Source organism: Balearica regulorum, chromosome 2, assembly GCF_011004875.1.
Source record: "Balearica regulorum gibbericeps isolate bBalReg1 chromosome 2, bBalReg1.pri, whole genome shotgun sequence".
NCBI lineage: Eukaryota > Metazoa > Chordata > Aves > Gruiformes > Gruidae > Balearica > Balearica regulorum.
The window spans coordinates 4,163,231-5,316,663 of record NC_046185.1 but is presented as its reverse complement, the minus strand read 5'-3'; the positions used below and the strand labels follow the sequence as shown (position 1 = coordinate 5,316,663).

The 1,153,433-nt window shown below is 40.9% G+C and overlaps 8 protein-coding genes and 3 long non-coding RNA genes across 51 annotated transcripts in view; 6 read left to right on the top strand and 5 right to left on the bottom strand.

The window, feature by feature from the left end:
• The window catches only part of TRAPPC9 (trafficking protein particle complex subunit 9), a 530,046-nt gene extending 63,613 nt beyond the window's left edge, over positions 1-466,433 (bottom strand). For 2 of the 5 annotated variants that reach the window (XM_075743254.1, XM_075743257.1), the window contains exons 1-21: positions 466,367-466,433; positions 464,233-464,833; positions 452,873-453,018; positions 450,560-450,688; positions 445,397-445,423; positions 443,863-443,984; positions 440,606-440,731; positions 433,646-433,862; positions 430,381-430,524; positions 415,664-415,790; positions 407,590-407,735; positions 399,662-399,747; positions 389,221-389,347; positions 387,452-387,584; positions 380,929-381,092; positions 371,699-371,851; positions 357,065-357,189; positions 287,741-287,883; positions 274,593-274,703; positions 216,790-216,943; positions 206,476-206,566 (exon numbers count right to left, since the gene is read on the bottom strand). In XM_075743254.1, coding sequence (XP_075599369.1) covers positions 206,476-206,566; positions 216,790-216,943; positions 274,593-274,703; positions 287,741-287,883; positions 357,065-357,189; positions 371,699-371,851; positions 380,929-381,092; positions 387,452-387,584; positions 389,221-389,347; positions 399,662-399,747; positions 407,590-407,735; positions 415,664-415,790; positions 430,381-430,524; positions 433,646-433,862; positions 440,606-440,731; positions 443,863-443,984; positions 445,397-445,423; positions 450,560-450,688; positions 452,873-453,018; positions 464,233-464,816 — 3,055 coding nt within the window. In that variant the 5' untranslated portion in view covers positions 464,817-464,833; positions 466,367-466,433. Of the gene's footprint in view, positions 1-179,377; positions 179,446-206,475; positions 206,567-216,789; positions 216,944-274,592; positions 274,704-287,740; positions 287,884-357,064; positions 357,190-371,698; positions 371,852-380,928; positions 381,093-387,451; positions 387,585-389,220; positions 389,348-399,661; positions 399,748-407,589; positions 407,736-415,663; positions 415,791-430,380; positions 430,525-433,645; positions 433,863-440,605; positions 440,732-443,862; positions 443,985-445,396; positions 445,424-450,559; positions 450,689-452,872; positions 453,019-464,232; positions 464,834-465,702; positions 466,269-466,366 lie in introns of those variants that run through there. The other 3 variants (XM_075743258.1, XM_075743255.1, XM_075743256.1) reach the window with 3 other exon arrangements.
• On the top strand, positions 466,205-467,203 carry LOC142600293 (uncharacterized). Its single transcript, XR_012833681.1, has 3 exons — positions 466,205-466,258; positions 466,565-466,641; positions 466,774-467,203. It is a non-coding gene; the product is annotated as an uncharacterized LOC142600293 (long non-coding RNA).
• A 6,863-nt stretch (positions 467,204-474,066) lies between these two features.
• CHRAC1 (chromatin accessibility complex subunit 1) lies at positions 474,067-477,054 on the top strand. The gene is made up of 3 exons (XM_075743252.1): positions 474,067-474,225; positions 474,892-475,018; positions 475,997-477,054. The coding sequence occupies exons 1-3, from the start codon at positions 474,091-474,093 to the stop codon at positions 476,155-476,157; spliced, it is 423 nt and encodes a 140-aa protein (XP_075599367.1). The 5' UTR covers positions 474,067-474,090; the 3' UTR covers positions 476,158-477,054.
• Positions 477,055-485,968: 8,914 nt separating this feature from the next.
• On the bottom strand, positions 485,969-556,574 carry AGO2 (argonaute RISC catalytic component 2). Of its 3 annotated transcripts, none has more exons than XM_075743239.1 (19): positions 556,292-556,574; positions 532,051-532,246; positions 527,469-527,589; positions 519,793-519,974; positions 518,320-518,456; positions 518,049-518,183; positions 515,326-515,413; positions 514,115-514,262; positions 513,792-513,911; positions 513,319-513,441; positions 511,406-511,539; positions 508,712-508,896; positions 506,623-506,782; positions 504,195-504,285; positions 502,853-503,047; positions 501,551-501,685; positions 500,059-500,160; positions 498,432-498,631; positions 485,969-498,069 (listed from the first exon to the last, which is right to left on the bottom strand). In XM_075743239.1, the coding sequence occupies exons 1-19, from the start codon at positions 556,320-556,322 to the stop codon at positions 497,961-497,963; spliced, it is 2,592 nt and encodes an 863-aa protein (XP_075599354.1). In that variant the 5' UTR covers positions 556,323-556,574; the 3' UTR covers positions 485,969-497,960. The 3 variants fall into 3 exon arrangements, with proteins under 3 accessions (XP_075599354.1, XP_075599353.1, XP_075599355.1); XM_075743238.1 differs by having other exon boundaries at positions 519,793-519,977; positions 556,292-556,562; XM_075743240.1 differs by lacking the exon at positions 556,292-556,574 and adding an exon at positions 555,878-555,894 and having other exon boundaries at positions 519,793-519,977.
• A 15,388-nt stretch (positions 556,575-571,962) lies between these two features.
• Positions 571,963-573,464, top strand: RPLP1 (ribosomal protein lateral stalk subunit P1). The gene is made up of 4 exons (XM_075743251.1): positions 571,963-572,133; positions 572,254-572,328; positions 572,778-572,898; positions 573,344-573,464. The coding sequence occupies exons 1-4, from the start codon at positions 572,062-572,064 to the stop codon at positions 573,421-573,423; spliced, it is 348 nt and encodes a 115-aa protein (XP_075599366.1). The 5' UTR covers positions 571,963-572,061; the 3' UTR covers positions 573,424-573,464.
• A 1,279-nt stretch (positions 573,465-574,743) lies between these two features.
• Positions 574,744-798,872, bottom strand: PTK2 (protein tyrosine kinase 2). 25 transcript variants are annotated; one of them, XM_075743221.1, is made up of 36 exons: positions 798,586-798,803; positions 781,443-781,501; positions 754,268-754,294; positions 716,011-716,137; positions 708,368-708,594; positions 694,061-694,227; positions 685,490-685,577; positions 668,276-668,355; positions 666,668-666,730; positions 662,127-662,181; positions 657,982-658,122; positions 657,173-657,250; positions 656,052-656,159; positions 654,658-654,775; positions 646,950-646,980; positions 644,439-644,491; positions 634,178-634,195; positions 630,140-630,196; positions 628,703-628,723; positions 627,548-627,645; positions 623,454-623,538; positions 618,438-618,538; positions 617,024-617,139; positions 615,381-615,481; positions 614,048-614,137; positions 612,501-612,705; positions 605,734-605,845; positions 602,766-602,852; positions 601,693-601,830; positions 600,015-600,146; positions 590,980-591,042; positions 583,319-583,358; positions 582,469-582,575; positions 577,533-577,688; positions 576,986-577,066; positions 574,744-576,009 (listed from the first exon to the last, which is right to left on the bottom strand). In XM_075743221.1, exons 5-36 carry the CDS (start codon positions 708,560-708,562, stop codon positions 575,797-575,799), a joined length of 3,198 nt encoding a protein of 1,065 aa, XP_075599336.1. In that variant the 5' UTR covers positions 708,563-708,594; positions 716,011-716,137; positions 754,268-754,294; positions 781,443-781,501; positions 798,586-798,803; the 3' UTR covers positions 574,744-575,796. The 25 variants fall into 25 exon arrangements, 24 of the variants coding, with proteins under 24 accessions (XP_075599336.1, XP_075599334.1, XP_075599339.1 ...); XM_075743219.1 differs by lacking the exon at positions 716,011-716,137 and having other exon boundaries at positions 798,586-798,872; XM_075743224.1 differs by lacking the exon at positions 781,443-781,501 and having other exon boundaries at positions 798,586-798,870.
• LOC142600292 (uncharacterized) lies at positions 672,226-1,101,496 on the top strand. The gene is made up of 3 exons (XR_012833680.1): positions 672,226-672,317; positions 941,878-943,587; positions 1,101,471-1,101,496. It is a non-coding gene; the product is annotated as an uncharacterized LOC142600292 (long non-coding RNA).
• Positions 808,885-824,344, top strand: LOC142600702 (uncharacterized). Its single transcript, XR_012834262.1, has 4 exons — positions 808,885-809,069; positions 812,057-812,145; positions 819,155-819,250; positions 824,033-824,344. It is a non-coding gene; the product is annotated as an uncharacterized LOC142600702 (long non-coding RNA).
• Positions 898,299-942,202, top strand: DENND3 (DENN domain containing 3). 3 transcript variants are annotated; one of them, XM_010312796.2, is made up of 23 exons: positions 898,300-898,470; positions 903,677-903,950; positions 904,711-904,826; positions 905,328-905,467; positions 911,053-911,164; positions 912,336-912,455; positions 913,927-914,145; positions 915,581-915,702; positions 916,176-916,331; positions 918,968-919,064; positions 922,940-923,043; positions 923,352-923,533; positions 924,173-924,694; positions 925,975-926,237; positions 926,836-927,006; positions 927,917-928,046; positions 928,510-928,617; positions 929,816-929,955; positions 931,198-931,358; positions 936,277-936,410; positions 937,356-937,471; positions 937,601-937,738; positions 940,524-942,202. In XM_010312796.2, exons 1-23 carry the CDS (start codon positions 898,387-898,389, stop codon positions 940,722-940,724), a joined length of 3,810 nt encoding a protein of 1,269 aa, XP_010311098.2. In that variant the 5' UTR covers positions 898,300-898,386; the 3' UTR covers positions 940,725-942,202. The 3 variants fall into 3 exon arrangements, with proteins under 3 accessions (XP_075599325.1, XP_010311098.2, XP_075599326.1); XM_075743211.1 differs by lacking the exons at positions 898,300-898,470; positions 903,677-903,950 and having other exon boundaries at positions 904,716-904,826; positions 905,317-905,467; XM_075743210.1 differs by lacking the exons at positions 936,277-936,410; positions 937,356-937,471; positions 937,601-937,738; positions 940,524-942,202 and adding an exon at positions 932,019-933,197 and having other exon boundaries at positions 898,299-898,470.
• Positions 950,306-1,038,065, bottom strand: SLC45A4 (solute carrier family 45 member 4). Of its 8 annotated transcripts, XM_075743248.1 has the most exons (9): positions 1,014,333-1,014,548; positions 989,064-989,396; positions 988,776-988,995; positions 963,513-963,701; positions 960,310-960,489; positions 959,129-960,204; positions 958,931-959,030; positions 957,771-957,982; positions 950,306-956,920 (listed from the first exon to the last, which is right to left on the bottom strand). In XM_075743248.1, exons 2-9 carry the CDS (start codon positions 989,064-989,066, stop codon positions 956,558-956,560), a joined length of 2,343 nt encoding a protein of 780 aa, XP_075599363.1. In that variant the 5' UTR covers positions 989,067-989,396; positions 1,014,333-1,014,548; the 3' UTR covers positions 950,306-956,557. The 8 variants fall into 8 exon arrangements, with proteins under 8 accessions (XP_075599363.1, XP_075599362.1, XP_075599358.1 ...); XM_075743247.1 differs by lacking the exon at positions 1,014,333-1,014,548 and adding an exon at positions 1,038,044-1,038,065 and having other exon boundaries at positions 988,776-989,396; XM_075743243.1 differs by lacking the exon at positions 1,014,333-1,014,548 and adding an exon at positions 1,037,415-1,037,629 and having other exon boundaries at positions 988,776-989,396.
• GPR20 (G protein-coupled receptor 20) lies at positions 1,092,895-1,117,962 on the bottom strand. Of its 2 annotated transcripts, XM_010303228.2 has the most exons (3): positions 1,117,869-1,117,962; positions 1,104,497-1,104,593; positions 1,092,895-1,094,256 (listed from the first exon to the last, which is right to left on the bottom strand). In XM_010303228.2, the coding sequence occupies exon 3, from the start codon at positions 1,094,233-1,094,235 to the stop codon at positions 1,093,174-1,093,176; it is 1,062 nt and encodes a 353-aa protein (XP_010301530.2). In that variant the 5' UTR covers positions 1,094,236-1,094,256; positions 1,104,497-1,104,593; positions 1,117,869-1,117,962; the 3' UTR covers positions 1,092,895-1,093,173. The 2 variants fall into 2 exon arrangements, with proteins under 2 accessions (XP_010301530.2, XP_075599365.1); XM_075743250.1 differs by lacking the exon at positions 1,104,497-1,104,593 and having other exon boundaries at positions 1,117,869-1,117,958.
• Between the last annotated feature and the right edge of the window lie 35,471 nt (positions 1,117,963-1,153,433).

Here is a 1,153,433-nt window from a genome sequence, read left to right as displayed (position 1 = left end):
TGTTCAAGGCCAGGTTGGATGGGGCTTTGGGCAACGTGGTCTAGTGGAGGGTGTCCCTGCCCATGGCAGGGGGCTGGAACTAGATGATCTTTGAGGTCCTTTCCAACCCAAACCATTCTATGATTCTATGAGTCTATGAAATAGAGAAACAAAACTTGCAGTAAATTGTGTCCCATTGCCACATTGGCTGAAGGGCCTAAATCTGCCCCCCCCAGCCAACAGGTTGGCCACTACATCTTCAAAAGCACAGCACATGATCCGGAAATTCATCCTTCTCTCTCCCTGCAAAGCGTCCCCGATGTGATGCACAGCAGCAGCCATTCCCTTGCACAATGCCCTCCCATGTGTACACCAAGAGTAGGTTTTCCTGTAAGCAGGAGAAGAAAAAGCGCCCATTTTCCTGCAAAGGCTGTGCTCACCGTCCCATGTCCTGCACCATCACTCCCGCAATCACCCCAGCTCCCATCCAGTCTCTGTGACCCCCTCAAGGGTACAAGAAACCATCTCTGGCCCATTGAGATCTTCACCTGTGTAGACTTGTAGGAACATAATTATTTTTTGAGATTTCTGTCCTATTTCAAATACTGTTGAAATCAACCACTGGGAACAGGCATATGGACAGAGAGCACTGCAGACACTAATTTTCTTCCTTAGGAAATAAAGCTAAAAGCCAGCTTCCTGCCTATATTGCCAGACAGAAGTCCCCTTTCCTTAACCCCCATGCACCTCTAGCTCAATCTACAGCAATCCTAACTTATACCCCTGCTAAAGAAACAAGCCATATCCTTAGTTACATCAATCATTAACATAACAGCGGCTGATAACGTAAGTGCACAACGTACATGTATCTGTTTGTCATTAGGACTGCAAATATCCTTTGGCCTTTTTTTAAATTCTCCATCAGCAGAGAAACAAGGCACAGTTTTGAGGAAAAAATTCACTACATTGGGAACTTTCTCAGAGCCTTTTACCAGTGAGTACAGAAAAGGTTTGTGTCCCTTTCTTAACTAGCCTCGGCTCTGTTGGGTATAAACTGAAAGGCAGAATGGAAAAAAAAAACCCACCACCTGGGTCACCGTTATCTGCTCAGGGAATTTATATTAGAGGCTACTTTCATTTATTTGATGTTGGAAAGGTGCTCCACTCCAGCAAAGGCAGAATGACATCCAATGGCAAAGGTTAAACCTACAGAAATTAGAATGGGAAGTAAAAGATGAATCATAGAAGTGGTTGATTTTTAAAGGATATGGAAAATTCAGAGCAAAATCTGGTATCCTTCTGAAAATCCTGCAGTCCATCAACCAGAATCTATTGGGTGCTGTGCAGAAATTAATAAGTGAAGTAGTAGTACCTGTGATATTTAGGGACAGGATGACCACAACAATTCTTGTTCAGAACTTTTAATCATCAGATCTGTGAAAAGAAGGGAGTGAAGAGAAGCAGGATGCCTTAAAGAAGAAAACTGTTCTTGTGAAAGACTCTGGCACCAGGTTCTGCAAAGAGATTCCAGTATTGCCTTGATGTTTCTTGAAAATACGAGCTGACCAGTTGCAATGCCAGCGATACTGTTGAGCACACAGTGCCAGAGTAGAACTCCAAAAACCTGCATTTGGTTTAGAGCCATGCCACTGGTATGCTGGGCAAATTGGTGGCTCAGTCTGTGCTTTGGTTTTCCCACCTGTCAAGTGCAAAGGATGACCCTGATGTCTTCTGTTTAGTGCTTCAAGATCTATTGCTGAAAAATATTCTGCTAAAGTGATGCTACTGTTAACCCAGGAAACTTTTTCATTGGTTAATTGTAGGTCTTCAATACAAAAGATAACACTGTCATTTTTCTAAAATAATAGGCTTACACTATAACAGGTATCTGCTTTAGAAATGAAATACTTACTCAAGTGAAGGCAAACCCCTTTGAAACGAGAACAAAAAGCTCACTTTTTTTTGACTGCCAAATTATTTCAACGCTTTTCTTTTACTCCTCTGCTGAAATCCAGAATTCAAAAAAATTCTAAATTATGCAACTCCAGTTTTATCAATGGGCACTTTGGATTTTTGTTTGAAAGGTTGCTTACTTGCCACCTTCTGCTCCAAAGTGAATATAAGACTTCTGCTGCATTGATAACCTACATGTCAATAGTTAGGAATACATTTCAGGGAAGGTTGGATGGCACATAACTTACTGGGAACCACTCTGCAGGATTGCAGGGAAGGTTACAGTAATGTCCTTTCAAGAGGACAAATAACATATCCATTCACTATGAGCCATTCCTGTCATGTTACCTCATTGTAATCAGCCCTTTTATGATATAATATTCATGTGGAAATTGGGCTAAAAATACCCTCTGCCAAGGTGACTGAAGACATAAAATTGAAAACTTTATTTTGCATATTTTAAGATCAGGTTTTGTCCCGAAATAATGTAGCATATTAATTGAGTTTCATACGGGGAAGAGACAGAATGAAAGCAAGGGGAGGGAAGGAGGACACAGGCCAGGAGCTATCGCATCTCCGTCAATGATTAACCAGCCCAGGCTAAAGCTAACATGATCTTCCCGCACTCCCCGGAAGCAGAGCACTGTTATTGAGCACCTTCGATTGCATTAAAACGATACAAATTAAAAAGCCAAATGTTGGGCTTGGATGCTGAAGCACAACTGCTCAGCAGCATCCACAAAAATACAGGCGGCCAAGTCAGTCCTTGAACTGTGTCCCAGGTGGGGAGGTGGACAGACATCGCACACATATGCTCTCCCAGGAGGGGACAATACTGCTTGTGGGGATGGGCAAGGGGAGAAGGATTTTCTCCAGCTGTAATCCTCACCACACAGCAAAAGTCAGCTGTTTAGGGAGGTGTTAAGAAGAAAAAGACATTTTCGTCTATTTAAAAAATAGATTTATAAAGGAGAAGGAGAAGCATTGACTTTGTTTATCGAAGCCACACGCAGCCATGGCGTGACGTGGTCTCAGAGCTATTACCCCAGTGGGTCTCATTCTCTGCTTGCTCAGTTTACAAATCAAAACAAGATATTTCATGTTGTTCAGCCTGCAATCTCAGCCTGGTGCACTGAAAGATCAGCTGGTGACCCTTCCCCACCAGCCGTCCATCCTCATACCCGCACCGAGGAGCCCAGAGACACAACCGAGCTGGCAACCGTGCTTGCTGATAGGGGAAGTGGAGCAGGCACACAACTTGATCTTTCGCTCTCATATTGGCTGTGCCATGCTGACAGTAATGTAAATTTGTATCTGTCAGTTTATTAAATCGATCTAAGTGAGAAGAATCACGGGGGACAGAGGCCGTGATAAGGAGAGGGCAGTTCTCCAGACCGCAACTGCATGCTGAAGATGTCCCCCTTCTTTTTTCCCAAATCCTTCAACTGAGCACACATAACCTTTTGGCACTCAAACTCATCCGGGGCTCAGCGCGCTCATCTTCCACAGGCATACGGATACATCAATATTATGCAGACCGGGACCAGTACTGGCAGTTCCATACCAGTGGTTATGTGAAGTTTTAAGCTGGTTTTCGAAAGGGCATTTTGTCTAAAATAACTGCAGCAGTATTTTTGACTTTTTGCAGCTGAAATGAAATAAATGAGGGGCAATAGTAAGCCTATTAGAACAAAATTGAATATCACATTGCATACAAAAAATTACAAGGATGATCTTTTTCTGCTTTTTTATGTAATAATTCTAGTCTACTGTGTTGCCACAAAAACCAGCAAAGAACATTCTTATTCAAAAAAAATCCCTGACATTAAGAACTGAACTTTCTCATTTCGAGGGAAAAAGAGCCCCTGCTTGCTATAGCGATTTTCCTTTTCTGTGGGTATAAAGAAACAATCTGGCCATAGCCAAAGAGTACCGCAACTGAGCTTGAACTTTTCAGAAGTGGTCAGAAGAGATGTTTCGCAGGGCTCAATACTGGAGCTGATACCGTTTCCCATCTTCACCTGGCTGATCAGATGCAATGTGCGCTCAGCAAATTTGCAGATGACCGCAAATTGGGGAAGGAGAGCTGTCAAGACGCTGGAGGGTTTTGCAATTCAGAGGGACATCCAGAAGCAGGAAGAATGAGCTGCCAGAAAATGCACAAGCAAAGTCCTGCGTTTGGGAAGTAACAACCTCAGTAGAGGTGCCCAGGTAGCAATGGCAGCTAAACACACACTGGATTGGTTTCCTGAGAGCCCAGTCCACAAGTCAATTGGAAGTGATTATTCCCCTCTACTCACCTGCCTCAATTGAGATCCCATGTCCACTTTTGGGACTCCCCCAGTACAAGACAGATGTTGACAAACTGGAATGAATTCACATGGCTGGGGGCTGGAGCACACAATGTATGTGGAAAGACTAAACAAACTGGGAGAGGAGGCTCAGGGGACTTCTCACCATCAATATCCCTATGTAAAGGGAGCTTACGGAGAAGACAGGGCCAGATTTTCTCAGAGGTGCACAGCAGAAGCACAAGAGGCAATGGTTACAATTTGGAGTGAAGGAAATCTTGAGTAGAGACAAGGAAAAAAAAAATCCACACTAGGAGAAAGTGTGGACTCTCCATCCTTGGAGATTTGCAAACCTTGATGGAGACAGCTCTGAGCAATCTGACCTAACTTTGAGGTTAGGCTTCCTTTGAGCAGGGGGTGGGACTACATGGCTTCCAGAAGTCCTTTCCAACCAAAAATTTTGTATGATGCTCAATATCTAGGTCTGTACTCATGCACTTTTTTTTTTTTTTTTTTTTTTTTTTTTTTTATGGCTGTTACAGGAAAATACAGGCAAAGGAGTCAGGTTTCCATCATTGCTTTTTAAGGAGAGTGAGAGAGAGGGGTACAACTCATACTTGACACTACTTATGCACATCTCTAAGCACTCCAGAAATGGAGGGATGGGAGGAAACCCAAAACCTACTGCTCGTTAGAGAAGAGATGAGGTAGCCTCCCTGTTTCTTCTGGTTTTAAAAGAGTTTTCAGCTTCCATGCAGCCAGGGGACCTCAGTGTGACCAAAAGCAGTTGATTTGTTGTGACTCTGTTCCCAGTTTTCCCTCTGGGGAAACTGAGAAATAAAATACAGAGGGCAATAGCAAGCACATAGAGAATTATAGACCTACTGTTCTTCATAACAGCCACTGTGCCTCTATTTCACTGTGTCATGCTTAGATCATTTTGAAAACTAGCACCCCTGCTATGCATCCCGCTGCACAGTGTAAGCTCATCGTGCAGCGATATCGCTTTAGTAGCCAAACGATTTTAGAAAATCACTCCTACTTTTCAAGTTGAAAAACCAGAGATCGAAGAACAGGGTGTTTTCTAGGTAATGGTGAAAGATTCCAGAACTCGCGGTTAGCGACAGAAGGCTTTTTGAAGAACAGCACATAGACACAAACCTGATGACAAATACAGAGCAGTATGGTAGGTTTATTTAGTCCAGATAATAATTTCACTACAGGCAAGGCTGGGGAGCAATCGCTCTAACTGTGCTACAGGTGAGACTTCCTGTATTGTACTTTTAAATCTAAGTAATTAAACATCTGCACGCTTTGCTAAGTCAACAACCTTTTGACAAAGAGAAAGATTTACTCTAAGAGCAATAGAGCATGAAAAGGAAAAAGGTTTCTGTTACAATATTTTCAGTGTTTCGCCTCAATAATACTCATGTCTTAATAACCTCAACAAAGGTTTAACAGAGAATTTACACATAGCAAAACTATAAAGTTTTCCTGAATTTAGATTATCTGGGGTTTGATTAATTCCTTTAAAATACTCAAGAGGAAAGCAAAACCATTGTGGAAATAGTCACTGATAAAGTATGGGGAAGGACTGCGCTCTGGCAATCAGGAAAGTAGAGGAACAAATGAAATGGTATTTGTGCCCCTTTTCCTAAGACTACTAATTGAGACAGTATTGAGACAGGTGGCAAAAGTAAAATTACTTTTCCTTCTTTTCCATCATACAGTCACTCACATACCAGAAGAACAGCACTTATATTACTTTGCGCTTTTAAGAATTTACTGAGCAATTAAGGTTATCTATGAAATACAAATTCAGAAAGGGAAATTAAAACAAAAACCAAACCAAACCAAAAAAAAAACCTCAACAGTTTTAGTACCTTGCAGCATTCACCCTCAAAACTTGAAATGCAGTAAGAAGCAGCTGAATTAAGAGTTGGCCATTTCTTTGCAGTAGTTTTCATACTGCGATCATGGAACAGGTTTCATTTTTATGAAAGATACGTCCTTAGCAAAGAGGCAGACCTAAATCGTCTTCATTTTTTGATCCAAATTTAGCAACTGGAATTTTTTACAAAATATATGATACTATACAGGTCTTCCACACAGGGATCTCTAGTAAAAAGCTCCTAAAGAGGCAGCCTGAAAACAGTAGTAAGGAAACAAACACAATTTCTTCATAATAACAGAGCACCTGAATGGCACCCCAAGGAAGGCCATTTCTGTATAGGTAGCAGAAAATGGAAAGAAAAATCAAAGTATAAAAATTAAATGAAAAGTTTCTGGGTTTTTTATTGCATACACGCAATCTATCATAACTCCTTTACTAATTTTAACTGGTGAGTCAGAGAAGTGTCATTGTTCTATTGACTAATCTGCTTGGACCATCAAAACAGCTTTAGTTCTGTTATTCACTTATTTTGTTAAGTGATGAATTGGTTGGGGTATTGCATTCTTCTCCCCCTCCTTACCTTTTTTTTTTTTTAATTATTATCATTATTATTATTAAGGTGTCCAGGGATGCAAAGCTTTCATTCAAACCAGGGAAATTCTTTGGTTTTTCATCTTTAAATGACATTTCTGATAACTCATCTCCCTAATGGTAATATCAAAGTGAGCTGGAAATTTAGGAAGAAAGATAAAATGAATATTTTCAATGACCTCCTCTAAAACTTTGAGACTAAAATTAGACACGCAGTTCTCAACAACTGGTGCTGTAATACCAATAATGTCTTTAAATTCCTTGGGTGAACTGAAGCAATTAAAAAAGGACAAAAGCATGGATGCAATTCCTTCTCCTGTGCACTGTTTTCTTTCCTGTACTCATACACAAAGAAGTGTGACAACTTCCATTTAAATTGAAGGATTAACGACACCATGGAACAAGTATTTGTTACTAAGGAGAAAGGATTTGTGAGGGCAAACCAGCCGCCATCAATCTTAGAACTCCAGCCAACCCCAGTTACACACGCAGTCCTTGTTGACACTCCTTTATTTCAGAGTTAGAAGGACTCATCCTCTTGCTAAGATGATCAGGCAGGAAAGTTTATATCAAAGCTATAAAAAGTAATGACATTTAAAAAAAAAACAGAGGCCTATTAATTTTTCCACAAGCTAAAATAGGCCTTTGAAGCACAACCCAAAATTAGACGCAGTAGGCACAACTTTAATCCATAGCATTCTGGGCCCCTACAACATACCCAGAATATTATGAAAAGTATCCTAAAATCTTAAAGACAGAGTGGTTGCTAGCCATGCAGGGCAATTCTAGGTTTAAAAAAAAAAAGGGGGAGGGAGAAGAAAACCTCTTATTCCTGAAACAAAATTTTAGAAAGCAAATTCTTCTCTTCTATATTTCCTGAGAATTAGCTCTTCAAAGGCCATCTTCTTGCTCTTTGGGTGACCTTTCCGCTGTTACATTTCACTGCCTGCCCTGAAGGATATCTTTTTAATATCTTGTTAAACGGGAAGGAAAACGTGCAACGAACAAAACACTCCAAAATGGAGGCACTTCTGCTTCAGTAAATACTTTGAGGATATATAAACTGCAAAAAAGGGTCTCTTATTTCCAAAGGCCAAAGATATTTATAGAGTGCTTTCTATCAGTGTGTCGGGAAACTGGTTCCTATACAGTAAAAGCAAACTAAACAGTGAGGGTTTCATTGGCTGCTGCAAATATTGTCAAAGAGAATATCATTATTAATACAATTAATACCACTATTTAAAAATAAACCAATAGTGGCCAATCCCTTAAAGCCTTTGAACACAGCCTGACATTTAATTAGGGATTCCAGAATGCAGTAGGAGAGGCTCCCCAATCAAGCACTAAATTAGATGATCAGTTGGGAACATCTTTTAGTATCACCATGAAATAATATGCTGATCTCATCCACCTATAATGAACAGAAAACCAACTTTTTCAAAAACATAGAGAAAAGATTCTCTTTCTTATCCCATTTTTCCTGCCATGAGAATTTGGGTATGTTTTTTTCTCATCAAACAATGTTTCCCTCAGTTCCTCCCCTTCTGTAGGACACAGCAGACTTGAAAGTCTCTTTGGTCTGAAAAGTTTGTGCTGCATTTGCTGCAAAAGACACCAAATTAGCTGTATTCAGTTAGACTGCATTTCTCATGTATCTTTTCTTTTGAAGAAGAGCTTGGCTAAGATTAACAGGCAAGCAGAACACTGCTCACTATTTTAAAGGCATTTTAAGGGGAAAAAAAAATACCAGGTTTTGACATTAGAACACTGCTCTAGTCAGAAAGCTTATTTAAAAAATAAATAATTGGAAAAAACAAGAATGGAAAACCCCAAGGTCTTTAACACACAAGATTTCTCACTCCCCACTTTCATCTTTTCTGATCTGTTCAGTAGCAGCAAGTGCCGTGTGTGGTCCCTTCTGCTCAAGTGTGCTTGACAGGAAGACTGTCATGTTAAAAATGACTTTTTTTAAAAAAAAGATAACTTAAAAAATAATTAACTGCTGCAAATCACTGGTACAGCAAGGGAAGAGAAGTAGAAAAGGAAAGGGGGAGAATTTACCACCCTGCGTGCTCATAAAATGGATACTTAGGAACAGCAGGACAGTAAATTTCTCCAAACCCGTGTTGCTCTGTAGCGTGGGAGCACCAGGCTCATGAAGCAAATCAGAGTTATGAACCCCGAGACCTCTGCAGTTCCCTCCCAGCACAGTTCATCTGGCAATGTGGCTCCTCTAATCCAAGACACATGTCAGCCTAAAAGCAACATGGTGCGCCAGGCAATTCCCAGTCTTTATGCTCATAGTCTCTAAAAACCATAGTTCTAAAATTCCTTTTGAAATTGCCAAAGAGATGGCTGTGGTGAGGCAATACTGATAGTAAAAGCTCATCTTCCTCTTCCTCATGCTCCTGCACACTTGGTGAACACTCAGTGAAAAGCCTTGACACACTAGAAATTTTACTGGCAAGCTTTTGGGCTTCAAAATCCATTTTTTCCCCCTTTTTTAGATATGTCTATCAAGTAAAACTTTATATTCCACCTCATGCCTTCGTTCACTTGGACATTATCAATTTAAGCTTTAGCTCTCAACCTTTTGACCAGACTGTAAAATAAACTTGTAAAAGATTATTTCAGTCTCCTCTAAATCAGCGCTGGAATAAGAGCTAGGTGAATGTGGCTTCCAACAGGAACTGCCCATGACAGCTCGTCAAATAATTGAGCATAGATGTAGTGGCAATCACTGAAAAAGTCACTTACTAATTTATTCAATTAATATTTTATTTATTAGTTACTGCTCAAGTATTTGTGAATGTAGCTGAGAATAGTTTATTGAAAGACATTAAAATCCAGGAGATAAGTTATTCCCTTGAGCAATATGGGAATATATTCTATATATTTTAACATCTTTATGTTAATGTTGCTACTGAACCTGTATATCATTTTGAAAATAAAACCATCTTCAGCTTTTAAGTTATAGCTCTCTCCACCTATGTGATTTTATACACAACGTTCAATAGTTTGAACTTAGGCTACAAATTTTAAGGTTTTCAATGTATGACCTGACATGCAATTAATAAAATCTACATTTTTTGCTATTATCCTGGTTTCAAACATACTGTACTTAAACCATAGAGGCACTGCCAAGCAAAAGCAAGATTTTTAGCACTTATGAGAATATACTACTCGTACAAAGAGACATTTGCTTATATTAAGAAATGATCTAATGTAAATTAATCAGCTCTTTGAAGAGCTACACAGTTTAGGTTTCTAGCAAAACATAAGGCTCAGGTTCGCTCTCTGTGACAGAAGCGCTGTTCTGCTCGATTTTGCTGCTGTATTATATTTTGACGGGAATGTCACCCTGCATGCACAATGTGAATTATATGACCTACAGGCCATATCATTTTGGATGGGCATCTTGATTATGTCCTGGCTGATGGACACATGTGCTCTGCTGCAGAGTCCTGGCCCCCCAACACCTAAACCTGGTCCTGTTGGGGTGCACCATGGCTCCCCTCCTTCTTGCAAACTAACTGACTACTGAGAAACTTAGAATAAACTTTATGAAAATCATTAGATTTTAAATTTTTGTTAGTCAGGAAGCATTTTAAAAGGTGACATTTTAAGCCTCCATTTAAAGCTTAAATGTACAGAGATTGCTAGAGCAGCATCAGGCATTTGGAGGCTTAGAAGTGACAATATGCAGACTTCCATCTTTAAATGATCAACTTAAAATCACTATCAAACAACTCTAGGACCCAGTAGGAAAATGCTGAGACGTTTCCATGCAGTTCTGTGTGAACCATCATAGAAACTATCTGCACATAGACCCCTTTAGTATCACCTCAGCAGATATGAAGATGAAACAACCCAAGACAGGGATCACAGCGGTTTCGTGGTTGTCTGGATTGGCGGTCCTATCTACGGCCTAAAGCTCTGCTGTTAGGCTTCCTTTCCCCGAATGCTTCTCATGGTCCTGGATTTGTTTAAAATTAAAGTAACAAAGATGATGGTAAAAAATAGTTTTCTGTCGTACTTGGCTTTCAAGGTAGAAAAGAAGCACAAAGAAACTGCACTTATAACACTGTGGGACTATCAGAAACCATTCACAGCATGTGTAGGTTGTACATCTCCACAGTCCATATCTTTAAAGCCCTGTCTGGACAGTTTATTTTATCTTCATTTTTAGTGTAGTATAAAACCCTGTAAAAAGCAATTCTCAGAATGGGGACCCCAAGGAAGCAACACAAACAAGACTTATTGTTTAGACTACAGAGAGAAGACAGAAATGGAAAACCATAAAAGTGATCCATGAGATTAAGTCTCTAAAAAAACAATGCATTCCTACAGGAAATCAGACTTTCTTAACATACAATGTGTTTCAATATGTGCAATACCATTCTGAAAAAAAAATAAAAAAAAAATTGGCTATGCTATTAGTCAACCTCAAGTGATTTTTTTGGGTCCAGTTGCACAGCATTTCTGTTCATCATACAGATGTTGGAAACACAAGCAAAGCCTACACAATTTTTCAAAGTGTCATTTTTACTCTGGCAATCCTCCTCATCAAACATACATGACTGCCACACAAATATACATCACCAGGTCATGAGGCCTGAAAAGTGAAACCAGAGTTTTTAAAAAGCTCTCATCAACACATTAATGACTTCTCCTCTCCCCAAAGAACTAATCTTCTATCACAAATAGGAGACCTGGCAATCAGAGCATAACTGAAGAAAGGAAAATTCGTATTTGTTTTTATTATTTGTGACCTCCATCTTAAGTTTTAGTGTATTAAGGGAAATGCCACACACCAGAGGAACTAACTGAACAGGCAAAATAAGCCCCCATGATTTTCTGCACAAATTTTTCCTTACTTACCCCAAAATGGTACCCACTGTTAAAAAAATAATGATAATTTTATGAAGAAAAAGAATATATCATTCTTTCTACCTGGAGATATCCTAAAAGTCAATTAAATTAATGGAGTTATGTGCACAAGGCGAGAATGCACAGGATTTCACAGATATCAGTTCAGAGATGAATGAGGAAGATTGCTTCAGTCCTCATTCAGATGCTGCATTTTAGTTTGTGTCTTTCTCTTTGGATAGTCACAGGCACGGCATTTTCTTTCTTCGTGATTTTATTAAATTTTGCTGCTATCCATTTTCCATTACTTTCCTCTCGGACATGCTCTTAAAGCCAACCAATACAGTCACAATCTGGCAAAACCAGACCAACATCAAAGCAGCCCACATTTATGCCATATAGCCCATATGATTCAAACTTATCCTCCCAGTGACAGTATCAAACCATCACACAGGGAGACAGGAGTTTGTTGAGAGAACGGGATGTCACAGGAGGATTTTAATTAGCCCACTGGGAAATCCATTCTCAAATGGTTACAGAAAAGTGGAAAGATAATAGATATGAGACACTGGAGACAGATTATATCAGCTTTTAATGAAATTCATTCATTTTTCAATTCCTCCTTGCATTAAAACTAAACAGTCTTACAAACCTTTACTGTGACAGCTGTCCCCGTTCACAGCAGTAGTCTCAGAGATTTCTCACCCAAATGCCTGTGCCAGGCCACAGGCACCCAGCAGTAAGTGCAGATTATGCCCATCTTTGTCATCTTCCCTCTTCTCTTCATTGCCAACAACTGCAGTCTATTTTTTGGTGTTTAGATGATCGGTTCACTACATCTTCTCTGTTAACACACCCATGCTGTGTCTACTGCAATAAGGCGGGGAGCTCAACAATAATAGTAACACCAGAAAAAGCACGTTCAAATAGGGCATCTCAATTAAGACCTAGACTAAGCATTGCACTACAGTCCACAATGACTTCTAGCATAGGACTTTTGAGTATACAAAGCCAACTTTATGCAGTGAGGCACTAGGTTACCAAAGTCATCTATAAGTGGTAGATGTCTGTTAGGTAGGTAGTCTTCCACTATGTATTTTAAGAATGTTAGGATAGAGATTGGAGAGTATTTAAAGGCAGAAATGAGTATTTACATAACTGATTCCATTTAGGAAGGAAACATATTCCCAGAGCACTGGGTAGAAGTTAGTTCATCCCCTGGCTGAATGGATAGATGACTTCAGTTTCCTGACCTGTGTATATAATTGCTTTTATTTGCTACCATAAAAGTTTTATTAAGATTCAATTCAAATTTCTATTAAAATTCAACCAATCATGACATCAAACACCACTGTCTGAATTTATACAGATGCCTAAAGGAAGAGATAAAGGCTAAAACCGCTTATCTCCTCCAGTATTAGACAACAACAGTCTGTCAGAGTCAGTTGACAAGCTTATCTCATAAAAAGTTCATCTCCTTGAAAAGGCCAGTTTAGTATGCGAAGGGAGCAGACGAAGAGAAACAACTCAATGTAAGAGGCCACAATAATTGACTGGGAACTTCTAAAGAGGAAAGAAAGCAGGATTCTTCTTGTTCCCTCCACTGACTAAGAAATGGCTTACAGAAATGATGTCACAAATCATTGGTGCAACAGGGATTTACAAGAAGAGGAATCCTTCCAGTTCAGACATTATCCCTGCAGAAGTGCAGAATAAGCAGCAAAGTCTATCACCGTTCCCCACATCACACATGTTACTGTATCTCCTCCTTCAAAACTTCTTACCTCTTACAGGACAATGAAAAAAGAAAACTGTAGGTTTTCTGGAAAGCCAAGAAGTTAATTTCTCCTCCAATGAGAATTTATATAGTTTCTCTATTATATATTATATTAGATACTCTATTATACAGTTACCACCACCACCACCATCCACACATCACCACTCCAAAATGCGGTTGCTTTTTATAAGATATGCTTGTGGCTACCATTTCCTGAAGAAGGGCCTGATGAAGACAGAAGTTAACACAAGGCATTGCAGATGAAATATAGTGACATGAGGGAAAAACGTCTGTATCTTTTCTTAGCCTCTCAGAATATTGTTATACTAGATTTAAAGACAGCAAGGTCAATGGCTTTAGCTGTACAGAGAAATTACTACATATTTGCAAAAGGAAACAGAATTCTGATTAGTAAGGAAAGGAAGACAGGGCTAAAAATGCTTCCCGAATGCCAACTGCTGAGGGATGGTACTGAAGAACTGGCCTCTGAGCATGCCGAGACGCAGATGACTTACACAAAGTCCATCATTTGGAAATGTGCACCCATCAAACTTCCAGCACTGCAGAGCAGAATGTACCATTTCCCTCAAAGCTGCCTTTGAAATGCAGCAGAAATATCATCAACTCTCTATGACTTACAGACTTTCAGTATAAAAATGATTGTTCTGGGACTTTTAAGTATGCTTTCAGCATTTTTCATTGTAGAAGCTTGCGAATTGCTCAAGTAATGTCCACAGAGAACAAGCAGTAGCCTGCTGGAGATGGAGAGGTTGGAGAACTTCAGAAGACAAAACTGCTCTTCAAACTGGTGACTAAGAAGGAGCTTATGTCTGAAACTTGGACCCAAACATGGAATGAAAGGACTAGGAGGAACCTGCTACTGAAAGGGCCCACCACAACGGACAACTATGATATTATGAACTTAGGCCTAAACTGAAAGGAAGGAGTCTCTGAAGTTGATGTAACCCAAGGAAAATGAGAAGAACCAGAGGGCTGAAGCTCCCTGAGAGCATGTCAACTAAGATATATTCATAACATCTTACCCTGCTGGAAGTATGGAAGCCTGAGATACATTAAAGCTCCCAAAGTGCTCTCTTTTATCATCCTTGTGTGCCTTTCAAGGTACAAACTACCTGGATGGTATTCGAAGCAGAGAGGCAGCATAAATAATGCCAAATGAGCTCCTGACTTGCTATTCAAACCCAAATCCTGCTGCTCCCTTGTTGCGTCAGGAGGCCCAGAGGAGGAGAAGGAGTCCTCTAGCTTGAACATCTTCCAGTCAGCCAGAAGATATTATAGAGCCAGATCTATATACCTGGACAGCCCAATTAATTCCCCATGCAGTCAGATATAGGGCTTTTTCTCCATCTGGTTGACCGTGATGTGAGAAGCCCAAGTTGCCCGCCTAGAGCTGAAAGCAAACAACAGACTGGAGAAAACGCAGAGGCCAGCTTGCCCGTGGACAGCGTGCAGCCTGGCAGAAAGAAAACCTAGCAAATCAATGACCTGCCCTGCTGCCTTGGAAGCAACAGCACAGGAAAGCCCTTTGGCTGAGACCATAAAAGTAAATAAGAACTGAAAGGTCATCACCTACCTCTTGTTTCCTCAGCTGGACACCTTTCCACCACAGGCACCGAGTATCTGAAGATTATTTTGTCTTACTACTGAAAGCTTCTACCTCTTCGACAGCCTGTATGCAAACTGGCAAGCAGACCACGACCGAGCTGCAGGTGCAGACTCCTGACGTTACGGATTATTAGGTTTCCTCCTGTTTGTTTTCCATCTCAGCACTTTGTAATGCTACCAATTAAGGGCTAAATTTATAACGGGTGCATTTTTGTAAAAGAAATTTACTCAACACTTCTCACTTGTAATATGATTATTTTTTCTTACAGTGACCTAAAGTGTTTTACAAAATTAAAAATTATGGCTAGCTCCAAGACAGGAACGAAATATTGAAACCTATTCTAAGCAGCACGACATCAACCACCAATTGCTGTAAAAACCTATTTATTTAATATGTCAAGGATAATTGTGGTAGCCCACCCAAGACTTCCAAATAAATAATTAACAGCTGAATTTAGGAGCATGAGGTAATCAAATTCTCTGCTGCTTATGAAATGTTTAAAAAATATATTGGTTTTATGTCAAAAGAAGGGAGCATTTGCATAAAGGGTATGCGCTTTCTGAGAGTGTGAATGCATATGTATGGGACAGGAGTGAGGAAAGTTGGAGAAAGAATAATTCATTATTTACTTATAGCCCTCATTTATATAAATTTAGAGAGCTTATATAAAAAGCATTCTATTTTCCCCCTTCCCCAGAAAACCAGAAGTTAGGGACCTAAGAGAAAAGTAGGAGACCAAGTATGAGTCTCTGTTACTACACTGATATGCATTTATTTGCATGAAGGAAGATTTAAAACAGTCCCTCTGTGGTCCTATATAGGAAACAATATTTTATATTGTAAATAGTTAACTAACACATAAGTCTATTCTCACTCTCAAACTGGCTTATGAATTTGGATCAACAGGCCAATCGGGTTTTCCAACAATTCAAATTATTTTACAAAGGTAAGTGCAATTTTCTTGTGCAAGAAAGGGAATTCGCCTTCTCAAAATCATAACGAAAATCACTACTTTGGATAGCAATGGTATCGAGTCCCATCACCCAGCTTCCTCAGAAGAAGTCACATATGTTTAAGAAATCTGACCAATGGCAGGGCAGATTCATAACATAATGCTGATTGTAGCTCATGGTTAAATGATGTTTTATTAACTACACAAAATCTTTAGATACAAAGCTCTGCAAATCCTGTGAGGTCTGTAAGTAATGACAGATCTGAGTGACTGCTGAAATACAAAACTTTGCAGGTTTACTCACAACAGCTCTACAAGTCAAGCTTACGTTTTACCATCCTTGCGAGTACTGGCAGACCTTTGTGTCCCCCAAACACCATCTACAAACTTCAGAAAGATTCATCTTCTCTCTTCTCTCTGGCAGTGAGCTATGGTCAGGCTCTAGACATGCTTTTCAGCATATTGCAGGGAATGTTCCAAGTTTCTACATATGTTTCTTCCAGGTTTTGTACAGGTTCTCATTAAAGGCATCTAGTCCTATTGGTATCAGGATCATAACAAGATGCAAACACAGCACAGAACCTGCATTATTCTTTGGTAACATGCTCATTTTCCTACTCACATGTATTGAAGTCAAAAGTCTGTTTAAGAGCATCTGCAGTGCTTCTGGATAATGCAAATCCTGAAGCTTTCTCAGGCAGTACTGAGTTAACCAGTTGCCTTCCAAATGAGCTATCTGACTGAGAAGAGATATAGTTCCTACATGGTTCCTAACAGCACTATTTTAAATTTCAAAATCCTCAGAAATATAAATAACATCCTAATTTGAAGAATAAATTCCATTAGAAGCAGCTGGGGACAGAAGCCAGTTCTGACTAACTTTTATGAGTAACTGAAAAGATACCTGAACTGGTTTTAGCATTCTTTTATTTTTCTCCCCTGCAATCCCCTCTGAAATTTTTGTCATTACCAGGGTAGGATGTTGCCTCTTCAAGACTGAAAAAAACCTGCTCCTCTCCAAATCTTGTCTCTAATTTCCTTATGTAATTTCTTGGGAAGGTGCATTCAGCATTACATTCTGAACACAGACCAGTGCCAAGCAATTACCCATTATTTCCTAATGTTCCCAGTTTAATCAAATTTTTTTGTTGTAGTAGAATACAGAACTGAAATAACCTGATTTTCACTGTAAGACTCTTTTTAGGGCTATGAAATACTTTGCAGGTTGGTTTCTTTCAAATTATCACCAGCATCATGTTAAAAAACCCACCACCACCCAAACCCTTTTATGCAATTCTGTTGGCTTAGAAGACCAAGCATATGGAACAGGCTACTCGTTCGGGAGGTTGTCTTTGTGCCAGTGTATGATGCAGGCAAGAACAGACAAGATTTGCTTTTCATTTTTTCCAACAAGAAGTTCATAACTGATCCTCACCACGCAAATCGGGATTTGCAGAGCTGCTCTTACCATGTAAAAGTGAACCCTTGATTTTTCATACCGTTAAGAATGTGTTGCAAAATAAAAAATGTGCAGCTACAGCATATCAGTGGGTTAAGTTCACCTGAAGCTCTGGAGTTACATTAAAGACCTCCCTAAAAAGAGAAGAATTATTAGGTATAGCAACCCTTTACATTATAAGATCTGTAAGAAAGCTCATCGCAAAAGATCATAAATAGATTGATGTTATTTGGCTAATCCTGTTTAAGTACCTAAGACTGCAAGCTGGAATTAATTAGGTGACATTACTGTTACTGAGCTGTGGTTACTGTCAACCTGTCTGGGAGAAAAAGTAAAAAAAAAAAGACCAAATGTCAGAGTTTTAAAAAGAGGCTTATGAAGAAACTATTGCACAGAAATAATATTACACCCCTTTTATTTCTTAGCAAGCACAGACAAAATAATAGATAATAAGGATAGGAGAACTGTTAAGGACAATGCAGACCACTCAAAGAGATGGGTTCATTCAAAAAAGCATTTATTGTGCTACAAACACATATAAATGAATACCTCTGTATTTCTTCAAGTAACAAAGGTTATTCTTAGAGAGTGGAAGACCTGCCATGAAAATCAGTAGTTTTGAAACTGATGTAGGAGGGTTATGATACAGATCCATAAAATCATGAGTGACATGGAGTAGGTGAGCAGGGAATGACTGTTCACAGTCTTTTCTATCAGAAGCAGCAGAGGAAGTCAAACAAAAGTAGCAGATGGCACATTGGAAACAAAGAAAGGATATGCCTCGCCACACAATCCACAGTTAAGCTTTACAGGCTCTTGCAAAGATAAGTTATCGATGTAAAAGGTTTCCGTGGGTTTAAAAAAGAGTGAGTGGACAAAAGGATCAGAAGAGAAAGTCATCGAGATCTATTACATACAGCACCGCTACTTCTTGGGTGAGCCATAAATGGCGATGGCAATTGCTATGAATTGCTGTGCTCACTTTGTTCTTATGCCATTCTCCAGGATCTACCAGTGTGGGTGCTGTCAGAGACAAGATCCTGGAACAGATGACTCTAGTCTAACACTGCAAGGACATGTCTATGTTCCTGCATCTGAAGAGTAACTTTTACTTCTAATGCCACGTTGCATTAAAAAAATTGTGAAATGCATAAACAAGCAACAAGCAGAAAGAAATAATTTACTTTTATATTTGCCATTGCTAAGATTAACCCTATAACCAGAATGTAGTTCTGGTGTCTCTTTTTTACAGTGAATGCAGAACAACAGGGAGGCAGAAAATTAAAAAAAATAAAATAACTGAATGCTGGAGGAAATATTTTTCAGTGACAGATTTTAAAAAGCCTAATTTGTTTAGCTTATCAAAAAGATTGAAAAAATTACTACGTTAGTGTGTAAGTATCTCTGTGGACAGAAAATGAAGAGCAATAAAGGACTCTTTAATTTAGTGGAGAAATCTGATAATAAAAGTAACGGCTGGAAGCTGGAGCAGGAGAAGTTTTAACTAGGCAGGGAAGAGGAGGATTACTCCTATCCTGACCTCTTCATACAGTGACCGGTGCCTTTCTGCAATCAAACTCTAGTCGCTGAGCACAACGTATTAGCAAGGAGTGACAGATAAGCTCCCAGAGCACTGGAGAGATGAGATTCAATGGTATCTTTTCATCGAAGATGTTTATAAATCCCATGGACTCAAGGATATCCACTTGCTGTGGTTGGTGGGAGAGAAGGAAAAGACAGCAGTGAGCTGAGGCTTACCATGGGGTGAAAGAGACAAAGCCTGTCGTCAAAACTGGTGAAAGAGTCTGACAAAAAGAGGCACCCAGCAGATGTGAAGGGTGAAGCTGGAAAGCCTGGGTGGGAGGATGAGGAGCGAAGGGTGCAAAGGCTGGATGTAAATAACTCAAGCTAAAGCGCTCACTGAAAGGACCCAAGCATTGAACAACAAGAGTGGCTTTGGCTGGGGTGGCTTTGGTAAGTCAGGGAATATGGGCAACTAGCCCCTCGCCTGAGATGGAGATTCAATCCCTCATGGTTTTCAGTACGTTCCTACTCCTCAGTCACCTCCTGAGGATAAAATGAGGGAGGGTAGGAGTCTGGAGTAACACATACTCATGAAGATGTCCATGGAAGACAGAGAAGACAAAGATAAAGCATTAGCCCTATAACAAGAGCAGAAATTATAGCTTTTCTAGATATCATAGATATAAACCAGATGACAACTGAGTAGTTTTAGAAAAGCAGGAAGTCTCTGGCAGGGATCTAGTTTTATTGGGTCAAAATAGCCATTAACAAAGAGTTGTCTACAGAAAAGAAGATCATTTCCCAAAGATTTTCCTTAAATATAACACTTTATAAAGAGACATCAAATATATATTAGCTTGTATTGAATGTAAAAGGGAGGAGAGGTCCAATCAGAGGTCTGCAAGACCTAGTTTTTCCATCAGATTCAGAGCTTTCCATAAAACTGATTCATTGCTGATTCTCTCACATATTTACTCATTTGGCAGACTAGTTTCCCCAGAAGGCTATTTCAATTCAACAATGCCTGCACAGCAGAGACAAAAGCTGGTAAACAGGGAACGATGGATGTTCACTGATATAAGACAGCATGAGAATGGGATGGCAAACACCTCATCTAGAATTCTTCAAAACAAATAGAAGAATGTAAAAATATTCATTATCAACTAAGAAAGAAAGCAGCGTCAAAATCCAAATGGGAGTTAAAGAAAGCCAGGGGAAGCAGTCTGAAGACAGAGGTGATGTGGAAGCAGGGATGGGTATGTCTGAACTTGTGCTACCACACAGAGATGCCACCTCTCAGAAGGGAAAGGCAGTACATTAATCTCTGCATCACATCGGAGGCACAAGTCGAAAACAGTTTCTGACTCTTGTGAGTAGAACGTGGGCCTGAAGGCATTGCCACTGCCCCTGCTAAGTGAAACTCAAATTACATCCTCTTATTCCATTACTGTGTTGTGTTTCCTACACTGTTTTATGTCATTTTAAATAACTACACCCAGTGGGTGTCTGAGTAGGCTGGTCTGTGGACCAAGAAATTTCACTTACAGCATGAGTGTAACATTTCCTTCGTTTTCCTTTACCAAGTATAATCATATTGCATGAAGTTATAGTTCTCCGCGCAACTTTGAAGAATTTCTCTGAGCAGCTCAGCAGTGGGTAGGGGTGAACTGGATAATATACAAGTCCCTTTCCATATTTATTCCTTGACAGTGATCGGTACCCAAGAACAGAGGCAGGGAAAGAGAGGACCATCAGGCTTTCTGAAGCTTTGTTGTGTGAACTGGAGATTGTCAGATCCTAGATCCCATTCCACCTCACCCTCCAGTTCTTCAGTCCACACTTCATCTGTGAGAATGTTACGGGAAGCGGTATTAAAAACTTTTCTCCTGAAATTCAGAGTTGTGAACCTACTATTATTGCCATCTCCTCAGGATCCTGAAATCCACCACTCCATGGTTACTGCAGCCAGGTCACTTCCCCCCGCCAGCTCCTCAGTCATCTGTGTCTGGAAGCTGTCACCAATGTACTGCAGAAATCTCTTGAACAGCTTGTCCCCTCTCTGCTGTCCCTCCAGCACTTTTTTGGGGTGATTAAAGTCCCCCATGAGGACAATGCCTGTCCATGTGAGGCTTCTTCCAGCCATCTGAAGAAGGTCTCACCTACTTCTCCCTGACCAGGCAGTCTGTAGGGGGACACGCAGCACAGCATTGCCTGGGTTGGTCTGCCCTCTGAATCTGACCCATTAGCTCCCAGCTGGCGCACCATCAGTTTACATTTACGTCCTTCTGTCTAAACATTTTGCACAGTTTTGGGTTTGTTTTATATTGGTTGGTACTAAAACAAGAGTGACAAAGTGCTCTGGTTTATCTTCTCTACTTAGCTACACTCTGCTGCTCCCTAACTGCACTTGCAGGGACCACACTTAACCTTCGTCAGCTTCAAATGGAAAATAAACATAGAAATAGAAAAGGCTGCATTAAAAAATATTAAGAAAATCCTTAGTTAGGAGTCACAGCTGGAAATGCTTGTCAACCATTGATATTTTGGAGTTTCCCTGATTCTACTACAGTTCCTTCCTTTCTCCCAGGGCCATTCACTGTGAAATCAGCACATTTCAGATTTGCATTTCTGTAGCCAAAAGCACGCTCATGAACTTCTTTATTTTCTGTTGCTTTGGGAAATTCTGCAAATAAAGTGTTGTTTTAACAGTTTGGATGAAAACATAGCAGTGACTAAGATCCATTACACTCCATTTCAAGCCCAGACACCTAGAGAATTAGCTAAATGTGCACAATTTACCTCCTACGTAAATGAAGATTATGGTTAACTCTGTTGAAGTCAATGCAGTTAAGTCAGTGTAAGGTAAGATAAACTGGAGTAAGGTCTAAAGCATTCATTTTAAAAAGGAGGAAATACATAAAATAGAAGTAAAGAGACCATAGGCTTTCTGCTGGAGATCACTCTAACAACCACCTACATGAAGAAAAGCGGAGTAGGTGTGTGTTGGTTATTATTCATATAATTAGGATGTGGTCTAAAAAAATACATTTTTATATATGAAAAAATAGATAGTAAAAATACATATTAGCAAGTTATGTAATTTTAATTGCATAATTGAAAATTAAGGTTACATACCTGCTACGTTTCCTGTAGATAACTATCACAGGACACAGAAGCTGAATATTACAGTATTCAATGTTGCCGTTAAGGCTATAACTTCAATATTTGGTATACTAAAAGTCGCAAAAAATATCAGAGGTTCATCTGAAACAAGAGACTGCTGGACCTTGCTTACCTTTTCTAAGGTGTTTGCACCTAAACAAGGTAAAATGAACAAACCAGGCCATTTCTTTATCAGATATCTCAAAGGCTAGGATGAGCGCTGAAAGTCAACAAAGAGCAAAACTGGTAGGATGTAATGGAAAGGGCTGAAGGAGAGAAAGGTGGGAATAAACGGAGGTTAATGCACAAGCCGAGAGAGCAGCGGCCAGCCGGCACTGAAGTGGAGCTGTTAAAATGTGATGAGAGTGGCCTGCAACTGGTCCCAATTAAAAGAGATGAAAAACTGCTGGAAAAAGAATCAGGCGTTAATTTAGGAAGACTGAGTGTGAAGTGAGCACACTCCAAGCTAGGAATGAAACTATGTCTGTGGTTAATCGAAAACACTGTAAATCTTATTAAGCAGGAAGTCTAAAGAGGCTTTTCTCTCGTTTTGCACCTAAGAGTCTGAAAATCATTGCGTTATTAGATTAGCTTACAGAAAGGTAGTCATTCAATATCCCAATCATATCCATGGGGGAAAAAAATGTTGGAAAAGATGATTTATAAAAACCACTGATGCCAAGGCCTATAATTGGAGAAAAAGGATGGTTCAGCCCAGAGTAGGGCTAACAAATGCTAGCCCAGGGAACTCAGATGTTGAAGTCAATGGGGATTATAAAGCTTAAGAAAAAGCACTACTAGTCAGCTACAGCTCAGGTTTTCTCCAGCACTGAGACAAGAAGTAGTTGCAAGTGCTGGCTGCAATTGTTCATACTCACCGTACACTTTCTGTCTGCCCTTAATCAGAGTAGAGGAGTAAATGTTCATACCCAAAATCAGTTGTCCCTTCTTGGTCTAAGTGGGACTGAGAAGCTGCATGAAAAGAAATGAATCGAAAAGGCAGTTTACAGCTTCAAGATTTAGTGACGGTGCTGTAGGTAAGGAGTTGGAAGACCCAGGCTTCGCTCCCTGCTCTGCCACAGCACTCTCGTACACCTTGCGGCACGCCACGAATTCTCTCCCCCTGCTTCTCAGCTGCACAGCAGAGATAAAAGTTCCTCCCCAATTTAGGAGAGCCGCTGTCAGCCAAAAATTTGGACGTGCTCAGACATAACCACATTCTAAAAGAGTCAAATCTTAAAATTAAAAATTCAGGAAAGGACTTGCAGTCAAAACAATGCTTAAGCACAAGCTAAACTTACAGGTTTATTTAAACCACTATGGAATAATAAAAATTTCAGGGCACTTTAATTTCAGCACATTCTCATGCACTGTCCTAAACACAGATAAACTTCTTGACTACAGCCAAAGCATGTTCATTAATTTGTGATGATAAAGAGTTGTCAAAAGAAAAATTAACTGAAAAGAGTCCAGGAACTGAATTTCCAAACTAGTCTGATTTAGTTAGCACAGCAGAAATAGGAACCTACCAGAAGGTAAAAATAACTTTGACGATTTCATACAATTTTGTAACCAAAATTCACATTGTTCTCTAAAGTATAAATCAATTTACCAACTTAGTGTAATGCAAGCTATCTAAGTATTTCATACTTCAAGCAAACCAAGTATAGTCTCAACGACTGTGACTCACTCAGATGAAACAGAAAAAAAGATCACACATTAGATTAAGTTTTATAAACCATCAATATATCATAACCAATCTGCTTTTTCTCAGTTGTTGAAGGATAGCCTCAGCAACCAGGTATCAAAATGCAAGGACAGTTAGATATTTTTCTATCTGCTCTTTGCTGCTGAAATTTAATCTCATATGCTACATACCAGCCATGAAGGTATTAGAGAGCTTCATGTCCATCACTTTTTAATCACATGCCTGTTGGACTTTTAACCTCTAGTAGTAAAAAAAAAAAAAAAAAACCCAAACCAAACCCATTGAATTTATCTGTCGCAGTTTAACCTGGCAGCAGCTAAAACAACCACACAGCCATTCGCTCACTTTCCCCCTCCCAGTGGGATAGGGAAAAGAATGGAAAAGGAAAAAAAGACTAAAACTTGTGGGTTGAGATAAAGACAGGTTGATAGGACAGAAAAAAGACAGTAACAACAATAATAATAAATAATATACAAAACAAGTGACGCACAGCACAATTGCTCACCAACCAAAGCCAATACTCAGCTAGTTCTTGAGCTGAACTGCCTCCTGGCCCACCCCCCTGTTATATACGGAGCATGATGTCATATAGTGTGGAATATCCCTTTGGCCACTTTGGGTCAGCTGTCCTGGCTGTGTCCCCTCCCAGCTTCCTGGGTGCCCCCCCATCTTCTCTTTGGCAGGGCAGTGTGAGAAGCTGAAAAGTCCTTGACTGCTTGGCAACAACTAAAAATATCAGTGTGTGATCAACATTATTCTCATCCTAAATCCAAACCACAGCACTACACCAGCTACTAGAAAGAAAATTAACTCTGCCTATCTCAACCGAAACCAGGACATTATCTTAGCAGTATTTTGGAGGTCTTTTTAGCTATTTCCCATATATCTGCAAACATTCACTGCCACGTTGTTTGTCTGATAACCTCGATATCTTAACAGTTGGTTTATTCTTTCCAATGTTAGGCTTTGCTTTTGGTTAGCAGTGATGTTTTCTAAAGCTCTCTATAGCATTGCACATGAACAAAACGGGGGAAAGCACATGGACTTTCAACGATAAACTAGCAAAGAAACCTTAACCAAATTGTTAGGCTGCTTGAATTGGAAGGGTTCACAGATTTTTTTTAACTGAGTATCACAGCATAAGCTCTGCCCAATATCCTACACGTAGGTAGTACCTACTAGCAGAGACATATAACATTTTGCACTGCATTTACAGTACAGTATTTTTAATTGACTGCAAAAATGCCAGTTCAAATGCAGGATGTCTGCACCAGTGTCAGTGGGGTTTTCTCTTAAGACATCCGTACAAGCCACTGATAAAGTCAGAGGGCACCTCTGTAACCCCATTTATGTTGCTACATCATTGGCATTTGCTAAACAAGCTCCTGTAGTATCACAATATGGAACAATGCTGTATTTCTACTATTTAAATATAAATATCCTTTTTAGCTACATACAAAGTAGGAAAACAAAAAGGCCAATATGTACTTTCCTTCTGGTAATACCACCCTTTTAAAGCAAAAATAACATATTCTTAGTTGAGAAATACTAACAAGTTTTTGTTGTCTCCCATTTTTCAAGTTCCTCTTATTTCTCTTTACCCACTTATTGTGAATTTCTGACATGCATGAAAAATTTCTCTATACCATTAATGTCACAGACACTTGATTAGAATTATTATTATATTTTAAAGGAGGCACGATAAGCTGTTGGACAACGAATCCATACAATGCATAACTTCATGTTGTAGAAAACATTGAGGGGGGTTTTTTGATGGCTTTCTCTATGCTGTAAGAGGCTGATTTTCCTCTGCTGTGTCATTCTTGTTGTTTAAGGCAACAGGATCTTCCATTATTAACAAAAGATCTGAATCACCTGAATAGTCTTGAATAGTCAGCATCCCCACAAAGAAGGTTTTGTGGAGATGCCTCCAGTTTCTATTCCTAAACCACAGGATTTCTAAGAATTTTTTCCAGAGATAATAATGACAGTTATGAAATCAGTTTTAATGTACTGTCTTGGGGTAAGTGGGAAACCTTCTGGTACACCCTAAAAAAATATCTTTGAGTCAAGAATGGCAATGTCCTAGTAATGGCAGCTTAAGAACATTTTACCACATGAATCTCCGAAATTACTTGTCTTTCTTCAGCTTTTGTTTATGTCTTTGTGGTGCCTATGTTGCATTCTTTATTAGTTTATCTTCCTTTAGACATAGATGGAGACCATCACTATTTAAGGTAGAAAGTGAGGAGTTATTTTCTTCTAAGATCAATCACAAAGTAGAGGAAAACTTGGGGCAGGGCAGGGAGTGCCATGTTTGTAGATGCACTGAGCAAAACCAAAATAAAACAACAATAAAATGCCATGACTTGTTTATTCATAATATGCGTGGGGGGTTTTTCCTAAATCACTGCTAAGGCACCTCTCACCATGGTAGCTATGTGCCAAGAGAAACATCACCAAAGCATGTTGTCTGCGTAAGACCAGATGCGACCCCTGAACAGCAAGAAATGGTTTTAGATCCAGTGACTAATTCTGCCCATTTGCCTAATCTCTCTGAACTCCAGATTTCCTTATAAGCCTTTGCAACTTGAAAAGGTCATAGAGAAAAACGGTGCCTTGTACAGATGCGATGGTTGTCAACAACCTTGGATCCTTTTTTGGCCCCAGTGGGTCTTAGTTTTGTGCTTTTTGCTTCAAATGCGTAGCCTGACATCTAACCCTAAACTGATGAGGGTGTAAATCAATTCTCCTGAAATTCCCTTAAAGCCATAAAATTCTTCATTCAAAGTTGGAGAAAAACATCCTGGCACTGATTGCAGGTAACTCCAGAGTGTGGTCAATTGACCCATTAGTGCATCCCATGGCAGAACTGAGTCATATCAAGAAGCCATTTCTTCCACAATTTTATTTCTACGACTACCAAGCCTGCAGTTAACCCTTTCAGTCATTTGCTCCAAGCGATTATCTAGCACTCATTTTCACTTTTTTAATAAGTTGACAGCATGCTGCAGCCAAATTGATTCACACAGCTACACAATTGATTAATTCCAACCGGAAGGTGAACACTGCTGCCATGCAAGTTAGCAGGAATCTTGATTTTGCTTGCTTTCCTCCTCCTATCTTTGTCACAAGCTCAGGCAGAAGAGAAGTACGCTGGTTTTGTCAAGATATCTTTGGGAGGGATAAAAACAATTAGCAGAGGTACAAAGTGCTTTCACAGCACAAATAAATGGAACAATCTTGCATGTACACACAGGGAAGTAGAAAGATTTAACGTCTAAGCCTCTCTTAAGGACTGTACCTGTAGCGTGTCCATTCCAGAAGGGAAAAGGACACTTGTAGGCAAGGTCTTAGCAACGTCAGAGGAGCGGAAAGCAAGCAGGATGACTGTAAGGCATTTCCAGTCCTCCCTCACGTGCTTCCCCATACATACACACGCACAATTAGTCTCAGGTAAGGAAGCCCGGGAGCCCTTGTCAGCTTCACAGCAATGGGGTTTTCAACATAAATTCTACATCTGAGAAAGGAAAGAAAAGTAAGGAAACCTCAAACAAAATGTCATGATGCATAAAGCCTGATAGGGAGTTGGGAAAAATTGCAGCACGGAAAGCAATGGTTTTGCTGAGCTCTCTTATAGACGGCCTCCATACATCCTGCTTGGAGTTTGAACATGGAAAATAACAGGAATTAACATGAAGCCATGGCAGGTCCCACACCTGTATTTTGAGTCAGATCATTGAATAATTGGGGCCTGCAAAAAGCTTGAATATCTATCAAGATTCAAAGTTATAGAACAAGCCTTAACTTTTACATTTCCCGACTCCTTGAAGATTCGACTTTGCAATTCAGTCTTAACTTTCCTCACTTACCGTTCTTTCAGTGTCATTCTCAGAAATGATAGAGCGACACGTTGACTCCAGCAGCAAACTGGCTTTTGGGTGTCTCATCACCAACACGTTTTAACAATGCATCAAAGAAAAGTTGACCAAGAACCTCATTGCTGAGATTTATAGCTACGCAAATCATGGCCTCACCTTGGAAGTGTCTCGAATACAAGAAACTGAAATTGTCCATCCATCTGTGGAAACTGATGTGGTCACATTATAGCTGAGGATCCTGTGCCCCACTTCAGAGAATAAAAGCTTCTTAGCTGCGCTTAAATAAAATGCAGCATTAGACTGCTGTGGTATATTTAATGACTAAGACAAACTACCAAGGGGAGTTCCCAAGTAGTAATGCAATTTAGTAGACTATATTCACTCGTAGTTTGAAAGAAAGTAATTGAATTAGGTCAGAATAAAATACGCTGAAGAAATAGTTATAATGGATGTACACAAACAATTGACACAAACACATTTAAGCAAGACTGCCACCGGAGGAGATAGGGGTTGGGTTTCATTTCAAACAAAATCTATTGTAGGTGCTGGATGTGTCCATAAAAAGCCAGAGGCTTTTGGTGGTGGGGACAGAAGGCAAAGATGTTTATTGGCCACAGGGGCAAAACAGTCATCGGTATTTTGTGACAGCCACTCTCAAAGCTCTGATGTTTCTAAGACAGGAGTCTATACTTTCTAATACTTTATTCAGACCTCAGATTTGCAGTGATTTAAATATTTCTTAACTGCTTTCTAATTAAATCAGGATGTTATTTTTCCTACATTTGCTCTGATTTAAATATTTGGTTAAATACTTTTTAATTAAGCCAGGATATTATTCATAGGAGAAGTCTGATACTTCATTAATGATGCAGAGCAGAGCTGCTTTTCTTTCCTAAGAAACAGTCTCAAATCAGAAGATTTTCAAAATTATAACCTAAAATCTGAAAGTCTGAGATTTATTCCCTCCCTGTTGACCTTAATGAATAAAACCTAAGAATTAATTTTAAAATTTGGTGTCTGGGGCAAAGAAGCCTTCCTTCTTCAGAATACTGTCTCTAAAGATTACTTTTTCATGGAAAAGCTGTAAGAATTTCTGAAACTGTGATGTATTAATTTTCCAGCAATCAAGCTGCACTGAAAATAGCAATCAAAATTGACATTTGACAACAGTATCAACATTACATTATTTAGTGCTGACATTAAACAAGTAATATCTTTTGCTGCCACTGCAAAGCCTTATATTGCATCTATCAAGTACTTTTCAGGTTCCCTACACAGTCAAAATGCTAATCAAGTTAAATAGTTACTGGGCACATCCTGATTTCCTGTTTGCTTTGATTTCAGTGCCTGCAAACTCCACATTCGGTTATTAGAACTGAAGTTCAAAGTACGACGTGGTGTCAAAGTTGAGGAGGACAGAGGCCACGAGAACCCCATTATCACAAAAATGATCAGCTACCAAGGGTCTAGAAATCAGCTCATTTGGACCCAAGTTAAATAAAAAAAAAACAGAGGCAGGGAGATGAAAGGCCACACAGACTTCCCATCTGCAAGATTAAATAAAGGTAATGAAATAACTTTTTTTTTTTTTCCCTTCTGCCCAAACTAAGTCAGCCTCTACTCTTCAAATACTACTATTATTATGCTACATTAATATGCCATACAATACTTTCTCACTGTTTTGAAGAGTCTGCAGGAATCTGGTGGTAAACATTTCATTTTACAGAAGGCAACACTGAGAAAGGGATGGCAAGTAATGTGCTCTAGACCACACAAGACAGAAGCATCTATTAAGGTAATTGCTTCATCCTCAGGATATTACAGTATGTTAATGTTTCCAAATGAAAATTCAAAGTCTCAGCCCAAACGCAGCATGAAAACACAGCGTACAGCTCTAGCTCCTGGACAAACATCACAAATAGTATTCTGCTTAGATACCGGCAGAAACCGCAGAAAATCCAGAGTGGCCAGCGATGTCTTTCCAGCTGAACCATCACATTTCTGCAGGCTCTCCAGATACAACAGCAAGAATCTGCACCACCTGTTTGCAGTATAATGAGCTATTAGCGCCTTCGCTATTGGAATTCACTGCGAAAACGTGGCACGGCACCGCACGGCTCTTCAGGGCTGTAAATGAAATTCCTGCAGTTGGCAGATGCTACCATGACAAGGCTGTCTGCTCCCGCAGGCAAATATTTTGTTACTCTGATAGTTAAACTCTATACACCCCGCTGGGGAAAGTCACGGCCATCTAAGCAACTCCTATAAGGATCTCCATCTATTTTAAAACTAATTTGTGTGTTCCCCATTGAGAAGTAACACCATGCTTTTTACTGCAACTGGTTGCTTGTTGATCTCAGAACACTCTCAAAGGGTGGGTCTAAGAGGAATCCTGCTAAGAGCCAGAGCAAAACTCATCCTGGAGCAGAGGGCTTGTTGGGGAGGATGATATCGCACTTGATCTAGGCATCCTTTTTTTTCTTTAATCAATGTTCACATAAAGAAAATAGTCAAACATTGAAGACAAGTGTGTCTAAATATTTGAGATAATCTGACATATAAAGTATTACCAGTGTTTCTTCAGTAGGCTTCAAATACAAAAAAAAGCAGTCTGAAGCCAGAGACATGCTAATTAATGTATTTAATGAAGACTGAAGAAGGGAAAAGGCTACTACGAAGTGCCTCTCATTGCCACATAGTAATTCACTGTCCAGCCACAAGAAAGAAAGAAAGAAAATCTCAGTATTGCCCAGAGGATGAAGCTAAGGCTGTGGTTGAGGGTGGGATAAAGGACAAGCCGTATTTTGAGGAAAGGTGGAGAAGGCAACAAAATCCATCCTGAACCAGGCAAAGAAGATATCACCTTAAAACCTAAGAGAAACAGGGAAAATCACTGTGACTTAGAAAATTTCTCTGACGTTTGGCAGGGAAGAAGAGGTCCCTGGGACATCTTATAACAGTGGGTAAACACAAATATGCCTACACTTGTGAAGATAAGAAATTCAAGTGCAACTGATTAAACTGATTTGCCTCAGGCCATTCAAAAGCTTCTCAACACCTGGATGTCCATTGAGACACCTCCACCGAAAGCCAGCCTCTGCATGGGAGGCTTCTTCTTTGGCTGTCGGATTCGGTCTGGAAGAGCAACATAGCAACAAAAAGTTTTTCTGATCTTCATCCAGATCATCACACACCCAACAGGACAACTGTCCCTGTGAAAGGACTGATGTCCTGATTTGTATTTCTTACAGCTTATCTGCACTCCACTGATCATCTTACTTTCTCTTCACTAGAGAAGCAATGAAAGGACAACGCAAAGAATTGCATTGTTTGATGTCAAAATTTTGATGCCATCAATTTTTGTATTCCTACCACTTAGATTAAGACTTTATCCAGAACCCAATTCCTAACTGTTATAGTTTAAATAACCTTGAAATTTTGACTGGAATATGCGAAGTCATACTGTCTTCTTAATAACTGTGGAATAAAACACATCAAATACAAGACCAAATACTGAAAAAACCTCTCTTTTTACCAGATTCACTCTCATCTTTCACAGATATAAATAAGGGAGAGATGGGCATTTTCTCCAAAAGAAGCAAAGAATAAAGGATCTATATTTTTTTATTTTGGAAAGAACTCAAAATGACAAATCAGTGGCTCATTTTTTAACTGTACATTCATGACAGCCTTTCTTTTCCTGATATTTTCAGAATACATTAGCTCAGCAGTATCTGTAGTTTACAGTAGCAATTAGCATCCAGGGGAGTCAGCCGCAAATAACAAATTCATAAACAAAGTAGAATTAATCAAGTGTAAAATTAAAAATAAGGAGGAGCTTGCATAATCTTAGAATGACAGAACAGCTAACAGAAGCCCTTGCTCCAGGCAAGGATTAATCTGTCAAAATTATGGTCAAATATTTAACCATGCTTCTCTTTCCTTAATGGTTTATGAAATTAATGGAAGTTAATTATATAATTAAATAACTATATTATGGCCTGTCTAACAATTAAATTGGAACCATAATCACCTCACTAAACTTCAAGATGTCCTTGCAAGTTTTTCATTTCAGTAAAAGAAGGTACAGGGGAGACGCTCTTAACCATAAACGCATAGGCAGACAAAACATTGGACAACTGTGTCCGGTTTTTGGGAATGAAATCCCAAAGCACAACTGTTCCTAAATGTAAAGATATGGCTGGGAGGTCTTCTGCCATTACACTATTAGATTATTAAATCAACAGCAAGTGAAAATCAGCCCATCTATTATTTTATACACACAAGATGGAAAGGGGCGATGCGTGAGAACACAGCACAGAGCTGCAATCTTACCCTCTGCTTACTGAAACCTGCACTTTTAGTTAAATTAAACACCAGGATAACTTGAGTTTAACCAGGCTTTTCTCAGATAGTACCCCAATGGCAAACCTCATTATCACATGCTGGATATCAGGCTACAGCAATTGAACCAAGTCCTACATGGATTTTTTTCAAACTTCAGTGGGGGAAGAGGATGGACAGAGTGGACAAGGCAAGGAGGTCGCTTGTCTCATTTACTTTTTCTTACAGTTAACAGCTCACAGCAGAAACCAGAACAATATTTCTGAAATCCCGGTCATGCTGGTGTGTTAAGTGACAACACACTTCACAGCCTGCTATGACGACATGGTAAACTGGGCCAAAAACATTGGCTATCCCTCTACATGGCTCCATACCGCAAGCTCAGACTTGAAGGCAATTACAACACATTTCCACTGATTCTTCTATTCCAACTATTCATATTATCAGGGTTATAATTTCATTGGCTATAATTTTATTTATTGTTCCCAGTCTATGACAATCAGGAAAGAGTTCTTCTTAGGGAGGATGTTTTTAACAGAGCTCAGTATGAAATAGCAGAGCTGGGGCAATAGCACTTCTGACCGGCAGATGGGCTTCTCCAAGAACACTAAGCTTTGAGATGTTTTATTATTGGGAGGAAAACTTGTAAGATTTGGGGTTGAGGTTTTTTTTTGGTGAAGCTTACCCATACTTTATGTAACTAATTACTTTAATGAGCATATTTATCAGGAGAAAGCCACTTGGAAGGTGAAGTCTACTGGGAGGCTTGCTGTGGTAAGTCTAATTTACCTAGGAAGTGCTGAAATACTGACAAAGAGAGAAACTTTAAAAAATAAAAAATAAATTAAAAAAAAAGACCAAAAAGAAGAAAGACAGATCAGAGACAGAATCATCTAAGCTTGTCAGAAAGGCAGGTAACATTGTCTGTCTTGGAAACACTTCTACTCTAATAGACCTTGCAAACTTACAGAAAAACTCACAAGTGCAAAGTTACTTACCTCCTTAAACATTGGCAAGATGAGCCTGTTATTGAAGTGCTGCAATTTGCTTTGCATTCCTATTTAAAATAGTTTCCCTTTAGAACATCCTATTCAAAGGAAGTGAAGGGCTCTGAAGCATTATTTTCCTTACATTTGTGAGAAAAAGCTTTTGTACCTAAGGCTGGTCAAGACCCACAGCATTTCAGGATGGCAAAGCCCTCTTAGATTACTGATCTGATACCTGAAAGCACCGAGAACAATTCCACAATAGCAGATTTAATAGATACAGTCTTAAAAGAAAAAAAATCAAAGAAGCATTTGCACATCATACTTTTTCCCAATGAACACTAAAACATTCACTAATTAGACTTCATCACCCTCCTCCTGGCTAGGTAACAATTATCACCACCATTTTACAGGTTGCTAACCAGGGAGATTCACTCACTTACTAGAAGTGAAAGGATCTGTATCAGGCCACACCACAACTCAAAAGGACAGACGCCACTGCAACCTGAAGTGCCTCAATCCACTGGGTGGCAAGACAAGGTGCAATTAGTTATGCTTTTACTCTGATCAAAGAGAGAACTTTCTAATGGATTGCCCTGCCACGGCTCAACATGCCATTATCTTTCCTCTTTGTAACCACAAAATTGCAGTGAAAAGAAACAATTTTCTACAAAGCAAGTCCTAAACACAATAGTGCAGAAGATATTTTTACAGCTAATGCTCAATGTTTCATGCTGCCTCTTTATTCTTAAGGCAAAGGGTACATACTTCATCAACCGCAAGCTGAGAAGTGGATCTGTGTATAAAATGAAGAGATCTCATGCCTTAACATACAGGAAAGAAGATGAGTCGCTTTAAATTATAATCAATGATAACAATAATCCTACAGCTAAGGCTTGAAAACTGAAGAAGTATTTCCAAAGTACTTTCATGAATTTTCATAAGGGCCATTTCTACCACTTAAACTAATACAAAGCAAGGGATCAATATTACAAGAGTTTCTGTATTTGACAAGGGAGATTTGAAAACTTTCCACTTGCTTCTGCATTTCAGTTCAACCTATTTAAATTCTCTCTATTCCCACTGTCCTTTAGCTACATACAGTAATTAAATGAAGAAGCTCTGATTTATCTAAATATTTGCAATATTTTGTTATTTGCACAATTCTATGCAAGGTATGTACCTTAATATGGGTATTTAAAAGATATTTATGAGCTAAAACAGAACTGATGGAGAACTATAAATCCATGTCAGTCATGAAGATGTATTTTAATTTCCCAGAGCTTCGGACTGTCCAGGCCTGGCTTGCCAGGAAAACTCAGCACTGGGCAGGTGCTTCAGTTCTTGGCTATAAAAATGCTTCATCTTCTTTCTCCTCACATTTCCTTCAGCCTCTAGCCTTCATTTTAAATCTCTGCAAAGTCTTCAAAAAAGCAAAGTGAGGCTGACGGTCAAATCGAAAGCCTCAAAGACTCCGGAATATCCCGTCACTGGAAACAGCGTAAAACCTCCCGTATATTGTTAAAACAAGGACCTTTCACCACAGCCTGCTCCACTCAGTATGGGTTTTGCACGCCATTCTGGATGTGACCCAAAAAGCCAGCTGGATCATCTCGGCTGCAGCAGGGAGCTCGCCAGCGCGAGGCACGGGTTCGCACTTTCCGTTCAAGCGTCCCTGCTTCAGTCCGTCATCTTCTGGCCAAGACTGTGATACTCTTATAAACAAGAAGACAGATTAGAAGCTAACTTGATATATTGTAGTGATGGAAATGACATACGTGGAAACACTTTTTTTTTCTCTTTTGGCCACATCTCCTAATTTCTCTGCCTACCCCCTATCATCTGGGTTTTTTTCTATTTATTCTATTCCATATGTTTCTATATAATAGAGAAAGCACAAATAAACTAAAAAGTACAAAAAAGAAAAGAGACATCTCTCTATAATTAAAAATTTTGTTGCGTGATGCTTTCTATCTGGTAAGCATTTGGGGAAACAGATTTTATGAACAGGTTCCATTAACAATAATGGGACAAGTTTCAAAAGTAATACAAGCTGGTGTACTTCAGAAGTGCAAAGGCTTCAATTACAGGCTTCAGGCATTTTTTATTTTTTTTTCTTTGCTTTGGAATAACTAAACCCACTAAACTAAACAGTAAAATCTGCAGCCTTCCAGGCTGCTTCGTAACGTAATACAGTGACCTTTGCCTACTTTCATAGAGACAAGTGCCTACACTGTAAATCTCTGCTCAGGCATACCAATGACATAGCGTTGTGGGGCAAAAATATACTGTACCACTTCCCCAAACAGTGTCAAATTTTTTGGTCTCTAACACCGCTGGTTCATTACCTCTGCATGGTGTTGACTGAAGTGCTCAGAGTAGACAAAACTACTTGGGAATTTAACCAATCTCAAAAAGCACATTTCATTTGGTATAAGAAGCAGAAAAGTGGAGCATGCCAACTATCAGCACACCCCAGCTTAGTCATTTCCACGGTATGAAACAACAGATTGCCAGTAGTAGGTTTTAGCTTGCTTCTCATTCTGGAATTATTTTGGGCCCCGTGAAGGAGTAGGTAGGCACCTGTGTGCATGGAATTTCCTCAAATCAATGGAATCCCAAATTATCATGCCACAGGCTTTATTGAAGATCTTTATTGAAAGGTCTGTAGAAGTTCTCTCCAATACACCATTCAAGAGGAGAAAGGAATTAATAGATTTAGCTAATAGGATTAAAAGGAAACCATTCTAATCCCTATTTATAGTACAGGGGGATTAACATGATGGTTTTTGATCCGAGACCAAGCATCTGATTTCCACTGGACTTGCCCCATTAGAGAGCTTAGCAAGAGGAGCTCAAGGCTGCACCCAGACCACTGCCTGATGAACCATCCCTGGGGCTTGGAAACAGCCCTACTTATGAACTTCTCATCCAACTGCCATCATCGATACTGTAAATTTTCCCAGAATTTTGAGAGGGAGACAAAGTTCTTGTAGTTTAACACTTATTCACATGAAGGAACTGGAGAGAGAACTAATATCCAGTTTCTGTTGGGTAAAAACAAGCCAACCTATTGCAAATGAAGCACATACATACTTCAAAGCCTTCTCTGTGTCACAGTCATGCCAACTACAGCACGTTACTTTTACCTTAGACTGACTCAGAATCTGAGGTTGGATTTATCTTTCCATGCCTGCTATAGACTTGACAGTACAGAAAAGCAAGCACTGATTAAAGGCATCTTTATTCCACTCAGCCGTGCACTTTACAGGCTCCCTCTGTGACTGGTTTGCTCTTCTCAAGAGTTACTGATGGACTTCGAAGAAAACTCCCCATTTTCTGGGTGCACCAAAGCGCAGAGGTATGGAAGCATGAAGGAACTCCTTCCCCACTTCTGCAGGGTGTCAACATTTGTTGTCTGTGATCTCCTCAATGTCATAACCACTACCCAACCCTGCCCTCAAAACTCATTGTGCCCAGCTCCCTTCTCCCGTCCAAGGTGTCCAAAATGGGAACTGTGTTCTTTGGCCTAAGCCCCTTTATCCCACATTGTCCCACCTCTTTACACAGAGTGCAGTGATTTTGTGCAAAACATTCATCTACCTACATTTTGACTCACCTTGTCCAGGTGAGTCACCTTGTCCAGGTGTCCCTCTATCCAATTAGTTTGATGATCATTTTCATGTAAGAATGTGCAATCAGGCTCAACTTTAAACATGCAGAGTGCTGGAAAACACTTCCTTGTGATAACTTGGTTGGATTTATTTCTAGCTACGCATGCGCGTTCCCCAGGGCTCAGTCTTGAGGCTGGTCTTGTTTAATATCTTTATTAATGATCTGGATGAGGGGATCGAGTGCACCCTCAGTAAGTTTGTGGATGACACTAAAGTGGAAGGGAGTGTTGATCTGCTTGAGGGTAGGAAGGCTCTACAGAGGGTTGGATCGATGGGCTGAGGCCAACCGTATGAAGTTCAACAGGGCTCAGTGCCGGGTCCTGCACTTGGGTCACAACAACCCCAGGCAATGCTACAGGCTTGGGGCAGAGTGACTGGAAAGCTGCCTGGAGGAAAAGGACCTGGGGGTGCTGGTTGACAGGTGCTATACCATGCCTCTGCTTTACCAACATAGATCTCCAATGCTCTTTTTTTTCCCCCTAGTTCTTTAAATAATTTAACATATGAAATTGGAAGGTGCTGATTTGCTTTTATTGTTAGAATCTTTTCAAGAACCTCAAACATGCTCTGATGCTATTGAATGAGACAGGTAGAAGCATGCCAGCAACAAGCATCACTGTAGCTCTCAGTAAGCACAGAGAAGTTTTCAACTATGTACTGAGAATGAAGTAGACCCTGCTTTTGAAAAGCAAAGGCTTTGCTTAAGTCCGCTCAGTAAACTTCAGAAACATTATCATTAAAAATTAAAATGAAACTTTTAAAGCTTGGGCTCTATGCTCTGTTTCAAGTGTTTTAAAATGCAGTGGTCTGATTTACAGAAAAAAAATATAAATTTTTGCTTAAGCATATTTCTTTATGATTGCCAAGTCTTCCTTCAAACTAATCTCTCCTCCTTTCCCTTCCACTGTTGTATTTATCATTACTGCACTTATTAATTTTTAAAGGTGGCCCTTCTTCACAAGAGCTAAATAGGAAAAAAACGAAAGGATGAACCATGGCAGATAATAAAAATTTGGCAAACAATTTCCTTCTCCATCCATCTCTGCCAAAACTCAAAATACATCCCCTCTTTATGACTTCATGTGCTGCTGGTGATTTAGAAGTGAAGTAATAAATTGTTCACTTGCATTTTAACAAACACGAGGAATAGCACATTGGTGTGGATGATTTTTTTAGTAGCTAGTCATCTCAGCTGCCCAAATGCGCTTTTTCCTCCTTCTGTGGAGACAGAGAAGTCTCCTTGCTGGCCTCTTTTCTACAGAGTGAAGCAATACAAATTGAGTCTCGACAGAAATAACAGGTTGGGTTTCTTTCTACAAGCTACTGTCTTTTGGATCATGTCATGGGCTGCAGGATTCGCAGTGCTGATGTTTTATACAAAGCAGTCACTAAACTGCTGGAAGTTCTACCCCAAAGCCTTGTTCTTTCCATCACAGTTGCATTTTAAATAATATACAGTTAAAAAACCTGTATTTTTTCTTTTTTTGCCAAGTAAACTTTGTTTAGGGGAATTGCAAAAGTTAAACACGAAGAAACTATCGTAATACCACCAAAAAAAATCTGCTTAACCCTTTAAAAGTTGAATTATCCATTAAGGGCTCTAAAGATATTCAAGCTGTGGGTGATGGTGCACCATATAACCAAGGATATAACCTGAGCTGCAAAATCTATTTGCTTGTGTTTATTTAATAATAAGAAAAATAATATTTCTGTCTACCATTCTGTTCAAAAGCAGATGAACAACTTTCACTCAAAGTTGACAAACCATGAGTTAGTCTTCAGGCAGAAATCAGGATGGGAAAAAATTCTCCTCAGAAGGAAAATTCAGAAAGGTTTAATGCTGCAGTCAAGGAATTAGAAACATCCATGCAACCCTAAATGTGAAGATTTTTGCAGTGCTTTTTGTAATCAGTGTGGATGTATTTAGGTAAAATCTAATTTTCCAGGGAAATCATAAATGCCTCATTTTCATGAGAAGCCTGAGGGAGACTATATGTACCGGAGATAACACAGATTATATCAAGCATAGAAGGCAATATCTTTGGATATAAATAACATGAGGAAGTACAGATGCAATTTCATCAAATATCACCTCCCTAGACTACAGACAAGACTACCTCTCCTTTTTAAGATATGTTGATACATCTTTTTGGTACATTTAGAGGGCTTTCATTATAGCAGGATTCAAAATGGTCCTGAGTGCCATGGTTTAAAACATGCTTCTCACCTGCAAGGTGGTAATGGCCTTTCTCTGGCCGGGCTTGAATAGTGCTATAAATCGCTTTGCAAAATAGTACATTGTGCTGGTAAGTTATAAAGTGCTTTACAGCACAGCTTTGTATCCACAGTTTATAGCTCGGTTCATCTCCGTAGCTATGAGGCTGAATGCTTTCGCACTTGGCTAGGAAGAACCATGAGTACCTGCAGCTTTTCCTAATGTGGTTTTATTCCTCTCAAGAGAGGACCAAAAGAAACCTTCACAGTAACTGAAGGGCCATTGGCAAATGCTGTTTGGCCTAAAGTTTACACAAATTACAAGAGAAACCTAAATATTTCCATGTTTTACAAATACTAAAATGAACAGTCATTAACTGAGTGCAAATATGGATATTTTATCCATCATTAACAGGGACGCTCTCCTTTATTTCAAATAAAATATTGATGTTTCCTCACTCCCCCCTTTCAGAGAAAGGTTGCAGCCCAGTTGCTTTAAAAATACTTTTTTTTTCTTTTTCAGAATCTCAATGATTACCTTTAAAATTTGTAGCTATAACTTGAATTAAGAACATGGAAGAACAGGAAAGTTCTGAGTACGTTTTCAGATCCTGCCACACATATCTTGGAAATAATAGATCAGCCTCCAAACCACCAGCTGAGGAAGTAGTAGAAATCCCATTGCTAGATCTCAAGAGTACATTAAAAATAAACCCTAAGAAAGAAGTCAGCTTTCCATGGAGGGGCTGGAATAGGCCAAGTTTTGTTTCAGAGTTTCAGAAGTTCGGTTCTCAAAAATTGACAGAACTCCAAATTTACTTACTTACTTACATTAATATCCACTCTCTAGCCACACAAAGCTGGGATTTCCATTAGTTTCCCACTTCTTCTGAGACTGTCAACCACTTGGCCTGAAATATACCTCTGCCAGGTCTCCTTACAGTAGCACATTATACAGAGCACTTTGTATATGCAGGTATACGACCAGCAGAAGGGCTAGGGCACTCATCCAGGAAAGGAAATCCATATTTCATCCCATGTGCCACTGAGTATTTCTTTAACACAGGCAAGTCTTGCTTTCACCTCCCTAACATTTTAGAGGCCAAACTTTCATCATTCTTTTGAAGAACATGCAAATCAGATCAACAACTTCTGTCTTTTTTTCCTGCTTCCCTCTATACAAGAATTTTTACAAAAATCATCTTTAGTTAGATTCAAATAGAATTTTTCTTCTTGAAAAATCAGTTTTTTCACATGAAACCACCCCAACGTTAGTGTTTGGAACCAACAGAGGTTCAACAGACTTGGGCAAGCACAGTCATATGTCAAAACACAAATGGAATAATGTCCTTTTCTGGCCTCGTGAGAGCATTTTTGTTGGGATGATCTAGTCTGACTCACACATAAGGCACCTCCCCAAAGAGCTTGAGACAAATTTAGAGGGGTCTGTGCAGACAACATCTCCCGTCCCCAGTCTTCTCAGGAGACCTACGGAGAAGCCCATCCTCCGATGCTGACGACACAATGCTTTGATCATTCCCAGGTTTAATGACTGAAACATCAACCCACCAACTGGCAATACATCACAGTATTCCTCCAGTGCATTTAGAAAGGAAGATGAGATAGAAGACCAGGACCAATGTTGAGGAGAGACCAATTTTGCCACCACAGAGTGATCAGCCAACACAGCATTCAGAATGTATAAAGCTGTTTGTTAGAAGAACTGGTTTATCTTTTAATTTTGGCCCTTGCGAGTATCTAACAGGAGACAAAGATGCATAGTCATGACAGTTTGTAGCAGTGGTTCTAAAACATTTCCAACCACAAATTCACTTCTTTGTGTAATAAACCCACTTTCTTTTGCACTGCCAGTCTCCTTCCTCAATTCTGAGAAAAACTGGTCTGGAAAGGATGCCACAGCACAAACCCATCACACTCACACTCATCTCTATGATGCCGTGCTACCTACAGGTTCCCACCAGGCATAGGATGATTCCGGTAGGTTTGACCTCATCTCTTCTCCAGCGGTTAAAGAGCAGAACCATAACTTAAATCAAATTCCATAAACTGATGGAAGGGTCCTGACTCAAGGCAGAAAGCATGTGCGTGTGTGGGAGGGCAGCGCAAATAGCCATTGGTACCTGGTTTCTCTTTTATTATTTTACAGTTTTTTTAATGGAATTTTCCTTCCTTTCAACCTTTCACTTGCCATTGAAGATACTCTGGTATTAGGACTGTATCCCCCACCTAAAAATTAAGACCTGAATTGTTTGCTGGGCAATGTGAGAGTAATTAAAAAAAGTCCAAGCAAAGAGAGCAGCATACTGTGGCCTCTGCCTTTTCTGCAACCATTTGATAACTGTGTCTGACTTCAAAAGATTCCAAATGCAACTTTTACACACATGAAAACACCCCCTGTTTATACCAATTAGGTGTCTAGTATTTTAGATGCGGTAAAATCAAAAGATAACTTTATATAAATATTTTAACTCATTTCTCCAAGGTATGAGTAAAGCAAATGGCTCAGTAAGACTTTATAAACATTGCCCTCTCCACCAAAGGAATAGACTTTTATTGCAATTGATAAAGAAGACATGGCAGAGATGTACATTTTCATCTTCAGGGGAACAGGTGAGACTGCGGGAGGGTTACGAAGCCAGTTTGTCTCTTGGCAAGTATTTCCAGCAATGCCTGTTCTCAGGTATGTTCATCTTAGCTCAAAAGACCTAGGAGACCCTGGTCCTGGAGAAGGATGAGTGGGTGGCAAGGACCACCTGAGCTGGTAAAACACATTTTATGTTCCTATTTTATTCGCTATCTACTGTCAAGCAGTTCTGCTAATGAGAATGAGAAGACAGAACAAACTAGAGGAGACAACAACCAAATTTTATGCAAGTTTATTGCCCAAATATTACTTTTGAGTTTTGTAGTTACAGACAATACAATAATGGGGTGTGTTTATTTATGGAGGGGAGACTGCGCTCAGTTCAGCACTACAATAAACTGAGAGACATTGAAGTGATAAATCAGGAAGGCTTGGTAGAAACTAAAATTAAAAGTAAGCCTCACTAAATCTTAAAAATGGGATGGTTACTTGATGTATAGTTTCTATTGTTGTTTACAGATAATAGAGTTATCTATTTTCTCTAGCTACGAAGTGCTTTCTGTATTAAAGTACTACTGCCATCATAAAACACTTGTGAAAATTAACAGTCAACTTCTGCACCGAATATTAATTTCTAAATGAACTTTTCTTGCCACACAGCTTTCAAAACATCCTCTCTCTTTTCATGCAGAAAGCAATTTTTGATCAACCTACACAAATTAGTGAATGAAGAGGACATGGTGCATTGAACTGGCTATCTGTACTCCGGGAAAGCACTCCCCACTGTGAGTTACTAGACCTGAAACGAAAAATTAATTCCGTCTTTTATTGGTCAAAGGACAGATAAGAAGTGGTAATGGTAGATGGCAGTGGGTTGTTTAACAAAAGCTAGAGCTGTGAGGCAAATGCTGGACCTGTATTTAGTTAAATTGAAATGGTTTCGTATAAGTCATCAGAGTATGTATTGCCAATACTGTCAAGATGGAAAAGGGTAAACTACAGGTATGAATATAGAGTGATCAGAACTAGAGTTACAGCAAGTATTACATGTGAAGGGGGATAATATCAAAAAGATATTCGAGAGGAGAGAAAAGCCTTGAAAGCACCAACGCCAGAGCCCCGCAGAGAAACCACAGACAGTAACTCAGACGCAGCCTTACAACTGGCCAAGACAGCAAGGTCATCAGGTTGCTCACAGAACACATATATTAGCCCAGTCCAGACACACGTTAGGTATTCCTTTTCAGCACAGTGGACTTCACATCAAAATCAGTTCATGCGCTTCAACACATTTCAGGGCTGGAAAAGTTGAACAAGATTTCTGAGCACAGTCAACATTAATCATTCAAAAGCTGGAGTGCTTAAATTAGTGTGAAAGATACTGCAGTAAGCACAGCTTGGCCAAATAATAACTAAATGACTACTGGAGAAAAAAAAAAAAAAAAGACAAAAAGACGAAAAACTCCACTGAACAACCGCTTCGTTTGGGGAGGGCAGGAACCAGCAGAAGTGCCTCTAGCTACTGGATCTTCTGCTGAACATTTCTATATTGGTAAGAGGGTGAACTAAAAACTCTACTAGTTCGTTTCTCTTTTTAGGCCTTAGCCCTGGGAACATTTATAAACAGCGCTAACTCTCCGCTTCTACACATCCAAGTTAAGGTTTCTCCATAAATGCTTCCAGGATCCTAACTCTGATTTCTCCATTTCTGATGAAATTATACAAGGGTTTTATAAAGCTGCTCATAAAACACAACCTGAAAGCACATACCTTATTTCCCTAGCAAAAGCAACTGAAATGATGCTTCGTGCTTTAAATTAATTTAGTTGTTGGTTCCTTTCACTTGAGTCAGATACTCAAACCTCTGTTGCATTATTCTAATTTCCTTCAGGCTTTGAACTGACATCAGATAGTCCACATAAAACATTTTGCACAAAATTATAATGGTCAAAACTTTTCAGAAAGAAAAAGAAAAAAGATACCAGCTTTCTAATGTTTTTATCTGTAAAGCCCCTGTCTTGTTCTTGATAGTACGCTTATAAATAATTAAAATATATGGACAGCAATAATAGCAAAATACTTTCCTTATTAGGCTTGAACGCAACTTTCTAAGTACATTATCACCGTGATAAGCCTCTATTTATCTTGCCTGTGGTAGTACTTTATAATGATTACATAAAGAGGTCTATTTTAGGAAGGTTATATCTTTGATCTCTTTTTATATACATAGAAATCATTTGCAACTGACAGACCCATTACACTTGCACATATTCTTCATCTGCAAATAAAATACTCTATATAAACAACTTAAAGAATCGTTTTCTTTCCTTAGAAAAGTGCATTCCTGCTTCTCTCAGCACATATAAATTGAATCCATACTGTGCAAATCAAAGAGAGTATTGATTCCTTAGACAAGCATGTAGAATTCATCAGACAGGAAGTTTCTTATTTGGATTTTATTTTTTTTTTTTTTTAATCAACTGCCACATAAACACATCTATTTATAAATCCTGCCTGCAAACAACGAGGCATTTCTAAGGCAGGTAGTTTGTGTGAATTTTTCAGAAAGCAGAAAAAGTGAAAAAGATGAAGGAGGCTTTTTGAGCTGGCCTTACAGGGTGAGCACACGGCCAAGCCCTTTGAAGCACAGGACCTAGTTCACAGCACCGCTGAACCCACCTTGCCTCCAACGCCACCTTTCCCACCGTGCTCTCCATCCTCTCTGTCTGCAAACCTTGTCTTGCACACACTCACTTTATTTTCCATGTATTGTCAGTCCTGAAAAAGTTTGGGCAATTATTGACAGAATAAATTTCCACGTGCCCTTTCCTTAATGTCTTCAGTAAATGCCTTAAATAGCCTGTGTTCCACCCACTTAGTTATATGCTTCACCTGACCATAGTTACAATGATAGTTACTGGACCATAGGGAAGATCTATGGGGACTAACCTAAGACAGTGTCTTCCATCAGAATTAATCAGTATACCTCCAAAGGAAGAAAGAAAACAAGACCACTGGGGAAAGAAATGTTTCACAGGGCTAATAGGACCAATGTACCAAAGAAGCAATATCATCTCAGTGTCTAATCAACAAACTTTGGTCAGTCTCTATGTGCCAAATAGGAAAAATAAGGTGAGGAAAAATGAGAAGGGAGAGGAAAAGGTATTTCAAAGTGAGAAAAAGAAATACATTTCTGACAGGGAACTACCCACAGCATCAGCCAGCTAACATTAGTTGAGGATACTAATTTCTATTTCATGATTAACAAAGACAAACCCATACTGTGGCTTTTAAAACTTCGTAACAAAGCCTGTGTATTCCTTTTGTAAACGGATTGCCACAAGACAATTCTTACCGGTTTCTCAGAGTTTCAAAGGGAAGCCTTGGAAGTGCTATGGTGTTCTATGTTTATTCATACCGTATGAAAGATATCCTCTGATTTAAGTCAGATTTCATCGCTGCATAAAACATGGAGAATTGCTGTGATAGGATGGCAAAGGGTCATGTACACTAGTCCCAGTTTGATCCTGATGATCTGCAAGCAGTTTGCTCTGATTTGATGGGCCATATTGATGAGACATAACGAATGCTGGAAAGGACTTATCTATCTACAAATAAATATGTATCTGCCACCAAGAGCACGTGGCTTGGTCCAATATAAGCTCTAAACTCAAGAGATGGGGAAAATATGGTTCTGCGCCCCACTGGGGTATGCTTTCTCTGCTGGAGTGTGAGTAAATCTACTCTACTGGCAGACTAGATTTAATAATGTTCTTCTCTTTCCCAAGAATGTTATAAAGCTGCATTAACATCCTCAGGCAAAAGTCTCCACACAAATGAAAAGGGATATTGTTTCTATTTTAGAGATGCGATAAAACCCCATAGCCAACCACCTACATAATAAGTATTTCCATTCACCCTGGTTGCTGAAAAAACAGCATTCGCATCACCTCTAAGTTTAGAATAAAGTAGTATGAGATGTTAAACACTCAAGGAAATTCAGGATTGCAATCACCTTAGTTAAAGTACAATCCTGATTTATCATCCAATTCTTACTAGAAATCTTTCTGTCATCTTTCCGGAACGAATACACATGACCACACAGAAGGTTCAAGGTGTAGAGCAAATAACATGGATTATACGAATTTTGGAGAAGAGATCCTTTCATATATCAAACCCTCAACACCTCATTGGGAGAAAATCCATAACCAGAAGCACGGAAAAAACCCACAGGAAAAAAGAAATGTAAAAAATCACTTCAGCACTCATGATGCAAGCAGAAGGAGTCAAATGAGCAGACCCAAACTGCACTCCCCAACATCCTTCACATTCATCTTCCTGGTTTGGATCTCTTTGCTCAACTACCAGAAAAACAGACCCCTAAGCTCGTTCACAGAAACCTTAGACAAAGCTCCGGTTTCATTGTTAACGTGGAGCATGAAACGCCAAATCATTGCTGACGTCTAAATACTACGAACGTGAGCAAATTTAAAATAGGCTAAGCACTGGTGTCTACAACAGCAATAGTCGGGCACGTTACCAGCACTTGCTACACAAGTTTCTGACTCACGGTTTTACTAATAGGCTTAAGTCCTTACCTATTTCACTTCTCTTTTTCAAAACATAAGTGTAAAACAGTATCAAACGTAGTGTAAAAACACAGTAATGCCCAGTTACCTTATTAAGACATTGGCAGAGTTGCAGTAAAATTTACTGGAGAGGCAGCTCTGCAATGTTATATATTACCATGTGATGGAAGGCGACCTGGTCTAGAAAGTGAAAGTTCACTAATTTTATATCTTCATACCTTTTCTGATTGATTACCTGCCCAATAAATAAATATATTCATATTTTAAATAAATATGGAAATTGTAGATTCCCTTCATTATTTCTTCATCTTCACCAAGAAAAGCTTTTCTGTAAAAGAACGACATAGTACTGGGCAGAGATTCACCAAAATCTTTCCAAACGCTTTAATGTCATAGTGGCAGCACAAACTAGCCATAAAACCACTTAAGCTGCCAGTACACAAAACAGCACATAAAATCCAGGAAACTTATAGGAATTACACCGGTACTTATATAAAAGTTTAGTACATATTCAGATTGCCAACAACATTAGAAAGCTTCGTTACTCTCATGAAGTAGGAAACATTATATGCAGGGCCCGTGCTTAGGTGACACTTCACAGGCAAGAATAATCCACTTGAGTGACACCTTAATAAATGAGTCTTAAATTGCTGGGGAATAGATGCATTTCTAAGATTCTTCATAATGCCTAAATAATGCAGCAAATTCATAAAAATGACCTGTCTGAAGTTCTTCTAAGTCTGCCTTTGAACAGTTCCTGTAAGTCTTCTACTGCTATGATCTTTGATGCTCCACTGTACACTACGTGCTTGGCAAACACAGGAGCGTAGACAGGGGCATGGCACGGCGGGTATGCTGTCAGATGCTGTTCTTTGCAGAAAAGGAAGGTGGTGAAAGTGGTGAAATCAATAAAAATATTGGAGCTGATTTTAAGCTACGTCTGCATCTGGTCTCCTGCCTCCCCCATCCAGACCTGATGCCTGGGCTTCCTGGCTTGACCCTGGAGCTGTCTCATGGCTGTGCATTCACTGGGCTGTGTGTGACACTGAGCAGCATCACTGGACCCAATCCTGACTTGCTGCCCCACATCCTGGCCCAGCACTCCTGCGTGCCTCGCCGTCACCCTGGCTCCCCGTCCATGGTGGAGCCACCGGCCATTGCTGCACCCTTTGGCGTTTGGAACGTATCTGCTCTTGCTCCTCGTCAAGAGGCACCTGAAATTGTCACACATCTTCCTGAGCTATTGCTGCTGAAAACAAAGCAAAGCCGGGGAAGCCACATCAGGATCATGATGTGCCACAGCAGTTAGTGCCTTGTTACATGACTCAGGGCTGACAGATGTAGTCTGCTCCTTCAAAGTGATCTCATCGGAGTGAGACTACAAACCTCAGGAGGTAACATTAAACACTACCTGTCCCTGTTCTTGGAACAAAACAGTTATTAACATGAATTTTTATTCTTATTAAGAGCAGCATGATTAGTAATACGAGAATGAAAAGGTATGCATTCCTGGTGATCCTCTGATTTGTGCAAGAAGTAAATAACATCATTTCCCACCACAGAGACATTTACAGTGACAGAACTCTGAGATCGTACAAATTCAAAAGGCTTTTATCACAACAGACTAACATTTTGTTGTTTTAATTCTTCAGACAAATTTAGAAGTCAATTAAGTTCTGTTCTGTCAAGACTTGTATAATTTTTTTTTTTTTGCTGCTGGCATTGTTATCTGTCCTGGCCCAACCAGCTTTCCAGGAAAGAAAGCAATGTAGAATGGGGACATCTTTCCCATAAGAACCGAATGAGTAGAAACATTAAACCTTGAAGCTTCTTGAGAAGGAGCACCAACACAGGCACATATTATCGACCTATCAGTGTATCAATAACAAGATTAATCCACAGAGCACAAGACCTTTTTATTGTACATGCAGTACCCGGAGACAAAGATGTAGATCCCACTGTAAACTTAAATTCCAAAATGGATTTTGAGTTGCAAAGCGCATCTGGACAGTGGTGACAACTGTGATTCCAGATCCTCCAGTCTATTTTTGTCTCTAGCGCAAATGTTTAACCTTTTCCTGTGACCCCAAATTACAGCAGATAGCCCTTGTCGAGACAAACATCAGTCCAGATACAGAACATGGAAAATCCAGACACATCTCTGAGATGAAATAACATTAAATCCATAAATTTCTTTGAAAACTAAATTCCCTATTCAAAGGATAATTCATAAATGCCTTAAAGAATAATGATTCAGTCCTACACATATGGAATTAACAGCACAACTCCATTTGTGGCAATTTCATGGTGAACAGAGATGAAACGTCTTCCTAAACTAAAGAGAGGATTTTTCCAAGATTAGAAGTAATATGTAGCTTTAAGTAGGTTAAAATTTATGTTAGACCAATGTAGCAACTCTACACAGAGAAATGTAACTCAAGCTTTGGAGAAAACTGTGATTAAAAAAAGAATTAAAATCAAATTAATCTTTGCCCTGTCCCAGTGTAACACTTAAACTGCAATTATGAAATCTGTAACAGAAAAAAAAATTAAATAGAGAATAAATTATACATTTAGCTGAACAAAGGCAGTGAAAGGTAAAGGAGAAATGCAGCAACTCAACAATAAGAATGCTTTGCTTGAGGTCAAAGCTTATTATTTGCACTAGAGTTATTTGCACTCATCTGCATAGTTGAAGATGACAATTTTACAGCAAACTTGTGAAGTTTTGAATGAAGTAGACTGACATTTGGGAAAGGCTATTTCCATAAACAAATGTTGACATGTGACAGATGGATACAAGGGCTATTTGAGGACTACTGTATGTATTCATGTTATTCATACCACATATTTCTTTAGAGGCTTCCTAGCAACAGAATTTCTAACTAAATCCATAAGATTTAGAGCCACATGCTTACTGAGGAACTCACTGCCCCCGCCCCCCTCCCGCAAAAAGCATCTGGGGTGGGGGGGAATGCAAGGAAATCATTCAAGAAAAGTATTAAACAAATGGTCCTCTTGACTAACAGAAGAAGTACATGAGTGATCTGAACTGCTTCAGTTGAAAATTTTTTAATATATTTTCCAGACAGGATCTGTTCCAATTGTGTAGCAGTTTGTTTTATTAAAGCTGAGCCCTGAAAACATTGTCATTACCGGTGAGAGGACAAAACCACACATGCCAAAGGTATGGTTCCTCAAAGGTGGTACAGGGAAAATTCAGGATCTTCGGGCATGAGCCAGGTAACCAACCTTCACTGGCTGCAGGTAGTAACATTGAAAGCTGTGAGAAACACTAGGTGTAATACTCCTTGCTGGGCTCTCTTTCAGCTTTTTTAATTTCCTGTGTCTGTTGGATATGTTGCTATGTTCTGCTACAATCTGGTATTTCTGGGATTTTTTTCTAGATTTCAGAATGAAAGACATTAGAATTGCACTGGAGATGGTCCTAATAAGCTTTCACCCTGATTCCTCCTCACATCTTTAACACACTGCAGCAGACACACTGCTTGAAGCCATGAATTCAACACAGAAAGAAGATCTGCGGATATCCAGGACAATGAAAACAAGATAGGAAAAAAGACAGGATTATTACTAAGTACATTTTTATTTGTAGCAATGAACATACTGGGTTGTTGCCTTGGGGTTTATTTATTAATTTATTTATATTGTTTTCTTTTTTTTCCTTGAAGCCAACTAGGTTTTTATGGCTCCTCAACATACACAGCTCAAATAAGTAGATTCTGGGTATGAAACACACCTAAGTTAAAACCGTGATCTGTCATTGAATCGCTGACACAGACACAGGCAATTTCCCAAAGATGAAAGCATGCATTTTTAAAACATAGAGTGTGAATTTATCAGCAATTATTCTTCATTCACAGACATTTCATGAGCATCGCTTAATGGCTTAATGGCTTAACCATGCATCAGACATATAAAACTCCATGAGTACCAAATATTACTATTACTATTACCACAGTGTATACTTCCTTCAAAATCTTGAAGATACAAAGATGTTCCTCATAATCTCCCCACACGTGTTTCAGTCACCAGACCCTGTAAGACACGTACGTGCACAGTCCTCTAGCAGCACTGCACAAACACTGTGCAGTTCCTAACTGACATCTCTTGACCTTCAGTTTTAACAAAGATATTATTTTATAAGGCTCAAATGCCTTAATTTTGATCGTCAAGTCTGCATCGAAAATTTGCTATTTGCTAAACAGCAATTTGCCTGGAGACCAAAACCTTTAAATAGCTAATTCATGCTGTACTTGTTCTTATTTCCACCCTGTACATCCCTTCTACAGAGTTGGGACAATGCTTCATCCCAGTCCCAGTTCTAAAGGCCTCTCCACGTTCCTGTTACGTTAATACATATAGTAGGAATCCACAGGCTGTTAGTTTATCTCAAAATATACAGGGATCAGAAAGCCTTTTTTGTTCCCCCTTCTAATCAAAACTAATGCACAGGAAATATTATGTTAAAATCTATATTACACTCATGCAATCCAGAAAAACCAGATTTCTGCTGGGTAGACTGTAGTCTTTTCAAGTGTCATCGGCAAAAAAGTCGAAACGCACATCACTGGAAGCATTCATTTACCTAAGTTCTTGCTATGACTTCAAACACTCAATTTACTTAGATCAGAGCCAGCTCAGTTTTTATGCTCTAGTTTTGATAATTCACATACTGGTTTGGATATATTATTGGGCATGTTTTCAGGGGGTTTTTTTCCATGGATTGGCTGTCTTCCTTTATTGCTGTGGGGGCTTTTGCCATATATTCATTATGACATGGATCAAAATTTTTAAGTGGAGAATCTATTACTCTGTAGTTCGCAGAGATATTTCTTAACCCCGTCACAAGGAAACCGTAAGTTTTCATATTTAAAAGATGCAAAAATCTTCGTAAAAGTCTGGAATAATTTATTGGATTTATGCCACTTTATGCTTTTTAATCACAAGGCAAATGATGGCTGCATTCATCTCCTGAATGCTGACTGAGGTCATGACACAGCGGTATTTCATCTTAGACTTCTAACATCATAACCTTTACAAAGTTAAAGACATCTATCCATCTGTGGTCACTCACCTAGTAGACACCCCTAGCTACGTCAAGTCTCTCTGCAATAATGTTTAACTTTTCCTTGCTTCTTGTTGTATAAAAACACCTTTTAGTGAAGATGTATTTGGCTACTTTACCACTGGGAAAGGAAAGCAATAAGGAATGGTGCATCCGTGACTGCTGCATACCTTCAGGGATCAGGTTAATAAGAACAACGAATTAAATGGTACAAAGAAATGAAAATCTATCTGCTGTTGGGAAAACCAAGCCTCATAGCCCTGAATCCCCCAAAAGAAACTGTACAAATTTATTTTCAGAATTAAAATCAAAGGTTGTGGGGAAAAGACACATATGAAATCAAACTATGTATGTATCACTGACTCTACCATGGTGTTTACCTTGTAAACTTTCTGGGGAAAAGAGCTGTGATTTCTTTTGCAGAATAGTAGGGCCTATTGTAGGTTCAAAACCCCAGTATGTCCTCAAGGAGAACTTCAAAGACATTAAATCAAATTGTACATTGTTTTAGTTTGGATTGCTTAAAGGAAAACGTGAAATAAAATTAATTTAATATACTACTACTATCAGCTGCAATTATCTGGATGGTTAAATTCAGCTTACTGGCAAAGATGTTTGAAAACCTATTCAAATTTACTCACCTATGTTCATCACAATATTCTGAACCAAAATGTCAATCCCTAATTTAATGCTGCTGATGAAGAAATCAAGGCACAGTTCAATGGCTTGTTTAAGGCCAGAAAAGACATCACTGACAAGCTCCTATTTACATCTCCTACCACTGTTTAACTCATCTCCATAGTACAGAGCTCAGTGAACTGCTTCCATCCCAGATTTTCTTTTTATCTTTCTCATTTGAAATATCAGAAATGGATTTTTTTTTTTTTTTGGTGCTCCAGACCAGGACTTTTATTTTTCCTCCCTCTAAGAGAAAAATCCTAATTATACTGTATTTCCTGACATCACACATAAAACCAGATCTTCTTACTGCATGCCTTTATTAGCTTCCCTTAAGCTGAACTTACAGTTTACAGCTTGGCTGTGAAAAATGTAACTGGAATAATTTCTTCCTAAGGTGACAATTAGAAAAGAAAAAAAAATTACAGAAGAACCACATGGACTTGTAATTGACTATCATGACAATTATATTAACCCAGGGAATATTCACTTGAAGAAAGGGTCCTTGCAATGAGACATTAAAACAAGTATACTTTCTATGTTTTGGATATCTTTTATCAGAGGTTTCCAGTGCATCTATAGTCATTAATTAAATTGTAGAAACCTCCAGTGTCATCAAGCAATTACTGCTTATCTCCCCTTAGTAAATCCCAAACCAGGGACAGGGACAGATAATTTTTAGGAACTCTCTTTCCCAACTGATTACTTTTATAAACAAATTAGGTTTCCTAGATGTGTATTGGAGTTATACGTGAAGCAGACGGAGATGAGAAGCACGAGCTAGTGTACACAAACGATGTGAACAGACGAGGCGACTCAGGGACAAAGGTGCTGTGGAAAAGTGAACTAAAGGAGTCCTGAGAAAAATTCTAATCTGCCTCACCTCATAAAATGCACAACAACCCCCTGTTCTAGATTTCCTTTACAAGGAAATTTGCAATAATGGATGAAACTTGAAATTTCAACCATTTATCCAACAGGTTACATTTTTTTATGTGCCTTCTTTGGCTAGCAAGAATAATGCTTTCTTAAGCAGTCCTTCAAGATTATTATCCTTTTCGGCCTTCGATGCAAACTTGTCATAATATCTTCTAGTAGATTTAATGTCATATCTATCTCTCTGGCAGGATCAGAATGGACTTCTGACACCAATGATACAAAGTCTTGCCTCCTTCAAACAAACCAAGGATGTGAATTCTCCTCCCATCTGTTACTATTCAACTTAGCAAAGCATTTTAGATGCAGTTTGTATGCTGGACTTTACATAAAATAAGCACTGTTATTAGAACTAAAGACGTAGAATTTCTTATTAATTTTATTTTAAATGCCCAGGAATTCTGAAGCCCCCATAAAAGTCATATGGTTTAAATAAGAACATATTTATTACTTCAGTTTAACTTCAGTTAGACCTTTGCCACAAATCAGAAGTAAAAAGAGACAGAGGAGACTGCCGCCTTCTGCAAAGTAGATGTTTAAAACTTATCCTGAATGAGCAGAAATGTTTCTTTGGGGCAGATTAGTACTATAAATGCATTATAGAGAAGTTCCAGGACACAATGGTTTGTGTATAATGTAATAGTCTTTTCAATTCAGGAAGTTGAGATTCATATCTACATAGGACAGACGCAAAATTAATTTGATGGTCTCGGCATAGACCTAATGGACCTAATTAAAATTCCAAGCCTCTTTTAGAACCAGTACTTGAGTAATTTCTTAAATGAGAACCAAAACAAAATAACATTGTAAAGCCTGAGGTGACAAAGCTCAAAGGGAACAGTCATTTCAGTGCATGATTATGTTTTCTATAGTAGAAAGAGCAGGAATGCATATTAATGAGAATGAAGGGTTTGTAAAGAGAATAGAAGAGATGACCTCTTCTTACAAACTTTACCTCATTTATATCCTTAGATTACCAGACTATCATGGCTACAACAAGGTTACTATGAACAGTTCTTTTTCATCTGAGTAAAGGCAGTCAAATAAAGGAGATTTTTTTGATCAAACCTGGCTATGGAATTTAGGAGTCAACAACTTATCATAATTGTTGCCTTTGAAAACTTGTAAAATGTTACTGAACTCCTCTTTTGCAAATAATCTTGTATGGATTGCAGTTCTTCATGCAGCTGTGTACAAACAGAAATTTATCAAAAGTTGAAGAGTCAGGCCACCCATTATGTACTGTTGTTGTTCTGTTTGCTCCAATTTTTCACCTCCTACTTCCAGAAAATAACGAAGCTAGAGAACTTCAAGTTTTGTTTCATCTTACTGGTTTGAAAGACCATTTCTACAGAAATGTTTTACCAATGTTAAATACTGCATGACGGGAAATCAAGTACCCTAAGTATCATCCAACAGCAAGCTCCAGACCAGACCTAAATCTATTGGTACAACTATGATATCTCGGCCTCCATTGCTATGAGGTAATCAGTAGTACGGTGGCTAATGAAACCCCCAGTGCTGCCAGGGGTACTGCTGGACATCCATGTTCCACTGGTGTCACTTTTTTGGCTGCTTCTCAGAATGACAGCTTTTCCTCTCAAGATTTGGTTGCCTTATGGCTTCATCTTCAATGCATGGGCACGGGCAACTTCAGGATATTTTAGCAGTTCATCTCTCCTGTCTGCTACAGTTCACTGTGATTTTTCTAGAAAGATGTGGTTTTCTGTTACAACCGTGGGTGAAAAAAAAGAGCTCAAAATTAAGTACCTATGTTTCCCTTTTACTAGCATTAGGTGCATTTGCATGTCACAGCCCACACTGTCTGCAAAGCAAGACAAAGTTAGCATACAGCTAAATCACCAAAGACAGAGTTGAAGCACAAAATAATCTGATTCGCCAGCATTCAGTTGAGTTATTTACAGATAAACAGCATTACATTGTCACAGAGGACACCAGATTGGTCAACTGAGGGAAATCTTAGGAAAGGCATTTCCTTCTCTCTGTTTCAATTTCTGATCTACAAAATGGTATTAATGCCACCTGCCTCTTTATGGAGCCCTTTGAGTGGTACAGATAAATAACCTGTAAAACATGTTACTACTCTCAGCATGAGTTACACAATTTTAATCAAAGGAAAATATTAAATTGGGGAGATCATTTCCCTTGTTTTAGGCTAAGGGAAATCATGGTCAGAGTATAAGTGAGACAGATTTAATGAAAACGAAGTTTCTAAGGAAAAACCAAATCTAAACAAATTCTATGTTAATTATAATTGTCCTCATATAGTTTTAAAAAAGGACATCTGAGAAATTTCACTTGTGTAACTTTGATGCCAAGCAATCAGCTATGCAATAAACAGATCAAAAGTGGTAACTTAGGAGAGCCGAGTGAATCAGTGAAGTGATCTCGTCTTACGCTTAAGCCTTAAGTAGCCACTTGGGTCATGCATAGCACAAGGCCTCTCTTCCCTCTTTTCACACAGAATAGAATTGCCTCCTATCAGCAGAAATGGAGATTTCTCCATCCTTTAAAACCACTTCATTGCATGCCTCTCTGTTCTGTAGAAGGATACTACAAACTCCAACAGAAAGACAACAACAATCTTTGTTGTTCCAACACAAACAGCAGGGAGCTTCCTAGTTTTTCACATTCAACAGCAACAAATTTATTTTAGTCCAGCAGACCAAAGACACACTCCTGCTAAAGTGACACTCACTCAGTGAAACACCAAAACCATTTTAACACTGTTGACTCCTATTTTAAGTTCCATTCCATTGAACTGCGTTATTTGGGGAAACAGTCTACAAAAAACCATGATAACAAGCTAGTCTCTAGGGCATCACCAAGTGCCTTTTCATGGACCTCTCAACTGAATAGTGTGGGAACACATGTGAAGGCAGCATGAGAATTCATCGTGTTACAGAGGCTTGCTGTGATACAGATATCCAAGCTACTTGAAAGTCCCAGCAAGTCTTTGTCTGAGAAAACAAGTAAATAGCTCTTTTTATTTGGCCTTTATTGGAATAACTGATGTTGCTATAGAGAACACAGTCATAAATTCAATCATCATTCTCTCAAAAAACCCAAAATAATCTCTCTAAAGAACATTCTGAAAGCAAGTACAATAATTTAGCAGATAGATTTAAAGCAATCATAACTGCAGAGTGAATTTACCTTGTAAATTAAGAACCTACATATCTAAATCCATACATTTAAATGAGAACACAATGTTGCCTTTGCTCAAAGGCAGTTCAAATATCAAGTGAAAGCAGAGTTTTCAGATGTTAAACACTTCAAACACTGACTTTTGACAGTTTGTACTTACATAGGGGAAAACCATCCCAAAGAACTGAGGTTCCAGTTAGACCTCAAACTTCTTTATCCGAGAATTTGGTGGCTAAAAAACTCTTTCAACTATGGGCACAGTAACAGAAGGGTTTCGGGGTAGATTTTTTTCTACCCAAAATAACTTTCAGCAGATTTTCACAAAACTGTCTTGTTATCCATCCTTTTGAGCACATATGCTAGCGACTCCATGGAGAAGAGTTTGCTAAGCACCCTGATATACACTTCTTGCCCTTGTCTGCTTGAGTTCTGTCTTGGGAACTGCTTGCTGCTCTCTCAGAGATGGACTAAGTTCACAACTTAGATGAAGGCAGGTTGATGATGGCCAAGATGAGCAGCTCTGGTGCCGGCACAACCCACAGCAGAGTGCTCTAGCATGGTGCACAGGGGGTTTACTGAACCTGGGGAACCTCAGGGGGAGCAGAGAGAGCTGCCTGGAGCCTGCAGCTCATGTGACAGTGGCTGACAAGACCTGGGCAGGGCCAGGAGCAACGTCGGCCAAGACTCCATCCCCATATATAAAAAAAAAAGTCTTTAGGGAGTGCTGGCAACCAGGGCGTGGCACAGCATTTTGCATGGCAGTTTGTGTGGTAGTTTGCACAGAAGGGCACTGAAGCTCTGCCAGCTCGACCTGGGCGCAATGGTATCCACCCGGCAGAAGGCCATGGCCTCTCTAAGCTCTGCACCCACCACAACTGACAGAGCTGCGGTGGGGACACGCTGCCACCCAGGTGTCAGGCTGCAGGCTGTGCCCTGCTCTTACACCAGTACAGGACAGCAGCAGTGAGCACACCTGTGGGAGGTGCAACCAGGTGGAGGAACTCCTCTGCTCAGTGACAGAGCTCTGGGAGTAGGTGAGCAGGTTGAGGAGTATCAGGGAGAGCGAGAGAGAGATAGACTACTGGAACCGCACCCTACCTTCCCTGGGACAGGCCCAGCAGGCAGGCAGGACACATGATATGGAGGATTCCCTGTCCTCTCTCTGCCTGGTAGAACATGGTGATTTCAGGGACAGGGGGCAATGGCGACAAGTTCCTGGCTGGTGTAGCAGATGCATCTGCCCTGTGACAACCCCAGCTTCCCACATGCCCTTGCATAACAGGTACAAGGCTCTGCAAGTGGAACCGAACAATGATGAGGACAATGCATCATCTAGGTTGGGGGTGTCGCCAAAGTCAAGTTGGCCTACACTCTGCATCAAAACTGCTTCCATAAAGAAAAATAGGTGTGTCATTGTCATAGGAGACTGACTCCCTTCTGAAGGGAACAGAAGGCCCAATATGCCGACCGGACCCACTTCTCAGGGAAGTCTGCTGCTTCCCTGGGGCTCGAGTTAAAGACATGAAGAGAAAGCTTCCTACCCTGGTACAGCCCTCAGATTATTATCCATTGTTGATTTTTCAGGTAGGCAGTGATGAAGTTGCAACAAAAAGTCCGAGGGCAATCAAGAAAGACTTTAGAGACTTGGGACAACTGGTTAATGGATCAGGAGCACAAGTAATGCTCTCCTCTATCGCTCCAGTTGTAGGGAATGCTGAGGGAAGAAATAGGAAGAGCCAAGCTCCAAGCCTGGTGTCAGCAGCAGGATTTGGGGTTTTTTGATCATGGGTCTGTGTACATGACACCAGGCCTGCTGGTGACAGATGGGGTAAATCTGTCTCAAAGTGGGAAAAGGATCTTTATGCAGGAGTTTGCAGGGCTCATTCAATGAGCTTTAAACTAGAGTTGAAGGGCAATGGGGATAAATCCAGGCTCACTAAAGATAAATCAAGGTTCGCTAGAGATAAATCAAGGTTCGCTAGAGATAAGCCTGGGGGCAGCACGCCACTGTTTGTGGGACGGTATGCTAATGAGGTCCTTCAGTCTGCCATCTCAGTGCAGGTAGGAGGTGGAGAGCCATGCAACAGCAAAGACACAAGGGTTATTGATGGGTTAGAAACCATGGAAGTGCCTGAGAAAGGTTAGGTAGGACTTAGGGCTTCTTCCCTCAAAAAGGTGGCTGGATCAGTAGCCCAACTAAGTCCATCTACACCAATGCATGCAGCATGGGTAACAGACAGGAGGAAGCCACTGTGCAGCAAGAAAACTGTGATATAGTTGTCATCACAGAAACATGGTGGGATGACTCACACAACTGGAGTGCTGCAATGGATGGCTACAAACTCTTCAGAGGAGATAAGCAAAGAAGGAGAGGTGGTGGGGTGACCCTGTGTGTTAAGGAATGTTTTGATTGTTTAGAGCTTAATGATGGTGACAATAGGGTTGAGTGTTTATGGGTAAGAATCAGGGGAAGGCCAACAAGGCAGATATCATGGTGGGAGTCTGTTATAGACCACTCAACCAGGATGAAGAGGCAGACGAAACATTCTATAAGCAGCTGGGAGAACTCTCACAATCACTAGCCCTTGTTCTCATGGGGGACTTCAACTTACCAGATGTCTGCTGGAAACAAAACACAGCAGTGAAGAAACAATCTAGGAGGTTTATCAGCAGTCCTGGCTAACCGGGAAGGCCCCATTGACTGGAGGTTAGCCAATGTGACACCCATCCACAAGAAGGGCCGGAAGGAGGATCCGAGGAACTACAGGCCTGTCAGTCCGACCTCGGTGTCTGGGAAGGTTATGGAGTGGATCCTCTTGAGTGCCATCATGTGGCATGTATAGGACAACCAGGTGACCAGGCCCAGTCAGCCTCAGTTCATGAAAGGCAGGTCCTGCTTGACTAACCTCTTTCTATGACAAGATCACTCGCTCAGTGGATGAGGGAGAGGCTATGGATGTTGTCTACCTAGACTTTAGTAAAGTCTTTGACACTGTTTCCCACAGCATTCTCCTGGAGAAACTGGCTGCTCAGGGCTTGGACAGGTGTACGCTTCACTGGGTAAAAGACTGGCTGGATGGCTGGGCCCAAAGAGTTGTGGTGAATGGAGTTAAATCCAGCTGGCAGTCGGTCACAAGTGGTGTTCCCCAGGGCTCAGTACTGGGGCCAGTTCTCTTTAATACCTTTATCAGTGATATGGACAAGGGGATTGAGTGCACCCTCAGTAAATTTGCAGATGACATCAAGTTGGGCAGAAGTGTTGATCTGCTTGAGGGTAGGAAGGCTCTACAGAGGGATCTGGACAGGCTGGGTTGATGGGTCTTAGAGTAGAAGGAATTCTGCTTACTTCCTCCTACCTGCTGTAAGAGGAGTAGCCAATAGCCATAAGTTTAAACCACACATGTTAAGGGCTTTGTGCTTTTTAAAAGGATCATAAGGATAGGATGCTTTGGCAGAAGCTATTCGTATAGATCAGTAATGTAATTTCATGGTAGTTTATGTTTGTGAAAATCACTATGCTGAATTGCACCCAAGACTCATCTACTCCAACACTACCTCTGCACCAGATAGTTCAGAAGGAAGGCAAAGAGGTTCATCTTCTGGTACTGTGGAAGGGGAAGGGAACATAAACTGAGCAACACACCCTTTTAATTCTTCTGCCTTGGTCCCAAGAAACCTGGCGTTTAACAGAACTTGAATTTTGGTACTAAGTATAAATAGTACTAAGCCTTTTGAAATCTTCTTCACAAAACATCTATGAAACATAGGCCAATAGCAATTTTCCATCTTTACCTGTTTTCCAAAAGTTCACATCAAGTGTTTTAATGAATGTTTCTCTACACTAAACCATTCCTTCCCAACCAGCACAAAGAAGCTGGCAATCACTCCCTCAGCTTGCCAGTGGCACAAAGCAAGATTTTTAAGGGTCTGCAGACATTATTTTTACAAGATCAGACAAGAAGGAATAACTTCTCCCTGGATGAGCCAAAGGGAATTGCGCATCAGCACTTTATGAGGAATCAAATTCCCATCGTTTACTACAAATCACTTTATATCCTAAAGATTCCTATATGAAATAGTCATTCCTCAGGCAAGATCTCCATTTACTCTTGCCTGAGGTAGACTCTGAGTCAGATCTTCAGAGCTGGGGTCCTGGGTGCTTAGTGAAACACAAGCTTCTCCGAACTCCAATGTTACATGCTGATGAAGAGCAGATCATCTTAACTTCACCAGGAAAATTACTTGGGTCTATGACTTCTGCCCTGTAGAACCAAAATACATAAATAATATCGGAGGGAGTTTTTTAATTGGCAGCATTCTCTGAAGTGAAGCGCAATCTGTTAGTAAAGTATTCTTGGTAAAAACTCTCCAATCTCTTTACCCTTATAGGGTATAAAATCAAGTTTGTAGCTCTAGTCTGGCCTGCTTCCAAAACTGGAACATCTGCAAACTTTAAATCCCTTTTACTATAAACTCAGAACAGGCTTTCCCAGGAAAGAGTTTGCACTTATTCTGGAAGCCATACAGTTCTAAAAAATTAAAAACCTAAAGTATTAATAATACCATTCCCTAAGACTAGAGTGCTCTGTAAAAATGTGAACAAAACCAAGAGTAATATCAAAGAAATTACAATTCTCCTTTACATATGGGATCTTGATTTGTAAACAAGGACTTGTGACTTTAACAGATGATTCAAAATCCAGGAAAAACAAAACAATAACTATTTCCTGAGGAACCTCCCCAAAGCTAAGACACTTATAACTTCTGCACACTAATGAAACAAACAACACAGATCTCATCTGATTTTCAAGATGTTAGAAAGGAAACAAACAAACAAACAAAAAATCTGAACTGCATTTAGCTTTCTCTATTCTATCCAACGACCATGTTGTATACCTTCTCACTTCCCGGTTAACCCTTGAAAGGGAACACTATGCATATTCATGGGTCTCAAAGAGTCTTGAAACAGGATAATCTGGTTACCTTACCACCTCAATTGCTAGTTCATTTCTGGGCCCCTGCTGCAGAACTTCAACAGCCAGGCAGCCCATAATACCAGAAACAGCCTCTTTTCCCTTCTTTCTACCACTGTACTTGATGATGAAATAGACATTTTGCCCCAAACCAGGAAGAGTTATTCTACTAGGAGCAACACTGCCCTCAATTTTAATCACTTGATGTGCACCTTGACATTATGTTGAAGGTCATTTACCATGCACTAATTATGACCATCCCTACTGAAAATCCGTTGGTAATTTAAGTCATTAAAATACATGTGAAGCACAGCAGTGCAGGATCACCTCTCCTGGTCTAGAGACTAAACCAAGGTACCTACCATTAAATGACTGTTCCAACTCAAAATAAATAAATGGCAGAGATGAAAATCAACCTAAAAGTATATTTAAAATAATATGCTAGGTGCATTGCTTCCCAGTAAAGTCCAAAGTAAAATAATAACAAAAGGGCCTTTTTGAAATTATTTTTCTTTTTTTTTTTTCATTGCCAGGCTTAAAGTACCTCAAAGGAGAGTATGTCCCCTTCTTTTACAGTAGGGCAGAGAAGAACTTGGAAAACAAGATCCTCTGAGTCTTAGTCTGGTGCTCTATCCACTGGACTGTCTGAACATCATCTATTAATCTGAATCACTGAAGACTGTTGAATCAATTTCTTTGAGGTAAGGAGCTTTACACCATGGTTTGATATTTATGCCCTTTAAAGGCAAGACTGAAGAGTGAGGGAGGATGAAGGCTCCAGGGAAAAATGGGCATCTACTCTTTTTCACACATCTATTAATGGTCAAATGCTTGGGTCTGTGTGCATGAAGTGTATGTAAAGAATGTCCAAGGACTGAGAGGGTTATCTGGCACAGAAACACACTTCTGATATTAGCCACTGTGAGCTTATTTTAAAATTTTACTAGAAAAAAACCTTAACAGAACCTTAAATATAATGTGGTGGAAGGTATTAATAATTTCCGAGCAATTATTTCCCAATGGCTTCCACCATAGAAAGGAAAGCATGGTAACTGAAAACAAAGCGTGCATATGTAACCTGCCTTTGGTGTAGTCCTGTGGCATAAAGACAGACATTATACTCAAACTCAAATTCCAGTTATTTTCTGTAAGTTATAATTACCCCCAGTGCTTTAATTACTGCATTTTGCAGATGACCCATACAATAGCCATTGAAAAAAAGTCATTAAAGCTAATGAAAAATTCAATTCCAAAGACTTCACTGGGTTGGCTTCTAAATTCAGCTTTTAGAGTCTTGGAACAAAACACTTTGACAGTTTACATCATTAAATAATTGAATGTCATATAAATGTCCTCTTTTAGTCATCATTCATTTAATTATCTGCACTGTTGAAATAATGCAATAAACCCATGCTGATCAGTATGACTTAGCACTTAGAAGTAAAAATCTAAGGCTACAAAAAAAGTTATAGAATTTTTCCTCAAAAAAAAATAATTTGCATCTTCAGTGTATCTTCTAATATACATGATTCTTAGCTCCTACTTTTGGGTTCACCATTCTACCTGGACTATAAGGCAAATATATAAATATTATGTATTAAAAAGAGATTTGCAAGAGGGTAATAACGGCTAAAATTAATTAGGGATTGAAAAAGAGAAGAAGCTGTTAAAAAACCAGATACAATCTTTCTTTCTTTTCTCTGTATCTCTACAAAGAGATTATTTTCTCTTTCCAGTAAGTCTGGAAACCGGTCACCACTTGCCAACCTTTTGTCTCTTGCGTACAGTTGGGATTTCTTGTTTAACACTCCATGGTAGCAAGCTGATCACGCTTAGCCCAGATGTGGGATTTGAAGGTAGAAATACTGCTATAACTTTTTTTTGAAGTGTATGTTTAATAAAAGTCAATATTGGGAGTTTGTAACATAGTGGTATCTGAGATATTCTTAAAATGGACAACACAATGTACAATAAACATTATTTCACATACCACTGATTAGTAAAGATTCATAAATACATATTTTATTATGATTCATTGGTCAGTAATGATTTTCACATTTAATATAATTTTAAATAGCAGTATTAAATCTATATACCAAAACAGTTTAAACTACATTCACAGACACTTGTAAATACGGATATATTTACATGTGTGTGTCACTGCTACAGGTTTCTGTTTGCAAAACAGAGATCCCGTATGTGAAACAGAACTATTGTTTCTCAAGGCCATAAAGTAACTTTTATTCACATTAAAAACTACTATGTACACAGATGTCTACCAAGAAGCATTCTTAAGCTTTTTATATCTAAAAGGGACATTTCGGTTCTAATTGGTTGTCCACTTGTAACAAAAGAAAACCGTGACTTAAATTCCCACTATTTCCTTTTAAATATTTAACATTGCAACTTTCTTCATCCTAATCTCTGGGTTGTTTCCAGTAACTAACACAAATTAAATGCAGAGTAACAACAAAGTTTTAAGGAAAACAGATTCACTGGTAGCATTGAATCGATAACCAACTAAGAGTCTGAATTATTATAATGTTCTTCCAATATTGTACTAACTCCAATGAAGTGTGAATGAAAAATATTAAAGGAATCCTACGTCCTTCTCTTTGATCACTGCAGAGTTGTATAGAAGGAGATCTCAATTCAAGAAGAAAAGAAAATAGAATGAATAAATCAAATCTGTATTTACAAAAGGTCTTGACATATAATAGGCACAATTCTTACCATCAATAAGCATTGACTTTTTTAACCTCTTCTGGAAAACTCAGCCTATGCCATTAAGCTTGTATCGGAAAAAAAATGCAAACTATAGCGTGCTTATTTTCAATCATCTAAGTCATGCGATGGGATGAATCATGTGCCTGAAAGTAGAGCAGAAAAATTTGTCACTTTGAAAAATGATTACCCGTGTGTGTTGGCCACAATCATTTCATACCAAGAATATTACTTAGTAATGAAAAGAATAACAGGAACACATACTTCATCCCTCTAACTGAACTTCATCTTCTTCTCACTGATGTAGGCAGTGACTGTTCCTGTCAGTCTGCCTATCAGGCATAAAGGAATTAGGGCATTAGGAGTATTCACAAAACATTTAAGTTCAGAGAGCAATCACACCCCTGAGGAGACTTGACACTAGATCAACCAAATACTCTCATCCACAGATCACACTGTCACTTCTACAGGTTGCACCATCTCTAACACGTTCACCCACGTTAGCTGTAACTCAGAGAGAAAACAGGTTTTCTCAGAAGTTGCAGTGTGACCTATACAACACATGCCACCAGATTCCTCCAATTTATCTGCGTTCACACGGGAACAACTTACAGAAAACCGTCAGTGCTGAGCGATGGTAAATCCAAGGCCCTTCATGTGAGTGCTCCTGTGATTAGTGAGCTATTCTTCTTGTTCAGAAAAGCTACCCAATTCAAGTCTGAATGTATCTAGCTTCAGTCTCCAGCTGCTAGATCTTTCTTTGCCATCACCAGTTTTTCCTTCCATCACCAGTTTTCTGTTCCTCAAAAAGATATGCATAGATTGTAATCAACATCTCATAACCTTGTCTTCTTAAAACTAAATACACGGAGCTCCCTCCCAATCCTTTTAACAGATTTTTCTAGTCATCTAAGCATTTCTGAATCTCATTCAATTTTTCAAAACTATAGCTATTTTTCTTTTTAAGAACAGGATTGGTACAACCATGATGGTCTATAGATATAAGTACATCAAAGTCTGTCCATATGTTGGGAACCTAAATAGCTTTAACATCACATTTTAAAATCTTTATTATAAAAGTATTACTTTACAAAAAAGGAAACATAAAAATAACTTACAACTGAAAATGTTCAAAGAGTATATATAATATATATATATATTTGGATTACCATATTCAGATTTTATCAAGATTTCCATATTGCTGTTACATAAGATAACTGGAAAATTACTGAATTTAATGCACTGTACATGATGTGTACTGCCTTTGAACAATGAAATTTTGCTGGTTAATGTTTTCCCTAAGGCTTCTTTGTAATGCACATGGCCCAGCTCAGAGAAGAGTTGATATGAAAGACCATGGTAATTTTAGTATTGCTGCCATCTAAACAATTAGAAGAAGTAAAATAAAATTTATCTAATTGTAAAATGTGATTATCTTTGAGAGGAGTAAACCAGCATTAAATCTTCTAAGTGTTCATATAAACATAAAGGGGTTTCTCAGACATTCTCCAAGTAGGCAAGTAAAAGAGAAAACCAGAAAATTAAAATGAAAGAGGAGAGCATCACAAATCAGGCAAACAAAAATATAGAAGTTTCTTCAGGGAAACATTAACAATCTTCAACTCATAAACTGTATTAGTTCTGTTCTTATTTTTGTGATTAACATCACCTTGGATGTTACCAGTGCTCCACTTTGCTTCTACATGAAATATATCATGCTTAATTGATGCATTTTATCTTCTCCGATGTTACTGAAAATGGAGTCAGCAACTTGCTGGTTCAAGAAATATGAACTCTCAGAATTCATACACAGCGCAATGGTGCAAGTAGACATGGAGCATGTCATGAAGGATGGGCATAGACAACCTCAGCCTGGAAAACTGAAAACATGGACAGCAGGCTAAACCTCTAGTCCAAATCAACAAGTCTTCCTCAGCATGCAAACATTTAAGAAAGAAATAAAAATGTCCATGTTCTACCATAACTAATCTATAAATTATTCTTGTATCTGGGCCAGCAAGGGATAGCTGATTAAAAGGTACACATCAAACACATGCAGCTGGCGTATACGTGCCATGTCATTTGGGTGTAGACAGCCTACAAAACCTGCATCTTTCCTTGATGTGAATTTCTTTTAAATCTAAAACACTTCTGACACAAGGTATTTGTCCAGTTTCAAGTGATGAACTTATTTCATGACCTGGCTACAACAGTAGAGTAGGAACCAATTTGAACCTTATAAGTTTACATTTTGTAGGAGTAATGTAAACCAAGTAACTCTAGTTATCAGTGTCATAAGTAGCTCTAAGTTCACTGATACCAGAAAAATGCTTCAGATAATCAACAAGCCAAGTAAAAATATTTCTGTTTTATAGAGTTAGTAATGCAGTTGCTTCCAGATTTGAAAATGAGCATTTGGGTGCAGTGAAATGAAAGAGGCAATTGGAAACCAATTAGCTGAACTGAAAATGGAAATGGTTTCAGCCCCAGATCTGCAATCTGCACCGAGACTTACATCAGCATTCTTATTTTATCTTATGCTTTGAAACGAGCTTTACGTGATGAAGAACTGCAAACACTCCCTGGTTTGATGGAATTTGAATATTTCGATATTTATCAACAATGGCAGCAACAAAACCACCCCTGAAGTTTTGATTTATTTGCGTTCCTAAGTTTACAGATGTTTAGGCAGACGGTTCTTTTGTCTCTTTAGAGATACGAAATTCAGACCAGTTTTAGCCCATGTTTGCTTCTCCATGCTGTTAAGTTCTGTACAAACTGAAGAGGTTAATTCACCAACAGGATCTACCACACCTATCGCAGCCAGTATAATGACACTATGGAAAGTCTTCCCTTCCTTTGCCTCCCTGGAATGGGTATTTGGAAAGGGGATGTTCTGAGATGGGGATTGGGATGGAAGTGGTTGTTTCCCACAGGTTGGGCCTCACACAGTGTGTTAAGGAGCAGCTCATGAACTATATGGTTTCTTGAAGTTGCAGTTGTAATAAGACTGTGGCAATGTGGCCTGCTTGTTCTCCCTCAATAAACAAACCTCACTGAAGGAGCTTGCTATCACATGCCAAAAATAAAGAATACAAACAGAAAGAATACCCAATCTGTAGCTTAACAGGATGCTGTTCAGTAGCGTCTCCTCAAATTAGAGTAATTAGAAGCTCTTGTATTCATCCCTCTATAGATAAAATGCATGTGAGAGGATGCTGACTGTGAAATTTTCCAAGTTCCCACAGGTAAATGTGGAGGTAGAAAATTCTGTACTTTGTGTCATCTTTATTTAGCAACATTTCAGAAATGTCCAATTATGAAATAACATTAAAACTCTGTATTTAATTGGGACCTTTCCATGGCCAGGCATTGGCAGCGGGGGCTGCAGTGCAGCATCTGTGAGGAGAGGCCAGGGCTGCCCCGTGCCACACAAAGCCGGTTCCAGCCGGTCCCAGCGCAGGACACAGCTGAGCCCCTCAGCCAAGCTGGGGGCGCTGGGGGGAAAACAGGTTTCAGCAAGGGACAAAGGCGGCACAGGCAGAGGAGGAGGAAGCCAAGGAGGGAGCAGCAGTAGCAGAGGGATCCTGAGGGCGGAGGAGGAGGAGGAAGAGGAGGGCAGGAGGTGCTGCAGGCCCAGAGCAGGGATCGCCTGCAGCCCTGGAGAGACCCCGCTGGAGCAGAGACCCAGCCTGCAGCCTGGGGAGGGCCCCACGCTGCAGCAGGGGGGTATTTCCTGCAGGAGCTGCGGCCGTGGAGAGCCCAGGCGGGAGCAGGTTGTCCCTGAAGGACTGCAGCCCGGGGAAGGGCCTGCGCTGGAGCAGGGAGACGTGTGAGGAGGGAGGAGCGGCTGAGAGGGGCTGGGATGGACCCACCGCAACCCCCATTCCCACCCCTGTGCCTCTTGTGGGGAGAGGAGTCGGGGGGGTGAGGGGGTGAAGGTGGGACTGGGAAAGGTATGGGGGGAAGGTGTTGTTTTTAACTGCTGCATTTGTTTTTCACTATATGGATCCACTTTAATTGGCAAGAAATTAATTTTCCCCAGTTTGAGTCTCTCATGCCTGTAATCATAACTGGTGAGTGATCTCCCTGTCTTTATTTCGACCTATGAGCCTTATCTCTTATTTTCTCTCCCTCATTCTGTTGAGGTAAGGGAGTAAGAGAGCGGCTGTGGAGGGCATCTGGCAGCTGGCCAAGGTCAACCCACCACAGTCCTCCTCAGGAAATAACTGCTTGTGTACTTCTCTGAGTTGTAAGGAGAAGAGAATTTACTAGATATTGGTTGGGTAATAGGTAAACTCTGTGCATATATCCCTTCCACACACATCTAGAGTTTCATGCAGACTGCATGCACGTGGTATTCTTCAAAGACTATCATGTGGCCATGGCCAGACAGAACTATTCCATATGGTGTTGCTACTGTACCTATAAAAAGGCTTTAATGAATTCTGACTTCATGCCATCACATAAGAAGTATAGAAATGTAATGCCTGCCACATCTTGGTGCTTTCAGCTTTTCCCGCAGTCTGTCCTCCCGTGTCTTTTCCTCTCTTGTTATGCACTGGATGGCAGTGCTCACCTCTAGCAGTCGTGCAAGAACATCTATTGCCCATCTGTTTCATTTTAAATCAAGCTTTTTTTCCAAGCTGTTGCTCATACTGCCCATTGGCTCTTGGAAGAGTTATATTGCTTTACTCCCTCCTTCAAGCATTTCCTTAGTTTGATGCCCACAAAGGTTTCACAAGGGTAATGCTGTTGACATGTTAGAGATCACTGCCTATCGCAGTGAACCACAGCGTCTCCTTGTTTTCTCCAACCCTCCTCAGCTCATTCAGTTATTTTCTTTCATCTTTCACACAGATGGTTATTTCTGGACAGAGTATCCTGTTTTGTCCCATTGCTTGCAATGCATCAGTTAGTCAGCAGGATTAGCAGGATTTATAGGTTCTATTCTAGCAGAAATAATAAATAATAATTAACTTATTAGGAGTTTGGGAAAATAAAAAGTAATTTTGCCATTTTTCATGGATGGTATTTTCTAATTTACTTTCCCACATTAGCACGTATTAACTCTACTCTTTCAAAAATCAGATACTATATTTTAGGTTTCTCCTTATTTTTCTTCTCTCTTTTAAAGTAAAAAAAATATGAATTTTCTAATATTACAACTAAAGCTATTTCTATATATTAGAGATAGACACAAAGAAATACAGTCTAGCTTGAAGATACCAATAGGATTTTCATTGTCAAATAGGAACGATTTATATCTATGCCTAGTGGCTGGCTTTTCAAAATCCTCACCAGGATTCATAGACATGGACAGAAAAAGCAGTGCTATTTTAGGTTGCTGGAAGGAGGCCGTTATTCACAATGAACACTTTACAGTTGGTATACATTGCAGGGGCTGTTGACCAAATGAACCTTTAAAGGAGAGCAATTTTAAGCCCAGTAAAACTCAGACACATGCCAAATCCCGAGGAAAAAAAATATTAGGAATTAAGGAGAAAAATGCTCTATTAAATCACACAGCTCCTCGCTGAACATGTGCAAGAATCCTTCCTACAGCCACAAGAACATGGAAAATCCACAGAAAGGTGACCTGAATATTGCAGTCATGCAGTCCATTTGGAAGCTGCTAATGAACTCACCTCAAATTTCACAAAAGGTGTTCAAAACCAGAAACTACTTTGAAATCCAATTCCTTACCATAGGTATGCTTTCTTTCACATCTTTAATTGTAATACTTCCTTCGGTGGGCATATTCTATTCTCACTTGATCAGTGGTAAATGCATAGCATAGAGGGGTTAGGGTTGTTGTTGATTTTGTCGGTTTTCTCAATAATTTCCTGTTTCATATGCTATTTTACTTGAATTGTCTATTGGCTAAATGTGTCATCTAAGATATTCTAGTGAGAGAGGTGAAAGAACTCCAGGCTGAGCAGTCAGCTGGAAGCAAGAGAGGGAAGTTATGAGGCCAAGACAGTTTTAGCTGAATATTTCATTTTAGGGTAGGAAGTAGGCTGATGAGTTCAAGCCTATGAAACAGAAAAGAGTTGGTCCATATTTTCCTGGCTTTTTACCCTAAATAGCCACAAAGGTCCTGCAAGTGATGGGACAACCACCACCTCTCTTGTGAGAAGACCTACCACACAGCAAGCCTCCACCAAAGAGGCTTCCCAATAGGAAGTATTTTCCTTTGCCTTTTGCTCTTAATTACATTCCTTTGCATCACAAAAAAAAATAAAATCCACACCACACAATGCAGAAAAGCAAAGCTGTAACAATGGGAAGTAGGTATCACAAAGGAATCAAAAGCAAAATTGTTATTTCCTGAATTTATAAAAATTCAATATCATACATTATCATATAATATCATTTGCGATGCTCTAGAGAGAGCCCTACGGAGCTGTCAACAGAGGTTTCAACTCAGGAGACCTCATTTGTTTTGGAAATTATCTCTCTGTCTCTGAGTAACATCTAATTTCTGAGACACAGTTTAAAATAAACTATAACAAAGAAAGTTGCTCAACTTCAAACCTGCAATAAAACAGACACCTCCAAAGATCAAATCTCAAGAGGAAAAAGAAAAGCAAACAAACATCAACAGTTTAGCAGCCAGTTTCATTTACTTCCACATTTTCAGCAAACAAATTAGTGTTTTAATATTCCCTGGGCAAACTACAGTAGTTGTGCTCTCATATTTCAAGACACACTCAAAATCTTTTCCTCCTCTCAATTTTATGTATTAAACAACACATCTGGTTTGGGTCTGATCCAATAAAACTAACCTGCATCCTTCAAATAGCCTTTAAATGCAACATGCTGGAGTTTTAAGATAACTTTATGAAAGCAATGTACATTCTGCTCTTCTTACTCACAAAATTATGAATCAAGGGCTTGTTCACCTGTCAGTGTTTACTATTCTAAATGCGTGTCCTTAAACCCTGCCCTCAGATGCATTGGGGAACCTTACACAGCGTTCCAGGTTTCCTAGAAGCAAATTCCATTGTGAAATTTTATCTGTAACAATAAACATTCCCCAAATTAGTTTAATATACAAAACAACTATTTAAGTAGATTTCTGCAAATGATACTGCCTTTTGGTATTACCAATCTTATCTCATTTGTAGCTTAGATGCACAGTGCTTCTCTATTTCCTTTAACATTTCAATATTTATATACTAGTATTGCTGTGGCATGGCATACATACCAATGACTGTTAGCAGGATAAAAAGCAACATTCAGATTGGTAGTCATCGCAAACCTTGCTAGACTCCTTAATAACTATAAAGATTTTATCATTATGTCATACTAAAGCATGCTGTATGGTTGGAGCTGTTCCAGGGTTCTATTTTATAAGTCAGAGAGCTAGAAAAAAAACTTAGTTCCTTAATACAGGAAATAATTAAGGCAGAATTCAGCTGAGCAAATGTAGCTGGGTTTTACCAGTTTAACATCTCCCTGTGCTCCCTTCAAGGTCAATGGGCAGACACAGGCATTCTTTGGTCCTGACCCAGACAACTATATAGGCCAAGCAACTCAAACCTTGCAAGTGCCTATTACTATCATTTCAGTATAAAGGCAGCCTAATACAACGGGATTAGATACAGACATCTACATCAAGTACCATGAATCGCATCCTTATTGTTTCTGTTTGAATACATCTTCCTTTCACGGAATATTACCTGAGTTAATTATAAAAATATATATCATTTTTCTTGGATGCCTATACAAACAAATGAGAAGTCTCTCAAATGAATGCAAGGCTGTTGGTTACTTTCTTAACTACTCAAATCATACACCCTGTTTTGAACAGAATAAATTTCTTGACTTGTTTATTTCTACAGGTTATAGCAGTGACATGCCTTCCATCCAATAACCCTCCTTTCAGTCTCTTTGATGCCAAATGGTAGATTGGTTTTGAGGGAGGTTTTTTTGTTGTTGTTGGGTAGAAAGGGACAGGGAGATAGTAGCTTGTCATAATGTAGCATCATCAAACAGTACAATGTGATGTTCACCTGCCATGCAAGCTCTAGACAGGTCAGGAAGTAAGAAATTATATACACAGTCCTTCTTCTTTCATGGCTTTTACATAGCCATGCAGATCAGTGGGAAAATATCAGGCAGAAACATATGTAATTTCTGCAAAGATAATCTGAGATTTCAGGTTTCTATATATTAAGTGGAGAGAAGGGACTTTGCTGCTGTTCGTGATGCAAAGAGGCCAACCACCAACCGGTCAGTTTGGCTTAAAATAAATTGAGCAGTGTAACTAGTTCAGATTTATGAATGTTTCCTTTGAGAGTTTCTCCCTGATTCATAGACATTACAATCAACAAGTAACATTGCATCTTCTTCTCTGCCCTCTTGTACTTCACAGGACATACAATTTCATTCATTTCTCCTACTGAAACTCCAGTCATTTGCATTTGGCGATGAACCTCCCCTCCAGGGAGTCCAGAGATTAAGTTTATGGTCTTCCCTTTCCAAGGGAAAGGGGTCATATATGAATCTCTCCTGGAAGATGTTGGAGATTTAACATCTTAAAGGAGCTCTGATGGCCTTAAACACTAAATTTGTATAAACAAAATTGACCAGGCAGGTAAGAGCCATGGCAAGTCTCATGTACACATGGTTAAACTCTTTTCCTCCCCAAAACCGTATAGCCTCATCCACAGTGTCCCTGCAAGCAGTTCTAGTTACTCCACTCTCTAAGACTGTCGGTGTCCATGGTGTGTTACCAACTGCCAGCCATGTGTAGAAGAACTGCTGGTGAAATCTTTGCAGATATAGATACTATCTTTCATATTGTACTTCTCATTTTCTGTTGAAGGAAATGGAAGGGAAGGACGGAAGGAGTGATTCCTCGGTAGGAGCCAGCTACTCTAGTTCTCTTATTTGCCTCTTTCATCAGCCAAAAAGCTAAAATAATCCATTGTAACACAGGGGTAATGGGCTCATAATGGACACAGAGACTGATGCCTTTGATTTTCTGGCCTTCCTTCCTGAAACATCTGCTGGTAAAAACACGCTCCTGAGAGAGCTCAGCAAAAGGACTGTACTTCCCTAAAATAAGTGCAATTGCAGATATAATTCAGAACTGGAAAAACACATTATGCAGCCAAATCGTTATCCAGAAATAATTATTTAGTGGTTTCAAATATAGTTAGGAATTTCCCTCTGAATGAGAATAACTAGCAGCCAGCAGTACTAGGAGAACTAATGGAGGCTCTAACGACCCGAAGTTGTAGAAGCAACATTACTTGCTCCACTGTGGTCCCTAAAAAAGTTGGTTTACCTTTTTAAGGACCTATAGACCTGAGCAAGATGTAAAAGGCTAAGAATAGGGTTATTTGCTGCAGTTAATAGCATTAATAATATATAATACAATAATTAATATAATATAATATAGCACATATCCAAGAGAGTGGGAAACTGTTTGACAAACTGTGTAACATCCCTGTTTGGTTCAGCGCAGTGTTAGGAAGGATTGTACTGTGGTCACTTCCACAGGGAAATCTCTTGCACGGCAAAAAACAAAGCACAGAGTCTGCAATGGGGATGCCTATTTTGGGACCCTGTGGGAGCAGGAGAAGGAGAAGAATTAGAATTTTTACCTCTATATTAATGATTTCTTTTTTTTTTCCTCAGTCCTAATGTTGGTTTTATGCAGCTATTTGCATTTATTAAATTATAATTTGTTTCAGATAACTCGGAAGGAAAATAAACATCTGAACGCCTTGTACTAATGAAAGTGAAAACCAATATGACAACAAAATTGCTAATATGATAAAAAATTTATATTTAACCAAGGCAGAATATCAATCCTGCTGTTTCTGGCTCACTTTCAATCTTAAGAAGAGACAGAATGAAGATTTTAAAAATATATATTCATAAATAACACACTAGCATAGTCCAATTAGAACAAAAGTCCTCTTTCCAGGACCAAAAATATATCACTAGGGACTCACACTAGGAAGAGTCCCAGTGCTCTCAGACATTTTAATCCTTTTGGGAATAAAGTAGAAGATTCTCACCATTGCACAGGGTCTTTTAATGACAGATAAAGCAGTGGGCATGAGCCATGCTGCGAGAGTATTTCTGCCACCGCAAGTGCTGCCCAAGACAGCTCTAGAAACAGCTCTTCCTATGTGCTCCCATTTCCCAGCCCTGTTGAAAGGAGGACACCAGGGCAAACGGAGCCTAACAGAAAATTCACTCTGAAAAATTTGTAGATACAGGAAGGAAAAGTAGAGTAAACATAATTTTTTTTTCCCCCATCTATTTTCACAAAGAAAATTATTCATGAACAAAGAGGAGTCAAAAATAAAAAGTCCTTGGGCATATATTTACTGCATTTGCAGTCAGTGACAATCAGGTGCCTTAACTTGGTCTCATCGTGGCTGGCAAATGGTCACAACCAGTTGACAAGAAAAGGAGAGTGAAAGCCAGGAAAAATCTCTCACCTCCCCAGATATAAGTGGTTCCAGAATCACTTCCACCATTTAACATCACTTATTTGACTTGTTGATGTTCACAGCCATCTACCAGCACAACAGCATGGTTGCAGGCAAGAAATGAGCACTGTTCTTCATTCTCAGGGGCAGCTAAGCAGTATGTACAGTACTTCCAGGGCAATTATGTTACATGATGCTCTAAAATAAATTCAATTATTAAACAACACCATATGTCAGTTCCCTCCAGCTGAAAACACAGCATACGGTTACTTTGTTAAAAAATCAAAACCTGTTGGAGTAAATAGTATTAGATGTCACTAAAAAGCTGCTTTCTTTGCTGCAGTATGGGGTAATAGTGCAATTGTAAAAGTTGTGGTAAACTTTAACCTCCTCTCCAAGCACTTGTTCAACATCTCTCTCATTTCACTCTCCCACCCACAAAATGCCTGCGTGTATAAGTTCTCACCTCCATGTTTCTTCCTTTGCCTACAAGCTCACTCATTCACAAGCTAGCGGCAACTGCTACGCAGCTAAGGTGCAAATGCAACACAAAGCTCACTGCGTGGTGTCCCAGCACAGCCCCCAGACCTCACAGCCAGGAGGGCACATCACACTCTAGCAACGTTTGAATTCTTTTCCCTCCTACATCTCCTCTTTCCACATCTGGGAACACCACTCCCAATCTTGTGCTCAAGCAGCCTTGCAATACCACCATCCACTCTGCTGCTCGCTTTGCCCTGGATACTCAGCAGGTCACATTGCTTGCCAGTCCTGTGATTTACTCAATATCAAATGCTTCTCCTATCAGCCCAGCTAAATCATTCATCCTTGCCCTGATCATCTCCTGCCTCAATTAGTGAGACTCCTTTCTACCTGGGATCCAGTTCCCACATGCTTCCTTCCTTTCCAGCCTGTTCGAATCATAGCAGCTAAAATTATCTTCCTAGTCTGATAGTCTGGAAACTTCCTTCCTTTTCTCCCAAAATACATAAGCTTTTACTATACGGAGTCCTCCCCTCCCACCCATCACATCACTTCTAACAACAGCATGTGCATGTTCTCTGCTCTGCAGTGATTCTTGCCTTATATCTTGGATTTCATTTCTTATTGTGGCCCTTTGCCTCCGTCATTAAACCTCCAAACCCAAAGCCTTTATTTCTCCTCATTTTTGTTCTTATTGCTCCTCTGTTATCCTCTGTCAATCTTCCATGGTTGAAACTGCAGAGTATCCCGTACTCCAATGTTTTCCATTAAAGGACTTTTCATTACAGGAAAAGCTCAAGAATTTCCAGACAAATTGCTTAATATAAAAAAAGTGGAAACACTTTAACATGTTATAATCTTAAAAATAGTGATTTATAACAAGAACAAATTCTTGTTTGTAAAAACTCTTCCTATTTTTCTCCTTTGCAGAAATTATTACCGGGATAACTTTTAATATTTCCTTTGGGCTTTTTCTTTTGGCATTTGGGATTGATATTAAGGAACATGAGCAACATGGCTTGGAAATTTAAAAGCAAGTTCAGGTACTTTAAAATCAGTCAGACACACTCTCTGGTATTCATCTTTTACAACCTTCGTAACAGCACCGTTAGTAGCATCCAAATAGTTTTTTCATTTCTGAATTCACCTTTATGCTAAACTTGCAAAAATTCTATAAAATAAAAGAAACACTAAGAGACCAGGAGCTCACAGTGACACTGCTTGACCCTGGCATTTCAAGGGGGAGATGCCAAAATCTTCCAAAAATACCACTCCCTGTTCCCTGCCTACCTTTACTCCCCTGGTTGTGAATCAGATACTCTATGGAAGGGAGCAATCACAAGTGCTATTTCCCAAAAGAAATTCCCAGGAAGGATCACAGCTCTGGATACCACATGGAATTTGGCAAATAAAATATGGTTGCTCGAGTGGGAAACAGAATATGCAGAATAGAAAAGAAGAGGCATAAATAAACTCTCTGCGAGGAGAGAGTTCCCCGACGAGCCGAGATCAGAAATCGTACCTCCAAAACTGAATCAAGGAGAAAGGAGGAACTGGAAGTACAGTCTCTAAGTTAAATACATTTTAAAAGCTGCAACTAAGACAAGACCAGTAAAATAAAGATCATTATATTAATAAAATAATAATAAAAAAGAGGTGCCATACAGAGAACATGGAGGATAAGAAAAGCATGAAAGAATAACATACAGTTATAAGGCTTCCAGAGGAGACATCCTATTAAATATTAAAGCGAGCCCTTTATTCCCTTCCGGCTGGTAAGAAATACACTGAACACTGTAGATACAAGATTACCCACCAATTTAGGGTAAAGAGGCTGGAAATAAAAAATGAGTAATATCCTTAGAGATTCAGGACACCTTTATTTGGTCTCCCTCAAAAATTCTGAACAGGTTTTCCAGAACTAAAAGAAAAAGATAAAGAAGAAACACATTAAAACCTGCACTGGATACCAGCATGGCTGTGATGAAAAGCACCCTTAATTGATAAACCTTCCAATCTTAAAAACCAAGGGCTGAATGCTATCTGACAAAAATCTCATTAGCCCTGGAATTAAAGCACAAGCAGATCTAAAACTTTTTGAAGAAAATAGAGAAGTGAGAGAGAAACTACATCTCTTTAAAAGCAGAAGGCAATGTAAAGAAAATAATAGGGGGCTAAGCTTAATGAAAAAAGGGATAATGAGAACAGTCAGTTCATTAGGAATAGCAAGAAATATGTGGCAACTAGTTCAGAATAAACAGTGGAAGTTTTTGGACATGTGTTATAAAGGATTATGTGGAACAGATACATCTCCTTCACACAAAAGACAACCAACCATCCTATGGATTGACACCAGCTTCTGTAAGAAAAAGAAGATGAGAAGATGAGGCTGGATAATCCAATTATATATGAGTTCATATTTGAATTTTACATGCTTTAAAAGAGCTTTAAATCTTTATTAATAAATTTCTTTTATAAAATTTGGCAAAGTGAAAATATTTCCTTCTCCCACAACTATGAAAGGACAGTTGTACTTAGAAACTGGAATAATGGCTTGTTATATAAATTTGTTGATAAAAATGTTGATGCAAAGATGTTTACCAAAATGTCAACAGATAGAATAAAAACTATACTAATTGGATTTATGCACTTAGAAAAGGATTTATGGTAGACAAAAAAACCCTGTAGGTAATTGTAGGAGGTCCTTTAAACTGCTATAAAATATGCATAAAAAATTACTAACTGTGATATAGGCACTGAAAAGTACAAGTGGTTTCAAAGACTAATTAGATAAATCCATCAAAGAAAGTTCAACATGACCTAATAAACACAAAGCTGTGGATACAACTCTGGCTCAAAAAGTGCCTAGGATGCGGTTTTCCAAAACTAGAAGGACATAAATTTGGGAAAGTGTTATTTTAGACTTGGCATTTTATTCCCTAAAAAAGACTCATGCTACTGGCCACTGTCAGAAAAAAGATACTGGGTTAGGGTGGGACCTCTGGTCTCACCTAAAACAGATCTTGATATGGTTACTCCTGCTGGACCCCAAAAAGCTGAAGAGAAATATTTAAGTGCTCCATGAGAACACTTCTTTTTCAGTGTAACTTACGGGCACCTATTTCTGGTTTGTATAAAGGCCTTAGACCTGCTGGATGGAAGTACAGGAGGCTAAGGGCAAGACTTTTTGAGATGTGACATCCCACCAGCTCATACACAGAGGAATGTAACTCAGAAGTTCAGCAGGAAAATGTAGAAAATGGCTTGTTATTTATAGGTAGGCACCAGTCAGAGAACAAAAATGGCAGAAGAGCATCTCAGTTCTGAAAAATTCAGATCACTCTGACTAGAAAATAAATTAAAACCCACTTTCTTCTCAACATGCCTTCACATCCCTGCCTAAATATGAGAAGTTGTCATCTTCTCATATCTCCCTACTAACTCACAGTTTTAAGGGAGGTATGATCTGACTCTTTGTGGGCCAGATCTTCCTGGGGAAGCATACGAAGCCTTACTAAGAAAAGACTACCATAATCCAAATTGGTTAAAAACTTTTCTTTTCTAGTGTCTTCCAAGAAAAAATGAAGAATAAATATGGAAGAGGTCTCTATAGACCCCCTTTTGAGGGACTGAAATGCACAGACCAATATTTTTTTTTGTTTGCTGCTAGACTACAAACTTTTCAAACGTAAAAGGGATGAGCTCCTTCTCTCGCTGGAAACTTTCTTTGTGATACGTTCTAAGAAATCCTCAGAGCTAAAAGCATATCTCAAAGCCATCTGTCAGAGTAGCCAACTTTCAGGACTACGTGTTGCAAAGACTGAAATGCAGCCCAGCTCTGTGTTTTAAGGCACTTCGAAAAATCCAAACGTGCTCAGGGTTTAAATGTGTTTGTTACCTAACAAAAAATATTGACAGTAAAACAATGCATAAAAGCTGTCATTTGTTATCCCACAGAAAATTTTGTGACCTTGCAATCTCCCGTATTCAGCCTAGAATTGTCTACAATGGAAAACATTTACTTCTATTTATTTCCTGTTTTCTATTTCTTCCCCAAAATGTAGAAAATTCTATTAAACACATCTGCAGATGAAGAACTCCATATTTTTCATTTTTATTTTTTCTCCCACTGAACTTCCAGCATCGAGTGACAGCTTCCAGCAAAGCTGGGCCCCTATCAACCTTAAGGGTAAATAATTTTTCTGATGTGGGCAAATTTTCTAGAACAGGTCATCACTTTTATTAGACCAACTACTGTAACTAGTTGACACAGACATCTAGAGCTCTTCCTCATATGCTAAAAAGACCCAGAAGAACAGCAATAATGATCCCATGAGCCACAAGATGAGCCTTGTATTGAAAGACACTGAGAAGGCAGCTCCTAATAATGTTTCAGAAAGTGCTGAGTCTTCTATAAGAATGTTTTCACCATCTGGATTGGGAAGGTCTCAATGAAGGTAACGAGGTGATCCTGTATCGGTTGGCAGCTTATATTTTCTTAAACTGGTGTCTTGCCATGATACGAGGCTATCAAGAAAACAACGGAAAGTTTTTTTGGCATAAAAGAGTAGATTCATCAGATTTTCCATTTTGGCTGAAGGATCCCAGTGCAGAGTCACTATCACTGAGCAAATTTCCAAATCATTGCTGGCAAAAACCTGGGAAACTATTTGAAAAGGCATGAGCAGATCCAAGACACCGAGGGACCATTAGCCCCTGACGTAAATGTACATCAGAAAGAAGTGGGGACAATGACACACAAGATATCTAAACAACTCGCAGCACAGCTGTGTCCAACAAAGGGATTTCCATTTTGGTTTTATTTGTGCTGCAGATAATCTCTATTTTATTCAAAACTACCACATACCACCAGGCAATGGCTTACCCAAGAAATATGTTGTAATCACTGCTTAACATTACAGCACATTGTTATGTGAGATGCAAATATATTTGGATGTGTGGGGTGACCGACACACTCCACTCAAAAGATTTTCCTGGGCTCTTCCAATCTGATCTCATGGCCATGTGTTGAAAAACAATCTAAATTCACCCTAGATCGGTACCTCTGCTTTGACAGTCAAGATCTGGAAGTTTATTGCACTGCCTATGGCAAAGCACAGCTCTCTGCTAATGCGCCCAAGTAGTAATGTTGTCCTCATAAAAAAACCCACGTCCCCTTGACAGAAGCATTTTGACAAGCACCATTTGCACAGCACAAATATGTATGATTTTAAGGGTTACCTCTAGGCATTAGATGAGTCAGCTAACAGAGGCTTTTTTTTTTTTTTTTCTGTGGGAACTTAATTAAGTTCTGTGGCCTCTATACCAGATATCACAGCCAGTCTTCATGACCACGCGCTTTAGACTCTGAGTGCTGGTAACCGTGCTGAACGTAGCAAAGACATCCAAATCTACGTATAAAAATTTACCTGCAAAGCTACTGGGGATAAAACCATAAATTCACTGCTAATCAAGACAATGAAAAGCAGAATAATTTTGTATATAAAGTCATTATTGGACAAAGAAGAAGAGGAGTGATTTTCTAAGTTTTCCACTTTTTCTAGTCGTTATTGCGTATTCAGAGTGACACAAAAAGGTTGACTTCTACACCTGGATACTCGTACAGAAATTCAAAGAGTCACCAGCAGGGACAGCCTTCCTAACTGAAATGAGAATTTCTCAACCTGTAGAATAAAAGAGCCCATTGCAGATCTGCACCTTGCCCTCTCCCAGTCTAGTAGCTTCACTAATAATTCCACTTCCAGATATCAACTTTTACTGGTATGGATGAAGCAAGGTCTGAATGATCCCCCTAATCTGAGTTTCCCTAAGAATTCGTGTGCAAACGGGTGGGATACCCAAGTAGGAAAGCTGGGATAAAAAGAATAGAAATGATGAGACTTCATTAAACAAGCTGTGACCTTCAAGGCATGACACTGACACAAATGTCACTCCTAAATATTGAATTCTGTCATTTATAAGCAAAAAATAATACTTCATTTTTTAAAAAGGCACTCAATAGTATTTTACTTTTAAAATAATTTGACTGCAGGACACACTAGAAGACTGGGCATACCAACCACCTAAGATCTCACTGAAGTGAGGTCAGCTTTGGAAAGCTGAACCTGCTGCAAATTTGATAGTAAGGTGTTGAACCTTGGCCAAAACGCACTCTTACCTTGTCAGACGAGTTTCAAGAGTTTCTTTGTATGACAAGTACAGCAATGCGCTATTTTCACATCAAATGCATAAAATAGTATGAGGGTTACAGTGCTTGTAGCTTATTTTGAGCTAATTCAAAGGACCCAACAAAAAAGGCTGCAGAGATAAAGCAACTATACTAGTTGTTTTAAGGCAGTGGTGATATCTGGCAATTGATTAAAAATCTAAGCTAAATACTGATGACTGACAGAAAATATGAGAAGGAGACATGATGCCCCATCCCTGGAAACATTCAAGGTCAGGTTGGACAGGGCTCTGAGTAACCTGATCTAGCTGAAGATGTCCCTGCTCATTGCAGGGGCATTGGACTAGATGACCTTTAAAGATTCCTTCCAACCCAAACTATTCTATGATTCTAGCTTTCAAAAATTGGAATTTCAGAATGTATTAAAAACAAAAACATTTTTTCCTACTTGTAAGTCGAAGACCTGGAGGTGACCCTTCAGAACGACATACTGTACTTACAAAGAAATAATGTTTTGTATTTTTATATGAGGCTAAAGCACATCTAAGTCTACAAAGTTGAAAGGAAACATAAACTGTTATTAGCCTAATTCAACTTTATCATTAGCTTAACTCAGAGGTCAACACATTTCATATTTCAAATTACCAGTCATATCTGCTACAGGCATGCTGAACAAATATCATATAAATCACAGAGCCTGACAAGATTTAATAGAAAAAGCTGCTAAATTGACCTATAAATATAATGTATTACAATGCATCAGCTGGTGTTGCCACTTTCTTGGAAACGGTGGAAGAAATGAGGACAGTTGCCTACCCTCTTTCAAGTTTTTTACATGACCATTGGATGACTTAAACCCAGGGAACCAATCCCACATTCAGTGTTTTAGATCTGAGTTATGCTTCAATAGTGTGTTGAAATTTAGAGCAAGACTCCAACACCTTCCCCTGTTCTAATCATTTCTGATCTGTCTGAAGCAATGGTTCACCTCTTTGACAAGAGCACTTACGGTTCTTTTAAAATAACTTTTTTGAAACCCAGCAGTTCCACAAATCCAATTTGCTTTGAATCTCATTCCCTCTTTGCTGGGGGAGGCAGAATTTAATATTTATGATCTCTGCTCCTGTAAAGGGAGTATTTGCAATTCTTCTGATGCATGTTACTGGGTTAATTATCTTTTCTTTCTCAAAATGTAAGTATCTTTTGTTCCTACAAGGTAACGAAGGAGAGTTACTCATCTTAATAATTAATCTTGAATTTTAATTAAACCTATTAACTGCACATGTCAAATGTTTGTCACTTTCAAAGCAGTATAAAAATTACACTTAATAATAAATGTTACTTATTCACATATTGCCCTGGGTTATATTGCAGCCACAGTATCTATAACAAGATCCCTATGCTATTTTATTCAGTATTAATATGATTTGTTATATTATAACAAATGTATTTTATTCACTCCTCTGTACCACCAGCTGCACAAGGATAAATTTCATTGTGGAACATGCTGGTGTGTTCTGTACAGTACACCATGAAATAAATGAGCTTGCAATGACATAAGCATACTTTCCCTTATCTTCCTTAACTTTGCATAATAAACTCAAATGCACTATTTATGCATCTCTTATTCTGCAACCAGATTAGTCAAATGAACAACTCGCATGAATAAACATAAGGATATAAGAAAGTGTTTGAAAGTTTGGAGACCAAATGAGCAGGGTAGGGATAGCCTTCCCCATGTTATTTGAATATCTAATAAAAGTGCATGATATGAAGGACACTGGAGATGAGAAACTGACCCTGCTCTGAAAAATATTCCTGGAAAAACAGCCTTATGGATTTCCATGCTAAGAATCCATACTGCCGTACTTAATGCATCAGTTCTGCTTTCCCTAAAAGTTAGTGCTTCACGATCAACCTGGGTTCTAAAAGAGATCTAAAAGTCAACCTGCGTTATCTTCTCACATAACATCACCAATAGTAAAAGTCTCACAAACCCAGTTCTACACCAGTTACATCACACAGCCCTACAGTTCTTAATACCTCCAAGTGCTTTGCAGTCAAGACACCCAAGGTATCACCAAATACCACCACTTTGGGGGTAAGAAATCCGTTCCTCAGATACAACAGTGCCAGGAGAAAATTGCCCAAGAGTCAGAGGACCGATCCAAGCCTGAAGGAAATGCTAGATGTCACCAGCTGTGTCCTCACATTCCAAATTTAGGTGAACTTCTACAGCTTTGCCTTTGCTAACAAAAATATATCATGTTAATGAATTATTCACTTAAGTAGTTCCTCTATTCCCACCATTTTTTTCTCAGGAACATAGCAGGGACACCACTAGTGTTTATAACACAAGATGTCATGATGGATGCAATACAGGGAACTTCATTGAAGGGAGCAAAAGAGCAGGTTTTTAATGATCCCAGCGCAGTCCTTTCAGTAAGGTTATAAAAACCTGATGATGGTGACGCACAGGCATTAGCTGGCTGTCTTTGGTGAACTGACTTCCAGGGTCCCGAGTAATAAAAAGCAGAAAAAACACTTTGCCACACAAGTCAGCAGATGTAACTATGAAAAAAGCAGAGCCATGAGCAAGCTTTGAAGAGCGACATAAAATTCCTTTCTAGGTAAGTGAGTGAAATCAGGTATTTGCTTCTTATTACAGCTGATAAGGTAACTCCAGATAACTTAAATAGCAGTCAGCTCTCTCCACACTAGCATGTAAGTGTGCCAATGCCATTTTAGTTTTCATTACGATTAGTCTGTAGGGCAGTAGAACAAAGCACATTGATGTTGTGATATTTGGCTATTAGAAATCAGTGCTTTCACTTGTGTTTTGGTGAGTTATATAGAAATGTAAATACAGAAGCTTTTTAATCAATAGGAGGAAAAATGGAGTATTCTCCCCAGGTCCAAGACAAATAAAAAATAAACTGCTTACATAGTGGGCTTTAGATATGCTCGAATAAAGCACCCTGGTTTACCCTGTTAAAAAGGCACATGAACAGCAAACAGGTCTCTCTAACTGGGAGTCCAGAAAAAGAAAAATTAGATGAACCAGCTCTTTTACATCTTCTATATTTTTGTCAATCAGCATCATCCCAACCTTCTGAAAGGCCAGAGTCCAGAAACACTAAACAACATCAGACACACCACTGTAATTCACAACCTTAATGCATATATTCTTGTTCCATTACACAGATATTGATTTACTCTGTATTATAACAAATATTATGGAAGCTTCTTGACACTGATCAGCTTGCAAGCTGGTAATCAAAGAGAAACAAGTATAACGACCAAATCTATAAAGAAGCACTTTTTACAATTAGATAAGTGCCAGCACAAAGCATGACGATGCCAAAGTCATGGAGATGAGGACAATCATACAACAGATGGATGTTCATATGGAAAAAAAAAAATAAAACCAGCTAGACCCCTTCCTCTACCGATTAACAAAGTGCTAAATCCGAGGTGGCCATATGGAAGCACTTTAATTTGCATGCTTTGGAATTTCAGTGACACACATGATTTGCAGAATTACAATCATATCCATAACTAGTTCTTGGAAAGCCACTGAAATAGTAGAATTTGAAAAAACAATATGGAAGCATTGCCTTATAACTAAATGAGACTGCAATAAACACAAAGAGAACAAAAGGAGTGGTAAGTGTTTAACACTAAAACCAGATGAACATGCCTGTGGATAGAAATAATAAGCTTTGGCCACAGACAGAATTAACCTGAGGCTGGCAAAAATGAGATTTCCTCTGCATTGTCAAATACACTGTGAACTCCCTGATTCAGTCTCCAAGGAGTGGAAATGACAGAGGACACACTTGTGGTAGTTGTGGCAAGACCCAGTGAAGGAACCCCAAGAGGAGACACTACCGGAGACCAAGGGAGGTGGGAGGGAGAGGAGGAAACCAGACATCTTCTGCCAGAAGCTTTGGGTAGACTTTCTTGCTTGCTCCAAGTGATAGTCACACATCCTCAGCTGAGTACAGAGGCACATTACACATCTATTTGCACAGATCTCAAAATGAGCAACTTACATCCTTACATAAATACTTTGCCTCCTTTTTCTCCAACATTTCCAAAACTACCTCTAGGATGTTGTGCAAGCCAGATTTGAGGAGACTCCTCAAATCACTTTTGCTCAGTTATTTAATCCAGCTGACCGCAGTCTTCTGTGACCAGCCCAGCACCTGCATAATTTATTGCTACTGATATACCTTGACTAGATACAAAACATCTCTCCAATAACTTAACAACATACAAAAGACTGTTCTGCATAATACTTTATGTGGGAATTTTTCTATTGACTATTAATAAATCTCTTATGTACAATCTGATCACTTCTACAGCAGGAACAACCCAGGAGAGTCTTTGGGACACTCCATCAAGGCTGGCAGTCAACCCTGTTGGGCATTTAAATTGGACAAGGCACAGCAGGAGCTGCTGGGCAAAGTGCCCCTTTCACAACAGTCGTGCTACAACCTGGCAAAGGAAAACCTCAGAGCACAAATTCATGCAGAACAAAATCAAGCATCCTCAAAAAAGGCTAAAAAAAGGATTACATTTTTTTCTTAAAGCTATCAGACCATCAATATGCCTACATGTGAAGTATTAATTGTTGTAACTTCTTGTAGTTGATAGGTTTAATTCGGCATTTAGTACTACAGAACCAGAACTATTTTAATCATTTGTCTTAATTATTTAAAAAATAAAAAAGAGCACTGACCACAGAAAAAACACAGTACAAGTAACATTTATTCTCAAAGCAACTGCAGAATGACTTTTGTAACCAGAGGACAATAGTATAAACATGTGAATAGTTCAGAGCAACTTCCCAGTACTTGCTCTGTGGATCCAAATATAGACTTACTTGAAATTTGTCATGATGTTTTATAGCGATAGAACTCATTTAGGAAATTCTGACCAATAATACTACATGTTTGGAGAAAAGCAGATAAAAAGATAAAATCTACACATACAGCCAAAAAGGAAAGAGCGATTTGCTCATTGCCATGCACAGAAAGCTAATAATTGAAGTACATGAAATTACATTAAATTCATTCATATTTCAGGGGAAAAAAAGAAAGTATACAAACTAGAAGACTGGATGACTGGAGTCTATCCCTCAAGATACAAATTAGGAGCAGTGTAAAACTTCAAGGGGCAGACGCTTCCCCACATGCCCAGGCAAACCAGTGTGCGGAGAAGTGCATTTGTTTCTTGTGGACTGATAAAAAGAACGTACAGAAAATGTTACAGACCAGCCAGCTTTATAAAAATACATAGCTGTATCACTTCACTTCTTTTTCCCCTCCTCTTAGATATTCATTTAGAATAAGCAAGCAAACCCTTTTTATGCTAAAAGAAGGTTGTTTCGTTTTTCTCCTACAGAAGATAGAGCAAGGATGCTAGAACGATGATTCACTTCAAGAGAAGCAGATGGATGTTTTTGGTCTGATTATCTGATGTTGTACCACATACCAATGCTGATTAACTATTACTGCTTAGCATATGAAAAGACAAAGTCCAGAAACACAGCCCATTCATTACTTTGCTAGTTCACATGTATTTTAAATGAATATTTAAAAAATGCTGCATCCTAGTGGTGATGGGTATGAAAGAGTAATCATCAATTTACAGGCCTAATTATGCTTACTCTTCTGTAAATAAGATGAGGGGTAGAATTAAGGAAACATTTTCCTTTCCTCACAAAACAATGCAGAAGGAACGCAATGCCCAAAGGAAGCTGTGCCTTACTGATCTACCTGGACAAACAACAGATAACATATAAATACATGTATGCACTCATACATACGTACCAAAATTTATCCTAAAACCTTTTTCTCCTCTCCAGTTTCTTTGTCTTCTGCAACGAAACTATCCTGTTCTATAAGAACATCTAACTGGTATGATAAAATGTCCTCAAAAGACACGGAATTGCACATAGGTAGTTTATGTCTCAGATCACGCGGGGTACACACCAAAGATCTGCAAAGACGTGGGGCTGGTTCGCTGGCCATGGCACTCTTAATTTACGCAGTGTGCACACGCGTTACGCTTGGTGATAGGAAACAGTAGAAATATGGTGTGTGTGCCTGTATGCTCATGGGCATCTCCTCCTGGTAATGAAGGGTTAGATGGGAGAGAAGTGTGAATTTAATGTGACCTGATAATAATACAAAAAAAAAAAAGCTTCTAGGTAAGAATATAGTCAGGTGAGCTATATTCCTCCTGAAGGATTAAAATGTCTAACATATAGGCATTTATTTCTTTGGGAGGCAGAAAGGAGAAGAAATGTGGTAGAGTTGGAGGAATCAATACCGGCTCTACAGTAGCTGTAAATTAATTTACTGCTTCACTTTCAATTCAACCCATTCCAACCAGATAAGCCGATGTACATTTTGAGCTTCAGTTGGTACGGGTGACAGAAACAGCCATACAGTATTATCACGATCCTTTAAAGGGGACAAGGGAAAAGCCACATTCAGGAAATGCTCTTTATGTAAACAGTGCACTGCGATTAGGTATCACAGTCTTACCTCCAAAGGTACTTTATTTTGGAGATTTTATGGCATCTGCCTCATTAGCTGGCTACCATTATAAATCTGTGCGTCATGGTTCAGGAGCCTGAAACGACACAGCTTCCACAGACCTCCTTGAAAATATAGGACCAGCCGTGAATGGCCAAGCAATCCCCACTCCTTCTGTGCTCCTTACATCAATGATATTTTGAATTTCTAATTTCTCGTATGCCAAGCTGATGTGGAGAGGACGAGCACCTTCTGAAGATGACTCCGCACCGACTTCCCAGGGAAAGGTGTTCTGATAGTCTAGTGATGACAGGTATATAAAGTGTAGGCACAAAGGTATTCACATCATATATAAGGTAATAAAATGAAGCATCTAGAACAAGCTTAAATGAATAGATTAGACAGACAGCAGAGTCTACTTTTAAAGTTCCATTAATAACAACCTATGAGAAAACAAAATAATAGTGCTTCAGGAGATCAAAACTAACGTCAGCTGTCCGGCGTGCTCCTGAGCTTTAGGGACACCGACTACATGGAACGAGAATTCAAAAAACTTGAAATTGCACATACTTGAATTTTTCCTTTCTTGATACAATATAAACTATCCATTGACAGCATAATTCTGCTGCCAAACTTTCCCTACCAAACATTAGCATTTGCTTTCTATTTTTTAACTGATAATCCTGAGAAAGTTCCAGGACTACATCTGCCTTATTTAGGCCGGGTTTGCAATGCACAGAGATGTAGCAGTTTGATTGTAAGGAGACCATATCAAAATAAGAGATGTAATCACTAAGCACACAGCAGTTACTTCTTCACGTGGAACAGCATTATGGATGTTACCCCATTGCGAGTATGATTTAACACATATATTTTACTATTTGTAGAGCCCGCTGAGTCTAAAGAAGGGGCAAAATGAGGAAAAAAAAACCAAAACCAATCTTTCCATCCTAACTGCCAAATTCTGAACTTCTGTTTCTGTTCCTTGGAGACGAGCAGTAGTATTTCTAGTTTTGCAGAAGCAGCTCAGAAATGTGTGAAATACAAGACGACTGGACAACATCCATGCGGCTCCACGCTGTATTTCAGTTTGCTTCTTTTTCCGTACGGAACAGAAGGGCTTTTGCAGAGCTTAAGGGCAGGTGATCAATGCCAGGTGGAGTACAAACCTCTCCGATCCCGTGACACAAGCTGAACAAATAATTAGCAAAACTGCAGCCCAAGCACTGAGTGACGAGTGCCTCGTGAAGCTTTCTCCTCCTTTTCCAGATGGATTCATTTTTCCAAGATAACTTGCTTTGCTTTTCCAGCAGGGAAAGAGTGGGGACAGACTTCCAAAAATAGGCTAGCCTGTCACAACTGCTAACTGTCACGCGGTGCCGAGATTGGAGCTGATCTCCCGGGGAGGCGGCTAAGAACAGAGGGGACTGAGGAAGTAAAGAGAAAGAGTAATTCCTCTTTCCATAGCCCAGCCAGAAAGAAAATCAATAGGCAACCTGCAGTCAATCACAAATAATACATAAGCCAAAAATCAGTCATTTTGAGTAAAAATACATAAACGTATCAGTTTACCAGCAGTTATTAGCACAAGTGCTATATTCTACAGCATCAAAAATGATGCCCACATGTACTCTCTGTCCAAGGTCTCACCGGGACAAATACAAGATTATTGCCTATTTAAACAAATTGACCCAGCAAATTTAACCAAAATGCTCTCTTTAAATTCAATTTTCAACTGCCGTCCTAAAAAAGGCTCCTGTCCATGTGGCCTCTGCAGTAAATAAACACACTGAAGTCACAAGATGACTAGAAAAAACTATGCTTAGCCTTTTGTGAGATAAGGTACCATTCAGATTACATAAATTGAAAGCTTATTTAGAAAAAAAACCCAAACAAACTCATTTAAATCCAAACAAATTTTGCTCAGCACTAAATATTTAAAGTTACAAGAGAAGGTAGGGAAAAAAACTACAACTGCATCATTATTAAATGGACGAGAGCATAATCTCATTCAACAGTGATCTTAGCTCTGTGCATCTAACGCATTCATTTTATTAAGAGGTCTGAAGCAGAATATTTGAAAACAGAAATCTTATTAAGAAAGTCTTCATCATCGTTGCTGGCGTTTTTCCTTTCCGCTGCATGAAGGAAATGTATTTTGTCTGTATAATCTTTGCCAATAATGGACTAATTTTTTTTCATTGCCTGCCTTAGTCACATGTTGTTGTGGAACATTAAATATTCACTTCGTTAAGCTGCAATACCAGGTCTTTTCTGATGCATCTGTGTAAGATGCTAATAACGCAATCTCAGCATCGGGGGGGAATAAAAAAAAGACAACATAAAATTGGATATCATCACTAATTCATGAATTTAATTTCCCATTTTAGATCTGAAATGCAGCCCACTTGTCCACAGCCAACAATAGGGTTTTGTTGTGTAGAGTCATGAAACATTGATTTAATAAGATGGAGATACTGACCGACAAAGATTATTTAATATTTCTGAACAGTGACCATACCTAGGGGCCCCGCTAAGAATGCAGCCGTCATCTTAGGTGCTGAGTACAAACAGTGCCAGCGTGGCTCTGCCGAACACCTTCCCTTTCTTCAGTGTGCTTACCTCTTTATTTATACTTCTGCACAGCTCTATCATGAAATGTAACAAATGTGGGAGCTAAATTTTATTATCATAATATTTCTTGAAGCCAATATAAAGCATTGCTTTGCTCGAGACCTGAATGTGCAGTACAAACACTCTTTATTATCACTTTCCATGGGTAAATACTCCGGCGCTGCTCCAGCTGTGCACACCAAGAGGAGGCAGCTCCCGCCCAGAGTCCAGGAAGAGCCAAGAGACCAACAGCTTCAATTCCTCCTCCTCAGCAGCTGAGTCAAAGCAAGTTCTTGTATTGAATATCCGTGATAACCCCTTAAAACGAGCCTGATTTTATATGGAACAGGGATGAGTAAGGACTGCGCCAATGGACAACAGTATTATAGTCATCATAGATAACCGGGAGCTCTAACATGGGTCTATCGCAGCTTTTTTCCTCCCCTCCAAACTGAAATGATCAAAATAAATGCCTACTTAAAGAAATAATAACCAGTGACAAAAAGTTTGTTAGTGCCAGATATAAAATAAAATTAATTCCAGTAAACCCACTCCTGTGTGAGAGTCTGAAAACTAGCGCATGAGAAATACAACACCCCTTTTAAACAAGCCCTCGCCTGGAGCCCTTTACTTTCACACGGTAAGTGTTTACGAGGGCTTTTATGAGAGCTTTTGTAGGGCTCAACCATATCATAACAGATACAGAGATTACTGTCGGAGAGACTTCACTAATAATACACATGGCAACTTGCTGTAAGCCAAAAGACCGCAGCGAAAAAAAATCACATGGACCACAAAACTGCCGAGATGATAGGAACAAAATAAAAGTTTCCTCCGGGTATAGCAAAAGAACTTCATCTGAGAAGATGACTGGAGTCCTAAGGCAATTATTTCGTTACCTAAAAATGGCTTTGAAAGTCAGACACTTTGCCTCAAAACCTGAGCAAAGGCAGTGTATAGATGGCCGCGTGTAGGTATGTTGTAACAATTTTTGGACACTAATTCTTTTCTAATACAAGTAGCTTGGGGAGAACCAACACATTTTGTGTATATCACTACCTCTTTGATGGTCTCCTAAGGAAAAATTACACCTAACTTTAACTAATCTTTTTCTACATTAATGATACCCATGAAATATTGGTGGGGTAATAAAAAGAAGGAAAAAAAAAAAAGCCAAATATCTCTAATAGAGAAGTTGTAGAAGACCGTATCTTTAAAGTAACTGATTCTGCACAAAATGGGGAATTTGGAAACAATTACTGCAATTTCTTTGCTGATCTGAATCTACTTGAAGGTACTTCTTTCAGGCAGATGGCAAAGGAAAAATACTGAATGTACAACATGGCCACTTTCTAACTTAGCTCCTGAAACACCGTGACAGCCTCAAAAATTGGCACATCCCGTGACTTCAGCTCAGGGACCGATCCTGACTGAGCATCCCCATCTTACATGGTCATCCTAATGAAAGAGCCAGAGCCAACAAACGAACTTCTTGGGACTGGTGGGAAATAACCTCTTGATGCCACGTTTCTGGGTGGAAGGGCAGGACGGGAAAGATGACTCTGGGATACTGAAGATAGGAATACAGAAAAAAATCCTCTTCTAGTTGTTTTCTCAGGTCAAATATAAAAGGTTGCCAAATTGCTTGGATTCCAACATGCATTTACCGAAGCAAAATACTGATTCATTACCCTCACTGGAACGTACTGCTGGTTAATACTATTTGCCAATTATCTGCTCCCACCTTTCCATTACTGAGATAGCAATGCATGTATCAAAAAGGGTTTTGAGTGTATGACAAAGAGTTTTGGCTACAGAAAAACAGTGCTGCACAATTTACAAAACCAGAAGGTTATTTCAAGACAAAATTGCCACGAAAAACCATAATTTAAATAATGAATGGCTATGCTTGCTTGCTTGATTTCTTTCTCCTAAAATAATTTTTCTTCCTTTCTGTCAGTTGGCAATAAATACATCTTAGCATTTGCATTTCAAGCAAGAAGAGAAATCCAGGCAGTTGCTCCAAAAGGAATGGAAAAATGTACTGTAATCTCTGATACGTACAAACCCAAAGCCATCAAAACTTAGCCAGACAGGGAACGCATTAGCAGTTTGTCAGAAGTTCAGGAGGAACCCCAACTTTGCTTACAGGATTTGGAAATTACTCTTCTCTCCCATTTGAAAAAGCTGTTCAGCCACATCCCAGCCTGCAAGATCCATTCAAACCCTTAGATCAAAATGGAACACGTAGTTCTGCTCGCTCCCCATAATCCACAGCAAGAGACGTGAAACGTACTTTGCATGATTTATGACCAAAATGGCCAAAATAGGGCCTAAGTTTGTTATTGGGTTGGGGTTGTTTTGGGGGGGTGGTATCACCAGCAGTCACTGTAGAAATCATAGGTCAAGTATTCAAGCCAAAAATGCCCATCCAGGCATCATCAAACACGTCCAACTCTCATTATAATTCAGTGTAATTATGAAAACTAAAACCTGCCTCAAATCATAGAATCATAAAATCGTTTCGGACCACAAAGATCATCTAGTTCCAACCCCCCTGCCATGGGCAGGGACACCCTCCACTAGACCACGTTGCCCAAAGCCCCATCCAACCTGGCCTTGAACACTTCCAGGGATGGGGCATCCACAGCTTCTCTGGGCAACCTGTGCCAGTGCCTCACCACCCTCACAGTCAAGAATTTCTTCCTAATATCCAGTCTAAATCGATCCTCCTTCAGCTTAAAACCACTACCCCTTGTCCTGTCACTACACACCCTGATAAACAGTGCCTCTCCAGCTTTCCTGTAGGTCCCTTCAGGTACTGGAAGGCCGCAATTAGATCTCCCCGGAGCCTTCTCTTCTCCAGGCTGAACAACCCCAGCTCTCTCAGCCTGTCCTCACAGGAGAGGTGCTCCAGCCCTCTGAGCATCTTCATGACCCTCTTCTGGAATCACTTCAAAAGCTCCATATCCTTCTTATGTTGGCGACCCCATAGCTGAACACAGTACTCCAGGTAGGGTGTCACAAGAGCAGAGTAGAGGGGCCGATCTCTTCCCTTGCTTCTTTTCATGCAGCCCAGGACACGGTTGGCTTTCGGGGCTGCAAGCGCACACTGCCGGCTCACGTTGAGCTTCTCATCCACCAACACCCCCCAAGTCGTTCTCTTCAGGGCTGCTTTCCATCCATTCCTCGCCCGGCCTATAGTTGTGCTTGGGATTGTGCCGACCCACGTGCAGGACCTTGCACTTGGCCTTGTTGAACTTCACGAGGTTTGCATGGGCCTACCCCTCAGGCCTGTCAAGGTCCCTCTGGATGGCATCCCCTCCCTCTAGCGTGTTGACCATACCACACAGCTTGGTGTCCTTGGCAAACTTGCTGAGGGTGCACTCGATCCCACTGTCCATGTCGCCGACAAAGATGTTAAACAGTGCAGTCTCAATACCAACCCCTGAGGAATGCCACTCCTAAGTGGTGTCCACTTGGACATTGAGCTGTTGATCTCAACTCTTTGAGTGTGACCGTCCAGCTAATTCCTTATCCACTGAGTGGTCCATCCCTCAAATACATGTCTCTCCAATTTAGAAACAAGTATGTTGTGCAGACAGTGTCAAATGCTTTGCACAAGTCCAGGTAGATGACATCAGTTGCTCTTCCCTTACCCACCAATGCTCTAACCACCTCATAGAAGGCCACCAGACTTTTCAGGCCTGATTTGCCCCTAGTGAAGCCATGCTGGCTGTCACCAATCACCTCCTTATTTTCCATGTACCTGAGCACAGTTGCCAGGAGGATCTGCTCCATGATCTTGCCCGGCACAGAGGTGAGACTGACCAGCCTGTAGTTAAATTGCCCCCAGAGTTTCTGTTTGTGAAGACTAATATCTACCTGGTACTTCAGCAAAATGGAAATGTGGTAAGAAACTCTATTTCAATTGCTTATACCATTGTACAGAGTGGATAAATTTTCAGCAACAGATATTAGCCCTGTTAGTAAGAATATAAAACTAGTGCATACGTCCAGGCAGAAGGAAAAAAAAAAATTTAAAAAAACAGGTTTTGTACAAACATTTGGCTATGAGATGCCTATGAAGCCAATTGGTCAAGCACTTTGTCTCATAATTTAACTTGAGTTTGCTGCCTCATGGACTCAAAGCATCTAATTTAGAAACCATCTTACTCGATCTGTTTGCGTACCGTGGGCATTTGTCAGAGAGGCCCCAGGTTGAATGGCCGCAGCTGTGCCATGCTCCGCTTCCTTCCCAAACGGAAAGTACCACAGAGCGACTCTCCCTAATCATAAAATCTACCCCAAAGGGTTCACCAACCCTTTGCTGCAATGCATTACCAAAGTAACAGTAAAAGAAAATATAGTAAACGGACAACGCTGCTCAGGAATACTCGTGGATTTTTGTAATCTAAGGTGATAGATGATATTAAGTGTGGTAGATCCACTGACCTGCTACGACTCCATCAGAGATCACCATATAATCACACCATTATAGTTTACGGTGGCACTTAAATAATGGTATGCGATAAATAATAACTGTAAGGCACAGGAAAAGAAATCAGACTGAGAAAGTGGACAGGTGAATTATACAACTTCAAATCTACACACACATATGTTTATACATGTATATACAGAGAGACAATATAGATCTTCACACACACTTCCACTGTTGACTCTTCAGCTTAGATGCTGCCGTGTTTGGGTGGCATGCATTTAAAAACTGTGTCATTTTATCTCTTTGTCTCTAAGACAGTATCCTTGTGAAAAGACAGAAAATATTCAAAGGATTAATTATTTTTTTCTCTTCTTCTGAGCATTCAGCAATCCCTCAGTGAATTATTTTCACTGCATTCAAAGAGGCAAAATAAATCCACTATGGGCTAACTCCTAAGATCCTCCCATCCACAAATAAATCCCAACTGTTGCCCACTTCCAAGAACAAAAGAATACTAAACAACAAAGCCAGACTTTCAGGTCATGCTGAAATGAACAGAGAAGTAACCTTCAAAACTATTTTAACACAAGGAACATCAGAACCATAGAAGAAAGCCGCAAGATACAGAGACGCCTGCTGAAAAATATTTCATTGCGAAGTTCTACAAAAGATTAGCAAAACCAAAATTGAGCAAATCCAGGTGGCAAGAAAATAGAGATATCTCATCCATATTTTTTTAAACTGGCACAATACTTTTTTATTATTTATGAATGTATATGAAGATCGGTGAACTTGTACAGGCAGAGGGTGGCTGAGATGACCTCCAGAGATCCTCCTCTTTCTAACTGAAATTATTCTATGGAAAGGAAGCAAGCACATTACAGGATGAAGTGAGGGTGGTAAATCCCTGCAGAGAAAACATCTTCCTAGGTACTTGAATAATTTATAGCAGTATGATGCAATGGTCACTCCAGGAAAAATTCTTCCATACTCAAAGATTCTATGAATTCAGAAGTTTTAATAATTTTATATATTAAGCTCATTTTTCTGCATTAAGGCAACCTTTCAGAATTAAAAAAGCTTTCACAGTATCATATCAAATGGAGGATTTTAATGATCTTTCAAACACAGTACCAGGCAAAGACTCAACTTACATAGCTTCGAGGGAAGAAAGTTAATTTAGATGCAGCTATGTATTTCTCCCTTATATTCCACTTTATTCCAGAATATAACACTAATTCTAAGGGATTAGAAATGCAAAAATGTAACAGTAATGCCTATTTTGGGGGTCTCTAATAACAGTGTCAGAAAAAGGTAAAGAAATTAAACCACAAATCTATCTGCAGCATCATACGGTTGCTCATTGCATTTATGTCCCTAAAGATGCACTAATTCAGAATGGTTTTTGGGCACATTTTTTCTCAAAAACTAAAATAAATACCACGACAAGCTGGCAAGATTCAAAACAATCGTCCCTGAGCTGTGCTCCTACATCAAGACACAAAGATAACATCCCCAAACAACAGTTATTAAAGAAAACAAGCAGAAAGCAGTCCTACCATTAAAACTCAGGGGACCAAAGCCATCATCACAGATAACTGCAGTACCCAGGAGATGACAAAGGTGTGTATAAAATCTCACACAACTCTGAATGTACCCAACAGCTCAAACTTCCCCAAACCAAGCAGGACAGAAACGAAACCCAGATAATAAATCCTGCCTTGGGGTACAAAATGTGCTGTATCTTTGTGTATCTTTGTACATGCCATAAATTCTACACACACACACAAAAAAATCCTACCAATTTCTGCAACGTGCTCTGCAATCATCGCTCGCTTTCACAACATCCCTTTCTTCACAACTCGTTGCTTTTTTCTACTCCCATGAAATAAACTCTTGAACGTGACAGTACAGATCATAAACTAGTTTTTATCTGGCTAATGAGAAATACTGGTAGGAGTTCAGCCTGAGACCAAAGTGTCCCTTTTGGAGATGTTCTGCATACAGATGCCATTCAGCTGTTTTCGGCACCTCCTGTATCAGTCTATATCAGGGCCCATTTTACAGCTTACAAAACCAGCTGCAGACTCCAAACCCAACAAGTCCGGAACAGCCTGGCAAACCTGGCAGTGAGAGTTCAGTGATCGCACCCCCATTTGACAATACTATTCTTCACTATGTTTTACTATTTAAGAGCATACTAAGGTTAAGTGCTTGGTAAAGCAAACCTGATACATTTAACCAATCTCAACTAGGAGCTTATAAAGATCTTTAATCAAGTGATGGAAATTATTCCTTGGGTTATTCTTTCGCGTATACTGCATCCCTGACTATACAGATGGCTTCAAATTCAGCAACAGCAAGACTCATCTCTCGTGCGCCACGCTCCTCTAAGAGTCACGTCATCTTTTTTCTTTCAGGTTCATCAAAACTATGGTCCCACTGGCTTCGGAAGGACAACTTACACACAGACATTAAACATCCCCTTCAGTGCCTTGCAAGAATACAGCCAGTGATCAGGATGTTGCAGCACGTTGGCTCTTCCCAAGGCAATATTTTTTTTTCCTATTTTGTTACCTAGAGAGTCAATCAGTGAATGTAGTGATTTTCCTCTAAGGATCTGGACTTATTTTTAAAACATGATTAATGGGACACAACGTAGTACCGGCTCTTACACTTGACAGAAAATAAAAATTCAACCGAACATGCTCTAGTTTAAAAAATGCATAAGGGTAACTAGAGCAAAACCAAAGCAGTTATGTTCTACAATGTCATCTCAGGTCTGCTCCGAGAAAGCGTTAGCAAACTAAGATATATTTAGTAAAAATTAAGGTGGCACTATATGTCTGATTTATTCAAAACCTCATAGGAAAGGAATTAGGAACTGAAAAAGACAGACTTTTACGTTCATCCCTGCTTTTGTGCTTCCTGAAACGTTAGCAACCATGGCTACCAGACGTCAGTAGGCTCTCATTTTCATCACCAAGAAATACCAAAATGTAATATACTCCCATTAAACATCTTAGGTTATTTTTTTCTTGTTTTAGTCTTTTTTTTTTTTTAAATACACATACTTTGGTATCAGCTGTAACAACAGAAAGGCGCTCCCGCACATCCTACCCTCTTTGCCTAACAACTAGTGACATCACCACTTCTTAACCCACAGGTTACATTCAAATTAGGAGTTATGGGGGTAAAAATTGGCCAGCATCAGTCTCAAACAACCTTAAGACACCGGTTTTAAGTACCATCTGGGCCAACACAATCTATGAAAAAAATGATGAAACCCATTTTCCTCAGTGCCCACTTAGTTTGGAGTGAGGAAAATTAATAAACAAGCAAACGTAGCCCCAGTGAGATTTAAACAGTGGTTGTAAATGCCGGGAGGTGAAGTCTGATCATCCTCAAGCACATCCTGTTTCTCTCATTTCAGGCCAGAGCAGTGTTTCGGGATAACAGGCTGCCTGTCTCTTCTCCTCCCTTCTTCCAGAATAAGTGCCTGCGGCAGCTTAATTATCAAGTTACAAATAAACATATTCAGCTTGGTGCATACATTCAATTACAGATAATGAGCTCTAGACAAAAGCTATTGAACTATAACTGATACTCTACGAGCCGGTACACAACAAGAAATGATTAAATGATACGGACTAGGGACAAGAAAAGAAATTTTTATTCTTCCCTTGAAAAGCATGCAAAGCAAAGAGATTTTCTGGGGAAAATCTGACAAAGAGGTAATTGTCAATACCTATTATTTTGTCTAGTCTCATCCATTTTTCATAATATTCCAGTGAAAGTTCAAGTGGTACTCAAATTTTTCACTCTCACTGTTGTTGTTTCAGTGAGATGTTTACCAATAAAAGTTTACAGTGTTTGCTAAAAGTTGAACTTTATAGTACCACAAGGATGCACCGTAATATGCTACACACTTGTAAATAAAAGCTAAGACAAAGTGAAGCCTGAAGGTACATTTTGGTAACTGCAATAATTTTAAAAGTCTGAAGTGATAAACCAAATAAACTCCAAATATTAGAAAGGCAGGAAATTCAGACTTACAGTTTACCTTAAAGGAAATGGAAACATCAAAACTACAGATGGGGAGAAATGAAGTCAGTGGAAAACTCTGACGTCTGTCCAATGTGTCGGGCACGGTCAGGAGCTGCACAGATTAATCTTCTCCAGCTTCAAGACAATTTACAAATAGCACATGTAATGCTTTGAACACACGATGGCTACGAATGGCTATGAAAATGTCTTGTTCTCTAAGGTTTATGGCATAAGGGAGTGTTTTTTACATTACTCTTTTTCCATATAAACTGAGTTTTCATTTCAAATGGTGTAAAGATTCGAGGGTTCCTCATGCAAACCTTATCAGAAATACAGTTTCTTTATCGCTTCAAAAACGACTGTTGCAATGTTCCATCTAAAAGGTTTGCTGTAATCCTTCATCCTGGACTTAGCTTATTCAGATTCTAAATATAAAATAATCTGGAAATGTTAACAATTGCTTCTTTTTGGTATCTGTCCAGTGGTTGCAAGTTCATCATAATTTTTCATTTTGGTCCAGTCAGTTCAGGCTGCACTCTCCCGATAGCACAACATTAAAATCTCAAGTGCTGCCTCCTACTTATGGCGCAGCAAAACTAGGAGCACAGACAAGCAGAATGATTACAGATCACAGAGGGCTTTTGCAAGAGGTATTTCACTTTGTTACCTATTGCTAGAGGAAAATTGATTTCTCTAACCACAATCTGTGGCTAGCTTTCAAAAGCCAGCAGCTGTGACCTACAAGCATCCCAGTCAGCCCCTGGTTAACCGGAGGGGAGCAGGCAGCGTTGAACAGTGGACAGGATTCAGCTTTCAAAGTCTATTTTTTCCAAGTCAACAGGACACTGACAACTTGCTACAGCTAAAAGTGACGAGTTTTCCTCCCTTTCAGGGTAAGTGCAAATAAGTGCAATCCACCGACAGCCAAGGAAAGTTCACCTAATACAAAATAACATTTTCCAGTAATCCTGGAGCATGTCACCCTGACAAAAACCAGCTGCTTTCTCTTAAGTACAATCCAGCTGTCAGTTAGCCATAAAGTCTTTGAAAATACTGCTCCTTGACAATAAGGGCTTCGCTAATCAATCCTCAATACAGTCCATAAGCAACTTTGCTGCACCTCCTCTTGGAGACGTCACACCCTGCTCTCAGGGGGTCAAGGTCAAATTACTTTCTTCCCCATCCTTCTCATTACAGCTGTTGACTCTGGAGTTGGATGTGTATCTATTTAAAACTTCTCATGTTATGGTAGACTCTAAAACTGGAAACAGATTGCCATCATCTACGTTTTATTGTACAGCTGAACAACTTTTTCTTGGAAGATGCAGCCTGGATGGTGACACACAGTGAGAAAAGCTGGGATAGGGAGCAAAATCAATTCAACAGAAAGTACATTTCTGTGTGAAAAGAAAGTTGAATATGCTTCATGGTAACATAGAATCATAGAATTATGATTGGAACGGACCTTAAAGATCACCTAGTCCCAACCTCCCCAACATGGGCGGGGACACCCTCCACTAGACCACGTTGCCCAAAGCCCCATCCAACCTGGCCTTGAACACTTCCAGGGATGGGGCATCCACAGCTTCTCTGGGCAACCTGTTCCAGTCCCTCACCATCCTCACAACGAAGACTTTCTTCCTAATATCCAGTCTAAATCAACCCTCCTTCAGCTTAAAACCATTACCCCTTGTCCTGTGACTACACTCCCTGACAAACAGTGCCTCTCCAGCTTTCCTGTAGGCCCTTCAGGTACTGGAAGGCAGCAATTAGATCTCCCCAGAGCCTTCTCTTCTCCAGGCTGAACACCACCAACTCTCTCAGCCTGTCCTCATAGGAGAGGTGCTCCAGCCCTCTGATCATCTTCGTGGCCCTCCTCTGGACTCACTCCAACAGGTCCATGTCCTTCTTATGAACACAGTACTCCAGGTAGGGTGTCACAAGAGCAGAGTAGAGGGGCAAGATCACCTCCCTCGACCTGCTGGTCACGCTTCTTTTGATGCAGCTCAGGATACAGCTGGCTTTCTCTGCTGCAAGCACAGATTGTCGGCTCATGTTGAGCTTCTCATCAGTCAACACCCCCAAGTCCTTCTCCTCAGGGCTGCTCTGGATGGCATACTTTCCTTCCAGCGTGTCGACTGCACCACACAGCTTGATGTTGTTGGCAAGCTTGCTGAGGCTGCACTCAATCTCACTGTCCACATCGCTGACAAAGATGTTAAACAGTGCCGGTCCCAATACTGACCCCTGAGGAATGCCATTCATCACTGATCTCCACTTGGGCATTGAGCAGTTGACTGCAATGCTTTGAGGCAACCTCAACATCCACAACTCCAGGGGCCCTGATGGGCTGTACCCATGAGTGCTCAGGGAACTGGCAGATGTTATTGCCAGGCTGCTCTCAATCATCTTTGAAAGGTCATGAAGAACAGGACAGGTGCCTGAGGACTGGAAGAAAGCCAATGTCACTCCAGTCTTCAGAAATGCAAGAAGGAGGAACCAGGAAACTACAGGCCAGTCAGCCTCACCACTGTCCCATGGAACAGGTCATTCTGGATGTCATGTCTAAGCATGTGCAGGAAAAGAAGGTTATCAGGAGTTCTGAACATGGATTCACCAAGGGGAAATCATGCCTGACCAATCTGATAGGCTTCTATGATGGCATGACTGGCTGGGTGGATGAGGGGAGAGCAGTGGATATTGTCTACCTTAATTTCAGCAAGGCTTTTGACACTGTCTCTCGTAACATCCTCATAGGCAAGCTTAGGAAGTGTGGGTTAGATGAGTGGACAGCAAGGTGGATTGAGAACTGGCTGAATGGCAGAGCTCAGAGGGTTGAGACAAGCAGCACAGACTCTAGTCAGAGGCCTGCAGCTAGCGGTGTGCCCCAGGGATCAGTACTGGATCTGGTCTTGCTCAACATACTCATCAATGACCCAGATGAGGGGACAGAGAATACCCTCAGTAAGTCTGCTGGTGATACAAAACTGGGCGGAGTGTCTGATACACCAGACGGCTGGGCTGCCATTCAGTGACATCTGGACAGGCTAGAGAGTTGGGTGGAGAGGAACCTAATGAAGTTCAACTAAGGCAAATGTAGGGCCCTCTGCCTAGGAATGAATAACCCCAGGCACCAGTACAGGTTAGGGGCTGACTTGCTGGGAAGCGCCTCTGTGGAGAAGGACCTGGGAGTCCTGGTGGACAACAAGCTCCCCATGAGCCAGCAATGTGCCCTTATGGCCAAGAAGGCCAATGGTATCCTGGGGTGCATTAAGAACAGCGTGGCCAGCAGGTCGAGGGAGGTTGTCCTCTCACTCCACTCTGCCTTGGTGAGGCCACATCTGGAGTACTGTGTCCAGTTCTCAGCTCCCCAGTTCAAGAAAGACAAGGAACTACTGGAGAGAGTCCAGCAGAGGGCTACGAGGATGATGAGGGGACTGGAGCATCTCTTGTATGAGGAAAGGCTGAGAGAGCTGGGTCTGTTTAGCCTGGAGAAAAGAAGACTGAGAGAGGATCTGAAGGCCCTGAAGTCTCTCTTGATCATTCTTGGACTATGCATCATGGCTTCATCGCCACCCACATGGAAAAGCAGTAATGGGTAATAGTTCGAGGGTGGTACCAGGCTAGGAAATTTCCTAGTGTGTCCTTAACACAGGTCCCAGGGAGGCGGCAGACTTCCCTAAGAGGAGGGTTTGTCTGGCATATAAGCCGTTGGTTACTGCGTACAAAACAACCATGACTTTCTAATGAGGCAGGGGCCAAGGAAACTTTTACAAGCAAGACTGTTGGATTTATTTTCTCATTTTTTTGTAGCATAGAGCTTGGCTTGTCCTTTCAAACCTCTGGTTCTTTCTCAGCTGTATCAATTCCTTGCTAATGCTCCAATCTTGGCAACAGAGATATTTGGTGTTCATTACTTTGTGCCCGCTACATACCGTATGGCCTTCCAGGAGCTGAAATGCTGAAATTCATGTGACACAGCTGGCCTCATACAGGCTGCCATTAAACTCAGCAATCAGTGGTTAGCAGTTAGTGAACAGATAATCCAATAAACCTTCAAAAGGATCAGAGGTTGGTATGTGGAAGAATGGAGATCAAAGTAAAGGAATCTCTGAGGAGACCTTTAACACCCTGCTAGACAAGCAACATCTGACCTGATCTACTGTTAGCACAGACCCTCTCTGAATGGGAGAAGGGACTAGATGACAACCATAGGTAAACCAAAATATCTACAACTCTATGGAAACTTAAATTATAATATATGAACATACAAAAATCTTCACAACTATCCAAAACCAATAAAAAAATATCCACAGAAAATACTTCTTCCAGCCATTCACTCAAGGTTGCTCTAAACAGACAAACATGTAATATAGAAGGTCAGGAGGACAATGCAATGGGTAAAACTGCAGAGGACACTGACTGGGCAGGTCTATTGGCTCTATTGTTACTGTTCCCAAAAATACTCTTTATTTCCTACATTCATGCCTAAATCTTATCTGAAGGCTTGATTTAAATTCATTCTTTTGGTCAGCCACATTTAAACCTTTGCTACAGATTGAGCTAACTGTGATGTCTCCATTTGTCTACAGTATATTTCTGAAAATTATTTTGTACTTGTAACCCTCCTGTTAGCATACTCCCAAAATAAAAGGGGAAAAAAACCCCACAAACTTGCTACTCTAATAATGTTCAAGCACACAAACCAAAAATCAATATCTAAACGTGTCATGGTTCCATTATAATTGACATAGTATTTTAAATAAACACTTATTATGACATAATTCTAAGAACATTTGTGCCTTTAACAATCTCTGTTCCCAACAAGGCTGCACAGCTTTTTCCTTCCTCAATTCTTTCATGTAACCTAAACAAGACAGAAAAGCAATATATCTGCTCAATGAAATTACAGGGTGAATTCCATTAATTCCCCCAAAAGCAAGACACAGATGAGCACATGAAAGCTCTGAAGTATTAATGTATTTCCTGGGGCAAGCAGAGATGGGCAGAAATTGCAAAGATGCTTGTTAAAATTATTTCTCTTGACCTAAAATCTAGTAGTCACCGATGAACCAAGTCACAAGAATGTTGAAAACTCTTTCTCTAGTCCCACTAATTATCTCCACTTCATTCTATTTATAAACTGTTTTTATTTGTGCATTGCTGTTGATATATGGAAGAAGAAGTGGAAAATGAAGAAGCCAGAGATGGTAGGAACTATGGAAAACCAAGTTGGCACTTATTCCACTATGAATAATATGTGATGATGAACAGAGACAATGAGCGCTGACATACCATCTCTGTAAAGAACTGTATTTCCAGCTCCTGGTCACTGTCCTATTTTCAGGATGCAATCTTGGAAAGAATTTGGGGTCATTATTGTAAAGAGTGGGACAAAAATCACATGCAGCGTACTTTAGACTTAATTCCTAGCAATAGGATTACCATTTAACTAAAAATAACCTACCAGAGCAAGTCTTCAGCTACTAGAACAAGACAATGTCTGATGCAAACACTCTGAGGATGATGCAAATTTATAAATGAGCTTCAAAAACCTCAGAAGCTCTATGGAACCAAAAGCAAAGCAGAAACACAAAAGCTGAGGGACAAGGCACAGAAACTGAAGTGAGGTGCAAGAAAATAAGGTTTGGCATGGGATTTGCATTTAGTCACAGTCAGTTCCACAGAGGTTTAGGGAAGTGAAAGAACCCTTTAATTGTCAATTTAAGCAATATAGTCCTGATGAGGAACCCACATGAACTTAAATGTAAGCCAAAGAGTGCTATGATATATGTTAGAGCCCACGTAAGAGACAGAAAGGAGGTTATTAGCTGAAAAAATGAGACTGGGGATGACAGCAAAGCAAAAGATGTAAAGCTTGACTTGAGAGATGAGAGCTGCACAAACCTTTGAAAGTGAAGCCAAAGCTCTTGATATCTGATCAGGTGATGAACTAGGATCCATGTGTGAAGTGTTTGATACAGTCAAATAGATGAGGAGGGAAGTTGACTTTAGTGATTTCAGTTCACATGATATTGGAAGGGGACAAAGTGTGTCAATGGGGCCAATAAATAGCATTACGAGCAGCTGAGACCCTACTATGAGTCTCCCCAACAACATGAATTTGCTAACACGTTTGGCATCTTGCGCCCTGTACTGTCCGCAATGCCTGGGCAATACACAATTCAGCTCATTGTACCGAGCCAACACTGAATAAATGTATCGGAGATATATCTGAGATATATTTCTACATATGTGTGTAAACACATCTGAGAATCGTCTAGATCTCTGGTACCTGGTTGTAGTGCAGTCACAGCCCTTAGGAATCAGGATTGAAAGCTCTTTAACAGTCCCTGGGTGAACTAACACTCAATGGTAACTTTGCACAAAAACAAAGGCCAAAACAAAAATGCATGTGTGAAGCAAGCTAACATTACTCTCCTTGAACTGAATTTGGGAGATGCTAGCACTGCTGCGTGGAAGAAGTGTGCCATGTACTGCTCACGCTCACAAAGAGAGGAATTCAGATGGCCCAGTTACTGCATCACAGCTCCTGTCATCAATACACAATGACATCAAATTCTTAAATAAGGAACCTTAAATACATTTTCTGTCTTTTCTGTATGACTTACATGAATCAAAAAGAGATACAGCAAGTAAAATACAATAAAACCATACCCACAGAATATTAAAATAATTGCTTTCAACGGATTATTTATTTTAATAAACATTTAATTTTCAAAGAAGTCTAAATAAATGAAAAAACAAGACACAGGGCAGGCGTCAGTCCTGTTGTCTGATGTAGCACTATAAGGCAACTATGGCTGGATCCACAAAGAGAACTAGCTGTTACAATATTCCCTCTCATCATCTAATCTCAGTCTAGGTGAAGCCACACACCTGCACTGGGAAGTGCAAAGGACACCTGGGCAGATGACTTGCCATCGCATGGACTTCACAGACCCAGGCAAGGTTTGGAGGACATATCAAGCTCACCTGGGGGGAAACATGGAGGTGACAAGTGCATCTTTAAATCTTGCCCTCCACTGAGAGCAAAATCCTTTTAAGCACCAGGGAAGCAGTTTTATTTCCCTGAAAGCAACAATCCTGATTTGTCTCTGAGTGAAATGCAAGTGTCAGCCTTCCTAAAGAAACAGTCACAGCATGAAGAACGGGTTCTACCTCGCTTCATCGAATTGCTTGGATACTCCCAAAATATGGGAGTCTGTCTCTCCCACCATTCCCAGCATGAGAACTCTGTATCAGGAACCCCACGCTTCTCCTGTTGCATCTATTCCATATTTTGGGATTAAAAAAGTATCAATTACTTGAGAGAAAAGAGAAGACAGTGAAAATGGCTGTGATGCACTGTGAGGACACCATGGGGTGAAGAGGACAGAAACACTCAAATTGAAGCCTGTGCTCCAAAGACATTTAAAACTTTTTCCTCCCATGTGAGTTGCCTGGAATTGTATTTCATTGACCCATGACAACTGCTGGATACGGGTTAAAAGGGAACACAGCTATTAACCACATCCCTGGCTGGAAGAACAGTGAAGACCAACAAAGCTGGTGGCGGACATAGAGCACAAGTCTGATGAGGAGTGGCTGAGAGAACTGGGGTTGTTTAGCCTGGAGAAAAGGAGGCTGAGGGGAGACCTGATTGCTCTCTACAACTACCTGAATGGAGGTTATAGCCAGGTGGAGGTTGGCCTCTTCTCCCAAGTAACAAGTGATAGGACAAGAGGAAATGGCCTTAAGTTGTGCCAGGGGAGGTTTACATTGGATATTAGGAAAAAATTCTTCACCAAAAGCGTTCTCAAGCATTGGAACAGGCTGCCCAGGGAAGTGGTTGAGTCACCATCCCTGGAGGTATTTCAATGACATGTATCTGTGGTACTTAGGGACATGGTTTAGTGGTGGACTTGGTAGTGTTAGGTTTAAGTTGGACTTGATGATCTTAAGGGTCTTTTCCAACTAAAATGATTCTCTGATTCTAAGATGAAAATTGGTATTACCTTCCAGATGAGTTCCTCAGAGCCAGGCAGCTTGAAGAATCTCTACGTTGTGGGTCACGATAACAATTTTGCTTGCAAATGCATATGGCCAGTCTTCCAAAAATCATGCAACTAGTGCGGTTAACCACTTCCTATAACAAATCACTCCCCTTCAAATCATTCAACAACTTTCTCCAATCTTCTCTTTATCTCTTCTGCTAATAATAAGAAATTCTCTGCATATTTCACAAGTAGCTCGGCCACAAAAATATCCACTTAAATAATCAGCAGTGAGATCTCTCCGCTGGTACACACGTATTATTCATTACTACGTAATCTCAACAGCTTGCTTAACATGCCAGGGGCTTCTCTAACTTCCCACAAAAAGGCTGACAGAGAACTTTTTTCCCAATTTTAAGCACACACAAATTAAGTTTTGTCCATATGCTAAAGCTTTCCTGCTTCCTCTTCCCCCAGCCCCTAAGCATAGCAAATCACAGGAAAATCCACCAGATAAAAGTTTGACTAAATGATTTCTCAATTCATCCCCAGACCATAGTTTTGATCTGTTGTTAGAAGTGGATAAACCTGACTCTGTGTGCACTCTTCCCCTTCCATGTGAATAAAAGACAAAGTAACTAAAAGAAAATTTTGACCTGTTCTCTGCACAAGAATTAAAAATCTATCATATATGACAGCAAAACCCCTCATTTTGCTTCAAAAGGCTGAAATTTAAAATGGCCAAAATCCTTATACAAGTATTTAGAACATGAGTGCCACGACAGAGGAAGGGGAAGGAGAGCGAAACAGATGAGAAACTTTTATTTGGGGCAATCAGCTGGGCACAGGTGTCTTTTTCAAGGACATATCTTAGGGTGAAAATAAATCAGTATTAGCCACACTCACCTAGTAGTCACCAGATGCCTTTTCTTAGCTGAACCTTGGAGCTCTCAAATGTAGCTTCAATCACAGCGATGACAGCTTCCAACCCCAGAACATTTTATTTCTTCCTTCCCATTCCTGCAATTTTTTCTCCTTAAGGTGAACCCATCGTATCAGTTACACCAAACCAACCAACCAACCAACCAGAATATCTTCCCTGAAGCCCTTTAGTAGCTGATTTCTGTTACTGCAAGTTAAACCAAGTTGGGAAAGCAAGACTCTTTTGAGAATGACAGACAGCCATTTTTTTCTTTCTTTCCTTATTTTCATCATGTCTTTGTCCTCCCCAGCTAGGAGCACGTGAGTGTTTGTCTTCAGCTCAATGCCCTTGCAATTCAAGTATGCCATGTTATTTTCTCAGGGATAATACGCTTTCTCCTTTAGCCACTAACTGATGAAGAATTCTGGGTTGACCAAGAAAAAAATCTTTTCTTTCCTATCCCTTTTCATCACTGTCCAGTAGCTCAAATAAAGGCCAAACCAGTATTTTCAAATAACTTTGCACACGCTGACAATCTGTCATATCCCAGTGTGGTTGAGCTTTACACAAGTGTGCGAGGAATGACCCTGCACCTCCAGAATGCATTTAATGTTCTGCTACACCAGTCAATAAGCAAATCACTCACAATCACATACCAGAATTCTGTCGGAAAAACTCATGAATTTGATTCGACAGCAGTCGAAACACCTGAACAGGGGGCAAGGTACCAGTTGTGTGCAGCCCACGAGAAGCAGCATGAAGCATCTTCTCAAAAGTGTAAGTTTGAATTCTGCAGACAGATGGCTTTATGTTTTGGGGTTTTTTCTTTCCAATTTTTTTTTGTACCAAAAATAGCAATTTGTGATTAGCTGTCAATAATGCAGGATGCTTTTGAACTAAGTTCTTCTTTTCATTCTACTATAAAAAGTGACAAGAACAATTCTTTACATTTTTATGCTAAACTGAGTTATGGAAAAATTCTACTAACCTAAAGCATATTGCACTGTGTCTAACTAAATCACTGATTCCAGCAAAGCAGCCCTTCAATGACAGCTCAAAGTCATACGGCCAATCAGGCAAGAAAAATAAACTATCTCTAAAAATCAGAGCCTGGACTTATGGCTCTTCAATTAACAGCTGACCTAGTTCTTAAACAGGTATTAAGAAAATACTCTGAAATGCTGTTAAAACTAGTTCTAGTTTGTAAAAGATCTCTTGTTGATTATTGTCCTTACAGTATTAGACACATGGGTTGGAACAACTTTTTACCACATATGACAGTGCAGATCAGGCCCCAAAGAAACATGTTGTAAAGATCACATCAGTAGCAAAAATAACCGGGTCTAAAACACACCTTGAGAACTGCCAAAAATGTATGATTTTCATGAAGAAACGCAATCTTTTTAACCATGACTTTTGATGTCGTACAGCACTGCCCCATATGTCCAACCAAATGCCATTTTTAAACCCCGAGGATATATTTAGCTCAACATACATCATCCTACTGTCGTCATTTCATTGAACAAAGCAAAACCCAGGATCATGCTAAATGATGCATCCTCAGCTTATGTCAAGAGCACAGCAGTGAAAGGACTGCAATACCAATGAAGTTTAAAATATAGTCAAATAAACTAAAGAACTAAGCAGAAGATGGCACGATAGATATCAATGGATTTGAATTATGAAGTCAAGAATAAAGGATGGAAACATAAAATATGCTGACATACGAACTATATCTGTTCCTGACTAATCTCTGCTCCCCTGCCATTCACATAAGGCACCATCTGATCTTTCAAGTTGCTGCATGCATGATGAGCTCTTGGCTACAGCCCGGGCTGGTGCAGCCAAATCTTTGCGATTCCACCTGGGCAGGACAGAATGCAAGTTATCACTTCCGACTGGCACAATTTCCTATGCCCAGAGTGACCCTGCATGACAACTATATGCCTCATTACACCAGCCAAGAAATTAATGTACATCCCCAGCCCAGTACAGCTTATTGTCATCTCAGTAGAAGCTTGAATTCAGTTACCGAAATTCAAAACAACCGATAAGGTTTTTTTGGAGTTTGTTGTTTTTAAGGGCAACACTTGGCGAAGAATAAAATTTAACTGCTTTGGGTAACAACTGCAGATACCTTTTGTTATTCTGTACTTCATGTCCATCACAACAAACCATTTGTTCATCTTGCCTTCCTGCTAATAAACTATCTGTCTGATGCTGTGCTCTTTGAAGCATGATCAATCATCCTGTACTGGTTTGTAAAGGATGAAGCCCCTTTTCCCAACAAACTTGAGTGCATCATTCCTTTTTCCTAGCACAAAGGAGCATCAGGAAGCCAACCCAACTAATTGAGCCTGCACTGAAGGATAGCACCAAGTAAGACAGTTCTTGGCACGTACCCACGTATCATTGACTACACTGTTGTGGGGTTTTACCCAATTTTTAAAGTAGGCTGTAAAATATGGGATTTACTCAGTTTTGAAGTAGGGTATGAAAGGTACTTAAAGACACCTTCACCATCTGATACCACTGATCAAACTTAAGGGAATAATTTTATCCAGCACTTATCCACAACAATAACTGGTCTTTATGTAGAAGAACATAAACAAAAATATAATCTAGTAAAACAACAGCATAGAGAACTGTTTTGTAAAATGAGAGTTTGAGCAGAAAGTATAGTGCAGCCACAGGTTTGCTCACTCTGCTTGTGGGCAGGGTCAAATAGTCCTTGACGCACTTCAGGTACCCACATCAGATGGCTGCTATCTCCCACACCAGTTTGTTCAGGGCGTGCATGGAGACGCAAAATAACTTGAAAAAGCAATGTCAAAAAACACCAGAGCAAACAGCAGAACTGCTGAAGCCTGGTTCCCCAGGGACATGTTGTGCTCTGCTTCTGCACTCCTCTCCATCACCAGGTCACCTTCACTAAGCAAAAGCGATTAAGCGCTGGGTTAATTTGGACCTATAAATTAGCTGCTGCCAACCATGACGCAAACCAGGCAAATTCTCCAGCCTCTTCCCAAGTTTGCTAACATTTGGGGTCTCTTTTGTCAGTTTTTTTGTAAAAGTGGTAGATCTTTAAATTCCATTTGAGTACTCCCCCACTCTTAAATTTGGTGTTAGGTTGCCCAATAGATTTAAAAAGGTAGTAGGTAGTGACAGAGATAAGTGCAAGCACCGAAGCCTGAATCCATAGGACGTCAGTCTGAAAATACAAACAAATACAGCAAATAACAACTGCACTCATAGTACAAATGTGCAAAAATTGGATTTTGCTCTCAGCTGAGATAACTGCCTAAAGACTTGACATTAAATTAAATCTCCTCTCTCATAAATCATCTTAGTCAGAAAATACATGTTCCTTTCAAAATATATTTGGGGAGGAAATGGTTAATTTTATTTTATTCCTTGAATGTCACAATTAAGATACTTCTACTAAATAAGCAAGGTATTTTCTGTATTGATTTTAGAGATTATTGTTACCATTAGCTTGATGCACAGATCATCCAGTTCTTCAAATATAACATTATCAAGGTTAGATTTTTAAAAAATCCATACACACACTTTTTTGAATTTTTACTGTATTAACTAAGGGGAAAAGGTTCTCTCATTTCTCTCCATGACAGGCATTTTATTTCCCTTGTGCGTTTTCAGAATACATATGCCGTGGCCTTTGTTTTCTTCTAAAGCTAAATAAAGCTTTAGTTTCATTTACCAAAAAAAAGGGGGAAAAGAAAAAACAAAAAATAAAAAAAAGAGGCTGTTTTCATAGAATTATCTATTTAAAACCTACCACATCCAAATCAAGCATTTTCCAACACAGCAAGGGGCACATTATTCACCCAAGCTCATCTTTGGAGATGATCTCTGCTCAAAGGACAAGCCAGGCCACCCTCCTGCCTCTCTGGGAAAATCTGTTCTCATCACCAAGAAGGTGCTGGCCCATAACAGCTTTTCTAGTATGAATTTACTAACTATTTGTTTTCTTCTCAAAAGCTTTATTTACATTTTTCTATTATTACTAGACCAGGCAGCAAAGGTTACTCTTTATAGATTGTGCTGCGTCAATCTGGGAGATCACTTCAGATTTTAGTTAGGAGGTTTTTAAGCATATCACGGTGCTTCAGATAATTCAAGGAGCTTAGTAATTTCATGGGATGATAACATTTCTCCGGTGAAATATCCTCCTGTTGACTTTCCAAGCTAGTTGTTTTTGTGCATGCTAGGCCTTCATTTGATTTTTATGAAGATTCGGTAATGTGCCCAACTCTTCTAGAGTTTGTTTGAAGTTCAGTATTTTGCAAATTTTTGACACGCATGGGAAATCATCACTAAGGCCCAGGTTACCCACTTCCGTTGCACTGTGCTCCCTGCTGCTGTACTTGAACAAAACCTCAATTTCTTCTTAGCGGCTCTTGTTTTGCCATGTCTGCTGGGCGGTGGTGCTACTGCTGTCTCCAGAGCTCCCATGCCTGCTTATTTTCTACAGAATTGAAACACCACTGATACACCCAAGAGGACTTTGAACTCTGCTCTTCTTGTAAGTGAGAGGAGTAAAACCCAAACTACCAAAACAACTTCAAACAAATACGGAAAAAAGCCAGAGCGTGGAGATAGATACAGTCCAGACTCTCATCCACGGCAGGAGAAGACTGCGCAGTGCTACGAGCGCCCACGTACCAGCACACCTGAGGTTCAGATGAAAGTCTCCCATCTCAATTCACCACCTCTCATCATCTTGGCAATCTTCTCACAACGTACCGAGCGAAGAACAAGAAATAAAGGCTTTGGGGTGAAACATCTGAATTTCAATTGGAAGAAGATCCATAGAGCAGACAGGGGATGGCATCAGGGTGAAGAGCAGAAAAATCTCTACTAGAAGGGAAGTGGGAATGAGAGGGTAGTCTATTTAGAGAGAGGAAATACTCTGTTACTCTGTACCAGCTATACTGCCAGAAAAACAAGCAATGATAGCAGCCCTTGTCAAACATACTAATTACTTCCGCTACCAAACAGCGCAAAACATGTAAGACTGAAAACTAAACTAAACAATCTAGGCACAGGAATCATCTTCTGGTCTTGACTGCCGGTTCCTTCAGACAACAAGGACTCAAAATTTCAGGACATGAAAATAATTTTGGGGGAGTCAGACTGATGCCTGTGGCTTCAGATACGGAATCTATTCATAGCAGGAAGGGTTGAAGGGCAGAGCTTGCTTGACAGCCTAAGGCACACAATTTTTTTCCTGTAGCACAAGTGCTTAGATTTGCTACCCACAAAAACATTTTTTATAAAGTGTGGCTTGACTTACTCTGAATCCAAATATGTTTTCTGTTGTTACACTATAAAACTGAACACTAAGAATACAACATCGCTGCAAGGTTCAAGTACTGAATGTACTATTTACCTTGTGTATATGCATTGTCTATGTGTGTCACATAGCATCAAGATGACATACAGTTTTCCAGCTCATTCTGGGAAGTATTAAATATTTAAAGCATGGTCGACCTTTCTGTCCCAACTACAGCAAAGTGAGATTTCCCATGAGATGGTCTTTCTCCTCCTCTTATCAGTTCTTTAGTAATATCTTCGCTGAAGAAGCCTCCAACTCATTAATGATATCCTTTCTGAAGCACTGACTCCCATTTGGAGAAACACCAGGATGCGTGTGGCATTTTTACAAACAGATGACACTGCTACTTTGAGAGTAATGTGCTGAGATGAAACAGTTCACCTGTGTTTAGACAATAAATACTCCCCTTATCTAATCACGGTAATTCAGAGCTACACATGCCACAGTAGCATGAAACATATCAGACCATTAATCCCTATTTTTAACTATGACAATACATTTAGGGTTTTTGTTTTCTGTATTGCATAACCAACCCTGATTCCATTAAAAGTTATCATAGAGGTAGATTTTTTGAGGTTAGCTTCTCTACAGTGCAAATAAATCACTCAGATGAGCAGCCAGGCTTGGCAAGAATAGAACATTGTACCTACACGTACCATTCTTCTTGCTTCATTCTACATGTATCTATTAATTCTATCTAAAATCAGAATTTGCTGACTTCCAGGTCTTGTTCCATGCCTCTCTTGCAGATCCAAAGAGGCATAACAAGCACTTCAGAAGCACTTTTTTTTTTTTTTTAACTTTCTTGGACTTTTTTAAAATACAAAATATTCAATATGTCTTCTTGGCACCATAGGTGTAAATGCCATCTGATAAGTACTCTTCTTTATCATCTTCTCAGGTTATTGACAAAGCAATTAATGCCAAAATTCTTACATTTTATAAGGACTTTTACTGCAACAGGTTCTGAAGCACTTTAAACACTACAAATTAACTACATAAACTATAAAACAAATTCTGCCTTTCCCTTCATAAGAGCCAGGGCGTAAGCCATGGTGACATGTTGAATTCCAAGGCTTGGATGCAACATGTAGAAGACAGCTAGATGTCTATGCAGAAAAGACACGACCATTTTCTCTTGAGAGTTTCCCTGTGTCCAGAGGGAAGTTAAAGGAAAGCCTGCATTCTTCTTCCAGTCATTGGGATAAAACAGTGATTGTGGAGCAGAGGAAGAGGTTCCTGGATGAATTTTGAAGAGAAAGTCCCAATCCTCCGGACATTTAAGGAGCTTTTAACTGTCTTCTTTTGGGTTCCTGACTCTAATGTGCAAGAAAATCCCAAGTTTTTCAATCAAATTCAAAAGAAAAATAAAAAGGCTCTGGTGTTATGTTTAACCATGCAGATAAATTGCCTGCTATTCTGAAGTTTTGAGCATCCAGCAAGTCCAAAAATATTGTTTGGCACTGTATCAGTCATAATTTCTACATGAATTCAGGAAAAGAACTACATGAGGCTTGCAGCTTTTCTTGAGGTTTGGGGTTTTTTTTAAAATCCTTGGGCAACTTCACCATACAAAATATTTTACTAGCCATACTTCAGCATTGTAATATTGGTAAAACTGACTTACATGAATCTATTAATAAACCTAAAAAACCCAATGCCACCAGTGGAATCCTTGTGATTAACACATTATTGTCATCTGTCTGCAATTTACAGTTGGTTTGGGGGCTCTCCTCCAAACATGAAAATCATTCAGGCAAAAACCAAGTAACACAGTAAGATCAATATTCAAACTTAAAAAAACCCTCAAAAAACGCAAAACAAAAAACCAAAACTACAACCAAAACACTAAACCAACATAATTAAACATACATGATTGTCAAAAAACATTAAACAGTCTGTAGAAATGGAGGCTTCGGGGGATATTGTCATCTTCAAATTGCCTTCTTTACGATAAGGCGATACATAAAAATGATCAAAAACTTGCCTGAAAAAATAATTTTAAATGGATTTAACTCTTCATGTAAACACTGCCTTTTCAAAAACACTGGCTTGTGTAGAAGTATACATGACCAATATGGCATTTTACAGTTGGACTCGATGAGCTTAAAGGTCTTTTCCAACCTAAATGATTCTATGACTCTATGATTGGTACTGTGCATCTATGGTGCTTCTCCTTAGCTGCCAAAGATACAGGACCAGGACAGCCCTCCAGCATCACAGCTTACAGGAATGACACCAAAGCTTAGCAAAGACAGAGATACTTCTCTTACACCAGCTCTATGTTATCTTTCTATTACCAAAGACAATAAACCCAGACAGAGAGTAGAAATAAGCTGTTTCATAAGGGCAGAAGTTCTGCAAGGATACCAAACCTCTTCTGGTCCTTACTTGGCTCCCTGGGTCACTAGGCTGATCCCTCTTACCTTGATTAAGTGGGGGGGGGGGGGGGGAAAGAAAGAACAAAATGCCAAAAAAGTCTTTAAATTTAAAAAGTGGCCCTTCAGTTTATGGTTTCCACAGACTTAAAGAGAAGGTACCTCTGTTCTTTTGACCACCTAGATCAGGTCCATCACATAAAACAAATTACAGCATCACAGTCATATTTCAAGGTTGTTTTAAGTTAAAAGTTAAAACTCTCCCTTTGGAATCAGTAGAGAGTTAGGATATGGTTCTGACTAAACCATATGCTTCAATGACCAGCACCCTCAACCCCAATAAACTGATACCCTGTGACCATCATGAGAGCCCGCACAACCTCAGGTGTAGAAACCTATACTGAATATATCTATAGGTTGGGAAAATTAATTTCCTTGCCGTTTGCTTGCAGACTCAAGTCTTATGTTACTCCCACATAATGAAAACCTCTGATCTCCCTGTCCCACATGCCCTTTTCAACTGCTATCCTTCCCGGTAAGAGTTTCCTTATCTTGAAACCCTGCAGGAGCTCCCTCGGTTCCCTTCCAGCCTCCCTAAGCAGGGGCTGAGGAAGGGGATACAGGCTGAAACTGGTTCTCAGTAACAATCTTCCTGACCAGGCAAGTAAATTCTGGCTAAACAGAACAGATAACATGTTTTCTTTTTTCTTTTCTTTTTTCTTTTTCTTTTTCTTTTCTTTTTTTTCTTTTTTTCTCATGAAAGTGGGCTAGAAACCAACATGACACACCAAAGATCTTTCTCCAAAGTCTACAGCAGTCCTGCATTGGTATTAGTAGTGGAGCTCCACATGTTTAATCTTCCACCAGGTCTGAAACTAGAAAGCAATCTGTAGAGTGACATAATTTTTTTATAAGACCAGATAACATCTTTCTACAACACGAACCTCCTTCCTTCCTTCCTTCCTCCCTTCCTTCCTTCCTTCCTTCCTTCCTTCCTTCCTTCCTTCCTTCCTTCCTTCCTTCCTTCCCTTCCTTCCTTCCTTCCTTCCTTCCTTCCTTCCTTCCTTCCTTCCTTCCTTCCTTCCTTCCTTCCTTCCTTCCTTCCTTCCTTCCTTCCTCTTCTGTCATCCTCACAAAGTAACAGACATCTGAAAGCTGGCCACTCACTAGACACAATTGTCCTTAATGAATCTAAGTATAATATTCAATTAGACTAGCTGAAATAAGAGGATAGCTAGCCCCAGCAAAGCGTAGGGGTGTAGCAACAGGGCTAGTGGTGAGAGGTTAAGTCAACCCCTGGAAAGGAGAGACAGGCAAGTGGATTAGGAAGCTCTCTACAGAAGACTAGAATGGGCGATAAAACCACTATCTCAGAGAAACCTTTATTTCCATCAGCTGCCAGGAATTTTCGCACTCAGGTTCATCTTCTGGAGGTATTTTGTGGAATCCTCGTGGAAATCAGGAGTAAGGAAATGGTTTGTGACAATTATTCTCCCACTAATGAATGAGTGCTCCTGCCTGACCGATGGCTTGTGATGAAGTCCTGCTGTGCGAGTCTCATCTTCCCTCTTCCTGCAACTTCCACAAGGCGTTATGCTGACTGCTAGCAACGCATAGTAGGGGATACACATTTAAAAGGCTCATTTCATGATTCTGCAGATAGCACTGATGATCGTTGTTAAGAAGTATCAGCAAGCTGCATTCTGTTCTTAATTTTTGGCACTGACGTGAAGTTTCCACTTGGTAACGCATCTGCCAGTACCGGGGAGGTGTTGGAAAGGTGGGCGAGAGGGCAGTTTCCCTCTTCCAGCATATGCTGCAATTATTCAGTGATTTCAATGTATATTCCAATGCAGAGCTGTATGTAATCACCAGCTATGGCCAACGGGACCTTCCATTTTGTGGTGTGCCGTATTTCCGTGTGTAGTGCAGAGGCTCATTAAAAATACGGCAGAGTGCCCTGGAGGAACATCCTTGGTAGGTGGAAGTCACGTTGAGGTACGGGGAGTTTTGCAAAGCATGTATTTTATGTCATCCACAGCATCTATGGGACTGTTAGCTGTATAACATACCTATAGACACTTCTTTCTAACATTTAAGTATTCTGTATGATCTTAATAGGCTAACTAGTAGTAAACAGCATAGCAGTTATGCACTAGAAAAAACGAGTTAACCTTAAAAAAAAAAATCTTTAGCCCCCATCTGCTTTAGATGCTCTTGCTTCACTTTGTTTCTAAATGGGCAAAAATAAAATTCTCTTTTTTTCCCTGGAAATACTGGTAAAAACTTTATTCTGTTTCCTTTTGTACTAAATACTGTAGATAAATAGCCTGGGAACAAATAAAAAAAAAAGAAGAAAAGAAAAGAAATAATTCATCCTGTGATCCTGGCTTCTGCTGACACCAAACTTCTAAGAATATGCATTTCCTACTCACGGTTCTGTTAGTTCCTGCAGCACTCTTATGTTATGTTCATTAACTTCCTTTTAACACTGCTGTAGATTATTTCCATGCAGTTGGGAAAAAAAAAAAAAAGGGGGAAAAAAAAAAAAGGTGCAAACGGAGCAGAAACCAGAGCAGGAGCTACAGAAGTTTGTTTAACAATGAAGCTCCAGGAGCAATAACATTTTCAAACAAATGCAACACAAAATCCTCCTACACTGCAGTGTAACAATCAATGTGTTTGCCTAGAGAACTTCTAAAGCTCTTGTGAAGGAAGAAAAAAGTAAGACAGGCAACTCAACAATATTGGGAGATGGAAATTCTTAGCAAAAACTCCCTACAGGAAGTTGCAGGCAAAAAAAAGAAAGCTTCCAATGAAAAGACTGTGTATTCAATTAAAAACAATAATTAGCATTCCCATCCTTACTTCAGCAACATTGAACCCTTTTGCATGAGTTTTCATGCAGGAAATTATCCCAAAAAAGTACCAAAGTTGGACAGTTTTGTAAGAACGGTACTCAAAGAGAAGACTTTCTAATAAAAACTGGAGAGCTGTAAGAACTTGGAATGCTCCAACGGTACCTTCCTTCAGAAGCAATCCACTTAATCTCCTCCCCAATGCATTAACTGCACAGTAAAACTACAAATAAGAAAATGCTTCTTATTATGTGTACCAGTTCAGCCATTTTCACAGCAAGAATAAACGAGAACATATACACCTTGGAGAAAAAGAGGGAGAGAAATGTTTACAGACATACAAAAATATATTATAAATAAAGGCATAAAGAGTGAACACATCACCTCTGATACCAGAACCCATGCCCTTGTTTCCCTAAAATAAGGTGCACTGTAAAGATGTATTTAATTATACATGCCACAAGTTTAACATAAATAGCTTCTTTAGCTTTAGAAATCTTTAATAAAGACAGATGCTCTGCAGATGCATCAGTGCCTGTTCATTTTTCTCCCTTCTAATTAAAAGACCACTCTAACTTCCGGATGAATTTGTTCCCGTCCAGGTGCAGAATATTCCAGAGGGATGGAATGACATGACTTTGCACACGCATCCGCGCACGATATCCCATGCGCGTAACAGTAACTTTGCCGCAGATTCCAATTTACTCTATAATGTATTACACGGCAGAGATTTATTCAGCTGATTTCCATAATGACAACAGTAGCTGAAAAAAAGTACTTGTCTACTAAATTGAAATGTGACATCTATATCAAGGTAAACATCCAAGTCCTCTGAATACTTCATTGGCAGACACACTATTCTAGCTTCAAAATAAATTCTCCCCAATAGCAGCTTTTATTTCATTTCAAATCCATCAGCTCTTCTAGCTTCTAATTCCCAGAGCTGCCCCTTCGAGTTTTTAATCTTATCTTCCTAGTGTGAAAGTGCTGTAGACCAGCACTTTTAAACACAATAATGCAAGTTTTTGAAAGCTATATAAATCGTGTGAAAGACTATCCTATTAATTCCCTTTCTCATTACCAATTTTTCTCTTTTATTTACAGGGCTCAGAGACTTTAAAATTCAGTTACTCCAAGGGAAGGAAGAACTTCAATTTCGCTGGGACCTCCCCTCTGGCTCTTGACATTTTCAGAAACCTGTTGGACACTAACATGCGGGTCAGACCAGACCTGGAAATTATGCTAAGCCTAAACCAGATCAATTCTAGTTTGTAGCTCTCTGATAATGACTTTATGCTCGAGGTGCTTTACAGATACACTAGCAAAAAAAAATAATATATTCTATCTTCAGAGTTATCAGACTGGCGGTACTAAGAAAACCCAGCCTGGGAAACAGGACAGTAAACTGATTCAACAGCACCAGAGGGTAAAGAAGCAACTCCTTGTTTTATTCTACTTATAAAGACCAATATCTTTTTGCCAGGTAGGAAGTAAATTATCCTCTGAGTTGTAAATAAATAATTTTCCTGTTTGAGGAACAAACATATACAAGTAACAGATACAGAGGAACTTAAAGCAAATATTTATTAGAATATTATTGTTGAATTCAGCTAATTAACTGAGTGCAAGCCTAATGTTTTATGGGACTTCTGTTTTTTAAAAATGAAATCTCAGAAGAGGAAAAGGATTAAGAAGATGCCAAGTGCCATTAATGAGCCACAGCTGAAATATTTTATTTGTCTTCTGATCTGAGTTAGGAGGACTTCCCTCAGCTATCTGGAAGTTAGGAATATTAAAAATAAACTAAAAAACTTGTCTCTAAAGGCAGCAAGTTCTTGCTGATATGATAACCTTTTTATGCCACTCTGATTTGGGCCACAAAACTCCTCTAACCATCTGGATAAGGATTTCCCTAGACCAGCCTCCTTTTCCCTCTAGTGGTGCAGTGGCAGCTGGAAACCCTCTAAGAGAAGAGGGTTTGCATCTCTCCAAGCCTCCTTAGAACAGATGTGACACATAAAAACCCTGTGCCTGCCTCCTCAAGACAGAAAATTTGATTTTGCTAGAAAACATGACCTTACGAACATTTGCGAGGGTGGTCATCTTCAACACCAAAACACTTCCACCAGCATGCGGTGTGATGTCAACTCAACCTCTTGGATTCCCATTTGGGGCAGTGTCTCCATGTCATGCGTCTCCCTGATTTCAGACACTGATGACATTCAGTGCCTTTGTGACTAACTAGACTCTTTCCTATTCCACAGGCTCAAAAGTTTCTTGCCTGTGTCCCATCCAAAAATAAACCTTCAAAGATATGAGTACCCTTGGGCTGTGCTCAATTCCTCCTTGTCACACATTCTAGTTTGCTGAGAGAATTAATTGGCTTTGTAGAGCATGAAGAAACAGAAATGGCAATATGTACCTCAATTAGACTCTATTTTTAAAATCATTTTTAAACTTTGTAAATTATGAGACTTTAGGGACTTTAACAAGTTTGCTTGATTCACTTCGATCAAACAAGGTTAGGGACTCATTATATCGTACATGCAGCAGTTTAACAATATTAAAATATCCCATCAAGTCAATCTTTCCATAAGCGACTTGAAGCACACAATAAGCAGATCTAAAAAGTCCTGCAATCTGCAACTGGTAATCATGATTCTGGTAAGACTGGAAGAGGCTTTCTTAATTCCACTGGTGTTTAAATTCATGAGTCAAAACACATGATAATTTGTCTTTTATTGCTGCCGAGAACAACGATATAGACTCTCTTATTTAGCCTTTTGTGACTTATTGGGACCCTCTCAGTGACTGAGAAGAAGTGTTTGCTTCACTGAACAGTAGATTGAGACTCTCCCGCTTTCATGTTAGAAAGACACAGTGCACAAAGTAACAACCTTAAAGCCTGCAGTCAGAACCCACTGGCTCTTTATAACCAAACTTACATCAGGTCTTAATTATTAGACATTTTTAGCATCACAATGATAGAGGGTGAATGCTCCATCTCTGAAAGAAAATGCCACCTTCTGCCAGAAAACTGGAACTGCTTTGCCGTACTCTGCCAGTGCCTAAAGGGAATATAAATTAATTGAGGAGGAAGCACACGATGCGTCACTGGTAAAAACCTGGCATCACAAAAGGACTGGTAGCTACGGCTCCACCAAAAGATCAATAAATGTGCAAATAGCAACCTCTTTAGAAATCATTGCTTTCCCTCCAATACGTGGTGACAAACTCCGTGACAGCATTTACTTCACGCCACCAGCTTCATTAAACAAGTCAGACTATCCTCATCCACCCACAAAGCCAACTCCAGAAGTCTATGGAAAATATTGATTTTTCTTGGCTATGTTCAGGTCAAAGATGCAATGCAATAAAATAGCTTAAGACAACTACTCCATTTCCAGCTTGTAATTAGAGCTTGGAAACCGTGTTTCTAGGTCCTGGTTTGGGATCTGTTGTCAATTCACTTTGACCTTAGGCAAGCAAATTTCAACACTCAGGAACTTGCTTCTTGCTGTAAAATAAGCACAGTTAACTTATCTCAGAAGGCTGGTTGTTTGGCTTTGAGAATTTTTGCTCTTTTAAGTTTTAATGACTGAATAAAATCCATTTCAGTTTGAGTTCATTAGATAAAATGCAAGTAAAATCATTATATGTGAAAGATTATGCATCTGAGGATCCCCGCTTGCAGTTGAGTCTCCCTGTAGGTCAAGGGAGAGGAACAGGCTCTCCGGACCACGATTTGCAGAAACCACCCTGCACCATCAGCGGGAGGAGTTTTTCTTGCGTTGCCTCCCCTGGGAGGACCAAAAATTTTCCTGAAAATGGATAAAGCTTTGAACAGCAAAGAGACATAGTTAAGAAAGTTAAATCAAGAAAACAAGAAACAGTGATTTTTGATTATTAGTTTTAGGTAAGATGCAGAAGTATTTCGCTGCTATCACAAAATCAGCCAGAAAACCTTAGATACGTAAATGGTGGTGAGCTGTGAGCCCGTAACAGGTACTCCTGCTGTCCAAATCAAAAGAACAAGGGTAGGCACTTCATCCCACTGTGATCCACAAAATGTGGTATGGCATAAAGAGATACAACAGATTAGAAATAGATTTTACAATGAAATGTAATACTTTCAGATCTAACATATATTCAATGTTTATTACATAGCAGAGATATCAAAGCTCTTTGTGCCAGACCTTCTGTATAACTTAGAACAGTCTTTATGGAATAGACACAGCACATAATCATTATTTTTTTCCTTATTGGATTATTTGATCCTTCTTTGATTATTTTTTTTATCATTAGCAGTGAGCACAGTACAAACACCACTCTGGTCTTCACTCCAGACTGCAGCTGATAGCTGAGGTAGATGCACCACACAACAGCTACAAGGAGAACCTTTGATTCACACTCTACACACACAAAAAAAATCTTTGGTTTATGACATATATTAACATGAAAATAGTTCACAGTTTTCAGAGCAGAAGAAGAAAAAAATTGCTGGCCTCTTCAACAGAGTCTTATTTGGGTTTTTTAATTACTCTGCAACTTTAGACGGTGACTTACGGGGAATTCCTGTGTGATTCCAAAATTTGGAGGAGGATCTTTTTCATTAAAATCGTGCTCAGACCAGCCTCAACAACAGCGTCAGGTGTTCCTGTATCTCCAGACTGGAAGAAACAGGTCTCTCAAATGTTGTAGTCAGACTTCCAAATTCAAACTGGCAGTCTGCATTAATAAAACAAACATTAGCGATCCACATTATAAATTCAGGCTGTTCCACCCCCTTTCCTCATGTTGTCCACTCTAATTTTTTTGGACAAGAACCTGAGTTTTGTGGCTTTTCTATTATAACTTCTTTCTAGCTTAGGGGCTGAATATTTAAGGCGCAGCAGTGTGCCTTTATGAAGTGTCAAGAATCCTTAACTTCCTTGCACATAAAAGATTTACAAATTCATACGAAGTCCTTGAAACATTTGGAGTTTGAGCCTCAGCTTTGAACCAAGGAGAGCTATCATCTTGTTTCCCATTTCTGTGAGTACAGCCCGTGACGGCAGTGTGCTGACTGTGCTTGCCTAACTCTGTGATTTCAAGGTGATTTACTTTTTTGAGGCACTGTACATCCACCTGCTGAGAGTTAAACAAAACTTCCATCTTTCATTACTGTTCTAGTAATCACATAGCTCTGGAAGGAACCACAGTTCATATGTACCAAAAATATCCAGCCTATTGCATGAAAGTAATTTTTTTTTCCCCCTCTCTTCCTTACGGAGAAAAGAGGACTAAAGGGACGGTTCTTGAATCCTAAAGTTGGTGCCAACTCTCTATATTTTCTTCAGTTTTGGGCTAATATTTTCCCAGTAGTACTTTACAGAGCAGCTGCATCCCAGATATTGTGAGCATCAGCTATGCAGAGTCTCAAGGCTATTTTGAAGCCAGAAAATCTATTCGAGAGTGAAATATCAAAAACACAGGATTTTAAATCTTCAGCTCTCATTTTTGCCAGGTAGGATACAAGATGCACATTCAGGTTGTTAAACTGTCTCTTCAGAATATATTTATAGGAGTTGTACGAGCAAAGAGAGGTCCCGCAGAGGCAAGGAGCTTGACTCCCATGGAAAAACACCTGCCCCTCCAGCCAGCACAGCAAACCACTTGAGCTCTTGTGAAACCACATGGTTAACGCCGGGCTGCAACTGCCTAGTTTCATGCTTAAGGTCAACCCCACCATCCCAGAAGAGACAGCAATGCAATATATAGACGTATATATATAAAAATATATATATATATGTATACACCAGAGCCAGCTTTAATCTTCTTACCAGAGCCGAGGCTGGCCGCAGCTCTGATTGACCTCTGTCTGCCATGGCAGGATCGAAGCATGGCATCAGCAAGAACACACAGACAAGAGCTCCTGTTCTATCTCCAAAGCAAAAGTGCTGTCTGAATATGGCCTTTTGTACCATTAAAAAAGCTCTGAGTGACCAAACAGAGATATTTTTTTTCCCAGCAGTGAGAAGATGCAGTTCAATAACGCAACATTTCATTGTAAACAAAGTGCTTTTTGGCTTTTCACCCAACAGGTACTTCACACCCACATGCTGTGCAAACTCTTTATGTCGTGGTGCAAACAAGAGCATTTCAATTTACAAAGGATGTAAGATTTAAAATCTCGGACTAATGAAATTGTTTTTATTTTTTTTTAACACGGTACACGAGGCAGCTCTCAAAACTGTTCAGAACAGCAAAGAACAAGCAGAGACATATAAAATAATACTAGGTCATCTAATAACAGAGCAGCTCTGAAGTCCATTCTCTTTGGGTTCTTTCACCATAGCTTGTCTTGAGCGCTCTAAGCCCAGCTCAAAGCTCTAAGCCCTTGTTTTCATACCTATCTAGAAAAAACCTGCATAAAGCACTGTTCGTAATGTAACAATAATGTATTCGGCTTATTAAAACTGTTTTTTCATTTAGCTTTATGAAATTGCAGAAAATCAAGAGATGTTAAATACAAACACAGGTTCCAATTTACTCCACTGCGAGTAGGCGAAGTGTAGAAGGAAAAACAAGAACATGCTGAAACCTACATTTTCTTTCAAACCATCAAGATTTGAAACTGGTCGCTTAAAAAAAAAAAAAAAAAAGAAGTAACTATTTGATAAAGTTTGAAATCAACAGTAGAAGCTGCTGTAGAATAGGCTGGTATATGGCATCTTCTCATTATCTGCCTGCACAATGCAGCAGGAATTTGTGAGTGCACCCCGGCACACGATGCCGGAGCAATTTTTTATCACTACCCTTTCCCTTATGGCTTGCTGTGTGTTACCGTTCCTAGTGATAAAGGGATGTCAGAAAGAGATGCTTTCTGGTATATGTGATGCAAAAGCACACGTTAAAAAATGAGGAAAATAAGAATGTGTGCTGGTTGAGGACAGGTTCTTCCTACCAATTCAAAGTATCAGCTAATAATAATAATAGTCTTAATCACAATAGTCATTTTAAAATATTACATAGCTTGACAGAGACAACTAAGGGAGAGTCAGAGGACTCAGCATCACGGCAGGAAGCAATCCTTCTAAGAGGCTGCTGGCCCGGGCTGCCTCGAGCGCTGGACTCGCAGGGGCTGCAGGGAGAGCTCGGGCTCGGGGCTCCCAGGGGAGCTGCCATCGCTCCAGCAATCGCCCCCCAAGAGCTTGTACCTTCTCCGGGTGAGCTAGGCACTCCAGTAACTCCAAATCTGCTGGACTCTCCCTGCTCCACTCCCGGAATAAAAAATAAATTTAAAAAAAAAAAAAAATCCCAACAGCTTTTTCTGCAACCTGAAATCTGGTCCTGGTTGTGCTGAGGGAAATGTGGATAACAACTCTCTGACTTTTAGGAAAATTCAGTTTTGAACTAAGAAACAGATTTTCACAAATGACATAGCTAGAGCTCTTTGTAGGCAGAAGAACTTACAACCTCCTCTTTCTTTTCTCTTTTTTTTTTTTTTAAAGAAATGTGAGATTCTTCTATTTGCTCTCTGCTTTTTGACATAGGAAGGATTGCAAAGCTTCAAATCAACAAGAAAAGAAAGGGAAAGTGATACTGAATGAAGCCACATTTTATTGGATGTATAAATACACACAACCACACACATATATTAACACAGTTTAATAGGTTGATCTCAGTTTAAACTAACCAGCCATTCTTTAACACAGAAGAACCGAACAAATTCAGAATACCTGAAGAACTAGCTTCAAAAGTAACTGAAAAAAAAAAAAAAAAAAAAAAAGAAACCACACTCTATGGTGTGGAAACTAACTATGGAAAACTGACATTTCCATGGGGTCACTAAGCTCTACTCACTGATTCAAAAAGCCATTTTGCTGCTGTATACACACAAGGAATTAAACTGATGTTACTTTTGGAAGATGATCAAATCCAACTAGGAATCCAAGTCAAGACTGTCAGCTTTGCAAAAATACTTATAGGAAAAGAAGAAGAATGTCCATTTTCTGAAAACTAAACCCCAGTTTTTCTGATCCATAGGCAACAAGACTGATGGCGCTCACACGTACAGGCACCAATCCAGAAGACCCTGAGCTCCACAGGGAGTCACAGGTTCCTGTTCATGGCCATACACTTTGGTCCTGGGAGCCCCCTCTCAACCCCTCCCATTCTTTCTGGAATCCCCTCACAACTTTATCTTGGTTTTATAGTTCAGATATCAGTAGTTATCTTACTTTTACTAAAAATATAAACAAGTGTTAATGCATAAACACACCTAAGACCATTAAACGTTTAGCGACCTTCTCTATCATCAGCTGTTACTCAAATGCAAGCTTCCAGAGATGTGGGGGTTTGCTCTCAGCAAGTCTTAAACCATTATTTGAAGGAACTTTTAAAACCCAGAGCCTTTGGAAAATCTCTCAGGTTGATAAATTCCAACACAACCAGGCTTAGAAGTTCTTTGTTTTCCCATTCTCTCATTTATCCTTAGATACTTTCCCGTAACCTCAGTGTGTGGTTTCTAAAGAAAGAGTAAAAATAAAAACTTTCTACTGCTCCTTCTCCAGTCTTCTGCAGAAACTGAAGCGTAACTTTTCACTTTCAAATTAGATGTTAAATCTGTAGTTTACTGCACATCCTGCTACCGCTGTTAATTAACAGCTCAAAATCAAGACATTCATGTTCTGCAACTCTGCTGGAGCACAATTATAAACCACGATGCTGTAGAAAAGCCAAAGGTACTGGCTACGTTGCGCACTGCCAGACTAGGTGTTACTGAACTGCGATACCAAAATAAGCAGGAAAGCAACCAGCAGTTGCTGTTAGTGATGTCAACTTGTCTATGAAGAAAACATCTACTGGGTAACTGAACCTTAGGAGATATTTTGTGGACCAGTGTGAGGACATCTATTGGAAGGAGAGTAAAAAATAATTGGAAATTGCTAGTAAAATGAGTCAAAGCAAAGGAACAGCTTTTAACAGCATTAAACTCTTGTACTTCAGTTTATTCCTATCGTACATAGCAGCTACAAAAGGCAGACTAAATATTTATCAGTGAACTGGAACCGCGGCAGCTTTGCTGTGCCTCTTCGATTTAAAATCATCATAGTTCAAGTGTTGGCTCAAGGATGCAAGAAGTATTATAAGAAGACCTAAAATCTTGGAAAAAAAACAATCAATTTGATCATCCTAATGGACAATGTCAAAATCAACAACTTTCTGGCTGATATTTCTGCCAAATATTATTTATCTGCATAAAAGCCACATCACTTTCTGTATGCAGCAGACATGTTGCTAACATCTGAATATTCTTCAAATTGTTTGAAGTTGAAAAAGCCAGTTATCTCCTAATAAGATGGCATTCTCTCAGGAGAACTATAATGAGAATTTTCATAATCATGTGACAAAAATAAAAAATAATACTTCTTGTTCATTCTATAAAAAGATACCTTGAGCACTCTGATTTGTATCTTCATATTTCACTAATTCAAGCAAATACATGTCTTGATTTTTCTTGAATAAAGAATAAAGGCATGGGAAGTTAAACAAATTCTATTTTGATTTCATCATCATCCAGAAAGTCATTAAATAAATTCATTGCTGCAGACTGTATTTAGCAGTGATTATTTCTAATCCCAAAAGAGCAAGAACTGACATTCAGATCATGAGGGGAATTGAAAGCCAAACAGCAGCTGAATTTTCTTGAGTTGCAGCTCACCAAGATGCAAGCATAAAAATTCATCATGATTTGGTGGCTCCATAATGCACAATATGCCAGTTCAAAGAAAATCCTAAATAAGGTGTCTTTCAGAAAAGATTTTTGTGTTGGAAGTAATGGAAACTACTCGTTCATAATGGTTAGTGTACAAGGAAGGAATCCAAGGGAAGTCCTGTCTGTGGTACTACCAATTTGCTGGTTTTGACTGCATAATTTGCTCAGGAATATGTTCTTCAGCCTCCCTGTATTTTGTGGCTTGAATTTTCATTTTCCTGCTATAGTCAAAGACAGCATTGCCTCATGTGCTGCTTTTAGCTCTTTCTGCATCTTCCCTCTCCAGGTTTTTTTTGAAATAAATCTCTACTTTCTCACTATTACCTACAAAGATGTTGTCCTCCAGACAGAGGCACCGAGCTCACTGGTATTCAGCCTCCCACCAGTTCCTTTCGTCCTCTCCTCCCAGTTGCGTTTTTCTAGCAGAAAGAAATTTGTGGCATGAAACATTTCTCTAAATAAGAACTATTTGGAAAAACTTTCTCTACAGATTCATAGCAGTGCACTGAATTGAACTTAATGCTTTCAGAAAGAGATGTAGAATGGTCTTATTTTATTAGAAGTAAACTTTATAATACCTTATAAGCTGCAATTCAGACTTGCCAATACACTAACCATCACTTCATACATTTTCATTCATAAACTTTACAATATTATCAGAACCTGGATGCTGTTGACATCCAGAAGAGGAATGAAAAGCAAGAAAAAATAAAAAAAAAAAGTCAAGATGTGGCAGTTATATTATGATGTCTTAAATTTTCCATTATTTCTTATGCCCTTTTACAAATCCTTTTGTAGTCATCACATATGTCAAAGAAGAGAGACACATGCTTTCCAGGCCATTTATGACTAGAAAACACTGTCTATTAAATGTTTAAAAGAATTCAGGTTTTCCTCTGTTGAGATTTCCCATCAGGGTACATCTTGATCCTTTGGTGAGCAGAAGCTCAGAGCAGAAATGTCGTCAAGGCTCTGTCTCAATGAGATGGTAGCTCTGATGTGACCCTCTCCAGCCAGCCTGGGACAAGTGCTCCAGAAGAGAAGGCACTCGGGCAAGAAGAAACAGGTTCCTGCACTGGCCTTGGAGGAAAACCAGCTCTGACATTCAGACTTTCTTATTTTCTAGTACCTTTCACAGAGTGCCACAAAGGATTTATGGTCAGGGTTACACTTTACACGAGTTAGGATAGTACTAAATATCTTACTGGTTGGACTATCTGCCACTTGCCTCCTCAAAGTGACTCACAGAACCAATGGAAACTGAGCAAGTTATTTCACCGTCCTATTTCAGCAGACGGTACAGGTACTTAGGAAGACCAAAGAAGATGTGATTGCCTAGATGCTCTCACTCTCTCCCACAGATCCTCCTGCTGTCAAATAGACCTTTCAGGAACCCCACGCTTTCTAAAGTTAAAGACTAAGAGACTGCCCAAGGCAACAGAGCAACAGCTATTGCGTTGGAGGGTGAGGAACAGAATCTAGAACTGGATTTTCCATCATTGCACTGGAGCGTCAGCTCTATATTTAATATCAAACACTTCTCAATCAACGATTCAATAGCCTAAATGCTCTTTTATCCATGTGCTTACCCAGATAACATTGATATCTGTTTGCCACATATAAAGCCAGATTAAAGGTCCACTTTTGGATTAATTCAAGCGAGGTACTCCCAGAATCATACTTTCATCTAAAAGATCAGAATTAATTTGTCCCAATTTTTTTTAATATATGAGGAGGACAAGATTTTATTTCTGATCCTCCCAAATTCCTTTTAGTCACTTAATAAGTGCCTCACAAACGAGCTGGCATTCACTGACTTTAGGACATAGTGTTACTCTCAAGCATTTGTTAAGGACTAAGTCAACGATTCAGATCGAAGACAACATCTGGCAGCCCAGGACTCTGCTGAAGCGAGAAGGCTGCCTCAGACAGGGGAACAAGCTGCTGCTACCAAACCTTAGCTGCATCCATGCGCTCAGGGCTAAAATTCCAGTTTGTCAGTTAATGGGACAATAATCAGAGGGCCAGATGTTACCATCAAGGGGAATTTAGACTAGCAGCATGCTTTGAATGGTAGGACTACTTAAGAAGCAAATCTCTTTCTGAAAGGTAATATATAACACATGGTCAAGTTGTGAAAACAACTCTTAAATCCCCGTGTTGTTCATCTTTCCCAAATGATCTTTTTTCCTTTCCCCGTCAAAAGCATCCTCACTCGGCCCTTCTGCCCTATGTCGTTTCACACACCTTTTCCCTAATTCCTTGACAGGCATGTTTCCTGGAGAAATCTGCTAGGAAAGAGGCAAGAGGACAGAAGGCAAGGATGCATCGATGAGATACAACACGGGGAGAGACAGACCCCGCTCTCTGTAGCTGCGAGCAGAAGGAGCAGAACTCGACTGCTGCTCATCGTAGTGTTAAGTTTTGCCATGGACTTTATTTCGCCTTTTCAAGCAACGCAAGCAAAGTTCTCAGAAACACTACTTAAGTGTAGATGTGGCTACCTAGCATTGCTGCATGTCCTTCTGGAGCCTCTCAGTTCTAAATAAGCCTAGGAAAACCAGGGAGCTCGGAGTTAGGGTTGGTGCTGCCTTAAAGGACTGATTTAATTCCGATTTCTTCAGCTCCCAGTTGACAATGGGAAAGAACAACTAAAGGGAAACGTATTTCTCCGTTTCCTGAAGCTCAAGTCAGGACCCAGTGTAACTCTGGAACCTTTTTAATCAAACACAATATTACATTTCATATAGAAGAGACCTGGAAGAAGTATATTCCGACTTCCCGTAATATATAGATGAGCATGCCATCCTTCCAAGTGCTCAAACCCCAAAACGTTATAACTAAGAGGTAGCTCCGGTATTTTTGTTTTATTCCACAGGTTTGAAACCTCCTCTACCATACTGGGCAACAAACGAATTGTGGCAAGTAGGTAAGCTGTAATGCGATGAAAAGGCAAGAGGTTGTTTTGATAACTGATTCTCCACAAAAGAGCCAGCCAAAAGAAACCCTCTAAGACCAAGCTTAATGTTTCAACACAGACCGTTTGTTAGCTTTACCTGATTTGAACACTCAAGCGCAGCGGGACAAACATGATGCTGTTAGGTTGCCTGTATAGGCAAGTCCCTACTTTTTTTCTGTTATTTTTTCTGAAAGGATTGAGGCCCATACACAAGCATAAAAATATTTTGCCGTTCAGCTTCTTACATAAGTTAAATAATAACAGTTATTTTTTTTTCTAATGTATCCATTGAAATGGTCTATTGTCTTTCAAGGGAGTTTTGTAAAATGACTGAGCATTATTAAATGTCTCAGCACCTGCTTTTTTCCTGTGGATTTTTAGATTTCAAAAGAAAGCTGCTGGTAATGTTTTGTTGATATGTCAAAAGCTTCTGTGTGCTGTTTTATAATTAAGCAAAATTTAATACTGGGTAATTAAAGCATTGGGTTGTTGAACACCAAGCTTCTCTCAAAATCTTATTTTCAAATAAATTGAAATTCTAAGTAAATTCTAAATTGAAGAGAAAGCAGCAAAGGAAGCCAATTTTCCCTATTTAGCACTTACAGTTATTTTTCCAAAGTTTTACTAAAACAATGCCAACCTCATTTTTAGGCTGATATACTTCCAGACGAAGCACTGAATCCTCTCTTACACCTTTCAAATGTTAGCAAGTACATGTAATAATTAAAAAAACAGACTACTGAAGCTGAGATTCAACACAAACCCCTGACAAATCAATGGTTTCTGGTGTTCTGCCTCCAGCCTTTTTCTCAACCGTGAACTACTCAATCACACACAAAGTAATATACCTAATCCTGAAAAAATATCTATCTTTTGCATTTTACCTATTTTCATAACCTTTTGCTTCTAGGAGAGAGATAGAAAGGCAAACACCTGAAAAAAGAGATTATTCAGTATTCAACGTGTTTGTGTACATGTGAGGCCAGTGTTTTAGATTGTTTTATTTGAAATGTTGGCTCCCAACTCTGCTAATGAAACCAATAGCAACATGTCACAACTGTAACAGATTTTTAAACAAGTGGGTAATCACATTTTTGTACATGATTCTTCTATATTTAAGAAAAAAAAACTGAAGAAAAGGAATACTAAAATTCAATTTGAATACAGTATTATGAAAGTTAACTTACATTTGAGAGTGAGCTACCAAACATACAGCAAGCCTGGGAAGAAGTTTGAGTTTTAAAATAATCAAATATTATAAGGAAAAACCATGTTCTTCTCTGCACCACACTGGAATAATGCTCTATCAGCAGTAAATAAAACAGAAATACTGAAACGTACGGGCTTCTGCTTGCACAGCTTCAGTTAGACACAGAAATCAAGGTGTGGGCTGAATTTCACTGAATCAGTGGATTTATGCTGACATAAAAATGCACCGAGACAGAGCTGAATGGGAACTACATTCCTGCAGGCTCAGCTATTTCACCTCCTCTAATAATTCCTACATACCATTGGGTTGTTGACATATATTTTTTTCTCACTATTAAGAAATACTGACAATAAATATAGAGATAATATATATGTATATTTCTTGATGAGAAAAATTTTAGTTTCTCCCACCTATATCACTTCCTTACATATTTCTCCTACATCACATTATGACACATCTCCTGCAATTTTCTGAATTTTTTTTAAAAGCTCATTTTTCATTCAGATTGTACCTCTTTTCAAAATCATTTTTTTTGCAATGGCAAATCTCCAATGTGACTATTATTGGGGTTTGGGTCCACTGAGTTATCTAACTTTAATGCTTAATTTTAATCATATGAATAGTGTCCCTGAAATGTAATACTTATATATGCTTAATGCTGATGATAGTTATTAATAGCTTTTGTATCAGGCTCTGCCTGGAAACATTAACAGCAAAGCTTCATTCTTCAGACATATGTATAGACTAAGAAATGATCCATACTTTGCAGCACACTCACTATATTGCAAACTAATTAAAGTAGCATCAGAGGAATAACAACCACTTCATCTTTTGTTTTCCATTATTATTCACTACAGGTTCAGGGAATGCAATTGTGTCAGATTCTTTATGAATTACACTCAATATATTGTAAACCAGCCCTGAAAAAGCCTCTAGTTACTTTGCCTGAGGTAAACAAAGAAAAGCAAACTAAATTCGTCACCTCTACACTTACTAGTGCGTTACTAGTAGGTTGTGCGTATTGCCTAGCATCTTTTCATGGCGAGTTTTCATGATAATCAGTTTCAAAGAAATTTGAGATAAAAAAGATCAGCAGACTTTTGCATCCGCTTCCTTGGAATATTAACAACTTCTGCATATTTTTTGATGTTTTCCACCAGAAGAGTGAGTCTACATTTGGGCATGGAGACCACTGCTAAAGGTGACTTTTCACGGACACGCTGGTGCCTTCTTACCAAAGTGTTTAATCAAAACCACCTTGGGGTGGGATTCAGCTCGAGATTAAGACATCTAAACTCAGTAATCTGCATGTAGGTATGTCCACGTGCACTCGGTGTTTATGGTCCCACACTAGTGAATGCAGATCGAGCTGCCATAGGTGATGGCACGAAGGAGGAGGAGGAGCTGGGCAGCCAGGGTAGTATCTCTTCTAGGATCCAGGGAATTGCTCTACCAGCTCCAACCTTTTGATATGGTTCAGCTGACATGATCATGCTAAATGGTCCTTTTAAAATATATTATAAAATACATATGTATGCATACTGTGACTTTCTAAATACATACTATAACGGCATGTATTTCAAAATGTTCACTGATTACACAATTTTTATACATTTTCATATGCTCCAAATGTACTATATTTCTGGCAACCACTCTCACTATTAAGTCTGTAGATTGAACATCAGACAATAAATTAGGAAAGCACCCATCAATCATACGAGCAAGTCCCACCAATTTTAATCCTGACCCGGTTGTTCTCTTGCTATTAAATGTAAAACTCAACGTAGGACATTCTTTTAAAGACGTAAGTGTATCCCCCCGTGTTTCACCTTGTATGCCTGATAAAGCCGTTTCACCTCTCAAGCTTCCACTTGTGTAAGAAGCCACAGTTTAATACCTTTGAAGAGCAGCTGACACCTTGTGGAAAACTTTAAAAAAACATTCCATTTTGAAGGAGTTTTCGTAATATCAGGCTTGTTTTCTGTTGGCTTATTTGTGATATATGACACCAAGCTACTTTTTAAGGTAACACCTCTTTCAAAGGCCTTGTCCCCAAAGAGAGCAGCAGTTTCTACAGCAACCAGTTGTGAAATCTTAAGTCCAGGATTAGCACATAAATAAAGCAAAGTGTGAAAAAAAGGTTCTTTTCTGCTAAAATTCTTCCGTAGTGAAGAACCAGAGAAAAATAGCCTCACCAAGAAAGTCTAGTGGAAGAGCTATACATAAAGTTTCAAGAACTTTATCAGCTACATCAATTTACCACAAATGTCTTCAGTAGTTATATTGCATCTGAAACACCCTCACCCTGTGTGCCATTAAAAAGCATAATTCCCCGGCTCTGTTCTTGTATTGCATTTATATATTTTAATATTTTAATGCTTTTCTTCCTGATTCTCCTCTTTTCATTTTAGCGGAACTAAGCAGGGTTGAATCTCTCTTGAGGTTCAAGTGTATAAACAGTGTCACGGGGAAAAAAAACACATTTGGAGGAACATCGGAGAAATAAGGAGCATCGATGGGTTGTAGAGATGCTTTACCGGGGGGATACATAAAAGCCCAAAAGGTCCATGTGTGCCTGGATAGTAAGTTGAGCATCTAGATGCGGATGAGATGATAGCACTGAATGAGAAGAGAACGGGGAAGGGCGCTAGAACATTTGCAAGGCAGTCATGGGGTTATACTTTTAAGCAGAGATTAAGCAGCTAATTAATTGATTAATCAAAACAATTAACTAGATGTCAAATCAGCACAGCAGCAAATTTAAACAGTCAATTAATTCATATATTCAAAAGAACAGTAAATAATTAATAAGGAATTAAAGAGTTTGTTAATTATGTGGCAGTAGATTACTTATGCAGAAAACTAAGTGAGAAGCAATTAATTAATTATGCAGAGAATCAAATGAGCCACAAAATATTTATGCAAAGAATCCATACAAATGGGCAGTTTAAAAGCAGATGGGTGGCAAAAATGCTGAGATACGTTAAAAAAAAAATGTTTAATAAGGATCAATTACTGGCAACTGTAGTTACCTAAGCTATTAAGAAAACCATTTGAATCCAGAATGGAAGTCAGGTCAGAAATCAATTGAGTGAGGAGAATTAGGTTATCAAATAGATTCTAAAATAAAGACTCGTCCAGACATTGGGACTTATTGACAGGTCTGGTTTAGAAAGACAGATCAGTGAAATTGAAACGGAATCAGAAAATACACCTTTGCCACAGTATTTTACTATCATACCCTCACCATCCGCTGTGCCATCTCCCTTTGCTTACTGCCCCAGTGCTGCAGAAGGTAAGTTACACGGATGTGATGCTACAAACTTGTCCAAGTGATGCCTTCGTAGTCAACTGCAGATAACAGCAGGGCTCAATAAGATATCGTACGATAGTGTCTATCCATAGGAGATATTTGATTTGAAATGCCTGTTTTATTACTCAGATGATTGAGATGAATTCGTAACACATCAACTAATGCTAACCTAAGCAAAAAAAACCCCCACAGACTACTTCTGTGTTATGAAGTAATGCAAATTTTAAAAGTCAAACTGGAGAAGATTGTATGCAGTAGGTACAGTTATAAATCAGCTGGAATTTGTCTATGTTTAATGTTCATGGTGCCACTGGCTATCCTAGAAGAGGGAAGCACAAAGGCTTCCTTCATTTTCAAATGCAAAAGGCAGTCTGGAGATCTGAGAGTGTGTCTATGTACAGAAATGCAGAAAAACTGTATGTGCTTCAAAGGAAAAAAACAAATGTCAACCTCAGTAGTTGAAATGGATTAAAGCTGCAAATAGATTCAGGCAGCATTGGTTCAAGGTTTCCCAATAGCATATGCCTCAGATTATGGCCGCTCTAAGGATGACAGGACAAGGTTTATCTGCTTCCAGGACAGAAAAGACAGATGAAGGACTGTGACACAAACTGCTGTTTTTGGAAAGCCCCCCAAGACTCCTTGTTTGCAGTATGGTTGCTGCTCCACATCCCATGGGCTCTCCCTAAGCAACATCAGCTGGGCTGGCAAAGGATGGAGTAGAGTCATTGTAAGGCCCTGAAAACAAGTGAATGTTGCAAACACCCATCTTGACATGAGCAGGGCTGGGCTGATGACGAGGAAGTGTTGACCAAGAACGGAACCTGCGGAGGCAGGATAACGTCTTGTCAGCCCACTCCTCTATTCCTGAAACACGTAAACAATGACCATCTGTGCCCTGTGCGCCATGTGCCTGTGACAGATCACCACTCACTTGGTCAGCCCCGAAGCGGGGGGGACAGTAGAGACCCCCACAACCCACCAACTCATTTCCAGAACATTTCTGAACATTCCTGAGCACATACTGCGCCTGCTCAGTGATGACAGACTCCCGCCTATGGGGCGGGCACATCGGGTTATAAAAAGGGGAAACGTAAGTTTTTAGCGTGTGCCCACCACCTGAAGACTACAACTATGAGCAGAGAACATCGCTGGATCCAAGGGTGGTGATATCTTTCCTCTCTCTCTCTCTGGGTGGTGATATCTTTCTCTCCCTCTCTCTCTCTTTCCTTCTCTCTTTCTTTTCCTCTCTCTCACTCTGTCTCTAACTTCATTTTTGGCACATTAGGGTAATATCATCACACATTTTGCTAAACCCTTACCTTTAGTAGTTCTGCTAATTTTTAAGTATTGTTATGACTTTTGCCAAGCCTCTATCTCTTGTAGTTCCACTGAGTTTTAAGTAAATTTGTGATTTGTTTGACCCTCTAGAGTAATTGTCCTTACTCCTGATTACCGCGCAGATAACTAAAAAGTTAACCTTAACCCACCGAGTGGGACTGGACAGTCATGGTTGGGTTTTTTGGTGCCTTTGGCTTTGCTCCCCTAAGCAACTGACTACTGCCTGCGCCATTCAGATGTGAAATACCATTAATCCTTTCTAGCTTCACTGTTCTACATGGTCTTTATTAAAGAAACAGGATTGGGAAGCAATGAGTACAAACACCCATAGCAATACCTCTCAAAGTGATGTGCACACTGAAAAAAAGGTGAGAAATGCAGCTGCCACGGATGATATCCAAAATCATCAATGTTCATTCCCAGCCAAAATAGCCTGGGAAAACTCTTTTCTAGAGACGGTCCAAATTTCCATAAGCAATACTGTCCTGGTTTCAGCTGAGAGGGTTAATTTTCTTCATAGTAGCTAGTATGGGGATATGTTTTGGATTTCTGCTGGAAACAGGGTTGATAATTTAGAGATGGTTTTGTTCTATGGACCTATTGCTGAGCAGTGCTTACACAGAGCCAAGGCCTTTTCTGGTTCTCGCACTGCCCTGCCAGCGGGATGGCTGGGGGTGCACAGGAAGTTGGGAGGAGACACAGCCAGGACAGGTGACCCCAAGTGACCAAAGGGATATTCCATACCATATGACATCACGCTCAGCTTATAAGGAGCCTGGGGGAAGAGGAAGAGGTGGGTGGTGGCGGCGTTCAGCGTGATGGCGTTTGTCTTCCCACATAACTGTTACTCATGATGGAGCCCTGTTTTCCTGGAGATGGCTGAACACCTGCCTGCCCATGGGAAGTGGGGAATGAATGCCTCGCTTTGCTTTGCTTGTATGCACGGCTTTTGTTTTACCTATTAAACTGTCTTTATCTCAACCCACGAGTTTTCTCACTTTAACTCTTCTGATTCTCCCCATCCCGATGCAGGGGGGAGTGAGCAAGCGGCTGCGTGGTGCTCAGCTGCCAGCTGGGGTAAAACCACGACAAATATAAAGACCTTTCACTCTTCAGGCTCTACCAGGATCATCATAGTGCTGCAGCCCAGGAAAGTCAGTCTCAACTTGTGTTAGGCTCCATGAAGTTTCATTTTAGCTTCTTTAGTTTATCACCAAATTTCCTAATGACCAGGTGGCTAAGCGTAATTTGGGTTACTTATCTTTGTATGTTATAACTGTAATTTGTATAAAATACGACTAACAAGTACTTATTTGTGGTAAAATGAAGTATTTGTGAATATGACTATTTATGTAGTAGTTTTTAGATAGTGACATAGCACAGAAGAATACAAGCCTGGTATGACAGCAGAGGCCTTTGAAAGGTGGGACACAGGATACTGTGTGGAGGACAACAGGCTTGGGAGGAAAGAGGCCACAAGCTGACACTGGAGACCTACGGCCATAAATAACTCATCAATGGTAGGTCAAAGAAATGCAGACCTGGGAGCAGGAAAAGCATTTTTAGGAATAACAAAAAGAGATCAAAAAACATCATGCACTTGCACACCAGTTAAAAAACAGCGAGGAGAAAAAGCATATCAGAAAACATAAAAACAGCCTCAAAGAGGTGTGAAGAACTGGAGGATGCTAATAACTTGCTGCAACCCCTGGCTGCTTCTTCAGGAATATGGGTAACATAAACCTTTGGATACAGAAGGGCAAGAGAAGGATGAGTGTAACAGCAAAGAAAGATTCTATTTACACATATATACAGAATATGTGTATAGCAATTCAAACTATCTTATTATTGAGACTAATATTCTGTACATGAACTGCTAAGATTTCAGTCATACCAGCAATAAATTCTTGACTTCATAAACAAGGGCTGTTTCGGTTTTTCCACAGGGAAGATTCGTATTGTACCATTCCCTTGGAAATTCATGTATTCACCTTACAACTTACTTCTACAACTTACGGAGAACTGAATCCAAGATCAGGTTTCATCAGTCTTCACAGAGGGACAATCAAGTGAAAAATGTGAGTGCTTATGCCACCACAGAGGGGTTTCCAAGCATTCTCCAAACTTTCCCTTCCTATCTCTTCCCACTTTCCTACACAGAAAAGAAATTCATTAGCTGTTGATGAATTGCTCCTTTTTTTGCCCCTTTCCATGCAGCAAGATACAGACTTTTCTAATGGAAAAAAAGAACAGCTAGTATTTTTCCATAATTTTGTAATTTCTCCTGAAAATTTTTGTTCACAATTTTTAAAGAAAGAAGTGTTTTCAGGAAAAACAGTTAACCTCTTCCCCTTGTGCACACACACACAGAGCTTCAGAGATGATGCCAGGACAGCCTGACCTGAGGTCTCAATTTTTCCTCCAAAATGAAATGCTTCAAGAGTTGTGCAAAATTTGAGATGGAAGCCCTATTTATTAAAGAAACATTTCATTGCTGGAAACAACTCAGAGCTTTGTGAATCTGTACAGAGCAAAATAAAAAAAATATAAAATAAACGGTGACAATAAACCACCATATTAACCTCTTCTGATTTAAAAACTAACCTCCCACTATTATTTCAAGAAAAGTCTCAACAGAAACAGACAACGACCAATGCTGAAAAGGCCATTGTGCTCCCTTAATAGCTGCAATGAAACCCACTGCTGGAAACCACAGCTTTATCACCCAGCTGTTTTCTGGACCTTATTCTGCTCGAGGTGGCTTAGTGCTCAGCAGGGGTTTCCCACACAGGATAAAACCACAAGAACATTGTGGAAGGCTCGAAGATGCGGTAACAACTTCTGTAACATTAGGTAGGACCTGCACTTCAAAGAAGATTTTTATTCCCCTCTAGTAAAGGACAGACTTTCTTTCCAAAATCTCCCCAATACCTCCATATGCCAAATAAAGACAAGTCAGAAAAAGTCACTGTTAATAGATGGAACTACATTTTATCGTGAAGTGAAAAACACCTAACTGTGTATTTATTATGAAAGATATCAGAAAAGGACAGGTCTTCTTCTATCATCTTGTTGGCTCTTGGAAGTCCAGGGAGGATGTTTTCTGGAAGTTGATTTGTCCAAAACACCCATTTAGGGTGACTACCTGGTAAGTTATATATACTGCAGTGAAAATCAAAATAATTTTTATTTTTCTAAGACAAATACGCAAACCTACAAAATTATGTCTTAAGAATATAATATGCAAATTCATCTTCGTATTATCTAAAGGCAGTTAGCATCGGAATTGGAAAGTATGTTCTTGTGAGCATCCTCTCTCTCAGGACATGTCTCCAGGATCTGCGATGGCCCCTTGCTGTATGAGATGCCAAGTCATAAATAAGAAAGAAAATAAAACCAGTAAATGATACTTAAAATAGTATTAGAGACAGAGTAAAATAAAATGCTTGCCAAGTGGAGGGGGGGGGGGGGGGGGGGGAATCAATATTATTTAACACGTTTCTAGATTGCCAACCACCACAGCACATAGGAGATTACAACAATAAAAATACAACTTCAATACAGTACCAACAGTGAGCAGCAACAAAATCGATCAGAAGCTAAGTGAAATGCATGAAGCTTTGGGTCTAGTTGAGAAAGCTCTCCTGTCTCTCCTCCCAGAGCAGACCACAAAAAAAAAATGAGAGTGGGCTCTGGCTAGAAGTCTTAATAATTACAGCAAAACTAAGGAAACCAAGGTTACAGCCAAGGTTTTATATCTATTGTTAATATTAAGGAGAAGGGAAAAAAATGTTATTAAGTGGAAGAAAAAATAATTCAATTTACAGTATTCCAAAGTGATTCAAAGATAACAAGAGATGTACTGTATGCAATTACTCCATAGTATTATTTTTCAAAGGCCGGTCTGAATTCATCACAAGACCCCACACTAAGAGCTGGAAATATCTACAAGAGTCAGGGACAGTCATGAAAGATTTTCTTCCAGGAAGGTAAACTTAAAATATACAATGGAAAAGCCTATTGCCATCACAGATCTTACTGTATCACCTCACTCTGCCTAAGGACTTACTTGGAGCACTGAACATTTCCTATATTTACAAGTGAAAGAAGTTAGCTAACTGAATTTTAAGTGAAGAATTATTTTCTTCCAAGTGTTCACTCATTAATAAATAAGGAATAAGAACAAAATCATTGGATATTTTTCTGTACAGTATGCTTTACCTGAATGGGAAATAATTTCTGTTCTCAGAGTAAGCATAGCTTTTTACACATAACACGTAGTATCACTCACATAAAATACACGTCTATATTGGCGTGACTGTGGAGTTTTGAGCGTGTGAGAAAAACAGGGAGGCGATCTTATCCCTCTGATGTCCATAAGGGCTGCCTAGGTTTCCCCAGATACCTCTGTCAGGAAATTCTATAGAGATGAATTCTGAAGACTTCTGATGTTTTTCCAGATTGTTGACAGGCAAGTCTGAGCTACTGGCTCAATTTGGCTGTCCAGAAATTCCATCCACAGTGTGTGTGTGCATCAACTACATGGGCAGCAATTCCAAAACACCCGTCGAGCACACATGAATAACGGCCAAATGTGTGTGTTGGTATTCTGACGCATCCAGAGAGCATGTGTTTCAACAAGCAAATGCTACATAACGTACAACGACGGTTCTATCCAAAAAATGCTGGAGAGGAATATGTAGACATGTGCTATACATCTGACAGATATATTCCAGCTGTTTCCTCTCTTCTACGTTGCCAGAGGCTCTGCTGATCTCCTCTCTCTCTCTGGCAGTTACAGAAGTGAGAGAAAATGCAGGACAAACAGATGAGTGATCTACCAAAGGGCACAGATCCATATGGTACGGAGAAATATGGGAATGCAATGCAGAAGACTGACAGCTCTAGAAAGAGTAAGGAGAGAGGCACGTTGGGAAGGCTCATAGGCAGGGGAATCGGCAAGCGGAGGTTCATAAAACAGAAAACTGAAACCCAGGCAGAAAGGCCCTAATCCCATTTTACCTAGTCACAGCAGTGCTTTAATCAAATTTAAGCTCCTCAGCTCAGTATCTGTTTCACTGGATGAAATGTAATGCCTTCAGCCCTTAAGCTAAATGAATCTGCGCAAATGATGAATTTTCATATTGGGCCTGGCAGTATGACACCAGTCATGGCAGTGTCTTCTTCTCACAATCCAAAACTTGACTTTGTAAGGTAGAGAAGTGTGAGGCTCTGATAACAAGTGAATGTCACAAACACTCATCTTGACATGGACAGGGATGGGCTGATGATGACCAGGGAGTGTTGAACAAAGACGGAGCCTGCGGAGGCAGGATAACGTCTTGTGAGACCACTCCTCTATTCCTAAAACACGTAAACAATGACCATCTGTGCTCTGTGCACCATGTGCCTGTGACAGATCACCACTCACTTGGTCAGCCCTGAAGGGGGGGAGCAGTGAGTCCCCCAGACCCCCACAACCCACTGAATCATTTCTAGAACATTTCTGAACATTCCTGAGCACATACTGCGCCTGCTCAGTGATGACAGACTCCCGCCTATGGGGTGGGCACATCGGGTTATAAAAAGGGGAAACATAAGTTTTTGGCACGCGCCCATCACCTGAAGACTACAACTATGAGCAAAGAACACCGCTGGATCCAAGGGTGGTGATATCTTTCCTCTCTCTCTCTGGGTGGTGATATCTTTCCTCTCTCTCTCGCTCTCTTTTCTTTCTCTCCTTCTTTTCCTCTCTATCACTCTGTCTGTAACCTAATTTTTGGCACATTAGGGTAATATTGTCACACATTTTGCTAAATGCTTACCTTTCATAGTTCTGCTAAATTTTGAGCATTGTTATGACCTTTGCCAAACCTCTACCTTTTGTAGTTCCACTGAATTTTAAGTAAATTTATAGTTGGTTTGAACCTCTGAAGTAATTGTCGTTACTTCTCATTACCGCGCAGAGAATTAAAAAGTTAACCTCACCCTCACCCCCTGAGTGGGACGGGACAAGAAGCAGAACATCTAACTCTCCAGACCTCCACCTGGCCTCAAAACTTTTCCAGTTAGGCAGTCTCTATTAATACGAAGGAACATATCAGCCAAATACTTTTATTGCTTTACTAATCACCTTTATTGATATTTGCGTGAAACCTGACTATTTTCTCAGTCCATCTGTTCCTGCTGCTCATTTATAATGTGAACTCTTAATTCTGCCTTGTTAGAACTGGCTCATATGGAGGTAATTATGTCAGCAAAAACAAAGGATCATGATTTCTGATGGAGGATGGGAAGCAGAAGCTACTAGATTTGCTATTAATATGTCCTTTAATCCTTAAATAGAACTGCTTGTACATACAGACCTTTTCAGGATATATCAACTGCATTAAAAAGTCAAAGAAATGTTAAACTGAAACGCAAATCTTTTAAAGAAAAGAGTATTATTTCTTCTAACCTTTCTTGAATGCAACTCGAGTAATAAGTAATAATTTAAGGTGTTTAGAAGACACCAAGCTAACTTCACTACCTACATATGCACTTTGCAAGAGCCGCAGTGCCATCAGACAACTCCTCATACATGTACTTAAGATATAAATACGCTAAGCAGATATTGTCTCTGCAGATCTACAATAGAGTTCTGCACTGATGTTATTTATAAACTGACTGGCCACAAACAGAAGGTCCCATTTCTTTGGTGGCTGGGTCCCATCTATTTAAACAGTATCAAAATATGTGACCTAAACTATACTGCAAATCGTTTGCCAGCGCATCTTTAAAAAATACCGATTAGTAGCGTGGCTAACCTAGTGTATACTCAACCCTTGGTCTCTACTGGCACAAACACCTTCTTTAGCTGGTGAACTGCTGGTGTTAAGACCACCTCCAGAAAGGCCATTACACAGGGAAGTAGTACAGATGATGGTTTTGTCTGTCTGATTCGGAAACTGGGCATTGTGTAATGACATTTTTTGAGTTGTATTACAGCTTAGGTGTACTCACATATTCCACAAAATTCAAACAGGTACAGTGAGGTCAATGAGGATCAGAGTACACATCCACAAGGTAACATAAAAGAAGCACGACATTTTCCTGAATTGTAATGATGAATGGCACATGGGAAAGGAAACCTGAAAGCCTTGACCACCTAAACCCAGACTATCTCATCTCAAGATGGTCAAAACAGCATTGGCTGGAGAAAAAGGCATATCGGTTGTCCAGGTCTCATGCACTTACATCAAGTTTTTGCCTCAACAGCAAGGCTGGAATTTGCTCTCTCTTGAAGCTGAATGGATCGTATTATAATTTTGACCATAGAGCATAGCAGAAAATCCTTTCCGCTATGTGCAGAACACATTGGTAAGAGGTGCTTTTCTGTATAAGTTTGGTACCTCTTATGGAAATGTTTAATTACTTACACTAGCCAAGAAAGGACAATTTCTGACAGGATAACCTATACGTCCTCTATAGCACCATGGGAGTAGCTATCCTATTAAAATCTTTGCAGTGTAGACTATTGGTAATGTGCCTCATCGTGCTAAGATTCAAGTTTGCTTCACACATCCTGATCAGTATGCCCGATTTTATTTTTTAAATAAAGCAATATATTTGAGAAGGGTCTGAAAATTCCCTGGGCTAACATCAGGCCTATTCAGGAATTTATTAAATAAACTGTAGTTTATTTTTCATTGGGAAAATAAAATTATATGTGGGAGACATTCACTACTTCATTGGTAACTTTGGTATATTTCTAGTGTGAAACTCCTTTCAATTTGCCAAGATAAATGTCCTGATTTTTCCCTTTTGCTTAGTAACAGCATGTAGGGTAATACAAGCTGGGAAAGTCGGCATTTTTCTTTGAGCAAATTCTACTCAGCAGGATCCAAATTCTTAATGGGGAATATCAGCATAATTTCTTGAATATTAGATGTTCAAGAAACACTGAGAGTCCCACCTTCCTGAGAAGTTTCTAAAAATTAGACTTTTTTTTATTATTATGTTAGCCTGAAGAAAGCTAAATTTGATTAGGGTAATCAATATTGCTTGGAAATCGTAATACATAATACCGAAGTGGCGCTTTCCTAGAAAACTGAGAATGGAATGAATGAATGAAGCACATCCGCAATGCAGTGCTTCTTCCAACAGCAAGACCTGCAAACTTCCCCACCAGTTCTCTAAATAGCAGCTGTGATTTCTTTTTCTAATTACAATTCACTCTCCCCTCCTCCAACTCCAAACTAATTTTAACATAGCTTCTTGTTAATTAACTACGTTAATTGGTAATGCTTCTTGGCAAATTTAGCAGGTTTCTGCAAGCACTGGCTCTAATATCTATGTCTAAATGCATATTCATCCTGATAAAATTCATGAAAAATCCCTCCCTCCACTCTTTACAGACTTCTCCTAATTCAAAAATCTATCTTCTTCTCTTACTTAAACTCTGGCTGTGAAGTCCCAGAAAGTTCTGAGAAAACCACTACTGAATATGCTATAAGCCAGAAATTAAATAAGCACATCCCATGCTATAAAGCTCTGTTCCTCAGGATACTTTCTCCCGAGGGTCTTTGGATACATCGTAGTTACTAATTTCTGAATTTATTAGGAAAAAAAAAAACATGCAAGAGCAAACTAATTTCATCCAGCCCTGCAAATACATTATTAAGCACCAAATCTTCTCTGAGGTTTGAAATTTAATTTATTGAAGAGTCCAAGTCACCTGAAATGGCATGGAGCTCTGCTACATGCAGCTGAATTTAGCCACAACCATTATTGAATCAATGGAAGCCACTGGGATTTAGCTTCATTGAAAATTGTTTGTTTATTTGTTTAGTTCCTCAAATATTGGTTTATCCAGGCACTAGGCTAACTATAGATTGCAAAATGCTGGCTTTAATTATTTTAAATTATTTTTTAAGTACTTATCTGTACATTACAACAATGCAACAAAACTATGTCATGGTAGTGATGTTTTTACCAAGATTTCAGAGAAAAGAATCTTGCATCACCTCCCCTTTGAATAGCCGGCATCTCCTATCCCAAGCGCCCAACACCCTGCACTGAGAAAGTGCTCTGGACCTCTTTTGCAAACAAATGCATAGACTGTATTGGAAATACTTGCAGTATGTTACTGCACAACTCAATATTCAGATTTTGTGATTTGTAGGGCTGTAAAGAAACTGCAGTAGCAACCTCTCCACTCTTCTCTTACCCTTCTTCCTCCTCTTTCATGATGCATGCAATGTGGAGCAAGACAAAGGGGTTTGAGGAAGCTATTTTCTAGAAAAATGCATGCTTTCCTGCAATATTGTTCTCTGCAGGAATGATCCCCTCTCTAAGTTCGGTCTGTTTTGCTCGTGATGATAATTAGTGAGTGATCTCTGCCTGTCCTTATCTCGACCCACAAGTGTTTTGTTGTATTTTTTCTCCCCTGTCTAGTGAACGAGGGGAGTGATAGAGCAGCTCTGGTGGGCACCTGGCCCTCAGCCAGGGTCAACTCACCACACCAGTAAAAGCCACTCCCGCTTCCTTCATTGCTGCTGTTCTCCGTAAATGACTACTTCCAGTGTGCATCTGCAATGAGCTTTGTTAACCATAGCTCTGCAACAAGACCAGTGAGAGAAAAAGAGGACTTGAAAGCATTTGAAAGTCATCCTGGAACAAATTGTGCAGCACTGGGTCCTGGGAAACAAGAGCTGCCAACTCAGCTAATGGTAACCGAGTAGAGTGAAACTGTTGGAAAATAACTGCTAATAAGACCGGGAAGAAAAGTGCCAACCGCATATGTAACAGGAATCACATCCACAGCAACACATCTGCCTGACCTGCAGCATAACAAGTAGTTCACAAGTCTTATTCTACAGAGTAATGAATAGCTCTAAAAGCTATAAATCTTTCAATCATTCATTACAAAGTGACCACTGTTACCATGCCAGAAAGGTGTCATCTCTAATTTGTCTCTGCACCTCTCTAATAAGACACTTATGACTTGATTTTAATGTATGTCTAAAAAATATACCATGTTTGCACTCTCTTCCTATTTATTCTTTGAAAGGAATTTTCACGATTTTGTGTACCCATTTAAATTTTTCTTAGCGGAGTTCAGAAGTACTGCTGAAGCTTTTTCCCCCAAAATCTAGCATGGATCCTTCTTTCAAAAACTCTTCAGAGTTGAGAGATCACAGCTTCCAGAGGAGAAGGGACTGAACTAGCATCAATACAAGAGGAAGAAACAACTGGGAAGAAACCCACCCTGATTCAGGACTGTGTTCAGCAAAATATTCTTCGTGGCTCATCAGTCCAAAAACCCTGCCAAGCGTATTCAATCTGTCAATATCCTAACCTACAGGACTGGGAAGAGTAGCCAAATACATTAGCAAACCAAAATTAAGTGTTAGTGAAAATAACGAGTACACAGAAGACGCTAACAGCAACACATCCTCGATGCAAACACAAATAGCAGTTGCGATTTGCCAGAAGTGTCACAACAGCACGTGACTCCTACCAGACTTCCCGAACAATTTCAATGTACAGCCATTAAATATTCCATGCCATTTTATACTACAGCAAAGCTCTGTAGCTTAGGTACGACGTTATATTAACTTTATAAACTTCAAAACATATATTTCCACACTGGAGTTCCTCTGTGCCAAAATTCTAAGAAATGTACCAGTCTTCAAAATTAATGTGGACATTTCTCTAATGAATAGTCATACAAAACAATTTTTTGCATAAACAATATTTCATGCATTCAGATTGTGTTATTTTTGCTTTTAGCTACTTCCAAGCAGACATAAATTCAGCCCCTAACACTAATAAGCAGAGCCTCCAGGGTTCCACTTAAATCTTCCTAGCACAAAAAGTAGACAATGAAAGAAAAGCCAGTGCATACATCTAACCTTCACACATTCAGTGAGATTCCTTGAATTTAACTATACATGATTAAATATCTGCCATATATTATCGTAGCTTAGCTTGCAAAGAACATGCTGAGTAACTGCTACCCTGCATCTGATCTACTTGCAAGAATACCATAACTTGTACTCAATGAATGAGCAGCCCCGAGGAGAAGGACTTGGGGGTGTTGATTGATGAGAAGCTCAACATGAGCCGGCAGTGTGTGCTTGCAGCCCAGAAAGCCAACTGTGTCCTGGGCTGCATCCAAAACACCGTGACCAGCAGGTCAAGGGAGGAGATTCTCTCCCTCTATTCTGCTCTTGTGAGATCCCACCTGGAGTACTGCGTCCAGCTCTGGGGGCTCCAGTACAAGAAAGACATCAAGCTGTTGGAGCGAGTCCAGAAAAGGCCACGAAGATGATCAAAGGGTTTAAGCACCTCTCCTGTGAGGACAGGCTGAGAGAGCCGGGGTTGTTCAGCCTGGAGAAGAGAAGGCTCCAGGGAGATCTTATAGCAGCCTTCCAGTACCTGAAGGGGCCTGCAGGAAAGATGGTGAAGGACTGTTTATCAGGGTGTAGTGACAGGACAAGGGGTAATGGGTTTAAACTGAAAGAGGGTCGATTTAGATTAGATGTTTAGGAAGAAATTCTTGACTTTGAGGGTGGTGAGGCACTGGAACAGGTTGCCCAGAGAAGCTGTGGATGCCCCATCCCTGGAAGTGTTCAAGGCCAGGTTGGATGGGGCTTTGGGCAACATAGTCTAGTGGAGGGTGTCCCTGTCTCATGTTGAGGGGGGTTGGAACTAGATGATCTTTGAGGTCCCTTCCAACCCAAACCATTCTGTGATTCTACGACACGATTCTATGAATTTGTACCGTGGCTAGGAAGGGTAACAGCAGCAGCAAAGGCAGGACCAGCGAAGCCTCTGATTCCAGCTCTGTAGCAAGCCCGAGTGCTAATTCATTGGATAGCCTGTACGGAAACTGGACCTTTGTTCCCTGTCATTGTTACTCATGATAGCTTGATAGAAACAAACATGAATAAACCTACAATACTACAAACACCTCTGGCTCTGAACAGCATGGTCAACTACAGAGTCGTAGTCAGCTCTGCCTGATAACAGAAAAATGTTCTTCACAATTGTTTTCTTTAATTTTAGTAGAAATACTAAGAGGTGTTTACTTTAAAATGCATGTGGGCAGCTTAAGTACTAGAATCACACAGCAGCCACACTTAGAAAGTAGTAGCGTTCTAGAGAGCGCACACTGCCTACCATCGTTTCTGTAAGAACTTTCATCACATTGATAGAATTTGGCTTTCTTTTGGGAAAAAAAAAAATCTGTCTGCAATCTAAATATGTTGATGCATCTGGTAAACAGCTCACACGATGGCCATTAAAATACATTGCTGGAATACTACTAAAAAATATTTCAATATAACCTTTTGATATATTATGTTTTCTTGAGTTTTATTCTGCCACGGCAGCATACACTATCATACTACTTAAGGAAATACAGCAAAGGATATTAAATATAGCAGCATTGATCAGACAAAGTTTTGGCTTTGGAAAAAAAAAGATCATAAAACTGAAATATGTCAACATTAGTTCATTCTGATGGCCAGACTAGGGCCATAGAGCAAACCAACAAAGGGAAATTGCACTTATGTGCATCTAAATATGGGGAATATCAGATGATCAATAGTTATTTGCTTGCTATTTTTCTGTCTAAAGATTCATAACATAGTTATGTCTGCAGCAAAAAAACCATTGCACAGCTTCATAAACTTTCCTAAAAAAAAAAAAGAAAGAAAAAGGCAAAAAGGCATTTTGCATTTATGAGCAATATCTCCAGGCTGATGGTGATTCATCCTTAAATCCCCATTTAATCCACAAAACAAGGTCTGGACAGGCCATGACCATGTGAATCTCTCACAACCTGTGGACACAATGAGCCTCTGTCCTAACCAAGAGAAACCACACAGCAGATGAAGGGAGGCTACTTCAACACCTACTCAAGTCCCTGCTCTTTCTTGGTTGTAACATGATGGTGCTCAGAGCAACGTGCAGACCAAAGAGAAGACCACCATATTCTTTACATACAGATTACTGAAAAGCTTCTAAAAAAGAAAGACTTTTGGATATCATGGGGAAAAATCTCTAAGTTTGCTAAAAATATAGCTCACTTACCAGGTTTCCACAGCAGGGAAACACACAGGGGACCTGTGCAGCTGAAAAGATTAATACATAATCTGGAAAATGATTGACTAGTGTAGGGATGAATTTTGCTGACAACAGAAAATTGTTCAGAATAATCAAAATCAAAAGCTTACTGTGAAAAATTGTGGCGTTGCATAAACCACCTAAGTGATGGGGTGATAAAACGGCAGCTGAAATGCAAAGGAAGGTGGATAGGTCTGAAAGTATAACATAAGCACTGACAGGTTCTCAGTTAGTCATTACCACTCCAGAAAGAGATCTCAGATATGCGGTAGATGATGGTTCTATTTCTATAAGAAATATGAATGTTCAGCAGACAGCACAAAAGAAAACACGTAAGATTAATAAAGTTGGGATTGAAAGTCAGAGAGAAAACACTAGTGTGCTATTGTCCAGAAATGGATGGTGTACCCCTGTCTCAGGCACTGCATGCAAAGCAATGTCAAAGAGAGCAGAAAAGAAAAAAAAAAACAACAGGATGACAAAAAAAAATTAAATATGGCACTTCTAACATGAAGAAAAAAAACCCCATTATTTTGATTCTACATCTGGTAAAATAGGATCCAATACAGATATTTAAAATCACGAATTATAAAATAAAGTTGATGAGGGAGCAATTATTTCACAGTTCTGCATGACACGACCGGGATGCAAATGAAGTTATTAAGTGACGAAGGTAAAGCAAACCCCAGAAAATACATTTCAGCCAGCCCAGCTGAACTGCAGGACTTGCCACCACAGGATGCTACTACAGGGGCTACGAGTACAGAGGCTCAAAAAGAGATTAGGCTAATTTGTGTAGCATAACACCGTTAGCAGCTATTAAGTTCATTGTAGCTGCAGCTGAGAAAGTCCTGAACCTGCTCGTTCCCCGAAGCTGGAAATGTAAATCCTGGACACATACACACGGGAAGGAAAGGATCACCTTGTATTGTCCCTTGTATTGTCCCTTCTCATCCCACCAGCTGGGATCAGAAGACAACGGGGGGCATTAGAAGATCACTCAAGGGGCAGATAAATCTGTGTCCTTCGCCTGCATGGCTGCTCCCATCGGTTACCTGGGCAGGTGAACAAATGGCTGCTGAAGGGTCCAACCACTACCGTGTCCCAAGGGGAACACATTTTAACTGGAAAATTGAAAGGACACATTACACAAACCCCCATCATCCTCCTCACTCCATTTATCTGCAAAGAAGAATCTGACTTTTGATTTACTAAGTAGTTACTGCACCGTTCCTCCTCCTTTAAGTACTCAAGTGCTGTGTGATCCTTTTACTTTCCTATTCAATTTACTGAACTTCAGATATCACAGATATATCTTCTTGCTCCTGGAGAACTTCAGACGGTCGCTTCTTCTTTCCCAATAGAATATTTAAGGGCAGAAATATAGTTTATGATACCAAATTGTCTAATGCTTACAATCTGTTCCTGTGTAAAGGGGATCATTTTTCCATGTAATATTAAAGGAGAAATATAACAAATAGCAAGGGCTGGGCAAATAGTCTCCTCTTCCAATTTAAAATCTACTGCATTTTACACCAAAGTAATTTTAACTGAAAGGAAAATCTAAGTGGTCATTCATCACTAGGAAGAAATGCTGTTATTAGTCTCCAAGTCTAACAGCTGAAGACTGCAAGAGACCATCACTGTTCCCAACAAGTCAAAAATTCTTTTTTTAGGTACTGATATGAAATTCTGGTGCTTTGTATTTCCACTGCGACAACTTCCAAGAAAATTTTAAGCCTGTGATACACATTTAATAACATGGATACCTTACACATCGTTAACTTCTGTTGACACTTTATCTTTTCCCCTCTTTTCCTTTAATAATATTTTAATTACAGAGGCTGATTTTAAAATATTATTTTTCAAATCTTAGAGTACTGCTAATGCCTAATAGTCTGCAAACCCTCTTCCAAAGAAGATTTTGGGTTTGGATTGTTGCAGTTGACCTTAAATGCTTAAACAATTTGTGAGTAATTTGTAGGTAACTACTTCAGAAAGACGACAATTAAAAGACAGTTAACTTGGAGACTGCTCAAATTCCTATTTTTTTCCTTCTTTTTTGTAATCAATGTACGAATTTAGGAACTGAAAACCAGAAGAGAATTAGAGAGAAAGCTACCATGTATAAATAAAACAGGCAGTGTGGTTATGCTCTCCTTTTTAATACATGCCTTTCAAATAAATAAATGCCTTTAAAATGCACCATTATAATTTGTCAACAATTTTGTAGAAATATAATGGAAATATATCTTCCGAGGGGATCTGAATGTCACGAGGAAAGCAGGCATTGGCCTGGCTAGAGGAGAAATGAAGACAAGGGCAGATTGCTAGGCAGGCAAAAAAAGGCAAGAAGCTCGATATAACAAAGGCGATGGACACTTCCTAAAAAGCTAGAAACAAAGGGACTATGAAAAAATCAATGTATATATAGAATAGTCTGTTTCAAACTACAAGAGGAGAAAAAAAAATGTAAAGCAAAGAAAATATAAATTATAAGGCAGTAAAATGAAAAGCAGGAACCTCAGAGCTGATTCAGCTGATTCAAGCTGACATTGTCTTTGACAGTCCAAGTTCACTATGAAAGAATTCCAATAATGGTTTAAAAGAGTGAAATGTGAAATATTTCCATCTAGTGACATAGAAAACTTATTTCTATTCATAAAAATCATGCTAACATTTAACACATCCAGTATCAGTATATTTATACGATAAGAATAAGGTCAACCAACTTAAAATGTGGATAAGGAAAAGACCTTTTTTAAGTCTATGTTATCCATTACTACAACAATTCTGAATGGAGTTTCCAACTTGAACAGCTACTTGGTTCAACACCGTTCATCATAGAATTTAAGAGTTAATTTTATCAGCAGTCTTTAATAAAAGAACATCAATCAAGACGCAAACTTCATTGCAACCACTAATAATTCTGTATTAAAGGACTAGAGGAAGAGGCACTCAGGTATACTGGACAAGAGGAAGGTAATGTCTCTCAGAAGACTTAAAAACCACCTAAAAGTCTACAATCAAACTGATGACTTAAAAAGTTTTTATACTACTAAAAGATTTTAAACCACAACCCTTAAAGTTTTATGGTTAAATGTAGTTGCAAACTCTCCTGGTGTTACACTCTCTCAAATGCAAAACAGCCAGCTATGTCGAGACTGCTCTGAAGGATTACTGCATAACACCTACAGCCTAACGAAAAAGGAGAAGGCCTCTTATATGTGATTATCATAAGTAATGAGCTTAAAAAAAAATAAAAATCAAATAGGCTGTCAGATCACCTCCAGCTGCAGTTTTATCACACCACATGGTCTGGGTTAGCATCAGGACCAAGTCAGTTCTTAGGAGGATGAAGAAACGTCTTGGTGTAGAACAAAATATTGGAATGATTGATTGATTGATTGATTGGAATTTACGCTATTCAAAAAAGGAGTGTTCATCAGTAATGTCCATGCCACTTGGAAATTGTAGAAGTGCAAATTCTCCATTTCAGAATAGCCATAGAGAGGCACATTACAGAAGGCAAATCTTACCTCAAGAGAAACTGTACCCAGGGACATTTTAAACACATAGAGAGCAGAGCTTTCCACAGCAACCAAATTGTGGCTAATAATGAAGAAATCCTCGAAATCCCTAGCAATATTTGAAAAGCACTATAGTTTTCAGAACAATCAAGCTATAGCTTGTAGTCATTTTAGAGGTGATGTTTACATGTCACTTCTGAGTTTCATAAACCACAATTGCAGAGAAAACTGTGGTCTTGTCAGTGTAGACCAGAGCAACTCCAACATTATAAGAATAAGCAAGTTTTCCACGTTTGCTGCATAGTAGTTTTAATCAGTTTAACACTGTAATAATTTTAAATGACAATTAAGAAAAAAAATACTAAAGACATCTGATTCCCTAAATCTAGGAAACATCGTTCACCACATGAGCTGATGGCTAGGCCATCCTAACATGTGACATCGACGGTGAAATTCTTGTTTCTCAACCAAAAATCAAACTCTTACCGACTCTTATCAACCAAATTAAAACCAGGATTTCATCTCTGAGAAGATCAAACTACACCATGGGATGGATGACATGTTCCAGAACATGGAAACATTCAACACTTGAGGAAGCACTTAGAAATACACTGTCCAACATTCAGAAAGAAATTAAAATGGTTTTACAAAAATAATTCCGGGGGTTTTTTATTTATATGAAGGATGGTGGACTGAAAGCTCAGCAGTGTTAGTTGCTGCATTTTTGCAAAGATAATTAAAAAAAAGGAGCAGCAGGGTAAAGTTCCCCTTCACCACAGCTACAGTCAAGTGTCTCCCAGGAGTACAAACATTCAGTAATTAAGAGGGTCTAATCAGCTCCCATGGCCCACCTCACCATTTCATTTTCTTAAGACTGCCAATAAAGATGCCAATTACAGCTAAATATAACAGAACGAGATATGCTCTTGTGAAGTACAAAGAAGGATCACCGTTGATTCCAAGTTGGTCATCAAATAGCTAATAAATTGGAAAGGGCTTTCATCACTTTGATTTTGAATACAAAAGAGTAAACTGCCTACAAAAGCTTTCAGAGCAGTTCTACCACAACTTAGCCAATTCTGCAAAGTTTAGACATGTGATAAGTATAGGATTTGTTCAAAGAAGTTAATAATATTTTAAAAGACACATATGCTAAATATCTTAATTTGCTCCAGAATATCAATAGTGGAATTGCTAACCCATGCCATCCTAAATGAAATTGTAAAAATTGAAACAAGATGATAACCACAGCATTTCACTTTGTCTTCTCCAATCAGCCTGGTCTGTTCTGAAAAATAAAAAATAAAAAATCCCATGTCTTACCTGCTCTACCTATTGCCAAAATGAATCTGTCTTTACACACTGGGCAATTAAATATTGAAAATAAAAGGTACTGACACTATTAGAGCTTCATCCCCCCGGCTAAGTAGCTCTACAAGTTATGTGCAGAGCCTGCAATTTTGCTTTTACAGAAGGAAGTCATATACCCCTTAAGGCTGCCACAGCACAGCTGCTAATTTTGAATACCTCTCTTACAACTGGATCAGTAAACTCCAAGTGGGGATGAATAAATAAGGTAGGTGGTGGATTTTAAAAGGCAAGTGAAACAAAAATAGAAGGATCTTTTTATAGTAAGAAAAGCCTGGAGGAGATCTCACCGCCTCTTTTCCCTGCTGAAAAATGCTATTTGCTTTTTAATTAAAGTTTTTTCAGTTTCTTTTTGCGGCCCAATTTTCTCTGAGCACCAGCATGTCTGTGGAGATGAAAAATGCACAGTGTAATGAATTTTAGATTTGGAAGAATTCAGCTCTAGAAATAAAAAAGGCTTCCACATGTAGCCAAGATTTGAAGGTGAAGTGATTTAATGGCTGACTCGACTCATTATAATTATCATTATTCATGTTGTGGTGCCACCCAGAGGCTCTGTGTTAGGCACCATACTAATAATACACTTTCAACAATAAATCTGTTTGCAAAACTCTGCAAGGCTTTAAGAGACCAGGCAGACTTTAAGCAAGGGGAAGAGAGGATGAATGGCAAGAAGATGGGAACTGAAGCTCCGGTGGACAACTACCAATGCATTAGCCCATATGGCTTTGCTTGTTTAAACAGGAAAGTAAACTCTTCTAGGGAAAATAATCTGGCATAGGTCACTGTTCCATGGAGCAAGGGAGAGAAGGCACCAAGAGGGACACATCCTTCAAATATTGCAGCAAGGCACCCACAATAGTATGGGATGAACCGATCTCTTAGACCTACATTGTGTACCTCAACATTTCAACAGGTATGGCAGAAAAAGTAGAGAAAGAAGGAAATACAGTATATAGCAGCAAGTTGAGGAGAGGTGAGACGTTCAAGGATGAGTACTTAGGAGCAGAAGGCAAAAAAAAAAAACACCACCAAAAAGGGCATGATGAAAGGCACTTGGAGCAAGTGAGGTTGCTGTAGAGCAAATGTGAAAGGCTGATATTAAACTGCCAGTCAGAAACATGGACAGTTTCTAACAAGTCAAAGCGAAAGAAAGCCGTATGATAATGCTGGTGTAATGGAATGGCAAATGGCAATTTGGGAAAAAGGTAATTTTGTGCTTCAAGTCAAAATCTTTAGACTTTTAATTTGGTTTAGACTATTCCTTGCCAAGTGACTATGCTAGGCTTTCTTCATAGCAAATTTAGCAAAGCTCTGCTGACAGCTGCCAATAACCTTTCTTATCCGAGAAAACCCACTCTTTACATAACTCGCTAAATTAATAATTAAAAATAATTACATATGAACTCTGATTAGACATACCCAAACAAGATAGGTGCATCAGAGTAGTAGGATGGGGCATAGCTCAAAAATGTATATAGAGGAGGGGGATGTGTCAAATTATTGTCAGCAAGAAGTGGCTTTTACGATGTCTCAAATTCCCCGGGTCATATCCTTCACTATGTCAATCACAGAGCTCTTGTAATCTTCTCACCACAATTTAGCTGTGATACAACTGACATGCAACTTAATTTTGTTAAATTGACAGAAATCTGACCCTAATTGCAACAAAAAAAAAAGCCAGTATCTTGCTATGACACTGTGGCTATGTCTTTGGGAACTCTGCAAGGCTCACTTATATTTAGTAGTCATCCTTGGACTCTCTTCAAAGGATACTCACATCCATGATGGAAACAACAAGAATTAAGTTGTTTTAACTTTTGTGGTAATCAGATCCAACTGAAGGAAATAATAATTACACTTAAATAATTCTAATTATTAAACCAGAAAGCATGCTATTTCACCAGTACCTCAGGACTCAGTTGTAGGACAGTAAAGCAAAATATTCTAGATTTGCCATGAGAACCTAAACTCATCATTAGTGATATTAATGTATATTTTCATCTTCAATTCCTTTGAATTTATTGCTGCTTATCATTTGCAAGGGTTTTTCAGTCCGCATTTGTGCAATCAGAAGGCTAACAAGTACCAAAAATCTCTAGGAGAACATTTAACCAGACCATCCTCTATGTTTATTAAAAAGACACACGACCATTTATTCTCAATGGCACAGTGCTACCGGTTAAATAAAACGTAACTGCAGTTAGTAATTCCCAGTCAGCCCTGTAAGGATACAAGGTCAATTATTTCATCCTTGTAAATTAAAGGCTGGAAACAGCATACCAAATAACTAAAAGCCTAACAACAGACAGGCTGTTTTCATTACACTTCATATCAATAACAGTTGTCAAAATGAAAAGAACTGAATTCAAGCTTCATTTGCTTCCTACAACCCATTAGTAAATGTGTAAGTTTCTGTTTTGATAGGCGAGGGAAGCCTTTATAGTCTCATAAATGTAAAAATAAAAGATCTAATTTATTCACTCATCAACAATGGAGTATACAGCTTGACAAGTTTATATGCCTGAACACATACCCACCAATTAAAATGGTGAGGATGGATGATCACATAATTTCTGGTGTACCGCGTACGGCAACCTTGCAAGATTGTCACGAAAATTAGAAGATCTTGATCCTGAAGAAGACATCTGCTCCATCTCCTCTGCCCACAAGAGGATCTTGTTACACCTAATCGTTACGAGACATTTCTGTCTAGTCGGGTCTCAGAGGCTTCCATGGTAATGCCATCATGGCCTCCCAAGACAATCTCTTCCATAACTTTGTGATAACTTACTATTTTTTTCAAATATCCCATATAAATCTCTTTTCCCACAACTTTACTTCAACATTTGCTTTAACCAGAAATGCAAATAGCCTGTTATTTTTGTCCTTCTCTTCTTTTTTACAGCAGAGGTTTTGTGGTTTAACCGCAGTAGGCAGCTAAACCCCACACAGCCACTCCCTCACTCCCCTCTGGTGGGATGGGGGAGAGAATCAGAAGAGTAAAAGTGAGAAAACTCGTGGGTTGAGATAAAGACAGTTCAATAGGTAAAGCAAAAGTCGTGCATGCAAGCAAAGCAAAACAATTCCCCACTTCCCATGGGCAGGCAGGTGTTCAGCCATCTCCAGGAAAGCAGGACTCCATCACACGTAACGGTTACTTGGGAAGACAAACGCCATCACTCCAAATGTCCCTCCCTTCTCCTTCTTCCCCCAGATTTATATGCTGAGCACGATGTCACATGGTATGGAATATCCCTTTGGCCAGTTGGGGTCAGCTGTCCCAGCTGTGTCCCCTCCCAACTTCCTGTGCACCCCCAGCCATCCCGCTGGCAGGGCAGTGTGAGAACCAGAAAAGGCCTTGGCTCTGTAGGCAATGCTCAACAATAACTAAAACACTTCTGTGTTATCAACACTGTTTTCAGCCCAAATCCAATGCATACCACCATACAATCTGCTGTGAAGAAAATTAACTTTACCCAACCCAAAATCAGTAAAAGTGGTAACGTATTAGAGGGCTGTTATGTACCTCCTGGTCTTCTGTCAAGTTAAATAATCCCAATTCTCTCATTCTTGCCTCAGGTCATGCTGTGTAGATGTCTAATCGTGACTGTACTCTGAATTGTTTATAATTTGTCTGTACCCTGCTGGAAAGGTACATCGGAGAATTAACAAAGTGCTCCCATCTCAGCTTAGTAGTTTGTCCTTGTTCCCATGGGAATTCTTACATTTTTCAGTCTGGTTCTTCAAGTAATTTGGAAATTTAGTTCTATAGTCTGACACACTTGCAATCTCTCCCGGCTTCCTTGCATCTGCAAATTTAATAAGAATGTTTTCTAGTTCACCACTTGGGTTGGTAATGAAAATACTAATTAGAAACAGTCTTCATTGAGCTCCATTCAACATAGCCTTCCACTGTTTTCTATAGGTGGTTTTTTCGATGAGTTCTGCATTTGCCATACATTAGATTGATCCAAACCATGTTTAATCAGCTTATGGTCATGAGAAGGAATGGCAAAAATCTTACTAAATCACCCCAAACGCATCATCTAGTGATTCTTCTCTTTTCATAAGGCTTGCCACTTCCACCTGAAAAATTAGACATTTCTTTTTGACTACTTCCTGCTCAATGATCTCCATCCCCTTGTTTGAGGGTATTAAAGTCTTTGATTATTTTTGTTAATTCAAAAGGATAACAATGATTTTACTCTCTATAACAGTTCCAAATGATGCAGCGAGTATATCAATATATCAGAACCTGTACTACTGTCAATTTGATGAGCAGCACACCTAAGAAATTCACTAGAAGTCCCAAACAAAAATTCCACTCCGACAATTTAGCTGTTGGAAAGAGCAGACAAATGGCACGCATTCTGTTCTTTACAACCCGATCATGGGAAACAGGTTGTTGACCACTTTAAAGTTGAATGCAGTGCTCATTCTTGGTGAACCTCAGGTTTATGTCTCCTTTTGTGCAGTGCATTATGGCTTTGCCATAGGAGTCTCTTTTATAAAGGCAGTAATAAATGGGTTTGTAGGAACATTGATATTTTTGTGAGTCAATGTTTCTTGTCTGCCAATGACTGTAGATCAAACCTGCTGAGTGTACAATTAGCAACCTACTTTTCCAATTATGTACCCTCACAAAAACTCAAGTTGATATAGCTGTCATAAAGTATGACACCATACCTGAACAAAGTACTATATCTAAAGATACAGATTTATATTTTCTATTAAAAAAATTAGCAAAATACAGCTACCTTATCTGAAAGCAAATACACACCAAGACAGCAGCTAAGTATTCTTGAAATACTATTCCTTTTTAATGCCACATCTTAACCAGATTCTTAGTAAAAAGTACCAAATGTCTTTTAGCTAGTAGGTTTGAAACAGAAAATCAAAGAGAATGAGAAGCAGGAGAAACAAACAGCCATATACTAGTTCAAAAACTGAGATTCCCTAGGCCTCATTATAGGAAAAAATCTGAGTGCAACTCTACATTCACTGGAGAGCAGAATTTGCATGAGAATATTAAGAAGAAATTGGGAATGTTATTGCAGAATTACATGCACACACATCATCTCTGTGAGCAGAGCTTTATGAAAGTACAGGGATTTTAGAAAGTGCAGAGATTTTAGAAACTGCAGACTCCTTCCTGAGACAGAAATTCAGACAAAAATGAGAAGAAAGGAAAACATTTTGTCCTGCTTCTGTAAAATACAATTCACACTTTTAAGAACTGAGTGAACAGGAATTTTTATAGTTTCACATCATAGGCACAGGTGTCCTTTAATACAACTCACTCCGCAGAGCTTGCAAACCCAAAACGAAAGGAAACTTCAGCTTTTTGTTAGTGAATATTGAGCAGCATGCTAAGAAAGTCTGTCTTCAAGGCAAGAGTTTTTGATGGAAGGATGTTCAGCACCACATTTCCCACCGCATGGGCAGGTCAGAGGAAGTCTGTGAAAAGCACTGAGTATCGGTCACAAGTTCATTGTTTTCCATAATTACTCTGGAGTGCTCAAGAGCATAGTAGTCTTCTATAGCATAATCTTCCTAACACCTCCATGCAACAGTAAAAATTTACATCAAATTTGAGTAAAATGCCAGGATGATCAGTACATTTCACTGTAGTCATAACAAAATGCCAAATACATTAACTGGAATCTCAGAGGTTAAAACTTCATCAAGGAAACTTGACACTTTTGATATGAAATTTCAGAGGTCAACCATAATAACCCATCTTGAGACATCTTTCTTTCTGTTCCCAATTCTTTCCCTTACCCAAAGCAAAAATTGCAGCAAAATAGAAGTAATGTTTGTTTAACATACTGCTAGAACATTAAAAAACTCAACAACAATCCTTCCTTGGATTAGCAAGAAATAAAAATAATTTTATCACTTGATACTTGCTTAGGACAACCTGTGATAGTGATCTGATTCTCATACGTGATGGTGATATCTCATCAGGATGGGTGGGAAGAAAAACTTTACTGATAAACAGTCGTATTTTTCATTAAATGTTTTGTGATGAAAGAAAACAGGCCCAAAGAAAATAAATTATATCCCATCTGTTTAAAAGCATATGGTTATTATCCGACTGTAACAAATCTTGTTCAGATCCAAAAAAATTATACACTTTAGTACTTCTCCCTGTGCTATAAAAATTAGTTCCAGGGGAAAAACAACTGACATAAAGTAATTTTATAACAGTGTGACATTTATAAAAAATTAATGTTTCTGCTAATTGATTGGCTGTGGAAAAATATGGAGACAATCCAGCAAAGTTTGAGTTTGATGGCAATGCTTGCAGAGAAAAAAGGCAAAAATCCCTATGTATCTGGCTCAGATTTGCTCATGTGTATCAGGTTTCATAATAAAACAAGGTTTATTCAATCACACAGTCTCCAAATTAATTTGTCCCTTTCTAGTCTCTCTTTTTTTTTAAAATACTTTTTATTATTTCAACCAAAGTTGACAAAATGAGTAGAGGTCTTAAAAGTATAATGTTCTCAATAGCTTCTTGAAAGATGAATGTTAAAGAGCAGTGGAACTCCACCAATTCTTACACTAAGCTTAAGGCAAGAAGAAAGCAGTCATCTTCTAGCTACTAAATCCAACACTTTATGCTCTTAGAAAGAACAAGATTTGCTTTAGTTTTCAAGTACCCCCTCCACCCCTGCCTACCAAGATAAAAAGAAATCAGTCTTTCCGCATCTCCAAAATTTCAGCTCCCATCCTTGGTCAAATCTGGTTGAGATGTTTCCAGAAAAAAGGTAATCATGTTAATATAAAAAGAAAAAAAAAATCTCGCCTCAGCCTTTCATCTTTTTTCTTTCTTCTTCTCTCTTTTAGTTTAAGCTCATCAAACAACAGCAGATGATGTTTCCTTTCTTGTCACGGCTGCGGTGATTGTGAATGAATGACAAAAATGTACATAATGAAAATGTGCGGTTAGTCTACAGAAGACAGGAGAGGGATATCATCCAGGGACAGATATAGCAAAGCTGCAGGAGGCTATAGGCGCAGGAAAATGCATCCCCGTGTCTTTTCTATTCCCCTCCACTTTCCTTCATGCTCGATTAAGGAGAAAAGGTGAAGTATCTCTCAGATCCATACCAGAATAGTCGATCTGGGTGAATAACAGCAAATCATGAACTTGAGAGGAGAAAACTGGCCAAAGTTGGCTTATGGGTGTGTCTACAGAAATTCAATAAAATAGATTGCGTATTTTTGGCATGTTAAGTGGATTTTAATAAAAAATACTTTCAGTTCCATACTTGAAATACAACTTTTAATTTGGCTCACAATAGCTATATCTAACGGTAAAAGAGGTTAGCTCTTCACAGTACCCAAGAGTCCTGGACCTCTCACCGCCCAGATTGGCAGGCTTATTACATCTACGGCTTCACCCCACTACATGTCTGCTTTCTTCCCAAAAACGTGCGCACAATTTTGCTCCCACACGATGTTACAACACGGGCCAGAGGATACATCTCAAGTCACTCCGGCATACTGTAAGATAACGCAAAGATAACATTACATGAATGCAAATAAAAGCTGTTATGGGGTTTTTGTTTTGTTTTCTAACATGTCTGAAACTGCAATGGGAGATACCAGAGTTGGTTCAGATCTGAAACACTGTCTGAAAGCTGAGCTTATAGGCCATAGCAACTTGTGCGTTGGGTTTTATTCTTTCACTCGAGGCTCAAATGAAAAAGAAAAGGAATGTTTTGAAGAAGTAAAAGGAAAAAACATGCTTCCTATGTAATTTTTTTTAAAAAAATCAACATATCAACATAATAAAAAATAATATTCTAAATCTATCTTGAAGGTTCTACTTTAAAACCAACAGAAAAAACTACAGACAAGATGAAACTTTTCCTCTGCTGGCTTTCACCCAGCTGTCTCCTCCTGTGCTGAAATTAGCACTAACTAGATACCTTCTGTTAGTTATCAATGATACATCTTGTATATTCATTTGGGGTTTCTTTTTAAAGTATTTATTATCAATGCATTCTACTGCAATTATCTCTCTCTTATGCTTTAATTTTTTAAAGATCTAATTTGCATTTCATGTGTCCTTTCATCATGACAAAATCCCATTTATTTAGACCCATATTGCTATGAACTATGATAAATAGTTCAAATAAATTCACTTAGCTAAGCTATTTCACTAAATGAATGCAATTTGGACATTTTTTAAAGCAGTCTTAAAGAAAATGCTACAACTGCTCATTACAACGGCAGCCTACAATAAGTAGGTAAATTTTTCTGAAAGCAGAGCTTCAGAGAGAGGTCACGTTTGCCAATATTCTGCCTGAATCTGGGAAAAAAACCTTACAGAACTTTCCATTGATAATTTCCCTTCCACGGTGATTGATGGTGACCTTTCTGCCAATGTATGAGATACCATTTGCAGACCAGAGATTTCTTCCCTCAACATCCCACAGTAGGTTAATAATATTTTCATGTGCACGAAACACAAAGTACCCATCTATAGCATCCAATTATACTTCACATTTCTAGCTCCAAACTGTTTTTCCACCTTATGACATATTCTCAATTCAACGTTTTCTGTTTTCCCATGGTTTTTTTTCCAAGGGGAATTCATGATGCTAATGAACACTTGCAAAATAAAAATCACAGATTAAGTGTTCTCTCATCCTACGAATAAATGACAGCTTCAAGTCACTGGTTCAGCATCCTGCAAATCGCTAAGGGATTATTCCAACTGAGACTACGTGGCTATATTACAAACTATTAGACTTCATACAATACACATAACAGACCATCATATTTCAACATAATAGAACATCATATTTACCCTTTGGTTTGTCTACACAAGCCAGCTGACCCAGGATAACTAATGACTTCCAAACCTGTAGAGCAGACAAGCGTGCTCTTATTTCAAGAGCTGAGATTACTAAATGACCTGAAAAATTTGCAGAACGACGTGTTTTCCCAGAAAAATCGTATCACCAGGGGAAGCATCCACCAGCATTGTTAGACTGTAAAAGACTGTCACTTGAAATTCGTCACAATTAAAAATATTGTTACAAATTCATACTTCAGAAAACAGGTTGAAATTATACTCTCTTCTTCCAAGTCTTATGAAAATTGATTTTTAAATAAGAAAATAAATATTGTTTTCTCTAAGCAATCTCAGCCTTCACACAGATGACATAATTTGCAACAGGTCGGCATGGCTGGAGCACTGTAATGAAACTCCTCTGAGCCTTTATTGGATATTTGGGTTTCATTAGAAGCGTTAAGAACTGGACTGCTTCATAACAAAAATATGATTTCTTTCTCTTGCCCCTTTCTGACAACTTAGGATGCAAAGAAGATACTCTGTTCTGCAATAATCCCTTTTTTCTCTGCTATGCAAACTTGCCAGCGCATATGCAGATTCACTGCTTTCCTTTTGACATCTGATAACTGGATATGATTTATTTTTTTTTCCTGCAATTACTATTTTTACAACTGTGGTTCTATTTGACATTTACTTCAAAGCCAGGGGCACTTACCGCCACCCCCTTCCATCTTATCTAGTCACAAAGCCCTGAACTGAAGGAGTTGACATGTAGCTTAGGAAAGACTGAATTAATGTATACAGGAACCACCTGCTTTGTGTCTCCAGATCTCTCTACTTACATCAGAGCCTCTGGCAACACTGTTCAGCTTCAAAACTATCCATCCACTGGTGGTCTGAAACCAGTGAGTGAAAACTATTTCCATTATTTATGTATAATATCTCATCCGTTTCTATTTGCTATCAACATTTGAATTTTTTTTTTTTCTTCCTTTTTCCCCTTGCAAGAGCATACATTTCCTAGGAGTGCAAGCACTGACAAATTTAAGGTAAAAATAATAAAAAATAGATGAACATGAAATATAATGGAACATTCGCAGGGATGACTACAAAAATATAATTTATTTATATTTTATGAGCAGGAATATTTTTTATTTGCTTTGGGAACCAGGACAAGCACTTTACTTGATGCCTCTTAAAACCAGCAAAGATTAAACAGAAAGAGACTGAACCAGCTCCCGCACTCATACCCCATCCTTTGACGTCGTAAGACCATTGTTTTCCCTTCTACTGACGCTTACTCCAGGCAACATAATTTTAAGTTTCTAAAACCAAATAGGACGCACACATTGTTAACAAATCACACATCTTCAAATCCAACTCTGAAAACTAGAATTACCTTCAATAGTGACGATTTCTTGGAATTCAGATGCGCAGAGGTCTTAGTTTAGGTTTCACGTACAGCAATCCTGCAGGAAAGGCTTGCTCAGGGGTCCCAAACGTTAATGGCAATTTTTGGAATTCCCATTCCGAAGTGAAAAATCACATTACTATGGCTTCACTCCAATAAAATACATGTGACAAAACACAGATACTTTTTTTTTCTTATTCTTTTCTTTTTCTTTTGCTTTCCCTCTTTAATTGCAGTACTGCAGTTGCATGGCTTAGTGTGTTCGGTAAAAAACATCCCGATTCTCTATACACCCCATTTTCAGACGTGAGGCTCATGTAGCAGTGTGGGTAAATCTGTTCTCCCATACCGAAAAAAGTGTTGGGACGTAATTGAAAGCAGAGGACCTGTCACTGATGTCAAAACTCTAGTACATAAATTCAGGAATAGGGAAAGCCAGCCGGTACAGTGCAGTAATCTAAAGCTAAGTTCATCAATATTTGGGAAATTCCTGAATTTAAAAAAAAAAAAAAATCAAACTATTTTTGCAGACATTGCCAAAGAACTTTGTGCACGTGTTGTATTATCATGTCCCTAACTGATTATGATGTTAGAATGAATCTGGAAGGGGTACTGTGTTCTCTGATAGTTGTGCAATTTTAAGCCCAGAAAGGAGAAAAATATTTATTTTTTGATCTCTAAGAAGTCCCCATAATTTTTTACATTGCCTGTCGGAGAAAGGCTAGACTTTGTGCCAAGCTTCCTGAGCAAGGTATACGAGTAAAACGCAGGTGTATACGAATAATCACCACTCAAGAGATCAATCTCACAGCTGAGAAACGCTCTGATGGGAAACAATTGGTGGAATATGAACCCATTAAACACACCATTGGCAAGAGCGAATTTCAATGCACGTATCCACGCCACAGCTGTACACTGGGGCTGTTAACCTTCAATTTTGAAGAAAAACTCTGCCGAGATAACCATCCTATTTGTCCATGCTGTCAAGCAGCCACACAGACTACACATACGCTGTTTAAACTACTGCCAGGTTTATAAAGGTTTCCAGTATTTGAAGAACTTTTTCTGAGGACAGAATCGCTAATAATGAACCAGAATAGGATGGTTACTTGAAACCAAAATAAAATCATCTCTGCGGTCCTTCACATGTTGCACTGAAAATCATCGCAAGCAGCAATACCTAATGACTACCTAAAAAATTCAGCTTTGTGCACCAAACATTTTGACAAAAAAAAACCAAAAAACAAACAAACAAAAAAAAACCCCCAAAACAAAAAAACCAACTTCAGCCACTACCAAAGACATCCTTGAAAGAGTTTTAAGTAACTCAAAACCAATTGATGGATGCTTTTGTAGAAAAATTTACCATGACACTTAAACTAGGATAGATCTCACTTAAATTTTGCTCCAAAGTAAGGGTTGCTTTGTACATGGGAATGGGCTGAACACTGACCCCGAGGGTGTAATAGAAAGAAGAATCTTTTTTCCTTGAAAGCCTCTTCAGTGTCAATTCCTTGTCTCGGACGAAATATTATGATAGTGAATTGTAAACTTGCGAGAAAGCGTAGTAGTAATAAAAGCCCAATTTGCCGTAAGAGCTAGCAGGCAAAGCAAGGACAAATACAATTGCCAATGCAGATGTGAAGCAAGACACAACACAACCCTCAAAATTTCTAGTGGAATTACCACCAATACTACATTTTCCTACAATATGAACTAGAAATTTATTTTCAATTGAGTTTGCTCAGAACAACTAGGTGAGAAAGAATGAACCTAGAGGTTGAAACAAGTCTTGCTGCCTTCTCCAATTGCTCTTCTTTCTGAATTTCTCCCTTCTGAGTGTGAACAGACGTTTCAGCCCATTCCCATCTGAGACACAGGGGCTGGCTGAGCTTCTCCTTCTTTTTGCAGCGGCCTTTGCTTCAGTGAGGTGACCTTCTGCCTGTCCCCCTTTGCAGGAGGGACGTCTCCAAATCACAGAATCATAGAATCACAGAATGGTTTGGGTTGGAAGAGACCTTAAAGATCATCTAGTTCCAACCCCCCTCCCATGGGCAGGGACACCCTCCACTAGACCACGTTGCCCAAAGCCCCATCCAACCTGGTCTTGAACACTTCCAGGGATGGGGCATCCACAGCTTCTCTGGGCAATCTGTTCCACTGCTTCACTGCCCTCACAGTGAAGAATTTCTTCCTAATATCTAAATCGACCCTCCTTCAGCTTAAACCCATTACCCCTTCTCCTGTCACTACACTCCCTGATAAACAGGCCCTCACCATCTTTCCTGTAGGCCCCTTCAGGTACTGGAAGGCCACAATAATTAGATCTCCCTGGAGCCTTCTCTTCTCCAGGCTGAACAATCCCAACTCTCTCAGCCTGTCCTCACAGTAGAGGTGCTCCAGCCCTCTGATCATCTTCATGGTCTCCTCTGGACTCGCTCCAACAGCTTGATGTCTTCCTTGTACTGGGGCCCCCAGAGCTGGACCCCAGGTGGGGTCCCACAAGAGCGGAGTAGAGGGGCAGGATCACCTCCCTCGACCTGCTGGTCACACCTTTTTTGATGCAGCCCAGGACATGGTTGGCTTTCTGGGCTGCAAGCACACACCGCTGGCTCATGTTGAGCTTCTCATCAATCAATACCCCAAGTCCTTCTCCTCAGGGCTGCTTTCAATCCAATCTTTTCTCATTCAGAGAGGAGTAATCTTCCTCTGCCCCTTAAAGGACCCCACATTGCTGCCCAGCCCAATCTCTTTAACCACTAATGAATGAGTAAGTTTATATTAGAGCTGCATAACAGCACTGCATTAGGATCTCCTGAATCTATAATAAACCCAGATATTCTCAACCACCTCTCAAGTACTGGTTAATTCACTGTAGAATCAGCATCTTTGCTAACAGCCCTCCTGTTTTCAAAATTGTAAACTACATTATGAAATCTTAAATTTGGGCAAACCCAGTTTCTGTCTGAGAACTGCACATACAAGTTTGTGATATGAATATAGTCACCAGTTTGTACAAGTTTATTTCATTGCAATACTCATTTTTTCATTTAGAAAGACATTATAAAGACTCTGCAATTTCTTTCTATTTCCTTCATTTATGTGAAAATCTGCAACGATACTCTTATTTTCTCTCTTGCTTCGTTCTCAAGCATCACGAGCACATGGCATGGCAGTGTTTTATGTGACTATCACACTAGTGTCTGAACATCGGACTTGGCCACAGATGTAGGAGACCTAAGGAAGAAGCAGAGGTCACCTGGTCACTCATTAAGTTTCTAAACAAAAATAAGATGTTTCCAAACAATTTTATTTGAAAGCAAGATCTGGTAGGCTGCTTGTTTAACATCAGCATGTTCTGATTGTGAAACAGCTGCTTTTCACTTAACTTAAAAATCGCAGGAAAATATGGAATCTTATACTGAAGAAAAAGTAACCTATTACCAGTGAACAATTTATAATAAATATGAATTTATTGTCTCCAGTTTCCTAAAGTTAGGCGGGTGCCTAGATTTAAGCCCTGATCTAAAACGCTAGATTGGACTTCATTGGATAAACTTATCCAATTTGATAAGTTTGATGGCAAAAGTTAAAGCAGAAAAAATGCCAAAGGAGGCGAGGCAGTGCTAAGAGCTACGGTTCGGACATCGTTACCTACGATGTTTTCCTCCCATGGGCAGCACAGCAGTCCCACTTCAGGCGCTTTTCACCCATATATCCCCTATACTGGAGCAGTCAGCCGTGCGTGGGCTCTAACAGATTTCAGGAAGAACTGATTCTTGATATTATGCATATTCTCACTTTCAAGTTCTGTCAAAGCACTTCCTATGAGAGGAAGAATAGGCAAAAATGTAAACGTAGAAATTATTTTTACTATGGACACAGAAAGCAGTATTGCATAGAAGTTAAGCTCTCCTAGCATGTCATGAACGAATTTGGTCCAGACAGAAACGGTAAAATATCCAGCTTAAAGTACTACCACTTGTGATAGTTTTGCTGCAGAGTTACAGACTGCGCACAACCAGCAAAAAAGCCCAGGACAACGCAATTCCTAGTGCGACTCAGTGTGCACCGGGATGCCTGAATGAGCATCCCTAAGAAAGAAGAATTAGCTCAAGTGTGAGACTGCTTCTGGTTTTAATTCTGATTGTATTACAGGTCTCCTTCAGAATGTGTACAAATCTGTCCCATTCCTATTTACACACAGGCTAGAAAGAAATACACTGTCAAGTAGTGATTTATAAATTGGGGAAGCAGTGGGAAACCGTAAGAAATAGAAGGGCAAAAGCAATTTTTCTAATAAAACGAGAGAAGGACTGGTCTTGCAGCAAAAGACATAGAATGAGGAGCTGGCAGATAAGGAGTTTATTGCTGTGCTCCTGATTTCTTGGAGCAGAATTTGGGAAGTTTTTGATACACAGTGTCAGAATTTTCCCTTTCAAATATTAGCAGAACCCCAAAAGGACTTGAGGTCTGGATACCATTATTTTATTTAGGAGGCCTATTAAGACTCTCTGCAACCCAAAGACTCGCTGACAATACTAGACTGATGCTATACAACTATTAAATCGTTCTTCCATGAAAATTGCTGCATCATTAAGACCCTTCTGTCAAAGAGCATTCACCTTTGCTGAAAAGACCACTGCTTTTCTCCCAGACCAGAGACAAAAGTCACTTCTGTTTCTTAATAGGCAGTCAGAAGTCAAAAGAGTTATGCAAGGTCTCAGGGAAAAAAAACTTGGGAATTTATGGAGGCAGAAACAAAAATACAGAGAATTTGGCAACTTATTTGAAGAAAGGTGGTAGCAGAGCTCACAGAAGTGCTCCAGGCTCCCAAGTCTGTTCACAGTCTAGCAATGCCTCAAACCTGGAAGGTACCCATGGGAATAATGTGAACAACACACAGAGTTCAACATCAATACTTCCAGGTATAAAAATTACTCAATACCCAAATATTTAGAGAATTAAAGCAGAAATTATCAGATAAAACAGTCCATTATGAAGCATTTTGTCATTAAACATATATGTCTTTAATATGCTTTCCATAGTATGACTTACACTGATCTCTAGCATGTATGCTTGACACCCAGAGTGGGTAAACAACTGGAGTCTAGTAAAATACACCTAAATTGAGTCTATCCTGGGGAGTTATTTAGAAAATGGCCTTATTTGGTTTGCTTTCTTAGGTAGGACAGCAGCTACAGAAAGGACAAAATACTTGGACAAGGATGTAACAAACAAAAAAAAAAGAAAAGCCAGGGGAACTTTGACTCTGTGTATGTATCACTTTACATTTTGTTTTTAATAAATGTTAAAAAAATGTTTTGCTTGAGAATTACTTTGCTGAATTTAGTTTTACTTTTCTTACTTTCCTGTACCCACACAATAACTTCAACAAATACCGTTGCCCACTCATTCAGCCAGAATTAGTGGGAAGTTAAACATAAAGTACATAGTGAGCAGGGGAAAATGCAGTTAATCTCCTCTTCTAGAACAAGGCTCAATTATACTAAATTGGAATGTATAACCAAAAGTAGTGAAAAATAAAATTGTTTAGAAAATAATCAAAAAACTAAGTCATAAATATAACTGCAACAAGTCTTCAAAGTACATGCTTAGAGAAACCTTGCTTTAAAAACAACCTGGGGAGAACATATTAAGAAAAGCAAATCTCATTCTTTAAATTATTTTTGGTAACAGATGATGGACTACTGAAAGTCTTTTTCCATTTTCACAGAATCATAGCATAGTTTGGGTTGCAAGGCACTTTAAAGATCATCTAGTTCCAACCCCCCTGCCATGGGCAGGGACACCCTCCACTAGACCACGTTGCCCAAAGCCCCATCCAACCTGGTCTTAAACACTTCCAGGGATGGGGCATCCACAGCTTCTCTGGGAAACCTGTTCCAGTGCCTCACCACCCTCACAGTCAAGAATTTCTTCCTAATATCTGATCTAAATCTACCCTCCTTCAGCTTAAAGCCATTACCCCTTGTCCTATCACTCCATGCCCTTGTAAACAGTCCCTCTCCAGCTTTCCTGTAGGCCCCTTCAGGTACTGGAAGGCTGCTATAAGGTGTCCCCAGAGCCTTCTCTTCTCCAGGCTGAACAACCCCAACTCTCTCAGCCTGTCCTCATAGGAGAGGTGCTCCAGCCCTTTGATCAGCTTCGTGGCCTCCTCTGGACTTGCTCCAACAGCTCAATGACTCTCCTGTACTGGGGCCCCCAGAGCTGGACGTGGTGGAGTCTCACAAGAGGAGAGCATAGAGGGAGAATCCCCTCCCTTGACCTGCTGGCCACACTTCTTCTGATGCAGCCCAGGATACAGTTGGCTTTCTGGGCTGCGAGCACCCAATTCTAAGTCTAATGAATATTTTTATGCTTTATTCTTATGTGCAACACCATGTATTTTGATTTTGTAAAGAAGCATTGTAAAATTATTTTTTTTAATTTCTCTATGAAGAAAAATATGCATAATATTTCATTTAAATAGAACAGTTGTTAAAATACTGATAGCTATTACTACTGGGAATAAAAAAGCCTTCAGAAAAAAAAACCCTCCCTGGGATTAAATGCTTGTTTATCAATTCAATTTGTATTTTCAAAACCACCTGTGCCAGCCATCACATACAGATGCAAATTGGAATAAAAAGTCAGTTAAATTCAAATGGATTTTTGCAATTAACTGTAACAAAAATTAATCATTCCAATACGTAACATCTTCAATACTGTTCCAAAATGTGGACATACTCCTAATAAATTTCCACATTCTTCTCTTACTGTTTTTAAGTCATGAAACTGCAATGCACAACTGAAAGTGGCCCATAAGGGAAAAACTGTCGACACATGAAAAACAAGTTTTCCATAATCTCATCAACAGGCAAATGCCACAGCATTGAAAATTAAGAATACCCTGACATTTCTGAACTAAAATCAGACCAGTGCTTGTTTTCCAGATGATCTGACTTCCCAGACTGCTTTTCTGATCTGCTGTATGCCGATCCCACGTACTGAAGAGCATCACTAAGTCCCTGACACAGAATAAAACTGAAAGTAAAGTTTGTAGCTGAAGCCTCACTCTGAATATCTTAAAATAAAATTTATAATTTGAAACTGGAAATTGTTATTATGGCAGGATTTTATTTAGGTTTATGTGTAGACTTAAAAAACCTCCTTGTAAGCTGCTCCAAGTGCTGCACTGGGCAGTGCACAAGAAGAGCTGTGATTCATTTTGACCAGGGAAAGAAAATAGCCTTTTTTCTTTCTTTCCTTTTTCTGCCACTTTGTAGCAGCTTTCGGGCCACAGCATTTGGAAAACCAAACCTCATTGATGCATTTCCATGACACTTTATTTTATCAAATGTAATGAATTTTATTATAACTAAAGTATAGAATGAAATTGCTAAATGATCAGAATTAACTACAAAGATTTTCAGAAACATGTAGAAGTTTGATTTGTTTCAAGTTCATATCTTCTACTGTTTATCTTTTTAAATTTAATCTGAAATGCAAGCAGACTGATTATTATTTGCCACTTTGTTAAGGATTTTAAACTTAGATAAATTAACCTTCTTTCATCCTACGATTTACATTCTTCTTAAAGCAGAATTACCATTTGTAATTTTCTTCTGCATCATGTCAGATTTCAAATATCAGAATATGTGAAAACATCAACTGGTTTTTCTTTCCCTCCAACTGAAACATTATACATTGATTTTCATGCAACTTTCCTTTTTTTCCGTTCAACATTTCTTCTTGTTCAAGTTTTTGGAACTGAATTTTGAGATTAAAGCTCTAGTAAGACCAGCTGGTGTTTCTAACAGCCTTTGTCACTGAACAGAACGGCAAAAGTTTTCACCTCAGGGTAACCTGGAAAATGAAATTAAAGATCTGCGAAATAATTTTAAGGAACAAAGGTCAGCATTAATGGCAGTATTATGAACGGCCAAGTAAATAGGTTGGGGAGAGGGAGATGAGGAAAGAGTGGTTACTTAATTATGGATTGTAATGAAACATTAAAATTCTTTCTGATGTAAAGACTGATCCTGTTTGTTCGCTGTGGCTGATGAATGCCACCAATTTTGGTTCAGTTTCACTTTGCTCAAGGGCTTTGAGAAAATTTCAGCAACAAAAAAACCACAGCAATAATGTCATTATGGCCCTTTTCTATTTCTGAGTTGGAAAATCACTAGGGTATATAATAAAATTCAGCAAAGAAAGAGGTAAGAAGGGTACTTCAGGTGACCTAGAGACAATCATTGAAGAAGCAGATTATCGAAAAGCATTGTATTAACAGCATTTGCAGCACATGTATTATTTAGATAAACTGACTTTATTTAAGACTTGATTATAACCTCTAATTATTATGCAATTCATGTATTCAGCAGAAGAATTTATAAGCTAATTTTCTGACTTCATTTGTAAGTGTTTGTACTGAGAGTATCACATTAGTTTGTTCACCCACAGATTCACAATTAGGGAAGAAAATCTTTATTTTATGGCGAGCCTATTAAAGGTTTACAAGAAAAGAAAGTAAAATTATCTTAACTATTCTATTTTAAAAATATTAAAATAAATCAAGTGGAAATCCCTTCAACAATCTGTTGCCAGTTTAGAACTCAAGTTCCATATTTCTGCCCTATTTTCCGTGTTGCTTTCCCATCCATCCTTTGTCACATATCTCTAGCATGCTTAAGAATATTTAAGATATCACATATACAAGGCAATTCTAAGGAAAAAGGTCTCAGTAATACCAGGACCTTTTTCTTTCTTTGCAGTATTTCTAACTTTCTATTGAGTTTTGAACATTTTTTTAATTCTCAACAGTGCATATATCGGATTTTGACAGAGACAGTAAATGTACCTTATAGGATTTATGAACTACTCTTTATGAAATGTTTGTAGAATTCTGTGCAAAGCTTAAGTAAGCAATACAGAAGTTTTAATCAAACACATTATGAACTTTATACATTTGCAAAGCAGCTAGTTAGAGCATATTTTCATCCCTTAAGGATTTGTTTATTGCAGAGTAACCAAAATATTCATGATTCTTAATTACTTTCCAAAAAAAAAAAAAAAAAAAAAAGGCCTTTCCTTTGAAATTTTCATTCATTTCAATATTTCTTTAGGGCTTTCTTACATCTTCCTGATGCTCTAGATTGTTCCATTTAGTGAAAAGCCAAAATCTAACACCAACACGCTTTCTTTGCAGTAAGTAAATATGCTATTTTCAGATTTGGAAGGAACAGAAGTGGGAGTCAGGTCGCAGAAATGAGGGAAAACAGTTGTAGGCTATATCTCATTTAAAGCGTTATTAGGCTATACTCTCTATATTCCATCTGTACTCTCACATCTACTTTATGTAGGGGCATTTACACTTAAACACACAAGATCTGAGCTAAAAGAGTTGGTGGCTCCTTAAAGACAACTCAGAATCCTTGGTGTCCACCCAAGCTTCAGAAGGAACTCAAAACCTGAGGTTGTGGGCCCACCAGAGAGCTGGGGGTGCTTCACAAACTCAACACCAGGAAGATAAAACTACAGTGAATCCTTTTTCTTTTTTTTTTTTTAATACATGGCTTTAATATAACTACATTAAAACTTTAGTTTTGTATGCATGGAATGGTAAATAACAATGCACCATAATCAACTGATACTATCAAGAATGAGTTGCCCCTAATCTGTGTAATAAAATCACTCTCTTGCCAATCTGTTAAGCACTTTGACAAGGACACTGCAGGGACAATATAAGGACCAGTTTCACCATAGTAGTATTTCTACCCAGCATTTACGTACTTCTTGGTATAAGGAAAGGGTATCAGTTGTTGTGACTAACAGCTTTCATCTTCAGAAAAAAAGTATCACTACACAATAAAGTTCTTTTCTATTGCTCAATTTTTATACCACCATTAATGCATGAAAGCTCTAGAGTCTGCAGCTGTCCAGAGCTGGGCCCTACCATAAGTTTCTCTCTGAACTTCAGTTCCGGACAGGCAAATCAAGAATGGAGGACTTGATTGCAACGCGACATTGTATATAGGTCAGAGCAGAAGGAACAGAAGTATATGGTCCAATGAAATCACACCTTGCCAACCAGGCTGTCAGATTATTTTGAAAATCGTTTTACTAGCCAGCATCAAATTCTTTCAAAAATTCATTGAGATAACTTTTTTCTCTTTGAACTCTGTAGGAATCATCTTCAAGCAATAAAAACATATCGCCTGCTGGAAAAGAAAAAAAAAATATACTTTTATACTGCTCATAGCTTTGCAACATTTATGAACCAGTGTGCTTCAGTTAAAGCTGCAGCATTCAGCTTTTTCATGAAGCATGATGAGGTTTCCATAAATTGCAGCCACGTCTCTCCTAGAGGGATATGAATAAAGTCTATTTATGGAATATTCAGCAAGTGGATGCAGGGTGAAAATATCACTTGTGTCTTCAAAGACTAAATTAGCAAGTTTCTGTATCCTGGTTTCCATGTTGTCCATAAGCTTTTTTTTCTCCTCCAAATTTTATATTTTTTGCAGAATCACACACTAATCGTGTAAACTCAACTGACCTGCATACAGACTCAGTAAATTTTTTGTACACGTACATAAACACATGTGCGACAGAAACTCTATAAATACACGCACGTAAAACTGTGTCTAGAAATAGGAACAGCAGCAAACATATTTTATAGAAAAATGTGAAAGCTGAGACAAAAAATATGAACTTCCTTGAATGAATACCAAGATGATTTGGGTAAAGAAACAAAGACCACTAAATCTTGCAAATATCCAATTTAATTTTCTTTCCTTTGGTCACTTTGATTTAGCTGGCAGGAAAAGAAATCTGTGCACAATGTGACAACCACAGCTAATACTAATAGCAGTAATAATTGTTCACCCAGAATTCATTACGTGGTAAAATCCTATTTTTCCAAGATTAAATATCCATTAGTCTCATGCTATATTTTTACTTGATGTACACAAAAGAAGTATGCTCCTGGATAAAGTGGGCATAAATAATTCCAAAATTATTTTTGCAGAAAAATATAAAAGAATGTACATACTTGGAAGCCAAAAGCTCTCTTCCTACATCTTCATGCACTTGAGTCTAGCTAACAGCTAAGAGGTTGAGTGACCGTTGGTTCAGAATAATAGTCAGCAGTGTGTTTAAGTCAGTGATCCAAATACTGCTAATGCTGAAGCAAATGAACTACTGTCTTCAACAGAAAATTAAAATTTTAAAAATCGCCTGTTTTGACAAGGCCTGAGGCTGTTAAAATTCCATGTGCCTTTTCTCTCTTGAAACGATATATGAAATCTTCAGCTGATAGGATGTTCTAGCATAGGTTCTATTATTAAGCCATGTGAAGAGGCATTGGTAATTATTACCAAATTTATTTTAGGCAGTACAGAAAAATTGCTGGAAGAAGTTCTTTTCAAGCAGTTGTCTCAGTCTTTCCAGACTGATGTCCTACAGATAAAGTATAACCATCTTCCCAAAGAAAACGTGTGGGTTTTCAATACCACGAAAGGTCAACCACTCTCATAAAATTAAGTTCTTAGAAGTTCTGGTGTTCTTTAGTGGGAAAAAAACCACTAAATAATAATAGCATAATGAAGGTAGCTTGGCAACAAGCTTCCAGAAAAGAACCAACTCTCCAAAGAAAATGTTAGAGAAAAATCATTGAAATCTCCAAGATGGAGATGCTCATAGGAAACATTCTCAGAGTGCCCAGGAAAAATGTGAATTAAAATACATAAAAAGCTATTACATTTTGTCATAGCTCAGACAAAAATTAGGAATCTTAGGAGTAAGTACTGGAAAGCTTGAGCATAAATAATAGCATATAGAACTTCATTTAACAGTAACAAATAATTCTAGATGTTTTAACCCCACAGGATCAGATACTTGGCTGAACAAAAGAACCAAATGGAAAGCAGCTTTCTCGCAACATCTTTCAGGCAAACTATTTTGGTTTTAGCATTTCCACAAGAGAAACAGCTAAAACATTTTGGTCTCTGTGTCCAATAACACCAGACACAAGCTCCACCAAAGAAATATAAACCACTCCAAACCTGGATCTGCAAAGGCCATACATGCACAGCGTCGGAGGCAGGCAAACGGCACCAGTTTTCTGTAGTTGCCTGCACATCCCTACGTGCCCGTTGCAATTCTGTGCACCATCGGTACAAGAAGACGAGAAAAAATTACGATGAGAGAGAGCAGAGCCATTGCTGGCTCCCTTCTGTTGCATTGCATGATTTATTTATATACATTAATAAATTCTATTTGTAATAGTACACATCCCAAAATTCAGGGACAAGAAGAAAAATACAAATATGTAACTGTAAATGCCACAACTTTTCCCAATGTGGTCAAGTAAATCTGGATTATTTTCACATAAATGTGCCGATCAGTAGGATAAGCACTGAACACCGATACGGGCTGCTTTGGACTTGGGTTTAGTTTGGGTTTTTAGAAAGAAAGATCGTGTCACCACATTTCAAACAAAGATGATGCCATACACTTTAACAAGATGAAATGCTGAGAAGCTAAACCACTAGTCAAAATTTTGAATACATATTCTTTTAAAAGAAAAGTTGACATGAGGAGAAGACAGTTATCTACCTACAAGGTTTTCTGCGTTAATCTTGCATCTTGCTGGCATCTTAACTAAGGCAACAGATTCAGGGCTCCCATCTAGTAAAGCTATTTAACTTTCATAACTTGTTTTCCCTTTCCACGTCATAACCCTATGTCCTTCATCTCACCTTAAATTCTAAATATAATTAATGTAATTACTAAAGAAAAATTACAGTGCACATAAGAGGCCTTTGCAGCTATTTATAAGCAAGTTAACCAGAAGACAGAGTTGGGTGGAAACATGCAGTCAAACCTGCCTCTAACTCAAGGGTTGACCTTGGGAAGTTGCAAACCAATGACGATAACAATACCCCTCACACCTGGCCTGAGTTGGCATTTCTTTTTAATATTAAGGTTGGCCCTGCTCTGAGTAGGGTCTGGACCAGATGATGGCACAGGTCCAGTCCAGCCACATTGTAATGATTCCATAATGTAGTGTTCAGCGCTCTTCAACTTCTCGAAAACTCTCATAGCTCACTCACAATACCACTTTCAACAAAACCAAAAGCAACTTATCCAAAATATTCACAATACGTTTACCATAAAAGTGTAATGCAAACCCAGATGTTCTGAGACCTGGAGCTTCAAGCTTTTGTCATAAATTCGTTTCTTCCTTCGCACTCTGCTTTGCTTTAGTGCCTCCACCTTTAATCTAAATTTTGTATTCAGAAACTACAGATTTATGGCATTTAAGTGCAATTGCAAAGCACTTCAAAAGTGAAATGTAACTACTAGAAGTGATTTCAGAATTTTAAAATATATATTAAAATTTTAATACATGGCATTTTTCATTTGTCTTTATTCCTGTAAATATTTGCTCCAAAATATGCAGCGAGTGCTAAATGAAAGATGTTACAGTGCAGAAGAAACTAGAAACAGTACAAATACTGAAAAAAGTGTTTCCATCTGTCATTCAAAACAAACTTCATACACAAATAACAACTATACAGACCTCCACACTCTCCCAGATCATTATGTGGATATCAAATTTGACTCCAATTCTGTATTTCCAGCCCACTGGGACAAAGCAGAAACACCTGCCTTTATTTTAGCTGCCAGTCTCACAGTAAGTTTTAAGATAAATCACCCTCTATGAATAATTAATACCGTTTTCTCAGTTAGATTTGTGATTATTAAGTCATTATTTGTTTATTTTCACTGATGATTACTCTGTTTTCCCTTCTCGAGTTTAGTCATAACACTCTGGAGAAAAATGAAACTTCATCAGATAATGTGCAAATTCTGGTTGGAATAGAGCAGTCAATTCTGAAGAGTTTTGTATTTTAAAATATCTAGCTGAATAGGTATACGGATCAAAGGATATTCTGCAACGGGGTTTCATATACACGGAACCAGCCTCGGATTATAAAGTACTCCAGCAGTGGAAGGTCTTAAGGTTGGTACGCCGAAGCCCAGAGAGAAGGACATGGGTCATAAGACACAATTTTTAATGAGGATCACATAAAGAAAAGTTGGGATAGGGATGAAGGAGATCCCACTTCCTTAGCAAACTCTTTCCTCTCTCTTTTTGGGAACAGTCCCCAGTTCTCAAGGGAATCTTCCCATCAGTCATTCAAATCACTAATGCTACAGACAACTATCTGTGTTTCTCCCTGGGTTTGTCTTCTGTCAGACTGGTGTGTTAAATCAGCTCAGGGAAGTCTGGCGAGAGCCAAAATTGGAACAAATTAGGTAGTAAAAGTGCACAAAGTAATTGAGGAAATAATCTGGAGGAAGACTTGGCAGGGAGGGGAGAAAACTGTTTTCAGAGAGATCAGCTCCTTAATTTGACTTACCTGGCAGCTAGACAAACACTAGTGCCAAAACCCAGGAGTACACGACTGGGAAGAGGGGAATGCACAAATACTCCGTCATGGCAGCCCTCATCTTAGGTCAATTACAAGTCCTCCTCAAACTACACTTGAGGAAGGAGAAGGAAAGCAGTGGGATTAGGAGGACACTAGGAATTTGGCATGCCATCTGAAGTTCCTCTGAGCCTTCATACTGAACTGGACTTAGAATAAGCTGAGAGTAGATTTGTGGATGCTCGACCTGCAACTAGAAATAAAACTTCCTAGAGGTGGCTTCTTGCAATTCCTGGATGAGGAAGGTCTTTGGACAGAAATAGTGCTGTGATGCTGAGGAGGGTCTCAGGTGGAAGTCTGTACATTCAGAAGGACATAAGCCTAATGTCACCTCATTGCCAAGCCAGCGACAGTTAAAGGGACTAACAAAAAAAAAAGATTTGCTGAACAGTCAAATTACAAGTGAAAGGACTACTGTGACACACTGATGTGCAAATAAAGAGACTGGAAGTAATTCAGCATAGAAAAACATTTGCTTTGTTTATTAATCAGGGATATTGCTGGAAGCAAACTATAGTCCCATAGTTTTAGTTTAATTTCAAAACTGGTGTGAAAGTCACACATTATTAAACCCTGAATAGAAGACATTGTTCTGACCAATCATTTTCTAAGCTTTATTCACCATCATTCATTCCTCGTGCATTTTAAGCCAGTATCATAAATGAGTCATTCACTGGTTAAACCGGGAGACTGCGAGACTGAGCTTCCTACTGTATTACTGTCTTATTTTGTAGCCCGAGGCAAAGTAATGATCTTTTCTTAGTCTGTCTATAAGTAATATGCACATTATGCTTCTCGCAGGGATATGATTCGCTCACTGATGATAAGAAACATTTCAGCGTTCTCAGAAAAATAGCATCATAAATTCACAAGAGGTAAGCAACAGAGTGAAAACAACTGTCTTCTCATACCAGTGCAGTTGGACAATTTAAAAGTTACAACAAACTTTTTACCTACAGTTATACCATTCTCCGGTATCAAGCTCTCCAAGGTTTGTGGTGGTTTGGGTTTTTGTTTTCGTTTGGTTTTTTTTTAAAAAGCAGCTTCCTATCAGCTTCCAGCCTTATAAACATAATGTTGGCCAGAAGAGAAAAGTCAGAAGTTCATCCTGCCCTCAGAGAAAGATACCCATTCGATTTTTTCAGGACTTCTAATCTGGAGCCAGAAGGGATGAGATCTTCCACATCACCCCATGAACCCTCAGAGAGAATGGGAACGGCAAGACTGGAGCTCTGTCAGCTCAGGAAGACAACACAAGCCAAGAAAAATTAAGGCGATGTTGGAGAGCATATTAGCACAAGCTGAGTTGGAAGGCTGATGTGAGAGAAGGAATTCAGGGAAGGAACCAGATAAAATGGTGAAGATAGGATTCGTTTCTGCAGTTAAACAGAGTTGCTCATTTATTTGATTAAAATGCCACTGGAGCCTTGGTTGGCGATGCAGTTGCAGAGACTGATAGTGATATGTTTCTTCAGCTATGCAAAGTACAAAAGAGGAGCTCTAGCAGTTCTACAGAAGAATTTTGCAACATTTTCTTCTGGGAACTAGTTAGAAACTAGAGTTATCAAAGAAGCTATCTGCTTATGTAGTCATGTTTCTAGCTCGTATTTCACTTTGTTCTTAGATGCAATGCATGATGTCCAAATTACACCTCTTCGTCAGCTTTGGCTCCCCCATAACATTCTCTTTCCATGTTTTTAAGAGTCATTATTATTCATTGTACAGTTCCTAGACTCAGAGTTATTGGGTAAAAAGGCAAAATTATTCTTTCATCTTCAACTTTTACTCCCTGGTAACAGATTGGTTATTTTAGAAGTTGCATGCACTGGTTGAGGTGTTCCCTTCAGAAGTGTCAACAAATGTTTTGGAAGGAATTTTTTTGGCCTACTGTGATGCAATTTGGCAGAAACATGGTTTTCCCTGATAAAGTCTTGGCTTATTTATCTATGTTTACTTTGAAACATATCACAGAAAAATTCTGTGAATTAACAAAGTAAATATATGCTTCTATGTGGTTACTTAGACCCCTCTATGGAACAAGCCTGTAGGCAAACACATTATATATGTGGGCAGGCAATAATAACAGTAACTTTTATCACATCTTATCTACATTTCCGGCATGTCAACAGCACACAGGTCAGAATCTTGAACAAAGAGGAATATTTTACACTGAGATCTAGTCATTTAACTGTCAGCAAGAACAACAAAGTTCATTGGCAGAAATGTTTTACCCTTAAGTATCCCAATTTAGATTTTTGTTGACATAAATTGCACTGGATCCCAAATGCTGAAATGCTATATAGAAAGAGATGCAGTCAGCCAATGCTACCAATAGCTCTGAATTCCTTACAAATCTTGAATGGTACCCAACCACAAGCAGAAAACTACAGCAAAAATGTGTCTTAAGACTCTTTCAGAGATTCATGAGAGCTTTAAACGGACAATAAAACAAGTCAGTAGGTACACTTACTATCCACTAGCAGCTAGTCACTAGTTACACATAAAATACATCCACTTAACAAATAGGACTGGAATCACAAGTCATCCTAGCTTTGTACTACAGAGACAGCATTAGCATCGACAAGACTCCCGAAATGAGCAGATTTAAAGGACAGGACAATTAAAATGCTAGCCGCCGCCTGAAGCTGTATTTGCAAAAGTGTTCTCAACATTGCCACCATCAAACAACTGCTACTTCAGACAGAGTGAAATGCTAAAACCTAGTGCTTCATTTTAATTTGAACTGGATCTACAGCGTAGGGTCTGTATAATACAATAAACTGAAGTCACGGATTAGCTCAAGTAGATAAACTGAACTCTCCAGATACTGCTCTGTACCAGCCAGAAAAGTGCAGTTGCAATGATGAGATTCTCCGATGTACATACTCTTTCGCACAGGTCTCCACACATCTCTCAAAGCAACTCAATCTTTCTCTAATAACAACCCTTGATATTTCAGTTGTTGCGAGGAGATTTAAACTGAGATTCCTAAACCGAAACTTCAGCTGTGTCAGGAATCGTTAATCCTTTTATATAGTAACCAGGAGCCAAATATATTTTGTGATGATAGAGTGCAAATAAAAGGACTTGCAGGGCCATCAAACATGCTAGGGGCATCGCTATGAAATGCAGCGTAGGTATACGAGGTCAGAACTAGGTCACATTTCCATATTTCAGAAAATTTGCCAAGTTTCAAATTAGAGGGAATCACACAGTAAATCTCAAAACACAAGAGAGTAAGAAGATAAAAATTCCCCTTGGTTAACAAACAAATCAAGAAAAGAATATACAAATCTCAGATACAGCAGAAAGGAGAACAGATAAAACCTCTCTCACAAAGAACATTTTCAGAGAACAGTAATTACAAGCAACTATTTTTGTCTTCACTACAGATACAGGTTTGACATTTCCACTCTCTCACGGAAACTATGTATTTAAAGTGAAAATATGAAACTAGTAAAAGACAACTGTCAATTGCTGCATGTTCATTGAATCTATGTCAATAAAGGCCAGCATGTTTACTTTGCAATTATTTTTAACCTATCTCTGCACACAGAAGAGCTCCAGGGAAGAATTTAATGAAAATAAAGTGGTTTAGTAACTGACTTGCATTGAATTTTACAAATCTACAGCAAAGTTGAATGTCAATAGATACCAAAATTTACCAGTCTTCAACTTCATGCCAATGCATGACAAAGCATAGCTCATTAGACTTCAAAAAAACCCTGCCTTTGCTTTTGCTAACAAAAGCCACTGTTTGTTTCTCCCAAGAACACTTAGCTAATAAAGCAAATTAGTTAGTATGTGAACAGCTAACTGTAAAAAAAAACCAACTACCAAAAAAAAGACGTCATAGTGATTACAAAATTGCAACAAAGACACCACCATTAAAGTAATTAAAGCTGGTCTAAGCCCAAATAAGAATTAAATAGTCTAAGAAAGCAAGAGAGAATGCAGCAGAGACAGCAAACATACATGAGATTTCACAGGACTAGCGAGTATAAAAAGCATCAAGATTACCTAGGGAAGTTGAGGAAAATTAGAGGATTTCTGCGGCACTCTAGTGGCTAGAACAGCAAAATCATATGCGTTTTCACACAAAATATCAACAATCAATTTAAACACTATTTTATCAGTCTGTGACCTAGAATGAACTTCCCCCCCCCCCAACACCATGACTACTTCTACAGGTTACGAAAGCTATAAACAAATAACTTATTAATTTGCAGTTAAGATCATGGATTATGAGCTTACATATTTTTTACATATTCTCTGCTAATTCCTTTTGTAGTCTAGCAGTTGCAGAAAGAAAGAAAAAGCATCCTGAATTCTTTCTTTAGAAAGAAATCTTTGCGCTACCATCAAAATCCCAGGAATTTCCAGTTCTCTCAATATATTAAATCTGATGTTTATAAAGATTCACTTCTCTTAAGAAAGTGTGTACATATACACATCATGAAGTCAAGAACTCACGATAAATTCCTCCATTCCATATACTATGTGCCTATCTCATATATAAGCAACCACCTCCCAGGTCAGCGTTAGGCCCCAGGTAGTGCTCTTCTTTTTCCAAGTCATACATATTCAAAGATAACAAATTAATAAAAAAGAAAAAAATATCTTGGCACCACCTGAAGCTGTGAGAGACAGAAAACAACACAGGTTTAAAGAGCAGCGATGGGCCAAGCTTTTGACAGCTCCTTCTCAGGACGTTCTCTTCCATGTGAAGACTGGCTGGTCAAGCAGGTTTCCTCCTACATAATTGAGCCTCTCTCCACCTATTGTTCCTATTCCTCATGGCCTTCCTCAGACTTGTTGCTGTGTTTCATATAATGGTAAGCTAAATTAAGAGCTGATCACTTCAGCAAGGAGGAGGAGAAGCTGGGCTCCCTCCTGCCCACTCCTGGCTCCTCACCGCATGAGCCAGCTGCTCCTTTGCCCTGACGCTCACCACCCTGCTACAAGGCACACTGATTCAACCTCCTAACCTGGGGGGAAAAAAAAAAATCAAACAAAAACCCCCTGCTTTCCTCCCCCCGCCCCACCCCGGGTTTGTTTTCTGTCATATTAGTGAGTTGAACTGAGTCACTGTGGCATGAGGTGGGTGACAGAGCCAGAAACCCCCGAGTTACTTTCACATAAGAGAGAGATAAGAGATAATGGGACTTAGCAACATCTGTTGGTTTTGATAGCAACAAGCCATCAATGTCTCGTTTTTCCATACCCTTCCCGTCTCTGTCATTCCCTTCAGCCAATGCCCAATTACCTAAATCTCATTCAACTACAATAGAAAATAATTGTAGAATTGAGATCTTTTCAGTTTCTCCAATTCTTTTTGTGTCAATCCTTCAAATTTTGGTATATTTATCTACAGGATCCTGGGGACAGGGGGTGCCTAGTAATGTGTGTTCACTCTGTGCTGCTGCCTGGCACAACTATAACAATCAGAATAACGTAACAGTTATAACCAGGTGGACGAAGTCAAATACTGCCTATAGAGAACGCTTGGAAAAGATGGTGTTAAAAACTGGTTTGGGTGTGCAGAAAGAGTAGAATTAAAATAATTTCCTGATAGGAAGGAACTTGTTTTAAAAGGTACATGATAATGGACTCCATCTGTAAGAAGGTACGAACAACCTCCAGCAGCAAGACGTCAAAGAAATTCTGAGAGCAGAAGTACAACTAATTTCATTATAACCTGAGAAGAAAGTGTACCTATCAGTGTATTATTTTTACTCATACTTTTCTTATGCTACATAATGTTTGGTGAATAAAAAGGGTAACATAGCAGCTTATTATTATTAAAATATGATGACAGTGCCTGTGTCTCCCCAAGCAGCAGAAAACTCCAGACTCATATCCTGTGAAAAATCTTTTCATTTTTATAAGCCATCTGTCAACAGGCCATTTCTTCTAAGCCTTTCCTTTGATCATACAGCTCTAATTTTCTCAATGTGGCAATTAATCGCTTTTCCCCTTGATTTTTATATAAAGATATTAGAAAACCCTCTGAAGCCTCCACATTGTACCCTTAGATAATATATGCAGCCTCGTATTCCTATAATTATCTCTTTTTTCCCCTCCTTTCTCCCTTCTCCCTTTTACATATAATCTATCATATCCTTTTTCAATAGGACCACATGATCTTTTTGTGCTTGCTGAGTACCTATCCAGCGTGCTACGAGCTGTCCTGTAGCAGATATAATCACTGCCACCCACAATTCTGTTCCTCAAGTTACCAACAGAAATCTGCAGGCTCTTTCTGCTTTGGCAAACTACACGTTGATATGATGTCTTCTGCTCATGCAGTACGCCGCTAAGAAAATGAATGGTGTAGATGTCAGGCAGGCTAGTGTGTACTTAAAATTCTTCACTATTTCAGCAGATTGCCTTTTGCTTGCATTAGGTCATACCCGTTTTAAGAAAAACTTTCCTAGAATGAATCTTTTGACGAATAGGTATTGAGATAGTCTTTGGGAAAATAAAATCATTCACTTAAGGAAAAGAAGAACATTTAATGTGATTGGATACATCATCCTTCCCCGAGTATTCATTTCATGCACAAAATCCTTTTGATGCTTTATACCTTTAGTGTCACAATAAAGAAATCTTCTTATTACTGAAGAACGATAAGAGAGTAAACAGCAGCTGTGTGATAGCACTGATGTAGCAGAACATATCCCCGCGAGGATTCTTGACCTTTCAGCCTCGGTTTTCAATGCTGCGGCTAAAAATATCTTTTCTCCACTGACAAACATTACAGCTACATGCTGCAGAATAGCAATGAGGAGCTTTATGCTCTAATGGCTTTACTATAAATAGAATCTCTTCAATGCTAAAAGCTCTTCATTAAAAGGATTAGTGACTACAACACACAACAGGAACAACCGATAACCAAACCTCAGGCTTTGTAACACAAACTGATTTTAAATGTACTAGATTTAAGATTTCCAAAGTAACTGTGTAATTCGGTGAGTAAAGCCGAATGAAATAAAAAACCAAAACCCTCCCTCCTCCCGATGCAACATTTTGGAGAGCTGTCTTTGATATAAAATTAATAGTTTGAGGAATCGGCTTCCCAGTATTCTCATTTTCTCCAGTTCAATGCCAAATTGACTGTATAATGCAATGTCAAAATGAAGTACAAAGTCACAACAAAACTGATGTCAGTACTTGAGCATAATAAATGATCAGTTATCTGCTAGAGCAGAAAAAACTTTCTTCCCTGCTCGGTTTTAGATAGGGACGCAAATTCTCACAAGGCTAGGCTGCGGCTCTGCAGCGCGCAGCTACATTGCGGTAAGAGTCACTCTCGGTGACTGAAGCAGGAGGGTGACAAAGGCAGGGGCGATGAGGAGACAAGCAGAATGGGAATCCTACTTACCATTTCAGGATAAACACTAAATAAAGCCAGCTTTAGGAGGTTACTTTGAGATACGTTGGCAAATATACCATTAGACTCACGTCTCAGAAATACTACGCCATGGGAAAAAGACTGGAGACAAGATGTAAATTAAAGCAGAAATAAGGCACATTTTTTAAGTGATGAGTTATCCTACATAGCAAAACTGAAAGACTGACTGGAAAGTCAGAAACCTTGACAGAGAAGATAAATATTACATGCCAAACATCAGATAAATTGACCACCTACAAATATTGGAAATAACAAGCTTTCAGAGCACCCTGTTAACAAAAACGTGTCTGAAGCATTCAAAGATTTTTAAACCTCACTGATATAAATTGTGGTGCATGTGCAGTCAATGAAATGCAATCCTCTCCAAGACTAATCAGATTTGAAGACACACAGTAACCCTCCACAACCACTGTAAAAGGAAACTATTTCATTCTCAGATGTAGTTTACTTCCCCTCATCGTAGCCTGGACTACCAAGCCATCTTTCAATGACTCATGCCTACAATTAGCAGTGCTTACAATTAGTCTTATAAATGAGCTAGTATGTCTTCTAAGCACTAATCATCCCTGGGCCCATACACGCAAGACTTCAGCCTCTAATAGAAGGGTATTTCTTGCAGCATCATAGTATATATGTGAAAATGTTATCCCAAAATGCCCCAAAATACACTGCCAAAAAAAAAAAAAAAAAAAAAAAAGTGGTCAGAGAATATGTATTGGAAGACTAGAGGGTATATCAAGCCTTCAGACCATTGGAGTTGTTAAAGAAAGGATCATCTGACTATGGATACATTCTATGTTTTTAATTGACAAAACAATGCACCATCTGATTGCCCATCAATGAATTCCATTCATGGACCTTTGACTCTTTTTTTCTGTGGCTCTACAATTACGTTTTTGCTTCAGCATTTTTGACTTGTTTGAATTAAAGCAAATTTGGTAAGGCAATTAATTTTCTTTTAATAAAAAGCATAGTCTTGATTAGTTGGAACTAATGGCACATTTAACTATATTATGGGTTTTCGTCTTTTATGTTTATTTATTATTAGAAAACAGAAATTTTATGAAACATAAACCAAATTTAGATTACCAAAATAACTAAGGATGGCTTTTCCTCCTCTGACATTTAGACAAATAGCAAATTTTGATTCCCTGCAAAAATTGCTAATATGCAGAACTACATACTTTTTTCATTTTAAATTAGAGATTTGCTACTAACATGCCATATGCTGTGTGATATGTTTAACAGAATGTTACACTTCTAATTGCATACCAATCAAGGGCTCATATTTTCCAACAATTAGCAGGGTAAAGTATAAATTTCCTAGTGCTGTTGGTGCTTTCAGGCATCTAACAGAGCCTACAATATTATAATCCACACATCTTCAAAATCAAAAACATGATTTGGCTTCCGTAAGAGCCCTCTACACACGAGACTGAAAAGGAGAGGTGCATTGGGTTTGCGTGGCAAGGTTTTGGTAGCGGGGGAGCTACAGGGGTGGTTTCTGTGAGAAGCTGCTAGAAGCTTCCCCCACGTTTGAGAGAGCCAATGCCAGCCTGCTCCAAGATGGACCCACCATTGGCCAAGGCCAAGCCCATCAGTGGTGGTGGTAAGTGGGATAACATAGTTAAGAAGGGAAAAAAACACCACCAGGAAAAATTGCAGCTGGAAAGGAGGAGTGAGAAGATGTGAGAGGAACAACTCTGCAGACACCAATGTCAGTGAAGAAGGAGGGGGAAGAAATGCTCCAGGTGCCGGAGCAGAGATTCCTCTGCAGCCCGTGGTGAAGACCATGATGAGGCAGGCTGTCCCCATGCAGCCCATGGAGGTCCATGGTGGAGCAGATATCCACCTGCAGCCCATGGAGGACACCACGCTGGAGCAGGTGGAGGCACCTGAAGGAGGCTGTGAACCCTTGGGAAGACGACGCTGGAGCAAGCTCCTGGCAGAACCTGTGGGCCGGTGGAGAGAGGAGCTCACGCCTGAGCAGGTTTGCTGGCAGGACTTGTGACCCCGTGGGGGACCCACGCTGGAGCAGTCTGTTCCTGAAGGACTGCACCCTGTGGAAGGGACCCACGCTGGAGCAGTTCATGAAGAACTGCAGCCCATGGGAAGGACTCACGCTGGAGACAGTGGTGGAGGACTGTCTCCTATGGGAAGGACCCCACACTGGAGCAGGGGCAGAGTGTGAGGAGTCCTCCCCTGAGGAGAAAGGAGCAGCAGAAACAACGTGTGATGAACTGACCACAACCCCCATTCCCTGTCCTCCTGTGCTGCTGCGGGGGGAAGGAGGGAGAGAAATTGGGAGTGAAGTTAAGCCCAGGAAGAAGGGAGGGGTGGGGGAAGGTGGTTTTAAGATTTGGGGTTTTTTCTCATTACTCAACTCTGATTTGATTGCTAATAAATCAATTTCCCTGAGTCGAGTCTGTTTTGCTTGTGACAGTAATTGGTGAGTGATCTCCCTCTGTCCTTATCTTGACCCATGAGCCTTTCATTATATTTTCTCTCCCCTGCCCAGCTGAGGAGGGCAGTGATAAAGTGGCTTTGGGGGGCACCTGGCCTCCAGCCAGGGTCAACCCATCAAAATAGGAAGGGGAGAGAGGAGAATAGAAGATGCATTTCTACTGATAGCACCATCCTTTTAACTTCCCACTATTTCCCATAAAATTATATTCAACCTCAGAAACAGGGTAGAGATCTCAGGTGTTTTATGGGTGGGCTGGGGTTTGGGTTTTTTTGAGGGGGTTGAAATCAATATGTATCTATTTATAGTGCCTTGACCTTCCATAATGAGGTTTCTCTGCTAACAGGTGTTGAAAGGAAGAAATATGCAGCTATTTCTGGCATCTTAAGGATCTTATGGAATGAGTTTATCTGAACATTTGAAAATCACCCAGTTTCATGGGTAAGCCCAAGAAACTAAATATTCTATATTTTTGCCAATTATAGTTAGTTTGAATGGGGTATGGGAATGGAAAAATCGGGAAACATCTCTACAGGTAGATCTTGGTAACTTCTACCTTCTTAGGCAGTAGAAGGTATCCAATCTTGATCTTCAACATCCAGTTTTAGAAAGTTTCAAAGATATTTTATTCTGACATTAACATGCTTTTTATTTGTATCTATTAATTTACTTGCTGATACTCAAATTTCACTAACAAGTGATGAGTCTTCCCATCATATAATTTATTATTTATGATGAAGCAGGAGTGAGCTCCTTAATGAATAGCAAGATGACTCGGATTCATTTTAATCCCTGTTTCAAAATAGAAAGAATCCCAAATGACTTTTCACCTAGACATTATCACATATGAGTAAAATTTTACTGAACAAAATATTTACTTGTGTTTATTTCAGTGTTTGAAAACTTTAATAAATTCACTTTGCCATCAGAATATGAAGTAATGACAATTAAAGACTGTCTAATCACCGCATATAAAGATAGTTTTAATTTGCTATTAATTGCCAGATACCGTGTACTCAGATTTAATTTCTAGTGAAATGCTCAGGGCAATTTTACTTTAGCACTGAAAATATTTGAACCTGCACTTACATCTCCTGTTTCTTCAGTGTTCTCTCAGAGCTCAGAAAAGCCCTTCATATAGCCTCTGCTCTAGATTTTAGCATGTCAGGAAAAGCACAGGAGTCATCACTACAGTATTTCAGTTTAAAGCTTCTTCCCAAAGGTAGTTCAAAGACTTTATTACTGCAAGTTTGGACATAAATAGTACTATCCAACAGTACTACCCAATGGTATCCAAAAGACTGGCATACTGGGAATATGCATGTTAGCGTGAACTATTATGAAAAACAGAAATAACTGAACAATAAGGGTCACATTTGGAATCTGTGCAACTGAGAAACATCCACTATCCCATAGAGAGTACAGTGAGTTTCTAATTAGAAGAGTAAAGTATAATGAGAGATAACTGAAGGCACAGACAACCTGCTTCAAAAATCCAATGGAGCAATGTTTTAAGTCAGTATCTACAGACAAGATCTGAATAAAATGTAGTTCCTGGGCTAAATGAAATCTCTGGTTTGCTGTAAAGCTTTGGTCCCTTTGTCTTTCAATTTAGACATGTAACAATTTTTTGCTGCGTTCATACCATCGAACTATCCAACTTAATTTGAGTAAAGGTTTGCTGATGATTACAGCATGCTGGATGGCAAACAAACAGCTCCACAGACTGAAACTCCAGAAGAAAGATAGAGGCAAATGCCATCTGTGGTATTTTACATAAATTAGGTAGCACTACTGGATTATTACCAAGTTGCCAGTGCCGATGCAATACAAAAGATACTTTAAAAGAGAACAAGAAGGATTAAGAATGATGCTATACAGTATGTCAGAGTTGTTCTTAGTCTCACACAATACATTGCCTAGGAAACAATTTATTACAAGAACAGAAGAAAATCTGTGAAGGTTAGCTCTGCGTGATGATCAAGCAGTCGTATTTTTTCAGTCTCTCAAAATAACAGAAGAATTTCATTGCCTGCCACTGTGCCTTTTGAAGAACAGCTTCCAGATTATCATCGCCAACCTCTATTACAAGCTGCCTCCCCTATCAGGCATGTATCACTACCTGTCACAGTCCTGTTTTGCCTCTGCTCATTTTTACTTGACTGAGTTATGCACAGCTTTCTGAACGGACCTCCTGTACCAAAACTATGTACTGTGACAGCTAGAAAGCCAAAACAATTTCCCACAAGCAAACAATCCTGTATTGTCTCATTTTCATGCCTTGCCTTGTGTCATTCTAGCATATATTTTACTTTTGTGTAGTATCTATTGCTTTTGCAGAGATTTCTGAGTATTACTGGCTCCAAGGAGCTGCATGGACTGCACTACAATCTCCCCGAAAGACAATAATTGAAAGGGAATATCCAGATATTGAAGTAACAGACTGTGGTGGGTTGACTTTGGTCAGCTGCCAGGTGCTCACCCAGCTGCTCTCTCACTTCCCCTCCACAACAGGACGGGGGAATGAAAAAGGATAAAAACGCTCCTGGGTCAAGATAAAGACAAGGAGATTGCTTACCAGTCAGTGTCATGAGCAAAACAGACTCAACTTGAGGAAAATTAAACTTATTGCCAGTTAAAATAGATTTAGATGGTAAGAAACTAGGTCAAAATTTAAAACACCTTCCCACCCCTTTCCCAGTCCCACCTTCACCCCCTCACCCCTGACTCCTCTCCCCACAAGGGGCGCAGCGGTGGGGATGGCGGTTGTGGTGGGTCCATCCCAGCCCCTCTCGGCCGCTCCTCCCTCCTCACACCTCTCCCTGCTCCAGCGCGGGCCCTTCCCCGGGCTGCAGTCCTTCAGGGACAACCTGCTCCCGCCTGGGCTCTCCACGGCCACAGCTCCTGCAGGAAATACCCCCCTGCTGCGGCGTGGGGCCCTCCCCGGGCTGCAGGCTGGGTCTCTGCTCCAGCGGGGTCTCTCCAGGGCTGCAGGGGATCCCTGCTCGGGGCCTGCAGCACCTCCTCCTCCTCCTCCTCCTCCTCCTCGTCCTCCACCTCCGTCCTCCACCTCCTCCCCCTCCTCCTCCTCCTCCTCCTGCTGCCTCGGGGTCCCTCTGCTGCTGCTCCCTCCTTGGCTTCCTCCTCCTCTGCCTGTGCCACCTTTGGCCCTTGCTGAAACCTGTTTTCCCCTCAGCGCCCCCAGCTTGGCTGAGGGGCTCAGCTGTGTCCTGCGCTGGGGCCGTTGGAGCTGGCTGGGACCGGCTGGAACCGGCTGTGTGCGGCACGGGGCAGCCCTGGCCTCTCCCCACAGAGGTGACACCTGGGCATGGACACTCCATACATTTTGATTTCCAAGATTTTGCATGTGGCAAAACCCGCAATTATTGTGTAATGAAAACTAACCTAAATGTGAAAATCATCTGTATATCTGGGTTTCTTAACAATTTGTGAATTTCCAGCTAGCAACACCAACGGATACCACAAGAAACACGTCTTTGATTCTGCATTCATAAGGACAATACAAGTCACCTGGATAGCGAAACGTTGCATTGTCACTCAGAATACAAGCCTAGATAATAGGAAAAAAAGCTGTGATATATCTGACCATTTAGTGATCGAGCTGCAGGCATCAATCCAATTCTTACTAGATAACTACCGAGGTGCAGGGTTCACAGTCACAAATGAATGGTTTTCTCAGCATCAGGGCAAACGACAGCAAGAAGGAGTCTTTTCTTCAGAAAATATCTTCTATAGCAACATCATCAGCACAGCCAGGGGAATGGCATAGACCTGGCGGATACGACATCATTCCTGCTGTTCAGAGAAATGACTCTCAAAGTCATGTGGAACATCTTCTTTTCCATTTGCGCGATTAAGCATTGAAAGCGATCAAAACACCTAATAACGCAGGAATTTCACATCAAGAGAGAAATGGTACTCCATTTGAAATATTACAGATGCTTCCTCACAACCTTACATTAATCTCTGACAGAAATAAGGCCTGATACTGCTTTACTACACTATTGGTCATGGCGTTGAGTAGCTGAAACTTGAAATGTAATCAAAATTAACTTCTGGAAGTTTGGTCGTTTAATTATTTTGTATTTATTGTGATTACATTAGTATCCACCTTAAACATTCAAGATCCTGCTGTGCTGGAGAGACAGCAGCAATTTACTCACTACTGTGTTGTAGCCAGATAACAACAAAATTCACATTGGTCTTAATACATAAACTTTGAAATGAGCCAGCAGGTTTAGTAAGCTGGATTTACTCCATCATTGCCAGTTTCAAACTAACGTTTGTGAGAGAGTCAATGTTCGTTTCAATAGCCTACATCATGTTCTGTGAAATACGAAATATTCACTATAATTTTGGAGATTAATAAAGAACATAGATAGTCTTGAAAAATGAAAGCACAGATTTACTTTATTAAGGTAGAGAACACTAAGGATTCATGTCAGGACTAATGCTACTGAAGATCTAAGCTTGTCGTCCAGATCTAAGAAAAGAAAAAAAACACACTTTACAACAGACATAGACAGAGGCTACTAAGATAATTGTGGGGTGGGCAATAAAAAAACACTTATGCTGTTAAGGAGATGAGGAGAGGTAGTCCTGACTGCTGTCTCAAAAGGCACAAAAGAAAGAGCAAGAGTAAAAAAAGGCAAACATCAGAGACTGAGGAAAGCTATTTAAACTAAAGAACAATATTGACATGAGGAAAAAAGTGCCGGAAATGAGTCACAAATAAATTTAATCTTGAAATTCCTATTCGCAGCAAGGAGCTCAGTAAGTTTACAGAAGGTTCTCCAAACAAAATTATATTGAGACACCTTCTGCAATCTACTTCTGAATTAAATAACATAAAGATGTATATTTCATGTTATGAGATTAATTTAAAACAATATGCAGACAATACAAATCACTATCTATTAAGTACCCATGAACAGAAATAATTTCCTTCAAATACAGCCTAACTGTTTAACAAAAATAGTTCATAAATAGCAAAAAGTGAGCACGTTGCTGATTAATATCTTCATTAGGAACAGATGTTCAGAAACTCACTGGTTGCTCCAGCAAGTTTTAGAAAATTATAACCACTGGGAAACAAGAAGAAGTCATTTTGCTTCTTTAACAGGCAAAGTTCAGGATGTTCACTCCAACTGACAGGTGTTTACTAATCTTAACCTCAAAACTTAGATTACATTTCTCACTCTTTTTTTCATTTTCTTTGTTTCACTACTACTATTTGGCAATTTCATTAGTGAGAGAAACCTGCATGTTTTCTTTCTGGAAGTGAAGTATATGGGAAAAACTGATAGTAAAGCAAGAGGAGATGATGTTATTGGGAGTTAAATGCCCCGCAGGAACCCACTGGAGAGGACACTGTGGACACTTGTCCCCGTGGGGTCAGCTCCCATTTTGGGGGGTTTATACATGGGCCTAAATTTCTGGGTAGAATGAAGGAGCTACAAATGTATCTCATTTCAAACAAGGGCTCTGAATCCATGTGGCCTAATGTATGCAAAGTCATGTTTTACCCAGCGTACCGGTCTGAGCTATGAGTATGGCAAAGCCCAAGCCAAGAAGCCCTGCCAGATCCGAGCTGCTGGTCCCCCCACTCAGCAGTGCTCCAGCAGGAGTCTAGAGCTTGGGTGCAGCATAAAACCAGCTTTGAGCCTTCACGTCCCACTAAAACAAATTTACCAAATGCTCTCACAGCTGGGAGCGCTGTGGGAAGACTTCCAGCCAGAACCATTGAACCATTTGAGGCTCTGCTCTGAAGTTTCTAATTTTGGTCTCCAACACTTCTAATTCCTGGGCTTTTCCTTTAGCTTGAACAATCCAACCCCATCATTCACTCAGATAACTGACAGTTGACTGTTTATCAAAGCACAGAAATGTAATTATCCCTTAACACTTCTTTTAATTATTGAGGATTGCTGCTGCTGCCTTTTTCTTTCCTGAAGTTTTCACATGAGGCAACCAATTATTTCTCTCCGTAATTCCAGACACTGCCAAGACATTTTACCCTTTCTATATACTACTAACATTTTTAATTAAGTTTCTTCCTTATTTCATCTCTTGTGTCTGGCCTATATAAAAGTTCTGTAACAGCTCTGTACAGATCTGATATTATTGAGCCACAACTTTACATGACACTATACAAAATGTAATGAGTAACAGAAAACAATTCGAGTATCTTTTCATGAAGCCCTTTTGTCCAAAGCCATTCTACAGAAAACATTTGCTCAGCTTCTCTTTTATATACTAAGATGAAAAAAAAAAAAAAAAAAAAAAAGCGCCCTTCTCCTTCTGTAATTTTTCCTAATGTATCCATAGGTAATCAGAAAAGTTATTAAACTGAGCCTGAATTTCTGTTTAATAAGGAAACAGATACTAAAATAAAAAGTCTAAGTTCACTACTGAGCAAACAGTATCAATGAGCACACAGAATCACAGCTCAGGAAAGATTTTCTGTTTGACCGGCTTCCTTTGTAAAATCAAATCAATTAATGATTCAAGTCAATCAAATGAAATTAACTTTTTTCCAGCCTAAAACTGTACAACGTTTCTTTTCAAAAAATGTTTTACGATGGCTTAACGCAAAGGTTTGGGATATAAGATAAAAACAAAAGTAAAATCAAGTCAAGTTCTGATGTTGTTTTACCAAAGAGACAATGGGTAGAAGAACAGGCAAAAATCACAAAATGGAGAAAAATACGATGGCAAAAAAAATCTCTCTTACGCTAAAAAAATAGACAATTAGCTGCCAATGTTGAGAAAGAAAGAGACTAAAAAGAAGAAAAGGAGAGAACATGAAAGAGAGAACTTCGGTCAAAGCTTATACTTCCTCAGACAAATCTGTCTGTTCTGGTCTGTGCTCGTACTGTTGAGGTTTTGACAGTTGGAAGCTATTAATTTCAGCATTACAAGGCTTATTGAGATGGATTTATGTTCTTTACAGTCATTAATTCACTTCTGCTTCCTTGATGAAATAAAGGACTACTTCAGAATGAACACTGAAAATTAAACCAACTTCCCTCCTCTCAAAATGTCTGCTTGCCAGAGAAGTTCTACTCCTGATAGGTCACCCTGGCCTTAACCGATGAGTTAACACCTGAGGGCGGGGGAAAACATGTCCAAATACTTGGAAGATTTTGCTTTTAGTAAAATACAAAAATAAAATAAAAACTTTCTATTTAACTTGATTAAGTACAAACTTTAAACTACAACAGAGTACATTTGCACTTCTACCAAGAAGATGTAATAGTCCAGTCAAATGACACACGTTCTTGGCAAAAAAGAGGCTGATCAAAGTACAATGTAGTCAGTGAAAAGACTGCTTTCATTTACACCATTCACGGCATTCAGTTGCAAGCATATACATTATTTTTTCAAGTGAAATAAAACAAAAGCTTAAAAATGTCAGAAGCCAGATAAGGGAAACTCAGCGTATATGTTCTGGAATAAGGCCTCCCATCTTGCTTACTGCCCCAAGCCAATTACATGTTGAACCTGTCCTACATAGGCTATTCAGAATATTCCTCCACTACAATTAGCATATTTTCCATTTCACATTCTCTACACACTTAACTGTACAATTCATTTAATTGCTGGGTAATTAAAATCCTGCCTGATCAAAGCATCTTTCTTGCCTCTCTTGTTAATACATACATCTTCTGATCCTTTTTCCTTTTTTCTTTTTCTAATTGTTCACAAGCTGAATCATATTTTTCTAAATTTTTATTCAAATGGTATTTTCTGTGTCCATCAAAGTAATAGAAATCTATTTCTCTGCAGATTCAGTGATACTTTTCACCAACTTCTTTACAAGACAGCTTTTTTGTCTTTTCAATCTTCTTCCTTACAATTATCTTCACACCTCTTTCTGAAAGTGTAACCCATTTTCATAATTATTTTGATAGCTTTTCATTTTTTAATTTGGATGTTCAATTAATCTATTATTCAATTTACTTCTAACAATACCTAGAAAATTAAGTACCTTACTTAACTGAATAACAATTTATCATCATTATGGTGTTCCTCAATCACCTGTTATTGCTTAACTGAAATGTCATAAGCAATATTCCTATAAAGAAGTAAACTGTGCATAGCTGTGGGGTTTTTTTCTTTAAAAATACAATGGTTTTGTAAATGAAATATTGAAAACAAAGCCACTCACTTACTCAACATAACAAAATGTATTAGGCACATGTGCCTGAATCAAGCTCGAATGAGTTAATTTTCCTGTTACCACAATGTCCTGTTTCTTTTTCTCCTTTTTGTATCCGATTAAACACCATTATTGGGTACTTTCCTCTCCACCAGTACTTCTGCTGTAACATTGTTGAAAACCGTAATGGTCTTTAAAAAATCTAGACTGCATTTATTAACAGATAGTTTCTATTCAGTATGTTCTTATGCCAAAGGTTCCCCTACTTCAGCAATGTTTTTTTCTTCTCCTTGAGGCCTGGTCCTCTGATGGAATCCCAGAGATCAGTCAACTCTTGATTTTGCTAAATTAATGTCTCTCAGAGACACTGCAACTCAAAGCAAGCAAGACTATATTAGATGTCTAAGTAATGAACACAGAAATCACCTGCCAGGTTTACTCAACTTTTGAGAATTGATCTAATTTTACTCAGTGTAGTATCTCCATAGCATAAACCCAACAATAAGTCTTCATTCTTTGATCACCTCCAAAACTTTACTTTCTCCTGTTCTGGTTTGATTTGAGCTCTTCTTACAGAAGCAGCTTCCCACGTGAGGTTTCATTAGAGACTTCTACAAACATCACATACACCTTTCCTCATAGCTGAATTACAGTCGTAGCTCAGAGTAAAACTTAATCAAATTCTTTCCAATCACTTCAGATAGCTGAACTTCTAGCAGATTTCTGTGTTACTAGTCTCAGAACAGATAACCTTATCTTCTGAACATTTCATGCATTTTATTTATGATACTTTGGTATTTGAAATTATCGGAAGATTATAAGACAGAGAGACATTTAGCAATGTAGTGACAGGACAAGGAGCAGTGGTTTTAAACTGAAGTAGGGGAGGTTTAGATTGGACATAAGGAAGAAATTCTTTACAATGAGGGTGGTGAGACAGTGGAACAGGTTGCCCAGAGAAGCTGTGGATGGCCTGTCATTGAAAGTGTTCAAGGTCAGGTTGGATGGGGCTTTGAGCTATCTGATCTAATGTCCTCGATGTCCCTGTGCATGGCAGGGAGATGATCTTTGATGGTCCCTTCCGACCCAAACCATGCAATGATTCTACGATTCTGTTTAGTAGCCTGATCTCTTTTTGGAGAGATGGTGGTGCTTATCTTTGAGCTGTCAGCATATTTCATCAGTTTATTCCCCCTCCTCCTCATATCTGCTTTCCTTCTTTTCTTTTTTTTTTAAGTAAAAATCACTAATGATTCACATCATTGGTGAAATTCGCCCTAGACCAATACTTAAACAACTCCATTAGTATTTATTACTCCATTTTCCTCCCATCTCTTCTCACTGCTTTGTTAGAAATGCTGGACCTGCAGCTTCAGCTTCCAGTTCTGTCAGAAATCTGAGATGAAGTAACCACTGGCACTCCCCCCCAACATGTCTAAAGCTATCTATCTTTACATAAGAGGTTTTCTTAATTTATTTTCATTTTAGGGGGCACTCTTTATTCTTAGCATCTCTTCTTTGAAATCACTACAGGTCCAGTTATGTCTGAAACCCCTTCTCTACAAGTTTTCCTCTCAGTTTAGAGTAACCAAGGCTTCACTAGGAATTAGAAACAACAGCTGATTCAAAACATATCACACAATAGCATGTTTTGACATGTGAGAACATTATTCGTGTGCCAGATGCCCTAGTTTTATCAAGTTGGTCTGTTTTTTCAATGTACTACCCCAGTCCCTTAACACTTCCCAGTAACCAAAGCATGTTGCTTGTTTGACATTGCCAAAATGTCCTCCAAAACAGCCCGCACACAAGCTGTTAAGATATGAAAGTGTTCCCACCTCTCTTGGATCTTAAAAATAAAAATGAAAAACCTGAAGATTTTTCTAAATGGATGAGGAAGGTTGGTTACCTAGTAAAATCCATTTACCACCAGATGGTTTCTAGATTTTGGTCTTCCTATGAATCAGACCTTATAGACAGCTTACTCTTGAGATTTTCTGGCCAACACTCTTGTTTTCATCTTTCTAATGATGATAATAGAGCAGTTACTGTAATTCTAAAATAGAAATCATTAAAGAATATTTTAGTTTGATAAATGAACAGAACAACATTCATAAATTTTTTGAAAGGCAGATCTTCATATACCCTGCGGATCTCTCCTTATTTCCAAGCTTATACCTTATACTGTTGGAAAAGGACCTGGGGCTGCTGGTCGACAGCCAGCTGAATACGAGCAAGCAGTGTGCTCAGGTGGCCAAGGCGGCCAACAGCAGCCCAGCTTCTATCAGAAATAGTGTGGCCAGCAGGACCAGGGCAGTGATCGTCCCCCTGTACTCAGCACTGCTGAGGCTGCACCTCGACTGCTGTGTTCAGTTTTGGGCCCCTCACTACAAGAAGGACATTGAGGTGCTGGAGCGTGTCCAGAGAAGGGCAACAAAGCTGGTGAAGGGTCTAGAGCACAAGTCTGATGAGGAGCAGCTGAGGGAACTGGAGTTGTTTAGCCTGGAGAAAAGGAGACTGAGGGGAGACCTGATTGCTCTCTACAACTACCTGAAAGGAGGTTGTAGCCAGGTGGGGTCTTGATCTCTTCTCCCAAGTAACAAGTGACAGGACAAGAGGAAATGGCCTCAAGTTGCACCAGGGGAAGGTTTGGATTGGATATTAGGAAAAATTTCTTCACCGAAAGGGTTCTCAATCATTGGAACAGGCTGCCCAGGGAAGTGGTTGAGTCACCATCCCTGGAGGTATTTAAAAGACACCTAGATGTGGTGCTTAGGGACATGGTTTAGTGGTGGACTTGGCAGCACTAGGTTAACGGTTGGACTTGATGATCTTAAAGGTTTTTTCCAACCAAAACAATTCTATGATTCTATGATCTACATGCTCCTGTGGAGGGCATATGAGGGGTTTGTTTATTAAAAGAGAAAGTAAAACTACTTTTTTACAGTTCCCCATTAAAACTATTCTTTGAACAAACATCCAAGCCAGTCTTGGAATTTCAAATATGGAGGAAGAGCAATATTGTAGGACTGCCCCTACTAAAGCAAAACTCTTAACAATGATCATGTCTGCAGCGATCTGGCTCTTTTTAACTACGTTCTAGGGGACAACAAGTTGTCAGAGTGTCAAGACAGCATCCAAAACACAGGCTTAGGGATGTATCATTTCCTCATCTACTCACTGACAGATACTTTAAAATATTTTCCTCTATATTCAGGATGTGGTGATTTGACATTGCTGCAATCCCTAACAGTTAATCACATAAATTGTGTAAAGAAAGATTTAATTATGGTCTAAGGTCACACTGTAAAATGCAAAATAAAATGAGTGACTAGTTTCAGTAATTAATTTTAAGATCCATGAAATATATAAGCTGTGAAAATTGATTCTGATTTGGTGCTCGCTAAAACAGACAATAAATTATTAAGACAATTTATTTTAAAAGTAATACTTCCATAAGATGTTTTGTGAAACTTAACCTGACAGAACTTCCAAACAAGCTGTCATGAACTGCATGCTCATAAAACACTTCAAAATACTTTTAAATCTACCTCTCCTACTAATGCCAACTACCTGTGAGGGACAATTTAAAACCACCCTTCATTTTTTAAGTTTTTGAATTTTTTTCTAAGAAGTGCTATATGCCTACATGATGCAAGAAGACATACAGCATATTGTGAATCCATGACAAAATGTGTAGCATTCTCTACCTATAAGTAAAAAATTAAGAGTTTGGTCACTAACCATCACTTTTCTCAATTATGATCTGGAGACCATTCAGCAACACTATTGTTAGTTTTCCTTTCAATGACATACTAGCAAATGAAACATACTGCATTGTAAAAAGGTAACCATGATTAATTTAAGTGTTATAAACTGTCTTGAAATTCATGTTTATTATGAAGGAAAAAGTGAAGAATGAATGAAATGAGTGAATGATTGTATTGGGTTTGCGGGGCAAGGTTTTGGTAGCAGGGGGCTTCAGGGGTGGCTTCTGAGAGAAGGTTCTAGAAGCTTCCCCCATGTCTGATACAGCCAATGCCAGCCGGCTCCAAGATGGACCCACCATTGGCCAAGGCCAAGCCCATCAGTGATGGTCATAGCTGGGATAACATAGTTAAGAAGGGGGGAAAAAAACACCAGGAGCAATTGCAACTGGAAGGGAGGAGTGAGAAGATGTGAGAGGAACAACTCTGCAGACACGAAGGTCAGTGAAGAAGGAGGGGGAGGAGGTGCTCCAGGCACCGGAGCAGAGATCCCCCTGCAGCCCGTAGTGAAGACCATGGTGAAGCAGGCTGTCCCCCTGCAGCCCATGGAGGAAGGATGAGGGGGTGTAGAGATTCCACCTGCAGCCCATGGAGGACACCACGCTGGAGCAGGTGGAAACACCTGAAGGAGGCTGTGAACCCTTGGGAAGACGACGCTGGAGCAGGCTCCTGGCAGGACCTGTGGGCCAGTGGAGAGAGGAGCTCACGCCTGAGCAGGTTTGCTGGCAGGACTTGTGACCCCGTGGGGAACCCACGCTGGAGCAGTCTGTTCCTGAAGAACTGCACTCTGTGGAAGGGACTCACGCTGGAGCAGTTCATGAAGAACTGCAGCCCATGGGAAGGAGTCACATTGGAGAAGTTCATGGAGGACTGTCTCCTATGGGAGGAACCCCACACTGGAGTAGGGGAAGAGTGTGAGAAATCCTCCCCCTGAGGAGGAAGGAGCAGCTTTGGTGGGACCCTGGTGTCCAGCCAGGGTCAACTCACCACAATGAATTAAAAGAGTGAATGAAAACCAAAAGCTATTTCTGGACTTTGCCCATGGTGAAGCTTTACCAATGTATGGTTCTTAGAATATAACTGCAAATACCATCTTTAGAGTTCATGTATAATAATTGGGTTTCAGTTATTCAGTTAGTTTCTACAGAGAAAGAAAAGCTAGGTGTTTGCCCAATATCTTAAAATATTTAGTACATTTAGATTTGTCTACAGTTCTAAATTCTTAAATCAAATTTCTCTAATAAATCTTCAGTCTTACACATACAAGGACCATCAGGAAAAGATGTCTTTATCTTGTTGTTGCAGGCAGTGAAGGAAGTTAAGTTTATTTTGCTTTATGTTGGAGAATTTATATTAAGTTTCTGTTGTGAAATTTGTGTACAGCATGCAAAGTGCCAGGAACCTCTCACTTAAGACGTACTTCTCATTTGAATGTAGGAATATCCTGCGTCCAACCTATTCCAGGTTCAATCAACAGTCTATTTCAAACTCAGTCTATTTCAAGTTCAATAACAACATTTTGTGCATAGCATTTGGACCTATGATAATTTTGCTATGAAATGCAGAAGAGTACCATCAAACCGATAAGTGTTCGGTCTCAGAATTTTGCTTGCTTGCAGAACTTAGCAACATAAATCAAATAAAGACTGAAAAAATATCGCACAGCCAGCAACTAAAAATGCCTCCATTTGATCATTTTCAAATCTAACCACGGAACCTGCACGACATATGCCTTTGAAGAGTCTTGGTTCTCCTCATTAAACTTTGCAGGCTGTTTCCTTGATTTGATGATATTAATATATTCACCTTAAAACCACATCTATTCCTACATTTGGTTTGTTGCCCAGCAGTAAAAAGAAAATATGTCATAAATTTTAGAGAACATTGAACTCAGTGGTGTTGAGCAAGATTATGTTTTTCAATTACATGTGATTTACTAACCTGCCTAATAGACAACTTCATTTTACAGAGATGTTCTAAATCTTAAAATCAATTTTAACAACATATTAAGAACTCTTACTCTAGCCTTTGACATATTTTCTTTTTTATGATTCCTCGTGTTTTAAATACTTTTCCCTTCCTCAGTCATTTAATTATATGAAATCACAACCAACAGTGTTCACTAAGAGCCACTTTTTTCCTCTGACAACCTTCAGAGCTGACTTCCTACCCTCAGACCAAAACTTCAATGCCACAACTTTTAATTCTACTCTTTGCCTTGCATTTAATGAAAAAAGCCATGATGGTCAAATTTACATGAAAAATTATCTCAATATGCTTTTATAATTTTAGAAATGTCATATTAACTGTAATATAAATTAAATATGCCAAATTTAAAAGGAATTTTGAAGTCCAGCTTTTATAAATTTGAACAAGAGCCAGTCATTTTTTTAATCAAAACCATGTTAAATATTCATTCATGTTTCAGTGTGAGCACTTATAATAAAGTAAACCCGTCAATGTAACCATCAATATAGCAAAAGCCTTGAATAATCATAGAATTAATTTTATTGCATAACACTAAGGCAAAATTTTCAGCCAATATATGCGAAGATTATCTGATGGCTAATATTAAAGGGTTCACATTAAACCAAAAGTTATCCTTAACAGAAAAGCAAAACTCAAAGTAAAGTAAGACTGTGATGACGAACAGTGTTAAGAGAAAAAAAAACATCTGACATATGACCATGCTACAGTATTTTTAAAGTAACTTCTTATCAATGACATCAAAATATTGGACGAGGCAGGATGAGAAAAGAAAATCTGTAGACTATTCCCTTATTAATTATATATATTAAGATTATAGTTCTCTTTTAGTAGAAATGTTAATGGTCAAAGATAGCTTGCATAAGTTTATTTTATTATTGGTACTCAGTACAGACCACTACTGCTAAAAGATCTGATTCTTAGGCGATCGTTAAGGTCAGTCACTTCAAAATATCAAGAAACAAAACCACAAGGAAAACAGAACTTGCATTACATCTTAGATGATTTGAAATACATAATACTTTACCATGCCCATAAGTGTTCAATAGGAAATATATTCTGGCACCAAAAGACAATTTAGACTCCAAAAGACAGTATGTCACACTGTCTAAATACGTCTGTGTACACACACGCACTCTTGATTGTCCAGACATTCCAATGACTCTTTATTACTCCCACCTACCAAACTGAAGAATACAATCTTTTAATTCCTCCTCCATCCCACACGTTAATAAAAACAAAAGTAGCCTGTATTGCCACGATAACACTTTCTGGAGGGTCTGCAGTAGCTTTCCTCATGATGACTTCAGGTAGGGCTACCTGGCTACAACATCATGAAACCAACTAGCAAAGATTTAACTGCTGAATGTTGGAAGTTATGGTTAATTTAATGGAACTAAAATTTCTGCATAGATTTTTTTTTTTGCCTTTGTTTTCAAGAAAAATCAGGCATTTAATTAAAATTTCCCTTTCAATAATCTCTACAGAGAGCTACAGCTTCTACATGGACACATTTTTTGTGTACTACAAAATAGATAATATATGCAATAGTAATTTCAGATTGAGAAAATATTAGACATAAAAATAAACTAGACTTCTGCAAAACCACTACTTTCTGCCACCAGAACTTTCCAAAAGGACATATCATATATAAGTTGTGGCAAACCAAGTATCTGATATCCTATAGGATCTCCCTTCCCCTGCTTTATTTAATGCAGAAAAAAATAACATACAGACCATAATCAGCCAAGAGATTGTGCTTCAAAAGATTTTGCCATTATGAGGCAGACACTATCACAGAGTTTTGTCTGGTGTTCATACAGTCTAAAAACTAAAGTAACCAGGATTCTTTAACTGGAGACAGTAACAACCGGAGAAATTACCAACTCCACAGGCGATCAGATTTTACGGTCAATCAGCGCTATGTTCATGTTTTCCAACTAATGCATCGACGTACCTATGAATATCACCATTTAGGCAGGAATACCAGATACAATCCTATGACTCGAAAAGCCTTTTAGTAAGAAAATAGTGGCATTTGGCAGGAAAATAAAATTAAAAGAAGAAACCCAAGAAAATACGAAAAGAAAAAAACCCTATGGTTTTCATCCTTAAGGCAATCTCCTATGCAAAAGTTCCAAGGGAAAATTTCCAAACACAGAGCCCAGGTTACAAACCTGTTGAAGGTCAGTGGCACTCAGCAGAACTAGGACTCTCAAATGACCTGTGTCTGAGCTCACAACACACATCTGACACAAAGCCACTCATTTTACGGCTGAGGAACAGGGCAATCGGAACCAAAGCCAGTTGTACAAGCAAGTGCTAGCAAATCCTTGAATCCTCTGAAGAACAGAGGCCAGATAAGCGTGATTTCAGACAGCTTAATACAGTTACAGTTCGACATGTTTACAAAAAACATCTTTAAACCATTACCAGTTTTAATCTTCTCATCTGTAAACAAAGTGCTTACAAGTTTTAACCTATGAGTTGAGGATAGTCCACATGCTTGGAAAAAACCACAAGCATTTAAAAGTGTACACAAATACTAGAGTTTGGGTCATATTAGTTTTAATAGTTAACACAGACAATAGTGATGGATCATTGTCCTCTCTAGGTCATCCAATTAATTAAAATAAAGAGTATCGAGTTAAATTTGCTTTAATAGCAAAAGCTTTGAAAACAATTTTCTTATTAACTAGGGACATTTTCTGAAACTTGTGACTGACATAGAAGTGTTGGCATAGAACATCTCATGTTCCAAAGTTTCTCCACAAGCCTTGTTAAGAACCTCAGACAGAAGTCACATTATTACAACTCTTCAAAAATAAATTAATTCAATATTTCAATGTTGGAACATCTTTCTAAATGCAAAATTAAGAGAAATTGTTCTTCCTCAATACGTGGAGTAACAACTTTTTCTGTATCAAAAAAGTTAGTAATGCAAATGTCTACATCATGATAATAAATACCACAAAGTACATTACAATCGCATATGAAAATATTTTAGAAAAATTGTACTTTAAAAGCACACATTGTCAGGCAAAGGGAAAATTAAGTTGCAGCCACCTCTCATACAACACAACTAGGATTGCAAATTACAGGAAAAAGTGCATATTCAGGTTTCATATTTAACGGTTGGACTTAATGATCTTAAAGGTCTTTTCCAACCTAAACGATTCTACAATTCCATATTTTCTATCACTGGATAGTGATACCTGAAATAAAATAGATATCCATTTTACATTTATCTTCAGCAAAGTAAAATATCTAAAGGAAAATAAAATTCCTAGCAAATTCTGCCATATCATAGATTATCATGAAAACATTATCATTCTCATGCTGCTAAAAATTACAAGCCAGTACATCCTCTAGAAAGATCATCAATAGATTTTGACATTACTCACCCCACTGGAGAGGAGCCAACTGTAGATGCTCCAGGACCAGTTGATTAAGAACGCCTTCCACACTTGCTTCCCCTTCACGCTTCAAGGAAGGGTAAATTGGAATTAAGGAAAATTTTGTTTCAGAGAGAAAAAGAGCATGTAACATGTACAACTCTTATTATTGCAAATCAAAACTGCAAACTAGAGATTCATTAAAGATTAATGCTACATATTTGGTTTATTAACCCATGAATTGGCTAACAATAATAATCAGAGCAGTTGATATCTTCAGAATATAAAAATGTAATTCCACTAAGGAGTGTTAAGTATGAAGATGCAAAGGTACCTGAACCATAATAACACACAAGGGGGGAAAAGTCTGGAAGCTGTAAAAATGTGGAACCTGTAACTATGCGGTGCAGGATCAGAATTCAAAATGACAAATTAAGAGCAATCTGGGGAAAAAAAAAAGGATAAAATTTAAAAAGGCAATACAGAACAGAACCAATGTGGGCTAGGATAGCTTTGAACACTGTCTTGGTGCCAGTTCTGTAGAGGTACGAGGATGTTAGACAATGCAGTGACAGCATCGTTTATCGAGGGCAAACATCATACAGGCACATAACCTGCAAGCTTCCCTTTCTACTCACTCCTGTATGAGCTCAGTAACAAGCTCAGACTGAAATGAGAAAAAATTAGGAAATTGTTCTTACTCTAAGGACAGTGAAGCACTGAAATAAACTGTTGGGAAAAGCAGAATCTCTATTTTTAAATGGCTTTAAAACAGGTTATGCACGTACTAATGTAAAAGCTTAGGCCATACTCAATGTAACACAAAGATAGCATTTTCCATTCAAACAAATTAATAATAATTTCATGTCTGATGCATCAACCAAGATAATATGTATCTGTAACAGAAGAGCATTGGATTTCTTTTTTCTAGTTCCCTGGCTTCAGAAAGGCACTGAAGGCCGTTAAAGCACGTGAAAACATTGCCATCATCTTGTATTTGGCCAAAGCTGCATTCACTGGCTTTTGGTGCAATTTTGTACCCCAAGCACCTATATCTCAGGTAGGTTGAGAGGAAGAAGTGGAAGAAGTGGAAGTGGAGTAAGCGCGACATACAGCAGATGAGCTTCTGTGTACTTACACTGGAACTCCTCTGGCAAAACTTCTATCGTCCTTACAGCTCAGCTCATGTTTTCCCAGAACAGGAGCATCATGCAGAAACAAAATTCCAGAGAGAGGCAGGATCCTCTCTGAGATTTGAAAAAACTCCTTTGCCAACTTTGTAATCTTCAAATGAAACAGCCATAGGTGAAGTGGTGTCCCACCACAAGGCCCAGGTCCTAGCAAGATTGATCAAGGTTTCAACCAATGACTCCAAAAGTACTGGAACCATCTTCCTCGAAAATAGATTAAAAAACTAGAAGAATAGCTGAGCTTTTATAAACAGCTCCTAAATGTGATCAGTCCTTTTTCTGCAAAACTCTGGAAAGAGACACACACAATCTGACCGATAAAGTATATTCTCATCTGTGTCATTTAAAAGAAAATTAGCAAGTACTACAGATAACTAATTTCTATCACAGAACATAATTTTACAGGCTCTCCAGGAGATTTAAAATAAAAGTCTTAAAACCTCAGATTAAAATGAGCTCAGTCAATTAGTGACTGAGACTCAGGAACTCAAGGAGATGACAGAAGAGGAAAATCAATACATTGTATAGCATTCTTGCAAATTATTATTTTTTTTTAATAATTCTCATTATGCCCTGAAAAATGTCTTAAATAGCTTTTGTTTCCTAAAAGGACTACAAATGAAGAACTCGCAAACCCCCAAGAGTCTGAAAGCCATAAACGCCATTAAAGAAAAGCACCTATTTGGAAAAACGGAGGCAGAATACCACCTTAGAAAAACATTGCTGCTGCAAAATAAGACCCAGGACACGAGCACAACAGAATAATTTCCATAAACCAAACTATAGGATAGAGAATACATAATTTGGATTACTTTATAGATACAGCAGATAAATAATTCTGTTATCACATCTTTAATGTAAGGAACGTGAGAGAAAACACTAATAAAAAGGCAGTATTTAAAAGAAGTTTTAAAACAGAGTGGCTGCCATTAACAGTAACATTAAACTAACTTAACTGTAATTTACTTACAACTGGCTCATAGTGGTGCCTGGAATATTACAAATTTTTACTGCTTACAGCTCCACGGGAAGCTTAATGTCTCAGATACCATTATAAAATGACTATAAAATAGGTGATTCTCCATACTTTATCATGGGTAAATGCTACCAAAGCAGATCCATGTATTCATAAGGAAAACACATTTTGCAATTTCAAATTCAACACAGCTAGAGATTATTTCTGAAGCCAACTGCCTCTCAGATTGGGTGCAAAGAGTATGGCATAGCTATACCTCAACTAATAAAAAAATAACATACCTACACATCTTAAATCCTGTGTCCAGTGTTGGTTACCCAGTTCAAGACACTGAAATACAGGCTAAAGCTCGTTGGAGGGTTACCAAGATGATTAGAGAGCTGGAGCATATAACATATAAAAAGAAGTTGAGAGAACAGGGTTGGTGTGGTCTTGAGAAGAGAAGAAAGCAGCCTAAGGAGACATTTTATTGCTGCCTATTATAGTGGGAGGGTATAGAGAAGTTGGAGCCAGACTCTTCTTGGAGGAACATACACATACCAAGAGGGGCAATGGATACAAGTTGCAGGGCAGAGTGTTACACCGGACCTGAACAGGTTCCTTCCAACCTAAATTATTCTACAATCGGTGTAACCTCGCTGTCTTGAATACTGCACAGGAAGACCTGGCAGTGCCCGCGGCAGGCAGTGCAGTATTCAGGCTGCCCCACAGGTATGGCAAAATAGACTCAAACATAATGTAAACGCCTAAGTTGCACAAACCGATTCAGAAAACATGCTTTCCCTTGCCAGCAAATCCAAAAAGTACTTAGCTTAACTAGGACCTAAAATCTTGCCCTCAGAGTATCTAGTTCAGCTTAAGCTCTGCTGCCAAGCAGACTCAAAGACAAAAATCACTGAAGCTGACAGAGAAGCTGGAGAAGAGAAGGCTCCAGGGAAACATTATAGCAGCCTTTCAGTACCTGAAGGGGCCTACAAGAAGTCTGGAAAGGGACTGTTTATGAGGGCATGGAGTGATAGGACAAGGGGTAAGGCCTTAAAGTGAAGGAAGGGAGATTTAGATTAGATATTAGGAAGAAATTCTTGACTGAGAGGGTGGTGAGGCACTGGAAGAGGTTGCCCAGAAAAGCTGTGGCAGCCCCCTCCCTGGAAGTGTTTAAGACCAGGTTGGATGGGGCTTTGGGCAACGTGGTCTAGTGGAGGGTGTCCCTGCCCATGGCAGGGGGGTTGGAACTAGATGATCTTTAAGGTCCCTTCCAACCCAAACCGTTCTATGATTCTATGCTATGATTCTATAAGCACAGTATAGTTCGTATAGTCTAACCACTCCTAATGGACACAAATAGCATGGAATTTCATATCAATGATCTTTGTCTCCTGACTGTGTATCACGCAATTACATAAAATTGTTCATTATAGTGCAAATACAAACTGAACGTTGTAGCAAACTTATAGCCTTGGACATGAAAAATAACCAAAATAAGCAGTAATAAAATGTCAGAGGAAAAGCTTAACTCAGGAGTTTGGCTATCTTCTAAGATAAGCCTTTAGATGTCAATTAAAGCAAAGCAGTTGGAACAGGGGGTGCCAATATACCCTTTCAGTCTTAGCTCAAAGTGGCACCTCATAAAAGACAAAAATGTAAGATCCAGCATTTAAAACTCATTGAAAAAATTGCACAGATAAACAGAAGTACAGACTGCCAAAGTTAAGTCTGACCTTGTAAAATCTATCTACTTAACCAAACCTCCAAACATTTTGCTGAAATCTCCCTGTGATTACAAACCTGTTATTCCATAGGAGTCAGACTCTTAAACGCTTTTGTTGACTCAGGCCTTACTTTGAACAGTCAAATCTTTGTTATTAACAACACACGCGTCAGCCAGGACTGACACAGTTGACTTCCAGTTTCCAGTACAACTGTTCCCATTTGGCAGTTCAAGACATTTTCATTTGCACAATGAAATGAGTTTCAACAAGGGCCTCAGAGCCAAAGAACACACAACCACCAGATGCTGTTTAAGAAAAATAAAACCCAAAAGCTAATTTTTCACAGTAGACACCTTTATTTCACGTTTCTTTAGCAACAGATTGGATATGATATAAACTGTTTCATACCAAAAACCTGAATGACAGTCAAATGAACTAGTTATTTCCCCAAGGAAAACTTTGGTCTTTTATACTGTCTTGATTGTCTAATGTGTAGCTGGGTACCCACAATTATAACACAGCATGTTACCTAAAATCTACTGCTTAAAAAGACAATAGATTTTAGAAAATGGTTTTTATCTTAAAGTTACTCATGTTTTTTCTCTCTGCAGCATTCCACATCTTGCATCCTTCTAAAAAGATTTATTTTCAATAACATATTTCCCAGTTCCTTTGCAAATAAATACAGGTGGAAGCATGCACGCAATCATAAACAAATTAGCAAATGTTCATAAATAAAAATTATACTAATGAAAAACAAATTTAAATGATTAATGATCACAGTTTTCTTGTAGCAATAGCCTTAGTCATATTTTAAGCTTTCTGCTTGATTATTATTGTGGTACTTTATTATTAAAACTAATTACATGCAGTTATTGAGGTTCTTAAATAATAGTTACTTTCACAAACAATTGTTGATGCTAAGAAGCTGTATGGAAATGTAAAGCTCCATCCAGCTGAGGTATTCTAAGGAAACCTTTACTGATGTACAAAAGTTCCACAACATGCAATATTCTCATAACCAAAGAGTCATAATTATGATCAAGATGAAGTCATCAAAAGCTGAACAGACAAACAGAAAAGTAAATTTCAATAACAGTTATCAATGGTTTGCTGTCAAGACCAGACAGCATATCAAATGAGATGACTCAAGGTTCTGTCCAATACATAATAATTTCAAAATTCTGATTGGCTTAGATGAAATTCAACAAAGAAAAGTTCTAAGTATCATCCTGTAAGTAATCAACAAATCTATAAATGGAAGTTGGGAATAATTATTCAGTCAGTTACGCTGAACCATATGCAAAAAAAAAGTCAAGCAGATATGGGACACTTGCAAAAGAAGTCAAGAATATTTGTCAGAGCAAACATCGTATCTGAAACATGGAAGGTATGGTATAGCTTTTATTCTATGAGAAACCTCACCTGAAGTATTGCTTCCAGCTTTGGATCCCACATATAGAGAAAAATATAGCTATACTGCAGAACATCATCAGCAATATGACTGAAAGAAAATGTGCTTCGAAAAAAAATTGGCAATTAAGTTAAAAAATATGAAAGAAAAAACAGAGGAAGGGACATAGAATACAATTTCAAAAATGTAAGAAAACGTTGCAAATCGGACAGGCTTCATATAAATCACAGAAATTAATGCTGAAGTAAGAAAAAAAGTCTAACTGTTAGAGAAGTTAAAAATGGAACATGATATTTCAGGTAGCACTAGCAGTCTCATTTTTTAAAGGCTGTTAGGAATATTTTCAAGAAAATTACTCCAAAATGTTATAGTCTCATTTCAGTGAAATAGCAATTCTTTCACAGTACATTAGAAAATTTCTCTGGCTGCAATCAAACCTGGGGAGAGCAGGAGACGGGGAGGAAACGGAGTTTAGTTTTCAGCAGCCATCCGCTGACCCAGCCCACCGCGTGGCTGCACAAATCACAGAAAAAATTATATTGAAAGGCAATTCCAGAGCCACTGTCCAACCCTGTGCTCAAAGCATGGAAAATATTGAAATTGCATCAGGTTGTTCAAGGCCTTGTCCAGAATTCTTCAATATCTTTAAAGACACCAATTTTACAGCACTTTTGGACAACCTGTTCCACCATTTGAGCACCCTCCCTGTGAAAAGGATTTTTCCTAGTACCTAACCGGAATTTCCCTGGCTACAACTTGCTACCATCACCTTGTGGTATGCCTTGCTTGAAGAGTAAGATGTACCTTCTTGACTGCTGCAACTCTTGGGCTTTGAGAAGGTTGCTCCTGGAGGTCCATTAGCTCTCCTGGACCTCTCCGCTCTTGAGGGGAGCCTCCTGTGCAATCCTGCCTAACAGTTCCCCAAAGTCTCCTCTCCTAAAGCCCAGAGTCATCCTGCTACTTGCCTTTCCCCACTTGCCGTGGGATATTAAACTCCACTATCTCAGGGTGACTGTAGCCAAGGCTGCCGTCAAATCTCACCCCTCTAAATGGATCTTCAGTATTTTCTAGTAGCAGATCCCACACAGTACATGCCAAATTGAGCCATCCAGCACCTGTACACAAAAAGTGTCCTTAACATACTCCAGAAATTTCCTAATGTGCATTTGGAAGACATCCTTCAGTTGTTAAAGGAAGAGTCCATCCAGCTTAGCCTCTTGATCGAGTGGTCTGTAACGAATGCACACCGCATCACTCTGTTGGACTTCTCTATTCTTGAGCCAAAAGCTTTCAGTTGGTCCATTCCTCATTTCCTAACAATTCCCTTCGCACTACAGCCATCGTTTACACAGAGCACAACAACCCCTATTCATCATCTCTGCCCAACCTTCCTAAATAACCCATACCCCCCCGTCAGTGCACCCTGTTCACACAACCTACCCACTGTCTCTGAAATCCCGATGACACCTGAGCTCTGAAACTGCACGCTGACCTCTAATTCCTCCTCCATATGCTTTTGCAAGTTCAAGTGTAAGCACTGACATGGGCTCTTGATCACACCTCAGGGTAGATGTGGTGATCCTAACCCATCACTTTCTCCTGCCCATGCTTCCCCCTTCTTGCATTACTCTACAGGCTTTGGGGTCTGTCCTGCAAGATACCAAGTTTAAAGTTAGACTCGCTAGACTTGAAAGTCTGCTGGCAAAGATGTTCTTACTTCATCAGGAGGGTGACAAGAGGCAGCCAGAGCTAGAGGATGGGGAAAGACTGTTCATTAAGCAGCAGCAAGAGTTATGTCAAACTAAATTATATATAAAACTGAAGCACAAATAACTTCTGGATGCTACACCCTAGACGAACGTTTCTGTGCTTCCTATGAAAAATCCCTTCTGCGATCTGAACGTTGATAAATCTTTATTTATTCTTCTAAAAATGAGGATCACTTGCATGTGACCACATTATCTGAAATTATTCTAAACATATTTGAATTTCTGAAGTCAAAATGCAGATGGCACAAATCAATAGAATACTCTGAAGAGTCGTAATCTATGGTGGATCTAACACAGTGTGTAAAGACCACAGAGAGAAGTTTAACCTGCCCTTCATCTTCCACATAAGTAACGTGAGTTTCTTAACTCAAGATTTTTAAGAAATCAGGTACAAAGTATCAGTCAAAAGATGAACATCTTAAAGCACTCAGCAACAGACACAGCACTCTAGAAACTTTAAAGGACACTTAGTACAGATGCCTTGATCCGTGAGTCAGAATGCACAGAAGGTCCCTGAAGAAAATATAAATTTTGTTTAAAAATATTTAGAAAATATTTAGAAAATATGAAGAGAAGCGTAATTTGAAAATGTTAGCCACCTTAATACTACACGTGCTCTGTCTGTTCAAATCCTGTGTTAAAACAAACCCCAGTTGTTAAGCTGATACCAGATGCCACCTAACAGATACTAAAAACCAACACAGCATGTTCTTAATTTAAATGATCTCGATACACCTATAATCTCAAAGATATACTAAATTACATTAATCCAGAATTTTCCTTAATTGAGATGGCATGGTAGTAAGCTTCCTTATAAGGTCTATTTTCCTAATAATTTTTATTCTATCAAAAATGTAAAAATTGAATTATATGCTGTGTCTTTACCTCCTGTTGTCAGCCCTCCAAAGTATATGAAAATCAATCAAGTTTTACAATACTTTCACAGATGAAGCACTGAAAATCTCATCACTTGAAACCATGAATATTTCAATGGATAAAGCCATGGAAAATGGACTTCCCATATCAGAAACTACTTCTGGTGCTCCTCAAGACATGCAGATACAACCTGAAATGCTCATCCTTTGTGAACTATTTTTGGCCCTCCCAGGAATTTCATATAACTAACTTTTCACTGCAGTAAATGTAATCCCCACACTTAAAATTTGAAGCCTTTGTTTATGTGATCATTCCATATAGTATCTACTAATACAGTACGAATTTAAGGAACTGCAAGCTCAATAATATAGCCCTTCCTTTGTAAACAACCTAAGAGTACTTGTAACAAAATTGGCTGAACTGTGTTCTCTAACACATACATTCCTCTTCTCATGTATATGCTGAGCAGAGAAAGGTTACCTGGAGAGTTCAAAGTAGTTCCAAGACGGTAGACACCAAAGAGATCACTTGGTCTTACCAGTTAAAAAGACTTTTGCAAAAATGACTTCTCTAGTAAGAAATATAAGCAACTATATCCCTTTGTATTTTTGCAAATACTTTTTATCTCTTGGCTGCACTTAGGCTGGCTTCTGAAGGAAACCAAGGCTTAGGCAGTTAAGCTATCCATCCATTTCTCCACGTGTCTGTCTGTCCATCAGTATGTCAGAACTAAGCTCTGCTGGTCAGTGTCAAATTCCTCTGGCGGGAGGACAGATGTCTCCAAAACAAAGTTTCTCAAACCTAGCAGAAGTGAGGACACATTTGCTTTTTACTGGTTCACATCTAAATGATGCTGTGAGAAATAAAATGATGTGAAAGACTGAGTCTAGTTGGCACATGAAATCGGGGAAACAACGTACATGTTTCTTCAAGAATTTTTAAGGACACGCGCAATTCATTGCCTCTCAGTAGAATAGTTTTAGTTCTAGGAACAGAGAGAACAATCATACCAAATCTTAAAAACACGGTAACTAACGCTTGCACTGAATTTAACGCACAGAATTCATGCATTGCTCTATTGGTTTTCTAAGGTAATGACTTACATGTCAGCTATGAAAGTTTTGGTGTCGGAATTGGGTTTAAATACAGAACACAGAATGCATGTAAACAGCGTTGCTCAGCAACGGAAATGAATGAGGATGTATTTTTACACCCTGACAAAATTATTACAACTATGCATTCAATTCCAGCATAAGAATTCAACTATGCTATCAAAGAGTATTTATATCTCGCCATAACACAGAAATTTTCTAAGTGAGTTCTGGTTAAATATTAACATTTTTGCATAATAGGAACTCTTTCTGAAATGTTGCTTAGGTAGCCTGGACAGAACCAGGCAGAAGGAACCTCATTTATGTCTCAAGTCTTGCCTTTGACTAATCCTGTGCAGCTAAATTCATAATTAGTAATTAAAAATCATTTCAGATCACTAGATAACAGTACAATTAAAAGTACAAAAAGACTTCTCTAAATATAAACCACGATTTGATTGCCACTCTTCTCTCATTTCCTGCCGCCCACTATCACGCGAATTTGAGGATGATCTGAGTGAAAAATATAAATCTCCTGGAAGATGCTGAGTATCAACACATGGCTTGGGGGGGCTGTTGGCTGCACAGAACGTTTCCCTGATGAAAATAATGAAAAAGTGTATTTCTGACAAGCCAAGCACAAGATTTTTTATGGAAATTATGAAATTTACAGCAACACCATTGGTTTAACTCTAAACCGAATGTAATTTCTTATTAATAATCATAAGGCAATATTTTACTGCATTTAGAATGATTATGAGGATTTTATGTTTAGGATGACTAAGTCAGCACGTAAGTCCTTTCTAAGCCTTAAAACGGCTACCCAAGACTAGATATATTACTAAATCTGTAAAGAGGACTTGGAAATAAATTATTCTAATATGCTCTGATTTGCTCAAATTTAATTAAATATATGAAAACTCTCTAAATCCAGCTTCATGTATTTCTCCATGATTCAGTTACTTGGTGTGGGGGAGAATAGAAAAATTTGACCCTATAAAACTACTACTCATCAATCCTAACTGTATTTCCTCAGTTCCCTGAAAGTTGAGAAAAAACACACAGTGTTTGCAGCAGGCTCAATGACTCAGAAAAAGCCATTATAGTAAGACCCTAGCATCGTCTAAATAATATACAGCACAATTAACCTTAAACAGTCTATAATTATGATAAGCTTCATAGTTCTAATTACTTTTCTTTTCAGTAACAGTACTATAAAGTGAGTTGAATTATAAAATAAAATGTGTCATAGGGCATCTATTTATATATTTTTAAAGCAAGTATTTATGAAAGGATATAATTTTCCAGCAAATATCCAGCTTGCTGTTAATCTCCAGACCTTTTGCTTGTTGCCTTTCTTCTTCCAGCTGCTTTGCATTCGCAAACTGTGTGCCATCGGCAGGGGAGTCTGGGAAGCTCTCAAAACTGAACTTGTCAACTTGGATAGCCATACTGGAGCAAAGAAAGAAAAGAAAAGAGAAAAAAAAAAAGGAAAAGAAAAGAAAGAGAAAAAAACAGGACTTTTACAGTAACAATTTTCCAGATATTACTTCCGCGGAAAATGCAGACAACTGGGAAACCAAGCACTGCGAGATTATTATATTTGTCTCAGTGGCATCTAGTCTGTATATTAATGGTATATAAGCCATATGATTTATGCTACTGAAAACAGAAGTCTAAGTCTATTGAAGATGATAAGATTTTTTACAAAACATCAATCAACACCTTAATGCCTGTGTGAGTGGTACACCAGCCATCTGTTTGGCAGTTGCAACCGGTTGACTTTATTGTGGTTCTGCAGAGGTTCATCTGCCTTCGCTTTTTTTATGTAAAAGCTCCTGGTGTGCTTAAGACTTGCTGAAAAAAAAGCAACAAGACTGGGCCAAATGCAGATGAACATACTATTTAAAGCAGTTTATTAAGCCCAACCTCTACACAAGTGAAGCACAACACTATATACCAAAGCGTCTCCTGAAGTGAATGGTAACACACTTAGAAAGCCATGTGCACTTCATTGGTTTTACAAGCCAACCTCCTAAATTTTCCTTTAAAATTTCCCTACAAAACTCAGGAAGGAAGGACCAAATAACCACAGTACTAGGGCCTAAACGTGGCCCTTGTCTTTTTCTTTGAGAAGATACTTGCATCTTGCTTAACGTATCTTCATGAATTACAGGCAATATTAATTTCAGTATCATAGCATAATTCATTGGTAGTAAATGGTTAAATAATTGCTTTATTAAATGTACAGTAAGGCATAAAAGCAAATTAAATTAAATATATTATGCTATAATGCATACTAAATACTTATATGTTAAACTAGAATCACTAATCTAATATAAGAGAGAATTTAGACCAGCTCACATCACATGAAATGTGGTTATAGCAGATCTAATATACTGCGCTGCCAAAACAGCTTTAATTTCCTGAATCGTCTGAAATAGAAAAATAATTAGGGAAGAATTAAAATATATTGCTCTTGAGATGACTTTGCACTTAAGGAAAACAGAAGACCAAGCAACAGCTTTGAAAACAATTCGTGATGAAATACAACTACAATCTAAGAAGGGGTACGGGAAGGGCATTTCACAAAACTACAGGATTACTATTACTCCTTTATCTATTTCTGCACATAAAGAGGGAAACATACTCCATAAATGTTGCCAAAAGGAAAACACTAGTAACAAAAGTCAGCAAGAAAGGGCTTTGAAATCCGCCCCCAGACCAGGAAATATTTTCTATAATTAGCATTAAGAGAATCTTGACCCTAAAAGAAATTGGGAGAAAATACACAGCAATGACAAAAACAAGGAATAATTTGGAGATTAGGAAATTCACTGTGGAAAGATGAATTCAAATGGGCCCATCACGCTTCACCCTGAGCAAAAACTGGTATCTTAGGAGAAGCTGTTAATGTTCCAAAACTACCTTCATCATTAAAAAGTACAAATACAGCACGGAGACAAAGGTGGCACAATTACTGCTTCTATAAGCTGCCTCTTCTGCAGACCACATCTTTGCTGATCTTCACATTTAAAAATCAAAAAAGGCAGAGGAATTAATCTATTCCTCTCTAAGGGAGGCGGTATTTGGGCTATTTTTTCCTACAGCAAGAGATCATTAAGAGTTCTTCATTTGCATGCAAAGACCATCAAGTGCTGGGCATATGAAAAAGCTAAAATGAGCTCCAAAAGTGTATCACAGGAGCTGCTGGAATCGAGCCAGAAATAAAGAATGTAATGAAAAACACCTCGATCCAATCTGTAGAGTGGATTTTTAAAAAGAGTATCAGGCCTGAAACTATGACTAACAACATCAATTCTTACTGGCATTGAAGTATGATTCGATTCTGCAAATGCCAGTTGAGTTGCCTGGATTTGGCACGGGCAACGCGCGTGGAAGACAAGAGACGCAACTGGAACATCACTTTCGCCTTCGTTTCGGAGATTACTTCATCGCTCTGTGGTACACGAGCAGATGTAAACCCAGTACTTGATTTCTATTATATACACAGTACTGCTTAAATTCTCACATAAATACTCATAGTTACCTATAGCTGTATTTCGACAATACATTATCTTAGTTCCGAACAGTCAAACCTATTTAGAATCCATCTCCCAATGGACCTGGAAAACAGCTCTTGTGTATTATGCCACACTTCTCTAAGTGAATGATATATTAGAAAAACATTCCTGCCTAACGATATTTAATATTTAATTGAGGGCATTCAGATTGCATTCTTCTGTTAATGGATCATTACTGGCAATATGGTAATTTTTTTTCTGGAAATTAAACATGCATGTAAGCACTTTTTTTCCCCAACAGCCTACAATAAATCCACATCAGCTTCAGGAATACAGTCTAGATTAGTCTTAACAACAGTTCATTGTACAGCTCTGTTTGAAATAATTTTTATTAAGCTCTAAGGTATGGAACACCTAAGTAAACAGAGCTCCTAGTATTCAGAACTTTTTTACTAATTTTTCAAATTTCTTAACCAGATTTTTATTCATACTGTCTATACTGTATTTAGCAGAGTGACACCTCACATCACATGAGAAGATACAAAACCACCCCCAACAACATACTTGCCAGCTAGAAAGTGAAGAGGTCTGAGTAAAAGAGAACTATGGAGAGAAAAAAATTACACAAAACAATACGAGAAATACAGCTGTAGGCAGAATATATGAAAGCAACAAACAGAGATAAAATACAATTTTTCAAGACTATAGCTACACTCAAAGTAAAGCATGACAAAATTAAATCCTAGCTCTTTTTCTTAAACATATATGCCTTAAATCATCAGTATTCTGCTTCCTCTTATGCTAAAAATATTCATATCAAGTTTTGTCTCTGCATTTTTGATCAGTAATGTTGCTTCAGTATTTATTCCTCAGCCTATGGAATGTGTAGTAAATTGGAAGGGTTTACGCAAAAATCAAAACAAAAGATAAATACTGTAACCTAAATCAGTCACTCATCCTTAAAAATTTACCCCTACACAAACACGGCTTCTTCGCTTTACTTTTAATGCGCTGATTTCTCCCATCTCAAAAGCTGCATTTCACCAGTGAGGTATTAACGAATGGATGAACAATTCCTGAAGCCGGCTGACCGAAGGAGAAAACAGATAAACTTGATATTGGGTTACAGTCACCAACTTAAAAAAAAAAAGGATTTTTCAATTTTTAAGTGATCTGTAGAGATCACATGGGCTTTATCCTAAAAGACGCAGAAGGCAGTGACAGGCAACGTCTTGAAGATCACCCAACTTTGTGACTGTGCTGTGCATCAAAATAATGAAAGTGAAATGTATTTTAGCTGTAAAAGTCTTTTGCCAGTTAAATTATTGTAGTAATCTACAGTTACTTTACAACCTGTGTTTCTTTTCCAGAGTTCTCTGCACCTCTTTCCTCCCCAAATTTGTTCGTTTGTCGTGATATAAAACAATCTATAGGCTCTACGTAGAGAGAAGTGTTAAAAAAAAAAAAAATAAAAGGCAATTCAGATTGAAACAGGCATCCAATTTATTCCAAACGGCTAGGATAATGACGGTTCACGTTGTGGAAGAGTAACTGTATACACAGTACCTTGCCCTTCACAGTAATTACAAATCAGGGAAAACATAGATCTTAAAATGCAGAAGTTTAAACATATACTTGCTTCAGGAAAAGGGACTAGAATTTCATTTTAACCTTCTTTGCCTCATGGGTAGCTATCCAAATTTCCTACAAGGAGAGTTTTCAATAAATCATGAGATATTTGTATAAAACCACTGCATTATGTAAAAATATTTAATAGCTAATCCCGCAAATGCAAAACAGGTTTTGTTTCTCTCTCTGGCTAACCTTGCTTGTGCGGGAGGAGGGAGAAAGTAACAACAGTTTTCATGAATAATGAAACGATCGTGTTTTGAAACTACTGGGTTTTGTCATGAAACGAGCCCAAGCCGTTGTGACAGCTACTCAGACAACCAAGCGTCGTCACGGGGATGCGAATTATTCAAATACAAATTAAGTGAATGAAGAGGAAAAGGTCAGCTCATTGGCAATGCTGATATATGTCTGCACGGTATCATCTCACGTCACCTGTCAGGATGACTTACAGGGGAAAAAAATGACAAACCTTCTGATGGTGCAGCAGACATTTCAATGACAGTTATCTAAAGTCCTATAACAGTAACAGTACAGAATTATTAACGACACCAGACAGATCATTTCACCCCTTTTCCTAAAATGAGTTTCAACTTTACTGGAAATATTACTCTGTCCTGACAACAAAAAGCACACCAGAAAGGACTTTGTATCAAGAAAAAAACCCTTCCTCTAAAATGACATCGTGACTAGTCCTGAGCCAACGCCTTGCACGTCTCTTTTTACTAAAGCAGCGCCGGTTAAAATGAAGCAACACCGACAGTTTCACAGAAATGGCAAGTAGCGGATAAAATTAATAATTGAAAAATTCCGTAAGGGAGTGTTATAGTGCTATAAAGTCCTGCCCTTGATCCTGGCAGGAGAGCGGGCAGGTCCCAGGCATACCCTATCCCCCAGTGACAGGCTCTTTGGATGTCCTCGTCTCTTACAAGAGGATGAATCTATAAAGTGAAATTAAATATGTCACACTCTCCAAATAAAACAGGGTTAAAAGCAGGCATGGTATTAAAAGAAAAGCAGCAATCTAGTTAGCATAACTAGATTTCGTCTTTCATTAAGTAAATAAAATACTGCTGCTTAGGTTGGAAGAATAAAATCTAGAGATAGTCCTTATTCAATTATCTTTAGGAAAAAATGATCTAACAGGAACTCAAAATCTCTTCCTCATGGCTAACTACCTATTTAAATACTATCATCAACACATGAGTTTGCAAGCTGTTTCCATAATGAAGCTGAAAGGAGGCAATTGGAGACTTTATTCAATATTATGCTTCCTGTTCATCCCCCTTTCTTACATAAAGTAGACAGTAGGGACTGTCTGGCTCTACAGAGCCAGACTGTATTACTACTACTTATGCAAAATGCTTACGTATACGCATAGTCCCTGTATAGTCGATGACTTTAAATTTCAGGAAAGGCTAGAAGTGAGGATGACACTCTTGTTCTCGCTTTCACGAGGAAAAAAAAAATGCATAAAGAGAAGCCTACTTTAAAAAAAAAAAAATTCACTTGATTTTTCCATTGTGAAATCTCAGCAATAACATTCCTATAACATCGTGTTTCGAGTACGCGTAATTCTACCCTAAATACAAGTTCTGCAACTGATATAAAAATTGGTAAAGTCATGACACTTAGTGTATAATAGTTTATAGGCAGACAGACCTCAAGAATCAAATCTCTTGACATGAATACACATGGATCACTCAATGAAAATGAGAAAGTAATCCAAACTAACATGTACCTTGTGTTCACTTCTAATTATTTCACTGCTTTAGAAGTGCAATCTATGTTTTACTCACTAGGATAAAAGACAACTGTAAAAATAAGTAGCTCAAGCGACCCATAAGTAATGATGTCTCCTCCTGGCCTCAAATTGACTTCATAAAGGAAAAGGATTGCTTTAATATCTGAACTATGCACAGCAAAAGATAATTTTTTCAATTAATCTCAAAAAAGGTCAATTAAATGAAAAAATTTGCATTTAGAACTTAATAATTTATTTAAAATAATTGAAAAGGAGGTAAAAGTCAAACTAGAGTGTTGAAGTCTGTAAAATTCAAAATCTTATACTTATCTGATCCACAACATTTCAGATGATAAAAAGTTAAATTAGGAAAGAATAGTTCCATTGTATATAATGTAATATTTGAAAACGGAACAATGTTAAGAGATAGTTAGCTACATAAATCTTCTGTCTAAATGAAATTATACTATGCATGCTGAGAATCTCACTCTTTAATTCCTAACTCCAAATTTGAAAACCATACACTGGAAATGAAGAGGCATAACAATTAACTTCAACTTGTAGCTTTTTTCACTGGTCCATTTAAATAATTGGGATTTCTATGGCAATCACTATGCAGCAAAACTGTTAGCTATTTAATGAAATCAGAAATTTAAAATAATAATAATAATAATAATAATAATAATAACAATAATGGTAATAGCCTACTCTGTAAATACACCAACTTCTATGGGGGGCATAAGAGACTAATAATCAATTGTCATTGACTCCATTAGGAAATCTAGAAAAGCGTAAGCATGATAATACCTGACGACTGAGCTGAATATCCTCCATTTATTTATCACAGCTGAACTACAAATGGATTGGCATCCTCTCGTTATCCAAAATACTGCCATACCGTAACTCTTACCTCTCTCTCAGTAGAATATTAATAATCAGAGAAATAAATTTCAAAAGGTATACGTTCATATTCAGTTGATCATTTGTATAATTCCATATTGCCTTTATATGGCAGAAAGTTCAAAAGAAAATATACATGAATTAAAAACATGGAATTTTCTGCCAGATATAACAAACAAGACCAAAAAAACCTCACTCTACACTCCTGCCTAGTTATCATTCCAGCGCTCTCAGTCTTCTCATGAAAGGATTGATAAGTTTGCCCACCCCAAGAAGTAAAGAGAAAAATAAAGTGGAATAAGGCAAGCTTCTCTGTGTTCAGAACATCTCTTCCAGGTAGCCTCAAGTGGAGGAACCAGGTACTCACGCGCTCCAACCCTTATCTTCCTCCTGACTCTGCACACACCTAGCATTAAGGAGCATGGGACAAAAACATCTAGTGCCACTGCTTTTGGAAGACCCCAAAGAAACCAGAAACACCGGTAAGGTGCACCGTGATGAGGAATCACCACCGAATCATTTCGCAGCATGGGGTCTGTCCTGTCCCAATGCTGATGGTTGCTGCTGGTCCCAGGGCACAGCGCTATGGTGCAATGGAGTGGCGCTGGGTCTGTGTAGGACCTGTGTAGGACACCAAGACACTCAGAGGGGTCTCACAGCCTCTTGCACATGATAAACCTGGAGCATCAACTCACTTTCTCTTCAGAAAAAAACCTTAAAAATCCCCAACAAATCATGCAATTGATGGCAATGCTCCTCTTTTAAAGGAATATGGCCATAATATGTTGCATACAACACAAAGGTCATCTTCAAAAATACTGAGATCTTAGTCAAAACCAAACTCAGAGTGCTTGAAACTAAACGGAGTACTCGAAACAACAGAACAGCCTACACAACCGAGAAATCATTCATACACGAAGCAGTCCACCTCAGTGATTGCACAGGAGGAAATTAAATTATACAGGGCTTTACAAAGAAAATGTAAAGGAAGCGAGTCGAACATTTTTGGGTAAAATGAGAGGATGCATGAATGCTCAGTGTACACATTTTGCCATGGACTATCCCTTCAAGATACAACTACATTGTATCAATTACATTGATAGTGAATTATTAATTAAATTACATTGTACTTGCATGTCTCTATATGCAAAGATAATATTTGCCCTTTTTCCCAGAGCACTGCAGTGAAAGTTCACTTTGAGATTTACTGTGATAACCAAATTCTTTTCCAAGTCATTGTTTTCCCAAACAATTTCCCATCCTAGATACGTAATTTGTATAATTCTATCACGTGTGTGACCTTCATATTTTCAGGATTGCTTAAAAAAACAATAGCTGTTAAGAGTGCTCTGTGGTTACTTCCTTGAAGAGTCTTGTATTCAAGTTAGCCCAGTCCATGAACTTTAAAATGTTTATTTTGCCACAGCCTCATTGATTCTTTTGGTATAAAAAGGAGTTATACAGATTTTATTACAGATTCTCAAGTCCCAGGAGCAAGTTTTATGAGTGACTGTATTGGGTTTGCATGGCAAGGGTGGCTTCTGTGAGAAAATTCTAGAAGCTTCCTCCATGTCCGATGGAGCCAATGCCAGCCGGCTCCAAGATGGACCCACCACTGGCCAAGGCCAAGCCCATCAGCAATGGTGGTAGCATCTCTGGGATAACATAGTTAAAGAAGGGGGGAGAAAAAAACTCCACAAACCTAGAGCAATTGTAACCAGAGAGAGGAGTGAGAAGATGTGAGAGGAACAACTCTGCAGACACCAAGGTCAATGCAGAAGGAGGGGGAGGAGGTGCTCCAGGTGCTGGAGCAGAGATTCCTCTGCAGCCTCTGGAGAAGACCATGGTGAGGCAGATGTCCCCCTGTGGCTCATGTAGGTCCATGGTGGAGCAGATATCCACCTGCAGCCCGTGGACAACCCCACAGTGGAGCAGGTGAAGACACTAGAAGGATGCTGTGACCCCTTGGGAAGCCCACGCTGGAGCAGGCTCCTGGCTGAACCTGTGGGCCGGTGGAGAGAGAAGCCCACACTGGAGCAGGTTTGCTGGCAGGACTTGTGACCCCGTGGGGGACCCACACTGGAGTAGTTTGTTCCTGAAGGTCTGCACCCCATGGAAGGGACCCACGCTGGGGCAGTTCATGAAGAACTGCAGCCCATGGGAAGGACTCACATTGGAGAAGTTGGTGGAGGACTGTCTCCCGTGGGAGGGACCCCAGGCTGGAGCAGGGGCAGAGTGTGAGGAGTCCTCCCCCTGAGGAGGAAGGAGCAGCAGAAACAATGTGTGACGAACTGACCACAACCCCCATTTCCCGTCCCCCTGTGCCGCTGGCGGGGAGAAAGGAGGGAAATTGAGAGTGAAGTTGAACCTCAGAAGGAAGGAGTGAGGGGAAGATGTTTTAAGATTTGGTTTTATTCCTCATTATCCTACTCTGATTTTATTGGTAATAAATTAAATTAATTTCCCTGAGTCGAGTCTGTTTTGTCTGTGACGGTAGTTGGGGAATGATCTTTCCCTGCCCTTATCTCGACCCATGAGCATTTTGTTTTATTTTCGCTCCCCTGTCCAGCTGAGGAGGGAGTGATAGAGAGGCTTTGGTGGGCACCTGGCCTCCAGACAGGGCCAACCCACCACAGTGACACCATACTTAAGCTAGCCTGCGAAAGAATAAAGTTGGAAGACAATCAGGACATAATCAGTTTAAGAAATCAAAGCACCAGTACAACATTGAACAACTGCCACTGGAGCAATGTGGTCCATGAGTTCTGACCTCCAGAGCTTATTTTGTAACTACTACCAGGAACGACGTTCACAAACATGAGTAGGGGCACAAGAAGCTTTAATCATGTTCCCTAAATCTAAGCTCCCACTGAGTAAGCTTCACCTGAGGAGGCACACAGGTTCTGTAGCAGTCAACTTCTCAGCATTATTAGTTAAAATTATACTCCTCACACACAAAATTTTCATCTAAACAATATTTTTCTCCAAAACCAGTGTATGCACGAAAAGTTTATTTAATGCTTCCTCCACCAATAACACCTAAACACCTAAATTTCCTGAAGTCAATCCTCAGAAACAAGCTATTCTCAGAAAATAAACTCTCCCACTGAGCAGTGCAGCAGCCTGAAAGACCACACTGGTCTTACCAATTCTCATCAACAGTTATATCCTTAATAAACATTAATGTGATAGCCTCAAAGCACTTCCCCTCTGCCCAGAAAATAATGGTTAACAAACCAAGGCGTTGCTTCTGTTGCTAACTCCACTCAGCCTTTAGCAGCCCTGGATCCAACTTCAGCAATATGCAGAGCTAAGATTGTCTTCACTTGTATCTCATTGTGTTTATATTGATTTACCTTTGCACATTTTGCCCCACATATTGCTGCGTTGCATTAGTTGTTGCCTGATTAGTATATCAGAAGATGAGCACAGTTGTAAAAGACCTTGTTGTTTTAGCCCAAACTCAACTGCTGTAAATTCCCATTTGGAAATTGCCGTATCTTATCAAATAGCTGCCCTTCCAGTTGCCCTCTTCTTCAAGGAGCCGTGAGCCTGAGCTCCCATGGGAAAGGGCAGTGGAGCCAAATGCCCACCAGCCTCAGATCTGAACACTACAGCTAGAAATTCAGTATTTATTTAACTATTAAAATGGGAAAATACTAATTTTGGAGCAATTGCCTGCCATATTAACCAACCTCAGTCAATTGGGGTGGTATAGACCACACGTTATCTACGGACAATCAATTGCACAGCCCTGTTTGCATGCTTGCCTAATGTCCAGCCAGCAACACAACCATCTTCAAAGAACTAAAGCAAAGTAAAAAATCAAACTACATCAAAGGCTTTTTAGAACACAGTAGTTTAAATTTTAGAAAGGAAAATTTCACCTGTGAGCAAAGTCATGCTTGGGAAGCTTTCACAGAATATGCAGCTAGTGTAAAGCAACTGAGAGGATTTTTTTGGTGCCAGTAATAAAACAACATTTCTTATACTTTTCATATACAGAAGTTTCTTATAGGAGAATAAATTTATTCACTACATTTGGAGGAAGTGGTGGGAAGGGGGATTACAAATACTAGAACTTATGAGCAGTCACCTAATAGTGTTTGAGATAAAGACACTTTGGCTTTGATAGACTTCTAGAGCCCCCTTTGTTATCATGGAAACCAAGAAGCCCCCAAGAAGCTGAGGAGCAATTTAAAACAAAACTCCCAACTTATGACCTTTCAATTAGAAGTTCGCACTGAAACTATAATTTTAACTATTGCTACTAAACTTTTTCAAAATTTTCATTATTTTTAAGAGAAAGTATTCCTCTTAAAATGAGGAATATCCCATCAAGATTAAGGAGTTTTATAACTACTTGAAATAATGTTTTATAAATGTCTAGCTTTAAAAATATATAATTTTAGATTAATCTCTTCAGTGCTTCATAAACTGAGAAACAATTATTTCAAGTAAAAATTATCTTGATATTATTTAGAAGCTTTGGTAGGGTGTTAAAATATTTAAAAGTTGAAGGTGTGTGTGTGGGAGCATTTCTTTTTAACCTAGAAATTTACAAAGTCTTTTCATTCATCTAAATCTGAATTTTATGGTCTAAGAAAAAAATTTAACCAAAATTCTGTGAATATGTTTCTTCGTAGTATTCCTTTACAGATAATAAAAGCTCAGAAGATGATGCTAAATTTCTGCATGACAATTTTTCCTTTAAAAAAAATGCAAACTGCAAGGTAAAATTCAAAGGTACAAAAATAGAAAACAATTATTTGAGATGTCTTTTATGAAAATTACATATACTTTCCACTCATTGACTAGATTTTGCTGACTATAATAAAAACATATGTAGACATATCTAGACTTGGACGTCTATTTCAAACTGAATCCCAGTTTAGCAATCAGTCATCTTCTACACCTTGGAGGGGGAATCAATACATTTTCATTTCCAGCTTATGAGAGAGTTGAAATTCACTTGTATATACATGACCAACATTTTTTTTTTTTTTAAACCATCCTGTCCCACCTGGTTCCCAGTTCCTGCAAAGAAGCCAAAACCCCCAAATTAATACCTAACTAATACCTAGAGGGGCACATATACTGAAACACGCATAGAGTGTTAGGCTAGTTTGACAGTTTACCTAAAACAAACAAACAAACAAACAAATTATTTCCCATCTACAAAGAACAATTTAACATAGCCAATCCCAATGCCAGAATATCCCAAAATGATATCCTAGTACTACCACACAAATTGTACCCCAGAATTGTATATCATAGAATCATAGAATGGTTTGGGTTGGAAGGGACCTCAAAGATGATCTAGTTCCAACCCCCCTGCCATGGGCAGGGACACCCTGCACTAGAGCACGTTGCCCAAAGCCCCATCCAACCTGGCCTTGAACACTTCCAGGGATGGGGCATCCACAGCTTCTCTGGGCAACCTGGTCCAGTGCCTCACCACTCTAAGAGTAAAGAATTTCTTTCTAACATCTAATCTAAATCGACCCTCCTTCAGCTTAAACCCATTACCCCTTGTCCTGTCACTACACTCCCTGATAAACAGGCCCTCACCATCTTTCCTGTAGGCCCCTTCAGGTACTGGAAGGCTGCTGTAAGGTCTCCCCGGAGCCTTCTCTTCTCCAGGCTGAACAATCCCAACTCTCTCTGCCTGTCCTCACAGGAGAGGTGCTCCAGCCCTCTGATCAGCTTTGTGGCCCTCCTCTGGACTTGCTCCAACAGCTCCATGTCTTTCTTGTACTGGGGCCCCCAGAGCTGGACGCAGTACTCCAGGTGGGGTCTCACCAGAGCACAGTAGAGAGGCAGGGTCACCTCCCTCGACCTGATGGTCACGCCTCTTTTCATGCAGCCCAGGACACAGTTGGCTTTCTGGGCTGCAAGCGCACACTGCCGGCTCATGTTGAGCTTCTCATCAATCAATACCCCCAAGTCCTTCTCCTCAGGGCTGCTTTCAATCCATTCCTCGCCCAGCCTATAGTCGTGCTTGGGATTGCCGCCGACCCACGTGCAGGACCTTGCACTTGGCCTTTTTGAACTTCATGCGGTTCGCTCCACTTGGATATTGAGCCGTTGACCACAACTCTTTGAGTGCGACCATCCAGCCAATTCCTTATCCACTGAGTGGTCCATCCATCGAATCCATGTCTCTCCAATTTAGAGACAAGGATGTCGTGCGGGACAGTGTCAAATGCCTTGCACAGGTCCAGGTAGATGATGTCAATTGCTCTTCCCTTGTCCACCAATGCTGTCACCTCATCATAGAAGGCTACCAAATTTGTCAGGCATGATTTGCCCTTAGTGAAGCCATGTTGGCTGTCACCAATCACCTCCTTATTTTCCATGTGCCTGAGCACAGTCTCCAGGAGGATCTGCTCCATGATCTTGCCAGGCACGGAGGTGAGACTGACTGGCCTGTAGTTGTTATATAAACCCTCCCATCCACTGAGAAGCCCCCATGCTTCCGATGTGCTAATTTGCTCTGAGTTATTCAATTATACAGATATAAATGGGTTATAGGGTTAATATTAAAACTGGAAGAATGTATTATTAAAATTGGGTTTATATAGCCTATACTAAGCAAATAATACTGTAAATATACTAAGCACAGATTATACAGTCTGCTTTGTTCTGAAACTATGTTTTTATTCAGAAGATTTCCCTTTTTATCGCTTACTATTCTGCATTTCTCTTCTTCCATACAACTAAAAAAGAGGCACCATCAAGCAGTAAATTGAGGAATAAAGCTGCAGAGATCTTTTTACGCCCATTTATTCCCATAGAGCCTCCCTCAGGGGTATACAAATTGGAAATTGTTGAATTATCATCTAATAGGCAGAAACAACGTAGGCGAGACCAATTAAGTAAAGGCAGAAAGTTCTATTACACATGTAATTAAATGAAATTCTTTGACTAGACTACATTAGAATCATTTCCCAAAAAGGACAAAACCTGACTTTAATGAGCACATGGCATATTGTATGACATGTCACTAAAATAGTACATTAAGAGTTTTGATATTACTAAAAAGAGCAGTTGTCTTAATTGTGAATCAAGTTACTTCCAGGTGGTAGGAAATGGGCTAAATAGCAGCATTCCCTCCTAAATATACAAGACTCTAATGATGCATAATTGAGTACAAAGTCATAAAAGAGTAGCTTTCTTTTCTTTCTTTTTTTTAGCTGTAATAACCTTCAAATAGGTATCTACACACATTTTTTCCCGATGGACTGTTCTCTTACAGAAATCCATATGCTATCATAGAACGCAGGAAATCACTAAATCAAATCACCACCTTAATTGAAAACTGTAATGTGAGTGACAATAAGTAGGGATAATTTTGGCTTGTAATCTTGAACATCATCAAAAAGAATAATGCGGGGGGCGGGGGGGAATGCTGTGCAAACAATTCTCATTCACAACCTTTTGGGCTCTTCATCTCTAGCTGTTCTCAGCATCGAGGCAAACTACTGCTCGTTGTAGGCACCAGCTCGGCAGTGCCCGGAGCCCTGTCCTCGTGCCACTGCACCGGCACTTTGGTCCAGCCCTTGGCAGCTACTTCAGGAGCCGGAATGCAGGCTGGGATGAAAATATACTCCAAAAGGCAGATACAAGGGACTCTCGTGGGCTACAGAAGCCAGAGGAGTAGGAGAAACAACACTTACCTCTCCCCATGGTGCTTTTCTACACTTTTCCTTTCTGAAAATTGTCTAATTCAGTCAAAAACTAAGGTATCTTCAAGCTGATAATCAGAATATCAGACATGGATTAACAGCTCTAAGTACAAATTGCATTTTGGAACTAAATTAATTCTGCAATTGTTCTGCAAATGAGGGGGACGAACAGTTTCACAAACCTGGGGCAACTTGTAGTCCCTAAGCCAAATAGATATTCTCCTTCAAGTAATTCCCAATAACTCACTTTCTATCTCTCTCTTTTTATGTTATATTTCTTTAGACAATACCATTTCAATAGCAAATCTGTAACCTTCTGTCTCAAGAAAGTTCCTATCGTATCGGAATACATTTGTCAAGCAAGCTTAGAAACCCTGGTTAAATCATTATCATTATTTCATTATTAGAAATAACAGTTTATTGTTTCGTCCATAAATTTACACAAATTAAAATGGAAGACTTGGGAAGGAAATAAAGTGATTTGCTTTCCCAATTGAAGAGTATGGAAATGCAGAAAATGAAAAAGTCACATGGTTTAAATCGTCTTAGGAAAAAAAATAGCCAGTTTATATCAAAAGAACAAACAGCTTGCTTTCAAAAATGCTACATTTTTAAAAATGTTAATTATTTGTATAAATTAGTTCTTGTGTGCAAGGGATCAAAAATAAGTGAATTTGTGAGGTTGATAGTGGCACTGAGAATAGCAAGAGGCAACATGAAAGACAAAAACCAGGGCTTGTTTTGGTGAGTGTGTTTTCAGGACAAGTAGTACAGACATAACCAACTGTCTAATGTCACTGTGTGCTTGAAAATATCATTGTACAGGAGTCCAGCCTGCAGAGCCTCTCAGATAATGCCAGATAAACCACAAGAAGCTCTCCTTCAAAATTACAGATGGTCTGCTCTTTCCAGAAAAGGAGGCCTAACATCAAAATACAAGAGAATAGAAGAAAGAAGTTGACTTGAACACACATAGAACAGCCTGGGAAGCAAACAATGAGGAGTTACTGACCTACAATATTCCTCATCTAGATTTAAATTCCACGATTAAAGCCTGCATATATGTACTTATTGCCTGTTATCACCATTTTATCAGTGCTCACTAATCACTCCAGAACTTTCATGAAATTCTCTATTTCATATTAAAGAGGTCATGACTCTGAATATTCTTCTGCTCATGAGTAACACAAAACATGTTAATAAGAAGCACTTTAGAGCATTATTTACAGAACACAGCACAGCCCACTACTTAAGCCTATGGATATTTTTAAAAACATCTCAATGACTTAACACAAACTTCACTTTCTAAGTTTACTTTAGCACTTAACAAGTCTAATTTCAAATGAAAAACAGGACCTCAGCTCACAACTTCAAGCATGACGCATACGGTCTCCTATTTTAAATTAACATTTCCGAACTTCTTAACTCTCACCTTTCATTTCATTTTACATACGTACTTTGCTTTTCCCTCCTGTGAATAATGAATAATATACAATATAGAGTGTAATGCCTAGGAATAAATCTAAACTGAATTCAAGGGGAGAAATGCAACTACATTATTACATTCATGTCAGGATCCAAAACAGTAAGATCTGGTCAAGCAGCTAAAAAGACAACACAACAAGAATGGATATCAAAGACATAAGAAAAAAAATTTTTAAAAAAGAAGAAAAAAGAAAAAAAAGATTTGCAAGTGCATGGAATTAATAATGATGAAATATTTACTAAATCTACAGATGTCGCTGCATTCTTTTACTCCCATTTCTTCCAAAGTTCAGTAGATTTAATAATGCAGTTTCTTTTCTAAGGGTGAAAATTTTGATTGTTTCATGATTTTTATTGTCATAAGCCTTTCTAGAAAAATAAATTACTCTTTCTTGTCACAGCTTTAGGAGATATAGGCTTGCTGATCTCAAGGCACAAAAACATTTTGTGTTTTGATGTACCCTGTTTATTTCAGTGAAGAAATAATCTATTCTCTATCTTAGTTCTATTAATAATTTAAATCATTTTTCATAACACAAAAGTTTTCTCAAAAATATAGACAAATCTTTAGACAAAACTTTAGCCCAGCCCATAAATCCTCATCGCTTAAACTAAGTTAATTTGGGGGATAATAATCCTTTGTTTAATGTGCACTTACATTCTAAAAACTATCCTATGGTTTATAGGGTCAGTGACTTCAAATCAAATTTCTTTTGGTTATCATTTAATTCCTCCCTTCCAGTCTTCTAAACCCCACACTCGGATTATTAATGTTTATAATCTTTTTTCCATTCATCACTATCAATAACAAGCTTTCCAAAGTCTTACAACTTCTATGCCCAGAAGAGGAGGAAGTGCAAAGGAAGGTCAGAATTTGGCCAAGTAATTAGAATTCAGTTAACATTTCTGTAGAGAATACATGGCCCAGCCTATAATGAAACCCTTTCTCAAGCTCTTCCACTCCAGTGACTAAACAGTTTTTAATATTTATAAATCTGGAAAAGGAAGTTTGTTCACCAAAAATCTGAAGTTCTTTTAAGATGCCCTGGTCCACTTGAGTGTTTACATATTGGTTACACTCACCTATATGACGTAAGGTACTTTTGTAGCGTTAGTCTTATCACCTCACTTAACGCCTCACTCAAGTCATGACCCATGCACATCCTGCTGGAAAATGACCCAAAAAAAGACAGCGTACTTCCCTCACCCCCTTCAGCTTCTCTCATTGTTCAAACTAAATTAAAAAATTAAAAAAAAAAAAAAAAATCAGACTGATAAAAGGAAAAAGTCAGCTGACATTTTAAACTGCAGGTCTTAAAGAGTTTGCAGTTGATTCTATCAAGCTCTGTGTTAAATTAGTCTCTGGCCCCTGCACCACTGCTGAGAAGAGACAAATTGCATCTTTTCCCGCTGTCAGTGAAAATATGTCTAGCTGATTTGGGGTAAATTCGCTGTAGCTCTGTGAGCCACTCGGTTAAGTGCAGAGATGCTCTCCAGACCATAGACTTTTGATCTGAACTTTGGGACAATTTTGTAACTCAAAAGACCGAGCAACTGTTGGAAACTTACTCATGATAATATAAATATAATTACTGTAGCAGCATCAATGCATTCTTCCCAAGATATTTTCAGTAAGAGCTGGAATTGAGGAAAAGCATCCATGATTAGTTACAACCAGTGAATCAGGAGCACAAATCAGTGAATTAGAAACACATCTGATCCGGGCCAGTACAGCACCCACAGCAGAGTCAAATCTCTTGTTGGCATCCAACACAAATGAAATTCCTGAGGTATTCAGTGCTAAAAATTAAGCAAAGGACATTATCTCGGATGATAGCTCTTTATTCAGAAGCCAGAAATTACTCAGAAAAATCAAAATGCTGAGCGCTTTCTTTCAGTCTCCTGACTACATATCACACAATCCTATTAGTACCCATCAGGACCTGCAACGTGATCACTGCGGATATAACCAGAGCCCAGAGCTCCAATGCACTTACATGCATCAGAGGTTTTGTGTCCTAACCAGGGAAAAACCATACCAGGGCAAGGGCTGAAGATGAAAGGCTTCTCTTTGCAGATGCCGGCCATGTCTCATCATCAAACAAAAAGCACGGCTCAAATTAACTCAAGTGAAACAGCTGCGCAATCATCTCTAGGAACCTTTGTACCTGTTTGAAATAATGATAAAAAATAACTCCACTTAACTTGAAGGGTACATATCTACTGGTGCAGAGACCTCCATGGACAGCCTTAGAGTTACAGAGAATCCAAACTACAAATCCTTGTACCGATAGTGGTCTTGACCTATGAAAAACTGATTGTATTTACACAAGAACATGCAAAATACGAAAAGCATGGCCTCCAGAAAATTTATAGAAACAAACCAGTTTTCCTTATGAAGTGATAGAATATTTCAACTGCAGTTATCATATTAAACTTGAACCACAAAAACTGTTCTCCATTTCTGAAATTCAGAATAAGTCTCCATCCTTTTTTTCCTCTGTTATCAGAAAACAGCTGCTGTAAACCTCCATTCTTCTCAAATGAGAGGAAACCTAGATGGGAAGACATTTAGTAGCGTTTCTAAGCAGACTTCCAGGAGGAATGTTCCTGAAAAGGACTGAGAAAGATGGGTAGGCAAAGTAGTCATTCCTTTTGGCAAGGGATCTAACAGTTGGATTTACTTCACAATAAAGAAACCTGTACTGCTGTCTGCTCAGGTGCTTCAATACCCGTTAAACTCAAGGGAGGCGATAAAGAGGGTGGTCCCTAGCAAAGATCTGGGATGGCCATGAGGATGATGGGTACTGTTGTGTGTCAACAACTGCAGGCAAAGCTGATAAGGGAGATTGATAATCCCCTTGTAAAGATAAAGATCCTTGCTGGAGCCGGATTAAAGGGGCCAGAGAACAAACAACAGCTTTTGTAAAGCTAGTTGAAGCCTCAGAGGCACTCATTAAGTACAAGGAACTGCATCTCCGTGTTCTCCAGCTCTTCCACAATGGGGTTTGTTGTTGGTAGAGTACTTCATCTCTTATGATTCTGAGAAAATAGTATCTAAACTGCAGGACGTGCCCATCGCCTCAACCTGTGACACAGTAATGACACAGGTTTGCCCTCATTCAGTCCCTTGACTGTAATAACAGTTATGTTGTAACTAACATGTTATGGGTGGGAATAATTCCAGGTATCTCAAGGATGCAGACAGATGATCTACTCCTATTAAGGTAATTGCATTACCAAGAAAATGTTTCCAAGATGTTCTTGGGAAGTCCTGGAAGTTTCCAGGGAAAGACTGAGATTTCCCCGGAACTGTGACACGTGGGGCTTACTGAACAACATGGTGACCTGACGGAGGGCTGCAGTAAGGCATCGGCGGCAGAAATGCTCACAGCCATAAGCACTACCAGACCAGATGAAGACTATTTTTTTCCCTTCTGTTGCAGCTGATAAAGGTTGCTTGACTGAGGTCTGCTCCACCCCACACTGTAAATACCTCCAGGGCCATAAGGCAATAGAGAAAGTAATTCTGCTATTCATGACAGTACTAACCAACAACCTTCCTCAAGACTGAGTATTCTGAATTTTTTTATCTTTTACAATTTGAAAAAAAAAAAAAAAAGAAATCAAGAAAATAAAATCTGTGGGCTTTGGGATAAAACATCAAAAATTAAGACTGAGAGGTAGAAACAGATTGAAAAGAGACCCTCAAAGCCCAACAGCTTCAAAGTCGACATCCAAAACTGCAAATCACCTACAAATATTTTTGTTTAAGCACTCAGAACACAAGCAAGGCAAAATTTTCAAAGGGACAGCAAGGAAACTAGAAAAATGCAGCTGCAATGTCATGCTAAGAATGACGCAGGTAGATGAAGTCTCCTTCAAGAGGTACTCACATATTTTAAGGGCATTAGTTCATTCAGTACAGGAGAAGTTAAAGTATTTGGTGGCAGTTGGAAACACACACACATCCGTGTTGTAGAGCAAGCACTCAAAGAAAAAAGAAAAAAAACCCACCAAACCAAACTGTATTTATTTTAACAACAAAAAAAATGCATCAAAAGCAAACTATACAAAGAGAACAGACATAGCTGCTATAAAACATTATTTCCACAGCCAGCTTTCATTAACAGAAAAATACCTGAAGATCCTAGACTTTGATCAAATAATATGTGCAGAAGCAGCAAGTTATTTTATGAGATTCGAAGACAAGCTTCTCTCAATTCCATCAGGGAAAAAAAAATTAGGGAGATAAAATGCAAGTCATTGCATGGTGAAACTGCCTCTGTTCCAGTAACGTACACATCAGTCTTTCTCTGGGCTAAGTTTTAATTGTGAATTTATTGAAAATGTAGTGATTAATGTGGGGATAGTTAGGGTATCTTTTTTTTTTTTTTTTCTTTTCCTGGTTTAAATTGCTGATTGGTACATTCAAACCTTGGGCTATTGTAGGTGTAGTTGGGGTTTTGGTTTTATCCTGAAATCTCTTTGTTTTTCAAAAATATCTACCATGTCAGAAATGAATACCCATTAAAACAGGAAAAGATAGCGTAAAGGTACAGAGTACGCGTACAGAGTACGAACCATACCTGGTCATTTTAAGGGAGAAATCCACACAACCAGAGCAAGGCAGCAAGAAACCACTTCCCAGCAAACATACAGTTGCGTTGAATCATTCAGTCAGCACGGGGCTTAAAAGGATAAATCTCAGCTTTTAAGTGCAAAAGAGAATTCAGTTTTAACTACTGAGCCATGACCACTGCCTCTTTAACAATGTTATAAAAAGCTACTTGGCTTTTCAAATTTTAAAAAGTCAGTGTCACATAAATATGCTAACAAACGGTCTAAAAATAACTTTAAGCTGCCTACCCACAAGGTCAGAAGCAGCAGATGCAAAGAACTGAAGCTCTACAAAGAGCTTCCAGTAAGAAAAATACTATTGGCAAATGTGAAGGTGTTGCCACCGGTTCACAGCTATTTCTATCCATTTTTTCAGTGTCAGCTTACGCTGAGTTACACTCAAGCTAAAATGGCTTGAGATGTAGGAGTAATCTTGAACATGTAGTTCTCATCAGTGAAGCACTTTACTGGTGTTCAGAGCATACTTACTTCGACTTATTAACTGAAATGAAACTTTGGTGCGTGTCCTTTCCTCTTTACTAATGATGTACTAAAGGAGAATAAAGACAGACGTATTTGAAATCCATTAAGGCAGAAACCAGTAATTTTCAACAATCCAGTGTAGTCCAGCGTGCCTCATTACTATGAATGCAAAGAACATGTACAATGGTGAGCACACTACATCAGAAAGCTTGTCCATGTGGATCATCTAATGGATTCTTCTCCAGCTCCCGGTGGAAACTAAATCAGCAGTATCACAGCACAACCGTTACTTTAACATACTTCATGCTTCTCAGAATTGAAAAATTACAGTGGAAACAGTGGTAATGATGGGGGCTCAGACTTCCTTGAGAATTATTTTTTTTTCAGCTGTGACTGGTCTATGCTTGATAGAATATTGTATCACAAGATAGAGAGCTCCTCTTTGTAGACCTTAAAAAAACAATCTAACAAGACCATAGATTCACAGAGCCATAGGATCACAGACTGGTTTGGGTTGGAAAGGACCTCAAAGCCCATGTAGTTCCAACCCCCCTGCCATGGGCAGGGACACCCTCCACTAGACCAGGTTGCCCAAAGCCCCATCCAACCTGGCCTGGAACACTTCCAATGGACAAGGATGTTGTGCAGGATAGTGTCAAATGCTTAGTGACAAATCCAAGTACCATCAATAAATGTGCTCTGAACACCAGTAAAGTGATTCACTGATACAACAATTTAGGGACTTCAGTGATTTTGCATCGGGTTGAGTTTACGCAGCTTACAAAAGATGAAGGATTAATTCAATCCCTTTGGGATTCGAATCTTTGATTTAAGGAGTTTAAATATTTCAAATCTGATGTTTCAAGCACTCTCCCATCCCCTCCAGCTATACTTTTTTCCTTACTATGCTTTTTTTAAACTTTAATGTTTTCCCTAGAAATGGGCACAGAAAGAATTTGATTACCGAAGTAAGAAGTCATGAGCTGAAACAAAACCATAAGAAATACTGCAGCCTGTCAAAGGTGATAAGTGCCTCTGATTATCCTTGACTGCATTCCCTGGGCTCAGCATTTCATTAAATAACAATGCTCTCTTTTAAAAATAGATTTACCACCATCGTGTCCTGAGGTTCTTTCATGTACAGAAATACCACTTTCCTCAGTAATTATATTTGATTTTCAGTTTCAATGTTACTGATAAGATTTTTTAAGTTTGGATAATACAACCTAAAACAAGTCATGAACATTAAACCAGCTTTTTCTCTCTGTTTTAAGAATCTCCTTTCAACTGGATGAATGACTAATTTCCTGGGAGAAATTACAAACTGCCTTTAGAATTATGCATTAAATTAAATGAGGTGAATTTGGCTGTTACATTCTTGACGAAGGACAATACAGTCAAACATCGATGCATGTCAAGATAAATTAGGGTTTTTGCTGTATATTACCAAAATTCCTCTCGCACATCTCAGGATAGTAAGTGTCCTCAGCACCCGCTTAATAATGCGTGATCAAAATCTGTACTTTTTTTTAACGGATTATGATATTGTTTCAAGTGGAAATGACTGACCATGTATTACAAATAAGAAATACCACATATTTATGTGGGTGGAAATGTTAACAAAACATTGAAAACAGCAAATATATTTTCAAATAAATTTTTTTTCTTGATGTAATAGACATAAATGGCTCTGCTCTGCAGAAGACATCTAATTGGGGACAACAACAGGAAAGCTGAATTGATTTACTGTTAACTGAAACTCAGAAAACAACAAGTCCCACACGATGTCAAATTTCCATTTCCTTTCTTCATTGGTAGAAAACTTATCGAGCAGCAGATGAGGTTAATGCAACACTACCAGAAGTCAGGACAGAAAGAAAAATAAAAACACAAGACTGTGTCTGAGAAGAAAATATAAGTTGCAGCATCCCACAGATAGGCTCTAGAATACTACCCAACTACAGATTAAATACTTCTAGGGAAAACACAGTCACAATTATCTAGCGCATCTAGTCACAATTATCTAGCATCTATCAATCAAGATGTTCTTCTAAATTGGAAACTGTAAATCAAATATTGATAACTTTTGAAAAGCGTTTTTAAATGTTCTACCATTACATTTGTGATAAGGAGATACTCAGTCGTATTCTAATGAAAAACTCTTAAAAACACGACACCTGTATCTTGCCCCAGTAGATCAAAATTATAAGGTATATATTGAAGACTAAGGACTACCACTGAAAAAGATGGAGAGGCAAAAAGAAAGGCATGAGCTTTGAGCTGGTATCCCAAATCAACAGTTGATTTTTCATTGAAAATAAAGCTAAGGCAAGAAATAAAAAGAAACTACATGGCAAAAATGTGCAGTGTTTTGTATTCCCTTTTTAAAGTAAATACAGGAGCATTTTTAAATAAAGACCTTTTGCATCACTGTTTCCTAAGATGTAAAAATGCAGGCTTCTGTGGCTCTACTGCAGCCTATGTTAATGGATAAAATACTTAAGCTACAGGTTGAATTTAAACTCTTAGAGAAAAAAATTAATAGAGCAGGTATGATCATTATTCTTCTTTTTAGTCTAATTAAAACCTATAGCTGGAAAGATTCTCCAGGGTCACGGAGTCCAGCTTCCAGCGGCAATAAGCAATATATCACGTCATGCAAAGTCCTGCCCCCAGAGAGGAACAACCCCAGGGACCAGTAGAGGCTGGGGCTGACCGGCTGGAAAGCAGCTTTGCAGAAAAGGCCCTGGAGGTCGTGGTGGACAAGTTGCTCACGTGCCAGCAACCTGTCCTTGTAACGAAGAAGGCCAACAGCACCTTGGGTTGCATTTGGTAGAGCACGGCCAGCAGGTTGAGAGAGGGGATTCTCCTTCCCTGCTCAGCACTGGTGAGACTAATCAGGTGTCCAGTGCTGGGCTCCCCAGTACAAGTGACACAAGGACATATTGGAGCAAGTCCAGCCCAAGGTCATGAAGATGATTAAGGGATGAGAGTATTTGTCATACAAGGAGAGGGTGAGAGAGCTGGGACTGTTCAACCCAGAGAAGAGAAGGCTCTGGGGGATCTTATCCATGTGAATAAATACTTGATGGGGGCAAGGAGTAAAGAAGATGGATCCAGGCTCTTCTCAGTGGTGTCCAGTGACAGGACGAGAGGCAATGGGCACAAATCAAAATACAGGAAACTCCATCTAGACATAGTAGAAACCTTTTTCACTGTGAGGGTGGTCAAACGCTGGAAGAGGTTTCTCAAAGATGTTGTGCAGTCTCCATGCAGTCTGTGACTGTGTATGTGATTCTGTAACCTTACTCATAAAATTAACAATTCTGTCTTCAAACTAGACAGAAGATTGGAAGGGCAAAAAGCCAGTCTGAATGTTATTCTAGAATGCCTATCCTCTAATAGTTCCTGATTACAGGTTATGTTTACTAATAAATAATTAGAAAGCAATGTGGAAAAATCTTCAACTGATAATAAAGAAAATATTCTCAAACATTAAAGGGGCTGAAAAACACAGAACCAAACATTTAGAAGATTGCTCCACAGGAATAAATATTTATGTCATCTGCAAGAGGAGAGCATTTCTATTTATCAGGTGAAGTTATGCAGAGTTGAGTTGGGTTTTTTTCTTACATTCAAGTACTTGAAAGATTGCTTGCATAAGGCATAGTTAGCTCAGAAAACATGTTAACACAGTTGGAAGAGAAATGTACACAAGAACCTGCGGGATCATCTCCTGCTCATTATCTCTGCCCTCAGAAAAACTGAAAGTTTTCTTGTACATTCATTTCATACTGTTGTTTCAATTAATTTCACAAAAGTGTATCCTCTGTAAGGAAATCTCCAACCTTCGGTTAGTCCCACCATCTACACAATATATTACATGAAGGGAAGAACGGGGCGGGGGGGGGGAAGGAAAAACCTTCTTTTACGTCAGAAATCTGTTCATTTGAGGTAGGGAGGGGCTTAAGGGGAAGAGCCAAGAGGAAAACAGAGGTTAAGCTGGGGAATAAGTGAGACAGAGAAGAGGAGCAAGATGAAAAAGGGAACCTCTAAGGAATTTTATAATGCTGATTTTTATACACAGCTATTTAATGCACCCAGAATTGATACAAGGCAGATGTAATACATATTCCAGGTCAACACCTGAGTGCAACCCAGGAGGTACGTCTGACAATCGTAGTCGGCAGAATTTAGGACTTTAGCAGCCAGGGACAAATAAATAGATAACATGAAGAAGACAAGTAAACTCGTACAGGTATCCTGTTCCAAATTGCCAGGCAGCTTTCAAAGTGAGCTCTGAATTTAATGAGAATTTTAACAGTAAAGCCCAACCGTCACAATGATTGTGGAACTGCATTTTACTATGGTTTTTAATTACTACAGTGTTTTAGCTTCCCAATTTACTCAACAACATTCCGTATCAATAAAGCACATTATTTGCGGAGTACTTAATGAATAGGAAACTGGGTTCTAATGGGAATCTCCTGAAGTGCTAAGCTGTATCACGCAAGGAGGAGGCTGCTGGTTCAGAGAGCCGTTAAGTAAAACTAACCGTAATACACCAAGATAGCTCAGATGAAACACACATCATTAAACTTCAGATAGATGAAGAATTTGCTGTAATGGTAAAAGTTCTACTCTCTTTTTATTTGAGAAGGTCATAGGAGTTAGTACATCTAAGCTCGGTATCATTTATCTTCTGGCAGCACCCTGAATCACTAAGACTTGGGATGCAACATAGGCCTTCCTAAATTGGAATTCAGGGATGACTTTCTGCTGGATTCAGACAAAAAAAAAGGAGAAGAAAAAAAAAAAAAGAAAATCCTCTTTGATTATTCTCTAAGATTCCTGATTATAATGCAACAGATCAACAAGCAATGCTTAAAAACCAGTTACATGGACTTGAAATAGTACGTTCATTACGCGGTATCCATTCGCTCCATTTACAGAATTGTGAAGCTTCTTATTCTCACGTTCTGTTTTTGAGACCTAAGCATATATCTGATTCCAGTATCACAAAAACATTGACAACAATCACTTCAGTAACAGAAACTACTAAAAGCTCATCAGATCTGTACTTTCTCCCTACTATGGTTTCATAGAGGATTGTCGAAATTCAAGGTCTCAAGCTTTACTCTTCAAAATGCTCCATATTATAGCAGTAACTACCTGTAATTCTTTCATTATGTAAATGAAGTTAATTTCAGGATGATGTTAAATGGTTGTAAATACTTAAAAAAAAAAAAAAGGCATTTCTTAGTTTTTACACTTGTTTCCATTAAATCCATTTTCTTTCACACAACTCCCCACAACTTGAAATGTTTCAAAGCTTAGTCATAAGAGCAGATTTTTTTCTTTAGCGTCCCCTTCTGTTTATTGCTACTCTCAGCACTTAAACCAGAGCTTGAAAGGTGCATATTAACCAATTCTTCTTGTTCATCTCCTTCTACATCCGAGCATATCAAAGAAACCCTTACTGCTCCTCCAACAGCAGCGGCTCCTGTTGGATTAAGAGACCAAAACCACCGGCTGCCTTCATTAACACTCTCCTGACAAATCAGGAGGATGCTTGAGCCTTCACAACAAGAAACTTGAAAGAGTCTGTATTGGTTTGAAAAGGTTTGAAGAGTATAAATAATGTCATAGTAATTAATTAGTGTCCTGTCTTTACTGTGGCTACCAAGCACTTGACCAGTCTCATTATTACTTTTATCTAGAAGCCACTACATCATGTAATAAGTGTTCTCCAATGTAAAAGGCTAAAATAATAGAAATAAGGAGCAAATTACCAAAACGACTAAAACAATCTTCGCAGGTTATGCCAGTATGTTCAAAGCAAGTTATTTTAAATTAATTACTACTGATGAGTACAAGCAGAAAAGACAGAATTAATGGCAGGCCATGTGCCCCAAACATTAAATCACAGTAATTGAGCTAATTTGACTATTTCTTTTTATTTACTTTCTGTAACTTTTACTTCTAATTCTTGCACTTTCATTTCACTAGCTAGCAAAAAAAGGTTGAAAACTGCAATACAACTCTCCATCATAATCAGGCCTTATCTGACTTATGACTGTTTAATTCCTTATTGATTCTTTCTTTTTTTAATCATACCAAAAATGAAACTGATTCTTTGCCTGCTGAAGACAAAGCTGAAGACAAATTCACAAATTTGCTGAGCAGCATAATAAAGACTATCATGTCTGATAGCCAATACTCTCTGTAGGAGCAAACCTTTCCTTTACCTTGACAGATGCAATTCAAAACGGGGCATGGTGTGAAATCAAAATATTGAAACTGTCAGGTATAATCGCTCTTCTGGCACACCATGCAAAATTGAACCTTTATTTTATAGACAAGAAAGATGTTTTATTGCTTTAGCAGACCAAAGTCTCAAAGATGACTCAGACTTACCCTGAGGAACATCGAGTCTAAGGCGGCGGATAAACACGAAGCACAGAGACAGAGCCCAGCCTTCTAGTGTATGTCAGAAGGGAATATGCAGCTGAGAGAGGAGAATTTTTCTGTTGAGAACTGGAGCGGTTATAAGCATAATTCTCCTCTTGGTTCTCTTCTATACTAATGAGCACTATGAAACAAGGGTGTTACATTTTTAAGCACATTAACCCTTCTTTCACGAACCCTTTGGAGAGATGGGTTTTTTGCTACTTCAGCGACACTAACCTTCCTGTTGCACAGGAACGTAGGTTCCTACATTCTCACTTCTTTCACTCGTTTTTCTTTCTACATTTCCATTTTATTAGATTGTTTCCCTATAATGCAAGTTTCTTTCCAGTCTAAGAAACCCAAGCTCTTTATCTTCTCCATCCCTGAACACAATCTCTATGCCTAAATCTGAAATGACTGAATGTGTTATCCAAACTTATTATTTCAAATTCATTTCCTTAGATCAGTTTTGTATGACCTCCAACCTAATCCCTGCTTCCTCCAGTTCACAGTCTTAACAAGGATTACAAACATCTCATCAGGATTAAATCTGAACGTCTGCATCATTATCGTCTGTGCTGTGTTTGACACAGCTGACCCTTGCTGCTTTTCTTTACATTGCAATCAAGAGAACATCACTTACTTAATTCCTACTAGAAAACGTCTAATTTCTGGCAACTTTGGTTTTTGCCATGCTTTTATGTCTGGCTTGTTTGGCTCCAATTTCAGTTTCGACTTCTGATCTAATCATCCAATCTAGCCAAAGCTCTGCCCTTGCTCTTGTCACACAACTCGTTTTCGGCATGAACCTCCTGGTCTCCTGCCTTCAGCCTCACTTCTCGTCATGGACACACCTTATAAGCTTGTAGGCCATTTAGGTTCTCTGATTTTTCTAAGCTTCAGGCCAGGTCAGTCCTGAACACATTTTTTTCATTGGACACTTGCTTAATTACAACTTTTTTCTGTCTGAAAAATGGGGTTTAATCTAACTTTTATCCATTACCCAGACACAATACCCCAAAGATCATATTATCTACTTGGAATCTCATAAAATAGGACATTATTCACTTGCTGGCAGTTCTGCACCCTCTTTGCTTACCCAGATGGTACAAAAGCAGTTTAACAACTGCAGAGGCTCCAGTATTGCTTGTCAGAGAACTCCAGCTGAGTATATTAATACTTTTTTTTACCTCGTGCACATTGCTACTGTTTTCTAAAACTGTTTCTGAAAAGTGAAGCATTGTTTGTCCTAGGTTATATAATTTATTTATTTATCAACATGTTCTGCACATTATTCAAGACCTTCGATAATAATTAGTTTTGCTTTAAACAATAAGAGAACAAGATTAGGTTTGGAAACTTGTCAGACTTATTTCTGAACTGAAGCAAGGAAAAACATGAAAAAGTGCAATGAAATATGTGTGTAACAGTAAATTACGATATTTTTTTTTTAAATCTCAGACCAGCAACATAATGCTGTCATAATATGTATTATTTACTTTAAATGATTTTAAAACCATGTAGATGATCATTATTTCCATTCAAGATCGTTACTTCTGTGTAAATGTATTAGACACTACACTTAGATGTGAATAAGTTTCATTTGCATGATCTGAATCAGGTTTGAAAAATTATGAATTTCCAAGTGATGAGCTCTCAGCTTGTTTGTTTTTTAGTCTACCCAGAAAATAATCTTCTATTGTTAGTTTTTAATGTAACGTATTTTCAACTACAGAACTGTAACTATGTACTTTTTCACAGCATTAGTATTGTCGATAGTGGATGCAGAGCTAAACTATGACATGCAACACGGCCCACAGGTCATCTGCAAGGCATCGTTGATCACTTGGTAGGCTTGCCAAGTACTGACAGAACTTTTGGGAGCCTAAATCAAAACTAGACATTCATGCTTCAGTCTAACTGTTCAATTAGCCCATCAGACTAAAATTTGTTAATTAAAAGCTACAATTTTTTCGCAGCTTCATTGTATGCACCTTGCGCACCAAATTCTACTCAAATAATTTCCTGCTGGCTTCAGTTACATACAGGATTATGGCTAAATCAGTATTTAACAGGACCTGACACGGTCATTTTTGTGAGACGTGCAGTGGAGGTACAAAGGCTCGATCTTTCACCAAAAGACGGTACGGAGATCAGGACGGCAGAACCTCCTTCTCTTCCGAACACGAACTGAGACCCTAACACACTGAATTGCTAGAGATGCCGAAGCACGCTGGCACTGGGGGATCTTCCACACCTAAGAGATGACAAAAAATTACATTCTATCATCATCTTCTTCAGTTTTGCTTTCATTATATACACAATCATTTTAACTGAAGTACCACAGAGAGTACCCTGTTGGGTTAAATATTCTAAACTGAGGAATAGAATCCCATGTCCCTGGATAATTCCTGCAATTTCTACCTTTTCAGTTTAAACATTTCCACAGTACTCCACATCCAAATAAAGATAAAGTATTAAAAAAAAAAAAAATTCTACTATAATGTCTTATATCTGAAATTCCTTTATGTGATTCCGTATCTGTCATGCAGTTTCTGCTTCTCCATCTGAATGATCTTAAAACAATCACAGAATCACAGATTGGTAGGGGTTGGAAGAGACTCCTGGAGATCATCTAGTCCAACCCCCCTGCTAAAGCAAAAGGTTCTAAATCAAGCAAAGGAAATACTTACTATTTTTTAAACTTTTTTTTTAAAAAATAAAATATTAAAAATCACTTCTTGTTCCTCAAAATCATATATATTATACATATTTAGTATACACAGCATATAACCAGAATCTGTGTTCTGTTGTAGAGCTTGGACAAAGCATCAGGGTCCCACCTCTACAGCTGTAACCTGACACAAATTGAATGAGTTTAAGTAAATTCAATGACTTTAAGTGAGCAGCTTTGATAACACGCTAGTAACATTACTGTAACCACTCAGGTATTAATAACAAACAGTTTCAAAACCATGACATACTCTTTAATGAACTTGTGCTGTAGAGAAGCTTATAGAACTCCTGCTCCGTGAAAATAAATGTGTGACTGATTCTGTGATTCACCTACTCAGAGACCCTCAAACAAGTCCATCTGTCATGCGTGACTGGAATGTGCTGAGGTTATCAAGAAGCCACATCTGGGAAACATTAGTTATTGGGATAGTATATCGTGGCAGATGTCAAAGAAGAGCAGGGATGCCTCCTGTTGGAAAAGCAGCTAACCAACCATTATATATGGATCACATATATTCACTGCGTACAACTGTGAAACTCCCTGCTGCAGTTGCCCATGGCCGAGAACAGAGACGGAGTCATTACGTAGAATTGCAATAAAGCAAATGAGCCACACAGTTGCCTCTGCTTCAGAAATGGCTATGCAGAATTGATCGCTCTGGTACTCTGCAATGCTACACACATATTATCTCACCATCATGAAAGGAAAATATACCTCTAATGCTTGTGCTTCCTCTAGTATCCTGCCTGTAAGGATTAGCTGTAATTTGAATGCAACACATATCTTCTAGTAAAGAAAGTAATTTTTAGAACCTGGTAACTTCTTTTGGATCCATGTATTTTCCTCCTGATGAGCACTAACTCAGTTTTCTTTCACAGATGGACATAAGCTATTTGTAAATTTTCTTCAATAAAACAAAGCAAAAGGCTTTAACTGAGAAGAGGGTACAAAACAATTTAAAACAAAACTGATTTTTTTTTTAACAGTACTGATGCAGCAAAGATATGTCTTAGAATTTAAAAATAGTTAAAACCATAATAAACTTTGGTCTTGGAGATCAGACATCAACTGCAAACACAGTCATCATTTGAAAATTACATATATACTCACACTTATAAATTAACCTTTGAGTTATGAACCCTTAATTAGTTTCTAATTACTATATACCACTAAAAGAAAACTGAACTGAACAAGTAACTTCTGATTTTCCAACATATTTCCAACCCTCCTCAAATGAAGGCTAGGAAAGTTAAGGGATACGCAGCATGAAAAACTTCAAAAGCCTCCAGTGGGAAAAATACAGCTGTGGGGAAAATAAATAAATAAATATATACATATATATATATGTACTTTACAAAAGGGTGAGGCACCAATCTCTGACACAGATCAGACCCGAACAGAATGGATTACAGGGAATTGCAGAAAGCACACCAATAAAAATGGAGATGACAATACACATTTGAGAAGAGCTGATCGTGATGAAAATTTGCCATTAGATACTCAAAACCAGTCAGGTGTCTTTGCTAGTGTAAAGAAAACCCGTGAATGAGATGATAGGGAAAATAACACCATGAAACCAATGGGAAAAAATCTTCTGCTTTTTGGGATCTAGGCAAAAAGACTGGGTAGATTTCATGTCCAGTCAGCAACACCAACAAAGCCGTCTTTAAAAGCGATAAAGAACAGCTCAAAGAAACTTAAGATAATATAGGAACTATTTGTTAACTTTGAAAGGCAAAAAAATCCAAAAAAATCCATCAAACAAAACAAATCCTTTACAAATATTTTTTTAAAACAGACTTGAAAAATAAGGGTCAAAAAGTCATTAGGCTGGACCCCAGAAGGACCATTTTTTCTTGGGCAGCATATATCCTGGATCATTGTCAGTTAAAGGAGGACTTTCAGCATCCTACACAACTCACTCATCAGCTGTTCTGTGGGGAACCTTTTTACTCCTTTCATCATTCAGGATCGAGTCCCATCAGAAGCGGAGATAAATGCTTGGACTTCTAAAACCGCTCTTCAAAGACATGGGAGCAGAAGGCACATAGCTGCTTAAAAGAATCACGTCTTAGAAAACTTGGTCCTTAACAGAAAGAGTACGCTTCATACTAGGATCCTGTTCTTTGTCAAGTTACTATATTCCTTAAAGACAACGTAACAAGTTATCTCAGGTGGAGATAAAAACTCAGAATCTTTTTTTAACAAAAGTAAAACAGAAGCACAGGAAGTATTTCATCAAAATCCTTCCCTCTGAGAAGTTTTAGAGAACACTACTTTTAGTCAAAGAAGTTATTTCCTAAGCAGAAAGAAAAATGAAGTCTGTTTCATAAGGATTTGTGTTCTTTGGCTCTTCTTCTTCCTCTAACCTCAGACTTGATTTCTGCGTGTTTCCTGCCAAACAACCACAAAGGTGTCAAATCAAATATACATTCATTAAATTCTGCCTGTCTTTCTCAGAATAGGGGCAGTGATTTTTCTCTTTCCCCTCTACCCACCAATGATTTTGACAGAACTTTTAGGAATTACGTCTACCTTCGAGACCTCTAGTCTTCCAATTTACTGGGGAATTCAAAACGTAGTAGTGACAGAACAGAAAAAGCAATTCTATCAAACTTGTTTTGTTGGAAAACCAGATTCAAAAAGGGAGCTTGGAAAGGTCAGGCAGAGCACTAATCCTCACCATAACCACTAGATTCCAGGTTCTGATAATGAAAACAAAATCATAGTGTTTAAATCATATGCATGGCTTCACAGCACATGAAGTTAAATATCTTTTGCAAGATTTAAGCCATTTTTTGGTAAAATAATCAGACTTAAGCAGAGCTAAGTCTTGAGTCTCAGCTTCTGTCAGTTGGTAAAATATTTGGGAGATACCCAGAATCATGAATGGTCTTCCCATCACTTTGGTCCTTTGGAGAGGCTGTACTCTACTGTCCATCGAGGGAGCCCACTCTCTCTCTGGTGGCCTGGCACTTTTACCAGGTCTAGCACCCAGCAGTAATAGCCCTCAAAACCAACTCTTGTAGATCAAAGACGCACTTGAGAATCTTGAGATATCTACAGTACATCTCAGTATCCTATAACAATAATGTTTGTACAAAGACAAAAATGCATGAGATGATAGGGTATATTATAAAGACCTTACATTTTTTACTAAAGGCCAGTCAGCCTCACCTCAATCCCTGGGAAGGTGATGGAAAAAGTCCATCAAGAAAACCAATTCCAAACATGAAGGACAAGAAGATGACAGGGAGTAGTTTTCATGGTTTTATGAAGAGGAAACCATGCTTTAACAACCTCATTGCCTTGTACAATGAGGTGACTAGCTTGGTTGATGAGGGGAGAGTAATAATAGTTGTTTCTACCTCAAATTTAGTTAAGCTTTTGACTGTTCCCATAACATCATCACAGACATAGCTGACAAAGCATGGGTTAGATAAGGGAAAAGTGAGGTGGATAAAAACTAGCTGCACAGGGTTGTGATGAGCAGCACAAGGTACATCTGGACATCAATCACTAGCAGTATATCCCAGGGGTCAATACTGAGTCTGATGCTGTTTAATGTCTTCATTAATGACCTGGTTGATGGGGCAGAGTGCATCCTTAGCAAGTTCACAGATAACACAAAACTGGAGGGAGTAACTGGTACACCTGAGAGTCTTGCTGCCATTCAGAGGGACCTTGACAGCCTTGAGAAATGAGCTGAGTGCAATCTCATGAAGTTCAACAAGAAGAAATGCAACGTCCTGCACCTGGGAAGGAATAACCCCAGGCACCAGTATGTAGTGAGGACCAAACAGCTGGAAAGCAAAGGACCTTAGTTTCCTGGCGGGCAACAAGCTGACCACAAGGCAGTAACGTGCCCGTATTGCAAAAAACGCCAACAACATCCTGGACTGAATTAGGTAGAGTGTTGCCTGCAGGTCAAGGGAGGTGATACTTCCCACCTACTCAGAACTGCTGAGACATATCTGGAGTGTCAGGTCCAGTGCTGAGCTACTCAGTACAAGATATGGACTTAGTGGAGTGAGTCCAGCATGGGGCCACTAAGATGATTAAGGGACTGGAGCATCTTTCATATAAGGAAAGGCTGAGAGAGCTGTGACCTGTTCAGCCTGGAGAAAGGAAAGCTCGGGAGAGATCTCATCAATGTGTCTAAATATGTGATACGAAATGAAGACGGGGGAGCCAGACTCTTCTCAGTAGTGCCCAGTGACAGGACAAGAGGCACTGGACACATTAAAACACATGAAATTCAGTCTGACTATGAGAAAACACTTCTCATCCTCTGTGAGGATGGTCAAACACTGGAACAGGTTATCCAGAGAGGTTGTAGAATCTTCATCCGTGGAGACATTCAAAAGCCAACTAGACACGATCCTGAGCACCTGTGCTTTGTGACCCTGCTTGAGTAGGCAGGTTGGACCACTTGACCTCGAGAGGCCTATTTCAACCAAAATGATTCTGTGAAAACATATTTCATTAATATTTTTGATGGAGCCTTCATATCCAAACCAAAATGGTCTTAAATGAATTTCCTGAATATTTAAACCATATCTATTGTCATTAATAATACAAAGAAAAACTCTGAAAGGCTCAAGCTGTCAGGAGCTTGTGATTTATATTTTAATGCATGAAGATAAAATTTAATGTCACTTTAAACAAATTAATTTTTGTTGCAGATTTTATTAGACCATTACCCTCTATGAGCTTTCACAAACCTCTTCTGGTGAGTCATTCATAAATTGGATTCAGATGGCAAGAAGACACAGAAATGTGTTAACTGCATGAGTACTCCTTTCGGTTTCTAAGTCTGCTTAGTTATCTGGAATTATCTAGATCTAGGATTTAATACAGACTGCAAAGCAGATAATGAAAAAATCACACTAAACACTTACTGTACACTAACTGAAATTCTTTTCAAATCGGGTATATGACTAACTTCATTGAAAATCACTGTTACCTTAGACTTTTCTTCAGCACCTTCTGCTTGTCAAAGATTTAATCAGTATTTTAGTAAAAGGTGCTCCTTCCTGCGGTTTCCACTCCGAGCCAACCTTCTGCTGAGTTATGGCGAATAGCTTTATCTAAAAATCTCTCTCCCTGCAGCCAAACTCCAAGACTGTTTTGTTATGTACACTGATCAAGACACTGCAATACTTACTTGGTCAAGAAAAGAGTAGAGTATTTCCAAAACTATGCCACCTGTTTGGAATCAAGTCAGGAATCAATCCTATTACTACAGGAGGTCTTTGTTCCTGCTATTCCCCCCTTTTCTGGGGCACTGCACAAGGCACTGACTATAGTGGTCATAGGATGAAACAGTATTTTATGAACAATAAAACGTGGAGTTCATAATTCAGTAGAATGTATTATATACTATCACATATACCAAAAGTATCAAAAATATCATATATCACAGTATCAAAAAAATTTTTTATAGTTCCCCAACAATAATAGAATTAATACCTATGACATATTAGATACATTCTGTATGCCTAAGTGAAAGAAAGTGAAGGAAGAACAACTACAGGCTGGGCAGAGAATGGATTGAGAGCAGCCCTGAGGAGAAGGACTTGGGGGTGTTGGCTGATGAAAAGCTCAGCGTGAGCCGGCAGTGTGCGCTTACAGCCCAAAAAGCCAACTGTATCCTGGGCTGCATCAAAAGAGGCGTGGCCAGCAGGTCAAGGGAGGTGATCCTGCCCCTCTACTCCGCTCTTGTGAGTGCTGCATCCAGCTCTGGGGTCCTGAACATAAGAAGGACATAGACCTGCTAGAGCAGGTCCATGAGGAGGGCCACAAAGATGATGAGAGGGCTGGGGCACCTCTCCTGTGCAGACAGCCTGAGAGAGTTGGGCTTGTTCAGCCTGGAGAAGAGAAGGATCTGGGGAGACCTTAGAGCAGCCTTCCAGAGGCCTACAGGAAAGCTGGAGAGAGACTGTTTATCAGGGAGTGTAGTGACAGGACAAGGGGTAATGGGTTTAGAGTGAAAGAGGGGAGATTGAGATTAGATCTAAGGAAGAAATTATTGACTGTGAGGGTGGTGAGACACTGGACCAGGTTGCCCAGAGAAGCTGTGGCAGCCACATCCCTGGAAGTGTTCAAGGCCAGGTTGGATGGGGCTTTGGGCTACCTGGTCTAGTGGAGGGTGTCCCTGCCCATGGCAGGGGGCTTGGAACTAGATGATCTTTGAGGTCCCTTCCAGCCCAAACCATTCTATGATTCTATGATTCTACGATCTGAGAACACATTTGCTGCTGCAACTTAGATATTAATATTTTCTTCTTTTTCCATTACTTTGTATAATTCCTTAATCTTTTTTAAATTCCTGCAGCAGCAAGTATAAAACCCAAGTACTGATCAGGATCACTTTGTGTCAGGGAGAACACACACAGAGGAAAAGGCATCCCATTGTCAATGGATTTATAAACAAAATGAAGATCCAAAATTGCTGAGAAGAACAAAAATTATAGTCAATGATCAACAGAATAGAAAAGTCAGTTGGTATTCAGCTAGAAATTCTTTTATGCGGCAAATGAGTATAATTTGCTATATAAAAATTAAGTTTAAATGCCTCAAAAGCTCAAAAATTGTAACAGCACGTGAATGCTGTTTTCTTCAATCCATATTTAATTTTAGATTTCCAATGGGGCTCTGGCATTTCCAGGACTGACCACAGGAAGAAACGATTTGTCTTTACCAATGCTGTAATTTTCTACGTGACCGTAAATTATCATTTACATTTCAGACCACTATGGCTGATGTATTTAAAATAAAAACTTCTGAAAATCTTCAAGCTGCTCTTTACATATCCCAGCTCTTGGTATCACTGCGTGTATATCCATCTTCAGGTACACGGTATATGTTCAGCTGCTGCCAGGGCAGCGAATTCAGCGCTCAGTGGCAAGAGCTACTGCAAACCCAGAAAGGCAGATTGCGTTTCTGCTGTTGGCACATTCCTGCTGAGTGACAGCCAGAAGATCTCCTACCATTTTGTCTCCCAGGTCCCAAATCACAACATACACCTTGTTTATAACGTACTTAAGCATATGGATGAAAAAGCATGCGAGACGGACTTTGTTATTCCAGTTCACTACCTGCTACATGAAATAACTGAGGTTTCCAAAAAATGAGCAAATGCCAGTTCTGAACTCTGGTCCTGTTCAGACATACCAAGTGAAGGATATAGGACAATCTAGAAAGCTCAATAGTGTGATAGGAATTGTAGCATCAAATACATGAGGAAAGAGAATGAGGTTTCTGCAGAAGCACATTGAACTGGCTTCACAGTGACAAAATTCCAGTTTCGTAACCCAAAGTTCTGTTACCTTCATTTTAAATTACATGAAAGGCAGACTTACTGTAAACAGAATATAAATCCTGTCCACCTACTTAGCATAGAGTTGTCCTCCATCTTATCCTTCAGACTGAAGGAGAAGAATTAAAAATGCTGAAAGCCAATGACAACCTTCCAGAGCTTTCAGTTCTTTTTTTATATTGAAAAAGAGGCTTCTGCTCAAAGTTATACACCAGGAAAAAACAAGGCTGAATGAAACAATGAAACATACCCCTGCATAGCCCTTGAGGAGGTATATAATTCCTAAATCTCCTTTTTTTTTTTTTTTGGTCAAATTTCCATAGGGATCTTTCTAGCTTTGTATCAAATTTCCATTCCCAGCCATGAATTTACAGTCCTTGTAAATTCCTTCTGACAAAGCATGGAAAGAAAATTAAATTGTTCTAAGTTCTAGTGGATGTATTCTTGGGCTTCAAAGCAACTGAACGCATCGCCCTTAATGTTTCAGAAGTCAACTGTGAATAAACATTTCTTACATCTTTTAAGTTTGCTGTGCCCTAAACTTAAGTGCTGCTCTACATCAGGACCGAACTGAAAGTTCAATGTTTAAAGGTCATGAAGTTTTAAAAGTTTTTCTTGTATGTCTCGAAAGAAGAATGTCAAATGACTGCTGGCTGCACCTCTGGGTGAACTCTGCCACGCAGAAACGGGCTGAGTGTAAAACAGTGGGTTGAACGTGCATCTGTATCCTTCGCCTCACTAAAAAGTTGCGATTCCTCTGCCCCTTCCCTTCCTCTAATCGCACGGTTTGATTTACTCCTCACATCTTGCTTTCTTTATGGCTACATTTTGTACCTTATCATAGCTGCAATCACATTTCTTGCTGTTCAGCAGAACTGAACTGATTCCTTCCATGCTATCAAAAGTTACAGTGCTTGACAACCCCCCCATTCTACCTGTAACTTTTCTTCTCTGCTGCTCTGTACCCATGAAACGAATACTCTGGGACTGCTCATCAAGTCACTGCTTCTCTGTCTTTGTCCTGAGGCTGAAAAATGTAACTGAAGTCAATCAAGCAATTAAGAGTTCTTAGCCACTGGAAATGTTGTAGCAGCAGTCCTCTAAAACCCTCTAAAACACCTACAGGAAATTAAAAGATGGTATCATCAGCCTATGTATAACTTTTTAATTCAACCTGCTGTACCAGCGTATGCCACGTAACTGCATGTGTATTAATATACCACCTGTCCCAGGTGACAATATAGCACAAGGCTAACTCTCTAATTGCGCAATCTTCTGTTTATTAGAGACTTCCTTCAAATTAGCTTTTCAGGTCTTCAGGATATGGCTTACTTCCTTGTATCTCTGCTGGTAGGAATATCTGGTAATAAACAACATGACTAATATTTGGTAATAAACAATAGTAGCAGCCTGCATGAACCATAAACTGTGTTTCAAGAGCATCTATATTATTTTGTATCAAAACATTTGAAAGACAAAACAGATAACATTTCAGTTACCACTGAAAGTTATGATTTAGATTTTTTCTGACCAGGTACTAAGGAACAAAACATAGTTTAGTCGCCAATTAGTCCTGCCCTGTGAAGCACTTTCTCACCCACAGCCGTTCTGCCAATTCATTCCATTTAGGATCTGTAGCTTAAATAGAGGAGGAGGGCGATAAGTTAAAAATAGCAGCAGCAAAAAAAAAGCCAATTAGTAGGAATTGCCACAATAACCTTTGTCAGGATAAATTTAAGGTATAAGGTTCGGAGATAGTTGCTATGGCAACCACAGGCACTCGCAAGGTACCATTAATGAGAAATGCAGTATCTGTCACACAAGGAAGTGAATGCAGCCACAGCCTGACAGGTTATTTAAAGACACTATTTTCTTCCCTGCCCCCTTTTTTCAAAGAGTAGCAGGAAAGTAAACTGCTACACAAGTAGCTTTAATATGTGTATTTTTCTAATTTTCTATTCTCTTTCCACTTCTTCAGTCACTGAACTCTTAAGACCTCAACGTAAGCTTTATTCATATTCAACGGGTTAGATTTACAGACGTTACCCATGGATTGTCTACTCTTTGCAAAATAAATTTAGCTCGCAACTCATACAAAAACACCAAGTAGCAAAAGGTGAAACTTTACACCTAGGTACCCAAAAAGATATATTCACAGGACTTATGGTAAAATAATACAGTTTTACTGTATTGTGAAACAACATGTTCTGAAACTAAGACAAATATTTCTAAAAAAATCTGTATAAATTCTCTTATTTGCCAATACAATGTGCAGCTGTCATCTTTACAAAATATATTTTACCGCTTGGAAATTATCTCAGATATATATCTCAATTTTTTTCCAAATACACACAAACAAGTATTCAGTGTGAATAGCTTTAACAAATGAGGTTTTTCTCCTTTTTCTGCACAAAGTTCATTTCACTCCCATTTCTAGTGTTTACAAAAAAAAAAAAAAAGCCAATTTCAAACCTCGACTGTCACTGCCACCGCAAGCACCCTTATTAAAGGCAAGCCTATGCCAACTTGTTCCTGTACACACGAAATTACACAGTTCCCATCAGGTCCCTAAATAACGTATTTTTCAGGACTGTGAAAAAATAATAAAACATGCTGCTCCAACCCCTTGGTACTCCACCTGTGTCCAGCTCTGGGGACCCCAGATCAAGAAAGACCCATGGACCTGTTAAAGTCTGGCCAGAGGAGGGCCACAAAAATGCTCAGAAGACTGAAGCACCTCTCCTATGAAGAAAGACTGAGAGAGCTGGGGTTCTTCAGCCTGGAGAAGGCTCTGGGGAGACCTTATTGCAGCCTTTCAATACTTAAAGGGGGCTTACAAAAAAGATAAGAGACTTTTTACTAAGGCCTATAGTGACAGAAGGGGCAATGGTTTTAAACTGAAAGAGAGTAGATTTAGACTGGACATAAGGTAGAACTTTATTACGATAAAGGTGGTGAGACTCTGGAACAGGTTGCAGATGCTCCACCACTGGAAGTGTTCAAGGTCCCGTTGGATGGGGCTTCATGGAATATAGTGGAATATATCCCTGCCCATGACAGTAGGTTTAGACTAGATGACCTTTAAAGGTCCCTTCCAACCCAAATCATTCTATGGTTCTACAATTTCAAACTACACATGTGGAGGGAAAGGTTTGTTCAATACTACCACCATTCTCAAAACCTGGGCCAGCTGAAAGTGGTAATTCAGCTACGCCGGAACCACAGGAATACACCCTGTTTATGTACAGTCTCATTCACTGTTCCTACCCTCGCTGTTAATGCAGATACGGTTCATTAAAACTTTCTTCCATACCATGGGAAGTTTCTTCTTCACTGAGTCTGGTTTTGTTCATACCAAACTGAATCTTCATGTAGAAGAATCCTACTAGAAGGATCTTCTTTACAAGCTCAGAAATTATTATCTATAAATTATTACTAAATTGTTCTTTGTTACCTTTATCCATCCCAAAGAGGTAGCTTGTCTCCTTTTAAACACTGCAAATTAACTACTAAAATTTTCTTTAAATAATACATCTCTTAAAACCAAAATACTCAAGAGAGCACACTGTGAAAACCAGATCAATGGTAGCTTGTTATTTAAATAGGATAAATGTGGTCTCGGCAACTTAGCAGCCAAGCTTTCGCACTGGTATTAGCAGGTGTTAGAGCTCCCTGAAGCTGCGAAAGCTCTGCCAACTCATCAGGAGATGCGTAACTCATTAACACCATTTCGATATAGGAGATAGGGCTGAGAACAAAGATTCCCTGATGAACTAACCCTGGGAGAAAACGTTGGTGATCACTATGTATGATTCACCTGTTAGACCCTCATTTGTCAAAGGGAAAGGTTTTAGCTGGGATACATCCATGGCTGGGATTTTACCACACATGTTTCGCAGCAACTGTTAACAGAATTAATATTCTGCCATGTGTTCTGCGGAGTTGACATATTTCAGTTCAAAGTGAAAAAAAAAAAACAAACCCCAACCAACAAATAAACACTTCAGGAAAAATACAGATGACCTAGTAAACTGTTATAGCAGGAGTAATTTAGAGAGAATGATTTCCTCATGCAAGCAATGACTCAGTAGATTCTTTCCAAAGCAAGATTAGTTTCTGGAGACAAATACAGCAAAGAGGAAAATTTATTTTTATTGTATTAAAGCCATGTAGCCACACAAACCACTCTATTCTGTTATACTGAGTATATATAGTTTCAATACCTGCCTGAATTTATCCAGATTATAGTTTTTAATTTTGTCATGTAATTTATAACACTTTCAGATTATTTTCAAAATATTAAAGCAAAGGTTGCTGTTCCTGCTTCTCCACTGCTTTTCCCTCTTAGTTAAAGGACAGACCTACGACTAGCTAATTGGCATCAGCAGAATCCATGGGAAAGAAGACTCTGAAAGGAAGAAGAGAATGGGGCTGCAACAAAACCAGCATGATTAGCAGGTCAAGGGAGGTGATTCTGCCCCTCTGCTCTCATGAGACCCCCACCTGGAATACTGTGTCCAGCTCTGGGGGCCCCACTACAGGAGAGACATGGAGCTGTTGGATTGAGTCCAGAGGAGGCCACGAAGCTGATCAGAGGGCTGGAGCACCTCTCCTATGAAGACAGGCCGAGAGAGTTGGGGTTGTTCAGCCTGGAGAAGAGAAGGCTCCGGGGAGATCTAATTGCGGCCTTCCAGTACCTGAAGGGGGCTTACAAGAAAGCTGGAGAGGGACTGTTTACAAGGGCATAGAGTGATAGGACAAGGGATAATGGGTTTAAACTGAAGGAGGGTAGATTTAGATTAGATATTAGGAAGAAATTCTTGACTGTGAGGGTGGTGAGGCACTGGAACAGGTTGCCCAGAGACGTTGTGGAGGCCCCATCCCTGGAAGTGTTCAAGGCCAGGTTGGATGGGGCTTTGGGCAACCTGGTCTAGTGGAGGGTGTCCCTGCCCATGGCAGGGGGGTTGGAACTAGATGATCTTTGAGGTCCCTTCCAACCCAAACCAGTCTGTGATTCTATGAATAAGCAACTAGGGAAATGTCTTAGAGTATTTGAAGAATCTGAAAGAGGACCTGTCATCGGTGAGGAAAATCTCTATTCCATCCCCAAGTAACCTAGTATAAACAGGCTCCAAGTCTTTACCAGCTCCTCTCCTTAATGCTGCAGTTCAGCAGTGCAAATCCTGCATCAATTACGTTTGTGGGAATACTCCAGAAATCTTCAGGTCAGAAGTCAGGAAGAGATTTGTGGATAATAGCAAAACCTTCACCAAGAAGTAAATAATTTAGTTTGTGAAGATAAGAATCGATAAACCAGTTTCCATTTAACCACCTTACCAATAGTTATACCAGACAGGAAAACTTTAATCCAATAACTGATAACTGAAAGGGGGAGGGGGAAAAAAAAATACTACAAATCATCTCCAGCCATTCAACTTCCATTAGTTTTGTAATTCATTCTTCCATTTACAATGTGTGCTTGCTTTTATTTTCTTTTTTTTTTTTCCCCCTAGGTGTAACAGCATCTACATTCCTCTGTCACATTGGGTTCCTTTTTGCAGATATTTTCTTCTTAGCACCTCCTTTCAACTTAAATAGTTTTGAAGTCTCGCCTTCTCATTTGGTGAGATTGTACCAAAGAAGTGAAAACATCCTACCCTGCACTGACACAATACATCTCAAAAAGATGGTTCTTTTGTATTCAACTACTATTGACCCCTGGGCAGCATTTTCATAGATGTACGTATTAAAACCTGCATCAAATTCCTAAGAGGTAAAAGACAGCTCATTCACTATTTAAAGTTCAGATTCTTTTTTTCACCCTGTTCATCACTTTGGATTTATTAAGACTGAAGTTCACCTGCCAATTTATCATCTTGACCTTCTGTAACTCCTCGCAGTCAGCTTCCCCCTTTACAGCCCAGAGTTCACTATCAGGGACCTTCCTGCTGCTCACTCCTTTTCCCACGATTTCCAAAGAGTCCGAGCAGCTCAGAGCCCAATCCAGATCCCAGAAGGGCTCCAATGATGACTTGATCTCTACAAATGATTATCAAGCTGCTCTGTCATCTTTCTCTTAACAAATTAATAACTTTCCCTTCTTATCCCACAGGAGCTTGGATTCCCTATAAGCCTTTGGTAGGGAACTTTGCCATATGTCAATAATTATATTACTTAGATTTTCCTTACCCAGAAGCTTGTCAGCTCCTTAACAGAACTTCAATGGGTGTATGAGCTATAACTTCCCTGCATAAAACCGCGTTTACTCTTTCTCAATTCAGCGCACTTATCCGATGCAGATGTACACCAAAAAAAAAAAAATTTGAAAGAAATATGTAATTAACCTTCTTTATTACAAATCACCCTCTTTCCTGAGGGTACTCACTTATAATTCAAGATATTACATCTGGAATGTTTCCATAACGTTGGGATTTTTCATGGCCTGAAAGCACTATCTAAGACAAGGAGTAATTTAAAAAATGTATATATGGAGGCTTTAAACACACCTACCACACTAGATAGATAGAAATAAAAGTACTACAGGATTCAGATTTAGAGTTCCTCTCCCTCAAGTAACAGTCCTTCTGAGGGCCAGAAAATTAAACAACTCCAATGATCTTGTTTGAGAACTGTCTATTATTCTTTAAAAATCCAAAGCGAGAGCAGAATTCCTCATTTTTATTACAGCTGTCAACTGTAAGAAAACAAATTAGAAGCAGTATGTGTTTTCCAAACCCAAGCAAATGTGCTTCAAATGCTGCATTGTGGACTAAGAGCTTAACGTGGGTAAAGCTCTCCCTTGGGAAGATCCAGCCATAGAAAGAGTGGGCTGGAGTGGAGAGACAAAGCGGCCGAAGAGGAAAGATTATGGACTTGGGTCCCAGTACAAGAAAGACATGGAGCTGTTGGAGAGTCCAGAGGAGGGCCATGAAGTTGATCAGAGGGCTGGAGCCCCTCTCCTGTGACGACAGGCTGAGAGAGTTGGGATTGTTCAGCCTGGGGAGACCTAATTGTGGCCTTCCAGTACCTGAAGGGGCCTACAAGAAATCTGGAGAGGGACTGTTTACAAGGGCATGGAGTGATAGGACAAGAGGTAATGGGTTTAAACTGAAGGAGGGTAGATTTAGATTAGATATTAGGAAGAAATTCTTGACTGTGAGGGTGGTGAGGCACTGGAAGAGGTTGCCCAGAGAAGCTGTGGATGCCCCCTCCCTGGAAGTGTTCAAGGACAGGTTGGATGGGGCTTTGGACAACGTGGTCTAGTGGAGGGTGTCCCTGTCCCATGTTCGGGGAGGGATTGGAACTAGATGGTCTTTGAGGTCCCTTCCAACCCAAACCATTCTATGATTCTATGATTCTATTAACATCACCCCATTCCCTGCCAAGATTATACACTTCTATTGGGCAAATCATACATTGCATTCAAATTTATCAGAATATTGCTTAGGTTTGGGGGTTTTGTTTTTGTGGAGGTTGGTTTGTTTGTTTGTTTTATTATAGAACCTATAAATCCTTGCGTTATTCCCAAGAAGGTTTCAGCTTTTTGCCTATGTGCTACTTTTGGCTGGGATTGAGTTATTTTTCTTCATAGTAGCCAGTATGGGGCTATCGTTTGGATTTGTGCTGTGTTGATAATACAGAGATGTTTTTGTCACTGCTGAGCAGCGCTTACACAGAGCCAAGGCCTTTTCTGCTTCTCATCCCACCCCACCAGTGAGTAGGCTGGGGGTGCACAAGGAGTTGGGAGGGGACACAGCTGGGACAGCTGACCCCAAATGACCCAAGGGATATTCCATACCATATGACATCATGCTCAGCATATAAAGCTGAGGGACAAAGAAGGAAGAAGGGGACTTTCAGAGTGATGGTGTTTGTCTTCCCAAGTCACTGTTACGCGTGATGGAGCCCTGCTTTCCTGGGGATGGCTGAACACCTGCCTGCCCACGGGAAATGGTGAATGAATTCCTTGTTTTGCTTTGCTTGTGCACGCGGCTTTTCCCCTACCTATTAAACTGTCTTTATCTCAGCCCACGAGTTTTCTCACCTTTACTCTTCCAATTCTCTCCCCCATGCCACCAGGGAGGAGTGAGTAAGCGGTTGTATGGTGCGTAGCTGCTGGCTGGGGTTAAACCACAGCAGTCCTTTTTGACACCCAGTGCAGGGATCAAAGGGTTAGAGATGACGACGGATTTGATTGGAATGTGCTAGCTTCAATTTATAGCAGTTATTGCTGTTTAGCTATTAATTGGCAGGCTCCTGTGCTTGCCATGGGGCTTGCTTGCCTTACCGCATGTTACAGTCTAGTGCTCGTTAGTCACTGCTTTTGCTTTCGCTGCTCGCTGTAGTGCTACACTGCTTATCATCTTACCCTGCTGTGCCTGGGAACACTTTGATAACAGCAATGGCGATGCGCCTGGGCTAGCAATGGCCAGAGCACCGCTGCTGTTTCTGTGCTGCTGTCCTGGACAGGCTGGGATGCCAGTGTGAACTCAAGTCAAAGGGACTGTGACCTGTGGATGAGTCCACGTGGGAGCAGGACACCTCAAAGTGTCTGTGACCATGAATAAGTCCACACAAAAGCAGGTACCTCTCGAAGTGTGTGCGTCTGTGCTTATGTCTGTGCCACAGCAGATATACCTCTGAAGGGATTGCGGCCCAAGGATAAGTCCATGCTGCAGCAGGTACACCTTGAAGCATCACTGGAGCACCTCAAAACATGTGGCCATGGATGAGCCCACACAGAGCAGCTTTACTTCTGAAGGGACTGTGGCTGTGGGTAAGGCCACGCTGGAGCAGGTATATCTCTGAAGGCATTCTGGCCCACGGAGAAGGCCACGCTGGAATAGGCGCACCTTGAAGTGACTGTGACTACGGGTAAGTCTATGCCGCAGCAGGTATACCCCCGGAGAGACTGCGGCGCATAGATAAGGCTCCACTTGGAGCAGGTACTCCCCTAAGGGACTGCAGTCTGTGGATAAGTCCAAGCCAGAACACGGGCAACAGGAGGAGTTCATTGCAATGTTAAACCTGATGGTCAGGTCCAAAGGGACCAGGGGTGGAGAGAGTAATGGAAATACCTTTAAATTGCTGTAACCCATGGTTTGAGTTGCATCTTATAGGAATTACTGCAGCAGGAACCACCTGAACCAACGGAGGACAAGCCTTACAAGAAGCAGTGCAAGTGCAGCAGTGACCCAACCCAAGCTGGTTTTGGTGCCCAGTAACTCCACGCAACACATCACCTCTCCTGTCCTGAGTGACCATCATAACAGATGGAGCCCAAAGGGCTAAAGGAACTCAGTGGACATTTTAAAGACATTTTACAGGGGTGGTCCACAGACTAAGGGAAGGATATCTGTGTATTATATCAAAGGATGGGAAGGGGGGTGGTGGTTAATCAGGATATTGAGAGTGTGGTACCTGAGCATGATGTAAATGGTATGGAATAAGGTGTAGAGAATGTGCTGCTTTTCACTGGGATAGAGTTATTTTTCTTCATAGTAGCTAGTACGGGGCTATGGTTTGGATTTGTGCTGAAAACGGTGTTGATAATATAGAGATGTTTTTGTTCCTGCTGAGCAGTGCTTACACAGAGCCAAGGCCTTTTCTGCTCCTCACCCCACCCCACCAGCGAATGGGCTGGGGGTGCACAGGAGTTGGGAGGGGACACAGCCAGGACAGCTGACCCCAACTGGCCAAAGGGATATTCCATACCATATGATGTCATGCTCAGCTGGGAGGAGGAGGAGGAAGAGTGTGAAGTTCGGAGTGATGATGTTTGTCTTCCCAAGTCACCGCTACGCGTGATGGAGCCCTGCTTTCCTGGGGATGGCTGAACACCTGCCTGCTGATGGGAAATAGTGAATGAATTCCTTGTTTTGCTTTGCTTGTGCACGTGGCTTTTCCTCTACCTAGTAAACTGTCTTTATCTCAACCCATGAGTTTTCTCACTTTTACTCTTCCCATTCTCTCCTTCATCCTGCTGGGTACGAGTGAGCGAGTGGCTGTGTGGGGCTGAGTTGCCAGCTGGAGTTAAACCACAACAGTCTATGATCCCAGTTAGTATAGCAGCATCAGGAGAAAAAACAGAAAACAAAGATTCCACTTCAAACCAACTTCTGGAGACACCTTTACAACTGCAAAATGAAAATGTCATAAAAGGTGGCTTTATATACTATAGCATTTACGTAATATCTTTCAGTCTTCTCTGATCACTGTTGTTTTAGCTTTTGTTTCCAGTTAATGAAGGAAGAAGTAAATGGATGACAAGACTGAAGAATAAATTCAAGCTGCTGAAGCACTAATTTTAACTGACTGTTCCATTTGAAGGAAAGACTCATAAGACAGCTATTTTAATTATACTTTTGATCATCTAAAATAAATTAATAGGAATTGGGTATTTTCATTTCCAACTTCAGGAAATCTACGTTGTACCATCCTGATCTTTTACAGAACATCAGAGAGCAGGCAGAAAGCCAAATCAGTGCAACATCAGAGTGTAGCTTTAATAAATCCTTTGGCCATTAAAGCAGACACAACTGGCAGCCACTCAAGGCAATCTTCTTTCATCCCATTAATGCAGTCACCATGTCACCACAGCCGCAAAACACAGCAAGTGCTCCTAAATAGAGAGAGTGCTATAGGCTAAATTTATCTATTTATCTACAGATATCGATCAAACCAGGTGTGACCTGCAGCTGTATCTACACTCAAATCCTCACTCTTTTACTGGCAGCATGAACAAAAATGTCCTGAAATATGTTAGGTAGCTTTTTCCCTGAAAAGAAAGATGATGCTTAATTAGGTAATGGAATGAAACTATTCGGTTATCTTCACCATTTGAACCTACAACCTCTAAATTTTCTACACATCCAGATACCCTTCGCTCCCTATTTCCAAGACTGCAAATACCATGTTAGAGCAATTTATCAGGAAAATAAATTCCATGGCAATTTTTCATCTATTAGATGAACAAACAAGGTACCAGGTTTTAGGTTTGAATGAACAGAAAAAGTAATACACCTAATCGGACCTATGAAGGAGGATTCTGCAAATATAAGCTACGCCCAGTAACGTACTACTTAAAGTAATATATGAGTCCGGAGGCCAAGAGCCTTACCATAATCTGGCACTATGCCATCTGCAACAGCAGAAAAATAAAGAAAGAAAAGTTGAGGAAAGGAATTAATCCTCTGGGGGAAAAAATAAAATAAAAATGACAGAATAGGACAAATGTTGGGATGACAGAAAGTCTTAGAGGACAAAAGAAAAGACAGAAGAACCAATTCATATGGACCCGTGCCCATAACACTGTTGGCTTTGGGAAGAACAAGTGAGTTTATCTACGTGTAGGTAGACTTTCAAATCAAAGAATATTGTAGGTTGGAAGAGACCTCTGGAGGTCATCCAGTTCAAATCCCTCACTCAAAGCAGGGCTAACCTGGAAGCTGGCCACAAAGACGCATGTTTGCAGCACAGCAGCATGCAAGCAATAGTTATTTTTCGCAACCCTGCCCCCATCCCAGCACACAGCACAGAACAGCTCAGCTCCCTTTGCCTTTCGTGCCTTAGGCAGTGCCACATTCAACTAGGTAAGAAAGAATTACAAAATAACCTCTGCAATAACGTTTGCAGCCTACCTTGAATTTAGACTGCACAGCAAGTCTTACAGAAATTTGGGCCATGCCAACTGTATCAGTAGAGCTGCGGACATGCACCTCCCTGCTTGTCTGTGCTTATCCGTATGGTGCCTCTTTTTACCTTGTGCTTGTCTATCATCATTTCACTTAGTATTCCTAGCTTTCTAACTTGGGCTTTACTAAAAGAAGCCAGACAGGAACAGCCTATCTTAGGTGTGTTGAACACTGAGTAGGTTTAGGGCAAAACAGAAATTTTGATGAAGTTTCCATTTCACAGAAATACTGACAAACATTGGTAGAAAAAACAGTGCTGATTAATACTACTTACCTTTCTCCTTCAATGTTCAGAAAGTCCACTAGAAAAAGAATAGACAACCCCCAAATTTTCCATGGAATCACTTCTTCCTGTGAATATCGATATTTTTTATTTAATTCTAATGAGGGGACTAATGCCTAGTGAAAGGTTGATATTGCTCACCTTCACTCTCCACTTTTTTCCATCAACCATCAATGTTGAAATATGATTTTTCTAAAACCACAGTACAAATCTATTGGCTTGAATATGTGTGAATTAAGGGCAAATATAAGCCATTTCAACTACGACTTCCTTCAAGAAGCAGTAGTTTCCTGTTTAGCTTGTTGCTCCATTTATGAATTTTCGTACATTACTTTTTCTTCCACATATCTTGCACAAAAATGAAAACCCAATAAAAAGTATTAGCACTTCAGCTAATTTTTTAATAGACCTGCATTTTGTCGAATGCTTCCATAAATGTGCCTAGCACCCAAAAAGTTCAAGAAACAAATAGATTTTCCAAGTATTGAAGAATTGAAGGAAGGAAAAAGTTTGGTTTTTTTCTATAAAAAAAACCCCCACACTCTTTTCTGTTTTTTAATAATTTCTAAATCTGAATCTGAAATTATTATTCTGACATTTTCAAGAGAGAGCTTTTGAACCCTGCACTTCCTACAACCTGTGATCTACTTATGATTTAAGGGCAAAATGAAGAAGACTATTTTGGATTTTGAGTGATTTATAGATCATCTAAAACTAGGATAGCAAATTCATACTACTTCTGTGTGACATTTTGTATAAGGGCCAACCTATCTAGCCATGTTTATGTTGTACCCTATTAAACTTCATAAATCCTATCAGAGACAAACTTGGCCTGCACTCACAAACCTCCTGTTTCCCTAGCTGCAATACTCAAAATATTAGAAAAAGTGCAAACTGGGTCTCCTGAGGTCAAGTCAACGTTCAAAGAGGTCAGAAAAATTGTCATGCAGGCTAGATCCCGTGAGTTAGCCACCCCCACTTTAGAAAAACAGTCAAATTGCTTAGATCTACTTTTGAAGAAGTGGGAAGAAGAGAAAGATCTTCTGAGAAGTCATATAATACCAAACCAGTTGCCTACCCAGTGTGGTATCCTCCAATTCATTTAAGCAATAAATAAGTCTTTCAAATGAAGCTGAGGGAGGGGAGAAATACCTTCCACAGACAAAACTGAGAAAAGGGGAAAGTCTCCATACGAGTGATTAAAGAAAGCAGGTTTATCTGTGTTCCAAATATATGTCTTTCTGACACAAACAGAAATGCTAAATTCAAATGCAAATCATAGGAAGGAGATTCTCTTGCACATTGCCTGTGGAAATAGGCCATAACTATATTTTCAGAACAAAAGAACGATATTGTACTGGGGAAGGAATGGAGGGAGGAACAGGCGTCTATTCACATATTTGTTGCTCTAAAACCTACAAGGGCATTTGTTTTCCCATCATCAATTACAGGGACAGAACACTGGAAAAGGTCGTCTTGTTGGAAAGTACAGCAATTGCAGGCAGGTCTTTAGTAATTCTGCTGAGGACATCTTAGAAGCGGCCAGGTTCTTTGCCTCCACTTCTCTGTGAGGAAGACTGCTGAACAATCTGATGATGTCTGCGGCCTGGAAATCTTCATTTCTAGCCATATTCATAGACAGCTCAAAGCTCAATTTTTCTTGGTGTCCTCACCTCCCTTAACCTTTAAAAGAGCCCTTCCCTGTCCTCGACTTCACAGAATACATTAATAATCCCTTTTAAATTTTACTGTGTTTATCAAACCAAAGTCAACATTTACATTATTTTTCATCAGTTATCTGCATCTTCTACCATTCGATCTCCTCTTTCAATGTGTGACCAGAATTGAATGTCATAATTTTCACTAAACTACTCCCTATTTCTATTTGACTTAAGGGTATCTCAGAAACTTCCAGCTTGCCATGGATTTAACATGAAGACCCAGAAAAATTGCTGTGAATTTTTTTTTCTCTCGATGACAGCATACAAAGCCTTAGTCATAGCAGCTTTGTCTTTAAAACATAAGCAATGTAAGGAAAAATTCATAAATCTTTCATACAGACAACATGCCCTGTCATAAACAAAACCACAAATTAAACACTGACTTGGCAGCTATGAGAATCAACAATCATGATTTACTCACACATGGACAATAAATTTATTAAGGGAACTTATAGTTTAAAAAGAGGAAGAATTTTTAATTCTCAGGCCCTGGAAGAGGACTTATTCCAAAATGTTTTCAATATGTATGTGCATTGTTAACTAATACTGCATAAATTGCAGTACACCACATCACAGACTTCACAGCTCAATTAATCAACACATAAATGAAATAATTAAGCATTAGTTAATGGTCCTCATTAACAGTATGCACACAAAGGACTTTTAAAAAATTCTTTACTTTCCATGGATGAAAGAAACACCATACTATGTGATGAGAGGTACAAAACCGAAAATAATAATGTTTCTTTAATTATTGACTCATTGGAATTTAACAAAAAAAAGTATTTAAAAATAGGTGAAGTCTATGCACACAAAAGTTCACTTCTCAATACTGAGAAAAATAGCTATACTTCTGCTAAGTTTGAAAAAGAAAAAAACAAAAACCAACCAACTTACTATAGTGGATATGTAAAAGTAAACTCACTCATTTAATCCTACAACCCCACTAAAAGGCAGGAACTGCCAATCCAGCAAGAAGCTTGGCGGTTCTTAACTTCTGAGTGTTGACTTTGTTACTGTTGAATTTCTTTAGCCTATTTTTTCTTATGCAACTCCCAATTAAAAAAAAAAAAATCCGTCATGTTATTTCACATCAACATTCACATGGATTACCAGTACTCATCAAAACTTGTGAATTTTGCACAAAAGCCTCTGCCATTCGAATTACCAAATTTCCTCATTTATGATAGCCTGTACCAGAGATAACACCTATTCAGAAGCTTCAGGGCTCCTTACTATTCTCAAGGAGATACAACTCTCATAAATTTTAGATTTCATTCCAGCATCTAGTGGAGAAGATACACTCTCTGTCTGGGAAGATGCCTGAATGATTGGAGATCCTTCACAGCTCCACCATGACTGACACCATTTGACCCTTTTTCATAGAATCATAGAATGGTTTGGGTTGGAAGGGACCTCAGAGATCATCTAGTTCCAATCCCTCCCCGAACATGGGACAGGGACACCCTCCACTAGACCACGTTGCCCAAAGCCCCATCCAACCTGTCCTTGAACACTTCCAGGGATGGGGCCTCCACAACCTCTCTGGGCAACCTGTTCCAGTGCCTCACCACCCTCACAGTCAAGAATTTCTTCCTAACATTTAATCTAAATCTACCCCCTTTTAGCTTAAACCCATTACCCCTTGTCCTATCACTCCATGCCCTTGTAAACAGTCCCTCTCCAGATTTCTTGTAGGCCCCTTCAGGTACTGGAAGGCTGCTATAAGGTCTCCCTGGAGCCTTCTCTTCTCCAGGCTGAACAACCCCAACTCTCTCGGCCTGTCTTCATAGGAGAGGTGCTCCAGCCCTCTGATCAGCTTCGTGGCCTCCTCTGGACTCACTCCAACAGCTCCATGTCCTTCCTATGTTTCTCCAGGTGGTTCTTACCCAGGTCCTGTTTGCTCTTCATTTCTTAACTCCTCAGTCCAGTCCTATTCCTGAGCAAGCTTTAATCCCTACTGTTCTCACACCACGGCCAAAACAGTCTGAAAACTAACATCTAAAAGCATTACATCTACAGCCACCAACTGCAGAACCTCACATACATGGAAGAATGTAACAATTCAGTTGTGTTGCACCACGGGGATAGATGAGAGGATTGATCCACTCAGACCATCACCGTGATAAATCTTCCACCGACGATGATGTTTGCTGCTGCCGCCGAATGCCAGACACACCGTGCACAGAATAGAAATGTAAAGGCAGTGCAGGGTATGTTGTACAAAATGAGATATCCTGGGGCACATAATGAGATAACATCTATTACCATAAATTATGAGGTGATTTACGTATAAATGAGGGTTGTCATGAAATTTAATTTTAATGGTTTGATAATCAAGTAAGAAACACAATAATTACCATACCTAAGTTTTTCAATAAATTAAAATCACTGCTAGTGGCAACGCTTTTTTGTTAACATACATAATACAATTCCCCTCCCAGAGCCGGCTGCTATATTTTTCCATTTCAGAACAACCTGTTGAATGCCACATCACTGTGACAAACAAGCTCAGTTTCACTGCTGATTACATTCCAAACATTTCTACATTCATAGCAAACCCCCTTCAACAGTGTGCAGTTGACTACTTCAAGAAACAGCTTTGCAGACGGGCGGCTCTGCTAGTTGAGCAAACTATCTTGAAGGCTGAACTTTCCAAAAGCATATATCACAGAGCTTGTTTCCCTCATCATCACATGAAGTATATTCAACTGGCTAGATTAACAAAACATGTTGACACCACAGTGTGGTATATCAAACATATTTTTTATTAACTGAAGACGTTGTCAGCTTCTCAGCATCACTCGCTGCAGCCAGAACTTCAGCGGAGTAACTTGTCTGACAACTTTTTGCCAGGAAACCAGTCGTCTAATGTATTTCCCTGTGTATATTAAAGCTTAAAAAACCCCTTACAGATGCAAAGCAGCAAAAAAATATTATTTTTAATCTAGCTTTGTAATGAAACCTAATTATATTTTCAGGATTTCATTGACTCCAAAATTCAACACGCCACCTCACAGGAAAGGGAGGGCAAATTTCCCTTCTTTTCCTTCTCTCCTCCAAATGAGTCTTAGTTCTCTCTCCTCACCACTGCGATCTTCTGAGAACAAAAGGCCTCGAGGTAAAATATATCACTAATTGTCCCAGAATGAGACACAAAAGAACATTTCAAATCATAGGGAAACCAAAACAGGGAGTATGAAGATCACTAAGTAACATCTTGGGTTATAGGAAAAAAATGAAAGGCTGATCTTTTCCATTTGTGTGTCTGCAGAAAATAGTGATAAAAGACAGAAAAATGAGTGAACAAAATAATCAGAGCCCAAATTATCATTTCTTTGTATAAAATGATGGGGAGCAAAGCATGTATTCCTCTGTCCTAAAATAGAGGAAAAGGGTGTCATCTCTCAGAAACACTACTCAAATACGTATATGAGACCAGTTACAATGCGCACATTAAATATTTCCAATCAATGACTTAAAAGTTACAGTAAATTGTAAGCTTAAGGTTTTCTGAAAACTAAAATTATAATCTTTACTAGTCAGCAGAATAATCTCACTGTACCAAAAAGGTATATATTTTCTAGATAGTATTTTAATGGCCTAAAGTATGTCACTTTTCCTTAATAGTATAATAGCATTTTTTCATACTGCATGCAGTGCTATTGTAAGGATTATTATTTCCCTATCTCTGAGTTCATTGAAGCAAACTTCACTTCAGACCTTAAAGTAAAAAGAGTGTGTAGTATTCTACGCATTTGATCCATTTTAAATAAACACAAAGAAGCCGGAGAACAGGAGGGAGCTGGAATGCACAAATAATATGGATACTATAAGATGGATACCAGATACTTCCCTGCATGAACTCTGCAAGATTTGGCAGTGCCAGTACTGATCTAGTGATATTAGACTTTTTTTGGCATTTCTGCTTCCATCTCCTAAACCCTCCTCATTTCCAGCTTCATAGTCAATTGTGGACCTTAGTTATAAATCAAATATTTTATGGAGAGTGCTTTAATAAGTGTAGCATCCAGAGCCTTCCATTGCCATTCTTCATTTTACATAAAAGCAATGGAAGAATCCCCTGCAAATTCCCTCTTACCAGGCACAGAGGACAAAACATATTCTACATCGACAGCTTCGTAATATAGTAAAGAGAAGCAACGCATTGGGGACTTTGAAGTTATTTTACTTTACTTTATTTTACTCGTGGGTGTTGGTCTCTTCTCCCAAGCAACAAGTGATAGGACAAGAGGAAACGGCCTCAAATTACTCCAGGGGAGGTTTAGGTTGGATATTAAGAAAAATTTCTTCACTGAAAGGGTGGTCAGACATTGGAACAGGCTCCCCAGAGAGGTGGTGGAGTCACCATCCCTGGAGGTGTTCAAAAAGCGTGTAGACATGGCTCTTCAGGACATGGTCTAGTAGACACAGTGGTGTTGGGATGACGGTTGGACTTGATGAACCTAGAGGTCTTTTCCAGCCTTAAAGATTCTATGATTCTACTTTCTAAACATACAAAGTGAGAAGCAAAGAGGCAACCAGTAAGCAGGATGCAGCATTATCCTTCTTTGTAGGTCCGTAGGCAGAGAATATGAAAACACTTCGAGTCGCCAGCAATAAGAACAGGAAGGAAGAAAACAATTTCCTGCTATCTACACTTTGTCAGGACAGGAGATTTCAAAATGATGGTGATGAATGGAGGGAGAGTAAATTACAAAAGGAAGAGAGAATGACCAAAGCCAGTGAAAAAGTTGTTTTTAAATTATGAGTGGAATGAGGAACACATTAAAAATGAGGAAGGAAACAAGAAGGTAAAGGGAAGGGGAAAAAAACCCCTGAACTTGACTGAAGAGACTCTCTTCAAATATTAATTAGATATTAACAAAAAATCAATGTCCAAAGGTAAGAAAAAATTATAAAAGGACAATCTAAGAGTAGGCCTTGTTGAAAAGTATTGTATATTTGAACTGAGAACACTTGGTTCAGACATAAACTCCTGAGAATGATTGTCCTACATTAAAAAAGAAAGATCTAGAACCATTACTCAAAAAAAGGGGAAGATTTCTGAGGTTTTTTCTTTTCCTTTTTTTGATTGTAAGATTAACAAAAGCCCTTTGCCAGGAGGAGTAAGCTAATCTTAAAGCCCAGTGTATGTTCCACCTGAGTTTCTATAGCAGATCCATCAGAATAAAAATTTAAACTCTAAGCAACCTGGGAGCTGCATACACATTGTTAAAACTAAAAGCACTTATCATTCAAGAAACAGATAATAAATGAGTTAAAAACTGACAGAAAACTCAGCGCAACTTCTAACCAAGGGTAAAACAATAAAATATCTTGCAATAAGAATAAAAATCACTATCCTTAAGAGGATTTAAATACTTTCAACAAATACACAATCTGCCTTGATAAATGACTGTTTCAAAAGACTTATTGAAAGGGTTTATATCCATCACAATATAACGATTTAAGGATATTTAAACTTGAATTACTAAATCCATAGGAAAATAAAAGTAATTCAATCAAGGACATGCAAAGTAATTTTATAATGTTATTTGTAGGATTATTTCTATTTGTTATACATTGTCCCAAAAATTGGGAGTGAAAAATTTCAAGGAGTTTACCAAGGACAAAAATTATGGGAAATAGCAAAGCAGCATGAAAACAAAATTACAAACCAGCACAGGTAAGAACATGAACATTTTGGTGTTTAGACGGCTTTAAAAAAAAAACCAAACAACAAAATAACCCACTTTTTTTAAAATAAAAGGATCAAGCACTGTATGTTGCTGATTTTTTTGTCCATTCCTTGATAAACTAAAATTGAGAAAATTCAGCCTTGGTTTGAGTCAATGTATTTTCTCACAGTTGTGCTTTCAAAGTCACTAAGGCAAAAAGCATTCCGAATTTACTGCTATTGTTACATATTCTATACTTCTTTTTGACAATTGCATGCCTTGCAATTGATGTGTTTTTACTTTGAACTTAATATTCAGACTGAGATTTCAAGACATTAAAGTAGCTCTCTTTCTTTAAATAAGTTTATCAATTGCATGGTTTAAGACTGCAGCACAACTCTCCCAAAGAGAAGTGTGCAGATAGCCCATGACCAAATGGAAACATTTCATTTTTTCACAGTTTCATCTTTTTAAGATGAAAATGGTGATATCTAGATGTAATGATCATCTGAAGAAGATAAACCAAGCAACCTAGGGTAAAGCCAGCAGTAGGAATCCTAGGCAGATATATTAGAGCAAGTAATGGTTATAGTTTGCTACAGAATGACCTTTACATCGCCATAGTAGGGTTGTAAGAACCAATACACATAACAGCCTACTTAATCGAGAATATTTTTTCCACAGAGATTGTGATTGCTTTTTCTTCAATTTTGTTTTTATTTCCCGCAGTTTTATTTCTATGAAAACGAATGAAATGGCTGGGGAACCACATAAAGAAAAGAATACAGAAAACTGGGAAAGGATGACGAACTAGTGAGATCAAGTTTTAACATCATAACTACATTCAGAGCACATTAAAATTATATTAAAACATTCTATAAAAATTACTTAAATGAACTGTATACCTCAGAACCAACTATTTTGTATTATGTTATTTTCAATACTAGTAGATTCATAGCCAAAATACATTCACTTCAGATATTGCTAGAACTCAGCGACATACCTTAAAGAAAGAAAAACTCTTATATTCTTTGACATGCGTACAATGTTTAAAAAGAAAAATAGGCCCCAAATATCATCAATTGTGTACAAATAAATAATACGGTTAAAATCAAGGACCCTTTAATACTGAAAGTACTTACCGCTGACATTCCCCAGCATGCAGAATTAAATCTTCGTTATTTCTAGCGCTGATGGTCAACTCATGTTCTGTAGAGTTGAAGACATCAAGAAGTAGATGACATTGCCGGGTGCTGTTCAGATGGGGGGGAAGAAGAATAGCACAATTTCAATAACACGCCACAGAATTATTATACATATATCAGACTTAATATTTGTACAGAAATTTAAATATATATGCATAAATATTAATACACATAAATTCACATACATATGTTTTATACTCAGCTCCAATTATAAGAGTATCCTACTCTTTTACTAGAAATAACTTTTCTTTTTTTTAATAACTGGATTTTTTTCTTTTTAACTAAAACTAGACAGAAGAATATATCATAAAAAGGAGTTTCATGACAATTACAACTTGCTCGATATTAAGCATTTGCTCACCTGTATATATTCTCACTCTGCAGCTTTCAGTTTCACTTTTATTGAAAAAGCCACAGATTCTTTTCAGTTCTTTGAGCATTCACATGAAACAGTTTTAATATTTCAAACTACCTTGACGTTATCTCTTTAAGAAATGAATTTACAAGTAAAAATTTCAATCCTTGCCCAGTGTCAGGGACCAATTCCATTTGCTACGGTACGTGGTTTGTCTACAGACCGAAGCAAGCCGGCAACTAGAGTACTTTTCCATTATGCCAACTATTCTGAGAGAGACAACTCTGTCCCTTCTGTAAGAAAGGCAAACATAGAAAGAAAACCTTATCTTTGTCAGCTACTGTCCTTCAAATCCAAATTTCCCTAGAAACATTCAGTATAAATATACCAACTGTATTTCTGGTAACTTTAGGAAATAATACTGGCAAAGCTGCAGAGAAAAAACTTTATTGTAAATTTTTATTCTTATTTATAAACTTTTCTTCCTTGTGAAAATGAGCACAAACAGCAGCATTGAGTGAGTTATAATAGAATACACATGGAAAAATATCAGAACCAGATACTGAAATGCCTAATACAATCATAGAGCTGCAATAATGCTTCATTAGCCTCCTCTGAAATTCAAAACTTCCTAAGAAGCTACTTAACAACAGAGAAATATCCCAGCCTTAAGCATCACTACAATTTAGCTTTAGCTATCAATGACTTTGACGTTTTAATGCATATATAACAAAATTAGGTGACTTGTCATTGTGAATTACAGTATAAAGTAGTATAGCCATTGTACAAAACTTACGGATCATGTCATCCCATATAATTGCTCTCAGAATCAACAAGTAGGAAAAAGTAACTTGTGTTTGGTGTCAGAAGTAGAACCTGCTAGCAGCACTAATTTGAGAGAGTTCACTTGAAATCAGAAGCTCCCCAAAAGGGAAGGAAGAGGAATATGTTGGTAAGGTGAGAGTCCTCAGAGCCATCCTTCGAACAATATGCATATTCAAACTGAGTAAGACACAGTTGTGCGTCTCAGGCAACCAAGTAGATTTATCCTATTGCGTAATAATTAGCAATTAAATTCAAACGCTAGCCATACCAAAGGCAATTAAACAGAAGAGGTGCAAGAGTTTAAGAACTGCTCTCCTACTTTGGAAACACGTTATCTGGTTCATAATATACGTGCCTTCTGAAAATCAAGAGGTATCATGTTCAGAGCATATAGAGGAGGAACTGTGTTGCTACCTCGCAAACCCTTGAAATGGGAACACTCATAGGACAAGCACGGGAGGTTAAGGTCCAAGTCACAAAAGTGATAGCAATGTCACATGCAATCAGGCACTAAATGTCAAGAAAGTATTGCTGGGGCACAGTAGCCTGTCTTTTAGCAAAACTAAAAGCAAAAGTGGTGTTGGAGGCTTTTTAAATATATATATTAAGGGTTTTCATTCTCTTTGGGTAAAACCCCAAAGAATATTGAATATAGAAAAGAATGCATGAAGGTAGCTGAGTGCCTGAAGCAAACATGTCAAAACTCAAGAATTTAGAACAAATCAGGAGTCATAGGTCTTCTCAGAGATTCTCTTCCTCAACAGCTCACAAGAAAGATATGACTAGAGGGGCAGTACTTGAGTTGGTAGCTATCCTGTTACCAGTAAGGAACAAAAAAAAAAAAAGACCAAAAAAAAACCTGGCTTCCATCTCATCATTAAGAGCGTGGGACAAGATTTGTAAAGACACAGCAAACATCTGCTTCTCCAGTAGATATGAAGTTATGATCTACAAGAGAGACTTCTAGTGTAGACTATGTTTACAAAGTTCAACATGGAAGGTATTTTTATTTATCTCATAGCCAAACCAAACGATTGTCTGAAATAACGTTCAAGCCTTGTGCAGTATCTTTTGGCAGCAGAACCAAAAAAAGAACAATTCATGCCATAAAGGACCTATACAAGCAGCATCCCTTCAGTACTAAACACCATCACTAATACTAAAACTTCCCAAATATGAACTTTTGGGCTAGACAGTGAAAATCATTCATCATCATGACATTTATTTCATCCTCTTCAAACACTACACAAAATCGACATGTAGGGGAAATAATTCTTTCCTTTTCAATTTTAAGTTAATTCTCCAGGAAAATCATTAATTAATAAAAATCAAAGTTACAGAATTATTACAGTACTTTGAAAACTAAGAAGAATAAGATACCGGTATAAAACCATTGAAGGTAACATTAAGAGTGCAAAAAAATAGTATTAGATGTTCAGAGTAAATACAGGACAGTATCAAAGAGACTATTAGAGCAATGAAAACCAAACACAATTAAAGGTTACAAAAATACTTTAAATTTTAAAAGTTTGCTTCAAATACTGGAAGCTGTATCCAAGCAAGGAAGCCAAGACAAAGCATAAGCTCTAGAAAATTAGAGGTAACACCATAATAAATTTAAAAAGGAAAAAAGAAACCCTCAAGTTGTTAAAGAGCAACTTGCTAAAGATCTAAAGATCTAAAAGCTAGCATGATTTTTTTATTTACTGCCACAATCAGTAAAACTGTGTAGAACTGATGAAAATTGCCAATGTCATACTGTTTTAAGGATTTTAGGGCAATAGAGTAAATCTTAGACCATTAACTCTGCCCTCCATACTAGGTAAATTAATTATTAAAAAAAAGAAGTATGTAAGCTTTTAAAAACTTAAACCACTCAAAACAATAAATGGATCTAAAGGTGATTAAATTATATACCATAATGACCTACTGAATGTTTTGGCTAGAAAATAACCACCCATAAGCTACTGATTTCTGTTTATCCCACATTTACCCAGTTTCTTCTTACTTTTCCAAACTATCATACAATGAATCATGGAATGGTTTGGGTTGGAAGGGACCTCAAAGCCCATCTAGTTCCAACCCCCCTGCTGCGGGCAGGGACACCCTCCACTAGAGCACGTTGCCCAAAGCCCCATCCAGCCTGGCCTTGAACACTTCCAGGCAGGGGGGCATCTACAACCTCTCTGGGCAACCTGTTCCAGTGCCTCACCACCCTCACAGCCAAGAATTTCTTCCTAATATCTAATTAAAATCTACCCTCCTTCAGCTTAAGGCCACTACCCCTTGACATACATGCCCTTGTAAATAGTCCCTCTCCAGATTTCTTGTAGGCCCCCTTCACATACTGATCTCCCCAGAGCCTTCTCTTCTCCAGGCTGAACAAACCCAACTCTCCTGCCTTCCTGTCTTCACAGGAGAGGTGCTCCAGCCCTCTGACCATCTTCATGGCCTCCTCCAGACTTGCTCCAACAGCTCCATGTCTTTCTTGTACTGAGGACCCCAGAGCTGGACACAGTACTCCAGATGGGGTCTCATGAGAGTGGAGTAGAGGGGGAGAGTCACCGTCCTCGACCTGCTGGTCATGCCTCTCTTGATGCAGCCCAGGATACAGTGGGCTTTCTGGGCTGCGAGTGCACATTGTAAACTCACATCCAACTTTTAATCCACCAACACCTCCAAGCCCATCTCCGCATGGCTGCTCTCAATCCCTTCATCATCCCAGCTGTATTGATACCGGGGGTTGCCCCAACCCACGTGCAGGACCTTGCACTTGGCCTTGTTGAACTTCATGTGGTTCGCATGGGCCCACCTCTCCAGCCTGTCAAGGTCCCTCTGGATGGCATCCCTTGCCTCCAGTGTTTCGACCACACCACACAGCTTGGTGTCATCAGCAAACTTGCTGAGGGTGCACTCAATAATTATCTACCATATAATATTTTACACTAAATGTTTAGTGGATTGGGGAGGAAGGTACAGGGCGAGTTAGTGGGGAAAAAGTCCACAACTTTGTGTCCTCTTATGTTTAGTTAAGTAGATATTAGTTACCATTCATCCCCAGAGAAGGCAGAGAACTCTGTCTTTGCAAGATTTCACACAACTTGCAGGGTCATCAGTGGCTTGCCAGTCTCTATAGAGGGTTTTGCTGTCTCTAGCTCCTTTTTAAATTTTGGATCAAAAATGTCTAAAATAAGTCAGTTTGTGTTTGGATGTTTTGGTTTCGTTTGTTTTTCCCTCCAGAACATCTATTGAGATAGCGTGGTATCATCACACAGTAACACACACAAAATTAAACCATCATCTAGTTTTATTCCATACACTTACGGACTTAGAAGCATTTAGGAGAACAATATGAATTAGTACAGAGTTTCTCATTTCTGCAAAACCCAAATACTTCACTCTTTACGGATTATTCGGGAAGATACAGGACAGAAATACACAATTGCACCACAAAAATCCCAACTCCCATATACCCACATTCCTATCTCATCATACACCACCCCCAACTTTCTCATTGATCCATCAACCACAGTGGGCAGTGCAACGTTTTTGGCTGGCCCTGAGGCTCATCCATGCCAAGTGGCGCAGGGAACAGAGCAGGTAATTGCTGAGCTCGTGCTTCTGCCTTTCCTCACTGGAACATAAATTAGGATATCTCTTCTCTATCCAGGTACCAATCTGCAGGAATATATTTAACTTTTCCCTATATAGCTGGCTGAAATTAGTCAAAATTTACCTAGGGGAGAGAGGGAAACAGTTAAAGTGATCATATAAATTTCATTTCACTAGGAAATAAAATTTTAAATTATCCAGAAGACTACAGCAGCCACCACAAACACAACATCTGTCTTTTCTGAATAGAGTCATACACAACTTATTGCATTATGTTAGAAGTCCAAATTAAATGAAGATGAATTAAAGCTATACTGGACTGTATATAGACGCTAGGATAAAGAAAAAAACATTCTTGAAAGGGTTTTACTCTTGTTTCCATATGTCATTTCGACTGCTAATGGAAAGGAAATAAGCCTGGGTCAAACAAACAGTTTCAGAGCCTAAGTGGAAGAATACTAAAAATTATAACATGCAAACCTTTTCCAGTTCAATGATCTTCCTTATTTGTCGATGATGTTTCCTTTAGCAAAATCTACCATAAATTCCACGTTCAAGATTTTCTTTTACAAGTAACACAAAAGTCTGTACAACAGAAGGTTGTACAGGTGAAAACTAGAATGACAAGGAAACATTTTCAGTTGATTGATTTATAATCTGAAGGTCTCAGAATAACATGCAAATTTAAGTCAATACTCATTTCAAACAATAAAAAATAAAAATTCATAATTTTTAATTGAAAATTGAGTTAATTCAACAGTGTCTTGAAGATGTATTGTATAAATTCATTTCTGTTATCCTCTATTGCAGAATTAGGGTGTAACACAAACAAAAGTTAGCGACATGATGAATCATGCTGTATTTTTAAAATCTTACAATGCCATTTATGATTCCAAAAATAGTCACAAAATTGGGGCCATGGGAACTTAAGGCAGGAGACAATAACACTGTAATCTAGAAATTTCTTTTAGGGGTATTCTGATTACCATTCCAATCCACTCTGAAATGACAGCAGAGAATATTCTTCAGTAACATTTAACACAGTATTAAAAAAAACCAGATGCAGCTGCCATGCTCTAATGACAGCTCATTTCAGTGAATAATCTTATTGCAGTTCTGTTTCTAGCTTAGTTTTAAAGTCAGTTTAAACAAGAAATGCTCAGGGGGGTTTGGCAAGTCATCTACATCCTGACTCAGCTCAGTTTCCCCATCAGCTGAAATCATGGAGTGTTTTCACATCCACGCTTCTGTTTGCTTCTTTTCTGTTTGCTTGAAACAGGCACACACAACATCCCTACTCAAAACGAGACATCAGAAAGTGAAGACGCGAAGATTGGCAATGACGACAGGCAATGGCGTGCCAGATGACAATCCTATTCTCCAAAATCCGCTGACAAACACAAAGAGCAACATAGCAAAACAACAATCTAGACCATATTTATCGGTGCTATTGTGTTTTCAATCGGGTTTTTTAAATGCAATTCGATTTTTATTAACTTCTGTAAAAAGTGAAGCTTTCAAGACTAACTTCAGATGATTAAGTCAGATTCTCCATCTTACTGTTAAAAGGTCTTTTCACATATTCCAAGAACTGTCCTCATCTGACTTCTCCCAGTTGTAAACCTTTTCAATTATGCTAAATATTCCCAGCACATCTATAAATATTTGCAGATTTATGTTCTCACGTCTTCATGTGCCAAATCATACATATTTAACATTTTGATCTCAAAAATCAATTCTCTCAATCTGTAAGCTACTTTTTGCTGCTCTTCCGTGAACCAACTCCGACATTATACCATTAGCAGAGTTTAAGGTTAGCAAGATGATTTAACTATTGGATGTAACCTCCCACGTGTCATGGGTTCCCACTTGGTAGAATCTATATTGAGCTCAGTGGTGTGTGTATAAATAAAGAATATAATCTAGAAAGTCATTCAGACCTGAGAAGATTAAAAATATGGTTATTAAATCCATTGCTTGACAGATTTTTCTAATAGTTAATCAGTATAATTGATCAAAATGAAAGCTTTATTTGTAGCTGAATTTGCCTGGTTTCCATTTTGACTAGCTTTTATTATTACTATTTTTCATTAACAAAGCAGTGAATTTAATACTAATTATTTTCTGCATGTAGAAACATTCATTCATTTTAAACTGTCATATCTTAGCCTCCCTCCAAACTAAACAGATTGTTCTCCAAGCACCCAACCTAAAGAGTTTTTCTCCACCCTTCAAAGCTCTCTCTTTCAGTATTCAAAGTTCTGAAATTCTCTGAGAAAGAGAAGAATAGAACCAGCTGTTTGTCAGTAGGTAGTTGATTCTCATTCTGAATGTAGCAAATGTGAACATTTAATTTAAAAATTCAGCTACATAAACCCAAGAAGTGCTTCAGAAAACGTTACAGAACTTTTTTATTGTGTAACGAAAATGTTTGTTAGAACATGGTCAAGAAAAAATGCTGTTTACTCTTCCCCTTATATGATTTGCAAACAGAGAACGATCAGGATTTCCAACTCGAACCCAACTGCTTGAAGAGGCTGTGTTACAATGTATTGTAGCGAAAATGTGGGCAACTCTGGAAACTGGAATGGAAATTATGAAAATTATCTCCGATTTCATTAAGACCCAAAGTTCTACCCACCAAAGTGAGGATCTCCTGAGAACCCTCAGCATAGTCAAGATTGTTGTTTTTCAGTCTCAAAACTTGGTGAAACCAAGTTGGAAAAACTGGATCCTAATATTAAATACAAAACAAAGACAGGTCTTAGACTAAGGACCACGCTGCAGGTTTTATTATGAACTGATGCCTTCTGTACAAAAATAAAACATTTAATTATATGATATACTTTATTGGTACAAAGGAAAATTAACTTGAACCTACAGTTCGATGAAATGACACTTTGAATCTAACAGTGCCAGACCTGCTGGCAGTTCCTTTTTTTTTTCTGCTCTGACTCAATTACAAGAACAGAGTCAAAGCCTCTGCACTTGCCAAAAGATATCTGCAGCTGAAGTCTCATCAGCTGTACAGTGGTTTTAAGATAGGAAGAAAACTCCGTTGTCTCAAGAAAATTAAAAAAAAAAATTACTTTGTTCATAATCTTGAATTTGTAAAATTTACAGGTAAGAATATTCTTACATAGCTGGCTTCCGAATTTTGCCCAGAAGTGAAGGGCACTGTGGACTGACTTCATCTACAAATTCAGACTGTCTTGCCACCTTTGTAATAAGCAAGACCAAGATTTTCCAACCTTTGCAGATGGCTCTTATTTAAGACACTTTTGTACTGACAGCATAATGGCAAGGGACACAAAGAGACCAACAGGCACCTCACAGCATGCAGAGCACACCTTACTTGACTTCTTACCAAATGTGTGGAGTGAAGCAGTATTTTTTCTGGCATTTTTTCATGCTCTCTGCTCTTTGATAAAGGCAATAAGGAAGGACATTCAGTGCCCGCCCAAATCGGCAGATAATGCCTTTGAAAGAATCAACACGTATAAAGGAGATAGTTCAAGACAATCTAGCTAGCGCAAGCTTCAATGGCAGGCTTTCTTGGAGCTAACAGGATGTCAAAATGAAGAGGTATATCACATGAAACTGTCAACAGAACACTTCCCTTAGACTGAACCATTAGCATCAGATCTCCGCTGGCAGTCTAGGATCAGATCATCAGATCTCTGCGGGCAGTCTAAAATCTGCTGGTAACTGAACTGTTTTGAGGCCTGGAATCACACCAGTAGTTTTGAGGCTAAGACCTAATAAAGAATCAATTAACATGGTATGCCCAGTTACAGAAGACAATGAATACAATTTTACTATATAGATTTATCTGCATTTTGTGGTAAATAAACAGTCAAGCAAGTAGATCCCTGAAGCCCTTTAAGACTTGAGTGATCTGCAGTTCAGTGAACTGTAGGACAGACTGGGAAAACTTTCAACATTAACTCATTAACCACTGGAACAGGTTGCCCAAAGAGGTTGTGCAGGCCCCCACCCTGGAAGTGTTCAAGGCCAGGTTGGATGGGGCTTTGGGCAACCTGGTCTAGTGGAGGGTGTCCCTACTCATGGCAGGGGGGGTTGGAACTAGATGATCTTTAAGGTCCCTTCCAACCCAAACCATTCTATGATTCGTTGATTCATTATCTCTTATATCCTATATCTGGCCTGCTTCAAACACCTACGTTCTTGATTATGCATCAAGGGACAATCATCTCCAGGCAAGCACAAACAAGCAGAATCAAGGATTACAGGTAACATGATCAGAGACAATTTCCCAGCGCAAGGCTGTTCCGCCCGTCTTTTCGGATGCAGGAGTGAGCATAGGTTGATATACCTAGCGAAAAACCTCGGAGCAGATTACAACCATTTACTGACAGAACATCATCTCTCCCAACAAGAGAGCTGATACCTGAATCAGGATTAGACAACAGATTAGGCACTGCAGCATGTTAAGGGCTGCATCAAGCTACCCACAGATGCCTCTACAGACCAGCACAGATAAAGGCTAAAAGGACCTGTTGTCAGGATTAAACGCATCTTAAGATACACTGAAGATGCAGTTCATGAAACTTATCCCTACAAAGCATAAACCTGTGCATGAGTGGAAGACAGAATTTTGGCTAGATATTTAGGGAAACAAAAAACCAACCAAAATCCCCAGCTGTTTCAGTAATATTTCCCATGCATATCTGCTCAAGCAGCTAAATAAAAGAAATACCAATTAAATTTGGAAGACTTTTACAGAAACCATAATCTTTATGTTACAATTGGGGGGGCAGTGATTTCATTAACATCTCTCCTAGCTGTTTTTTTTTCAGTAAAGGCCTAAAGGAAGAATCAATGTTCAAAAGTTTTTATTTCGCTTTGACTTTTTAAGCCCAGCAGCTAGTAAGCTATTGTCTCTTACTTTTGTTGAGGTAAAATGTAAAAGAAAACCAACAAAAACATAAAAGACAGGGAAAAAATTGAATCCAGAAAATGAAAGCAATGATAACTTTCATTCTGAAATGACAGCTGAGAAGGTAAATTATAAAATACAGTTTCTCATAATGACTGAACAAAAATAGCTCAGTGCCTCAGATAGAATTTAAGCAATGAAATCTCAGCTGTAAATCAAAAGGAAATCAGATTCAAGATTTTAACAGGGCAAGTGAAAGTACAAAATTTGACTTACAATTTGCTGTCATTGAGCCTCAGATATTGGCAGAGATGATCAACGGTCAAAAAATAAACTTTGTTTCATGTAATGATAAATATTTATCCTTAGCAGACTGGAAGATGACATATTTCTGCTATTTTTCACTCTAAAACATAATATCGTGTGACACGACTTCTGATGGAGAATCAACACGGGGAAGCACAGGAGTAAAGGAACGCTGTTACTGAGCACTAAAGCTAATAGTACGGAACAAACAGCAAGAGCTAAGAAGCACTTAAAACCAAAATGCTTTCATGACTTAGCAGACAATACATACCAAATATAACAAAAAAAAAGCTTTGAATAGCCTTTTGCCAGGTCTTGCAATAAAATATTTCCAACAGAAATTTAAATATTACAGTATTTTCCCCCTCAGTACAGCTATTTGGCACCACTCACATCTTTAACTACATTTCCAATCAGCATATCACTTAAAGTTTCCACTGATTTCAATGTGATCAGTATGATGAACAGGCAAAGAATGAAGCAAACATATAGAATATGAGCTGAAGCACTTGGCTGAATTGGAGCCTCTATATATAGCACCTGCTGCTAGAAGACTTGTGAAACTGTATACAGCTGAACAACACAGAAACTCTACCTCCAAATTAGCACCTCAACCTATTTTTAAAGATTTCAGGATTAAATACTTTCCTCACGTAGTAAATTCCTGAGAATAGATTGACAAGGCAGGGGTAGGATAACCTTGTCTTATACAAAACACACCTGGGGAAACCTAACAGAAAAAGCCTGCTTACCAACAAAAGAGTTTCAAATAGAAGCATCGTGTCGTATTTGAAGCTTTTATGGAAGATTTGCAGCTTCACGCCCAAGCTGCTCTGTAACTACAGGACAAGGACATTGCAGTGAACCAAAGAGAAGTCATGCTGTCCGTTTAAAAGTATACATAGAGTGCAAAGGACATTTTTGACACTCGATGAAGAGGATTACACATGCGAATAACAAATGCAAAGCGAGTAAACCCCTACAATGAATCTTCTTGAAAACTATTTAAAGTAGATGCTGTGGTACTTCCAGGTTGATAAAGAGAGATCACTTATTAAACCTGGAAAACCTGACAAAGGACTAAGAATGTGCCATTGCAGGGGTGAAACTCTGAACATCATTAATACAGTTTCTGGGATTTTGCAAAATACCGTGTTCTGACTTCACACGTAGTACTAGATTTACTTTACTACAGTTGTTCCTAAAAGAATAAAATGATGCCTATTATGGTACACTTTCAAGCAGCAAAATGCTTGAGAAACCTGCTTACCACTAAAGCCATAGAGTTTTAGGTCTCTCTTGTAAGAGCCGGACACAATCTACTCATTAAAAAACATTCAGTTTGAGACAATCTTGTTTGCCTCATTTTTACACATTTTTTTTACAAGAACTATTTCAGTGTTTTGTTATCTTTGCCTAGCCTAAAATTCCCTTGCTATATGCAAAGGTCATTATTTACTGTATTACGGGCTGTGAAAAAGATACCTATCTTCTTGGCAGTGCCATTTATGTAATTAAAAACTTAAGTCCCCTGTAAGTCTTCTCTTATGCTTTAGCAAGACCAAGAGTTTCTTTAAATGTAAGTCATATTTTATCACTCCTCTTGCTCTAGACTTTCTCTTTTTCACTTTTCTTCATGTTTCTCCAAGTTCAAGCTCCAACCTAGATATGGTAACTTTTCTTGAGGCTTTACTTTTATTCACAGGAGTAAAAGAAACACTTCATGTTTTGCAAGCTATGTTGCTGTCCATCCACCCTTTGACATTTTTGCAATGGTATGATACTGGTGACTCATTTCTTTCCTTTGAAAATGAAATATGCTCCCAATATTTCCTAGACTTATATTCCCTTCTTGTCTATCTTTGGGTTTTATTTCTAAAGTCAGGCATGAAAAAGGTCCTAGGACCAACAGGAATCTCTTGAATCACTTAAGTTCACTCTCAAGTATTGTATATTAGTAGTACTACATAATTGCACTGAAATAATTTCAGAATTTAAACCAAACACTTGCTCCCACTATGCACACTGGCTTATTTTCAATAATCTTGCTACTTGGTAGCTCATTATTACAAGGGGATTTTTACTAAAAGCATAATCCTGTCCAACTTGTAACAAGTTTTTCTTGCACTAACTTCATCCGTCACCTAAAAGAGTATTTCCTCCTCCTTGGTATTTATACCTCAGAAGTACTTACGCACTGAAAAAATGTCCATTCTCAGTCTTCTTTCCTTCCAACAAACCCAAGCTTGTTTATTCATCTTTTGAATGACAGCTATTCTAAAGCCACCTCTGGAACTGCCAGAGTTTAAATACATCCCCAAAATTTAAAGATAGTAGAGTACTTAACTACTAGCATAGGTGAACTTCTATTAACAAAAAATTGTTGATTAAGGATCAGGAAAATCATTAACTTACAGAATTCATTTTTTCAAAAACTGCTTTGCTTAAGCGGTATGTAAAGCAATATGAAATTAATAAAAACAGAATAGAAACTGTGTATTTAGCAGTAAATAAATATAATTTTAGCAAAACAAATAATTATTACAATTGATTGCATTCAGTTGCTGATGAATTTTAGGGAATCAGATTTAGTAATGATGGTTTTTGACCACCATCATGTGTTGCCATGATTTTTAAACTTCACTAGAGAAAGGAAGCATCACAGGAGAGAATTATTAGAATTTATTCCTCAGATCCAAAGAAAATAATTTACATATACATCTTGGGGAAGATTCTGTTAGACAAACACAAAACAATGCAATGCAGAACACACCAGAACAGTGAAGAGATATAGAAAGAAGTCATCAGATTTTACAATAAACAGGAGATATCCTGTCCCTGGTAAAGTAAACCATCATGAAAAAACCTTTGAACCTCAGAAACTGTCCAGTGCACATGGATTGCTTTAATCACAGTCTGCAGCTAAAGGAGACTCAACTCCTAAATGAGGAATTTTGAAAATTGGTTCATACAATTCTTTACCTACGTGTTGCTGCTCATATTGAAAGTTTCCAGCATGGTCTTTAAGTTATAGCAAATATAATGGAGACAATGAGTCAAATATACAAGAGTCAAAAGAAGACTTACCTGGTTGCTGGAAGGGTACTGACACGTGTAAAGAAAACAGATGGCTCTACTTCTACATGAAGGCCTAGTGAAAGGTTCCTGTAATATCCTTCAACATGTCCTGGTCCACCAGAGTACTTAAAATTCAAAATGGCTTCCAACGTCTAGAGAAATAGAAGTAAATTACTCATTCGCTATGTTTCATTACTTTGCATTTCACAAGTTCAATTTAATTAGACCATAGAAGTGATTTACGGACAAAGTTTCTATGGCCTCAAGAATTTGCTTTCCTAACCCATTCATTCTATTATCTCAAGAAAAAGGCAATCTAATAAATAACTGCATCTTAGGTAAAAAGTCGCTTTTTTTTCCTAATCTTTTCAAAAACTAAAGAGTACAGAAGAAAGTTAGCTGGATTTTACATAACTCCTCTTCATACCACATTTAACATAGAAAAAATGAAGAGCTTATTTTTGCTTAGAAGAGTTGAGGGATAATTAAATGATATGCTCTTTCATACTCTTGAAAAATATTCACCACTTCACTACATTCATAATCAAATGGAAAACCTTTAAAGTTTTTGAGTGCGGACAGATAAAGATTACACAAAACTAAAAGCCTCTGGTCTCTCAACAAGTCACTGTAAACATCCGCTCATCTCCATTAACTAACAGATTAAAACAATACAGTTGCCTAGATGTAGCGTATGAGCCATGTCTTTCTTTGATGTTAATTTTATAGAACATGATTGGTTAGCAAATATTAAAAAATGAGGACGATTCTCTACCATTAGTCTGATGAACTCATTACTCTCAGTTGTACTGAGCCTTTACTTCTGTGATGAAATTTTGGACTTTCTGTCTTCTTCCTTACTGAACAGCATGCGGGAAGCTTCCCAGCATACCAGTCCCCGTGTTATCAGTGTTCAAGCTCAGAACAAACCTTCGATTCACACAAAGACACTAAACACCACCTCTTCTTTCATTACATTCCCGAAATACAATTTGCAATACAATTTGTGTCACTGGATTATTTTTTTTTTTCCTCAGCTCCTATTCTGGTCCCCCAGTAGCTGCTATTGCCCCATCTCAGAGCAAGGACAAAAGTAGTGACAGATGTCTGCCCTAACATGGACATTACCATATTATGCTGAAGCCTATGTCTAGAAGGACAGGTGTTTTTTTAAAAAAAAGATTTAGAAACAATGCCTATCTCCTCTTTTATTCACTTTTAGCTCATTCTTTACTAAAAAAAAAAAAAAACCAAAAAAAACAACCCACAAAAAACCAAACAACATTCCAACCTCAAGTCAACAACTTATGCAGGAGACCAATTATATTTATCAGATGTCATCAGTCCTCAGCCAGTTGAAAGTACTCTCCCTTTCACCTCAAGATTTACAAAACAATGTATGAAATCTATTAATTTTTTTACATAAGCTCTGAGGAACAATCTAAGGATTTTCTACCTTACAAAAACATATTCATGTTTCTAAGTCTGGCTGAAGGAAAAGAAACACTGATACACTCAATTTCTTAAAATAACCATAGTCCAGTGATGTAAAGAATATAAAAAATCAAGAGTTTAATGTTTTGCTGCATGCGCACACTTACATGTTTTGCCTATTTCCAGCTTCCTTTTAAGTAAAGTGGGCTAACTCCAATTCTTGATTTAGTTTCATTAAAATTCATGAGAGTCATACAAATAAAAACCTTCACTGGGCACTCTGGACATACCCGTCTACTCTATTTATGTCAATTCCTAATTTGTAATTAATAAACTGAAGTTTATGTTGTGTCAGGAGAGGTAATCAGTATTAAATACAAAAATAAAAAAGCACAAACCCATTTAAAACATACTTTATTTTCATTAACCAGCTGGACCATTTAATAAAAATCAGCGCTAGACCCAACAACTACAGAGATCTGACACTCCTTACATCATAATGTGAGACTGGACTTCAATTTCAGTTAGATGATCCATGAAAACTCTAGCTGTGTATGTTCTGTATTATTGCTCTAACACTCAGTATATGGTAGGGATCCATGGTTCAGTCTACATAGGACGATGGCATAAGGATGCTTTATTAAGCCCAGTCCAGCATAATTACAGGTAAATATGTAATAAAAGTTAGTTCAAAAGGTCACAGAGCACTATCATTCCATTTGCAAACCCCTTCCTACCATCTTAAACCAAAGGAAAAACCTCCAGAAAAAGGCTAAAAAATACAACCACACAGGCGTTGATGACCAAGGGAGTTTAAGGGCATCATCATAATTCGGGTCCCTGTTGTAGTGAAGAATTTGTCGAAGTAAACTTGCTGATGACCCTGCGTATGTCCCACATCCCATGCTAGAGAACAGGGAAAAGAAAACCTAATGGTCTTCTATGCGTCTAGACAACAGGAGGACAACTCTTCTCACCCAAAAATGTAAGTTCTAACTGGGGACATAGTAGATCTATGGGGAACATAATAATAAAATAATAAAAATTAATAAAAACTAATACTGGGAAAATAAGACATTTTTGAATATCTCTGTGAACCACAGAACACTCAAACCCATATTCTTTCTCTGGCTGTGATAATTTGCAGGAACATACACACACACACAGAGATAAAACATCAGGCAGACTTTACATCAGGAGTGTAGATGTATGTGTAGGGGGGGAACATGAAGGAAATATTTTTTTCAGGAGCCTTCAGGTGATCAGAGAAAGTTTTATTGCTTAGGATTCGTATAATATGAACAGGATGTAAAAAACCCCAAATTCGATCTCCTTCAAACCCCTCTACGCACACATACCATGGAAAGGACTCCGCATACAATATGAAAGATTGATTTTCTATCTCTAGGATAGAAAAAAAAAATCCTACACTTTCATAAGTTTACAAAGCTCCAATTTAAAACAATTTACCACTCGCTCCCACAGCATCTGCAGAGAAGAACGGTCCAAATGCCAGAGCCCCTGATTTAAATAATGTTGTATCCTTACTCCAGTGGCCTTGTCAAACCTACCCAAATAACAGTCTGAGCTGCAAATTCTATTCATCTTTACAAAATACCAATAGTATTTATTAGATTTCTCCAAACTGCATTGCTGCAGACCAAAAAGAAACGGCAGGGTGTCACTACAAACATAATTTTGCCTGCAGATGATCCATAAAAAAAAGAAAAGGAAGGAAGGACGGACGGAGTACACGGGTCTCTCAGGGCAGGTAGCCAGGAAAAGAAGCCTACTGTTAACTGAACACATCTGGAATTCAGAATATCTATGGACTAAGGGAGGGATTCTTGTTTTCAAGCAGAGTTGCATTCTGGAAACTCAGTAGTAAAAATATGGATAAATTGTGTAACCTATGTGATGACTTTGGCTTGATAAATTTTTTACTACTTCATTGGTCCTTCCTTCTATTGATGAAGAAAAAGAAACAAAAGTGTTTCTGAGTGTAAGTTCCAGATGACAAGGCTCTTAACCAACGGCACCAGGCATTAATACCACCTACCAATATTGACAAGAAACATTTTACAGATAAACTAAAAAAAAAAAATTAAAAAAAAAATATTTACCATTTTGGTTTCTTTTCCTGCATTTTGTCCCCAAACATATTTTCTGCATAGAGTAGGTACCAATTGTTTTTGAGGGGCTTTTGTTGTGTATGGTTTTTTTAAATCATTCTTTCCAATCTGCTCATGGAAATCCTTCCCATATTCACTTTCATAACAGAATTAAAAGCAACATTAGAAAAAAAAACCCTGCTATTTGAATAACACTATGCCACTAATGAAAAGCAAAACATTTGGCATTAAAGTTTCCTAATTAAATGACAAGTTAGTACTCTTCTGCCAGTCCCTCAATAGTGACTCCGTCTGAACAGTAATACCTTTCCTATACTGATTTTTAATTGCCAATTCAAACAAACAAAATCTACAATTCACAGAATCATAGAATCAGTAAGGCTGCAAAAGACCTCTAAGATCATCAAGTCCAACCATCAACCCAACGCCACCATGTCTAACCCATGTCCCAAAGTGCCACGTCTTAATTCAGATCAATTATTTCTATTGAACTACTACTATAGTACTTCCTACCCAGAAGTAGAGAGTAAAATCTAGAGTATTTCCATATAATGCCATAGAATATTGCTACTTATGCAGAAGCTAGACCATTACCGATTGAGAACAGAACTCTCCAAAACTGCTCATCACACAAGAAACATACAAATGAATGGGGAAAGCGCAGTGACGAAGGGGATTTCTTGGGCTGGGAAGTTAAAGATGGTGCTCGATCCTTTCTGTACGCTTCTGCTCAAGTAAGGGGCTTGAAGTCAAGAAGGTTTACCCCATAAACGTGTTCAAAGTTAAAATAGTATTCTTTGCTACATATAACAATAAATTGGCTTAGACCTAGAGTATGTTAAGGTAACTAACTCAAGGATGTAAGAATCCACCTGCAGAGGTGTAATCATTATATGCTGGATGGAAAGGAAAATAAACACCCCATAAAAGAACACAAAATATTAGCTTAATTTAATATTAGCAACTCTCCTAATTAGACTTTTTTAAGAAAAAAAAAATCCTGCAAGATATGAAAAACATTAAAGGAGCAATTTTCTTTTAAAACCAGGGATAATTACTGAACAGCAACATCAGATGTAATCAACAAAGAACCTACTGACAATGAAAATGATACAGACAGTAGGTGAATTAGTAGTCAGGAAACTCAAATTTATAGTGATAAATTGTTAATGAGTAAACGATCAATGAAATGTTCGCATACTTTCCTCCTCACTGCTGAAAAACACTTTTATGCATCTAAATTTTTGGCTTTGTAAAATTTACAAAGTTGGAGACACTTGGGGTCAGAAGCTTCTGGGTTTAATTCTTACATCATCTACTTTGCTTAGTAGATTTGATTCTTTATTCTTTGTTTCTTTATTCCTAAGCAATTTTACTAGCAATAGCAATAACTCTGATTTTATCCCTGTGTGTATCTTGCTACTGGAAGAACCAGAAGATTCTGGTTTATAATATTTCTTACAGTATTGCATCTCCACACATACGGCATTATAGGTTTCAGATAGCAAAGCAAGATTTTGTCCTCAATTTCTTTCCAAACTGGAACATTATTTTTAAAATATTTATTATCAGTGTTTTCCATAATTAAATTAACAAATCATGCTTTGTAAGAAAGGCTCGCATATGCTGCATTTTCAGGTCTTTTCTAAATTCCCTTAGTATAGCAAAAATGACACTAAGTAGATCTCAACATTTAATACAAGACGAAATGCCAGTACTTAGCTACAGGCAGTTTGCTCCTGAGACTCTGCAGATAGTGACTGCAATAACTGTGAAGAAATACCAGAACTTACCATTGCAGGCTGCCCATTAAGATATAACATTAAATTAAAAAAAAAAAAAAAAAAGAAAAAAGAAAAGATGAAGACCAGACTAAAAATATATACATTCAGACTATAATCTTTCCATTTTAATTTCTGAACTACTTACTTATAGAATGAAATTCTTACCAATGACTATAATTTCTCATGGGATTGGGACTTGAAATTTGAAAAAGAACTTATTCTAGGTGTGTAATCTTCAAATATCCATTGCTTTAAAAAAATTAAAAAAAAAAAAATACTTGCCCAACCGTAAACAGGTTTTCTTTCCAAATCCTATCACGCTCCTGATCTGCTTCTCACCCAAATTAGCATTAGCAGGACATGCTCCATGCACTCACGAGTGTTTAGGCATTCTTGCTGACTTTTTGTCTCTTTTCTCATTGGATGCCTTTTGTTTTCTGGTTTGTTTGGGTGGGTTTTTTTTTTTTCCTTAAACAGACTATAAATCCCAATTTTGTTAAATTCTCTGCCTCCCTCCTTCTTTCCTCTCCTTCTCTGACCATTCCATTCCCATATTCAACTCTGATGGGCAATCAGTGATACTCATCAGTAATAAAGACAAATAAAAATGTACTAGTTCATCAGTTCCATCTCGCAAAAGGCACCAGAGAATCTCTCTTTACAACATTAATATCTCAATTTTTTCTGTTGGGTGCCATGCTTAAATTCTTTTAAGAGCTTTGAGGATTGTGTAAATAAATCAGGGATCGGGAATTTCAGCTGCCTAACTGTAACTAATTAAATTACCTGGCAGTAACAAAAACAAGTTTCTCAAATTCACCACACTTTTTTCAACAGCAGCAGGTAACCCTAGCAATAAATATCCTAGTAACAGCAAAGAGATGGCCAGATGAAAGCATGCTCAGAGTGCCAACGTTGCCGACACAGAAGGCGTTCCACAGCCTTGACCCCATGCCTTGGCTCCGTGGGTGTAGCGACGCAGTGCTGGTGGCATCTCCTGGCCTCTGTCCTTCCACAGCTTCTTCACTGCTTCCAGGCCGCGAGGCTGAGCTCTTCGCAGGGCTGTCTCTCTCACACAGCCCCACAGGGCCTCTGTGATGCTTCAGGCTGCGGACCATGGTTCCAAACGGTGCGTTCAAGCCCTCTTTTGCCCCTTGCTGCCTCAGGCCATTCCTGCTCCCTCACCTTCATTTACGCTGAGGAGCTGCGTGGTTCATCCCTGTCCACACAGCACAGAGTAGAGTAGGGGTTTTTTTGCCCCAGTCAGACTAAATTTTTTATCCTCCTTTCTATATGTAGCTCCATACCTCATTCTCCCAACTTTACTAGCAAAAATACCTGGCCTAAGCATTACTGGACCAAACCCAAAAATGTCTTGGAGACTGCAAGCTTTTGAATCCAAACACGTGAGATATGCTGCTCCAGCAACATGGTTCACACAGAAATGCAGTACATTGAACATAATTGATTCCTTTTTCAGGGAAAGACCAGAACGTGAGCATTGGGAGGAAAACAGAGATGTCTACGTAGCTGAGACCAAGGAAGATGGGACTCAAATACGTCATGCTTTCAGTCCATGGACCGATTCGTGAATGCAAAGACTGTGTCTATGTTTAGAGTTGTTCTCATGAAAAAATTCAGTCCTGGCATTTCGAAATGCACACATCTCTGCCTATGAATTCATTTGGTTACCAAAATTAAATCAGAACTTCCTTGAGTTTTAATTTATAATAGTCTAACAAAAGACAAATACTTGTGATTTTTGCTTCTTTTTCCCATCATTGAGTATACAGTCCATGATTCCACAGGGTAACCTGACAAAGGATAAAGTCTGTATAAAAATCAGACTTAAAGGTTAAAGTCTGTATAAAAAAAAAATTAGGCTTAACAGCAGTGTTGGGAGAAGCAACAGGTGCCCTTATGTACGTAAACTGAATATCCTCCTGCCCACTTCTTCTCAGGAGGATAAAAGAAAAAAACCACAGACGCCTACACCACTAAAGAGGAAAAAGAGAGAAACTGCTGACTAGCGAGAGAGAGTCCATAATTCTCCTTGGGAGGACAAAACTCCGATCTACTAGAAAAATACCTCCAACTAAGTGTCAGTAGCATCGTGTGTCTGTTGCTCCCTGTTGACGAGAGCTAAGCAAAGCACAGCATTACTGAAATCTGAATGCTCTCACGACATACTTTATGGTTTCTGAGCTACACACACTTCTCAGCATTGACTCTTTGGACTGGTCTCTTACTGCAAAACTCAGACAACAGGGACTTGGATGCTGATTTCTTCAAAGCTTCTTCCATGTAGGAATTCACATCATTCCCGCAAACACTTAGAGCTTCCGGTATTGAAAGGACATTTGGGAGAAGTGGAGTACATTATTTGTGATAAGGAGAGCTCCAAGCCTTTACCTCACAAAGTTTACTTCAAGCTGAGTACTATTCCAAAACTGAAAATAAAATTAATTCTCCGCAACGTCTTTAGTATCTGACACAAATCTTAATCTGCCCAAGAAAGGTCCACAATAAGAAAGGAAGATCAGAAGCGGAATACATGAACAACCACATACGAAATTTTTCTACATGGAGAAAACACCATATCGTGGTTCATAAAAAGGAAATTGTATCATAAATTGAATTTTTACATGGAAATAATTGATGGAACAAGTGTGCAGTGACATCACGCAACTTTGCAGAAATATTTATTCATTGCTGTCTCTCTGACTGGAGAATATTAGTCTTTTCACTTATGGCTAACCTGTCTGATTTTCTGATACAAAAAAATATACCTTAGGTTTTCTGTATTTTTATAAATGACACAACTCTCTTTTTTTTCTTTTTTTTTTTTTAAATAAAAAATGAAAAATATATTTTGAGGAGAAATTAAAGAGCCAAGAAAAAAGTACCTATACATTTTTCTGAATACAAATCATGAAGGGAGTCTAAATCTGTTGCAATAATTAATTGATCAAGATAGAATTTCTACTTTTCCCCAAACAGGAAAAGGAGGCTTTCCCAGTAGATATTGTTCCTTAAAGCACCAAATAGTATAGTAATTGATAGCAAGAGCCCTGATACATGCATTATAAAAAGGATATGCATATGTAATCATCTTGTAGTGCATATGTAATCATCCTCTAGGACCGAAGTGCAGCAAGCATTCTCCATACTAATTTTTCTCCTCTGTGTTCCATTAAAAATATACATGGCAACTACAAAAGGCATGAAAAAATTCTTAATAACTGATCAAGCAATGAAATAAATTGCGCCACTGCAGTGTCAGAGCTTTTTATGTACAAATACAACCAAAGCCCAAATTGTTATTCCTCTTAAACTACTTTATCAATCTAAAGCAAAATTAAATCTAATTTTTAGCACATGCATTAATCAGGTGAATTCACACAACCAGACTATTGAACAAGCTGCCTGTTGTGTTCATGATCTAGTGCAGTTTTACTCAAGCACACCTACAGCATACACACTGACTTTCAGTAGCAATTTCTGCAGTACACCAATGTTTATCTAGCTCATCCATCTACATTTATGTCTCGTTAAGCCCTTGAACAATGAAACTGCTGCAGCCCTTTGTAAAAAAAAAGCACAACGGCAATGACAAGTAGCTGAAGCTAAATATAGCTCCTGCAAGCATATGCCGGGAATTAAATAGTACATTTTCCCCCTTCCCAATCCTAAAATCAGTAAGCTTCACCAAGGAATCTCTAGTGAATACACACAGGAGCTCAATAAATCCCCCTTAAGCTTACAAGGCATATTCTGAATCTGTGCTAGCTAAAAATAGCTGTGTTTATAATGAGAATGGAGATGTGAGCAGAATAACATTAAGTCTAAAGGCAGGCATGCTATAGTCATTCTGCATTAACTAATGGGGTGAATCAAAGGTCATTCGAGCAAACAGATACAGAGATTGACAGATAAAATACAATATACAGCAATCTTTTACATTAAGTTCTGCACTTTCTAATTGGCTATTGCAGCCAAACCTTCACAAGTTACTTTATGTGCATTTTTTAGCTAGAACACAAGTTGTTACTTCCAAAAGTTAGGAGTATACAGAATTATTCCTTTGGACAGTATTCCCTACTAGAGTTCAATTCCCCTCTGAAAACATTCAGGAAATATAATACATACTACTTCTTGTAATATTAATCACAGAATTCTGCTTTCTTTAATTAAAGGCAAATTGCATCCAGGCCTCCAGGGCAGTAAGTACTATTGCAGTCGAACGCCGAAGTAGCTGATGCACGTTCTCAACCTCAAAGGTTTTACCTCCATCAACTTAGATACAAGCTGCTATCACAGAATCTCATTCCTGGCTGTGATATAGATGAGAGATTAAAAATAATTTAAATACAAGTAACTTCTATATGGAACATTCCCATTGAGAGTTTTCCGTCTACTGACACTAAACTGCGGAACCTCTTAGAAAAGCACGTGCTAGGAAATTAAGCAGCCCTGCTTTCTGTTCTTAGAGGACTTGAAGGAATGGAGGGGCAAGTCATCACACATTGTTCCTCACTAACTTCTACAATTCTGAAATCCTGCCCTTATTCTGAAGTAGGAAGGTACAAAAAGAGAGTAAATGCAGGGATGGATGTTGGTGAACAAATCACACACCCACACCCCCCCTTCAAAGGTGAAATTTCCCTATGTGGAGACCAACAGCTCAGACAGGTTCTCCCAACAATGGCCATGTAACATGTTGGTTGCTGAAAAGAAACATCACTGAATGTTTCGTTGCTGAAATCAGTTCCTTACACCCTGTGGGTATGGACCCCAAGAGCAAAGGCACGAGATGCTGGCAGATACCTTCTCACGAAAAGAATGCACCTGTGAGAGGTGGATAAAACCAACTCTTGGGCATAACGGTGCAAAGAACATGTCCAGCATAAACACCCCACATGTCATGAAATCATAAATGAAATAACAAGAAAGTATAAAACCAATCACAGACCAACCCCAGAAAGAACATCAGCCTTCTTTTAATTGCTATCCACCACATCTTGCTACTGCAGACTCACCAATCAAGTATTATCTTTCAATATATATTTTGAGTTAAGCAAATGAGAATTTTGGAAAGCTGTATGACATTGTTAAAGTTTGCAAGTGCGAGTGCAAGTTTTCTTCTCCAACTCTCCCACCCAGGAAGGGAATCAAAGCAACAACATCAAACCTGATAAGGTTCATATGCAACAACCTGAAGTTCAACAGTATCTCAACATAAAGTTCCTTATTATTATTAACTCTGCTACTACATTTCTGTTTTTCCTATATTTACCAATAATAAGAGTAAAGTAATCATATAAGTTACTGTGTGTCCCCAATGGCAATATAAAACTTAACTTTTCAAAGTTTACAGACTTTTAAAACACCAGAGAATATGAAGATTATATTCCAGACAAAGAGGAACAGTCACATGCGTTCCCCTACATGTGTATGGTCTGACGTAGGTCCAAGACCATCACCATTGCCCAAGTAAGCCAAATTTAGAGTTTGTATTTTACAACGCACAAATCCACCCCATACAAAGGGCACACAAAAAGTACAAATGGTTTCCTGAAGATCCATTCACTGTTCAAAATGGTCTCCTGCAGAACCCAGCTCCATTCACTCTTTGTAAACTTTTCCTTCATAATATTGCTGTATTGTACTCTAAACAAAAAGGATACTCGCACCCTCAAAAGATAAAACAAATCCACCTCTGCAATAGCTGAAGTGCCTTAAAAAGAAATAATGCATCCAGCAAATAAGAAACAAATCGACTATAATACATAAAAAATCCTTGAAACTGAGTGATCAGATTTTTACATGAAAGCTCTTTGGTATTCTGGTGTTAAACAATCCTCATTTTTTTCAGGAATTCCTGTGATCAGGAGGGATAAGCCCAATTAAGTGATTGTTCAAAAGTAGGAGCAAGTGAAGAAAGAGGTTTTAAAACAGGAATGCTTGAACAACTTAATCAATAGATCTGTTTATTCAGCACAGCCATTAACATATAAATATGGAAGACTGAGTACTTCAGATTTTTCAGCTGCTACTTGGGTTGGAAATAGAGGCTCTAGTAGCACAATCATTTTCAAAATCAGGAAAGTTACTGAGCTAAATTTATCACTGATTTAATGAGTTTTATATGGAATGAATATTGCAAATTCCTGCTCCTTAATTTGATGATAAAAACTAACAGAATAAAAAAAAATAGTGAAATTAGTTTTCAGGGCTTTATGCTTCAGAAATTAAATTTGTCCTACAGTTTTGCTAGAAATCAGGTCCTAGAGTTGCAGAACAGTAACACTTTCCATTCTAATGTATCTTCTTTCTTTTGCTGGGCCTGCTATCCGAAAGCTAATATGCCAAGCAACCAAGCATTCACTCACATTATTAAAACATACAATTCTCTTAATAAACTCAGTGTATGTGATTTCCCCAAATGTTCTTCCTCAATATGGGGAATCTGTAAATCTGTAGCTCTTCAGTAAACACAAGAAAATAATTGCAGATACGAATCAGAAGTAACGACGACACTAAAATTCATTTCCTCTCTCCACTGATCCCATTTTGCCCTAATTCAGCCAGGTAAACATGGCTCGTGCCAACAGGATCCAGCGCCGTTGCCTGTTCCGTGTCCCACCTGCGCTAAAGACTTCCAAAGGCTGAGAATACACTTTGAATTCCGTGATGTTACAATGAAAACAGACAAATTTTACAAAGGCAAAGGTCTTAAAGCAGATGAAAGGCATCACAAAATGTTTTCTCAGAAATATAGATTTATAAAGGGCTAGTCACTGACAATTTGAACAGCATATGTCAGACTAGTCTGCAGTATGCGTTTATTATTGATTTCTGAGCATGATCTCGCAATTCAGACAATACTTGGACCGTCATTGTTTTTGAGGTGCCACTACACATCTGTATTCTTCATGTAGATCAATCTTGCTCTAAAGTAACAGAACATCCTATAAAAATAACATTTTAAATAAGGCTTAATGTATGTTGTTACTTTTGGTTTTTTCCCCCCTCCAACCAAATACATTCTCAAAAATCAAGTGGAGGTTGTTACCATTAGGTCCAGCAACTCACTATTAACAAGAGAATTAACCAGCGGTTTCAGAGATCTTTTCCTGAAGGAAACATGACAAATCTAATTCCAGAATCTAAGCTGTAAAACCTTCTAAAACCACCATATGCTAATAAATCAGGAGAACTCTCTGCTGTCTAACAGAAGGAACAGAAAATCTTTTTGTGTGCATAGGAAATAGTCAGTCTGATTCCTTCCTTTATTCTCTGAGACACTCAAAAACTTTAAACATATTCCTCCATCTTCCAACAACTGCTTACACATAAATAAAATTTCAGCAAAAATTCTCCTTTATGCGACCACTTTACTCTCTAGGGAGCCCCAGTGGTGAACTGACCTAAACAAATCATTAAATTTAAAAGATTTTTGCAATATATGTATATACACATTTCATATACAAGTATATACACATTCAAGGAGTGTCTGGACGATGCTTTCAGTCACATGGTTTAGTTTTAGGTAGTCCTGCGAGGAGCAGGGAGTTGGACTCGATGATCCTTATGGGTCCCTTCACAACTTGAGATCTTCTATGATTCTATGAAATAATATAGCTAGGTAGAGAGATAAAGTACTGGTGCCTGATCTTTAATTCACTATTTTGATTTTATTAGGGATGCTAATGTGATTTCCAATTGAAGTGGTTAGCACACATTTAAAAGGATTACCAATGCTTATTTAAAAAACACATTGAGTCAGCTCACTCAGAGAACTTCATAAATATGGAGCAGGAAACTCCCAAACAGTGACTCATAACTTCAGAGGTTTAAAACAGACAAATAATCATGAATTTCCTAACTGTTACTCATACTCAATTAAATGCTAAGCCAAAACCATCCTGCTTCTGTGAATTTCACTTGACCATCCATTAAGATCTACAGAAATAAGAGCGTTATGGGAAAAAACAGCCAAAATCAGATAACTGGGGCAAGAGTGCTAATTCTTAACAGCTTATGTGGAAAAACTATTTCATATATACATTGAACAATAATTTGTCCCTTACAACCCATGTGTGGGTGGATTTTGTCTTTCGCTTATGTAAAAATGAATGACAGATATATACAAAAAAGACAATACTTCACTTTTTTTTTTCCCCCTAGTGAAAAGAAAAATTAGACGTGATCTGAGAACATGCAACAGTCCTGAAGTTTCTTCTCCATAGAACTCTATTTGTGTATATCGATTGAAAGTCACAACTCAATGATCCTGTAGAGTTTCTAGTTAGAAAGGACATTGACATCCTCTAGCTACCTGCTGTTACAGAATTATGATACTTAGAATAAATGTTTAATGGCTTAATGTTAAATATCATCATAATGCTCCCATTTTGTCTTGAAATGATAACAAGAGTATCTTTTTCAAGTTTAATAGTATTAAAAATATATGTAATTACTGTAAAGGTAGTGAGTTTTGTAAAATGAACAAGAACGCCTTAAAAATTCATTCTTCCAAATCTTAGATTATTTTATGGACACTTCCAGTAATCGTTTCACCAAAAGACAAGCTAATGCATGCACAATGTACAACCATATAAATGCAAATTAATAACATCACATGGTAACAAAAGCCAAAATACCCATCCATCCCATTTGTCACTCGAATGACAAAACTACTACATGCGACACAATGAAATTCCTATGGATTAATTTTTAAACCAAAGGGTGGGACACTATCCTGTACTTCCAAAAATGTATAAAACATACCTGATAGCCTATAATTAATTATTTAGCCTAAAAAAAAAAAAAAGGATATTCTAACTATCCACTAACTAAAGCTTATTTTGAGCAGTCCTGTGAAAGCAAACTAAGTCCACAAGACTCAAGGAGCGTACGATACGTAGAATTGAAAGGAGCCCTGACCTGCCCCAGCCTGCGCTACATCCCCGCTTCCCACAGCGGATGAGGACACTATGCTCGGTGTATTTGCACGCAAACAGGAGGAATACTTCCCAGTTATCGCAGCAACACTGGCTAAAAGTCAGGAATAATTTTTGGTATGTTCCTATTCGATTACACAATAGTCAACAGTCAAAAGAAATCTGATATCCTATTCCTGGAAAATCTGTATGGAAAACAAAGTTTTGAGACAAAAAAAATAATTAAAACAATTATGATGGAATGGTGATTTTATTTTTTTTTATTCAACTTGATTCAACCTGAATGATGGTCCTTTGCTTCATTCAAAACCCAATTAATTTTTTTCTCTTTAGTTTATTGGGAAGTTTCTGGGATTTTATTTTAAAAGACAGATGTAATTACATGAAAATTAGATTTGATTATTTAAAGTATCAAAATACATAATTTCAGCCATTCAGAAGTCCTCCTATGCCCTCTCCCTTTTTTTTTAATGAGAAATGATTAAAATTATGTGATGGTTCAATTTCATATTTGCTAAAATTCACAAACTCATTCCTTTTAGTTGTTTACCGCAAGAAATTACAAATACTGAATCTTACATACTCATCTTCTACTATATAAAGATTTTTACTGAATAGAGTTAGGAACTGTAATATTTAAAAGTCATTAACTGTTTACCAATAAATTTGTATTATATCCTCTCTAATAGAAGGTAAATAGTAGTCAAAACCTGAATTCAAAGTTAAGCAACAATGAAGCATAAAGAGTTGACTACATATTCTTGCATCTAGATGACGTGTCACACCCTGCTTTAAAAAAATAATAAAATTCTAAAGAATCAAGTTCTTCTTGTCCAGCTCTAACATTTTAATTTTATCACACCAAATGGTAAACAATCTGTTTGGCAACTTATGATCTATTTTTACCAGGTAACACGAGGGTAACTTTTTCCTATTGAAATAAAGACACATAAGAAGTTAGTTTAAATATATAAGCTTCTCAGCTTTAATAAAAGAAAAGTGTAAATTACCCCTAAGGACTGTGCTTGAGGGTTGATTTGTACTTGTTTGCCTAAGGCAACCTATCTGCATTCAACTCGTATCAGAGAAAAATGAAGCTATACAGATTTACCAAAGAAAATCAACTTTTCCAAAGCAGATAAGAAATCCAAATGAGTTCTGAAAAATGCAAGTTATTAGTTATATGTAATACTTCAAATATTTGGGACTAAAATTGTGCCAAGGTAACTGCAGTAGGCACAAAATGTTAAAAAGAAAACGTCTAGGTTTAAAATACCACAGGATAAAATTAACCACAAAATTATGATGGGACCTCAAGTCAGCCAAAACTTTGAGATAAATCTATCTACCAGACTTCTCTCTCCTAAAAGCCTCCCTTTCCACCCTTTAGAAGTTATAATTTTCTGAGAACAGGTACCATTAAAAAAAAAAAAAAAAGACAGAACAGAATTTTAAAAGCTTTGTAAATAAGTTCCCCCTGCCTGTTATACTCTTTCACATTTTCCATCAGTCCACTTTGGTGACTTCATGTGAACTCTGCACAAACCATTGCTGGTCTTTATGGGTGCGTTTTCAGGATTTGGTTTGTTTGGATCAGGAAGATCCTTTTGTGGCCAGTCTCCTACTTGTTTTGATTTACTGAGCTTTTCTTCACATTGTGGAGTGATCCTAATGCATTATTTCAGGGTGAATGATGAAGGGCTGCATTAAGAATTATCGCCAGCAGTTCAAGGGAGGTGATCCTTCCTCTCTATTCAGGGAGTCCAATCCAGGGTCGTGAAGATGACTGAGGAATTTGAGCATCTGTCATAGGAGGAGAGGTTGAGAGAGACTGAGTGTTCTTCCTGGAGAAGAGTAGACTCAGGGAGATTTTATCCATGTGTATAAAAACCCAATGGGAGGGAGCAAAGAAGATGGAGCCAGGCTCTTCTCAATGGGTTCCAATGGAAGCATGAGAGGCAATGGGCACAAATGAAATACAGAAAATTCTCTTTAATCATAAGGAAGAGCTTTAATATTTTTAGCATAGTCAAATGCTAGAACAGGTTGCCCAAAGAGCTGGTGAAATGTCCATTATTGGAGATACTCAAAATCTGACTGGACGTGGCCCTGAGTGACCTGCTTTAGGTGGCCATGCTTTGACCAGGTGTGTTGGACTAGACCATCTCCAGAGATCCCTTCCAACAGAAATGATTCTGTGATAGTAAATTGGAAGGTGTACTCCATCCATTACTAGGCATTCGAGTTCATAATACCCGATTAGAGACAGTCTAAAATAAAATCCCCCATCCCTCCTCCAAAGCATTGTTACCACAGACATCCTATCCTTAGCAGCAACTGTTTCACTTGGAAAATCTGCATTTTCGGCCACATGGCTTACGCACGTAGATACAGTTCATTCCATCAAGAGACACCAATCCGATTCTTGCTATTCCCATGAGTCTCCCTGGCTGCTGAGGTCTAGGTTTCCTGACAGCAGAGCTCCCATTCTTTCAGCCATTCTTTTTTCCCCCTTTCTCACCTTCACTTGCAAAACAAAATCTCTCCCTCTCCAGGAGGTCCAGAACAACTCAGCAGCAAGGACACAACAAGCGGGGACCTTCTGGCCTTCTTCTCTGCTACCCAGTCATACCCTTGTAAAGCAACAGCCTACTGCTACTCTTATCTGAATATATTTGCATTGGGTTGTGTAACACAGGTGAATGACTACGCGTTTTTAAGTATTAAAATCATTATGTGCTAACACCTCACTACTTTAAGAAAGTGCTGTGGACAACATTCTAAATATATCTTCAATTAATAAAAATAAATTGTTCATGTCCTCAGGCACTGAAATGTAGCAGTTGTGCTTAATTTATGGACTCCATGTCCCTCACTATGCATTTTGCTTCTCTGCTCTTTTTTACTTGGCTTCATTAGAGCACCTGTTCAAGTAGAAGAACTCAAAAGACTTTGTCAGCATACAGCATTCTGCAGGTCAGGCTTTAGCCATCTGTTTCACTCACCATAAGCCTCTAATATTTTGAGAGAAAAATAGAAGACAAAGATTTATTTAAAGTTTATTTCTTAATTTTGCTCTAATTTAATTCTTTCCAATGAAATGAGATAAAGGAAGAGATCCAAGGATAAGACGAGAAAGTGCTCAAGTAAGATTATATAAAAGTACAGTACCGCTACACAGCATTTTAGTATGTTTCTCATTTTAATATTTCAAATTCTATAGATAGAAAAATGAGAAGGAAAAATGATAAAACGACTCTTAGAAATTTAAATAAAAATGGGGTTGCTTTTGACATATATAAATTCCACCTTTTCCATTTGCAGGATTGCCACTTGTCTTGAATTTTGTCACAGGAAACTCCCAGTTTTGATAGACCTGTCATGTGCCCTGTCAAACAAGCTTGCAAGATATTGTAAAATTTGTAGAGGGAAGTATCTTTCTATTGTGGAGTGGGTATGACAGCTTTATGAATGACGTCAAGGAAAAATGTTGTTCTACAGAGCAAATATATGGCTAGTTATTATACACTACTCACCCTCTGTACGCATTACTCACATTTCAGGCCTTACTCTCCCTTTGTCCTGCTTCAGACAAATTCTTTTACTTTTTCATATAATAGTTAAAAAGATAAAGAAAGGCCAACAATAATTAGAGGGTTTAGCCATTTTCCATATAATGGAGAATATCATACAAATTTAAACAACCAAATGTGCTAGAAGCAGCTGTATGTTTTCACCGATTCTCTCAAAATTGTAATGCCATGTTATATGCACTCTCACATTTTGAAGTGTTTCTTTGAAACATTCGATGCAAGAATCAGTTCATGAACATACAAATATAAACAAAAATAAATCCTGGTTTGCACTAACAGTTCTAATACAAACCGAAATCTTAAAAAGTTAATGATCAGTACAATAATGTAAAAAATAGATGCTTTTTACTTCAGGTCTTTTACGTCAGAAGATCCAGCTCCTGGCCATCTCTCAGTACTTGCTAGGATGCATCTTCTTCAAAAATATTTAAGACAGCATGTATTTAATGTTCATTTACTCTTCTTTCATTCACTTAAACAAGACCATTCTGCAGCATGTCCAATCTTTTCCCTAGGTGGACATCTGCTCACCTAAATGTACTGACATTCACTAATATAATCTAAAAGCAAAGAGTCTTACATCATAACTAAGATAAAATTTAACTGATGGTACAGTCTGCAGAGAAAAGTTATGAGTGTATACTCCTTAAAAGTGGCTACATACAGTAACCAAACAGGATGCCTAGAGAACAGAGCAAGCACACAAAATACTTCCCAACCCACTCTCCCAGTCACAAACAGTATGAGATTCCTTGAAACAAAGGTAAATTCTATGTATTTAGTAACCCTCACTGAACTTGTCTTCTCTGATCCTGCTCAATGTTTCTCTGAATCCAGAAAAACTTTCACCATCTCTCTCCTTCAAGTGTTTCTTCCTATCTTCAAAGAACTCCAGCATGTGGAGCATATGGACTGTGAAGCACTGACTTCAAAAGAAATATAACAAAGCCTTGTCCCCAGTATATCGGACATAGTCATGTGTCCACCAATTCTGTATTACAATTTCTATCAAAGTGTCCAATGCAGACATCAAGCTTAGCAGCACACAGAGTCCCAGATCTGGAATTCTCAGAAAGTGCTGGCATGGTATTTGCCATCTATCAATCAATCCTCAAGCACAAAGATGGTTGAAAGCAGGAGGTGACAAACTACAGTTGACAACCATTACAATGCTTTAGTTCACAGAGTTGCTCTTGTTGACAGTAATATTAGTTTTCTTTATTCATACCACATTATTTTCCAGGCAATTTTGGATCCTAACAAAAATGTTCTCAGGGCACTTTTGAAATATGTCATCTTGCTTTTAATGTGGTCTTTTGCCTTACTCTTTAGACAGGCCAATTTCTTTTCCACTCTTGCCAAGTTGTTCTTGACAGGCAAAAGGCTCTTCCTGTGGAAATATTTTTGTTCTGTACTTCTCATAGGGTGCCCTCAAAAAGTTTCCATGCTACCTACCAAGATTTAACTCTCAGCTGCTCTGTTTCTCCTCTTTTCAATAACTTTTCTCATTTTTATGAATATTTGCTTTAAGTAGCTTAAAGAAGCTGTGCTCTACTTCATTGACTGGTGTTGCTATTACAAGGTGGAACTTCAGCCTCACATGGTGAACCAGATCCTACATGTTCCCCAGGAAAACATCAGAGATTGACTTTCATTGGCTTTCTAATCAACTGCTCCACAAAACAGTCTGCAGATTTAGTCTGTCTCATATCCCAGTGCAGCACCAGACAAATTTACAGGAGAACAGTTGGAGTCATCTCTTACTACTGTATCCAAAATTCACAGCCACTCTAATTTCCCCTGAGTTCCTACAATCAGGATCATCATGCCGACCAGGGCATAGTGTTGATTCACTACCATCTTCTTCCTACTTAGGACTGAAATTTCACACTTGGAATTCTGTGTTATTTCTTGCAGCTATTAATTCAGTGCTACTCAGTGATACGGTTGCTTTATTAATCTGATCTGCTTAAATTTTTCCCTAATTCACAGCACTGTACAACCGTCAAAAAACCTACTCTGCATTCACTGAAATGCCCACCATTGTAATGCAGAGGAAATATTTAGAAACTTTAAATTATGTTGAAAAAATTTGTACAGTGTTGTTCTGCAGTTTATAGTTACGCTAAAGAGAACGGTCTGGTACAGTACAGTACTGGACTTCAGAGCTCAAATATCTGCAGACTTGTCTAAATGACTTTCTTATCCCACAACACAGTGAGTGTTCCTCACTTCTGGAATACCTGCACTCATCGCTAAGCCTGGAACTATGTGTCAGGTAATAAATTCAGGATTAACCTAATATAGTTTAAGTCATTATTAATGGAACCCACTAATCTGCCTGCGCTTTTAAGTGCTATTATATCAGTCAAAACATAAGAGATGTGACAGACAATTCATGCATGCAAAGTTCCAGGTTGCTGATTTATCTATAGATGTGGAATGTTTTCTTCTACTTCAATCAAGCTAAGAAGTTGGTGTCAAATGTTTTAATGTATAGAAAAACTACTCAAAAAAAATCAGCTTTGTACTGCTGTAGATACACAGCACCACACAGAGGAGAGCACAAGAAACAGAAGAAAGGATTGCAGTTTGATTTGCTGTGTGATACTTAAAAATCATATCTTTGAAAGATAAAATCCCTTTCTTATAAAAAGCCCAATATTCAAAATATGACCTGCAAATGTTCTCCCTTGAAATTTTCCAAATATTTTAACAGTAAATTGCTCGTTAAATTCACAGCTACACAAAGTAAAATTTGGTACTGCTATTAAAATAGCAGTTCCTTTGAATGATCATGATGGATGGTGTAATAAGCGTTTTGCATAGCAATATTTTCATGTTTTAATTACGCACATATTCGGTAGACCTCTCAGATGTTTTTCACTGCGTCACCTCACAAAGGACCCAGCTTTTCACCATTACTGTATGTTCAACCTGAGAGTCTAAGGGATTTTATCAGGAAGTTCTGACAAGGAAATAGCCAACAATGGGGGGGCGGGGGGATGATCTAAGTTTGGGGTGGAAGTTATTTCTTGACTGAAGTTTTTTTACGTTATTTTTTATGTTAACTGGATAAATGGGGTGTCCATGCCCAGGCATTGGCAGCGGGGGCTGCAGGGCGGCCTGTGTGGGGAGAGGCCGGGGCTGCCCCGTGCTGCACACAGCCAGTTCCAGCCGGTCCCAGCCAGCTCCAACGGCCCCAGCGCAGGACACAGCTGAGCCCCTCAGCCAAGCTGGGGGCGCTGGGGGGAAAACAGGTTTCAGCAAGGGCCAAAGGCGGCACAGGCAGAGGAGGAGGAAGCCAAGGAGGGAGCAGCAGCAGCAGAGGGACCCCAAGGCCGGAGGAGGAGGAGGAGGAGGAGGGCAGGAGGTGCTGCAGGCCCGGAGCAGGGATCCCCTGCAGCCCTGGAGAGACCCCGCTGGAGCAGAGACCCAGCCTGCAGCCCGGGGAGGGCCCCACACCGCAGCAGGGGGGTATTTCCTGCAGGAGCTGCGGCCGTGGAGAGCCCAGGCGGGAGCAGGTTGTCCCTGAAGGACTGCAGCCCGGGGAAGGGCCTGCGCTGGACCAAAATCAAAGCAACAGCATCACAACATCAACAAAGGTGGACAATTTATACACACAATGAAACATCAACCCTTGTCCCTTCAACGCTTTACAACAAAAAAGTTTCCACACAATTATTCCACTCTCTGGCAATGTCCACCCTGAGTTTTGCCCGTTACCCCCCCAATTACTGTCCTTATCGTCACCCATGAGCTTTTACATCTTATTCTCTCCATATCCTGTTGCAAGGGTAGGAGCAACTGGGGAGGCATCTGGCAGCCAGCTGAGGTCATTCCACCACACTGGAATTGCTTAAAAAACCCTATAATTTAAGTTTTTCTTCTGACTAGATGTCAAACAGATCATTTGCTTTTCTCTTACAACAGTCTTACAAAAAAACCCACATTCAGACAGTCAATAGTGCACTAACATGAACTCCCTTCTCCCCTAATTTGTTCATATTTATGAATTCAATTCATTCCATGTCATAATTTTAAACAATATTCTTTATAGTCTAGTGTACTTGTTAATAATCAAGTGTACACTGGAAATAACCAGAAAAAGAAGCTGATTGAGGATCATAATCAGAACTCAAAAAGGCTAATAAATAAAATACAGCATATAGAATCTTAACTTTTCGTTAAACGAATATATTCCTGTACTTGTAAAGAACTAAATCTTCCTGGGTCTTTGCCACTATTGCTCATTCCAGTCACTATATCTTTGTAACCAAAAAAAGTTAAGCACTCAGCACTTCACAGATGTCAAACTGACAGATTAAAATTAACGAGAATACTGCTTTCAATATTTACTTTACATTGTCTTTCCTCACATCTTGCCATTGAATCCTCTATTTTCTCTCCTTTTCAGATGATTTCTTCTCCTATCCCTGCCCACGTGTCATCATGGAGAACTGCTGACTTGGTCTAAATGCAACCAGCTTGTCAGAAACATCATCAAATCTGAGTTAAATATAGGTGGTGAACCATAATAAATGTGCCACTTACATTGTACTTGCCCTTACCAGTTCCAAAAATTAAAGGAACTAGCCATATTCTTTATTTTTATTAAGAATGGAGGCTTTGCACATTGCAAGTAGAAGTCTGCGGAAAGCAGAAAACAAAATGTAAAGGGGGTCAAGTTACAGAAAGATTTTAGAATCATATTTGAGTTCTGGAAAAAATGAGTATATAGTTTAAAAGTCTATAATACAATCTAAAGAAAGGAAATCCTTCACCTTGCAGAAGGCAGCACTCTTTCTTTAGGACGAGGCACGGACTTTATATTCTTTATTACTATACTTTATATAGTATTTAAATACATTGCTGAAAGCATTATACTTCTGATGAGATGTAAAACTGAAAGTGTGAGCCGCATTCTTAAAACCTGATAGTTTTTGCAAGCAGAGAAGTGTTAAGCTTCATGTTTTGCCCAAATTTCATTTGGATAATTATATTCCAACTAACTACTCAGGTAATTTCAAATGTCTAAGAGTCACCAAAACAAATTACACTACATCTTAGCTCAGAGACCAGAATATAAGGAACTAGAAGGTCACTGAGATAAACAGCAATAGATTGGTAGACAATTCTAAATGTCAGCAAAGCAATTTTGTGTACGATATAAAACGCAATGGAGAGCTAAGGCAAATTTTTTTAAAATTACGCTGAAAAGTATATGAGATCTGTAGTAACAGTCATATGCACAGGTTGTGGACTGCATTCATTAACCCATGAAACCTGAGTTTTAGTTTAGACAGTGGCTCCTTCTACAGCCTTTATTTACTAACAAAAGTTTTCCTCCTGCTAAGTGTAGTTTCTTTCTGCACTTTGGCCAGAAAAAGCCCTGTTATACATACATAATCTCTGTTTTCAGGCACAAGATAGTGGAATAAGGATAACTCTTCCATATTCCTTACAATACAAGGAATTCCACAAGCACAGAAGAAATACTATGCCAGAGGGAAACAAGTAAACGAGAGCAGTAGAACAAGGATGTTTTCATTGTTTAAAAAATGGGGCAAAACTAGGATTTTTTAATAAGGAAAGAAAAGACAAGAACAAAAACAAAATAACAAAATTATCTTTTTGAAATATAACAGGAAAGTTTAGCACTGACGCTACAATTCTTGAGATATCAGGCATTCGATACACCACATCTGAAAAAGAAGTATAGGAACTACACCAGGAAAATAAGAAAATATTTTCTTAGTAAGTTTCTTTACTCAAGACCACTTTCAAGATACATCTTGCATTGCCATTGGTGATATAAAATAGCCGACTAAAATAACCTATCGCCCACCTGAAAAATACAGGTAACCACTAAAACAGCGCTATACTACTTGACATCCAACTACACCCATTATTCAAACTATAATCATTTTACTGAAAAAGCTTCTAAGCCCTCTCTGAGAAGTTTATATACTTATCCCAGAGTATATTTATAGATATGCGATACACTTTGAAATACTATGAGTGCATTGTGTTTCTCTTTTGGAATAAATTAAAACCTAATGTAATAATCCAAAAGGTAGGTTTCCTTTAGTAGGGAGATCATCACTCTGTTTTGTGACTAATATTCTGTTCTTGATGCACCTCAGACTTACACTCCACCACTTCCATTTGATATCACATACGTAAAAGCCATCCTTTAAAGGACTTCACTAAAATTGCTCTACTTTTTAACCTTTGCTGGTAAGCTTGGTCTTCATCAAACATGAGATTTACCTTTTCCCTTAGTCACCCTACCTGTATTTTCTGTAAGTAACACCTCATCCTGTTGAATACTTTAATAATATGTAAATAAATAAACAAACAACACATTTTAATCCTGGCATACAAAACTGACTTGTAAAAGAAGGAGCTAAAGAGAAAGACTATAAACAAATTTTGAATATATTTGTTAGTTCCCTCTTAACACTTCTAACAAATTATATTAAACATTTGCAGCAAGACGGTGAAACTGATTGCTCTGCAATATGATTATCTCCTCATATAAGCATTTTACATTTTTATTACAGCCATTTGAAAAAGGCATGTTAATGCTTTATTCGTTGTGAATGCAATTCATTCATCTGAGACTCATAAAACGCACCTATGCACCACTTAGGAAAGATGAATTTCATAGTACTTTCTGCATGTTCTCAAAGGAGTTCTTCCATTCTGACAGGATATTTAGAAGAAAGCAAAATGATTGTGTTTGAGGTGCTCACCTTGCTACCAAAAGTCCGATTTCAAAATAAGACACTCAGACTCACAGAACTTTGGACTTTGCAAGAGAGAATTGTGGTTGTCAGTGAGCTTAGATAGAGGCACAACAGAATTCAAGAACCTCATTCTCTTCTGCCCATATGCACTTTCCTAAGGTCCTTCTGATTGCTTCCCCTAGTCCCACATGGCTCGGAAATTTAAAATTCAGGCAATGAAAACAATACCTAGAATATTATTAATGTAATTATCAGTTAATAATGGCTAATAACTAAGCAGGCTAATGAAAAAATATCTAATTATATCACTGATCAAATTAATGTTCTCATGCCATCATGCTATTTAAAAAGTACTTGTCTTCAAAGCAACAGTTTGGTTAGCTTTGCCACAGCCAATCCTTTACCTTAGACCTGGTGTTTGCTTGACCTTTCACATCTACAAAAACCTAAAGTCTTGGAGTAAACTGAGTGCCAAACCTATTTACGTTTGTGAAATTGTGACATGGCACATCACACTGCAGAAATCGCAGCCTAAAGCAATACTGTACAGGCCAAAGCCAAGCAGTACCGTGCGATCTTGTACTGGAAGGGGGATGTTAATGTGCAGTCTCAACACACCACAACATCCCAGCAAAAAAGAAAGAAGGCTCAACGAATTGGGCAGAATATTAGTTTTGAAGCATTACACCTGTCTCTCGTTCTCTGGAGAGATATTGTATTATTATGTATGACAAAGTCAATGTGCATCTTAAAAGATTAAGAGACGTAATACAATATTGAGATCTGGAAAGTGGTTTTTTTATGCTTTTGATAAGCAAGCTCATAGCCAATAAGCATTGTTTCCAAAACCTCTAGTGACTGTAATATAATTTAATGTCAGCATAACTTCCAATTAGTACTGTCTCAAAAAACCCACTAACACAAACTGTCAAAGGGACAACAAAATTGAGAGAAAAATAAAGTAAAAGGCCTTAAGAACACCCACAGGAAGGAAGTTTCTTCAAAGTTGTGGCCCAGAGACAACTACCACATTAAAGAAAAGCATAGCAGCGTAAGCCACTGTGCTAAAACAAAAGGAAAAGAAAAATAAATAAATAACTCAAAATTCCCATGAAAAATCATATTCAGATAGCCAAAGCAAACAGACTTTTTACAGAAGATCAACTGAATGTTCCATCCCAAGTCAACGGAATGCAAGAGATACAAAGTCCAAAACAGAAAACCACTCTCACACACATACCACGCATCTAAGCAGAAAGAACGTGGGGTATGTGTCGTCTATATACACTACCTAGCCTAAAAAAAGGCTCCAGTCTTGAGCACTTCATGGTGCACTAAACTTTACTTTATGAATGTGCATTTAGACAATTTTCTACTCAAAGCAAAATTTTAATTTTTCTGTAGAATCTCAAGAGAGCTTCCATTTGTTACATGTGCAAGTAATTTAAACACTTTTTGCTTCTTTATGGTTATAACTATGTACCTGCTTATATCAGCAACCAGGGAAAAAAAAAATAATCTAATCAGTAATGTCAATTGTGAGCACAATATTATAGCTGAGTCCACTAAACCTATACTAAATATCTTCTTAGAAACCAACAAGCTACCACCGTTTTACATCTGAAAATCTAATGAAGGTTACCTTAATGTTACTGTGCATATAATGCAAACAGGTAGCTATACAAGCAAAGGTATCTGTTTTTCTAGGTTATCTTGTGTAATTATGTACAAGAACATCAGGAACTGACAAGCAAATCAGATGACCGCTGAAGTTTGGGACGGTAACTTCAAACAACCCTAAAGATTTTATAGGACACCATGTGCCTTCATATAATCCCACACTAAGGTGAAAATGTTTAACAACATGTAAAAGGATTAACACCTACACTAAAATATACAGCTTAGCCTCAAAACTCTGCAGAAACACTAATCTCATTGGCTACACCTGGAGAAGTTTGACATCACTAAAAGACATATTATATTAAATCTTTCCTTCCTGCAAGAAAACATCGAAATGGCAAAGCCATCACAAGTCAAGACTTTCTTTCGCACATTATCAAACGCATCAAGAGATTTTAAGCTTAAGAATGTTTTATGCGATATTCCATCCTCAAAAATAAATTCCACTGTTGATATAAAAAAATTTGCAACTTGAAAATGACTGACTTACAAATGCTATAGGTTATAATGTCTTCTAAAATATTTATAACTTCAATAGTAATTATGAAAAAAAGTTCTCTTTTGTAGTAAATCATTTAACACATTCTATCCAAGGTGACAGCTTAATAAGATAACTGCTCAGGCAAACTAAATAACCAGCTCCACGTATATCACTGCTACTTCAAATCTAGAAGAATTCAGTCGTCTTTGAATTAAAATGTCTCCATCAATATGCCAATTTTTATGAAAAATAACAGATCTAGTGCTCGTGTGTATTAAATCTTTCACAAGTAGTAAAAATAAATTCCATAAGCATATATACCATGTATAAATTAAATAAACCCTGTATCTTCACACACTTTTAGTAAACACTGCTAACTTGGCCTTGCTTAAAGTGTCCGTAGTTGAAAATATAGGCAACCAATATATTAATGTTAGCAATCTTCATCTCTGTAAGGAATCAGTGTATGTAATAATTTATGCATTCAACATTTCATTTAAACAATATCTAGGATCTTCAGAAAAAAAAAAAAAGGAAGGGAAAAGAAAGAAAGGGAAGGAAAAATGGGAGAAAGTTTTGTCCATTTCATATCCCTGTTTAGTTGTGAAGCTTTGCAAATTGTAATCGATTAACGCAATTGAAACTGATCATGGAAGTTTAAAAAAACAGGGTGACATTTATGACTAATTAATCCATATATTAACGGCTAAACTATTTATTTAAAGGACTCTGTGTTGAATTGAGTTCCCATAATCAATACACAGTTATTGGTCGTCTTAGTTCAACAACACATAGCGCATTTCTTGTCAAGTATCGCGTACATCAGCAGTACTTATTACTCTGCCAAGTAATTAACACAGTCTATCATTTTTTTTGTGGAGAGTATTCCACATGTTTCCTACCTCTTGCAGTTTGGTGAAGCAATTAAAAAAAAAATATAAGTGGAGAAGAAAATTACTTTTTTTTTCTTAAGCTCCAATCAGTATAACATGCATTTATTTTCTCAATTCCTTTATTGATTTGTGACCCTTCTGCCATAAGGTACTTCAGTCTATAAAAGCCTGAAGAAAAAAAAAAACCACAAACATGCCTTTTAGAATAAAGCCTTAAAATAAATTACAACTACATGGCATCCAAGAAAGTAAAGGTGTTCTAAACTCTGTATCACAGATGAACAAAGAGTTTGCCCGTACTTTCTCAAACGGTATGCTAATAGTGCTCATTGACCTTTTTTCTTACTATTTGCCGCATAAAAGTATTTTTAAAAGAAATATCAGAACTGCAAAAATTTTAAGAATTCTACGGTTGCTAAAATCAGTTTGTCGTAGTTTCAAGAACTAGTTCATTACACCTGACAGTTGATGGCAAAAACCCACATAATTATACAATACTATTTGACTTCTATTCAAAGTCATTCTGACATTAAAAACGTTGCCAAATCAACCATACACCTACAGAATGGCAGAAGCTGGTTTAAGGTTTTTTTTAATTCATGGAAGTAATCAGTGTCTGCTTCTTATATGGATCACAGTTTTTAGTTATGGCATCATTTTTTAAAATTCAGTTTTGTCTTCCATCTGAAACAGCTTGGTGACTACAACTGAAACACTCTCCCCTCCAGGAAATTAATCTAGCTATGCTCAACCAGACGTAGCAGAACATTTTCATCTTGAATCGCATTTTCCCTGAAATGACAGCGTTAAATGTCTCTCACAAAGTCAACAAATGAACTTGTGATTCAGTTTTGAATTAAAACTCTAGCTATTTCCTATTTAGAGTCCTTTCTCCTCACCAGTAAGACCCAAAGAGCTCCAACAGAAAAGATCAAACAGCAGTTTTTAAGTAATTCAAAGTCTGATGCACAGGAAAGGGACAGTTTCCACTGGTGAAAGGAAATACAGAAAGAGGGAAAAGTTTTCTATAGCTCTCCACACTAGCAAAGGCTAGAGATGATTAAATACGGATTGTGGCATTTCCATCACCAGATCTTCTTCCAGAATGGCCTAGGCATCACTTCTCTGTAACCTGACCTTTGAGGCAGCAAGACCGAGACTAGATGTTCTCCTAAAGTCCCTCCCAGCTCTACTTTCTGTGATTTGTTTGGCATCTCTTGTACAAACACGGACAGGAAAATTTATGAACTGCAGCTGGAATATTTGTTTAAAAAGTCAGTAATGAAATTGAGTACAAGTTAACTGAAATACTACTTTCGCCTAAAAATCTACTTTCTCTTCAGGCAGAATATGAAGGTTTTTTAAAAGGTTCTGATAAAAAAAACCTTATCATAAAGCAGCATTATTAACTGAAGCTATTTTATTTTAATGGCATACGCATAAAAGAACAGCACATTCACTTTTTTGTTAACCAGGAATTTTAAAATAATTTAGGTTTTACTGACTTTCAGATAGCAGCCACAAAAAGAACATCAATGTGTTCAGCCGCTACAGAACAGATAACCTTGCCTCTTAATGAGAAGAAAGACGACAGTCAGAGTAAAGTATAATGAGAAACATTTTGTAGTAATGCTGTCTCCACATCAGTAATCTACTGTTTGTGAGGAAATCTGCAATTTTTCGAGTTCTAACCTTTGAACATATTACTATGCTGAACGTTCATAAGATCAAGGAAACATCAAGTACCAGGAAGCATCTCATGAATCTAAAATTTAAACAGAAAAATCTAATGTTACTGATAACGTTAACTACCAATTCTACAACTTTCAGTCAGGGAGTGACTAATACAACCACCATAACTACCATGCACATTTTTCTCATCAAATATAAAAAATTAGTATTATTTTAATCTTTAAGGGGTAATGAATTATCCCTCTGAGTCATCTGAAGATATGAATGCTTATCTAGAGCTGGGTTTTCTTACCTATTATTTTATTTTCTTACCAAAAGCTGTACAGTGGAAAAATAATTACAGAATTTTCAAGATGATACAGTCTAATAATGCTGTTAATAAAGATGTAACTGATATTTGTCTAATCGTTCCTACACAAACAGTTCCCAAATATAAGACAAAAGATATTACTCCTTACGCAAAAGATAACAAAGCTTTTCAAATACTGCACATTACCACAGCCCTGTTATCTTCTTCATTCTCAGCCTAGAAAACTGCATTTCCACTGTTTCTTCCAGCATTTAAGGTCAGCTCTGATCCTGCTTTAAAGTTAGTCTCCATGGTGCATTCATCTGTGCTTTCAGCTATTTTGTGAATCACAAAGTAATTAACCTTTATTCAATACGTTTATCATTCACTGACAAGCGCGGCATTTCTCCCTCAAGCCTTTCTCGAAAAAAAAAAAGTGCTACTATTATAGCCGTTACCCAACAATGTATGCAAACAAATACTGTTAAAAGGTAGAGCAATACACACAAATGTAAGAACAGTCAAGCAAAAAGTAATTTTCACTAGCTCCCTGTGATTTTCCCTTATTTGCAATTAGGTCAGAAAATAACCTTTTTTACAGATAATTTTGAGCACGAAAAAATCCGTAGTGTTTTTTTGGTGAGGTTTTTTTTTAGTTTTTTGAGAATATGCTTCTTTTTTACATTTTTCACCACCTAAGCAGAAGACAATAATGTTTCCAATTTTTGAACTCCGTTTTTGAGCAAGTTTCAAATCGAAAAGCTTTTTAGCATTTCCACGGCATACCATTTTAAAAATTATTCAAGAGCATTTTTTTAGTCACTCATATTCCACAGCGACAAACAGGAATAAAGATTGTCGGCATAAATGCATCAAAATCCTCTGGCAAACCTCTCAGTGGCTGACATACAACTCTGGATTTTTTTTCTTTTTATGTGTATTACACTACATATAACTTCCTTTATATAGAATGAGTCTTTAGAATTGCCTTCAAACTGGAAGGCAAGTAAATTTTAGAAGTAACGAGGAAAAGAGCACCAAATGGGGGCCACAAAAATGGTCAGAAGGCTGGAGCACCTCTCCTGTGAGAAAAGCCTGAGAGCTGGGGTTCCTCAGCCTGGAGAAGAGAAGGCTCCAGGGAGACATTATAGCACCTTCCAGTACCTGAAAGGACCTACAGGAAAGGTGGAGAGGGAGTGTTTACAAGGGCATGGAGTGATAGGACAAGGGGGAATGGCTTCAAACTGAAGGAGGGTAGATTTAGATTGGTTATTAGGAAGAAATTATTGACTGTGAGGGTGGTGAGACACTGGAACAGGCTGCCCAGAGACGCTGTGGATGCCCCCTCCCTGGAAGTGTTCCAGGCCAGGTTGGATGGGGCTTTGGGCAACGTGGTCTAGTGGAGGGTGTCCCTGCCCATGGCAGGGGGGTTGGAACTAGATGGTCTTTAAAGGATTGTGGTGGGTTGACCCTGGCTGGAGGCCAGGTGCCCCCCAAAGCCACTCTATCACTGCCCTCCTCAGCTGGGCAGGGGAGAGAAAATATAATGAAAGGCTCCTGGGTCAAGATAAGTACAGGGAGAGATCATGTGCCAATTACCACCATGGCAAAACAGACTCAGCTTGGGGAAAATGGATTTAATTTATTACCAGTGAAGTCAGAGTCCAGTAATGTGAAATAAACCCAAATCTTAAAAGCACCTTCCCCCACCCCTCCCTTCTTCCCAGGCTTAACTTCACTCCCAATTTCTCCACCTCCTCCCTGCCAGCGGCACAGGGGGACGGGGAATGGGGGTTGTGGTCAGTTCATCACATGTTGTCTCTGCTGCTCCTTCCTCCTCAGGGGAGCACTTCTCACACTCTTCTCCTGCTCCAGCGTGGGGTCCCTCTCACGGGAGACAGTCCTCCACAAACTTCTCCAACATGAGTCCTTCCACGGGCTGCAGTTCTTCACAAACTGCTCCAGCGTGGGTCCCTTCCACAGGGTGCAGACCTTCAGGAACAGACTGCTCCAGTGTGGGTCCCCCACGGGGTCACAAGTCCTGCCAGCAAACCTGCTCTGGCGTGGGCTCCTCTCTCCACAGGCTGCAGGGGAATCTCTGCTCTGGTGCCTGGAGCACCTCCTCCCCCTTCTTCTTCACTGACCTTGGTGTCTGCAGAGTTGTTTCTCTCACATCTTCTCATTCCTCTCTCCGGCTACAATTTCTGTTGTGCAGTAACTTTTCCCCCTTCTTAAATACGTTATCCCAGAGGTGCTACCACCGTTGCTCGGCTTTGGTCAGCAGTGGGTCCATCTTGGAGCCGGCTGGCATTGGCTCTATCGGACGTGGGGAAAGCTTCTAGAAGCTTCCCACAGAAGCCAGCCCTGTAGCCCCCCGCTACCAAAACCTTGCAACGCAAACCCAATGCACGATCCCTTCCAATCCAAACCATTCTCTGATCCTCTGATTCTAAATTGCCACAGTGGTATTCACATTAGAGACCTACATGAACTCACATACCAAACTGGTGAACTAACTACTCGTATAAACTATCTGCAGAACACGATATCCAACGTGCCTTTTCTTTCTTATTAAAGGAAGGAGATTCTCAGCAAATGATAAAGGAAATTACAGATCTGTAAATGACTTCTCTACTGGGCAAATGGATCCGTAACAGAAAACAAGATTAGTGGACAAATGGATTGAAGTGATATATCGGAAATGCTCAAATGTTTGTTAAGGTCAGAAAGAATGTCTGCCAAATCTATTCTCCAAGGAAGTCATTGTCAACGTGAATAAGGATGAGTATGTTCAAACTTTCCAAAAGCTTCCTAAAAAGCACTTAAGGAACCAAGGTACACGGGTTAAGAAAAAAGGATTTCCTCACAGAAAACACGTTCAATAGACAGTGAACACTACACAGAGGCACTTTTAGAACCGTGTAGGGAAATACTACCATCAACATGGTCCTGTCTCACCAGATGCTGTGCAATACAGTCACGTGCTCAGAATATGAGGTTGCTGATAAGAGGTAAGTTTTACTAATAATATGTTAATATACTAATTTACCAAGTATTTAAACACAATGACTGGTTATAAATTACTGCGGGTAACTCTCTGAAAATACTTGCTAAGTAGTTAGCAAGTTCCAAAAGGAGAGATTCAATAGACTGAGACTCTTCTGGTAGAGACTACTGCAAGGCAATATGAACACAGGCTATCAAATAATAATCACTGTGCGGAAAATGAATATGGAATGATTACGCTGCCATTGGGGGAGGGGAGGGAGGGTGGACACAGAGAGGCTCATTGATATAATTATTTGGCAGACAACAAATTCTACACACAGAGAAAACCATTTCAGCAAGATAGTTTGGAGGCCGTGAACTCTGAAAGGGTTTTGAAAAATTCCTGCAAAAGATACGTAAGTGGTAGGTTTTAAACAAGATTGATCAGGTACACCCTCTGTTTAATGAGGCCAGCAATGAACTAAATGTTGAAACCTGAAAAAGTGGAGCAAAAACCAATCACTTCTTTTACGCCATCTTTTCATATTATTTCCCTGAATAACTTACATTAATAGTAGCCTGTATTAGGGATGCAATACCAAGCTAGATGGAGTTTCTAAAGTACAGGAGTTCTTACACCATATTCAGAGCCCTACTTTGAGCAACCTTCTTTTAAAGAATGACTGACATAGGAAAGTCAAACCATTAATAAAAAAAGAAGTGTAATAGCCCTAAACAATTTCTTTTTTGTAACCCTGCAACAAGGCAAGAATCACATCACAAAACTAGCAGGTAGCAACCAAAAGGGCTGTTACATAGAATTATAAATAAAAGTAGATGAATCTCCATGCTGAGGCTTGAATGTTTGTTTTTTCGAAAAGCTGATCTTTAGAAATTCAAGGCCACATTTCCCAGGAGAATGCAGTATATGACCTCTCAAAACTATTATCAATTTTAGGTTAACTTTACATATGATTTAAAAATTGAGTAATTTTACTGATCTCCAAAGCTTAGCATGAAAAAAAGAACCCAGGAAAGTATCAGTCTGCAAATAATGTGCAGTACATGCACTTTCTCATGTTTTTTGCTTTTATTAACTAGGAAATGGATTATTACTTTTTTAGTTTACCATTTTCTGGTATAGCAATAGCACATGTAAGTTTTCTTTGAAAAAAATGAACTGTTAAATAGCATTTAAATGGGATTTGCCTAATATTCTTACTGATTACATAAACCAAGTCCCACAAACAAGACTGTTTAAAGTTTGTGTGTATACACATGTGTGTGCATATATACATATGTATATACATTGTTTGTCAATGTAGAAAACCAAGAAGACAAGGCAATTGAAATGAAAATTTATTGCATATCATGCTTGCTCCAAAATATTTTCCACTAACTAGATTATAATCTTTAAACCAGAAATCTTTCTATGTGGAGCCCACACAGCTTCTCCTGTTGTTCCGTATAAACTTATTCTACACTGACTGTTTACACAGCTAGTTGTCTGTTATTGCATCTAATAAATGGACAACTTAAATATGCAGAAATTACTTAACGGCTTGCTTGAAAACTCACAAGATGGTAGGTCCCACATCTCTCTGCAGGACTGCTTTAGATATCCTGGTAAATGTCTGTAACGGAAGAGTTTTATTGAATTTCAATTGTGTATATGGTAGTAAAAGTTTTAGTTGTGAGGGACGGAGACACCCATCTGCCTGGAAACGTACTGTTTGCTGTTCGTTTATGTCCTGAATGGGGATGCCACAAAGATGGCTAAGGCTCACGTAGTGCTAAATCACTGCCTTCAATTTCTCACTCCTGCGGGCACAAATGATGCTACAAAAGGAGACTTAAGAGTTTAGATCAATGGCAACTACAGGACTTCGCTGCCCCTGGATCCTGCCACTGAGGAGGACGGACGCACAGGCAGAAGTGAGTGTATCCAGCAGATCACCACCTGGCAATGCAGCTAGACTTTGGCTTCTATGGCCATAGGACATCTTTGCAGAATGAGAACAACTTCACAGACACGTGATCCATCTGATAAAGCAAGGCAAGCACGTCTTTGCCAACAAACTCTCTACCCTTGCGAGGAATGCTTCTAAGCTAGGTTCATTGCGGGATGGAGACCAAAGCCTGAAGAGAAGTGGATGACTGGAAGGTAGATGGAAAACAAGCATGGAATAGGATATCAAAGGAGGCTTTTGCATTGCCCTTGAGAAAGAAGTGAACCAGAGGCCCATAAAAAGTGCCCATGAACAAATGTATTCATCCTGGGAAACAAGCAGAAGGAATTAGAAGTCTGTGCCTAGCAATAAATAGACCTACAATGTGTTTGGGATTCTAGAGATTTAGTGGGGTAGCTCACACAACCAGAGTGTTTCAATAAATGGATATAGGCATTTTGAGAAAGAAATGCAGAACAGACAAGATGGAGAGAAAAAAACTTGTATACAAAGGCTCAAATACATGGAGCTCTGCTACAGAAAGAATGACCAGCCAAGACCAAAGGGGAGACGAGCAAGAGAATGTAATGGTGGACATTTTAATACAGATTGCCTGACCAAGAAGCCTTATTTAAACAAATTAAAGGCATCTCTCAATTGCAGTCCATCTTCTAAAGGGAGTACAAAAAAAGTTTCAGCATCCACTAGGAAGGTAAACATGGCTCAGTACTGGGGCCAGTTCTCTTTAATATCTTTATCAATGATCTGGATGAGGGGATTGAGTGCACCCTCAGTAAGTTTGTAGACAACACCAAGTTGGGCAGGAGTGTCGATCTGCTTGAGGGTAGGAAGGCTCTACAGAGGGATCTGGACAGGCTGGATTGATGGGCCGAGGCCAGTTTTATGAGGTTTAACAAGGCTCAGTGCCGGGTCCTGCATTGGGTCACAACAACCCCAGGCAACGCTGCTACAGGCTTGGGGAAGAGTGGCTGGAAAGCTGCCTGGAGGAAAAGGACCCAGGGGGTGTTGGTTGACAGCCAGCTGAATGTGAGCCAGCAGAGTGCCCAGGTGGCCAAGAAGGCCAACAGCATCCTGGCTTGTATCACAAATAGTGTGGCCAGCAGGACCAGGGCAGTGATCGTCCCCCTGTACTTGGCACTGGTGAGGCCGCACCTCGAGTGCTGTGTTCAGTTTTGGGCCCCTCACCACAAGAAAGACACTGAGGTTCTGGAGTGTGTCCAAAGGAGAGCAACAAGGGTGGAGAAGGGTCTAGAGCACAAGTCTGATGAGGAGCCATTGAGGGAACTGGGGAACTTGTTTAGCCTGGAGAAAAGGAGGCTGAAGGGGAGACCTGATTGCTCTCTACAACTACCTGAAAGGAGGTTGTAGCCAGGTGGGGGTTGGTCTCTTCTCCCAAGTAACAAGTTATAGGACAAGAGGAAATGGTCTCAGGTTGCACCAGGGGAGGCTGAGATTGGATATTAGGAAAAATTTCTTTACTGAAAGGGTTGTCAAGCATTGGAACAGGCTGCCCAGGGAAGTGGTTGAGTCACCATCTCTGGAAGTAGAATGTGGTGCTTCAGGACATGGTTTAGTAGTGGACTTGGCAGTGCTAGGTTAATGGTTGGACCTGGTGACCTTAAAGGTCTTTTCCAACCAAAACGATTCTATAATTATCTGACAGAAGAAATCCAGGAGATTTCTGAAGTGTGAAAGGGATAATTTTTTCTCATAGATGTTAGACAGGCCTACTTTCTCTACCCTTGTAGAAACTTCTGCCTGCTTAAAAAAGTAATGTTGCTGTATGCCAAATAAATTACTTTTACCTTGGTAAAACAAATATTTTTTTAACTGATCTGCTTACACAGCACTTTTGAATAGCTACGAGTATTCTTGGCTGCTCTTTTATCAAGAAAAAAGATGGATGTCCTTACATTGAGGCTATAAAAATTAGTTCTTTATACTTATGACTCACAGCTTTCTGAAGAAGATTAGTCCTTTTTCTCATAATGGAGCATTCAGCTTTCATCAGTAGCGTTACCACTAATGACCCTAAAACTGACAGTCTAAAAAACATGATGAGTCCTTACAAGGAGTCTAGTAGCAATTATCATCTCTTAAATATCGATACAGCAGATAGATGCTGAGCTGGCCACAAATTTTCAGACGAACCATAACTTGCTAATGATGGATTCTTGAGACAATGAGGAATGGGACAGTGGGATAACCAATCATTTGCAGGATTTCTCTTGCAATGTAACAGTGCCACGTTTTGTTAGAAAAAAATGTAGCATGGAATTCAAGATTTCTGGAAGAGAGGATGTGGATGTCAAAATTTAAATGTCACTATCGGAGGATATACAGACAAAAATTTGAGAAAGCCATTAAGTTAACTGGTGACCTTAAATAAATCTGACCTAATAGTCCATCAATCTGCCTTAGAAGACCAGGATGAAGAGAAAGGCCTTTCTGATATTAGGCAGAACATCCAAGAGCATGGCCCATATCTGCAGGGTGAGAATCATGTTCTTCCTTACTCTTTTCCAAAGACTGAGCATTAGAGGTTTTAGCTTGCTCCATGGGATTCAGGAATTACAGGATTTGATACCTTGGAAGGAGAATTATGGTAAAGATTTAAAGGCAGGACCATGATAAATACAAGTACTAGTCTATAATTCTTCAGGTTATGCAATAATGATAAAAAAATTAAAATTTCTTTAAAGAGACTTTCTGAAAGTGAGACACGAAAAGGATGGTCTTCTCTACCTATTGATACTTTCTTTAAAGGAAAAAAAAAAAAAGGCGGGGGAAAAAAAGCAGCAAATAAGAGTACCACAACTGTATTTTTCACAAAGGGAAGCTTCCCAAATTCATGTATGCTACATATTTGCTACCAGATACTGGCACAAGTCCTAGTTATAATAAAAAAACCCAATACAACGGCTGTTAATCTTCCATAAAAGTACACAATACCACAAGCCGCTGCCACTACAGCCAGAAAGAACAGAGAAAAGAAGTGGAGGCCACTTCACCCCTTCACAGAATCACAGAACAGTAGGGGTTGGAAGGGACCTCTGGAGATCATCTAGTCCAACCCCCCTGCTACAGCAGGATCACCTAAAGCAGGTTGCACAGGATCGCGTCCAGGTGGGTTTTGAATCTCTCCGGAGAAGGAGACTCCACAACGTCGCTGGGCAGCCTGTTCCAGTGCTCGGTCACCTTCACAGTAAAGAAGTTTTTGCTCACATTGAGATGGAACTTCCTGTGTTCCAGTTTGTGCCCATTGCCCCTTGACCTGTCACTGGGCACCACTGAACAGAGTCTGGCCCCATCCTCTTGACACCCACCCTTCAGATATTTGTAAGTGTTGATCAGATCCCCTCTCAGTCTTCTCTTCTCCAGGCTAAACAGACCCAGCTCTTCCTCTTTCCTCATACGAGAGATGCTCCAGTCCCCTCATCCTCATAGCCCTCCGCTGGACTCTCTCCAGTAGTTCCCTGTCTTTCTTGAACTGGGGAGCCCAGAACTGGACACAATATTCCAGATGTGGCCTCACCAGGGCAGAGTAGAGGGCAAGGATAACCTCCCTCGACCCGCTGGCCACGCTTTTCTTAATGCACCCCAGGATACCATTTGGCCTTCTATCGCTCCCTCTCAGTTCCCAATAGCACTCTCCAATCTCCATTCAATGCTCAAATATAGTGGACATTACTAAATGGTGCATTTTTTTGAGGTATGCGACATCTCTCTAAATAAATAAGACCAGAAAACCATCATTTTGAACTAAAAAGACCTTTCTTAAAATTTAGAATTGTCTTCATAATTTTGCATGTTTTAAATCAGTTTTTAAACAGATCGCAAAAAAAATCACCACAGCAACTAGCCAATGCCTGCCAAGGAATATTTTGCAAATCAAATTTCTACTTTGTCTAAGTACATATAAACAAATACAAGTGAGAGTTGCATAAAACGGTATGATTTCCATGCACACATGGGTGGAATTCTTGATGTGCAGCTCCAATAAGTGGAATTGGATACCCCTTTATAGAGTCAGTAAAGTTTTCAAAAAGTGAACAATATTTTAAGCTTACAGAGATTTTTATATAACTTTGTCTCTTTTTAAAATTTTAATTCAAATACAAGAGTTCTCCCAGGTATTTGCTTGAGACTTGTTGGCATTTAATTGTTTAAGTGCTACAAAAAACTATGTCTACCAGAACATCTCAGTACAATGTGGATATGAACACTGTTTTCTGCCACGCACATTTGTTGATAACTGAGCTATGGAAATTATTATTTCTTAAATTGAAAAAACCCCTAATATGCCAAGCGGAAGATTAATGGCAGCAACTCAATCCACAAACCCTATCTTAAGAATTCTATCTGTTCTCAGTTCAGAGAACAGGAAACTGATACGCACAGATGCAAACAAAGTTGGGTGTAGGACTCAAACAGAAATAAAAACCATTCTGAAAGGTAATGCTCTTTCCAAAAGGCTATATATATACTGTGTCCCATGCAGAACACTGAACAGTGGAAGGTACATGTCGTATCACAGATACATTCTTGGTAACTGGAATTCAATACATCTGAAGACAAAGCCACAAAAATGATATTTGACATCATCAGCTAAAGCCAGCATCTTGTCAGTAAAATAAAAGCAGAAAATTGCATTTTAAATGAACATTAGGAACTATGATTGGATGCCTTGTCTTTCTTCATATCCAGAAAGCAAAAGCAACAATCTAAGCCAAGCATCATATGTCTTAACAACTAAATGCAGCTACACCTTCTTGAAGAAGCAAATTCCTACCTTCTTATCTTTTCCCCTTAGTCAACCAGCGTCATCTGCTTCAGTTACGATGAGTTTCAGCCAACAAGCTCTTAGCCAAAACCCAATTTCAGTCACACACTGATCATCTAAAAAACCTTACCATCTGTGTTTCATGAAAGGAGATGTAAAAATGAATATTAGCAGCATATTGATGAAACTGCAAACCAATCTGTCACAACCTCCTTTGCAGTCTCACATAAAAGGCAAGGTTGGCAGGAATCTAAAAAATTCCATGGGAAAACTTCTGGAAGAGAGGAAACAACTGCCTCAAACAACTCAGTTGTCTGGGAGAGGATAAAAAAGGAATAATTAAAGCATGGTTCTGCCAAACACTAAGATAACATGGAGATCTGGCAACCATCTCTTCTGGCCAGTGAAACTCAATAGAGCACTCATGCTTGACATCTTCTGTTATTAATACAGTATTGCTAAACAATAAAACCATTGTGATTTTTGCATGGTAGGAGGAAGTAGATGAAATGTGTTTGAGAACTTAACAATGCTCAAACTTGCTTTACCTCCACAAAGGACTCCGTAATAATCCATAATATACAGAATCAAGAACAGCTGTGCCTTATCCCCAGTGAGGACACACTCTCTTGGCTCCTATTAAACTTGGCATCCACTGTGACTACAAAGATCATTTCATCAGAAGCATTTCTCTTTGCTGAACTGCTGAAATTCCTGTTGGCTCCAATCTGAAGTTTCCCAAGATACTTCTGGACTCAATCTCTACCACTTACAATGTCTAGCCAAGTCAGTATCATCCACAAATTTGCTGGGGACACATTCTGTTTCACCACCTGGATTGTTGATAATGGACAGTATCAGCCTCAGTATCATGAAAGAAAAAGCCATTTCATCCAAAAAGGCAATCAGGTTGGTCAAGTTTGAGCTGAGGTTGTTAAGTCCAGATTGACTGTGTTCAATTACGTTCTTGTCTTTCATGTGATTGGAAAAGGTTCCATCATCGTTTCAGAAATTGAAATGAGGCTGAGCAGCCTATGCAACTCTGAATCCACCTCCTTATCTTTCCTTTAGATGACCACAACATTAACTTTTTTCCAGTCATCACGAACCTTCCTGAGTTGCCAATTTCAAATGTACTTTTGTCCCTTCAAAATGAAAAACACCATATCCTTTATCAGTCTTCAAAAAAGAAGTTGCATCACTTCAAAAATCGCATCTGGATGCCATCTATGGAATGTTACTCAATAATAATGTAATTATTTCCTTCAAAGTTCTCCTCTTTACCAACACATTTTTTCATGCTCTCCAGCATCATCTTTACAAATTTTTGGTTTTTACCATAACTTCACCCTCAGACATTTTTTCTTTCTTTTTCTATATGTGTCCAGGACCAAACATCAAGCTCTCCCACTTGTTTCTAGGTGCATACATATACAAATACATACATGCATGCATACACACACACACGGAGGTGTATAGATATATCTTCAGTAATTTATATAGGCATATATATCTAGAATTTTGGGTACGACAAGCCAGCAACTAATGCAGTGAAGTTCTTCATTGTCCAATAAAGTTTGTTTTGACCACCCTTTCATAGATGTTTTCCTCCTGTCCTATTAAATGAATCTAATATTCCTATCTCATTAAAAAAACACCTCTGTAGTTCAGATATTACAACCCTACAGACCACGCACTTTGCAGTGTCCTCATACTTTTTTTCCAAGCACCTTTGGAACATAGGCAGCTTTAATCACAGTCACCTTCACTGTAATACATAATACAGCTTTGATAGCATTGTACGATTAGGAGTAGTAAATCTCACAGATGCAATATGCTTTAAGGTATACATCATGTAAAAATTCTTCTCCTGCCAATCAATTACTTTTTCTTTTCATAGAAATAGAATCACTATTACTCACTGGCATGACATTTTTCCTGCTCCTTCTTTCTCCATCAGAAGGCAAGTGCAAAACCAGGATTTAATGTTCTTATTTGCTCTCTTGGTTTTTACACAACACCTTACCCAACATCTGAGCCTCTTGTACATGCTAGAAACCACGCACAAATGCTAAGGAGTACATATTCTGAGCATACTAAACCATATTCAGTCCATCTCAAACTGGATTTTAGTCATTCTTTTAATACAATTTTGCCTGAACTATTTCACATTCACAATACAAGCTGGATACCTGCTTCATTTGTAGACACAATCAGGGACATCGCAATTCCAATAATAAACTAGAAAGACAAATTACAGTATGAGTCACATTTCTGGTGTAAAACTTGACCAAACCTATGAAAATAATCTGGATTCATATTAGTTCATTCCTCATCACCTTCACAATTAGAAGACACAGACCATTTGCCTGCACCAATTATGACAAAAGTTACGCTCAAAAACACTAGAAAAACTAGTTATTACTCTATCATCTACATAAAAACATTCACAGTACTTTAACATTTTTTGAAAACTTTACTGAAAATTGTGCAAAAAGTAAAATTAATAAGATTACGGTACATTACTTTTTCTTAAAATTGTTCCACAAATTCATTACATTTGACAAAATCCACTTAATACACCAGTAAAAAAGTATGAAAAACCTTTAAAATAGAAAATTTCCTCTGAGCAGCAGTCAAACAAACTTGGCTTTTGTATTTTAGACACATCAATAAGATGCTTTCTGAGATACTGGATGACTTGTGGACGTTGGTTTGTAACAAAATCCTTCAGCTACATAGAGCCCTGTTGCTCTTTTTCTTAATACAAGGCTTATCTTACTGGAACAAACCAGATGTTTATGTAGCTCTGCATCCTACAAGGGACAGTAATATCTACTTGAGGAGGAATGTGACAAGCAAGGCAACAAAATGATCATCGCTCATTTATTCTCGGTATCCAGCAACAAAAGTTTTTAGCACAGACATTGCATTTGCATCATCCAACAATAGCTACCTACCTATCAAATCCAGTTTTCCATTTCTCTTGTTGCATGTTGAAACTGTCTGTTCTTCTGGCCTTCCTAACATTTAGTAGCAATGAATTCTACAATTTAAATTATGCTCATTAGGAAAACAAAATTCCCTTATTTTAAAACTTCACCTAGTAATTCCCACAGCTAAACAAATCTGTAATACTGATGCTATCTTCTTCAAAATATTAATCTTTCCACAAAGCTTCCTATAAAAACAAAGTTCATTTTATTTTCAATTTTTCAGGCAGGCATGATCTGTAATTCATGCCAACATCTAGCAGAAAACTGATACATTCAATGACAATGAAGATATATTAAAAAAAAATTGATCTTTTTAGGATTACAGTAGTTGTATAAAAGTCAAGATAGTCTTTTTTTTTTTTTTGATCTGTACCTAAAGAATTCAAAGGCAAAGAAAAATTAGTCACTGCTGCCATGATTCACAGAAGCCCTTTCCCCAACTCCATACAAGCAGCAGAGTAAAACTAGACTAGGTCATCTCTTTCCCAGCATCGTGGATGATAGCACATCATCCCAAAACCCGTATTACCAACATTATTCAGCCTCTTACTGCTACGCATGGCCCTACAATCCAATTCCCTGCAAATCTAATAGCAAAACCAAACCAAAATTACAACAAAATACACTCTCTAGTCTCTTTGTCAGGCATGCTGCAGTGCTGCAGGCACATTGCACTGCAGCCACTAGAAACCCACTTTATTCAAATGTGGGACCTAATGTCATCACTCCGGTCACACTTACTTAAAGCCTCCTCAGTCCGTAGAGAAAGTAAATAAAGCAGTTGAGTCCCAGACTCTGCGTTATCACTTAGCAAATATTTACCCAAAAGAGGCAGAGACTAAGCAAGCTACGGGACTTTGGATCACTTGGGTTTTACGCCCAAACGAAGGAGTATCCAGAGGTTCTACGTGATACCCAGCCTCAGAAAAGACCCAGGTGCTTGCCGTGATGCCAGGCAGACATCTAAAGCCACTGCGGGAGGAAAAGAGCATCTCATGAACCCATGCTTGGAGCACAGCCCACAAATGTAAAGCCATGTGAAACTTTTCACATCAAATTTCACCCTTAAGCAGGTTAATCGCTAATTTAGCAAAATTCTGAATTTCTTAGAAGGCATAACACCACCCTCATCAGCATAGTAACTTTTTACAGTATGAAAAGCATGTCTACACACACTCATACTGTCCTTAAGTGTCTACACGTTAGCAATCTGACATAAACCAAACCCCAGTAAAGTCAAACTGCTTACATTAAAAATAAATGCCAGTGAAATGCAGTTAAAAATCCTCACACAGTTTTTCTCACACCCAGACTTCACAATATGTAATATTAAAGAATTTATTGTATTTTCTTAAACAAGTAAACACACTGATTTTAATTTTTTCACGTGCTTTTCTGCATGTATTATTTCATTTAATATCGTGTCTAGCTTTGTTCTTTCTTGCAGTGTAAAAACCCGTTAGGATATTAAAATGTTACTAAGCGTATACAGATGTATAGCTTCTATTTGAGCAGCTAGGGGAATGGTAACCATGGCACTGCTTCCAAGAATAGAATTATCATCTGTAACAGCACTCATGCTGTGGCAGTTGACAGAATGGTTATAAATATATCTATTAGCAGCCTGAGCTGAATCTTTAAACAGCACTATAGGGACAGCAGTTGGCTAAAAATAGCTTGACAATATTGCATTTGAACACTTGTCCTCAAAAACACTTTGTCACATACACATAGCAAATTTCAATTTTTTTCTGCATGAAGCTGAAAATGAACATCTGTGGCACACAGGAGACAGACAGCATGACATTTTTTGACCTCCCTCCTCCTTATAACACTATAAATAAAAGCACAACAGTAAAAATCTTGAAAAGGCTGCTATAAAACATGAAGTAATGCCTAGAATTCAAAGTACATGAAGCAAGAGCAGAATCAAAATACATTTTACAAGGGGAAAAAAAAAAAGAACACATGGCAATCAACAGCGCACAAATCATCTGTCTGAGCTGCTGGAGCTCAGCTTCATTCTAATACACTTTCATATAACTGGAACAAGGAAATGATGGTTACACAGTTGTTACTAACAACTGTATGAGCTGCCATCCAATATGAATAAGGGAAAACTGGAAAACAGATTTCTAAATTCAGTAGTCATGAATTCAGACACACATTCTCAAAAAGAGATATCTTTCGCTTGTTACTTTTAGTATTTTCATCATCTTCAGTCAAAATCTTTGTGATCACAGTTTGTAACAGTGTAGTAATACCATTGTGGCCAGTTAGGTGAGCTGATGAAAAACAAGCAAGCTTCCTTTATTATTCAGGGAAATGTTTACATTTCTTTAAATCATCAAATAAAAATACCCCTAATTGCCCAATAAGCAGCTGTACACTGGAAAATGTGACCATTAAAAAAAAAAAAAAGGTACAAATGATGAAGGTCTTCACAAACATGTGCTTGCAGAGTAAATAATGTCATATACCATAGAATATTTTAGCTAAGAAGGAATTTCTGGAGGTTATCTGGTGCAACCCTCTGCTCCAAGCAGGGCCAAGTTACAGTGGGTTGTTTAGGGGTTCATTGAGTAAAACTCTGAACATATCTCGGAAGATGGAGCTTCTGCAACATCTGAGCAACTATTTTTTGTTTGAGTGCCCTCACTGTGAACAAGAATCTTCCTAATAATTGACCACAATCTGTTATGTTTCAGCTCGTGCAAACTGCTTATTATTTGGGTGGTGCCCAGAGACAGGACTGTGGTAATGGGCACAAACTGAATGGACAGGACCAGAGGGAACGGGCACAAACTGGAACATCAGGAGGTTCCCTCTGAACAGCAAGAAACACTCCTCTACTGTGAGGGTGACTGAGCGCAGGAATAGATTGCCCAGAGAGGTTGTAGAGTCTCCCTCCTCAGAGATATTCAGAAGTAGTCTAGCCACGGTCCTGGGCAATTGACTCTAGGTGGCCCTGCTTGAGTAGGAGGGTTGGACAAAATGATTTCCAGATGTGCCTTCCAAATTCCGCCATTTTGTGATTATTTCTTTCTGTGTACTTCTGAGATGAATCTGGCTTCTTCCTCTCTGCACACTCCCTTAGCCATCTCCTGCAGAAACCAAACTCTCAGCACTCTGCACATAGGTCATGGACTCGAATGCCCACATTGGAGTGGTCCCACATGGTGGTCCTCCACTGGACTCACTCCAGCATGTCCATGTCTCTCTGGTACTGAGGAACCCAGAACTGGGCACAGCACTCTAGACAGAGTCTCAGAAGTGCTGAACAGAGAGGAAGAATTTCTTCCCTCAGCCTGCTGGCTACACTTTTTCTGGTACTTCCCAGTACGGAGTTGGCCATCACTGCAAGGACACACTGCTGACTCCTGTCCACCCTGTCCTTTCCTGCAAAGCTGCTGTCTAGCCAGTCAGCATCCAATCTATTTTGTTGCCTGGAGTAATATGGTGTAAGATAAATATTTAATTTTATTTTAGAAGTGTATATGTGTGTATTAAGTTTCAGTAATAGGCTTTTAACAGGTATTACCTACAGTAAAAATAAGAAATTAAAGTTTAAAATACACTGAATTTATGTTCTTCAGCAGTAAAAGATGACCTTTGATGTGTACTTCCAAATGCAAATGAAAACAAGACACTAGGAAAGAAAAAGCACCTCCCAGTCAAAATGAAAATAAGTTTTAGATCAGGTTTATATTACACTTTCTGTCATTCTTGAATATTATTTAAGGATGAACTACAGTTTAAATAGACCAACTTACATCAGTTGTGTCCCTCTCAAAGCCCTATTTTTGGTAAGAGAATGTAATCTGCCATATAAAACTTAAATGTCAAAAAAGTAAACTATACTATAGTATGAGACTTTAATATTCAGGCAAGGAAATGAAGCTCTTGGGATGATTAGAATGGCTGTTTTCATAAAGCATATGGATCCAACTTGGAACAGGTTGCCCAGAGAAGCTGTGGCAGCCCCCTCCCTGGAAGTGTTCAAGGGCAGGTTGGATGGGGCTTTGGGCAACCTGGTCTAGTGGAGGGTGTCCCTGCCCATGGCAGGGGGATTGGAACTAGATGATCTTTGAGGTCTCTTCCAACTCAAACCATTCAATGATTCCGTGATCATGGCAGTGAACTTTGGCCACAAGGCAAAAAGAATTAACACTTCTACTCAGATTTGTCCACTATGAACTACACAATGGTTCTTTTTTAAAGTTTAAACACTTCCAATATTTTTTCTAGATTTATCACACAGGAATTAGAACATAGAACACACTACAACTGTGAATGTCTGAAAATTTATATAAATACTGACAGTACTACTCCATCTCTCTCTAGAATTTTTGCATATCTGCCAAGTGATGTTACTGCCACTAAGATTTTTACTCAACCAGTCAAAGTGTGATGCTTAGGCCTAAAGGAAAGTGATGTCTGATCTGGTTAAATATTTTTTCAGATAGAAAAACTCATGACAAAATAAGCCATTAGAATGAGCAATAGCTTAACTGGTACCAGTCTTTTCAAACATCGCTTAGGTAACTGATTCGTACAAATAAAACAAAAATTAGATGAAAACTCTGTGCAAAAGAAAGTCATTTTTGTTCCACTTATCTTCAGTGTCTACTACAAAATCACTTTTATTCTAAGGGCAGTAAAGGGTTTGATGTGAGTTCCAGTTAAACTCGTGCCACAAATTTAAAGAGAATACCCTGACTATTACTTTATGACTCTGTTCTGGTATAAATCTTTGGTCAAATAGCATTTGACTCTGATCAGAATGTTTTCCTCAAATAATTTGTTGGTTTTACCTTAGAGGTAAAAACAAAGTATCAAAAGTTATCTGAATTTATTATAATATAATCAGATAGTCTAAAATTAATTGTTAGCAAGTATCACTAGGATGGTTCAATTTATATAACTGGTTTTGCTTGGATAAACCAGCAGTTCCTAAGCAGTAGCTACTGAAGCTAAGAAACGGTACAGTAAAAGTTCAACACAGGGAAAAAAAAAAAAAAAACAAACACCAAAAAACCCACCACCAAAATATAAACCCACTGTTTGATATAACTTCAGAGAAAACTAACATTTATTCCAAGATCTAGCTTACTATATTTATGCTTGCCTTGTTTAAATTTCAGTCACAGTGCCACCTGGTGACTATTTATACTGTTATACATTTTAACTAGATGGTACGGTTTAGGCTCATCCAACCACCTCATGTCATCCATTACCCTACGTTAACCCCCTCCTCTTGTCTTAAGTTTTATCTGAAGGTGAGGACAGAAATGATTCTCTATGAACTGGAATGGTTCAAAATTTCCAATTTGCAGGTTATTCATGCAAACTTAAACGTGCACTAGGAACATAGGAGACTTTAACTACTAAGTCATATGAAAATTGCTATAAAATCATAAAAGTTGCTATTGATGGAAATAAACAGCATGATCTCAAGAATGAGATAAATGGAAGGGCATGCTTTTTGTTTTCTTTTCCCTGGAATTTGGCCTCTAAAAGCCAGCTATGCAAAGACAAACATTGCTGAACTTTGGTTTTCAAGTTCTGTTGCTAAAATTACCATAGCTTTCATTTTTAGAAGTGGTGGCAGATAAATAAACTTAGTGAAGATAAATCGGAATATCAAGTATAAAATTTATTGATCAGCTTACTGTGTTCACATATGAAAAATTCAAATAGACTTCCCAGGCTCATTATATATTTTATCTCTTTTAACAGTTTATAGAAGTGATGAGCCAAGTTCTGACACTGTGATGAAGACAGCAACATGGGAGAAAGATTTTTCATATTAGTGCTGACCTTTATTTTTTGCCCCTTCCCCAAACTCGCAATAAATATTCCCATTATTATTCACCCTTCAGCCATTCCCACAACAAAATAAGTGACAAGACTGTACTATACTGCATATCTATAAAAAAGGACCATCAAGGGAAATACCGTGTTATACTTGGTAAAATTTTTCTTCAATCCAGACAAGCTGGAAGAATAAGACCTGATTGGAAGTTAAGAAATACAAACAATTCACCTAGAAACTGTTACATAAAAAGAGAGAGATACTGAACACAAATTACAAGTAAACTTCTGTCTGTCCTTCCTTCTTGAATAAAAAAAATGCCATACTACATTTCTTTCTATTTTTCAATAGGAGTAATCACATCTCAACTTCATATGAAACAAACTGTGCGCACCTGATGAGTTAGAAAATGAATTTCTATAATTGGCATGTACACTCATTAATACTACCTCAATTTCCAGTCCAATGTATCTTCCATTATTAAATATATCCACGAGGAATCACACGTGTAAAACATTAAACATTACTTCAGATGCTACCATTTTTCTTCAAAGTAGTAACAAAACACCAATCCCATAAGAAAAACAGCTGAGATGCTCAAAGAGAAAAACTATTTCCTATTTTCCTGTGGAAGAGGTTGTTACGTTCCATTTTAGGTAAGAAATTTCAGCAGACATGCTATTCGCTGTACAAAATGGGAAAGGATGTCACCAAAAACCAAACTCCACTGCTTCTGAAAGTTTCACTGCAAGAAAACGCTCTGATTCCGCACCCAGTAAGCAGAATTATTCTGAACATACTATGCAGGTCAATAATTTCTGATGAAGTTTTCTTTCCATAAAGCAAATGATTAATAATTTTGCCATTGTTCACTGTTTTCTAGAAAGCAGTTCAAGCCCAAAGATACCAGTTTTGGTTTTCAAGGGTAATATAATCTATTCCTGCCAACAATGAGCATACACAACTATTTGATAAATTGGAAAGAAATAAAGAAGAACCAATCTTTCTGAAGGAATAGTAATTCAACTCATTCTCTTACATTAATGTTCTAGAGTGCCACAGAATCATTTTCTATTCACTTGAATGAACGCTTACTAGAGAAGTGACCGGAACTCATGTCCATCTCCCTCATGTATGAATAATCTAAACCAAAGTTTGTCTCATCTAAGCCAGGTAGTCCTGTAACATCACATTGTCCTAGCTAGTAACGGGCCAGAAATTGTATTTCTGTTGCATTGTATTGAGCTTGCAAGGCCTCAGGACTGAGGTTCATCCACCTTGCCCTGAACTTTTCTTCACCTGATTGCATCTTTGTTTTATGAGGTTTAGCTGTCACAACAATTTGTCCGATCGATCAGGATACTATGCCTAATTTGGTTTACTTTTGTTGGTACAACCATAGTTTCATACAGACAGTTTTAAGAAGCAATTACTCTATGTAGAGTGTGATATTTATGAATAAGATAATGATGTAGAGTAAGAAAATCCAGCTTTCCATGATGATGGATGCTTTGAGAGGTGGTTGCAGCACAGAGGACATGCACATAGGCATGGCATGGTAAGAGATGGGATATACGCTTGACACCGGAAACCCCAAAGACTGTAAATAACTCACCCACAGTCAGGTAAAGAAATGCAGATACGGAGCTGGAAAAAACACTATTCAGGGGTAACAAAGCAAACAAATAATATCTAACAGATGTAAAAGGCACCATATATAGCGATTTTGGACGTAACATGGAGCTGCAGACCAATGAAGAAAAAGCAAGGTGTTAAAACACATTAGCAAACACATAGAAAAGACCTCAAGTGTATCCTAGAGAAGAAATCATCTGTGTCATATTGCTACCAGTGAAGGACGCCAGTACCTGACAATTCACCAGCACTGGGAAGAGACCAGCCTTACACCCAGAGGAGCAGTGGGAGGGTGAGCATAGTTTCTACCCCTTTTCCTAGTGCTAAGAAGTCAGCGTCTAACAATTCAAACTGTGTTATTATTCTTTCTGTAATGATTCGATCTGGACTAATAATGATTAAAAGGTTAAGATTGCAACTGTACTAATAATAAATTATTGGCTTAGATATGTAAGGTGTACTTTGCCCATAAAACAAGATTTAGACCACAACAAAGGATAGCACCTCCTGACAACTTGACACCTGTGGACTATACCTTTTGTGACTCCGTGTACATATGCAACAAGTTTTTTAACAAACCTGTAGCCACAGATATTAGAGATTTTTATTCTTGTACTTCATCCGCACTTCCCTGTTGCCATACCACTGTTGGTTTTGCCCATAAGTTTTGACATCCTCACAATACACGTGAGGGGATATTATCTATAAATACCCAAAGGGAGAGTGCAAAGAAATGAGCTCTTTCCAGTGGTGTCCAGTGCCAGGACCAGAGGCAACGGACACAAACTGAAACACAGGAGGTTCCATCTGAACATCAGGAAACATTATTTTACCATGAGAGTGACCGAGTACTGGCACAGGTTGCCCAGGGAGGTTGTGGAGTCTCCGTCCTTGGAGATACTCAAAAGCGGTCTGGACACGGTCCTGGGCAACTGGCTCTAGGTAGCCCTGCTTGAGGAAGGAGTTGGACCAGATGACCTCCAGAGGTGCCTTCCAACCTCAACTGTTCTATGAGTCCGATTCTGTGAATGATGCCTTATAAGCAGATAGCTAGATAAATAAATAGATGCCACTGGTTTCCTTGTACTCCGTGAGCTGTCTAGGTGATTCTGCCTTGTCTTAGACCTAGTTGTACTGTATTTTAGGCAGATACCGTTCTCGTTTGTGCTGTGCAGCTCCTAGCAAGTGAATATGACTCAGTAATGCAACTACTGATTTTCCTTAATGAATCAGAACCTGAAATTTCAAATAATTTCATATTTTTTACTTATATTTTCCACTCTGATAGTGAAAAATGTACCGGTGAAAAATGCCACAGGAATGCTGCAGATCACTCAAGTCACTCAACTGTCACATCCCAACTACTACATATCACATAAGCTTTCATCATTAGAACATTCAAAACACAGGGTAAAAATTCAGTTCACAGAACTCTTAAAATGTAAGGATTCACACAGCTTCTCAGAACTTCTCAGTAGAAAGTGAGAAGAATCTTTCTACAACTATACATAACCACACACATATAACTTCATGTAATCTATTACTCGATAGAAACAGACTAGTCCCCAAATTCATATTAAATAATGGTGGTTGGTTTTTTATTCCACCTTCAAGTTCAAACCAGAAAATAGGAACACTGGAAGAGCTAGCTAGGCAGACAACTGAAATAGATTTCTGAAAGTAAACACACTCAAATGCTTGACTTAAGCTTTCACCTAAATAAGCATCTTCAAAAGTAGCACATTTTCAAGCATGTGTTAAACAGAAACAGCAGCAGCCAATTTTCAATTTTAAATGAAAAAAAATTGTAAACTTGTTTAGAAAGAAGTAAATTAAGAACTGACAAAAATGACAGCTGAAAGTAGTAGAACAGTCACAGTATTTTTTTCTAAATATAAATCAAGTAAGACTGAAATATCTTCAGTTTAATTTATAAAAGCAAGTTATATTTCTCTTTTTTTTTTTAACTCTACCTACTTCTATACAATCTTAACTGGCATTAATCAGTTTAAAATTGTTTTTCATAATGCTGAATTAATTAATTTTATCGTGCAATTTCCAAGTTATTTGTAGCTTACGTGGCTCAAAACCTCAGCCATAGATTAGAAAACTAAAATTACTGATACAGATATTTAATTAAAGTAGTACAATTTTCCAGGGAATATACCATATAATTATATGACAAAAAGGAAAGGACACAGCAAGAGAACATGAAGACAACATCAAGCAACAATCTCAGCTTACTAACCAGGTAGCCTTCATTAGTAACCCTTCAGAAATCAGCAGGTCCAAATCTCTCCGCTACACACCTAAGCGTTGTACTCAAATATCCCTACTGTATGCCCATAAAGCTTTGTTTTCTTTGGGCATTTTTCTGCTGTGTTGTTGCATTTTGATATGATCGATCCTACAAACATTTGAATCACTCAGGGAAAGTCTAAGCGTAGAATACATAGGCTTACAGGTGTACCCTGGGTACTAAATAAATTGAGGTATTTCACTTCTGTAATGGAGTCTAAGAAAAAATAATTGTTCTGAACATTTTTCCATATTACATAGTCTGACTATTCCCAAATTGGTTAGGTGTATTATTTTCTTCAGGCTTTTTTGGTATGTGCTACTGAAGTGCTAGGAAATGTAGAAACTTGTAAAAGCCTTAAAAACTGATAATTTCAGTCTTTCCATTGCAATTATTTAACACCGGATAGATCAATTACTTCCACTAGAAGCATAAATGTCTCTGCTAAAGAAGATCTCTCGTCTCTATTATTTCTGGAGTTTTCCCTGCGATTTCATGGTTCAAACCTCCTATACGCATCCATACGCACATGCCATGTATTTCAATTAAGTACCCCCGTCCGTGCTATATGAAAACAACTACTTTCAACAAAATACGAGCAAATCATCCAGATGAAACATTTGCATGTATTTCTGACAGAAGTTTGTCATTCACAATTCAATCCACCTTGTGATATTAAATTAATACTAAGGATTCCTGTTTAGATCGTGTCTAAATTCCTTCCTTGCAATACTAACTTCACATTAGGAATTCCTGCTTAGATTATACATAAATTTCTTAACTTAAATAAGAACATAAGGTGTAACTCCAGGTAGGTAACAAATCTTTTCAATTCCCAGCAGCCATTTTTCGAGAGTCATCTCTCTAACATCTGTCACAATTTGGTGGTAGGACAGGTAACCTGTAGGTTTCAAAGCACAGTGAATTTGGGTATCCTTTAAGGTTTTGGGTTTTTTTAAATACATGAACTCTTAGTACTGGCTACCTTGAAGCCCAACAGATGAGTTAATATATACATGCCTTCTCTAGCTATAATAATTAATTATTTTTGTAACTTGAACTCAGCTTTATCTTTAACCATATATTACTGGAAAATAGAAACCTATTAAAAATTAAACTATTATCTTTATGAGGGAATGTGGGGAAATTTCATTTTGGTGACATATCAAGAGGCTTGAGTTTCACTCAGATTTCTTTTAAAAAGGCTCAGATTCCAGTGGGGAGGAAAAAAAAAAAAATCAACAGAAGTTGCTGGGATGCTGTGATAATTTAAGCTGAATTGTATCCAAATAGCATACAAGTTTTGATAGGACATAAGGATTAACGAATTTAACACTTGCCAAGACTGCCAAGACGACACTGAAATGTCCTCTCGAATTAATTTCAGAACAGGTGCATCACTACATTTTCAAGAATGAGCACCGACATACACATCATTTCTAACAAACAAGATTGCTTTCAAAAGGCCAGTGACATAAATAGACACAGTGATCTATGGACATATCGACACTGTTGACCTTTTTAATGTGACATCGTTATCACAACAGTGATACAGAACTATGTAAGTTTCAGAGCTATAACCTCTTCTTCTAAGTTCCTAAATGAACAAGAAAAATGAAGGCTATCCAGAAGCAAGTAAACAAAATTATGCAATTAGGGGGGAAATGTTAACAGTTCAGTTATGTTTATTTGTAGTTAAATAATTTTGTTTAGATTATAGATAAAAACCTCTAGCTGCAGAAAAAAATCTTAGTTATTTCTATGAGATCATACATTTCTTTTCACTTTGTGCCCTGAATATTTATTAAAGATGCAGGGTAGCAATTTGCCATAGATTATATGATCATAAACTGATAGAAAGACCTAAAGAAGTATTAGTGGCAGGGAATTAGGGGAATTCTTGAAATACAGAGGGGGAAAAAAAATAGTAGCAATCACAGTTATTTTAAAGAACTTGGACATTGTCAAGGTATATAAAGGAAAAGGAAATTAATATTTAAAGGCAAGTAATATTCATATTTCAGGTGTTTTCCTGTTTATTCTCTTTGCAGCCATAGTTATTGACGCTGTAACTGATTGTTACGGAGTTTACCTGGCTAAAGCAAGGAGAAGCACACAGCAAAACAGTACCTGAACTGAATACAATGAGTAGATGAGAAGCATCATCCTAACACTGTTAGTTCAATGAGAAAGGTGCATCCTTGCCTAACCATATATAAAGCCTTACTCAAATTAGGAACCGTGTATACACTGGAGTCAAATATGGGGGAAAACTTAAGCTATAACCCAATTTAGTATGACAATAACCAGAAAACCCTTTCTTATTCTTCCTGTCTTGTCAATTTTGGGCCATTTCTCTTACTGAAAAAAAGTATTATAGAAATATAGAATATATTACAGAACAATAGCACTCCTTAAAAAGTACAGCTATCCCTCATCTCTTCACCTTAAATTCATTTAACAGTAGACTTCACTCAATCCATATTCCTTTCAGTTCAGAATTCCCCAGATACCCTCAGCTCCAGGAACTCCAGTGCTTCTCACGCCCTGCAGTGAAAATCCACATTTGATATTCTCCACAACTCCAGCCAGCCACTCCAGTTCTGAACCTGTTCCCCAAGAATCAACATTGCAGGGAAACCTGCAGAGTAACTCTAAAACTGTAGCGTCTATTTTCCATTTAATTGCTTTCAAATCAAACCGAGCCCAGATCAAAACCCACAGACACAACTGCAAGGAAATGCATTTCCAGTTACACAGAGGATAATGTGGAAATTTCTTTTTAAAATCTGCTACTATTCTACAAGGTTTCCCAATTCATAAACCAGCAGTAAAATATAAACCAGTAAGCTAGACAGAGAAGTATGAAAAAATTCAGTTTATGCTGTATGATGAGCTAAAATTCAAGGCTTAGTTAACAGCCAGAAAAACAAAAGGCCCACCACAATTCCAATTAGCCACACAAAGGTGAAGGAATAAGTTTTTAAAATGCAGGAAGTTAATGATCAAAATAAAATGTACCTTCCTTTAAAGGAGAAATAAAGCAGGGGGAAAAAAAAAGAAAAAAGAAAGTATGTTAGAGAAACTGTGAAATTGTATTGAGACGTAGCACTGCAAGATATTCATGTGCCAATCAGTCACATTTGTTTAGGTTAGTCCAAGGCTAACACTTCAGCATGGCAGACAAAATTTTAATGAAGTGTTTCAATGTAGTGGAGACTTTAACCATTTAAGCACAAAGGGCTAACAGTTCCTCATTTTCCAGCATTCCGAGTTTTTGTTTTCAACTTCTTCAAAAAAGCTTTTCCTGTCTCCAAGAGCAAATTTACAAAGGGCATTGCCTATTGTTCTCCTAATCCTCTGACCTGAAGGTTTTGGTTTCCAAAAGCAAATTCCACTTTTATAAATTTCAGATTGTCTGCAGGGAAAGAATACTGAATAGTAACCAAGCTGTATATCTCCTTTCCTGAGATACACAGAAAGACTTTCTAACTCTTTTGAAGGCAATTAAATATTCATTCACTAAAAAGATTGCAGTAAGTTTTTACTTTTTGTTCCTTTTTTTGCAGGGACATGAGCTTGATCATTACATTCACCAGATCGGATACTTTATACCAGTGTTAAACCAACTTTGGGGGAAAAAAACAAAAAACAAAACCAAAAACTTTCAATAAAGAAAATATTCAGTATTAAAGGCACTATATGTCTGTTTGAAGACTTTAAAGATTTTAATTTATTTTTTTCTTTCTTTTTTTTTTAATAAGGAGGTAAAAAACTTCTAACAGTAAATTTAAGTACACCCACTATTTTGGTGATTCTCAACTAACTCACATATGAGTATATTCAACCCCAACCTGTATGGCCTCATTATGTTGCAGTCTAGAACATACACACCGTATTTTGAAATAGGAAGATTTTGTTGAACTGAGAGAGGAAGGTAAAAAATTAAGATGCAAAATGAAAATGCGCTACAGTCTCAATTATAGATGGACTTCTATTCCCATTTAATGTTCTTCTCCATATCCTTAAAAAGCCTGATGTTTATACAGTTTGACTTTCTGAGTAAGATGGCAAGCTTGTAAGCTGAACAAATGAGGAAAAGAGAACACGAGTCTTACTAACTTTCACACATCAGGCTAGTACAAGGTACTCAACAGATGGCAAGATTCCTGAAAAAACAAGCCAGGGCAAAGTACATGGCAAAGCAGTGAGTAGAAAATACTATGAGAGATGAGAAGAGACAAAAATCCAAAAAGCAGAAAAGCTTCAAACAGCTTATTATAAAAATATCAACCTACCCAGCAAAGAAGGAAAATACTAAGTGAAAAGTTAAGTCTGAAAATTACAAACAGAAACATGTAGATATAGAAGTGGAAGAAGATGCTTCTACATCAATGACATGGCCCTTGCTCTTCCATATGTTCCTTGCGCATGGGAGACACTCTCCAGGTATCAGAGCTGATATGGGCCATTTCTTCTGTCACTGGGCAGTAGCAGTTATGACAGCTCTTCCCTGTTACAAAGGAGAAACAGAGCTATTTTGGGTTACTGTCAAGTTGTCCTTCTGGTATCATTTCCCATACATTCCTCTCTGGAATGAGCTGGATATCACGGTAACAGAGATTAGAGAAGTTTCTGTAAATTCTGTCCAGAATACAGAAGGTGTTTTTCTCACGAAGGAAAATTACAAAGTTGATGTCTGGATTCCTCCTCCCTCTCACTTTCAGCCAATATCCCCTAAAAGTTTGTTCGTGGAATATAAATACCCTATTTTATGCCTTACCGTTCCAGGACGGATTCAATACCCACAACTAGGAGACCCTAGCGTGATGTACGCGCAACCCAACAGGGCCCAGCCTGGCACCGCACGGTGCAGAGAGACGCCATGTTGTGTTTTGCACATAGTTATGTCATCACCTCTGATTTTCAGGGGGAAACAAGGTCCCCTGTATATAGTATATACAGAATGTCCACATACTCCCTGTCACGCTTTTAAATTCAAATGCCAAGTGTCTTGATGAAACGTGCGCTGAAAAAATGCTACTAGGTAATGGTTAGAAATGGTTCCCACTGGTTATACTGCTTCCACTGTTACCTGTGACTTACAGATCCACAGGAGTTACCTTTTACACCAAGGACTTTTCAAAGCAAGTGACTTTCACAGAAGAGGTAAGGTAAGCAGAGCTGCCACTACACTAACATCTGAGTAGTTAGTTTTGGGTTTGTGTGGTTTTGGGTTTTTTCTTTCACAAAAATCATAGTCAAATTTATTGTTCAGTTAAATACAGGGTTATAAGAGCTCAAATTTGGGGAGAGCTTTTTCTTTTCCTCAACTGACTTCTTTTAAGTTGAACAAGAAGCACTCTGAGCAATACTTAATTAAGTGGCATAAAATATGATAATAGCATTTATAAATTTTTCAGTTAAAAATCTAACAATCATCTAACATTTCGATTCCATTCTATCTAGACTGGGAGATCATAACTCACACTTGGATACCAAGTACAAAGAACAGTTACAATTCAATCAAACTATTTTACTCCTTTTGTAGTAGAAAAATTATGAGTGAAGTTATGCATTATAGTTACATGACAGTTACATCACAAAAGAAACCCAAAAGGTTAGTTTCAAAACTGCAACATTAAAAAATGTTCATTAAAACTTGTAAAACTTTAAAACTTTACAGAGATACAGCCCGAACAGCAAAACCAGCACTTTTTGGGAAATCATCACTGAGCTGTATAATAAGTGTTGGGAAGGTAGTGATCTCCCTCCTTCTGAATTTGCTATCTCTGTCATACAGGAAAGTTCAAAATAAAACTCTGAAAATAATTGGTCTCACATGAGCTCCCTTACAATAAGTAGAGAAAAAAATACCTAGGACAGGAGGCCCTTTACTTGCTTCAAAACCCAGCGGTGGAAACTGAACTGGACAAATTAAGGCTAATGGTAAAATGCACTCTTGAATGACATGGGTATGCCACCACTAAAGTAACTGCTATAAAGATGTAGAAAGTTTTCTGCCACTGAAGTGTTTTACTAAAATTGGATGACTTCCAAAAATGTATGTTTCAGCTCAGAATTCTTGTCTCGATGCTGGAACTTCTGAGGTAAATTTATCAGAATCAGATTAGATGGATCATCAGTTAGAAGTTTTCACCACAGCTACAAGAATGGATTTGCAGCATGTGTAACATTCCATCTTTTTGTATTTCAACTCATTTGCTCTCCATTTGTAGCTATTCCTCCCCCCAGTCCCAGACCGGAGCAGGAGCTAACAGTATAGGTGGCTACCAAGCAATCAGATAAACTCAGGGAGAGGTTTGGATTGACCACAGAGCTGCACTGACCAAGCAAGAGGGAGAAAAATATATTAAGGAACAACAGAAATTAACACAGAATAATTAAAACACATGGACATAGATAATGACCCATGGGAAACAAGCATTGGGCAAGGGGTGAAATCTAGAAATGGCTTTTGGAAAAAGTATCAAGATGCTGAGCAGAGAAAACCTGATGTTGAATTTCTCCAGCAGTGAAGACTGTGGGATTTTACACTTTTTTTTTTTTTTTTTTTTGGTTCTTAAGAAACAGGATTGCATCACCTGTTTCTCACCCTAGTTACGGTAAGGAACATTTGGTGGTTATATTGAAAATATTCCTGACTGTACGTCTTCTGCGATCTCGGGCAAGTCATTTACTTGTTGTTCTGGACTGTCAGCCATTATATCAAATGGCAACAATAGTAATAAAATTGTCTATCACCTGCATTTGCATAGTGTCTAACAAAAAATGAGTGGAGTTTTACGGAATGCCTTAATCCTAATAAAGTTACTTGTGGAGTACTTGAAACGTACTGCTCAGTTTGCTCATCATTTTACACAAAGATATAACATAATTGAAAGTAAAGTTAATAAAACTTATATAAACTATCTACTGCCATGAAGTAATCTAGAAGCCTCCTTGCTCCTGAGACGCACTTTATTAAAAAACATGCATTTTAATTGCTTCTTGTCATTTGTCTTTTCCTCTTGCTCAGGCCTATCTCAGCTAAATCAATAATATGTTTTAAGAGTCCCAGGTTTAAAATTAGCTAGTCATTACGAGTCCTCCACTTTTACAAATATAATTGCAGAAAACGATACTTAACTGCTACAGACAGTTGCTGCACATCCAATTCACTTAACAGTAATATTTATACTAATACATCATCAAACTACAGATCTCTAAGTCAAGGGGCATAGAAAATATTCTAGGCACAAACAACGTGTACTAGTGCAAAGAATTAATTTTTCCACATTAATAGTTGTAGCACTTTTCCCTACATCTTCTACCATCAGAGAACAAGATTTTTATTCCATTTAAACACAGTAAAATTAGAAATTAATTTTACTGTAAGTTTACACCTACAGAAAATCATAGAGAAAAATCTAAGAAACTATGCTCCATTTGATCAGCATCCCCAAATTTCCACACTTCCCCTATCCACATAAGATTTGTTTTTTCATCAACTGCTTTTCCTTTCTCACATCATCACTCACTGCAATATACACCAAGAACAGCAGTCTAATGACAATGTAGAAAAACCAGTTTCATAAAATGGTCAACAAAATATGAGGTATAACTTGGATCTATTTCATGTAATACAATATTTAAAACTGCACTTATTGATTATTATTTCATTTCCTGGAAATTTAAGGCATTTAAAGCCAAATTTGTCCTACTCACCCTAAAAAAGAGTCAGCCTTTGACAATGATCAATGACAAAGCTAGTACAGCATTATTCTTAGTACTGTCCTAAGATATAAGCCTGCATTAAAACTTAGGATTTTATGGTTGTTTTCACTGATAGCAGGAGAAAGCTTTAAACAAATAAATAAATAAAATTTGAATTCTCTTAAGCAATCCCTCAATGAGAATATCAGTCCGAACCATCTTACTAAAAAAATTGCAAACAATGATATTTAAAACCTGGTTTACCCCATAAACAGTAAATGTGGTGCTTGCTGTGATGATTATCCAGTCATTTCCCTAGGTGAAAGGAAGTAGATTCTGATGTGCCCTTTCAAAAATCGCTCGGCATCAGTTATAGCTATCACATTGTGCATTTCCAATTTCTTCTGCGGAAAACTAGCACACTTCACCTACTCTTCTGAAGTCCCCACAGTGTGAAATTACTAAACTTCATTCTCTTTCTCATACTCTTGGGTAAGACAGATATTAAGAATGCCACTTCTAGCTAAACACAAGACCTACAGCCTAAAGATTCTTCTTTTTCATTAAGATGCACTTTAACACCTTTGGCCAGTTGCCCAAAAAACAGAACAAACCTCCATGCATAACTACGATCTGTGCCTGTGATGGAGAAATCGAGAATATTTCAAGAACGTTATTTGAAAACTTAAGAAGCTGACCTTGTTTGCAGATTGATTTATTCTCCAATTGAGAGAAAAATAACATCTATATATTTTAAAAAGGATGGAGTAAAACCTGAACAATTTCAAACTAATCAAGGATATGCTGCTTAAGAAAGTCCTGCGTATGGTACATGGCCTTTATTTCAGCCTTCAGAAAAGCTATTCTTCGGTATTTGTCAATGCACTGGGTCCCTGTGGTTAAAAGACCACAGAAAAAAGATTAAATTGATGACATTTATGGAACCTCAAAAAAGTTCCATCAAGCATTTGCCAAGAAGAGATTATTGTATGCAGGATGAGCAATATTTAAGCAAAAACGTAACATAAGGTTGAAACCAACTTCAGCAGTAAATTTCCAGATCGTTAGAGTTTGAACTGGACCATTTCATAACCTAAGAACTAAATTTTATCAGAACAAAATGCTCCAAAGAGAGGAAAAAGAACCTAAATAACCCTTTCTTATCCACGTCTTCTACCATATATTCAAAGAGGCTATTGGAATTTGGCTCTAGCGAGAAGAGTAAATAAAAAGTGCTAACAGCAGCAGCTACAGAAATGAATACAACTAGGATGGAGACATTGTTTGCTATCACTATTAATGAAATGAAAGCCTAAACAGGTGGGTTTGGATGTGAAGATGATCAGGATGCAATTCCTGCACAGCATCAAAAGTGGTATTACATTCATGGAGTAACTGTTCCAGTTACCATAATCTGGAGAGCATGCCTCCTCTCTCACAAACTACTCTTCTGAACACATCATTTTTATCCTAAATGACTGTTTACAAGCTCAGTTGGTTAAGTCTATCGCATCAGAATGACTTCTTGAGGTAGGCCATTTGTTATTGTTTCAGGGGAAGATTTGTAACAGTAATACAACATCATTATTAGGATCTTAGTCATAGGAAATACAATGTATGTCACGATGCTGCATGTAAACTTACATTTCTGACTAAATCACTCGGAAGACAGAAAAATTATTTCCCCCAGGTAGCAGTTTTCCAGAGCTATAACAAAGTAGTCTCCCTTTTTTTCAGGGGCAAAACATGAAGCAAAGATATACAAAAAACTAAACAAGCCAAGAGTAGTATTTATTTGGTATGTGATTTACCTACTGTGTTATCTACTAGGCTCTACAGTTCTAAACTAATAGCTATGAGGATAAGGGTGAAGAGACCTTAATATGGAGTTATAAATTAAAACCTTTAAGATGAAAAGAGAATAAACGGAGGAAGAAAAGGGTGAATTAAGCTGTAGGTGAAAAGCAAGCTGAAGAATTGCAGATCGAATGCCCTTAGTGTTGCTAAGACACCTATGGAACTGCACAAGTTCAATTATGGTAAACCAAAAATTGTTCAAGGAAGTTCTTAGCATATTCATTGTGTCACAACACATTTAAAATTATTAGGATTTTAATATCTAGCTAAAAGTGAAAATGTAGCCATGAATTTTCCCGAACTTACATGGAACAACTCACAAACATAAAGCTACTAAACAGAATGTATAGATACTCAATTCAGGACAATTCTGTGTCATATTAAGTAGCAATAGGATTTTGAAACAGATGAAATAACAGTAGTTATTTACTCTAATTATTTACAGTAGTATTTAGTAGTTATTTACAGTAATTATTACCATGATTCTATCTATATCTTGTATTCGGAATTTCGCTTTACAGAAAAGAATAACCCAAATCCATACTTTTAATACAGGTCAGGTTTTCTCCAACTGTTTGATGCAAGATATAAATTACATTGAAATTCTAATCTCACATTGTGTAACATTTTCTTCTATGCAGAGGTCTAAAGATTTGAATAAAATTTTCTGTGATACTGTTCATTAAATGGCATTACCTTGCAGTAAGTGTCAGCAACAATAACATCCTTAAGGTAGGTTACAGTTAACTGGAGTAAGACAGCACCTGGATGACACTCTCTGCATTTAATTTCACATAGGTTGAAATAAAATCTTGATTATGCTTTCAAAACCACATGAACAACTTCACTGGATCAATTTATGTAGGCACTGGAGAACCTTCCAGCTGATCAGAGCTGCCCTCTCACTTGGTTTCCCCAGTTCTATTTTATGGTGCAATTTCAGCTTTTGCCATCACATTTTCCCACCGGAGCAGCTGCCTTCCTGGCAGCCAATTCCACACTTCTGGTCAAGTTAAAACAATAGAAAATATCACCACAAGTCTAGTAAAAATGAGCACAGCAAAATTCTGTGTTTATAAATACCCATAAATTAAATGGATGAAAATATTGCACAACTCTTTGTAAGGATGAAGTGTGGAAATCGATTTGGCCATAAAGTTAATATTCAGAATTTCTATTATAATTGAAATCTAAATATCAAATGCTTGAAAGAGTCTCTACTTACAGCAGAATGTCAGCCTTTTCCACATTTTCAGGTAAATCATTGGAAGAAATTCTTGTGTTGCAGAGTAAGATTTTCTGCACTTAGGGGTAAAAAAGATCTTTTACATCTTGCCTTCAGCTCACTCTGTCCAGAACCTGATATGACTGAACATGAGTCAGTTAAGAAGCAGAAGATGTAGTCAAAGAAGTATAGCACTATGAATAAAATAAGCACTGTTGAAAGACAGGATTTATTAGCTGAAGCATAGCAAGATACCCAATATGCTACAGGGCTTCTGATTCAGACCTGGACAATACACTCTCACTTTAGGAGCATGTTCAATGAATCAAAATCCACCTGCAGAGGAGATGAAAAAACACTTTAAATTAGACATTCAGACCAAATTCAAAGTGCAAGTAGGGAGGCTGAGTATCGACAAAAGGCAGTTCATAGTTGTGAACTATGTCTAATAAGTAGAGCAAGTCTTCAGAAGGCTGAGCAATTGCATTCTTAACTCAGTGCTGGAACTTTCTCCGTTTGGCAGAAGCAATCATGAGGACTACTGCAGCACGTCTTGATTGTCAGAGGATCAACATCAAGAGTGGTAAAAATGTAGAAAGATTGAGAAACAAATAAATAAGGCACCTGAAATAGTCACCTTTGGTCTAAATCCCATGTGTGATCTACCTCATCTGTTCTTATTAAGAGAGGAAAACTAAACATGCAAGAACTGCAAGAGTAAAATTGAAATATATATATCCAGAGGTATCCTGAATTTGTGGCACTTGACCATGTGGCACATAGCAGTTTACATTCTGAGAGCTCTAGGCTATAGGTGATCTCAGTCCTCTGGAAGAGCTGTTGTGAGGAAATGTATCAACCAATGCAAGCAGAGCACTGAAACAAACATCTCAATTTCTAATTATTCTTAACATTTCTCCCAAATCCAGGTCATAATCAAATTTTGCCAGGCACGTACCAACTACCAAGAATCCAGCTCTCTCTCATTTTTGTAGAACAACTCTACTCAACAACAACAAAGACGATCAGAGGGCTGGAGCACCTCTCCTATGAGGACAGGCTGAGATAGTTGGGATTGTTCAGCCTGGAGAAAAGGCGGCTCCGGGGAGATCTAATTGTGGCCTTCCAATACCGGAAGGGGCCTACAGGAAAGGTGGTGAGGGACTGTTTATCAGGGAGTGTAGTGACAGGACAAGGGGTAATGGGTTTAAGCTGAAGGAGGGTAGATTTAGATTAGATATTAGGAAGAAATTCTTTACTGTGAGGGTGGTGAGGCACTGGAACAGGTTGCTCAGAGAAGCTGTGGCAGCCCCCTCCCTGGAAGTGTTCAAGGCCAGGTTGGATGGGGCTTTGGGCAACCTGGTCTAGTGGAGGGTGTCCCTGCCCATGGCAGGGGGGTTGGAACTAGGTGATCTTTAAGGTCCCTTCCAACCCAAACCAGTCTGTGATTCTATGATTTTATCATCCACTTTATCTCAAGGGAAACTGCAATTCCTGGCCAGGAAGGCAACAAAAAAACCCTTGCTGACCTGGTAAAAGTTGATTTGGCTCATGGCTCCAATCCCAGCAGACTTCAGGCAATGTGATAGGCTTCATGGTACTTATCTCATGAATGTCAACTATATATATATATAAAAATATATATAATTATATATATAATTGTATAGAATTTTGATAAAAATCAGCTTGGGACGTAGAAGACCTTTGTTTGGGATTTTTTTTATCTTCTCTTTTACAGACTAGAAAGTTATTAGGGAAACAGAGAGAGAGAGAGAGACTTCTGTCTTCCTTTTTTTCTTCCTTCATAAGAATTGACATATTTAATACTGAAAGAAAACTCAGGGCCACAGAATTTACAAGCATAGTATTGAATTCCAAAATAGGACAGTGTGGAAGTAGAACATCTAACTTGGTTTATATGTTTGTGCCTAAGATCTCATTCCTAAATTCACATTTAGCCAACCAAAAAGAAGGAAACTAAATTTCAATTGTGCCCCATAGATTCAACATCCCCACTAATGTCAGCAGGAACCAGAATTATTTAAAAGTTTTAAAAAAAAAAAATCCAACTTGTTCTGTTTAATGGCTTAAACTTAGAATAGATTAAAGGCTTACAGGTAAAAGGAGTTTGAGCTTAAAGCATCAACAATATAAAGTTTATCTCCGTTAATAGCATACTTTCATACTAGAAGAGCCGAGCCTGAGAACTGCATGGAAAAAAATCCAATTAAGGCCTGTATCTCATTGTAATACACTGCTGACTAAATCAGAAAAGATACACTAACGGTGGTGTATTAAATTAGATTAGCTCTACATACTGTATTTTAACACTTCCTACCATTTACTGATAATGCAGGAATGGAGTAGTTCCATGACAGAGTAGTTCCTCTGCAGTTTATGCAGTTGAATCTCTAGAATTACAGCTCATGTTCAGAATGCAGAGGCAAATTGTCCTGAACATACAAGTTTCAAAACAAACAAGTCAGCTGAGGTTCTTATAAATTTTAAACCTGCCCTCAGTCTGCCATACAACTGGCCAATAACTAATGTCTATGTTTAACAGCTTAAACCAAGATTATTTAAAAAAAAAAAAAAAAAACAAGCCGCAATATGCTTTTCAAAGTTTTCTTCACCCAACCAAAAGACTTCTCAATTTCAACTCCTGATTTAGTCTTTTGTCCAGTTAGGTTCATGTAACATTTCTTAAACCCAGAAGATTTATTCCAAAGAAACCATGAACATTACGTTGACCCAAGGTATCTTGATGAAGAATACTCCTTTTCACCTTGTGACAAAAAGGAACTAGTCATGAATTACCATTACATGATGGTAATCACTGTGACTTTAAGGATCAAATTTCCACAGATCAGACTGCTCTCTAAGTCTCAAGTCCATAATATGTGGCATGGAGTAAGAGTGTGTTTCTTCCATCACTGAGAAGAACTAGACTAAGCCAAATAATCTCAGCTTCCAAGCATGAAAACCAGTACAGAATTCCCTAGGTTAAAAACACATTATTTGCTGAGAGATTATGATATTTATTTAAATTTCTCTCTGCAGCTTTTGCATTAAGACCTAGAATAGTTGAATATCTGAACACACTGCAGTGTTACTCAAAAAGTACCAGATGATTCAGCCTTAAAACAGGCTATTTCAAGTCTAACCACAGCAATGCAGAGCTAAGCAGGAGCTAATTCTGCCGTACAGATGCACCCTAGAACGACCAAGATTTTAGACAATGCTTACCACAACTACCCAGCAGTGAACAGTAGAACAGAGTACATCTGAACATAATATTACACTGTGATATTCTATTCATCTCGAGGGCATAAGCAAACTTTATGATGAGGTCATAAAGCGATTTTTGTACTGAATTTATGAGATCATTACAACAGTCATTTCCAGAAGCCAGTGACTGGTTTATTAGAAGACAGCCTGTAGCAAAATTGAAAACGTAGATTGCAGAGAAGTTCAACTGCAATACTGGCAATGTCCAAGTCTGAAGCACAAAAATTGGAGGGCAAACAAGTGGGGAGGGAAGGTTTAAACATTAAAACCTACAAATATCCGAACAAGGACATTTCAGAATCAGCAACAAGAAAAACACTGATATACATTAATTTTCATTTGGAAAAATTCACCTTTATTTGAAGACTACCTTATGCATAGCATACAGGATTGAAAATTAACTACTACTCCTGAATATTCATAACACACACCTATTGCTAAATCATGAATAAATGACAGCAGAGCATTTTCAACACCCATACAAACTGATGATTCTAAATGATGATTTTTTTAAATGCTTAATTGACTCAATTATTTACAATAACTGCCTGATATTTTATTTGGAATTTGTCTAGCCTTCACTTTAAGCTACTGGTGGTTCTTACATTTCTTGTAGAGAAGTTGAAAAGAGAAGTCGTAAACAGAAATAAACAGACGGTAATAAACAGAAGTAGTATGCAGCAGGGGAAAAAGCTGGATTTAATTCCTTACCACAGAATGACTAGCACTCAGATGTAATGTCATCGAAATAGACAATGCAATCTTTTCAGTTATGACAGCTCATTTGCCCAGTAACAACTATGTATGCCATATATATAAAGACTTAATTATGTGGGAAGTCTGGCGAATCAAAAAATACTTCCAAGACATTCTAAATAGTTCTGAACTTCAGAAGCATTTTTAATCCAGGTAGATCAAATGATTGATTTATAGTAGTTTAATTGGGACAAACTGGGATAAGATTATTATTTATGAGTATATTAATGTGGTAAATAGAAGTTATAGAAATGGACATTTGTTAAAACGGAGTGAGCCATGACAGTAAATCACCCTGCAGATGGTGATACCTTATTGTGGGTTTCTCTCTCCTCATCTACAATAGACCAATCTTACAAATATCTGGAAAATTTAAGTCATATTTTTCCTATCATGGACGTTGCCTGCAAATACATGATCAGAATGATAATAATTTAAGTAATTAGAAATATAATTTTACAGACTCGCTCCAGAGCTTTATCCTGTCGGCTATTTTAACACCATGGTTTTCATTTTTCCCTCTCTATAAATCACCTTTTCTGAACATTACGAGACGTGCAAGGTTAGTGATTAAGCCTGTTTTAGAACAGATGTTAACGTAATAAATTGTTAATTTTGAGCATGCGATGGGAGCCGTACAGCAGTCATACAAATCAGGCTCAATACACAGATAAATCTTCTGAGCAAGGAACCCTTGATGCTATTGGAATTTGTATTCTCTATTGAACATAGTTTTGATCACCTGCAAGGTCCTTCCATCGCAAAATACCAATTAATTAAATCAAAATTTATTCCATAAACCTAACAACAGAATCAAGCATGTGCATTCCTACCAGACTGTTTCACTATACACTGTTAAAAACCAAATTCTTGCTTTATAGCTCGCCAACATCCTTGTAATACCGTCACGTAAGTCATTGTGAACCTGCAACTTCTTGGTTGCCAGGACTACTGGCTAACAAGCAAAAAGTGCACCAAAAAGTTTTTTCATGTTTTTGGGGCAACGAAATTATGCATTTCTGGATTTTTAGTCCGATTTCGAAGTAACATTCCCCTTGCTTCCACAAGTCAGAAGTGTCTACAGGTCAGACATTCTACACAAAGTTCTAAATGGAAAAATTAATGCTGGACATTTTACCCACTTAAATATCAAATTGTTTCCTCAATCATGATGATTTATATTTGTAAGCAATTGGGAAATACCTTGCTATGTCATAAAATACAAAGAAAAGCTTTACGAATTTTTTATCATCTTTCATATGCTTTCATCATCCTTTTTGTACTGCAGAATCAAAAGATGATGAATTAGCAGTACTAATGGTCCGAAAGAAACATACTTAAAAATTAATAGCTTCACCTGTTTATTGATCAAATGGAATTGTAAATAACCTCACTGGGAAGAAAGCAAATTCACATGCAAAGTAAATTACAGAGAACAGCAAAGCCTATGTTTGCTTCTCAGCCAAAGATAGGCTGAGCCAAATATTGCAGTATACAACACACTCAATCTAAATTCTGACTGAATGATTTAATCCAGAACAAAGATCCATGTAGCAAATGCATAAAATGCTAAAAGTCATGCAAAACATTCACCACAGCTATGGAAGAGAACAATGAAATGCTATAGTACATTCTTTACAGTCTTTGTTATTTTCATCTTACATTATATCTTCTGCATATCTGGCCAGTATAAAGCTGGTTTTATTATACTGCTCAAAATAAGAAGTTTACATCTTCAACAGCTAAGATCTTCAACAGAAAAACAAACAGCAGCTTACTCCAGGGAAGACTCTCAGTAAGTACAGTGCAGCTCCTACCTACACAATTGTTCTTTCATCCTGCTACTTTTATTTACTTTTCTTTTGGCTCTCTTAGCTATTCTGTTTTATTACTTACATGAACACCTCTAAAAGGCTTACTAGTGGAAGCATGAAGATAAGACTTTGATCCCAAAATATTTAGAAGGTAGGAATCTTTCCATACATTTTAATATAAGAAAACCAAGAATTCACACAGAAGCACCTTCCTATATATAGCATAACACCACTACATGAGGTGAAGAACTGACAGTTCCTTGAGTATACCGTTGTGATAACCCACTCTGCATTTTCTACTGTTACGCTGATCTTGTTTCACCTTTTTGTTTGTTTATTCTAATATAACAATCGAAACACAAAACATCAAGCTGTTCTAAAAAAAACCAAAAAGGAAAAATTTATGAGACAAAGAAACCTTTATTTTTTAATCACAGAACAAACCATAACACAGCACAATGAGAACCACATCTTTTACTTATTTTTGTCACTCACCTTCACATGACTGAAGTCACCAACTTTGCTGCTTTCTTGTGGATTGATAGGTTTAGTCTCTACTCTTGGTTTGACAACTTGCCGAAAAGGACTGGAGAGCGGAAGTCCACTAACACTGATTCCATCTAGAAACAGAATAAATGAAATTACTTTTTTTTGTCTAATGTTACGTTTTATTCCTGTATATAATCTGTATTATCAAAGGGAGAGAAAATGCACAAAAAGAAATATTAATGTATTATACAAAAAGGCAAAACAAAAGGTAAAGATTATTTTGCTCTATTTTCCTCTAGAAGCGAAAAACTCCCAAAGAACAAAGATAAAAGTTTGTGCTTTTCCATGATAGTGACCCTATCAACTGCTTAATATTTTTAAACTAACTTCCAATACGAGGCCTGAGGATTCCTTTTTCAAGTATATATTGTAGAAAAGAATTGAAAATAGAGAAGCCATGTTTTGTACCACCTACTAATGTAAAAATGTATAAAATATTTGTCGTGTATAACAAAGAATGGAAACTAAGGTTTAATTGTAACAGTCAACAAAAAGCTTAACAGAAGCGGGTATCCTTAGAGGAATGTCCTCAGTTTGGTATTTACTAGCAGTCTCTGTACTGGCATATAGCATAGCAATAAAAGACAATATGTCAACTTAGTACTATCTTTTATTGCTGACAAGCTTGTGTAACTTGCAAGTAAATAAATACACTGCAGCATATTTGAGTTTCTCAACCTACCAAAGCTACATTCTAAGCATACACCATTAAAATGTGTGAAAATTACTGAATCAAAAGTCAGAGGAATATGAAAATTAAAAAATGTTTTAACATACAATAAAATTAGATTTGCAATTTATTTTTCACAATTTATTATTTATAATTACATCTAAAGTCCAAAAAAAAGAGAATGATTTTGTTCCTTTATGCTGTGCAGAGCAAGTGCAATCCATAAACACCAATTAAATACAAGCAAAAAATACAGCAGACATATCTGCATCGAGGTTGGATGAGGCTTTGGGCAACATGGTCTAGTGGAGAGTGTCCCTGCCCGTAGCAGGGGGGTTGGAACTAGATGATCTTTGAGGTCCCTTCCAACCCAAACCATTCTATGATTCTGTATCTAAAAATACAGGACACACCAAATTATTACACAAAACACAAACATATTTTCTCTTTGGAAATTGCTCCTATCAAATTATATTTGCTGATATCATATTCCAATTCCATGGATGACCTGGAATCTGAACCCGTTGAGGATACTTTCCTCAAAAGAAAAAAAACAGAACAAGATGAAGCATGAAATGGTTTTGCTTGAGTAAAATCCAACCGAGAAAACAAAGGGCATTTCCCATATTCCTTTACTTTCAATTTCCTTCACTATCTAGTTTTAAAATGCGCCTTAGTTCAGCCTTAAAGGTACAACACTATGATAAAATCAGATTTGAAGATTCTGATTGAGAAGGCTTACTAGTCAAAAAAACCCCAAGTTTTTTAATTTACAAGTAACTTACCTCATATGCAAAAAAAAAAAAGAAATAGTTAAGTGGAAAGAAAGATTATTATTTCTCAGGAAATTAATATTTCCATCACTGACCGTCATCAACATCACCTGCTGAATCAAGCCAGAGCATTCAAACCTTCCTAAAAGGTCAATAACCTTTACAGATTATGGCAAAAGATGTATTCGCATACACGGATGCACTTCACGGGGGTAAAGCCTGACATGACGCTGTATATTTGTGCTGCTTTTGGCTAGGACAGAGTTAAATTTCTTGTTATTAGCTAGTAGGGGGCTATGTTTTGGATTTGTGCTGAACTAGTGTTGATAACATGCTCATGTTTTACTTACTGCTGAGCAGTGCATACGCAGAGCCAAGGCCTTTTCTGCTTCTCATCCCACCCACCAGCGAGTAGGCTGAAGGTGCACAAGGAGTTGAGAGGGGACACAGCTGGGACAGCTGACCCCACCTGACCAAAGGGATATTCCATACCATATGATGTCATGCTCAGCAATAAAACCGAGGAGGAGGCTGGCGGGGGGACCACTGTTCAGGGACAGGCTGGACATCAGTCAGTTAGTGGGGAGAAATTGTTTTCCTTTGCATTACCTGTCTGTCTTGGATCTTTGTTATTCCGCCCCTCTTTTCCTTACCTTTTCTCTTTAAATTATTATTATTTCTTTTTTTTATTATTATTATTAAACTCTTTTTTATCTCAATCCACAAGTTTCTTTCTCACTTTTACCCCTCCAATTCTTCCCCCATCCCACTGAGGGAGGGAGGTGAGCGAGCAGCTGTGTGGTGCTTAGTTGCCAGTCGGTGTTAAGCCATGACATTCTCAAGGCTTCCACTGCCTTCTACAGAGGACTACCGAAAGCTCAGTGAAGATGTCCAAAATGCCACTCTTGCAGTTGCCACAGTGTAGTTCTGGCTCCCCAAGGGCCATCTTCTCTTTGGAAGATGGTATGAGATGCTACCACTGAACTAGTGGAAGGAATGAACCAACTCACAGAAACAATTCTCAGTGCTTTAAAGCAAGGGAATTTAAGGAAGAGAAATAACATAAGGGAAGTAAAAGAAGGGGAGTAAAGTAAGAGAAGTGAAGTAAGGGAAAATTACTTGGATGGTTATGGTGACCTTCACACAGAAGCAAAAGAATTAGTAGCTAAATACTAGTTTAGTCGGGCAAAAAAAGGAGGCTGAAGGGAGACCTTACTCTCTACAACTACCTGAAAGGAAGTTGTAGCCAGGTGGGGGTTGGTCTCTTCTCCCAAGTAACAAGTGACAGGACAAGAGGAAATGGCCTCAGGTTGCACCAGAGGAGGTTTAGACTGGATATTAGGAAAAATTTCTTTGCTGAAAGGGTTGTCAATCATTGGAACAGGCTGCCCAGGGAAGTGGTTGAGTCACCATCCCTGAAGGTATTTAAAAGATGCGTAGATGTGGTCCTTCCGGACGTGGTTTAGTGGTGGACTTGGCAGCGTTGGGTTTATGGTTGGATTCAATGATCTTAAGGGTCTTTTCCAAACTAAATGATTCTACAATTCTAAATAAAATAGCAATTTTTGTGTGCAGTGCATGAAAATTACCTTTTTTCCCCTCAACCCACAGCACAAATTGTCACATTTATGATTAATGGTCATTAGATGTAAGTCTTTCTGCAACAGTTAGGGACAGACTTTGCAACACCTCGTGTTTTGGTGCATGGTTTTGAAGCAAATCTCATCATCATCCCCACTTACTTGGGTTTGCTCAGCAATTTCAGTGCATGCAAACTAGATTATTTTTGGAGTAAACAAAACAAAGACTTCAGTTTTTCTTTCTCAAAGCAGGGAAAACTTGTCTCTTACTTCAAACGACATAATGGACATACAACTAATGCCTTTCTGAACTATTCTATCTTTTAAAAAAACATTCTATTTTCATTTTCTTAAGGAGGAAAAAAACCAACAAAGGTTAGTTTAAACCTTTTTTTCTGGGGAAGAGGGAATTTTTTTCATCTCTAAATTGTACCTGCAAAAGGAAGTATGATAGCAAAGGAAACATTGATTCTGCTTTAGGCTAAGAGAAAACTCTAAAGTAACAATTGAGTGGTCAAACTTTCTGTTTCAAGTCTGTGGCACTCAAACATCACATATAACAGAGTCTGGTGCCTGGCAGTGTGGTTTTTATGTATATATATGTAATGGCTCACCCCGTCACAACGTTGACTGTACAAGGGGACTTCTCTGCCAGATGACAAAAAATAAATTAATCTTCTGCTGCTAGCAATTTTTTTTTAAATTATTTAGCTTTTGCTGTTCTTTCTGTTCTTTGACTTTGCTTAGACATTGTCCAGCTCCTCTGCAATACAATCACCACAGAATGGTAAAACACACACTACTGAAAGCCCTGGTAGGTTGCAGAACTCAATCATGGCAGAAGAAAACAGGTAATTGAAAAATTTAGAGAATCAATAAAGTAGGAAATTTTCAATTACTTGATACTTATATTTTTTGAGACTTCACATGCTTTAGTTTCTCTCATGAAGTTTAGAGATTTGAAGATGCTAAATCCTCCAGTTTTCTTTTGTCAGTCCATATGTCAAACAGCTTGAGCAGCCTTTCACTATAAAAAGAACAATTGTCTTTCTACTTTGTCCAGAAATCTTCCTAATTTCTAGAATCCACATTGAATATTTCCATGGTAACCGCGCATGACCAACACTTTATCCATGGTAACCGCAAAAACACAGCTTGCCTTTCCAACATCGCAGTCACTGCTGTCACAACAGAGCAAAATCTCTTACCAGCATTTCCTCTCTCCTCTCAAATGTTAAGTAAATTGTCAATTTAACTTCATTAGCCACTTTCACAGCGCCCTGCACAGAAGAATCCCACACAATTTCGTATTTGAATGAGGGAAAGTTTACTAAGGGAGTTAAACCTGTAGATTTACAACCCAATGACTAAGCACTGAAGAAAGAGCTGGCATGGGACAGCTTCCACCCCGTTCTAATCCACGGCTCCCTTCTAACTCTGTGTTGGACAATGATCACTGGCATGATTCAGGTGACAAAAACATATAAACTTTTCAACAGGTGCATCACAACTACGCTGGTCTCAAACTCTGTGGCAAGAAAACCCTGAAATAACCTTACCACAGTAGCCAGGACACCACGGAAGTCTGTATTCCAAGGCAGTCTACAGGTAACTGGCAATATGTCATCACGTGAGATGCAAAACAGTGTGAGATTTTAAGTTAAACAGCTTCTTCTCTGCAGAAGAAATACTTATAATTAAATAGCAGTACAAACCTGCTTATTCCTGTTTTATAAAGGCACATGAAATGTACTTAATATTATATATGGGGTGTCCGTGTGATACCTGTGAATATTGAAATATTAAGATCAATTCAAGCAATTTGAGCCATTGCTCAATAGATGTAACCAAACAAAAGGGAAACCATTGTAACTTAGAAAATAATTAGTTGTAAGATAAGAAGCTCTGGAACAATCTCATTTTAAACAGCTCGGCCTTGGAAGAACAGATGCACAAAGATAAGAAAGTTACAAGTTGATCACAAAACCAGCCTTGAGGGATAAAGTCTGAAGACCCCCGAGGACAACCAGCCGGAGATGCCAACAAACATGGGCGAAAGACATTAGCATACGCTAACGAGTTCCCAGAAAATCCATGAATGTGATAAGCACTACTCGGAAATATACTGAATATGTATATTAACATAGTATAAATAATTGCTAGTTTTGTCTTTTGGGTGTGCACATTAGGTGGAGTTATCCCCCGTGCACCCAGCGCTGCAATAAAGAATGCCTGCTTTCTAAAACTTAAAAACAAGTCTTAGAGAGTGAATTATTTTGCCATCTTCCAGTAACACGTGCCCAGGCTCTGGCAGCGGGGGCTGCAGGGCGGCCTGTGTGGGGAGAGGCCGGGGCTGCCCCGTGCCGCACACAGCCAGTTCCAGCTGGTCCCAGCCGGCTCCAACGGCCCCAGCGCAGGACACAGCTGAGCCCCTCAGCCAAGCTGGGGGTGCCGGGGGGAAAACAGGTTTCAGCAAGGGCCAAAGGCGGCACAGGCAGAGGAGGAGGAAGCCAAGGAGGGAGCAGCAGCAGAGGGACCCCGAGGCCGGAGGAGGAGGAGGAGGAGGGCAGGAGGTGCTGCAGGCCCGGAGCAGGGATCCCCTGCAGCCCTGGAGAGACCCCGCTGGAGCAGAGACCCAGCCTGCAGCCCGGGGAGGGCCCCACGCCGCAGCAGGGGGGTATTTCCTGCAGGAGCTGTGGCCGTGGAGAGCCCAGGCGGGAGCAGGTTGTCCCTGAAGGACTGCAGCCCGGGGAAGGGCCTGTGCTGGAGCAGGGAGACGTGTGAGGAGGGAGGAGCGGCCGAGAGGGGCTGGGATGGACCCACCGCAACCCCCATCCCCACCCCTGCGCCCCTCGGGGGGGGAGAGGAGTCGGGGGTGAGGGGGTGAAGGTGGGACTGGGAAAGGGGTGGGGGTAAAGTGTTGTCTTAATTTTGTCTTTTTGTTTCTCCCCACACAGCTCTATTTTATCTGGCAGTAAATGATATAATTTTCAACAAGTCAAGTCCATTTTCACCATGACAATGACTGGTAAAAGGTCTCATTGTCTTGGCCCATGCACTTTCTCGTCCTATTTTCTTCCCATGTCCTCTTTAAGATGGGGAGTGAGCAAGCAGATGGGGCGAGGGGAGGGACATTTGGCTCTTAGTCAAGGTTAACCACTACATTAAAAATAGAAAAACACTATAGTAACTTCTTTCTTACATGAGTGTTTTAACACTGTGAAATCATAACCCAAGAGATATGTCAGAGTTTTTGGAAAGTACAGAACTTGCGCATAAAACATGAAAACTAACTGCCCCCTCAACTCATTTGTTTATTTTGTCAACCCATTCCCTGATGGACATTTCAAAACAAAAAGCCTCTTGGTAGGCCACCTCTCCTAAGAATACTCTAACAATTTTAAAGTACTTTCAGCATGCAGGAAAGAGGAAAAGGAAAAAAAAAAAAAAGACGGGGAGAGAGTGTGCTTGGCAAATCAGAATATGCCTTTTTTTTTTTCCTAGAAAAAAGAACGATCTTGTATTCTCCTGAACGTAGGCAGAATTCTAGAAATTCGCTGTCTGCGGCAACAAAGAGGGGAATAACACAAGAGTAGATAGAGCTTCAGGCAATATAATCCACCCTTTACACTACAGGTGGGGATTAAGATGCAGTTCCTTCCCTCTCTCAAACACACGCATGAGCCTATCGCACAGGAGACCACCAGTAGCATTACTCCAGGCAAAGCTACTAGGAATGCATCAACTCTCTGGCTCCCAGGAGCAGAGCAGAAACAACACATAGCAGACTAAGAGCTTCTTTGAAACTCCATTACATTTAAAGAGGATGGTAATAATAATTACCAATAGCAAATGCAGTATCAGTAAGGATTCCTTCCTGAGTTTGGTGAACTAACTGAACTAAAATTGGAAGCTAAATTTAGAATAAGGGTGAATACAATGAAAGGGAGCAAGTGAAGTGTAAAGAAATTCATAATCAAAGACTAGGTATTGTTTATGCACACTACATTAGAGTACTGGGTCCAGACTTATTCAGCATATTCATCAATGACCTGGATGAAGGGACAGAGCGTACCCTCAGTAAGTTTTCTAATGATACAAAACTGGGAGGAGTGTCTGACATACCAGAAGGCTGCGCTGCCATTCAGTGAGATCTGGACAGGCTAGAGAGCTGGGCAGAGAAGAACCTAATGAGGTTCAAAAAAGGCAAGTGTAGGGCCCTCTACCTCGGGAGGATTAACCCCAGGCACCAGTACAGGTTAGGGGTTGACCTGCTGGGAAGCAGCTCTGTGGAGAAGGACCTGGGAGTCCTGGCAGACAACAAGCTCTCCATGAGCCAGCAATGTGCCCTTGTGGCCAAGAAGGCCAATGGTATCCTGGGGTGCATTAAGAAAAGCGTGGCCAGCAGGTCGAGGGAGGTTATCCTTGCCCTCTACTCTGCCCTGGTGAGGCCACATCTGGAATATTGTGTCCAGTTCTGGGCTCCCCAGTTCAAGAAAGACAAGGAACTACTGGAGAGAGTCCAGCGGAGGGCTACGAGGATGATGAGGGGACTGGAGCATCTCTCGTATGAGGAAAGAGGAAGAGCTGGGTCTGTTTAGCCTGGAGAAGAGAAGACTGAGAGGGGATCTGATCAACACTTACAAATATCTGAAGGGTGGGTGTCAAGAGGATGGGGCCAGACTCTGTTCAGTGGTGCCCAGTGACAGGACAAGGGACAATGGGCACAAACTGGAACACAGGAAGTTCCATCTGAACATGAGGAAAAACTTCTTTATTCTGAGGGTGACCAAGCACTGGGACAGGCTGCCCAGAGAGGTTGTGGAGTCTCCTTCTCTGGAGAGATTCAAAACCCTTCTGCTCCAGGTGATCCTGCTTTAGCTGGGGGGTTGGACTAGATGATCTCCAGAGGTCCCTTCCAACCCTTATCATTCTGTGATTCTGTAACTCTGTAAGAAAAGTTATCAAAAATATTTTTAAAGTAACACAGTGATGAATTTATGCAGGACACTGAAGTGTTTGTAGTTTAAAAAAAAAAATCAAAACAAAAAACCCCACTTGTTTACTCACATTAACAGTGCAACCAAAACGAAAACTGACATCTTCAAACTGCAGAGACAAAAAACTTCTTAGAAATGAAGTCACTTTGAAAAACTATTCAGAATGATTCAAAGTAATAAAGGCAACCAAGCATAATAACATGTAGATTATCATACTGAAATATCTCTGAAGACTTCCATCATCATCATCAGTAATACAATTATCCTAATAGAGTCCTCTAGGCTACTTAGTTTTTCAGAAGACCTGTCAAGACTATGTTTAAATTCAAAACCAGGTATCTTTCTAACAAAGAAATATGTTGTCTATATGTTATGTAAGTGTAAGAAAATTTTTAAGTAGATAAAATCTAGCCATTTAAGCCGAAAAGCAACAAAGTGAGTATGAAACATACCACGGTCTCACATACCACCATTAAAAAATATTCAAGATCACTGCTTTTAGAAATATGCTGTTATTTCTCTGCAACCTTTTCTCCCCCAGAGAAGGGAAGGAGAGACTTAAGGCATAGATTTGCTTCTCTTTTAGCATGTAATTAATTAGTTCTTTTGATGAGTTTATGAATTTAAAGATTCTCACACCTGTCTTTAGGTTCCCTATACACAGAATGAATGAACACTCACATTTTACATAATGAAGATTGTAGATTAATTCATTAACTTTGCAAAACATTATCCCCGTGTAACAGAAGCTTTTTTAAAAGACTGCTTCCCATTTATAATTTATAATGCGATTCAGAAAGAGCAGCTATTGTTTTTCCATTTAATGTCAGGGAAATACTGGCATTCAGAAATTAAAGTATGATGACTGGGAAGGAGAATTGATTATGCTTATAATGTGAGCATCCTGTTGACCTCTGATTTACCCCAACAGGATGTGAGCATCCCATTGACCTCTTTGAAGACAGAGACCTTACTGTTTCAGCTTCTTAAGCCTGTACCCAGCAGATTAGAGTGCTTCCTCCTGTCTTACCAAGTGCAACCACCTTATAATCAAATTAAATACACACACTGACTTTCCTGACCAGAGAACCAAGAACATACACAGAAGGAACCCTGAACCACCCAGCTGAGGGACAGGAGATCCAAAACTTCATTCTCACCAAACAGATCTCCTACAGGGAACTCCTAAATCTTGGCTAATTGCCTTCAAGACATAAATTTCTTAATCCTAATGAATGAGGTGTCTATACAACACCTGCCCAGCTGATCAAAACATTTGCAAAGTAATTAATTCCAAAGATAATAAACTAAAGGCAATCCAGATTGTGACAAGAACCCTAAATGACATGCTTTAATAGGATGTGCATTCTTCTGCAACGTTACCTGGCATGTTATTAGGCTGTACTTGCATAAATCTAATTCCCAGCATGGAAGCCTACACAACACAGACAGAATGGCATGATCCTGGCATCACAGCTAGGACCTTACGAAACTTAATGACTGAGCAGTAAAATGTCAAATGAAATTCCATAAAAACAAATGGGGAAAAAACCAACCCTAAACTTATATGTGAAATAAGAGGCTCTCAGCATATCATTACTGTTCAGGAGCAAGATCCTGGAGCTACGGTTCACAGATTCATGAATCTATGAACTCAATGTTCAGCAATAGTCAAAAAAGCAAATGACAAGTTATGCATTATTGTATTATTTGAAGGACAGTAATATAAAACAAAATAAAAAGCATCATTAGGCCCCTACAGAAATACACAGATCACCTTTCAAATAGCGTGTACAGCTTATCTCAAACATACAGATCTGAAAGAGTTCAAAAGGGACAAGGGTGATCAATGCACAGAACTGTTTCCACAACAGGGACAATGAAGCCAGTTCAAAATCTTCAGGCTGTGAAAGGCTGTGAAAGAGACCGCTGTGGCAATAACATGAGAAAATATCTAAAATCATGAGTGTAGGTAAGATTTTTAGATGTACTGTTAGCTGTTTCTTGCGATAGAAGAACTAGATAATATCAGTAGGTGCAAAGCAGCTAAAAGTAATTCAGCTATGATTCTTCTTGCCACAGAATGCTGGACAGTGCTGACGGAGAGAATGAAGAATTTTATGAATGAGAAACCCACTGAGGATGACTAATAATGCCTAAAAACAGAGAAACATATCAGGCTCTCGAAGTTCCTAAGATAACAAGTTGGAGCGCAAAAGCATAAAGTAGCATGTATGTTTATGATTTTCCCTATATTATCCCACAGGCATCTGCTCTTAGCCACTATCACAGACAGGATATTGGACTAGACGGTCATTGATCTGATCCTGTACAGCCACTCATGTGTTTTTGCTTCCTTTAATCTAGAAGAACATCTAACATTTTTCTTAACGAGACAGTATACCATCAACACACAAGAATTAGATCAGCAATTTTGATTGATAACTTAGTTTATTTTCCAATTGGATAAGTGTATCATCAGAAACATCGGTAATTTATCCTTTCTGTACTATGTCCTGATTACAAACAGCGTAAAAGGAAACAATTTCAGCAGCAAATGAAAACAGATCAAAGTAACAGATGCCCTGCTAAGGGCATTACTTTTAAAAGACAAAAGTATTTTGATCATCATTGTAAATCTGGTCTTCAAAAGAAAAAGGTACCATAGCTACCATATGATTAAAAGTCATGTCATAGTCACCATTGATTTTTCTAGCTCTTTACTGTTCTTCACATCAGGGTCTTACCTGCCTCTTTAGAAAGTACAATATTTGTAAAGTTAAAAGCAATATAGAAAACTTAAAGTAGCAAGTAAAAATGTCAATGTACTTAGCATCTCTAGTAGTACTTTCAAAGTACACGCAGTACGTAGCACCCAAAGATACCAAAGTTCTAAAGAAACACTATCAGATTCTACTCCTTTATCATCACTGAATGAGCAAACCTTGAATTGCTTCCAGGTTTCAGTGACACAACCTTTCAAAGCAGCTGTAGGCAGAAATACCAAGGTAAAAATGTTGTTCAAAGATTTAGTTCGTATGTGGTCCCATAAAAGTTAGATACAGGTTAAAAAAAACAGAGACCCAAATCCACTATCCCACAACTGTTCGCTGTCAATACCAAGAAGTATGTTATCTTCTCCTTCTATAGAATATTTTTTTTAATGCTATTTCATCTGAAAAACTCCTGGGCAACTACAGCTTCAGGCTGCCTTTAAAGCTTTTTGGAGACAGGGCAAATTTGGAAGTTACAAAAATGAAATCAACAGAATTGATGCTAAAGATAGTAATGTCTGCTTTTAAAATATTGACTTTCATAATTATTTTTCAAGTTATATTCATTAAATTGATCAGGTTCCTTCTCATTTCCACGCCTCTGATTTCTTCTCTATTAATGTTAACCTGCCAACAAATAAAAGCTAAGTTTCCAAAGCTCAATTTAATTTTTGAATTGACTGGCCTATACCCTTTCCATGTAATGTAATAGATAATAAGTTGAATTATGATCTAAGAAAAGCTCTTATAAAGTAAGCAAGCAATAAGCCATTGAAATTTCCACGGAAAAGAGAAGTCAACTACAGGGAACATGAGGACCAGGAGTTCAGGGATCTGTAAGCAATGCAGAATCATCTGGTCCTGAAACAACAAAATCATCCCACAGTTAGCATTGGATCTGCTCCCTCACCTCCCAGTTCTGTGAATCTGTAGCACAAATTTGTGCTGTACGGAATTGCTTTTCTTGAAGGGGAGGAGGATAATACCAGGCTTGCCTGAGACAAACTGTGGGATGACACGCCAAGGTCAGAGGGACGGGGTGCTAGCAAGGGCCCTCAGCCTGTTGCTCAGAGACATGCTGGATACATGCAGCACGCTTGAAGTCTTACGGAGATGAGCCAGGGGCTCCTGAGGTAATAGGAGCCAACAGGGAAACATCAGTGAAATACCTCAAAGAAATTCCAGCCACTCCGGCCAGTCAGTCAGCTTCATCGGGGGCTCAACTTAAACGCCTCTATGCAAACATATGCAGCATGGGGAATAAAGATGAGGAGTTAGAGATGTGTTCCCGCCTGCAGGACTATGATCTCATCGGCATCACGGAGATGTGGTGGGATGGCTCCTGTGACTGGAGCGTTGGAATGGAAGGATACAGGCTCTTTAGGAAGGACAGGCAGGGGACACAAGGAGGGGGTATCGCCTTCTATATCAATGACCAGCTGGAGTGCATGGAGCTCTGCCTAGAGATAGATGAGGAGCCGACCGAGAGCTTATGGGTCAGGATTAAAGGGAGGGCAGGGACATTGTAGTAGGGTCTGCTACAGGCCACCCCACCAGGGGGATCGAGTGGATGAGGCTCTCTATAGACAGACAGGAGCAGAATCACATTCGGAAACCCTGGTCCTCATGGGGGACTTCAACCACCCTGATACCTGTTACAGGGACAACACAGCAGAGCATAAGCAATCCAGGAGGTTCCTAGAATGCGTTAATGACAACTTCCTTCTCCAAGTGGTAGAAGAGCCAACGAGGAGAGGTGCCATGCTGGACCTTGTTCTCACCAAGAAGGAGGGGCTGGTGGGGAATGTGAAGCTCAAGGGCAGCCTTGGCTGCAGTGACCATGAAACGGTGGAGTTCAAGATCCTTAGGGCAGTGAAGAGGGCGTGCAGCAAGCTCACAACCCTGGACTTCAGGAGAGCAGACTTTGCCCTCTTCAGGAACGTGCTTGGTAGAGTACCATGGGACAAAGCTGACAATGTGCGCTTGAAGCCCAGAAAGTCAACCATATCCTGGGCTGCATCAAAAGAATTGTGACCAGCAGGTTGAGGGAGGGGATTCTGCCCCTCTACTCCACCCCCACCTGGAGTGCTGTGTTCAGCTATGGGGCTGCCAACATAAGGAGGACATGGATCTATTGGAGTCAGTCCAGAGGAGGCCACAAAGACGATCAGAGGACTGCAGCACCTCTCCTATGAAGACAGGCAGAGAGAGTTGGGGTTGTTCAGCCTGGAGAAGAGAAGGCTCTGGGGAGACCTTATAGCAGCCTTCCAGTACCTGAAGGGACCTACAGGAAAGCTGGAGAGGGACTGTTTACAAGGGCATGGGGTGACAAGATGAGGGGGTAATGGCCTTATGCTGAAGAAGAGTAGATTAGATAGATTAGATGTTTTTAGATAGATTTATTAGATAGATTAGATATATTTAGATTAGATACTGGGAAGAAATTCTTTACTCTGAGAGTGGTGAGACACTGGAACAGGTTGCCCAGAGACGTTGTGGATGCCCCATCCCTGGAAGTGTTCAAGGCCAGGTTGGATGGGGCTTTGGGCAACGTGGTCTAGTGGAGGGTGTCCCTGCCCATGGCGGGGGGTTGGAACTAGATGATCTTTAAGGTCCCTTCCAACCCAAACCATTCTGTGATTCCTTATCAAGGGCATTTCTCAAAGCCTCAATTCCTTGGCAGCTATGTTTTCACAATAATATCAGGGTGCAGTCTTTTTCCACTATTGGCTTTTTCAAAACGTTCTAAACTAAACCTTAGTGTAGCAACGCTATGGGTTTTGTGCAGTTAAATCCTAAAATATTTTTATAATTTACGTATTTTACACCAGGGAGGTCTAAAAACCAAAGAAGTCTTTTAATCTTTACCAATAATTAATATAATTTCTGTCTAAATGGATTTGTAAGATAATGCACAAAAATGAGTCATATTCAACTTGAATAAGCTATGCATGTAATTTTGTTGTATTTTTTCTATACTGAAAATTTATTTTTTTTTAAAGATTAAGTGTGCTGATAATATATACCTGCAACTGAATCCTGGGAAACAGTCCAAATAATAATGATACTTTTTCTTTCTTTTTTTTTTTTTTTAATACAGGAATATCTTGTTTTGTCAAGTTAATTCAATCAGTGTAAATATACCAGGCAATTGAAAAAATACAGAGTATAGCAAATACTCCAGTGAGACTCTGTGTTTATTATAAAAAGGAAATCCTTATTACAAGTATCTGGTACTTGTAATTCCAGATAATTCTAATACAAGTAAACATTGTTTTTTGGTTTGGTTCTTTTTATTATTTTTCAAAAGAAACAAAGAGTTTAACCACCCAAAACTTTCTCTATGGTACAAATATTAGGGAGGTTATGCCCTACATTGTGGTATGTCACTTCTTGCAAAACTGCAGTCAGCCACAATTAAGAATTCTACAATCTTGGATAACTAAATGATCAACCTAACATTATTTCTCTTTAAAACCCACTGATGTTTGCAAACTATTTTTTTTTATCTTCATAAGGATACAAAGAGACACATCAAAAACACTCTGTCAAGAAAGACTTAAAAGGCAGTAGGGCAAGGTCTAATGATGGGAAATTTTGGTCAGACTATCATAAAATTCACAAAAAATCAGTCTTCAATGCATACAGCTTACTGTTGTCTTTGCATTACAAGACAAATATGAAAATACACAGCCACATCACACACAAATGGCACAACAATTGGATAAGTGTTTCTCAGAAGTACATACAACCTTCCTAAGCAAGGAGAAATTAAAAACTCACCATCACTGAGATCTTGCAGAAGGTTTTCTTGGCACGAAAAGTCCAGCTTCACTTTAATGTTTACAGTAAATGTTGCAATCTTTCCAGGTTTTAGAGGAAACTGGGAGATGGTATCTTCCAGCTTCCAACTCAAGAAGTCCCCGTACAGCTTCTCTGTATTAAAATAAGGAAAAATTTAATGAGCATAACCCCTGTGTTAAGGAAGTTTAAGTTTGTAACTGTTGCACAGAGCATTAACTGATTTGCCATTTTCTGTTCTGACATATTCATAATTAAGGCATAAAAAATTAATGTAGCACTAGAAAGACATTAGAGAAGTTACTGACATTGACCTGGAAGCATGTAGATCACAAAGTTCCAAATATGAATCTAAGTGAACAACATTACCAGAAGAAAAATATTGTACAATAGGCAGCATTAAATATACACTTTGAATACTTGAGAGCACAGCCTGAAGGAGACCTAAAAGTTCATATAGTTTTGAATCATACAGCCTCCAACTTAGGAAATGGCACATGAATGCAAAAAGAATTTAATCGAAAGATTACACTAAAATAAATGTTATAATTTTGAAACACAATGAAGAAGCCTCGGAAGAGTACTGGCTTTCATTTTTATATAAAATCTTCTCTCAAAACTGAGAACCATAAAGTATGTAAGACCCAAATATTAAGGATGGTGCCAGACAGGATAGTTTGTGTTAAAATATATTTGTTGGGGAAATTATTTATCATTGATCCGCATGAGATACAATATCTGTAATTATTAGCTTCTCTGCCCTAAGCCTAAAGTGCCAGAAGGTAGTATGAGAAAAAAACCAATATTTACTGTTCATCAATACATTGAGATACTTCATCCAATTATTCAGTCTCGTTACTACTACAGTAACAACAAAAGATCCATCTTGAAACAAAGAGGAGGAGAGGGTTAAGTCCACTTCAGGAAGAAGGGTGAGCTAGTTATGTGTTATTTCAAGCTCTGAAGTATGCTAAAATCTAGAGTCACGGACATTTAAGTACCTTCAGCAAAAGCAATCAAAAAAGTGATATTCTAAGAACTTTACGCAAGACAAAATTTTTTTTTTTCAGAATGCAGGAAAGGTTGTTACATACTAGAAAGTTACAATAACACAGTGACTTCTTCCTGAATTAATCTTACTCCAAATAAATAGGCACAAGAAATATCTGCTGATCTCGTATTTATGCACTTCATGAATAATCCAAGGGTGGGGAGGAATCCACTGTACTAGGTGTGGCTGAAATGGAGTTAATTTTCTTCACAGCAGCCCATATGGCGCTGGGTTTTGCATTTATGACTAAAACAGTACTGAGAACACACCAGCATTTTTGGCTATTGCTGCGCAGTACTTGCAGGGCATGAAGGCTTTCTCTTTTCCCACTCTGCTTTGCCAGCGAGAAGGCCAGCGGTGGGCAACAAGCTGGAAGGCAACACAACCAGGACAGCTGAGCCAGACTGACTGAAAGGATATTCCATGCCATAAAATTACATTTTGTTTTTGTTTTTTCTTCCTCTTTCCTTTGTTTATTAACCAATCTTTATCTCTGCCTATGAGTTTTCTCACTTTTGCCCTTCCGATTCTCTTCCCCACCCTGCTGGGGGAAAGGATGGGGAGAGTGAATGAGCAACTGGATAGGGGCTTCAGTTCTGGCTGGGATCAACCCACCACATCCATAAATTCATTAATATTTTCAGGACCATACAATGTTAAACACTGAAGAAAAGTCTATTAATACATAAACCAAACATGAAGGTTTGACTGACAGAATCCTAAAAATATATTTATTAATTTATTGTAGCAATGCATACTATCTCTAAAGTACACTGAAACATTCTTCTAAAGGTTCATCTAAACCCCATTTGAGCACTGGTTTGCATAACATGGGGACCACTGAAAGTCACACGGTTCATCTCTACTTCATACCAGGCTACTGATTTAAGAGCAAGTCAGTGTATTGCCATTTCAGAGCCTTTCCAAAACCATCATCTAAGATCCATGTGTGAGAAAACGGGGTGGGAAGACTGGCCTCAACAACTATAATCTAGAATTAAGCATCTTTAAAAAAAAAAGTAATTAGAATTCCAGTCCAAACTTTGTTGATTTTCACAGAAACAACTGCATCTAGGGAAGGAACAAAAAAAGTTAATATTTTTTTCCATTAACTTCTACCTAAACAATAACTGCGTTGCTTGAGATATATTTTTCTCACGGACCATCAATTGTTGTCTTGTGTCTTTCCACATCAAATCAATATTATAGACTTCTTTATAAGAACAAAGATGAGGTAAAAATAAAAAATCCTCCTAATAATTGTTTCCTTAAAGTCACCTCCACCTCATCTAATGATTTAGCTGTAACCATATCACTGTTCTGTTTTTCTTCTACTTTCAAGAAAAAAAAGTAGCTTAAGTACCTCAATCTCTATATCCTTTTCCCGAGAAGTAAAAACATAATATGCTAAGGAGATGTTTTTCCTCAGTGTAAGCAAAGAAGAATGACATATCCCAAGCACTTGAGTGTAGCTTCAGTTTAATGAAAAAATTGTTTCCAAAACGTATTTTCATTAAGTAGGAGATTTATTTGATGATATTATGAATGAAAAGACTTTCCAAGTGAGAACAGCCCTTGCAGATATTCTCTAATTTAACACCTGTAGTTACAAGACAAGGTCTAAATGCTCAAGCTAAAAGTTAAACTGTAGAGAAAAATCTAGTTCATATTTATTTGACACTGGTTTATAGTTTAATAACGTTTTCTTCACCTTGTTCAGTAATCATTATTACAGTGAATTATACTATGGCATGGGGCTTTGAACCTTTCGGTTCAGTGGGAAAGAGCTTTTTTAGGGGCATGCCTGTATTCAGTTGTTTCTAGAGTCCAAAGTGTTTAGCAAACAACTGAAGTTACAAGCAACTTCCAGTCAAAAGTTTAAATTAGTAACTTGTTTTATCATTTTACTGGATACTAAATCACTAAAATCATAACAAATATCATATAATAGCTTACCCACAATCTAACTTCAGGTTATACTAACCCAATCTAACTTTTCACAGGTTTTAAGGTCTGTCAAATTAAAAAATCCACACTGATATTTTGCATAGAGAAACTCGATAGAAAAGTAAGTCTTTTGAGATCACAATCTCAATTCCTCAATTCATTTCAATGTTAAGTTCCCAGATAAATCTGGCAATTTTGCTATGTTTCTCATTTTCCTAATATAATCTCTTTCAAAAGATGCACAAAAGGTTTATTTTAATGTAAGCACATCTATAAAATTCTTTGCCAAAATAATTTAACTCTTTGGGTATTTAACTTTACATGGCTATTAGAAACATGATGAGAACTTATAATCTATTTTTACCTACGCACCATCGCAAATTCATGCTATTGTATAGAACAACATGTAATAGGACTGCTAACATTTTTCTCAAAATTATTTCCTCTTAAGATAACCAGTCAACAAACAAAATCAGAAAATAATGAATTTAAGAATTACCTAAATAGGAACAAATTCCAGTGAGACTAGCAATGAGTATTTAGTGTATTTGAACATTAATATCTCAATCGCATAGATTGCAAAGGTATAGAATTTATGAGATACCAAGATACTTTTTTTCCTTTTCCTGAAATGTTTTACAGAACAACAGTGTGGACAAAGACATTTCTTTCAATAACAAGGTTTAAGGCTGTCAGCATTAAATTGTTCTGCAAATTACAGTCAGATTCATTTCCAGAGGGTTTATCTTGACTAGATTTATAATCATTTAGGGAAGTGGTAATGTCAAAGGCAGAAATTCAAAAGAACCTCATGAAGTCAAGCGAGTATGCAAAAAGATGGACTTCAACATACATAAAGGTAAAATAAAGCATCTCGGGAGAGAGGGGTGCGATATGAACCATGCCCGGTGTGTTGAACTTGGAAGTGACAGTTACGACTCCAGAAAGAAACTCTAGAGTCACCATTGATGGTCCTCTGGAATCAACAGCTTAGTGAAGACCAACGAGGAGAAGAGGAGAGAAGAAGAAGAAAAAACCCACCACAACAAAATGTAGGTCATCATTAGGAAGGGTACTGAGAGCAAGTCAAAGGGGGCATTTTGCCACTGCTTAAAACCTTGGTGCATCACATCCTAAGTATTGTTTGCCGTTCTGGTCTCTGTACTGCAAGGAGGACACACTAGAGCTAGGGACAGTCCAAAGGAGGTAACTAAAATGATCATGGGAGTGGAGCAGCTGCCACGTGAGCAGAGATTAGAAAATGCGGGGACCCCTCAGTTTGAACAAAAAGCTAAGTAGGGGAAGATAACCTCAGTTTACAAAAATTACAAAGATGGCAGATAAAATGAATGCAGAACTGTTGTTCACTTAATTCCCTGGTGTAAGAACTGGGAGCACTTGATAAAACTAGTAGATCAGATTAAACCAGATACAGCACTTCTCTACCCAGCTGCTAGTGAACTTCTGGAATCTGTTGCTACAGTAGGCTGCAGAGGCAAGCAGTACCAGCAGCTTCAGAATGGGATTAGGCAAATTCATGGGCAAATCCACAAAGGGATACTTAAAAAGGGCTACTTAAAAAGGAGTATATATTGTACAGCAACTACAGATGCTGAGCAAGCACAGCAGAAACGCCACAACAGTGGTGAGACTTGCCTGCTCTCCCTAAGCAGCATCTCCTAATGTCCTGTGACTACTGAGCTAGATGGACCATCAGCCCTAGTAGGACATTTCTTAAATTCTTATGCCTTTGTCTTCCTGTGGGACAATGGGACAGGATGGGACCGAATCGTCTATTAACCACAGCATTATGATCTGCAGATAGCCTCAAAACTGCAACCGAACTTAAAGCATCAGAGGAACTGTATATATGTGGAATACTGCTCTGAGCACAGTTGTAGATTCCTGATGAACAGAGATTTACAAAACCAAAACAAAACCAGGAGGATAAAAAGATGCAGTTCAGCCTGGAGGTCCAGTGAGATGGTAGCAACAGTGCTGCCAATTAAATTAAAAGTCTTGGAATAGTGCGGGAAAGAGTTTAAAAGTAAGGACAAAAGGAAACAAAGTAGAAAGAAAAACGTAATAGAGTACAGCTGAAAGGTGAAGTCTGGACAGAAAAAAAAAAAAAACCAGCTTCTCAAGATGAGCAGTTTAAAGAAAATAAAAATGCAAGAGCAGTTTTCAGCTAGCACAGAAGGATGAGACCAGAGTACTCCACATCTCTGAATTCAACACGCAAAAAACCAGTGAATGCAAGTATGATCAGCTACCTGAAGATAGAAATTTGATGTGCTTCAAGGCAACAAAGCTCTTCAGACTTCTATAGTAATCTGCACATCTGATTCCTGATGCCTCACCAGCCGCAGTATATATTCCAAGCAGTATACACAGGACCTCAAAATAACTATCAGCTCTCAATGCACAGGCATTGGCATTTATACATCTTAACTTCTCCAAGGGCATGAAATCCTAATTAAAATGAAAGTTGTGTATTTAGCACTGCAAAGTATCCACCACCTTTTTTTAAAATGAGGAATTGAGGGGTGTGCACACTAGAATTATGGGGCTAAAAGCACTAATTGTTCATCAGCTCGTAGGCAGTGTACCAATATTATTATTAATTTTCCTTTGAGATCAGGGAAAAACAGTTTTGTTTGGCAAAAATAGTTAAATAAATCTATTCCAGGATATTCACAGTTCTTAAAATGGGTTACCTGGACCTCAGAGTAGATTTTTCATTTGTGGTCTGGCACGGCTAAACAGCTGAGACCACAAGCAGATGTGTTCAAAGACCATGGGAAGAATACACCTAGACAGGTGAATTTATTTCTCAATGTTTAAATTCCAGAGGTCAATCACTTCTAAGAAAGAGCAGTGAGGTTTTGCTTCCTCATCCAGGTTCATTCAGTGTGTACAGCTGGTGCTCACTACTAGAGCCTAATAACCTGTGAGGCTGGTAAGAACGCCTGGCACGCTCTTCTCAACGCTTCGAGTTTGAAAACATCAGTGTCGCATTTGCCCCTGAGTGGATCCAATAGTTGGGTTATCAAAGCTTTTAGAGTGCATCCCCTGAGACATAACAAGCCTCTGACAAGAGCTGTCTGGAGACAAAGGATGGAAAGGCATCTCTCTTTGCACACGTCATCATTCTAAAACAAGTATTAGACCATCTGACCTGGTGAGGGACAATACAAGGTGACACAGAGTTGACCTTGATAGTGTGAAGTCCAACCTACAGATACCATAGCCTGGTAGACAGAGTGGTGCAATGAGACATTAAAAGATATGACAGACGTGTTTATTGTGGCAAGATGACAAGCTCCTTTTGCCGATTTGCCTCAGGATCTGTTCCATAACGCGTGGCTGCTAAAGGACTCGAAAACCCTGTGATGTCATTTACAAACTGCACAGGGTGAGCTGCAATTTCTGCTCATTTATCTGAGGGCCAGAGTGGAAAAGCTAAAGAGCTGCACCTGAAAGAAACAGAATAAAGGAAGTAAGAGGGAAGCTAGTTTGAAAGCCTGATCTTCCAAGGTTCTCATTAATATGACACCATTGAAAACAATGCCAGAGAAGTGGGCTTCATCAAAAAAGAGACTGGCTATAGCTAACTTAACGAAGGAGGGAGGTCGGGTCATTGCACTGCAACAGCTAATCCCATCCAGTAATTAACACCAAAAAATGAGAATGGTTGCCATTTATAGCATCCATCATTGCACTAAAAGTTGTGGCCCCAGAAACAGCAGGTAAGGAAATGGAAGTCAGACAGGCATGCATGCAGCAGCTGCAAAAGAGTTACGACCAACTGCCAAGACTAAAAGAACCAAAGCAAATCAGGTGAAACCAAGGATGATTGAAAGCTCTTTGCATTTGGCTGAAATTGGACAACTACTTCTCACGAGCTCCCAAGTTGACAGGCAAAGCTGTGGTCATGGCAGATGAAGATGCCTAAGAGCTTTCAAGGAGACCTTGAGTAGTTTAAATCACAGCCACATTTCAGCTGAAGAGTAGTAAAGAACATCCAAGAGACTTCTTAATGCACTACAGGTAGTAAGTGTCTGCATATGCTCTCAACTTGATATATAGTATCAAATTAAGAGTTTGTGTTGCTACTAGAGATGGTTTTGTAACCCACCCACATTATTTCCATGCACGTAGTATCACTGACCAAACTGAGCTGCTGACATTACAAATCTTTAGTTCCCTGTTGATCACCAGAATCCCACGTCACATGTCACACTATACCATGAGTCCATCTTTATGCATTTGTATCAATTTACGGTAATGACTAAAATGGAAGAGTCCATTAAAAACGGCAAAGGTCCATCCTTTGCAAGACCTGCATGCAATCATATTTGAAGTAACGTAACTCTTATATGCTTAACGTGGCCCATTAGTTCTTCTGCCACGCGTAGCGCCTTTCAGCGCTTTACATCATACCCACAGCACGGAGTCATGTAAAAAGTCATACTTATTTAAGTATGTATTTTCCTCCAATACAATGGCTCATTTCAAGCGTACAGTTCCAAATAAAGGGGTGAATTTCACTTCTGTGAGACAATGCAAGAAACTGAAGATAAGGCTTGACAGGGCTCTGGATAACCTAACCTAAAGTTTTGCTTTCAAAAGGTTGTTCAAAATTATTTCCAGAGGTCCCTGCCCACATAGACTTCTACGATTCTATGATTCTGATGGCAAGGTTCTCACACTCTCAGAACAAATATCATCTGGTGCCTCTCAAAACTTGCTCCAATTTCTATTTTTCTGAAATGGCTATTTAAAGTGTTGCATTTTTTTGAGCATGCATATTTATAACCTCTCAGAAATTTTCCTTTTTCTGATAAAAACATGCTTAACAACATCTAAGAGACTGTCAAATACACAAAAAGGCTTCATTGTAAACATTTTGTATAGAGAAATAAAACTAAAGATGAAGTAAAATTAGAGTTTTATGGAACTCTTAGCTGAGTGTATCAACTTTTCTCCTTTCCCCCCCACTTTTTAACAAAAGTTGTAACTGAGAGATGACGGTTTTAATGTTCACAAGAGTCTCTTTTGCAAGATTCTGAACCAATTAACTGCATGATGTTACATATTAAGAGCCTGATTAACATCTGATTCAGAGGCCCATATATTCCACCATTTAATACATATCATTACATAAACGTCACTATTTAATATGCGTGCTGTATTTGGTCTTTCTGTTACGTACATACAGCACCTAGCACAGCAGGAGCACGTTGGAATTACTCAAGTAAGAACAGTAAGTCATCGTATGTTTCAGCTTCTAAAATTATTTTTGGTAACAAGTCTCAGACAAAAAAACCTATTCTTAGATGACTGGCAGCTCCTATTCTCTCAGGTTGCAGAGAAGAGGATACTCTGTTGAAAAAAAAAAAAAATCACGAGCTCAAATACTGAAATGAACAAAAATCACCAGGTATCACATTGCATTTTAATATTCTGGCACTGACAGAATAAAACCTGCAATAAAATAAGGTATTTCTATTGTAAGTAAAGATTATCTTGCTTGTCATCTGCAGTTCTTCTGTTAATAGCATTTTCCTAACGATGCCTCAGAGGACAAACCAAACACGATAAAACACATCACAAAACAAAAGCAAGATTCACCTAGCAGACTACTTTTTAATACTGATATGTACAGAGTATTTTAGGAGAAATAAGTGGATTTATTCAATAATTATTCAATTATTCTTTTAACTCACAATAGCTTATTTTATTTATTGCTTTGTTTTTGAAGTCTTTTATCCCTTTTTTTCTTACTGCTCACTGAGTGAGACAGAAGTAGCCTTATTTACTTCTACTCCCTCAAGTAGGACAACATCACTGCTAATGGTAATTTATTTAACTAATCAGTGTATTTAGACATAAGGAGAAAGATTCTTGCTTTTTACTAGTTATTGCCTCAGGATTTTTTTTTCCCAAGTAACATTAAAATGAAATCTAGATTTCTAAAAAGCAGGTGACCCTTTGACACACAGATGGTTCTACAATTTCTTTCATTTTCTTTCTACATTCTCTTTCATTTCTATATTCCTGCAATAAAATCAAACTGAATGATTCCAGTTCCACAACAGGGATTATGATATTTATTCGAAACTGACCTAAAAGAAGTATAACACAACTAGTCCCACTTTTATCAGAGAAAAAGTGATCACTATTATTTCTAAATATAAATCAGCATACACACCCTTAGTGTTGACTGTTTTCGCTGTGACCTCTAGTTTCTCCAGTGGTTCTGTTCCAATATTTTCTAATTTAATGATAAGCTGTTGGGTCTCTCCATTGTAAAGCTGGACAGACACATTGGTGGAGATTTCATCCCCTGAAGAAGGCTGAAGTGTATGAGCAGACCTATAAAAAGTGACACACAGACCAAAAAAAAATTTTACAATAAACATGTTAAAAGCCTGTTTAAGTTTCTATATTCTTTGAAGACTCAGAAGCTAGTGCTCTGCAATCTTGAAGATATTAGATATTATTTTCCATTCTTATTTTAGCCAGAGTCATTTTTAATAACCATTAAGGACAAATGTTAATATTTTATGCATAAGACAAGTCAGATTTCAAACAATATAAAATATATATTGTGAAATTGTGAAAGCTTTTTAAAAATTGCTACGCAAACCATAAGAAAGGGAAAAGGGCAAAAAAGCAAGAGCGGGTCATTAGAATGAGCAAACTTGAAAAAAGTGACATCTGATCTACCAAGTGTTTAATACTAAGGTTGAGTAACAATGAGTATCAAGAGCTGAACGTAAAACAAAAATAATAAAAAAATAGAATTGAGGCGAGTAAGAAGTTGAGCACTACGTAGGAGAAACCATGCTGAGAGTCCTCTGCAAGATCCTGAAGTCCATACTGCTCTCTGATCGGCCCGTAAAAATTGCAAACGTGACAATAAAGTTAACTGGTAGAAGAAACCTCAGAAGAGGTGAAACCTTTGTGCTCACAAGTGAGGATACATTATCTGATATCGTTAGGCCTTCCCAAACTCCACCAACATATGATATATGCAGAATGAAGACAGAAACACCTTTAACAACAGATAAGCAGCACTATTTTACACAGCCATTCACCCAGAAATTGTTTTCTTAAGGGATCATAAACAGTATCTGAAATATGAGGTAAGATATACTTAATAAAGCAATACATTGTAAAAATAACTTAGAGATGAAACAAAAATTATTCTATGAGTTATATATGCTAGAGAAAATGTATGGGTATCTAAAGCTTCAGAAACATGAGAAATTATTTAAATGAGTATCAAGCATTTCATTTTCAAGTAGCAAATATGTCAAACCAGTCAATTATTGAAATAGCAGATATGCACAGTGCTATGACAACACATCATGGATAAAGGAGAATTGAGCGGTAACCCTGGCCTTTGCTAGGAAGAAGTAAAACAGGAGTTGAGAGAATGCAGTTTCAGTGGACAGCACAGGGCATAAACCTCATGGGAGTGGCTCCTGGAAAAATTTCACTGTGTGAAAGGTAAAATAGTGAATATAAACGAACTCTTTAGAACATGAAGGAGGGCAGCAGGATTGCAGAACAAGACAGATGGGCAGAGGTTCAATTTCTGACTGCATTTTTCATGCTAATGCGAACTGGTCATAAGAGATCAAGGATACAAGGGCAAAAGCTACTGAGATTAATGACTGATAAATCTGTTGGTAAACCCAGGTTCAGTAACTTCTTTCGGCAGGTGTTTCTCCTATCCTTCCTATCCTTAGTACAAGATAAAAAGCCTCCATAAAAAAGAGCAGATTTTAGTCTTTCAGAATGCATCTATGACAAGAAGTACTTGAAACACGCATTTTTTGATCATTTAAAATTTGTTGTCATGTATCATTATCATTGCAGCACTCTGAAGTTTGAGCATTTGGAGTTGCAGAAAAGAAGGAATTTCTTTTCTTATATTTAGACAAAAGTATCATGGAATTGCATACTAACAAACCAAACAAATGTTACTTTCAATTACTGTATCAATGTACATCTGAAACCTGAGCCCAAGCTAATTCAGCTTACACATCCTTTTCTGTAATACAGCCTCTTAAATTAAAAACCATCTCAGTTCTTGTTTGAGTACTGTAGAGTCACCAGCTTTGTTCTGAACTTGCAAGACCTCAGGACTGAGGCTTGCCATGGGGATAATGTTAGATGAAAAATGAGATAGGAGCCGACGACGTGCACTTGAAGCCCAGAAAGCCAACCGTATCCTGGGCTGCATCAAAAGAAGCGTGACCAGCAGGTCGAGGGAGGGGATTCTGCCCCCCTAAATCCACTCTTCTGAGACCCCACTCAGAATGCTGTGTCCAGCTGTGGAGTCCCCAGTACAGGAGAGACATGGAGCTGTTGGAGTGAGTCCAGAGGAGGCCATGAAGCTGATCAAAGGCTGGAGCACCTCTCCTACGAAGACAGGCTGAGAGAGTTGGGGTTGTTCAGCCTGGAGAAGAGAAGGCTCCAGGGAGACCTTATAGCAGCCTTCCAGTACCTGAAGGGGCCTAAAGGAAATCTGGAGAGGGACTGTTTACAAGGGCATGGAGTGATAGGATGAGGGGTAATGGTTTTAAGCTGAAGGAGGGTAGATTTAGAGTAGATATTAGGAGGAAATTTTTTGTGATGAGGGTGGTGAGACATTGGAGCAGGTTGCCCAGAGAGGTTGTGGATGCCACCTCCCTGGAAGTGTTCAAGGCCAGGTTGGATGGGGCTTTGGGCAACGTGGTCTAGTGGAGGGTGTCCCTGCCCATGGCAGGGGGGTTGGAACTAGATGATCTTTGAGGTCCCTTCCAACCCAAACCAGTCTATGACTCTGCCTGCTCTGAACCTGTCCTTACCTGCCTGCAGCTTTGGTTTGTAGCAGTGATTTTTGTCCTGATCTGGTGGCTACACCTAATTAGCTTTATTTCTGTGAACTCTGTTCAGCACACCCACGTTTTGATACAGAGAGTAGCAAAAAGCAGTTGTTCTAGGTAGAATGAGATATTTATGACTAACACAGTGACATGGTGTAGAGAAACACAAGTCTGGTATGACTGCAAAGTAGAGACACAGGATGCAGCAAAGAGTAGTACTGGCATGGGATGGCAAGTGTTGGAGCACCAGAGACCCCAGGGCTATAAACAATTCACCAATAGTCAAAGAAATGCAGACATGGAGCTGGGCAAAAAGAGCTTTCAGGGGTAACAAAGAAAACAAGGATCTAATACACAACAAAAGCACCACATCTATTAAATTTGGCTGCAACATGGAGCTTGAGTGAAGAAAGAACACAGCATAAAAATGTGCTAGCAAACAAAAATGTCTTCAAGTGTTTTCTCGAGTGAAAAAAACACCAAACCATCAACATCATATTCCTTTCAGTGAAGGACTCCAGATGCTGACAACTCGCTGTACCAGCAGACTGAAAAGGTCAACCTTATGACCCAAAGGAGTAGTGGGAGGATGAGCATAACACCAGAAAAACAGGTAGAAAATAGGAAGTGTGTGTATAGTAATTTTAAGTATATTATTAATAGTGATTCTTCTTCTCTATAGAGTATTTTTCTCTCTTTTTCTTTCTTCTGTAATAATTGCATCTGGACTAATAACAGTCTAATACAGGTATCACTAAGATACAAACAGTAAATTCTTGGCTTTATACATAAAATGTTTCCTCTTTGCCCGTAAACATGATTTTGAGTATAACAGTATTGCACAATTATTTCAGTACATTAGAAAGTACTCAAGTATATCAAGAAAGCAGCCTCAAGTACTGTGTTCAGTTTTGGGCCCCTCACCACAAGGAAGACATTGAGGTGCTGGAGCGTGTCCAGAGAAGGGCAACGAAGCTGGTGAAGGGTCTAGAGCACAAGTCTGATGAGGAGCAGCTGAGGGAACTGAGGAACTTTTTCAGCCAGGAGAAAAGGAGGCTGAGGGGAGACCTTATCACTCTCTACAGCTACCTGAAAGGAGGTTGTAGCCAGGTGGGTGTTGGTCTTGTTCTCCCAAGTAACAAGCGATAAGACAAGAGGAAATGGCCTTAAGTTGCACCAGGGGAGCTTTAGACTGGATGTTAGGAAAAATTTCTTCACCAAAAGGGTTGTCCAGCACTGGAGCAGGCTGCCCAGGGAAGTGGTTGAGTCACCATCCCCGGAGGTTTTTAAAAGATGTGTGGACATTGGGTTTAGGGACATGGTTTAGTGGTGGACTTGGCAGCGTTAGGTTTACGGTTGGACTCGATGATCTTAAAGGTCTTTTCCAATTTGAATAATTCTATGATTCCATTACAGCTTCTGCTAAATTGAGCTTATTAAATTGACCTTCCATAACACAGATTAATAAAAACATTTTTACAGTTCTAACAAGACATTATGGTATGCCTAGGAAGGCCTGGAATTATTCTTGCCAATACGACTATCATCCCAAAATTACTACTAGATCAATTGACTGTTGCAGAAATTATAAACAGCTATGTATATTCAACCTTTCAAACAAACCTGTTCCTACATACTAGCAGTTTCACCTACAACAAAGCAAGGCAATGAAGCAAGGCAATAATAAATACAGTATGAAGATTCTCTCATATACTTCAAAAATAAATAAATTTGATGAAAAATTAAGAAAAGTCAGATCAGCTCCAGTAGAAAGTTCCAAAGACAATCAGCTGTAAAAACTAATGTGCTCTGTCAGGAAAAGACCCTCTCTCAAGAATAAAGTCCAACATGAAACACTGGTAAGATGGGTGTCAACACAAACGTAAACATAAAGCATATCAGCAAGATGCAAGAATAGAAATCGGATTTTATCTTGCTCTAAGTCAAGAAAGTTCTTTCTTTCATTTCTTCACCCTGTCTTTTAAAAGTACATCATTCTCCAGAGAACGCAAAGGATAAAATGTCGTTGACAGGAGTCGCATGAGTCAATTTGCTAGTATCACACAGGCTGGGAGGAGTAAGTGATGGTAAACAGAGACCTCTGGCATACCGCTAGGTAGCCAGGAGCACGTCTGAATTCCCAGAATGTCACAGGAACTGAGACTGAGTACTGAAACTAAAGCATCTGAAGAAACTAAAAGTAAATTTAACACCAATGAAAAAGTAAATACACAACAATATACACAAAAAATCTTGTTAATGTTCCACATCATCAGCTGAACATGTATCCAAAAAGAGCAGATATTATGCTCATTTAAGAACATTTGCAATTCCCTCTGTATTTTAAACCTATCATGCTCTTTAATATATTCATAACTTTGGCTAGACAATATTGATTTTGATTACAGCTAAACTACACAGACTCCATACTAGCAGAATTTTTATAGGGAATTTACCAACATGTAACTCAATTGCAGCATTTTATTATTTTTCTGTCTTCGTCAGGATATTACTTTTATATCTTTGTAATACAATGCCATGAACACAGCTCATTCTACATTAATAAATTAGAATTCAGTATGGAAAAATCAGAACCAAACTGGTTCCTTTGCTTTACTAAGTAAAACATACTGAAGAACACAACAAACAAAAAAAAATTACATATATATATACACACACATATATGTCTGTGTCATACGAGACTGATGATCAGCTTACTGAGCGTCATCAATGGAGCTGAGATCTTCCAATCAATAGAACAATCCTTGTGGTACTTGAGCTGTCAAGGCAGCAAGTAACAAAAAGCTGTTTCCTGATCCACAGCTAAAAGGAACATTATTTAAAAAAAAAAAAAAAAAAGGAAAACTGAAACTCTGTACTTTTACAACTATTTGCAAAACAGTAGATGGATGGTAAGACTCTGAGATACAGTGATCAACAGGCAGCTTAGTAGATGAATGCTCTTGAATTTTGAAAAGTTACAAAAACTGAATTGAATCTGTCTTACCAGCTCCTTCTAAAATTGTGAAATTAGTCAGCCACATTCTTCATGGAAAACAAAGCTCAAAAAAAAAAAACCCAGAAAAAACCCCCACACTACTATTGTGTCCTTTTTGGTGAGTATATAAGTAAGTTATTTTAGTTGATAGTTCCTGTACCCTTAAACATAGTTTCTGTAGTATGGTATCATGTTTTGGCCCCTCCTGAACAATGGAAATATTGATATATTGGAGCAAGTCCAGACCAGGGTTATCAAAATGATGAGGAGGCTAGAGCACATGACATGAGGACAGGTTCAAAGAGCTGGGTTTGTTCAGTTTGAAACAAAGAGGGGGGGATTTTTACTCTTGTGAGTGTGGTGAGACACTGGAACTGACTTCCCACAGAGGTGATGGAAACACCGTTCATGGAGATAATTAAAACTTAACTAGGTCACGCCCTGGGTAACCTGATCTAACATTTAAGTTAGATCTCTGAGCAAGATCCTGGACCAGATGACCTCCAGAGGCACCTTTTCCAACCTATACTCTTCCATGGATTATCGTTTTACTTCAAGATTTTACGAACATTTAGCCTTTAAAGGATTTAGTCTTTTAAAAGTATGACTTTAATAATGAATGACCATTACACTCCTTCAGTTAATTAAATCTCAAAATATTTTCTATGAAATTCCAAGGTTTCAAGCAGTAAAACAAAAAACTTAGATTTATATTCTAAAGTAAATAGCACAGATATAGTTTATGTCTTGTTTTACTAAAAACCTGATTATTTACTCTGATGAAGGAGTTTTTATTCAGCATGTGACTAACACTTAAATACGACCAAATAAAATCATCATTTAATTCAGTTTCCCACCTTGGAAGAGAGGTACTGATCTGCAGCCTTGGCAAAGCTGGAATAACTTCGACAGTACAGCCATTGGTCTTCACTCCTGGCAGATTGTCCAGAAGGCAATCACTGAAGACTCCAAACACTGAAGTATGGTATCCTGATTTTTAGAAGAAAACACAAGTATGTTGCAAATTTTTCTGCCTTCTGAAAGGTCTAAAAGTGCTAAGCTTACTAGTCAGATCTTGCCAATATTTCTGCTACCCAAACCACCACCTTCTCTACAGTAGAATCTTCTCAGGACACAAAATATGTAAAAGGTTTTCAAATCCGCTAAATAGCAACATTTATAACCACATGACAACAGACAAACAACACACATGTACTTCTTTGTATCTCAGACATGTAAAATAATAAAAAAAAAAATTTAAATAGTCCATGATTTTTACCACGCATTATGGTAAGTTCTGTAGAATTCTTTACAAGATAAACATCACAAGTCTTAGTATAGAGGCCACTATTTTATACATCATCTAATCCACCAGGGCACATAAAACTTGTTACCCTTCAACATATATTAACAGTTCCCTATTTCCTAAAAAAACGGTTATAGGAAAGAGTCTCAACTGTATCCAGAAGCTAAGGAAAAAAGAATCCTAAAGGAAATTAATTAGAAAAAAAAAAGTATTTATACATGCACACACAGACACCTGTCATGAAAGACCATAGCTTATGCTCTAAAAGTTCATTTTAGCAGGAAAGTATCTCCACACCAATTCCACACCAGGCAATACATACAAGCCAGGCAATATATACAAGTTATAGCCGGAGGAAAACTTGATACATTGACACACAAACAGATGCCAAATACAGAAATCAACACCTCTACTTGCAATATATTTTTAGTATGTGAAACTAAAAGCAGACAACTGCAGCACAAATGTTCTGAATGCTTTAATGCTATTCTGTATTTACTGAAATAGTTTCTGAAAAAGGGAAAAAAAAAATCAAACGAGGAATCATGAGCAGAAAGAAAAGCGCTTAAGAATAACTCAGTGAGAACAGAGTTTCTTCAAGTTCAAAGCTTTTCTTCTTTTGGCGTTTAGCTTTATTAAAATGGTTCTTTTCTTGAAACTCTGTGTTCCAGGAACAAGTACCCAAAATTGTGTGTTGGTAAGATGTTTCAGTCCCACTACTTGTTGAATCTGTCTTCTTCACATATATCTCCTTTTCTAGGAGACTGATCTACTCATCTTCTACAAAAGCTCTTTAATTCTCATTACTTACTACAAACACAATTCTATTTAAGCTTATTAATGAAATGATATCTCGACTGCAACAGACCACACATATAGGCTAAACTGTTTCTACACAAGCAATCTGCAAAAATTTCTGTAATCTTACATGAACACGATTAATTAAGAAAAACGAACTGCAAGATTATCTTCTCCATTCCATGAAAAAGTTCAAGTAATCCTCAGCTTTCCAAATGAAAGCGCTAATGAAGGGGAGTTTGAGTTCATTATCCTTTTCCTCTCATATGTGAGATATTGTAAATATGTGTTCATTACTGCTGTTACAACCAAGTGATTTTTCAGGCTATGTTTTTTCTGAAGTCTAGTATAGAAAACAGATTTTTTGTTTTGTTTTTTCTTTTACGTACTGAGGAGAATTCACAGTGGCAAATATAAAAAGGACAGCAATTTAAAATGTGTTGTACAAACTTAGGTAATCCACAAAGATGTAAAACACATGGTGGTTTTGCTAGGAAGAGAATGACTAAAGACATTTCTTACCATTGACAGTGATCTGCCCGGTGGTTTGAGGAACACCAACAAGAGTTACCGGATAGAGACCGGATTCTGCAGGTAGAGAAAGAGCTGCAGGAAGAGATTCGAATTCTACTCCTGTTGTCAAGAGACCCTGAAAAAGTCATATTACATAGATAAATCCATTTATGATATACACTTACATTTTTATGACATACACTTATATTTTAGTCCCTTGCATTACATCACCGAAACTCTTACGATTTATTCCAATTTGCTCATAGTCTTTATTTTGGTTTCAAGTTCCAGTGACTAAAGCATGCATCTAGAATTATGGCGAGGCTTGTATTCAACAGTGAAACGTGTTTCAGGATCTGAGGTGGGAACGATGTATGAAAAACCAATAAAAATTTATACCCAAGCTGAGCAAAAAGAATGAGTGATATAATCTGCATGGTATTGTTTTGTACCTACATTTAATTGTATCTGTGACCTTACTCATATATTTTGCTTGTATTTTGGACAGTAGAAATCAAACATCAATAGCAGCTCTTGCTTAGCTTTAAAGTTCCTAGCCAGAAAATATTTATCTATGGGTAGAAAAAAAATTTAGTATTTACAGATAATAGAACAAGTGTAGCTTTACTATCCAACCTAATCATCTCAATGCATTGGAATAAGGCATTATTCGACTACAGGCTGGGTGAGGAATGGATTGAAAGCAGCCCTGAGGAGAAGGACTTGGGAGTTTTGATTGATGAGAAACTCAACATGAGCCGGCAGTGTGCGCTTGCAGCCCAGAAAGCCAACTGTGTCCTGGGCTGCATCAAAAGAGGTGTGACCAGCAGGTCGAGGGAGGTGATCCTGCCCCTCTACTGTGCTCTGGTGAGACCCCACCTGCAGTACTGCATCGAGCTCTGGGGGCTTCAGTACAAGAAAGACATCAAGCTGTTGGAGCAAGTCCAGAGGAGGCCACGAAGCTGATCAGAGGGCTGGAGCACCTCTGCTATGAGGACAGGCTGAGAGAGTTGGGGTTGTTCAGCCTGGAGAAGAGAAGGTTCTGGGGAGATCTAATTGCAGCTTTCCAGTACCTGAAGGGGCCTACAGGAAAGATGGTGAGGGACTGTTTATCAGGGAGTGTAGTGACAGGACAAGGGGTGCTGGTGTTAAACTGAAGGAGGGTCGATTTAGATTAGATGTTAGAAAGAAATTCTTTCCTGTGAGGGTGGTGAGGCACTGGAACAGGTTGCCCAAAGAGGTTGTGGATGCCCTATCCCTGGAAGTGTTCCAGGCCAGGTTGGATGGGGCTTTGGGCAACGTGGTCTAGTGGAGGGTGTCCGTGCCCGCAGCAGGGGGGTTGGAACTAGATGGTCTTTAAGGTCCCTTCCAACCCAAACCATTCTATGATTCACTTTGCTAAATTGATCCTCTATGAAGCCTAGATGCCTGCAGTTAGACTGTATGATTTACTACTCCCTTAGTGTATGTCAGGGAAATCTCTTAGCATCCTAAACTTAAAACATGGGACATAATAAGAGATCAAGGGGGGAAAAAAAATATTTAACAAACTTTTAAACATAGCATCACTGTCTTTAGTAGACTGGGTGTTTTTTAAAGCTCAGTCAATGAATTTAAGATGCCTGAACACAGAATTTACGAGTAAGAAATACAATGTTGTAAAGCACGTAAGTTACCAGCTGCTTTTCTATACACATAGATTTTTATTTATATTTTTTAATACAGATACCATCCAAATATCTTACACCAATTAATGCAGTAAAACTGGATTAAACCTCAGCTCCATGAGGATGCTTCACAGGAACCCAAAACTCTATGAAAGAGGTAGATACTATTTGTGTAAACACAGATGAAAAAAACTCATGGTTTGAACCACAGAAAACCATAAAGAGACTGAAGATTGAACAAGGAGTTTAAGAAGCACCAATGTTATCCGCACAGTGCCAGAACATCATCATGGTTTTCCTTTGAAAACCTCTATGATTGTCTAGTTTTTAATTCAACTGGGTTTTGAATCATGCACCTCTAATGCTCATGTCAGCTGTAAAAGGCAGACTAGCCCTCTTATGTTTCTAATCCTCGATTAGAAATTCGGAAAATTGATACTTGTATAACAAGTACTTAAAGAAACACAAATGGCAGCATCAGAATTACCCAGCCAACAACTGAAACTTGACCTGTCCTGTACATTAAGCTTTAATGGCCTGATTTGCATTGGGACTAACCACCAGCAAGTCTTCTTCAAGCAATTCCTAGATATTAACCGAAATCAACCCACCAGCAAGCAAAAACTGAACTAAATTAAAAGCCATTATCAGAATTTCTTCCCTCCTCAGAAGGCAGTGTGCCTTCTGGAAAATTAACAAACAACTGTCTTTTACGTACATGCTACATGACCACTAAATAAATGGTTTGCATCTAAGATTTTTAACAACAAAGTCCTAAACACACCAGAAGCTTAAGAAAGCAAACTGAGCAGGTTTGTCAGGTTTCTCTTCTACTGAAGATCTGAAGTCATCAAGATTATAATATACCCAAAAGTTTAAAAAGAAAAACCTTCGTTCTAGCAATTGCTTCTTTGTAGACTTCACACTGTTGAGACAACACCCAATTCAACCAAAGCTATTCTTGCTTTGTGGAAAGGTGCGTTAGAGAACTCTATCTTCTAATATTGCACAAAATTCAAATTTCATCATTGCATTTGAGTTCTAAGAAAATGCTGTGTCAAACCCTCAGTTCTACTGAATTTTAGTTTTCCCCAAGTTTCACATGGAGACTTCAGCTGTCAGAAACAATTCACAAAAAAGTAAGTAAAAACTAATTCTGTCTTCCTATATATTTACCACCCAGTGTATCAGAGCACTGACACTTTCAGATTCCACTGCGTAAACGCGAGCTTGGTCACTACTTTTCAAATGAGTATGTTTGTGTAGCTGGGAGCTTAAACAGGCCTTGTTTGTACTCGGTGAAATATTCCTTGCAGTATTTCAGAATAAGGAGATCAAAATAAGTATTGCAATAACCAGCCAATACAAACTAACTTTACATACCATGCAAAATTATGGTTTGCATGTGACTGAACATGAATCCTTCCCGTGGGATTCACCCCACAGAAATGGAATGAACATTCACGCTTTAATACTGACTTAGCCTCACAGTCCTCACAATAATCATTCTGCTTTTGCTTTGACTTAAGCAAATCTTAGAACTAAAACAAAAGGTAACCCCATACACACTCCAAAACTCACTTTTAAAACAGGTACAGACAGCTTTGTAAGATTATTTCAGCCCTGAAAGCACTGAACTATCATTTGGCCAAATACTGAAATATAATTGAATCATTCAGGAGTCACCTCAACTAAATACTTTCATCCAAGGATTTAAAGTCCTAAAAAAATCAATGACAAAAAAAGACCCATTGATGTCTTGTTTAGTATCAGCTATAGCAAATGTAAGGAAACAGAACTGACAGGGACCCCTAAATATTATCTAACCCATCTCCCTACTCTGAAGCAGAGCCAACTCCACATTAACATGCTGGGAATGGTTAATCTAGGGAGTTTTGGAATTCCCTCAGCGGTAGTCTTTAAGAGAGGATTAGGTAACTTAATGCAGTTGGTTAAACTGGAAAGCCTTTCCAGTATGAACTTTCTCCTAATAAGACACTGAATTTACCTTGTAACAATTAATACACGTCATTATTTTTCCATTCCTAGCTAACTCCCCAAATTAGTCAGAATACCAAATGCCTATAAACATACACAAAACAGTAAGAAATGACACCACCACTGCAAAACCACAGTCAAGTCATTTTTCTGAAATATAGGAAGCCCCTCATCAAGACATGATCCTAATTAGCCCAGTTTTCCTTTGGGCAAGGGGGAGAGGGAAGCAATGAGTAAATACAGCTTTCTAGCATATTCTTACTCCTCTGCTTCACATTTTTAATCAAGCTGGATGTCAGGACATACAATTATACATTCATTTCACTCTGTGCAGTATAACCATGCTGGTGCTTTTACTTAATATGAGTTAGTCCCCCATCCCAGCAGTTAGGCATCCTCCACTCTCAGGCTGGATGGAGGGGGTGCATGGAAAGACATTTCCCCGAAAGCCTTTTAGGTTTCTATAATGAAAAATAACCTCAAAGGGGGGCATAAACCAGCACAGCCCTGAGAAATGCATCTAAAGTAGCACATATACAGGCTGCCATACGACCCCAAAGTTGTCAGTCAAAACCTCACAGCCCAGCGAGAGTTTTGATCTATGACACCAATGAGTTCCTTCATTGCAGGAAAATGAGGTCTGGAATGGACCAGAGCCAAATAACCCTGAAGAAACTAAAGATCACAACTGTGTGGGGAAAAAAATAGGGTAACGAACCGAGAAAAATTAAATAAATCAATGGTAATATTTTTAAAGGCTAATGGTCAAGGTTCAGGAGAAGCAATGATCACAACCCAGCTGTCAGAGATATCTTCCTCGCCAAAGGATTTACACTGAGTATGTTAACAGCAGACAAAATGCAGGCAAAAAAATCAAGTTAAATAGAGATAGCAACAGACAAAAAGGCCTGCAAATGCATCTGGAGTACGATCACCCAAAATATGCAGGTGCTTATGGACAAGAATGAAGAGTTACTAGTAAGAGAAATTGGTAGTATTAAAATTATTTAATAACAGTAGAGAAGAGAAGAAAAAAAAAAGACAATGCTATATCCAGTGTACATTGTTCCCTAGCCCCTGAAATTACATCAAAATGACACCCGTGGATCATGCTGATCACAAACACAGCATGTTGATCACAGATAACTGCTAAAGCAAAATAAGTACTCAGCACACTATTTTTCTTATAATGCATTAAGAATGCATTCTCAGTCTACTCTCTAACAACACAAACCATGAAAACGAAGAGCTTTTCTCGAGAACAAACACAATGGAAATGCCAGAACACCTGCACTAAGCACATATTATGCCTGGACTAGAAATAAAAGAGCCTCAAGTGTATGATCACACGAAGGAGAACACAGCATTCATTTCTCTCATTATGAGAGTTTTACAATTCAGTTCAAACTTCAGGGTTTTAAAAGTAAAGATACTAAGAAAACATAAAAACTCATAGAAATGGAAAAAATCCCAATATAAACCTCAACTAGGCTTCGGCGTTCCAGACATAAACTGAAATCAAGATACTTACCCTTAAAACTTAACCCATACAAATAAGTTTTAAAAGACAATAACATATCTAGAATGCCTGAAAGACATTTTCAATATTGCTATTTGCTGGATACCAGAATTCAGCAATATTTGCCCAACATCGCCCTCTGGTGCCTAAAAAAATTTTAGTTTAACAGTGACAATCAAATCAAGGCTGAAGTACTGTCATATCCTTTACCTAAACATATGAAACAAAACAAACCAAACAAAAAACCCCACAAAAACCACACACACGACAAAAAAAAAAAGAAACTAATAGTTAGATTTCTTTTCCTTTGAGTCTTATACCTTATTTCAAGTAATCCTATTTAGTAATCATTGCTCTTTCTGATCTTATAGGAAAAGTTTACCCACATACAAGGTTTCCTCCAGGGAATATACAAATCACAAACAAAACCCCCACAATTTTACATTTCCTTGTATTCTTATAAAACTATTTAAATTGTCTTAGAGTGAATATATGCATGCTATTATCGGAGCACGTCTTGAAATCACTTCAAACCTCGATTTAGTTTTAGAGAAACAAAACAACTGATAAGTAAATGGTAGCATTTGAGGATGCTGTTAAAAAAACATGAGTATGTAACTGCTTTTTTGTAGCCTTTACTTACAATCCTGAAATGCAATCATTCTTCTTTTTAAAGTAACACTGCCATCAAAGTCAGTTTTCATGCTGAGCATACTTTATACAATGTTGTCAAATACTTTACACAAAACCTGTCAAATATTTATTTAAAAGGACAGTTTCCCTACTATTTCTAATAAGATTTTAAGCAGATCTAGAAAACACCAAATACAACTGTTTTTATCCTCCTTCCCCCTCACCTCTTTTGCGTACATTCTTGCCCTATATAGCTATAATTAAATATAGTGTATCAGTAAGTAAATAATCTCTCAAGACGGCAGAAACAGCACAAAGATGTGAACTCACTAAAGAGCAGTTCACACAAACAATTTAAATGATCATAAGCTAAGTTATGGGACTGATTATACATAAAGATTTATCAAAATTGTAGATGTTATTTTTAAATATCAACATAGAGCTCTTGGATATTAATACAGTTTTGAAGTTCACCAAAGAAAAAGGTGTAACAGCTATTCTTATTCATTCATCAAAATACCACACTTAAATTGTCTTCAAATAAATACAAGCTCCAAACAGAAGGAGAACTATAGAACAAAGACTTTTTTTGAATAATGAGTTTTAAATACCATAAATGACATTACTTCCATGTTTTGCAGTAATATTTCTTAGTTTCTGAATATTGATTTATTAAATGCAGTTTATACTGTTCTGTATATATTGTAGCCTTCTTAGAACCACAATTATATTTTCTACAGTAAGTGCAGAAAAAATGCTTTTACTCAATAAATAACATTGCCTCAAAATTTCCCAGCTTTTTTTTTTTTTTCCCTTTAATATGAACCTTAAGAAACAAAGAGGAAAAATTAGTTAACATCTTCGAGGACTTAACACACTTTGCAGCGCATCTTCATATGCATTTTAATAGTAGATCTCATCAGACTGTACCATGATTTAAACATTTGCCCCAAGATACAAAATAAATCCATCAGAGATTTACCAGAATTTTTTGGATTTTTTTGAAGGCCTGAAACCTGAAGGTCATTTTTTTTCCTGGACAGAAAAAAGGCCTAGTATTAGCAAGAGAGATAGAGTCTATCGTTCACATACCTGAACAAGTCTATACAGAAATCAATATTCCTGGAAAAAAAAAGTGGTATATACACTTATTTACAGCTGAACATCAGACCTCCTGTTAATTTGGACTCCACCACCAGGATAGCAAAAATATTCTGTCTAATCCATTGCAGTCAAAGCTAATTCTAAGTTTTATTAAAGCACCTCCTCTGATCACCCCTATGATCTCTCCTACTTCATCCTATTGACTAAAATACAGTTGTTGGACCTAATCACCTCTGTATTCCATGAATAAACATTTTCGTTTAACGTTTTACAAACACTCTTGCACCTTTGAATGGATTAGCCTTTAAACTATATGGTCAAAACAAAAACATGAAATAGAAAAAGACAGAAAATACAGAAATGGGACACACATGAAGAACAGGGATCTAAATAGAGTTCCAAATCATGAATATGCATGACAGAGAATAAACAGCAAGAACAACAAAGATGGGCAAAGAGCTTTGAGAACAATAAAATAAAACAACAAAAATCAACTTTTCCGACAGTACCGGGCTTATCATCTGAGCAACACTGATCAAAGTCTTGTCTCCACAGTCTCGTGTCAAGTCTAAACGTTCCATTTCTTTTACTTAGGCATACCTCAATTAAACTACATGTAGTCAGCATGAATACTGCAAATAATGAAAAAAGCTGAAGAAGGTTTTCAATGAGGAATCATTCTCCGTAACAACTTGTGCTCAATACTAAATTGTGTACCATCACAGCTTTCAGCCGCAACAAACAGGAAAACACATTAGGAAAAGTACCAGGATAAAAGTATGGATCGATGCTTCCAGGATTCATTTAACATGAAATGAGTAAGCTAAGAGAACAATATATCATAAACTGAAAGACAAGGGAAAGGGAAAATTAGAAAAAAGGAATAAGACTATAGATTTCAGGACAGTTATGTGTTGATGAATGATGAATCACGAAAAGGGTAAAGAAGAAAGAAAATCAAGTAATGGAGAACTCAAAGCACTGCCAGTCATTGGAAACAAGTTTGAACAATTAGTCACACTGAAATGGTAAGGTGCTGAGTCAGACAGAAAGAAAAACGTTGTGGGACAAAGAAGCTGAAACTGCCACTAAATGAGAAAAGGATACTCTTGCTACGAAAATGATTCTACAAGGCTAAATAATATGAAAGAGTGTGATACGAGATGAGAAATCAGACAAGAAGGGGGCATGGGGACTGCAGGCATGAGTACACGTTAATAATAAAACAAAACATTTTAAAATATTAAACACTTTGAATTATTAAAATAAAAACAAAAGAGTTTATTCTTGTGATAAAGGAATAACTATTCCTACATTCTAGAAAGCTCACAGATGAGACTGGAAAATCAGAACAATTTAGGCTGGAAGGAAATGTTAGAGGTCCTCTTACCCAGCCCACTGCTCAAACCAGGGCCACCTCTGATGGCAGTTTAGGTTTTTCACTGTCCTACACACTCAAGTTTTGAAGATTTCCAAAGATGGAGATCCCACGTTCTCTCTGGGAAACCTGTTCCAGTGTGTGATCATCCTCACAATTGGAAAAAGGGAATTTTTTATTAGCAAAGTTTTCCATTGCTGCAACTGACTCTCACCCTTACGCTGGGCACCTCTTGGAAGAGTCTAGCTCCGTTTTCTCTGCACCTTCCCATTTTGGGATCGAGGAAAGCAATAGGAATTACCCCTGTATTCTTCTCTTTTACAAACTGAACAGATGCAGCTCTTTGAACCTGTCCTCATCTGTCATATGCTCCAGCCTGCCAATCATCTCAGAAATACTGCTGGACTGATACTAGTATGACAATATTTCTATTGTACGGGGAGCTCCAAACTGGCCTTGGTTCTAAAGACATTGTCTCTCAAATGCCAAATTGAAGGGAATAATTACTCTCCCCAACCTGTTGGCTACATTCTTGATACCACAGATAAATCAAGGAAAATCAACTAATTTTTACCAATGTGATGACATTAGTGCACAGCAGAATTTCTCAAAGCACTCTATGGACCACTGACTAAAGAATTACATTAATCACTTCAATTATTTGTATCTAGTTTGCATGCCTGCTTCCTCTTATGCTTACCAATGAAACTGAAATTCAGTATCAAATCAAAGATGGAACTTTATCACTCTAAGAGTAAAAAGAAGTATTCAAGCTGCTACAATTAATTTGCTCAGGGAATGGATGGAGTGCATATCTATGCAAATAACTGTATTCTGAGTTCTTAAGTGTATGTAAGCACTCATAAGAAATTTCCTCATTAAGAAATTATCTAAACCCAGTTTTTTAAATATATAATTACATCACTACTTACACAATGCAAAATAGACTATAAATCAAAATGTTCTTAAGTAAATTCCTATAGAGTCCTTTCTCACACACAGCTTTACAATTACTGTTTCTATTTATTCCTAATAATCTGGAATACTTCTGTGAGGGTTAGATAAAATGCCGCTGAAGAAACCAGTGCATTAGCTTCCAGGAATGAATTTTATTATGTTATAAGCACAATCTTTGGGCATGTTCGTTTCCTGTGGAAAAACACTTTATTATATGTAGCATATTACAAGTAATTTAAGTCAAATTGTTTGACTAGCCACTGCAGTAGACCTATCAATAAAAAACAGACAAAAATTCTGAGTAAATAAATATACGCTGATTCACTTAGCCTAACTGAATAATGGGCTCTAAGAGATGGGATTTAGTTATTAAAGCAATATTAAATGTAAAAATATTTAACATAAAGGACAACACTGGATTAGGACTGAGTGGAGATTAAGTTGGTTTGGTAGCTAGAGGACTTTTAACCTTTAAAAGGATAATAATTTTAAAAAAAAATTCAAAACGTTAGTTGGCATAAAGAGGGAAAAAACCTCCAATTTACTTTGCTTCAGGATACACTGCAAGCAGTCAACAAAATTAATATCATACAGTCAACTGAAGTAGTAGACAGTTTGGGCTTGAGCTTTCTAACCTTCCATGCTTCTCTGGTATTTTAGCCCTTTTTTCTCCCTCATTTTAGCTTACAGTGCTTTCCAATAACATATATCCTTGGGAACAGCGGATCCATGAGCTGAAGCTTCTATTAAAAACCAAAGCTTCTCAGAACTAACTATTTCAATTCCTCAGATTTTTAAAAATGTGGTCAAAATGGGAATTTGAAAAGCTAGGATGAATGCAGATTTTTAAATTACAGTAGTAAGTATACACTAATTATTAGGTTTCGGGATATAATTATTACTTGAAAACCAGTATATGTAAATTATGTAGCATGAGTTCTAGTCAATGCAGAAAGGTACAGAGTTGATTTATGGGTCAGTAACAGTAAAGCATTTAAACACTCTGAATGGCAGAGATTTTCATTTCAGTACCTCATTACCAACAAATATGAGAAAATGCACTGTTAAATTGAGGTTATATTGGCTTAAATTATTTTTTTAACTATTTGATTTATAGAAAATCATATTTGAAAGTTCAACTGAGAAGTTTTTCAGAAAAAATAATAACAAGGGGAGATTTAGGAAGATACATACCATGTTTTCTACTCGGAGTTCAAAAGGCATAGGGTTGTACACCATCAACTGAACTTCACATACATCTCCCTGGACCCACTGGAAATCTACATGAAATGATTATAGAATTAATGCAAGAATTACTTAATCACAGTGTTATAAAAAAGTAGCATCAGCTAGCTGTCAGACTGCTATATTATCTTTATTTTCTAAATTAACATCTCAGTGTAATCTTCACAGTCCAAGGCCTATTCAAGCACATGTGGGACACAAGCTGTAAATCCCAGGCAAAGCGATGGGTTAAAGGACTGGAAACATTCATTAATACAGTAATAGCGCTCCAAAAAATGCAGCGTGCTGACATTACATTGGCAAAATTAACTCAGGCATCAATTCAAAACAATACTTAAACACATCCTCGTTGTTAAACACTTAAAGGTTTACATACTTGGAGTTAGGTACAGAGTACACATCGCCTTGGATAATTAAAACTCAGATAAAAACCAATCAGATAAGGAATGAACACAACAGGAAGAAGGCAATTAAAATAATGGAAACAAATCTTCATATAGACACAGCTGATGATACAGAATAAATAAAGATCATTCTTTTAAGAAGGAAACAATGGCTCACCAGCAAGATACCACCTTAGTTTCCTCCCACTAATTTTCTTTGGGAATCAGTAAGTAGTTTGGGAGACGCTGTGAGAGGGGAAGATGACACTAGGATCTACAGGTACTGATTTTTCGGAGGTTCACAAAATGGAGACTTAAGCAATAATGCAAATTATTTAGTAACTTGTGGAAACACTTAGGAAAGACAATGAACAAAACTAGGTCAGGAATAAGATGTACTTTCAGTTTATATATCGCTCTAAGTGACAGAGGTTCAACTTTAAACATCACCCTGCCAACTTCAAAATTTTGTTGTTTTTTTTTTCAATTTAGGAGGAGAGTTGTTTATGGAAGTGAGGTCAGAAGCAGAGACGCAAGTTCTGAGGAACTGTTCAATGCAGAAAGAATATTTTACATCAGCACTTCATAATCTTTTCAGCCCACAAGATCCTGACCAGACTTAAAACTGAATGTGACAAGATTCTCCATACAAGCTGAGGACCTGCAGTCTAAATAAACAAAAGGTGGTTTAACTATATTTATTAAATAAATTACTATAAGCTAATCTATAACATACATGAATTAACTTTTACAAGTTTACTCAATAATTTTTACATATGTTACTAACACTTTTTTACTATGATATTAGAAAGTCTATGGTAAAAAAACCCCAGGATTATTGAGACTGTAATTTACAGTTGAAAACACCAGTACTCTAATTGTACCTTCACAATCATTTACTATCTGATTACATTTTGCAAGCAATATTAAAGAGCTCAAGGGAGATGTACTTGACGCAAATGTTTAACTCCAATTAATGCTAGTGGAAATTAAAAACATACATTCAGAGATATGAACAGGTTATATTACTATGAAACCTGAAAAGTAACACTGTTGATTAAAACAAAACATTCAAAAGCACAATTGTATGAGATGTTCTGTAAATTTCTTTTAATTTAATGGCTTATTAGGTCCACAATGTCTTATGTATTCTGCAGTCCCCAAAAGAATGTTATTCCTCTGAAGAGGCATTGTACAGAGCACTTGTAGTAGCCAAAGCAGGCACTTCAGTCCTTCTAAATTAACTTCCACATTACAAAAACTACCACAAAATTGGAATGCCTTTTCTGAAAATGCTTTCAGTGCAACCACATAAAGTGATTCTTAAAAAGTCAAGGTACCAGAAAAACATGTTGGAAACTCTCGATTTAATCTAAGTATCTCTAAACAAAGGGAAACTCTTAATTTGTCTGATGCTTTAATCTGGCTTTTCTTAAAAAAAAAAAAGCCTACACTGGTACATTTTTACAGATTTGATCCCTTCCTCAGGGTGGAACACTCCCGGAACTGCCTCCTTACAGTAGTGCTGAAGCCGCGGGAAGCCGACGGCGGCAGCACAGGCAGCAACACCCGAGTGCTGAGAGCAATGTGAGGCTTGCGAGGTCCCCGCCGGGTGTCTGAGGGGGTTTCTGGGCCCACCGCACCCTTGGGCTGTGTGTGGAGAGGGACCGGCCCGCAGGGCAGCAGGTCTCACCAGAGGAGAGGGGCGGGAAACGGCGGCTGTCCCCGCGGGCGGCCCGAAGCGCGGGCAGCCGCACGTACCGGCCCTCGGGGAGCGGCAGCCCCCGGGAGCGCCACCAACAGGCAGCGGCGCCTGAGGGAGCGGGCCCAGCCCAGGAAGGGCTGCTGCTGCTTCTTCTGCTTCCTCGCAGGCTCAGGCTGCTGCCCCCACGGTCACCCCAGCTAGCTGGTGCTGTGCAAGCCCTCCCAGCACCTTGAGGTCTCCAGGGGATTCGAAGGGCTGATTAGGCAGTGCTGCGAGGTTGGCAGGAGCATGGTGGTAGAGACCAGGGCTGTGGCTCTGCAGCGGACAGGAATCGGCTACCCTGCCAGGCAGGCTGGGCTGAGTGGAGGCAGCCACCCAGAGCTTGCTGTCCGAGCAGCTGCTGGACAGGCGGAGGGCTGCAAAGACTGTGCCCCTGCCTTCTGGCTGGAGGAGGGGGGGAGCTCCACCTGTGCAAGGTGTGCTCTGGTGGGCTCACTCAGGCAGGGGGTGGAGGAGCTGCAGGAGGAAGGTAGTTAGACAGCTATGCTGTCTCAGGGAGGGTGAACAAGACTTAGCAAGAAGAAGTACTAGGGCCCTGTGGCGCTGACCTCCAAGGGCTGCCGAACAAAGAGCTTCAACAGCGAACTGACAGCACCTTGGAACAGGAAGCGCCATGGCCTCTGGTGACCCACAGGAACAGGGTATCATTGCGGTCCCCTTCCTTTTAGGTACCGACCAGCAACAGATAGGAAACCTTAGCAGCAGACAAAATCCATGAGCAAAATTCACAGGGAGAAGCCGCACCAGCAGCACAGACTAAAAGCTGCAAAAGGGCGCAGCGCGTGCTAGTAATGTGTGACTGTTGAGAGGCACCTATCTGCCCGCCTGGTATACAGTCAAGGGAGGTTTGCTGCTTGCCAGCAGCCAAGATCTGGGATGTCAGAGAGATGACTGCCATAACTAATTAAAAGCACAGACTGCTGTTGCCTACTTCTTTTCCATGTGGGCAGCAATGACACAAGAAAGCAAAACCTGGGCAAGATCAAGCAGGACTTCAGAGTCCTGCGGGAACAAGGGTACAGGTGCCCAAGTGATCTTTGTCTTGCCAGAGATAGGGGTGCAGGCAGAAGATGCATCATGCAGATCACAACCTGGTGGTGTCGCTAGGGCTTAGGTTTCTATGATCATGGGATGGCATTCACAAATACAGCCTATTGGGGAGGTATAGGATCCACCTATCAAGAAGAGACAGATTGGCTAGCAGATTGGCTTAGTGAATTGTGCTTAAACTAACGAACTTGGGGCAGGTAGTCTCCAAAGTTGTGACAAGTGCAACATCCTGCACCTGGGATGACATAACCAAAGAGCCCAGTACAGGCCAGGATCTCTGTATGGCTGGGGAGCAACTTTGCTGAAAGGGACCTGGGGGTCCTGGTGGACAACAAGCTGAACAGGAGTCTGCAGTGCGCTGCTGCAGAAACAAAGGCAAATCGGATCCTGGGCTGCATCCGCAGGGGCATTGCTGGCAGAGACAGAGATGTGATCATCCCGCTCTACTCAGCCCTTGTCAGGCCACACCTGCAGTACTGTGTCCAGTTCTGGTCCCCACAATTCAAGAAAGATGTGGACAGACTGGAGAGGATCCAAAAGAATGCCGTGAAGACGATCAAGGGGCTGGAGAGGCTTTCTCATGAGGAAGAAGTTAGGTCTCTTCTCCAGGGAGAAGAGAAGGCTCAGGGGTGGTCTTATCACAGTATTCCAGTCCTTAAAGGGCAGCTACAAAGAGGAGAGAGCTTCTCTCTTCACAAGGAGCCATCTGGAGAAGGCATGGGGCAATTAGGTACAAGTTGCACCAGGAGAAGTTTCATCACAATATAAGAAAGAAATTTCTTACAGTGAGAACAATCATTCACTGGAACAACCTCCCCAAGGACATGGTGGAGTCCGCATCATTGGAGCTTTTCAAGATGCAATTGGACAGGGTGCTCGATGATCTTATCTAGGCTCTCTTCCCCCTGAAAGGTTGGACCAAATGATCTTTCAAGGTCCCTCCAACCTCGGCCGTTCTATGATTCTACGATTTATTTGCAGAGAGGGAAGAAGGGAGGGGAGGAATATATATATATGTGTGTGTGTGTGTATATATATGTATATCATCTTCTCATTCCCTCAGAAAAACATGACTAGTGCCTACCACCACCAACACACCCACTTCTGGAGATCTCACCAACTGCTTCTGGTTTGCATTTAAGAAGATCTAGCTACCCTGTGTAAAAGACATCAGGGCAATACTACAGAATTGCTTCCTTGGAGGAAAAGTTTTTGACAGGAAAGGTAAAATCAGGTTATATAGTCCTAGGTAAAGAGTTATATTTATATCATCTAACATAAATATGGCATTAGTTGCCAGATTTACTAATGGAACCATTCTTGCTGCTTTGGACTATCAGCACTTTAAAACAAAAAACCCCACCACTTTATGTCAAAAATCAGTAGCATACTTATGACTAGCATGCTATTAAAGCAATTTAACCAGAATATAATTATCCCATTTATTGTTTCCAATCAGAAGATCTTATCAAGCTGAAAGCTGAAAACATTTCCTCAAGACTTTCTAAAGGGTTTTGTTTGCCTTTCGTTTGTCAGTAGTGCTTGATTTCCTTTGCTGTAACAATAATTTAACCAAAATATGGCTTACATATTTCTATGTAAGAAAAACAGAGTTCACTTGTTATTGTCCTTGTTTTTAATTAAATACATGTCATTAAAATATTCCCATTAATTTCAAAGTTTCTTAAATTTCTCAACTTCTTGCAAAGGAATTACATGGGTTTGGTTTGTACCTTCTTTTGTTTGTGAAACTTTGAATGAAACATTAAAGGCTTTTAAAAGTGAATGCACTGTGTATATACTTCAAAAGACAAATGCTTTACAAGATCACAAGCAGTTCAGACATCTCCTTAGGCTAAATAAAAACCTAAAAGGAAAAACTGCCCTGTATAATTTAAAACTCCTATGGTACACACGGCATATAAACAAATCCTAACTTGAACTGTTTGAAAAATGCTGGTTGCTTCTGTATCCATCAAGGAACATGAATACTGCGTAATGCAACTGTTTGACAAGATTACCAATAGGGTTCTATTTAAATGAAAAAAACACGACAAGGTAGTCCTAAGAGATTAAATGTTGAAAATTTAATTGTGAATCAATTTTTAAGCAAATTAAGAGAAATAACATAAGCCATTTTCCAAAGAAATATTTCTTTCATGAGAAAGCACTTATAGATGTTCCCACAGATCTACATTTTTAAAATTTCTTATCTTTTACTTAATTTGTATTTCTTGTCCTTTAATTTCTTATCCTTTTTGTTTTGAAATCAAAGTAGTGCTGCAGCAAAGTAGCACTAAACCATGTCCATCCAAACTGCCAGATAATAATCTGTACCTCTGTGTATTTCCTAATTCCTCCTGTATTTTCAATAAATCATTGACACATATCATCATAAAACAAATTAGAAAATGTGCATGTTCTTCTCAAGGTGAGGGATATCATCTTAATCAGGGGTCCACAGCACAGGCGGCTTAAGCCCAACATCTAACCTAGAAGATTGCGTGGAAAAAGCCTGCAGCCCCACATGTTAGAATGAAGAAACGTTACAGAGAGATTCTCCAAGTACTGGCTCTGCAGGCCAGGCACAATCCAGATGAACAAGCCAAATGGTTTCTACGCTGCTGGAAAAAGTTAATTTTAAAAGTAGATGAAAGAGGACTGTCAGAAAAGAGGAGAGGGACAAGAAAGGAGGGGTCCCAGAGAGCAATGCAATACACTACAACAGAATCACTGAACAGTTTGGGTTGGAAGGAACTTCACAGATCATCTAGTTCCAACCCCCTGCCATGAGCAGAGACACCCTCCACTAGACCATGTTGCCCAAAGCCCCATCCAACCTAGCCTTGAACACTTCCAAGGACGGGGCTGCCACAACCTCTCTGGGCAACCTGTTAAATACAAACACACTACCACTAACAAGAGAATCAGAAATTACAGGAACTGGAAAACATTTCCACAGAGGCACAGATTGGTAAGGGTTGGAAGGGAGCTCTGGAGATCATCTAGTCCAACCCTTCTGCTAGAGCAGGATCACCTAGAGCAGGTTGCACAGGATCGCATCCAGGTGGGTTTTGAATCTCTCCAGAGAAGGAGACTCCACAACCTCACTGGGCAGCCTGTTCCAGTGTTCTGTCACCTTCACAGTAAAGAAGTTTTTCCTTACATTGAGATGGAACTTCCTGTGTTCCAGTTTGTGCCCATTGCCCCTTGTCCTGTCACTGGGCACCACTGAGAAGAGTCTGGCCCCATCCTCTTGACACCCACCCTTTAGATATTTGTTAAGTGTTGATGAGATCCCCTCTCAGTCTTCTCTTCTCCAGGCTAAACAGACTCAGCCTTTCCTCATCAGAGAGATGCTCCAGTCCCTTCATCATCCTCGTAGCCCTCCGCTGGACTCTCTCCAGTAGTTCCCTGTCTTGCTTGAACTGGGGAGCCCAGAAACGGACACAATCTCTCTCATATGCATTCATACTTGAAAGGGGTGGAGAGCAGGGAACAGAAAATGAAGTTCAGGAGGAGCGCATAGGCTTGTCCTACTCAAAAGTTTCTGCCCTAACTCGTTCCTTTGTTATTTGAAGACTTATTTGTAGCTACTTCCTAAATGTGTAGTATTTTACAATGCAAAGCATGATACAGAAAATCTATCAAACCTTGATGACATTTCAAAGTACTGCTTTTCTACTTTTTTTTTGGTGATTTTTTACTAAAAACAGTAACAGAAGGCGCGAAATTAAGATAAACACCATTCTGCAAATTTCTGTATTCAAATTTTTACAATCAGTTCTATTCCATAGTCACACAAGTCCTTTTTGTGCTGACACTAATGCTTATGTTAACAATTATCATGCATATGATATGCACAAAAGCAACAAAAAGGACTACTAATATTTGTAACTTGATCCAGGACTTGAAACAAGCCATGTAATGTTTTCAATGGCACAATTACTACACTGAAGAGCTTTATAATAAATGAAATAATCCTCTAGCAGAAAATGACTGTAGTATTCTAAACACTGTTTATAAGGATTTTCTCATTTTTGCTGAACTGTCTTTACGACTAAGCAGACAGTTAATCATTCTGAGTTTAAGTTAAATCATAATATGATATCAACTTGATGCATTTTTTTTCTCCTGAAAGAGATAAACTGAAAACCAATTTTAAAATCCTAATCGCCTAACATTATTAATCAAAAATAAATTTAAAAAAATTTCCAGGGGTGATGAACTACCACAGTCCAGTTTCCTATGGATTTGCATCTTTTGGCCAAGAACCTGCAGTTCATTCATCTGATTTTTTTCATTTTCGTGATGCTACCCTTTTTAGAAAAGGGAAAGCCCCAACAGTGCATCTAACTCAGGGCACCACACCTGATAACTGGCTAAGCTGGCTGCTGCCGAACAGCATGTGTCAGAACTAAGTCTGATTTCTCTTTTGTTGGAGAAGGAAATAAAACTAGTTTATTTCCTCTGAAAATCAATTTTATCATCTATGAGACTTTATTCCTCTTAAATTTGAAACTGTCCCACAGAGAACAAAGCTTTGCTTCTTCAGAAATTCAGGCTAAAAAGCTGATTATTTCAAATACAAGAAAATAATGTTCAAGTTTCCTTTCCTTGACCAAGAAAGATTTTCTAATTTAACAAAACAACACAAAAATACTGCAAAATATTCTTACCTATTTTCTTATTTCTTTCCTCCCCACGACTGTGCGCAATAATTGGAGAATATATGAAGGGGCTTTTGGTTGCCACATTCTGACCAAGTAGACTTTTCATTTTGTGAGGTCGGAGACTGGTTGGGAGGTTCAAGAGCTTCACAGATCTGTTGAGTAAAGATATTTTTATAGATGTTTCTGTTAAAAATGAACTGATAAGTACTAAATGACACTCTGAGTAGGTACTGTTTAAAACACCTGAAATGGAAAATGCAAAGTAAACACTTACAGTACAAACGACAGTAATACCAACCCAAGGAAACTAAAGGTAGTTTCAGAAAGCTCTCAGAAAACAAATACCAAAGGAAAAACATCTTCTGTAGAAACCAACAAAACCAAAACTACCCAGATCAGTGATTTGAAATCCAGGTATTAATTTCCAAGTTAAGTGCAGACTGAACAACAAATATACCACAAGTCCACTGCAGAAAGCAACCAAATATTTAACCTAAACCCAAACTAGAAGCCAGACAAACATCCATTGGGCTATATACTACAAATAAAGAACTTCTCCAACATGAATAAAACCGATTTTAAAACACTTAAAATGCACAGAGTTGGGGAAGGAAGGGGGGAAGGAAGGGGGGAAGGAAGGGGGGAAGGAAGGGGGGAAGGAAGGGGGGAAGGAAGGGGGGAAGGAAGGGGGGAAGGAAGGGGGGAAGGAAGGGGGGAAGGAAGGGGGGAAGGAAGGGGGGAAGGAAGGGGGGAAGGAAGGAAATGTCCCAGATATTTCAGTGGGTTTGCTGCATGACCAGAAAACAATTAGAAGAAAATGATTTATTTATTAGACTACATCCCTGTTAGACACAAATCCCAACAATATCATGCAGGGAAATCACTGGCCTTCCAATCCTGATGGGAAATTAAAGACTAAACATTGAGAATAAGAATAAGCAACGAATTAGTGGATAGTCAGTAAAAGAAGCAGCATCATAAAAGTCTGTAAAACTCCTAGTTACTTAGAGTCAGGAAGGAGTGAGGAAAGGAAAAACAAAAGGTGAATAAAGGCACCATTCAGTATCATAGCTATTTTGCTACAGTCTATTAAGCTTGAAGTATTTCTGCTTTTAAGAACATCATGAACAGACAAGAATCTCCCCCTTACAATCACTCATGGATTAAATCTCTGACTTTTTTAAAATTCAGTTTTCACGTAAAAAAAAAATCCTATCGAATAAAACTACAATTTTTGCTAATTGCTAGAGGCATCCCACCACACTGACGCAGACAAGAAAGAATGACATAAAATGTTCACAAAACTCTCCAGCAGTAAATTTTTACAAGATACTTAAAGATATAGTAGGCATGTACCAAGACATAAACAACAGAGTCTAGTGAAAACCCTAGGAGACTTCTAAAACCAATTAAGAGGCCGAGTGCAAGAATGCCAGAAAACCCCAACTTGTTCAAAGATTAACTCCCTTCTTCCCCCCATCCACCTCCCACAGCAAAACTTATCTCACTGGAATTCTTTGATAATTCCATAATAAACCAAAGAGGTTATAAATGTTACACTACATGATTAAGTTGTCATGTTTTATGAAGTTCTTAAAATACTACGACAAGAGCACTGGAGCACTAAGAAACAAACCTGCCTTTCTCAGCTGGAAAGGTCATAGAAACAATTTAAAATCAAGTGTCTTCACTTTGAAAAGCAGGTAAGTAATCTTTTACCTGTTAAAATAGTTTTGCATCATTTAAGGGATATAACTGAATTAATTCACTTGCCAAAGTTATAGAATTATACTTAATTTCAAAATAATAAACTATTACTGAGAATGTGAAAATAATGCAAGTCCTCAGCACATTAAAGAACAGTTACATCAATATCCCACTAATAAAGTACAAGCATACAAGAAAATAATTTGTTTTAAAAATTACCTCAATCATTCAAGATAACGTGCTACTGCTGAAAAATAATGAACCTGTAAGAGTAACACTACACAGACATGTTATCTGATACAAAACACCTGATAAGAAGTTACTAGATAACACTAAAAGTATTTTGGAACAAGAAATAAATCACATCCATGTATTGTCTGTTGGTGATACTTAGTGTCAGCATCACGATCAAATGTAAAATAACAGACAGTGAGCCTGAGGAATATAGAGAAACTATGACAGATTCATGAATATTTCATATTTTGAAACCACTTCTGATAGAATTTTGTTACAAATTAGAATGCAACTTAAAGCAAAATACGTGAATGGTACTTATTTGAGGAAACAAACATTAAATTTGATAAAGTGCTAATAAAGAATTTTATTTTATATATAGAAAGAAGTGCTTTGGCTCATTCATCATTATTATATAAATACTGGTGGATAACTTTTTTTATCTTAATGCACGACTGCGGAAGGAATGTTCCTCAACCACAGCTTATACCCTTCACAGGTCATAGAACAGAACATGGCAAATATTTTAATTCCTGAACGTGAAAAGTTTCAGTAACGTACATTTTCTAGCCCCTGACCCAGTCCAAATGAATTCAAATGAGTGACAATTAGGAATTACAAAATAATTTCACTAGCTACCCAGAAGTTCAAAATCTTGTATTTATAAAAAGTTGTGTTAATTAAAGACAACCTTGCTTAGAGGAGAAAGGAAAAAAAAAAAATTTTAAAAACTCACTCTGCTAAGTAAACAGAGGGAAGGAAAACATAGCACCACATAAATTTAAAGTAGTGAGAAGAGTATATAAGGACAACTAAAGACATTAGTGGTGAAAAGGAAGAAAATTCATAGAATCACAGAACGGTTTGGGTTGGAAGGGACGTCAAAGATCATCTAGTTCCAACCCCCCTGCCACGGGCAGGGACACCCTCCACTAGACCACGTTGCCCAAAGCCCCATCCGACCTGGTCTTAAACATTTCCAGGGAGGGGGCATCCACAACCTCTCTGGGCAACCTGTGCCAGTGCCTCACCACCCTCACAGTCAAGAATTTCTTCCTAATATCTAATCTAAATCTACTCTCTTTTAGTTTAAAACCATTAACCCTTGTCCTGTCACTACATCCTGTTCCCTCAGGGCCTGCAAATGCATCTCATCAGGTCCCATGGACTTGTCCACCTTCAGGTTCCATAGATCATCTCGAACCCGATCTTCTCCTACAGTGGGCAGTTCCTCTTTCTCCCAGTCCCTGCCTTTGCCTTCTGAGGCTTGGGCAGTGTGGCTAGAGCCCTTACTGGTGAAGACTGAGGCAAAAAAGTCATTGAGTATCTCAGCCTTCTCCGTATCCCAGGTAACCAGGTCTCCCATGGCATTCCAGAAGAGGCCTTCCTTTTATTGCTGACATACCTATAGAAGCTTTTCTTGTTGCCCTTGATGTTCCTGACCAGATTTAATTCTAGCAGGGCTTTTGCTTTCTTAACCTGATCCCTGGCTGCTTGGACAATTTCTCTGTATTCCTCCCACGCTACCTGCCCTTGCTCCCACCCTCTGTAGGCTTTTTGTCTTTGAGTCTGTGCAGGAGCTCCTTGTCATCCATGCAGGCCTCTTGGTGTTTCTGCCTGACTTCTTCTTGGTTGGGATGCATCGCTCCTGAGCTTGGAGAAGGTGATCCTCGAATCCTAACCAGCTGTCTTGGGCCCCTCTTCCCTGCAGGGCTTTGTCCCATGGTACTCTACCAAGCAGGTCCCTGAAGAGGCCGAAGACTGCTCTCCTGAAGTCCAGGGTCGTAAGCTTGCTGTGCACCCTCCTCACTGCCCTAAGGATCTTGAAAATTCTTTCTTCTGTTAAATATATTAGGAAGAAACTTAGTTTCAACATAAGGAAATTATGAAAATGGAAATAGTGCATCTATTAGAATAGCAAGACAATAAATTCTGGTTGTTTGGGTTTTTTTATTATAGAAAATACTAGATGATGATTTTATAGTCTGCTATAATAGAATACTTTCCAACCCAACATGCTTTTTATTTCTTAAGCTTCATCAAAAGAAATAAAAATTCATCAAGGAGCTTTCTAGATTGCACTACAGCATTTCAAATGTCAAAAAAAACCACCCCAGAATTCCAAAGGCTAAAAGAAAATAGATTAAAATATTATAATATTTAAAGCAGATCAATAATAGATCAAGTATCTAGTTAAAAGACAGGATACACACACAAAAAGAAAGACTATAAAGAATACCATACTTAAATAAAGGACAGCTAGACATTAAATACTATTTAACATGAGTAATGGAAAACAAAAGCTTTTGCCAAGCCAAATCTCTTCTATTGCTTTATAGGTGCGGGGGGAGAAAAAAGTAACAGTGCAACTAAACTCTGATTTCATTGTGGCACTTCAATGTTTGACAGTATTTTGATTAAGAAATCTGCATCTGAAATGAGCACCCCACATTAAATGGATTAAAAACTAGTAGACCATGAAATGTCAACAGTAAATAGAAATCACCATCAGTAAATGTGTTTCTAGAGGGCTCTAACATGGATTGAATCATAAGCTTAGGTTATTCAACATTGATCAAAACCACCTTTCCACACATTTATAGTTCATATCAAAAATTAGCATGATTAGCTCTAAGAGCTCTGCAGTCCTGCAGCATGGCTGTTTTCCAACTAGCTGGACAGCTCTGCAATACACTAAATCTGCTGCGTAGATGTAACTAGAGGCTTTAAATTTAGTTGCAACTAAGATTACGGATTTTTATCACTATGGCTTTTATAGAACTTTCAAAAGACAAGGAGGAGAGAGGAGGAGAGAAGCAGAAAGACCAATTCTTAACTGTTAAATAATATTGATGTTGGGTTCCTCACCCCATAGCAAAACAACAGCAACTATTTTCAACACTCCAAGCGCAGCCAGGTCAGTGCAAACTGATAGTGAAAATGAAGCACCTGGATGGTGAGCAATCTCTTAAAGCTAGCCCTAGGAATAACAAGTAAATATAATGTGCGTGTCCCCTTCTCTCAACATACAAAATATTTTGTAAGTGAGGCAGAGCCTTTCCCGTTGACCTCTTGGTAATCCGTTGCCAAAGTTTTGACTGGCCTCTATTTGCGCGACTCCTATAAAAAAAGGATTCAATTGGCATTTCCCGTATCTTCCAGACTTGAATTTTCTTCAATATTCAGCATGGAGAAGAACAACTACTATGGAATACATCCAGTACAATCCACCTCCTCCATGGTTTCAAAGTTAAGCAAAAAGCAAAAACCTGAGACTAATTCGGGATGTAACACTTCACAGCTAAAGACAATGCTGCTTTTTTAGCCCAAGTTAAGGGTCAGACTCAGAAGAGAACTTTAGCATTGCATTTCTGCAGCTATTTGATAGCCAAGGCAGACAGATACCATACACAGTCAGATTAAGGAAGGTAGTTTTGGTTTTATACTGTGTAATACTAAGATTATTCCTAGAACAGAGATCTGCAAGAGGCACTAAGTAGCTGACAGCACTCTTGCTCTCAAAAGAAATTATTTTGTTTTAAAAACATTTTCATGGAAGCTTTTGCTCTGACTTCTCTCTACAATCACATAACTCAAGTACTAGAAAGGACTACGCAAGTTTGCTTAACTAACTTCCATTTTTTTAATACTATTTAACTTCTCTTGCTAAAAAAAAAGGCTAGGTTAAAATTTGTGCTAAGTTTGTTGTCTAAAAACTTTCAGGAGAAGAAAGAGAGGCCTCCTTCACGCATTTAGCTGGGAACCTGCCTTCAGAATGTACTTACTTACCAGGGAACTCATCTAACACACCGTGGCAGGAGCAGCCCCCCTCCTCCCCACGGGTGGGGGGACGTGGTGGCTAGTTTGGTGGGAAGCAAGTGTGCTGCCAGACATGTACGCAGAGAACCCCCAGCAATGTACCCCAGAGACCACCTCAGTCAATAAGTCCACCTAGGAGATCCCGCCACCAACGGGAGCCATATGTGACCACGACCAAGAGATGACCACAGCTCAGATCCAACCCAGGGTACAAATGTTGCCCCTGCCAGAGACCCCCTTTGAGTGCTTCTCCTCGGAGCAGTGGGTCTGTGACCAGAAGCCCTCCCTCTGGATGTGGATGCCGTCTCAAGTAACTTCCTGGGATTGGGTGTCGTCACCTTACAGGTGAGTGTTACTGTGCGTTTTGTGCCATCATTCTAAGCTCAGATTCAGTCACACACTGTGTGGTATTAGTTCCCAACTGACATTCTGGACCTGTACATAAGTTGTGTCTACTGAAGCATTTGTCATATGAGATCCCTGTTCAGTTTGACCATTCTGCCTTTTTCCTGACCCCATTAAACTCTTGGTTTAGAACATATTTTGTTGGTCTTACGCACAGTTACCTGAACTTATCATTGGACATCTTTAAGGTCAATGGAAAAATCAGTCAATAGAGTCCACATGCTCCAGTAATTCAACTCATCCTAAAGCAGTTCTCTAAATTAGGTTACAAAAACCTGGAAGTAACTACCTATGTGTCTTGACTGCAAATATGATTGAGGATAGTAAAATATGACTGGGTTAGCTCTATACATAGATTTTTTTGTGAAACTAAATCAACTCCAAGGTCAGCTGTCAACTGATCAATTAGTCAACTAACTTTCCCACTGCAATACGTAGCTTTCATAGAATCACAGAATCATTTTGATTGGAAGAGACCTTTCATTCTAGCAGTTAAAGTTTTGGCATCATACATCAACACTGCATGTTTTCCAGCAAATAAGTTGATACCAGCTGCAACTCCAAAGTATGCACTGCGCCACTGAACAGGCAACACAAAGCCGCTATTTGGAAAGTCATCCTAGATAACTTGTCAGCACTAACTGAATCCACTGAGGGGATAGTGCTGGAAGACCTCAGGAGGATGCATTTTTCCCCCATGAGTACACATTAAAAGTGAGGTGACGCAGTTGGCTAGCCAATGCACAGCTTTGTACTTGGTCCAACCAGGAGAAAAAAAAAAAAAAAACAAAACAAAACACTGTTTTCAGAACACCACTGGAAAGATGTGACCGTTCCGATTCCGCATACAATTCCATCTGACCACATACATCCATATGCTCCAAACCTGCACCTTAAGCAAGCATCTCCCACACAACAAATTGTTAGTGTGAACAAACCTATCATGTTAAATGCACTACAAATAGTTAGACAAGGTCTTTCTTCAGTAAATGTGGGGGGGAAAAAAGAAATTAGAACATAGTAAAACTAGTTGTATCATGAAAAATGGTCGCAGACTGTAACATTCATTTTCATTTTAGAGACTAAAAGTAATCTGAAAATAAACATAATTTTCACTCTTTAGTTATACACTTTATTATCTCTTTGTGATACCAGAACTCTTGCTTCATGAAATGGTTGATGACATCCCACTGAGAACTCAAATCTCTATGAGAACTGCTTTCAAGAACTTCTATTTTTTCTGAATAGCAATTACCTTTCCTTCAAAAAGCTACTTCTTGACAAAGATTTTCTTTTAGCCTTTTATAATTGATGTCCAATGGCTGTTTTCTCTCTCTCTCTGACTCTCCCCTAATACTTCATGCTAGGCTTTAATCCAAACAAGGTATTACTCATTGGACTGACTGCATGATGTGCCTTGGCACACAGGCACAAAAAGGAACATAGATTTAGAATAGGCCAGCAAAGATGCCAGCTTGAAAATGCAGCATCTGGAAAGGAATAGTTACAAGAGGCATCAGTTCCAGCTGAGTTCCAAGCTCCACGGATGGAGACAGCATCCATCTTGCGGACCTTCAGTACAATCAGGCATCTAACTTAAATCTCAGCTGCAATTACAAAATACTTTTCTTCGATTGCATCAAAAACTCCTGAATGACAGTTTAAAACAAAAACAAAAAAAAAAAGCCCACCAAATCTAAACCTCTCTCCTGCTGAAACTAAAGGCCACAGAAAGTGTTTTCTGCTGAAAGGCTCTATTTTTGCCTAAGAACTTCTCAAAACAATTTGACATTTTGACATTTTTCCATGTTGTTGTGAACAACTTACGTAAACTGAGAAGACTACCTCCTCCCAGTATCCTTTAAAATTTGACAGGTACTGTGGAAAAGTTGAAGATTGTATTTTGGAGTCTTACCTCACAATAGGCAATTTGGTGAATGGAACAGGAGGTAACTTCAAACCATCTGGAAGAGTGATGAATTCCATTGTACCAGGGCATTTTGCTGTGTAGCTTTCCAAGCTCTGTGTTACATCTTTCTTTTCTAAAAAATAAATTTAAAATAACATTAAAAAATAACTTCAAACTTACATGTAACAAGAGTTTAAGATGAAGTTATAACCCAAAGTTTTACTTGATGGTTGTCTGTTTTTTTTGTAAAATAACTCTAATGGAACGCCAACTAATTTTTGCATACAATGCTCAGAGTTATGCTCCAGAAGCCTTAATGGATGGATCAAATTTAATTAAGTGACTTTAAGCAAGACAGTTTTCTGGACTTTTCAGAAACTTTTCAGTCTATACCTACTTTTTGTTGTTTTTTTCATTGTCAAAATAAAAATTTCTACAATTTATCTAGTAAATCTACATATCCAACACAACTGGCCTCAAGCATGTTAAGGTTATTAATAATAGCATTGTTACATGAACAAGCCCTGTCTGAAACATTAGCTGAAACACTACCAAAGACAAAGAGGAGAAACAAATTACTTTTGATATTACCTTGTGTTAAAAACTACGAATTCTTAAAATAATTGTACTATATTATACTACTAAATCATAACAACCAGTAAGAAAGTTTTTCTTTTGTTTTGCTTAAAAATACAAGAACATTCAAACAAACATAGGTTATATGGGTTACCTTCAATAATGTACAAGAAATGCTTATGAATTTTATCCAACAATTATTTTCAACAATGTATACAATTTTATCTCCAGAAAAAAAAAAATGTCTATTTGGAAATATAGGGCCTGAACAAAAATTAAGTTTCTCTGATGAAATGGGAGTCTGCGAACAGAAATAAATCTGAGAGCGTGTGTTTAGAGGGGAGAATGAAATAGCTGGAAAGTCCTAGACCTATATTACTTTAAAGCAGTGAACATTCCTCCATATATGCGCTACCAATAAAAATAACTATTCAATAACTAAATTGTTCCTAGAAAATACTTCAGAGATCAAAATACTCAATGATAAAACAAAACAGAAAGGGGAAGGGTGATAGCAAATACCACTGTACAAAAAAACCTGCTTAGACAAGTATATTGGGTTTATACGGCAAAGTTTTGGTAGCGAGGGGTGCTGTAGGGGTGGCCTTTGGGAGAGGAGACCAGGAGTAGCTCCATGTTGGAGAGCACCAGTTCCAGCCAACTCCAACATGGACCTGCGCTGGGCTCATCAGCTGGTGGCACCTGTGTGATAATATGTTTAAGAAAGGGTAAAAAATGCTGCGTAGCAACTGTGAGAGGGAAGAGTAAGAAAAGTGTGAGAGAAACATCTCCTGTAAACCACGCCACTGCCTGAAACACCATCTTGGGCCTTGAAAGGCACAAACATCCACTGATCCTTGTGCTGCCCACATCAATCCAGCTTTGTCTGTAAGCTTCTAAGGCCATCAGCACATACTCTTTCAAAGCAAATAAACATTGATTGTAGTTGCCTTTGCTGTGAAATTAATGCCACATGACTGACAAGTTGCCTTGCTTGTGTCTGTGTTTCACTGAACTGTCTCTTGAGCCACTCACCACATTTTAATGGCGCATAGAAGGTGTTCCCACAAATACGTGATTAGACATACACACATGCTCGGATCAGTGTAGAACAGCCAGGAGTTGTAGTGGTTCAAGACTGAGTATTTTCATTAAAATTTCAGGCTACAGCATTCAGGTCGCTATTTGCCACGTTATGTGACCAAGGGTGCATAGTACAAGCAGAATCCACTGAGATGGAGAGCATCACAGCTACCAAAAACGATGAAGACAACTCTACAGTACGCGCTTAATTCTGCTTGAAACCGGAGGTCTGTCATTCTGAAGATTTAGCTTTCATTTCCTAGTGTGAAACATTGTCAATTATTGTATTCAAAGAAAGCATGCTGCCACTTGCAAGAAGAATTTGTTTACAGATTTGAGAGTAGCATTTTTATCTCACAGTAGAAGCTCAGCATGCTTTCCACAAAGACAAGGCTAAAATAAGACATTTTTCTACGTTGATATTTTATGAAATGCAGTTAAAAACATGTTGCTGCCAAGCCAGCAGCTCTATTACTTTTTACTTAGCACTGCATCTCAGCTGAGATGCTAAAGGAATCCACATCAATAAGACCTATCAAGAAGCATTCATGATGCATAAGAGCAAGATCTGCATGATCTTGCCCGAGAGCCACTTCTGAACACAAAAGATGGAGCCTTTCTCCCTTGACCGAGCATCTCTGCTACCTGATCTCTGTGGTAGAAATGAATTTTTTTTTTCCTGTCAAATTTGGAAAGCCTAATAGTTGCCAAAACCCTGCTACAGGCTGCTACTTTCAAACAGCTCTGAATTCTCCTAGCATCTGCCTGGCTGTCATCGTATTTTGACACAACTGAACACTGCACCAACCTCCTGGGAGGATCTATTCAACTGCTAAGTCTCCTGACCCATAGTTTAGAAGACTGACTGTGACCAAAACAGTTATCACTGGTACTAATCTTTCTCTTTGCAAAGAAGAGATAGAAAACAGCTACTCTTGGAGGTCTTTACCCACCTAGTGTCTTCACGCTTGTATACGTCAGCAGGAAAGCAATCACCACTGGATCCTTTGACCTTTGAATTCACCTCAACAGCTTTAAAAGCCTGCACTGCAGCTGGAAACACTGCTGGATACTCTTGCGTAGGTATTACAGACACTCATTTATTGAGGGAGAAATAATGGGTTATTTTCTCATCTGGAATAACTACATTTGTTATTTATTTATTTATTTTTCCCCTTGAATTTCTCTCCAGACTCATTGAAAGATCAGGATCATAGAATGGCTGCAACCAAATAAAGCTGAACAAAGCCAGAGTCAGCATTGCCACTCGAGCACATACTTCTCAGTTTGTTCAGTATAACCTCACAGTACAATTTCCCCTTTTCATACCAAATTGTTTTCATTACCTTTTTTTTTTGGCTGCTTCTGACAACTGAAAATTTTGCAGTTCCACCAATATTCTTGGTAATTTTTTGCTTAACTACTTCATGTCAACACCATGAACATCGGTTTTGTCCCAAAGCTGCTTCAAACCTTCTAATATGAGAACGCAAAAATCTGAAAGCTTCAGTTGCACAGTTAGAAACCATTTGTGACTGAAAGCTACTGAACGTGAAAAAGAAAAGTCTTTCTGCTAGTTTCACAATAACATGAAGAAGTATTTCATAGTAATGGAGCCATCAAAAAATCAGACCAGGACAGGAAAGAAAGTCTGTTATAGACTACTAACATTTTTAAGCACTTCAGTAACTGTGATCGAACTGTATAACAAACAGCATTTCATGCTTTGGCAGGTAACGGAGAAATTTAGAAGAACACAATTGCTATAACTGTATGTTTTAGCTCTTTAATATTTGAAGAAATTTAAATTATCTGTACTCGGTCTCAGTTATTACCCATTAAAAACTAAGTCAAATATTAAAAATATAACCAATTGGTTGATCTTGTTTTGAACGAGTCATTGCAGAACAACCTACAGCAAGGTAGAATGAAGAAAGAGAACATTTTATGTCTGACCTGCCAATTACACTGGAAGACAAACAACTTTGTTTCCTTATGCAACTTGCTAAAATATTGAAAAATGAAGTCGAAAAACAAATAGCTAAAAGCCTTCTGACTTCAATTTCCCCCTGGTGATAAGCCTAGAATCAAAGTTTTAACAAAAAAAATCTAGTACCCAGGGTTCTTTGTGCTGGCTGAGCTTTTCCTCCCCCCTTGAAAACAGCAAATAATGTTCACAAAGGAGAAGTTCGAGGAGACATCCTGCAGCAGTCAGCCCCCGAGAAGTGGCAGCCAGCTGGTCTACCTAACTTTCTCAGGAACTGAGCGCCAAACATCTCCTTAATAAATTACTAGTAACAAGACAGAAAAGTCAACCTGACAGGAGCAAAAGCATGAGTAACGGTAATTTCTGCACCCAGAAACGTAATTATTTCCTTCACACACACACACCCCAAAAAAAAAAAATTGCTTGGTGAGCCCTCTTACAACTAGAGAAGAAAGAAAAAAGTCAGTATCTGCTGCCAGGGAGATCTTCAGCATCACCCTGCCATCAAGACACAGTGCATTCTTTAAACTATAAAAGAATTTCAAAAAGGCTGCAAAATACTTTAAGACCCTCACAAAAGCTGAAGTAGAAATTTATTAATAGACAGTAACCGCTACAAACCTTTTACCTTGAAGTTAATCGCTAGATTATAGCATGTATGCAAAGGTCTTAATGACCTTTCACGTAGTCCCTCAGCTCTAGTTTCAGATAGATGCAGATGGACAGTAAGCGTCCTATTTGTACGCTCAGTACATCACTCTTCACTACTACAACCAAACTAATGTTGTAAGTGAAATGCCTTAACAAGACTTGCATCATCAATCTAGTAATTCGGTATTTCGGTTAATTCAGCAGAACAGAGCAGGTCTCCTCTAATTTGCAGGCAAGCATCGCCTGTTTTTCCATTACATTAAGCCTGATAGGTGTTGGATGACAGCATTTTCTACAGTTTTGGTAAACAAACAGCATCTGTAATATTTTTTCTGAAAAATACATGGAGCAAGTAAACACAACTTCAAACTGTTCAGAGATCAGATACTTGAACAAGTTGCTTTGAAAACAACAAAGGGGATGCTGGGTTTTCGTTCCGATATTCTCTACTGCAAAAAATCTCAGCGCTTGCCTATGGGTTTTTATACTGCCCTGAACAGCTACTTTTCAGATTCCTACCTATACTCATTACGTCATCAGTTAGAGAGGAAGCACATGTAGGCTGACTGGCCAACTGGACGACTAAAAGACCCAAACGAGTGAGAATTAATGGTCTTTTTTCCTTTGCGTCTTCAGGGCACTATTAGCATCTACCTTTTCTATGTATAAACAAGTGTCATGAAACTGGAACAAAATCAACATCTCTGATCTGTTCTCCACACCGCATTCTGTCAATAGATTCAAAAGTTATTCTTATGGGGAAAACCAGAAAGGCACCAGCGCACAACGTATTATATGAGTCCTGTTTCTTTGAGAAATCAGCAAAATAAATCGCTAAATAAATACAGGGGAGACTAAAAGTAATAAAATTCACAGTTTGACAGGGAAAAGAGCAGGAACAACAAAAAAATAATTAATCTATGCTACCCACAGAGCTAAACCCACTTTCATGAACGGATTGTCGTGAAAAATATCAAATAAAGTGTCCCCATCCATACAAAGAAGAGAATAAGAGCAAAAGGATTCAGTTATCTGTTGTGTAACAGCTCATCTTTGAAAAAAGTTATCAGCTTTACTACTAACTTTGCAGGAAGCTGGGGGAAAGAAGATAATATTTTCAATATAGACAAAAAGAAGAGTTTTGTGTATGTCAGAATAATGTTTTCTGCTTTTAAGATGACCACCACAGAGAGAGAATGGGATGAGATTGACTAAACAGACCGCGGTCTTCTATTACAAGATTTTATATAATTAGTAAAAACGTGTACACATTTAGTCACAGTCAGTCTGAAATTCACAGCTAACACAAAAATATTTTTAGATAAAATCTCATGAAAAATTGACATAGCTGAAGTCAGAGTTCAGAAACATGCCATTAAAATTTCAGTATCTAGTTCCCCACCGTATCAGAGAACTTCAGATGTCTGTATACTTTGAACACTACAAAAATACATTTTGTACATACAAAATCAGTATGTAAACCACTGAACAATATTAATGATTTTTTTCATGTTATGAAATACCAGAAGACCTACCTTAACATAAAGTGGGGCAAATTAAGCGTAAATAACTTCCATAACAAAAAAAAAAAAAAAAAAAAAAAAGGTAAGGACTGCCGCAAAGTTGCTTCTGAGCAAAGCAAGCTTTGTAAAAATTTAGATACAATGGTATAACTGTTAAACACATCTGATTTTGTATTTTGGGTGGAAGGAGCACACAGAGACAGAAGATAAAAGAATAACATGCTGATTTCAGTAGGACATTTTTGCCAATATACTATTATGCAAAGTCACTGGAATTTGGCCAGAGAGGATTATTAGGATTCAAAGTTTCAATGCCTCCACTAGTGACACAAAGAAAAAAGACTTGCTTGAGAAAAGGATAGTTTAATTGTTCACAGAACTAGACAACTGTCTGAAAACACAACTAAAACATATCAGCTCTCTCAACTAACACATAATTGAGTTTTCCAATCCTTTAAAAACAAACAAAAAAACCCCCACAAACCCAAAACATTTCTTCATTATCACTCCTAGATAGAATTATAGCGTGGTTTCGGTTGGAAGGAACCTCAAAGATCTTACTTTTCTTTGCTTAGCACATCCAATCATACTCAATGGACATTATATGGGGAGTTCACCAAAGTACATGGACAACCCTCTTTTAAACCTGGATAGGGTTTTTTTGGACTTATAAAGTGCTACTTTCAGTAGCAGCCTTGATTCCAGTGCCTTCATTTGGCTTTAGGCTAAAGACAGCAGTACTGAGTCTGTTAAGTGTCATATAAAATTTATTTGAATTTTAGTAAAATAGTTAATATAGCACCTCCTAAAATGTACTGAAGGAAGCTAAAAACCTTAGCTCTTAAAAATATAGCACAAATTCTGCATGTCTTCATATTGCCCATTAAAGTATGTCTTCCCCTAAGTAATCTTTTCTTCTGGAATGAAATCTTTGCAACTTTTCTTCATTTGAACTCTTTCATCTTTTCCCTCAATTGATCAAATCAGGCTTCTTCAAAAAACAGAGCTAACTACATGAAGATAGGAATTTTCAGTTAAAGCTCAGAAACTTCATTTTGTTCATGAATGACTTTATACAAATTAATAGGAAACTTTTGTCATAAAAAAATGCACCATTTTATTGAAATGATTGATCTTTTATTTTACCTAAGAATTTGGATATGGTGTGGGCTGGAGTTTTTGTCTGTACCTCATCAACATGCAAGTCTAAACAACGGTAAATCATACGTGAGAGACTTCAGAGACTCACAGTATAGTATGGGTTGGAAGAGACCTCTGGAGATCATCTAATCCAACCCTTCTGCTAAAGCAGGATCATCTAGAGCAGGTTGCACAGGATCGCGTCCAGGTGGGTTTTGAATCTCTCCAGAGAAGGAGACTCCACAACCTCGCTGGGCAGCCTGTTCCAGTGCTCGGTCACGCTCAGAGTGAAGAAGTTTTTGCTCACATTGAGATGGAACTTCCTGTGTTCCAGTTTGTGCCCATTGCCCCTTGACCTGTCACTGGGCACCACTGAACAGAGTCTGGCTCCATCCTCTTGACACCCACCCTTCAGATATTTGTAAGCATTTGTAAGATCCCCTCTCAGTCTTCTCTTCTCCAGGCTACACAGACCCAGCTCTCTCAGCCTTTCCTCATACGAGAGATGCTTCAGTCCCAGCATCATCATTCTCGTAGCCCTCCACCGGATTCTCTCCAGTAGTTCCCTGTCTTTCTTGAACTGGGGAGCCCAGAACTGGACACAATATTCCAGATGTGGCCTCACCAGGGCAGAGTAGAGGGGGAAGATAACCTTCCTTGACCTGCTGGCCACGGTCTTCTTAATGCACCCCAGGATACCATTGGCCTTCTTGGCCACAAGGGCACATTGCTGGCTCATGGAGAGCTTGTTGTCTGCCAGGACTCCCAGGTCCTTCTCCACAGAGCTGCTTCCCAGCAGGTCAACCCCTAACCTGTACTGGCGCCTGGGGTTATTCCTCCCGAGGTGCAGGATCCTGCACTTGCCCTTGTTAAGTTTCATATGGTTCCTCTCCGCCCAACTCTCCAGTCTGTCCCGGTCTCGCTGAATGGCAGCGCAGCCTTCTGGTGTGTCGGCCACTCCTCCCAGTTTTGTATCATCAACAAATTTGCAGGTCATTGATGAAGATGTTGAACAAGACTGGACCCTCTACTGACCCCTGGGGAACACCGCATTTAGGTTTGTTTACATTGCTAGACAATTTGGCTCAGTCTTCATTTCCATTACAGTGTTTTTCTTTCATATGACATATGACTCAACTGTTGGTCTTCACATGTTGTGCTATGCAAATGAATTGAAATCTTTTATCACCGTTGCTAGTTTACTCACTCTTATTTATTTATTCCACTGCAAAATTAACACATTCACTGAATTAGGATCTGAACCAGAGTTACTCAAGGAACACAAGGATGAGGAGATCATTATTTGAGACAGATAAATATTGTATAGGCATTGTGATTTTCCTCTAAGTAATCTTTACTTTCTACATAGTCTAAAAGACATGTATTTCAGGAAAATAAATTACACCTTTTTAATAAAGCAGTTGGAGTGAAGTTATTTAATGTCAGCTTTTCTCTAGAAAACACCAGTTCCAGAGAGAGAATTTAAAAGAATAAAACAAGCCCAGGGAGTTTTACCCTGCTGCTACTATTTTGAATTAAAAAAAGAAAAAAAGATTTTTTTAAAAAGCAGGGAAAAATGTTGCAGATAAACAATTCCCAGCAACAGCAGCACGTAACAGTGCTGAATTTTTATAGTACACAACAGAAGAAAACAAAGAACTAGATTAAACGCTGCAAAATTCATGGCACCATGATGAATACGAAGAGTTAAGTAGCTTCTAAGAAGCTTCCTCCTATTTCATGTGCAATCTCAGAAGTCTTTCATCACAGTATGTCAGAAGGCAGTTACATTCAAGCTTTTTTTGCTATATTCATTCTTACACCACTTTGTGCCACTGCTATACATCAAATACAAGAGGTGACAAGTCTGTTCAATTATTTTTTTATATATATACACACATACATATACTTTTTTATATGTATGTACACAGACAAGATATGGCACTATGCTGAAACTGTAAAAAGATTTCAAATTAATGGCTAAGAACCTACCGCACTGCTATAAATATTCCCTCGTAATTACATTGAAGATTTCAGCCTCCATCCTGAAATCAGTTAATTTTAATACTATAAGATCAAACAAAGTATTTCCCTTTTGAAAGATTTATTGGTTAGGCAAAAACAACTTGCAGGCACTTTGTCAACTAAAATACAAGGCAGTGCATTAAAACAAGTTCATTAATGTCAGTTAAGTAAACCTCACGTCAACTCAGAAGTTTACATCAAGTTTTAATTTGCATTATATTCTCTGTTCAGTTGGATTAAAGCTTCATTCTTTTCAGCCCTTCAAATCAATAACTTTTACCTTTCTAAAAATTAATTTACACACTATAGAGGATCCTAGGGAACATGCTGTCCTAATTTCAACACGGTATCCAGGAATAACGTTCCTTATGACTACAAAACATTGCAACGTGCTGACAGGCTAGGTCTATATTAGCAAATATTGCAGCACAAAAGGAGAGAAGCTATAGAGCAAAGCAGTCGTTGCCTACATCACACACATTTCAGGGGATTACTTGCGACAGTTAGGATAAGCAGACCCTCTAAGACAAGGTTTCCAACACAGGATCTCTTATTTTCCACTCTTAAGAAATAATAATCACAATCAAGTCTACTCTAGAAACTCTTCTAAATTACTCTGGCTCAGCAACAAATTGTGATACTATAGTTTTTTCCAGTTTCCTAACCTTACAACTGTTTTGAAAACCAAAAATCTATACCACATGATTAATAATGTCTTTCACCAACACCAGAATTTCATTTACTTATTGTTTCTTTCTAGATCTTCTAATCATTAATCAATGTACCAAAAGGGGCTTTGTACATTGTATTGGGAACACTGGATTAACTAAATCACACTCATTTAAATGCTCCATCATTCCTTGGAAAGAACATCTATAGAAAGATGTCACGCTTCAAATATCTTCTATCTCCTTCCCATTAGATCACAGTTATCCATATGCCTACTATTATTTACTACAGTTTCTTGTAATTTACCCAGTAAAAATATCAAATTTACTGAACTCCAGATGGGTTCAAAGGATGGAATTCTGTTTACCTTGCTTCAAAAGAAGCGTCTATGACTAAGGTCAGGTGCAGACACCTAGTCAGTACTGACGAGACAGCCATATATGTGTAAAGGGAGTGATGAATCTTGTCAAAAGAATCACTGGGATGGTCAGGATCATTAGTATGACTAGGATGGAGACATCTACACTGAAGACACACCCACCTCATTCAGTTAGAAGAACTTCCATCCCTCTCTGAACTCTTAAAAAAATGCAGATACACTTATCATTTGTAATTTCAAAATGAGAAGGAAGACAATTTAAGAAATCCATTAATTGCAAGAGTTAATTGTTTAACTATTTAATTTTTAAATTCTTTTAGCATCTTTGAACCTTACCTAGTGCCTAAATTTTATTACTACTCATTTTACAGTAAGATCACTCCCCACTATAAACCATTTCTGATTACACTTTGAAAGAATTCCACAGATTTATTCTCTGTAGAGGAAGGACCAAACCTCAGAATCTTCCTTCCTAAAAAGAGAACCTTGATCAAAACTTTCTGATACAGCTCAATCTTCCCTGAACATCTCTTTTATACCTCAATTATGTTTCAGTTCTGTCAGGCTTCCTGTTTTTAATGTATTTGTAGAAGTTATTAGCTGTCATCAGTTCAGCAAGTTACTCCTCAAAATCTTTTCTGGGCTTATGTTCCTCCACCTCCTCCCTCCCTGCCCCCATTTAACTTACCAGGGTTGACATTCCCTTCTACTTTCTGTTTGGACATCACATCTACTTTTAGACAGTAAACTTTTTTTTTCCCCTCCCCAAATTACATTTACTTTGCTGTTTAACTACCCTTGCTTTTTTCATTATTTTTTGATTTATTTTAATGGCGAAGGAGAATACATTTACTGAGAATCTACTATGACATCTGTAAGCAGTCTCCATGCTACCAGCAAACATACTACTCCTTTTAATTTCTTCCAGTTAGCTTCTTCACTTTAATGTATCTCCTCCTTTCAACGTTTAATACTACTGTGGTTTGTTCATTTTAAAATAATGCATACATATTTGTTTATCCTACATTTTATTTCTGATACTTATAATCTTGTTTCCTGTGACCTAAATATGAAGAATAGGAGGAAAAAAGAAAAAAAGAGGAGGAGCACTATGGGAATAGGCAGGAGGAACGGCAAACAGAAGGGAGCAATGGCCAGCAACCAACTCAAACTGAAGAAATGAGCTGAAGCTCTCAAGAACTCTTGGTACAGCAGTCTGAACAGGGAAAAAGTGAGAAAGTCATAGCAAGACATACACAAGAGAACAGGATACAGCTAGGTGAACACACAGGAACAAGTTGCTCCAGCAGTCCCTCAAAACAAGAGGTGGTTTGAAATTATTCCATGCTCTGGAGTAGCAGCAGTTATTTATACGTTTGTGGGTTATTTTTATACCTTTTTCCATCCAGTGAAATGCCATTTAGTGAAATCGATGTGGAGAAGTATAACTCATGAAGTGCCCATGCAGCTTGATTTCATTTTCCCAGGTGTTTAGGTGGAAATTCAAAATAATGTTTTAGATAAAAATCCTCAGAAATTGAGCCTGGTCTTTACTGCTGCCAATAGAGGCTTGGTAGAAGGGTTACACTTAAGGGCATTTACACATTCGCTCTTGGTCTAGCTGTCAATTTTTATAAGCCCAGTTTAATATTCTTTTTTATTTCCTATATTTCTATATAGCAATTTGAAATTTAAATATCACCAAGTGAATGCATATGTAATCTATTCCATAAATAAAAATGTCTGTGAAATATGGCATAGGTTCATCTTTCAAGCTGTGAGATAGAAAGGCATATTTTAAGAGCTGTCAGACACCATGTCTGACATGATCAAATTACGATCAGTCCAGGCTTAACCATAATTTCTAAAGATAAACAAAGTTTAGGGATTTTTTTTTTCTTAGTCAAAGCTCATCGCTTCTTTGCGAAAGGCACAGACCTCACCCCAGCAGTTGACGTGTCAGCCATCACCTGAGCACAGCAATCTCAAAAGGAGGATGAAAAGGTTCTGAAAGTGATCTCAGATTATTGTCATGCAGTCCCTGGTCGTCCAACTATCAACAACTCTAAGCTGTCAAGGCATCAAAGTCATCTGCCCAGCCAACACTGACAAGTCCATCACAATCGACGTAGAGGGGAACTGAAATAGCATTCAGCTTAAATTTTGGCAGAAATTCTTCATCACAGAAGACGATCTCAGCACGGGCTGAGAATAAGTATCTTCTGGAAAGTGAGAGATTGTTTTCATGAGAAAACAGCCTGAAGCCAAACTTACAAACCTCTAACATTTGCACAGCATGGATCAACGTGTCACATGATTTTGAAGTACCAAGTAATAGCCACTACTGCAGCAGGGATAGAATCCTGCCGTCATGGAGTTCAGAATCACATGAATGAAATTTATACAATTAGGGATATTTCTGAAAATTTAACTCAGGACCTTTGAAAGGAACAAAATCCTTTTTCTTAGGTAGAGCTATGTTTTTATCATCCCACTGACCAAGTACAGCCATGGCATGCAGTCGCTACCTGAGATAAACCATAAAAAACAACTCCTGACCAAGTAATGACCTCAGCCAATCTGGTAACTTAACTGGTAACTTGGCAACTTTCTATGCAGCACAGAAAAATAATAAAAACTTAGCATTCTTGAACTCCAACGCTACTAAATTACTTCAGTTTCCTAATTAATTCTTTAATTGGTTAAGAAAACCTGGAAGTTTCAGTCATGTGATTATCAGAGACTACTATTAATTACAACACTTTTAAAAAGTTCATAATATAAGGGAAATAGTTCATAAACTTAAAATAGTAAGTAGCATAATCCTATGGATTCAAATCATCTGGCTTTTGTCCTGTACTACAATCTAAGATTTCAGGTGTTTTGTTGGTTTATTTTTTTCCTAACATTTTGACATTTTCAAAACAACTGTAAATTTATAAGTAATTTTCTATGCTAAATAGACCATTGCACAACACTATACGAAATCAATCTCAGAAGAATTAAAAAAAAATTACAAGCCAGAAATACATTTCTGGCACTGTCATCCACAGTCTGGCTAGTTTGGAACACCACTAACCATGTCTGAGCAACATGCTATCAATAAAGGACTTCAAACACAACAGCAAGTTTTATTTTGGATGTCTTCAGGAGAGAAGGAGAAAAAGATTCAGCTACTTTTCAAACAAGTTGGAGAACATTTAGTTTGATTTTTCAGAGACACTAAACATCACAGTTATCATAGGTGTTACGAAACTGGAAGCTTTACTCAGACAAATAACGTTTGAAGACAAGAAACACAAAAGTTGCTTCTCTCAGATTTCAAACCTTTTTAGGATTAGGGATTAGCAATATCATATGTGCACATGCATAGTAGAAGAGCTTAAAGCCTTGTCTTCAGCCAAACTTTCCATACATAAATCAACAAAGTTTCATTAAAGTCCTGGAAAATCCAAGGACCTTTTCACAGCGAATAAGATCTACAGACAGAAAGATAATTTATTCCAGTTTATCAGTTCCTCTCCTTCCTCCACTACTGATTTGAGCCACTAAACAGAGGGAATTCACTGCCAGGCAAAGACCTAAAGCTTGCCAACAGAGTTCTTTGCTGCAGAAGTCACCAAGGAGAGACGTTTGGCCATAACTAAAGGACGTAAGAGGCGGGGGGGAACCACAACAAAAAAACCCATTACACCATTTTACTCCCATCCCCTTTATCATAAACACGAGATTAACTGGGGAAAAAAAATGCACTTTTTACCTAGTTTACTGTGAATCAAAATATTTTTTTAAAAACTTTCATCACTAGTTCATTATCTTGGTGATAAACACATTTAAAATATTTTTTTGTGAGAAACATAATACAAACATAACAGTTGTCACTTTTTGTTTTTCCAGGTAGATTTTAAATGCCGCATGGCTCTCCCCTGCAAAAGGGTCCTCACACACATCATTACCATTTCTGAAAATCATCCACAGATAGATTCATCTACTAACAAATTTAATAAATCCCACTGAAATTTATTGCTGAATTTAAAAAAATGAAAGAAACCAGAGAAACATAAGCCTACTGTCCTATTTAAACACTGTTTAATTCAATTCCACCATGTTCAGCTTCTACAAGTTCATTGTCTCAGAGATGAGGATCATGCCTACTCCCTCAGATGAATTCTGTATCCAGACTAGGAATGTTTCATCAGAAAACATATTTCATCAGAAAAATCATGGTAGATTCAGTCTGAACTACTGTACACTCTTCTGTGTTTACTTTTCAACCTCAGCTCCTCTCAATCTCTTGATTAATAGCACTTATGAAGGCTGCTAGTATTTTCAAATAATATTTTTTTTAATCCACACACAATCCACATTTTTTAAGCCCTCTGATCATATTCTTAATATTCACAGAGGAAGTAGAGCATTAGGCTTGAGGCAGCCAGTCAACAGATGGAAAATAGTAAAAGAAGTTTTATTTTAGATACTACACATCAAGGTCAGAACATTAATATTTAAAACTAATAACACTGTATATGTGATTGATTACTATCAACAAACTACCTCATACAGACACAGAATTCCCTAACTTCTGTGCTCTCCGTTACTTTTCAAATTAAGGACATTTCAAAACAAACTTACATTATTTGACTGTAGGACAGAAGAAAGTGAAAATATTTCTTTCTTTTAAAAATCTTACCTTGATCAGAAAGAAAATCCAGCATGGTCTGGAGAAGGAAAGACAGATGCCTGACACATAGAGCTGGATTGCCCATTCTTCTGGAAGCATATACTAGTTCATGAAGCAAACGCATCTGTACTGCAGCCCATCCTCTATGGGTTCCTATAAAGTAAGTAGTCATTTAATACTTTTTAAAACTAGAAGTCATCACAAACCAATAGGTTTGGGTTTTCTTTATATACTAAGCAGTAATTTAATTGCACTTAGAAAAATCGCCCAACGGAACCAATAATTACAAAATCAAAATCTCAAAACAAAAGAAAAATTAGGATCTTTGAGTTTGCTTGAATATTTAGATGTGAAAGCATTTTTTGTTTTATGAGTGTGTTGTCATGGTTTAACCCGGCAGGCAGCTAAAACAACCACACAGCTGTTCACTCACTCACCCCGCAGTGGGATGGGGAAGAGAATTGAAAAGAAAAAAAAAGGAAAAAGGTAAAACTCTTGGGTTGAGATAAAGACAGTTTAATAGGACCGAAAAGGAAGAGAATAAGAATAATAATGATAAAAGAATACACAAAACAAGTGATGCATAGCACAATTGCTCACCATCTGAAACCAATGCTCAGCTAGTTCTCGAGCTGAACTGCCTCCCTGCTCACCCCCCTGTTATATACAGAGCATGATGTCATATGGTGTGGAATATCCCTTTGGCCACTTTGGGTCAGCTGTCCTGGCTGCGTCCCCTCCCAGCTTCTTGGGTGCCCCCCCCATCTTCTCTTTGGCAGGGCAGTGTGAGAAACTGAAAAGTCCTTGACTGCTTGGCAACAACTAAAAATATCAGTGTGTGATCAACATTATTCTCATCCTAAATCCAAACCACGGCACTACACCAGCTACTAGAAAGAAAATTAACTCTACCTTGGCTAAAACCAGAACACTTGTCTACTGACTAATAAATTTATCATTAGAAATCAGAAAATGAAGTTAACACTTCCCATGAAGTAAAAACCAAACACTACATGAAAACTTTAAAGTTTGCATTTTTAGAAATTATCTGAACAAGAAATTCACAAGAGATTTCATAAAGAAACTTCATTGTTACCCAAATCAAGTATTTCTTAACTCTCTAAAGATCAAGTAAAAGATATTTTCTCTCAATACTTTCCTGGCTGTTAAAAGTCAGTAAAAAGCAATAAAACTAGAGCACATGAAGCACATTTCCTGATTTTCAGGCTTTAAAAACTATGTTTCAGACTATAAATTATTTCATATTTGTAAAGTATCTATGGTAACAATAAATAGATCATCATAATGTAACTTTCTTTTCCAAAAACCTAATACGCAGTACTCTTCATTAAACTTGTTTTAGTAGTAAGCAAGAGGAATAATTTTTAAATAACAGATATTCCAAGATGTGCAATACTTCATAAACTTCTAAACAGCCTTCCTTCTAAAATTACCCTTTAGATTTGGCAAACTTTTTTAGAAATATTTACTGCAACCAAACCTTGAGAGTTTATATTTTGCACACAAGAGTCACGTTACTTTTCATGCATGAAATGTCATTCTTATCAAGTACAGTGATCTTTCCATATGTCTCTGAAAAAGCCATTTTAGGGGTAAAATCTGACAAGTCACTTCAGTCCAACATAAAGGTAAGATAAAAATTAAAAGATAAACACCTCTTCTCCCAATACAGTCCTATCCCAATCTTCTCCTTTTCCATCATAGGCTACAGCATAATTTTTCCAGCTCATTCTCTCTTCTTAGACTCTTTGTATCTTTGTCTAGTTCACATTTTCTGCTTCCTCTCACATATAATTTTTTTCAGAAACTGATAGAATCATAGAATGGTTTGGGTTGGAAGGGACCTCAAAGATCATCTAGTTCCAACCCCCCTGCCATGGGCAGGGACACCCTCCACTAGACCACGTTGCGCAAAGTCCCATCCAACCTGGCCTTGAACACTTCCAGGGAGGGGGCCTCCACAACCTCTCTGGGCAACCTGTTCCAGTACCTCACCACCCTCACAGTCAATAATTTCTTCCTAATATCTAATCGAAATCTACCCTCCTTCCTTTAAAACCATTACCCCTTGTCCTATCACTCCATGCCCTTGTAAACAGCCCCTCTCCAGCTTTCCTGTAGGCCCCTTCAGGTACTGGAAGGCTGCTGTAAGTCTCCCCGGAGCCTTCTCTTCTCCAGGCTGAACAAGCCCAACTCGCTCAGCCTGTCCTCATAGGAGAGGTGCTCCAGCCCTCTGAGCATCTTCATGGCCTCCTCTGGACTCACCTATTGCTTGCTGCTCCTCTCCTAAAGCTAGAACATTTAGTGAATAGTCCCCAAAAATGCTCTTATGCAGAATAATGAAAGTTTTTTGGGCAACATAGAAAGATTTACTCAAAAGGAGTTCCCAAGCAGCATATTAGCTTGCAGCACAGTATATTAAAACCAAGACAGCTTTCAAAATTATTACTTTATATACAGCTTTAGATAACATTGATAAAATTTTTGAAACATAGTTTACCTAAAGAAGGGCAGCAAGCAGCACATAACTTGCAGAAAGTGAACACAGTGTTTAACAGCTACAAGAACTGGTGTGTGTTCTTATGGACTACTTTTCCTTTGGTTTTTAAGATGCCATAAAATAGTAATTCAAATGACATATAACATCTCGAAACTGTTGAAATGTCTTAACCAAATGCTAGTCTTACAGATACCACCACTCTGATCTAATTTGTGGAAAAATGTGACATATTAGATTCTACAGTTATAGATATAATTACGTTATATGTACATATGTATGTGTGTCTATGTAGAAGAATATGTAAAAGAATCTCTCATTCCTTGATTATAAGAACAAATAACAACAAATACCAAAAGAAATACAATTTCTGGTAGACAAATTGAAGGTACTTTAATTAAAAAAGTACTCAAAATAAAATACGATCTTTTTTGTATTGAGAAGAGTATAATGAAAAACAAATACATTTTTGAAACAGAATAGAAGTGAAGCTCTCATAAATAAAGTGTAATTATTTGCTGCAAACAGAGGAATACAGCAACACATTCAGCAGTATCTCACAGAAATTTGAAATTATTGAAAGCGACCCTAAGAAAAAAATGAAGGTACTGTTTTAAAGAACTGCTCTATTTGCCACAATTAGTTTCAGATCGGTAAATCGCTTTGGTTTAATTTGAAATCTCTCAAGGAAATTAGTTATAGAAAGCCAGTTGAGTGACCTATTATGCAAATCCATACTTTCCCAAAGATGCTTACCTTTGCTGAAATCTTTAGGATCCAATGACAAGCTATAGCCAGGGAGAGTTTCCAAAAGCAATTTGTAGCAGGCCCTCCATCCAGGTTCTGGGATGCTGGGTGCAGCGCACTGCATTGCTGCTATACGCTTGAAAAACGCAGACTTTCGATGAAAACCAATACGTTCATACAGCTCAGAAAGAATGCTGTAACGCTGGATTTTTTCTTCTTCTGAAAGCTGAAATTTAAGGGGAAAACAGAAAAGGATTTTTTTAAATCAAAATTCTAAAGCACATATCTGAGTTTAAAAGAAAAAATAACAGAAGGAAAAAAAAAATGTAGTAGACATATCTCCAACACTACAGAAGGCCAGTGAATTTGCATATAGCCACTCATGACAGCTTCTACTGCCAGGAAAACTTAAGCTTGCTTCAAGTTCAACAGCTAACGAAAGCAGCAAAGATAGGGTTCTTCAGCAACTTTGTCAGTAGTACTAACAAGTAAATAGTCAAAACAGCCAATAACAGCTTCAGATTTTATGGAAAATATTTAACGTGATATTCATGTGCCTAAGAAGGCAAAAATATAACACTTCCAAAATCTATTGATTTACCGAGTTAAGCATTTTCATATCTTTAAGATTAAATCTAATTAATAATCTTGAAATCTAAGGCTATGAAAGCAAAGAAACTACTGTCTCAATTTTTACATGTCTTTGATCTTGTAAAACACAAAATTTTTATACCATATTATACATACACAGACTGCCAACTACTGAGGAAGAAATCAACGAAAGGTTAAGCCCCATTAGGCTTAAAGTTGAAACAAACTTGATGAGTAACTACCAACATGTGCTTCTTTAGCTTAACGATATATTGGCACAAGTCCCAAGTACCCATTCTTTCCCCTCTGCTTTGAATGACAATCTTGCTTTAAAATCAGCCAAGAAGAAACTGCCGCAGAAATTCTAGAAGCCACCTACTTCAAGTCTACATCCCAGTAACAAGCAATATTGAGTTCTGAAGGTGGACCAATGCTGACACCTAGTGCACAATATCTGGCATGGACAACCAAAACGAATACAAAACATTTTAAATAACTCTAAAGTTGCTAACACGTTTTGCAAAGGCGTTTAAAATGACAAACTTCATACAAAAATAGCACTAAAGGACAGGAACTCATTCTTCAAAGCTTAAAGTATCAATCACTGGATTCTGTGCATTTAACTTCAGATATTTAAAGCTTTGGAAAGTCAAAAGAAGACGCTAGACACACTGGTTAACTTTTAGGTCTTATAAATGAAGCTTCGAAACATCTTTTAGTCACTTAAACCCTAATATAATTACAAGAAAAATAGCCTGTTTTCAAAAATCACTTCTAATTTTGGACATAGACATGAGAGACCTCAAAGAAGCCTAGAGTTTTCAGAAGGCACCATGACCTTATCTGATAGTTCAAATCTTAGTGCTTCAGGATATGAAGAGACACAGATAGATAGACTAGCAAATAATTTCAGAAAGTTGCAGACGATTTTTGAAGCTGAAGTTGCTATTTCCCTCAGAATTTACAACACAAGATGACGCCCAGCACAAAACTACCACCCATCCATATAAAAGACCAATCCCTGTAACATGAGTTGTAAAAAGGCAATTGCACCAAGCTGAACGCTTTCATGAATCAATGCAGCTGGAAAGAACACAAGGCACAAAAAGAAAATACAGAACAATTTTAAACTAGTTTATCAGAAACCCCAAAAGCTATAATTCAGAAAGAACATGAGGTGCCAGGTTAAGGTTACCTACTCTAGCAGAAAAAAAGTTGCTCCACATTCCCCCCCCTTATTTTTTTCCATTAATGTCATTTTTTAAAAGCACAATAAACAATATGGTAGCAGAGTTGAAAAGGGCATGAGCACATGATCACCTACTAAAGTTAGAAAAGCTTGGGGGAAAAAAAAAAAACTATCAAAAGCTGTTCCTCAAAAACATAATACTGTCAATGTTCACGCACCTATGGAAACTAGATTTTTTAAGATGAGAAAAGACAGGGAAATGCTATTTAGGTAGACATTAGTGATCACTAGTAATTGGAACAACTATCAGAGAGGCAAAAGATTCTCAGAAAGTTTTATTCTTATTGTAACTGAGTAAGTTTTTAATGCTGCTACTTAACTTCTTGCTTAATGATTCTCCACAAAGTTACTCAAATATTTTCTGCAGTTGCAGGAAACTGTTTTTTCATCACCAGAAAGACAGCAAAAATGCGTTTTGCCTCAGCACAAATAGTTACGTGTTACCACCCAGGGATTTAAAAGAAAGAAAGGAAAAAAACCCACCCAAAACCCACACAGATACTCCAAGTGGTTAATTCTGGGAAGACTGCAGCAGGCATTCTGCAAGCCATTAGTACAGCGTTTACAAACATCTTTCCTGACCTTACAAATTTATAAAAGCTTAAAGCCTACGAAGTGTATGGGAAAAAAGAAGATTTTCTTCCTAATATCTAATATAAATCTACCCTCCTTCAGTTTAAAGCCATTACCCCTTGTCCTATCACTCTATGCCCTCATAAACAGCCCCTCTCCAGCTTTCCTGTAGGCCCCTTCAGGTACTGGAAGGCTGCTGTAAGGTCTCCCTGGAGCCTTCTCTTCTCCAGGCTGAACAAGCCCAACTCTCTCAGCCCGTCTTCATAGGAGAGGTGCTCCAGCGCTCTCATCATCTTTGTGGCTCTATCTTCTACGATGTCTCTGGATGGCATCCCTTCCCTCTAGCGTGTTGAGCACACCACACAGCTTGGTGTCGTCAGCAAACCTCCTGAGGGTGCACTTGATCCCACTGTCCATGTCGCTGACAAAGATGTTGAATAGTGCCAGTCCCAATACCAACCCCTGATGAACACCACTTGTCACTGAGCTCCACTTGGACATGGAGCCGTTGACTGCAACTCTTTGAGTGCGACCATCCAGCCAATTACTTATCCACCGAGTGGTCCATCCTTAAAATCCCTGGCTCTCCAATTTAGAGACATGCAGGACAGTGTCAAATGCTTTGCTCAAATCCAGGCAGATGACCTCATTTGCTCTTCCCTTATCCACCAATGCTGTAACCCCGTCATAAAAGGCCACCAAATTTGTCAGGCATGATTTGCCCTTAGTGAAGCCATGTTGGCTGTCACCAATCATGTCCTTATTTTCCAAGTGCCTGAGCAGAGTTCCCAGGAGGATCTGCTCCATGATCTTGCTGAACACAGATCTTGCCAACCTGTGGTTCCCCAGGTCTTCCTTTTTTCCCTTTTTAAAAATTGGGATTATGTTTCCCCTTTTCTCATCAGTGGGAACTTCACCGGACTGACACGACTTCTCAAATGTGATGGAAAGTGGCTGAGAAACTTCATCCACCAGTTCCCTAGGACCCGGGGATGCATCTCATTAGCTCCTATGGACTTGTGCACCTTCAGGTTCCTTAGATGGTCTCGAACCTGATCTCCTCCTACAGTGTGCAGTTCTTCATTCTCCTATTCCCTGCCTCTGCCTTCTGAGGCTTGGGTGGTGTGGCTAGAGCACTTGCCAGTGAAGACTCAGGCAAAAAAGTCATAGAGTACCTCAGCCTTCTCCATATCCCGGGTTATTAGGTCTCGTTTCATTCTGGAGGGGGCCCACATGCTCCCTAGTCTTCCTTTTATCACTGACGTACCTATAGAAGATTTTCTTGTTGCCCCTGATGTCCCCAGATAAATTCAATTCTGTCAGGGCTTTAGCTTTCCTAAGCTGATCTCTGGCTGCTCAGACAGCATCTCTGTATTCCTCCCAGGCTACCTGCCCTTGCTCCCACCCTCTGTAGGCTTCCTTTTGTCTTTGAGTTTGTCCAGGAGCTCCTTATTCATCCATGCAGGCCTCCAACATCTGACGCACAGCATATTTTCCATACGGTTTATTTTCATTTAATAGTTATAACAAACTAAGTTACTAATTGCACCTGTAAAGGCTGTAGTTCACTATCCAAGCAATTGAGCCATTTTTTTCACAGGCTTGTTTTAAGACAAGCTTTCAAGAGGGTAACTTTTTATTTGTTTTTAATTATTCCTCACTATATTAAAATTCTATCATCTCACTGTCTTTGTAATTAGATGTTACAATTTATTCCCCATAACTGGATGCAAAGATAAGTCTTACTACCCTGCAGCTCTCCTATAATCAGAAAACACTAATTACATAATGTTACTAGACTGGGTAGAAGATTGAATATATGGAAAGAAACTAGTTTTCCTGTTTATCAGACACATACACTTTATCCTGGGAGGTGTTTTTCTGTTGCTGAATATTGGTTGTGCTGATGTTCTACCTGCAAAAGAAAAACCACTGTCCTACAGTCTGTATCCTTAACCTATCACAGGATGACTCCTCCTTTGAGTTAGTCCCAAATTATAAATATAACTATTACCTGCTTCCATGCTATTTACAGTAAATCTTGAAGAGCTGTAAATATAATTCCGAGCCATATCCCTCTTTATGGAAAATACATTCCGCAACACTGGAAAGATTCTCTTCCTCATATTTCTCATAATAATGCTTTCTAGAAACACTTCCACCCAATGAAATAAAAAAATAGTAGACATGCAGTTACGAGCTAGATGAATGTCATCCTTGATTGAAATCAATAAAGGTAAAGAATGGTTCACAGCTCAGCAGTGGGCTTCAATACCCAAATAATCAATACTGTCAAGGTGTCGGTTTGTCCTTTTTTTATTTTTTTTTTAAAAGCAACTATTTACTGAACTGCTACAGTGGCATAATGGCAATAGTAGATATAGCTGACATCAGGAAATGAACAACGGATCATTAGGTATACAAGGTACAGCAGAAGATTCAGTGGAAAAGACTCAACCCAAACTATTAATATGATCTTTTAAAAAATTCAAAAAAAAAAAAAAAATCAGTGAATACCAATATCACTTGAGAAGAAAAATGATCATGCTCCTTAGTATCTAATTTAACCTTTTCATTTTTTTTTTCTAGAACACATCTACTGTGTGCCAACATCATGAAGTTTGATCACGCATATTGTACAAGCAATAGTTACGCTCAATGACACAGAATCATCACAGAACTGGCACGGTTGGAAGGGACCTCGAAAGATCCTTTGGTGCAGCCTGGGAAAGGGAGTCTAGAAGAGATCATCTAGCACCCTGTTCTCTTTGTAGCTGCCCTTTAAGGACTGGAATACTGTGATAAGACCACCCCTGAGCCTTCTCTTCTCCCTGGAGAAGAGACCTAACTTCTTCCTCATGAGAAAGCCTCTCCAGCCCCTTGATCATCTTCAGGGCATTCTTTTGGATCCTCTCCAGTCTGTCCACATCTTTCTTGAATTGCGGGGACCAGAACTGGACACAGTACTGCAGGTGTGGCCTGACAAGGGCTGAGTAGAGCGGGATGATCACATCTCTGTCTCTGCCAGCAATGCCCCTGCGGATGCAGCCCAGGATCCGATTTGCCTTTGTTTCTGCAGCAGCGCACTGCAGACTCCTGTTCAGCTTGTTGTCCACCAGGACCCCCAGGTCCCTTTCAGCAAAGTTGCTCCCCAGCCATACAGAGATTCTGGCCTGTACTGGGCTCTCTGGTTATGTTATTGCAGGCGCAACACGTTGCACTCGTCTTTGTTAAACCTCATACAGTTCTTGCCAGCCCACTCTTCCAGCCTGTCTGTAAAATGGCTCTCCCTTTTGATGTGTCCACCTCAGCACCCAGTTCAGTATCATCATCAATCCCATCATCCAGATCATTTTTTAAGATGTTGAACAGCATGTGACCCAGTATCGAACCCTGGGTCACCCCACTTGTGACAGGCTGCCAGCCCAAGTGAAAACCGTTGGTTACCACCCTCAGAGTGGTCTGTTAGCCAATTTCCTACCCAACTTGCAGACCACCCATCCAGTCTGTATCTTGCCAGTTTGCTCAGAAGAAGGTTGTGGGAAACAGTGTCAAACACTTTGCTGGAGGTTGCTAGATGATATCTGCATTAACTCCCTAAATTCTTACTAAGCTACAACAAAAATATGTAATATACCTGATTTTTATTTCAAGGTTTTCCTGCCAGTGGGAGATCTGGCGTTTATAGAATATATTTTATATAACGTGACAATGCACACTGAGGCAGGCTTTACATGCACAAAGATTTATTTGTGGGGTCAACAGCTGATGGCATCCATCAAGTTCAAAGTTCCTTTAGGGGAAAAACAAAACAGAGAGAAAGAGACCAGCCAGCTAGGAAGAAAAGCAGTGGGGCCTCCAGAACACCCTTCTCTGGTTCTCTCCAACACAGCAAGTGACAAAAATGATGATGCCTTCTCACCATGCTTTTTCACTGGATGCATTTCATCAGGAACAACACAAACTCTTAAGTGTTACTATTTGGGGCTATTAGATCTGGCTGGGGCCAGCTTTGATCAGGGTACATATTGCATGCTGACTAGCTGCCAAGCTTTGTGCTTGTGTATTCTCCTCTGAATTCTTTTCTGATTTGGCCTAACCAAGAATTTGCAGTACACAACAAAAATCCAACTGATTACCAACACTAGTCAGATTCTTAAGCTCACTTTGCCATTCCTGATTTGCTCACAGTTTCCTTGAGCAAGATATAATCAAGGGGAGGAAAAAAAAAAGTCCATTGCAGATCTGTCCCAAGCAGCTATTTTTCCCTAGGTACAATGTCATAATAGAACAATAATGGGATTTTTTTTCCTTCACAAGGGAGAATAACCAATAGAGTCTTTAATCTCAAACTAAGTCCTCATGTTTTTAGATGAACTCTGAATACCTTTTAAACCAGACTCACAGATGTGAAAATGCTCAGAAGTCAAGTCCTAGTGAGAAGGAAGGTACCGACACAGAAAATAAACTGGAGTCTGCTGAATCTAAGTAACTTTTATACTTCAGTATAATCTCTCAAACAAAAAGAGAAAAATAACTGGACTTTCCACACTGACCTGACGAAGGTTGATATAAACTGCATTTTGAAGAAACTCAGAGGCTTCCATGCTTCTTTTCTGTATTGCAAGGACTCTCACTGCCTTCACGCAGGCTTCCAGTTCAATCACACCAGCATTCTTGTACTTGAAGAGGGAGAAAATTAAAATAATTTTGAAGTATTGCACCTGGTAGATTTGATAAGTATTTCTGCTCAACACATAAATCAGCTGTCACATCTTCAAAATCCAGCAATTCTTTAATGTTAGTGTCTATATTGTTAAATTATCAACATATGCCCAAGTGAAAATTAAGGTGTCATCTAAAATGTTATTATGCAACAACAGTTTTCAGCCTCTCCACTCACTTATTTTGAGACACAGCGCAGCTTCAGTCTGAGAGTTCAGACAAAGAGAAAACTTGGAAATACTAGTATCATTTTTGGATAACCTCATATGTACGGTGGGTGTGGGTAGTGTGTCTGCAACAAAGAAATAAATTCTACCTTCACAGTGTAATAGGTACGTAAGCAAAAAGGTCAATTTTACAGTAATTCATCACCACCTAATACTGTTCCATCACAATAAAGGAAGAATTAATTCTGCCTTTTCTACTTATTACAAAATACACAATATAGCACAGGAAGCTGTAGCAACAAAACTTTAGTTTTACTGCATCAATTTTCTCTTTAGTTAAAACAGTAACTGATGACAAGTGAATTACAAACCATTCTGAGTTTTCTAGTATCTATTTACAAAACATTTGCTGTAAATGACTGTTTGAGTTATTTAGCTTGCTTAAGAAAGGCAGGACACAGTGTAGGTGTGCTTTGATCTGTTTGAGCTTTGCCCAAGAGGCTCTTTTCTAAACAAACAATCTGATCTAGTTATTTCCTCAAACAATACCGATATTGGATATTTGAGTCAAACTATCTCCTGCCGAAGTTAAACTCTGTTAAGATATTTATCATGTTTGAAATGTAATGGGGGAAATAAAGCTCAGAACAAAATGCAACAGTTACTCGACCAAAGCAGTTATATATTCCTCTCTTGGGCATTTATATCAGTAAAAACAAATCATTGGAGATTTAACCTGTTTTAGAAGATGCTACAAATGTTTCTTAAGCTCAGTGATAACAAAAACTACGTACAAAGAGTTGCTTCCTCAGCATTAGAGCTAGGAGGTACTCTATCTGTAGGTCTTAGACAAAAGCTAACTATGCTTGTCTTCAACAGTTATAGATCAGTCCCACAACAAAGCTCTTCGTTATTTGCAAGCAAAGCTGCAGTGAAGCACAGTTATGACTTGCTGAGAGAATAATGTATATTATTATAATCAAACTATAAATATCCTGCCTTAAGTCCAAAGTCGAATAATTTTACACTTCTAAAGAAATTATACATTTCTAGACAAGCAACTTACCCTTAAGGTAACATAAAAAGCTGAAAGCATAGTTGAAAATTATTGTTATATTGATGGATTCAAATTTATCTGAAACTATCCCCAAAACTATCACCTTTCATTGCTCCTGAACATAAATTAACTAATGCACACAATTTATCTTGTTTCATTTGGAGAGTCTCCCTTCAACACAGACACGGAAATGCCACATCATATTTACATAGCTTAGTCTAAATATACTTTCAAAGATACCTGAAATTAAAAAGTGATTAAAGTATAAATAACTACATTGCAATAGAATTAAACTTAACGTTGATGTGGATACTGAGCCACTATTGTCACAGTACGAAATCTTTCTTTTCCTCTTCATATCATGAAAGCAAACATTAAGCTACCTTACTATCTTACGCTCTGAATATTTGCACAAAAAACTAAAAAAAAAAAAAAACCAAAACAAAACACTCCCATAGAGCTAAAAACTATTTTATTTTTCTAAATCCTCTTTTAACAACGCAAAAATCCTCTTTTAACTTCATTAAGTTCAACAAGGCCAAGTGCAAGGTCCTGCATGTGGGTCAGGGCAATCCCAAGGACAGCTACAAGCTGGGCAGAGAATGGATTGAGAGCAGCCCTGAGGAGAAGGACTTGGGGTGTTGGCTGATGAAAAGCTCAATGTGACCCAGCAATATGCGCTAGTAGCCCAGAAAGCCAACTGTATCCTGGCCTGCGTCAAAAGAAGCATGACCAGGAGGTCAAGGGAGGGGATTCTGCCCCTCTACTCTGCACTTGTGAGACCCCACCTGGAGTGCTGTGTCCAGCTCTGGAGGCCCCAGGACAAGGAGGACATGGAGCTGTTGGAGCGAGTCTAGAGGAGGTCCAGGAAGATGGTCAGAGGGCTGGAGCACCTCTCCTATGAGGACAGGCTGAGAGAGTTAGGATTGTTCAGCCTGGAGAAAAGGCGGCTCTGGGGAGATCTAATTGCAGCCTTCCAGTACCTGAAGGGGCCTACAGGAAAGCTGGAGTGGGACTGTTTATCAGGGAGCGTAGTGACAGGACAAGGGGTAATGACCTTAAACTGAAGGAGGGTAGATTTAGATTAGATATTAGGAAGAAATTCTTTACTGTGAGGGTGGTGAGGCACTGGACCAGGTTGCCCAGAGAAGCTGTGGCAGCCACGTCCCTAAAGGGTTCAAGGCCAGGTTGGATGGGGCTTTGGGCAACGTGGTCTAGTGGAGGGTGTCCCTGCCCATGGCAGGGGAGTGGAACTAGATCTTTGAGGTCCCTTCCAACCCAAACCATTCTATGAGTCTAAGAACGTCCTTCACGTTTCCCCCATAGCCCCCTACCTCTCCGCATGCTCTAAATACTAGCCTCCCTGAACAATCCTGTAAAATCATACCCATCTTCAGCAACCTCTTCATAAACTCCTGAATTCCCCAGAGATCACTCCAGCAGGCACAGTATGTAAGCATTCAACTTACACAATGCATAAAAGCAGCACTGGAGTTGATGTATGTATTAATTACCGTAAACATATGTAATAGTTAACAAACCTTCAAATATCTAACACTTCTGCTGAGAGTGCTTTAAAAATGTAAGGCAATTAATCCAACACCTCCAGGTACTAGCAGGAACAGTAAATAGTTTACTCAGCACATTGCTGTTTTAGGCATTGTCTTTGACCAAAGTTCTGAGATTCCCAGACTCTAAACCAAGCACTTAGGAATAATTTATACTACCGAACTATTTCTCCTATTATCATATGTTTTACAAAATGTATTGCACATGCTTTAGAAGATCCTCTGAAACCAAAACCACAGCAGTTCATTATTCACGAGAATTTCAGAGCACCTGGCTTAAAAATAAGTAGGATTACCTTGCCGTAGTAAGAAATAGCTTCTTTATATTTGTCTATGATGTCTTCAGGACTAAGGCAATTCTTGGCACGTCCTATCTCAGCACTGGTATCTGCATTTATACCATTTGAAGTCAGTGCACCTAGAACAGAACAGGGTATGAAATGAGCAGAAGGACTTTTAGCAAATACTAAATATCTAAGAAGAAAACTAGGATATACTGTAGGTTTGACCAAAACATACACAAAGAATATTTGCCCTACCTAGAAAACACTAGTTCTGTTTTACTATGCTATTTTCAAGCGTGCAAATGAAAAATGGATTTAATCATAAACCAGCAAACATGAAATAATCTTTCACGTAGTAAAAAACAAATATTTTCATAATCTTCTACACTTATCTGAGTATTTAGACTATGAATAAAATATTATACTGCTAAAATTAGATTACAGACATATCTGATTATGCAATTTTAATCTTTGAATTATTGTTGTAATTGTTCTTGTTCTACTTAAAAATTGTATTTATAATGCACACCTAAGGAAAACAAAAGTGCAATTTTTTATAAACTAAATATTAGAACAGTGATCTTTTCCTCCAATCATTTAAAACAAAACCTTCTCTTCCCTATGTCTAATCACAGAAAGCCAGGTGTTACATTATAACAAAGGCCACCAAATCTGAGCCTTCCACATTAAAAAAAAATATACCTGAGGCTCAGACAAAACAATAAGATCTTGCGCTTTTTTTATATAAGGAGGCAGCAAGAGACAGAGTCTTTACATACATAAGAGATAAGAATCTGAAACAGAAGCCAAGGAAATCTCAGGTATTACAAAGAACATGAAAATTTTATTTCTAGAATTTAATTTTATTGCAGAGTTAACATAATAAAATCGAAAACATACATCAAAGGTTTGGCAAGGCTCTATACCTTTTTACATCTTACCTAATCTGTAGGATTATATGGTAATTTATTTCTCCAAGAGGTTTCACTACTAAAACAGCAGAGAAATCTTTGTGTTTCAGAGCTGGACCTAACTCTTAATAGACAGTTAAAAACTACTGTGAAAGACAGTTTCTGCTCCCTCTATATATTTAGAAATATGTTATTTTCCATGCTCAAATGCTAAAGCAACTTTTTTATATGTTTATCAACCTTAAAGAATCATACCAAGCACATCTGTAGATTAACACCTTAGGGTTTTTATGGAAGTTAAATTCAAAATCTCTGTTAGTGATGATTGAAAGAATACCATGACACTACAGGTGACCATTCAGGTTTGTTGGTTAAAAAAAATTTTAAAATTCTCACTACTCATGAGAAGAAACAATCATGATTAGAATTTACAGGTACACAATCACGGAACTACAAAACTTGGTTTGTGCCAGTTACCCTTCAGTCTCTTTGCTTCCTCAAGATTTATAGCCAAAAACTCAGCATCAGGAATCAGTACTAGTTTTGGCAAGTGGCAGTAACTATCTATACAAATGCAAAACAAATGCAAGTAATAAAAAGAAAAGATTTTGGAAACATGCATGAAAATAATGTACCTGGATCAATGAGAACTTCTTGTGCCCCTAAAAGGAGGAACAAAAATGATTTTTTTTTTTTTTTCAGCCAACAAAATAAGCTCTTATAATGTTTTATAACTAACATCAGGCTTGAACAAAATTATAAGATTTATTAGGATTATCACTGATATTTTGAAGGACTACCAATTATAATTCAAGTAGTCACCATAAGTTAAATCTCATTTTGTTAAAAAATAAATGTAAAAATCCCATAAACTTGCAATGAATTCTAAGACACAGCAAGAAGAATGGAAGAATTTCAGTGTATAATTTAAATCCATATCCTTTTTCTCCTTTCTCTTTATTCTTGTTTTAGTTGGCAAGTTTCCATCCCAATGTACTTACTAAATTTTAATATCAGGTCCTGCAATGCTTAAATGTCCTTGTGGGAGCTCATTTAACGTACACAATACTGTAGAATAACATTTTCAAATAATTGTACCCCTTTCAATTGTCATTAATTTCATTCCATCAAATTTTATGAATAATTTAATCATAAACCAGACTATTCACCAATAGTTGCCTAGAGTATTGCAAAGAAGTTGGACTATCAGGTGTATAACACCTCGTTGCTCTAAACTTTGATTAAACATGGCAATAAAACTGTTAAAATCATGAGTTAAGCAGTCCCAACAGTTGTTTTATGAGCAAGGCAGGACCTCCCTTCAAGTTATTTGCTCAGATTCCAGACTAGCGAAGTAGAGATTTAGAGCCAGATCGAAAAGATACTCCAACATTTCACTCAGGTTTCCCAATTCTGCCTGGGGAAAGAGGATGGTCAGGTGACAAAATCAAGAGATTAGCACTTCAAAGAAACAAAACACAATAGAGAAAACCAAAATAGTTAGTAAGCTAAACATGAAGCAATCTAAAGTCAGCGTATTCAACGGACAAATCACGTAGCCAACAGACTATGGCCAGCTTCCCGGCCAGCATAATTAAGCAACTCAAAATCTTTTACACTGAAGGTTGCAGAGAGGAATCCAGCCGTTCAAGGGGACACAGCCTAAAGCTCTCCCCCTACAAACAAAAAGTTTTAGGAACATGAAAAATCACACTTCAAAGTTCCCTTTTCACAATCAGCAAGATACTGCAGTCCAAGGACTCATAGCAATGACCAGGGAAGAACCCTGTCTTTGGTGCAGGCAAGATTCCGTGCCTCCTTCCATCAAGCAAGTACTTTAAACACTGTTATCAACTAATTCTCTTCTGAATGAACTATTCCTATCAAAAGAATTTCAAAAGAAGTTGAAGTATAAAGCACCAAAAAAAAAAAAAAGACAATATTCTGATAGTTACAGATAGAAGAATATATGAAATATATTTCAATTCTACTTAGTAGGGAAAAAACCCCCCTCAGAAAAACCCTTTAACACCACTCTCTTAAGCTTGTGCTCTGTATTATACAAAGAGAGACGACACTAATGCTTCTCCCTCCAGAAATATTTTCAAATAAAGCAGACACCGCATTTTTTGAGCGGCCAGGTCCTGTGCTGTAGCCTAAAAATGCCAAATGGTGGAAGTCCCAGGACATTCAAGAGAAACATGTTACTCTTGAGCAGGTCTTGTCAAGGTTGAAGTACAGGCACAAGAAGAGGTGCCAAATTCCAGGCGCATCAGGAAGCAATAAAGGTAACTCACACATCTATCTGCCTCAAAAGTAAGCACAAATTGAACGTCAGCTCCCAGTATGGCATTTCTTGATTTGTGCAGAATTTGGAAACCCTTTTTGTTTCTGACCTACCCTACAGAAAGATACATTGGAATATTTTCCCCAGAGTAAATATTCTCCTCACAAAATTAATTATAACAGAGTAGATTATAAACAAAGCTGTAGTTTGAACATATTTTAAATGAAAGGCACTACAGAGTCAAAAAAAAAAAAGGTATTGAAATTTTCAGAAAACCTTATAGGAAAAAGACATCACAACAACACCTGTTTGGCTAGACAGAGTTCAGCAGTTCAGATCTCAAAACATTAGGAGATCACAACTAGAGTCAGGTAACAATGTCTAATGGACCACGAAGTAACATTTTCATCTGGAAGGGATGACAAAAAAACCCCCTGTAATCAGTTTTTCTTCACACAAAAGTCCTTTGAAAAATCTTGTCATTTGTCATACAAAATTAAAACATTTTTAAAATACGACCACGCTAACAAGTTTGCAAACAGGACTTTGAATTACAAGACAACTTATATAGAGAAGCAGCAATAATATACCCAAAATGTATTTTATTCCATTATTCTGATAACTGTGACTTATTTGTTACCTTCTTTAATAACAAGGAGCCCATTATAAACAAACAAATTGCAACATCCACTGCTAAATACTCATTGAAAAGTGGATAAAGGTCAATAACTGTGTGACATTATACTATAACAGCCAACATAAAATGCACTCATAGGTCATGGGACCAAATGCACAGATTTTAATGACTAGGTATTAGATGAAAAAAAATCAGTATTCTCTCCTGAAATAAGGTAATCTTACTGTCACAATTATCTGGTGTCAACATACACAGTTTGTAACAAAGATAATACAAAGCAAGTGTTTACTAGATTGTGACTTATAGATGCATAAGGATGGGTGGTTGGCTTTTTTTTTTTGATTAAGGAAATCATTTTGATGACATTGGGCAAGAATACTTATACCAGCACTTAAACCCAGCTTCTGTTTGTTTCAGTACTGAAGAATCTCAGTATATATAAACAGCTGTGCTGGGTTAGACCAAGGGCCCATCTAGCTAATAATAATCAATACATTTTTCTTTCATGACCCTAGCCAGCCTCTCCTGAAAGCCACAGAAACTCTCAGGAGCCTTAACACCACGTGGCAAGTGTTCAATTATGCAATTAAAGGCTCATCTCCAAAACCACTAAGGAGCACAGAGAAACAGTGACAGTCAGCTGAACCCCAATAACCTGATCAAAGCCAACAGAGCTATCCAGGGGTGAAACCCATCGAGATCAGTTAACACGAGCAGCTCTCCGGATCACCTTACAGACAGATTGGGGAGGGTTATTGTCTACAGGGGTATGGAACTCATTATAAGATGCAGGGAAATAACATCTTGGGATTGTACAAGGTTTCTTATTGGATGTGTAGGGGACTGTGCTGGTTTAGGCTGGGATGGAGTTCATTTTCTTCACAGTAGCTAGTATGGGGCTAGGTTTTGGATTTGTGCTGAAAACAGTGTCAGTAATATAGAGATTTTTTCATTATTGCTAAGCAGCGCTCACATAGAGCCAAGGCCTTTTCTGCTCCTCACGCCACCCCACCAGCGAGTAGGCTGGGGGTGTAACAAGAAGTTGGGAGGGGACACAGCCAGAACAGCTGACCCCAACTGACCAAAGGGATATTCCACACCATATGACGTCATGCTCTGTTTGTAAATGGGGATGACAGCAGAGAGGTAGGATCATGGCTCAGGAACTAGCTATGCATCAGTTTCAAGTGGTGAGAAGTTGTGCTGTGCACTACTTGTTTTGTATATTCTACTATCATCATCATCTTCCTTTTCTGTCCTATTAAACTGTATTTGTCTCAACCCATGAGTTTTACTTTTTGGGTGGGTTTTTTTCCCCTTTTTGATTCCCTCCTCCATCCTACCGCAGAGGTTGGAGTGAGCGAACGGCTGTGTGGTTGTTTTAGCTGCCAGCTGGGTTAAACCACAACAGGGACAAAACAAAGACAGGGAAGAGGGTGGATCAAGGCAGTTTAAGGGACAAGCATGGAAAACTATAGGGATAAGGGAAGTGCACGCGCATGTGTGTGTGTAGGTCTAAGTACAAATAACTGGAATGGGGCTCTGGGTCTTCCAGGCTTGTAGGTCCAAGTCCCAGTAACTGGTAAGACCTGGCAATCCAGCAGCCAGCTACTGGGTAGATTGAGTGGCTAAAACCAGCTACTGGATGGATCTGTACTACTAACAGGCTGTCATCCTCATCAGCCAGAGAGGGAGTAGAATCAGGCTGTTAGTGCTGTATGTGTTTGCATGAGTTCTGTGTTTTGGCTGTGTGGCTGTGTCTATGTACATTTTGTGTGTGTGTATGTACGTGCATGTACACCTATTGGGAATGCACGCTCACTCTCACAACTGGCTGGACCCGGAGACATGGAGTTGCGTCAGTCTCACCTCTATCACGCGACCAGATCCAAAAACTCCTACCAAGGAGTTCCACATTATACCTATAAATTGAATAAATAACAAATTCCTTTCATTTGCTTTTCCATCGGCTAGCTGTATTTGATGACCTCCAGATCTTCTATCTGAAGAAGCACTGAACCTCTGATCTCTATCCATCCACAACATTCACCATATTATGGAGCTCTCCTATTTCTCCTCAGCCATCTCTTTTGCAGAACATTAGAGTTCTGGGCTATTCAGTTATTCTTTGTACAGAAATCATACCAAGACCATCTTTTTTGCCCATCTGCACCCTCCTTACAGTGGAAAAATTGGGAGACAGGGAACACGAACACCCTTTTGAGCTGGGAAACCGAAATGGCATTCAATATTCCAGATGCAGGCGAACCGCAGACTTAATGATATTTTCAATTTTTTTTTCTCTCTGTTACTCTCCTAATAATTCCTAAAATAGTTTAAGCAAGCGATTTCCCAAAGAATGTCTATCATACCAATGTTAATACAATATTAGTTATGCAATCTGAGAGTTTAGAAAAAGTATACTAAATCTTAAAAATTATGTTGGTTTATCGGTATTGTTAACTAAATCTATTTATTAAATGTTGAATTTAGAATAGCAAAACACCTCTGAATAAACATACCTAACTTATTCTTCTCAATATGAGCAGCTCTGCCATATCATATGTACTTTATGAGACCTGTCTGCATCTCCTCCAGCAAAATTCAAATTAACACAGACACTATTAACAATCAGATGAAGAGATCAAAAGCTTTGCAGCTCTGTGCAAAGCACACATGTCAACCTTAATACCAAAGCAGTAGAGTTGTCATTCATGTAAAACTATTTTTTTTTTTAAATACAGTTCTCCCCTCCCACCTACCCCCTCCAGTTTATCCTGCTGTTGGTATAATTTTACAGAGTTAGGAAGTAGGGAGGAAATTTTCAGGTGTTCAATGGTGGCAAACAGAGTAAAAACGACCTCACATCCTTACCTGGTCTGTGCCTGTTGCCTGCCTCAGCAGAAAGAGAACCTCCTTGTGCCCTGCGAGATCCAACTTTACCTCCAGTACCACCAGGGTAATGATAGATGACTGATGCTGAGCATAACCCCTCAAGAGCAGCTGTAGAGTAAAGAAAAAAGCCAACAGATAGAGATACTTGCAAGAAATGAAGTATCATGTAGCAAAGTCTATTTACACAAACATAAAGTATGCCTCAAATTGGAGACCTAGTGACAAAGGTCATGGAAAAGCCTGAGATACTTAATGTCTTTTTTATCTCTGTTTTTACTGGTACGGTTTACTCTCAGACCTCCCAAATCGCCAAGACTACTAGCAGAGTCTGTAGGAGTATGCACTACCCAGAGTAGAGGAAGACAGACATACAAAGCATGTAATACAATTGCACACAAGTCCACAAAACCAGCTAAGACACATCCACTGATACCAAGAGAGATGGTCAAGGTGAGGCCACTCTCTTATCACCTCCAACAGGCCATGCCAACTGGGGGAGGTTTCTAACAACTGGACAAAGGAAAACATCACAAGCAGGAAGTACCAGGGGTCTACAGGCAGGTCAACTTCAGCTCCCTGGCAAGGCTATAAAGAAATCCTTCTAGAAGCCATTTCCAAGCACATGAAGAAAAAGAAGGCAACCGAGAATAGCAAACATTGATTTAGCAAGGATAAATCAGTCCTTGGCAACCTCACTGGCTCCTACGATGAGATGATTAGCTCAGCAGACAAAGGAACAGCAGTGGATGTTGTATATTTTGACTTTCACAAGACCTTCGGACATGGTCTCCCAGAGCATGCTTATGGCCACATTGATGAGATAAAATCTGGATAGCTGGCCTATAAAGTAGGTGGAAAATGGGCTGGACAGGCATGCTCAAAGGATTGGGATCAGCAGTACAAAGTCCAAATGGTTGCCAGTTACCAGTGGTGTCCCTCAGGAATGAATACCAGGGACAATACTCTAATGTCCTCATTAACAGCCTGGATGATTGCATAGAGCACTCCCAGAAAATTCCTGGGTGATACCAAATTGGGGGGGGGGAACATTAGTGCAGGTCTTCAGTGCAAAGAGAACTTGACAGGCTGGAGATACAGAATCAGAGAATGGTTTGGATTGGAAGGGACGTCAAAGATCATTTAGTTCCAACCCCCATACCCTAAACACTTCCAGGGAGCAGACATCTACAACCTCTCTGGGCAACCTGTTCCGGTGCCTCACCACCCTCACAGTCAAGAATTTCTTCCTAATGTCTAATCGAAATCTACCCTCCTTCAGCTTAAAGCCATTACCCCTTGTCCTGTCACTACACTCCTTTGTAAACAGTCCCTCTCCAGCTTTCCTGTAGGCCCCTTCAGGTACTGGAAAGCTGCTATAAGGTCTCCCCAGAGCCTTCTCTTCTCCAGGCTGAACAATCCCAACTCCCTCAGTCTGTCTTCATAGGAGAGATGCTCCAGCCCTCTGATCATCTTCGTGGCCTCCTCTGCACTACTAGGTCAACAGGAGCCTCATGCAGTTCAAAGTGCTCAAAGATGACTTGTATATCCAACAAATAGAAAAAAGCAGGAGGGAGAGAGAAAGGGAGAGAGAAAGGGAGAGAGAAAGGGAGAGAGAAAGGGAGAGAGAAAGGGAGAGAGAAAGGGAGAGAGAAAGGGAGAGAGAAAGGGAGAGAGAAAGGGAGAGAGAAAGGGAGAGAGAAAGGGAGAGAGAAAGGGAGAGAGAAAGGGAGAGAGAAAGGGAGAGAGAAAGGGAGAGAGAAAGGGAGAGAGAAAGGGAGAGAGAAAGGGAGAGAGAAAGGGAGAGAGAAAGGGAGAGAGAAAGGGAGAGAGAAAGGGAGAGAGAAAGGGAGAGAGAAAGGGAAGCCTAGGAACTAATGTGAAAGGAAGGAAGTTATGCTCATGGAAGTTAAACACCTGTGGCTTTGGTAGATGTAAAGGCAAAAATCTTTTGCTAACAGTCCACAGTAGATATCTGCAAGAAAGATTATTAAAACATCTATATGCTCCACTGAAAAACAAACCATCTTCCAGGGAAGTATTAAAAAAATCACACACAGTATTTATGTTTTTTAAGTACATGCTTTACTACAATAATACACTTCATGGTGCAGGTTTTCTTAAACACATTTCTTTCTCATGTCTTATTAACTAATTTATATTTTGACTTAATTCTTAGTCACACCTAATACTCAGATTTTGGTCACCAAAATAATTTTCATAATACAGAAGACAGTTTGATTTACTTGTTTTTAGGAACTAATTATCTGATTCACTCTCATCAATTAATCCTACCTCCAAGCCACAGAAAGTCATTCACAGATCGCAGAAGTTCCACTGCCATGTGATAATGCACCAAGGAATCTTGCAGCATTCCAGCTTGTAAACACAGGTCACCAACATGTTTCCGCATCCGGCCTTGACAACGCTTCTTATAGTGTCTGCAAAATAAAAGGTATAATTTACAGTTATTTCCAGGAAACACTTATTTGAGGTAATAAGGACCTGAAGTCAATTTTCTTTCCTTCTTAATAGCAGATCAACATTAATTTACTCTGTTTCTCTGAGCAAACATCCAGTATGAATTCTAACCAGCATAATATGCAAAAGAACCAACATTTTGAGCAGATACTGAAAAAAAATCCCAATGCATCACGCATTTTGGCTACATAGCATTTACACAAGACTCTTGAAGTTAAAAGACTGCACAGCTCCACACATTCAAATTTCTCTTTCATGTGAAGTGCAACTCTATCCCATCTTCTTCCCTCCCTATCTTTCTGAAAGACCTTGTAGCCATCCACTGTTATCTTCCAGTCACATGAGTATTCCCACAATGTTTCTGTGGTTCCTATGACATCATAGCTCTCAGAGTGGGCACGGAGCTCCAGCTTCTCCTTTTTGTTGCCCAGAACTACAAGTTCATTAGTTTAAAGCACAATACATGAAGTCAGCTAATCTGCTAGCAAAGATTCTCCTGCTTCTTCTTGATAGGTGGATCTTGTCTCTCTCTAATAGGCTGTATTCATCGAAAATCTACTTGTGATCACTGAAACCAAACTCTAGTGACAATACCAGTCACTGATCCGCATGATGCATCAATTTCTGACTGACAAGAAAGAGAAGAAAATCACTTGTCCCTTTCACCTGTTCCCCCAGGACTCTGAAGTCCTGCTTGATCTTGCCCAGGTTTTGCTTTCTTGTGTCATTGCTGCCCACATGGAAAAGAAGTAGGCAACAGCAGTCTGTGCTTTTAATTAGTTATGGCAGTCATCTCTCTGACATCCCAGATCTTGGCTGCTGGCAAGCAGCAAACCTCCCTTGACTGTATACCAGGCGGGCAGATAGGTGCCTCTCAACAGTCACACATTACTAGCACGCGCTGCGCCCTTTTGCAGCTTTTAGTCTGTGCTGCTGGTGCGGCTTCTCCCTGTGAATTTTGCTCATGGATTTTGTCTGCTGCTAAGGTTTCCTATCTGTTGCTGGTCGGTACCTAAAAGGAAGGGGACCGCAATGATACCCTGTTCCTGTGGGTCACCAGAGGCCATGGCGCTTCCTGTTCCAAGGTGCTGTCAGTTCGCTGTTGAAGCTCTTTGTTCGGCAGCCCTTGGAGGTCAGCGCCACAGGGCCCTAGTACTTCTTCTTGCTAAGTCTTGTTCACCCTCCCTGAGACAGCATAGCTGTCTAACTACCTTCCTCCTGCAGCTCCTCCACCCCCTGCCTGAGTGAGCCCACCAGAGCACACCTTGCACAGGTGGAGCTCCCCCCCTCCTCCAGCCAGAAGGCAGGGGCACAGTCTTTGCAGCCCTCCGCCTGTCCAGCAGCTGCTCGGACAGCAAGCTCTGGGTGGCTGCCTCCACTCAGCCCAGCCTGCCTGGCAGGGTAGCCGATTCCTGTCCGCTGCAGAGCCACAGCCCTGGTCTCTACCACCATGCTCCTGCCAACCTCGCAGCACTGCCTAATCAGCCCTTCGAATCTCCTGGAGACCTCAAGGTGCTGGGAGGGCTTGCACAGCACCAGCTAGCTGGGGTGACCGTGGGGGCAGCAGCCTGAGCCTGCGAGGAAGCAGAAGCAGCCCTTCCTGGGCTGGGCCCGCTCCCTCAGGCGCCGCTGCCTGTTGGTGGCGCTCCCGGGGGCTGCCGCTCCCCGAGGGCCGGTACGTGCGGCTGCCCGCGCTTCGGGCCGCTCGCGGGGACAGCCGCCATTTCCCGCCCCTCTCCTCTGGTGAGACCTGCTGCCCTGCGGGCCGGTCCCTCTCCACACACAGCCCAAGGGTGCGGTGGGCCCAGAAACCCCCTCAGACACCCGGCGGGGACCTCGCAAGAAACAGTATCTTTTTAGAAACGTCATGGTCCTGAAACAGGTACGTTTTTCTTTTAAAGGGATGATTAGTGAAAGACCACTATCACTTCAGGCAAGAACTGACAGGGTTTCTCTTGCTACTCCTTTTTTATGTATTAAAATAAATGGTGAAGTTCTTTCCCAAAATTAATCGCCAATGACAATGAAGTCCTGCTGAAAATATTAAACAGACACTTTGGTACATCTGAAAAGGCAAGTTGGGCACAAATCCATGAGAGAAAGGCACTAACCTTGCTATTATTTATTTATTAGTAAGTGGCAGCTAAGGAAATGTAACAGATGCAAAGCAAGACATACTAGACTTTCAACGTGCCTCATGATTTAAGTCACAGTTCAGAACAATGCTGCTCTCCTGAGCCCATCAGTAATTCTCCTGTTCTCCCTCCCTAGTATTCCCTAGGGCAACCCTTCTCTCTCTCCCTAGTATTCCCTAGCAAGAATGTCCTTGCTCTACCTTATAAAATTGCTTTCTTAGAGAAAACGTTAAATGTCAACTTAGACATTTTATTCATTTATCTACATTACTCCAATAGTATATCCTTTTTTCTAACAGAGAGGCATACAATTTCATTGTCCAAACTTAACACCAAGGGAAAAAAAAAAATCTTTTTTCCTTGGACGGTTTAAACTAAAACAAAAGTTACCTGAGAACGAAATTTTAATTAAAAGAATTGCTGTAGACATCATTCTTTATACATGAAGTATCTCCAAAGAAGCTGGTTAAAAGAGGTTTCCAAAAATACAAAGAATCATCTCGGATTGACTGTCAGAGTTCTACATTTTTAGCTTTTAGCAGATTTAGTGATACTTTTTTCAGTTAAACTAAGTCCAACAGAATTTCTTTTGAAAAATTACCTAGCATATTTGAATTTAACCACCTTAAAAAGAAAACAAAACCAAACCAGGGTAACATCCATTCTCCAGATGCTGAACTCTTACACCCTAGACCAAGGCTTGAATATAAGAAGAAATGCCACATTTATGGAATGAAATAGCGTTTGGGGTAGTGGGGTTTTTTCCCAGCAAAGACATTCCCAGAGGGCCCCAGACATGAATTAAAATGTGACTGAAATAATCTCTTATAACACATCTGAACAGACTGTCTTCATGAAGTCTGTAAAAAAAAAAAGTACGAGAGGGACAGAACATAAGAAGTGTAAGGGTAGGAATAAGCATATTAATTTATTTCCTTTAGATTTTAAGGCAGAAAGGCTAGGTGAAATGGTAATAATAAAAACAATTACATGTTACTGGTTTGTTTGCTTTTGTAAAAAAGAACCTCAAAGAGAAGCATAAAGTCCAAAATATAACCACTGCATTCAGCCACCAAATAATGTCTTATTCCTTGTTGTTGATTCGAAAGAACAGTTCATCAAGAAGATGAAGAGAAAGTAACTGATTTATATGGATGGAGGACAGAAATTTAAAGAGATAAGATATATGGAAGCACATACAACGTCCTCATAAAAATTAAATAGAAAAGCAGTCAGAACAAGTGTCATTGTTTACAAGAAAACCTGGAAATTATAAAAGGAGACACAAAGCATATCTCCTAGTGCTCCTCTCCATCTAAAAAGTTATTTGTAACTCCTATATAAACGTTCCCACTTTTCTGATCTATCACGTCATATTCGCAATTGATCTGAAGATGATGACATTAAATGAAGCGAAATACAAGACAACTGTTGTTGTTTATCTTTCAGTTATGTCAAGAAACTGTGGTATTTCTCATCTTTTATTTTTCAACAAGCATGTACTTCACAGATCTTTTTAAGGAAAAAATGCAAGAAAATTCAAAGTGAAAAGTAAAGCTGCTCTGCACTAACTGCAGAAGGGCAACAAATCTTAGCAAGATTTCAATCTGTGCTCTGGTGAGTTATAAAGCAACACCACCATCAAAAAGTTACTTTGTAATCTCAAATCACTATTGTATAGGACAATATAAATTGTTTACAAGTCAGGTTTTACTAATCTCTGCATTCCAGAACGAAATTAAGATTGTAAGTGTTATATTGCTTTTAACTTTTTTTACAGAGAATAGTGGAATTGCAGAATCATTGAAAGGAATTATAGCTGTGTAAGGAAACAAAGACACTAACACTTCAAATTTCCTCTCTCTACACTTCCAAGTAATCTCTGTGTTTATGGACAAATTATGTTTCTTATTCTCTCAAAACTGTAGTTTTAAAGTGTTTTTCCAGATTTTCCAGACTGCATATGATTAAGTTCATACATGAGTCATACAGCAAAAGGAAAAGAGATGGCATCAGACTCCTAAATCAGAATCTAATACCGGAATCGTTTCCATCATACTACCTCACCAACAGTTCTTCCTAACCAATACCTAATTTTGCTGCAGATTTATGCATATGTCCATATATGCAAATGCATTTATTCACTTAGACATCAATAAACATCATTCATACAAAACACTTGTCTTTTAGAAACTCTCCTGATTTATAAAAAAAGCAGATCATTTATTCCTGGTGATGAAGAAATTTACTATTATTCAAAGACTGAATTCATTTCACCTACTTTTATGCTCTTAAATGTGGTGCCAAGACAGAATCTCTCCCCTACAGTCCCTGCAAGCCTTCACCATCCTCCTGGAAAACATTTTCCAACTAATTATAGAGTAAGTTTGTACCATACAAACGTATAAACTGTGTCTTAATATAGTGCTCACAATTAAGTACAATGAATTCAGGCTTTTTTCTTCTTCTTTTTTTTCCAATTACTGCAAGTATGTCAAAAAAGACAAAAGGCAAAGATTTCATTGAAACAAAACACTCTCCACAGACAGCAAAACATAATTTACTTTGTATTTGGGAAGCCTGTTTTGAAAAAAAAAAAAAATCTAACATCTACATCAAGTTATTAAAAGCATGTTTAAGTGACTGATGGTTTCTTCAGTGCATGCTGGGGTGCAAATTTAATGGAAAAAATCATACATGCATATATGTATCAGCATAAAATTAAGATTATTCATTTTAATACCTAGCTAGTTTTGCTTCACAGCTCTACCTGAAGAATCTGGCCACAAAGCTGAAAGTGAGAAGCTTATAGATATCTTCTTTCTAATTTGTTTTTAATTAAAACTCTGCTTAATTATTTTGGGTCGCTCCTGCTTAATCCTAATCTATTTGATGACAGGAAGTCCATGTAAATTAACTGCTACTTTTTCTAGGATAAGATAACCTTTTTCTAGATCAGCTCCTTGTAGTACCTTACTGCTAAGAGCTGTTTCTATTTACTTTTCCTCTAGAAGATCATTTAAGACAAAGTTTCAAAGACACACCAAGTCTCACCCAAAGACCCACCACAAACCCCTTGCAGAGTATGACACACTCAGAAATATCCTCAGGGAAGGCAACGCCATGTGACACAGGACCACATGTGGAATACTCCATAGCATCAGTCATCCAAGCTCCTCTCCTCAACCCATGTACACATACAGTCGACTACAAAACTAGTTTGAAATCTTATTCTCTCAAGTTAGTGGTGTTAATTTGGTACCTAACACGCTCTTCATATTCTCTTCAGAATAATAACCACAATCATTACCATCAGTGACCACTACTACTACTACAAACTGGAGGAACAATAAACCTGTTCCAGGAACCAAAAGAGCACTACTCAACCCCATTTCCATTTCTACCTCATTTGCTATACAGGATACATGTTCACCCCCACTTTTCTAGGATCCCAGGATAATTTTATGGAAAATTCAGAGCAACAATTTATATTTCAAGACAGAATTTATTTTCACTGCAAACCACCCAGCAAGAGGTTGGAAGGAATTTCTAGATCCTCAAAATTTCAAAGTGGCTAAATTTAAAAAGAAGAAACATGCAAAATTAATTTGCAAAAGTATTCATGCAAAAAGCTTCAACGAAAATTTCCATCAAATTCTGCTAATTCCAATTAGCATGCAGAACTATTAATATCACCAATCATAACATTATCCAGACTTAAAAGACACAGCTACGGCACTTGATCAACTGCCAGAGCTTTTGAATTTGGAAACCAAACACAGGCAGCAACAGCTTCATGGCTTTGGAGTTCAAAAAATAAAGCAAATTCCAGAGGCCAGCAGCCGCCTAAGCAAATTATGTGTGTCCTACAAAAAAATTCAGCATTGCTACCAAATATAATTGCCAAATGCGCCAAAAGAGGTCAACCACAGTAGTAAGGCTCCAGGCAGCAATTATTTTTGTGTGTACTGAAAAATAAATATAAAAAGCAACACTAAAATATGCAATGAAGGCGGAGTGGAAAGGCAGTACATGGAAGAAAGCTAACTATTTTTAAATATACGCAATCACAGCCTACCTTTTTAGACCCAACAACAAACTCACAGGGCAGTATGAGAGAAGAAAAAAAAAAAAAAGGAACAAAACAAAAATTAGAAAGACAGAGAACAGAAAGAAAATTAACAGCCACATACACATACTGAGATATCATAAACTTTGATAAATCAGTGAACAAATCCCATCTACGATACTGTGTAGAGAAAGAAACATCTATAGAGCCCTGCTTTCTTGTCACTCAATAGTATTAAATGGATGCCTTACCAGTTTTTAAAAAGAAAGAACCTAAGGCATAAAATGATGTAAACAACATTAAAATGAGCTTATCCAGGTAGATTTACAATCATACATGACTATGTTTGTTTGGGGTTTTTTAGGTGAAAACAAATAAAATAGAAAGATTAAACAAATGGGATTTCTGGCGAGTAGGTTTCCTAGTTTCAAGTTAGTAGGACCTTTGGATGATGATGAGAACATGCATTTCCATTCTTTGCAATCAGCTCCTGACCTCTACAAACAACTATCAAGCACAACTGATTTCAGGAACTTTTTTCAATTATCCTCAGCAGCCCTGTGACCACATAAATATTTTACCTAATTTAGAGGTGAAGAAACAGAAAGAGACAAGTCAATAGATTTGCCCAGTTCACCTATTAGCTGTGCTCTCTAGGAATTAAACCAAGGTCAGACTCCCAAGTCCTACAACTTTTAGTGAACGGGACAATCTTTCTTCAAAACTTCTTAGGACTTAATCCCACTATTCTTCATAAAGTTTTCTACCAGCTAAAAAAATTCTTCTACACAAATAATGTCGTGGGTTTGTGTATACTGTCATCTCAGTACAAGTTCTGGGAATGTTGTCACTTCTGCTCATTAGACAAGCAACTTGCAAAAGACAAAGATCAGCTCCACTTTTTCTGAGAATTATCTTATTTGAAATGCATACATGTTCCTAATTTACAAACTCTGCATCTTAAAAAGAAGCTAATAATTGCAATTATTAAGCAACCAAATTAATGAGTCTCACTGAGAGAAAATCAGTTCTATATCTAGTCCTGATCATATTAACCTTAATATTTTATAATAAATTGCTCAGAGAAAAGTCTCTTTTAAAATACAAAAAAAGTTCAGTGGTTTTAATTAGTCTTCAAATCACATGATCATAATTACTATGTCCCATGTAACTTCTTAACATATTTTCACTCAATATATCAACCCAGTTCATTAGCTCAAGGTTACAGCTGCACTCTACATCTAATGAGACCTTTGCTACACACTGTGAAATTTAACTGCAATTTTAGAAGTTACAGGAAAAGATATGCTTATTTAGCCTAAGTATATATTCTCTGTTACAAGCACAGAGTGTGTGCCTTCTCCTCCATCTATTTAATATGGAATATTTGTGCTTTTTAACCAGTTAGTTGCATACTGACTGGGAAGTCAGGATACATTATATACAGAAAATTAAAAAAAAAGAATGGAGGGTATATAAAAAAAGACATTTTTTGCCTTTAACCATTTAGAAATTTTCACCTATTCTAGAAAAAGCTGTTTCACTTGCCTCAATATCTCAATAACAACATCTTTTTTATTTAATTCTTTAAACTTATTATGCTGACAGACTCAAAACCAACAAAGTAGCAAAAGTTACTCTACCAGATGTTCTCATATGCGCTCCGTGCATTCAGACAACTTTTATCCCTCCCTGAACAGAATTACACAACATCACATCTTGCAAAAACAGAAACTGGGCTCCCTTGAAGAAGGCCCTTTCTAGCCCTGTATCTCCCTGTTGTGACTTAATGCAATGCTTTCCCCTTAATTTAGGGGATCTGTCACTGCAAGAGAGAACATGCTAGAATAAAAACCTTTTATCGCAACCCAAGTAATAAAATGCAATATACTACCATGTCACATCTAAAGACTTAGGCTTGAAAGTGTAGGTTAGTTTAATAAGCTGATCTTAGTTCAACCACATTTCATGGTCTTAAATTTCTGTTAAGAACACAGAAGCAGAGATGCATCATGCTACACGAGAGGTGTCTAGAAAGGTCCCTGGGCAGAGAAGCTCAGGTACACTATACGTATGTAGTTCTAACTCAATCAAGCACAACTCCTTTTCTGATGTTTACTTGGGATTACATAAATTTCTCCTTTCTGTTACAGACTCAAAAATATATATTAAAAAAAAAAAAAAGTCCAGGCATTTAGAGTGTTTTCTTACTCATCCACAAAAAAATACTAAACTGAATATAAAGATCTTTTAATTCTGCCTCCTTGTGCTATTCATATACAAATCCTAAGTTTTAAAACAATCTGAAGTACTAACTCCACAGCAAAATAACGCTGAAAAACTTTCTTAGTATTGAACTGAAAGAGAAAGGATTGGAATATTTAACACCTTTTCTTTAAGCAGTTAAGCGCAGCAAACATTTAAAGCATAACCATTGATCTAGACTTACTGAAAAACTATTTGGTATTCAAACCACCCACCATCTGAACTGGTGATTAACTCTGTATAAACGCATTTTGCAAAGAATTAAAGCATCACACTAAATCTGTTTCAACTCTTCAGTGCAACAGCATGAAGTATCTTCTTGGATATGCGTGGAAAAACATACTGCCTGTTACTTGAGCTCCCCATCAGTACAGAACTTCACAAGAAATATTAGCCACTAGCTACAATACAGCCACTGCTCATAAATAATTTCTGTAGGGAAGTGACTTCCAAAGTACATTTTGGAAGCATGCTATTTAGGAAACACAATTGAACAGAACAATTAATTCTGATTTTGAGATTCTTGGCCAAAAGTTGTAGTTTTCTTAGATAACTGGAACAGGAAATCTTGGTGATTACATTCAACTAAAATTCATCCAAACTGAGTAATTAAAGCTGAGATTCTAAAAAAGCTCATCTAGTCTACAAAACTTGAGAGCCCATGCAGAGTACAGAAAACAGTAACATAATAATTTATACCACTAATGAAAGTTGAATAGTGTGGGAATTAACCACAACACTGAAAGAGTGGCTTGAGTAGGGAACAACATTGGATAAGCAGGTTGGAGCAAGTTAAACTTGCTCTGTTCACCAGCAAAGAGGACCGGGAGCACTAGGGAAAGGTACTGTTGGCCAGCCCTTCAAGCAACCAGAGATAATTTAATGGAGGGCTTCAAACTAATTAGAAGCTTAGAATAATTCCTCCTAGTGTATCACATTCTCATATAGAAATTCTAAGGCTAGGACTTAGAAGGTCCTGCACATGGGTTGAGGCATTCCAAAGCACAACTACAGACTGGGCAGAGAACAGATTGAGAGCAGCCCTGAGGAGGAGGACTTGGGGGTGTTGGCTGATGAAAAGCTCAACATGAGCCAGCAATGTGCGCTTGCAGCCCAGAAAGCCAACCGTATCCTGGGCTGCGTCAAAAGAAGCGTGACCAGTAGGTCGAGGGAGGAAATTCTGCCCCTCTACTCCACTCTCATGAGACCCCACCTGGAGTGCTGTGTCCAGCTCTGGGTCCCCCAGTACAAGAAAGACATGGACCTGTTGGAGCACGTCCAGAGGCGCCCATGAAGATGGTCAGAGGGCTGGAGCACCTCTCCTGTGAGGACAGGCTGAGAGAGTTGGGGTTGTTCAGCCTGGAGAAAAGAAGGCTCTGGGGAGATCTAATTGCAGCCTTCCAGTGCCTGAAGGAGCCTACAGGAAAGCTGGAGAGGGGCTGTTTACAAGGGCATAGAGTGATAGGACAAGGGGTAATGGGTTTAAACTGAAAGAAGGTAGATTTAGATTAGCTATTAGGAAGAAATTCTTGACTGTGAGGCTGGTGAGGCACTGGAACAGGTTGCCCAGAGAAGCTGTGGCAGCCACATCCCTGGAAGTGTTCCAGGCCAGGTTGGATGGGGCTTTGGGCAACGTGGTCTAGAGGAGGGTGTCCCTGCCCATGGCAGATGATCTCTGAGGTCCCTTCCAGCCCAAAGCATTCTATGATTCTATGACTAATTGTGCAGGCAGCACCGATTATATGATCAGAAGGCTTCACAAACCTGCCTGGACAGCTCTGGACAACCCAGCCTGGACACCTCAGAGCTTTTACACACAATAACTACTGCTGGCATCCCTAGTAGTACAAGACAAATGTGAAAGATACTATTCCCATGCATACTATATGTTTTGCTAGGGCTTCCACACCTCTATCTGTTCCAAGGCAAAAGGAAGACAGTTGCTTCTGTCCTTTGGATTTGACTGTGAACAGCGGAGTCAAACACATTTTGCATTTGCCTGTAGCGAGGAAGCCAGAATTACTAATCCCTAAATACGAGAACTATGTAAGATTCAAATTTGAAAGCTGAGCATCCAAATGATTAGGAAGGAAAGATGAAGGGGAGGAGGGGGAGGGGGGGAACACGAAGTATAACTTACAGAAAACCAAAAAGAACAGTTGTGAGAAAAATAGTAGCAAAACAAGACGGGTCAAGAGTATCAAATAATTAAATAAAAATGAACAACAGGGAAAGACGCTGAACTTAATCACCCAAATGAATGGCCACTATTTCATAGGATGAAAAAGTAGACAGAGGCTTAGGGAAAAAAAAAACACAGTAAGTAGGATCAGTCAAATATTACTCAACATAAACCAAAATTATTTTTCATTGATGTTAATTGAATTTCTTTATTAGTACTGTATATCTAGAAACAATTTGAAGCTTTCCAGCAAAAAGTCCCTTTATAACAGAATCTGTCAAACCTCTCCTGTCACTTCTTCCCACTATTCGATTAGCCTCATAAATTAAATGTGTATATAAACTCAAAACATCAAATATAGTCAGACTACAAATTAAATTATCTTAAAATACAGCAGACATACACAATAAGACAGGGGCACAACCTTTGTTGTAACAAAGTACCCTTTGTCCTTTCTAATAGGCTTATTCTAAAGGCAAGCAATTGTCACATGTTTTTCAAGCTGACAAAAATAGCTGCTTACCTACTATCGGTGTCCAGACCTACAAAGTCCTTCTTCTCAAAAGGAACACAGAGGAGCGGGATCTTGTCTCCAGACTTATCAGTGGCTCTGTCAAGCCGCTTAGACTCCAACACTATGAAGAGGGATTCGATAAAATCTTCTATTCTCTTCTCCACAGTTTCACATTCATCATAACTGGGATAAAATGCCACATCTGTGCGGGGCTGCTCCGCAATCTCTCCTTGAAGCCCAAAAACAAACAACCGGGAATCATAGAGAGTAGAACCATACATTTCCTTTTGAACATGGAATTTTTCAAAAGTCTGAGGCCAATCCTTTGCAGAAGAACAGTCCGTAATCGTTATCAGCCCCACAACTTTCCGGTGCGTCTGAAAATCCCCCCATTCATTGTTCTCTGGGGGATAATGGTGCCTATAACGGATATACAACACACGCTGGGAGTCGCGCACGTTAACTTGACTCACTGCTGAAATGCGCTTGTAGATCCTAAAAAAGCTCTCTTCGGGTACAATGCCAATCGGCTGAACCACAACCAGGAGAGTCTGATGATCCTCGGCACACTGCATGTAGTCAGGAACACTCATTTTGCATCAACTGCAGGCTAGTAAAAGAAAAACTTATATTATTTTTTTAACATTCAGAAGTATACATGGTTGCTGAATCAAACCAGGGCTTTGATGCTAAACATTTCTGCATCCTGTATATATGTTCTGCAATACTAATACTTTCTTTCATCGTATTACTAAACCTTCAATCCTGCAGCCTACTGACAAAGTTACGCAATGCACAAGGAGTGTTCTTAGTCACTATCTGTATGGCCACAAACAAAAAAACCCTGAAAATTAGCTTTTTTCCAAATGAATCAGTTTCCCATTCATGTGCAGCTGCTACACAAGCCAACCTAACACATGGAGCAGCAGAATGTGTCTCTCTACCACAGCCAGAGTAAATGCTTGCCAAAGCACCACCTCAGAAGAGATGTCCTTTGAGGCTCTCCAGTCTGTCTCCACAATCCGCCTTGGGGAAATACACGAAATTACATGAGGCGGGATGTAAACCCAACACCAAACCAGAATGACCAAACTTCACGCAGCTGTCAGTGCTCACACATGGCCAAACAGAGGAAAATCAAGTCCAAAACACTTATTTTTGAGAAAAAGTGAAGTCATTATTTTCCCAGAACACATGCAGGTTCATCAGAAGAACCAGGCAATGCTTTCTGCTTTTATATTTAAATATTTAGAGTTCCTTCGCCTCTGAGCTATCTAAAATTGATTACTGTACTGCAGCTGTGTCTTAAATGAAGATTTGCATTGCTAAGCTCTCACATGTCTCAGACCTTCCGGACCTCCCATGATGGATTTCAGCTCCAAAGTACCCTCTAAAACGTACATACAACAAAAAACAACCAACCAACCCACCCCAAACCAAACAAAATCCGCAGCTTTAAACTGACACTATTAGTTTTACCAAACAGAACGAAGAAAAAGCTTTGAGCCTAGGAGCACAGGTGGCAGAAAAGCGGCCGTTTGAGGAGGAGAGGCTCCTGCTAACTACTGACAGTGCGAAGACCCGGCACTGTAACTCCCCCGTCCCCCACCCTGCCGCCCAACGCCAGCCAGAGGCGCAGCCCGGCTGTCAGGGCGCAGGCAGCAGAGCAGCGCCCTGCCCGCGCTACCCGTCCCGCCGCTTCCGACTCAGCGGGAGGCCGCGTCCCGCCGCAACGGGCGGGCAGAGAGGGAGGATAGGAGGGCTTCGCTCTGCCGGGACACCGCCGCCCCTGGCGCTCTGCTTCCCCCTCTTCCTTCTCCCCGGGCCGATCCCAACCTTGGGCGCGGCGAAGTTTAGGAGGGGAAAAGAAATAAACGTTAAAACAAGAGACAAGCCCAGAGGAGGCACCGCAGCAGGCTGACACACCCCGCAGCCCCACGCCCTGTAAGGAAGGGGGGCAGAGGGGGCAGCGTGAGGAGAAGGGAAGCCCAGGGGAGCCGCTGTGGGGGCAGCGGGGAGGAGCAGAGTCTCTCGGGTAGCGAGGGGAAAGGAAAAGGAAAAGGGTGAGGGGAGCAGCCGCCGCAGGGATAGCGCGGGCTCTTGGGTGGGTAACGCGGTGAGGGGGATGGGGGGGGGCACTCACAGCCGGGACAGGAACCGGCCCCGCCTCCTCCTGCTGCCGGACGCGCGGGGCGGGCAGGGGCGGGGCGGAACTGACGGCAATGGGCGCCCGCAGCTCCGCCCCACCGGGGGAGGGGGGTGCATGCGCAAAGGAGAAGGGGGGGTGTCGGCGGGCTCTCTGTCAGTGAGTGGTGTGGTGGTTTACCCGGCGTTTCCTCAGGTACTCCGCCTGTGTCTTCAAACACGAGACATTCCTCGAAAAGGAATTCATTAAAAAGAACGAGCGCGAACTGGCAGGTGAATCCCAGCTGCCAATGTTTTTCCCTACTGCATTACTGAAAACCTCAGGGTCTCTAACACTTAGTAGTGGCCAAAAGTGAGCCCTCCTGGCATTTCCAAATCCTGAAATTGGTGTTTGGTGTTTTGTAGATTAAAGGGCAAAAATCCTGAAGACTCTGGGAAGCATGAGTGGAGGATATGAGAACCTCATGAAGTTTTGAGGGCAAGCGCAAGGTCCTGCAGCTGGGTGGGGGCAATCCCCAGTATCAGTACAGGCTGGGGAATTAGTGGATTGAGACCAGCCCTGCCGAAAAGGACTTGAGGATGAAAGATGACGCAAGCCAGCAACGTGCACTTGCAGCCTAGAAAGCCAACTGTATCCTGAGCTGCATGAAAAGAAGCGCGACCAGCAGGTCAAGGGAGAGGATTCTGCCCCTCTGCTCTCATGAGACCCCCCCTGTAGTACTGCATTCAGCTCTGGGGGGCTCAACATAGGAAGGACATGAAGCTGTTGGAGTGAGTCCAGAGGAGGCCGCGAAGATGGTCAGAGGACTGGAGCACCTCTCCTATGAAGACAGGCTGAGAGAGTTGGGGTTGTTCAGCGCAACTGAAGGTCTGGGGGAGACCTTATAGCAGCCTTTCAATATAGAAAGGGAGCTTATAAGAGACTTTTTACCAAGGCCTGTAGTGACAGGACAACAGGCAATGGTTTTAAACTGAAAGAGGGTAGGTTTAGATTGGACATAAGGAAGAAATGAGGGCAGCGAGGCACTGGACCAGGTTGCGCAGAGAAGCTGTGGCAGCCCCCTCCCTGGAAGTGTTCCAGGCCAGGTTGGATGGGGCTTTGGGCAACGTGGTCTAGTGGAGGGTGTCCCTGCCCATGGCAGGGGGAGTTGGAAGTAGATGCTCTTTGAGGTCTCTTCCAACTCAAACCATTCTATGATTCTATGACATCCCAGTTATACAGCAGTTCTCTGTGAGAATGACGTCTCGTATCTCAGTATTTGCCAAATACCTTTGAAATCAGGCAGTATTTAAATGAAGAATAAACAACACTTTATTCCACTAAACTACAAACTTAGGAAACTACTTCTTAGGTTTGGAAGGAAGCAAAGCATTGGCACACCTCATTACAGCAGTTCTCTAAGATTCTCAGAGTATCCTCTGGTTTTCACTCAGGCAGGAGTTGACAGGATGTATCTGCAAATTGTCAGCTCTGGGCACCAAATAACATCCTTCCAGCATTATTTTCCAAACAGCAATCTCTTGAGTGGTGCCAAGCCTCTCCATATTTGCCTCTCTTCCCATTTAAGTTCCCACAACACATGACTGCACCTTTAGGGCTTCTCTGTAATCCAAAATTTTGACCATCAATTGAACTATGATGTTAAATTATGAGACTTCTATTCATGAGATAGTCTGATAAAGCATTTGCTGTTGACAGCGGGAAATTCTTCATCAGGCAGCCCAAAGAATATTGCCAACTCATTTATCAACACACAGCTCATGTAAGTGGTGCGAATTTATTCCTTCTCCCAAAAATAGGGAAAAATGAGTTACATTACCTCTGAGATTGCAATGTGTAAGTCTTTAAATTTTCTAAACTATAAATTTTAGAAGTAGTTATATGAACATTTTTGGGATAATGAAAAACACATTTAATTACCAGCTTTAGATAGAGACTGTCATTTACTTACATTGTTGGCCATGCGGCTCCCTCAAAGGTCATTAGGGAGACTTCGTTACAAGTGTATTGCTGGGGAAAGATTACAGAGCCTGGGAAGGGTCACTCAGGTCACAAGCCTACCTCCAACACACAAATACTAGATGTAAATGTAGGCAAATGAATGGTCTTAACCCATTTTAGGAGAATAATTACTTTAATAACATGGTAAGCACATATTTCTCAACAACAGGTCAGAAATCTCAGTGAAAAAACAGACACCATTTTAAAGAGAGACACCTGGGAGGTAAGAGTCTCTCTTTAAAATGCATTAACGTTTATTAGCTTTACAGATGCATGTGAAAACACAAGAAGCATACTGCAAACTTACTTCTTTGCACATTGCTGATGTGCCAGCTATGGAAATCAACATTCAGCAACCAGACTCTTCTTCTATAATTTTACTTTGTATATATACACACACACACATATGTTTTTATATATATATCCTTGCTTACAAAACATTGGGAATAATCACCTCTGACAACCTTTTCCTCATTCCAGTAGTTTTTTTTATATTCCACAATAATGCAGGAAAGCAGACACATGTTTCTGATTGCCACCAACTCTTCCAACATGCTACTACCTCTCCCCATAGAAGAGATCAACCTGCTACCACCCCATTCCTCATGGAGCTGCTTGGCCCAAGTATTTTATCTATTTATCAAGGCAGATTATCAAGCAAACCATCTTTTTGTTGTCTGAATGTCAAGGGAAAGGAAAGGTCTATGATCTGTTCTCGCAAGCCCTCCTCTGCCACCTTTGCTCTTCAGCCAAAGTAAGAGAAGTGAAAACTGCTGTGAGCCTCAGTTTGCAAATCCTCTGGCATGGGAGCACTCTCTGCCTCTCTGTCTCTATTTTTCCAATGCAAATGCTTGTTGCAGTGGAAAGGGGCTGTGGCAGGAGCACCCCCCCTCCTCCCTGTGGGTCTAAGAGCACAGCACAGGGACGCAGTGGCTAGCTTGGTGGGAAGCAAGTGTGCTGTCAGGCATATATGCAGAGAACCCCCGGCAACGTACCCCAGATCCCTGAGCCCCCCAGAGACCACCTCAGTCGATAAGTCCACCCAGGAGACCCCTCCACCAATAGGAGCCATATGTGACCATGACCAAGAGATGACCACAGGACTCAGATCCAACCCAGGGTATAAACGGGGCCCCCACTAAAGATCCCATTTAAGTGGTTCTCCTTGGAGCAGTGGGTCTGTGACCAGAAGCCCTCCCTTTGGATGAGGATGCCGTCCCAAGTAACTTCCTGGGATTGGGTGTCCTCACCTTATAGGTGAGTATTATGCATGTTTTGTGTCATCATTCTAAGCTCAGATTCAGTCACACACTGTGTGGTATTAATTCCCAACTGACATCCTGGACCTGTAAATAAGTTGTGTCTGCCAAAGCGTTTGTAATACAGTATCCCTGTTCAGTTTAACCATTCTACCTTTTCCTGACCCCATTAAACTCTTGGTTTAGAACATACTTTGTTGGTTTTACACTTCCACGACAAGGGCATGTTATGACTTAAAGGTAGTGACACTCCAACAAGGTGACTTCAGTGGCATTCACAGTTGTTTGAAGATTATGGATGAGCAGTTGCGTTAATAGATGTATTCCACATCTATGTCTACATGTATTCTACACAGAATATCCACCTGCAGCCCATGGAGGACCCCACACTGGAGCAGGTGGAAACACCTGAAGGAGGCTGTGACCCCGTGGGAAGCCCACACTGGAGCAGGCTTCTGGCAGGACCTGTGGCCCCATGGAGAGAGGAGCCCACGCCAGAGCAGGTTTGCTGGCAGGACTTGTGACCCCGTGGGGGACCCACGCTGGAGCAGTCTGGTCCTGAAGGACTGCACCCCATGGAAGGGACCCACGCTGGAGCAGTTTGTGAAGAACTGCAGCCCGTGGGAAGGACTCACATTGGAGAAGTTTGTGGAGGACTGTCTCCCATGGGAGGGACCTCACACTGGAGCAAAACAAGTGATGTACAGCACAATTGCTCCCCGCCTGCAGACCACTGATGCCCAGCTAGTTCCGTAGTTCCCAAGCTGCGGTCCCAGCCCCCAGCCAGCTTCCCCCAGTTATATACCGAGCATGACATCATATGGTATGGAATACCCCTTTGGCCAGTCTGGGTCAGCTGTCCTGGCTGTGTCCCCTCTCAGCTTCTTGTGCACTCCCAGCCTCCTCACAGGTGGGCTGGGGTGAGAAGCTAAAAAGTCCTTGACTTTGTGTAAACATTGATTAGCAACAACCAAAATATCAGTGTTTACCAACATTCTTCTCTTCCTAAATCCAAAACACAGCGCTATACCTGCTTCTAGGAAGAAAATTAACTCTATCCCAGCCAAAACCAGGACACGACTGCAGAGTGAGACTGCAGCTGGGAAAAGGCTTTAACACCATCCTCCTCCTGCTAGAGCTCGCACTGTACCTCTACTGCTAACAGAGTGCCAAAGTTTCTCTCCAATTCCATAAATATGAAACAGAGGTTGAGAAGCTTACAGAAGGCATGGCGCTGCACTGACAGCATTACTCTGCCCTGGTGAGGCCACATCTGGAGTACTGTGCCCAGTTCTGGGCTCCCCAGTTCCAGAAAGACAAAGAACTACTGGAGAGAGTCCAGCGGAGGGCTATGAAGATGATTACGGGACTGGAGCATCTCTCGTATGAGGAAAGGCTGAGTCTGTTTAGCCTGGAGAAGAGAAGACTGAGAGGGGATCTCATCAATGCTTATAAATATCTAAAGGGTGGATGTTTAGGGGATGGGGCCAGACTCTGTTCAGTGGTGCCCAGTGACAGGACAAGGGGCAATGGGCACAAACTGGAACACAGGAAGTTCCATCTCAATATGAGGAAAAACTTCTTCACTCTGAGGGTGACAGAGCACTGGAACAGGCTGCCCAGAGAGGTTGTGGAGTCTCCTTCTCTGGAGATCATCAAAACTCTCCTGGAGGCAATCCTGTGCAACATGCTCTAGGGGATCCTGCTTTAGCAGAAGGCTTGGACTAGATGATCTCCAGAGGCGCCTACCTTTCTGTGATTCTGTGAGAGTACAAGTTGCAGTGGGTGAGAGGCAGAGATCAGGGGAAAGAATCAAATCTTTTTTTTTCCTGGGAAATTTGTGCATGTGCATACACCACCCAGACACACGTACTGACACAATGAAGTAAAGAAATGAGATTGCTATGGGGAAGCTCAAAGGTGTCAGTAACAAGAAACAAATCTTCACTACAGGACAAGAATAGCATCTCTGGTCACTCCTTTATTAGACCTAATTTAGTAAGAGAGCTCAAAAGTACCTGCATTGAGCAGTTTCTTACTCAGGTCTGCAAAGCACAGCAAAAAGGAGGACTCCTGTAGCAGAGTCTGGTGAATCAAGTGAGAGTAGGAAAGGAGAGACTGAGACGTGATGCTGCTCTGCAGTTTGTAATTAATACAAACAGTCCCTATACTGAAGGCATATTAGTTTTTAGGCAAACTGTTGTTTTGAATTTACCAGAGGAGAGATTTGTTTTACCTCTGTTCCCAATCAGGTTTAACAGAGAATTCTTAATACCAATTCAGGTTGATTCTAGAGAAATAATTCTAGTATCAACTGCTCTATGGGTTTGTTTTAATAAGGAACAGGTTTGATTCCACTACTGGTACAACAATAATTTTGCAATTTCAAAATATAGTAAAAAAAGTTAAATTATTAAATGTCAGTAATACTGCAATATCATGCTATTCTCAATGTGTACACACCCACCTTCGGCTATACAGCTACATCGTGATTCTGTCTGCCTCAAACTAAAGCTGTGTTAGCAGCATGGAGAGATGCCTTCGGTTTGCTGTGCTCCTGCTCCATTCTGTATCAAAGCCATCATCTGCCCAGCGTGGTACTGAAGGAACAAGGGTTGTCCCACATCTGGCCTTTCAGGGAGCACTGCATGGGAAAAGAGGAAACATCTGATAACAAGCTAGGACCTAGAGGAGAAGAGAGTGAATCCTGATTTGCCCAGGCTGCCTTAAACTGCATTGTCCACAGCTGAGTAAAATTACTATAGCCAGGTCCCTAGATCCTATGGGATCTATATGGATCCTAAATCCACATCTAAACAGCTCGATACCCTCAGAAATCTTGGTAGTTTGATGGGGGGTTTATATGTATGTTCAAATCATGAAAGACCCCAGTAGTAATAAGAAATTCACTGTCATAGTAATGTCAACTGTTTCCACAAGATGTCACAAGACGATAAGGATCAAGGAAGAAACTGAGCCTGCTAGATATCCATATAGCATCTCAGGACATTATGCTTCGCTTCAGACATAACTTACACAGAATGGCCTCACATGGTTGTAACCTCAAGGGAATTATGCAGTCTAAGAGATGTAGATTATCTGTAATAGCTAACTGTAAAAGATATCTCCAAAAGCAGTTGGAACTGATGCAGATGAATGCATGTACTATTCTTGCACTAAGGTGCTTACAACTGCTTAAGGTGCTATCTTTTATTAATAAATCAGTATCATCTGCAGGAAAGCCTTGCCCTTACATACTGGGCAAATTCTATATAAGCTAGTAATATTCAGTTAAGGAATTCCCTGCATTTTCCATTTAATATCATTCTTTATGGGAACATCCCTTTCTACCCTAAATTCTATGTGAACTATTATTACGTACTACGGAAAAGCTCCCATTCTTCCCTCTCATGCAAAGTAGGGATCAAATTAGTGGCCTTAGCAGACTTCTTACCAATACAAATGATCAGGCGTATTGTTTATAAAGCATATTGGAAACTTTTGATTAAAGCCATTAATGAAATACAAACTACGCATCATCATTTTTGGAAGTACTACTCAGTGGAATACAGTAGTTCTTACTCAAACAAACTTCTGGAGCCAACAGTAGCAACAGCAAAACCCCCATTGCCTTAAGCAGGCCTAGGCCAACACCTGCCACCCATAAACATGAATATTCTGTCAATGAGGAATGTGTTAATAATAAAGACACAGCCCTATAATGACTTAATAATTTACATGTGCCTTCCACGCCTCAACATAACTCTGACAAGCGTCAGGATTACCAGACAGCATTCCCTTTTGCTGTACTACACCAGCAAAAGAGGTATTTAGCAGCCTGTAATTACAGTTTGAGTTAACAATTTTGTAGCCACTGGCCTGTAATTGGAATATATATAGGATGAGCCTATTTGCCGTTAAAAACAAGTTCCCAAAACTCAGGTGCTAGCCTGGGGCTAAGCCCCATGTCGAGGGGCTGAGCAAGGGAAGCCCTGAGGTCCCTCCCGCCTGTGGAAACCCGCTCAGCGCCCTCGCCCGCGGAGCCGGAGCGCACACTCCGCGACCCTGAGCTCCACGCCAGACGCCTCCAGCTCCTTGGTGCGCCCGGGGGCACCCTGGGCCCCGCGGGCTCCCCACCGTGGTGGGGAGGAGGAGGAGGAGGAGGAGGAGGAGGAGGAGGAGGAGGAGGAGGAGGAGGAGGAGGAGGGAGCAGGCGAGGATGAGTGCGAGGTGCACCGTGGGACTTGTGGTCCTGCCGCCGCTCGGCGGACAGGCGGAGAGTGCGCGGCTTGATGGGAGTTGTAGTCCCGCCGTGGCGGACTGCCGGCAGTGCGCGGGGTCGCCATGGCGGCCGAAGACTACAGCTCCCAGTGGGCCGTGCCGCGGCGGCCTCCCATTTCTCACCGGAGTGGGGGGTAGGGGGGGAAGGGATGAAGGGCTGGAACCGGTCGCGGGGGAAAGATGGCGGCGAGGTTGAGCAGCGGCGAGAACCGGCTGGTGTCGCTACCTCTGTCGCGTATCCGCGTGATCATGAAGAGCTCGCCGGAGGTCTCCAGCATCAACCAGGACGCTCTCTTCCTCACCGCCAAAGCCACGGTACCGGCTTCCTCCTCCCTTCCCTCTCGGCCGACCCCGCTCCTTCCGCGCCGTGCTGGGCCTGTGCCTCCCTGAGGTACCGCTGCCTCCGGGCTCGGCTCCCGCGTCGCTCCAGTCCGCGCTGCTGGGGCACCCCGGCCGCAGCCGCGCTGTGTCAGTGCTGACCTCGTCCGCGGCGAGCGGCTCCTACCGCACTTCCCTTCCCCTCCTACCTGTGTCTGTCACTCGGCGGCCATGAAGCACCACGCTTCAGGCCCCCACTATGCAAAAGGGGGTTTGGGGAGTCGTCTCGTCCAGCTGAGCTCGCAGAGTCTGTGAGGAATGCAGGAAGTTCTTATTTTCACCACTGTCAATTTGTATAAATTAGCCCGTGTGGAAATGATCCCCTGCTGCTTTCTGATCCCAAGTGTCATTTACTGGGCTGTGGAAAGTGTTGAAGAGCCACACAAATTAAGTTACGTACCAGAACCCAAACCTGCAGTTGGGGCTCCAAGGAGATGCAACTATATTCTCATCTTAGCTCTTCTGTCATAAGTGGGTCTCTCCATAAAGTGTCCGATATATGTACGCTTAAATATGGCATTTGTGTTTTTAAACAGGGATTAAGGAAAACTGCCAACTATATGTGTGAATTCATAGTTTGACTATTCTCTTTTAATTTTTTAGGAGCTTTTTGTTCAGTATTTGGCGACATACTCCTACAAACACGGCAGAGGCAAGGAGAAGAACGCTCTGACTTACAGTGACCTGTCTCATACTGCAGAAGAGTGTGAGACCTTTCAATTCCTTGCAGGTATCTATAGCATGATGGTAAATCCAGTATATAATTTGCAAAACAAAATCTTGCTCTTATTGATTTGTTTTGTGGGAGCACGATTCTACTGGTCATTAATCTCCTATATAACATTCAACTGGAACTTATAAACTACATCACTGAAAACATTTCTTTGTGAATAGGGATTTTTTTGGTGCTTCAAAATTATAGAAGTCTAATTAGTTCTCAGCATATTGCCTTAAGCATTTCTGAAATTCCAGCAAGTCCACCTGAAAGCTTTCAGCCTATAAAACAAGATCACTACTCATCTTAATGTGAGAAGTTACGTTGCCGCAAAATTACACATTTAAATCTGTAGGGCTTGTTTCTCAAAAAGTGATTCATCATATGGGTTCTCTCTCTCTATATATATATGTACATGTGTGCATGTGCACACACTTTTTACTGATACTTGGATCTTTGTTGTAACACTTAGCTCAGAAAAGGTATTGGCATAGGATATATATTGAGAAGAAGATATTCGTAGCCTAGTGTTTCTCCACGTTCCCTGTGGACATACTTTCAGAGCACGCAGTTCGCTTTGTCTCATTCCGTCATTGTTGCCCTGAACAAGTATCTTACCTTAATGCAGAAAACCTGTTTCTACAGGACATAAATGGGATAGCTGTCCTGTTGAATCTAAGGCAGTTGAGTAATTGAGTGCTGTATTTTATATCCAATAAATAATGTACGTGAGCAGATAGTGAAGACAGTTGCCAATAATCAGTCATAAAATATATTCCTTAGCTTTGGCTACTTTTACCATAAGTGGGTAATTCCCTCTTCTCCTTACAGCTGTACAGGTCAGACTAACTTATTTGGTTATTCACTTAAATAATAATGTTTTTAACAAAGCCTCTTTTCGACTTCATTTCATTGGTGGTACAGATGTAACAGTATTAATGAGGCAATATAAGCGCTCAAACTGACTATAAAAGAAACAACTCTACCTTCCAGATATCTTGCCAAAGAAGATCCTAGCTAGCAAATACCTAAAAATGCTTGAAAAAGAGAAGCGAGATGGAGAAGTGGGAGAAGATGAAGAGGATGAAGAGGATGAAAATGAAACTGTTGATGAAGATGTTGGATCTCAAGACCAACGGAGAATTGCTTCATAGTTGATCCATTTTCTGTTGTATAAAGGATGATATTTTTGTGACTGAGAATCCAGATGCTGGATATATTTATATACTGAGCCATCTGCTTTTGCTTTGTTTAAGAAGTTTAGAAATTGAACTTTATACCTGTTGAAGAATGGAATTCTTCCCTCAGAAACATGGTGGGGTAAGAAGAGCTAATGTAAATCTGACAGCAGAACTTGCTTAGATGATTTTAAATGACTTCTTCAGACAATCACTATCCAAATTTAAAATTTCTTACAGGCAGCTTTCAGTCCAAAAACTCTTTCACCCTCTGACTAGAAGGGAATCCTTCCTCAGTTTGTGTTTCTCCTCAGAGCAGAAGATGAGGTGCGGGGAGGTGTTTTACACAGTGTCTGCTATCCTCAGCCTTGTCCATGGGGAATCAGTAACTGATGAAACCCTCCTGCAGTTTTCTGGGACAGTGCCAGGGCATTAGCAATGGACCAAGCCCATTAAAAAAAGTTTTCTGTAAAACCAGCTGCTTCTGTAATGCAGCCTAAATAGCCATGTCAGCACGGAAATGGTAGAGGATGACATCCATTCCAAGACCTAACGAATTCTGCGGTCATGGTGGTAAAAAGTACATGTGTTAGATAACAATGTAAATATGTACATCTAGAACCTTTTTCTCTAATGAACTCTTCTGCAGTTTGTCCATGGTGTTCTACCAAAATGCACACTGAGGTCTGTTAATTGTGGATTGTTGAGAATGAGCAACCCTTTTACCATTTGAATGACAGAGCTGGATTTTTAATTTGGTTTTGTTTTGAGGGGGTTTTTGGGTTTTTTTTTTTACTGTAGAAATAGTAACTGTCCTGTGTAGGACTTTATATGCAACTTTCTAAAATAAATGTTTTGTATGAAAAGTGACAATTGATGCAGTGACTATATAGGTTTTTCCAGCTTCACTCATGTACAAACCTAGCATACTCACTGCTCTTTCTTTCCAGGATGAAAGGGGACAAAAAGTAAAATGATGCTTTGAGTAGTCTCTGTCAGCAATACTAACTAGATCTAGTCTGCTTTCCGAGTCTTATTTGTGATAGCCAGCAGTCTCTGCTGATATACAACTAATGCTTCCATAGTGTTATGGTCAAAGTGAGAGAGAAGTGATGGAGATCTCTCTCTGGATGTGAAGAATGCCCCAAGTGAGCATGGGAAGATTACTGAGGAACAAAACCTCCCGCTCCAAAAAGCTAGGTGGCAACCTGCCCTAAAACAGTCAGGAAGGGAGAGGTCTCCAGCAACAACCTAATTTGGAGGGCATGGTAAAGAGTTACCAGGAAACACTATCCTCCCTGACAGGGTAATAGACTCATAGACTGGTTTGTGGTGGAAGGGACCTCAAAGCCCATCTAGTTCCAACCCCCCTGCTGTGGGCACGGATACCCTCCATGAGACCAGGTTGCCCAAAGCCCCATCCACCCTGGCCTGGAACACTTCCAAGGAGGGGGCTGCCACAGCCTCTTTGGGCAACCTGTTCCAGTGCCTCACCACCCTCACAGTCAAGAATTTCTTCCTAACATACAATCTAAATTGACCCTCCTTCAGTTTAAAGCCATTCCCCCTTGTCTTGTCACTCTATGTCCTTGTAAACAGTCCCTCTCCACATTTTCTGTAGGCCCCTTCAGGTACTGGAAGGCTGCAATAAGGTCCCCCAGATCCTTCTCTTCTCCAGGCTGAACAAACCCAACTCTCTCAGCCTGTCCTCATAGGAGAGGTGCTCCAGCCCTCTGATCAGCTTCCTGGCCCTCCTCTGGACCCGCTCCAACACCTCCATGTCTGTCTTGTATTGGGGACCCCAGAGCTGGACGCAGTACTCCAGGTGGGGTCTCATGAGAGCAGAGTAGAGGGGCAGGATCACCTCCCTCGACCTGCTGGTCACACCTCTTTTGATGCAGCCCAGGACATGGTTGGCTTTCTGGGCTGCAAGCACACACTGCCAGCTCCTGTGGAGCTTCTCTTCAACCAATACCCCCAAGTCCTTCTCCTCAGGGCTGCTCTCAATCCATTCCCTACCCAGCCTATAGTCGTGCTTGGGATTGCCCCAACCCACGTGCAGGACCTTGCACTTGGCCTTGTTGAACTTCATGCAGTTTGCAAGGGCCCACCTCTCCAGCCTGTCAAGGTCCCTCTGGATGGCATCCCTTCCCTCCAGCGTGTCGACCACACCACACAGCTTGGTGGTGTCAGCAGCCTCGCTGAGGGTGCACTCGATCCCACTGTCCAATACCAACAGCTTCTCTTCGTTTGAAGACGCAGATGTGCTAAACTGCTAGTGAAACACAAGGCATACGCCTCTAGCAACTCCATAACCTGGTGCACTCCACATGTTGTTCGACCAATGTAAAAATTGGGGTTTGGCAGGTAAGATCGGAGACCGGCAGAGGAATAAAGATAGTGAGCCACACAAGAAATGCTCTTCTTATTTTAAAAGATCAAAGTATGTTGCTCTATAAAAATTTCCCAAAGTTACCATAAATCAAAATGATATCAGGAATGCTGCAGTGAGTGCTAGGTGATGCTTTAGCCCTAGAGCAATTCCCAAATGGCTATGCAGAACTATACTATTATTGAAAGGGTTGTTTTGCTTTTTAAAAAAATATTATTATTAAAAGTGCATGGAGATCTGTGGGAAGTGGAGGGCTGAATGCTGTCTGGGTGTGGGGGGGGTGGTGCCTGCAGTAGGATATGGAAATTGTGTGGCATTGCTCAACACTTTGGTGAGGCTAGTACTTGCCAGCTTTTGGCGGGGTGGGTGTGTAAGCTACTTGTACTCTAGCACAAAATTGCACGTTAATTCTGTAGTGTAAACAGGGTGGAGGGCACCAAGATCTATCGCTGGGGGGGGGCCATAAAGCACTGGCCGCCACACCAGTTGTGTTGGAGAGTCACAGAGCTGATCCCCGAGCTGGCATCTCTAGGGTTTAACCCACCGGTACCATGGCTAAGGCCGAACGATACCTGGTCCAGTTACGTTACATAGGTCACAACCCAAAATGCAATGACCTCAGCCAGCCCTGGCAGAGAGGTCTTTATCCCAGACTCATGTATTTCGAGGTAAAAAGACATTAGGGCTGGTATGTTTTAGGGCGCACACGTTTATAGAAATTGCAGTTCTCCTTAGTTTTAGCCCTGGCATTTTGCCCCATCCATTGGGTAGCCAACCCAACTGTCCATTATGCAGAATCCTCTGAAAAGGGTATTTTTTATTTTTTTTTTAAGCCAGTCCTGGAGCCAGGTGTAGATTATGAAGGACAATACTGATGAAAGGTGCCAAAATAACCACCAGCCCCAAGTATCTCCCACCATTCGTAACCCGCAGGGGTGATCATTCCTGGATTTGTGGCACTTTGGTTCAGCTGCCACTCGGCTTGTCAAGGGATCGTTACCACTGACATTTAGTGGGTAACACAGAAATTCTGCTTTTAGACACCCTAAAAAAAAAAAAAAAAAAAGAGGTTAAAAAAATAAATGCCCAACACATTCATCAGTCACTGCACTATGGACTAGTACCTCGCGAGCCTGGGGAGGAGAGTGCCTCAGCGGGATCAGCCCAAGTGTGCAGGACAAAAACTGATGCCATGATCCAGTACGCGTGTGCCTGTGCTGACACAACGGGGAGCACTGGTATTCTGGGACTGAAGACAAAATATTTTTACTGGGATGTGATAGATTGTGTGAGGGTCAACTGAAGGGGGAAATTCCGCTGCTGTGGTAAAAGGCCAATGCAGTGCTTGACCATATTATTCACATACCTGGGCTATGTTCACAATGGCAGAGGTGTCCCCAGTCACGAGTAGCCCACACCAGCAGACTGCCGTGCTTCATCGTCCTGCAACCGGTCGCATAAAAGGTAAAGGCTGATGTGTGGCTGAGGGAGGCCCTCCCGTTGAGTCACGAGGTTCAGAAAGGACCCCCTTGCTTTCTAAACTCCTTCTTAGAGAGGAGCCTAGGTGCGGCTAGGTCCAGTCTTAGTCCCAGACTTGGTCAACGGTTCACGTCTAAAGGATGAGATTCATATATAGCCACATACCAGAGTCAAGGTTTGCCCGCCAGAGCCCCCCAAAGAACTTGCACTGACTCAGTTTCGCAAAGTTGAAACTAATAGAAAGTTGATTGAAGTGACAGACATAAAGAGTTTGGAATTGCCGTTGATAAATGCACTTACTGCAATAGCGCTAATATATGACTATGATTGTAATTATACTACTAGCAAAATACTATTCTGTTATTGTCACCAAAAAGGTGAAAGCGCAATGCTTACCAAGAAGGCATCCCTGTCTTGGGTGGAGGAGAAGGAGCACAGCCCATCAACTGCCTCTTTGGGGTCCGCAGTTTCTTCTCTTTCCCCCCAGGGGGTAACTTCCTCAATGTCCTTTATACCCCAACCTCAGTTGTCCCCTCCCCAGGGTGATGTTTAACATGATTTGGGTGGAGAGTCGAGTACTGTAGTCGTGTATGTTTAGCATGTACTCCTTCCAGCTCATTAGCACGTTTAGGGATGTCAACTTTAATATTCATTTCACAGATAAGGAAGCAAAAGGTCTCACTCCGGGCACCGTGGCCTTCAAAATTCTGTGTAGAAACCATCTATCTGTTTATTCTGCATTCTCCAGCCAAAATAGGGTCACCCTGCTGCCGTAAGACTTGCTCCTTTGGCTGTTTCTCATAACAACCTTGCGGATCTCCATCCACAACATTCGTATAAGAGATAAACGAACGCTGGTGCAATTCCCACACAACCCAGGCTCATTCACGGCAGAGGGGAATTTCTGTCTTGGACCTATAGCCCACGCAGTGGCTACGTAGCCTGAGCTGAACCGGACTGCTTAGGAAGAGACCTGGTACGAACCATGTCCTTGTGTTGGCTGTGGCAGTCGCTTTCTCCCTGTAGCCAGGCTGCAAAATGCTGGGGTGTGCACCTGGGGAGGGGGAGCAAGCACAGACGACGAGTTATGAGGTCCTTGCTCTACATAACTGGTGTCTTTGAATGTCAGACAAAAGACGCAATTAGGAGGGAAAGCACAAGAAAGAAACATCCAGCTGGAGGGTGGAGGAGCCGTGCTCTTTAAGGAAGGACGCCCACAAGGAAAACCAGAAGGATGAATCAATCCTCCAAGTGTTTCTTCCCATTGCACCCTGATTACCCGTTTCTGCAGGGTCTGCCCTGGGCTCCCTCTACACCCCCCGATGGTGCTTGATTTCCTCTCAGCTTTCCCCTCCTGTCACACTTAGAGTCTGTCTACAGCAAAACCGATACAGATACTGAGAGACCAGTGACGGAGGTCTGTGCCCAGGCTCTGGCAGCGGGGGCTGCAGGGCGGCCTGTGTGGGGAGAGGCCGGGGCTGCCCCGTGCCGCACACAGCCGGTTCCAGCCGGTCCCAGCCGGCTCCAACGGCCCCAGCGCAGGACACAGCTGAGCCCCTCAGCCAAGCTGGGGGCGCCGGGGGGGAAAACAGGTTTCAGCAAGTGCCAAAGGCGGCACAGGCAGAGGAGGAGGAAGCCAAGGAGGGAGCAGCAGCAGCAGAGGGACCCCGAGGCCGGAGGAGGAGGAGGGCAGGAGGTGCTGCAGGCCCGGAGCAGGGATCCCCTGCAGCCCTGGAGAGACCCCGCTGGAGCAGAGACCCAGCCTGCAGCCCGGGGAGGGCCCCACGCCGCAGCAGGGGGGTATTTCCTGCAGGAGCTGCGGCCGTGGAGAGCCCAGGCAGGAGCAGGTTGTCCCTGAAGGACTGCAGGCCGGGGAAGGGCCTGCGCTGGAGCAGGGAGAGGTGTGAGGAGGGAGGAGCGGCTGAGAGGGGCTAGGATGGACCCACCGCAACCCCCATCCCCACCCCTGTGCCCCTTGTGGGGAGAGGAGTCAGGGGTGAGGGGGGGGAAGGTGGGACTGGGAAAGGGATGGGGGGAAGGTGGTGTCTTAATTTTGTCTTTTTGTTTCTCCCCATACAGCTCTGTTTTATTTGGCAGTAAATGATATAATTTTCCCCAAGTTGAGTCTGTGACAGTGACTGGTAAGCAATCTCCTTATCTTGACCCATGAGCTTTATCTCTTACTTTCTTTTCCTTGTCCTGCTGAGGTGGGTAAGAGAGCTGGAGGGGGCTGCTAGGCCCCAAGGTCAACCCTCCACAACCAGAAATGCCAAACCAGCACGTTAACAGTGGGTTACACACGGAAGGAAATACATTTCCAGCGAGATCAGATGTGGACATAAACTAACCAGTACCGTGGGACACCCGCATAAGATGTCAAGTGACACATCCCAGTCCCCACGCAGCCCACCTTGAGCCCTTGCAGTAAATCCGAAACCACGCTCACAAGCCAGTACAAAGCTCCAGCTACAAACCGTACCATTTAACGGGCACTTCCTCAGGCTGGTCCAGAAGTGACCAAGGAGCCTTCAAACCAAACGAAGCACACATGCAGACTATGGCTTACTCCAGAATTGGACAGTTTGCATCCACTAAGCTCTACAGCTGAAACAACTGGGAAAGCAAGAAAAAGCAATTATCTCAGACTTGTCCCTTCACAGCTCTGGGTTTTCTTCCCCACCAGCACCCAGCTCTCCACCGCTGATGAAGATCTCAAGCAGCCGATGCACAACTTGGGCCTCTGTGGTCCCTCTGTTTTGCCACAACTGCCCTTACTGACTTTGAAGGACTTTTTTCCCTCCTGCCAGCCATTTAGGTGAAGAGTTTACTGCTCACGGACCATGCATCGAAACTGTGAGCACTTCAACCACCACAGTCTGGGCTGACGCAGCCTCTTCCTACACCCAAAGGAGGAACAGGAAAGTCCATGATGCCAAGGAGAACCTTCCAGTGCCTGAAGGATCAACTCCCTATCTATCCACATTTACTACGGGGAACTTCACTCTAAATGGCTAAATCTTGACAAAATTACAGGCATCCTAAACAGGGGGTTATAGTGGAAAGCTGCTGGTTTTGCTTATGAGACACGTTGATTTTTCTTTTTTTAGTTTTCAAAGTTTGCAGTTGCTGAACATTCATGCGCTGCGGGGAAGGCAGGTGTGAGGCAGGAAGCTGGTGGTACTACTAGGAGTATCTTGGCCCATTTAAGGTGTTCCTGGATTTTAGACAGTGGAACACAGGCCAGGGGACACTTCTCAGGATGATTCTATCATTATATACGTATTTCTATTTCCCCCCCCCGCCCCAATACTAGTTTGTGAGCTCCTTTTCCCCCAGCCAGGGCTGCTCAAAGGAGATGAAGCTTCCTAAGCTTGCAAAAATGACAAAGAACTGTGGTTACTAACTATAAACTACCATATTTCATCCCTCTTAGAAGTTTCCTGGGGGATGAGGAACATGCTCTGTCAGTTAGTGAGGTCACAAGAACTTGAACACCATTCTGGCTTCATTCGGCCAGAATCCTTGATGGGCACTTCAGAGCTGCCAAAATTTCCCACAGCCATCTCCAAGGCCTTGCATCTGCCAAAGCTTGTTGCCATCAAAAATCGGTAAGCAGTATTTGTTTTCCCCCCAAGAGCTTGACGCAGAGCAAACCCACGTCCAATTCGAAGTAATATTTCAAAAAGAAGGGGGAAAAATAAAGCTCTGCCTGAAATGGAAGACACATCTGTGACTTTATTTCATGTTATTGAGTAAAACTAATCTGTGTTTGCAGGTTGGGCTCCCAACCGGAGCTCCTCTGCATACTTGCAGTTCCTTCTGATACCCAATTCACTCTATGCTTTACAATAAAACACCAAGCGCTTACTTCGATTCTATTTAAAAATTGATTGCTGTAGGTATTCAACTCAGAAAACAACAAAAGGATGGCTTTCAGGCAAGTGGTTGCCAAAATGCTGACCTTCCATAAATAATTCTGATTTTTAAGACGCTCAGTTCAGAGCAGCACATACTGCTTCTGGAGATCTGGGCACAGAGCAGGTGTAACGGCAAGGGAGGGTGACGGGACTAGGAGAACTTTTTTGGCTCTCAGGCAACAGAGATGTGATCTCTCATCACAAAAAAACCCAAAACCTTCTCAGACCAGCACATTTAAATTTGGATTACAATCTGTCAGAGCAGAATTCGGTCCAGCATAAGGGTCTCTGCTCCAGGCCAATCTCCAATCTGCCACCGGGACTTTTAACAGCTGTCTCTGAGCTACAGACTCAAGCGATCAAGAATTTTAGATTCAATTCTGATCTCTGGCAGTGAGAAAAACAGCATCACTGCTGCAAAATAATTGCTTTTTGCATAGTAGATAGGGACTTTTTACCTATGTCCTGGGATTTCTCTATTCAGCAGCTCTCCACGTCCTCCCACTGCTCTTCTCTACTTGCTGTGGAAAATTATTTAGGCAACGAATACGTCCCGCTGTATGCTCACAGACAAAGCGGGCTCACAGTTCACAAGTAACTGCAGAAAATGGCTGAATTAAATAAAAAGACATCAAACCAACCTGTAAAGATGAGGAATTTTATTTTATTGACATACTATGAGGCAAAACAAAATTGACACCATACAAAATAACTTTATAAAATATCATTCACATCATTATTTTGTCAGGAATTACAGCATTCTGAGCTTGTTACAAGTCTTACGTTTTGAGGTGAAAAACACTACGCTAAATCTTTAGTATTAGTTGTATATATACAGTAAGAAACCAAAACAGAAACTGTTAGGTTTTTCATGAGTTTATTGCAAAAGTAGTGCAAACTATTTTACCTTGCAAGCTGTAAAACAAACTTGGAAAAGGACCCACCTAAGCTTAAAAACATGACAATAAATGCTCAAATTTCACAGCCTTTGAAGCTTCCTTCAACAGTTCTCAACAAAGAAATTCCCCATCTCTGCACATTTTTAGATCTTTACTGACTCGGAAATGAAGAAGTAGACAACGCACCCACACTAGCAAGCGGCCAGAGCAGGACGGATCCTGCTCCGACACGGGGCGCAACTCTTACCGAAGCCGGCGTTTGGGCAATTCGACGCACAGCGCGGTCGAGCCCGTGTCTCGCCGCTTCTCCATCACCCCCAAAACACTGACCGAGTTTGGTCAGTTCGGTTTTCCTCCGTTAATAAGCTGCCCCTCTCCACACTCGTATTTGAGAAAAGAGTCAAGAAAGCAGTACGAGCAAAGAAAAATTAAAAAAAAAATATCAAGAATTAGGAACATGTATTGTCCGTTTTAGAAATATAGTATCCTTTTCCTGAAGTCTACGTAAAGCGTTATTTCCTCGTGGTCCCCCTCCCCCTCGCGTACACGATGCAGGGCAAATCCCATCCCGAACTACTGCATGAAACCAAGGAAGGATACTACATTCTACGAGATCAACAGAAAACAACAGTCTAAAACGCTAACAGGGTCCCCCAAAGCAAAACAGGTAGCTAGTAATACTACTAAAAAAAAAAAAAAAATAAACAAATGCTACATGAAAAATGTTAAAGGAACAAAATGCAGCATATTCAGGCTCTTTTTTTTTTTTTTTCTTGAGGTACCTATATAAATATTACCTTCTGCCCAAAGTACTATTTGTTTTGTTAAAAAACTAAAGTCCTTACGGTGAGCCAATTGCAGGGCATACATTATTATTGAGAAAGTGCAACCATGCTGATAATTTATATGCAGCATATTAAAGGATGATTAGGCTTTAGAAAATATAGCTTAAGTATAGACCTGATGGAGCAGTTTTATAAAAACATTTAACAGAGGCATTTTCCTTTTGTTTGAGTCTCTCTGCAGCAGAAAGCCTTAGGAAACAGCTTTGAAGTCCTGCCACAACGGAATGTCAGCACTTTTACAATTCCATATATAGATTTGTTTTTTTAATATTTAAACTAAATACAATTTTACAGAAAAGATTCTCCCTCTGTATTAGGTACTGGTAAAAAGTCGATTTTTTTTTTTTTTTAAACTTCAAAAAATGATAGCATATCACAACTTAAATTTTTCCAAAAAGGAATTATTTTTTAAGTAAAAAAGTTCACATAGTAGAAAAACTTACACATAGTTGTAAACTGTTACATACAAAACAGTGGACAAGTCAATGACATTTTATTCCCTTACCCTTACACGTATCGCTTCATTTCATATATATATATACACACACGCGCGCACATACATAAAACTGTGTACTACGTGTGTATGTATAGATGCATATATGATAGATACACACAGAGATGTATATATCTAGGGTTGGGATTATAGATTTCAAAAAAATTCTTTATTGGGTATTTGTCTTTGCCTAGGTCTGCTGTGATACTGTACATTTTATGACTTGATACACTGAAAAATATTTTAAAATTTGCTAAAACTATGTTTTGTGGCTTTTTTTTTTTCCTTTTTTTTTTTTTTTTTACACTCTGGTTAAAATTCATTTGCTGTTTTTAATTAAGAATACGACTTTTGATTGTTACGCACTGGGAAAAAAACACAAAAGGCACAAAGAATAAAACTCAAATACAATATTGTTGTCTCTGAACAATAAACCCAGAGGTTTTGGTTCGCAGAACGCTGCCTCCGAAGAGGTCAGTCATCACACGCAGTTTGGTCGCTTTTGCCAATCTCATCGACAATTTGAGAAAATAGCACCCAACTGTTTAAATGAGGTAGATCCAAATCGGGAAAAAAAAAAAATAAAAAGCAAGCTGGGTCCCCAACATGTTATTTGCCTCTATTTAAAATGTTTTAAGGATTATATGTCAGTCGTAAGAAGTGGAAAACGATGGCACTATCTGAAGCAAGCGCAGAACTCAAGAACAGCTTTTTCCCCCCCCGCCCCGATGTAAATTGAAGTGTGAACTCACGATCCTCCTTCAGGCAGAGATTTCCTAAGCAGGGGGAGGGAGGAGAATACGTTCAACGACAACATAAAAAAAAGCGGAGATTTGAGAAAGCCCGTTTTCGGTAGACTGCCAGAGAAACGTCCGAGAGCCCAGTTTCTGGAGAGCAACAGTGACAGCCAGTGCCTAAAAGGTCAGTCACAGTATTACAGATCTGCAAGTTTCCCTTTAGTTCTCAGGTGAGAAAATTTCTTTTTCTACTAGTTCTGCTTTCTAGGATCATCCTACTCTCATTAAACAGTATTTTTGCATACTCTGAGAAAAATCTGACAAATTTATCGTTTTGTTAAGGCTTAATTTAAAGTGGCATCGCCACACAGCATCGTGCAAATGTTAAACTACGTTAGCAAGATACATACAATGTATTTAACCTACACACACCTACGTGAACCCTCATCCTTGGAGTAACATAAAACGATGCTTACAATCTAGGCGGTAAATTCTATAATGCTGTTGATGCATTGAAAAGTCAATTTGAGGGTATTTCTGTTTGCTTTTTTGTATCACAAGTGCTACTCTTTCCCAAACAGCGCTACATCATTTATATATTGCAAGCACAAGACATTTTAATACCGATGCAACACACGTACAAACTAGTCAACATACATTTAGTACCACTTGAAACGAGGCCCTTAACATCGTTATATATTTTTTTTTTCCTCCTCTCAAAAAATAGCAAACTTTAAATGGTCATAAAAACATTTTGATTGAAGGGAACATTTACAATATGAAATTTCTAAATTGGTTTTTGGTTCTTTTTTCAGTTATTTTATAAAAATAAAAAAAAATCAAAAACTATTAAACAAAAGATTAAAGTCTTAACAGATGTCAGTTAAATCTGCAATGTACCAAAATTCAGGGGAAAAAAAAAAAATTGGATTTAATCAATACATTCTGTTTTCCATCTCACCCTCCCGAGATCAAGTTAACCACTTTGCTGCACAGAAATCTGGGACTGGATCTTTACTTACGAACAGCCCTAAATTTTGAGATTTTTGTGATTGTCCAAACTAATGAAGTACTGCAGAAGCCAGTGAAATTGTGCTTATTATTTCCAGCAAAATACTGCCATTAGATCTTTATTTATAAACAGTCTATAAACAGTCCCGCTTTCCTTTAACGTGTGTGTGTGTGTATACAGATACACACGTACGGATATACACGCCTACATAGGTATCTCAAATCTACTAAGCCGTATCAACAAACTACAGAAAATAAATGGCAACAATCTGCAGGACAGCACGTAACCTTGCCGGCTATACTTCACCATTGCACCTAACTTAAAATTTGATTTTCCAAGACACGTAATTCTGAAGCTTACTTGTTCTATTATTTTTTTCCCCCTCTTTTCTTTCTTTTCTTCCCACCCCTGAACAAATATCTTGCTTTCCCAACCGGTCTACTAGTAATTATTCCTTCAGTAAACTTTCTTAAGGAAAAGTACATAATAGCTAACACTCCCCCCTGCAATGTACTCGAATTATTTACTCAAATTATTTCTACTGCCCAAAACTAGATAATAAAGAATTGGGAAAAAAGCAACAATCTCTTGGTGGGAGACGTTCTGGGGATTCAACGCTGACAGACAACTGAAGATCAGATTCGAGTCGGTCAGGTACTTAGAGACATGTTATTTACTTGAAAATAAAATTGTAAATGAGATGAGCAATTTAAGGGATCAGGCTTGTTAAGTTCATGAGAAAACAGGGTAGATGATAGATCTTATTTTTTATAGCACAGAAACAGTGGGATTGAGCATCTCCCACTTGATGCGGAATTAACTTTGGTGAAATCTAGGAACAAACTTCTTTGTATATTATGTTGATACACGATAGGTTTGATCCTACCCACAGCACACGATCAAGCAGCTGAGATTTTTGGGGCGCCCATAAAGCACAGACAGATCTGCTTTGAGTCAAGTACACGGCAAGCAAAAATGTGCAATTTTACATATACTGGCATGAGTGAAGCTTCCTCTTTTCATGGATTTAAAAAAAACAGGAAAAGCTGAAAAATACAGAATAGAGTCCACATTAAATGCTTTTTTTTTTTTTTTTCTGCCAGGAAATCTAACCTAACAAAGCAAATACAAAGAGCACCAGCCAGGGGATTAGAAACTCCCAAGCTCACTTGCTGACCTTTTCACAATTCATGCTTGCCAAGCACATTCAAAAAAAAAAAACAAAAAACCACCCATAAAGTGGCCAGAAAAGTGTAAATTTCTATTTCAGGGACAATTCCTAAGTTTGCTCCCAGGTTATTCAATATCTGTGATCCCTGCTGACGATCAGATAGTAGTTATTCCAGCAGGTGGTTCAGTTGTACTCAGAGAAGGGAGGGAAAAAAAGAACAAAACTGAAGCAGACCAGTCCAACAGTCCATCCAAAGCGTGCGTGTAGGACAGGAGGAGGGGGAGAAAAATCTGTGTGCTCCGAACAGCCGTCTAAAAATGAGTATGCGCTTTACTACAGATTTATAATGCGAATATTAGGCTCTTCAGAACAACCTAAGTAAGTTAGTTGGTTGAAGAGTAACCACAGGTAGTTCTAAGATGGATCTGTTGAGGCAGTGCATGGACAAATTCAAAGCAATTACTCTTTTGAGGATATTTAGAAGGGAGGGAGTAGCCAGGCTTCCTCTTGTGCCGTGGGTCCACCTCCGCAGCGCTGCCACGTGCAAAACTCCCAAGACTAGCGCTCGCCAACCTCTCACACCTCCGAGTTCAGCGAACGGCCCCCTCCTTGCTCCAACCAAGCCCAAAGCCCTCAGATACAGAGGGCTGAAACCAGAAGTCAACTGGAGGGAACTGCCTACCAGTATGCCCCTTTTTGGGAGGGGGGCGACGGATGTTGTGCGGGGTGGGGGATCCGCGAGGGGCTGTGCCACAGAGCTCTGGCTGCACTCAGGGGCCTCTCACAGGGAAGCCAAAAGGAAACCCAAGAGACTATTATTTAATTGTCACCTTAACAAGTGATTAATTAGCAGTGTTGCAAGAAAATGTTTTCCCTCACCTCCTTATCTCATTTCCACGAGGGATGGGGTAGCTGGCATAATGCAGATGGGGTTTCTCGTCGATGTAGGCATGACAAGCACCTGGCCAAGGACTCTTTCCTCACTTAAAACTTCCCAATGCTCCTTCTAGACCAAGTCTAGAAAACACACAACGTTCTTCTGGTTGCTTTACAAGGACATGCTCACGGAGAAGCGCGTTCAGCATGCCTGCACAGTGAAACCCCTCCCAGGCCACAGCAACGGCAATAGCGTCTATGGAGCCATCACGCAAGATGTAGTGAAATGTTTTATGAAAAGCAGCCATTTAGCCTAGAGCAAAACCCTGCGCTTCATGCTTTTGGGGAGAGCTTTGTTAAATTGTAACTGAGACCTGAACAAAAAATGCGGGGTTCTAACCCGTGCAGTTATTAGCGAGCTTAGTTATTCAGTCACTCTCCATCGCTTGACAAAAATTGGCTTCCAGAAAGTCAGTTCAGCAATCCTCCCTGCCATCAGTAAGCTTCATTAGTGTCTACGCTCAAAGATTACAAGAATGCAACTGCAGGTAGCGTATAACCCCAGGAAATTTGCTTCTGAGATGCCAACATCCGTAGCACAAAGCGCAGTTACTTTCAAATTTAAAAAAAAAAAAAAAATCTATAACACTGCTATGAAACCACACCAGCGCGTTGTGCTTAAACAGGTAGCATTTCTGTCAGCAAAGTGGTTAATTAGAAAATGAGGAAGCTTGTTTGGATTCCTTGTAAACAAAACCTGATGTATTAACACAGTTTTCTACAGTTTCATTTCAGGTCGTTTAAAGCACCTTTAGGCTGCGTGCACTTATTTCAAGGCTGAGTTACGACCAAGGCTTTGCACATAACTGACACTAAATATTCACAATATGAACAAACTCAAGGTTGGGGGTTGTTTTTTGGTGTTTTGTTGGGGTTTCCCTCCATTTTTAAGTTTATTATGATCTGCTCAGGGAATATAGTATTTTTACTGTTACAGTCTTATGTCAACTTATCTAAAAAATATGTTAAAAAAATACTACAATACATAATTTTTGCCTCAGATTCAAAATATATTTCCAGCACCTTCATGTCCTTTTCAGCGAAAGCGTGACAGTTTTCAGCCAATAGCTAAAGTATGAAAACATTTTTCATTGGAAACAACAGTATACAAATTCAGTGAGTGCAGGGACAGGTTATAGAGGGAGTCGCTGCTATCGAGTAATCCTGACCAAAAAGCTAACGTGCCAGATGTGCGATTCGCCTCGCCATTTCTGATACCTTAATACACAACACAAGCCACATCTGTGCCTCAGGAAGATGGAAGGAGCGACGAGCAGCCGTCCAAGATCACAGTATGGCACCGCTAGTTCTCCAGCAAGAAACAAAACCAGTAAAAACACAGTTTGTTTGGGAGCATTTTGGCTTAGTAGTAGGGTCACTTTAAAAATTAACTCATCTGTGGAAAAATACAGGAGGTAGCCTTAAACTGCATCTGCTTGCTAACTGAAGAGCATTACAAAACCACCTTTTGTAGTGATTTGGCCAAGCCATTACATTCATAGTAACACTTCAGGCAAAAAAAACCAACACAGAAAAAGCAACTGAAAGACACTCAATGAGATAAAACGGATTATATGCCACACCAAGCGCACACAAACTGTCCCCCCCATATCCTTCGGATTAAAACCATCTCTGAGGAATGCATCCTTCCAGTCACTAACCCTCACAAACGCTGGACGAGTCTGGGTCTCTCCTGTCCCCAAGGGTTACAGAAGCAAAAGGCAATTACTGATGGGTGGGAGATCGATGGCTTTGTCTTGTGGGCAATCAGGGAGGCAACACTATTTCTTAGTTCAGAGCACTAAAACATGCACCGCACACACCACTCCCACGCCCGTGGAGGGACAGGGAGCAAGACATTGTAACTTGGATCCCAAATCCCTATTATTCAACTAATGCTGCCACACAGACCAGTTCTTCCATCATACAATACAAGAATCAGATGCTGGAAGAAGCAAGGAGAACACGTTAAGAGCTACAGCTGATAGTCCGGATATTACGTTAATGCTATCAGTCATCTAACAGTGATATCAAAGATTGGCATTTGAACGTTGCACAGACAACAAGCACAGGGATAGCTTAAAAACTGTCTTTGTATCTTTATGGTGTGGGAGAAATGTGCATACAGGAAAGAAGGAAGAAATATTTTATAAATTCAGATGAAACCTAAGTATTTCCACTGTAATAAAGCAACTGTGCCCTTGGATTCATACCATAATGCAAACAAAGTATATCAACATTTAAAACCAAAGCTCGTATCTCAATACTGTAAAATATGGCAGTATTTCTAAAAATATAAGAACAAGAAGGAATGGTATCCACAGCCTTTCAGTATTTGCTATACATAGCACTATTTACAGTATTTTCAAACAGCAGATGCAAAAAAGAAGTCTTACAGTAAAAAGGGAGTTCAAAAAAAATCAGTGCAATTACCTTCTACTTGAAGTTGTCTTTAGAAAAGACTGCATGTATGCATCAAGAAGCATGTTACCAAACGTAATATAAAAGTAAAAAAAAAAAAAGGAAAAGAAATTGAGTGTGCCACACTGCCAGGATAAATACACCAAAAGAGATGCTACCGTAGGAGAAAAGTATTAATAGGAAAAAATGTGATTTTTCACATTTTCACTGGTATCGAGTGTGAAAAATACTGAGTGAAAACTTCACATTCCTTTAACATGTAAAGGATCTCTTAAAAAATAAGTCCCTTATGATTATTTATGCCACCAGAGATGCTTACTGGATTACATCAAGAGGCAAGTATGTCCATCTAAATCTCCAAAGCTCCCAGTCCTGCATTTCTAGTCCTTGCAGTTTTGAATAAGCGTGACCTGCAGAACCAACCTGTTTTCACCCCAAAATATCAACGTTCTTCCTCAAGAAGAAACAATCCGCGCGTACACTAAAAAGCCTAGAGCAATCCGCTAAATTTGGCTGGGGGCGTATTAGCGCAGACCTTCCTCCTATTCTTGCTCTCAAGTTAAATTTTAGAGATTGACTGGCATGAGAAAGCCGGGGGTTTCTACAGGCGAGACGCACGTGACCGCCGTATTTTAGGAATCTACCGCCGCAGTAAAGAAAACAGTATTGGCAGCAATGCGCAAAGCCCTCCAGATCACAATCTGCTATTTAATAGAAACCCTTTGCGCACGCACATCTTAAACTTTTATCTAAAGTTTCAGAAGCATCTTCACTCGATTAGAAACTTCAATCTTTTCAGAAAGTAACCTGGGCACACAAAAACCTAAACCTCCACACCTACCCCTCAAAAGTTTAAATTTAAAATCCTTCTGGAAATATTCCTTCTTGTCTTAGTTATAAAAAGTGACATACTATCACCTGAACACAACTTACGTTAAAAATGGACAAAGGCTGCAGGAGTTATTGAGAGTCAGAATTAAAGCTAAACCTTAACAACCTTTTTGCTTTTACTATCGGGGAATGTTGTCTGGAGGCCTGGATGAAGATCAAAATTACTTATTATGGATTTCTTGTTTTAAGAATAAAAGTTGCCTGTAGATTTTCCATGCTGGCTCCAGCAGATTAAGACACACCACCTTTCCCTAACGACTCACCCAAAACCTGACAGATCTAGGAACAAGGAAATGAATATGCCAAAGCTTCTGTAACACGGAAGATCATTGATTGTAATTCAGCAAACCAAATACAGTTGCTGAAATATTCTAACCCAAACCAAGCCAAAATGAGTTCTAATAAAAACAACTGATCTCACTCCATACATCAGTGCATATATACAAACTAAAAGTGTTAAGATTGCATAGGGCTATCTTGAATGCCAAACATATAAGGCAGAGGCAAATCCACCTACTTCCAACATTTCACAACAGGACATCTCCTCCTAAGGATCAGCTCAACTCTGTGTCCTGGGTGCCAGAAGAGGTGGAGTGGACATGTTATAGTATTCAGCCACGGGAGCAGAAATTTCCAAAACCAAGCAAACCTTATTATTGCGTTATATCTCCTACATTAAAACAACCAACCAACCAATCCACAACAAAGAACAAAAGACAACTTGTAAGTATTTCATCTTTGTTGATATTATTTTTCACCTCCCAAAAGGAGCATTTCACGCTCACTGCTGCTGGTTTTGGAGGGTTGCTACAGAACCAGGTGCTTCAAAAAGGCTCCCCGGAGATGTCTGGTCCAGCCCCCTGCCCAAAGCAGGTCCAGCAAGCCGAGACAGCGCGAGGACCTGTCCAGCCAAGTTTGAGCCTCTCTGAAGTCAGAGATTCTACAACCTGTTTCAATCTTTGAATATTTTTATTTCAATAGTGTTATCATTTCATTTAAAAAAAAAAACCTCTCGAGAAAACTAATGCATAGCAGGCAACTCATTAACATCTGTTCATCTCTCAAGCACACGCCTTTAAAACAAAAGAAATACTGCAGTACTGGCAGTGGTCAGTTTGTCCATCGCACCGCTCACGGCTGCAATGGGAGTAAGATATTTTTGTTACCGGCGTGCAATTACTATCGGTTTTCAGACTGCTAAGCACCAGGATCGCCTGCACCGACGACCAAATTCAAGCAAAAGGTCATTACCAGGAACATAACGGAGAGCAAGAGGAACGCAAGGGGTGAGGTCCTGCCCAGCGCTCTTTTTGCAATGAGAGTCGTGCAACTCCTTTGCACGGGCTGAAAAAACCCCAAAAACAACTGCCAGAGGGTAATGCACATTTGGTTATTGCTGACCTGAGCTGCATAGTGACTTAGTGGTTATAATTGTCAACCTCAACTGTGACTTCACCAGCAGAAATGTGTGCGAGAGAGAGACATCTTGAGCTTTGCGTTTACCTGAGATATTGCTGTTCTTACAACACAGATGGGAGGTAAGGCGGGGGGGGGGGGGGGGAAGAGTAGGGTTTTAGGTGTTCATGGTGGGCTTTTTTTTTTTTTGGACAGGGGGCATTTTTAAATACCTAATTTATATTAAAAATCTTTCTGGGAAGATAGCTGCTGGGCTTATAGCACACTGTACTTTTCAAAGTATATACTTACTCAAAAGTTTTTTTAGAAAAATGCTTTAAATTATTCACTAATTCACCACTTGTGGGAGGTGGGAAGGGAAAGGAGGGAGAAATCAAGCCATGAAGAATTAACAGTATTAGAGGCTTAAAAAAGATCTGTAAAAGGTAAAAATGTCCCTAGCCTAAAATGCATATAACCATCCCAAGTTCTTCATACTCAGGGAAGGAAAGCTACACAAAATTTCTGTTCATTCCAAGAGGATACACAGACAACAGCTGCTTTCAGATTAAGGGTCTGCCTAATACTCCTTTACTTCACAAAAAGGAGCTGCAACGACTACTCCAGCCCAAAGAATACATCCCAAATAGGATGCAGTGAAGTCCCACAGTCTACTTCAGAAATAAGATTTGAGGTCAAGACAGATTCTGCCCTCCTCACACCATCTGACCACCTGTATAAAGTCATTTATTCCAGATCTGTGCAGAGAGGAAAGAGGAGAATGAATTTCACATCCAAGAGGTCTCTCTATAACAAAGAACGAATAAACTAAATGGTGTCTTAAAATGGTTGATCTTTTCCCTACTTGTTAAGAACAATTCGTATAAAAAATAATTCTTATATAAAACTCTGCCAAATTAAAATCTTCACTGAAATCTGAAACTTCTCAAGCAAACGCCCAGAGAAGTACAACATACCCACTGTGGAAAAGCTTTTGTGGTTTAGCGGTATTTTAGGGGAGGTTATGTACAACCTGGCTGGAACACAGAAAGATAAGACAAAGCGACCTAGAATTTGCTTTCTGTTATACCAGCATAATTGAAAAGCTGGATTTCCATAACTATGACCAAGAAGAAAATCTGACCCAGCAGCCTAATCACTGAATTAGAGTAATACAAATACAATTAATCTATTAAGAGGTTTTACACTGTTATTTCACCTAAACACCACCAACAACCAACGCACTGCTACAAGGTGAAGAGCTGGAACTTGCACAAAGTTATGTACCTAAAACGCTTTATGCAGCAAAGGTTGGGCATTTTCTAGCTTATTCAACAGCAACCGGTTATAGTCTATCTGCTATATGGCACAGACCTCTGTTTGGTTAAAGCTACTCGCCCATCTCAGTGGCTAGAGGTAAATGTATTCAAAACAGTGACTGAGCATCTGCTAAGAGAAGGGAAAAGATGAAGCAAAATGTATCAGTGGAAAAGAATGAAATTTTAAAAACCTGCCTCTTAGCATGTATTTCAGTTTTCTTATGAAAAATAAACAAAATCAAGTCAGCATGAAAAAGTTTCCTGGGCTTTTTCGATTTCCATCTAAACCTGCTTGTGGCATTGTAATTAGTGCAATGGTTTACATATGAATTATGGTTTTTTTATGAACCCAGTGTGCAAACTAACAGAAGCGTTTGTCTAATAATTATCAGTTTTAATTAATGCTTCTCCTAAGAGAATGGCAAAACTCTCACATTTACTATTGACCTTATGCATAATGAAGAGAGTTTCACCTCCCTTCATAAGTAAACTTCAGTTTCCTAAGATTTATCTTTACTGCATAGATTCTCTGACTTTGTCTAAATTACAAACAGTGAGCCACTCTCCTCTACTAGAGCTCCTGCTTCACCAATATTCAACATATAAATAAAATACAATTGTTTTGTGCTTGAATGAACGTAGAATGTTGGTCTTGTGTGCGTCTCTGAACTGCACAGGTAAAACCTGCTATGTTGTGTGCACGTTTAAAAAGCCTTTCTGCAAATTACAAGCTATACAATATACACTGTATGTATCTCTGAACTCTCACATCAAAGTCAATTGCATATTTTTGCATTTGAATAGTAATGTCCTCACAATAAGGTTTTAATTTCTAAATCCAAAGCATTCTTGATATGTTAACAGAAGTATAATGAGCATTCCTTAGTAAATAAAAATAAATAATAGCATCTAGTCTATCACATTAATACTGTGAAACATATATAAAATTTACATTAACTCAAACAACAGTGAAAAAGGATTGTACTGTATTTATCACCACAGACCCGTATTCTTTAGAGACTTTGGAAAGTAAGTGTCACAGTCCTGTATGACAAATTCTAAAGTTAGCTGTCAGTATGATTTAAAAAAAAAAAATTCTTTACAAATTTTTTTTTTTTTTTAAATGGCACATTTTCTTTTGCCAATCTAACTGGACCTATTAAAAGCTTAGGTACAAGTTCATTCTTTTTTAAAATTCTTCTTTAGTCTATGAAAAACATTTTCAAATGCAGCACAGTAAAAAACATTCAAGAACAAGCTTCAGAAAATACATTTGCCCTTAGACACACAGAGAATAATCTTTATAAGACAGTTGAAAACCAGAATTTTGTCACTCTTTTGAAAATAAAAATTTCGTAAATGCATCTAGAATAGTCAAGGCTTCATAAACAGTCAAAAAATGCTTTGCTTTCCTTTGTATTAAAAGCTAATTCACAGCATTTTAGCCCATCAACTTTAGTATTAATTAGATCTTTCCAAATTACTAAAAGCAATTCAATGAATAGCAAACTGAATGAGGAGTTTTGTGGGTTGGGTTGTTGTTGGTTGTTTTGTTGTTTTTTTTCCCTAAGCCCTGAGATCACAGCTCTTGATTTTATTATAAAATATGGGTCTGTTTTATACCAAGCAGCTTAGAGATTTTTGGCAAACTACATTTCCAACAATAGCAGGGTTTGGTACAAGAATGCAGTTCGTAATCAAGTCTGAAATTCTGGACGGAAGGCTTTCTTGCAAATGGGAAAAAAAAATATATTAAGATGCATCACTCATTGCTGGCTGTCACTGTAGCTTGGGCAACTGTTGGTCTAAGTGCAGCTGGTCTCATGTGAATCCAACTCTGTATTGTACTGCGTCGCTAAACATTAAAACATGTCAAGCAAAGTACATAGTGCGCAACGTGTCCTGATGAACTTGAACTGCTTTAGCAAGTGCTTGATGATCTCTGCCATTACTCTGACCGGAAGTGTGGCTTCCTTCAGCACTGAAAGAGAAAGGAGGTGGGGGGAAAAAGAGAAGGGAAAAAAAAAAAAAAAAAGAGGTTGGGGGGGAAGGCAGCAAATCCCTATTTCATCTGCCTCTCCTTGCATATTATGTTTTCATATTCATTTCTTCTGAACAGAACAGTCAAAAGTTCATTACCCTTAACACACCACTGAAGTTCAGAAACAAAAAGCAGAGAAGCATACAGGAACATCTGCTTTTATTCCACAATATAATTCAGTGGCAAGACCAAATTTACCCTCGGACTGCTAACTGAGGATATCACCGACCCCAGAATTAACAAGCCCATCTCCTTCCTGCTTCCTTGCAAATTCTATAATAATACAAAACTATGCAACTCACCTATCGTGTTCTTTATCCACTAGATGATACCTGGCTCTGAAGGCAACCAGGTGCGCGTAATATGCTGGTGCAGGGATGGAAACAGAACGAGTACAGCGTACGTACGTATGACACAGCTGGTAGGTAAGAATCTGCAGTTCATCTGAAGAGAAACGATTGTCATCCCAAAGGACATGGTAATGAGAAGGTCTGCTTGTTCCCTGAAGGCAGATCACACAGGATGTCAGCATTTCAAAAACAACTCTTTAAAATTCCACCTCTGCAGGTGCACTGCAGTATAACTGGCCGCTTCCTCAAAAATCATGTGAACAATTCTACGTACTTCAGCTAATATTTTCCTGTAAAAGGCAAACAACCTCCCTCCTGGCTCCCCATATAACTAATCCCTTTGCATTTTTGCTTAGGATTGCATTTTCTAGAATTTCATCCCTGGTACTGAAATTAAATGATCTTACAGAAATGCACTTTCATCTTGTGAAACAGATCTGATAAAAAGCCATCATATAAAGTAGCTTTAGGCAAAACATTAATAGCCTACAGCAATCTAACTTGTGCTCCTACTGAATACACTTTTTTAGACAGTATCACACACAGACAGGAGAGAAGCACAATGAACAAATGCACGAGGTGCGCTGCCTATCTGTTTAGTTTCATTATTTTTTTTCAGATTTTAACAATCACAGAAGAGCACCGTGGATGGCACAGATGAAAAGTCAAAATACACAGATGGAAGTTGTACTGTTTGTCTCCTATGTAAAGGACGCAGGAAATACCCAAGAGGCAGTGTCACCTGGGCAATCACCAACCGCGTGAGGTTTAACAAGGGCAAGTGCCGGATTCTGCACCTGGGAAGGGGCAACCCTGGCTTACAAACAGACTGGGTGATGAGACGCTGGACACCAGCCATGCTGAAAGGGACTTGGGGGTCTTGGTCGACAGCAAGTTGAACATGAGTTAACAGTGTGCCCAGGCCGCCAGGAAGGCCAGCCGTATCCCGGGGTGCATCAAGCACGGCATTGCTAGCCGGTCTAGGGGAGTGATTGTCCCACTCTACACTGCGCTGGTGCAGCCTCACCTCGAGTACTGCGTGCAGTTTTGGGTGCCACAGTACAAAAAGGACATAAAATTATTGGAGAGTGTCCAAAGGAGGGCAACAAAGATGGTGAAGGGTCTAGAGGGGAAGACATATGAGGAGAGGCTGAAGTCCCTTGGTTTGTTCAGCTTAGAGAAGAGGAAACTGAGGGGAGACCTCATCGCTGCCTACAGCTTCGTCATGAGGGGGAGCGAAGGGGCAGGCACTGATCTCCTCCCTCTGGTGACCAGTGATAGAACCCAAGGGAGCGGCATGAAGCTGAGACGGGGGAGGTTTAGGTTGGATATCAGGAAAAAGTTCTTCACTGATAGGGTGGTCAGGCACTGGAACGGGCTCCTCAGGGAAGTGGTCACAGCACCAAGCTTGATTGAGTTCAAGAAGCGTCTCGGTTAACGCTCTCAGTCATATGCTCTGATTCGGCTGGTCCTGTGTGGAGCCAGGACTTGGACTCGATGATCCTTACGGGTCCCTTCCAACTCAGGATATTCTATGATTCTATCTTTGAAAGTTACCATCCCACACAAAATGCTGTACCTGAATACCAGCATGACTACACAGGTAAAAGTCAAACTCTGATGGATGGGTGATTTTTGTGTCCACTGTGGTACCAGCTGGAATGTTTCCGCTTTTTCCAACCTGTGTGAACAGAACATGCGAATATAGTAAGGCACACACAAAGTTTTTTCTTTTCAGCTATATAAAAAGGGGAAAGAAAACACCAGAAACCCGTAAGAAAAAAAATCTGTAAAAAGCAAAAAGTCAAGAAGAATGAGAAAAACCAAAATTTTGTTCAAATGAAAATCTGGAGTGCCTCTAGTACAGAGGCAAAAAAAGGAGCTGCAAAATCTTCCTAGAAGTTACCTACAAATATTAGCTTTTATGATTAATGTAAAAAGAGCTTCCTGCAACTGATTTGTCAAATTCTTTTCACCTTCCCATTCCAGGACAGGTTATTCCTCTGTAACTTTTCTTGTTTATACCTGAAAAAGGACAATCCGTAGCTGCAAGACAGGCCTCTTCTTCCCTCAAAAACACTTTACCTCAAAACTGAACTTGAAAACAATTTAACAACTGTAATCATAACATGTTATCAATATAAAAACCACCTTCATGTCAGTATTAAAAGTTATTAATTATTGCCTTGAAGCCTGGTGGGCTTCAAATACTCACACAGAGTAGCCTGACAGAAGGAAAGAGAACATGAAAAACCTGTGAACAGAGGTCTGCCATTAGGAACTCTCAATTTACAGCAATGTCTCCCATTCTAGGCTTGGGAAGTCTCCTCTCCACCCAAAAAGGTGGAATCAAATATTTCTACGTGTACTTCACATAGATACAAAACCAACTATGAAACACTCATAAAATAATTTGAGATGTTCAGTACTACAAATAATGTGTGTGACACTTGATATGCCCAATCCGAACTCCACGAGTCTACGACATTAGACACCTAAAATACCTTAAAGGTACCATTAATGGAAAAGAAAGCATTCTCAAAGCGTAGGGTTCACCTTACCTAATAATTTCAGTGTCTGCATCTCAGCTAGCAACCCAAGAGTCACTCCGTAGTCAACGGCAACCAAACTAGTGAACTCGCTAGCGCTAGAATCAGGTGAAATGTGCCTTAAAGTGTGTTGGGAATACTAAACAGATCTCCATTTACAACAGAGTGCCTGCGATAACTGTTCCAGATGGAGACATCTACGTTATAAACGCTACACTACTCAGATCAATCTCAACCCTTGAGGATCTTGAGACAGTGAAAAAACAGGAAAGTAACCTGAAAATTGTGATGAACTTCTAAAAGGATGGACAGACTTGTCTTGTCCTGCTAACGCTTCATAAAAGCTTCTTGCCAGTGTATTATATACGGGACAGAAAATGAAGGGTTTAGTTTCTAGGCAGAAAGATCTCACCCACTATGTTACGTAGTTCTTCAAAAAAGTCTCTTACTGCTTAAATAAGCATGAAGTAATAGGTAACTTGGCTGCCTGCTAGATACTTGCTGGTCACAATTAGAACATACCCGTTCATTTTTATCTGTACAGAAGAGTCTGGTGTGATGTCTTTTCTGCACAACTATAAATGTAATTCCAGGCTGGTAATCCTTTTCTAATTTAATGCATGCTTCTCTGATAGCCAGCAATTCATGATGGAGAACCTGAATCATAAACATAAAGATGCGTGATAAATATGAAAGACAGCTATCCTTACAGATTACTCTTATTTATCTACAGATTACTCTTATTTATCATGTTCCTTCTTGTATTGTCACTCAGAGTAATGAGATGTCAAAGCATGCAGGATCAACCCGTAATTTCTTCACTTAATGAGAACAAATTAGATCACCAGTTTCCTGAGCCAGGCGAGAGCTGGTTCCATATTTGTTCAGCTTCAAGCATGAGGCTTGGACTAATAAGTCCGTGTCAAAATCTTTTTAACTGCCAAATACAAATGAACATTTAATTAGGCTGTTGAATATACAACAGCTTAATTATTTTTCAGACAAGTACAAGGGATACAATCCAGAATTCCTCAACTGCATGCTCTTTCCCAGCTTTGTGAACTCTCCTGCAGGACTACAGGCATCAATAAAAACAGAGAGGGAAGTGCAATAAAACAAAAAGCAATTATTTGGGATTTGGGTTAATTATAAATTGCTATTTCAGTGAAAAACAGTGATAAATATAGAAAAAAATATCAAAGTTCATCCAAAGATTATTTTATTAATTCAAGTTTACTAAGTGACCTTTACTCCCTTCCCTTTGGACTTTGAGAAGTTGACTATATTCTGTATCTTTTAATTTACATATAAAAATACTGGAAAGGAAAATGTATGTAAATATCTTTAAAATATATAGGAAAATATTTCATAAAATATAGTACTTGTAAGCAAACAAAATAAATACAATAAAGTATTTGCTGAATTGTATCAGGAATGAATGAAAAATGACAATGTGAAAATACAGCATTTATTAATCCTGGTTAAAAAAGCAGGAAAATTAGCTTACACTTAGTTTTTCTTTACTGTCCAAATTCTATGGGTTGCAGTTTGAATAATGCATCTTTAAAAGGTCACAGATTTGAACACAGCTTGAGTGCTAAAACTATACTTTAACATTTATAATTTTGCAAAGGGAAGTATTTTAAAGGGGAAAAGTACTAGAAAAAAGCTCATGAAAAAATATGAAAACACTTTCTCTGCTCTGCTTGTTTAGAAACCAACATATTTATTGAGGATATACTTTTTTTTCATAACTCCAGCTATGTCAAACTACATTACTACCAGAAAACCACGTAACCAAAATCTCAGAAAGAAAAATATAACCTGTTGAAACTGCCCCTCAGAAACGCCATCTCTGTAGAAGATTATACGAGTTGGTTTAAATCTAGTTGATTTGTAGAACTGAATAAGCAACTCCCTGACCATGGCAGCCAAATCTTGGATGATTTCTTGGCGGTGCTGCTGGACCCGAACAGTGGCACAGTATCGATTAGGATGAGCATCCATGCTTCCTACAACCTGTTGAAAAAAATGCTTTGTACCACATCAAACTTAAAATCACTTTATTAAGAGTATTTCATGAAGATAACCTCATCTTTTTAACATTATCCTGTAAACTAAGGGGTTGACCTAGCAAAGATGTAGTCAAAATCATAATGTACTTGGAAAGAGCTTTGAGTTTAGTCTACCGGTGGTAACATACCCTGCTGAAACAGGAACAATTATTTTAAACCTAAAAGAGTCTCATTTCCTATCTCCACCTACATACAGTTAAAAAACAAATACAGCTTGGAACACTGATACTATGAAACCATTGCTTTTGTTAGGACTCCTGCATAGGAATCCGAAGTCCTGAAGACCAAGTGCCTTTGTGGGACACTGTGGAATCCATAAAACTGAATAGTGAGGCACCACAGAAATGTCCACACCGAACAGACCCTGCCCACCAAGGGAAGGGAACTTTCTCTTTATGAAACCTCAAAATTCACACATTTTAAAAATGGCATGGGACTTAAAAACAAACAAGCAAACAAATCCAAATTTCATATGTCAAAAGTCAGAACTAAGCACATCTTCACCTGGCTTTTGCTGAACACATGTGTAACCTTTTAAAAGAAGTATTTATTTAGCACCAGAGCTAACCCTAAGATGAAAATCTCACATACTGACACTATTATATCTTCACTATTACAGAAGCCAGAGCAGCCGTTACAGATGTTTGACATAATGCAAGTCAAAAGCCTTTCTTTCAAGAGATTACTACACAATTTGTGCCATCAAGAAGCTTGAACCCCCCCAAACCCACAACTGAGCCAGCCTAATTCCCTATCAGCAAGGGATAAATTCTTAACATTTTTAACTGCTGAAAAAGCAGATTTAAATACGCACGAGCTTTGTACAGGTTGCTGATAAATATCAGCTAATAGAAAAGCTCCTCTGTGTATTAGCAGCTCAGGCATTTTACAAGCTAATACACACATTTAAGTAATTAGTATCAGAGCAAGCTCTCCAAAGTTTCATTAGATTCCTGCAGAAAAATAATTTATAATACTATAATCAGGCAATCAGAAGAAATGGACCACAAAAGAATTGAAAGCAATAAAATGTATTAGAGCTGAGCAGCAGGAGAGAGCAGAGGTTAAAGATCATTACACAATTTACTCACTGCAGCAATGGAAGGCTTTTTTCCATCTCCAGCTGGCGGATGAGTTACATCTGCACCAAGGAATATGACAGGCTGTTGAAATACCGGCGGTCTGATAAAGAGAAAGCAAATTTGTGAAAGAAGCAAGGCTTACGCTTAATAAAGCAGATTATAACTCAAGTAAATAGCACTCTGTACTCTTGCAGTGAATTAGTCACCAATTTGCACTTGACCAGAGTTGGTCACTTGTACTGTGACTGTAATTAGAAGTCCTGATTAGGGTTCTTATACTAAATATGTAGGCATATTTTTTAAGCATATCTAATTGATAATTTTCATCAAAAAAGAATAATGAAAAAATAAATCCATTTTTTGAACTTGGAAAATTGCAGCCTCTATTAATTAGACCACGGGAAACAATAAAAGTTAATCCCTTAGCATCAAATAGCATCTGAGAAAACTGAAGGACTGTGCACATATACAGACACTATGATTTTGTTTCTGAACAAAAAATAGTGTTGGTAAGGAAGTACAAGAATTGTGGATATAATAGGTATTATTTTAAAACCAGATTTTTTTTTTTTAAACTATGCTTCAAAGTTTAAAAAACCCCAAAACTTTAAGTGAAGATATTAATCCACTGCATCAAAGGTAGAACACCAAAACACTACACTGGAAGTTTTAAGCTTTAACTCCATTCATTAATAAAACAATTTTAAATGGAAATCTTAGACCATCAGAATATTTTCATGTGTATGTAGGTGTGTGTGGGAACAGTTATGTAGATAGATGCATCTGTTTTCAGACCTTCTCTAAAAAGGAATTTCAAGGTAATTATAATTACGTAACTTATAATGCAATTATACAAATAAAAAGCTTTTCTATTGCCTTCAAGCAACAGAAAATAATAGAGAGTTCTGTTTTAAATGCCCAAAATCTTCACTTTTCCCAAATGCCTAGGTGTTGTGTGTAGTTGTGCCATTTTTCCCTCCCTTTACGTAACTCTGTCTTCATGAATGCATAGTTTATTGGTATGAGTAGAATTCAGCTTTCTGGCCACATTATTGTTGTCAACACATGCCACTTAACAGAGACCTTATGTTTATGAATCCAGCATAAAACTACTTATATGGGGCGCGTGTTTCTGTTTTGTTTCTACAGCAGTATCTTTAACTTCTTTTTGAAAAAAAAAAACCCCAAAAAAACCCAAAACCAAAAAAACGCCAAAAAAAACAACCACTGTGCCTTTTTGAAATGCATGGTCTGTAATATGATGATTTTTAGTTGCTTTAGCAGGAGTCTCCAACAAGAACATTGCTCAGGCTGAGTATATTTAGTGCAATAAACAGAATTTAACAAGATACACAAAATATATATACCCCTTCTGATAATGTGTTCTTTTTTTCTCCCTCCCTAAGTACTTGTTGTTGGATTATTTTTCAGCAGCTGCCTTCTGACTAGCCTAAATACGTCAAAGTGAAAATTTGCTTATCTGTGCAAAACAGAATGTTGACTTCTTTGAAATAGGCTCCCAAGAATGATGTAGTGGGTTATTCCCTGAGCTCTCTCTACAGCTTGAGATGCAATGATGCTAAAAATGCCATGTTTTTACTGACATAGAAACCTAGTTGTTCATTTTGATTAAAATAACTTTATATATCTTTACGCCAGCCTTTGCTATCCTGCACAGGTAAGACAAAACAAGCTGTATTTTGTTCATTCTTCCATTAGAATTTCTTGTCACTGATTTTTCAATAAAACTCATGAAGAGTTTCAATTTAAGAACATTTGTATTAAGATGATACACAAACCAAGTACAGTCTTTAACAGCAGAGTCCCTCTTTTTTTTTTTTTTTTTTTTTAAAAACAAGAAGATATTAATTTCACTCCCACTCAACTATATGCAGGACTTCAGTGCCATGTCAGATATGGAATTCAATAGTATCAAAACAACTTCACAGAATATATCACTGTATAATTAAAACTTATCAATGTAATACAGGTAAACTGGACCTAGAAACCAATTAAAAGTTTTCTGCTCCTAGTTTTGTTTTTTTTAAATGTCTATGTACGTTAAGACATACAACAAAATGAAGAATCTTGAAAACAATGAAACTATAAAGGAAAAGGTAGTACTATTCAGGATGTTCTCTGTTTCTGAAAAATCAAGGCAAATAAAATATTACAAATTTTTCAGTCACATGAAAGTTGTATAATTCAATGGTCAGATTGCAGTAACAATATTTTTATTGTAAATTTCAACTGGAGCAAGTATTCCTCTCCAGTCTTTGTAACCTAACTTTTGCAGGACTATTAGAAGACAAAAGACAGTTCAACTGAAGAGGCACTTAAACTACAGTGCTATGACTGCAGATAAAAGCACCCAGTTATCTTAGTGTGACGCATGTTCTCTTTACAATACCCTCTTCTTCTTTGAAAGGTGGCTTACCTTCCCTGTGGCAGTAAAATATTATTTACGCCTCCTAATTTGACATTTATTTTTAAGCAAAGGTTAGACAGAGTTTGCGGTGTTGTTCTTTGCACATTTTTCATCTGAACGCACTGCGTCGCCATTCCCAGCACAGTGTCGCCAACACGCTTCACCTCCGCTGCAAAACAAAGCAAAAGAAAAAAAAAATAAAAATTGCATATCACAAATCAAACAATATAGGAGACATTAATTTAGTTAACTATACCTAGAGTTTTAGCAAAGCGGTTGTTTAAACTTAATGAAACAAGAAGAAACCTAACCCCCCCCAAACTCTACCCTGGCCTCCAATAAACCCCCTCCCAGTTCTGTGCTGCTCTGGCTGCTGACAGCACAGTAACTGAGTCCTAAATATAACTAAAGGCACTGTTGGCTTATTTTAACCTTTTTTTAAAAATTACACTAACTGTAATTTTGGAATTACAGTGTTTTATCATCAGTGTGGAAGAACCTTTGGCTAACGAAGTAGGTAATGTGGATAACATTAGGATGATGAGCACTTGTTTCACTATTAAACACCGGACTAGTAATGCAAACTTAATAGATACGTGCTGAGTAATATTCAGCTAATCGGTTTATCAGTTCATCACTGCAAGTTTATCACTTGCATAAAACATGGCCAGTTTAGCAAAGAATGGCCCATAAAACCTCCAAAAGAAGCTCATTAAGAACTGTACTATTCAAAAGATTAAAACAAAACCTATTGTTAACAACAAAATTGAGACTTAAAGCCTTTAAGAGAGCCATACTCTTACACTCAGGAAAAGAAGAAATTTAGGCTCCAAGACAAGCTCAGAGAAGATACAATCCCCCCTTGGCAACAGGAAAGGGAAACGCTTTTTGAGGAGCAGGGTGAGAGGAGGAGAAAAGACAAGACTGTGGGTATAGGCAGTGCAAGAGAATGGAAGAACGCAGGGAGAAAATAGAGAGAGATGATTAGAGGGAGTAGAAAGAACTATAATTAAAGATAATGACAAGGAAAGCAGATGAGAGTGGTACCACATCCTCTCAGTGGTTAAGTAGAGGAAAGAGTCCCCTTTTAATGCCAAGCAGAACAGTGAAACAAAGATGAGCAACTTCCTTGGCAAGGCTGAATTCAATGGGGCAAAAGATACTATTTTGTAAAAGTTCCTTTTTTAATCTATTTTGTATGAGATAATATTGGGAAAAGAAAGTTAGGCAATTATTTTCTGCTGTATTAAATTAGTGAGGGATCAGATAAAACAAATCTGCAGTTGCTTGGTAGATCTGAGCCATTAGAGAGACAGTCCATGAAGCTGTGGGAGAAAAATAGTGGATGGTGCTGCAATTAGGCAAGGTAAGTGAAAAAAGGAGGAAGGCAGGATAGGAGAATAAGCAGTCTTGCCTATAGGAAGAGCTAGTTAAAAACCAAAATGCGTGGTTTATCTAAAACATATTAAAACCTATGTGTATGTGCTGTGCACTAATGCACTAATTGTCAATCTGTTTCAAAAAAACAGTTTAAGTTACGGAGTTTTCACGTTCCTTGTCTCTGTGTCCTCGCAACCCAGGAGTTAAAAAACTGAAAGAATAGGAAGAAATCGATTGGCAGAAATCTCTTTCACTCAACTTTTTTTGCAAAAGGGTGACGGTGTGAGTAAGCAAAGATGTTCTAAAAGCTACACAGTTCTTGAGTTCATTACTTCTTCAATCACTTGGAATTTTTAGCACACAAATTATATTAAGTATATTGTAATCCAGTGCATATCAATTTCATCCATTTCACAAAAGCCCTGGTTTAGCTTTCTCACTCACAAACTGCATCTCAAATGCAACCAACAGGAAGAATGTGGAAAAGCAAATTAAAAGCATAGATGAAAATAATGAAAAGAATTAAGAACTTCATATAAAACATCAGGCAGCACAAGAATAAAATTAATTTATAGCCCATTCCCTAAATGCAAATTATATAGTTAAACCAGAATTAAACTTCTCTCATTCAGATACTTCACCAAATAAACCCAACAAACAACATTTTAAATTTTTTAATTGCGACTGAAATGCACACTCATGATTTGCACTTACTGACCATAGACTGGTGTTTTTCCAGGCAGAATTACTACAACAAGCTGCAGCCCAGTATAAGTGTTCTTGAGATGTCTGAACATGGGCTCCACACTGTCAGCTCCCTGCGCGTATTTACAGAAGCACGGCTGCCCCTGGATTGGCATTCCTGCATCTCTGGAAATCTTCCTAAGTTGTTCTGTAAAGGACCTAAAGGATGTAAATAAAATACATTAGATTCTCAGGTAGCAAAATCCACTTTGGTTTTTGTTCTTATTTTTAATGGAACAATCCTGTTAAAACTTGCAGAGTTGCACTGTCCAAAAACCTGGGAATTTACACCAAGTGCATCTTTAATTGACTGTGCCTATGTAGTCACCACCAAAGGAAAGAGAGGGGAAGATGAGGAAATACACTGTATAAAAACCACCATTACTAAAAACTTTGGTTCCAAAGCAAATTCCACCTTATTTGATCTTTCTATGGGATACTCAGTATAATAGAATTCAGTATAATACTTTTTGCAAAAACACTGCCATGATGATATTTTGGATAGCCTGCTCTACCATACCACCTTGTATATCACTACAGAAGTGGCTGGAGTTCCTTCTTTTTCTTGGTGAGGAAAAAACCAAACAGAAGTCACCAACAATTGCGTCTCAGCCAATTGATCTAACACCAGTACTAATGCACAAGAAACTGTTGCTAGATAGCAGCAAAAAGGTGTACCCTGGAGGTGAAGACAAACCTGCTCCAAGGACGGTGCAAATATAAGTGACCCTTTGATGGAACTGGTCAGAAACAGACACAACCTAATTTTGTCAGAAGCTTTCATCAGCGAAGACTCCTTCAGCCCCGCTGCTAGCAGGGTCTGCTGTGTTGCAAGCCTGCCTCCTTCTCCCAGCCCCTGTTAACACGGCAGCATTTGGCTATCGTTCCTTTTGAAGGGACACCAAGAAGACACAGTGCCTGTTGTACGCAAGACAATCGAAAGCACTCCTGCCTAGGGTTTTACAGAGTATACCCAGTCTTGAAAACATCTTCAAAGTCATGGCTCCTCCAGCTTGGATTCCTGCATCAATGGTGCACGAGTAGTCCCTAAGTACCATCCCTGTAAATAAAGGCCAGATGAGCAAGTAGGGAGGTGTCACAGCACAGACTGTTACAGGGGACTGGCATCAACACTGACAAAGCCCATTTTATTAGTTCACAGCAGATGTTCCCATAGGTGTCTAAAAAGTTGCTTATCTTCACCAAAGGGTGCCAGATAATAGTCTTACCCGCTGAGAGGGTGTGAAGATTTAGTTTCTTCCAAACCTGTTGTTAACTTTCATGAATCATAACAGCCCGTGAGCTTCAGCCCTGCAGCTTGTGGCTTATTGCAGAAAATCGGCACATTAAGCATTTTCTCTGGCAAAACAGGCACTCACCGCTATAAGCGGGAAGAGTCAGTGGCAGAACATGAAAGTCTAAAATGGTACATGTTTTGAGCCTTTTTAAGTCCATCTGTAAGTATGGTGTCTAAGAGGAAAGGTTCTCTCCCTGTTCCTGACAGGTAAAGCAGGATGATTTTGAAGACTTTTAGGAATTTTAAAGGTGTTTACTCTGATGGATCTACAGCAGCTGAGTTCCAACTTGCTCAACAAGATGCAACGAGGCAACAAGACGCAACTGGATACAGCCATATTCCTAGTATGAAAGAATGTCCTTTCGCAATAAGGACAAACTCCATCTAAGCCATCAAGTACTTTTATTTTGGCTTATTATGTTGAAGACTTCTGCCTCTCTCTCAAAACTAACTTCTCCTATGCAGCACTTCCACTAGAAGCAACAGTGTGGAAGGGAGAATTCTCTGGCAGCTTAGCTCCTGCCATGTACCTGGGGAGAACAAGTCCGTAGCCTTACATAATGGGAAGAAAAGTAAAAACTAAGATTCCCATTGCTTGCTCACCACTTCTTGGGGAAAAATTCCCAAGCTATTTAGCAAACCATCTAAAAGAACACTGCTGTGGCAATACTGGTGTTATGAATAATCACTGTCTTGTATTCACCTCACAAAGAGCAACTGAGTCACCTGTTAGGGCAGCTCTAAGAGCTGCACTTGCCCATGCATGAACAGAAAGCAACTGCCTGCAAAAGGAGGAACTGGACAATCCATTTACACAAGCATGCATGCTTTCCCTGATCTAAGAATGGTAGATGTCACTTTTAACAATAGTCTTTCAAAAATCACGTTCTATCCAAAGATAAGAGAAAACAAAATTGAAAATTTCATTCAAATGCTCAAAACCAACAAAATAACAGCTACTTCTACTCATCTTGCAAATTACGATTACTCTAGAGGGTAGAGAGGTTTAGACAAAAGGTTGGATTGCTTTTTGAAATTTTCCTTTTAAGTTAGCATTTACTCTTGACAAATACTTGGTGATTAACACCCTTCATTTCAGTCATGTTAAATTCTGTCAGAAACCTGTCTCACTGGTCAGAAACCTGCCATACAGTATAAATTGCTTTTGTAAGTGTGATTTGGAGGATTTCATGATGCTAGCATTGAAATCAGGCTGGCGTCATTCAAAACACAGAGACAGAACTTCAAAAGCACTGTTAAAGGTGTATTGCCAACAATTTAACAAAATATATATTCTAAATAAATAAGTGAAATTACGATATTTCCATACATGATAAATAATAAAATCACCATCTTATGAAATACACTTACTTAAGATGAACTTCAGTGCATTGGCGCTGGGGAGCAAAGCACGCAATTGCCCAAACCTTTATTTCAATTCCAGTGTGAAACTGTTTATTCCTCATGTCCCAGACTCCTTGAACTGGTGTAGCAATTGCTTTATTCTGGAAGCGGAAGGAAAAAAACCACACATAAAAATAAAACACTAATGCAAAAATTGATTCATGCTAACAAAAATCCATTATGCTTCTGCTTCCCTCCAACTAGCTATTATATATTTATATTTGCAGATCTTTCTCTCTGCTGTTCTAACATCCACCCTGTCTTACAAAGATCATTCTATCACTGTGGCAAGACAGCTTGCTAGTCTGGTGAAAAATAAAGCTCAAAAAAATAAAGCTCGTATTGTTCATTGTTATTGTTAATGGTTTCCTTTGGTTATATAAGCCAGCAGCAGACAGAAATCACATATAGATAGCAAGTCAGATTCATGCTTGGCATGTAACGTTGACAAGAACGTACATTTCTACAGTGACTTTAAAACTGCTCAGTGAACTTTCCAAGAGCGACTTAAATTAAGTATCATCAATATTTTACTCATCGCTGAGGCAAACAGTGGTTTCATGTCACTCACACAACTCTAGGAAAAATGTGAACCAGCTGACAAAAGATGGTCAGTTATTCAACTCTGACCTGCGCAACACTTTTTTTCTCCCATCAAGCAGACGCCACTGTGATGGATTATCTAGAGGACAAGGTATATAGTAAGATGACTAAAGTAATTCTGGTGATGTTAATTACCTTAATAAGTATTAGAATCCCATAGATGTTTTAGACAAATTACCACAATGTCTGCCTTCTCATTTAGCAGCAACAGCTAAAATTTATGGGAATTTTTCAGGACACACACAAATTTTAGAATTCATTTTGCAAAGAATCATGTCTGCTGAAGGCAGTACCTCCCCCACTCCAACTACTTCATCGTTCATCTGTCACTAAGCTCTTGTTCCCCCTGTTCCCCCAGTGCCAGAATAGTCCACGAGAGCACTCTCCCTAACCAGGATCAGGCAAAGACAGCTGGGTTATCTTAACCTGTCAGTGAAGGAAGGTTTCAGCTAATCTGTCTGATTTTTTTGAAGAGCTGTAGGTAGAAGACACGAGATCCTCTCCTACTGTGGGTTTATGGAGGCGACAGTCTGATTTGTGTGTAGGGACAGAACTATCTTCAGCTGGCAATCCACGATCTAGAAGAGGTTCGTCAGAAGCCTTCACAAACTAAGTTATCCCAGCGATCAAAGCTTTCAACTTGCATAAAACCAAGACATGTTATATAATTGATAGAAAAAGCTGTTTCTCAAGCTGTTTTTGAAAGACACCACAGTAAGAAGATTATGTCAGAAAGGCCATCTGAAAAGCCATTGTAAAGAAAAAAACCTGTGAATAAATACTCCAACAGAAGAAATGGCTCTAGAGAAAAACACACTGATAGAGATAAATCCTTAAGATAGTTGTCCTAAACACAGCTGCTCTACCCAGAACACTCCAAACCAACCAGAAGTTCAGGAAGATTTCAGAGTTAGGGGAGGCAAAAATGAACAGAAATAATTTGTCTCTGTTCTTCTCCATACACACCAATTTGAACCACTATTTGTAGATTTCTTCTTGCAACATGCAATAAAACAGTGTAAGAAAAAAAAAAAGCTTACACACGTTTTCCTCTTAAGTTTATGTAAGTGCATTTTTACTCTACCTTTATTTTCCAAAATGAAGGTGCGATTGAGGGACAGACATCATCACACACAACATGCCTGTTATATTTAAGGACTTTCAAAAATTATATTTAAGTTCTTATGATGATTTCATCCCATTACACCCAGTATCATTCATTAAAACAACCATATTTTAGAAGTTATCACAGATTGTACAGTATCTGTTCTACGTACCCTGCCTCCGTAGAGAATTGAAGGAGGCTGTAGGACTCTACCGGTCACATCTGTCATTTCATCTTTGACCATTATTCCAAATTCACGAACATATGGGTCGGTATTAAAACTCGCACTCCGCATCTGAAATTAAAAGGAATTAGATATTTCTTGCAGAAAAGGAAGTTCCTTTTATGAGATCTAAAACTTTCCGAGGTAACCTGTATATGGGCACATACCCCTTAGGTATGGGTGATGCCAAGCATTCAGAGGCTCTGTTAATTCCACTTAGATACATGGATGCCTCAAAATTTGAAATAAAACACCAAAAGAACACTCAAAAACCTTCTGTGTGAATGTATTTCTCTGTGATGAATGGAGAAAGTCCTATAAAAACCAGTAACCTATGTGCAGTACACAAACTATTTAGTATCTGCTAATAGTAAGAGAAAAGTTAAGTCCATTACTGCACTCAACTTCAACAGAACACTCACCAATTTGCTAATCTCTTCTTGACGGTCAGGTGCTGATCTGGCAGTTGCTCGAATCATAGTGGAAGTTTGATTGTCAGTGAGTTTCTTTATGCATCTTTGTCCTGCCACTATGTTGCACACCTAAAATATCCCCGTACAAAGCAAGTTTAAAAACAGAATACAACTGTTCTGTTTGGGGTTGGGGTTTTTTTTTTCCTTTCATTGCTGTGTTACACAATTTCTAAAGTTGGCTATGCAAAAAACAGTTTGTCAATATTTGAGCCTTTTTTCCCCGACCTCCCTCCCCATTCCCAGAATACAGTATTATCTAAAAGTTTACTTGCCTCAAGAGGAAGGTACGTGTGTTTCTGCTCCTGTCCAACTTGTAAACATGGAAGGTGAGGATAGCGTAAAACTAATTTGTGCCTGTCCTTAAAATACTGAGCTACAGTGCATTCAACAGTTTGTCCATTCTCCTGCTGAAGTGGGAATCTATTGGAAATCAAATATGAAAATAAGCGATTACTTTATGTAGAATACTTTCCCACACTTGCTCAATATATTTCTTGGCACAAGCTAAGCTTACTGAAGATTAAACCTATCTTGCTGAAATCATGCAAGTGTACTTCTATAATTAAGATTCCATCATTGCCACTACCATGTGTCTTCTTATAGTACCACAGAAGGCTATTTCTCTAACATTCTTGAGACCTGAAGCTATAAATTAAGTTTCCTAAGAGCAGGTGCCTTAGCCAGAGACTAATGTTTTCTGCTTATTTGGGATACCAGCAGCACTACATTTTATGATATGCCATGCAGAGAAAATAGCAAGCCTACTACAAGAGTCGCAAAACCAATTATTGCTTCAGAAATGCATTTCTTTCTGTACATTACAAATGTATTTCTGTATATGCACACATGTGTGCATATACTTACATCAAGGTGGCACAATTATTGTCTTTTCATTAATATATCACTGAAAGAGGACAAAACAAAGCCCAAACAATTAAATACCAGATTTAGATACTGATCAGTTATCTTTTTGTAAAAAGCTGTTAGCAGTTTTGTTCCTTACTGTACTTTACTAGAAATGGGAATAAATGCCTCCATATTCAAGTTATCTGCAAATCTCTGGTTAGTGATTAAAAATAAACAGAGGAAAAATAGATTGGTAATAAGCAAGATTAGAAAGCTGATCGCAGTTGGCACTACTTTTCTACTCAACAGTTCAGGGAAACATTAAGCTACTATTTGGGCACCATGTTCTTCCAACGTTGAAGAAATCAAAAAATGAAAAAAACCCCACAAAACAAAAAAAACCCACCACAGATTTAAAACAAAGCAACTGGTGCAAATGCCATGACATTAATTATAGAATAAAAATAGAACAAAAAAGAACAGCAAAATCTGGAAAATACTTTGAGGTGTATTTTAAATATATTGACCAAAGAAAGCATCATTTTTCAAGACAACTTTTCCTATGTCAGTAAGGCAGGCAAGACACTTTACCAGCCTGAGATTAAACATATGCTTAAAAAGAAGCAAAACACTTTACGTTTGGTGACTTGCTGGTCGTCTGGTGACATTGCACACTCTGTACTTTCTTTTCATTTGTCCACAGTGTGTTATCTCCACCTTTAGACCTAAAAATTGGAAAACATGTATCACTGTTTCTTCAAAACCAAGGTGTCAGCCCCTTTAATTACTACACAAAACCGCTTAAACTGTGCAGTAAAGTTATTCACTATTGAGCACGTTCTCTGAGCACTGAGGATATCCCAGAACTCAAAAAACAGAACTCAAAAAAACCAATTTATAATCTTAAAATTCAAACCCCCTGAGCTTCAGCCAAAGTTTGACAAAGAATTTTAGAGACAAGATGAAAGCCCAAAGCCCCAAGAGTTCGCAGACGAAGCTGAACACATTCTGTGAATTCCACTTCTGTACCACTAAGGAAGTCCAGGATGGTGGAAGGACAAAAAGGGCACACAACCTCCTTGAAACGAAAAGCTTGTTTATACTTTATGTCTAAACATACCGTGTCTGTAAGACCTCCAGCTATTGCAACCCACTCAGAACTAATGGATCGGGGCTGGGGGGGGGAACCACTACACAGCCTCTAGGAGCCCATGGAATGAGGCCAAGGGGCTTTATTCTTCATGAAGACAAACATCTGTTGCAACCCTCACTGGCACAAAAGCCAAGCCTACCTGAAAGCCAACAGCTTCTAGGAGAATAAATTATCCACCCCAAACCAGCATGACACAGCTACCCATAAAAAATTGTTTCTAATTCACCACTGCACACAAATATAAGCCCAAATGCAGTGTTTTCATTTATATTACTTTCTTGCTTCGGCAAAAACAGATGTAGGTGGCCTATTAGAGATAGGAAGTTGGATGTGTGGGAATAGGAAAGCGGGGGCTGTAGAGAGGAATTCCTTATATATCTGCACGTGTGTATAAACTCAGGCTGCTGCTGCGTAACTGCGTATTTCCCCTATCTGTCAAAGGCACTAATAACTTGCCAAACATTATATTAATCTTTCCATGTAATTTGTTATGGCTCAAAGTGCTATCTATTATGAAACCTTCAATAAATATCAAGTTTTCATGAATACCTCCGAAATCTGTATCACAGTATTTTCATTAAAAGATAAACTGTTACCTCCTCAATACCTCAATTTACAACTAGCTTTGCTGCAAATTTGAGATGACTTCTTCTCTGCAGAATGAAAATCCTCATGAAAAAAGTTACAATACCAGCCAGTAATTCAGTGCCTGATTATTTTTTCAAAACATTTACAACCAGTACAAACTCGGGATTTATTTATACTTTTCTTGCTAACTTCTTGTTGGGCAAAAATTATTGTGTGGGTATTTTGTGGAAACAAGGAAGCTGCATGATAGATTTATGGAGTTTGTTTTTCTTTTTTGACTTGCTTTCTTTTCATCAAGCTTATTATGAAGGAAGGACCTTGATTTTCCAGAAGAAACCTTCAGTGAACACAAACAGTAAGATTTCTTCCTCTAACTCTTTGATTCAATCACTACATCTCAGAGTAACTGTAATTTCCTTTCAGGAGAGTATATGTATGAAATATACCTAAGTATGCAAAACCACATTACTAAGTTATTAGTAATATCTGGAATATGAAAATCTTGACCTAAGTAACTGGAAAAAATAAAGATCAAGTAATTAAAAAACCCCACTAAATCCTATTGTTTGTAAATATTCTGAAATCATTAGATCAGAAACTGGACTATCTTTGTCATGGAACTAGGAATGGCACTACCAATATGTTTAAAAACTGAAAAATATGAAATTCTTGTATTTCTGTTAACTTGTATTTATTCTAGAGATGGGGGTACTTTAAGAAGAGTAAAGCACTACAATAAATACAACTGTTAAATACAATAAAGCAATATTCCTTTGGGAAGATAAACTGTTTTTAAGGAGATTGGCATAGTAAGAGATGCTGCTCTATATGCTGGAAAGAAAAGATCTCAGTAGTACCTGGGCACCGAGATGCTCTCAGATGCCAACACACACCAGTTAATTTTGACATGCCACTTGATCTGACTGGGTGGTGGTGAGGCAGAAAAAAAAAAGAGAGTATGTCAAGTGAACCTACACTTAAACGAAGAGAAGCTTGCACAAGTCACAAGCCAGTAACTAATCTCACTTCAACGAATTGCTGCCCATCTGCTACAAAGTTTGAGTTCATCCCATCACTTAGAGTGCAACATATAATCATCATGGTTTCACTAAAGCACTTTCATTAAGGGCAAAGCTAATTAAACTACCTTGTATTTGCCACAGGCAAAATGCTCACGCATATATAGTTACCACAGATTCTCAAATATATGATAATTTACTTATGTGCACACCTGAGCTCCAAGTGCGTCTGGTTCAATAAATAAATATGCCAACTTAACTTTTTATACTAGCGATTCATCAAATCTGAAGCCACGTACTTATCTAAACTGACTCAACTTTGCTTATATTCACAAAGTGACTCTGTCAAGCCACAGAGAGTAACCAATGTAGTAAGAAAAAAAGGACAAGTAGACTGAAACATAAAATTGATCAGACTTCTGAAAGTCTTGAAATACATGTAAGTAATAAAAAGTTTCCCGTTTCTTAGTTTTGCTCAAAAAGTGTATGTGCTGTTCGTTGTGATAATCTGTCTCTCAATTGCTATAGAAAATACTTTGAATGTGTATAGCGGTAACATATCAGACAGAATAAAGCAGTTTTATGTAATTTAATCATTACCTTTTATTTCTTTGGTAAACTTTACCCTTTGGGAATCTGTCAGAGGTTTTTGTTGTTCTTCAATACTTTTAAAGTCCAAAACTTCACATACAAACTCGATAACTGGCTGTGCTTTGTAAAATGCGGTTGCAGATACTGTAGACAAAAAATGTTAACGTTTTATTACAACAATACTGAGGAAATTTTTAAGAAATCCAACAAATGGAACTACATTCTTGCCTTTCCACCGAAAGAAAAAGAAGGAACAAGAAAAGATTTTTATAGGACCTACCATCAATATTTAACATCATTTTCCATAATGAAGGTCTGACTGATTGATGGAAGCCAAACCAAACTTCTCTACCACCACCCAATGGATTTGAGCACCCTTCTGATGCTGTAAAAAAAGATCGCCCCACAGGAGTATATCTGCAATAAAGAAAATAAATCCAGATCATAAAATTAAAGCAAAAAAAAAAAAAATGCAATAAAGCCATAACTAATGTAAATGCCTATTCACAAAAGCACAGAAATGTCAGTGTTTCAAATTACCAATAATCTGAGGTTCCTGTCAGGACTCAGGTTACACCTCTCAAAATCCAGCTAGTTACAGTAAGAAACTGGCTACTAACTCATGTTTGTTTAAATTTATTTTCAGAATACTCCTTAATATACCTACTAATTCAAACAAAAAGCTTTACTTTTTTTTGCACTCTATTAAAAATTCAGCCAAGCTTCAGTAAGAAAATAATTCAAGATCTCTGCTATTAAAAAACAACAATGTGATAATGTCTCCCCTTACTTGTGCATAGCTTCCTCTGAAATCCACGAAAACTTTGCGTGGGTGACCAACTGATCTAACAAATATTTTTGATGTATCTCCCATCTCTGTAATTCAGTACTGCACACTTAATATCAAACTAATCAAAACCAGTGCTAATGTTTCTCTGAACAAAGATGTGTGACTAACTACTCTGGGCTTTCTTCTGTGTTGCAAAACCTGACTAAAGTGATTTACTTATTTTAATCCTTATTGTGATGATAAAGTCAATGTAATATAAGGCTATTTAAAGATATTTACATAAATTTAATTCATTTTCCATGTTTAGCCCTTCAAAATGGGAAGTTCAGCCCTTCTAAGCTTTGTTCTGTATTTTCCAATTGAATGTAATTTGAACTGTGGTCTTAAGTGACTTGTTTTATGGCAGCAGAATTAAACCCACTAACTCTTGGGTTTGACTGCAAATGCTGTAGATCCGACTTGCTTGGAAAAAAATAATATAATTTTCAAGATTCTCTTCTCTATAAAACCAGCTATACTGGGTGACAGCCATGTCCACTTCACACAGTCACCTTTATACAAAATTGGGAATAAACATCTGCCCAAGGACACATATGAATAGGGAACAAGTTTTAAAATCACCCTTACATGTCTACCAACCTCTAACTACTTTCCATTCAGGAAGGGCTTCCTTCTCTGAGGCCTACAGAGAAACAGGGTATGAGCGAGATGGCAGGGCACCCCTGATCTGAGAGCACACAAACATGAAGCAAGTCTGAAGATCAGTGGGGAAAGGGACTTGTGTCCAGGCTGGAGGCTACTAATTCCACCTGATGAGCAGAAAAGCACCGTACTGCGTCTTGCCTGAGCATGCCATCTGCTAGCTAGCCGTTATTTTGGTTGAGCTATGAAAGCACATCCTACCCCAAAAGCCACTAAAGCAATTCAAATAACAATACAAACTCCTAAACAACATCCCCTCACCTCATAGAAGGCAAGTGCCTCATCACTACATCCAGTGCCTGGATGGTTTCAAACGGGACACTTGGCAGCCGACCAGAAAGAGCGTCATGTAAAGCCTGCAAACTCACACAGGACATCCACTTTATAGCCACCTTAAATATTCTGTCCTTTCCTTCTCCTGGCAGCGTGACCTCCAGCTCCACCTGCAACAATGCCAAACAACAAACCAAGATGATTCTTTCCATTTAAAGGGGAAAAACGAAGGGGCTTGGAGGGGACGATGGATTCCTCTCAACAGCGCTATAAAGCATGGTAGGAGACAAAAAGCAAAGATGAAAAAAACAACGTACATTAGGTACAGCCTCTTTTTACAGCTAGATCTTTCCAAAGTGTACTTCAGAAAGCTGGCGTGCTTCCCAGCTGGCATCTATCTCCCTCTTTGAGGCAACATTATAATTTGGAAGTGCTTGTGTATCAAGAGGGAGGTCTCCATGAAGATCCGATAACCTGATTTCAGATACCTAACACATACTAATGCACCACTGCTCACATCAACTCCTACATGACTAAAATAAAATATGGTCTGTCACTACCTGCCAAGATTCATTAATTTCAAGTATTTGCTCTCTAGAGTACCGGAGTGCTTTATATATAATTACAGTGGACATAGTTCAAATGAGAAAAAATAAAATCCACAAGAAGCTTTCAAAGGGAACAAACAAACCCCCAAACCCAACTAAACCCCACCTCTCCAACCAAAAAAAAAACAACCCACAAAACCCAAACACAAAACCCATCAACCCAAACCCCTCCTATTTTTAAATGCCAAACAAAGAATAAACGATGACCCCTAAGTACTAGTGATGCTATCAGGCAGGAAACAGGGACACCCTTTTGACATGTTATACCCTACTTTGAATTTTTTTTTTTGTAAAAAACACTGGCAAACTACATTATGGTAAATTACTTTGGCCAATTACGTGTAATTACTTGTAATGCTGATTTCTCCTCTTTATTAAAACAAAGAAATCCTGAGCACAGAAATTTTTAAACTGACTAAAATTAAGGCTTGTCTGAAATGATTAGCAGTTCTGGGAGTGACTACAAGAAATAACAAGATCAGAGTATCCTTTGTGCTGGATATAAACAAAAACATTGCATTTTCCTGTCCTAGGGAGCTTACAATTCAAATATAAAAGACATCCATTTAACAGACAAACTGTAATTAGTAGACTAGCAAAAATAATACGTGGGTAACAGCGAGCTAATATATGCAATCACCTGGTCTTCTGTGACAGTTAGCTTCTTCAATCAGAAAACAGGAAGGAAAGATAAAACATAAATAATAAGGCTCCCTGTATGCCAAAAAACCCCCAAGTTGCCAACTTATAGTAGGCAGTTAATATTGCAGCTGCATCTCTCCTCTAGTACGAACATCATTCACCAGGAGACCTGAGCCGTGAAGGGAGCTGTATGGCCGTGGGAGAGCAACAGGAACTGGAGTCTGTAATTATGGGGTTGCTGGTCTGAATCTGGCCCAGAAGGTTAATTCTGCTGAAAAGCTGTGCAAATAAAAGTACAGGTTTTCAGCTGACACAGGTTGGAAGCTTTCTATGAAGTCTTTTTTTCCCACCATGCCATCAAAAACTCTTCCACTTACATCTCATGTCTGTCGCACCTGAACTGCACTTTCCTTTAAACTTCTCTCCTCCTCCAAATCAAGTTTTATAATTTCTCTTATTCCCAATACTGTTAATACTCAACTCACCTGATTATTAACAACTTTGGTACCCTTCAACTAAGAAAAGATGTCATTTTATTTTTTTCCCCTCCTGGCTTCAACTTAGGAAGCTCCTTCACCACGATGAAATGGAAAAAGCTGAAGAACTGGACTACTTGTCTTGCAGTATTTGTGTCCCCGGTAGAAATAAAAGACCCAGAATTGAAGAATTTCTATTCCAGTTGCTAGGCTGCAAAATACCTATTACGTTTAGCATAGCTATGATGGTGAATTCACACTGCTGAATTCGGCCCAAACAGCTTTTGCTGCTGGGTCTAATCCCACTTCAAAACAGCTGAATTACAGACACTGCTCAAATAAGTAAGGTTTAAATCCAACTTTCCAGGTTTTCTTCCTTTAATATCTCACCTGAATTACATGCTATTAAAGAGTTTTTCTTTTTAAAAAAGGAATCATAACAACACATTAGGACAAAAAAAAAAGTGTCCTTGATCTACCTCCAGAGGATCACATATACTTTTAGGCACTGCAAATCAGAATTTAAGTCTCTCAGTAATATTTTATTTATCCCACTCTCTATTTTTAAGGGCAAATGAACATACTCATGTTTCACAGTGTAAGCAAAATACGAAAAACGTCAAAAGAAAGTGCTTTTAAATGGGAGTTTTACCATGTACTTTACTATCAGGAATAAACTCTAAAGCCAAATTTAATGTTTGGTTTCCTACAGTTTCACCAGGTGTAATCTATCCACAAATTAAAAAAAAAAAATTTACAATCTCAGTCACTAACCTACTACCTGCTAGACCCATTGCTATATTTTAACACAGTTGACATATTTTTGCAGCTAAAGGAACTAAGTGAAAGGGATGTTACTGTAGGGATGTGAAAATCATTAAGCCTGTGGAAAAATTTGAAAGCTGTTCTTAAAAATAATAGGTCTTATAGCTGATGTAGTCTGATTGACTCATACAAATCAGCACATACCGTTTAAAAATAATAAAAATTAAACCTGACCATGTATTTCTGGAGAATTCTTAGTACTCCTTCTTCTCTAAAAAACATATGCATCATTACATGATTATCTTATGTTTTGAGCGTACAATGTACCTTTTCTCTATTAATCTAAGAGCTTTTCCTTCCCAAGGATTCAGAGGAAAACAGATGCACAGTTTCCAATCAAATATTTGGGTGCCTACGTCCCACGGATTGTTTGGAAATGTCAAGCTACGGATGTAAAGAGGTCTGCTTCTGTCATGTAAGGAGTCATTAGCAGTACTTCAAAGTCAAGAGGAGCAAGGTTGTGGCCATAGAGAGGATTAACGCTTTCCCTCTGAGAAAGGGAACAGCAGTAGCATTTCTGTATCAAACGGCAGCTCGGTTCACTTGTAATCATGGTTTTTCTAATTAAAGACTGCTTAAGATATATCAGTTGTTCTTGAATCTTGGTAGGTAAGAAAATTTTCAAGTTCAGTTAAAATTTAATTGTAATTTTAATTGTAGAAAGACAATTTAGGGAAATACACAAGTAACACAGCAGTTGAGTACAAAGCCACAGTTAGAGGTGACCTGGGCTTGCTGCTAGAACCTACAAGGAAAGAGGAGACTATTAATATCTTTATACCTTGACAGTGTCCTATACACTTCTTCTCAACACGTATGAGTAAAAGCTACAAAACCATTGTTAATATTTACATAATCTGTATTTGTTCCAAAAGGTCTAAAGAAATGAAGGAATTAAAAAGTGAAAATAAGGTACGATAAGGAATGAAAATACATATGATAAGCATGAAGGCCAAGCAGAAAAGATTAAGAGTATTTATATAATTAAAAAAAATTGTAAAAGAAGCAAGGTTGTCAACAAGGACAAAAAACCCACAAAAAACCACCCTAGAACAATGACCACCAACAAAAGATGAGGACAGAGTGCATTAAGTTAAAGAGCAACACAGGGGAAAAAGAAAAAAAAATGAAGGCTGATACCAAATTGCCAACTTTTTAGCATCAGTTCTTCTACTTCCAATACACACTGCATGTAAATCAAGGTCTTCTTCCACTTAGATTAATGATCATCTATTAATCATTGTATGCGCTTGAATTTTTTCAATGTGATCCTAAATGTAATCAGATGTGCAGTAAACTCGCTACATTTGTTATGTACAGAACAGCAAAAAAAAAATCCCAAAGAAACCTAATCTAATTATGCTGGAGGAAAGTCCTAATACCTACAAGCTTTATACTGGCTTAAACCATGCTTAAACCAATTTAGCACCATGTAAAAATTTCCCTCATTAAACTAAATTTCCCCATGTCTGATGTGCACCAGCTGAAGATTTATCTCTATTAGCTCTTTCCTCCAGGGTAATAACATTAATATACGTATGGTAGAAAACCCAACAAAGTCCTGTATCCCATGGGAAATAGGGAAAAGATGAGTTTATTAAAAGCGAGCCACAGATGAAACTCTCTGAACCATCTCATGCTAACCTCCGCTATAAAACTGTCCTCAGTGACCGCCTTTTGCAAATTGATCATCACTCTGGCTAGAATTCTGTCCCACCCAAAATGGTTATCAAAATCATTAAAGTCAGTCTTTTCCCAAGTGTAGGTTACAACATTCATTGGGGGCTGGAACTAGATGATCTTTAAGGTCCCTTCCAACCCAAACCATTCTATGACTCTATGATTTGCAAGGACACGAAGGAATCAGGCCGTCAAAAGCTAACACACTGTCACTAGTCTTCATTTTTACCATGTATGATTCAGTGTATGCGGGCTTTAAAATCCAAAGCATCAAGAAATGAATCCTTTTCAGTCAGCAGGCATGCAGACACAGAAGGAACGGGAGGATGAGGTCATCTCATCCAGTTCCCAGAGTAAGGTCAAGTTGCATCTCACAAACTCTCCTTAGATCTGAGGATTAATTTGATCCCAATTTGTTTATCCTCCATAGATATACTATTTTTCATTTACTTAATAAAGGCAGAACTTCATACTTGTCATAAAAGGTATTGTCAGTCATCCACAACTTGGAAAGTTTCGTAGTTATAAGGTAACTGCGTGCATCCAGAGGACTTGTTCAAACCCCTAGGAGACACTCACCAAGTATCATTCCACCTTTACCAAATGCTTTGCAATCTTACATGTCAAATCTGTAGGAACTGGAATACTATGTGTGAAAGTGAAATAAAAAAACCCAAACCCATCTACTACTTTTAAATGATTCCTTTACAGTTTTCCTAAACATTAATTTATCAGTTCAAGAAAAATAATGAAGACTGGAGCAGAGACTGACCTTTACTGCATGACATTCACTTAAACACATTTGAGGGAAATAAAAATTACACATATGAGATTAAGAGCTTGATTCAGGTAGAACTGTTAACTATGTCAAGCACTGCACAGGCATACAATATGAGACAGTAAAGGACAGCGTGAACTATTTTGTAGCACACTGCTACTCAATTTAGGAAGACCTAAGCTGTGTTCCCAGTTCTATCACGTAAGCAAGTTTCCACATTTCTCGTGTTTCCCTTTCCCTTTTACATTTTACTTTTACCTAGTTAGGTTGTAATCAACTTCTATGGGATCGGACAGTCTTCCCCTATAACTGTGCATGCCTCACCTTGCACTCACAGCAGAAGGGGACAATGGCCTCTGGGAACTACCATAGCATGAGTGAGTAATGACTGTATTGTCAAGTGTTCATCATCTAAATTAAAAAGGTCACAGAAAATTCAATCTGATATTAGACCACAGAAGTGTAGGCTAAATTATTTTATAGGGTTTGTGTGTTAGCATGTTCTAACACAATCCCTGCCGCTTCACCAGTCATCAATGGGGACGGATGTGGACACTTCACAGCTACAACCGGAGTGACCAAAGAGGTCACTGCCCCATGTACAGAGCTGGCAAACAGAACATGCAAGTCCTCTTCAACTGCCCCAGAGCTAAGCTAGCAGGTCTTAACCTGTGCTGTTTAACTTGGCTCCTATGTCATAAAGGATTAGGGAAGAGGTTTGTGCTGGTTTTAGCTGGGATAGTTTTCTTCATCATAGCTAGTAGGGGCTATGTTTTGGATTTATGCTGAAAACAGTGTTAATAATATAGACATGTTTTTGTTATTGTTGAGCAGTGCTTACACAGAGTCAAGGCCTTTGCTGCTGCTCAAACTACCCCACCCGTGAGCAGGCTTGAGTCAAAAGGGACTGTTGATGACTATTGCTGGAGCAGGTATATTTCTGAAGGCATTGTGGCCCACGGAGAAGGCCACGCTGGAATAGGCGCACCTTGAAGTGACTGTGACTACGGGTAAGTCTATGCCGCAGCAGGTATACCCCTGGAGAGACTGTGGCGCATAGATAAGGCTCCACTTGGAGCAGGTACTCCCCTAAGGGACTGCAGTCTGTGGATAAGTCCAAACCAGAACATGGGCAACAAGAGGAGTTCATTGCAATGTTAAACCTGATGGTCAGGTCCAAAGGGACCAGGGGTGGAGAGAGTAATGGAAATACCTTTAAATTGCTGTAACCCATGGTTTGAGTTGCATCTTATAGGAATTACTGCAGCAGGAACCACCTGAACCAACGGAGGACAAGCCTTACAAGAAGCAGTGCAAGTGCAGCAGTGACCCGACCCAAGCTGGTTTTGGTGCCCAGTAACTCCACGCAACACATCACCTCTCCTGTCCTGAGTGACCATCATAACAGATGGAGCCCAAAGGGCTAAAGGAACTCAGTGGACATTTTAAAGACATTTTACAGGGGTGGTCCACAGACTAAGGGAAGGATATCTGTGTATTATATCAAAGGATGGGAAGGGGGGTGGTGGTAATGAGGTTGAACTGAATAGTGTGGTACCTGAGCATAATGTAAATGTTATGAAATAAGGGGTGGAGAATGCACTTGTTTTGGCTGGGATAGAGTTAATTTTCATCATAGTAGCTAATATGGGGCTATGGTTTGGATTTGTGCTGTGTTGATAATACAGAGATTTTTTCATTATTGCTGAGCAGTGCTTACACAGAGCCAAGGCCTTTTCTGCTCCTCACCCCACCCCACGAGCGAGTGGGCTGGGGGTGCACAGGAGTTGTGAGGGGACACAGCTGGGACAGCTGACCCCGACTGGCCAAAGGGATATTCCATACCATATGTCATCATGCTCAGCATATAAAGCTGGGGAGAACAAGGAGGAAGAGGGGAATATTCGGAGTGATGGTGTTTGTCTTCCCAAGTCACCGTTATGCATGATGGCACCCTGCTTTCCTGGGGATGGCTGAACACCTGCCTCCCCATGGGAAGTAGTGCATGGATTCCTTGTTTTGCTTTGCTTACATGTGTAACTTTTGCTTTACCTATTGAACTGTCTTTAACTCAACCCACAAATTTTCTCACTTTTACTCTTCTGATCCTCTCCCCCATCCTGCTGAGGGAGTGAGTGAGCAGCTGTGTGAGGCTTAGCTGCCAGCTGAGGTTCAACCACAACAAGGTTCCATACCACCAACGGAAGGATGGAGTTTCTTCCAGCTAGTGCATAGTGAGAACTGGCTTACAGTGGGCTTTGATGACATTAACGAGCTGACACAACAGCTTGCTGCTGCCCAGAGGGGTGCTTCCACTCCCCTCTCCCAAACTCAGCCGCGCTTTCCCTTTCCCCCTAGTGCCAGTAGTATGGAACTTGTCCACTGCCTCGGGCAGTTGATCCAGCTCACCAAACCAGCAGAAACCATGTGAGTGGGGAGAAAAGAGGGAGGAAAGAAAGCATATGGAAAGGGGAGTGACGATTTTGAAGGCAACAAGCTCACATTTCTGTCCTGGCAAACCACACCCTGAGAAAAGTGGCAACAGAAGGGGACTTCTATTCCAGAAATATAAAATCAGTTCCTATCAGTTATTGGAAAGGCTCTGGAAATACTACTTTAAAATCTCCAATTAAAACTTTTCTATTTAAAACTTACTTTATCTCTCCCAATGGGAAGCGGCATAGCTGTATAAAGATTTTTTCTTCCATCAAACACTGGTTTGCGATCCCCAAAAATCTGGGTTTTAAAGTGCTGAACCATATGCTCCACTATTTCTCTGAAAATACAAAAAGATTATATTAATTCAACTTTTAACTTTTGATGTTAAGTAGCAAATGAACAGTAATACTAATATTTACAAATAGAGACATTAGGTAAATGGAAGGGCTGTCCGCTGCTGGGTATTAAAGGCGAGATTTGTTTGACTGATCTGAATTAAAGCAAACTTCACAGACTAAACTGTTTTCTTAAAGCAGCTATTTTTAGCTTTTTCAGATTGAAACTTTCCTTCCTCTTTTCTGTGATCTACTGAAAGTGGTAAAACAAACGCTCATGTCCTCTCAACCTCAAAACAAGAAGAGCTCGGTATTCTCCTGGGACATCTGCTGCCCCGTCCTACAGCCCTTTCTGCAGAGGATCACAGACCACAAGCTCAGCAGCCTAAGAAGCTTTCAAGTCAAGCTTGAGGACGATAGTTCTATGGTGACAGTGATACACAAACTTTTTGCACGGCACTGAGAAAGGTAACTTTTAAATGCAATTTTTTCATGTACACAACAAAATTGGAATGCATCCAACAAAACCGGACATGCGCATTCACTGGGACCCGTGATTATTAAAAATATATATTCATTTAAGCACAGCTGGAATTAGGTTGCACGTTTGTATGAATGAGGTAACCACCCACAAAGTTCTTGTCAAACCACACTGGTCATGCAAAGCAGTTCACCAGCCAACGAGAGGGCTGTTGGAATAATAACGCCCTTTGATGCCAAAGGTCTTTGGTCCAAATGTCCCAAAGAGACATCCTTCAGGCTATCTGTATCACATGGCTGTAAAATCTGAAATCCACCAGCAGTCTGCAATACACTGCCTACAAGATCCTTAACATACAGCTTGGGGCAAAAGGGCATTAAGAAGTTAAACTGACACAGAAAGGAAACCACTGTTTTTTCAGGACTGTTGTCAACTAGCAGATCAGAGACACTGCAGGTGAGTATTTCACACACCTTGTCTTAGAAAGGTAATTAACCCACCATACAGTTAGATATTACGGTAATGCAAAAAACTGAGATGAAACTCTGATTTCGATCAAGAAAAGAATGAAGACTGGTTTAACCGACTATTTCTTTGCTGTGTGCAAAGGCTTTAAGACGTGACCATTGAAAGAAACTTGCCTGACCTAAAAAGTATGAATAAAACTTGACCCAGTAATTTCTGCCTCAGGTCTATAATGTCTGACTGAATAGATAATTTGGAGGGTGGGAGGAAGGAGGTATTTTTCACCCTCAAGTTAAAGATTGAGCAATGGAAAATCCATTCTTTTACTGAGCAAGTTCTCCCAATTGTGAACTACTTGATATAAAAATGAACACTTCCACTTTAATTAAGGTTTTCAAGCTTCAAACCACATTTAGCAATAGTGCTTCTCAGCTGTGGGTGGAGACATCTTAATGAAAAGTAAGTTCTTTTCTCCATGTGAAGTTAAAAGAAGAGTTATTTACCAATTCACTAGCTTCAGCCCTTTGGGACTGCTATTCTACTGAGATCATGCAAGCACACAAAGAACTCGGGGCCAATGACCGCAAGCAGAGTTCATCTTGAACCTCGTACAAGTCCTAACCGTACTCATGAATTAAACCGAGGGCATCCACAGCGTATAACCAAACTCACATTGCCCACTCTCCCTGTATAACTATACAAATAGACCTGGGATTTCTGCAATATGTGAAGAACAGTAGCTGGACCGTATTGATTTGACATGGCAGCGGACTGTGTAAGCTTTAGTGTTCTCCAGTCCTGCTCCAGCTCACGTCTTATCAGCATGGAACTTGCATGGATACCATACACATCCCTGCAGTGGGTCTGCAGGGTCATAGTCCATACCACAGTGTCTTGAGTTTGGCTGAGACAGAGTTAATTTTCTTTCTAGTAGCCAGTATAGTGCTGTGTTTTGGATTTAGTATGAGAATAATGTTGGTAACACACTGATGGTTTTAGTTGTTGCTAGGTAGTTGTTGTGTCTACACTAAGTCAAGGACTTTTCAGCTTCTCGGCCCTGCCAGGCGCACAAGAAGCTGGGAGAGCACAGCCAAGGCCACTGACCCAGACCAGCCAAAGGGATATTCCCTGCTATAGAATGTCATGCTCCATATATAACTGGGGAAGCTAGCCAGGATGCAGATTCACCGCTTGGAAACAGACTGCGCATCAGATTGTCTTATTTTCCTTTTGCATGTGGCAAGCAATTGCATTTGTGCATCACTAGTATTATTGCTATTATTCTTTTCCTTTATTATCCTATTAAATTGGTTTTACCTCAGTCCATGAGGTTTTTTTCCATTCTCCTCCCCATCCCCTTGGGGAGGGAGGGGTGAGCGAGCGGCTGCGTGGTGCTTAGTTACCCACTGGGGTTAAACCATGACACACAGTAAGTCCTAGAATAAAACTGAAGAATGAAGCTGGGATAGATGAGGGAGTAGCATAAATGAAAATAAAATCTCCCTCTATCCTTTCTAGAGGCTACAACATACAACGCAATGATAAAAAACTATTTACTATAAATATATATCTGAATTATATAACCAAAATACTAGAAACATGTAAGCCAGCTGAAAAAACTATCATTTAGAATTGGACTACATGCGCACCCTGCGTAATTCTATATACGTATATACACACCGATATAAGTATATACACAGATACACAAATACAGGTATAGATGTAGGACTAAAAGGTCATGGCTTACAAAAACCCAGGTGCAGGTGAGTGCTTGTAGATCTACAGGGTAACACAAACAGGAATAAGCACTCAAAAGAAATAAAACATACACTTCATGAAGTGAATCTAATTTGTGTTCTTCCCACACTGCACGGAGAACAATGCACTAGTACTGTCAAATGCATTTATGACATTCTTGTTTAGTGCAAAAGGCATTTAATCCATGTAGATTTTTACTTGCTCTTGTTACCACAACAGAGGGAGCGACTAACCTGACAAAGCAGAGCAGGTCAGAGGCTGTCAGTGGAGAATGAATTTACTACTGAATATAATCTGTCTTTTCAGTGAGAAAAATTGCTTTATTATTTAATAATTGTGTCCTCTGCCATTGATGAGCAAGCACCCACATGCTGGACTGTAACAGGGGTGATCACACAGAACTACATCACACAAGAGCTGTGCAGCACTCAGCTCCCAAAGGAGTTCCAGAGGCACGGCAATCTGCATCAGTCAGCAGAGTGCCAGTTGGTGGGCTTGGAGCTGGTGGCAGGGATATCAGTTAATGAAAGCAAAGCTCTCACAGCTCCCACTATGGAAAAAGTGACTGCTGAAATATTTTTTTTTCAGCACTCCGACGCAGTAAGAGTATTCCAGTGAAATCAGCAGGCTTGCCCTTGGACAATAAGAGAGTTCAGCTTAATACACTTACAACGGTGTATGCTTTTAAAATGAAATTCAATTCTCAGCTAGCTTAAAAATTAGATTTATAATAGATCACCACAGGAAAAAAAAAAAAAAAACAAACCAGGACAGCAAAGCATAGTGATGGTGCTTTATGAAAATGCTATCATTACAGACTCTTTAGTATAACAATGTATAATGCACTCTGGTTTATTAATGCACATTAAGAAAACTTTGGCTTTCGGGTGGCTTTTTTGACTCCACATTTTGTTCATGACTGCATATTCCACCCATGTGACCTTTTTTAATAAGGAAAGTTTTTGATCTTGAATATATAAACATGCCATTCCAATCCTCTTCAGTCAAGATGTAGGTAGTTATGAAGATGACACTTGTGGTTTCTAGTTAGTGCCAAGTCTCATGCTCAAGTTTCACTTCTGGCAACACCACTCTTTCAAGTCAATGAGGTTGCCACACTGTGACTAATAGGGCACATATGCAAAATGCAAGACCTAATTGCTTGTTTCCTTGGCCAACTGATCCATGTTTTCACCTTGCTATCCATTTCAGGAGCATATCTTTCCCTTATATAGAATCTACTGATGAAGGATAATTTCTTACCTAATTTAGTCCCTCCACAATCCTCTCACAGCAGCACAAACAAATGGGTTTTGCCTCCCCTTGTCAGTAGGGGAAGGTGGGAAAACAAACTGGTAATGTCAACTCCCTGCTGAAGAACTTGTCAGCCAACTGCACTCCAAAATTTAACCAAGCAATACTAAGAATCCTATCCATCAAGTTGGCTTATACTGACCTAACTCCACTACGGTTAATATAGTTTATCCATCTGTCATCAGTGGCTTTGATCAAGTTCAATCAAAAAAAAAAAAGAAAGAAAGACAGACAATTAGCACCAAAATCTTGGATTAGCACAAAAAGACTTGGAGAAGAAAAAATGCCTGTTGATGGATACGCCAAGTTGGAAGTTATCAGTACAATTAATGACTAAAGACAGACACATCCTCCAAGCCCTCGATGAAGACTGGCACAAACTCCAGCATTTTCAAAGGAAAACAAGGATGTAAATAAACTGAGGAAAACCAAAGCACAGTATTACCTGTTAACTCTTCTAGGACATTTTTCTGGCTTTATATCCAATTCATAATGGTAGATATCTATTTTAGGAATGTCCATTTCAAAGAAGTTGGCCTGCAGTTTGATTGTTCTCCCAGAAGTGCCAAAATCTGGTCGAGGAGGGGGTTTAAAGGCATATCCCTGTACTGGTGGTGGCAGTGGTGGAGGAGGTGCAAGCACTAAAAAAAAAAAAGAGAAAGCACAAATTAGCCATCAGCTATATCAAATAGACAGTTAAACAAATTTACAGGCTATTTGACCAATGAAGCACAGCACACTTAAATTGGTAACTTTTTTAAGCAATCTGAAAAGACTCTCATATCAGGAGTCCACAAATTCTGACTCTCTTCTTCCCGCGCCGGTTCACCATTTGCTGTATTTCCTAGCCCTAATTACTGAACAAATCTTAAAATCAGTTGCATTTTCCTACACTACAAGTCAGCTGGGTGGGAATTTCAGAGGCCAAGTGGGCACTGCTGGGAAAGTGAGAATCAGATCTTCATTGCAGGGAAGAACCTCAGTTTCAAAACAGACACTGAAACGAACCACCTAACCATGTTTATTTGAGCAAACGCTTATAAAATCAAGTTTCTACCACTTAAGCCACCTTTGTGATTATATCTGGATGAGTTGCCTGCATCTAAAGCAAATACAATGCATCCATTTCGGCTGCATACATTTTACTCTAATGAGCACATTGCACAGCCTGCCAAAGAAAGGAATACAGCACAGGAACTGTTCCTACATGTTGCAGCTCTCTGGAAATGCTATGTATTAGAATTAAACTATACCGTTACTGCTTCCTTTAAACAGAAAGCAAACAGAGAAAATTGTCTACTGCTGCTGTAGTGTAATCTTGAGCTCAAATGCCAGCCGTAGATCAGACAACATGAAACAGAAGCGTAACAGCTGCTTGCAGTTGTTTCAATGTGGGAAATTCCATTAAAAAATCCACAGAGAAGTGTGTAAGGTATCAACTTGAGTATTGGTTGCTCAACTCTTGCAGGTTTTCCGTGGTCTAGAGCAATAACTTGCAGCAAAATCTTTACATCTGAAATAACCCAGGAGGCTTCTCATTACTTATGTAAGAATCCAGGTGTGGTTTCCTGGGATTATCAAATTCAGTCCTCTGCTAGCACCAGAAACAACGCACATCCCTTCATTAACAGATCAGTCACCACTTTTCCACCCTCGCTTTCCCTACTGGAAAGCTGTTCCAGAACTGTGATGCTCTAGTGCTAGGAAACGTGTTTACACTTTTATTTATTCATTGTCGGGTTATATTCACTGACCCCCAGATTCAGTACTCCTTATTGTATTTTTAGATTTAAGAATTAAATGTGACTTCAGTTTAATTCTAGGCTATACTACTTCTATTAGTCTCTTCTCATAAACCAGGTTCCATTCTCATCCTTGCAGTCATTTTTTAAGCTAATGCATTTTTAGCTCATCTTTCCTGAACAAGGCCAAGTGTTATTCTACACAAGGTCCCATCAGGGCCCAGCAAATCCACAATGATGCTTTCATCTCTCAATTGGAAATGGTGGGTTAACGAGTCCTAAACTGCATCTGTCTGTTGTACCCCTGCCTTATAATGGCCATCCAGTGACCAGTCAGTCTGTGCATGCCCATCTCAGTTGTTTATGACTGATCATCTCCCAGTTCATTATTAATTCCCAGCAACACGTTTTAATATATATATTTTTTTTCACCAGTATTTATTACCCTACTGCTTTCTGGATGATGTTCCGGTCCTCCTTTTCTGACAATGCCTCCTATGCCCCATGATGAATTTTCATGTACTTATTCCAAACATTTATGCAAAAATTATTAACGAAATAATAAACAAGACCATTGCCAACCTTAGTAGCATCATTTCCCCACTTCACCCTTCAACACTCCCCATGGCCGGTTTCCCACTCATCAGCAACTCCTTAGTTATCTTCTACCATTCTACTAACCTGACTTTCAGCACCAATTCCCCCACATACCAGATATTTAGTTAGAATCCAAATAGTTTGGTTTGACATTGGGAATATGATAGGGGGTTTTGTTAGTTACTTTATTTTTTAAAAATCTTGGGGTTTCTCATCTGTTTTGTATTTGGGAAGGTTGTTTCAGAGCTTGTCTTCCAAATATTTTCTGAGGCATACACCCTTTTGAAGTCACATTACAGAAGTGCAATTTGCTTTTATTCCTCCCTTTCATAAACATTGCCATTAAAGTCTGTGACTCTCCAACACTAACTTGATCAATATCTTAAAGATGCTTGTTGCTAAGGACTTGCATTTCCGTGACTCAAAACTTCAGGATCCTGTGATAAAAGATTATTCCATCTCCCTAATTTAAGTACACCGATTCCATCAGTTTTACTTTCAATGGAAAAACAGCAATCCTCATTTGAACATTATTCTTACTATTTATCCATCTTGCCTTTGCAGTGTCAACACCTGTACTGAGAAATGAAGCAAAGTATCTTATTAGTTTTTACACAATAGCTCTAGACTCTTACCTATAACCCAGTCCTCACCACAAGCAGCCCATCTGCCTCTGCATCTGACCTCTTACTTTACATCCCTGAAGGCAAGCTGAAATACTTAGTTGACTCTAATTCCACTCAACCTTTGGCAATTTTTTTTTTTTTTTAATTCCTGCACATCTTGACTTCTAAGACTTGATTTTGTCATCTTTTCCCAACACTTACAGGCCTTCTGCTTACTTCAAGCATTTTTCTGAAGGTGGCCCCTGCAGCTACCACATCCCCTTGCTTGGTATGATGAACTCACCAAGTTTCTGTATCATTAAGTGGAAAGAACCTCTGCTGTGGATATAACAACTAATGAAGTTATTTATAGCATTATCACTACAGCTGGAAAGTAACATAAAAAAACACTCCCACAAATATTTATACTTGCAATAGGACAAAGGTTTCTGTTATCCATCTCCAAATCAGATCAGGAGGATGTGCACCAAGCACCTACCTCTACTCCATCACAATCTTGTTTACCATCATTTTCCCAAAGAAATCTGGCTCCAACCTATGATTTCAGCCATTCTGTTGCTTAATGCTTTACAGCTTATCACTGCACATATTTTTATTTCCATCTTTCCACAACAGAATGCTCCCATTTGAAAACCCTGTCCTAGTCATTAACCTTATTCTATGATTATTTTTGTGTGTGTGTGTCATTCCATGATCCCTATAGCACCACACATTCAAAGATATTTTAATTTTCTGCCCAAGCTCCTGGCATTTGTATTAAAACACTTCCATGTCTTGTTATCCACACTCCGCATTCTACCTGCATTCTGTATTGCCTTACCACTATTATCTGGTTAACTGCTGTCTCATCAATATTAAGCATTTCCCTCTCTTTGCTGTCTATTTTTATGACTTCTAACATTTCTGTAGCTACTGCTACATCCTAATTCCACTGCCCTTCCTTTTTCTGAGCCAGATTTGGTACATCACAACTAGTTTTCAGAAATAAAAAAAAAAAAGCTTACAAGATTTGGAAGTAAAAAGACTTAATTTATTGAAATGGGATTGTTTACTACTTCTCACAGGAACATAATGAAGCCATATCTATAAGTGTTTAGGGATCAACACAATCACATGTTGCTCAACAACATCATTACATTCCTCCACTGGCATTTTAGTGACAAACAGTAAATAAAAGGAAGGGCATATATTTAGTTTTGAGAATAACATGAAATCCTAAGAGAAGTACAGACTCCTGGGGAAAGATGCAATTCTAGTTTTACAACCTGCACATGTGATGGAGGGGAAAAAAAAAACGCCAAGATATTAAGAAAGCAGGACTACTACCACCCTGTGCTTTCATTTTAAACATTTTTTTCAATGATTTTTTTTTTTTTTTTACGATCCAATTTAAAAAAAACACGCTATTTCTGGCTCAACTCCCTATGCAAACTTATTTAGGGCAGGGTGTTGCTTCAAGGAGATAAGTACTGTTTATTAAACAGCAGTACTGACTCGATAAGCAGTCAACCTATATTTTTGCCGCATAAAACAGATATGTATGTATGCATTAACTATAGAACTAAGGGATATGAACTGAACTTCAAGGGAATAAATTAAGTATTACAACTGTTGATCTGAATTCACTTTTTTGGACTACTGCCTCAAATTAAGAATGCAAAAAATCAAACTATTTTGTGTAAAACATATTACACCAACTGACTATGTAGAGCCACAAAATACTGAATTTGGTGATGACAGGAGAAGATAGAGCCTAATTACTCTTTTCTATCAAAGAAAAAGCTGTGAGCCTCAATCTTAAAACACAAGTCCTATATTCAAAGTGATTCAGCTGCCCCAACTCCTTGGTGAAGCGGTCCTGAATAATTCCCATCACTCGCTCACTTTTAAATGTGACAGAAGCCGTACCAATACGAGAACACTTTTCTTCGCATAAAGGTTCCTGCTGAGGAGGTTTTGCAGCATGATGAGGTGTGTTATAGAGGATACTGCTGGACGCTGGAGGTGACACCCTGCCCAAGGAAACCTGCCAAAATTCATACCCCAATGTGTATTACTCGCTCCATTCCTGTTTTTCGGAGACCGCTTCATGGGTCACACAGATGATACTTTCAGAAAGACAGTATTTCAAAGCTTTGGAAAATCTACATGCATCCCTGGATTTTACTTTTAAAGCACTGTCGAGGGAAGAATGAATTAGAAGAAAGATGAAAGACTAATAAACCGGAGTATCCATGTGATAAGTATCAGAAGCTCCTCACTCATTTGCTAGATGATAATATGAATAATGAGAACGTTTCAGCCTTGATACGATGATTGAGACCATCAAGAGCCCCATTTTAAAGGTGTGAATTAAGGTAAGATGGGTATTGAATAATGAGGTGCCAGTATACTGTCTTTAGGGTTATTTTTATCTGGAAGAAAACAGACTTCCTATTATAATTAGTGCAATTTACATAAACTAAACGTTCACAGTTATCAATCTTAAGAACTGTAATTTCTACCAAAAAAAAGAAATCTGGAAGAAGACAGATATTACAAAAATAACAGTCTCATGGTTTTCTGAAATAAAATTAATAATCATGCAAAATTACTCTGTCAAAAGAGGGTGGCAGGGGAAAGTGGTGGTAGAGGAACTCTGCACAATCCCAGAAACACTGCTTTAGTACAAATACTGAGTTTTGCAAATTGAAAACGATTGCAAACGCAAGGCTGTCTGCGTGCATGCTCCTACTCCAGCACGTTATTATGGATCAAAACTAGAGATACAACAGTGACTCAAGGAGCCAGCTGGCCAAGACGCTCCTAGTATATAAAAGGTGTGAATGAGCCACACTCTTGAATGAGCATGGCTCAGCTCGTCTACTCTGAAATCCACACAATTATGTAATGATGATTTTTTTCAGGACCATTTAATTTATAATTATTTCCCAGACTTACAGTATTCATTTCATCCTTCATTCTTCACCTTTTTTTAAAGCTTAACTGCTGGTCTGCTCAGCACCCTAGAAGCACTGTTAGTCAGCACTAAACTTGCACGTTTAAGTTTTTTTAGCAAAGAATTATGCAGTTTTCATGTGCAGTCAGAAGCCTAATGAGGTACTAAATAACAAGGGGCCAAACTAGTTGCATCTAAGGGCTTGTTGGCACAGGAAATCATCTGAGCATAATTACACTAGTGTAATTATATCACTAAGTTTCCTTGTGTGGCAAGTCCTAACACATATTTAATAATCAGGTGATGTTTTCACAACTCAAAGCATGTTTTAGCATTGGGCTAACGCAACCTACGTTTGTCGATAGGAAGTCTCTCTAAAACCATTTTTCTAAAAACATGGTGTCTAAATGAAACTGTGGTGAAGGAAGGAAGCCTTATTTGGAAGCTTCACTTTCAGTTAAGGTTTCTAGTATCAGACAACAGAGCAGCTCTTCCAGATGATCACTACTGGTGTTTTCAGATATTGCTGCACAATAGAAGATGCACTTTTCAAAGCATTTTTAGATACACTAATTACTTGATACCCAAGCATTTAATAAAAGAAGGTCAAATTTCATGCTAATATACAGAATTTTAATTATCATAGAATGGTTTGAGTTGGAAGGGACCTTAAAGATCATCTAGTTCCAACCCCCCTGCCATGGGCAGGGACACCCTCCACTAGACCACGTTGCCCAAAGCCCCATCCAACCTAGCCTGGAACACTTCCAGGGAGGGGGCTTCTCTGAGTAACCTGTTCCAGTGTTCAACATGTAATTCAATTCTCCTGCCTTGATTTGATCTACCTTGCTTGCCAACCCCAGCCTTACAGACAGCATGGACTGCTACAATCATTCTGCATATTCTTTGCTGCCTCCAGGTCAGTTATTGATTCCATCACACAGACACAGAGAGGAGGCATTGCTCTTTGGAAAAAAAGGGTTTTAATAACTTGTCCTCAAGTAGTGATCAGCTGTTTTGCCTCCAGAACTGCAGGAAACAAAAATATGGCAAATGTGTTCAGCATGGTCAGGTTAAAAAGAATGAAGTCTGGGAAAGGAACAGACATCTGCTTGAAAAGGATGTGCCAAGTATCATTAACATAGAATAATGTAGGCTGGAAGGGACCAGGTTGACTTGTCCAGTCAAGTTTTTAATATCTTAAAGGACAGAGTTTCCACATCTCTTACAATCCGTTCCAGTGTTTGATCACCTTCGTGGTAAAATAAACTTGCCTTACACTCAACTGGAGTTTCCTGTGTTACAGCTTCTGTCCATTGCCTCCTGCCCTGTCCTGGTGCACCTGCCACAAGTCTGGGTCCATCTTTTCCATAGCTTCCCCTTAGGTAGTTGTAGACAGCCAAAAGATCACCCTTTAGCCTTCTCTTCTTAAGAGTAAATAAACCTGAATCTCTCAGCCTCTCCTGGCATGTCATATGTTCCCTCCCCAAGCCACTGGGCTTGCAAATGGGCAATGGCCCCTTTTGGGAGCGCAGTCTGAAGTGGATAATGGGAGACTTGAAAAGGGGGCATCCCATGGTAGGGGAAACAGAATTTCCACAAATAGTTTTTCAAATACCAGTAACAGAAGGAACTCAGAAAGAATGTGGAAAACTTCCAATACAAATCCTTGACAGGATCTGCATAGAGTTTTAGTGTATTTTATTTACATATATATATGGTCAGAGCAAGAAAAGGAATACAGGGAGTTCAGCCTTTTAAGACCCAACTGAACTAAAAAAAAAAACCAAAACAAAACACCCAAACAACTTTGGGCTGTCTTCAAATTTTCTTACAGTCTCGTTTTATATAAGGAAGTTTAACTTTCACACTGGCTTTCTGTTAAGAACGGTTAGAGAAAGATAGGAAAAAGGCTGGCAGTGTTTTCTATGAGATAAGGAAAACTCAAAGCTGCAGCTCACAGTCCCTTGATATTATGGGGGTAGAGGAATCTATATGAACCGCTCCATCTGTTTCTGCTGCTCATTAAGCGCATTTTAGAGTACGGAAACTAAAAGTTCTTCAGTCAAGTTATAGCGTTGTTGGATTAGATGATGCACAACAAATAAAGGCAACGGACTTATCTATTATCCCCAAGAATTCACCAAACCACAAGAAAAGCGGAGGGAAGCAGAAGAAGAGATGATGTAATCAGAACTTCATTTAAAGCTCATATCTGTTACAGCACTATCTTAAATACCAACTATGAAGGTTCTTTACTAAGATGCGATTGCCAGAAGATTTCATGAGGTCTTCTGCTAATAATGCGTCTTCTAGAAAAAGTGCTTTGTAGAGCCCAGCATGGCAAATAACCTGATAAGCATCTAGAAAAATGCAAATAGGTAAAAAGGGAAAAGCTATATTTTATTTGCATAGGAAGGTAAGAAGAATATCTAAGACCACTTAGAACTCCTTTAACCACTTGCTGTCTTAGCTATACCAATTAGAACAACTATACAACTGGGTGGAGGGCTAACAGTACTAAAGGTGTCCTCAGAAAAAAAGAGGGCTGTGGAGGAAGCAAGCCTGTAAACCTTATCTATATCCACTAGAAGGAATCCACAAATTCAGTGTAAATGCCTTACTGCCATAGAAATCAAATAAGATCCAGTAAGCTGTACAGCATGCAAAGTAGTCATTGGACACATGAAATTCAACTTCTGAAGTTGCTTGTCCTTAGTAGCAAAGTAAAGAGGTAGCACTGTTAACAATGCTTTAGAACTCTATTTTTGTCTAAAAACACATTTCTGCTTTGAAACAGGTTGCAACTCTAGCTGTGTACACCTATGCACACTGCAGAACATGGATTTAAGTTGCCACCTGAATCCTCCCTTTGGGATCACCTAATCTGCAGATCTCAATTGCCTTTTCCAACGCTCAAGCTTGCTTACTCCTTGCTTAACTCTCCTGTATCTGAAGGCTGGATTTTTACCATCTTCATGCACCAGAACGTCTGCTCCCTCTCAACATGGTAACATTCGTCCTATATTTGTCATGAGTGTTGTAGCCATGTACAACCTCACAGCTGGTAAAAAATTATTTTCCTGGAACGGCCCCTAAAACACTATCCAGAGTTAGATTGTTCATGGATAGAGTGTCCTCATTCCATTCAGTCTGTTCGTGTACTTCTCTCAGGTACCTGCTCATTCCAGGCCACCACTGCGTCTCCATTTACATGTGGAAGCCAACCGTTAAAGACACTTAGCTCAACTATCTTTGTGCATTCCTCATTTTTTGCTGCATGCGTTACATTTCTGTTGTTTCTTTTCTCACTCTGACCACATATAAACTGTGCTTGGATCCTGTCAAGGGTTCATATATGATGCCTTTCACATCATTTTTCATGGAGCCCCCTCTCTAAAGATTCTTCTGGTCTCTCAGTGAGCAGCTAACACACTTTCTAACCACAGCATGTTGCATATGCCGAGGTGGGCTGTCAGAGCTAGGGCTGCTTCAATACCAATGAGCAAAAATGAAAAAGCTGTCCTCATATTTGGTCACATTTTAAGTCTCACGTATGACTGCTGAGAAGTTTAGGGATCTCATTCTGCCAGATTGCTTCTCATTTCTTACACTGTAGTATGAAATTAAAAACCTTAACAAGGAGTCAAAGTGTCAGATAAACACCATTGCCTTCAAACTTGTAATCTCACTATGTTCAGTAGACCTATCCTAGACATGTTTTTATGGAATAATTGTCACTTACTGCGAAAGAATTCAAGCAACGTTAATTCTCAAGTCAATCCTTTCGTCTAGTGAAAGATGTCCCTGCCTATGGCAAGGGGGTTGGACTAGATGATCTTTAAAGGTCCCTTCCAACCCAAACCATTCTATGATTATTCTGTCTGGAATAAATAACCAGTTACAGATCTATAGCTCCCTTGGTTACCCTGGTTACTTTTTGACCCCTGTAAGATAGCGATATGATCTGTTCATACTGCCAGAAGTGATATGATCCACAGAGACCAGAATCACTCCCAGACATCAATGGTGCGAGTGGGTGTTGCAGGCAGAGATGAAAGGGAGAAACAGGACATCAATCCAGCTTCCTTTGTAAGTTATCACCACATTTCAATTACGAATACGTGAAAGACTACAAGAACAAAATGCCAGAGAACCAAAAGAGGAAGAGCTCAATCCTCCAGCAGAAAGCAGCAGGCAAGAAACAAAGAATGGTTTTTTCTAGCCCACAAGCTTCTTCTAGACAGTATCAACTAGCAAAAGATACCAAATGTTAGTACTTTCTTTCTCCTCCCACATTCTCCTTTCAGCCTGAACCTTCAGAGTTATCCTCCAAATTTTCAAATACCAACAAGCTGGTTCTCACCACTCTGCGGGCCATCTGCAAGCGGGGCGAGAGCAGAAGAGGTCTACCGGAGCACACAAGGAACATACAGAGCATAAAACATCTAGCCTTACTGTTAGTAAGCCAGGTGGCTTAACCGATCCCTCTATGCAAAACTGTACAAAGTATTACTGAAATACTTCTTAAGGGATGCAGAGAAATGTTTTTAATTACAAACTGCAATGTTGAATTAAGTCATCCAAACAGTGAGCTTCAAACAATGGAGGGGATTGCTTATGGCTTACCCACAAGTCAGCAACCCAGTTTAAAGTTAATTGTGAATTCAAACTACAAAATAACTCCATCTTCAGGCAAACCTCTACTCAACGAAGGGTGAAATGGAGAATATTCTTAGTGCTATTTATCACAGTTGACCGTAATCATTCATTCACTTTTCCATACCTTAGAAAATTATGCTGAACTAATTCCAGATGCCTTTTCTAACAATTTAAAATAAAAAATGTAATAGTATTTTCTGCATTTGTAAAGAGCAATGTCTCCGTTCAATACAATCTCTATTCTTTGCCACTCCCAAAGGCCTATGTAGTGAATACACACATCACCTACAAGAGTAACAGAAACACTCACTAGCATCTATTCCTCCCTTCATGCTGCTTCTTTCCTATAGAAGGCAAGACCGGAAAAATCTGTATTCTTCATCCTCTTACCCCCTGTCTGCTGAAATATTGCATTTAGGTTAGGAAAGAAACGTGGCTCCTCCTTCTGTATTAGCTGACTGCATAGGTATGTACGAAACAAACCACCCTCCCCCCCCCCTTTTTTTTTTTTTTTTACAGTCACTAGTAGGCTGGTAAAGTGCAACTTCTTTATCCATCAGTACTGACTCTTCCAATAATATTTACTTCAATGCACAGACTGAAGTCACCAAACTACTTGGTGTGAATAGCAAACAAGCACTTGCATTCAGTCCCGAGAGTGCACCAAGTCATTCCAGCTAGTGTCAGGTGCAGAACTGAGCTCAGCAAAGCGTACTCAGCTCCAAACCCCCTGCATTAAGTACCTCAACACCTTGTGCATACACAAATTGCCATCAAACAGCACCATCAGTACTGTACACCTCACTATGACACTCCATTACCTCTGTAACTCCAGACCTCAGTATGTGATAGATTTTTTCCCTCTTAGAAATACTAAGAACTGGTCTCTGTATTATAGCTCACAAACACACACTGGACAGATTAAATCACCTGAACCAGAGTCACAGTTCTCAGCATAATGGTGCTCCCCCAACCTTTCCACCAACACCTTTCCCTTCCTTCTTGCAGATCCCTTGTCATTACAACCCATACCTTTCTTCCAGCCTTCTATATTATTAGAGACATTAATGCCCACATGCACACAAGCTCCACTAAGCTAAATGAGCTCTAATGGCTTGGCCTTTCCTCTGTTGCTGCTGGCATGTCTTTCTAATGAGCTGTGCCTTACCCGCTGGAAGCCAGTGCCATAGAGGCCCCAAATCCCCTTCCCTCTGGTATTCACATTGTATACAATTTAATGAAACACAGAAATGATTCGTCCTCAGCTTATTAAAGACATAAACTAGGGTGACTGTGTTTTGTGCTGTACCTTTGCAAGCACATTCATACCCCCACAGACTTTGGCTAGCAGTATTTTTGTGTAAAATCTAAAAATAAAAATGTTAAGTTGTCTTCGTGCCTAAAATATTTTTTGATTTACAAAATTCAACTGTTGAGCTATAACTCAGAAGCAGCTGTGCTTTTACTGAAAAAAATCTTTCCCCATACCCACACTGGATTAATCTACAAAAACATGAACACTCTCATGGCTTAGTTTTAAAAATAGAAAATTCACAGTTAAGAGCTGAAGTTATGCTTTATTTTATCATTTTAGATAGCGAAAGCAGCTGTAGGAGCATCTTTAACATGCAAGAGATCCAACAGTATCTAATGCGGTTTCAAGAGATAGGGCTGTGGTTTTCAGCATCGCTAAGAAGGGGTAAAATGCAGGTTCGTAATAATGGAATAACTGAGATATGACGAGAGTGTAGGCTTTCAGCAGAACTCTCCTATTTTTTTTTTTTCCTATTACATCTTGGGTTTTGTTTTCCTCCACCTGCTTTTTGAAAGCAACTTCAGTTCTCGTATTAGTTGATACAAACCAAAACTCAGCTGTGGCACTGTGCTACCCCAGTCATGACAGCAACAACAGGGGAAGAGACTGCAGATAATGGCATCTTAGTATAGGGAGATCCAAATCCCCACAGATTTTTTTCCTCTGGAAATAATTAATTTTCTCTTACAGTGTCATCATCAAAACCTTACTCCATGTGGCACCTAGTCCTGTAAATTTCCATTTTTGGTCTGTATATTATTTTAATGATTCTGTGAATCATTTTAAAAAAAAAACAAAGACACATACAAGTTTCCTACAGAAAGGCTTATACCTCCACTGCAATTTTACAGTAAAAGGGATTTGCAAGTCAGAAACAATTAGAGAAAATACCACTACTGCATTCTAATCACATAACAAGACTGAAACAATAAAGCTTCACTTCCTTGCCCTGGTGGGAAGTTTCCTCCTTCTGAATGAAGCTCTCACTTTTTAAACAACACACCCTTATGCAAATATTCCATATCCATACGAATTATTCCTAAGCATTCCCTCATTAAACACTGAAGCTCTTCCCAAAGAGAAACATACTGGTTCACCACGACATTCATTCTTCTGTATTGTACTTTCTATCTGAACTGGGGTTTCTTCTTTTTGTTTTGTTTGTGGTTTGAAAGGTTGGTGGTTTTTCGGGTTTTCTTTTTAAACCTATGTCTCATTAGCTTTCTAACAGAAATCTTCAAGTCAGAAAAGCTGACGTTGACAAGTACTATTGTTTGAGAAACCTTACATTTCACCAGCTTTCACCCCTGCTCTCTTGAAGTCCTCAGATTTGTCCTCCAACGTGGGAGCAAATCAAGATTTCAGAATCGATGGAGGAGTATGATGGGGCAAAAGAGCATAACCAGAGGGACTGACTAAAAAAACCACCCCCAAAACCCCCCAAAAACCCATTAAACACACAAAACCCCAAAAAACCCACAAAACACAACCCAAAACAGTAGAAAGGGAACATTCACTGCAAACCACAACTTGTATCAAAGGACAATAAACTAGGTTCACATTATTAAAAGCAAAGTCAAGAACACAGCGAGATTTAGATAGGAATTTACCCCGCATATGAATAGACGTCTGTCCTTTAACAGTAAACACTTGCTAAACAAGTTTCAGAAGGTATATAACAAGGCTCCAGTAATAATTATGTTTTAAAGCCTTATGCATCTACATGACAAGTTTAACTTCAAACAACTTTTAGATTGATCTAGCTAAGCCAGTGAAACCTCCCCTCTTGAGAATTCTTCTGAAATTGGCTTATTTAAAATAAATCAAAATTAGCACATCCACACACTTCCTACTACTAAATTAAAATTTAAATTTCGTTATTTTCTCACATTAATAAGCTCTAACATAAATTTCATGACCAAACTAAGAATACAAAAAAAACCCCCACCATTAAGACAAAAAGTTCTAAAGCTCCAATTTGTGACATCAGCAGCTCAAACAGAGCCACCCACAGTATCGAACACTGCCTCTCAAGTCAGCTCCTCCCCCGGCCAGAGAAGAGTTACAATTTTTTTTTTTTTCCTAGACTACATATTAAATCATCAGCTTGACTCCCCATATGCCAGTCTGCACTGTAAAACCAACATAGTTTCAAAAGTGTATTCTCAAGCTCCCCAAGGTGACATGCTGAGATCAGTTTATTCCTCAAAAGACCGAGGACTTAAATTTTTGCTCTGCAGCCCCCTTGAGTCACACCCCAACACAGTTTTCAGGTGACATAACGAGACATACAATTCATACACTGTTTAAACACACAGTCTTCATACTTACACATATTTTATGGAATTATATGTAATGTGATTTAATTCTTCACACGGGTGAAGAGTTCACATTAAGCATATTCTCCATGTTCTGATTATAAAGCAACTTGTACAAGGGAATGCAATCAGGTTGTTGCCAGAAGAGTTGTTAGGAAAGGCGTGTGGAACCCAAAACAGTGCAGCTGTATGTAGTTATTCTGTATCTCTGAAAAGTAAAGTATTCTTCTCAATACACTTCTCAACCATAGACACTTTCACAACTGCAGAGCTATCATGGCATATATTAACGCTGACACCCAGGCCTTAACAACTTCACTTCAGGCCGTAATAATCTCACAACTTAAGCTGGTATAAGACAGAACTAGCACTGAAAGAGAAATCCTGCTTTCACACAGCTGTTCAGCCTGCCCCATGGTCCCAAAACACACGTTATCATGAGTATTCCTGCAGAGAAGCAAACCAGCTAAAACTAACTAGGAGGGGGCATGAAGGCAAGGAATGAAAGGGATTTGTTGGGATCGGTCTGCCCAACAGCGCACAAGGAAACCTCCCACACTAACGCCTGCAGGACCATTTCTTTCTGCAGCAGGGCTAAATTAGGCTAGTTTAAAATGAATGTAAAACTACAGGCTGACACATGGACAGTTTTTAAAACTACTTTTAGCAATCAACAGTTTTATTTTTCAGTTGCCTGTTTAATGAAGATTGAATGGAGACTAAAACCTACAACAAAGACAGAACACAATGAGCAGCACTGGCAAAAAAATAGAAGAGGACAAAAAAATTACAACAGGAGAGAATGAACTACTCTCACCACATCTGTGATTACAAAAATAAATAAATATGTGTTTCACAACCTAAATACAAACAAGATTTGGCAGCACTGTGGACAGCTCAATGAGAACCAAATTCAAAAGACAACACTGATGGCAGGGAGAAAGAAAAAAACATCAAAGCAAGCTTTGGACTAACTCGATTATGTCATTATCAACAGTAGCTTCCTATCTAAATCAGTGGTTTGCTCCTACATTGGATGTGTCCAGTTTTGTGAAGTCACACAGTTTAAAAAAAAAAACAAACCCAAAACTTTTCTTTCTAGAAAGCCTAGTCACCAGGTACCACAGGGCTTCACAGCTGCAGCAAGGCTATAAAGATATTTTAGGAGAAATATTTTTCCTTAATACAAAATGCAAAGAGAGACTACACAACCAGATGAAGTAACACTCATAGAAAAACTTTTTATTTAAAAGCATTAGGATTCCTCTGAAAAGAGAATAGTAAAAGCGAAGCAAATTAAAAAGAATTTAAAATGAATTGCACTAACACATGGTGCTCAGTAAAGACGCTGAAAGACAGCACCTATAAAAAGTCATGAGGATATAAAAATATGGACATCATCTCAGTCTGAGTATTAACAAAAACACTTCCTGGGCAGTATTAAAAAGTCTCTTTGAAGCACTACTTAGAAATGCCTACAAAAGAGAACTGTGTACTAGCAAATTACAACTCTGGTGTAAGACATGAGATACACTACGCAAGTCCAGTCTATCTGGGGATGATGCTGTTCAGGTCTGTCTTTTAATTTTCCAGATTTTGATAGTGTAAAACAGATCATAAAATCATACTATGGTTTGGCTTGGAAGGGACTTCAAAGATCATCTAGTTCCAACCCCCTGCCATGGGCAGGGACACCCTCCACTAGACCACGTTGCCCAAAGCCCCATCCAACCTGGCCTGGAACACTTCGAGGGATGGGGCATCTACAACCTCTCTGGGCAACCTGTTCCAGTGCCTCACCACCCTCACAGTGAGGGATTTTTTTCTTAATATCTAATCGAAATCTACCCTCTTTCAGCTTAAGGCCATTGCCCCTTGTCCTATCACTCCATGCCCTTTTAAACAGTCCCTCTCCAGATTTCTTGTAGGACCCCTTCAGGTACTGAAAGGCTGCTATAAGGTCTCCCCGGAGCCTTCTCTTCTCCAGGCTGAACAAACCCAACTCTCTCAGCCTGTCTGCATACGGGAGATGCTCCAGCCCTCTGATCAGCTTCATGGCCTCCACTGGACTCACTCCAACATCTCCATATCCTTCTTATGTTGGACACCCCAGAACTGGACGCAGTACTGAAGGTAGGGTCTCATGAGAGCGGAGTAGAGGGGCAGGATCACCTCCCTCAACCTGCCGGTCATGCCTCTTTTGATGCGGCCCAGGACACAGTTGGCTTTCTGGGCTGCAAGTGCTCATGTCGAGCTTCTCATCATCCAACACCCCCAAGTCCTTCCCCTCAGGGCTGCTCTCAACCCATTCCCCACCCAACCTGTAGTTGTGCTTGCGACTGCCCGGACTCATGTGCAGGATCTTGCACTTGGCTTTGTTGATCTTCATGCAGTATACACAGGCCCACCTCTCCAGCCTGTCAAGATCCCTCTGGATGGCATCCCTTCCCTCCAGCGTGTCGACCACACCACACAGCTTGGTGTGTCATCAGCAAACTTGCTGAGGATGCACTCGATCCCACTGTCCATGTCGCCGACAAAGATGTTAAACACTGCCGGTCCCAGTACTGACCCCTGATGAACACCACTTGTCAATGAGGTCCACTTGTGGACACTGAGCTGTTGACCACGACTCTTTGAGTGCGACCATTCAGCCAATTCCTCACCCACCAAGTGGTCCATTGTGTTGGGTTTGCGTGGCAAGGTTTTGGTAGCGGGTGGGCGCTATAGGGGTGGCTCCTGTGAGGAGCTTCTAGAAGCTTCCACTGTGTCTGACAGAGCCAATGCCAGCCAGCTCCAAGATGGGCCCGCCGCTGGCCAAGGCCAAGCCAATCAGCGCCTCTGCAATAACATATTTAAGAAGGGGAAAAAAAAACAGTTGGGGGAAGTTTTTGCAGCCGGAGAGAGAAGTGCGAAGATGTAACATCAAGGTCAGTGCAGGAAGAGGGGGGAGGAGGTGCTCCAGGCACCAGAGCAAAGATCTCCCGGCAGCCCGTGGTGAAAACCATGGGGAAGCAGGCTGTTCCCCTGCAGCCCGTGGAGGAAGGATGAGGGGGTGTAGAGATTCCACCTGCAGCCCGTGGAGGACCCCACGCCGGAGCAGGTGGATACACCTGAAGGGGGCTGTGGCCCATGGGAAGCCCAGGCTGAAGCAAGTCCCTGGCCAGACCGGTAGACCCGTGGAGAGGGGAGGCCACGCCAGGGCAGGTTTGCTGGCAGGACTTGTGACCCCGTGGGGGACCCACGCTGGAACAGTTTTTCTTCTCCTGAAGGTCTGCACCCCGTGGGAGAGACCACGCCGAAGCAGTTCGGGAAGGACTGTAGCCTGTGGGAGAGACTCCATGTTGGAGCAGGGGAACGATGAGAGGAGTCCTCCCCCTGAGGACAAAGAAGCGGCAGAAAAAAAGCACGCTGCACTGACCGCAACCCCCACTCCCCGTCCCCCTGTGCCACTGAGGGGGGCGGAGGCTGAAGCCGGGAGTGAAGTTGAGCCCGGGAAGATGGGAGGGGTGGGGGGAGGTCTTTTAAGACTTGATGTTATTTTCTCATTGCTCTATTCTGTTTTGTTTAGTAATAAATTAGATGAATCTCTTTTTCTAAGTTCAGTCTGTTTTGCTCGCGACGATAACTAGTGAGTGATCTCTCCCTGTCCTTATCTCGACCCAAGCCTTTTGTTATACTTCTCCTCCCCATCATGCTGGGGGAGGAGTGAGCGAGCGGCCGCGTGGTACCTTGCTGCTGGCTGGGCCTAAACCAGGACATCCATCCATCGAATCCATGTCTCTCCATTTTAGAGACAAGGATGTCACAGAGGACAGTGTCAAATGCTTTGCTGAAGTCCAGGTAGATGACCTCACTTGCTCTTCCCTTATCCACCAATGCTGTAACCCCATCACAGAAGGCCACCAAAATTGTCAGGCATGGTTTGCCCTTAGTGAAGCCGTGTTGGCTGTCACCAATCACCTCCTTATTTTCCATGTGCCTGAGCACAGTCTCCAGGAGGGTCTGCTCCATCATCTTGCCAGGCACGTAGGTGAGACTGACCGGCCTGTAGTTCCCTGGGTCTTCCTTTTCTCCTTTCTTAAAAATGGGGGTTATGTTTCTCCTTTTCCAGTCGGTGGGAACTTCACCAGTCTGCCACGACTTCTCAAACACGATGGAGAGTGACTTAGCAACTTAATCTGCCAATTCCCTCAGGGCCTGCAAATGCATCTCATCAGGTCCCATGGACTTGTCCACCTTCAGGTTCCATAGATCATCTCGAACCCGATCTTCTCCTACAGTGGGCAGTTCCTCTTTCTCCCAGTCCCTGCCTTTGCCTTCTGAGGCTTGGGCAGTGTGGCTAGAGCCCTTACTGGTGAAGACTGAGGCAAAAAAGTCATTGAGTATCTCAGCCTTCTCCATATCCCAGGTAACCAGGTCTCCCATTTCATTCCAGAAGAGGCCTTCCTTTTATTGCTGACATACCTATAGAAGCTTTTCTTGTTACCCTTGATGTCCCCGGCCACATTTAATTCTAGCAGGGCTTTTGCTTTCTTAACCTGATCCCTGGCTGCTTGGACAATTTCTCTGTATTCCTCCCACGCTACCTGCCCTTGCTCCCACCCTCTGTAGGCTTTTTGTCTTTGAGTTTGTGCAGGAGCTCCTTGTCATCCATGCAGGCCTCTTGGTGTTTCTGCCTGACTACTTCTTGGTTGGGATGCATCGCTCCTGAGCTGGGAGAAGGTGATCCTCGAATCCTAACCAGCTGTCTTGGGCCCCTCTTCCCTGCAGGGCTTTGTCCCATGGTACTCTACCAAGCAGGTATCTGGAGAGGCCAAAGTCTACTCTCCCGAAGTCCAGGGTAGTGAGCTTGCTGTGTGGCCTCCTCACTGCCCTAAGGATGTTGAAATGTTTAAGTTCAACTTTGGGTATTAGATAAACAGGAAAACAAAAATCCCCTTGCACTGAATTGGGAAGTACAGCACTTCTCTAGCATAAGAGATACTTTACATTCTAGTGGGCTACTTTGTGTGTACATCAGAAAGGATGCATGACACTAAAGCAAATTAATTGGACAATGCCTGGAATAGATTCCTATCCACAGCCACTACTGTTAAAACTACGTAATATTTTCCACCAGCTATTTTTTTTCTAGCTCATAACTTAACAAAAATAAAATACACAAGGTTGACTTTTCTTAATTTTCAAATTTAGTAATATTTTCTCATACTCTATTAGAAATTCCATCACCAAAAAATATGATCAAGTATTCCACTAAAACTTGAAACAAGGGAGGCAATACACAACAAAATTTTGACAAATCTTACAAGTTTTGTAAAGCACCTGGTCTAGTGGAAGGTGTCCCTGCCCATGGCAGGGAGGCTGGAACTAGATGATCTTTAAGGTCCCTTCCAATCCAAACCATACTATGATTCTGTTGTTAGCACATGCATAGCTGACACGAACAGGACTTTCATCAGCCATGTAAAGTTCCTAATTACTGAGAACTGCGTACGTTTGCAAAGCTAATTTAGCAGTTAGAAGTTCACTGCATTTATCGACTTGATCCCTGTAATTTCTGGAAGGCCAAAAGTATTTAGAAGGGCTGTTTCCTGAAACGGAAACGTCTTTCCCTCCTATACCGTTCAAAGTGGGTAGAAGAACAGACCATCATATGATAATCTAAGAGATATTTTCTCTTATGGAATTAAAGCATTCAACTCCCTTTCCCACCCTTCTGTGAAACAGAGGAAGACTGGTGGTGACAGCAGTGCAGGACAGGGTATACAAATGGTGAAAGTGGTTCTTTCCTTGAAGTCAGGAAGGTCTGGCTGTTCCCCTGTATTCCTTCTATATACATTACAATATACCACTAAGTATGGATGAGCGCACAACAATTCTGCAAAAGCGAAAAATTTCAAGAGAAAGGAAAAACAAGTGCATAAAATTCCGTGTACCTGTATAGTCAAGTAAGAATATCATTGCTGAAAAAAAAAAAGTTTCACTTTTCATATAGCTAAGAGTATACTTCAGTTCACTAAGGAAAGGAGAAAGTTTGGTTCACACGTATGACAACATCAATTATCTTTTCATCAAATGACTCTCATCTTTAAGCCACCTTAAGACTACGCAGCTAGCCGAAGCAACATAACAATATGCAGTCTTTTTCTTCTTTAGGAAAATATATTGGCCATGACAGCAATACGCTTGAAGAAGTTACGCTGCGTTTTGTAGATTGCAACGTTGTCAAACGCAATTTAAATTTAAGGAAAAATTCTCAGGAAAAAAGGAAGAGAGCTGAAGCTCTACATTAAGTTCTCATTTCCTCTTCTACGTACGACAGCTTACAATGAATTTCAATATAATATGCTCTCTAAAATGTAGCCAAAGAAACTGGGCAACTCTGTGATACCAGCAGAGCTAGCACAGTAAGAGCAGATCCAGATCCATCCCCAAAAGATGACAAAAAGCCTTTCTAAGAAGAGGAGAGCAGACCCTTGACAGGAGGTACACGAGAGTTCCTGCTGCTGCTGGGGTGTGAGCTAAGAGGACGCTGGTGGAGTTAAATTTCATGTGATGCAGATTCTGCCATTTCCACAACCCCAAGTAAGGCATGAGCACATCCTTGCCTGCACCACATTTTAGGACTGAAGAGTCCTAAAGAGCATCAGCATCCAACCATTGCATATATTGAAGAAAATACAAGGTAGTTAAAAGAAGTATACGCACACTGAAAACAGCAAGGAAGACTTTAAAGTTTCAACAGTCTATTAACAATATTAAAGAGGTAACTTACAACTAAACAAGTGAGAAAATAACCTCAGTTTCACTAGTTTGATAGAAGGCTCGAAGTTGTTTCTTGGGCTAGGAAAAAAACCCATTATATTTTACATGCAAAGCCATAGCCCCCTTCACCAAGTCACTCTTTTTCAGACAACTGCTGCTTCAACAATAAATTAAGACCTTGAGTGGCAGGCAAAAATCAAATATCCTTTAAAGACTAAAAAGATAATCTAAAGCTTGTGAATTTAAAATTTATAAATAGATGAATACCAAACAGTATAGGTTACATAAGTTTACTCAAGTTTTAATCAATTCTTTACGCTGAATGACAGTATTATGTCACATTGACATTTTTCTGTCTTTCTAGAAAAAGATATACCAAAATGTAGCAGTATCAAACTTTTTTCTAAAAATAAATAAATAAATAAATATCTCTTGGATTTTTTTACTTTTCATGGTTTCCTGAAGGCCAAAAAAGTGTATTGGCACAGTATTTCAGCAAATTCAACACCAAGTCAAGAACTCAAACAGTATTTGGGAAAAAGGAACAGGGATGATAGATTTCCTAACCACGAAAACAGTGATTTCATGGTATCTCCCTCTTGTATAAAAAAACATCCTGCTCCTGATTTAACAGCATGTTTGAACAAAGTTTCCACATTCAGAAGCAATTTTTTGAAATTAGTCAGATACGGCCTCCTAACTTGCTTTATACTGTTTCCAGAAAAAGAATTAAGATTAAAATAGCAAACCCTGTGGCAAATTGAGCGATTACATTGGCAAGAGGCCAGCACCACAGGCACCCTCAGAAACGGGGTTGGCTGCAGTGCCCAGTTTGGCGACGGGAGCTGGAAGAGCAAAGTAGCTTGTACGCATCAGCAACATTCGGAAAAGCAAACAGCGGCAAGATCTAAGTTACAGGAGATATGAATGGAGCATTTAAGCAGTGTCAAGGATGTGCTGACAGACATGTAGAGGCTGGAGTTCTTGTGCATTCATGGCAGCTGCGGCTCAGTTAATGGTTGTAAACTACATTTCTTGCTCACTCCTCTGAACAGGATTTCAGCATACATTCATTTCATAGGTATCAGATTAACATATGGAAGGGGACTTTCACTGGCAGCTCAAAGGCCACACGTAGCCTTACAAGAGACAACTAAGCATCCTGCTCACAGTTCCCATTTCCAGACTGGTTCACAGTACAGCCGCACTCTCTTAAAAAACTTTAATGCCCTGCCTTATGCTTTGTTGTGGAGCAGGAAGCTGTTTGGACTGCTAGAAGCCACTGTGCTGCTAAGGCTTTCTGTGGATGATTTCACAGGAAGGAAACGGAGAGCCTCATGATGTGGAGAACAACTCACAGCTCATACCCCAGAACAGACATCGTCACTGCCCAGCTCTGTGCAGGCTAAAAGGGCTGAGCCACAGAGATAAACTAGGAAGTAAACAAGACAGAAGATGAGCTTCGCTGGAGGAAGCAGAATAGCAGGAGCCTGAGACACACACCAGTAACGTGTAGTAACCTAGTAAAAATACAGTGTTTGTTCTATCAAGAGCCTGGGATGAAGAGGGGGTTGTTCCAGTAAGGGGAAAATACCCTTAGACACTGAACGTGGTTGCTGAACATCAAGCACCAACGCTGGTGCCATGGAAGTAAGATCATTCCAAGTGAAACGGGGAGCGGCAGGATCAGAGAGAGAGCAAATAAAGGAAGATAAAGACTCCCACATGTAAAACTACTCTCAGCCCATACACTGGCAATATTTTAAAGTATTTAGCTCCTTATGTATAACTTTGTAAGAGATATATCAATTGGAGGTGAACATAAGAGCACAATTTGAGCACCACGAACACCTGTAAACTCAAAGTATACCTGCACCTGAGCAACAGAACCTGACACTACAAGCCATCAAATGATTAAATCAATAGTTATACAGAGTTACTAGTATTGAAATGTGCAAGTGATGTTATACATGAAACCAAAATCTTGAACATCAGTCTGAATACACATAGCTGCAGACACCTGTCTTCCTGGTGTGTCTAGTAAAAGCCTTTGTGCACTGCAGAAAGAAAAGCAAGATGTAAAAACAGAGGGGCTTGTACTTGAAGAGGGAAACAATCACCCAGATTGTCTTTCTTGATTCTTGTCCCTTCAAGAGAATCAAATCAGAGAAGAAAAAAAAAAAGCAGCCAGAACCTAACTGTGGATCCTAAGATATGAATGCTCTACAGTAGAAGCATTCATAAGAGAAGCAGTAAAAGACATCTCAGTTACAGGTCCTATATTTCACTACACTATTCTTTGCTAGATTATCTCTCTTAAGGGAAAATATTTTACGCAAAACTGTTGAGAAGAGTAATATAAAATAAAGTTCCACTTATTATGAAACTTTTCTGTAAGGAAACTAGGTACCCGTCACCCAAATATCATAGTTTCTAGATTAGAAAAGAGTCCTCACCACAGAAACACCCTAACACTAAAAAGAAACAACACTGTCCCATATTAACCGCACAAACTCCCACAGTATTAACCTATCTTTCCCCTAAATAATATTAAACGTCCCTGAGTGAGTCGGTAACATTTCTTCTCTCCACATTCATCTTACCCTTGCTCCCTGATTTCATTACACGTCAGAGCCTGAAGACATCTAACGAATCTGACAACTTTTTCCAGCCCTACCCAACATCTGGATACGGTTTACCTACATCTAAACAACACAAACTAGAGCAGTACAGTCGTTGACAAACACGTTGTTAGCGAAACACGACCACAGAGGCCTGAACTTCTGTGCACGGCGAGACGGGTATCCCAGGCGAGCCCAGGAGCACGCAGCCGCTACGAGGATCTGGGAGGGAGGAAATGGAGACCCCAGTCCATACCGTACTGCCAGCAGGAGGCCGAGTTGGCAGTAACAGCCAAGCGTTGGCCTGGGGAAGGCAGCACGTAGCGCACAGCCGAGGGGACACCCCGGGGACGGAGCTGTAGCGGGCCGGGGAAGGGAACGGGGGGTGCGAAGGGGGATCTCTGCCGTCTCCCACCGCCCCAGCAGCCACCGCAGCGGCTACCAGAGCCCCCCCAGGGGGACCTCTCGCCCGGAGAGGGGAGCAGCTCCCCTCGCCTCGCCCCCCTCCGCCCGCCCCTCCTTCCTCACCGCCTCAGGGCTCACCTTCCCCCCCCCCCCGCCCCGGCTCCCCCTTTTCAGGCCGGGGCCAGGGCCGGCCTCCCGCGGCGGCAGAGGGAGGGGAAAGGAGGGCAGGGGAAGGCGACCCTCCCCTGAAAGGGGCCTCCGGACACGCAGGATCGCTCACCGCCCTCCCCGAGGTGGCGGCAGCGGCCTGACCCCTCCTTCCCCTGCGAGGGCGGCCGGCCGCGGCCTCGGCGGCTCTAGCCAGGCCCGAGAGCGGGGGGGGGGGGGGGGGCTCCCGCAGGGTCCCCCCACACACCCCCTCACAACGCCCCTCCGCCGGCCGTTAGCGCCTCGCGCCCCGCGTCTCGCGGCGCTGGGCGGGGGGGGACAACACACACGACAGAGTTGCCTCAGAGGGGGCTCGCGCCGCCTCCCCCGCTGACAGACCGCCTCGTGCGCCAACGGTCACCCCCCTCACACACACACACACAGAGCGCCGAGCTCAAACCCCGCCGCCCCGAGAGAGAAAGAGAAAGTCGTTCCGGCGGCTCGGGGGAGGCCCGGAGGAGGGAAACAAAACCGGCCGAAGCCTCACCGGGTCCGGCGGAGGTGGCTCCCGGGTACATGTCTCCGTGTGCGGCGGAGGCGGCGCCTCTCTCCAGGTCCCTACCGCGGCAGCAGCTCGAGGGGAGGGAAAGGGGGGAAGAGAGTGAGCCCGAGCCCCGGCTACGCTCTCAGGGGGAGGGGGAGGAGAAGGAGGAAGGGGAGGGGAGGGGGGAGGAAAAGAAAAGGGGAAAGAAAAAAAAAGAAAAGAAAAGAGGGAGGAGGGCCGGGCTGACGCCGGGAAACCAGGTTACTCGGCGGCACTGAGGAGCGGGGAGGTGGGTGGGGACAAGGGAGGAGCCGCGGGGTCACGGGGAAGGAGCGCTCCGCCCCGCTGCCGGCTCCTCCGCCCTCCCGCCCGCGGCCCCCGCGGCGGGCGGGAAGCAGGGCTGCTGGCCCGCCTGAGGGGCCCAGCTCCCCGCAGCCCAGCAGCGCGGTGGGCCCGGGCCGAGCAGCGCGCCCGCCGCCTCCGGTCCGCCAATTGGAGCTGACCACCTTTCCGCCGCCTATTTCTCCTCCCCCGCACGAATTTCATCAGCTGGATCCAAACGGCTCTTCCCCAGCCCTGCCGTCAGTACCCACACACGTTGTGCTTTGCTTGCCTTACAGCCTGCCGATGTGGCTAACCAGACAACCATTTGTAGCAGGAGCCTTTCTAGGCCCTGCAGTCACCCACCAAGATGAACCGTGGTTCGTTTTTACCAAGCCTCTGCCTTAGGCAAGTGCAACATCAACCAAAGTGTATTGTGCAGCCAGGACTGCTAGAGACTTGTTTGGTCCTTCAGTAAGGCCTTGGAAAATACTAAATGTGTCTATAGCTCTCCGCTACGTCTCCTTCAAGGCAGTCTGTCCAGTTATGCATGTTTAAAAGGGATGTTGGAATGACACAAATATTACATGCACTGTTTGATCTTGAATGCCCAGTTTACTTGAAAATTGGATTTGATTGTTTCACTTCTTTTATTCCTCCCCAATGCCCTATGAGACAAAGGCAACGCTGCTGTGAAAACCTCAGATCCGTCACCTCGTGGATCTCACACCTCCATACCACATCCACCTTTTGTTGTACCTACGAAACCCAGCTGTGGTATGGTACCTCAGTGTTTTGTACAAGCAGATAATCTCTGGCTGTACGTATGTAAAGTTTAGTACAGGGGAATACCAACTAGCAATAATGTGAAAGAGGCATAGTATTGGTTAGTGTGATACACTGAGACCTAGCAGATCATAGCAACTATGATCCATGCTTTCATTCAGCTGCTGCATTTTGATGTTGAAGCCTTTAAAAAAAATGCAGTTCTTATCTGCCGCAGATCAAAATGTTTTGACATGGTTATGATTTAGCAGCAATTCAAAATTTATTTATAGTATAAGGTAAATCAAAGCTTGAATTTTAGCAGCACTCAGTGATTGACTAAAGTTTTACAAGTAATTCAGTAAAATATATTATGATCAAAACAGCGACTTAATTACAGATTCAGAGATGACAAGAGGAGGTCAGGAGGTGATTGATTGTCATTAGCATTCCCAAGCATCAGGGGATACAAGAGCCAGGCATGTTAAGGGGGTGCCTCAACGCTCTAGTCTGCTGCCTTTTGCAACCACACCCAACTCATCCTAGGTTGGCATGTGGCCCTGGAAAAGCGGGGCGAAATCACACCAAGTACCAAGCGGCTCAAGGGTGGGGGAGGTTGCACCACCACATCATCCCAGAACAGTCAAGCCCCTTCAAAGTCAACTGAATTCCTTCAGTAAATATTATCTGCCAGAGGACAAGGCAAACATACTGCTTGTATGGTTCATTAAACCAATTAATATTCTCTATCAGTTCGTATTTGAAGTGATATAAAAGCATCTCACTGTTCCAAAGTTACATCAACTATATGTTTATTCTTCCCTTTGGGTCATACTTGTAGATATTCAAGGGTTGCTATTAACAGCTCAGCTTTCATGTCAAGTGTACTGTTCCTGAAACCATTGTCACCACTAGAGTTTCCACTGGAGTGATTTTGGATTTGTCTGCATTCCACGCTCCTCCAGTTGCTGGAAAGTAAAGATTTACCAGTAACTATAAACAAATAAAGGACAAAAACATGGGTCAAATTCTAGAGGAAAGCCAAGTAACTAGCAAAATTGTAAAGATAAACTTCAAAGACAGACTTGCTAGCAAAGCTGGCAAAGGGATTGCTGTTTTCCCCTCTGTGAGGAGTTGGGTAACATTTTTGACCAACCACCAATACTTTCTGGTTTATGCTATATAATCTTACTAGAGGCTGAAAACAGGGGAGGGGGGGATCCCCAAAACTAAGAGTCAGAAGAGAGTTATCTGAGGCAAATTTGGCCTTTCTGCTATATTAGATATCACTAAATGCTGTGGTGACGGGGGAAACCATGCAATCCCTGTATCGACATCTACTTTTTTGGCTACTGTACTTAAATCAATTGTTACAGGAGTAGCTGCTGTCTATGCAATCACACACCATTCATGGTGTCATGCGCACACACACACGCACACTTATTCTTGGGTGTGCTTCCTCCTTCTTCAGGCTTGACCCTAGGTTTCCCGCAGCAGAGTCAGGCATCAAATTTTATAAAATAATTAACTTAATTGAAAGGTGCAGCAGCAGGATCAGCCTGGGCTGGGTGCCTCCAAAGAGGGGGACCCAGAACAAAGAAATCCCAGGGCAATTACACCCTTGGGTACCATACACCCACCTCTCACGCACCCTTCACACACTGCCCACACGTCCTTTAATCCAATGGTGATTTTTTGGTCTAGGGTCTTCTAATATCTAATTGGATTCTTCTTTTGTGTCCAGGCAGGCAGGCTCTTATCTTGTTGACTTGCAGTTTCTGCAGTTTTCCCCGAAGGTTGGAGCCTCCTTATCTTCAGGTTTACACTCCTTGTACACCTGCCCTTGCTGGTGGAACATAGAGAACTGAAGAGTCCCAGACTGGGAAAAACACTACTGAGACATTAGTGTGATATCAAAATACTTTCCCATACTAAAAGACTAAACACAGCACTGTACTAGCTGTTTGGAAAATTACTAGGAAAATTACTGAGAAAAATACCTCTACGCGGCCTAAGGCTTCAGCAAATCTAGCCACTCTTGCTAAGTAAAGCTAAGCAAACAGCACAAATCACACTCTATTATATTCCTAAGTAATTTATTCTAATTAAAACCTACTTATCTACATTAAACAACTAATATCCCTCAGCATCAATCTCCTCAATCTGATTTGGAAGATAACTCCCTCTAATATTACGCATACTACTGTGCCCATTAGACCTTCTGCATTTAAATACAACAGAGCATAAAAATACACTGATATGTTTCTAGAAAAGTCCACTTGACTAATTTGGTCACCCTGACTAGCAGCACTAAAGCTAACATCAATCAGATCATGATCACGGACATGTGGAATGAGCTCAATGCAGACTTCCAGGAAAATGGCCATCTCTGTCCTATAGATAGACAAAATCCAAATTGACTGACTGTTGGACACATAAACACAGATAATTCGCTTTCTACATCATTCTGCTTGTGAAATCCTGACCTGGAAGCAACAGTCAGTGAAGCTTACATGCTGAAGGGCTGTACCCCCATGGAACTTCATCTGATACCTCACACAGTTGCAAAAGAAAAAAAAAAAAGTAGATTATGTTACTCTGCTAGCAATTTGCAAAAACAAGCTAACAAGCAACAAAAGATAGGTGAAATATAAGCTGAGGTTTCATAAAACACTAAATGCATATCCCGTACTTCTCTCAGGTTCCACCAGATACTCTGCAATTTATTTCAGAAATTCCCTGGAAAATAGAGAGCACGAAAGCAGCAATTAATACCTGGAACATCCTAGAGTGCAGTATACTTGTATTGATTTAAAGCTGATTTTTGTGGATTTAGCACTTCATAAGCAAAAGGGCTTATCGCTGTGTATACATGACTGTAGACTTGCACAATCGGTTAAATAATAAATTAGTTAAATAGTTTTATTTAAGCACTGTTTCCTCATGTAAAAGTCCTGTTGTTCCTGCGGGCTGTTTTCATGCTACTGCACATTCCCAGCAGCATTTCTGTGTTACTGAGGAAAGGAGAGTTACAGCTCGCTTCTACCTCTGTTCTTAAAGGAACAGGATGCACATTCATTTTGGGGCATGTCACTTGCTTTATTTCTAATGCTTTCTGTCACTGACAATTCATGTTTTGGAGCACAGTGAAACCTAATTATGTCTTACCAGGCAATCTCACCCAGAAAAGACCTCAGTTTTGGAAAAGCTTTGGTTTGAAAAAGTGGTTTGAAAGCTCTATAAAAGCATTCTCTTATACATGCTCTTTATATTAAAAGTTATACAGTAGTATAATAACAACTGCTTAAACACCTAAAATAAGATTTCATTAAAGAAAAAACCTGAGTGACTGTTGGACACAATACCTATCATAACTGCTGGATTTCAAGCTGAGGTTTCCCAGAACTGATATCTCTGAAAGAACAAATTATTAGTTTGGGAAAACTGAGCATGTTCTCATCATTTTGGAAGCAAAGACGGTATTTAGGAACAGCTTTTAAAAATCATTTATATCAGCAGTGGCAATCAGGGGTAAATATTTTATAAACAAATAGGCTAGTGACAAACAATATGGCTTTTGTTTTGATGAGAAAACATACATTGATCTCACTAGGTAACAACCCTTCCCTTTTTAAACTAAATTAATTAAAAACCCCATAGTTTATAAATGTCTTTTAGTCATTGATAACAATGATACAGCAGCAAAAAATTTTACTCAGAGCAGAAAGATGTAAATTTTATTCTTGACTCTGAGGGGATTTAAGCTTACATTTTCCAGCTCTCAACTGGCCTAACTTTTAAGATGATATCCCAGAGTGTATGCATTAGACTTCTCACATGTTCTGTGTTCTGCTTTGCATAAGACTACAAAATCAGAACAAAAGTGAAGAAGACCATGACTCTGTGATCTAATGTGTTCACATGGTTACAAAGACTTTGAGGGTTCTGGTCCTCTCCTCAGGGACTGTTTATTATTTTACAATTACTGATTTAATCACAATTAATCCATGGTAGAGGGACCAAAACCTGATATTTTTTTGTCTTTCTACAACCAGATGACTGTCCTAATTACTAAGCTACAAAGTCACATTTGATTTTTTTTGCCAAATGAATTGCAATACTTATTTATAAAAAAACCCCATTTTTTTATAATTTATTATTATTAGATTACTAACTTCAGTTCACTCAAGAAAGACAACTTTTCTAGGTGATCAGGGCCAACACCACAACAATTAAACACTATGAAAAAGATGCAGCACCACCTATTGGGGATATGTTAGGTATGCTGATTATTACAGTTTTAAGTAGTTACAGAGTTTTGTTCTTTGTTGTAATAACCTAGTTATAAGGAAACGAAAACAAAAATCCAGCTAGGGAGAAAAGTAGTTTCCAAAAAGAAGATAAGGGAAGCAAATACTGTACCTCAGACTGTTCATGAGCAAAATTGGCGAAAACAACTTAAAGGTCTACAGCTCTTTTGTCAAATTAAAAAAAAAAAAACACCCAACAACAAAACCACCAGATTCAGTATGGCACAGTAGACACAACTGCAAAGAAGAGAGGAAAACAGTTGCAGAAGGGGATGACTGTCTTGCTTAACAGCACGTAAACACTGACTCAAACAAAATCAGGGCAACCTGATTATCTACGAACACCCTCCTTTCCTTGGGAGTCAGAAAGACTTTAACCCATTGCCTTTGGGTGAAGGTGCTGGCATGAATCATAGACTCATTTAGGCTGGAAAAGACCTTTAAGATCATCAAGTCCAACCATTAACCTAGCACTGCCAAGTCCACCGCTAAACCATGTCCCCAAGCACCACATCTCTGTATGTTTTAAATACTTCCAGGGATGGTGACTCAACCATTTCCTTGGGCAGCCTCTTCCAATGTTTAACCACCCTTTCAGTGAAGAAATTTTTCCTAGTAGCCAATCTAAACCTCCCCTGGTGCAACCTGAGGCCACTTCCTCTTGTCCTGTCACTTGTTACTTGGGAGAAGAGACCAACCCCCACCTGGCTACAACCTCCTTTCAGGTAGTTATAGACAGCGATCAGGTCTCCCCTTCAGTCTCCTTTTCTCCAGTTCCCGCAGCTGCTCCTCATCAGACTTGTGCTCCAGATCCTTCACCAGCTTCGTTGCCCTTCTTTGGACACGCTCCAGCACCTCAATGTCTTTCTTGTAGTGAGGGGCCCAGAACTGAACACAGTGCTCGAGGTGCAGCCTCACCAGTGCCAAGTACAGGGGGACGATCACTGCCCTGGTCCTGCTGGCCACACGATTTCTGATACAAGTCAGGATGCTGTTGGCCTTCTTGGCCACCTGGGCACACTGCTGGCTCATATTCAGCTGTCTGCAGACCAACACCCCCAGGTTCTTTTCCACCAGGCAGCTTTCCAGTCACTCCTCCCCAAGCCTGCAGTGTTGCATGGAATTGTTGTGACCCAAATGCAGGACCTGACACTGAGCCTTGTTGAATCTCATACAGTTGGTCTAGGCCCATCGATCCAGCCTGTCCAGATCCCTCTGTAGAGCCTTCCTACCCTGTTGATGATGATCAACAACCTGAAGTTCATTAGTGTGGCTAATTGCTAAAACCAGGAGATAGAGGATTGTATGGCCAAATCAGGATCCTGCCAGGGCCAATGAACAATTCAGACAATTTGGACAGTTTAAACAAGAAAAAAATAATTAAGTAGAGAACGAAATGGATCTGTACAGAGATTAAGGTGGACAGTAGTAAGAAAGAAAACAGTGGCTTATCTACTTTTAATTCCTCTCACTGTCATATAGTAATTGTTTTTAGGGAACTATGGTGTAATTCTGGCCTTTACAAAACTGATTTAAAGGCTAAGGAAATCTTGCACTTTTTTTTTTTCTTTTTTCCATCAAGCAATCATATCTTTTTTTCCTTCTGGGGCGTGCAAATGACTTCCCTACCTGCCGGTCTTATACCTGGCTACATTTTTAACTCGTGTTGTTTCATGTTTTGAAATGTTGTCTTCAAGACTTTGCCATTTCGCCTGCCCTACTTGTTCTTGCTTCCTTAGTGTCGAGTCACAATATGATGCAGTTTTCTAGAACCACAGAACAATCACAATGCAGACTTTAATGTCTAGCCTGTTTTGAACCCAAACATATGCATGCTAATACAGCATAACTATGTAAGAATTCTGTACCCAATGTCTGGTGAAAATACTATTATCCTCCTGAATAAAGTCAAACAAAAAAAGGAAGCCTACAGAGAGTGGAAGCAAGGGCAGGTAGCCTGGGAGAAATACAGAGAAACTGTCCGAGCAGCCAGGGATCAGGTTAGGAAAGCCAAAGGCCTGATAGAAATTAGTCTGGCCAGGGATGTCAAGGACAAGAAAAGCTTGTATGGGTATGTTAGTGAGAAAAGGAGGATGAGGGAAAATGTGGGTCCCCTCCGGAATGAAACGGGTGACCTGGTTACCCAGGATATGAAGGCTGAGCTACTCAATGACTTCTTTGCCTCAGTCTTCACTGGCAAATGCTTGAGCCACACTGCCCAGGTCACAGAAGGCAAAGACTGGGAGAATGCAGAACCGCCCACAGCAGGAGAAGATCAGGTTGGAGAATATCTAAGGAACCTGAAGGTGCACAAGTCCATGGGACCTGATGAGTTGCATCCGCGGGTCGTGAGGGAACTGGTGGATGAAGTGGCCAGGCCACTCGCCATCACATTTGAGAAGTCCTGGCAGTCCGGCGAAGTTCCCACCGACTGGAAAAGGGGAAACATAACCCCCATTTTTAAAAAGGGAAAAAAGGAAGACCCAGGGAACTACAGGCCGGTCAGTCTCATCTCCATGCCCGGCAAGATTATGGAGCAGACCCTCCTGGAGACTAGGCTCAGGCACATGGAAAATAAGGAGGTGATTGGTGACAGCCAACACAGCTTCACTAAGGGCAAATTGTGCCTGACAAATTTGGTGGACTTCTATGATGGGGTGACAGTGTTGGTGGATAAGTGAAGGGCAGCTGACGTCATCTACCTGGAATTGTGCAAGGCATTTGACACTGTCCCGCACGACATCCTTGTCTCTAAATTGGAGAGACATGGATTTGATGGATGGACCACTCGGTAGATAAGGAATTGGCTGGATGGTCGCACTCAAAGAGTTGTGGTCAACGGCTCAATGTCCAAGTGGAGAACGGTGACGAGTGGTGTTCCTCAGGGATCAGCACTGGGACTGGCACTGTTCAACATCTTTGTCAGCGACATGGACAGTGGGATCGAGTGCACCCTCAGCAAGTTTGCTGACGACACCAAGCTGTGTGGTGTGGTCGACACCCTGGAGGGAAGGGATGCCATCCGGAGGGACCTTGACAGGGTGGAGAGGTGGGCCCATGCGAACCACATGAAGTTCAACAAGGCCAAGCGCAAGGTCCTGCATGTGGGTTGGGGCAATCCCAAGCACAACTACAGGCTGGGCAAGGAATGGATTGAAAGCAGCCCTGAGGAGAAGGACTTGGGGGTATTGATTGATGAGAAGCTCCACAGGAGCCGGCAGTGTGCGCTTGCAGCCCAGAAAGCCAACTGTGTCCTGGGCTGCATCAAAAGAGGTGTGACCAGCAGGTCGAGGGAGGTGATCCTGCCCCTCTACTGTGCTCTTGTGAGACCCCACCTGGAGTACTGCGTCCAGCTCTGGGGGCCCCAGTACAGGAGAGACATGGAGCTGTTGGAGCGAGTCCAGAGGAGGCCACGAAGTTGATCGGAGGGCTGGAGCACCTCTGCTATGAGGACAGGCTGAGAGAGTTGGGGTTGTTCAGCCTGGAGAAGAGAAGGCTCCAGGGAGATCTAATTGTGGCTTTCCAGTACCTGAAGGGGCCTACAGGAAAGATGGTGAGGGACTGTTTATCAGGGAGTGTAGTGACAGGACAAAGGATAGTGGGTTTAAGCTGAAGGAGGGTCGATTTAGATTAGATATTAGGAAAAAATTCTTGACTGTGAGGGTGGTGAGGCACTGGACCAGGTTGCCCAGAGAAGCTGTGGATGCCCCCTCCCTGGAAGTGTTCAAGGCCAGGTTGGATGGGGCTTTGGGCAACCTGGTCTAGTGGAGGGTGTCCCTGCCCATGGCAGGGGGTTGGAACTAGATGATCTTTAAGGTCCCTTCCAACCCAAACCATTCTATGATTCGATGATTCTATGATCCTGCTATTAACAGGCCACAGGCCTTATACTAACACCAGAAGGCCCCAGTCCTGGTTTGTCAGACTTGTTACCAGCTTTTGTGAGAACTTACTCCGTGAACTGGAACTTGATACCAGGTGTCTCATGCTGTGATGTTTAAGTGTGGGATAACAGCAAGGGTCCTAAAACTATGAGTGCAGGCAGAAGGCAAAGGCCCCCAAACCATCAGTAACTCACTTATGGTCAGTTAGTGGTCATTGTAAAAGTGCAACCTTGAGAGCTAGGAAAAGGCTGTTTTAAGAAAGGGAGACTTACCTCAGGAAAGTTAAAAAAAACCCCAAAACAAACCAACAAAACATTTAAGCAGGGGCAGGGAAAGAGGAAGAAAATATCAACTACAGGTCTCCTTGGTGAAGAGCTCTTGACTTTGGCCACTTTGTTGACTACCAGTGACCTTAGTCATGTTCTAACAATAAAAGCAGCAGCTCTGTAGTGTTATATGCTCACAGCTAATTTAGGATCAAGAGTTAAGGACTGACTGCTTTGTATATGTAGTGATAACAACTGATATAAGTGTGAGAATGAATATGTAGTGATAACAATTATGATAACTAGTTATTAGCACAGTGTTTTCTTAATGACTATTAATGAATGCTAAAGTTTTGTTTTAAATCTTGAAACTGACATGAGTCATCAGTGTTCTGAGCACTCCTAGCACAACAATCTCTAATTCTTTAACGGGTGCATGTGTGTATAAATACACCCCCCCCCCCCATACATTCCATTGCAACAGTACATTGAAACAAGTTCATCCACACCTTGCTGATATTTTCTTTTCTTGGCTGGTAAGTAACGCGCAAGCATAGCCAGCCAAATCTCTGCCACTGCTCTTTACCATCCTCTAAGTGTAAAATATCCACCTCAGGGCCATTTTGTACCGAGTTACTTGTTTTGTTTACCACAAAGACACTCTATGCTATCCTGTAACAGCTTGCTAGCAACACAGAACATTGGTTTTCTGAGCCAAGTCCCAGTAACTCATCACTCTGGAAGTAACTCACTACCTTGGAATTGTAGAATACACAGAAGCATATACACTTTTTTTTTTTTTTAAGCCCCCATCCATTTGTTAAAGATTAATCAAGAACAGAGACTGTTCTCCAAAAGGATGGTGATGTGTTAAATAGATTGTACAAAGTATAGACAGTTACAGGATCAGAGGTGAAAAACACATACCACTGCAAATTTCTAGACCTTACCCCTTGGTCTGTGTCGGACTTGAGCTTTATTAACCAGCAATCCTGACTGGATAGCTGTGTTTCAAAAAGCTTTGGGAAACAGCAAAACTGAGGGGTTTTTAGCTTTCTTATTGCATGGTGATTTGTTTTCATCATAACTTTATTTTGAGCCCCTACAGAGCAGCCTTATCAGTGTCCATCAATAGATGCAGCAAGACAGCCATGAAGCAAGGATGCAGGCAAATCTCATTTAATTACATCTTTATCAACCAAAGCCTTAAGCTTATGTGAGTGTCACATTTAAATCTTAGGTCTTCGTATTTTATTTTTTAACAGTGCATCAGCATTTTTAATCATTTTTAGGTTAAGGATTGTTATATCACAACAGTTATCAGTGTTCATTCTCCCTCTCTGTTAGGGCCCCCACAAATTTCCATTCCTACCTTTCACCACTAAAACAGAATAGAAAAAGCTGACCTCTATCACTCACCTTTCTTCATATCCACAAGCAATAGGAATCCTTGCGTACTGTCCCCAAATACATTGAGTTTCAGTACTACAGCACTAAACATGCTGATCATTGCAAGAAGAATCCCTGGAATACAGAAAACCTGCAAGTTCAGTGAAGATAGATTTCCTCTGCTGTCTGAAGAGAGCAATGATATATAGCCACTATTTAAATCCTGCAAAATAAGTTACTTTCTGTGTAACACAGGATGTTTTCAGTGGAGCAAATGTTTCAGATGCTGAATCTAACATTGTTGGGTTTCTTAGCTGGCAGTACCTTTAGACATAAAGTAAAACCTACCTGAGCAGCTCCTTACGTGGACTGGTCTAATCTTCAGTTCCTTCCTCACATATATAAATGTCATCTGGTGTGGGATCCACTTAGGAGGGAATCTTTCTTATTTGACTAGCTTGGGTCTCCTGCACTTTTTAGCCTGATGACAAGCTGTACATTTCCAGAGGTGCTGTAGTAGGAGTTACTCTGAGATCCCGATGCCCCTGAAGAAACTCCAGTTTCTGCTTCCTGATATTTGGAATGTAGTTATATACTATATATGACCTTAATTCATAAGCAAATTATGACTTGTCTCTATTAAGCATAATTTTGTTCTTTACACACTTCCATTACTCATCTCTCAGGCCACCTTCACTGGCAAGCTCCTTCGATTGAAAAGGAATCTTTTTCTTTCTGTGTTGCTAGTTTTCAGTCAGATCATCTCATGGACCTCTCAGCACAGGTCTGAGTGCTTTCTCCTGGGAGGCCATGGCAACACTGGAGCGAGGGACAGACAAGGCAGGCTCATGCCAGTCATTTGTGAAATCCCATCCTCAAGCGCCTAGAATGAGAGAGGTTCCAGGATATTACATCCTAATGGGAGGATGCATTTATTTGCTACTTTGAGTTAGGTAAAAACATGTAGACATTTGCTTTGTGCGTTGTATAGGAAGTTTAAGTAAATGCTTAAATTCAGAGCTGGTGACCCCACTAATAGGGTTAAGCACCCACAAGTTAAGCGCTGCAACACTCTGCATTTATCATCTCCACCAGTAAGTAGTGTCAAATCCTCATTTAGTGAAACTGAGTTGTTTCTGATCGTGAGGAAGGGATGGATACAAGAAGTCAAGTCCCTCTTGCCTACCTCAATCTTTACGTGTAATGGTCTAATAAATCCTCACATTTTTATGAAGGAGCATTACAATAATAGGCTGTTGGATACACTTTGCTGGTAATGGAAAATTGTCATATGAGGATTCTTGCAAATCCTTTAATAATTTTGCTCAAGCTGATTTTTGGTAGTTTGACTTATTTATCACAGAATAGTTTCAGTTGGAAAGGACCTTTAAAGCTCATCTTGTCCAACCCCCTGCAATGAGCAGGGACATCTTCAACTAGATCAGTTACTCAAAGCCCCGTCCAACCTGACCTTGAAGGTTTCCAGGGATGGGGCATCTACCACCTCTCTGGGCAACCTGCTCCAGTGTTTCACCACCCTCATCACAAAAGAATTCTTCCTTATATCTAGTCTGAATCTACCCTCTTGTAATTCAAAACCATTACTCCTTGTCCTATCACAACAGGCCCAACTAAAAAGTCTTTCTTATAAGCCCAATGTAAGTATAAGTATTGTAAGTAATTATATATTAATGTAAGTATTATATAATAAGTAATAAGTAATTGTTATATTAATGTAAGTATTATATATTATAAGCCCAGTGTAAGTTCTTGTAAGCCCAATGTAAGTACTGGACGTCTGCTATAAGGTCTCCCCGGAGCCTTCTCTTCTCTGATCATTTTTGTGGCCCTCCTCTGGACCCGCTCCAACAGGTCCATGTCTTTTCTGTACTGAGTACCCCAGAGCTGAAATACTCCAGGTGAGGTCTCACCAGAGTGGAGTAGAAGGGCAGGCTCACCTCCCTCGACCTGCTGGCCGCAGTGCTTTTGATGCAGCCCAGGATACGATTGGCTTTCTGGCCTGTGAGTGTGCATTGCTGGCTCATGTCCAGCTTTTCATCCACCAGTACCTCCGAGTCTTTCTCCGCAGGGCTGCTCTCAATCCCTTCATCCCCAGCCCGTATAGATATTGGGCGGGGATTGCCCTGACCCAGGTGCAGGACCTTGCACTTAGCCTTGTTGAACTTCATGAGATTTACATGGGCCCACTTCTTGAGCTTGTCCAGGTCCGTCTGAATGGCATTCCATCCCTTAGACATTTCAACTGCACCACGCAGCTTGGTGTCCGGCATTTGCAAACCTGCTGAGGGTACACTCAATGCCACTGCCTATGTTAGTAATGAAGATATTAAACAGTACTGATCCCAGTATGGACCCTTGATGGACATGACTTATCACTGATCTCCATCTGGACACAAGCTGTTGACCACTACTCTCTGGATGTGACCATCCAGCCAATTCTTTATCTACTGAATGGTCCATCCAACAAATGCATTTCTCTCCAATTTAGAGAGAAGGATGTTGTGAGGGACTATGTCAAAGGCCTTACAGAAATCCAGATAGATGACATCTGTAGATCTTCCCTTGTCCACTGATGTAGTCACTCCATCATAGGCGGCCATTAGGTTGCTCAGGCAACTTGCCCTTGGTGAAGCCATGCTGGCTGTCTCAAATCACTTCCCTGTCCCACCAAGTTTCAGAAATGGCAACTAGTTCATAGCTTTCTAGCAGCACAATGGCTTCCAACTCCTCCTGTTTGTTGCCCATGCTGTGTGCATTGGTGTAAAGGCACTTCAGCTCAGTCAGCTTATTAGAGGAACACCCCTTAATTCCTTTGAGGTATTTCACTGATGTTTCCCTGTTGGTTCCTATTACCTCAGGACCCCCTGGCTCATCTCCGTAAGACTTCAAGCGTGCTCCAGTGTACCCAGCAAGTCTCAAAGGAACAGGCTGAGGGCCCTCGCTAGCACCCCGTCCCTCTGACCTTCACATGTCATCCCATGGCTTGTCTGTCACGGGAGAGCCTGATATTATCCCCTTTCGCCTTCAAGCCTAATTTAAAGCTCTGTCAATCGATCCTACTGGTTCCTGGCAGGTATCTCTGCTTCCCTGGCCTCTCCCTTCCTCAGGAACCCCCCTGTGTGCCAAGATCTGCCGTTCTGCTGCAGGCCGGGCCAGCTCTGGAGCAGCTCACATCAACAACATTCAGAAAAAAATGCTGTTTAATGTTAAGTAACTGCTCTCTTTTCTGGAAGTTGGTTGATTGCATATAAATAGAAAATAAAGCTCTGATTTGGTGGGGAAGGTATTTTGATTCAGTGACGTACCCACCTCTCTCTCTCAGAATAACTATTTTCTCATGCTCCTTTTTTTGGCAAAACATTTTCAAACCAACCTCCCATCTTTCTGAAGGAATGACAAACATGCCCATCTGGCCAATTCACCATTTAAAATAAAAATACGCAGTCCTGACTGATTCAGCTACAGTTAACTCAGCTGAAACGCCTCTGTTGATGCCGCTGTTACCTGGACCACAGTTTGACGGTGACTTCATTAGCTGAAAGAGCAACAGATAGAGCACAATTGATTCAGCCCTTCCTACAGACACCTTCTCAAAGGTCTAAATCCATCCTGCGTCCCAGGGCTCTGAGCAGGCGCTATGGCTCATAAACTGCACTCTGCATCTTGTCTGATGCGCATCTGTCAAGAACACATAAAAATCAGAGAACATTTACTTTTCATAATCTGATTATTCTTTCAGAGTGAAATGTCAGAATTTGCTAAGGCTCATAAGATTACCAAGTTATATAGAAGTCAAGAAGTGTGAAGTTTTCACAAATGGTTCATTCTGCCCCCTTGTTTTTTTTCCTTTTTTTTTAACATATGCACATTACAGAAAAACGTGCATTTCACAGTGATGACACCCTAAATAACAGCACTGATTAAATCCAGAACACTGTATGTAGTGCCTTTTGGGGGGGAGAACATTAACAAAAATTGGCAGTTCAGTATTCTGAGGTAAATGGTACTAGTTTGTGTCTCTATTGAAAGTGTGGGCCCCATAGAACAAGCAAGTCTCAGCCACCTCATGGTCAATCGTTACGTCAGCAGTGTCGGCTCTGATGAGTATTCCATGTCGGGTTTTTTTTGGGGGGGGTAGTTCACAGTGCATACTCCCTCTGTTGTGTATAATAACGACACATCTTGAGACTACTTTTTTTTTCCTGACAAGAAGGGGGGGAAAAAAGACCTCTACGAGGAGACGTCTTTAACGCGGAAGACGTTGACAGCGCCACCCCGGAGCGCTGAGAGCGCGAAGCCGGCTGGATGCCTGCCCGCCCGGGAAGGGCCCTTCCCACGGGCCGGGCGGGGCCGCTCAGCGCCGGGACACAGGCAGGACCCGGCTCCGCGACCGCGGAGGCCCCAGGGGGCGGGAGGCAGGCAGGCAGGCAGGCAGGCAGGCAGGCAGAGCCTCAGCGCCCCCCGAAGGCCGTACGAGGCTGCCTGGAGCGGGCCGGGCCCGGCTGCGCCATGGCCGCCGTAGCGCCCCTACGTCTCTCCGAGCCGCACCGACGTTCCCGTCATCCGCCACCACGCTGCGATTGGCAGAGCGCTCCCCTGACGGCATTGGTCAAGGCTGCCCTGCCGGTCACGGGTTGGGCAGCGGTGCTGACGACTCTGTTGCGTCTCAGTTCACCGGGCCTGTGATTGGCTCGGGGCGCTATTATAAAGTTCCGCTGTAGGCACGCGTCCCTCTTCCTCCCTGGCGGCCCAAGGTGCTGTGTCCTTCAGCTGAAGCTAAGGCCGTCCACCCCGGCGACTGGCACCGCGCCCCCACCATGGCCTCTGTCTCCGAGCTTGCCTGCATCTACTCAGCCCTCATCCTGCACGACGATGAGGTCACCGTCACGGTGAGTGCGAGCCCCGGTCCCGTCGGCACAAGATGGCGGCGAGCCGCGGCATGGCCGGCGGCGGCGCGGGGCGGGAGGCGGCGGGGCCGGGCTGGCTGCTGAGCGCTGCTGTCGTTGCAGGAGGATAAGATCAACGCGCTCATCAAGGCGGCTGGAGTGAACGTGGAGCCGTTCTGGCCGGGCCTCTTCGCGAAGGTGAGCGAGAGGGAGCGTCGGGCAGGGCCGGGGGGGCCGTGGGCTGGCCGGAGCGGGGGGGGGTGGTGGGATTTGGGCATCTCGGGGGGAGTGAGGGAAGAAGGCAGGGGCGGCGGGAAGCGTGTGGGGATGGCGGACATAGGGACACCGCGCCGCCTCCGTCTCGGTGGGGGGACTTCTGGGGGCAGATCACAACCAAACAGCGGCTCCCCGGTGCTGATGGACCCCTATGCGTTCAGTTTTGAAATGCCACCTTTAACGAATATAAAAAGCAGTGAATTCTGGTGACTCCTCTGGTGGCGCCGAGCTGGTGAAGCAGGCTGCTCGTTTGTCATGCTGCGGCTTCATTGCCACACTCATGGTATGACTTAGTAGGTGCAGAGGACTGAAGCAAAGCCGCCCTACGCACCCTGTGTTAACGAGGCTTTACTGGTGCTTGTTCTCCCTAGGCTCTAGCCAACATCGACATCGGAAGCCTGATCTGTAATGTAGGAGCTGGTGGTGGTGGTGGGGCTCCAGCTGCAGCTGCTCCTGCTGGTGGTGCTGCACCCGCGGGTGGTGCTGCCCCTGGTAAGTGGGCTTCTGGGTCCGATGTAGTGAGCTTCAGCTGGAAGAGATTCTTTGTTAAAATGCTACTTGTTAGTAGCTGGAGAGTCAGCTTGGCTCTTCCGTACGCACATGAGTCTCCTAGAGCAAAACAGACCCTCACCTTTAGAAAGGCTGGAATTGCACTTTGAGTCAGCGTACAGGATTAGTGTTACCTCAGAATTAAAGCTGATATTTCTGTATACCATCAGGATCTCCTCTAAAGTATTTCAGATGTGATAGAAATTAATTTTGAGGGCACAAACCCACTGTCCTAGCAGTGGAAAAACTAGTCACCCTGGGTTGTGAGCTTAGCTTGTTAGGATTGCTCAGATCTTGATGTTGGTCATTGTCTCTGAAGTCTTTAGTGGCATGTGACTTTCATGAGCTTATAAAATGGAAAAATTCTGATTCCTTTCTCCTTTTCTAGCTGAGGAGAAGAAAGAAGAGGAAAAGAAGGAAGAGTCAGAGGAATCTGATGATGACATGGGCTTTGGTCTTTTTGACTAATTAGTTTTGTACCTGCCTGTAATAAAGAACATTTAATTGTATTCTTGTCTCTTACGTGGATGCATGTGAAGGGGAGTGGATGAAGGATGACCAGGTTACTGCTGTCACAGCATGTTAAATGAGAGTTTTGCAACTTTCCATGTTGGTTCTTCGTAGTTAACATAGGCAGAGTTAGAGCTCCTGGTTGCATTCATAGTGCATGGACAAAGGTGGAAACGTTATCACAGCGAGCACGGCATGTGCTAACAGCTCGGCAAGTAGAGGATGTGGTCATGTAAGTAAACGTGCTATGACTTGGTACTGCAGCCTCTTGCCTGCAACATGTCTCGTGAATGCTTTAGCAACAGTGCAGCTTCCAGTACCACGTCATTTAACCTGTTCAGGGGCAGCTGAACCTGTGGCACAGCAGGGATGATCCGCGTTTCACAGCAGAGGACAGTTGTTGAGCTGAAGGGTGGGGAAAAAGGCTGCAATTTTCAGCTGGAGAGGCTGTTGGAGGCTAAAGCTAGTAGTATTTATTCATGAGTAGATACAATTAAACAGCAGATTGAGTTTTGCACCAAGGCTAGGTTTTGTAAGGTGTGTAATTTTTTTGCCTTTCCAGAAAAAAAATTAGAGCATCTCTGCAAACTGCTTTGAAGGATGAGCAGTTAAGAATGTGTAACTTTACATGGGAAAGGAGTAACTTAAGTATGTTACTTCTTCCAGAGCAAATGAAGAAGGTGAGGGCTTTCTCATGTGTATTCTAAAATATTAAAATTACATATTAGCAAAATCTTCCGAGTGTGTAAAGACTCCAAAATTGTGTGGGAGGGTCGTTCCACTTGCAGACCGAAAACTGATGCACTCTGCACTGTCCCATCTTCCCACAAAACTGGAACTCATTTGGTTTTTTTGAAAGATGCAGACACCTGTGGAAGAATTTAGTCCATGCAACCCCCTGCCGCTGCTGAGAACTCTACTGAGTTTCCAAAACCATTCCTGCAAACTGCTCAAGTGCTATATCCCCCCACCCACCCTTAAAAGAAACCTTCCCCTAGGATTTAAAAGTCTAAGGAGTGACACCAAGTAATTTTAGAAGTCACTTAGCTGGATGATAACACTTTGTTCCCTGTGTTCCACAGTTGGAGGGAAAACTGCTTTCTGCATATTACTTAAATCTTGGATTTTCTTCTTGAATGCCTCAAGTCCTGTGGCCTATTATTTTAAGAATAAGTAAATTCTTCAAAGCTTGCAGATTAGGGGGGGGGCAAAGTTCCAAGCAGAGAAAACCCGCAGTAGTTTCTTGTGCAACACACACACAGAATAATATAGGCAAAATTTCACTGGTAACACCTTTTTAATAGGTCAAAGTAACTGTACAGTTCATTATATTCTTCCTGAGAATAATTTATATCCCTCAACAGCAAAAAGGGAGTGTGGTTTTTATTTTAACAGAACAGATGGCATAACTGGAAAACCAAGGAAAATCTAATTACACTGCTCTACTGTAACTCCTCCCAGGCAAGATAGACAAAAGGATGGGTTAGTTAACTACAGCGGGTTTAAAATATTCAACATGGCTTTAATCTGTCTTTATAAATTATATAAAAATGGGGGACATGAATGGTTACAGAACTCCTCTAAATGCAGCTCTGAATTGCTCTGGTACAAAGCAGCATTTTTGCTTCCAAGGAAAACAACATTGCTACAAAAGAACTGGCACGTTATTCTGGTGGAAAAGATGAGTTCTCAGTTGCGTTCTACAGCTAGTTCCAACCAAATGCTTCACACATTCACATAAAAGTAAAAGGCAGGAAGATGAAGAGGGCTTTAGTTTGTCTTGAAATGACTGAAGTCTTGAAAATATAGCTTTTTATTCTTTCTCTGTAAATTGTGATTAGCATATTGCGACGTAAGTGTTCTAATAAAAAAATTCCAGTCTGGATAGTTCATATACTGTGGGCAAGAATTCTCAGCCCTGAGGTTTCCCCGAATTCTTCACTTCACAATATCTTCCTCTGATCTGCTGCTCCAACAGTTTTGGCTCCGAGACCATAACCCTGTGGCAGCTCTAGGCTAAGCGTGTCCCATGTGATGGTATAAAACTGAAGTGTGCTCCATAGCTGTGATTTCCCGAGGACTTCTGTACAAACTTCATCTTGTGATAATGCCACTTTTTGAATCCCAGACCAGCTTGGCTTTACGATAAAAACTTAACTTGGTTAAACGTTTGTAATGAGAGAGAACCAACAGCTGTCAGTCAGGTCTGCTGAAGCAAGAGGCGCTGGAAAGCCAGGACTACACCGGGTTAATCCTCACTGCTGGTGGAAGGTGAAATAACATCCTTTCGCAAGCAGAATTTTTAGACTGATGAAACTCTTCCCTCAGTACTTAGTGCGGTCTGGACTGACTGATCATTTTCAGTCTGGCTTGATCAATAACATCCAGCAAGTTTTTTGCATCCACAGCCAGAGCATGAGCAGCGGTGAGCATTTGCTTTTTGTACTCCTGCTGCAGGCTGGTCATGACGTACTGCTGTGCCAGCTTCATCTTGTTAATGAGCTCGGCCAAGTCTGAGTTCAGCAGCTTCTGTGCCATCTCAATCTGGAACAAGAAGATTCAGTCAACTCCGTAAGTTGTTGGAAGCATTGCACCGGTGACAGCGACGCTACAGAGCAATGGCGCTATCTACCCTCCCTCAACAGCCCCTGCCTGGGATTTCCGGTCGAAGCTGGGGCTGTTTCTGTGGACACCGCGTGGAGCAGATGGAATTTCAGCACCGGCTGCTCTACGCTGTGTGGAGACCAAGAGCAACCTCGTCAGCCGCCGAGTCGCCCGCTGTTAAATGGCACCAAGACCCAAATCGCCAATAGTGGATTTTAACCCATGTCTTAGAGTCAACACCTTGTTAGAGGTTTCTAGGTCATCACTCTTTTTATTACTATTATTAAAGTAGCTCTAAAAAACAGGTCAAGAAGCTGGATACAGGTTCCTTAACCACATAGCTAAGTCAGGATGATTCTCTAAGACAGCACTTAAAGAACCATTCTCTGGCTTTCTCATTGTCACACCCATTCAAGGTTTTGGAGGAAAATGGGTTTACTCCTGACTCGTGAACTTCACGGAAAGATCTCAGTCACTTCTCATCCAGAACTAGGTTATTATGGGATATCTCATCAAAACCTCCCAGCTGCACTGAGCTGTGCTCCTTTACCTGTTTAATGACTTTGCGTGCAAGCTGTAATTTAATGAAAGATTAAACTTGCACTAAGAAGTTCCATGTAAGCACTGCTAACAGTTGTTATGTCAACTTCATTTGTGTGCGTCTCGTATGCTCTTCAATTACATCGAGTTTGAGTGTCTTCACTTAAATCAATACAAGCCTATGTCTGCACAGCAATTGGATTCTAATAAAATTCAGTTCGTGAAGGATTATAACCCGAGAGCTCATACTGCTTAGTGAGCCAAAACACACGCATATGCGAAGAAGAGGGAGCCGAGACGTGTCCAGACAGCTGTCCTGGCTGAGGCTAACTTGAATCGTAATGACTGCGGGTCAGCTGGGGGGACCTCTACGTACCTCTCTGTGGGTGCTTGCAGGAAGCACTGGGAGGGTCTCATCTACTGTTGCCAGTAAGGTTCTTAGTGCCAAACCCACCTCCTAAGTAAAAAAAAAAAATTAAGGAAATAAACTTTAAAAACTTGGAATGAATGGATAAGAGAATTGTAAGAGTGCAGGACACAATAGATACTTAATCCCTCATCTGGATAAGAAGGGAGTTAGAACATGGCTTTAAAATCCCACCTGCAATTCTGTGTTTCACCATGAAAACCAGATGGCAAAGGGTTAATAAAAAGAAAGGTTTTTCTTAAAATAGTGAAAAGTGGAGAAGATAGAGCACAACTGCCTGCCGCTGGATAAGCACAGGCAAACTGGGGAATAAAAGCACCGCTGCCCACAATACTGGTAACAGTATCCAAAGCTCCAGCCCTGTGACCACAAGTTACCCCCCTGCAAACACAAAAAGCTTTTCTGCTTCCAACTTTCCAGAAAGTTTCTCCTACGCCACTTGAAGACCTCATCCAGGAGAGAACCAAAACACTGATTTTAGGAATTGCCTCCATACCTTTACCATGGGTACATACTCCTCTGGCGGAGCCGGCTGTATTTTACTGGACATTTCTATGACCGCTTTCACCAGTCCGGTTACATTCTCGTAGACTTTGTCGTTTGAGCGGTCCAGGTTGGCCGTAGGAGGAGGGCTGATTTCCTGCGGCTGAATCTGGAAGCAGAGAAGGGTTGTTGAGCCTCCTGTCCCCAGCAGATGGGGCTCAGCAACTTCCCAGCCTCTGCAGACAGCCGGGAAGGTCTCATACTCCCAACCGCCTCCCGCCCTGTCCCACTGGGTCCCCTGTCCTGGCTGAGCACGCATGCTCCCAGATCTGAAGGAAATTTCCTTTAGTTCTTCTGACTGAACCTGATCTGTGAAATGACACTGGGGAATTTTTACCAGGATTTCCCTGAAGAGCTTCCAGTATAACTCTCACAACAGAGAAGAAAATAATTTGAGGAACGAGGAGTACAGAGTTCTTGACACATCTAAGTGGTTCACTACTGATGGACAAGTTCCACTGCTACGGCAACAGGTATCAGGTCCCTCGTTCCAGAAAGTTGTTTTGTGCTCCAAAACAATGTCCGAGTACATAGTTAACATACTGACATAGTGAAGAGAGAATATTGCAGTACATATTACTGTTTCATTAGTGAAAATTCACAGCAGATTAAAAAAACTGGTGTCAACCAGTACAGGTGGGAAACACCAAATGTTTTCATACAGTTTGTTTCCAAAAGATCAGAAAAAAAGCCCCCAGTGTTAAAAATCCTGTAGTCTTTACTCAAGCAAAACTTTCATTGAGTCAGATCTGTCTGGAGTTAACTCCATGACAGACTGAAATAATCCTGGGTCAGAAAAGAAACAAAACTTTGAAAACTTCCTCTGTAAGGTCCTCAGTATCTCTGCTCCCAAACTGTAAAACTACAAGCATCCCTGTTCCCTGCAGTTCTTCACTGCTGTGGGATGCCCAAGGAACCACCTAGTGGGAGCAGAACGTTAAAACATTGCTTGTTTCCTACTGGTCACAGCAGCCATCCACCCTGTTGACCTGAGATGGCTTATGGCACTTCAGCCCACCACCACGCTGGGTTACTACTGGTTCTTACAACTGGTCCTAGCTTCAGAGATGTTCCACTGGAAGCACCTGAGATACTACACTGATGAGCGAGTGCAGACCCTCCAACTACCCTGTTGGGAGCAAGTCTAGAGGGCCACAAAGATGGTCAGAGGGCTGGAGCACCTCTCCTACGAAGACAGGCTGAGAGAGTTGGGGTTGTTCAGCCTGGAGAAGAGAAGGCTCTGGGGAGATCTTATTGCAGCCTTCCAGTACCTGAAGGGGCCTACAGGAAAGCTGGAGAGGGGCTGTTTACAAGGGCATGGAGTGATAGGACAAGGGGTAATGGCTTTAATGTGAAGGAGGGTCGATTTAGATTAGATATAAGGAAGAAATTCTTGACTGTGAGGGTGGTGAGGCACTGGACCAGGTTGCCCAGAGAAGCTGTGGATGCCCCCTCCCTGGAAGTGTTCCAGGCCAGGTTGGATGGGGCTTTGGGCAACCTGGTCTAGTGGAGGGTGTCCCTGCCCATGGCAGGGGGGTTGGAACTAGACGATCTTTGAGGTCCCTTCCAACCCAAACCATTCTATGGTTCTATGATGAAATTACAAAATACTTAGATGAAACTTTGTCCGAGGAAGGAGTGCAGGATTTAGTGCACGGTGATTCCATTTTGTTGCATTTCTCTAAGTGGGTACTGACACCTATTACAGAGATTCAATCTAGTGTATCGATCAGAAAATACTTTAGGAAAAAGAACATTTTAATTGCCTCAGTCACCAGTGAAAGGCTGCAATTCTAGTTGGTTTCAGTAATCGAGAAGTTAAACAGTCATCTGGCAAAGTCACATGCAAAGACATTTTGGAATAGGGCACGTACACACGCTCACGCACTGCTTACCCTCCATGGCTATGGTTGAGCAGAATGTGGGGGAAGGTTAAAGAAATTTACCAAAAGAAGGGAAAAAAGAAAAACAATATTAATAAAACTCAGCAGGAAAAAAAAAAAAAAAAACCAAACCAAACCCAAAACATGTGTAGCAATAAGAGACCAGTTAAAAAGCCTGCAACAAAAACGCATCCTCGACAGTACTGGCAGTCATTCGTGTTAGCTCTTGGCCCATTTGTTACGGAAGCACCGTGTGCTGGCAACCTGCTGTGCACCCGCGCAGGAAGTGGAAGTCTCTGCCATGCACCCATGCTTTCTTTTTACTAAACACATGGGGAAGAGATCATGCAAAGCTTGACAGGAGCAAGCCAGTCTGGCGAGCAGCAAAGTGGTGAATGGAGTAGAGGGCCTCTGCAACGGTGGGAAACAACATGTCCTGCGCAACCCTGGGCCCTTTATACAAACAATCCAGCACTCAACAGATTTAAGAAAATGTTGCCTTAATCTTTCTGATTTTTTTTTCTTTAGAAAAGATACAATGTGAAATACACGGTCATCTAACTGTGCAGCTCCTGATCGCGATGATTTATCGCAGTCGTGGCTAAGAGCTACCAAGAACTCATTCTAAACGGATTATACCCAACCCACTTAATTCCTGAGGCCAGGCCCTAACATTTCAGGAGTACGGACATCCGCGTTTCTTAACACTCAATTTTTTTTCCTGTACAGGTACCTAACACAAATTACGTAGGTGCCCTGCGTAATTTTGGTCTGTCAATACTACAAAGGCTACACCTGCTTTACTGTTCTAGCAGAGGAGATGTGTATCTTTATGTGCCTTACAGTAAACATATCGTTTGTAGGAGCTACACTTCAATCTGTATTTCTACTGAAGCAATGCAGATAGAAAAGGTTGTGGAATTATTCAACAGGATTGCTCTGCAGACTATGAAGTCAGAAGTTTCTTTGTGTGGACTGGCTGACTTTGCCTCAGCAAGTAACAGAAACCATGTATTTCCTGGTGCGTGCCCTAAAGGCTCCCGAGGGCAAGCAGTTCAAATTCTCTTAATTTGTATTCTGCAGAAAAAGGAGACTGAAATGGGACTCTCACATGAGTGTACAGAAAAGGGAGTCTGAAATGAACCCCAAAGCATCTTCAGTTTAGGACTGCAGACTTAAAGTAAACTATATGCTATCAAAAAATAATGGGCTGTTTTCTTGAATGGGCATAAAACAATCCAATTTCAAGAAACTCTTGACAGAAAAAACAAAATCAGCCCTTCTTTTCTACTGAAGAAGCCACTTAGTACACAAATCGTGTTCACTTGTTATTTCTGATGACTTTGGCCGCTCAGGTTGGTTTGTTGTCAAAAGGATGTATTTCAGAAAACACTTTTCATGTTCCAGTATCGGCATTTAGAAAGGAAATTTGAGAGAAGCCCAGTTTACACATCTGTTACTTCTTTTTGACATTTTCTGAGGTCTGGCAGCTTCAAAAGCACTGGCATCACTTTATAATAAACGATGCTGCTCAAATTCACCGCTGCTGTCTATTTACGCTGTTTCTTAAATATTCCAATAATCTCCAAACAAGAGAGCAAGAGTGAGACAGGCAGGCAGTGGGCTGAGATCGATTTGTGCTAAACATATTGCTTTGATGGCAAGTTTTGAATTTCACGGTCAGATGAACTGGATTTGTTTCTGTATTTTCTTCAACAACCTAAAATAAATGTCGCTTCTCACAATAGCTGTGTCCACTACGACATGGATTCCCATTCTTTACTACAGGCTCGGCAGGGCTCAGATTAGCAGGAGGTTCTCCTTCTGCGAGGAGCTGTACTATTAGCACTAGGTGCTGTATTACAGTAGGGATTGCTCCGGTGTGTTTGCAGAAGCCTCTGCTCTAACGCCGACCCCGTTGTTCTCCTCTCAGGGAACAGCTGGAGCAGAAACACATCACCTCCCTGGGCGCTACTGACGGCATCAACTGACAGAACAGGAGCAGCAGGAGGAGCGATCCTGCTCTAACGCTCTGGTCCCTAATGCTGTCGTCAGACAGACAACAGTCTTTGTGGAGGGGTATTTGTCCAGCTGCAAAGGTTGTGAAATAATAGAACGGCGATGTGTACAGATCAGCTGCGTTTCTGTGAGAGTATTACTGACAGAGAATTCCCAACCCCTAGTATATGTAGCTGCTGGAAATTGCTAGCATCAGAAACAGCTCCACTGGTTCCCCTCAGGAGGCCCCGAGGTCACTTAGGTTTCTGTTTCCTGAAGATTAGAAAGGTAACAGCGTCCCAAAGGCAGGGAACCACACCTAGAGGCACGATTTTAAAACTGACTGACATACTAAGGAGCAGTTCCGTTGACACCAACTGCAACAGGGGACAGGACGCTGCGTTTCACAGCACCCTGCAGCATCGCTCTGCTACAAAACTGTCAAGTTTCCATTTTGGTTTTATTACCTATTTACTGGAGACGTAACAACACATTCGAAAGTATCTCAATCACAGGTCAGACACAGCCCATTTCCCCTCTTCCCTTGTTTCCCCAGAGCTAGTAGGGTTTGAGGAGCCTTGGTGCTGCAGCAAGAGCTTTTTGGAGCATCACAGTTCAGACATGTCTCACTACTCTGTGACCGATGACGGCAAACTTTGGCAACTGGGAACCCTGAGTGTGCTCTTTTCTGCTTAAAAAAGGTGCTGAACAGGGAGGATGGGTTCATACAGAAGACCTCATATGATCTTCAAACTAGAAATAAACTCGCCTGGTAAAGGTTCTAGGTGAGGAACATGCTGAATCACAGTAATGCAGGATATGAGCCTACCAGTTAACTCCCCACTTCCCTGGAGAGCTGCCAGCGCATGTTTGCCCCATGACAACATTTACTCGGGAAGTTTAGTCACTTTTGCTTTCCGTGGTCCCTACTCCAGGAACAGCAAACTATCTCAGAGTGGTCATGTTTAATTTTCTGAAGCACATTTCATGTGATGCTGAGCAACGTACCTTCACGCCTTCGTTGTAGCTGTCCACAGGGCTGTTCAGGCTTGCAAGGCTGCCCAAGTGGCTGGGGGCTCCAGGGCGGGGAGGTTTCTTTGGTGGAGCTGCGTGATCTGGTTAACAAAACCACGTGCATTTTAGAGGACTAACGTATCAGATGTGCCCTGCGTAATTTTGGTCTGTCAACACTACAAAGGCTACACCTGCTTTACTGTACTAGCAGAGGAGATGTGTATCTTTATGTGTCTTACAGTAAATCCATCATTTGTAGGAGCTACACTTCAATCTGTATTTCTACTTAAGCAATGCAGATAGAAAAGGTTGTGGAATTATTCAAGTTTTTCTGCGACTATGAGAACGTGGCTGTTTTAGTAAGATACTTCAAAAATTCCTTCATGGGGCAACCGCTACTCATAGTATACCTATCCCAAACCTGAGAGGTACTCATCCCTTTGTACCTCAGCTGAGTGCCACACATGCTGTGTATGTCTGGGAAAATCAGACTTCTCCATGGCAAAAATCCTGGGTGTGATTCCCTTTGAGATTGAGAAATCTAAATTTAGGTGTCTACTTTTGTTTTACATGTCCAAACTCCACACACAGTGAAGTCCTACACAGTGACTCAGCTTCCTGCAGACACTTCCCACCTATCGATGAAACACTTTCTTGGCTTTGCTGACTACAGCTCTGGGGACTGCACAGGGAATTGAAACACACAGTGCACCGAAACACCTACGTGTAGTTATCTGGAATCGAATCCACCCCTTGTATGAAAATACCGGCAAAAATCTTTGTTCACTCCTGCTGCTAGAAGAATCAAGGATTCAAGATGACGGTATATGAATTCATTGCTTACCTGGTTTACCCACAGGCTGATATATGTGCTGGTTACCAGCCTAGAAAATAAAATACGCAGACTAGTTATTACAGTGCTCGCAACTTTCATCAGCACAATCTCAAACACTGAGAGTAGCCAGTTCTCAGCACATTTCCCAACAGTTAAAAACACATCCCTGTTCACCATCATTAGCTAAGGTCCTAACTACAGGTGTATTACTTATAGAATAAGAAAAGAATTTTCATTTATTTTGTATCACTCACGCCCTGGCATCTACATTACCATTTCTCCTTCATTATCAATCAAATGTGGTGGTATATTCACAACCATTTTTAGTCTGTATTCAGAGATCAAACTGTAGAAGTCAGGGTGGTGAAGAAGAAATGGCAGTGCGACAATTAGAAGACTAAGGTAGTTCTGCGCTGCTGAATGGTTTCCGTAATGGTAACGGATTTCTAAGCTGGTTTTGTTGCAAAGCTCTTCATCGAGGTCAATTTGCTTATTCATCTGGAAGTATTTAATAATAGATTGAAGTGAATTTCCTTGTAATTATATTTATACAACCTTCATGCCAACCTCAGTCGCCGAGGGGAGCAGCTCTAGTGCCGGCATGATGGGCAGCGGAGAGACCCGCCAAGAGCCCGCAGCTCACGCGACAGCAGCTTACAAGGGCAGGGCCAGGAGCAATGGTGGCCAAGCCTCAACACCTACCACAGAAACCCCTGGGGAGCGCTAGTGACCAGGAGCGCCTCAAACAGGGCGCGGTGTGGCAGCTGTGCGGCAGTTTGAGCTGGAAGGGTGCTGTAACTCTGCCAGCTCGACCTGGGCGCAATGGTATCCACCCGGCAGAAGGCCATGGCCTCTGAGCTCTGTACCCACCACAACTGACAGAGCTGCGGTGGGGACACGCTGCCACCCAGGTGTCAGGCTGCAGGCTGTGCCCTGCTCTTACACCAGTACAGGACAGCAGCAGTGAGCACACCTGTGGGAGGTGCAACCAGGTGGAGGAACTCCTCTGCTCAGTGACAGAGCTCTGGGAGGAGGTGAGCAGGTTGAGGAGTATCAGGGAGAGCGAGAGAGAGATAGACTACTGGAACCGCACCCTACCTTCCCTGGGACAGGCCCAGCAGGCAGGCAGGACACGTGATTTGGGGAAACACCGTAGGATTCCCTGTCCTCTCTCTGCCTGGCAGAACATTGTGACTTAAGGGACAGGGGCCAATGGCGACAAGTTCCTGCCCGGCGCAGCAGGCACATCTCTGACTCCCCCCCCACCTTCCCAGGTGCCCTTGCATAACAGGTACGAGGCTCTGCAAGTGGAACTGAACAATGACAAGGACGATGGTCTATCTAGGTTGGAGGTGTCACCAAGGTTAAGCTGGCCTACACCCTCCATCAAAACAGCTTCCATAACAACAAAAAAAATGGGTCATTGTCATAGGAGACTTTCTTCTCTAGGGAACAGAAAGTCCAGTATGCCGACCAGTCACAATTCTTAGGGAAGTCTGCTGCCTCCCTGGGGCTCGGCTTAAAGATGTGATGAGAAAACTTCCTACCTTAGTAGGGTTCTCGGATTATTATCCATTATTGATTTTTCATGTAGGCAGCGATGAAGTTTTAATAAGAAGGCCAAGGGCGATCAAGAGAGACTACAGGGCCTTGGGATGGCTGGTTAAGGGAGCAGGAGCACAAGTAGTGTTCTTCTGTATCCCTCCAGTTGCAGGGAATGATGAGGGAAGAAACAGGAAGACTCAGCAGATCAGTAACTGGCTCCACAACTGGTGTCACCAACAGAATGTTGGGTTTTTTGATCATGGGTCGGTCTATAAGACACCAGGGCTGCTGGCAGCTGATGGGGTACACCTGTCTCAAAGGGGGAGAAGGATCTTTGTGCAGGAGTTAGCAGGGCTCATTGAAAGAGCTTTAAACTAGATTTGAAGGGGAGAGGGATAAAACCTGGCTTGCTAGGGATAAGCCTGCGGGTGGCCCACTAATGTTTGAGGGACTGCGCACTAGCGAGGTCCTTTGGTCAGCTCCATGATGTGTTGGGTACACCGGAGCACATCTGAAATGTCCCGGTACTAATGTGCATGGCATGAGGAATAAACAAGAGGAGCCAGGAGCTTTGGCCCAGTCCCAGAGCTGTGACATCATGGGCATTAGTGAAACCTGGTGGGATGGGCCCTGTGACTGGTGTGCCGTGCTGGACGGTGACAGGCCCTTCAGCAGGGACAGGCAGGGCAGGCGAGGCCGGGGGTGGTGCTGTATGTAAGGGAGGGGTTGGACTGTACGGTGCTTGCAGTTGGAGACAACACGGTTGAGAGCCTCTGGGTAAGGATGAAGGAAAAGCAAATAAAGCAGATGGTGTTGCGGGAGTCTCCTCAGCCAGGTGTGAGACCTCCCAGCCAGCCAGGACACCACCACCAGTGAACGATTCCACAAGGCATTACGGGATATCTCTAGATCAACTGCCCTTGGCCCTGTGGGTGATTTTAACTTCCCAGACATCAACGGGGAATATCATACAGTGGGCACGAATGGGTCCAGGAAATTTCTGAAGCTCACTGGAGATGATAACTTCTTGGTGCAGGTACTAAGGGAGCTGACTAGGAAAAGTGCCCTCCTAGATTTGTTGTTTGTAAACAGAGAGGGACTCTCGTGGGTGAAGTCTCAGTCACAATGACCACCAAGTAGTGGAGTTTCAAATCGTTGGAGATAGGAGCAAAACTGCCAGCAAAACTTTGACCCTGGATATGGAGAGAGCAGACTTCAGGCTGCTGAAGGAGCTAGTTAGTGAGGTCTCCTGGGAATCTGCTTTTGAAGGTACTGGGGTCCGTGAATGCTGGTGGCTTTTTAAGGGCCGTTTCTCAAGAGCACAGGAGCAAGCAATTCCAAAGTGCTGGAAGTCAAGCAAGCGGGGCACAAGGCTGGCTTGACTAAGCGGGGATCTTCTTCTAGAACTTAGGTGGAAAAGGAAAGTGTACAGACACTGGAAGCAAGGACAGCTGACATGGGAGGACTACAGAGATGCTGTTCGCCACTGTAGGGAGAAAATTAGTGCGGCCAAAACTCGATTACAGTTCAAACTGGCCAACACTCTGAAGGAAAACAGAAAGGGCTTTTTAAAATATGTTAACAGCAAAAGGAGAACTGGAGCAACACCTGTTGCTTAATAAGGTTGGTCACCTCACAAATAGGGACGTAGACAAAGTAGAGACTTTTAATGCCGCCTTTGCCTCTGTCTCCAACACTGATGATGGGCCCTGGGACCCCCGGAGCCCTGTGCTGGAATGACAAACTCCTGGCCAGCTCTGAACTTGTTTGAGACTTGCTGCTCCAGTTGGATGCACATAAGTCTATGGGGCCCAATAAGACTCATCCCAGGGCACTGAAAGAGGTGGCTGATGGTACTGCAGGACCTCTCTCCATGATTTTTCAAGGGACTTGGGAGTCTGGAGAGTTCCCAGTCGATTTGAAGTTGGCAAATATTGTCCCTATTTTCAGGAAGAGTAAGAAGGAAGACCCTGGTAATTACAGGCCTGTCAGTGTCACTGCAGTGCCTGGTAAAATTACGGGAAGGTTATTCTGGGAGTTACTGAAAAACACTTGAGAGGCAACGCAGTCATTGGTCATAGCCAGCACGGGTTTATGAGGGGAAAGTTCTGCTTAACTAACTTAATTTCCTTTTAGGACAAGGTCACCCATCTAGTTGACCAAAGGAAGCCAGGAGATGTGGTGGGTTTGCATTTTAGCAAAGTTTTTGATCTTGTCGCTCACAGTATGCTCCTGGACAAAATGTCCAGCACGCAGCTAGACTAGTCCATGAAACGATGGGTGAGCAATCGGCTGACAGGTCAGGCTCAAAGAGTTTTGGTAAATGGGGTTACATCAGGTTGGTGGCCAGTCACCAGTGGGGTTCCTCAGGGCTCAATTTTAGGGCCAGTGCTCTTTAATGATAATATAAATGATCTGGACACAGGAATCAAATGTACGTTAAGTTAGCTGCTGATACTAACCTAGGAGGAGCCGTGGACTCCATCGAGGGCAGAGAGGCCTTATAGACAGATCTGGATAGCCTAGTGACCTGGGCAATCACCAACCGTATGAAATTTAACAAGAGCAAGTGCCAGATTCTCCATGTGGGATGGGGTAATCCTGGTTATGCGTACAAATTGGGGGACAAGAGACTGGAAAGCAGCCCCATGGAAAGAGATCTGGGGGTGTGGGTCGATGGCAAGTTGAATATGAGTCACTGGAACAGGTTCCCCAGGGCAGTGGTTACGGCACCAAGCCTGTCAGAGTTCAAGGAACATCTGGATGATGCTCTTAGGCATATGTGTTAGTTTTAGGCGGTCCTGCAAGGAGCGGTTAGACTCAACGATCCTTATGGGTCCTTTCCAACTTGAGATATTGTGTGGTTCTATGAACGATGAAAATCTGTTTGGTCTCAACCAAATTAATACTTTGCACAAAACTTGCAGTTGTTGTGTCATAAAAAGCATTACAATCCCAACCGTCACATTTTATGCAAGCGTATCTGTTTAAAGGAGCTTTCATTGCAAAGTAAAACACTGAAGGCAGGCAGAATTTAATAGGTCTAGTACTGAAACTTCTCAACAAGGCATTAATTTATAAAATAAAGACCACTTTCTGCAAAGTCAGAATACTTCTTTGCATCAGACCTAAGGAAGCTGTTTTTTCAACACTTTGAAGATGACATTCAGACTGCTTAGAATTCACTTTTAATGGTACGAAAACACAGTATTTGCTTCAATTCACCGTCAGCTCTGGATAACGCTATCATAAATCACCACCTAAAATGTTAATTCATTAACTTTCTTCTCTGACCTTTTAAACAACTGTTTTTGAACATCTCACATTCTCTATTTTCAGAATCACACCCAGGTAACAGAGACAATAGCAGTATACTTACTATTCCTTAGCTTCTAACTCCACTGCCACCTCATTTCAGTGAGGACACCAAGCAACCTGCCCAACAGCACGCAGAAAGTCTGCAGGACATCCTCCGAACTGAACCAAGAAGCTCATGCCTTGTCAACTCATCTTTCCATTAACAAACTGGAGGGATGCTCATGATTGTAGTTCAACATTTATTCAAAGCTTCAGCCTGGCATTTTTAGCAATTCATGTTACGGTTTTAAAATTACAGGCAGAGCCGACAATGGCTCCTGTGGTTAAGGTTGCCTGGTGCTTCATGAAGCCTGCTTTCAGCTGCTCAAAACTTTGCCAAATTCTAACTGCATGAACTGAAAATTCCCACACTAACGTTGGACTTCAAGCGAACTTCTATCAGTGTACTATGGAAAACTGTGGCAAGAAGCACAACTTTCAGAAAGTAAGGTTGCATAAATGTGTATCGCATAGGGAGAAATCAGAACATCATCTACGAAACTTCTAAGAACTTCAATCAAGTGAATGCTTTAAAGCAGAAACATGATGGCTAGAAATAAAGGAGCATATTCACCCTGCCTACTCCGAGTCTGTAACTACAGACTTGAAAAAATCAAATTTCTCTTTCAGGAACCAGGAGTAGAAATAAAGATCCAAAGTCCTGAAACTCTTGTGCTGTCACCATGAACCTCTCAAACCCACTGGCCGATCATTTCACACACTGTCAAACAGCTGCCCTCTATAGTTAGAAAAAACATCTGCCTTCTGCCAGCATCATCAGTCAAGTCATTAACTTTGATTTGTGTTAACCTAAATATTTCAAATCTGGTAACCCTGGGGGAAAAGAAAAAAAGGGGAGGAAGGAGAATAAAATTCCACTAAAACAATTCTTGCATTTTTACTGCCAGAAAATGGTGTATTAAAAGTATCCGTCCAAAGAACGTGCACAAAGTTATACAGCCGCGTGTTCATCAGTGAGGAACTACTAAAATGTTTGTGATAACTTTTCATTTGCACCTTGAACGGGACTGTGTATTGCTCCTTCTCCCTTCCAGCATCCCTGGGCAGATGCTGCTGTTCCGAGCAGGAATCAGAGCTGCTGTGCTTTCTGCTCCCGTTCCAACTACCACAACAACAACTACTCAAATAAAATGTCACTTTGTGGGGAAGAGGTAAATGACACCTCAGTGAACTGGATTCTGTCCTCACCACTGTCACAGAAATCTCTGTGTTACGCTGGACAATTATTTAATCGTAGTTCTCCTAGAAATGACTACTGCCTATTTCTCATCCTCTCGATGAGAAATTGAGATTGACTCACAGACATTAGACATTTCCCACTGCAAATGAAGTCAGTCAGACTTATGTTCTGAATGTATTAAGAACTATAAAAATCCAAAATCAAATTCTGGAACTGGAAACGTAGTTACCACAAATTAGAGTCTCTTTCAAAACTCACTTTGTCAATGATCACTAAATGTTTTCTTCACGCTCTTTTAAATGGGGTGTGAAATTGTACTACCTCGTCTGGGAAGCCAGGACTTCCCCTACAAGCAGTTTGGGATCTGGGTGTTGTATTTTTTATTCTAACCCCAAGCAGTCATGCTGAAATCAAGCAGAAACCAGCTGGCTGCAAGAAGCTAAACTTGAAACCCACCGCCACTGACAGCCACCTGAATCGAACCTCTGACATGACTTCAAAATCTCCAGGTTATCTCAAAGCATCGTCATGAGCAGCGCAAAATGCAGCGATACTTTACTTGCTCTTATATAAAGATGTAACAATGGCAAAGACATAACAATAACTAAAAGCCTTCTCCAATTTTGTGGAAAAAATCTTAGCAGCTTCCAGGCATGTCTCTAGAGACCGTGCTGCAGTGTGTCATTAATATACTCATTCATGATTGTACTTTGGCTGCAAATGCAGGAAAAGTCCCTAAATTCTTAGGCAGTGAAGAAATACTGAAGCCAAACTAGGAGTTTACAATCGCATCCCAAGTGAAATAGGGAAGTGAATTTAAAATATCAACTATTTTAAAGGTGCTGCCTGGGGACAAACAGTAGATGAAGCATCAGGTTTCTATCATTAACAGTCCCTACCCTAATCCACCGTTTCGGTCAGTGTGATTCACAGATTCCAATGGCAATTAAACAATTGGGAGAGATGGTTTTGGTTAAACAGACAGGAGTTAAGCCAGTTAAGAAAGAATACCACAGCTGCAGCTGTTGTCTGGCAATAAATGAATGGCTATGGGGTTTATTCCATTTGTTTCATAGCGGATCATTTTCCCCAAACAGATTTCTGGGTAATACAATAGTAACATTTACATTCCTTGTGAGAAAACCCTTCAGATATTTAAACAACTGCAGAAGTTATTTTAATCCTGCTTCCTGTTGAAAGAACTTTCAGAAAACTATCCGCATTTTTAAATGAAAGGTCCAATTATACAGCACGCAAACATTAAAAAATTATTGCAAAATATCTGTGGAAACATTTTAGTATTTGTTACAAGAGCAGCTTCAAGAAGGAAAAAAAAAACCCCAACAAAACCAAACCCCAAATCCCCCAAACTGCTGCATGAACAAGTTTGCCACGGCCGCTGTTCCCACAGAAGCTGAGCCTCTTGGAAAGTTGTAGAACCGTGTAATAATAGTGGAAACATTTAGCAAAAACTAAATCATCTCCCATAATCAAGACAGCGTACAACATGTTCTACCAGGAAACCGGAGAAAGAGTTGGGAGATGAAAAGATCCCACACATACTTACTGGGCCCTGGAGACTTCCATCCTCTCGGTCGATGCTGCTTCTGGAGAGCCGCACATCGGGTTTCTGCAAACAAAAATGAAAATTTTCATTCTGTACTCTGCTTACCGATTCGCGCGACCTAGGCTTAAAATCATTATCCAGACAGAAAAATACTGTTGAAAATTTACACTGACAAATACAGATGTCATTTCATTCCAGTCTACACGCCCCCGCCGCGACTACGCGCTTCTGCAACTGCAGCTACTGAAACTCCTGGCAGCCTTCTCGACTGCTTCTTAACCACCCGTTCTCAGCGCATGAGTAAAAATGCTTGTTAGAAATATTGATAGTACCATTTCCCTAACACAACACTGAAAAACCTGCATTTTAATTTTCTCAAAGACGGCAAAAGTTGGGGATTTTTTTTTTTTTTTAAAAAAAGTCGCTTGCTTCCCAGCAGCAAAATTTTGACCACGGGATGAGAAACGCTGCGCATTAATTCCCGCTTCCTGCCTGAGGACGGCTTATATGTACTTGGCTCCCTCTCCAAGCCTGCAAATGGGGCCAATTATTGGAGCTTTTTAAACGCTGCATTTGGATACAGAAAGCTAATAAAGACATCCAGATACACTATTCTCCTGACACAAGCAACAAACGAATTTCCATTTTCTGTATTTTAAGCGAGACAGAGGAACCTGGGACTCGATTGCTTTAAAAAGTAAAAATAAGACCACACCATTTTTTTTCACGCAGAAACCGCTCATTTTTTCTCATCTCCCCAGAAAATCCAGGTATATTTATTTTTCGAGGACAACATTCATTACACGGAAAGACAAAGGAAGAGTGGATGTGAAACAAAGGTTAATGCTGATCTGAAGATACAAGTTCAGCAAAATGAGAGTGCTTTTCTAGCGCGCTAATTCTGGCACGTAAAACCAAAGAGGATTTATCTGACTCTTCAGTCTCCTACGAGACTGGATGAGGAGGTAATGAAAATGGCTAAAAGGCATATCTACATCAGTGTAAATACGGCTTCCATCACACGTCTGTACGCATATATACACCAAATGGGGACACACAGAGCAGGAGAGTGAAAATTTTTTATTCAGCGAAATGTAGGCGTGTGAATAGTGACTGTAACTAAACTGACCCCATGTTCTTTCAGGGTCAGTTTTGGGGGACAAATATATTCATTTCTTGTTTAAAACTACTCCAGATCCCATTCCTTCTTTCTAAAAGCACTGAAGAATAATTCCAACTCGCATATCCTGCTAAGTGACCCTAAAAAGCCAGCAGGGCAGATGGAACTTGCAAAGATACACTAATATTGATCTTTTATCAGGAAAAATACGCCAATTGTGCTGGTAGTCTGTCAGAAGGGCTTATACTTGGGATTTTCATTCAGTCTTTGCAGACTTGAGGCACAGCCAGAGGCACAGCCAGCCAGAGACAGTCGCTGCCTGAAAGAACTTGCAGATTAAAAATAGACAAATCATATTAGACAGGGAAATATTTAACCCCATCTTAAAAGTGAAGAACTGAAGCAGACACAAGCAAGCCATTTCCTAATGTTTCTCCGGGAATTTGTGACAAATTTTAGGATGAAACCTACCACTGATGAATCTCCAGTTTATTTCCTTCATTATGATGAAGGATTTTTTTTCTGATTAAAATCTCATTTGATATGGGTATGTTAGATACTTCATTAGATATCTAAAGCAAGTCATGATTCTCATTTTATTTGTAAGCTCAAGCAAACAGCTATCCTTGTTTATGTAAGCGTAGGACTAACTACATCTCTATTACGCTGACGCTCACAACTTGCCTTCGTTTCATGTTAGTCTACAGCCAGGGAAGGGCCCAACGTCTTTGGAAACAGTCAAAGACTATTTTATCACAGAGGTCTTTAATGCTCTTTGCACTTTTAACAATTTATTACTCTAGAAATGCACCCTAAACCAGACTCCAAAGATAATGAAATATTGAGCATTTTTTAAAAGATTGAGAAGTAAAAAAATAAGCACTAGTCCAAACAACAGACTTTTTCTAGTATTCTAAGAAAAAAGTTAAAGTAACAGATATAATATCCATCTCCTCCCCTCTTTGTCTTACTAACAAGGTCCTCCCCTTTCAGCACCTGAACTCTCTAAATGCCCAATTCCACAACCTCACATCACAGCAACAACTCAATTACTTAAGTCACCACTAGCAGCAAATGTGCAGCAGAGGAGTGGACTTCAGGAGACCACGTATGTAAACAGTATAGAACCACCAAGCTACAGTCTAAGAATCGTTCCACAGAAAGGTTGTAAATACACACAAAATATTACTAAAACAAGCATTATTAACTCGACAAATACTTGTTTCACCCACTGCCAACAAAAATACTGAGTTCTGTTGACTACCCCCGTGCAAGTGAAGCCGTAAGGCAGTGGTGTTGGCCAGGCATCTCCAAGAGCCTGATCTGAAAGCGAAGATACCAAGTGCCAACGGGGAATGGCAAACCCGAGGGTCCACAAGCGGTCTGTACAGCTACACAACCCACCTGCACCTCGGTGATCTGCTTATTTCCATCTTAGAAATAAGGACTGAAAATCTTCGGTGGTACATAAACGCAAGCCCTTTCAACTTCTCCAGTTTCCTCCTTCTGCCTCATCAAAACATGGATGGTTAGGAACACCAGGAACAAGAGAAATACTCAACACAGTTTTGTGCCCAGTGACTAAGAGGCGCAATTCTCGTGACTTGACTGTTTTCTAATGAATTCTAACGGATATCTAATGATATTCTGATTTATTCATTTGTGTAGCTGTGGAAATTTCAAAAGACAAACGATTTTACAGTTCAGGTGCTATCTAAGACCAAACTCCCATCATATTTTTAAATATTATTTAGCAGCAATTCTTATGGTTCCACAGTGGCAAGAGCTTTAATTTTAGTCCCTCACGCTGGCATTACATAGGGATGCATTGCTGAATTTTTAATACTGAGATCCTTCAGATGTGTTTAACGCAACATTCTATGTCAAAAATGAGCCTCACACCAAAATCAACCTGGTCTGTACTTCATACACCATCTTACAGCCCCGAAGCACAGCCTTCTATCTTTCCAGCCCCTGCTATGGCCCTATACCTCCCCGGCAGCCCTCCCAAAAACCACAGACTCCTCCAAATGATTCTGCCACCCCGGTACCGGGCGTACCATTAGATATATGGAGCTTCTTGGTGGGACAGGAAACAATCCGTTCTGAGGGGGAGCCAAAGGGGCTGGAAACTGGGTGGTAGGTGCTGAGGTGCTCAGTGTGCGTGTGTTTCTGGAGAACATTTCCGGCACTTGTTGGAGCACAACTGTATCGAATCAGAGAATGGTTTGGGTTGGAAGGGACCGCAAAGATCATCTGGTTTCAACCCCCCTGCTACGGGCAGGGACACCCTCCACTAGACCCGTGCCGAGGGTGTATATACAACAGGGAGATGAGTTGGAAGGCGACAAAGCCTCAAGCCATCCACTTGGTTGTGAAGCCCCCAAGCTGAATGTACCTAGTAAAGAGTGTGTATCTACAAAGGCCCTGCTTAACACTCTTGTGCAGTTTAAGACTGTTTCAGAAAATGAAGCCTTTGGGAAACTGGAGATTTAGGATTTCAGCTTTACCTGAAAAAGTTGTCACTTGTGTGTGTATTTTTCAAGCCTTGAAGCTAAACAGTGACCGACTATGACGACAAATCATCTTTAAATGTGTTTCATACTCATACTATGGTGGGATTTCTCAAGTGTACAAACCCCAGTGTTCCAATTATTTTTTTGTTTGTGAAAGTGCCAACTGTACTAAACTAAACTGGAAGTTTAAGCAAAGCCTTTTCTGGTTACTATTATATTCATTCCAGATACATATTTAAGGGAGGAACTACATGGTATTAAAGTCTTGCAGAAAATCAAAATCCTTCAAAAGTAAATGGATTTTTTTCCTAATTAAGTAGTCTATTATCTGAAATCTTTAGAAACGTCAAGAGGACTTTTCAGACAGGATGCATATGTTGACAAACTGGAACATAATCTACTTTATTTCCAGTATTTCTGGTTACTCCTAATAAAAGAACATGTAAGTCTTGGAATTCTCAGGACATGCCAAATTGTAATGTCTTGGTGGGATTTTCTCAGGCTAAAAATTAACATCTTATTTTAGCAACAGTTCACATCAATTATATTTGAATTGCAGTTCTCAGTGTCAAAATAGGACAAAACCACAACTATGTGGGAATTTCAGAAAAAAAACAAACCCAAACACGATAAGGAAACTATGCAAGTTATTTCTTCTTAACCTATCACAGGAAAGGACTATACTTTCTTAGCACAACATAGCTCTGTCTGCTGAGGAGTTACTAAAAGGCACGCACATACATATATTTGTTTTATAGGATTAAAAACAATGCCACGTAACATCAATACAGCCACAAAGAAAGGTTTGAACTGGAAACTAAATATAAATGAGGAAGCAGGTAAAGACACCTGAAAGAATAAAAAACATTCAGAGATAGTGACAGTGCCAAAAGTTACAGCATCAAAATCACTAACTTCACTATAATGCTGAACTTAAAAGGTCACTTTGAAGAGACACAGAATGACACACAGGTTTTTCTCCCCACAACTTCTGCGAAGCAAATCAACTAGCTACCAGCTCAGCGGGCTCTCTCACGGCATCACCACCATCACTGGTTTCCTATCTGTGGTTACAGATGATTCTCCTTTTGGGTCAAACTTGGTATTAAAATACAGAAGGTATAATCTCTCCTAGAACCAATTAAAAAAAATTAAACATCAGGATAGTTTTTGGCAGTTCCAACCTTCTGTCAAAACCCACAAATAAAAGCATCTTCAGGGGGCCTTTACAGATGTGTTTAACTCAATGAATTAATTGATTTGCTTTTAAATTAATTCTTCACACAAGGAGTCGGGGCTTGAAGATTAACATACACACCCTGTGGCCCTAATTTGATCCTTTACGGGCTGATTTTCTGTGTGCACAAATACTGTAAAGGAAAGCCAGCACGCTGGATGTAAGTGCAAGCATTGCGGCGCGCGTGCCAGGCTGCAGGGTAACGGGTCAAATCTTTTCCTTACGGATTGCTGCAAGTGGCAGCAGTAGACAGGCCATTCGCGGTTGATGTAACGTGTTTGTACTGCAGCCATCCCACCCCCCCACCTGCATATATCCTGGACAGAGACTGTCTTCTGTAGGTACCTGTATCAAGCTTTAAGGGCAGTAATGCTTCACTTCAGCTTCCTCAAAAATAATTCAGGTATTTCTCTCCTCCTTTCTGGAGATGCTGATGTCCAAAGCACTTTTATCGAGAGAGCGTGAAAGCCCGCAAATTTCATCAGTGGCCATTAAAGCTACCAGACTAGTGTGCACCATCCCCTCTCCCCCTCTCTATCAGTGAGAGGGGAGTGTCAGTGGAGGGAGTGTCAGTCCTGGAAAAAAAGTCCCCCAAAATCAACCCCTCTCCCCAATTCTCTTCTCAACTCCCGATGGTTATATTCAGTACAATTAAAAATCAAACGTTTCTTTACTCTTCAGTTTTTACACAGCAGATTTACTTTCATTCAGGAGCTTCCCATGAAGAGAGATCTGTTTGTTTTCTCTTTTTACAGCAGAATTTCAGAATTCTGGATTCTGTCAAGGCTGCAGCTTGCAAACAAAATTTCTATGTCCTTTCAAGTATTGACTAGTCACATGTTCTCAAAGGACCAGTTTCGGGCAAACTGCTTACACAGATAACAACCTCTCCGAAGACCGGCAAATTTCCATTTCAATGTCACTGCAATTTAATTCTTCATCCGGAGTGTCTCTTCTAGCTAACACAGCATCAGTGCTGTTTATATGTGTACTAACATGCTTTGAGTTGTATTTTTTCCCTGTAGAAGCAGCAATAAACTTCAAGTCATGAGCAAGCTGGCAGTACTCTGGGGAAACAAAACTTGTTCTACCAGACACCCCACTGAGGATTTTTCTCCTTGTTGCAGTGTCTTACATTAAATGATTTGCAGTTGCTCCCCTGTGAATCCAATTCTCAATAGTGTGAGGTATACTGTAGGAGTCCGAAGACTGTGTACATAGAGCAGCTTTTGAAAGCAGCCAGTTTAAACTGAGAGCACTACACCGTATGGTTACATAAGTTAAAAAATAAAATCTAGCTCTACTCTATTGTTCTCCAGGCTCAAAAGGAAAAACCTTTTTCTGAAACCTGCCTATAGCAGGGAAGAGAGTGCCACACTTCGGCAAAACCATTTTATCAAAATCTAAAGGTTAGTGCAGAAAGGTGTCTCAAAGCTAGTGAGACACATGACATCAATTTTGAGAAAGTAAGTTGCTTCTCCTCCTTAAATCACTTGGAGTAAAATTAGGGAAATCCCTTCTCCCAAGAGAAGAAATGTCACTAGTCACTCACTAGAGGACATGGGCCAAGAAGCATGTGCGTGTGATTTATGGATTATTTCTACACTGGACCCGTGTTTGGACTCTCATGTATGAACCGTGGATATCCTTCAGGAGATCTGCAAGGCCACCAAGAGTGACCGCCCACAATGGCTTCTCTACCATCTTGATTTCTTCAAGGCTAAACCTAGAAAACCACATTCCTTTTCCAAGAGACACCCATCTATAAACTGAAGATTCCTCTGCCACACATCCTGCGATGGGTTCAAATATAGCCTGTGGCTATCGTTAGCTTGTTTAGCTTCTGAGACAGTGTATAAATCTGTAACAGGCATTCAAGCAGAAACCCCAAAGTCTGTATAGTCAAAATGTCAGTGTGGAAAGAAAAAGAACTGAGGTCGCTTATGGATTCCAATCTCTCATTTTGGCCATTTAAGTTCATGCTTACTTCCACTTGAACTCTGTGTTTTGCCTTTTTAACCCTCTAAGGGTTTACATCAACCAAATCCAGCTCTGGCAAAGCTGCAGAGCTGCATAGCTGCTCACAAGTTCATCAGTGCTACTTTCTCCTTTGAGTAGGGGGTGGCAGTAGAGATGGTGTCTCCTTGCAATAAAAAGTAATGCATAATGAAAACACAGTAATTCTTTTCCAAACATATGCTAAGACTGTATTACAGATCAAAAGAAAAATTAGCAAGTCCCTCCTCAAGCAACAATTTGGGGAACGGTAAACATCCTAATGGTCCAGAGGCTGACTCAAAACAGAATAACAAACACTACAAATAATTATCATCTATTCCGCAGTAAAAGCCAGAAAGTTCAGAAAGTTTTCTGCAGAAAGCTCCCACACAATCTACCGCCACCTAAAATCACAATGCCTCACTCTCAGTAAAAATATTAATTCCTCAAAAAGTTCTTGACCATCTTGAAAATTTTAACCCACAATGGGATCAATTTGACCTCCTGGGCTTGTGAAAGTCAGAAGCAACTGGTGCCACTCAAGACTGGAAAAGCTAATGCCTAAATTAGGGAAGAAATTTGCCTTTCCCCTCCCTCTCTTCAGCTTGTAATAAATTGGACAAAGCAATCTGGGTGCAGTGGTTTCTTCACGGTCATCCAATGGCAAACTGCAAATTCCCAAGTGCGCTTACAAGGAAACCAGCCAAAAGCAAGCTTCAACATCCTCTAATCAAAAGTAACATCTTAACTCTGGGACAAGCTGGATTTTGGCTAAAACATGTACTGGACATAGGGGCGTACTGGACATGGGGGCACCCATCAGTAGCTCTCAAGAGCCAGTAGAGATTTATTCTACCTTGGTTGTCTTTGCAGCTATCAGGTGTTCTGAATACCATACATAACTAAACTCCTGAAGGACTGAGATAATTCAGTTGGCAAGGGAGAAGGTCTTGTAACATTGTCTACATACAAGATCTGCTCTCCATTCCCGCCCACTGGCTTCCTGTAGAATAAAGCATAAATTCTTATTTTCAAGGACTCAGTATCTTGGCTTCAAGATCCCCAAAAAGACTGTTTCGAGTTCTGTGAGACAATCACAACCAGCAGTTTTGGTGTCTAAAATAAAAGTAATTCATCTGTACAACTAAGATTTTCCTGGAGACCAGCTCTAGACAGTGCAGAGAACTCTTACGGAAACCACAGATCATTATCATCATCTGCTTTAAATAGAGAGCGTATTTATTCACACTTACCTCCTGTAACAAACCTACGGCATCTGCATTTATACAGGCATGTTTTATACATGTACAACATAAAAGGCTTCCAAACGAAAACATGCTGTGAAATACGCTTAAGACCAAACATGCGACTGATGTTTGTCACAACCTATACCACACCACTGTAAATTATCCACCTGTCAAGTGAGGTTCGTGCACTCATACACCCTCCAGCACGAGCCTATACAGAGTAATATGCTACTACCACCTTCTGCCATCAGTCTCGAGTAGAATTGTAACATAGAACTTGAATTTTGACAACCGAGAAGCCAGAGTTGAACTAAACAACATACACGGCACTGACAACAAGAAAACATAGAACTGCAGAGCAGCAACAGAAGATCCATCACCAGAAGATGCATTACCAATGCATCTCTTCTTTCTCCTCCTGGTGATGTTCAGAGCTTTTTTCCCACCTCACAGAGCGCTCTCTTAATTATTTCTTCCCACTAATGTGTCTTATTATTCCTCCAATGCAAGACTGCTTACAACTCTTTACTACGGTCAGGGTTCTTAGATGGCTGATGGGTAATTCTTAGATGGCTTTTTTAGGGGTACACACAAAGTATACGCAAATCTATCTTCTTAAGAACAAACAGGCAATCTCCAGATTGGCACGGAACTGTACCCACAATTAACCACACATAAATACTCAACTGCATAAAGTGAGACTGACTAAAAAAATCCAGCTGTTCGAGGTATTTATAATACAGGACTCACTTACTAGCTGAACACTTAATTTAAAAACTGTTTCCAAACCTACATTTTGGTAGTGACTCCTAGGTTCAGTAAATGTTCTCGTTTCACAGAAGTGATCAGTGTTAGCAAGCTGCAATAAAAAAGAAAAATCAGAATGAATTAAGAAGCACTATGAAACAAACTAGTACCAGGAATCGTTCCTCTTTTTCAAGCCAGCGCTGATCTTCTTCCATCTCTTGTTGTTGTCGTATCAATCTCTCCTCCATAAGATGTGTAGGTAGAACCTGGCCCATTCCTCGTATGTCCAAAGTGCCTGAATCCTACAAACCAGAGGTAGGTTTATTCAGTCGCACTGACTGAGTTCCTTCAACTCCTTATAAACTGAAGCAGACCATCAGAAGAAACTCATTCCGACTACAAATATTTTATCTGCCTTGCTCTTCATCACTGGAACTAAAAAGATTTGAAAAATTCTTTTCTGTTTTTCAGTAATGCTGTCACTTCATATATCACACTTCATTAAAGTCGGACAACGAAACCAGATCTGTCAATTTTGTTTTCTTGGTCTTGAGCAATAATGTAACTATCCAGAGTTGTTAAAAGCTGCAAGATACATTTTTTTACTCCGAACAAATATGTTTTCAGTTTTAGCCAACACTTGCAAAGCATGTCACAAAAGCATTTTAAATGGATTTTTGAACAAGTTTTTATGCATATCTTAAGCTTACAATACTCCATATACCATATCCCAACGCTGTCTGGAAATCATTAGCAAGTAGTGTATAAATTAGTATTTTTAAAAAAGCCAAGGGGAGTTTGGTAACAAACTCCACTGAGATTGTTTTCAGGCAACGAACTTCCCAAGCTTTTGTGAAAACTTTGGCTGTAACTTATTATTACAAACACGTGCGAAGCATTCATATGCTTCCACCAACACTTCATTCAAGCACAACGTAGTTAGACTAAGTTGTTTGTAGAGTCAGTAACCTACAGGGATGGCTGAACTACTTGGAACTACAACCCTCAACTATATACAGTGTGATCAACAACAGCATGGCAGCAATATACGGCCAGATCAACCAAGAGAAAGCAGAGGCAAGTTGAAGACTTGGACACCTATCTGCTCGCCTGTATTTAACGGGTAAGCCTCAGTTCTCACCTAAATGTTTATTAGAGGTACAGGGAATGGAGCATTGGTTAGAGAGGAAACGGATTTAAGACAGAAGCTGCACAAAGTGAATCTTTGTGGGAGGATAAAATGAAATGAAAAAAGTATAAAATACTGGAGGTGAACAGAAAAAAGAAGATGGAAGGTTAAAGGAGGAATTAATTTGATGCTCCTTGCAGCAGCTCTGGGCAATCATGACAGGCTGAAAAGCACCTAACAGGAATACAACTCAAGAACAGATCTGCAGCCCACTTTATTTTCTGTTCTGGATAGGTTATGGAGAAGCCCCAGATACTTCAGCTATGCTGGATATCTCCCACGAGAGGTATTTTTAAACAGTAATGACATTACATATTTTTACATGACTGTTCCCATGTCTATTAACAGCAATAAGTTTCAGTAAAGGCTTCTTTTAACAATGCAAAATATTTGCTGTCACTCACTTAAGATAATAAGTAGTAATAGCTTCATCAAGAATTTGTATAAAGAGTATACTTTATGCCCAACCCCACATAGGAGGATTTGTTTCAGAAAGAACAGAATTCAACGATGACTCCCGTCCCACTGCAGTAAGGCAATTTAAAAAATACCAGAGAAACACTTTATGTTTTCCTACAATAATCTCCAGAGGTACCTACATAATAAAAAAGTGTATTTACTGTACAGAGCGCAACAACAGATGTGTCAGTTCATGATACCTCCATGTTTGGTTGCCACACTGATATTTCCTGAGGCCGATGGTTCCAGGAATCTGCTTGATCCAAGAGAGAAGCCTGCCCAGGATAAATGCTGCCTGCCATGGCTGGTATCCCATGAGAACCAGGGTAGCCAGACACCTTTAGGGTTTAAAGAAAAAAAAAAAAGAAAAAAAAAAAAGAGTTATATTAAGAAAGTATGTTTTAATTTTTGCACTGAAGAAGATCAAAGTCCTCTGATGAACAAAAATAAATCTATTGATTCATTTGCAAAAGCTACACATGCAGAGCTCATACTCACATTAATAGGAGCCTGCACACACCACCCTACAGAGCCATATAAAAATGTACCCCCTAGTGTACGTTACAAGCTTAAGTCTTGAGTGACAGCGTGTAATTAGTGTGCTTAGCTGTGCAGCCCGAGAATGTCTCCACAGGAAAATCAAAGTACTTTTATCGAATCTGAAGTACTCATTAAAACAAAGAAAACCTCCTCCTCTCCACGGAAAAAAAAAATAATCTCGACCGAGAGTGCTGTATATGGCTGTAGCTTTGAACAAACCCAGAATGCTTAAAGTACTTTCACGACAAACTTTTGTTTTAAATATCTTCAGCAGCATTAGGAAAAAAAGCAAAACCTGCAAGCATACAAAGTGGTAGATCTAAAGGCAGCTATCAGCCAACAGTAAAATAAAAATCTTTCAGAGAAGCATCAGGGAGCAGAGTATCAATAAGCCCAAGGAAAGTCCACCAGTTAATCATTTTATATGGCAAGAAATTTCATAGCTTAGCACAAACGTTAACATGAACACCACATTCCTTCAATAAATACAAAAATGTCTGGTGTGTTTCATTGTAGTTTTAGGAATTTGAGCACCGTATCAGATAGGAAAATATTTGCCATCTGGAGTAAACCTACCAACCTCAGTTTGGGGTTTGTTCTGATGTAAAACAAAAACCATTTATCAGAAGTCAATGAAACTAAACCGCGTAAGAAGTGACTCAATCCCAGCAGCTGCAACTGAGTTATAAACCTCACATTTGAAAAAATGAATGCAAAGTGTTAAATGTAATACCTGGTAATGATTTGGCTGTACCATATGCTGTGGACTCGGATAAAATCCTTCACTGGATCTTGGACTGGGGTAACCAGGCCTACTGGGCTGTAAATGTAAAGGGATTTTTAGAGTCTTTAGGAACAAACTTAAACCCAGAAAATTACTCTTCCGTTAGACAAACATTTACAGGTGGTGCATCACAAAAGCAAGCTCAAAAAAACCCCCGAAATAAATATTCTAAAATGACTAACATTTTTTTTAAACAACTAAAATTAAGTTTTCCTCCCTTTTTCCTTGGAAATAGGAGTCAGCTGAATTGTTTGCTAGGTATGTCAATAAATAATGCTTGCTCTGTGAATTCTTTGTGCATATTTAACTGCTTCCACTAAATGACCTGCTCTGTGCTGTTTAACTCTAGAGAGGACATCAGCTAAGAACATAATTCTTTAATAAAGCTTCCAGGTGCAAATATAGCATTGTTTCTAAGTTCACAATCTGCAGTACATACAGTTTCACTACTAATTTGTTGCTTTTGTGACCACTCCCAAAAGTAAATTCTTTTGCTTCAGTCAGAACACAAATCAAACTGGTTTGTTTAGCACGAATATTTCCATGTGTTATTCTGAGGATTAAAGTTAGTTCTGATAATTAACTTCTGCGTAACTAATTGCCTCAACGTGGAAGGTGCTTTTGATCGTATTCTGAACTCCACGGGTCGCTTCATTATCCATGCTTTGTTTTGCAACCCATTCCCAGCCAAGAAAAAACAAGACAGAACCAGCTCCTATTAGAAAGAACAGCTAAAGAACAAAAGCTTTCAAGTCTTTATCTGACTATCTTGCTTTACCCCTTCAGGAGAAGGGCAATACTTTATACATCTTGTTTGTTTGCACGTAATCACAGGAATACATGAGGAAAATCACCAGAAATTCAGACAGCACTATTACAAAAAAATTGCCTGAAAAGGAGCCTGGTTTTCCGCACACATGGAGCAGAACACCCTTTTGCCAGAACAGGTATAGAAATTTCACACTACTGAAAGAACTAGTGTTGGAAAACGTTGCTCAGAACAACATACTTTCATCTTCCAAGCAGAAATGTTCTGTTATTTTGTTTGATATCAACCTCCAAAAGTGTGTGTGTATGTATGGTTTTTTTAAATTAACAAGGAACAGTACTGCTGGGTGTTTCAGGATGAAAAAAATCAACCCAAGAGGGAGAAAACCCCCCAAATTTCATCATCCTGCAAATGGGCTCCTTCAGTCCTTCTGGCAGTTAAAGGAGACCACCACGGTACTTTGAGATTGCAGAATTTTATTATCACTTTATGAAAAATATTGTTTTCATTATGTACTAGGATATTTTCTTTCTTAGGTTTCTAACTGAAATCACTGTGAGATACAAGTAATTTCATAGTACAAATTGTGATATCTGTGAATTATTTGAGAATGTGTAGGAGTTTAAGGCAAAAAATAAAATGGAGTTTAAGACCTATAAAGACATGAAAATTTCATAATGAATTATTGGAAGAAAAAAATGAGTTGTCACCATTAGAAAATTAGATAACAACTTAAGAGATACTTAAAATACATCTACAAAATTCAGCTTGTTCATATGCCATTAGTATGCACATCCATATTTTACACAAAAATGCTGTACAAAAACCTAACCAACAACTGCATCGCATATACACTGAGGACATACTCAAAAAGATATGCCGTGGCAGAATTAATTTCAATCTTAACACGTCTTTTGTCAAGTGTTTCAGTTTATACATCACACCCAAAGCTCTGATGATGATCATTCCTAATACGGTGTAGCTCATATATTATTACACTATTAAAAGGTACTTATTCTATTTGGATTAGCCCCAAAGCTTCAAGACTAAACAAATTCTTCAAACAAGGTTGTAATAATTAAGTAGCATATTGTTCCAATTTATGCAGTTCATCTGCTGCTGTAATTCAGAACATCGTCTGTTTATGTAGACACCAAATCCTGCTAGTTAATCTCAGACGACTAAACAGGCTGATGGATTGTTTGCTGCTTTGAACTCTGAAGTGAAAGCAACAATTCCAGTGCCCATATTTCTTGGTTACTATAAAGCTATCAAAACACAGAACCAAGCTCAGAAATCTATCAGGCAATAACCTGGGTATGGGGAAACAAAAGAAAATAAGAATGAGTTGGCTTCCTGCGGCTGTTGGGGGATGTCTGCAGCAGGAGATGTCACACGAGTACTACTCAAATCGTTATCAGCACTAAAGCTTGAGAGCTACAGGAATCGACCACAAACTGATCAGAACACAGGTAATATTCCACATTACAATGGTAACTACACAAAATGGAATTCTTCAAAATACAGGCTCGATCCTTTAAGGTGCAAAACAACTGATGAGAAGCAGACAAGTTACTTGAGAGAAGAGAGAGCTCAGCAACTGGTGAGGTTAGACTACCACAGCTGCAAAACACATCAGCAACATCCAAACAGGACAGACGTGTAATGAAACAAAATGAAGTGTAAACTAAAACACACAAGGTCCTTGGAAGCAAACCCCTAATTTTCTGTCCAGACTAAGGAAAACGCAATTAGTTGACTTCTATCCTCTCACTGATGTGTTAGAAATAAACTTCACAGTGGTCTGCGAGCTCACTAGCTAATGTCTCATAGGAGTGCTACAAGAAAGGAGAAAAAAAGAAAAGGCCAGGAAACAATTTCATGACAACTATGGTAGTCTTTTACAAGTTAAACAAGAAGAAACAGAAAATTGTTAGTGTGATATTATAGCAGGGATCGGTTATAATAATAGTTCAAGTACAGTCGGGTCATTTCAGGCAACTATTAGCAGATAATGACAAAACTGGCCAGAATGCCGTTGTTTGAATGAACCTGTCAATGGAGGCTTTGAAGAAATAAACGGAATAAAAAAAAAAGGACGGGGGGGCGTTTGGTTTTTAAACACATATAACTTGCAGTCTTAGCTACCTTGGGAGGAGCTTCATCTGATCCTCCTGAGTCCCAGGATACTGTGACTTGTCGCCTGGATTCCATTCTCATTCGTTCTTCTTGCTGCAGCTTCTCTTCCTCCAGTATTGTACTACGAAAAACATACTATATTTAAGTAAAACTCCAGTTCAATGTCTAACAAACCTCTCCCCAGAGCCCCCACATTTTTCAGACTAATGAATACCATTCAACAAAGTGATTGAGAACTGAAACACAAACTTATTTTACTTATATTGGTTAGGTTTCTGAAAACCAGTATCAGGAAGAAATACTTCTGTAGGATTACCAGCGCGCTTTCAGTAACAGAAGCAGCACCAAGTTTTTAGAAAGCTGTGATTGATCTTGCACAAAAATTTTTTTGCATGTTAACAGTTCTTTTGATGTGTAATTACACAGAGAAAACCTCGAAGACAATAAATCGAGCACTTACTTGCATGAAAACTTATTTTTCACAAGAAAATATTCTACTGAACTGCTGCAAAGGTTCCAAACAAACTGAAAATATTCTTTACTGAAACTCAACAGAGTTTCAGATCACTGGGAATTTTTTCTTTTTTAAACAAAGCAGTCAAAAAACATTGTAAATACTATGTCTTCAGCTCTTACATTTTAGCCTAACCAGGAACACATTCAGCAAACTAATTTAGCAAAACAGAAATATCTGACAGTATTCACTCACCTTCTACACATTCAGGTCAAAAGGCTACATTTTCAACAAAGTACAAGACAGTAGTAAAACTAGTTTGCTACTTACCGCTGTTCTGACTATTAAAAAGACTGTTTGAAGTTCAACGTGATACTGCTGCCCCCACAGCAGCCTCCTCCCAGTTCTGCTATGTGGATTATTAATGTTGGATATTTGCCATTTGAAAAATACTCAGAATGAAGCTTTGAAATAGGGAGCTGCAAATTCGCTGGAGCTGCACGCTACACGCATAGTCTGGAGATGTGAGTAGGGCAGATTATTTACAGATCGCTATCCCCAGTGTAAAGATAATCCTGTAAAGGAGCGATTCCAGCTTCTTTATCATTCAAGAGTTTCCAGAAACAAAGCTAGGTTCTGAGTTTATAATCTCCTGTTCAGTCTGCTAAATAACCACACAGAATTACTCATGCAGGGGATGAGATCAACGACAGCAATCTGTTCTAATCTTGGAACTTTACTGCTTATTTCAAGAATAAATTCCTGCTTGGTTGGAGATGAGAACTTTGCTTTTCCTTACTCAGCCAAAAAAAAGCTATGCCACTTCTAAAAAGCAGATAAGTCATCTCGTCTCGCTGCAGCTAAACCAAGTTTATAAGTGTTGCTGCAATTTCAATCCATCATTGCTTGAAGTAACACAAGAATGTGGAACAAAAACAAAATCAGACAAGTTATTTGCAAAAGTCATCCTGGTGTAACTACAACAGAACACAGCTACAGCCCAACAGAGGGAACTAAAAAGAGAAGATCTTTTTATTTCACCTTTCTCTTCCTTTGGAATAAGGGAAATGAAATATTTCCTACTTGAACCCATGAAGAATAGCAAAAAACCCCACTGCTCTAAAGCTAGGTCACACTTCAGATATTTGGCATGCATTTTTACGTAGCACGAGAAATCAGCGAACACACATCCATAGCCATGAACCGAGATTCTGATCTTCCAAGAAATACCTCAAGATTTAAAAAACAAAAAACCACTACACAAAAAAAGCACCCAGACGTTGCATGAATAAAATCTAGATTTTTAACAAAGCTGTTGATAAAGCAGTTTCTCTAATCTGAGCAAAAGAATGGAACAGGAGTCAGCTAAAAGCAGCTGACTAAATTTACAGATGGCTTATTGACAATTTGGGGCCATGGGTATAATCTGGCACAGCACAGCCCTGTTTTTCCATAAAAAGGAACGAAACACCAATACCTATCTGCCTTGCTATCAAAGCCATTTTATCTGTGGCATCCCAGTATTTAATACCATACCATTAACTTAATCATATCACTGGAAATGACAAATTTCTACTAAAATGACTTTTTTTTCCCGTAACAACGGCTCAGCTGTTTGCCTTAAAACTCGAATTCATCCCACCCTGCTATTTCTTCGCCTGTGGCATCAGGAGGTCCTTTCCCCAGCAACCCACTTAGTAGCCTGGTCAAAAGCTGATCGGCTGCAGCAAAATTTGTACTTGGATGCCCTTGAGTACTGCAAACAAGAATATAAAATAGAAATGCCTCAGAGAAGCATTACTCGAAAAAACCACAAAGAATATAAATGACTCACAGAAACATCTTTGTTTTTACAAAGGGAAGACCAATCCACAGACAGAGTAAAAGCGTGCCGAGAGATATTTTTGACCTTTTCTCGGTGCAGCTGCTTAAGCACTCTGAACAGTTTATTAGAATTTGCAGAAGGTCAGGAAAGTCAGATCTAGGCATATTTTCCCAAACTGCACATATTTTTAGCAGCAAAGAGGAGCAAGCAGAGAAGTATTTCTATTCATACGATTTCTCTAGCAGATCTTGAGGCGGTACAGACAAACTTAACTCATCTTCTTGGCTAAGTTAAGTCTGATAAAAAATCTCAACTATTAAATGTTTGCATAATTGATAAACTTATTTCATTTACAAAGAACCTTTTTACTGAAACTGGCCTGTGACATTGAAAAGGAAACATTTACTGGGAGCTTCAGCGCAGGATTATCTGAAATACTAAAATGTATCCTTCTATTTCAAAAGGCAAAGCAGTAAGAGTGTTTGCTGCTATGGTGGTGCGGGAGCCAACAGTAAGCGCTGACGCGGAACAAACAGCTGCTTTTTTTCTCTCTGGGGTCTCCGGCCATCAGAAATACAAAACTGGATGCAGATGAAAGATTTTCCCAAACTGCCCTAATTTAAAAGCACTTTCACAGATTACTCCTAATGGTCACTGCCAAAGAGCAAAAGGCTAACAAAGATTTTTGCAAGCTCAATCAGGTATTTCAGGTACATGCTAAAATATTTTTGGCAGGGTGCCGTGAAAGGAGAGGACTCAAACTACCCTCACTCTTACCAGTTTTCCTTCTTTTATTTACAAGCAGCATCTCAACACCTACATCAAATACAGTCACAAAAAGACTCAAGTCCAGTTCTCATCAGTTAATTATCTTACTGTTGTCACAAACCCAGACTTTAAAAGCATGAATAAGTGGGGTGTTTTTTTTCTTTTTTTACATTCTTTTTAGAGCTGGATTTAATATGTGACCTGCAGCGCTGAGATGCTAGTGGGGTCATCCACTCTGTTAAAACCTGTGCTGCTTCATCAGTGACCAACAGACTCACGCACTCTTACTACAGCAGTGATACAACTGCTCTTTATTTTGCGGGTTTTAGTAGAGACAAAGTGATAGGTACTTTATATAAAGTTCATTCTACGATGCAGTGAAAATGTCAGGCAATTACATTAATTTGAAAGCTCAAAACTAAAATCCAACTTAACCTCCAATGCAAAACTCCTCCGTTTTAATAAAATTACCAAAGGGACACTCAGGGCACCACAAGTCCCAAGTGCAACAAGACTGGGAGCTGACTGGAAGCCTGTGAGTATACTGGTGCTAACTGAGCAATGCGCACCTGCAGGATATTGAACATAGCAAAGTATAAATTAAATTTAATAATATGTACGAGATAGTCAATCGTTACAGTGAGTGTATGAATACAGTACAGTAAGTGTATGGTTCTAGTAAGCGGCCAGGAGTCATTCTGAGGAGAAACGCTGTAAAAGCGGTATTGCATGACTTGGGTACGTTAAAGACTTTGCAAAGGGCCTCATATTGTTTTCTATATAGTGGAAGACTAAAAATCTCTTCTACGCAAAATCAGCAAGGCAACACATGCTCCCTGATTAAAATACCACAGGTTTTAAATCTGGCTCAATAAGTGACAGAATCGCAGGAGCAGCAGGGTAGCACCTCACCTTCCTGACTTAATTCTCACTTTTACCACCCCCCAAAACTGAAAAAAAAGGACCTAGGATGCGAAGAGGAAATTTTACATTTGAAAATTCACAATCCACTCATTTGTTTTTGTGTTTGCTGTGAAGACTAATTCATCCCTATCCACTTTGGACAGATCAAATGCTAGAAAATACCAGGCCTTACTACGACCCTAATAACACTATATGAATTCTACAGAAATCAGCAGCTTCGCATTGCACAAGCAGCTGCACATAAAGTTTGTGCAAAGCAGATGTTACTATGAAATGGGAAAAGCATCAAATAACAAACAGAGAACACATGAAAAGCTTATGCTCCCATCAGTGCTATTTCAGATGCAGAAAAGGAGGGGTTTTTCCCAAAGCCATGGACTACTTCTCATTAAAACGGAGAGGAATGTTGTGGTGCTGTATCGCTGGCTTCAAGCAAACAACCGGTCTGCTCTCAGCTTGAAAAGACTACTCTGGAGAGGATCCAGAACGAGCAGCAGCAACCCCACACAGAAAAGGCCACCAGGGAAATGGCTTGTTTTTGCAAGTTCATGGGAATTTGAGTTTTGAAACACAATCTTTCCTAGCTGCCTGAGATTGCCTTGTCATAAGGGAATTGGCAACCTCTCCAACGAGAGGCTGACTCTGTCTGTGAGCAGCACAAAGAAGCCCTAAGGATGACCGTGCTGCCTAACTTCCAGGAGGTAAAGGTCACCAGTTTGGAATGGCAGAAAACTCTCTGCTTTGGTGAGAAGAAAAGAAAAACTGGATTTTAGGGTTGCTGTGGCCCCAGGAGAGAGCTTGTCCTCTAAAGAATGCTTCAAACCTCCTAGCGTGAGTAGAGGAGCAAAAAATCACCCTCCTAGGTGCATGTTTCATCTAGAACCAGAGAATCATTTAGGTTTGAAGGGAATCCTGGAGGTCTTGAGTCTAATCTCCTGGTAAAGCTGGGCTCCATGCATGGCGAGGTGAGGTTGCTCGGAGTCTTTTCCAGTCAAGGTTTGAAAGTCTCCCAGCATGGAAATTCCAGAGTCCTTCCAGGTGACCTTATCCATGCACACTGGGAAACATTTTCATTTGTAACTAACATGAATTTGCCTTGCTGCATGTCCTCAGTGCTGGTTCTTGCCCTTTGGCTGTGCATTTCTGAGGAGAGCCAGGCTCTTGGGCATCGGTCTATCCTGCTTATCTGGCGATACTGTTCCGTATCTTTCACTTTTTTCCCCCCTCTCCCCCTCCAGATCCATGCTGGTTTAAGTGTCACTGACATCACTCTCTCTCTGAGTACAGCCTACATTTATTTCACCCCCCAATACAAGTACTTTTACTCTGGATTTACTATCTTCTTCCCTTGGTGGTGAGATACTCTCCCTGCCTGGGTTTCACACCACAGCCATCTTCCTAGTCACTTTTTTTTACAGCTTTGTTCTCCTCTGTGCCAGTCAGCTGTAAGTTACCAGCACAATCTGACTACAAATTAAAAAGAATCCTATTCTTCCGGGGGGGGGGGGGGGGGGGGGGGAACCAAACCAAAAAGAAAGTGAATTGCCAATTTCCACCTATTACCCAAATCACACAACCGTGTCATCTCTTTTCCTTGCAATCCCTACCAAGCTTTACCATTCCTTCCTTTGCAGTTAACTCCACACAGTCAACAGCATAAAGTCTTTGTGAGAAGGGCTACGTCTTCCTCTGGCTATGTAAATTATTAGTCTACACAGGAGCTCCCAGAGTAACAGAATCATGACATTTTAAGAAATAGGAAAAAGCTTTAAAGGTAGCCAAGTTATTCATAGAGCAACTCTGAAACAGCATCATAATTATATTAAAATTGTCCCTTTTTTTAACCACCTATGAATTACCTTGCACCATGAACATCCAGTGACAGCACAAAATCATATTGTGAAAATAAAACATGCCACAAAGCACAATTTTGAAACAAGACATAAAACTGAAGGATTTGGCAATGAATTACAACAAATCCAAGAGTGGATTTACAGTGTATAATACCTACACATTGTTTGAAGCTTATATGGACTTAGGCAAAATAGATGAGTACTCATAAAATCCCAGAGGAGGTCACAAATATGAAATTTGTCTACACGATATGTCAGTGATATTTCAAAGTTTAAATATCACTTGCATTTTGTGACTGGTGAAATGGAGATATGGACACTGAAATAAATTATTGCAGAGTAAACCAGGGTGTGAATTTAGACTGGTCTCAAAAGCGTGTGCTCACATTTATTCCAAGATAAACATAAGGCAGTCTATATCCTCGTTTACAAAGGGCAAAGGAATTTCTAGTTAATGACGCTGCATCTATTGCAGGCTCCGCAATTGCGCAGACACAGCCGCCACAGTGTGCTGCATATGTTATGAAAATAAATTTCAACGGCACTCATCTGATGGTTCATTTATTTAAGAAAGTATACATTTCTACCCCAAAACTGTACACCACACGTTTGACTAAGTAATCACTTTAAATTCTTTCTACCCCCTCCTCCCCAAGGATTGTAGCATACATAGCTAAAAATATAAACAAATTGCTAGTAAAAATCTGAAGTTTTTCTTGGGAGAGAAAGGCGATTCATATTTCCAGTTATTTGAATTTACTGCCTAGTCTAATTTTCTCCAAACAGATAAGGTCCAGATTTCCAAAAGCATACCAACAACCTGGCCTTCTGAAGATAAAACTTAATACTCTGTCTCTCTCATTTTCTACGGAAAGAAAATACTGTAACAGAAGATACAGTGAAAATAAATATTTCTGAAGAAGGAAATGACCTTTCAGAAGTATAACCCTACCTGAGTTGTGCTTTAAGTTCAGTAAACCTGGGTCGTCTACTAGGGTCGTATGCCCAGCACTTGGTCATAAGGCTGTAGAGGGTAGGAGGGCAGTTTGGAGGCATTGGGAGCCGCTCACCGTTCTCAATTCGCCCAATCACATCATTGTTCTTCACTCCCTGGAAGGGCTTTACCCCATGCATTAGGATCTCCCACATACACACACCTGAGAAACACACACAAAAAAAATTGTCCCCAGTGTCAGCAAACAACAAAACCTGTTAAAAAAGAAAGCAAGCCCCATTTTGTACAGCCAAACAACGCAACTTCTTCTGAAATGTACAGCTAGGGAATCAGTTTTGACTTACCGGCTGGTAGCAGAGAGGAGTGATGTGCAGTAGTATTACGCACGCAGTATCAACCTGAACTATTTATGAGGAAGCATGACTCACAGCTGGCTCACAGCAGCCTGGCTTCACATTTATCTACCTTTTAGCTATTGTAAATCAGAATGGTTGCTCATATTAAAATCTACTTTTTTTTATAAGGTAGAATGAGCTGTGTTTGCTTTCCCTTTGACTAGTTCCAACTGGCCTGTTTCGACACGTAGAGTGTATTTTCACTTTGAGGGTGTTTTAACACTGGCGTTGATCCAAATTTTTTGTGCTGAAACTATGTAATGAAACAGTTTCTGTTGAAACTATGTTAAAAGCACAAAGGGAAAAATGGTCTGCCGGGTTAGGATTGGCCAGAACAGACTTTATTTTTCTGACTGTACTAGAGCTTTCTTCAAACTATTACAGACCTGCTAAAATTCACATACTCTTCACTTAAAAACATTTAAATTTTATTTTGTAAAGAGGGTGAACCCTTACTTGTCTGTCCTGCTCTTATTTCAAGTCTCATCATCTTTGTTCCTTTACACAGTCTATCTTTGTTCTGGCTGTCCAGATAGGCAGTTTGCACCAGTTTGAGCACAGGTGATCAGATTCATATAAAAACTTGCATATTTAGGAAAAAAAGATCAAGGCTTCGGGATATTCCTATTTACCCTTATTTTTACTCAGCTTTTGGTCATATTTTGTAAGCTAGCAGGAGCTATGAAAGACAAATTAAGTGGGAATTTAGCATTAAAGATCTGGAAACAGGACACCATGTAGGCTGATCTATGCATTAAGCAAGGAAGCAGGCATATCACCACAAAAGAAAAAGTGAAAATATAAAACAGAAACAGCAAAGAACAATGGTATAACAAAAAGAAATCAGAGGGGGAAAAAACAGTAAAAAACCCCATCTCTGTTACAACTATGACCTCATTTCCTTGTACTTTCATTTCTGTCAGCTTCTTACTAGAGGCAAAAAGGCACACGAAACTTTAGGCTTACTGAGGAGAAAAAGGAAAGAAAAATACAGAGATGGAAAATGTGCTGGGAGAAATCGTATTTTCAGAAAGTACAGTAAAAACAGTGCCAAATATCTGGAAATTATTCCTTTACAGTAGCTAAAATGAAACACTGAACTTCTCCAACAGAACGCTTAAAAAACGCCACCATTTGGTATTCACTTACCAAACATCCACACATCGCTAGCTGAGGTAAATCGTCGGAAGTTGATTGACTCTGGAGCCATCCATTTGATAGGTAATTTTCCTTTGGAAGCTACAGGGAAGGCAAGACAAGGCAGGCTTTTATTCCTACTGCTGAGCTCAAACATAGATTTTGTTCTCAGTGAAATAATTCATAGGCAAAACCCATCTCCAGTGAAGAGATGAACCAGCGAAGAGAGAACCTATCTCCTCTATCTACAGAGAAGAGCAGCACTTTGCCTAAATATTCAGACTGATCAAGCTCCTTTATTTTTTAAGTTAATTCGTCCTTCAAGATGCAATTATTGCAGTTAAGGCGGCATTGGCACCAAATTTGAAACGGTCAAAAAATCTCAGCAAAGGAGTAGGTGTTTTTAAATGATTCATAAAAAAAGGGGAGGTTGTTTGGCCTTACATAAACCAGAAGAATCAACCCCCCCCCCCAAATAATCCCCAAACCTCCCAATAAAGCCCCCAACAACAAACCCCAAAAATGCAACAAGAAATGATCATGTCAAAAGTGTTCCTCTTCTCCTCTCAGCAATTAAAACGACGATCTGTAGCTCATAGTGAGACGAGACAAACGAAACGAGGAAACGTAATGGAGTGTAAGGAGACAGATAAAGGATATTTTATAATATATGACCGAAACTAGAAATATAGTGAAGATTAGATTTATGAATACATGGTTTCATAATATACACCTGATTTGAAATGCTACTGTTTGGTACCCTACGTGCAATCTCTATTCTCCTGCTGTATTTCCCATCTATCAGGCACTGCAGGACATCTCATAGCTGCTGGAGCCACTTAAGATCAGTATTCCATCCAAAACGGGGGAAAAAGTAGGCTTCAAAGACTTATTTTGTACTGAATCTCCCTAGTCCAGTGGCATCTGAAGTACGCAGCGTACAATAACAGCACAGACTCAAAATTTACCCGTAGGTAACCTTGACCGCAATGTAGGCTACCTATATTATGCCATGGACATGAATATTATCTCAAACAGGCCTCAAATGTGGATAATCTTCTAGAAATCATGAAGGCAGCACTATAAGGTTGTCCTAAAAAGCGGAATTTTACCTACCCATGAATTTCCTACTTTTTGCAATTTAAATCAGATCTTGTGATTCTTCTTAAGTACACATGTAGGAATTTACTACCAACATTAAACTGTTGAATAGTTTGCCTTTTTATACAAATACAACAGCCAGACCAAGAATATCTGGATAATTCCTTTTGACAACAAACTCAATATTGTAAGAAGCAATTGTGTTCTAACTGGCTTGCAAGAAGGATCCAGAGCGTCAACTTACCTTTGTAGTAGGTACTATCCTCCATGTATCGGGATAAACCAAAGTCACCTAATTTCACGCAGTCCGTGGCCGATACCAGCACATTTCTAGCAGCAATATCCCTGCCAAACCGAGGAGACATTATTTCCAGTCATTTAAAAACTTCAAGTGGTGAAACATCATTTGAAAAAAAATTAGTAAAACCCAGATGTATCAAATGCCTTTCAGAGGACTGAATTATTTTGCTAGTCATGTTTTGGGTCTGCATGTACAGAAAAAGACAACTACGTATTTATCTACTGATTCTGAGAAGCTTGCAGAAATGCTGTGGCATGTTTGATCCTTATGAGTAACAGCTGTTGTCTGAAAGTGTAACCATCCATGCCAACATCAGAGGAAAAAGTTTTATTCTCTATCTATTTAAATATCACAGGCTAACAATTTTTGGCAATTAGAATTGACGGATTGAAGAAAATCTGCCTCCTGACCCTGCAAAGGTAAGGAATTGGTTTAAGATCTCAGTCCTGTAAGAGGCTTCCTAACAAGTAGCTCAGTTTTTAGTGATGCCACAGGTATTTTGAAAAGACTTGGGCATTTTTCTCTTGCAGTGTCTGTTGATTCTGGATTTCAGCAGGCTTGACTAAGTATTGACAGATTTAGTTTTGAGCAGTGAAGTACAGCAAACCAAGCAGTGCTGCTTTCTCCCATTTCAGTACGGTATGAGTAAGTTGGATTTTGAAATTTTATTGCTAGAGTTAAAATAAACAGCTACTTGGCCAAAATTCAAGTATCTGTAAGGGTTTGTTATTTACAATGTATTTATACACATATACACATACATATACACATATGTATATATACATAGCCAATACTTACATATATGTGTTTGTATCTACAATATATACAACACACTGAATTTGAACATAAGTATTTAAACACAAACGCTCAAGTTCAAAATCAAACAGTACATGATAATTGGAGTGCTGTGAACTTTTAATTGCACACGATAAGAGGCGAATGCCGGTCTCTTCTCTCAAGAAAGGTCATGTTCAAATTCAAGGGAATAAAAATCAAAACACACCTAGAAGGAAATTTAGGTTCACTTTCTGGTTAAGTAAGTAAATGTATTTTATAAATATTTTGTTTTCCCAGTTCTTTACTTAAGAAGCTGGGTGCCTCTTGTTTTGCTTTTCTGTATTTGGAAGATTACAAGTGACTTGCAGCTTTAAAAAATATTGTAACCACAAAGCAACAACTTGGCTGAAATCTATAATGATTAAAATCCGGCACCATCTCCGAGTCAATCTAGGAGTGAGCCAGCAGGTGTCACTCTTGAAAAGGGTGTCATTTCGGTGGCAGCATCTGAAAAAAGTGACATACTAATACGAAGACTGACATAAAACAGGTAAGTGGATTTTAGGAGTTTCAAAGTATTGCTGCTTGTCCTGGTTTCAGACATTGCTACATGATCATCCCAAGTCAGGAAAAAGAAACACAAAAAGGAGGCTTCAAAGAATCCAAATACGTGTTGTGTTTTGTCTTCACTTGAGCAAGCGTCAATACTGCCAGTCAAAAATCTAGTAATCGAGGACATCGCGTATTCCCTAAAATTTCAAGTAGTTACATAATAAAATATACACGCACATACATGTATAAAATCTTACCTATGTACAAATCTTTTGCTCTCTAAGTAGGCAAGTGCTGTGCTAAGCTGGTAAGCATAGAGTATCAGAGAGGCCAGATCCAAGCTGTATTTTCTTACTTGCAAAAACGATCTCAACTTTTTGCACAAAGAAGGAAAAAAAGAAAAGAAGTTAGGACAAAAAACCAACAAATTTGAACAAGGCATATCTCAAATTGTAAAGTTTACACAAGTATCAATGGGCATGCCTTCCCTTAAGACTGGATCAGAAAAGAAAATCGCTTGCCATGAAGAAATTTGACTCTTGGTTAAATTCAAGTAGTTTTTTTCTACATGAAAACTGTTAACCAAACAAAAAAAAATAAATTGTGCATTGCTTTCAGGCTCCTTTTGAAGAGCATATGCTGCTGCTGTTTCAGTGTAAAGCACTCCTGGACTTTTTATGCATTCTTCCCTTGACAACCACGCATGTTTTTGGCCTAAATAATTTCAGAACAAAACTGTACGTGGCTAATCCGAACACTGATTAGGTCAGTACTGTTTTGGAAGCATTAATTTTAATCTACATTTGCTAAAATAACTGGATTTAACTCATGGTAGCCAATATAAGTGCAGAATTTTTATAAGCTATATTCCCAGCATAAGGCAGTTAGGACCTAATGGAAGGTGGCACTAGAGCCTCCTTATAAATTAAACCAAAGCTTTGAAAAGTGATTTGGGCACTGGAAAGGAAATCTGTAACTTTTTGACAGAAAATGACTTCTTCGCTACAGGTTTTTCTGCCTTTTTTTTTTTTCTTGGACAATGCATTGCAGTTTGATAATTACAATGACTACCTGACAATGCAGTATGAAATATCACTTCAGCTCACATTTTCTGAAACATGCGGCTCAAAGAAAACAAATCCATTATAAAAACTGAGATCTAGTTTTGTTTAAACCATTCATCCAAAAGACATAATAATGAGGCAAGTCGTCTTATCTAGGGTCTCCGCTGCAGAGATCGTACAGGAAAAAAAACCCACGAGAAATTCAGTGTTCCAAGGGAAAACACAGTATTACTCAGGAAGAATAAAAGATGTACCACATAATTTCACCTCTAGAAGGTACGTTTGCAAATGCTGTTTAAATGATATCGCATTATCATCATTTTGACACAGGTCATGCTCTCACTCTGGAACAGCAATTGAATTCTCTGAAAACTATGACTAAATCACTTTGGTATGAGCTGATGCTGTTCCCTCAGCGGAGCAGTTCTGTCAAATTCTACCACTCCTGTTTCTGAGTCCATAATTCTACAAACAAGTTTGTAGAATTCATACCAAGTCGGAGGAGAGTGCCTTCGCGTTAGTGCGGAGAAGTAATTTTTTTCAGTCTTTTAAAAATGTATCTGAGAGCTCAAGACAGAAGACCACAATTGCATGAAGATTTTCATACCTCTCCAAGCGTACAGAGCTCCATGATTATCCAAACTGGGTTTTCTGTAATAACTCCAATGAGCTTCACAATGTGCGGATGATCAAACTGACGCATTGTTACTACAAGGAAAAGAAAAAAACCCAGGTTGGTGTGTTACATAAAACTTTTTAAAAAAAAAAAAAAAAAAAAATTTCAGTTAAGAAGCACTTAGTGTATGACCAGAAAATACAATGACAGTTCTGCAGGACTTGAAACAACCACTTGCAAGCGATAATGTCTGGTCGTTTAATATTCTGCGGGCAGTATAAAATACTGCTTGCTTTAGTAAACTGCTGTGGAAGGTGAGAGTCAAGTCTGGTTCTTCTGTCCTGGTTGAGCATAACATAAGTTAACATTATGATCTATCAATCCAGTGCATGACCAAGTAACTTGTGCCTTTCTATTGGAAGAGAAAGAAGAAAACAGTATGTATAATTCCATGTCTGGAAAAAAATGCATGTCAGTACGACATAGACAAAAATCTCATTTAATCACATCTCATTTTATTTTCCATAGACTTAATTAACTTTTCAGTCTCAGCAGTGCAGTCACTGTATATTTTATGCAGTAAGACATTCAAACCATAGAATTATAGAATGGTTTGGGTGGGAAGGGACCTCAAAGATCGTCTAGTTCCAACCCCCTGCCATGGGCAGGGACACCCTCCACTAGACCACGTTGTGCAAAGTCCCATCCAACCTGGCCTGGAACACTTCCAGGGATGGGGCTGCCACAACCTCTCTGGGCAACCTCTTCCAGTGCCTCACCACCCTCACAGTCAAGAATTTTTTCCTAATACCTAACCTAAATCTACCCTCCTTCACATTAAACCCATTACCCCTTGTCCTATCACTCCATGCCCTTGTCAACAGTCCCTCTCCAGATTTCCTGTAGGCCCCTTCAGGCACTGGAAAGCTGCTATAAGTTGTCCTGAAGCCTTCTCTTCTCCAGGCTGAACAACCCCAACTCTCTCAGCCTGTCTTCATAGGAGAGGTGCTCAAGCCCTCTGATTATCTTCATGGCCCTTCTCTGGATTTGCTCCAACAGCTCCATGTCCTTCTTGTACTGGGGACTCCAGAGCTGGACACAGTACTCCAGGTGGGGTCTCATGAGAGCAATTAGTCTCCTTTTTCTCAAACCCCCTTCTCTGACTGTGAGGATAGAGAACATCACCTGTGCTCCCGATCCCTTTAACATCATTCCGAAGAACATAAAGTCTCTTCATATTTCTGAGTTGCCTCCTTGCAGCATCATTTGACCCTACTTGGAATAGCAGGAACGGGTGATAGTCCGCAGGCTTTACCAGGCTCAGCAGCCCCTCCGTGCTATCACAGATACAAGCTCCTGCAAGCAGCAAACTTCTCTAGAGATATTCTTTGGGCAACAAATGGTGCCTCTCACCAAGGAGTCTACAATTACTAACACCACCCTCCACAGTCTTCTGGTGGCACTGGTTCTAATGCGGGTGGGTGGCTGGACCAACTTTGCATGGTTGGCCTTTCCTGGGTCTTTCCCGTTAATCGCTCTCTCTTCATTTTTCAGCCCCAGGATATCATACCTGTTACACAGGGGCACTTCAGGGGGAACAGGAAGATTCCTCCTCCTGCCCCAAGCAGAGAGGTGAGTCTAGTCTCCTTTGTCTTGTGAGTTTGTTGAGTCTGTCACCTCAGAGTTGGAGGTAAGCTTACCTTCCCTTTGCAAAGTCTGTCGCTGAGCTTGTGACAGTGCACAATACCATGCATCGCTCTCTCACTCAGATGCCAGGATGCTGTGCTGCCTGTTAATCTCTTGTAACACAGCCACTTGCTTGAAGAGTTCCACCAGCTGGGCAGGCTTGCACCCATGGCATCTACCTCTGGCCTTTGGACGCTACGAGGACTTCCAGGTCCAGGAGTTCCATGCAACTTTGGGTCTGGGCAGCACTTTCAATTCTTGGGTCAGTCTGGGTGTAGGTGTCCACACAGGGAGGTTTTATCACTTCTACCTGAGTTTCAGTCACAGCTTTGCAGTTGCGGTGGGTGGAAACCATTTTGTTTCAACAGGAGGCTGTCTCTGTCTGGCTCCCAGAAGAAAATAGATCATTTTCCAGAGGCTGTCCTCCCTGTGCACCCTTCTATGCAAACTGCCATGCCACGCTTGCCTGCGCTGGTCACTAGCGCTCCCTAAGGGTTGCCTTTTACGAATGTAGGGTTCGGCTGACCAGGTTGGTTGCTCCTGGCCCTACCCAAGCCTTGTCAGCCACTCTCACAACAACTACCAGCTCCTGGTGGCCCTCTCCACAACACTGGTGTTGCTCTGGTTCAGGAAACCCCCATGGACACGTTGCTGGAGCTGCTCACCTTGGCAACTGACTCAATGCTTATTACTGTTTTGGGGAGATGTATTTGGTAGGTGAAGCGAAACATCGGATCTCTGATTAAGTTTTTCTCTCCCAACATACGCAAGACAAACATCCTTAGTTTAATCTTGACAAATATCTTTAATGTAATCTTAAAGTAATATCTCTTGTGCATTTGCAGTTTGTAGTGTCAACAGAAATACGCAGTAATTACCAAACTGGAAAATCTGCTTCAATTTGCCTAGAATTAGGCAAGAATAAAACCCGCTATCTTTTGGCTTTTAACTAATCACAAGCTAAAACCAGCAGCTGTTTTTGGATTCCCATTCTGATGAGTTCTGAATTCTACTTCTGCACACTGGTACACATCAGCCGCATAACCAACACATCTTGCAACACCACAGACCCCAAGAAAAATCTTTGCACAACGCTGTTTATAAGAGCTATTGTTGTAATATTTCACTAACATATCTTCCTGCAAAGAAACTTATATGGGCAAACATAAGATAACATATTCTTTAGACTATTCATGTGTTATGGATACAGAAACATCCCTGTGAATGACATCGCTTCGCACATTAATAAAAAGGAATAAATAATGTGGTGAAATGTCAAATGGGCAGTAACAACCGCTAAAATACTACATAGGATTGAAGCTAGAATCCTAAATCATTCAAGTCCTCCTGTCCTTTTGAAGAAAATGGAATTTCAGAGAGGGAAACTATTTCTGATACCTTGAAAAAGTATGCATTGCTAAACTAGTTTATCTGAACCCATGTTAGTGTTAAAATCTTGCGAAATAAAGCATATAGTCCAAACAAACCCCAATTATTTAGCTTTAGGGTTCTCTCGTGCTAATCTAACTCAACGCAATTTACAATGTTTTAACACGGAAGTGTTGCTTCATTGATGTAAAAATTAAGGAGTACAGTTTTAATTATCAAAGCAATGGAAAAGCAATTAACACAAATAGTTTTATATCATATGGTCTTACCAGTTTTAAACATAAAATACTCCATTGTTGGAAAGTTCTTCCCAGAAATTAATTCAATCAATGTTAGCTGACAAACTCGCAAATTCAGAAAGGTTGTTATATCGTTTTGCCATCCAGCTTCTGGAGGTAAGAGGAATAAACTACTTGCAGAAAGGAGCAATTTACCAAAAAGCCAGTGGAAGATCAATAAAAATCTCCCCAAACCAGATGGTTTGTATTTTAGCATACACAAATGCATTAATAGCAATATATTACTACGCAAAAGCAGACAGGAATGAAGGGACAGGTGCTGCTCGCATCGTTTTCTTTCATCTACCTTTTATACTTAGGTGTTCCTCCTCACAAGAATCAATACTAAATCTTTTCAGCATTGAAAACTCCACCACAAGCAAACAACGAAACCCCAAAAATATTTTACTATTCCTAATATTAAAATAATATATTAGGAAATAAATTTTTAATTCCGTGAAATAACCAACTCTGCCTCTCCAGGGCCTCTTGAAGAGTGCTCTTAAAAACTAGGAGGCAGCATCTTCTGAGAGTTTGCAATCTGAATGCAAACAAGAGAAAGGTAACAGATGGGAATTAGAATAAGAAAAAAGAAAGAAGAAATGGCAAAACTATTAAATCAAAATTGAAAAGCACTATTTATCTGTCTACTACATTAGCATTTCCTAATCTGTCAAGCTCAAAGCATAATAAGGAACGTTCAATGAGCAATTATTTTCTACATTGTTAAGAGACAGCAGTCTACCTTTGACTGGTAAGTTATTACTATAAGCAATGGTATTTACTTTTCCAACAGCTAGAAACGTAATGGAAAAAATTATAGTAATTTAAGAAAAATATGACATCCAAAAATAAGCCATTAGCTATGAACACAGATTTTCTGAACAATTAGGAAAAAAATCCTTGAACAAAGGAATAGTGAATAAAAGTATACTGTAACATCTGACCAAAACCAAATAATTTATTGATATAATACAATACCTTTATGAGATTTATAGATATACAATAGCAGAAGATAACAGGCAAAAATTAAGGCCTAAGTCTCATATCTTAATTTACTCATAAAACCAAACAGTAGAGAAATCAGTAACTACAACATTCTTATAGAAGTTTTCTGTTAGTATTCATCAAAACAAAAAGCCTTCCTCCATGTATGAAACATACATTTGGGGAATGCAATATTAGTGGGCAATTATTTAGGAAATTGGTTTATTCTATCAAAATTTTTAATTTTGAATTTTCAAAGCAGTTCTCTCTCAGACAGAACATTTTTAGCAACTTTGTTAGCAAAGACATCCACCTGACCTTCTAAAGTAATACACTGAAACAAGTGCTATGCTTTTTTTAATTCATTAAGGAGAAAGAAGGAAAGAGGATCAGATCTCAAATATTCCAAAACTGGGTCTGAAGCTTTACAGGAGTCAAGACATCACTGTTCAATTTAGAAAACCAAAGAATTCACATATAATCACACACATGGGCAATGCAAGGACACAAAGCAGTCTTCCTGGCACATATTGCAGGAGAGGAAAAGGTCATGCTATATATTAATAAAAGATTTACATTAGTATCAAAAGTTTCTGGCACAGATGGCTGCAGTCTTTGCAAGAATCAGTCACAGAAGCTACCTCAAAAGAAGTATTTTAATACTCACAGGCTTCTTGTAAGAATTTTTCTCTAACGCTGTCTGAGGTGCAGTTTTTACACGTTTTGATTGCAACGGCCATAGCTGGATTTTCCTGAAAGACATTATTGAGAAATAAGTGAAATATAGCCCACCAAAAGCTAAGTCCTTTAAAATTCTAGCAAAACTGCTTTAGAGAAAATTACTATTAACTGAAGTATCTTTAGTTAAGAAATTACATTTTGAAAGCTTCAATGTTAAAATATTATAATCAAGACATCTAGTGTACAACATTTACATCTAATGCGCCTAGGAAATATTTAATCTGTTTTAAACTATGTTAAATCATACAAAAATTATGACAAAAGAGAGTAAGTTTAACTGAACAGTACTGTAAACTTTTTGTGTTATTGAGGACAGTAAACTCTTGACAATATTTAGCAAAAGCAGAGGAAACAAGTAAAAATATGCCTAGAAAACATACAATTATGTAAGCAAGCAACCTGGAAAGCCAAATAAAGGACTTTTGGTGGCTCTTGCAGAGCCAAGACCAGCTGTAATTTTGAACTGAAACTACAAAGGAAAGTAAACCAAAGATTTTACATATTAGCTTCACAATTAGTTCTATCAAGGGCTGAAAACCAAGTTAAACAGAACACATGTATTCAAAACCAGAAACAGATTTTACCATCTGATTTTATCCTCTGAATACTGGAAAATGAGAAGCACTGAGACAGCCCAAAGGAGGCCGCTTGGTTCAGGAGGCATCTTTCATCTTCTCTTGCTTTGGTGTATTTTACAAATACTCTTTCCATATGGTTACAAACAGCACAGAGAAGCTGCAAGTGTTTTTCTTCTGAAAAGAAGCTTTAGGTGTTCAAGTTTCACTAATATTCATAGAATCACAGACTGGTTTGGGTTGGAAGGGACCTCAAAGATCATCTAGTCCAACCCCCCTGTCATGGGCAGGGACACCCTCCACTAGACCAGGTTGCCCAAAGCCCCATCCAACCTGGCCTGGAACACTTCCAGGGAGGGGGCATCCACAGCTTCTCTGGGCAACCTGTTCCAGGGCCTCACCACCCTCACAGTGAAGAATGTCTTCCTAACATCTAATCTAAATCGACCCTCCTTCAGCTTAAACCCATTATCCCTTGTCTGTCACTACACTCCCTGATAAACAGTCCCTCTCCATCTTTCCTGTAGGCCCCTTCAGGTACTGGAAGGCCGCAATTAGATCTCCCCAGAGCCTTCTCTTCTCCAGGCTGAACAATCCCAACTCACATCTCACTGTACAATTCAAAACACCACGACTTACTTAGAAAATGTTATTTTTACAACATAGTGTATCCCCACAGTAACATGCAGCGCTCAGATGTCATCACTCATACAAGTTCCTAATGGGTTGAAAGCAGCTGAAATGTTTTAAAATTAAGGTTCGACATTAGGTATAGGCCTGCTCAAGCACTAGTATGCCTTCCTTCCAACTGGGAAATCGGGAATTGTGCATTGTTAAATGGGAAGACCGCAAATGAACCCTTCCCCAAAAGGCTACAGGGCTGATGTACGTCCTCACCCAGTTTTTAAGGCCAGTGAGAGCTGAAGATTCAGAGTTATGTTCTATGTCTGCTCATGCTTGCTCTATTTTTAATCTGTTTTTACAGACAAACTATCAGAACGTTTTTCAGGCTTAAATGTCTATTTTCTAAGTTACAACATAGCTCTTCAAGTTGACTCTGCAGGAAAATATTGATTAAAACTTTCTCTCATACACAAACATGCCCATAAACTGACTAAAAAACTGGTGGCAAATTAAGATGATTTTATTCCCTTCTGAAATCAGGAGAAAAAAAATCAACATTGGATGAGACCTCTGGAGGCCGGCCAGACCAACCCCTCTCCTGGTAATGCAGATAAAGTTTCTGAAATATCTCAACCAACATGAGCATCAAAAGGAAAAGTTTCAGTGTCCGCAACCAGCAAAAACTCCAGACATTTTGTACAATGAATATAGGAAAAGGCCTGATATCAGAGTTCTGCTGATCTTTTGCTTTCGGATACAGAGACAAAGCACTCAGGATATATCAGACTGGCAACAGTTTGTTTACTGAGCAGCAAACACCATTTTAAATGACACTTTTGGATTAATCCCACGGTAAATCAATCTTTCTAAAGAAAATCTTATTTGAATTGCTTACATCTGAGCAATACGATTCTGTATGTATACATACATTTTCCATTCAGTATCTTATAAATACCGGCTGGTTGTGATACTTCAGGAACACTTAATAGTAAGCAGCATTTGAGAAGAGGTGGACACTGCGCAGTCACTAGAGTAAGAATTTTACAAGTGCAATGAACAAGGATAAATGAGATTTTTCAGATTCAAATTGGAGCTAGCAGAACTAGAGACTAGATATCTCCCCTACAGTTTTGCATGTGAGCTGAATATATATAAGGATGGAAACGCTATCATGTTATTGTAACTAATCTTTTATCTATTGTAAGATTTCTTCCAAAAGTTTAAGTTATACTCTGTGACTAATACACTAAAATTTAATGATAATACCTTTCTGTTTTCCTTTGACATATTCAAGTGTCTTAAATGTAGTAAAAATTTACTAACCAAAGTCATCAGCAGGTTGCTCTTTAAAAAACTTATAGGAGACACACAATGACTGAATAAAATCTGTTTTCCAATTCAGGAAGAAGAATGGAGAGAGACAGCATTTTCAAAACAACTGTCCCTAAGAAAAGGGGTCTGTAATTGGTCTTACAGAGTGCTAGATTTATCCACTGCCCCTCAAGTTCAGTGCAACATTACTCCGCAAGCACTCCTGTTAACTTGGACAGGATTAAATGAAAAATAAGGATCTCCCTTAATGCAAAATGTATCAGAACTGCTTTTCTAAATGAAGGGATCAGAACAGACTTCAAACCTGTCTGAAATATGTAACATTTATCCTTATTTATTCACTTCAATATTGCAGTAAAGATTTATTAATTTAACCCATCAAACCCAGAACGCTAACGAGCTGTTTCCGGGAAAAACTGGTTCCAAAGTTAGAACTAGACTGTCGTCCTCATGAATTATTACTTCATCTATCGAAAATCCAGACACCTAATTTCTTCAAATGGGAAATAAATCTTAATTTTGCACTTGTACAATTAGTTTCTTATTAGCTTGGAATTGGTTGAAATTAAATAATTTTCCAGCTTTCTCTTGCTTTTTCCACAAACCCAATTTTACATCCATTTAAATTGCAATCTTAATCTTTGTGGCCAAGTCTAGAAAAACACATGAGCACCAGCCTAAATTACCCAAGTCCTGCCAACCTCACTGGTTTCACTGAGGTGACTCTTGTGGAGTCTTGTTTTGCTGGATCAGTGCCCAAGTTTTTTGTATCTTTTCTTTCAGGAAAAAGTAGTAACTTTATTAACATGCAAACTTCTTTGTGAGGGATATAGTGAGATGCTCAGTGGAGAAACAGACAGGTTTGTTTAACATTATTGTCCTTCTGTTGTAGGCTATTGCCCTTCCAACACAACAGACTAAAATTTCTTCTCCATATTTCAACACTGAAGTTAGATTAGCTTATCCTGACACAGTTGGCAGCTTCTGAACTGAAGGCTAAACCTAAACCCAAGTCAGGCCGAACACCCATAAATACTGTTTCAAGCTTTGGAAAAGGTTCTAAAGCACTGAATGCTCAATAGGGGAGTACGGCCAAAGGGACGTGTGCTTACCGTGCTTGGACACACTCAAAATAAAGAAGTGTATGGTTGGGGTTAAAAGCAATCATTTCTAATTCCAGCTCAGCCAGTTGCTTTGGTACGGTCTTGAACAATTTACTTGGCTCTTTTGATTCCTTTCCCTATCTATAAAATATGGGGACACAGGAGCAGAGAAACTACTCGGGAGCTACTTTTCTACTTATCTGAAACATGGGAAATATTCTTTCTCTACATGCTGATTATTCTGAAAAATAAATCACAAAGTCAATTTTTATTTGTTCTGGAAGACTCAGACCAAGGCATCTAAGGAATACATTTATTTCTTATTTTATTTTTTAACTGGAGAGGTTTTATTGTTTGTTTATTTTTCTTTCAGAAGTGAGGCTTACCGGACTCATGTAAACTCCTTGGTGCACATCTCCAAACTGTCCTTCACCAATGCAGCGCCCCAGTTCAATTCTCTCTCTTTGAATTTCATAATCTCTGGCTATAAGAATATAACGCACTTAAAATATCAAATTTCTGACGAAGGGCAAAGAAATAATCCACGAGATACAAAACTCAAAGTAAGTCACTCAAATGTCTCACATATGAATAGCTAAGATTAACATTTGCTGCACACCAACCTATACAAATGCTGTACACACACAGTGGAGACCTCTTAAACAAATGTTTGAATCAAAGCAATGAAAAAGGAATTGTGAAATCTAATTTGCTAAATTAACTACTATGCATTATTTATTTCAATGCAATGGACATAATTGAATCCTTCTTAATTACAGCTAGTAAAAGACAAAGAACACAAATAGCCTAGGGCAATACCAACGATATTAAATACAGCCTTAGCCCACATCCCTTCGGATGTTTAAGAGAACTCCACTACGTGGTGTTTTAGATCTTGGAACCATCAAATGAGCCCAGAGAATTTTTAAAGAGGTAACTGCAAGAAACACAGAAACGAGAGCACGGCAAATAAAGACTAAATGAAAGAACAAAATTTTGAGTGCACTACATCTCTAACAGTGTGTAATTGAAGTAAAATTGGTATGTTTTGTGGACTTATGCAATTTTGTTAACTTTGTGGTTTAATAGACTGAGAATATTACTGATAACAATGGATCAGTACTTCAGCAAAGCACTTAATCAATTGCAATTGAATTACATCATTTGCAATTTAATTTCTAGCAGACATGGAAAAATATTTCAGGAATAGCAGAAAAGCAGATACAGTATATGTTTTCACCTCTACTTCTATGATTCAGGGGAAAAAAAATATAATCAACCAGCATAGGACTTCATGACTGATGATTTTGACTTCATTAACGCTATAGAAATAATGTCACCTAGAGCTGGATTACAAAGTGACAAATGCCTTTTTAATTTCTGTTTTTTAAGTACTGCATTTTCCTCTTTAAAATCCCAAAGGTAACTGGTTTAACTATAAATAAATAATGTTTATTAAATGAAAGTGAATAGTAAACTTAAAAATTCCACATCATTCCAAATTGCAAGCATACAGGGATGGGTAAAGGGTCTCCTGTTACCTTCATCTATTCCATAGCTTTCTGCAGTGCAATTAAGAGAAAAATCAAATGCTTACTTAGATATAGCTTCTTAACATCAAGACAAGGACAAACATTCTTTAACATTTTTTTTTTAAATGAAGAAATATACTGATGCAATTTTAAGTTTACATTAGCAGAAGTCACAGGTCTGTTCTAGTGATCTTTACCGACTCAGTCCTTTGAGAGCTGAACACTTGAGTCCACTTCAATCCAGCAAAGCACTTAATGAATTTCACTTCAACAGCCCATCCCATGGACTTAGAATTGAAGGCATATTTAAGTGTTCAGCATCATCCAAGGCTGGGCCCACAATTAATTACTTTCATGAGAATTTAAATGAAAATATTAGGGAAAAAAAAAAAATCACACAAAGTTAATAGGTTAACAAAAAATAAAGGACGTAATTTGTCACAGTACTTTTTGATCCTGCATTTATTTTAGTAGAATCATGTAGTGACTTACTGCCAGACTTTTACAACGTTGTTTATTTCTGGAAAACATATATTCTTGCTTTTCAAATATTTATGTTCAAATATATATGTTTTTCAAAACATATATTCTTACTTTTGGAGTATTTTCCACAGTAGTGGAAACTATGTTGTAAACACTGAAGTGATCATGAAACATTCCTGCCATGTGGTAAACTCTAGAAATTCTTACATACATTTACGGTTTTTCAGCAGAACAAGGCACCAGGTTACCACCATCCTCCCCTCTTACGCTAACCAAACCCGACGTGTTTGCAGGTCTGCATATCAACTGATTACCTACTAGCGAAATCCTTGGTTGCCAAAATGCAACTGTAATTTTGCGGACACAACTTTTAAAATCAGAATAAATCAGTTAGCCTTGACACTTTAAGATTGTATTATAATTCAAATGTGCCATAAGACAAAATCCTTGTGGTGGGGCTAATGCATCTTTTCTTTCACTTCAAAGATGAAGACTCAGAAGAACTTTGAATTTTTATTTTTGTTTCTGAAGTCTTTCATCTTTAACAAAATTGCATGTGGTACAGATGACTTTCCTCCATTAAGGAATTCGAGAGCAGCAAGTCTATCACAGAGCAAGGGTGAGATACAGTTAGACAGCAATACACAAATTGTTTGCTCTTATCACAGAAATTTTATCCATTCTTTCTTTAAGCATTGTGTTTAGTGTCACAATCAAAAATTCTACATTTTGAGACATAAAAGGAATTTCACTGTGAAGTCACTGATGGCAGCAAAACAGAATTTGATTTTATTTGCTTCGAAACCTGAACTTGAAAAACACTGAATCTATGAGTTTTCAAAACATCATAAAGAGTATTTTCTTTGCACAGATATCACTTGAGGCTGAAATACAAGATTCAGTCCCTGCTAAACCAAAGAAGCTTTTGGATAGAAAAGTTCCCAAGTTAAATACCATACTTACTTGATGGCATTGTATAAGTATCTTCTTCATCTATAATCTCTGCATAGTCATCTGTCTCTGTAACGGGAGGAATTGAATAGTTTCGGGAAAAGCAGATGAAAACAATTCTCCAGAACAATATCTCCAATTTATCAAGGTTGATATGTCATAACCCTCAACTTCAATATTGCTGGGACGCATTCACAATAGCATGAATAAAACTTGCTCATGCATAATTTATGGTATGATAATGACCTCAGTGCCAATTATACTACGTAACATAGATGCATTCAACAAGGGATAAAAGGAAGCTTCATTTGTATTCAAAAAAGTTCAAGTTCTGTAACTGAAACCCATCCAAACTGTTGACTTAAAGAGAAAATCTTTTTAACAGCAAATTCCACTGCAGTAAGGACAAAATATTATTAACAGATTAAATTGCTTTACCTTCAATAAAATGTGAATAATAGTTTGCTAGTTTTTTATGTCAAACAAGTAGAACAGACAGTAAAGATGTTCCAGGGCAGCATCTACCTACTGTCAGTGTGGCAAGGCGAGTTATTCTGGAGCGTCTTCTGGAGCATAAAGATGTTTTAAGTCACACTCTCACCTTGCACCCATTTTTCTTGCATTAGTCTCAATTTTCCTCTCATGGAGAGTGTTCAAAAACAACCAGTTCTCAAAATTTTCTGAAAAAATTATAGTTAATCTCTTCCTCTGTTTAAAGCTTACAACTTTTACATCATCTGTTCTCAAAATGGTTTAAATGGCGTCAAGTCATATCAGAAGTTCCTTCTCTTGCTCTAAAGAACTTCCAGTGTGTGTAGGCCACTTCCTAATGGTCAGATAAATTCCTCCAGGGCTTACAAAACCAGTCCACAGTGAGATTATTTTTCACTGCAAGGCTGTTAAATTCTTCTTGCCAACTTTAAATGTATAGAGAGGTTCTCAAAATTGAATTATTTCAAATCCAGTATGCGGTTTTCATGGTTGGTTTCAGGTGTTAGGCCACCACTGAAAGGCATAATTTACTCCCCCTTCTTCCCCATCTGCCCTGGAGCATGTGTATATCCCTACAACTCCCTGGTATCATTTCTAGAGGTATGGTTTCTGAACGGTGAATGGGACAAAGCCACAGTGAGACTGGAAAGAAGGATGGGATGATCCCTTTTGGCAGCAGCTTGCAGTTCAACCAATATAAGCCAACTCTGAAACCAGAGCAAGGCTCATAAGTATTATACACATACATAAACAAGAGGCTTAATTTTCAGATAAACTGAATATTTAACAATTAGGAAACTACAGGTTGCCTATAACCTTTGAAGTTCAACACACTTCAGTGAGTAAATTCAGTTTTATGATCCTAACTTTCTTCTACTTAAATAAAATTAAAACTATTTTGCTTTTGAATTCCTGTAGGAATATACCGTGTCTTGTAAAAACAGAATCAGGAAATTCTATGCCATTTAAACTTTTGCTAGGCAATTTCTGTTTAGGACACAGCAAAACAGAGTCACCTAACGAAAATTCAATTAATTATAAAGACAGTGCACAATTCTGAACAGGCAGCATACTCCAGAGATGCTACTCTCTTGGTATTTTTTCCTTTTCCTTTTTTCCTCCCCACACTATAAGCTAATGTTTTGTAGAAATTTAGCCCCAGTTTGATCTAAAAAATAAGCATCCGTTTGAAAGAAATCTTCAGTGTGACACCAATGTGATGGGGATAAATCACTCTGCTTCCTTCTAATATTGTGGTAAGATGTTTTTGACTTTTGTTTAGTGTGATATAGATCAACTATTGCTACAAGCTAGTATTTGAGAACACCAGAAAGTTCTTAATCTATATAAAAAAATGGACTGAATGAAAGATATTATAAACATATTTGAGAAGAATTTAAAAAGTTTGGAAACTAGAACTGGTGTCACACTGGTCTTTGAAAAACCAAAACATTTGTCACACTAGATGATGAAACAATGCTTGCAAAATGTGACAAATGGCTTGGCTTGTTCATCTCTCTATTTTAAATTAATGAAGTTAATTCATAACAAAAGCATTATCAGAACACCTCAGAGCACTTTATACGGTTTTGATACATTGCCTAAAACCATCCTGAAACTAGAAGAGTCTTCAGTAGCCAATCCAAATAAATTAAATGTATGCAATTAACTGAACAAGTATTTTGTGTTACACATTTAACACCCTGGAGAGGAATATATAATATGAATTCAGAAAATAATTCCTATACATGTCTGGCATTGTTTCTGGGAATTGGAGGAAAATTCAACCAAGGCATTAACAGTGAGGTGCTCAAAGTGTTCTGCAACAAAGATAACTGATCTCCCTCACATGCAGTCTTTACTCCACAATTAAAGTCATATAGCATGATACAACTACAACTCTGCTAAGACTATGACTACATCTGCTAAGAGATAGTCTAGAACCCACACAGAGTCTAAAGCAAAGCTCAGCTGGGCAAGGCTCTCCAGGCTGCTTTATGAAGAAGGATGTACTACAGCAATCTTGAGAGCTAAACACATCAAAGCAGCAATTCCAGTGGATGTTCTATCTTGAAGGCCCTTGACAAGTCTAGTAAAACTAGTAGTTAAAAATAGGGCTCGTTACTGCTGCTCTCTTGCACATTTTAAAACCAGCACTGAACCTGCTGGCCAATGCTAGATTCTTCTAGATGGGAATACAAATAGGTTACTTTTGGACAAAGATCATAGAATCATAGAATCTTAAGGTTGGAAAAGACCTCTAAGATCATCAAGTCCAACCGTCAACCCAACACCACCATGTCTACTAAGTATACAGTGTTGGTGGTACAGGTAAGTGAGCCAATTTGAGCTTTACTGAATCTGAATGCGTTGATTAAACAGTAGAAAAAAAATCTCAATATATTAAATCCGTAATACCTAATCTACGATTTTAACCACCTCTTTGATATTTCCCTTTCCATTTTTTTTTGCATTTATCAGAGACCATAATTTATAAAAGATGATAAGCACCACTAAAAAGCAATGCAGGGTTAGTATCTGAAATACAATTTCTGAATGTATGACAGAAAAAAATGCCCTTTGAGTTGGTAATGTTTAAGAAAAAAGGAAAATGTAGGTAGAGTTATCTTAACATGATTTATGTCTAAAGGACAGAAAGGAGATAAGAATTTATACACCCCCTTTACATTTTTCTGAGAGGAAGACCACAAGACATTATTTCTTCTTATTGCCTTCCTTTGCATACTGCTTTTTATGCCCTTTTAATACCTCCTACTTCTAAGAATAGAGACACATGCACTACCAGTAGTAGCAGTTTGATTCTTTTCCAACATCAGATGGAATCCTTTAGAAAAACAGCTAAAAATCTCTTTTAAAAAAACAAAACCAAAACCCAACTTGTTTGCAGAGGATAGCAACTCAATATTGTCTAGAAAAAAGACTTTAAAAGTCTGGAAAAGTTAAATATTTTTAAATAAATTTCAAAGTTTTGAAGAAAAACATTAAAATCTGTCTTCAAAATTAGAAGTCTGAATCAGGCTGAAACCTGATTAATATTTCGTGTGTTCGGTCTACACTGATTTATCTTGTACAGCTTCTTTTAATGCAAGGAGCAGCAGTAGACTACAGAGCATTTTGATGTTACCATGCCTTTAAAGCATCACTTAGTAGACTCATTTCTCACTTGTTACATCCAATGATCTCACCCACTGACCACAAAAAACCCTCTGTGATACAACCATTTCAATCAAACTGAACGGATGCTCTTGCAAACCTATAAACTTTCTATGCATTATGCCAGAAGTCTCATGGTAAACGCATGCAATACCACATCCCTGTGTGTTTGAAATAGTTTTTCCTTTTTCAATTCCAGTTTAGCAGTAAGTGTTAGTTGCACGGCCTGTAAAGTACAGTATTTATCAGCTAATGTCCAAAGCAGACTGCTTTTTAATACTAAAATCTGTATCAAATTTATTACTGAAATGTGCATTAAGTGATATATGGATAAAAGAGTTGCATATTGCATGTTAGTAACACACAGACTAGAAAACATATTACCGTCCCCACTAATTTCATCTGCAGATCCAGGTGGCATGCAAGGAGAGAGAAAAACAGAGGGGGAGAGAGAAGGGACAGAGAAGGGGGAGGGGAAAATATACTATTAAATTCATGAGTAATCCAAAAGTATTCAGACTGCAGTTATCTTATATACCTGACTCGAGAGAAACCAGAAAAGTAGTAGAATTTAAGACTTCTCACCTAAAACCCAAGGGACAAATATGTGTTCTAAGAAGCTTGTATGATGAATCTGAGTTAATGACTTTCGAACACAAAATTACACAAATGTTAAATTTGGGAGTGGAACTAGTTATTTTAATGCATTGTTAAGAAATTTCTGGTTTTATCTGATACTTCACTACAAAGTAGATTTACAGCCAGATGAGTCAGTTCAATTTGACTTTGCACATACACTTATGACTTTAGACGGAGTTGGTGTCGACCCTTTCAAAGGAAATGCGCTCCTCTACTATCACTAAGACACGAGTAAGAAAAGGAACCATCTAAGTATTCATTATACAGAGCATATTACAGTTATACAAAGCTGCAATTTAAACAAGTGGCAAACGGAGCAACTCTACTGGGAAGCTGTTCAAACGAGCACCATATTCCGCATGTACTGCAGCGGCCCTACTGCACACCAATACCCACAGCACAAGCTGATGCACTTTAGACGTTATTTATAAATATAAGGAAAATGTGCATTAATGTAAAACTAATGCACCTGTTACTCCAATTCTTCTTACCCCTAAGAAAGCCAAACTGGTCCAGACCAAGCGCTGAACCAGTATGCAGCCAAAAGCATCGCTGTATTCAATATTTAAATCAAAGTGATCTTAGCTGATGCTTATTGTTGCTATTCTATTTCATTCATAAGCATGCTGTATCAGGGGTCCAAGAATGAAGTCAAAATATATTAAAAAAAACCCGCATGGTATACCGGGGCTGCATAGCCATACAAATGAAATTATTAATATGTTTGTCATTGTAGCATACGATGCCTAAAAACAGGTCCCCCATAAAAATGGGAACCAGCAAGTTTGTGGCACTGGATGAAAATCCAATTCAGTAGGAGGGAAGGGGTAGTAGAAATTTAATAAATTATTCTTGGAACTCTGTTTACCTGAGGCTAAAGTAGTAAAAAACCAGTAACTGAGTTAGTATATTCAGCTTTTGGGTTAATAAGGCAGCCTATACAAAGAGCAGTGCAGTACCCTTAGGCGGCGACTCATGGGAACAGAAGACGAAAGGGAGAAAGCGTCTAGCTTTCTTTACTCTATGCTGACAGTGATTGACTCCTTTACAAAGAGGCAAGAAAAGGAAAGAGAAAAACAGAAATAAATTATTTGGAAATAAAAGAAAAAAGAGACTGGAGAGAACATCTACAATGAATGAACATAAAAGTAAAGGTTTACATTACAATTCTGTATATGCAAACGGATATACGAACGTTGTCGAAACTCAAAAGCACATTTGGTATTTCCCTTCCAATTCCTTTCTACAGCAAAGTTATTCTCATTTCAATTTTTAAAAGTGAAACTAGAATCTATTAAAAAGTCAGCTTTTGCCAACTATACACCATCCACTGACAACACAAAGAACATTGTCTATCCCAGAAGCGTAACCCACTTTTGCAAGCTCCCCATCTAAGTTCTACTAGACTGTGCTATAGCTAAATTCCGATTCAAGTGGCAGTCACCAGACTTAAACATGGACGTATTGACTTTCTGGACCCTTAAAAGAACTTAACACGAAACAAGTATAAGAGGGTTACATGGAACAAGGAAAAACACAGTTTCTCTGTTCCACTGAAATACAACACTGACATATTTTATGATCTGAAATCTGCCACTGGAGTTTTATCCCCAGTGCAGACCTGTCTTGCCAATTGATATTTCATCTCTCCAAAGACCTCTGGGCAAATGCCCCAAGGTACTGTCCTCACTGTCCCCTTTCCTAGTCACTGCATCTAATTAGCAAAGTGCTTATCAGGAGGAGAGAGATTTTTGAGTAGGAGAAAATACAAAGAAGCCACAACTGATTTCACAAGGTGAGAAAGAAGGACACAAGACGACACTAAGAACCTGAGGACAGCTGCTCCTTTTACTTCTCTCGTTATCTGTTCGCTCCTCTCTGCTTTCCTCTTTTCCCTCTCTCCTCTATCTCAGGAAATGTGAGAAGTGGTTTAAAAAGCCAATCAACTGAAACCCCCCATCTTGTTGCTGGTAGTCCTTCACAGTCAAATCTCAAGGTCCAGCCACCTTGAGTTATACAGGCTGGAGGTACGCGTGTTACAAGAGAAGCCCAGTACCACGGAAGCAGCAAACTGGCACAGCATACTAGTCAGTGGTGGGAGGAGTGGAGGAAGGGTGGAAGAGGAGAATTAACTTTCAATAAAAATAACTTTTCATAGATTCTGGAAACCTGTGAACCATCAGAGTAGCCATACTTATACAAAAGCACCGTCTTATACACAGCTGGGCAGTTTTTAGCAGCCCAATTTTGAGGGATAGAAGAATTTTTTTAAAGGTGTATTAAGTGTGTTCAATCACTGTCCAATCGGGAAGCTGCACGTTGAATTTCACAGATGCAAATCTAATGGGTAAGGTGCTACTATGTACAGCCCATGCTCTGCTAAGATGGCAATTTTAATTCAAAGTTAAAACAAGTGGGTGAGATTTATCATTGTACCCTAAACTACAAAGTACCATTAGAAAAACTGCTGGGGTGATTAAACAACGAGAAATTATTCATCAGTTGTGAAAATCTACACGTCATTGAAAATGACAGAACATTAATCAGATTCAGTGCTAAAAACTAAAAGAGTTGCAAGGAGAGGGAAAAATTATTGAATATTTAGTGTATCAGTATGTCTGTGTGTACCATGTTACTGCGCTCCCAAGGACTTACCTTCTAACATCACATAGCACAATCTTCAGCACTCTCATTCTAACACAAACCTGAGGTAACATTCTTAAAAAGCTTTAGACATAGTATGAAAGAAAAGAAAAAAATACCAGAGCTATTTTAAGAGACTACTGAAAAGGTATTGAAATGAGAATAAAGGAATCCAATACTCCGTACTGAAACAGAAGAGCAGGTATAGAGTCACTGGAAGCAATGCAAGCTATCTAAAAGGGAGGAGATGTTTCAACTCTTGACCCGTCTGCTCAGGCTACAAAGCTAATTTAAGCTTGAAATACTGTTCACTCTTACATTGATACACGGGTAGCAGGAGCTGACTGAAACCTGACCAACCTTTTTCAGACGAAGGGCACACTGACATGACAAAGGTGGTTTTAATTCATCATGTACACGTCCTGATGCCCTGTGACACTCAGTCCAAGTCTTCTGCATTTCCAACTTTGCCTTTATGATTTACAGTCTGAAGTTTGTTCAATTATTCTGCCAGACTAAATGGAAGACTGCTTTGTCTTAAACTTATGTCACCTTCAGGTCTAGCTAAAAAAGAAAGTTTATTTAGGTAAAGAGTTGATTCTAAGTTTAAAAAAAGATGTTCCAACACTTCTTCAGGAGCTTAGAGTACATGCTTGAAATGAATACTGCTAAGAAGGATTTCCACCATTCCACACCAGCTTCTAGCCAGAATATCACTGGCATCTACTTAAATGCCCATAAAGCTCAGAAATGCTGCTGAACACAGATCTCACTGAACTTCTTTTTCATTTAGTTCCTCTTCCCAATACTAAATAGTGACTAAAATTATTGTGTATGAAAAGAACACATCACTTGCTATGCAAAGGACTATGTTACAAGGGAAGCAACCAGGCTAGAGGGCAGTTACTATTGGAGTTCCTCGTTAGATAAGCAACGCTGGAAGGCTGGAAGTGATAATGTCCCATTCTACTTAAGTCATACATTCCTGAACCAGTTTGAGGAAAAACCCTGAAAAAAAAATCAGTGGAAGGAATACATCTATTTGTTTTCAATCTTTTGAAATAAAATGAGTACTATGCGGTTATCGCATTAAGTATGTTTATACATAAACAACAAAAACCCCAAACCGAATACTGCATGGAACTTCTTTAGTCATACTACAGCGTTATTATCTGCAAAACAAGCGTCTGCTCAAATCAAAGGAATAGATCACAAAGGAGGAGCGTAGGAGGGGAGGAACTCTTTAACCAACACCACAGACTGGTAAAATCAATGCAGTAACTTCCTAGGCACTGATACGGAGGAAATCTCTTTAGACTGTCACCACAGTTCATTCTGGTCTTCTTGTGTACGAAAAGAAGCATTTTAGTCAGTCTAAACCACAAAAAGATAACACACTAGTCTATTCACAGTGATAGGAATCTGAAATATTGTAAGTTATTAGCATTAAGGGTATTTTTAACTGTATTATCTTATTAATCAGCAGAATAGCTGAGTGAGTTAAGAAGCAAGTAACTCCCTTCATGAACTTGGAGACTAATGACTTGCTCAAGGTTTGTAAAATTAATCTGCAGAAAGCCTTAGGCTTGAATGTCTCCCAGGCCTGTAACCCTGTGGCTGAGCTACAGCTCTACAGAGCCTTTATATTCCCTAATTACTTAATAATTTGAATGTATAATGATGTAATTTATGCTAACATTGTTACTCTTTCTTTTCAAACGTGAGCTGCAGAGTACAACATAATTGAGCTAGCAGACACAGTCATAAGCACTCAAGATACAATTTTTCATTTTAAAAATTTACTTACACTTTTCAGCATTACCTTTTCGGAGTGACTTGATAAAATGAGCATGTAAAAAAACCCCAACTTTACAACCTCAGGCAAAGAACACCCTCTCACCCACCAACTAATTCAAATGGAACTAGGAAATACAAGTCCTACACAAGAAACTCTTTCAGAATTGAGCACAGGGCAGACCTTCACTTTGAGCACAGGAATCACGAAACAAGAGTGCGCACTGTGCTTTGAAAGCAGAAGTGATTCAATAAAATCGTTGTCTTTCCATCCTTGCTCACAGCTTTGCTTGTCATTAGCCTGCACCACCCATACATTCAGGTCCTTTCATATGCCAACATCTCCTTCTTTAAGAACATTTTAAATTGTTGTAATACTGAAATCAGGTGAGTATATTTATTATTTTTTTTCTCTCCTCTCCTGTTTGTTGCATTTTGACATTTGGCTTCTGCTACATTTCAGTTTATTCTAGGTCGCCTACTGGAAGTCACTATCACAGATGAACTATACCATGTAATTTTTTTTTTGCATGCTAAAATCTCACTTAAATCATGCTTATCTCCTTCAAAAGAGAACTGTTTTCATTCAAATTGAAATTTCAGCTAAGTGGTATGACTAAATTGGCAACAACTTCAAATTCAGGAACCTTAGAGCAGACTTAGTAGAACCTTAGAGAAGAATTCTCATGTCACTCCACTACCACGATCAGGAGTTATCCACAGCATGTGATTTAAGCGTAATGATATTATACTATATATCTGTGATTCGAAGGCAGAACCTGGAAACTTGCTAAGACCACCCTCTTTTCAGGATGCTAAAATCCTTAAGTTCCTATAAAGAAACTCTCTGACAGAGACCTGATTTCTCCTTTGCAGAGCATGTTACTGGATATATCTGAACCATGGCGTGCAGTTATAAATTCTCACAGAGTCACTGTGAGCAAACGAACTTTTTTCCTCTCCAGAGAGCCAATGGCACATCAGCACTACTAGAAACTTATGCCATCATATTACCATCCACTTAGAGCTACAGCCCTTTTGACTTTAAAATGCTACTTGTGTTAGTAACAACAGCTGCGCCAGCCAGGCAACAAGATGACAACGAAATTTCTCTTTAAGATACCTATCTCCCTATTCAGGGCATGCGTCCTGGGGTCTGTTACTTAGATGGTGGAGCCTGTTAATTAGATGGCTTGAACAGCCTGCCTTAACATCTGAAACAGCGATTGTACTTTTAAACACCTTTCAATTTCCTTCACCAAATAAGCACAGACTGAAGTTACAAAACCAGCACCCGCTTTGAACCAAGAGCAACGCTGTGGCAGAGCCTAAACCACCCCCCTCAGACACGTGCCTTGTGCTGGCTGCTGCGCAACGGCTCATCTTCTTCCTTACCGTCATCTTTCCAGTTACAGCTCCCTCCACACAAACACCTTATTTTATTCACCAGAATATCCAAATGCCAAGAGTGACTGCCTAGAATCATAGAATCATTTAGGTTGGAAAAGATCCTTAAGATCATCGAGTCCAACCGTAACCCTAACACTGCCAAGACTTGTTCAATACTCTGCTTGTTCAATGCGCACTGAAACAAGCAGGCCTGAAATGTCGTATTCTGTAGCATGGCATGTAAAGTAAAGCTTGAGCTACGATTAAAAAAATTTACATCCGCAGAATTCTCTAGTGCACAGGAGGCACAGCGATTAGCCAAGGGAAGCAAAAGTGTATATATTCTTCCTAGTCATATTTATGTAAGTGAGGATGGGGCAAGAGAAACCAAAGAACTCTGTGTCAGAAAGAATTTAGGTAAAAAGGGAGCAAGTAAACTAAGGCTTTATTGATTTCATTTCATGAAGAACTTTTTATAATACATAATTGACTAGGTAAATTATTATTTTTGGACATACATGTATCAGGAAATACGTGCATTGCCTTACTAAGGCTAATGTTTGCTGTATCAAAACAAACTGCTGGCCAAAATAAGTTCCTGTAGGCTAGAGCAGAGCATTTTAATAAGGTGACTACAAGCAAAACAGGAGGAAATCTGGTCAATAAAATCATAGTAAACTGGTATGCTGCTTCTTACAAATTTGACATACTATTTGCACACAGCAAATGGTTAGCCTTACTGTTTCCTGAGTGTACACTCTTGGTTAAGGACAAAGAATTCTTTTTTAATGTAAAGACAGAAATAGAGGCAGAAGGAGATAAAAGTTGGAACTATCTATTAGCTAAAACACTAATTGCTTCTGGTGATTCACAGTAACTTAAACCAAAAGATCAGATGTATACTGAAGAAATCTGAAATTCAACTCATATTTAATTGGGCTTTTTATTTCTATTTATTTATACTCCCCCAAAAGTAGAATTTGAGGGATAAAATTATTACTGTAGTTAAAAAAACCAGGGGAAATCTAGTAGGTATCTTACTCGCACACAGTAAAAAAAAGTGCCCACTGCAAGGAACACATAATTTAAAGAAACAAGACAGACAAATAATACCAGAAAAACAGAAGCAGCAGTAAGAGGTGTGTGGTGAAACCTGGTTCAGTGACACACAGCTGTAAGAGAACATTTCTCGGCTCCCAGATCCAGCAATCTGCTGCTTTGGATTCCTGGAACCAACTTCACCCTTTACTAGTTTGAAAAGGCCTTTATTTAGAGGGAAAAAAAAAAATAATAAAAAGCTTCTATCTTTGTATGCTTTGGAATATTGAAACACTTGTAAAGAACAAGTTTTCATTTCACTAGACCAGAAGTATTTCAAGGTATGTTAATAAATATTTCAAAAAGACAGACAAGGAGTCTTTCATTAACAGGATCATTTTTAAACCTACAAAACTTCTGACATATATCTGAACTTTTAGACCACCAAATCATGTTCCACACTGGTTTTTGGCTATTGCTGGTTTCCCTGAAGTGTGGCAGGGAACTCACTATGAAACCTTCCTTTAGAACTAAGGGTATTAATATTATAAATGTTTGACTGCTTAATTTTCCTGCTGGATATGTGTCTCAGATTTTTGCTATTCAGCCTGAGCATTGGAAGAGGTTTAAACAAAGGGTAGCAATCTCACTGGAAACAAACAGCAGTGTTAATTTATGATTTAAACCATCAAAGGCACAGCTGTACGTTATAAAAGTTCATCTTATTTGAAGCCTTTAGCTCTAAGTCAGTTAAATGTCACCAAAGAAAAGCTCTTATTCTGCAAACCGAGACAGCATCACCCACAGCTGGCTTTGCACTGGATGCTGTCAGCTGTCAGACTCTGCTGACCTGTAACTCTCGGGTTAACTGAACATTACGGACATCTGTTGCCTCCGCTGTTCCATACTGATGGACCAGTTACATGTGACAACAGGAGTGACACTTCTTCATGTCTAGGTGAAGTATGACTTCATTTATAACAAGTTGATTCCTTTGGGGACACAAAGTTTCTGACAGAAAGCACCTCCCGAGGAAAAACCCTTATCACATAACTTCATCTCAACAATCTGTGGTTTAAATTTAATATACTGACATCCATGCCACACTCGATGCATTTCAAGTAATTTTGGGGGAAAACCCCCAAACCAACAACAAAAAAAAGTATGTCAGTGTTCTATCTATCCTTATTAAAAAGAAGAACCCTTGAGAATGAATAATAAATGCAATGGCTTGAATCATTCCAGTATTATGTCAGTGTTTCCAGTGGTTTGTAACATGGTATAAAAAACAAGCATCAAGCACAATGATTTCATTGTGGAAAGATATAAAACCTTACTACAATGCAAGAAAAATACCTAATTGGTTTTGATTTTGGTATTGGAAAGAAAGAGAAGGATATTTTCTGTTTTATTATTTTGCTTATGGCATCAGGAGCCAGCTTTGCACCTTACAGTCTCCTTGACATTCACTTGAACAACCGGCTCATCTCCGGCGCTGCTACTTCTGTTTTTTCTGAGATGCTACAGCAAAACCCTCTCTCATTTGTCCATCATTCACCTTTATGTGATGCCCTAAACACCAGAGTTATGTGGTATTACAACTAACTTCCCTACATTAATATCAAAACAGTACTTCAAAAGACTAAAGAAGCAGCAAGTTTGTGCTGAGACAAGTGTAATTCAGATATACTGCATGGAGCAAAAGATACCTTAATTTGCAAAGTCAAAGTGACAGCAATAAAGGATCATGAAGCAAGCATTTATTACTGCTTTTAATAGTAAAAGTCAGCATTCTCAGGAAAAAAATTGAAAGGGTGAAAATTTGACGTGGCAAGGCAGCATGACTTTTGTCCTGAAGATTAGCTTTTTTTGTATGAGTGATTAAAAAGTGCAGCACTGAGAACTTAGGAAATTTCAACTAACAGCTAAAAGCCACGCAGTTAAGAATCAAGAGAGAATATGCTGACCACGCTTATCTACCGCTTCATGCTTATCCACCTTATCTACCACGCTTGCTTGATAGGTACCGAAGGAAAAAGAGCTGCTATTTGACTCTGAGAGGTAACAGTATCTGATGAAGCTCTATTACACCTCTGCAGCTTGATACATATTTTAATTCCAGATGCCCTCACCTATTTTCTTGCACAAGGTCTGTTTACTTGAGCTTCCTATGCCAAGGAGTGAATCTCAAACATCTTTAAAAAAGGTTGCAGGTGGGGAAAAGAATCTGAAAAGTAGGAAATTAATCAAACATCTACGTATCTGTCCTTCTTGTATGAACTATGTCGCGATTTTGAATGCGTGTCGCTAAGCGCTCACATAAATGTTAAAGTGGGGCTGTAGCCTCCCTATAAGTCAGGGGTGGACACTCCACTGGGTCACAGTTCCTCAAGTTCGTGGCCAAATACTAGAAACCTATAGGAGCATATCATAATATTAATACACTTTTGCATTTAAAATCTCCTGAATAAATATGAGGTATAAGGATTTAGAAATGTATTTCCTATTAAGAAACTGAATCAATCTCTCAAAAGGATTTGGTTTTAGATTCTGTAAAAGAAAAGTGTTCGCTTAAGCATAAAAACTTAAAAAACCCCACAGTAACTAACAGAAATCTTAGAAGCCTATAAGCTATAGAAACATGTATTACCTCACATGCTCATCCTTCAATTAACTTGTGATTTTCAACAGCAAAAATTAAGTGCTTTGATCTAAACAGCAGCTACAAAAAAATAGCTATTAAGTTTCTTCTTTCTGAAAAGTGATGATTAATATTTAATTGCCTGTTTTCACTTTTCAGAGCTGCTCCTTCATAATTAACACATACTCAGGTAATTTAAGTTCTAGCCCACAATATTCTCCTTCACTACAAAGCTAGGTGAAAATACTGACGAGCAGCCTTGCTTTGAAGTATTCTGGTCCTGCGTTACTGCACGGCTACGGCTGTTCTCGCAAGTGACGCTACGTAGGATAGCTGCAAAAAGTTTCACTTTAGAAACTGCGCTACAAAGGCAGCACAGCTACGGTCTTAGGAAAGTCAACAGCCATGTAGCAAGAAGTGAGCTCACTGCAAGTGAAAAATCTGCCTAAACATCTGCGAGTTTTATAAATAAACTTACATTTTTTCTTTAATGAGCCTTACCTGACACAGAGACTGTGTGTGACCTTACTCCTTGCTTCTCATTGTTGGCCAGCCTGTAAAACAGAGGTTGGAATCGCTGAATGCTGTACATTCTTCACGGTCACAGACACTGGGAATTCATCCTAACAGGGCACCTACTGTAATTAGCAGGGCCAATCCATTTCCCACAGTGACAGATTTTGAGGGGGAGAAAAGTCAGAAAGGAATCTACCATTTCAAACCCATCTGGGGGAGGAAGAGTGGAGAGAATGCGTTACCGGTTTAATTAACATATTGAATTGCGAGGACGGAGCAAATTTCCAGGAAAAAACCCAAACAGTTTTACAAAGTTTTAAGATCAAGCCCTGCATGTCTAAACTTTGTCAACGTACGTAATTTGATGGTGCTTCTACTTTCTGTATTATTTACTGGAAATAAAGTATGAATTGAGTTTTGGCTGTAAGATGGCTTACCCTGTACAATTTTAAATTGATTTATGTGTTACATAAATTAAGAAAAACAATTAAATTTAAATCTAGTTAGCTATAAATATTCATTAGTAACAGAAATTCCAATTATTTCTTCTAATTTTTTTTCATATCTATGCGTAAACATAATTTTAGTGGTAAGACAGGAAGAATACTGCACTTCATGCTTTCAGAAATCTGGAATTTTATCTGGCAAAGGCGAATCTTTCCAGATGCAAGATAGTGCTGCCTAGTAGTTTTATGTCTTTGACAAAAGCCCATTCCTCTGCTGCCAGACTAAGAGCATATGTAGTGCCCTTGTTCAAACAGACTCAAGCGTACAAATTCAGTTTTGGAAAACTGTCCAAAAATGGGAAGCTTTTTGTTCAAATCTTATTTTATCCCAGAAATCCCTACAAATAAAAAGAAAAGGATAAAATTTATGTAATTAGAAGGTTATTTTGTGTTTCTCAGTTGTACCTATTTAAGTAAAAACAAATTTTCCTCTTCCATATGAACGCACATTAAGTTTCCCAATTTTACTGCTTCCAGACTTGACTTTCATTTCATTTTCCTCCCTGGATTTTAACTCCTCTCTCTGCACCATCAGAAAACTACCTGGCCACAAGAATTGCAGCAGGACCTGCAAAGGAAGAGCAACCACTAGTATCCAAGTGGCTAGTTTCTTGCAGCTCCAGGAACAAATTGTGTTTCATACTCCACCCAACAGTTAAAAAAGTAATAATAATAATTCTGAACTCCTTCCAGGAATCAAGGAAGAGACAAAATGAGGTGGCTGGGTCAAAGTAGGCACAGTCGCTGTGTCCCAAAGGAAAAAGGAAGAGATAAGACACAATAAACTGCTCAATTTCATTTGGTCTTTCAACAGTTATCTCTTGCTACTGGATACTGGTGATGTTGCCTGATAAGGTTCAAGGAAAACAATCTGATGAGACATGGCTTTAAACTGAGTCCAAATGTGGCTATAGAGAAAGCGGTCAGATTGAAAAGAAGAAAAAAAAAAAAGTGGCTTAGTTAAAGGACTGAAGTTTAGGCGGCCACAATAAGAAACTGCGCATCGAAAGGGGAGACAAGCATCCCAACTTGCCAGATAGGATGCAGATCTAGCCACTGGTGCCAGGAGTGCAGGCAGTCAGCAGGAAGAACTAACGGGCTTGCTACCACTGCGTTGTGGCCTACCAACTCCAACAGCCTAAGAAGTATTCTTAGTTCAAACAGAGATAAATCAGAAATCTTCTCTTATTTACCTTAAAGCTTGGGAAGAAGAAAAATGCGGAGAGGTATCTTAGCATACTTTATGTAAGCATTATTAGATGCAGACAGCATGTCTCAGTGTACCGTGGATACAGTATCACCATCAAACTAGCCAGAGAAAACAATGCAACTCTATTTGCCTGACAGAGATTAGCATTTCCTACAAATCCACAATTACTATTGGAGAAGAATTTTTCTACATTACTAGATTAAAAAAATTGATTTAAAAGCATTTGCTACGTAAATGGTATTCTTTATTGCACTGAACCTAGAGATCCCAACTTAGACTGGCCCCGTTATGGAAATTTTGTTAACAAAAGGTGACATGAAAGATTTATGATAGGAGAAAAAAAATATTTTCTGTATTTAATTTAAGCAGAAAACGGGACAAATAGGAAAACAAGAGCACAGACTGACTCACAGATAAAAAGCACAATTCAAAAACTCTTTAGCATGACTCCTATAATTAAATTTACTCAGGGACTCAAAATAAATAGCCTGAATCCCAGTCAAGTCTTTTCCAAAACATCCTTCTTTTGTTACTGTCAAATACGATCAATGCATTATGCAGTTTTTTCCTCAGATTTTATTTCTGGTATCTTTATATTTTAATACTGCTGTCAGTCATTTATGCCCCGTGGTCCCAAAGGACAGCCTGCTATTTGTCCCAGAATCCAAAAGCAACAATAAAAATTAAGCATGTACACAAAGTCCTAAAGCATCACTTAAACAAAACTATTTTTCAAAACATTGTTTTTAAATATATAAGAAAAGAAAGCATAAAACTTACTTTGGTATTGACGGTAAAGCTCTTTCACCTTCTGTGTAAACAAGAAAAAAAAAGGATTAAAATTTTTTCAAGTTTCCAAATAACCTCTCTCAAAGTGCAATACATACATGGCTGAAACAACAATCATCACAACCTGTCAGGGAAACTTATGTTGATTCAAAAGACTGTTCTATACATACATTAAGACCAGCATATCAACACAAGCCTTTCTACCCAGTGATACAGACCTTTTGGCAAACTCTTATCTGAGAGAACAATGTATACAGAATATAAAAGTTCTTTTTTTATTCTTAATAAATAACTCCAATAAATCACCTGCAGAAGGTATGACAGTATCTCATCTCTCTAATAAGAAATGCTTTTCTTTTATCTCCAAGATGTGCTAAGTGCTAACATATAAATAAACAATTGAAGCCAAATGGACTTCCAAGCAAGACAACTGAAATAAATCATTAAAGCGCGTAACATAACATATATTGATTTCAAATTTGGTTGAGATTATACAATAGCAACGCTTAGTAGCCAGAGATGAAGTTAGCTTTCTGTAAATTATTTTCAAATCCTTGCCAGTCTTTGATAATGTTATTGTGTATAAAAGCTTGGATGTACATAATCAAGTGGGGTTTTTTTTCCTTATTGGATTTGATGAGACACTTGGTATCCCTGTGGGGAAGGATGATGGAGAAGTTACTAATCATTTACTAAACCACCAACGATTGAAGTATGCAGGGAAGGAGAGAAGGCGGGCAATTAGATTGGGTTTCACTCTCTAAATCACTGTAGCACTGATAAAGCAACCTGAGAGAAAATGGAATATCCACACTTTCAGAAAATGGTGATGTGTATTGTTTACAGAAAATCACGTAAATTCTAGTTTGTTTTTACCCTTATAAATTTTCTGAAATTTCCAGACATTGTAAACACAGCCTCGCCTTTGTGTATTATGGGACTGAGTAGAGAAATCCCAATACCCAACTGCCATGCTCAACAAGGCAAACTACAGTATTTTGTACAATTTTTTGCTGTCTAAAGGAAGAACATCACTTGGCTCACCAACCTACGTCTGGTTGTAAGTTTATTTGAAGCAATGTTTAAGTTACAAACGATGCTAACAGCATGGCCTGTTAAGCTCACAGAGATCCACTTTCCATTTCCTACAACTTTCCTACACTCCAGTCTATTGATTCCAAGCTAAATTTCTGCCTCGGGCCGGCTGGCTGGCTTTTAGAAGACAGATCAGACCTTTTCATGTTAAGAAAACCAAAAATCCCACAGTAATTTTCTTTGCAAATTGTCTATACCTCTAAGGTTTCAAGTGGTGATGTACCGTATATTGATACGAGTGTTGTACCGGGATGTTTCCTCTCACCATCTCAGTTAAAGTCTGCCTAATTTTGGACAAGCTATCAGGTATTTTGGGGGGGGAACACCATTGAAATGCAGGCATGCTCAACAGAGGTCTTAGCCTCAAAACTAAATTCCTCCTCACTGAGAAGACTCCAGCATTGGGCTTGGGCTGCACATGCTCCCTCCTTACAAAATAAGGGGCAGATGCTCCAAATCAAGCCCAGGACTACAAAGTCAGATCTTTCCCAGTGGGACTGCACACTGGAATAAAAAGAGACAGGCTTGACTGTACTTGAAAATGCTGAAGAGCAAGCAAGTCCACCTTAAGTGCAGAAAGGGTAAGACAGCTGCACCTCAAGGTCTGATGGAGGGTGTTGAAAAGGAAGACGCAGGAAAGAAGGGAAGCAAGGAGCTGTGATTTGGAAGATGACCTAGAGCAGCTTGGCAAAGTGACTAGAGCAAGCACCTGAAACTGGAGGGTGGAAGAAGGACAGCGAGACTATACCAGAAGCATGAGTTGGGAGATAAAGGTATTGTAAATTGGTTGTGGATTAGGGTAAATGATACCTTCTGGGGAAAGAAACAAAAGGCAAAGATCCCTAGAGGTAGTGTGGATTGATGAGTATGAGATCAAAGGCATGAAGGTGACAGCCTGGCAATAAAAAGACTGGGGGGTAGGTACCCCAAAAAAGAGAGACTGTGATGGGCACTAGAGGATTCGCACTGGATGGAACTGGGCAAAAGACATCAAGCTTGGAGAAACAGGCAGAAGAGTCCTGGCCGCTACTGTGCAGGCCTCCCCAGCATTGTGAAGAACACTCAGAAGAATCTTAAGTTCCACCTGATATCTACATCAGCTGTCAGTCATTAGCTGTGAAAGCATCCTGGGTTCTAGTTTACATCAAGTTACGCTGCTAGTTAGTTATTCCAACACTGCTCCTACATGTTTGGCAACGGATTTAATGGTTTAGATGGTGCTGATGAATCACACGTGTTACTGGTGAAACATACTTGCAGTCTGTTTTTAAAGGTTTACGAAGAGGCTCAAACACACAAACCTCTGTGTTAAAAGAACTTCATTAAATTGCAAACTTAACTTCATTACATATTTTTAAATCAAGATAATGGATACATAATTAATCAGCAGCTATTCAAAATAATTTTCTTTGCTCTTCAATATTTAGCTCCATCACATATTAACTGCACACTATTCAAACTGTATTCTAAAGATGGAATTTTAATTTCCTCTACGGGTTTTTTTTGTGTGTGGAGTACATCAGTATCATACTTGGGGACTTCAGAAACATCAGTGAATGGTTTCAGAACACTTGCAGGGCCACAATGCTTTATATGTTCAAAGTAGTGACCTCAGCTGTAGATCAGATTGATTCTCTCCTGCAAACGTAGACCCCAACCTCTTAAGAAAGTGAGAAATACCATAGGTGACAACTGCCAGTGTATGCTGAAGTCAATTGCTACCTATCAAAAAGCATTTAAGAGAGAGAAAGAGAGGATCTAATTTTCCAGTGCAGTATTAAATTTCATTAACCATGAGATTCCCATTCTGTCAGTCCCTAATCACTTAACAGCTTCCTATTGGTGTGAAATATAAAGCAAGGATCATAATGAAACATCTCTTTCACAACAAAATCCTGATTCCATTTTAATCTCAATCTACACATTTTGTGAGATAAGGAGAAAGTGAATAGGAGTGGTATTATGTAGTTAGTTGAGGGGTAGCAGTATGATATAGTTAATGAGTGTGACAAAGGTGCAAGGAATTCAAGATGGCTGGAAAATGGCGAGAGAAAATGATGGGGACGGACAGAGAAAAGCAAATACTCTGACCCAAGTGAAATGAATGTCTGTTTCCAGATTGGTTGGAAAAACAGACAGAATGCATGGGTTCAACGTAAGTAAATACCCGTTATTTCTGATCATCTTCCTTTTCACTGTCCTTTGCCAAATTCTATGAGGCATGGCTGATTTTGCTCTCATTAGTAGCAGAGCAACAAGCTGTCATGCACTGAACAGAATTGGGCCCTTGTGTTTGGGTTGAGAGCGGTGGGAGAGGCAAACGACGCACGCTCAGCCCTGGGGAGAAGGAAGGAGCACACGGCACCGCTCCTAAGCCGCAATCTGATGTAGGCATTGATCAGCTACACGGACGACATCCCCCTTTTGGCTGCTGGAGAGATGCGTTAAGTGGAGGCCAGATATGGACAGCGGAAACTGGAAAAGTAAGCATATGTGAAAAAAAAAAAGCAAAAACCAGCCAGAAATAAAGCCCTGCTATAAAGTAGTATTAGAGACGCCTCGCCTTTCTCTGGAGAAAATCCATCCGCACGGAACTACTGTTGAAATGGCGTATCAAAGCTGATCTTATGGACGCCTACATGCTCTCTGGATACAAACTGCTCACTTCAGGCAGTGTTTCCCAAATTGGTACTCATTCGTTTACAGCTTATATCCCAAATAAAATACGAAACATTCATTAGACCCTTGTAGGTCTGAAGTCAAAATTCATTACTAACAGCATCACTGTAAAAGCATATGTTGTTTTTCACAAGTTGAAACCCACAACAATTCTGCCCAATTCTATATTCAATTAAAAAAATGGGATATACATGGTTGTATTGGGGTGTTGGTGCCCAGGCTCTGGCAGCAGGGGCTGCAGGGCGGCCTGTGTGGGGAGAGGCCGGGGCTGCCCCGTGCCGCACACAGCCGGTTCCAGCCGGTCCCAGCCGGCTCCAACGGCCCCAGCACAAGACACAGCTGAGCCCCTCAGCCAAGCTGGGGGTGCCGGGGGGAAAACAGGTTTCAGCAAGGGCCAAAGGCGGCACAGGCAGAGGAGGAGGAAGCCAAGGAGGGAGCGGCAGCAGCAGAGGGATCCCGAGGCCGGAGGAGGAGGAGGAGAAGGAGGGCAGGAGGTGCTGCAGGCCCCAAGCAGGGATCCCCTGCAGCCCTGGAGAGACCCCGCTGGAGCAGAGACCCAGCCTGCAGCCCGGGGAGGGCCCCACACCACAGCAGGGGGGTATTTCCTGCAGGAGCTGCGGCCGTGGAGAGCCCAGGCGGGAGCAGGTTGTCCCTGAAGGACTGCAGCCCGGGGAAGGGCCCGCGCTGGAGCAGGGAGACGTGTGAGGAGGGAGGAGCGGCCGAGAGGGGCTGGGATGGACCCACCGATCACGGTGAAAGCAAAATCAGTGAGGGGTCAAATTAGTCAAAGTGATAACAGTATCATAAGAATTACAATACATGTTGCCATTCCATTAAAAGGAAAACAGTGCTCACAGTTAATTTGTGTGAAAGCGGAAAACACTTATTTGGAGAACTTCATGGATTATTTAATTTTGGTATTCTGAAATTCAAAATTCCGAGTTTTCATTTAGCTGTAATCCTTTCAGACTCAAAGGGAATGTATCTTGGTAAAGGTGAGTTCTGGTATAAAGGAATGACAATCAGATAACTATTTGAGTTGCTCAGGTGTTTTTTTTCTCAGTCTTTCTAGCCTTTTATAAGAGTTTTGACAATATTGTACTACCTATAAAGCTTGTTTAAAGTAACTAATAGATACAAATTTCAGCCACTAGACTTAGATCACAGGAAAGCTACTTAGTGCATGGTCTAATCACTACATAGCTACTTAATATCAGTTTAAGTTTTTATCAGTTGGTTCATTTGTGCTCTTTGCCTGTAAGAGTTAAGTGTGACAATGGAAACACAAATACTAAGTTTAAAGTTGCCACATTGGTCTAAAGGGACCTATGTGCCAAAATATTTATGAAAAATAAAACTGAATGGAAATATGCCAAATACTGTCCAGGTCTTAAACATTAGCAAGTGCTCTCACCAAATCAAGAGAAACTGGAATATTAACGGATAGTGAGACAGATAGCATCACAAAATCACAGGTTCTTTTACTAATCAGGAAGGATAATTTATGAGGAGACTTGCAGTAAACATGTACATCTACAACAAAGAGGGGATGGGAAAGCTCAAAGAGGAGAGAAAACACATCTGTTGGATCCAGAGTTGCTACATGATTTGTTTCTCATGTGCCTTGTATAATCAAAGCTCACTGTGGGAGGGATCTGGGAGTGCAGATCATGGTGGGGACAGCTCTCCTATCAAATGTTTAATTAATATGCTGAGTATTGCTATGAACTTCAAAAAAAGAAACCTCAGACAAAAGAACCCCACAATTTATTTTAACTGGGATTCTCTTCATGTTTGCATAAAGAGGAGTGCTCCCAAAGCACTATATAATGTTCCTTTAACTCAATCCTTGCTTGTTTGCTCTATGTTAAAATACAACAGTAAGAATATCACACAAATAAACACACTCCATTAAATGCATTGATTTATTTTGCATTCATGCCTACTGGCAAAGCACAGTGTAAGTCATATTGTGTCTAGTACTGTACATAGAAAAATCAGAGATCTTGCCCTTACCTGACCTTAGTGAGTCTAGAAGACATATAGTTGAATGATAAGCAAGTCAGGTCAGAGGAAGATGAGAATTAGAAAGGAAAAGTGCAAATACAGTGGGTCAATTTTTATTGCTACTTACAGCAGCAGTAAGTCAAGAATCACATGCCCTGCTAATCTCAGATGGCGGTTGCTTCTATGCATCATGGAACAAGGAAGTATTGAAGAGGACATAGTAAATCCTGCAGAGATTTTGACTGGGAGCTGCTCCCTTGCTCGGACAAGAACAACAGAAGTTTTGCTGGGAAATGGAAACACAAATGGCTGGAGCACAATCAATGCCACAATGCAGAGTACTGGACAAACAGAGATAAGACTAGAAGGCTGTGGCTGCCTGCAGTTGCTGTCGTGAATGACAACTGGGAAATCACCAGGCAGTGGTATTTTGTGGAGTTAAGTGCATTTACTTACAGGTAAGAAAAGAAAAGGCATTCTAGTAGCAGAGGAACAAGCCGGTAATAATAGCACTGGCAGTGTAGACTGAACGGAACAAATTTCTGAGATACCACCGGTGCAGAAGTGGCAAGAATTGGACATACTCTACATGTGCGCCTCTGAAGAAAAAGCAGAGTCCTCTATTAACTTGGTATGACTGAGAGGTGGGGAGAGGTAATGTGTTAAGATATGAAAAAGTTTTAAAAGTTCAATTCTGGCTACTACAGATCAAGCTGAAAAACAGCCAAACCACTGGCTATTAGAAGGAAAGCTCTGGGAGTCAAGAATAAGAATTGTAACAAACCCTAAACCACAATTTTTCAGAAGAGAAGAGGCACAAAAGACAATCGCTTACTGTATAGACTAGACTAATGAAATTAAAATCTTGGTTTGTGATGCCTGTTTTATTTCTAGAACAATGAACTAGCATTATCACTGATGCTAGCTTATCCCCTTGGTGTTGAATTGTGGTGCCAACGGTTCCTCATCACTGAGTTGCGCACTGAGCTGGCGAGAAGAGCCGAGTTTGTGTTGAGGGAAGGCTTTCCTTTGTACAGAGATAAGGTTGGATGACTAACCCAAGTTTTGTTCTTTTTTTTTTTGACAACAGAAGGGTACAGGCAGACTTCAGAGCCATGCACAGGCAAGATGCTATATTTGTGAAAGACCCGAACTATACCAACAACATCACCGCTTTTGAACAACTACACCAGGGAAAACCAGTGATGAATTTCCAGAAGTAAAGATTAGTACAGAAGGACAGAAATTTCTATTCTTAAGCAGCTTTGCCTGGATGGTTTTCAACAATTAAAGCTGGCTGAAATTAGAAAAAAAATCTAATGAAATTTAATTAAATTCTCTCTTTAAAGCTAGGTATACCTGCACCCTGGTCTCACTGCTTCCAGCTTGTGGGTTGCTACAAAAACAACTGATCAACACTACAAAATGCATCTCTGCTTTAGTTCTATTTTACGAGAAAAGGTGATGAGACTTCTCTCAAAGTTTTTATTTTTCAAACAGATGTTTTGTGTATCTAGGAGGAAGACAGAAATTTTAACGAAATTATCACTAGTCAGGACCTTATCCAAATGCGTCCTAACCAACCTCTCAGAATTTCCACTTGTATATTAGGGAATCACATTTCAGGATAACACGTTCTTGTTAGTGCCTTTAATTACAATTTAGTTCTGCTAGTTAAGTTTAGAATAGTGTAAAGCAGTGATTACTGAAAACCAGTCTAAATTATCAGCCATTAAGTAATTTTTGATGGAGTGACATTTCCTATCGGTGTGTCTCATAACAAAAATACATCATGGATCCTCCTTCAAAGGCAAGAGCCTCCAAGTGAGGGTTTTGCTGCAACCTTGTATCTTCAAGTGCAAAATAAACTGTCAGTAGATACGAGTATAGCAACTACCGGAATGAAACACCTCCTTACCTTTCTGTGGCCTGATAATAAAAGATTGCGTAGCTCCATTCACCAGCCGGCAATATCCGTCTATCAAGTCAGCCATATTCTCTGCAATGGTTAAGGATGGTGCTGTCACTGTCAGAGGCTAAAGAAGGAAAAAAACAAGGCACCAACAAAGAGGTATTATTGTAGTTGCAAACACTGAGTAGAACAGCTGTGTCATTGCATCAGAACTTTACACACACTTGCAAACAGTAAACAAAAAAATGTGGGTAAGCAAAGAACTATCGCATTCTTGCTGTACCTTTTATGTAGCAAATGTAAAACACAAGGTTCAGAAAGCACAGCTGATAAAACCTTCCACCCAAATGTAACATTAATCCAGGCTTATTAAGTGGCTTCCTACCAAAACTTTCAGTCAACCACTGTTCATTACAACTGCTATGACTTTTCCGGCTATGACAGTTCTGAAGGAGCTACTTATTCCTTAAAACTCTTACAGGTTGTATCTTTTTCCCACTCTTTTGCAGCAATTTATTTGCCCTAAAATGTAACCTTCTCAATTTCAAAAGAGATCAAAAAAGAAAAAGACAAAAGACAGTGGAAAAGGAGATGAGAGACATACACACAAGCTATTAATTTTAATACCATCAACATTCATCATCCCCTGTTGGCACCGAATTGCCAACTTGCCCCCAATCCTTCTCTACCACAGTGACTGTTTTCCAGTGCAAAGGAGGAAGGAAAAGATTTGATTTCACTTCCAGCTTTGTCTCCATGTAATATTCGGGAAGAAATGTTCTCTCCTTCATATTTCCCCTTTTCACAAAAGTGAAATTGCTCCATTTCCTCTTTAGGACGTAGCATCATATACATATGCAGGCTACTGTTAAGCTACACTTAAGGGCTAGAATGTTAAAATTAACTTTTTTTACAAATACTGAAGTATACAAGCACCAGATGCTAAACCTAAAACATGTAACGAGCTCTACATCTGTTTTAAAAGCAAAAATATCTGACTAGCATAATGAGAACTGCTCACACTCAGCCTTCCTTTCCCCTTAAAGAACAGGAAAAATCAAACAACTGCAGAATGCCCAGAATGGAAATGTTAAAATATAATGCCGTGGTTGTAACTACAGGAGAAGCAAGAGAGTTTAACTGTAACTGAAGTCTTTGTATGCATACAGATAGGCACTCCCCAGCTTAAACATGCACGTGCAAAAGTGAAGTATACTTTGAGTACTGAAGTATGCTTTGAGTATATCATAGTTACGCTGACAGCAGAAAAATCCAGAATGAAGTTACAGACCAGAAGAAAAGTACAATATACAGAATATCTTCATTAAGAATATACTTATGTCCACCCCTTCCCAGGAAAACCAAAGCTAGTAAGTTTATTATAACTCATAATATCATACCTCAGGTGCACCTGCTATCTTGAGTTGCAACATCCCTTTTCTGTCCTTGTCTTCACTGTTTGAATACTGAATAGTTTGCACTTGATTAAAGTCTGCTAGATGAGTTGGCTGTGGAAAGGCAATGGAAAAAGTGGGGAAGATTTCAAAATTACAGCAAAATACTTTGCTTTTATTCCTGATGTTGCAAAAGCATGTGTAGTCTTTTATCTCAAAACTACACTTGTAGAAATCTGTTCCTCTGTTTCCTTCTACAGTTTTCTTAGACTTTGCCTAACAACAGATACAACCATCCACAGTTTTTGCAGTATTTGCAAAATGAAACCAAGCACCAAATTTGCCTACAGAGGTCACTGTTGAGTAACTCCAGGCACACACTACAGTACATCGTGGAAACAACCTCTAGGAGGTCAAGACAGAAAACTCAACAGGTTAACCACATGGAACGCGCACTCACAGCATACTTCACATACTTCCAGACTGCTGTGAAAGGTATGTTCTTAGCTGGCTACATATTCCTCGTCTCCAAACCTTTTCACTGCCTTTGAATTCATTTCAATAGAAATTGGACACAGGCTTAACTTAAGGTATGGTCTCAAACATTTTACCAGAAGAACCCGTCCGAGCACAACTCCCTTGCACCATGGAGGTGTACAAGAAATACTGTAACACTGCCAATATCAGGTAATATAAAGGTTATTAAGGGCACGATATAAAGCAAATAAGGCAGCAACTACTGCACAAATGCCGAATACTGATTAAACAAGCTATTCATTTACACATTCTTCCTAAGAGAAGGGAGAATAATTGAGAATAATTTGCATGTTTCACTGTTAAAAAGTCACCACTAATGTTTTGAATTCCATGAGCACTTCACTGAGTACAAAAGCCAACAAGTTCAGAGCTAAGGCTGACCCTGTCTCTCTAGTTAACCCAACTGCATTTTCTCTGATCCCAAATCATGAGTTAGTATCTGAATAACAGCTGTACGGGCTGAATTTCCCAGCCCTTCTGTGTTTAACTCAAAGATTAGACTTACCATTCCCCTTTGTGTGAATTTCAGTTCACAACGGGTCATGGTTGTTAAGACAGTAAGTGAGAAAAGAAAACAGAAGTAGACTTACATTTGCACCCTTGTCTGTAAGGTAACTGATTCCTTCTTCTGGGCCAATTGCCAGTTCCACTGAAATAATCCAGCTTGACTTCAGAATCGAAGGAGAAAGGGGAAAATTTCAGTAGTAAGACAAGACCATGTTATGGAACACTATCCTCCCATATTATAATTACAGTTCTTAGTAACCAACCTCTAGAAGCTTTTAAACTCTTCAACATTTAAAAATATATTAAAATCAAGTAATTCTATAAGTAGCAAAACTCCTCATGACTGGTTTCCTGGGGATCTGTGCTACACAAAATGTGCTTCCATGTGGTCTATCTTAAGTCTACATGGCAACTATGTATTTTCCTATATTTCCTCTTCTCTTCTCATGGACATTGAGGTTCATGTTCTAATTTCTACTTCCGTGTCTATTTTCACAAAGCTTGCAGACTTAAAGCCCTTTCTCAAAATTGGTTTGAAACTGGTAGAGATTAAGAGGCACTACAGGAAAATTTACAAACAGAAGAAGCTGAGAAGTCTCATTTCCTCAGGAAACCACGATAAAAATTGCTTGACTTTCACAAACAAAGCACCAATAAAAATATTTAATAATGTACAATTCTTACCCTAATAATGAATGGTGCTTTTTTAACAGTCAACTGAGAAAGTTCTAAATAAAATTAATAAACATATTTTTGTTGTTAAGGAAATCCAAGGACTCGTCTCTACATCAAAACGGGAACTAAGCACGCAATTAGCTGCGGAACTAAGCAAAAACAATTGGACTCATAACTACAGCATGTATTCTGGTGACTGTTACATTCCTCTACTTACACCGAGAGCACACTTGAAGCATTCCTTGTCAAATCTGTACACGGGAGAGAGGATCTCAAAGAATTTCAAAATACTTTCTTCTCTATTGAGGTTGGCGAACTGTCGAAATGTTTGTTGGATTAATTTTCGTAGTGTTTTGGCCTGGGTATTAAAATGTTTAACAATCAATTATTTTAAATCTCATCAGTGATGGTACATTTTAAGAGTTGCAGTCAATCAGTATAACTAACAGTTTCTTTATCAATGAGATGCAGACATTTCTCAAAAAAGACAAGACACTTCAAAATACAAGTAACAGTTCTGCCTTCTAACTTCTCCTTGGGAACAAAATTATTTTTGCTATACATTACAGAGGGAATATCTAACTCATAATGTTTTGAATAAATTATAATAAAAGACAACGTTAACCTTTGCAGGAACTATTTTTTCTAGTTTCCTCATTTATCCCAACTTCTTAACTGTGTACCAATACCAAAAACACAGCAACCTACACTTTCATACTAGGTTTTAAACTTACATCACCATTCTCTTATCTGGTAATAACAACTATGTCTTAATCTCTGCACAGAGTATCTTAGACTATCCATAATATAGTGGATTCTTGAAGTCTGATAATACACAAAATAACTTCCATATAAAAGGTAAAAAGAAACATCTAAATTAAACTATTTTAAAAATACTGCGTATCATTTTATTAACTCTTTTCAGCGTATAACCACTTAGAGCAGCATAAATCATCCTCCCAGCATCTGGGACAGTGGAACAGAGCAAGACACCTAATTACAAACTGACGGTTGGACTTGATCCTAGAGGTCTTTTCCAACCTTAAGGATTCTATGATTTTATGACATCCTGAAAAAGAAAGCATGTAGCAGATACAAGCAGGCTTTCAAACAACTGAATTTAAAAATAATAGTAATAAAAAAAGGATAACTAAGCTAAGACTTATGAAAAGTGAAGTATCTGTCTGTGTATAGTATATAACCCCTGGGAAGGCTGCCACTCATAATAAAAACAGAATCTAAGAAGCATTCCTTTTAACATGCCCCAAAACTGAACAAGCAATCAAGAATCCTGAATAAAAACATCTGGTTTTAGACACCAGAATTCATCTAGACAAAACTGCAGTACCACCTCCTCATCTGTCCTAATCATAAGAGTAACAGGTATGCTCTGTGAGTACTGTAGAGCCAAGTGACCCACTGTTTTTTCATCATTGCTTACATCACATAGTGCCAAAATGTCAAAACCACAAACACATCTATTCTTTTTCCCTTTGCCAAAGCTCGACCTGTGTCTGAAGTGACTGAATAGAGTTAGAAAAACCTTGTTAATACCCATTTCTAATGTATCTTCCAACTGAAAACAATGATAGAAGGCAAAACCTTTGTTATTTTTGCAGTATGTCAAGGTTAAGATGGGAATTACCATTGTTCCTCTACCAAATGAATGCACTATTGTAACAGCATTAAAATTCTTCCTTCTTTGATGTTGCCTGTAACAGCTCCAGGCACTACACAAATAGAAACTTCCTTTAGCCGTTCGCACTTCCAGTCAGATTAGGCATTCATTTTTAGCAAGCCTTTAAAGAACATTCAGAACTCTAAATAGCCAGAGGTTTTTTTTTTTTTAAAGGAGTGTTCAGAAAAGAGTTACTCTAATAGCAGTGATCCAAGGGTGTTGCATATTCACATACAAAATGATGATCGGTTTTGTAACAACACATATATGGGTTGAAAAAAAAACCCCTCAGCTCAGCACAAAAACTTGGTGTTATAAAGTTAATGAAGAAATCTGCCATTTTGTTGTAATTTCAAATTATCGCATCACCTCAGCAGAACCTTTTACCAGGTCTCAGCTGGATCGTTATAGGCTGCAGGTACTTGGGTAGGATAAAGAACGTACCTGGCAGTCAGGAGACTTCCCTGCTGCACCCAGAGCTGCCTCAGACTTTGTCAGGACTCAGACATACTATACTGGACCCTTCTGTTATCTTGCTTTTTACAGAGAAAACCGACGTTAAGAGAACTGAAGACCTTAGCCTTAACTGAACAGCTGGCAAATACCAGGAGCAAGATACTGTTAAAGGAAAAAAAATCTGCGAGCTCAACTTGTCCCAAGTATTTCAGCCACTCAATTGTTGAAAGATACTTTATTCTGCCCATGGTTTGTTCTCCTGGCCTGTTTCAGCATCATCTTGACTTCCATTAAGTTATTTGGCTCTTTTAAGTCCACAAAGACTTACTGTTCACTTTAACATTGAGATCATTAATAAGGTGTAAACATAGAAAAACACACCTCTTCCATAACAGAAGAGAGCCATGGCTCAGCAGTCACGTCACCTTAGAGGAACCATTTATTAATTTACTAAGCTAAACGCAGGAAGGTGAAGTAATGAAAATGGAAGGTCTGTTGACTCACTAACTTTCCCTCTGTACTTGAATTAGGCTGACTTATTCTTTCTTGAACATGGATAAACAGAACTATTTGCAGCATATACGACATACAGCGCATTGTCCAATGACTTTAATGTTTCCTCCTGGAGAAACCTTCCTAGACACCTCCTGGGACAGCACTTGCTTTCTTTTACAACGTCATGCCTTACAGGCACTCTGTGACCTGCTAATATATAGATGTCTTTAAACTCCAGAGGTTTTTTTATTTATTTAATGAGCTCCCCAAATAAAGCTGAACTTTCTGGGTTTAAACCCCTCTATATCACCTCATTACTTTGCACTGTTGAATATTTTGATTTTCATTTTTCCAGCCTTCTGGTCTTCCTATACGTAGAGTGATATCCTCTGTATAGCTGGCATCTCCTAAACGTGTAACATCAACAAATTCGCTTACCACTGCACTACACTCTAAACTTTACCTCACTAACAGAGATAAATAGTTAATTTTATGTTTCATGGCCATCAGGAGCCCTCCTTTGCCTGCCAGTTCAAAATCATTGGTCTTCACAAAAGTGAGAGAGTCATTTAATCATCTGAATCAATTCTACATTATTTTTAATAGATATTTCATTTTCATTAAAAATCAGACCCGCTTTTCCTTCCCTTGTTTTTCTTCTTCATATGTCCAACATTTTTTTCATGTCTTTGCAAGGGTCTACTCAGCCTCAGCTTCTGGCAATTTTTGCTATTTCTTTTTGCTATCCTCTCCATTTCCTGATTTCTAATGAGCAGTTTTCTTTCTTCGTCCATTTTCTGGCTCCATAACATCATTTTTTGAGATAGTTATTCATTCTTTTACCTCTGGAGCCTTTCACCACAATTTTCCCCTTTAGCAGAGAATACAGTTTCAGATAATTCCTTACATTAAAATGTGGAGGGATTACTTAAATCCATTTGACTTCATTAGCTTCTGATTTTCAAAAGCCTTCTGAAACAAACCCCCTTCATGACTGACCTTTTCTGTTTATCCATTTAAATCACGATTTAGAAACTTTCTAAATCTGAAGTTGAATTCTATTATTTCTATAAAACCATCACTGCTTACCAAAACCAGCTCTAAAATACCAATTTATGATTTATTCTTTCATATATGAATGGTAAGAGATATTTTACCAAGATGTTCATATCAAGATGGCTATAGCTGTAAAAATACTTGATGACCATTCTTAACCTCCCTCTTCAAAACACATCGAGGATTTGCCTTTTTTACTTTGGGAACATACGGACTTCAATGGAAGCGAGATTTGACTAACATTTATAGTCTTAACTAGGATTAACATAAATGGAAATTACTGGAAATCTTCCTTGAATGACTCAGATACAGTCTTGAGCAAGGAAGGCAGAATATGGTTTATCAAGTTGAGTTGCCACTATAAATATGCTGCTTTCTTACATGTCCCCTTCCTTTTTCTCCAGAAGTCTCATTCCTCTTTTAGGGGGGGAGGAAAAAAAAGGTTATTTGATACCAGAGGATCCCAGGACTCGTTTTGAACTTTTTTTCGCAAGGTTTGAAAGGCAGAGATGTACCTCCCTCACAGTAGCTCAGCAAGGCCACGTAAATAAGTACCATCTTAAGTTCACTGCGCAGCAACTGCCTTACGACTGCACAGTGAAAATGATAATGCAATTTTCAGATTTCTGACATTTATTTCTTTTAAGTAGTATACAACTAACTGGAACTATAGTTACCTTCACTGAATCTAGTAAACTCTTCGGAAAAAAACGTCTTAAACCAACATCTTTCCTGAAACAGAAACACACACAGCATTAATATAAAAAAAAAAAGTGTCATATTATATTGCTGTTTTACAGGGTGGTGTTTTGGGTTTGGTTTTGTTTTGCTTAGTTTTTTAACAATGCAATACAGTAAATGATTTTCATAGTAAAGTCCTTGACAATCTCAGAGTAACAAACACAGTACCATTAAAATGCTAACCACAGCTACTCCACAGTAAACTCAGGACAGTAGTATCTTATAGTTTAAACACAAAAGGGTATCACATTTACAACAGGTACCTGGTGTGGAAAGTGTATTATTTGAAATGTTGGCTTGAGCACAGGGAAGTTTTCAGAATAAAAGCTGTTCTTTGTACATGTTTTAATAATTTAAAGAATATTGAAAAAAATATTCTTACAGGACGTAGTCAGGTGAGATGGAAACATGAAAATGGCAAATTCTAATAAACACCTATTAGAATTGAGTAGGAGATAAAACATAAAGGAAAGGACTTTTCATGACATCACCTCAATAGGCATGCTGACTGCCATTCCACTACTGTAGCACTATAATTAAAGGGATTTTTTTAATTTCAATTGTCACATTTTCCTCATATTGAGCATCTAATGTTAAAATTCCCAGCTTTTTACTGCAAGCAATATCACTTTTTGCATCTGTAAATCAGGATCCTAATTCTGTGAGCTCGGATTTTGCAACCTGAATTCCACCAAGCTCGCTTTCACACCCAGAGCCATAAAGATTAAATATTTTTGCAGCTCAGATATGCTGCATCAAGCTTTTGTCTGACGTATCATATCTATCACTACAACTAAACATTAGCTTTAAGAAAGATGCCTGAGAAGTTGCCAGAGATATGTTAGTGCAGAAGGAGATCATTATACAAGCAGGTATAGCAAATGCTGCATGACTGTGAACTAGTTGTACAGTATTAGCAGAAAATTTGCATAAGAAAAAGGAAAAAAAAAATCCCGTAACTAGGAAAAGGACTGATATCCTTGCCTCTCAAAGGTGATACTGTCTTTTTTTCCTTTAAATTTAAGACTTTACAATCTCTTTTCAACAAACACCCTTATCTGCTTCTGAAACAAGTATGAAAGCAAGCTTTCCATGACTGCATGCTTTGAACAAAAACAGAAATACATCTGGAATTCTTACATTTGGCAAAGAAAACAAAAGCTGTTAGCAAGCCTGAGATACACAGTATATATTTACTGCTACCTAATGGTGCAAGAAGCAAGCCAGAATTCAAGTCAATATAAGAATTTACTGAAAATAATAAACCAGGGTATTTTTAAAGCTCTCTCAAGACAAGTAGTATGCAATTTCACAAAACATACTAAAAACATCCTCAACTAAGAGGAGCAGAACGTTCACGCGCAGCAGCGAACACTGGCATCTGTGCAATGACAGTAAGCTGAAAGATTATAAAACTTTCATAAACGTTAATTCCTTTGATGCATTTCTTCTCAAATGCAAATCATATGCGGTTTATCATCCCACACAGTTAAATAAATCTAACACACTATTACCATCTAAATAACATGCAAAGACATTTTGACAAGGAATATATTAGTTTAGCATTAAGCATTTGAGAGGGAAATGGTGTTTTCAAAAATGAAGCACCCCACATCACTCCAGTATTACTCATCTTAAGAGCACTGCAGCACATGGCTGCGACAATCTGATTTGGTTCGTTATTAAAAGGAGTTGTAGAGCCCTTTTGTACAGATACGTGTGCAACAAATTCAGAAGAAATTCTTATGCAGAGTACAACAGAACACCGCTCAATAAAATTTGTTAATGAAGCATATCCTGTGTTTAACTGAGCCAGCAAATTATTTACTGGAGGATAATTTAACATAAGAAGCATACAGATTTAAAGCCATGATCAACAACAAACTATGGGTACTTATAAATAAGAGAATAAGCACTGGAAATTGGAACATACAAACAGTTTGAAACCACAACCCTACAAACTCCTTCCCTTCCCTTCTCAGCTGCATTGCGTGGGGGTACAACGGCCAGCTTGGGATACACACCAACTCGGTCCTCCAGATTAAGAACTCAGACATCTGTTTTCTGATTGCCAGTAAGAGATAATTAGTAGTGAGATCCTGGTTCACACAGTTCTACTACAGCTTTGTATTTAACCTCATCTACTCCACTCTACTTGAGGGTTTAAATATAATTTTTTTTTAAAATATATAAACTTCAATACGATTAATAAAATACCAACTACAGATAGATGATACCGCTTGTCACATAATGATAAGCAGCTTTAGGCAACATATATCTTTATTTCTATTTTTCATCTCAATTGAAGTTACAACAAAAAAGTAATGTTAGATTAACATAATAGACTTTAACATGCTTTTCACAAAATTGTGGCTGCAGCTGTTCCTTCATATAGCTCCCATTTTTGTACTTGTAATTATCCCTGTTCTATGCTAACAGGCTTCACATTTACTATGAAAAAAATTCTTCTTTCATTACATGAAGGCCCAACTATTAAAGGCTACTTAACGGTTTGATTCTATCTACCATTTCCCATCCAGATTTGGTCTTGTCTGAAAATCTGATCAAAGACAAATATACATCAAACAGACATCTGACAAAGACAGGCAAGAAGCAATCACACCAAATGCAAAAAAATGCCACTTAAAAATTGCACTCAGCTGGTTAAGTGCCTCATGATGTACTAAAACTAGGAAAAAAAATCAAAACAAACAAAAAGCCTCACTTGAGAAATAAATATTACTTGTGTAGATAAACCTTTATAGGCTATTAAGGTGGTAAGATCCAATGAGTACATTTTGGCGACCACTGGCACTTTTTGCAGACTCTTACTAGCTTATAATTATCTAGAGCCACTTTAAGGTGCTTTTATCCTTCATCTCTCCCAGCTGAACCCCATACAAAACACATTTCCCTTCTCAAAAAAAAAAAAAAAAAAAAAAATCCTGAAGTGCACAATTCTACATTTCCAATTTGGCATGGCATTAAGCTGTTAGATTTTGCATACCAGGGTTTTGCTTCACTTTGTCTCTCACAGCAGCAATTAAGTTATCTCCTACCAAAACATTTACTGCTTGGTAAACACATCCATGGAAGAAACAAGTCACTGTTAAACTGGAAGCAGCCCCACACCGAGTCCTCCAGGAACTCTTAGCTGTTACAATTATTAATTAATACTTCATGGCATCTGTTATGAGCCTTCTTTCCTCTGTCTCGTTGTTTCCAAAGCTGTTAACCCAATTACTAATGTTTGTAGCTTATAAGTTGCCAAATAACTCAAAAATACCTTTTTCCTGGAATATATGTAAACTGCAACTACTGTAACTCATAAGCTCCTTTTTCACAAAGAGGATGGCACAGAATCAGAATTTCTCCAGGTCACAGTATTTTCTGATTTCTTTTTATATCATCTTCTAGCCTTGTCTGTCCGCTCACCCTGTTGATCTTTATTAGTCCTTTTCCTCAAGCGGGCTACTTCTACTAGTGGCTACTGACCTTCAAATAAACCCTAATTCAAACAAAAAGAATGCTTTAAAAATTCTGCACAGATAGAAAAGCCCTATATAAACAGCAGGCACTATGTAAATAAGCAAGGAATTCTTTAAAGTCATCTTTACCTATTAAAACCATACGGTTTCCTCAAAAATCCTTGTGAACAATCTTATCTTCCACCTCCAAATTCTCTAATTTCACACCTCTAAAAGTTAGCACACATGCTTTATTAAAAAGAAAATAAAAATAGACTTCATTGCCACACCAATCTTTAATCCGAATTTTATGTTAAACTGTACATCATCTTAGTACAAAGATAATTAATAGCGAAGAGCAGATCATTGGTGTATGTACGTATGAAACCTTGTTCCACTAAATTAAGACAAATAAACCCAGTTTTCAATCCCTGAAGGTTCTAAGGGACTTTGGATTGTTTGGACTGAAGCCATCTACTGTACAACACGATTAAGTAACCAAAATACTTTTCAGTATAAGGATGCTTCTTGGTCTTCTTAAAATTTGTGATACATACATAAATAATAAACTTGCTAATCGCAAGGTCACAATTCAGGAAATCCACATACTGATCAAACAGAAGAAAAAACACCACCACAAACATTTTCAAATAACTCAAAGTTTACCACAGATGAGTCACAACTGGAGAACGCAACTAAGCAAAGAAAACCATTTAGAAACAAAATCACCTTAGAACTAGATTTGCTGAACCCATAAACTTCAGCAAAATCGCAAAAAATCCTAAGTTTAAACAACTCCAACCTTGTTTCCCTGGACCGGAGTTAAAGGTGCTCTTCCTACTTCTATACCTTGACAGGTTTCATCATCCTTTTCTTATATTAAAGCACTCAAAGATCTCAATAAACTTCATGGAATAAAGAATTACAACAGAAATGTTCTTTTATTTAACTGAATTTAATGTTCCTGATTAAGAAACAGTTCAAATCTCAAGCTAGAACGCAATACTTACTCTAACACTTCATAGTTGGACTTCTTTTCTAATGCATTGCCTCTCATCTCTGCGTAGGATCTCCTGAAGTCAGGAAAAATGTTTGAAAGTGACAATTATTGGATTATCCAGCCTAAAACTACAACATCAACATAGTCAAACGTTTCAGGGACTTACCATTAGAAAACACTGGCAGAATGAATTAAAACATAAATATTAGTACATTATCTTCCTACCTCAACAGATCTGATATTTATTTTACAAAATAATTTCATGTATGGAACATTACGCAGGACTATAGCAGTACTGCATTTTCAGAGCCACTTTAAACCAGTTAAGCTACACTGGTACCAACAGAAGTGACCTAACCTGCCCTTCAGCAGCTCCTTTTCCGCCTCCGACATTATCTCCCTCCTTTGTAACAGCACTCGTGTCCGCGCACGTAACGGAGAACCAGAGGAAGCAGGGAATGATGAAAACTAAACAGTTTCAATCCAGACACGTTCACATTAAAAAATAAATTAATAAATAAATCAAAAAAGAGCAGCCGTTGTTAGGAGAGGGCTCGGATCATTGTTTTCACCGAGAAAGTGGACCAGTAATGCTTATGGTACGACAGTTTTAGTAGTCATCCACTAGAAATATCTCATGAAAATGCTCTGAAGAGCCACAGCATGAGAACCATGGAAAACAGGACTTGCCTGACAAAACAATCATGGATTATTATACTCATTCCATGTTTTGAAATAAGGCGCCAACAATTTAGTACGTGCGTAAGGAGTCTACAGTTACACAAAGAATTTTTCTTTTCTCTGGGGCTACCAGTACAGCAAAGACATCAGGTTCTCCTACGAGACCTAGGAAATTTCATAAGCCTGAATTTTGTTTTATTTTGGACAGTAAGCTTTTATTCTCTCCTAACAAGTTTACATTTGCCATTAATTTCTTATCAATTTTACTTCTTCCCTAATCTCCCTGTGTGAAACAACAGCGTAACTAAAGCAAATGTTTCAGGCTGGAAATTCCCCATAAATTAGCAAAAACCAAAACATGCCTTTCGAAAGCTGTGCTGGGAACTCTCTCAAGGATCTCTTAATCTGATAAATTTATCTTTATTTTCCAGCTGTCTATACAGTTGACAAGAACACCAAAACCACCCAAAAGAATCCTTAAGATTTAATCATTTGAAAAACGGCACATTAAGAATTGAGTAAATGCAGAGAGGAAAGGTAGCAGCATTTATCTTTAATTACATTCTTTAGCTGTAGGATTTATATATGCACAAGGATGAGACTTCGCTAAATAACACCACAGATGCAATTTTTTAAAAAAGAATACTTCACTGTACTCTACAAGCCTTTGAATTATTCAGATGAAGAATTCACCCAAAAGGCATTATCAAGACGTAATTAATGAAAACTTTAAAATTAATGTTAACTTAAAAATAACTAGAAAATGGTTACAATACAGTCTATTCAGTTTTTCTTCAAACTACTTTGTAGCAAAAAAGTCTTATGATGTTTTATTCAACTCTACTGGTCAGATATCGATGAACTATAAGCAGTTTCAAAATTAATTTATATATTCTGTCAGAAACATGTTGAATAATAAATGAAATTATCAGCTTACCGGATTTCAAGGCAACCTAGTTTCAAAGCAATTTCCTGGTCCACTTGATCTGCTATTTCTAACATATAGTCATTTTTCACCTACAGCAAAAGAAGTAGGTACGCATCACAGAAAGATCAGTTCAGTGTCAATACAGATTAAAATACTGCCCAAACAACTTTAGAATAAATACGTCTTAAGTGTCTTTTTTTTTTTGAATGACTATTTACAGTGCATGAAGAGAAAAAAGAAGTTATGTTCATATTCTCCACAAATGAGCTGCACTTCTCTAAGAAAGCCATTTTGACTGCAATGAACTTGATTAAAAAATCCTTATCTACATCAATATTACCTATGTTTTATTAAATATAATCAAAATCTTCACAGGAGACTGAGCACATGGTTGCACCTGCACTCAAGATACATGAACGTATGCTGTATTCTCGAACCAGCTTGGTCAACAGTTTTTAATTTTGAAGCTAACCACGCATATAAACCAGACAAATGTCCGTGCGTTACTGTGAATATAAAACCAGCAGTAAGTAAAAACAGTAGTATGTGAAAATCATACTACATACTGACGTAAAATAATATTTGAACTAGGAAGAAGAAGAAACAAGAGTGAAACTAGATGGTTACAACCTAGAGTAGGAAATAAAACAGGCCAAGGAGTGTGCTCTGACCCGGAGGAGGCCAAACGCTATGGCCAAATGGTCATCCCTCCTGAAAAGGACAATTGCGTCAAAACAGAATATGTGGGCCACTGCTGGCACACACTGTCCCCAGCTGTGCTTGGGCACAGGCTAGAAGAGTGGTACAGTGGCACGTGCAAAAGCTGTACCACAGAGCACACGAATTATTCAACATGAAGGACTACGGTGGGTCAAAGCTTCATCGCACGTCCTGAACGTGTTTTATTTACTAACTTCGATGGAGGCAGAAAGCCTACTTTTTAGGTAATACTTTCATCACATCAGTGTAAGTAATTTACACAGTTATTATCCAAAAAAAAGACAATACAAGTGAACAGAACTAGTGCCGAAGAACTTAACTCTGCAAATCTTGTCTTCTGTGCAACAGGTGTTTTTTACCAATATCTCTACGGAAGTACAGCTTTTCTTTAACGGCTCACGTTATCCTCTATCTTATGAAATCATAAACTTCCTATTGAGATCCTAAAGCCTAAGATCCTAAAGTTGCAGAAAGTCCTGAAATATCACAAAATTCACATGACTGACTTGCAGAGCAAAGAGGAGATTATATATTATGAAAGAAATACACTTCACAAAATGGTTTTTTTTGAGTGATGACAAGTTGTAAGAAAAACTACTTCAAACTACTACCACTATGAAATTCATAATTTAAAAGATAAGGAAGTACAGCAGCAGATTCAACAGCTGGAGGTCTTCTCCCGTCAGCATCCTCCCAGTAACATATGAGCATGCACCACCGCATTCTCTCACCACCATCCTGACAGCTGGATCCAGCCCTAGACTACAAAGCAACAAATATATAGGACTTTCCTAGTTATGAATTGCATGAAAAATTTGAATTTGTTATAGAGAGATGTGAAAGAAGACGTATGATAAACTGTGCAAGAGTGAGAATATAAATTATTACAATAGCCACAATATCAGGAGAAAGCTTCTTGCATATGAACTCATACAGGTACTCAACAAAACAATAAGCTTTTAACTCTTCTCAATTCAACTCCTACAAATACTAATGAGAGACAAGAGAAGAAATAATTGTCCTTCAGCATCATGCAGTTTGCTATTTGGATATACATATGGAAATAGTAATTCTGTATTCCCATGGTAGTAATACACAAAATATGCAGAATTAATAATTGTCTTTTTCTTCATCATCCTTACAACTAAGAAAATCAAACAACCCAAACATACCATGTGAAACAGCATTCTATTTGAGTTTTTCTGGTAACATTTACAAAGATTTATCTGATAACAGGTTCAAAAAAAAACCCCTCCTGCAAATCACAGGCTATATATCTGGTAATTACAATGGCTGTAAGTGATATAAACTGAAAGACGTGTCTTCCAGGAAGTCAAAATGTTTTGATTCTCTATTTTCATTCAAAACCATGAAGGTCCCTAAATTCAAAAAGGAAACAGTCATTGCTCTAATGGACAAAACACCTTCTAATTTATGAAATCATTTACAACCAACCATGTATAAATTAGAGGAACTGTCAGTTACATGACCACACATATCACGTGTATCTACAGTACATATCATGGATATAGATGGATGGGCCAAGGCCAACTGCATGAGATGCAACAAGGCCAAGTGCTGGGTCCTGCACGTGGATTACAACAGCCCCAGGCAACGCTACAGGCTTGGGGAAGAGTGGCTGGAAAGCTGCCTGGAGAAAAGGACCTGGGAGTGTTGGTCAATAGTCAGCTGAATATGAGCCAGCAGTGTGCCCAGGTGGCCAAGAAGGCCAACAGCATCCTGGCTCGTATCAGAAATAGTGTGGCCAGCAGGACTGGGGAAGCGCTCATTCCCCTGTACTCAGCACTGGTGAGGCCGCACCTCAAATACTGTGTTCAGTTTTGGGCCCCTCACTACAAGAAGGACATTGAGGTGCTGGAGCGTGTCCAAAGAAGGGCAACAAAGCTGGTGAAGGGTCTAGAGAACAAGTCTTAGGAGGAGCAGCTGAGCAAACTGGGAAACTTGTTTAGCCTGGAGGAAAGGAGGCTGAAGGGGAGACCTGATTGCTTTCTACAACTGCCTGAAAGGAGGTTGTAGCCAGGTGGGGGTTGGTCTCTTCTCCCAATTAACAAGTGACAGGACAAGAGGAAATGGCCTCAAGTTGCACCAGAGGAGGTTTAGGTCAGATACTAGGAAAAATTTCTTCACTGAAAGGGTTGTCAAGCACCGGAACAAGCTGCCCAGGGAAGTGGTTGAGTCACCATCCCTGGAGGTATTTAAAAGATGTGTAGCTGTGGCGCTTAGGGACAAGGTTTAGTGGTGGACTTGGCAGTGCTAGGTTAATGGTTGGACTCGAAGATCTTAAAGGTATTTTCCAACTTAAATGAAATGATCATGTTATCTATTTATTTGTAAGACATGGCAGATACGTTCCATTCATCTGAAAGACTTGGCAAAGAAGGCATTGCAGAAATACTTTCTGCAGGTGGAATTTAAGGTCCTATTCTTCAGCATCAGGTATAAAACACTGCGTAATGTTATGAAGTAGCTGAAGAGTTCTCCCATCTGAATCACCCAGAATCATTCTGGGAAGGAACGTCTCGAGGTCATCTGGTCCAACCTCACTGCTCAAACAGGGCCATCTAGAGCCAGCTGCCCAGGACCATGTCCAGATAGCTTTTGAGTATCTCCAAGGATGAAGACTCCACAACCTCCCTGGGCAACCTGTGCCAGTACTGTCACTCTCACAGTTAAAAAAAAAAAAAAAGAGCCAAGCTCCATCCTCTTTGCCCCCTTCCTTCAGATATTTACATACATTGATAAGATCCCCCCTGAGCCTTCTCCAGGCTCAACAGTCCCAGCTCTCTCAGCCTTTCCTTGTAGGAGAAATGCTCCAGGCCTTTCATCATTTTCATCACCCTTCACTGGACTCTGCAGAAGCTTGATCTCTCTTGTACTCAAAATCATTACAATGCCTGGAGGCATTTTCAAGAAATTTGCCAATCCAGAAGTATGGGTATATCTGACCAGCCTGTACTGCTCAGTATCAAGTGCCAAAATAGAAAGAAAGGGTGCTTTTGGAAACAAGACAAAAAATGCAAAGACTTTGAGTAGTATCTTATCTCAACTAGCATCCATTTAAAATTACTCTTCATTCTACTGCAGAACCGCACCTTACAGTAATGGCATAGTATTTCTCTAAGATAAAACCTTCTATAACCAAGGTTTTGTTTAACTTTAAATCAGAACTACCATCCAAATGCCTTCAAAAAATTGCACAATGTAATAACTTAAAGTGTTCAAGGCCAGGTTGGATGAGGCTTTGGGCAACCTGGTCTAGTGGGGGGTGTCCCTGCCCATGGCAGGGGGTTGGAACTAGATGATCTTTGAGGTCCCTTCCAACCCAAACCATTCTATGATTCTATGATTCTAATCAGAAAATTAAATTAGAACGTCTGTTCATCAGTAAGGACACGAAACTGTCCTGCATATGACATGTCCTGCAATAAAACTGTCAGATCCAAGCTCAGAACGTTTAAATCAGGAATATAATTTTACCACCACAAATGACCTCTACAGTGCCCATAGCAGCAAACAACAGAACAGTACTCTTTGTCCCCAAGTCTACATGGAGATATTTGAAAGTAAGAAACAAACTGGAAAAGCAAATTCTATGTGAGTTCAGTTCTTGTCTGGATGCTCATATTCCAGAAATGTATCAAGAAAAAGAAACTATAATCAATTTACTTCTTGTTTATATAATCCATACTTAGGTTTAATGAACTTCAATTGTACTTTAAATATAAGCTTTCATTTCATTCTCCTACCCTTTTTCTGACAATTCACCTTCACGTATAGGTCAAGTTACTTCAGCTAAAAAGCTAACACACCTGTTCACAAAATCCATTAGCTAGCCTACCTTACATCCACCCAAATCAAATACCCATTGGCTCGTTCATTTATATTTAATTAAACTTTTTTTTTTGGAGCTGTAATTCTTTGAACCATTGCAACAATTTTGCATCACCAGGAAATTTCAGAGCTGTTATCCACCTATACCTTGAGGCATTCAGGCACCAAAAAGAATTGACCGTAGCAAAGTGGTTTTTTCAGTCCTGACATATAAAACTTCCCCCCTTGCAGAAACTATGCTAATTTGAGGCTACTAGTATATCAAGCTCAAATTTGTATTCATTTATCTTCACAGTTCATTGCCTTGTAGATCCCAGTACTGAAGTACTTCATTTGTTAAACTAAACAGCTTAAGAACATCCTCAGTTTCATGCAAACATATTTTAAAATGCTGCTAGCCTCAAGTAACTACTATTCCGTAAATAAATAAGCAACATTACCCAAACATTTAAAGTTTGGGGTTTCTTTCCTCTTGCCCTCTGGCTTGCCAGCTTTCATAAATTCCGTTCATGTTTTCCCAGTTTGACTGCAACTACAGGCACCAGAACTTGACTAAGAAAATTTTAAAACCCCTCTCGATCCCAGCAATTTGGAAGAAAAAATAAGTACTGCAAAAATTCTCAGCTTATTTGCAAGACAACAGTGAGGCATTTTCACCATAACGCTACAAGCAGACAGTTGCCTACTTGAGTGCATAATTGTGTTAGCATGACAAGCAGGAAAAAAAAGGAGGTTTTTTTGCATATCCCAGTCCAGAAGAGGTGGACAAACACAGATCTTTAATAAAGGTGGAGTAAATTACATATATTCATTCCACCTCACATTTCAACCAAGAGAGCCTCTCCCCTGCTGATTTACTGCGTGGGTTGGGTGGGTGAGTGGGTGTTTTTTTCTGAAGTTCCTTGGTACAGTAATGTGGAGTTTCAAGTCTTTCAAATTCACTACTTTATTCAACCCAAAGAGTGGGATAAAAATGCCTTCATTCGCCTAAGAAATGAGATGAAAACATGGAAAAAATATCCCCCTCCAGTGTCCACAAGTGACTAATAGCAGTGTTCACAAAATCAGTCATGATGTCGCCTCCTCAAAATTAATAGCTGTACTTGATTATCATAAAGTACCGCATAGACATTATATACACCTATTTATTTTTATGTTTAAACTCTGGAAGGTGTAAAGAGATTTCCAACTTCAGGAAGCCTACGGCCATAATCTGATTAGATTGAGTAGCGTCCTATTATGGATAGCAAAGGTAATAAATTGATAGGAGGAATTAATTTTATCTTGCTTTTTTTAGAAACCTGTCCGCACACATTCTTCTTTAAGTTTCAGTAAGTCTAAAGGAAGGGAAAGAAGACAAAAAAAAAAAGGCAGATCCAATTTCTACTCCGAGAATACTAATGAGAACTTCTCTTATCACCTTTAATTTTTCTTGACTACTCTCTTTGAGATGGCATTAGATCAATGCATGAACCAATGCTTGTGCAAACACTGGATAAGAATTTTGCAAGAGGTTCAGCATGAGCTGCATAACCTCCTGAAGAAAAAGCCTGAACAAATATTAAATGGAAGAGAGGCAAGAGATAATTTAATGGTAATTAAGCGCACTGCCACAAGGCAATTGAATAGTTTTCCTAGAAGTCTTTTGTGTTTGCTCAATCAGTACTTTTATTATTGTTGTTGTTAATATAGTTAAATGAGAGAAATGAGAATATTTTTTTTATCTGTTTAAGAGAAAGAAGGCCCTACCTTTCAGAGCATAAAGCCTATATGCAAAGATACAAAAATGAAACTCTGACAAATCTCATTAATTCTACCAGTTTTTTCTGTTTACTATGAATTCAGAAGAAGTATGTTAAGAAGGAGGATGAATCCTTATCTGTGGGTTTTGAAGATAGTGTTATCTGAGAGCTGGTGTTCAGCTGAAGGACGGCTGAAGAGTATATCATCAAGATATATATATTCTTCAACAGATCAAGTACCACTGCTGTTGTTCTGCTCCCTATTTTAATTGTTCAGAATGTGATCTCTCCAAAGGCTAACCAGAAAAAACTGTAGGATGCTATTTAACACACCTTAATTTTACCTAGTTTGTAAGAGTTCGCTAATTTACAAAAACTTGTCATACAAACCTGGTTTGGAAAAAGCCACCCCCAAAAATACCAACTAGCCAAACAAGAAACAGCAAAGCAGCCACCCTTACCGACTTCCACCAACCCAGCAAAGCCTTTAAAGTACTCCTGCTAAACCTGTGTGGCATTACTGGAGCTACACCACGTACTAGAGACCAGATGCTCTACGTGAAGCCTGCAGTCATCTTAAATGCTTCACGGTCATGATACTGTAGCAATAAAAATGCATAAAGATCAACAAAGCAAACACATTTGCATTAGGACTATAAATTCTAGTGTTACACTGCTAAAAGCCTATATACTTTTTATTTGGTAACAATCAAACGCCCAAAATATTATTATGTCTTAAGTGAATCACTTTGGTTCATGTTGCTTGCAACACACTTGCCCGTTTTGCATTCTGGCAGAATATGCTTATCTGAACTTGCACAGAAAAATATGTTGGAAAACAATACAAAGGAGGATAGAGACAAAAATAATTTCTTGCTGCAAACTGTGGTGCTGATTTCGAGCACCTCTTCCCTCAGATTTTTTTTTTTTTTAATATTCTAACAAGTATAAATCAGATTTACAGTCAAGCAGGTGTATGCTTTGGGGGGGAAAGGATTAGTGTCTTTAAGTTCTATTAAACATGGTATAATGGAAATGTAAACTACTCCAGGCTTCTAGATAAGTACCACTGCAATGTCATGTTAGAAGAAGTAACTCTAGATGCAACTGCTCGTTCACAGGCTGGTGAGTAAGAATTAAAGCTTCACATTTGTAGTTAACTTCTTGGTCACGACAGCTACAAACATTCTGCTAACAAGGAAGGGATGCACTATGTGAAAAACAGGAAGGCCAAGCATAAATGCACCTCTTGGAGGTAGGAAAAAAGAAGTCTTTTACATGTCCTGATAGAAGGGAAAAAAACATGTCACTGCCCCCCCCTCAACATACACTATTTGTGTTCAATGAATACAAGCTTAGAAAGGGTAGTAATATTTAAAGCAAACAAGAATTTAGAAGTCCAACATAATCCTATGTGGTAATTTATTTCCTAACATAGTCATGTCCTGATATCCAGTGAGAATTCACTTTGGTTTTTAACTTTCTATTCTCAACAATATTTTTAAGTATTTTTTTGTCACTATTCTTTTTGGTTAGCCAGAACAAAAATCTCTCTTATGTCTCTAGTCTTTTGAGCATCAGAAGTTCAAATATACTCTTAAATCATAAGAAAGGAGGTGAACACTGAACCATGAGCTAATAAGGTTTTTCCACATGGAAGACAGGCACGTAAACAAAAGCCCAGTTTCATTTCTGATGTCAGACTTTTAAAATGTTTGTTCTTTTACTTGAATGGGCAAATTACTGATGGTGTAACTTCTAACTTCTCAACACTTACTAGGAAATAATGGATACTTTCCTAGCCATATAAATGGCTAGCAAATTCCAGCTGGTATAATTTTAAAAAAAAAATTGGAGACAGAGGAAAGCCCATGTTTGTGAAGATGGAGAAATTAGAGAATAGCCCTACGCTAGCACACATGATTTAAGAAGAAATCTATCACAGGCCTTGTATTTTATATACCAGCTGCTACTTTCAAAAGCCATCTGCTTCATTTTTCTGCACACGATTTTTTTATACAGCTGCAGTATTTCAGAGAAACGTTCACTCAGGCTGACAAGCCATCTTGACAGTGCAGTTCATAAAAACACCACGCTGGATTTAAATTTCTTTATGAAGAACAAGAGGAAAATCATTCTGAACGTAGTACTGAATGCTTTCCAGGAGCTCAGGGATCTTAAAAAAACAACTTGTGTTGTACTATAAAAATACATTTTAGGTTAATATTTGTTTATATCCTTAGAAATTATTAAATAAAATTATCAAACTTTCTATTGAGCTTTCTTTTCAAGTGTAGCTACAGTGGAAATTCTTTAGCAACAGTATTATCAAATGGTGTCTCAAAAAGGGCGAAAACCAGTAATTAGCCACTACGTTGGCTTTCACTGCTCATTTCATGTTACCAAGAAATTTCCCACAGGATAATCTCCAATTTTTCTGGAGGACAGTTTAAAAATAAGCAATCTATTTCTCCTGCTTTACTTTCAATGTCTATGACCTACTTACATAACTTAGGGTTTTTAATTTCTTTTTTTTTTTTTCAAATTGGCATTGCTTTGAAAACTGCATTTAAACAGCACTTCAGTGGTTAAGTACCCCCTAAAGAGTTAAGTGCATAAGAAAAAAAAAAATCACCAAAACATATAACATATTTAGATAAGCAAACAAAGAAACAAAATGTCTTCTGTACTCCATTTAGTAAGTAGCGTAAGAATCATTAATTATAATAGTTTAACGAATCATGGAAAACAAAGACTCACATTACATCATTTTCCCCTTATCCATTTGTTCTATCCAGATATTTTTAGCTGGTGTTTTTCATATTCAGAAATTACGTCCTCATGGGTAGTTGGTGGCATTTTACACTAACACACCGCACTTCTGGTAACATCGGTCCTATGAAAGTCCAGTGACTTTTGCCCTGTAATTTAACAATTCTTAAATTCCAGCTTGTGTTACATGAAAGCTCAGAATACCTCAATATATCCATCAGAAAAGCTGATCTACAGCAACTACTTATGTGACCAAGACAACAACTGAAGCATATACCACATCTGTTTTCCCCTCAATTTTAGATTCCAAATGAACAAAGTTGCTCTGTATTCAGAGCACTCCTGTTCAGGCTGCATTTTGTTCTGCACTTGCGGCGGGTACCACAAGTCCACCACGACACAACTCTTCTGCGGTACCCTAACAGACGTTGTTATCTCAAATACTCTGTGGTTTCCACTGTAATCTTTCTTGTAGCGTTAAATGCGCCACAGAAATGCTGTAGCGTACCCTGGGACAGATACATCATTAGATGAATGTGGAACAATTACCCAATATAATTGCTTATACCTGTAATCACTAAACTGCAAAAGGAGATGGCTCCTCTATCTTTTCACAACAGCAAAATCCTGTAGAACACTGCATTTTCTTTCCTACAGAGTCAGAATAATCAGCTTGAAAGAAAAGGGTCCCGACCCACGTTACTTCAGAAATCTGATGCAAAATTAACCCTCAAAGATTTGTGCCTCATCTGCTCTGAACGAAGTACCATATGCACAAAAGCCCAAAGCATGGTTCTAACGGCATCAGTATTTTTAGGAGCCACCTTAATGATCGTAATGGTAGTTTTAAAAATACACGCAGGAGGGAAACACATATGTGTTTCCACCCCTATTTACCCATCTGATAGTGTTAGACTTATTACAGAAGATAAGTCTACACTAGGGCAAATTAAGGCTCTGGCCTCTTCTACTGGAGTTAAAAGCACCGATTCAGTATCAGGATAACATTCATCTGCCATCTGCCTTCCACTGCTCCTCCTCTTCGTCTTCCAAGGTCACAGTCTCTATATTATCTAGAGGTGATCTTTGACATCTCTAACTAATTTTGGAAGCTCTTCTCTTAATAATAAGGGCATTAGAGATGGGGGGGGGAATCAACTTCTGACGAGGCATTGTTAGGGACAGAATGGCTCAAAACGATGCCTTCTGTCCGAGTGGGCTGATCTCCAGATGTCACTGCAATAGACACTGCTGCCTCTCCGATCTTCGATAAAGTAGGACTATACTCTTGGGACCCATATAGTACTCAACCTACTAAGCATGCCTTGCTAACAGCTAATTTTATACTTCTCTTCTCCAACACAGAATTTTGCCTTTTCAGAACAAATGAGTCCAAGCATAAATGTGATTCATCTTCTTTCTTTTTTTCTCTGATGCATGTTATACACAACCCAACACACTAAACAGAATAACATTTTGTTCGAGATTACTAACAAAAACATATCCATGCCTCAGTACATGGAAACCTGTCCTGAGCAGTTTAAATTTATCATCTTGAATTAAGAGTAATTCACATATGACTGCAAGAAAGCCCACAAGCACTATTTTCACCGCTCTGGTTGACAGGTGGAAATTTTAAATCAAAGCAGCCCTTTTTTCTTTGGACTGAGCCTGGCTGACTATTTAAGAGGTATTGAGGAATACGAGTATGTTTTACATTCCTATCATACAGTGCTACCAACAGAAAGCAGACGTTTGACACAGAACATTTGGAAGATACCAAAGTAGTAACACAACTATACAAACAGCAAGATCTACAACAAGAATGTCAGCAGAGTTTTCAGAGTGTAAATCAACTTTAACAGGTAAAAAAATGAGTACTTTACGAGGAATTGTGAATTTCCGCAGTTTCAAGAAACTGACCCCTGTAAAGGATATCTCATTTATAATGACTTTTACAAGCTGTAATGAGCAGATAGGTGATGTTCAGTTTGATTTATATTTTTATCATTTTTTAATTTTTTTTTAATATCTTTTTAAGCAGCTGCAATTCTGACATTTATTACCACTTCCCTTTAGGGCACAGTTTATGTGTCAGCCATTAACTCTTCCTGAAAGACTTTATTTGTTTTATTATTTGTTTTAAACAGGCTGCCAATATTAGGAACAATGCCAGCTTTTCTCCCTATGTCCTTGATTTTCTTCAAATCTTTTCCTGTCAAAGTCATTTGCTTTAGGTCTCCTATTTTTATTAGGGTATAAGAGATGTTGTTATTTAATTAGGTCAAAGAAGTCTAATTCCCAGCCTGCACGTCAAATTATATCTCATGCACCTAAGCCTTATAAAACTTTAATCATTAAGTTATCACAGTAATTGCCTGGACTTAAAATTTCCTACATGTTGGGGGACAGTGTTATAAAAATAATTTAATTTGCATGATGCATTTATCTGCCACAATATAAAAGTGAATTTTCATTTAAGGAAATACATTTTAAGTGTTAACATTATCTTCACAGACACTACAAAGACAGAGCAAAACAGTGCCATTTGTCCAAAAGAAACTTTGCCTCCTCCTTCTTTAGAGCATTTTCCCTTTTTTTTTTTTTTTAAGAAAACAAGTATCACTTTGTTCTCACTTCTTTTTAAGAACATTTTTCTTATAAAAATGAACGTGCATTGTACTTGTCTGGTAAAGCACAGAATCCTTGCAGCACAGAATTCAGCTCAATTTTTGCAGAACATCATTTACCTGCCATAATTCTGAGATCATCCTCTCTCTGCTTGCAGTTCCTTCTTATGTGCATTACATAAACTTTGCCTCTTTTTAAAAAGCAAAATCAAAACATGTTCTAGTCCTATGATCTCCTTTATTTTTTTTATATATATATATATATATGTATACTCCCAGGGCAGTTCCACGCTGCAGGCTAAACAAGGCAGCATAGAGAAAAATTCTACGCTGATAAAAATGACTTTTTCTTGTTCTTTGGGATCTAAAAAACCCCCAAAAGTTTCTTTAAAAGTCTTCTGTTTGAAACACAAGGACAGCAACAATGGAACAGCTGATGCCCAAGAGCTGCCCCCCCCCCCCCCCAATACAGATGCTTACCCCCTTTTCATCAAGGGATAAACCATCTCCAATTACTGGAGGCTAACATGTTATTCAAGGAGAAATGTGTGCAGGCTCTTGTCCCACAATAAAAGGAAGGCAATTCAAGTAGCTTACGTCTGATTCTCATTATATGAATGTTTTTAAAAGCTGTACTCTATCATGATGTGAGATATGGTTTTCATTCCTTATTCAGCTATTAAGGGAAAAGAGAGAAGCTTGTCTCCCTTATTTCTACCTCCCAACAGCCACGTCACTGAAACAGAGGGAAAGGAAGACACTTAAAATAAATTTTAACCAACACTTATTTAAAGCAACTGGAAATGCTCCCAAAAAGTACGAGAAAAATGTGAAGTCTAATTTTCATAACTCAAAAAACTCCAATGTTTAATTCTCCTTTTGTACCCTTATGCTTGTTTCCTCTGAAGTTTTCTTGAAAAATGGTAAAAATTCATACAGAAGATAGATATCTTTATTCTTTTGAGATTTACAGAACAGTCCACTGAACAAAAAAAACAAGAACAAAAAAAAACAAAAAAAAAAAGAAAAAGTTACTCTGATAAAAATTAACTTCCAGTATTTTTTACTCAGCAATCTTGTGTGCTTCACGTTTAAGGTTTTGGGGCTGGGGTTAGAGTTCACTTTGGTTCAGATGTGGGTACACAATACAACGGGACACAACTGAAGGCTGGCACATAAAACCTATGCAGCAAGCATCTGCCAACTGTGCAGACAACCATAAATCTGGCATTTCCTGATGTTTTTTTAATACTTTAACCCCACAATTCAAAGAGCACTGGGTGGGATCCAATTTGCCTAATTTGGCTGAAATTGTAAGCAGTTGGGCTCAAGGGAATAACGCAGTCAATGCAGTGTCACCACCTAAATGCTCCGCTTAATAAAAAGAAGACAAGACACCTCTGAAGACCTGTCATCCACTGCCTTCGACACTTTGCAGACAGACCACTAAAAAGACACGATTCTAGCACTAGTCTGTTGATCAAAGCTCTCATCATGTAAGATGACATCACACACAACTCCTCCAGTCAAGAGGAACAGCCTGAGGAACAGCCTCTACCCCCATCTCAAGTCTCAAAGCTGAAGCACAACCCAAAACATAGATGCTTTGGATGAACTGCATGGTATCAATATTTGTATGACTCATAGAATCACGGATTGGTTTGGGTTGGAAGGGACCTTAAAGGGCATCTAGTTCCAACCCCCTGCCATGGGCAGGGACACCCTCCACTAGACCAGATTGCCCAAAGCCCCATCCAACCTGGCCTGGAACACTTCGAGGGATGGGGCATCTACAACCTCTCTGGGCAACTTGTTCCAGTGCCTCACCACCCTCACAGTGAAGAATTTCTTTCTAACATCTAATCTAAATCTACGCTGCTTGAGCTTAAAGCCTTAAAGACTAATTCTGATGTTACAAACAAGTTCCACGGTTTCCCCCCTCACACACGCACACTAATTTTAATCCTTTGATGTACAGGTTGCAAAACAGAGGCACTCTTATGAAAAGAGTCGTTAAGTGTCCTGCTTTTATACTTCCAATTAGAACAGCTTACGCCCACTGCAGATGGCAGAACGACCGCCACCACTGATTACAAACGGCTTTACGTCAAGCTACAAATAGTTCTGGTCGGAGGTTCTTGATATGTTCAAGACTCTTGAAAAGAAAGAATATCCAAAATAAAGAAAGGTCACGACATCCTTAAAATAGTCAAAATTCAGGAACAAAAAGAAGAAAAAAAAGGAAAAAATTTCACATATTCAGTCGAAGCTGAGAAGACTTATAGGCTCACACCAATTTATACAGGGCAATGCACTCATTGAAGTGAATGGGAGTAGTCATGCATGTGAAGTTAAAACCTGTGCCAGTTTTCAGTTTAACAGCCTGATAATTGTGGTTTGGGTTAACTGTATGAATAAACTGTGTCTGTTGACAGCAATTAAGGTAACATTCTGTTATCTTTACAAATGTTCCGAGCTTTTCTGGAAGATGAAGAACATTTGAGGAGTCAGTCTCTTACTCAAACATTCAGCTTCAACAATACTGCTGCTCTGCAACTCAAATTCAAGAAAATAATCACATTTTCTAAAATCCATGGACAATTCATGGGTGACAGAGGTCACTGTATTTCTTTTCCTTCTCCATGAAATTTTTAATTTGATGTTGTACATTTTTAATAAAGCAGACAACAGGTGTTTAGATGTTATCAAGTTAGTAATAGTTTCTCAGCCTCATCTTGAAAAGATTTAGTCACGGGCAGCATCTGGTCCTCGAAATCTTTTTTTCTCGTTTATAGCATACGAGACAGCAATATATTTGACTTTTACATCTACAAAAGCCAATTTGACTACAGAAGTGTTATTCTGTTGGATTTTTTAAAATTCTGTAACTGGGTCCTATGTTCATTATCTAACAGTTATATCTGTGCAGAAAACTCAATATATCTATGTACACTTGTATGATTTATCCACGTTTGTTGTTCTTGCTTATGTACAACATGATGTGTCTGATTGTGAAGGGTGAGCTGTGATTGGCAAAAGAGGATGTTAAAATGTTGTGGGAATGACAATGAGAGAGAGGAACAGAATGTGAAAAATCATTTTTCTTTGTTTTTCCACATCCTCCTTTGTTTTAGGTCTGCTTTATGATGCACCATTATTGCTCAAATTCTTTTCCTGCCTTCTTTTCATAAGTCAGTGGGGTTGCCTTAACACTTTACCAGATGAAAGAAATAGTCCTAATTTATTCAAGAGGTCAAGTGAGACTTATGGAGCAAAACAGAATCATGGATAGAGAATGATAGCTCTGAAAAGTTATGCACCTGATTTCCATGACAACGGAGACCCAAATACCTTGCAGCAGCCAAGAACGAAGAATGGTGACTTTTGAAGAACGAGATTTGGATATATCTCATGATAAGGTGGAGAAGAAAGGGGAAGCGGGGAAAAAAAAAGGTATGGTGCTCAGAGCAAGGAGACAAGAACCTCTGATTTTCATTTTATGATAGAACTCGGATTCAGGCATTGTCAGATATATGCAGCTGTCATATTTGCATATCAGTTCCTGCCGACCTTCATAAACCTTCTTGCTTTTCTGAGCCATTTGTATCCATTTCTAATGATTTCCACAAATTCAGTAAAAACGTGTTTCTCAGAAAATGCTAAGAAATATTCCTCTGCCATTTTAAATTCCTCACTTGAAAGAAATAGTTCTCTGAGGCACAAATAAGAGTATGCTGCAGGCTTCCCAGCTCTTGCATAAGTAAATGATGGAGTTCAGGAAATTATTTTGGAGCTCATCACTCGCTTTTGCATCATGGAAAACACCAATCTCCTGTGTTTAAAGTCAGTATGAAGAAAGCGACTTGCTGCTAAAGTAAAAAGGAACGTGATTTTCTGGTTTCTAGAAGAATCCTGGCAGTACTAAAAAGTCACCAAAATCCAGACATTTTTAGGTTGAAACAAGCGTATCACACAGATTTGTTAAACCAGAATGCTAAGTCCAGAGTAGTACTGCACCAGAATTGTCTTCTCAGAGGTCAACTCCATCATATATCAATACAAGAATTTCATCACACATTAAAAAAATTAAAAGGCATTTACCTAAGGCAGGAATGTGTGTGTCTGTGTGTGTACAATAAAGGATAGAAGACATTTAAGAAATGAGTCCGAGCATGTTAATTCTATATTCTACTTTCAGTTGAAGTATTGGACAGAGGGGAGAATTATGTTTTCATCCTTTTAAAAGAAAATTTAATCAGAATCACTGTTTCCTGGTTACTCATCTGCAAATGTGTCTGTTCACAAGGGCAGAAGAGTGCCACACTTTGGACCAGCTCCAATTATACCCTAATTTTAGGAGATGTTGCTCAAGAATTATGGTATGCTCCCCTAAAATCAGGATATTTTTGGATGTAGCAGAGACACAACAAAAACCTGTAGTCCACTGGAATAGTTTTCCTTGGTAGCAGCCTTTGGGGTTTCAGTAACATTATCAGCACTTCATATTGTTGTTCCTTTGACACAACAAAACGCATCAGGAAAAAAAAATATTCCTAATTCAAAACAAAACTCCAGAGCCTTCATAGTCTAGTTCTTGAGCTCTGCCATTTCAGATGACTTCGCAAGCCTTCTCTCCCAATCCCTCATTCCTACCTATTCCATCTCTATCATGACAATAACTCCATAAAATGACTCCTTTAAATAATCTACGTTAAAACTAATCCTCTATATAGTAATATAAAGTATTGCTTAAAACTATGACTTAAAACCGTATCTGGTTCACAAACACGTTACCATTATTAACGCAAACTGTTTGTTAAGCACTAACAACATTTCAGTGGATGAACACAGACATCGTACCATCCAGACACTGGAAGAGACCCACCTAACAAGTAGCCAATAAGTAAATTTAGGTTTGAATTTTCAGAGATGTATGGATTCTTAATTAGGGCATACTGTAACCATTCTAGTCCAAACGCCTCTAAAAGATATCCCCATGAAATTTTACTTTGAGCTCGCCAGTCTAAAAGCAGATTAAAATTATTTAAGTGAACAAAATAAAGATTTAGGTGCTTAATTTATAGAAACTTTTGCTACTATGCAGTTTTACTAACCAATAAGAGATATTCAAATCAAGAAAATAACCTAATCATGAGTGGAAAAAGCATTCCATAGTTGTAGTGAAATTGCCAACTTATTTGCGCTTGCAAAAATAAAGAAATTCAGAAATTTAATAAAGTGTGAAATAACTACAAGAAGCCATCTGAACAACAGTGAATTTTATCTGAGTTGAGAAGACAACTGCAAAATTACCATCTATTTGGAAAATATTCCTCACCATTTCTCCAGGAGAAAGATGCCTTGGGCTTCACGTCCGTTCTGCTTTATATATCCAACCTTAAATTTTACCAATTTCTGTTTCTGCAGTAATATGTTGTTCAAATAAACAAAGCCAGAGTTTACCATATTGATGCCAGCAAAAGAAAAAGTAGTAGAAGTGAACATACCTGCTGATAGAAAAAATTTAGAGTTGGTTTGTCCTCAGTGAACTGGTTTAGAAATCCTTTTGGCAAATATCGAATTCTCAATTCGTATCTGAAAAGCAAGAGAAAGAGTACTGGTGAGAGAAAAATAATAACTGAGACTTCCTCACAAATACAAGACATCTCCAAACATTCTTAAAAATAAGGATACAATTGAAAAAAACTCAGAAAACTAAGGAAAAATTTCCTCTTTTGACTGCTCAGAGAACTAAACTGACATTTCATAAAGAAGTTTACGAAGGACCTTCAGAATAGAAGCAAATATAAAGCTCTGCTGCCTTCTCAAAGCTTCAGTGAGGAGCATCAAGACCTGGAGCAGATAGGCTATCAGGTCCAGATCCATGGGAAGGGAGGCCCCAATTAAGTGACAACAGCAGATGAGCTGTAACACTTGACATGATCCCCTGGCAACCGCTTTTATCTTTGGTTATCACAAGCATGGTACTTAAAACACAGATCTCACTGCTCCAAGTAAGAGTGGCAACCAGTGCTACTCACTAGGCAGCCACATCCTACAGACAAAACAAGGGGTTACTCAAGGAACGTGACTCCGCTCCTTCTCTGATCAAGTGCTGCAATATTCACCTCTGAATTGTTCCAAAGGTTTTAAAGGTATGTCTCGGTAATAAGGTTTCCTACTTCCTTATTTATCATCAAGATGCATGCAAAAGCCAAACGAACCAGTTTTCCACGTGACAGTCTTATTTGTCAAGTTAATAGTACACGGCAGAGGGAGGAAGATTCAGAACTAACCCATACCAAATTTGTATCCCTTCTCAAACCCTTAAGTTCTGCTTCCAAACCCTAAATTTACTATTATTGCTTGTCCTGCGGTAACAGCCCACCACGTCTGACACATTCTGCACGCTTCCTGTTCTAACACATTCCTGCAAGGAAATTCTGATAACAAATGTCCTCATACCTTTGGGTGTGCCAATACAGCATATCTAAAGTATAAAACTCTTTACAGCCCTTCCCCGAAATAAGTATATTTAACAATCTACTCATGATGGCAAGAGCTAATATTACAACATTTCAATCTGTGGGTTGCAGCAGGAAAAGGAACTTTCAGCAAGTGATTTGGCTGTCTGTAATCAAGATTTATAGGGGGATTTGATAAAAAGTTACTAGGAGTTGCTGCTACTTAGGATTCCACTGCAAACAGAAGCTGCAGTATTCTTCTTCGCTTTGAAATCATTGAAAATACATTGTCCCTTTAGAAAACATTAAAATAAGGAAAATATTTAGAAACTGTAAACACATGCGCTCACACACTGTATACAAACCAGGAATATTTGGAAAGCAGTTTTTTCACAGTATGGAAAGTTTATTTCATAAAGGAAAACGCACGCTCAGTCTTCTTGTGCACAGAAAACACGTTCTTAAACTAAAGAGTCTTCAGACTGTAGGATATACAAGGGAGGTGGAGGACACCTGAAACAAGGGTAGATTTAGATTGGACATAAGGAAGAAATTTTTTAAAATGAAGGTGGTGAGGCACTGGAACGGGTTGCCCAGAGAGGTTGTGGCAGCCCCATCCCTGGAAGTGTTCAAGGCCAGGTTGGATGGGGCTTTGGGCAACCTGGTCTAGTGGAGGGTGTCCCTGCCCATGGCAGGGGGGTTGGAACCAGATGATCCTTAAAGGCCCTTTCCAACCCAAACCATTCTCCAATACATTGACACAGACAGGTATAAACAAAAAAAAGTTTCAATGTCACAGCTAAGACAAACTCTCCAAAATTACTCTAATTGAGAAGGTACACAAAATCACCTTCTATTGCTGATCAGTGTTTACATTTCATGATACATAGCAGATATTTATGCACTAAAATTTCAGATATAAGCCAAATTATACCTGCAGGTGTTTAAGGGCAAGGCCAAGAAAGCAGCGTGAGCACACTCTCCAGAAGCAGAAAACAGAGCCTCCCCTATTCGCCTGCCTCTGCCATATCCCCTCAAATCTGCCGCTGAACACCACTGCAGAGACCAATATGGAATAAACCAAATCTGTGTAAATAATTACTTGTTTGCATTTTTTGGGTCTCTCTAATGCAGTGTATTTTTCTCTGAAAACTGTCCCTATCAATTTCTCATCTTTTTGCAGCTGCATTTTCTCCTGCTATTCTCTCCTCATCCTTTATCTGTTTCTATTTTATTTCCTCTCCATGGCAGCATGTAACAGCAAGGAGGAAAAAAAGTATTCAAAAGTGAAGACCCAACCTCTGAGCAAAGAAAAGTTGACTGACTCGGTACTTGAAGGTGACTGGCTAACTGATTATCCACATTGCAGTACCTCCCAGTTAATTAAAACACAGTTCCATCCTTTCCCATTGGAGCTACAGTTTGTCAGATCATTGGATGTTAATAAAAAATCTGGTACCTATTCTATTATTGCTCTGATAAATCTTTGCAAGAACGTAGCAAAGGTTGATGTGCAACTCGAGGGTATTACCATGGCACAAGAGAATTTATAAATCAGTTAGTGAAGTCATCTAAGGACAATTCAGGATCTTGCAAATTAATATTGGCCACTTGGGCACAAAGCTATGGCCTTACCTGAATGGATTTGTACATGCTTGGTTTGTATACAAGATGCAATATCAGCACACAGCGCTTGTTGGGGACAGTTAACGGTCAAGGTATTTTCAATGGTTTCAAAGCAAAGAAGTTAAGTTAATATGTGTACTTGCCCTAAGGAGCTGTATGGGGTGTCAAGTGCTGGCAGCAGGGGCTGCAGGGCGGCCTGTGTGGGGAGAGGCCGGGGCTGCCCCGTGCCGCACACAGCCGGTTCCAGCCGGTCCCAGCCGGCTCCAACGGCCCCAGCACAAGACACAGCTGAGCCCCTCAGCCAAGCTGGGGGTGCCGGGGGGAAAACAGGTTTCAGCAAGGGCCAAAGGCGGCACAGGCAGAGGAGGAGGAAGCCAAGGAGGGAGCAGCAGCAGCAGAGGGACCCCAAGGCCGGAGGAGGAGGAGGAGGAGGAGGAGGGCAGGAGGTGCTGCAGGCCCCAAGCAGGGATCCCCTGCAGCCCTGGAGAGACCCCGCTGGAGCAGAGACCCAGCCTGCAGCCCGGGGAGGGCCCCACGCCGCAGCAGGGGGGTATTTCCTGCAGGAGCTGCGGCCGTGGAGAGCCCAGGCGGGAGCAGGTTGTCCCTGAAGGACTGCAGCCCGGGGAAGGGCCCGCGCTGGAGCAGGGAGACATGTGAGGAGGGAGGAGCGGCCGAGAGGGGCTGGGATGGACCCACCGCAACCCCCATCCCCACCCCTGCGCCCCTCGGGGGAAGGTGTTGTCTTAATGTTTGTCTTTGTTTCCCACTACCTGAATCTATTTTAACTGGCAATAAATTAAATTAGTTTTCCTGAATTTGAGTTTGTTTTGCCTGTGACCATACTTATCCATTACACACCACCCTCTCAGCCTATTTTCTCCCCTTGTCCTGTTGAGGAGAGGGAGTGAGAGGGGTGGGTGGGGGTCTGGCAGCCAGTCAAGGTCAACCCAGCAGAAGGGTATCAAGCACCTGACCAAGGGGACTTTCTAAATCCTGAAAAAGAAGTGTTACAATTCACTGCATGTGTTTCAGACATCTTATTTAGTAACAGATACTGAAGATGGGGTCGAATTTTCAGAGTATACAAGTGAAAAGAATCCTTTATTTGGTCTCCCACTGTACTAAGAACAAATATTCCCTAAATAACTAGTAGTTACTCCACACCACCTCTTTTCCTATTTTTCAGTCATCCTACGAGCCAAAAATTAGAGACCATTCAGGCCTGAAGATTTGCATGTGGAACTGATCTCAGACCTTCAGCAGCATACGTACTATCTGAGTCACCCTGATCTAGACCAGGATGTAGAACATCTTTACTCTCTAGGATAAAAAAATACAGGAAAAGCAGTTTTTCTTCTCTACAGGAACTTGTCTTCTTAACTGAGAAGCCATGAGAAGTACTGCTTTTTTGCAACAGGATCTCATGAGAAAATCAGTTAAGGCAAAACAGCTTGGCTGGGACAATCACTGAGAGTGACCTTCATTACCTATTTATAACTAATCTCTGACTACACCTATGGGAATGAAGAAGCTGACCTCCAAAGGCCAACTCAAGGATTGGCTCGATTTACAATATCCTCTAAATACACTGTCTTTGAAACGTGGCCAACTGATGAGGATGACACGTCCCTTTCTCACAAACCAGGTCTGCTTTTTGAGCAAGTATACCAGCTGATGATCACTTCCCTTATCTTTGATAAAACCAGAAGACTACTATTCTACTTGCTGCTCTGCATCCATACTGCGGTATAGATGCTTCCATGCACACACTGACACACACTATGGGCCTCCACTCAGACCTGCAGAAAGTTGAGCATCAACAGAGTTAAGTTGTACGGTGAAGTGACCTGTCCGCAACATAGCATACACTACTGAGAAGTTCTAGGAGCTTCCCTTTGAGTAACGAGCATCTGGGCAGTTGGTGGAGATAAAAAAGGATGATCCGACTCTTAATATTTTGTGGTACTGAAAGAAATAAATCTCACTAGTCCCAACCACGCAGGTTGCTTCCAGCAGGTTCCGATTCAGTTCACATCAGCAGAAAAGTAACCAGAAAGGAGAAGATGGGAACAAAAAGGGGAAGGAAGGAGAAAATAACCTTGTGTAAGAGTTTAATGAACTGAATCAGCTCACTGAAGGATCAGACAAGCTTTAAGGCTCATAGAAGAAAAGGGAAAGGACTGGATAACTGGAAGCAAAAGAGAGGAGAAGGTGGACTGTGGAGAGGAGAGGTACAGAGCTTTTAGATCAACTTAGTCGACTCATTAAATCATTCTGCAGATGGTCTGGGTGCTTTGTCAGTGCCAAGGCATTTGTATTGCAGCTAAGCATTAGGGCTTCCTTTGGGGCATCTTCTGCCTGTTAGAGCCAAAGCACGAACGTTGCTTGGTTGCAAGCACCTGCTCTACCTACAAACTTTAAGTATAGAACTGGAAGATGTCTACCCTGAGGGGAACAATTTCTTATTCAAACCTCTTGATTCTCCCCTTGTGAAACAAAAAAAACCAGCAAATGGAACAGTGCTTTGGCACATCGTGCTGAGCCTAGTTCACATAGCTCTACAGGGGTAAAGATGAAGGTTAAGAGAGGAAGGCTCTTTCATCTATCACCCTCGTGCCCCTGGAAACATCCAGTCACTAAAATAACACTACTACAAGTGAAGATTAATTTCTTCATTAAAAAGTGAGTTTAACACATGCCCAGGTCTGCCTTGCTAGCAAAAACACTAAAAGGAAACCTGAAACAAACAAATCCACTCCAGTCTCTCTTGCCTTCCCATAAAAAAAGCTTCTGGATTTTGTTTGTTTGTATTTCACTTGTCATCTGGGATCATCTCGCATGCACAGGTATACAGGCCTTCACAGAAGCAAATGAAGAATCAACAATTTATGCTACTGTAAGATCAAGCTAGCAGCAGCAGTGATACTGGAATTCAATAATGAACAAAACCACCTTTCAAGACCGCATTTGGAAGACCACAGTTATTCTAAAGCAACTGCACGGAATTACACTCAAATTATACAATGCTTCTGTAGTGCTAAATCTTGCATATCTCAAAGAAATAAGACAGTATTACCCAACGTGACATAAAACATAGCGAACTCCAGAATACTTATTTCCTGAATAAACTGCTACAAACAAATAAGCGAGCAGTTCCAATAATTACAACTCTGATCATTTTTGGCATTTAGACACATCAGTGCGCTCTGATCATTTAGACGCATTTGGAATTTTCCAGTGCTGGACGGAATTATCTTTGTTGCTAGAGAATAAAATAAAATGGAAAAAGGATATTTTGTTTGATATAGTTAACTAACACGGACATTCCGAAAGTAAACACACATTGAAGATGCAGGCACAGTTAACAGAAGACTTTTACCTAAATTTTAAGGCCAATTTTTCTTCTTTGTAGGAAAAATTGAAGTATTAGGACTTTCTTGATTGTTTATTTTTTAAAAACCTACAGGATAGTTCAAACCTTTCCTATCTCGTGCAAAATCCAAACTTTTTTTTAGCAAGAAGGTGGTCAAAGTAGTATATAAAAGCAAACATGAGGGTGGGAAAAGACGACTTCCAGTAAACAATGATTTCCTGTTCGTCTTTTGCCACGTAATTGAGGTTATCCACTGGCAGTTTGGCAAAGCTAAATTGTGCGTGCTTCTGCAACTGAACTATTTGCCACAGAAAGAGAGAAGAAAATTTGCAGTGATGGAATTTTGGGTGAGTTTGTTGCCCTGAAGTCTACTATTATTTACTCTTCCTAAGCTCTAACTACAGCTTCGCCATCTGAAGCAGACGCATATCCCTTTTTCTCCCCTCCACTAGTCCATCTTCTGCAGAATTATAAATAATACAGCAAAAGCTGTGTATATGGGAGACGGATCTTATTCTGCTAACTTTTGTGTACAACTACTGATGATCAGTGTAACTTCTAGTATTAGTCCAGGTGAATATCTGAGATCTAATTTCTGAAGACTGAATATATGGCCTTTTTAATTTAGATTATTTAAAAAAAAAATAAATCACACGAGAAGCAGTTACTGGTTTATTAACACTATAGGAAGCTTTTAATTTAAGAACTATTCCAAGACTTCACTCCCTTTACTAATCTAAATATTTTTACAAGTACTGTCATATGATCTTAAACACTCTGTGTTACAGTATTACAAATATGACAGCAGCGTTTTGATTATGCACAGCAAATCTCCACGGGTTTAAAAGGTATGTCAGGCTGCATGTATTCGATAAAACGTTAAATGACACTCCGGAAAGGTATTGAATAATTTACATCTTATCATAGCTCTTTCATGAGTGTTCTATACAATTCCTGTCCACAATCTTCAAAACAATCATCTAAAATTTGCCTTAAAACTGATTAACTTTGTTCTGCAATGTGCACAATGCGAGTTGCATCGCTTAAAAAAACTGGAAGTGACATTTGGACACCACGTAACAAATTTCCATAGCATAAATTATTCACATCTTATACGCTGCACTACTGTCACGGAAAGGATTCGGGAATCCCCTAGTTCCTAAGCTGTGACTGCACAGTGCTATAAATGAAAAATTTCTTGTGAGGTACAGAAGTAAAAACGTTGATGCACATCCCAGAAACAATAAAATTTAACATGCACAGAAGAGAACATGCAATATTTCCGAAACCTAAGTTTTAAACATTTCCAATTTGTTGGAATTTGTTGCATTTGTTAAAATCAGGCCCTTAAAAGAAAATTATAAACTGAAAATTGCCAACTGCAACGTCTGCTTGTATGTATCAACTCCATTTGCAAGAAATTAAGTATAGACTACAGTAATTTTGCAGAAGATATCTGTGGCCTTTAACATAACTAGCAACTTCTGCACAAATTGTGGTCATGAACATAAACCGCAGAAAAACATGAACAAAACTCCGGCAATGAACTAGTAACCACAGTAACCTCCTTTTTAGCGTTTGTTCCCCCATGTGTTTAGCACTGTATTTGGTTTAATGGTATTTTAAAACTCTGAGCTCCCCATCTTCTCTAGTAGACTATCGTGTCTTTCTGAAAAGGAATTTTAGATTCCTCTTGTCTTTCTAGCAGGAAAGTGGATAATTCCCTCCTTCCTCTCCAGCCTACATTCTCTCCTGAGCATGCACCATCAATTTGCTCTTTGCCCTTTCAGCTTACTCTGCTAAAAAGCTGAAGAAAACTCAACCTTCAACAGAGCATAAGCCATACCACTTTTTTAAACCAATTAACGAAAATATCTCAGCAAATGTACCTAGGCCTTGAAAAACAAAATTCTGCAGCTACCTTCCTATTGTTCATTGCTCCTGGTATAACTGAAGAAGATCCCAGTTAGAAGGAAGGCAGATGTCACACATCACTCTGGGCCTCAATTCATTACCCAATAAATAATTTTACAAGTGAAAAGTTTTACAACTGAAGAGATAAACTGATCTATTCACTGCATTTCAGTCTTTTCAAATGACATTTCTCCTACTTAGCCTATATCTAAATATATCCAGTACTTAACAATATTTTCTTGTTTTCATTTAAGTAACAAGATTTATCCTTTTAAATTTTCAGAGGTGTGCTAATATCACAAATAGAAATAGGATTCTTATCTTAAAACTTTAAGGATTACAAAACTTGAGATGGGGTTGGTTCACCAGATATATGAGAAGTTTTGCAGACAAATTACTAGGAGATTTCTGCTCCTACTTTATGCAACCTCTAAATACCGGGTTACCCATAGCTGTTCTCAGTTTGCAGGAACCCCCTTACAGCAATAAAAAACCCTTAAAACAAACAAAACACCTCTTCCAGCTCTTTGTGAAAAGTTTTGGATTTTTTTTTTTGTTTTCTCCATACCCCCCCACTGTTCCACTACCTCTATTCCACCACACGAGGATCTTCCTTAATAATGCAAATTAGAAAGTCATTTTTTACGACACATTCAAAAGACTTATATGACTTTGGACACTGAACAGATTTATGCTCTTACTTCCATTCTTCTGGAGGGTGGGCTAGTTCAAATTTCTCTCTCACATTGGACACCCCCATGTCCAGGTGTAGCCAGTGAACCTCCTCAGACTGCAGATGACTGAGTCGTAATCCATAGCAGGCCACATTTTTCACTTTGTGACTGTCCACAATCTTCTGAATTATGCCCTAAAACAGAGAGACATACACTCCTTACAAGTCGTAAAAAGCAACATATATTTTCTAAAAATTCCACGATAAGGCTTTAAAATGTAACAATGTCATACCCTATACAAAATACTAAGTAGGAAAACAGATATGACCTTTATTAAGCATACTAAACATGTTCAACTGTAAGCTGTTTCAGACAAATATTTACAATTTCTGAAGTTTTACCAGCATGGCTTCACAAAACATCAGTAAATACATTTCCATGCATCTTATCAGAATTAAGCCACCATTTCCTCTATGTAAAACAGAATAACATAAAAGCCAAAATATAAAAAGCAGATTTGTGGATGAAAGCAAGATGTGTTTGCTCAAAAACAACCCACCACCAGCCATTAAAAGTCTCTCTCCCGGTACAACTGGAAAATCATCTTAGACTTTCATCCTATTTAGTGTCCCAACAGCCAGGATTTGGTAGGTCACATCACAGCCCCTTGGTTTCCCTCCTCCTCTTCCCCACACTTAATTTTCTCCTGTGATTCAGCACAGATCTCTTATAAAATGAGGCAAGAGACAATTATTTAGGAAGATTCTCAACTAAAAAAAATGTCCTACTTGTTTATCCTGAAGTAAATTTCATAGTTTGAGGATCTTGCACCGGAAAAGGAACCCTTCCGAAAAATCATAACAGATCGCCGTTTCCCTTCCGTGTCAGACCTTTGAAAGGTCTAACACGCAGTAACTAAAAATCAAATGTGTTAGCAAAGCATGGATTAGCAACCTTTGAGGTGCAGCGTGCCAGGCCGTCCTGCTCTTAGCCAGATTAGAAAGTCAGCAGGAGATCAGAATTGCTGCCTCACGACCCGGTAGAAGGTAAGGCTTGTGTCTCTGCAAGGCGGCCGATCCCTGCCAGCACGGAGTTTAGAGCTCAGCAGGAGCACGGGCTATCGCTGCTCCCAGACACATCTTTCAGGAATTCGTAGTCCTTTGCTCCTGAGCTTGTAATGGCTTCAGAATTTCCTACTGAAAATGTTCATGCGTGAGTGTGTATATACACAGATATATACATACATACGCACGTATATACACGCACAAACGTACAAGCTGCTCAGAATTTCAGAAAACACGTAGCCAACAGTAAGTACTACAGGAGCCAGAGGTGAGCTACTTGAGTCAGGCAAAAGGTTTTTTACGGGATGACCTCATGTCCTAAAATTTATTATTGTATATCCCAACTAAATTGTTTAGGACCCTGATTCTGCAAATTCAGCAAGAGGAAAACTAACTGCAAAAAGAGAATTAAGCACTAAATCTGAATAGAGGGGGAAGGTGACACATGTAGGAGTGGAATCATGCTTTTGGTAAGGTGATAGCGAGCTGTTATAACAGCTCATACATCTTATCAAACTGCAACCGTTAAATAATCTTCCAGAAGTGACACAGTGCATAGTGAAATGTAAAAAAAAAAAATCTTTTGAGGCTACAAGAAAGAAACACAAGCCGTGTTAGTAAGTTCATGGAGTCCGAGTCAGAAGAGGTTCCATCAAGTCCAGCACCCTGTCTCCAACAGCAGCGGTATGAGCATCAGAAGCATCATCAGTACCAGCAGTGCCTCCCAACACTCTTGTCTTCTTCCATGTCCAGAAGCTGGCCATCCACTGCTACGTGGATGACAAGCCCCACACTTGAAGAAAGATGGACACAAACAGCAAAGCATGCAAGATGCTTGCGGACAACTGTATCATGTGGGAGGGAGACTTCAAAACACCCTGGCAACCAAAGCTTTCAAGTGGCACTACCAGCTGGCAGCACCGCACAGACTAACCAGCAACAGCTGAGTCCTGGCAGCCAGAAGGTGCCCAAGTTGTTGGGACAAATGTCCGACGCAAACAAAAGTAACCTCCTCGCAGATCGAGTGGTAAAACAACTAAAGGAACAACCGCAGTGGCCACAGAGGGATGCCGGGGGAAGAGGCGACACCAGGTAAGCACATAGGACACTTCCCCTAAGTGCCTTCCCATCCTCTGACTATTTTTCTATTTTTATTCGAGTGGATTTCCTGAGCCAAGCATTCTTTCTGTCATTCAGCAGCCTTCAGTGAAACTCTTCCAGTTACTCATCCTGTCTCCTCTCAAAGCAGTTAACTTTTTGCAACCTTCCCCAGCAAATTCCACAGATCTATTATCGGGGCAGGGAACAGTTTTGAATCTGATTTAAATATACTGACCACAGCTACAAAAATTGGTTAAGTTTGTTTCTTGCCTGTATTTAAGGGTCTCTGTATCAAATACTTCAAAGGACAGCAGGAGAACAGTATCCCAGGAAACACATACCAACCACCAAGTACTCTCAGAAGTGACAAAGACACATTTAACCTCTTCTTCACCCAAAGTACAATCTCTGCTTAGTTAGTAAAGCCTAACGTTTTGGCAGGCGTGCTCTCCTCGAAAGGGAACGCTGCCAGCTTTTCTATATACGTGCAAACAGAAGAGATTCATTCATTTTCATCTCTTTCCGCACCCTGCATAGAGTACATAACAAGCGGCGCTTGTTTTCGGAAATCCACCCCTTCCCTCTTGTCTCTGATGCTGTCACTTGATAATGAAAACGGGGGTACGTGTTCTTAAACGATAGTTATGCCTGCTGTGATATGAAATGGCTTTGGAAAGAAAAAGATTTAAGGCAAAATTATCTATGACCACGAACCACCAAGAATACTGATACATAAGGCTCGGCTGAAACCATTAGTATTTAACTCAGGAAAGAACCAAGCCAGACATCTCGGAACCTCTCTAATTTTTAGGCTGGGATTTCAAAAGGTCTGAAGAAGTCAGATGCCTTAATTCCCACCAAAAGCGAGTGAGATTTTTAAGCCTCTATCCTTTTTATATTATCAGTCAATTCTAAACCTATCCCAGAACCAAAAGTAAATAATAATACAAAAGTAAATGGATTTTCTAAATTACATAAGAAGGGTACCCCATCCCTTCTGGCCAGGTAGTTGGTATTACCCCAAGAAAATAATTCACAACAATTAGTACATACTGCGACTCAAGAAAAAGTCGACTAAACATAACCATTAAGGAGATAGCAGCACTGGTGCAAAGGAGATCAAGTGCAAGTGTTTGAAAATACATTCTAAAAACTTCTGTATGCCCAGAAAGGAAGAAGCGATGCTCTACGTAAAGCAAACGCGTTAAGTGGCTTCTCTTCTCTCTTGTTTAGGAATGCCACAAAGCTCATTCCAGATGCCGACAAACCATAGCCAGAATCAAAAAATGAAGAAATGAGGAAATGCGGTGATTGAGACACTCAAAATGGCTGGTCTACAGGGGAAGCCTCTCAAGTAAAACATCTATTTGCTTATTTATTTTTTTACTAATAAACCAGAGAAGTTGAATTTAAAAATATTTAGAGCCACACCTTCAACCAACATAAACCGGCACCACAACAGCGCGGTTCATTCAGCAACAGGAGCTCGCACCAGGGGAAGCGCAGCATGTAAACACTATAGTAAGTTCCCATGCAGCGGGACAGAGTTTGTTTTATCTGGCTGCTATTTCCAAACAGTACGAGATTAATCTCCAAGACTTGCACTGGCACCGCAGCCATAATCGGGTCAGTGTATTTAACTCTGGGTAGTAAACAACGCGTAGAGTCTCCTCGGGTTCTGGACAGCCTCCACAGACCAAGTGGAGATGCTTGGAGTGTCAAACAAAGCCATCGCCATCACTCCAGGCTGGGTGACAGCTTCTCCGCCTTTCATGGTCGCCACGTGAGGAGCCTTGCCAGAAGCATGCCTGATGTTCTTCCTGGTAGTGATCAGAATGCTTAATCAGAAGTTTCCAGACAAACAATTTAACTGCTTAACCACTGCACAATAGCGACTAAAATCAGCCACTAAGATATGTCAGGACAATATTTTAACTGGAAGCATAGCCAAAGAAATCTGAAATCTCTCCAGACTTGACTACAACCAGCCTTTCACCTCGGGAAGCTCCTCAAATGCATTCATAAGTGGAAAAAAACAGGTAAGGAACACCAAAGTTTCAGTCTGGACTACAAACTTAAAACCTTGAATTAATCACAGCTAGAAATACTTGTAGGAAAGCTTGACTCCAGCAGAAATCTACTCCAAAATGAGATCTCATTTTGGGTGTACACGGGATACCGACATGAATATAAATTTCTATGAGGACTTTTCATGTGTCTGTTGTCATTCTCATAAAACTCTTACCAACTGTAAGGAAGTCACACAACCATATGCCAGTTGAATAATGTTTACTGCAATCACATTTACTTTAATTAAGTTTCCAGAGCTAACATTTATACCCCAAACAGAAAACAGGCTAGTACAGCTGAGCAAAAGAGAACGGGAAGCCCTTAGAGGAATTTCCTATCAATGATAGGGAAGTGATAGGTCACCGTTCCCTTGCTTTAACCCAGAGGGGAGAAAAAGTGGGTTTTTTTCAATAGCTAGAAAACACTCATTTTTACTCATTTGTCTAAAGAACCCACAGATATTCAACACAGCTAATTTGAAAAATAAATTAATATTTGTCCTAAATAAGAGAATGTGTCCAAAAATAGAATTTACAGTACAGTATATTTAGGAGGCTGTTGAAAAATCAAAACAGACCAGAGAAAGGCCAAAAGGCACAGGATGCCCTAGGCTCTCCCATATGTATCAATAATAACTCGTGCTTCTGTAAATGAGTGAAAATGAATTGCTTGCTTGTAAATTAACAACGCTGATGTGTTACTATGAATAAACTGAAGTTGGAATAATATACTCCCAGTGTGACTACAAACCTAATTTCCCTATTTAGTAGGAAGGAGAAAGCGTCTTGCACTAGAGAAAGTCTTTAAGTAGCGCTTCTGACATAGGGACACGGTGTTCATGGTTGTGAAGCACTTTGAAATATGTCAAATGCTATTTATATAAAAAGTATGTTAATTCCTGATGAGAGATTTATATGGGGACCTTAAATGAAGAGATGGACAAAAGCAAACTAGGAACCTCTGATGCAAATTAATTCACAATGTCCATAAAAGAAGATTCCATGTCCCTACAACACCAAAACATGGGTTGTCCTCTGATGACACTATGTCTGACATTCAAAGAGAAAAGCCCACGTCCCTCTTTTTCTCATCATCATGCCACTTTCTCTCTCCTTCACTCATCCAGGAAACACATTTGTACATCACGTGATAAACCAGATTGGGGAACTGGTCCGGTTGAACAAGAACTCTGCCACTGACGCAACAAGTATATATTGCAACTATAGCCTGAAAACACGTTATTCTCACGCCTACGATTTTGTCACCGTGCAAGCCCACAGACACCATCGACTCAAGCAACACATCCATGTGAGTGCTTCAGCATCTTTCACACTTAAGCCATAGACATATCAGTCATCCAAAGTGCCTCCCAACATCCACACGTCATTCCACAGGGAACCTCCGAGCACACACCGACAGCGATGACAAACACAGAGCCGGCACAGCGGTGCTTTCCGGTCTCCTGGAAAGCAGTCTTAATCAGCACTCTTCTGATCCTATTGCACATTGGTATGGCTTCCTAACTAAACATGAAAGTTTTCTAAATGTTGACAGTAAGTTTACTTTTCCAGAAGCTTAACATCTAGATCTCACTATCCCCTATCCTCAGTTGCACTTGCAAAGACTAGGAGCTTCCTTGGATCCAGTCCTGTATCGCGAAACTCTAACGCAGGATGTGCTCTTGACTTGAGGGCGAGGCGCTGATCTCCTCTCTCCGATGACCAGCGATAGGACACGAGGAAATGGAATGAAGCTGCATCAGGGAAGTTCAGACTGAACATGAGGAAAAGGTTCTTCACTGAGAAGGGAACAGGCTCCCCAGGAAAATGGTCAGGACACCAAACCTGTCAGAGTTCAAAGAACGTCTGGACAATGTGCCTAGTCACATGGTTTAGTTTTAGGTAGTCCAGCGAGGAGGAGGGAGTTGGACTTGATGATCCTTATGGGTCCCTTCCAGCTCAAGATATCCTAGGATTCTGTGACTTGAAGCTACCTGCAGATCTAGGTGTTTTCAGAAAAACGTCAAAGGGCTATTTCTATTGTTCTTAAAAAACATTATTTTGCATGTGTGTCTCATCCAAGGCTATTGAGTATTTTGCACAAGTAAAACAGGCATTGTAAAGACCAAGGGCATTTTTGTCTGTTATAATAAGTCTGAGTATCACAGAATCATCTACCGTCTTTTTTATACTGCTTACATTTGCAGGTCTGTAGTTTTGAGCTCTTGGTGTTTTTTTCAAGTTCGCAGAAGGGAGGCACATATAACTAGCAATACAACTATGCCCTGCCATCTGTTGCAATGCATGTAGGCTGGTAGCGGAGAAAAGGAAGGGGGAAAAAAGGTAAAAGGTACCTATTTTCTGTCTCTTTTACCAGATCAGGAATGCCTTTATACATTTCTACACATATCTAATTGATGTTAGAAATCAGTGCACTCCAGCCTGCTTTTATACATCAAAAAGTTCCACTGCCTCAAAGCACATATATTACCGTATACATGTAGAAATCAGATTTGGATACGTAACCATTTCTGTATACAGCAGATTCCTATAACACCAAAAATACTTACCTGGCGTGGTTCTGAGTCCAGCTAGTGTTCATAGGCCCTTCCACCGAATGTGAAAGAACTTTGTCTGACCAACCTGCTACCCCTGTACTATATTATAATAAGAACTATTTGAAAAGAGAAACCAAGCAGATAAAAAAATTTCCTGTATAACACATTTGCATTCTCCTTTACAGATAGCAGTAGATACATTAGAACTGCCCTACCACATACTCAATCCTCTATAACTCTTGGTTTAGGAGGCACAAAGAAGCAATAAAGCACATCTGGCCCATACAGCAGTTGGAAAGCAGCGTGTTTGACTTCTGGCTACCCGGTAGTCAATCAGAATCAGTATTGTGTATACCAGCTCCGCTCTAGACACAGCATCCGCTACCTTTTGTCCAGATATCCGGTCAAAATAGGGCAGGTTTGAAAAGGGGGAAGACTCGGAGGACAGAGATGAAGCTGAATGGGTGGAATTGTGGCTACAAGTTAGTCTCAGTGACTGAGGGTTAGACTGACAAGCCTCTTGCCCTCTTTCAAGATAGGCAATGTCATTGAGAAGTGTTTGGAAACCAGGAATGCTGCAGTGCACGATGAGGGATGCTCATATATAAGGCTTTAATAGCCTATTCCCTGGTGGTGCAGTAACACCGCAGACCTGAGCAGTGCCAGCATAAACAGGCATTTCCTTACCTCTCTAGTTTTCTCAATTGTGTCAGTCTGCAAGAGTGATGCAGCTGACAAGATTGTGGAACTGATCTGGATTTAAAAAAACCCACTAAAACAATCATTCATTTTAACTTGGACTGAGTTTGTGAAGCAAGCACAACTATGCCAGCACAGCTAAGGCGGCAGCATAAGAAAAGCAACAGTGAGAAGGATGCTGGCACTGCTGCCAGATTAAATGCTTGTCTAACTAGGATATCATTTCAGTTGCAGACCTTTGTGCTGGAGCCGCTTTCCATTCCTCTACCACAAACTGGATCTCCAATCAAATACTCAGGTCTCCTGTATTACTGGGTAAAATACTGCAACAAGCCATAGTGCAGAAATAGAACCACAAAAACACGGACTGGTTTGGGTTGGAAGGGACCTTAAAGATCATCTAGTTCCAATCCCCCCACCATGGGGCAGGGACACCCTCCACTAGACCAGGTTGCCCAAAGCCCCATCCAACCTGGCCTTGAACACTTCCAGGGAGGGGGCATCCACAGCTTCTCTGGGCAATGTGTTCCAGTGCCTCACCACTCTCATCACAAATAATTTCTTCCTCAGATGTCATCCCAATCTCCCCTCTTTAACCATTAACCCTCATCCTATCGCTACAGTCCTTGTAAACAGCCCCTCTCCAGCTTTCCTGTAGGCCCCTTCAGGTACTGGAAGGCTGCTATAAGGTCTCCCTGGAACCTTCTCTTCTCCAGGCTGAACAACCCCAACTCTCTCAGCCTGTCTTCATTGCAGAGGTGCTCCAGCCCTCTGATCAGCTTCATGGCCTCCTCTGGACTTGCTCCAACAGCTCCAAGCCTCTCTTGTACTGGGCACCCCAGAACTGAACACAGCACTCCAGGTGGGGTCTCACGAGAGCAGAGTAAAGGGGAAGAATCCCCTCCCTCGACCTGCTGGTCACGCTTCTTTTGATGCAGCCCAGGATACAGTTGGCTTTCCGGGCCCCAAACGTGCATTGCCAGCTCATGTTGAACTTCTCATTAACCAACACCCCCAGGTTCTTCTCCTCAGGGTAAAAGACTCCTCACCCTCTCCTCACCCGCAAAAGACTCAAGAACCTAATACAGACAAACCTGGAAGGAATGAAAATACTTCAAGAACAGCTAGCCAAAACACAATGAAATACAGACATTGTAGGATGGACTAAGACATGCAAATTGCAAATGGTTTGGGAAGATAAAAATTGGACATGGATGGAAGGGGAGAGTCAAAGAGAAAAAAAGCAAGCAACAAATACTAACACAGTAATGCTGTTTTATTAAACTGCTTTAGTGATGTCTTGGCTGAACGTGCTTCAGCCCTTCTCCTTCTAAAAAGCTCAAAAGAGGGAACTGGCTTGAATACACAATCTTCAACCCTGCACCCATGCGTTCTACCTGTGAAAAACAAGATTCTGCAGGTAGGTAGGGAAGCTGACAAATTTCCTCAGGGATGCAGGGGTGTAACACAGCCAAGGCATGCCCCTTGACACCAAACCTCTTTGGGTCCATTAAGTTAGATATATCCTTATTCTTTAGCTAAGGAAATTGTTCTTTTCTATTTAGCTTTTTGAGTTCTTATTCTGCCAACATTAAAGAAGCAGACATTTTGGGTGGTACTGCATAGCAAAGGGAGAAAAAGATATCTGAATGATGAACAGTTTAAGAGAGCCCTGGACACTATATTTGTCAAAGACTTCTAAACCATGCTTCTCTCTAACCCCAGAAATAAGGACAAACTGACAGCTAAAAGTTTTAATGCTATCTCAATCCAGTTCATGTTCTAGTCAGTTAATCTTACAAAATTGGAAGAAAACAAACTTCTGTAAGAATCAAGGTGCAATGCACTTCTGGCAATAACCTGGTTTGAGATTTCTGGTTGTTATTTCCACATAAATAATGCCATCTTTGCTTCCCACAACTATTACTCAAGAATCAAAGATAAGTTTTGAGGACCAGAAGTTTAAAAGGAGGTGTAATGGATGCAACCTGGGCAGACCACAGAGCAGAACTACACTTCACCAGAAGTCATCTATAAGGGCTCACACAAGGTTTCCAAACGTCGGTTTTCTAAAAACCCCAACCCACCAACAGGTGGATGAAGGGAGAGCAGTGGATGTTGTATACCTTGACTTCAGCAAGGCTTTTGATACTGTCTCTCATAAGATCCTCATTATCAAGCTTAGGAAGTGTGGGTTGGATGAGGGGTCAGTGAGGTGGGTAGAGAACTGGCTGAATGGCAGGGCTCAGAGGGTTGTGATAAGCGGCGCAGTCTAGTTGGAAGTTGGTATCTAGTGCTGTGATCCAAGGGTCCGTGCTTGGTCTGGTCCTATTCAACATATTCATCAATGACATGGCTGAGGGGACAGAGTGTATCCTCAAAAAATTCACTGAGGATGCTAAGCTGGGACGAGTGGCCGACACACCAGAAGGCTGCAGGGCCATTCAGTGAGACCTGGACAGACTGGAGAGTTGGGTCAAGAGGAACCATATGAAATTCAACAAGGACAAGTGTAGGGTCCTGCACCTAGGCAAGAACAACCCCCGGCACCAGTACAGGTTAGGGGCTGACCTGCTGGGAAGCAGCTCTGTGGAGAAGGACCTGGGAGTCCTGGTGGACAACAAGCTTTCCATGAGCCAGCAATGTGCCCTTGTGGCCAAGGCCAATGGTATCCTGGGGTGCATTAAGAAGACCATGGCCAGCAGGTCAAGGGAGGTTATCCTCCTCCTCTACTCTGCCCTGGTGAGGCCACATCTGGAAAATTGTGTCCAGTTCTGGGCTCCCCAGTTCAAGAAAGACAAGGAACTACTGGAGAGAGTCCAGCGGAGGGCTACGAAGATGATTAAGGGACTGGAGCATCTCTTGCATGAGGAAAGGCTGAGAGAGCTGGGTCTGTTTAGCCTGGAGAAGAGAAGACTGAGAGGGGATCTTACCAATGCTTACAAATATCTAAAGGGTGGATGTCTAGAGGAAGGGGCCAGACTCTTCTCTATGGTGCCCAGCCCCACAGGACAAGGGGCAATGGGCACAAACTGGAACACAGGAAGTTCCATCTGAACATGAGGAAAAACTTCTTCACTTTGAGGGTGACCGAGCACTGGAACAGGCTGCCCAGCGAGGTTGTGGAGTCTCCTTCTCTGGAGAGATTCAAAACCTGCCTGGACTAGATGATCTCCAGAGGTCCCTTCCAACCCCTACCAATCTGTAAATCTGTGAATCCTTCCCCACCCCCTCAACCTGCTAAATGCAGTGCATTTATTTCACTATCAAATATGGTTGTTACAATTCTGCTTCAACTACATCATCCGAACACAGAAAGGTGATTTACTTGTAACTGCTGATCAAGATGTGGTGGCAGTGTTTACTTTCAGGGTGCACTTGAGACCAAAGAAATTCCATCTCAGCAACACCCACCTACTTGCATGCCACACCTGAGGCTGTGAACAGGGCAGAGCATGCCCTGCATCCTCTCCAACCCCAAAGCCCTGAAAATATGCACGTAGACAACACATCCAAATGAAGACATACCAAGATAAATAGGGAAGATAAACAACCTTTCTTTCTCTGTCAAATGTGTGGTTATACAGGCATTTCGCAGCAGGAGACCACTGTTTGCACATTCATAAAAGCAGCTTTTTTTTTTTTCCCCCTTTTGGAAGTGAAGCATGTCTTCAGTATTACACCAAGGAGAAAAGGGGTAAAGGAGCATGCCAGTTCTTTGAAATCCAAGAACTGAAAAGCTTCCCTTGACTCCTTTGCAGAATACAGACGCATCCCTCAAAGGAAACAGCTGTCTTTGAGGGACTAAATCCATCCAGAAAAAACAGAGGTCCACAGCCAGTTCTTCTCAAAGTAAAGCCTACGTAGAGCCACACTGTTGTCATGGTTAGAGATATTTCAAGTCAAATAGCAAGGAAATTGTAGCTTTAGTCTAGCCTCTTAAAGAGAATCTTACAGAAAGCTAAGTTCTGTTCATCTAAGCTTTACAACATGAGTTTTTTAATGAAAACTCTCCTCATGATCAAGGATGTTGTAATGTATACAGCTAAAGCACTGTTTCCACTCTGCTCTTAGGAAGTCATAAAAGATTTCTTTTCCTTTTTTTTTTAAAGGGAAAAGGGCCTTTCCTCACTTCTTTGACTGTCAAACACATCCTTTCCATTGACAAAGGCGTTTAAACTTGACTTGGTTAGAAACGGAAGATGTTAGAAATCACAAATCAGGAAAGAAAATCCCACCCTTACTTTCCCTTGGCATCAGTACATTCCACAAAGTCCTCCACTTTACCAGCAGAAACACCTTTAATTGGCTCTTCTGGAGGTTTCAGACCAAGTCTGACTTCCTTTGAATACTGGAAAGGCTCCTCGGCTACCATCCCAGAAGCTGTACTAAGCAGGGAGTAGTCTTAAAAAAACCTTTTTTTTTTTTCTCCTTTTCCTTGTAATTGCAGAGCTGTCTCAAAGATATCCACCTCTGAATATTCTTACAAAGCTCCCTGGAAACAAGCCAAACCCAGCACCGGTCTCCTTCTCAGTTTGTAATTCCGAAGAAATGGAAGCTCTATTGCAGACCGTTCTCCTCCACAAAAGGAGGGGGGAGGTAAAACTAAGGCATAAAAACCTTAAGGGCTATTTTAATCTTAAATTATTCAGCTTGGTCGAACAGCAGTCATTCCAATGGAATGTAGGTTTGTACTGCAAAGACAGTTTACTGTTTCTAAAATAAATGTCAGGACATGGTAATACATCAGTGCTAGATCTTTACTACGGAGTACCTGCACATTCAACAATCATTGTCCCAGTTTAACAAAATAAAAAAGAACCACATTTGTTAAAAGAACCAAGTTTAACAGCAATCCATCATGTTCTTCTTTATTAGAAAAGGAGAACAATACCAAAATCCCATTACTTCTAGGAAAAAACATCCAATTAAATGCGCATATAAGAAAACTAAACATTAAAGCAGGCCTCAAGTAACTGCAACTTGCCTGTTATTTTGACCTCATTTCTGTAAAAAATATGACACAGTTTAGCTTAAAACAAGGCTATGTAACTGCAAATTGAACTCAGCACTGGATTTCTTACAGGGAGTGTAAGTTTTGGATCCTTAAAACCCATAACCACAGGTATTTCTGAGCTGGGGAAACCAAAGATGTAATCTCTGCTTTTCTTTTTCAAGTTTCTACATACTTCTTGGAAAAGATAACCTTGATTTCAAGTACCATATAAAGAATCTTAGACATTTGTTCACAATAGAGGCTTGCAAGGTTAAAAACATACTGAGACACAGTTTTCTTCCCTTGTACCAAGTAATACACTTTATGAAGCGAATCAATCACATTAGATGTATCAAATCACTATACTTAAGCCAGGGAGCAAAGATATTTCAAGTGACATCGAAAAAACCCTATTCCAGGTAAAGTAAGTGTATGCTATGAATGATAATAATTCCTGTTGTGGTATCTCTAACTTGTCTGCTCACCAAGTTACCCCTAAACACAGATGTGAGCTTATTAAATTGACAAGAGACAGCTTTCCTGATCAATGAAAATCCTTGAATTTCGCAGGTCTATGATCACAGTCACAAGATCTACTCCACTTTGGAACACTGCTAGGTGTTTTCATACACAGTGATGCTAGAATATAAATAGTAAGAAAGGAAGAGAAAACATTAAAAACTCATCTTTTTTACTTAGTTTCCTCATGTACAAAGTAAACTTAACAGTGGGCAGGAGCAGACAACAGGTCTCCTTAACTCCCTTCAACAGATCATGTCTTCGTAGTGGAATTTCAAGTACTGTGCAAAAAATGTTGGAAGGAATGAGCAGATGGGAACCTGCTTCTACAGTACGAACCTCAGAGAAGAAAAAAACCCTGCATACCACCAACCACCCCACAAGATTCTGCTCTTGGAGGATAATTAAAAAAACAAGCAAACCACAAAGTTTTAAAAGCATTTGACATGCTAAAGTGAGCTTCATTTCAGTTTAAATATTAAAAAGTTGAAAGAATAAGCATAGCAAACAGTAAGTAAATGTCTCAGCGTTAGAGAGAACGTGTGCTTCAGAATAAACACTGTTTTTTCATGCACACATACATTTCCACGTATCTCTAAGATTACAGATATTTAAAGTTATTCTTAAAAAATCCCAACCTTTGGGTTTTTTGCATAACTGAAGGACCACATTGTACAAATAGAAGCAGCAGGTGAGTACGGGGTGGTGGGGGGAACGGACAAAGAGACTTACTGAGGGGAGAAAGGACTCTTCAGCTCAATTTCCCCACATTGTGGGGGAATGAGTTTCCAAACAAGACTTTAAATTAAAAAAAAAAATAATTCATGTACACATGACATTTAAACATATTAAACACGTAAATATGCACATCTTACATTTAAACATGCAAAAATTTATTATTATTTTTTAAAACTTGAAAAGAGACATTTAATGTCACCTTCATCCCAGTTCTCATCCCTGCCAAACTGCGTCACATAGGCTTTTGGGGAGTATAAAGTCATAAAAATCAACTGACACACATCACTAGTGCTATCAAGACTGATAACCACTGTTCTAAATTTCAAGGTTTTGTTCTGCAAAAATGGGAAGAATTCTTATTTCTTTGTGATAATACACAATCATATATCAGGGGTTTTTTTGTTCTCAGTGAAAGTTGGTACCACTTAAAGCTTTTTCTGAAGTTACTCACAATATACAACAAGTGAAGATTCTTTTAAAATAAACCACAAAACTTCTGTGTTTGTTTGCTTCCAGACTTTTACCTCCCATTTTTTGAGCATGAAGTTAACAACCCAAAGATGGCACGAGAATGCTAAAAACAGACTTACTCGGACATCAGTAGCATCTCCATGCCGGATAATGCTGGCCCACATTGTCGGTTCACTGCTACTTTCAAAGTAGTGAAAAACCTTTAAGACTCGTTCCATGGCCCCAGGAGAACGCTCCATCCCAGTACTGAGGTGCGTCTTTGCACTTGAACTTGGTGTATGATTCAAGTTTGGATCAAGGTAAGCTGCTGCCATGGTTTTGCTAGATGCTAGGTATCTGTCATATTCTAGGAAAGGGAAACAAAAAATAAATTAATTTTAGTTATACCCGAATTTTACACTGATTCATACAAATCATTTACTGGAAATCCACAGACACTCCTTTTTAAGGGACATTTGGTTGCCTTTTTTGGAGTCCCCTCCTAAAAAACAGTTATACATGTACAAACATAAAAAACCTATACCGATGACTATCAGAGAAACTGCTAGCCCCTTAGAGCAAGTGATCTGAATTTGAACACCACAATCATTAACAAAAGCAATTTTCTTTGGCAAGTTGTCTTATTTACTTTCTACACGACTTAATACAGGCTCTCCCCGCCCCCCCGCCAAAGCCTTCAAGACTGAATAGCGCCTTCCAGTTTTAACAGGAGTTCCCATCCCTAAAATCTCCCAAGTCTGGTCTTGCAACAAGCCTCTAAAGATCAGCATAGGGAAACCATGACAGCCCAATCACCAAACTGGAGACTCTCCACCGAGAAGCTGCACACCAACACCAGGCTCTCCTCTTTAAGGCTAAGATGTTGTCAGATCACTCGTTTTGTGTCATTTTGGGAACCATTGTGACTCAAAACCATCCAGAGCTAAATTCATTCTTCGCTGAAGAACCATTAAGAACACCACTGTCCCCCCTCTCATCAACTAATAAATAAGAATTTGTAAGAATTTATCATCGACTAGCCTGGTTTCCAAGTGATTTCCAAGTCTGGTGGCAAAAGGTACGGACCATGTTATGAGTCTGCATCAAAAAAGAAAAACAAATTGCCTCTTGGCTACTGCTGCAGATCAGTCAGCCACAAGCAGCTGGTGTCTGAGAAACCAATGCAGTACGAGAGAAAAAGAGCAAACAATACGTCCTCCCTCGCTGACATAGTCTCAAGCATCATTCCAGTCTGCTGGCTGGAAAGAGCAAAGAGCTGCAGGGCTCTGCTCCAGGGCTTGGACAAGTGCACGGAGATTTCTGTACCTCCTCCTCACAGCGAGCAGCCAGTAGGGAGGCAGTTTTGGAAATCTGGAGACGTTAAAAATAAAATAAGCTCGATCTTTTTGTCATAGTACGCTGAACGCCTTTCTGGTAGTAACGCTGGCCTGCGAAAAGGGGCTGGAGGAGAGCGAAACTGCTTTAAGCAGTACTGCTACTGAATGCCTGAGCCTTAGCTTACTTCACTGCGAGGCAGAAGAGACACCCACGCTTCCAGCTGAGCTCCTGTAACGCCTGGCTGCTCCTCAACAGAGTTTCAGCCACCAACCTGCCACCCGCCATGGTGCCCTGCTGACCTCCCTGACAACGGTTCAAGAAACTATCAAGGGGGAGGGGAAAAAAAAAAAAGATGTGACTTGGTTTTTAGGGCTGGCTTAGCTTTATACCACAGCTGCCTGAAGTAGCTCACCATAGGTGTCAGATAAGTGCCGATGAAGAGACGCAGAAGCAGCCGGTGGTCAAGGGGTAGGAGGGGAGAGCGTCTACCCGCCAGCAGCAGCTAGCCATTACACCAGTTCACCAATAATGTCAAACCGCACCGTGAGCTCAGCTAACAGGAATCCAGGCTTGAAATCTTCAGACTGTAGATAAAATCATTTGCTAGAGGCTAACACAGGACTTGAAGTCTAACACAACTATCTTAAGCATCTACCTAATTCAGACTCACGGGATAAAGAGGAAACAATCAGCCCATCTGCACAGTATGCCTTTACCTCTTGAATAAATGGCTGAATTGCATTCATCCAACACAAGTGTAAGAACTTAACGCTGGCAGTAATGGGTCACACAAAAGGCCTCTAATGTCCTGCCCTCAGGGAAAATGGTAAGAGCAAGCCAAGGAGATGTTTTTCCCAAACAATCTCCTAGTGCTTGACCCTTGAGGGACTTCCCCGCCCCACCAAGCAACAGCCCTGTTGCCTCTGTCTGAAAACTCAAGGAACCATTAGAGCTTTTGTACCTGGCTTTATTGTTCTCTCTTCTGGCACTCAATACAAATGTATTAAGCCAGTTATTCCCAAGTTAAAATCTTTTCTCCTATCCACCCTACACCAACAGACACAGATCCAAAAATGCTGGGAACCCATCCGCAATGTTACTCTTGACTTTTCCTCACCAAAGGAGCTTGCGAGCTGTTTTCATATAAACCTTGACTTGAGAGCTAAAGCAGGTATAAAAATCTGCCCTGTGGCAGACTAATACCAAGACAACATGACCGTACGTGCTCCTAACTGCAGGGTTCCTCTCCTGTAAGGTTAAAACAACCATCGTGAAACTCCGAATGTCCGCAGGGTTGGGAGTTTCATCAGGACAGATCTGCGCAGACGAAGCCCTCCAACAGTAGAACTGCCAGGAATGAAATGGCAGCTTTTAGGCACAGGCTTGGGCCACTTTTAGCCCCTCTGGCATTATGTTCTGCCTCCTTCAGAACACCCTACCCTAAAAACGCTAAGCTTTATTTCAAGCTTATCCACACAAACGGCAGGAAAATTTGCTACAAACCAAAGCGAGATGAGTAATATTTTAGTAAAGGAGAACTAAAAGCCTGGTTTAGTATTTGCATAGTTCATCCATTTCACATACACATTCATCCGGTTTTATTTGTCAGGAGAAGAACAAGGAGAAAAGCTACTGGAAAATGTAGAAACAAGCGTTTAGAAGATGTCTGACCATGGACTTAATATGGACAACCTATATCCCTTGGGAGCAGCAAACAGAAAAGCAATGAAAGACATGGGGTTTTACATACAGAAGTGCTCATAGGCAGTATGATTTCAACGGACAGGCAAAAACCATTACAATTTTTTTCATATTCATCACATTGAGGGGAAAATGCGGAATCAAACATCAGACTGACCGTATTGGGTACAGGGTATGGTTTTCACAAGGTTTTACAGGACATAGGTGTTTAAAGGTAAAACAAATTCTTATGTAAAATTAGAAAAGCAGTTTTCCTTCAGAATTTGATCATTTTTCAGTTCTTTACAACTTCTTCAAAAAATCCCAATGCTTACTTTATGAGGTAAAAAAAGAGCAATAACTTTGATAGCTCAAGTTATAGAAACACATGCTGTATCTTTGGTTATGGACCTATTAACATTTCCACTAAAACCAGACCTTGGGTTTGAGTTTATAATGTGACTGTAAAACTCTGCCACAGGACTAAACTTTGTAAAACATGGCTGCTCTTGATCCAAGGGTAGTTAAAATAACTATTTTACAAGATATGCTTGGTTGTTTTAAGATAGAAAGCAAGCCAAGGTTACAAGACTAATATGCTTACTTGGGTGCCTCTAAATTAAAATCAGATTGGTTTGTAATCCTGCCATTACAGATCTCAGTTTAAAAGATCAGCTTTAGTTCTCTTGGTGTTAAACAAACAAGTAGTATGCTATTACGGAGCAGAAACAAGCTACAGTCAACTAAAAGAGGGTAGATTTAGACTAGGTATAAGGAAGAGCTTTTTTACGATGAGGGTGGTAAGACACTAGAACAGGTAGCCCAGAGAAGTTTTTGATGGCCCATCCTCGGAAGCATTCAAGGTCAGGTTGGATGGGGCTTTGAGCAACCTGATCTAGTGGAAGATGTCCCTGAAGACTAATAGTCTAAAATCAAGTCTGCTCAAACTTGTTTGTATATGGAGTTGTGTGCCAGCTGTCCCTTTGAGATGCCAAGAGTAAAGACTATTGTTCTCCAAATGCTCACACTTTACAAAAACCACATTTCTCAGTACTGTAAAGATTTATTCTAAGCTTGGGGAGCTGAGTGGAGTAAACCTGGCCAGTTGATATTTAGCAGCTCTGATAAGATAACACAGTTGTTACCAAAGTACAAAGCACAATGTGTGTTATCATTCAGATAATTTGCTCTACTGCGGTGGAGCACTTGATGTTTAGGAAAGTATAAGGGAGACAGTTAAATGAGATTAGAAGATAAACCTTTCCAAAAAACCAAAACCAACAACACTGCACTTCACAGCTTCTCAAGTGAATGACAAGAAAGGACTGTTGACCTTTTTTGTGCTCCTTTCTGTCTTTATACAATTCAGTTTTGAATATCTGCCATTTTCATTACTTAGGTATCAGTTACATTAGGAAAGTGTAATAAAAGTTGTTTTATTTCTCAAAAAAACCCCCACAAAACGGTGAGATAACTAGTTCTAGAACTCTGTTTGCAAGTCATTTGCTGCTCAATGTGACTCCTGCTGACACATCTTACGAGCACTGCCTATTCCCCATATTTGGCTAACTACATCAGAAACAAAGTCAGTATTATGATTTTCAGTGGCACAATCAAAGTTCAAAGTCACGTTTCACTACTCGCTCTAAGTATTTAGAAATTATATCACTTCCACTAATGAATAAAAAAATCATTAAAAAATTTTAAATCAATTAACTAAAAATTATTAGTAAACTGATAGAAAATTTAAAGTAGTCTCATAAGGGAAATCTTTCCAATGCCAATAATTTCTTCAACATTTGCAGTTTGATTATGTATTAAAAATATTTGAAAAAATAAACAAAGCTGTTCCTTATACTAGCATTGGCAGATGCCTAACACCACAGTGTTAACAAGTCCATGTGACAAGGAATCAAGCTGTAATTATTCACACTGTGACTTCATGTTCTCTTTTGTAGGTACGATGAAGTTTTAAAATGTTGCCCAACCTCCATTTTCTGCTCGCTATCTCAGGATTGAAGGCATCAACATCTACGACATAATGCCCCTTCTAGGTTGCATAACCAGAAAATAACTTGGTCCATCTCAATTCAACCCTATGAAAGTCTATATAAATCTATTAAAAAAATTAAGAATCTATAAAAATACAATAAAAATTCAGAGTTCATTTCCTTCTTTGGTCTTGGTGTAAAAACTCTACAAGACTTAAAATACTTTAAAACAAAGTTATTAAAAGAAATAAAAGCCTGTAGGTTACTTGTATCCTCAGTAAACAATACTGCTTTACCCGACTGACTGGCTGGAAAGCAGCTTTGCAGAGAAGGACCTGGAGGTCTTGGTGGACAACAAGCCAACCATGAGCCAGCAACGTGTCTTTGAGGCAAAGGCGGCCACCAACCTGCAGGACCGTGTTAGGCAGAGCACTGCCAGCAGGTCGAAGGAGGTGATCCTTCCCTTTACTCCACACTGGTGAACGGCGTTGGGAATGCTGGGTCCAGTGCTGGGGTCCCCAGTGTAACAGAGGCATGGACATACTGGAGAGAGCCCAGTGAAGGACCAAAAAGAAAATTCAGGGACTTGAGTATCTGTCACACAAGGAGAAGCTAAGGGAGCTGGGACGGTTTGGCCGGGAGAAGGGAAGGCTCAGGGGAATCCGAGTCTCCTTCTCTGGAGATATTCAAAACCCGCCTGGATGCAATCCTACGCAACCTGCTCTAGGTGTTCCTGCTCTAACAGGGGGGGTCGGACTGGATGATCTCCAGAGGGCCCTTCCAACCCTTACAATTTTGTGATTCTGTGAATCTTACTTATGTGTATAAATATCTGTTGGGGAAGAGTAAAGACAGAACCAGAGTCTTCCTAGTGGTGCCCTGTGAGGACACGAGGCAATGGGCACCAAGCGACAAACAGGAGTTTCCATTTAAATATAAAAGAAAACTTTTGTACTACACGGCTGGGTGAACACTGCAACAGGTTGCCCACAGAGGTTGTGGAGTCTCCATCCATGGAGATATTCAAATCATGACTGGACACAGCCCTGAACAACCTGCTGTAGCTGACTCTGCTCTGAGCAGGAGGGTTGGACCAAACTATCTCCACAGGTCCCTTCCAACCTCAGCAATTTTGTGATTCGGTGATTACAACTAAATTAAGAATTTATTTCATGCTCTAAATTCCTTGGAATCATCCATAATACATCTCACATCAGACAGTAAACATCTCATGAATTTCAAGCTCAATCCATTTTCACAGTTTGTATTAAATTTTACTGTAGCTCACCTTGCAAATATTAACGTGTCTATCTCAATCTCTCAGAAAGTAAGGATGTTAAGTACAATTTTACCTATGTTCTCCTTACAAAGCTTGTCTTTTCAGGAGTCTGTGTTAAGAGTCAGCACATTGCTGACTTTCGGTATGGCATCTCCTGACACATATATATATTAAAAAAAAAAAGTTATCTGGTCCCAATGCTTACATAAAGCGCATGACTCGGTAAAACCCTTCACAGCAGCATTTAAAAGGCATGTTTCTTCTCAGAAAACAGTCACAACATATTGAACTACGTGTTGATGGCCATGTGGCATAGTTGCATGCTTGGAGTGCCTGATTACGGCGACAGTCCCGTTCCCAGAAGACCAGACAGAATGGAACAGCGGAAAAAGCAAAGTGGTCAAAGCAGCACCCCCAGAACACATATGTGTCCCGGGAAAGAAACACGCTACGTGTGCAACAAGGGGGTTTTTGTGTTTACTTGATATTAACATCTTGTTACACATTTAAGGATGCAGATTTAAGGATGATACTTTTAGAAAACCATTAGGTTTGTGATATCAAGTTCGGGACAAACATACAGATGAGAAAGGGTATTTTCTCCTATTATCATCACTTTTGCTCTCAGAAACAGTCGATAATTTCAGCTATTTCTGTAAGCCGCAGTGGTAAGTCCCTGTTTATTTCCTACTGAGTTTATTTTTCTGGTTCTCCTTTTTTCAGCTAATGCTGATGTTCAAAAGCAAAAGAAAAAAGCAGTAAACCTTTGTTCCACCTTAGACATTTTTCAGCTACATTCACTCTTCTTGGCAATATTTGCTATGACTACATCCAAGAACGCATTTACTTCTCTTGCTGCCTCTTCTCAGATCCCCTCCTGGTCGCTGCTCTCTCTCCCCGCTACTCCAGATACATATGTATTTTTAAGTACGTTACTTGTAGTCAAAAGCACTTATCAAAGTCTCCAGGTCAAAGTATAAAGCAGTCTAGCCAGCCACATTAAAACAGTTTTAAAATTCAGTTCTTAGTATCTATTCTAGTCTAAATTGATGCACCGAATATTTCACTGTCTCGATACGTAATGGAAGAATGGCCTGGTACTGGCAATTCCTCCGAACACCTTTTTTTCCCCCAGCGAATGTTGCCTAAACAGTTACTAATTCTATGTCTCAATACAGTTCAAAGCAGAAATGTACAGTTTTTCTTTCTTTGCAGAGTTAAGCAGTTTAGAAATACACTAGAAAATTAACCTGAAAAGATAATGCAGAGCAAAGTCAAAACAAATTTAGTAATGCAAGTTGCCAAGATGGGAAAATTTATTTCAATTATATCAATGTTTTAGGAAATTAAACATTCAGGAGGGCATGAAGGAGGAATTCAGAGAAAGAGTGAACTACAAGACCCATATGAACCAAAGCAGTATAACAACCTCGGGTCTGTTAAACGCAAGGCAAGCATACCTCAGCAAAAATCAATGAAAAAATATATGCATTACCTAAACTAATTGAAACAAGGGCATATTCCACGGACAGCTGCTACTACTGCAGGCTTCTTAAGGACTTGTAAGTGGCTTTAGCTAAGTGCTACAGAAGCAGTAGCTTGTTACTTGGGCAGCGTTGCACCTTGGGATGAAGAAAGAGAAAAAAGTTTCAGGGTACTGACAATCAGCTGAACTATTTGTATTGTCACTTCAAATTCAGCAATTCAAATTTACCAAGATGTCTTGCACTCTGTCCATCCTTCTCACGAAGAATCCCACAGGATTAAGTCCTGACATACCTTAAACGCTCAGTTTAACCCAGTTTTATTGTAGGATTGCATAATCCGCGCTACCAACAATTCCCTTTGGCGTTGGCACCAATTTCTATTTTTAATGTTAAAAAGTTTAATAAGGAGGAAACATCAGCTGTGTTGGGAATACAAAAAAAATCAATGTCTGTATATGCTTTATTTAGAACAAGGTATCCAGCTAGATTCTTCCTTCATTTCTCAATGCCACTCTGAACCTTCACTGTGGTCCCTTGGCACCCCTGAATTCCAAGTAAACACTAATCTCCCTTTACATCTTCTGTTGCTACTCTTCTGAATTTCTCTAGCAAGTTATAGAGAACTATAACGATGTAGTTTTCTTTTAAAAAGCACCACAGAAGTGATCAAGTAAAAATTTACAATTTCTAGAAAAAGGTTAAAACAAAAATCTATTTGGAAGTTGCACTACTGATTGGTATCAGGCCTACCTACAAACATCAAAACAAGTGGGTGAAGCAAGCCTACAACTTCAAGTTATCTTTTTTTAATACAACTTACTGAAATACTGCTCTATGGAAGCCCCACACAGCACGAGGTCTTCTTTTAAGCAGGTTTAGAAGGAAAAAGAAGCAGTAAGTATTTACTGTCTTTCTAGAATACTAAAACCAAAAACTAAATTAGAATTAGTGACAAAGCAAGTATGATTCTCAGGAATTAAAAACTAGAAATGCCTGAACAGTATGGGGAAATAAGGTATCCCAGCTATGCACCATCACAGCTTAACACATTTGGGTTTGGCTACTTGTTTGACTTTAAACCTGCCTTTCCTAGTTTTACGTACTGTGTTCAGCTCTGAGGCCCCCAACATAAAAAGGACATGGAGCTGTTGGAGCGAGTCCAGAGGAGGCCACGAAGATGGTCAGAGGGCTGGAGCACCTCTCCTGAGGACAGGCTGAGACAGTTGGGGTTGTTCAGCCCAACTCAAAACATTTTACGATTGTATCATTCCAGCCCTATATTTCAAAACATTGAACTTTATAGGCTTTTAATTTTTCATCCCATTTAATACAGTTTTGACCCTGTGTTATCCCTGTTTTTCACTAAAACCAGAAGCACATATGAGAGAAAAGGCACTTAAGTGCTCAAGAGAAACAGAGCATGACAACAGTCACATGGCTGTGTTGCATGACAATGGCCTATTACAAAAATCAATGACCTGTAAAAAGTTTTGCTCTGCTGGTTTTGCCTGGGATAGAGTTAATTTTCTTCATAGTAGCTAGCATGGGGCTAGGTTTTGGATTTGTGCTGAAAACAGCGTTGATAATATAGAAATGTTTTCATTATTGCTGAGCAGTGCTTACACAGAGCCAAGGCCTTTTCTGCTCCTCACCCCACCAGCAAGGAAGCTGGGGGTGCACAAGGAGGTGGAAGGTTATACAGCCAAGACAGCTGACCCCAACTGACCAAAGGGATATTCCATACCATATGACATCATGCTCAGCTAATAAAGCTGGAGGAAAGAGAAGGAAAAGGGAGATGTTCAGAGTGATGGCATTTGTCTTCCCAAGTAACCCTTACGTGTGACAGAGCCCTTCTTTCCTGGAGATGGCTGAACACCTGGCTGCGGATGAGAAGTGGTGAATGAATTCCTTATCTTGCTTTGCTTCTGTGTGCAGCTTTTGCTTTACCTATTGAACTGTCTTTATCTCAGCTCACAAGTTTTCTCGCTTTTACTCTTCTGATCCTCTCATCCATCCTGCTGCAGGGTCGGGGGGGTGGAGGAGAGTGAGCGAGCAGCTGTGTGGTGCTTAGCTGCCGGTTGGGGTTAAACCCCGACATTCACTTAAGCCTATTCTGGGTCAAGTGTTTTCCAAAAGCCAGTAATTACAGGCTTTGGTATATAGGTAGAAATGAAGAATAAAGTGATTCTTATTCAAGTGACCGAATAGAAGTTCAATGTAGGTTGACCATAACAATTCTAATTACAAGCTTTCTGAGATGATGCTTCTGTGTATCTCCACACACACACACAAAATAATCAGTGATTTCCACAGTTGCAGTTGTTAGAACTGGGCAGGTACCATGTGTCTCCTTGCATCCTCACATAACATCGTGAAAGAGCAGAGTAAGCTGCACTATTCCCTTGGTTCTCCTTAGGAATCTAAGCTCTTGGCTCATCAAGAGCTCAAGGCTCTACGTTGTGTTTGAGGACCTAAACACCAGCAGCCGCATCATTCCTTAGCTAGGCATTCGTTTCTCTGAAAGTCTCCACCTACTGCACCCAATGACATAAGAATAAGCAGAATTAGCTTAATTAAAGAACAGATACAATGCCTTCTCAGTTTTGACATTTAACAGTCAAGTCAAAGGCATAATACCTGATCAGAAATCAGTTGGTGGCCTCCAAGACTCATGTACTGACACTCACGAAACAGGCACAACTCCAAGCCTCTACTATGATGATTAAGTCTCAAGTGCTCTGGTGAAGTCAAGCTAGGAGCAGATAGATACACACTGTATGGCCCATTTCAAGATTTTTATTATTTAAAAAACCCTAAAACTTGATAAAGCCTTAGAAAGGAATTTACAACACCTAATCCACTCAAAACAGCACATCAGGGCCCCGTCCAGATTGCTGGAATCAATACAGATTCACAGAATGGTAGGGGTTAGAAGGGACCTCTGGAGATCATATAGTCCAACCCCCCTGCTAGAGCAGGATCACCTAGAGCAGGTTGCACAGGATCATGTCCAGGTGGGTTTTGAATCTCTCCAGAGAAGGAGACTCCACAACCTCGCTGGGCAGCCTGTCCCAGTGCTCGGTCACCCTCAGAATAAAGAAGTTTTTCCTCATATTGAGATGGAACTTCCTGTGTTCCAGTTTGTGCCCATTGCCCCTTGTCCTATGGGGCTGGGCACCATAGAGAAGAGTCTGGCCCCATCCTCTTGCCACCCACCCTTTAGACACAACCATTGATGAGATCCCCTCTCAGTCTTCTCCAGGCTAAACAGACCCAGCTCTCTCAACCTTTCCTCATACCAGAGAGGCTCCAGTCCCTTAATCATGATTCCGTATTGCTTTGTGGCAGAATAAGATTTATGGTGCTTTCATCCAAGGTGGATCTTCCTGACACACTGCGTAGGGTTGAATCTAAACCCAGGACCTCTGGTCTTTCACATACTATCTCACTGCAGCTGGAATCCTCCCCTGGACATAGTCCCTGCCCCCACACTCTCCCTGCAAAAGTAGGGACTCCTGTCCTGTGCATTGCACATCTATGGGAAGGGCATTAAAACACCGTTGCACATCAGCTTCAGGAAGCAAAGAGATTTTATATATTTGCACTCTGTGCTCTTAAAATGTTTTAATTTATTTTTAAGTACTTCATAGTAGCTAGAAAGTAGGAAAAAATTTCAACAAGGAGTATGTGCATGCTTTAATATATTTGAAAATACACGCTTTTCTACACAAGACCAGAATATTGTTATGACAATACACCCTCCACAGCACAAAATTATTTTTTTTCCATGTCACATGTATTTCACAGGTCAGAGGGGTTTGAGTGACAGTAGGTACCTATGCAAACTGGTAGAGTAGCTAGCTTTAGGAAAAATGACACAACAGGATAAAATATTAAGTATTCCAACCAAAAGATACAGTATTTACTTACATTATTAATTTTAGCCTAATATTGGGTTTTGGGATCTTTGTAACTTGGAAGAGGTTCTGTCAGTACTTACTAAAGGCCAGGCGTGGGTGCCTGGTATCTTCAGCATCATACAAGCCCTTACTAGCAGAGAACTACGGATTAAGTTCATTCTATTTTAACTCCAAGGTGCAGCAGAGTAGAAAAGTCAATGCAATTTCCACCACATCTTGAGTGTTGTCCAGAAAGTCCAGAGAAGTGCAACTAAAATGGTTAAGGGGCAGAGCAGCAGCCATGTGAGGGGAACCTAAAAAAGCTGAGACTCCAGCAGAGAACTTGATCAATATTTAGAAAGTCCATGATGATGGATAAACAGAACCCTAAACTAATCCCCTACTTAGTTTCAGTCAAAAGATCTTTTCTAAACAGGAGGTAGCAGACAGCAGACTGTGGGGGCAGACGGTAGGAGCAAATTCAACACGGTATGGACAACGGGAGCATGAATGGACATTAAAAGACTCTCTGAAAGTCTCTAATGCAGCGGATGCTGAAGAAACACAAGGAGGATGGACTGCAGACAGCAGCCACGCTCACGTAGTCTCCTGGAAGAGTCATAAACAGGAGATGCTGTCAAAGGGAGCGGAACACTGATGTGATACTTTTTTTTTTTAACATTAAGAACGTCCATAAAAGCTTAACCTTTTGCTTCTGTTGATCCTCATTACTTCCAGAAAGTTCAGATGAAAATACAGATATTCCCACTTTGTGAGCTTTCTCATGCCTTGTGTTTTATAGATTACATTTAGCAAGTCAATAGTTGCCAGTGCAAGATGATGATTTCCAAGCTTGGAAAAGACTGACATCAACTAAAAGACATCAAATAACATTTTGACAATTTTCTTGCATAGAACAAATCAGAAAACTAAACAATTCCAGGAAAAAAGCACATCTGTGAATGCATCAGAAGAGTCTACACTAGTATATTCTGAACCTTATAAAGATTTGTATGTGTAAAAAAAGCCCACCAAAACTAAAGATGGTCCATCACTCTTTCATAAAATTCTTTGAAAATATTGCCTATGTCAAACATTTTCTTGCACACAGTTCAATTTCTCATGCACAGTTTAATGTTCAAATATCATTAAAGGAATTTAAGCCTGGTTTCTCAGATCTGTCTCTAAGACACTACAGACAACAGAATCGATATACAATTATTTCTGAAGAATATATTTTAGAGAGGTTTGAGTTAATCTGTCAAAGGCAAGTAAGTTGTCACCACAGGCTGCTGAACCAACGTAATATAACCAATTTGTCCTTGCTGCTGCCAAAGCTGCAGAGCTTGCTACCCCTTCCTCAAGCGCTTCCTCATCCACTCTTTCTGACCATGCAGCCCATTGCTTCCCTTCTGTGGCCTCCTGCTGCTTCTTAAACAGTTTTAAAGCTGATTTTACTTATTAAGACACAAGAAATCAGTCTAGGCTTCTTTTTTCTGATTTTGGTGCTGCTCTTGGACTACATCTAAGGGGTGGTGGAAAGCAATACGTCAATGGGAGATAGAAACCATCTTCCCCTGCACTCACAAAAGGGTTGGAGAAATGAGTGAGTTTTGTTTTGGTGTATGTTGGTTTTGCGTGGCAAGGTTTTGGTAGCGGGGGGGCTACAGGGGTGGCTTCTGTGAGAAGCTGCTAGAAGCTTCCCCTGTGTCTGATAGAGACAATGCCAGCCGGCTCCAAGACGGACCCGCCGCTGGCCAAGGCCAAGCCAATCAGCGCCTCTGTGATAACATATTTAAGAAAGAGAAAAACAGTTAGAGAGCACTTTTGCAGCCAGAGAGAGGAGTGAGAAGATGTAAGAACATCTGCAGACACCAAGGTCAGTGCAGAAGGAGGGGGAGGAGGTGCTCCAGGCGCCGGAGCAGAGATCCCCCTGCAGCCCGTGGTGAAGACCATGGTGAAGCAGGCTGTCCCCCTGCAGCCCATGGAAGAAGGATGAGGGGGTGTAGCGATTCCACCTGCAGCCCGTGGAGGACCCCACGCCGGAGCAGGTGGAGGCACCTGAAGGAGGCTGTGACCCCGTGGGAAGCCCGCGCTGGAGCAAGCTCCTGGCAGGACCTGTGGATCTGTGGAGAGAGGAGCCCACGCCAGAGCAGGTTTGCTGACAGGACTTGTGACCCCGTGGGGGACCCACGCTGGAGCAGTTTGCTCCTGAAGGTCTGCACCCCGTGGAGGAGACTCACATTGGAGAAGGTCCTGAAGGACTATCTCCCATAAGAGGGACCCCACGCTGGAGCAGGGGAACGATGAGAGGAGTCCTCCCCCTGAGGATGAAGAAGCAGCAGAAACACCGCGTGATGAACTGACCGTAACCCCCACTCCCCGTCCCCCTGTGCCACTGAGGGGGGCGGAGGTTGAAGCCCGGAGTGAAGTTGAGCCCGGGAAGATGGGAGGGGTGGGGGGAGGTGTTTTAAGATTTGGTTTTATTTCTCATTCCTCTACTCTGTTTTGCTTAGTAATAAATAAGATGAATTCCCTCTCTAAGTTCGGTCTGTTTTGCTCGTGATGATAATTAGAGAATGATCTCTCCCTGTCCTTATCTCAGCCCGTAAGTTTGTTGTTTTTTTTTCATTGTACCTTTTCTCCCCTGTCTAGAGAAGGAGGGGAGTGATAGAGTGGCTCAGGTGGGCACCTGGCCCTCAGCCAGGGTCAACCCACCACATGGTGAAACTGCTTTTTTTTCAGTAGAGCTACATGAATCATTTGCAGTCCAAATCTGACAGCTCTGAGCCTCTGATGCTGAACTATTAAATAACATTTACTGATTTTTTCCAGCACCTGGGCAAGGGGGTAGCAGAGGAGAAGGAAGGAGAGCAAAGCACTGGTAGGAGAGGAAGAGGAACTCTTCTATTGTAATGATTAAAGGCAGCAAAAATAATTTGGTTAAAATAATACTTTAAAAAAATGTCATTTTCAACTTCAACCTCATTATTTCCCTCTTCTTTTAAAGCCATTTATTAACTATTAGCTGGTACTCAGATAAATATGACCAACTAAATGGGAAGATTTGAAAAAGAGACCAAGAATATTTAATAGTAACATACTGAAACGGCACAGAGAAATAATCCACAAAGTGTCAGAGTGGACAGAAGAAAGAATAAACATGAAGACAGAATAAGGAGAAGCTGCTGAGAAAAAACAAATAACACCCTCGGGGCAGAATGACTGAACTTTTAGAGCATTCAGCAGCAGGTTCAAAAATGAGAGTCCAGCTTCCCAGCTGAAATAACGTTCACCTTTCCAGAGCCTCACCTACCTCACCATGGAGGGTCTTGCTGATCTACAAAGCTCCTTTGTACGTCTCCTTAATAATAAAGATGAACAGTTCTTTAGGTTACTGGCAGACCTATATAATCCCTGCTCCTTACCCTGCATACTAAATTGAAAAAGAACAGAAACTGCAGAGGACTTATTTGTTGTAACTTAATTATGAAAAATAAAAGTGTTTACAATAATGGCTTTGCTGAACTTAAGAAATTTTGTTTCTATAACAAATGTAAAAAGATTATATATCAACAGACTAAATCTCAGACATACATTAATTGCTTATCATTAATTTAAGATTATTCTTGCATTTCCTGACAGTGGAACAACAGAAGCAATTTATCTTGTAACGATTTCCCAGTTTGAAATGTTTGTAAACTGGACAATTACGGCTGCTATAGCATCCAGTGTTCTTCTGAGATACAACTATCTTTAAAAAAGAAGAATCAATCTGATATTACATTTTACAACATGCAACTTTGACGGTACTACAAGATGTTCTTCTGCAAAGTACAGAAAGTATACTTGTGAAATACCAAACATATTCCCAACAGTCTATGAGAACTTTCTATCTCTAGAAACTTTTACTATTAAAATTATTAAAATTTGAGGCATCTCCTGACTTTGGGTTAAAATTAGTGCATGAGCTGAAAGCCTTGAAGGGACAGTCTGAAAGGAAAATAAGTAAGTCTAATTACTAGTTTACTCAAAACAATTACAATGCCCCTTTTTTTAGGAGCCGAGTGTTTACTAACACATTAGACAGTCCTGGTACTAAAGCAGGTTTTATCATTGATACATTCTTTCCAATGAAATTCTTAATTCCAATAATTTGGACGGGGCAGGAGTTGATGAAATTCCTGGAGAACAGGAAAGACGAGTAAGGCTTGTTGGCTCTGATACAAGGCAGACTGTGATGAGCACCCGTAATTTGCACTAAAATCAACAAAGCATCTGATAGTTCACTATCATGGCACCATCTACAGATCTTCAGCCAGGGATCAGAATTTAAAGAGGTGGTAGAAGCACCACCTTACCTGTTACAAGTAACTTTTTGGCCAGAGACCATTTGAAGACATGACAGAGCAAGAAACCACAATAAAGTGTAAAGGAAAAAGGTTAATTTGAAGTGTGCCTGGCACAGTCAACGGCAGCATAAGGACACTTAATCTCGAATTATTTCCCAATATTTTGTAAATGTCAAAGTGTAATTCAAAGATGCTCAGCATTTGTCTGAAACAGGATTCCTTTACATCCTGATCAGCTGCAGAGTATTCCACTTAGCAAGTGAAGTTTCATAGAGAGCAGGCATTCAGAGAGGAAAAACTCATTTAAAGTGCAGCTATATTCTTCTCTCAAAGAAATGATGGACACTAAAAAGAGGAGATCAGAGAAACAAAGAGGAAAAAGCAGAGCTTGTAGGCTCCAAGAACATTTTTCTTTCACCTGGCCAACAAGGAACTGCCCTTGTGGGACACGGTGTCCATACTGCTCTGCTGCTGGGCTTCAGTAGATGTAGTGCCAACATTTCTTCTACACAATTTGAGATGTTAAGAGTTAATAGTAAGACTTGCTCTGAAGAAATAGGCTGCAGATTATTTTCACACTCCAGAAGGAAACGAGTTTTCCCACTTTAAAGGGTGAATAGAAGACTCTTTCACTAATATAACCATGAGTACAGAGTGGCATAGTTGATGAGACATTGTGGTTTGCCCCTTCGGGTAAAAATAAACCACCCCCCCACCCCCCCAAAAAAACCAACAAAACAAACCACCCCCTAAAACAGCCCCAAGCCATTGTCTAACTTACTGTAAGACTACATATCTAGAAAATTTTAAGAGCAGCAAATCTCATTCATTAACATACAACACTAATTCCTCATTTAAGATGTCAATTAGACCTAAACCGTCCCCGTTTCACTCTTCTTGTGAAAAATACGTTTTTCACAGCAAGAAGTTCAGCTGTACAGACTGTTTCGCTGCTATACGTTGCAGCCAAAGCGAGATACACACAAAAAGGGTGTTGGTGTAAGAAAAAAACCTTTCAGAAGCAGATATTGTTCTGTCTCTTCACTGCAAAAGCAGCAGCACAGTCGTCCCCCATTTACTCACTTAATGATCCCCTACCAAGGTCTTGCCAGAGATGAGAAAACTGCATTTCTTTCAAGATGTCTTCATTGAGATTCTATGGTCAGCTTGAACTGTGGAAGACTTTCCTCACTCCCAACCTGAGACTGGTATTTTTTTTAAACCAGACAACTGAAGATTCTTCATTTTTTTCAATTAAAAGAAACTTGCAGCTCCAACATTTCAGACACAAAGACAACTGATGCCAAAACCACAGAAAAACTTGTTTCAGTTTCTCTTTACTTCACATTTACAATGCATCTGGTTATTTGTTAAGAACGTCACTTATCCATCTCCCCTTGCACATACCAATTTAGTTATTTTAACAGTATTTAAAATGAGGACTTAAGAAAAGTGTCTGCCTTTGACTATTTTCTGTCACCTGCAAAATACTTGATATAAAAAAAAATTGGAAATTAGAGTTGTTGCTTTTATCAACCAGATAAATGTCTGGAAAAAAGATCAAATGCTTTATTCTAGATGTAAAACATACTTTTACAACTGGATTTGTTCTGTTACAAGTTTAATTTTAGAAAGATTATACGTCACTGCACAGCATGTACTCCACTTTAAACTTCCAGATTTACCTTGTTTTATTTTGCTTCATAAGGTATTTAACAAAGGTATATACAAATATAAGGTATTTACAAAGAAATTCTTTTGTAAAGCTTTGTCAATTCTTCCGGGACATCTTGCAGAAGAGGTTTAAATTCCTTGTGAGTTTTAATGCAACAAAATTAAGATTCGAGACAGATGTAACAAATGACTTTAGGAATATTCCTAAGAACATGTTGTTCTGACAGAAAACTATGAACTTATAAATCAAGTTATTATAACATTTATATAATCTACTCTTACATGCTAAACTAAACAGTTCACAGCGATAGAACAAACAGCATCTCTGTGGCCTGAAAGGAGTGAGAAAAGGGAAAGCAAAGTAGTAATAATCAAATCTAGAAATAACAGCCCACCTAAAAATTCAGTGCCAAGTTACACTGTACTCCCAAAGTCAAAGAAAACATATGCCATAATTAACAAATCAACAACCTAAAGTGTTCAGGATCCACCCTTCTTCAGTTTGGCCTTAGGTTTGCACAGCAATGAGCATACCTATGGATTTTCAGAAAAACAGCAGATCTGAATATACAAATATATTTATGTTCAGGCGATAAGCACTGGAATATGTACGTGCACACAGATAAGGAAGGAGGAAGCGTACAAGACCTAAAAAGACCTGGCCCTACAAACCTGTAAAAAAACCTGCACAGTCGGTCACAAAGGACACATTTTATGAGTAATTTTATTGCATTACAGTAGGTTGACTGTTGCAAGAACAGAAGCTTACATCCTATCTACTGCCTGCTCCGGGAAATATTTTTCCCATTGGAGAAAAAGAACAAGAAAGCATTTTTATTTCCATTGCCAACAGAACTAGAGTCATATTAATAATTTGTGTGTAGAGAGGATATAAAGAGCGAGGAAAGTCTAATAAAAAAGGAAAAAAATCCCTTCAAAAATGTTATGGTAATAAGTTACAAGAAGTTATAGACGAACTCCTGCTTCATATGATTATTCCAGGGCTGAAGCATCACATATACCACAAATGGAAACAAAACTAAAATTCATGATAATTGTCACCTCCTTGGTCCAGGTACCATCCAGACTAGCCAAAGGGAATGGTTTATGTTCCTATCATTGAGCAGGAAAATACTGACTGGCATAAAGCATCAGTGACTGATTCTTTAAAAAAAAGGTATTAAAATAAATCATAGCATAACAACAGCTTGTGTAGATCCGCAAACACACACTACAGGCAAGCATGCTTAACAGACAGGTGAAACTATTTTAAACTGAGGTTTGGTTTTCTACCTCTACTCTGCCCTTTTGTTTTTACAACTCCAAATGCAGTGTGTTCATACTAAACTTCTCTGAATCACCTAATACCACGCTGAAGGAAAGACAGAAGAGAGACGTGAGCACAAAGTTTCAAAGCTGGCTTCATTTCTCATCCTCCTAAGATGCACAAGCCATCATGGCTACACAAATGCGTACAGAAACTTGAGATATTGAATGTAAGCATCCTTAAGTTAATATTTTGGGACCCTCTGTATGATAAACATCTTCTGTATTCATAAATACATACCTAAGTATGATCCCATCTTATAAGAAGTTTCAAATACGTAGCTTCCAATATGAGGGGTCTTTTCCCTTTCTGATGATTTTTAATTGTTCCTGAGACTCTTAAGCCCATCTTGGTCTACTTTATTTGGGACCCTGGTCTACTTTATTTTGGCTGAACTGTGATTTTAACATTAAAAAAATCAAACTGGAGATAAAGCTAGATTAAACAGAAATAAGTGTCTGCCATTGCTTTTCCATGCTGGATAAACATTAGTTTAAAAAAGTAAATCACATATTTGAATTACTGCAAACTTTCTGTGCAACAATTCCTCAAATTCATTTCTATCAGCTCAATAAGCAGCCATCAGATTTTAAGAACTTAATGCTGGGCTGGTGACGAACACATACTCAGTTTTGCTTTGTCTTTAATTGCTAAACCATGAAAGTTTCAGAAAAGCAATTCTCTACTTCAATATTTTCTCTAAATAGAAGTGAGCTGGGTATCACACATCAGGTTAAGGGTGATGCATGATTTGATGAGGTACAGGCTGTGATCTTCACTAGCTTATGTCATTCATCATATGACAGATGACATATCACTTAAATGATGCTGGTGACGAGTGACACAGCATTACAGAAGTGTTTAACCATACTTTCTCTCCTCTTTCCTCACTCTTCTATAAGGAACCTGCTATGCTTTTCTTTAAATTGTTGAACTATTGGCCTGCAAGAAATACTGAGCAGAACAGAAATTTAGTTAGATGAAATCTTGGAGTAAAAAAAAAAAATCAGGGACAGTAAAAACAAAAATGCAGTATTAAATTAAAACGTTCTAATTAGCTGCACTGTATGTACAGAAACATTAAAGATACACTACTTGCCCCCTTTCCTCTCTTGTAGAAATAAACTGCTGGCAAGGGCTAGATATAACACTGCTGAGCGGAAGGAACAGCAGCACCACTGATCGATACGCAGTCTGGCCCGTCGCTTCCCACGAGACACAAGGTGCCAATGCAGTTTACTCACACCTCCGGCCAAACCAAGTAACTTGCCTGGCTTTTCCTCCAGCGTGAAAGGGGAATAATGAACATGATCTTTTTGTACATCCAGGTGTATCCAGGGTGTGCTTGCTCCTGATTTCAGATAGTTCTTGTCCCCACTCACACCCCTACCAGTCACTGCTCACTTGCAGAACAGACCGGACACAGAAACAGCGTAACTATTTTCCCTTCGAATTTTAGGAATGAGCAATTTTGGAGCAAAGAGATTCCAGTTTAATTTCCGCAGGAACAGTAAGAACTTTGATAATTCTGAGTTCAGAGAATGACCTGAGGGAGAGTTTATCACAGAAATTATTAGGTAGCCACAGCCATAGCAAGTGCTGCTGCTCCTACTGTTAATTGTTTATCACTGTGGGATAACGTACTTAAACTGAACAAACACATCACATCCAGAGTTCCAAAAAGAAGTGAGATGTCACAGATACGAGCAATATTCCAAATGAATTCTTACTGCACCTCCAGATTCACAAAAGGTAATTTAAATTATGTTTAGATGTGCAAATTTTTGTACTTCAAATGTCAGGTCCAACACTACTGGTCAACGCAGGTCACAGCTTGTTTCAGTAAAATTAGATCAGTGCATCCAAAACCAGCAAGAAGTTTGTTTAATATCAGATCAAAGCAGAACCTATACAACTCCCAAAATGGCTCTGGAAGAAAGACTTAGGGCTACAAAGCTGATTAGAGGACTGGAGCATCTCTCTTATGAGGAAAGGTTGAGAGAGCTGGGTCTGTTTAGCCTGGAGAAGACCGAGAGGGGATCTCATCAATGGTTGTGTCTAAAGGGTGGGTGGCAAGAGGATGGGGCCAGACTCTTCTCTATGGTGCCCAGCACCATAGGACAAGGGGCAAAGGGCACAAACTGGAACACAGGAAGTTCCATCTCAATATGAGGAAAAACTTCTTTATTCTGAGGGTGACCGAGCACTGGAACAGGCTGCCCAGAGAGGTTGTGGAGTCTCCTTCTCTGGAGAGATTCAAAACCCACCTGGATGCAATCCTGTGCAACCTGCTCTAGGTGATCCTGCTCTAGCAGGGGGGTTGGACTAGATGATCTCCAGAGGCCCCTTCCAACCCCTACCAATCTGTGATTCTGTGAACGAGTAATTGACATTTTCCTATCCAAGCACTGATTATGCCTTGTATCAAATTATTCCATTTATATGTATTATAAAATACTACATATTTTTATATATATTACATACTCTATAAAATAGCATAAATATATAAAAAATATAAAAGCAATGTGGTTGAAGGAATTTAGTAGCAAAAGTACGGAGGTACAAATTCCTCGTTTCAAGCGCAGAACAGGAACAGTGCAATGACATTCTCCTACCTCTGTATAAGAAAACCCCAGGCATTAAACCCTCCCATTGTAACTAGAGCAAAACCCCTCAGTATTAGAAAGCAAAAAATTTAGAAACACGTACAGAAAAGCCTACCTTCCGCTAAAACCTCTAGTTAGTTGATAAAACATTAACATATTGAAGTGACAAGCACCACCACTGTCTGCCCATCCCACCTCCATGCCAGAGGACACTGTGTGCTCAGAACAGCTGACCAGGTTCAGGTGCAAATCATCCGTTTCTTTGCTCCTCACACAATAAAAGCTGTGCGCTAATTAGCACTGCATTGCCAACGCCGCTGGGTGAAGCGGAGATACACAACTCCCTGCGGTACCTTCACCCTCTGGTAAAGGGTTGGGATGGATATCTACAGCACACGAACGCTTCCACTTCGACAGGTACAGCTATATTCAACCACAAATCAGAGACCTTTTAAATTCAGCTTTTTAATTCTGCCAGTATGATTTGAGACTGTTGCAATCAAACACCTGAATGGACAAAAAGCTGCTGTTCAGGTCGACTGGCAATGCCAGTCGTTTCATGGGAATCGGCCGTTATGATCAAATTGAAAAGGCTGCTTTACTCTAAAGTATCTTTGTTGCAATTCTTCAGTTTATCTTGACCAACCATCATGTCACAGACTAGACAAAGCCCCCTTTGAGTTGAACACACTAGGATTTCAGGAATACGATTCCTTCTAGTATCTCCCTGTAACAGCAATGGCAACAGATCATTGCTGAGTTGCAAACTAACAGCAGAAAGTCTATGAGAAGAACTTAAATTTCATTGCCCCTCATCTCCAGAAGCCAGTTGAGAAGCTTCAAGAATACATCCAGTTCCTTCCTATCCTCCTCCCTAGAAATAAAGATTTAACAGGACTTCAGATCATTACTCACTTTGCAACTACTTGTGATGAAAAATTTCTTTGCTACAATAACCTTTATGTGCTTGTTAAAGGAGAAAACTCAACCAGTATGGGAATCCACGACCAAATATTGGCAATAAAGTAATTAGTCTAGCTTCATCAAGAAGTAGTACCATTCAAGTGAAGAACACTCTGGTTTTACTGATAATTTTAAGTAGAATTAGCTTTGGCCAAATTCTTATAGGACCTAGAAAGAAAGCATGCAATGTAAGGAAGACACTATCATCATTTAACCATTAGTCAGACAACCCCAGGGTGTCACATACTATAAGGAACATGACAGTGAAGATGATCTGCATCTTCTGCAAGGTTGAGAAGCAAAAGCTTTCCATCACCATTTTGGACGTCCGTAGCTCTTCCAACTCTGAAGGGAAACTGCCACACTGCTGAGGGCCCATTCAGGTAACCATCAAACTCTGGATGTTGATGGTAAGATGAACCATCAAACTCTGGATGCAGAGGAAGAATTAAGACTATTCAATTTCCTCTGACAAAAAGACAGTTTTAGTTCTACACCACATCAAATTGAAGTCAAAGTTTAGCTTTCAAAATGCCACACTTCAGTATTACGCTTTTCATCTGTTGATATAACACCCTCCACAGCTCTTTGCTGAAGTGTTTTCAGTTGCTGTGAGCAGTTGTACCAATTAATGGCACAACCGAAGGTCACACACTGATTTTCTTCCTGTACTTACTCAAGATGAGGAGACTTCGGCCGTGGAAAGAGCTGGTTTTCCTTAGAAATTTCGTCAATAAAGCAAGGGACAATGCTTAATTCACAGATGAGGCCAATTTAAACAATAATAATAGAAAAAGACAAACCAAACTGCTAGCACTTAGTTTTATGGATCTCAAATCATTGGCAGGGGAAACGTTATTTTGGAAAGCAGTGGCGGTGCCTGGGAAAAGTAATAAGCAATCTCTCTTCTGGCAAAGAAACAAACCTTGCTTAACAAATGAAAAAAAAAAAAAGAAAAAGAAAAAAAGGAGTTTGTTTACAGATTATTTTCAATGAAATGACTCAGCAGGATTGAATTCCACCCAGAAATACTTTTCCTAACATCTTTGCTAAGCTACATTCAATATTGGAAGAGGAAAATCCAACCCTCCTCATGTACGGCAGTAAATAAAGCGTCATGTCAAGTGCTGGGCAACTACCAGTTAACTCCATAACCTCAGCAATCCTCATCCTTTACAGCCTGTCAGCAAAAAATTGGCATGGTTAATTCTCAACGTGGATTCAATAGTAGATATTGCAGTGATCTCATTTATTTTGGAATACAATGAACTCTTTATGAATGCCACAATATTTTTTATAACTGCTATAATTAAATACATTTATGATGTGCTGTACTTAGGCTTCTTTTAATAAAACATTTACAAAGACATTTCCTTATGTCTGTCTTGTTTGCTGTGCTAGTTTATAAAACTCAGTAGCTTGTATGGGCTTGCCTACTGTAATGTGATAAAATTAATTTGTCTCCAAGCTTTTAATAGATCACCATGAACAAACCCGTATCGGGTCACAAATTTAAGGATACTAGTGAGGGTTTTTTTAATAATTAATGAAAACTACATACTCTTTGCTGACACACCAAGTGGTTTGGGTTTTGTGGGGTTTTTTGGGGTTTGTTTGGTTTTTGTTGGTGGGGGTTTTTTTGGTTGTTTTTTTTTTTTTTTTTTTTTACACAAAACATGGATTTGCAACTACACCATTTAAGCAGCACTTCAGCACATGGAAGGATTTAGACAAGCTGATGTATTTCTTACAAATGTAAGACCTGTCAGAAAAGCTTATTCCATTGCAGTAGTCCTTCCAATAAAAGCTGGGCATGAAGATCAGTTGCTCAACAAATTGCGTTGGCTAAAGCTGCATAAAAACCAGGTAAGAGATTATCTTCAGTATCTAGGAATGCTAATTTCGAAGTATCACAACTGTTGCCATGCTAACCGGGTAAGGAAAATGGTGCTAAATCTGTGTGTGCGCACATGCATGTGTGTGTATATGTATACGTGCCATAAAGAAAATACACACACTTATGATAAAAAATTCCAAATATACACGGATTAAGAAAGCTACTAAGGCCACAAACTCCTGTTTAACTTTTCAGCAAAAATGCACTGTTTTAATCAATGCACCATTCTCTTCAACGCTGACTTCCACACTTTGCTCTTCAGCCTTTTCCTAATGCATCTTCAAAAAGATATTTAAAACATTTCATTTTCCTTGCGTAAATTTTATTTTTTTCCCAGGCAGCTCAGAATTTAACTCCAAGCTGGTTCACTGCTTCATTAGTAGGTGTTACAGTTGATAAGATCATACATCTGCATTACACAGGGAACACCAAATGCTCCCCCAGGGCTTAAGACAATCACTTTCCTTTTTTTTTTTTTGTAAAAATATCTCAAGCTCCATCTTCTATTCCAGCAGCCTTTGAATAAGAAACAAATCACCCTAATGGAAATGCATCAGTACTCTCATAGCTGCATACTCCCTATACATTTTAAAGAATATCAACGTTACCCGTGCTGTAGTGTTATACTGAAGGGGGGAAAAATCCCCTGCTTTTCCACACTATTTTCCACTTTTAAATATACAGAGGCATTTCAGGAATTGTTTTTAAACTGCCTTTGAAAATTAGCGGTTTGATGAGATTAACGCCATTTTTCTTTTTTCTACAAAGATTTCCAACAAAAAAACAGGCACACATGAACTGAAATAAGTTTGCAAACCTCACAGCTTAAGCAGCCCCTAAATTAATAAAGTTTAACAAAAGTTTAGACAAATTTATGGTTTGCAAGGAAATGGTTGATGTGTCACATCAGCCGATGCAGCCAATGTATGAAGTCAACAACAGACTGTCAAATGACAGACTAGACAATTTTCCCAGTTGTTATGCCCTCAGAAACCAAGGGAAAAACACTTCACAGCATTCCTGAACTACACCTATAGATCTGCAAGAAGTGTAAGAGTGGGTGCTTTCTCCCGGTCACATCAACTGGAACTCACTACGAAGACGCAGCGGAACACTCAGGTTAACAGAAGGGCTTTTTTTTCTTTCTTAATACACAATAGCTATGCTATTTCTATGTTATATATACAGCATCTGTGTCAAGAAAAGTAAGAAATCTTGTTTTAGAGAGTATTTATCTGCCTACCTTTGTGGTATCGGCAACTTTCCTTACTTAGTTTCTACCACTGTGTCCGTAAAAATCTAAGGGTCTGTTAGACTGAAAATTATCATTCACGTATTTTCCATCAGCAAAACAGTAAAGACTTGTGAGAGGGAGATGAAGGAGAAACAGTATTGAACTTTTCTCTTCTGTATATCCAACTATCTTGCTTATACTCGACAGATCACCAGCAGGTCCCATCTGAACACACCTCTGCAAACAGCAGGGTTCATCAGAAGAAAAAAAAACATTTAACTTGGAATTGCTTATTACTTTAAAAAAAGATTGCAACATTAACAGATTGCAATAAATAGGATAAAAATTCCTTCCCAGTTGACTTAATAAATTTCACAACATAGTTGGATTAATTTTATTTTTTTTAAATCAACACAAGGTTTTGGACTGACTTGGGCTTGATTTTCTTAAGACAGTATTGATCTTTTCATGTTAATCTGAACAGTTGAATTAAAGAATTGTGATCACCCTTCACTAACTACTCACATGACATACACTTATCAACATCACATCAATTTATTGTTCATAAATTATTAAACAGAGCTTTCTCAGGGAAGATAATTCAAGAAACTTCCTCTTCCTTGGGGTGGATAATCTACAGGTATACAGCAGTTATCCAGCTCTCCTCAATTGTTACATTTACATTTCTTTCACTGAGTTATTTTGTAAACTTAAAATGGCATGGCATGCCGTGTGAAATTCCGGGAAAAAGGACCCACTAGCAAAAGTATCATCATCGTACATCAGAAAAAAAAATTAAATTTAAGGCAACTAAAGTACTCTCTAGTCTACTGTTACAGTCAGAAAGAAAACATCCCTGTACGATACTGGCACAAATTTTCAGTACTTAGCTGGAAGACAAGCACTGCCTTCTCACTGTCCCCCAAAGTTGTAACCAAGCTTGGAGCTGTTTATTCTGCAAAACCTGAGATTTTAAGTTTCAAACTACTTATGGGCAGGCAGCAGGAAGCAGCCAAAAGTGTCTGTCTTCTACACCAGCAAACAAAATACATGCTTTCACTTTATTTGACAATCAAAATATTCCCAAATCTGGGGTATGCAGATCCAAATTAAATACCTAAGTTCAATAACATTACTTTAGGACTGACTTTAGCATAAAGAGGAGGCAAACCCTGCCTTGTATTGTATACAGATTACATGAATACTTTATAAAGAAAGCAAGTATTATCTTTTTCTTTAATGCAGTCCTATAGACTGAGAGCACACAGAATTGGCTGCAATTAGGTCACACAGCATCACTAAGACGACTGAAGATTTTTGATTTAAGAACACTAAAAAAAAATAGAAGCGCACATTCTGTATGAACACAGACTCACTGAAATATTTCGAAGCATTTTCAAAGAACAAGCGTTTGCTATGAGATCACACGTAACAGACCAAAGCTCAATCTGTCACATTCAAATAGAGAACGAACCATTCAGAGACATTATGGACAATACAACATATTCATCAAGATCAGATTTTAAGACATTATAAAATACTTAAAAGTTTTATCAATTTTTTGCTGCAGGTAACCTGAAGCTTTACTAGAAAAGCCAAAGAGCCAGAATAAAGCTATTGAGACGAAATGTTTCTCTCATTAATATATTACCTTTCTTTGACTGTAGATATCTCACAGCCCTTATCAAAGTAGGCCAGATCCGTTTCATTTCCCTAAGGTTAAGCTGGTGAACAGTACACAGAGTATTCATCAACTAAGGACTGGCCACCATTCAACGACAAATGTAGTACAAGCTATTTCTCAGCTGTCCTATTTTTTGGGGGGGAGGCTGAGATGTAGCTCTCTCTAGAAATTACTACAGTTAGCAGCTGTGAAGATGCTGGTGCCTTTGTCCTCTTATGCAACTCCTGGTGTCCCCCTTCTCCCCCCAACAGGAATAAAAAGAAATTACATAGCTGTTCTCCATTTCGGGACAAAAGAGGCTGGATAAGCAAAGTTCCTCTAAGTTATGTTCTGAGAACACTTCGCAGATGACCAGGGGAAGAGGGAAGGATCAGTTTTCATTCATTTTAATTGCTGGAGTGGGTGGGGGGGAATCGATACCTTTATCATGGCCCAACGCAGCCATCTTCTGCAAGCAGCAGCTAGTCCTGCTGTCGTCATCTTCTGGTGCAGGAAAGAGAAAACTGGTATCTCCAACACTAACCAGCCTTAACAACAGATGGTAACAACTTGCTTTTTCTTTAAAAAATGTTTTTCTTCCCTACTTTTGAAAGTTACTCTCAGGGAAGTACCTTCATTCTGACCGCAGAACAGACCAAGACGAATCCCAATTTCATCTAACACCTTCGTTATCCAATTCATGGCACACACATCAGTAGGCATCTCTATTACCCCTTTGTGGTAAACAAGTTTTACTAAAAGCAAAGCACAGCTTTGTTTCAGCTTTGTTTCCAGCTACTGTTACACAACATCTTATTAACTGTTATTCCCCAGTGAGATTCTGAACTTCACCAGACATTACTGGGACACGTTGTTCAAGTTCTGCAATTCCTTCTTTTTAATTCTACTACATGTGCTACTGTAATATGTCTGTGTGGCAAATGCTACTTTAACCTGAACAGTTCAGCAAGGTAGAGAAAGCATGCAAGACAGTGTTAAAATGCTCCTTCAAATAACGAGACCATAAAAATTCTAAGTAAGTTTTCTGTCAGGTTTTTCAAGACAACTAATCATCAGCTATGTCTACCAACTCCTTATTTCAGATACGTTTCCCCTGCACTTCTGAAGTAACTGCTTCTGTCTGTGATCCAAGATTACGGTGACGCAATACTTCACTGCCAGTTTCTCTTCCAAAAAAGAAAGTACATTGAAATGAAAGTGAACACGAGGAAAGTTATGCTTACAATCAGCAAGACTCAACCTTTTACAGTTGTTTTCCATCTAAGGAAGATTTGATTCTTTGGCTACTAACAGAATTTTGAGCCTGAGCCCTGTACTGTACCTCCATATACACACTCCTGCCCACTAACACCAACTACAAATACCTTCTAGATTATAATCGGGTAAATACCTTTGCGATATTTATAATGTTATAAATGTCCTGGGATGCAAGTTAAGATACCCATACGAATGAGTTTCACATTTCCACCTAATTATTAAGCCCCAATTTCAAGTCAAGCCCTCTCACTATAATAAATGCATGCTTTGTGGCTAGTTATTATCTCTTTTTTTTTTTGGGGGGGGGGGGTGAATAGGGGTGGCAGCTTCTAAAACATCAAGGAGAAAGATGTCAGTCTTCCACTGTAAACGCTACCTACGATCAGCCACTTAAAAACTACTCCTTCCAAAAGGTAAGTGAAAGCAGAATTACACTCCGCAGTGCTTTCAAACATACAAAGATCAAAACCAAAGCCGTCAGATCCTCACATCAGTGGAAGTCAAAACCAAACAGCTCGAGTGCTCTGTCATTTCAAATAATTCTGAAAAGGAAAAAAAACCAAACCAAAACAAACCACAACAAAAAACCCCCCATATTACAGCTGTCAGGTGAAAGAAGACCCTGCAGAGTGCTTCGCATTACAAGCACATGACCAGAATAAAACCACTTTATTTTCTAGCTTTGTTTTTTTTCTTTGCTAGGAAAAAAACCCTATAGACCCACAGGTGGTAAAACATTAAATTAATGGAGGGGAGTATTTAAAAAAAAAAAAAAAGGTATGTGTACCTTTAGCCCAGCATATCGGGAATGGGCTACAGCCGCTTTTCTCCATATAGATAACACCTGCTCGCTTCGGGGCCTGCTGGCCTGCCACTTCCAGCAACCACATACACACGACCGTACAGAGATTCGAGCCAGGCTTCGGCATACAATGTCCCAATTCAGCGCTCCGGCAGTATGCGGTCCTGCGGAGTGGCGGGGCGGGGAGGGGGGGGAAGGAAGGTGGATGAGGAGGGAAGGCTGGGAGCCGCTTGAACGCACGGGGATCCACAAGCGAGGAGGAGAACCGCTAACCTTCCCCGGGGCGGGCTGTGCTGCGCTGTGCTGTGCTGGCTTCACCTGGCGGCGGGAGCGGCGGGAGCGGCGGGAGCGCGGCCCCACAGGGCGCCCGGGGCAGGGCGCTCCGGTAGCGGCGGCGGCGGCGGGGGGAGGCCGCGCCGCTGCTTCATCTTCTCACGTCTCGGCGACTGAAAGGCCGGACCATCCTTTCCCGAGGGTGAGCCGCCGAGGGAGGGCGAAAAGCAGGCAGCGGAGTGAACGTGGGTGCCCGTAGTCCTCCTGCCTTCATTCAGGAGGGAGGGAGGCGGGGAGGAAGGAGGGGAGGCGATTAGCAAGCGCCACATTAATATGCTAATCTCCCCCTTCTGTTCAATTCACCCGGCAGCCTCCTGTTTACCAAACTGACAGCCGCTTCTGAAAGCGACTAAGCTGCAAATCAAGCCTGACCCGGGTCGTGTCTGGAGATGTGCTTCCCCCGACCGGGTTTTTTGTCGCCGTCGTTTCAGACTCTCGCCCTCGGCAGCTCCCCCGGCCCCGGCCGCCCGGCGCCCGCCCCGGCTCGGCACAATGAAACCCCGGCACAATGCCCGGCCGGGGCCGAGCGCCCTCGGCTGCTCCAGCAAATCACCCCTTCCCACCAAACACTCAAATTTGGGCATCGCTTTCCTATATTTTGGATCTATACTTACCTGCGGTTGTACTGGAAAAAAACCTGGCATCCCAAAAGGGCATGAGAACTTCCATAAACTGGAGCCAAATCCCACATCACCACCTGTTTGACTACAGGTGCAAGATTATTGATGAAAAAACACTGGTACTGTTCCTTTGCCTTAAATAAAGAGCAAATATCACAGCCCATGCCACTAATTATTCGGTACCAGGTTTAGCCCTCCTCTAAACCCAGGGCAGCTTTATGTATTTCTAGGCAGAAGGCAAAGGTCACCCCAAACACACACACTGCATGCTGCACAGCATTTGTTTCTTCTTAACTTTACAGCATGTAACATCAAAACTACAACAATTTTTTTCTTTTAAAAATGTGAGTATAAACATTGCAAAAGCATACATTTATAAACGCACATTCAGGCAGCCTATGTATACAGAAATAAAGAAAATACTCATTTTACTCTTAGCAAAAGGTTTCACAAAAATTATAAACAACTGATTCAGCTAAAATAGGTATTAAAAATCAACAGGAACAAAACTCACACCGATCATTAAAACTCCTTATATATTCCATGGTAATCTTTTCTCACTCCCAGCCCTCAGCAGTAAAGCGTAAGGCTTATCCAAGACTATAACCAAAAGGGAATTAATCTAAAGCTAGCAGCCTACAACTTAACCTATCTGCCTGACTGTAGCAGCACGCGCTCATCTACAGCATATGTTTAATTACCATTCTTTACCTATAATACCGCCATCTCCATTTCTCAATACACTGGCTATGAAAAACTACAGTGGTGTATGTCAAAATTCTTGATAAATACAGTTGCTGTTTCATTTAAGTATTGCTTTCTTCTCTATTTAAAGGAAGAAAAAAATATTCACTGGGAAAAAAAAAAAGATTAGGCCACAATCAGGCCCATCAGATGTTCTGCATCACTGCTCAGGCACAAAGCTCTTTCTGGGCCTGAAGAAAGCCAAAGGGAACTGAAGACATGCCTGGATGCCTTCCCCCCTCCCTAAAGTTTTCAAAGCCCCTAAGTGCCACACAGCCAAATAGTTTCAGCAACAAGGTCGATTATATTTACCTTCAATAATAAAGCAAAACATGTTATAGCAATATTTGGAACACAAATTCTTGTCTTTGTGTGTCTACAGAAGATGCACAGACACAGGATAGGCGCCTCGCAGGTTCAAGCTGCAGCTCGCAGCGCAGGAAAGCCGCTTCTGCACATCCAGCTCTGCCACCGGCTTCCTTGATGACCTTCAGCAAGTCAGACTTGTGCCATTACGAAAAGAAAAGCTGCAGATAATACTTTAGTTTTCCCTAAATTAGTTTGGTCTGTGCTTTAGGATGTAAAATATAAAAAGCTTATGTTTCTTCCATGAAGTGTTTTGTAGAAAACTAGCTAAAAATAAAAAAATACAAAGTGTTACAATTGGTAGGGCCTAAATTAAGTTTTATTCATAGTAACAAACCCCTTTAAATATCAACTGTTAAGTGTATTACCAAGGAGAATTTTAATAAACAGAATGTGTGGGCTCACATTTTTCTTTATATTTTTAACAGATGAGACTAATCTAGATTATCAATCCACATGTCAAGAGATACTGTCTGCTCGCTACAGCTATCCTTATTGATGATACGACTATTATAATCATTCTCCTCAAGGCCATGCTTTCTTGTTGCAATATTAGGCTACAAAAGGAAGGTGAAAAAGTACTACATGCATGAGAATTTTTTTTTATTCATTTTTTGAAGTTATCCAGTATTATACACTCTGAGCGTATATTTTTTAATATAAGCCAAGTGCTTCCTTGATGCTAGGATTTTATTTTTTTTTTAAACAAAACCCCCACTTAATTTGTATTTGTTATTGTAAGAAGTAACCAGTTGACATACACTTATTTTCTTCCAAATAACATGATCAGTTTTTCTGCACAAAAGAGGAGCTAAAAGCATAAAATTTGTATTCTGGAGAAAGTGAGAAACCCCAAAATTCCAATTGCAGGGTGCAAAAGGGTCAGGGATAGAGCAGAAGACAAGGCACAAAGTAAAAAAAAAAGCACAAAAAACCCCCCAAAGCCTGGAAAAGTAAAATACATGTCTAATATATTTCATACCAAATATTTGCAACATTTTATATATACTGCTCGTCAAATAGGTATCTGAGTACCATTTATGTAAAATAATCTGGTTTAAGTAGCACCAATCAGATTATAACATTTACTGAGGTAAGGAACATCTGTCAGAAATTAGGACTGTGGAACAGGAACATTTGTTCTTGTTGTGTAAGATGCATATGCTGACACACACTGATAGTATCTGCACAGTAGTCACTATGTAAGCAATGATGCTAACAGCTATCAAAATTCTAAAAAAATATTTATTTTTAAAAAATGAATGTATCAGTTCATAGTAAGAATATGTACAAGCTCTGGCCATTTCCTTAAAATACACATTGTAACCAGAAAAAAACCTCACACTACCCCAGTAATAAAAGACAGGCCAGCATCCTCTGCTAAGAAACAGCAATTTGCCTCCAAGGAAATTCAAGTCAAGACTTTTCTGCTGTGACTATGACTTTGGTTGCTCAGTTTCAGCCCGGTTTTAAAGACTACTGAATATCAGCATCAGCTTTTTGAAAGCAAGGGGAGGACAAAAAGTCAGAAGCTTTTTAATTGTATCAAGGCATTTAGGTTTTGTTTTGATTTTGACTGCAGGGCTGATCCTGTCTCCTAGTGAAGTCGACCGCAAAAATCACAAAGCCTCATGGAATAAAGGGTTAAACAACAGTTTTGTACAACTGGGAGGCACATAAAAGGTTGTATAATTTTTTTTCCACTCAAGCTTATCCAAACAAAAATAAAGATCTAACATGCCTATCAGATGAACTGGCAAAGCTTGGCTTTCTCTAGGGTTACATCTAGAGACTGAGCTCCCGTGGGGTGTCTCGGATATCTGATCAGCAGAGAGTTAACTACAGCTTCTCCCTCAGTGAATGGCATCATTAGGATCTCTCTGCTATTCAACCAATTATTTTCACATCAGTTAATATCTCTATTCATCAAATTTTGATCAAACTGGCTAGCAGTTCAAGCACTGTTGGGAATGGGAACAAGACAGAGCCAAACAGAGAATACTTGCCTGAGTTTCATTGCTCCAAGAAACCAAACTTAACTCAGTATTCAAACTTTGCGAAAAAAGCAGACAGATCTCTATCAACGCAGCATTTGACAGAATAAAGATTTGGTTTTCAGTTCCTCTTCTGCAACATCTTAACTACCAGATGAACATACCAGCAACACAGATCCTCTTCAGAGAGAGGAGAGCAGCCCATTTGTTTGTTAAGACAAAAATAAAGACCTACAGCCTAGAGCATAGCAATCACCTCATCATCATCATTTTGGACATGATCATTCAGTCTTAGCCACTTCATAGGCCACTGTTTATCCCTCTAGAAGCTGAAGAACAAATGCATTTATTTTAAGAAGATCTACATATTGATATGAGAGATGGAGGATGAACATTTCTTCATTGCATTCATTTTGCCAATAAAAAATGGAACACCCAAACCAAGTTCGCCCTCAGGAAAAGGGGAGGATCTCTTTTTGTAAAGCCACAAATGCTTTTTTCTGAGGCAACTGCCGAACAGCTTGTAAAGCTAAGAGTGCCTGACGACTCTTCTAAAAATTAAAACATGTTTATTACTCATGTGACAATCTTTTGCATCCTAATTCATTTGCTTTTCCATGTTTGTATCCAGAATTCTGCAAACATGCTCTCCAAACTTTGAAACTGCACTGTAATCTTCATTAATCTTCATTCTCTCAAGCTTGTTCCTTATGGCTGGGGTTTTTTAATTACTGTAATTATTTCGTGTGCGTGTATGCAATATTTAAGAGTGGAAAAGGTTATCTGCCCTAAGTTTCCCTTTAGTCAGAGTCAAACAAACATCACCTCCTTTGTTCACAGGCACTACTGAAAAACGGTGCGTCACCATTACATCAAATCTGGAATTACAGCTCCTGAAGTCCACCTTACACTACGTTCAAGTTTGCTAAGACTGTCTTGGGAATCCACCTTGGATTATCATCCTTGCCCACTAGCAACCCCTTGCCCCTCCACCCATGTCTTCTCTAGCAGAGAGTCTTCTCCCGAACACCCTTTGCCAAAGGGCACAAAGAACAAGGATCACTGGTTTCATGAACTCCAAGGATTTCTGAAGACTGAGCAGCTCAGTCATCATTATACTGCCACCAGGGATGTTCTCTCCTATTTAACTATGAGCATTCTGACAGATAAAATTGAAAGACAAATGACATTTTGAGTGTCAAAATCCAAGCCCAGTCCTCCGACAGAAATAATTCAGCACAACCAAGAACCAATGTAGTCTCCATGAATTCATTTCTCTCTTTGCAATATGGACAAACTCTAATTCCATGGTCTAGATTAGATTAGGCCATTTTTCTGCTGAAGGAAAAATGGTAGAGAGGACTTAGGAAGGAAATAAACTCAGAGAATCAATAAAATAAAATAAAAACCCACAAAACCAAAGCAAACTATTAGTAATGTCCATTGCCTGTAAAACTAAGTGCTCTTTTGTGAGGTTCCCATTAATCAAATGAAAAATTTGAATTTGTGATTTTAGTCTTTATTTTGACCTTCTGTGGTACCTGCTTTAAGATTTCTTGCTTGAGATTTTGAACAAGCCTAACAGAGCAAAGCTCACATCCTAGTTTTTCAATGTGGGGCAGTTGGTAGCCAGAAAAAGAAGAAAATACGCTGCAAGATTCATACCTCAACGCTTCAACTGACGAGAAGATGCCAATATCCCAACATAAGCTCATTCTAGAATATAACCTGCTTCAGATCTCTGCTTAAAGACATTCTTTGGCATAAATTCAATCCAATACCGAATTTATTGTTGTCTTCCTCCATTTGGTGAGCTGTTAGTAGAATACATGTAGGGTATTCCTGAAAAGTGCAGAGTTTTAAAGCAACACTTTCTCACCTTCTGGACTACGGCCATCTAATTAGTCTTACTATCCTCTGAACTACATTTTACAATAGAAGTTGACAGAATTCATTGCTTTTATTTTCAAATCTCAACTTATTGGTAGTAGTAAGGTGGGGAAGGCAAACAGAGCAGGATGTTGAGAGGGAGCAGGAGGAATGTAGTGTTAATGAAGTTTCCCATGCTTCCCCTTCCCAAAGGATCCTCTGATGTTCAGCAGCAGAGCAGACAGCATGCAGCCTCCTAGCCCATGCTGTTAAGACAACAGATGTTAGAAGGACCACTATGATAACTTTGGTTTTATTATTTCATAAATACAGACTAGCCATTTCTTTAAACCCATATGGGTTGTATTAATTTTCAGGCATGAAAGTTGTAGCAGATTTTCTTGTGGGTGGACTAACCCGGTCATATTCTCCCCCTTCTTCCATTTTATTTTTGAAGGCTTACTGTAGAGAAGTATAAAGTCAGCACCATGAAAGCTGAGAATGGTTGAAAATTACTCCTTCCTTAGGGCACTGATTCCAATCTTCTGCCTCTTCATGTTCTAGGCTATTTAAAAAAAACAAACCACCAAACCAACCACAGAACTGTTGCTATCCTCAAGACATCTTTGAGAAGTTCCTTCATAATTCCAGTGCTTAAAGCAAAAATCTGCTTCACTGAGACTTGGAAAACTAAGAGGAGAACAAGTGAACCCTACACATCCTGCCTCTGGTTTTACGGCAAAATAAAGTCTGATAATTTTGCTTTGTGACAGGCTCACTGTGTTTATCAGTTTGCACTGCTTCTCTTCAGTCTTCTCAGATGGTGAGAAAGAGGAGTGACAGGAAAATCAGTGAGACAAAGCTATCTAGAATGGTCATCAGAACCTTTCTTGACCTTTATTTATGGCAAAAACCTTCTAATTATGAGGTAAACACAGTAGAAGGTATCTGAAGGGGGAGGACCCTACCCCTTTGATGTTGTTGAAAGGAAAGGCATTCTGCAAGGATTACTTTTGTTCTGTGGAAGGGATCCATGAGTGGATCAGTTGACCTTCAGATGCTTCTTAAAATCCCTCTTCATTAATTCAAGGGTAACCTAGAAATAATTAGTCACATCTTCTAAGAGGGATATAGGAAAATGAAATTGCTTATGGGTCAGCAAGTCTCTTCACTGTCTGTTCATATCTAGGCTGCTTTCTCTCTCATCTATCTAATAACCAGTTACACAAAAGAAAGAAAGTTGTGCAGCCACAAAGGTTCCAATTAATTTACCCGAACTGGTGTAGTCTGGACATATGTCCCTTGTCCTGCTTCTCCTCCATATGCTAAACACAAAGTTAGAACCAAAAAACTTTGTGCTAAAAAAGATGTTTACAGCTAAGAGTTGTACCTGATTTATGTATCACTGCATTTAAGAGGAGAGTCTTTAATTTTCAAAGATTCCCGGTGTTACATAAAACAAATATAACATACTAGCAATTCCTCAGACTTTCAAACCATTAAATGCAGTTACAAACAGAATAAAAAATAATCCATAAGCTCATAATAATGAAACATTATTCCATTTGTATTTTAAAAACACACTGGTCAAACAGTCAACATTATATTTCTTAGTGAAGGATGAGCATAGCATAAATCCCCCACATATAAATAAAACACTTATAGGCTAAGACAAATAGCTATCCAAGTTTAAAGTTCCAGTGTTACAGAACAAATCAACAAGCCAGTGTTGAGATCCTTCAAGTCTAAGAAAACAGAAAATTAAAATTAATTTTTACATAGCATCTTTTTAAAATTTTATAATACAAATGCTAAGTCTGCTGTATTAACCAAGCAAATTCTGTGCCTAACCTATCAAGCAAAGACAAGTGTATTTTAAAAAAAACAATAAAATATTGTTAAATAGACACAAATCCCCCTTTCTCTCTCCATTAGCATAATTTGGATTCAGAACTGTTGCATGAGAAATTCCAAAAAAATAGTTTGATGTTTTGTTTAGAGGCTCTACTAGAGGTTCTCCTAAAGAACAGAAAATTCAATTCCTACTCACTTTAGTCAATCCCTCTCCCAATTTTATACCAAGAAGGGATATTCACTTTCCAAGAGCTTTCACCTATATTGCTGCTTCATGAGACCAGCAATAAACTTTCAAAGAGTAATTCCTCAGTCAGTCATTTTATGTTCCATTATGGGGAATCAAAGGTCAACTTCAGGTGACACAAAACCTTTTATTTGATGCAAAATCCACCACCTTAAATAGCCTCATGTTCCTCCAACTACACTGTGCTTGTTGACAGGGCAGGTCTGTTGAACAAGTTATGTTTACCTACGAAAACACCCGCAGAGTGGTATCAAAGTGCTCAGCAAACACAAGCACATGTTGCTTAGTTTTAAAAAGGCTTCCAGGAGCTCACAACCAAATAAAGCTCAAGCTAGTTTACCTAACCAGCTGTGAAACTAGATGAAACTGCACTCAATATCTGAAAGACAGCAAATATCCCCAGTCTGCATCCTTTTATAACACCTAAATTTATGAGCAAATATAATCTCTTTTCTGTAGCTCCAAATTCAACTGAACTTTATGTGTACTAAACTTCATCCATTGACTTGAGGACAACTTAAGGACAAAAGGCAGTGTTCTGATAAAGCTGAAAACACATTCAAGAATGCTGTTACAAAAATTAAACTAGGCAAGACCAAGATCTACAAGACCAAATGATACAGCTGGAAAAGAGCTAACTTTTTGGGCTCAGCCCTTCTTCAGATCTAGGGGAAGGGATATTAAGTATCTTATGTCTTCAAATGGTAGAACATCTAAAAAAAGCCTTTTCTGATGGCAGCCTGAATGACCTATGTTACCAAATGTCACAGGAACGTAACAGCATCTGACACGGCCAAGAGCTCATCTCTTGTGTAGCACTGAGCTGTCGAGCGCCACTTCCAAACAACCCTGTGGTACTGGTCTCCACAATCCCATTTGATGCATTTCAACCAAGACACAGTACTAAAGCTTTTAAGAGAACAAGAGACTGGGAAAAAAAATAAAAATCAGTGAATGCATAACAGAGGAAGACTATAAGCCTTGTCCTGCCACCAAGACATGGAGAAGAAAGTGTAGTAAACTTAACCTGGTAGTAGAGAAGTTCAAGTACCCTGAAATGAAAGCATAGTAAGAATTTTTGAATTGCAGAGGGAGCTGTGAAACTGCCATCTTAATAGCTGAAGTATCTTCAAGGAATGACATAAGTCTAGTCAATTCTGTCTTGGGGCAGAAGGGCAGACTTCCTTTCCCCCCTCAACTTTTAAAGGGCACAGGTCATTAAACAAGGCCTGATCGCTGTCCTTCAAACTTCTACTTAAAATCCTTCTTTAAGAAATTCTATATAAAAATCTCAATAATTCAATTACTGATGTTTCCAGAACCTCAACAATCATGACTAGTTCCAACATCTCACTGTATCATTTGGCTCCCCCACCTTTCCCCATCACAAGACCTCAAGTTTCAATAACACCTTTTACTCCTCCTCTTGGAGGATGCATAGCTGACCAAGCAACAGTCAGCAGCAATTTTAATGCTAACCGATAATGTGTTACCAAGACTAAAAGCCTTCGTTGCATTCCAAGTTTTCATTAGCAGTTCAGCTGCTCTTCAAGTCCATGAAAGTTTGCTCCACTAAGACAAAGAACTATTTTGCTGTAACTTTTTGTTAAGTGTCTGGAGGATAAGCAGAAAACCAGCCACAACCGTGTGTGCTTACACCTTGGCCCAGCCAGTCTTTATAGACTTAATTAAAAAAGTGGGTAAATTTGAATCACAACATAAAGTCCATTAATTCTGGAAATACAGTTCCAATATTTCTCGACATTAAGCCTTTCACAGAAAGAGTTATCACACATTGCTGTGAAATAAAAATAAAACCATGAGAAACTATTCCAGCAAGCAATCTGAATGGAGACTAACTAGAAATTTTAAAGATCTTTTTAAAGGGATAATTAGTGAATAAAGTATAATCTGGAAAACATCTTTGTGCCGGAGTTAAACAATTTCTTGAAAATTTCTTAAGCAGTTTCACATCCATCCCAAGCATAATGTGAGCCCACCAATGGAAGTGCAGGCATTTAACACACCACTTGTGTAATTCTGACCCCTCGTCAGAATAAAGTCCTGAGGAAAAACATGCTTGCTGCAAGAACAGGGTTTTTTTGTTGTTTGACCCTTCCATATGACAACCTGAAGAACATCAGCTTTACACCTGACAAACTAATTTCTGCAGTTTTTCATGTTCAAATTAGTGATCCCCAACTCCCACGCAACAGGGGAAAGGCCTGCAGGAAACATCACAGCTATCATAAGCTGTTCGGGTATTTTCTTAAATATGTTCTTCACCTTCTGAAAATAAAACAAAGTAAGGAAGAAGTCATCAGTACAGTATCTACAATTTTTCTTACCACTTCCTTTTTCCAGTCTTCTGCTGAGCAAAAAAAAAAAAAAATAAAATCTTGCACAAGTAAAAAGTTGTTAACTACACAAGCAGAGCAGTGGAGCCATACATTAAGAGCTGTGAAGGATGTAAAAACAGACTAAAGGAAAGCTCATATAATCTTTTGTTTATGGTCATTTTAGGCGTAACTTATAACAAAGTAGTTGTCAAAAGTTCAGCCATGCAATGTTTTTCCTTTTGGGTCACTGTAGCCCGTGATGTTCTACTTCAAACAAGCTTTGTGTATTTTGGGAGAAGATCTCAAACCACTCCCAAACCAGGTCTCACAGAACAAAAAACACACTCAAACAACTAACATTTTATATAAATCAGCTACACAAGCTCCAACTTGATTTTCGGAATCTTTCAGTAACACTGTCATCCCCACCCTTCCTTTACTTCAGAGTTGCTGCTATGAAAGCCTCAGGTACTAACATACTCAGATACTATAGCAAGCCTCTCCAATGCACTCCTTCAAGAAAACTTCAGGTCTCATCAAAACCTACTGTAGAAATAACAACTTCGTGACAAGATGGAGGGATGGGGAAAACCTTTCTTTCCAATACTTTTGTGTTTTATCAACGAGGAGAAATAAACAAAAATAAAAAAAAAAAGAGGTAACATCTTGAAAAACTTATCAAGGTTCAGTCAGTTATTGTTCGTTTAGGTTGCCTCCATGGTAGGACACTAAAATACGGGATGTGGCTATAACCGGACAGGAGACCAATGTGGTGTGTGGATTTAAACTCGCGCAGAAAGCTGTCACATGTATTATACACCTAAGGTGAAAGAACTGCAATTGAAGGAGTTACAGAAATTCTCAGAAACGGTACTTTCTATGGAGTAGTCCTATAAAAACAGAGTGAATTGTCCTGGCCATAAGCAGGCTATTGCTCAGAGGACAGAGTAGAGAATACATGTTTGTGTACCATAATTATTCATTTCTTCAGTTTTCAAAATTTCATGTTTTCCTTAAGTAATTCTGCACCAGAACAAAGTTTCAGTGACTGCTACTGAAGGTTGTGTGTTGTAAAGAAGCAACAGAATCTCTCATTCATAATATCCTGATGCCCTGATTATACCTCACTGTCCTCTATTTGCGAGGCTGGCTCTGCTCTTGAATTTATTTAATTTTTTTTTAGTCCTGTGAGAGAAGACAGATGAATTCTCCAGTCCTCAGCAGATACCCACCCTCTGCCTTGCCTATCACAAAAAAAAATAATTCATAAACTAAAAAACCCCACCCAAAACAATAACAAAATCCCCTAAGTTCCAAAGCCTTACCAAATACCCTTCACAGATTGATAGGGGTTGGGAGGAACCTCTGGAGATCATCTAGTCCAACCCCCCTGCTAGAGCAGGATCACCTATTAACCTGTGTGGACATTAGCTATAAAACATGGATGGGAGTGCAGGGAAGAGGGCAGTGTCAAAAGCACAGTCAAAATAAGCATAGAAAGTTTCAACTGAAAGGCTTGCAAAGAGATAAACTTCATGTCAAGATTAGCTGTCATCTCCCCACGTCTCCAAAGCGTTCAATGCAAAATAACCAGATACCTAACAGCAATAGCTTACAAAGGATAAATATATTGCTTTTCCAAGTATCAGAGGTATATAACAATGGGAAAATGCATTTTATGAGCTACAGATGATTAGATTATTAAACCTACTCAACAAAAATTTTAAATAGGAAGATTTAACACACAAATAACAAGGGAAACTTCCTCAAAGTGACTTTTGAGTTTTGTCAGCAATAATCTCATCCAGTAATAATAAAGTATTTGGAAGTCTAGAAACATCAAATCCCTCGCCCGTAAAAAGAATTAAAACTATAAGGCATACTTGCATCAAAAGAAAAGTCTTCTCATCTTCTGAACCATGAGGGGCATGCAGACAGCTATTCTAACTTGAGAGCACTAACATTTCATAAATTGAGAAGTTTTCAGTTCCATACTCTTTCATTTGTAAGAGTCCCTCAACTTAAGTGCAATAAAAAAATTACAACGAAATCCATGACAAATATATGAAAATTAAATTTACTGTTGGATAAAATCAGAATTCTTAATAAAATGTGCAAATATTCCTAGAAGAAAAAAATAAATTCTGATTTTCAAAGAGATTACTGAAAATACTACTCTTGGTGAAAAAGACAGTGCAGGTTTCCTTGTGTAATCCCTTAAGCACCATGCCCGGCATTCTGACATGAGAGGAACTGTTTATAGTCTTAGTGCAGCTTGTATTTAGTTCTTATTTAAAACTGAAGTGATAAATCAAAAAGCCACTATTTTGTACTTTTTTTTTTTTTTTACTTTTGACTACACAGCCAGTTATTTCCCCCCCCTTTAAGAAAGGACATTAACAACAGTTCTCTGCTCATGTTAAGTTTGTTCTCAGCTGCATGAATAATTGCTGCATAATTTATTAATCCCTGGAATACAAGTGAACATTTATTTTAAGAATTCTGCATATTCTCAATTCTATTGGTTCTTGCTACTGCAACTTCACCTGGCAATTCCTCAACTGATTTTTAATTTCCCATCTTTTAACATCACAGAAAGTATCCATGCCGTTGGGTTTTTTTCATTCTAGTCTGAAAAGCGATGTTGCATTTCAAGTTGCTATATTTAAGTTCATCACACAGACAGGTGTAGATTTAGGATAAAGATCTAATTACACAGCACAGCATTAAACACCCCACCTCGTATCCGGTGGGTAAGAGAAAAAAGCAGCAGCAGGTTGTTTTTGAGGCAGTGTTCTTCCGTGCAAGGTGCCAGGAGATGAATCTGGTTTAATTAAATGGATCACTAGCAGGCCTTACGTAATAAGCAAATCCATACACACCGACGAAACACTGAATGAGGACATGTTTTTAATTCAGAAAGAACAATTTCTTTGGGCTGAGCTGAAATTGTGTAACAAGGTGGAGGGTTTTTTTGTCCTGTATGAGCACTTGGAACTAAAAATACTTCCAAAACCATTTAATATTTCAAGATAACAATGACTGCGTACGGATGGTGCTTACCTAAATTGTACATCATACATCAAAAAATGCGCACAAAAACATCAGTCATACTTCACATACAGCGTATATCTGGAATTAAGCTACACAAAGGACACTAATTTCCTATTAAATTTTTTGATACCTTATGCTAGGAGACAGCAAGCTTTTACTCAGCTCACCAGATGTTCTCTAAAGGAGAGAGTTATCAGGAACAAACGTCTGTATCTAAGATTCCATTCTGGGAGAATGTTTTGTTCCATTAACTGAAAACCCAGTATATGTTCATTTCTTTTATTTCTCTTATTCTCCTCTTCCTATCTGGTATAGTTCTTCAGTATAGCTTTTTGCTTTCTTACTATTTCTTGATTCTGGTAATAAATACTTATTTGCATTACAGGATCAAGAACGAAGGACCACCAAGTCTAAAGTAAAAAGTCACCTACATCACACAGATGTTATACCTGTTTTAAATTCAGATTGTGACAAAATCCAGGATGGATTGTTTTTAATCCCAACAGTGCCAACAGACAAAAGTTTAACTGTATTTACTAGAGGGAACTAGTCTTTCATTCCTCCCGGCGTACTGTGAACACACTCACGTTCCAAGAGAACTTCACATATAGACAGGAGTACTGTGTTCTCTATCCGGCTTTGAAATTATAATATTTTAGCAATTGCCCTCCAAGCCCCTACTGGCTCGCATTCCAAAACTTTTCTACGCTCATATCCATGGCCTCAATTACAGGGTAGTAAAAAAGCAAGTTACCCATAGACTTCAAAGCAATGATATAGATTAATGTAGGATACCTCTCCTGAGTAATGGTTTAACTAACAACCTAATCAACTAATGCATTCAACAGCTCACAAACAATCCTTCTTTACAAGAAGACTTTGCTATGAAATCAAAGTGAAAAGGCAGTGTTCCGGATGACCTTGGTATACCACCGACTATAACAAATTTACATGTAATATAATCTCAAACAAAATGGTCTTTACTGTAATGTCTTAGTCTCCTCCCTACTGCAAAGTCTTCAAATACTGCAAAACCTCCCATTGTATTATGATGCAAATTTGGAGTATTAAAACCAGGTAGCAAAAGTGAGAGCATTTCTAGTGACATCTATTGTCCACTGCTAAAAGTGGCACCCAGAAAAAAAATATAAAAGTCCCTCAAAGTTTGAAATAAGAAAATACCATTATTTATTTGCAAATATGAGTTCTGATTAAAACTTCCCATCTGAATGTAGAACCTCATCTTTATTCAAATGCATTCTATCTTTTATCCTCACTATTTCTCCCATTTGTCAAATTTCTTTTGAATTTTAATTCAATGTGTTCATAACTTTTTTTTGTATTGCTGTTACTGGTAGATTGAATAGGCACAAAAAGTCCATCATCACAGTCCTTAATGAAAATACTGTAATAGCACAGGACAAATCAAGACCTCTGTGGGACTGCTTGACACACCTTTCTCTTTTGACGGTATTTTAAGCATGTTTTTTAAAACAGGTTTCCTTAGATCCTTTATCAGTGAATACTGTCAAGTCCCTGCTATAGGCAAGCTGTGGTGTATAGCTTTTCTACCCCTTATAAAGACCTCTTGCTTTACCATGGAAAAAGGTTACCATTTCAAAATCCTGGGCAAATTTTTGCCCTCTATCAGTACTCCAATGACATAGCTAAAAAGTACAATTAGGACACCCACACACACACCCCCAAATTGTAAAGAATAATCTCATTGTGCCTCAAATTCACAGTATCAGTCCTAAATGGAAACTCTGAAGAAGGTTCATCATACATCCTTGTTTTAGAAGCTGCAGGAAAAAAAACCACACAACATCCCTTATCTTCCTGTCTGCCTGACTCAAGTCCTGACATTTATTTTTCTAATATTCTCCACAAGTACTTGCCTTCCTGACAACCACTCCCAGCACTCAAAAATCATTTTTAAGATGCCTTCCTTAAAAGGAAAAAAAAAACCAACAACAAAAACCACAAAACAGCTTTTTCCACATTTAACTGTCTCATCATTACTTCAAATAAACAGGATTTTTTTTTTCCCCAGAACAACCACTCTGAAGTTCTTGTGAAAAGACTACATGTCAGCTATCAAGCTTTTCATTGAAATTGCCATTTGATTCAAACAGGAAAGAGCAACTACCTCCAGAACAGATTCCTGAGCAAGTACCATTATACTTTAGATACTCATCTGTAAAAATGTTATTTTGTGGACAGATATGAAGCACATCTCAGTGCGAAGAAATAAAATAATGGATACATAAGTAAAAATCACCAACACAGAGTAAGGACAGAAGGCAGCAAGTCTGATAACATCTAATCCCAAACTTGCTCAACCAGGAGTAAAAGTGTACTACAGTTATGATTCTAGAACTCACAAACAATGAGTAGAGGGACAAAATGCTGGGGAACAGAAGACATCATCATTCCGAGCTCTACAGCACAACTTGAGCCTACAGCACAAGTGAATTTCTAAAGGTTAATACTTGGTTAAAGACCAAGTGTATCAAACAAACAAAAAATGTTTTTAAAGAAATTAAGACTCTCTTTTTGTGGGTTGTTTTTTGTTGCAGTTGTGGTTTTGTTGTTGTTTTGGGGTGGATTTTTTCATTTTTAACCACTGATAGGAGACACAGGGTCCAACAGAGCAGAGGGATATTTCCAGCTCCGGCCCAAGTCACCTGTGATCCCAGGCAAAAGAACAAATATGTCACCTTCTCCACTAGCACTGGGGAGATTCCTTCCACCCATAAACCACCCATCCACACTGCCTTGCACATTGTCCCTCTGATTCACTGCTAAGACTATTTGTGGCTGCTGCTAATCTGTTCTTCTGACAGCTGTATCACACACTGATGAGTCGTTTTAAGCATTAACCATATCACACACGTATTTAACAACTGCATATATTTATATCTCAGTTACCTCCTCCCCTTGTCAAAATATACTATTTAAATGTAAAAAAAAAATCTGTACCTCAAGAGGTTTTGTTTTGAGCTCAGATCTCCATATGACTAAGTACCATGACAGTGCCAAAAAGAACCGATATTCTGTTTATATAAAAGCACAACTATATTGCAAGCAAGCCCTTAGAAGCTGCCTGCTGTCACATCAAGACATAAATGAAAGAAGAGAACTTACCTGCTGGCAAGGAAAGTCTTGAAATATCTGTAACAATAAAGAAATACGTTTAGAAACAGAAGGAAAAATAGCTCTAAAACTGCATTGGCCTAATCATTTTTCTGCAAGGCTGTACTTGTTTAATAAAGCACATTATCTGAAGCAATTTGTTAGCTGCTGGGCATGCCACATGCAAATCAAAAGCATTTTCCTTGTCTCATTCTGTTCATTAACAAGATTATGTTTTGCCCACCTAACTGAAGGACAAAAATTATACTGCTAGGCAATGAGCGTAATTACTACAGCAGAATACAGGTCACTACGCACAAATTAAGTGTTACATACGGATTTCACCATTATCGCCTACATCGTGTCAGAGCGGGAAGTGTCAGGGTTAGTCTTTGCATATGAAGAGGACATTATTGTATGTTTTCTTTATTCTTAAACCTTTAGAGAAAAGGTAGCCAAGCTTACAAATGGATAATTATGGAATGCAAGAAATATTATTAAAAGAAAGATTCTCGTCACTGAAGCACGTGAGACACAGTTGCTGAACATTTTTATAGCAAATGCCAACTCTGTCTTGAGCTGCAATCAACTTTACAAGAACCACTGTCTCAGAGTGTAACTAGATCATACTAAAAATTATACCCTGAAGAAAGATGAGTATAAATGCACACACATTAAATTTTCTTAAAGAGGTAATTATATAAACTATAACTCATTATATTCCTTCTGCCTGCTTTTAATACATCTACTTGCCATCTCAGTACACGTGACCGTAACTGGGACTTGAGGAGCCGATCAGAGGTCAGAATAGAAACTAGAACCCACCAAGAACTAGAAAACAAGAATTACTCAAAGTCTGTAAGGATGAGGAATAGGGATGCAAATCAGGGAGCTAACAAAAGCTGAAATACAAATATAAATATGGGGGAGACAAGAAAGGGGAACTAGTAAAACAAACAAGTAAGAAACTCAACCTAAGAAAAAGGTCTGCACGTTTATTCGGTTAAAAGGAGACAACGTTGAGTAATAAAATTCTCGTATTGGGTACAAAATCCACGTGGAAACTGAACTTTAACCATAGGTGTAGCAACTGGAAGAGATTCAGAGATTATCAGGGCAGAGGGTCACTGCTTTGCTACTTATCAGAAAAAATAACAAGGCTCAATAAATTTATTAGCCCTGCTCTCACCAAATCCTTAACATCACACTTGCTTTCATTTCCAATCCATGTTTGTGGCTGCAAAACATGATAAAACTTGAATACCACAGAGAATTAGACCTGAGATTTAAAGGCAGCCTACTAAAAATTTCAAAACTGAATTGTAGTACTCTGAGGAGACAATGAAATGGCAACACACAAAGCTGAAACATTTAAAACACAAAATGAAAGGAAAAACCTCAAGTCGCCTCCTGCAACAGCTCCTGCTGCACAGAATCCAGATCAGCGCGTATGGAATGGAGCTTTCCTCCAGCAGACAAATATGTTGCAGTGACAATTAATTTGGAAAGTTAAATGAAGAGAAATATTGCAGCTTTTTGTCTTTTTATATATGTTTAATAGTTTCCATGCACTTTTTTTATAAAGTAGCAAAAAAAATTCCTGCTTGTCACTAGAATATACAAACAACTGCAGCCACCTGAGTAAAACTAAAACTGCAGAATAGAAAATACCACATTTGATTTTAATTTTTCTGCAGTGATAGAAGCTAATCTCTAAATTCCACTTGTAATTAAAGAACATTGAAAAATTTAAGCGACTACAACAAATTACAAGCTGTATTGAAATTTTCTTCTAATTCTTGATGTATTGGAAATGTTTTATCACAGCATTTATTACTCTTGAAGCAGACTATTTGGTTAAGTGTGCCTACACAACAGATTTCAAGAAAATAACGGTAAACATAACCACTAGAAAAATACATTATCATGTACGCACAGATAGGCAGAAAACATTAATTTACATTCCAGGAACTTAGCCATGCAATTTCAAACACCTCCAGGGAAAGCTCTGCAGCTAAGATACACACATATTTTTAACTTAAAAACAAACATTAAAATATAATCAACACTTTCTTAACACCTGAGCTGCTGTTTCCACTGCGATCTCTCCCCGCACAGGCAGCGGCATTCACATAGATCCCATTACTGCACTGGGACCTAACCAAACAAGCTACCTACAAGATCAGCACCATTACTATATTGAAGTCAAACGCTGCAATGATTTCTTACTTCCACGTTCCACTGCAAATCGGTTCCATAAGCGCATTAACTGAAGAGACGCTGCACCTCTGGGACAAGTATACTGAACAGCTTCCTGCAAGTACATGGTCTTCTAATAGAATTTAGTGTAAGAGAGACTGTTTTCTGTGATTGACACACACTAGATTTAAAAACAAGTAGGACAAAAGAAATTGAAGCGTGAAGGTCATATCAGTATGCTCAAAATTGCATAAATGCACTTAGCGAGTTATTTGTATCATATTTTTCAAAGATTTCCATTAAGCATTAGGTCCTCTATAGGCTAATGCATCTTAATTCTGGCTAACACCAGCCACTACAGAAATATCAACTCATAATAGCATAAATGAAACAAACGCTGTCACAATTCCAAAGATAAAAGTAACAATTTGACTTTTTTGTGTATCCAGACACCACAACAGTAAGTGAATGTTCATTCCCTTCACGTATTTTTATTAGCCACAGAGTCGCATCAGGAACTTTGATGATATTTCTTACCCTTGGGTTTACCCTGTCTCCCCAGCGCTCTCTAATCTTTTCTGGCTTGAAACTTCTTCGCTTTATTCTCCAAATACGGTTTTCATTTAACATCTAACACTGAAAAAAGATTAGTGGATTCTGGCAACATTTTAAAAACTTCATTCACTGAGAAGTAAACTGAGACTACACATTGAGGTAGCTACTCATTCCAGATCACGTTTACAAACCTGCCGCCTTCGCTGTGCAAAACCTTTCCCTTTCTGAAGCACTATTATAGGATTCAGATCTCTATACAGAAGAAAGTCATTCAATGCTAAGATTTGAAGAGAAAAAAAGAAAAGAAAGGCTCCTAATCTGGTTTGTGACTATAAATAGGGACCTGAGAGCATTCTGGGGAGCTGTCCCATTGGATTCTCTCACGTGATGGAGGTCTGGACTGACTTTTCTCCTAGAACATGTTTCCTAAATGCACGTGAATGCTGTCACACAAACCACATCTATGGCTGTACAACATGAACCAACCTTACGTCTCCTATCTGCTCCAAAGTAGTTCTTCAAAGCAAAATTAAAAATTAATCAGATTTCACACGCTTCTACTCCTACTGACTGATCCATTGAATGTATCATGTTCTGCATTTATATTCTTGCATGTCTTACTGTGCTACTAGGGAGGGAACAAATTGCCAATTTGAATAGGCAGAAAGAAAAATTATTTTTGACTATGCTCTCTACAAATTGTTACATACCTTGTAAAGGTAAACCAGTTCTCAAGGAAAACTGTTTTTATCCCAAGTAGGTATTCAGAGGACAGAGCAGATGGCCTCAAGAGGCCTTTTCCAACCAAGGTTTCTGTAATACCATATGCAGATGACAATAACAGAACAGGAAAGAAGCTGTAACAACATTAGAGGGGCTACAAAATAAGAAAAAAACCTTGCCAAGTAAACCGATTACCTACATGAATTCACTGGAGGATAAAAAGACTATTTTAAAGAAAAAAAATACTACTGTTACTGCTACACCCATTGAGATGGTTTTGGGCAGCATAGTCCTCAAATAGGCTTTGTGGATCCTGTCACAAATATTTTTGTCTATGATTTATGGATGCCTTGAGTACCAGATATCTCTAACACTGTATTTGTTTTTATGAAACTATGCATTTTGCATTGCAGCGTTTCCTCAAATGTTTTCTTGGAAATGGAGCCGCAATTTAATATCTTCTTTCCAAGAGTAACATCTAATCATCGAAAACAGGAATATTTTGTGAGCTTCATGTTCCTACCTCAAGGTAAAATGAGAATATGGCTCCATGGACAACTACAGAGGCTCAGACTCTCACCCCATCTGCAGCACTGATCTCTTTCCAGAGCTGTGGTAAGCGGCAGACCACAAGAAATTTAATCCGTTTCTCCTGTAGCAGGAACTGACTGACTAACCTAACAGTATTCCCTTGAAATGAATTCAGATATTCAGTTCATGAACCGATCTCTCATTCCAGTGAAGAGTAAAGGCTCGCAGCACACGAGGAACCACAGACCACAGTCTCCAGGAAGCCGAGTAACACACATCATTTGACAACAATCCTTCCAACTGAACAAGGAATATCACAGACTCATCGTAAGATGCAATCTACCAGTACCAAAAATCATTCAGCTTTTAGCCTTTGTGTGAGTGATGCTGAAGGATGTTGTCTTAGAGGCTGGATTCCAAAGGATGAAACTCTGCCTTCCTGTTATTCTCTGGCAGGCTAAAAAGAAAGCTAGACATTCCTCTAGTCTTTAATGAAGTTGAGATATCATCTATGTCAAAATATTTTTCTTTTTTGAAAGAGTAAATAATTAAGCAGAAAAAACACAAGTCACCTTTCAAAAAAACCTGCATTGTAAAATTGCGTTTGTTGAGAATCTCAAGGATGTGCGACGATCATCCAACCTATCAAGCAAAGACCTTGGAGATATGATGAATTTATTCTGACAGCACACCTGTAAGGAAAAGCTGTTAAAGAGTTTTATAATATGATTTAAAAAATTACGTAAACCACCAGTTAGACTGTTCCATAGGTGTACATTTTTCCTTCATTGTTAAAGTGCATCCCTTTTTTCTAACCTAAGTCTAACCTACTTCCAATTTAGCAGTCTGTAGAGCTGAATGTTAACAGCCTTTTATTATATCATTTCCCATTAAGGCAATTTTAGGGCAATTTTAAAGAGTAACTCAATCAAATCTTTTCTTATATTAGCTATGTAGAATGAGAGGTAGAACTAGATCACTATAAAGGCCCATTTTTCTAAAGCATCCTTACAAGTCTTTGAATGCCCAAACTATTTTTACTTTTAGTAGCTTCCCCAATTTGCAGACACCAGTACCTGACACAGTATTCAGAAGTCAATCAACAGCAGTAAAAATACCATTTGCTTACTTAGAGGCTTTTTTCCCCTATTGACATATTTATTGCATTTGCCTTCGGCACAGCGGCAGTTGAATATCCACCATTAACTGTACACTTTTATCTGTTACCATGGGGAGAGATGGGGGGACGATTATAGAACAGACACCTCCATCCACAAAACTTGTGAGTGGTTTTTTGTGCTTTGGCCAGATCAGAAGAAATTCAGTGTACAAAACCACATCTTTTGTTTACAACCCTGCTTCATAGGAGATCCACATTGCACTGTAGTCCTTTACTATCTTTGTTTAAATCTTTGCTTCAACTGCAAATATCAGCAGTAATGATTTAATGCTTTCATTTATGCCCGTTGAAAAGGTTAACTAGCAAACAGCCAAGAATGAACCACTATGAGATCTTTCTCGGGAAACATGCAGCTTACGTTACATTTCTGAGAAGTTCTGTTTAATCATTTATTAGTTTTAATGCAAGCTGTTGCCTCTGAAACACAAAAGCAACACAAAACTAAGGCAAGGAAAAATTAGAGGACCGATTGAAGTACTGCACAGAACACTAAGAGGTTTCTTTCGGATTATATGTTTGGTTGACAACATAGGTACCAGGCACATTTACAGTGTGATCACCATCGTATCTGACATACCTCAAAGCTCTAAACACACGTGAGCACGATGTTATTACAGCAGTACAAGCGTCAGTGTCGGCTAACTTGTCCTGTACCCCAGGAACATGTTCAGTTTATATTTGCTTCCATAACTGACAACAAATTGCCAAATCAGGAGCTGATTACCTGCTGCATTTTGCACTGCCCTCAATCTTCTCTTTATACCTGCCTTCTGCTTCCCACCCATTGTCATTTAAAAACAAAAGCTATGTTTAATCTCCTTAGCTTACAGCATCTACAAAAGTCTTTCAACACTTTCCAATCACAATTTCCCCTCTCCCACTGAGAGAAATTCCTCCTAAATCACTTGGCTTATGGTTGTTAAATACTAGCTTATGAGACTGAAAAAACCCCAACTTCTGATTAAGATGCTGAGAGTAATCCACATTCATTTTCCTTCATCTTAGCTCAACTCTGCCCTGAACTAAAAGGGCATGCACCTGGAAACTTTAAATTCATTTACACCACATCATTGAGCACATCCACAAAGTTATCTATCCAGGCATACTGAACAGTAAGATATTAAATTAAATAGTTCTGGTGGAAGCTACATTCAAAGAGGTTAAGAGCAGCAAAAGAAATTACTCAATCATTACGCAGGGCAGGTGGGATCAATCTCATTACACATTGAGTTACAGAACATGCAGTATCTGAGCAACTCAGATAAAGAATTTACTGTCAGTATTGACACAAGTTCTATATAAGCCTTTTGCCTATGGGCAAGAGAGGTATGGATACAGATGAGTCTGGAGTAAGGTCCCCAAGAAGTGATTTTATTCAGCATCACAAAATGGCTAAGTGAAATCTTCAAGTCTGCAGGTGCTATGAAGCTCTTGCGGGCAGACAAAAGCCATGCCAATGGGAAAAATATCCAAAGGATCTGACAAAATGAAGCAAGTTGCTAAAAGACAGCAGATACATTACAACATAGATAGACGTGATGTAATGCATCTAGAGGAAACATATTCTGAGCAATACCTCCTTAAGCACTTAACACTTGCACTTTCTCCAGTTCCAACTGCGGGAGGAAGGCTGAGTCACTGTTTTCTCTGAAATCATCAGCTGCAGTAGCCGACCAAAGAAAAAGGCAATAAAACACTGTGTATCATTAGAAAGGGTTCTGAAAACAAGGTGCTTGAAAATGTTACTGTACAAAACAATAAAGCATCTGCATCTTGTGTTCAGTTCTGGTCTCTGTACCAGAAAGAATGCATAATGGAGTTAGAGAATGTCTATAGTAGGGTAGGTGAAGTGATTGAGGGATGGAGCAGCTGCCATGTGAGGCCAAACTACAAAATCTGGGACCCCTCAGCTGGGAAGATGAGGCTCTCGGTGAATATGACCACAGCTTACAAACGGGAAGGCAGGAAGAAAAGGGAAAAGCAAATCAATGCAGCACCAGTGTTCAAATCCTGCCAGTTTCCTCATTTGAGGAGACTACTGGAGATTAGCTTCAAACCAGTAAGAATGCCTCTCTTCACAGCTGGCAGTGAGCTTCCTGAAGCTCCTGCTAGAGAAAGGTGTGGATGCATGTACCACCAGCAAGTCCAAAGGCAGCTGTCGGATTCACAGTGGGTTGACAAGGACTAGCCAGGGAAATACCGGCTGGCATCCCTGACACAATGGGGATGCTGAGGAAATACGGGGCCAGGCATACAAATTCTACAAAACACCACCTGCTGCTGTCACCACGGCACACTGCTGGGCTGGAGGATCAATGGTCTCATCCAGCAGCATCTCTTCTAACAGAAATAGTGTGGCCATCAGGACCAGGGCAGTGATCGTCCCCCTGTACTCGGCACCCCTGAGGCCACACCTCAAATATTGTGTTCAGTTTTGGGCCCCTCACTACAAGAAGGACATTGAGGTGCTGGAGCGTGTCCAGAGAAGGGCAACGAAGCTGGTGAAGGGTCTAGAGAAGAAGTCTTAGGAGGAGCAGCTGAGGGAACTGGGAAACTTGTTTAGCCTGGAGGAAAGGAGGCTGAAGGGAGACCTTATCACTCTCTACAGCTACCTGAAAGGAGGTTGTAGCCAGGTGGAGGTTGGTCTCTTCTCCCAAGTAACAAGTGATAGGACAAGAGGAAATGGCCTCAGGTTGCACCAGGGGGAGGTTTAGGTCAGATACTAGGAAAAATTTCTTCACCAGAAGAGTTGTCAATCATTGGAACAGGCTGCCCAGGGAAGTGGTTGAGTCACCATCCCTGGAGGTATTTAAAAGATGTGTAGCTGTGGTGCTAAGGGACATGGTTTAGTGGTGGACTTGGCAGTGCTAGGTTAATGGTTGGACTCTGTCTTAAAGGCCTTTTCCAACCTGAATGATTCTATGATTCTTGTGTTCTTAAACTTCCCATCATGGCTCTGCGAAGATGTAGGACAGTCACGAGCTTCAGACATAACCTATAAGAATACCTACTCAATCAGAAGTGCTATTTTAAGAATGTCAGCTACATTATAGGAATGTTCTTATCCTTTAATGGTTTATAGCAAAAGGAGATGTGTGTAATTCTGAACAAGCCCAGGAACTTTAAAACTGCTTAAGATGTTTAAAGAGGGACACCTGTGTGCTGGCAATGGTTCAGATCTATCAGGAATTTCTCCAGCACTACGACCTGTGATCATGTAATCCTGATGAAAATCCTGTGACATTTTATGAACCTACCAATTCAGACCCTCAGGCAAGCTTCGGGAAAGTTGTAGACATACACTCCATATCCTACCCGTTTGCAATACAGAGTGCTTGTTCTTAAAAGTAATAGGTTTAGTGGATTTTTTAAGAAATGTTGCCTGACATTGCTTGCTATTATTGAATTTCCCTTGTCTTCCACGATGGACTCGTGACATGCCATGTGCCACCACAAATCACCCACATTTTCAAAAGGTGGTGGGATTTTATAGTTCCTGTACTCAAATACAAATTAGCGCTACGTGCCAGTAAAGCTGTTTTGCACTCTAGGTATGACAGGAATTCAGCAAGAGCATGTAGATGTTTCAGAACATAAATGTTTTTTCCAGGTACAGAAATGAACACCAAGGACACAACAAAAAAACAGGAGAGAGTTGGAAGAAAGTACTTCAGGCAAAATACAAAAAAACCCCAAACTCAAATGGAGCTACAGATCCCAGAACACAATGCAAGAGAAAACTGCTTTCTTGGGTGGTTTTTTTTGTTTGGGTTTGCTTTTTTTTTTTGTTGGGGGTTTTTGGTTTGGTTTTTTGGTTTGTTTGTTTGGAGTTTTTATAGGGGGGTTGGCATTTTGTTTTGTTCTTAAAAGCATAACTAGAGAGGATTTAAAAAAACATAACTAAAGAGGATTTAAAGTAACAGATTGACAATGTAACAAAAAACCACTCAAAATTTCTTTTTGGAATACTAAAACAGTATTTTGCAAGTTTTTTTGGGTTTTGGGTTTTTTAAAGACAAATTCTTAGAAAGTCAGGAGAGTCATTTCCCTTCATGTTCCACCACTGTAAAATTATGCCGTTTCCATGGTTATGGCCCACACATGGATTCCATTGTTAGAACAGTTTTTCAGAGCTAGAATTAAAGTTTTAAAGTTTTTCACTTGAAGTCACAGAACATTCAAGATGAGTGAAAGAAGGCTGAAGATAATTAATACAACCAGCATGGAAGGAGGGAGGAAAAAAATTAAAGGACAGCTTTCTAATGAAGAATACACACAAAGTTTGTCAAAAGTTTAACAGAAAATTATCATCGTTGCACATACATTGTACTTAATTAAAAAAAGGCCGTTACTAGTTAACACTTGCATGCATGAAAAGATTAACTTAGTGCCTAAAAAAATGTTTTATTGATCTCAATGGGATTACTGCAAGGCATTCAAAGCAAGCTTGACAGCAGCTGCACAAGTTTTGTTCTGTACAGAACATCTGTCCCCATAAACAAGATGAAATCTATTTTTAACAAGAATAGTGGTGTTTTCTTAGTCTAACAGTGATACTCTGAATGGAGAAAAATGTTGCTGCAGCTAGAGCTTGTTCTCAAAGCAAAGCGTAACATCCCTTTACAAGAAAGGGATATTTCCACAAGCATATGGCTTAGGGCATTTGCAGCAAGAGCTATGGAGAGTCTGAAATCAGTTCTCCAGTAAGACATGACAGGTTTGGATCTTAATGTAAGAAATAACGGAACCAAGGACAGCATGCTCAGTGTGCTAGACAAACTTCCAATAACATACCACCAGAGGCACAGGGAAGACTCCTTTAATGTACTCTTGTTTCAGCAAGCCTTACACCTCTTACTAGGGACACAGATTACAGCGCTTCCAACTATTGTACTGTCTGGAGGCACAGCATGCTGCAAAGCGTAATTCTGGTGAGCTGGGTTTTTGGTTTTTTGAAGAAAAAGTCAAAACAGCTTTCTAAAACCTAGATCACAATGGAATGTTGGCTCAAGAACCATCTAGATTGAATAAATTACTTGTGAAATAATAGAGCAGACATAGGGCAATGAGAATTAGCAAGGACATAATAGCAAATATTATTTTTTAATCATTACACAAGCATACATAATTATTTTGAAGCCAAAAAGACACAGAGCCTACCTCAGAGCCTGAAATAGGAATCTAGGGGCACCAGAAATAAAGGCAACAAATCAAGAAAGAGCAAGAGAGTCATTATAGAGCTATATATTCTGCATTAATCTAAAGTGACATAATTAGTTTTTCTTGCTATGTTTCATGATAGTAGTATTTGTGTTAGGTCAGTTCCCTCCTCTCTCCCCCCCCCCACAAGGCAGATGCACCAGCAGAAATAGTGAAAAATCTTTTCCCTAGCTTTTCCTCTGCTTCTGTCCCCTTTTATACAGTTTTCCAGATGGAAAAGAAATGGAGGACGAATTAAGACAGCAAAAAAGATGACAAGTGGTGGGGGGAGGAACCACAGGCAGAAAAAACAGGAAAAGAAAAAACACACACATACATCAGGACAAAAAAAAACCCACAAGAGATGACTGACAAAAAACTAGATTACGAAGGAAAAAAGGGGGTAGTGGGGGAACAAGACTGCAGACAGAACAATTTCAGTACGCAACAAGAGACAGGCTTTCTTCTCCTAATTGGTTCTGTCATGTAGCCGGAGAGAGACTTTCAAAAGACACTGTCGTTCGTGTGAAAGGAAAACCCCCAACACGTCTGTTCTCTGCGAGAACATGATCAAACAAGAGACCCAGTTGGCTTGACAGAACACAACACGCGTGCAACTTCCATATTCTGTTTGCTGCGACTTCCAAACACGGCCATTACTCACATCAGCAAAGTGAGCAAGTCAAATAGTTTGTTTCTAATACAGGAACACACGAAGTCTAGCATATATGATTAATGGATTCTCATATCCACAAACCCACTGAAAAGCTTCAGCTTGGCTTCATTAAGATTCTATCAGTCCTGAATTGCAATTTAAGATAGTATTTTTTGCCTTAATCTGCTGCTCTATTTAATCAATTTAATGCACAGTAAAAACTTAATTTGACAAAATTGAACGCATCATTTCTCTCTGCCTCTGGCATGAAACAGATTAAGACCACCAGAAATACTTGCAGAAAGATTTAAGATTCATTACAACTTAGGTGGCAGATAAACATTAGATATGCTATAAACTCTGTAGTCTGTAGACTCAATACTGTGTCTAAGAGCTGTGGGTTTTTTAGTTAACACTGCAATTACCTCCCCAGCAGCTAACCCAAGTTGCGCCTCCTACACAAGCCACGGCTGCGATTTTTTCAAGTCAAAGCTTATAAAGTATTATTACATACAATACTGTCAAACTCCATAGACACTAGGGAGAAAGAACAAGGATAGCAAAGACAAGTCTCAATTATATACACTTTATATCTCCTGTGTAGGTTCCTGGCCAAAACCAGGTTGGATAAATGCACGTGATAGAACAGAATGAGTTCTAGGTCCAGGTCCCTGCTGTCCCAGATGAGATGACAAGCAGCTTACAACCCCACCCAAAATTTATCACAGTTCAGTTTAAACTGATTAGATTATCCACAGAATTCTCTTACACTATATTAGAAGCTATAAGTTAACACATGTTACAGGAGAGATATCTACCAGTCAGCCCTGCTGCCAGCCCCAGAGCTGGAGGTACCCAAATAATCCCGGGGCGAGACTGGAGCTGGTTCTCCAAGAAACAGCTCCTGTCAGCCCAGTGCCAAGGCTACAGCGTGACAGCGCTATTTGTACGGTGAAGCGAACACTTCTGCCTTCAGGGCTGTCAAACTGATTTTCCTCACAAATAATTAACAGACCAATTTTAAGGGCAGCAGCAGGGAAAGGAATCCTGACAGGAGTGCTGTTCAGAAAACACACTCATTGCTTTCTTAGCTAAAAATCACTAAGTCCCTTAGTAACTCTGACTTACCTTATATTGATAAGTATTTAAGTACTACAGAGTATTAAAATCCATTTAAAATGGATCTGCAAGTCTACCCTAATTTTGTATCTAGACATGACTTCCTAGAAAAAAAAATTCCAATACAAAATGCGTCTACTATTAAAAAAAAATGTCTGAAGTTTACTATCTCTGCTGATGTTAAGCAGCGCTGGTTCGCCTGGAAAGTACATAGTCAAATATTCCAGTAACAGCTTTTTCCGTTTATGCAAAGGGATCATATAGTATATACACTAGCACAATTACATCTTACTTGAACTTGCTTTGTTGATATATAAAATGCAATACTAACGGTGAATACATACACTGTTAATGTATAATGATTCCTTATCAGCAAGTTAGCTGAAACATGCATTGGCAGAAATGAAGAAAATTACAATGTAGTCCTTTAAGATTAAATCAGAAAGGACTGCAAAGATCCCAATTATACAAGTGTATTTGGTATAGCCCTACGTAGGTTGGAATCAGTGAACAAACATTTTCTGCACGAAAATAAGAATTCAAGACCACAAAGAAATGTACAGAGGTAACGTGTGCTTTTGCCTCAGCAATGAGAACTGGAAGGCAGTAAACCATCAATCTTTTGTACCACAGTATAACCTGTAGGAAATTACGGCATCAAGAATAATAAAGCCTAAACCAAGAAAAAACAGTGTTAAATTTTTTAAATTCTTCACTGATTGTAGTTTGTTCATTACCCCACATTCCACGTGCCCGAAAAACCAATGCCAGCTCACCTCTTATTCCAAACAAGGATAAATTATTTGAGGACTATTCTCAAAAAAGCTTTTCCTTTTCTGATCATCCATTGGGCATGGAAGAAGGAAAGACCAGCCAAAAAAAAAAAAAAAATCAAAACTATCCAGCTTTCTCTGCTCCTGATCCAACTTCAACAAAGTCAGATGCCACCGAATCCCACATGAGCAAAAAAAAAAAGAAAGAAACTTGGTCACAATGATTATGAAGAGCAGAACTGACAGTTGTTTCATGCACCTTCAACTTCAGTAAAATTAAGGTGGTGAACATTTTTTTATTACACTATGATCTAGTTTTCAAATTATCATGTACTGAAGTGGCAGGTACCCCAACACATTATGTTGTTTAGAACACGTAACATATCTTCTAGCTCCCATAATGGGCAGAATGCCTATGCAATGCTTATTAAGAAAATAAAATGAATCAAATATTGAAACAACATTGAGTTCATCAACATCTCTTTTCCCCAGTCTTCCCTTTCTGAATTGCTGGTGAAGGCATCTAAAACTTACCCTCAAAAAATCATTCAAGTTCAAGCTTATAAATCAGAAAGAAAATGGCTCAAGGTCCAAATGAAAAACCTTACTCAAATTTCCAATAATTATTACAAAAAGACTCATTTTCAGTGCAAGTTGTTTCAAGATCTAAACAGGTTCAGAGTGGATGTGAACTTACATTTGCTCAAAAACCTTAAAGTAATTCTGGCACAAAATCATCCAGCTACTGCATGAGGATGCCCGTATTTCAGGAATTTCTGAACAAATACATCATCTGCTGATATGCAGAAAAAGATCAAATTAAAGAACAGTAGTGTGTACTTATTCCAGTGTCAGCTCTGGTACAGTTAATATTTATTTTTTCATTCTGCAAATTAAGCATTTGTGACAGTACAAAGGAATTCCAGGCTGCATATGCTAACAACATGTCACAGAAGTGGAGCTGAAATAATTTCTACTTTGTATTTGTCTGCTGCAGCCTCACATAAGAAGAAATGCCAAGTTCTTAGTAACAGGATACTGAAAGCTCAAAGAACGAAAAAATTATTTTCAGCCTAAATGACAGGGATGTTAACCCTGCTGCCACATGAATGCAATTTATGTAAGTCCATTTATCTCCTCTTTCTCCCAATTCCAAAAATCACAGAGCTGTGACAAAAGTCACGAGGCCAGAAGGAAACCTATGGAGTGTCCCTCTATTTCTATATAGAAGAGAAAAACCACAGAAATCCTCTAGAAGAGTTTGGGGTAAACTGGCAACTCTGTTCCTCCTGCTATCCCATTTAATCACATGAATTCCATACCATAATTGGATGGTTTTGTAAGTTTTCAAACTTATTTTTGCCTCCACAGCTGTAAAGATCACTTCGTTTTTACAGTGCAAAGGAAAACTGAAAGCAATGCCAGAAAGTTTCTAAATTTAAAAAGATTAAGATGCAAACGAATGGCACAGCACAACGCTTAAGAGGATATCCAAGATCACAAGACTGCCTTACATACTTCCTACACAATTTTACCTTTTAAAAAAATATTAAAATGCTTAAAAATCTTGTTTTGAAATACCAAATTTAAAAATCAATAAACTTTTCTGATTAATAAAGCATTATTTCCCATACACTCAATGTCATCACTGGGTTCAGAACACCCTTGAGCAAGGAGAAAGCACAACCACCATCAGCACGGCCCCTTCATCCCAATGCACTCGTACACTACCAAAGCTCTCATGAAACTCACCACAGTGCTCTGGGTGGTTTGAAGTTCCAAGCGTACCCGTTTAGGGGACATGACACGTGCACGCCGATGTCAGCGGCCTGAAATCGGCAGCTCTGTTCAGTTGTGTTTTGAAGCTCCTGCCTCTGTGCTGAATTTGGTAAGAACCAGCTTATGGCCAAAAAAATCATGGGGGAGTAGATAAGAGAGGTGGTACACGGCACAAGTCTAATTATTTAGGAAAGCAAGGTAATGACAGATAATACTGTCATTAAGAACGTGACCACAGAGGTAGGAGGAGTATGATGTCAGGGCTGGCAACTTGTAATGGTTTCATCCTGTCCAAGGGAGTTTCTGTGCAGGGAAGAAGGGCATCATCTGGTCCAAACTACCTCTTACAGACAACACACGCAAACAGGCTTATCTCAGTGGTGTATGATTACAATATACTAGCTAAACCTCATTTAAGTCACCTCAGAAAAAGCAATACCAAAAAAAGAAGTATTTTGGATTTTTCCCACATAGACTTTTCTAATGCAGAAATCTTCACATCTGTCGGTAGACATTAAACAATGTCAACATCATTAGCAATTACATACAGCTATAAAAATTAAGAGTCTACAAATTAATTAAACACTGTTCCAGAAATCAGGAAGTGCAGTTTTGAGGCTGGGCAGACAGCAGTGACTTGCCGAGACTCACCCTGAGGCCTCTTTCCAAAGCGTTCACATGAATGCAAGAACACCTAAGTTTTACCTTTCTGACCTGTCCTACATCCAGAACATCTATTTCTGAAAAGTTCGAAGAAAAATACTATCTTGTTTGGCTTTTTAAGAAGTTAACACTAACACAATATAGAGTTCCAACTCCTCCATCTCTTCCCAAAAGTACAAAAATACCAAGCTAGATCGAGAAACTAGGGACTTGATCTCTATTTAGGATTCCAAGATTTAGTCTCCGCAGGACTTGACTTCCCATGGTCTCCTCAGCCTCCATCCCAAATCCTACAACTAAAACCATTTACAATGCAAATGTGTTGCCTTTGCAGTCGGGGTAAGCAAATACAGTGGGTTTGCCACAAAATGGTTTCCATGACTTGCACTCCCTTCCATGCAGATCATTAATGGACACCTTGTCTCCTCATAAACTGGTTGAAGGAGCCAACCTACCACATCTGATGTTCTAAGGCCAACACGGTTCTACCTCCTGACATCAGCTTTTTCAATGGCATCTCAAAAGACAGAACAAACAAGGAACCCCCCACTCTACCTACGGAATAGTTGAGAGACAGTCTGACTGTGTTACAGCAACTTTTACCAGCTCATCATCAGAGACAAGACTTCCAGGTAGTAAGCAGCTCTTCTCAACTGCTGAACTCTACAGCTGCCCCTCTATGAAACAGAGCTCTGGGTGGCCTTTTAAATTTTACATTATGACCAAGACTAGAGACCTGATGGACCTCCACCTCAATACCCTTTAAAAATAGGTACATTATTCAAATGAAAGGTAATCAATTTTAACATTGATTAAGAACCAAACAAACACGCACCCAAATGCTTTTAAGTAGCATAAAATATTAAAAATAACTCATATGGCCTCACACAACAACCACGAAAATTTATTTTGAGAGACAAAATCCTCTCATTCAAGAAAACCATGACAGATGATGAAATTTATTTAACTCACACGTATAAGTTGTGAGAATAAGCTGGCAGAAACCTATGTTGGGAACACTAACGGACTGGATTACAGCCCTGATTACTGGCTAAATACTGATGTGTTTGACTTGAAGCTCCAGAAACTTGAGTCTCACTTTTGCATTTTTTGGAAACTGAATGCCATGAGATGGACAGTGTGAAAGGTAAGAGTGTGGAATTTCCAAGTATTTTACATGCAAATAACGTTACTTTCACATTAGAAAACTTGTTGGCACTAGTTTATTTCCTATTTTGTTCTATCCTTGTTTTCCTTTCATATTTATAAGCATTTCAAAGAGTAACTTGCACAGCAAAACTATCTAGCCTCAAGTTCGTGAAATTGGTTAGATATGTGAACTGCATGTGTAAAACATACAGTAATTAGCAATTCAGATGCCTTGCTTTCAGAACCACTGGGTGTTAAAGTAAGGAGTTAGAGATCAATTAACCACAACTCAGAAGTGCCTTGAAGCTTAAAAACCAGCAATGCACAAATCAATATTTAATTTGCAGTGTAGGAGTTAAAAATGTAACAGAAGTTATAGACAAAGTGTATATATTATAAACCAAAGTGAAATAAATACCAATGTGCACTACCAACGATCTCAGCAATTATACACTATGAATATTTCAATGTAATTTTTTTTTTAGTATCTCCTGCTTTTAACGGATTTGGGAACAATCACCCTATTTAAGCTATAAATAGCACGTACGTGTCATTATTTGCGTAATCCAAAAATCCAAACATGAATTTATTCTGTATATTTCTCTTTCTATCACAGGAAATAAAGTAGGCTTGGAGAGGTTTCCTTATCCTTGGGCTGCTCACATCCCTGACTGCTTCCCTCCTTCAAATTTCTGCATTCTTCAGAAATTTGAGATATGGCAGACAAATGAAGACACATCCTTGCTTCAAAAACACATTTTGGGCAACTTGAATGATACGAGAGAACAGTAAAAATAAGAAAATGCAAAGTTACCAGGATTTCCTGAACAGACTGCATATGACCTCAATTAGTCATCAGACCAGCCATACAGAAAATACGGATGCTGCAGATATGAAAACTAATATTAAACAGAAATGTGTCAATTTGCAGAAATTCTGCACCACTGCTACTTCAGAGGACTGAGAAAAATAATGGTTCACCCATCCCCAAAAGCAAAAAGTCTTTTGTTCAATTTATCTTCTATAATTAACTATAACTTCTACAAGAGCAAAAATTCTAGACCTGAGGCCAAGCTTTGGGCCTTTCCTACAAACTGTTTTTCAAATGTTCACAGGTTCACACTAATTTCTCTTGAAAAATTGTTTTGAAGAAAGGAGGGGAAAAAAAGAAGTTCATGCTAAAATAACAAATTTAAAGTAAACTCCACCCAACTAACATCGAAATTATTTTTTCCTGACAAAAGTATTTTACAGTTCAGAAGCACATTTAGGGATTAAGTATTTTCTTTAAAAATACAAACCAGGTGAGGAACTTGAATGCAGAAGGGATTATGTAGTCTTGTATTTAAAAACAGATGAGCCTTCTGATTGATCGCAACCCTCCCTTCCCCACCTTAGTACTTCCACACTTTGCTCACTAAATTAGGGGATGCACAGCTTGCATTAGAAAAGCACTAGATGCTAAAAGAATCATTAACTCTGCATTTGTGCAGTTCAGCTAATTTTTAAATCTATGATGCTTCCCCGAATATAGCCATCACAAGTTTTCTTTGTATGATACCTTCAAGTGGAAGTTTTAGTCAGAAAACCTAAACCAGCATCTTCTGACCCGTATTTGTTATATTGCTTGTATGTGGTTATTGCAGCAATGACAGCAGCATTCTACGCAGGTTTTTCTGCTGTCATCACTATGGATACAGACACCATCGGTATATTAAGCAATGTAACTTACTGTTTTCCTTATGTCATTCTTTCTCCTTTCCAGGGGGAGAGCTGCATTTATGTCATGTCTCCAAAGCTAAGTGTTTGTTACCAAAAAATTAGTAACAAAAATATTAACTCCTTGAATTAGTATCAGGATTCAGTAATTCTTGTGTCACTGGAATTCTGGGTTTAGTATAGAGCTCTAACTCTTACCCTGTTCCTTCAAGAAGTAGAAGAGTAACTGGTCACAGTCTCACAGCATATACGCATGCTCACACCCCATAGCAAGTCTTCCTTGGCTTCTCTTTGAACCTTACGAACAGGAAATCGCTGAACTAAAACCCAGATTTCACCACCACCACCACACATCCTATTCTTCATTGACTACTTACACCTACACAAGATATCCTGGAGAAAGTGGGCCTCTTTAAATAAATAAATAAATAGAGCCATCCAAAAAAGCCTCCCCCAGAAAAGATGTAGAGGCCATTGTTTAACAACCACCTTCATTTAGGGTCACACCTCTTTAGGATTTAGCATAGAGCTAGAAGCACAAGGCTCAGGTTGGATAAAAAGATTCCTGAGCACAGTATATATTTGTGAGGTATCAAAGAAGGATTAATACATAGCCCCTAACAGCATGCAAAAAAGAGGTGCAAGTTAACATCTCATTTGCTTGTTTTTCAAAACCAAAAAAATTATTATGCAAAGCCTTCTAAGTTAAGTTATCCACCATAATAAGAGTCAAACTCAGATTTATACGTAATTTCTAAGAGTCACCACACATTAAAGGTAGAGGAGTACAACCTGAATTGTTCTGCTTAAATAACTAGGATACAATACGATTCAGGCTCCCAGGAATATTACTACCAGCAAAACAAGATGAAAAGACTTTTGGAAACAGGAGGAAGTTAAAATACATTGAGTATTATGCTATTAGAAAAAGTCTACCATTCCTTTTGGACATTGCTCTTGCAGAGATCATTCAGAATAAAGGAACAGGCTGAAAGGAAGAACTCCATGATTACAGCTGCCCCAATTCCTTTGGACCTTAACACCCACTATGATTCTGCCAAGCTTTCATCGTCCCATCCTGAAACTTAAACTGAGTAGACTGATCCTGAAAGGGGGAAATGACAACACAACCACCTGCTTACAATACATACAAAAATAACCTGGAATGCCAAGCCTGGAGTCCTGCTGACAACCATGACTTTTTAAGTGCCCTTTTCCCTTCCACACTCTAAATACTATTTTGCTAAAATAAGAAAGGACTTTTTTTTTAATGGGAATCTTGGTTAGCAATTTAAAGACTGCACCTTCCACTATACAGCTGGGAGCGGACTGTGTTACAATATACCTTCCACACGTCGTTAAAGGGTAGTTATTTCAGCAGTACCTGGAACAGCTATTAACTTCTGCTAGGCAAGCAAGGTACAGAGCATTATACAGATTCAAAGAATGCTTTGGGTTGGAAGTGACCTTAAAGATCACCCAGTTCCAACCCCCCTGCCATGGGCAGGGACACCCTCCACTAAGCCAGGTTGGTCAAAGCCCCATCCAATTAATGCATTCATTTATGGGTGCAGTTATAGACTCTTATTGCCTTCTCATGTCTTCCTCATCCTCCTTTAATAAGGACACACTGCCCAAGCTGCATTTGTCCAGAATCTTACACAGGGAATTCAAGTTGCCCGTTTTACTTCTTGCCACAGAAAATAAAGTACTGATTCATAGCTACCCGTAAGAAATAAACAGAAGAAATTACATCATTTCTGATAGTCACCTACTCTATACCCAAGATAGCAGTATGTGTGGACAGTACACAATATAATCAAAAATAAACCACTATTTCTGCCAATTCCTGCTACCGTAAATGCATTTAATGAAATTCAAGCACATGAAAACACAGCATTATTTCCAAAGCTTAATAGTTTCAAGAGAAATCGGCATCTAAAGGATTATGATGCATTAGGAAGACTTGTGCAACTCAAGGTCCCACAGAAATAAAACAATAAGCACACCAAATTATCTGTAAGCATCTAGACATAAAAGGGGGTTAGGCCAATTTGAAAGGATTTATACTGGCTGTTCACATGTAACTGGTAACGTGTTTTATAAATACATGAGAAGGAAAGACATCACATCAGAGCCTTCTAATACTGTACCACGTGATTTTCCACCAGCTTTACAACTAAGTAAGAATAACCAACCTTGCACATATAAAATGAAATTACGAGCAAGACAGTAATACCACAGAAAATCTGAAGGTTTTAGTGAATCAAAAGGGAACAAAAACTATTAAGACTACTGAGAGAAGGGGAAAAATAAATAAAAAACTAATATTATATTGGGACTTGTGAACAACGGGTGCCAAACATAAGGGAGACAAGTAATCTTTTCACTTTATACAATGCTGATAAGGGTTAAGCTAGAGTATCAGGTCCTGTTTTGAGCACAGCACAATATTTATCAGGCCTAAATTTCCTGAGTGAAATTCCCAGCATCTCAGGCACTGCTAATTAAAACACATTTCAGGAAGTGCACTCGAGACTGCTTCTCTTCAGAGGAAGTTCTCCGTGAACGTCTGCCAGGAAATAACCCAGAGCTTCCCTTTACTACAACAGACACAAACCAACCTTGGCAACCCCTGGGTTGTCACTTGCTGGTCCTGCTGCCTATCAAGCTGGCCAATACTTTTTCCACAGTATTTTATGACTTGTCAGTACGTTTGTATCCACAAATTTTCCTTTTCTTATACGGACACTCATTACAACCTGGTCTACAGCTATGAATCAAGATGCTACACCAATATCAAACACTATCATAAAGGATAACAGGAAGCTTGGCAAGCCTAAGTCAGTTTACAGGTAAAAATTGAACTTTTCAAGCCTTGAACAGATTATGGTCTGGTTTGAATTCTGGCCTTTTTGATGCTCTCAGAAAATTCTCTTAAATTTTCTTTTTATGAGCAGGAAGGTAATACACTTTTCAAGGTGCAAGGCTGATGTAGAGTTGATCCAGTAAGTGTCTGAAATCTGGACGTACTGAAAGTTAACTCTACCACCTAGCAGTGAGTAACACATTATCATTGATTATTTTGTATAAGAATGGTCTCGGTGAATGATTCAGAATATCCTGCTGCTTTTAGAAACTTTCAAAAGCTGTGTTAAACAGTCTTGTGCGTTTCCTACAGCAAATAACAGGCAGTACAGATCTTCACCCATTAACCAAAATACAGGATCAAAGGACAATTATACACTACCAGTGAGCAAGTGAAGTGTCCTCACAGAAACAGAGCTACAGCAAACGTTACTGCAAATATAGCCCTGCATTCCCAAAAGCTTTAAGTCTATTTTTAGAGAAGTGATAAATACATTGGTGGGATGGAATAGAATAGCCGTAATGAAACACAGTTGTGCTTTTTAGACCAATAAAATGGGTAGCATCCACCTTCATTATGACTATAAAAAAGAGCCTATCACCATAATAGCTAAAACACACATGTATAGGCATGCTTGAGTTCAGGTACAAGAACTACTCTTACTGACTTGAACATGTCAACATGGTTGCACAAATTTGAACAAGTATGTGTTTGCAGGGCTGGGATGAAGAGAAAAAATTAGTTGCCCCAAGACAAGAAGAACGTATTCTGTGAAAAGGTCTCAATGCTTCCACACTGAAAGTACAGGCTAATGCCCTGATGTATGGGGAAAAGCTTCGTGGATATTTAACCAATCATTCAGAAATCTGCAATTTAAACAGTCACAAAGGTAGCAGCAGCAGCACTACACGGCTACTCCTGACATCATCAGAATATACTACTACAGATAGCAGTCGTATTACAAAGGAGTACTATTTACACAGTCAAACTTAATTTTCTGCTTTATGTTTCCCTATTCACATTTACCAGAAGGGCTAGCAACCAACCTGTTGGGTATACAGAAGACCTTTGGCACCTCCAGAGGGAAGACTAACATTCTACCTCAGTAGCATTCTGAAATAATCCACGCAGGCTGAGGTTTTATTAAACTCCACTGAAGGATGAGATAACTAAGGAGAATATTACAAGCACCGAAATTTATTTTCCCCAGCCCACTTAGTTCTAAGTAAAAGACAACAGTTGCTCTGGGGACAGGCTGAGGAACAACAACTACACCGAGCAAAGGCCAGTACAGAGTTCAGGAAGGCATTAAGCATCACATGGCATGGTTTGTGTTTGTTGAATTCAAGTTCATTGCTTTTAAAACTCTGGTGATGTCTGTCAATACAGATAAGAGCACTGAGCCTTTCACAGCAAGAACCCAGCCAGAGAGAAGAGCATGTTCTGTACTGAACTGCTGGTGAACTCACACACACTTGTGAACCCAGCCTGCTTGGAAGAAGTTGAACTTTACCATAACCTTGGTAGAAAAGCAAAATCTTTCTCCAATGCCCCAAAAGTCCAGAATAATAAACCAGATAGCAAGCCCAGCAAAATTCCACTTTCAGAAGCCAGGAGGAGCTGTAAGCACATAGGTGCTATTGGCAAGAGACAATATACATTAATTATCTTGACACTTGATAGCAGAGTGGTTATTCTTTAGAGTTTTAACTGCAAACTGAAATATTTTAGAACAGATTTTATATCAAGGAGGGAAAAGGCCTGAATGTATTAAAACAAGATTACAAGCATAACATCCAAAATAGAAAACATGAATCTTTAAAGATTTAGTTATGGAAGTATTTCTTACTGTAAGAGATTAAAAAGGAAACACTAATTTATTGACCTGCCATATTGTTTTTAAATGAGTGCTATGCTGGATACAAACAAGGTCACTTACCAAATACTAGTTTAATTTCAACTGAAATAAAACCATAAAGTTCAAGAGCATGGGAAGTCACCTGCAGTAGGGATACAGTCAGGGGAACACCTTTTGGAAGCTGCTTGTTAGGTGGAAGAGCTAGCACCACCTACTGTCAGCGGCTGTCTAATATCTCTGAAAACACGCACTAAATACCTGTACTATTACATGTACTTTTTACCTACAGAACCCCTGCACCAATTCAGCACATAAAGATTTGCCAGAGGAATTCTGCCTAAATCAGAATTATAAAGCTAAACAGAATTGTTGCTCATAATCCCTTCCTATTGATACGTGTATTCTGCATTTGCTAATAAATAATCAGAGTAAATAACTAGCATCAGGAAGAAGAGAAAGAATACTTTGAGCTGGAGCAATTAAGTGTCATCTATGCATTCACGGTTGCTGGATGATGTTAGCGGAGTCATTTAGTCAAGTTTTCTGCAATCACCATGCTTTTCTCTTTCATGGACACATGCCTTGATAGCTGGGGGGGTTAATACAGAACTGCCAAGTACTTTCAGGTGCTGTTCAAATCAGTGAGAGATTTGCTTTGAGTGCAAATTTCAAGTGTTACAACAAAAAAATGGCATGTCTCAGCAGGGACCTAAAACTGAAACCTTTGACCCTAAATTCTGTGACTCCATCCAACGCAGATACTAATAATACCATAAAATGAATGGGTAAAGCCACCACTACTATGGCAAACAAAAAAAATCCATCCCATAAGAAAAGGGCTGGAAGAGTGCAGTGAATAGACAAGTATACTTTTGGTACCAAACAAGGTATGTGATCATGTAATTAAGACTATCATGATACACATAAGAGCTTAGATTTTTGCAATATAAATAAGACTTACAGTAACAGTTTATATAGCAGCTGGGTAAACAAGAAATTCAGTACATTTTTGTCATTTCCACAGGAACTGTCATTCCAGTATTTGCATATATAATACCAATTTCAAAGAGTAGCACTAATCTCTTCCTCCTACCAAATCTCCAGCCAGAAAAAATACGCACACTTCTATGTAAACCTGACAAGTCAGAAGTATTTGCAGTTTACATTTAAGATCTTTCTTCTTACTTGCTGTTATATTTCACAACCTTGTTATTCACAAGGTTTTATATAAAGTCTTATCTATAAAGTCTTATCTAGGAAGGTACTGCAAGATATTTACCTAACAAACTAACAAATACTTAGTTGTCATGGTTTTACCAGGATATGACTCACTTCAGCCTTTTACAAACCATGTATTCAAAAGAACAAATGGCTTCAGTTCACAAAACATACAAGTGTGCTTTTTTGCCTGTGACATCATGACAGTCATAGCTGTTCCTTTTAAAAAGTCAAAAAAAAACTAAAGGAAGCATAAAAAACCTGAAATCATAGGTCTGGATTTGCAGGCCTTTATGTATGATAAACTGAAGAGGGGGGCCTGCTTTGCGCCCCCCCTTGTTTTCTGGATTTGTTACACTACTAGTTTGCCATGCTCAAAAAATATTTTTAAAATGTCTGTGTTTCCATCTGAATCATAATTCAGATTTAATATGATACCCAAGGCAACAAATTTTAGTCTGAATTGATAAAAATATCAATACTGGTGCTTTTTGTTTGAACTGAAGTACCTTGGGATTTTTCCAGTTTAAGTGACAAAACTGTGGTTTATTTTTTAAACCACAACTTATTCATTGGAGTAGTGAAAGTAGATGGAATTCCTTGGGAAAAAACCTAATTGCATAATACAAACATCATCCCATATCAGAAAAGGGAAGGGAGAAAATAGAAAGAAGCAATTAGTCACCATAAACTTGAAAACTGAAATTTAAGAAAGCCTGATTTAACATCCAGACCACTCATGAAGTAAGAAGTTAAGCAAAAAAGCTACTGAAGAATAAAGACATCTACCCCAAATTTAGATAGTCAGGAGATGCTAAGTGACCCTCTGCTGTTTCCTGAAGTTGAAAACACAGAGAGATCCTGGAGAGGCAATACCCTGAAGTCGAACTGCAAGAAAACAGTCTGAAATCCCATCAGGGGCCTAGTCCACATGAAATACTAGCAGCCACATCTCCTTTGTTCTCAAGTGCATTGCAGCCCCGGCAAGGAGAACATTAACATAATCTAAAACAGGTGGTAGAGAAGTTTTAAATAAGACTCTCTGCATTAGCAAGTTAGATGCAAAAGTGCTCTTGAAAACTAGCAGGCAATGAATTTTGTTACCTGCCAAAACCTAAAAAAAAACAGAAAAAAAAGTAATAATGGCTCCCAAACCACCAGCCACAGAGAAGGGTGTAGAAAGACAAAAAAGCCAAAACAAACCCCACCAAAACAGGGGGAAAAAAAAAAGAAAAAAAGGGATCCAACAAGTTACTCTAGCCACACTCAACTGTAAAAATATTCCAAACATCCATATATGTCAGCAGCAATAAAAGCAGAAGTCAGAAATACCAAGTATACTGAGGAATAAAACTGAAGTTTGCAAATATAACCATTCATTGCAGGGGGGTCACAAGGAAACAAAAAAAATAAAGGAGACCAGAAAGATTCCTGTAATACAAGGAATACTGTGGTTACACAACTTCTGTACTCCTGCCTAGAGCAAAACTACTTAATATTAGGCCAAGTACCCCTACAGTGAAAATGTTGCTTAAGGCACATTTTTGTGTACTACAGAAAAGTAGAAGGTGAAAATAGATACTCATTAATATTTCCCTCCAAAGCCAGCACATTGGTCTGGTCAGACAATTTCATAGAACGGTTTGGGTCGGAAGAGACCTTAAAGATCACCTAGTTCCAACCCCCCTGCCATGGGCAGGGACACCCTCCACTAGACCAGGTTGCCCAAAGCCCCATCCAACCTGGCCTTGAACACTTCCAGGGAGGGGGCATCCACAGCTTCTCTGGGCAACCTGGTCCAGTGCCTCACTATCATTACAGTCAAGAATTCTTTCCATATATCTAATCTAAATTTACTCTCTTTCAGTTTAAAGCCATTACCCCTTGTCCTATCACTCCATGCCCTTGTAAACAGTCCCTCTCCAGATTTCCTGTAGGCCCCTTCAGGCACTGGAAGGCTGCTCTAACGCCTCCCTGGAGCCTTCTCTTCTCCAGGCTGAACAACCCCAACTCTCTCAGCCTGTCCTCATAGGAGAGGTGCTCCAGCCCTTTGATCAGCTTTGTGGCCTCCTCTGGACTCACTCCAACAGCTCCATGTCCTCCTCATGTTGGGGACCCCAGAGCTGAAGACAGTACTGCAGGGGGGGGTCTCAAGAGCAGAGGGGTAGAATGCTCTCCCTCGACCTGCTGGTCATGCTGGTTTTGTTGTGACCCAGGACATGGTTGGCTGCCTGGGCTGCAAGCACACATTGCTGGGTCACTTTGAGCTTCTCATCAACCAACACCCTCAAGTCCTTCTCCTCAGGGCTGCTCTCAACCCATTCTCCACCCAGCCTGTAGTTGTGCTTGGGATTGCGCCGACCCATGTGCAGGACCTTGCATTTGGCCTTGTTGAACTTCATGCAGTTCACACGGGCCCACCTCTCCAGCCTGTCAAGGTCCCTCTGGATGGCATCCCTTCCCCCCAGTGCATCAACTGCACCTGTGGTGCACTCAATCCCACCATCCTCATCGCTAACAAAGATGTTAAACAGCGCTGATCCCAATACCAGCCCCTGAGGAACACCAATCTTCACTGGTCTCCACTTGGACATCAAGTTGTTGACCACAACGCTTTGAGCATGACCATCCAGCCAATTCCTTATCCACCAAGTGGTCAATCCATCAAATCCATGTCTCTCCAATTTCCGGCTAAGTAGTTTTGGTAGACGAGAAAACACCTTAGAAATTCCTCCCATGCACAATAAATTACTTGCTGCACAGGCCTACACACCTCTGAACCCCTCAGGCTGAGTGGAAGCACCATAAATGAGATGTCAGAGAAAAGCCAATTCTAGGAGTCTCAGGAAAAAAGACAAACCAAGAAATTCTATTATCCACTGTTTAAAAAATTGGATTTTCAACAATAATTACAAGGAAAGAAAAAACCCTCAACTTCAACCATTTTACCCAGAATAAAGCCCTGCACAGGAGTGAAATCGTTAGCTGTTCCACATACCTCAAGTAGATTTTCCAGCTCTCAGCAGCAGGTACTCAATACAGGATGAAACATGAAATCTGAAATAAGCATTTAGAATTGATTAGGATATTTTCTTGACCTAACATCAAAGCAGTCAAATATCTAACAAACCTAAAAGTAACTGATATTATGAAGACAAGATAACCTCCCAAAAGAATGAGCGGCATTACATACCCTACTTTACAAATGCTGATTATTTCGCTGGAGTCCTTAGGGGGGAAAAAAATACCAAAAACCCCAAAACACAAAGGAAGTTTGTAGAAGCCAGGGGCTTACATTTGAACTCAAAATAGATACTTTACAAAGCAAGTTGCCAGAAATCCTGTAGGTCCCATGAAATTAAACTAAAGATTTCACAAGTTGTATAGCTTTGGTATTTTGAATGAAGAGAAAGGTTAAAGGAAGATTCTGAAGTCAATCTTTCATATAGCTAACATACATTTAATGGAAACAACAACTCAGTAATGAAAAGCCTGGTAAGTGATTCAAAACATTAGCAGCATCCAGATCTAGAATTAGAAAGAGTGCTTCCCTGGGGAAGAAGGAAAAAAAAGCATGCTGGAGGAACTAGTGAAAAGCATTTATTTCCTCAGGGTATGTGCATCATAGGACAGCCAAGCCAGTTTTTAGCTGAAGTAACAAATACATACAGATATAGATCAAAGCACACACGTAACACTGTCCAGAAAGAGTTGTGGGTTTTCTCCTTAAAGGAAATGATCGAACTGAAAGAACTCCAGAGTCGATTTTGCTACTGTACCTCTCGAACAAATACATACTATAGGGACAAAGGCAGTAGCAGTAGAAAGCCTAAGCTTACATATCAAGCACTTCGAAATCAATTTTTAAGAACTGTTGCTGAATCTTAGCTACTTAAGCTTTTCCCAAACAAAGGCCACCAAAGGATTTCCACAAGAGAAGAGAATATGAGATAAAGTAACAGAAAAAAGTTAAAAGAAACTGTGCAGAGATTTTTTTTTTTTATTTTAAGTGTTCATCTAAGCTATAATAATGTGAAAAAAGAAAACCAAAATACTTAAATTTATCACAGAATCATTTAGGTTGGAAAAGACCTTTAAGATCATCAAGTGCAACCATTAACCTAGCACTGCCAAGTCCACCACTAAACCATGTCCCTTAGCACCACAGCTACACATCTTTTAAATACCTCCAGGGATGGTGACTCAACCACTTCCCTGGGCAGCCTGTTCCAATGATTGACAACCCTTTTGGTAAAGAAATTTTTCCTAAGGCCATTTCCTCTTGTCCTAACACTTGTTACTTGGGAGAAGAGACCAACCCCCACCTGGCTACAATCTCCTTTCAGGTAGTTGTAGAGAGTGGTAAGGTCTCCTCTCAGCCTCCTTTTCTCCAGGATAAGGAAGTTCCCCAGTTTGCTCAGCTGCTCCTCATCAGACTTGTTCTCTAGACCCTTCACCAGCTTTGTTGCCCTTCTCTGGACATGCTCCAGCACCTCAATGTCCTTCTTGTAGTGAGGGGCCCAAAACTGAACACAGTGCTCGAGGTGCGGCCTCAGCAGTACCGAGTACAGGGGGACGATCACTGCCCTGGTCCTGCTGGCCACACTATTTCTGATACAAGCCAGGATGCTGTTGGCCTTCTTGGCCACCTGGGCACACTGCTGGCTCATATTCAGCAGTCTGTTAACCAACACGCCCAGGTCCTTTTCCACCAGGCAGCTTTCCAGTCACTCTTCCCCAAGCCTGTAGCATTGCCTGGGATTGTTGTGACCCAAGTGCAGGACCCAGCACCGAACCTACTTGAATCTCATACAGTTGGTCTAGGCCCATCGATCCAGCCTGTCCAGATGCCTCTGTAGACCCTTCCTACCCTCAAGCAGATCAACACTCCCACCCAACTTGTGTCACTGGATCCCCTTGTCCAGATCCCAGAATCACCAAACGGTTTGGGTTGGAAGGGACCTCAAAGATCATCTAGTTCCAACCCCCCTGCCATGGGCAGGGACACCCTCCACTAGACCACGTTGCCCAAAGCCCCATCCAACCTGGTCTCGAACACTTCCAGGGAGGGGAAACTGGAAGTGTTCTCTGGACAACCTGTTCCAGTGTCTCACCACCCTCACAGTCAAGAATTTCTTCCTTTTATCTAATCTAAACCTACTCTCAGTTTAAAAACATTACCCCTTGTCCTATCACTACATGCCTTTGTAAACAGTCCCTCTCCAGCTTTCTTGATAAAGATATTAAACAGAATTCAACAGAATTTCTACATGAAAGCCACAGAAATGAGCCACAGACACTCACCTGAAACACATCCATACCATCAGGAAAAATATCACCAAGAACTCTAACTGCTTTGATAGTGGCATGTAAGAGGAATGGCACTGCCTCAAAATATTAATTTTAAGTAAAAGTTATAACTAAGGTAACACAGAATCTGTTAAGTCATCCGGCTGTCCCATTATCTCTACCAGATTGAGTGCAAAACGACAGCTTTCCCCAAAATCATGTCTGCTCTGAATATTTTTAGGGAATTAGTCATGATTTGGGACACTTTGTGAAACACCAGTGATTACACAATGGGAATGACATCATGACAAGTCCTTTACGAAAAGGGAAATTGTTCATGAGACTGTTTCTCACAGAGAAACCTGTGTAGTTATTGATTTAATTAAAGACCTTTTCTGATATGGCAAAAACTATTTTTAACTTCCAAGGCCAACAGTAATGACCTTTCCCCACTCTGGGAAGTTACGTCAACAGCACCCTTAAAGCATTTGTTAAAGTAATTCTGTGTGTAATACCATGGGACTTATTCACATGCAACATCAAAAGTGCACCAAACAGAAATACTAGAAAAATATTTGAATTGCTTAGGCATCAATAATGCAAATAAAGCAAAAACTTACAAGCACGTTAAATTTTCCACACAAGTTATCCCACTGATTTTCAATAGAACTACCCATGTGTGTAAAATTCAGCGTACAAACGCATGCTACTGTGATTTGATGTTGGACTGCAACTCTAAAGCACAAAGGGCCTCTCTTTTGGTCTTTAGCTACTAAAAAGAGTAATGCAGAGACGATCCAAACACAGGATCATTTCATCTCCCTTACCCTGACAGCTGTTTCCAGCCATACCTTCCCAAGACTTGTTTTCACAGGTTACTTACTGCTTTACTTCACTCATCAATTACTTTTGAAGCAAGCGGTGACAAGAACTCTCCTATGCTCAACTCAATTTTGACTAGTTGTAACACTCCTTAAAACATCAATTAGTCTCATTCCAATTGGGATCAATGCCAAAAGGTTCAAAATGGTCAAAAGGAGAATAAACAAAAAGTGGTTTGGGTTAAGCAAAATATTGTGCTTTTATTTCAATTTTTTGTAAAAAAAAAAAATAAATCTTACCCAATGGTTTCTTTGAGGTAAAAAACCCAAATACATCGGGGGCAGGAATTTTTTTCTAGCTTTTGAAATTTCTCTACAAGGGAAAGATTGCCAGTAAACTGACAATATTTAAAATGTTAAGTTTAACACATTTTTTGTAGTGAAAAATTATTCCTTTTTAGACTTTTTCCAACTGGCAGCTCCAAGTCATCCACTTGGTCCAGTTTTATTTATCTTTTTTTACTCAGCTTTATCCATCACTGTTTTAACATTGTTTTCCTCTTAAAAATCACACATAATCTTGTTTTTCAATTAAAAGATACAGCACCTTACTTGTAGATCTAAACCTCCATATACACTGCCTGAAATTTTAACTTTCCTTTTCCAGTATCATTCCATTCCCTCTCCAGTTTGACTTCTTCACCAAGCATACCACTGAAGACATAAGCCAATGACTAGTATCCAAGAATAAAAATCTTAAAATATCTTCCAGGCACGGAGCTCATTCCTCAGCTTCCTTATGTTTTCAGCTACCTTTAAAGCTCTTTGATCATGTTCTTCAAGAAAGTTTGTCCTCTTTGCTCTTTTCTCATCACTCCATTAATTTAGTCTTCACAAATTCCCTTCCTTCTAACCCTCTTCTAGATCCTCCACTCCATTTCAATACAGCAATTCATCACCTCAAGCCTTACAAAGCTAAACATGGACCACCAAAGATCAACATTACTTGTTTTACTTCCCTCTCCTTCTACCTCTGATCTGCAGCAGCAAAGCGAATAAACAGTTTGGTGCGATGCAGTATTTTTATCCTTATAAAGCATTTAACATGATCAGATCTGATCTCGAATGTCCCTTTGACACTACAATAAGTCACAGGAAAACTCCACAAAAAAATCACGGTAGACAGGAAAGACGTCAAGAGCTCTGTCAGTGCAGGATGTCCTGGTTTCTGTTGGGATAGAGTTAATTTTTTTCATAGCAGTTAGTATGGGGCTATGCTTTGGATTTGTGCTGAAGAAAAGTATACATTTGATAATATAGTGATGGTTTTGTTGATGTTAAGCTGCTCACACAGAGTCAAGGCCTTTTCTGCTCCTCACACCACCCCACCAGCAGGGTTGGAGCAGGAGAGCTGAGGGTGCACAGCCGGGACAGCTGACCCCAACTGACCAAAGGGATAGTCCATATCATGTGACATCACGCTCAGCTTATAAGGGGCTTGGGAAAGAGGAAAAACAGGAGGATGGCAGCATTGAGTGATGGCGTTTGTCTTCCCAAGTGACACGGAGCCCTGCCTTCCTGGAGATGGCTGAAGACCCGCCTGCCGATGGGAAGCGGGGAATGAATTCGTTGTCTTGCTTTGCTTGCACGCGTGGCTTTTGCTTTATCTATTGAACTGTCTTTATCTCAACCCACAAGTTTTCTCACTTTCACTCCTCTGACTCTCTCCTCCATCCCACCAGGGGGAATGAGCAAGCAGCTGTGTGGGGCTGAGTTGCCAGCTGGGGCTAAACCACAACACAGGGAAAGAACAGTAATAGCAGTTTCTGGACACAAGTAATATTTTCTTTAGCAGAGAGGAGACATAATTAAACTAAGTTATCTGCAATGTTATTGTTCCTGCTAGTTACACAGTACATCTAGGTTTTTAGATACTCTCCTGTATAAACAACTGTATACACACAGCTCCTCTACACCTTGAGCAGTGAGGGTAACGGACCTGCCTGGAGCACTTTCAGCAGTAACACCAAGAAGAAAGAATAGTACAACACAGCCCTGAGTATGGTCTACTAACAAATGACCTATGTCCTTCAAAAGTCCCACAACAGTCAAGGCAGTTACTGAATTCTAGACCAACTCAAAGGCACTATTTGCACAGACACAATGCTGTGAAGATTTAGTAGTCTTGAAACCCTTAGTGTTTTGGTGTAACTGGTGTAAAAGTACTAACTTGATCTTAACATTATATAGTGACCTGGACACCAGAAGAACATAGTCCATAAAGGAGAATTTGGAACAGGCTCGTTGGACCCAAACATAGATCCTAAGCATGTCACCACAAAACATACCCATATGGCCACTGTCAGCCTCACCACTAGTTGTTGTACAGAAACTTTAAACCAGATTGTTATAACTTAACTGGAGGAAGAAGGGCAAAGTTCAGTAAGATCTTACTTCCGTATCATATTAAAAACATCAAAAAAAGGAGTCCATACTTACTATCACCTCCTATTCATAAGGGCCATCATACAAAGTTAGCTATAAAGACAAACATTTAACAACATCGAACACAAGTTCAACATAACACTTTAAAAGTGCTGTAACTCAGATTCAGTCCAAAAAACTATCATATTTCAAGTGACAGCTGTGCATTAAGTGCTCACTTTATATGCACATTGGCACCACCGTTTCCCCCCCCCCTTTTCATTTTGACTATGCTTCAAATCCTTTGTCAGACTCACTACTTTCATCTCGCCTTTCCAAAACTGATCTTGACTCAGCAACCCACAAGGTCACGCCTTATGTTACCACTTCTACCAACTTCAAAACTATGGTATTAAAGCAAGTGTGCTTTATGTACATTTATTTTCACAACTTGCTGCCGTCCTCACCCTTCCCATACTTCCACTCTATGATCTCTTGCTTGGTATAATATGACCAATGTTCCTACTCCCACTTGAGAATACTGTAGTTGAATATCTATTTCAACAGAAGTAACAACGACTTTTGAAATAAAGAACTTCAATGCAATCCTCATTTATCTCCCAAAAGCCACACAGATAAATACATGACAGAACTCCAAAATTTGTTTCCTAGGAAGGGAAGCTTCTGTGTTCAATACTCTTCTCAGATTATGAAACAGTTTAAAGGTTTTGTTTGCCTTTAAGAGAAGAAAAAGCTGATTCACTTGTAAAATGAAGCCAATGATACACACTCCTGTCTAAGAATTCCCTCTCCTCTTTGATGAAACGAGAGCAAGGCATAAAACTAGCTGTTGAAAGCTCTGAAACAGCACGAGACAAGCAGTACTGCCATCAGACAAAGAAACTCTCCCCCTTTTACTGAGGCTGAATAAGCAGGGGCTTTGTAGCCTATGACACAACTAAACTTTCATTTGATTTAAATCCCTAAGAATTCATCGTCTACACTGCACACCACCTTCTAAAGGTGCCTAATCTCCTAAAGAAATCCACTTGGTGCTTTATTAATTTCACACAGGTAACAAATTTCCAGCAAGAAGGGAATGAAATCCAGAGAATTAAAGCTCAATTTCTTATGAAAATTAAATATTGACACAAACTCTAGGCAGAACATGGCAAAGAAGGGTATTGGTGTTATTATCCTGCTCCTTCTTCTGACTCCATTCCTCAACTAAGTTTTGCAGGGGCTTTATATTATTTTTGTTTCCATCTACAGCCAAACAGAAGTAATAAACTCAATCTAATATTCAAAGTATTCAAGAAGAGACAGAGTCAGAATATTCCTATAAGGGAAGTACATGCCATATACTTTTTTCCCCTATTTCTCTTCCAAATGTCAATTCCGAAACTGTACTATCAAAATGTGTGGGCAAAATGAAAGGAATATTACTCACTTCTGGAAATAGATTTTTTCCTGATAACCATTGATTAATATGTCCAAAACAATTTATGTATATATTCACTAAAGTATAACAACAACAATGCTATCCTCCTCCTTGGAGGAGATCCTCCCCAAAAATCACACAATTTACAAAGGCAATGCTAAACAAGAAATCCACGTAAATCTGAAGTTATTAGATTATCCTGATAATGAAGAGTTAGTATCTAGTCTGACTAGGAGCTTTTATAACTGATTAAATATAATTAATACAAGTGACAAGAGAGAAACTTTCCCTTGCCTTCACACCACACAGGGTTGTTGGGTTTTTTTAAATGACTTTTAGTTCCCCAGACCATAGCAAACCAAAGCTTACAAAATTTATACACATTGCACAAATGTACGCTCTTAGCTTCACCTTTTAGCTTAAAGGCTCCCTGAAAACTCACATGTATCACTAAAGTATTAACTCCAGCAGCTTCTGCCTTTAATTTTAACATAGTGTTTAAAAAGCTGTCAGATCAATGAGTTCATTCTTTGCTTTCATAAGGAACATCTCAAATGCAGGGTGCGTTGTTAATACTAGTTTCCAGTAGAGGCTGTACTGAGTAGACAGCCATGCATACCACATTTTAATTTGCCTCCACGCACATTTTCACTAAAGATTACTTAATTCTGTTTCCCAACCTCAGTAGTGACTTACTCCTTCCATGACAAATTGCCGAGAAACATTTTGACTTGCTTTAAAACAGATTAATTTGAGTTACAATTAAGAGGAAACCTACTGGTGCAAGATCAAAATACAAACTATTACATTAGAAAGTGAAAGGTAGACATAAAAACAAAGTATAGATTTCCCAGAAGTTCCTATTATTCTGAAAGCAAAGCTCAGTTTATTAGTACGTAATAAAACACAGTCGTTTATTAAAGTGCAATACCAGAAGGAATAAGGAAAGTCATAATCTAAGGCCACTTTATTAATTTGCTTGCACAGCTTAGAAGTCTTGCATGTTTTCTTCCATGAAATTTATAAGTGTATGACAAAATGGCAAGTAAGCTAATTGTTTTAGTATCAGTAACCAGTTTATAATTCTGGTTTTGAAGCCATATCTAGGTAACATCAGCATCTATAGAACAGCATGACAGTTTCATTTACGGAAAAGATCTTCTCACTGTGACCTTTACAGTCATAACCAAGAACGGCATTCCACAAAGAAAATACAAGGTACTGTGCCTGCAACAGATTTACATCAAAGCTGGACAGTCTCAGGCAATAGCAAGGTAAGAGAAAAGACTTGCTTACAAGAGCTCAGAGAAAACTATCAGTTCCTGGCATTAATGTCAACTACCTTTTGACTATCGGCATAAACCTGAAAATAACAACTCCACAATCTTTACACGTTAGCGTAACTAAAATCAGTGCTGGTAGGACTCAAGAGGTCAGCTTGTCATTCTGCCACTCCTGAGGTAGGGATAAACAGCATTTTCTTTCTGACAGACGTCTAATTTGTTATCAACAACTGTCAGTGACAAGAGTCCCCTCCCTAATCAATGCCAATGGTTAGCTATTCTTGGCATTAGAAGTCTTCCTCCCCAAATAAGTAACCCAATCCTTCGGTCCTATTAAGTCAACTATTTCTTGGTTTAGACCCCACAAGCCTTTATTTTCTTCACCCTTGTAGTAGCCTAATGCATGTCAGTAAGTCAAGACTACAAGTAGATAAAAAGTTAAGATTAATTTGTTCAATTCTTGTGTGTCATATTCTTCAGTTACCTTCTGCTACCGAAAGCATCCAGAAGAGAGGAAAACCCTTTCTTGATGTACAGTGCCCAAAACTGAACACAGCATTCTAACTAAATCCGACCAGTACTGAATTCAGTAGAACAATTACTCCAAGTATTTAGCCCCTTGCTATACCACAGTAGAGCCTTTCTTCTTCTGCACTAGCAGAAGAAGGTTAATCACAAACTGAGCACCAATCAATCAATAACCTGCACATCCCAGCTTACTCAGCTCTTGTAGAGCTTGAAAAGTGTGTTTTGAGCAGACATTTGAACAACAAAATTCAAAATGCACTAAACTCAGAGTAGGAAGAGAGGCTGTAGAGTTCAGAGGCACCAGAACAAGTACAAAGAACAGCCAGCTTTGATTTATACAATCGAAACTGAAAATGACAAGATAATTAATAAACCAACTGGAATCTAGAAGCCTCTAGGATATAGTGCTTAAGCCTGAAATAGAAAGTGAGAGCTGATAAAAATTCAGAATTACTTCTTTAGCCATTAATTAACAGCATTCCCATAATGGTGCTGTTAACACAATAGTAAGAGCAGAAACTGTAATTTGTAACATTTGCAAAGAGCTTCACTGCAAGCAAGAGACCCTTACATGTCAGCAGTGTGTAAAGGTTTCCTAGGTGAAGGCTGGCAATGGAAAACTAGTTAAAAATGTAGTAAGATTAAACAGTCTTCACTACAATTAAAAATGGAACTTAAGAGATTAAAACCCTCCAACTTGTGGCTCATCACTTGGGATGTGCATTTTTATATACATATTATCATCAATTAGCTTTTTTTCCCCCCCGTTCATAATATAAAAGACACTTTAATTTTATTCAGTAAATGTAGTTCTAAGTCAGGCACCATGAAAGGTTAACAAGTACGCTGACAAACATGAATTAATTGCAATGGCCATGCCAAGGTTCATTGCAAGCAGTAAGGTGGCACTTAAATGAACAACTTCGATCCAACAGCATGGTTTCTACTTTTTGTTGTGAGGGATACTTCAAACCCCTCTACAGAAAGCACTTCAGAATTGCCAGGTGTTCGCATGCCAGTGGACGAAGCCCGAGCAAAGCACTGTCCTTATTTTAAAGTGGAACAAACAACAGCACAGCCGTTAAATTAGTTCAGCCATCAAAAGTAAAAATATAAGCCACTGAAGAGGCAGAAATAAAATTCTTGCCTCTTGACTTCAACACTGTGGTTGTATCAGTGTTTCCTATCTCCTTCCACCACTGGGTAACAAAAACAGCGGTACCAGCACGAGAGGTCCTAGGCACTGGCAAAAATACAAGAATACCTCCATCAAGTTCTGGAACTTGCTGGGGCAAAGGATAAAGAAAGGGAGATAAGAACTAATATGAAATTAAAATATAAAGTTTAAGTCTTTACAAAGAGTGAGTTCAAACAACTGAATTACGAAGGTACCTGTTACATGTGCGTGCTACTGCCTAGACTGTAAAATCAATTATCTCTGCCTTCAAACAGCATGCACTACAGAAGAGCATCAGTAAAGAAGCGAAGGGGATGAAGGAGGAGACTGCTAAAACCTGAGGTATAAGCAGGCATAAAAAACCACAAGAGCACGCAACCACTAGCAAAAGGAATTTCTGCTTAAAGAAAAGTGTATTACAAATAGCAGGGAAAAATAATTGGGAAACAGCTTGGTCAATTAACCAAAAATAAAAAGGAACTGTACTCTTTTAAACACTAACTTTATTTTTCTCCTTTCTATATTAACCTTTACTTGGAAGAGTGGGCAATAAAAATTCCAATATTCTAAACCAGAACATAGGACAATTTTTCCCCTCAAAGGTCAGAAAGGTTACAACTGCCTAGTCCAAAAAAGGAAATCAAGAACAGATACCTATGTAAAAATAAGAAAATGGCAGTATATTTTATGCTTTCACACTATCTTCCATAGAAAAAGAATTTAAAAGATTGCCTAAAATCAGTAAGAGGAAATTCTCTTTTAAAGATCACAGAATTTCTGAATCTCAATGCTACAAATTATTACCGAGGACAAACTTGCCTCAGCATTGACGCGGAACATAAAACCTACAACAGACCGGATGAAGGAAGTATTGACTTACATACATCACCACCACTGAGTATAACTCAGGCAGTGGGATTTGTAAGTCTCTTACTAGTACCTTCAGTAGCAGTAATCTTGAAGACAATGCTAGGAAATTAAGTATCAAATGTTGACGGACCGGAGACCTCACTGCCTATTATACATCCCATGCATTCTATCAGTGAACACTCCTTGCAGCTTTAAGAAAGGCCTGGAAAAAAAAAGCTAGGTACCTGGTTAAAGTGCATTCAGATCTGCAAAATGTTTCATTTAGCTCATTCTGAGCTTCTGCTACATTAGGCTTCTGTTACCCCCTTGCAAGCAAGTTATCTGCTGTCCTAGCAGCAAGAAAACAGGAAAGAGTAGCAGCTCCTCCTTCCCACGTTAATAAAATAAATAACTAAAAATCAGCTGCTGTTAAAAATCCTTCTCAGGAACTTCAATGGGACAAAGAAAAGTTATATCTACTTTCCAAAGCTACTTCATAGCCTCAGATGGTCTTCTCCCTCTCCCCTCCGCCAAAACAAAATAAAACAAAAGCAGGAATTGCACATTTTCATGTGTGGGTAAACAATGAAAACCCCCAAGCATGGCAGCAGGAAGCAGGAGTAGTTAGCAGTCAGTAGAGCCCTCTGACCTCTTTTTCTTACTGTCCAGAACTGTGAGAATAGCTTTGGCTCTATCAATAGAAAGTCTGCAAAGGCAGTAACAGTCCTTGTTTAAGGACTCTGGACATATACACTGTGTAAACACTTCTAAATTTATTGTTCATCAACATACATAGAATGATAGCAGTGGCAAATAACGTGTAATCTCCCATTACTGTCTCCAGGACAACTGATGCACGTGTTTTGCTTACACGCTTTTGGTCAAAAGGAAGGAAATTAGTCCAGGGTCTTAAATGGGTTAAATTACAGTTCCACAGGCTGGGAAAGAGTCAAGATTAATCTTAAGGATTAAGCTCTAAACTGACCTGTGTTACAATACAAAGTTGGAGCCCTGCAGCAAAATGAAACCAAGTTGACTGCTTGTCAGTACCCCTTCCCAGAAAACAAACAAAAAAAAAGACTACTACTTCAATGCAATAAGAAACTAACAAAAACTACTCAAACTTTTTCTGTATGCCCTTTCTGCACTAAACACAATAAAAAAAAAGGCAGAGAACCAATGCAGAGAGTTAGAGGGTGGAAAAAAAAAGTCTTGAAGTCATAGGGGACAAAGGAAATCCAATACAGGAGAGTTTTACCAGTTCAGCCGTGGATTGCTGCAGATCTGAAGAAAATTTAGATGTACCCACAATTAACAGTGCTGCAAGCAAATCATCAGATGTTCTCTAACAAAGCCTGCTGCCTTCAGCCTCTTCCATTCCGGTTTTTACTTGACAAATTGCATTCAAACCCTGTAAACCAGATTTAGAAACTATTCTCCAATTTCTTCTTAATCTCCAGATTTCGAGTATTGTCAGAGCCAGAGAATATTCAGTTTCTGTGGTTCTCCTGCCATCTCTGAAACTATTTCTTCCATATATATCATTTCCTGTGTCAGCTCCCCCCAACAACACATCCCTCTGATGTAACTTTCAAAACACCCCCTTGCAAGTTTTAGTAGTTCGTACACCTTACAGCCCAACGCATCTGGGGAACCACAACTGTCTCTCTGCATCTGCTTTAAACACAAATAGCGAAAATCAAATAAAGCCATCTGAAGGTTGGGGGGTTTTGTGGTTTTGTTTGTTGGGGTTATTTTTTAAATAATTTTCTATTCGTGAGGATCTATCACTCAAAAGTCTTCCCAGTTGCCAAGACTTGCCTCACAGTGTCAGAAACACTAAATGTTGGGCAAGCAAACTCCTACCTTAGGAAGCTTACATGGTAGAAAGAACACAAAGTTTAAAAGGAAAGGGAAAAATAAAACAAACCCTGCAGGCTTTTAAGCCATTCAGTCCCTAAATAGCCACCACCTTCAACAGTTCATCTGATTAGCCATCAACCACTGCCTGAATATGGAGTAGGACATGCAAAAAAACAGTTTTTAGAAAGATCTACTTGATCATCTCCACAAGTTCTTCTACACTAAAAAGACTATATAAACTCAGGTATCTATCTGGGTATCACATTTTCCATTTAATTTCCCATTCTTTCAACTTCATATCTCTCACAGACACAATAAACCACATGCATTGGACAGTGTGGTAGAACATGCTGGACTTCTGAGGTTCTTAGGTGTCAGTCACACACAAACCAAGAGACTCTCTTGCAATTGCTAACAGTCTACAAACTCTGATCTTACAGTGATCTGTATTAAATTCTAGGTTTTTTCCAAACACTTAAAAAAAATAAAAAGACAGCTTTTAGTACAAAATAATTTATCCTGTAGAAGTTACCATTCAGGGACACAAGAATCACTCTAGTTCAGGCATTAAAAAAGTACACTCAAAATCAGAGTTTTAGAGGTTTCCTAAATCATTTCTATCATTCCATAGAAGAGCTCAAAGAGATAGAGTAAGGATTTGTTTGTTGCAATTTTTAAAATCCCGACCTCTAATTAAAACCTTTTCAAGAAATTAAGTCAATATATCCATTTTTTCACGTTACTCAATGGTACTTGAAACTTTAAAATTTCACTAACACAAGATGAGAGGACAACCAGATTTATTCTGAAAACCACATCTAATGGAGCCAAGTATCAGTCACACACTTGAGTTTTCATTGACAGTTGTCTAAAATGAGGGCTCATAAGCTTACTGGTAAAAAGTAAATAAACCCGAAGTTTTCACTGCTAGCATCCCAGAGTACTAATTTTAACACAGAAAAAACACCTGGAGTATGACCTCTAGCATAAGAGTGTCCTTTTTCAATATATTCAATCAATTTATTGATATTTGTCCAGAATGTAAGAATATGGAAGAATCTACATCAAATTTAAAGCTACCAATTTTCAACTTAAGACAAGAAATTACACGAGACTAAAAATATGCAAGATTTGAATATATAGATTTTTACAGCAAAATGACAGCCTACTTACAGTTAACAATATTCAGTAAAACATTACTATTGTTTAAACACCAGTGCAGGTAGCTGTCAAAAGCCTGCAGGTGAGTACATATACACATATTTAAGAACAACCAGCAACACAACATACTTCAAAAACTATCCTTTGAGAACACAGAAAGTTCTCTGTCATAGTGAAAAAGACTTTTCCACAAATCCTAAGAGATATAGAAGGAATGGGAATAGCCTGCACTGTTACTATGAATGTTACATCATATGAAAGACAGGACTGCTACATACAGCAATGACTACCAGAGGAAGAAAAAAAATTATCATTGTTATACAAATAGCAAGAAACAATTTGTTTCCAGAGATGCTCAGTTTCTTGAGTTACCCTCCTACTGAAAAAAACCCACCACATTTATTTATACATTAAAAAAACAGAAGATAATCTAAACCATTAAAGCCACCTGGTTTACCACTTAATCTCCAAAAAGCACTCCTGCTTTTCTCTCCTCCTATCATTCCCCCAAATATCTATTAGCTTGGTGGAATTTACAAAACCAAGATTCCCCCATTCAACTATTAGTCATCATGCACTAAACCATTATATTTTAAAAAGCGCCTTTTCAACATGTAACATACTTTGCTTCAAAGTTGCATCACTAGGTATCTAGAAGTCGAAACAATTTTTAAAGCTATTTCGGCAAATTACACATTCAAGACCAAAGAGTGCTATTCTAAGAATATTAATTTCTGGATTAAGTACTCCAATACACTACTAGTTGATTGCTATGTCAGCCACACATGCTTAGTACTTTTAATAATACCTAAGGCGGAGGCTGAATAAAGCTTAGAGATTTTGACAAGTACGTACTATAACCATCTTCCTTTTATGCATACATTTTAACCTTCCAAAAAAAATAAGGTCAACCAACACAAACATCAGTCCAAGTCATGCTCTATAAAAACTGGATTTAAGACATAATAGCACAAAAGACAAATTAATTTCAGAACTGTTTTTCTCTTGTTGAATAGCCTGTAGAGTTTATAGTCCTGTGAGAAAAATTGCTTCCCAGCAACTAGCGTCTCCTCCCTCTTTTGGGGTTTTGGTTTGTTTGTTTCTTGTTAACAGTACCCCAGATTTTAGATCCATTAAATTTATTGACGGGCTCTGATCTCAACGGTACACACACACATTCTTTACAGAATCTCAGCCATAAACCTTGCTTTAAGGACTTCGAAGGCTGTGGGCCCCCCGTCTGCAAATCACGCCATACGGGCAAAGGTGTTGCAGCCAAGATACAAGGTAAGGATAACAGCCTGATTTCAGAGATCACAAAAAAAGGCGCCGGGTGGAGAAAGGAAGTGGTGGAACAACATCTGTAAGATAACAAGCTGTTCCAAATAACTATGTAACATTTAATATTTTCTGGCCCCAATCCAATTATGCTCTTGACCTTACCCAGGTTTAATAGAATCAGAGATGATAAAGGCAGATTAGCTTTGAGGAATGTATGACTTTTCCAATTAACATGAGTAAAACAAAGATTAAACAACCAAAGGCCAAAGGAGTCTGACATTTTAAGGCACATGGCAATATCACTTCACTTTTAAGCTAACACTTACATTAAATACTTCACTATGAATCCCCAAGTGTTTCTCCTTTCAAGTGAACTTTTTGTTCAACGCATTTACTACAGCACTCCTATTACCCTAGTCAAACTGCCAAAAAGTGAGCTGCAGGGTGACACTGCAAGAGTCCAACATTGGTGCTAGGGCCTAAAGGATACACTCTGCTCCCAGAGCACTTAAATAAGACTGACGGCAAGTCAACCAACACAGAAACAACATAGTGCACACACTTTTTTTTTTGGGGGGGGGAGAAGGGAAATTAAAGATTACCCCTTAATAAAAAAAAGTCATCCAAGTAAAGGAGGTTTGGAAAGAGAATAGATGTGAAAATTGACAATATACAGCATATGCTTCAAAATTAGTCCCAGGGATTTGAGGAGAAAGATACTCTGTTACAGCTGCAGATTTACAATTCTCACTTTACTCCAAAATCGAGTTTACAACCGTAAAAAAGAAATATCAAATTTCTTCAAGAAGTGCAAAGGCTCCTCCATCTAATCCAACTTCTGTGGCACCAGCCGGGTCGATCAAAAGCCACGCTGAGGAACACTTGCTCCCCCTTCCCTGCAACAGCTTTAGGAAGCCATCCCCGGGTTACAACGGGTACGTGACCGAAGAGCTGCTCCTGCTTCTCTTTGGATCAAACAACCCCACTCTCCAGTGAGCGCAGGAACAGAACAAACAAAAACCCAAACCAAACCCCCAAAAACCTCAACACGCACAAAAAGAAGAAACCTCAACCACTTCCCCTACGCTCCCACCCAGGCTCTACGAGGCAACCACAGATTTACCAGCAACGCCTGAAGAGACGCAGGGGAAAGCCAGGCAGCCCGGCTCCAGCAGCGAGGGGACACCTCCTCCTCCTCCCTTTCCTTTCCCTTTGTTTACTTTACGGACCGTCCCGCTCCGCCTCGCCGAGCCGCGGCCCCGCCACCGCCGAGCCGCCAGCACCTCGCCGCCTCCCGCCACATCCGGTGGGACCGGACCGGCGCGGCCGCCCCGACCCCGGGGAGCAGGGAGGGCCGGCCGCGGGCCGAGCCTCTCGGGCGGGCAATGCGGAGGGGGCGGCCGGCTTCGCCCCCGGGAGGGATGGAAGGGGCAGGCGGTGCACCAGATGACCTCTCCCCGCAGCCTCCTCTCCTCCCATTCCCTTCCGATCCTGCCCGTCCCTACAACACCGCCCAACGAAGCTCCCTCGCAGGCACTGCGACGGAGGGAAGCGGCTCTGCCCGGACCCCCACTCCACCACCCCCATACCCGCCTTACCCCTCGGCCGGAGCCCTTCGCTCGCACACCGGCCGCGGGGTGCCCTCAGTCGCGGGACGCTCCCCCGGCCGCGGGCACCCACGGCGTGCGGTTCGTGTGTGCGTGTACGTGTGTGGACAGACGCGTGCCCCGTGGGGAGGGGGTGTCTCCTGTGCCCCCCTCCCCGGTGCCCAAGGCAGCCCCTCCCGAGGGATACAGAAGAAACGGGCGGCTCTTCCCCCGAGGAGACGGGGCCGCCGTCGCACCCCGAACCAAGGGGGGACACGGAAGGAGAAGCTGCTACTGCTCCCCCCCTCTTCCCACCGCCTCCCTCTCCCCCCACCCTGCTGTATAAGTTAAGGCCGTTGGGGCCGCTGCGCTTCACTCCGCCTGTCCCCCTCGCCCCTTCCCTCCCCTCCTCAGGCAGCCCCTGCCGCCAGCACTCACCGCGCTGCGGGCAGCCGCCTCCGGCTGGCCCCCGGCGGACTGAGGGGCCGCGGCGAGCCGAGGCGAGGAGAAAAAAAAGCAGCCGAGATGTCCCGCCAACGCCGGCTGCTGAGGCCGCCCGGCTGCCGCCCGGCTCTAGGTGGGTCTAGCGCGGCGGCGCGGGCAGCTGCCTGCCTGCCTGCCTACCCGCCCCGGCCACTCCAGGCCGCTCCCCCGCCCTCCCGGCGCGCTGCACCATGGGATGCGCGACTGCCCTCTCCCTGCCTGCCTGGTTCGCTCCCCACACTAACATGGCTGCGGGGGATGGAGGAGGGGGGTCAGGCTGCCGCCCCTCAAACCGGGGGGGAGGGGGGAGCCGCCCCGCCCCGCCTGCGCAGGCGCGGCGTGCGGGCCTCAGGTGGCGCGAGTCCGTTAGTCCTTGTCGAATCCTGTCAGGAGCGGCGATGGCGGCGGGGCGCATCCCATTCCCTTTGCCGGCCTCAGGGGTTCTTCCCGCCCTCCTTCCCGGAGGCAACGCAGATCCTGAAGGGCCGGTGGAAAGGAGGGGGTTAGCTCGGGAAGAGGGAAAGTTTAGCCCCTTGTCCTCACTCCGCTTTACAGAAACGGCTCCCCGCACTCAAGCTTGCATCCTCGGTGTCGCTTGTGTCATCTGTGACCCGGTGTCCCAGTTGCTTGGAGGCACGAAAACGCCTCAGACACACTCGCTCTGTGGCCTTTTCTGGGACCTCTGGCCTTGCTTCGTTTCCACGGTGGCACCGGTTGGCACAATTGTTCTCTTGTTTCAAGACTGGGATATTCTCTTTCAAGGAAATACTTGCATATTTACTTATATATGACCACAGTATTTGTGTGCTTGTCAGTCGTTGGGTATATTTAATAATCTAAGTGTAAAATAGTAATTTTAAAAGTCCCTATTAATCCATTGCTTACCTCTGGTGGCCGTTGAACTCAGTTTTTGCTCTTCTGCGTGCCCCAGGCAGCCTGAGCTTGAGCAGATCCCAAACCTCCACCTCTGGAAGCTGCCAGTGTGTCTGAAAATGAGGTGGGCTGTATTTTGCTTTGGTTTAACTGTATCTGCATCTGAGGTAGCTGGCTGGGCTGCCGTTAGAATTGATGGAGAACTAGTCAATGGCATTTGGGATGTAATTCATCTAATCAAACATGGGTAGTTCACTTCAGGGTAAGACAAGTCACACCCTCAAACTTCCCTATGTTTATTAGTTTTCCAGACACGATGAGGAAACTCAAGGGAGACATGCTAAACAAGTAGGCACCTAGATTGTAAATCCAGGTGAACCCCACCTAAAATGTCCCAAGCCCCTACAGGAGCCAATCCATCAGGTAAGCTCTGAACATGACACAAATGCATTGAGCACCATATAAAAATAAGTCCTACCATCTCTCTTTAAAATAGCAGTCTATCTATCTTTTATAGAAATACTTGGCCATTAGAGGAGAGAGTCCTTTAACCAGCAGGCTGTAGGCTAGAGAGGATAGCAAATACACTCTACCCTTTCTACTGAAGCTGGACGACTATGCAGAAATGAAGGAAGGAAGGAAGGAAGAATGATTTAAGTTATTTTATAATTATTGGTCTTGGTATCACTATTGATGCTCTTGCCAGAAAAGGTAGAAATGTGCTAATTAAAATTACCGATGACAGAAAGTTGAGAGACGTCAATAAAGAGGATGTTCACAGGAACACACAGGAAAAATTGAATGCTCTTGGGGACTGGGATAGTAAAAATGGAAGGAAATGCATGAGTAAAACAGGAGTATAATTTCTGATTAATATACAGGGAAGGGGCAGTATAAATACTGGAAAGAGAAAATGAAAGGGAAAATGAAGCTTCAAAATTTTTATGATATGCCTGTTAGCAATAGCATGGAATTGCATTGTGACCCTTCCAAGAATTTGATCCCAATTATTAATAATTTCTCCTTTGTCTCAGTCTTCATCCAAAGATGTCAAAGTGCTCAAGCCTCCAAACAAGCTTGTGAAGAAGATAGTTATCCCCATTGTTTTACACTGGAAAGCTGAGACAGTATGAGTTGCCAAATTCACACATTATTCACTGGATGAATGGGCCTAAAAGGAAATAGCTCCTCTCCAGGGCTATATCCTATGCATAAAAGATAGTAGCAATACCTACTTTCTGCCATGCGTAGTATATCCTATTGATTTTATACACAGGTTTAATAGATGTTCTTCATTTAGGTATCTTTTCAAATGTCCTTGCTTTAATAAATAATTACTATTCCTGTGGTTTTATGACTTTATCCTTTCCAGGTTCTCCGGGCAACATCAGTGTACCAATTCTTTGCATTTTACAGGTAGAAAAAAAATAGAGAGATATGTGCGTGACTTGTAGAGGAGACAGAGTAAAGCCAGGGAAATATTAGAACTGTGAATCTGATTCTTGTATTTCTGCTCAATCTTTTAATAGTTACACTTTTTCACATGGAGAAGAAGTACACCGTCTGAAGTCCTTGGGAGCTTTCCCATTGGTTTTAATGGGATGAAGGCAAGCCCAGAATAGTATATCAAATCAATGATTCGTAGCAGTTCTTGAAAAGTCTCTGTTTCAGGTCCTGGTGAGAATTTTTTTGTTGGTTTCTTGTTGCTTTCTTTCATCAGCAAAATGCTTGTAAAAACAGAAGCCTTCAGCAACATACTGATTTTGATAAAACACTTGCTAGGAAATGTTTCTCACGTTACAGAATGCAATATTTAGTCAAATGTAGAGGAAGTTCCGTAAAAGCTGGCAATTCAAGCTCTCAGCTGGGAGAGGGGAGCTGTGTTGATGTCCAATGAAAAGTTACATGATTATCCAAAACGATAGTTTCAGCAGAAACTCATGAGACACGGTAGGATGATAGCCATGGCTTCTGTATGGATATAAGGCATCCAGATTCAAATCTCTGCTCTGTCTGTAGGTGCTGCTTTTTTTCCCCTCCAACTTCAGGGCCTCATCCAAACTAATTGCCTATGAGAACGGCACTTCCAGAAGCTCATCCATCCCACCTATTGAGAATACAATGAATCACCCTCTCATTACCCCTATTTTTCTCAATTGACTATGGGAGAGCCTAGGTAATTAGCCTAAATCTTTACATAGCTAAACTTTTATAAGTTGTGACTTGCACCTTTGTCTTCTAAGATTCTTGTTTTCTTCGTATTCTTGAGAACTTGTGCAGAAAATTGAAATAATTTTCTTGCCCGCTCTGTCTACCTGTTGTTGCTAGGTAGAAAAAAGACTATGCCCTATAATTTATTATCAAATTATTAACATTGACGTAAGACATTCGGTTTAATACTACTGGTATAATTTGTCCAGTCCATACCATTATCTCATTTAATTTACACCGGTTATTAAACCCGTGCTGCATTGGTATAAACAAAAAGATAGGAAACTTCATTATAGTGTAGCTTGTATTGTCTTTCCTTTTATTAAGTGATGGAGCTGGGCGTAATGGCTCTAAAGTGAACTAGTTCTTTCCGGTGTTTTGGAGCACAGCTGCAGTCAGGCATCTTCAGCTTTTCTGTAGGATGGTAAATATTCATTAAAGCAACCAGAGTGATCAGGCTTATGAGAGACAGGTAGCTCTGAACTGCAGGGCTATTTCAAGCTGTGACAATGATGCAATGCAGCAGGATTTGGAAAAAAAGAGAAAATGGCAAGATGTTAAATATTTCGCGAAATACACAGTAACATTCTTCATTGTAAGAGGAAATTTCTTTTTTTTTTTTTTTTGTTGTTTTAAATCAATCCCAGGTGAAGAAGTCTTCAACTGCATACATGAGGAGTCTACATAGTACTCTGACACTGGTGAAGGAAAAGCATATTGTAAATAACTATTTTAGAAGTAGAAATAAAATGACAATGCCCATCTTATCAGAGTTAACAATCTGCTGCAAATCTGATGCTGCAGGTTTTTCTCATGTGGGAGTTTTCATATTTAATCAGTAGGCTCAGTGGCATGGGTTACCCTGAGGGATCAGGTCCCACATTCAACAGTGAATAATGCCATGTAGATGGAGGGTGAGTGTTACGGCAGTTAGGGGCACAGTGGTATGTGCAGCCTCATGGTTAGAAGATACAGACTTGAACAATTAAAGGCACCAAAATGTTAATAATGTTAATATGCATATCTTTGCTGCTCTCTGGTTTTTAAAAAAAAAAAAAAAGACAAACCATTATACTAGCATTTCTGGGCAGCGTCTAGAGTAGAAGCTGAATGTAAAGTCACCAGTGGACATTTTTTTTTAATTATTAAAAAAACAAAACAACACAACAAACCACAAAGAAATTCTTAAGAAAAGCTCCAAGGGAAATCGGCAAAATTACACAGGATCAGGAAGGAAATTTCAGGTAGAAAGTTTGGTGTGGAAAAAAACTAATTAGCAGCTAGGGGACCCACCTGATGAGTTGCTGTTATTAACTAAAACCTCCAAAGCAAATGTTAATGTGTTAATTAGAAGCAGGGTAATAATCTCCTAGATTTCCCAGTGGGAAACAAAACAAAACAAAACCAAGACATTTTTTCTCTGGATATAACTGGCTAAAACCAAACATGGCAGCAAGGGAACCCTCCCAGTACTGCTGCTTCATTTTCTGGTGTGTGTTTGCAGCATTGCTACCCTGATGGTAACATAGACCGCCTTACCTGGCCTTTCAGCGCGGTGACTAGGTGGAAGTGTGGGATCAAGTAGTTTATTTATCTTTCTAGAAAATCAAAATCTCTGTCCCGACTGGTAGCTTTGATTTCTAGAAGGAAAGGAAAGGTCCCACATTGGCTCAGTTAGACTGGTTCCAAGTAAGAAATGGAAATTGAAAGGAAAGAGGAGAGATTCATTCTCGGTCCTGTCGGTACAAAAGCACAAGAGAGTTGGGAGACTCTCAGATGGCGCACTAGTTTGATGGCATGGAAAGTAAAATTCATGAGCTATCCTAAAGGGCTGTACTTCCCATCAGAGATTGTTTTCTTCTTTTATTTTGGCTTCCATGATAGAAATCAACTTTTTCTTTCCCCTGCCCCCCCCCAAGCAAACCCCAAACTTGTAGCTGAGCCACATCAACCCATGTATTTTAAAACTGCATTCTGTTGAGACCGAGCAGCATAAAGGGATGAAGTTCTTACGGACATTTAGAAATGCTTGAATTCTTTGACTTACCTTCTGCAGTTTTCTACCGGTTTGATGCCTTGAGCTGTGTTGCACGCTTTTCTCAGAAAGGCTCAAGAGAGAAGGAGGGTATTTAGGAGTATGCGCTGTCAGCGGGGCTAGTTGTGAAACAGCCAGGGTTGGAGCCACGGCACTTACATTCCAGGAGTGCGCTTGGTGGTTTTCCCAGTAAAGATACAGACTTTTGTCTCTTCCAGTTGTGAGCCAACCCACAATCCTTATGCTTTCATTTAGTCAAACTGGTATTGAAAAAACTTTTTTTTTTTTTTTTTTATGTTGTCCTTTAGCAGTTCTGGTTCTTTGTCATTAATCAGATCAAGTCAGCTTTTTGCAGGAACAGTGACAGTAGCCTCATCACTCTGTTCTCTGTCAAATCCCTCCCAAAAAATCCCTTCAGCTGCTTTGGTAAGCTTACATTTTTTCTGTAGAGCCCCTTGATGCGTAAAATGTATGTGATGTTTTGATCAAAGGGGTTCTTGTACTTAATGCAAATTTCAACACACTTATAGCAGTCAGATGTGAATGTGTAGATCTAATCCTCCTGATCTCCACTGGGCCCATGGGACATCAGTCCAGCTAGCAAGGAGTGCAGGGATGACTGGTGAGGAATATTTTAACTTTATTTTATTTTAAGACTGTGTTAAGCTTGAGCCATTTATGATAAGATTAACTAATGTTCTGAACACCTATTGTCTAAAAGGTTACAATGACCACATTTGGGAAAACTCATCTTTTTTTTCTTTCCCATTTTTTCAACATCTGAGCAAATAGCAAAAAAAAACCAAAAAACAAAAAAACCCCAAAACCTCCTTTCTGCAACCCTTTTGGTCACTTTAAATGGCATTTTAGATGTCAGAGAACAATTTTCTGTAGATTTCTTTTCAAACAGAGAACCAAATACATTAAGAAGGGAGACTTTTCAGTGGGTATTCACGGTCACTGCTGGCCAGTCTCATATTCAGTGAATGATTTTGAATGTATGTGAATATTGATTCTTCTATTGTTTTCTTTGTTTCCCAGTATCTGTTTATTCAACTGTAATATCTACAAATTTGTTATCAACCTAATATTTAATTCTAGGTGGAAAGAGTTCTGATGAGACAATGTGACCAGTCATCTTGGAATGTGTCCCAGAATCATGAAGACTTTGATGCTACTTTGATTTGGATTTTAGGAGTAGGATACAGGACTGGTACATAGAATTATAGAGTCATAGAATCATTTAGGTTGGAAAAGACCCTTAAGATCATCAAGTCCAACCGTAAACCTGACACTGCCAAGTCCACCACTAAACCATGTCCCTAAGAAACACAGCTACACATCTTTTAAATACCTCCAGGGATGGTGACTCAACCACTTCCCTGGGCAGCCTGTTCCAGTGCTTGACAACTCTTCCGGTGAAGAAATTTTTCCTAATATCCAATCTAAACCTCCCCTGGTGCAACTTGAGGCCATTTCCTCTTGTCCTATCACTTGTTACTTGGGAGAAGAGACCAACCCCCACCTGGCTACAACCTCCTTTCAGGTAGCTGTATAGGAATTAGGGTTTCTCCCCTCAAAAAGGTGGCAGGATCAGTAGCCGAGCTGAAGTGCATCTACACCAATGCACGCAGCATGGGCAACAAACAGGAGGAGCTGGAAGTCATTCTGCAGCCTGAAAACTGTGATATAGTTGCCGTCACAGAAACATGGTGGGATGACTCACACAACTGGAGTGCTGCAGTGGAACTGTACCAGCTCTTCAGAGGAGATAAGCAAGGAAGGAGAGGCGGTGGGGTGACCCTGTATGTTAAGGAGTGTTTTGATTGTTTAGAGCTTGATGAAGGTGACGATAGGGTTGAGTGTTTATGGGTAGGAATCAGGGGGAAGGCCAATAAGGCAGATATCATGGTGGGAGTCTGTTATAGACCACCCAACCAGGATGAAGAGGCAGATGAATTACTCTATAAGCAGCTGGGAGAAGTCTCACGATCACTAGCCCTTGTTCTTGTGGGGGACTTCAACTTACCAGGTGTCTCTTGGAAATGCAATACAGCAGAGAGGAAACAGTCTAGGAGGTTCTTGGCGTGTGTGGAAGAAAACTTCCTGACACAGCTGGTGAGTGTGCCAACCCCCACCTGGCTACAACCTCCTTTCAGGTAGTTGTAGAGAGCGATCAAGTCTCCCCTGAGCCTCCTTTTCTCCAGGCTAAACAACCCCAGTTCCCTCAGCTGCTCCTCATCAGACTTGTGCTCTAGACCCTTCACCAGCTTTGTTGCCCTTCTCTGGACACACTCCAGCACCTCAGTGTCCTTCTTGTAGTGAGGGGTCCAAAACTGAACACAGCACTCGAGGTGCAGCCTCAGCAGTGCCGAGTACAGGGGGACGATCACTGCCCTGGTCCTGCTGGCCACACTATTTGTGATACAAGCCAGGATGCTGTTGGCCTTCTTGGCCACCTGGGCACACTGCTGGCTCATATCCAGCTGGCTGTTTACCAACACCCCCAGTACTTGTTCCACATGCCTTTCCTCTGAGTTATAGGGTTCTTGTCTTCTCTAAAGCTGTGGCCTTGGAAATTTACTTTTTTTCTTTGCTAACAAACGAGTGGGAGATGGGGGCTCTAATTGCTCCATTCAACCAGGTGTCATTGGCTTCGATAGCTGTGTTGCACTGTGGGACGTGGTGAAGAGGACGTGTTCTAGCACTTCGGGAGTGGAGTGAATCTTCCTATCCCGTATCCTGTTTCAGAGGCAATCCCATTGCATTACATTTTCCTCTTGTTAAAAAGAGTCATTTTAAGTTTTAGGCAAGATATTGCTGACCTCTGTGAATTCATTTTACGATGTCTGCATAGAGAGTCCCTGCTGTCTACATGAAGTCATTACTTGGGAACCACTGAATAAGTGACCTCATAAATTTAAGTCAGCCAGGAGGTAGTAATTTGTTCATCCTGTGCTGCTTTGAAAGCTGGAATAAGAATGGAATAAAAGAGGATTGTAATTTTCTTGAGTTCAGGTCCTTGCTCTTCAGTTGCCTAATTAAAAATTGATAATTTATTCTTATTTAGGATTCTGCAGAGAAACGGTACTTCTCTTGCACAAAGTTTTTGAAGACCGCCTCTGCAATGGATAAAATATGGAGCTAATTATGACAGCAGATATGTTTAGAAGACAGTGATGCACTGGAAAATACTTTCTTTGCAGGATTGTCGAACTCGTGGATATCCTCTTTATCCCTTCAGTGCACTGGCTGACATTCATTGGCGTGTATGCATTTACAGTATAGAAAATGAGATTTTGTGTATTGTCTTCTTTTCCATGTTACACACACAGTTCTGCCTACTAGTTTTCTCAGTACAGGCACAACAACTTTGCGTATTTTGGAGGTGTTCTGTGAAGTGCCTTTGTATCCCGTTACCTCAGTGACACACTTGAGTTTATTTAATTTGTAGGAAGAATATTGCACACAAAAAAAGGTAAGAGAGAAAACCTGTGGTTTGACTTAAATCAGTGTGTTTTGCTTTGCAGGACTAAAGAAGTTGATTGCGGCACATGTTGGAGTGAGTTCATACTTTACTATAACCTGTGAAGAACAGACTACATTCCTTAACGATTGTATTCTTATATATCCTCATGTTGTCGGCCATTTCAGTTTGATGTAGCAAGCACTGAAAAATATTTCTCTTGTGTTCCTTTATTCTGCAAACAATTGCTATAACAGAAAGATTGCAGCCAGGTGTGTTTTAGTTTCCACAAAGATTTTTGTTCGTTGTGGCAATCTAATATTCTTGCATCAAAGTCACTATTAGCTATAGAAAAGTGAATTGACAGCAGTGAATCACCTATAACGCGGCTTTTCATCAGAATTTGTTCTTGAAAATGTTACTCTCCTCCCAAAAAGAAAAAACTGTAATAGTTTTAATTTTTATTGAACCAGTTTAAAAAGTATGACTGTTTAGCTTTATGACAGAATTATTGCATTGAATAAAGACTGCTTCAGGAATAGCGAGAGAGGAGTGTACCTAATTATGGATTTGTCTTTTTTAGAAAGAGTCAGACATTTCTTTCTCATGGATGTCTGCCTCTCTAGAAAGTTACCTGGCTGCTTCGGTACGCAGGAAGGGAAAGAGCCTTGTCAATCAGATGTGGATAATTTCTTACTATTTATTTAGAAACATATTTTTTGCACATCATAGTATTAACTTTGTAAGAGTATTACTTACCCACATAATACGTATACAGGATATTTCACTGTCAAAGAGTTTACAACTTAGAAGAAGCAGTGCAGTGTTAGGTCTTTTTTCTGCCATGAACTTCATGTAGGATTTAATGTCATTTAGTGTTTTGATGCTTCCAGTTCTAGTCTGTAAAATAGGCGTAGTAATTTAATAGCTCTGAGAAGATATTGGGAATTACAATTAGGAGAGGTTCAGAAAAGAGCTTGATGCTGCCTGAACATTGAAGACAAATTGCAAAAGCCAGAGTTTTTTCTCTTTCTTCAAACAGTTGTTTTCCCAACCCTCTTACCTGTATCTTAGAAAAAAACTCCTGCAGTTTCAGTGAAAGACTGGAGTTGTGCATATCGGAGAAGCAATGATTTCCTTACTGTTTTGTTTTGATGTTGCTAGATCAGCTCCTGCATTAGACTTTTTTTTTTTTTTTAAATCTGTTTATGTTGAGCTAGTTGCAGTCTGAGCTGCTTTGGTTTTTTCCCAAGCAGGTGCAACAAGTGTAGAGATATTTCAAGTTCCTGATGGTTATCCCAATGTTGTCTTTCACTGTGATTTAAATCAAATTAAATGCAACCAAAATGTAATAACAATAAGTAATAAATATGTAATGAATATGTAATAAAAAGATTAAGACATTTGAGAGATTTCATACTTAAAAAGCAAATTCTTGTCTGTAGAAGTACATATTGGTTCCCTTTGCTGTAATGAGAGGAGCCCCGCAAATTGTCTGAAAACAGAAACTCACAGATGTTGATGTCAAGAATAGAAACAAAGTCCATTGCTTCTAACCAGGTGTCAAGGAAAATCTTAATATCTGCAGAGAATATTGTTTTCCTTAAGTTCACATTGAAATCATATGTAAATATTCTGGGAAACAGGATATTTTGGGAATATTTATATATTTTGTCTTGTTGTGATTTAGTACGGAAAAAAACGCTCCTTGAGCATATCAAGATATTCCGGTGACCAGCTCAGAAACTCAGAAGCAGCTGCAGAGCCACCAGCTGAAGTGCCTGGGAAGGCACAAAGACCCGTATGCCGTTTGCAACACTTCTTCCAGGAATTAGCATCTGGGCTACTCGGCAGGTATACCTCCCCTTCCTATAGCAAGAGACCGCTTGTAGGCTTTAGTTTTATATGGTTATCTCTATACTTTAAAGAGCATCAGTCTCTGTTAATCTTTATAATGTTTCAGAAGTGAGAGTTCAAGAGTTAGAAGCTTTCTAATACATTTAAAAGCAATTGTCTTTGTTAAGGACCAAATTATACCAGCTGTTATAATATAATATGGTTTGTGCATATGTGTAAAATGCACATTGCAATAATGTTCTTATATGCATGTGCACGTGATTACAGTGTGCTAATGGGAAGGGAAAAATGCATATGGTAAATGTAAAGAGTTTATGTAAGTAGTGCAGAAAGTGAAATTTATTAGCACTAAATTAAAACAACAGTACATTTTAGAGAAGTTTTGAATTTAGCATGTTTTAAGTTGGCTAGTTATATACTAAATAGATTTCTAAAGAATTCCAAAATTTTTAGATAGAAAAAAGAACAACTTACTGAAAATCCCTTAGCGTACCCAGCTTCCAGTTCCATTTTCAGTTTGCCAAGCCATGCAGTTTTACTTAGCCATGTTATAAAGCTGAGACCGACCTTACAGATTTTTAAAATTAATTCTGAAGTTTTTGTTTAGTCAACCTCTGCCTTGAGAAGTACTCCGCAGGAAACAAAAATTAAAAATTCACCACATTCAATAGCAAGAGTAGTGTTATTTTTAAGCTATTGTGCTGAACAATGTCCCCTCAGTAAAAATAATACAAATACTAGACTATTGACCACAATAAATGAGGACTGTTTTAGAATCCATTAGGCTTGTGTTGTCTTCCTTACACTGCAGCTGTACTGTCAAGTATTAGAATTACTGAAAAGTCACCTGTGGAATATTTGATGTCCTTAAATACAGGCTTGGTGATGTTTATTTTTAGGTACATAGATCAACAATCCTTCATTATTTTGCCTTTTTGCTCTAAATTAAAGTATTTGTCTTGAATTTCAAGAGACATACTTGATACATTCATTCATGAGCTAAAATAAACTGAAGTGAGCCCACAGAGGAAGAGATTACTATAGGAGAAAGGCTTCTACTACTGTTAAACCAGCCAAATATTTGCAGTTTTGCAATGATTCATCCTTTTTCCTCTCTTGTTCAGCAGTATTTTGGAAGAGCAGACTAAGGAAGGAGCTAATGATACTCCTAGTCCAAGAGAAGATCAAGTCCTTTTTTGGTGATTAATTTTATCTGAACCAAACCCGTCGTTGCCATATTGTGGCCACAGAAGTGAACAGAACTGCCCCTATTCATCCCAAATGAGGAGCAAGCCCTTTCTCTGACATGTTTATTCATATTTTTTATTTATTTTAAAGTAAATTCTACTATTTAACATTCATCATTATTTCTATGAAAGGAAATACTCAAGCCTGGGGACTTATCCTGAGAAAAAGTGTGGCAACACATAGATTCAGACCATCCTGCAAAGAGCGAGGTTGGGACTGAAAGGAAGCTCGTGGTGCCCTGCTATCACCATCCACCTTGTGGCATGAGCCTGATCCTGAATTTGTCAAATTCAACCCCAAAACAGCTAACTTCCCAGTCCTACTCAAGGGTGTGTAGTAAACTAGTCATGAGTGAGAAACTTTCAGTCTCCACTGTACATTTGTCTGTGGTGTTATTTGTGTTTGCCTTTTTCCCCAAGTTGTACATTAGGTTAAACAATTCTTTTCTTTCACTTCCCTTCTTTTCTCATATTCTGTATCCACAGGCAGCAGCCAGTTCCCCTCTCTTGCTTTGAGATGTCTCCACCCTCTTAAATAACTCAGTTCCCCGTTCACTTTTGGATCCTCTCCCTTGAGCATCCACAATGCAAAAACATTAGTTCAGTCCCAGTTGTCTTTGGGACTCACTCAGATACTTCCCTCTGAAATAAAAACTAGATGTAGTGTTTCAGTTTGTTCACTTCAAAGACCACTCCCAGGGGATCGTACAAGGAGTACTATAGGTTTACCTCCCTTTGACCTATACAGTCCTCCAACGCCCTACTAAAAGGCTTTACACTCTCAAAAAAATTCAGTTAGCCCGTATGACAACAGACAAGAGCCCCAAGTAGATGCATCAATCTGCTCTAGAGAGGGTTTAGCTCTGAAAACCATGCACATTATAGAATCATAGAACAATTTGAGTTGGAAGAGGCCTTAAAGACCATCTAGTTCCAACCCCCTGCCATGAGTAGGGACACCCTCCACTAGACCAGGTTGCCCAAAGCCCCATCCAACCTGGCCTTGAACACTTCCAGTGGTGGGGCAAAGCACATCACTGCTTTGCACTTCCTTGTGCAGGGACAGGATCATTCGCTGTGCAGATACAATCCTTAGTATTCTCAGGCTTGCAGTTTTCCTGATGAAAGAGAGTCCCTTGGGCTGGGGTTTTAAGATGCTGGGTCCTCAACAGCAATAGTCAAAGTATTCTCCTTCCTTGCTTTTCACACCAGCCCTGTGCTATTACAACCATATCAGTAAAGTTGCTTGAGGGGGTGAGTTGGGAACTGGGCTGTGGAGCTTGTCTGGCTTAAAAAAACATGTTGGGGTTCTCAATCATTATACAGTTTTCTCAAACATAGTTAAAAGTGGTAAGATAAATGCATGCAAACATGCATATCAGTTGAGGAAGCCAGAAAGGAGGAAAAAAACTTGAAGTTTACTTCCATTTATTTACTTTTCCTGTTACCCAGAGTTAAATAGAAGCACCAGTTTCTAATAAAATAAAGGAATAGTCTCATTGCTGATCCAACTCTTCGTGTCTAAAAGCAAAAACACACTCAGACCTTTGTGTCCAGAATGCACTGAGGACAAATACTGCATACAAGCAATCGAGACCATGAGAGTCATTTCCAGAAAGACTGTTTTATCCACAGCTTCTACCTGTATGTTTCAATAATACCTGCACTTCTGTGATGTTTAAGGTTTAGCTAAATTGATAGTGGTCTCTGAAACTTAAGAAGGATTCCCATCTGCAGGCGCTCCAGGTGGTACCTCAACAGATAAAACATCCTGCTCAAGGTCAGAAAAATGACTTGGCGGCAAAGCTGGAAGAGAACTTTGAGAGGTGAGTTTAATACATACTGATGGCAGCCAGCTGCCTCGCTGCAGCTGTGCTCGGAGAACATTGATCTTATTCTTGTTGATATGAGTGAACTTCTCTAGACAAAGAATTACACATAAAACCAAACCATTTATCAACCGTTAAGAGAAGCGAACTGTAAAATGTGAGGCTGTCACAACTGTAATGCAGGCAGCAATTAGTAAGCACTAACGTGGTGATATTTTTCCTCTCCATCCTTGTTGCATGTTTCCATAAAGCTTTGGTCCTATGTAAAACTATTTGCTAGACTCTTAGCTTGGTAAGTGCATGTTCTGATTGCAGAGTATTTCAGCCTAAAACCCTCCCACCACCCACGCCTTTTTTAAAATTTATAATGCAAAAGTCTTTCCCTTTTGAGGTGCTCAACATGTTTCTGGATGTCCTAGCTTATACCTAAATCCCTAGAGGCCTGAAAAGAGGCATGTATAGCTTCAATACATACAGTGAAACATGAAAACTCTGCCTATAGTTAACTAAAACCAATGAGATATAAAAAACTTTTTTAAAAAGGCAAATCCAAAAGCCCGAGGTGTGAAGAGTAAAGTATAAATCCATACTCTTTTCCACCGTTCACCTATTCCCAACAGTACAGTAACAGTAAAGGGAAAGTAAAACGTTCAGCAAGGTGTCTTAGAGATCTTTGATTCCCCCAGCACTATATTAACTATCTGCTGGTGGCACTCAGAAGAGAATAAAACAAAATCATGTTTTGGCAAGTGCTCTAGCCACACCATCCAAGCCTCAGAAGGCAAAGGCAGGGACTGGGGGAATGAGGAACCGCCCACTGTAGAAGAAGATCAGGTTCAAGACCATCTAAGGAACCTGAAGGTGCACAAGTCCATGGGACCTGTTGAGATGCATCACCAGGTCCTGACGGAACTGGCAGATGAAGTTGCTAAGCCTCTCTCCATCATATTTGAGAAGACATCGCAGTCTGATGAAGTTCCTACTGACTGGAAAAGGTGAAACATAACCCCCATTTTTAAAAAGAGAAAAAAGGAAGACCTGGTGAACTACAGGCCGGTCAGTCTCACCTCCGTGCTTGGCAAGATGATGGAGCAGACCCTCCTGGAGACTATGCTCAGGCACATGGAAAATAAGGAGGTGATTGGTGACAGCCAACACGGCTTCACTACGGGCAAATTGTGCCCGACAAATTTGGCGGCCCTCTGCGATGGGGTCACAGAGGTCTCTAAATTGGAGAGACATGGATTGGATGGATGGACCACTCGGTGGATGAGGAATTGGCTGGATGGTCGCACTCAAAGAGTTGAGATCAATGGCTCAATGTCCAAGTGGAGAACGGTGACGAGTGACGTTCCTCAGAGGTCGGTACTGGGACCGGCACTGTTCAACATCTTTGTTGGCGACATGGACAGTGGGATCGAGTGCACCCTCAGCAAGTTTGCTGACGACACCAAGCTGTGTGGTGTGGTCGACACGCTGGAGGGAAGGGATGCCATCCAGAGGAACCTGGACAGGCTGGAGAGGTGGGCCAGTGCGAACTGCATGAAGTTCAACAAGGCCAAGTGCAAGGTCCTGCACATGGGTCGGCGCAATCCCAAGCACAACTACAGGCTGGGTAGGGAATGGATTGAGAGCAGCCCTGAGGAAAAGAACTTGGGGGTGTTGGCTGATGAGAAGCTCAAAGTGACCCAGCAATGTGTGCTTGCAGCCCAGAAAGCCAACCGTGTCCGAGGCTACATCAAAAGAAACATGGCCAGCAGGTCATGGGAGGTGATCCTGCCCCTCTACTCCACTCTCTTGAGAGCCCACCTGGAGTGCTGTGGTCAGCTCTGGAGGCCCTAGTACAGGAGAGACATGGAGCTGTTGGAGCGAGTCCAGAGGAGGCCAGGAAGCTGATCAAAGGGCTGGAGCACCTCTCCTATGAGGACAGGCTGAGAGAGTTGGGGTTGTTCAGCCTGGAGAAGAGAAGGCTCCAGGGAGATCTTATAGCAGCCTTCCAGTACCTGAAGGGACCTACAGGAAAGCTGGAGAGGGCCTGTTGACAAGGACATGGAGTGATAGCACAAGGGGTAATGGGTTTAAGCTGAAGGAGGGTCGATTTAGGTTAGGTATTAGGAAAAAATTCTTGACTGTGAGGGTGGTGAGGCACTGGAACAGGTTGCCCAGAGAGGTTGTGGCAGCCCCCTCCCTGGAAGTGTTTAAGACCAGGTTGGATGGGGCTTTGGGCAACCTGGTCTAGTGGAGGGTGTCCCTGCCCATGGCAGGGGGGTTGGAACTAGGTGATCTTTAAGGTCCTTTCCAGCCCAAACCAGTCTGTGATTCTATGGTCATAGTTTCCCTCAGATGGGCAAATATAACAATGACTACAGGAATGGGTAAGCAATGTTTCATCTGTCCACTGCCAGCTATAGTAGAGATACCCCATTCTTCTCTAACTATAGGTGACAGATGAGTCTTCTTGGCAGACCCATCAAAACCCATCCCACCTTGAGGTCATACAGGAGAATGTATCAAAATGAATAGATCATGAACTCTGGTGAAATACTTAAAAGGGTGAAAATGTATTTCTCCATGGCTGATCCTTGATTTTAAGTGATCTTGAAGTGCCTTTTTTCTTCATTCTTTCTTACAGAAGACCACAGGTAACTTCATCTCCCCTTCAGGGACCTGAACATATTAAAAGGTCATTGCTAGATGAAAATGAATATGCTTTTTTTAAAAAAAAGTATTTACCTCAGTTCCAAATCATGCCATCTTAAAGCTGTAACAAAAACATGCGCAGTTTACTTGTATGATTTTTGTTTATCATTTATCTTAGCATATTGAAAACCAGTCATTCTTCACCCATATAGTCACTTGTTCTTGCTAGTTTTATACTCATTGAAGCAGTAATAGTGCCAAAGCTTGCAAGGAAATATTTAAACACTAATTAACTTCTTAATTCTGTGTGTGGGCAGGCCCCTTGTTTCCCCTGGAGCACAACTGATTTTCGAGATATTTATTTGGGATTTCAGGGTGTTTGCATATTGTGTATGGCTCCCTGTGCATGTGTTGGTATGTGTGTGGGATGCCTCTGGCTGTATTTGCCTGCAGCTGAGCCTGCACAACATTCCCCCCAGAACAGGCAAGTTCTCCAATATGAAAGTTTAAAAAAAACCCAACCCTCTCTCTTATTTTATTTCTGTCACTAGTTAAAAAAGCAGCAAATTGCACAGCTATTCCATCAAGCCGTGTTACGGTGGCACAATAAATGCGCGTCGCTCCTTCTGCCTGCAGTGTGCTTGGGGAGATCGGTTTTCAGCATCTGTCCAACAGAAGGTCACCCTGGAGCAGTCACCCTCTATGGAGGTTTTCCTTCTCGATTTTTCCAATAAACAGATCTGCACGTGTTACTGCTAATGCTAATCTGATTTTCTCTGGGAGGTGGTTAAGCATGTGGCTAGACTTTGTATTAGCGGTTCCTAAAATTGTTTGTGTTTCCATACTCCCTTCCCATTCAGCTTCCTGTTCACAAGTCACTTCGGCTGTGGCACATAAGAAATGGCTGGAGAATAATATCGAGACTCTGAAACTGTGTGTAAAATTTATCCAGGCTGTGTGTTTCTGCGTGTTGCGTGTGAAGCCTTCAAGAAAGAAGTTCGTAATGTAAAACTCAGCCCTCAAAGCATTAAAAAATACTGGCATTAAGAGGAGCTTTTTAAATGATTTGTTTTGAACAACCACAGAAATGGCTCAGTAATGCAGTTTATAGTGTAGCCCTTTCTACCCTAAAGCTGCCTGGATGGAGCTGGGGTGAGATAAATCTTGTGCACACCTGTTTGTAGCGGCTTCTTCTCATCGTTACAGACCAGGGCACTTCCAGGGGAAGAAATAGGCCCCAGCTTTGTAGCTCGAAATCATGGAGAAGTCAGGGCCGTTCATGCATTGTTCAGGTGGAATTGCTGTCACCTAACTTCAGGTTGTGCTAGTTTTATTCCTTAGTATTTGGGGAAAGACGTAGGCAGTTTAGGGAGAAGGCGGCTAGGGGAGACGCCTACGCTGCAGACAGCTGAAGTTGGGAGAGATGAGTCCCACCTTTTGGGACTAAACCTTGTTTCCAGCCCCCAGGAATGCCAAGGTAACATTGAAGGACTTGTTGTTTCATGCCTGCCCGACGGGAGACTGGAGGCACATAAGAACAGATTAAATCAGCCCGCCTGGTGTTATCTTCTTCATATATTCCCCTCAGAGCAAGAGCAAGGTGCTGCATGGACCTTCACATTCTTCTGCTGCTGCAACCTCCATCACCCAGATGCTTCCAAGAACAGACGTGCCCTTTCGCAGGGGAGAAAAGACCCATCTGTGACTTTTAAATCAGTTTTCCCTTTGATTTGCTTCGGTCTGTATGATCTGTCATAACACTTCAGAAAGAACCGTGTATGTAACAGGTTTCCAACAATGATATGGGTAAAGCTGAGCATTAACCTTCAATGTTTTTTCTCCTCGTTACGTAGCACTTAATAGCGCATAGTTATACTCCCTGTGTGTTGAGAGAGCAGGAAATTACACAGTAAATGTTAGCAGAAGCTGACGTTTAGGGGTTTTTTAATCACTTGATAAACCCATGTAAATCCCATTAACGCTGAGAGGAGTTATATCTGTATACCAGGGGAAAAAAAAAGAGACCATTTGCTCTTGAGTGCATGTTACTAATTAAAAATTTAAGAGCATATAGTACATAATTATACTGGACAGTAGGTTGATACTCCTGAATGAAAAATGCCAGATGAGCTGAAATGCTTATACTGAACAGAGAAACCCTGGCTGCCGCTGTGCAGAGAGCCTGTGTATTTTCCGTGAATAGTCCCAGTATTCCCTGCTCAGGCTTGTTTTACAGTTGGGGGCTGACGGAAATGGGCATATCGCCGTCTGTGACCTTGGCCAGGACCTGCAGGGCAGAAAACAATGCAGGGAAAGACAAGAGGACAAGCCTTGGCACCTACAAGCCGGTTTCACATCCTCTGCTGAACTTATTTCTGGCAGTATTTTACTTGCCAATGCAAGCAGCAGGCAACGTCTTAATCTCCACCTTTCTCACCATACGACAGCCTGTCGCAACCATCAGAAAAGCTCAGGTTTAAGGCGGGTTGCTCTTCTGGGAAGAGCCCAGTGCCAGCGTACTCTAAATGCCCGTTGTTACCCAGCCTCCAGAGCGGTTTCAGAAATATATGACTTGCAGGAAGGGCGTCACCTTCCTATGAGCAAGAAGGCACCAGCCACTGCTATGGTCCAGACAGGATGCTCATGGAGTTCCTAATTTGGGGGAGAAAACACAAATCTATACCTTCTGCTTCCTATGTAATTGCATTTTATTTCACAGGACTGTCTTAGAGATGTGTCGGAGTTAATATAAGTAGCCAGTAACCTTCATTAAAGACACAGATAATTGAAGCAACAGTAGGAACTACACAGAAGAGTTGTCTGTCCCTGCCCAAACACATGTGCAGGACATATGGATGGAGAATGGCTTCCATGCAGCTGAAAAAGAAGCCCCAGCCCCTGGCACAAAGATGATAAGCACAGCCCCGAGGAAAAGGACTGTGAAAGAGATTTTTCATTATTTGATTCTTCTCAAAGTTAAAGAAAACAGACTTCCAAATTCTTTGTAAATAAAGAACATGGGACCAAAGAAGTACCCAGCTCTGCTGCAGGTTGCACATCTACCTAGAAAAAAACTCACAAGGAAATAGAGCTTCATATTTAAGTTAATATGTTCCTGACAACCATTACATTTTATGGCAAGATGAAACTGCTAGAACTAAGCCCATGGGCAGGTGCACAGCCCAACTTTTTAGTGCAACTGTCAGCTTATTCCCATTTCCTTATAATCCTTCTATGGTTTCAGAAAGCCCCAGCAACACACAAAAAAAAATCAACCTTTAAAGTTTCTGTCATGTGATTTACTCATATAGCCACTGCTGTTTTGAATTTCACATCTATTCTTGAAGTGAAAGTTGAGCTGATCTTTTTTTTTTATGATAAAAGAGCAGCCACTGAATTAATAACAGGTCAGTATGACATATATTAGAGCGTGGTTTGGCATTTCTGTTGAGAATCTCCTGTCATCTTCACCACCACCCACAAATGCCATAGCAACCACATTGCAAAGGGGCTAAACTGCATGCACAGTTTAATGTGCCGTTAAATGAATGCACTTCTTGTTTTACTATTGTGATGATGAATTCATTTCAGCTGCAGTCAGTGATTAATAGAAAGCTTAGTTCCCACTGAAGAGAAAATAAATAAACAAACAGCTCAGATTTTGCCTTTTTGGAATTTAGCGGTTATGTAGAATTCAGCTGTGTGGGCAATTAACTAAAAGGACCTCAAATTATATGTTGCACTTACTTACACTTGCACATAAGCTTTTAGAAGTGCCATAAGAAAGTAGTCTTTACGGTGAACACAAGGTTCAACCAGAAGAAGCAACAGTTTGTTGAGACCTTAATACTGAACAATACTTGTTTATTCACCAGTGTTTGAATATTTAAGTAGCTCATGCAATTATTCTTAAGTATAATGGCCTGAGCTTCAGCAATGTTTTGTAAAGCTTGTGCAAGTCAATAATTTGCTGCAATTAAAAATATGCAGCTAGCATTGTGATTGCTTGCAAAATACAGGAGCATTGTTTTTAACACATTCTTTTAAAGTTTGCTAACGCATCCAGCTTGTTCTTCATCATGTACTTTCTTCACAGCTTGTTCCCCCATGAAAAGCTACTTCCAACGGTGTGGGCTTTTCTCAAACACTGCCATGGTCCCACTCTGTTACACCCACTTCCAACTTCCCTGTATCCCGGCGTATCACTTCCAGGCATTAATTATTCCATACTCCTTGTAGGAATCATTAGTCAAATATTTCACTCAAAACACTGGCTTACATATTGACCATAGACAGCTCTAAATCCCAGAACAAATTGTTCCTGTTACATATTCACCAGTTATTTTTCTTGTCTTTGTTCTTCCAGCCATCTCCCAGTAGAGCTGAAGAAGAAAACCCACACACGCAAAGGGAGGGACTACGCTAAAGGCAGTATCTGCAGCCAGATGGAGTCAGTCTGATGGTAACCACCCCTTTCTGACCTTTGTTTAACTGTCACATTTGGCTACTGGCCTTTGAAGTGATGGGATAAGAGGTCTCCAAAAGGGGCAGGTGAGATGATGGAAATAAATGCTGCTGAGGTATCAATCCAGCAGGAGGGTACGGTGAGATATGGATCATAATTTTTTTAATGTCTTTCTTGTGTACAGCATTCCAAAGTGTTGCTGCTCTCCAGCCTTTCCATTCTTCTACTGCTCAAACTGGTCAAGGCATAATCCTTCCTTCATTTTGGGGGAAAAGGCACAGCAGTTTTCTTGACTGAGCCTTCTATCTTTGTCTCTTGTTTTAGCTGCTTCTCTCTTTGGAGATTAGATGAGAGCTTTGAAAGTGCTTGTTCTGAGACAGGCAGTGCCACCAGATTCAAATCTCTCAAACAATGCAACATTTCTTTGGCATTGGGATCAGAACAGAGACAAAAACCACAGAATGAAAACAGAGCTGGAGGATCCCAGACCCAAATTCTTTGGTCACATTCGCATTCAAAAGCCGGTGCGCAACAGGCTCCGAGTCCCCGGCTTGACTAGATGGGAGGACCTGTCAGAGCGTGCCATAGCTCTTGGTTGGACCAGGCACCTGGATTTCTCTTTGAGACAATGGTTGGTGTCTTCCCCTTTATCTTGATGCACAAGGTTTTTTTCCATCTTACTTTCTCCTGCCCAGTCCTGCTGAGGAGGGGAGTGATAGAGCGGCTTGGTGGGCACCTGGTGTCCAGCCAGGGTCAACCCACCACACCCTCCTGTGGTGGCAGGACATGGCCAAGGCATGTACCTGGTATGGAAACTCACACCAAGTCTGGTAGCACAGGACATTTCTGTTTCCTAGACTGAAGACAACTTCTGATATTGGATTTCTCTCTGGAGGCTCTTGGATCAGCATCCAGCCACCCCTGAGCTTTGACTAGCTAAATAGACTAAGCTCCTTAAATGTCTCCCTGCAAGCCATCTTTCTCAGGCTTGTGTACATTCTTGTGTCTCTTGAATTATCTCCAGCTTTTCGACCTCCTGCTTGCTTTGTGGACACAAGAGCACAATGCGCCGGCAGCAGTTTCGGGAGAGGGGGAATACTCAGACAACATAACCTTCCTCTTCTCCCTGGATTTCCTCTGCTTATATATACAGATTGGGTCAGTTCATGGACAACTGATTACTCACTATGACTTGCAACCCTTTTTTGATCATGGCTTTCTAGTGTAGAACTGCTGCAGCCCCCACCAGGAATGTATCTTCTTTCTCCACTCTTGTGACTTAACTTGGTTGTACTTGCTTACCTTCAGAATACCAATCACCCATTTGTATCAGTGACCCGTATTCCTTCTTTTTACCATTTTCCCAGCCTTTTTCATCTGAAAAAATTGTTGATAATGATTTAAAGGGGTTTTTTCCTAAGTTGTTGATAAAATACAATAGCGTAGAGCCAAGAACCAGTCTCCATGGTATGCCTCCAAACACACACCCAAAGACAATTTCTCTGGTTATAATTATATGAGAGCTGAAGTTAGCCAATTCTTAATCCATTTAATGTGTTCTACAGTGGTTTTGTATTGTTTTAGTTACTTCATCAAAATGCTCTACTGTTACAAGGCACATTTCTTACAGAAGCCTAACATCAATTCCCTCATCAGCTGAACTTGTAATCTAATGCATTAAAAATGGTGTAATGGGAGATACCTGCCCCACTACACAACAGCGTAGTGCAGAGAGACCCAAAACAGCGTTAAACTGCCTTGTTTGGGTATCAGTAGCAAGGTGGGTGCACCAGTACGACACTTTATAAATTATCTTTGCCCCCTGCTCTCCCCTGCAGCCTTGCTCTTGGCAAGGTGAAAAGCTGCTGCAGATGGTGCTGGAGTTTCAGGCTCTCTCTTCGGAAGCCGGTTATATGATCCACTAAGCAACATCCTGGAGAAGAGTCTGTTTTCCCAGGACTAATGCCATCCCTTTGTAACCGGAGACTCTCTTGTTTATAATTCCATAAAGGATTTGTAAGTAGAAGGTGTTTAAAAAAATTTCTGGTGTGTTGGAGGTAACCTCAGCCTTCCGTTTGGCTATCAACAAAGTGCGGCACCTCTCTGGTTTCTCGAGCACTTGGATGGCAACACGGGCAGACTGAAAATTTGAGGCAGGATGTTTATTTTCTTCTCCCGGAGTGTTTGGTGTGATTCTTATCAGGGAACGAGGTTGATCAGACTGTCTTTCTTTTTTCCAGCTATAGCAGCATCTAACATGATATGCTCCTAATATATTTGCCCTGCTAGAGATGAACGGAGTAGGGTTTAGGTCACCGTATTTATCTTTCGTTACCTTTATACGGTGTGGTGTATATATATATACTTACTACTACTAAAAGTAGTCATTTTCTTGGATGCAAAGAGGGCAATTCAAAGAGTTGTCCTTTTCAAAGACACCTTTCGAACTCAGAGAAGGGACCTGGGGAATATGCTAGTCAGTTGTGCGAATGGAAATTCAAGCATTTGCAATAGAATCATAGAATCATAGAATGGTTTGGGTTGGAAGGGACCTCAAAGATCATCTAGTTCCAACGCCCCTGCCATGGGCAGGGACACCCTCCACTAGACCAGGTTGCCCAAAGCCCCATCCAACCTGGTCTTAAACACTTCCAGGGAGGGGGCTGCCACAGCTTCTCTGGGCAACCTGGTCCAGTGCCTCACCACTCTAACAGTAAAGAATTTCTTTCTAACATCTAATCTAAATCAACCCTCCTTCAGTTCAAACCCATTACCCCTTGTCCTGTCACTCCATGCCCTTGTAAACAGTCCCTCTCCATCGTTCCTGTAGGCCCCTTCAGGTACTGGTAAGCTGCAATTAGATCTCCCCGGAGCCTTCTCTTCTCCAGGCTGAACAACCCCAACTCTCTCAGCCTGTCCTCATAGCAGAGGTGCTCCAGCCCTCTGATCAGCTTCGTGGCCTCCTCTGGACTCACTCCAACAGCTCCATGTCTCTCCTGTACTGGGGCCCCCAGAGCTGGACGCAGTACTCCAGGTGGGGTCTCACAAGAGTGGAGTAGAGGGGCAGGATCACCTCCCTCGACCTGCTGGTCACACCTCTTTTTGATGCAGCCCAGGACATGGTTGGCTTTCTGGGCTGCAAGCACACACTGCCGGCTCCTGTTGAGCTTCTCATCAATCAATACCCCCAAGTCTTTCTCCTCGGGGCTGCTCTCAATCCATTCCCTACCCAGCCTATAGTCGTGCTTGGGATTGCCCCAACCCACGTGCAGGACCTTGCACTTGGCCTTGTTGAACTTCATGCGGTTCGCACTGGCCCACCTCTCCAGCCTGTCAAGGTCCCTCTGGATGGCATCCCTTCCCTCCAGCGTGTCAACCACACCACACAGCTTGGTGTCGCCAACAAAGATGTTGAACACAGTGTTGTCGCCAACACTGTCCATGTCGCCAACAAAGATGTTGAACAGTGCCGGTCCCAGTACTGACCCCAAGGGACGCCACGCGTCACCGTTCTCCACTTGGGAGCCTCAGATCTCCTAACTTCTCCAAAAGGTAGACAACGCATAAATTATGTATGCACACAAAATTAAACAATTGTAATCTGGATTTAGATTTGGGAATGAACAGGATGTTAATGAGATAATGTCTAGGCATGATACGGTCTCACTTCTTGGCATAAGACTGCATAATAATGTCTTCTACACTGTCTATTTGAAAGGGCGAAATCTAATGATACCTTTTCCCTATTCCATACCTATTTATTTCTATACAATTATCAGGATTAGATTATTTATAATGTCAACATTTCTTGGTGTACATAAATTCCAATTTAATGCTTATAAATAACTTAAATGTAAAGCTTAAAGGACAATGAGAAAACAGGAAACACTGGGGCAGAGGGAGGTTAACTTATCAAGGGCAACGCTGTTGCGCTGGAAACTTTATCTGCTGCCTAAAATGGACTCGTTTGCCGTGAAGTCCAATAACGCTTTCAGGTTCAGTTTGATTGCCAAAGCGGGGATTATTCAGCAGCAACAGCCAGAACAAAAAACATTACAAGAATAAAATAGGAAGGCAAAATCTCTGCAACTGGGCTTTAATTCATGCTAATATGCACGAGAATGCAATTAGGGGAGGCTCTGAATTGCAGGAATGCATGCCCGATGACATGCAAATCTCATTTCAACAGGGGCAGCCACCCGAAGCGAGGTAGTTAATAGATTATCTGAGTTCTTATCATGCAGCAAACTATTTGGGGTGGAGTTCATTAATATAAATAAACGAAAAGGAACATCAGCTCTGAAAGGATGAGTGGGTGAGTCAGTTATGAGACGGAGCAAATCCTCTGCTGCTAATATTCTCACTGCGACCACCTGTAGCTGCCTTTGCTGTTCGGAGAGTTCGGCCCTGCTGAGAGCAGGAAGCGTGAGGCAGAAATTCGGTCTGAGCTGCATTTTTTCCCTCCCTTGATCTGCAGAAGGGATTGAAAAAAATTGTTGCTGCTGCTAATCGTTAATCACTCTGAAAACAAACCTGGCCTTGCAGAACTAACTGTGCAATCAGAGCACTGGGGAAATTAGAGAGGGGAAGAAAGTATTCAGATGGTTTCTAGATGTTCAGATGTCTCTAATTTGGGGTTTCCCATATTTTGCTTGTGTGATTATTTTGTAGTCTCATAAATTACACTGCTAGGAAGCTTTTCTTTTTGCACAATCTGCATTTTCCTTTGGACAATTACATCCAAATGCTTCAATTTATTATTCCTTGCTCACTTCTGAGTGTAATGGTGTCCTTCTAATGTCCTGTCTATCTGCTGATTCCATCTACTCCAGACGAGAATGAATGAACCTCCATTGTGGTACCTCTCACAGGAGAAAAGTCCCGGTCGTAAAGCCTCCACGCTCACCACCAGCACCGAAGCCTCTTGACCTTCACTGGGACAGGCAGGGAGCTCTGTAGAAAGCAGAAGGTCCCAGTATGAACTGATGAATGCGAATTGAAGGATGCCAGTTAGATGTTGAAGTTTCTCTCTGTACCGTTGGCTCTTTGCACGCTTTGTATACTTTGTGTTCTGTGATTCCTCTGTGAAAGTGTCACTTAATTGGAGCATGAGGTTCGATTTGCTGATCCCTATCGAGGCTCCTGAAAATGGATGGAAAAATGCCCCAGTGATGCTGGGAAATGTCCGCGATGCAGTTTGCGTACGGCATGATTCTGTTTCGGTCCCACATTTTCTGTTAGAGGGAAGGTGGCTGGAAGTCCTTCCAGACCCACCTTCAGGACATGCTCCTCGCCTCCACCCTCCGTTTCAGGCTCTTTCACTCTCTGAGATTTTCCAAAGCTGCAAAAGCATATCCTGGCAACTGAATTTTCCTGACACATTCTCAGCTAAAACTCCTGAATCATCTTTTTTAAGGTTTCTTTAGCTGTCATTTTTATACAGACATGCATCTTTTTTAGTTTCTCCTTTGGGTCTTTGCACTGGTGTGGTGTTGCAGGACTGCTGGTTGCAAGGAAGGAGTGGCTGGCGTGAGTGCGCATGAAGGAAACGGAGAGGAACACTGGAGAGGAAATAAAGGTGAACAATCACATGGACCTTGCAAGCATGTTGGAACACAATAAAACATAAGACGGTTTCAGTTTTGGCAGTGAGGGAGTAACGTTGTTTAAACGAGGACACTCAAAGACCATCCAAATAATTTCCAGAGATGAGAAAGATGATCCTATGGTCTGCTTTGCAGATTGGACATGCCTTGTGTCTAGCAGCAAACCCTCCCTTGTGTGTAGTATCTGGCAGGTGAGTTGCTCCCTGCAGTGGGCTGTGTGTGGGATTTTCCCAGCTGAAACTTTGAAGCTGGCTGTTTCGCACGTTCTGCGATGTGGTGATGTATGTTTATAATTTGTGAAGCACCTCGGGGTGAAAGGCCTTCTGTAAATGCTGTTATTCATCAAGAAATAACTGGGCCCGTCCTTTAAATGTTAGCTGGCATCATTCCCAAACCCCACTGCCACATTCAACTGTTTATTATTTTTACTACAGCAGTGCCGAAGGATGAAATGAGAGTGGGGGTCCCTTATGCTAAACGCTATGCGAATATAAATGTCATCTTCTCAATGACAAGAGAGGAAAAGGCTGTGGGAAGGGAAATGTTTTATATGCTGGGCCTGAGATTCTTTCTTTCCCAGCTCAGCAAGGATTGTTGGAGGGCAGAAGGTCTCTACATTTGTCCTCAGACTTAACCTAAAAGTAGGCGCCTACAATGAGAACAGCCCCATCCAAGCATCTGGAGTCCCCTTTTCACTGATGGGGGCAAAGACTCATCCTGGGGGCAGTTCACCCGAGCTGGTTCAGACACCAAACTTAAGATGAGATGAACCTCATCCTTCATGAACCTGCTTCTCTCCACTGATTAAAAGGGCAAATCATAAAGTGTAGACACTTATAGATGAGTTGAACTTGGCCATTGCAGGTTGGGATGACAACCCAGGGGGAGAGACTGGGTGCTACTTGTGGGCAAATCCCACTACAATCATTCTGTAGAAGTGGAAAGGTCACTTGAGATGTGTTGCCTCGACCTCAGGGCTGAGCCACGCATCAATCTCCAAGACCGTTCCTTTTTCCTTTGCTTTACAGGAAATAAAGCAACCAAAGAAGATACGAACCCTCCCAGCTAAAAGTAGTAGTGTAATGGTGGGAATATGTACGTCCAACCAGAGTGGGACAAGTAGAAATACTGTAGTGAATTAGATGTTGTGCATCTGACAAGAGACTAGTCAAAGCTGCAACAAACCTCCTTTTATCCCCACAGGAATGTAGCATGTCTTATAGGATGCCAAGGACAGTATTCATGTTAAAAACAAACAAAAAAGGTCTTCTGTTTGAAATTAATACTGTTAGTGCCTTGCATAGGGATTTGGTCTCTCTTGGGCTTTTGGGCTGCAGCTCTCTCTGCGTTAGTTCCAAGGCAATTAGTATCCTTGGTAGAAGTGCACCTGCTTACAAGCCATGACGGACCATTATGGATTTAATTCAGATGATTAGCTAAAATCCAGCTTCCGGAGCCGGCAGTTTGAGGCTGGAACTTGTGCACGAACAGAAGTGCCTGTGGCTTCCCTGCTTCCTGGCTCCTATTGACTCAGAAAGGCTCCGGCAGAGCCTCTCCTCCTTTTGGCATTTTAACGTCCGATTTTGGCAGGACTCCACCGTATCGGTGGTGTATAAAAATACAGAATAAACCGAACATAACAGAAGGAAATAATTTTGATCAGAACACAAGCCCCTCCCAACGAAACCACTGGGACAGCTTGTTTAAAGATCTCACCTCCAAACCCGTCTCTGCTGCCCATTCCTTTGGGTTTCACGCATGTGCAAATCTTTCGCTGAGACCAGTTTCTTTTGAGCTGAGCCCAAGCTTTTAGCAGCCGGTTGGGGAAAAACAGAGATATTCTTCCTGCTTGCACTGAGGTTTGCTTTGGGGAGTTAGTCAGTAATGATCTCCACAGTCCAAAATATCCTGGAACTGTCTTCTCTAGAATAACACCGCATTGTGATGGTTGGAGAGTGCTCCATGTCCCTGTCAGCGTATGATTGTGCTGAGTTTCACAGCTTGATATGAAAGAATTTATTTTCTTTAGGTCTGGGCTAAATAATTGCAGTGAGATTTTAACTCTTCCTGAGCTGGTTGAGGGTCTCCAATATGTTTTGCTCTGCCAAGGGGGAACCGCTCCCCACCAGGGAGAGGAATCCCAGTACATGGTGCAGTGCTGGTTTGAATTGGTCCCATTTTCTTCTTGCTCTGGGTATGAAGAGTGTTTTTGGAGACTTTGAGGAAGTTTTGATTATTTCAGGAATGGTCGGCTCCTACTCATGGACTAATTACCGCTACACTTCCTCCCTGACCTGGACCAAAAAGCTGCCATGGGTAAGGTGGTGTTTTGTACCACCGTGTATGTCTTTCCATCTCTAAATCCCGTGAACCCGCCAGTGCTCAGCTTTGTGAGCAAATGCCACCGCAGATGCACTGCACAGGGTGGATCGACAGTGACAGACTTGCCCTGCTAGCCGTTAGCTTTCCAGCGCTAAGATTTGTCGCGTCAGTAAAAAGTGACATAACCTTATTTTCCCGTTATAGTCATTTATTCTTTGGACTCTGTGCTGATATTAAAAGCACCCAACAACCAAATGTAAACACACCCTCTGACTCAGTCATGGTGTACTTTAAAAGACACAACCTATAAACATCCTTTCCTGCTTCGGTCCAAACAAAGGCAAAGGGCCTTCCTCCGAGCAGGACGCTGTAAGGTTGACTTTGAACGTCTTCTGCAGATGTTGTAGAGTCTTCTGCAGCTCTCTACCTCTATCCTACTTCTTACACGACTTTTATTTATTATTGCCCAGATGACTGACCGACAGACAATGCTTAGTAGCGTTCCTCCCTCACGCTGCCTGGCGTAGCACGGCAGGGGCAGCTGTTTGCCTAAAATCACCTACCAAAATGGGACCGGCAAATTTGTTTTACCCATGGAGGCAGATCACGTGCCCAAGCAAATTGTCTAATTTCCATTATCAAGGCTTGACATTCAATGGCCATATGAACATTTTTCCTTCATTTTTCACATTTCTGAGGAAAGTGGGCAATGACAGGAATGCTTGTGAATTAAAAGAAGTTTGATATAATTGCCAAAATGGATTGAGAGGAGGCTGACATATGACTGGAGCATTAAAACTGCTGACTACAACCTGTGTATGAACAGTAGTATGTGCCCAAGAGAAAAGGCTGAGTGGGACAGTACGGGAAGGAGACTGTGACTCGTTTAGCTGTTAAATATAGAGATATTAAAGCTCTAACGAACAAAGTTAGGGGATGCAGCGAGGGGTGAGCGTGCGTGTGCCTGTAAAGGGGATTACAGACCACGGGCTCACATTAAGAGATGAGTTGCTCCTGGAGCTTTTATCTGTAATATATGGAAAGAAATACCGGGTAATGGGAGATTTCAATCATAAAGATGTATGCTGGAAGTCTCATATAACCAGAAATAAATCTCTTTGAAGTTTCTCAAATGATGCGTGATCATTTTCTAGCCCAGAAGATATTACACCCAACACGAGATAACAGTATTTCAGTTTTCATTCTGACAGATTGGTCTGTGCGTTGGAAGCTGACGGTATCTTAGGAACATATGGCTGGGACTCCGTTTCAATAGTGGCAGAGGATGGACCGACGCAGTAATGAATATATTGGGTAATTCAGAAGGGATAATTTCCTAGAACTGAAGCAGAATGTGAAAGAGTGAAAGTTGGGCTTTCTATAAGAGGATTTTACCAGCTGACCAACCACCTTGATTTCACAGTGATGCGAGAGGACAATTTTGATTAAAAACCCATCCCTGTAAAAAATACAGAAGCTTAGCTATAAGAAAACTGACATTAACTAGAAAGCTGCTTAAGGCCTAGAACTGTTTTAAAGCCTATAATCGTGGGAAAGGGGTTTCTAATCGAGGTAATAGGTAATGGAGCTAACTGACCATGGCAATGTACAATGCTGCTACGTTCCTTGTACAGTCCCTACCCAACCGGACAATAGGCCCGGGAATATTAATCTTATGAAGTAAGTTGTTATGGACAAGTGTATCCACAGCGAGGATACTGCGCATGCCTGCAAGAAGAGGGTCATCCAGCGAACACGGGTGCGAGACCACTGACGACCACCAGAGACCCCTGAGGACCACCGCCTCAAATCACTGAGCATGCGTGACGGGGAGGAGAATATGGAAATGGATTCCAAGAAATGATTATCGTAGGACTGCCTTTTCTCGGAAAAATAATGAATATGTATATTTTGATTCTATATAACCTGTGTGTTGATAATCACCTGCATGCACGTTTGATGGAGCTGTTTCCCCCGTGCATCCAGCGCTGCAATAAAGCAAACCTAGGGTAACTCACATCTGGTAGATTTTCTTTAACATCCCACTAAAAAGGCAGAATCACACAGTATGAGATTATTGACTTAATAAGCTGATTGGAACAAATAAAATCTACCTTAAAGCAGACAGATGCAAAGTTAGACATGAGAGCAGCCACCCTGCCAGGGCAGGGCAGGACGGAGGGCAGCGCGGGGGTGAGCTTTTGCCTTTGGTGGGTGAAACGCTACATCCAGGTTGTGTGTTCAGATTTAGAAAACGTTGAAGGCTGGGCTGAGCTGGTGTTGGTGGGAGGGAGAAGCTAGAGACAGCCTGTGGCCCACAGCCAGATTTAGGAGCTCCGTCTGCTTAGTTTATCCAAAAGAAGAGCAAGGGATGACTTGGTATTTGTGCTTATGTACTTTGCGGGGGAAGCACCAGGTAACTGGAGGCTCTTTAATCTTGAGCAGAAAGGCATGACAGCAGCCAGTGCTCGGAGGTTAAAGCTGGACAAATTGAAATGAGAAGAGTTTCATGACACATGGGAACATGACAGCTGGCCAGTGATGGACTCTCCATCTTGATAGCTTCGGATTAACATGCAGCACCGTTCTGCACAGTGTGGTGAATTGAAGAGTACATTCCAGGGCTGAAAACAGGGCTAGGGAAGGAGACTGTGCTGTGTGCTCTCGGGAAACGAGCCAGTGGTTGTTCCTGCTTTTAAAAAACCTCTGAATCTGCAACAAGCTGGTAAGCAAACTGGTGATCTTTTATTATACAAAGTCTATTCAATGTCTCATGGAGCTTTCTGGAATGACGCAGCATTGTTTTTCACAGGCAACAGACTTGGTAGGGTGCTGGGAGAGACTGGTTCCAGCAAGATACGCTTGGGGAATGTAATTCAAAGGCTCTCTGCTTTTCTATTGAGCCTCATGATCTATCAAAAGCCCAGGTTGGAGCCAGTAGATGGGAATTTGGGGTCCTGGAGTTCTGTCATGCTACTGGGAAAGAGAAAAGAAGTAATGAGGGTGTTGGGCAGAGAGACTGTTGCTTTGGTTCCTGTTGTTTCTTGGTTGCTGTTTTCTAGACAGATGGGGCCACATGTTGACCGGCCCTGGCATCTGTGTGGTCCTTGCATTCCTGTTCTGCCTGGAGAGCACAGAAGCATCCTGGCAGGAAGTGAAAAAATGGCCAATTCTGCCTAAGTCCCCCAGACACCTGAGGACTGGGTGGAGATGTTTAGATCTACCCCAACATACGACATGCAGCAGAAGTAAATGTCTTGTTCTCCATGGGGACATAAGTTGAGGAAACTACTTGTCGAATGAGTGACAGGGGAGAAAGACAGGAGAAGACGACTAGGAGAGTGGGGAAAAAAATAAGTTCAAAATCAACAATACCGTGAGATGGCAAAATATTGTGGAAAAGGCTGGAGGTGTTATGAGAAGCTGACTTTAGCTATGCCACTACATCCCCCTCAGGGGACCCGCATCCTCATCTCAGCTCTGCTGAATGGCAACAGGCAAGGCACTACCTACCCATGTCTCCATTACCCTGACTGTAAAACAATCTTTCACAGAGCACATTGGCACCTCCTGCGGAGAGCGGCTTTTTAAGTGCTTGCTGTTATGATTATATTATTATTCCAAAGTGGGAGAAAGTTTGCACCAATAATTGAACTTATCCAAGAACGACACATTGATGGGCTCTGGAAAGGGAGCAGGAGTGATGTCTAAACTGGCCTGAAATTCAATCGACAGCTTGTAGCATCTCTGGAAAGCCTTCTGAGTACTTATTATGGTATCTTCTGTCTTCGAAATCTTGAAGGAAATCAAAGAGAGAGATCTGTGAAGTTTTTGCAAGTGGTCAGATGAATTTATTTCTTAGGAGTTCTCAGGTAACCGAAGTTTTCTTATTTTTTTTCCCCCAAATTGCAGCCCTTTCCTTGATCTCACATATAATACTGGATAATCTGTCTCTTATTACAGTGCTTTCCTGGGGAAAGAAGGGATAAAAAGACATTTAGGATCCATCTAGCATTTCAGAAGGACCATTTCCAAGTGAATCGATAGGTCTATTTTAGCAGAAAACTGGAAGAATGAGCCTTGATCTCGCTGAAACTCATCCATCTGCATAGCTCTGTTTCTACAGGTGTAGAAATCAGACCCGCAGTAAGACCTCACGTGCTCACAAATCCCACGTGGTCATCGCGCAGAAAAGCCACTGCGGTAAGGCGTAGTGAAATAATTGTTACAAGCCATTCTGCAGCTGCCCTGGATTTGAGAGAGGGAAGAGCCCCAAAAGATTGAAAACACCACGAAGTGCAACATGGAAATAGCTTTCACAAAAAGCTCGGCGAGCTCATTTGAATGGCCAAACATACGCAAACTCATTTAGTCTGGCCTAACGCTGCTTGTTACATTTCTAACACAGGAAGGGCACGGGTGCTCTTTGTCTGTAGTAAGTATTACAAAACTCGAAAGAAAAGGGGAAAGAAAAAACCCATCAGCTCCCCATAGCTAATCAGGTATTCACCTTGAATGAGTACTAATGAAACCAGCACCGCATCAAAGGGGAAGCTGGCTCCAGCCGAGAAGGTTATTAAAAAATTTAACAGTACCAGACGGCCCCCAACCAGTGTAAGTGACTACATTTTACATTCTGTTTTGTAAAAAGAAATGAAGCCCTGTGCTTGCCTTCTCAGCTGCCACCTGCTTCGGGGCTATCGCAATCAAAAAGAGGCATTGGGGAAGCCATCAATGCAGGCAAGGATGGTTTTTTTTTCTCAGTGACTCAGTATTTCTCTTCCACTCTTCACACAGTCAAGTACCAAGTACGTACTAACACGGGCCAAAATCACCAGGTGCTGACTTGCATTTTGACGTAACGGCAATAGCTTACTCCTTTCTGTCATCAGAGTAAAAAATATGTTAAATATTCTGAATTAGGAAAGAACCAAAACATCCCAGTTGCAAACACAGTGCAAGAAAAATAAACCTGGTGATAGAAATTCACTGGGAATGGGATACGTACAGTTTGGTCTCCAGCTGTATACAAGTGTAAGAGGAGAGGAAGTAGTCCCAAGCTGGGCTGGAGCCAGTTCTGCACTTGTAGGTGGCTTCTGCTGCTACAAAATGGATATTTACATCAAATAGTGCTGCAGGTGAGGAGCCCAACCTACCTCTTTGCCACGGGCAAAAAACATGGGCACGTCCATATCCCTCCCAGCCTGAACTGCAGGATGATGCTCCAGAGATGCTCTTTTTAATGACAAGTGCACTGAGATTTCTTGGTGTACCAGCATGAAGGAGTCTTTGTTACTACTATCACTGGGGGATTTTCCATTAGCCTGCAATAGCATAAAAGCATACCTGCGTGCTTGGACACATGGAGACTGGGGTGAAAATTCTTCTCATATTAAAGTCTTAAAATCCTTAATTTTTCTACCATTTTCTGTTCTCTGGCATGACTCGCTTTGAGTGCAAGCTGAAAGCATCCAGAGTTTTATCCACAAATAGTGGCATAGCCACCCACACCTAAAGTGACGCCTAATGTAGGGCCATTCCTTTAGCCAAATGATCCTCTGCAGGTCATCAACATCCAGATTTCGGAGTAAGCCGATGCCAAAGGAATCCAGGAGAATCTGCCCCAATGCACATCTGAACCACGTGATCTTACAAAACGACAGAATTGAAGTAGCCAAGTATCTCTCAACTCCTAAACAAACCCTCCTACGTTGTTGTTTTAAAGGTGCAAACTGGTTGTAAAAGAATATGCACAGGGAAGTGAAAACACTGTGTCCTTATTCTCAACAAACCCAACAACTCAAAAGCTAAAAGCCAAATTCATTAAATACACTGTCTTTGGGGAAAGATGCTTTTTGCCACTTGAATTCTAAATGACAATTTTACCAATAACAACTCTTAGATCTGGAAATGTGCTTGGGAAACCTTCAAGCAAGGCTGCACCATGGATAGTGTTTGGGCATTGCAGCCAGATGCTGCCTGGTGCGAACGTGAGGGCAGTTTTTCTTGCAAGGGCTGGAGATAAACATCATCCCAACAAAGAGGAAGTCCTTGTTGTTGCATCCCAGCAAAGAGGAAGTCAAGCAAAAACACCAAGAGGCCCCCGTGGATGAACAAGGAGCTCCTGGGCAAAGTCAAACAAAAAAAGGAAGCCTACAGAGAGTGGAAGCAAGGGCAGGTAGCCTGGGAGAAATACAGAGAAACTGTCCGAGCAGCCAGGGATCAGGTTAGGAAGGCCAAAGGCCTGACAGAAATTAATCTGGCCAGGGATGTCAAGGACAACAAGAAAAGCTTGTATGGGTATGTTAGCGATAAACGGAGGACAAGGGAAATGAAACGGGTGACCTGGTTACCCAGGATATGAAGGCTGAGCTACTCAATGACTTCTTTGCCTCAGTCTTCACTGGCAAATGCTTGAGCCGCACTGCCCATGTCACAGAAGGCAAAGACTGGGAGAATGCAGAACCGCCCACGGCAGGAGAAGATCAGGTTCGAGAATATCTAAGGAACCTGAAGGTGCACAAGGCCATGGGACCTGATGAGTTGCATCCGCGGGTCTTGAGGGAACTGGTGGATGAAGTGGCCAGGCCACTCGCCATCACATTTGAGAAGTCCTGGCAGTCTGGCAAAGTTCCCACTGACTGGAAGAGGGGGAACATAACCCCCATTTTTAAAAGGGGTAAAAAGGAAGACCCAGGGAACTACAGGCCGGTCAGTCTCACCTACGTGCCCGGCAAGATTATGGAGCAGACCCTCCTGGAGACTAGGCTCAGGCACATGGAAAATAAGGAGGTGATTGGTGACAGCCAACATGGCTTCACTACGGGCAAATCGTGCCTGACAAATTTGGTGGACTTACTTCTGTGATGCAGTTACAGTGTTGGTGGGTAAGGGAAGGGCAGCTGACGTCATCTACCTGGACTTGTGCAAAGCATTTGACACTGTCCCACATCACATCCTTGTCTCTAAATTGGAGACACATGGATTCGATGGATGGACCACTCGGTGGATAAGGAATTGGCTGGATGGTCGCACTCAAAGAGTTGTGGTCAACGGCTCAATGTCCAAGTGGAGAACAGTCACAAGTGGTGTTCCTCAGGGGTCGGTACTGGGACTGGCACTGTTCAACATCTGTGTCGGCGACATGGACAGTGGGATCGAGTGCACCCTCAGCAAGTTTGCTGACGACACCAAGCTGTGTGGTGTGGTCGACACCCTGGAGGGAAGGGATGCCATCCAGAGGAACCTTGACAGGCTGGAGAGGTGGGCCAGTGCGAACCACATGAAGTTCAACAAGGCCAAGTGCAAGGTCCTGCATGTGGGTTGGGGCAATCCCAAGCACGACTATAGGCTGGGTAGGGAATGGATTGAAAGCAGCCCCGAGGAGAAGGACTTGGGGGTATTGATTGATGAGAAGCTCCACAGGAGCCGGCAGTGTGCACTTGCAGCCCAGAAAGCCAACCGTGTCCTGGGCTGCATCAAAAGAGGCGTGACCAGCAGGTTGCGGGAGGTGATCCTGCCCCTCTACTGTGCTCTTGTGAGACCCCACCTGCAGTACTGCGTCCAGCTCTGGGGGCCCCAGTACAGGAGAGACATGGAGCTGTTGGAGTGAGTCCAGAGGAGGCCAGGAAGCTGACCAGAGGGCCGGAGCACCTCTGCTATGAGGACAGGCTGAGAGAGTTGGGGTTGTTCAGCCTGGAGAAGAGAAGGCTCCGGGGAGATCTAATTGCAGCTTACCAGTACCTGAAGGGGCCTACGGGAAAGATGGTGAGGGACTGTTTATCAGGGAGTGTAGTGACAGGACAAGGGGTAATGGGTTTAAACTGAAGGAGGGTCGATTTAGATTAGATGTTAGAAAGAAATTCTTTACTGTTGGAGTGGTGAGGCACTGGACCAGGTTGCCCAGAGAAGCTGTGGATGCCCCCTCCCTGGAAGTGTTCAAGGCCAGGTTGGATGGGGCTTTGGGCAACGTGGTCTAGTGGAGGGTGTCCCTGCCCATGGCAGGGGGGTTGGAACTAGATGGTCTTTGAGGTCCCTTCCAACCCAAACCATTCTATGATTCTATGACATGCAGAAGAGGGGAACAAAGAACAGGGTAAGAAAAAGAAAGTGAGAGCTCTACTGTAAATGTGAGGGCAAAGAGAAATGCCTTACAATTCTCTTTGCAAAGAAAAATGCCTTTGGTTCTTGCCGAACTCCCACTACGTAAGACTCCAGGGACTGAAATGCTAGTCCTGAAAAGCATAATGTCGTAAATTCACAGCTTTTCTACTCTATCACGTTTCTGCCATTGGTGCCTTAAAGTGGTGGTGTAGACAGAACAGTGGCTACGTAAAAGTGCATCTTCTTGCTAAGTGTGGCTGGTTTTGTGGCAGGTCTGGTGGCTTTACTGAGCAAAAGTGTGTTTCACCCTCAAATATCGCCAGGCTCTCAGCTGCCGGCCAGGCCGCCAGGCTGGCTGTTTGCAGGGTATCGATTTCAGGGGTTTTGCTGCTGGTGGTGAAGTGAGAAGCACAAGGAACAGTTGGATCCCTTAGTTTTCAGGCTGTGTTTACATCTCTCACAGGGAAGAGAAATCTGTTTTGATCTGGAAGTGTTTGAACATTGGATGTGTTCAAGGTCAGGTTGGACAGGGCTTTGGGCTACCTGGTCTAGTGAAAGATGTCCCTGCCCATGGCAGGGGGGGTTGGACTCAGTGATCTTTGAAGGTCCCTTCCAACCCAAACCATTCTATGATTTAATGGTCAGAGCAAATTAGATCTGCAAGTCAGAGATCCACCATGTCAATTGTACAGTAAGGCCTGTGCTGGAATTAAAATAGGAGATCCTCTTTAATTAATTCAAACTTACGTCCAAGGGAAAGCGTCTCTCTTGGCTTTGTGAGTGCACATCACTGCTGAAAGCGTAGGCAAAGCACACGGGATGGGAAGCTGTGGTTAGAGCGAACCAGCCTTGGGTGGCAAGGTTTGCAGAAGGGAAACTTCATGCGTACAAGTTACACGGCAGAGGGGGATGTCTCAGTGGTGGCTGGTTTGAGGGTTTTGCTCGCTACTGTTTTATCAAAATGTCTGCGCCTGTGAAATGGAGGCAGAAAGGCTCCAGGGCAGCTGGAGGAGGCAGCAGGAAAGCACCAAGCACCACCTCTGGGATGGACGAGACAAAATTTCCAACAAAAAAAGGCATTTTGGCACCTAGTGGCAGGGAGAGAATAAAACCAGAGAGAGCAAAGATAGTCCCTGCCATTTGTGTCTTGTCTTGCCAGGGAAAATAGGAGTTTAACTACAGAAATACACTGGATTGTGCCAATTTTACCTGGCTCTGTCATCATTTTCTTCTCCATCCTGAGTTTTGAATAACCACGTGTTTTGTATGGACTGAGCATTATCTCAGTTCAATCTCCCCACGGTGTTGCGGTTTACGTGGTTCACTGGTTTCCATGAGTCTAACTGTGGTGCAGATATGTGGATGCCCCGACTAAGAAAAAAAACAGGCCAACGTGCTTCAAAGTATTTAGTGTATTTACCCATTCAGTTTCCAGCGAGGCAGACAAATGGGTTTTCCGTGTTACAGAGGGGCATGGAGTCCAAAGGGGGGAAAAAAAAAGGTGTTATTAAGTGGTACAGAGCTGCACACAATATATATATTTGTGTATTTCTGTACATGTGTATTTTCCTAAATGGATGGAGCGGGCTTAGAAAATGTTATTAAAAAAACCCACAGCCAGGAAGTCTAAAATTGTGGCTTAAAAATGACTGCAGCTGACAAAATTACCCTTTTAAGTGGAGGAGTTAGATTAGAGCACTGGAGGGAGCCCCTCAGCCCAGGACTGGCATGGACCTTGATGGAGACAGCCTCTCTGCACCACGAGGGGCTGAACCCCAAAGGTCTAAGAGTGCCGTGAACCCCATCTTGCAGGAGACCTTGCATTTCCTTCACCTCCTGGGCTTGGCGAAGCAGCTCCCACAGGCTGTGGTGAGCCTCACCCAGGAAAGCGGGACCGGTACGATTCATCTTACTGACCTTACCGGAGGTTAAGGAAGGAGCCCTGACCTTGAGCATCCTTTCTCCAGCTGTGTGACCCGCCTTTCTTTGAGACCTTTATTGTTCAAGTCCTGGAGAAGAATAGGCTGTCGCCGGGAGCAGATTGCAAAGAGAAAACTGCCACACAGGCGAAAACTGTCCTCATGTCCTGTTTCCAATAGAGCCGCATTTTTATTTTTTTTTTTTGACTGCCTGGTTTCAATAAAAAGTCCAGAAAGAAAGAATTGAAGGGGGCATTGCTTTTCATGGAGCGCCAGCAAACAATTGCAAAAAGTTGCTTTTTTTTAAAGAATTACAGGACTAGGGACAACACAGCACCAATTCCGGACTGAATTCTGCTTTTTACTCTTCTCCTTGAAAATGTCTGTCCTGGGCATTTATCTTCATCTTCTAAAGCTTCTCCTGATGCTGGCTATAGCAAGGACACAGCGAGCGGAAGCATTAGCTGCTGCTCGACAGGAGTATTCAGTCACAACGGTATTTCTTTATGAAGATATCGATCCTGGCACTTGACAGACTGCATGTAGGCGTTTGGGCTGGTGCCGTTTCCCTTTGGCTGCCACAAGGTGACGGCACGGTCGGGGTGGAATTGCACCAGCAACTCTACATCTTCCGCTTCAAATTTCACTGAAGTTGGGCACGTTCTGTTTCTTCTAATAGCCTCAAAATAACCCCGAGACAAAACATTGCCAGAACATTATAGAAAGTCTTGTAGAATTTATGACTGTAAAAACACCAAGCATACAGATCTATGCTATGTATAAATCACATTTGGGTTTTTTTTTTTTCTCCTCATCGTTTACCCTTTTCTCCAGTGAGTGCTGTTTGCTTTGTATTTAACTGCTGTATTTGTGCAAAGTTAAAGCACTTCTGGGTTTTGTACTTGCCGTCACTAAAATAGCGAGTCCCTCAGACATTCCTGCTTTGTACCCCGTGGTAGCTCCTGTCAAACTCCCTTTGCACATCTATTCATGCCACAGAAAGTACCACACCTGGTGGCATCCAGAGCGTGTTTGTCGTGGGGTCAAGGAGCTTAGACTCCACGATGCAGGAGTTTTTTGCATTTCAAATTGCACTCTTGTTTGGAGCTTTTAGCTCAGACTTCACAAGCTATTGACAATGTGCTGACACCAGATGCATTGGTGGGGAGATGTTTTGTCTCCGTTGGGGAGCCAGGAGGCTCTTCTGATAGATGCACGGTCCTTGCTGGCTCCCCTCGAGGCTCAGCAGGTCCCACAGACATAGGCAGTGCTGGGACAAGCTCGGATGCTGTACCCCACATCCCACAGTATGCCCTGCAGGATGCTCTTCCTCCATATAAACATATGGGAAGACTTTTAAGGAAATTTCCATCAAATCTCTGTTTCATCCTAGAGCAGCTCTGTTTTTGTGCTGTTCTGCCAGTTTGTTACAGAGGCATGGATGTGGGGTGACCATCAGAGTGATCTTCTGCATCAAAAGCACAGGACAACACAGTTTGATGTCGGTGGGATCAGTTGGGAGGCTCCTGAGGGCAATGTCAGGAGAGGCTGCAAATACTACAGGCATTTGCCCCAGTTTGGGGCCAGATGGGATTATACAACCCCCACTGTTCCAGTGTGGCTCTCGTCACTCTGAGTTCAAAAAACTCTGCAAAAAGCCCTGGAAAAACTTTGCAGAAGCAGAAGAAGCGACAGCAAGAGGATTGCTGCTGGAGGCCCTACAAAATCGCCGTTCCCACTTGGTGGGTAATTGCAACAAAACATACCAAGAAGTCAGTTATTTTGAGAAATCTATAGCTATAGATGCCGCTCAGTCATTTAACTCCCTTGGCTCATGGTTTCCCACCCTCCACAGCCCACCCTGAACCACTGTATAAAACATCCCCCTTCTTGGGTGTGTTGAACGGCACAGGGGCAGGAGGAAGACTCCTGCTGCGTACCCTGGACCACAGATAACTAGAGATTACAACAATAGTGATAAATAACGATATCACTAGTGATAAATAGCAAAGAAACAAGGCCACGGGTAGATGGTAACAGGCAGCAGAAGATAACTCTGTGCTTGGCCTTTCTCAGTCCAGGATGCAGAGCATCGTGGAGAGCCTCAGAGGCAGCATTGCTTCATATGCCATTAACAACATGCAGCCTTGGGATGTTTTTAACCTCTCTGGTCATGAAGAGGGGGGCAGAGTGTGAGAGCTCAGGCAAAATATTCAGGATGGCAAATTGCTGAATTTCTTAGAGGCAATCGTAAGCCTCAAGGATGGTGAGGCTCTCGGAGGAAGAGCAGAAGAAGATGCATGAGGGAGGTCGTGGTTGGCTGGACCTCATCCTGCTGGGCTCCAAAAAATTCTGACTTTAGGGAATGTTGTGGGAAGGTGTCCTGCCATAATGGGAGAAATAAGACAGCTCTGCCTTGAAATGTCTGGGCAAAGATTAACTGCTACTTGCTGGAAAAAAAAAAAAAAATAATGCTGTGATATTGTGCCAACAGGCCACATAGCTGTTCATGTTAAGATTAATTCTTCTCTCTGTAAGCGGCACGGGGCCCTACGCCTGCCGATTAGCAAGTTTGGGGAATGCATCGTGTGCTGCCTCTCCTCTCCTGCAGCAATGCAGGCACTTGCTGTGCCGCTGCCTCTGCTTGGGCTGGAGCATGTTCTTCTCTTCAAGAGGCTGAGAACTCATCGCTCTAATTTTTTTTTTTTTTTAACATGATTTTATTAGTTCAAAGCAAGCAATGCTTGTTTTAATTAATGAATATGTTTCTCTTTTCTTGCTTCTTGGCTCACTGCCTGGTGCTGCGTTTTCATGCCTCGAGAATAAAATGTTTCATTCAAAACAGAATCCTCTTTGTCCCTGTGTGTGGCCACTGCTTGGAGAGGTGAGAGAGCTGGGGAGGCAGCAGCGGTTTCAGTTTTGGGGGTGGAGGAGGAGCGAGGGAGAAATGGCCAGGACTACGGAAGAACTGCAAAGAAAAAGCAAGTTTTGTAGCACTCGTTGCACTTAACTCTTCCAATTTTCCAAGAGCCATGGTAAATCCTATTTATGCAAATCCTCACCTTAGCAACTTTCAAATATTCTCAGAGCCACTGGTGTGACTAGAAGTGGAAATTGGCAGATATATAATCCTAGCCAAACCCTACGCACCCGCGGAGCTTGCTGCAAAATTTTTGAGTAATGATGTGGCACATTTAACTTGCGTTTGCTGACCACTGCCCCCAGCATCAGCTATTTTTCACAGTTCTGCCTTAGCTTATCAGCCCTCCTCGATATTGGGCTAAATTCCAAATAAAGCAGGGGAATCAGCTGGCAATTCATTTGAGGTGTTACTTTTTTTTTTTTTTTCCTCCACACTTAATTGAGCATTCCACTTCGAATAATCCTCAGCATTAGATTAAATCTCTATTGATCTCATTTTAATGAGCTCACCACTGTGACCAACAACCCTTTCTCCCATAGCAGATGGAGATGTGGCCATCCAAATGTGTGGCAGCAGTACTTTTGTTTCAGAGGACTGACACCTTCTCCTCCACATGACTGTCCTTGGCACCCCGTTACTCCCGACTTTGCGGACCCAAAGCCAGCAGCTATGTCCTGGTCTTTGCACTGTGCCTTTGGGAGATTGCCGTCGCAGTGAATTTCTGTTTAAACTACTGCCAATGAACTTCCTGCTTAGAGATTTCATTTCTGAGCAGGCAATGTCCATGATCTTCAGTATGAAGGCAGGTAGCCGAAGGCTGTATGTGAGCTCTCTCCTGTGCCGGAGGGGGAAGGCCAGGCCTACTGGAGTGCTTGCAGCTCCTGATTGCCTGCTGAAGGAGACATATTACAAATTCAGGTCTGGGGCAAATCAATTTTGAGAGCTACAGAATTTATTCCACTCTTGCAGTTCACCTTCAGACACCTGCATTTAAATTTCCACTTGAGATTAAAATATAAAATGAAGGAAATCTCCCTTTCCTTCCTTATGAGGAAAAACCAAAGTGATTAATGAGGGTTTAAATCCTAATGACAAACAAATACCTAATGACCCAGCATTTCTGATGTCAAATAATTTGCTGCACCTTAGCATTTTGTAGACTTCATGGACCAAAGGATCTTTAGGGTCAGCTAATTGCGTCTTCTATCTAAGAAAGGTCATGGGCATCTTCTCTGTGATTTTTGCATACAGCCTAACTGCTTGTATTTGTACTGAATAGTACAAATTCTTTTTGAAAGACCTTGAGGTAAAGATAGCAGCATGGGGGTGTTCTGGGGGGGGGGGCGGGGGGACCAGTGTAGCGCTATGGAAGAGATAATTAGTTCAACTGAAGTCTCATTCCCACATGGTTAAGAGCTTGTATCATAAAAAGATGAATAATATTTTAAAGCTGTATGTATGGCCAGTTTGGTGGTGTGTGGTTTTGTGACAAGTGGCATTGCTTCCATAGAGTTGAGATGCAGCCACCGAGGCAGGGACGCTGGCTTACTTTTAGCATGAAGTTTGCAATGTGACTTTGCAGATGCTGCCCATCATAATTTTCAAGTTGGGTTATTGCTTGCTTGCTTTTTGCCTCTTTCTTATCTGCGAGAGACAATATGTCTTGCATCAGCAAATTATGATTAATAGTCATGATGTGTAATGACATTAATTAGCAATAGCTATTGCTAATGATTAATAACAGCAGCTAAGTGAAACCTTGGCTGCAATGTTTTATTTCAGTACTTTTATTGAGCTGTGCATCTGGCAATATTGTGATGCTCTTACCTCTTCGGGGAGGAATGTCTATGTGGGGAAGTGAAGAGCTGAGAAACGCTTTGAGTGAAGCAGGTGTGTGGACTTGTCCCTCCTTGTTGCTGCACAAAGTGACACACTGGGAAATTTGGTTGCTTCAGTGGAAGACGGGAGCTCATCATGCAACGTGCCATGTGGCTTCAGCATAGGTCCCCTATGGACCATGAGCTCCAAAAGGGTTTGCGGAGAAGGCTATAATTACTTATGATGGAATGAGATGTGGGATCCTCTGTTGGGAGGTGTCACAGGGTTCGTAACACATAGAAACCCAGTCTGGAGTGTAGGAGCTTTTGTCCTGGTGCTTAATCTCTGTGTGTCCACCTGGAGAGGAATTGGTCTTTCCTTCCACAGGACATTGAGGCCTCACTTTAGAAACGGTGAACCGAAGCTGTATTTAGATTACTAGTGAAGTCCTGCCTTAAAGGCCAAAATGTAAGTTGTGTTGCATAGGTTTTATATAGCTTCTTCACAAGGAAACATTATTTTTATCTGTAACGTGTTTTGACATTGGATGGGAGGCAAGCCAGAAGCTCAAAGCAATAATCTCCAACGTTGCTAGGAAGGACCTGAAACAAGTTCCAGCTCTGAACATCGCTGTACTTCGGTAAAACTCATCTCAAATTGGAAATGAGAATTTGCAATATGGGCACATGATCATTGTTCATTACCCAGCTGAAAGGAACGGAAAGGGCCCCTCTTTAGCGTGACCTTAGTGCCGGTTCCACCTTCTGGGAGAACTGAACTTGCATTTAGATTAAAGTACAATTATTCCTTTTTCCTCCTGCTTCCTATTAATTATATGCAATTTACTCTGAAAAGATCTGTTACTGTGCTAATCTTAGCAATCACCATACTGCAGCAAAAACATTGCACAACACTCTACGCCTGTAAATCCTTCCAGAGATGAAATTTCAAATTAAAAAGCAGCAACAAAAATATCCTGGACTACTTTTACAATTTCCCTCTGTGGAACAAAGGTTTCTAAGAGAAACATTTTCCTTTCCTTATTTATAGTCACTTCTCCTGCCACTGCAGTTGTTCTTGTGGTCTTTTCTTTCTAATTTAAGTTGCAGGCAGCATGAGGCAGTACCCAGTTATTTGATTTGTCTTGAATGAGCCAAGCAGATGAATGATGCAGGCTGTGTAATAATAGTCAACTTGTTCTGGGCTGGGACTTGCAGTCTGGTTTATACAGAAATGTCCAACTAGCTTGAAGGAAGTGTTGGGCAACAGAAAGGTGAGTGGCTGGAAACTTTTCACTTAAGAGCTAGTGGTGGGAGGGCAACTCCAGGTAATTGTGATGGAAAGAGAGATCTTGTAGTGTTTTACATGATACAAATGAGAAAATGAGTGTATAAGGAGATGTGAAAAGGTGAAAACCACAGAGAGCACCACTGCCAGAGTTTGACTGGCATGAGTCAGAAGTAGGTCCTTCACCACAGGCTGTCTTTCTCTGCAGGCTTTGTTGAAGCTCACAGACAAGGTTGTGAGAAGGACCCCTGACCTCCTGTGGTCCACATCATAGGGGTTTTTTGGGAGGATCAGGCTGGCAGCAGTCAGGTTACAGCCACCAACAGTCATAAAGGGCCAAGATGAGCCTCTTCACTGACATCCAAGAAGCAAAGGCCTCAGAGTGTCCTACACTGGGCCCAGTAACTTGCAAACCAGTCCAATCAACTATTTTAGAACAAAACACTGTCTTTCTAGTGACCTTTGTCAAGTGCTTTGAAGACCATTGCAAGAAACATTCATTTTTATTGCCTTCATAGCTGGCGATAGTCTGTGACCTGAAAGGTTCAAAGGATCGAGCCAACAAATTCTTCTTCGTTAAAGAAATTATCCTGGTACAGTTGCAGTCCAGCCAACCCTGCCTAAGCAGCTACCACATCCTGAAGACTCCTGGGCATGGGGTTCATTTGACTATATGTGGATCTACAGTGTGGGTCCTGAGAACTCAGGTCACCTATGTCATCAGTAGGATAAGAGGCACCAGTCAGTTGAACATAGGGTGCAATTAATCTCCTGAAGAAGATACCTGCATTTGTTTGGGTGAATGACATCCTGCACTTAATGCTGATGGTTAGACCTCTTCTAACCATGATGAGTACCCAGACCCATCAGATGCAGACTTCTTGAGTGACATATAGTTGTCTTAACAAAGGTGACAAGAGCAATGCTGGCTGCCATTGCAGAACGTGCATGTCTCCTGTATGTTCAGTGTCACGTCTGCCAGCCCTGTATAGAGGTCTTGGGTGACACAGAATAACCCACATGGCACTAGGTATCTAGTATCAACAGGCAACTGAATCCCAACCCTGCATTTTGTGGACTGCTATAGTGAGACGCGATGAATCATATCCTAAGTGCCATTGGCAGATCTGAAAAGTCTTCTTCAAAATTTCTCTGAATGTTCCTACCGAAGACCAGAGAGGGCACTTAGGGTGACAAACCAGCTAAGGATGGCTTTAGTGAATACCACGCTCCTCCCCACAGTGCTAAGCCACAGAAGGCGACTTTGAAAGCCAGGCTGACAGAAGGGACTCATTTTGCAGCCCATGGGCTGCACAGAGGAGAGACGTTCTGGCGCAGCCATGTGCTTTGTGTTTCCCATTGGTTCGTTCCATCCAACCCCCTGGTCGGTGTTTGTGGTGTCATGTTGTCCGTACAAAATGCTTTGCTCTACCCAGGGACTGCAGAAGGACTTCAGCATCCCTCACTGGTCTTTTGAATCCATGGTGGGACCAATTTTGCTGAAGGTTTTGTGAGTTTTTGATCTGACACGTAAAAATAGGTTGTTTAGTTCCTGGAACATGGCTACAACTACAGAGTGAGTGTTTGTGGGGCTACACATTCTCTGATCTGAGCTTGATGATAAAAGAGTACATTAGACTTTGCACTGAATTTCCATACAACGATGCAGCTGGTTGACTCACAAAAGTAATTTGAAACCAACTTTCAAATTTATTCCCTTTTGCTTTGGTGCAATCTGGTGTACAATTTTTCAGTGGTAGCACTGAGCTAAGTAGATTCAACAAGGGTTAAAAGAGCTTTAAGAAAAAAGGGAGTCATGTTTGGTCAGGTTATTATTATCCCAGATTGATCCCTGCGGGATTTATCGGGCAGCCCATGGAAAATTGTAGCGGCACAACTGAGCAGGCAGCATGAGATGTTGGGATTGCTCAAACTGGCGTAGTAGCTTGAAAAAGTGTTTGCCAGCCTACAGCATAAAGTGAAAGTACTCCTTTAAAGTGAAACCCAGCGGAGTGACTTATCTACTCACTGACTTATCTACTACTGACTTATCCACCCAGTCCACTGTCCTCAGTGCAGTAAAAAAAGACAAAAGCTAGTAGAAGGTCAGGTCTTTTTTAGGTTTTGTTGAAAAGAACTTGATACACAGTGAAGATGTTCATGGAAATGTGTTCAAGACTTTTTGGTAGGTATTATGGCCAACTGTTGGGAAACTCCGCAGCATAATTCATGTGCAGAGAGCCAGAAAATGAAAGCTTGAAATGAAAGTGAGGCAAAGCAAAACAAAACTAAATACCTTAATGACTGGTAAAGCTTCAGTGGCAGAAAGAATATTAAAGCTAGTGACGAATAAAAAAAAAACCCAACCAAACTTAGAGCAAGTGACTAATAAAATAACAATTTTAATGTCCACAAAATGCCTCTAGATTTTGTATGTGTATTTTGTTAGATTCTTATCCCAAGATCACTACATGAACCTGATTTTTAGAGACAGCGTAAGACTTGACTTCTCAGAACTGAGCCTTTTCACACCATCTGAGATAGGTGATTCCCCATAACTGGGGACTTCTGGAAACTTCATGGCCGTGACTCTCAAGGGAACTAAGGTAGCTTGGCATCTCCTTTTCCACTGAGCAAAGTGTTGAGCCCCACTAGCTGCCTCTAAAACCTAGGTCTGTGATTCTTATTACCACTATATACGGAGTCTAGCCCCAGTTTAAGTGTAATACATTGAGCTTATGATCCTCGTTTTCCAGCAGGGCAGAACTGAACACAATTACAAAGCCTCTTAGAGGTGATTTGACTATGCAGACACTCTACAGCCTGCTGATTTTTCAGCCACATTTAGCACCTGTTGAAGAACAGAAATCCTTCTAGGCTGATATTGGAGCCATCTGGTGATGTCTTTTTTCAGTCCAGTAAACACTCCTGGGTTCAGTTTAGAGGATGTCAGTACATAACAGCTTATTTAAGAGCCAAAATGGATGAACATAGACTGGGTGGCTATAAAAAGCACATACACCTTGGGAATGCTCTATGAGTGGAGAGATGCGAGTGTGAAGCAATGATTATTCCTAACACTAATCCCTAACGGTAGACAGGACAAATGTGAACAGTTTCTCTTTTAGCATGGGTTAGGGGTTTAATGGAATTTCAGTGTCATCTCTGGAAATGACAGCAAGTCTCCTGTTTTGTGGGATGACTTGAATGTAAATATGTATCTGCATCGAGTGGTCTCCTGCTGTACCGCTTGGAGCAGAACACCACCATTGATCTGTCAGGCTGCGGAGGGAGACACAGCATTTAAAGGATGCATGATGCCTGTTATATATTTGATTAAGTAGTGTTGCTCCCCCGGAGGTGTTCTTCTTCCCACACACCAGCTCTTCTTCAGACCTTTCCCACCCGGATGGGACCAGCCTAACTCTGCAGGACTGGGAACCTCTCATGAGCTCATATCCATGGCTGGCTTTGCCGTTGGCAGCTCCTGAACTTTCTGTTTCAGGCCAAGCTAATTTATGTGAACAATATGACTCAGTGTGGGCAGCGATTTAGAAGTAACCCTCTTCCGCCAGTGCTTCTAAAGAACAGAAAGGTCTTTTTGTTATTGGTTTTTCTTTTAATTGCAGTGCCTCTCTGTAACTTGTATTGACACCGTGTGTAACGCTGACAGTTATAGGAGCACGGTCACTAATCGATATGATACACGCTCACATATCCAGCTGCTCACATCCCTCCCCGTCCCTCCAGGTCAGTTTTTCAGGCAGCAGATGTGTCCCTGTCACCCCCTACTTCTGCACACTAAGTCGGTACGCTTGCTGTCTGCATCAACGCCTGCAGCAGTCCAAGGCCATGCTGAGAGCGGGGAGAGCGCTGCAACCTCTTTTCCTTCAGATCCATCCCTAGCAAATGCCCTTTCCTCACTCATCTCCATGGGGTGAGTCAACAGGAAAAACTTCCAGAAAACTTTAAAACAGCATTGGCCAGATATTCGCCCGATCCCTTCACTGCCAGACATTGGAGGCTCGCTCTCCTCCCTGTCTAGCAAACCACTTCACTGTGCCTGTGACTAAGCCACATGCTGATACTTGTTGGAATCAGGAGCTTCACTTGGTGCCCTTCCATTTCTCTTCTATCGACGCTAGCCCTTGTGCTGTCTAGCATTAAGTAGATTGCAAGTTCCCCAGGTCTGCAGCCCTGCCTGTCAGGCTGTGCTTGCGAGGCATTTGCGTACTTTCAGGTGATGTTAAGCCATAACTAATACTTTGAAAATTAACTGCTAGAGGACAAGGTTTCAAGATGGTTCTCAGACATTTCATAATGGGAGCCATATTTTATGGCAGAAATTAATTCTCACGGTCATTCATGACTACATGTTTCTTTCCCTTACAGCCCTTTGCTTCTTCCCTGGCATCCGCTGCTGTTCTCTGCATGGCATGGTGGTATGAGGAGGCTGAGAATGAGATTTTTATCATATTTTTGATCCTAATTAATGGATAGCTGTTGTTGGAAAGGACGGTCAGGCTCACCAGGCTGCACATTTCCACTATGTCCTTTGTGCTGATCCTGCTGCATGCTGATGCTAGGAACTACACCAGTAAAAAAAACTTCTGTGGCATAAAAACTGGAGGGCTCTTTGCTGGTTTAGCTCCCCGGACTGGCACAGCGTGGGTCACAGGCACAGTGGTGTGGTGAAATAGAAGCTGCAGGATCAACCCCGAGGTCAGGGGAAGCATCGGGGAGCCAGACATCCTTCTTGGCAGTGGTTAAAGGTAGGTTGGCTCCGCTGTATAATAAAATCACAGTTACTCAGAGCCCTGCGGAGCTGTGTATCCTGTAACGGCTGCTCTTCAGTGCCAGTGTGAGAAGTGATGTATTGAAATTTGTTCAACAAATGCAATCTCTTTTCTTCTTCAGGAGCAACAGAGCAGGTTATTATTTTTATCATGTTTATTATGTATTTCTCACATACTTTTTTTCCAGTAAGTCATGGCTTATCAATTAGCCATTAGCAGCTCATAGCAAATGGGTTAAACTGAACTGTGCTGTCTGGACATAGGAATCGCAAGTCAAGTTTATCTTTCCTGGTTGGAGAAGTTACTCCAGAACTAGCTCTTCTTTGTGGATATTCACAAATGATCTCCATGTGTATTTCCATAGCAGGCAGCTACTCCCTAGGCATTTCCTTCAAATTTGTGTTTATATGAACATTCCTCACTGTGAACCAAGCAAAAGGCAAAAAGTAGCAAACATGAGTTGGAAGCAAATGGAGGGCAAGTGACAGCAGTTCAGGTACTCTCCATCATGTACAATTGTACAAGGTTTGCGAGGAGAGTCAGTGGAGCTCAGTATATTCCAGATTTTCCTACGGCAAACTCTGTGTAACTGAGACGAACCACAACTTGATGATAGAGGCATGTAGGTGGCAGCTACAGGATTTTCCATCCATAACCTGCCATTGCTGCTTGTTTTCATCTCTGCATTGTGCCCATAGATGTGCAACCACCTCTGCAGCTGGATAGAAGATGGGATCTTGAGACAATACTGGGAGTTTTCCATAGGAGAACTTCTTTTGCTGCCTCTGGTTTTCAAGGTAGATTTCCATGCACGCGTACGCAAGGACAGCTCTTTGTGACTTGGCACAGGAGATCATCGTAGCAGCTATATTTCAAATTCTCCTTTTTTCTTTGCTGTCAATCTGCTGGTGACTACATTATATGCTTTGTACAGGTCTAGCATAAACTGAGTAACTGAGTAAAAAAGTCTAAAATTTGAAACCAAATTAATCCAGTATTCTTCTAAGTAGGACAGTCATGATGTACAAGGCAGTTTGTTCATTTATCAAGCTCCTTATCAAAACTGCGTGGGTTTTTAACTAGTGGAATGTTCTAGGACATTTTGGAGGAACTTGTCCTGTATGGGCATCTTCTTCTGGAACAAATGGGCAAGGCACCAATTTCTCTTACGTGTCACTTTATAACTGGTACCTTTATACTAACTTTGGGACGATTGAGAAGAGTGCCTAGAAGAGACTAAAGACTGCATTGCTCCTGTTTCTCTGGAGGTAGAGTACAAATAAATTAGAAAAAGGAGATTTTGTATCATTGTTTTCAATGAAGGTGCAATTTTGCTGACAACTGTAATTTCAGATTCCATGACCATTTATTGTGGCATTTTCACAGCAGCTATCTGTGCCTGTACTGGTATTTTAGGCTGTGGTCCATGCTATTTTAATGGCTTTTCCATTTATTTATTAAAAAAACCCCACATTAAAACTACTTATTTTATTCTCATTATCATTCACCTACAGTCAAAGTCGTAGGTGGATCTTGGTCTTCTGAATTCATAAGGCTTGGAGTTTTCATAGAATCATAGAAGATCCTGAGTTGGAAGGGACCCATAAGCATCATCGAGTCCAACTCCTGGCTCCACACAGGACCAGTCGAATCAGAGCATATGGCTGAGAGCGTTATCCAGACGCTTCCTCAATTCAGTCAAGCTTGGTGCTGTGACCACTTCCCTGAAATGGTTTTGTTGAAGATTTTCCTAAGTCCTTATTTTCCCTTCATGGTCACTTCTTTACCTGATGTATTGGGAAGGGGTTGAATCAGAACAGTTCAAAGCCTTCCTTTCAAAACTTCCTACAGGATATGGATATTCCTAACTGAAATTAATGGGAATGAGGTGTCCCAAGTCCTGGTAAATCAGATGGGATTTGGACTACCTCTGCCTTTCCTAAGGGAAGAGGAGACGCAACAGCATAAAGTGAATCCTGAGGTCTGTCAGCCTACAGATCCCATCTTTCCTCACAGCGCGTGATGTCAGGAACCCTCTGAACAAAACCAGAGGCTTCTTAATTTGGTAATCTGAGAGCATCCCAGGGCTGTGGGGAGAGAGGCAGGAGGCATGGCAAGCAGGCATGACATGCTTCTCTTGGTGCAGTCAAGTGGAAGCTCTTCTCCATGACAGGGGACAGTGTGGTTCACCTTCAAAGCACTAGGAAACCGTAATATAGACCTCTGATGTCATCTGTATAAGGACACACTGGGTTACACAACCCTATGCATCACACCCAGCTTGTACGTGCCCTCAGGTGTCGCGCTTGTGCTCACCTGAATTACTCAGTCTGACGAAGGTTTGCTTCCTGCACATGTGTTCCTGCCAGCAGCACTCTGTAACATGAGTCACTCTGCAGTGTGACAACTGGTTCCTACCGGTGTCTGCTAAAACCTTTACACCTCTTCAAGCTTCCCAGAGAGGTCAGCTTTGTGCTGTGATCCCAGGGCAATATATGGGAATGGGTTTTATGAAAAGAGTCAAAGCAAGACATTCTTTGGGGTAGTTCAGGGCTCCAGAAAGATCACTGCATTCAATGCAAGGCTCAAAGGTGCTGGTGTTTCACTTTGTTCAAAAGTTGTATACTAGAAAGGGATGAAATGTACTCCTCATGAGAGAGAAGCAGGCTTGTTTACCTTTCAGTGGTTTATTTTTGAGGAAATGACCAGAAGGCCCTTCTTGAGCTGTTTTGCAGCTGCTCTTTATCCATCATTTATTTTGCTTTCAATATTTTCCAAAATTTAAAGAAGAAGTCATAACCCCACTGCCCCAAGAAAAAGAGCGGTATGAGACTGGTTAGATGATTTAGCCAGTCCTCTGCTTTCCCAGGCAATCAGTGCAGATAAATTGATGAATCTGCACCCCTAAACCCAAAAATCATCATTGCAATGATCAGGAAACAATTCGCATTGGCTTATTTGATGAAGCCAGGTTGTCACCTCTTAAAGGAGGTTTGGCTGTCTGGGAGCTATAAACGTGTTCCTGATTCACCGCACAGAATCATTTCAGCACACGCTAAATAGCTGCTTTCCCTGGGGGATTGACTGCAACTGGTGGCTGGCAGCAACTACATTGTCTGGTTCTTCCTCCCCTCGTTTGGCAGGACTCCCACCCTCAGGTTTTTAGGGGACATGGTGAGAAAGAGGCATTTCCTGCCCCTTGGAGGTATAACCGAAGGGAGGCGAGTGCTCATCTTGCAGTTCTGACAACGTTGAGAGAATTGACCGTGGTAGGGAATTTTGCTTGTGATGTTTTGGGGTAGGTAGAGGAATCCTGACACGGAGAAATGATGCTGCTCTCTGAGTGTTGTCCACTCCCTTGTATATCTGACTGAAAACAACAGTAAACGCTAAGAGGAAATTCTGGGAAAAGTATCCCAGCTCCTGCTCTTCCGGCACCTGAAAGTTGCAGTCTGGAAAATACAGATCCGTTGGCAGCGTCTTTCAGATTAACGTCAGGTCTCAGCTCTTTTGGCAGCATAAGAAGCTAAGTGCACATTTGTGTTGTACTGCTGCTTTGTAGAAAGTAGTGAAAAAAATTGAATTAGTGGACACATGGGTAAACGTGATGTGCCATGGAAGAGTCAGCATGGCTTTTATAAAGGGAAGTCCTGCCATATGGTCCCAGTGGAGTTCTCTGAAGGTGTCAACAAGGCTTTGGATAAAGGATATCCTGTTGATATAACCAGCTTTTATTTCCTGAGCGCTGCAGACAGCATCTCTCACCAAAAGCTTTTAAGGAAAATCAAGGCTTAAATGGGAAGGTCCCTGGATGAATAAAAAAGGGATTAAACCTTAGGAAAGAGAGTGGGGGCTCATGGTCAGGCTTCATGGTAGAGGGTCATCAGCAATGGTGTCCCCTGGAGATAAGTGCTGTTTGCTCAGCACACTCATACATGAGCTGGAAAGGAGTGAACGGTGAAATGACAAGGTTTAGTCACAGTATAAAACTACTCTGGGTGTTAAAGGTGAGGACAGACTATGAAGAATTGCAGAATCTCAGTGACTGAACAGTGAAATGATGCACAAGTGCAAAAGCAGCCCTCAGCTCACGTATGAAGTGATGATGGCCCTGAGCTGGCCATTACCAGCCAGGAGTGAAAACTTGGGGCTATAATAGATAGTTCCATGAAAACGTCAGCCAAGCATTTCGAAGCAGTCAATAAAGCAAATCAAATGTTAGGAACTGCCAGGAAAGGGACAGAGCAGAAAACAGAGAATGTTGTTATGCAACTGTATACATCTATGGCTCTTTTCTAGTTTGAATTCTGTGCAGCTCTGGTCTCACTTTCTCACTTGGAAAGGAAAAAAAAAAGGTAAGAATGATCACAAAAGACGTGAATTCTTAGTATACTATTATTTTCTCTTTCTCACTTGAAACAACAGAGCTAAAAAGATTCAGATGAGAATAACAAGTATGATAGGAGTATGGAACTGCTCGATATAAGGAAGTACTAAATAGGTTCACCTCTTCAATCTGAGAGATGACCAGGATAAATCTGTAACATCATGAACAACATGGAGAAGGTGAAGAGATTAATTTTTCATTGTGTTTTCCAATAAAAGAATAAGGAAGCAGCAATTTTAAGTAGGAGAGGACAAGCTCAAAGCAAACGGAAGGAAGTGACTCTTCACGCCTGTAGTTAAACTTTGGAACTTCCTGCCACAGTGTGTTGTGGGAACTAAAAACTGATGTGGCTTCAAAAGCATCCTTTCGAGCGGCCTCTTCAAGGAAGAGAGAGAGAGAGAGATTGAGGGTTATTAATATACCAAGCCCACCTCTTCAGGAAGTCTCTGAACTGCAAATGATTGCAAACTGGCAGTCTGCTTTGTCCAATTCATACCCTCTTCCTGAAGCATCTACTTTGGCTGTTGTCAGAGAAAGACTCTTAGAGACGACAGTCCTTGGGCTGCAATACATCAGGGAATAAGCTCATGCACTGATCATCAAAACCTTCACGGTGGTTGGAGCATTGCACATTTTTCTCAGTGTTGCTGTGCATTTAAGACCTCAAGGATCTGGCCTAGGAAGCAGACAAAGCAATGGTCTCAGACATTTGGTTGTTTTTTTTTTCTTTTTATCTTATTTCCTAGAGCCTGTGCTCTCCTCACTGTCCTTCAGTCTGTTATCTCCAAATTTTTGTTTCTTTTCTACAGGAACACCGTTTGCAGTCATTAGCGGTTTGAGGCTTTTGCTACTATCTATTGCATAAAAAAGGTAGAACGATCACAAATGACGTGAATTCTTAGTATATTATTTCAAGTGCTATATTTAACTAAATTACCCCCTCTTTTGGAATTGTTTGTTATTCCTTTGGTGATAGAACAGCATCCTGTTTGCCTGCACACATTGCAGCTGCACAGTTTAGTGAAATCCTCATGGGTTTCTTGAAATAGCTTCATAACTGAAATCTCCCAAACACAGCGCTGTGCTTCGAATTTATTTAACCAGATCCTACTATGAACCAAGACTGTTCCTATCACATTGTTGTTGTTCTTCAGAATGCATGACCGTAATGTTTGTTTAGTGCAAGTGCATAAAAATACCCCTGAATTACGCAACTTTGTCTTTACCAAACTGTGTGACTCAGACTGGGCAAATTCCAGAAGGTGTTTGCTTCCATAACCTTAACTCAATCATGCGGCACATCCTATGTGAATAATCCATTGTCAACCCCAGGAAATGTGGATCTCATTGAACTACTATGACCTGATTACAGACAATGATCCATAAACTGGTAGTTTTGAGAAATATTAATCGCTTTCCCGAACATTTGAATTTAGATATACAGCTAGGTAATTAATTCAGCACTAGTAAATTTGAAGAGTTTGTCAGTGTTAAGCTGTGCTACTGTTATGGCAAACAGCTATGTGCTCTAGTAATATTCCTTGCTTTCTATATTCTACAAGACTTTCTCTACCTCACAGGGAGAGACTGGGAGCTAGGATTGCTTTTTGCTTTTCAAAGAGGTGATCTTCACATGGAGGTTTTATTTTGTAAACACAGAATAGGACTGGGTCCAGCCTAAAGTGGGTTTACGGATTAAGGATTCTGGTGTTAATTACACCTAATAATAATTGGATAGCTTTGGAAAATACTCAGAATCTGAACATCTGCTGCTATATAACAGCAGAAAGCAGAGTTGAAAAACTGGCTGGTAAAAAATCCAGATGAGCTAGCCCCCCGCTAATGCCTTCCTAGGCATCTGTCCACTGTCCTCTCTACCAAAAAAGGTTTCTGTCATCTCTAACTTAACTCTTCTGGTTCAGTTTAAACTCATGACACCTGACTGACCCCCATGGGGTATGGAGAGCAGTTTGCACTCTCCCTTTCCCTCCTTGCCCACTGTCATATAAGACTATCTGAGGAACTCCGGGCATGAGAACCTACCTTCCTCATAAAACAAGAAATGAGGATGAAGATGGTGGCTGCAATGAATGATAGATTGATTGTCCAGCATGTTACATAGATATGCAGAGTGGCAGCTTGTTGCTCTTTGGTTAATGGTCTGAGCCTAAAATTAAAGAGCAGGTGTGGCTTATCTTCAGTCCAGATGACTATCCTCACCGAAGAGGATGTTACTCACAGATTCACAGAATCACAGAATGGTAGGGGTTGGAAAGAACCTCTGGAGATCATCTAGTCCAACCCTCCTGCTAAAGCAGGATCACCTAGAGCAAGTTGCACAACATTGCATCCAGGTTTACCTAGAGTATTTTCAATCCCTGAAAGATTAAGTGGTTGTAGAACCAGAACATGTTCTTTCTCTCCATACCTGGTATGTATGTACTCTGGTGTAACAATGTATCAGCATTCGGTTCCTTTTACTCCATGTGCTTAAGCTGATCCACTTCTATTATTTTTTTGTATAAGCTTCTTTTAAGCATCAATCAGAAAATAGTACCAAGTGTTATTAATCTTGTAACAGTGGCTGGGCAGCTTCAGTATATTGCATTTGCAGGGTATTTGCTTGGTGGAGGATAAAATGCTTAACAAAAGCCGCAATAAAAACCATAACAAGAAAGTCGCTCAGAAAGACTCCTACAATGGTAGCACAGGTGTCTGCTCCGAAGGCTACGGGAACTTCTTCAGCAAGTGTATCTTTCACAGAGTTGAATGAACCATTGTTTGGCAGTGCATTAATACCGAGTAGATGGCACAATAAGGAGTACAGGTCTGTAACATTCAAAGCTATCTGGGCACTGGAATCATCTTCACGCAGAGGCTCAAACCTTTGTCAAGAATAAAATGAATAAAATAGCAATGTTGTCAGCCTGCAGTCCAAAAAAATTATCAGGGCCATTGTACTATTGGAAGTTACCAAAGAAGAGCTCTCTCCATACCGACACTGTCATGGCAAGTCAACGTGCTGGGTTCAGTGACAGTGTATTTCATCTAAGAGAGCAGAAGGACTTCTTAGAAAGTGAGCTAATGACAGTGCCTTCTGCAGGACAGATGATCTCACATATGGAATCCATTTGGCCACAGGCAGAACCACCCATCGAGCTGATTACAACGGTCCTCAGCTCTGCGGCTTTGCGCAACTCCAGCCACTCTGCCAGGACAGACTAGGTGTGCGTTTACACCTAGTACTTAAATCTTTATTACCTCTGTCCAGCAGATTAAAGAAAAAAGAAGAGCACATTGTGGAGATACAAGACTCTAAAGCATGCAACAGCTGACAATATAGGAGATGCTTAGGTTTGTTCGGTACATCTGTTGCATGAATATAATAAGCAGCAGTGGGAGAAGAAGGAGTTGCTTCTCAGATTATTAACTTTATTTCAGACCTTATTGTTTCAATGTACAAAGATGCAGTCCCCAGCACTGATCTATGTATAAGCACAGGAAATTCCTTTGTCAGCATAAAGCTCTGGACCTGCACAAAGATGAACAAGAGCACAAACACTCAGAAAGTGCCATCTTAAGGGACCAATCTTGGACTGTAAAACAGAAATTACATTGTGAAACTTCATCAGAAGAGAACCTGGCCAAGATCTGGGCAAGAACCTTGGAGATCCCTGAAATACTGTAACAGGGGAAGAAGACGCAGGCAAATAAAATGGCCATATGGACTGGGGAGCCAAATTTTTCCTTTGCCAGGTGAGAACAGAGGTTATAGATAAGGAGTTGTACTGCTGAGCCACAGATTTTCTAGAAATTCTGTGTTGGAGGACATTTCCCAGGTGACAGGCTCAAATCCTGCATCTCTTTCAGAGTATGTGGGAGCTGCCCCTGTTCCTTCTGGCACCCTTTGGAGCTTCTTTGCAGTGCTTAAAGGTGCTGCTTAGGGAATAACGGTGGAAACCAGAAAGGCTGAGAAGGGTGTTACGTTTCTGTCTGGAGTTGCACTGGACTGTATATATGATTAGGGCACTGTATATACAATTAGGGCACCGTACCCAGTGAAGCTGGGCTTCCCTGTGTTTTCAAATATAAATCTCTTAACTTTATTGCTCGTCGACCTCCATTTTTCTTTCCCAGCCCAATTGCAGGATTGGGTGTGAGGTCCATGCTCTAGGGGAGAGGGGCACAGTCCTGGTTCTGCAGTTGCCCTGGCATTGAATAGTTTGCAGGTCAGAGAGAAGTGGAGCACCAAAAATCATCACCTTCATTGAGTGGCATTTTGGTGAAGGTGAAACAGGGGAGTTGAGACTCAGTCTGGCAATGTGCAACTCAGTGGCAACTGATGGGTGCAATAAGTACATTCTCAACGCTCACTTGTCTTGTTCCTGCCTCATCTTAACCTGCCCCTTGTTTTTCCCAGTGACCTTGTGTTTAACTTTTTGCTTTTTGTGCAGCTAATATTTTGGGGGTTTCCCCCATTTTGATGGTTATCATCACTGACACCGGAGTTGCTGAGCAAGAAACCCCAGTGAGTGCTGACTGATCAGGAATAGGTGTCACCTATAAGTGGCTGGCAGAGACAAGGCTCAGACCAAACACATCTGCTCAACAATTCGCCCCGCACACAAGTGCTGCCCTTGCCTCTGACTGAACTTCTAATGAACTGCAAATTGCAAACAAGGTTACCAGCAGCTTATCACTTGCTTAAAGTGCTGAGGGTAAAGAAACGTTGGAGGAGTTGCTAAAAAATACAGGAAGAGGCAGGAAAAGTGTTCCATTAAAACAAATTAAGGGCAAGGAGAGACTGGTGGTTTCTAGGGTTATACTAAAGGGCTTTGATGAATGGCAGCTCCCTCAGGGAGGTATCAATTATCTATTTCTAGCCTGGGCAAACGGGTTGCCATGTCAGCATCAATGCACAGATAGTTTTTCTGATGTCATCCTAATTCACATTAGAACGGCCATCTCTTCCTTCTCTCCTTCTCCACCCCATTCCTCCCCTCCTCTCACCACCATAAAGCTTTATTTACACTCTGCTTTTCTTCCTCATCTTTAACATTTCTCTCTTTTCTGACCCTCCCCTCCCACAACCTCTGTGTACTCTCACTCCTTGCAATCATCTTCCACCTGTCCTTCTCTTTTGGTTGTGCTGCCCCTGGAATCCTTCCTCTATCACTGACAAGATCACAGCTATCCAAGATAATTTTCCAACTTTTCGAGTCTTTAAGAATGAATGACTTCAGGGAAATCCACCATTTGTCAAAAAGGGAGAGGGCAGCAGAATGAAATTTCAGGGCTGTGCTATACGTCAAATCCAACACTCACATCTGCCTCTATTTCTGGTATCTTTCTCCCTCCACCTTCTCAGATCTTGTCCTCTGGCAGTGTTTCTCTGACAGGGTACTCCCTGCTGGTACTCCTATCTTGTATCAGAAAGAAAAATGTTGAACTTAATCCTATGCCACTTCCTCTTTCTACTCTTTCCTCTTTTGAACAGTTCCTTCATTTGATACTCTTCTTGCCTCCCCTATCCATGCTACTGCTTATCTGAAACCACCCAGCTTCTCTCCGTCACCCTTCTTCTTTTATTTCAATTTCTTTCCTTCATGTCTTTCTCTACAACCTCCCCACTTAGTTCTCAATGAATTTGGTAATCTAGATGGGATTAGGCACGCAAGTGGCTTTTAGGCCCAGATTTTTCAGGGATACCAAAACCAGGACAGCCACAATCTACTTTTTCTTTTTATGGCTATTTGCAGAATAGACGTTCAGTTCACTACTTCCTTACATTGATTTCTTCAGCAGCTATTCACAGGGTTTACTCTGTGAATTGATTCAACATTAGGGCTGTGTTATTTCCACCTAGTTGGAGAAGTAATGTGATGCTGTTTCCATTCCCTGCATATTCAAGGGCAGGAACTATCAGGCATTAATATTTGTCTGCAAATAAAACTCTTCTTAGCCATTCATTCTGAATGTGAAATGTGCTCCCTATCAATGCCTTTACCTGAAAAGAACGTCATAATTTGCAGAGTTATAAACTTGGACATTAAATATAAACGCTAACTTTTCCACTGTTATATCTAACACTGATTAAAACTGGAAATAAATATTCGGAAGCAGTTATTTTTCGTACTGTTCCCTTAACTGTAATTGCCTCTTTCTCTACCCAGACAATAAATCCACAGCACAGCTGATAGTTTCATGATTTCTAGTCCAGAGACAATTCCTCCCATGTATTTAAAAGAATTAATAGAAATGGAGGAAATTCTGTGACTTTCTTCCCTAAATCAGGTAGATACAGGTCACTGTTTGAACCTGGTTTAATCTTGAGTTATCTCATGTATATTAATCTTAAATATGTTTCTGACATATGGACTGGTTACTAAGGAAACAACTAGGAAGCCCATTTTGGGTTGGATAGCTTGAGAAAACAAAAATCTAAACCAAAGTTTGTGTTTAGTCCTAATGGCTACTTAGCCTGAATGCATTTACCAGAAACATATCTGTGGAAACGAGATACGAGAAAAGATGCAATGAGAAAACTTCCTACCCTGGTACGGCCCTCAGATTATTATCCATTATTGATTTTTCATGTAGGCAGCGATGAAATTTTAATAAGAAGGCCAAGGGCGATCAAGAGTGACTACAGGGCCTTGGGATGGCTGGTTAAGGGAGCAGGAGCACAAGTAGTGTTCTTCTGTATCCCTCCAGTTGCAGGGAATGATGAGGGAAGAAACAGGAAGACCCAGCAGATCAGTAACTGGCTCCACAACTAGTGTCACCAACAGAATGTTGGGTTTTTTGATCATGGGTCAGTCTGTAAGACACCAGGGCTGCTGGCAGCTGATGGGGTACACCTGTCTCAAAGGGGGAGAAGGATCTTTGTGGAGGAGTTAGCAGGGCTCATTGAAAGAGCTTTAAACTAGATTTGAAGGGAAAAGGGATAAAACTACGCTTACTAGCAATAAGCCTGAGGGCAGCATGCCAATGTTTGAGGGACTGTGCACTAGCAAGGTCCTTTGGTCTCCTCCATGATGTGCTGAGTACACTGGAGCACATCTGAAATGTCCCTATACTAATGCACACAGCTCTTTAGCCATCTCAGTGGAGGCAGGGGATGGAAATCCACATGACAGCAAAGACATAAGGGTTGTTGATGTGTTAGAAACCACGGAAACACTTGAGAACAGCCACAAAGGAGTTAGGGCTTCTCCCCCCAAAAAAGGTGGCAGGGTCAATAGCCCAAGTGCCTCTACACCAATGCACACAGCACAGGCAACAAACAGGAGGAGTTGGAAGCCATCGTGCAGGTGGGAAACCATGATATATTTGTAATCACGGAAACATGGTGGGATGACTCACATAACTGGAGTGCTGCAATGGAGGGTTACAAGCCCTTCAGAAGAGATAGACAAGGAAGGAGAGGCGGTGGGGTGACCCTGTATGTTAAGGAGTGTTTTGATTGTTTAGAGCTTGATGAAGGTGACGATAGGGTTGAGTGTTTATGGGTAGGAATCAGGGGGAAGGCCAATAAGGCAGATATCATGGTGGGAGTCTGTTATAGACCACTCAACCAGGATGAAGAGGCAGATGAATTACTCTATAAGCAGCTGGGAGAAGTCTCATGATCGCTAGCCCTTGTTCTCATGGGGGACTTCAATTTACCAGACATCTGCTGGAAATGCAATACAGCAGAGAGGAAACAGTCTAGGAGGTTCCTGGAGCGTGTGGAAGATAACCTCCCAACACAGCTGTTGAGTGAGCCAACTAGGGAAGGCACCCGGCTGGACCTGCTGTTTGCAAACAGAGAAGAATTTGTGGGTGATGTGATGGTCGTAAGCCATCTTGGGCACAGCGATCACAAAATGACAGAGTTTTCGACTCTCAGAGCAGTAAGAAGGGAATTCAGCACAACTGCTACCTTGAACTTCTGGAAGGCAGACTTTGACCTGTTTAGGGGAATGGTTGACAGAGTCCGTTGGGAGGCAGTCTTGAAGGGCAAAGGAGTCCAGGAAGGCTGGACATTCTTCAAGAAGGAAATCTTAAAGGTGCAGGACCAGGCCATCCCTATGTGCTGAAAGATGGGCCAGTGGGGAAGAAGACTGGCCTGGCTGAATGGAAAGCTTTGGCTGGAACTCAGGAAAACAGAGAGTTTATGGGCTTTGGAAGAAGGGGCAGGAAACTCAGGGGGACTACATGGATGTCATTAGGCTATGCAGGGAGAAAATTAGAAGGGCCAAAGCCCAACTGGAACTTAATCTGGCTACTGTTGTAAAAGAAAATAGAAATCTTTCTATAAATATATTAGCAACAAAAGGAGGGCTAAGGAGAATCTCCATCCTTTATTAGATGCAGGGGGAAAGTGACAAAGGATGGAGAAAAGGCTGAGGTACTTAATGACACCTTTGCCTCAGTCTTTAGCAGTAAGACCAGTTATTCTCTGGGTACCCAGACCCCTGGGCTGGAAGGCAGGGATGGGGAGCAGAATGAAGCCCCAATAATCCAAGGGGAAATCGTTAGTGATGTGCTACACCACTTAGACACACACAAGTCTGTGGGGCTGGATGCGATCCACCCAAGGTGGGAGCTGGCGGAAGTGCTCACCCAGCTACTTTACATCATTTATCAACAGTCCTGGCTGACTGCAAAGATCCCAGTCAACTGGAAGTTAGCAAATGTGACATCCATCTACAAGAAGAGCAAGAAGGAGGATGCAGGGAATTACAGGTCTGTCAGCCTGACCTTGGTGCTGGAGAAGGTCATGGAGCTGATCATCTTGAGTGCCATCACACGTCACATACAGGAAAACAAGGCGATCAGAGCCAGTCAGCATGGGTTTATGAAAGACAGATCCTTCTTGACTAACCTGATCTCCTCCTATGACAAGGTGACCTACTTAGTGGATGAGGAAAAGGCTGTGGATGTTGTTTACCTAGCCTTTTGTAAAGCCTTTGACATTGTTTCCTACAGCATTCTCCTGGAGAAACTGGCTGCTCATGGCTTGGATAGTGGTACTCTTGTTGGGTAAAAAACTGGCTGGGTGGCTGGGCCCAAAGGGTTGTGGTGAATGGAGTTACATTCAGTTGATGACCGGTCACAAGTGGTGTTCCCCAGGGCTCTGTTTTGGGGCCAGTTCTCTTTAATATCTTCGTCAATGATCTGGATGAGGGGATCGAGTGCACCCTTAGTAAGTCTGCAGATGACGCCAAGTTGTGCAGGAGCATTGATCTGCTTGAGGGTAGGAAGGCTCTACAGAGGTATCTGGACAGGCTGGATCGATGGGCCGAGGCCAACTGTATGAGGTTTAACAAGGCCAAGTGCTGGGTCCTGCACTTGGGTCACAACAACCCCAGGCAATGCTACAGGCTTGGGGAAGAGTGGCTGGAAAGCTGCCTGGTGGAAAAGGACCTGGGCATGTTGGTCTGCAGCTGGCTGAATGTGAGCCAGCAGTGTGCCCAGGTGGCCAAAAATGGCAATAGCATCCTGGCTTGTATCAGAAATAGTGTGGCCAGCAGGACCAGGGCAGTGATCATCCCCCTGTACTTGGCACTGGTGAGGCCACACCTCGAGTGCTGTGTTCAGTTTTGGGCTCCTCACTACAAGAAAGACATTGAGGTGCTGGAGCGTGTCCAGAGAAGGGCAACTGAGCTGGTGAAGGGTCTAGAGCACAAGTCTGATGAGGAGCCATTGAGGGAACTGGGGAACTTGTTTAGCCTGGAGAAAAGGAGGCTGAGAGGAGACCCGATTGCTCGCTACAACTACCTGAAAGGAGGTTGTAGCCAGGTGGGGGTTGGTCTCTTCTCCCAGGTAACAGCTAATAGGACAAGAGGAAATGGCCTTAAGTTGCACCAGGGGAGGTTTAGATTGGATATTTGGAAAAATTTCTTCACCTAAAGGGTTGTCAAGCACTGGAACAGGCTGCCCGGGAAAGTGGTTGAGTGACCATCCCTGGAGGTATGTAAAACACATGTAGATGTGGCTCTTAGGGACATGGTTTAGTGGTTGGACTTGGCAGTGTTAGGTTTACAGTTGGACTCAATGATCTTGAGGGTCTTTTCCGACCTACATGATTCTATGATTAACTCATAGAATGCCTCATAATCTGGGGATTAGATTCTGCCTGCATAACTTTTTTATAAGAGTTTGTAAAACCTTGGGATTGAGGGAGAAATTTGGCCACAAAATATTATCCTGTAGAGCAGAATAAAATAAGGTCCTGGTTTCTGAGGCACTGAGCACACATAACTCCTACTACAATCTATAAATGCTGCAGTTTCTCAGCTTCACGTAGCAGAGAGGCCAGGCAGCCGAGAAGATCGGTGGAAAACTGGTAACAGAGCTGAGAAGAATAGTTGGTCTGGCTCCATCTATCTCACAATGCAACTGTAGGATAGCTGTGTGTTTGGTGGCAAACTGTGATACACTGGCCAGAAGTCTATTCACTGTTCTCTTTCTTCTAGGATACGTTTGAACTGCCTGAGCTCCCTCTGCTGCTTTGTCAGGGCAAATAAGAGACACAGTGTCTGCACCCACCTGGGGGAAAGAGTAACCCAAAGCCAGAAGCAGGTGCCCTATCACACAGATGTGCATTTGAACTAAGAAAACTCAGATCAAAAGGGCTGGGCTGGATGTGAACCAATATTAATTCCAGGAAGGAGCAATTTGACCCGCCCTACAGTTGCTGAGTGAAATTAATGCTCTCGGCAGCGGCTCGGCAAATGCTGCAGTAGCTGAGGCTCCTGGTGCTGAGCAAACCCCTCAGACAAAGCTGCCCTGAGATGAGGTGTCTTCAGCATCTGTGTTGGTTTTGCATGGCAAGGTTTTGGTAGCGGGGGGGCTACAGGGGTGGCTTCTGTGAGAAGCTGCTAGAAGCTTCCCCTGTGTCTGACAGAGCCAATGCCAGCCGGCTCCAAGACGGACCCGCCGCTGGCCAAGGCCAAGCCAATCAGCGCCTCTGTGATAACATATTTAAGAAAGACAAAAACAGTTAGAGAGCGCTTTTGCAGCCAGAGAGAGGAGTGAGAAGATGTAAGAACATCTGCAGACACCAAGGTCAGTGCAGAAGGAGGGGGAGGAGGTGCTCCATGCGCCGGAGCAAGATTCCCCTGCAGCCCGTGGTGAAGACCATGGTGAAGCAGGCTGTCCCCCTGCAGCCCATGGAGGGAGGATGAGGGGGTGTAGCGATTCCACCTGCAGCCTGTGGAGGACCCCACGCCGGAGCAGGTGGAGACACCTGAAGGAGGCTGTGACCCCGTGGGAAGCCCGCGCTGGAGCAAGCTCCTGGCAGGACCTGTGGATCCGTGGAGAGAGGAGCCCACGCCAGAGCAGGTTTGCTGGCAGGACTTGTGACCCCGTGGGGGACCCCATGCTGGAGCAGTTTGCTCCTGAAGGTCTGCACCCCGTGGAGGAGACTCACGTTGGAGAAGGTCGTGAAGGACTGTCTCCCGTGAGAGGGACCCCACGCTGGAGCAGGGAAACGATGAGAGGAGTCCTCCCCCTGAGGATGAAGAAGCGGCAGAAACAATGTGTGATGAACTGACCGTAACCCCCACTCCCCGTCCCCCTGTGCCACTGAGGGGGCCAAAGGTTGAAGCCGGAGTGAAGTTGAGCCCGGGAAGATGGGAGGGGTGGGGGGAGGTGTTTTAAGATTTGGTTTTATTTCTCATTCCTCTACTCTGTTTTGCTTAGTAATAAATAAGATGAATTCCCTCTCTAAGTTCGGTCTGTTTTGCTCGTGATGATAATTAGAGAATGATCTCTCCCTGTCCTTATCTCGACCTGTAAGTTTTTTTTCATTGTACCTTTTCTCCCCTGTCTAATGAAAGAGGGGAGTGATAGAGCGGCTCTGGTGGGCACCTGGCCCTCAGCCAGGGTCAACCCACCACAGCATCCCTGTGTTTCCAGGGCAACCAGAGCTGGAATTCAGATCTGATGAAAATTCACCAAATCTGAGCTCTTTCAGACATAATATTTTTCACTGGCTGAACTGGCATCTTTGAAAGTTGTTTCTGAACAGTGGCTCTAGTGTGTGCAGCCACGCTAAGTACCAGCAAGGGCACAATAGGCAGACGTTGCCCATTTCTGGAAATAAGGGGCAGCTCCTTTGCCTTCAGTGCTGTTATTGTTCTTGAGGAACACAGACACCAGTGTACTGTTGGATGCATGGCCATTGGGTGGGATGGCTTGTTTCTGAGAGGGTTTAGTAGTGGTGACATCAGTAGAGGGTGGAAACAACCCCTGATATCTCTTTTTACCTGATGGTGTAATATCAGTCCCCTATATATAATAGATACTGAAGCATTTCTCTTTCTTTCTTTCTTTCTTTTTTTTAAGCTTTCAGTGTTACAACTGTATATGTTCCTGTTACCACATCAAGATTTCTCAGGTTTTGGGTTTTAACTAAATTCCAGAGGATTTGTAATTATGTTGAGCAAGTGCTTCTCCTGTAAAATTGTAATTTGCTATTTCTCATCTCTTCAGATGATACTTTGCTCTTTTATTATATGAAAAACAGGCATTCTTAATCCACATGTCCTAGACTGGTCACTATTTGATTTATCACATCTTATCCTTCCCAGATAAATGGCTCCAATCCTTCTTTTAGTCTTTTTGTTCATCGCTGTAAGAACGCTGCTGTCCCTGAACTTCTCAGTCCTGTTATTTATTTTTGAAACAGAGCAGCAAGCACTGAGGACGGTCTTCCAATGACAGCAATCACATACATTGTGTAACTGAATTACGTAACCCTTCCTCCCATCCTTTATATAGCCTCATATATGTTTACTTTTCGGATGCGACCACACAGTGAATGCAGTTCTTAACTGACCTTTCTCCAGTAACAGCCAAGGACTTTTTCTGAGTTAGTGCTTGTACTAATTTATCGTGGCACAAAGGCACAGTGAACTATGACAGCTCAGTGGCATAACTCCCAGCTGTGCACACGTATTCCGCAGCAGGTCTTTCCCCGTAGAGCAGTTATTCCAAATTCTCTGGAAAAGTCTCCCATGTAGATAAGTCCTAATTTAGGGACACATTCCAGTCTCGAGAGTCAGTTTGGGAAGAATCATGGAGATGCATAAAAGGAAAAAAAAAATGTATGAGCCATAAATGTTGCCATGGATAGTGGAACAGGGAGTACACAGGGCTGGTATCACAGCGTAGCTAAATAAAGTGGAAGTGACACAGTCAAAGACCTTGAAACGTACAGCACAAAATAAAACATTTCCCCAAAAGACAGATCACTCAATTAAAAAAGAAAAAGCCCCATTTCTAGGCAGAATGAGCTGTAAATCTCTGTAAGAATAGAGACAGCGACATTCTTCTCAAGTTACAATGAAGGATAATAAATCTGCAGGTAATTCTCAGAGCGACTGTTCAGCACGATGACGGACAAAGGTCTGCAGGGCTCTGCAGCGTGGCTCGTAGCTTCTCCTGCTTGTAGCACGGAGATGTGGCTTGGGGAAGTATACACCAAGTCAGGCTACTGGGATTGCTTTTGGGTGCTGCATGCTAGAGGCTGCTGCCTTGGCCGATGGGACCTACGTACTAAAGACGCAGGTACCCAAATGCCAGCCAGTCCCAACAGACTGCTTATGAAAAAATTTAAGAACTGAAGGTTTCACTGAAGCATCTCTGGTGAAACCCAACTGAGCTTTGAAACGCACTGTAGCCGCTTTCATAGTACGTTTAATTAATCTGATTTCATTTAAATTGCTGGGGAGCTGCAGCTGGAGGGGGAATTGGTGAATCTCAGGCAGACAACACGGGGTGATTTCCTTGGGAGCTGCTAAACATGCCCAGGACTGCTGGAATTTTGTCTGTTACCAAGCTCCTTCATGCCGTCCTCAGACTGACGGCAGGACAACCCTTTCTTTCTGCTGTAATTAGGAGCCCGAGTGGAAATTGTTATTCTTCTAGGAAGGCGCAAATGGCGGGGTTGCTCTCTCACGTTGCTGTAAACCAGTGGTAGTCTCTGTGGTTGGGGAAAGTCCTGCCTACCACTTCCGAGTCCAGAGGCCGTGCCAAAGAGGGAAGAGAGGAACCAATGAGCTGGGAGGGTTTCTTTACGAGATGTCGATCGCCTTGCTTATTGGGAAGCTTTGGATACAACAGCATTTCCTTTAGCAGCTGCAGTAATCCTGTCCCAGCCCGTATCTCCAACACAATCTGGTCCTAAAATAGCCTGTTCCTTTACACAGAAGTAGGAGATCTCATTTTCAAAGCATTTCCTCTGCTGGTAGTCTCCCAGCTTTTACTCATGGTGCTGGTATCCAGTACTGCTGCAGTGAACAGGCAGTGACGCCCATGCAGAGGGACGAAGGGAAGGGACCTGAGGAGAGGAAAAAATTGCTCTCCTCCACAGTGCAGGAAGCGAGGAGACGCCATGTGCCAAAGGGCCACCACACAAAGGGCAACAGCTCCGGTGACGCCTGGAGAAGAACGGAAGCTGGGGGCAGGTAGTCTGGAGGGTAGCTCGGCACAGCCCATACAGGGTGCTTCTCCGTCGTGCGTCAGCTCACAACCAGAAGCATCAAGTGCTGCATCTTCCAGGGCCTGGGCGTAAGCCATGTGAGAGGTCATGCAGGGTGCTGCCGGCCGGGAATTGTTCATGGTGGGTGGAAAGAAACACATTTGCAAAATAGGAATGAGCCACCATGCTTACAGCAACAGCTCAGGTAGGGGACTGCCATCTCAGCTGCAGTGGAAAGGATAGTCATGCTCAGCCGTATCTGGAGGAAGGAAATCTCCCAGACCTTGTCCTGTTCCAGTGTCTTTTCAGGATCTCTTGCTCAAATCCTTACTTTCAGTCATCTTACTCAGACCCTTTGGCCCAGAGTCATTCATCCTTGTCCAGCCCACCTTCCTCATCTGATATCTTCAGTCTACTTCACTATAAACCTATTACAGACATTGCTTGCCACCTCTCCAAAGTGTAAAACTTTATGCATATAGTTGTAGGTTCTCGTATGTATGACCATGGAATTTCTGATTTCAGCCCTGAATTTCAGGAGCAAATTCCCCAGCACTGCACAGGACTCTGGTAGATGCACCCCAAACAGGATTTATCTCAAGCCCCTAAACAGCACACACACAAAAAATTAATATTCATTGCTAAATTAATATTCATGCTTATCCTCTGTGGTGATTTATCTTCATAGAACTGGTTTTGGCACTGTTTCCTTCACTCTTGGATCATAGAATCATAGAATGGTTTGGGTCGGGACCTTAAAGACCATCTAGTTCCAACCCCCCTGCCATGGGCAGGGACACCTTCCACTAGACCAGGTTGCTCAAAGCTTGATCCAAGCAAGGGATCCATCCCTTGGTCTCCTCCAGATTAATGTGTTGGTATGAGGTTTCAGGTAAATGGTCAAACTTTCATTTATCTGTCCTTTAAACTAATTGTTTGTTCATGGCTAGTCAGCTCTGTCTTTATTATGAAAATCTTGTGGTATTTCGTGGTGTTGGGATGTTACTGTAACACCAAAGAACGTGCCATCTTCCTTCCGAGTCTGAAATCCCGTGTCCTGGTCCAGCAGGAGCTCACCTCCTCCTTTCCCATCCACCTGTGCAGCATGTGATAGACAGTAATGGATTATTCTCCATGGGGAAGACAATGTGAAACTTTGAGCTTGCCTTTTATATCGCTTTCTCTGCTAGAATGATAATTTGAAGTATTTTAATAAAAACCACTCTACTTCCCCCCTGGGTTTTTTTTGTAGCAGAAATCACTTTGTAGTAATGCATGTCTTTAAAACTGAGGTAAAGTTTTGCCAGGCTGTTTAAATGCAGTCCAGCTGTCAAAAACCAAACTTCTACCTTTTGTAAAAAAATAAAAAAATTAAAAAAAAAAAATCCACCACCTGCTTTCCTCCTTCAGAGTGCTTCTCTGGGCAACATGTGGGAACAGTCTAATTACTGGTTCTGAACATTACCCGGTAAAATCCTTCCTTGGCAGACCACTAGAGCTGGACCGTACACCAAAGGTCCTACAATGTCCTTATTGTCGCCAGATTCTTGCTTATCCCAGGGATGCCGCGGCCTTTGCTGTGACTGTCTCCCTGTAAAACCTGGGAGAAACCTCAGATGCGAGGTAGCAGCTGCTGATGGTACAGGAGAGGGATGAGGAATTGCTTAGGAAGCAGTGGGACTTTTGCATCACACCAGAACCATCTGCATACTAGGGGAAATCCCACCGGGGGTGAGGAGGTGACTTCCTTCCTGGCGGAATATCCTGCTCCAGCTGCAGCGTGCGGCACGAGCGGCGAAAGGTGGACATGTCTGGCACTGGTGTGCATCCTTTCAGCCTCACCTGCATTTCAGCTTGGCTGTACCTTGGCTGGCCTTCCCACAACCTGCCAAAAGGAACATCTCCCTTCGGGTTTCCTTCTCTATTGTACCTCAGAAGGTAAGAGTTTCATAGCAAGGACTTTCCTGCAGATCCACGCAGCAGGAAAACATTTGTGTTTATACAAAAATAGACTGATATAAAAAGAATATACCTCAGATTTTTGAAGTTTCCCTACATTAGAAGTAGACGGGGGCTTGAATTGAATTTTGAAGAAGAGAAGTGATTAGTGCAGAAATCATGAAAAACAACCAGGGTGTGAAGCACTCAAGAGCTCCTGGTTGAAGGGAATATCCAGCAACTCTGGCTCTCAAAAAGGAAACAGTCACAAAATCTTATCTGTATTTTGCAGCTAATGAAAACACTAGTCTCTCCTGGGAGCCAAGTCTTTGCTCTAATTTTAATGCATTTTCTTAGGTTTTCCTTAGCTGTGACTAATTTGCACTGTCAGATGTGCCTTTTTTGAAGTTAACAAGCATATCCGAAGTGCTACAACCTCTAGCCAGAATATTTAAATTAGTGAGTACCCACTGAAACCACATCTCAAAGCCTCTCAAGTGAGGGGATGGCACTCACATACCCTCCATGCTCTGCTGAGCGATGGGTACAAGCAATCTCTGCTCCCACGGGAGCCTGGAGGCAATTCTTCCCGGGTAAAGTGCTGTTTGCTGGGCTGGCCCCTTGCGCGATTTGGGCTGTGCACAAACAGCACTTGGACTACAAACATGAAAGATTTCAACGCCAGAGCAAGCAGTTTTGTCAGTGGGGCATGCGGTGGCCTTCCCCTCCCTGAACCCCATAGTGCTGGTAATTGTACGTACAGTTTGGAGAACACACTGAATCACACCTATCTTTTTTTTTTTTTTTTTAAGGCTATATCCTAAAACAGGTCTAAATATATAATTTAATTACAATTTTATTATAATATAAAACTTTAAAGACTTCACCCATCTGCTTACTATGGCTGTAGTGACATCATGTAGTAAACCTGGTAAAGCACTGTAAAACCTCTGGCCCCAGGCCACACTGCCCTTTAGCCAAGGGTCAAAGTCTTCAGGAGACGCCACGGTCAGAACTTGGTGGGGTGGGCTGTGATGGCGCTGAGCTGCTCCTAATCACCGTTCGGCTGCTACTTCCTCTGGTTTAGCTGATCCCTGAGCTCAGCTCTGCTCAATGATCCAGGAGACAAGAGAAATGAGAGGACTGGAAAAACTCACAAGCAGACACAGGCTCAGCTGGGCAGCTCACCCTGCATGGCAGGCTTAATATATAGGGTGGACATACCTTATGGTGCTTATGCCAGATGGAATAATGTGGCATAGTGAGAGCAATTCGGGCCACCTGCTACCCAGGACTACTAGGCTATGAGGGCCAGGCTCTGCCAAATCTGAGTAGGAGGTCTCTGAACTGTTGTTAGAAGTTATTTCAGATGATGTAGTTTTGTAGTAAGATGCTTTAGTGTGTTCCCTTCTGCGTGTAATTTGGGACCAAGATGGCTGTTCCTACCTGTGTGCTGGCGAAAATCAAAAGGAGCTGCGCCCTGTAACTTCAATAAAACTAAGGAGAGTTTCGATTTAGGTATTCAGTACCATCTAATGTTGTATGTTTGTATGTGGGAGGGTAAACAGGGATTTGGACAAGGGCCAGAGATGAGTTTGCACATGACTTACACTTAATGTTAGGCATGTGACTTGCTGCCTGCAAGGGGAGGTGTTTGTTTGCACATAACTATGTCTGCATTGTCCATGCAGCTGAGCAGAAACAAATGATTGTGCAGTTGTTTGCAAACATTAACCCTGCAGAGTAGGGAGGCTAGTTCCTAGAGAACTGGATCTGTGGCAGCGACTGTTAACTCCTTGAAAAGCACAGAAAGGTACAAATGCCTGTGAAATAATTAGCATCGTGACAATCAATGTTTTTCTCCTGGGAATGTAGCCAAAGGAGGTTTCTTGCTGTCTCCAGAAAGTTGTCAGCCCTTCTCTCTGTGCCCCCTCAACAGAATTTCTTTTGTCTAAGCAGGGAAATAAAAAGCAGATTTTGCCAATTTACCTACCTATTCTTGCTTTTTGTCATGGAGATCAGATAAAGGCCTAGATGCTTCCCGAGTACAACAACAACAACATATGCCAGCTGAGCAAAAAATCCAGTCAGTGCTGGATTCCAGAGGAAAAGGTTGCATTTGAATGTTCTGTGCTGCCTGGAAAGAGACCTTCACAGAGAGTGAAAGAGTCGTTATTTTTTACTGTCAGAGCATTTGCATTCTGTCTGATGAGAGCTGTGTCTTCCCGTCTTTCTCTGATGCTGGCTGGAGGATAATTGCTTATTTTCTGATTGGTTTCCTATGGAGACTTGCAGAACCATGGCACCTGATGGACTTCCCCTCATCCTTCCTTCTCTTGCTAATAAAGTTTAAATCTGTTTTCAGTCAAATATGACAGAAGGGAAAAAATGTGGAACAGAAGTTCATGCCACCTTTGTGAAAATAGGCAGGTGGGTTGAAAATAAAGCACCTGTAAGGATACTTATCCAAGTAAAGGCTGGAAACTCATACATCATCGGTGGGAGGGACAACTTGTAGGTGCTGCTATTGTGGGAAAGGCTTCACTTGGTGATTTTGCTTCTTTAGATATGGAAGTCAGTCATTCAGGGCACGAGTCTCCAGGAAACCAGGATTCACTAGTGCTGGTGCTCAAAAATTACTTTTGCAAGTTTTGCGCGTCGCTAGAAAGGCTTCTTTGTGTAGCTAGTTTAAAAAAACCTAGCCCCCAGCCATGACACCGCTTCCTTTTAGAAAAGGCTGTTAGCGTGTCAACATCACATGCTACAAATGCAGTCTGATCTTTGAAATAAATCATGTACATTTACTACTTAACAAAACATCCAAATTTACCTCTTTAATCAGACGTTCTCAAAGCACTGTGCATGCGGTAGGAAGTGATCCCCACGGATGAGGGAAGCCTTCTCATTCTTATTTTACAGAGGAGCAATGTGTGGCAGGCAGGTAAAATGGTTTGATCGGGTTTACACGACAGGCTGGGAAAGGGAGCCCAGCCCTGAAGACACATGACAAGCGTGCAGTAGATACAGAGTTATTTGGCTAGCGGGCATCCATCACATTGCTGCCGCACGTCGTGTCCTGGTCCCACCTATTCAGTTCTGGTGGTTTGGTTGCCCAACACAACAGTAGTCTTTGCTCTGTAGTCTTTGCAGATGAAGAGTAGAGAATTGTTAAGTCATGTAGAACCAGCTTGTTTTATGTAGCTGTTACACTTCAGTAAAATACCTGAAGGCTTGTGGCATGCCAAAGGCAGCATGGTCAAGGCATGGCGATTTCAGTAGCCACTAGCATACAAGAGAGAGATGTAGCTAGCTGCATATCCAGCCAACCATGAGTCTTCAGCCTGAATGATCAGGTACAAATGGATACACATGACACCTGAGCCAGCTGACAAGCAAGATTCAAACCTATAGAATCATAGAATGGTTTGGGTTGGAAGGGACCTCAAAGATCATCTAGTTCCAACCCCCCTGCCATGGGCAGGGACACCCTCCACTAGACCAGGTTGCCCAAAGCCCCATCCAACCTGGCCTGGAACACTTCCAGGGAGGGGGCATCCACAACCTCTCTGGGCAACCTGTTCCAGTGCCTCACCACCCTCACAGTCAAGAATTTCTTCTTTATATCTAATCTAAATCGACCCTCCTTCAGCTTAAACCCATTACCCCTTGTCCTGTCACTACACTCCCTGATAAACAGTCCCTCACCATCTTTCCTGTAGGCCCCTTCAGGTACTGGAAAGCCACAATTAGATCTCCCCGGAGCCGCCTTTTCTCCAGGCTGAACAACCCCAACTCTCTCAGCCTGTCCTCATAGCAGAGGTGCTCCATCCCTCTGATCAGCTTCGTGGCCTCCTCTGGACTCACTCCAACAGCTCAATGACTCTCCTGTACTGGGGCCCCCAGAGCTGGACGCAGTACTCCAGGTGGGGTCTCACCAGAGCGGAGTAGAGGGGCAGGATCACAAACTGTATGTCCAAACTGTATCACACGGGTCACTCTGATGCCACACACTTCCTTAAAGATGCTTTTAGTGCTGCTGCTTCTCATTCCTGCAATTGCAGCAAGCGACATTTGGCTTATACCTGTTGAACTGTAGATCTCATGGGACCAAATTTCATTTAGGTGTTTATTAAGTGCTTGTTCTTTATATGAGAACCGCACAGTACTGCAATCCTGTCGCACCACACAGAAGTTAAATACCTCTCAAAGCATCAAATAATAAATCCTCCTCACTCACATCTGTACTAGACAGGGAAATATAGGATGATGTGTTTCAGTTTCCAGGGAGACGGCCAATGTAGTAGGGCTGTGGAAGTTGCTATAATAAATCTTAGCCATAATATCTAAAAAATTGCATACGCATTTTTAAGTGCAGATTTGTTTATGATGTACTTCCTTGGACAATGAAAAAGTGAACAAAAGGTTTGCTTTCTAAATAATTTTCTGAGCTTTTGAATTCTGTACAAGCTTGTGAATTTGTCCTGCAAACTTGTGTGTGTGAACTGGTTAGACTGGACAGAATTTGATTGAAAAAAGTAGCAACGATCTGGATTTTTTGCATTAAGCTCCTCATATTTTGAAGCCTGTTTGGTAAAACAGGCAGTGGATAGAGAGATTCCAGTCTTTCTGCAGCTGACCTAGCATATTTTTCTAAAGAAATTTGTGATATCTGAGTTTTGAAATGGCAAATATCACAGGAGTGCAAAATCCCCCAAAAGAGACATTTCAAGCTTTGCAAGAATGAATATTTAAAACCACCAAACACTCAACATAATCAGATTTTTAGGCAAAGTGAAGGCAAAAAAAGTGTATTAACCCACAACAATTAATAATGCTAGCCGAGCCGTGTTTGCCCCCTTTCCAAGGCCTTTATGGAGTCCAGAGCTTTGTGAAAACGGGATGGGTCATTAATGACAATGGGCCCTTTAGCTGAAGCGACTTCCGGAGAAGAAGGAGTTACAGCTACAAACCCTTCCAGAATCAGAAAAGCCTACGACCCTTTCTTTGCAAATTTTGCCTTACGTTTTTGTGTAAGATTCAGTGGAACAGCTTCCCCTCCCTCCAGCTCTGTTGATACTGGCTGTCTGGGCTGGGTGTGATGGGATTGCACTGGGACAGTGAGGAAATCTAGACTGGAGGTAGGTACCTCTTTATGAGTTGGTGTCATAACGGAGCTTATGTCTCAGCTCAGGCTGGGACATGTTGAGCATTCCCAGGCGTATTGGGAGCTTGGCAATCCCAAACACGAAGATGGATGAGGTGTAGGTGACTGCAGCATCTGGCAGCCCTGGATGACAGAAAATCCTAACTATTCCCTTGACCTAAGTGCTAAAATTTGCCAGGTCCGTTATAGGCGGGAGATGGTCTGAATACGGCTCCTAGTGGTTAAAAGCACCCATGACATGTTTTATATGAGCTTTGCTAGAGTTAGGAAGCTCTTGGAAAATTGAATGAGTAACTCTTCCCTTTCCCTAGAATTACCCATTGTAACCTTCCTTCCTTTTTTAAATTTGATTTTTCATCCTTGCTAGAATGCTTGGACTTCCTATGTAATGAGAAGGATGACGACTGTGAGAAAAAGGATGCACCCACAGAAAGATGGATAGTGCGCTGACTCCTAACCATCAAAGGATATTTTAGGTAAGTAATTTAGCCTTTTTCCTATCCGTCTCTTCATTTGTTCACTACTGTGCATGTTGCATCTTGGAATTTCAGTCACAGAAAGCAATCCCATTGTGACAGAAGCAATAAAAATCTGAAATGAAAAGGTAATCCTGCCCCAAATTGCTTTTGAGGTGTAAGACAAGAAACAACAGATGGATACAGTCACGGAGGGGAATTTAAGGCAACAGTGGAGCAATACTGATCAGTGTGATAGGCAGCCAGCACAGGGTCTAAGCCGTTGCCAAGGCTTCTGTATTGTGACAAAAAAATTTTAATGATGGATTTGAGAAAAGCTAATGAGAGAGCTCTGTAAATATTTCTGTAAGCCCAAAGCGTGAGAGAAAGCATGAAATTGATTGTTTGAACATGAAACAGTAACTAATTTGTGTAGTAAGTATGATACCCATGAATTCATAATGGAGGTTATGAAGGTTAATTCACGAGCATGTCTAAGTGTGTTTAAATACCATTGAAGAGTGGAGCATTGTTAAATTAATCATTCCAGGAAAGTCTTAGAATAATTATAAATAAAGGCAGTATGATTTTAGGCAAGCGATGAGCAAAGAAATTGGAAGCCGCTAGGCCATAACCTTCTGATATGAGCAGAGGAGGTCATTAACATGAAAATTGCTGAAGGGATTTTTTTAGCAATTGTAGACTCTGCCATATCAGATTGGGGTTTATTTTCATTTGCAGTGGCTAAAATACTGGTTGTGGCTGCTCTGACTTTAGTACTAATGTGTGTGTTGATTTCAGGAATTAGAAGACATTTCACTGGGGGTGACAGAGCTACTTACCTGTGTGTTGGCATAAAAGAACTAAAATACATAGCAAGACTTATACATTACCGTCAAAGCAGTTAACCTATCTCTGCACAAATGAGGCAACTATAATGAAGGAAGCATCCTATCTAAACCCAACATTTCTCTTAAGCATGTCTCAGTGCCACATAAAATTTGATTTTGAAACTATTGTTTGGAACAGAAAATAACTTTTAAAGGACTCCAACTTTTAATCTCACAAAGCTCCTTGAAGTAATTTCCTGACACAGCCCCTTGACCCTGAATATTCTTGGTCTGCTGTCTGCAGTGAAGACAACTGGGCAGATCACTGCTGTGAAAAAGACTGTATGAAGTTACAGTTCTTCGTGACAGCAGTTAAAATGTATTTCCTGAAACACAGATCCTCTGGTTTTGTATCCTTTTGAATTACTGGAAAGAGTTTTTTATTATTATTTTTTAAACTTACGAGAATTTCCCTGTCCTAGTTTTAAGAGTTGAATTTGAGGTTGTCAAATCCGATCTTTTTCAAGAAGCCTTTAGAAAGATCTTTCTAGTGTGATTTGTGCAAGATGATTCAGGCCTGAGCAAATGTGACCCCTCTGTGCCCTATTCCTGCCTAGACAAAAGCAGTCGCCTGCAGCTGTGTCCATCTTGCCCTCAAAGGATTTTTAAAATGCCACTTGACATGCTGAATGTATTTGAATGAATATTTTCTGTCATTACCAATGGAAATAACTCCTGCCTTCTTCTCATGACCTTCAGAGCTGGACCCCATAGAAGAATAGCGTTCTTCCTCTTTCAGACAATTATAAGTCTGATCGCCCTGTACTAAAAAGGAAGTGTATGACATGGGAAATATTTCCTTGTTCTTGAAGAGAGGTGGTGGATTAGACGATCTGTGAAGACATCATAGGGAACTAATTTAACAAGTCCTAAGCTCTAGTTTCAGGCTAGCTCAGACATGAGCTCACTCTGTGGCTGTGGACATGTGTTGGGGTCCAAATTTTTTAAGTGTCTGTAAAACCGAAACCAGGATTGTTGAGTCTCAGTGAAAATCAAATAGACAGTTTTTCCAGAGAATCTGGAACTAGGCCTACTAAGAGTTAAGCGGCAGTGGACAAAAGGACCTGGGGTTTTCTCAGCTGGAAGATACTGCACATAAAAAGGAAGATAAAAGGAGTACTTTGCGGTGGGGGAAACCCTGATCTCAGTTGTAGGAAACAGTTCACTCCAAGCATGTCCTTCGGAAAAGACGGTACTTTGATTTCAGTCTGTACACGCGCTGGCAAGGAACGAACAATTATAGCTTTTTCTGCTCTGTTATCAGCAGTACGAGGGAAGGGAAGTCCACAGTTCACCAGTATTTTATCTGACTTCTGTTTCAGTGCAATGGTAAGTAATTTCCCCCCAAGCTTCCTCAGAGATGTCTTTGGCTGCCAAGAAGCCGTGATGGCCATATACCTCCAGTTTATACTGAATACAAACCAGAGTCAGAGAGACAGCATTTCTGAAACCTTCTCTTAAGCTACTTCAAACTCAACATATAAAAACATAATCAAAATCAGTAGCTACTGAAATCCCTTGCCTCCATTTAGGATGTGCTTACATTGCAAAGAAAGGATGAAAGAAGAAAGTACTCTCTTCATTTGTGCTACGATGGCAATAAGTCAGCTGGGGTTTTAATAGAGGATTGGTGTTATCTTCAAGTTTCCCTTTCAAGTACTATTTTACTACTAATTTTATTAATTTAACCCAGGTTAAAAACCTCAGTTGCCATACTCATGGTAGTTCTAGCTCAAATTGTCCAGCTCAAGTTAAGAATACACTTTTTTTCTCCCCAGAACTTGAATTGTATTTTGAATTGTCTTATTGGTGACATGGTTGCTTCTTACCTGTTCCTTCACAGTGATGTTTATGAGTTAATGCTTGCACAGAGCTTGAAAGAAGTCCTTGTTTGTTAAATCCGAAGATCAGGAGTTGAATAAAATAGAAGAGAGGTAACCACCTCCGTACATCTGGCCCAGCCTCTTACCTGTCCTGTTTACAATGTTTGTTTGCTTTGAACAGATGGAGCAAGGTAAATAAGCTGGTTAAAAATAAATCCCGTGGAGATGGAATTTCAGCTTTCTCTGCACAGAAGATGATACAAGCAGACAGCTCAAGTCCTGAATGGCAAGGCACGATGGCAGCCAACACTGTTTGCCTGATAGAGAAGCAAGCAGTGCACTGATTTTTCCTGTGTGACCTTACAGAGGCGTGGCAGAGGTGCATACACAAGTATTTTATAAACTAGAAGAACCAAATAGCAGCGTTACTATGCATCATACGGAAAATGCTGCTGGTGCTATTCGACACGAATGGGCTAGCAGGGAAGGGAAATGCAGCTTGTTATTTTTTTTGTCCATCTGAGCTATAAACTTCGGACTAATCTTTCAGGCAGAGTAATTTGCTAGTCTTAGTAACTTGTTAGCAGTCAAAACCAGGTGAAAACCCCCTACATAATCTAGGATCTTCTGCATCATTCCAATGAGAGTCTAAGCACTGAAGGCACAAATGACATCAAGTGTGGGATTTTTTCCCCCTCTCAGCTGTAACTGGAAAGATGCAGATGCGCAAATGCTTCTTGAGAACTTTGCAACTTCCTATATGTATATGTCTCTGCACTCTTACTAGAACAATTAAGCTGAGGTTTATCACATCGGTCTTTACGTACCAGCTGAAGTACCCAAGCTGAAATCCACTCTAATGTCCTGTTCTCAGTGGTGGTTTCATCCTACCGTCAGTTTGAATCCTAGTATAAGTTGCTCCACAGTTGTTACGAGCAAGAGGTACACTTTCAAAACCGACTGATCATCTTTATATACTGCTGTGTACAGGCAACATCTACAAGCCTGAAGCACGACAGGCTGGAGCGAAAACACTTGCTCTGGTCTGCTACACATAAAATTAGTGGCAATAAAGCTCAGAAATTCAAATGCTCGTGGAACATCCTTAAGTGTCACCAGTTTTTGCAGAGTTGGTTACTTGGGGGTAGTCTTGGGAGACAGAGAACTTCTGGTTACAGAGCTACAATTATTTTCTCATACCACATTTGCCCACACGACTGCTAGTCAAAAGCAGACCTCTCCACCTTTGTTTATGGTTTCATGGCCTGCATCCAGGAAGTTTGCACACACTTACAGATGGGTTCCTTCCAGCAGGACCTTGTATGCCTATGGTGTGTCACAAACAGCTGTCATATTATATATATCAATGATAATATAGCATTTCTCCTCTCTTCCCCAGGAAAAATCATGTTTCCATCCAACTTTTTTTTTTTTACACTCACCTCTTGTTTTTTTTTCTTATTCTTTACGTGCAGCTTGGGCTGGTATATGTTGCAAGCAGGAGTGGCTAGATGTGATGTTGCGAATCTAATGTGACATACTTCATCTGGCATAGCTAATTCCTTAGCTGTCATCTGGGTCCGTAACTCTGTTCTGCAGCTGCTAAGTTTTTGGAGCTTTGCTTTTGTTTGATCTGCAAGTGTCCAGTTTTGAAACATTCGAAGCAAGTTTTATCAACACATGCTGGATAAACCCTTCACAGTACTCACTAGTAAATGTGTGCAGTCTTTTCCCAAGCTTGTATTTTCCTTGTTCTTTCCATCCTTGGCACTACTAGAAGTAATTTTTTTCCTCATTCTGGAAAAAAGTGGACACTAGTGAGAGCAGACGATTAAAACTTAGAAAGAAAATAGCTGCAGTGGAAGAAGGGAGAACAATAACTCCTGCTCACCTTTGTGTCTGAACCCAGTCAGTTCTTCAGTTTGGAGTAAGTAACTCTGGTTTGCCATCATTTAGTATTGCCTTACTACTGGCTTTTCTTGTTTTTCTTAACCCTGTTGAGAAATAGAGTCTGTGTTACATTTATGCATCATGCTTATATTTATTCACCCAAAAGATCAGCAATGAAAGCAAAGAGTTTAAATTGATAATTGAAAGTTTTATTGTTTCCTAATTAAATTAGGAAATGATTAAATGGTTTGAGTGACATTAAATGATTTAAGTAGCCTAAGCGTAAATAGAAAAGCCTTGCTGCAAGATTTTCTTTCACTCACATTTTCCTCAACATTGTATACAAAAAATACCGGCATTGAAATCTGTTAGCATCATTTCAATGGTTTCATAAAGAGTTACAGGGTTACAGTCGTACCACATGAGATACGCGTATTTTTATGTGTTAGTATTTTTTATTGTGAGTGGCAGAGTGCAAGACTTTATGAACTCTGCTGTGCACAGACTCAAGGGATTTGGTAGTGGTGGAGATCCAGTACAATCACTAAAGGACATGTCCTGATGCCTTTATGCACTTGAATAAATCCCACCGTGAATTCTATAGTGTCGTTCACGTGCTTAAAGTGATCAGGACATGGCTGCAATTGCTTGTAAAGTTCCATACCTGCTGTGGTGGGTTTGACCTTGGCTGCTGCCAGAACCCACCCAGTCACTCTCTCATTCCCCCTCCTCAACCACGATGGGGGATGGGGAATGAGATGAAAAAGCTCACAGGTCAAAATAAAGACAGGGAGATCGCTTACAATTACCGTCACAGGCAAAACAGACTCGACTTGGGGAAAACTAATGTAATTTATCGCCAATTAAAAATAGAGCAGGATGGTGAGAAACAAAGATTAAAAACTCCCCATCTTTCCCTCACTTCCCCCTGTTTCCCAGGCTCAACATCACTCCTGCCCTCCCAACTCTTCTACCTCCCCGCTCCCCATTCAGTGCAAGAGGATGGGGGTTGTGATCAGTCCATAGCACTTCATCTCTGCTGCTCCCTTCTCCTCACACTCTTCCCCTGCTCCAGCCTGGGGTCCCTTCCACAGGACACAGTCGTTCACAAACGTCTCCAGCATAGGTTCTTCCCATGGGCTGCAGTTCTTCACAAACTGCTCCAGCGTAGGTCCTTTTCATGGGGTACAGTCCCTCAGGAACAGACTGCTCCAGCGTGGGTCCCCCATGGGCCTCAAATCCTGCCAGAAAACCTGTTCCAGCGTGGGCTCCTCTCCACAGGCCACAGCCCCTGCCAGGAGCCTGCTCTGGCGTGGGCTCTCCATGGGCTGTAGCTTCTTTCAGGGCACATCCACCTGCTCTGGCATGAGGTCCTCCATGGGCTGCAGAGGGACAGCCTGCCTCTCCATGGTCTTCTCCAGGGGCTGCAGAGGAATCTCTGCTCTGGCACCTGGAGCACCTCCTCCCCCTCCTTCTTCACTGACCTTGGTGTCTGCAGAGTTGTTTCTCTTAGATTTTTTTCTCGCTCCTCTCAGCTGCTGCTGTCCTTTCTTAACTATGTTCTCCCAGAGCTGCCACCAGTGTTGCTGATGGGCTCAGCTGTGTCCTGTGGTGGGTCCGTGTCTGTCTGATGCAGGGGCAGTCCTTGGCCTCTTCTCACAGAGATCACCCATGCAGCCCCCCCCCACTGCCAACACCTGGACAAGGACACCCAATACACCAGCTTTTATAAAATGTGGAATCAGATTAGAATTCAAGTTGGACAGGATCTCTCGAAGTCTCTAGCCCAATCCCCTGCTCAAAGCAGGGCTAACATGTAAATTAGATGATGTTGCCCAGGAATTTCACCACCTCTCTTTGTCAATTAAAAGGAAGAAAAGCTGAATGGGTAGATGATTGCAAGAGTGGAGACTAGAGCCTAGTTTGCAATTCAGACTTAGCCATGAGGGCAGCTGAGTGCCATTAGTACTGTGTTTGAAGAGAAATCAGTATTGGCATCCACACAGTTTGCAGTGGAAAGTGTTCACGTAACAGCAGTATTTGTTGCAACTACCATTAACTGCTTCCATTCTGCCTGGGGGCAGAATATGCAATGAGGGTGAGGAAGGATGGAGAGTGAATGTTCCCTAGGGCAAAGACTATGAGTTTATACAGCTAAGCAAAGTTTGGATCCTGATGGCTTTAGGTACCACTGGAGTACAAGTACTAATGACTTCTGCAGGAACCATTGTGAGGTCCATTGCCAAAGTTAAGGGTCATGTAATGTATAGAGAAAACTACACGTAACTGAAAAAACTGGTGACCTCAGCCTCCTTCCTGACACTTTTCTTTCATAGAAACCTCGCGTGCTCCCCTGCTGCAAATCAGAAACTGTCTTGTAACATGAAAAAAGGAAAAAATGATTCATTGGGAATTTCCATGATGCTTTTGAGTGGTGCTATAGCTACAGGGTGAAAGCAACATTAACAAATGTTAAGTACTGAAACCAGAGGGTACCGATAAACCCCTGTTTTTCAGGTACAGATAGTTCAGGGTTACGGTCATTGCAGGCAATCTGAATACTGTCATCCTAAGAAGTGAGGACAGATGCCTGGCTGAGTCTAAGCGCTTCCCGGCATGGGAAACAGGGTGAATAGGTGGAGAAGACCTGGGCTAGAAAACGCATGGGAAACCCATGAAGAATTGGGCTTGCTCTTTCTGCCTTGAACAGAATGGGAAAGTACAAGTCAGTAGCTGCTGCTTATGTGCTGGCAACTTCTGAATCTTCATCTCACACACCTTCTCCCTTTTCCTTGCTGGCAGCTGGAGGGGTAAGCACAGCTTTTCAGAGCTCTGTCATAGACTACAGAGGTAGCCATGGATATTTTGCTATCGTAGAGTTAGCATGTGTCTGGAACTGGCTTTGCTGTCTGAAATGAGACTGGTAGTGAACGATAATAAGGGCAAAACATTGCCCGATGATATGTGAGATGCGGTTAGAACTAATACAAAAGCAAGTCTGCAAATACTGCATATTTATGCAATCACTTGTCTGGAGGATGTAGCTGTTATATTTAAGTTCTGATATTTATTTTAACTTAGCAGAGCTGAACACCATCTGTACTGAGAGAATAAAGACAAAACAATCCCATGTTGCTTGGCTGTTGGTTCTGTAAGCTCTTCGGAGAAAATACTATGCCATAGGTCTGTAGGGCGCCAAGCATCACTGGTGTTTCAAGCCCCCATGGGCTATCTAGGTGTCAGGAAAAATAAATCAGAGTACAAAAATATTGTATGGGGGACTCAATAGCTGTCTCAGTGCTGAATTACAGATTCTGCTTAGTGCCAAAGCTTTTGTGCTGTTTATGTTTAAGGCTTGCTTTTTGGCTGAGCTGAAAAACAGAAGGCTTGGCTGCTGTTATTTCACAAGATTTAGATAGGTCCAGATCACTCGAAACTCAGTTTGAGGGTTGCTTTCTCCCAGACAAAATTTGCTGCTTTTTAAAGATGTAATTTTTAAATAAATGCAGCCTTTATAACATACTGTAAATATATACTGCAGCACAGTGCACTGTAGCACTTTTCTTGGCACTGTTTTGTTAATAGAATCATAGAATGGTTTGGGTTGGAAGGGACCTTAAAGGTCATCTAGTTCCAACCCCCCTGCCATGTGCAGGGACACCCTCCACTAGACCACATTGCCCAAAGCCCCATCCAACCTGGCCTTGAACAAGTCCAGGGAGGGGGCATCCACAACCTCTCTGGGCAACCTGTTCCAGTGCCTCACCACCCTCAGTCAAGGATTTCTTCCTAATACCTAACCTAAATCTACCCTCCTTCACATTAAAGCCATTACCCTTTGTCCTATCACCCCATGCCCTTGTAAACAGTCCCTCTCCAGCTTTCCTATAGGTCCCTTCAGGTACTGGAAGGCTGCTATAAGGTGTCCTGAAGCCTTCTCTTCTCCAGGCTGAACAACCACAACTCTCTCAGCCTGTCCTCATAGGAGAGGTGCTCCAGCCCTCTGATCATCTTCGTGGCCTCCTCTGGACTCCTCTTTGATTCCTTCCTGGTTAATTCAGATTGGTCTTGTTGCAGTAACTCTAAAGACTTTGACTCAGGTTTTGCTCCACATCAAGAGACTGACTGTTTCTGGACAGTACGTAACTAAATTACCTTCTGTGGTGGGTTGACCCTGGCTGGAGGCCAGGTGCCCACCTGAGTCACTCTATCACTCCCCCTCCTTAACTAGACAAGGGAGAAAAAGTATAACGAAAGGCTTGTGGGTCGAGATAAGGACAGGGAGAGAGAGTTCACCAATTACTGTCACAGGCAAAACAGACTAAACTTAGAAAAAAAAAAAATCATCTAATTTATTATCAAGCAAAACAGAGTAGAGCAATGAGAAATAAACCCAAATCTTAAAACACCTTTCCCCCACCCCTCCCTTCTTCTCAGGCTCAACTTGACTCCTGATTTCTACCTACTCCTCTCCCAACGGTACAGGGGGATGGGGAATGGCGGTTGTAGTCAGTTCATCACACGTTGTCTCTGCTGCTCCTTCCTCCTCAGGGGGAGGACTCCTCACACTCTTCCCCTGCTCCAGCCTGGGGTCCCTCCCATGGGAGACAGTTGTCCACAAACTTCTCCAACGTGAGTCCTTCCCACGGGCTGCAGTTCTTCATGAACTGCTCTAACGTGGGTCCCTTCCATGGGATGCAGACCATCAGGAACACACTGCTCCAGCGTGGGTCCCCCACGGGGTCACAGCCTCCTTTGGATGTCTCCACCTGCTCCAGTGCGGGGTCCTCCTTGGGCTGCAGGTGGATATCTGCTCCACCATGGACCTCCATAGACTGCAGGGGGACAGCTTGCCTCACCATGGTCTTCTCCACAGGCTGCAGGGGGATCTCTGCTCTGGTGCCTGGAGCACCTCCTCTCCCTCCTTCTGCACTGACCTTGGTGTCTGCAGCGTTGTTCCTCTCACATCTTCTCACTCCTCTCTGGCTGCAATTGCTCCTGGTGTTTTTTTTCCCCTTCTTAAATACGTTATCCCAGAGATGCTACCACCGTTGCTGATGGGCTCAACCTTGGCCAGAGGCGGGTCCGTCTTGGAGCCGGCTGGTATTGGCTCTGTTGGACCTGGGGGAAGCTTCTACCAACTTCTCACAGAAGCCACCTCTGTAGCCCCCCCACTATGAAAACCTTCCCATGCAAACCCAATACAGCTTCTTTCCTTTGAAACCTTTATTGTAATGACATGATTTGCAGGGGTAATCATGCATGTTATTATGAAGAAGTGATCGTATCTTGTTCAAGTCAGTCAGCTCTCTACTGGTGCTGCAATATATTGGCTGCAAATTGCTGTAAGAAAGCTTTTGTGAAAAATCTTGTTAAATCTGGGAGAAAACGCAGGAAAATATGAATTAAAGAACAGACTTAGTAGGAAAATCTGCTCATAGATTCATTTATGAACTCCACTGATGTGCTTTCTTATTAACACAGTGCTGCTTTCTTATAACTACAGCCAAGGAAATATAGGAAAGACACAACAAATTTTGTTGAAACAACTTCTACTAGAAGCATGTACTCTGGTCATTAGAGACACATGGATTCTATCAGTGTATGATCAACTTTTTGACCTATGAGCAACTTGCACTGCCTGAAGAAAGGCCTGAAAGGGAATGCCTCACATGGTTGTGCCAATCTACACATTCCTAGCATGCTTTAAAAATTACCTCTCTTTTGGTGCAATATGGGCAGTGCAGAACGATATATTTCACAATTTGTATTAATGTAACTTTCAGCTGTGTTTGGTGAAGGGGCCAAAATGCAATCTGCTGAAAGATGTAAACCAGCTTTCTTCTAAAGCAACGGCAGAACTTCAACAAAGAAATACCAGAAAGCAATTAGTTTTTGTTGTCGTGCTGTTATCCGCATGCGTTGGATCAGTGCCCTGCTCTGTGGGATAACTTTACTACACTCAGAGAAATGCCTTCTACCCTGAGGCATTTACAGTCTAAGGTTGCAATGCAATAATGAGTTGTGTGGGCTTGATCCTGAAGAAGAAACTGAGGGCTGAAGGCTTAATTTTAGAAAAGATGCAGCAAGTAAGCTTGCCAATGCATAAAATGTAGATGAGAACAAAACTAATAAGAGAACATAGTTGTTTAAGCCTTTGGTCTGCATAACCTGAGAATTCAAAAGAAGTCTGTCTCTTTTAGCCAGGACTTAAAAACAAATACTGTCCTCTGTAGAAGTACTAATAAATTTGTTTCTAACTCTAGCTTGGGCTATATCTATTTTTAGTTTTTCATACAAATGTACTTAATGCAAGCTCTAAAAATTTTATATATGTTTATATTATATAATTTACCCTCAGTAGGTGAACAATTTTGTTGACAATATTACAGAAGCTATGAGTAGGGTTTTCTGAGTCACTGCTTCTCTTAAGAGGAAGGTTCCCCAAATCACACCACAAACTCCTTTTCTACTCTAGAATTCAATAATTGCCTTTGCATTCACAACTCTTGATAAAATAAAAAGCCTCTCTTTATTGACAGTCACCATGAGCGCTCCTGTAACACATTATAATAGTACTTGGCAGCTGATCAAACTGGGGTCCTGACGTTGTGTGCGCTCTACAAACAGAAAATTAATAACCACCCTTCCGAAGGATCATCTTATGCTAATGGCAGAAGGCCAGAGTCATCATAAATGGTTTGCTCTTTCTGACACTTGTTAATTGGACATAGGTTAAACCTACTTTTATAATTTTCAGTCATTTCCATTTATGTCAGGTTATGTTACTTTACCAAGTTGAAATGTTATATTTTGGTGGTTTTCTCCTATGAGAAGATTTGAAGATTTGAGGTAAATCAACTCTGAAAACATCTCTAAACACCAAAGAAAGATAAATCAAAATGAGGAAAGACAGCGTTAGATTCAGCTGTGCCAGAAGAGAAAGACTGAATTATTTCTTAAAATACCTTTGATGAATAATTCACCTTTGTAGATGAGATATTCTCTCTACTCTTCAACTAACCGGCGACCCCACAGAAAACTGCAATAGCTATTATGGAGGAATAAACAAGAACCATAGAAAACAAGGCAGGGGGGAGACACTGTCAATTAAGTTTCCCAACCCCAAATTTGGCAATTCTTTTCTTTTAGTATTAGGAGAAGTGCAATATGGAAAACAAGCGCAGACTATTGGCTGGTGTTTGTACTACTGCATTTTTTCTTTATATAGTCATCTGTGTAGAATCCTCCTTGGCCTTGTGGCAGCACAGCATGCCTGCTCTCATGGTAGACGTTGCCCCATGATGTCCTCATGCAAATCAAGGATTACGAAGCTGTAAATGGGAGTTAATTATTTACGAGAAGTTACGTTCTGTTGAGTTTCAGTCATACATGATACAGTAATATCTGCCTCATTGCTATATTTGACATGTCAGATAATATTTAAATATCTTCCTTTTATAGTGTAAACAGAACCCAGCAGTCAGGTGCCAAGGAGAGCTGCTCCAGTGCTGGCTCAACCTGACCCACAGCAGAGCGGCGTATCTTGGCACACAGGGGGTTTTCCAGAGGCAGGGAAACGCTGGGGAAGCAGAGATCCGCCAGAAGCCGGCAGCTCTGGTGGGAGGCACTGACCAGGCCTGGGTGTTGCCAGAGCAACTGCGGCCACCCCCATGCCTATAAAAAGTCACCTGGGGGGTGTGAGCGACCAGAGCAGACAAACAGAGTGTGGAGCATCAGCCAGGGCGTGGTGTGGCAGTTTGCACAGGAGGGCGTAGTCACCCAACCAGCTCAAGAGGTGAGTTCCATTGGTGGTCATCACCCTCTCAGAAAGAGCTTAGCTATGGTATCCACCTATGCTTCACTAAGGGCAAATCATGCCTGACAAATTTGGTGGCCCTCTGCGATGGGGTTACAGTATTGGTGGGTAAGGGAAGAGCGACCGATGTCATCTACCTGGACTTGTGCAAAGCATTTGACACTGTCCTGCATCACATCCTTGTCTCTAAATTGAAAAGACATGGATTTGATGGATGGACCACTTGGTGGATAAGGAATTGGCTGGATGCTGACACTCAAAAAGTTGTGGTCGATGGCTCAATGTCCAAGTGGAGATTAGTGACGAGCGGCGTTCCTCAGGGGTCGGTATTGGGACCAGCAGTGTTTAACATCTTTGTCGACGACATGGACAGTGGGATCGAGTGCACCCTCAGCAAGTTTGCTGACGACACCAAGCTGTGTGGTGTGGTCGACACGCTGGAGGGAAGGGATGCCATCCAGAGGAACCTGGACAGGCTGGAGAGGTGGGACCGTGTGAACCGCATGAAGTTCAACAAAGCCAAGTGCAAGGTCCTGCATGTGGGTTGGGGCAATCCCAAGCACGACTATAAGCTGGGAGGAGAATGGATTGATAGTAGCCCTGAGGAGAAGGACTTGGGGGTGTTGGTTGATGAAAAGTTCAACATGAGCCAGCAGTGTGTGCTTGCAGCCAAGAAAGCCAACTGTGTCCTGGGCTGCATCAAAAGAAGCGTGACCGGCAGGTCGAGGGAAATGATTCTCCCCATCTACTCCACTCTCGTCAGACCCCACCTGTAGTACTGTGTCCAGCTATGGGGCCTCCAGCATAAGAAGGACATGGAGGTGTTGGAGCGGGTCCAGAGGAGAGCCATGAAGATGGTCAGAGGGCTGGAGCACCTCTCCTATGAAGACAGGCTGAGAGAGTTGGGGTTGTTCAGCCTGGAGAAGAGAAGGCTCTGGGGAGACGTTATAGCAGCTTTCCAGTACCTGAAGGAGGCCTATAGGAAAGCTGGAGAGGGACTGTTTACATGGGCATGTAGTGATAGGACAAGGGGTAATGGCTTTAATGTGAAGGAGGGTAGATTTAGGTTAGGTATTAGGAAGAAATTCTTGACTGTGAAGGTGGTGAGGCACTGGAAGAGGTTGCCCAGAGAGGTTGTGGCAGCCCCCTCCCTGGAAGTGTTCAAGGCCAGGTTGGATGGGGCTTTGGGCAACGTGGTCTAGTGGAGGGTGTCCCTGCGCATGGCAGGGGGGTTGGAACCAGATGATCTTTAAGGTCCCTTTCAGCCCAAACCATTCTATTATTCTGTAGTTACACAGACGTACAACTAAAATTATACGATATGTTTAGCTATGCAAATGCTTGAACTTTGTTCTCTGTCTGCTGCACTTTTAAATCTCTAAGGACCCTTAGGTGCAAATAAAACAATCTGGCCTTAATTATAGAATCAAAGACAAATGTTGTTTAGAAGGAAGCTTTGGAGGTCTCTCATCCAACTCTTTGCTCAAAGCAGCAGTAACTTCAAAGTTAGATCTAGTTGCCCTGCTCCTCATCCGGCCAAGTTTCAAAAATCTCCAAAGAAGGTGATGACACTGGTCTCTGGGGAACCCGCTCAAGTGCTTAATCACTGTTATGGTGAAAACATTTTTCCTTATATTCAGTCAGAACATCCCTTGCTGCAACTTTCGACTGTTGTCTCTTGTCCTCTCACTGTGCACCTCTGAGAAGAATCTGCATTTCTCTTCTTTATAACCCCTCTTACAGTAGATTGCAATTAGATCTCTCCATAGCCTTCTCTTCTGGCAGCTCTGCCCTTCAGCATACCAACCTCTGCCCCCATAGTGGCATCCACAAGCTAGCTGAGGATGCCTTTCATCCCATGGTCCACATTCATGATGAAGATGCTAAGTATTCTTCGCCCCAGTATCAAACATTTAGGTATGCTACTCATAACCAGCTGTCAGATTTCAAACTGTTCACCACAACCCTTTGAACCTAGTGGTCCAGACGGCTTTCAGCCACCTTGTGGTCTACCTATCTCGTCCATTTCTTCCCAGCTTGGCTACAAGGAAGCTACGGGAGACAATGCCAAAGCCTTGTGAGAAGGTAAATGACACCCATTTCTCCCCTCTCCTCTCCACAGTCAGTCATCAAGGAAAGGTGCACAGGTTGGTAAGGCATGACTGCCCTTGGTAAGCCCACCACTTCTAGGCACCTTCTGTCCCTTCTGTGTTTAGAAATGGCTTTCATGAGGTCTTGCTCTACAATGTTGCACTGCCTGCTCAAGAATGAGGAATATCAGCATGAAATGCTGTCACGTTAGAATAGTCTCATGTTATACATAAGCATGCTGCCCTTGGATTCTCTTCTTTTTTGTGTTTACATTAGACTGCTATACAGAATACCCACTGTATGGTGCCTTATTGCATATCTGGGGATAAAATGAGGTCACCTGGAAGCTAGTTATTTTATATGGAAAATACAACTGTTTGGTGATTGGATCCAAACCTGGACTGATCTTCAACAACCTTGTAATGTGAATATTTAAAAATGAACAACTTTATCATATTTAAATAGTTCCCAAGCTTACAGAAGATTAGTTTTTATATAACAATGTTCATTTTCTGTATATATGCTGTTTTATTCATTAAGAGAGTGATGTAGGGGCAGCTACAAAAAGATCAGGAGGGAAAGCATTTGGCTTTTAATATGTGTTTCACTAAGCTAACATTAATTACCAGTGAAGTTTACTATATTATGCTTTTGTTGAGCTATGAACTGCTGATAGAACTTTTCTGAACACAGTGGAGCATCCCAAGAGATTCTTCAGATTCCAGGGACAAAACCAAATTTACTCTAAAAAAAAAAAAAAAAAAAGCAGTTTATAGTTATGAATTATGATATCTCTGATTATGTATTTTAAGGTTTCTTACATTGACGTATACAAGAAGCTATTACACAAAAGCTGTTCTACGTGAAATTTTATTTTCTGTATCTGACTGTCTACCTTTTTGCACTAATTGACCTCTCCTCTCTCTTGTCCCACCACATCAGTGGTTCTGAATCTGCACTTTTTTACAGCACTGCAGTAAAAGGACAAATGTTATGAAGTCTTAATGGTACTGTAAAAGCAGCTGCAAAACTATCAAAATCTCTTTGGCTGCCTGAGATTGTGCCAGATGGTAAAGAACTGGAAGTATAATAAATGTCATGTTAAGCGAGTCAGATTTGAGGGACATGTTATGCATCCCACATAAATAAAACATTGCTAAAACTGACCCTAGAGTGATTAGATTCAGGAATAAGCTCTTCTGTAGCCTCAGGAATATCTCACAACATCTACAATGCAAAGCGTTTCTAATATTCAGAGCACTCACATTAGTCTGGTTCTTTGCCAAGACCTGACAACTTAGTGTTGCTATGTTCTTCTAGATGCAGGGGCTGTGACAAAGCTCAGCTTTTTTTTTTTTCCCCCTCCCAAGACTTTCAACAGATTTTTTTTTCTCAGAAAAATAAAACTACAGCCAGCCTCCTTATCAGAAATATAGAGATGATGAGGAATAAGTGTTGCATTGACACCCAAAGCTATTTCCTTGGGCCTCAGTTATCCCATCACAAAAAAAAAAAGTGTTAAATTGAAAAGTCATTGACTCTACAACTGGCTGAGGATCTTCCCTACTTGGTTGACAGGAATTCTAACATTTTGTTTCCTTCATATAAAAAATTTAAACCCTCTTGCTGTATTTCTTCACCGAGTCCCTGAGAATGACAGAATCATCCAGGTTGGAAGGGACCTCAGGAGATCTCTAGTCCGACCTCCTGCTCAAAGCAGCGTCAGCTGTCAGGCCAGACCAGTTTGTTCACAGCTTTATTCAGTCTCTCCTTGAAAACCTCTGAAGATGGAGACGGCACATCTCTAGGCCTCTGCTCCAGTGCTCAGCTACTCTCAGAATGAAAACTATTTTCCTTAGATGCAATCAGTACTTCCTCTGTTTCAGTTTATGACTGTTGTTTCTCCACCTCTGGCTGTGTGCCTTGGTAAAGAGCCTGGCTCTGTCTTCTTGATGACCTCCCTGTAGGTGCTGGGGCCACTATTAGTTCCCCTGAAGCCATCTTTTCTCTAGCCCCGTTGCCTCACTCCCCTCATAGGACAAGTGCTTCAGCCCTGACCATCTCGGCACCTCTCCACTGAATTTGTTCCAGTTTATCAAGGTCTTTATCCCAGTCTTGCATGGGGTTATCCTACAGTCCTTTGCAGCAGCTTTTATTAGGTTATGGGATGACAGTGGGGCTAAAGAGACTTTATTCTCCTCATTAGCACTCTCTCCCTCTCTGGTAAGGCACAACATCAGGTCATACAACATAGCTGCACATGTGTGGTTATCGCACCCTGCTCTCCCTCCCATATTCTACCCTCATTCACAGTGTGGCTTGATCTATCTTTATGTTTAAAAGGAGATGGCAGACATTCAGGTAATTAATTACAGATAATATAAATCAAAGAGTATTCTGCATATAGTATATTAAATTAATCTGGTATTTTTGCAGGTTAAAAAGACTGCTATTTACAGTTCTAGGATATTTTTATACTGTACGCTGTAGTGCAGGGTAGAGGCACTAGCTTCAGGTACTTTAAGAGCGTTCCCATGATGAAATGGCAGACTTCACTGCTACCCGGTTTTAGTATTTGCATTACCACATTCAGAGGTGGCGAAGAAACACGACAAAGCCCTTCAGCATATGTGGACAAATCACAAAGATCTGAGCTTTAACGGGTGTGTTTTCCTTCAAGAGCTTGAACTGAGGAAATAGCAGATAGTAACTGACTTCCCCAGTACACGGGCAGGTACAATCCATGGAGAGTACAAATCCCATCTGGTGATACGCTGTAGAAACTGGTCTTGTGCTGGCATTTTTCTGTAACGTCAGTGAAACATAACTATCTGTTATTAAAAAGATAGATGCTAAATGACCGTTAATGTTGCAAAAAAAATGTAATCTGTTATATTGGGGTGGCAGCCCAAATCAGACAAGCCAAGTAAAAAAGAAAGAAGATGCAAATGGAACCTTTAATAGATGCAGAGATCCTTGAACTGTCCTCTTTTGCCTCTGACATTTATGCTGAATCTGGTGACCTTTTACAGAATAATATTGGGGTAAAAGTCATTGCACTTAGTTGGGCAATATCTGGGACAATAAAGAATTCTCATAGTAGGTTTTCGTAGCATTATTAAGAATGGGAATAAATGTCTGAGACATCGAGAGAGGAATTTTAAGACTGTGCAGGGCTCTAGTTTGAAAATAGTGATTCAATTTGCATAGTCTGTTACCAAATGGTTGCTTGGTTGCTAATATCAGTGTAAATTTAGAAAGTGTATTGTCCTGCAATGAAACAAATGTTATATTTGCCAATAAAGATCTTCCTCTGCAGATGCATGGAATTCTCCTGCTTCACTATTCTGGAAGAAGGAATATAAAATGAGAAATGCTGAAGTTGGAGAGAATATGTCAAGCTGACTCCCTGAGTTTTGTTCAAAACAAATCCTTTCCCCTATGAATGATCTTGTTAATAAGAACTGATTTTAGAGACAAAGGGTGTAAAATCCTGAGATGCGGTGTTTTTTCATGGACTTCTGGACTGCAAAGAGTTGTCTGATACATAATCTGTCTGGTAAGAACTGTGTGCTCTAGCAGCATACTTCATGCTGTACTTCCTATCTTCTTTTTGGCTAGAGCACACAGCTTTTACCAGACAGAATAAAAAGACTTACTATCTCTGCAATCTTGCTTAGCATAGACACAAAAATATATATTCCTGTAAGCCAGGTAGTGGAAGGAAGCAGTGGTCTGAGTTTCAGTTCTCACCTAAAGATACTGCTGTGCAACAACCTTAATCATAAGCAAAACAGAGGATATTGAACTGAGCAACATATCAATAAACCTGCAGAATACAAATGATGTCTATATTCAGTTTCAAAAGGAAATTTCTGCAGGCCTTATACACATCATGGTGAAACTGCAAGAGTTCATGTACAAAGTTCTGAGTTAGCCTATGTACAGTTCTCGGCAGTATTTGAAAAGATGCACAAGTATAAATAAAAATCAGCACTAAAAGAACATGCCTGATAATCATAATATTTTGAAACTGCTTAGGTCACTTAGGCACTTTACAGTTTACAGTCCTAGAGCTTCGGGAGGGCAAATTCCTTTCTGAGCTTTACCTCAGAGTGAATGTTATCAGGTGGTTTTATCATATCCATTGGGAGGGAACATGTAAGCGTTGAAGACTCAGTCCTATATTATGGATACCAAAGATAAAAGAAGATATATCTGTGAGGGAAGATGCTGTGGTAAAAATATATTGAATGGCTTTACTATCACATGGGCTAGGATTCATTTGACTAAATGAAATTTGACTAAATAGAACCATAGAACAGTTTGGGTTGGAAGGGACCTTTACAGGTCATCTAGTCCCAAGTCCCTGCCATAGGCAGGGACATCTTTCACCAGATCAGGTTGCTCAAAGCTCTGACCAGCCTGACCTTGAACACTTCTGGGGATGGGGCATCCACAACTTTTCTGGACAACCTGTTCCAGTGTTTCCTCACACTTACTGCAAAAAAATTCTTCCTTATGTCCAAGCTAAACCTACCCTCTTTCAGTTTAAAACCATTGCCTCTTGTCCTATCACTACAGGCCCTAGTAAAAAGTCTCTCTCTGTCTTTCTTATAAGCCCCCCAGAGCTTTCTCTTCTAGAGGATGAACAACCACAGCTTCCTTAGCCTGTCTTCATAGGAAAGGTGTTCCACCCCTCTGACCATTTCTGTGGCCTTCCTCAGGACCAGCTCTAACAGGTTCATGTGTAAGAAGGTGCTGGGATTCCCAGAGCTGGACACAGCACTCCAGGTGGGGTCTCATGAGAGCAGAGAGGGAGAATCCCCTCCCTTGACCTGCTGGCTACGCTGCTTTTGATGCAGCCCAGGATATGGTTGGCTTTCTGGGCTGTGAGCACACATTGCTGGCTCATGTCCAGCTTTTCATCCACCAGTCTTTCTCCACAGGACTGCTCTCAATCCATTCATCACCCAGTCTGTACTGATACTGGGGGATTGCCCTGACTCAGGTGCAGGACCTTGCACTCGGCCTTGCTGAACTTCAGGAGGTTCACATGGGCTCACTCCTCAAGCCTGTCAAGGCCCCTCTGGTTGGCATCACTTCCCTCTAGGGTATCAACTGCACTACTCAGCTTGGTGTCCGTCATTTGCAAACTTGCTGAGGGTGCACTCAATCCCACTATGTTGTTGATGAAGATATTAAATAGTACCGGTCCCAGTATGGACCCCTGAGAGACATCACTTGTTACTGATTTCCATTTGGACATTGAGCTATTGACTGCAACTCTTTGGATGCAACCATCCAACCAATTCTTTATTCACTTAACACCCATCCATCAAACTCAAATCTCTCCAATTTAGAGGCAAGAATGCTATATAGGCCCATATCAAAGACCTTACAGAAGACTAGGTAGATGACATCTGTAGCTCTTACCTTGCTCATTGATGCAGCCACTCCATCCTAGAAAGTCACCAGATTACTTAGGCACAATTTGCCTTTGGTGAAGCCATGGTGGCTGTCTCTAATCGCTTCCCTGTCTTCTATATGTTTCAACATGTTTTCCAGGAAGATCTGCTCCAAGAAATTACTGGGCGTAGAGGTGAGGCTGATTAGTCAATAGTTCCCAGGGTCCTGTTTTTTTTTTTTACCCTTTTTTAAAAATTGGCATGATGTTTCCCTTTTTCCAGTGACTGGGGACTTCACCCAACTGCCATGACTTTTCACATGTGATGGAGAGTGACTTGGCAACTACATCAGCCCATTCCCTCAGGACCCTGGGATGCATCTTGTTGGGTCCCATGGACTTACATATGTTTAGGTTCCTCAGGTGGTCTTGAATATGATTTTCACTTACGATGGGAGGGACTTCATTACCCCAGTCCCTGTCTTGAGGTTCAGAGACTTGAGAAATGTAGGAAGGGAGATTACCATTGAAAACTGAGGTAAAAAAATTGTTGTGTACCTCAGTCTTCTCCATGTTGGTTTTCACCAGTTCTCCTATCTTATTTTTGTGTGTGTGTATACACACATGTACTCTTTCTTTAATCTTCTGTTCTTGGCTAACATACCTGTAGAAGCCCTTATTACTATTCTTCACATCCCTTGACAAATTCAGCTCCAACTGTGCCTTTAAGCCTTCCTGACCCCATCCCTACACATCCGAGCAGTGCCCCTATATTCTTCTCATGATACAGGCCGTTTGTTCCACTACTTGTGCATTTCCTTCTTACACTTTAGTTTGACCAGGAGGTCCTTACTGAGCTATGCTGTTCTCCTACCTTCCTTGCTTCATTTCTTACACATGGGAATTGAGAGCTCTTTGCTCTAAGAATAATGTCCTTAAAGAGCTCCCAGCTCTTTTCAGCTCCTTTGTCCCTGACAGCCGTTCCCCAGGGGATCCCATTCACTAATTCCTGAAACAATGGAAAGTTTGCTCTCCTAAAACTCAGTGTTCTGACCCTACTCTTCACCTGGCCCATATCCTTCAAGACCGAGATGTTCACAGTATAGGCATCAACAACTCAACAAGTCACCCTGAGCTCCCTTCAGGGTTGATGGAGAGCAACTCAACCATTTCCATGCAGTCTATAGCATGATTGCCAGACAAATCCCATTCATAGTTCCTAATTTACAGCAGTAATTTGAAAAAGGTGAGGGCAGAAGTTTGGTGATGATTTTGGAAGGTATTTCAAATGTAAGGCTGAATATGGAAGGCTGTATCATGTCACCTATGAGCATGAAATTTTGAGTGTGGCCTTGTTAAAGCTAGAGCCAGCTCAAGGCTTCTCATCTGATTGGGCAGGTTATATTTTATAAGAAAGATTGCATCAAAGAAACACGACTTGTAAAATTATTTTCTCCTCTTAACAGAGGGAGTCTAGCTAAAACATAAATACTGTATTTGGAAGCTGAATTAGATTTCTATGTCAAGGGAATCTTTAATTATTCAGATATGGCCCTCAGGTCTGATAAAGCCTTACCCATGTTGAGAATATATCAAGATCAGCAGTTTTTTCTGCATATAGTTCTAAGCAGCCAAGTACCACATCAGATAGTTAACAAACAAACAAACATTTATTGTATTTGGGATCTTACAAAAAGAAAACACATAATAAAAGCTGGCATTTCTTCCTCAGCTGACAATTTTTCTTCGGAAAAAACTGATTTAACTACATGAATCTTTTCGTAGCACAGAGGAATTCTCCTCTATGCAAATTATCTTGTCTCCTACCAGTGACCCTGTATGTCAGGTTTCCTACTTCCACAGTTCTTGAGATGTTATCAGATTCACATTAGTACCTTTCATCTTCTACTTCTGTTTTGATAATAACTTCACCGTATCTTTGCTTTGAGGGCTATATTAATTATGAACAAGAATCATCCAGTATTTATCACTGCAGATAGCAGAGAAATCAGAAACTAATCATGATACAGATTAATTAACTACCGGATGACCTGGATTGCTTAATAGCCTTCATTTGTAATTTTCTTTTAATGTAGTCAAATGCTACGTCATAGTCATAGGTCAATGAATGTAAGGTGTAGGACTGTCATGTTGGAAGTAATAACCCTAAGAAAACCATACAGGGTTGCAGTGGATAACCAATTAAACATCACACCCTTTTAAAATGATTCATCTATCAGTCCTTCTCTGTTTTAATCAGGTGGGGATATCAGTTAGAAATAGCAATGTGACTTACCACTGTATATTCAGCAATAGTAAAGCTTTCATAATTCCAAAAGAATATTGGAAAAATTTGGAAATATTGAGAAAAGATGCACACAGGTGATTAGGAAAGAAATTTTAAAAGCATGAGTTGTATAACCTCTTAAAAATAAATTGTAATTAATAATCCTGAACTCTGCAAGGAGAAATCTTGTCGTAGTAAAGAATCTGTTCAAACAGCAGGCAAACCGTAACATGATCCAGTGGCAAAATGCTAAGCTAAACAGTGAAATCAAACATGAGATGCCTATATTTTAACAGCGATTGTTAGTAATCCCTATTGCGGGAACTCATGGCATCAGCCAGAAGTTACAAATTTAATACAGGAATTACTCTGATTCTGTGGCCTGGGCTACACAAGATGATTTTAACAATCCGTTACAACCTTGAAGTTCATGAACATAAATCGCGTAGCCTATGATCTTCTTCTGTCACTTTTAAGAAGCGATCCCTGAACTTCCAGGTTTTCAAGAATAGTTTCCTATATTCCGCATTTGTGACTTCCTCTAAATTTTGAGAACATCAGAGGCCATATAATCCTGAGCTTTAACACCACAAAAATTCAGATAATAAAATCCCCGTGAAGACCACACCTTGTGTTTCTGACGTTCTCTGTACTTTTTGAAGAAGTCTCTTCTGAACCCTGGACTGATAACAAACTCGTGATAGACTGGAGACATTTATATTGGGATTTTTTGCATTTAAAATACGTGAACACTGGTCCACAAAAAAAGTTTGTGGCTGTGATTAAACTACGCCTCGTATCTTCAGTTTCAGAGAAACTGCTCTCTCTAGTTTCGGGTACTTTATCCACCAGTCCCAGAGGAAACACATTTCTCTCAGTTAAGATCTACACAGAGCCAATATATACAGAGTGACTCATTGTCTATTTAGATTAAACAGCTCAAGAAATCCCAGAGTCCCCTAGGTCGTTTCTCTGCTGTGCAGGCAGCTCCACTGAGAACTCTGCTGCTCTGGAGTTGAAAGCACCGGGCAGTCTGCAATCAGCTCTGTGCTTACAGTTCATTGTAACTATGACCCATGATAAATATAAGACTCTTATTTCGTGGCAGTCACATACCCCTACTGAGTCACCTGGAGCAAACAGCAGGGAATGGCACTACTTAGCAAAACACCAGTCCATGACTTCACCAACCTCTCTGAAGCGCCGGCGCGGGCGACGGGCAGCCCTGAGGCACTTCTGCATCTCTGGGCCACCGGGAAATCAGCCCGTGACTGGCCGGGAGAAAACAACGACCTCCCCCTCGGTTCGGGAAGCGTCTTCCCCGGGGGCTCTCCTGGCAAGGCAGGGAGACACGGTGAAGAGAAAAGGACTAACAACAACACACAGCCGCCCTGCAGCGGTCGAGCTGGCAGTACCTCAGCCCTCCGCTCCCCCGCCCCGCCCTCCAACGGGCGGTGAGGGGCGATGCCCCGCCTCCGCCCGGCCCGCGAGGCCGCCGCAGACACATGCTGCCGTTCTGATTTGCCGCAGGTGCTCAGAGCGACGGGAGAGATAGCCAATCAAAGCGTGAGTTACCTTGAGGGGGGGGCTGCCGTGCGCGCGCCCGCCTGTGTGAGAGAGTGGGCGCAGCCCCCCCCTCTCCTAGCCCGGTCCGGCCCGCGGGGAGTGGCCAAGCGGCCTTGAGGGAAGGAGTGGTAGGACTCCGCTGTTCTATCCGCCCCTGTCCCGCTGTGCCATGGAGGACGTGCTGCCCTCGGGCCTGCTGGAGATCTGCCTGCTGGTCGGTGTGCCCTGGGAGCGGGTGAGAGCGCTCCTCCAGGTGAGAGGGGGTTCGGTGTGCTGAGGGAGCGTGGGGCGTGCGGGAGCGGCCGTGGCCGCCGGCCGGGCAGCCTCTGTCAGCGCGGTTCTCTCCTCGGAGTCTCAACCGGGTCAGCTCCTCCCTGGCCGGGTCTCTCTGCCCCGTACAGACTTGAGTACAACTATGGAGTTGCCTTGTTGCTGTTACCATCGGATAGAACAGAAATACTTCAAAGAAAACTTGTTTTGACAGGAGATCATCAACAAAGTAGGGATAATTTGGTAGCAGCGTTAAGTAATTACACTTTTTCAAAGATCTGAGCTTAGATGAACAATGCAGTGTAACTTTATCTAAGCAGGAACAGCAAAGTGCTTGAACAATGCATATCCTTTACTTGGTGATATCCCATTTCCCATCTTCCGTTGGAGATAAAAGCTAAAGATACGAGAGTAAAACTTGGTAATTTGTATCCTTAGGACAACGCCAGGTCTAAATCCCTGTATTGAGATTAAGTTTACTGCTCTGAATTTGGCACAACCTGAGCAATTCAGACATGGCAGAAGTTGATGGATTGGTTTCTGCTTTGAATATGTGGTTTGTAATTTGTTTATCACTATAACCACTTAACATGTGAGTTAACAATTAAAGCCCTCTTCCTGATTTTGCTTTGTTAAAATGCGCTGATTGTTTTGTTAGATACCTATGATCCGCCCAGCTGCGGGATTAGCTGTGGTGCCAGCACGTGCTGAAAATCCAAGCTGCTCCCAGGGATCTCGGTTGTCTTGCTTGAACTTGAATTTGATTGCGCGCTCTAATAGCATTAGATAAAGAAGTCTTTGTCAAACTTGTTGGTGCTCACTCGTTCGGGAGACTGCTTTTGTTGATGTCAGCATCTTAAGTGATATCGGCTAAGCAGAGTTTCAAATTCCAGGATCTCATTCATATATACATTCAAATTGGGGAAGTAGTTGTGCCGTGAATGTCACCACCGGACTTTTGAAATCGATGTGTACGTGTTGTTTTGGCATTTGCGTGAGAAGTAAAGCCAGAAGAAGGGGATTTTCTTTTTCATTCCAGTCTGCTCAGTTTGATTTTATTGCTTCCAAAAAACCTGTAGAACATCAAATAGGAAATTGGCTACGAAAAGTAGAAGCCATTGTGATGTTCTGATCACACTACAGGTTTTGAATTGTTTCTTTGCTCAAGGTATAAAATGGAGTGTCAGAAAGGAAAGTAGTCCCTACACTTGTCGATATTAACTATAGTAACATCCCGTAACATCCCTGCAAGCTGTTACACCGCAGGGATTTAATTCACTCTTAGGGCAAGTTTATAGATTTACTCCACTTCCTTTTCCTTCTGCAGCACTATCTACATAAGGAAATGGTGGAATATGTTTTGTATCTAATTTCAGTAAATACAGAAGCAAGAGACATTATTGACAGAAAATAAGAACATTTCAATGCAAAGTAGTGGACCTCTGATAATATTTACAGATGAAACAGCAGGGTAAAAAATCTTGATAGTGCTTCAAATCTTGATCTTGAAAATGTGTTTGTGCATTCTTAACTTTATTGCAACATGAAGTAATAAAGTAAATGAAGTCAGCAGGAACATGATATAACCCACTCCTAAAGTAAGAACAATCTTATGTGACAAACTTGTTGTCAATGGGGATTCCAGAAAAAAAAATATAGTTTTGCACTGAAGTTCATGAAACTGAAGTTGTTGGGCTGTCATCCATCAGTTGTCCTTATTGCCAAGATAATTTTCACTTTAAGATTTCATTTTGAAGAGATCAAAGGCCATTATTTTCAGCTAGAAATTACTTTTCTTAGTGTTGGAAGTGTGTATTTTGTAAGAATGAGATGTACAGTAGTGAAGATCATACAACCATCTTTGATAAGACTTCTGTCCTCTAAGTTATCTTCAGCTATAAAGCTGGGTTTTGATATGGCAAGTATGATGTGCAAGCTGTTTGCGAGATATCTCAGATCTTCCTATCGGCTCCATCGTTGCGTTCTGTATCTACCTACCATAGTTAGTGGTATAGATCTTGTCTCTTACGGCGTCTGCATCATGCTTTCTGACCCTGCTAATGCAGACATAACCACCAAACCAATTTTTGCCGCCTTCTGTAATGCCCCCCGGGTGTCATGTTGTGCGAAAGAAATGAGGTGTGATCAAATTGAGCATTAGTCAGCAGTGTGTGCTTGTGGCAGTGAAAAGTAACCGTGTAGTGGCCTGCATCATCAGGACCATAGCTCACAGGCAAAGGGAAAGGATTATTGCTATTACTGTTATTACTCAACAACACTTACCAGTGATGGGAAGAGGCGAATGAGATCAAGGAAACATCAAATAGCTGAGATCACACTCTGATCTGTGGTTTCAACACAATACTTGTTGTGTCTAAAATAGTGGGGTCATTGTAAAAAGTCTGTCTCTTATCCGTGTCCTATATGGCACTATGTGTTACAGGAACATAATCAGTAAATGGGGATGAAATAAAATCCCTGACTTCTGGAATCTTGCAGAATTACAGGAAAGAAAAGGCATTAGTGTTTATAAGAAGCTACGTATGATACAAGGGCATTTGATAGTAAAAAGCGACAGAAGAGAAGCATTTCAAAATGAAAAAGTAACGGTAGAAGCAGAGAACATAAAATGATAGTAAAAACAAGTGAATATTGTTCTGTTGCTGCCTATTCACTATCCCTGACCTGAAAGGGTAAGAAAATACGACTTTGGCCATAGACGTTAATATGAGCTGACTTGAATGCTGATGACTGAGTCACTGGGTCAGTGGCAGTGCTGACAGTGCTCTTCTGTGGGGAAAAAAAATGGTGTTTAATGTGTCTGTTGTAGTTCAAGACATCAAGGACCTGCCATTCTAGAAGCTGTTACACTGTGAGGCTATTAAATCACTGTCATCCAGCACTGTGTAGTGCAGAGATGCCTTCAATGTAAGTTAGAGATTGCACTGTCAAAGCAACTTTGTATGAAAACCTCTGCAAGGCAAATCTGCCAAGTTAAGATTGCTACTCTTTGAGTAGGTCTGTGTTTTTCTTGCCTAACAGCCTCAGGGCTGAGCCTTAATACTTAATTTCCTTCTGAAACGTTTGGCTGCATGTTATTTTGAGAGTGTTCATGTTGGATTTATCTGCATTTCCAGTTTCTTCCCTTGAAATGGATGTCAGCCGCCAGCTAAGGAAAACGACACTTGAAGTTTTTAGCATGGCAGGATATGATACTCAGTACCCTAATTTGTAATGTGCTTTTTAAAGTCATTGCTATCTTTTGATTATCCCAGTGGATACTTATCTGAACTTTTATATTTCCCACTCTAATTTCTTTCTAGTTCAGACTCTATGTGTTCATTAAAAGAGTGTTTTTTCACTTCGTATTTTTATTGAAGTACTTTTTTTCAAGTATCCTATTATAGAGTATAGTGGAGCTTAAGATGCAGTAACTAATACATCATGAAGGTAAGCATTCCTTCTTATTTTTCCGATGATGCTCAGATGTGAAGACGACTACTGGTGGACTCATCTTGTAGGACAAATAAGCTGAGACTTTCTGTTCCAAAACTTGGACAGTGGAAGACTGGCTTCAGTGAAGCAATAGAGCTTTGTATGCTGTAGTTATTTTAAAAAGTAGGGAAATTATGAGAGATGCCAGCATTGGTTCTTAAGGAATATCTTAAATACAAGTAATACCAATGCGTCGTGTCTGAAGTTAAAAGCAGCATGTATGCTTCATTTATCTTTGAATCAGTTAACGAAAAGTTGAAAGCGAAACAGCTTTTTAGTCACGGTGAGGTTCGCCTTTCCTGTTTCCAAATATCCGTTGACTAAACAAAACTTTTACTTGCTGTTTTGACCTTGCAGGGAGAATTAAAATTGCAGTGAAGTAATTGAAAATGCAGCTGCTTGTCTCTACTATATGGTCAAGAATATGAAAAGTGCTCCCATGTACAAGGAAAGCTCGTCTTCTGATCACTTCCTCCACAGGTTTTTCATAGCAAGGCAGCAAGGGCTTTCAGTGCGGTACTACTTACAGAGCTGCCTACAAAAAATGTAATTTCGTACATGCTGTTGGGGTGCCTGTTCCACTTAGTCATCAGGATATGGAGAAATTTTCATGGCTTCATGTTGTGCAGTGTCTTAAAACTGTTTTTATTGTAGCAGTGATTGTTGTTTTTAATTGTACTTTCTTAATTACCTTATAAAGTTAAGAGTTGTCTTGTGAAAGCTTGTGTGGTTGTTTTGGGGGTTTTGTTTGTTTTTTTCCCCTGTAGAGCTTATTCTAAGCTAAAATGTAGCTTTTCCTGAAGTTGAACAAAGAACTTATCTAGGGAGTTACTTTGTTTTCATTTATTTGTTGCCTGGTTTCTCTTACTACCAGTGTTTATTTTAAGTTTAGCTTAAGCATATGTAACACTTCAAAGGAGGAAATATGGTATTTGATATTTGTCAGTTTTCTTATGCCAAAGGCATAAGATTGATACCGTGCATTTTGAGTGATGATGAATGATTCTTTGCCACTGAAAATGCCCGGAGTATTCCCCTTGCATTAACATATCATAGAATCATAGAATGGTTTGGGTTGGAAGGGACCTTAAAGGTCATCTAGTTCCAACCCCTGTGCCATTCGCAGGGACACCCTCCACTAGACCACGTTGCCCAAAGCCTCATCCAACCTGGCCTTGAACACTTCCAGGGATGGGGCATCCACAGCTTCTCTGGGCAACCTGTTCCAGTGCCTCACCACTCCAACAGTAAAGAATTTCTTTCTAACATCTAATCTAAATCTACCCTCCTTCACATTAAACCCATTACCCCTTGTCCTATCACTCCATGCCCTTGTAAACAGTCCCTCTCCAGCTTTCCTGTAGGCCCCCTTCAGGTACTGGAAGGCCGCAATTAGATCTCCCCGGAGCCGCCTTTTCTCCAGGCTAAACAATCCCAGCTCTCTCAGCCTGTCCTCATAGGAGAGGTGCTCCAGCCCTCTGATCAACATTGTGGCCCTCCTCTGGACTTGCTCCAACAAATGTAAAGCAAGAAATTAGAAGGAAAAATTAATTATTTAGGAAGAAGAAAAAATAGATTCTAAATGCATAATTTTAGGGGTAGAGAGAAAACAGTGCTAAAAATGGTTTAAAAACCCTATCAGGATGAGTGTCAATGTAATGATTGTATTTTTTGTTTTGTTTTGTTTTTTGTAGGGTACTCAAAGAAAACCCAAAAGTCTTCCTCCCCTTGATCCAGAAGTTCTTTCTGTATTTGTGCCTCCATTTATCAGCAGAGATGATATTCAGGTGATTAATGGTGGTAACAACTTGAATAAAAGTAAACGCCGGTCTTTCCGAAAGAAGAAAGAGAGACCAAAGGTTGAAAATCTCAAGAGTCTCAATGGGGAGCAGAAAGCACCTGACACTGAAGATATTACAGTTCCAAAGGACATTGATCTTATTGGTTTGCCACAGCTATGCTTCCCAGGTACAGTAAGGTTCACACTTCTTGAGAACTGTTTTAATATATATTTGTTGACCCACAGTATAGGCTTTTTTTTTTTTTTTTTTTTTTTTTTAAATTATCATCTTCTCTATCTCTTCTATTTCACAGTATAAAAAATGTGTCTGCTTATGAGCAGGTCAGTGATGAAAGCAGCTTTTACCTGAATGGGGTGCCCTTACTCAGTATGGCTCCGTTCTGTGAAACAGATCTATTAGCAATAGTAGCTGCAACACCTGCAAGAGGGAAACTGAAAGTCACTTTAGCCCTTACTGGCAAATCTTGGTTTGACTGAAGTGCATACACGCAGACACTTTTAAAATTCTCTTTTTCTCCCCCAAATGACTGAGTACTCTTTCACTTTTCATTTGGTATTAAGATATACCTGATGTAGTGACTGTTTTCTCCGAGTTTAACTGAGGAAATTTTAATATGCATGTCACTATTGCAGACCTTATAAATATCTTGAAAGAAAAAAAAAAGTGAACAAAACCTATATCTATTGTATTTTGCCACTTAAAACTAAGAATAATTATATAATATTTTTGCTTCTTCAAAAATGTGCAGCTTACAGCCTTTGTTACAACCCTTAGATCAAATGAATTGTATATGTGCATTTTAATCCCTTATAATGTGACATTTCTCTTCAAATTAAGTGGAAATGTGCAATAATTGTCATAAATTGCTTTTCAAGCAGCTGTAGTTAAATATGTAGTTAAAAAAGGGGTTTCTGCCTTCGTTGCAGGAGGACTTTATATAACTTCTGAATCAAAAGAGGACCACATTCATTTCCTGGTCTTCACAGATGTCTGTGGTAACAGAACGTACGGTGTTGTTGCACAATACTACCAGCCTATGCAAGTATGTTATTTAACTCATGCTTTTATTAAAACATATGAAAAGATACAAAGTAAAACCAAACACTTTGAGAATAATGTCAGGTTTAATTTATGAAAATAGTTAACAGATGTGTTTTTATGTTAGAAGGAATAAAGAACAAATTATACTTTATATTGCCATTGTAAATTGAGTATATTGGAACGTCATTGCATTAGGAAAAACTGTTAAGGATTTCAGTTAGGAGTTTTGAATATTTAGGAGCAGTCTTTGTCCCTTGGACATCTTTTTTGGTGAAGATGTACCCTGTGTTCTTTCTAAATGTCTTTTGTGCTGAAATTCTTTTTAATATGTGTGTCTAAGTCTTATAGGCTGACATTTTTCTGAAGAGCTTAAGGGAGATAGGCATCTAAATCCCCTTGAAATTTAGAGGGAATTGGATATCATATCTCTGTGGTTCTCAAAAAAATATCAGCCATAAATTCATGATTAACATAACCACATTAATCTGTAGTTTTCTTGCAGGATGGCTGTATTTCCTCAGATGGGCGGGCCCATTGGGAATCAGCGCAGACTGGGAAGATGCCTGTCTGTTTTGTACCATTCGCTGTTTGTGTTATATCCAGATATCCATATTTTAATGCCCTAAAGGATTGTCTCTCTTGGTAAGACACTATCCTGTGTGTTTCTCCTGAAAAATAACTGTGCACGTTTTAATACGTGAATTTGCATGATGTGGACAGGATAGCTGTGTAATTCTGAAACTAGCATTAGTTTTAAGCTATGGTAGTGTGAGACGTGTGGGAGAGGAAAAGAAGAAATGTAATGTGAATGTTACCAGACATGTGAATTACTCAGACAATAAGCACAAGTTCTCAATATCAAGGAAATTAATTGTGTTGTTTTCTTTGTTTTCTTTGTTTTTTTGTAAGTCTAGAAAATACTAATTTGCAGGGAACAGATCTGTCAAAGATTTTGGGTTGGTGGGTTTTTCTTTTTTTTTTTTTTGGAAGAGGGTTAACTCTAATTTTGCCACGCTGGTGAAAATCACTTTGAAAGCACAAAAACTTCTTTATAAGGCACCAAATAAATGTCATAAGACCATGAATATATGTAGTAATATATTAGTAAATTTAGTTATTCTTTACCTAAATAATTCAAGTCACTTGAGGGAGTACAATGGTTAACTGGCTGTCATAGAACTATGAGAGAAAAGCTTAGGATACGGAGTACTTCACTGGTTAGGAACAGTCAAATACTCTGCAATGTAGAGGAGTTAAAAGATAAGTGAACATGGGTCTGTCTTTTTATTTAGTAACTTAACTTATTTTGAGGTTGTGTGTTGATTTATTGTTAAACTGTTAAAATCTACGTGCTTCTATTCTGAAGTGAATTAAAACCTCCTTGCACCAGGGAGCCTGTGTGTACATTGGACATTACTAGGTAATCTTCACTTGCAGATCTGTAGTCCAAAGGTAGAAGAAGTTTTTTTTTAATCACTAAATTCCAGTCAAGTTTTCTGGAGTCAAATTTGAAGTCAGGTATTTTCTTTTTGTAGGTATTTGCTGCTTATGCATAAGTTGAAAAATGTTAGGGTTTTAGGTGGGAGCTTGAATGTTTCACTTTGTTCTGCTGGCAATCGATATGCTGGGCAAAGGAGCAACAGTGTTCTTCCTGGATACTAGCTGAGGTGCATCACTAGCCCCTAACTTGACTATACCAGGATGAGACCTGAGCACTCATTTCCCCACCTCATGCAGCTCTTCTTCCCAATGCTGTGGGCTTGGATCTGCTTGGAGCACTGGCTCTTTCCCTGGTTTAGATGAAGAGAGCCCTGGAGGAACAAAGCAGTGCCTTTAGTTCATACGTTGCCTCCAAAAAAAGCTGTGATATCAGAAATGAGTGGCTCTGGCAGCCCTGAAGAATGAGTGAACACACGACCAACACTGTTCATGCTACCTCTGCTCTTTCTTTTTCATTAGTAAAGGGGTTTTATGTGGTCAAGGGACTTCAACATGATGGAAACTAGGTAGTCATAGGTTAGTGCAAAATCGAGATGATCAGTAAAATAAGGAAATGTTTGTTTCCCTTTTTTCTTTCCTGCCCAGATCACTTTTTCCACCCCATATGTTTCAATAATTACATCAGCCGTTGGTATTGCAGGAGCTGATTCATTTGCTGCCTTTTTAGAGTCTTGTCTCAAGTAGATGCTAATTTGCATATGTAACTCTTACAGCTATACACCTAAGCTGTGGTCCTCTGCTGTTTATATCCAGACTTCATGCTTTTATACTGTGAACTCAGCCTGTATGAGGGCTCACGACACACTAGGTTTTCACTGGGTAGGAAATAGCATAGTTTCAGCTTTACAGTTATAATGTTCATCTGTAGTTTATACAGTATATTCATAAATGAGTTATTTCTTTTCTGAAGTGAGAGATATCTGAGCTAGGAGAAGCAGTCAGTTTGCTTATGGATTTTTTTTTTTAAAGAGCCCACTAAGGGAAAGGTGGGAAAAAGTTCAGGAAAAGCATGGAAAATTCCAGAGCTTACAAAAATGTTTCTAGGTCTCATATTTGTTTAGAGCAGACAGGAACCGGGTGGAGTTAACTCTCTAGAGGTGCAAGATTCTGCCTCTGGGTGGATATTTTAAACATTATAATTAAATATCTCTGCCTTGATCAGATACAGGAGAGTTTTGCACCTTTTTAAAGCATTAATGTCCAAGCTAGCTACTATGGATGGCTTTTCCCTTTAAGCTGAGTTTGTGCTGGTTTCTAAGGGGAGTTCAGATTCATCAGTAACTGACCATCTAGGCTTTATGTGATTTGTAAATACGTGAATAATTATAGGGGAGTTCAAGAGGACAATAGTCTTCCATGACAGTACGGGGTGTTGTCCTGGTCATTTAACAGGGGAATTTATTAACAGTTGCACAGCTCTTCTCTCTCCTTTTTTGCTGCTGCATCTGGATGTAAGATGCAAGTGTCTGTAACTGGCAGGAGAGAGGAAATGCAAGGGACAAAGCTGCATTTTGTGCTGTTGTTTCCCACTGTACTGGAAACTCAATTGATTAAGTTTCCATGACATTTTCTTCTGGAATTTTTTGTATTTTTTTTTTTTTTTAATTCTCATGATCACCGCATATTTTCCTTAATAGTATTTGATAGGTAAGTTCAGAAGGTTTGCCCTTCTGTTTCTGGTGTATTTTTGGTGTGGTTTTGGTTTTGTTTTTTTGTAAGAAAAGATATTTCACTGTACCAGAGTATGCTTGAGCAGGAGGAAAGGAAAGGGTGGAGAGATACCATTTTTCTTTGTTTTGGTTGTGTTACTGACATTTTTCATATGGTATGAAACAGCTACTGGGATGTGTGGCTGTTCTGAATGGAATATAAGACCTCAATGATATATTTGAATATAGTGCCCTGTACAGCTGGGGATGTTTCAGCTTTTTGTAACACTGCAAAACATTGATGTTGTTTTCCTGTAAACCAGAAAGGGAATTATTTTCGTTTTGGATGCCTTAGCTGTAATCAGGTGGCCACTGGGTTAAAGATCTAATTAAATGTTTTTGTTGACCGAGTGTACTCAAGTAGTAGTGCCTCCTACACTTAACAAGTAATAACAGTTTCAGGAGTGCACTTGTATCCTTGGTATGTTTCAGTGGTGTTTTGCAGGATTTGAAAATACTTGCTGGTGGACGTGCTGGTGGAAATAGGACCATCTATTTCTAGTGTATAGCCCATTCCTCATGAGAACTAGTGGAAAAACACTATTATTGTTAATGAAGGTGTGATGTTGAAATAGCATCTAAAGAGGTTCTGCTTCCATTCAGGAGCTTTTTGCAACAAAAGATTTCATTTTCCTCTAGAATTCTGCTGTGCATAGCTTATTTTCTCCAGCACCTGCAGTTCACAGGATTGCTTATATGTGGGTGGTACTTGTCATTCAGAAGAGTCCTCAAAGGTATTTTATTGTCATGACAATTCCCAGATAAAACCTGGGTTCCTAAACTTATTCAAATGTTGGAGTATAGTATAAATCAAAACTGAAAACTGAGAGCGAACTGAGACACAAAGGCAATGTCAAATTATAAATCCATGTAGGTGCTTTGAACTACAAGGGGAAGTGGCAAACTTTCACCATAGTAATGAAGGTCTTCATATTCTATGTAATTAATTTTATAACTAATTCACATATTACTAGCATACAGTGCTTCCAATTCAGAACAATTTGAATGGAGTGTGTGTGTCTCTCCAAAGCAGACAGATGTGCATCTAGACTGTTTAACAGCACTGCGGCTGTTGGATTATTCTACGTCATTATTTGAAAAGGTTCAGTTTTAAATTGAGATGTTTTGGCACTTTGCACAGGTAGTTTTACCTCAATCTGTTACACTACATGAAAAGTGAAATATTCCTGGCAGTAATCTCCTTCTGGATGAACTCCCGTCTTGGATGGATGAATAGACTCCATTCAAACAGTAAATCTTTCAACCTGTGTATTAGTCCTTTCAGCTGCCTTGAGAAAAGGTGGAAGTGTGCAAATAGCTCACAGCATTGAGGCAGTACAAAGGACCTATTCTTAGATGTTCTTGCTTTCTGAAACATCTGTCTGTGTACAGTTAATAGAGGTAATGGAAGGTTCATAAACTCCTTAGCTCTCTGCTTTAATGTTTCAAAGATTACTTCATTTATTTTAGCAGACGTTTGCAGTACAGAGCTGTCAGCTGCTATTATGTTGCATTAATGGGCACAGTGTACTGATTAGGGAGCTCTTACCCTCCTTTCTGTACATCTGCCGCTTTTTCAGCGTCAGGGTCGGATTGTTTCTGTTTGTAACATTTACTCATTTACTGGATGTGTTGCTATGTGCTTTTTGTCTCAAAAAAACCCCCAACGCAACAGGTCTACCTATGCCGTTAGGCCACATCAAAGGCATTACTAAGTGTGACAGTGTATTTGTTTAAATTGAGGACTCTACTGTCTGATTTTCTTTGATAATTCTTACATTTCCCTACCCCTGCCTGCTCTGAATAGCTGATGGTCTTTTTGGGGATATGTGTAACAGTCTAGTACTCAGCCCAGGGCAGTTTCCAAATGTGAATTTAGTAAACTTAAATGTCTTGTTAATCCAATTTAAAGCTCAGTAGTATATGACAGACTATTTTAATTCAGGAATCTAAATGCCATACACAAATACTATGTCCTGGATGCTAATGTATCTCTTGACCTATTCAGTTGCTTTCTAGACCACTTTCTTCCTGAGGAGTGAGTATTCTTCGCAGGAAACCAGTGAAACTGCAAACAGAAATAAAACCTGAAGGCGGAATATTACCATATTAAGTTCCTAGTTTCTATATATGTAGGTTTCCAGGCTTAAATTTCTGATTTTGTAAAGGTTTGGGGTTTATTGTTTTTTTTTCTTTCTATAAACACGCACATGAATCTTATCTTGAACAAAATGCCCTTTCTGACTACAGCTATCTAACATCTTAATTGCTGCATTTCAGAAATGCTGTTGGACTTAATGATTTTCAGTCTTAATAGCTCATATGTTTCAATGTTCATGAATTGATCTGATATATAATATAAACCCCATGACTTTTTTGGACTTTGTTGACTTTTTTTGTTGACTTTGTTGACATAGCTAGGGTAACAGTTCTAAAATAGAAACGTTTGATAGGTTTGCACAGCTGTATTTGTTCTTTGTATGGGTAGGGAAAACAGCAAAGAGCAGTGTTCATGGAGGCCTAGGCTTTACGCTAAATATGGCTCTTGCTTCACATTCCTCTGCAGTTAAGCCTATGTCTACAACCTCTCTTTTCCTCTGATGCTGTTTTCCATCCCAGAACTGATGTCTCATGCTTGGGATGGGAGAAGCACCATGGCACTATGTTGCAGCTGTGGGTGTTTTGTTCCTCAAGAATCTCTATAAGGCATTTCCTTCAGCTGTGTCTCACTTCTAGGTTTTCTTTGCCATCATGAGGCTCAGTGTGCCATCTGCATCTTCTGATATATATGATGCAGTAGTATCTTATGCATGGAAGTAAAAAAAACTGCTTCTGACACAGCAGCATCATTAAAATTAAATGGAGCCACTAAAGGATCTAATAAATTAGAAACCAGTTAGCTGGAATAATAGCTTCATTGCTCTTAATATTTTTTTTTCTAGTTTATCAGCAAAAAGGCTTTTTTTTTTCTGTTTGCATGTTACTATTTATAAGTAATTTTCTGTAATTTAATTTCAGCTTACTAGTGCAACTGAGACCTTTCAAGGATTTAGATGTTGAGGAGCACATAAAAGAATTTGCAGCAAAATTATTTTTAATACCCAGCCCACCACCAGGACCACTCCACTTGGTAACTACTGATGCTGAATTTCATAATTACTTTAATGTTATGTGTTATAAAGCACTAAGATGTTGTTTTCTATTAATTAGGGGACATTCTTCACTGTCAGGTCAGAGATTTTACTTGCTGATATAAAACTGGTGTAAATACCTGTGCTTTGAAAATGAGGCTATGCATTATTAGTACATAAAGTAACAGTGTGACCAGGGAGCAGGCTGTTTAATTTTTAATACTCTTCTGGGAAGGATTTGGCTCATGCCAACTAGTTACTGTCTGAAATGATGCTTGGTGAGGTCTGGGGGCAGCATAATCTAGTTTTTGGCTTCTAGGGGGCAGCCCAATAATCTCCGCTACAAGCGGTTGGAAGTTCCAGTCTATAACTTCTCTAATAAGAATCATAGAATCTTTAAGGTTGGAAAAGACCTCTAAGACCATAAGTCCAACCGTCAATGGAAGCTTACCTTTCACCTGGACAGTATGCCATTGCCATCTTATTGAATATACATGTATAAACTCCAGTAAATCAGGTAACTATCGCTTGACCAAAGTGTGGGAGTTCAGCCATGGACTTCTCCTTAGCTGCTTTCCTTGACCCTGGGACGAGGGGTTAGGAGCAGAGGAAAAAATAGCATAGCTGGAAAATTGTCTGAATGATTGGCTAAACCAGCTGCTAAGTGCTGAAGTATGCAGCATGTGCAGGATCTGGCCCCCAGAGGTTTGAGCTGGAATATTTGAAACACTGGAAGAGCTCATTCGTTTTGGCTTGTTCTGTCTTCTTAATGTGAGCACCTATGTTCAGTTCTTTTGTTCATATTTTTTTCTATTTTCTGTACGAATTTTATTAATACTCTTGATGTCTCAGTTGTATCTACAAATATAAATTCCATTATTTTATAATGCTTATAACAAAGCAAGTTTAATTCTCTTAAAAGAATAGATGTATATTTAAAGATTTATTGGCTAAACAACCTATGAGAATGAAAGGAGACAAAGTCCATGTTAATATTTCAAGCTAGTTATTATGTCTTTTAATATTTCCCTCCCTTTCTATTTCAGTTTTCTGCAGTATACAAATATCTGTCTTCTTGCTCTCAATTAATGTTAATATTTTGTAGTTGGAACTAAAATCCTGAATTAAATGTGTTGTAAAGAAGTAAACAGAAAACATCTGTTATTACAGGTATTTAATATGAAACCACTTCAAATAATTATTCCTTCACGAGAGGATCCAGACAGTCCAATTATTGACTTGGATCTTCATCTTCCGTTGCTGTGTTTCAAGCCAGAGCAGGTGCTGCAGGTAAAACTAACTGCTACTTGTAACGTATATTAGAGATTGACAGTACTGGTAATTTGTGGTTTAAAAAAAATCAAGATGTTTAGTTACCCAAAAAACATTATAAACCCAGGAATTCAGAATAGTGTTAGTTCTGCATATTAGAGATATGGCACAATAAAATGTACTTCTTATTAAGATATTTTGTTATTCATACACCAGATTAGATTAAGGTATATTGGATTTCTTTCTCCTGTGGTTTAGTAATAGGTGCTAAATTTCTTAAGCATGTATTTTAAAATATTAATGCCCAAGCTGATTGACAGATTTTATTTTGAATTGTCATAAAATGCATGTTTACATGATTCATAAGAATCCTTTTCATGTGTAAGAGAGGGACTTGTAAGATGGATTGATAACAGTTGGTGTTCTCATATAAATAAAGTGGAAATGGTATAAAAAGACAAGAAAATACCAAAAGCTATTTGCAAAGAATTTTTTCAGTGTTTCATAGAATCGTACAATAATTTTGGTTTGGAGCATCCTTTGTGGTTTCCTGATCCAACTCCCTGCTCAAAGGCCACCTGTGAAGCTAAATTAAGTTGCTCAAGGTCATCACTATTATTGGTGCCGCTTCCTCTAAAACGAACAGGTTGGAGGCCTCTTTCCAGCGATGACTGTAAACCTCACTCCTGACAGTAGGCAGTACTGCCTTGTTTTTTGGATATGACCATTCTTCCACCCACCGTGGGCTTCTGCCCGTGTGTGCATGTTATGAATAAAGCTATCTGAAATCCTAAATGGTCCTCTGCAACTGGTGCATCTCGAGCATGGAGTTTGTGTGTTAGCACCTTTGCAAGATGTCCTGCCTGTGCCGTTAGTCTTCTTGGCTTGGATTCATCCCACCTAACTTGAGGCATTTGAGTTTGGTGCTTAGATGCCATTAGGTCCCTCTCTACCAGTGGAAAAGGGTGGACATCTCCAGATAGCTTCCTGAATTGCTGTCTGAAAGCGCTGCTCTCCAGTGGCACTATAAGGAATGTGACTAGCTAGAGTCTTGAATAGACGTTTGGCTGAGATATCTAAAATCTAGATAGTCTTTGTGTTCATTATCAAAGACAAGTTTGTGTTCATTATCAAAGACAAGTTTGCTTATATTCTTCATCTGGGCACTTTTTACAGGCATTTTACAGTCTAATACTGTGAAAGAAAGGTAACAGATCTCAGTAATTCCAGCTAAATCCTGGCCTTGGTTACATTGGTGGCAAAACTCTCGTTGACTTCCAGTGTCACATTTTCTCTCCTTTTCTGTTTTCCTCTCTTCTTAATTTTGTAAGAATCTTTAAATGGATGTTACTTCAATTTATAAATAGATAAGGTAGCTATTAGAAAACAGAACTTGTGAGACTGAGTTTTGCAAGTAGATGAAATATTTGCATATATCATGTTCTAGATATAACTCTTCATAAACACTTAGCATTTTGGTTTTTTTCAGATTATGACCTGTATTTTGACTGAGCAGAGAATCGTTTTCTTCTCTTCTGATTGGGCTTTGCTGACACTCGTTGCTGAATGCTTTATGTTGTACCTTCATCCTCTTCAGTGGCAACACACTTTTGTGCCTATTCTGTCTCGTCATATGCTGGATTTTGTAATGGCCCCAACATCTTTTCTTATGGGATGTCATATTGATCATTTTGAAGAAGTTAGCACAGTACGTTTTAGACTATTACCACTCGTGCGGTTCGCTTTCGGTGCATTTGGCCCCTTACTTCTTTCAGATGCATCTAGAAACTTGCTTTTGTTACTTAGGTCTGTGAGAAGTGAAGAAATTAAAAGCAATGAAACCATACTGATGTGAGCACTGGCTTATTGCAAAAAGCTTGTTGTGTATCCCTTACCTTTCTTTTCTTTGCAGGACAATATCATGATTTTTGTGAGTTCAAGTTTAATTTGGGGAAAGATTTTACTTCCATGTCTTTGTATAGTATAAATAGTTTAACTTCAGATTGGTGAGGTTATTTTTTGCTCAGAGTTGTGTGGGATGAATTAGGTGCTTTTTCCAGGCATCTGGGTTAAGAATTGAGCACGCACTTGAAAATATTCTCATGATGCTACTGTTCCCCATAGTGGAGTTAAGTATTTAATGAAATAAGAAAGAAAAAGCAATGTAAAGAGTATAATCTCACAATTTTTCTGAGGGATTTTTTGCAGTCTTTTTTTGAATCTTAGTTAAATAAGCCTGTTTCAGTGGGTAACATTAATCTTGGTTACCCAGAAAGATGTAAGAAAAACTCAGCTTCATAGTGGAGGGCTAATATGAATATAGTTTTTTGAGGGTGTCACATAGGGTTTCTGTGGATGTTCAAGATCAAACACAGAAAAAATGTGTAAGTTTGTGTTAGATGAATCCATCTGATTATAAGCCAAAGTGAAACTGGTCAATCTAGGTAAGTCCAAAATCAGCAAAGAATTAAGTTAAAATAAAGCAGAAAAATATTTATTTTAGCTAGTGGTAAGATGATGTCACTATCAGAAATAAGTACAGATTAGAGAACACACTTTTCTTTGATATAATTTGAAAGATTTTATGTTTGCACATATATATACTTTGTTGCAGTCTGATCTTTAAGGTTATTAAAATTGCAAACTGAGAGATCAGCAGGGGCTTTTACATCCATGTGACTTTTTGTGCATTAGCATGTGCTTCTGTGTTTGAGACTAATATATAAACCCTCCCTCTCCCTGTCATCTCACAGGGTAAGTACAGGAGTAAATGCTGAATGGAGAAAGCTTTCCAGGAGCTTCTTTGTGTACATACATGCGGTTTTGTACATATCTTCATAATGTATACCTTTTCAAGCATGGGCTCAGAGATCCAGTATTAATTTAATACTACATAAAATGCATATTAGGTTACCAAATGTTTAGGTACTGCGATTAATATCTATTAATTTAATGACCTTTTTTTTTCTTGAAAATAATTGTTTAGTTATCCATATGATCTTCTGGTTGGGGAAAAAAAGTCAATCCTTTGCTGGTTTACCTTCTTGCTGAAATAATTAATTGTCTGAGGAATACATAAAGGAGAAGTAAATGTTTTTTACAATACAAGTATATACAGTCATTGTATTTTCTTTTGTTAAAAGGAAACTGAAGACTTAATTCTAATTAATATAGATAATGGAAATATTACGCATTCAAAAATGGCTGAAGAGGAACCTGAAATTCCAGATGTTCCATTACAAGCAGCGGAAACTTTCATAAAAAGGTGAAAAGATCTTGAAGCTGTGTTTATCTGAGCGTGTAAATCATACTTGACCCTCTAAGTTTTTTATTTTTTTATTATTAATTATTATATTTTATTGTTTCATTCATATAAAAATGCTGTATTTGATAAGGGCAAATTGAAAATTTCAATTAATTAATAAACAAGTAACTTTAAGCAGTCATTACTATAAGCATATTATTTTGCAGTACTCGAAATGCTTGTTTCTTTTTTAATACTGATACTGATTATTCTCTGAACTTTACTGGTCTTTACACAGAAGACTGGGTGCTCTGTGATTTACACCTACTAATAGGACTTCCAGGAACTCTTGTTAGCTTGTCAACACTTGCAAATCAATCTTGCACTTTCTGTAGCTGAGAGATGTGTGAGGCCTAAATGACTACTTCTTTAAAAGGTATGAAAAAAAGTTATTGGTGTTAGGATGTAGCTTGATAATTGTCTTCTCTGTGTAGAGTGGAGAGTCTTCAGCTGCATTATGATCTAGAGCTCTGCCATCTCCGAGCCAGCACAGATCTTAGTGAACTCCAAATGCGTAGAAGGGCTTGGCAACAGAAACTGAATATGGAAGTTCAGCAGATGACTTTGCAGTTAATTGTTAATATCTTCAGGTGAGTGGATATAGTATTTCTTATTATAAGAGCATATGGTAGTGGTTAAGACACTTCCCCTGTCACTGAAAATATTCTTATTTTGTCTTACTTTATCAATATTTTGTAAATCTTTTAAGTTTTGTGAGGGAATATGTGAGGGAGATTCTACTAGCCTGCTGGAATATCAATAATTAATATATTCAGGTACCTATACATTGCTAGGACATCATAAATAAAACTGTTCTCATTTTGCACTTGTGTGCCTTCTGTGTGAAAATTCCAGGAAGAGAAGTGCAGACCTCATATTTTGTAATTAGGAAAAGCTTAAGGCCCAATAGTGATATCAATTTGTAACTGGATGCAGTCTTGGTCACTGTCGTTAGAGGAAAATGAATTCAAACTGGGACAGGGAAGAAGAGCTGAAAGCAGGATCAGGAGTTCAGAACACCTGGGTGTGTGAACTGAAAAAATGCTGAGAATGGATGAGAGATCTGGAGAGCGTGACCACGTGAGAATGAAGGAGGGAGAGGAGCTGTTTAAGCTCAAGGACACAGTGTTGGCACAAGAAATGCTGGGTATTGGATGTGGTTGCGACTGACATTTTAATAATGAGGTGGAGTAGGTTTTGGGTTTTTCTCTCAAAAAAAAAAAAATCTAATGTGCTGCTACCCCTGGTTTCTTTATCTTATCAGTCTTGGTACTGTTTGTAAATCCTGCTATTATCTGCTTGTGTTTTGGGGAGACAATGGAAGTGTGATAGGCGATTTGTACAAAAAAGTGCAGCAAATAGATGGCTGGTTTGCATATGCTTCATTTCTTTTTACATAGATACTAACATACTCAACCATGAAAATGAAAGTGCCAACCTAGTATTTCTAAAGAATCTGATTATATGGACAGAGGTCTGCAAATAGTTGTGCGGATAACCATGCCCAGCTATTGCTTGCTGGAGATGGTGCTTGCTTTGGATCAGCTACCTGAATGCTCCCTAACAGCTTCAGTCAGAAGGTGCTGGGTTAATTTATATAGTCCAAATACCAGGTCTTTGTTAATCTGCTCACTTTTGTTGGATCAGCTTAGGGATAGGGAATGTTCATACAAGTGGCTGGGCACTCTCGGGGGACAGTGGCTGCTGAGTGTGGAGAATAGAGCAGACTTTACAGCTAGCACAGCTGGATGAGGAAAATGAAATGTCTTTACCACCTGATGTGCTACTGCTGTGGGATTTGGTGGCTTTCAGTGTTTGGCAACAATATGTTCCAGATAAAGTTGAGGAGAAATGCATTTTGCTGCTTACAGCTTGAACTCTTGAGCGCACTAAACATTTGGCTACAAAAAATGAACAGATGTTTTGCTCTCTGAGAGATAATATGTTTTGCAAAGGGGTTGATTCTTCTCTTTCTTTCTTTCTCCTTTCCTTCAAACTTTCTTTCTTTGTTCTTTTTTTTCAGCCTTGTTTCTTCTGTCTTCTAATCCTATGTCTACCAGCGTCCAGGAGTGAAGGAAAGTAGATCTCTGATGCAATTGTGCTGCCAGTTGCTACTGTCATCAGTGAAGCACTGTAGTATTTTTGTCTCTGTGGAGGTTCCATGTTTAAAGCAAACAATGCTGAATTATGTAGAATTATATAGAACTATACACTTTTACTAACAGTCTTTTTTTTCTGAACCCATATGGTTTGATAAACTGTTAATGGGCTTTTATCACTAATGTATGAAAGACAAGCGATGTATAGACCTGTCAGTTCTCTGCATGGGTACAAGATTCCCCTTTTATGCTTACATTCAAATTTTAGGTCACCAACTTATTTTCTTCATTTATGTGTTTTCATGGGAATTTCTTATTCCTCAATACTCAGCATGAGTAGATGAAATAAAATAATAAAAGAAACCCTGATTTTAGCCACTTGCACATATCTACCTTAAATAACTTATCATATTTTACTCACAGACTTCAGTTCTGAGAAGAGCTTTTTTCTGAAAAACTCCCACTTTCTGCTCCTGAAACAACTTTTTCTGGCTCACCTTTAGGGCACAGAAGTTACTATTGATGTCTGGTTTTCCAGGGATAGTATAGGGCCTCTGCTGCCTGCTGTGACCATGCAGATACTAAAATATGTGTCCGGTTCTTTATCTCACTTTCTCTTTTATTTCAATAATTCTGTCTCTTTAGTTTAACACAATTTCCAGTTATTGCTGGCTTTATGGGCAGAGTTTGAGACTGCAGTAAAAAAAATATGTAATCTATAATATTTCTCGTGTATGTTAGGAACTGTGTATGTAAATGTAATTCCAGGATTGGAGCCCAAGTCGTGACTTAAATATATAGATTCTCCTCTGTGGGTTACTAAAATTGATTCCACAGACTCTAAGTGAATTTGCTAGTTTGAAATGGTAATGGCAGCAGGTAGCCTGTCTTACTTCTTGTAAGGTATGATTCAGTAACTCAGACTTGTCCGTTAAAACTGAGTTTGCATTTTGATGCTGCAGCATAATTCTATTTTGCCTTCTCATGCTGCAGCCTATTTCTATTTTGCCTTCTGATACTGCAGTGTATTTCTAGTAGTACCAGTGGGCTGCTGCTATGGCAAAAGTGCAACTTGCTTACAAATCTCCAAGCATATTTATCTATCTATTTATTTATTTTTGTCTCAGGGAGGTAAAAGACCATCTAAATTACGAACATAGAGTATTTAACAGTGAAGAATTTCTGAAAACAAGGGCAGCGGGAGACCAGCCATTTTACAAAAAGGTAAATTCAGTGTTAGATATGTTGTGATTCTTCTGTTATTAATGGTATTAACTAATGGTATTAACTAATGGTATTAACTAATGGTATTAACTAATGGTATTAATTAATGGTATTAATTAATAATCCTATATTTTAGGATTAATGTAAAAAAATTAATAGAATGGTCACAGTTTTGTCTGTGTGGTATTGTTGAACCACTAGCTTTCACATTATGCTTTACCAAATTTATTTTACTGTAAACAGAGGAAATAGTATCTTGCTCTCCAAAATGCTATCTCCTGTGTAATTCCAGAGCAAATTAATTGTAATTCCTCGAGGGGTGAAGTTAACCTATGGCAGATGGTCAGTAAAGCTACATCTAAACTGTATTTTAAGCACAGGCACCTGTCCAAACTGTTTGGACTGAAGCCCATACGTAGACATGAGTTTTCAGTAAGCCTGTGAGCACAGCAGAAGGGAGCTTAAATGACACAAATTGAAGTACCTGCTTCATCTGCAGCCTGAACAACAGGTTATGGAGTTGACAATGCCTGCCTGGCTCCAGGCCATCAGCTTGTTTCCCACAATGCCTCACAGCGAACGCGTGCCTCTGACTCGGAGCATGAGTGGCACTGCTGTCCTTTGGGCCTGCAGTGTGACAGAGCATGCGGGACATAGGTTGATTTAGCTTACATGTGCTTTACCAGGTAGTGTAACTGTAGCTTACTTTTATGCGCTGGTGAAGCCCATGAAGTAATACTCAAATAGCCCATAGCCTCAGGCCAGGCCCGATAGTGCCGGAGGCTGAAGGACAATCTGAAATCCCCATTTAGTGTTTCTTAGCCCTCCTGCTATCTCAGTTTATTAGATACTTATCTGGTTTTGAAACCCTGTAGGGGTGCGGAGTTTTTCCTTATGTGCCCTGTGTCCCTTTTGCATCTGCCCTGATCAGCTTGATCCTTCCATTAGCGTAAGCTTGATCTGCTGAAGCTCCAAAATGATCAATTTTCACCTGCTGTATGCAGTGAACCAGGTTTTTTATGAAGGATGTGGTCTTTTCTTCTGAAGCACAGATAATACTGTGCATGAGTCTGCCTTTTATGTAATGACTTTGTATCTCAGAAGGAAATGGGATGGGTTTAATTTCCTCATTAAAAGGCGAGTGTCTTGGTCACCAGGCTGTAGGATTTAGAGCAGTTCTCCATGCCTTTGGTGTAGGACTCTCACTGACCATCAGAGGTTGGAGATCCTTTGGTTAAGAAGGAAGGAGAAAGGAAGGTGGAACAGAAGGAAAGGAGCAGGGAGAGGAAGAGAGATTAGGAATACGCAGGTTCCTGCAAGAGTATCTTGCAGTGTTAGGGTACTTTGCCCAGAAGAGGGAAGGTTGAGAGTGTCATCCTTGCTGTTATTTTACATTAAACTGTTTGCACCTGATTAAATTAATAGTTGCCTTCAAAGAATTAAACTAAAGTATTGTGTATGTGAAAAATGGAATTTACATGTTTTGAGGGTTTGTCTCTAGCCACATAGTGTTCTACAAGAATTCGATCTTGACACAGCAAGCCAAAATCCAAAGTTATAAACTCTTGTGATTTTTTTTTTTAAGTGTCATGATTATTAACCAAATAAAAACTTTACCTTAGTTAAACTAAAAAATAATTGTTTGGAAGACTGTTACCCTAAACTGGTCTATCAATACTTGATTTCTGAAGGGATGCAAGACATCTTTCTCAGCTTCTTGCACCCTTTGGTGCAATTTACATAGTAGTTTTTAACAGATACTTTATTAAGTAGCTTCTTATTCTAAACAACTATAAGACATGTCGTGCTGTTATTTCAGCATCTCAAAAGTAAAATATTATTGAGTTGTGTCTTCACTTTTTGTTGGTGATACTATAGCTTGTTTAACAAACCCATGTGTCAAAGCAAAAGGTTCACAAGGAATGTAAGAAAGTGCATCTGCCATTTTACATTTGCTTCTTTTAATTATATTCCATGGGTGCATGTGAAAATTAGAGGTTACCTTTGCCACTAGAATCTGGCAGTTGGCTCTCTGAAGTAATTGTTTTACACCTGGCAAATTGAGCTCTTCCTTAACATCAACAGGCCATGGTCGATAACACCATTTTTGTTTCCTGTTTCGTGTCCTACTTCAAACGTATGATAAGAAAAGTTTCTGAAAACCTGTTTAAAGGAGATGTCAATGTGTGAAGGAAATTATCAGAAAAATATCTCATTTTACTTAAGTGGTAGTTGCCAAACTTGGCAGGATATCTGGCAATTCAAAGATAAGAAATTGATGAATCCTAAATAGGAGATAATGTTTCTTGGATAAAGCTTGGAACACTGGCAAACATTCTTAAAAGCAAACAAACAAAAAGGAGAGAAATTAACTGGAAATTATTTGAAATTAATAGAAATAATTAAAATATTTTCAGTAGCAGTTTCTAATGCTATAGATGAAATAGTGGCAATTTTATGAATTGAAGTCTAAAATTAATTTAAAATTCAAATGTGCACATTTAAGAAGATCTTTGAGCAGTTGATTCACTTAAATACTAATTAACACAGTGGCAGGTTTGCTTTCAAGTAAATCTTAGAAGATAACACAATATGGAGTAGTTATTAGTGGTATCTAGAATTGTATTAAGAGAAGTCCAAATACCATTAGAAAGGACTCTCAGTTCCTGCAGCTTGTCAGCTCCTGTACATACAGTTGCCAACAAAATATGCCACCTGCTGGAGAAATACTTAAAAGCAGAAAACTTAATGCTTTTGTAGATGACATTTTACAGGATATGATGCAAATGGATTGATAAGAGGCATCTTGAATAAGAATTACCTATTTTTTGGTGAAATGTTTCCATTAATTTCAGAGTACCTAGATTACTTCTGAATCTTTCTCATTTGCTTTTTAAAAACATCATGGAAATACATTGATGTCTGATCAATTGTGGGTTTTGTTTGTTGTTTTTGTTTTGTTTTTTGTCCTGTGATAGACTCCAAGACTAACAAGGATACTTTAGGCAAGCTTCTGGGATATAACATTAATCAAAGTAATTTTTCATAGTTACATTCAAAGGTACAACCGTCTTTCTGTTAGTAAGTTTGTAAAGTCTAGAAGTTGTATAAGTAGAAAGACAGGATTCCTGGTTATAACAATATTGTCTTCTAATGAAGTTTGCATTTGACTTTCTGAACAGATTTAGTTTTCTGAATTGTTTATTTAAAACTATAGTAAAAGCCCTGTGCTAGAACTGACATTTATATAGTACACGTTGTATTGCCTCAAATCCTAGCTTTAATTTGCAATGGTGGGAGATGGTAGCTTTCCACTCTTCTTAATTCACACTTGGCATTTTTTTATGGTGTCCTCTATCCTAAAAATAGCAATTTGACCTTTTAGAAACTATTTCTGGATGACACCGTGATAATTACCTGAGCAGGGAACAATTTTTGGGGTTACGAGGAGAAAAGATTACTCGCTTGTCTTCAGTTTGATGACATAATGTTAATTCAGAGTGCCACAAACTTCTTAATTATAATACCATAGACAATATTATCAGCACTTAGTTATAGGCAGAAAATAGACTGTTAAACTTCAGTAGCTAAAACTCTCTGTTTTGCTCAGCATTTCTCCTTTTTGTTTGGTTTCATCTTTTGGAGGGCAGACTGAGGTTACTGTTTGCCACTAAGCAAATACCATGAGCGTACAGAAGGTAAATGGAAACCGAGTTAGTTTTCTGTTGTTGAAACTTTAAAATATTTTTGGTTTTGTGATTGCTAAATTGGAAGCTCACAGCTTTGCATATGAGAAAGCAATAAAAATGAGTAAAACATGCTAATAAAAATGTAATTTGTAAATGTTCCACAGGTAACCAGTTTGTATCTTGCAGGTTTTAGAGACCTACATGTTTCACTCTTTTCTTAAAGCTCGTCTAAACAGAAAGATGGATGCTTTTGCTCGACTTGAGTTGAGTACCCAGTCTGAAGAGGATAGGTAAAGTTTTTTCATTCCTTATTCTGGTTTTGAATATTCTGTTGATATCAGTGATAGAAGTCCTTTTGACTCTATTGGTATGAGATCAGATCATCTATGAATAAGATTATGAATAATTGATAGCCCATTTTATTAAGATTACTGTAAAAGGGTGATATGAACATGTCCAGCCTTGGCTGTTGAAATTGTAAATTGGTACTGTAATAGATTTTATTTTTTTTATAATAGTATTAAATTACAAGTGGTAATTTAGTGTGTATGTATGCTGGATTTTTAAACAAGTTATATATTATTTTTATTTTTCTCAGATTAAACTTCATGTTTCATACCCCGAGAAGAATGACTATGGAGAAAATGGCTTCTAAACGATTTAATCCACAGTACATGATTAGTAGGCGTATGGTAATCAGTATGCCTAATCTGCAAGATATCAAGCTGCCAGAGGGCCCTACTAGAAATTCCTCACTTCGAAGAATAGAAACAGGCATTGGTAAGGGAAGAATGTGTTGAACAAATACAATGTCTTTTCTGTTGTCTTTATGGGTGACATCACTGAATAATTTTCACAGAAACAGTGTCAGATGCTGGAAAGGAATGGCGAGCGAAGTCATTTTGAGCTGGGGCCCGTCTGTGCTTCTCCTTGCATGTTAAATCAGTCTGTAACCTGCTGTAAGTTTTGCTGTACCACAAAAGACCGATTGGTCACAATAAGATTGATATTGGAGAATTGCTTCTGGAGTCAGAAACCATGTTCAGTCCTCACCCACCTTATATCCAGTTCTCTACTATCTTTAAACTTAGGCTTATCACACAAAGCAAGTCCTACAGAAACTGCCTGTAGGGGTGTTTTTTCCCTTTTTTTTTTTTTTTTTTTTTGTCTTTTCTTTGCCAGAATTGATATTATCAGATTAGGGAATATTCTGATAATAAGAGGATGGACATAGAAATATATTTACATTCCTAGTATAACTGTAATTTTACTTGAATTTCATGCAATATAATTGCTTCTTGTTGTGATGTGGATTTTGTTTTTTTGTTGTTTGTAGTATTGCTGGTTGTGAAGACACTCACATTTTTACTCACCGCTTATACTAATGAATGTATTGTTTGTTTGTTTGTTCATTTTTAGCTGTGAAAATGCCCTCCAAATCAGTCAGTACATTCAAAATCCCAGAAATTCACTTTCCTCTCATGTTCCAGTGTGTTCACTCCTACTATACAGACTTCTTCAACCATCTCAGCAAAGCTATAAATACCTTACCACCTGATAACTCAGCATTGCTGGCAAGGTACTTCTACCTCCGGGGACTTATTAGTTTGATGCAAGGGAAACTACTAAATGCACTTTCTGACTTTCAGAACCTAGATAAAACAGACTTAAGAATTTTCCCTACTGATCTTGTAAGAAAAATAGTGGAAACGATGCCTCCTGCTGAGCGTTCTCAAGCAGACCGCAAACCTGAGCTGAAGAAGCTGATAAGTCGAGTGATGGAAAAACAAAGAGAAGTTATGAAAATGGATGACCATGTAAAAAATTTTGAATTGCCAAAAACACACATGCAACTGGATGATTTTGTGAAGCGAATCCAGGAGTCTGGGATTGTCAAAGATATAGACACTATACATCGGTTATTTGATGCCCTAACAGTAGGTGAGTATAAGATACATTTTCAGTGACCATCTATATTGGTGCAATGACAATTTCAAGCCTTTTTTTTTTTTTCTTTTTTTTAATGAACCAAAATAAAATTTTTGTATCCAGTTATTTTTCTTTTTAATTATTGTTCAACATTTTCTGGGCCTCTAAAAACTAATATGTGAGCTTCGTGGACAATTTTATTTAATTAGGATAATTATGGAGGGTAGATTTAATGTATACAAGAATGTCTATACTTGTATCCACAATAAAGACAAGGATTCTACTTATACTTGGGCACAAAATTTATAATTTTTCAGGTTGTGTAGGTGGGGTGGTTTTGTGATCTGATGGTGTGCAATTCTACTTTGGCTTGGATTATGAGTAAAGTGACTATAAGACTGTCCTAGTTGCTAATGGAAAATACCTCTGTGTTGTAAAGCCACTAGGTAACATGGCAAGGTGACATTCTGTTAAAAATAAACTAACAAAATCCAGAATGCATGTAGCTACAGTTAAATTCCTCTTGGATGGTCATCATAGCAAAAGGAGAGGTTACATTTATATTTAAGAGAACTTTCTTCTCTCCTGAATGAGATCTGAATCTTGTGATTGATTTCTGAAAACATAGTTTGAGAGTGCTTTTATAAAACACTATTCAGTTCTCTTTCTGTGCCTAGTTACTCTGATAACTGCCACAAAGGATTAAACATCAGTCAAACCAGCAAGGCTAGAGCAAGACTTTCTGAAGCCAGAGGTAGCATACATCTTGCAAGAATTTGTGTTTGAGATTCTGTTGTCCAAACACTTGAATTCTTAGAGTAATTAATTACTTATAATAGTTAAAGTCTTCTGTAATAGGTATTCTAACTTTAGCTTTTATCCCAAGTTGGTAAGTGTGTGATATAGTAGCATTCAATAAAATAAAGAACTGGAAAGTCATAATGGAAAGTATGCAGTTCAGTAGGGAATTACAAATCGTTTCCCATTGGCTGACTGGATTTTTGGCAAGGCAAGACTGGAACAGCGTTTGCTCCCTCCGTAGAGTAGGGTGGAAGGGAGGATGCCAGATACATCAGACCTATGGCCTAGGCTAACTGCAGAGGAATCTTTCTACCTCAAGAATTTTGTCTCTTAACTGTTTCCAGGGCTATTTTTTGTAGTTTTTTGCACCTTGCTTACCTATTATGCTGTTAGGAGCACAATTTGAAAGCTAGTATCTTTTAAAGCTGTCTTTTTGTGCAAATCTATGTAATCATTTCTCACAGTAAACAAATTTAAAAAAATTTTTTTAGGACATCAGAAACAAATCGATCCTGAAACATTCAGAGATTTCTACAACTACTGGAAAGAAACTGAAGCAGAAGCTCAAGAGGTGAATCTGCCACCAACAGTAATAGAGCATCTAGATAAAAATGAATGTGTTTACAAGTTATCCTGCTCAGTTAAAACTAACTACGGTGTAGGAAAAATAGCCCTGACTCAAAAGCGCTTGTTCCTTTTGACTGAAGGAGGACATCCTGGCTATGTTCAGATTGCTGCTTTCAGGGATATAGAGGTGAGCATTACGTAACTTCTTGTTCTCTTGCATGCTTCTGGATGTAGGGCATGTTCCATTCTGCTAAGAGATCTGTCCCTCAACTTAGAGTTTCAGTAAGGAGGGTAGGAAGTCAGTAAGGTATGAGTGATTAGATAAAGTTCTGGGTCTTTGAACCAAGAATTTCAGAGCTGATACAGTACAGTTTGCTAGGTGCTAGGATGACATTGAATAAAAATCTAGAGGTCGTAACCTCTGGGCGTACAGAAAGGTGCAAATCATGGCACATGGGATACAGAGCTAGAGAAGTTTAGTAACATGAGCATTAAGTGTGCTTATTTGACTGTGGTGTCAGCGAGCCACCTTGTACCCACTGTGTAGCAAAGTCTGATGTTGTTTGAAACTTACGTTTTCATAAAACCATCTCTGCTTAATCATAGAATCTTTAAGTTTGGAAAAGACCTCTAAGATCATCAAGTCCAACTGTCAATGGTGTGTAAGGACATTAAAATCATTAGCTGCAGTTATAGAGAAAGTTGCCCTGTAGGATGAATACTGCACCTTATCTGTGATTGCATACTGTATTTTCCTTACTTTCTTTGTTTCCCTACATTTCCAGGATGTTAAGAGCACAACTGTAGCTTTCCTTCTTTTGAGAATACCTACTCTGAGGATTAAAACATTATCTAAAAAAGAAGTCTTTGAAGCTAACCTTAAATCTGAGTGTGATCTCTGGTACCTGATAGTGAAAGAAATGTGGGCTGGAAAGAAAATGGCGGATGATCACAAGGTATAAATATGGGAATTCTTAACCAAATAAGTATGAAGTATGTGCTTTCTGTCTCTGTTCTAAATAGTTCATGCATCAACTTTAGAATTTCTAGGTTTCAGCAAACATTAGCTAAGTAATAAAACTTTATTTTTGCTGCTATTTCTAAAAACAATACTTCTGGAATAATAGAAAGAAAAAAGAGAGATTGCATCCATGCGTTGGCATGGAAGTTTTAATTTAGTCACTAGTTTTGAGAAATAGTTTAAGTTCACAATGTTTAAGAATAGTGCTCCTAACTAACAGAAAATTTTCCCTACCTTGCTTCAAAATATAATGTATAGAAAGAGTTTTGCCATGCTGGAACTCTGGTGGCTATAGATCCTTTCAATTAATAGAGCAAGATGTATTCTTCTGCCACAGAAACCTTGAGAAAAAGGATCATGCAAGCAAGGTTTCTTTTTAAACCACATAATTCTTCGTGACTGCTGAATTTAATAGTGAAAATGTAGCTTGGTAGTCCTTCAGGAAGGATTAGAATCATTTTAGCCAAGATGAAGCATAATGTGTCCTTCTCTCCCGCGAAGAAAGATCCAGCCTGAACATGGGTATCCATCCTGTGTCTGCTGTATGTTTTCCATCAGTGCCATTCACGTGGTTTCGTTTGCACATCCTGTATCAAGATTGTGCCAGATCTGAAATACTTCTTTCAGTGTACTGAATTAATGCTGGCTCCCTGCTCCATGACCTTGCTTGGGAGTGGAACGCGTGATGTGGGAGCGGAGTTTGACTGCAAGTAGGATGAATTATGCTGCAGGGCAGCAACTGGCTAGTGCTTGTGCTAAGCATGATGTGCATTGTGATCGTTGAATGTGGAGACTTGTAAAAATAATGAGCAATAGATAAACTACAGTAAGACTTTTGTCTTTAGGATCCTCAGTATATTCAGCAAGCACTGACAAATGTTCTCCTGATGGATGCTGTGGTTGGTGCCCTGCAGTCCTCCAAAACCATATATGCAGCTTCTAAACTGTCTTATTTTGACAGGATGAAAAATGAAGGTCAGTCACATGGCAATGCTACAAAGACTGCTCTTGTTGCATCATCTGTCTCAGCTCTTTCTGTTTATATTCTGGTTTTCAAACTGATTATCTGTAGAAATGTAAAAAGATGTTAGTCTGATTGCACTTTCACAGAGCTAGTTTATTAAATAGTATTAATAGAAGGCTTAAGGTTTGGGGTTTTTTTTTTGCTTCTGTGCATCAGAACCTTAGTTGGTGTGTATGTCTCCGTGTTGGATGCTGTGGTTTTGTTTTGGTTGTTTAGACTGCTTGCATGTTGTATGCATGCTCCTGCTACCAGAATTCATACAAATGGTGTTTGGGCTCTCCTAGTCAGCTAAGGCTAGAGGGAAAGAAAAGTGAGAAATGTGAATAAATGGTGCAGAATTATTATTTCATAAGAATTATAGATCTATTTCAGGCTTAAGTGTGCACTTCATGACCTTTTAAAAATCTATTTTAGTGCCTATGATGGTCCCCAAAACAACTTCAGAGACATTAAAGCACAAGATCAACCCCTCAGCTGGTGAGACATTTCCACAGGCAATAGATGTCTTGCTTTATACACCAGGTAAGATGATATATCGCTTTCTTTATGTTAGCCCAGCTTTAATTAGCCTATAAAGCATGTTATCTCATAACACCTGGTATTATGACTGCCTGATCTTGTTCACATTCTGACATGCTTTGGTTGTGTGTTGAATACTAAACCAGAAAATCATTAAAAAAGAACAATGATATTGCATATTAAGATACTTGAAGGCATAGCTTTCACAGTCTTTATTTGCCTTCCTGTGTGTATATGCCTTATAATAGACTTCAATTATGTGTTAATGTGATGATTTCCCATTAAGGCTTCTGCCTTATTTATTGAGGAGGGTGGATGAATGATGCCCCACCATTGATTGATATCGATTTTTATATTTTATTTTTCAGTAGAGTCATATGGGGGTGTTTGTTGAAGCACAGTGCAGGGAATAGTGTACCACCTCTTGAAATCCCAGCCAGACCTATATGCCCGTGACTCCCATTGTATAGTATGTGATCTAATGTACTATTCATTGCATGCAATTTAAGTCCATCCTTGATGAAAGCATTATCAATTTCCTTGCGAGCTTTTGCATGATACTTCGCACATTTATATCTGACCAATTCAAAAAGCATTGGAGAAAGAAAGGAAAAAAAAAAAATCATGCAATGGGCATGAATTTAGGTAGCGGATATGTTCTAGAAGTTCCTAACTCTTAACTTCATAACCTTACTAGTCTTCTGATGTATGTTCATCTGTAATTCCTAGTTGAGCAATTTGAGACAAAAGGGGAAAGTTAAAGGAATTCCAAAGTTAAGAAAGTAGGCAGGAGCAACTCTTATGTGGGTGAGTGGTGGTGGGTTCAGTGGTGCTTTTCTTTCTTAGTATGAGGCTTCTAAGTGGAGCTCTAATGGAGCAGACACAATGAGTGGATTTATTAGTCGTATTTCATAGGGCTTAAAAGCCTCCCAGTTAGCTAAGTATGTAGTCACCAACGAAAAAGATCTCTGCTCTGAATAACTTTTAACTGTAAGATTAAATCATCAGGTGAGCTCAACAAATATACGAGAATGAGCACGAATTCATAGTGAAAACTCTATCATTCATTACCTGGTGGTGTAAGTTGCAGAACACAGATGTGTTTCATTAGAAAGCTGCTCTGCCTAATAGTGGTTTTCCCACGTCTCCAAAAGTGGTTAATTTTCTTTTACCTCTGTCATCTTCTCTGCTTCATTTCTAGGGCATCTTGACCCTTCAGAAAGACCTGGCAATGCTCATCCGAAACTATGGTGTGCTTTAAATGAGGGGAAAGTGGTGGTCTTTGATGCATCTACCTGGTCTATTCAGCAACACTGCTTCAAAATGGGCCGCTCTAAACTGGTAAGACTGACATGCATGTCACAATTGCTGCTTTAGCTTGGTGCTTTTGTTGCTATGGCCTGTATGACTCTGAATCGCTGTCCTTCCTTAAAAGTTGTAGAAAGACACTTGAGTTGTTTTGGCTTCAGTTAACTTGGAGAAATGGAGATTTTTGAGAAAAAGGGAAATGAGAGAAAATTGATTCATAATTAAACTAGTCAACTGGTGAGAATTGATGGGTTGTATATTGGGAGGGCCTGTTGGCTTAATGGCCTGGGTTCTTGGGGCAGGAAGTCAGGTTTGAAATGGTTGAGGAGAAGGAATAAGAGAATCAATATAAAGAAAAGATGAGAAGGGGAGCCCTAAGAATAGATGAAAAGTCACCTGTGCTGAAGACCTGGAAACTGGGGAAAGGTGTAAGGAAACCAGGTAGATGATATTGAAATAGAAATAGTGCTCTAAAAGAAGATGACTCAGTCAGGAGGTTAAAGAGAGTTGCTTGTGAAAGACCACCTGAAAAGAATAACTCTCTGAATGAAAGGGGAAACTGAACCAGAGCTGCAGACTGAGTGGAAGACATGCAGTAGAGAGAACACACAGGAAAAGAGATTGGTTAGGTTATTTGTGTGAAAGCTGAGAAACATGGCTGTGGATGAGTGTAGGATAGAGTCAAAAAGAGAGAGGTAAAACTGATGGCGAAGAGCTGGGTGGAGGGAAGATGGAAATCCAGGAGAAGAGTTGGATGCTGACTTATTCTAAAGAAGAGAAAGAAAGGAGGAAAGTTTGGAACTGATGGGACTCAGGAGGGAGAGAAGTGAGGAGCTTTTGAATGGGGCAAAGGCGTAGTGGAGACAGTAGAGGAGAAGACAGTATTTTCTTAGACACCACTTCCAACTGAAGTAGGAAGTACGTTTATATCGGTTGGTTAGGATGGCTTCCAATCCAGGAGAGAGAAATACATTAACTTTTGTGGTTTCCTCTGATACCATTTGTAACTTTAACTTTGGGCCAGGAAATACAGCTTTGAGTCAGTTACCAAGATACAGTATTAGTCCTATTTACTGAAGGGTAAAGTAAGCCGAGAGATTTGTCCTCTCTCATTATTTATAGAGCAGAGCAACGGATAGAATACTGGAGTGCCAAGTCTTGGTCTCTTTCTGTAATCACCAGAAAACTGCAGCATCTTAGTATAGCTCGTTTCCATGTTACGTTAAAGAGTGATTTTTCTTCTAGATTTTATTTAATCCTGCTTTTCTCCCCCAGACTTGTATGATCATGGTAGAACAGAGTCAAGTGTGGATCGGTTCTCAAGACTCCATTATTTATATAATCAACACCCACAGTATGTCTTGTAATAAGCAGCTGAATGATCATCGTTCTGATGTTACAGATATCATTGTAGAGAAGAAGAATGGAATACCCAGGTATATTTAATGACAATAGTTTCTTCTTAAAAATAAATATAGGAGCAAATGTGAGGAATGTCTGTACCACTGGAAGAGTCATGAACATATGGAGAATCTTCCTGTGGTTAAATAGAAAGCCGTTTTATGTAGCTAGAACAGTGTTCACCAGCCTAGAGAACTTGGCCTGCAGCGAGCAGAGGACTAGTTAAAGATCCAAATGATACAGTATTGTGCTTTAATTATTTGACTGAAACAAAGGCAAAAAGTTAACTTGCGCTCAAGGAAAAGGAGCCCATACAGAAAACCAGTGACTGATTTTCCTAGATGTTAGAAATAATTTATTGTTTTAAATGAGGGGGGAGCTTATACTGTTAACATAAGCCTCTATTTAGCCCATTTTTGTAGCTCCCATATTGTATATGGTAAACTAAGAATTTCCTTTTTAAGGAAAGAGCATTATGTACTTTGGAACAAAGAGGATAAAGGAATGTTTGTTTGGACGAGGATGAGAGCAGTCCGGAATTGGCAGCATCCAATGATGAATCAATACAGATGCAGTTTAAAGACCACTTTTTCATTTTTACTTTGAGCACAACGTTGACTAGATGTTTACAGCATGCCTTCTGGATTTTTCCTGCCTGCTTGTAAGAGAAATAATGCATTTATTGTTTTGTTCAGGCAAAATGCTTTTGATCTTTTGGTAGCACTGGCAAGAGTGTTGGCTGGAGGCCTTAACCTGCTGTCTTCCCATGGGAGCAGCAACTCCCAGGCCAGACCAGACATCGCTCTGCCAGTAGTGCAGCAGGCGTAATTGGGTTTCAGGGAGATTTTGCTTAGGTGGTGCTGGAACCTTCTGAAAAAGCTTTTCACATCAGAAGACAACAGATGCTAAGGAGAGGTGGGGGGGTGGGGAAGATAGTGTAATCTGTTTTCTCAGGTGCAGTAGCAAAGAAAAACAGTTTTGAGGTATTTTGGTCCTAACTTGAGAGAAAATCCAACAGGCAACAATGTCAAGGAGAACTGTAGTGAAAGTTTTTGTTGTACTTCACTTCTCATGCATGATATAATGCGTGCTCTAGTTCACTTAGGGCTCTGAATTAGCCTGCAGTGTTGCCAGTGATACAGACTTTGTAAAGTATAATCTTAAGAAGGAGAAGAAAATATCTCTACTAGAATACTTTGGTTCCAATAGGAGACATAAGCAGCTTGGAAGTTGGAAGCCTGGCTGCAACCCAAAGCTGCTGGTTGCTTAAATGCACTTTCAGCTGTCTAGAGCCAGCTACCTAGAATGTAGCGAGGGTAGAAAAGAAGTTTAGATGCTTCCCTAGGCATCTTAGTGGGCACAGGATGGACATGCTCCTGTCCACTCAAGACTCTGGTCACAGAATCACATAATGGTAGGGGTTGGAAGGGACCTCTGGATATCATCTAGTCCAACCCCGCTGCCAGAGCAGGTTCACCTAGAGCAGTCTTCTCTTCTCCAGGCTAAACAGACCCAGCTCTCTCAGCCTTTCCTCATATAAGAGATGCTCCAGTCCTCTAATCATCTTTGCAGCCCTCCACTGGACTCCCTCCAGTAGTTTCCTGTCTTTCTTGAACTGTGGAGCCCATAGCCTCTCTCAGCCTGCTGGCCACACTCTTCTTAATACACCCCAGGATACCATTGGCTGCCTTGGCCACAAGGGTACGTTGCTGGCTCATGCTTAACTTGTTGTCCATCTGGACTCCCAGGTCCTTCTCCAGAGAACTGCTTTTCAGCAGGTCAACCCCTAACCTGTACTGGTGCCAGGGGTTATTCCTCCCTAGGTGCAGGACCCTACACTTGCCTTTGTTGAGTTTCATATGGTTCCTCTCCGCCCAACTCTCCAGTCTGTCCAGGTCTCACTGAATGGCAGCGCAGCCTTCTGCTGTATCAGCCACTCCTCCCAGTTTTGTATCATCAGCAAACTTGCTGAGGGTACGCTCTGTCACTTCATCCAGGTCGCTGATGATGTCAAACAAGACTGGACCCAGTACTGACCCCTGGGGCACATCACTACCTACAGGCCTCCAGCTGGACTCTGCGCCACTTATCACGACTCTCTGAGCCCTGCCATTCAGCCAGTTCTCAATCCACCTCACTGTCCACTCATCCAACCCACACTTCCTAAGCTTGCCTATGAGGATGTTATGGGAGACAGTGTCAAAAACCTTGCTGAAGTCGAGGTAGACAACATCCACTGCTCTCCCCTCATGTAGCCAGCAAGTCATGCCATCAAAGAAGGCTATCAGATTGGTCAGGCATGATTTCCCCTTGGTGAATCCATGCTGACTGCTCCTGATGATAACTTTCTTTTCCTCCACATGCTTAGAGATGACCCCCAGAATGAGCTGTTCCATCACCTTTCCAGGGATGGAGGTGAGGCTGACTGGCCTGTAGTTTCCTGGGTCCTTGCTGCCCTTTTTGAAGACCGGAGTGACATTGACTTCCTTCCAGTCCTCAGGCACCTCTCCTGTTCTCCATGACCTTTATCCATGATGGAGAGTGGCTTAGCAATAACATCTGCCAGCTCCCTCAGCACTTGTGGGTGTATCCCATCAGGGCGCATGGATTTGTGGTTGTCGAGTTTGCCTAAATGACCTCTAACCTGATCCTCCTCGACCAAGGGAAAGTCTTCCTTTCTCCAGACTTTCTGTCTTACCCCCAGGGTCTGGGATTCCTGAGGGCTGGCCTGAGCAGTAAAAACTGAAGCAAATAAGGCATTCAGGAACTTCGCCTTCTCTGTATCCTCCGCCACCAGGGCACCCACCTCATTCAGCAGCAGGAGCAGGCCCACGTTTTCCCTAGTCTTCCTTTTGCTGCTGATGCACTTGAAGAAGCCCTTCTTGGTGTCCTTGACATCCCTTGCCAGATTTAATTCCAGGCAGGGCTTAGCCTTCCTCATTGCATCCCTACATACTCTGAAGACATTCCTATATTCCTCCCAAGTGGTCAGTTCCTTTTTCCACATTCTGTAAACTTCTTTTTTCCCTTTGAGTTTTTCCAGAAGCTCCTTGCTCATCCGTGCAGGTCTCCTGCCTCCTTTGTTTGATATCTTAATCTTTGGGATGCACCAATCTTGAGCTTGGAGAAAGTAGGCTGCACCAATCTTGAGCTTGGAGAAAGCCGTGCTTGAATATTGACCAGCTCTCTTGGACCCCTTTACCTTCTAGAGCTGTAACCCATGGGATTCTCCCAATAAGGTCTTTGAAGAGGCCAAAGTGAGCTCTCCTCAAGTCCAGGGTTGTGATTCTACTTAGTGCCCTGCTCCTTCCACGCAGAATCCTGAACTCTACCATCTCATGGTCGCTACAGCCAAGGTTGCCCGCAACCTTCACATCCCCAGCCAGCCCTTCCTTGTTTGTTAGCACAAGGTCCAGCAGCACCCCTCTCCTCATGGGCTCCTGCACCACTTGGGTCAAAAAGTTATCATCAGTACTCTGCAGGGACCTCCTGGACTGTGCATGCCTTGCTGTTTTGCCTTTCCAGCAAATATCAGGGATGCTGAAGTTCCCCATGAGGACCAGGGCCTGTGATTGTGAGGCTACTTCCAGCTGTCTGTAGAAGGCCTCACCAACTTCTTCTTGATCAGGTGGCCTGTAGTAAACACCCACAACAGTGTCACCCATATTAGCCTCCCCCTTAATTTTTACTCATAAGCTCTCGACTCGGTCTTCATCCACCCCTAGGCAGAGCTCAATACATTCCAGTTGCTCTCTCACATAAAGAGCAACTCCACCATCTTGTCTTGCTGACCCGTCTTTCCTAAAAAATACATAGCCATCCATGACAGCATTCCAGTCATGTGAGCTATCCCACCATGTCTCTGTAATTGCAATGAGATCGTGGCCCTGCGACCGCCAGTTCTTCCTGTTTATTCCCCATGCTGCATGCGTTGGTGTATAGGCATTTCTGAGGTAATGGAGCATGCAGGTTTCCCTGGAGGAGTGCAAGAGGGTCCTTCATAGCCATACATGCCCTTGAGGTGGTTGGCCTTCTGGTTCTTGTCTTCGAGTCAGCTAAGGAACACTTGTTGCAGCTCTGGTTGGCCTGGCTTATTCCCCAGTTGGATGCAAGGGCATGAGCTTTACCACTTTGGACTCTGCTCTCTGAGTCCTTCAGTTTAAAGCCCATTTCACCAAGTTGGCCAGCCTGCTGCCAAAGATCCTCTTGCCTCTTCTAGACAGGTGGATCCCATCCCTCCTTAACAGGTTATAGTCATCAAAGAATGTCCCGTTGTCATAAAAGCCAAAACCCTCGCGACAGCACCAGCCACATAGCTAGAAGTTGATATGCATTATACATCTGTTTCTGTCTCCTCCCTTTCCTCCAGCTGGTAAAATGGAGAAAAAAAAATATCTGGGCACCAGTATTTTTCACTTGCATCCCCAGGGCTTTATAGTCTTCCTTGATTCTGCCCAGGTTCTGGCTTTTGTGGTGTCATTCATGCCCACATGAAAGAGTAACAGTGGACAGTACTCTGTGCTCTTGACAAGTTCTGGGATCCTCTTGGCAATATCTTGGACCTTAGCTCCTGGAAGGCAGCATACCTCTCGTGTCTCCGTGTCAGGTCAGCAGATGGGCGGCTCCGTGCCCCTTAACAGAGAGTCACCCACTATGAGCACTTGTCGTTTGTTTTTACAGTGTTTTTACCTTGTTTAAAAGAATTGAACCAGTCTGATTGTTCACTATTGAAATAATGATAGTATCTTTTGGTCTTTCAGACTTCAGTCCATTTTCTGTTGGAAATCATTACTATGCTTTATTCTTCCAGTCTCTGAAGTGAAGAACATTAATTTAGCTTACTGTAAAACTGGTTATTTTGCAAAAGTAAGTCTCTTCTATATATGCACTCTGTTCTGAACATGAATGCACACTATCACTTTTGTTCCTATTTTTTTTAATCTGTACCAACAGTGAAGCATACTCAAGCAGTTTAGATGGAACAGTGATTGCTTGGAACATCAGCACTCTGAAAGTTAACAGCACCTTTCAGCTGCCCTGCCAACATCTCACTTCTATCAAGCTTCATAATGACCAACTGTGGTGCTGTAAGTTCATTCCATAAATAATTTTTTTAAAAAATTACACCTTTACATAATAGGCAGTTTTATTAGACAGAACAATACATTAATCTCAAACTTGGACTTATGTCTTGGATCACTCCTGGAGGTTTTGCCCCTGCTGCAGGATGTGACTTCTGGCTACACTCTATTTGCCTGACCTCCCCTGGCAATGCCTGTAAATTGGAATGGAAAACTTTGAAAAGTCCTTTTAAAGTTTAGAGGGACAATAGTGGTTGCACATTGCATTTGGTATTTCAGCTAGACTTTATGGTATTGGTCTCACTTAGTAATCCCCAGACCAGCATTTTGGCCACTTTTAGATATTTGTCATCCCCTCTGTAGAAGTTTAGATGAATAAAGTAAAGCTTTGTGCTAGGGTAGAGGATCATCTTGAAGTTGTTTCATAAATGCCAACTGATTAAAGAATTTTGCACTGATTCTCAGTGCTGCTATGCACAAGAGGCTGGATCCAAACATACCTTAACAGAAGAGCAGCTAAAGCCTTAGGAAATTCCTGGTCCCACTGTGGGCAGCGGCAATGCTGCCATTGCTGTGGTGGGGTAAGGGTTCAGCCCTGTTAACTTTGTAACACTCGGTCTCAGTTCTGTAGTTGAAAATAATTGTGCACTTGAGAACCTAAGTATAAAATGGCCTAATTTTAAGGAGTTTGTTTCTTCTCCTCTCATCATTTTTGGACTCTAAAGTAACAGGCGTATGCACTGCGGAATAGCAAGCAGTGTTTGGAGAAGGAACAGATCCAAAAAATAGATACTGTGAAAAACGGGAAGAAACCTCAAAGATTTCACTCTCAATTGAGAAACAAGACAGTTGTTAGATTCGTCCACTTTATTTTACCTTTTTTCTCCATGGTTTATAGAGATGGAGGAAGTAAGCACTTCTGTTATTAACTTTTTCTGTTTAATACCAAAGGTACTGGAAGTTGCATACTCGTAGTGTCAACTCATGAATTTCGACTACAGATGAAAATTGAGCATCACCTGAAGGATGTGTGTTCCTGTTTACTCTGCTTCCAGCTTTTTCCTGAGGTATTACATTTAAACTGTTAATAGCCTATAAAGGAAACACAACTATGTGGCATTACAAGCCATAGTTACTTGTCACAGCATACTTCCTGTCAGCAGTGCTCATGTTAAACGTATCTTTCCGTGCTTCAGAGAGACGAAGTGTGGGCATCTTATTCAGGGAGTAGTGACCTGTATGTTTGGAACACCAAAGAATTTTCAAGTACGCCTCAGAAGATTCATCTTCAAGATTGCTCTGAGATTACTTGTATGATAAGAGTTAAAAATCAGGTGAGAGACATTTGGACTGTTTATACCTCTTGTGGAATTCTTTACTAAAGTTTTGTTTGTTTGCAGCTCTCATGGGCCATCATCGGTTAGCTTCCTTACTGGGTGTTTGCATACGTACTAGTTTGAAATTTTGATTCCTCTTTGAAATCAGAGATGCTAATGATTGCCCAACACAGCTGGCTGTTACAGGTATACCCCAAAATGTACATCAAGCCAAAAGCCTCATCAGTAGTTAAATGCGTGATGACTTTTATTAGTCATTGACATTTTCAGGGAACTGTAGAAACTGAAAGTTTAGGTCCCTTGATAGTTAATCTCAGGGCTCCTAAGACTAAGCCTTGGAAAAGGTTAATAGATAATAAATGCCGATTAGCTGCCCTATTTTTGTAGATGACCTTTTTCTTGTTTAGTTACCACATTCCTAACTCAGCAGAGACCAAAGGAGCCAACAGCTTCCTACCCTAGCATCTTGCGTCCCTGTCATTCTTGGCCTCAGGCTATGTACCTGCTCTTTCCGCATGGTACCAGTAGCTGTGCAAATGATTGTAGTGGTGATGCCACATGGACAGGTTTAGGGTTAATTTGCAAAGAAATAGCTAATATATATCTAGTAGAAAAGCAACTTTCTGAAGCTTTTTCTCAGATTTTCCCTCCTTCCTTAAAAAATGACTTTTTTTCATGAAGTGCCTCATGAAATAGGGAAGCTTTGTGTGTGTTCAGCCCTTGGTTAGATTTGTGAACTAAAATGGAAAAACCTATTGAGATATCCTTCCCCCAAGTGGAAGGAGAATATATTTAACCTCTGTTTTAAGAGAGTTAGAGGATTATTTGGAAACCCCAAGGCATTAAGCTCTCTTTTGTGCTACTTAAGAACTTTATTCCTTTTCTCTTCCACTTATTCCTCACTCAGCTCCACCTTAACTAAAATTGTAGTCCAACTTACTGAAACAAAAGGAACAACTGGAAAATATCCCTATGTGATCCATCTCCTGAACCTGAGTGTTCAATGTGCCATCTTTCAGCCTGCCAACATCTGGGCAGCCTCTGTTGTCCGAGGGGAAAGTCTGGAGCCTGTTGTAGTGGCTGGAGCACCCATCCTCCTCTTCTACACAGCATTACAGTTACTGATAATGAACTTGCAGCCTGGTACAGGCTAACAACAACATTGGTAGGGTTGCCTGCCACATGCTGGCTTTTAAGTGCTTTAATTAAAAACAAGCCATTGTTTGTTTTTAAGAAAACTGAGACAAACCCAATTGCATAAAGTGTCTATCTGAAATAGGATGCTTTCTGGCTGGCAAGCATTACTAATACACAACAGCGAGTACTTAGTCTGTACAAAACTGTGCACAAGAAGACCACAGCTGTTTTCTGCTCTGCTGAACCAGGTGCATCTCACCGCATATTCTGCCTCTTAACTGTGGCAATTGCAAAGTCATATAGGGAGAGCGTGTGAACCTTGCCGGTATCTGCAGTCCATTCTCCTTAAGCTCCCGCGCTGTCCATAGTTCTTGTTTAGAGGTACTAAAGTGTGCACCTCTGCCTCATTCTTTTATTTTCTGTTTTTGGACCCAATCTCTGTGGATCTGATTACATTTTGAACTTGCTGGTGTCACAGTTTCCTGTAGCAGCAGGTTCCAGAAGTTCGCTGCCAGCCATTTACAGAGAACTACTTTCTTCTGAGTGAAACTGAACTCTTACTAGTTTCCACACGTGTCTCTTACTTCTCCAGTTGTGGGATGTATTGAACAATGGTTCTACAGTCTGCTTATCTGCACTTTTGTGATTTTATGTGATCTCTCCTTAGTTGCCTTCTCTCCAGCCTAGGGAGTCCTGGCTTTTTCCATCTTTGCTAGTATCACAGCTGTTTTTTTCTCCTGATAGTTTGAGTTTCTCTTCCCTGGATTTCCTCTACTCTTGCAGTGCAGAGACCAGAATTGCACACAGCGCTCTAGATACAGGCACGCTGTGGTTTGTGTAGTGGTAAAGTGACACCTTCTGTCTTATTCTCTGCACTGTGTCTGTGGCACCAAAGCCAAGTCGAGTTGCCAAGGCAAGCAGCTCCAGTGCCAGCACAATTGGCAGCAGAGTGCTCTAGTGCAGTGTACAGGGGAGTTTCCTGAACTGGGAAAACCTGAGGAGAGTGGAGAGACCCTCCAGGAACCCATACCTCCTGGAACAGCGGCTGACGAGACTTGTGTGGGGCCAGCAGCAACGGCGACTAAGCCCACGCACAAGTGTAAAAGAAGTCCCAAGGGAATGCTAGTGACCGGGGCAGGCAAATAGGCTGCAGTGCAGCAGTTTGCGCAGCAGTTAGCTCACAGGAAGGGTGCTGCAACTCTGCCAGCTCGACCAGGGAGCAATGGTATCCATCCAGCAGAAGGCCATGGCCTCTCTGAGCTCTGCACCCACCACAACTGACAGAGCTGCGGTGGGGACACGCTGCCACCCAGGTGTCAGGCTGCAGGCTGTGCCCTGCTCTTACACCAGTACAGGACAGCAGCAGTGAGCACACCTGTGGGAGGTGCAACCAGGTGGAGGAACTCCTCTGCTCAGTGACAGAGCTCTGGGAGGAGGTGAGCAGGTTGAGGAGCATCAGGGAGTCTGAGAGATAGACATGAACTCCAACAGATACAAATATATATAGGAAATTTTCAGTGTTTCCCTGTTCCAGTGTAGCAAGAGAGAACCCTCAATGTGATATGTAAAACTACTCAACTGCATTCTAGACCGAAATGTAAAGTATTGAAAATGATTGTGCTTTTGTGTTTTGTTTTTACTCCAGATGTGGATTGGCAGCAGTGGAAGATCGCAAGGCAAAAGCAAAGGCAAGATCTATGTGATCAGTGCTGAAAAGAAGACTGTGGAGAAAGAGTTGGTTGGTCATGCCGATACAGTAAAGGCATTGTGCTCGGCAGAGGACAGATATGTCCTCAGCGGCTCTGGAAAAGAAGAAGGGAAGATTGCCATTTGGAAAGCTGAATAGTTAAACTATTCAAAATATGTCTACTGTGCTGGAAAAAAGTGAAGACCTCAGGCTGTGTTTACTCCAGCATTTTGCATATATTTCAATCACCTGTCAGTGTTATTTTTTTTGTATTTATTGAGTTATTTTAGTACCTGCATTGTTGCAGATAATCAAAATAGAAGTGAATCTCTTCTTGCACCCTGTACTTGCTCCTGCACGTTTGATAAAGAAAAAGAAATGTGAATAGAGGGGTCACAGGCTTTAAACTTGACAGGCGGTGTTGTGAAGGGTCAGGGTTATAGGCCAGACCGCGTGGTGCAGATAGCATTGAGAGCACCAAAGCCAGCTCAGTAATTCAACTGGAGCTCTTTTTGGGCAGTGCATGGGTTGCCTGAAAAGTGGGATTAGATACTGTCTTTACAGCCTCTAATAGCTGAAAATGGTCACCGAAAAGAAAAAACTAAGTGCCTTTGTTGGATTTATGGAGTTACTGTAAATGCTGAGTATCTTTCTGAACTAGCAGCTAGATTTAGCGGGGAAGACTGTCCATTACCACTCAATGTATATTTATGGTGCTGTATTATTTAAAATGTAGTCACAGACAGGCTTTCCCTGATAGCACTGAAAGCTCCCTGCTGTTGAAAAAAGATACTTGGATATTCTTAATGACTGTTTTACTTTTTAAACTACTTTTTTCCTTTAAAAACAATGCACGACACTTGGCATTTTTAACAGTTTGTGAAACTGATTTTTTTTTTTTTTTAGCTGAAGCACTTAATTTATTTAATTTCCATATATATTATACTTGCTTTTGGAAGCAACCTTTCAGTTTACTGTGCAAACAAACCTCTGCCACTCCTCCCTTCAGTCGCCAGTTCTGTAATCAGAAGAGCTGCTGTTATTTTGTGTAGAACCTCCTTAATTTTTAAGTACTGCAGAGTCATCAAACTACTCCTTAATTACTGAAGCAAGCATCATTGGATTGCAATCTGGAGGATTCTCTTGAGCAGCATTCCCTAATCACTTCCTGATGTACATTGTTTTTTCCAGTGATGACAATTATCTACAAGTAAGTCTTCAAGGCCAGGTTGGATGGAGCTTTGGGCAACCTGGTCTAGGTGAGGGAGTCCCTGCACATGGCAGGGGAGGTTGGAAGTAGATGATCTTTAAGGTCTCTTCCAACCCAACCCATTCTGTGATTCTAAGTAAAACAATAAATCTATGCAGAATAGTTTTATCTGTATCAGTGCTGAGTAAAGTGGAATACAATATTTAAAATATTGTAAATAGAAAGGAAAAAATGGGCTGCTACTTTTGTTAATAAATATAAAACAGTGTAGGCCTAATACAAGTGTAAACTTCTGGAAGTATACTCCATGTAATATTTCTAACACTTTCAATGTGCTGATGAAAGGTTTTATTATATGACGGTAACTGAAATTTTACCTTTTTAGGTGTTTTTTTCAATTTTAAGAATATTAAACACTATATTGATACTCCGACCTCTCTTTGTACCTCATTCTTTTTCCTGTGTAACTGAATACACAATACAAGAATGATGATTTTTAGCACTGACTTGCTTCCTGTCTGTGTACTATGGAGAATAATTGCCTGGGTTTTTTTTTTTTTTCTTTCTGCATAACCTCCTTTCTAAAACCAGCTACCGCTGTGCTGGTAACGTGTCCTCCGTTGAGCCCCTCATCTGTAACTTTCACATTCCTTATTTCCTCCCCAGGCAGCTGTCTGGCTGGCGGTGGTAAGTGAAATAAATTATTTATTGAATTAAAAGATTTCTCTGTACAGAGACACACAAGCACTGTTAATGAAACTTCACTTGCTGCAGAGGTGAACCCAGCTATGCCAACCTGCCACCTGCCTGTCATTGCCTTCATTGATTTTCATTCCTGCCAGACTTTAAACCTGGTTTTGCCTTCTCAACTGGTTCGTACCCAGCTTGTGAAAATGTCAGGTGACAAAAATACCAAATGTCCATTTTTATGCTTGTAAATTCTTTTATTGATAAAAGACTCCAAAGTAATTTATTGAATAGGAACATAATTTATTGACTAGATGTCTCCTTTGTAAAAACATTGCTTTCTTTAATACCAGCTGTTGAACACCAGTGTATAGGAGAGGAGTTTAACCACGTCAGACCAAGCCATGAGATGATACAAAGATTCTTCAAGAAGACTAACCCATCCCCAAGAGCAGGATGACCAGCAATACCAATTCAGCTGGCTTGAGGAGCACAATGGCATGTTGGTTTGTCTCTCCTGGTGTGAGGAGAAAGCTCAGGTATGTGTTTACTTACCACTTCAGCTTTGCTCTAGAATTACAGCTCTGGAAAAAAACCTGCAGGAACAGCACTGCAGGGTTTTGTTCAATTTTCAGTGGTTTTTTCAGTTATTTCCCGTGGTGGCGGGAAGGCACAGGAGAAGAGAGTCTCAGATACTTTGTGGTCCTCAGAGCTTTTCTTTGCCATGATTCCTACTAGGAGATTGCCAGGCCTAGTTGCCAGTGTGCAGCCCACACTGATCCTGCTGACTGATGCTGGCTTGTGACTTCTGTGTACGTGTCTCTCTCTGCCTGTTGTTTCACCCTGGGGTAAACTGTTTGAGGCAGAGACCATCTTCTGGTTGTGGTCATTACATGAGCACAATGCACGGTGCTGTGTTGGCCCATAGGAAGGACTCCTGCAAATCGTGACAGTAAATACTAGTGCTTGATGGCTTGGACTTTGTAAACCATTTGTTGAGTCTTTCAGTTAAAAAAGCAGATTATCAGGGGCTCAAACAGGCTGACAAACAGTGGGAAAGTGTTATGCTCTACCTGAAATTGTCTCGGTCTCTAGTGGAGGGTGTCCCTGCCCATGGCAGGGGGGGTTGGAACTAGATGATCTTTAAGGTCTAAACCATTCTATGATTCGATGAACACCACTTCCATAAAGAAAGAAAGATGAGTCATTGTCATAGGAGATTTTCTCCGCTGGGGAACAGAAAGTCCAGTATGCCGACCAGTCACAATTCTTAGGGAAGTCTGCTGCCTCCCTGGGGCTCGGCTTAAAGATGTGATGAGAAAACTTCCTACCTTAGTAGGGTTCTCGGATTATTATCCATTATTGATTTTTCATGTAGGCAGCGATGAAGTTTTAATAAGAAGGCCAAGGGCGATCAAGAGAGACTACAGGGCCTTGGGATGGCTGGTTAAGGGAGCAGGAGCACAAGTAGTGTTCTTCTGTATCCCTCCAGTTGCAGGGAATGATGAGGGAAGAAACAGGAAGACCCAGCAGATCAGTAACTGGCTCCACAACTGGTGTCACCAACAGAATGTTGGGTTTTTTGATCATGGGTCGGTCTATAAGACACCAGGGCTGCTGGCAGCTGATGGGGTACACCTGTCTCAAAGGGGGAGAAGGATCTTTGTGCAGGAGTTAGCAGGGCTCATTGAAAGAGCTTTAAACTAGATTTGAAGGGGAGAGGGATAAAACCTGGCTTGCTAGGGATAAGCCTGGGGGTGGCCCACTAATGTTTGAGGGACTGCGCACTAGCGAGGTCCTTTGGTCAGCTCCATGATGTGTTGGGTACACCGGAGCACATCTGAAATGTCCCGGTACTAATGTGCATGGCATGAGGAATAAACAAGAGGAGCCAGGAGCTCTGGCCCAGTCCCAGAGCTGTGACATCATGGGCATTAGTGAAACCTGGTGGGATGGGCCCTGTGACTGGTGTGCCGTGCTGGACGGTGACAGGCCCTTCAGCAGGGACAGGCAGGGCAGGCGAGGCCGGGGGTGGTGCTGTATGTAAGGGAGGGGTTGGACTGTACGGTGCTTGCAGTTGGAGACAACACGGTTGAGAGCCTCTGGGTAAGGATGAAGGAAAAGCAAATAAAGCAGATGGTGTTGCGGGAGTCTCCTCAGCCAGGTGTGAGACCTCCCAGCCAGCCAGGACGACACCACCAGTGAACGATTCCACAAGGCATTACGGGATATCTCTAGATCAACTGCCCTTGGCCCTGTGGGTGATTTTAACTTCCCAGACATCAACGGGGAATATCATACAGTGGGCACGAACGGGTCCAGGAAATTTCTGAAGCTCACTGGAGATGATAACTTCTTGGTGCAGGTACTAAGGGAGCTGACTAGGAAAAGTGCCCTCCTAGATTTGTTGTTTGTAAACAGAGAGGGACTCTCGTGGGTGAAGTCTCAGTCACAATGACCACCAAGCAGTGGAGTTTCAAATCGTTGGAGATGATAGGAGCAAAACTGCCAGCAAAACTTCGACCCAGGATATGGAGAGAGCTGCTGAAGGAGCTAGTTAGTGAGATCTTCTGGGAATCTGCTTTTGAAGGTACTGGGGTCCATGAATGCTGGTGGCTTTTTCAGAACTATCTCTTAAGAGTGCAGGAGCAAGCAGTTCCAAGTGTTGGAAGTCAAGCAAGTGGGTCAGAAGGCCAACTTGACTGAGCAGGGACCTTCTTCTAGAACTTGGGTGGAAGAGGAAAGTACAGACATTGGAAGCAAGGACAAATGACAGGACTGCAGAGAGAAGCCCTGCTGAAAGAGATCTGGGGGTCTGGCTTGATGGCAAGTTGACTATGAGTCAACAGTGTGCCATGCCAGCCAAAAGGGCCAACGGTGTCCTGGGGTGCACCAAGCACAGCATAGCTAGCTGGTCCAGGGAGGTGACTGTGCCACTCTGCCCAGCACTGGTGTGGTCCCACCTCGAGTCCTGTGTGCAGTTTTGGGTGCCTCAATATGGGAAGGACATCAAACTGTTAGAGTGTGTCCAGAGGAGGATGACCAAGATGGTGAAAGGTCTTGAGTGCAAGACTTAGGAGAAGTGGCTGAGGTCACTTGGTTTGTTAGTTTGGAAAAGGCTGAGGGGTGACCTCATCACAGTCTACAACTTTCTCAAGGGAGGAGGTGGAGGGGGAGGTGCTGATCTTCTCTCTCTCGTGACCAGCAATAGGACATGAGGAAATGGAATGAAGCTGCTGTCAGGGGAAGTTCAGACTGGCCATTAGGAAAAAAGTTCTTCACTGAGAGAGGGTGGTTGGTCACTGGAACCAGCTCCCCAGGGAAGTGGTCAGAGCACCAAGCCTATCAGAGTTCAAGGAGCATCCGGATAATGCTCTTAGTCATACGGGTTAGTTTTAGGTAGTCCTGCGAGGAGCAGGAAGTTGGACTTGATGATCCTTATGGATTCCTTCCAACTTGAGCTATTCTATGATTCACACCAAGGGATGGCAGTGTTTGCTTCTAGAAATAACCTGTCTGTCTGCGGAGACAGTAGCTGCTTGGAAACTCAGGTTGTCGTGCTGGCTGTGATCTCCCCGTCAGGGCCATGCAGCGCGGTAGGAAACAGCCCCTTCCTCTGCCTTCCAGCCTGTGGTCATGCGCTGCTGTGGGTCTAGTTGTCGGATTAGGCCCCTTTCTCCATCAGCACTGACTGAATCCAGCCTTTCGCTGTTTAGAGCGAACGAAACAAAAAGCCATCCTCACCCCTCTGCCATGAATTCCTTACCTCTCTTGCTCTTTCTGCACCCACTGCAGCTGCCACATCCCAGCCCTCTCCCCAGGACTGCCCCGGGACACAGGACACCCCACGGGGGTGGGACTGTCGTTCGCTGCGCGGCATTGATGTGGGTCCCGGCTGCGATGGGGTCAGCAGCTTTTTGGGGAACAAGGTAGGCTGTAAGCCGCAGGATTAGCCCCGGTGCCTGGCTTCTCTCTCCGTGGTGCTTTACCCCAGTGCCTCGGCACAGGTCCCCCGTTCTCGGCAGTGAGTGGGTGGCCTTCGTGCCACCCCAAGGTGTCAGGACAGGGACAATGCTGCAGAAATGCCACTTGGCACCAGTGCAGCCTCCCAGGCCCAGGAAAGGAGGCAAACGCTGCCCGCTTGGGGCTGGGAGCTGGAGGGGCAGCTGCCCACCACCCTTGGCCCCAGGATTTGGGCCTCTGTCCTGCTGCAACTCCCTTTTCCTCACTGTGGCCCTCCCGGTGGGTGGCTGTCCCCTGCCCCTTTTGCAGGCGTGGAAGGCTGCCCACTGCATGGAACTCCAACTTCAGGATGCCTGTAAATGGTGTCACCGCCTGGAAGATGGTGACACCCCACAGGCACGTCCCATGTCCCCACTGAGCTCTGTGCTCATGAGTGTGTCATGCAGCAAGGCTGGACCTGCGGGGCAGTGGGTGGTAGTGGGAGTCCACGAGGTGTGAGCTCTGCCTGGTGCCTGCGTGGGGGCAACCACGCAACGTGCACAGTAAGGCCTGATCCTGCCGGGCAGGGCTGGATTGGGGCTGCTCAGCAGAGCCTGCATCCAGCAGCAGCAGCCACGCAGAGGCAGTGACGAGCAGCAATCGCTTTTCCGCCGTAAATACCTAACGATAACCCTTGGCGGGCGGCATTACCTCCCCTTCCCACGCTGAGGGGTGGTGATGGCCATCGGGCCCATATGCCACCCACCCTCCCCGGTAAAGGAGAGATGCAAAGCCTGAGAAATGCAGGGATCGACCCCACTGGGGCAGATTGGAGCCGGGGGATACTGGTTTGCTGGCTGTTCCAGCCTTGGTTCAGACTGGAAAGCAGGGGCAGCACTGGAGCAGGCTCCTCTCGTCTCAGACAACAGCTCAGGCAGTGGCAGCTCCTCTCTCCTCCCCCCCTCCCCACCATGCTCCGGCCAGCCCAGACCCAGCACCTCGCTCCCACCCTGAGGAGGGACCCGGTGCCCTGGCTGGGGATCGCAGCATCCACTTCCCAGAGCCAGATGAGACGTGGCTCCTCAGCCGGCCAACGTGCTTTCTCACCTCTCCTCCTCGCCGGAGATCACTCTGCAGGAACAACAGAACCAGGGAGGCTTCTGCTTCTCACGGCTCTCCCGTGGCCTCATCCTGCTGCAGCGCTGGAAAGGATGCAGAGAGCTGCCCTGTGTCCCCTTCTCTTGGCACATGGGACAGGGCCGATGTGCGGATACTCGAGGAGACGCACGGACAGAAGGGGCTCAGTGTCACACCTTGCAAGACCCAGCCCAGGGAGGTTCAGGTTTATTTCTTTGCTGCTTTCACATCTCTTTGGCCTCATCACTTTTAATCATGCCAGGAGAGGACAGGGATGTAGGACAGTCCCTGCCACTTAATCCCCACTTCACTTTGGGCTCTGCCCAGTGGTCGGAGTCCCATGCGGTGAGGACGAGCGCCGGGGCTCTACTGAGCAAAGTGGGGTGAGTGGTGTAAGTTTAACCCCAGCCGGCAACTAAGCCGCTCGCTCGTTCCCCTATACTTCGCAGTAACCCTGTACTCGCTACTAGGAAGAAAATTAACTCTATCCCAGCCAAAACCAGCTTTGGGTATTCCGTAGGTATTATTTGGAGTGGCTCCTTCCCTGGTAAGGCAGGGGCCACGCTTTCCCCTTGATGTTGGTGAAAAAGCAAGTTCAGATCTCAGGCCAAAAGTCAGATTTATTGTGTTTTGTGTTTTCACTTCTTTAAGATATTCGGTTTGTATGGCAAGGTTTTGGTAGGGGCAGGGGCTACAGGGGTGGCTTCTGTAAGAAGCTGCTGGAAGCTTCCACCATGTCTGATGGAGGCAATGCCAGCCGGCTCCATGAGGGACCTGCTTCTGGCCAAGGCCGAGCCCATCAGTGGTGGCGGTAGCGCCTCTGGGATACATTGTTAAGAAGCAGGGGGGGGGAAACCAACCCAAAATAACCCCATCCCAGAGCAACTGCAGCCAGAGAGAGGAGTGAGAAGATGGGAGAGGAACAACTCTGCAGCCACCAAGGTCAGTGCAGAAGGAGGGGGAGGAGGTGCTGGAGCAGAGATTCCCCTGCAGCCCTTGGAGAAGACCATGGTGAGGCAGGCTGTCCCCCCCCTGCAGCCCATGGAGTTTACCAGTGGTGCAGATATCCACCTGGAGCCCATGGAGGTCCATGGTGGGGCAGGTGGAGACATCTGAAGGAGGCTGTGACCCCATGGGAAGCCCACACTGGAGCAAGCTCCTGGCAGGACCTGTGGCCCCATGGAGAGAGGAGCCCACGCCAGAGCAGGTTTGCTGACAGGACTTGTGACCCCGTGGGGGACCCACGCTGGAGCAGTTCATGAAGAACTGCAGCCCGTGGGAAGGACTCACATTGGAGAAGTTGGTGGAGGACTGTCTGCCATGGGAGGGACCCCACACTGGAGCAGGGGAAGAGCGTGAGGAGTCCTCCCCCTGAGGAGGAAGGAGCAGCAGAGACAACGTGTGATGAACTGACCACTGCGGGGAGGAGGGGGACTAAATGGGGAGTGAAGTCAAGTCTGGGAAGAAGGGAGGGGTGCGGGATGGTGTTTTTAAGATTGGGGTTTATTTCTCATTACTCTGATCGGTAATAAATTAATTTACCTGAGTTGAGCCTGTTGTGCCTGTGAGGGTAATGGCTGAGCGATGTCCCTGTCCTTATCTCAACCCAGGAGCCTTTAATTCTATTTTCTCTGCCCTGTCCAGCTGCGCAGGGCAGTGATAGAGCAGCTTTGGTGGGCAAATCCTCCAGCCACAGTCACCCCACCCCACTCAACCTCAGGTTCAGTGAGAAAAGAGCACAGCTGAGCTGTGTTTAGTCAAAAACTGAACCAAACACTGCGTGGGCATCGACTTCTCTGAGCTGCTGGTACTGACTCTGAAGTGCCTTCAGGAGAAGTCACAGATCAAACATGTCAAGTAAACAGGACCACCGAGTTCTTCAGGCTGCAAGTTTAACCCTGTCAGCTGGCATCTGTAATCTGATAGAGAGGTCCCTCTGGCTTTCCCCTCTCTTGTCACCCACAGTGCCCCAGTGGTTAACCAGTTTGGATGTCAACTGGTTTCTCTGGAAGCTGCTTATGGCTTGTTTCGAAATAAAGCCTGACCCTATTTCCTCCTGAAAACTCTCCCAGGCCCTCCTGTGCAGAGGGATCCCACAGCACGGTGAGGCGGAGGAGTGGGAAAAGGTCGATGTGCTGCCAAAGGAGGGACGACGAGAACCTCCCTACTGCGATGGCAAGAGCCAGAGACCCTTGGCCGCCCGCTCACAGAGAAGACCCTACATCCAGCCCCTCATTCCCAGCAGTGACCTTGGTGATGGCATGACCAACGATGTATTTTGCTGGCTTAGCAGGTGACAGCCACCGCCCCTCGTCTCTTCCTGGGAACGGGTCAGAGCAAGTGGGGGCAAGAGCAGAGTCTGCAGCCGGGGACACGCACCTCCCTGCCAGGCATCGCTGGTTTGCTCCTCCAGCTGTGCTCCCTCCTTCGTTACACGGAACCCTGCAAGCGTTGGGTGAATTTATCGAGCGTTTGTGAATTGCAACACTTCGTTTCGGGTTTTTTGGTTTGTAGTTTTTTGTTGGTGTTTTTTTTTTTTTGCCAGCTAATACTTGGTAGTAGCATTTTTAGAAATATTAATTAAGCTTTGGGAAGCAGGTGAATATCATTTGTCTTGTACAGCTTAGGGACAAGGAGAAGAAGCAGCAGCGTTCGACCTGGAGCAGGGAGCCTGCACCGCTGCCAGCCCCGCAGGTGCATCGCAGAAAGGCCGCGTGTCTCTGCTCGTGCGCCGTGGAACAACACAGGAACGTGAGCCACCACCTCTTACTGAAATGTTTATTAAGATCGAACTTCAGAACAATGGATCGGAACACAATGTCTCGTGGAGTAGAATATTTCTAAATCGATTTTTTTTCTTTTCTATGCATAAATGAAAAAAAACCCCAAGATTATACAAAAAGAACAGAAAGTGCAGAACACAATAAAACAGTTCTCATGCAACAAATCTCTCTTTTAACCTTAAAACAGAAAATAAGCTCAACAGTGTAGAAATAAAAACCATACATACATTATGCCGTCTACGCACTCAAACATTCATCTGTGACATTACTTTTCTTTATCCCTTTTTCCTCATAAAACTTAACATTATGTGTTTAACACATGCTTATAAACATTGCTAAACTCAGCAAGAGCTATTATAGTGCCCCAACTTAATAAGTTGATAAAAAAGTAGTTGTCATATGGCCAGTTCACAAAGGAACTAAATATTCTCTTTTTTTTTTTCTTTTTCTTTTTTTTCCGCTATGAGATGCCTATATGCAGCTTTCTATTAACATGAGGCATTTAAAATAAGCTGGTCATTTGGCTACCAAAAGGGCTTAGTGTTCATGTTACATCAGAAAAAAAAAAAATAAAAATTAATATTGGGAACTGCCAATTTGTTGAGAGAAAAGTCGTTCTCGTTTTTTGGGGCTATTTACTACAATTTGACTATCAGGGAGGATTGAATAGGTGCAGACTAAATAAGGTGATGCCTAGTTTGGCTAAATGTTTGTAGAGCTTCACTCCCAACTTCAAAAATTTAAGGGAAAAAAAAATGTCAGAGTGCGTCAAATTGAACTGTCCCCTGGGTTTTCGCTAGAGCTTTAATTTAGCAGGTTATGAGGGCATCGAAATTTTAATTTTAGCAGATTCTCCCTTTCAGGGGGGGTGTGGGGGGGGGAGGTATTTGATCTTCCTGGGCACCCCTCACGTGTCCCGCGCTCTCCAGGGCGAGGGAAGGTGAGGTTGAAAGATGGGTGAGCCACAGGGCTGCCTGGCGTGAGGAACCAAACAAAATCAGTTTCCAGGAGGGTGATCTTAAGTTCCATTACAGGAAAAACCCCAGAACATCTTAACGAGCAGACCTTGCTGCCCTGGCAGATGTTAGCGTGACATTATGAAAAGGCAACTGAGCCTTTTTGTTATTATCTAACACCATTTCCTAACTGTCTGGGCTGCTGAGCTTCGAAAAACAAAACGCCAGCTGGTATTTGAGCTTCTGCAGCTCACCTCTGCCAATGGCTTGTTCTGGATGCAACATGAGAAACAGAAAACTTTGGGTAGCTCCACTGTTTTAAAAAATGACCATTTTCGAATACTTTACAAACGTTCAGCTTTGTCGTTTAAGGAAGAATAACAGCTAGAGGACTCTCTGTAACCATAAAGTTTCTGCAAAGAAAAATAAAATTTGGTATTTTTTTTTTTTTTCTACACAGTCATTAATAACATTTCTGTGCAACATTTGGTGTTCGTTACATTTATTTGGCCTATTCAAAGGAAACGAGGACAAAACAGCTGCAAATAAAACCAACTCCTCTTTCACAATAGATACTTCAGATGCCGAAGCTGCTACATGTGCTTGGAATATCATGCAGGAGTTTACTTATTCATTTAAATAGGATACATATTTATAGCTGAGCTCATCTCACATCAGACTAGGATGAGGGAAACCTGGAAGAACTCACTTGAAAACATTGTAGAGTACAGTGACGATGAGCACACAACCACCAAAGATATTTTGGCCCGAGCAGTGTGTATATAAACGTATATACACACAGATACATACACACACACGTGCGCGCACCTAAAAAACTCTGACTCTCAGTGACTGAACTACAATTCATCGCAGGGACTGAACCACAGAGCGTCGCGCAACCCGTCTACGTGTCTACGCAAAATTACTGAAAACGTGAGCGGCCACCAAAAACAAACGCTGACCCCCTGCGACGCGCCTCCGGGAAGGAAGCCCCTGCCGAACTCCCCTCCTGCCCGGATACGGAGGGAGCTCTCCCAGGAACAACCTGTGTCTTTCTTCGCTTTTATTTGTAAACGTGACCTCAACCGGCATGGCTGTAAGCCGTGAAAATCCTGCCTTTAATGGTGGGCGTCGGAGGTGGTGGGCGTCGGAGGAAGGCCAAGCTCACCACAAACCGAGGGCGGGCGGATGTGTTTCTAACGATGGAACTGAGGTTTTAATGAGGTACCTGGCAATAATCGCTATTGCTGTGTCATTCCAAGTGCTGGGGAATTCAGATCAGATGGGAGAGCAATGAGAAAGGCTCAGCCCTCGCTTCCACGCCTCCGTGGAAAACCTCATGCAAGCCTGTTTCATCACGGGGTCCGCATGCCAGCATCAGCACCGGCAAGAAAACTGGGAGGCTGAATTCGCAGCTGCCTCCTTTTCAGCCCGCCGCACCGGGAATATTTCGTAGTCTAGAGAAAGGCTCCAAGTGAAAGGGGAAAAGGACATTGTGTGTTTCAAGGAGCGCTAACCTCCGTTGGATTTACTGGCTTCCTCCCTCCTGATGATGAACAACCCACATCTTTCCATAACTGCTTACTGCCAGCACTAGCAAACGACCAGATTCCTGTTATTAAAAGGCTGTTTAGGTAATAAATCTCTATGAAAGTCATCTAACCAGCAGGAAGAGAAACATTCCTAAGAAATTATTGCTTCTGGAGGCTGAAATTGCCATCCACGAACAGCGCAGGTCCAACTGGACTCTTGCAATAACCCAACGGTGCAAAATCCACGCTACGCCTTTCTGAGCGGTTCAAGTTTGAGCTTCTCTGCTCACGTGAAATATTTCTAGCCGTGCAGCTTACCGACTACAGCACTCGAGGATCTGAGCACTAATGATGTATCACGTCCGAGGTGTTACACGTCACTCACCAGAAGGACTGCAGCAGAATATGTTAAAATCGTTTACAGTATCGAGCAACACAGAACGAAAGCACTAAACCTCAAGCCTACTGCAGTAAAGGTCCAAAGAGATGGAGCATGTGGGATGAATTTGACTATACAGTAATACTGGCAAATGAAAAAATTATGCTTATTGTCACCAGGAATAGAATAAAGCCCCTTCAACTCTCTCTTCCCATACTTCTGCAATAAACACACAAGATCTTACTACTTTACCTTTTAGTTGTGACCAAAAAAAAAAAAAAAAAAAAAGGAAAAAAATAATTTCTGTATTAAAAGATAAGGTAAGGGACACACAAAGAAATAAATCATTGCCCACTCTACCCTGAGAAGTGTCAGAGCTAGAAAGAAAACTCTCTCAAAGTCAAGAACAAGAGCTCAGGAGCCCTCAGCGGCGAGCACAGTGGAAGCCAGCGCAGCGGTTTCACAGGCTGGCCAAGGTACAGGAGGAGACACTTTGGCAGGGGCTCCCCCAAGTTAATTCTTCTGGCAATACTACAAATACTTCAGCGCGTTTACAATGGATAATTATTTCCTTCAGCTTTACAAGGGAGTGAAGTAGAGCTTCCTGCTACAAGGCAGCGGGCATATCCATGCGTTACGAATGGTAATTAAACAGCCCCATAACCAACCCTAAATATGGATTTTAACGTCCAGTTCTTAGAAATGAGGCTACGCCAAATGCTGGCTGGGTCAAAATTGGACCTGCCCTGCCTTTGATTGAAACCCTCCTTCCTCCCTTCTCACTCTTCCCCTGACCGAGAAAGCTAAATAAATGTGTGGGAGCTCACCTGCAAAACAGTTTCACATTCCCTCCGCTGCGTGTGAAGCGAGAGGGAGCTTCAACTTCTCCTCCCTCAACGCAGCTAGACCTCGGTCAGCTCGCTGGTGCTGTGAAAGAAATCTGAGCTTATGAAGGTGCTACGTGGAGTAACGGCGATTTGAGGTCACACTGCTCCATGAAACTCATGGGGAAAAGTGTAAGGCTGGCACCGGCCAGAAGATGCAGATTTTTGAACTGTAGAAGAACCTTTCCAGAAATAGAGATTAAAACAAGGAGTATTTGACAGTGTTCTTTTAACAAAAAGCAGAATCTTCAAGGAGCTTTAAAAAGAAAATATTAAAGTCACTTTCAAATGTCTAACTCAGTGTGTACTTTATGTGAATGCCAGTTGTAGGGTGAAATACAACACTCATCTCTGTTATATATGAACATCACCAGAATATATTAAATGTAATTGAGATGATAAAATTCACGGCAGAAGTTCAGTTAAAGTATTTCTCACAACTGATTTCTTCGATAAGGTCTCATATTCTTCAGTAGTATTATTCCCCTGTCTGAACACAGTTCACAGTATGTGTTCTAAATAAAAAAAATATTCACCTTACAGAAAAAAAAAAAAAAAAAAAAGACTTTCTTGAGACATTTGGGAAAAAAACCACCCCTAAGTCCTGTGCGATTATGTGTACTTTAGTGCTTGGCGATTTCACCAGCCTAAAACCAACATCGTCACCCTCGGTAGCACAGGACATCATCACCGACCGAAAGCCTTCAGCTAAGAAACCCACGTACGCCATCAGGAATTTGTCAATGACGCTGGCCAAGACCGTGCGTTAACTTCAAATATACCAAAACATACATTTCTTAAATACATTGACAATTCAAGTAATTTATTAAAAACTGCTTTTCATTTTGAAATATATATTCTTCTTTTGAATGACTATATTGCAGCATGATTTACACATGCAGTTTAAAGTACTGTAGTATGAGAAGTTTGAGGCAGCAGAAATCTTACAACGAGCTGTGATTTTTGTCTGTTTAGCACACGGATTGCCTGCAGCCTAGAAGTCCATGCGAAAATGAGTAAGTAGCATCACAAAACACTTCTTATAAGACGACAAACGGAAGTTCGGTTTCTAAAGTTGCTTTAAATGGCTGCTGGATCTCTCCGCTTTGGCTGCCCATCACTGCTAGCGATCCAAACGCTACTTTAAATCAGATTAGCACAACTCTTTCAAGCTCTTCACAGAAAAATGTCTTTGCACTGCAGCTATGTCCTGAATCAAGGAAGGGGGCCTGGAGGTTGTGCTGACGACATTGGTGCAGCGGCTTGGAAGAGCTCCAGCCTACAGTTCCTCCAACACAGGGACTGGAACAGCAATACATGCTAGTGGATTTGAATTTTTAAGGCCTAAAAACTGTTTGTGACACAGATTTTTATACACCCGGACTATGCCATAAAGCGATGGAGGTAGGCCTTCGGTTTACCTTCTTGTACTGACACCGTGCCTTTACCTTGGCTGACGCGTTCCCAGCCAGGAGGTTAAAGGATCATTAAAAAGTGCAATTAATCAATGACTTCCTTTCCCTACGAAAGAGAATTCACACGCCCCCTCCCATAAAGCTGACCCCAGAGATGCCCTTTTCTCCACGGCAGCTTCATCCAGAGATGATCAGGTTTAAATGCCAAGAAAACCCCCGAGTACACCAGCACGCGAAACTCCCAGCTAAAAATTGTCACAGCGTATTCCAACGACATTCATAAAATTCAGCACTTGTGATAAAAACCTGTCAGTGCTGGTCACCTCTCCCAGCTGCTGCTCCTTCCACCTACAGTTCACATCACGCACCCAATGTCACCCTCTCCTGACAAGCAGCAGACTTGGGAGTAGCTGTTGAACAGTATGACTGAAAGGATTCACGGCAGTTTCTTAGAAACTGCAGTAATTGCTTTTGTTTTTCTTGAAAATAATTGCAAATAAAACTATTCTGTAGTAATTGCACTAACAAAAACATGAAATCTAAAATTAACGTTAAAGAGCTGTAGCTGTCAGACCAATAACATCATGCTTACGAAAAAAAATGATCAAGATGTCTAAGCATTTGATTCAGCTATTACACTGTGAAATCTGAAATGTTCAGACAAAAAAATAGCAAGAGACTATAAGTCAAGATAGCTTCCATTTTCAGTTAGTTTAAAAACAGCCGAAAACTTAATTTTTCTAACTGCTAATTGTATACACTGTGAGTCTCATGCAGATTAATAAAACTTATTTGAAATCTAAATGTATTCTTAATAAAAAAGTGTTCAGAAATGACATTTCTAAGTTGCAGAGAAAGCAATTAGCATCATAGCTACCTGTTCAAACCTATATTAAGGACTACAGAATTTCATTTACACTTTTGCACGAAACAGCCTTTTCTTCTGCAATTTTAGCTACAAGTAGTGAAGATCCTAATTTGTTTTCCTGGGGGGGAAAAAAAAAAAAAAAAAGTTCTTGATCCTGCACCTGCACTCCCTGGAATGTGGTGAACAACAAGCGACGGCCTCACACGGCTGACTCGCTCTCCAGCTCTGACGTGGCGGCTCCTTTGCGCGTGAGCTTCAGCACAGTCGGCTTCTCCGCACTTGTGCCGTTGCCCTCGGTTGTCTCTGGAGGACCCAGTCCTTTCTGTTCTTCCTTTGGCTCTTCGTTGACTTCGGGGTAAATCACCAAGAAAGTAGCTGTTAAAAAACCCAGGAAGGATCCCACTGAAGCCACCATGGGAATGACTCTGACTGTGCCAACGGCATCCACCACGCCACCGAGCGCGGAGGCCACGAGGATCTGGGAGATGTAAACCTGACATGACAGAATAGCGCAGTCTATGCCAAATCCTCGCTTCGAGTTCCCGGGGCTATGGTGAATGTACTGGAAAAAAGACAAGAAACGTGTTACGAGGTAAAACAATGGACAAAATCAAATACTTCAACTTTAGTACCTTCCTCCAGTTTCTCAGCCACGTGGTCAACTTTACACCATCTTTGCGCATCACGCAGGCTGTACAAGTCCAGAGCAACAGCCTTTCTATCTAGTTATCAACGGCCTCTTCATCGCTCACCAAGAGGCAGGTATTTACTGGGGCACTCCTAGAGTGAATTGGCTCCAGGATTAGGTTTTGTAAAAAAAAAAAAAAAATTTACATGATACTATTGGTGGAAACTATTTTTATAATTATAAAGAGGAATACACCCCCAATTCCACCACAGAAACATGTTAAAATCCTCCTGTAATTTGTAATCCAAACGGAACAGTGCTAAAAAGCGGAAAGTAAACCTGTCCTGGTTTCCAGCACAATCAGTTTGCCTTAGGTCTCCCCAAACCTACAGATGCATTTCCAGACTCACTTCAATATCTAAGACTGTGAAGAACCTGAGTAATACTAACATAATATGTCAGAAAAGGTAGCAACAACTACGTATACAATAAACACTCCCATCTTTATTTCATCTCTCCGTCTACGATACGTACCCAAATCCTTTTATACCTCAGCACAGCGTACAGCAATCGTGACCCCGCTGAGCCAACTTGCCGCTAATACCATCTGATTTAAGTAGCAGCTCTTGCTGTTTACTATCAAGGACGAATCTGTGCTTGGCACACGTCCCAACAAAGCAACTAGCTCATATAACAGGATTTAATAAATCTATTTTGCCACTTTCATCTGCAGAGAAATGTGAATGCTCTGCCTTGATTAAAATGTTCCAAATATTCCACGTACCTGTTTAATATCATGGTATTGTCCCAAAAGCGCGTAGGGGCAGTAGGAGATACTCATAGAGACTATTCCCATAGTGCTGATCATTATCATGGTGACGTACACGTTGGGGAACATAGCCATCACTGCAGTGCCAAGGGAAAAACCCAGCGTGCCCAGGATGTAGATCACTTTTATACTAAGGTCATAGTTGTCCAAGTATTTCTGCAACAAGGCTGCAGAAATGAAGAATAAAACATAAAAATCAGTTTACTCGGTGAAGTTTGATGGTATTGACGTGGCCACGACAGCTCGATGTGCTGTTTAGGACCCGGATGCTCATCGCATATTTGGCTTGTTGTAGCTACACGGCTCAGCCCTTGTTGGGAAAAGGACGTATTGCCACTTCAGAGACCGGCGAACAAATTTGCTCAGAGATTTCCTTAAACCATGCTACAAGCCTGAAGCAGAACTCAATGCTTTGAGACTCAAACATATCATGGTCCGCTCAGTCCATTCATTAACTTTACCTATTTATTAACTTTATTGATGCAGGTAAACTCTGAGCCCAGAGGAGACTCTGTTTCTAATGTAAGCGCATTTGCTAAATGAAGTGATCAGATAACTGATGTTTATCGCCACATTTCAGTTTGTGCTCAGAAAGACGCTGCCCACCTGAACTTCAATTTGACATGCCTCAACAAAGAGGCAGTCCCCACGATGCCGACCTGTGCAGATGTGCCTGCGCACACGCTGCAAAAGGCAGAATTTAAGTTTGGCAAAAGCTCGCAAATTCAGAGTCTGTATTCCAAGCCTGGATTGTCTGTAGTTGGTTTATCTGTTATTAGAGAGCATGAAAGAGACTTTCAGAAATAGATATCTTTGATTTGAAAAAGTCTTTGTACAAACCCTCTTACATATGCTTGAATCTTCTAACAAGCATAATTTTAGGTTCCTGATGACCAGCTAAATGCTATTCATTATCCTTTGATACCTCTACATTTGAAAGAATTTCTTTATAATGATTCTTAAAGGAGCATCTCCCCTTATGACCATGTGAATGCTTTTCAAAAATATTCTTCCCCCCGAACAAGGAGGTGGATGCTAACTGAAACAAAACTATTTTTACCTTGCAATGCGCATATGAGGTGCATTCCACTGTCCGGTTGTACAAAGTCTCTTACCTGAACAAACAGCAGCAGTAGCAGCATAAATTACCAGTCCCCAGCACCCCATCTGAACTCCAGCGTTGTAGGCGTGTAACTCAGTTGAATTAGAAGGTGCCTGCAACAAATACAAACGCAAAGCCATTTTCTTGTAACGAGCACATCTCAGAAATGAGCAACTATAAGCAGGATGGCCAACGGTAACTGTTCTCTTACCTTCGGATCGCCCTGAAAGATGACCTGGCCCATGAAATCCGTATAGAACACAGCTTCAGCAATGATCGAAAACCAGGTTAAGAGGTGGCAGACGCACAGTCTCAGCAGCTCCTTTGGCATCTTTAGCATCGACAACCACAAGAGTCTGACAGTGGTTTCGGTTTCCCCCTCTTCGCTCTCTGTGTCTCCACTTGAATTTGTCGTGCCACTCTGATTCCTGTGCCTGTACCTCTGTCGCTGCCGCTTCTGCATGTCGTAGATGTCGTTCATGCTGCGTGAGGACTTTATCAAGACGATGGCATTGGCCCGACGAAAGCGATAGCGGTGAGAGCCTATTTTGCCATAGTACGAGAAGGTGTACGATGGCTGACGGTAGAACATGTGCCTCCGTCTTCGCATGGAGTTTGAAGTACTAGACTGCTTCATGCCTATTCTAGCGTGTCCATTGAGGAACTCTTTTGGTAGGGAGCCATTGACATTTGGGGCTTTATCTTCATTTAAGCGATTATCGAGCAACATTTCCTCCTCTTTCTCATTGTCCCTGAGGAAAGCAGACAGGTGGTTGAGTTTGGACTTCATGATCTCTTGGCTTGTGTTGTGGGGAGTGTTTGGATATGAAACATCCTGAAAAATGGAGGGTTCAATGTCATGCAGGAAAAGCAGCTCCGATTCAATTTCCAATGTAGCATCGGGCATGTGCAGAACTGAGTCACTCTTACTTCTTACAATGTTCACCTCAAGGAACTCCATATTGAGATCATGCTCTGACTGAACCTCATCATGGAACATAGAGGCTCCATACGGCTCTTCCTCACTAATTACATTCAGTCGATTCAGAGGGGGGAGACTACCACTGAATTTGACGCTGGAAAGTGTGTCTCCTTCATCATCAATCCTGTCCTGCTGAGGGTTATATTGCTCTTCTTCAATGCTAAACAGGTGGAGAGCAACGGAGACAGAGAAAATAATGGCTGCAAAGAAGAAAAGGACTTGCTCTTGAGATTTAAAAATACCACCCAAGAAGGTCTGTGTCCAGTCCAGCCCTCCTAACATATAACCGATTGCTCCTCCGAGACCTGTAGAAGAGAAAAAAAAATGAGTTCAGGAAAAATCAATTCAGTCACAATTTGGTCATCAGGAAGACCTGACAGCTGCCAAAAACATATCAACTAACTCCATACCAGCTGAAAATGCATGGATGTTAAGGGCCATATCTTGCTCTTCACTGTCCACCACATCCAACAAGTAGGCCCGAATTGGCCCTTCTGTCGCATCAGCGCAAAAGTCCAACACCACAACACCAAGCACCGTGAGAACTATACCAATGGGCTGCTTGTCTGGGACATCGCCAATAGCCAGACCTGAGGAAAAATGAGAGAGGAATCTGAGCGTGTCATTCAAAAAGGGAGAACTACTAAAAGCAATCTTAACTCATGAAGAGAAAGGTGGCCAACACACTCACTGGAAACATTGCTTTACAGAGTAAAATGGCAATTTCAAGTCTTTGGCACAGCTTCATGGAAGGCCTGGGACAAAGATCATACTTTTACATTTGTAAAACTGACATTTATTTTTCAAACTGTTATTTTGAAAGTATCTCTTAAACCTTTTGAGAGCATTGGATATTATTTCATGTTCCTTGCATGTATTTTCCTTCAAATGCTGAAGGCTGTTTTTATAAAAGACAGGCAGGGTGAGAGAGGAAGGCATCCAAACCCAAACTGCCACACATCATCTATCAGTTACAAACACGGGTAACTGCACTGCTGACAGCATTCCTGACACGGTGTCTAACATGTAATGGTCACAGCACAATAGGATAAAGTGAAATTTAACCCCCTCGACTCTCTTTTTGCTTTTCTTAAATATTCATATTTTCTAGATCGCTTTTATAAACAAAATATTTAAGGTTGAAGCAACATGAAGGTATTTTGCATTGCAAAAAACATCAGTCAGCTTCTGTCGATAGCATGGGATGAAATGCTTTTTGTCTAGAGTAGAAAGGCAGCATTAGTATACAGCTGGAGAATTTTTCATGAAACAAGCCATTGACAAAAGCATGAATTACTCGAATCAGAGAGATTTAAACGTTACACATGCAAAACTCTGATAAAACCATTAGCGTAACTGATGAAAATGACTGTGGAAAGAGATGAACTGGCTAAGCCACCAAATATCATCTAAATCTCAAGTGCTATGATTCCTGCATATTCAATCCTTATTTATACCAAATCCTCTGAATGCTAAAGAAGTTCATACATGTTCCACGCCCGGCTGAATCTTACAGCAGAAAACAGCAACGGTGTCAGTGCTTTAGATTTTTTGGAAACCTGGACAGTGCATACAGCGTAGAGAACAAGAGCTGAATAAGATCTATACACAGCTGATCTCCGGGGACATGGCTGTAGTACTATTAGGATTAGTGAACCTCTTTTTTAGCCTGCTCTAGTGCCGCTTGTTCCCCTCCCGATGACTCCTGTTGCCAGAGGCCAAGTTATGAAAAAGGGTACGATACGATGACCACCTCAGTTTTTGCCTTTAGCTCCAACTTGAAATTAGGATTGCAAGTAACTGGAGACTACGGATAGGAAAGTGTGAACGTAAAATGGGAAGAAGACAGACAATGAAAGCTCATAGGGTCCATCTAGAAGAAAAAATGTTAAAAATGAGGCCCCTTCCTACAAACTGCTAGACACTCCCTTTTCTCTCTGAAAAGTGACACAAGCCACCATTTCAAAAAGTTCAATTAAAGAGAGACTAGTATTGCTTTACCATATTGTGCACCTGCTCTAAATAGCAGCTCAAGCATTGTCTTACGCTGATGTAAATTGAATGTTAGTGACGAATCTTTATCTTCTAGTACAGAATGGGTCTAGAGGAGACCACGGAACAGGTCTTACTTCAGCTGAGTTTGCTCCAGGCTCCCTTGGGGGAGGCACAGCAGTGTTTATAGTGCTTTCCAGAAGAGAGTATTTGTTCAAAATCTACCGCAACCGCGTCCCAGGAACGGATGCATAAAGAATACAGCTGACTTTCGCAGTGCATTGCAGTAACCTCTGTGTTTTAAAGAAGTTTCATTGCCCTGGAGTATCGGGAAAGTAGCAGTGGAGTATTGGGAAAGCGCAGGTTTTCCAGAAAGCTATGCAATAGACCATATTACTGTATAACAAAGAATTAGAGAAAAATCAAAGACTATATTTTCTGCTGATTTATTAGAAGCTGAGATACTTCAAAATAAACCAATAAACTATGTCTGAGCTTTGCTTGCCAGTATCAGTGGCTGCTGACCAAAACCACTGTGTGGAAGCAAGAGCTTCCTATCAATTAAAATCTTGTAACAGGGCTGCAGTCTAACATCTTGCATGCATCTGGATGAGGAGGAATAAGTCTTGGAGACACAACTACAAATTACAATTGATACCATATGATAGCAATTAAAAAAATTAATATTTATTGCTTGGGTAAATTAAAAAAACCCATAAGCTAAACATCATTCCTCTGAACAGTTTGTCCACTGCAGTTTGCAGAAAATTGAAAACCATCATATGGCACCCCAATCTAGCTTAAAAAAAGCTAGCACACTGAGCCAAGGTAATGTTCTGCTCATTTCCCTCAATTAGTAAAACTTTTTCACAATAGACCTGCGTCTAGCCTGAAAAAAAAAAAAAAAAGAGTGAGCCAAGAGGATATTATTAGGTGCTAAGTTCCTTTCATTTGCATCAGTCCAACCATGATGTAAACATTTCCCCGAACGTACTTGCTGTCACCTCTCCTACACTAAATTTACAAAGAGATTGTAGATTAAGTTCAGTAGTAAACTATGTTCAAGGGAAACTATTTTTACCAGCTTTGATGGGGGCTCAGGAAAAATTATTTTCCCACATAGTTTTTGATAAACAAATATTAACTGTGTTCTGGACTTTTTCAATACCAGGTCTAAGAAAAGCACGAGAAAAAGTGAAAAGATAATTTTTGAAATAATGCTGGAAACAGGATGTGTTGCCAGATATGCATTAAAGGGAAAATGGATCACAACAGGAAACATTTCCCTGTGAACAGGTTGCTACAATTTTCCCATGTCAAGGATCGACCAAATTCGTCTCAGCGACTGCAAACATTATACTGGCAACAATTGTATTAATAAGACCGTATTACCAGTTACACCTATGATTGCACAACACTTAGCACAGCACCGTAACTTTTGAATAAGAATAAAAACATGCAAGATGGATAGCTCAACTGCTGCGTTGCAGAGATTTCTCCTGATTTTCACATTAAACGTAAGTTAAACCAACTGCATATCATTATCTTTACTTCCTACATAAACATCTTAAAGCAGATAGGTTAGCAGGAGATATACGCAGGTGATTTCCTCATTATTTACCTATAACAGAGCCGTTAAGGAAAAGTGCAACTCCAAAGAGGACACCAATGCAGAGAGCAAGAATAAAAGGCCGCCGGCGGCCCCAGCTCAGCGTGCAGCGGTCACTAGCCGAACCTATAAGCGGAGTGAAGATCAAGCCCAGGATAGGGCTAAGGAACCAAGTGAGGCTGTAGTATTGTTCAGGAAGACCTAAAACAAAGACAAAAAATGATTTTAAGGTTATGTGGTGCACACCAAATATTTCGCTTTATACATGAAATTTTGTTCTACTTTTGAAAACTGTAAATTCATCAGTAATTTACCTGCAGTAAATTCTCTTCCAAATGAACAACTCCGTTAAGATTTCTTATCAATGGTTAAAAAACAGCTAAGGAAAGCACAGATTTTATATCTTTCGAATATCTGGGCAATAAGAAGGTAACAATAGGTACATTTAAAGTACTGAAATAAAAGGTTTTTGAAAAAAAGATATATCTAACGGTGGAATCACTAATCTAGATTAGTTACTAATGTTCAAAAAAAAAAAATCACACTTTTCCTGAAATTTGCTGAGTACGCCGAATTTTTTTTGACAGGGGTTGGTGGTGATGGCCTCTGTGAAGAAGGTCTGGTGTGTAGAAGCCAAATAGCTTTGTTGCATCCTCTATCCATTTGTGGACTATAAACCCAAAGATCTTTGGGATGCTTGGAAAGCTACTTGGTTATGATATACACATATCCCTTTCTCAACAAAACGCCTGTTGAATGTTATAGTGGCACCGTTCATCTAAGACCACTACCATTAAGAGTTATTTAAGATTTAATGGACTGACGGGCAGAATTTCATTGTCATAGGAAATGTTTTATTTCTAAGCACAAAAATGTTTTCATATAAAATTGAAAAATGGACAATAAAAGAAAAAGCAGTTATCCATTAACCTCTAGAGAAATCTAAGGAAGCTTGCTTATCTCTACTACCCTCGCTTTTTTCCCAGAACTGAGGTGACTATCCATAGGATCGGATGGAAACAAATTGGATTTATTACACAGGAAAAAAAAACACTTGTTACAAATAATACCACTTTCTGGAGAAGGAAAGAAACCCCCCAACACCCTGCTTTACACCAGCATGGAGAGCAATGGCCTGCAGATGGCAGACTGGCCCAGAAGAGCAGCAACACCCGGGTCCTTTGAGATCCGCCTGTCTCAATTTACCAGCACAGGGCAGGTAACCGCTCCGACATGTTTCGGAGCAAAGTATTAAAACCAAAACAATCAATTTCTTGCACTTCAACTGATGCCAAGCCTGAAAAACTCAGTGTCTTTACCCTAGGAAGGAAAACCATTTATTATTCAAAATCACGTACTGTGAGTTTGAGCAGTATTTGACCTTCGCTGGCGAGATCGACCTGTACCTTGTGCTCCCTGTTCAGCACACTGAGGCATCCGTTATCAAGCAGGATTATACCAATCTCTGCCCAAAATAGCCTGTGCAGCAAATTTGGAAGTCTAATCTCCTGCTGTTTCAAGTGCCATCAAATCTTGACTAATGATGCTGACTTCTTCCATGAAAAAAAAAAAAAATCACATTTTTCTGAGATTGGTGCGCTCTGCAGTGATGCAGAAATATAGGAAAATAAGACATTTTTGGCCCACAACTTACCATAAATAACCAAATTCACCATCAGGATTCAAAGTCCAGGTGTGAGGTCGAGGTCTATGTGATTTGACTCAACTTTGGCTAACAAACAGGTTAACGGCGACAGCCACCTTGAGGAGTACAGAGTTATCAGAAGGGACTTGCCTCTTCTGAACCCAACTAACCATGCCCGTGAGCATCCTGCCCACAGGGAACGGGGAAAGCATCATGGTTTAGCCATCTTTCCTTGCTACAGGCCTGTACCTGAGGCCATACTCCACATCAGCACTTACCATAAAACTACCGACTCCTTTTGCAGCAGGTTTTAGATCTCTAGGAAATGGGTATGTTCGTCCAGATGGCACCTTGTTCACCTCATGGCTCAAACCGCTACCTCTTGCTTAGATTTACCAACTCTTTGGCGACATCTTGGCTGACACAGAAGTTTTAGCTGAGACACACTTAGCGGGGGGACATAGTGGGTTTAAAGCTCTTGTTCAGAAGCCACAGTTGTTAGCACCATTCCTCCAGAGCACAGCATTTATCTGCACCACCCAGCTTCTCATTTAACGAGCCCTATCCTAATCACAGGTGCACGTCAGCAAAAAAAAAAATGAGTCAGAGGAAAAAAATTAGACCTCAGGTCAGGCTGTTATCCAAATAAAAGGGCAGGGAAAACTCCCATCTCCCTGTAGTTTTAACATGCTAACTTCTTTTCTACCTTTGAGTTCAACAGCCTTCCCAAACGCACAAGCAGGTTTGGGCACTTGTGCGTTTAACTGGCACCTCACCTGCTCCAGGAAGCTAACGCTTATCAGCGCCTGAGCTGGCATAGAGATAGGGGAGGTCTGCTTCAAAAAAAAAAAGAATGATGAAAATGAGGAAACATTTAGTTTAAGGCAAGCAAAACTAAACAGTAGACAGGTTATGATTTATTTAGGGTGAATGATTTTTCTGCGGGACGGAAGAAATGGCGACACGTAAATACTCATCCCATTTTGCCTCCACAGAGCCACCCTGTTCAGCAGCAGCTATGCATCAGTGGTTGCTGTTGTATGACGTCAAGTTACTGCAGTGAGTCTGTTTTGAAGAAAGTTAGAAGCTATAGCTTAACCAACGTCATCGATCTCTATTGTAACGATCACCAACATCTGAAATAAGTTGATGTCACATCACTGCAAGAGAGCTGTATGTTGAGAACAGAAGTTTCTTTTCTGAATTATGTTGTGACTTGTGAATTATGAGCTAGGACACCTCAATCAAGCTCGTCCATCAGTAAACACTTGAGACACAGGGAATGTTTTGCAGTAAATCACACAGACACTTTAAAGAAACACAGGGGATGAAGGCTACAAAGAGCTCCATTACTAGTGTTACACGCACCATCCTATCTTATAAGAATAAACAATCTTAAACAAAGTAAAATGCATACAATTAAGAGGCTCTCTTTTAATATTCCAACATCCATTGAGACAACTCATTTTAATGAAGACTATGAGTAGAAACAACAAGGAAACGCTAGTACAGCAGGGAGAAGAGATATGAGCGTATGTCCAGGGACAACGGGGCTTGCACAGGTCACCGTCCCTCTGTCCTTGTGACCGTCACTTTGTCTCCAATCTACAATGGCACTTCTCTGTGGTGTATACAAATTTTAACAGAAAAAGTTCTGGAAACACTTAATCCATTTGAAATGACGACTTCTGCAGAGAATTAAAACTTGTTTACAAATATTTTTCCTTCAGCTATAAAAACTGCACATTTCTGAATTGGAAAGATAGGGAGTTTTTTATACTTTATAGCCACAGTTAACCAACTGTCATAAAAATGTCCTAAGATTTTTAATAAACACAGTGATTTTTACTGCAAGTAGTACTTCGACTTCAGTACTTTCAAGGTCAACTTTGCATGTAATAACTCCAAATCAGGTTAAGGCCTGCATTCTGGTTTGATTTTACAGGGCTGTAACAGAAAGGAAAAAAGGGTTTTTACCCAACCTCTGTTAAATGTCTACAATTAGGGAGTCTTATCTTTCCATGTATGAGTCAGGAGAGAGATTGAAATGCTTTCTTCAGCACGCTTTATTTTCACTGATTGAAAAGGGCAATCTTCCTAACATCTAAGTATTATAAATAAAAGCCTAAATCCAAATATTTACATTTTAAATGGCTTACTTTGCAAAAGACATGAATCTCAGTGATTTCAGAACAGAGTTAGGGATGTAGCTTTTATGGAAGGGTAAAAAGGACACTTAAAAACCCAAGAACATTATGTTTGGAGATCCTTCTTTAGACAAACCACTTTGGTATTTTTTTTTTTATTTAAGTACTCTTTAGTGGCAGAAATATCTATCTTTAGAAAAAGAAGCCATGATAAAGATCTATACAAGAATTAATAGCCCCATGCCAAAAAAAAAAAAAAAAAAAAGGAAGAATTTCTAAAAAGCTTTCAGTGCTCCTCCAACTAAACAGGAAAAGGATAACTTTCAAGTGAAATACGAGCAATTCCCACAAATTGTATAATGGTAGGGACCATCAACATGAGCACAACCTGCTTTTTCTCTTGCTGGAGAAGTCATGCTGTAGGACTACTTCTGTAACCTAAGTGTTAGGGTTCTCATAAATTGCATTCCAAGTGTAAGCTAGCAGTTTATAAAATCATTGTATGTGTTTTATATACAGTTATGCAGAATTCAAAATAGTTATCATTTAAGTGAAGCGTATGACTTTTCTTTACCGTAAGTATGTAAACAGTGATATCGCCACATTAGAATTTAGTTGGTTATTCAAGTGGAAAACTACTGAGTGGGGTCAGAGAAGATTCCTGGTGGGAAGCTGGTGCACGTACAAGCTAAAATAAAACAGCACAGGAAAAATTAATTTGCTGGCAGAAGAACTCTCTCCTGTACCTGACAGATAGCAGACTCCTCACCTGAACAATGTATGGGCAGGCAGAGCAATTGTTTCAGTGATGGATAGTAAAGTTAGTTACTCAAAGCTTCCTTTTGCATTTGCTTTCTATATTTTAAAGTTGAGATGGGTTACTGATAAGCTGTAGCCTACCCAGTCAACCAAAAATCTGCAAGACAACAGTCCTGGTGCCTAGAAAAGCCTTCTGTCTCTGTATAGATTTAGTTATCTTCACTGATGTCTGCACTCAGCACTGTTGCTGGAAAGTTAGGTTACTGTAGAGCTACCAGCCGTGTCCTACCATGGGTCTTCCAGGAAAGAGCTTGCCAAGGCACTGAGCCCTAACTCCACTGTCCCATCAAACAAGACTTCAAAATATACCTTTGTAGATGTTCTTCATGAAATTCATATGCTTCATACTGGCAGAGTCTACAGGAGCTTCATCATTTCAACAGTAGGTTTGCTTTAGTGCTCTATGTTTTCACATAAATGAGAAAGTTCCAGACAGACTAAGAACTCCAACCCCCAAATACATTTTTTTTTTCCCTTAAGAGAGGCTGTTCTGGTTTTAGTATCTTGAATGTCTGCATACATGATATGCATATTTAGGTTGGCGTGCACGATTTGGCAGTAGGAGCAAAATAAATAAGGGGACTGAGAATTGAAATACTTAAAGAGATTGTGTGTGTATGTGTATATATATAAACAATAAAAAAAAAAATCCAAGTCTTTCAGAGGTTTTCTGCCTCACAAGAATGAGCTCCAATAACCAGACTTTATAGAAATTATCTCTCTGAAGGGTGCTAGGCAATTGAGGAAGGTAATTACATATCCTAACGGTTCCTTTCTCTGTGTGTGTGTATATATATATGCTGCTATACCTACAGAACTTTATCATTTTATACAGTATTTTTAAAATGGGAAGACAGTTAAGAAGGCATCCAAGCCAGGACAAGATGATGATGAGCAGAAATGAAGAGATAAAGGGAATATTTTGACACCAGTAAGTTCCTTCTGATACCCCCATCTAGTGGCAAGGACTCAAATGCAGCATGTATTTTAAATAAACTTGGCTACCGTGATGCGCCCGGCTAGCAGCCCTGCAGCATCCAGTCTCTGGCGTGCAGAACAGATGTACGGATGCTGGGTTTGACTAGATTTCAAGGCAGTACCGCACAGCAAGTTTGTCATCCATATGATTGCCTCACCACAACCTCTTACAGCCAAATGCGTAACGTCCCAACCACCGAGAGCAGCTATACCCACCTGGAACAGGCTATAACTAGGCTGGGACTGATTTTGGACAGCCAAGAGAAGTATCACACAGCAAATACTTTACCAGAGGCTGCTGAGACTCACACATGTGGACTCGAAGGCCAAAGCAGCTGCATCCCATTACGACTTTAATGCTGTTCCTTTATTTTGTCTGTAATTTTCCACCACCATACTTGCCTTGCCAGGTAGCAGCTCTAACAGCGAACCACCATCCGTCAACTTGGAAAAGTAACCTGGTGGCCTCTTGGGGGAGGAATAATAACTGGACAATTATTATTTAGGCTTTTACTGACAGCTAATCTGAGGAAACACCGAGGAGGAAAAAAACATATTGGATAAACAAGGTTAGTATTTGTGCCGTGAACTGAATCTGGAGCAGGTCACAAGGCAGACTCAGAAGTCTCATACAAATCAGTGAGAAAAAGAGTAAAACACAACAACAGCTTCTGTTAGCAGCGACGACTGCCACTGAGACCCTTGTAATATGGCATTTCCCAGCCAGCTACAAACAAACAGGACACTGGCTTCTAGTAAATAAGGGTTTGTTTTTTCCCAGACAAAAAAAAGTGCCCAACAATAGTGGGACCAGCACTGCTCACGGTTCACAGGAAATGCTCACTGTGTCACCATCAGTCTAAGGGCTGCGTGAGGTCACGAGTTACATGGAAGAAAGATTAAGTCACATGCAGCAGTTTCTATTCAAAACCTCTTTTTGATAAGTTCTATTGGGGGAAAAATAGTTCTTTATAAGCTTAACAATAAGATCTGATATGGGAATAGGATGCTAAGCTCCTATTTTCATTTGTCAGAAATCATCACCTAGAGACTTGTTTATGCTCTTAAAGTAAACACCATACAAATTTCTGAATATAAGAAGCTGTCTTGCCCTGCAAATACTTTGTATTCCACAATTTCATCACTGTATAAAATACTGTGTGTTGCTAAAAATATTTCACATTGATCTGTTTATAAAATGCATTGCTTATACAAGCCGCTTTGTTTAGACTGCATTTTTAAAGAGTATAGCAAGCAAAACCAATGCTTGTCAAAAAACTGTGAAAAAGTTAGAACCCCAGTATCTGCTCTTCATCTTGTTACAACAAAATCGTAGAAACCACTACAAACTCAAGCATTTGAGCTTTGGAGTGTCTATACAGGATAGAGAGGGATTTCAGAACGCAGCTGCAATCATTTCATAAATGCTCTCTGATACCCACTCCCTTATATTTAAAATAAAAATACCGAGTTGCCACAGTTTGGGTCTCCCAGAGAAACTGCAAACCAGTTGCATGCCTATTTTGACTACTGTATCACCATGAAACTTCAGCCATAAATCCTTTTGCTTCTTGCTATCTCCCCCTCAGATTTTAGGGCTTCTAATGGTTTAGAACTTGTGGGGAACGCCGAGCTACTAAAAAAACCCCAAATCTGAGCCAATATATGAACCAATGCACTGGAACAGGCTTGATTGGTGATCTGAGCACTATATTGAAGTACAGTCAGCACTCATACGTTGAGTTTATTGCACCCATGAGAAACCACCTTCTAACTTCTGGACTGAAACAGGAACTCTGACCAACAGGGAAGGGATATGAAAAAGCACAGTAATTTCTCCTGGTGTTCATTACCATGATTTAAGCAGCTTCCAAATGTAGGAGCACAAGCTTTTAAGGAGGAAATAATTTTTAAGTACTACTTGAAATCAGAGTCTGATATCATATGAGACGAGAGCCCCTCTAATTTGCATCCCGAACGCTACAACATCTTACAGCTGCTGGTGTGAGAAGAAATTAAGCCCAGTACTGGACTTGTTTATGTGAAAAATTTGCTCTTCATCAAATTTTGCCTGCCCAGCCTGCGTGATAAGACAACACTTGCTAAAGCCAAGTGCTTGTTCAGAAGCCACTCTTAACAAGCTGCAAATTGCACAACAATACTGGAGGAAAATTATACTGACCAGTATGTGTGATCATTTTGGTTGCAAGCACGCAGGTGGAAGAACTCAAACAAAATCAGTGCCATGAGGTTTTTAATTGCTGCTAGCTTTCTACATAAAAATTACAGCCTATCAAGTTGTCAGGCATCTTTATTTGCTCAGCGTCTCAGAAATGACCTATTGCAATAAACATCGCATAAAAGAGGGGCAATATCAAAACTGTGGCTTAAATCTTCCCACTGGTAAAATTCACATCCTGAAATTCTTCTTGTGCCTGTCAAATAACAGCTCTTCTGCTTAGCCTGCAACATTCACAAGCTGTCAGCACATTATATACATCTTACAGTCAGGAGTACGTGCACTCTGCAGTCTGAACATATTTTTCTGGAACACAAACTATCACCCAGTTGCAAGAAGTCTATCCTCTCCTTCCCCCCTCCTGTTTAGCTCTTGTCAGCAGGGATGTCCGCACAAGCGCTGGGAGTGCTGGGCTCTCGGTCTCACTCAGCTGGTCTGTTAATGCTCTGGACTATATGAAGTGAGGATAGGGCTGAGCAATCAGTTGTGGGACATGAGAGTGTGAGAGTGGAGGGATAAAACACAATTCCCCTGTTTGAATGGGGTTATTAGTACTGAGAGTGATAATCAAGAGAATAATAGGAATATTACAAGGGCATAAAAAGCACGGTACTTTGAAGGACTGATAGCCAAGGGCAAAGTGCAGAACGTTGTTTTCAAAGCTAACAGCAAAAGTTAGCTGCAGCCCACCCTGAATGCATTGAGAAAAATCTTTAGGACCAAAAGGGACCCTTTGCAGGGGAGAGGGCTGGAGCACCGTTTGTCTTTCTCTTCCAGGACGGGGATCCGTTACCTGCATCGCTGTGACACCCAAAACTTTGACAGCAGATCCATGCCTTTAAAATGTGCCTACACTTCTGCTTTAGTCACTCCCTGTCTTAAGGACAAGATTATAGATGAAAGCTGGATCTAGATTTGAGGTATATGAACAAATAATTAATAGGCATATTAAAGGATGAAATTAGTTTAGGGATGCTGGAAAAAACTGTCCAACACTTCCTTAAAACTTGTATTTAAAATTTTAAATTTCCTTAGTAGTTGGATGCAAACAAGTCACACTTAGAGCAGAAATAGATTAAAAAATTTGGAAACACTTACACACCATGCCTACAACTAGACTACAGCCACCCATTTTGAAAGTACAACAACTACACTGGTAATAAAACAATGCTTTTGCTCTCCAACAGCTTCAGTACAGAAATATTAGTGCAGTGTTTCACACACAGAGTCCTGGAGGTGTTTTTAAGCTGTAGAAGAGTAATATCCCCTTTCTGGCAAAGCTATTCTGCCTCTCGGTACAGCAATAGCTTTTGAAATTACCCATGCGATAGCATGCCAGCAGCAACCACGTTAGGTTAAATAGCACTTCTAAAAAATGGAATTAAGGAAATAAGTGACAGGCCTCTTAAAGGATTTCATCATCCAGTTTTCCCATTTTCTGTCTCGGCTCAATTATTGCTTCTCAACCTCATACAACTGTCCTCCCCTCCTCATATTTGGCAACCGTGGGAGTCATCAGCGTTTCATTAAGCTCTGCTGCTGCACTGCCATTCTGCCAAAGTTGTAGAAAGGTTTATGTGGCTTCCCTGACAATTTCTAGTTTATAACCCAGTTTTACGGTGCTGTGTCAGGAAAGAGAAGCATATGTTACACGAAGTGAGCCAAAGGTAAGTGTGGAAGGGGGAGAGGGGATGCAAAAGCCTGAGAACAGCTGAAGGCTGAGGCATCGGAGAAAGAGCATATGCACTGATCTGCAGGCAGGCAAAGGTAGCTTTCCTTTCAGTGTGATCACAAATGCTGTCAAGTACAGCTTTTAAAGCTTTAATTATTTATTTTAACGTTTCTTACCTTCCTACTAACCTACTTTCACAGGAGTAACCTGTAGTAATTCAGGTAGAAGAGCATTTCTAGCTTAGTGCCCTTATAACAATCAAGTTTTCTCCTTTCTTATCCAATATATCAAGCAATTGCTAATCGACAGATATGCCAATATTAGCTACTCCTGCTGCTGCTGAAGAGGAGGAATCAAAGGCAACACATATGACATACACCCTGCTCATGGAAAGACCGAAGAATGAATTGCCATTGTAGATTTTTTTTATTATAGTAAAAATGCTTAGAAATTCCTATAAATTGCACAGAACGATGTCCTTACCAAAACAATAGTATTTATTTTTTGCCAAGCTACATTCAGACCAATGAAATGCGCCACGTTTACTTAAGCCAGAAGCCAAACCAGCTGAACCTTTTATACTCAGAGTGCCAAACAAGCTTTCTCCATGCTGCAGCAGGTAATTAAGCTCCAGAGAGGGCAAGAAAACACAACATCACCAAGAGCTCCTATCGACTGCTGAAACCCATTCACTGAAGTTTTCTAGATTATCTGTGCTGTCCTTTTTGGCTCTTGGGAAACTTGTTTTTTTCTTCCTCTCTCACTTATTAACTAATATTTAGAACGCTATCACTCTGACACTAATAAGAAATTTGCATCACAGTGCTTAACGAGCTGAACTGGAATACAGATTAAATCTGATGCAACTTCCAGTGCGCTGAACCAGCAGTAATAAAAAAATTTCCTTTTAAGCTCCACCAAAGAGCAGTTTTAGGGATATAACAAAGGTGTTTACATCAAATAAAAAGCTGAGAACTTTCTTCATGGTCCCAGAAAAACGCAGGTTGTATTCAACTATACATATATATCAATATAACCGCTCGAGGGTAACTTCACGGTGTCAGTGTATTTATTCCCAAGCTGCAAACGCTGTCTCCTGTTGCTGGCCAGTTAAGCAAGCTGCAGATACAGAAGGACTCAAAGGTCACACGCAACCACGCTAGCATCCATTTCCCATCACTCACAAGTGCCTAAATGTATGCAGGCACGTATACGAATGCAGCAATCAATAAATTGTTTTGCCACACTAATCCTTCCCTCTCCTTTACGGGATGTAATTAAAATGCATCAGCTGTACGTGATGCCCCACTTCGACTCCGCGCATTACGTAAGACTGCAGCACTTCGCCCTGTCTCACTGCAAGATTAGACATCAATTACAGTGACATGTGTTGCCTGAAGATATGCAGCATCCCAGTTTATCCAAAGCTCAATAGGGGTTTTCGTCACCATTTCTAGAATATTGGCAAATTTATAAACAAAGGCACTTCGGCTCAAATGCACTTTAAAATTCCCAAACTCAAGAGACTCTTACATATACAATAGAAAAATCTTTCAGCACCAACTTGCAAGCCTGTTATATTAATCAACAGTAGAGCTTTTGTTGCAGCGATTAACACATTAATACCTCAGAACATGACCGTCTACTTACACAGCCGAATCAAATCTGAACCAAAACCTGATGTTAATACCTATTCCTTTCTCTCCAAGTAGAGCCAAACCTGAACTGTTAACTCCGAGCGTTCAACCCTGACTGAACCAACCATCTCCCACCTCCTAAAAAAAGTCTGGTTAACGACCAGCTTTTCTGTTCTGCTTAAGAGCAAGTTTTCAATTGAATTCATACTTGCTTAATTCTATTCAATATGGTGCTGCTCGCAGGTGGGAGGGGGCCGCCCAACAGCAGCACTAGGTGCAGCCTGAGCCCTTGCTTGGGTGCTCTGGTCCTGTGCTGCTCCGCAGTGCAAGGATTTTGTGTCTCAGGGAAGGTTTAACTACCCTTCTGCACTGCTCTAACGAGACCTTAAGGGGAGGTAGAAGCATGATTAACTAAGCAAGGACAAGATGAAGAGCATGGTTAGGACATCCCAAATTCTATGAGACTCGCTCAAGGTGAAGACTTTAAACATACCTTCTAGCAAACACTGGGCTAGAAGGCATCACATAGATATTAAACTCCCATCCACTGCAGCAGAAGCTTACTCCCAATGTGTCCGCTCTACCCCACCGACCCCCAAGCTCTAGGAAACCATAAAGGATCCGGTTCATGCTGCCAAACAAATGACTGGCATATACTTAGCCCAGCATGGCATCTGGTCAGCATATCCAGGAACAGAACTTGAAAAAGGAAGGCAAACAGACTTGAAGAGAGCAAAAAAAAGTATTTTTTGTTGAGTAGGCAGCCAGGCAGAGTGTGGTCAGCACAACATTTGTGCCCTTGAATTGCAAGCAGCAAAGAAAATAGTTCATTTCCAGCCTCAAGTTGTGTGTGTTAGAAAATAGATACAGCAGAGTAAAACACAAGGAGCTTGTCTTTGCAGATGGATAAAAATCATCCTTCTCTTCCCCAACTTTTAGGCTTCCCTACATGCTCAGAAGCCACGTGAAAACAGACTCAAGAAGGTATTTTTTGGCCTGTGTACCACTGCAGATACCATCCGAGAACCTTCATCTTCCTGGGGATTACTGACCAGACAGTTGGTCTTTAAATTTCAGCTGGGATCACATTTGCATAGTCCTTTTAAGGGTCAGTAAATGATGCAGGCAGCTCCTTCTGTAATTACCCTAGCTGACCTAACGCAGAAAAATAAACATTATAGGTACCTCATATAAACTTCATTTTCTAAAAGCCACTTTTTCCAGCTAGAAATGCCCAAACTAATCAGAGGGGAAAAAAAAAGCTGAATTGATCCTGCCTACACTCCATAGGCCATTCACATCATGCAGTCTCAAAGTGCTTTACTCCCCTTTTTCAATACTCAACACCTCCCCAAAAGCCACCATTCCCATAACAGTCTTACAAAAAGTGTATTGTTAATTGTTACTACACTGCAAAAATCAACCTTCTGGCCTTTCTAAAGTCTTTAGGACCATAGGTTTGTTTATGATAGGAATAAACACTCTGCCTGTGATCATTTTTGTCACAACTGTGCTACTGGGAAGCCATACCAGCTAAAAGTCAGCAAAGAACAGTAACAGTGCATTCACTTTTAAATTATTTGTTATTGTAAATGTGTTGCCAAATTATACATAAAAAACCACACTGATTCTTCTAAATCATTATTCATTGTATACTTTAAAAAAAAAAAAAAAAAAACAACAGAGGAATTTTGAAAATAACCCATCCTAAGCTCCTAAACAGAAACTGCATTCCTCTACGCAGTTGCCTTTATTGAGGTTAATTCCTCATGTGGCTGTATCAAGCAAAAGATAAATCCTATTAGTGCTTTTCCTATTTGCTTCAACAAATGAACTGCAGGTTGTGGTTCCCAGGCATGATTTTCTGCGTAGACCACTGCTCCTAGAAAAACACTGCAGTTCACCGGTTGTTTTAACAATCTCTAGACATAGAAATGATGGTAACAGGACTATCATACAGACAATTTGAATCAACTGAGGGTGTCCTGTTGTGTCATTTCCCCCCCTCTAAAGAAAAGTGGTCTTCCTCTATAGCTATTTATGCCCCTCAACTGCCTGGCTTGTGCGTAAAGCATTATAGAAAACCATCCCCTCAGATGAAATTATGGGGGCCGATTAAAAAGATCGTGTTGGTGTTTATGTTGCCTGCCTCTAACCTTCACACCGCCTTCTATAAACTTGTATGTTTTGGCTGGAATATTAACTTACATGAAACACATTCTACATGCATATCAGAGATTGAAAAGCAGAGCCGCTTTCAAACTGAAGTCTTCTAAACTCTAGCTATATAAAAATCTTGATCTTAGTATTTTGAGCTTTCAGAGTCATACTACAATGTTGCACACATGGGAAATTTTGGTAACTAGAGCAGAATTTGACCCCCAAGTCGCAGGCAGCACTCCAAATAACACACTTACTGTGTCCCAGAGGAGTGGCTCCCCCAACCCTTACTGAGCTATTTAAAAATTATACGACTCGCATTTCTACATGAAGGATAATGAGATTCATGGAGTCACTTTGCACCAAATAACTGGAATTGATAGTTTGGAATAAAATGTAATCACACAAGATGAAAAAGACTTCTTACCGCAGACTGTCTTATATGCAATCTTTACTTGCACGTGGTGTGTTTCACATTCAGTGAGGCTATGCATGGAAGGATAAATTTACCAATAAAATCTGAAGTTAAACAAATAGAGCACATTAGCAAGTCAGACAGCAAACATTTCCTTTCCAAATGTGCAAATTATGAGAATTAGGCCCCAATGGGGACAAAGTAGAACAGAACTTTTCCAAACAACCGGAGAAGTACTTTTATCATGTGAAAAGCGGTTTTACTCGACATCACTTTGTAACTTTTTTCTTGTTATTTGAACTTATAAAATAATGGAACAAGTTATATATATATATATGAGTTACAGGTATAGCCAGAAACACAGCATTATTCAGTCATCCAAAGGAAACAAATAATTTTTAAGATTGAAAACTAATTTTCAGGATTTAATTTGACAATCCTTTCATATCTGACAAAGTTGTACCAAACCTCCCCTGAAGGTTACAGCTTAAAAACATTTATTTTAAACACTTTTGCCATGTCAACAGGGTAGGAATCCATAGTGCAGAAAAACAACCTTCCCCTTCATTTATCTCTGTAACCTCTCGCACACGCTGACTGCTATCCAAACCGATGGGAGTCCCTGGCCCAAGATTTATGACCCATGACTTTGACTACCTCAGAGAAGGAGGGAGCACTTGTTAAGACTGCGCCTTAATTAAATTACAGAGCAAAAGCCACCTTCGGCTTTTTAACTGATCACATCATCTTCTTTTCTCATTTCATCCCCAAATATCCTGAAAGCCCCCTCCATGCACTTCTTCAGCTTCTCCACTGTTATACAGTGTTGTCTGTACCTGGGCGGGACCCAGCAAATCCCTAGGGAAGGGGTGTCAACACTGCTGGCTGCTAGCAACGAGCTCCGAGAGGCTAGCCAGTTCAGGTTTGTAAACCATCACCCTTGCATAACTGCTATTTGTTGAACCAAAAAAGAAAGGAAAAAAAAAAATATGTTAAACTGAATTTTCATTTCAGACAGATGACAAAGTTCCCTCCTGCTCTTATTTCAAGTCAGTATAAAGTAAGCATCATTCAATTTATGTTGCAAAGACGTTAATATTAGGAGCATTTCCCCTAGGGGAAAAAACCCAAACCCTTTGAATTAGCAGTTTTTCTAAAAAGGCTGATATAGTGCAGAACCACTGCAGAGGCGATAAACTGACACCGAAGTCTAGCAACCAGAAACCTGTTTTTGTAAAGTTTTATGGAATAATGACTCAAGGGGAGAAAGAAGGAGCAGAGCACAGTGCGTCTGTTCTTCGTTTCTGTTTTAGCTTGGAACAAAACACCAGATCAGATGTTTCCGAGGCTGCAGCGGCATCCCATCACTACATAAATTGTCTAATTTGCATCAGAGTATGATAAACAATCATTTTTAAGTCACCTGATGTAGTCTATGTAAGACAGCAGGTATGCCTGTAATGATTCTTCCTTGCCAGAAAATGTCTGGCTTGGTAAGACACTATGCCCGACTTTCCAAATCAGGCAAGGAAAACACAGTGAATGCTGCAACAGCACCCACTACAACTAATCTACCCCGGTAAACAATTATTCATCTGAATAGCCAAAGCATTTTGCTGAGTTTAAATTCCTGAAGATTTCTCCTAGAGTGTCAAAGTTTAATACTACTTCTAGAATATGTAGAATACTACTTCCAGAATATGTATTTATTTTCCAGAAGTGTCTAGATACCAGATTTGTAAGAGGCATTTAAACACCTCCAGATCAAGAGCTCATTTAAAGCCAGACGGATATTTTTGGAATTTGCAAATTGTTCTAGGGGTCCTCAATTCTGATAGACTGAATTATTGAAAGACCATTGTTTACACAGCAGCACAACTGATAAAAGGAGGAAATTCATGTTTTTGAACAGTCTATGCACGAGAACACATAGAAAATGATCCAGCTCAGTTTATCACTTGAACCAGAGATGACATACATCGGGATCCAGAGAAGGACAGAAATTCAAGGTTAAGATGATCTGAATAGGAGCTATACAAAATTTATCGGCATATTAAAAGAGGTTGCACTGCCTCATGGTGGGACGCTTCCCAAAGATAAAACTGATACCGAGCACAGAACCAGGCCACTGTAGGAACTGATCTTTTCTATTTATCGGTCTCTGTATCAGCACTTCTGTGGGGAAAGGTAGTCTTCCTCTGAAGTGTTAAGGCTTCTTGAGCTGGGTGGAAGCTGTTTCTAAAGGTGGCCTGTGTCTGTGCAAACCATCAGCTCCATCCTCACATGGAGCACTCCTCACAGCCTAGTAAGATAGCATTCAACTTCACTGTAGAGCAATGTAACACAGCAGTCACCACTCCCTCTATCTAATAGAAACTCAGATTCAAATCCTTCTGTTGACCCAATCCCACGGAGGTACTTGCATCAAAATCTTTACTTTTCAGAACGTCACATGGACACTGGGCATATCAGGGTTGAAACAACTTCAAAAAGTACCTACTTTATAAAGGGAATTAATATAAACAGGGACAGCTGAGACACATGCTACAGTGACAGCAAAGTTATTTAGAAGACTTGCTTTCATGAACTTTTATGCTATTTTACACAAAGTGGAAGAGTTTCCAGAGACTGGAAGGGGGGAAACTTTTTTTTGCTAGACATCCTCCCCAGCAGTGGGAACATGGATTACATGCTTTTCTACAAATCAGGAGTGACAAAAAAGGACTTGAATCACTTCTGAGTTTCAAAGCCCAAGTAGAACCACCTACCAGGTCTAGCAGTGCTTGCTAAATACGTCAGTGCTCTTGCCAGCCACTACCTGCCCATCGCTGCCCCCGCAGCTAAAAGTCCTTCCCTCCTCTTCACTACCTACTCATCATCCTCCTCCTTGTAGAGTTCAGGCTTTCAGGTCATTCTGATTGTGGGCAAGTTATGTTTGCTTGTCTGATGAAACCCTTTTAAATCCAATTTATTTCTGAAGAAAACCAGGTCATATTCAGTTTACATGCTCTATATCTACTACGTTGCAAAAAATCCACCATGAGGCTCCAACTGAAGATCACCAAACGTTAATACAGTATATTGCTGAGTTTATCTATTTGTGGAAAAATCTGCATTTGTGCTACTTTGTAAGCACTGTTACTCAAGACTTCTGAGAGAGGAATATGTTTATGGAGTGACATGAGCTATTGGGGATTTATCCAAACCAATGTAAATAAAATATATGACCTGGTTTTTCCCTGATAAAATACAAGCCCATTTAAAAAACTGAATCAGCATCTAAAACTTTTCCAATAATTTCTTACAAAATAGCCTGCAGGAAGCATATATGAAACCTTCTCAACTGTTGTTTGGTTAAAAGACAATGATTAAAATGGAGTCCCAGAGGGTGCATCACAACAGAAATACTGTTGCAACAAGCACACAGGAGACTCAGAGGAGAACAGAGCTTAAGGGGCTGCAGCTTTGACAATCCTCTTGAAACAAGCTTTATTAAAGCATTACGTGATTTGGCAACAGCCTGTTGACATTCTTTTAATTTCAAAAGTGGCCTTAATTTTATTTCCTTGAAAAATAAGACTCCTGTTCCTTAAGGAGTTCTCAGCCATTCCCTTTTCATAACCTGTTTCACAATCCACATTCAATATAAAACCATTAATTTGAGTCTGGGCATTGCAAGTTTTAAAAGCTGGGCACCCAAATCTCAGTTCTGCATCTGCAAGTCCCTACCACCAGAACTGCATCCAACGATCTGAAAGATTTCTTTTTACAGTAAGGAACAGGCAATTGCCTACTGGAAAATTGTCCTAGTGTCCTTAATAATTGTAATAAAGAGCATGGAAACACTATCACGTTTCATCTGTTATCACTATGGCAAAATTACCTGTCAGTCAGAGGTGAGGGTCAAACTCAAATTTTGAACAGAAACCTGAAACTCAGCCAGCTGCTATGCGTGCACATGCATTCACAGGTTCACTTGACATCCTGCTCTTCCAGAGGGTGTTTAGACAGAAGTATAAAAAGATGTGAGCTTTGTAAATTTGGCTGAGAGCGTACGTGGGTGGAAAGCAGATTAAGAGGAAGGGTTTAGGCTAGGAAAGAGGTTGCATAAAGGTGTGTGTTTAAAACCACTCAATTTTAGCACAATTTCAGGAGGCGAAAGTCTGCTCCTACTTCTCTCATCCTTTCCCCACAGGGAAATCTTAGTAAGGGAGCACTAAAAATCCAGGGATCCTGCAGTTCCTTGAGTCCTGTATGTGCTCCTTTCTATCTCAGAGCTGCCCTTGAAAGCAGAAGAAAAGCTATAGGCTTGTCTCGACTATAGCAACAATGTGGGTCCAATGTGTGGGAGGGAAGAATTGCAAGACAATTCAGTGACCCAACACAAAAAAGAAGTAAAAACCACATTTGCAACAGACTGAAAGAAAAATTAGAAGCTATTGGCTGATATGCAAATTAAAAACAAAAAAAAATCTGCTTATAATTTAATACAGTCCCATAACCAGTTCACCACTATTAGCCTGTAGCAGCGTTAACTGGTCCTTATTTCTGCTGCTTTACTAGATCTCCATGGGGCAGGAGAGATCAAGAGATTTGGGAAAGAAAGGGAACACAGATGTCAAAATACTCCTAAGTCATTCCAAAAAGTTTAGCCTCTCTTAAACCTTGGCTACTCAAGATTAAAAAGGAGGCAGGATTCTGGACAGGAAAGATTTACTGATAGAAAGAAACATCTACAGAAGGGTAGAGATGTCCATTTCCTTCTTAGGGAGTGATTATTTTTGGAGGCCTCAAGCTCTTCCCACAAATCACAAACTAAAATGTTTATCACTGCAGGAAAAAAAAAAGAATTTGAAGAACAGAGATGACAACAAAATTAAAAATTGCTTTTAAACCTCCATCCTTTAAATAGTTGACAGTCTGCATTTTTATACAGTTTGGTTTGTCTTGCAGCATGCTTTTTTCTATCGGTCCACAGTTCTCAGACCTGTTAGCGTTTTTGTGTGTCATATACAGTCACTCACACTGACCTCAGAGCACACAAGCTCTCAAAAGGAAAACTTCTGAGGATTCAAAGTGTTTTCACACGCAATTTTTACTGTGAATGCTCTCTGCTAGGAAAAAAATGTATTAACATTCCCACAGTACACAATTAAAAGATCAAGGACTTTTTGTTAAAGATTTGGATGGGAGAAAACAGCACCAGAGCAAGTACGAAACTTATTTTAGAAGCAGCTTCTTCAACAGACCTTATTCAGCCAAAAAAAGGGAACAAAAAGTTACCTACTGCTAAGTAATAGGAAACATGTTTCATGCTATAGGAGAAGCCTCTGAATTCCTTCACTTCCCTTTCCTAGTAAGGCTTTTCATCCAAAGCCACACAGTCTGCACAATCCTAAAGCCAGCACGAATCCTCACGTTACCCCAGCTGAAAATCTGCCATGTGTTATCAGTTGTGCCTCTGAAGGCCAGATTCAGCATTACTTAAAGAAAAACAGAACATTGATATAAAAAAAGCTCTGTAATAGTTACTGCGCAACTGCCAGACCACATGGCATTTGCCTTGATATGATAATAAAGCATGTGCTTCTCCTGCCCTCAGGATTAAAAATCTTGATAGTTGTATAACACCTTTCTGTTGAAGGTGGCTTAAACCTATCCTTAACAAAAGCTTCCATTAAAGACTATATGTGTTCAAAAACTCTGCTGCTATTTATTTGAGGTCAAAAGGTATTTTATGTAACAGAACAGCGATACATGATATGAAAGCCTGACTTGCTTGTTGGTTAAAAAGTACAGTAAAATTAGTCTGACACAACTCCTTAGTGGGCATTAAATTAGAAAGTTAAAAATGATAGGTGGGGAGGTTTTATAGGGCAGTTAAGCCATGCCTCAGGCACAATATTTGCAGTTTTATACATTCTACCACTTGAGATCTCAATACAAACTTTACATGATCTTAAAGACTAACTTCAAAGCTAACAAAGCTGAATATATTTAAGTGTTTATTATTATAGGTTTTCTGGATCCATAGTAAATTCAGTTCTTGTCCTTAGGTCAGCTGTCTTACAATCCCCTCTTGGGACAGGTCAGCTCTCAAACCATTAATTCTTCCAAGGAGGAATTCAGACCCTGCAATCAGCATCAAATGCAGCTATGCCTGGGAGCCCAGATGCAGCTGGACCACACAAGAATGTCACTTTGAGAGTCAAAGAGCAGGTTACAGCAACCCAAACAGTTTCTTCCTGGTAAAATAAGATAAGGTAAGGCACAGCTCAACTAGTAAGACACAGCTTTGTAGAAAGACAGTTATAAATACATCTAACATTAACATAAATGTAACCTCTGGCAGAGATGAGGAATAAACTCAACTACTTGAGCTGAAATAAAGAGTCTGAGCCGCTTTGTGTTGAAGAGCTTCCTCCATTTGCGAGAGTTTTTCCAGCCAGTCAGCCCTTTTTCACTTGAATTATAGGCAGCCTCTAGAAGCTCATCCAATCCCTTTGTTCCCTTCTTCCCCAACACATCTTTAAGGTTTTTAGATTTTCTTTGATCTCAGGCTTAGCCTGAGGAAGACTATCCCCTTCCATATTGAATCAAGTCAGCAACTGATACCTTAATTCCTTTGAAGAAACATACCTAAAAACTAACTTATCCATAACATTTCACGCTTGGTTTCTAAATACATCTCCATAATCTCCTCTTTACCTACATGTATTCTTCTCAGACAGGTATCAACACTAAGTTTCAGGGGGGGAGACTCACTACTTTGTACTAAAAGTTCACTCCATAATATTAAATCTCTTCAGGATAATGACTTCTCAGCTACCACTTTGAGATTTCTCAGAATCAGCAGTTTGAATTATTGCTTAACACACTTTTTCCATACTGGCAATTTCATATGAACTAGATTTCAAGACCCTTTAAGCATGGTCTGCTAAGCTTTATGCTGAAAGAATTTTGAATGTTAATTTTTTTCCCTGAGATATTATGTCTAAATTCTTTAACGGAGAAGTGACAGCCTAAACCCCCAAACAGCTTTTCTACACATATGAGACATATGGGAAATGTGTCTCATATGAGACATGAGTGACTACACTATTTTGCTGATTCAAAAGCATGTAATGAGAGAAATAATTTCGTTTCCAAACAAAAATAACCTATGGTATTCTACTCTGCTTAGCTCAGCCTTTCCCTTTATTAAAATCTATTAATTAGCACTGAAATATGCAGTTTACAAAAAAGCTATTCCTTAGTGTTATTGCCTAAAAAAAGAACACCATGCTCAAGGTTAAGCTTCAAATGACCAACTTCAATATTTAATGTTAGACTAATTAATGTTTACTACAAGAGCCCATTATCTCTCACAGCAAAACAAAGCGATGCCATCAGAGAGGCACTCAGATGTGAAATGTCTAAAAATCAAAGCTATTCCTGTACCATACCAGAGAAACATCCCTAAATTTCAGTGACATTACAAAGGTATGCAGCACATGTAAACTGCTCATGTTTTTCCTTATGTAAATGTACACAGTTTCTTTTTAAAAGCATTAGTGTAATATATTTAATTTATGCAGGGGAATAAGGAACAGTTCTGATGCTGACAGTCACTTCTGTGCCTATTAACTATTCATAAAACCCTCAATAGCACTGGAAAGATCTTTTAAAGCAACAGTAAAGGCTTGGCAAAGCTTTTATCAAATTAATTACAAACTGTGAAACTTCTTGTTTACAGCTACCACTACTCACTAGTCAGACAGCAAGTTTTTCATGCTGAAAGCAGCAGCTATCCCAAGTCACAGAATACATAGGTTTTTTCTTCCGCAGTCCTAATGAAACAGACACTTTTCAGAAGAACTAAAACGGATTGACTGGTTGCACTACAACCCAAATTGTGCTTGAATTACAACCTAAGTAACCTGAAATTACCAAATTATGTTATCTACTGATGGTTTAAAGTGCTGTTAACAGAAGCCATGTATTGTGATTTCATTGAACAAGTTGCTTCGAAAAGTTAACAGTTTCTCCAAGTTTACACCATACCAGTCATCAGTTTCTGCTCACTTTTATTCGAAATCTCTTGCAAAATAATTTAAAACATACCCAGATTTTCCATGAACTGGAAGTTTAAGGAGGTTTAATCCTCAGAAGCCAAGTTTAATGATGGAAGAAAATACACTGTCATTTATAAACAATAGCAGGGATTTTAATTCCCTCTCACAGATAAGCAGCATTAAGTACCAGATGTTTCAGAAGACAAAGGCCTCATCCTGCTCCTATGGAGTTTATATAATGTGACAGGGGAAGCAAACAACAGTGTTAACGCACAGAACATACTCAAGAATAATATGAAATCACTCAGTTTCTCAAAAATCTTGGACTGATGAACAAGTAAACCTACAGTGCTGAAAGCGCTGACAGTTTATTTTCTAGTAAAGTTTTAATGCTGGCTGAGAGGAACTGCTGATTGAAGGGGTCTCTAAAAAAGGTTAATGAAGATTTCTAGAGATCAGAACTTGTGAAAGTGCCAACTAATGTAATTTTATCTGGAGCCAGTCTGCCACTTCTTGTATTTGGCATGTTTTATATCCTCTGAATTCTTCTAAACAAGTTAGCTGCTTCATTTTGAATTCTTAAGCTGCAGATAGCAAGAAATCAAAGAGCAAGTTAGAATAAAAAACATGTAACGTATTTAGCTTGTTCTTGTTGCTAAGCTACTAAAGCCCAGTTATGACTACAAGGCTGTTATAGATTTGTAGCTGCATTTCTGACAAGGCAATGTAACATCAATCTAAGCAGAGTAATAAAGACAAAAGATTAAAGTCACAAATCAGAACTTATTTTGGTAGGGGTACAGCACCTTGGGCACTTCCAGACCTTTCCAATTCACAGTATGCATCCATCCAAGCAGTTCTCGCTGCTGCCTTTAGTTCTTTTGTTAAGAATTCAAAACTTCACGAAATTTAAACACAGAGAATTCAGACACTGTTGAATTGGAAAGGGTCAATTCAAAGGATTACCTCCTTCAGCTGCTGAAATCTCATGGCTTATACAACAAATAGGACAGGTCATTCATCTGCCAAATCTTAGCTACACCTCTGATCCAGGGTACACGAACAGCTAGGAAAGTCAAATACCTGCAAGCAGAAAGTATGTAACGTCATACTAACATGCCTAAGGTTTTAATGGTGGTATCAGGTAAGAATCTCAGATTATAGTGACCAAAGCGTTCTCTCAGATCTAGAGCACAAGTACACACCATAAAGTTCAATTGTTAATACCCGACATATATCTGTACAGAAGATTCTTTTTTGCATATCCAAAAGGCTTCTCGTTCTTCAATTTATTATAAGCAAAGTTAGTTGGTTGAGTCATCACACTTCCCCAGGTGCCACTTCTCAAAAATAGTTTCTCAAGCCAATTTAATCTCACAGAAAACAACTGAATGTTGCTTTTACCAAAACAAGAAGCAAAGGGAATAATACAGCAGTTTGACAGCTATATGCAGCCCCCTCCAGTGAGGAATAAATATAGCTCATGTTGAGGCAGACAGATGTTGAGGTTGATAAAGGTAAACAGAACCATGTAAGAGGTAATAACCAAACAGGCTAGATAAGTCACCCGTGAATAACTTAACCCTTCAGTGAATCCAACATTGTTTATTCCCCTGCTGAGGGAACATAAGCCAATTAGTTCCTAAAGCACTAACATTTGTAACCAGCTACTATACAGCATGGAATGTCATCATTGCATCCCCACAGTCTTTTACATTGCTTTGTCAATTTGCCAGCTTTTCTAGAAGGTAGAGCTCTTTTCTTCCCTTCCCCCAAATCCCAATGTTATTTTGATCACTGGGGTTAGGGAAGGAAGGGAAGAGATATTTCTCAATTATCTGGAGGAAACAGATCTGCTAGAAGAGCTCACCGAAGAAATGTAAACTAATAGACTAGTCAGTAATTAAAAAGATGGTTTATTTATACTGTCTGACCTTACTCTATGGTAAGGTAAAGTCAGCTTAGCCAGCTATACATTTTAAACATCCAAGTGCCAGCACAAACAAGAAAGTGAACAAAAAAAATACAGGTCACTTCCAAAACTGGGAGTCTTCTCCAGGCAAAGCAGGATGCAAGTATTTTGCATTCATGGTAGACAGTAATTGAACCAATGCTGCTAGTGCAAGTTACTTAAGTCTCTAAATCTCTACTTACCCAAAAGACAAAACCCCAAAACAAGTTATGGACAACCTTAAACATTCCTAGATGAAGTTGCATGTGTTTTATTCAGCAAGTCAGGTTGATCAGAAAGCTTCTGTTGCGGAACACTTATAATCTATTTTAACTATATCGCCAATAGATCCAAAAAGGACATTTGATGAGCTTTGAAAATGAAAATTTTCAGAAAAACTTGGAGGCATAACCCATCAGCGTCTCTCATGGCACTAACTGCACTGATTGACCCCTCTTGTTGATTCAAAACAAACTGACTAGTGATTTCATATGAAAACACATTTTTAACAGCAGGAAGACTGCACAAAAGAATTTGTACATTGCATGCTCCCGAGTTCAATCTCTTATGTTCTTTTGTCATATCAAATATTAAAATACAGGTGTTTCATTTGAGTTGCTAACCTTGACATTTTTAAACAATGTTGTAAATAGTATTCAATGAACATTATTCTAGTTGGTTGAGTGCTTCTGGCCACAGCTGTAAGGCACAACTGCATATATAAGCCAAAGAAAAAGTTAGCAAACATATAATATGCATATATTATGTATACACTTATACAGTGCACACCCATCATGGATTTATTCACTCATGGAAGCATGCTCAGTCAGCACTTCCATTGGGTATCGTGTAATATATTCTGCTATCTGATAGAGAACGTGATTTTCTGGATTTGATAAAGGTAATACCAGATACTGCTAATACTGTAAGCAGTTTATTGGAAACCTAATTACAGTACTCACCACAAAATTTAACACTGTCTACTACTGTTCAAATCCCCATTACCCCCCGTTATTATTTAAAGCTATTGGTATCATGGTTTATTCAATATTTATTCACGTGTTATAGACAGATTAATTGCATAAAACAAGACTCACTAGTGGTTTGAAATAAATGCGGTATTTCACTAGTAGTTGGAAAAGCCAATTTATATAACTTTAGAATAAAGTACTGTAACCTGAAGCATTTCTCCATAAATGAAGACAGCTTCATTGCAATCCTTTATAGTCTAATGTTGCTTCTAGCTTCTAGAACACTTAACCTTTTAATAAAGAATTTTAGAAGCTTTTGAGGTTGCTAGATTTATATGGGAACTCAAAACTTAAATCAGGTTTTTTTTAGAGGGAAGCAATATTAGACAGAAGATGAATGCATATAGAAATCCTCCACATAAACATGGTCACACAAGTAGATCTGTGGCACAGTCAATAACAAAACACCAAAATCATTTTTACCTTGTGTATTCTTAGTTGGCAGACCCCATTTCCCTCTTCCTCTGACTCCACTCAATGCAAAAAGATATATAAAGTTTTTATTAACAGAAATGAGAATTACTTACCAATTTGTAACAATACGGGTGTTACCAAAGCTGTCTCCATGGCATAACAAAATTCCCTGCCAAACATTACGGCACCATGCATGACCCACAGGCGTATTGGTATCCGGTCTATGGATCCTTCACTAATGGTCTCCTCCCTACTTTCATTCTCCTTGTTTTCTGGTTTCTGAAGCTGCGCCACAGGTAGATCTTGAACTTGCATAGATTCCGAGTCAGCATTCTGGGGAGCCATTTTCATTACCATAAAAAATATATATATATTTGTTATATCTATATAAATAATACTACCATAACTCCACGAACAAGTTAGGGTATCTTCTCTTTCAGCTTCTGTTCCTCAGGCAAGTAATGCTTATATTCCTCTTGTACAAACAGGTATCTTGCAACTTCTGGTATAGATATGAGACATTAAGAACAAAAAGCTATTTGGTAGGAATTTCAACATATGGCTTGCTGGTTTACTGTAAGTTAGAGTTAAAAATCCATAATTGCCATTCAGTTAATACCAGTTTCATAATTATTATTGAAGAAGTGCTGAAGTTGTTATTCTTGCTACAGAGAGGTGGAAAGGCGACACAAAGAGGTGCTCCACTGTTAATCCCCATCGAGTGGCTGATTAATCTGCAACAAAAAGCAAGCATTTAAAAATTTCAATAGCATTTTTCAGGATATTGTGCCTTCCCCCCCCCCGCCCCAACCATATACCCTATTTCCTGCTTAATGCTTTCCATTGTCCTTGCCTAGTGTAGGGTCTTTTATTCCACATTCCCTCCTACCCCTGGACTTTCCACTGAAATGCAGTTACTCCTCATATTTAAACAATTCTTAACTGTACTCATAAGTTCCTCCAGTTTGAGGTCCTACGTGAAGCCACAGAAGAATATATCAGTGTATTTGTCCAAGATCCTCAGAACACTGACCACAAGACTAACAAATTCTGGGAAATTTAATGCAGGTTGCATTTCAGAAAGTGTGGGCTATTCCAGTACTATGCCAGGAAGATGATTCATCAATTACTATTTACTCACTGGTTACAGACATCTCAGTTTAGACTTTTGGAAGGTGCCAGTTACTTTGCAGTAACCATCACACAGTCTTGTAACAAAGATATTCCTTGAGCAAACATGACCAAAAATAAGCCATTAGGAATATAACTTTGAGGACTAATATTTAAATATTTAAACTTCTAATGAAGATATATATACAGCATACGCATCCATCTTCACTTTCTGCACACAAGACCAGAGCATCTTACTCCCATATCCTATGAGGCTTCTGGAATCCATAAAAGTAGAATGGTACAGTATCTTCCACCATACATTAAAATTATTAAAATATATTCCAACCAGGTAAGACAAGCTTCTCCTGTATTTCCCCATCCTTTGAGCTACAAAGTCTAAGCAGACCTACATACTGTACCATGTCAATCAAAATGTGTTTAACCACTTAGAAGAAAAAAAAAAAAAGCACTTTTTATGAAGTCGGATTACATAATGTTTGTACTAGAAGGATGCATATTCGCGTCTATGCACACAGTGTGACTGAACTCGTATCCCAGGACAAAACCCCCCGGGGCAGCAAAACTGGCCTAAGAAGTCCCCACACTGCAGTTCACTGGCCCTTCAGTTGTGGCAACAAAAACTCTTTGTGGGCTAGCAGATCATTAAGCGGTGAACCTAAAAATGAGCCTGAAGAAAAAGATGACATGCAACCCAACACGCTGTTCTACTAAAAATACAGCACGGGAACAGCATCTTGAGCACTTCCTCTTGCCGATACCCTCCTTTGAGCTGTAATCTCAGCAGGTTTATTGCATGTATTTTGTTCTTCCATTCAAAAGCATTTTTTTTTTTTGTCTGGGCATTTTCTCTTCCCAGGCTCCCTGAGATTCCTCAAATTCTCAGATTTGGTCACCTCAATACCAACTTAATACTACAGTTTGCTTTTGAGCTAGTCAGACTTTAAATCACATGACAGAAGTTAAAATAACTTACTGAACACAAGTGCTATAAGCTGAGTTTTAAGTTCCAAATTTTGATCTATAAGCATTAAATAGCTCAGAACAAAAAGGACTCGAGAAAGCATTTCTCTACCCACTCAGAATTAACACGAGCAGTTGAGATGGCACTGCCTAGGATTACTGAATTATGGCACAAACAGGTATTTATTCAAGTTCTTCACAAGCACCTTGTTTCCATAAAGCTTTTTCTTTCCACTAGTCAGCTCCTGCATGCATCGGAGTCCATTTGCCTCCTTCCAGTAGTTAATACAGTGTTGAACTCGCATCAGGAAGGGAAGGGATGTGATTCTTTTCCCTTGCTTTTGCATCTGAGGTTTCAACTCAATCCTTCACGGACTATTAGCTTATCATAAATATGAAGTTAAGTACTGTGTGTATTAAAAAAACACACATTCACTTTTCATAACACAAGTTCAGAGTAAAACCTACAAAATACAGGTTTCAGAGTAGGAGCAATTATTTTAATTACAGACTAGTAATAAAATGTTTAATTGCTGGCAGACTCAGGCAAAATTGCATTCAGGAGAATTTAAAAGTTTACATATCAGTTCTTATTCAGAAATCATTCAGAACATGTGTGTTGTATTACAGACTAAGGGTCATGGATAACTCCTGCGTAAGATGGCTTTGAAGTCTCTAGTGTTTTCTCATGCTTAATTTCCCCTCCTGTCACTGTCTATGAAGGATTTAACTCCATTTCCCTAAACAGCTCATTTAATATGCAGTTACAGGATAGCAAAATGAGGCACAGAGAGGAAGGCATTACATCAGACCAGAATGTTTTATGATGCACTGGGGCAGCCTGCATACACAAGCAGGCTGACACCAGGCTGGGAGCATTTGTCACTGGAAAAGATGGAGAGGTAGGACAATAAAGGATATCTGAGATTTATCCCATTTGAGCGAGACTCTTAAGGGATGACTGAAAAAGTTATTCTTGAAATGGAAGATGATGGGGAGTGAGCTGATAATTTAAAAGACAGGAATAATAGATGATACATGGAGGTAGACTTTGAAGCTATAATTGACACACATAAGAACAGTATATTTTAAACATGCCAGAAAAAGCAGTTACAATATTCAAGTGCAATAGCAAGAGGCACAGTGGACAGATTTTATCTAAAGGAACAGAGAATTACTGTTCCATTATGCCAATTTTGTGGTAAGCATAACGCTAGTCCTCCTGCAGCACTTTCATTTGACTCCAAGTGCATGTTTAATACAAGAGCCAGAGAATAACAAGAGCCTCAAAGGTCATCCAGTTCTTTCATAAGTCCTGCTAGGTTGTGTTCATACTCATTTTAGACCAATGCAGATTCTGCTGCTGCTTTTTCCAAGTTCATTTTGAATTTGGCAAGTCTGAATAGTGGCATTCTTCCTTATTGAAAAGGGAGACAAATTTGTTTACCTGCTGGAAGTAAACATTACAGAAGCTTTTATGCAGCAAACTCCAAAGTAAAAGGCATCTAAATTAAAATACCAAAGAAGGCATGCTCCCATGCACCTGCACAATTTGTTTTTCATGTTTGTTGGCTAGTAAAACCAAACCTTAATTGACAATATTTTTATTTGTAGTATTTGAATATCCATAGTAATTTCCAATACATTCCCTTTACTCATGTGGTTCAAAGGCTTTATGGTGTGAGGAGTCCACCTAAGAAACATGCCAGCATTATTACATTTTTTAAAAGAACTGATGAATTAGGCTTACATTTTACCTGCCATTCAATCAGACTGTGTACTAAGAGAGCTGGCATCCCTTCCTCAAACAGATGTTGAGGGGCATGGTGGTAAAAGGTTTCTGAAAGAAAGCTTCCCTTTCATCCGTACCTTTCTGACCATTCAGCCACAAAGAAGCTAAATCAAATAATTTAAAAACCTAAAGTGGCACCAGACAGCATTTACCTCAGGAAGTTGAGACCACGTCTCCCATTCTGCCACGCACTTTCTCTATGCTTCCCATAAAGTTTTAAAAGGCATTTTCATGACTAAAAGAATAAGGAAGTAGAATGAAGAATTTCAGCCACGGAAAAGGGTTCATGTTGGCCATTGTACAGAGGTTGGATACGAAGAGAAGTTTAGATACAGAAATATTCCTGATCTTGCAAAGTATATATGGGAGGAGGGGACTCATTACACTAGCTCTTCTTCAACCTAATTGCACGTTTTACTTTGACCTTTGGCCACATTGCCACAATAACAAAACCTATAAAGTAGTAGTTAATATTTCAACAAAACAGGCAAGTAATATATTCTGAAAACTAATCTGTAAGCAAAGTTTTATAAAAGCTGCTCAAAAGTATTAACAGATAAGATTACAAGCAATTTACTATCTAGGCATAAGTCATAACTTGACTACGTGAAGCACAAAACATGTTACAGGCTTGACAAGGCTATATCACAATAATCCTATGCCTCCAACAGGTAGTGATCACAAAGCACATGACTCATCGAAGAACCAGAGGAACATTACCGCCTTTCGTCAGGGTTTTCCAAAGAAGAGGAAGAGTTCTTAGGTCATATTTGCGGCCCACAAAATTCAGTAGTTTTCCCTAGCAAGCGCTAAGAGGCTAGAGGTGCACAAAAAGCTCACGCTAGACGATTATGCAACACAATGCCTCAGGCAAATGACTTCTACCATGCTTCTCAGCATGTTTTGTAAGTTCAGGACTTAGAGGTTGACAAGCAATGTTTTTACATTTGTGGTATCATCTGGAGGTCAGAAGACTGGTAGTACACCCATCAATCCCAAAATAAATGGGGTTAACAGTCATCCCGCTCAAATCGTTTAAGACTGAACTATTTTTACTGCATGTTTCCAGATATCTCTTGCTTCCAAGGGAATAGGAATGTACTGTTCAACAAACAACTCTATTTTCTGAACCAGTGCCCAATCATATGACTTTACCTGAAACTTGTTGCATACTCCATAGCTTAATTAATCACACACATACTTTATTAAGCAGTAATAAAGCCTGGCAAGTAGATACAGTTAAATGGCCTCAGCTGGATACCAGGAGAAAATTTCAGTTCTTTAGGAGGGCTTCCTCTGAAGCTATTAGGCAATCCTTAAGGCATTTATTGGTGTAAGAAACAATTTATTTCAAGAGGGTAGGTGTGCACTAGTTACAAAATCCAAGGTCCTGAAGGGAAAAATAAGCACACCTAAGAAAAACTGGAGTGAACAAACTGAAAAGCATGGAAACAGTTCTGTCCAAACACTCTTGAATATCTAAAGGAACAAGGTGAAGGATTGAGCAGAGGGAAACTACACCCCTTCTCTCATCCTGGTCTTTAAAGTTTATTGCATTAACTTCCAATCACTTTTCTAGCCATCTCTTGTCTTCAAAAGCTGCCTCTTCCATTATCATGACTTTCTGCTACATGCAAGTATACAGACTTTATCAGAGTCTCCTCAAATCATAGTGAAGACCTGCGTTCAGTTTTGCTTCACAGGAATTGTTTTCCAGCAATGTAGGAAATACTCTGTCTCAAAGATTCTACAGTTTAAAGGAATTCTACATTTTTGATGCTGAAAAGAAGGACAAAGACACCTTGAGCCATCGCTGCGTACAAAGGTCTTTTCATCACTTACCACTAACTTCATCAGGGAAAATAGCTAAGAATCAATTCTTACAGAATTTAACTAGGCTTTCATGATTCTGGTCACCATTGTCACTGCATCACTAACATCCTAATGTGACATTCTGCATGACACATTGAGAAAACCATAAACAAACAAACAAGGTGGGTGTGCTTCTATTTCATGAAATATTCAAACGTTTGACTGGAAAAAAAGAATTGTAAGAGTCCAGAAGCTGAGAGTCTAATAGGACAAGTCTTTTTTCTTTTCAGTCTTAGACCTTACCCCCCTTCAATTCTTCAACGAGTACATTCCACAGACATACATACTAGTAACCTTATTATTTCACATGTGAATCATCTTAGGCTGGCAAGCCTTTAATTGTCCAGTCCTTCAATTTATTTGTGAAATACTTAACTTTTCTTTCTGCCAAATTGGTTTATGCTAAGGTTTTCAAGTAATCTGGCTAGCTGTTGGAAAAGTTATCTAGACGGAGTTATATAGCTTTAATATTAGCATTGGAAAGAAAGGCATTCTGAGTTTATCTGGCTTTTCCTCAGACTAATATTTGGCTGAACACTTCTACCCCCCATGTTGCAGACAAACATCACTTATTATTCCTTCTACAATTAAATGCAAAATGGACACTGGGTTCTGCTTCAGCATCTCACGGGCTTGCAGAGTGATACATCGCTTGGACTTGTGCCTTTTCACGAGTAAAATGGCATTTGTCCAAGGATAATTACTAATGTTTTGAGTTCAAATCCTCTGGTGCTCCACCACACCAATACAGCAATAGCATGCTGCTATGAAAGAGCAGCTCTTAAAGGCAAGGCTGTCCTTCATCCCTCTGCAAGCACAGCTGCACCACCTCACAAAAGTTTGTTGATTCTCAAAATATGTTAAAAATGATTCTGTAAGATGCCGATCCAACCGATTTTGTATAGATGACTCCCCCATGATTAATTTTTTTCTACAGATCTGCCACAGGGAGAGTAGCTTCCACTACAGAGGTAGTAGCAGCTGAAACCAGAGAGATACTCCTTGCAGTAGAAAACTCATCACAGCTTCAAACTTTTGCTAGGACAGCCTGTTTTGCTAGCAAGGCTAGTTTTGTTTTACATTCAGCTGCTTGCATAGGAATATCACATAAAACATGTTACCAGCTTCTTATATTGCTTACGCTATAGGTTTCTCAATCACTTTACGCTGGCATAAACAAGTACTTCCTCTAAAATCAGCAGTCTGTTCTTCCTTTTCTTTGCCCCAGGTTCCTTACTCCCACCCCTTCCTGCACAGCCACATAGGCGTCTAAGTAGCAAACCGGGCGGTGTAACTGATCTAGGTTGAAAACAAAGCTGACAAAACCATGAAAACCACCCAAAAAATCCTTTATAAAGTCAGGTTAGTTTTATCTGATTGCATGACTGCATGGATATATACCAACATAATGGGGAAAAGGAGGAACAGGAGCACCTAGAACTATTACTTCAGGTAGCCATACCCAAAGCCAGCATGAAATGGCAGCTCAGAGAAAAGTTGTCACCAACTTTTGCAACTTGCAACTACAAGGTCACAAAACAGACTCACCTGCCCAGTTCAAGACACCTCCTTTTCAGAAGGATCTTCAGTCACGCTGTGAGAGCTATCATGTATTCTGCCACCTAGTACTTGCCAGATGCAAGGCAGAATACCACTTGCTTAGCCAACAGGCAGCTATTTTCTCCCTGGTTGTTTTGCAGTTCTGTTGCTAGTTATTAGCAGCTGTTTATAGTAACAGAACTGGCCACAGGGGAAGTTTCTTTGGCCCACGTCAAGATATTGAAGTGTTCAGCCACAGCAGTAGAAAGAAAATCATCTAGAAAACATACCTGGAGTTTTTGGCCCAGCTGGACAAATGCGTGCAACTACTTTATCCTTTACTGAAAGTTCAAAGGGGCTGTGTCCTTCCGTGGTCTGATTATGTTGTTCCTTCGTAAAAGTTTAGACTCAAAAATTCTCTGACTTTCTAGAAGCACCATCATATATAAGTGAGTCATGAGGCCTTTGGTTCAAAAAGGCAGCAATTACAGGCAGGTAGTTGTTTAAATTCCCATTAAGACTTCTCATATAGTTCAATGCAAACACAGAAAGATTTTTAGCTACTGCTTTCTAAAAACAGAACTGTATTACCCCTATCAGAGGGGAAGTCTATACTTGTTCAGGAGTAATTTGGAAAAAAAACAATTATACCACATATTACTTAACAACAGTCCTATATGTGAGCAACATTACTCCAGATCCTGAGAGGAAAGTCAACCTCTAATTTTAAAATAGTCTTACATTAAACTGGACTAACCTGTTTTGAATCACTAAAGTCTGCCAAAGGAAAAAGGTTAAGGCTAACTGGGTGCAATAAAGAACCACATTTGACATGTCCTAACATTTAATCCATCATTCAGGTAATCAAAGGCATTGAAACACAACAGCATACACCAGCTTGTTCTACGAGGATACTGTGCCTAAGCAACCCTACGACTGACACTGAATGAAGGTTCAGATGAGATTTTTAACAGGTTCATCTTGAAACCTGAGATTGGTTTAAAAAAACCAAACAAAAACCCCAAAAAAAGCCACTGGAACCGGAACAGTGCTTTTGCATCATGACCTACTTCTGAGGCTACCATGCCATTTAGGCTGCCAAAGCAAGGTCTGGGAGAGGGGAAATCATTCTGTAGCACATTGCTAACGAAGACAATATGGAGCAATCCATGTCACATGGAGAAGCAGCATTTTTTTCACTTCTTGCGCTGCAAACTTTTGCCTGCCTTCAGGACTCTTCACACACTGTAATCCAGTTATGTCTTTTACAACCTCTGCCTTGCTGTTGTTTAAGCCAGGGCATAACTTTTGAAAAATATACTCATCTAAGAGAAGCAAATGATTCTGGCACCTCTCCTACTATTATGGCTGACCATCTTACATCCTCAACTCCCCCAAGAAATCCATAAAAATATCCAGAAAACAATCCCTGCAAAACATAAGAGCAAGGGTGTGTGCCGCATCATTTTGAAAGGGTTAATGAAGACTTGTTGCACCCTTTCCTTGGTATGTATACAAAATTCCAGAAATTATTAAAACGTGACATAAACAGGCTTCTGACTCCAGTCCTGCTAATAGTAAATCTTCCGTAGGGTTTCCTGCCTACTTCTTTCCATAAAGCTTGGCCTTGACTAGAAGCCCCCTTGCTTTCTTGCGACCCACTTTCCACCCCATTCCAGCTTACTCAGAAAATGACTAAGATTTTTGGCTCACTCTGGAAGATGTGGTGATGCAGCCACAGATGGCAATCTGTGCGTAACAGACACCCCTGATGGGCTTTTTCTTGCCCAGATATTGGGGGAGGAATAAAAAGCTTATGACATAAGATGAAGAGATGAAGGTCCTCATGACACCATGGAAGACGTCTTTGTAAGACAGCACTGTTTCCTCATTCTTTATATTTTGGGAGCAAATGTAATTTTCCCGAGCCTGATTATATTACAGTGCAAAAGACGTAGGAAAACATGGGTCTTTATGAAATTACTGAAACAATTCTGGGAAGCCATCTTTTTAAAAGGGATCCAGAATTTAATGTGAGAGACTTTATTCAGTGTATTATTGGATATTATACTGCTCCCTAAAGGCACAGGCTGTTACTAATATTAGATCAGATTACATTGTTAAATCACTGCTCCTGCTGCTTTTAGTAGGAAATACTTCATTTTCTTAAACTAGGGAGGTAGCATTATCTGATTAAGCTTATTTTTTGTTTTACTGCTACGTAAAAAAACTTCATATGTGCTCCCATTACCCTCATGTTCATTAATACAGATACATTAAACAAGTAAACAGCTAAGGTGGTATGAACATAAATAGCAATAGAGAAGCCTTCCCATCTAGCAGAAAACGTAGCAGCTGGGACCAGTGATGCCAGTAAAACAGACACTAAGAAGCAGTTCCACACTACAGCAAAGACAGACAGCTGGGTCTCCAAGTAGCAGGGTCTACCCCCAAAATTAGATACAGGTTAAGGGCAAGATGGCAAGCTGGCACAAGCTAAGTATGGCCTAGCTTAAACATGCCCTATTGAAAGATCCTCAAATTTTTAAACCATGTTGAACATGAGAGTCATTTCCCATCAGAATTAAATTGATTCATTCCCTCTGCCTCAATGAGGTAGGGCAACAGAGGAACACAAAATTAAGGCTATCATCAGAGAACATCTTAATACATTACCAAGTGGATTAACTGGAACAATCTTACCTTCCTGCAGAAGGACGGATAATGTCTAACCCAGTGAGGTTAGTGGTGCAAGAATAATCCTAACTATCAGTACATCATTGCCATCAGCATTTTTTTTGCAAGTTCTTTCACCAAGGCTGTCCTGATTGCACAGTGTGGGATTGCAACCAATTGCAAATTACTCTCAAGAACCAGCAATACTTTCTATAAGAAGTTGAGACTAGTGTTTCGCATGAATATTCATCCATAAAAAAGTCAAGCCAGGACCAATTACTTAGTCTATATATGCAAAGTTATTGCAAAGTAACATTCCTTGCAGATGTTCTTGTACCTATGATGAAAAGCGCAATATTTTCATATACTGGCATTTCAACTAATTATATTCACTGCTCTGAAAATTCGCAGGCTGGTTTCTTCAGGCTGTAGATGCTTAAGAAACCCAAATACTGCCAGAATATGTATTAGACAATTACAGAAGCTATTCAGTAGATCAAGACAAAAAAAGAGCACAGCGTAGATCTTCATAAGCTGACAACTTCTAGCATATCATTAACGTCTGCAAAGTCTAATTCATTGGAATTATCTCCAATTACCAGTCCCTAAACGCATTACCATCATTCAATCTCAGAAAACTCTGTTAAAGTAAGCTTTTGAAAGCATCCATAGAATTTTGTTCACCCCCTAACAAAGAAGGAGAAGTTAGGTTTTAGCTGGATTTTACTAACTCTGAGGAAATAATTACTCCCTCTGAAGAAAACCAAAACAACACAGAAGAGGGTTTCTCACATTTCATATTCTCTGAATGGTTTGTAAACAACTATATATAACTGGTTATATCATCTTGCACTAAATATTCTCATTTTGCCTTCTTTGAATGGACTTGCAGATCAACTGGTACATCATCACTGTGATAGCTTGTTTACATCCTAACCTTCAGTTTGAGCTCACACTGATTCAGCATGATTGCTGAAAACTATCTTTTGTCAGCGTAAAGGAGAGAGATCCCTTCCCTTCCACCTCTTCCCCACCCCAGCTTCACATAGCTTCCCTCCGGCTGGGCCAAGTAAAATATTGTAACATCCCCGATGAGTTGTTAAATGGACCTGACTACTCTAATACTGACAGAAAGAAAGGTGTTCAGCGATAAAGTTTTATTTCTTTCTTACTTCCTCCCTGGCATGCAAGGAGGCCTGCCTCCTAATGCAACCGTGCTGCAAAGGTGCAGTAAAATAGCAGCTTCTCAGCCACATGACCCCAAGTCTGCGATGCATTAGGTGGTGCCAATAGAGGAAACATCTCTTCTTCTGGAGCACTTCTCATATGAGGAAAGGCTGAGCGCGCTAGGTCTGTTTAACCTGGAGAAGAGAAGACTGAGAGGGGATCTTATCAATGCTTATAAATATCCGAAGGGTGGGTGTCTAGAAGAAGAGGCAAGACTCTTCTCATTGGTGCCCAGTGTCAGGGCAACGGGCACAAACTGGAACACAGGAAGTTCCATCTCAATATGAGGAAAAACTTCTTCGCTCTGAGGGTGACCGAGCACTGGAACAGGCTGCCCAGAGAAGTTGTGGAGTCTCCTTCTCTGGAGAAATTCAAAACCACCTGGATGCGATCCTGTGCCACATGCTCTCCGTGATCCTGCTTTAGCAGGGGGGTTGGACTAGATGATCTCCAGAGGGCCCTTCCAACCCCTACCAATCTGTGAAACAGCTGTCGGTTAGAGCAGCAGTGTTATGGTGTAGCACCTTTGGTAAACATCTTCAGTGCCTCCCTTGTGAAGCCCAAGTGATTACAAACAAGTGTTGAGAAAGCACACTCCATAAAAAGTATAGCTAGAGCACTCGAGTAGATCCCTGTTCCAGTTTTTCAGACAGTCCCAAATACCAGCATGACAGACATGTTTATGTTCATTGCCATGAAGTACAACTACTTGATTTAGTTTCTGAATTACTTAAATAAACATTTGAACTGACCTAGCAGTGATGCATAGCCCATATATTTTAAGCAAGATTTAAGATAATCAAAATTAAGAATCGCATCTTAATAATTAATAAAATTAAATAAATCTTAAGAATACCAGAGGAATAGTGTTGGGCCAATGATATGGACAAATCAGTGCTCAGAAGGGTCGCATTCACCACACCGATTTCAGACCATATCTACAGCATTTAGGAACAATATAGTAAGAACTTCCACAACCAGTACTTTAAGCAAAGTACGTGAAACATACCATTTAAGAGTTACACCTTCTAGGAGAAAGAAATACAGGTAATGAACAGAGAATACTTGGGCCAATACAGTATCTTTACAAACCATCTATTTTAGAACATTTTAGCACAAATAATATGATTTGGACAGCTGGTTTATAAGCAGCCCTGTAGAAAGCTGGTGGCCACATTTAAGAGCAGCTTGATCAGGACATATTTTGGTTTTGAACTATGAACAAATGCTATTTTAGTAATGTGTTTTGCCAAGCTGCAACCCTGTTAGAACTGGCAGGATAAGATATTTACTCACACACACACTAAAATAATAAGAAGCTACAAGTGCTTGGCAGTTGGACTCAATACATAAAGACCTGCTAGCAGGGAAATATTTAGAGGACACAGACCTCTTCCATTTGTAACTTTGCAGAACTATGAAATACTTGGCAAAGGCCTATCAGAATTTGGCATTTTTACCTAATTTGGGAATGACTGTCAGCCACTTTTATAAGATGCACGAACTCCAGCATCCATGCCACTGTAATAGCATATGTCTGCACCACTATACGATGAGACTTGCAGCAGCTCTGTACCAAAGCTGAAGCGCTTTTATTGTCTGCTGTCATGCCAGTGCAATCACTACAGCAGTTCTTATAGCTGACAGTCACTTTTGGCAGGTGAAAATGAAAGTAAACACATCTCACAGTCTAGGTTTAGTCCTGTCACATTCAAACAATTTGATCATGCTGTCAGTCCATCAACTTTTCCTGCAAAATATACAGCTGCCATCCTTCAAGGGAAGCTTGACATATAACCAAAGGCATACCTTAGGGACAAAGCTGCACTGTGAGATGAGGCAGATCTCATCCATGCAACTGTAAGCATTCTCGTATGATCTAGAGCATAGATCTTGTGTCCCTTTAAATCCCCACAGAGACATTTTGCTGGAGCAGAGTGGTTAAGAGGAATCAGTGTAATGGTTTCATCAGCTGCACTATAACTATTTGTTACAAGCCAGCCAGGGCTACCACAAGCAGGCAATGGAGGCTGTGGGGATGCTAGCCTACATTTAACTAGCTTGAATATGGGTTGGCCTTACAAACTACTATCCCCCCAAAAAACCCACAACACAGCAAATGCTGTTTGAAAAGCATATAGTCTCACAAACATTTTCTGTTGGAGGTTACTGTCAGACATGCAGCCTTAAATTACCTGAAACATCCTCAGTGAATCAGTCTTACACACTAAGGCATCTTTTCTTCAATGTTTGTGAGACAAAGTATTTTTGCAATGGTTTCTACTAGACTAGGTCGACTTTCCAGTAGAGGCAGCATTTCTTCACATAAAAAGGGTATTTAAAGTCAACAAATCATAGCCAACATTAATTTAGTTGTAAGATTCAAAGTGATTGCACTTGCCATTTTCTAGATGGCAGGTTGCTGGCATGAAGAACATGGTAGTGCAAAGTTCAACCTATACGAGCATGATTGTTTAGAAAACAAAGCTAATCTAGTGGTTATTTCTTCATGCACAACTAATTGCATACCAGCTAGACTACCTTTTGAGATCATTCTTGGAGGCAGAATGAATTTGTGGTCAGATAGTATCACAGGTATTTCTGTAGGTAGAGCTGCTTTAATACTTGTAGGCACTGAAATCAGCATAAGAAGAGCAGGACAATGAGGGAAAGGCCAGAGTAGCATGATACTGCAGTGACACAGCTGAGTTGGCAGGTTATCCTACTAGACAACATCTAATATCCTCAGAAAGGCATGAGATCCTCTACTCAAAAGTACATTCACTAGAGTCAAACAAGTAATAGTTTTCCTCATTTATTACCCTGGATAGATCCTGAAGTCTCAAGCCAAGTGAGAAATTCAGTTGGGAAATAGGGAAAGAAGTAGAAAACCGAACACCTGACAATACGTTTGGTTTTGTGTCTTTATTGTTTAAAGAGACACCAAAATAAACATGCAATTAGTGAAAGCCATCTTCAGAGGAAGGAAAATAAGAGTCCATAGTCCCTATATATGAGTATATTTTCAATGTAAGTGACAGCTACAATTTACATTCAGGACCCCAGAACTGGTCAGGCAAATATATATGAAGACTTTGAGTATCTCCTTTACATTTTTTTAAAAATGCACACCAACTACAGCCTGAAAAATAGCAAGTGAAATTTGTTGAGTGTTGCTTTGAAGGATAAACAGGAACAGCAGTGTCTTGCTCAGAGAAATCTTTAAGATTAGTCTAACATATACCTAACATTAAGGGACCTTCTATCTCAGGGGCTATATGGCTACTCAGAGATCAGAGGAAGAACTGACAGCTGATGAACGAATGCTGCCTTTAACACTGAAGCTATCTGCTTGCGCATCTCAGTTTGACAGAAGCCTTCTATAAACTATTAGGCCATTCTTGAGTAATAACACATAGTATGGGCTTCATGAAGCTGGTTAAATAGCTCTCCATTCATCTTCTGTCATCCACACACCTTTATTATGCTTCTCTGTCTGTGGTTGCACCACTGACTTTTCCTCATGTTGCTCCACTTGCCTTCAGTTTAGCTTCACCTCTGCTGCCCTGCTTGTATGGTACAAGATTTTTAGCCTCTACTGTTCACTCTGGTTTAATCTTCTTTGTGGTTAAGCAGGAGCTGTTGAGAACAGGCATACCACAAGCTAGAGTACTGAGCTCTTCACTTTAACCTTCCATTTTGTTATCTGATCCTAAAAGTGTAATAGATGCAGAGTATTCACTGTTCCTCTGGAAAGCTGAGCCTGACCTTATAGTATTTTAGATGTTACCTTTCTAGCTCCCTGATCTGTCAGTCCTGATCAACTCCTGGTGGCTTCTACTTGCTATAATATACTAATTTCTTCATTTTCAAAACTGACTTGATGTTCATCTTCCAGGAGATGACAACTGTCCACAGCACCAACCCAAGCAAGGAGCATCACTAATGACATGCAGAGGTCAGATAAGTACGATGTGAGCACACATACACTTAGTTGAAGCTGTTAGGTGTTTTTGACTGGATAAGTGTCAGAAAGGGATGCTTTATTTCAGTAGTGCAGAGGAAGTCATGGGCTTACATCTGTGGGGGAAAACAGGAGGACAGTCATAATTCCCACAAAAGCATGAATTGAAGTTGCAAAACCAAAGTCATACTTGACTGAATACCACATATTACCTAATCTCATCTTTTCAAAAGAGTTTTAGGTCTTCAGATTATTTCTTTAAATAACTGCTCTACTTTTAACTGAATACTTTCTCTTATCAGTTTATTCTGGTACAAGATAGTGGCTTGGCTTCCAACCCAGTTCCCATGAAGATAGTTAACACAGGATTCCTTCCTCTAACATCAGCACTAGCTAAGTTCATTTATCACAGTTGATAAGGGATAGCACATTTGGCCCCGGATTATTTTGCTGCTTTGGGCTGGTTCCCTCACTGTTTACAAGGTGTTTATAGGCAACAGTTTGTTGGAATTAACAGACTTGTCATTCAGGTTAAGGAGCAACTTGGTTAAGTCCTTGAAGAGCAGACAAAGTTGTTACCTTGATATAGTGATGTACATATTAGTCCTAAATATTTGAAGTGTTACACTTGCTTAAAATAACTGTTACGAGCAGTCAAAATATCAAGTGAATGAGGCTTTGACAGCGGGCAAAGTTATCTAGGTCATACTACAGTGACATTAATTTTGCCTAGAATTTCAAAAAAGCCTGTTGCAAGCACTTTAGCATATTGGATGGCTTGTTACAGGCTTTCTCTGGTTTCAGTTAGAGACTTTTAGAATCAATTCTAAACAATTGTCTGAATGTAGTCACTCAATAATTCTTCCAGGAAGAATCCTGTTCTGAAACATGAAGATTTTAATATATTAGCAGCTATGTAGGATTTCACAGGTCTTATTAATAAGCAGTAGTAGGTGCCATGCATCCCTATAATTAAGGCTCTGGTAACCTTTGATGAAGCCACCACAGAAGTGAATAGGACACTCAAATGGATTTAGGGAACATAACAGCTTCCACAACTTTTGCTATGAAGAATAGCTGACTCCAAAATAGTATTTCTAAGTAGGGTTTCAGGAGCTTTCTAGTGTTGGTCCAGAAGTATCATCAGCTCACACACTGAGAGCAGGCTGACTGAACAGAGATCTGTAAGGACTGCAAAGGACAGTCTGAAATAAAAAACAAAGTGACCAGCAAACATTAAGTCAAACACTGCTCCTGCTAGCAGGTTAAGTGGAGAAGGGATTACACATTTTTCAGGGAGACCTGTGGATTAGAGCAGAGAAGCAGAGAACCATTTAATATCCTGTTGAAAGCAGATTTTCTTACTTTTGTCCTAGTGTTATACTAGATCACCTCACATGACTAATGACTCCTCTTCAAGCACAACATTTAACCTGAACACTTCAGTGAGCAAAGCATGCTGTACGTAAACAGATTGAGCCAACTAAAAAAGCTAGGGGAGGAAATAGAAGGGACAAGAGTCAGGAGACATGACTGAGTCTGAAGGGCATGAGATTATTCTGCTTATTGAAACTTACTGTCAAGCCTTTGTTTAAAATTTAAAAGCTGTTGAAAGAACAAAGTAACCTCTCCTCCATCAGAGAAGTAATGGTTGGCCCAAGTTGTAACCAGGATAATAGCATATTCTCTACATGCTATCAGCAACAGAAGTGTTATTATCCATCATAATAAAACCAAAAAGCAGCCTCACTCTTTCCTTGCCATACTCACTGGTAACTCTCAAGGCTCTAAGCTGAGGTGGGTCCTTGCATCTTCAATCATGAGCACACATGCACAACTGCCTAGCTACCAGGTTCCACAAAGGCACAGGCATTGGCATGTGCTACATGTGTAGTTGTGTGCCTTCAATGATAACACAGGAAGCCGAGAAAAACTATTCAGTTCTTGCAGCTTGCCAACAAGAAAGTACCTTTAGTATTTGACCAAGAAAGATCTTAAAGTTGATGTAAGTTACTGGTCAGCCCATGGAGGTATTTGACATTCTACATTTTAGTCACTTGTCAGAGTGAGGAAGCCCTTAGGATGAAAAGTTTCACGGTTGTTGAAGCCTATTTTAATGAAAAGTATAACTTGCTCTTCTGGGCTGTATTTTATTTTGGCAGCTTTACTAAGAATGCTATGCTTAGTCATTTTACTTTTCCAATTACATTACCAGGTTATGCAATAAACTAATGTGTTTACTGTTTGAACAATAACCTGACAGATTTTTTGAGAAATAAGATTTGATTAAAGCAATGTGCAGTTAAGCATAGTATATACTTAAATGTTTTCAGTTTTAAGTGCTTAAATAGACTTGAAATATCTCAGTGTTGCTTTCTGTAGCAGTCCAGATTTAATCGACAAAACAGGGGCAGCACCACATCCCTGTTAACTCATTTAAGTGAAATGCATTTATTGTCCTCTAAGATCTTTAAGCTTTTATTCTAACATGAGACTCTGCCCTTATTAGACAATATACCCTTATATTAAAGCTTGGGGAACTATTACCAACACATCTCCTAGAACACCTCTAGTTCAGACTATTTTTTCAAGTACAAAGCAATTTTCCTGAGAATGCTTGAAGCACAGAACTGCAGCAGTTATCCCATTTCCTAGAGGCAAGATCTCCCAAATCGTTTGGACTGCAGAATTTCTGCATGTAATGCTGAAAGCTTATTCCCTACTTAAAAATTGTCTTTTGTAAGCCATGGTATATATATGCAGTCTTACTACAGTAATTGCTATGTAGGTACTTCAGGCTTTCTCAAGTAGATACATTTGACTACTGTCCACTTACCAGCCTAGGGCTTTGTCAGTGAAAAAGCCCCTAAAACTTCAAAGATCAGTGAAAGCCATCAGAGGTACATCAATTACTAAATTCCCAGTAGACAGAATGAGGTTGTGATCCACAATCAAGGCAACTTGTTGTCAAGTTCACTGAAGGATCCTGCAAGTGAGATATTTAGAAATACCTACCCAGACTCCTTACAAAGCCACCCAGACAGCAAGCCTGTTGACCAAAAGCTTCTGAAAGAGGCTGAAGTTAAAAGGAACAGTGTAGCTATTATTGCACCAATGATAAATTTAGGCATTCATTACAACCAGTTATTCAGTAACCAGCCTTAACACAGAACTGGAACTGATCTCTTGGAAAAAGTGTTAATTTAGGAGCATAGTTAATGAGGAAGAGAAAGCTGCTAAGAGCAGCTCAAGGAAATACTCTGCAGTGTTGAGCTGCTAGAATGAGCTGAAAGTTTGTAGTCTAGTGAACATGTATATTTAGTAGTTTACAGGAAAAAAGTGGTCAATAACAGCAAGTGTAACTTTCCATGAAGTGACTTGTGCAGAGGTAGGAAGATGCAAAGAAATCTGTTCAATGACTACAGAGTCAAGTTTATACTGAACATCTGAGACATTACACTTCACATAGAGTGGTATTAATTACATCTAGCCATAAACAAGCTAAGAATACCCTGAAACAAAGTAGTAAGGCTCTATCTTAAAAGTCATCACACCAAAGACTATTACTTGCCCACAAGTATCTCCTACTGTTCCTACCTAGTAAAAGAATTCCTAACAATTTAGTATCAAGCCCACTAGATGAATAGGCATCTATGGAAGATCCTAGCACAAGATTCACTGGATGGGAACCCAAACTCTTTTGTATACAGCTTAACTGGAGACTACTACACAGTTGAAAGGCCATGGTAGATATACTTTTAGCTAGCATTCCAGCCCAGCTCATGTTCATACAAAGAAGATTAGAGATCCCACTAGCACTACAGGGTCAAAAGGGGTTTTTTTTGTTTTACAAATGGCACACTGAGTTGTCACACAAACTATCCTAGAGTCACCATCTGGAAGAGGACACACATTATCTTGTTCAATGCCATTTCTCCGGTAGACCAAGAGATCTACTACTGTGCAGCTGCACATTGGGAGTTTTGAACAGACCATACCTGGAAAACAACAAATTGGAAAGGTGCTTTAAAAGCAAAGCAGCAGAAAAAAAGCTCCAGCTGTAAGGCCAGCAATGACTGTAAGAGCACAAAGGGTCCAGTAACTATCAGCTCACTCCCCTTTTCAGCCCACTGAAGGACCTACATGGTTTGACTTTAAGGCAGTGACAACCAACGTGAATGACAGTCAGAGCCACAGAAGTGTTACGATGTTGGAAATAGTCAGGGTAACTCCCATACAGAGTTTAAGCCTTTTCCCTCTCTAGACCAAAGTTAGGAGCAGAACAAGAGCCAAGAAAAACAACAAGAACACACCTACATCACGAGCCGACTCCCCCAGATATATTTCAGACAGCAAACAGGACATGTGCATTAGATGTGTTAGAGCAAGCTGTGCATTTGTTTTGGGTTATTTTTTGAACTCTTGGGAATTAGCTGGCCAGCCACACTACTCTAAGGAGCAATAGTTCAGACTGTCAGATCACTCCTCTGGGAGTACCCAGAGCCAGACTGCAGAGGCCAGTGTACTTGCTCAGATATTCCCCTCGTAAAAGGGGAGGAGTATTTTTATCCTGCATGCACTCCTCCTCCCTCCCCACAAAAAACCCACAAAACCCTGAAGTTCTTGCTACCTGGAAGCAAAGCTCCAGCATCAAGACTATTTTAACCATTGATTCCTGATCCTCCTATTGTACTACTGATAAGCAAATTGTAGGTTAAACAGCACTCAGATGAAGTGTATTCTGGAAGACTGCTTGCTGCATGTAAGTGATGGTAGGAAATTAAGTGGCACAGAAATCTGACTGTTCTGTAGTCATCGCTTGTTGAGTTAAGCCACTGTTTTCTGGATGTGGTCCAGGAAGACTGATCATATCATCTTCATTCTGTCCTTGAATATAAGTGTGACATGCAGTTGTGCTTTTGTAAGAGAACACTTTGGGTTCAGCCTCCAGTTAGATCATTTATTTATCTGGCACTGAAGGGTGATAATGGCTTGTTTTCAAGTCTCCAAAATAAATGAACTATACTGCATGCAGAAGTAGTCCAGGCCAGCCAGCAGAGGATAGAAAATATGCAGGGTCAGCATAACACTGGTTTCAATTTCAGTTACAAAAACATTAGTGCTCTCATTTAAAACAAGATGAGGAAGCTAGGTTCTCTCTGCTCTGCTAAAAGCACCAGTCTTGCTCTCCTCAGAACATTGATAAAAATCCACCTCAGATATAGTTTAGCAAAACAATTCAGGGGTAATGCTTTCCTGCTGCTGTTTACACACTAAGATTTTTAAAAGCATCTTCAGTCTATTCCTTAGGGCTAAGCTTTGTTTACCTCATGCCCTTTTATGCCTTGCTACATGAGTAGCAGCTATTGACTGACAATTTCAGTCTTGCAAGGAAAGTAGGTCTCAGTCTATTCCCAGAGCACCTCAGGCCCCCAGATTAGTCTTCATATAACACTGCAAAAGAGACTGCTAGTCAAGCCTAAAGCATCAAGCCAGCCAGGTGTCCTAAAGGTAAAGAGACTAGTTTAATAGTCTCTATCCTTCATAGTTGGGAGTCCTGGAAAGCAAGTCTTCCTCAGCTATAACGGGGTTTTGAGAGTTTTATTAGTTGTCCATGTTGTGGAGTCCAACTTCCCATCACCTATATATTGATATTCATGTTTGAGCACACTACTTACCCGTAAGAGCCAAACTAAGGTCAGAAGCAGCTCCTAAGGCAAACAAAACCATTACCCAACAAAAGCCTTGTGTCCTGATGCTTGCCAGAATCACTTGCCCAGGAGCAAGTTTGATGAGAAAACCTGGCTGCTTCTCCAAGTTGTTATAATGCAGTATGCCAGCTGCAGTCTAAATGACTTTACAGCACTCGTTGGAAATACCAGCACTAAGGGGCTTTAGTTAAGCTACTGTGTGCCAGTTTCCCTAAGATGGCAGTTTGCAGCACACAAACCACTCAGTGACTCAGACACTGCAGTGCTGTGAATCCAGTGCTGAGATGCCTAACGTTCAGCTTTAACTTGAGGCAAATTCAGTCTCTGGCAACTCTATCAGAGGTCTAGATTTAATAGTATGAACTCAGCTCTTTTTCATGCAGAGTATCTTATTCGGCTTAGAGGAGTACACTGTGATACAGAGGCATAACAGAATAACCAGTTTATTCAAGATAGGAGTAACTATTCAGTGCTAGGATTCAAGGGACCCTCAGTCCCAGCTGGAGGACATAATATCCTTTACCAGTGGAAGTTTTGGGTGGTTACTCCAAGTAGGGCTGTGACCCAAATGCAAGATGTGTGGGTAACTGATAAGCTGCTGACCATAAAACAGTCACCTGACTAGCAGCAGCAGCTTACTGAAGCATGTAAATTCTTTAGTTCACAGCACAGAGGTCCACAGCTTAACAGTGTCTGCTTCCAGGCTTGGTTTCTGGGCTGTTCAAGATCTCCTGTCTGAAGGGTGACTCTAACTGAAACATCAGCTATCTGTCAAGCTACACACACGGTGTCACTCATCCTGACAGCAGGCATTCTGCTTCAGCTTTCTGGCAACTGGATTTGCCAGAATCATTTGTATTTTCTGCTTCTGTATGGCAATTTAAATCCACAGTTCAGCTACAAAGTTTATTAGACTTGTTAAAGCAGTTACTAGGCAAGAATAATGCTCTTAGGAAAAGTATTGCTTCAAACACTCCTATCAGTTTAGCACTGGTATATTAAACCAAGTGACAATCATTGCACTATTTCTCCCAAGTTAACCACACTGTTGAAGGGAAGCTGTTTACTAAGGCTGACAATATGCTACAAGTTGAAGGACCAGGAACTCTACCAGAATGCTTATCAAATCAGTTATGTCTTCTCTAATGGAAACAACTGCACACAAGGCTATGCCATTGTCAGTGTAGTTTTGATGAATCTTATGCCTATAGCTGAAATAAGTCACAGCCTGGGATCTTGCAAGTATTACAGGTAAAGTTCATGGGAATGACCCTCGCAAAACCCAACTGCAGCACAAAACAGTTCATGTTACCAGTTACTCTGCAAACTGCTAAAGCTTCCTTCTCCATCACATGACAGCCTCATCACTTCCACAGCAGCTCTCCTGGCAGATCAACTGGAAAGCCCCATTTCAACTCCAATAGCTTTGCCTCTGTTCAGCATGCTTTTACACTAACCATCACATTAAAGCCAGTTTGAAAAACAAGCTTCAATTGCACTTATCTCAAGCATGACACCACTGCACATGCACTGTTTTCACACACTGCTCTATCATTCAATGCAAGTATTTTAGGGTGGCTTCTACTGTTAGGAGTAACAGCAGAGGTACAGAACTGGCTACCTACTCTAGGAGTAGAAGCTTGAAGTTAGGAGGTGTTTAACCAAGAATGACAGCAGCACATCACAGGCAGTTTACAGATTAAGCTAGACAAGATCAATTGCTACTGTGTAAAGGAAATGTTTCCTTAAATCGTTGCCTGCTGAAAGTACAGAAGTGTTACATGCAACTATTCACAACTGCAGGCATCATCTAGCAGCTAGTAGGTAATTTCCACCATCAGCTTCCCACCTAGGCATTTATAAGATGCCTCTCAAAGCTTAAACATCTTTTCTAAGCTATTCAGTTGGCAACACATTTTGACTCCAAGAAGATTTTTCACTGGTGAAATACTCTGCAGGTACCATCCAAAGTTAGTAGCTTTTAGGAATGATCCATCTAAAACAAGTTTATACAGGGATAGAGGCAGAGTCCACACATTCCAGCCTAAGCACACAAGCAGAGCAATATTAAATTACCGAGACCTAACTTTCTGGCTGTCAGTGAATCCAGGACTGGAGTGAGTTTAAAGGTAATTAACCTCTGAGGTCACAGCCTTGTGAGGTCGATCCAAATTCAGCCTGCTTTCTCTAAGCTCCTCAAAGTCTGTATTTCCGCATTGCAGAATAAAGGCAGTTGCTTCAGAAAGCTCCTCAAATAGGCTACACATTTGTTTCAGTTTGAAAAATTTAGGTCACATGTACTTAGACATGCAAGCATGTGTATTGTTTCAGTCAGTTACACCATGCTTCATTGGAAGCCACATAAATATTCCACTTGTGTCACCCCACTGAAGAGGCACACGAACAAAGTTGCACTTAATGAATTTTGTTGTAACACAACACAGTAGCAGCAAGTTCACCAGCTATGTCAGTCTAACTACCTTCTCACCACTAATGAAGGACACCTCCAGAAGACAACATCCTCCCTTGTCAGTTTGTATAAGTGTACCTAAGACAGACTGAATTGCTAAGTCATTTCAGCTTTGAGGGAGAGGGCTGCTTTCAATTGCAAGCAGTCCCCATAGCATCCAAACAAGATCATGTCAGCAAATACTGCTCATTGCTTTCTCAACAAACTTCCAGAGCACAGCAGGTTCCCACAGGAGTTAACATGCATTCTGCAAGAGGGTTATCTATAGAACCATACGTTTTCAATTTTACTGAAGATGCCTCAGTTGTACCTAACTGAGTACAAGAACTCAGAGAGGCACGAGCCAACCCATGTAAACTGTCCTCTGATATTACAAACAGCTAACTAAAATAGAAGTTGTTCCACTGATCCCATCCATTACATCATTGAAATTGTTATTTTGTCATGAAAACTCCCTTAAATACCCAATTTAATCTCATTTATACAGGAATGAAGCTCTCATTTCCAAGACAGCAGCTGCCACTACCTTTGACAGACACAGGAACTCATAGATGGTTTTGGATGCCTCAGACTACTGGATGCAGTTTTAGGAGCTAAAGGTAGTGTCAGCTTTCCAAACCTAAAGTAAAAAGTATTTTCTAGAAGCGTTTATAGCCAGCGTGTCAACTAAATACCTTAATCTCTTATCTGAAGCCCCTTTCCTTGTTTAGGAAGGGAAAAATTAGGCCTGTTGAACATTTTGTCGTGACAGTATAACCATTAAACCAAGCAAGGAAGACCTTATCTTTTGCAATATTGGTGTGGGGGGAAGGTTGCACTGTGACATAACTTGCATATGCCATCACATCAACAACCACTTCTCTCAGATATTATGAAAAAGCCTGACTTCTAGAGGGAAACAGTATTCACCAGCTCTTTCTTTGAGCTCAAGTGCCTGCTCAAGCCATATTTCATTAAATATTTTAGTAGCACTCTGATCAACATGGCACAGATCATACTGGAGCAGTACGGATACATGCTGTAACAGTGCAATTTCTTCTCATGAATCCTCAGTGTTGCAATTTTCTGTCTGTGCTCTGCACTTGCAGCACTGCCTATCCCTGTAGGTCCCCTTGTAACATCTCTCTTTTCCTGAAGGAAAAGTCACCTCCTCTGTCCAACATCTAACATCCTGCAATCTGTCCTATCCTTTCGCCATTTCTAATTCACTGCATTAGCCAAGCTCTAGCAACATTGATTCACTCACCGCACCCAGTGCCAAGTCAGCCTTGGCTAAATCTTTTCCTCCCCTCCCTTTTTCCTCTATACATAGAGAATATTGGAGGCCAACCACTACAACAAAAAACTGCCCCACAGGGAGAATATTTTTCAAGGTCAAACACAGTTTCTGCACCTGCTAAAAGGGCTAAATTAGGGCATCTTCGAGTTACAAATCACTGATAACATGACTTTAAGGAAAACTTCTGCTTTCACAGGAGATTTAAGAGTTAATTGCAAAGTAATTTCTTCCCCCAGTAATCTCCCACCATCATATCAGACTAGGTGAGGTGAGACTCAACTGTTTTATGGTGAAGCATTGAGATCAGGTTACAGATTAAGTGTGGAATTATTCAAATGGCAGACTAGTGAAGTTTAACAGTCTGCAAAGCTACACTAATTTCCATCTTTGGTCCTTTTGTCAGGTCCTCTTCCAGCACACTCACCACCCAACATAATCCCAAAGGGGCACTCAGACACCTCTTTCTCATCCCATGTTCACCTCATCAGGACTCACTATCCCAGATACCCCAGTCAAGCCTCTTCACCACCACCTTACTCATCCCACATCCACTCCTCATCCCTTCCCAACCTCTGCAGCCTCACATCTCCACTGGCCCTAATCCCTCACCATAGAACTCAACCCTTCCCAGTTTCCACCTCTGCAGTCTCACATCTCCCTCACCTCACTCATGTCTCATCCCTTTCCCTCCTTTGCAGCCTCACATCTCCCTCACCCAAAACCTCCTCATCCCCTTCCTCACCTCCACCCGCCCCTCCTCTCCCTCACCCCCAGACCCTTCCTCACCTCCACCCGCCCCTCCTCTCCCTCACCCCCAGACCCTTCCTCACCTCCACCCGCCCCTCCTCTCCCTCACCCCCAGACCCTTCCTCACCTCCACCCGCCCCTCCTCTCCCTCACCCCACAACTCCCTAACCGCTCTTTGCCTTCACATCCCTCCTTCTCCCTCCAGGCACCCCCTACAGCTCAACCTCCCGCCGCCGCCCATCACCCAGAGCCCCAACCTCCCACCCCCCGAGGCCCCTCGCCGGCCGCCCACCAATTACCTGCCCCCGGGTCTCCCCCTGCACCCGGGACCTGCTCCGTGCGGCGGGGGAGGCGGCGGTGCCGGGAGGTGGCCGCGGCGGCCGGCGGGGAGGGTGGGGGGGGAAGGAGGGAGGGGTGAGGTCACTCACGGCGGCACGAGCGCGACGGGCGACACCGGGCAGCAGCGGCCGCTTTATACCGGGCTCCTCGGAAACCGTCTCTCGCTTCCGCTTCCGCCCCCTCCCCGCCCCCTCCCCGCGCCTGGGGTCATGAATATGCAGCGAGGGGGCGTGGCCCCGGGGGGGCGGCCGCGGGCGGGCGGGGGGCGTTGCTAGGGCGACGGGCGGGCGGGCTACGGGGGCGACGCGGCATCCCCTCAGGGGCGGGGGGCGCTCCCACCTGAGGGGGGCCGGGAAGGGCAGCGGCCGGCGGCTGGGCAGGGTCAGGTGGAGCGGGCGTTCCCGCTGCCACCTCTCCCGGGGCCGAAGGGGAGTTCCCGGCCGGAAAGGGAGCCCGTCGGGTGGTTGGAGGCTGCCACCTGATCATCCCCCACCGAGATAGCGTGCGTTTTCCACAGAAACTTGGGGCGCGACATGGCGCGGAGCCCCTCTCCCCTGTCCGAAAAAGTTGTGCCAAGTGCAGCTCCAAACTTAACAACTTCGAAAATGCTGGAGCGGACGCCCTTCCCTACCTGAGATACTGCAAACACGTCGGCCCCAAATTGTCGAATATTTTCCTTCATCGTGAGGAAAAATAATACCTTTTTGCTCAGGTTTGGCCACATGTTCCTGCCCCTGTTGCTCCATCCCCGCTGGAGGCCATGAGCCCCCTCTCCACACGTCCAGCACTGTGCAACGGTGCAATTAGCATTCATCATGTCTACGATATACAACACTCAATATACAACATGCAGCGACCCCCAGGAAATTAAAATGCTTCAGTCCTGATTGCAGCCATAGTCCTGCTGCATGGTAAGAACCCCCTGCCAACTCGCCTTAAAAGGCCACATTTTTTTTAGCAGAAGCATGTGGGGTTTTTATTCCCAATTACTTACATCTCCTAGCCTTAATTGTGCTGACTGCATCGGGCAGGGTAGCGTAATATTTAATTTTCATTGCTTACATAAAGCGGGGATGCATAAAGTAGCGTGTGACTGGCATGTAAAAATGCACGTTACGTTGCATAAGTGTAATTGTTTTCTGTTTCTTGACACGCCGTTAGGTATATATTCCAAAACAATTTTTTTTATTGTGAACTTCTTTCTCTGCAGCTCATGAATAAATGAACCACGAAGCATACCAGACTTAAGAAAAAGGAAAACCACAGAAGGCAAAATGGAAGAACCTTACACATCTACGGAGTATTAAAAAGCAATATGAATCTTGAATCTAACAAAACTACTACGACTGCAAGCCCTAAAGAAACAAACAAAAAAGACATAAATCTTTTAGTCTAGAATGCTATTATCAATATGTATTTATTTTTAGGTTAATTCAGACCAAGGACTGAAAAGCATGCATGCCCACAATCATGCACAACTAAATTAATCATCGGCTGGTGAGGATTCCCAAAATCTTCTCAAAGAATGGTGGGGTTTTTGACATACTACTGATGTTTATAAATATTGTAATGACATTGCTAGCTTTTTGAAAAACAATGTGGCAAAATAATTCTCTTAATTAGCCAAGTGGTAAAGATAAAGCTACCATACTGACGACAGCCTAGTGTTAACGCCTACTCTTGACAGTAAAACAACATCCATTATATCACAACTGAATGTATGTAGTATAGTTTAATAAAACATTAAAGTTTATTCCACAGAAGAAACAAAATATACCTATATTTATAGTAGTAGAAAAGTCTAATGACTTGTGGCAAGAGAAAAGACTTTAGAGGAAATTATATGAGACCCTAACACAACTGAAATCCCCGAGCAGGGGTCTCAGGATGTGAGTGTAGTTACAACTTCTGAAATGTGCTTCTTGTTACCCATAAATATGTTGCAGCCTGGGCTGCGTGATGTGTTGGCACTTCCCTTTAAAATATATCAAAAAATAGGGGGTTTTGGTCCTTTTGTTGCCTGCCATTGTGGCGAAGCGTGGTCCTTACCTTGCGCTGGCATTTTAGACCTGTTCTGGCAATGTCCAGACATGTCCAGACGCGTCCAGATATTTCTCCATTTTATTTCCTCATGTGATTTTCATTTTAAGAGTTGTTAACTCAGCCTTTAGCTGAGCCGAGAGTCAGAAAGGGTAATGTTCCATAAAACAAACATTTTGGTTTCAAAAAAATCCAAGTTTTTATAATGAGAGTGAGGGGGTGGAAAAAAAAATCCAAGGGAGCGGACCCACCTTTTCCCTCTGAGGTTCTTACTCAACTCCAACTATTTAACCCATAATAAATAAACACGTCCTCAAGTCTTGGCAGGGGAGAAGTGAGTGTCAGTCAAGAGACTGATGTGCTGTCCAGACGTGTGCTACGTTGCCCGGGAGAGGGACTGATGTTTGTGGGACTGATGTTTGTGGGACTGGGAGAAAAATCCCTAATTTGTGGTTGAGAATGAGGTTGGAGACACGCTCTCCTTCCCACTGTTTGTGAGGGTCTGCTTGTAGTGGATCCCTGCTCAGCAGGGTGGTGGTCGTGAGTCCCGTTCCTACGTGCGACCAAGGAACTACGGAATGTCTAGGAGTTGAGGCACCTCAGCAAGAGTTTTCCCTAAAGAAAACATCCAGAAGTCACCTTAAAATCGCTTTACGACTCTTTATTATGCATGTTTCCATTTTGTGAGTCGTATAGCTGGAGAAACCCCTAAAGTACTGATCCCTTGCTTATCCTTGCTTCCACTGGTTTGTTTGGCATGCGGTATCCAAGGACTTTAAAAAAAATAAAATCTATGGGACCTCTGAACACTGGAGAGCAATATCCTGCTCTAAGAGCCTTGCCCTCTGTCTTGGCATAGAAATTGGAGCAAGGGGTCTTCTCTATGTTAATGAGATATGTTAATTAACCAGACAGCAGGATCGTGAGTTTTCTCTACTCCATTTCACAGGTACTTGGCTTACAAAATTGTTATGAAAATTTACCATCCAGCCAAGCCAAACAAACAACACCCCCAATATTATTTTACATGCGTGTCAAAAGAAAAAAACTTGCCGCAGGCAAAGTGGGTGAAGGAATTTTACGAGGCTGCGTCTGATCCTCCCTCTCCCCTCCCTCAGACAGTTAAAGAAATGTTTGTATGATGAAAGGGGTAAGGTAGCAGAGGACAGCTGGTTAGGAATTAATGAAATGTTTGAGCATTATCATGCGATAATGGATTTAGCTGACTGTTTGCCAGTGTTCAGATCTAGTGTGAATTGCTTTGTGTGAAGTGCTGGGATTCCTAGATTATCCAAACCTCATGAGACTGCTGCTAAACCCTTGAAAGCTGTGACTTTTAAAAAAAAAAAAAAAAAGGTTGTTCTTCATCTGGATGGACAAAAGCCCACAGGATTGTTTTGACTTGCTTTTAGACTTAATGACGTTTGACACAGCCAACTCTTAGAGGTGTCTCCTAATGGGGAGTGCCCATGGGTTTGGGATGCCTGAGCCTAGACTTGAAGCAAATCTGAGCACCTAGAAGCCCAGGCGAGGTCTCCCAGCCAGGACACTCATAAACAAGACATGAAAAATGAGTCTCAACTTTTATACATTTGGCCTGTAACTTATCCCCAGGGTGTCACCAAAGGGTGAGATATCTGATGGGAAACCCGTGCTCTAGTCTTGAAACTGCTGTTTGTCCTTCTTCCCACCCTCCCCCGACAAGCTGTCATTAAGCTGGAACTTTAATGGCTGTGTAAAATGGCCCATGCCCCTTGATGCTTTAGGGTTTTTTGTTGGTTTTTTGTTGTTGGTTTGGGTTTTTTTTTGGGGGGGGGGTGTGTTTGAGTTTTTTGTTTGTTTGTTTTGGGGGTGTTTGTGGGTTTTTTTTACCCCTAGAAGCATTAGGATGCTTCTGGTTTCTGCCTGTCAGATGACGGCTGTAGACTTGCGGCAAGCCGACCAAAGATATTTTGTCTAGGTGCAGACAAATTTTAAAAAGGTCTTACAGACAGCAAGATGCTGTGTGAGTGTGTGACTGGGACCCAGACAGGCAGATTTGCCGGTCAATTTAGGTTGCCTGTGGTAGCCAAAATTGAATTCTGAGAGCCAAATGGCTTCAGACAGGACCTGCAGGTATAGAGCGTGACCCAGCCCTTTGCCCTGTCTCGTGCCCAAAGTTTATGCATCTGGAGCCAGTTGGCTCATGTCACCCTAGAGCAATGTCAACAGTCCTAAGCAAACAGGCGTGGTGCAGGTGTAGAGTCTCTGCCTTTCTCCTGGGCTGAAACCTGGAGGAAAAGACGCTAATACAGGCTGTAAGATGCATTTGCTGCTGCCGCCACTTGTGAGGTCTCATCATGAGTTCATGCCTTGAAGAATGAGAGTTCCCTATCATTATTTTCCTGGTTTGCACAGCTAAAAAGTGGCTGCAAAAATTATCCTGCCTCTTGAATTTATGTGGTCTATAATTATCTTCACAATAAAACTGCGAGGAATTAAGCTCCAGTGTAGTTTATCATTGACAAGGAATGACTTGACAGGCCTTCAAGAACTGTGGCTTTCAGTCCTCATTTATGTGCCAAGAGCAGTTAAAATGCTGCTAGACAGCATTTGAGAACTGCAGGACTTGTTCAGTTCAGTCACTTCTTCCCTTGCAATGGAGAGATCAGAACCTCTACTTTTTTATGCTATTTACTCTTTTCTGCTTCTCTCTGCTTGGGCAATGAGCTGAGATTAGTCAGTTTTCCTTCCGAGCTGCCTCGTATTAAACCATGACTATGATGTTTATGAGGTTTCCGTTGCTGCACAGGGATATTTGTACTTTGGTGTCTCTATTTTTTACTCAAAGCCAAATTGAAAAATGGATTAATTTTCATCATTTTGGGTTTGCAAAGAACCAAAACCCTGAACCAAAGCCTGGAGTACAGGAGGCTCTTTAACTCTGAGATGATTTTCAAGTGACTTCGTTCTCATTAGCTTCACCCTGGTGAAAGCTGGCTGGTATTATTGCCAGTTTACACTGGTGAACACAGAAAAAAAACCAGTTAGTTTTCTGGCTGCACAGGCTCCTGCAGCCTGCCAGAAAGCCAACTTTACTAAGTTTCACCTGAGACATCTTGGTTCCTTAATACTTTCTCATAACAACACAACTTTTCATGAATTAATTTATAGATGATAGACAGTTGGGCTAGTCCAGTACAGAATAAAATAGCATATTTTATCTGGTCACAACACAAATGCTTAGTCTGCAGCTCTAGCCACTAAAACATGACCTCTAGTTAACTGAGCATTTATCCCTATTCTTCCCTTCTTGTTTTGCAGCCTTTCAGCTACAGCTGGATTTAAACTACGCACGTGTTATTGGGCACGTCTGTTTTGATCACCCAGGTGGGACGTGAAGCCTCTGTAGCCTTCCTGGAGGACTCGCTTTACTCTTTGCTCTGCTAAGGCCTGTTACAACCACACGTTGTGATTTATCTCATCTCTCCCCTTGCCTAATCGGTCACATACCTAATTGGCGTTTGCAATATTCTGGGTCCCGGCATAGACAGGATTGCAAATTGTTTAGCCCTGTGTCATGAAAACTACATCTGCGAAACCCAGCAGTGTTTGTATTTTTGGAAAATCCTAGGAAACAACTCAAAAGGAACTACACCTAAGCTAGTGACTTCTGCAGCTATGACTCACTGTTAGCAGAAGGTCCACGAGCGGTCGCAAAAATAGACGCTGTTGTGCTGATTATATTCAGGGTTTTTTTACATTCCCCTGAAAACATGAGTAACACTCACCTGGGTGATGGAAAAGCAAGTTGGATTGGCACTGGTTGGCAATGGGATGGAAAATTAGTATGTAAAGAACCTAGTGATTAAGATAATAAAAACAATGTTAAGAGTCTTAGGTGAAGCCAAGTTTTATAGCCCTCGAGCTTTTCATTGTGAAATTGTTGGCTCTCATTTTGTTTCTGAAATAGAAATCTATTTAAATGACTTAAGCAACCCAAGTTTCAAGAATAACCCCGAGCAGACTGTTGTTGTAGTTGTGACTGAGAAACTGAGATGAATTGGGTAAATACTTTTATTCTAATTGCTTGAATTTCCAAACACAGCCAAACAACTGCAGGCCCCAAAGTGTTTCATATGAAAGTAATTTTCAACTTTGACAAAAAAATAAAATGCATTTCCAAAGTCCAAAGTTGATTGGAGTGGAAATTAAAATCCCCAGCAAAATACAGTTTGGTGAAAACTGACAAATTTGCAGGTTTTGGAATTAACTCCAAACAGTTGTGTTCAACAGTTTTTCCCTTTTCTTACAACTGAATATCACTCCAGTCATCAGTTTTCATGCAGTGTTTGATTTGTGGAAGTCCCTCTACCTGAAGCACAGTGTGGATACGCATGGGACAGTCCTAAACCTTGTTTCAGCGTGTGGAGGCTGGCAGATAATGGTCAGGCCCTTTCATATAATACTGTCTCTCCCGGGGTATCATAGAATCACAGAATGGTTTGGGTTAGAAGGGACCTTTAAAGCTCATCTAGTCCAACCCCCCTGCAATGAGCCGGGACATCTTCAACTGGATCAGGTTGCACAAAGCGCCGTCCAACCTGACCTTGAAGGTTTCCAGGGATGGGGCATCTACCACCTCTATGGGTGGATGTTTCACCACCCTCATCGTAAAAAATTTCTTCCTTATATCTAGTCTAAATCTACCCTCTTTTAGTTTAAAACCATTACCCCTTGTCCTATCAGTCCATGCCTCTCCAGTTTTCTTGTAGGCCCTTTCAGGTACTGGAAGGCTGCTATAAGGTCTCCTTGAAGCCTTCTCTTCTCCAGGCTGAACAAGCCCAACTCTCTCTGCCTGTCTTCATAGGAGAGGTGCTCCAGCCCTCTGATCATCTCCATGGCTTCCTCTGGCCTCACTCCAACAGCTCCATGTCTTTCCTGTACTGAGGACCCCAGAGCTGGACGCAGTACTCAAGGCTAAGTGACCCTCCAGTTCTCACTTCTGACCCCTATGAAAACAGCTGCACTTTCCAGTTACTTCTCAAGCAATTTCATCATCTTCCTCAAACACTTCCCACATCTTCCCAGCTACGACATAACCTGCTGGAGGGGGACTCAGAGGTGGCACTGCTTTTTGGTAGAGCCGTGTGTGTGAATGCTCTGCAACAGCAAAGAAACCAGGAAGGTAGTAGAGACGTGCTTTCCTGCTGCTCTTCTTATTTGGGCAATCCTATCAGTTCAGCAGCTTCTTTTCTTATTTTTAAAGGGACCCTGGTGACTAAGTTCATGACTTAAATACCTCAAAGACCCAGGGCTGCTTTGGTAGCACCAAAAGTTTTGTATTACTGTTCTTTTTTCTCCTATTATTAGTGAATAAAATGCAGCAGGGCGTATTTTCTGAATATGTCGGAACAGAAATAAAGATCCTTTCTCCTTGAATGGGTCTCAGCCCAGTTTTCTGGACTGGCCATGCATTTACGCTGGGTGCAGATGGATGCTCTCCATAAGGACGTCTTAGCACTCACCTGCCCCAAAGCACAAAAAGACAACAGAAGCTCAGAAGGTGACTATTTGAATGGAGATTAGTTACAACCTCGAGAGCAGACTCGAGAGGTTACGGCTTAAGATAAAGAAGTTAATAAAACTGAGAGGAGAGGAAGTTCCTAGCAATGAGGTTATTTGGGAGGTTTAACAAGCTCCCCAGGGAAGCACTGTTGCTGTGGAGAACTTTGAGAAGAGACCAGGAGAAATGTTTTTGAGGAGTTTAGATTTTTCCTGTCAAGTAATCAGTTGTATTTCTGCAAACAAAGGCCCTCCCCAGTCCCAATTAAACAAGAACTGGCCTGGATGGATTGCTCCAAATTTGAATGAATTTTTTTTTTTTTTTCCAGCTGGCAAAAGATTCATGTATTTTCCTCGCTTTTTTTTTTTTCCCCCTGTTAGTGGTTTTGGTCAGACCAGAAGCATATGTTGCAGAATCTGCCAGAAAAAATGTTTTCACAATTGATATTTTCTTAAAAGCTTTTCAAACCTTCCCAGTCAGCACCCTGAGAGACAGAAATCCTCTCTTCAATGATACAGCAGGTACAGAGCAGACACCAGCCACCTCCCATTTTTTCTTATCATCTATCAGACCCAAACTGGAGACCTCCTGGTGCTGGCTCCATAGTTCACTCTGTCTTTCACCTCCCTTCTGAGATGCCCAAGAAGCCCATGACATTACCTTTACGGTTTATTTTTTGACCCCTCATGACCAACACTGTACACCACGACCTCGCAGTGTGCTTTGTTGAAGCTGTGGTTGGAGCGTGGCTGGAGAAGTTCAGAGGATTATTTGAGGACTGTGGGCCATTGAACTGAGCTAAAATTTATTTTGTTTTCTCCTAATAAATAGTCCTGGAAATCACCTGTCAGGTGGCCTGGTCCTTTCATTTTGATCTTCAATCACCCTGCTGCAGAAACTCTTCCTTTTTTGTGTTTTGTAAGGGATGTCAGCTTTATGTCATCCCTTCTGGCTTGGTTTGAACTTCACTTCCCAGAAACGAGAGATGCTGCCGTACTGCTCTGTTCGCTGCTTACTGCTAATGAAGTATTCCCCCAAACTATTACTTCTCACAGGTCTGTGCCTTGCTGTTGACTGCAAACTTCAACCAGAAGTTTTCTTGTGGTTTAAGCAGATACAAGGTCTCTCCACCATATGGATTTGCTCATATCAAATACCACAAAATCCGCATTCCGGATGAGCCACTTGCAAATCTCCTCCTCTCAGCACTTATTTTAACAAGCTTCCAGCTTTTCATCCACTCTGTGATTTTGATCTCCCTCTGAAATGCTGCTGAAGCCAAGACGTTTAAAAGTTGTCAAGAATGGGGGCATACTGTTGAACCAACCTCACGTCCTTAGAAAACGCTTAAAATTCAGAGACAGGGACAAGCCTATAAATTGGTGTCCCCAATATTTCCAGGGCTTGGAGGCAGAGGCTGCATTTGCACACCTGATGCTGTGTTTGCCCCAGCCCTCTGAGCTCCATCTGAATTTTGCGCTTGAAGCCAGCCCCAGGAAAACTTACAGCTGTTCAGACCTTCGCTTTCAATCTGTACGTGACAAAAAATACCGAGCTGGTTGTAGCAGACCTCTGGCAACCGCGCTGTTAATGACAGGAAGAAAGCGAAGCTGTGCGGATGATCCATGACCGTTTTGAACTCAGCCCGTGATATATTATTTGAACCCAAAAAAACTTAAAAAAGATTTCATGCATTGCAGGGATGGATATTCCACCATTCCTTTCACAGGCAGTTGGCATGATTTACATTTTATAGATCAGAAACAGTGCGTGGGTGCAGAAATTCCCCTTATTTTTAGAGTACAAGATACTTTGTGTGTGTGTTGCATTCATTGACTTTACTTTCTCTCTAATGACCTATGAGTATCTCTTGTCTCATGGAATTGAGTGTTGTTTGCTTGTTCACAGTTTCCTTTCCTTCCGTTATCCAGCAAAGAAAGTTTGCTTAAGTGGCTTTTGTGAACTCTTTCAAGATCCCCAGAAGGATGATACAGGAAACACAGAGTTTCCTTTCTATACAGACTTCTAGGGTGTTCCCATAATAGCCTGAAATTTATCTGCACTCAACAGCCTGCAATTGGACAAAAAACCTAATGAACTGTCAAGGGATCGGACAAAACACAATTATCAGTATCAGAGAGAGGAGAGCTTGCAATAAAAAAGAATACGCCACTTCCATAGCACCTTTCATCCCCCGTTGCCAAATGCTTTGCTTTCTATCCTTATGTTTTCAGTTACAAGTTGGCCATGCTTTAACCACTTAGCCTGAAATTTTCCGTAATTGCTCCCTGCCTCAAGTCGAATACATTTTTTAGAGAGGAATGAAGGCGGAAAAGTTACACAAAAAACCCCAAACCCACCTCTAAAAAGGTGCAGTCATATTTTACTGGGCTTAAAACTACAGCATTAGTTTTATGAATGTTTAAGCTTTCTTCCTCTTTATTTTGAAGAGCGCTTTTGCACTGCAGGAGGCTGGAACAGGAATGAGACGCTTGGCACAGAAGCAGTGCTGGGGATCAGGGTCTGTCGCAGTCTCCGTGAAAATGCATCTAGATTTGTCCAAATAATAAACCACAGACAGATCTCTGGTTGAATGTATTACAGGCAGGCTCGCACCTCGGGTTTTATGCCTTCTGCCTGCCGTGTCCCCTGAGAAGCAGCCCCTGTAAGCAGAACATCTGGACAGGGCACCGACAAAATGGATTCTCGTCTTTCACGATTTCACCCTGGGTGACCTGGCACAGCGGGTGAGATCTGGGAGGATTGTAGTACTGGGAGGGAGGGCAGGGCCCGTGTTGAAAGCTGACAAGGTAGAAATGTGAGTCATTAAAAGGCAAAGACTAAACTGTAAAGAAACAATTACTTACATTATTTTTTTTTTTTTTTTTTTTTTAAAAATCAGATCTGGAAGGCACGTTCGCCTGGTGGTTGACACTCCCTACAAAAGCACCGTGTTATTCCAAAAGTCTCTCATGAGATGAATAAACCTTGCCAGGAATAATCGCAGATCTGGAATTGTGTAATTGCTCAACTAAACAACTAAACGCAGACTGAGAACAGATAGGGAACCTGTGCTTTTCTTTTCCTGCCCACTTCCTTGATTTCAGGGCTGTGCGCTGCTCGGGAGCGCTGTGGCTTACATTGGCCGGAGCAGTCAGGACACGGTCAAAAAAAAAAAAAAAAAAAGAAAGCAAAAAACTTCTTAGCAACAGCTTCACAGCATCTGTTGTTTTTAACTCCATTCATAAAAGCCGTTAGCTGTGCTGCGGCGAGGCAGGCTGGTACGCTTACCATACTCATGCCTGCGAGAAAGCTCTTGACTTGCTCTGAGTTGAACGCCGGCAGTTTTCATACCCTCCCAGCGCTAATCCAGCAATAAAGAAAATGGCTTTAAGCCACTTCAAACTCTAGCACTCCTATCAGTATTCTCCGGTTACGGAGATCAAAGGGCTACGAAGGGCAGTGCAGCGAGTGGAAGGAGGAGATGCAGGCACCAGCTTCGCCTCCCCTCTTGGAGGGGTTTCGTCCACTTTCTCAAGCAGCACAGACCAAGTTTGGGGAGCAGATGCCGCAGCAGCATGGCTTGGATGGTTCGGCAGCGCACTGGCGCTCCCACGTCATGAGAGTCCAGGCGTTGCATCAGGCAGCATTAACGGCAGAGTTGTGGTGCCTTTATTTCAGTGATAATTCATGGCTAACCAAAAATCAGACACTTAATGTGCTGCAGCCTGGAATGGCAAGTCCATATGCAGAATGACCCGTGTCTGCATGGCCACAGGCAGGAGCTGATGTGAAAATCGTCTGGGTAATAGCAATTAGCACAGCAATAGCTTTTATTAATTTTCTAAAACGGCTTAGGGAAATTAATTTTTTTTTTTAATTAAGACACAATATTTGTAACTTTTAAAATCAAAAGCCTCATGTTTACTGAGAAAGTAATGATGAAAGCCTATATTTTTTTTTCCAAACCAAAAATTTCCTGTGAAACAGTACTATTTTAAAATAGTCTCTGAGGAAAAAAATAGACATTCCGCTATAAAACTTCACGATGCAGAGAAAGAAACTGAGGAGGATGGTTGATCTGGGACTACACATACTTGGAAGGTTTGGAAACAAGAGCGTGGTGGAGCTCCGGTATGTTTGCCTTGCAGGAGGGAAGGTTAAAAGGGATTTGATCGCTCCCAAGAAATACCTGCGGCAGAAGAAGGTGCCAGGTTTGAGCAGGCTCACTAATCTATTAGGCAAAGCGCTACAAGAGCTATTTGCTATAGACAGAAACAAGAGAAGTTCCTGCTGGAAATAAAGACCAGAGGTTAATTAACTATAGGAACATCCTACTGAGGAAGCCATCCTATATGACAGCTCGGGGGTGTTGCCAACAGATGTTTTTGGTGTCCGACTAAGCTGCTCCCCACGTTGTTGTGGAGATAACCTGCTTTGCTGCTGCTTACGAAGGGATGCCAGGGCTCGTGCCTCAGGAACCCAAACCTCAGGGCTGTGAATACCTCCCAGGTGCCTGCTGGAGGACCGGGCCCTACTTCTGTGTTTCTCAGTGGAAGAGCCACCACAAGTCTCTGGAAAAAAAGCAAAACAAGGACGAATTTGTGCACTTCCACTACTCCGTTTTCATTTACAGCCAAATTCAGCCAAACTTTGAGTGTCTATTTAAAACCTTTATTTCCTCCCCACTGGCCTGTTTCCGTGCTGGGGTGCATGTTCCTTTTTTTGGTTTTCTTTTTCTTTTAATAACAGCTTTGCAGTTGTTTCACAGTCCACCTGATGATATACTCATCACTCCGGACATAACAGGACCGAGTTGAGCAGAGTTGACATGCAAACACCGTTACGTGAGGTTTTGGAGCCTGCCTCGCGTCCAGGGAAGAAGGCAGAAGACTGCGACAGACTTTCCTTGGCTGCAATACTGTGGCTGTGGAAAATTAATTGATGGGCCCCGTTCCTGAGGAATGGCCGGCAAGGTCACGGTTTTGAGGCTGTAAGGGCACAACCTTTTCCTACTTGCAGCCAGTACGCATGCCAGCCTTGCTCGTCCCCTCTTCGGATGTCACCGGATTGCTGTCACATGAGCAAACTGTGGGTGGGGGAATGCCCTGGATGCTGCGAGCACGGCGTCATTGGCTGCCCGGCCTGTTTTCTTGCATAGTAAATCTATGAATACAGCCTGACGATCACTCAAGGTGTAACTTAAACCTGTTCTTCACAGACACGGCTCCTGGCTGAACTCTCCTTGTTCCTTGCAAGGCTGAGCAAAAGAATTTGTTTAAACTGGCCTTGAAGGCAGCGTTGCCTTGCGTAGCGCTGTGCTGGGAGGTGCATGATGCTGCATCTCTGCTGAGGGTACCGGCTTCTTTAGCTGCCCTTCTGCATCTGCTTGGTGGTCAACCCAGCTGAATGGAGACAATCTGGATGCAAAGAAATGAAATTTGCCCAGGCACAGAAGCCAGAGTTGATTTTTTTTAGAGATGGAGGGCCTAAGCTTGGTGTATGTTGAGGCCTGTCTCTGGGCAGTTTATCTCGCCAGCCAGAAACCTGTATGGATTTACACTTCCACATGCAACTGTTTGATAATCACGTTGCCATGGCTACATTTGAATCTTGCAATAAATGTGTAATTTCACACACTTACATCAAACGGAACTCCAGGACATACAACCGCATAAGAAAGCAAGCTGATCTCTCTCCATAAGCACTTTCCATTTTTAACACCGTATTAGTGTACTCATCGGGGGGGTTTGGGTGGTGAGGGCTATAGGGCAGGTCTGACAGCCTGGAGGTCAAGTTCTTGAGGTCTTCTCTAGACTAAGGTTTCCTCAGTGCTGGCATCAGGGCAGTTGCCCTGCTGGGGTCTAAGCAGCCACTTCCAGGGCAGCGCTGGCTCAGTAGCCACTCCTGCTGCCAGTCTGCCTGGGAGCTGCAGGGTACTGAGATCTTTTGCAATTAAAAAAAGACAAAGATGAACACAAGGTCCTGGTGTGCCCGAAATGAAGGGAGAAGGACTGAGAAAGAGGAGTGAGGCTCTGCTCAGGGATCTGATGCCCACCTCTCTTCCCAGTTTGGTGCCTTCATCCCCTTTTCAGCCCAGTCCTCTCATATCTTCCTCCCTGGCTCCTTGTCTCCTCTGTTCCACCCTCTGCCATCAGGACTGCTCCTTATCTCACCAGCAACCTTCTCCCAGTCTCTTTGCCCCACTCTCCCTAGGCTACCTGCCCATCTGTCCCTCAGATGCCTTCTCCCAAGTGCTCTCCTACTTGGGATGGCTCCTTGTCCCACAAACACCCTCTCTTAGTCCCATGGGCAGCTCTTGCCTTGATCCATGCCTCCTTCTCTGCCTCTGACAAGAGGCAATGGGCAGGTAAGGGTTATTCAGAGAGGGACAGGTAGGGGTAACAGAGAAGTTGTACCCAGGGTACAACTTCAACCAGCAGCATCTGAATGCGGTGGTGGATGGCAGAGATGCACCCACTGAGCATCACATCTGGAGAGAAATTTGCATCCAGACTCTATCCCTGCTGATTTCAACAGATATTTCAGGAACTCAAAACTTGGACAGTTCTGCTTCCCCCCCCCCCGCCGCCCGTAGCAACAGCAGCTGGAACAGCGTCCGAACCAAGGCAGGGCTGCAGCTGGGTTCCTCCTTGCTCAGAAGCAAAGAGGTGCTGGAGGGGCTTTAACACAAACAAAATAAGGGCAAAGCAAATGTTTCACCTCACTCTATGAATTTACTGTTGTGTAGAGAGGAAATTTGACTAAAAGACAAGTGCCCAATACTGACAATTTCTCTGTGAGAAACTGGAAAAGTAAAAGCTTAAGATCTTTTTTTTTTTTTTTTTCAGTTGTTTATATAATTGGAAAAGTTAAGTAAGTAAGTTAAGTAAGCCTAATTATTGAGGTTATTGGTTTTAATGAGTCACCACCTTGCTGTTGTTATTCCTGGTTTCTGTTGCCATAGGACGAGAAGCTGCAGCTGGGCTAAGCTGTGCTACGCAACTCTTACGTTCGCTATTCCAAGACTGAGACACAGGAAAATGGGTGGGCTCAGGCAGACGGGGGGACGTGGGGAAGGAAAGTGATGTTTGCCAGTGTGTTGTGTGGCAACCTGACCAATGTGCAAAGATGGGTTTCTACCAGGGACAGGGGAGCAGCTGTTGTGGGATTGATTTTTGGATGTTTCAGAGGAGCCCTTCCAAAGATGTGGTAGAAAGTATGAGGACGTTGGCCATAAGGTTGCCATCGTAGGATGGTTGTTGGTGAGAATGGTCAGAGAAGTCACAGGGCTTTGAGAGTGAAGACCTGAGTTTGACATTATGGGAATCATAGAATCATAGAATCATAGCATGGTTTGGGTTAGAAGGAACCTTAAAGATCACCTAGTTCCACCCTGCCCTGGTATGGGCAGGGACACCCTCCACTAGACCAGGTTGCCCAAAGCCCCATCCAACCTGGCCTTGAACACTTCTAGGGAAGGGGCATCCACAACTTCTCTGGGCAACCTGTTCCAGTGCCTCACCACTCTCACAGTCAAGAATTTTTTCCTAATATCTAATCTAAGTCTACCCTCTTTTAATTTAAAACCATTACCCCTTGTCCTGTCCCTCCATGCCCTTGTAAACAGTCCCTCTCCAGATTTCTTGTAGGCCCCTTCAGGTACTGGAAGGCTGCTATAAGTCTCCCCAGAGTCTTCTCTTCTCCAGGCTGAACAACCCCAACTCTCTCAGCCTGTCCTCATAGCAGAGGTGCTCCAGCCCTCTGATCATCTTCTTAGCCTCCTCTGGACTTGCTCCAACAGCTCCATGTCCTTCTTATGTTGGAGGCCCCAGAGTTGGACGCAGTGAGGGAGGAGCAAGTGGAGGGATACAGACTGGGAAGCAAGACAAAAAAATTCTCCTGAATGGGTGAGAGTGACGCATGATCGGGGCCCATGGAAGGTACTTTAGTAACAGAGGAAGGAAGAGGTATGCAAGACATTTACCTGCAGGGCTGGACAAGCTGGGCTTGAAAAAATCCACAAGGTTTAACTGCAGCCTAAATTCATGGACCCTGAAAGAGAGGTATGAGGTGGCATTCAGGAGCCGTGTCTGCATGGCACATAACATGTCATGTTGCCCACTGTATTTTCAGAAGATTTAGGGAAAAGACTTAGGAGGACAGGGATGTCAAAACCTCTGTTTTATCCAGGCTGAGCTTTAGCTAATAATTAGACATCCATGAGATGTCTCATCATCCAGGATAATAGCTTTGAACTGGCCTTTCCTTAGTGAGAACCAAAACAAGCCTGCAAGAGGACTTGGGATCTCACTGGAGGAGAGTCTGCTTGCGTGTGTGTTAGCGCGTGTGCTAACTCCGATCCGCTGCTCAGACCAGGAGGCACCACAAGCCTGCGGGGTGGAGGCAGGAACATGCTAACCCACAGTGTTTCATTGATTGGTTTCAATTGATCAGTTGTGTAGAAACAAAGCAAATGAAGTTTCAGGTCTCTTGGATGTTGCAGAGGGTGTCAGATTTGCTTGCAGCAAGTTCATCTTTTTCAGCTGATCCTGCATTTTCAGTTCTCTCTCCAGGATGGCAAAGAAAAGTCATTTTTGAGACGGACAGCTGGCCTCAGCAACAAAAGGGAAGATCTGCTAGAAGACTAGTAGTGATAGGACAAGGGATAATGGTTTTAAATTAAAAGAGGGTAGATTTAGATTAGAAATATGGAAAGAATTTTTGACTGTGAGGGTGGTGAGGCACTGGAACAGGTTGCGCAGAGAGGTTGTGGATGCCCCCTCCCTGGAAGTGTTCAAGGCCAGGTTGGATGGGGCTTTGGGCAACGTGGTCTAGTGGAGGGTGTCCCTGCCCATGGCAGGGGGGTTGGAACTAGATGATCTTTGAGGTCCCTTCCAACCCAAACCATTCTTTGATTCTATGAATGGACTATGAGACAAATTTTCATTCCTTCTCAAATGCATATAAGAGCATCTACTAAAATTGCCACGGGAGCAAGCAAAGGAGGGGTATGCACAGAAGTGAGCTGCCCTGTGAGTGTGAAAGTCATCCTTGAGCCATTGTGTTTTCTCCAGTGTGGTCCCTTCCTGTTAGCCCAACAAGAAGAGTGGCACAGTCTTTCATCTTCCAGTCTGCCAATCCATGTACCTTAGTGTCCAAAGCAGAGGGAAACCCTCACCTTTCTCAGAGCTTGAATACTGGACTCCAGTAAGGCTCCAGAGAGAGCGTGGCCTTGCCTTGGCCGTGGATGACCTTCATTCTCTTTTGCATTTATTCCTCCTAGAGGATCAAGGAGAAGAAGGAAGGGGAGGGTGAGCTACAGCTAAATCCTGTTCTTGGATCTCCTTTCAGCCAGCGAAGAATGAGCTGTGTGCCTAAATGAACCCGAAAGGCACTGTGGCGTGAGGCACATCACATCCAAGCAGGACGTGGTGGCCTCTTCCCAAGTGCCTGAGCTGCCACACGCTCCGGCCATGCTCCAGCACAGGCAGCGCAGCCCAGAGACCCTGGGGACAGTGGCAGGGCTGCTGCCAAGGCACCGAGCTCCCCTCCGGGCAACTGGAAAATGGCAAAAACGCAGGTCGTGAATGCTGTCTGGAGCGAGTGACCTGGATGTGTCTGCCCAGACTTCATACAAAGAGACAACGTGGTCTCGGCTCCGTTGCTCGCTGGGCTTTGTGCCGGAGGCCGAAGCGGATACTGTTCAACGTGTGGAGAGCCACAGCTCTTGCCCAGTCGCAGAAGAGGCCACTGTTCTCCGTGGTACCCAGCGCGGCTCTGTGAACCCATCTGCACAATAGACTTGTCAAAATGGATGCCAAGAGCATCCAGCCTCTCTGCCGTTACTGCCAAAGCTTCCTGATAGCAGGCTGCTCTGCAGCCTAATGCAGCTCACTAAGGGGGAAATTCAGATGCTTAGGATGTTCAGACGAGAACTGCGTAATACATTAGCACTTGTCAATGTTTTTTCACTCTCGGGGCCACTGAATTTTTGGATGTAAGCATGCCAAGCCCCCCTTGTGCAGCACCGCTGCTGTGGTTTTCATAGGTCGCTAAAGCAAAGTTAAGCTGTGTTTTTCTTTCCGTGTTTATCATTGTTTTCTCTGCTGGCTTGCGCATGTGGGAATTGTTACCCAAAACTCCCTCTCCTCCCTTCCAAAGCACACTGAATCCTCTGGCAGTGGCGAGTGGCCCACGGCCCACAAACTGAGAAGAACCCGGCTCGTCCTTTCCCTCTCCTAGCAGGTATTTGCTTGATGTTCATGAACAAAGGAGTCCCCAGCTAATGACACAGTTGTAATCCCAGCCAGAAGCTGCTCCTGTGCCTGACAATTAGCTAGGAATTATCTCAAATACCCTGAAATAGGTCTGACAGGACAAGTACAGAAGATCTAGAATGTTATTCAGTCTGCCTCTGGCATTGTGCAGGGACAGAGCTCAATCCACCTTTGCATGACTACAGGATTTGCTGTTTCTCTCCCTTGTAAAATTATGTGATGAAACAGTTCTCCCTAGACATTTGCCACTTCCGACCATTATTTAGTACATCACATTACAAATAAAGGAAAAATACTCAATTTCTGCTCATTTTTTGTTTGTTTGTTTGTTTGGGGCTCACGTTTTATATCCCCCAGTCCTTTTTTAGCAGGTTAAGACTAATGGACTTTTCAGGGTGATCAGGATCAAGGAAGAACTAGAATATCGGTCTTCTACTGAATAAGACAACACAGGGGAAATTTTTGTTAGATCATAAATACCTTTTTTCCCCTGCTCTTCAAATCAGGTCAATGTACGGGGCAGACTAGAGGGAAAGGCAGTGCTGCTTTTGCTTCCCCCTCCCTCCTGCATAGAGCAATGAGGGACCTGATGAGATTGCAAGCTCGGATCAAAAAGCAGTGTCAGCCAAGGAGCAGAGCTGCTCCCCTAGAAACATCCATCCAGCTCTCCCATGTGGGAAGGGAGAGACTCCGGACATTTAATTCTCTTAGGAACAAATAGCACATGTCCATCACTTGCCACTAACCAAGAAGTACAATTAATGTATCTGGTGGTACATCCTGGCTGCCCCAAGGTACTGGTGTGCAGTGGAAGTTGATAAATTCAGCCAAATAATGCCTTAAAAAAATCCTTATTTTCATAGTAGCTCAAACTCCAAGTCAGAGTGGGCACAAGCTACGTTGGGCAAGAATTGTGTGAGATGTCACCCCTGACTTTACAGACACTATTCATTCTCCCTCCACATCCCTTTTTTACCACCAAGAATTTAGCTAATTTAGCAAAGTATCACGGACACTATTGCCAGTGTTGAAGGATCAATGCCGTTTCTGCCATGCAACCCACTGCATGGAAACTGGGAAGAGTCAATGTGCCTTTGTTGTGTTGATGAGAATCACAGAATCACAGAACAGTAGAGGTTGGAAGGGCCCTCTGGAGATCATCCAGTCTAACCCCCCTGCTAGAGCAGGATCACCTAGAGCAGTTTGCACAGGATTGCATCCAGGCGGGTTTTGAATATCTCCAGAGAAGGAGACTCCACAACCTCTCTGGGCAGCCTCTTCCAGTGCTCGGTCACCCTCAGAGTGAAGAAGTTTTTCCTCATGTTCAGATGGAACTTCCTGTGTTCCAGTTTGTGCTCTTTGCCCCTTGTCCTGTCACTGGACACCACTGAAAAGAGTCTGTCCCCATCCTCTTGACACGTCACCTTTTGGATATTTATAAGTATTGATGAGATCCCCTCTCAGTCTTCTCTTCTCCAGGCTAAGCAGACCCAGCTCTCTCAGCCTTTCCTCATATGAGAGATGCTCCAGTCCCCTAATCATTTTTGTAGCCCTTCGCTGGACTCTCTTCACTAGTTCCTTGTCTACTGCAGTGCTGCTTCCCAGCAGGTCAACCCCTAACCTGTACTGGTGCCGGGGGTTATTCCTCCCTAGGTGCAGGACCCTATGGTTGCCTTTGTTGAGTTTCATATGGTTCCTCTCCGCCCAACTCTCCAGTCTGTCCAGGTCTCACTGAATGGCAGCGCAGCCTTCTGCTGTATCAGCCACTCCTCCCAGTTTTGTATCATCAGCAAACTTGCTGAGGGTACGCTCTGTCCCTTCATCCAGGTCATTGATGAAGATGTTGAACAAGACTGGACCCAGTACTGACCCCTGGGGCACATCACTACCTACAGGCCTCCAGCTGGACTCTGCGCCACTTATCACGACTCTCTGAGCCCTGCCATTCAGCCAGTTCTCAATCCACCTCACTGTCCACTCATCCAACCCACACTTCCTAAGCTTGCCTATGAGGATGTTATGGGAGACAGTGTCAAAAACCTTGCTGAAGTCGAGGTAGACAACATCCACTGCTCTCCCCTCATGTAGCCAGCAAGTCATGCCATCAAAGAAGGCTATCAGATTGGTCAGGCATGATTTCCCCTTGGTGAATCCATGCTGACTGCTCCTGATAACTTTCTTTTCCTCCACATGCTTAGAGATGACCCCCAGAATGAGCTGTTCCATCACCTTTCCAGGGATGGAGGTGAGGCTGACTGGCCTATAGTAGAAGAGGAAGGACATGTTATTAGACTGGTATATATATGCCAGGTCGAAGGCTGCACATTTCTATAGAAAGGTGAGATCTTGCCTGACTTCAGCAGAACTGGTGATGTGAAATTGTTTACTGCTGGATTTTGTGTCCGTGAAGACACACTGCTCAGACTCTGTGCTCACCACCATAGAGACACTAAGTGATATGTGAGACCCCTCCCACCTCTTACAACTGAAAAAAAAAAAAAAAGTTGGCATAAGACAGTAAATGCTGCCGTGTGGTGTTCAAGGAAAACCTGTTTGCGTGGGATGTGCTGGAAAAATTGCTCAAGAACGGTGCATTCTCATAAAAAATGATCTGGCTGCCGTTCAGGTCAGTGTTTTTTTACTGGAGCTGCGGGCTATATGGTTGTTTCAGTGTATGCGTGCAGCCGCTGGCAAGGTATTTGTTTTGCATGTGATCTAATCCCCCTTGTTCTGGGGCGTTAGAGGTCTTTGTCATCACCTAGTTTTGGGTCTGGATTCATCTTCTCAGAGAAGTTTGCATTGACACATGACTTCATGGCAGAGAGGCACCCTGCAGATGTCAGTCCAGGAGAGCAGCTCAGCCAAGATCAGTTTGCTGGTGGTGTTTGGTCCCTTCACGGTGACCAGGTGAGAGGACTAAAATGCTACACTCACTTCAACAGCAGATTATAACTAGGTTTCCGATCCCTGTCAAGTAGAGCAGTGACCATGTTTCAGAGGTGGATGAAGAGATTCTTGGAGATCCAGATCATGAATCAGCACTAGATGCTGGAAGAAATAAATGACAGGAATGCCCAGTTGTTACCTGGAGCCTCCTTCCAACCCCTGCTTGACAAACTATCAACAAACCGTGAAGAGTCAGCCCTCACTCTGTCACCTTTTCCACCTTAGGTGAAGACTGAACATAAAAGACAGCTGGAAGGTCTCCTGCAAGCCAGAGAGCTGTAAGCCTTCCCTCACGCACCGTTCTTGCTCTCCTACCATCAGGCCTCCAGCCTTTCTGACAATAGCGACGTTGTCCTACGCTTGGTTCCTGTAATCTTCAAGACTAGAAACATCAGCACGACTGCCACCAAAGCCTGCACAGCAGTCAGCCCCTGTGGTTTCACAGGGTGAAGTTTAATAGGTGTGTTTTAATATGGTTGCTCAGTACAGAGGGCCCTTTGTCCTTAACAGCATTAAACGAAATAACACGGACCATAAATTTAGTGCAAAAACGGTAGTGAAAGAAAATGAAGTAGCAATCCACGGCAGACTGCTGCTTCTGCAGAGGAAGTGCCCTTACGCTGCCGAATAGTTTGGTTACGATCAGTCCTGAAGCAGCCACTGGGAATTTAAAGCAGAGTAAAGTTATGAAGGAGGAAGGTTGTGCTTTAGGTCCTTTGTGCTACTGCTTTTAAAAAATCAGCCTTTGCAGTGACGGCCCTTTTCCCTCTGGAAGAAGAGTTAAAGCAGAGCGTGCAATGTGAAGTTTTATAGAGAAGTGGGGAAGGAGCAAACGTCCCTTTTCTTGCAAGTGCACGAAATCTCTCATTTGTGGCTTTGTGCACTCGCTGGCGAGCACAGTCACCGATGAGTTAGCGTGGGGAGCAGTCCCTGCCATCACATGCCCATGCGCGCGTCCTTACGTATCCCTTGCCCCCTGCACGCCCCAGCAACTGTCCCAGCACACAAAAAACACCACCTCTCCCTTTTGATCTCTGGTCACCTCCTCTCCGTGAGGATTCGCAGCTATTTGCCCTCCAGTCTGACCAAATCAACACCACCAGCTCGCCCTCCTTGGCATTTTGGCTCCGTCACCTCAGCTGGAGTTGCGTATCAGCTTAGACCTCGCGTCCTTGCTGTATCCACGCAGGAGGTCCCCTGGTAGCACTGGGCGTTTGACACCAGCTTTTGAGAAACAGGCGCCAGTTTTAGTATGAGATGCCCGGTGCTGTGAGCACTGAAAGCACTAGGAACGATCGTCACGTTAAACCCAGCCGGGGCTCTCCTTTTAAAAGCACAAACCTGCGTAATACCCGTCATCACAGCTACAGTAATACCATGGCTGCGAAGTCAGACTCGGGAGTACAACGAGCAGTTCACGCCATCTCCGCCCAAACACACCCACGCACCCACGCGGAAAAGCAGGGCGTTAAAAAAACTCCCCTGTGACTGAGCGCTTTCGCTGAGAGCCGTTCTGCTCGCACAAACAGCGTTTCTGGAAAGGCCTGACATTCAGACGGCAGGCAAGACAGCTGGTTTCAGCGATGCCCATCATTGTGGTGTCTGGGCTTTGCAAAACAGGCTCTACCTTGAAAATCCTTTTTTTTTTTTAATTAAAACAAGAGGAGCCCTCTAGGCTAAAGTCTCTCCCCTCCTGACTATCTCAGAAGGTAAATCATACAGAACTGTGTTCCCCTGCCTTGAGATTATTATACCATTTCTAAACACCAGCCAGGTCTGGTAATTCTGCATCTCAACCAGGCTCCCAGGCTGCCTCCTTTAGCTGCCGGCAAACATCCTCTTCCCAAATTAACCCGACCAAAATCAGCTGCAGCAGAATCCGCATAATTGCTCTTTTCTCTCCAAACAGCACGATTTACAAAGGGGACTTTTCCTGCGGTAGCCAGACCCGCAATATTCATTATTCTTAAGCTAAGGGTTGCTGCGGTATCTTTATTCTCAGATAACCGCCTTTAATCTCACATACTGCCTTTAGCAGCACCCACCGGCTGCAGCAATCCCACAACATGCCCTCTTTCCATCCTCTCCCAGGCAAGCAAGGCAAGAGGCTCCAGAGCGAGCCGGCAGAGCAGGGCTTTTTTTTTCGGTAGTCACCTGGCAAGAGCTGCATCCCCCCCCCTTGGAGACAGGCATGCAACTTCCACCTGCACTGGCGGGCGCGGAGCACTCACGTTGGCGGCAGCGCGGATCCCTTTGAACAGCTTAGCTGCGATTCATTTTTAACCCCGGCCAGCGAATCTAAGCTGCTCTCCCCAAGGCTGAAACGGAGGTGCCTGCGTGACACCGAGGCATCCGGACGCCGGCTTGCCAGCTGACATGTCAAAGCGACGTCGTAGTTAGCAAATATATCAACAAACCGACCGACCGACCGAGCAGCCTACACATCGGTGCGAACGGCTCGCTCTGCGGTGTGGGGGATCCCTGCTATATGGGCAGGCAGCTCATGCCACTCTCGCTGCTTTTGGTTTTATGCAGCCCCATCGAATCCAGCGTTGCTAGCTAGCGTTTTCTGCCGATGTTTAAAATAGCATCAGGAACATTCCCCGTTGATTTCTCAGGCAGCGTTTGCTGAGCCACGTCGGGTGCCAAGGGCTCCTGCAACCTGCCTCCATGCAGCGTGTTAAAAACATTTGCTTGCTTTCTCCCTCCAGGGGAGGTGGTGGAGGGTGGGGGGGGGGGGGAGAGAAAAGCCCTGCAGTCGTTTTTCACCCAGCTACCAGCAAATCCCAACCTGAGCTAATTCTGCCATGGCTGAAAGCAGAGGATGTTTGCAGTGCATGAAGCTGATTTGCTGACTTACCCTTCATCTCTCTCAAGAATGCCAGGTGAAGAAGCCGGCTTCTCGCTCAAGAAATAAACCACAAGAAGCCCGGCAGCAGCCACTGCAGAGCTTGCTCAGAAGTTCGCTTCCCTCTGTCACAGTGTACGCAGCTTGCCAGGTATAGCCTGGATGAGAACACCCCGTGCTTTTCCCAAGATGAATGAGATCAGCACATATTCAGGCAAGGCAAGGCAAAAAAAAAAAAAAAAAAAAAAAATTGCCTCCTAATATATGTGATGATTTATGACCCAGAGGTAAAGTGTTGGTCTACAAGTTCGTCTGCTTTACAACTCAGGATTTTCTGGGGCGAATTTCACCAAGAGAGGAAGTTTCTCTTCTGCCTTTGGTGGTGTTAGATGCGTGTTAAAAAGCAAGCAAATGGTGTAGCCACGGGGTAGCAGGAACCCCGTCCTCAGCAGCATGAGATGGAGGGCACGTGAAGGGTACCACTACGAGCAGCGGAGATGCTTTTATAATGTGCGCACTGATGCTTTTTGACTCAAGCCAGTACCTTGCTGTTATAGACACCACATGGTTTGAGCAGATCCTGGCTCTGCTGGTCCTGGCTTTTCTGAGCAAGGTTGTTCAGATTAAGATCTCTTCTGGCTGGTTGCTTCACAACTCCCCAGGTCGGCAGAGTGCCTTTCTGCTGCCAGGTTCTTCGCATCAAGCATTTCTCAAGCCTCGTCACCTGCTTGTTGGGGAGAGGGGGTGTCACTGTGCTGCAGCCCTGGAGTGACAGGGAGGAAGGGAAAGGGCACGAGCTGCTCGGAGAACTCAGATGGGCTGAAACGTTTTGGTGCCAGGGAGTCAAACCGCGTCACGTACGTCTGGGGTCTCTGTCCTTGTGCTGGGGGATCCTCTTTAGTGCAAGAGGACCATGGCATGGCCAGGAGTTTTAATGTCTGCGTTGGTTGGGAACCTGCGTGGCATAAGGACGTGTCATTTTCCTTTAGTCTTGCCTAGGTGAAAAGTGACTGCTTTGGAGGAAAAAGGGAAAAGTTAGATGATTTGCTCAGGATCAGGCCCCAAGGCTTGTGCAAACCCAGCTCAGCTCTTCGAGTCTCTACCCGTAACTTTAGCTATGGCAAACCTCCTGCTTTTCCCTCTCCTGAAGCCCAGGGCTAGGAATCACCTAGACACTGACTTCTGCCACGGACTCTCTGCGTAACCTTGGTGCATCCCTGCATCTCCCCAGCCCACTCATCTGCACAAAGCTCCTTTGCAGCTCAGCCCCGCGGGGAGCGGGTTCCCTGCTTCCCACGCCTGGCCTCGTTCCTCGCTGACAGCCGAGACTGAGAGGTGGGTTTTGACGTGGCTGAGACAGCCTGCCTGAATAGGCTTGATTTGGCGGGCTGCGGGGAAAGCCTGGCTCCCTCTGGGTGGCACTTAAGCGGGATGCAGCAGAGCAGCGTGCTGTGCTCTCCTGTCACCGTCTGAAGGCCAGGTTTGTTCTCCTGCATTGGCAGCGGGACCCCAGGGGAGCATTTTTCCTACCTGCACTCAAGGTCTGACAGAGCCTCAGGCAGCCTGTGGCTTGTCCGAGCAAGTTGGCTTCAGCTGTTGGATGTGCAGGGTGCCTCACCGGTCATGGGAGAGCCAGGGAGTGAAGCAACCATGCAAGGCCAGAGAAGATGCAGTAGAAAAGCCCATTCAAGGGCAAGCTTTGCAAGAGTTCTGTGCTGGGGACATGGTCCCCTGGGCCTGGTGACCTCTGAAGTTGCAGCAGGTCCTATGATGCAGAGGCCAAGTGCTGCGTGGGTCCCTTGGAGGTGTGGGCAATGAGGATGGTGGATGTCCTGTCACCTCTGCAGAACTGCCTCTGCCTTTGACCCACAAGGCAGCCATAGGCGTGTTTGGAAGCTACACGCACGACTGAACTAACCTACCTCAGATAGGTGCTTGGATTAATTAGTCAATACATGTTAAGTGCTACAAAGATTTAAGGCTCTGCTTAATTGTTAAGTAACTCACTCATCAGGGGCTGCGTGGGTTGCGTGAGGCACATAGTGGATGAGTCAGCTGGTCTCTGGCAAGTGCAAGGTAAAGAGGGAGAAAACTTTCCAAGGCTGGGTGAAAGGATGATGGGTTGGTTAGGGGACAGCAGCAAATACTGAGGTTGCTGGGACTGGAAGCATTTAGAAATACTTAAAAGAGAGGTCAGATCCTGTGCAGAGCAGGATGCTCTGAGAGGAGCAGGAGTGTCTTAGGCTACAGAGGGGAAGGCAATGAATTCATAGCAGAAAGAGCTAAAAAGACCACAAGGAACTTCTCTGAGCTCTTCAGGCTCTTCAGCTGCAAAAGGCTACCCAGAGAGGTTGTGGAGTCTCCTTCTCTGCAGTTCTTCAAAACCCGCCTGGATGCAATCCTGTGCAACCTGCTCTAGGTGATCCTGCTCTAGCAGGGGAGTTGGACTAGATGATCTCCAGAGGTCTGTTCCAACCCGTACCGTTCTGTGATTCTGTGATTCTGTTATGGCCAAGCCACCCTGAAAGACATGGGTTTGGGGCTGAACTGAAATGCTTTAGTCCTCCATGCAGGGACTGGCCCCATGTTATAGGCTTGGGTGGGCCATGAAGCTGCTGTTGAAGGACCAACTTACATCCTGCAGGTCAGTTCTCCATGCAGCGATACAGGCTGAGAGGCCAAGGGCTCCCAATGGGAACATTAGTGCAGTACAGTCCATCCAGCGGCCTGAGACATCTCTTCTCCTCCCACCACACAGCGTGTCCCATTACTCAGGGGTGGGTTGCAGACCCAGACCCATGTCCTTGTTTCTGTGCTAGCAAATTCCAGCTTTCATAGGTGACTTCCAGCCATCTATGTCCATGGCTCCTTCAGCCAGGTAAGATGGGGAACTCCTTGACACTATGCCTCATCCAGAGACACATTCCCAGGGCTTTCTGTGAGGCCTGGCCTTAAAGACTTCCAATGATGGGGCATCTGCCACTTCTCTTGGCAACATGTTCCAGTGTCTCACCACCCTCACAGTTAAGAATTTCTTCCTTATATCTAATCTAAATCTACCCTCCCTCAGTTTAAAGCCATTACCCCTTGTCCTGTCACTCCATGCTCTTGTAAACAGTCCCCCTCCAGATTTCCTGTAGGCCCCTTCAGGCACTGGAAGGGTGCTGTAATGTCTCCCTGGAGCCTTCTCTTCTCCAGGCTGAAAGACCCCTGCTCTCTCAGCCTGTCTTCATAGGAGAGGTGCTCCAGCCCTCTGATCATCTTCATGGCCCTCCTCTGGACTTGCTCCAACAGCTCCATGTCCTTCTTATGTTGGAGGCCCCAGAGCTGAACACAGTACTGCAGGGGGGGGTCTCATGAGAGTGGAGTAGAGGGGAAGAATCCCCTCCCCCGACCTGCTGGTCACACTGCTGGTGATGCAGCCCAGGACACGGTTGGCTTTCTGGGCTGCAAGCACACACTGCTGGCTCATGTTGAGCTTCTCATCATCCAACACCCCCAAGTCCTTCTCCTCAGGGCTGGTTTCAATCGCTTCCTTGCCCAGCCTATAGTTGTGCTTGGGACTGTGCCAACCCACGTGCAGGATCTTGCACTTGGCCTTGTTGAACTTCATGCGGTTCACACGGGCCCATCTCTCAAGCCTGTCAAGGTCCCTTGGGATGGCATCCCTTCCCTCCAGGGTGTCGACCACACCACACAGCTTGGTGTCGTTGGCAAACTTGCTGAGGGTGCACTCGATCCCGCTGTCCATGTCGCCAACAAAGATGTTGAACAGCGCTGGTCCCAGTACTGACCCCTGAGGAACACCACTCGTCACTGTTCTCCACTTGGACGTTGAGCCGTTGACCACAACTCTTTGAGTGTGACCATCCAGCCAATTCCTTATCGACCGAGTGGTCCATCCATTGAATCCATGTCTCTCCAATTTAAAGACAAGGTTGTCATGTGGGACAGTGTCAAATGTTTTGCATAAGTCCTGGTAGATGATGTCAGTTGCTCTGTCAGTTTAAACCCATTACCCCCTGTCCTATCACTCCGTGCCCATGTAAACAGTCCCTCTCCAGCTTTCCTGTAGGCCCCTTCAGGTACCGGAAGGCTGCTATAAGGTGTCCCCGGAGGGGATTGTCAACCTGGTCTAGTAGAGGGTGTCCCTGCCCATGGCAGTGGGGTTGGAACTAGATGATCTTTGAGGTCCCTTCCAACCCAAACCATTCCATGATTCTATGATTCTAGGTATGTGACATCAGTTGCTCTTCCCTTATCCACAATGCTGTGACCCCATCATAGAAGACCACCAAATTTGTCAGGCACAATTTGCCCTTAGTGAAGCCATGCTGGCGGTCACCAATCACGTCTGTATCTTCCATGTGCCTGAGCATAGTTTCCAGGAGGATCTGCTCTGTGATCTTGCCAGGCACGGAGGTGAGACTGACCATCCTATAGTTCCCTGGGTCTTCCTTTTTTCCCTTTTTTAAAACAGGAATTATGTTTCTCCTTTTCCAGTCAGTGGGAACTTCACTGGACTGCCAGGACTTCTCAAATGTGATGGAGAGTGGCTTAGCAAGTTCATCCACCAGTTCCCTGAGGACCTGGGGATTGACGTGGTTTAGGCCCAGCCGGCAGCTGAGCGCCACGTGGCCACTCACTCACTCCTTCCCCAGCATGATGGGGAGGAGAAGTTAACAAAAGGCTCGGGTCGAGATAAGGACAGGGAGAGCTAATTATCATCACGAGCAAAACAAACTGAACTTAGAAAAAGGGATTCATCTAATTTATTACTAAACAGAATAGAGCAATGAAAAAAAACCCAAATAACATCAAGCCTTAAAACACCTCCCCCCACCCCTCCCACCTTCCCGGGCTCAACTTCACTCCCGGCTTCAACCTCCTCCCCCCTCAGCAGCGAGGGGGGGGGGGGAATGGGGGGAGGGGGATGGGGGTTGCGGTCAGTGCAGCGCACGTTGTTTCTGCTGCTTCGTTGTCCTCGGGGGGAGGACTCCTCTCATCGCTCCCCTGCTCCAAAATGGAGTCTCTCCCACGGGCTACAGTCCTTCCTGAACTGCTCCGGCGTGGTCTCTTCCATGGGCTGCAGACCTTTAGGAGAAAACTGTTGCAGCATGGGTCTCCCACGGGGTCACAAGTCCTGCCACCAAAACCTGCCCTGGCGTGGGCTCCCCTCTCCACGGGTCTACCGGTCTGGCCAGGGACTTGCTTCAGCCCGGGCTTCCCACGGGCCACAGCCTCCCTCGGGTGCCTCCACCTGCTCCAGCGTGGGATCCTCCACGGGCTGCAGGTGGAATCTCTACACCCCCTCATCCTTCCTCCACGGGCTGCAGGAGAACAGCCTGCTTCCCCATGGTTTTCACCACGGGCTGCAAGGGAATCTTGCTCTGGTGTCTGGAGCACCTCCTCCTCCCCCCTCCTCCTGCACTGACCTTGATGTTACATCTTTCGCACTCTTTCCCCCTCCAGCTGTAAAAAAACTTCCCCCCTTCTTAAATATGTTATCGCAGAGGCGCTGATTGGCTTGGCCTTGGCCAGGGGCGGGTCCATCTTGGAGCTGGCTGGCATTGGCTCTATCAGACACTGTGGAAGCTTCTAGAAGCTCCTCACAGGAGCCACCCCTGTAGCCCATGCCCCCACCCGCTACCAAAACCTTGCCACACAAACCCAACACAGGATGCATCTCATCAGGTCCCATGGACTTGTGCACCTTCGGGTTCCTTAGATGGTCCTATAGTTTGGGAAATGGGGAGCAGGTTGGAACAGCCTGCACTGTTGTGACAGAGCTGCTTGCCTGAGCCGAACCTCACTGCCGGGGCTGGGACCGTTGCACATGTCTCATGTGGGATAAAGGTTTGAGCTCTGGATGGAGACACAGCCAAACACAAGCCCCGGGAAGGGCCAGCAGGACAGCACAGAGGCCTCGGAGGAATGCCGTAACCATTTCTTGCTCTCTTACCAGCAGCATAAGTATTTCCCCACAGGATCTTATATCCCTGATCCCATCCTTGCCCTGCAGCTTTCCTTGTAGAGCAGCACTGTCAGAGGCAAGCAGCCCGAGTAAGTTGTCTGCGTCTCAGATTAGACCTGCCTTACTCTTGGAGAAGCTGGCATCACCAGCCCACTGTCCCAGCACCAGCTGCAGAGCTTGGTGTAGGTTTGCAAGGCACCCCCTGACCTCAGCCATCACCCACGTCCTTACAGCCTGCTTTAATCCTTTTTTAATTAAATGCGGAGGGGTGTGATGGTATCAGGAGGGTGGGAGGGGGGTGGCCTGGGGTGTTTTGGGCTTGGTGTGTGTACCAGCCAGCTGGGTTTGTTATGAGCCTGTCAGCTCTCACACGCTAACTTTCCCTCTCTTGCTCCTCTCGAGATCCGGCTACAGCTCAGGCATTACGTGGATCATCCCTGCGGCTCTTCTGTTGCTCAGGGATCCTGTGGTGTCCCACCTGGCAGGAGCTGGCATATCAAAGACATCCACAAAATTGGCAGCTGAAAGTCAAAATGGCTTCTCTGATGGCACTGAATACTAGGGAGGAGGTTCGACTTAAATCAGAAAACAGCATTGGAGACATAACCAGAGCAGAGATGAAATGGCCACGGAGATGTGTGAGACGGAAACTGGGGGTAAGTTCTCCAGCTGGTAGGTTACTGAGGTCATGCAAAAGGCTCTTAATGAGGTTTGGGTTTATCAACGCTTGTAGGGGGTTATCACAGGGATTCAACAACCCAATTGCCTGGGATTTAGACTTGAGGACAATCAGACCCAAGCTCTCTCCCCCGCCCCCACACCTCCAGCACAGGGAGCTGCAGATGCCCAGTGTCCCCAGGGATCTGATGCTCCTGGGGAGAACGAGCTGCACACTGGACCTGAATGCAATGAAAATGTCTGTCTCCAGCCTGAAAGCAGTTTCTCTCTGGAAGGATGAGATGCTCTGGGGACAGATTACCTGCCTCTACCCATGGGCCAGCAAGAAGGCAGGATGACTAGAACTGAGGTCCCAGGCCGCTGGCACTCCAGGATCACCAAAAATGTGTGTGCTGGGGGTCACTGGGGACTCTGACAGCACATGATGTTGAGTTCTAATAAAAATACACCCAGATATTGGCGTCCACAGGACATGTGTGTCCATCCTGCATCCCCGCTATGATTTCTTTTAGAGAAACCTGCCTGGCAGAGGCAGGATGCTGGTTTGGCCTTTCCCAGCCCTGAGGTGGCTCTTCTGTTGATTGAACATCTGAGAAGGTCTTGTGTAACATATGGCCTGGAAGGAAATCAAGGGGATGAGAGCAGGGAACAGAGAATGTCTCCTCTTAGCCACTGGGGATGACACAGCTGTGCTCAAAAGACTGGTGAAGTGCAGAAGTGAAGGAGATGATGTGGAGGCGCCAAGAGGTGAACAACACTCCAGCCACACTGAGAAAAACAAATAGCATCCAGTGATGTGGAGCAGAGGTCAGATATGTTCAGACACAGTCAGATGCCCTCCTGTTTTTAACTGGTGGAGGCTGTAAACCACTGTGACCAGCCACCTGAGGTAGCTGGTGGACAGTAGGTTCTCCATTGCTGTAAACATCCAAATCAACACAGCAAAATTAATACTCAAAGGGAAGTTGTGGGCTTGGCAGAGGTGGTCAGTGCTGGGTTTTGCAAGAGGGCGGATTGCTGTGGCACTGTACACACCATGTGCCTTAAACCCCATGACTCTGAAACAGCAGTTGGTCACTGGTCCCTCTTAGCCAGAGTCATCTGAGAAGCTTTGTGGGTCCATTACATGGAAAGCGAGGTGCTCTGCAGCATTGCTTACAAAATCTCTACTTCCTGTGCAGATAAATGTGGGGAGAATTTGATACAGAGATAAGGGGGCCATCCTTATGCCTTGACTTTGAACTGGCCACAAACCGCTGAGCAAAAGAGATGCTTGAAAGGAGGGAGACCTGTAGATGTGCAATGCCTCTGTCTGCAACACACCAGTTTCCCTGCAAGAAAAGCTTGCAGCGGTCCTGCTCTTAGCCCACCTCCCTGTTCCCTGGCCCCCTTCCCGAACTGCTCCCTTGGCATTCAGATGTGCACATGTAAAGCAGAGCAGGACCCGGCAGAAACATCAGAGAAGTGCTTGGTGAGTAGAGCCTGGTCTTCGGGAAGCCGATGCTTAATCCTAATCAGCCCAGAAATTTTCCTGCTTTGTAGTGCCATGGCAACCGCTCCCATGCTAACTAGCAATCCGTGGCCAGGCACCATGGTGTGTTGCAGAAACTCTTTTCCTCCTAAAAGCAGGATCCTGATGTACTGCTTGACTCAGTGGTGTGACCAGGGTGTGCTGCTGTGCCTGGTGGATGGGCTTGGGCCATGACGCTGGGAGGCAGCTCCCTATTCATGGGACGTGGATGCATTCTGCATAAATTCTCCATGATGCCTCATACTGCTATCCTCTGTCGAAGCTGGGAAGTTTGGCAACAGCAGGAGCCTTGCTTCAGCAGAAGCTCTGGGATGGAGAGAGGCTGCTCATGGCTGGGTAATCCCAGAAGGTACCTCATGGGAAAGGTTTCAGGACTGTTTGAAATCTTGGCCTGATCAAGGTCCCCTCAACTGCTGAGATTCCTATCTCCTGGCTGTCCTCTTTTTGATTATGTTAAAGGATAAGGTTTAAAAAAAATACTGTGGGTCAAGGCCTCACGAACCATCCCCCTGCGACTACAGGAATGCTTCACTTTGGGCTTTTGTTGTTGGCTTGCTTTTTTTTCCCTCAACATCTGCTGGTTCTGGGGTTGGCATCAAGTCAAACGCTGTTCACTGAAGTCAGCTTTTAGCTGGAAGCAAGTGCATTTATTCCTCCCTTTTCCTCCGCTGCAGCCAGATGTGTGTTGCTCTCCTGAAGTGATGCTGCTGGTTTTGTATCCCCGCTCCCCCTCTGCTCTTGGCGCATCTCTGCCCCACAGCTCTGCTGGTCTGTGACCCAGAAGAACCTCAGAGATGGGCTCAGCACTCAGCATCAGCTGGTTCTGCTGGTAGCAATGTGGATTTTTGCAGGCACCAGGCTATGTGAGAGAGCAGAGCTAGTTCAGAGCTAACCTGCCTCTTGTTCCTGGGGACGAATCTATCACAATACCTACGCTCCAGGCAGCGAAGAGGGAGTGGAGCAGGGCAAGTGCAGGGTCACATAAAATGGGATTTCTTTCTTCATTCCTCAAATAGTAGTTCAGCTGTGCAGACCCGTGATTCTGCTTGGCTGCTGCTTTTCTGCATTCATGGTGGCTGTTGCCCATGGGGCTCATTAAAACCACAGTGTTTGCCACCGTGGTGATGTTGGCTTGGAAAAATGGCCACAGCTCTCTTGAGAGGCAGTGTGGAGCAGAGCAGCATGTGCTTTCTTTAGGCCGTGGCTAGAGAAAGGGTTAGGGCAAAGAGAAACATGAAAAGGCTGCGGAGAAGATCAGGACGTGTTGGGAAGAAATGAAGGTCTGCCCATCATAGGATATGGCCACAAAACCAGAGCTCCTGACATAGCCAGCTTCATGGGGCCGCTGCAGTGACCAGCTTGGCCACACTTGGTCTGTCTGGTGCTTCCTACAAGCTGTGCACGTATTATACCCTGATCTGTGCCCAGACAGTGGAAGGGACCTGCAGGACACGGCAGCTCAGCTGCAGATTGTCTGGCAGCTCGGACTGGACTTTGAGGCATCAGGAGATGCTCAGTGAATGCAGGCAGTCCTCAGCATGGAGAATGAAAAACTCAGTGGGACCACGGCTGAAACGAATGGGATGTCCCTGCCAGGGGCAGATCCTGTCTTGGCTTTGTGCTTTTGAATTAGTGTTGCTCTTGGCTGGCCACCCACAGAAGAAAGGCTGCTGCATTGCAGATTGTGCTCAGAGCGAGTAGCAGCCAGGCTGAACTGCATCCTGTTGCGGTGATGCTGTGGTGTGTGTCACCTCTGTGGCGGTATGTTACCACTTTCAGTCTCCCTCCCACGCTGTCTCAGATTCTGCTGCTTGCTTTAGCCCAGATGCAGTCTGAGGAAGGCAGCGAGAGCAAGGGTGGGGGGCACTTTTCATGCCCCAGGGCTGATGGCCAAGTCAGCTTCGGGGACAAGGATGTTTCTCAGCTTGTCCGGAGTGGAGCTCAGGGACATGAAAGCAAGGTGTGAGAAAGAAGGGCTTTTTAAGGGCCCTGATGTTTCCCATGAGAAGGTTCCTATTGTGCTGGGTGGAGAGGCTGTGCTCTGGGACCTTGGTCTGCAAGGGCCACCAGAGGGGAGGAGACAAAGGCAAGCACAGGGCTCTTGGCAGGCCTTGAAAACATCATGAGAGAGACTTACATTTGCTCAGTGAGAAGGAAAAGCTGGCAGGAGATCTTCTCCCTCTCCTCGCATCTGTCCAGAGCTGCGCAAACATCAACTAATCTTCCTGACGCTTCCATAAGACGAGGAAGCATTATGGTGCCATAATGGTAAGTGCAGTGGAAACCACAGCTGCAGTGACTCATGCTGCATAAAGCCACTGCTCAGGCAGATTCGGCCTCAACATCTGCAAATGTGGCCCATCAGGAGCAGGGCCAAGCTGTGTTTCCCACAGCAGGTCAGGGACAGACTTCAGAAGGGAACCCAGACATCCTGTCTTGCAGCCTCCTACTCTCACTTCTGGACCACAACGAGCTCAATCAGCCAGGGGAATAACTTGCCAATGGAGGCTGTAGGGGTGAGGAGATAATTAAAAGCTGATCTGGGCTCCTGCTTTGGAACAAGAAAAAAAAACCCCACCATATTTTCTTAATGATTTAAAAGCACCCTTTCATCTTCAAACCAGCAAAAATACATTTCTTATAGACAAGACAGTCAGTTTCTTCTCCAAGGTGCACTGTGAAAGGATGAGGCAACAAACACAAATTGTGGCTGTAGGAAATGACGTTGGGACAATGTAGTAATGCATGATGTGAGACCTCGTAGGGGAGGAGTTTGTTAAATTTTAAAACCAATCCAAACCCCGTTGTCACTCATTGCATTCAGACCTTCATGCACACATGCAGCAATACGTGTGTACCCACCAGTGTCCAACTCATCTGTCCAGGGTTCCCTGCAAAGCCACGGAGGACAAGGGATGCCAGTTGTTGAATCTCTCCATCCTGTTCCATGTCTGTGAGTTACCAGGATTTACTCACTGGCCTTTGTCTCCTATCCCGGGTGTCCTGAGACGGTGCACGGAGATGTGTTGGGATCTTGCTGACTTGTTCTGTTAGGTGCCATCAGCATGAGCCGTTTTTGTAGCCCTTCCCCTGCCATTTGTTCCTTCTGGTGTGTCCACACAAAACATCCCCATTCACATCAGCCTTAACACTTCTGTTACAGTGCCTTGCACAGCTAAGGAAACATTTTCACTCTGAGAATGGGTAAGTGCTGGGACAGGTGCACAGGGACACTGTGCTATCTCCACACCTGGAGATACTCAGAAGTCACCTCGGTAAGATCCTGATCAAACTTAGAAGATAACCCTTCTCAGAGCAGGAGACTGGACTGGAGATGCCGAGAGGTCCTTTTTGACCTAAATTATTCTGTGGTTTTCAGATAGCACAGGAAGAAGAATATGTTTATTTTGACAAGGAGAGGAAAGGAAAGAGAAGGGGGAAGCGATGACTTCAGTGTCCTTTATTAACCTTATTGATACACTTTGAATCATCATCAGCTGATTTGCATGGCACTGCTAAACACTGGCTGTGAGAGAAACCGTACACTTTCCCTTTTCAAGGGTCACGAGGACGGGCTTGTGATGGCTAACACACATATCCTGCCTCCTTCAGAGGGTTTCAGAGCCCAACAGGGAGACAGATCTGTATCCTACTTTTTGCCAGAACTGGAGGCATAAGAGAATAGGCAGCTTGCCCAGCTCTGCAATGACGCACTAGCAGATGCCAGACTCCCGTCTCCCAGCCCTCTTCGTCTGCAGTCATGCTATCTCCTATGATAGTCTTGTGCCAGACCACAGATGTGGTACTCACCAGGTCCCTCCTCTGCCAGTAGCCTCAGTGTGTTCACCAGGGTCTCAGAGCAGGTCCAGCCCTGGCTGCAGGCAGACAGAGATGGTCCCCACTAGATGGGAATGCTCTCCATCTCCTGTCCATCTCCACAATCTGACCTGTGTTCGAGGGTGGGCATCCTCCAGCTTTTCTGCAGAGACTGGTCCCCTCCCCTCGTGTTATGGAGGGGACAGAGAGACTGTGACCCCATGACGCTTTGCTCACACCTTTTGATCCCAAACATCTCTCTCTCCTTGCCCACCTATTTTCATAGCATGTGTAGGAAAACCCTTTCTTTGGATTTCTGAAAGCCCTGGGTTGGTGGGGTAAAAATTGTTGGGCGGGGGAGAGTTACAGACACGCACAGTGATTGCGTAAGGGGAATTCCTAGCTACTTAAGAAACGTGGCTGAAAAACAAAGCCAAGCAAAAAAACCCTTCTTGAAATCATCTTCCTCAAAGAGCTCAGGGACACGGTAGCTGGGCAGGATGGACCCTGCCCCAGCTCAGCCACCCAGGTTTCCTCAGACGCCCTCCCAGCCTGCCCCGCAGCCCCAGCTGAATCTTTGGTTTGCAGCAGTGATTTATCCCCCACCTGCCTCAGAAAGTTTTAGTCATCACCCAGCTGCTGAATAACCCTCTTGTCTGAATTCCCCTGAAGGCCCAAAAAGACTCTGCTTATCTAACATTCATTTGACCGGATAATTTGAAGGCAGTTTGCGGGCTCTGTGGAAGTGACCTGCTTTAAGTCAGTTCAGCTTTTCAATCCCCTTGGCTGCAACATCAGCAGTTTTCCTTGTATTTTTTCTTCTGCCTGGTGCAGGCTCTGACATTTCTACTGTCCCAGCATCACGTTTACCCTGCTGAGACACAGAGGATGGAGAGGTGTCCCTGGTTCCCACCACAACCTGTGTGTTACCTTCCCCGGACCCACGGAAACTCAATTGCAGGGGATCATTTGCAAAGACTAATTGATCTTAAAAGCCTTTTTTTTTTGTCTCATCCTAGAGTATTTGAAAGTGGCTTCCTAGAGCAGGTCTGTCTTCTGAGTACAGTATTAACAGCTTGTTCCTGCACTTTCTCTTCTTTGAGTGCTATTGATTAATCCCGCAGCTGTTTTCTGTTTTGCTGGTGGGGTTGGGTTGCTTTCTCGCTGCTGGCGAGATAAGCTGCAGCCTTCCCATGGGCAGAGCACACCAGGTATTTAGTTCCAGTGCTAATGCTTTCCAACAAAAACTTTGTTTTCTGCAACTGATCTCATGCCTGGCTTTGAAACACACTTTCAATGAGTCTATTCACTGCACAACCGCCCGCATGAACGTATGTCAAAAATTAGTCAGACAATCGCCTTGTGTTTACTCTCCTCCTCTCAGTAAGTGCCCAGCTTTTCCTGAAAATATTAACTGGAAGTGGCAAAATCATCTTGAACCTCTGAAATGACTGAGCCATCTTTTCAAAGCTTTTCAAGGCCAGATCCTGTAATGGCTAATGAATATCACAGTCAATAGCTAAGGATGTTGATTTCTAATATAATGAGAGATAAAAAGCTAACACTGCCTTGCTTTCTCCTGATGTGCTTTTCCCCCTTCACTCTTCCATACCTTTGAATCTTTTTCCCATTTCAGCCAAGTCTGGTGAAGTGCCAAAGATCGTAGATATCAAAATTTCTACCATTTTGGCAATTAATGGTTGCTGGATAAAGGAAAAGTCTCTTTCAGTGCCTCCACTAATGGAAATACAATGCTATTGGTACGCTACGTATTACCCCAGAGCAGAAGTCTCTAGAAATTTCCAAAAACTCTCTCTAAAACCCCCTCCGATCTCTAAAGAAACCAGGTTTCATTGTTCCATTTCTCCAAGGACAGCTTATCCATTTCAGTGAATGATTTGCAAGGGTTTGCTAGGTCCTCAAGTTTGCTAGGTTCTCTCCCATATCTTCTTGGGCTTGTCGTTCCCCACTCTGTATGTCCTGGATTGGATGAGCTGATATAGCACCGAAACTGCGTCGTTGCAGGAGGATGGCTTTGTGGCCTGGGTCATACTGATGATAGGATGGAGGACCACAGCAGTATCCTTCAGCCTTGGTACATGTCTCTGTGCTGGTTATACCAACTCCTTTTGCCACTCATGAGAACCAGCTGCAGCTTCAGAGGCAGGAATTAATTTGCTGGAGGAAAGTATTGAAGTTGGATGAGTCATGGTGGGGGGACATTGCATTCTTTTAGCCTTGAAACCTAAGAGGCCTGAATTGAAGCCAGAGAAATGGTAGTGAAAGATAACAAGGGACTTTTAGGTCACAAGTGGATCAGCCTGAATGTAAGGTGGGATCTTTTCAGAAATAAAAATGTCAACAAAATCCATCTGGTTTCACGTTTTTGCTCTGTAGGGGAGATGGTGCCTTTAGGAGGCCCAGACACATTAGCAGGTCACAGCTGTGTTGTATGTCAGGACTCTTCCAGTTCTGCCGCTGGTGGGAACTCTCTGGGGATACCCACCTCCTGCCCCTCGTTCCCTGTCCCATTTATTCCTTGCTCCATCTCTTCCTCCTTGTGCTCGCTTCCCTTTCCAGCTCATGACTCTGTTCTGAGCTGTCTTGCGGACTCTGACCTCCTCCCTAGCGACCTTGCTGTCGTGGCCTCCTTCTCTATGCTTCCCATTTGCCTTCATCCAATTATCATGTTACCTTCTGCTCTCTTAGAGGAACTCTGCCAAAAATCCCCCCTCCGTGCCGTTTGCTTGCCAGGTCTGAGCAGGAAAACACTGTTTCCTGCTATTTCATTAGCAGCAGTCAGGGAGGTCTCTCCTGCTGCGGGAAGGCACTTCAGTGAATTACATCCCTCACTCAGCTGCCTTAGAGGAGATCGCGTATGTTAAATCTGGTCCTTTCAGTCCTTTGTTTTCCCCTTGCAGATGCATGACGAAGAAGCAATAAGAACAGAGATGTGAGGCCCATCCCAAACACAGATGGGTATCCTCAGAGCTCCTGCACAACTTGGCCTTATCTTCCTTGAGGACAATATATCTGAGCCACCAACTCAAGTGGAAGCCCCAGTGAGGGCCGGAGATACCATGGCTTTCCTGTGAGACAGCAAACTCTGTCAGAGCCCAGGTTCTCCCAGGGGCTCTTGTTACCAACGCAGCAGAGATCTTTTCTAACAGGTTAGTTAGTGTATTTGATGGTTTTATAACTGGACGTGGTCCTTCGGGACAAGTAGACAAGTATATGGCTCTTGATGTCATTTGTCCTGAGACAGTTGCTTTGTATAGCTCTCTACTGATCAGGAGGTGGTGCCAGCGGTGCCCATTGCTCTGTCTGTTTGCAGAACTGATGCAGAGAAGTAGCTGGGGTATTGCAGATTGTGACAGATTCAGCCTTTGTAGTCAGTTGAGAGAAACAGGCATGACTAAGACATCTCATCCTAGGTGATGTCTCCCCATGGATGCTACAGAATCTAGGTGACAATCTGACAGGCAGACACCCACTCCTTTTTGCAGTGACCTTAAGATTCAGGCAGTAATTGCCCTAATTTTCAGATCTCATTGTGGCATAGGATAAACTAGGAACTAAAGGGACCCTCGGACAGAGGGAGCAGCAGAACTACTAGTCCCTAAGGGAGCATGGATGAGCAGGATGGTGTCTTAGTTCTTCAAAGTTCTGGCAAGCATCAGGTGAGGTTTCTTTGGCAGTTCTGCTCCCACAGGTCTTTCTGCTAGAGTCTTGCTCTGACCCCTTCTCCTTTGCAGATACAATCCGTGTCTTTTATAGAGGATGGGACATGTGTGAGTCTGTAAGCACAGTGCCTTGCATGTTGGGGACCATGATTCATGAGTCAAAGAGTCTTGATGCACTCCAAATATACTCTTAGAAATTAACAGAAGAAGATGGCAAGCAGGGCTGAGTCATTAAAGGGTTAAAATCCTCTTTCCAGGTCAGTCAGGTGATGTAATCCATCTACCTTCCCTTCCTTCCCATTTGATGTGTGCTTATGCACTTACACCAGAGCATCTTGTTTAATGAAAAGGATTGCTTTTGATAGATGAAGGCTTCTGATTATGTAATTGCCCTTGTAAGGAAGCACAGAGGAGAATTTTAGCAATATTGCCGGCTCTTATGCAAGACTGTTGCCAGTGTTTACTCTGCAGAGATGCGAATCTCCTCTGCCATTTGGGCAGAAAATGATGCCTTAATCTTTTAAGACATTTATGAAACATTAGATTATGCCAGGATCAGTGTGCTATCATCTGTAAGAAATTTACTGGCTGATTGGATTGCACAGAACTTTTCAAGGCATATTTTATATTTAAACTTTGCATTTCCGTGCTGGAAGAACAGCAGATATCAAGCTCTTAAGAGCCTTGGATAAATCATGAGGTCCTAGTTTTCGGCAATTACTATCAATGGAAAGTTGGGTTTGTGCATCTGTCAAGAATAGAAGCTGTATGGCTGATCACTGGTCTCCTAGATACCTTTTCATCATATTTTTCAGCTAACAGGAATTAAACAGAACTAAATCGCACAGTAATGCCGAGAGGCCATCCTGAGTCTTAACTGTTCCCCAGAGGGCTGTGAGATGATTTAATGACACAGGTTTAGTGTTCTAAACTGTTCCAGTAGAGACTGGAGAGGCTACTTAAGAGCTAAATTAGGAACACAATAAGGTATAGGACACCGAACCAACTTCAGCTAAGTTTGCTGTGGTCTTCTGGCAGGTGCCAAAACTATTGTCTAAATTTGAGAAAAAAATCCTACTTGTCTTTGCTTTTTTTCTCCGCTCCTTTGGCAAACTGGAGTCATAGGAGGTTTCTGGGATGTATGTTTGAATGGTTGTTACAGTGCAGGAGAGCATCTGGGTTTAAAAGCCTGGTTTTCAGCCTTGCTTTGTTTGTGGTTCCCCACGTTTTCCAGTGGAGGAGCAGCCCATTGGATTGTGATTTCAGCCAGCTGAAATAGGCTTATGCCTCTGAATGAGCCCCAGCCCCCAAAGGACTCTATGAACCACAGCCTGTGTTGTAGCCTTCACCACCTCCTGTCTCTGAACAGGCTCTCTTCTTGCTTTTAGTTACATCTAACACAGTCATTGAGGCACTGGCTCAAGCTGACAGGTCCTTCTGGTGGTCTCCATTTCCCTGTCTCTCGCATGGCTGGGTAGGAATGGTACCTGTGGGAAGCTAGCTAAATGCTTGCTTGCACAGGGATAAGCCATAATATTTAATACGGGGCAGTGTGAATCACACCGAGAACCTGTAGATACTGGGCAGATCCTGCAATGTCTCTCTGTAATGGTCAGGAGGGGCTGGTAGACATCTGTGAGGCTCTCTGAGATGTCTGCTGCACACAGAGCCTGTCTGAGGCCTGCCTTGATGCGATATGAATATTCAAGCCCAAACTGGTGGCATGGTTTTGCATAGAACTGAGAATTATTGATTCAGGCAAAGTGTTGATTTGGTCTTGACTAGAGACCTGGGCCCACATTAGCCAGCTTTGGAGGCTCAGGATGTCTTCCAAAGAAGTAGAGTTCAAAGCTTGAGGATATCACAATTAGTGCCATAAAAATGTTTCCCTTTTTAAAACACCCTTGAGTGTACTTGCAATCACGTGCTCATGCAAGCATCAGATATATGCAGCATTATTATATAATAATCTTCTTGCCACTCTCCTTACTAATGTAGGATGCTGTCCCAATCTACCAAATGTTTTTTAGGAAGGTCAGCCCTGTGATTCCCACACTTTTCCATGCCCAATAGAATATAAACCCAAAACTCACTACAACCTACAGTTAAAAGGAGATACCTTTAGTCCGGGTATCCCTTGGAAATCTGGTCGTAATCCCTGCACTGAGAACTCCTCTAAAAGGAAAATGCCCATCTTATGCTTGGAGGAGCACAAGAAGAACCAAACATGCACGTGCGTGCATACCTGGACGATCTTGCATAAGACAGTGACAGCGCTTTGTAGCTGTATCAAACTCACATCAGCAGGTGTAAACACCCATACGTACACAATACTCCACGCTTATTTCTTACTTTTCACCAGATGTTTGCAAATCATCAGCCATCAACCAAAAGTTCCCTTCCCCACTTCCTTCCTCTCCAATAACCCAGCAATGGATCCACTTGTTCTGGCTGTTTCTCCTTTTGCATGTAGGGAAACTGAGGCAGGGACTTGGCAGAGCTGGGGGCAACAAATGTTATGGACCTGGATGTTCCAAGGGCATGTTAAACTGAGAGCTCTCAGCATTGGTTCAGGCACTCTTGAACTTGCCTTGGGGCAGAGGGAAGGAGGAGGTCACCTCTTCATGTCCTTTCCAATCTTCTTTTCAGTGGTTTGAAGATCCACCCAGTTACTTTGGAAACAAGGCCCTCCCATCGATGACACACAAATTTCTCTTAGTCTTCCTGTTTATGTCTTAGGATCTTCTTGTTCCCACAGTGTTTATAGTGCTTGGGGCTCTGGGGCTGGGAGCTGATGATTCAGTGAATGACATGCACAGAGCTCCTTGACCTGCCAATGGTACATGTTGTAAAGAGATCCCTAGATCAAGCCATGCTGCTGGTTCTTGCTTCTGCACAAAATACTGATGGGTTAATGTTGTATCAGCTCTCTGCCACATCAGGTGTTTGCTCTGCATGCCGTGCTCTCTGTTACACCAGGTAGTATCTGTCCTCCTGCAAAGCTCTCCTAAGAGCACAAGGCCAGGGGCTCACCCACCAGAAATGTGAATACCCCCAATGCATGGCACTGGGGATGGAGAATGAAGAGGTGCTCCTGACCCCAGGGCAGGGACCAGGATGCCCACTGGCACCTTTCGGGGCTCAGAGAGCGTGTCAGCATTGTAGTACGGAGATTATGTTTGTTAGCAGGTCACCAGGTAACGGCCGGGGCTCCCTGGGTGTGACAGGGAGTCTTGTCGTGGGTGGGAAGGAGTTAATTTCTCCTTGGGTGGGGAGGGCAAGGAACTGGGTGTGGGTCAAGAAAGCACATAGTGTGAAACACAGGAATGGCGTTACCTGGGAGATCTGTGGCTGGATGTGGACTTAACAGCGATTTGAAACCCCCTCCAAATAACCCAGCCTTCCAGGAGGACTCTGCCGCAGCTGGGGAGGAGTCCCTGGGTCAGCCTGGTGTGGGGTTGCAGAAGCAGGATGGGCAGGCTGGGAGTCACGGCAGTGTGACACCTCCCCAAGCACTGAGGTCCTGGGAACGCAGTGTCTGTCCGACCTTGACTTTGCCTTGGTGTAAATGATTAAACAAGTCACTGAGTAACAAAGAGTCCTTCCCGTGGCCCTGGGCCAAAAGGAGGAAATCAAAAACTCCATCTAACAAGCATTGCCAACATTAAGAGGCTTTTTTATACCTCTCACGCACCACTCATGGTCCTGTCGAAAGATGTGTCTGTCTGTGATGTGGGCAGACCAGAGGGGCAGAAGGAGGTCATCTTATGAGATACGGTGAATGGAGGACCTGGATGCAGAAAAAGTCAAAACATCTTGGGATGGGGAGCCAGACTGGTTGTGTAGCCATAGTCCAGGGCTCAAAGTAGCCATCCTTGCGAAGCACATAACGAAAGGAGAATAATAGCAGCAGGTTAGCTGCTATTACCTGCCTGGCTCACAAATAAATACTGATCATGTGTTTTGTTGGCAAAAACCCTGTTCAGAAGCGAGAAGGTCAGTCACCCACTGGAGAGGGGTCAAAGACAATGCTTTGGCCCTCCTGTGCAGTTGCCCAGAGTGGGACTGAGGTGATGGTGTGCCCCAGCCACCCTGCCTTGGCAAGCTTTCCACGGCCGGGTCTGCTCAGGCCAGTCTGGGCTTTACTGTCAGGGCAGAGCCCTCCAGGCCACCTGACACAGAGGAAATGTGAGCAAAGAACAAATGTTACAAATGCTGTTATTCTGGAATCAACAAAAACCTGCCCCTGAAATGAGGCCACACTGGTTCACATGGAACACACAATGTTCACATGGGAGCATCCATGCTTTGTTGCAGGCACCTACGATGGCAGGATAATTCAGGTTGGAGTGGACCCTGGGCGGTCTCTAGTACAACCTGCTGCATACCTGGCGGGAGGACAAGGAGTCCCTTTTCTCATGTGTCACTCCTGGAGAGCAGAGGGTGGCCTGCAGGACCAACACTGGTTTCTGCAAAGTTCCTGGCTGGTAGGTGGTGAATTACTGTTAGAGATGTGGTCAGCACATGGAGCTGGACTGTCTTCTCATCCACAGATGTCATAGGCTTCCAGGATGGGTCAGAGTGTGCAAATATATGCAAAATATATATGTAGTATTTGGCTTATCTTGAGATTTTACATCCAGACATGAGATTCATATAGGAGCCCAGCATTGTGAGTTAAATCAGGCGCTGAGCATCGTGGCTTTTCCACAAAACAAAACTCCCATGTTGTTAGTGATATAATTGATGTCTGTCAGTCAAGTGTAGAGCTCTGGACTCCTCTTATCATGGAGGATGACATGTTGAAACACACAGTTGTAGAAAAGTGAGCCATAACATCTCCATATAACTGATGGGGAGCTGTGGCACGAAGGTATGTTCAAGCATCTCAAATAACGTGTGGTGCTTATGTTTAGGCAGGTGGCTGACCTGTACATTCAGTCAGTTAAATTGCTTATTAGACTCCACTGACAGTGCCGATTAGCTCCTTGGTGGCTGTAATGTGAGACCAGGCACTTAACGCCCATGGAGACACCTACAATTAAGCATTTATAACCTGCAGCTGCCTCCTGTTCCCAAATGCCTGCCTGGACGTCACGTGGGAAGGTTGTGGTGGAGATGGGGAACGCCTCTGGATCTCCTGACTCCCCGACCTGCACGTTAGCACATATTCGCTCACGCCAGGGTGCTGACACAGACATCTCATGTCTCCACCTCCTTCATCTCCATTTCAGCATCTCCCCAAGCTGCCTCTTGGCTTGTGCTTTGAGGCTTGGGCCACCATGGCTGGCTCGGCTCATAGAAAGCCTAGAACAAGAGTGTCCTCACCCATGACCAGCACTCTGAGGTGCTTCAGGGTTACAAGTCAATGACAACCACATATAATAACAGCAGTAACACTATTACTCTTCTAATTGCCAAAGGAATAATAACAATTACTAATATTAATAACAATGATAGTAAAAATAGGGGTTAATATCTACCGGTAATTACTGCTACTCCTCCATCATATTAATTATAATCTCTGCTATTAGTCCTCCTGAAATTGGAGGGCAGTGATTCGGCATTGTGAGACACGTTACTTTCAAAAGGTCGCAAAGGAAAGGCTCAGCCTAGGTCAGACCATAGGAAAAAAAGGTAGGAGTGACCTGCTGCACACCTGTCCGTGAAGGTGCTCAAGGCTATTTCTGAGAGCAGAAAAAAAATCACAGAATGGGCAAATTCTAGAAGTGGAGAAGATGCACAGATGTGTAATTTCCAGGGTTGAGAATTATAGCAGGAATATAAGGAATATTTGGAGTGCAGAGGAGCTGCTGGTGGTCATGGGTTGACTTCTGACAGTACATCAGAGGGACGCTGCTCAGAACTGCAAGGGTGGCACTTGTCCTGTTCACTCTGAATGCTTCCCACCTGAATTTCCAACCCTGTGTTTGGACAACAGCTTTGTGTGCATCACTGCCTTGGAGCTGCAGGTCATCCTGATCACGCAGCGATAGATGTACAGGTAGGAGGATATTTCCCTGGGAGGTCAATGCGCCTTCACTGCAAAGTAGGGGGTTCCTGGAGCCAGGGAGATTTTTCCCACTTTCTAATGACAGAGAAAAGCTGAATTTTAGTATTTCTGAAAGATATTTTTTGAATCTGTGTTTTGAGAAGACTGTTTCCAACTTGGGAAATACTGATTTTTTTAAGACAAAGTTAGCATGCCAAAACTGAACCCCAATTAGAAAAACACAAGTTCCCTTTCCACCCTCCCCTATATCACCTGTCACATAATTTTCTTCTGTGGAAAAAAACCCCAAACCCCAAAACTTTTGCAATATTTTTGAGATGTGGAACAATGCCGGATTCTAAAATCTAAAACGTGGGAGCAGCAGCAGCTCCTGTCCACATGGTTTTCTGGGATGGCAGGCACACGCTGGCCCAGGTCTCTGTGCTCCCATGGTATGCAGTATGGATGACGTTGCTTGTTTTGCAGAAGCAGGGACATGGAAACAGGGGCTACTTTACCAACAGTGAAGGATAAGGGGTCTCTAGGTCTCCATTAGGAGGTGAGTCTTGAAAGTGCAGGGAAGTCACTGCTGGGGCTATATGCCACCCTGCTTGATGTTCTGTCACCAGTAGTTAATATCCTGGGTGCTTTGGAAACTGAGCACTCAAGATCCATTTTTAATTGTTTGGGGATTATGCCAGCTCTGGGATTGTATCAGAAACTCGTCAACGTTGCAGCTTGCAAGCTGCTCTACTGACATCTGCCGCTTGCTGCTTTATTTCCTGAATGGGCTTTGGCTAGTGCTGTGGGAAGGATTAGATGAAGGGGAACAGTCTCAATTCTGATTGCTATGATGGTGCTTGAGCGCTCATTATTGCCAGGTTGGTTGCTTACTATTGCTAATTCATCACTCCAGCCTGAGGATGCTCTTACCACGGCCCTGCTGCACATGCTGACCTTGGCAGGTTGCACCAGCGGTGCCACATGCTGTGAAACTGGTGGATGCGCTGTCTCATCTGAGGTAGCACACAGGAGGCCAACATCCATCTCTGGTGATGAAACACAGAAACTTGTTTCCAAAGGGAACACAGGCTAGTTGGGCTTTTGAGGAGTGGAAGAGATGGTACCATGCCAGGGCTGCATGTGGCCACAGGGCTGATAGGAGGAGGCAGCATGTTACAGACCTCCCCAGGATGGAGCAGAGGGTGCAGTGCTCTGCTGAATGGTGCTGGAGGGGAGAAAGGGAAAGTTGCTGATGTCTTAGCCCTCCCTGAGATAAATTCACACCAGCAAAGAGAAATGATCTAGGGACAGCTCGATGTGAACATATAAGCCTGGCTCAGGGTAAGTTGCTTGGCCGATTACACCACAGTGGCTAAAATTTTACAGCTGTTTCTAGCAAAAGGGTTTGAAGAGCAATAGCCTGAATTTGCTGATCCTGCAATATTTCCCACAGGAGATTGGAACTGTGTTTGAAATGTCTCAGATGTACTTTGCTGCTAAGCATATATGGACGTGCCTTTCTAAGCTACCATCAAGCAGCCAGCAAATCTTCCCCTGGCTAGATAACTGAATTGCATTGCTTTCGGGCAATGCCATTCTCCTGTGTTTTCCCACATTTTAGTTGGTTGGTGGGAGGCACAACAGTGTGTGTTGGTCCCAAATACTTTTTGTGGGCCTGCAAGGACAAGGGACAAAGTTCAGCCCAGATTGGTTCAGCTGTGGTCTGTGTGTGCAGATTCCTGTGTGGCAACATTTTTTCCCATCGTGAAGATGTTGTTATGCTGTCAGTGGGACAAGCGATATTGCACATGTTGGGGAGTTATAATGGAAATGTTGAGACTGGCAAAAAATGGAGATTGGATGAAGATTGGTGTAGAAGCACCAGAAGGGACAAACAGCAAAAGGGATGCAAAAATGGCAGGTGTAAATGGCCCCTAGATGAGCAAATCAGCAAGATCCCAGCACATCTATGTGCACTGTCTCAAGACACCCAGACTGGGAGACAGAAACCAGTGAGTAAATCCTGGTGACTCACAAAGGTAAGAGCGGATGGAAGGACCTATCACTGGCAGCTCCTCCAGGGGAAAAAAGGGTACATCCAAACCCAGCACGCTGTCACCAACCTGGGAGAAATCCAAGACACGTGCTGAGGACTTGATAGTCATTATCCCTTCTGCCTGGAGCAGAGAAAAGCTGAAGGGTGATGGACTGCCCATGGCTTAAGAAGTGACATTCAACAAGATCCCAAGAGGGTGCTGGGGCAGGAATAAGCCTCATTCGTTCATATTTCTGTAACCAGTGAAAAGCTGTCCTTGGATGTAAAATTGGATGTGAAATTGCCTTTGCCTCTGAGTCATTCCTGAAATCTCTCCCATTGCTATTTGTCAGATGCAATCACTCCACAAATAGCAAGCAGTGGCAGAAGCGGCAGCTGTGGCCCAGGAAATACACTGTAGACTTCAGGAAAATGGTGTCTGTAATGTGCCCAGCTGATGCAGAATTAATCAGGTTTTAAAAAAGAACACGGCTCTCGCACCCTGGGGGACTGTAGCTAAAAATTCCTGCCTATGCGGATCTTCCCGTCGTGCTCCTTGACATAACTTCTAAGAGAAATAAATGAGTTTATCTCCCACATTGCCCGCAGACCTTTCACATGGAAATAGTGGGATTAAGGAGATTAAGATTTAGCTTCAACTTGGATAAAGAACAACAAAGAAGAATGATTAACACTTGAAATGGTTCCCAGTCATTAGATCTGAAGTCCAGTCTCCGTATATTGCCTCTAGTGAGAGCTTTTCTGTTGTGTTCATTGCTGTCACATCTGATTCTGTAAGAGAAGAGGAGTAAACCAAATGATTCCCTACACTCGGGCGGGCTGGCTTTACAACACCCATGGTTTGGGCCATGGAGGACGTAGAAGGCATGGAAGAGAAACAGGAGGCTGGTGAGGTTTATGGGATGGATGTAGGGAAGTCTCCTCTTGGGGAGGACAGGGAATCAGGGACAACAGGGTTATGGAGGTGGAGAGCAGAGGTTAAGGGTTGGGGTCTTCCTTTCAGGTGAGAAGGAAGAAGATGGTAGGAGGCCCTAGGCTTAGAGGGGATCTGGCTTGGGATGGAGGACAAGACCATAGGAAGAGTTTGGTGTGAAGGCAGCTGCATCTCAGTATTGGTGGGCAACTGTGGTGGATTGAACCTGGCTAGATGCCAGGTGCCCACCAAATCCACTCCCCTCCTCAGCTGGACAGGGGAGAGAAAATATAACGAAAAGCAAAAGCTTGTGGGTTGGGATGAGGACAGGGAGAGATCATTCACCAGTTACAGTCACGGGCAAAACAAACTTGACTTGGGGAAAGTACAGGCCTGTCAGTTTGACCTCGGTGCCAGGGAAGGTTATGGAGCAGATCATCTCGAGTGCCATCACGCAGCACATAGAGGATAACAAGGTGATCAGGCCCAGTCAGCACGGGTTCACGAAAGGCAGGTCCTGCTTGACTAACCTGATCTCCTGCTATGACCAGGTGACCCACTTAGTGGATGAGGTAAAGCCTGTGGATGATGTGTACCTAGACTTTTGTAAAGCCTTTGACACTTTCCCACTGCATTCTCCTGGAGAAACTGTCTGCTCATGGCTTGGATGGGGGTATTCTTTGCTGGGTAAAAACCTGAACGAATGACTGGGCCCAAAGAGTTGTGGTGAATGGAATTAAATCCAGTTGGCAGGTGGTCACAAGTGGTGTTCCCCAGAGCTCAGTACTGGGGCCAGTTCTGTTTAATGTCTTTGTCAATGATCTGGATGAGGGGATTGAGTGCACCTTCAGTAAGTTTGCAGGTGACACCAAGCTGGGTGGAAGTGTTGATCTGCTTGAGGGTAGGAAGGCTCTACAGAGGCATCTGGACAGGCTGGGTTGATGGGCCAAGGCCAACTGTATGAGGTTCAACAAGGCTCAGTGCTGGGTCCTGCACTTAGGTCACAACAACCCCAGGCAACACTACGGGCTTGGGGAAGAGTGGCTGGAAAGCTGCCTGGTGGAAAAGGACCTGGAGATGTTGGTCTGCAGACAGCTGAAGATGAGCCAGCAGTGTGCCCAGGTGGCCAAGAAGGCCAACAGCATCCTGGCTCGTATCAGAAATAGCGTGGCCAGCAGGACTGGGGAAGTGATTGTTTGTCCCCCTGTACTTGGCACTGGTGAGGCCGCACCTCGAGTGCTGTGTTCAGTTTTGGGCCCCTCACTACAAGAAGGACATTGAGGTGCTGGAGTGTGTCCAAAGAAGGGCAACGAAGCTGGTGAAGGGTCTAGAGCACAAGTCTGATGAGGAGCGGCTGAGGGAACTGGGGTTGTATAGTCTGGAGTAAAGGAGGTTGAACTTAATCCAATGTGAGTCCTTCCCATGGGCTGCAGTTCTTCACGAACTGCTCCAGTGTGGGTCCCTTCCACAGGGTGCAGTCCTTCAGGAACAGACTGCTCCAGCGTGGGTCCCCCATGAGGTCACAAGTCCTGCCAGCAAACCTGCTCTGGCGTGGGCTCCTCTCTCCATGAGTCCACAGGTTCTGCCAGGAGTGTGGGCTTCCCACGGGGTCACAGCCTCCTTCAGGTGCCTCCACCTGCTCCAGTCTGGGGTCCTCCATGGGCTGCAGGGGGACAGCCTGCTTCATCATAGTCTTTTCCATGGGCTGTAGGGGAATCTCTGCTCCGGTGCCTGGAACACCTCCTCCCCTTTCTTCTTCACTGACCTTGGTGTCTGTGGAGTTGTTCCTCTCACATCATCTCACTCTTCTCTCTGGCTGCAATTGCTCTTGCTGTTCTTTCCTCCTTCTTAACTGTGTTACCCCAGACGCACTACCACCGTTGCTGACGGGCTCAGCCTTGGCCAGTGTTGGGTACCTCTTGGAGCCGGCTGGCATTGGCTCTATCGGACATGGGGGAAGCTTCTAGCAGTTTCTCACAGAAGTCACCCCTTAGCTCCCTAGTATCAAAACCTGGCCATGCAAACCCAATACAATGACATATGCGGGCAAGAAGTGACCATAGACCATGTGCCCTGTTATGGATCTGGTTCAGACAGCAGATGTGGTTGGACTTAAGGAGGCAAAGGGTGTAAGTCTGTAGTGATGCAGGTGAGAGGGTTTCTGTTGGGAGAGACAGTGGTGCAAGGGACAAGAAGACTGCCTGAGACTTTGGGCAGCGGTTGCGTGGCTGGCTGGGAGTGAAGGAGATTTCTTCATGTCCCTGATTTTTGTTCAGCTATTTTACCTTTGTTTTGATGTCAGGGGAGCATTTGAACACCCAAATTTGATTTAGATGAAATAACAACTCTTCTGAACTGTTCCCCTCCTCAGTTGATCCGAAACTGAATGAGAGATTTTTCAGTGATATCTGAGATGTTTGGGTCATTTTCCCACTTTAAGAATACACTTTCAGTACATATGGCCAGGTGTTTGGACATCTCAGGCTGAAGACTCCAAAGCAAGGTTTTCAGCAGCAGCAGCTGGGAGTCGAGGCTGAAATGCTCTGCTGGTTTTTTGGAAGTCTTGAGTTTCCGTGGGGCCATGAGTCTCAATACTAAACCCAACCCAACCTCCAGCAGTCTGGGGAGCTTTCTGCTTTTCTTACTTCGAGCACCCCACATAAATTTGGCCTTGCTAGTGCTGGAGAAGTGAACATCACAGAGTTCACTGGAAGGATGTTCCTTTCCCCTTCAGTGCCCATGAAACTGCCTTGGGGAAGACCCTTGGCTATGTTTTCCCTGTGTGCATCCATGTTGACCTGCAAGTGAAGGACACAAGCCACCACGTGACACCTGTGTGTGAAAGCAGAAGTGTCCAGCCCCACACAGCCTCCAACACTGCAACCAGGAAGTGGTTTCCCCTTTAGTCCAGGCTACCTTTTCCCAGAAGCAGTATAAGACAGCCTCCCAGGTTCCTTTGAAGACTGTGGCAATCCAGTGCCACCAAGATCCTTTTGCTGCCAGCATGGAGGCACCTTCTGAAGCAGGACTTTCTGCTCCTTCATTATCCTTCCCTCAAGGCCTGGATCAGGAGGCCAAGCTGCCAAGAGATGACATCCTTTGGTATGGCAGTTCTCATTACATCTGCAGTTTTGTGGCTCTGGCTGACTCAAAGAGCAGGTAGATCCTCTGCTAGTAAAAGCAGGGAGCCAAGCAGGGTAGTAGAGCTCTTGGAAAGGCAAGGGACAGGCTGGCAATGAGCAGAGGCAGCAAGTACAACTCTGGACTATTTTAGCAAGTTCAACAGCGGACTTCTAGCATTGTGAATGGTTGGATGTCTCTAGAGCTTTTCCCCAGTGATGTGTCAACCTTTCTTGGTCCCGGTGGATGTGTAGGCCCCACGTTCAACAGAGTAGGGCTTCATTACCTGGGCTGATGGGGGAAAGGAGGTGGGGCTTTGCTCAGTGGGACCCCCATATCAGCTTTTTATCTGCATGGACAGGACAGGGCCAGGTTGTGTGTTCTCCATCCTTTGAGGTTTTCAAGACCAGGCTGAGTAAAGCCCTGAAGAACCTGCTCTGACTCCCATAGCAGACCTTGCTTTGAGTGAGAGGTTGGATAACATGTTGGTGACAATGCAGCAGGATAGTTCTGGGCTCAGTTTTCCTACAGATGCCAGTCATTGACTCTGGTGACATTGGTGATCTGAAACCAGCTGGCCTTCTTGCCTGCTGCAAACCAAGGCCCTGATCAGAGGTACACAGAGGCTAAATGACCATGTTTAGAATGATATCCAGGCTCCCAGACTCCAAAGTGGCTCAACTGTCCCCAGCATGGCATTTTTCAGTTAGCAGGGCCATAACTGAGTCCAGTTTCCAGGCTGAACCCCAAAGCTGGTGTGACTGAAGCCATGTTGGAGGCTGGGGGTTCATGGCCAGCACGGGACAGCTCGATTGTGTACAGGGTCCTTCTGAATTTGCAACCCACAGTGCAATTGTTCAAACCATGTCCCAGGGTAGACAGAGTCCCACACTACCACCAGTGGCTTTTTGAGGACAGCCCTTCCCAGTGTGACCCACGGGGTCTAAGGACATGGAGCAGGATTTCAGTGAGCTATGGTAACTCTGCCTGCTCATCCTACTTTGTCTGAGAGAGCAAACACACCACTCTGCACACATCCAACATGTGTCGCTGCTATTTCTACTGGTTGGTTGAAAGTGGAAGCCCTTCTTGCTGGCAGAATTAGGTATGGAATGCTTCCTGGACTCCTTGCAGTCTCGGTACAGTGATTGTTGGGACTTCTACCTTTCAGAGGAGATCCTACTCCTGCCCTGCAGGATTCAATCCTCCCTACTGAATGCAGGCTTGCTTCCCAAGCAGCTGGCTGCTCAGAAGTTGTGGTGCTCAGTATCTCAAAATTTGGACACTGCATATGAGGTCACAAAAGGGCCTGTGATCCCTGTTCCAGGTCTTGGATATCCTTGTACATTTTAATCATACTCTAGAGACTGCAGAACAGTGCAAACCAGCTTGAAGCCTTCTTCCTCTTAGCCTGATCAGCAGGTCATTGTTGGTTTCTTTACAGAATAACTTGGTCCCTTTTTGTGCTGCACCATATGTTAGATGAGACACAGATGTTTGCTCTGACAATGAGTCATTACCACAGTTGTAGCTGTCAAGAAAGCTGGTGTTTTTTTGCAGCTGGATCAGGGAAAGTCAAAGCCTTTTGCATACTTACAACCACAAAAGTTCATCTGCTTTTTTGGGAGTCTGGGGTCAGCCAGATTGATCAGTCCCAGCAAAGGAATCTCTCTCTGTGGCCTGTGCAATAATAAATTTATAGTGAAGTGGCTTTGAATCCCTTCTTCCACTGCCCAACAGGGGAATGCTTTGCCTGTTCCTGCTCTGCCCTGCCTGTTTATCCTACTTGAGGTCAGGGAATTACCATGTGTCTCCATATGACAGCACAACGGGGCCTTGCTGGCTTCTGAGGTCTCCAGGTGTCACTGCGCACAGCTGTGTGTCGAAAAAAAAAAAAATGGTTTTGCAGAGCATCAAAGATAATTCATGAGCTTTTAAGCAGAGCAGATCCTGTCAGCGCAGAGAGACAGCCTCTGCATTCGCCACTCAGAGCCAGGCGAAGGCGGTGAGGGACAGCATGGAAAAAAATGGGAAAAATGGTAGGAAGAAGCAAAAAAATCTAGATCGCTTGAGCAGAAGTAATTTTCCTGGTCCATTGCTGTCATGCTGTTTAGCAGTTGCAGATGTGGTTGTTCTTAGGGAAGAAATGGAGCTCCTGGAGCACTTTCTCTTGCCCTAAAAACAAGTAGGAAAGAGCCTCTGGGACTTTCAGGGGTTTTGCATACTTCATTTAGAGAAACAACAGATGACACAAGCAATGTCGCTGCTCTCTGTTATGGGCATGCACTGAGAGTTCACACTTTCATACAAGTATTAAGAGTTCATTAGTAGGGAAATAAGGCTGAGGATGTTGGAAAAAAATGAAGAAAGGGAGAAATATTGAGTTAAAGATGTGTGTAGATAAGTAGGAGTCAGAGAAAGTGAAGGAGAGTGATTTTCTGCTCTTGTAAGGAGGTCACGGAGATCTCCAGGGTGAGAGCACTTCTGCAGAACACAGAGGAAACCGGCGCATGCCCCCAAGGGATATTTGTGTTCAGCTCTCCTGGAGAAATAGCCACCATAAACCTAAAGAAGGGAAGTTATCCGTAACCCAGAAAATACAGGGAAATATTTTCCATGCCACTCTGGGAGACCAGGAAGTTATTTTTGGTTTCTGTAGCACAGTGAGTATCATTGGGTGCACGTGCAACAACAGAGTTTTCAGCAGCTCCCATTGTATTTGCTCCCATTGACCTTATCACTAATAAGTGCAGGATGTGAATTATAACGGCAAAGATGTAATCGGAGAGGCCTGGAGACAGCTCGTCTGCTAGGGACGAGCAGTTGCCATGACAGAGGCTTTTGCGTTACTCCTTTTCAAGTGGAACATCAGGTAAAACAAGGACTCTGCTGCTTCTGTTGACTTCAGTATAATTTAGGGGATAAGTGATTTCACTGTTTCCCTGGATGTGGGAAGTGAGGACATTTTTATGATTGTGAAGGACAGAGAAAGTCATGTTATTGCACTCCTGGTGAAATACTTTGATATTCCACACAGCACTCAGGCTGGGACACTAAGTGTTATTATTAGCTATTGCTTATTAAGTCACAACATATGCAAGGATGCACCAGAGGTAAAGGATCCAGATCCTTCCTGATTTACAGCAGCTTAAACAACTTTGGTGGTGCTATACCCATTTATACCATGCCAGACTCTGGCTCAGAGTTTCCATGAAGTGTAGCACCAGGGGTTTAAACCCTACAGATATTATTTCAGCTGGTTTTGTAGGGGTAAAACAGGCAGCCTATATGAGAAATGGCACAAAATCTACATTTTCCCTGTGCTGAGTAACCTGGCCAAGGTGCGATGGGAGAGCTCGAGCAGGCGGAGATGTTGCAGAGGGCTTCCAAAAGGCTTGGAGACACAGATGTCTTCCAGATGCCTCTGCCTGACTCTTACGCTAGTCATAAGTGCTGTGGTTTGGGAAGATTAGAGAAAGGAGTCTCTGGAAGTTTCTATGAGTGTGTCCTTTTCTTCTGTCCTTCTGTTTTGTCCCTGCTGTGAAATCATCTTTGAAACAACAGGCCTGGGCTGGTGGCAGTCTCTGGTCTCTAGAGACAGCTGAGGAAGATGGTCTGAAATTTAGCAGCAATGATGGATGTAGAAATTGTTCCAGGTTCTTTTGAAAAGAAAAAGGCAAAACCATACTTTGTAATGATATATGTGGGTAACTGTCTGTGGGAGAGTTTACCAGGAGATGGGAAAGCAGCATTACAATCTGCAAATGTCTGTGTGTCCAGAAGGACAGTGGGAAAGGGGACAGATTAAAGGGGGATGGGACCAGCAGGCAGTAATGTCATTTTTGTCAAATATATCAATAGCAATGAGTCTTGTTTTAAAAGCAAGGGACCCATTGTCATTTTAACAAGACAGATTGTTATTCCTTGACAGTACCTGATTCACAGCACCTGGATCCAAGAGTCGAGACTTAGATGGAAATGAGAATCAGCACAGAGGAGGATTTTTCCAAAGTGCTGAAGAAACAGAAATGATGAAGGGAACAGGATTTCAGGCCTCGTGCACTTGAAAAACAACAACCCTGGCTTCTCCTGGTTGAACTACCAGATGCGTGGACCAGGTAAGCAAATCCCAGGCATCTTGCTGTCTCTTTTGCCAAGACCCCACAGTATTTCACAAACATTGTAAGATCTTGAGGTGGATCTGACTGCTGTTTTATAAGGGGAGAGATAAAACAGGATTTTGCCTGGCTGGTGTCTGAGCAGACATCTGCTACAGCTCAGCCTGTGCTCTCCTCTAAGCCAGATTCCTACCGCCTCCACCAGCCATCGTTCAGGTTGTATGACTTTTATGGACATCTCCGATTTGCACAATGGGTGTTATCCCTGTAAGAAGACAATGATGGTTAATATCTCTCAGCAGAACTTCTTCCCCATGTAGGCAACCTTCCACTTTTGGCATGTCTCTGATTTCCTCTACCCAGAAACCAAGCAACCTTGTCACTTTTTGAGGTTTTGTAACATATCAGCAGTGATAGCAAGGCTGTCCTTCTGCAGAGCTTTGTGAGGTGAAGCACAATGTGTTCAGTAAAACAACAAAGCAAAGTCCTGGAGATACGGGAAGGCACAGGGAATGTGTCTGTCTCTGGCTGCATTATGTCGCCTAGGGGAGCTGCTCCGGGACCAACCTGTCCTGGCCTGCAGCAGAGCGGCAGATCTCAGTGCACAGGGGGTTTCCTGAGGAAGGGAGATGCTGGGGGAATGGAGAGACCTGCCAGGAGCCGGCAGCTCTGGCAGGAGGCACTGACCAGGCCTGGGTGCTGCCAGAGCAACCACGGCCACCCCCACACCTATAAAAAGACGCCTGGGGAGTGTAAGCAACCAGAGCATGGGGTGGCAGTTTGTGTGGGAGGGCGCACGGGAAAAGCCTGGTCACCCTACCAGCTCAAGAGGGGAGTTCCATTGGTGGTCATCACCCTCTCAGAAGGAGCTTAGCTATGGTATCCACCTGGCAGAAAGCTCTGTTCTCTGCGCTTGTCAGAACGGATGTGGCAACCCAGAGAGAGCTGCCAGGAAAACACGCAGCCACCCAGGCCCCAGGCTGCAGGGAGTGCCAGACCTGTCACTGGGAATGGCTGGCAGTAGTGAGAAGGGCTGTGTGAGCTGTGACCAGGGGGACGATCTGCTCAGCCTGGTGGCAGAGCTACGAGAGGAAGTAGAAAGGTTAAGGAGCATCAGGGAGGCTGAGAAAGAGATAGACCAGTGGAGCCATGCTCTGCCTTCCCTGAGACAGAAACAGGGACAGCCATGAGACAAAACCCAAGATCAAGGGGACCCTGTATCCTCCCCCTGCCAGGATGAAGGCAGCAACTTAAAGGAAAGGAGTGAATGGAGGCAAGTCCAGGCAGGCGAACCCCCTCCTTGCCCTCCCAGGTGCCTCTGTACAACAGGTATGAGGCTCTGGATGTGGAAGGCCAGTCAATGGATGACGTGGATGATGGTCCATCTACACCAGAGGTGTTGCCAAGGTCAGAAAGACCTATCCTCTGCATCACGACCACCTCCACAAGGAAGAAAAGGTGGGCTATAGTTGTACACGACTCCCTTTTGAGGGGTATGGAGGGTCTGCTTTGCTGGACAGACCCTCCTCTTAAGGAACCCTGGGGCCTGGGTTAAGGACATCACTAGGAAACTTCCTAGCCTGGTATGGCCCTAGGACTGCTACCCATTACTGCTCTTCCATGTGGGTGGCGATGAAGCCACAATGTGTAGTCCAAGGGCAATCAAAATAGACTTCAGGGCCTTGGGACGGTTGCTGAGGAAATCTGGTGCACAGGTTATTTTTTTCTCTCTCCTTCCAGTTGTGGGCAGCCACACTGGAAGAAACAGATGGACCCGGTCTACTAGACCAGGTTGACAATCCCCTCCGGACAGACGTTATAGCAGCCTTCCAGTACCTGAAGGGGGCCTACAAGAAATCTGCAGAGGGACTGTTTACAAGGGCACAGAGTGATAGGACGAGGGGTAATGGGTTTAAACTGGAGGAGTGTAGATTTCAATTAGATATTAGGAAGAAGTTCTTGACTGTGAGGGTGGTGAGGCACTGGAACAGGTTGTCCAGAGAAGTTGTGGATGTCCCATCCCTGGAAGTGTTCCCGGCCAGATTGGATGGGGCTTTGGGCAGCCTGGTGTAGTGGAAGGTGTCCATGCCCATGGCAGGGGGGTTGGAGCTAGATGCTCTTTAAGGTCCCTTCCAACCCAAGCCATTCTCTCATTCTATGGCTCTGTGATTTTACGCGTGTGTTTTCTTACATGTGGACATCTATACATCTCATCAAAGTTTTGTTGCCAGTTTTAGGGCACTGTAGAAGACATTTGGCCATGATATACCCATAGCTATATTTTGCAAGAATAAAGAGTTGCTGACATTGCTATTTACAAAAAAAACCCCTCTGAACATTAACCATTAATTCATTTCTTCGCATGATCTGCCCTCCCCAATGCATCCAATGCCAGAAACACTGTCAGGCCAGTGTTTATGTTGCTGGATCAAGCTGCTTTATGGATCATGATAACAGGATGGTTCATGGCCTGTGGAATATAAAAGGCCTCATCAGAATCATGTAATGAGCACAAGGATGGATGACCTGCTGGGTGGGTTCTCACTCCAATCCCCGTTTCCCCTGAGAAGGGATGCTGCTAATACACACTAGTAAGAGCCACAGTGACAACAATGGCAAAGATTTAAATTATGGTCTTTAGCACTGGAAACAAGCACTTAGAGGAGACCTGGTTTTGCCTTAATGAGGGTAGAGTCCACAGAGCAAACTCTAGTGATCTAGTGAGCTTCAGCAGACCTGCATCCTTTGTAGCATAGAGCATGAATTATTCTGTGCTTTGGCTAGTCCTAGCTGTCTCTATGGACCTGCTACTGAGTCAAGCTGTGCAATGTAGAGTGGGGCTTGTACCTCCTCATACAATGGCTATGCTCCACATAGAGCCCACTTCACTCTCAAGCACCATAAAGTACCTTAAAATGGCTTGTGTTGATCTGCACAAAAGTCAAGGCCTTTGAAAATTTCATTGTTTGAGATCTGATATAGCAGTCCACATGGGTCATCAGGCTCTCCTCAACATCATGGTGCAATGTGGGAAAAACCCAGGTGCAAAGTTTGTATAAACACACTGCATCGCCAGCTCCTGCCCTGCTCTCGGTTGCAATGAGCCAAACTCCCAGGTTCTTCAGAGCACCACTGATTTTTCCATTTGCCTGTTTCTCCTAGTGGGGAAGGCAATGGAACTCAGTGACTGAAGCTAGATCCAGGAACCCAGCCTTAGTGACCTCTGTGCCTCAAAATGCTGGGAATGGCGAGGGCGAAGGGGACAATTTGCAAGTACTGTAACTTCACCTATAGTGACCTGTGCCGCATGTGAATACAATCTCTACACAGAGATAAGGTCTTGTGCTGTGCATGGAGGGGCTTGCAAACAGCACCATCCAATGTAGATTGAATCTGAGCTTTGCAGCAAAGTAGCAGACTCTTATTTTTATTCCTATAGCCGTAATAGTCTATAAATACTGTACCTATATATTTTGACAATTTGTGCTTTGAAAGGCTGTCAGAAACACTCCTCAGCAATTTGCTGTGGAAATAGGAAGAAGGAAGGAAGGAAAGCTGATTGTAAATGCTCATATATGCTTGCTGTCTGGATAAAGTTTATGTGAAGTGTGAGCTAAAACTCAAATGCAAATTCATGGTGCTTGATCCAGTGCCAAGGGAAAGCTTGAGTTCAATTGCTTCAAGGCGCGTCTGTGTAGACATAGGCAATTTGAGGTTAACTGAGATGAAGCCACTGCTAATTTCACTTATTGGTTATAACCTTGGGCAGACTTGAACCTTCTCCCAGAACCAGAATGTCAGCTGAAACACAATGGCTGCCTGTATTGCAGCAGAAGGGTGAACTCTCCAAGCAAATTGCCTCAACTGGGGGGATTTTGGAGAAGTTAGTGTCTTGAGTGCACAAAGGCTTCCTTCAAATGAAGGAAGCACTTGCTTGGTTTAATGAAGACTAGGCTTTTATGGAGATACAGATCAGCTTGGATGTTCCTGAGAATGCAAAGTTTCCAATCCATGGGAAATCTGATCTATACGTACAAGCAGAGGTAGAATTTACACAGAAAAATACAGTAACTCCTTTCATCTTACTGTGAGCTTCCCTTCACATGCTTGATAGTCCTCCTCAAGACATCCATCATGTTCTCTGTTTTGGTAGTGATCTACATGCAACGCAGCCAAGCTTTTCTGTACTGTCAGCAAGCAAGATTATTTGGGATGCAGTTGGACCTCTTCACAAAATCCACTAGTGTCTATTCCTCTTCCTTGTCTTTGGCTGGGGTCATCCTCTGCTGGTGAGGTTGACTTGGGTGGTGTTGCTTCCTCTGTGACTGAAGGAGGATCCCCTCCCACCCCATTTCTGTGTGTACAAATGATGGGCTAAGAGTTTCAAATAAAGTCTGAGCTAGGATGTCCTACGCTATTGCTGACTGAGGTGTTAGCACTCTCCTCTTTTCAACCACCATAGCCTGAGACTTGCCAACAAACGCATGGCCTCAGGGGGACACCCTGTCTACCTAACATCCGTGCCTGATTCACTCTGCTCCTGCCAGCTTGTGCTAGCTCCTCTCCCTGGATGGGTGTAGCTGTATTTGCTCTGCCCCGCATGTTGCTCTGCTCTCCCATGCAATGGCTTTGGTATCAACTGAAATCGAAAGGGTTAGGCTCAGCTCACCAGATGGGCGTGACTGTGAAGAGGATTAGGTAGATCCTGTGTTAGCAAATGTAGTAGATACTGTGAATGCTTATTTTGAAATCATCTCCAGCTAGGATGTAGATAGCACCCTACAGATACTAGCCAGGTTAATCCTTCCTGCTGGGGTTTTCAGAGATTCCTTCCCGGGCTCAACTTCATTCCCTGCTTCAAACCTCCTCCCCCCTCAGCGGCAGGGGGGGGGATGGGGGGGGGGGGTGGCAGTTGCGGTCAGTGCAGCCCACGTTGTTTCTGCTGCTTCGTTGTCCTCGGGGAGAGGACTTCTCTCATCGCTCCCCTGCTCCAAAATGGAGTCTCTCCCACGGGCTACAGTCCTTCCCGAACTGCTCCGGCGTGGTCTCTTCCATGGGGTGCAGACCTTTAGGAGAAAACTGTTGCAGCATGGGTCTCCCACGGGGTCACAAGTCCTGCCACCAAAACCTGCCCTGGCGTGGGCTCCCCTCTCCACAGGTCTGCCGGTCTGGCCAGGGACTTGTTTCAGCCCGGGCTTCCCACGGGCCACAGCCTCCCTCGGGTACCTCCACCTGCTCCGGCGTGGGGTCCTCCACGGGCTGCAGGTGGAATCTCTACACCCCCTCATCCTTCCTGCACGGGCTGCAGGGGAACAGCCTGCTTCGCCATGGTTTTCACCACGGGCTGCAGGGGTATCTCTGCTCCGGTGTCTGGAGCACCTCCTCCTCGCCCCTCCTTCTGCACTGACCTTGGTGTTACATCTCCGCACTTCCCCCTCCCACTGTAAAAAAAACTTCTCTCCTTAAATATGTTATCACAGAGGCACTGATTGGCTTGGCCTTGGCCAGGGGCGGGCCCATCTTGGGGCTGGCTGGCATTGGCTCTATCAGACACTGTGGAAGCTTCTAGAAGCTCCTCACAGGAGCCACCCCTATAGCCCATGCCCCCACCCGCTACCAAAACCTTGCCACACAAACCCAACACACCCAGAGAAGCTGTGGATGTCCCATCCCTGGAAGTGTTCAAGGCCAGGCTGGATGGGGCTTTGGGCAACGTGGTCTAGTGGAGGGTGTCCCTGCCCATGGCAGGAGGGTTGGAACTAGATGAATCTTTGAAGTCCCTTCCAACCCAAACCATTCTATGATTCTATGATTCTGTTTTAGAGTAGAGGGTATAAGGAGCCACAGAGCCCTGATGGACAACAGTGCCAAGGTGGGATCATTTCTCTGTATGGATAGTCAGCCAGATCTAGCCACTTACTGCGCTTCCTCCATGGAGTCCACATTTCATCTACAAGGCTGGGGACCCCCTGCCTCTGAAACAGCAGTGACACCTGGGATACAACACCACTTTGCTAAAAGGGAAAAGGGGGCAAAGGGCAGCTGCAGGGGTTATCTGTCTGCTGTGCATCATGTGATACATCACCACATTTTTCTGCATTGACTTGTCACTCAGAAACAGATTAAATCACGAGCCAGGTGAGCTCCCTGCCTCTGTAGGTTGGGTTGTAAAAGAGGCTGCTTATGTCAGAGCCTTGCTCTGTTTTGGGCTTGTGTGAATTGCTGTGTCACTGTTTCATCGTGGCTCTGTTTTGAAAGAGGCTCTGCAGCTGCCGCTCCTTCTCCTGTTTTATTTGGAGCGATGCAGCAGAGAGTCATTGTGGGCCATTTTGAATGTTCTTCCTTTGTGGCAGTTTGCCCGAGAATGAGATGAGTCACAGGCAGGTTACATGCCCTGTCCACGTGAGTGTGAATTAGAGGGAAGGCTCCAGGATTACTGGCAATTGTCTCCATGAGTGGCCCACCGAATTGTGCATTTCACAGGGCTGGAGGCTGCGATGGCCTCCTAGTCCTTTGGGTCCTACTTAAAGGGGGATGAGCTATTCTGTTCTGCTCCACCAACTGGTAGCAAAACTTGTTAGGTCTGCCTGACCTGTCAAATTGTTAGGGTTCAAATGGATTAGGAAAGGAACGTCAAAAAATGTTCCCAGCATATGGATGTCTCATGGTCTTGCAACGGGCTATGTGTCATGGAGAGAGGTATGTGCAATCAGGGATAGAAGCAAGATAATAGAAATATTGGCTCCCTTGCTGCATTTTGAGCCATTAAAGTTTCTGTGCCTCAGTAAAACCAAGGAGGAACTAAGCACTGTGGCTTGCAAGCCAGTCCCCAGAGTGCTGCACAGTCTCAGGGAGTTCGGCCTATTCTTTGGATGATCTGAGAAAGGAGGGATGTATTTTGTGAGAAAAGCATATGGATCACTTTGTCAACTAAGGCTGAAAGATGTTTTTTGTAAGCAAAGCAAGAGAACTTTGGGGGCCAAAGAAGTAGTTATGTTAAATAAATTGGGGCAAAAAAGGTATTTATGTTTGAAGATGGTACTAATGGAGGATCAAATGGGAATAGACTGGATGTGGGCATCTTCAGCTTGGGAAGGAGAATAATATTTCTAAGCCTCAGATATTTTAGGAAACCTTTCCAAAGGCAAGCATCAAAACTGTTTCAGCATGTCACAGGTAAAGTTGACGAAAGGACTACACAGGAGAGGTGACATCCTGTAGGCAGAGGTGAAAAAAGCCTGGATGAGGGTGTGGGATTAGTTGATGTCCTCAAGAGGGCATTGGAAGGGGATGATCATTGCTATTCTCAGTTTGCTACATGCTGCTTTGACTGTGTTGAATTATTCCCATGTTTCAGGGTTTCTACTAGGAGGAAGGAAACCTTTTCTCCTTGATGCAGAACTTGGCTTTGGGTTTGATTTATTCTGGGGGCTTTTTTCTCTCCCTTCCCTGTTAGCGCTGGACTGGCCCAAGTTAAAACTAGCCTGTTGGAGGAGGTGGGGCAGCAAGCACTCCACTTGTGCTTTTAGAAGGAGAAAGAAATGTTTCAAGTGCCCATCTCATCCACACACCCGAAGTTTATCCCAGAGTCAGATCTAACGTCAGAGAGGAACTGGGCTGGGTCCTTCCTCCTCTGTAATGCAGAGGGGGTGGGTGACATCATTTGACATGGATCCATGACCTTGGCAACACATTTGCTGTCTCCTGTCTTTTTGCAATGGCACATTGCCTCCTTGGAGGCTTTTAATTCCTTTGTATTTCAGGTTTCTCCTTGACTGCGAACTGCTTGGGATGCATATGGAGAGCAGTGGTTGAGCAAGACTCTAAACAGGGCTTCTTGGGCTCTTTCAGACATGCAGCTAATGTCTGGGGAAAATGCATAAAGGTGACCATGGTGGTCTGATCTGGAGCTCTGCAGTCCAAAGTAAGGGGTTCACAAGACTGATGTGTGGTGACTTATTATTTCCATCAGGACCTTTTCCTTCCGTAGTGACTTGGTAATCCAAAGGAAATTCCTGATGCAGGCATTGCCTAACCAGGAGCACTTTGTGTTTGAGAATGGAAGGGATAAGTCATAGCCTTTTTCCCCCTCTGATTTACTAGCAATTCGAGAAGATGACAAATAAAACACAGTTTCAGATGGGAAACTGTTGGAATCTAGTGCAGTGTGTAACTGTGCAGGTTTGTACTGGAGCTGAAGCGTTCCCATACATGCTATATGTGATATTACTGACTGAGAGCATTTCCAGGTTCTGGATACAGCAGTGCACCCAGGCTGGATACTAGCTGCAGTTCTTTTGGAGGCCTGGGCTTGGACCAGTTGTCCCTGGGGTGGATGAGTTGCAGACCATTACAGCAGCTCTAACCAGGTGTGTCTGGGACAGTGAGTACAGCCTGGCTGGCATGTCAGGACACAGGCAGTGTAACTACAGGATGAAAGGGGTCCTTTAGACAGAACCAGGGCTACAGTGTTGAGAGGAAGGACTTGTAGTGGGAGAGGTTATCCCAGGACTATCCAAGGGTCATCTCTGCAACAGCATCCCAAGACAAGAACAGGGAAACCCTTCTTGTAAAGATGCCAGCACCACCCAAAGACGAGCAGGGTCTGTAGCAGGCCAACATCCTTTCCATCTGACACCCTTAGCTGGAGGAGCTGCCCCTGCACAGCATCATCCAAAGACAATTTCCAGCCGTGACCTTGTCCCAGGCCTGGCTGCCACTGGCTTTGGGAGCATTTGAGCAGTTCAGTGCCTAGAGTGACTGAGTGGATGGGGCCAAATGTTGTGTGCAAAGGTCAGTGAAAGAGAGGAGCACATCCCCTTTCCTCATTTCACTGACTGAAGGAAGCAGAGGGTGCCTGAAGCAATCTGTGGGGTTTCTCCATTGCTGAGCCCAAGTCCCTTACTACGGCCGTGGTCTCAGTGATCTTCCCCTTGCCCACGGCAGTCAACACCTTGTCTGGGCCCTGCTCCGGAACGCAGGCAGTTGGAGCAGTGCCTGAAAAGCTCCAGCACCCTGGGTCCTGTGATGAAGGGCAGGGAGCGGAGGTCCAGCCTCTGAGGGGACAGTGTCTGAGCCTCGCCACAGAGGGGCCGAGGGTCCCGTCACTGTGGGGGCGCTGAGCTCCCCCCGCCATGGCGGCCGTCGGCCTTTCCCGGAGCGCCATCTAGCGGCGGCCCGCGATGCGCAGGGTGGCCATGGCGGGCGGCTCCTCTCCCCTCTCCCTTCTCCCCTCAGCCTTCCCCGCTGCCGCCGGGCACAGGGCGGCCGCCCGCGTTACACCTTCGACCCAGTGAGACCCAGAAATCAGATCTGAGCTCGCAGCTCGGGCAAAGGCTGAGGAGAATGAGGAGGGAGAACAGTCCAACCCGTGTTTGGAGTCCTGACAGGGGTGCTGAGGAGGGCTGGGGGGGACACATGCCACTGCCCTCCTGCTAGACAAGGGTGAACATCAATTCCATCCCCAGGTGCTGCCCTAAAGATGCTTTGTCGTGAGCTCTGACACAGTTTTTTATTTGTCTGCAGCTAAAAGCAGCACAGGAGACCATCTCCAGCCATCTGGCGGGGGTGAAACTCCAGGGCCAGAGGACCAGAAGCAGGGACTACGCTGGGGGGCATTTGGTGGCTGACCCTCAGAGATTTGGGGACAGGTGTACAACAGGGTCTGAGGGGGACAGGAAATCCTTACGGTCCTGGGCCACACACAAGCTACTTTGTCTGTTGTCAGCAGAGAGCTGGAGCTCAGGGCCAGGAGACCCCACCAAGAATCTCCATGGGGTCCAGCACACCAAGGTGTGCATGAGGTAACCCTCAGGGCTCCTCAGGCTCTCCCAGTGAGGGAAACTGAGCCCAAACTGTGTTAGTCAAGAGAGCAATTAATATTCTGAAGTTGAAGGAGGGGTGTAATTACTTAGTCTGGCCTTCACCCAAAGAGGGCTGAGAGACTTCACCTCCTGGATGTTGGTGTGCCTTTCGGGAGGGCACCCAGGCTTGTTTTCTTGTGATAGAGATTCCACAAGGTCCCTTAGAAATCTGTTTCTGTGGGTGATTCTCTTCAAATGTAATACATTCCCCATGTCTTTGCCTATGTGGATGTGCTCCTCTGATAATTCTCATGAGAAACTGTCGTCGTCTTCTTACACATTTGCCAAAAGCCTTAACCAAGGTGGCTGGTGAACTAGCCAGATGTAAACACAAAGTGTGCTCAGTGCTTAGTACGAAACAGCAGCCTTGTGTAGCAATGTATATTTAGATATACTGTAGAGATGCAATGGTGTAGCAGGGATGTGACATGGAAGCCACAAAATATAGGACTTTGGCAGCTGACCTGAAGGAGAGATTAATGATCTAAGATAGGGAGGAGTTTGAGTTTTCCTCATCCTCCTAGCAAAATGAGATTCCAACCATAATTTTCCATACCCTTGGGAGCTCCATAGGGATTTCGGGTTGTGTTCAGCAGAGGGCAGTGGTTGGTTTGGTCACTACTTGGCTGGCAGCGTCAGACTTCTTAAACCACTGCCATGGACTTTGCTGAAATCATTCTGCTGCAGAGTATCCGAAAAAGCTGTAGAAAAGGATGGTGCAAGCAGATCCTCCCTGCCTTGCATCAGTGCAATGCAGAGGTAACAGTGGGTCAGTGAAATCACTTGGGGAAATTCAGCAAACCTCCTTCTTCCCACCCTGTGCCAGTTTACAAAACTAAAAAAGAGATTCCAAGGAAAAAAAAAAATTGATTCCTTGATCTGGTTTAAATCTGCTCATTTACTGCTGTTTTTCAAGAAGTTTGGCATTTTTGTTATCCACAAGTGTTTAACTGAAATAAATAAACCACCCCCCCCTTAAACCTGCTGTATATGTTTATAAAATTTTCCTAAACAGTATATGTAACCAGTACTGCTCATGTGAGCGAAGAATACCATGCAGCGTCTCATCATCCAGGCATTCTGTTCCCGTGGGAAGGGAAAAGACGCGGGAAAATGGAAAAATTCCTGCACCGCAAGGATACCAGCCACCTGGACCGAGCAACGTGTCCTAGGTGGCCTTGGGAAAGTTACTTAAACATAGCAAAGTTGGCGTGGAGCTGTTCTGAGCTGCTCCAGAAAGCCTGGGAAGGGAACGCCGGGGGACAACTCCTGTGATGGTCCCCCTGCGGCTGCTGGCACGCCAGATGCTGCTGCGGGAAGGAAGCCAAGGCCGGGGATTCCCGGCCAGTTGCTCTGTAGGAGGCTGATGACAGCCGACATGACATTGAACTTGTCGGTGCAGAGCAACCTTGGGGTTGCTGGAGTAGCCCAGCTTGATGATCCCACCTCTGTGCAGGAAGAGTTGGATTCTAGTTCAGTGACTCTGTGTGCACTGGTGTGAGTAAGGGTGGATGAGAGGAGAAGGGAGAACAACTGTAACATAAGGATAAAGGCAGAGCAAAGCTTGTGAGGAATCAGACAGACTGGGACAACTGGGAGTGAAGTGCAAAAATAAAATCAAGCACTTAGCCATGACCTGCCTGCCCAGCTTGGGCCCTTCATCTCACCATGTGTCGGCCATGGCCCAGTCCCCTTCCCCACACAGATATATGGGGTTTTTAAATGTGAAACCTGGGTCAAAATCCTACTCCACATTCAGTGCTGACTGCTCTGGGACCAGGCACAGCCCAACCTCTGTACCTCTTAGGGTACAAAGGGGGCACATCCTGGTGGCACAAGTGACAGTCTCACTTTGGCTTACAGGAACAAGCCAGAAAATAGCAACTGTTTGAGCAATTCCTTACTCCCACACTTCTGCTGGCAGCGTTGCTCTTTGAAGGGAGGGATCTGGGCTGATGAATTGCTCAGGAAAAATTAACTGTATATGTTAATTATAATTAATATGTTATATATCATATGTGTTCCAGCTGGGAAGAGCTGTGAAAGCCTGGAAAAATGGAGGGGCCCACGGCAAATGGGAGGCCTGTTCTGGTGTAGCACCCAGTACAGGTGTAATGCCAGTCCTGCCTGGTGCTGAGTGTCCTCTGTTCCTGCTGCAGGCAAAAAGGGATGAGCTACTTCCTAGGATGAGGCCCAAGTCTAAAAAGAGTAGGTAGGATATTTACTCCTGCTTTGCAGCAGCTTTGTCTTTTCTCCAGTTGCTGGAAAGACCTCAGGCAGGCTGTTTCCTGTAATTTTACGCACTGCTAGCTGGGCAAAGACGCCCCCCTGGAGAGTCATTAAAACATATTTAATCTGTGACCTTTTTTTTGCAGATCGTGGGGGAAAAAAATTGCACCTTGCCATGAGTGGGAAGGAAATTGTGTCCTTGAGGACTGGAGACAGCATGAAGGGATCCCCTGCCCCTTTGGGCTTGCATTAAACAACTAAAGCCCCAAAAGTTTTCTTGTGTTTTTCAACTGCTCGTGTCCACTGGTCATGCTCACGCTTCTGGCTGCTTTCCCACCATAAACATGGCTCATGGGAAAGGGAAAGTCCACAGACCCCTTGGATGTGGTGTAGATAAACTCCTGACACCTCTCACTAGAAACTGCATGCAGAGATTGTGCCTCAGTTTCCCTCTTGCTTTCACCCCACAACTCGCTGCTGTACCTGTCTCTCTCTCTTGTCCCCTATCCTCAGGGTTTATACCATTGTAGTAGGGGCCTGCAAGTCCTCTCCCCAGCCACACTGAAGTGTTTCTTTCTCTCTTCGCATGCACGCACGCTTTCACAAATCATTGCACCTACTTGTCCCTTTTGGATTTATGGTGCATTTATTTATTTTCACTGTTTCTCAGAGTACTGGGTCCTTGGATGTTCAGACGGGTACTCAGCTCTCTCAGACCCCAGGGCAGGGAGTCAAGAGTGCTTTTACTTGCAAAGTCACCGACTGCACCACACTGCTGGAGCTGCAAGTAGAAAGACTTCCAGGAATAGCCCAGAACAGATCCAAAATCCTCCACTGAAATCCGCCCTGGCTGCTAGTGAGTGGTGGATTGGGCTTTAGGTGATCTGTGATTTGCATCACATAGCAGGAATTTGTTGGTGTATTCAACAGCCCGCAGGCTCCTGCTGCCTGCCACAGACAAAAGGACTTCCCTGCCTGCAGCTGTCTCTGTCAGGCTCCCTTTTCCCCCGTTTTTCCATCACACAGTTGTAACTGGAAATGTACACTCTGCATTGCCACCCATACTTGCTCCGTGTGGCTCTGCACACCTATGTCAGTGTGCCAGTGTCCTACTCTGTTCCGTGCAGCTCTCCCTTTGGACTCTCCTATTCCCTCGTTCAGCATTGCTGCCTCCAGGATACTCTTAGCAGAACCAATTGATTTTTCTTGTCCCCCCAGGAGCTTGCAGGACAAGCAGCTGCTCTATTGATCGTGAATGTTAAGTTGCAAATAGCACATCCGCATCCCTTCGTACTGGCAGCTGCTGGTGCTGGTATTAAACATGGCAGCTGTAGAGACGACGTGCAGAGAACACACACCATGACCACCCCTCCCCGCTGCTTCTCCAATCCTTGTGGGCTTGGAAGAGCCACACACATGGCTGCCAAGTGCAGAATATGTGGGCTTTTCTAAGCAGGTCTGGCCAGGTAGTGTAGAGGCTGAAAGGAAGTAAAAAATGTTACGGATAGATACACATTGGCGCTGGCAGATCTGGAGCTCTGGGTAGAGAAGCACCATGGTCCCATGGTCCTTAAGCATCAGCTGTGTCCCTCAGTCCATCTGTATCACCCTCCATCTGCCCCAGTGTAAAGAAGGGGTTTAATCTACATTAAATCAATTGACAGACTAACACCCCTCTGTCCCCCATCCTCATCTTTCTCTGATGCCTCTACCTGAAAAAGGCAGCTGAAACATCTGAAGAAGCTCAGCAAATAACCACCAGAAAGTCTGACCCTGGAAACATGCCTCATAGGAAGAGACAGAGTAATTTAATTTTTTTCCAAGTGCAGGAATGGAGTGTTGTTTACAAATACCTTTGCTGGGAGAAAAAAAATCTGGCATCGAGGGGGTGTAGTAATCTGTTAGAGCACATATCTGTGGCTTGGAACGTAACACTGCGAAGACAAAGAAGGTGCTTTATCTTCTCTAAACCTCAAAGAGATTTTAGAGCAAAACTACAGGCTTTTCTGAGAAAGGGGCTCCAGTTTAAATGGGTTGATGCTGGGATGACTGGGTGAAGCTTTCTCATCTGTTAGGCATGCAGTAACCTTAGAAAGAAGTCCTGCTGGCTTCCAAGTCCTTCCAGTCTTGGGAGGCAGCAGGGTTGTTGTGCCGGGTTTGATATTGCATGGGTTAATATACCCTGCAGCAGCTTGCTGAAACCTCTGCAGGCCAGGTAAAGCGTTAGCAGTGGCAGAACTGTTAGGATTGTATAGATAAACCATCCAATAGTTTGCTTTAATTATGACAATACCAATCTGTTTGCTCTATGCAGTGTTTGTCATAAGATGAAGCATGGTTACCAAAATTATCGTGTAGACTAGTCTGTATATAATAGCAGGCCAAGAGGTTAGAAGAGGAAGGGTTTCCGGGTTGGGTAGGAGGCACAAAGTAAAGCTACCAGATAAACAAGCCATAACTTCTGTCAAGAACCTATCAACAGATTCCCACCACATGCACTGCGAATGGGCAGCTGTGCAGAGAAGTCCGTCTGAACCGGCGTCTTGAGCACCGTCGTGTTTTCCAAGCGATGCTGGCAGGACGGCATTTCCAACTCTAAATAATATCAATCAAGAGAGGCCTGCCCCGGGAAGCCAGGATTTGGGCAGTCTCTGAGCTGGAGAGATGTCAAGGAGTTGGATACTGCGCTTTGGTCTAGACTCCTGTCTAATGAGCTTCATGAATGAATTTATAGGGGTCCTTCTCTGGCTGGAGAGATGCTGCCTGTGGGATCAAAGGAAGGATGAGCCAATGGCTGGGCTCTGGCCCAAGGCTTTCATGCCATGCCCTACTCTGATGGACTTCCCCTGGGCAAGTCTCTTAGTGTAATCTGTTTGACTGACCTGCAGCAGTCTCCAATTTTCTCCATCTGTAGAGACAAACAAGCACTTCTAGGACTATTTTAGAGGCCTCTTTTAGAGGAGATGGAAGTAAAGCTGGTCTGAGTAAAATCTTGGCTGTTATTTTGATTCCTGAATGCTTGAACCACATAGAGGGAATTTTGTTTGGCTGCTTTAAGATCATGTCAGGAAAGTCCTGTTAGGGTCCACTGAGGGATGAAAGAGAAGTCAACGGGTCTCCCACAAGGGAGAGAGGCAAGGCCATCAGGGCAGCCCCAAGAATACCTCTTCTGGGGCTGGAGCTCAGACTAGTGCTTGCTCATTGCTCTTCCTACTGAGAAGAGCAAAGATGACATGATTGGAGAAGGAGATATGTTTGAATCAGAGCTCTAGATTGATATTTTGACAAAATAAAAAAACCTCTTCTGGCAGATCTACACATTCATGGAGCATTGTTCATCTTTACATGGCTGTCTGAGAGTCAGCTGGTGCCAAATATACTTCCCTCCATGACTGATGTGATCACCCTGGATCATATTTGCCCACTGAGGCATGGCATTGCAGCCCATTCTGACCTCTACCCACATTTATCTTTCAATGAACAGCTTCAAGTCAGGTCTCCAGAAAGCTCTTCTGAAGTGACACCTTTTCCTCCTTACAAGAGGCCTTACATGCTGTACCACACCTACTCAATCACATCTTGTAGTCAAGAGGAGAATGCCTAAGGAAAATCAATGTTTCACGTCCCATTCAGCCCTTTTACAGCAGCTGCAAGTCAGATGCATTACCTGAGAGAGCTGGACTGAGTAAGTGGTGGGGCTGGAAGGAGGCAGGTAAAGAGATTTCTTTGTCCAGCTCAAACTGAGTCAAAAGGACAGAACATCAAGAGTGATGGGGGACATGCTTGTACATGTTATCCCTTTGTTTCATCTCTCCTTGTGGTCCTAAGCACATTTCATTTTTTTGGTGGGCTGTTGCCAAGATGGCCTTATATTGTCAAGTCCATGAAGAAAGCAGACCAGCAAGGGTTGCCAGTTGTATAATTTCCTGCTATTAATGGACCTTAAATTAAACATATATGGTAAATATTTACCTTTGCTTTTCTGTGGCCTGGTGTTGACAGGTAATGGACAGCAGTCTAGCCTTCCCAGTATGAAGACTTGGATTTATTAAGGCAAATATAAGAAGGGGAATGGAGCTGAGAGAGGGCTGCTTACCTTCTCGTTGGGATGGCAGAAGCTTCCCTCTGTGAGCTTTCACTATCCATCTGCTCTGCCCTGGTGAAGCCACATCTGGAATATTGTGTCTAGTTCTGGCTCCCCCGTTCAAGAAAGACAGGGAACTACTGGACAGAGTCCAGCGGAGGGCTACGAGGTTGATGGGGAGGACCTAACAGGGGACGAGGGGACTGGAGCATCTCTCATATGACGAAAGACTGAGACAGCTGGGTCTGTTTAGCCTGGAGAAGAGAAGACTGAGAAGGGATCTCATCAGTGCTTATAAATATCTAAAGGGTGAAGTGTCAAGAGGATGGGGACAGACTTTACAGTGGTGCTCAGTGACAGGACAAGGGGCAAAGGGCACAAACTGGAACACAGGAAGTTCCATCTCAATATGAGGAAAAACTTCTTCACTTTGAGGGTGACTGAGCACTGGGACAGGCTGCCCAGAGAGGCTGTGGAGTCTCCTTCTCTGGAGAGATTCAAAACCCGCCTGGACGCCATCCTGTGCAACCTGCTCTAGGTGATCCTGCTCTAGCAGGGGGGTTGGACTGGATGATCTCCAGAGGCCCCTTCCAACCCCTACCATTCTGTGATTCTTTGAATCTGTGAATCTGTGAGATTGCCATGAGGTGAACAAGACTTTCTCCTACATGTAAACTCAGCTTTATTTCATCTGACAGACTCTTTTTTGTTGCATGGGCAGCTGGAAAGGAGAAACTTAGTCCTGAGTTGGGCTGTTACCTCTACATACAGCCATGAAAGAAAAGCAAAATCACTTGTGTTAGAACTCAAACCCATACCTAAATTAACCTGATCTCTGATGCTACGGTCAAGCACCATGCAGAAGGATAGTTTAATGAGCGAAGACCCTGATATACTGCCAGCACTGGCAGATTATAAAAACAGTTAAAAAGTCTCACATCTCTGCCAGGGAAGTTTTGGTGTTTTTTGCAACATCTGCTGGGTATACAGGAGGGAAGGAGCCGGGTCTAAGCAAAGCTAGTTCTACGCCCAGGGTAAAGGACTCTGCTGGTCCAATGTCCTCTTCTCAGTTTGGTATGGGACTGTTGTGTAGCGGATTAAATGGACAGCCAACAGTCGGCAGAGGAAAACATCAGCTTGCAGATCTCAGAGAACAGCTGACTTGTGACTACACACGGTGTGATGGCAAAAAACCTCAGGATGGCAGGACCTGAGCCTTTGGGACTTCTCTTCAGATAAGGCCTGGACACCTGGGAATATACAGGGACAGGGTTTTGCAGCAAAGGGAATGGGAATAGAGCAGACTGGAGACATGAGGAAAAGAAGGGATCAGAGAGACTGGAAGTAGGTGAGTATTGCAGTTGATATTCCTCCCTGCATCCCTGTTAGGTCCCAAAAGCTGAACAGTACCTACCACAAAGCACTGAAATACTGCAGTGAAATAATCATTTCTTGTGCTTGGGGGCATGCTGCAATCTCTCAGTCTGCCTGGGATGCCCTGCAAAGCATGGAACATGTGCTGTGATGTGAGATTTCAGGTGGCACCATCTAGCATAAGCATCACCCAGCACTTCCCATGACAATCCTGCTCATCACGTAGCCAACATACACAATGGATACTGCTACTAGCTCATGAGCACGCACACCACACCAGATCCCCTCCTGCACCCCATGCACCCTCTTACCAAGGGTGGAGGGATGAAGGCCCTCTTCCTCTTTCGCAACACACAGGAGACCTTTCTGTCTTCTACCACAAGACCACGAAAGCTCAGATGGATGTTGGGAGATCACTCTTGTCCCTTTCCTGGGCCTCACCATGGGAAGGGGATAAAGTGCTCTGCTTTTAGGCTTTTTCTTCCTAAAATGGGAGTCTTCCAGCTCTGATCCAAGCGCTGGAATCCTCCCCAGAGCTTCTGTTTTGGGACTAATGAAGCCCAGAAGGGGAAAAGCAAGCCAAGCCTTCACTTGTTTTTCTTTGTCATCCTTTGCTGGATATCAGGTCCCTGTGTTCCCTGGCCACTTTGCCCTGTATTAGCTTCCTCATCCTTGTTCTCACCAGCCCTCCCCTCCATGGAGCTCCACTTGTTGTTTAACCCATTGGCTCCCTCTCCTTTCCTTCCTCTGTTATTACTTTGTCTGGGGCTCTGTTTCCTCTGGAATTTCTTCCTCATCTTCCACTGCCCCAGAGCAGCTGTGGGGATCAGACATGCCTTCTTGTCCCAAATCCTTGCCCAGAGCCACTCCTGCCCTTACAGCTGGAAGGAGACAGGTACCAACAGGTACAGAACAGGCAGGGTGGCAGGCCCATGTTTCTTCAGTGCTAATGCAGGTGACCTGTGCTGATAGCCCTAACATGGGCAATTCCACTTTCCTCAGCCTTTCTGCAAGTCCAGCCTACACCTGCTAACAGTACTTATTAATGCTGATTAGGCTGACTAATGAGACTCTTGTGCACATATCTGAGGGACAGCAAAACCCAGAAGGACAAGGAAGGAAGAAATTGTCCTTGCACAAAGATGTGGCGTTTCCTCTTTGCAGTTATCAAGGCAGTTGTGGAGGGAGGACAGAGCTTGCTCAGAGCCCAGGAGGAAGATAGTCTGGCAGATAACCCCATGTGTGGAGTCAGGGGCTGCTTTTCTGGTGCAAAATTGGAGATTTTCAGCTTTCCTGTGCCCAGCTATGTTTGCAGTATGACTGAGGGCTGCTTCATTACAGGTTTCTGGACTGTAGTAGGAAATGCCTTGCAAAGACAGAAGTGCTTTGAAACATGGGCTGTGCTGGATGCAACACAGGTGAGACACACAGCAGGAAGAAAAAAAGACTAAATTTTATTCCTGGATACCCATCCCCTGGCATGCCAAAAGACTACAGACATCTGTGTGTTGTGACTCAAGCAGGCGAGCTCATGGTTAGCAGAGATCTCTTGTCACAAGAATGGCTGAGATTCCAAGAAATACATGTGAGATTTTTCATGATCCTTTTTTGCTAGCCTTGGGGCAGCTGGTAGAAGACAATATTTCTAATTCGCTTTATAGGATTTTAGACACACAAGAGAACCACATCACATCAAAGAATGTTGGTTGGCTTGATGATCTTAAGGGTCAACCCAAATGATTCTATGATTCTAAGAGGAATGAATGCTGTAATTCCCCTGAAAGATCAGGGCTTTTTACAGAGCTCTTTACTACTGTTAAGCTCTTTAGGGCATGCTGTATTCTGTCTACTGCAGACTTGGTGGTGGTGGTGGTAGTATGATATGGAATGCCCATTCCTATTACTATTTCAGCCTCTGAGTAATGAGCCAGATCCTCAGAGGCTGTTAAGTGCCTGATTTTGTTTGAAATCATTGGGAATTTGACATCTAAATCTTTAAATATTCTGCATAAAAGACTGCCCTGCAAAAGCTGACTAGTATGTACTTTAGCTTGGCAGTCTCTGCATATATTTAATGATGCATGGAGTTACTTACAGTGCCCTTGGAGGCTTCCCCATAATGCCACGTGTGGCTGTTCTCATCAGAGAAAGGACAGGTTGGGGTAGGAACAAGACTATTGCAATCCCTGTAGGTGATCACTAAGAGGCAACCCAAGGAGATACCCTGAGCAGAGGCATGGTGCAGACTGAGGAGTGAGAGACTTCAACTCAATCTCCAGAAACACTGGAACTGAGGGAAGCTTCAGCAGCAATGAGAACTGGCAGGTGGAAGGTGCTGACTTAAACTGTGCCATTTTGGAAAGGATTTCTGATGACAGCTGAGTTTTTGGTTCTGATTTTCAGCTTTGTGCCCTGAGCAGAAATGAGTGACTTTTGAAATAGGACAGAGTTCAGCAAGTGCTGCACCCTGAGGAAAAGCAAGATGTGTAAACAATATGGATTAAACAGAGAGCAAAAAAAGTCACTGAAAAAATAGGATACTTTGTGAATAGTTTAGCCTCTTTCCAATTTTTGGAGACTGTGTCCTTGATAGGGGACCAGACTCTGCTTTGGAGATTATAAAATAAAGAAGGACCACTGAAAGCTCTGGATAAGGCAATAGACATTACCAAATAAAGACAATTATCCAGTCTCAGGTGGCTTTTATGGGGAGCGAATAATACACTGACAGAAAAGGGAATTCAGACTACTACAAGTTTAGTTTACAGTAGAAAGACAGAGCTTCAACTGAGACCCTGTTTAGGAACTTAAAAATCTAAGCAAATAATCTTAGAGATTTTATACTGAGCTCAAATGAGCGACTGCACTGAGAAAGATGTTAAGACATTTCTGTATATGGCAAAAACACTGTTGATGATAGCAAAGGAAAGGGAGGTGTGAAGCTGTAGCTTGTTGGAACAAAGAAACTAAAATAAGCTATGCACTGAGCCTGCACTTTTGCTCCTGTTTCTCTGAAGTACTCTTGGCAAAAGACAGTACTGTTAACAGCTCTGTATACCTGACACACATTTTCATTACAAACGGCTTAGATGGCGTGGAAAGGTCTGAGAGTGTGTTGTGGGTTGATGGGCATGAGTTTTGGGGGTTTGCAGGGAAGTGCAGACCTTTGAGGCATAAAATATTTTCTCCAAATGAAGGGCCGGTGGAAAATGGTGGCAGAAACGTGAAGTCGCCAGCCTGGCTGAGAAGTCAGAGCCTAATCCATGTGCGCTGATGCATCATTTAACAGAGAGCTGCCAAGAAGGTGGCATTGGCTGTTAGGTGCCTACGTCAGGGATTTCAGATGAATAAGGAAATACATGAGGCAGAAGGAAAACACAGTACGGCTGGGCCCTGGGAAGGCTCACCACGTTCATGGCCATGTCTAGAATGGGAAACAACAACCAGGACAACAGTCTTACATCCCATGGGATACTGCCACAGTGTTGGTGGTTCTCATCACAACCTCTTGGAAGGAAAATCCTCTTCAAAGGAACATTCTTCAAGAAGGAAATCTTAAAGGCACAGGAGCACGCTGTCATGTACTGAAAGACTGGCCAGTGGGGAAGACGACTGGCTTGGCTGAACAGAGAGCTTTGGCTGGAACTCAGGAAAAAAAGGAGTGTTTATGGCCTTTGGAAGGAAGGGGCAACTCAGGGGGACTACAAAGATGTCATTAGTCTATGCAGGGAGAAAATTAGAAGGGCCAAAGCCCAGTAGCTCAGCCCTGGCTACTGCTGTTAAAGACAACAAAAAATGTTTCTACAAATACATTAGCAACAAAAGGAGGGCTAAGGAGAATCTCCATCCTTTATTGGATGTGAGGGGAAACATAGTGACAAAGGATGAGGAAAAGGCTGAAGTACTTTATGCCTTCTTTGCCTTAGTCTTTAATAGCAAAACTGGTTGTTCTCTGGGTACCCAGCCCCCTGAGCTGGAAGGCACTTTTTAAAGTGTCTCCGTGTGCAGGTGGTGTCTGGGCTTCTGTTATATCCCTGGACACCAGGCAACATGAAGGTCAGGGTCACTCAGCTGGGATGTCTCTGCTTCCATGAGCTGAATCACTCTCCATGGACTCCACTGCCTGCAACAGGAACTGGGACACCCAGTGCTCCTAGGGACAGCTATACTCATCTCTGGATAGGTCCCTGTATTGCAGTGATGTTGACTGTTCAATTTTTATTACCATTGGATTGGTCAGGGAAACAGGTTAGGGGAAACATATACGTGGTGCAAGAGGCAAACTCTTGCAAACTCAGTTACAAGAGGCAGTTTGAGGCATTGGTTATGTTGTGTTCCTGTGAAATGGAGATGGCTGTCCCATGGTCACACCCCAGGGAAGCAGAGTACTCTAGGATGCCCCAGTGTGGACCAGCCATAAAGCCTGCCATTCTGAGTGGGAATAACCAGTGAGTGCCAGGAAAAACTATTCACTAGACTCGATGAATTCATAGTAGCCTTCCAGCTGGAGGGGCAATAGGCATGTGAGTGAGGAGACATAGGAGCAGTAACAACAGTTACTGCTGTTCATGCTGCAGGTTTTACTGTTTTCCTAGGATAATTTTTTTGTATTTGTGTTGCTTAATTGGTACAGTGTAATCTAAAACATTTACACACCATTGTGGACAGAATTTTCCGGCATCCTTACCCTCACATACCTTTTAAATATGGGTCTTAAATCATCCTAGTGACTTTATGCTGGGCTGAATTTCAACCTGGATGCCTGAGATGGATTCTTTTTCTGTCCTTGGAAGCATCAGCATTTAAGTGGCTGAGTGGATGGACTGATAGTGGGAATTAGGACAGCAAGCCCTGATTTCACAACATGCCAGGAAGAAAAATCAGGTAAGAGTAGTATAGCATCATAGTCTGGTTCTGCTTTTCATCTTGGCTGCTCTTCACAGAGAGAAAGCAGAACAGCAGAGTTTGCTGGAAAGCATGTTCATTTTCACAGCTTTTTTGTGTGCTCATCTGCAGTTTAGGGGATTTAGTGATCCAAATGAAGGTGGAACATATTCTTAACCTCTCCCCAAGCCCAGGCAATGTGTGTGAAAACATATACACCTACATGTATTTTTTTAATTATAGCTGAAATAGTGAGAGAAGACTTCTTCACTGCTTGACTTCTCTTCCCTGAGAAAGTTTAGACTTTTCCAGAAAAAAATGAGTAGTTATAATGACAGGTGTACTGGAATGCTTTCTTTCCCACTATATTGGATCTAAAACCTTTGTAGTGGACAGCTCTGGAAACATCCCTCTCATCCTTTACTCCTAAGCACATGTCCAAGGCCCAAAAGCTTTCATAGAAAACAGAGATTTACTGCTTTCTAGGTTGTCCTAGGAGTGTTGCATTACAATGTCAAACCCGAAAAGAAAACCACAGTAAAGAATTTGTTGCTAGCAAAATGTCTGTATTAAAATACAAAGAAAACTTTCCTGTTGGGAACAGTAATTTATAGACTCTCTTTTGTATTTGTACTAACAGTCCTGTAAGTTCCATTTTCCAAACAGACAACAATGTTCTTGAGGAATAAATTCCACCACTGCCATTCTGAAATGACACTGTCAGCCTAAAAACCAAAGAGGTCAAAGATGATAGTACCGTGCACCCTAGCAATATTCCAGCATCGTTACACTGGCTTACTGCAGTGTGTCCCATCAGGTTAGGGTTATATCTGGACACTGCTTGGTGATGGCAAGCTCACCGTGCTTCCTATTGTGTTTGAGAAGGCAATGATTGCATTGGAGCCCTTCGTGTTCTTGTTCATACCCAAGATGTCCACACTGGTTTGCTCACGCTCAGTTTTCCTGAAGATATTTTTCATGGTTGACTGAAAGTTATTGGTGACAAAGCAGTAGACAATGGGGTCCATGCAGCTGTTGAGGCTACTCAGAGTCACTGTCACGTGGTAGACGAGGAGGCTGACATAATGGGGCATGTCTGGGTTGATGGAGATTGCTACCTGTCGCACATGAAAAGGAGTGAAGCAGATCATGAAGATGATGAGGACGGTGATAAGGAGTTGCACAGCCCTCATTCTTCTCTCCCGACTCTGGTGCATGAGGCTGGGCTTGGACAGAGCACACATAATCCTGGTGGTGAAGAAGATGATTATGATGAGGGGGAAGAAGTACTCACAGACCATCAGGACCAGGATCTTGGAGAGGCAGCATGCAGCAAACTGTATTGCCATGGTCAGGATGGAGAAAGTCACCACAGTGGCAAAGATCCAAATGAAGACGCAGATCCCCTTGGCACAGGTGGGGTTCCTCCATTTACGTGAGGCCTCCACCTGTACGATTGCCAGATAACGATCAACGCAGATGCACGTCAAGAAGAGGATGCTGCAGTACATGTTGACAAAGTAGCCAAAGATATGAACCAAGGAACAATTCAGGCAGTCCCCTGCACTATAGAACATGATGATCCGGACAGGCAAGGAAAAGCCCACCAAGAGATCAGTAACAATCAAGTTGATGGTGTAAATAACAGAGGTGGTTTTTGTCTTGGTACGGAAGCAGAAGACGTACAGTGCCAAACTGTTCAGCACAACACCCACCAGGAAAATTATGGCATTGACTACCATCAGGGCAATCCACAGGCTGTAGAATTCTGTGTACAGTTCTTTGTCGGGGTGGATGAACTTGGAGAACAAGTAGATGCTGGAGTTGGGTTGCTGGGTGGAGTTGATAGAGTCAAGGGCTAGCAATTGGGTGGAGGAGGTCGGCATGGTCACTGACTTGCCAGTGATCTGGAAGAAAAGAAGTAGAGGTATATTGATGATTATGTCAGCATTCCTTAGGGCTCAAAATATTGTCACTAAGAACATTTTAACAAACCTATTTGTACATCTTCAGTAGTTACGTATATTGCTGTACTCTTTGAGTGTGTTATCTGTCAATATAGGGTTACCAATAATAGCTAGGGAAATACTTGGGTTTATAATTACTGTCTTCCAGCGGTTCCAGATGCATGTTTTGGAGAAGACACACAATCCCCATTTCAAGTTTCTCTTCCTCTGCCCTGTGCAGAACTGGTTTTAAGGCCTGAGCAAGAACAGAGAAGTAAACTATGCTGAGGGGAGCAAAGCAGAAGGGAAAGTCAGGGAGACCTACACATTTTTGAGCCAGCCACATGTCAAATAGCTCAGAGAAATAGTCAGGATTGCTCAGTCCAAGCAGGGTGCATTGATGTTCATGCAGGGCACAGGCCATTTTCCGCTGTGACAGGGAGTGTCAGGCCAATATGGAGCTCCTACCAAGTCTTGTTTCCTGAACATGGTGCTTATTCTTTTGAGTCCTTCCTCCATTGGAGCAGCTTCTTCCTGATGGGAGGTTCTTCCTGCCCTACCATGGGAGCAGGATAGTGCTGGCGGCCAGAAGACATTTGCCCAACCTATTGGCACAACCATAGCCCCAGCATCTGATTCCTTAAATATCACATCCCTTCCCCAGGTGATCCCATTAGATGCAGCAGCATTTTCAGGAACTGTAAGACTTTTGCTAAAATCAAAGGTTGGCTCAATTTTCCAGGAAAGCACAAGCAGGTTGTGTGGCATCTTCTAGAGATCTGCACTCACAGCAACAGCAGCCAGGAGATTTCAAACCAAGGGCGTCAGCTGCTACTTCTGCCAGGGTTTGACAGTTTAATTTGCAAATCATTCCTGACTTACACACTATTTTAAACTGATTTGTATATTAAAAAAGATAAAAAAAACCCCAATATATACAGAGACTTGGCTGAATAAAAATAAATGGTTGAAAAATGTCTGGAATATCTCAAAGCAGCTGAGCAGGACTTTGAGGTCAAAAAAATTGTCTTGAATCAGCAGAGAATGATGCTGAAAGACTTGAGTTATGAGGGTTTTAAATCCCTACTACCAAAGAGCCAAGTGTGGAAGGGCTAGGAGACAAGGAACAGCAAACACATCTTCCAGTGCTCACAGGAACCACTGTGTGTCTCAATGAGGAAGGACTGAATTGCTAAGGGGGTCTGGATGTCCAGCTCCCCCAGGCATGTCCCATCCTCTGGCAGCTGGCTTTCTGCCTGCACTAATTCTTTTTGCTGCTTATGGGGATTGGAAGGATGGACCAAAGGTGTCACATTGCCTGTGAGATGCTCCAAGCTGTTGGTGGCCATATAGAACACAGAGGAAGAAGCTACCTAGGTCAGAAGCCTTCCATTGAGAAGTGGGTCCTCAGGAAAGTTCCTGCTGGCCAAAAGCAAATATTTCTCAGGGACAGTCCTGAAAGTGCCAAAGGCTTTTCCTGCTCCACCAAAAGCTTGCTTGTTGGGCTAATGAACTACAAATCCCTGCTAGCCATAACTCCTAAGCTCTTGAACACCTCCATACCTCCTGACAAAAGCAGAAGGCTTCCGGCTCTCTGGGATAAAGAGCTGGGGAACTGAGATTTAGGAGAGGAGATTCCCAAGTCTCTGTGCATTTGCTGGACACAGCACTACTGATATGTCTCAGCAGTGCTGAGCAGAGGGGAAGGATCACCTCCTTCAGCCTGCTGGCAATGCTCCTCCTAAGGCAATCCAGGGGGCTTTTGGCCTTCTTTCTCACAAGGGTGCATTGCTGGCTCATGTGCAACTTGGCATCCACCCGGATCCCCAAGTCCTCTGCAAAGATACTTTCCAGCTGGTTGGCCCCAGGCTGTACTGGTGCATTCCTCCCATCCTGGTAAAGCCCCTGCTGAACCCTCTTCTGTCTTTCAACATTCCCCTGAACAGCATGGTCCCAAACTGGACACCTCACCAGTGATGAATTGGAGGTAATAACTCCCCTCCATCTGCTGACCATGAACCTCCTAATGCAGCACAGTATGTACTTTGTATTTTCTGCAGTGCACACTGCTTGCTGGTTCTTTTTCAGCCTAAGATCCACCGCGATACCCATATCCTTTTCAGTAGAACAGTTCTTAGCCTGTTCTGGTGAATAGGATCATGGGATATGACCAGGCAGGCTTCTGTGGAGGACTGAGTGACCCAAGTGTGGGTGCTTTCCTGCCCCTTTTCATTTTGGAGAGGGCTGGGAATGAAGTATGGTTGGTAAATGTCAATGTTCAAGATCAAGAGTCTTCATGGGATGCTACACCCTAGTTGTAGTTATTCTGTATGGTTCATTCAAGCCAGGTGAGCATGAAGCAGAACATTTGTTGAGGAAAAGCAGAGATTAGGACTGAGAATTTAGAAGACCAGGTATGAAGTTCCCTCTGGAAATTCTTGGAGAAGGGACATTGCCATCATGACGGAGCTTAGATCTGTTGGCCTGGAGTCTGCTGATTGGTCTAGTTTCTTCTTGCCTCTCATCAAGTCTGTGGAAGTGGTGTAAAAGAAAAAGCTGGGCTTTAATATCCTTGAACTTGGAAGGATATTTATAATCAAATGGCAATTTGTTCTGTTTAGGTAGCCACTCAAGCCCAAGTAGTTGAGTTCTCCATTGGAATGGCTGGTGCTCAACCATAAAGCGCTCCTTAAATCAAACTCAGTGCCAGATTATGCTGCGGGACTGAAATCCCAAAGCCTGGGGTCAGACCACCTGTAATGCCCCAAAGATCTGTTGGGCAAAGAGGAGCAATCCTAACTTCTGTCCACTTTTGCACTTAGGCCATCTCCAGCAGGAACATCTCATGTTTTACGAATGACCAGATTACCTCACTGCACTGAACTCCAGTGGCAGCCAAAGTAGCACACATGTTCACATTATTTTGTCTGGGTCTGATTGAGCCTGCAAACTCCTGGGGTAGAGCCTTGTCTCTTTACACTTTGTGCCAAGCACAGTGTCAGTGAATAACAGGAAAAACTGGACCTAAGGCTGGCTGAAGGTAGTGTAGTTGCAAAGTCTGGCACCTGGGAAAGGTGCATGAGGAAGATGCAGAACACTGGCCTATTTTCTAATGATTTTCTAATATTCTCTGTCTGATCTTCTCTGTTTGTTTGGTTTGCTCTTTAATTACAAAAAACAAACTGAAATGAGCAGATGCCTGGATCTGCTCCTAGATTTCTCTTTGCAGATGCTGTCAAGAGGAGCACTGTGGAAGCCACTGCGCCAGGGCAAACCAAGAAATAAAGACTTTGTTGCCCCTCAAGTGCAGCATGTGAGCTTGTATATCTGTGTTTATACAGGTAGCTGAGCAACGGGAGAAGACAAAATCACCCATTCCATCCCTTAGCATGCCCTAGAGTGTTCCGAGTTGTGTATGCGTTTGTCTTCTTATTTGTAATTCTAAAGCAGCGGCTCTTTGCTCTGATTTTACATCTTGTTAGTAGCTTGCCTCCACTGAGAGATTTTTCTTCAGTCTCAGATCCTTTATCATCAACACCTGATATTCATCTTACATTTTTCCTTTCCTTTTTTTGAGCATATACAGTGTGATGGCTTACGTAGTCACCTCTTCCACTGAGCCCCATGTGCACTGAAATAAACTCCAGATAGAATAAACAGCTAAAAAACAAGTAGCATTTTGTTTGCCAAATTGAATATGCAAGGGAGGAGCTGAATTACACTTTGTGCCTTTTCCCAGTCCATCACTGCCCTGTCAGATCTCAAAATCCAAGCAACTACATGAAAGAAGTCCCAACAAATTTAATTAATTACGAAGATTTCCTCACTGACAGCCTGTGGAAAAGCTGTCTCTTGGGCTGCAGTGGGAAAAGTCTTCCTCTAATCACATTGTTACTGATGGATGTTTGGGTGAATGGCCTTTTCCTTTCTTTGTGGGACTGTCCTCAACGCATGGCTTACAAGCAGAAGGGATGGAGAGCTGGACTGGCAAAGCAACAGCATTCCTCTGAGTGCTTTTAGTGAGATGGAGCTGGACCAAACCCCTGGTTAACAGCTACTAAGTATTTTTCCATTGTGGGTCTCCAAGCACTTGACAAAGGTATGTTGCCCCATTTTGCAGCAGACTGAACAAGACACAGAATGGCAACGTGACCTCACATCTGAGAAAAAACAAAGATTTCAAAAAATTTCCAATTCTTCCCCCTCCCCTCAGTCAAAAAATAACGCCAACTAGGTCTCTCCCTTTTCCATCAGAAATACTCATTCAGGTATTAAAGTGAGTCAGTTCAGCTACCCATCACCATGGAGTGGTGGCATATAGCAGCCAGTGGGGTCATGCCTAAATACATGACAAGCTTTGCAGCCTCTGAAATCCTTTATTTTGCTATTTTTCATATTATTTATTGCTTGCAGCTTTGGCATGAGCTTATGCAGAGCTACAAGAACCGCAATCACCTTTGCTTACATAGCCCTTGTGCTAACACCCTTCCTAAAATCTTCAAAGAGTTTGGAGCTCAGCCTTCTTCATACCTAATTTAGCTCTCAGCCCCCAGATTTCCATGCAATCCCTGTTTCTCAGAGCTGCCAGTCTGCAAAGCCCAAGATGGGTAAACATGCATCCTTCTGAGCGCTGTCTGACCGCGCCAGTTGGCCTATGCTGTTATATTATACCTCTCAGGCTGGATTTTGTCTGTGAGACTGTGGGTAGCATTTCCTTAAAAGTACAGCAGGCATCTGGGTAGAAATGGGATAAGGGGAGGGACGGAGACTGGAAGTTGACCTGGTTTCCCTCGTTCTGATAAAGGTCCCTGCTCAGCACTGGGAGAGGAGGACTTGCTCTGAAATACTTTCTCATTGTTGCATGACACAACCAATTCCATCGTTCTTGGGCCAAATAGGAAACAGATGGTTGCTGTGCTGAAACCAGGTCCTGCAGCCTTTTCCCTTGCTTGCTCACAGCTTGGCATCACACTTGTTCATTTAGCATGGGCAGCTCAGTGCTACGTCTGCCCCAGAAGGATATCCTTGACCATCCTGTATTTCGTTCCACCCAGCTTTTTACTTGATGTCAACCTTACGCCTCACCCTCCACTTGCTGAAGTTAACAGGGTTCACTTCCTTGACCCAAGGGACTTTTGGATCTGGCTCATCAATTCAAGTAATGGGATACAAGAAGAAAAGGCAGGTCAGGCAACTGAGTTTTGTCCTGACTGCTCTCCAAAAGGGTTATTTATTGGTGTGTGCAGATAGGATCTCTGCGTGCGGATCCAGAGACAGAGAACAAGAGAGCCATGCACTGGGATTGGAAAGATGAAAAGTGGTATTTAGTATAAACAGTTTCAGCTTTTCTCATCTCCCTGTCCTGAATCAGAACATCTGATATGGCAACCTGGCTCCTCTATCATCCCCCCTGTCCCCCTCACCCTGTCCTGCCTGCTCGTGTTACTCTGCTGCTTGGGATGGCAGCCGCGTGTGTTTAGTTTTGCAGCCTTTCCGTGTTTAAAGTTCCTTGGGTGATTTATCATTGTATTTATAAATGAAGGGTTAAACTCACTCTCTTTCAGTTTAAATTGTATGATTCTCCTTCTGGCAAGCTCTCGCTCAACTCTGGCTCAAACTGGCCAAATATGGTGTTTTTGTGCATGTCGCGGACCTTGCGCTATACGTGGTAGAGTTTGTTCTGTGTGCCTCATGCTTAGCCCGGGGAGGGTGGGTTTGCTGACAGCGGGAACTGAGGGAGAAAGGGAGAGAAAGGGAATGAATCCAGCTGCTGAAAGGAAAAAGCTGGTGCCCATCTAGCTCTCAGGTTGTGAGAAGAGAGCTCATGTCTGGGGGGAGAAAGATCCCACCCTGAAGCAGAAATGGGGCTCTTCCCGGGGTGGCCAGATCCCGTATTTGCGGGCATCAGATCTCTGCTCTCACTTGATTCCTAGGCATTGATGTCTCCTAGAAGCCTCCAGGTCTCAAGGTGGTCGGACAGAGTGTGTGAAACACCCAGCTGCTGGGGAATTGCAATTAGAAATAGTCAAACCCGGTGCAGAGTTGGATTATTCCTTCCTCTCCAATGGCGTGGAAATAAAAGGTGCTTTGGAGACACAAAACACACAGTTCTGTGTCAGATTAAATGACACCTGCTCTCTTACGGTTTCATGTCTTGCAGTGGCTCGCAGGGCTGGATGAATGCTTTGCCCTGGTTGAGATGTTTATTATAACTTTTTCCCATGTTGACACTTGGCTGCCTTAATGAGCACTCACGTTCCAGCTCTTCCCTTGGCTCCGACACTTGTTTGACTTTCTCCTCTCTTTGCAGCCTAATTTCCTGAAAATTGAGGTGATCTTCCCCTTCTGCCAAATTTTGGTTGAAATTAGCCAACAGATTGAAAAACATTAGGAGGATGGAGGAAATTAGAGCTGACAAACACACAAGTAGGCATTGAGGGTGATCCTTCTTACCTCTCATATGAACCTGCAAACAGTTTGCTAGCACTCTCCACCACACATCCTTTCATTTAGGTCTTATCCCCTGCAAATTCAGAATTGCTTTGGCATTGGAATAGTGCAAACAGGGCTCATGACTTCTTTTCAAAGAGACACCATTGCCTGCTTCTCATTTTTTTCCTGAAGTGAAATAATTTCAGATTTACACCAAATCGCATCTTCCTCATGGCAGAACCAGCCTGACCGGGGACAGATGATAGCTAATTCCCTGGTGTCTGCACTGGTCAGCCGTGGCATGCTTGCCCGTATGTAATGAGGAACGTGATGGTCAGCAACTCCTACTTTGTCCGGTGGTTTGAATGGTCACGTGCTGAATTACAGCCTTTGTCTGGGAGGAGAAAAGTGTGAACTTACTTTGCACAACAGCAAGAGGGATTAACCCCTGCTACTGACTTTTGCATCTCTAAAGTTGCCTAGGAAAATCAGATTTCCCATCTGACCAAAGGAAAAGCTTGGATGTCCAGTCCCTGTCATATCTAGGGGTTGTCCTTCAAGTCATGTAAGTAATCACAGACTAAGGATATGTGGAGGCCAATAAATGCAATGTTGGTTGTTGGGCTGGTGTTGCTGATGTGCTATTGAGCCATTTGCCTCCTGCCTGATATGCCCAGTTAGCCTACATGTTGTTCTTCATCTCCAAGGGCCTGCTGTGGATGGGCAATGGGTATTGCCATGAGTTGGAACTAGATGATCTTTAAGGTCCCTTCCAACCCAAACCATTCTGTGATTCTATGAGTTGTGATCTGAGCTCCACCCACCATGTTGTGTTCAATGCTGTGTGTGCACATGGGTGGACCTCATGCTCCACAGCAAGCCTAAGGCCCAAATCAGGTCCTCTGAGCATGAGGGATTCAGATGCCTGGTTTGGTTTGGGACAAGCAATAGCCTGTGGGTGCCCAAGCAATAATTTAGCCCAAGGCATGAGGGATCACCGCCAGTTAGAAGGGGGAGAGCACAACTCTCCAAACTGCATTCCTCTTCTTCACGGAGCAGAGTGACCCAGATGGGAGGGAGGCCACTCCTCTTGGTCCAGACGACCACTGTCTGCATCTAGGCTTGAACCTGCTGCTTAAAACCAGGTGACGGATCACCAGTCCTGGACACTGCAGAGACAATCTATTTAAAATTTGGAAATATCTGCATGGTCCTCTCCCAGCCCTGTCCTGAGCATGCATGGAAAATATGGAATGAAGCTCCCAAAGATACACGGAGCACAAAATTAATGTGCCAGCAGATTTCTTATGAGCTTTTACCTCCTCTACACCCATTGGCAGCAGTAATGCCTCAGCCTTTGAAAGAAGGAGCACAGATGCAGTTGTATAAGCAAACAAGGAAGTGGAATTGTACACACATTGCCTCTCTAGACCTGCAAATGTGCAACCAGCAGTGGTGGGCACCCAGAGGTCCTTCAGCAGGTCTCTAACGAGGCTTGCTAGTACTGGTCACCTTAAAGTGCTAATAAAGGGTTTATGGCTCCACTTGCTTGTTTATACCACACTGTGTAGAAGAGTCCCTCCTGAAACATTTAGACATACACAATGCCTTATTGATACGGTTGCAGTTTTCATATCCCTCTTTTCTGCATTACCAGATCATGGCCTTGGAGTGACATAAATATTAAGTGTCTTGGTGAATGCTCTATAAATCATGCTGTTAGCATTTAAAAGACCAATATCTCATAGCCTGTCAGGGCTAGTACCAAGTGCCATCTGTCACGAGGGAGCATGGAGTGACATCTCTGCAGTACATGCTGTGTATTTCTAGCTCTGATACCTTAAGAGAAATCAGAGCATGACTTCCTGCATGTATCCCTCTCTGTCCTTTGTGAACCAGTACAATGTGAGGGGAAAGCACATTATTTTTTGGGAAAATTTTTCTCCAAGAGGGTTTAAGGTGGTGTTGTTTTTTGTGTTTTTTTTTTTGTTTGTTTTTTTTTTTTTTTTGTTGGTTTTTTTTTTTTTTAAAGCTAACTCTGGAAAGAAACGTGGATTTGGAGTTTTATAGGTCCAACCAGTACAGATGGATTTATGCATGTCTTCTTGGGAAGTTGTAACAGTACTAGAGAAATGCATTTGATTTTATTGGGATTACAGTAATCCATCTAGCATTTCAAGGGGTGCCTGAGACAACAGTGCTAGAAATATCAGCTTGGAATAAAAGCTGTCCTGGCTATGTACAAAGAGAATCCTGCAGTGAGAATTACCATATCGGTACATACAGGAACTTTACAGGCAAGTGCAAAAAACATTGCGGAAGATTAAACTGAGCAACATCTGGCCTGTGCATTGCTGCTTGCTTCTGAAAAGGAAATTTTTAATTGCAAATTTAGTAACCTTTGAGCGCTTTTCCCTCTTTCTGCCTTTAGCTGCCTGCTTGCTCTGTCCCTTGGCGAGAAGCCTGAGAAGGACAAAGCGGGAAGAGCAGCAACAGAGGTTTGCTGTTGGGGAATACCCGGTGCCCTGCATCACCCAGGGATGCAGGACAGAAGAGATGGTACTCACCCTCCAGGGAGCACGGGGAACATAAGTGACACAAATGCAGGTAGGGATGAAGGGGCAACGCAGAGGGGAGGGGGGTCAGGTGCACCATGAGCAGCAGACCAGACCACTATGGATGCAGCTCTGCAGCTCAGTCCTCACTTCAAGTTGTGCTGCTTTCTTGGCTGCAGGGAGAAACTGAGGCACAGAGCCATGCTGGGGCTTGGCCCAGGGAATGGAGTGAGATGGGAGACCTGGCCAGGGAGCAGATATTTTCTGAAGCAGCCCAGGATGGATAACCAAATCTTAAACGTTTGGGAGACTGGTATCTGTGGTTTCCTTTGCTAAGCATTGTGCTCCCAGTGCTTTCAGGGATTTGCAGGTTTTGGATTTTCCAGGTTAACCTGGAAAAACTTTGAGCTGTTAGTAGTGTGTTGCTATGAAAGCAGGGGATATTTCTGAAGGACCCTGGTTAATGACCTTGGAAAGGATCTGTTTCTCCTTAGATTGACCCAGCAAATGGATTCAGAAAAAGAAAACAGCATCTTTCCTAGAGCTGAGCTCCCACCCTGCTGAACGGCCAAACAGAGGTAAAACATCCCCAGTCACAGCTGACCGCATGCCAGGCAGTGCACTGTCTCCTCTCCCAGCTTCCAAAACCTGCCTGAATGCATTTTCCCAGAATTTCATTATGCCTGGGAACACACAGATACAAACAAGACATCATCCCACTCCTCACAAGAGCTGGCTCAGTACTTTTCAAGGGGGTAAAGCCAGTACCTTCATGCACTTTTCATCATCCCTCATCTCCTCAGGAAACAACCAAATATCACAGCACTGCTCCAAAACGCAAAGGCAGAGGAGCTCACAGCAGGGGAAGCCTCTCACAGCCCCTCACAGCTGCTGGTGCAGTCGGGCTCTCCAGGTTGGGAGATGAACTTCCTGATGAACTTCCATGCACACCGCAAGGGCAGAGCCAGGGGCTTCGCAAGCTGTTCATGATGTGTTCGGTGCAGGACCCTCTCCACCACCATCCCCGCCAGGGTTCCCTGCTGCAATAGCCATGCTTTCACTCCGGACTTGGGGTCCAGTCTCCAGTGATTCTGTCCTGGCCCCCCTGCTGTCACCTCTCCAATCCCATGCCCCCTCTTTCTCTCTGACCAATATCCCAAAGCATGCACTGCAATCGTCCCTACAGCGTATTCCTCCACGATGGACTGACTTACCTCTGGCCCGATCTCCCTTCTATGTCAGAGTTGCTGCCGGTAAGAAAATTTCCTTGTGGACCTGAATGCTGTCTCCCCAGGAAAGAGACATCTGTTCCTACAAGCAGAACAACTGGAGTGACTACAGAATATGAAGAAATGCCTAATCTCTCTCTTGCGCTCTCTCTCCCCCTCTCTCTTCTAAATATAGCCTTGCAACTAATGGGAAAAAATACACACTACCAAAAAAAAAAAATTTCCACTTGTCTTTAGTGTTCAGAATTTCTCCCCAAACATCTGGCTCCTTGCCCTAAATGTCTCTGAAATTTGTGAAGTGCTGGAAACGCTAAAGAGGGCTCCAGCCGTCCTCACGGTGCTAATGCCTGAACATCATTAGTAAACTAATACTGATGTTCCTGCCCCCCTCTTGTCCCCTCCCCGGGTCAATTTTCCTGCGTCTCTGTGGGAACAAAATCTCCTTGCTGAGAACTCGCCAGCTCAAGGCCACTGCAATGCCACTGGGCCACCACCGTGTGACACAAGAAGAAAATACGTCTCTTTTCATCTTCCTGATATGAACTTGGATTAGACAGAAGCATTCCTGGCAGTTGCAGGAAGGTGCTGGACCAAATGCCACAAAGCCTGTGACATACTTTGAACCATTCCAACTGTCCAGACCCTGAGAAGAAACCTGGCACAGGGAGACAAAGGGTGACCCTGCACACTTTGGTGATGCTCTGGCTGCAGTCATTTGCGAAAGGGCTTAATAAGACCTGTCCAAGGACTGGGCTGAAGTGGCGGAATGGAGATGAGTCGAGGGTGGAAATAGGGAGTCTGAGGTTCCACTGAGGAGCCCCCAAACATGTTCCTCCATCCTCACACAGCCCTTCCCTACTGGTGGTAGATTCATTGTATCAGGTCCATCTCAGAGCGAGGATTTAAATGTCTCTTCTCCCTTGGGTGCATGAGAAGAGATTGAGATTGGGCAAAGCGTAATGAACTATCCAATTGCTGAGATAGCTTCAAAGCACATGGCCAGATCAGCTTTCAAGATGTCTCTGTTGACCAGTGCCGTAAGGACCCAAATCTCCCAAATCCCCCAAAATCCCACCTCATGATGGGATACTTCTCTAAATTGGGTACAAAAAAAAGCCCTCTTTTGTGGGGCTTGCACAGATGTTCTTTCCAGGAGGGTTTATAGTAGCTTTAGATGGAAGGCAGAAAAAAATAAAGTGAGAAGTTGCATCAAATTTAGTTGTTTAGAAGAACAGGGAGGATGGATGATGGATTTTAGTGTCAGCCCCTGGACTGGTCTTTTCCCTCATCCTTTAGATAAAGACAACACTGGTGCCAATGCAGTAAACATGCAGGATATGGCCCGTCACAACACAACAGGATCAACTGAGAGGCATTGAATTCCAGGTCAAGAGGCCAAATCCATAAATAGAGGAGAGGTAAACTCCACAAATGCGTGTCTCACTGGAGCACAAACAGTAGCTATGGTTATTAGAGAAGGTTGACCTCATTTTCTGGAATTAGTTTTTCACCCTTGGATCTTTCCCAGAAAGACTGAGCTGATCTTTTTTGTCTGGTTATTTTATTGATTTTCTATTTCGAATTTCCTCACGAGGGGCAAATTCTTCCCCCAATTTCAGGAACATCCTCCTTGACTTTTATGTGCCCCCTGATGCAGGCATCCCGCCTTTCACAACTGACCTCCGGTACTGGCACGTGCCTGGGCTCTCGTCTGCTTTTCACTTCATTATGACCAGGAAAGCAAGTTTGATTGGAAGGCCTCCATGAGTCTGGGTAATAAACTTGCCTTCACTTCCTTCCATCTTGGGAGTTGAACAGGGGGAAGAACAAAAGAGAAGAAACCAAACTATAGTTCAACGTTGGGCAGGGTGGATGAACTTGAACCCTATCATTCTTATAGCCTATGGTGGCAAATGCTTACGTTTCCCCCAGCCCATCAACAAAAGTTTTGTACTTAGACAATAGCTCTTTGGAGTTACAAATGCAAGACTGAAAGAAAGAGGAGACTTTCCTCCAGGATGAGACATTGGTACCTACGCTCTGTTCACCTGCTCAGGGACTGCCTGGCCCTTCCTATGTGAGGACCGTCTTGGTTTTGTGCTTCTCCGTGATGCATGCGAGCTTTGTTCCCATCCTTGTGCACAGAATAATGAGTGCCCTGCACTCCTCCACTATCCCAGCCTCTCCCTCCTTGCTGGATTTAGAGCTAGACTCGGAGTGGCAACAGCTGCAAAGTTTCAAGTTGTGCCTGAGATAGTGCAGAGCATGCCATATTGGGAAGCAGATGCTGCTGTTAAGGTGGAGAAGGCACATCCGGGCTCAGGGCCATGCTTTGTCCCAGACGCGGTTCCCACACTTCACTTCAGGAGGAGTTGCAACCGTAGCCGATGAATGAAGAGCTGCTATCATATCTTGATTTTCAGTCATTTATCACTCTCCCAGAGGGAGGGGGAAAGGAATGAAAAAAAAAATTGAAGCTTTAGGGAGTGGAAAATTTTCAAGCTTGTTTGCTGAGTATGCAATAGTATTAAATAGCGCATTGAATGCCTTGAGATTGTAGGTGGAAGAAGGTATTGACTTAGCTGAAATTAGGAAAAGTAATAATAGTTATGGCAGAGAAGGATGTTACTGGCCCATAATAACTCCTAGCAATCCCTTAACCACTCCATGTAAAATAGGAGTGGGACAGGGCTCTGTTTTCAAGTCTTCTGTGGCACAGAGCAGCAAAGCAGGAGGCCAGACGGCTCTGAAGGAGGTGGGCAGAAAGCTGATACCACACACCACCCTGAGGAGATGTCTTCTCCGTTTTTGTCAGGAGAAGGGTATATTTTCCAGTCCTTTTCAAAATGGGGCGCTGAGCATCCCTTCATCCTCTGCTGCTGGGGAAGAGATTGAGATTGGGCACAACGTAACAAACTATTGCACTGCTGAGATGGGCTCAAGGCACATGGCCAGATCAGCTTTCAAGATATCTCTGTTGACCAGCTCTGTAAGGACCCAAACCAGAATCCAGTATCTGAACATGTCTGGGTTTTTTAGGATATTGAATGTAGGCTCTGTTATACTGAACAGATCCTCACAAATTAACTATCTCTTCTTCAATGGTGAAGGAGATCTTCTACCCAATAAGGTCTTGGACCCAGACCCGACAGAATCAGAGCTCAGAAAATTGAGGAGCCTTTACGATGACTGCATGGAGGAAATCAAAGAGTGGGATCCTTATTGTGCAGAGGACAGTGAAGGGTAGAACCTTCACTGAGCTCTCTGGAAACCTCTTTTTATCAGCAGCTTCAGGGAAAGTGAACTCACATGCCCCTAGAACACCTCTGTTGAACATTCTCCCATTTTCCCTCCAAAACACATGTTCCTGAAACATTTTTCCACTGTCTTGCTCCTGCAGCAGGAAGCAGGAGAACCAGGAGGAGAAATGGGAGCAAGTAATGCCCACAGTCACGACAAACACACGCACACATGAGCCTGTCCTCAGAAGACTGCTCGCAGGGGAGGTTGCCCAGCTGATGTAGCTGCAGGCTTGAAGGAAAGGCAACATTAGATGGGCTCTACTCCTTGCCAGGTGCGTAAACCCTTTGCCGTGGCAGAGAAGGTTAATGACATGGAGGAGAGTCTACATCCATTTTATCCTCCCCAACTGCTCTTCCTGCTAGAAAAATCTTCCGCGAAAGAGCTCAGACCTTAATAAATGCTGGAAAACATTTATGTATGTCCCTATGACATGTATTCCCCACACGTCCTAAATTCTTGATTCTCTACGGTCTCTAGGGCTATTGCGGGATGCTGTGAGTCAGACACAGAATTGACCCAGAGAGTTGTGTTGGTTCTCACAGATGGACCAAGGGTGGAGAAGTTGCTGTGCTGGACCCCCTTCCAGAAGTCACCTTTTACAGAGGATAACTGCTAGGAAAGCAACACATGGCATTTGGTTTAGGGGGAAATCTGTGGACACTGAGACTCTCCCCAACTATGTAGGAATTTTCCTCCTTGCAAGGGGGCTTGTGCTTCAGTCCTATCACACTTATTGTTAATGAGTGGGACGTACGTTGCCTTCCCCTGGAAGGAAAGCCTTGGACAGTAGTGTGGGAACTTTGTCAAAGGACGAGAAACAAAACACTGGCTTCTGTCCCAGCCCTGCCACAGACTGTAATGGAGCAGAGCAGGGATCTGGCAGGTGCTGCCTGATGGATAAAAGCACCTGCCCTAACTTTTACAGCTCCCTGCCTGCAGTGAGGAGAGGGGAGAGAAGCTGATATTTGGTGGGAACAACTTGTAGCTATTTTGATTTTGTAGAGCTGAGAAGGACCAGGAAAAACTCCTTGTCCTACATCCAGATTTGGTCCTGCTTGTGCTGTGGGTGGCAATCTCCTTGCCAGTGATGCACAAGGGTGGAAGGCCTTGTGGACAGCCATGGGAAGGAGCTCAAGGGCTGGATTTGACCCTGCAGGACTCCATTTTCCTAAGCTGAGTCAAAATTGGCCCTTGCAGGGATGCCAGAACTCGGGCAGGTGCAGCAACCCCGTGGCAGAGGGAGAGGCTTGGGTGGCTGCAGCAGGGTCTGCAGGGAAAAGGGAGTTCACAGGGGATCAGGGCTGAAGGTTGTACCTTCTCCCTCACTCAGTCCTGCTCCATCACCAGTGCAGGAAATGGCTTCAGCTGCTGGGCTATTGAGAGGTCATTCTCTTGGTGATCCAGACATGCCATGCTGGAACATCTGGGAGATCAGAGACTCCTTTGGGATCTGAACCCTGAAACATTCATGATGTCTATGCGTAAGGTGGTAGCTGGAGGGGCTGCAGGGCAAGATCAGAGCCCTCTGCACCGAGCCCTAGATGGAGCCTGTGTCCCTGTCCTGCAATGCTGGGGCAGAAACACCAGAGGCAAAGAAACATGAGCTGCTTCTGCCTAGAGAAGGAAGGCTTGGACCACTGCCCCTAGTCATGTTCAACACTCCCAGGGCTGATTGCCTGACTCTCAGCATGGACAGCAGAGGCTGTGGTGAGCTGTAAAAGATGGTCCAGCTGCCTCTGTAATGGCATCTCAGCAGGGCCCAGAGGCAGCTGCACCTACCCGACATAAGAAGCTCAGCAGACAGCAGTCACAGGTGCTTCCCAGCGCCTGCTGGATGTCGCTCACTGTCTTCAGAGGACTGCAAAGGCCAGAGGCCACCATTTGCATGTAGCCCTGCCTCTGAACAGGCTCCCCATCTGCGTGTTTATGCAAGGAGGGAGATCAGACAGTCGCCATATGGGGGCCTCTGCTGATGGGATCCAGCCGCGATTTGTCCGTTTGATGAGGAACAGGGCAAGACAAGTGGTTCCCAAATGACGGTCATGGGTCCTGTTGGGAGAGTCAGGCACGGGGGAGAAAGTGTGCAAGTGACAGTTTCCTGTCTGTCTCCTGCATATTCGGGAATTGACTCTTCTGGCCATTGCCTCCCTCTCCATTTCTCTCCTCAGGCCATGGCATTTTTTCTGATGGACCTGCTGAGCTGAAAGGAAAATGAAGACGGCACAAAGACCAAGCTGCTCCTCTCAGTGACCCTGAGGTCTCTCCTGGGTGACTGGGTTAGAGTACATTGGTCCTGCCTGTCTCCAGTTCTTGCATGACAAGGGATGTGAAGTTAGATGTGCCCCATCCTGGTGTAAACGCACCCTGTGGGGGTGAGACAGGATACCTCTCTCCATCCCAGACTGCCCAGTTCACCACTGCTCTCGCAACAGTGAGGTTTCTGACAAGGATCCTCAGTCAAGGCACCAACAAAATGAGCCGCAGAAACCCTTTGGCCGCCCAATAAGGCGTGTCGTATCTCCACTGCCCCTTGCAATCCAACCAATGTTGGGATCCCTTGTAGGGTCCCACTCTGCTCTTTATCTCCCCCCAACCCAGCTCTGGCCAGCAGCCACCTCTTGTTCTTCTTTTGCTATTTTTTCAACATTTCAGGAGCTAATTGCCAAGAACACAACGTCCAGTGTCATAACCTCACTGCGGAGCTCTCCCCATTCCCAGCGAAGTATTTCCTGCCAGATTTGTTTGTCACTGGGCACATAGGGACACTGGTGCTTGGAGGGGAAAACTACGCAGGCAGCCAGGGCTTTGGCATCACTTGGGCACATGTGCCCTGGGGAGGTCAGAGCTGAGCAGAGCAGCTCTTGACCAGGTCTGGCTCGAGGGCTGCAAAGCAGGAATCATCAGGATGCTTGGTGTGGCTGCAACTGGGATGTGGCTCGAGGGTGGTCGAGAGAGTCCCCAGGCAGCTCTCAGCACTCTGCTCTTGCATTTGAGGTGGGAAGCACAGCGTGGCAGGGCTGAGCCAAAAAACCTTGAATACAAGGTGCGCCGTGCCTTGCAAGGGCATTCACAAACACATGGCAAGGAAGTGGCGGGGACCTTAGGGGAGCAGTCTGGTACCTCCACCTGCTCTGATTAGCAGCAAGCACAAACCTGGTAAGGGGCAGCGGGGTGCTGCCAGGGCCGTCTGTTCAATGGCCGGGGTCCTTTGCTGTACGAGCAACTTAGCCTGCGAGGAAGGACGCCTGCAACTCAGAAAATCTGGTCTTTGGACCCACACTCCTCAAATGGCTTTAAAGACATCCCCTCCCTGCTCTCTGCAAACATGCTAATCCTCCTCTCTCATCCCCTTTGTTCGCCTGGTTTGTAAATACGGTGGAACGGGTCAGGACAGGGCTGTCTTTTGTTAGACATGCACAGAGCTCAGCGATGCTCTGATCTGGAACAGGGCAGCATAAATCTGATGGATTATCATAGGAAATGCCACAGTGATGAAAAACGCTATAGGAACAAGAAGAAAAGGAAGGGCCCCATTTGGAAAAAAACCCCACTCAACAACAATGAAAAAACCCCATCTGCTGCTGCCTGGTTACAAGTGATTCCTAAAATTGCAGCCTCTGGAAGAAACTGGTAAATTTGCTGATTTTTTTTTTTTTTCCTGTTATTTTGGAGGGGGTGTTTTCCTTTGTGTTTTCAGCTGTTTGGAATTACAGCTCCTGTCCCTGCAGGCAGTCCCTGCTCTCGTGGCGAGCTCTGTGCAAGGGGCCTCAATGGGGACAAAGAGCCACTTCCTGGGGAGGTGCCTCAGTTTCCCAGTCATTGAAAGAACCCCTCTAAGCCCAAGGTGCAGACATGTCTTATGAAGTTTTCATGAAGGGAAGGAGGGAATCACCCGTGTGATTTACAGGGGGTTCTTACTGAAAATCACAATGCCAGAATAATCAATTTTCTCTTGAAGACAAATGGGTGGGCAGTAGAATCCAGCAGGCACTGTTTGTGGTGGGGGTGGGTTTTGCTGTAGGATCATGGACCCTTTTGTCTCTCACATAGGGCAGAGGGAACCTGCTGTGGACCTGAGTCAGGTGGAAACACGATTCAGAAATCCTGGGGGATATTTTCTCTGCCTGGGATGAGGTCATGGACATGAACAGATTGTCACTGCTGGTTATCAAGGAGACCTTGAGCTCATTGAGGTGCGGGCAGTGGATGGCATGATGGAGGGAAGACCGAGACACTATTCCAGTTTGTGTTTATGGCCTCAAAGCAGATTTTTTTATCAGGGGCAAAAGCTCAACCTGCTGCTGAATCATTGATTTCTGTAACTTCATCTTGCTACTGATAGCTTCAGTCTTTGTTACGTTAGGTATTTGACATACCCTTTGCATTGTCTGGTGGGATTTTTTTCTACAAAAGCGCTATTAGTTGTAATAAATAGTGTTAAATGGGCTAGTGAAAGAGGCATGTGTCTCTGCCTTGGAAAAAGTGCAAACCAAAGCAGTGGGAATGACCTGAGGTCCAGCAAACATGACCCACCAGAACAGAGCAACAGAACTGGGCTTGTTTAGTCTAGAGAAGAGATGACTGAAGGCAGACCTGATAACAGGTCCAGAGATGTCTGCGGCAGCTTCCCTGGGAATGGTACAAGACGGGTTTATCTCACGGGGCTTAGTTCATTAATACAAGTCTGTACTAAATGACCAGCCTGGTTTGTGGTTGTCCCAGTGTAGAGACCTCCTTTGATTAAGAGCAATCCTATTGCTTGTGTCTTCTAGGGCAGGGATGCTGACCACACATCCCTGCCCTCTGTAATATAGCTAGAGCCACAGCAGCAGCCCGGGCAGCCAGAGGATCCCCCCATGATGCTGGGGCTGCCGGTTAATCCCATGGCTGTAACACAGCCTAAGAGGTACCTTCTTTTGGGCAAATTCTGCTGGCTTCTTTAAAGCAAAAATCCAGCCTGCTGTGGTTGCTAAACTGGGCCCTGCTTCTTTGGGTGTCTTTCCATTTTCCAAGAAAAATAAACCGCAGGCTCTGTATTTTTAGATATGCCATCTGATCACAGCTAGTCATATATCAGTCCCAATACTGTGAGTCAAGATGCTGAGCTCCACTGCTGAACTCCCTTGGGCAAGAACTAGTGGTTTGAGCCATCCTGAGTGTATTAATAAATCAGCACGTTTAAAATAATCATGCACTTTCCTAGGTAAGCTGCTCATGAGGAATCATACCGTTGGGATTTATTACTGTTAGTGTCTTAGTAGCTCTGATTCTCTGGGTGAACTTAATACTGTCATGAGTGGGAGATCAACAGCCCTGGTATGAGACAGACCTAATCTAGGCAGGGGCCAGAGGCAGCATGACTCCCCTTCCTTTCCCTCTCCTGCCAGTGACTCTGATTCCTGACGTCTGCCCCTTGCTATTTCAGTCCTGGGTATCCTTCAAGCAGCTGCCGGTCGGACTGAACTTTATGGTGGCTTCGTGCAGCAATGGGATGTGACAACTGGCTTTGTGCTGCTGACCTGAATATATGTGGCTGAGACAGGGGTGGGAAATGCCTATGCACTACTCCCAACACTGCCAAAGCCTTTTGAGGGTGGTGGCAGAAGGGGTAGCTTGGGGACAGCATGTTTCCCTAGGCTGTACCTTCTGCAGCCCTGCCCTGTGCAACCCTGTCCTGTGCAACCCTGCTCCGTGCAACCCTCATCCGTGCAACCCTCATCCGTGCAACCCTCATCCATGCAACCCTGCTCCGTGCAACCCTCATCCATGCAACCCTGCTCCGTGCAACCCTGCTCCACAGCTCAGTCCTGGACCCCGTTGGAAAGTATCTGCTCAACCGGCTTTGCGCAACAGTGCACAAATGTGGAGTTATTGGTGTATCATAAATCTGTCCCTCACTGGCTTTCTCTGGTCTTCACAAGTCTGTGTCTCTAAAACCAGTGCAGCCTGGAGACAATTTTCTGTGTGTTTGATCAAAGCAGCAGGAAGCCTTGAGGCTGGCATATGAAAAATGGGCTGCCTTGTTCCTGAAAGTTTATTTGCTGAGCTACTTCATCACTCTAATGACAATCAATTTATCCGCATAATTGGTAGCTGGAGACAGCATAACATGGCTTAGCAGCCTGGATTTTTCTCAGAGATGTATTGCTTGGCATATTCAACCAGGGAAAAAAGGGGCCAGCCTGGCTGCTGGGGGACTGTGATTCTGTGAGTGCCGAGCAGGTGAAACCCAGCGTGACAACCTCACTTTCTCTCTCCATCCTGCCAGAAGAGGACCCAGGGAGATGATGAAGTTGCACCTGGCTAAGTGTCCTGCTAATAACCCTGCTAATGCATTGGCCTCCCCGCTGAGACTGCTGCTGACAAGTCAGGCCATGCTGGTTGTAGGGGAAGGCACGCTCCACGTGTGCAGTTTGCACTGCCCATCGGCCGGCTCCTGGAGAATGGACAGACCAGCAAGACAGTGCTCATACACCCCACGGAGCGAGGGTCTGGTTGCACAGTACTGGCTCTGTGTGGTAGAGGTCTGTGCCCACCACTCCGCTATGTAAGCTGTTCACCAGCAATCTCCTGTCCTCTGCACCTGAATGCTAGAAATGCCTTTTTCATGTCATACAAGAAGTTGGTCGCCCTGCTGAGCTTGCCTCAGTGTCCTCTCCTGCTGTGCCCAGGTACCCACTTTACTATGTCCTTCTGGGTACTCACTTTTCGATGTACTTCTGGGTTCGTCAGTCTGAGAGGACACTGGTGGGTTACAAATGTCTGCCGTGGGCTCTGTGTGGGTCCGTGTGCTGAGAACTCAGTGCCATTTCACCTTGCTAATGCCTGCCTGCGGTGAACGAGCTACTCTTTGCAGCAAACAGAATTTTGGATAACCTCCACAGCATCCCCAGCCTCATCCATGAGTCCAAAGCCTACTGTGATAGCTTCACTATGGGCAGCTCCCCAAAGAGAGCCAAATCCATCTCTTCAGGTGTCCCGTAGAGAGGACTTACAACCTCACCGCATGCAAGGATGGGGAGCTGTCTACTGGACCACCACACCAGGAGCCATATCCCATGTTTGTTAGCCTTAGGGGGCATTTCCCAGAGCCCCATATTTTTGACAGGTATTTGTAGAGAAGGTGGCTGGAGCCATGAAGAGGAGGGGACTTTCGACAGTAAATCTTTTTGCACTGATGTGGAAGAAGTCATCCTTTCTGCTATGTGATAATGGCTGTAATGGTGCTTTTCAGGCTGTGATAGATGAGATGCACATCTTTTATGGATTATGCATAAGAGGTAATAAAGAATTCAGTTCCTCTGTGTCTATACACTAATGGTGTATTGATCCCAGTAAATATCACGCTGAGATTGAACGGCAGCATCCCTGGTTAGTGTCATCCTGACAGGTGACATCATTTCTTTGGGTGTCACAGCCAGCTCAGCCTAGTCCCATCTGACCCACACAGCTTTACTGATCCACTGTGCTTTGGCTGTGGGCTTCACTTTTCTATTATTTCCCTGATTCACCCTTCACCTCAGCACAACTACTTCTGTCTCTGGACTTTCTCATGCTTAGCTGGACTCTGCTGTGCCTCTCTAGGACTTACTGGATGGGAAGTGTTTCTCTGCTAAACCGTGAATAGGATTTGCTCAGCTATCCTTGATCAGTCGTTCTGAGCGGGAGCAAAATCTACAGCTAAAAGATACAAATGAAAATGCAAGTATGAAAACTGGAGGAGAGGTAAAAGAGAGAGCAAGAAGAGATGGCAGGATCCTTACAATATTTACAGATGGGCTTGCTAAGAAGCAGGAGATGTTTCTCAGAAGAGGCTGTAGGCTTTACCTTAGATGTCACAAGAGGTTTGCTAATGTGCACATTTAGGTAATGTATTGTCTCACCTAAACCTAGCAACTGGGCATTTATAGAAACCTGCTACAACAGTCCATGGTGTAAAGGAAAGTCCAAACAATGTGCGCTTTGTGTGTTTGTTAAAGCGTTACTCCCATGGGGGATTTTTGGCTCTGGCTTTAAAAAAGGGCTCAGGAATTTGGATGTCTCTGTTTTAGATGTCAGAACTCACATCTTCTTAAAGGGTGAGGTTTCCCCGAATGTGCTGAGCACCTGCCTGCTAAACATCCCTGTTTACGTGCATCCAGCCTGTTAAAATGCAGACAGCCAAAATCCCACAGCCCTTCTGACAAGCTGGAGTGTAGGATTTCTTCCCCCCCTAAAGGGGATGTAGGGGCAGGACAGTCTGCGCCCCTGCGGGAACCACGTCATCCCCAGGGCATGATGCACGTAAGGGGGAGCAGAGCTGCGGCGGTGTTGTACGTGCGTGTGGTGGGATTTATTGCTCTGTTCAGCAACCTCCCCCGTTCTGCTTGCTCTGCCTCGGGGAGAACGTGCTGTGAGAGATGTTTCATGTACAATTCCTTCCTTGGCCTTTGCCTCCTTCTTCAAAACGGGGGAAGGAAGACTTTTAGGGTGGTTTTGACACCTTTACGTTCTGAGAGGAGAAAACAAATGGCTCCCTGTCTGTGTTTTATCTCAACACCCTGGGGAGATAGGGAAGGCAGCTCGAGCAGAGTGAAGCAAAATGTGCTGAAATCGATTGATTATTAAAGTAGCTGCTCAATTGCATTGCTAAGTTGTCATGTGTCCTTGTAAGAAAGGAGGGGGGAAGAAGGGGATTTTCTTTCTAATTGTGGATTGGCTGAGATTTCTGTGCACTCAGGAGATGATGCAAAAGTTTCTTAGTAAAGAGGTGTCCACCAAAGGCAGGCTTCTGCCCTCACTTGTGCCGGTAGATGCTACAACATGGAGGTGGTGGGCATTTCTGCCTCCTTTCTTCCTCTGCTCAGGGAGGGATTTACAGAGTGAGCTGGGATGCAGCATTGCATCTAATCATGGGCAACAGAGGTGTTTGCCCTGGTAGTTTTCAATTGGGACTGTCATGTGCACGTAATTAATAGGGATTAAATTTGTATGCGCACTCTTTTATTTCTGAACGGGGGAGTTTTAGCTTTGCTGAAGGAGCTGCCATTTCAGGAAAAGGGTTGGCTTTTTGCTGAAGAAGAGAAATTGGCCCTGGCATGTGAGAAATGTTAGAAGAAAAGGTGCCTCGTGTTACCAAAACACAGCTGAAATGAGTCTGAAGAGCCATGTTGCCAATTCATCACACTCTGCCACTGAGTATAGTTTGTGTAAACGATGGGAAATGCTCTCTATATGATGTACTGCGGCCGGACACGACTCAGCTGGCAGCGACTGAGTTGGAGCTAGCGGGGCCATTCATCCCTCTCACCCACCCCAGCTTTGGCCCGGCCGCTTCCCCCATCCACACAGCACCCGAAGTAAGGACATTGCCATACCGTTTCCCTGGGGAAAGTTTTCTGCTTCTTAACCCTGTATTATAAAGTTCATTTTGAGCCCTCTCTGACCACATTTTCGTGACCTGAGTCTAAAAGTCTTGTGTCTAGCTCTGCATTGCTATACAGAGACACTTGCAGGATGCATTATGTATATATGTAGCTGTACTTGACAGAGGTAATCAGTATATGGAGGTATACCAGAAATACTCAAGTTTTCATGCAGAATCCCTCAGATGGCTCTGCTGACAGCCTGCTTTTTATGTATAGACATTTGTGTGTCCTCAGATGCACATCACTGACTGAGATAATGGACTAGCACAAATGCACTTTGTCATCCAGATGGATCAGTTCAGTATCTAGAAACACCCACATTTCCCTCGATGAGACATTCTCTTCCTTTCCACCAGCCCTAAACTTCCCAACGCTCCTCTACCCCTGCAGCATCCTATGTAGGAGACCATCCTCTCCCGTGTTGTTCCCAACTGTGTGGAGAAAAAACCACATCCAAACCCACGTGCTTCACTCTGGACCCGGCTTGCGAAGACTCCCATCCCTGTCCGCATGCCTCCAATCTCTCAGTCCAGCCGGGACCAGAGCACGCTGCCTTCCCCAGCTGCAGCTGGTGAAGCTCCCTCCCTCTCCCCCCTCGCTGCCTGCCCGCCTCTCCCAGCCCAAAGCGTGCCGCAGCCGGTACTTACACAGCCTGAATGAGAAAGCTCAGCTGCTGATCCCTGAGCCTGCTCCCAGATTCCTCGACTGAGTGACCGTGCGTTCGCTCCCCAGCGCTCAGTCCGACGCAGTGATGATACAGGAACCAGACCTCTTTGGTTTACTTTTACATTGACGTCAGTGTCTTTTCTAGCCTCCACGGCTCGTTTTGGTAAAAGGATGTCTTCAGGGTGGAGGGGAGGGGTTGGAAAGGGAGAGGAGTGAGGATGAGCTGGAGATGAGATTTTGTGACGTGGGTGGCCAGCGGTGGGCAGTTTTAGGGGCTAATGCTGAAAGAAGGGGTGCTTATGGAGCCCATGTTGACCCTGAGTGTAGATCATCACCTGGACGTGGGCATGTTGAGGACCTGACCCTCACATCTGCACGGAGAGCTGCTTTCCCTACTGCACCAGCACCCTGACTGGGAGCACGAGCTCTGCCTTCCCCCACCTTTGGCGGCTCTTTGCACCTGGATGCTGGTTCAAGGGGTGAGGGAATGCTGAGGGACCGAGGGAGGTCTGGTGCCCCTACACAATGACGAATGGACACAGCTGCCCAGTTGTGCTACCTCTGTGCCCAGGCCAGGGCCAGTGTCTGTCTCCAAGGGAACAGGGAGGTGACAATTTGAGTTGCTTTTACCACCTTAAAGGATGGCCTTACAGACATGGGCTCCATGGGCCATGCAGTTGTAGATAGGTGTGCACCTGAATGTGCCTGTCTAGGCATGTGGATCAGCCTTTTACAGGCTTACAGGTTGCAGCATCTCATAGTCATATTCAAGGACCTGAATAACTCACCTCTCCCTAGACCCTTGTAAGGTTGGAGAGTACTTGTCTCCCATGGAGATCCTGCTCTGTCAGGTTAAGGCTCAGATTTTATCCTGAGAATTTTGCTGCATGGTGTGCACATCCATCCCCCAGCCCTGTGCACCCACTGTGCAGAGGACGTGTGCCTGGACATGTTTTTGGGGCACGTAAAGGGCTGATGCTTGTGGGGGATTTGGAGAACACAGTCAGAAAGTAGAACCTGCAAATGTGATTGTTAACACTGAATTATTCACTGCAGATTAATCACACCTATGTTAAGGGCTTCTTTCTGGCTGGGAGCAAAGCCAGATTTCTTTGCATGGCCAAACAACTTCCAGGAATTCCAACGTAAGGCTTTCATGCCCTAAATGCTGACAGTTTTCTATTAGGTTCATGAGTACTCATTCATTTGGGTAGTGTGATGCAAACACTCGAGCACTCGAATGTTACAGCCGCAGGTAAGAGCAAATATGGAGTTTGCTCCAGTGCTGTTGCACAACCGCAATTAAACCTGTGCTCTCCCTTGGTCATGGATCACCTTTCTATGATGCATTTGTCCAGCTCTTAACGCAACTGATGTGTCATCTGTTGTTAGACCATCTGTATGATACCTTGATGCAAACCATTCATTGTAAACTCTTAGGAGTAAGCATTGAGATTAGTCTGTATGAATCCAGGCACCAGCCCTCATAAACAGCCCCAACCTCCTGATGATATCGATGTAATTGGGTTGGTCGACCCTTGGAAACTGTAGTAGCAAAATCTTGCAGGGAGCAGGGATTATTGACAAGGAAACATCATCTGGTACCACCAGAACAACTGGGCTGTACTGGTTTATTTGGAAACCAGCAGTGGGAGAATAGTTTTTGACCCCGGTGTACCATCACTACAGAGAAGAAGAGACACAGGAAGGGAAAGCTCTGAGGTTGTTCAGCATGTCCATGGAAGAGCTGAGTAATAAGTCCAGTTTCTTGGCCATTGGATCATGCACTCTCTGTCATAAATAAAGCTAAAGCCTCAAAGATCCCCGGTGTCCTTGTCAGAACCAATACATTGTTCATGGCTGAAGAAAGACAGAGTCTTATAAAAACCAGAAAAAGAGGTCCTCGTAAATCACCATGTCTATACTTAGAAATGTGTTAAACCTTCTAAGCTCCATTTCAGAGCACATAAAGTTTTTTTTTTTCTTTTTCCGAGTTGAAAAATCCATCCAAAGGTCAGTCAGAAACAGGAATAAAACTGTCTTTGAAATCTCAAGCTGCTGTAATAGCATTTTTGGCAGTGAATGATAAACTTGAACAGTTGAGGTTTACATGGCAGATGAAGTGAATATGTATTTGTCTATACATTAAATGACCCAGCAGTCACCTTTTTTCATTTCTTCTCCCAACCTATCAGACTATTTATAGATATTTACTACAAATAAACCTCCTGAACAGAAGAAAACAGACCAACTAGTTCTGAAGAAACCATCACAGTGGAGCTGTGCCCACAAGCCATCATTCCTGGGCAGGAGTCCCATTGTAGTGATAACCTCCCAGGTAGTAGGAATATTAACTCTTCATTTCCCTGGTAGGGATTTTTACAGTCTTTCACAGATTTTGGAGGGTGTGAAGGGTTGTTCAGGGACATCTGGGGTCTCTTCTCTGTCATGTCATATGTCTCATGTCATAGATAGGAAGCTCTTGCTGGCAACCTGCATTGCAGTCCTTGCTTGGTCAACTCAGGAGGAGTATATTCAGGGTCTGATTTTTTTTAACATATCTTAATGTTTATTAGAGCAGGGACTGCCATGGCATCTCTTCCATGACCCTGGGTGTGTAACTGCACAAGAATGTGCTCTATCTATACAGGGAGTCCTAGTGGAATCTGGAGGATCTTCTACAGAGGTGAATATGAGGCCCTCCCTCATCCCTGGATATTTTAACTTGGTAACTGAGAGTCAGGTGATGTGGATTTGAACCTGTCTGTGTGCAGGAAGGACTTTAACTGGGAGGTTTGCAGTGAGAAGAAGAGTTCTTTTCCTATTTTGGGTGAGTCTCCAAGCTATTGGGTAAAAAAAAAATCTGAATAAGGAGGTCTTCACCCTTTGGTTGCTCTTACGTAGGGCTGGTTGTGCTGAGGTGCCTCCTGGGCTGAACTGCCACTGATCTCAGCAAGGGTCAATGGTGAGGTGGGTCTGGTGAGCAGACCAGATCTGAAAATACAGGTACTTCTGGGCTTGAGCAGATATCTTCAGGCTCCCAGTGAAAAAGATTGGCAAAAAATCCTCTGGATACACTGGGGACTTCAGGCTCCAGTGTAGCTGATGGAGGAGGGGTTTAGGACCACAGTTTTAGACATCTGTGCTTGAGATGGGAGCTAGGGAGGCTGTAGGCTCTCAAACCCTCCATCAGGATGTGGTCCCGCAGGTCCACTGCTGGGTGGCTGCCTCCTGCGGGCTGTTTTCTTCTTCAAAGCTGAATGGCAGCTCTCCAGGCCCTGCAGGGTAGACTTGGCTGCTCTTTGCCTTTAGGATGTCCTGTTGCATATTCAGCTGCTCATGGCTCCAAGCGAGATGCTCCTTTTCCCAGCTTCCCCCTTGTCCCAGGGCAGGGACCCCAGGCAGTGTCAGACTCATAAGGCTTCAAGCTGCTGGGGAGCCTTTTTAGGTATTTAGATGAGCTGATACACTGGCTTTCCAAGTCCACACTGTGTAGAGGAGCACAGAGCAGCTGGAACAGTGTAGATTTTAGCTTGGCACATATCTGAGGAGCTTTCTAGGGTGGAAAAATATATTCCCTGCAGTTCCCAGTGCTGGGAGCGAAGGTGGTGCTCGGAGGCTTCAGGAGCATGGCTCTGTGCTTTGATGACACGAACAGTGGGATCTCTCTGCTCCAACAGCTGCTTCCAAACCACCTCTGCAGGCAGGCAAGTCTGCATCACTCCAGAAACTGCAGAGGACTCTCCAAAAGCGAACATGCAGAGGTAGAGTCCAACAAGGGCTCAGCACTTTGTGCTCACCCAGCACAGGAGGACAGATCACTTTCAGACTCCTTGTGAGCATGGTGGGAGCTCTTTGCTACAGTAGCATTTGCAAAAGACATCCCTTTCCCAGCCAGGCTGCTGTGTCCTTCTGCAGAGCCAGTCTGGGCTGTGAGAAGCAACAGCATCAGAGCCAGCTCTGCTAGACAGGACCATGTGGTCATGTACCCATGGCGGGTCCCCTTGGGGCTGTATGCCTGCAGCTAGCTCTGTCTGGCACCATGAGCTCTGCACCCAAGTGCATTTCATCGCACAGATCTGCATGGCTTGGCTTAGAGGAGGAAGAAGAGAAGAAAAGCTTGAGGCTGGACTCAGGCTGTCTATATGAAGGTGTCTGGTCCCACTGGAGATGCTGAAGCATGGCCACTGAGCTCACAGGTCTCCAGCAGGATCTGTGTCTTATCTCCCAGCCCTGTGAGGAGTGTAAATTTAACGAAAGCATCTCAGACATCACTAGACATCTGACCTTGTCATAGCACAGACAGCTGGATTTAGTGTGATGTGAAGACTCCTAAGTGTTGGTGTTTTCCTGTCCTCTGGGTGTCCAAATTCCTGCTCCAGTCACTAGACAGCTAGTCAATACAATTGGGTAGTCTAGACGGAGACTCAGTCACAAGTCAGGAGGGTCTCGAGTCTGTTGCCTACATGCAGATGCCATTTTAGAGGTGCTAACTTGGCCTCTGCTATTCTTTAATTGCATGGGCTCCCACATGCCTTAACTGTGTGCTGAAGGACAATTCCAATGGGTGAAGGTGCCACCAAGTGCACAACCAAATTGAGCCCCAGCACCCTCTCCCAAGCTGGGTGGCCAGTGGTCTTGTCACTTGGCCAACTTATCAATTGAGGGATGAAACAGGTCAGATTTCAGCATTTCAGATTTCAGAAGTGTGACCACCAAGTTGAGGGAGGTGATCCTGCCCCTCTACTCTGCTCTTGTGAGACCCCACCTGCAGTACTGCATCCAGCTCTGAGGCCCCCAACATAAGAAGGACATGCAGCTGTTGGAGTGAATCCAGAGGAGGGTCATGAAATGATTGCAGGGCTGGAGCACCTCTCCTATAAAGACAGGCTGAGAGAGTTGGACTTGTTCAGCCTGGAGAAGAGAAGGCTCCAGGGAGACCTTATAGCAGCCTTCCAGTACCTGAAGGGGCCTACAGGAAATCTGGCGAGGGACTGTTTATGAAGGCATGGAGTGATAGGACAAGGGGTAATAGTTTTAAACTGAAGGAGGGTAGATTTAGATTAGATATTACGTAGAAATTCTTGACTGTGAGGGTGGTGAGGCACTGGAACAGGTTGCCCAGAGAGGTTGTGGCAGCCCCATCCCTGGAAGTGTTCCAGGCCAGGTTGGATGGGGCTTTGGGCAACGTGGTCTAGTGGAGGGTGTCCCTGCCCATGGCAGGGGGGTTGGAACTAGATGACCTTTGAGGTCCCTTCCAACCCAAACCATTATACAATTCTATGATTCAGCCTCTTTCACCTTCATTTAAGCCCTTGAGCAACGCCTTCTCTGTGTGATCAGTGGGGTGTGTTTTGGTGGGAGGGAAGGTAAGGGAAACTGCTAGAGATTCTTTAGCTGTAATGCTGCCACAGACATTAGCCCTGTAGGGAAAACTTCACAGCAAAGTTTACAGGCATAGGGAACCAAAGCAGAGAGTGAGCAGATTTGTCCATGAAGACATTTCAACACTGTCCATGCAGCTGTCCAGGCTAAATAACAGCTGGGTTCTCACAACGCTCCCATGGTGCCCTAACCACGTAGGGCCTCACTTTTGTGTTTTCAAATGTGTTTTTTCCTCTTGCCTTGCGAAAGCAGCTTTTTGTGAATGAGAGCTGGTCCATCAGCAAAGGAAACAATGGCTCATAAAGACATAATGGTTCATTTGGGGCCCTGCCAGGGGTTATTATTTCTCCCAGTGCACTTTCGCCTGAGCTGAAGGTTGCATTCAGAGGCTGCGTTTTCCTTGCTTTGCTGCTCACAGACCTCTGTGAAAGGGGCTTTGGGGTGAGGATAGTGGGAACTCAGGCTGAGCTCATATTGCTAAGAGCTTTTCCTTTCCCTCCTTTCCCATTTTGCAGAAGTTTAGGTTTCAGACCAGACGCAGGGAAATGCGAAACCATATCCGAGGAGTTTACTTACAAAATGAACATGTGGCAGCAGTTACCTGGAGATTTTTTTCCCCGTTCTCAGTGACCAAGGGAAGGAGCAGATTGCAACTTATCTGCATCTTTACCCTTCCTCTCCTTAAAGCAATAAGCCTGTGATCTGAGCAAATCTCCACGAGTCTTTAATCTATAGCTACGAAAGCATTTTTCCATACTACCATACAAGACTGCAATGCCAGTATTTAAACAGCATGTATGGTGGAGTGGCCTGGTCTTGTGTGCTGTCTGGCTGTGTAACGGCATGTCTCCTGCTTTCTGTTTTGTAGAAATACACGTTGCCTCCCTTCTAGGCTTGCCACAGTAAACAGAGCCCTGAGAAATCACCCTTCTAACACCAATAAAATCTGTTATTTCAAATTTTTTAAAGCAGTCTGTTTTGGAGCTATTTCTGGTAGCTCTGTCCTGTGTAAAATTCCATGCCCATTTCAAATACCCTTACTACATTTCTTCCATCATCTTGCTCTTCCATTCTGGCTAAAATTAAGATTAAAAATAAAAATAAAACCCCAACAACAATGTCTTGTGCTGTCCAAAGTGTCTCAGACAAACTGGCAAAGCACAGTGATTTTAAGGCTCAGTGGCCTAGCCTTCAGAGCCCTTAAGACTTAACTTTCCATTAGTCAACAGGACAACTCATATAGGTCCTAGTTGAATTGGTCAGAGAAGGACACACATAACTGACTGCCTGATTTGCAAGTGGCAGATCATCTGGTACTTGGGAATTTTTCCATGGTTTAACCTTTGATGGAGGAGGTCAGGTTCTTGAGGGAAACACGTCCTCACCTCCTTGCACTGCAACGGGAGGGGTGCCATCCAGCACAGCAGCAATGCCAACACCAGCTGGGCTGGTGTGCAGAGCTGTTCACAACCTTGACGAGAGTTAACATAAGCTGTGTATTATGGGAACATCAGTTCTATGCAAAGCTGGCCATTTTTGCACTTGCACCTTAGCTACCTAAAGTGAGTTTGCCAGGTAAAATGTATTTCATATGTGGTTTGTAATCAGTGCTGACCATCTCTGGTAACACATGAACTTTGACATTAGTGGGATTCATTTATCCCAGAGCAGAAAAGGGGGGGAAATAGCTATTCCCTTTAATTTCCAGCTTCACTGACTCAAGTCCTGCCCTGCTCTCATTAAGTATGTCCTTGCTGTCCCTTGGCCAGTTTGCTCTAAGGGTGTAGTGAACTCAAAGATTTGTGGCTGAAATGAGCTGTTTGGAAAGAAAATAACACAGTTGTTTTATGTAAAGTTGTACAGCCAGTGGAGGAATGGCCAGGACTTTACTGGGCCAAAGTCAGCCTGCTGGTGTTAGGTAGACTCCTGGGCAATCTTACCTTGCTGATGAATAACAATCTAAACAATTTGTACATTAATGATGCAATCAAAGGAGTTAATCTTTTGTAGCTAATTCTACTCCTGTAGAAATCAGTGGGAGTTCTGCCTTTGGATCCTTCACCTTCAGCTTCAAGGACCATCAACATCAGCTATGGTAGGCAATGTGTCATGCACTGTGACGTGAATACAAGAGCTGTCACAGGACTTTATGTGTCTTTACATGAGATGTAGTAGCTTTTCCTTGACTTCTCCAGAATAGTCATTTTGGGTAAAAGAGTTTCCCAAAACAATTTGTGAAAAAACAACCAACCAAAACCTGAGCTGGAGCCCAAATGATTTTGATTCATCTTGCATAAGGATCAGATGGCTCATGGCCAAGTGCTCCTCCTCCCATGAGCAGGGGTACACATATCTACAGAGTAGCCTTTAGCCTTGTCTACACCCAGATCATGGGGTGTCAGTAATCTGCCTTGGAAATAGGAAGGTCGTGGTGGCTGAAGCAGGACTTGTTCTTGCTGCAGTGGCATGGACTTACCTTGGTTGGAGATGACCACAATGACCACTCTGTCAGTTGTTGGTAAGGACTCAATCCCTCAACACATTACCCTTCTGAGCTCAGAAAATGCATCTTTTCTGATGTGCACTTGGCTTCTAACATCACCATCTGCACCGTTGTACCAGCCTGTTGGAGGGGCTGCGTTGTGTAAGCTTGGCCAATGTGTGCTAAAGAGAAGGTGCCAAGCTCCCTCCATCTACTTACATAACTGGTGGTACCCATCAAACTCTCTTCAGCCTCAAGCCCACCAAGAAAATATATTAACACAAAAAGAAGCAGTAAAATGTTTAAGGAATAGCTCGTTCATTGATATATTTTATAGCTGGTTAATCTGCACTCTATGGAGTCTTTCTGTGTGCTTGAGCAATGAGGCCAAGGTCTTTCCTTTGGGAGTTTACTAGATACAGGCACACATTTCATTCCTGGAAGAGATTACAGGCCTGTTATTGATTTGTTCCTATTGATGGCTTTGGGAACTTCTGGCAAAGGACAGTGGATGTGAAAATGGGGGGAGGGGGGGAAGAAGTAGATCTCAGCAACATATTGTTTTGCTTCCATGCACCCAATGGCTGTGTGGGCCACAGATTAACGGGAAAGTGATGTTGTTAATTATCTTTGGCTGCCAGCACAGCTCTAAGGCAAAGCCGTATCAAGTGTTGATGAACAAATGCGGGTTGTGCAGTCACTCTCTGCTGTTACTGGAAATGGCCTCCGGTTCTGAGGTCTTCCAAGGTTACTTCTGACAACTTTGGGTAGGACATGATGATGTAAGCATGCCCTCCCATTTACATTATATTTGCCATGACCTGCTTTTTATGTCTTTTCTGATCTAACTAGGACTCTTCTGACATCCCGCTATTCGGAAAGTCTGTATTTACAAGTGATGTTCTGATCTGCTTTGTTCTTAGTTTCAGTTCATTACTCAATCAGAAGGACTCCTAAATCTCCTTCCAAGATATTCTTGGTCTTAAAAGTGCTATAACTACATCTGTGTTCCCTGCCTATCATAGTTTAGTAAATGCATCTGGAAAGCGAACCAGGCTGGAAAGATCAAATGCTGGATGCACAGAATCTGAGCAGCTGCTGGATCCCTTTTGAACAGGGACAAAAGACAGGAGGGACTGAGGTACAACCTTCCCCGCAGTCCCTGTGAGAGCAGATGTGGGCTCAGCCGAAGAGGATACAGTCTGGTGGGATAACCACATGTGGAGCCTGGTGTTGTCACCCGAGTCCTTTCCAGCTACCCTTGCTGCTCTTCCCCTCTGCCTCCTCCAAGGCTATTTACAGTTATTCACCAGTCCTGACACTAGCCAAAGACACATTGACATAGCTGAATGACCGGTGAGGGAGATCCTACCCATCTGAGAGTGTGCAGATGAGGAACCTGCTTGCTCCAAGAGAGGATGGAAAGAAGCAGTGACTACATGTGTCTTGATGCTTATCTTCTCCTCTCCTGGCTTTTGTGGTTCTGTGGAGATAAGGAGTTCTCACCCAGATTTCTCCAGAGCCTAGAAACCAGCATGATCTTGGGGGTGTCTGTGGAAAGGAGAGTGTGACATTCCCTGCTCTAGGCTGTGCTTGCACTGGACATGCTCTTTCTTTGACTGGGTTTTGTGCGCTGGCCAATGCATTTACTGCAGAGTGCTGCTGCAAGGGCAGCATACCAAGTGCTTGACTCACCACTTGTTTTGCTTTTGACGGGGTCCCCATCTAGTAGAGTTGGGCTGCTTGGCTAGCCTGAGGTCATCTCCTGAGACAGTCAGATACTGCAGAGAACTGCAAACCCCTTGATTTCACATGTGGAAAATGTATTTCTGTGGAGAGCAAGCAACTAGCCAGTCCCGTATCACATGTCTCTGGCTTCTCTGAAAGAGGCCAAGTGTGGTGCGTGTTGCCTTTTTCCCTCATCCATCAATCCTGCTCTGGCCTGAAGCAAGAAGACTGATAACCTTTTCCAAAGTGCTAAAGGGAACAATCTGAATCGCTTGAGGATGAGTCAGGTTTGGATGGTTTCCCCACAGGCAGGCTTGGCAGCTGGCCTAGCACCTTTGCGAAAGGATTAAGCAGCTCTATCTGATCACAGCTTGTGGGGGAAGAGCTCTTCACAGAGTGACTTGTGTTTCCAGACTGGAGCCAGCCATGTTTTCTACAGCTGAAGGTGTTTGGGGGAGGCACATCAGGTGCCAAGTGCAATGTCCCTGGCAGTTTCACTTGTGGATGAGGGTCTATGTGCTTGAGCATGAGGCTGAGGTGGAGGGGGCCATGACAGTGTCTTGGAGGAGCTTTGGGTAAGCTGTTTTCTGATTACCCTCCTCATCACTTGTCTGTGCATTCTCCACCACTGAGGGCTGTGACTTCTGGCCCTCTCCTCTGAGGTCAGTGAGAATTTTGCTATGGACATCAAGGCAAGGAAGACCTGTCCATTTCTGGACTCTGAACAAACAGATGTTGCAAGCTGAACCTGCAAATCAGATGGAGATGCTGAGTTTGGGTGTATGAGAAGCTGGTCAGACATGGTCAGGCACCAGTTGCCTAAACAGGGACATTTAGTGGTATTTGAGATGCCTTTGGGAATATTGCCTAATTGATTGGTTCAGAAGGTGATGTAGCTCCTGGGGTCCCAGTAGACCTCTAAGACACCTTGGCATGAAAACCTTTTGTATGGGCAATGGTTGGAGCCTTCAGAGGCTGTGGGATGGAAGGTAGTGGCATGAGTAGAGGGAGACAGTGGTTTTCACATGGAGAGTAGATTTTGACCCTGTTTGCAAAGACTGAACTAATGCACAGACTCATCATCTGAGACTGGGTGTCCTGATGTCTCAGCATGTCCCTCCTGGTCACTCCTTGTAGCTCTGTCAGGGAATCTGAGGCAGGATACTCTAGTTTTCCATGGGCAGGGTGCCTATTTGGGGAATGCCAGCAGTATCTTTTCAGTATGTAATATCCTCCAGCTCAACACCCCTCCTGACTGGAAGACAAGTACTAGGTGCTCACATCATGGATCAGTACTTGCTCATTGGACTCATCTTTTCTTGCTTAAGCTCTTCCACCTTCAAATAGATTGAAACTTTGGGTTTAAAAATGAATTTTCTGGGAACTGTGTCAGGTAGGTCCTGCAGCAAACCCACGCTACAAAACCTGCTCTTCCCCGTTCAACCCTTGCTGTGTAATTTCCCTGGTCTCTGTACCCATGAAATCCTTTGGACATGTGGGTGAGAATTCATCTCACCAGCTCCAGGGTGGCATTCAGCTTTGGATGGAGACCCAGACATGTAGGAGTCTCCATGTCCATGTATCCATGTGTGCTAGGTGTCTGAGCTCCTATTAGATCCTGTGGAGAGCTAGTTAACAGATACCAGCCAGAAAGGTCTTGATGTGGAGACTCCTAGCGCTGTGTGTGATGCTCTCCAGCATCTCACTTGGCCTCCAGCTGCTCACAGGGCATGGTCTTTCCAAAGACCTGCCACACATTGTTCTAAACTTTCCACCTCTCTGAAACATTCCCATCCCCAAGAAGCAGGAAAAAAACCAAAACAACTCTCTCCAACTTTCCTCCAACTCTAAGAAGCAAAGGGGCAGCACAGCCTGATCCACTTGCCCCCCCTTTCCCCAGCTCTTCCAAGGGAATGCCGTGGCCTGTCCTTCTGTGGTGCTTCGTGACACCAGTCTCTCCAAACGCAGCACAACCGCAGGGCAGAGGCGAGGCACATTCCTGGTAGGACCAAGATAGCTTTTTCCCATAGCTCCCAGGCAGTGGGAACGGGGCACTTTTTCAAAGGACTGCTGTGCCTAAAGTTAAAATAACAGGAGGAACAGAGTGGGAGATCCAAGCTGGATTATAGTACTTGGGGCTTGATTCCTTCAAATTAAAAGAGAAAAGAGAAGATGACAAAAGGATGCACTCGGGGAGTTTCCAAAATACTTCTGTGACCACTTTGTTATCTCTTTGCTCTCACAGCACCACGGGAATAAATTTGCCTGATTCCAGCTTGTACATACAATCTGAGATGCAGCTTTGTTTTTATTAACAGGGATTACCCAGGCCTGTGGTTTTGTTGTTGTTTCCAAAAGATTTCTCCTGCTGTTGGGGTAGATGAGTCCCTCTTCCTACTCACCACCCCCACCCCACCCCCACTTCAATGGAAGAACAATATTGATATAAGGTCTAAAGCACTTAAAATCAGATGGGCTGAGTGTTGTTTTACAGCTTCGAAGCCCCAAGCTGTCTTTGTCCCTTTGGTTTTTCCACAAGTTTACAAGCCATGGAAAATCTTGCCTGTTTTCAACTTATAAATCTCCATCGGCTACAGAATTGCCTCTCATGAGAAAGCAAATAGATGGGTACTCTGGGGTCACTGTGGTGTTGTAGGTGACAATCTTGGAAGCTTTCACAATGGAGCCCATGCTGCCTGTAGGAGCAAGAAAAGGGGAAAATTGCTCATTATTATTTTAAAGCTCTATGTTGAAAAACAGGACCTCGTGCCAGGACAGTTTATTTTGGTTAAAGTCAAGTTGTGCTGCAATTCCCCTGAGGCGAGACTGAACTTGAGGGCACGGAGCGGGAGAGACACACGCTCAGGGAGAGACCGAGTGATTAATCAATGCTGAGTGATCGTCGATGCTCGGGAACATCAGCAACAGGGTTGAATCAGGTGGAAAATGTTATCTTCTCCGTGCGTGTCCAGACAGCTATAGGCAATGAGGAACACTAGGGACTTAAAACACAGCTGAACTCACCTTGTCCAACACCTTGATGACTATGATGCTCGGCCTTGGTGCTGTTTTGGCTTCACCTGTCCCACCATGGCTGCAGCTGAGAGGATGTACAGGCTATGTCTACATCAATAAATTATACAGGAGCATCCCAGGGACCTGAATATGATCTAGTTAACTTGGATGGACCTCAAGGCAGAGACTGGGGGAGCAAAGTCCCTGCCACTGTAAGAGAAGATCAGGTTTGTGACTACCTGAGGAATATGAATTTACGTTAAGTCTATGAGACCTGACGAGATGCATCGCAGAGTCCTGGAATTGGCTGATGTAGTTGTCAAGCCACTCTCTATGATACTTGAAAAGTCATGGCAATCAGGTGAAGTCCCTGGTGACTGGAAAAAGGGAAACATTGCACCCATTTTTAAAAAGGATAGAAAGGAGGACCCTGGGAACTACTGATCTGTCAGCCTCATCTCTGTGCCTGGGAAGATCATGGAACAGATCCTCTTAGAAGCTATGCTAAGGCACATGGAGGACAGGGAGGTGATTTGAGACAGCCAGCATGGCTTTATCAAGGGCAAGTCTTGCCTGAACAACCTAGTGGCTTTCTATGATGGAGTGATTACATCAGTGGACAAGGGAAGAGCTATGGATCTCATCTATCTGGATTTCTGTAAGTCCTTTGACACAGTCCCCTACAACATCCTTCTGTCTAAATTGGAGAGTTATGGATTTGATGGGTGCACTGTTTGGTGGATGAGGAATTGGTTGGATGGTCGCATCCAGAGGGTAGTGGTCAACGGCTCAATGTCCAGATGGAGATCAGTGAGAAGTGGTGTTCCTCAGGGGTCTGTATTGGAACCAGGACTGTTTAATATCTTCATCAGTGATACAGACAGTGGGATTGAGTGCACCCTTGAAAAAATTCACAGACAACACCAAGCTGAGTGGTGCAGTTGGCACGGCTGAGGGATGGGATGCCATCCAGAGGGACCTGGACAAGATCGAGAAGTGGGCCCATGTGAACCTCATGATGTTCAATAAGGCCAAGTGCAAGGTTCTGCACCTGGGACAGGGCAACCTCTGGTGTCAATGCAGGCTGAGGGATGAAAGAATTGAGAGCAGCCCTGAAGAGAAGGACTTGGCAGTGTTGGTTGATGAGAAGCTCAACATGAGCCGGCATTGTGTGCTTGCAGCCCAGAAAGCCAACTGTGTCCTGGGCTGTATCAAAAGAGGCCTGACCAGCAGGTTGAGGGAGGTGATCCTGCCCCTCTGCTCCTCTCTTGTGAGACCCCCACCTGCAGTACTGCGTCCAGCTCTGGGGGGCCCCAGTACAGGAGAGACATGGAGCTGTTGGAGCTGGTCCAGAGAAGTGCCACAGAAATGGGCAGAGGACTGGAACACCTCTGCTATGAAGCCAGACTGAGAGAACTGGGGTTGTTCAGCCTGCAGAAGAGAAGGCTCTGGGGACAACTTATTGCAGCCTTTCAGTACTTAAAGTACTATAAGGAAGATGGGGACAAACTTTTTAGCAGGGCCTGTTGTGATAGCACAAGGGGTAATGGTTTTAAAATAAAAGAGGGTAGATTTAGACTAGATGTAAGGAAAAATGTTTTACGATGAGGGTGGTGAAACACTGGAACACGTTGCCCAGAGAGGTAGTAGATCCCTAGAAACATTCAAGGTCAAGCTGGATAGGGCTCTGAGCAATTTGATCTAGTTGAGGATGTCCCTGTTCATTGCTGAGGGTTGGACTAGATGATCTTTACAGGTCCTTTCCAATCCAAACTATTCTATGTTTCTATGATTCTATGAACTTAAACACAAGCTTACAGGGTGTGGTTGTGGTTTTGCCGCACCAGAATGCTGTGTTGCTTTACTGTGGCTTTAACCCTGCGAGGATGGACCAATCCACTGCCAAGGAAGCAATGGAGGACTCCAACCACAGCTGTGAATAAACACCGAATCATAGAGTGATGAGATAAGTCAGGTCGGAATGGACCTCTGCAGTCTCTAGTCCATTCTCCTGGCTCAAAGTAGCATCAGGGACATCCAGGGAGGCTGGGTATTTGTTTTGTAGTGAAACACCAAGAAGGTACCTTATCACACACACCCCTTGGGGAGCTTAACCTGCGGCAAAGCAAGGCTATTTGTTGCATCCTGGGACATGCACAGTCACCTCCGCTCAAACTGCTGTTTCCTGACAGCACCCCCAGGGTAATGGTGAAGCTGGTGGATGGGGATTTTCCCTTCACTCATCCTTTCGTCACTGGAGAAAGGCCTGTCAGAACTGGCAATCGAGAGAAGGAACAAACTGTCCCTGACCAGTGACTGGGCTATTTTGCACAACCTTTGTTTTCATCTGATTAAAATGAAAGGAGCAGGGACATTTTCAAGTTGCTGTGTGCTGCCCAGCTCAGGGTGGCTGGATGTCTCCTCTGTGCTTACAGGGGAATTGAAGCTTTATGGCCTGTATGTACATACACTGTATAAGACCAGAGTAAACATGCATGAAATGTTTCCTCCAAGTACTCTCCCTCCCTCCAATACTTGTGCATTAAAGGTGTTCTGAGTTGCATGTGGGTTTTACCTATTTAGCAATCCTCAGTGTATTTTTCTTCATGACCTACTGTCCTGTTAACTTGTGCAATTTTTAGCACCCACAAAATACTGTGGCAAGAATTTCCATAGTTTGACCACACATTACATGAAGAAGCGCCTTGCATTTGCTTTGAATCTTCCTTGTGTTGGTTTGATTGAAGGCCTAGATTTTGCATTAAAAGAGACCATGAAAAAATAGTCTCTGTATCCTTTCTGTGCCTTTCATGGTTTTACAAATCTCTGTCATCCCTCCTATTGCTCATCTTTTTTTCCAGCCTGAAAAATCCTGGCGTGCAATTCATTCCTAACTTTCAGCTTGCTGAAACTTGAGATGATGTTTTCATGGTGCTTCCAAACCAAGATCTTGTTCCAGCCCATCATTTTAATCTGCATTTTGAAACCCCACTTAAACCATTTCCGATCCTTCCCATATGGAACAAGCAGCACAGCTTGATACTTAGAACAGCTACATTTTCCATACAGAGAGATGTGATCATTTTATGAAGAAACGGAAGTAATCTGAAATAAATGTCAATGGGAATATGTGGCTGTTAAATGTGAGCAGCAAAAGCAATAATCGCCCATGTCCCATGAGAGTACGTGTCATCTCCTCCTTGTCCACCTGCCAGGGACATGGAAAACGAGCGGCAATGCAGGGAGGCAGCACAGATTGTCAGATTTGAAATCACACCCGGGGCTTCGGAGCCAAATCTCTGAAACTGCAAACTCCAGCTGTGCATGTGAGATCTGCAAACAGGAATCACTCTGGCTAAACCTCCCTGTTCCTTCCAGGAATGTGACTGTGCAACCAGGACCCTGGGGACTTCTGCAGTATCTCCCATCCCTTTGCCGTCCCCTGGGGATCTGGACAACCTGGCTTTGCACAGAGAGGGAGGAAGGCTTAACCTACTGGAAAGTGTCTGGGTTGAACACAGCTCAAAGCTACCCTGAGATGTGGCAGTGGAAAACACTGGAGAGATAGCAAAACAGAAAGGGATGAACAAGAAATTGTAAAAAACCTTAGCTCATCTGGATCAGGAACCAGCAGTGTCCCTTCTTCCCGCTTAGTCAGACTCCTTTCTCTTGCAATGTTTGCAATGGTCCCCTGCCCCGGTGGGGCTGTGGCTATGGGTGTTGTGCCTGACATCAGCTGGGTGGGAAGGGATGTGGGGCAACTTCACCATTCCCTGTCCTGCTGGGCTTGTGTGCCCACTTGCTGGATGCTCTTCTCCTGTCCAATCTGTTTGGAAAAGATGATTTTCCTTTTCCTCTTCCAGAATTTCTGACCAGCTCATTCCTACACCACACTTGTTTGTCCCTTCGTGTTCCCTTGTTTCATTTTTATATTCAGGAGAATCAGTTGTTTGGAGAGAGCTGGAGTGTCTGAAGCTCTGCATCATCTTGTCTCTCCTCCACAGGCTTTTCTGTCCCAGGAGAGTTTTCCTTTCCATGCTTTTCTCACCAGACAGAAGATTTGGGTTTTTTTGTAGGAATTGCCTTTCTGATACTACCATTCCCTTTGTGCCACATCTGATGTGTCACAGTTTCCCTGGCTGCAAAAGGAGCATTTTCAAGTTGGCTGCCGTAGTCAGGACTGACATACTCTTGTCTGGAAATTGCTGGACAAGAAGGCAGATTGTCATTACGCATCAAAATCTTCCCATCAAGGACACAGGCAGTAAAAAGCATGTGGTTTAATGGCTCTAAGATCTAGCTACTGCATTCCTTTCTGTGTTTTTATTTTATTATTTTATTTTCTTTTTTTTATTACATTTTTTGCTCCCTAAATAAATCCTCAGCCTTTATTTTTTGAATGTGGGGAGCCTCACCTCCCAAAATAAAAACAAAACCTTGCTTTCCAACATAAAGTCAAGAATTCTGATTTTGCTGCAACTAGACTATAATAGATGTCTTAATCAGAATTAAACAGCCACAGGGGATGGCTGGTCCATAGGGGCAGAATAGGAAGAAGGAAGGAAAATGGGGAAAGCCAAACTTTCTGACTCAAAACAGAGGGGTGAGCTAAGAGGCAGGTCTCCCTGGACACCACTGCCAGGGTAGGAGCTGGCTGGGAGAAGGATTTGAAATGAGCAGGGATGGCATTTCCGAGGATGTGTCCCCCTTTGAGGATGTGGATTTGAGATGGTTGGAAAATCATCAGGTTTAGTCCATCTTACCCTGTATATGAGTGCTAGATCCATTTCATATTTAGCAGAACAAGGAGGCTGTATCTGGTGCTGAGGAGGGACAGGAGAATTGAAGCAGATGGCACTCACCGTAGGAAAGCATCTCCCAGAGAAATAGATGGACTGGGAAAAAAATCAGCCATGAAGTCTAGAGGCAGAGATTAACCATAAAGAAATAGGTGGAATAGATACAAATTTTATTCCATTTTATTTTATAAAAATTAAGAAGGTGCTCATTGCTTCTGTGCCTTATGTTGTCTGGGTACAAGAGCTTGAATCCCTGGGTGTTAGTGCCTGTGTGTCTGACATGCATTTGGAAATGGGAGCAGAAAGAGGAGGGTGAGGACTCACCATCTCACGGGCCTTGTGGATGCAGGTGCACGGTGACAGCCTCTGCATCCATAAATGCCTGCTGTGAAGGGAAGGATTGCTGGTGGAAAGAGATGGGCAACCCTGTGCTGTGCCCCTGACACAATGGAGCAGGGTGGTGGGGACAAACATGAGCAACTTGCCTGGGGAGGAGCTGGAGGGGGCTAAAAATAGTTTCTGTCGCAAATGCTTTCGTAGAAGTGGTCCCACAAAGGGATGGACCGGGTGCCTTCTCAAGGGCTGATCTTGCCCTATTTTTAGCCTGATTTCGTAAGGAAATGGGCGCCTGTCCATCTCTCCCTGTGTTCCTCTAAGCTCTAACTTTTTAGTTTCTTGGCCACGTGGAACTAAACGGGTTGGAGACCTCAAAGAGAAAATGTGCTGGCAAGTTTCTCAGTACTCAAGTGTGAATGCACATGTTGAGAGAGGCTGGTACACCATAGCCCTTTGCCCGTGCTGAGGTCAGCAGGGATGTATTGCCTGGCCGATCTGCTCTGCTGCACATGTGCCATCATATGGGGACATGGGAATGACCAGCGCTTGCTACATGGGGAAGGGACACGTGCTTGTGGGTGTGATGACTCAGGTGGTAGGGGATGGCGTGGGACAGGGGGCACCCCAAGGAATTGCTGTTTCGTGGGGAGCACCGTGGGGTGTGTTGGATCTGTGACCTTCCCCTGGGCAGGGGATTGGGGGAACTAATGGGGCTGGTGGCAGAGCATATAGAAAGGCACTCTTTGGGTTTCCCAGTGCAGGAAATGTGAGGAAATGCAAAGTACCCATATAAGGAAGGGCAGGAGAGGAGCCATGAATCACGACAGGGCAGCGAGCTGGAGAAGGACCGCAGGGCACCCTTGAAGGAGACAAGCTTAATAGTTGTTCCCAAAATCCTGTCAAGGCTAAAACCAGACTGCAAACCTTCAGAGTCATTGCCAGACCTTCTCCTGACTTCATCAGCCTCAGGCTTTTACATCATTGCTCAGTAAATTGCCCAAAACAATTTTGGGAGCAACTATTAAGAAAAAGGATCCTGTAGATGACCAGTGGTCAGCCATCACATGTAAGTCTCTGGATGCTCTTGTTCACTACCTGTATTAACTCCAGATGTGCACAGATTGAACAATATGCTTGAGAAGCGTCTAGTGGCCTGGCAAAGTGAAGTAATTTCCTCCAAGTTTCTCTTTTTGAATGATTCATTCAAGTCTGTGCCACCATCAGCTGTGTGCAGAGCGTGTTTTGAGCGCAACGGTTCACACATGGGAGCAGCGTGGATCCTCTGGGCAGAGCGCTGCATGAACAAAGAGTTGGATCCAGAGGGAACCAGCAGTTCCTGGTTCATGTTGGGACACATCTTTAAGGGACATGATGAATGCTGTTTTGGGAGCACGGACTGTGTTGGGGCTTTGGGTCTTATCTAGTCATGGCTGGATTTCTTCTCAGCTCATGTCAGGATCAGTGTGAGGATGGCTGCATACTGGCTGCAAACCTATCTTTCCTGCTTGGTCAGAACCCCAAATCTTACACTACGTTCATGGTTTGTAGTGAAGGGTATTTCAGAGAGTGTCTACTTGCCATAAGTTGTGTTTGGCTAGAAAAGCCTTTGGTTTTGATTTGAAGGCGTCAAGAACTGGCAAATCCACCCCTTCCCGTACTGACTTGCTTTAGTGGTTTATCATCCATACTGTTAAAACATGCACTTACTTTTTCTTTTGAATGTGTTTGGGTTCCTAAATGCGAGTTTGAGCCATGCTGTCACACATTAAATCTCTCCTGCAGTACACTCCAAAGGTCTGTGCTGACCTTATCTCACTTTTCCTTTGCCAGTAGACAGCCGACCACTGGGGCAGAACAGCTGATTTATCCTGATGTAAATCAAAGCACAAACATATCCCAAACCTATTTTTATTTGGCCAAGAGAGATTATTGAGTACAGCTGCGATTACGTGAATGCAGTGGGTGACCCTTGTGAAATCTGGGCTGCTAAGAGGCACAGATAATCCCGCGTGATGCTGCTATGACTATCACGATCACAGCATGACCTGTGTGCCAGGCACAAAGCCCGTGCAGGCACCAGGGAGGGGTAGGTGTGCAAAAACACTTGAGCACGGAGAGCTCTGGTGTTCCCTGATAGCTTTCTGTGCCGAACCCAGAAAAGGTCTGAGTGTGGAAATGCATTTGCTGCCCATGTCGCCATTCGTCTTTGCTTTTTGGACTTGCATCCCTGTGGCTTGCACTCTCCCCAGGTTCGTGTGGCTGAGTCCTGCCCTCCAGCAAGCCACGCTGCATTTCTCAACTCCCTCCTTACCGGCTGGGGAGCCAGGGCGCATCCCGACTACGAGCTCGGAGAAGGGCACCGTGCCAGACAGCTGCAATTTTTGCCTCAAGTAGGTGGGTGCGAGCTAGATTTGCCTCATGTTAAAGCCTGACCTTTTATCACACATTCAGCACCCTCAGCTAAGCCTTTGATTTATTTATATATTTTTTTTTAATTTTATTTATTGCTGTTTTGAAAACCTGAGAATACCCATGGATCTGCTGTTGTTTTCTCCAATAGCACCTGCCACGGAGGGAGCCGGCTGCCAAGAAAAATAAAAATACTAATCCCTCAAAGCCTCTAGCTGCGCTGGCTTTCAATCCTTGCCCTGCTGTAGCAAACATCTACCCCATTGCAGTGCAGGACATGTGGTTAAGAGGCAGAAATCCACAGTTCCCAGCTTTTGAGTAGCTCGTGTGGAGCACTCTGAAAGCTTACTCTGCACCCACTCTTATCTAAACATGCCTAAGCCCCAGCATGCTGCTTCAGCTGCGCTGGCTTTACACTTCAGGCTGTTTTGAAAGTGAATTTGTAAAGCCATTAACATTATTTAAACAGTTTAGCCACAGAATCACCCGGTGGTGCAATCCAGCTGCCAGAAACGAGAGGCGAGGCTCCTTTGCGCTGTGGATCAAACGAAACTCGGCCAAAGCACGTGGGCTCTGGAGGATGCCAAAACCAGGGATGATGGGGGGGAGTGAGAGCTCGCTGGCTTTCCGCTTAGCGGGAAATGTCATCAAGTGTGGGCTGTATTTTATTTTTTTTTTTTAATGAGCTGGTTTGGGTCCAAATTGAACAAAAACCAGACTTTTTTTCCCCTGAAGTTTCCGGAGGACTGGAAGGCGTCAGGCTCCTGGGTCTCCTGATGCAGTCAAGCTTCCCAGGGAGCCCGTTTCGGCTGGTGGCTCCAGAGCCCAGGTTAGGGACACATGGGGAGCTCAGGGCTTGCAGCCAGAGCTTTCAATGCCCTGGATCTCATCGCAGACCTCACCAACATCACCTCCTCTGAGGCAACATCCCCTCAGCTCCTGGCTTCCTCCACGCTGAGGCAAAATTCTGTTACTGTGCAGAAAAGGTTCAGGGGAAACATGCCCGAGAATTTGGGGAAAGACTCCGGAAACTGAAATTTTCAGGCTGTTGCAGATGATTAATTCCTCCAAGCTGAACCTGTGTCAATGCTCATGTATAGTGGTAAAATCTGGGCCAGTCTGTGTCACATCAGTTGGGGCTTTCTCTAACCACCACAGCAAGACATGCTCGCTGTCCTGAGGTAGCTACCATAAAGATGGACAAAGCATAGAGGAGAGAAGAAACTGAGGCACAGAGCACTCAGATGACGTCGCCAAGGCTTAAAGAGAGTTTCTAGCAAAACGCAGGCTATGCTTCTGCAGACCCTGATGGCACATGATATTCAAGGCAGAATCTTTCATGCTCTGATAACACAGGTGAAAGCAACTGTCTAAAAACATGCCAAGGTCGAGGCATTATTCTGAATGAGGATTTTTTCTCTTGCTTGTCTCATTCTCTTGGCTGGTGTCTTAGGACAAGCCCTGAAATCTGCCTTTGTGCAGAATAAGCCATTATCTTAAGCACCAGTATTCTTCCTTTCGAGTGCATTGCCTTAATTGGCTATTTGATTGTATTCCCCTGAAACTTTCAGACATGCAGCTGGGAGAAACAATAGCTATTGTTTTATATTTAGACTGAGCGCTCAAAGCTGAAACACGCAAAGAGACATAAGCTGCTGGAAGGGCTCAGACCATCAGCTCCCTCTGCTGACCTGCTCTGCAGAGAAGCAGCGCTGCCAAATTTTAAGAATCCTCAGGCTGGGAAAGTGAGGACTGAAGGAGCATATGACTCCAGCAGCACAGAGGTGGACACTAAGGGATGATTCTTCAGAATCCCTGCCAATGTAAGAACTAGAGGACACCAAAAGAAGCTACTGAGGGACAAGTTCAAGAAGAGGTGGTTGTTCACATAATGTGTCATAAAACTGTGGAGGGCCTTGCTGCAGGAGGTTGTGGATCTGGAAAGTTTGTGTATGCTCAGAAAGAGACTGGAAAAGCCTGGGAGAAAAGTTCACTGAAGACTACTAAATGCAGAGATCCCTTTTCTTACCTGGGAAATTCCCAACCCACAGGCTGTTGAATGCTGGGAAGTGTTTTAAGGAAATATTGTTATATATTTGTCCTAACCCTATGTTCTTTCTTGGGCGTCCACTGTTGGAGGCAGGATGCTGACTCACCCAGCTTGTTCTCCCATTAGCCCCAGGGGATGGCTGAAGTGTCCAGAAGAGGTGGTGTACACATAGCTTAGTGCACTAGAGCGAGGAATTAAAGCATTTTGGATGGAGTCAAAGAAATTCTTATTTTAGTGGGAAAATGGATGTGGTTAGATTTTGTTATTGCCTCAGCCTCCATGCTGAAGGAACTGACAGTGTGGAGACATCTACACCAAATGGAGATGTTGCAATAGCACTGAGGATATACTAACCTTGGGTTCAGACATTGCTAGGCAGCCTGGCAACTCAGGTTTTTTTCTTGAATCCTTCCTTTTGAGCTAGCATGGACATAGGTTGACCTGGCTGACATTTAAATGTAGTCTTCCAGGACCAAGAAACCTGTATCAAACACGACACAAATGGTCACAGGACTGGTGCCGCAGACAGGGGTTCGGCTACTTGGACCATGAGACTCACTTTGAGAAACCTGGTCTGCTGGAAGAGCATCTTTGGTCACAGGGTTGCCAAGCTGGTGAAGAGGGCTTTAAGCTTAAGTTGTGGGGAAAAGGGAATCTCAATCCATCCCTCTCCTACCAGTTTGATGCTGGTGCCAGCAATAGAAGCCCAGAGCCTGGAGAAGGATCGCAGGTCAGCAGGAGAACACCTGAAGAGCCGAACAAAGAAATTCCAGCCACTCCAGCTAGTCAGTCAGCTTCATCAGGGGCCCAACGTAAATGCCTCTATGCAAACACATGTAGCATGGGGAATAAAGATGAGGAGTTAGAGATGTGTTCCCGCCTGCAGTGACCTTATTGGCATCACAGAGACGTGGTGGGATGGCTCCTGTGACTGGAGTGTTGAAATGGAATGATACAGGCTCTTTAGGAAAGACAGGCAGGGGAGATAAGGAGCCATGTTGCCCTCTGTGTCAGTGACCAGCTGGAGTGCATGGAGCTCCACCTGGGGATGGATGAGGAGCTGACCGGGAGCTTATGGGTCAGGATTAAAGGGAGGGCAGGGACAGGGGACATTATAGTGGCGGTTTGCTACAGGCCACCTGACCAGGGAGACCGAGCAGATGAGGCCCTCTATAGACAGATAGGAGCAGCCTCACATTCAGAAGCCCTGGTCTTCATGGGGGACTTCAACCACCCTGATATCTATTGGAGGGACCACACAGCAGGGCATAAGCAATTCAGGAAGTTCCTGGAACATGTTGATAACAACTTCCTTCTCTGAGTAACAGAGGAGCCACTGAGGAGAGGTGCCATGCTGGACCTTGTTCTCACCAAGAAGGAGGGGCTGGTGGGGAATGTGAAGCTCAAGGGCAGCCTTGGCTGCAGTGACCATGACATGTTGGAGTTCAAGATCCTTAGGGCAGTGAGAAGGGTGCACGGCAAGCTCACAACCCTGGACTTCAGGAGAGCAGACTGGCCTTTTCAGGGACTTGTTTGATAGAGTACCATGGGACAAAGCCCTGCAGAGAAGAGGGGCTCAAGATAGCTGGCTAGCATTCAAGGATCACCTCCTCCAAGCTCAGGAGTGATGCATCCCAGCCAAGAGAAAGTCAGGCAAAATCACCCGGAGGCCTGCATGGATGAACAAGGAGCTCCTCCAAAAACTCAAAGACAAAAAGGAAGCCTACAGAGGAGGGCCACAAAGATGATCAGAGGGCTGGAGCAGCTCTTCTGTGAAGACAGACTGAGAGAGTTGGACTTGTTCAGCCTGGAGAAGAGAAGGCTCCAGGGAGACCTTATAGCAGCCTTCCAGTACCTGAAGGGGCCTACAAGAAGGGTGGAGGACTGTTTACAAAGGCATGTAGTGATAGGACAGGGGGTAATGGTTTTAAACTGAAGCAGGGTAGACTTAGATTAGATATTAGGTAGAAATTCTTGACTGTGAGGTTCGTGAGGCACTGGAACAGGTTGCCCAGAGAAGCTGTGGATGCCCCATCCCTGGAAGTGTTCAAGGCCAGGTTGGATGTGGCTTTGGGCAACCTGTTCTAGTGGAAGGTATCTCTGCCCATGGCAGGGGGTTGGAACTAGATGGTCTTTAAGGTGCCTTCCAACCCAGACCATTCTATGATTCCATGATTCTATGATGAGCATGATTTGAATGGAGGTTCCACTAACACTAGTGAAGCCACTGCAATAAGTATGTGGGAAAAGACCCCTAAATAGCAGGAAGACCAATATACAATGAACATTTCTGAACTCAAGAAATGAAGGGGTTGTATTAATATTTTTAATATTTGATTTTCATATTTATTGGCATTGAGCTGCAGAATGGTGATTCTTTTGAGGTGTCTCCTCAGAAAGTTAACAGAGTATCCAGGCTGCTTCAAACAGAAAACCGTAAGAGCAGAATACTATACAGGGACCCTTTTCTAGCTAAATGATGAATCTTTTCTACTCTGCAATGGTAAATGAGCTTTGTGGAGGTGTTCCCAGTATGGTTTGATATTTTTTGGATGTCTCTGTATTATTGCCTTTCTGCTAGGCAGGTGGCTTGCAGGCTGGACAGCACAGAGATCAGAGTAGAAGGCATTGTTAGGGGTCAGGGATATCCAGAGTCTGAACAGACGATGGTGTTAATTTGTCCAGACAAGTGTCTTTAGCGTGAACAAGAAATTTGAATCATTCCTGAACACCAGACACTGAGGTAAGCATTCAGGAGAAATGCTGGTTTGGAACCCTTGTGAGCCAAAGGCATGGGTTTCTGTCAGACCCTGCAGAAAAGACTGCACACTTGCCTAACACTATTTTCAAAGTTTGTGGAATGATTTAAGTAAACAGATCGTTCAGGTTTCCTGAGGACATATCCGGGTACCTGATTTGTCAATGTCATTGACCTCCATGGAGTAACTGTGGATGGGATTCAGTTGTTGAAACACTCTTCATTTGAAATGGATCCTCTGTCTTTTCTATCAGACTCACGTGGATGTCTTAGATACCCTTGTGTATCTCAGATGTTTCCGGGAGTCTCCTTTTAGGCAATTGCATCCACTCCAAGCTGGTTATCTACTGCAGGTTAGCCTGGATCAAGCTCTAAGCTCCATTTAATTGGTCTCCAGTGACTGTAGTGGAAACTCAGGCACCAAATTTACATGGGAGCACCTAAACTTGGGTGTCCTAATCTGGAGGGAGTCGCAATCTGCACTGCCTCCTAGGTAGGAGAATCAGGAGGATGGCGGTGAGAACATGACATGAATGCAAACTATTTCATCCTATTTTCATTCCTCTCAGACAAATTCTGGAGAATGTAGCATTTGTTTGTTATTCAGAATAATGCCCCTATCCTCCACTCGTGGCCCCACGGTCACACCACATAGATTTATTTTGTACATTGCACTTTGCAAAGTGAGGGCTGATAAGGGAGAACTGGACTCAAGTACAATTTTCTTGGGGCTTTTTTGGCATTTGAGGAAAATGGTGGTACTCTTGAGACAATGTGGGTCAGCAATTAGGTCTCTGTGGCCTTTTCAGAGTCTATTCCACTTTCCAAAGATCCCTCTGGCCAGCTGGGCAGGAGCTTGCTTTGCCCTCAGAGCAGGCAAAGTAGCTCTCAGTGTAACTGCTCAAGGAAAAATTTGCCATTTTTGTTATGGTTGTCCCAAAATTGCTTTGTTTATCCGTGGTGACATCGAGCATGAGAATGGCTTAAAGCAAATTGTCCAGCTCTGGAGCTGCATTCTTTCCTTTGAAGAGCACTCAAGAAAGAGGTTAAATTCCCTGGGAGATAAAGCCTTTGCTTGATGGTTTATATTTCTGTTTATACAAGAGACGGAGATGAATGCCTCAGAATCCAATGCTCTAATACTTCTTTTGACGGCCACAGCTCAGCAAGATGAGAGCTCATGTTGCACCTGCCTCCCTCTTTCATCTTAAAAAATATTTCTTCCTCTTTCCCTAAAAAAGGTTTTCAAGACTTCCCCCCAGGGGAAAAAAAAATAATATTGACATATCTCTAAGAAAATAATTGTATCTCCAAGTCTATCATGCACTAATTTACTCTGAAAGATTTTCAGGAGAGAGGTTTTGTGAACAGACAAAGTGAGATGTCTATCCCCACCACTCTAACTGTCTATGTGATGAGCCAGGCAGATGAAGAATAATTACCTTTATGGTGGGAATATAGTCCAGACCCTCCCATACCCTGGAGTATTGTATGGCTCTGACATGCCAGCAGACCCACTTGGGTTGATAAAGCTCCTAGCAAAATAGACTGTAGTGCATCCCTGCCATGTTTCTCTTCTGCTTGGTGTGGAGGCTGCTGAGCAGACCAAGGTTTCTGTGGACCTTCAGAATGCTTCATCAGCTGAACTACCCAGAGCTGAGGATTCCAGGATCCTTGCCTGGCAAGCTGCCTTGGAGCCTGGGCTCTGCTCCTTTTCCTCGGCAATAAGGAATCCACAGAAAAGTTGTATTTTAAAACAATATGCAGATGCCACCCTCCTAGTACTATCACTTTCCTCTGCACAGTGTCGGCAGCATGGCGTAATGATGACGTACATGGCCTGTGAAATCAATAGAGAATGAGTAACCTTTGAAAGACGATGCTGTGTGGCAACGCTGGGAAGCTCCCAGCCCTGCGCCTGACTTCCCTCATCTGTCTCCTTGGTCTGGCATGACGGATTGGCACAATCCATGTGTCTCCTGAGCACTACCTAACATGGGCGATCTCAGCATGTGGGACCTCCCCTCTGAGCAGCGCAGAGCTCTGGTGCTCAGAGGCTCGTTGATATACGCCCGCCCTGTCGTGAGCACTGCCCTGACCACCCACGCGCAGGCTGATGGCTTGTGGTGACGAGGATGAGGTTAGCTCACACAAAGCCTTTGCAGAGAGAAAGCTGACGTGCAAGCACTTTTATGGCAACTCTGAATTTGCTGCCGTTCTTCTTTGCCCTTTTTTCCACAAGGCTTTTTTCTGCTGCCACTGAAATCACTGGGTATTTTGCCGTTGACTGAGATAGGAGCATGATCTTTCTTAGAGGAGAAGTAGTCTCTATTTGTGGCTAGAGGTTCAGAAGCATGTATCTACCAGGCATGGAGTAGCCCTAGTTCCTTCTACCCTTGCTGCCTATTTTCTGTCCTTTGCTCTTCTCAGGGCTCAGATAAACGGAGATCTGTTTTTCCCCCTTGGAACCAGTTACATTGGGAAGGGCAAGACATTGCATGGACTGGGCTGAAGACATGACTCGCATCATTGCCACATCATTGTGGACAGCAGGTATATGTTTTGGCTTGGGAGGGCTGGGGTAGCACTCCTTGTACTGGCTTTCCCAGAATTGTGTTGAGAAGTCTGTGCTGGTGGGAGCTTTCTATAGCCAGCTGCTCCTCTGGAGAGGTGCAGAGATCACAGCACTGTCATCTCCATCACTGGCAATAGGTCCAGTCATCCCTGAGCTCAGTGCCTGCCTGGTGACCTGCTGGTCTGCCTGCCTTCCAGCTCAGTGAGGGGAAAATCCCATGAGAAGGAGCATGCAGTTGTCTCTTCCTTACATGGAGTCATTCCCCAGTGTGGCCCCAGTCTTTCTCACAAATGCATTTCTCATTATCACTAATTATTAACCTGATTATTACAGATTACTTCTGTAATAGAAAGGTTGCCAACTCCCAAAGCCCACTCAGGCTGGATGGAGCCCAGGACGTGGTTCAGCTGACAAGTGCTGAGACCATGTGGACATGGGAAGAAAATACCTTGCTTTTCCACCAAGAAGAACTCACCACCTTCCAGACACAGGCCTTGGGTGGAGGGATAGGGGTGACAAATAGAACAATAATAGGGCATGAAGGACATTCTCTTTGTTGCCTTGCCTTCGGATGCATGATACAGTTCTGTCCAAGATGGACACATATCAATCTGTATCCAGAAGGGTACAGAGAACCAGGAATGTCCCCAGGTCTTTATCATCTGTCAGGGCACCAGGTCTACATTTTCTTCATTCAACTTTCACGTATTCACCTCTGGTCCTCTTACTGCTCAGCGGCCTTTCCAGGCAGCTACTGGATCCATCCATCACCTCTGCCATGGATAATAGCCCTGTGGAAAGTAGACAGGACTTGGCAAATGGGAATGAGTGAATGGACCAGAAGGAGAAAATCACCCATCTGTACACCAAAAGGCTCCTTTATATCTCATGCTGAGGTGACAAGGAGTGGTATTCTGGACTTTCAGTCAAAAGTGACAGGAAGCAACACTCCTGTACTAGAACCTGTTCATGTGGAAGAGATGTAGGGAGTCCTGGCCAGGGTTCAAACCTCTGTGTAGATGGGAAAAATGTCTGGAAAAAGCCTCTAGCCACTTTTTCTGCAGAAATTATAATATGCATGTGTGCTTGTGAATGTAACTTGGAAGCTCTTGTCTTTGTCAGATGCCATCTTTTTTGTTCAGCATGATTTTTCCACAGCTGATACTTTGATGGCAACTGACCCAGTGAGGCATGAAGGAGAAGGCATCCAGGGCATTAAGAGGTAATCCTGGTGATGGCATATTCTTGTAGCTGCTAGTCATGGGACACAGCAGGTTGGCATCAACACTGCTGCTGATCTTGTTCACAGTGCCAGCACAAACGGAAGATATTTTGCTGTGCTAGATGGCCACCTTCTGCCCCCAGATATGCATGTGAAAAAAAGCCTATTTTATGTAAACATCACACAGTTTTTAGCATATTTAAAGTTCCAGTTTTTTCTGTGTTTGAAAGATGAATGCAAATAATTTTCAAATTCTCGGCAACTCACTCTGGACTTAATTGCTAACTTCCATTAGATTGACTGAAATGTCTGTCCAAGGGCATTTTTGCTGGCTAAAATTATTACATGAAAAATGGAAACATCTTGTGTAAACTCCCAGTTTGAGAGAAAATGGCTGATTTCATACAAATAAGTAGTTTCCCACCGACAAATTTGAACAGCTCTAAAATGTTGTCAAACGCTTTCCCCAGATTGGAAGGCACATATGAAAAAACTGAAATGAAGGCTGAGAATGTAATTCGGTTAAATAACACATGCCAGGAATTTAGCCTCCTTTTCTGTTTTTAATTTGTCCCCTAGGGAATGAAGGTTTTCTTGATTGTACGCATTATTGGATATTATTTTTCATCTAGTTGTAGTAAATATTTCTCCGTTAGTGACAGTTTCATGTCTGGTTAACTTTTCATAGGGTACACAGATTACACAGTAATGTTTTTGATCTTTGATAAGATTAATGACATTTAGGATGAGGTCTGTGCAATAAAAATTAACCCTCCTGAAATATTTTTGAGCGTTCACTTAATGTGTGCTCTTTACACCAGTTTTCCTGCCAGAAAAGTCATCTGTTGGCATACTCGCTATAAACTCAGCAAGAGGGTAGACATGTGAGAGGCAGATTCATTTTTTCCTTTGTACAAATATTTGCAAAATTAGGGTGTGGGTTTTTTTTTTTTTACATCTTTGCCCATCTCTCTAGCATTGGCACCTTAGATTTAACCAAGTCAGCCCACATTTCTGAGTCAGACAGCTGGGAAAAACATGGAAGTGAAAGCAATCCATATATTGCTGGAAAAAATCACATCGTTAAATGCCAAGAGGGTCTGACTGAAAGGACTGAGAAAGAGGCAAATGCCAGTAATTGGCCCCGAAACAAATTTATTTATAGTAAGCCTTAGTAGGGTGAAGTCTAGTCCGCTGGGTTCACCTCTCAGGATCAGGCCCTGGGTCTCCTGGGACTTAATTTCTCAGAGAACTACTGCGATGGCAGATGGGAAAGACTTGTTAGGTCATCCTGTCCACATGCCCCGGCAGGAGCAGAACAGGATTGTCTCTTTGCTTCGTTCTCAAGTGCCTCGTCTAGATTTAAACAACTCCAGCGATAAGACTGTTGTTGCAAAAAAATTCCACTGCCTACATGTACTTTCGCAAAACCACTTTTTTAAAGCTTGTGAAGTCTGTTAATTTTGCCTAAACTGGATCACAAAAGAGAAAAGCGAGAGTATCAAATGTGGCCTTGGGCAGCTCAATCTATCTGATGACTTAAAAATAGAATTAGACCACTTATAATAAAATGGGTTTTGTGTGGACTTGCTACAGGGCAGAGTTAATATTTTTGGCTATCCTAACTGCATTTCTTTACATTAACGTGCTTGGGCGTCTTTAATTTTAAATGTAAAGTGAATTTCCAGTGTTTGTAATGGTTTATTTTGGCACTTATACACTGTAACTTGCTTACCTGAAAATTGCTGATATGCTTTCAACCTTGACTTTGTCTGGGTATAAGTTATTTTTAATCTGCGGCTTTATCTCCTGTTTCCAGGCTATCTCTGACACAACTACTTTTGTTAGCTATGTGGTTATATTATGCATCTTGGACCTTGCTTGGGTAGGAGAGGTTGCACAGATGTCCATGTAAAATCAAGGACAGGCATATGAAAGACCTACTGTAGCAACTGGATTTATTAATTTTCTTTTTTTTTGCTAAAGTAAAAGGGTCATGGGAAAATACTAATTCAACAAACACAAAATTCTTCATTTGAAAAAAACTTGGGTTTAAAGTGATTTTACTGAGTCCAAGGTTAGGCTTCAGTGGAACCTAGCCAGGATTATGGGCCAGGACCTCTTGGACCTGCCGGTTTTTGAGCCCTGGGTGAGTTCATATAGTGATTAACCCCAGGAGCAGGGGAACATGGGTGCTGCCTGCAGCAATGCAGTGCAATCGGTATCAATTTCTGTTTTGCTGCTACTGGCTGTGGATCTGACAAAATGCCAGTTCTGTTGGGTGTTGTGCACCATGTCTGGAAAACTTCCAGTTTCTAGGAAACTAAAAATTATACTGATTTGAATCCAGTTTGGACAGGAATTATTTTTTTTTTTTCCTGTCAATTTGGAAACTCTGCTTTCCTGCCAATTATAGTCACAATTGTGTCATATTGTCTGTGATACTCTCGGTCTAATTAATGCAAATGAAAAAACCTGTGCAACTTTAGTGACTTTGTTTAGTTTGCAATATAAATGAAAGTTATATCCCTGGAGATGAGCTGCTGCATTATCCGGGTGTTTATGAGCTGCTGTACCACATTCCCTTCCATGCTTGTGAAAAAGCACTGAGAAATTCTTTTTCAGTGTAATTTTCAAATGAAAATTTTTAGCCTCTAAATCAAGTCTTTCTTTCCCTGCAAGGAACTGAATTTTGTGACAAATTCAGCCCTCGCTTACTGTAACCCATATTACCTGGCAGATATTCATAGATTTAAAGGAGAATCTTCCATCTCCATAAGAAGGTATTTTTATCAGGAATAGCTAACATCTGAAAAGACTCAGCTACAGTAGCATGGGATGGTCCATTCAGATACAAGAGAAGGAGCTTAAATGATGGGCTCAGATTTAATGCCTAACTGTTGGATGCCTGCAGTAAAGCGAAATGAATTTTGCTCTCTCTTTGCGGAGCCGAGGTGTCTGGGTTGTTTTTTACAGCTGCCTTTTGTTCTATCAGAAAATGGCAATCTACTGAAAGAGAAAATTTTTGTAAAAATCTCTGCCTCCATGACCAGGGCAGGCACTGATATCTCAGCATGGCTAATGGGACACTGCTCTCCCCTTCGCCACTCTGGGGAAGCCAGGCTGGCTTTGGGACTGGTGCCCCATACGTGATGGTGTTTTGGTGGATGTTGCCTCCTGAGCTGCTCTCCTCCAGGGAAGCGTACTGGACACGCATGGTGCAACGCGGCTGAAACTGTGAAAAGCATTGCTCAGGGGAATGCCCACTAACCCTTGTGAGCTGCCATGTGAAGGACAGTCAATCCTGCCTTAGAAAGGAAAGAGAAAGAGCTAAATCAACAGCCCACATCTGTGGTTTGCGGAGAAGAAAAGTGCCCGATTGTGCCCGTTCTTTGCTGGCTGACAACCAGCCACAGAAGGTCTGTTGTGAAAAGGTTAAAAGGAAGATCTTTTGGAGACTTGTGCTGGTTTTGCCTGGGATGGAGTTAATTTTCTTCGTAGTAGCTGGTATGGGGCTATGTTTTGGATTTGCTGCTGAAAACAGTGTTGATAACACAGGGATGTTTTTGTTACTGCTGAGCAGCGCTTACACAGAGCCAAGGTCTTTTCTGCTTCTCACCCCACCCCACCAGCGAGTAGGTTGGGGTGCACAAGGAGTTGGAAGGGGACACGGCTGAGACAGCTGACCCCAACTGACCAAAGGGATATTCCATACCGTATGACATCATGCTCAGCATATAAAGTTGGAGGAAGGAGAAGGAAGTGGGGGACATTCAGAGTGATGGTGTTTGTCTTCCCAAGTCACCGTTAGGCGTGATGGAGCCCTGCTTTCCTGGGGATGGCTGAACACCTGCCTGCTGATGGGAAGTGGTGAATGAATTCCTTGCTTTGCTTTTGTGTGTTGCTTTTTCTTTACCTATTAAGCTGTCTTTATCTCAACCCATGTCTTTTCTCATTTGTACTCTTCTGATCCTCTCCCCCATCCCACCGAGGGGAGGGCGAGCAAGTGACTGTGTGGTGCTGAGTTGCCGGCTGCGGCTAAACCACAGTAGGAATATGAACAGTAAGAGGAGCAGAAGAAAGGTGCAGGCTGGGAAGTGGTGTCTTGGAGCCACTACCACTGGGGCCAGTGTTTTGGCCTGGGTTGCAGATAGAAAGCCAGAAGTACAGCTTTGAGCAAGGGAAACAAGCAGAAAGCTGGAGCTTTCTTGGAGACAGAGGCCAGCAGAGAGCAGATCTGCTGGTTCACAGCAGGTGGGAACTGCTGTGAAGGATGAGTTATGGTAGATTTTTTTTTGGTAAGTAAACATGAACACTAGCAAAGTCCCTGGCTGTAACACTGACTTGTGGTCCCATAAGGAATCGTCCTACGAGGCTCTACAGTTTCAGTAATGCTCAGGCTAGAAGTGCAGCAGCTGCAATGCCAGCTCATCTAAACTTGTCACCTATGTCTACAACAGTAAATTTTCCAGTGTCAAGGAATTTTCTACTACCTTGAGCTCAATGGGAATGATCTAAGCACATTTGTACTGCTAAACACTCCTTACATCCCAAGCAAGGTGGCTGTGTGCGCAAGTTGCCTGGTGGGAAAAGTCCAGCGCTCACTCCTGATTTTTGTTCTGGGGGATCATTTAGGAGAGTGGTAGCTGTTCCCAACCAAAGTCATGGCAAGTGTTGTGCCAACAGAATCAGGATCAAATCTACTTGGCTGAGTTCTTGTGGGGTTTATGAACATCTGCAAGAAAGAGTCCCTTTCTAGTTATTCAGTGGTGGTGGAAAACCAGCTTTAGTTGCTCTGAGCACGTAATTAGAGATTATTCTGATTTCTTTGCTGCAAATCTCACAAGGTGCAGCAAGGACTGATTGAGCCAAAAAGAATGATCTGCCTTTTCTGGCTCTGGAGGTTTTCCCGTTCCTAGTGAAACCCTGCTGGTATGGGGCTGTGAGGGAAGACCCTCCTGCCCGGGGTCTGTGAACTTCTCCAGGGAATAGATGAGTTTTCCTCTGGATTTATCTTCATGACATGATGCCTTTTACATCAGTCATTGGGGATTGCCTGGGAGAGGGGCTGGTGAGTCCCAGGTTGGGTGGGAGCAGGACAGAACAGAGCTCTGATGGGAACATGGTCTCACTGGGGAATTAAAGCAGCATCTGCTTGCTCTCAGCTCAGGCTGGGGTGGACTATGTGGCTCTCTAATGAACACCCAGTCTCTCTCTGGCCAGAAGAAGAGGACCTCAAAGAAGAACAGAACAGCATTTCAATTAAATATTAAGTTACAATGCACCATGCTCTTCACCCCAGCATATTATTATTAGCAACTGATTCTCCTGACAGGTAGCCTTGTTATTCAATGTAGTTTTCCCCTTGTTCTCTGCAGGTTTTCCTAAGCACTGAGACCAGCTCAGGAAACCTGGACCTTCTTGTTATTTTTATCCAGGAGCAGCTGACGGTAAAAGTGACAAAAGAATTGATGGGGGAAGTGGGCCAGAGCGTGAAAAATCCGGTCGTAAAAGCCAGAGTGTTTGCAATAAAATATCTATACATAAAGGGAGAGGAGGGAGGGAGAAGCAGGGCTGGACACAAAGCAGAGCAATGAGCTGTGAAAAGTGATGCTTGGACCAGATGAGGAAAGTGTAAATCCAGCTGTCAGTGCAATAACATCCCTTGGCACCTCAGTCTTGTTTCCCTCGCGGGAGCTCACACCCATGCCAGTGGCTAACATGGGACTGTGGATGGACCCAGAGGGATGATGAGGCGGCATAGGGTGAAGAGACGTGCTTGGAGCTTCCCAGGGTCATGGGAAGAGCTGGCAAAACCCTCTGCTGCTGGCTATGACTGCTACGAAGGGCCTTTCCTCTTTGGTGATGAAGAACAGGGGTTGCTGCAGGGATTTGGGGTTGGGAGGATGGTCTGGGCTGCAGTGTGACCCATGGGCTACCAGGGAAGTCTAACAAACTGCATCACAGGGTCAGCAAAATCGGGTCAGGAAGGAAAGGCTAAGTTAGTTAAATGCATGAAACGAGCGTATTGTTAAGCTGCCCCCAGCTATTGGGGGCTACTCTGAGCCCTTTGCTGGGTGCAAGGCTCAGGAAGAACAACATTTTTTTCCAGTTCTGTTTGGGAACAGGGAAGAGACCAAGATCTGGCAGCAGAAGTAGACAGAGAAGATACCAGCCCAGAGGGAGGTCAAGCACTTTTTTATATACATCCAAGAACCAACTGAATGTCATTAGAGAGCAGTGGGCAACCTCCTGGTGAGGTTTATTTTGGTGCAAGGAAGGAAATTGATGCTGAAAACAAATTTGAGCGCCAGGACACCTGAGATTTCTCCCTGGGCCTGACCTACTGCCTTACTCTTCTATCTCAGAGATGTATGAGAGCTCCAAAGCATGCCTAACAAAGGAGGTGCTCTCATAGGGCATAGTGGTGCTGTCTTGAGGTATCAAAATGGGAGCGAAAGCTTCCATAATCACACAGCAATGGACATCAGAGCTGGTACTGGGGACAAAGGATAGCGATTCCTGGTGTCAGGCTCTGGGTTTTCAGGGGTCCAAATATTCGTACCCCTGGCCTGTGCTACATCAGAGATGCATCCATCCGGTGGGGACAGGGGAGAGAAGACTAATGAACAACAGCAAGACCCTGGGATGTCTCCAGATGTAAAAAGCATGAAGAATTTAAAACAAGGAAGGAAACCATTTTTTTCTTTTGGCAGCCCCTTCTGAACTGCAGGATGTTTAACTCCAAAATATGTCTCTGTTAGACTTGAGCTTATGGAGTAGCCTT

Excerpts from the sequence above, each read along its gene's own strand:
- SLC45A4 (XM_075743247.1), bottom strand. The coding sequence starts at position 989,019 with ATGGTAATGAAAATGGCTCCCCAGAATGCTGACTCGGAATCTATGCAA. Across the intron at positions 963,702-988,775 it reads ACCCGTATTGTTACAAATTG|GTCTTCCTGAACAATACTAC; the intron begins GTAAGTAATTCT and ends TCTTTGTTTTAG. Across the intron at positions 957,983-958,930 it reads TACTGCTGCTGTTTGTTCAG|CCTTGTTGCAGAAATACTTG; the intron begins GTAAGAGACTTT and ends TCATTTCTGCAG.
- PTK2 (XM_075743217.1), bottom strand. The coding sequence starts at position 737,827 with ATGCCGAAGCCTGGCTCGAATCTCTGTACGGTCGTGTGTATGTGGTTG. Across the intron at positions 627,646-628,702 it reads AAGCTATGGAATAGATGAAG|CCAGAGATTATGAAATTCAA; the intron begins GTAACAGGAGAC and ends ATATTCTTATAG. Across the intron at positions 615,482-617,023 it reads AGCAAAAGATTTGTACATAG|GGATATTGCTGCTAGAAATG; the intron begins GTAAGATTTTAT and ends TCGGTTTGGCAG.
- DENND3 (XM_010312796.2), top strand. The coding sequence starts at position 898,387 with ATGGAGGACGTGCTGCCCTCGGGCCTGCTGGAGATCTGCCTGCTGGTC. Across the intron at positions 916,332-918,967 it reads TTAATTGTTAATATCTTCAG|GGAGGTAAAAGACCATCTAA; the intron begins GTGAGTGGATAT and ends TTTTTGTCTCAG. Across the intron at positions 937,472-937,600 it reads GCTTCCAGCTTTTTCCTGAG|AGAGACGAAGTGTGGGCATC; the intron begins GTATTACATTTA and ends TCCGTGCTTCAG.
- CHRAC1 (XM_075743252.1), top strand. The coding sequence starts at position 474,091 with ATGGCGGCGAGGTTGAGCAGCGGCGAGAACCGGCTGGTGTCGCTACCT. Across the intron at positions 474,226-474,891 it reads TCCTCACCGCCAAAGCCACG|GAGCTTTTTGTTCAGTATTT; the intron begins GTACCGGCTTCC and ends TTAATTTTTTAG. Across the intron at positions 475,019-475,996 it reads GACCTTTCAATTCCTTGCAG|ATATCTTGCCAAAGAAGATC; the intron begins GTATCTATAGCA and ends TCTACCTTCCAG.
- RPLP1 (XM_075743251.1), top strand. The coding sequence starts at position 572,062 with ATGGCCTCTGTCTCCGAGCTTGCCTGCATCTACTCAGCCCTCATCCTG. Across the intron at positions 572,134-572,253 it reads ACGATGAGGTCACCGTCACG|GAGGATAAGATCAACGCGCT; the intron begins GTGAGTGCGAGC and ends CTGTCGTTGCAG. Across the intron at positions 572,329-572,777 it reads GGCCGGGCCTCTTCGCGAAG|GCTCTAGCCAACATCGACAT; the intron begins GTGAGCGAGAGG and ends TGTTCTCCCTAG.
- GPR20 (XM_010303228.2), bottom strand. The coding sequence starts at position 1,094,235 with ATGCCGACCTCCTCCACCCAATTGCTAGCCCTTGACTCTATCAACTCC.
- AGO2 (XM_075743238.1), bottom strand. The coding sequence starts at position 556,322 with ATGTACCCGGGAGCCACCTCCGCCGGACCCG. Across the intron at positions 513,912-514,114 it reads ACACGTACCTTCCTCTTGAG|GTGTGCAACATAGTGGCAGG; the intron begins GCAAGTAAACTT and ends GGGATATTTTAG. Across the intron at positions 508,897-511,405 it reads TGCACTGAAGTTCATCTTAA|GTCCTTTACAGAACAACTTA; the intron begins GTAAGTGTATTT and ends TACATCCTTTAG.